Genomic DNA, 1,153,433 nt, shown 5'->3' with positions numbered 1-1,153,433 from the left:
TAACTGTTGCAAGCTAACTTCGGGATTCTACTCAGGTATCCAAGCATGGGGAAAGCGCGAGGTGAACTCCCTTTAAATTTGGCTCTTTTGCAGCTGCTAAATCTAAGGGTAACTGTCCCACTGCCTGACTGTTCCCCAATATGCCAACAAACGGAGAGCTCATGATACTATGAGGCTTCTGAGCATGTCAAAAGTGAGACTCATATATATATGGGTGGATGCCATCTAGTCCCGGGGATTTCTGAGTTTTTTTAATTTTTTGAGACAGTTTAGAACATCACCTCCCATCACCTCTAGTTATTTGGCCTCCATCCCTGAGCAGGTATACACTCAGTATACTCTGCCATGAAGACAGATGCAAAGAATTTATTCAGCTTCTCTGAAATCTCCATATCCTTCTTAATAATCCATTTCACTCCCTCATCATCTAACGACCTCCCTGGTAGGTTTCCTGATGTACTTAAAGTTTTTATTATTCCCCTTGATGATTTTAGATATATGTTCCTCACTTTCTTTTTGCACCCCTTATTATCTCCTTGCATTTCTTTCGCCTATATATTTCCAGTCCTTGCACATGTTATAATGGTTATACAATTAAAACTGGTGGAAGCAGTACCAGGGGGTAATGTTTTGGTGGAAACAGGCAACAGAAGAGTGGTAAACATTTACTTTGTATTGTTGTCTTTATTTTTACATATGATATTGGCAAGGTTGTGAATGCTGTAAAGTTTTAGCTGCAACTTACAAGACAGGTTTGTTCTAGAGCTAGTATAATTTCAGATATCAAGGGCCAGCACTTTTTCCAGGTTTTTGTTATTTTCTTCCCCAGAACCAGCTGTAAAAACAAGCTCATGAATGTCCAAGAAGTCTGCAGCACCCTATCCTAAACTAATGTTTCTCAAGTGAAATCTCAGTTTAAAAATGAGCTTTTAAACAAATGCACTTGCACCCTAATCCTATACATATTTATTCAGAAATCCCACTGAATCCACTAGGACTTTCAGTATGTACAGGGTTACACCCTTATTGCCACTGAAGTTATGCAGCTTTGAAAACATCATAGCACTCCCACCCTAGAAATCTGACTGATATATTAGAAGCTATTGCAAACAGAATCTTGCATCATGATTTATTGCTGATCTGAAGTAGACCCTGGAGGATCTTTTGTCTTCAACCACATAAATATTGTTCTATTGATTCACTACTTATTTGAACAGAGCCTGAACATATTATTAAAGATTGAGTGGATCTACTCATTGACTTTGAATGGCTGTTTAAATAGAGGCTGTTTTTGCCAAAACTAAACCTCTGTTTACCATGTTCAGACATAGTTTCTGGTCTTGAGTTATGTAATTTTGAGGTTCTGTTTCTGCTTTAAAAACTTTTTATTAAGGCATTTTCTTACTTAACAACAAAACAAGAAAATATATACCTTATTAATGCCCCTCCCCTGCAACAACATAATAGTAACATTTATTCTTGAGATTGACTTAATTTTTTAAAAAAAGGAAAAAATGGCAAAGGTTGCAAGAGGAGACAGTCATTCTGCAGATGTTTAAAGATTTATACCTCTGCAGCATCTTGCCAGCTGCCCTGTAAAAAAGGAAACCACAGCAGTATTGGCTGAGTAATCAAGAGAAGCAGAGGCCAACACTTCCATATATCACTCATGTCTTGCATTTTAATCATGTGACAAATGGCGATGTACAGGTAAAACTCGGAAAATTAGAATATCGTGCAAAAGTCCATTAATTTCAGTAATGCAAATGAAAAGGTGAAACTGATATATGAGACAGACGCATTACATGCAAAGTGAGATAAGTCAAGCCTTAATTTGTTATAATTGTGATGATCATGGCGTACAGCTCATGAAAACCCCAAATCCACAATCTCAGAAGATTAGAATATTACATGGAACCAAGAAGACAAGGATTGAAGAATAGAACAATATCGGACCTCTGAAAAGTATACAGTGTACTGTGCTTGATTGGCCAGCAAACTCGCCTGACCTGACCCCATAGAGAATCTATGGGGCATTTGCAAGAGAAGGATGAGAAACATGAGACCAAACAATGTAGAATTGCTGAAGGACGCTAATGAAGCATCCTGGTCTTCCATAATACCTCATCAGTGCCACAGGCTGATAGCATCCATGCCACGCCGCATTGAGGCAGTAATTCCTGCAAAAGGGGCCCAAACCAAGTACTGAATACATATGCATGCTTATACTTGTCTTCTTGGTTCCATGTAATATTCTAATTTTCTGAGATTGTGGATTTGGGGTTTTCATGAGCTGTACACCATGATCATCACAATTATAACAAATTAAAGCTTGATTTATCTCGCTTTGCATGTAATGCGTCTGTCTCATATATCAGTTTCACCTTTTAATTTGCATTACTGAAATTAATGGACTTTTGCACAATATTCTAATTTTCCGAGTTTCACCTGTACTGTGGTTTGAGGCCTTGGAGCCCCATAAACAGACACAAGCGCCCTATTTCCCTACCATGCCATTGGTCCTGCTAGTCTTATAGTGGATGAGCAATGTTAGTCTGTTCTTAAAACCTTTAAATCAGTACTCAACTGATGCACAGTGCCTGTTCTCAGGAAGTGGTATAGATCAGGAAGAAAAAAATAGAGATGAACAGAAACATGTAAGATTATAAAATAAGATAGGACCTTGGAAATAAGGTGAAGGTTTGTATGAGCCATATAAAGATAATGCACCTGACAGCTTGAAATAACCATAATTTAGAAATTATGATGAACTACCAAAGATATGGTAATGCAGTGGAGAATGGAACAAGGATATGTCTGAAGCATCTAGGATGTATTTTGAGGCAACAAGAAAATTTTGTTTACTGTTCACAGCAATATGCTCAAATTCCTTTTTTGCTTGTCTGATTATCTGCTTACATTTGCTTGCTTTGTAGTATTTTTTCTTAATGTAAGACTTCCACTTTTTAAAAAGGAAACTTTCTTGCCTTTATAGTAAGTTATTGCAGCCAATAGACCAGAACTAAGAAGAAGAAAAAGCCAATAATAGTTGTAACAGATGGTACGGCAACAAAAGCCAGCTGTAGATGCTTTTATTAGAAATAGAAAATAAACTGAATATTTTTGTGGAGAATCAAATTCATTGTTTAAAAAATTGCCCTGAGGTAAAAGGTCAATGAGACCAGTTAAAAAGGTTACTGTTTTTCTGTGTGGTTTGTTTACATTTTGAAGAAATGCTGTCCTCTGTTGGAGAGTAACTGTAATGGTGGTTGCTAGGAAGCCAAAAGCTTGTTAAGAGAGAGAAGTGACTAGAAAGTAACTTGTGCTTTATCTGATGTAGGAATGTGCGAACTGGTTCGGGGGTTTGGTTCGGCAGTTTGATGGTTCAGGGTCAAACTGAACCCCCCCGCTCCGTCAAGACCAGGACTGCACCCCCTGCCAGTTTGTGATTTTTAAAAATTTTTACCTCTAGCCCCTTCGGGGGGCTTCCTGGAGGCCATGGGGGGGGTGTCCTGTGAAGGTTCCCCTTCCCCCCACTGGTGTTGGTAATCACTGTCGCGGCCCATTTTATTGTACGTTCGGGCCCCCGTAAGTAGGCACGGTGGCCATTTTGCCTGCCACTGTTCATGTGCAAATGGCCTCTGTGAGGCCTGGCATGGCCCAGGGCCTCACAGAGGCCATTTGTGCATGTGCAGCGGCCATTTTTTAGTAAATGCCGGTTCCGTGCACACCCCTAATCTGATGCAGACTGGAGAGATCCTCAGTATTTCTAGTGGCCAGCAGCATCCAATATCCACTTAGAGATTGGAAACATGTCCACTATCATGGTCAGGAGTTCTCAGGCCAATGGGCTTGGTTTGCAAAAGTTGTCCAAATGCTATTGGTCAGAATATTTCCAGGTCAGATGCAGAGAGCCAGGAATGAGATTATGAAAGTTTGTTGTGGGATACAGAAGGGAGAAGAGCCTAGGAAGGGGCTAAAGACAGAAGGAAGAGGATTGAAGCATGGAAAGAGTCTGAAAAGTAAGGTAAAAGAGCCAAGGGGTGGGGGTGGGGTGTGCTGGAAGCAGACTGAAAGTCTGTGGCATCCTCCAGAAGGTATCCTAAGAGTGCATCTGTCTCTTAGAAAACTATGGTTGCAATTGGAACTTGTAGCTAAGGACACTGAAGATGAAGACTTCATCTTCAACAGTTACTCTCGGGCTGGCAGAGGAAAAAAGGACCAAATTGAAGACTGTAGCCTCCTTAAATACCTGCTTAACAACTGGCAAAAGCTGCAGTCTGCTTAGTAACATCTGAAGCCTGAGGATTTAAAGCTATAGCCAGAGGCCTGCCCGGACAAGAATCCAGTTGACCTGCATTGTGTAAGTGATTACTGGGTGGAGTTAGGAAAATGGCTTTAGTTTGGATTTACAGGCACTACCTCCAAGAACCCATCAGAATTTTACTTTTAATACCCCAAATATAGTATACAATAACAGTATACTATAAACCCTGTTTGTTACCAAAAATGTTTCTTTGCCGTTATTTTCACTTCTAGTTTTAACCCTATATTGTCTTCTCAGTAGTTCACTCCCACGTATAATGCTTATCCCACCAACAAAGGGAAAGGGAGTTTAAGTGCATTTATGTTTTGTTTTTAACTTTTCAGGACATTCTTGGCTTTGTTATAGGAAAGGTTATAAATAAAATCCCTCACTGGGTTGCCTTTCAAATCAGTGGCTATCTTATCACTGACATTGCTGCTGCTAGCTCGGAAATACACATTGTTGGCTGAAGCTCACATGCTTGACAGGACCCAGTCATTTGCCGCCAAGCAAGACTCCAATACAGCAGCTAGAAGAAATGGAGGAATAGATGCCAGAGCATAGTGAAACAGCGGGGGGGGGGGATGACTACAAGAGCCTATAGGGAAGCAGGGAAACATGGTGAGCACTGCAAGCCAGGAGTAGAAGTAGGTTTAGAGCAAAGTAGGAGGGAAGTGAGGGAGGTCCCTTCAGGCTGCGCAATGGGGCAATCTCATCATCTCCTTGATGGATCATCCCAGAACAAACCCTGGCCACTGAATTGAGAGTAGGAATAACATCAGGTGTACAATCACCTTCATTACATGAAAATCTGTCACATCCACAGTGAGTTCAGAACCATTATCATTGGGTATTGTGTTACATCCATCCAATTCCTTTCACATTGTGTCACTAATTTGATAAGATATTGTGTCTTCTCATAAAATGTTAATGTTTATACATTGCAGAATGTGGCTGACCCTACATTTGATTTAGAGCAGGACTGAACAACTTGCAGTCCTCCTACAGATACTAGATTACAACTCCCATTATCCTAGGCTATTAGCCACTGTTGCTGGGGATTATGGGAATTGTAGCCTCACACCACTCAGAGGGCCGAAGCTGTACAGCCCTAATCTAGACATACATCTGAAAGACGTCCCTTACCATCCATTAGTGTACATTAAGTATCCCCAAGAAGAAAACATGTCTCTTTTCCAATGAGACACTACACACTGAAGATCATCCCTGAGACCAGCATTGCACTTGTATAACGAGCTTTCAAATAAATACTTGTCTCAAGTTCAAATCCAGGGTATAAACTGTGAATCCTGCAAGACATTGTGCTTAAATGAATCCAGCCATCTTGATAGGGGACCGTCAATGCAAGAGGACTGTAGTCTCAAGCCGTAGTTACTGCCACACCATCTGACTTAAACCAGTGTGGGGGAAAATGCTAATTTAGTAGTGTAGAGCAAACAGCATGCATTAATTTGATTCCTTCCAATAAGATGGCCTTTGGTGCACTTGAGGATTGAAGAGGTTTTGCTCCTTCAGAGTCTTTCAGCTTCTGATATTTAACCAATCTTTGAAAGTGTAGAGTCCCTGCTAACAATCAGGCCATAGTGAAGTACAAGCAAGCCATCCTAGAAACCAGAAAAGAAGACCACACTGGTAAAAAGATTCAACACAGTCAGCAAAGTCTTGCCACAGTGAAATTTTCTTATACTACCCAATAAATGAGAAATCTCCTTCTTTCATAAAAAATATGCTCTTGGAAAGGAGGAATGTGTGAGTACGAAACCCACTTGAAATACTGGCTGGTGGTGATGGCAATAATATTTGAATATGTCATTAGAGAGTGCTGTTTCAGCTGTTTAGCTGCATCTTTTAAGGAGAGCTTAAGGGCCAAACTAGATGTGATGTTAAAAATGAATGCAGGGCCAGTTGACATGATTAAGAGGTAAATAACAGTTGTAGCCATCCCACCACTTTCCATGGGGGTGATTGCTTTCATAATCTAGATTGCTGTCTCACATCAGCTGCTGTTTACATTAAACACATACATCCCAGGCCAAACATGATTTATATCACATAATTTGGCCCTAAGAGCAACAGTACACACAAAACCTATTGCTGAATGGTAACTCTTCAAACTGCAAGAGGAACTATCCACTATTTGAAGGCTCCAACATGTGGAAAATTCCCTGCACGTACCAAAGTAAAATGGCAGGAAGTAAGTTTTTGCCTAGACTTTGTTGCAAGATGCTAATATTGAATGTACAGGGAGTTGGTTTAAGGCAGCCCACAGATGTTGTTGGACTACAACTCCCATCATCTCGAGACATGGCCTTTGTGGCTGAGGATGAGAGGAGTTGTAGTCCAACAACATCTGGGGCCCCAAGGTTAAGAAACCTTGGGGCTTTTAATCACTGTAATTGTTTAATTGTTTTAAAATGTTTTAAAATTGTTAATTGTTGTCATATTGTTTTAAATTTGTTTTAGCTCTTTATTGTTTTAGTGGTTTGTTTTAATTTGTAAACCACCCTGAGCCATTTTGGAAGGGCGGTATATAAATCCAATAAATAAATAATAAGAAACCCCAGTTTAAAGGTAAGAAAACACGCAGCACATATGATTCACTATTCAGTCTGAACAGATACAGACTATCAACAGATGAATGATATGGAGCTGTTCAAACAAATATCTTGTTTGAATCCTGACTTTCGCAAGCAGAAGCAAGCATGTGCAAGGAAACTTCTGTCGCCTCCTCCCACTCATTACAACCCTCTGCACAACCCAAAAATCTGCTCTTAGGGTTGAGGGACTCTCTGGAACAATGTAAGATGATTAACAAGCTGCAGGAGGAGGAAGAAACCACTCTGCCCCCAAATCAGGCAGAGGCATCCTTTGAGCAAATAAAAGTAACCAGACTCATACAAGTCAGAATTCAGGCCAACAGATTTTGTTCCTTTCATCTGGGGCTGAAGTTCCCTTCTGGTCTGAATACTGAGAGGATTTTTTCAGTGTGCAATCTCAAATTGAAATAAAAAGATGTATTTGGGTTTTGCTCAATAATTAGGAAAAAAATGAGAGTTGCATAACCTCTGGTCTAAAACGCAATCAGTAGGATGAAACCTACTGACGTGATATACAGGAAAAGCAGCAAGAGAAAGATTTTGATCTGCAAATCAGTCACAAGAAATGAAATTTCTGAAGCAGACTTCCTTTGTACCCTTTGATCAGTCATTTCATCTTTTCTGCCTAAGTTTCTCACACAAGCTTCCCTAGGTACAACCCACATTCCAATTTTAGAAGCAGCTGAGACACACACACACACCAGTTTCATGGCAGCAAACATGGCAAGTTTGAACAGCAAATGTGTCACCCTAAATATCTGTGAACATGCTCTGGGGAACGCTGACTGGCTGAAGATTCCCAGTGTTTGTACCGTGCATTCTAGGCTGGGAGAGGGACCACACACCAAGAGTGACTTGGGCCTGGCAGTAAAAGAATCATCTGTTCCTTCCCTACAAGCAGGCTCCAGTTTTAGGTCCCAGGATTGAGTATTACAGAAGGCATTTTTCCTAAAACAAAATAGTAGAGTGAGTCTAGTAAAATAATATATGAATGACACTGTGAGCATGCCATGTCATACCTCATACTTGTTCGTAATCCTTCACAAAAGCCTCAGGATTGCATATGGCCACATTCCTATGGAGGTGCCATTTGTTCTAATTTTATAGAGCCGCCATGAGTATCCAAACAATAACAGTACAGATATAGCCCCCATATGGAGATAATGATCTACACAAATGGTGCCTGCATGTAAGGTAAAGGTAAAGTGTGCCGACGAGTCGGTGTCAACTCCTGGCGCTCACAGAGCCCTGTGGTTGTCTTTGGTAGAATACAGGAGGAGTTTCCCATTGCCATATCCCATGCAGTATGAGATGATGCCTTTCAGCATCTTTCCTATATCGCTGCTGCCTGATATAGGTGTTTCCTATAGTCTGGGGAACATACCAGTGAGGATTCAAACCAGCAACCTCCAGATTGCTAGTCAAGTCATTTCCCCGCTGCGCCGTTAGGTATAGGTACAGCTAAATGTTTGAAGAGTTTGCATAAGAGCCACCAGTTCAGTATGAAACAGACCATAGCAATTACAGCTTTTTAGATATCAGATGTGTGATGGTTAGAAAAAGATTTACAGCTTGATGCAATGTGTTACTTAACAGCAAAGATAAATCACCACTATCTAGTGACTGCAAATTACATCCTGGACCTAGTGTTAATATGAAGTGTATATAGGTAGGACTTGCACACCAATGTGTGAAAGGAGCATTTCAGGAGCATACCAACATGGAACGGGATACTTTAATGAAGTAACTTTGCAGTCTTTCTCTGTAGGAGTTCCCTGATCTGGACAAGCCACAATACCATTATAATCTGCTGAAATTAGTCACCAGATTACAAGTGGCATGCTTAGACTGTATCATTTGTATAACTCCACCAATGAGAATTCTGCACCCCTCTCTGATCAAGCAAGGGCAATACATGTGTGTGGAAAGAGGCTTCTGCATTCAGATTGTTTTTCTGAAGGAGATGGTTGATCCTTGCATCCAGTAGCACATGTTCAGTTTGCAGTATGCAAAGATCTCTGGACTGAGATGCATTCACCAAGAATATTAGAAAAACAGGTTGCTTACCTGTAACTTTGATCTTTTGGTGATCTGGTATCATTCACAATGTGGGCTTTGTGTGCTTGCACAATTGTCCCATCAAAGATTTCAAGCTTTTAGTAGCACACTGAAGCTCCGCCCCTCATGTGTGGAGCACACTCGTTATCCTTGGTGCCAGAGCGCTTAGTCTCTCAGTTCTTGAATGGCTATTATGCAGAATGGACTGCACAAAGTAAGTAAGATAGGTGCAGTAGGTACATACGAAAGAACGGGGAGGCTGGGTGGGTAGTGTGAATAATACTAGATCACCAAAAGATCAAAAGTTACAGGTGAGGAAATACAGGTTGCTTACCTATAACTTAAGATCTGGAAGTGATCCGTTGTAGTCATAAGGAATGAGTTCTGCGCCTGCGCAGTGACCTCACGGGCTGATTGATTAGCTCCTCGTGACGCCTCCTCCCGCCTGCACGTGCTGTGCTGAGTTGTTAAAAGAGGCGGTTGGGGCATCCATTTTCCAGTTTCTCATAGACCGCCCAAGGTGACGATCCACAAGTTGAACTGTAATGTACTCTCCGCCATTTTGTATAGTTGATACTGCAGCGGGGAGGGCTGGGAGGGGCTTATGACTACAATGGATCACTTCCAGATCTTAAATTACAGGTAAGCAACCTCTATATCTGGATCGTGATCCGTTGTGGTCATAAGGAATGGGTGTTTAGCTAGCTTTTCCTCTAGGAGGTGGGTGCAGTAACCCATGCTCATGCTAACACCCTTTTAAGGACATTCCTCCCAAAATCTGCCTTCTTAGCCATCTGCAAATCTAACGCATAATGCTTGATGAACGGCAGATGTGACGACCATGTGGCCACCATGCAGATATCAGTCATCCTGATGCCAGACAAGTGGGCTGTGGAGGACTCATATGCCTTAGTTGAGTGAGCACATACAGTCTTTGGTGGGGCAACACCTTGACACTTATATGCCAGGCAAATAGTTTCCACCAACCAATGAGCCAGGCATTGGCGTGAAATTGGGCGACCTTTACATTTCCCCTCGAATCCAATAAAGAGTTTCTTAGTCTTTCTGTAACTCTGTGTCCTTTGCAAATAAAACAAGAAGGCTCTTCGCACGTCCAAGGAATGAAGAGCCACCTCTAAGGGCGTCTCAGCATTTTGAAAGAAGGTAGGCAATATGACTTCTTGGTTAATACGGAAGTCTGTCACAATCTTAGTGCAAAAGCATGGATCTAATCTCATGCCCACTTTGTGAGGATAGAACTGAGTGAATGATTTATCTACCCGAAGGGCTGTCAACTCACTCACCCGCTTCGCAGACGTGATTGCTACTAAAAAAGCGGTCTTTAACGTAAGTAGCCTGAGGGGTGTTGTAGCCAAAGGTTCAAACGGCCCTTCCGTTAATGCCGACAATACTAAAGATAAACTTCATTGTTCCATTGGCCATCGTATAGGTGGATATAAATTATTCAATCCTTTCATGAAGCGTTTGCATTCCGGGTGAGAGAACACAGACGTCCAATCCCAACCTCTATGTTTAGCTGAGATGGCAGCCAAAGGTATCTTGATGGACACATTAGCCAAGCCTCTAAGCTTTAAGGAAGTTAGATAACGCAATACGTTTCGAGGAGTGGCGTGCAAGGGCTTCACCCCCCTACCCTTCATATTGGTTCTGAAACGCTTCCACTTGCTAGTGTAATTTTTTCGCGTGGACTGTCTCCTACTGTTGAGTAGGTTGTCCTTCATAGACCAGTCCTCAGGCTGTCAACTTCAAGGTGCGAACCTCGGGGTGCCAGACCTTTCCTTGCTCTCTTTGCAGCAGATCCGGAACCTGAGAGAACCTGTGATAGGTCCCTTGAGATAACTGCAGAAGTGGCGCAAACCACGGCTGGCTCAGCCACAACAGTGTCAGTAGAATGCAGTTCGCTCTGTCCTGAATAATCTGCGCCAACACCCGTCCTACTATTGGCAGTGGTGGGAACAGATAAAGAAGTCCCACACTTCATGTGTGTTGGAACGCATCCCCCAGGGATCCCTCTCCAATGCCTGCACGTGAGCAATAGCTTGCACACTTCTTGTTGGCATGTGTTGCAAATAAGTCCATTGTGGGGACTCCGCAAGTATCGAAAATTCTTTGCAGGTATGAAGTCTTTATCTCCCACTCATGCTTCTGGTTGTAATCCATAATCCTGCTGAGGCTGTCAGCCAAATGGTTGTCTACACCTCTTATAAGGAGTACAGTCGGGTAGATGTCTTGGCGAACACTCCAATTCCATATTCTTTGAGCAAGGAGGCATAGCGATATGGAGACCGTCCCTCCTTGCCGACTGATATAGGCAATTGTCGTCATGTTGTCCAACGCTATTTGGACCACCGACCCTTGCAATTGAGGTAGAAACGCTCTCAATGCCAGGAACACTGCCATCAGTTCCAGGTAATTGATATGTTGCCGGAGTTGGAGATACATCCATGTTCCTTGGACGCAAAGCCCGTTGAAATGTGCACCCCAACCTGTTAATGATGCATCCATCATTATCCAGCGATTCGGGGCCAACGGTTCGAACAGCACCCCTTGTGTCAGATTGTTGGGCTCCATTCACCAACTCAAATCCCCCAAGACTACTTGTGGGATTTTCAAGCGCATGTTCTGGCTGTCCACATTGGGATGGAAGTTGCGCAGATACCAGTGTTGTAATGTGCACATGTATAACCGAGTGTACAGAACCGTGGTGGCACAGGAAGCCATCAGGCCCAACAGCTTCTGAATCTGTACAGCTGGTTGCCCTGGGTGTTGCACAAATCTCTGAATAAGCGAATGTATCTGTTGAATGCGGTCTTGTGGCAAATATGCCCTCCTTTTCTCGAAGTCCAACACTGCACCTATGAAATTCACCCGCTTCTTGGGGACGAGGTTTGATTTTTTCCAATTGACATTGATTCCCAGGTCCCTGAGCAGGTGGAGCATGTCTTGTATTGGTCAGACTAGCAGATCCCTGCTGTGGCTTACTAGGAGCCAGTCGTTCAAGTATGGATAGACCATCATCCCTTGCGTCCTCAGGTATTCCACCACCACCGCCATCAATTTGGTGAATACCCTTGGTGCTGTTGAGAGTCCGAAGGGTAGAACTTGATACTGATATATTCAGTCCTCCACTGTGAACCGGAGATACTTGCGGTGGTTCTCTTGGATGCCGACATGAAAGTGCGCGTCCTTCACATCTAAGGTCGCTGCCCAAACACCCTGGGCCAAAAAGGGAAGAATACCCTGTAGAGTCGTCATTCTGAGTTTCCTGGTTCGTATATAGTTGTTGAGGCCCCGTAGGTCCATTATCACTCTGATTCCGCCATCCTTTTTCGGAATCTGGAAGTAGTGGGAATAATAGCCCGATAGCCTGTCCGGCCACTGCACTTGAACAATCTCTTCCTTCTCCAACAGCACCTTCACCTCTTCCTGTAGTATTTCTGTGGCTGCGGTGAATGTCAACCCGGAGAACGGCGGTTTGGTCTTGAACTCCAGCGCATAGCCCGTTTGAGTGATCCTCAGGACCCACTGATCTGATGTTATATTGTGCCATGCTTGGGCATAGCTTGCCAGTTTGATGGAGTTTCTGGCAACTACAGAACCGATGGTATGGGTCCTGGCATGACTGGCTTCCGTGGGTGTTAAGGAGCTCATGCTGTGTCTGAAGGACAGTCTGTGCAGTGGACGGACAGTCCCATCAAAAGTTCTGTTTTGGGTTGTCCTTACTTGGATGTGTAGAACTGCCCTTTGTCTTTTTGTTAAAGCCTTTAGACCGCTGGTATGGTCTATATTGCCTTTTTAAGTCTCTTCTATCCTGGTACTTGAAGGGTCTTTGGCGAGTGAAGGAGCGGCCTTTTGATGAATTTCCTGCCTGACCCGAAGATGCCATAAAGGTTTGTGCCGTGAATTTTGATTTTTTTTAACGATTCCATAGTAGAATATGTGTCATCAAGAAAAAGGCCTTTCCCATCAAATGCCAAACCCTCAACTCTCTCCCGCATGTCCTGTTGCAGTGATGTGGAACGAAGCCAGGCATGGTGGCGCATGCTCACTGCTGTCACAATCGTGCGCGACTCCGTATCCGCGAGATGTTTAAAGGCACTCAACTGCTGTCTAGTTATCACCGTGGTTCTTTCATAGATCTCATTAAATTTCCATTGGAATTCCTCTGGAGCCATGGAAGTAGAATCTTGCAACAAGGAGTCCCACAGCAGGTGATTGTAACGCGCCATGCAGGCAGCATAGTTGGCTATCTGAATCGTCAGGCTAGCTGTGGAATAGATTTTCCTTCCCATCACATCAATTTTGCGTCCCTCCTTATCTCCCGGAGTTGTATGGCGGCGTCCCCCCTCGGGATGTTGAAGCGCAGTCCACAACCAAGGAATTGGGAGCTGGGTGACGCAAAAGGTACATATTCTCCTCTTCGCATATCCTGTATAAATTCTCTATACGTTTCGAAGTAGGTACTGCCATGTGCAATGATTCCCACGCCGTCTTGGCTGCTTTAGTAATTGCTGGTATCATGGTGAGGGCCACTGGGTGGGATGACCTTGACCTGCCCATCATGTTGTATACTGGGTCTATATCTTCATTGTCAGGGGATTTCAAATCCATTCCCAAGGCCTCTGCAATGTCTCGTATAAGGGCATGATACGCCTTCAACTCTTCTGTAGGAGAAGTGGCACATCTGATGGTGGATCAGACCTCTTGCTGAGGTTGTCAGAATCCGAATCCACAGAAGATAACCCCTCCATGTTGCAGTCCCCTGGGGAGGATGGTGGCTCCGAGGGTGGAGGGATCAATTTCCTCTTTCTTTTGCCCCCTGATTTCCCTGGAGGCTGTACATGCGGTGGCGCTGCCAAAGGTTGGGGTGGTGCCACCAGTGGTTGACTAGCAGGCTGTTCCAATATCTCCATCGGCTGCTCCAACACCTGCACTGGTTGTGGATTATGACTGTCCTGTCGTTGTGTCTGATCAGGTACCTGCGAAGCTTTCCATCGCAACTATTCAGCATAATCGTCAGGTAGTGTGTGGCGAAAACCACAGGTATGCTCTGGTTGCCTCTGCGGTAAGTATAACTCTTGTGTAGGATTCGACACTGATGGATACGTCAATGTCGATGCTGAGGGCATTGCCGATGTCGAAGGATGTGATGTGTGCTGCATCGATGTTGACATTGACATCGAGGGAATTGTCAATGTTGATGGTAGCACTGACATCAATGTCATAGGTAACGGCATTGATGGAACCGTTGATGTCGAAGGACGTAGGAATACATGCAGTGGAGAGCAAGAAGGCGTTTTTGGTGGAGGCTGCAGCTCATTCTCATCCTGGTCAAAATCCAGCCCGGTGCTCAAGAAACCATGGAAGGTTGATCCCGATGGTGTACTTGATGCTGAGTCTATCAGGTCTCTAAGGTCAGTATGCTGATCTCTGTCCTGTGCCAGCAACCCCGGTGTTCTCTGTGTAGAAGGAGACAGGTTCGGGGTCCGCGCTGGAGACAGTAAGCGAATTAGCCTTCCCGATGTCGATGGAGCAACTTGTCTCACTTCCAATGTCGACATCGATGTTGAGGTCTGTATTGCAGTACTAGACAGCGAATCAACAGGTGATTTAGCATTTACAGTAGCAGACTCATTTGAGTCGCCCTCAAATGCCTGCGCCGCCGTCGGGGAAGGGGTATGATGTTTCTTCGCCTCAGAATCCTCGGATGTCATTTTTTCTTGGCGCCCACGTTCTTTAGGCTTGTGATGTGTCCTGGAAACATCCTTAGGTTTTTTGAAGTTGCCGTCTCCTGACTTCGCTGTGTCCTTCGACGCGGTTTTAGACTGCTGATGGGCAGTTCCGCGGATCACTGGCTGTCTCTCCTTGGCAACCTTCGACGTCGACATTGACGTCGAGGTTGGTGAGGTATCAGGGCGCGCTGTTGGTGGGCGGAGCACTTCGCAATACAGTGCCGCCCGAAGTCTAAGAGCCCTGTTTTATCTTGTTTGTTTGGAGAAAGAGCAACAAACTTTACACGTTGCAGTGTTGTGCTTTTCTCCCAGGCACATTAGACAAGCTTCGTGATAGTCTGTTGAGGGAAGTTTTGCGCTGCATTTTACACACCGCTTAAATGTCTTTTTAAACTTCCATTATCGGAAATACAACGATCTCCTCAAAACCAGTCCATTAGCCTTTCCGAGGGTCAATTGCCAGATAAACAAACTATCTTTCATCAGAACTTGTCCGTTATTCAAATACTATTCGTTTGCCGATCCGAGTCAAGTCTGTAAATATCCGTCAATACAAAGCCAAATCCGTAGTCCAAATACGAGTCAAAAATCCGTTTTATCAAATTCTGAGGAGCTTCAGCAACGAGGTTTGAACGCTAAGGCGGTCAAAGAGAAACTGGAAACTGGACGCCCCAACAGCCTCTTTTAACAACTCAGCACAGCATGTGCAGGCAGGAGGAGGCGTCACGAGGAGCTAATCAATCAGCTCGCGAGGTCACTGCGCAGGCGCAGAACCCATTCCTTATGACCACAACGGATCACAATCCGGATCTTGTTTATCTTAATGGTGATCTAGTATCCTCCACAGCAGTGATTCTCAAACTTTGGTCCTCAGGTGTTATTGGACTTCAACTCCCATAATCCCCAACCAAAGGCCACTGAGGCTGGGGATTATGGGAGTTGAAGTCCAATAACACCTGAGGACCCAAGTTTGAGAATCCCTGCTCCACAGCATAGGTGTATAGTGAGCTCTCCTCAAAAGGAGGAGGATCTGAGGATATAAAACTATAAAACACTTTAAAGTATGGCCCACTCAAAACCAGTCGTATTTCAGAAAAGGCAGTACTGGATAAGTGAGCAGCAGAGGGGGCCCTGGTCGAATGGACTTTGATGGTATCAGGAGGTTTAACACCTTGCTTATCATAGCAGGTGGTGAGGAGCTGGACCAGACATTCAGAAAGTCTTTGTTGGGATATAGGTTTCTCTTAGGAGCACCTTCAAAGGCTAGAAAGAGTCTATTGAACCTTCTAAAGCTCTTAGTCCTGTCCAGGAAGTAGAGGAGCACCCTTTGAATGTCCAGGGAATGCAGAGAGCATTCCAGGGGGTAGACAGGGTTCATTAAAAATGTGGGAAGAACAATGTGCTGGTTAATGTGGAAATTTGAGACCACTTTAGGTAGCAAGGAGGAATCAGTTCACATCACAACTTTATTGGGGGAAATATAGTAAAGGGAACATCAGCATCCCCCAAGAACCCTTCACCCACTGCTGCTCTCGAGCAGAAGAGGGAGCACTTTTTGTTTTGTTGGCTCGTGAAGAGGTCCACATGGGGAATTCCCCAGTGAAGGAAAACATCAGATAAGACATCGTGGTTGACTTCCCATTCATGTTGGCAAGAGAAGTTTGTTTCTCGCTGAGACTGTCCACCAACGTGTTGTCGGTGCCCTTTATGTGACGGGCCAGTGAGTATATTCGATGGTTTATGGACCAATCCTAGAGCTGAATGAATAGGTTGCAGTGAGATTTTGATACTGTACCACCCTGGTGGTTGATGTATCTGATTGCAGTCGTGTTGTCCAGCAGGACTTGGACTATTATGCCGCTCAGGATTGGTAGAGAAGCTTTCAGGGCCAAGAGAACAGCCAAGAGCTCTAGAAAAATTATATGTAGGAGCAACGGTTGATCGTTCCAGAGGCCTTGTGTATGGAGCCCTGTACAGAGAGCACCCCACCCTTTCAGGAAGGCATCCGTGGTAAGAGTTATGGTAGGGAAAGGAGGATGGAACAGAATGCCCATTGTTAGGTTTCCTGGGAGAGTCCACCAGAGCAGAGAGTGTAGTACAGCTTGTGGCAACAGTAGTTGCATGTGTTGGATGACCACATTTGGGGAACTATGGAAGGAACCACAACTGGAAATGTTGCACGTCGAGTCTGGCATGGAAAACAGTCACAGTGCAAGACAGCATCAGGCCCAAGAGGTGTTGGATGGACTGTGCCCCTTGGGTGGGTCTGGTCTGGAAGAAGTGGATCACATGCACTAGGATGAGTCGCCATTCCTCTGGCAGGCAGACATGCTTAACACTTGCATCCATGATGCAGCCTATGTAAGTCAGAGATTTCTGGGAAACAAGGATGCATTTTTTCAAATTCACTTGGAAGCCCAGGTCCTCGAAGAGTGTGAGAACCATCTGGATGCAATTGGTGCCTTGTCTGGAGAGGTGATCAGCCAATCGTCTAAAAATAGGAAAACTGAGATTCCTTCCGTCCTGAGGTAGGAAATGATGGCACTCACACATCTGGTGAAAAAACATGGGGGTGTGGAGAGCCGAATGGGAGAACTGTATATTGGTAGACGCTGTCGCCTATGATGAAGCATAGATATTTCCTTCGTGTTGGTTGGATCCCCATGTGGAAGAAGGCATCTTTGAGGTCCAGAGTGGTGAGCCATTCTTCTTCTGCTAGGAGAGGAAGGAGTTGTTGAAATGTGAGCATCTGGATTTTTTGTGTGTGTGTGGATGAAGTTGTTGAGTAAACTGAGGTCTATTATGGGTCGGAGACCACCGTCCCTTTTGGATACCTGGAAGTACCTGGAATAGAACCCAGCCCATTGGTCCTATGAAACTGGCTCAATTGCCCCTTTGGACAATAATTCTTCAATTTCTGTTAGTAGGGTAGGAGTTGCAAGGGTGTGTTTTATCCCGAGGAAAGGGGGAGTGGTATGAAATCCTATGGTGTAGCCAGTGGAGATTATATTTTGCACCCAGGTGCAGGATATGATAAGACACCAGGTGAAAAGGAAGGGAGCAAGCTTGATGGGGATAGAAGTTCTGACAGGCAGGGGAACCTGGGAATCAAAGACTCTGCTTGGTTGGATTCTGATGTTTGGCCTTTTGTTGTGGCCTACTCCTTTGAGGGAAGGAACGTTTTTGAGAATATTGGGAGGACCTTTGCTCAGACTGGTTGTACTCATATCTGGGTCTGTCAAATCTCTTAAACTTCTGGGAGTAGGACTGTGGACTAGAGGTGGATGTGAAAGCTTTAGCTGTAAACTTTGACTTTTTCATACATTTCATAGTTTCAACTGTGTGAGAGCTGAAGAGGCCTTTCCCATTGAAGGGATGGTCTTCAATCTTGTCTTGCAGACAGGACGAACAGAGCCAGTCATGATGTGTTAGAGAGATGGCGCTAGTCAAGGTAAAGGATCCCGTTTCAATAAGGTGGTACTTAAGCTTTGGCATATAATATCTGCTCATTTTGAAAGTAGTTCTCTGAACCTAGTTTGGATCATTTTGGGAACGTCCTTTAGAATAGATCAGCTGTGAACCCTTCCCAAATGGAATAATGCAACTTGGCCATGCAGGCCAGATAGTTAGCTATTTTCATCGAGAGAGATGAAGATGAGTAAATTTTCCGGCCAATGGAATCCAGCTTTCTGCCTTCTTTGCTGGTGGGAGCAGAATGCCTTTCGCTGGACTTGATGCTCAGTATACAGTCCACAACAAGCAAATTAGGTGGAGGGTGCTTAAATAGAAACTTACTCTGTAGAAATCTGAGTCTTTTGGAGGTAGATGTGGCAGTAGATTGAACATCCCAGGCAGACTTTGCTGAATTAATCAGAACTAGCAGAAGTGCTGGTGGGAAGTGCTGTCGGCTGAGAAGTTGTAGCAGAAACAACAAAATCAAAGACTGGATATTTAACAGCTAGGGCTGGGGAATTTTAGTTCCAAGCCAAGTATATTCGCCATTTTGCCTATTTGGATGCAAATATGATTTGGTCTCCTCAGTAGGAGAGTTGAATAGATTATTTGGTACATTGTTGTCTGGGGAAAGGTCCAGCGGGTTCTCCAAATGTGTGGATTCAGTGTTGGAGACAGAGGGAAAGGTGTACTCATTGTTAGAGAAATGCTTTTCTGGAACAGCAGGTGCCCCCGCAGTGCTTGTGGAGGGAGTAGCTAGCTTGGCAGGAAAAGCTGGACAGGCTGGATCCACAGGTGGAAGAGGAGACTGTGCCAAAGGAGGTTGTGGGACAGGAGGGAGGTCCAGTGGATGTTTGAAGGACAGGTCATTAAGGACAGGAGATGATGGATCTTGAGAAGTGGTGGTAGATTGGAGTCTCTTGAGCTTCCAAAGCTGGAACTCTTCATAATCCTATGGCAGAGACAGGGAAGGCAGGTAAAGAGGGTCTTTAAATCTCCCCAGCCTCCTGATATAACCTGGATCCAGGGCCCCGGGGGAGCTCCAATAGTCTAGCCGACTCTGGAAAGGAGGGTAGGCAGGGAGTGAGAAATAAAGCCTTTCCTTCCAGGGTTGAGCAGGAAGGTGAGATGGAAAGCTGTTCCTAAGCGCAATTCTCTGCTTTCCCAAGTTAGTTTGGAAAAGGAGAGGCAAATTTTACAGGCATAGATATGATTTCCCCCAAAACAGGAGCAAAAGAATATTGTGCTTGTCAGAAGAGGGGAGGGTTACGCAGCAAGAGGAGCACCGCTTAAAGGTCTTCCTTGAGTCCATTAGAGTCAAATAGTAGTAGGAGAAAACAGTCATGAGGTCAGTGAACTAATAAGCAAACTTTAAATTGTGTCTTTCAGGAACCAAAACACAAGGAGCAACAACCAAAGAGACCATTCATGATGGCGGTCAAGGAGGAACTGAGAGACTAAGTGCTCTGGTGTCAAGGATAATAAGCGTGCTCTGTGTGTGAGGGGCACAGCTTCAGAGCACTAAAAAGAGCTTGAAATCTTTCTGAGGGGACTATTGTGCTGGTGCAAAGCCCACATTGTGAATTATACTGGATCGCCATTATTCTGGTAATTTACCTCCTCTACTCAATTCACAGATCTTCTAGTAGGTTAATGCATTTCTATCATTAGATTGAAAAAGACTGCTTTTGCTGAAAGCAAATTATACATTAAACCAGAAACACTTGGCTTTATGTTAATTGTCTATTTTTAGTTACCATATTTTTGTATACACCCTGCATATGGTATAACCTGCACCCCAGTATTAAATCAGGAGTTGTGGTGCGGGGAGGGAAGAAGGAGTGATATGTTTTGGCTTGCTTGATTCACAGAATGATGGGGAGAGGTAAATCACAGAGGAGTTGGCGAGAGAGCAGGTGGGTGTGCTGCTGCTGCTCGAGGAGGAGAGGCTATGTGCTGATGACAGGGAAGGGTGGGGCAAAAATAAGAGTTAAGGGGAAAGGGAGGATGAGGGTGGGAGGATATTGAGACAGCAGCAACAGCGGCACAGGGATAGCTCGGAGTTGGTGTTAGATAGTGTGGGAAAGGAGGAGTGGCGAGACAGAGGACAGCCAAGAATAATAATTCAGTACAATCCACACCCACTTAGATCCCTGTACCTCCTCCCCACAGTAGGGAACAAAAAACTGTATAACCTACAGGGTACGTGTGTGAAAATATGGTAGTTTTTAAAGTCAGTCAAGTTAAGCCTCAGCTTAGGCTAAGAAAAAATATAGGATATCTGGAAAAATGCAAAGAATGGAAACAGCAGCAAGCACTTGTACAGCCTAGTAATTTCAAGTTCTTATTAACTGTGGAACTTGTCACCTAAATGCTAATAATTTTAGTTTGTGTTAGAGAATGGTGAATGATAAATTTACTTGATATGCTTCAGTCTAATTACAACACACTCAAGAGGGAAGAATTATTATCATTTTTAAAGAAACATGGCAGGCAATAAATAGGACAAGAAATCTGTGGAAAATCTCCACCCAACCCTCCTCTAGTTTTGTAGCCTTTTACACACACACTCTCTCACACACTCATGGTTTAATGTTCTTCTTCCCAACAGAGACATAAAACATACGTTTTAAAATGGCAAGAAAGAGACCGATAAAAAGAAAACAGGCATTCTAAGGAATCTGATGGATGCACTGGATCACAGCCAAAGCAATTGCAGATTTATGTTGAAGGCTGTTTCTCGTTAGTACCATTCTGCAAGGTGAAACATATGATTAACGTTTAATTTAATCAAGCCTTTTACTGTGGTTATTATTCTAGCTTGATTCAAAATGAAAGCAAATAGCCAAGAACTACAGTAAACCAAGACTAACAGTGCAAGATACAGCCACACGAAAAGAAAAATTGCTAGACTTACCGTGAAGGGTTCTTTTTCAAGGTATAGGGAGGTCATCCACAACATGACATGTTTATCAGCCTCTGCATGCTCCGAGACAGGACCAATAAAATTTTAAGCAGGCTAGTAGCTAGGTTAGGTAGTTGTCACTCAATCCCTAGTTCTGGGGCCGTATAGCATAGTAAAGCTTAGAAGAAAGAACTCAACATGAACACAAGCATAAACAGATAAAAATGAGCCAGAACAGTAGCAGTAAAGTGACAGGTAAACAGTAAGCCTGGGAGTCGACCCATCTCCTTGAAACACGGTCCAAGAGGATTGAAACACATGCATAATAAGCCTCCCATCCGTGGGCAGGCTAGATGACCTCCCTATACTTGAAAAAGAACCCTTCACGGTAAATCTATCAATGTTTCTTTTCCCATGGTATAGGGAGGTCATCCTCAGTGTGATGGGATGTAAAAAAGAATAGGGAGGGAAGTGGATGGTTAAACCACCTGCTGTAAAACAGTCTTTCCTACAGCCGCTAGAGCTGTAAGAAAAGATGGAATCTTATAATGTTTCATGAATGGTGACACTGAAGCCCAAGTGGCTGCCTTGCAAAGTTCGTCTAATGGTGCTGAAAAAGCAGCTGAAGTGCTAGCACTCCTAATGGAATGGGCTGTGATCCCCTGAGGAACAGACAAGTGCAGGGATTCATAAGAAAGGCAATTGGCACTCTACTCCACCGACCCAGCGAAACCTTTGTGACCTTAGACCCCGTGGAAGAAGGCTGGAAAGACACAAACAGGGAATCTTGTCTAAGAAAAAGTTTGGTACATTTTATATCTATCAATCATATTTTTATACCACCTGATATGCATATCTCTAGGTGGTGTACAAAATATAAAATATTTAAAAGTCACAAATTAAAACACATGACAATAAAAACAATAGAATAAAATATTTAAAATCAATTCTAATTAAAAGCCTGAGTCTGAGAGAACAGGAGGGTCTTGAGGATCTTTCTGAAAACAGACAGAGAAGGAGATGCTCTTATTTCAGCAGGAAGCTTATTCCGAAGCTTATATATACTCTGAGTGCCCTTCGCACATCTAGGGTGTGCCAGACCTCCTCTTTTGGATGAGAAGATTTTGGACAGAATGATGGCAAAACTAATCCCTGACCCCTATGAAAAACTGAATTAATTTTTGGCATAGAAGTTGGATCCAGTTTTAGAACTACAGAGTCCTTTTGCACTGTTCCTTGCGCACAGACAAAGCAGTCAGCTCGGACACTCTCCTAGCAGATGTAAGTGCCACGAGGAAGAGGACTTTGAAAGATAACAGCTTCAGCAAAACCGAGCGGAAAGGCTCAAAGGGAGCCCTAGTGAGGGCATTTAACACTTTGTTCAGTTCCCAAGTTGGGAACCTATGTAGAAGTGGAGGAGTGATGTTGGTAGCTCCCTGCAAAAAAAGGCGAATGTGTGGATGCAAGGCTGAGGAGCCTGGAACTGAAATGTCCAGAACTGAGGACAAGGTCAAAGTCTGGCAGCTTCAAGGTGTTTGGACCAGTCTGGCAGCTTCAAGGTGTTTGGACCGAGACCCATCTTAAGAACTTCCAAAATTTCCGCCGAGGAAGGCTGGATTTGATGTTTTCATCCCCAGCTACAGAAAGCCAACCAAGTGGTTTGGTAAATGCGCAAGGTAGAAGACCTCCTCGAGGCAAGAACTGTGTTCTGGACTTGTGAATATCCTCTGTCTTCTAGTGATCTGCACTCAGCCTCCACGTGTGTAGGTGTAACCATGCTGGATCTGGATGGAACAGGGGACCCTTTGATTAGTGATCAATTCGGAGAGGAAGATGCCATGGAGGACGAAGATACAGGGACAGAAGGTCCAAAAACCAAGGAGAGAGTGGCCAGTAAGGTGCCACAAGGATGATTTCTGACAAGAGCTTTCTGATGACAGACCTGAGGCTTGTGACAGGTGAAAATGTGCAAAGCCCAGGCGGCCATGGTGACATGAAAGCATCTATCTATTCCTCCTGGTAACACTGGAACCTTGTGGAAAACCTGAGAAGTTGAGTGTTGCTTTGAGATGAGAACTTGTCCAGTTCGGGAAGACCAATCACCTCCATGATCTGAACAAAGACCTCTAGATTCAGATGCCATTCTATGGGATCTATCCATTGTCGATGCAGGCACTCTGCCTGCAGATTTTCTGAACTGCTTAGGTGCTCTGCTGACACTGAACGAATATGAACCTCCACCCAAGCGAAGAGTAGGTTGTTCTCTCTCATAAGGGCCTGTGATCTTGATGGTTGACATGGGACTTGGCTGTCACATTGTCGGTCCTTATCAGGACATGCTTTCCCAGAAGTAGGTCTTTACACTGAAGCAAGGTCAGACGAACTGCCCTCAGCTCCAAGCAATGGGCTCCCCTGCCAGAGAGGCTTGCATCAGTGGTGACCACCACCTTGCATGGATTTTCAAGGGGAAGACCCTCCTCCATGGCTGGACATAACTACCAGAGGAGGGATTCCTTTACCTTGTGAGAGAGTTGAAGCAGCAGGTGCCTCTTTTCCATGATGGCTGACTGAAAAGGCAGGATGTTCCATTGAAGCGGTCTGGAATGCCACCTCACCCAAGGGTGCACTCCAAACAAGTGATAATCGACCCTATGAGCTGAGCCAGTCTCATTAGACTTGCCCTGTGTCTGGACAACAGGGGTACGATTGAGGCAACAATCTTTTGCTTGCATTCCAATGGAAGGGAGACAGTAGCTGCCTGTGTCTCGAATAGCGTGCCCAGATGCTAGAGGCGCTGTGATGAACGTAAATGGCTCTTCAGAAGTTTGACGATGAAGCCATGTTGGGAAGACAAGTGAATCAACAGATCATCCAAGATGGGCATGAATACCCTGGAGACAGACATGGGCAATCACTGCCACCAGCAACTTCGTAAAAAACTCGAGGCGCTGATGAAAACCCGAAGGGCAGAGCCCTGTACTGGTACTGCTGATGGTTGTAAGAAAATCTCAGGAAGCGATGAAAGGAGGAGTGAATGGGCATGTGTAGGTAAGCTTCCGACAGATCGATTAATGCCAGGACATCCCTGGGCTGGACTGCATCCTTGATCAACCTGAGGAGAATTCCATATGGAATGACCTTTTCTTCATGTATCTGTTGTACCTGTCTAAAACTGCTCACCAGGACCTATCCTTCTTTGGCACCAGAAAGAGCAAAGAATAGATGCCTGAATGTGATGTGATCGGTGGGACTGGCTCTAAATGTCCAACCAATGTTGAAAGGTCTGTTCCATCAAACTCCTTTGGATTTGACCATGGATATGGGCGTTATTAGGTGAAAATTGGGGGGAGGAGAAACAAAATCTATCAAATACCTTTCCTGTACAGACTGCAGCACCCAGCCATCGGGGGTGCTGTTCACCCAGGCCTCTGAGAAAAGGAGAAGCCTTTCACCAACTGGGATTGGGTCATTGCTTATGATTTTCCTGGGCTGAAGAGGAAGAAAAAGGTTTGCCCTGCTGGTTTCTGGAAGCACCTCTACCTCTATTGCTCCAGGGCTGTCTGCAGGCTGGCTTGAAGGTCAGTGCTCGATTGTCCCTAAAGTTGTCCCTGAATTGGTTGGTTGGAGACCAGTTGAAAGCTCTGTAGGGAAGAAAGGAAGACTGATAGGACGTGTTCCCCCAAAGGGCCTACGAAACTCTCTGCATCCAGTTAGCACGGGCTTCTGTTTATCTTTAGTTTCAGCCAACACCATCCCTAAAAATTCTCCCAACAGTTTGACTCCCCCATCCCTGGAAGTGAGTAGCAGCCAAGGTAACCTTTGATTCAGTATCGACATGCCAATTCTTTAACTAAAACCCCCTGCGCAATGCCATTCCAGACGCCATCACCCGTGAGGCATGCTGGCTACAATCCAGACTCAAATCAGCCATGAGAAAGTGGCTGCCATAGCTAACTTGACAACACGCAGGCACAATTCAATATTCTCCGGATATTGCACAAACTCCTTAGCCCAAAGAATAGATGCCCTCACAAAAACAGAGTTTGTGGCAGCTGTCCTGATAACAGTAGCAAACACATCATGACCTTTTCTGAGCAGATGGTCTGCTTTCTTGTCCTCTGGTGACCTCCATTGTTCGTCCCCCTTTTTATTCATCAGTGCTCCCGACATAAGCTGAGTCACAGGAGCGTCAACCAGAGGTACTGCTAATAGAGACATAATATTGTTAGGCAGGTTATAAAGCCTTTTTGGGAAAGCCAGAACAGGTTTGGAAGCAACTAGTGTACCCCATTCAGTCTGCATGATGTCCCTAAACAGAGTAGGAAAAGGCACAGTAGCAGCAGCTGCTGCTGTTGATGGAAATACCTCCTGATCCAGGCCTGACACGGTGGCGGTACCAGTTTCCTGAGCCACATCCTTAATAGCCCTTTTGGCCTTGGCCAATCACACTTCAATTTCAGCTGTAGTGATCAAGCATGTAGAATTAGGCCTTTCAGCAGGGGCCTGTTCACCGGACAATTCCCCCCACTCTTTCTCAGACTCTGATAACCGAGTATCTGGAGTCAGTGGCACTGAATAAGGCTGATGGCCTGTAGGTGGCACCAGTTGGCAAAGAAGGGCAGGTATAGGCTGCTGTCCTATAGGTGGAGCTGGCTGGCCAGGGAGTCCAGGCCCAGGAAAGTGCAGAAACACAAACATGTGTGAGTTTAGGAACTCTGGGCCCTTCAGATGAGGATGGTGAAGAGGAAAGTGTCACTCTTCTTTAGAATGGCAGTCTCCTTCATTTTGACAATAATTATTCCCTTCACCCATTGGAATAGCCTGTCTGGTGGGACTAGAGTCTAGAACCTCAGGGGTATACTCGTGAGTCAAATGGGCCGTAACCCAAAATTTGGCTTTAAAAAAAGCCAAATCTGGCAACAGAGGTCTGGGGATGAAGAAAAAGGATAGTCAGGATGTCTAAGTAGCACAGGGGCAGGCAGCTGTGACCCAGGTGCAGAGGGCCCAGGGGTAGCAGGAATGGCCAAGAGAGAAGAAGGGTCAGGCAAGGCAGGAGGGATGGAGAGGGGGCAATGAGGGAGAAACAATGCCAAGGCGCTGTTTTGCAATAAACCCGTCCAGCCACTTAGAAATATCAGGTGGAAACACTGATAGCACCCACAAGGCAGGAGCAGTACTCACATCCCTTCTCAGGAGGCAGAAGTGATGGTGCTGTGGGCAGTAGCAGAATTAAACCCTGTGGGGGGTCTTGCGCTGAAATCGGACCCTGAGCGGGAGTCATGCAGCAAAATTGCTGCCCATGCGGTGAAATGGCCCGTCCAGGCTTCACATTTCTGAATGGCACCACGATCACACACACGGCAGGGTTTCACAAGCTCGACTCCTGATGGGTATCAGCTGATGGGTGAAATTTCAGATCAAAATGGCTGGCGAAATTGCATATTCAAAATGGCTGAAGCTTTGGCAGGAGCTTTTGGCAGGAATCGGGAAGGCTGCTGTTTGCAAACCACCCGAATTTGCAGCCTCTCACTGAGGGGAGCCCGTCCCCCAGAGGTGCATATAGTCCTCATTTTCTTTTTAGCCTCCTCCGCCTCCTTCAGATGTTTGGTTGTTCTTGCCACCATTTTGGGAGGGGGGGGGTAGGGTACAGCTTGGCAGAAAAACAGCGGTAACAATTGTGTGGTTAGAAGCCCCAGCCCCTTCAGTCAGTGTGCCAGGCATGTGATCGCACTGAGGAAAAACCAAATGGAGACTGAGGAGATCACTCTCTTGGGGTCTCTGCTCCTTGATTGTGAACAAGGTTCCTCAGAAAGGGCACCTTTCAGCATGCTGCCTAAGTGGGAGACCTGCCTGATTGTGATAAATAGAGCCAGTGTCAAAGAAAATAAAAGATAAAATGATTTTTTACCTCACCAATTAGTAAATTAAAAATTACTTTAGTAAATTGCAATTAGAACAATAAAGGAAAGAAATAGCCTGAAAATAGCAAAAAAAAGAAAAAAAAGAGCTCATATCAAGAGCTGTCTAATGTAGCAAGACAGGATCGGAACTGGGGATTGAGTGACAGCTATTTAACCTAGCTACTAGCCGGCCTGAAATTTGATTGGTCCTGTCTCGGAGCATAGAGAAGCTGATAAACCCTTCACATTGAGGATGACCTCCCTATACCATAGAAAAACTGAAGAAAAGCATCAACTGTCACAGCAAGTTTCCCTAGCAAAATCAAAGCAGCTAACTACCACTTTGCAAAAGTACTGCTAGCAGATGTTTATGGTACCAGGTCTTTTATTTATTACATTTTTATCCTTCAAGGAGTAGTGTACATCCCTCCCATACACATTAACCTTTACAACACTCCTGTGAGGTTGATCAAGCTGAGAAATGGTGACTAGCCAAAGGTCACTAAGTAAGCTTGTGTGGGTTTGAACTGGAGCCTTCCTGGTCCTAATCCAACACTCCAACCACTATACCACACTGGCTAAAATGGAAGACATCTCATTGTCCTACCCATCTTCTGCATCAACTTACCTGCACCGCATTCTTTCCTAAAGCTAGTCTGATTTCCCTTAGAGTCTGGTAGTGTTCCAGCAGGTGATCACCACATATTATGTCTACCTGGAAATAAACAGGAGGGAAAAATAATTAGAAGTGTATCTTCCTTAAATATATAAGTTGGGACTGTCAAATTTTCATTCAGTAGCAGTGCAAACACATGTTCTGCACACACAATACACACACACACACACACAGTGTTTCCAGAAAGAACATAGGAAGCTGCCTTCTACCAAGTCAGACCATTGGTCCATCTAGCTCAGTTTTGTCCACACAGACTGCCAGCGACTTCTCCAAGACTGCAGGCAGGATTCTCTCTCAGCCCTATCTGGAGATGCCAGGGAGGGAACGTGGAACCTTTTGCATGCAAGCATGCAGGTGTTCTTCCCAGCATGGTCCCATCAATTTTAGGGGAGCAACAGCAGAAGAGACGGCATGCTCTCAGCTCTTGCCTGTGGGCTTCCCAGAGACATCTGGTGTGAAACAGGATGCTCGACTAGATAGGCCTTGGGCCTGATCCAGCAGGGCTGTTCTTATGTTCTAATATCTTACAGTGTTCCCACTTGTAGTCTCTCATACAAATGCAAACCAGGTGGACCCTGCTTAGCAAAGGGGACAATTCATGCTTGCTGCCATAAGACCAGTTCTCCTGAAGAGGGGTTCTTCAGCATCTCAAAACAGTTCTTCACACTCTAAGTCAAAAATCAGTCTGAGGATTTGGCAAGAGAGCTCTTCAAAAAGGGAAATTTATGTACAGTATTCAAGAACTGACTGCTTGCTTTACACTTGGCAGGTAAACATATGAACAGAACAAATCCATTTTGAAACATTATGACTCCCAACACACCATAAAACCACTCTTGCTTACACAAATCTTCCACTGTACACTTTTTTCTAATTTATTAATCCTGATGACAAATGCTGCCTTTTAGGCAGAATATTTGCTGTGAGAAAACAAATTACTTAGTCTTCAAATCGCAGCTGGTATTAAGTTTGTTAACATGGGCAGCTGTCTTAGTCCAAACACAATCTTAATTAAATACAGAATGTATTACTTCTGGAGTGCCAATTCCTGGAGGATCTATGTTCATGCCATTTGTAATCTTTACCTCATCTGACACTAACACTTAAATATACTGTTTATTGGCAACTAGACAAATACATATTCCCTTCGGACAAGCATTACATGTAACTACTGCATGATAATGCATAAGCCATCTGTATCACCAGAAAACAGCAGTTTCAAGTGATGCAACTGAACTGGCAGAATTGGCCATTCTCAGCTTATGCAGTGAGGACTGCATAATCACCACAAATAAACTGAGTACATGCCATAGAACACAACCAAACAAGTTATCTTCTGAGCAGACTTTCTGCATCTATTGGGGAGGATAAAAATGTGTCTTTTGAACCATGGAAGGTTGAAAAAAATCTTCTTTTCGACAGTTTAGAAAAGTGTTCTAGGCTAGCAGATCTCAAAATCACCTTCCTGCTTAATAAGCTATACTTAGGAGATGGTTGGGGGGTGGGGTGGCAGGGGACTGTATCCCAAGTTAAAAGCCAGGAATTACTCCTACGTCACCCCTGTAGCCCAGCCCAGGCCAGCATCAGCAAGAAATACCACTGCAGTAAAGACCTGGTTTTTATCTTCACTATATAAAATGTTCTTTCAGCTCATCCAATCAAGTAAAAAAAGCACTAACAAAATAAAATTCTTCCACTGGAGCTCTAAGTACAGTTGCTGAAGCCTCAAAGTTATGCTTTAAAGATAGCTTCTGTTTTTATATTTCAGCTGAATGTCACATCAAGTAGTGGGTAAGACTGTTTCCTACAATAATGAGCCACTGCCAAATCTATCTGGGAAGAGTTACACTACAGATTCTTGTTTTGTCAAAGAACAATGTTTAAAGGGTAGACTTGCTCAGCATATATCATGTTGGTCCTTCCCACTCTTCCTTCAACTGCTCAGAGATAACATCTAGGGCAGGGGTGTGCAACTCAAATTCCCCAGTAGGGTGGAACTAACTATGACTTGGTGTGAGGGTGCTGAGGTCAGTTTTCAGCACATTATTACTACATTAAAATAATTAATGAAAATGAGAGGGCAGAGGGTTTGAGTCAGGGGGGAAGGCAAGGGGAAAGGGCCCCTGGTGGCGCAGTGGTAAAACTGCCGCCCTTTAACCAGAAGGTTGCAAGTTCGATCCTGACCAAGGGCTCAAGGTTGACTCAGCCTTCCATCCTTCTGAGGTCGGTAAAATGAGTACCCAGAATGTTGGGGGGCAATATGCTAAATCATTGTAAACTGCTTAGAGAGCTTCCAGCTATAGAGCGGTATATAAATGTAAGTGCTATTGCTATAAAGAGGGATCATGTCAGTGGGCTCATGCCCAGGTGCAGAAGACATCTGGTCACAAGTAGCCAATTGCATTGAGCTGCTGCCCATGAGCTCTTCATGGCTCCTGCTGTTGCTGCAAGATATTCCCACCTGAGGGCCAGAGAAACACAGTTCCTGCGGGCCAGATCTGGGCCCGGGGCCTTATATTGTGTAGGCCTGATCTAGGGGAAGAATAATCTCTTCTTTAGAACTAAGGCATACACTTATGAACTGTCTGATTTGAGGAATAACTGGCTTGCTCAATAATAGAAATCCCCAGAATCTTTACAACTTTAGCTATAATGTTTGTCTCTTCCTAAAAAAGGCATCTTGCTTGAGGAGCAAACAAAGCCTGACATAATCAGTAGAACCAGAAAAACATCTGGTGACCTGAGGCAAGACAGTTGAGGAAAAAATCCAGGAAGACCTATTGCCCCCTGCTGGTCAGAGTGGATCATTACCCCATTTGGAATGGTGTGGGACAATTAGGCGAACCAATGATCCAGCTAAACAAATGGAGAGATAGTAAAGTTAAGGCAAAACTGAATGTGACTTCAACACTTCAATCTATAAGCAACTGACAGAGAGTTGTAGTTATTTCTTTTCCTGCTTCCCTCTTTATTAAAATGAAGTTTGCACATTTATTTTAACAGGCCAAAATTCCACTCAGTGGAGATTTGACGTTAGGGACCCACCAGCACGGCTGCACAACTTGAAAGGCAGCTACAACAGTGTAATGCAATAGGGGTGCTGCAAAACAGCTTAAAACAACTCCTCAGCAGTCACACAGCAAGAGCAGGTCCCTAACACTGACGTGAGTGGAATGATTTAAATATAACGTTGCATATTATTACTTCTGTTAAATGGCAATGCACACATGTTCACCTGCATTTTTAGATGGAACTAAGTGCAATTGTTACCATTATCTGTACAACTAGCAATCTTTCTTGTATTACTAGATTAAAACAACAAAGCCTTGCAGAACCTGCTGTAGCTAAAAAGAAGAGAATATGAAACCCAAGCTTGCTAATAGAGAGGCTATTAATCACTTAGCTGTAAAAAGCTATGACAACAATACTAGGCAGTCTTGAGAATTCAGAAGTAACCATTTGCTTAGAAATAACCTGATATGAACTCCATTGCTGCAGATCTAGATTTCAGATATTAAATGTTTCAGTGGCTTTAAATAAATAATTGCAAAGCAGCTTTCCTTCTACTTCCTCAAAGAGCTTGGAATACCAAATGCTTAATTTTGCTGCTTGTGTGCCAAGTCTGAAAGTTTCAATACTAATTGCTAGGGTAGGATTTAGATGAGAGCATAACCCAAGGGGGAGAAGTACAAAGAAAACAAAAGAAATTACATTTGTTCACAGCAGTCCCTTTTAGTTACATCTATGGAGTTAGTGATTATATCTATTATTCTCTCTGATATAAGGAAATGCATTGCAGATAAGTGAAGGGAGTCCTATCACCCAGCTGTGCTAAAAGTCTATTTTAGACTGGAACCAAATCAGTGCTAAAAGCTGGTGTGGCAAACATGAATATAATTAATTTGACCTTTGTAGAAATGGGGAAAACATGCTATTGCCATGGAATTGTCTCTGTTGCAGATATGAAAGTCCAAGAGAGAAAATGCACATTTCCACATATCATGACTGACTATATGCAAAAAATTATTTCAATGAATGACATAAGAGCATGCACACAAACAGAATAGTTTTTGCCTGAACTGAAATAAAAATAGATCAAAATCTATTGAGTGGCTCTGTTAGAAACCTTTCTCTGTGGAATAAAAGCTAAAGTTAGTGGGTAGAGCCTTCAATGTTTGATTTATTGAAAATATGGAATACATTAATTCAAGACCTATGCCCAGGTATCTCCTCTGGCAGGTGTATTTTATATGAGCAATGAGTCTGCATCTGTTAGCTGGAAAGAAATTTTATAGAACTGAACATTCCAATTACAGAGAGCAAAGTCTTCAACATTTCTAAGTTAGCCATTATGTAATAGGAAAGATGTGTAACAGCACTGTGAGGATTTTGACCTGTTCTGAACCACCAATTCTGCTGAAGGTGGATCTAAGTGTGCCGTCGAGTCGGTGTCAACTCCTGGTGACTACAGAGCCCTGAGGTTGTCTTTGGTAGAATACAGGAGTGGTTTACCATTGCCATCTCCTGCACAATATGAAATGATGCCTTTCAGCATCTTCCTATATCGTTGCTACCTGATATAGGTGTTTCCCATAGTCTGGGAAACATACCAGCGGGGATTCGAACCAGCAACCTCTGGCTTGCTAGTCAAGCCATTTCCCCGCTTTAGAAATGCACTATATGTCCAAGCTGGTTGGACATGTCCAAAAACCTCACTCATAGTATTTACACTGTATGTCATCAATCAGTATGAGTCGGTAATGATACGAAATGTTAAGGAGGGCCTGCACATGCTGATTCACCCCCAGCCCTGCACCCCCTTAGAGACAGCCCTGTGTTAGAACATGCTTGTTAAAAGTATTGGAAGTGGTTGCAATCCAGCATGCTAGCTTCATTCTTCCCCAACCTTCAAGTATTGTGAGCCATTCTGGGAGCAAGGAATATTTTCTAAAATGCTTAGTTCTCTATACCATTTTGAGAACTTGTTTGGTTGAAAAATAACTGAATGTATTTTCAACCACCACTACCACCCAACCAATAAGCCCCCCTCCACTAGGGATATGCACGGAACCGCAGGGCTGTGGTCTGCGCAACGCGGAGATGTGACACGCGTGCGGCGTGCGCACACACAAAAGGCTATCTGAAGCCTTTTGCTGCCAGAGGAGGAAGGGGCAGCAAGGAGGTATCCTGCCACCCCAAATGCTTGCTAAACGGGCATGTGCCGGTGGGGGACAAGCGGAGGGAGGAGTAAGTACACCCTCCCCCCACCCTTAAAGGGACTCCCACCCCAGCGCCCCAACCGCTGAACCGCCTCAAGGCCGGACCGGTCCGGAGGCCTGCAGAATGGCCTCCGGACTGGTCAGAGCACATCACTACCCTCCACCACTCCCTCTCTCTTACTTTCTGCTCTTTCTTTTCCATAGAGAGGAAAAAGACTCATTGCAAGTTGCGAGGGGAAGACCACATGGGTCAGGACACAGAAGGAAGAACAATCATTCTAAATCATTTTTTAAAAGTTAACAATATATCTCAGGCACAAACAAAGGCTTGGGGGGAAAACACAGGCACACACAAAGGGAGGCTTTCAACTGGGGATAGAATCTCTCTCTGTCACACACACACACACACACACACACACACACACACACACACACACACAGTGGGAAGCAGAGGAAAAAAACAGTAAAAACACACACAGGGGAAGAAATCACACACACACCCCAAACAGATAAGGGTTGTTTGATTGACTTTCCTTTTTACTTGCCCAACAGACAGACAAACTTCCAGCTCTGTTCAACAACAAAGTTCTGCATTAAGTGGCCGAGTGGGGGAAGAACACAAGAAGAGGACAACCAATCAGAGATGGCTGCTGCTGGTGGGAGAAGACAGGGCTAGTTTTTAACCCTTTCCCCCCTCTACAGTTGCTATGCTCCTGACTGAAAAATGAGAGATCGGGAGTCACAGAGAACTTGCTTTGGGGAGATTGCAGCTGAGGCAGTGGGGAGAGAAACATTTTTTGCGGGGCGGAATGACCCTGTGCCATGGGTCTGTAGAGGCAGTTTAGCTTAAGGTCTGAATTGTCAATGTATTAGCTTAAGACCTTTGCTTGAGAAAGGACCAAGATGTAGACTTAAAGAGTAGAGAGAAGGGAGCAAGGAGGTTTAAAAGGGATAGGCAGTTAGTATTACTAGTCCTGATCCACTGGTGTGTTGGTTACACTTGCAGGTTGGGGTGCACAGGTAGACTTCCTTACAAGGGGAAGGCAACGGAAAAGTTGGAAGAAAAAAGGGCGAGGAGCAAAGAGCTACCACTCAAACCCTGGAGAACCAGGCTAGAATAACAATCATTGGGAAAATGAAGTTCCAATTAAATAAAATTTGAGACACATGTTGCAGTTATAAATCTATGTAACAAAGTGGTGGCTGGTGGTTCCTGGGACTAGGGTGGTGGTGCTAGGCAGGGCAGGTGATAGTTGGAGCCACAGGCAGTGAAAGGTGGATCCAATTGTGGGCAGGTGCAGAGGTGGAGCCAGGACTAGGCGGTTGTCTTAGCAATAACTGGCAAAGTGCAGATTTGTAGTTAATAAGCGGGATCACCACACACACACTCTCTCTCAACTGCTCATCAGTAGAGATACAGAGAAATATGGAAAACATCAGTCACTTTATAGTGCTTAACAGGACTACAGTAGTGTGTAGATTTGTACCCAACACAGCAGGATCAAAAACACAAGCACACATACACACAGAGTAAAGGAACTGTACAAGCTACAAGTAGAGCCCAGCCCAGCTACAAAAGGCTGCTTCTGTAGAGAGTAAATGCATTCTGAAGTCACCAGGGCAGCGCTGTCCACCTGATTATTTAAAAAATGAATACTAATGAACAGCCAACAAAAACCAGAAATAGGTTTTTCTATTTAACCACCATGAGCCAAAGTGGTACAGTGGTTAGTGTGCTAGACAAGACTGGGGAAATCTAGGTTCAGATCCTCAGCCATGAAACTCACTGGGTGACTCTGGGACAGTTACTTATATGAGCAATGAGTCCCAGCATAACCTTCCTCACAGGGCTGCTGGGAGGGTAAATATAACCATGTGCACCAATCTGGGCTTCTTGGAGGAAGCACAGGCTAGACATGTAAAAGCAAATAAATTTATATAAATCCCAGGTAAAGCAGAGACCAGCTACAAAAGTGGAGAACAAATGCATTCTAAAGTTACAAGGGCAGCTCTGCCTGCCTATTTTTTTTTAAAAAATGCATACATAAACAATAGAAAAATCCCAGGTTTTTCAATTATCCTTGCTGCAGCGATGAATCATCTCATGTAACTTAGAGGACACCAAGGGAAACAAAGATGCAAGGGGAGACCTTCTCTCTACTCCATGCCTGCTGAACAGCTAGGTGCCACTCTCTGTCCACCATGTAGCCCAGGTGTCCATCCTAGCAAAGAACAAATGTTTTTAATAGAGATCACTTCCTTGATCCTTGCCCAATAAACCATAACCCCTAGTGGACATATTAAATGTCCACTAGTGGACACAATCCAGAGAAAACCCTGGTTAGCTCTCTGCATAGCAAATGAATTTTTAAAATTATTTTCCTTCCAGCAGAATCCATTCCTTCTCTACATACACTACACCCATATGGACAGCCAATTCTGCAATTAATTGAAAAGCAGTTTGGACTCAGAAATCCATGCATATGCCCTAAAAGAACTTTCTGGCTTCTTATGCCAGTTTTTAATCTAATTAGCCCAGTCTTACAGTTTGCTGTTAGTTCCAGTGTTTTATGGCATGTCATTTTGAGAATGGCCATAATGCTTTGCATACAGATCAGAGAGCAAGGAAGAGGAAAACATTCCTCCCCTCCAAACACAAACAAGCCAGCAAAAGACCAGACATACCAAAAGCCTGCCTGCCTGCCTGCCTGGTGATTGGATTCTTCTGAGTAATGTTTTATAGCTGCTTCCCTCATACACACAAGGAAATAAGCAGATTTAACCAAAAGTGTATTCAACACCAACTCTATTTTCTCCTTCCCTTTCCCTTCCTTTTCCTCCTCCCCCAAACTCTCTACAGGATCCCCCTTGGGACAAATGTCCAAACAAACTGCAAAAGATTACTGAACAGAACACAAGTAGTTAAAAGGTGGGGGGGAAAGACTTCCCTACCCTCTGGGCACTCTGATTGGCTGTCTGAGGAATCAATCAGCATGATGCCTTCCGAATGGTGCTCAGGGTGTTTTAAGCTCCACCTATCTTCTAAAAATAAAGGCAAGGCTTATAATTGGCTCCTGCCTCATTAATATTCCAATTTGAACAACTCTGTGTGTTCCTATTGGCTTTTGCAACATTTTGGTACCATAGCCTACCCTACCTAAACAGGTTGGGGCCAGGCTTCAGGCACAGAAGAGGCACAGACAGGGAGGCAGTCAGAGAAATGGTCACAAAAGATATACAGAGGAGGTAAAATGACTGACATATTTTCAGGTAGGTGCCATCCACTCTGCCTTCAGGTAAGAGCCACCACTGATGTAGCAGGTATAAAACTAATCATTCCCTCAGACATTAAGATCAGGACTTTAAAACAACAGTAATAAACATACTGCCAAAATATGGGAACAGAGTAAATCAAGGCTCTCTAGGGCTGTGTCCTAGCAAATAATTCTCCTGGGCCCAGTCCCAAATAAGCTGGGTCTCCTGGGTCACATATCTGGAACATGAGTTCACATTCATATTTATGTTCCAAGTGTAGGTTGTGGCACAAAAGGTTTTTAAACTGTAGTGCATTTTTAGTAGCATGGACAGCAAATGAATATGGTAGATAAGTTTAGTAGCTCCCTTTCAGCAAGGAGTTGGGTACTTAAAATATGCAATGCCACTTCTTTCTCATCAAAGAAAACCACAAACTCGAATAAATAAATAAACTAACCAAGTCACAAATTAGCCTTTTAGCAGTAGCCCCGCCCCCAATGACATATCTGTCACCACAGACATACCTCCCTCAGTTGGTGACTGCCACAATCAACAAACAGGATGGTGACTGCTACAGCGGGGAGGAGGAAGAGTTGCGTGAAGGACAATGGACCACCACAAGAACTACTGTTTACAGATAAGCAACCTGACTTTCTTGGTAGTGGTCCTATTGTCCTCCACACTGTGGAGACTAGCAAACTACTCACCAGGATGGTGGGAGAAGCGGGTATCTACGACATGATCGTTTCCAAGACAACTGTCCCAAACTGCGAATGCACCCGTGACCTGGTATCCAAGGCGTAGTGGCGGACAAAGGACAGTGATCCATTCCAAGTAGCTGCTCTACAGATGGCATCACTCCATGAAGGTAAGCCGTAGAGGTGGCCATGGCCCTTGTTGAATGAGCCTTAATGCAAGGTGGTGCCTGCTCTACCACTAAAGGTATGCTTATTTTACTGCAGATGTGATCCAGGCGGATTGTTTCTGAGAGGAAGCTTGTTTCCCTTTATTGGGAGCAGGGTAACAGACAAATAAGGAGTCTGGTTGACAGAACAGCCGCATGCGATGGAGGCAGAAGGAAAGGCAATCAAGACCAGCAAAGTCCCAAGGAGGCGGCAGTCTCGGTGTTGGAGGATATTGACCAAATAAACCTTTAAACAACTTTTTAACAGGGTCCAAAGAAAAAATGTGGACAAAGTAGAGGTTCTGGGAGAGATCCTACTGCATGGGGAACCAGGGGGAAATCAGAATGCAGTCCGTCTGGTCCTCCTTGGTTTTCCTTAGCGCCTGTGGGATGAGAGGCAGTGGGAGAAACAAGTAGAGAAGGCCTTTCTCCCATGACAGCAGGAAAGTGTCCCCTAGAGAATTCAGGCCATGGTGTACCCTGCTGAAAAATCTTACTCATTTTGCGTTCTCCACTGACACGAATAAGTTCATCTCTGGAATACCTCAGCGATCAAATAGAGTCTGGACCACTGTTCTGTCTAGAGACCACTCAGGTGACTGTGCATGTCGGGTACAACAGAGAGTCCGCGCAGATGTTTTCTTTTCCTGAGATATGCATGGCTGATGGCCAGATGTGATGGTCTATGCACTAAGCCCATATGTCCATAGCCAAGTGACACAGGGAAGGTAATTGAATCCCACCTTGCTGGTTCAGGTAGGACACTGCTGTGACATTGTCCATCATAATTTGGATGGAGGAACTGCCCAGCAATGGAAGGAACACCTTCATAGCTTTCCAAATGGCCAAAAGTACCAATCGGTTGATATGGAAACAACCTTCTTGCTCGCTCCAGAGTCTAGCCACGCTGTGGTTTGCACAGTGTGCGCCTCAGCCCTGACTGGAGGCATCCATCATGATAGTTGCTGAGGCTGATGGTTGACTGAACAATCTGCCCACAACCAAATTTGGGAGCCTGGACCACCAGCAAATGGAGCTGCGGACAACTCCTGGCAGAAGCAGGTTGGTGTCTGGATGGTTGTCCTGTGGAGAGAAGACAGACAGGAACCATTGTTGTAATGGACACATCTGGAGGAACACCAGATACAGGATACTGGTGGTAGAAGCCATAAACTCCAGCATTTTTTGGTACGGATCGCGCCGAATGCTACTCAGACAAAATCTTGTGAGCCATGGCTCTGATGTCTGTTCTCCTTTGAGGAAGAGAAGCAAGCATCTCTTGAGAGTTGAGAATAATGCTCCAAAATTCTGTAGTCCTTGTGGGCCTTAATTTTGATTTCTCCCAATTCACGCAGAATCTCAGCCTGCCCAGAAGGTCCAGTGTAGTTTGAATATAAAGATGCAATTTTTCTTTGTTCTGCACCACCAAGAGCCAGTCGTCCAAGTACGGAAAATCCCGAATGGCTTGCTGATGAAAGTGAGCCACAACTACAGACCTGGTTCATTTGCTGGTCCCACAGACAATATTTTTGGGGTTTCTGCTGGTAAGATTGGATTCCCATCGACTTCACTGTCATTTTGAGTTTGTAGATTCTCTCCAATGAGTTATCTGCCTCCTTCCCAAACAGATTATCCCCGTCAAAGGGAAGGTCCTCAGTCTGGAGTTTGGCCTCGAGGCTAAGGGAAGTAGACTTAAGCCATGCATGTAAATGCAGGGCTATGGCAGCAGCCATGGCACAGGAACCACAGTCCACCTCATGTCTTGCCAAGTGGAATTGTTGCTTTGAAACTTGCAAACCCTCAGAGAGAAAAGTCATTGCTGCATCTTTACAGTCAGCTGGGAGCTGCTGGAGAAAGGGTTCCAGTTTTTCTAGAATTAAAATGTGTGTAGTAGGCCATGCACCCTTGATAGTTTGCTATGGGGAGCTGTAAGCTCACCGTGGCATAAACGCGCTTCCTCAACGAGTCCATCTTTCCCCCAACTACATCTGAAGGGGCAGACCATTTTTGTTTCGCGCCATGCTCAGTTGGCTCCACAATCTGGGTAGGTTTAGCCGGAGGCACATTAAGATGGGACTTGCTACTAATGGCAGCCTTCCCCTTGCCAGCTTTCTTGCGCTTCTTAGTGTTAGGATCCAAAGGCTCTCAACTGGGGGATTTGGATCTGGACCGGGATTGGGGCCCATACCTTTTCTAGGCTATTATGCCAGTCACTTTCCCCTGGGCTCCAGTAACGCCTCCTATGGTGTGCAAAGGATGCTCTGGGCTCCATCAAAAAATAATCCACATGTAGTCTCTCATAGGCATAATCGATGTAGCTTGGGGACCAATGACAGTGCCACTCCCCGATGTTGTGGGGAGGTGAGTAAGGTTGCGGTACCAGGTGATGCGGTGGGCTGTCTTGGATCTCAAAGCCGCTGCTTGTTTTCTTCGGTTGGTTTCCGTTGATTTGAATGAAATTTGCCTTTTTGTTGGTTACTGCGCTTATTGTAAGGCTGGTACGATTTGCGGTAGTCGAGGCGATCCTGCTGCCTATATGTAGGACACGGGCGATAAAAGGATCTTTGTTTATTCCCATACGATGTTTAGGCAGAAGTGGAAGTAAACGTTTTAGCTGTAAATTTTGATTTTTTTCATTTTTTCCATGGTCGTGTCTGTCTCCTCGGAGAACAGGCCTTTGCCATTGAAAGGCAGTCCCTCTATCTTGTCCTTCATGTCCTGCTGAAGGGAGGTAGACTAGGGATGTGCGAACCGGTTCGGATCCGGTTCGGAGGTTCAGATCCGAACCGAACCACCCCCGGTTCGGTTCGAATCCGAACCAAACCAGGGGTGGTTCATTTCGAACTGGTTCGGACCGGTTCAGACATCTGAAAATTGGTAGGATGGTAGCTGGCACCCAGGGGTACCTGTCACCCAAACCCCATGGAGAAAAACCTTAAAGATGCATAAACTTCAAAAATCACTTAAAAATCACCCCTTTGCCCAATTCCTTTCAAATAATTCTGATAGCTTCCTTGCCCACCCTAGGAACTACCACCCACCACACTGCACTCTACGACACCCCTTTCGCCCCCGACATGAAGCTATACATTTGCTGCAATCCTAATTATTCTCTATGAGGAATTCAAAAATACTTTAACAATTCACCAATAATCAGAGGAGTGTCCAATTGCCTTGGGAATTTTTGGGTGGTAGGCACCCCGTCTGTCTACCACCCACCCCGCTTTTGTGCTCCTAGGTGCTCCACAATAGGGGATATGGACTGGTTCGGGTCCCATTATACTCTATGAGAAAAATAATTAAAAATATTTCAAATATTCATAAAAAATCACAGAGGTGTCTGATTGCTTCAGGGTTTGCATGGTTGTTGGCACCCATGGGTGCTCCACAATAAGGAATAATGGCCTGGTTCGAGTACCATTATATCCTATGAGAAAAAAATATAAATAATTTTCAAAAATTCATAAAAAATCGTACGAGTGTCTGATTGCTTTGGGGTTTGGGTGACAGGTACCCCTGGGTGCCAGCTACCATCCTACCAATTTTCAGGTGTCCGAACCATCCTAACCTGTCCAAACCGAACCAGGGGGTGGTTCAGACAAAACCAAAACCGAACCACCCCCTCCTGGTTTGGACCCGGTTTGGATCTGAACCGAACCGGTTTTGTGCACATCCCTAAGGTAGACCGAAGCCATGCTTGGCGTCTCAGAGTTATTGCTGTGGTAATTGACCTGGACTCTGATTCAGCCAGATGTTTAGCTGTACTCAGTTATTGGCAGGTGAGGTCTGCTGCCTTTTGTAACGTCTTGCAGAATTTTAGTTTCAGTTCTTCCGGGGTTAAAGCATCCCAATTTTTTTCCAAGTCTTCCCAAATGCAATATCCGTATTTTGCCATGCAGGCCAAATAATTTGCCACTTTTACAGAAAGACAGGATGTAGAATATAGCTTTCTGCCCATGACATCCAGTTTTCTTCCTTCTCTATTGCCTGGGGTAGTATGTCTTCTCCCTGACTTGGAAGTGGTTGCACAGTCAATTACTAACGAGTTGGGGATAGGGTGTTTGAATAGATACATATTATCTTGCTCCTGTACGTGGTAGAGTCCCTCTAGGCGCTTTGACGTAGGAGCAGACGTATGAGGAACTTGCCAAGCACACTGTGCCGCGTTAGATATTATGGGTAGTAGCGGCAAAGCGACAGGCTGGGAAGACTGAGATCGCCGCATGAAATTATAGACTGGATCATCTATGGTTTTCAGATGAGAAGAGAGATCCAGACCCAATGCTGATGCCATCTGCTTCACATGCGAGTGATATGCTTTAAGTTCTTCAGTTGGTGATACACGGGCTGGAGTTGCCACATCTGGAGAAGGATCAGCCTTTACTGTTTCAGTATCTGACTAGAAATTGGAGGAGCCATGGTGACTACCACATGAGTCGCTGTCAGAAGGAATTGGACTAGAAGGTGGGACCCCTGGTGAAGTCGGACGAGGAGAAGGTGGTATTGCCAAAGACTCAGTTTGTACTGCCGAGTTGGTAGACGGCTGTAGTCTGGTTTGAGAGCCTCTATTAATAACAATCATGTGAGGCGTCTGAGTAGAAGTTGTTTTAAATACTTTAAGGAGTAAGGTCTGGGTTTCTCCCGTTGCCAGTGGGCGTATTTGAAGCAGAGTAGCTTCTGGCTCAGGTCGATGCAGTGCCCAGTCACCAGAATGGCCAGTTGTTGTATTTACGGATCTCCACACCCTATCCTCCTGGTAGTCATACGCGAATCCCAGCGAAGCCGTTTCTGTCGACGGAGACACAGCATGGCTAAATCCGCATGTGTGCCACGAAGTAGAATTGGTGAGCTGCGTAGACGTCAGAAGCCCAGGAACTGGGGCCGAAGGGAGTGCCCCGCTATCATCCGAGTGTGGAAACCCATGGAAAGTCGAGGGGGTAGCTGTTGTGGAATCAAGCATTTTCAGAAGGGGATCTAGTGGAGCCGGTTCCCCTTCTGAGATATCATCATCTTCCAGAGAGAAGGTCATCGGGACCTGGAATCGAGGAGTCACTGTGGTCATAATTGCAGGCGTGTTCAACATCGACGGACAGTCACCGTCTCTGGACGTCAATGGAGAGCGGATCGGAGTCATCGCAGGTCCTAGATCTCGAGATGATGGGATTTTAGGTACCAATGTCGACGGGGTCTTTTCTGCTGACTCCATCGATATCGATGGCGCTCTCGGCATCGAAGGCGAAATCTCTCTCGGCATCTACACCGATGCCCCCGATGTCGAAGCTCCATCTGGTCCCAGTATCGACGTCGATGGAGCGGTATCTTTCGATATCGACATAGGAGTCGATGCTGTCGACGTTGACGGAGCAGTATCCTCCGGTATCGACATAGAAGACCATGTTTGCGGCGTCGAGGGTCGCGTCGGAGCCTATTTCTTAGATGTCGAAAGAGCATCCAGCTCCTGAGCCGAGCTCGGTGATGAGGTGGAAATCAGCAATCTTTTGGAGCGTTTTTCGGTGGACGCCATTTTGTCACCCGGCCTTTTCAAGGACTTAGTGGTCTTACTGGTGGGCGTAGAGGTTTTAGACTGGGCCGAACCCAGAGCCCTCAAGCCTTGTGGAGATTTAGTTGATGTAGAGGGGGCAGATAACGCGTCGTCATATAGAGCCGCTCTCAAACGAAGCTCTCTATTCCTCCTGGTTTGCTTATAGAAAGATAGGCAGATTTTGCAGGTCAAGGTTAGATGGGCCTCCCCCAAACATATCAGGCACAGATTGTGGCCATCCTGAGAGGGCAATTTCGCATTACACTTAGTGCAGCGCTTAAATGTCTTTTTTCCCTTAGGGGTGTCCATCGTACTCACTCCTTTAACCAGTCCACGTCAAATAGCCTAAAATCCGTCCCCTCCTTCGACGTCTTGAAAACAGCGCGCAACAGCAGGTCCAGAAAAACAGTCCGAGGTCAATCCAACAATTCTAACAATGCCAAATCCGAAGTAAAAAGAGGAGTCAGAAAACGGTCCGAGGTCAAAAACAGTAGAACTATTAGCAATAGCAAGGAACCAATACTAAGGAGCTGCAGAAATCACGAGTGATCCCTACGGCGGTCAAAAAGGAACTGAGGTGCCTGCACTTCCTCCCGCCTTAAATAGCCATGTGGTCACGTGGGGCGGGGCACAGGCGCTGAAGAGGAGCTGTAGAACTCGATACCGAGAGGCTTCCGCGCAGGCGCAGAACCCACTCTAATGGTTTCAACGGATCACGAACCAGATCAGGTACAATTGTAGAGACACCTCAACAATGTAGTTTGTGATATCATCCATTCTGATCCAAAATGGTGGACGCGTAAACTTTGGAGACACTAGTGGACTAATCTGTGAACCGCCTAACCGATTTGAACCAAATTTGCTACAGTTGTAGAGACACATAGGGATGTCCAAATGGAGTGGTGTGTGATGCTGTAATCCACTCCAATTCAAGATGGCCAACACATGAACATTTGAGGTGCAAGCGGGCTAACTTGTGAACCGCCTAACGGATTTGAATTAAATTTGCTACAGCAGTAGGGACACCTCAGCGATGAAGATTGTGACAATGGCATCAAACCCAATTCAAGATGGTGGACACAAACCTTTGAGGCGCAAGTGCACTAGCTTGTGGACAGTCTAACTGATTTGAACCAAATTTGCTACAGCTGTATGGACACATAGGGATTAGTTTGTGATGATGTCATCCACCCTGATTCAAGATGGTGGACATGTGAACTTTTGAGGTGCACGTGCACTAACGTAAGGATTATCAAACTGAGCTGAACTAAAATTTGGTACAGCTGTAGTTTGGTACAGGGACACCTCAATGGTGTAGTCTATGATGATGTCATCCTCCCTGATCCAAGATGGCGGATGCATGAACATTTGAGGTGCAAGAGAACTAACTTGTGGACCTTGATTTGAACCAAGTTTAGTCCAGTTGTAGAGACAGTGAAAGGAAAGTAGGCTGATTAGTTCTTACTAGAAACGACTTGTTTCTTAAAGTTCTCAGTCCCCCTGCCCAAAAAGTCCTTGAACCATGGTTTGTGCACATCCCTAACTAAAATGTCTGGATTTTAGCTGAACTTTTTGTGAACTTCAGCATTTGCCCCAAAACACTACCTCTCAAATAGTTACTGGATGTGTCTATGGCTCCTTCTTGCTATTGTTGCTTGGATGAATTCCAGGTTTTTGCAGCCCACTCAAGGAGTTCTGCTTGCAGCTACCTGAGCCTGGCTCCTACTGCAATGCCTCATAATACATCTCATATAGTCCTTAGGGTTTCCTGGTAGTGAGGAATGGTTTTTCGGGGGGTTCAGTGAGCTAAAGAAGGGAAGATCAGTTGCAAGAATGACAATATGCAAATACTATTCAGGATACAACTCTATATATTAGCAGTTGGAGCAGCAGAAGCACACACACATTGTCCACCTTTGCTTCTTCCCATAACATTAACATTCCAGTGAGTTCCTTCTAGTGAACAAGCGACACAGATTTTCCTACCCAGTCTAAATACAGAGAATAAAGAAGAGAGAGAAGTCAAAGATAAAATCAAAGCTTTGAGCTTGTTCAACAGGGTGGATGGCAACACTGTCAATGTATGAGGAGAGAGGGCCAGAAGGAGAGTGGCAAGATGAGAAGTTATGTTTTGAACATACTGACTTTGAGACAAAGTAGCATCTAAGAAGAAATGTCAGACAGCTGGATACACAGCACTGGATAGAGACAGAATGTTCTGGGGCAGAGACACAGAGATAGTTGTCATCAGCTAATGTGTTGTGAACCACCCTGAGCAGTAGTGTACTGGAGGGCTGGGGTATAAATATTATTATTATTATTGTTGCATTTATATACCGCCTTTCGTTAAAAGACACCCCCAAGGCAGTTTACAAAAATTAAACCATACAATAAAAAGACAATAAAAGTATTAAGCTAAAAAAATATATAAAACAAACCAAATTTAAAAATCTATAAAATACAAGCATAAAAACGATACAACAGGTAAAAACACATAGAAGCAGCAGTAAAAACGATTATGTAAAAGCCTGGATAAAAAGCCAAGTTTTAACAAGCTTTTAAACAAGTTTTAACAAAATAGTGTAGTGCTGAAAGCCATGGGATTTGATGAGCTTACCTAAGGGCAGCATGTAGAGCAGGGCTGATGAACTTTGATCCTCCTGCTGTTTTTGGACTACAATTCCCATAATTCCCAACCATAGTGGCTATTAGCCAGGGTTTATGGGAGTTGCAGGCCAACATCTGCAGGAGGGACGAAGTTGTGCAGCCCTGATGTAGAGAGAGAATAGCAGGAGACCAAGAACAGACCCCTTAGGGGCTCCTGTCAACTAAAATGTCATACAGATCTATTGCCCAAGAATAAACATGGGTGTTGGATGCAATTCTGCCCAAGTATGGGGTGTAGTGGAAGTTTCCTTGCACCATGGAAAAAATAGCACTGAGCCAAAAGAAAAAGAAAAAACAAACAAGCTAACAAACAAAAATACCAGGGACAGAGCACAGAAGGAATGCTTCATAAAAACACTGCTCCCTCCCTTTTAGCAGTTGTTCAGGGAAGGCTGTGAAGCAGAAGGAAAAGATGTTTACCAATTCAGTCAGGGCAGGAAGCGTTGCTCCCCCTTTGATTTGGCTTAATGACATCATCATGTAGCCAAATTTGGTTGGTCAAATGTGGTTTCATCCGAAAGCCTATTCAGATCGATGCAGTGCTTCCTGCTCTTACTTGGATTAAGTTCTATAATGCTGTCATGTAGTTAAGTTGAATTGGCTGTGTGATATCTGCAGAAATCATCTCAAGGAAGGAGCACCCCCTTTTAAGAAAGAGTGTCAATGTTGAAGATTGGGGAAAGACACAGCAGCAGCAACAGCATATATAGGAAGTAGGTGAGGAAATGTTTCATGAAACTCCCCACTAAAATCTCTGCATTACACTCAAAGTTTTCATGGGTGGATATTAGCAAAATCCTAGTAAAAAGTCTATCTGAAACCATTTAAAAAGAGCAAGCTTCAGATTTTATTATTCCCCAGTAACTTTAACTCTTGTAATGCAACACCATATTTTATTCTCTTATTTTCCTGCATTTTCTTGCTGCCGCAGTGTGTGTTATACAGTGTTTTTGATGCAAGAAGTTTGGCTTTTTCAAGATATAGAATGCTCTTTGAATATCAAAGCATCAGAGGAAGAACTGTGGAAACCTCAGCTGCTTGCTACTAGTAAGCAGATATTTACAGATGTGGCTGAGGAAGGATGTCACAGTTCATAGTGTGGAGCAAACAAGTACCATAGCATACCTGACAGCCAGGATCAAGATCCATCTTTCTTCGGAGGAATTTCTCCACATGTCCAATTGTTGCCTCTCCTGAAACTCGTACAAACTTCTTTTCCAGTGGCTGCAGGAAGGGAGCAGAAGATTTCACACTGTTAGGCTACATAATAATGCGGGGGTAGGGGTGGAATTAATCAGGATCTTTTAGAAGTACTCTAGCTCACTTATACTCCATGACTCCACAGTAGTAACAACAACAGACCACAAAGAACAAAATCAGTAAGCCAAATGTACATATATGCACTTTAGTCCCCTTTCCTCAACAATGAGAAAAATCAGCTAAAGTGGTTCATGGATTGCACTGCAGTGCACAATTCAGTTATTTTTCCTTCTTTGTCCACACATGGAAGCTATGACAATCTCCCTCAAAGACTGTTGTACTTTTACATCTATCAAAGATATTGTTTCAAGAAGTTACTCTTTACAGTCCTGCCAAAGCTTGTTTTACTGTGTTCGGCTTCTTAGCATTGTTTCCTCAGTGACTAAAGCAGCTGTAAATCTAAAGTTCAAGACAAGATCTGAAAGAAAAGAGACAGAACCCTGTACTCTTAAAAATTCAGATTTTCTAAAAAAATGCTTTTCTCTAGTCAGATGTTCTTGATACAAATATTAATAAAATCCGGCAGATTTTATATTAATGATGTTTTTATTTTTTTGAAGTTGATTATGAACTTAATTGCATATTTAAGAAGTTTGTTAAAACAGAGGTAACCAAGCTTTGAGTTATTTTCTCTAAATAAAATAGATTTCTGAGCTTGTTTGCTATGCTGAGTGTGCTTTGGAAAGCATACCTTGAATCTGAATGATCACAAGTGGTTTTTGTTTACCTTCAAGAAAATAATACTTGGGGGTAGCAGAAAAGGTTAAGTGGAGAGTCTAAAAATGATAAGAAGATAGATCTGTAATCCAGAGTGCAGCAGGAGGACTAGGAAAAACCAAGGGTTTTAATCACTACTCTTAACACTTTCTTTCCAGTCACCTAAAGTATACAGTCTGCCAAGGAGATTAATCAAATATCACAACTACAGAATCTACTTGATACACCCATTTCAGAATATAATACAGCTCCATGATCTTTCAGCCTTATGTGGGTTGTTCAGTCTCTAGAACATGAAGACAAAAGTTTTTTCCTGGTCAGCACACAAGAAGGGTCTGGGAGGAGAGAAAATTATAGGGTGCAGGGTAAAGAGGAGCAGCTAGAATATCTGAACTCATTCGTGTGTGTGCGCGCGCGCACACACACACACACACTCTCTCTCTCTCATATGCTGTTAACACTGTAGCTCCAGAAATAAGCCGCATCACATTTTAAAAGTTAAAGAACATCTCTTCCTTTCTAAAGACTTGTACATCGTTTCAGTAAATTTAAAAGAAACTGTGTAATATACTAAGGGAACAGATTAGTTTGTAGTACCTCACTACTTACAGTAAAAGGCTCAAAATTTTCTTAATTCCCCCACCCCACCTACTGCCTTGCCAGAAAGGAGATTATTAATGACGATGCAAGACATTACAATTTATAACTGCATTCCATACCTTCAACAAAGCCTGTTTTTCAAGATCTCAATGAAATGAGACATTCAAGACAGCCTTATTTACAGCTTAATAACAAATGGAGAAGACAGTATGCCGAGTAAGAATAAGACTTTCCACTAAGACTGAACTGTATCACCACAGAAAGAACTTATATTGAATTGCTATTTTAGAATGCTTTTCTATTTGAAGGACCTCCATTCTTGATATATAACTGGAAGACCAAACTACATGCCACGCACAATTATTTACAATTTTGCCCTATTTTTAGCCTACTTTCCAGTAGGCTTATGAGATCACCCAGCATTCTGTGTGTCTTTCCGCGTGTTGGAGTGTCCCCCACCCCACCGCACGATCAGTTTCGCAACGCCTGGACCAATATGAACCAAATCGGGTACAGTTGTAGGGACACATAGGGACACATCAGTGGCGTAGTCTGTGATGATGTCATCCACCCTGATCCAAGATTGATTATTCATTCATTCATTCGTTCGTTTTCTATACCGCCCTTCCAAAAATGGCTCAGGGCTGTTTACACAGAGAAATAATAAATAAATAAGATAGATCCCTGTCCCAAAGGGCTCACAATCTACAAAGAAACATAAGACACACACCAGCAACAGTCACTGGAAGTACTGTGCTGGGGGTGGATAGGGCCAGTTACTCTCCCCCTGTTAAATAAAGAGAATCACCACATTAAAAGGTGCCTCTTTGCCAAGTTAGCAGGGGACGCATAAACTTCTGAGGCGCAAGTGGACCGCCTAATTGATTTGAACCAAACTTGCTACAGCTGTAGGGACACATAGGGATGCCCAAATGGCATGGTGTATGATGATGCATCCACTTCAATTCAGGATGGCCAGCACATGAACATCTGAGGTGCAAGCGGGCTAATTTGTGAACTGCCTAACCAATTTAAACCAAATTAGGTACAGTTGCAGTGAGCGACACATAGGGACACCTCAACAGCATAGTTTGTGATAATGTCATCCACCCCGATCCAAGATGGCGGACGCATGAACATTTGAGGTGCAAGTGGACTAACTTGTGGACTGTAACTGATTTGAACTAAATTACGTGCAGTCGTGGTAAGCGACACACAGGGACACCTCTGGTGTAGTTTGTGATGATGTCATCCAACCTGATTCAAGATGGCGGAAGCATAAACTTTTCATGTGCACTAACTTAAGGACTGTCTAACCAATTTGAACCAAATTTGGAACAGCTGTAGTGAGTGATAGTGGTGCAGTTTGTAATGATGACATCTACCCCTATCCAAGATGGCGGACACATGAACATTTGAGGTGCAAGAGATCTAAGTTGTGGACTTCAATTTGCACCAAATTTAGCCCAGATATAGAGACAGTGAAAGGAAAGTAGGCTGATTAGTTCTTACCAAAACAACTCGTTTTAAGTTTAAAGTAGCCACCGGAGGCTGCAAGAGGAATAGAAGATGGTGGGGAAGGTATTTAACTCCTTTCCCCTCGAAATCCCAAGCTGCTTTTCTTCTTGTGGTGGAAAATATACAGGTCCCTCCCTATATTTTCCCCCCTGTAAGGAGAAAAGCAGCTTGGGATGGTGGGGTAAAATTTTGAATAGACAAATAAGAAGGAACGACTTAATAAGCCCCCCCCCACTGATGTTTTACTCAAAGTTGCAGCCTACCATGGCTACCTTTAAAAAAAAAGTCTCCATGAAAGGGCAGAGTTATGCACAACTTTGTGTTGTATAGTTTGGCAGTGAAAAACAGGTTGCTTACCTGTAACTAATGATCTGGAAGTGATCTGTTGACATATGGGTTCAGCACCTGCACAGGACCTTATGGGTGGAATGCTATAGCTCCTTGTGATGCACGTGCTTGGTGTGATCATTATTTAAGGTGGCCGGGGTGCCATTTTCTCCAGTTCCTGGTCAACCACTGGAGTAGATGATAATCCATAACTGTGAATGGTAAGTGAAGTTCTCCACAGTACTATCTTAATTCACCTTCAAACTACTGCAGTGGGAAGGCATGGGAGGGTCTTATGGATGCCGACAGATCACTCCCTGATCATCAGTTACAGGTAAGCAACCTACTTATCCGAATCGTGATCCATTGGACAACCATAAGTACGGGTGTTTAGCTAGCAAATATAGGAGGAGGGTGCAATGGTTATTGTAACACTCTTTTTAATATGCTTCTCACAAAGCTTGCTTCCACTGCGGAGTGAAGGTCGATGGCATAATGCTGTATAAAAGGCAGCTCCAATGACCACATTGCTGCTTTGCAGATGTCTTTGAATGTTGTGCCAGACAAGTGGGCTGCAGATGCAGCGTAAGCACGAGTAGAGGTAGAGTGTGTCCCAACTGATTTTGGTGGATTTACTTTCTGCTGTTTGTATGCCATCAAAATCAGCTCCACAAGTGAATGTGACAGGTGTTGCCTAGAAATAATTGTCCTTTTGATTTTCCTTTGTAGGATATGAAGAGGTGTTCATTCAGGCAGAAGCATATGGTATGTTTCAGGTAATATAGCAGGGACCTGCGTACATCAAGTGAGTGTATTGCCTTCTCTAGAAGAGTAGACTGATCTCTGAAGAACGTTGGCAGCACAATATCTTGATTTAAGTGAAAATCAGATACTATTTTTGGCAGGAATGTATAGTCCATGAACATCAATACCTTATCAAGATAGAACCTAGTACAGGGAGACACTGATATTCACAGGGGTTCCGTTCCGCGGTTGTATAGCGGATATGGAAACCGCGGATATCGGGCAATGGGGAATTGGGGCAATGGGGAATTGGGGCAATGGGGAATTGGGGGTTAGATTCCTGGTCACTGGGGAAATTGCTGGTTTTCAGCCAAATTTGGGAGGGGAACACAGAAGGAAGCTCCTTACTATGCTTTGCTGCTCCTCCCACGTAATGCTGTGCCCCCAAAATGCCTGAAAACTGGCCAAAAATCACCGGGTTTTTGTTTGTTTTTAAAAATGGGAGCCATTTTGTGGCTACGAGAAACAAAATGTTGACTGGAAATGACCTCTGCGATCATGTCTGGCCACTTCCGACCTGCAGATACGCGTGGTCAACATGCAACACACACACACACCCCGCTTATGTTGAAGTTGGGTGTCTTTTACCCAAACACGGATATGCGAATCCGCAGATAATGAGGTTTCTCTGTAAATGGTGCATCTACAGGCAAAGCTGTTAGCTCACTTACTCTACAGGCAGTGGTAATGGTTACTAGAAATGCAGTTTTTAATGTAACCTGTTTTATTGGGGCTGTTGCTATGGGTTCAAAGGGCCCCATGGTCAAAGATTTTGAAGATGTGGCACAGTCAGTCACTAATGCATTGGAGACAGGATATTTTAATAAATATTGTCTTCTTCCTGAATCCAGTAAAGGCCCTCCAGCCCCTTTGATGTTGGGGTTGGTGTATGGATGATCTCCCAAGTGGATTGAGCTGCATGGGAAATTAGTGGCAGCATTGGTAATGCCACTGGATTTGCAGTTTGAGAGGCTGACATAAAGTTATATATTGGGTCATCAATATTAGTTGATTGTGTTTTTAGGTCAAGTACCAGCACTTCAAAATCGGAAGAGCCATTTTTTTCACTCAAAGATAACACTGTAGGTGTAGGAACATCATGAGCAGGTCTAGGAGCCTTGGTGCTCTGTATGGGTAGTCTTTGAATTTCTTTAGCAAGAACCATAGTTTGAGTAACGGCAGTCATTAATGCAGGTTTTACTATGGGCTTGTCAAATATAGGAGGTGCACCTCCAAGAGGAGTTGAAGTCTAAGTAGCTAACACCGCAGTAGTTGGCATCACCTTCACCAGTTTTGCAGAAGCATCACCTGCTCCCAGGGTCTTATCAGGTACTAGTTGTGCCAATGTGGATGAAAGTGAAAACATAGTAGTACGTGTTTGTGATGGCTTAGATTGTTTTGCCTTCTACAGCCTGTATTCCTGATAATCACAGGGCAATCCAGAAGTCATGCCTATGCCTCCTGTATTTGATGCCCCTGAACATGGAGCAGGAGCTCAGTTGAGAACCTGCATGAGTGCCATTGTGAGGTACTTGCTAGAGGTGCAACCAGATGCGAAACTGGCGAAGCAAAGCAGGCTGATGGGCGTAACAAACTTTGGCTTATGGTAGGTGCTGGTGACACTAATAGTGTTTTCGGTATCAAAATTGGTATTTCTATCACCTCTTGGGCTTCATCTGGATCTTCACCCAAGCTCTGTGGGAGGAAGCCCTTAAATGTCAGTGTCAATGGTGTACTGCTATTGGAGTTTAAAATGGATAGCAGTGTTTTTGCTTTTGAAGGATCCAATCCTGCATCCAAACTCTCTAGGTCTTCTTTGATATTGAAGGACAGTGGAGGTGGAGAAGGGTCTCGGTGTCAAGGTGTGACTTGTCTTGAAGCTGAGAGAACTGGGTTGGTCAGGGGCAATGAAGCCCCTTGATGTTGATTTGTTGGTGTCGATGGAGCTAGAGACTGAATTGGCATCGTAGCAGGTAAGATCGAAGTCAAGCGGCTACCTGCCTCTTGGAGTGGAGCGTTCCATGTTGATGTCAGATGTCCAACCCCACTGTCTTTCGGTGTCATGGACAATGTTGACGGCTTGGAATGTTTAGTATGCACGTGCTGTAGCTCTGTCAGAGATGGCGTCTTGTCTGCAGTTGGATCCAGACTCTTGCGGGTTTTGGAGCTGAGGATTCCTCATCCGGGGAATGTCTTTTCTTCTATATATGGTGCCAAATGGCAGAACCTCCTAGTGATGAAGGAGGTTTAAACAATGGACCTGACGAAGTGCTGGATGTTGTAGCACTGGATGTCAAGGGTTTAGACTCCTCCTTCTCTGCAGACCTTGGTGGTGTTGTCAGTATTGGCTTCGACATTGATTTCAATGTCGAAGGGGCATCCGGTCTTGACATAAGGAGCCTGAGTATGTCATCATACAGAGTCGCCCGTAATCTGGGTGCTCGATTCTTCCTATTTTGAGTGGGAAATGACAAATATTGCAAGTGGTTGTGTTGTGATGTTCACCCAGGCAAATCAAGCAGGAATCATGGTGATCTTGGGAAGGTAACTTTGCCCTGCACTCTTTTAGAAGCTTTCTTTTAGAAGTTTTCTTTTCAGTCTTTTGATCCATTACGAAGAAAAATGGTTGGTAAAACGGTCTGAGTCAAGCCAGAGAAACAATAAAATAACTTCTTTTCCTTCAGGAGAACTCACATAAAGGGAACCGATCTGAGTCGAGGAACAAGGAAGAGGAGGTCTTCACGCTATGGTGGTCGGATAGGAACTGGAGAAAATGACACCCTGGCCAAGCATGTGAGGCAGAGTGCAGGTACCACAAAGAGCTACAGCATTCCAACCACAAGGTCCTGTGCAGGTGCAGAACCCATACCTATGGATGGCCAATGGATCACGATTCAGATATATACTTTACCTGCTATGTTGAAGAAAGGGAAAACTGAGCAATTTTGTAACAACCCCATATAATCATCTGCTCAAAAGGTGCACCAATATTTATTTGTACCACCTGCTTTACAAATTTTAAACTATTAACACCAGTGTTCCCTCTAACAGGGATTCCCAGATGTTTTTGACTACAACTCCCAGAATCCCCAGCTGCAATGGCTTTTGCTTGGGCATTATGGGAGTTTTAGTCAACAACATCTGGGAATCCCTGTTAGAAGGAACACTGATTAACACCAGTCCTCAGACACATAGATTTTGGTGATGCCTATGAGCCTTATCTGAGTGCAATTTAATGCCTGGCCAATCCCCATAAAGCACGGGTTCTTAACCTTGGGTCTCCAGATGTTTTTGGACTACAACTCCTATCATCCCCTGCCACAATGGCCAAACACTGTGGCAAGGATGATGGGAGCTATAATCTAAAAACATCTGGAGACCCAAGGTTAAGAACCCCTGCCATAAAGGAAAAGCAGTCTAGCTGCACACCCCTTTAAAAATGCCCATGGTATCCTTCAAGCAAAAATATAACATCCCTGCTTCCATAATCTTTCTTTCTCTCCTGTAGTACTGTGTTTGTAAATACAGTGTACTCCAGGACAGAGTCACTCATTTTTAACACACTATATTTAGTTTTAACTTTACATGTCATTAAAATAATACACAGAAAGATGAATTTTAGTAATATCCATACCTTAAAATTCCCTGAGAGATCATTAGCTCTGAAAGAAAATAGCAACACAATAAATTCCTCTAAGCTGGATATGCATTTCCATGCTCAAACTGATAAAACAATATCATTATATATAGCTTTCGCACATGTATATGCATCTGTTTCTTATATATGATCACCAGCAATATAAATTGGTAACTACCGTAGCTGTGAGAGTGCCAGTACTGCATGCTCTCAGCTCCTAATAAAAAAGGCGAGTGGCAGCATTCAGTACCAGTTATACAGTTCACCCAGAAGTTACCAAAACATGGATCTCGGTGGCAAAACTACTATATTCTTAAGCACATTTGGTGAAGATGTTATGAAAAACAAAGAACATTCCTGGTTGGATCCAGGAACACACCAAATAAGAAGCCCTGCTTGGAAAACAAGCCATCTAGCACAGGCAAGTCCACTTATCTCAAATAATGCAGGTGACAGGTCACTAAATCATCACTGTCCAATTCAGTCCCAGTGTTAATTCTCATTTAGCTTTTTATAGCATTTAGAGACTGCTTCACAGTCATAACTGTTGCTCAGTTGAATATGATAAATAGAGAGGCTTGGTGTCATTAGCATACCGATGGCACTTAGTTCAAGCTTTGGAAATCTCATGCAGCACTTCATACTGTATAAGTTTTAAAAATCAGTAACAATTTGAGAAACAGTCTTTTAAAAAGCAGTATTTTTTGCAAAGAATATGAATAATGCTTAAAGGCTCAGTTATATAAATAGCTGTTTTAATATGGCCACAGGAATACCCTCATCACAATGTTTATTACCGCAAATCTCTCTCCCTTTTCAACAAAAGTTCTTGAAGTAGATTGCATTTAAAAACTGACCATGTTAGTTTTCAATCGCAATACTTTATATTAAGGAAAATATTCCATTTGACTTCAACAGAACTAGAGATGTAGTTTTAATGATTGACATCATTAGATATCTATGTTTAGATTTTTGAATATCTTAAAAGGCACATAGCATGCAAGATTGAGAGAGAATAATCATAAATACAATTGGCTATCTAGGTAAATTTCAGAGGATTGACTGCATTTCCTCCCTAAAATATGGGAACACAAAGGCACTCAGAGACAAGAACTTTATCTTTCAAAATACTTTAGGTCTAGTGCTTTATCTACATGCATGTCTAAAAGATTAACAAGAAAGGCTGAGGGGGGAAATTATGTTATCCGAAGAGCAAAAAATACCAGATTTTCTATTCCAGGATTTTGATCTTTTTGATCTCTTCCCACTACTGCAGCAAAAACTGAACGACTGCAAAATTTAGCTTCAATAATAAGGAAGCAGTTAATTACAAAATTACTCCTATTGATAGACAAAACTAATCTTTAACATGTAACAAACATACCTTTATACTATAATGTTATGAGGTGATTTCTACGTATTTTTGAAAAGGCAACACAATTTATTGGGTGCTTATACAAAGTCTGCATGAGTTCATAATAAACTTGATAAATGGTTTTTTTGTTGTACACAAACTAGTCATCTGTAAATTAAAGATTAAGATCTAGAAGTTTTTGTTTTATTATGTTTCTAGTCATTTACAAAATGAGGAATCTTTCAGAAAAAGGTAGACTAGTAAATTTCATGATGTCTTGGCACATGTATTTCTCATTTATGATAAATGATCCTGAAAACATAAAGCCAATAAACAACACCAATTTGATTTTAAAAATGCAGAAAAGGTTTTTTTGTAACTAATAAATTCTGAATTTTTTAAGGGTTGAAAGATTAAAAGAGTACTGAGAAAATATAAGAAAAGATTTTTTTCTACCAAAAATCATACATAAGAATGACATGTATACTCTTAAACAGGTTTCTGGACAGCACAGGAACAATCCCATCTTAAAAGCCTACCAATATTTTCTCTCTCACAAAAGACTAATTTTTCTTCTGCACTAATATTAACTCAGTTAAGCAATAGCAATAGCACTTACATTTATATACCGCTCTATAGCCGGAGCTCTCTAAGCGGTTTACAATGATTTTGGGCATATTGCCCCCAACATTCTGGGTACTCATTTTACCGACCTCGGAAGGATGGAAGGCTGAGTCAACCTTGAGCCCCTGGTCAGGATCGAACTTGTAACCTTCTGGTTACAGGGCGGCAGTTTTACCGCTGCGCCACCAGGGGCTCTTTCTCAACATTCTCATGAGGACATGTTGGATCCATAAACGTTTGTCATCTTCCCACCTTAAATATATTCTTTACAGCTAAGATTAGCGACACCTCTAAACAAAGTGTAGTAGCAGCATGAATATATTCTTTTAGTAGTATAATATTGCATAAAGCTGCTAGTAGTATTTGAACAGTACAGTTAAAATTCAGAAATCATTCATGTCTTAGCAAAAACCAAGCCTTAGCATCTTAGAGACTAACAAATTTACTGTATTTTAGCATGAGCTTTGTGGATTAGAGCCCCTATTAGATGCATGAAGCATTATCCTCAGCAAGGCTGTATGTATATTATTTACACACACACACGCACATTCATGAGATAAAGAGCAGGGGAAAGGAGTAGGCGCCCAGACAAAGGCGCCCAGACAATTTTTATATAAAGTTTGAGAGTATAGTGAGGATTCACAATGGTGGCAACATAAGTCTTCCCAACTATGCAAATTAATTTGCATTAGAAGCAAGATACAAATGTGGTTTGTGTTTTTATAATAGTATTCTCAAGCCAAAGTCTGCAAGCTGTCACTGCCACCTAGTGGCGCAAAATAAAACAAGACTGAAAAGAACTCAAAGGTACTAATCCCCCACAAACACAAACATCTCCCTCCATGCCCCATCCCAGCTGTCACCAGGGTCATATCGGGTTCAGCTTCCTGTAAAGGAGTCCCCGCCACCCCACACACACACACAATGGAAGTGTGTGGTACTGCATGGAGGCAGCCGCCTCCACTTGGCTCAATGGTGCATTATCAGATACAGGGCTGCCAAAGCACAGGCCTAAATTCATGTATAAAAATGCATCAACATTGTGCAGATATAGGTTCAATGATTATATGAATTTTTAAACTACATGTACATGTTCTGGAAAGCTACAATTGGCCATGGTTCACGTGTGCCAAGGAGAGACGTACATACAATTGGCACACAGAAGGATATTTTTAAAAGTTTGTTTAAAAGCTTGATACCCTGCCCTACAACAGCACCCAGAGCAGCTTACAAATAAAAAACTAAGCACAGTTTGGAAGACCACCACCAAATCAATTATTCACAGTGCAATAAGACAAACCAGCAATTTACCAAACACTAGAAAATAGCAGGCACTAAACCATGGAAGAAGAAGCAAATAAAAAATCCCACATAGCATCCAAGAAAAATAATTACCCCACGCCATATTCACTCTGAAGAGAGGAGTCTTCACTTGGTGTTTAAAGGCCTGGGATGCCCTTTCTTAGGGGGGGTATCCTAGGAAGTTGGTACCATAGCTGAAAAGACCCTACAGCTTATGGACAGCCTCAGACCTCATTTGACAGTAGAATCCAAAGCAAGGACTCAGATGCTGAAGTGCTCTGGGGAGAACATACTGGAAAGGGCAATCCTTAAAGTACCTAGAGTCCAAGCCATTTAGATAGATATTCTGTCTCATTTTCCATATACAGAAACATTTTCTGAGCTGGGGAAACTACACTGTCTGAATCATCCACCAAATTCTTCAGACAGAATACTTCATATAAATTGAGCAGATTTATGCAGAACTGCAAATTTGAGTTTAGGAACATAGGAAGCTGCCTTCTACCAAATCAGACCATTGGCCCATCTAGCTCAGTATTGTCTGCACAGACTGGCAGCAGCTTCTCCAAGGTTGCAGGCAGGAATTTCTCAGCCCTGTCTTGGAGATGCCAGGGAAGGAACTTAGAATCTTCTGCATTCAAAGCAGCAGGTGCTCCTCCCAGAGTGGCCCCATCCCCATCTTACAGTGCTCACATGTAACCTCCCATTCAAATGCAAACCAGGGTGGGACTGGCTTAGCAAAGGGGACAATTCATGCTTGCTACCACAAAACCAGCTCTCTTCTTCTTAATCTGTATAACAGCTCTTGATCTGTTGAAATCAAAGAGCTAATAAGAATCCAGAGGAATTTATACTACTGTTTAATGCATAAGAAAATGCACAACATTAACAGATTCCCATATACTCACAACTGAAGTCTGGTAACATCTGCCAGAAGTCTAGTTCCACTTACCCAATAAATTCCAGGAGTAGTGACATGTCAAGTTCTGGCGGGATTCGGAACACTGATCCTACAACTTTGCGGGGCCTTCCCCTAGTTGCAGTAACTGGCTGGGGCACAGCTAAGAAATAATAGAAAGCAAATAATATATCCACCACCTACAGTAGGACACAAGATGAAATGACATACTGCATAGAGGCATAACAGTTCAGGAACACATAATTCAAATCACTCTCGAGGCTTACCTAATGTTTTTGCTACCCAAAGAGCACCACATCACTACCTTGACTGCAGAAAAGCATTTTAGTTTTTAATGTATTTTCTTTTTAAGCCACGGTCTCTAACTTCCCTCCTCTCTGTGCCCAACACGGCTCTCTCTCTGTTTTTAGCAACACTATACGTCTTTCTAAAGATCTCTCTCCCTGTTCATTTTCCTTCTTCCCCCCTTTCTATTCTATAGCTCACTCTCTTGCTCTCTCTACACCCCACTGCACATTCCCCCCTCTCAAAAGCCTACGTCTCAGCTCTTCTCTTTCTGCTCTCCATAGTACCTCTGTCTGTGCACCTCCATCTCCCAAGCTGTCACCCTCTATATCTTTCTGTGCAGCTCTAGTTCTTAGCTACCATCTTTTCCTCTTTGCATCATCTGTTGCCCCCTTTGTTTCCCTCCCCAGTGCATCTCTCCCTCTGCATCTCTCCTTCAGCAACTCAATTTCTCACCACACAGGTACCCCATGTTACCCTCTTTTTCCTCTGTACTCCATTGCATTCTCTCTTCTCTGTAATACAATCTCTTATACCTTCTTTTCATCCCCACCCCATAGGTCTCCCTCTCCCTGCAGTCCTATCCACCAATTAACCCATTTTTCACAAGTCTTTGACACACACGAGTCATGTAGCACAGCCAAAACCTGGTGTTAATGCCACCATGTGGCTCTAAATATAGGGAAAGGAGGAGCAGTACTGATGTAGGCAAGCCTCTACAGGCCATCTACCCACCAACTCTGCAAAGACAAGGGCCTTGCTCAGCACATAAGAAGCTTCCATCCCCCAATTTGGGAGGAGGGGTATGTCATGTTAGGCTTTGGAGCAGGTGTCTGCCTAAAGGGTGAGCACAATATAAGACACTCTTCTTTTGAGTTCTCTGGCAGTGCAGAAGATTTGGGGGAGGAGAAAGTTAAATTATAATTTAATTATTAATGTGGCTTATCTCATCTAGCAGGGAGGTTATTAGAGTTGGCCTGGTGAACATAATAAATGCTTTTCTGAGGGAAAGCAGAATGCCTCATCTTGAGGGAATTATTAAATCACTCCTTAAAAAGCCTACATTGGACCCTTTGGAGCTAAGCAATTATAGGCCAGTCTCTAACTTCCCATGGTTGGGCAAGGTGACAGAGGGTGGTGTCCTCCAATTTCCAGGCAATCTTGGAGGAAACTGATTATCTAGACACATTTCAAGCCAGCTTTTGGACAGCTATAGTGGGGCTACACAACTCTGGCCCTTCAGCTGCTCTTGGACTACAACTCCCTTTATCCCCAGCCACAACAGCCAATAGTCAGGGATTATGGGACTTGCAGTCCAACTTCCACAGGAGGGCTGAAGTTGTACAGCACTGGGCTATGGAGCTGACAATGCTTTAGCTAGCTTGGTGGATGATCCTTCCATCGGGAACTGACAGAGGGAGTGTGACTCTGTTGGTCCTTTTAGATCTCGCAGCAGCTTTTAATACCATCAACCATAGTATCCTTCTGGATAGTCTGCAGAAGCTGGAAATGGGAGACACTGTTTTACAATGGTTCTATTCCTATCTCTCAGACTGATTTCAGATGGTGTCAGAGACTGTTGCTCTTCAGAATGAGAGCTTTCTAACTCTCTAAATAAGTTCTCTAAATACATTAAGGGAGGAGAGCTGGTCATATGGTGAACATGAACTCTCCCCTTTGCTTGGTTTGAATTTGGATGGGTGAATACATGAGACCACTGTAACATACTCCTCTTGGGGATGGAGCCATAGCTCAGTGAAAGAGCACCTGCACACTTTCATGCAGAAGGTCTTAGGTTCAATGATGGATTAAGAAATAGCCAGAGTAGGTGTCTGCCTATGGCAGCAAAATTTGAGGAGTGGCAACTTGCCACTCCTCAAATTTTGCCATGCCTCTCTGGGGGCTGTGGTGGAGGGAGGGAGGCAGGCAAGGGGAAATCCCCCCCTCTTTTCTCTCAAAAAACTGCAGGACAGTGTAGGTAGTTGGCTGCAGGGAGAATGGAGGGGGGCGAGGAGGGAAGAGTATCACCCTTTACCTTTTAAAGAAAGTGCGTGCTGCTATCCCTGATTTGGGTGGTGGCCTCTGGCCCCTCCCCTCCAGTAACAGTGAGGGTTACTTATATAGGAGGCGTCACTGGCTTGCTCACTGCTCGGCTTGAGTGAGCTCTCCCCCTCATTTCAAGTGAAATAAACTGTGTTCAGGCAGCAAACGGCTGCCTGAAATGAGCGGCAAGAGCTCGCTTGGGCTTTTTTGGAGCCCGGGACAGGCTTGGGCTTTTTTGGAGCCCATGTGATGTCATTGAGAGAACTCATACAGCCATCAAGAACCCAATTTGTGTTTGGACTTACTGTGTATGAGTTCTCTCAATGAATCCCTATGACGATCTCCCAAACACAAATATATACAGACCAGAGAAGCTACTCTGATAGAGATATTATTTGTTTGTTTGATTTCTAAACCACCCTTCCAAAAATGGCTTAAAGCGGTTTACACAGAGATAGACTTGTTAAAAGGACAGTAACTGAAAAAATTCCTGAGGAAAAAACCATGAACCCCACCAGCTTGGGGCTGTCTAGGGGGGAGTTGTGGTACAACCCACCATGCCCCCAGACCCACTTTGGGGTACCCTGGCACCATCCAAAGGTGGGGGAATGGGGCTGCCTCAAATCCCCATTATTTCCTATGAGAGAAAAGCAAACGTTGGAAAAATCTTCAAAAATTCATAAAAAATTGTAGGAGTGTCCAATTACTTTGGGGTTCAGTGGGTGGTTGGCACCCCTGGGTGCCTACCAGCCACCCCAGTTTTGTGCCCCTAGGTGCTTGACATAGGGAGTAATGGGCTGGTTCGAGTCACCATTATACCCTATGTAGAACCTTTTAGAACTGGTTCAAACTCGAACCGAACTGGGGGTGGGTGGGTTGTCGAGCAAAACCAAAACCAGACCTACCCACCCTGGTTCAAATTCGAACCAAACAGGCCAAACCAGTTTTGTGCACATCCCTAGTCAGAATACCAAGTTACATCATCCACTGATCAAAAGCAGCATTGCAACTGTTTAAACCACCCTGAGCCACTTTGGAAGGGCGGTATAAAAATGGAATAAAATGAAATAAATAATAAATAAATTTAGCTAATTTAGAAACACACAGAGTAATGTTGCTACTCCCCCAAGTATTTAAACACTTACCAGGTTTAGGTACTTCTAGACCTCTCTCTCGGTAGAAATCATGCATTTGCTTTTTCTCTCCTAAGAATATGCAGAACAGGGTGTTGAGCTCTCCAAATATAGGAACAATACATAGGGCTGTTTCAGATGATACTCCTTTCAAAACAGGCAATGAGTATGTGTGTATCCTTCATGCCTCCTGACATGCAGGGGTGCCCAGGGGTGTATCTAGGGTGGGGCAGGCAGGGCACGTGCCCTGGGCAACACTTGAAGGGGGGCGCAAATTCTTATAATTATTATTTTTTTTAAATGGCCACCAAAAACAAAATGGCCACTGCACATGCTCAAATGGCCTCTGTGAGGCCCTAGGCCACGCCAGGCCTCGCAGAGTCCATTTGAGCATGTGCGGTGGCCATTTTGTTTTCAGCAGCCATTTAAAAAAAACCAACAACAATTATTTTTAAAAATGGCCACAGCACATACTCAAATGGTCTCTGCAAGGCCCTAGAGGCCAGCAGTGGGAGGGGTAACCTTTGCAGATGCCCCCCCTCCCACGGCCTATAGGTAGCACCCCAAAGGGGCTACAGGTTAAAAAAATTAATTTAATATAATATAAGTCACTGTACACATATTCAGTTTGGCACTATGTACAGAGAATCAGGGCTTGTGAATACTAAGCTGAAGCTTATGAGCTAGGATAGTATTCATTTGCTCTTACTTTGCTTCTTATGATAAGTGAGTTAAATATGGTGTCTTAATAATATGGCTATTAATGGTGAGTTTGTCTTTGAATCAGTGTGAAATCCTTAGTATTAAGGCCCACTGGGAGCTTCTAGCTGTTTCTCTCATTTTAACTGTCTTTCTGAAATATTAGAATATATTCCAAGCAGTGACACAGTTTACTCTGTATAGCATTTAATTATTTTCAGAATATCTGGGAAAAGCCAAATTCTCCATTTATTTTTAAAACTTATGTAATAGTGATGCTACAATGCATAGTAGAGAATTAGATAGGCACTTCTGTTTAGTTTTTCAAGTACACCTCCACATAGTATTTGGGTATTTCATGAGCCCCAGCATACTGAAATTTGTAGTTTTTCAGCATTTTTTTGGTCTGGCTACGTCCACTGCTAAATAGTTTTTGAAATTTTACAAGATTAATGAGCTTGACATATTTTTCAGCTGATATTATAGTAAAGTTATCTGAAAGATGGGTGTCAGATGTTTGGACAGGGGGCGCAATTTCAGTGCTTGCCCTAGGCACTATTTTCCCTAGATACGCCTCTGGGGGTGCCTGTCCCTAATCAAGTGTGAGGGAGAAGTTTGGATGAACCTGCCTCACACAAGTAGGGAAAAGCACCTCTGCTCACTGGAGCAAGGAGTTACATGCTTGCAATGCATGCAAATCTTCGTCGCACATGGTGAGGTGGGCAAAGTATTGTCCAAACTGGCCCACAGATATTTCATGGGTCTAGTAGTTGGTTAGCTATGAAGCACACAATGACAAAGGCAACCACTATTAACACTTACCAGGATTCTTCATACATTAATGGCATCACTTCACTTTTAAAAATGTTCACCACATCACAGCACAACTCAACTTGCAAATCATTAGTTAGCATTCTTACATTTAGCTGGTTTAATCCCTCTGGTTTTGACAAACCAGTCAACACACCAGCAAAAGTATCAGCTCATGAATACAGTGAGAACATGACAGGACTAAATAATATTATTATGGAGTAAGCCTTGAATGGATTCAGGACTGACACAGGAAACCTAGACATAGTGATCTAAATTATACAGATAAATATGTACGTGGTCCCCCACCCACAGTTGATTCTGCTTCTGAAATTCATTAATTTCAAAGTATTTTTAATGTTTTGGCAAGGATAAATAAAAGGAATTAAGGATACAGAAATAGAGACTATTTTGGCTACAGAGAGAGTGGTCATTAAAGCTTGGGGCAAGGGAGAAGAAGACGAAAGATGGGAAGAAGGGAGAGAGATTGATAGATAGCTGTGCAAGTCAACAAAGTCAAATCTTCTTGGAACTAGATCCCTGTATCTTTGGGGATTTCTCCAGCCACCGCCACCAAGACTAAGCTAAACAAAAAAAAAACACCTTACAAACTTGTTTGCTTTTAAACTGAATTTTGAATTGTTCTGTTTCATTCCGTGCAACAAGTCTGTGCTTCTGCAGCAACCTTATAAACACAAAATATGCACAGACCTAACCTTAAGGATTTGAAACAAAGCAACTTAGGAATATTGCCCAACACAAAAAGTGCCTGCATTACATCTAACATACTTCCTAGTAAAGCCTAATTTTAGCTTTATCAATAGCAACCAGCTTAAAATAGAAGACTTACTTTCCTCCAAGTTGACAACTAGTTTATAAACTATATCTTGCAACTGTCGATCCAACCTGCAGGAATAAAGAGAGCAATTGAAAATAAGTTACATAGCAGCACAGAACTAATAAAGAAGGAATAACGAGGAGCTAATACCGAGGTATAGTCACTTTGGCGGTCAAACAGAAACTCAAGAAGTGACGCCCCCAATCGCCGTTTACAACGAAAGCACGGAGCGTGTGCTGGGCAGAGTGGGCATCTCGAGGAGCTAGTTAGTCTATCCACGAGGTCCCTCTGCAGGTGCAGAACCCCATTTCATTATGAATGCAATGGATCACAATCCAGATCCAGAAGCTATTTTAACAGCCCCAAAGTTGTTCATGCCCTGGTTACTTCCAGGTTGAAACAGAGTAATGTACTTTATGTGGGCCTTCCTTTGGGAAGAGCTTGGAAACTGCAAATTGTATAGAATGCAGCTGCCAGGCTTTTGGTTAGGACAAGAAAGCAGAACACTTCACTCTGATTCTTCACTGGATGCCAATTTGTTTCCAGGCTCAATTCAAGGTGCTGATGTTAACACTAAAAGCCTTACACAGCCTGAAAGCAGGATCTCCTCAGAACTGTGTCCTCCCACATTAACCTGCCTGAGAACTTCAATCTATTATGGAGGCCCTCCCACCATGTTTCCCTGCTGTCAGAAGCATGGACACAAGAAAAAGAGCCTTCTCAGCATTGGTGCCCAGATATGCAATACCTTCAAGGAGATATGCCAGTTTCCAGGTAAGAACTGTCCTACTCTAGCATGCTCTTCCTTTAACCTGCCAATTGCTTCAAGTTACTGCTTTACAGTTTTCATTACCACAATTACTCTATAGTGCTTAAAAGCTGTAACTTCTGTTAGATTGCTTTGAATTGTTAGCCATGTTGGATAAAGGCAGGATATAAAGTATTTTCAACTATGATAATCACTTATTAGGTAAATGACCCAGCCACTCAACCAGGGGCAACTCTGAGGGAAGTACTGATGTTCTAGCTCACAGATCACAGTTAAAGCAACATTGTTTATGAAGTCTTTGGCAATAGTGGATTGGTGCCCCAGAGAGAATAAGCAGCCCAAGGGACAACCCTCATAAGGAAGAGTTTCCTACATGAAGCAAATTCTCTTCTGGGATATGTGTGAGGGTTTTTAAACCTCACAAAATTTCAGTTTAGTTGAATTTACTTGTTTTTAACTGTTCAATTTTAAACTATGCATGTTTTACTTTGGTTGTGAACTACCTTGACACACTAGTTACAGGCAATATAGAAATACAATTCTCTGGTCAGCAACCATAAATAAACTGAACTGAACTACAATAAGCAAATTACTTCTGCAGACAGAAAGAAGTTTTCCTCAGACATGCATGGTTGATTTGAAAATATTCAGTTGCAGGTATCTGACTAGCACTCTAAAACAGATATGAAAGTTTTCTTAAAGCCACTATTCCTTTTACAAACTAAATACAGATAATCATTACCTGATATTATAAAGGGGCTGTGTCTGATGTACTACAATGTTGCACTTTGGACATCTATTGCTGTAGTAGAAGTGTCTAACTATGCAGCTTTTACAAACTGTAAGAAGATAAATGAATTGGTATTCACATACTATTACAAAGTAATATTCAGTCATCAAATATAATTCAGAATATGCAATACATGTTGGCTAGAATGCCATGCAAAAACAAGAAAAAATAATTAAGATAATAAGCAAATCTGATACTGGGTTCAGAACTACAGTTTGTTTGCAGTTTTAGGAAGGCTGTCTTTTAATAATGATATTCCACAACCTACAAGTGGAAGGCAACATAGATCTTAAAAGTTGCAATACACCAGTCACGTGTTCTGATTTTCATAAAATAGATTTGACAGTGCTTCAGCAAGACCTGCAAGGAGGTACAGTGCAGAGGAAAGAACATGCACACACCTTTTCCTCTTAAGATCTTGATTCCATTTTCCTCTCCACAGCAAGATGTTTCTTAGTGATGAATACTAACCTCCAAAATTGCTCAAGGGGTCTTTTATATGTCATGTTTACAACTATGTCTCACTAAAGTTTGGAATACATGTACCTTACTTAGTGGTACAATTAGTCTAACAATCTTTGGTCTCCCTAAATGGATCAAGCATCTATTTGCCTACCACAGGGTGGACTGAAGGGGATGCAATCGAGCTAGACACAATTAAGAGGGAATTCTAAGCACATGCACCAGGAAGTTCAATACCAATAAACTCACTGGGACTTACTTCCAAAGTTTAGACTGAGCTGTTAAAACTCACAATGAAATCAATGGATAATGGGTGTCAGACACTCCAGCGCTTAAACCAGGAATTTCATGGCCTATGGCCAGGACTTACCTAGTAAACTCTCAACATAGTAAGATACCTAAGACTGAGCATACTCAAACCTCAGAGCCTGTATGCAATATTGGCAACTACAGCTGGCTGGCAACATGAAGCCCCTAGGCTGACCAGGTGGCCTTGTATAAATACTTCAGGATCCATACTACCACTGTGGGCTGAAGAACACAGTTCAGATCTGGATTTGCATATGCCCATCCACAGCCACAGCTTGGTCCTAAGAAACAGCAGAAACTTAGAGTAGCATAATCACCCAAGTAGAAGATAATATTTTAAGATGTATGTGGGAGGCTGAACACAAACAATCATGCACAAGAATTGAAAGGATTTTAGAACAGCTTGCATCAGGGAATGAAAAAAACCAAGGTGGGTATAATCCAAGAACCACCCTGGAAATATATATGGATTGTTAAGGTTTTTCAGAATATCACTTGGATATCACCACAGAGTTACCAGAATTAAACAGCAAATGAATATTAGTACGTACATGTATGAAGGCACTCGGTTATAGTTGTGGCATCTATAAAGTACCCCTTGCAGATAGAACACATTATATATGGTGTCAGCTCAGATAGGTTTATCATGCGCTGAAAATGGAAATGAGAGTTATATCAGATTTTTAAAAGTGTGCTTGTACAACCAAGGGGAAATTGACAGATATATCTTGCAGATATGTAGCAGTTCCACAAAACAGGACTTGCTGACAGGTGTCATCTTGTGGACTGTCTTCTACTCTGCACAGATCACACAATAAGAGGCAAACTTGTGGGAGTGGGGAGAGCTCTCTCTGGCACATACAAAGATGTCATGTCACACTGGGGAAAAATACAATGAAAGGTGAAAAGGCCAGCATCAAAGAGTGGCCAAGTTGGCCTGACTTCAAAGGCTCCAGGGATTGTACCTCGAGGCAGCAGCAAGACTGTAAATCTTGTGCGGTGCTGCCATCTTCCACTCACCTCCTCAGCGATATTCTCATCTGTAGACTAAGAAGCAAGTGGTAGAAGGCAGTGGAAGTACAAGTCTCACATTGGCATTAGGGCTTCCTAAGCAACCCCTCGGCTGACTTTCCCCAAATCTCCCTGGGATGATACAGGGACATAAGGTATTTGCCAAGATGGGTGGGGAGGAGAAAGGGGTAGAGAAAGAGCTGCTGCTGGTGCCATACACCCCTCAATTGGTACAAAGGTGGGCTGGGTCATGGCATACAGTCTGCCCACCTCCAGTCTCTCTCCCTATTCAGCAAAGCTGTGGGATGCAGAGGGAGGGAACAGAAGCACCAGTTGAGGCCCAGTACAAAATGTATTTATTTATTGAATTAATATACCATCTAGTACAAAAATCTCTAAGTGGTGTACAGAATTAAAAACATAACACATTTAAAATTCATGAAGAGATAAAATCATAATAGATAAACACATTAATTTTTTTATTTTTTTAAAAAATACCCTCTCCCTTCAAATACGGCACCTCCCCAAGGAGATGAGCACATCTGGGAAGCAACTCTTAACTCCACCATTCCACCAGGAGAGCAAAGCAGCATTTTAGCTTCACAGCAACTTTGTTAGGAAGGTCAGAGAAAACACTAGTATTCTGGGGAAGAGTACAAGCCCCGTGGCGGTCTGAACCTGCGTCCCCCCACCCCAGCCTAATTCTGGAGACACAGCCCCACACGGGCACTTTTCGACGCATGATGTGCTAGGAGGTGCCCCTTCCCCGGAGCGCGCCCCGCTCGCGCAATCTTGCGAGGGAACCGACGATTCCCATCTTACCTCCTCCTCGTCGTCCGAATCCGTTTCTGCCTCTTCCATCCCAGAGATCCCGAGGGGGTCCCTGGGCGGCCCCTCCTCTGGAGTTTCTTCTTCCTCCTCCTCCACCACCTCTTCCTCCTCTTCTTCTTCTTCGTCCTCCATCTCTTCGTTCCCCTCATCGCTGGACTCCGAGCGGCTGCCCCTGGGGAAGCGGGAGCCCCCCGCCGCCCCGGAGCAACCCGGGGCTTCCAGGGGGTCTCCTGCTTCTCCCCCTCCCCCAGCCACAAACCCCTCGCCTTTCTCCATGTCTCCCGCGAAAACAAAGGTGCGGTCCACTTTGACAGCACAGAAGCCACTGAGGAAGCGCCTAGAACGAAGACGCCTTTTACCAAGAGCACACAGTTTTCCCCTCAACGATCTTCCCCATCAAACAACATAAACGTGACTACAACCGCAAGGCGCGTGCGCAAAGCCCATTGCCACCTGCACACACATAGGGCGCCCGCATTTTTCTCGACATCCCTACCTGGGTGCAAGACATAGGCTCTCTCTCGCCCCAAGTTTTTTTGATGTTAGAAATCAGGAAATCCTCTGAAATTCAGAGTCCTCTTCTTTTCGAGTAAGTACAGTATAACCTGTTGTTGTTTTTTAAAGGTGTAGTGTTACATTCAGAGTCCTCTTCTAATCGGGTAAATACGGGTGCTCTCTCTAAGCATTCTGGGAAATTGAGTTGGGATGTGCGTTTTTGGCGCGCGCACTTTAAGAAAGCATGAACGTTACTTCAGCACGATGGCCATGATTTGTAGATCAAAGACACCAACAGGCAAGCGAATTTCGGTTTCCAGACACGAATGATTTTCTTAGCGTTGGCTGTTCGTGTCTTTGATCTACAAATCATCAAAACTGATGAATTCGTATTAAATCCCTTTTGTGCCCTGACTGAATAAAATCTGTTCAGTTGGCCAAATTGGAGATTTGATATTCCGTTAGTCTACATACAACATGTATTTATATGTTAGTATTCTGGCGTATTGCGGTGGCCATTTTCGCTATACGTTGGCAGTAATAAACATTGGCGGCGGCACTCGAAAAGTACTGGATGTATTTATGTATTTTTCTCTGTAAACCGCTCTGAGAACTTTGGTTGAAGAGTGGTATATAAATATCAGTAGTAGTATTTAGCCGCATATAGGTTGTAGTCTTATGCAAACGAGCCACCTACTGGCACACCGGGGGAGCAAACTGCCTAGAGAGCAGGAGGCTGTTGTTTGGAATCCCCGCTGGTGTGTTTCCCAGAATATGGGAAACTCCTATATTGGGCAGCAGCAGTAATATAGGAAGGTGCTGAAAGGTATCATACTGCACAGGAGAAGGCAATGGTAAACCATTCCTCCTGTATTCTGCCAAGAAAACCATATGGCTCTGTCTGTGGGGTTGATACTGGCTTCGGCACAACCTTTCCTATGCAAACATTAAGGTAGGTAAAGTGTGCCGTTAAGTCGATTTTGACTCCTGGCACCCACAAACTCTGTGGTTTTCTTTGGTAGAATACGGGGGTTACAATTGCCTCCTCCCACGCAGTATGAGATGATGCCTTTCAGCATGTTTCTATATCACTGCTGCCCGGCGGTGATTTGAACTGGCAACCTTCTGCTCGTTAGTCAAGCATTTCCCTGCTGCACCACTTAAGGCGACTATGCAAACATTACCTGGAAGTAATTTCAATAGAACTAAATGGGCATAGAATCTCCATTAACTTCAATAGCATTTATTTTCAGCATAAAGCTGTAATCCTTGGTTTACCAGAAAATAAACCTCATTGAACTCAGCCATCCGCATATTGTGTAGTTATAATTGAGCAGATGAGTTCAAAGAACCGCCCCCCCAGCTCCACCCCTATTTTCTTCATTATCCCCTTAATCCGAGGGGCCAGGCAAACAAGGTCCCCTCTCTCTTAGTTTAGAGGCACTATTAGTTGGAAGATTAACAAAATGCAGTATTAGGAGTCTCACATTGTGAAATTCACAATTCCTTTTTCAGAGAATCCTCAAAACTCTGCTTGCTAGTTTCTGTATGAAACACTAATTCACGTTGAGACAATATACAATATGTACTATATTTCTTTCAAAGGGACAGATATTCTTTTTGAGGAACTGAGCTTTGTCCGATCCGTAATACACTTCCTTTGACAGAAATAAGCACCATTTAAATCAACCTGATTCACTTCCACGCAATGTGTTTAGGTTCGGGGCGGGGGTGTAAAGCCGGTTGACTGAAGAGGAACCAGGTTAAATCTAACAAGAATCCTTCCTAAGCCTCTCCGAAAACGAAGGGTTTTACAAATCTGTATGTGTAAATACGTTCAACAAACAACACGAAGTACCATCTCTCTTTTCTTTCCGTTCCCCTCATTACCGCAAAACGACAGGGAAACCGGAAGTGCCGTAAAGCATCAGCCAGACTGTCGCTAAGGGTTCTTGGCCTCACATGGGGGCACTGTGCCCTGAGTGTCGCAAACACGCGGGCTGCCTGAGTGAGGGAGTCCGTTGGGCTCCAGTATGGCTGCTCTGCCGGAGGAGCCAGCCGAAGCGGTGACCGTGAAGCCAGACCCTGATGCGGGAGTCGCCCCACCGCCGCCGCCCCCTCCTCCTCCGCCCCCACCCGTTCCTCCTCAGTCTCCGGCGACAGCAGCAGTTGCTGCTCCCCCTCTCGCCCCCTCGGTGGCCGCTACCCCCACAGAAGGAGAGCCGCTGGACTCGAAGCCGCCCGTGGCCGTCAGCGCTGCACCGCCGCCTGCCTCCCAACTGCCCACCGACCGGCAGACGCTGCTGGCTGTGCTGCAGTTCCTACGGCGAAGCAACCTTCGGGAGTCGGAAGAGATCCTCCGCCGGGAGGCGCGGCTGCTCGCCGACGAGGTCGCGGCTGATCCTAGTCCCTCGGCGTCTGGAGCCCCAGCAGCCCATGGCGGGGAAGGACAGGAGTCCAGCCTTGGGATCGCCACCGCAGGAGCCGGGGATGTGCTGCTCAGCTCCGTCACCTTTGGCCAGACCGGGGCGGCCGTTCCTCCTGCGACCGTCGCGGCACCTCCTGCAGTGCCTCTGGGTCCTCCTGGGAAAGGTGAGAGCCGAGAGTTACGATGATGCGCTCAGGGGAGCGGTCCATAGCTCTACTCTTGCTATTTTTATTCTGCGGTTGCAACAGGAGAGGTTAGAATTGAGATATATAACCCAAGTGGAGGAATAACAGTTCTGTATTAACGGTCACACAGTTTGGTTTGCACCAGACTTGTGTTGGAATCAGTGTTCTCTCTAGTTTTTTTTTCATCTGTGTGTGGAATGAGTATTCTTTTGGGTAGCAGTATCAAGGCAGTGTGTGTACCTGCATTCAGAGTGGGGCCCTCCTGATTCAACCTGAGCGGGATCTAAAACTGATTGAGTGGACACTAAAAAAACAAACAAAAGTGCAAGCCTTAGGGTTGGAGTTGCTGTAAATGTTTACTGTGGTCAGTTATTATTTATTTATAATATTTATAAGAACAGCCCTGCTGGATCAAGCCCAAGGCCCATCTAGTCCAGCATCCTGTTTCACACAGTGTCCCACCAGATGCTGCTGGAAGCCACAAGCAGGAGTTGAGGGCATGCCCTCCCTCCTGCTGTTACTCCCCTGCAACTGGTACTCAGGCATCCTGCCTTTGAGGCTGGAGGTGGTCCACATAGACCTCTCCTCCATGAAGTTATCCAAACCCTTCTTAAAGCCATCCAAGTTGTGGGCTGTCACCACATCTTGTAGCAGAGAATTCCACAAGTGGATTATACATTTATACCCTGTTCCTCCAGTGCACTACTGCTCGGGGCGGCTCACAACAATAAGATAGACACAGATACAATAAAAGTAATAAAATGAATTAACTTTTTTAAAAAGTCGGATTTAAAAGCAGGGAAATGAGAAGGCGAAGCAAAGTTTAGGATAGCATTCACTAGGGGCCTTATGAATGTGTTGCCCTCAGCCCTTTTGGAAAAAGGATTTAATAAGGGATTGTCAGATTTTGGCCTATGACCTTGTGGTGCAGGCATCCCTGAAAGCGTTTCACATGTGCTCTTATATTGCTTCCTTTACTATGATACTAGGAAAGAACTCATATTCCCTTTGTCAGAGCAATTTCCAAGAAGAGCTGACTGCTTTTATTTGAATTTCTGTCTTGAGGATCAAAATAATGAGGTTACTAAGGTGGCGAAATTCTTTTATGTTGCTATTAGACGAAGATCTTGTTCAAGGTCTAATTCATAGGAACTATTGTTTTGCCGTTTATTATGCATTATTTTATTGTTGGTATATTGTGTTTTTAATCCTGTTTTAATCTTTGTATTTCACTGTATGGCCTATGGCTGTAATAAATAAATTGATTGAGAGTAAAAACCACAATTATTAGGTTCAAATTAAAACTGAAAATTATAAGAAGCTAAAGAAGCTTCTCTTATGGTAGAGTGAAAAAAAGAAACCAACATAGCATTTTCTTGAGATCACCTACACAGCTATTTCTTATGTTTTTATTCTGCTTTTCAGCTAGATGGGCTCCGAAAGCAGTTTTACACCATTAAAACAATCCACTTTAAAATCTGCAATAAAACACAAATAATAAAACCAGTGCAGATAAGAGGAACAGATTTCAGTGAAAAACCCCAGATTCGTGGGTCAGCGCACCCACATCATGCTGTTCACAGTTGGATTTTGGGGACCATGTAGTAGAGGCAGGAAGGAGACTGCTACTAAAAGATGCTGAAGAATATTTATCCCAGCCCAACAATGTTTTGGGGTGTGTGTAAATGGTGTGGAAGGACTCTGTTACTGGGTCAGTCTGTCTCAGTTTTGTAGGGAATACTAAAAATTGTTTTCTGTAGCCATGCACCTTAAGTTTAGTTCTCATGGAATATCTGCTGTGGACAATCTGTATAGGTCCAAATGATACATAGTTTTTCTATACTTCGGGAAGCAGTTTGTCATACTGAGAAATCTGTTTGCCCCCAGCAACTCGCATTTTTCATTTGTCACAGACAAGTAGACTAGTGGATATCATGAACCCTGCAACTCACTTTGGTGTCCCTTGGAGGCACCCTTGGGAAACAATAGAGTGTTTTGAGTTTCCCCATTGTTCCCTGTGGCCAAAACACTCGGAATGTTTTGAGTTTTGCTCCATAGAAACAACCAGGTCGACCGCTGTTTTGACAAAAAGTTTCAGCCATCTATGTTCTGTTTCAAGTTCAAAACAAAATGCAAAATCCATTTTGTGCACACCCCTAATAGTGATAGTTTTGAGTGGCTTCTAATGCAGAGGGGGGCACCATCTTGCATTGGAGCTGTGCAGCTTACTGCAGAATGCAGTGAAATGGCTGTTATTTTTATGAACATTGAGCTGGTAAGAAATTTATCAAAGTGCACTCCAGAGTAATCTGCTGAGTGTCACTAGTTATCTTTATTGCACCATCAATGTACACAGGCACTTTACAGAATAAATTCAAGCAGAAATGAGGTTCTTGCCTTGAGGTTAGGATTAAAGTACTGAGATATTGAGTAGATACATTGACTTAACTAGGTATGTTAATGTTTTGCAGTTGGAGTCCTTGTAGAAGATCAGCCAGATGTGAGTGCAGTATTGTCTGCCTACAACCAGCAGGGAGACCCAGCACTCTATGAAGAGTACTACAGTGGACTGAAACACTTCATTGAATGTGCCCTGGACTGCCATCGAGCTGAGTTATCACAGCTTTTTTATCCTCTCTTTGTACATATGTATTTGGAACTAGTCTACAATGGGCATGAAAATGAAGCAAAGTCCTTCTTTGAAAAGTAATATATAATTTTGCATACACAATCACCACTTGTATTGTATCTACACATTTAACTACTGCAAATGTCTTGTTTAGTTTTTAAGATGTGGAGCAAAGGAAGTCTACAGCATTTTCCCTATAGAAATTGTGTAAGCCACTTTTTCAAGACTGGCTTTCAATGCAGGAACAACATATACCTGTTTGTGTGGAAAATGCATATGGTTTTCTAAACTCTTGGGAGGGCCAGGAGAATGGAGCATTGGTCTTCACTTACCGTGAAGGCTCCTTCTTGATGCTGGAGCCGAGGACATCTCTCATTGGGTTATCTTTTCCCACGTGCTCCCAGGCAGGACTAATGAAATTCTGTTACTAGCCTTAAGAGCCTGGAGCGGATAACCCCGCCCAGTTCTTTTAGGACGAAAGTGCAAGTAGCACAACAATTATGAAATAACTGCCCAATAAAACAGGTAACATATAACATATATATCAATATAGACAATAACAGTGGAAGTATACCAAACCCATATCTCTATATAGGTCGTGCACCAAAACTTCTAGGATTCCCATGGAGTAGGCCAGGACACCACCTGGGAGGGCCGAGATGTCCTTGACTCCAGCATCAAGAAGGAGCCTTCATGGTAAGTGAAGACCAATGCTCCATTCTCTGATGCCTGGAGCTGAGGACATCTCTCATTGGGACGTACCAAAGCCCTGGCCAAATTTCTCTGGGAGGGAGTATCTGTGCCTACTCTGGGGAAAGAACTTGTTGAAGCACCCTGCGACCGAAGGCCGCCTGTGTAGAGGCAAAGACATCGATCTTGTAGTGTTTTGTAAATGTGGAGGGTGCCTTCCAAGTTGCAGCTCTGCATATTTCATATACTGGTGCGTTAATTGAGAAGGCGGCAGACGTGGCAGCTGCTCTGGTCGAATGAGCTAGAATGTGTTCTGGAGCTGAGAGATGTTGGGATTCGTATGCGAGAGAAATACAAGCATGTATCCATCTGGCAAGAGTCTGTGATGAAATGTGCTTTCCCATTGAGGCTGGTAAGAAGCTAACAAAGGGATTCTGATTTCCTAAAACTCTCTGTGCGCTTCAGATACATCTTCAAACATCTGCGGACATCCAACTTATGCCATTCCCACTCTCTTGGTTTGGGACAAAACAATGGCAATATTACATCCTGAGAATGATGATATATTGAAGACACCTTTTGGTCTGAAAAACGGATTTGGAATAAGCCGTACAGCATCCGCCGAGAATATGCATAAATTCTTGTGGGAAGATGGTGCATTCAACTCTGATATTCTTCTTGCAGAAGTAATTGCCACTAAGAAAGCAGTTTTGTAAGATAATACCCTTAATGGTATGGACCTGATTGGTTCAGATGGAGCAGTTTGAAGAGCTTTAAGAACCGTGTGTAGATTCCATGATGGAAAACGGTGGACCACCAAAGGTGTTAAAAGGGTTGCACCCCTAAGGAATCTTTTGATATGAGGATGATTTATCACCCTGGCTCTAGATAGACCTGCTATAACCCCTGCCAAGGAGGCAGCTTGTCTTTTTAGTGTATTTGCTTTAAGACCCTTATCCAACCCGTCTTGGAGGAATGCAAGAAGGTCCTTGACTGATGCCGCACCACGAGGTATGGAATGCCTTGTTGCCCATCGTAGGAAAGTTCTCCACGTGTATTGGTATATACATTTGGTAGAATCTCTGGTGGAAGCTAACGTAGTATTTAAGACACTGCTCGTATAACCAAATCTGCTTAATATTCCCTGCTCAGTCTCCAGGCGGCTAGTTGAAACCAGCCTGGATCGTGGTGCTCGACTGGACCTTGATGGAGAAGGTCTGCTGACACCGGAAGGAGCCATGGTTCCTGAGTGGCCATGTGATACAGTTCTGGGAACCATGGCCTCCTGGGCCAGTAAGATGCCACCAAGATGACTTGTGCCCTGAGTAGTTGGATTCTGTGAAGTAAGCGGGCCAATAGTGGAGTCGGTGGGAATGCATACAGTAGCTCCTGAGGCCATTCCACTGAGGCATCTACTCACTCTGCTTGTGGACAAGGGAACCGGGTGAAGAACCTGGGGAATTGCTTGTTCAATGTTGAAGAGAAGAGGTCGACCATTGGATGGCCAAAACATCATGTTATCTGTAAAAAGAGCCTCCTGTTGAGCGTCCACTCACCCAGTAGAAGTTGTTCCTGACTCAACCAGTCTGCAATGGAGTTGAGATCCCCCTGGACTTGGTGAGCCATGATCGATGCTAGATGAACTTCCGCCCAGGACATTAACAGGGATGCCTCTGTCTGGAGAGAATGTGACCTGGTTCCCCCTTGCCTGTTGATGTGGGCCTTCACGGTAGTGTTGTCTGTCCTGACCATGGCAGTTGACAATCAGAGGTCGGAACGCTAACAGGGCAAGGCGAGTAGCTCGTAATTCCAGCCAATTGATGCTGTGTAATTTCTCCATAGACTAAATGCCCTGAGTAGTTCTGTGTTGGCAATGGGCTCCCCATCCTGTTTTGCTGGCGTCGGTTGTCATTATTGCTCGAGTTGGTTCCAGGAACTCCTTGCCTCGTCTGATGTTGGTATCCCTCAACCACCACTGAAGTGATGACAAAATTTCTTGTGGGACAAAGATGTTGATATTGACCTTGTTGGATATGGGTACTTTAAACTTCAGGAGGAACCATTGTAATGGTCTTAGATGATATCTGGCCTACGGGACCGAATCCAGTGTGGCCACCATTAGACCCAGGAGGCGTGCCAGAGACAACAGTCTGGCCTGGCGGGCCCGCAGAAATTCTATGAGCTCCTGCTTTAACGTCTGTACCCACTCTTCTGGTAAGAAGAGTCTGTCCTTGTAGGTAGGTATCAATACGCCGAGATGCTGAATCTTGTGAGAGGGTAGAAGATGGCTCTTCTCCTTGTTTATGAGGAATCCGTGTTGCTCTAGTGTATAGAGTGTTAGTTGAAGATCTCTTGCCGCTGACAGCTCAGACGGAAAACTTAAAAGAAGATCGTCCAAGTAACAAAAAATGCGTACTCCCTGTAGTCTTAGGTGCGCAATCACGGGTGCGAGGACTTTGGTAAAAATTCTTGGGGCTGAGGACAGACCGAATGGAAGGGCCCTGTATTGGTAATGTACTCTGCAGTATTTGAAGCAGAGAAGATGGTGACTTGATGTGTAAATAGGCCTCCCTTAGATCTATGGAAGCTAATAGGTCTAGATGTTGTAGACTTTCTGTTATCGTGTGGAGAGATTCCATGCGAAACCTGCACTTTGGAACCCACCGGTTCAGAAATTTCAAATCCAATACAGCCCTGAGAGACTTGTCCTTTTTGGGGACGGTAAAAATTATTGAATATATGCCCTGTCCCTGTTGGTGGATAGGAACAAGCTCTATTGCACCTATAACTAACAGGTGCTGTATAGCGTCTAGCAGGCCTAAATGCTTGACAAGCCAACGTGATTTTGGAGTTGGTAAAAATGTTGGGGGGAGCTGTTTTTAGCTCTATCTTGTAGCCCGTCTCTACTGTTGATAGTACCCACAAATCCGTTGTTGTTTTCTGCCATTCTTGAAAGAAGGTTGACAGACCCCCCGCCCAGACCCCCCCAATGAGGAGTCATTGCTGCTTTTGAGTTTTGGGCTGGTTGTTAAAGGCCTGTCTGCCGTGATTGTAGGCCCTACCACCTCTTTGTCTGTTCCACTGAGGATGTTGGTATCTGGAATCTCTGTCCCTCCCTTGAAAGGAGAGGTGAACATTCCTAAAGGACTGGTACTGAAATCGAAAAGATCTAGGAGGAGGACGTTCTTGTCTGTGTGGTGCTGGAGGAAGAGGCATGGTCTTACGTTTCTCTTTAGAGTTTACCAATACCTCCTTTAGGGCTTCCTCCCCAAATAACTTCATCCCGTCGTTCAGAACAGCAGCCAAGTGTGACCATGAAGTAGCGTCTACTGGCCAATGTTTCAGCCATAAGTTATGGCGTCCGACAACCATAGCTGCAGAAGCCCTGGAAGAGTATCTTATAGCGTCCAGGGTTGCATCTGATACAAAGGCCTGTGCCTTCTGAATTTTATAAGCTGGTGTCTTAGGCTAAAAATGTCAGCAGGGTGATCTTGTATTAGGTCATCTAACCAAACCACAGATGCCCTGGATAGGATGGATGCAGCAGCCGACGCTCTTATAGACAAAGCTGAGGCCTCATTAGCCCTTTTAAAAGAAGCCTCAGGGTTTTTAAAATCATTTTGGTCCTTTAAAGCGGACTCCCCATCCCTAGGTAACAAAGTCCCATTTAATAGGGCTATCACGGGGGCATCTGCCAGAGGCACCTTGAACATGTCCATGGTCTCCTGTTGAAAGGCATAATATTTGTTGGCTACTGCCACAGATTTACGATTGGGCGTAGGAAGTAGCTATTCTTCCTTAACCATATCAGCCAGTAACTCTGGTAGTAGAAAAAGAAGTTCTTTGCCCTTAGGCTTAGGAAAAACCAGAGATCCCTTAGTAGGGGGAGCAGACTCTGGATTACTAGGAGACTGGAGGTCTAGAGCATTAATGGCTTTAGATACTAGGGGGCTAAAATCCTCCTGTGAAAATAAGCATTGAGATAGGGTGGATGCAGGGTTATCCTGATCATCCGACCACTCTCCTCCTTCCTTGTCCAGAGGATCTAAAGGTAAATTTCCCGGTATTGGTACTGAAATAGGATTTGGTGTAGGGATGGGAATAGGTACTGCAGGAGATATAGGCAGTACAGGAGCCAGTGGTTCATTTGGAAGGAGAAGTGGTAGAGGATTATTGGGTGTAATGTCAGGGCATTCCTGCCCAGACCCCTCTGATGAGCGTCCACCTCCTCCTAAATCCACCAATTCAACTGGTTCTTGTGGATGGGGGCTGATAAGGCCATCCACATCAGTATGATTCCTCTTATGCCTAGCCTTCTTGGATGGGTGAGAGGTAGATTCCTCAGAAGAGGAGGGAGATATGGGATGATCCCTGCTCCTTCTCTTAGATCTTTTCCCCTTTTTTACAACCTGCTTCAAAGACATAGCCAAGGTCTGTTTAATCTAATCCTGCCAGGTAGGGGGCATAACCAAGGGCAGGGAAATATGTTGTAATCCTTGGTCATTTTGCAATTCTTGGGCCACTGAAGGGTTAATTGAGGAAGGTCCCTGACTAGCCACGACAAGGAGGGAACTCACTGGTCCTATGCTGCTCTGTCCCAAAGAAGACTCCAGCCTTCTGGGTGTGGATCCGGCTCCCTGGCAGTCAGTGGAAGAAGCGCAGCTTTGGTTACCAGCGGTTCCCAGGCTTCCCACCCTGCCAGGGTTTCCCGCTGAAAAAATTGCGCCGCTGCTCGCAGAACCGCTAGATGTCTCAGCGGCTGCAATGGTGCTTCTTTTCTCATGCAGACTCGGGATAGGTGGGAGCGAGACCGAGGTCTGGTCCACGCTATCTGGCTGCAAATCGCCCCTGGTCTTCGCGGAGCTCCTCGTCATGCGAGCTATTAAAGAAGGACCGGGCACAGCGCCCTTGCCTGTAGGGATCAGGGGTCCCGAACTGGAAGGACCCGGTGCGGCATCCTTATCCACAGTGAGCAAGGGACCCGATCCGGCGTCTACTGCATAGGTAGCTTCATCTAGCAGCGCGACCATTAAGGGCGTGTCCGCTAATGGTGGCGAGGGCGATCCTGGCATTCTAGTAGCGAACGGGAAGCCTGATGTCTTTCTCCCCGTGGAGACTAAAATACGTCTAATAGCCTGTCGTCTCTCCATAGGAAATAGACATTAAAATTAAAAGGGGTATAAAGAGAGTAAGACGAGGTACAGACAGATGGAGGAGGTGGGTTTTTTTTGTTTTTTTGAAAGACTTTACAGAAAGGTAGGAAAAAACGAATTGAAGATAGCATATGAGAAGATAGCAGTAAGAAATCAAGAACAGAATAACAAACAACAATGTAAGAGCAATACGAACAATCTCTGTCTAGGAGTGCAAGAAGGACTAAAAGAACTGGGAGGGGTTATCCGTTACAGGCTCTTAAGGCTAGTAACAGAATTTCATTAATCCTGCCTGGGAGCATGTGGGAAAGGATAACCCAATGAGAGATGTCCTCGGCTCCAGGCATCGGAGAATAATCCTTTCCCAAAAGTATGGGCAGATGGCTATATATGTGTTCTTTTGGCAGATGTGATGATGATGCTATTTAGCATACAACTAAGACACTCCCAGTCCTAACACAATTAAGACTTCATGTACTATACTTTAAGTATGTATTAATAGTCTTTCGGACAAACAATTTTATTTGCGTAGAAACTAATTGGTTTTCTCTACGGTTTTGTATGTCTAAAAGATAACAGATCTTGTCTTGAGGTGGTTGCTCCGTGTCATGATTAGATTGGTTAGATTCCGTTAATATTTGCTCTATATAATTTTTCTCTACTTCTGAAACATTATTACCTGGCCTGAACTATTGAGTAACTTTGTTATTTTCATTTCAGCAGTGAACTACTGAAACTCTAGCTTGTCTCCTACTATGGGGAAATTAGGAACACACACTAGGGATGTGCATGGAGCCGGGCAGGGGAGGTTCAAAGGCAGGGGTGGTGGGGCCGTTTTAAGTGTGGGAGAAGGTGAACTTACCCCTCCCACTGTTCTTCCCTCACCGGCGCTCCTTTTTCAGTAAGTTCATGGGGTGGCAGCGTACCACCCTGCTGCCCCATTTGCCCCCGTTTACCGGATGTACCCGGAAGTATTGGGTGCAGGGACGCACATGATGGGCACATGGCAGGAGCGGCACGCACGTCCATAGGTGCGCCTGATACCTCCGGGTATATCTGGTAAATGGGGCAGCAGGGAGGTACGCTACTGCCTCATGGACTTACTGAAAAAGGAACGCTGGCGGGAGGGATAAGTTCACCCTCCCCCGCACTTAAAATGGCACCACCCACCTTCGAAACGGCAGAACCACCCACCTTTCGAACCGGTTTGGAGGCCGATAAAGGGCCTCTGAACCAGTTCTGTGCACATCCCTAACACACACCAGGTTCCCAATAGGGTTTTTAGGGGAGGCAGAGGGAGAAATGCCCAAATACTCTCCTCCCAAGGCTGGAAAAGCTTAGGTGTGTCTGATAATATGAGTTCCTAAGATGTTATGTGGGTTGCTTTGGGATCTATTTGACAAAAGGCAGCCTAAAACAAATTTTTAGCGACTGGAAACCTTATCCAGTCCTGCCCAGCATGGTTTTGCCAAAGGCTGCTGCTAGTGAAGGGGCCCTAGTTTTGTGCATTTCTGTGCCTTTAGGATGGTGGATTTCACCTGTAGTGAGTGCTGATATTAAATTGCCTTATTAAAATGGTCTTATTAATAAATTGACTTATTAAATATAAGTCAGGTGCTGTATTAAACTGCCACTTTTTCAAGACGTTCTGCTAGGGAATACGCAGTTTGGCTTGTTTAGGAAATTGTAACCCTAGCTGCCTTCTGTGTTTCTTTAACCTTCTTCTAGGTTTCATGGGGATCAGGAGTGTTATTACCAAGATGACTTGCGCATACTATCAAGCTTAACCAAAAAAGAACACATGAGAGGGAATGAAACAATGCTGGATTTCCGAACGAGCAAGTTTGTGCTGCGCATATCCCGTGACTCTTACCAGCTCTTGAAGAGACACCTTCAGGAGAAACAGAACAATCAAATCTGGAATATTGTTCAAGAGCACCTTTACATTGATATCTTTGATGGAATGCCTCGCAGTAAACAACAGATTGATGCTATGGTTGGAAGTTTAGCAGGGGAGGCAAAACGGGAGGCTAATAAAGCAAAGGTAGGAGGCTGATATTATTACACGAATAATATTGTGTAGTAATGTTTTATATATACACACACACACACACACACACACACACCGTGTTTCCCCGAAAATAAGACAGTGTCTTATATTAATTTCAGGCCCAAAAAATGCACTAGGGCTTATTTTCGGGTAGGTCTTATTTTGCACACACCTCCCCCGCCACGGCAGGCAAGCACAGAACAACTTACTCCGAGGTAGTGCCCCAAGTTTCAACCCCATCTCCTGCCGTTCTCGATCCCTGCGGCCAGCGCGCGGCCGCGAACCCCTGCCTCCCGCCTAGGTCTTATAGGTCTTATTTTCGGGGGAGGGCTTATATTAGCGGCACATCAGAAATTACTGCTAGGTCTTACTTTTGGGGTAACACGGTGTGTGTGTGTATATATATATATATATATATATATATATATATATATATATATATATATATGAACAGTTTTAAAGATGTACAGACCAGAGGCACTTTTATCAGAGCTGCAGCCCAATGGGAGTTCTTGGATTTTATGTCCTACAACTGGATAGCATTTTGCTTCAGGATAGAGAGGAATTTAGCTAAACACCCTTTGGCAGGTAAAGATGAATTTAGTTCAAGTAGAGAGGTTATTTTGTTTAATGGATGGATTGAATTAAAGATGGCTGATGTAGTAGTAATTTACAAAGCCCATTTCTTTGGGGGTGAGTATGCAGGAGAGAATCCTGAACATGGCACTGGTTTGGTTTGAATGACTATTATTCATTGTTTTGTGATTTCTGTCTTAAGAATTACATTTGTAAAGAATTACATTTGAAATAAGAATTTAAAATTCTTAACATATAGCATTAATTAAAATATTAACTATTTAGTTTAAAGTTGGTTATGGCTAGTTAAGTCATTGTTGCTTATAATCAGAGATTCAAAGAATATCACCTCAAAGTGTATTCATAAGTGCTAGGACCTCCATAATTTGTTCTGTTCTGACTGCAGTTTCTTGTGCTAGATTAGATGCTGCTTCAGAGGGGTTCCCTACTTTTCAGAGTAGCTTTTTGGGTTACACAAGAAAAGGGGGCCTCAGAAAGACCTGTTGTAGGTGCAGAAGCTCCCTGCTTGGTCCTCTGGATCCAATCTTTGGGCCACAAACAAGAATAGTGTCTTATATCTGGGCTAGAATCCAGATACGTCCCTTTAGGTGGTTTGAGCACTTTGCAGTGTTGCACAATCATTAGTAGACACCCTTCTTTGCACAATACATTTCACAAGACACTGGGCACTTTGCAGCTTGTTGTGCAAGGGATGTGCAGTGTGTCAACATCTTCCACTAGCACAGTAACTAGTCTGAGACAGATACTGTTTTCTTTGCATAACATCATTGTGCTGCATCCTTACACTAGTGCAACAGCATTATGCTAGCTTAACACTGGTCTGGATGCAGGCTAGACTGTTTAACTTTGCAGACCTAACAGATAACTCTAGACTTGTGTTATTGAATAGCAGCATTGCACAGCAACCATTTTTGAGACTTGGGGGAGCTGCAAAATACATTTGTGATATGATATGAAGTGGGCAAGTGTGCTGTTTAAATGTTTAAAAGTCAAGAGTACCACTAAGCATGTGTGAGCTACCCCTAATAAAGTATCTCTGGATTGTGTGACCTTGGCATTAGAGATGGCCATGCAGGTGTTAGTGTGATCTGCTTTTGTTCAATATATGATGCAGATTGCATATGGAGATTTTAGTCTCTGACACACATAATTTAACTGCTGTAGATAGAAATGTATAATGCCATTAAAAGATTTAGTGATTCAATATGCACAATTTATTTTTTAAATTTTAGCAACTCATTTATACAATAACATGTATTAGTTCACCAATTCTTTGTTTCACTAAACACGTGCTTTTTCCTTTTGGTTGCAGGTGTTTTTTGGCTTACTAAAAGAACCAGAAATTGAATTGCCTTTGGATGATGAAGATGAAGAGGGCGAGAATGAAGAAGGCAAGCCAAAAAAGAAAAAGTCTAAAAAAGACAGCATGGGGTCGAAAAGTAAAAAGCAGGATCCAAATGCCCCTCCTCAAAATAGGTAACTTTGAAGCTAGAGAAGGTCCCGTTATTCTTCCATCCTGGCTCTTGGGCCTAGTTCTGAGTTTGTACCGTGTCAGACTACAAGTGGCAGCTTAGGCGATTGAATTACTCCTCCATATGAAAAATTCCCTCCACACAGAACACTAAAGGTCATGGATCCCAGCCTTCGTCCTGCCATCTATTTTTCTATGTAGAGAGGATTTGTTGGTGTTGAAGGGCATCCAATCAAGTGAGCCTCTTTCTTTAATCTGAACTGGTACAGCCCCAAAATGGGATTACCACTTCAGAGAGGCCGTGTTTCAGTCTGCTGCATTTCTCCCTTAGGATTGTAATTTCTTCAGTTAAGATGGAAATGTTTCTTAAAGTTTGGAAGGTCTATTTCTATTAGAGGATGGGCTGCACAGAGGAGTAAGTTTTATCCCACAGAGGAAATGCTTTCTTTATTTCTGTGAAGATTATGATGTTCTTAAAAAGAACTTTCCCCCATTTTTTAAAATTGGGTGTACTGATGATGATCCCGTCTTTGTAGTATTTGAGTTAACGTTCCCCAGGATGCTTGTACTAGGCTAGCACAATCCTATTCATTGTAATGGTCTTTCATGTGACAGTTCTAGGATTGAGTTGTTGCTTTGAATTTAGTGATCATTGCCCTAGACATTTTGTAACTTGTGTATAGAAATATCTTGATCCCTTCCCTCCCCACCCCCAATACTGACATTCAGATTTTGTCTTTTTGTATCACTGTTCCAAATATCACATGTAAGTCCATAGACTAAACACATTCTTGTTTTGATTGAAGTGTGTTCTTCTCGATACAGAATTCCTCTTCCTGAGCTAAAGGACTCTGACAAGTTGGATAAAATAATGAATATGAAGGAAGCCACTAAGCGTGTGCGTCTTGGTCCAGACTGCTTGCCTTCCATTTGTTTTTATACTTTCCTTAATGCTTACCAGGTTAGTGTGTGGGACTGGGCAGTGGCCCAGATCACAAAATAGCTATGTATTAAAAATGAGATTGCCATCTGTCATGATGTCCAAAGGGAGAATGCAAACCCTGTGATATCTGGTATGCATATTTGAAGCCAAGTTATTTAACAAAATTCATAATACTTGAAGATACGCTACACTATTACTGTATTTACCTGAATCCAACACTAGGTTTTTTCCAAGTTCTTTCATGTTTGAAATCAAGGGGGTCATCCTTTTGGAAGAGGGAATAAAAGTATAACCTGTATTATTCAGAGTCGTCTTGTGTTCGGGTAAATACAGTATTATTAAGCACACACACACGGCCCACAGTCCTGGCACCCGTGGTTTCATGTGTCCACAGTTGGGTCATAAGGACCCAGTTTCTTTGTGGGGCGAAAATAGGGTTATTTTCACCTACCTGCAGTTCTTGAATGGCCAGAAATTACTTCTGACGTCATTTCTGCTGTCATTTTGTAGTGCTGAACCATTTTGTGGCTCTTTCTTGCCAAAAGAAACACAAACACCCCTAAAAAGGGAACAAGAGTCGGAGGATTTGGAGGGCATTGCTGAAGAGCAAGATACTGTGCTTATTTCTGCTCCACCCTGCTTTTTCTTGTGATTCTCAGCGCAATTCAGTGTGCTTGGGAACGTAACCCCCCACCACACACACACACCATAAGGTTAAGGTTTCTTTATTAGCAATTTTGTTATCCGCAGATATTGGCAGAAACAGAATCCCCACGAATAATGAGAGCGCTGTGTGCGTGCGTGCGTGCTTTCGACAAAACGTGCACTATTGCCGATGCTAATCTTTCAGCAATTTCTTGAATATCTGTTAAAAGGAGGGTTGCTGCAAAGAAATATCCGAGTCAATGGGGGCTCCTCAGAAGAGGCAAAGTGGGCACAGCCCCTCCAAAGATCTCCGCCTGCAGCCACCATTTCACTTACCTCACTATAAGTTTCAGGCGCCATTTGAATTAAGTAACATATGCATCTTCTCTGCCTCTCAAGACTGCTCCAGGGCCTGCAGTTAATGTCGCTGTGGTGGATCCAGGTTCTGTGCCCTCAGTGGACAACATTAACATAAGAATTCCCTCCCCAATATTAATATTAAAGAGCCTCTTAGCCAGTAGTCAGCTTTCTGTTTGTTGTCAAAAGGTGGGCTATTCCTCCAAGAGCACAAGGAAAGGCTCAGCTATGATTGATTTACCTGACCACCAATCAGGAGTGCCTGGAGGCAGGCACAGTTTTTGAATGGGGCTGGAAGGAATCAGGAAGCCCCATTTTCATTAGAAAGACCATGTTGCATTGGTGTTCCCTCCTGTGCTGTTCTGTTTGAAAACGTGATTGAGTTGCTGAGAGCTCTGAGGTACAGATTCATCCACCCAAGCAACCTTCCCTTCAGTAAGCAAATGTTTTATGATGATTGATCTTAATTTTTCAAATGATGCTTTTTAATTTTGTGCTAAACAGAAGTAGGTGGGAGGGGTTCAAGACAGAGGATTCCCAAGAGCCCTGGTCTAGAAGAGTTTGTTTGGTTTTTAATTAGTTCTTCTAGTAGGTGTGTGTTCTTTTTTTAAAGACTGTGGCCTTAAAAAAAACAAAAACCCTTAAACATGAATTTCACCCGTCTCACGAACCAGCAAGACAGGTGCTGCAGTCACCTGCTGCTGCTGGACAATGCTGCCTGGCAGCTGGGGTCTGTGCAAGCTGCGGGTGCTGCTGCAACTGCTTCTCTCTGCCTGTAAACATCTCATGTGGCATGACAGGCTCAGGTTCCCATTACAGGCCGTGAGGGAGGTGGAGACATGACGCTTAGGAAGGAGTACATATGGCATGCTCAAGCCCTTGCCTGCCTGTGGTCAGTTCAGCAGGCCCCCAGCCTACAGGAAAGAGAGAACATCCTAGACTGGCTTGGGGCCCTTTTGGAGCCGCAGGATGGGTGGAAGGGTGGAGGCTGGCCAGCAGGCCAAGGCAGAGGCAGCTTGCAAAGAGTGCAGAATGCTCACTTGGTTGGCCTGTTGCCTTGGTGCGGCCAGCACAGGAGGGCAGAGGCAGAGACAAAGGAGCACAGGCAGAGTGCTCACTCAGTCCATGCACTCTGCTCTGACTTGCCTCCATGTGGTGGGTTTGGTGAACCTCCAGCCAGCAGGAGAGAAACCATCCAGGGCAGGCTTGGGCCAGTGCCGCAGGACAGGACAGGTGGGATGGAGGCTGGTGGGCCAAAACGAGGTGATTTGCAAAAAGAAAACTCTGCTGCTGCCGGACTTACTAGGGGGCTGGTTCTTCTTTTCACTTGTTTCTCTCCCTTTTCCTCCTTCCTTCCACTTCTCTCTCTCCACTTCCTTCCACTTGTCTTTTTCTCCTGCTTTCATTTTCGTCCTTCACTCTCTCCTTCTACTCATCCATCTTTCTCTTTTTTGCTCCCTCCCTCCTCTTTCTTTTATTTTCTCTCTCTCCCGCCTTTTACTTGCCCATCTGTCTCTCCTCTTCCTTCCTTCCATAGCTGCAAGGAATAGTTATGGACACCCTAGAATAATTCTGTGGCTTACTAATAATTTAGTTGCTCTGCTACAAATAATGTAGCTGCTTCTTTCTTTTAAAAAATAAAACTTGTATACTGGGGTCCAGAGACACTGCAAAAACCTAGCTGCACCACTGGGGCTGAGTGGCTGGTGAGAGGCAATCAAGGAGTGGCGCTCAAAGGCACAGAATAAGAAGAGGAGTGATGTGGACCCACAGCCTTGCTTGTGCTTCTCCTTTTCTCATGGGGTGTTGTCTCCTCTTGTTCCTTTAACAGTAGTTTAGAGGAGATGGTGTGCATGTTGGATAAATCTGCATTTCTGGTTTTTTGTCATATGCACATAATCAGGCAAGCAGAGCCTGTTGATGAGCTACTTATTTATTACATTTCTATCCCACTCTCCATCCAAGGAGCCCTGAGTGATCTGCATTGCTTTTAAAAAAATGTTTATCCTCGCAACAGCCATGAGGTAGGTTAGACTGAGATAAGTGACTGTCCCTCTGTTACCCAGTGAGTTTCAGGGCTGAATGGGGATTTGAACTTGGGTTTCCCTACTCCAAAACTCTACAACAATATCTTAACTGTTTTAAATTAAATGTTGACTACTTTGATTATCATTTTCCTTGTGCTGCTTGCTGACCCCATGGCAAACCATAACATGTTAAAGGCATCACTTAAATGTTTTTCCTTGGTGGTTTCTAAGGAACTCATGGTATTATGTGGCTCCGCCTCCTACAATGTTCTCATTCAGACGCGGATGTCATATGTGGCTTATTGTTTTCATGTTGTTCCTCATGTCCTACATTACACTAAATCTAGTGTTTGCAGGCTTCTTTTTGCTTATGGCAGTCGTTCTCAAGCTTGGTCCCCAGATGTTGGACTACAACTCCCATCATCCCAATGTGTTTTTCCTGGAGGAGGAAGGGGAGAAAGCAAAAATTAGTTGGCTTTGCTAGTTATTACTAATGCAGCTGCCTAGTCCTGGCTCCAACGTCACCCACAGCTGGCTCCACCTCTTTTTACCTCTGGCCCCGTCCTTCACCTGCCCTAGCGCCTACCCAGTCCCAAAGGCCGGCAGCTGCCACTGGTCTGAATTTATGGAAGGTGAAAATCTATAGTGTAAATTATGACAGGAAGACGATAGGTTGTAATCCTTAACTTACTTTTTAAATAAGTGGTACTGAAATTCTGCTAAAATGAATATATTGCCACACAATCATGGGTGGGGATCAGGTTGGCCAGTAAATTTGTTACAGTGGTCACACTTAGTGTGTGTACTATAATTTAGAAAAACCTCTGGTGAGCATTTGTCATGTAGGACAATGCCCTGGTTTGCACATTACTTAGCGCAATTAACATGGTAAAGTAGTAGCATGCAGTCTTCCTTCTGCCACACATATGATAAACTAAGTTCTGTTTCTGCCCAAGCTTAGCACTTTCTTTATAAAAAGGAATCTCTAATGTGAATGGGTTATGTGGCAATTTTCACCTCTTATACAAAATTAGTTATGGGTGGTTAATTCTAGCATAGGACTGTTCTGCTTAAACATTTTTTTTAAAAAAATGTAATTTGTTAAAACTGTCTCTTGCACATACAGGGCCTCACAGCAGTGGATGTTACAGACGACTCTAGCATGATTGTAGGAGGCTTTGCTGACTCTACAGTCAGAGTATGGTCTGTGACACCCAAAAGGTTGCGCAGTGTAAAATCAGCAGCAGGTAATAAGAGTATGCTATAATAATTATTATAATTACATTAATTGTTGTGAGAGCCTTATCTGAAGAAATGTTGCTCAGGTCAAATATTTCTATTGGAATAGCAATTCTTTAATATTTTGACATCATCTTTAATAGTCTTCTCTTCCATATTTATATAACTCCTGAGAATACTTGGTACGCTGTAGGGCCCCATTCATAACTTTACAAACTTTGTGTGTATATGTATTGGTATGTCTGTATATAGAATTTTACACACAGACACACCAGTAAAACTTAAATGAGGCACTATATTCTACTTAGGGAAGACCACCATTCTTAGGCAACATGACTGTTCTTGAAAACTCGTATTTAGAGTACTGCATTCAATTTTGGTCATTCATTATTGAGAAAGGATGAATTAAAAATGGAAGAGTGCAGAGAAGAGACATTCAAATGGTTGCAGGAACAGAGCATGATATAAGACTGAAAGTGACTGAGACCATCAGCATAACAAATAGGAGGCTGATAAGACTCTAGCATAAGCACCCCTGACTTCAGTGAGAGGCTGTACTAATGAAATAACTAATGGCTTTCAGGAAATTCTGATTTAGGTAAAGGAATTATTTTTAAAGTACTCACACTTTTGCAGCTACTACTAGAAATCAATGTAAATGTGATTTTTAAACTTTTTTTTTCAGATCTCAGTGTCATAGATAAAGAATCGGATGATGTTTTAGAAAGGATCATGGATGAGAAAACAGCAAGTGAGTTGAAGATTTTATATGGTCACAGTGGACCTGTCTATGGTACCAGCTTCAGCCCCGATAGGTAAAAATAACAGTTCTTTTGAACACTCTAATTTAATAGTATTCTTCAAACAGAACATTTTTAATGTTATAAAAGATATCTTTTCAGAGTTTTTTATATACAGTTTGTGGACAGATTGCCAGATGGAACTTGATCCTGTGGACTATATTTATGCTGAGCATCATGGGTTTAGGTGCTTAAAATTGTTACTGATAGCTTAACTGAAAAACTTGTCCTACAGGTTGGCTTTTTCCGGTATAAAAATGTACAGGTGAAAACAAGACTGCAGCATTGATTGACTAGAAGTGCAACATGAGCAATATGTTAAACCAGTAACTAGCTTACTTGGTTGCAGAGGTTCTGTTCATGGACTTCTGCACCCAAGGGCCTGTTCCATTCACACCCTGGGAAATAATACTTGGGGGGCACATGCAGGGCAGAGACCTATGAACATGGTATAAATAAGTATTCTATATGCCACACTACATAACTGGTTAAAAATCTATGTATGCAAATATAAACAGGGAATAAAAACATCGAAGACACAAGATGAAGAGGAAGACAATTTTCTTAACCATTTAGTAAACTTTTGCTACACTGTGGTGTACACTTACACATAATTTTACTACACTTAGAATTCTGAAAATTTGGGGTATATTTTTAAAATACTGTAGATTCTTTAAAAGTACTTGTCAGACCTCAGCAAAGCATTGACTGATTAGCATAGTGATGAACAGGAAATCCTCAGTTCACATCTCATCTCAGATAGGAACTTGCTAGGTGGCTTTAGGCTAGCCACTATTTTTTTATCCTCAGCTTCTCACCTGCAAAATGGGGGTAATTATGGCCTACATTGCAGGGCTCTTTCCCTGCAGCATTAGCATCATCATCCTATATAATAAAAGGCTAAGTGAGTGGCCGTGGCTTTGGAACGTTGGGGATCTGCGTCCCTGCCTCCCTGGGCTGTTCTGGGCCTGCGCGAAGCGCAGGCCCAGAAGAGCCCAAGGGACACAGGACCTCAGACACCAGTGTCCCACAGCCACGGGCGGCCATTAGCCGGTGTGTGGCGGCGGGGGAAAGTGGCCGAGGCGGCGGCGGAGCCGCCGCCTCAGCCATGAGCTGCGGCACGGCGAGAGGAGGCCGAGGCAACCAGAAGCGGCCGCCCTGAAAAAGGCGAGGGCAATGGCGGCGGGGGAAGACCGAGACGGGGGACAGGGAAGCTGGGCGAGGTGGCGGCAAAGCCGCCAACGAGGCCCCCGCCCGCTCACAGCCGTCGCCCCCGCCTGCTCACCCGCCCTCCCAGCTGCCCAAAATCACCTTCCCCGCTCCCCCCCAAAAAAGATTAAGGGCCAAAATGGCCCATGAGAAGGTCGCCGCCCCCGCCTATCGCCCTCCCAGCTGTTGAAGACCACCTTACCCGCTCCAGCCCGAGGGAAAAGAGAGGAGCTCACGAGCAGAGCTCCTCTCTGTGCTAAGTCACTGCTCAAACTGCCGCTATGGATGCAAAGGACGCCTATTGCGTCCATTGCGACAGTATAGGCAGCAGCTTAACACAGAGAATAGCTCTGTTTCCGAGTTCCTCTCTTCTCCTTCGGGCTGGAGCGGATAAGGTGGGCTCCGGCAGCTGGGTGCGCGGGAGGGCGATAGGCGGGGGCGGCCACCTTCTCATGGGCCATTTTGGCCGTTATTCATCCACACCCCCCCAAAAAAAGTAAAAGCAAAATAAGGAAGAACAAAAACAGAGACAACAACAAAACAAAAAACAAAAAGAGAGAGGGGACAAGGGGGGGGGGGAAGAGACAGAAAGAGAGAGAGAGAGACAGAAAAGACGGGATAGAAAGCTAGCGCCCGTTATCATAACGGGCTTAAAAATACTAGTACAGATATAATGTATGTATGGATTTTAACATTTGAAATGCACTATATAGACACTATTGCAAACACTACTGAAATATAACTTTGGTGTTGAGATTTCTTACTTTCATATGACATTTCAGTTCATTTTGTTTTGACAGGAACTACTTGCTGTCAGCTTCAGAGGATGGCACTATCAGACTGTGGAGTCTCTTAACCTTTTCTTGTCTGGTAGGGTACAAAGGACACAACTATCCTGTATGGGACACACAATTCTCTCCTTATGGATATTACTTTGTATCTGGTGGTCATGACAGAGTGGCTCGGTAAGAATCAACATGAGGTTTTCATCTAGATATAAACCTAAAACTCTTTGTGTTAGTTATTGCTATTGCCTCATATGTTAAGTTATATAACATTGGCTAAAAATGTGTGCCTATTCCTAGTGTACTTTTTCTTTAATAGAAAGTTAATGGAAAATAATCTGGTCTGTCTGTGAAAATGTTGAAACTCCATCTAGCTCCATTCCCAAAACAGTCTCTATTGGGGCAGTATAGAAATCGAATAAATAAAAAAATAATAATTAGTTTAGAGACACTTTTGAAGCATTGCCTCCTATAGTCTTAACTACAAGCAGGCATGCTGTGTCTTTCTTATTAATTAAATGTTCTTTGTACTGGTTTAAGCTTATGGGCTACAGATCACTACCAGCCTTTGCGGATCTTTGCCGGCCATCTTGCAGATGTCACATCTACGCGTTTTCATCCAAACTCCAACTACATTGCTACAGGCTCGGCAGATAGGACTGTGCGGCTGTGGGATGTTCTGAATGGAAACTGTGTAAGAATCTTCACGGGACATAAGGTAAATGAATGTCAACTTCACACTGAAACGACTTTATTTTCCCAACAGAAAACACACACCCTGATCCCTGCAAGTATCTAAGCCCCCCAATAATCTTTGAAGTCAGGAGTAGCTAACTGGTGGCCCACAGATCACATCTAGTGTCAACCTTGACACGATTGCCTTCAAGCTTCACTTGTAGGCTTCCCAGAAAGGCAGGGAGACTCATTCCCAGCCAGGCTGGGAAGCCAGCGCTGGCTAAGCTTCTCGAAAACTGAGCCAAGCCGCACCCAGCTGTGCTGTGAATGCAACACTGTCTGGAATTTCCTCGCCAATGGGGTGCACAGCCCCGTTTGAGAGCAAAACCACTCCCCCTGCATCTGATGTCAGGTGCAGGGGGGCGTGGCTGGGGCACGAGTCACAGCCCCTGAGCATGGCAGCCCGGCTTCTTTGAACCCATTTGTGCAGTGGTGGCTCTGCTCTTGGGTGATCTCATTTCATAGAGGGAAGCCTGCAAAGTAAGCAGTATGCAAGTGCCTGGCCCCAATTCTAACACTGTGGGTTTGAACTCCTGCTGTCAAATTTGAGTCCATTAAGGGAAGTTTGACACTGCTACAAAATTGCTGGGAGAAATGAGCGATAATGACATGGTCTGGGGCTGTCCTGCTCCTAAGCAAGCTGACCAGTGAGTATTGGGCCACCCAGTCTCAAGAAGTGTGGCTACATTTACTTTAAGTTGAAAGCTACCAACATGGACATTTTTGGAGCAACTATATAGTAGGTTTCAAGCCTAAAGTTTCATGTTAACCACTTTTAAGATAGTCAGTGGATGGTTCAGACATAATGCTAAACCATGGTTTATTACTAGCATGAGCCTCTGCCTGATACTTTAAGGAGCTTCATAACCGTGTAGCTTCTGTTTGTGGTTTAGAACAAACTGCAGTTTTTTTGCTGTATCTGAACCTTGAAATTGTAATTTGTTCCAGCCACAGTTTATCAAACTAGTGTCAGGTTATCCTAGTAATACTTAACATGGTTTAACAATATGTCTGAAATCTCACTGAAGGTGTAAGATAATTGAACAACTAGGAACTTAAGCCAGGATTCCCCCCTCCCCCGGTGTAACTCTGTGAATCCAATTCCTTTGGACTTGTCTCAGCCATCCAGGTCCATAGCACATCACATTCTAAAACTGAGGGGACTCTGAAATATGTTTGATACGGCATGAGAGTTTTGTTCAAGAAAAATGTAAAATAAAATTCCACTTGTCACAGCTAATATCCTACTTTCTGTCCAGTAGAGGATGGTACATCTAAAAGTGTTTAGTATATAGTACATCTACTACTGGACAGTGCTGAAAATGGGCTACTGATATGAATCAAAGATCTTCAAGATCTTTCAAATGTGGTTTTTTCATAAATGATGGTATAAGGACAAAGCAACTTTAAGGGAATAGGTTTGCAAGTTGTCTAGCATTGGATATTGACCATTGCCTTGAGTTGTATATACTTTAGTAACATTTAAAAACATTTAAACTGGTTCACAGTTACTTACAGTAAGTAGCTATATATGAGCATTTAAAAACTATTATTTCCTCCGACAGTAACTTATTTTTGTTTTCAGGGACCTGTTCATTCATTAGCATTTTCTCCTAATGGAAGATTCTTAGCAACTGGAGCAACAGATGGAAGGGTGCTTCTGTGGGATATTGGTCATGGTTTGATGGTGGGAGAACTGAAAGGACACACAGAAACAATCTATGCACTCAAGTTTAGTAGAGATGGAGAGATCTTAGCATCAGGTATGTAATTCAAGATTGACTGTTCAGTGGAGCAAAAATATCAACTGAAATGATAGGTTCACTTTATAGTCTGACAGCTTAATGAACTTAAGCACTTACAGGATACTTTCATTGGTTATCATTATTAATAGCAGCTAAGCATGGTTGTCTCTAAAAGGTGAAAAGTGACTGCAGAAATGTTTGCATTAGAGTTGAAAGTGGGGTCCTCCGTCCTCTTAACTAAAATAAATTAGTTGTACACTTTTTGAAAGTTTACATTTCCATATTTAAACTGATTTTGTTAAGTTAGAATTTCCCTAAAAATACTCCAGACTTTCAGAAGAAATAGGAAGTGTGCACTGTATTCATTTTAGAACACATTTTCTTATTCTCCCTAAATGTTACTGTTTGCTTCCTTAGACTGAGGAGCTGAGGCTAATTCACACTGCATGTACAAACCTGGTTTAGCGATTTCATTAATACATTTAATGTTACATAGATTTTAACTTTGCTGCCCTTATAAAAGGTGACATTCTGTTTTCTTATTACCACATTTTAGGAACTACACATTTTTTGACAAATAAAATGTAAAATACGTTTGGGGGGAAAAGGTGGTCAAGTTGAATTTTATTTCCAAATAGGCTTATTGTCATGCATTTCTAATTCAAACTTCCTATTTCAAACTTTTACTACTATTTAAAAACCTCATAATGAGGATTACGATTCTTTAAATCCATAGCTTTGGTATTCTTTGCTGCTAAATATTTGTAGATCTTGTAGAAGATATGAGAGAAATGAGTTTGTATAGAAATTTTATTAGAGTTGAGGTGTGTGATTCCTTGTCCTTTTTTTAAAAAATCTCTAGTCTTGGGCAGTAAACCTAAACATGCAAATTCCAAATGCAGTTACTGTGACATTGGTACCCCAAGAGATCTTAAGTTTGACAAGCTGATGATTATGGTGGCTAGTATTATACTAGGCATTGTTAAATTCTACTCCTGTTAACTGTGTTGTTCTCCCCTCAACCCCATTTCTTGCTAGGTTCAATGGACAACACAGTGAAGTTGTGGGATGCCATAAAAGCCTTTGAGGACTTGGAAACAGATGATTTTACTACTGCTACTGGACATATAAACCTGCCTGAAAGCTCTCAGGACTTGCTGTTGGGTACATACATGACCAAATCAACCCCTGTTACACATCTCCATTTTACTCGCAGAAACTTACTAATTGCTGCTGGGGCATATGGTCCCCAGTGAACTATGACATTACAAGACTTGATTATAGGAATCTTGTGAATATCTTAGGAAAATTTATTTCATCAAAGACCAATGACTCTGCTGGAACCATGTAAACTAATGCGCTAAGCAACACCTTCAGCAACTGCAATTTTAGAGACAAAAGGTTAGACCCTGTGGGCTGAGGAAAGGAATATTTTGATAGGACTTACTATATAGAAAGCATTACATAGGAATCTCCTATCCTCGTCAATAAAATGGCAATGAGTTCTGCTTAACTGCAAGACCAGTTGCATAAAGCAAACCTTAGCATTTGCTATTTGAGCAATGTTTTAAAAGCACTTAGTTTGCCATTAGCACAGGTTTAAACAGAATTTTCTTGGGCTGCAAAATTTCTTCCAGTACTCCTAGAAGAATTTATCTTTGGGTTGTATGGTGTCAAGCCTCCAGCTGTACTCTACTTTCCCAAAAGCTTTTCACAGGCCTCTGAGTCGTTTGGATGGAAAACAGGATGTTTCCTAACCTTTTGGCCCCTTTCTCCTCTCTAGTCAGGCTATCCAGCTCTTACCTGGAGAGTCACAGGGCTCACTGGCCTACGCCAGTTGACTTTTAAACAGTGTCTCACAAGCGTTGCATCTCTTGCCGGGGGCAGGGCTTTCCTTCAGTATGCTTGTCAAGCCCTACGAGAGATGGCTGTGTTCTGGGGAAACTGTCCCCTCAGTGTGGAGCCAACATTGCTTCCCTGGCAGCCAGCTGTTGCAGTGCATCTCACTCTTGATGCACTGTTGTGCATCAAGCACAACAATGTTTAACAATGTTTTCTTTCGAATGCAGAGAAAGAGTCCCAAATAGATAAACCAATTTCTTAAAAGCTGAAAAGTGCAAATTGAGCCAATGCATTTGAACATGCTGAAAACAGATTTGAGTGGCATTTTGAGTTACAGGTCTTTACAAATGTGACTTGAAAGCTTTATAACTTGGAAAACTTGGTCTCACTCCAGTGTTCTGGATATTTGCATTTTTTCAGGCAGAGATTATTTTGATACAGAGGTATAGATGCCCCATCTCATATTCCAATTGTCTTAAAGGTTTGTCAGGGGGAAAACATCTGAACTCTTCCCAAAAGAGTTAATACCTGCCACTCACGCTTTCAGTGAACCATTGTCTCGATTAATTATATCAGCTGAAATTCAGCATAACTAGTATGGATCTATTTAATTTAAAACATACTGCCATGGTTTTGCATTTGTACAGTTTTTTATTTTTGATATTTTATAATAAACTCTCTCCTGTACATGTCTTTAGACTGATGAGGATCTTGTTTATCTATACAGTTATAATAGAAGCAGCATCAGTACTACCACACAAGGTTTACCTTCAAGATATAATTGGGATAATCAATTTCAAAAGGAAGTATGGCACCAGGCTAGTTGGAAACTTTTGTAACCTGCATAAGTGAATTCATCTGCTTAGGTGACTTCTAGGATTGTTATGTTCCCTGTTGACAAGTATTTAGCAGCAAGTTTTGAGAGAGTTGTAGATCTGCAAACACTCATTTTTGGGGAAGCCAGTTAAGTTTGTACCCTTTGAGACTGACCTCTGATTAGCATGCTTATCTCTTTAAGAGATGGCTGCAGGGTACTGTAATAGCATTATACTAAGATTATTTGCTCAATAAGAAGCTTCAGTGAGATTTATTCCCTAGTTATCCAATGTGGTTAATAATTAGTTACTAAAATGCTACATAGCTGTTAACAGGAAAGGTTTATTTAACCCTAATCCAGTGTCATCGTTTTATAGATGTGTAGGACTCCCTACTTCCACGCAGTCCCATTGGATGCCCCACAATTTTCAAGCCACAGAATCCTCAATAAATTAACACTTCATAGGAGTGTAGCGGTGACACCCACCCCCCCCATCAGACAGGGCACCCTGTCTGATTGCATGACTCACTGCATGAATGAGCTCTTTGCAAAGAAAAAAATGAGCATTTCAAGCCTCACACTGAGGATTCATACTTCAGCAGCACAGTTCTCAACTGAAAGGGCACACTGCCTGACCTAAAGGCAATCTGGGAACTGGTCAATTGCATCCTATAGGCTAGTCACCCACAATCATCACATCTTTTGCTTGTTTTCTTGTCGGCTGCCCTTGGCACACAATACCAACAACTTCTATCCATACAGGCCAAACACAGATAAGTGCTTCCCTTTGTGTGCATGTAGTTGTACCACTGGCTTCTTGTGGCCCAGTGGCTATATAAGTCAACCCCTTGCTCAGGAGAACTTCTGCCAGCTAAACATGGGAAATCATCCCTCAGCACTCTTTTCTAGGGGCAGGCACAAATGAATACTGCCCTGTGCACACAAGAACATCAGGTCTGTGGCAAAAACATACTTGCCCTGATGTCACTGGTGCTCTTGGCACACCCTTTGCATGAGGGATGCTTATTTGAATCACCCCTCTACATGTACTTACACAGGTTTTGGAGTACATGTAGATAGGTGGTTCATCTGAACATGGCCCCAAGTGTTATTCCATGGCTGTACAACTTTCAGGCCTACTTGTCTTCATTGTAGTCCTCCAGTTTTCTTCCCAAGGTAAGCATTGCCTGTCAGTGGATAGCTTTGCATCACAGCACCATTTTCAAACCATACTACTTTGGGTTGACTTATGTGGGGTCAGATGCTTCTGAACACTTTACTTGTTCCAAACACTAGGTCTGACACTGGAGGGGCTGGTTTCATCTGCCCTAACTCAGGAGCACAGAACTATGCAGTGCCTCAAACCAGTATTGAAACACTTATCAGGGGGAACAAAACTGAAGTTCCCAAAGAACAGGATGTCCTTCCTCCTCCTAGGTGACTTGGCATGGGATAAATACACCACCTCCCCTCCCCCCCTTATGGAATCCCATTCATTTCTGGGGTAGTTTTCTACCCTGTCATTTTTATTAACAAAAAATATAACCAGTGAGTGGCCATACTTGTGGATGATATTGTATACCAGAGTACACATCAGAGTTTGACAACAGGAGCATAGCTGGGAGTACAGTGGTTTGTTCGCTTACACACCTTTATGCCACTGAAAGTTTCTTTCTAAACAGGCCATGCCATAAATGAAATTGCTATTAAGTAGACCTGTGCAAGCCTGCAGCCAAAGCAGAACACTGTACAGCCCACTTGGTACCACATAGAGGCAATCATTCCAAAGGCCCAGTGATGTTTCCCAGTACCAGTGGGTTCCTTTGAAGGAAACACAGCTCCCTTTAACCCAGCACCATATTGGAAGGCATGTACCAAACACAGGGAACTTCCCAACATACACTATGGTGCTCAAGGGCTCCCTTTTCCATAAAGAAGCCCCACTGGCATTGAGAAAAGCACATCACCATGCCCTGGGAAAAGTTGCCTCCATGCAGTGGCACTTGGGCTGCGCCGAGTATTCTGTTTTGGCCAAAGCTTTGTACAGGCCTACTATTTATTATTAGTGCTGTACTAGGTTCTCCACTACCTACATCATTTAGTCCTAGTCTGTTTAAAGCACCAAACTAGATCAGGTGTATTGCTCTCCCTACAAATGGTTTAATAAGTTTATTTATGGATCCAAAAGCAGGGTAACATCCAAAGATACAGCAGTGCTTAAATAAGGATGCACCCTGATCTATGCTCTCTACTCTCTGTCCTCAGCATGACTGAAAGGGCTCCTTACACAATCTGTATTCCAGTTTTGTAGAGCAATTACTTCTCCATTGGCAATGCGTACAGAAGACAAACTCCATCATTATTCATGATTTATTGAACTGTACATCAGCTTCTGCTTGCTGCAGCAATAGAACAAGGAAGCTCTAATATCAACATGTCCATAACCTGCCAAGAGAATAAAGATTATTCAGTCACATCTTCTATGACACTGTTGCTGGGCAGAATTTAAGGTTTGCTTTAAGAGTAAATATGCACCTGAATAACTGTTTTCAAACAGTCATATTTCTTAGCTAGCTCCATAGGACATCTGCAGAATTAAAACCCATGGCAAATGTACCCTGGACTTTAACACATGATGTGCCCAGACTAGCTTGCATCAGTATCAAACTCAACACATTTGCAGGGCTACAGAAATCTACTAGTCTGATGAGTGAAAAAGTCCTGATGAGTAATGTACCAACATAGCTTGATGAGTAAAATATTTTGTCTGGTTGATAAACTGAGCCAAGATTTCTTCACCCCTGCATATTTGTATCCGTTATTTGCTAGTGTGACAGTGTAGTGTTTGGCTACATTAGAATCACTAGCAAGTCAGGCAAAGAAACAAGACAGCAACAACTTTTCTATGGAAACTGGGTATAAATTATGTCACAAAACTTGGTAAGCAATGACTTAAAGTTCATTTGTGGTGCCGATCCACTTAAAGCCCTTTTAAATTTTATTTGGCACGACACAAAATATTAAGAATCCTTGTGGCATTAAACATCTGATGAATACTGCATCTATATATTAGAAACCTGCATGGGCATTCTAAATGTTTGACGCTCTACCAGTATCACAACTAGCAATGCTATAGCTCTAACTAAGATTTTAAGTCTTCATTTACTAGAAGCAGATGCTAGTAAAATAAGGTAGGCACTTACTCATTTTATTTCTCTGTCACAGCTGGTACTTGTTTCTTAGGCCTCAGTTTAAAGTACAAGATGACCATTGCAATACTTGCATATGTGGCTAGCACATACTGAAAAGAGAAGAAAAGGTTATTAATCCAATTAACATTTCAGAGACATGCTGTGCTATCTGAATGCACACTTACATTCCTTCTGCCTATCAGGGTGTAGGTATTGAAGTATTTCTGAAACCCTGTGAACTGGTGTTGCGACCCAGAATCATGACCTGCCATCACTGCTGGTTCTAGATTGAAAAGACAAGAACATCAATACCATCCCCCCCCAAAAAAATCCCTGCTTCAGAGAATTCTGGCCAAAGCACACAGACTCCATTCCATACCCACCATTAAGAGGCCACAAGCTCTTAAAACTAGCATTACACATGGGGCTTCTCATGAATGTTATAATTCAAAATGGTTTGCTATTGGTAGAATAATCCCCACATTTTATGGTGTTTATATTCAAAAGACTAGTATGTTCAATTTAACTTAAGTGAGCCGCTTCTAGAAGCATAATCCAGGCTTGTAAATAGCCACTTGCCTATTCACCTGTGGTAAACAAAGAACTGCCTCCAGGGGAGGAAATTATTGTAAACTGAAAGAGGTCTCCCCACCCCCAGCAACTGAATTACCACAAATGATTTACATCTGAATGCATGAACAGGTAGGCTAGTAAAATATTTTGTAGACTTATTTGCATGCCTCAGTACCAGTTGCAGGGGAGTAACAGTAGGAGAGAGGGCATGCCCTCAACTCCTGCCTGTGGCTTCCAGCGGCATCTGGTGGGCCACTGTGTGAAAGAGGATGCTGGACTAGATGTGCTTTGGGCCTGATCCAGCAGGGCTGTTCTTATGTCCTTATGACTGATATTAATCAGTGACTCAAACACTAGAATAAAGGTCTGTAGTAAATGTTAGTGTTATGCCACAATCCCTATACCAACTTAGTGTTTTCTGCTATAGTCTTACTGAATAGTGTTAGTGCTTCAAAAGAGAAACTAAAATTCTATTCTACTACACTGTAAGAAGATACTGAAAAGCACTTGTGAACTTAAAAGTAAAAACCCTTTCTTTTGTCCTCAGAAGGCAGCATATTTTAAAACATTCCTGAGAATGAGTCAATCATCCCAAGTATAGCACATAACACACACACCTGATAACTAGCAGATAAAACCACTTTCATATATGCATTACACCTATCAGTGCAGTAACTCAATCAGTTGTGATGCACATGTCTCACCAACCTAGAAGAAACTAGTCTTTTTTGCACAGATGAATTTAATCAGGTTACCCCAGTAGATTCGATACTAACTGCCCTAAAATGCCTAGGAAATCTACATCTTCTCTTCCTACACCATTTTAGTTATCTTGCTAGGAAGTCAGGTCATTGATCCATTGTGTCAGAGGTACACAAATATGAGCAGGACAAAACTATATTCTTTTTATGTGTCTGCAATCAGGTGCAGGAGGAGAGTTACTTAGGAATAAGTTTAGCTTTAAAGAAAGCTAGCAGGTTCTGTACTGAGACAGCAACTTACCAAGTATTTCTCAGGTTAAGTTCAAACAGGTAGTTTCTTCTCAACAGGATACAAATTCAGAGATAAACTGGTTTTATATACCAATCTGAAAAAGGATAGAGGCAGTTTATCCTCTTGCAGATATAGGGCATAGCCAAAACAAGCAAAGTACAATCAATACCAACTACTCTCAATCAAACAATTCTAAAATTACAGATGAGGGAAATTCAGTTTTGTATGCAGAATTTCACATTTCTTTTGGCACATTTTACAAGATATTATCCTACAGATAAGGTTTTCTTACTATTTTTTTCAAGAAGTGCAACTCTGGCAAAAGGCCTTCATTATGAGAGCCATTTCCCACCATACTGAACTTTTCCAGTGCTGGAGAGGGGGCCCTTCAAGAGAAACAGAGCCCTGTCAACTACCAACACCATCTTGGAAGGCATACAAGTGCAGTTCTTCCCAGTGCTTTCCCCACAGAGCTCTATACTTCCCAGGACATTGTACATGCCTTTCAAAAAGGTCATCATATTCCTTACAGAATCCCACTGGACTCATGTCCCTTATGGAAGCTGCGCTAGAGCTGGGCAAAGTGGGAAAGTCTTAGCCTGATGCCAGAGGGGCTGAGCAGCATATTCAGCTTCAGTCAAAGCTGAAGGCCTTCTAAATGTTGTCAGGGAGCCAACACTGGTCCATGAGCCTTGAAGTATGGAGTAACACCTATAGATAATCTTTTGCTGGTGAAAGAGCATACAGCTTTTCAAGCTACAGCTTGCATTCTACTGAGCTCTAAGATCATGTATTTATTTATTTATGAAAACATTTTTATACCACCCAAAACTTGCATCTCTGGGTGGTTTATAACAGAATAAAAACAAAGTAAAACATTCGTTAAGACAAAAATGGGGCGGGGGGGGGGAGACACACATTACAACAATTTAAAAATTTAAAATAATATTTTAAAACAGCATTAAAACCAATTAAAACAACATTAATTAAAAGCCTGGGTGAAGAGATGTGTTTTTAAAAACCTTTTAAAAGCTGTCAGAGATGGAGAGGCTCTCATTTCACTAGGGAGCGTATTCCAAAGCCTCAGGGCAGCAGCGGAGAAGGCCCATCCCTGAGTGGCCACCAGTCGAGCCGGTGGCAGCTGCAGACGGACCTCTCCAGCAGATGTCAGTGGGGTTCATGCAGAAGAAGGCGTTCCCTTAAATACCCAGGGCCCAAACTGTTTAGGGCTTTATAGGTTATAACCAGCACCTTGTATTTTGCCTGGAAACATATTGGCAGCTAGTGTAGCTCCTTCAATACAGGAGTTATATGGTCTCTCCAAGATGACCCAGAGACCAGCCTGGCTACCGCATTCTGGATCAGCTGGTTTCCAGACTACGTACAAGGGCAGTCCCACATAGAGCGCATTACAGTAATCCAGTCTGGAGATTACCAGCAGATGTACCACTGTTTTGAGATCATTCACCTCAAGAAACGGACACAGCTGGCATATCAGCCGAAGCTGATATAAGGCACTTCTGGCCACTGCCTCAACCTGGGACACCATGGAGAAGCTCTGATCCAGAAGGACCCCTAGACTGCATACCTGTTCCTTCTGGGGAAGTGTGACCCCATCCAGAACAGGCAGATCAAAATCATCTCTCAAGTTCCAACCCTAGACAATGTGTACCTCCGTCTTAGCCGGATTCAGTCTCAGTTTGTTATCCCTCATCCAGCCCATCACCGACTCCAGGCAGGCATTTAGGGAGGTTAGAACATAATGAGAACTTTCAATGGAATATACAAGGGCCTTACTTACCATGACAAATGAAACATCTTTAGTTACTTTAGATAGGCAATGGCCTACCCACGATGTGTTTAATATGTAATTAATTAAATTAATTAATATGCCAAATCACTATATATGCTAGTAGAACTTTCAGAGAAATCTCAAGAGTTTTGTTCAGACAACAGCAGTGTAGCCCGAGGCAGCTTCCACACCCATTCCTGTGAGCCCCTCTGAGAGGTAAGGTAAAGCATGCCATCAAGTCAGTTTCGACTCCTGGCGCCCACAGAGCCTTGTGGTTTTCTTTGCTAGAACACAGGAAGGGTTTACCATTGCCTCCTCCCACGCAATATGAGCAGATGCCTTTCAGCATCTTCCTATATCGCTGCTGTGCGATATAGGGGTTTTCTATAGCCTGGGAAATATACCAGCGGGGATTCAAACCGGCAACCTCATGCTTGCTAGGCAAGTCATTTCCCCGCTGCGGCATTAGGTGGCCTGCAGCAGAGTAGAAATGCTAATCTTTAATCAATATCCGACTATTCACTTAAGACATATTAGGTTATTGCAACGGGCAATTCATGCAAGTTGCTGCTCCTTCCATCCCGGTAGCCAAAGGAAACACGGACACGTACCCCTTACAAAAAAAGACCTTCGCATCCAACGAAATAAGGCCCCTACCGTCCTAAACCAGCACCCACGACGCTCGCTCTCTCCTCCCAGTAACAACCATTCAAGTGTCCTTCGCCAACAAGATGGCGCTGCTCAATCAGAAGTCCTTTCCACTTGTCCCCGATAGGCTGAGCACGCTATCGGCCGAATAAGGCGGAACTGGCTCAGGAAGCCATCACCCGATAGGTTAATTGATACGATCGTCATAATCGTTTCCTCCTTTTCTATGACAACCAACTGTTTCGTAGTCCTATAGTATAGTTGCTGGTTCTCTACAGAGAACACTTCCTGTTGGCCTTGGCCAGTCCCACCCCTTCATCTCGTTTTGATTTCCGGGTTAGGAAAAGAAGACGCCTGCTGCTTCGTCCCGCGTGCGGCTGAGTTAAGTAAGTATTGTAGGTGCCACCTTCGTTCGTTCGGAAAGAGACAAGAGAGAAAGTGAATGGAAGGGGTTTGGGGTTAAGGAAAGGTGGTTGGCTGAGATGGGAATGGGGAGTGGGCAGCGGTGGTTACACATGTTGAGAGTTGTTCTCTGGAGGACTCATGTGGTGAAGTCGACTTCATAGTCGTCTTCTGATTGTAGAGTACTCCTCCTTTTTTCTTCTCCTAAACGGAATATGGCCCCATGGGTTTTTGTAGAGAAAAAGGGAAGAGTCTGTATTCCTGAACATCACTTTCTCCCGCTTCTGATCTTCTTTCCTAGGTACCGGGAGAGCGGGGAGTGTGATCCCCTTGTCAGAGGTCCTCGTTGTTGTTACGGTCTTTCTGTGGCCACAGCCTCTCTGATACTTTCTGCGGCTGCAGAAACATCTTATGCAAAACAACAACAACACCTCACATGATTAGATTGTTGGGCATGCACGTGGGGAAACTCGAATTCAAACCGTGGTTATGAAGCAAAGTTATCTAGTGGTCATCTCATCTTTAGCTATACAGATAACGATCGTTTTAAGATTCCACCCCTTTTGATTAAGAAACAGCAGTGCTGTGTTTAAACACTGCATTATAGGCAGAAATCAGCATCATTATTTTATTTTATTTTATTTTATTTTTTACACAGTCAGACAGGTGTTATTGACTGGTTGGTTTTATCAAGACATTGAGTCCTTCCCAAGGACCTGGGATGGTTGAATTTTATTATCAATATTGTTGTTATTATTATAGAAATTGTTGCAAAATATAGGCTGTTCCCAGTAAAGTTCCTTTTTGTAATTGGCTGTTGGTGATTTCTGTGGCCCCTATGATGTTGAGGTGCTCTTCAAGTTGTTTTGGAATTGCACCTAGGGTGCCAATTACTACTGGAATTATTTTGGTCTTCTTCTGACCCAGCCTTTCAATTTCAATTTGTAGATCTTTGTATTTTGTGATTTTTTCTATTTCTTTTTCTTTTGTTCTGCCATCCCCTGGTATTGCTATGTTGATTATTTTGACTTGTTTTTCTTTCTTCTCGACTACAGTTATATCTGGTGTATTGTGTGGCAGATGTTTGTCTGTTTGTAGTCAGAAGTCCCCTAATATTTTTGCATCTTCATTTTCTACCATTTTTTCAATTTTGTGGTCCCACCAATCTTTGGCAACAGGTAGCTTGTATTTTTTGCAGACATTCCAGTGTATCATCCCTGCTACCTTGTCATGCCTTTGTTTGTAGTCAGTCTATGTGATCTTTTTACAACAGCTGATTAGATGGTCCACTGTTTCATTATTATTATTAAAATATTTATACCCCACTCTTCCAGTACACTACTGCTTGGAGTGGCTCACAACAATAAAATAGATTGTGAAATAAAAGTAATATAAAATTAAACAAATTAAGTAAGTCCCCCCCCCCAGCCATTCTCATACATGTCATCTCCCATTCATATGCAACCAGGGCAGACCCTGCTTAGCTAAGGGGACGAGTGATACTTGCTAAAAGAAGACCAACACTCCTCCCTAATCAGATTCATCCAGGACTGCCTGGAGCTGAGATGCCACAATGCTGTCCAACACCTTGCCCAAGAAGGGGAGGATTTGAAATTGGTCGAAAGTTATTTAAGTCAACTGGGTCCAATGAGGATGACTGCCTCCTTCAGGCGAGGGGGGACCACCCCCTGAACTGATGAATCCATTCTTGGTGGAGCGGGGGAAACACACTTGTTGATTCCTGTGTGATGTTCCGTTCTTGAAAAGGCTATTAGAATCTTGATCATTAAACAGAATGACAACTTTGAATAGAAGCATTGCTTAGGTTCATAGAAAGGACCAGATCATTATAGTTTCTGCCTGTTGGTAGTTGATCAAATGGGGTAGGTGTGACACAGCGAATAGTGCAAGGTTTGGAAAATCTTTGCTGAAATCATTGTGTGTAGAACAATAAGTAACTTTAAACTTTAAAAAGCTGAGAGGAGTTGGGCAGCATCTGGGTCAGGTCAAATCATTCCAAGTAATCTTTCAGCTCTCCAAAAGAGGATAGGTTAGAATTTGAACACAACAACGAGTCAAAGAGACCAAAAGACTGCAGCAACAGCAACATTTGGAAAGGGGACAGCATAAAAGTATTTATGAGCAAATGCCAGACACCTCTGAGCCCAGATGGAGGTGCTGAAGTGCTTGCTTTCACACATAAAACATAGATATACTGGACTGGGCATAATGGAAACCTGGTGGAACAGAGAGAACTGGTGGGACCTGGTTATCCCTGGATACGATTGCTATAGCGGGGCTAGGCAACCTTGGCACTTGGCTTCTTATCCAAGTCCCAGAATACCATCCTCAGCCCCAATAAATTTATTTATTCATTTATTCATTCATGCATCACATTTATATACCGCCCAAACTTTAGTCTCTGGGTGGTTAACATAAAACAACTAAAACACATATAAAAAGTTTAAACAATTCAACAATTTAAAATCAATCACAAAATTAAAACCAACAAATTTTAAAAGGCTGAGAAAGCTTGGTTTAAAAGATGGGTTTTTAGATGTTTTTTAAAAATTGCCAGAGATGAGGAGGATCGTATCTTAGTGGGGAGTGCAATTCACAATCTCGGGGTAGTAACCGAGAAGGCCTGAAATTATGGCTGGGGATGATGGGAGTTGTAGTTCAGCAACAGCTGGAGCACCAAGGTTGTCTACCCTTGTCCTATAGGAAGGGGCATATTGGTTGTGGTGTACTCTGTCAAACAGTATAGAATCCAGCAAACTCTAAAACAGGAGGATCAGAGTTCTCAATGGAATCAATACATCACAGTCAGAGTGAAACTCCACAGAATACTGAGTCCACCAAGTCATTGCCTTCTCCCCAGGCATCCCCCTGAGCTTCCCAAAAAACCTTTGTTGAGAGATCTTCAATGCCATGGACAGAGAGGAGAGCTGGTCTTGTGGTAGCCAGCATGACTTGTCCCCTTAGCCAATCATGGTCCAGCCTGGTTGCATATGAATGGGATACTTGATGTGTGAGCACTGTAAGATATCCCTTTAGGGGATGGTGCCGCTCTGGGAAGAGCAGAAGGTTCCAAGTTCCCTCCCTGGCATCTCCAAGATAGGGCTGAGAGAGATTCCTGCCAGCAACCTTGGAGAAGCTGCTGCCAGTCTGTGCAGACAATACTGAGCTAGATGGACCTATGGTCCTATGTTCCTATTTAGGGAAGGGAGAGAGTAGGAAACACTTGCTCTGCTACTCCTACAGCTGATTTCCAGGCTTTCTTCCCTTCCCCTGCAGTCACCTACACCATAGCCCATGGCATTATTGAGGGTCTCTTGACCTTGGCAAGAGTTTTCCAGAAATCTCAAGAATGCTTCCTGGGGAGGAGGCAATGATTTTTGCAGATTCTGCATTCTGTTGGTGTCAACTTGTAGTGTGAGCCAAAAATAATTTAGTACTTGGAACATACTATTGCCCTCCTGATCAAAATGTTGAGAGTAATCTTGAGTTGGAGAAAGGAGTCAGGGAGGGATCCGAAGGGAAAGTGTTGTAATGATGAATAGCTGGACTTCCCAGAGGTATCCAGTTGGCCACTGTAGGAAATAGGCTGTTGGACTCCTCAAGTTATTGGAATAAAAAGAAAATGAGTAGTGGTGTCAGTTGTCTGACCCACTTGGTATCTGGTGAGTCAGACCACCTAGATTCTGGTTTGGTTAGGATCTGGTTGTGGGTTATGACTCACTTGTGTAAGACCACCGTCATAGAATGCCCTAACTCCATTAGGAGAGTTAATTTATTCTGCAGACTGAATCATTTTCAAAAATTAGCCTATTGTTATATGCTTGTTCTTATTCTAGAAAATGAAGGATGTGTATTCTGTATATATTGAATTTGCCATTATAAGTGTAATTTATGATGCAAATAATTTTGTTGCCTTCCTTATAGAAAGTCAACAAGATGTCTTCTGTAGAAGAGAACTTCCCTCGAGGTGGCACACAAACAAAAGCACCAAAAAGAAAAGCAGCCAGGCCACCATCAGTAGACCAGGATAATTTATTCAAAGTATGCAACTTATGAACATATGAAGCCACTTTTTCAGTTCATCTAGCGCCATTTTGCAGCTGCTTTCTAAGGTCTCAGGCAGCAGACTTGAGATCTGTTATCCTTTTAACTGGAAATGCAAAAGATTTGAACCTGGAACCTTCTGCATGCAAAGAATTTGCTCTACCACTGAGTTATGACCCCAAATTTATGCATGACCATTGCTCAAAGGAATAGATTTCTTGCTGAGTTTAAAAACTTTGCCTGAACCTGGAATCTAAGAGAGTTGTAATTGTATTCCATAATGGAATCCTAGATTTTCATGGCTTTGTGTTCCTGTATGATTAATAGTATGTTTTTACATGTTGAAATCTTCTAATGTTTTGGTGTTTTTTAAACTTTTTATTTAAGGGTTTTAAAAAAGCATTTTTTCTACATAACTATATATCTATAGTTATAGTTATGTATATATGTGTATATAGAGATAGATAAATATAACTATATATATTAGTTTTTACACATGGAAGGGATTTGGAGCGATTTCCCTTCCTTCTGCAGCGTCTTGTGCCTCATGAAAACATATTTCTGAGGGTCCCGCAACCTTCAGGGACATATTTTAGGGAGTCACAGGTGCACCGCAGAAGGAAGGGGGGAATTGTCAAAACCTTTCCCTCTCCTCTGGGCACGTGGAAGCATTTCTTGCATGCAACTCTTGATTTGGATGTAGGCTGTTGTTTGTTTAAATATTTCTGTCCTGCTTTTCAACAAACAAGGTTCTTGGAGAGGTTTACATAGCTAAAGGAATAGTTCCCTGTCCCACGGGGTCTTGCAATCTTAACACATGTGTGCGTGCATACATACACACATAAAATCAGCAACAGCCACTAGAGATTCTATGCTAGGATGAATAGGGACTGTTGTTGTTGTTGTTGTTGTTGTTACATTTATATCCCGCTCTCCCTCCAAGGAGCCCAGAGCGGTGTACTACATACTTGAGTTTCTCCTCACAACAACCCTGAGAAGTAGGCTAGGCTGAGAGAGAAGTGATTGGCCCAGAGTCACCCAGCTAGTATCATGGCTGAATGGGGATTTGAATTTGGGTCTGCCCAATCCTAGTCCAGCACTCTAACCACTACACCACGCTGCCTTTTTGGCAGCTAAATATAAGAAAATCACCACTTTAAAAGGTGTCTCATTGCCCTGTTAACAAGTAGTTAGCAAGCTTAAGGGCTTACTCTCTAGTGTGTTTAGAATTGCAGACTTAAGCATGCAGCCAAAGATGTTAACTAATCCCAAGAACTTTAGTATTCTGTTAGATTAGAATCTACGTTTGTGCCAGTTGTAAATTCAAGATGGAAGCAATATAAATTAATCATGTAGAAGGAACTTAAGCTTGTTTTACTAAACATGTTTATGTGTCTTTGATCTAAAACTGAATTTTTATTGCAGCCCACCCCACTTTGAAGGGCCAGTTCATATATTTAAAACCTCAGTGTGATGCACCCCAGTTATCTCCAAGAGCACTTTCATATGAGGGTGTAGCATGTCTTTTGGGCCTTTCACAAATAAAGCTGCAGCTGCCCCCCCAAAATTCCTGTGATTATGACTGAATAATATTCTGTTGTGATCACAGTAATACTCTGTTCTTGGATTTCTGGAACCACTTGGTTTTCCATGCAAACTTTACCCTCTTTGGAAACCTAAATGGAGAAGAATTTGAGTATCTGGAACAGCCCTTGTTTGCTATTAATCTCTGTTCACCTTGCTCTTTTGCACTTTGCATCAAACTAATTTATCATGCTAGAGAAGCAACTAGTTTTTCAAATTTTTCCCTTTTCTCCCCTTTTAATAAATCTGCCTTAGACACAAGATGAAGACAGGACTCAGAAGAGAAAGAGAAATATCCAAGATCGAACAAAGCCAAAAAAGTTTCTAAAGTCTGAGAAGAAAATTATTGTAAAAACCAATGCTAAGGATTTTGAACTTCTGACAGCTGAGGTTTGTCTATAATTTATGTTGTGGTTTATTTATTAGAGTGTAACAAATAGTATTATTTCAAATTCTATCCTATGAATGGGTTATAGGTTGCATGTCATAGCAGTGTTAGGAGCTAATAGTGCAGTTATTTAGAATATTGTGAGGTGCGTTCCCTCTTTTTCTTTGGGTTGCCTTGCATCTTTTAGGTCTGATTAGAAGTGGCAAGTCCTCTTCTTAAGATCATGCTTTTCTCTGCTAAAGCAGCCCAGTGTGTATAGCAGCACCTAGGAAAAATGTCTTTCTAAAAGTCACTCGTTACTGTTCTTGTTTTTTAAACAGTCTCTCACAGAGGGGATGTTGCTCTTAGGTTGTGTGAAAGAGTCTAATCAGTTGGAGCTGGTGATCAGTTTGCCAAATGGACTCATTGGATTTGTTCAAGTGACACGCATATGTGATGCCTATAACAAAATGCTGAATGAGCAGGTGGCCAAAGATGAACACTTAGCGGTAAGACAAAGTATTTTATGGAGCTAATTGATGATAGATCTGCATTTACTGACTACACAAAAAGTTTATTCTGATCAAGTGGACAATTCAAGTCCATTCTCTTGCCTATTTTGCTCTGATCTACCTGATAGAAAATCCTTCCCTTTGTATGCTGCTGCTGCTGTTCTGCTGTTCCTGTATAGAATGAGTCCAAAGCTAACAGTATAAAATAAAAATGAAGAAAACATTAATATGGAAACATTAAAATACATAATGTTGATATGTCTGGGATGCAATGTGCATATTAACTTCAAATTCTCAATAAAAAGACCTTTTTAATTGCACACAAAGAAAAACTAAAAGTTGGTGAACATAAAAATATGAGATGTTTCAGTATGACACACCATCCTCAGTTTAAGTAAAACAAATGAGCACAGATGAAAACCTCAGTTCCCCAGCAGTTAAATTCCTTAGACGTGCTGACACACAGTTCCCTGACTGAAGGAGAGATAATGAGTGAGGGGGAGGGGAGAGAGAAGGGGGGAAACACCTGATTCTTCTCAGAGGCTAATAAACTTCATAGCATTGGCCACTGCCTCCCGAGCATTAATGTCAGGTCTCAATTTGTCTGTAAATAATGCTTTCTTGATTTTCCTTCAAGAAAATGAGATCTGACATTAATGCTCGGGAGGCACTTCCCGATGCTATGAAGCTTATTAGCCTCTGAGAAGAATCAGGTGTTTCCCCCCTTCTCTCTCCCCTCACCCCACTCATGATCTCTCCTTCAGTCAGGGAACTGTGTGTCAGCACGTCTAAGGAATTTAACTGCTGGGGAACCGAGGTTTTAATCTGTGCTCATTTGTTTTACTTAAACTGAGGATGGTGTGTCACACTGAAACGTCCTGTGTTCTTTTGTTCACCAACATTTAGTTTTTCTTTGTGAGCACAATAAAAACTTCTTTTTTTGGAGAGTATAAAATACACAATTTGAAGCAACATTTAAAACCAGCTGTATAGTCTAGTCCAGAAAACAACCTTCAGTAATAGGTCTTGTGAAATAAAAATGTTTTCAGTTATTGTTTAAAAGCAGACAAGGAGGGAGTCAATTGTTTATTTCTGGGGAGAGCATTCCTGAGTTGCAGTGCCACCACTGAAAAGGCCCTGGTACCTGCCAAACCAATCTCACTTAAAGGCAGATTTGCAAGCAGGGCCTCTAAGCTTACCTAAGGGCTCTGACAATTTTATATGGGGGTAGGCAGTCTTTCAGTTGGCCTCGTTCCAGACTGTTTAGGCCTTTAAAAGTAACACTGGCTAGCAATTTAAGTTGAACCTGTAAGTGAATTGGCAGCCAATGCAGCTGCACAGAGTAGATGTAATAGTAGTTTTGCTCCCACTGGTGTTCTGGAAGCCACGTTCTGCACCAGTTGTTACTTCCAAATTGTCTTTAAAGGCAGCCCCACATAGAGAGCATTTCAGTAATCCTTTACAGACATAACCAGTGCATGAGTCATTAAGGCAAGGTTCGTTTCAGGTAGCGCTGCAGTTAGACAAAACCACTCTCGATCACAGCCACGACATGGGCATTCAGGGATAGCTCTGGACTGAAGAGTACTCTCAAACTTCATGTTTAATCTTTCAAGGAAAACTCAACCCCTCTCAAAATAGGATGAAAGCTTCATTTGGAGTGGAACACTTGGAGAACACCCTCCCCCTTCCCAGTTAATAGACCCTCCATCTTGTCTGGATTAAGCTAATTCAGCAACTGAAAAAAGGATATCGCATACTATGATAGGTTCACTGCTCTGCATGCTACATGCAAAACAAAACTGGAGTATGCCTGCTGAAAGGAACATCTGTTGAGTTCAATAGAAACAAAACCAATTCATACTTTCTTCCTACACTGTCCTGTGACTTTAACTGTGTCACATCCCTTGTGATTTCACAGGGACAGAATCTTCCAATAATGTTACATTGTCAGATTGCTTATCACCTTTAGCTTGCTTCCCATTTAACAAAAGAAATAAGCTTTGCATAGTTGAATGACTGTATCACAACCCCCGCTGCCATCCACATTTGTCATGGCATGTTCAAACAAGCTCTTAAATTGCTGGGGGTTAAATCCTTCTTTTGGTAGATAGCTAATAGACAATAGATATGTTGATATTTTGATATCTTACTCTAGTTTTAAGGGCATAAGGACTAAAATATCTTTTCCAGGATCTGAACCCTCTTTCGGACCTGTTCTCACCAGGAATGCTGCTCAGATGTTCTGTGGTCAGCATAGAGAAAACTGCCACAGGACATCAAAATATACAGCTAACGATTAATCCCAAAGATGTCAACAAGGCTTTGAACACTGCAGCTCTAAGACCAGGCATGGTATGAAACGCGTTCATTTTCTGGATTTGAGCCTTAACATTTGAGGAGGGAGGGGAACCATGAACAATCTAACGGCATAACTCATTTAAAGCCATCTTAAATGTTTAAGATAAACATAAACTACCTTAAAAATGTCTTCTTCAAATAGCTACTCTCTGGATGCATCTCTAGCGTGGAAGATCATGGCTACCTCATTGACATAGGCATCAAGGCAGCAAAGGCATTTCTGCCTCGTCAGAAAGCCCAAAGCTATCTCCAGTCAACCAACAAAGGTATATCTGTGCTTAGAAGGTGTGCTGGATGCAAGTGGAGGAAATAGGTGGTTCAAGAAGCTACAGAACCTTAGAACTGAAAGTAATATCAGGCAGAGTTCACTGCCCAGTATGTTTTTGGTTGGTTTATTGTGGGTCTCCCCTCCCCCCTAAAAAAACCCACCAACTTGAGTTCTAATTTTGATTTCAGTCACTTTTGCTATCCTGCTTCTCTGCTTTAGAAAGTTGTTTTAAATGCAAGGTATGCTCAGATACACATGGCTTGTGCAAGTGTTCTACATGATGAAAGCATGGGGTCATTGAAGGGATTTAAGAAATAGCAGATGCAAGGAAATATGTCATTGTGTCAGAAGTGTAATATCAAAGATTTGTGGACAAGAGCTGATAGTTGTGCTGCTGTTCTTAAAGGTGCTGAACTGCACATAGGCCAATACCTGAACTGCCTTATTGAAGAAGTTAAGAACAATGGGAGAATAATCCGCTTGACCATCAACCAGTTGGAGATTGCTGCAGCCATTGCAACAGAAGAACAAAACTGGGCACTAAACAACTTGCTACCTGGACTGGTGGTGAAAGCCCAGATTCAGGAGGTAAACCTTTCATCAGTTAAAATACTTTTGTCATAAGAAGATTGAACAAAGACAACTCTCGCTGTCTTTGCTGTTTTGGAAGTTGCAGAGGAATTCCCTAAGCCAACAATGGTGGGTTTAAGAACTTTTGGCTTGTCTACTCAGCCAAGAGTCTGAGTAGGTAGTAAACATCTGTTTGATGATCTCTAGCTGCCAATATCTTTATTATGTTTGAGAACATATGAGGCAGAGTATGCCTTGCGAAAGGCTTGGTTTTACTCCTGTGAGAAGCAGAGACATTTACGGCCCAATTCAAGTTACATTGATCAGAAGAGATGACAAGTTCACACATGCATGCAATAGTTGCTGCTTTTTTAATTATTCTAGGTGACTCCTCTCGGACTTTCTTTGAGTTTTCTCTCTTCTTTTACTGGAATTGTGGACTTCATGCACTTGGGTTCTGCAAAAGCAAGAAACTACACACCAAGTCAGATGGTAAGTGTTCATTGCCAGTCTTAACTTGTGTAAGGTGGTGCTGTTGGACTCAAATGAGCTATGAAATGAATTGGTACATTTCTAAACTCCTCACATTTTTGGGGATAGACTATTGCTTTTTTAGAAGTTAAAATTCTCAGGACAGCACATTCTGTATTTGTATGGCAACCTAGCAAACATTTTTTTAAAAAATCTTTCTCTTCCATTTTGCTTTCCCCCTTCCAGGTGAAAGCCTGCATTCTCTCTATTGAACCCAGCTCCAAAGCAATACACCTCTCTCTGCGCCGAGTTTTCCTCCAGCCTGGCATCCAACTTGGTCAACTCTCCAGTGATCGGATTGGTGTGATTTTGGCAGATTCAAGAGTGAAGACTTTTCACAAAAAAGTTGGTGCCACCTTCATCTTGGATGATGGCACTCTAGGTTTTGCACATGTAAGTGACTTGATACTGATTGCACCATGTAAGTGAGGAAGACTCTTCCAGCCATCACAGGTGTTATTTGGAGAGCAGCACGGGAATACCATGCCAATACTGAGTCAGTACTGAATAGCTGTCAGTACTGAATTTGCTTCAGTCAAAGTAGAAGAGCTTGTCTTGTGGTAGCAAGCATGAATTTTCCCCTTTACTAAGTTCGGTCTGCCCTGGCTTGCATTTGAATGGGAGACTACATGTGTGAACACTGTGAGATATTCAGAGGATGGGGGCTGCTCTGGGAAGAGCACCTGCATGCTTACATTCAAAAAGATCCAAGCTTCTTCCTGGCATCTCCATATAGAGCTGAGAGAAACTCCTGCCTGCAAACTTAAGAGAAGCCGCTGCCAGTCTATGCATACAAAACTAAGCTAGATGGGCCAAGGGTCTGACTCAGTATATGGCAGCTTCCTATGTATGTATTCTGTGGTGGTGTAATACATGCTGGGATGTGGAGGATTCATTAAATCCCTAAGTCTAAAACTAGCTAAGAATTTTTCTAGGTTCCTCTGTGGTATGAGGGCACCATGGTTATATAGCAACAATAAAGGTGGGTATGGGGCGGGGGGTGGGGAGTTCCACAGCTTGCTTTGCTTTGTTTTATATGGCATTTTTCTGTATGACTCCACATGCAAATCTCTGGGCAGTTCACACTCTAAAAACATAATTGCAACCTTAACACAGTTAAAACCATTTAAAATATAGATAAAAACTCTAAAAGTTAAAACTTGAAAACTATAAATTAAAAGCCTGATTAAACAGGTAAATTTTCAGATTTTTCTTAAACATTTGGAGAAGGAGAGGCTCTAATTTTTTTGTTAGGAAGCACATTCCAAAATCCTGGGACAACTCTAGAAAAGGCCCAGTTATGAGTCTCCACCAGCCGAGCTGGTGGGAACCGGACCTCCCCTGATCATCTTAATAGGTGGCCATGTTATGACACCGTGATGTAAGATGGAAGGTAGAATATGGTCACCAGTTGGATCTCTTGGGTTTGATATAGTACTTTCCATAGTACAGCAGGGTTTGTCATAAGCTAGAAAATGAATCTAATCTTCATAACTTTTTTTTTTATAGCTAAAGCATCTTTCAGATTCGTCAAACTCTTTCAGACCCGAGGCATTTAAGCCTGGAAGCAAGCATAAATGCCGAATCATTGACTATAGTCTTATGGATGATCTGCCGTTGTTGTCACTCAAACAGTAGGTTTCCTGTCTTGTCTCAGAGTATTTGTATAAGCCAGCGTGTTAATTTACTTTGTATACTTGTGTTTCAAACATAAGCTCATTTCGTAGATCCATCTGAAGATTGCCAGCATGAAGTTGGCACATCCTCAGCAATGTATTCACTGCAAAAGAGAGGGTGAAGACCCACCCCTTCTGCTCCTCATTGGCTGTCTACATACTGAAACTTACTGTTCTCTGCTGCCTGGAGCCGAGAACATCTCTGATTGGGTTATCCTTCCCACATGCTCCCAGGCAGGACTAATTAAAAAGTGTTGCTAGCCTTAAGAGCCCAGGACGGATAATCTGCCCAGTTCTTTTTGTCCTGCTGTGCTCCTAGGCTGATCTCCATAGAATCCTCTCTGTAACTACTTGTTTATTTAGCTTTGTCTTCTTCTTATATCTCAGTCTTTACTCTTGCCTTTTTGTCTTTCCCTCTGCTGATAAACCTCCTTTAAAAAAAAAAAAAACTCTCTTAAACTTCTCCTGAGTCCCTTTTCCCTCTGTATTCCTATGGAGCACCACCAGGCTATTAAGCATATTCTAGTGCTGAGGGAAGGGGAAAGAATGGGTTTCCCGCTCCTAACTAGAGCCCTGGGCTCTCCGCCTCCCGCGTTGCTGCCATTAACGGCCGTGCTGTGCGGCCAGGAGGATATGGGCGATGCCAGATTGGGGCCCTCTTAGAACGCTGGGAAGGACGCCGGACCAGGTCCTTCACGACTAGCCCACGCGACTCGGAGCTCAACCAGAGTCAAGGACAAATGGAGCCGTCAGCATGGGCCAGGCTTCAGCCTCACTCCCACCGCTGCTGAACATGAGGGAGCAAATGCGTGCCATTGCCATGGAAAGGGTTTTTTTTTTGCGAGTGCCAGTGGCTCTGCAAACATTGGGCTGCTTTGGCGGGAGCGTCGGGAGCCGTCGCAATTCAAAGCTGCACCTCTTCGCCTGGAAGAGCCACGGACTGCCAGGGAGCAAGAGCGGGGTATTGGAGGGAGGCTGCTTCTACTGGACAGCGAGACTCTGCTACAGCACCGGTGAGATCCCTCCTTGTCACAGCTAGCCAGAACACCCCTTCTATTAGCCCCATACTGTGCCAAGTGTTAGTCTTCCCTTGGAAATGCCCACTACTTGGCAGAATTGGATTAAGGACACGTTGACAATATCCTTAAAGTAAGTCATGCAAAGGGCAAAAAGTGGGGGAAAGAGGGGCAGGGGACCGTCTCCCTTCTTCCCCTCCTCTGAGGAATCTGAGGGACATGCACCTAGAAAGGCAAAGCTCAAGAGAAAGCACACTAGTATCTCTAGGCAGTCTCACCCACCTCCTCAAACAACCAATTTGGAAGGGGAGGTGTATTCACCTGAGGGGTCTGTAGGAAAATCCCCCAGTCCTATGCCTAGTACCCCAATGCCTTCCCTAACCGTGCCTCTTGATACAAGCGCACTCACCCCTAACTCTATAATACAGCAAGCTGTATCTGAAACACCTAATGTGTCTAGTATACCTGTGGAGACACCACCTGGGGATCCAGGATGGCAACCACTGGACAAGGAGGAGGGGGAATGGTCAGATGGCCAGGAAAACCCAGCATCTACATTGTCCCAATGCTTATTTGCTCAGGAGGACTTTGCTCCCCTAGTGTCCAGGACTGTTAGTACCTTGGGGCTTCAGCCATTGACCCCTACAGAGGCTGTACCCCCACTAAGGGAACACTTGTGTTTCCCAAACAGAAGAACAGAGAACTGGCCCTACATCTACCTGAACTGTTCGTTGACACAGTTAAGGAGGAATGGCTACTGGCTACATCTGATCAAAAATCTGTAGCGGTGGCTAATCAATATTATTCTTTTCAACAAGTGGCAATGGATATATTTGTTGTTCCTCCTATGGATGCCCCCGGTGGTGGCCCTGTTAAATGGGGCATTACTACCCAGGGATGGGAAATCAGCCCTTAAAGATCAAAAAGATTTTTTAAAAATAGACGCCTCCTTTAGAAGGGCAAATGAGGCATCATCCCTATCTATTAGGGCTTCAGCGGCTGTATCTATGTTATCCCATGCCTCAGTGGTGTGTCCTGATTCAGGAACCTCCATTGGACATATATAGCTTAAGACATCAACTTATTAAAATACAAAAAGCTCAGGCATTTGTCTCAGATGCAGCATTAGATGCTATGAGATTTTCTTCTAGGGCTTCTACGGCTACAGTTGTAGGTTGGCGTAACTTGTGGCTGAAGCATTGGTTGGTGGATGCTGCATCTAGAACAAATCTGGCTGCAGTATCCTATGATGGGATAAAACTCTTTGGGGAAGAGGCTCTCACAGAGGTACTGGTGGAATCAAAGGACAAACGTAAGGCCATGCCTTTACCTCCAGCTCCACACCGGCAGTAAAGTCCCCTGCCCAGGAGGACCTTCCAATTTCAGTATCGGCCCTTTCAGTCTTTCCGACCCTCCTTTCGGGGGAGGCACATTGATTCTAGATACTAACACCCCCAATGGAACAGGCAACACGGGGCTAGGACATACAATCAAAATAGACAGGGTTTTTCAAACCAACCCAAACCATAGAAGTAACAATGACTTACCTGTAGGGGGTCTGGGAGGTCGGCTGTCAACTTACCTACACAAATGGCAGGAGACTACCACAGATCAGTAGGTACTAAGTACAATTGCGACAGGATACATTATAGAACTGACAACCATGCTCCCAACAGGTTTATACTCATACCAAGGTCACGCTGGCCTATCAGAGGTGGTTCCTGTGGTCAGTGGGAGCCACCTGGGGAGGGTTAGCGGGGAGAGCGAGCTTAGCCCACTCTCCCTGCACATGAGCAGAGGCAGTCTGCTCCGGGCGGCCGAAGTGGCCGCCTACACAACTGCTGGCTCCCATTACAGAGCCGGTGGGGATTGAGTGGATCAGGAGCTGCACGGCCCCCGGAAGCTCCAGCATGCCCTGCACAAGCGCACAGGGCATGCTGAAGAGACACCCGAGCCGGGAGGCTGCTTTTAAGCCTCCTGGTCGGGGGCCTATTTGTGAATTGCCGCGCCACGGCAACACACGATTCAAAAAAACGGGCTTGCAGAGCGCTTGCTCTGCAACCCTGGTTTTAGGGCAGGGGTAGTTTAGCGGGTTAACCGCTTGGAGGTGGTGGTTCTCACAGGCGAAATCGGGCTAGGCTACCCTAGCCCGATTTTGCCTGATCAAGGGAATAGCCTCATAGACTTAGTAAATGCAGTACAACATCTGATGGACATAAGTGTGATAGATCTGGTTCCACCCTATCAGCATGGCCAGGGAATCTCTTCAATCATATTTACTGTCCCCAAAAAGGACAAACCACTCAGGGCTGTACTGGATTTGAAGTTCCTGAACCGGTGGGTTCCAAAGTGCAGGTTTCGCATGGAGTCTCTTCGGTCCATAACAGAAACCTTGCAACACCTAGACCTATTAGCTTCCATAGATCTAAAGGAGGCATACTTGCATGTCCCAATACACCTCGACAGTCGCTGCCTACTACGCTTCAAGTACTGCAGGGTACATAATCAATACAAGGCACTTCCATTTGGTCTGTCCTCAGCCCCAAGGATATTTACCAAGGTGCTGGCACCTCTGATCGCACACCTGAGGCTCCAGGTCATACGCATTTTCTCTTATTTAGATAATCTACTTCTAAGATCACCGTCCATGTTAGCAGCATCAGGAGACCGGCTAGCTCTGCTCACCCTAGAACAGCACAGGTTCCTCGTGAACAAAGAAAAAAGCCACTTGGTGCCATCATACAAAATTTTGCACCTAGGGGTACTAATAGATACTGGCAGGGACAGACTCTACTTGCCAGAAGAGCGGGTGCAAATTATTAAAAAGGAAGTAGCAGAGGTGCTTTGGCTTCAGGAGGCCAAGCTGCTCTCCTTAGCACGACTCCTCAGCTTAATGGTGGCCACTCTGGACTCCGTAGCTTGGGCCAGATCTCACTTGAGGGCCCTTCCGTGGTTCCTTCTCAAATTCAGGAACCCGATAGCCAAGAAGATCAACATAACATTTTTGGTTCTACAGCAGACTCTAGGGTTGCTCCAGTGGTGGTTGATAGATGCCAGTATTTGTCAAGGAAGGGAATTCCTCGATCTACCTCGAGTCATCACGACCAACGCCAACAAGACCGGCTGGGGGGCCTATTGTCTATGCAGAGCAGCCCAGGGACATTGGTCCACAACAGAATCGATACACCGCATTAATTGGTTAGAGCTGCGGGCCATTCGTCTGGCATTACTGGCACTCCGGGACATGATATTCAACAGGCGTGTGTTAGTAAGAACAGACAACACGACTGCGAAGGCCCACATAAACAGGCAAGAAGGGACCAGGTCGAGATCACTCCAAGCAGAAGCAGCGCTGATCATGTCTTGGGCAGAGAATCATCTCATATCAATCATGGCTCACCATGTCCAGGGGGACCTCAACTCAATCGCGGACTAGCTAAGTTGAGAACAACTGTTGCCAGGCGAGTGGACACTCAACAAGAAGGTCTTCCAGAGGATCGCACAATGGTTCGGAAGACCACGGGTCAATTTGTTTGCGTTGATTCTCAACACACAGCTACCCAGATTCTTCACCCACTTCCCTTGTCCACAAGTGGAGGCAATGGACTCACTCAGCAAAGTGGCCCTCGGAGCTTCTCTACGCGTTCCCACCGACACCGCTCCTGACACGATTCCTTCTTAGAGTTCATCAGCTCACAGCACAGGTCATCCTAGTAGCTCCATACTGGCCCAGGAGGCCATGGTTTCCAGAACTGTACCACGTGGCCACACAGGAACCATGGTTTCTGCTGGTGTCAGCAGACTTATTTCATCAAGGTCCAGTCGAACATCACGATCCAGGCTGGTTACAGCTAGCCGCCTGGAGACTGAGCGGGGAATATTGAGTAAATATGGCTATTCGAACAGTGTACTCACCACAGTGTAGGCCTCCACAAGAGATTCCACCAAACATATCTATCAATACACATGGGAAGCTTTTCTGCAATGGTCGGCCAGGCACTTGATACCTCGCGGTGCAGCAACAATTAAAGATCTTCTAGCATTCTTCCAAGAAGGATTGGACAAAGGGCTCAAGGCAAATACACTGAAGAGACAGGCTGCATCTCTAACAGGAATTCTATCAGGGATTTCCAAAAACAGGATAATGAACCATCCCCATATTTAAAAGGTTCCTGAGGGGGGGGGCAACCCTGCTCTCACCCATCGTGATCCATCGCTTTCCATCTTGGAGCTTACACACTGTTCTCCGAGAGCTTCAGGGTGCGCCTTTTTGAGCCAATAAAGTCCATACCTCTGAGAATCTTATCATACAAGACGGCCTTTTTGATAGCGATAACTTCTGCATGTAGTATCTCAAAACTACATGCTTTGTCAACGCACAAGAACCTCTGCATTTTTTCGGCTGATTCCGTCCAACTGATACCGGATCCCTTCATCAGGCCAAAGGTGTCTTCGGCTTACCATCACTCACAGGACATCATATTACCCTTATTCTGCCCTAGACCAGTACACACGAAGGAATGAGCGTGGCACAAGTTGGACATACGCAGATGTCTCCAAAATGTATTTGAGACGTACAGAGGACTTTAGAAGGATGGAAGCCCTGTTCTTTAATTTTCTTCTTGCTTCCATAGGAAATCAAGCATCAGCACCTACCATTGCCAGATGGATGCGTGCTTGCATTTCTCTAGCCCTTTGAGTCACTACACCTACAATCTCCAGAATGTATACTGGCACACTCTACCAGAGCAGCGGCCACATCTGCTGCTTTTTCAGCTAACGCATTTATATATGAGATATGTAGGGCGGCTACTTGGAAGGTGCCATCAACATTCACAAAGCACTACAAGATTGACTTATATGCTTCCTCTCAGGCTGCATTTAGTTGCAGGGTGCTTCAACAGGTTCTTCCCCCAGAGTAGTCAAGGACATTCACTCCCAGAGAGTGTTATGGCTAGAGCTGTGTTTTTCCCCAATCAGAGATATATTCAGTTCCAGGCAGCAGAGAACAGCACATTGGTTCACTTACTGTGAAGGCTTCTTCATGCTGCTGGAGCCGAGGACATCTCAGCCCTCCCAGGCAGTGTCCTGGCCTACTCCATGGGAAACCAAGATGTACTAGAATGTACAAATTTTTCATCAATTTATCTGGTGGTTACTCCTATATTGCCTCTATATTACTCCATTAACTGTTCTTTTCATAGTTATTATGTTCAGTCCACATTTGGCCTAAAAGAACTGGGTGGGGTTATCTGTCCCAGGCTCGTAAGGCTAGCAGCACTTTTTAATTAGTCCTGCCTGGGAGCATGGTAAAGGATAACCCAATCAGAGATGTACTCTGCTCCAGCAGCAAGAAGAAGCCTTCACGTTAAGTGTACCAATGTTCCGTTCCCCCTCCCCTCAGCCTGACTGACAGGCTTCAGGAAATTGGCACTGTGTACTCTCGTTGAAATTAATCAGACAAGTTTACCTGTCCCACTAATTTCAATAAGACTGTTTTTGAGTAAACTAGTGAGGATGCATGCCAGCCAGTGACCAGAGTAGCCCATCTCATAACTCTAACCCTTAAGTTTGTGTGTACACACACACACACACACGTAAATGTTACAGTTATGAGATGGAGTACTCCAGTCAGTGACTGACATCAACATTGTTACTCATAAGCAGTTTTACTGAAACAAATGGGAGTTTACTTGTCCTATGAATTCCAGTGGGAGTGCTTGTGAGTAACTTAGTCTGACTCTAAGCAAGTGACTGGAGTAGCCTGTCTCATAACTGTAACATTTAAGTGTGTGGGATACCTGAGCTGAAGGTTTGTGACAAAAGGGGTACACTTGTCTAAAAAAAAAATTGGGGATCTCTGCCGTACAGCAATTTTGATGATAATTGCTCTGCTTAGGAGGACAGGAGGAAAACTTTGAGGCAGGGTAAATGTATTTTCATTACTATCTCTTGCATTTTGTTCCATCTAATACAGATTAAGCTTTTGTTTTAAAAAATGTTTTTAGACGTATTCTTGATGCTCGATTTCTGAGATACCATGATGTCCATCCTGGGCAGGTGGTAGAGGTGAGTTCAAGAGATTTTTATTTTTTTAAAAAACTCTTTCCCAACCCTCTCTTTAATCACCCAGTTATTTGCATTGAACAAATCTGAGAGAAGGGTTTTGTACAGTTTTGCTCCACACGTGTTTCTGAATCCTGTGTGCTCCTTTGTTTTGAAAATGATGGTTCTTCAAACCCAAATACTTCTATGTGCCATTAGTGGAACAATGCTCTTAATTTCAGTGCAAACTAGGAATTACTATAGTTCCCTCAAAGTAAATCAATTGTATGTATTTTTTGTTGAATCCTACAAATAAGTTTGTGTAGTAGTGCTATTCTGGTTTGTTTGGGATTCCCCCCCCCCTTTCTCCCCGGACCACAGCATTGTTTTCTGACCTGCTTCCTTTCTTTGGGGCTCTAGGGCACAGTGTTGGCTCTAAAGCCCTTTGGCATGCAAGTAAAGGTGACTGAACATATCAAGGGTCTGGTCCCTTGCCTGCATCTGGCAGATGTGCTTCTGAAAAATCCAGAGAAGAAATACAGTGTGGGGTCCACTGTCAAGTGCCGGGTAAGATCTCTCTGTAAGGGAGAAACTTGAAACATGGACTTTCTAAAGTCTCTTCCAGCAAGAAGAAGCTTGGATTGTCCAGATACCAGGTGTTTTCTACATCAAGAATATGGTGAAAGTGTTAGGTTGAAGGTGTGAAACTAAGTTCAAATCCCCTCATCTATGATGCTCACTGGTTACCTTTAGGAAAGTCATTTGTCCATTGGCCTGACTTACTCATAGGGTTATTGAGAGGCTAAAACGAGAAAAACCCACACATGCTACCCTGAACTCCTTAGAGTAAGAGTTGAATACTGGTGCCTGGGGAAACAGCAGGTGGCATTTCTTATCTCCATTCCCTGCTTGGGACTAGTCGCTGTTGAAAATGGGGCAATATCCGGACTAGTTAGTCATGACTAAGCACCATTGAAATCAGTGACACAACTTAAATCATGACTTACTTAGTCTCATTAGTTTCAATGGGACTTAGTCATGATTAAATTAGTCTGGATGTTGCCCAGATTGGTGAACCTTTGGTCTGATCCAACAGGCTGTTTTTTAATGACATAAATATAGTAAGCCCTGTTTGAAATGCCAAATGGGACCTTCCCTACCGCCTTTTGAATACTGAGGGGAACGTTGCTCCTAAAAGGGTGAGTTCTATCTCCCAGTTTCTAAAGAACCAGCAGTTCCCCCCCCCGCCCATTTTAAGATTCTTTTGTGTTTAACCACTGTGTATATAAGGAGTTCATTAGCAAAGCTTTCTCTCACTCTTATTTTAATTCCAGCTGTTGGAACTAATCCCAGTTCTGTTAATAAGTAAAAGGCTTAGAGTTTCTCTCACCCTGGTGAGAAATTTTTTCTCATCTACATACATTCATTCCAGTTTCTTTGTTTCCTAGGTGCTTACCTCCAATCCTGAAGAAAGGAAGCTCATACTGACTCTTAAGAGAACACTTGTTGATTCCAAACTCCCTGTCCTTGCCAGTTATGCAGGTGCAAAGCCAGGCATGATCACCCATGGCTTTGTTGTGTGTGCTAGAGAGTTTGGCTGTATTGTAAAGTTCTGCAATGATATAAAAGGCCTGGTCCCCAAGAATGAGCTTGGTACGGAACCCCTGACTGTTCCTCAAGAAGCCTTCTCTGAAGGCCAAGTGAGTATTGGGTAAAAGCTATCCCTCACATAATATCTAGAATTATAAGTGGGGACCAAAGCAAAGATGCTGCATTGTATCTTCAGTCCTTAACAGTAGTGTTCCTGTTCAGATTTCCAGTCAGCCTGGAACAGGAGTCTTGCACAATTGACTTCGACTTGCAGTAGGGGAGAAGCCCGGAGAAGGGAAAAACTAAAAGCAACACTTTATTCTTTCCCACGTTTCTTTGCCTACAGTGCTATATAATGCTGAAGGATTCAAGTTCAAGGCTGGCTGCCAAAGGAATAGATTTCTGGAGAGTGGGAAGGCAAAAGTTGCCTTTCTTCCTGAAACTTCCTGGTATAGGTCAGGGAGGGGAGTTTTTTTACTTCATGGCATACCCGCCCCCACTCTAAACTCCTCCCTGCTCCCAACAATATTATAAACTGTATTAGCTTCGGTAGGCGGACTTCTCTTCAGTGGTGAATGCTATATAGGAGTGGGTTACTCCCACTTGTTTCAGAGGGAGGGCTATGCAAATTACTTCCTTTTTGGTCTCCTTTAGTGGGAGCAATCTTCCCCCAGTCCTATAAACCGTTTTTGTCCTGCTAGTAATATGGGAACCAGTGTTTCTTTTTTGACCCTGACAACAGAAGCATCTGCATATCTGGTGCTCTAGGAACGGTAGAGATTTGCATGCTATTATTTAGTTTTAGAATGTAGTTCCTAGTTGTGCCAAATCTTATTACAAGATTCACTAACCTCTGGTATGTGTAGGTATGAAAGCATAGCAAGTTTAGAAAGAAACATGAATATTAATAAATTTGTCAATTTATGACACATAACAAAATAAAATTACCATGGTAATAAACTACAGAGACATAAAACCAACAGAAAGCTATAGAATTCCCATGATCTGTCCAAGTAATGTGAGCTTTAGGGCACAGATGGGATACAAAGGAGGCAAAGTTAGGCAAAATATTTAAGATCAGAGGAATAAAGTCATAGATGAGGAAAGCATCTGTTCTGAAGACCTGCAGTGGATGAGGCAACTTGCCTGCAAACAAGAAGGTGAATATACATGAAATATTAAGATCTGTTTTTGTTTCTCTTTTTCCAATCAGGTGGTCAAAGTTATGGTCTTAAAGTGTGAGCCTGAGCAGGAGAGATTGCTGCTCTCTTTCAAGCTGACAGATAATGCTCTTGCTGAGAACAGTACAGGAAAAGTGTTTTCAAAGAAGCGAGAAATAACGTATGAAACTGGACAGGTAATTTTACTCTGAAAGATTTCCTTTTCTTGGGAGACCTGTTGCCAGCTCACTGGCTGTGATAGGGGCTTTTTAATCTAATTTTCTAGGAAGTGGAGGTCAGAAAAACAGCTTAGTGGCATGCAGTGTGCCATTAGATACCTTTCACTTGTTAGTGGCTGACATCCCAACTAAGTATGCACATGCATCCTGTGAAGAAGTGTCCCCACTGCAGATAACTTCCTGAGTTCTGCAGTGCTTATCTCACAAGGGGGAGTGGTTTTCATAAAATCTATTCCTCCCACAGAAATTTCCTCCATTATCTGAAAATATGTTCCTGAGGGTCATGTAGCCCCCAGGGACATATTTTCAGGTGGCAGAGGGCACTTCTAGGGAAGAAAAGATTGGTAAAAAATCTCCCTTCCCCTTGCACAATAGGCACTGTGGAGCTCAGGAACCTATCTGTAGTGTGGATGCTTCTTCGCGGTGTGCAGGCAGTTGCTTGGTCTGGAATGTTTAGCTTAACAGACAAGGGTATGTGTACTTTAAGAAGGAAATAGTCTACTTCGTGCAAAATATAATACTACTTACTATGTGCAAATACGTATACTTCTATTTGGTTTAATTTATCTCTTCTAACCTTTAGGTGTTCCTCACATCAGAATAATTTCTCCTAGACTTTAGCTTCTTTTGTATATTTTAAAGCACCCTATATTTGATTACAGGGACATTGTAGTAATTCTGGGAATATTACATTGCAGGTTGGTGCTCTTCCATATGTGTTTAAGATAATTTCCCATTCTTTGGTTTTTGTTCAGATGGTTGATGTGAGCATTCTGAAGAAGAAGGAAGGTGGCCTAGAGGTTACAATCTTGCCAGACAATGTTTCTGCCTACATTCCTATGATGCACCTCTCTGACCATGTCTCCAACTGCAAATTGTGGTGGCACTGGCTCAAAGAAAATGATGTCCTCCACAGGGTTATATGCCTCCATGACAAGGGAGGACATATTGTATCCTTTTTAATCGCTGCCAAGCTTCTGGTGAAAACATGTGTCATTTTATTTTGTGGCTTAAAATGGTAACTAAATTTTATACAACAGCACTAGATTGCAACCTGTTGTGCACATTTCTTTCCCTGCTATCTTCCCACAGATTAGCAACTCTACTTCTTACTGTACTTGGAAAAATTTTGTGCACATTTATTCAAATACACCATATTCACTTACTATCCTTTCATGTCTAGCTAATGATAGACCCAATACTAGCCTGGTTTAGACAATCATCTAAACCATGATTTATATTAGGCTTTGCACACCAGAGGGGGAGATTGAAAGCTTCCACTTTCTCTTTCAAACAAAGCCACAGTTCCCAATTACATCTGAACTCAGGGAGCTTTGGTTTATTCAAGCAAACAAACAGAATCAAACTTTAATATCCTGATTTGTAACAAACTACAGTTTGAGCAAACCCCAAATTTGTATGTAACAGAGAATTATGGTTGGTTCGAAAGTGTAAGTGGAAGCTTTCAGCCTCCTCCTCTATTGCCTAGAGAAGATAGAAGAGAAAATGGGACAGTCCATGAGAAGAGTAGACTCCTTCGAGGTCATCTAAACCAGGGGTAGGCAACCTTGGCTCTCCAGCTATTGTGGCTGATGTTGTAGTTCCAACAATAGCTGGAAAGCCAAGGTTGCCTGCCTCTGATCTAAAGCATGGTTTAGATTATCCTCTGAACCAGGCCATTAAAATATCTTCTCTCTTATTCTATTTTGTAGGGCTGCACAACTTTGGCCTTCCTGCAGATGCTGTACTACAACTCCAATCATATATGGCTATTGGGCATGGTGGCTGAGGATGATGGGAGTTGTAGTCCAAAAACAGCTAGAGGGTCAATGTTGTGCAGTTTTGCTCTAAACATTCCAAGCTGGCAATATTTAATCAAGCACTTATAGTTGACAGCTGGATTCTGCCTCTTGAAGGGTGTAAGGCCTTCATCTCTGTAAATCTAGCAGTTTAAAGGAAATAAATAATCTGGCAAAATTGCTAGTAGAAGGAGAACCACAATGAGCAGTGTCCATCACTTTGGCTTGAAAAGGTTTTGCTATCCTTTGGTATCTGCTGCACCATGTGGACCTAGCTTTTATTTCTGGGTGAAAATATTAATTTGTTTGCTTTTAAAATGGTTTAAAAAAAATGAATTCAGTAATTAACAGAACCTTTGATTACATTTTTACATATTCTGAATGGAAACACAGATAACTGTTTGCAACATTATCTTTTGTATGACACAATCATGTAGTCCATGTGCCAGTATGCCATAACATCTACAGTGAGGGAAATAAGTACTGGGCTTTTGAGGGTTTGTTTGTTGTTGTTCTGTCTCTCACAGCTACAATAAACCTACCATTCCAATTATAGCCTGGTCATTTCTGTGTCAGAGGGCAAACGGACAAAATCAGCAGGGGATCAAATACTTATTTCCCTCACTGTAATCTACCAACCTGGTAGGCTTGGTAACTTTGATGAGGATCCCAGGTTGTGGCTACCAAATACATGAGACTTTCAGATTTGTCCTCTTCCCTATTTTATTCCTTGACATGTTGTTTAGACCTTGAGCAGGAAGCCAGCAGTGATTTCAGCTGTGGAGGAAGAACAGGTGGTGAAGAGCTTCTCTGACCTTGAGCCTGGATTGCTGCTGACTGGCTATGTGAGAAACATTATGCCCTATGGTGTGTTTGTGGAGTTCCCGTATGGTTTGACAGGTCTGGTGCCCAAGTCGGTAAGGCTGGTTCATTCTCCCTACTAAAAACAACTTTATCCACTAGTGTTGAAGAAGAGGTCATTTTTTAAGTTGAAAAGATCTCATACTTATTCTTCAGGAATTTAAAATGTTGGAAGGAGCTTTATGATGAGCATTGGGATGAGCAGCCCAAAAGCCTACATTCTTCCATACTAGCACAGTTTGTGAAGTGATAGAAGTTTCTATCACTTCTCAGAATCCTGAGAAGTGATAGAATTCTGCAGTCAGAATTCTCAGTCAGACTTTTGCTGTCAGCCCTCAGAATTCTGCAGTCAGACTTTAGTTTATGTTTTTAAAACAAATATCAATTCTCTGCTCTAATAAGAGTTTGATTTTTCTCAACTTTGTCACTTATAAACAATTAACTGTGGGGGAGGGGGGGTGGGGGGATTATAGGCTCTTTCTGCTCCAGACTGGATCATGCTGGATAACAAGATATAACAAAAGTGCTACAAGAGAAGAAAGATGGGGAACAGTGACTGATTGAGCTATCTTTGCCCCAGCTTGCAGTGATACTTTATCTGGAGAAATCTGTTTTTGAATGCATTGCTTTGTTCCTGAACATCTAGTTGAAGATGCACTATAAAGCATAATTCTAAGTAACTCTGTCTTCCAACCGCTACAGGCAATGAGTGACAAGTTTGTAACAGACCCCAAAGACCATTTTGTGATAGGTCAGACTGTGATTGCCAAGGTGACCAGCACTGATGAAGAGAAGCAGCGCATCCTGCTGTCCCTGAAGGTGTCTGACTGCTCCTCTGAAGACTCTGTATCTGAGAGCTTCTCCTTGCTGAATCAGTACTTTAATGAGCTTCAGGAGATTAAGAGCATCATGTGTAAAAGAGGTAATCAAAGCCTTGTGTTTGTCTCATGCTGTCACAGTTACATTTAAGAAATGTTCTTTCAGGGCACAAGCTGTGAATACTTTTTCTTTGGCCATGTGTTTCCATGTGATGATGACTGTCTTGCTCTGAATTGAGGCATCTTAAAAGAAAAGAGATTTCATTGACTCCCACCCCATCCTCTTGCTAGTACAAATGCTTAAGTGTGTTCCCTCAAAGTAAGGAAACTCACTAATGTCAGTGACATTTAACCTTTCTTAAAGATGAAAGTAAAACTTATTCATATTTTCTGTACTTAATGGAGAAAACTACCTGCAAATGAGACTTAGCTCTGTTTTTCCACATCTTCAGATGATTCCAGTGTGGGGCAGAGACTCTGTGAATTAAATCTTGGGCAGAAGCTGGACCTGGTGGTTCATGATATCAAGACAGATGGTTCAGCACTGTTCAGTGGCACTTGTGTTTCTGGGCTGACTGTAATAGCCACTCACAGCCACCTTGGAGGTAGGATATTCTTTATTATTAATATAATATTGATATACCACTTTTCAACAACAACAAAATTCAAACAGTTAAATAGCAAAAGGAATGAGAAAATGATTTATCTTAAATCTGAAAAGCAATACAAGGGAGACACTAACAATGATGTTATGAAGTGCTAAATAGGACAGTTTTCCTTCGTAAATATAAGAGGGCCACCACTTTGAAAGATGCCTGATTAGCAGGAATTTTGTTTTGGATAGTGTGTGTGTGTGTGTGTGTGTGTGTGTGTGTGTGTGTGTGTGTGCGCGCGCGCACGCTTGTGTGTACGTGTGCATGTTTGTTTGCACTTGCTATCCTACTGTCCTGTACTTTATTTATCAAAAAGTGAATTGATTATTTAAGTGTGAAGGGTTGTGTCTTTCTAATTAGCCGGTGTAGAGGTGGGTGGCCAAGATGAATTCTCTCTCCCCACCCCAATTCTTCTACAAATTCTATTCTCTGATTGTAAATAAGTTCTCCATTAGGGCAAAATTTGTTACTGCTTGATTTTAGCCAAGATACTTATCAATATCAGGCAATTATCTTCTAATGTATGTTTGTTTTCCAAGGCAAAAGTGTTGTTCCGGGAGAAAAGGCAAGAGCTGTGGTTCTCTACATTGATTCCCTCAAATCAAAGGTCTGTGTGTCTCTCCGTGATGAATTGCTGTCTCCCAAACCCAAGAAGGTATGATTAGCCTGACTTGTCTTATTTGCATCACTGAGATAAACTTATTTACTTAGTTAAGAAAAGGCAGACGGAGGAGAAGTACATAGCATCTGTAGAACATAGAACTGTGTGGAGCATATAAAGGGAACTACTGGAATTCCTAGCTGTATCCAAATGTCCAGGCGGCATACAGGAAGGGAAACAGTTCTCTTCCTGTGCCCCAGAAGGAAGGAAAAGGAGTAATCGAGTTAAGCTATAGCATCTTAAGTGCTGTTTGGCCTTTAAGAAGAATGTTCAAATGTTAGAACAAATTACACAGGCACAAGACTGGGAGGATCCCAAGGCTTGCTTACACAGGAACCTCAAGTATTTGCTGTCTTCTTGCAGAAGGATGGGTTCTAAAAATACTAGATTCTGGGAAGCTAGAATCTAGCTTCAAGTCTAGGTAAATTATGGAAGCTCCATTACTACAGATTTTCTGATGCTAAAATATCTGTCAGGAATGCTCTAAATATGGGAATTCTACCCTAGGCCCAAAAATCTGTATATATTTTTCCCTCCCAGTAATGCTTTAAAAACCATTCTCTTTCCCCCCCAGTTGACCAAGAACTCCCAACATCCAGCTATTGTGCAGTATGTGGCTATGGAGCATGCAGTTGTTTCACTGGTAGGAACAGGTCAGCTGCTTGCCATCCCTGTGGCCTCCCACTTCAATGACACCTTCCGGTTTGATTCTGAAAAACTGAAGGTGGGTCAGTCAGTCACAGTGGTTCTGAAAACGGAACAAGAAGCTGACCATGGGATCTTACTTGCTGCGCAAAGTCCAACAAAGAGAAAGAATATGATCAGGTCACGACATGAATCTGAGACGCTAGAAGACACAGTGTCTATGGTGAAACATTCGCTGTGTTTGGGAGATGTGGTCAAAGGAACTGTGAAATCTGTCAAACCTACACATGCCTTAGTGGCAATTGATGATAAATTAACAGGCTCCATTCATGCATCCCAGATTCTGGATGATGTTCCCATAGGTACTTTTCCAACATCAAAGCTAAAAGTTGGGCAGGAGGTATCTGCTCGGGTCATTGGAGGCAGAGACATTAGAACTCACAGGTAAGAGAAATGATTTTTAGTTTGAGCATGCATGTTTTCCCCATATTTGTTGTAGTCTGGTCTCACTCTCACTCTAGCTGAATGTTCCTGTGGCACAAAACGTTGCTATGGCATATCTGTGTCTCATGCCTGGAGATATTATCTGTTTATACACTTCAGTCCTAGTTCAGATCACAAGGGGAAAATAGTCTTAAAATACTATACCATGTAGAACTTGGAAACCTTTCAAAAGTCAAAGGGTCCCACTCTGTTGGTCTCTAGTTTCCTGTAATTAACTCTTGCATGTTATTTACATGACCAAGATATAAAACCCAGGTGGAATTTTTTAGTCTTCTTTTAAATGCGCTTTTCTGGTATCTGAGCCTTTAACAAATATTGCCATGAGCACTTGCAAATATCTATGGTTGTATCTTCTCAACCATAAAGTGTTGAGACTGACTTTAAAGAAGAAAAATCTGGAATTTACACATCTCAATATGTCCATGCAGACCACTTTGAAGCGACTTAGGGTGCCACACATTGCCTCCTCCTGAGGCAAGGAAAGCTAGGATCTTCTAGTTACAACACAGACATTCTCAAGAGGACAGATTGTCCAAGGACTAAAGGAATTTGCTACTTGGAGTAGTCTCTTCACTCTAAGTTTAAAAAAACATTAGTAACGTTTGTCTAACGTTAGTAAGAGTACACGGTGGCTTTTCTTTCAACTGATTTAGTGAATGTTTCTAAGGCTTCCTGCCAAGTATACTTGTGATTTGGATACGAACCATTGAAAAGAAAAGCCATTCAGCTTTTGTATTTGGTTTTGCATTCTGTTCGTACAAGGTAATAGTCTATACCATATCATGTTGGCAGAGGAAGGACAACATGCTCATTTGCTATTTATTTTCCAGATACTTGCCCATCACTCACCCTCACTTTACCCATACCTTCCCAGAACTCAGTGTCCGACCAAGGTAAGGAGAGTCTTCAGACTCTGTGTTTTCTACTAGAAGGATATTTTAGAATACGTTAAATGCCAATAATTACCCTGCTCTAAACTCCCACTGTTGGTCTGAATGCTGGGATAGAATGCGAGTCCTGCATCTCGAATGAAAAAATCTTCGTCTAAGAAATGCAGCTCATGAGAGAATATGAAATTATGAGAAGAATATATTAGACTCATTAGCTGACATGATGCACAGCCTACCGCCTCTGTAAGGATTCACTGTGAGGCTCTTGCAGAATTCGGAGGAAGCTGCTTCCACAACTGCTGCCTCAGGGCAATGTCAGAGCTTCCTTTGAAATTTGCAAGAGCCCCACAGCAGATGCCTACAGAGGTGGTAGTCTGTGCATCATGTTGGCCATTAGACCCAAATGTAATTTTACCTGAGTTACTTCATTCTGGCCTTTGGATCCTCAATAGCTGTTGTGGAATATAGAATGTTTTGGCAGGTGCTAGTTGTTTGCAGCAGGACGTAGCAGAAGTGCTGTGGCCAGGAAGTGTTGGGATAAGCATGTGTTTGGGCCTAGATATTGGGAGTGGGCTAGGCAATGTGGGGAGAGGACAGGGAGTGCTGGTCTTTCCAGCTATAGAAACTGTCTCAAACATGCCTGATATCAGTCTACAAATCTAGATACTGCAGAATTAAAATATTCTGAGGTTGCTTTCATGTATTATTATTCTAAGCTGTGCAAAAAGCAATATCCAGCACTACATACACAAGATAAGAACTTTCTGGGCCTGAGACATGCTGAGTAGTGTGGCACTTGATTTTAATTGCCACATGGTAATTCGCAGTTGGGAGCTTTCTACTTTATGTGAGTAGAAAGAGAACATTCTCAGCTGCTGAGGTCAAGGACATCTGTGCATGGGTTATCTGCCTCATGTGCTCTAGGCAGGACTATGTTAATTGGCTAAAGGAAAGCCTATATATTCTGGAGAGGATAGCCCTGCCCTACTTTTTCCAGTCCTGCAGTGCTTCAAGCAGCTTCTCCAGTTTTCTCCTCCAGTCTTGGCCCTTATTCCTCTATGTCCTTCCAAACCTTCTCCAATATTTTCCAACCTGCTTTCAGCTCTCCTCTTGGCATCATTCTTTCTTTGCTTCTCTTAAAAAAAAAAAAAAAAAAGAGCCTCCCCCCCATTTTCTCTCCCCTTTCCTTCCACTCCCTTCCCATACATGGAGCATGCAGGAAAGACTCTCATAATGCTCATAACTAAAGGGAAGGGGCAGAAGAGCTTTCCAGGGATATCAAGGACTCTCAAAGCAGTACCCCTCGCCTAGGCGACGCCGGCTGCTTCCCAGCTGCTCGGTCAAGCTGAGGACACCGCAGCATGTAGTTTCCCACCCTCAGGCTGCAAAATGCTCAGTAAGTCGGTGAAACGTGCCCCCGAGAGCAGCAAGCAAAAGGACCCAGGGGAATCCTCCTGAGTCCACTCCCTGCTAACACCTCAGCATCAACAAGCCGTGCAGGCAAAACTGAGATGCCCACTCCCTTCCTCCAGTGACCTATGGGCTGTGGTTAGCGTGCAAGCCACCCTTGCAGCCCCCAGACTACAAACGCAGATGGAGCAGCCAACAAGCGAGGAGGAACCCACACAGGCAGCGGGAACCTCACAGCTCACTGCCACAGAGCTAAGCACCCAACTGCTCCTGCACCCTGATGAGGGAAGGGAGAATGATGTTCTGGATGACATGCAGGAACCAGTGAGATCCAACCTGCCTGGGCAACCCCCTCAGGGCCACCATTTGAGGCTGCTCCCCTCCCTGCTCCTCTGCCCAGATATATTCCTGCTGAGTGGTAGATCTGGTTCAATGTCTCCATTTTGGAGACATTTCAGACCTTGAGAGCGCCCCTGAAAAGGTCCAAAAATGAAAGTCTCATAGGAAAGATATTTCGGAGGAGGAGTTTTCCTCTTCTGGACCAAGTCCACCACCTGAAAAATCAAAAATAAAAATAAAACACCTTAAGGCGCCTAGGGTGGGCTCTTCTGGGGCTTCCAAACGCAAGCATAGAGAACGCCACTCTTCCGAGCTCTCAGACCCACCTGTAGCGCCAAACCACCCAGTCAGATCCGATAGACAATCCAACCCCACCCCATGATAGATCTGGATGCAGACCCAGGTGCAACTCCGGGGGGGGAGGACCTAAGTCAGGACCCAGGATTCCATCCTGACAAGGAAGAGGGCGAATGGTCACCTGCAAAAGACCCAGACTCTGGCACATACTCTCAACATTTATTTGTGCCAGAAGACTTTAACCCTTTGCTTACTAGAACCATTGCCACCCTTGGTTTGCAAGCTAAGCCTACCTCTGAGACAACAAAGACCTTAAAGAAGGACCTGGTGTTTCCTAAGCCAAAAAGCAAGGGCATGCTGCTGATGCCACCACCCTTCCCTGAAGCCATTAACCAGGAATGGCTTATCCTGTCCACTAATAAAAAGGCCCTATCTGTGGCAAATAATTTTTACTCCTTTCAGCTGGAGCCCTCCAGCCTACTTAAAACTACCCCAGCTGATGCGCCAGTGGTCCAGTTGGTGTCAGGTTCTCTGCTCCCTAGAGATGGCAAAGCCCCTCTTATGGATCCTACTGACAAAAGGGCAAAGTTTGCCTTTAAGAGAATGCACGATAATTCATCCCTAGCTACCAGGGTCTCAGCTGCAGCCTCTGTGGTAGCCTGAGCTGCCCTGCTGTAGGTAGATGACCTCCTTCAAGATTCTCCTTCTGATCCCAACAGGCTAAGTCAGCAGCTGGTTAAAATTCAGAAGACATAGGCCTTCGTGGCAGATGCCACACTAGACTCCATCCGGTTTTCATCTAGGGCCTCTGCCGCCTCCATTGTGGGCAGACACCAAAAGGCTGGCAGGTGGACGCCAAGTTCTAAGGCCAACTTATCGGCAGTGGCCTACAACGGGGCAAAACTCTTTGGTGAGGAGGCACTGAAGGACATCCTTGTGGAGTCCAAGGATAAAAGAAAAACCATGCCCTCAGCCCCTAAAAAGCCAGATGAAACGTCCAGGAGGCCCTTTCTCTCCTTTCGTGCCTCAAGACCCCCATCCAGAGGTAGAGACAGGGACTTCAGGCCCCTGAGAGGTAGTTGGAACAGACAACTCTTGCCCCCCAGGAGCCTCACCCCAAATAGACAAGCCTTCCCCTCTCAGGCCAAGCAAAACAAACCACAGGCCTGACTCGAGACTCACCAGACTGGGAGGGCGCCTGTCAGAGCACTTCCATGCTTGGGAGGAGTCAACCATGGACAAATGGTGCTCAGCACAGTCCAGGATGGATACAAAATAGAATAGATGCCAGACCATCCCGTCGCTTCCTTCCCACTCCAGGCTCCCCTTTTCTACAAAACATGCAGAACTTTTGGGAGCAATCATCCACCAGATAGGAGTGGGGGAGCTTGTTCCTTCTTCTCAATAGCGGCACAGCATCTATTCTATCTGTTTACCATCCCCAAAAAGAGTGGGTCCAAAAGAGCAGTCCTGGGCTTAAAGTTCCAAAACAGATTGGTCAAACAGACCACTTTCAGATTGGTCAAACAGACCACCTGCTAAATGGGCAAAGAGGCACCACTTACCGTGGTGATTCTCTTTATTTAGCAGGGGGAGAGTAACTGGCCCTATCCACCCCCAGCACAGTACTTCCAGTGACTGTTGCTGGTATGTGTCTTAAGTTTCTTTTTAGAATGTGAGCCCTTTGGGGACAGGGAGCCATCTTATTTGCTTGCTATTTCTCTTTGTAAACCGCCCTGAGCCATTTTTGGAAGGGCGGTATAGAAATCGAATTATTATTATTATTATTATTTCAGGATGGGGTCTCTCTGCTCCATAGCAGAAGCCCTGCATCATGCAGACTTTCTTTCCTCTATAGACTTAAAGGAAGCATACCTCCCATGTCCCTATACATCCCAGCAGCAGGCACCTATTTTGTTTCAAGTACAACGGCGTACTTACCAATATGCGGCCCTGCTGTTCGGCCTTTCATCCACCCCGACGGTCTTCACCAAAGTCCTTGTCCCCCTCATAGCCCACCTTCACCTACGGTGGGGGGGGGGGGAAGAATCTTCATATAGCTAGATATCTGCTCCTGCAATCGCCGACATCACAAGCAGCCCAGTCAGATCTCCAGACCACCCTACGGGGTCATGGGTTCCTAATCAATGAAGCCAAGAGCCTCCTGGTCCCTTCTCATTGGATCCAGCACCAGGGGGTGGACATAGACACAATACAGAACCACTTCTTCCTCCCACTGGACAGACTAACAGACACTTATCTCAGAGATCAAAATGACACTGGCTGCCAATTCAACACCCCTCCTTTCCTTGGCACAGATACTGGGCCTCATGGTGGCGGCCCTGGATACAATTCCATGGGCCAGACTGCACCTCAGGCCACTACAATGGTTTCTCACACCGTACCAACACGCTATTGCCGTGAAACTTAACCCACGCATCAGACTGGACCAACCAACCCGCCAATCACTTCAGTGGTGGCTAGCTCCAGTACAAACCGCACAAGGGAAGAACTTCCTGGATCTCCCCCCCCCCCCCCGGGTCACTGTCACGACCAATGCGAGCAACAGGGACTGGGGAGCACACTGCCAACAATTCTCAGCACAAGGGAGATGAAGTCACCAGGAGCAGCATCACAGCATAAACTGGCTAGAACTCTGGGCCATCAGACTAGCTCTTCTAGCCTTCCAACCCATTCCCCTCAATCAGCATGTGCTGATCAGAACAGACAACACCACAATAAAAACCACACATAGACAGTGCGGCTCCAGGTCCAGATCGCTGCAAGCGGAGGCAGTCCTCTTCCTGGAATGGGCAGAAGTACACATCACATCCATCACTGCTCACCATGTGAAATGGGATCTGAACTAGCTTGCAGATTAGCTGAGTAGGGAGGATCGCTTGCCAGGAGAGTGGTCTCTGAACAGGGAAGTCTTCAGACAGATCACCTTGTGCTGGGGATGCCAGAGACATCTCTTCGCCACCCCACACAATACACAGCTCCCAAAGTTCATCTCCAAGTTCTACTGCAAGGAGGCAATAGACACTGATTCCCTGGCAATCCAGTGGCCCCAGGCCCTCTATACAACTTCCCGCCCACCCCCCTCATCGCCAGGGTCCTAAGACGAATATGAACCCTCAGAGCACAAGTGATCCTTGTGGCTCTGTTCTGGCCCAGGAGACCCTGGTTTGCAGAGCTAGTACATCTGGCGACCTACGACCCGTGGATGTTCCCCCATGGTTCCAGATCTGCTTTCACAAGGTCTGGTGCTGTATCCAAATCCGGGGTGGTTACAAGTGACCACATGGAGACTGAGCGAAAACTACTAGGTCAACACGGCTATTCTCCTAAAGTTCTAGACACCATGATGGCATCCAGAAAACCATCTACAAACAGAATCTATCAATGTACGTGGAGAGCCTTCCTCCACTGGTCAGCACGCCACTCTATTTCCCAAGGCAAGGCTTCCATTCAGAACCCATTACAGTTCATACAGGACGGCCTTGATAAAGGCCTATGACCTAAGATAAGAAGAGCCCTGCTGGATCAGACCCAATGCCCATCTAATCCAGCATCCTGTTTCACCCAGTGGCCCACCAGATGCTGCTGGAAGCCTACAGACAGGAGTTGAGGGCATGCCCTCTCTCCTGCTGTTACTCAGCTGCAACTGGTATTCAGAGACATCCTGCCTCTGAGGCTGGAGGTGGCAAATAGCCCTCCGACTAGTAGTGGCTGATAGACCTCTCCTCCGTGAAGTTATCCAAACCCCCTCTCAAAGCCATCCAGGTTGTTGGCTGTCACCACATCTTGTAGCAGAGAATTCTACAAGTTGATTATGTGTTGTGTGAAAAAGTACTTCAGTTTGTTGGTCCTAAATTTCCTGGCAATCAATTTTCATGGGATGACCCCTGGTTCTAGTGTTATGTGAGAAGGAGAAGAATTTCTCTCTATCCACTTTCTCCACACAATGCATGATTTTATAGACCTCTATTATGCCTCTCCGCAGTTGTCTTCTAAACCAAGAAGCCCCAGGTGTTGTAGCCTTGCCTCATAAGGAAGGTGCTCTAGACCCCTGATCATCTTGGTTGCCCTCTTCTGCATCTTCTCTAGTTTTACAATGTCCTTCTTTAGATGTGGTGACCAGAATTGTACACAGTACTCCAAGTATGGCTGCACCATAGTTCTGTATAAGGGCATTATAATATTAACAGTTTTATTTTCAATCCCCTTCCTAATAATCCCTAGAATGGAATTGGCCTTTTTCACAGCTGCCGCACATTGAATCAACACTTTCAACGAGCTGTCCACCACGACTCCAAAATCTCTCTCCTGGTCATTCACTGAAAGCTCAGATCCCATGAACGTATACTTTAAGTTGAGGGTTTTCGTCTCAATGTTAATCACTTTACACTTGCCAACATTGAACAGCATTTGCCATTTTGTTGCCCACTCACCCAATTTGGAGAGATTCTTTTGGTGCTCCTCACAATCAGATTTGGATTTCACTACCCAAAAGAGTTCGGTATCATCTGAAAATTTGGCCACTTTGCTGTTCACCCCAACTTCTAGATCATTTATGAATAAATTAAAAAGTACCGGCCCGAGTACAGATCCCTGACCTCTTACTTCCCTCCATTGTGAAAACTCTCCATTTATACCTACCTCTGTTTCCTGTCCTTCAACCAGTTAGCAATCCACACATGTACTTGTCTCCTTATCCTATGACTGCTAAGTTTTTTCAAGAGTCTTTTGATGAGGAACTTTATCAAAAGTTTTTGGGAAGTCCAGTTATACTATACCGATCACCTTTATCCACACACCTGTTGAGACTCTCAAAGAACTCCAAAAGGTTGGTGAGGCAAGATTTACTTTTGCAGAAGCCATGCTGGTTCTCCCCCAGCAGGGCCTGTTCTTCTATGTGCTTAACAATTTTATCCTTGAGGATACTTTCCATCAATTTGCCTGGAATAGACGTTAAGCTAACTGGCCCCTAATTTCCCGGATCACTCCTGGATCCCGTTTTGAAAATCAGTGTTACATTTGCTACTTTCCAGTCCTCCGGTACAGAGCCTGGCTGCAGGGATAAGTTATATGTTTTTGCAAGGAGGTCGGCAGTTTCACATTTGAGTTCTTTAAGGACTCTTGGATGGATGACGTTTGGCCCTGGCGATTTGCTAGTTTTTGATTTTTTCCAGACAGTTGAGAACATCATCTCTTTTCATTGCTGTCTGACTCAGTTCTTTAGCCCCTGACCCTGAGAAGCCCAGTTCAAGAACAGGTATCTGCTCAGTATCCTCTGCCGTGAAGACGGACGCAAAGAACTCATTTAGCTTGCCCGCAGCCTCCATATCCTCCTTCATAATCCCTTTCACTCCCTCATTGTCTAAGGGTCCAACTGCCTCCCTGGCAGGTTTCCTGCTTCTGATGTATTTAAAGAAGTTTTTGTTATTCCCCTTGATACATTTAGCTCAGTGGTTCTGGTTGGTTTCTCTGGTTGGTTCCAAAACCAAGAGTTCTAGGACACAGTCATTCAGCATATCTAGAAATTTGACCTCTTTGTCCTGACCTGACTGTGAATTTACCCAGTCTCTGTGTGGGTAACTGAAGTCACCCATTATTACTACTGCAATGCGATCTACGTGGGGCTGCCTTTGAACATAGTTCAGAAACCTCAATTAGTTCAGAATGCGGCAGCCAGATTGGTCTCTGCTGTAAGCTGGAGAGACCATATTACGCCTATTTTGAAACAATTGCACTGGCTGCCGATATGTTTCTGGGCAAAATACAAAGTGCTGGTTATTACCTTTAAAGCCCTAAACAGCTTAGGCCCAAGTTACCCTAGAGAGCACCTTCTTCTGCGTGATCCCCACCACACATTGTCATCTGATGAGGTTTGTCTCCAGTTACCACCAGCTCGTCTGGTGGCGACTCAGAGGTGGGCATTCTCTATGGCTGCTCCAGGTCTGTGGAATGCACTCCCTGCAGAAATCTGTAATTTGAATTCTCTATTAGCCTTCAGGAGAGCCCTTAAAACGTATTTGTTTGGCCTGGCTTTCTAGGGTTTTAAAATTAGTTTAATATTTAACCCGGTTTCGGGATTTTAATTACTGCGGTTGTTTGTTGTTTTAAAATGTTTTTAAATTGTTAATTGTTATATTGTCTTTAATTTTTGTTTTAGCTTTATACTGTTTTAGTGGTTTGTTTTAATTGTAAACCACTCTGAGCCTTTTTGGAAGGGTAGTATACTAATTAATTAATTAATTAATATTGCTGCCCTGCCTCTCCTTGACGCCTCCCTGGTTTCCTCCTGCAACTCCCAGTCACTGTCAGCATTTTGATCCAGAGGGCAATAGCACATCCTCAGTAGCACATTTCCTTTCAGGCCTTGTATTCACCCACGGGGTTTCTGTGGAGGACTCCGGTCCTCCTAGGTTTTCTACCTTGTTAGATTCTATCAGCAAGATCTATTAACATACAGTGCTACTCCACCTCCAAGCTACCCCCACCACCTGGATACCACCCTCCCTGTCCTTTCTATAGAGTTTATATCCAGGGATAACAGTGTTCCACTGGTTCTCACTGTTCCAACATGTTTCTGTTATGCCCACTGTATCTATTTCTGTGTTAGCAACCAAGCACTCCAAGCTCACTCATCTTGGCTCGGAGGCTTTTGGCATTGGCATATAAGCATCTATACACTGAATCTCTTACCTTGTGTATGCTATCTTTGTTTTGGCTGTTTGATCTCTTTGACCAGCTAGCACAGCCTTTGGTCTGCTCTTTATGTAGTTGTGCTCTGTCCCCTTCTGTTTTATCCGATTCTTTTACACCCTTACACCTTAAGGGATAGCTCCTGTCGGCTGTTCCCCAGGCATCATTTTAAAAGTTTCTCTGCAACCATTTTGATTTTAAGCACCAGCAGTCTGGTTCCATCTTGGTTCAAGTGCAGCCTGTCCCTTTTGTACAGGCTTTGCTTGTCCCAAAATGTATCCCAGTGCCTAACAAATCTAAACCCCTCCTCCTGGCACCAACGCCTCATCCACGCATTGAGACCCCTCAGCTCTGCCTGTTTCACTGAACCTGCATGTGGAACAAGTAGCATTGCTGAGAATGCTACCTTGGGGGTCCTAGACTTCAGTCAATCAATCAGTTCCTTTCCAGCACTATGCACTTCAATATGCTACCTATCAGCCTAAATTTGGTTTCCAGGACCTGCTCACTATATTTCCCCACATTGTTGGTGCTGATGTGCACCAAAACAGCTGTCTCCTCCCCAGCTCTCCTAACAGTCTATCTAGAAGCTGCATGATGTCTGCAACCTTTGCACCAGGCAGGCAAGTCACTGTGCAGTCAACACGCTGGTCACAAACCCATCTCTCTATACCTCTAATGATTGAATCACCCACTACAAGGAGGCCCCTACCCACCGGATGAGTATCCCCTGTGAAGGAGCATTTCCCTGTTCCTCAGACTGATGTCCTCCTTCCCCAAGACCTTCATTTTCCCTGACAGCAGAGGAGCTATCAGCCTTGGAGTAGGATGCCTCTACCACATCCCTGAAGGTCCCGTCTGCATGCCTCTCTGTCTCTCTGAGCTTCTCCAGATCTGCCACCTTGGCCTTGAGGGAATGAACTTGTTCCCTGAGAGCCAGGAGCTCCTTGCACTGAGCACACACCCATGACTCCTGTCCATGGAGCAAATAGTCATACATGCAACACTCTGTGCAATAAACTGGGAAGTGCCCCCTTTCCTGATGGCTTTCTATCTTCATAACTGGTTTTGTTGGCTGTTTACTGTATTTAGAGATAGTTTATTAGAAAGTTAGGTCTTAGCTGTATTGGTCAGCTGTTTAACTGTTCAAACTTCCTTTCTCAAGAATTTGAAGGAGGGAGTAGTACTTATCTTTTCTTCCCACTGGGATCCTTGTGATCAAGGGGACACGTTTCAGGCTCCCCCACACACTTCCCCACTAAATTCCACACCAAACTCCAGTGCCCCGTTTGCTATTCCTGTTGGCTAATCTCTCAGGCCTTCACCCTTGTGTTCAAGACCAGCAGGCAAACTGACTCTCCTCAGAAATGTGACCCCCCCCCCACAAGCTGAGGCACTCACCTGGAATGAATCCCCCACTCAGGCTACTCTTAGACACAAACACTTCCACCTGGCCAGAAATCAAATCCTTTAAAATCACGAGCCCTAACAAACTTAGTTTCTCCTTTCCATCTTGTTTTCATGGTGACTTTCTTTCTTTCTCTCTTTCTCTCTTTCTCTCTCTCTCTCCTTGCTGTGTTCCCTTGCTTGATATCTTATTAGGAGAGAAATACAAGCTTGTTGTTTCTTCTTGCTCCAAGACCAGCAGGCAACACTCTCAAGAGGCAAGCAGCTTTACTAGTGGGACTAATCTCAGGCCTGTAACAGGGCTCCGTTCTCGCTCACCCTCACCTTAAATGGTGTCTGAGGGGAGTTACTATGGTATCACCTCCAACAGTACATCACTTCCCTTCCTGGGTTTTCCATACTGTCTTGAAGGCCTTGCATGGCCCTCATTCAAGCCAATCCAATCCACCTTACTACACATTATCTTCTTCAGACTAGCTTTCCTGGTAGCCATAACGTCAGCTCTCTGGATCTCGGAGCTCCAAGCCTTGTCAGTCCACAAATCTCTATGCATCTTTTCCAAAGGCACAGGATTCCCAGATCCCTTCTTCAAACCAAAAGTGGTCTCAGTCTTCCACCAATCACAGGACATTGTCCTACCATCATTTTGCCTGATACCTATGCACCCAACAGAAAAAGCATAGCACATTCTTGACATTCGTTGGTGTCTCAAACGTTTCATTAAACATTCGGCATCATTCTGATCTATGGACGCTCTCTTTGTTTCCTTTCTGCTGGGATCTATGGGCAATGTGGTCTCCCCATCTACAATTGCAAGGTGGATTAGAGCCTGTGCCTATGAGGCACAATACCTCTGCACATCCTAGCTTACTCCACCCGGGCAGCTGCCACATCAGCGGCATTCTCTACAAGAGCACCTATGCATGAGTACTGCAAGGCAGCCACATGGAAGAACCCGTCCACTTTTACCAGGCACCTATAGTTCAGCCCAAGCTGCTTTCAGCAGAAGAGTACTCCAACAGGTACTTCCCCAGGAGGCACCCCCTCCCAGGGTTAATGGGCTATGGTAATTCCCATGCAGAGACATTCCCATGTCCTTGACCCCAGCAGCTGAGAACGGAGCATTGGTCACTTACCATGAAGGCTTCTTCTAACTTCTGGAGTCAAGGACGTCTAGGCCTACCCGGTTGGCTCCTACTCTTGGGTCCTCTGGGTCTCTGTCATGTACCTGTATCTTCTTGCTGCACAGTCCACTCTGAAGGCATCCCGATGAAACTTCTGCATCAACAAGATCGACCCTTCTATGGAACTATGATTCGTCTCTCCCCCAAATCCCATGTATATATGGTGCTTCCCTGCGCATATGTTCTGCTTATCTTCTCTAAGTCTTCTACTGTTTCTACTGTCTTGATCTCCTAGGTCTGTAAGAACTGGGGTGGGGCTATCCTCCCCAGAATATATAGGTTTTCCTTTAGCTAATTAACACAGTCCTGCCTAGAGCATGTGAGGGAGGATAACCCATGTAGAGATGTCCTTGATTCTAGCAGCCAGGAGAAGCCTTTACAGTAAATTACCAATGCTCCGTTTTGAGTGGGTAAAGGAGCGAAACTGGAGTGGTGCTCATTGAAAAACTAGGGAGTCCCAACTTGTTCTTGGACTGTTAAAGCTGGGAAACTCAAAAGATAACTGCTTCACCTCCTGTTTTGATCAGTGAGCTGAATGGGGAAAGCAACACAGCCCTGGGCCCTGAAGATGAAAAGACGTTAACACCCTTTAAGCCTGGGCAGATGGTGACATGCTTTATTAAGAAGGTATGATCTAGAATTTCTCAAAGCCCATTCAGTAAGGATTTCTTTGGTTTGGGGTGTTGTTTTTTAAAGGTGTTTCAGGGCAGTTGCTACCTTAGATTCAGAAATTGTGAAACTCTTCAGAATACAGATGCATGAACAGAAATTGGAAAATCATGCCTATTGGGATGTAGTCTTCCCTCTATTTCTTTTTAAGTGGAATACCAGGAACATAGGAAGCTGCCATTTACTGAGTCAGACCATTGGTCTATCTAGCTCAGTATTGTCTTCACAGACTGGCAGCGGCTTCTCCAAGGTTGCAGGCAGGAGTCTCTCTCAGCCCTATCTTGGGGAAGCCAGGGAGGGAACTTGAAACTTTCTGCTCTTCCCAGAGTGGTTCCATCCCCTGAGGGGAATATCTTACAGTGCTCACACTTCTAGTCCTTCATTCATATGCAACCAGGGTGGACCATGCTTAGCTAAGGGGACAAGTCATGCTTGCTACTACAAGACCAGCTCTCCTTCCACTTTCCTCAATTTCAGATTCTGGGTTTGTATTGCTGCAGATGGGAATGATGCAAAAATGCCAGGGTGGATTATAAGATTTTTTTTTAAATCTAGGTAGTGTGATTATATGTATATTCTGCCTTTTCCCTGGAATAATTTTTCTTCTCTTCTGTGGCTTCCATTCTTAGTACAATGCCATAAAGAAGTGGTTGGAGGTGGAGATTAGCCCTAATGTTAGAGGTAGAGTTCCACAGCTGCTACTTTCCCTTAACCCCAAGGTAAGTAATTGCCAAATAATAGGGGACAGAGTTCCAATATGTAGGAAGCTGTATGCAGTAACATGGTATTTTTCACACAGTAAAAAAACATATTTTTATATGTGATGTCTTCATTGTGTCAACTTTTTTAAAGGGCCAGTTCACATGATTTAAAATAATGTCCAGTAAAGGAAAACCTGAGATCATGGCGGCATGCATCCTCACATGTCGCATGTTGTGTGAACCTGATAAAAATTGGTAATCTCGGATCAGCACCACACCAATCCATTTATCCAGGAGCAGTAATATTGGATCTGAACTCCAGATGTCAGGTAAATGTCAGGTCGGTCTGGTGCCAAACCGAGATAGCAGATTTTTCCTGGGTTCACACGATACACAACAGACGAGTAAGTGCACCACCAGGATCTCAAGTTTTTCTTTACCAGACATTTTTTTTAAATTGTGAGAATCCACCCTAAGAATCCAGTAGATGTGTTTTAGCAAATGTATGTAGCTCGTGCTTGCCTTGCAACAGGTCTTGTTGCAGTCAGAATCTGACTGCACAGAAGTTGCAGTATTTAAGTATTTTATTTAAGAGAATGTCTTCTTTGTTATGAACCCCACCGCCCATTGGTCTAGTGGCTAGAGTGCTGGACTAGGACTGGGGAGACCTGTTCAAATCCCCATTCAGCCATGATACTAGCTAGGTGACTCTGAGCCAGTCACTTCTCTCTCAGCCTAGCCTACTTCACAGGGTTGTTGTGAAAGAGAAAATCAAGTATGTAGTACACCGCTCTGGGCTCCTTGGAGGAAGAGCAGGATATCATCATCAGGAGTGGTCCGTTTGCATTTGCCACTGCCTCGTCTGGTGGCTACTCAGGGACGGGCCTTCTCCGTTGCTGCCCCGAGGCTTTGGAATGCGCTCCCTAGTGAAATAAGAGCCTCCCCATCTCTGACAACTTTTTAAAAGTCTTTAAAGATGCATCTGTTCACCCAGGCTTTTAACTGATACTGTTTTGATTGTTTTTAATGTTTTAGAATACTGTTTTAAAAAATTTAAATTGTTGTGTTTTAAATTTCTTGTTTTTGTTTTTAGCTAATGTTTTCATCTTGCTGTAAACCGCCCAGAGACGTACGTTTTGGGCGGTATAAAAATATGTAAAATAATAATAATTTTCACATTTGTGCTTTAACTCCCCTCCCTCTGAAATTCATCAAGTGTATAGAAAGTTTTCAAACTTTTTGGAGACTTTTTATCAAATAGGTACATGATTTGAAGCCTAGGCTTAGCCCTAATTCTCTCAGAACTTTAATATTAAGAGTTTATGCAGACCTACCTGTGGAAGCTGCCACAAAAATGTACTACAGGAGCTTCACAAATATTGTGATTATCCTAAATCACAGGCTTAATTATCTGTAGAGTGAACCCTCTTTTGGTGGTAATGGTAAGATATTTCTCTCCCATCAGGTCTTAAAATATGCAGATAAAAACTTCAAAAATGGACAGGCTGTGACTGCAATGGTGACAGGCTCTGACGTCACTGAGACCAAGCTCTGTCTGTCCCTGACAGGTATGATGAAAAGAAAAGCCCATTACATTATAAGATCTTGGAAAGAGCAGTGGCAATGACTATGTTGCTCTCCACCTAATCATTATTAGAGTCATATAATTTCATATGTTACTGCCATGCTGATCCAGAGATGTCTTGCATATGAAAAGCTCCATTTGTCACATGGAGTTTCTAGCTATAAAAGGGCTTCAGTACAGAGTAGAGCACAGCATTGTGTTCACATGCAAATTGTGGATTGTACTGATTACACGTCAATAAATAAGAAAGGTTCTGATAGATGGGAGCTCTACATGCACATTAGTGCTCCTACTGATCTCTGAGGGTAAGTTGTATCTTGATAAAAGTGAATGGGGAAGTATAGATGATAGGAATGTGCACGAACCTGTTCAGAGGCCCTTTTATAGGCCTCCAAACAGGTTCAAACACTGGGTGTTTTCGAGGTTTGAAGGTGGTGTGTGTCTGTGTCTGTGTGTATTGCTTTAAGGGTGCGGGAGGGTGCCCTTACACCTCCACTTGCTTTCCCCCTGCTAGCGCTCTGTTTTGGTAAAGGTTTTCAGGGCGGCACTGTACCTCCCTGCCGCCCCTTTCTCTTTGGCTGGAAGTGGCCAGAAGTATCAGGCACACACCTGATACTTCCAGACGAAGAGGAAGAACGGGCAGCAGGGAGGTACCCAAAGACTTTTACCAAAACCAAGCACCAACGGAGTGAAAGCAGGTGCAAGTGCACCTTCCCCCACCCTTAAAGCGAGACCCTCCCACTCCCTCGAGCCACCCCCACCTGGTTCCATGCACACCCCTAATAGATGATTACGGTCTACTGACCACGTTGCTTTCAATAGGAGCTTTTTTATTCAATAAAAGGATAAAGGCTGAGGGCGAAGGAAATTAATAGCTTGAAATAGACCTTGTGGCTGTTTCCCACCTTGTTGTTATAGTCCTGGGGAATCTGTCAGTATCTGTGTACTGGGCAAAGAGAATATGAGTAAGCTCACACATGTGTAAGCAAATGATTTACTGCCTCCTTTCTTCAGTTGGAGATCTGATATAGTCCTTACTTTTGTGCTAGTAGGGTCCCCCAGTGCTGAACTGGAGATAGGAGGGAATGACCTCCAATCCATATAGGAACAACTGTTTGAGGGTGTAGAAATGTAGTGATAATTAAAATATTACTTCTGTGGAAATTGAACTGAGATGTACTTGGGATCCAGATACACTCCATTTAACAAGCACAAACAGTGTTATCTCTAATTTTTTTCATCCGTGTGTGGAATTAGTTTTGTTTTGGGCAGCAGTATCAAGGCAGTGTGTGTGCATGTGCATTCAGAGTATGGCCTTCCTGATTAAACCTGAGCAGGATCTAAAATTAACTGAGAGGACTTCAAAAAACATGTGAGTGCACACACGCTTTAGAGGTAACACTGATCCCAAGCATTCTGATGGTGTTAGAAGGCCATATGAAAATTTGGTATATAGTGAAGTCGTTCATATGACCAGCCCTACCTGGGCAGGACAGGGCAAATCCACTTAGGGCTGGTCTTGTGAAGCGCCAGGATCCCATTCATCCCCCTGTTAGCCCTGCTTTTAAACCAAACTAAAAGTGAGTTAGGTGGACAAGCACACTCTTCTTACCTCACTGCCTGGTCATGTGGGCTATTATCCTGCTGGCAGCAATCTTGGCCATAGAACCCAGGGGAAGGAGCAACCAGCAGCAGGGAGCTTTTCCAATGCACCATGCTGCTTGTGCAGTGCGTTGTGGGATACCTGGCAGCCTGGCTTCCTTCTCCCCACCTTCCGATTGCTGCTGCACCAATCATGTGGTCATACAGTCAGCAGAGCCCTGATCAATCTCTGGTTGTGTGTGGGAAGGTAGGTAAGCTCCTGCCTTCCTTCAAGCTCCCCCACCACTCGCCCACAATTTGGTTGTGTAAATGACTTTAGTTTCTGACTCAGCTTTTGAATCCCTTCATTCCCAAACAGGAGTTCATTCTCTGGAGAAAGGAACCATCACACTAGGCTGTGTGAGAAAGGTGATTCAGTTCACTGGCTTGATCATTGCACTTCCCTTTGGAAAGACAGGCAAAGTTAGCCTTTTCCATGTGAGTGATTCATATGCTGAGCAACCACTAGAAAACTTCAGCATTGGAAAAATTGTCAGGTAAGAGCCTTTTGCAAAATCACTCTGTGGACAAGCTGAAAAAATTCCTTTTAACAATTTATTTTATTCTTATTTATTGTTCAGTTTTATGCCACCTTTCATAAAGCATCCAAGACAGTTTACAAACGTTAAAATTCAATAAAATTCATTAAAATAATTTAAAACCTTAACAAGTTGTTCAAGTAAGAATTAATCAGCATACTTTCCTTTCACTGTCTCTACATCTGGATCAAATTTGGTGCCCATCAAGGTCCACAAGTTAGATCTCTTGTGCCTCAAATGTTCATGTGTCCACAAAGTCTATGTCCTGAAACACCTAATACATAAATAACATATCCTTCTTTTCTTGTACAGGTGGGGTCTTATTATCTGTATTAAAGTTCCATGTATTTGTTTTTCTGTGTGCAGGTGCTGTGTCATTTCCAATAAAGATAATACAATAGAAGTGTCCCTCCGGCAATCCAGGTAAGGCATCCAGTTGCACCTTATATCTAGGCTAATATTAAAAAATTCTTCTGCCTTACTTCCTGTTTCTTATTGCATAGATACTCAAAATTAATTAACATAACTTTGCCTGGTATGTGAGATGTGGTGGTGAGGAAACCTTAACATGTGGGCCAAAAATACAATTGCAAAAAATTGATTACATTGCTTATACAATGGATTCTGCAAATTAGATAAATATCTATACACTGGCTTAAGTTGTGTGCTTTTTAAATTTTTTTTTATTTTTTTACAGTGTATCATTTTCGACCCAGCAGCATTTTATATGCTGAGTAGGGGTGTTCTGATCAAGTTTTTAGGCTGGGGACAAAACAAAGGAATCCTACTTAGACTTTATTCTAAATCTAGTATATTACACACACACACACACACACACACACACACACACACACACACACACACACACTGAGACTAACTGCAGCCCATGGGCTGGTTTTTGTTTTGTTTAAATGTTTTCAAAGAGTTTTGAAAGAGATAACAAAGGAACTTGACACCAGTACATCAGAAGAACATTCTTACACATATCACTGATAATTTTGGCTGCCTTGACCAGATTTGCAGCTTGAACTGGGAAAGTTTAGATTTACTTTGCCTAGCTAACAGGAAGGCATTTCACTCCTTCCCCATCTTTGTTATAGGGTAAATCCCAAGAGCCATAGTAAAGTGGAAGATCCTGAAATTACATGTCTCGATAATGTTCAGAAGGGTCAGTTTGTCAAAGGCTACGTCAAATCCATCACACTATCAGGCATCTTTTTTGGGTGAGTTTTGTCTGCTGTTGACAAAATGATTTTGTAATTTCATTGGAAATTTAATAAAATGTTAATACCAAAAAAGAATGCATTGCATGTTGTAAATGTTTAATGTTGGCTGGAATACTGTGAAGAATACTGTACACGGAGTATATTGTGAAGTGTTTGGATTCAGCAATTCTGTAGGTCACACCTGATCCAGCTCCTGAAGCAACTTCATCTGACCCTGGGACTTCTACCAAATGTTAACCAGTGTATGGTAATGTCTGGCTACATGTCCCTGTCCCCTTTACCAAGCCTAGCTAGGCTTATTAGGTCCAGTCTCAGAGCAGGGACAGGGAGGGGGTTAAGCATTGCCCTGTTCCTCCTCCATCCCAGGCTGCTTGCTCCTTGTGTCTGCCCCTCTCCAAGTGCCCCTGACACTCTCCACCCGCCCCAAGGTCCCCTGACACTCTCCACTCATCCCCGGCTGGCTCCTTATATGCCTCCTCAAAGGCTATGCATTGCCCCCCACCACCAAATTATGGGGCCAGCATCCCTCTTTATTCCCTGTAATTGACTACTCTTTACAGCTGTTGCCAATGCCACTCCTCCTACTCCCTTCTCCTGCTCGGACCCCTTCCTTTTGGGAGGCGTGCTGCTGATGTTATCCTCGCACACCTCTCCTTCAGCCTTTCAGGGCTCTGCTCCTCCTCCACTGGAGCCCAATCCCTGCCCATTGGCAGTCTTTTCTCTGCTTCTCCCCGGCCGCCACCCATCCCTGTCACCTTGGGCCCCTTCACCACCACGTCCTCAGAAGTAAGGACAGCCAGTCTCGCCGGACAGGTAAAAGGTTTACCCATGGTAGATGTTCCCTACTCATAAGGAAAATACTATCTGTTTCAAGTTGTAAGGCAGAAAAATGTTCTACATTTTAATGTGCAATTTTTTTAATTTTGTGTGGCAAAAACATGTTTACAATATCAAAATGCACATATTTGTTTGTAATATACTTGAGCATGTGTTCTTCATAATTGTGAAGCCTGTACTTCACATGATGGCATCAATTTATTACAAAGCCTGACCACTTATGAAGGGGTTGGCTTATGCTTCAAAACACACTTCTAGGACCCTCTAACCAATACATGGCAAATAGAATGAGTGACCCCTGAAAATACAGAAGTTGGACATCTCTCCTATAGATTGTCTGAATACCTGTTGGGATGGGGTTCAATCTGCCTTGTCCTTTCACCCAGAGAAATGTATAATGTGAACATCTGAGGCGCAATTGAGCTGACTTTTGAACCACCTGATCGATTTGAACCAAATTTGCTACAGGTGTAGGGATGAATAGAAACACCTCAAGGGTGTAATTTGTAAAGATGTCATACTTCAAGATGGTGGACACGTGAACATTTGAGGTGCAAGTGGGAACTGCTTCTGACCAAACTTGGTACAGTTGTAGGTATGCATAGAGACACCTCAAACGCATAGTTTGTGGTGATGTCATCCACTGCAATTCAAGATGGCGGACACATGAACATTTGAGGTGCAAGCCGGCTAACTTGTGAACTGCCTAACCAGTTTGGACCAAATTTATTTCAGTTGCAGGGATAGTGAAAGCAAGGTTGGCAGATTAGCTCTTACTAGAACAATTTCCTAATTTCCTCAGCATCAGGAGCAAGTGTTGACTCTGTAGGGTCCTAGCTTCTGTAGTTTCTCTCTATTCTCTCCTCCTCTCTATAGCCCAGGGCTCAACAATTCCTAGTTGCCAGCTTGCCATAAGGGGAAAAGAAAAGTGTGCCATCGAGTCAGTGTTGACTCCTGGCAACCACAGAGCCCTGTGGTTGTCTTTTGGTAGAATACAAGAAGGGTTTACCATTGCCATCTCCCATAGCATCTGGAAATTTAAGCATGGCACCTGAACCAAGCAATGGATGCATGTGATCAGGATAAGTGAGCAAGCAAGGCAGGGAGTTTGGGATGGCTTCTAGAGCAAAAGAAAACTTGTTTCTGCCTCCTCAACATGGTAAACGTACCTGAAACCCAAATGACAGGGCTCCTGCTATTCCATTTCTCACATAATATTGTTTCCACAGATTGTACTTCCCACTTGCTCCTATACAAATTAGCCTTTTCACAGCATGCAGTGGGAGCCTCTCATTTCTGGTCCCATCTTGCTCCAGCAATAGGGCTTTAAAGGAGCTCCTGCTCTTCAGTGAACATTAGTCTGTTTCTTCATCTTCTATAGTTTACTGTCTTCTCACCAAGTATTAGTGGATCCTTTGTTCTTCTAACTTGTTCTGTGTGTGCGTATGTGCACACGCGTATGCACAAGTATACTCTCTGCAACAGTTCCAGAATTGGGAGGGTCCTGCTTCCATTGCATTCTGAGAAGAGGTGAATTTGGTTGTACCTTGTCTACATGGAAAACATGGGGGAGTACAACCTGCAACTTAGCAAGGTACCCTCCATCCACTGTGCAGAAGGAACCCTTCATGAAAAGCCCAACATTTATTTCTGTGTATGTAGACTGACTACAGTTATGTGAATTTAGAGCACAAGTTTCAGTCAGAAACTTCTGCAGTCATTTGTCTTTTGAAATGAAACTGTAGCTGTAGAAATCACTATCTTTCTCTTCTTGACAGGTTGTCTGACACTGTTGTGGGTCGAATTCAACTAAAACACATCACATCTCTCTTCGTACCAGATCAGTCTTTGTATACAAAATATATACATGTAGGTCAGTTCCTCATTGCCAAAGTTCTCAGGTAGGTGTGATATTCCTGAGAAGAATGATGAATTTAAGGTGGGAAAGACTTATGGATAGGGATGGGCCCGGACCGGTCCGGAGGCCATTGAAAAGGCCTCCGGACCGGTCCGGACCTGGGTGGTTTGGATTGGGGGTGGGGGATCACTTTAAGAGCGGCAGGAGGGTTTACTTACCCCTCCCGCCGCTTTCCGCTGTGGCGCCGTAATTTGTAGAGTACTTGGGGCGGCAGGATACCTCCCTGCCGCCCCTTCCCCGCTGCGGCTCTGCAAAGCTCCCAGTAATGCTTTGCGCGCGCGCACGTCAGTGACGTGAAGCGCACGCACAATGCATTACTGGGAGTAATGTAAAGTACTATGTGGATACAGATTCCCTTATCTCTCCTGCTACTTTCTTTTCTAATCATTTTAGGAACATAGGAAGCTGCCATATACTGAGTCAGACCATTGGTCTATCTAGCTCAGTATTGTCTTCACAAACTGGCAGCAGCTTCTCCAAAGTTGCAGGCAGGAATCTCGCTCAGCCCTATCTTGGAGATGTCAGGGAGGGAACTTGGAACCTTCTGCATGCAATCAGGCAGAGTGGCCCCATTCCCAGAGAGGATTGTCTTACAGTGCTCACACTTCTAGTCTCCCATTCATATGCAACCAGGGCATCCCCTGCTTAGCTAAGGGGACAAGTCATGCTTGCTACCACCAGACCAGCTCTCTTCTCCACACCGTGGACTTTATTTTACAGTGTAAATAAAGAAGAAAACCACGTGGAGCTTTCAATCCTTCCTGAAGACACTGGGAAGTCGAGCATTATCCCAGAGTCCCTGTGTGTGCCACGGAATGAAGTGAACACAAGCACCAAGAAGCTGAGAAAACGAAAAAGAGAAAACTCTGAGAGTGTGCAGGTATCTATCTGACCTAGAGGGGCTCTGGGCCATATTGAGCTGCAGTGTTCCCTCTAAGGCATGCGCACATGCATGCACGCACAAGTTTTTTTTAATGTCTGCTCAGTTAATTTTTTATCCAGCTCAGATTGAATCAGGAAGGTCCCACTCTTAATATTCATGCGTGCACATACTGGGTTGATACTGCCGCCCAGAACAAAACTCATTCCACACACAATTAAACAAATTAGTCATGTTGCATTGCTGAATAACTTTTCTTACATGCATGCACATGCTGGTTTAAACTCTCCCCCCCCCATATAATTGTCATACTTAAAACGTTTCTTTCTTATGACAGGAAGTAAAGCCAAAAAGGAAGAGAACTCGTTGCACTGATGATAACGATAGTGGTGTTGAAGTCTATTGTCGTGAGGAGGAAGAGGAGGAGGAAGAAAAAATGTGTGAGAAGAAATCTAAGGTGAAGGAATGAAGAAAAGAAAGGATGTCTGGGCACAGATAAAGCAGTGTTTACATCCTGAGTGGAGTTCTTGCTGTGTTTGTTTTTAAATATACAGTGTTTTGGTTTTTCTTCTCTGACTAAAGGATGACTGCCTGGTTTTTCTCCTAGGGAAGAGAGGCTCCGCGGCTAAAGGTTTCAACCAGCTTTATTTGGGAGGAGAGTTTAAATGTGCTGGATACAATCATGCTGAAACCAAAGGAACAGAGTTCTGACACTGAGGAAGAAGATGACCCACAGTCCATGGTGCAGTATCTCAGTGTTGTTGTCTGGCATCCTTTTATGTGCAGTCCTGCTTACTAACTTTTAGCACAGAAATTCTGTTAAGGAGCTTATGTTGCTGACATAGAAAAGTGCATAGATATTGTTTTGCTTGAGATTTTGGCACAGCTGGGGAGAAAGAAAAAGGAAAAAAAGACTGCTATGGCAAGATGTGTGTCTCCTTCCCTTTAGGTTCATATCATGCCAGGAATTATTTTCTGTACAGGTTTGCCTGTGTTTTGACTTGCATCTGGCAATTGATTTTTTGTTATTTGCTCTTTTATTGAGTTGTGTTGCTCTGATGAGAAGACAATGACAAACATATATTTGTGTATGCAGCTCAAGGCTATAGATAAATTTTAAATTATGTCTCTTACACCCAAACTATCTTTTGCTATTCATCCTCTCTCCACCTGTGGCTATTAGTGCTTCAGTGACAGTGGTGAAAGCAGCAGCAAGCACAAGGAGGAGGAGAGGAAGCTACATCTGTTTACACAAGTGGGACACACAGGGGGATCAATGGTGTAATACAAGGAAGGTGGTGTAGAGCTTAGACGGGTAGTAGGTGTGTGTAGGGGTGGCCTTGGTGGCAGGAGGGCTTGGGGAACTGAACCTGCCATTTGACAGCATCCAGAGTGCCCCAGAAGCTAGGGCCATCTGTTCTTCTGAACTGTTCTTCGGAAATCACATGACCACCTGAATATGTCACTCCCTGTTTTATCTTCTAGCACTTCAGCTTTCCCAACCTTCATTTCTTTCCTCTCCTGTCTTGTCTCTTTTTAAGGTAAAGAAGCAAACAAAGAAGAAAAAGGAGCTGGAGAAGCAGAGGGCAGAAAAGGAACTCTCCAAACTAGAAACCGCCTTGATGGATCCAAACTGGCAGCCCCAGACAGCAGATGACTTTGACCGCTTGGTTCTTGGCAACCCTGATAGCTCGATTCTCTGGTTACAGTACATGGCCTTTCATCTCCAAGCTACAGAGATAGAGAAAGCCAGAGCCGTGGCAGAAAGGGCACTCAAAACCATCTCTTTCAGGTGAATTGCCTTCCCCGTTATTGTCCTTTTTAATTGAGCATTCCTGCCCAACCAGTGTGTTTAGGTTGGCTGTATCTCATAGGAGAGACACCTCTAGAGCTAAGCAGGTATTGGTAATGTCATATATTGCTCTTTCCTGTCCCACTCCTCTTCACAGCTATATTTGCTACACAACTGTTGCCCCACCAGGGTGGGAATGAGCATTGTTGCATTAAAAATACTCCCTTGTAGGGGTGAGAGAATGTTGTGATTATGATCACAGTAATTTGTGGTTCTTTTAAGTATGAGGACTACCATGTAATGATACATATTGCACTTTAGACTAAAACACTTGAAATCCATTCTAATTCTATAGGTCTCATTGACACTTGCATTTCCCACACCAGTCTCCAGGAACTATCTCCAGCCTATAGGCCACTGCCAGCTGAAGAGGCAAGATGCTTCTAAGTACTGGTTGCATGGGAGCAACAGCAGGAGAGCAAGAGCATGCCTTCAGGCCTGTGGTCTGGGGCATCTGGTGGCCACTGTGTGACATAGGATGCTAGACTAGGTAGGCCTTGGGCCTGATCCAGCAGGGCTGTTCTTACGTTCTTTAGTAACTCACTGTATTCTCAGGGGAGATCCTGCTGTCCAAGAGGTTGGGGGACATCAGTAATAAGATCACCTGCTTGTCCTTCCAGGTGGGTTTCTGTAGGGCTGTTGTTAGGCAAAAAAGGCTGAGCTTTGGTCCATATGTTGGCTTTTTTGCTTTCAGGGAGGAACAAGAAAAGTTGAATGTGTGGGTAGCCTTGCTGAACCTGGAGAACATGTATGGCACAGAGGAAGCACTGATGAAAGTCTTTGAAAGAGCCATTCAGTACAATGAGCCGCTAAAGGTCTTCCAGCAGTTGGCTGACATCTACACTGGTTCTGAGAAATATAAGGTGAAGCCCAGTCACACTGTTGTGTTATAAAGAGAAAAGTTACTGCTGCTCACAGTATGACAAAAACACCACTTGTGTCTTCTGTTCTTGGAAGGAGCCCTCCTAAACTGGACTGGCTGGATACTGGGCTTCTTCTACCCTGTGGAATTATCAGGCTGTGGATATTGTCTGCACAAACATCCATCTTATTCTTTGTATGAGCCTTTCCAGACACTGCCTCTTGCACTGGCGGTTTGGCTGCATCATAACGTTCTAGGACAGGGCTGCTCAACTTCAGCCATCCTGCAGATGTTGGCCTACAACTCCCATAATCCCAGGCTATTGGCCACTGTGGCTGAGGATTATGGGAGTTGTAGTCCAAAAACAGCTGCAGGGCCTAAGTAGAGCAGGCCTGTTCTAGGACCTATACATTCTGCATACCAAGATCTCAAAAATCGCAGCTGATGAGCATTACAGCAGTAATCTACTTTGCCTACAGCAGTGCCTTGCCTAGCAGCAGTAATATACAGCAGTAATCTACTTTGCTTAATGTTTGTTAGATGTGGAATATTGTTGATCTTTGCTGGATTTAGATTTTTTTTAATAGTGGAGCAGCAGATCCAGAAGCTGAGGAAGGAATTTTTAAAATAGTTTTAAGGTAGGGTGGAGAATCCAGAAATTGAACCATTATTTGGGGGGAAACCAGATTTTAGAATATGCAGAGCAGTAACTAATTGGCCAACATATAGGTTTGGAAGACTATTGTCCTGAATTCTAGTGTTGGTCTTGGCCTGCATAGCATTTTGATATTCAGTTGCTTTATTTTCAGTGTCCATAAGTAATGGCTGTTCCCTGCCATCAGCGATACTGGATCACAAATGTGTCATTAGGTTTTCCATATCTTAGAATGATCCTTTATTTTCTCCCTCGTGCCTTTTTAGCAAGCTGATGACCTCTACAATGCAATGCTAAAGCGCTTTCGTCAGGAAAAGTCTGTGTGGGTAAAATATGCCACTTTCCTCCTGAAAAGAGGCCTGGTAGAGGCAGCTCACAGACTCCTTCCACGTGCCCTTAAGTGCCTACCGGATAAAGAACGTAAGTACCTCTTGATCTGTTCTTCTATTGATAGGTTGTTATTGTATCTTCCCCTATGACTTGCATTTAGAAAAGGGTAATAGGGATGTGCACAAACCTGTTTGACGTTCTGTTCTTCTCAGAACCCCCCGTGTTCAAACTGGTTCAAATGTGGGGGTAGCTCTAAGGATGGGGGAGGGTGCACTTCGCCCTCCCACCAGCCGCGCTTCTCCCTCCAGCACTCTGTATAAATAGCCTGGCTGGGCAGCAGCATACCTCCTTGCCGCCCCGTTGTTTCACTGACTGGAAGTGCTGTGTGCACATCAGAGCACCGAGTTGGGTTAAGTACACCTCCTCCATCCTTAAACCATTCATATGCAGCCAGGGCAGACCCTGCTTAGCTAAGGGACAAGTTATGCTTGCTGCCACAAGACCAGCTCTCTAGTATGCATAGGGTGGCCTAAGCATCTCTATAACCATCATTAGCAACTTCTCTTTCAATCGTTTTCTTGCAAACTCCCTTTGCTCTTAAAAGCCTGACGTTTCAAAAAAATAAATAAATAATGAGAGGCTTTTGATAGGGAAGCTAACTATAATGCACTGTGCATGCTCACTTCTAAATAATGCGCAAAGTTTGCCAAAGGCTTAAGAAACCTTTCATAAGTTAGTTTGCTCACCTACTCTTGAGAATTTCCTACCATGAAATCCAAAATTCCTTGCTAATGGCATATTAACAGCAAACTGTGTTGACTAATTGAAATTGCACTCTTAAAATGCACTTTTACACTGCTGCAGATGTGGATGTGATTTCCAAGCTGGCACAGCTGGAGTTCCACTTTGGCGATCCAGAGCATGCCAAGGCCATTTTTGAAAACACGATGAGCACATACCCGAAACGCACAGACATCTGGTCAGTCTACATAGACATGATGATAAAACATGGCACTCAGAAGGAGGTTCGGTGAGTACTAGTCTGGGAAGAAAGGGCAAGACCAACCTGAAGAGAGTGCAAATACAATCCAGAAAATGCCAGATGGATCTTGAATTCAAGAGAAATTAAGACCATCTGGGAGATTGGATTCTTGTGAGCAAATATTACCATGTTGAAAGCTGTCACTGCAAAGGATGGTAAGAATAAAAAGCCCACTTTGGCTTGCCGTATGCTGTGGGAAACCATTACAGATTTCTATTCTGGACGGGGAAGTAGCAAGCTGGGTGATGTCCCAAGGACAGGCCACCTTTGCATCCGCCCTCTCCCCCACCCCCCATTTCTCCTTTGCTGCTGCACCCTCTCCCCCTGCATTGTCATTCTGACGAGGAAGAGTGGCCAGCACTGGGGAGGAACACACAGTGGCCCTCTTGCCCTCTCTGAGGGAGAAGAAGGAAACATCCAGCTGGCAAAGCAGGAGCTTTGCTAACTGAAGACGGCAAAGGGACCACCACACTTTCTTCCCCAGCTCTATCTGCAGCCCCTGCATTGGTGTTCTGAAGCGGGAGGGGGCAGGGTGTGGTGTGTGTGCCCACCCTCAACGAGAGGAGGGAACATGGTGCAGGGAGAGCAGCAAGGAGGGATAATGGTGGGGATTGCCCCCAGCAGCCCAGGGACAATTGTTCCTTGCTCCATTATCCCTATACACCTGCTTCTGAGTGCTCTTCCTCTCCCTGCTTGCTTGGAAGCTGGTAGCCTAGCATGGATGCTGTCATGTTGATCATACTCTGAAGACATAATTCTCACTTTTTATGATAGGGCACAGAATGTATTTGTTAAATGCTGATGGCCTATTGCTGTCTAGCAAATAATTATTCAGCACAGACATTCACAGCTTGTTTATTTTTTAATTTTGTTTTATTTTATATCCCGCTCTTCCTCTAAAGAGCCCAGAGCAGTGTACTACATACAGTGTACTCGCCTCACAACCACCCTATGAAGTAGGTTAGGCTGAGAGAGAAGTGACTGGCCCAGAATCACCCAGCAAGTATCATGGCTGAATGGGGATTTGAACCCAGGTGTCCCCGGTCCTAGTCCTGCACTCTAACCACTACACCACACTGGTTGGAGATGGAGTAGATACCAGTTTCAGAGAAACATATCATCATGGAGGCTGTGGTTGCAGAGAGTTTGTCCTAGAAGCACTAGTGACTATGCCTTTTGTTGCTTTCCATTCCTTTCTATTCATTTGGCAGATTTTGTAGAAATGTACTTCTTGTCTAAGCAGGAAAAAAAGCCACTGCACCTCTTGCCTTTGAGCAGCAAGGGAGCAGGGGCTGTTTAACTCTTGCCAATTCTGGCAAGCCAGCTTGGCATCACAATGTCCATGTGGACACAGACCTGCACCTAGACTGGAAATGTCCATGCTTATCAGTCTGGAGGGGTCTCTGAGAGCTTGTAAGTCTCTGAAGCCTCAAGAATGTTCCATATCCAGGAGAGCAGATTTTCCACAAAGAGCCAGGCTATTTAGCAATCCAGCTGTGGGCACTGAGTTCTGAAGGATAATGTGCATAAGTGGTATCTTAAGTCACGTGAGAGAACCTTCTAGGTGCTGGAAATCTTAAAACTTCCCTGAGCCTGCATTCTATATCTTTTTGAGTTAACACAGGCTGATCTTCTGGTAAGAACAAGTGTGCAGAATCTTAGATCTTTCTGGCTTGGGTGCCCCTGCTAATAAAATGCTTAAAGTGGCAAGGAAGTTCTGGACAGGCTTTCTCTTAGCCTTGCACTTTCGTACTGCTTTTCTAATGGTAGTATTAGAGCTCTGATTGCATAATTATCTATGAAGTGGGCATGGGCTTTGAAAGAAAGAGAAAGAAGTGTCCACATAGCTAGAACAATAAACTGATATGGTAAAACAGTGTTCTGAACAGTCTTGTGGGCTTTTCACAGGGATATATTTGAGCGAGTAATACACCTAAGCCTAGCAGCAAAGAAGATGAAGTTCTTCTTCAAGCGCTACTTGGAATATGAGAAAAAATATGGCACACCAGAAACGGTCCAGGCCGTGAAGTCAGCAGCACTAGAATATGTGGAATCTAAGAGAAGTCTTGCTGAGAGCTAACTTCTAGAGTATATATTGTGTTCTTTGCTTGCTACTATTGTACACTGAGAAGAGAAATATACCACAGCTGTTGGAAGAGAGTATCCCTATTTGTTGCATGTCTTGATGATCTCAACAGCAAATGGGGCTAACCAGGACCAAAATGAACATCACTCATCAAGGACTGTATAAGAGCATAGCTCCTGTAAATATTCCTTTTCTACATTTCCAAGACTTTTAAATGTGAGGATTTGGACACCTTATTTAAGTGCTGATTTGCTTGTGCTTTTTTTTTTAATTTAATGACTGCCTGAAAACCATCCATCACCCTGATTTCATATGGAGATGACTGTGCTCATTAAATGCATTTAAATTATATTCTTCTGCTCATCTCAGAGTGGCAACAACTTTTTTTTCTGGTGTCTTTCCTTTGTGTGTTCTGACATAGCAAGTTAATGACCAATTCATTTATTCACACACCACCTTCACTCCCTTCACTTGAGCAGTACTGTCTCAAGTACTGCTTAAGATAGAAAGGTGGTTCAAAAATTTAATAAAGAAATCTTTATTAATTGAATTAAAAAGAATACTGTGCCAGCTGTGTTATTAGCTTTACAGATAATCTATGAAATCTTGAATTCTCTTTTGGTAAATAAAGAGCCCTCTTTTTTAATTCCTGGATGGCAGGTGCCACCCTGAGCTACTGGAATTGCTGCTTTGTCTTGATTTTAATTGTGCCAGTAAGCATGACTTGCAGTTACTCATTGGTATTTCATTGTTTCTAAATACATACATACATAATGATGTCAGTGTTTACCTTCCAGGCCTTCCCCCCCCACCAAATATTTTTATTTAATAAGAAAATAAAAAGAAATAACATGATCACATTATCATCTTGAACTTCCAGCAGCTGCATATGACAATCCAGGATTCCACTTCCACCCTTTGCCAACCTTTCCCCTCACATCAGATATTACAGAAAGATATAAGTAATGTGTTAATCAGCCCTCAATATTTTAAAAAAACACAAAACACAAATCTTGGGTGTGGATGTTGACCCTGTGCTAAATTGTAATTTATTAAAGGTTCCCAGGTTCACACAAATATTTCAACTAAGGTATTCCACAAATAAGCAGTGATCTTAGCCATCGAGGCATATTCCCATAGCTTTAGTAGCCATTCGTCCAAGGTCAGGGTTGCCTGTGACCTCCAATTGGCAGCATAGAGAATTCTGGCAGCAGTAATAATATATAAGGACAACTCTGTGTGTTTAGTAGGTATATAAGGTTTAGTCATATTTAACAAAAACAACAAAAAGCTCAGGTGAATAGGGAAAATTTATATTTAAAATTTGCTGCATCGTAGAGTGAATTTTTTTCCAAAGTTGATGTGCTTTGCCACAAGTCCACCACATATGATAGAATGTCCTCGCATGATTCTTACATTTCCAACAGTCTCCCTAGTAATTACTGTCCATCTTTCTAATGGTCGTAGGAGTAATGTACTAACGAAAATACATTTTGTACCAATTTTCTCTTAAGGTACTATTTGCTGTAAATTTAATATTCACATTCAGTTGATGTTCCCATTGTTGAATATCAGTTGTCCTGTTTGTCTTTGTATTTCTTTCTGCACTATAGAACTAATTTGTAAACATTGCAACCATGAAGGTTCCTTGGACCATTCCAAAGTGAGGGTTTGAATAGATCTGAGTTTTACTTTTCCAGTAGTTAAGCTTTGCATATTATATGCCTTCTCTCTCCAAGGATCAAACTTGCTAGATTTTTCTTCTTTATGGAAAAAAAATATTTAAAATAGATGCCAAAGGTGATCCAGGCTGATCCTTTTCTTATACTTGTCCCAAACACTTAGCAGACTATTTCTGATTGTGTGGGATTTTATGTCCTGGTCATTTCTTTTTATTTTAGTCCATAATAACTTATGTAACCCATCAGAAAGATCTGATTCCTCCATATCCATAATCGGACCATATGGTTCTCTGATCTGATCCGATATCCATGTCAAACAACTGGCATGGTAGTATAATTTCAAGTTAGGGATAGCAAGTCCTCCCCATTCTTTTGCATCTTGCATAATACTAAACTTGATTATTGGGTTCTTATAAGCCCAAATAAAGGAGTTTATATGCCTCTGCCACATATTCAACATCTTATCTTCAATCTTAACTGGAATCATTTGAAATAAAAAATTCGTTCTTGGTAAAATATTCATTTTAATGAATGCTATCTTCCCCAGCCAAGAAAAATTTAGTGTTTTCCACCTATTTAAGTCTGCTAAGATAAGATTCCACACTGGTAGGTAATTGTTATTGAACAAGTCTTTATTATTCCCTGTTAAATTAACCTCCAGATATTTAATTGGTTTTGCTGTTGTCTGAAATCCAGTCTTACCTTTCAAATACAATAATTCCATAACTGGCAAATTCCATGTAATGATCTGTGTTTTGTTTTTATTAAATTTAAAACAAAAAAAATTATACTTGGGATATATATCCCAAGATATATATATCCCAAGATCCTGCTGTACTGGTTTATATGCTCCATTATTGTATCTAGAGAATCCTTTGGTCGAGTAATTGTGAGAACCACACCATCAGCATACAATTTTATTTTATGCTCTTGATTTGCCATCTTAATTCCATAAATTCTTTGCTCCTGTCGAATCTTCTTTGCCAGGTGTTCAAGAGCCAAAATAAACAGCAATGGGGAGAGAGGGCACCCTTGTCTGGTACCCTTGTTAATGGCACATTTTTTGGATATAATCCCATTCACTATTATCTTTGCCGATGGCTCCTGACTTTGAGTCCATGAAAGGAAATTTGACCCACAGTTCATTCTTTCAAAAACCTTAAACAGAAAGCACCAATCCAAATTATCAAAAGCTTTCTCCGCATCCAGGAAAAACATTGCTGCTTTACTCTTCCTTTTTGAAATATCGTCTATTTCATTCAGTACAAATCTCAGCTTGTCTTTCATATGTCTCTTTGGTATAAATCCTGTCTGTTCTGGATGTATTGTATCAACCAGAAAGCCATTCAACCTTCCTACCTACTTCCAGCCCTTTTCAGGCTCCCATTTTACTAACAAAGCCTGGACTGCACTGCACAAAACCCTGTCAACACGATTTTTATTATTGTGATAAAAATGTCTAGCCCTCTTGTGAAAAAATTGTTTAAACCTTGAGACACCAGACTTTGTACAGTGCTCTCCTTAGCAGCTCTGTACTCCAGCTGCTGCTTCTGTTTCCTCCCACTATACTGCTGTGCTCCTTGCCAAAAGCCCCAGTATGGCAAGCAGAATATACTACACAAAATACACAGAACAGATGTAAATGTATTTATCTCCATCTAATCCATTAGAGGAGGCAGGGTGCAATCTGATAGTTTGCATAGCAGTACCATGGCTTGTAAACACAGCCATAAGCTAGGCACTTACATGTGTGCCTGCGACAGAGGATAGAATGTTGGAAGGGGCGGGCAGGGAAGTATACATGTATTTCTCTCGTAGCAAGAAGTAATATAACTTATTCAAACAGGCGTGAATAACTTTTCTTGTTACAAAACTGTAGTATTGGTTGTTTAATGTTACAGTCAGTGGTTGACATCCTGACTAATGAAGCATACTTGTGCCAGAAAGATGCATCCTTACTGTGGAGAGCTCCTCCACAAGCACAGATCACATATGGGAAGCGGGAGCAATTTCCCCTGTTTTCCCTGTCTGTGCCTTCCATAAATATGTTCCCGAGGCTCAAGCACTGTGTGGTAGTGGAGAAGCCTCTGGCTGCATTCAGAACAGTCTCCACCAGCAAGGACATGACTCCTGCTCCATCCTTGCTTTGTTAGGATATCAGCCATTGTCTGGAATCCCACATGTATCTTGGCCTCACCTTCATACATTAGAAAAGAGCCCTTCTCCTGAGGGCGGGCACATGATTCATCATTGCAAGGGTGGATTGATCCACCCTCACAATAATGAATCATGTGCCCACCATCACTGGGAGGGCTTTTCGCTCTTCAGATAAGTCCTATTGAAACCATGAGTGGCGGGGCATGTGGGTGAGTGATGCGGTAGGAGTGGAATTTGTTCTCCCTTTGCCCCACTGTAAAGCCACCTAATGGTGCAGCAGGAAATGACTTGCCTAGCAAGCATGAGGTTGCCTGTTTGAATCCCTGCTGATACCTATATCAGGCAGCAGTGATATGGGAAGATGCTGAAAGGCATCATCTCATACTGTGAGGGAGGAGGCAATGGTAAACCTCTCCTGTATTCTACCAAAGACAACCACAGGGCTCTGTGGTCGCCAGGAGTCAAAATCAACTTGACGGCACACTTTACTTGCCCCACTGTAATTGGCTACAATGGGGCATATGGATAATGTCTGAATCGGGCTCCTGTGAATGTCTGAAAAGCCAGAGATTAGGAGACTATTGACTATCATTTAAGTGGAATTGCTTGCATTTACTGGCATTGACTTTGAGAAATGATACAATACGGTATATATTTTGCTGGTTTCAGGTTATGTTGCATTAGTCATTTTATTTACACAAGTTGGCAATTTGCCATCAAGGAGATCTTGAGAGCGGTGCAAAATTACAAGAGTTTTAGAAAAAACTGCATGAGAGAGAGTGAGAGTGAGTGAGTGTGTCACACTAAATTATACAAGAGTTTATTACAAACGCTCAGATAATTGAGCTTTCGGCAGCTTTTATTCACAGAAACAGGCACAATCATGCCTACAGCATTCATCTCTTCAGAGGTACACTGGTAAGTGTGAAGAGCAGGCTCAGGAGGGTAAATGGTGGGTTGGCGTGGGACTTCTCACCTGTTTTCAGCCCTGTATGTGTGTATAGCATTCAGTGAATGCCTGGACAGGGCTTCTGTGTTACATCTGAACCAGCAGGCTCATATTGAATTGGGCAGGGCTTGACAAATCCCAGGTGCCAGGGAGCCACAGCACCTAGAAATTTAACTATGGTTCCAAGACTAGGATATTTAGAGGGACAGTTATTTAATAAAATCTTTACTTGTCCTAGGCAGCCCTGTTTTCGTTCTAAGTATGTTACTTATAAAGGGGATAAAGAGAAGCCCATTTACCCTCCTCCATAACATCTGTCACTAATTCTGCTAATTTTGTTACATGTCAGTTGTTTGGCTCCTACATTTTCAAGCTGGCTTCTAGATGCAAAGAATATTTGTCAAGGCCTGCAATATGAAATAATTTCATAAGACGATTTGTTAGTGTGTTTAGAACATTCCTGTCCTGCCCTTTAGACATAGTATCAAAGTTGGTAAAATGAAGATTCAAATACAAACATTGATAGTACTGTAATTGTATGAAAATACAGCGTAAAAAGAGCAGCAAAAAAGCCAGATGAAAACACTAGAAAAACAAAACAAGTATAAAAAGTCTGGGCAAATAAAAAGATCTCTAACCAGAGTTAAAAAGAACATCAGACTTGATTCTAGGCAAGCATCACTGGGGAGATCATTCCAGGGTCAGGGCACCACCATTGAGAAGGCCTTATAGCCACTGCATGCTTTTATCCCTGAAGGCTGAGGGGCCCAGAGAATGGCTTCTGACCTTAATAACTGCAGAGCATTATGTAGGAGAAATTGTCCTTAAAGTATCCTGGTCCAAAGTGATTTAAGGTATCAAAAGTTAAAGCAGCAACAGTAGTAGTAGTAATTTTTATTTTGGTCACTAACTAGCAAATATAGAAGAGTAAAAGTAAAAAAAAAGTAAATACCTTTTAACTGAGCCCAAAAACAAACTGGGTGCTTACAGTATGCATAATATTTAAGACTGGCTGAAGGTGTCCTATACATTCAGTCCCAGTTCATCATCTAGCTTCTGTGTTTTGCACTAACTGCAGTTTTATTAAGGATATTTATATAATGGGACTTTATTATTGGTGGTGTACATACTAGCAATCTGCAGCCATAGGCAGGGTATGAAACAAAAAGAAGACCTAGATGAACAAAATCTACATCTAAGCATGAGACCAGAACAGCTCAGGTGCACTATACCTCGTAGCACACATATTACAGCGGAAAATAGAAGATTCAACAGTTATCTAGTTCTGATATGGCCCCAATAAGCACTTGGCTAGCCAGAGAGCTGGATTCAGATTCGTCTGATAAAGCATTAAGTATTTGGTCACTGCATTCTTTCCCACTGCAGTGACTGCATTGGTATTTTAGAAGTACTTCCTCTCTATCCCTCCATGACATACCTATCTTTTTGATTATGAAAGGATGCTCCCTAAACTAATATGAGTGCAAACTTTTTATTGAGAAAGTAAAGGCCACTGCATATTCGTACACTTGGATGGAAGCAATTGTGCATCTATCATGCAAAGTGCAGCACAGGTAGGCGAATGTACAGCAATCACAAATGCAAAGTTTTCAAGTGCAATACTTGGCTTCTCTTTCCAAACCTGAGCCACATTCATTAAAAAACACAATCCAATCTGCTTCAGTTTTTAAAAATCAAACCGAGAAAAAGTAGAGCAGCTGCCACTTGTAGAGGCAGAATCCAGCCAGTCCCAGATACCCCAACTTCAAATCCCTGTGGGCAACAGAGAAGTTCCTGAATCAGTCCTCTAATCTTGTTGCTTGCTGACATTTTCTCCTCCTCCTCTATATGACCATAAAATGTTCGAAGTCATACTTCTGGAGGAAATGTGCTAAAAAGGTGTAAATTAAAGTAGTGGTCACCAGGGACAGTCCATGACATTTTGCTGCCCTGAAATGAAGAACAATAGGATGCATTCGCCACCATCAGTGAACAGCGTGCACCAACGAGGTGAAGAAGGGTGATGGTAGTGGATGGCAGGGTGGTACCCAGGGTAGTGCTTGCTGCCCGCTTGTAGCTTGCTGCCCACTATCTAATGGAAGGGCCACCCCTAGTGGTAACCATAACAAACATTTGTTAAGTGAGGAGGAAACCACTGCAACATCACCAGCTGGAAGGCAGAGCATCCAGGTCACTTCATCTCTCGCCTGCATGGGACTACATTATTGCAAGAACTTTTCTGTGATTAAGTCATCAGTACTTGTTTCCATCCAAGAAGTAAACTGTACATGTCTACTTTTGGTTTGTTGTTTCTTTCAGAGCAGCGTTTGCGGCTATATTTTATATGAGGTCTTCAACAGCACAACCGCAGTTGGTCCTTGCTTCTCTTTCTCTACCATCAGTGTCCCTTGCATGATAATCCATGCCAAATCCACCACCTGAGATTTTGATCAGTTGGTAAGACTGAGTCACTTAGAGCATAGAGATGCCAATAGTGCTAAACAATCTCAGCTATCTTAGGTAGCAAGGAAGGCTGTTTCCTGGCTGTCAGGACCTAAGGTGTTACCCATCACACCTTTTGCCCATTTATGGAGACGGCTATAGAGAGGAAACCCCTTATTCTCACGATAGATATAGACCCCAGTGATAGCATCCCATTGGGGCCTGGGCTGGAGATCTTCTACAGAGAACTCCTGCACTAGTTCCTTCTCTTCCTTATCTAAGTACACAAAGCCAAAGAACTTTCTGACGCTATTGGCAGCCACAATCTTGGAGTGCACCTCAGCAGTGCGTTGGAAGAGTTTAGTCTCATTGGAGCGATATAGATTCCAGTAGGCCTCCTGTCGGTAGCTGAGTGGTGAGCAACAGTGTTTCAGGCACTTGGTGAGGAACACGAGAACTGCAACCATGCCAATCAGTAGCCATCCAAAGAGCTAAAGAGGACAAAATGGTAGAAGAGTTGTTTGTCAGTGTGGTGCACTGAACTATAGGCGCTCTCCCCAGCCCGAAAGGATTCCTGCAGCTCAATATTTAATTGTTTGGATACATTCTAAACTTACAGCCATGAAGTACAAGTATCCACTAGAAAAACCATTACTAGTTTCCACCTTGGGAAGCATCCAAATACACCTTTAATAGCTTTAATTTTGAGGACTATTCTGTATCTTCCCTCCTGGAACCTAGAATTCTACACTTTTCATTATACATTTTAAGAGCCAGCATGTCTTTCCGTCATTGTTTGTTTGTTTACCAGGGATCTCAGCTCTGCCTTTCAGCTCTAACAAGGATCCCCAACACAGCTGACAGTACATTAAATAATAACAAACAATGCATTAAAATAGGGCTGTACAACTTCAGCCCTCCAGCTGTCGTTTGACTACAACTCTCGTCATGCCCAGCCATAGTATTCAATAGTCAGGGTTGATGGGAGTAGTCCAACATCTGCAGGAAGGCTGATTAATAAATTAAAGAGTAATAAGAACAACTCAAAATCTAAATAAATGAACTTAAAAACACTACAGGGACATCAAATCATAGAAAGGGGAGGGCTGTCACCAGAGTACCCGCTAACAGGGATTCCCAGATGCTGTTCACTACAACTCCCAGCATCCCTAGCTGCAATGGCCTTTGGCTGGGGATTGTGGGAGTTGTAGTCAACAATGTTTGGAAATTCCTGTCATAGGGAACACTGGCTGTCACCTTAAACTCATTGCCTTGCTAAACAAAAAAGTGTTCACCAGGCAGTGAAAAACCAAAGTGAGAGAGGGCAAGGGGGGCTTATGGCAGAGGGAGGTCCATAGGGCTACCACAACTGAAAAGGTCCTGTTATATGTCCCCACCAACCAGATTTCTGATCCAAGTGCCGCTGGTCATGACTGATGGGCTGGCAGATACCTGTGGGGAGAGGTGGTCCTTCACATAACCTGATCCCAAACATTTACGGGCTTTAAAGATAATAACCTCATCTTTCCAGGCACCTTGAATTGTGCCTGGAAAGAAACTGATAACCAATCTTTATGAAACAAAATGGGAGATGCATATTTCCAGGCCTCCACAAGAATCCTAACTGTTGCATTCTGCCCCAGCTACGTTTCCAAATACTTCATGGGCAGCTCCACACTGAAAAGACAAACCTGGAAACTTAAAAACAAGCAGCATTGCTAAATCAAAAAAGAGTCACAACATTTCTCCACAGGACCAGAAAATTAGGGAAAACAATCCTATATGCCTTATGCAACAATATGGACTATAGACAAGGTTGCTCCTCCTTCCCATGTGTATTTTGTTTACTTTAGGAATGTATCTACACTTAATAACTATTACCAGCTGCTGACACAGCATAACCATATGTTTACACTGGGCTTAGGGACAGCTATAACACAGGGACAATCTCCCTATTGATTCCTGCCAACACTGTCATTCATGTGGCCTAGAGAAAGAAGTGGGAGCCAAGCATCTAGTAGCCAGGCTGAAGCAGAAAATGGCTATTGGTTCTTCAAGAATACAATTCTATAGGCTCTTACAACAGGAAGGAACTCAGCCCTCTTGAATTCAGTGGGGCTGAACTTCTGTAGAGCATTGGGCTGCAAGAACTTCTATATCAGCCATCCTGCTGGTTGCTTTGAGTGGGTTGGGATAAAGTTAGCAAAGTTGGGGGCAGATATGGAACAAACTGAATGAGCAGTTAAGTGTGTTGCTTAAAATAGTGCATAGACAAACAATCAAATGACTTGTTTTACCCAAAGACAGCACAGAGACATGATAGCATGGATTGTAAAATCCAAGGTTCATAGCATGGAATTAGTTTTTGCAACAGATTTAAACAAAGCCAGTGGAATATGCTAGCGAAAAGCAGATGAAATGGTAATGAAAACTGATGAGATGCCTTTGAACTGGTTAACAAAACAGTCTTATAAAAACACTGACATTAATCTATATATAAAGCATTTATATACATTTAGTCCAAGGTGTATGGATTACCCTAATGCAAGCCTGCTCAACTTAGACCCCCCAGCTGTTTTTGTACTACAAGTCCCATAATCCCCAGTCACATGGTCAATAGCCAGGGATTCTGGGAGATGTAGGCCAACATCTGCAGAAGGGGCAGTTGAGCAACCCTGCCTAATGCATCAAGAGCACACATTTTGCAAATGGAAACAGATATTTTAGATCTTAATTCTCCATATTCCAACTGTAAGGCAGCACTGTTTCTCCAAGTCATACAAAAATATATCATTTGATACCTGAGACTCATATTTTAATCGCCGTATAACTTCATCCTTAAATTTCGTCAAGTTCCCCGGCAGATCGTCACAAGGGAACCTGGCCATGGCATCTGCTCCATAGCCAGGTGGAAACATATCCAAGGAGGTGGGGTTGATGAATTCACTCAAGGCACAGACATAGGCCTCTCCACGAAGCAGCGAGATCACTGACCAGGTGACTGGAGCCACGGCAGCCCGGCCCATGACAGAGCTGAAGATCAAGCAGGTGGCTGCTGCTGAAAAGTTCTTGGTTCCTCGCTTATGGCACTCAGCTACCAGATTCCAGGTGTGGTTGTTCCAGATGACACCAATAAGGAATAAGGCTAGGGCAGGTACACCTATGGCAGCCAGACCATAGATGTAGTTCCTGGCTGGAGAACATGGACAGTGGAAAGCAACCACAGAGAATATTTCCTGGCTGCCAACAGTGCCCAGGGCCACCAGACCATTGAAAATCATCACATCTTTGCTTTTGAAGAAAAGTGAGAGGAAGCGAAAGTTTTCAGTGATGAGGGCAGCCATCTTATTTCTTGAGTGCAACGGGGCCTTTCAGTGTTGTAATGTAGTAGAAACTTCCACAGCAACAAGTTGCCTCACTTTTCATGGGCTGCAATGAGAATAATGTCATTAAGCACTGGGATCTCACATTTTCATGGATGCCAAAAGGCCAAGAGAAAGCATTTATTTACTTATTTAAATGCAATTCCCTGATAACTTGGCAAAGAGGCACCTTTTAATGTGGTGATTCTCTTTATTTAGCAGGGGGAGAGTAACTAGCCCTATCCAACCCCAGCTCAATATCTGCAGTGACTGTTGCTGGTGTCTATCTTGTGTTTCTTTTTAGAATGTGAGCCCTTTGGGGACAGGGATCCATCTTATTTATTTCTTATTTCTCTGTGTAAACTACCCTGAGCCATTTTTGGAAGGGTGGTATAGAAACTGAATGAATGAATGAATGAATGAATGAATGAATAAATAAATAAATAAATAAATAAAGTTCAGCAGCTATGCCTCCACTGTAAAGTAGCCCCAAGTGACATACAAGTAAAAAGCAAGTAAAACACAATAAAAACTAATTAAGAACAAACAGCATAGTGGAAGGTGATTACAAAGGTCCAGAGGAAGTGATATAATCCTAACCAAACACTAGTCAGAATAGGGAGAAGTCTTAACACCACATCAAAGGAAATATGGAGAAGAGGCCATATTAAGGTTACCAGCCCTCCAGGACTGACCTGAAATCTTCAGGAATCAGCGAAAAAACCTATTTTCTTTTTTACTTTAAAAAGTAACTACTGAAAGTAATGCTGGCTGGCAATGTTAATAGCTTCATATTGTGAAAGACAGTGAGGGGGTGGGGGGAAACTCAGGAATAGAGTCAGTCAACCCTGGGCCATGTGCACCTCCAAGGGGAGGACGTTCCACAGTCGAGACACTGGCACAAAAAAAGCCCTGATCCATGTAACTGCCAAGCACACTTCTGTGAAAGGCAGGACATGGATCAAGGCCCCTGTTGAAGAGCTTTACAAATAGGCAGGTTCGTATGGGAGAAGACAGTCCTTAAGATACCCCAGGCCCAAACCATCAAGGGCTTTAAAGGAGGTAATCAGCACCTTTAACAGAGCCTGGAAATTAATCAGAAGCCAGTTTAGACTGATCAGCAAGTAGACTCACTCAATGCAGCATTTTGGACCAGCTGTAGTTTCTGAATGCTTTTCAAGGACAGCTCCACATATAACACGTTACAGTAGCCAATGCCTGGACACGGCCAAGGCATAGGTAACTGCAAAGGATCCTGGAGAAAAGACCGTTGGTACCTATTCTTATTAAATAGGCACCAACATTACCTATTTAATAACAATCCTATGAACACTAAACTGTAAAACATACTATAATGTATGCTAGGTTTTAGTATATAATCAGTTTGTCCCTACTAGTTCTAGAAATTACCTGTTTACTGTACCTATTTGGTTGGTATAACACTGTGTGTCTTACTCAGGAACTGGATCTCAACACTGCTGCTTGTATGTACAAATGTTATACCTTAATTGTTGGTACATTATGGATGAAATGAATGACATAAAAATAGGAGCCGTGCTATTTCAATTTTTAAATATGCTATTTCTGACTAGTAGGTGGCTATACATTTTTTTATGTTTATATTTCAAAGATTCTTGGGAATCTTGGGAACCTCAGGTCAAGACTCTCAGTTTTAAAGTGCTCCAATGCAATTTCCTCTGTTAAATATTAAGACTATGTAATAATAGCAAAGTAACTCCTCCTATGCTCTCTCCTAGCTTAATAGCAAGTTCCACTGATCATGCTAGAAAAGGAAAGACGACTAGTTTTCCAGCATTTAATACTGGACAATTTAATCCCAAATCGCTTTTGATTCCTCACCTCCCCGCTTCTTACAAGGAAACAGTCAAGCTTGCCTTACCTTTACCCATTAGCTGAAGTTATGAGTTTTAATGGCCAACAGGAGTTGCCTGGAGTTTGCAAATACTATAATGATCAGAGTAAAGCTGTGTTAGGTCTTGGGCTCTTTCTGTATCCAGCTTTGCTACCAACTGTGCTTTGTGAGCTTGGGACAGATGGATCATACTTTTTAATGTGATTCAGTTTACTATTTATGACTCTGAACTCTCTGCTCAGCACACTATTATTGTTATTTAACATGAAATTATCACATGAGTTTACTGCATTAGTCCGAGTGGGTTGAACCGAGTTAACACCAAAAATTATGAGGAATACATAGTTATTGTCTGATTAATTTTAACCCAGTGGCAGAGGACATGAATCTATCACCTTTAATGACAGCTACCGTATGTATCCTAACAAGTATAGCCACTATACATGTGCATTAATGTGTAGCTGAATGCCATCTAGTGGCAGCAGCACTAATTGCACATTTCTGGCACATAAAGTGAGTTGTGCGCATAATGCTCCCAATCGGTTCCCAATGTCTCTGGAACTGAATTAAGAGAATTGTGTAAGATTTCAGGAGAGTGCTGAGGAATGGGCCATTCTAATGTTTATCAGGCCCAGAAATACCATGTCAGATTTCAGCGGTGGGGGAGTGGAAAACTGGTTATGTGAATTACGAGCTTTCAAGCAAAACAGACTTTCTGTGCATTGCAATGCATGGGGACTTAAGAACTGCCTTGCTGGAGCAAATTAAAGCTACATCTAGTCTAGTAATCTAGTCTAGTACTCTGTCAGAAGCCAGACAGGTCATGTGACTCAGGAAGCTCAAGCAATTCCTGGTGGAGACAGCCTTCCCCTGCACACTAAGTGCTTTTGGTTAATCTTCTGCTATGACTTCATTTTCCAGGCTGGTTATAGCTAATTTAATCTCCATCACTGTGTTTATGAAGCAGGGATATCTCCAGTCAGCAACTCTGGTTAGTGGCTGCCTTTTCAAAAACATTTCTCACTACCTGTTTTTGTTACTTCACACGTATGATCAGAAACATAGAACAATTGTATGAATGTCAACGAATGAATTGTTAAACAATCACAGTCTATCAGTGTTTGAGCCTGAATTAAAGCCTGCAGGTGGTTTTCTTTTTAAAAAGGCTCCACCATTAGGAGGATTATCAGGAGCCTCTTCAAATAGCTGGGAGGGATGTAGCTTCTCATTGAACAGTTCTGAAGCCCAGTTCCTCTACAGGGATACAAAAAAACAAGAACAAGAACAAAAACCCCACAACTAACATCTTTGCTTCCTTAATAAATGGATTATGCTAGAGTTGCCCTCACCAAAGTTGGATTTGGTTTGTTCCCAGAGTTGCCTACTTGAGGTCAGGGGTCAGCCATATTGAGCAGCTGCTAGGGTTACCAATCCTGACTGAAACCGTTACTGGATATTTTTGTCCAACATTTTTCAAAATAGCAAACCATGGACATCTCCAGGTTTGCTTTCAATGGTCAGCTGGAGATTCATGCTGATTTCTGGACGCCATAGGCCAATCCTGGAAGGCTGACACCCCTAGCAACTGCTGGGGGCCCTCAGAAAGGCCTACTACTGATCTGTGCCTAGCCTTCATGTGTTGGTGGCTGGCAGAAAAACTGCTTAGGTATGAGAAACCCCTATAAAAAGCAGTTAGATGAGGTCCCCCTGGATCCTGGAGCTGCCTTATCTGTCCCTAAATGCATCACTTTGCATTGATGTTGAATCTCACCTACAATTCTAATTGCCCACTTGCCATTCACTTGGTTTGGAGATATCTTTTGGGAGTTCTTTCTGCTCTGTTTTGGGATTTCATTATCTTGAATAATTTGGTATCCTCACTGAACTTGGCAATGGCTACCTCACTGCTCAATTCTGGAATCTACATCATTTATTAGTGTTATATAGCATCAGTCCCAATACAGATCCTAAGGGGGTCCTAATGGTTATTCCCCTCCACTGTGGAAATTGTCAGCTGATTCACACACTTTACTTCCTGCCAGAGCCATAAGAGAACATGTCATCTCATCCACTGACTGGTAAGCTTCGAATTTCCCTGCATTCCACCAGTATTGTTTTTAGATCTTTGTTATCTAACAGTCCCACTGCCCTCTCTGGCTTGTTTCTTACACCCTAGGCACTTAAGAAAATTTGATTTTTAAATGCCTTTAAAAATTAACTTCAAATTATTTCTTTTCTTGCCTTATTGTCAATTTACATGTGGCTTGCCCGTGTTTGTACTCTTTCTGCTTTCTTTGCTGGGCAAAACTCTATTTTGTAAATGAAGCTTTCTTACTTTTTATAGCTTCTTTGACTCCACTAGTTTTAACCATTGTAGCATCTGTTTGGACTTATTTGTGCCTTTTCTGCTCTGTAGTATATATACACTTTATTTGAGCCTCTGTAATAGTGTTTTGTTTTGCTTCATTTTTTAAGAAGTTTCAAATCTTTTGAAGAGGATTGGCGTTGTAAAAATATATTAAGCTTTATTTTAACTAATCCTCATTATTGGGAGATAAAATCCCCTTTAAAAATTAAAGAGGAATGTTTTGGATTTTCTAAATTTTTACACTTAAGTGCATGCTGAATTGATTGTTTCCAAGTAGTTTGAATACACGTATGCCTTGCATCAAATCATGGAAACTTGTTCAGCATTCAATCAAACTGCCTGAGAAAGACAGATGTGTTGGATACATGGTTTTCTGGGTCACAAGCAATACTTCACATAACCTTGCATCCTACCCTGCATCAAATATGTGCCTTCCTGTATGTATGTTCCAGTTATCATCTGAGACTGTGCACCAGGTTTCTTTGCCATCAGAGGTGTTGCGAGCATCCATAAGGAACAGAGGTTTTTTAGGTGTGGCACCAACCCTGTGGAATGTTCTTTTTCTTCAAAGCTCATATTCCCCTGCCCCCATTTGTCATTATTTTCAGCGTGTGTTTAAAACTTGTCATCTTGTGAGTTTGGAGGGTGACATATTTGCCTGGCTATTGATCCTCCTGTACCTAGACTCCTGCCCCCCACCCCATTTCTGCTGTTATGTTTAGACACTTGCCTATTGTTAATTGGTTTGGTTATTTAAAATGCTGCCTAGGACAGGAAAGGCAGGATATTAATGTTTTCAGATAAATAAGCTCAGCTAAAGGCTGTATGGAAATAGGGCCTGCACTGAATGAAATCTATTATATACTTATTAGGCCTGTCAGTTGATTAAGAATATTTAGTTTGTCTGCCATTTAACAGCAATTTAAATAAATATGCAAATAATATAATCCTGTAGGAGCTGCCGCTCAGTGGTAGAATACATGCTTTACATGCAGAAGGTTCCAGTTTCAATCCTAGGCTGTTCCAGTCAGAGCTGGTAAAGACCCCTGTTTGAAACACTGAAGACATACTGCCAGTGAGTGTAAACAATACTGAGCTGGATGGACCAATGGTCTAACTTACTTACAAGATAGCTTCATATGTTAACAGAAACCTCAACATGTATTTTTGATATATGAAAGGAGGTATAGTTTACAATTTAAAACCAAAATACCCTTCATCATTATGAAAAGCCATCTCAAGCATTTTACTTTTCATTCCCTATTTCAGCAACACCCCAGAATCAAAATATCCTCAGTATCAACTCTCAGCCTATCAGAATCAACTCTCAGCCTATCAGAGGCCCAGGATTGAGTGCTGGCAAGAACCATCCCTCAATGACTGGTGATTCAGGAAGTACCAGTGGGCAATATGTATGCAGGTGGTACAATGAAGCCAGGGGCATAACTATAATAGGGCAGGGGGAGAGAGTTGTCTGGGGGCCCACTGCCTTGGGGGCCCCCCAGAGGCAAGTCACATGACTGAATCCCCCAGCCACACACCTGCCCGAGCTTCCTTCAGTTGTATTCATCCTCCAAAATTGATGTGAGTGTTAAGACCTGGAGCTACCAGAACAGCATGTCTTTCTCTAGGACCAGTAAATGACTTGCGTTTTGTTACCACTATTCAGCTTCATTTAAGATTTCTTTACTTCATGACCTGAGCTTCAGTGAGCGGGGGGGGGGGGCGGGGGGGGGCGGCATTTTAAAATCTTGTCTCTGGGTCCACTCCAACCTTGCTATGCTGCTGAGTGAAGCAGTTTCTCCCAGCAACAAGTTGCCCGGCTGAGAGAATACAACAAACTTTGGAGCTACATAGCATGCAGTGGCATTGGACTACATCTTCAGGATCACCTGACTTTAAGGATCTAGAAGATTCTGGTCTGTAGTATTAATATCCTGTCTTAAACTGCCTGTACTAACTTACAGTAACTACCTGAGGACCAGCAAGCCTGGTGATGCAGAAGGTGGTACCTGACCATCCGTGACCTACCAGGCTCCCGTTGTTTGGGAGCAGTGGGTGGGCGGCAGCAGTGGGACCCACCAGGGACCCACTGTTCCCCCCCCAATAAAATGTGTTGTCCTTTAAAAAAATGTCTCTTCTAGTATTAACTTCACATTTAGAAACTATAATCTATCAGTTAGAGGTTGCCTATGTATTTGGCTGCTGGCTTCCAATTCCTATGTTTTCAGTAAAGTCAACGGTAGCAGTTAAGAATTATTGTGCAGGAGAGAGAAACAAAACTGGAAAATTATTCTGCAGACACTCACAAATATGCCTCTAAGGGCCAAAAGTAGCCTCTGTGGGGGATATGAATTGGAGTTATGGCCAATTCAAAGGAGGAGAACCTACCTTTTCTGCGCTGTGCTAGTACAGATTATTCCATTCTGTCTTTTCCTTTCTTCCTCCTCTCTTTTATGAGCAAAGGGAATCTATTACTCTCATGCTATAAGCCACGTGGATCATGGTAAGAAGATATTCTCCTGGCATCTTGCATCTCATTCTAATGCCTGGGAGCCCCACCCTTACTTAAGTCAAGGCTTGGATTTTATAAAATAAATGCATGCTCACACTTTAAATTTGGCAATTTGTGAAGATGTTATTGTTTAAAAGTTGGCAGCATTGCATCGGGCTTGTCAAAATAAGAACAAAATAAAAAGACCCCTTAAAACATCTTTATGCGATGCAAAAGAACAACTCACATATAGAAGACTATTGCATGTAAACAAAGTCAGGATGCTTGCTTTGCCAGTTATTGCAGAACAACAATGCTTTGGTAACTTCATGGCGGGAGAAACAGGCGACGAATCTAATCCGTTCTAGTTGTCTAAGCCTGACATCCGGCAGCCTAGCAAACTTCTTTCCTTCCTAAAGCAGAGCTAATAATAGGAACCCTCCATCTCTGGTGAGTGGGAGAGGGGCTTTTCCCATCAGAAACAGATGTCTCTATTGACTATTGGAGCACATATTTAGTTTCAGGCAGCCTCTGTTCTCCTCAAACCAACCCTAAACATGATGAGAAAAACATAAGTCACTTACTTCAGGGGGGGTTGTTAAACCAATTTCCTGAGCCTCTTTAGTGGATCATGTGAGTTCTGAATTTATTCCAGGTACATCTGGCCAGCCTGCACTTGAGGGCAAAGAATGGGATCAGATGCAGAAATTCCCAACAGATTAAATTGTTAAAATCAGCCGGGATGTTGGTTTCCAGCAGCTTCCTTTTGCTTGTGAAGGGCCTGTTTTTGTAGTTTGAGAGGGGAGGGGAAAGTTTTCAGTCAGGGTGGGGACTGTACAGGCAGTGAGAGAGAGAGAGGAGGGGAGGAAGGGAGGAAGGAGGCTAGTTTAATTCTGATGTTTTCAAAGGAAACATTGTGCCTTTAAGGGGGGGAAAGTGCAGGAAAAAAAATATTAGTGGAAAAAATGAAACACTTCATAACCAGAGTAAGATGGCTCAGCAGCACAAAAAAGGGAGGAGCTCGTCTTCAGCAGCCTGAGCTATGCAAATAAAAATTGCAACTGTCTCCTCCGGCACCCAGAAACTGTGCTTTCTTAAGAAGAAAGGGCTCTTGCATTTACATAATGGTTGAGTAGGCCTTGGTTAGTGCTATGGGACGAGTGTGCTGCCTTAACAGCATCATGGGTTTAGTATGTATGCAATTCAGGTTAATTTTGTTAGTCTTCCTTTTGGTGTATGTAATTTTAGCAGAATTACTTCTTCTTACAATTCTGTGTAATTGAATTAACTAGAAGCCGTGCTGATCATGTAAGCAGAAAATAGCTAGTATAGCGTATGGGTTTAGTATGCAAAGTAGCAAGCCAAGTTAATATTGTTAGTCTTCCTGTTGGTTTATGTAACTCTAGGAGAACTACTTAGTCTGTGTCATTTAATGTCTTTCTCCTATCCCTCCTACTGAAATTGTTTTTAATCTAAATGTTGTTCCAGTTTATCAAACTCCTTTTCTACAGTATCCCCTTCTATTTCTGCTCTCATGTGGGGCTTGAAATGAAACAAACCATGTTTGAATGTAATTTTTAGTGTACTCATCATCATCAACAACAGCAACAACACACTTGCTGAAAACCCCACTTAATGAATCACTCTTTGAAACCATGCTGAATTGTTCTTTATTTATATATTCTGCTGTTATGGTTACAATGTCATCCATTTTATTTGTTGGTTATATTACTGTTCTTTTTATCTTTCCATTGCTGAGGAGGAAGAATAAGTGATATAGTACAAATGCTATTTGTTTGTTATAGATTATAATGAATATAGATTGTAACAGGAAATCACTAGCTAGTTTGTTTCTTGTCTCATTGGGGTGAAAACTAGACCCTTCAGAGGCTATTATACCATCCACAGATTGGACACATAGGCATAAGGGTTTTTACACATGCATAGTTTGAGGTTTTGGCCATTTAAATAACTGCAGTATCTGTGATCCTGGCAGAGTGAAATGGAAGCTTTTGCCCCATTTGCATGTATCACAAAACCAGAATTGAAGGGGCCCAAGGTTGATCTGTACGTCCAAATGTATGACACCCCACCGAAATGCCCGTTCCGCGTGGAAAGTGACCCAAGCTTTCACTCTCCAAACTCCAGTTTGAACCCTTGGGTTGTAGTGAGTTTTGCTACTCCAACCTCAGGTTAGCTCTAGCCTGTGTTACGTGTGAATGAGGAGCTGCAGGTTTGGCTGTCTGGAACCAGAGGGAGGAAGCTCTTCCCTCTCTTTGGCTGTTATTGGCTGTGCGGGCTGTCCTTCATGCAAGAAGGAAGCCAGCACAGCCAGTTCCCCCTCCTCTCTACAGTCTATCTGACTGCTCTCCATTATGTCTGAATATGGGCAGGAGAGCAGGGTGGGGAGTGGGTCCATTGGACCCGCAGTTCTGCATTACATGCAAATGTGGCAAATTCTCAGTTGCAACCCTTACTCAAGAGTAGCAGCAACAGCAGCAACAACATCAATCATTTGTTCATGGGGGTAGGGGGAGGCCAAGGAGTGTGTGTGGAGGGGAAGAAGGCTTCTTTCCCTAAATGTTAAAGAAGAGTGCAATTGTGAAAAAAGTCAATTTAAAAAATGATAAAATGGAGTCACTGACCCCCCACGGGCTCAGTTTCCCTTAAACAATGCAAATATGACAATTATTTATAGACGAATATGTTGAATGTTTATATGCTGCTTTTCACCAGAAGTTTCCAAAGTGGTTTGCATAGATAGAAATAAATAAAGATGGATCTCTGTCCCCAAAGGGCTCACAGTCTAGAAAAGATCCCACCAGTGCTGGGCAAAGTGCCGATGAGAACAGCCACCTACAGGAATGGTGGGAACGGTTGCCTCCTCATTGTGCCAGGGCAACTGTGCAGAGTATTCAGCTTTGGCCAAAGCTCTGCTCAGGCCCAATAAACAGTTAGGGAGCCTCACCCGGGGTTGATGGGAGCAGCCACTGGCTGAGTCCTGAGCCTTACAATAAAGATCACTGTGCTACAGCTGCTGGACACAGCCATCTGTCAAGAACAGCCTTTTATCTGTATTGCAAACTTGAAACAAACTAACATGACAACTCGTTTGGAATGTGATGTTAATTTATTGCCTGTTCTTTCAGCGGATAGGAATCATCATCATGCTACAGACACAAACCTGTGCTAAATAAATAAAGGAATAAAATATAAATAAGTAAAGATATATGGCAATGGTATATCTGTGTGAGCAATATTTAGAAATCTGATGCACTTACAATCCACATCTGAGCTCTGTAGTCCACACTATATGAACAGTTCAATCGAACCAGCAGCATTCATGATTGTGGAGAAAGCAACTGCCGTGCCAGTGCAGTGGACTTGCAGTGTAGTTCTGGACAGACTGTATTTACCTGAATCCAAGGCTAGGTTTCCCCCCAAGTTCTTTGATGTTAGAAACTGGAGGTTCATCTTAAATTTAGAATCCTCTTCCTTTTGGGTAAGTAGTATAACCTGTATTTAAGCCATATTTTTAAAGAGGGTCATCTTAAATTCAGAGTAGTCATCTATTTGGGTCAATACGGAATTATCCTATTAAGCTCAGTAAGACTTATTCCCTTGTAAATTGTGTCTAGGATTGCACTGCTAGTCTGTACAAGCAGAGGAAATATGTTGGAGTACGATTCCCCCTTACCACATCATTCTTGTATTTGAGGAGAGTTTTCTTTCTTGCTCTCCTTTTGTTCTGCAGTGGCAAAGCTGTAGGAAGCTCACTTCCAAGATGCAGCCTAAGCAGCAAAAAAGACACAGAATATGACTGGAAGTATTTTTATTGGGGAGAAGTTCAGGACCTACCAGGGTTTAACCTAGGTTTACATGCTGGTGCCCCAATGCACCAGCACATTTCATAGCTGCAAAGCAAAACAAGAATTAAGCAATACTTTTGCTTAATTGGCGGCCTGTTCTTCCAGAGCACCATTCTCCAGGTCTCCATCCCCCAGGAAGCCTCCAAGTTCCACCTGATTTGGCCCAGCTATAAATACTTGCAGGTCAGACTCCTTGTAGAGACTAAATGGAAGAGACTGACTCTTCCTATTGATTAGTAGTGTTAGAGTAAACTGCTGCAAAGAAGAAGTGGTCAGTGAGTGGATCAACTATTAAGGCAGCCTCACAGAGACAGAGAAGGATTAGGCACAAAAAAGGGTGACAAGGTTGTAATGGAGAATGTACAGTCAGGAGATGGGCAACTAACTGGAAGGAGAAGGCAAGGCAGGGAAAGAGCTCCCTGTGTAAAAGGGAGGAAAGGAAGGGCTGTACCAGGCCTGTATGGGTCATAAGATGTACATGACTAACTGCTTCTTATTCATTGGCAGTTCAGTCTTTAATTTCTTCTATATGACAAAAAAGCACATGGAGCTAAAACGGAAATGGTGAGTAATAAGTGGTTTTGTACAGGACTTGCCAATTGTGATCTGGAGCTATTTTGAACATGCATGTTTCTTTCCCTTCAAGCACTTCTGCCAGGGTGCAGCTTGGTCAGTCACACCCTTGCTTTGATTGTTTATGAACGAATGGTGCATACAGACCAGAGCTGTATGGCTTTCCAGAAAAAATTGAATTGGAAATTTTTCTGGACAACCTTTCCATGTCAGTTCCCCCCTTATTTGCATTAAAACTGCATTTTTCTTTTTAAACCACTACACAAATTTTCCTGATGCCCTGAATAGATTGTGATGTGATCTGGCATGTTATTTGGTGATCTATTTGTAGAATCACACACACCCCTCCACCAGATTAATTTCCCCCCACACTGTATCTCAAAATGTTTTTCAAGTAACCAAGTAGAAATTTTAGAATTATCTGATACATATATATCAAAAGACAGGATTCACACTTTATCTTTATCCAGTTGGATGAGCCTGGTTTCTTCCTGTGTTTGCAATGCCAAATAAAAATTGTACTAATAAGGGAATCAGATATTCACTCCGTTCTGCCTCCCACCCCATACTCCACGCACACTAGCTGCCTCTTTCAAAATGTCTACAAGTGCTGCATGAACATGGTTTTTCACCTTATTGGGGTGGGGCAAAAAATCTTCAAAGTTTCTTTAAATATTGAAAACTGCTCCAGAGGTGGAGGAGCAAGTAGCCTCATAATGTCACAGGGAAAGGCCAAAGCACAGGGTGAGGCAAATGAGAATGCATTACGGGGGCCTAGGGGTCTTCTAAGCCACAAGCCCATTACTATGATTGTCCAGGCTGCAAGCCCACTACCATAAAGAAAACAGTTAAGGCTACATTGCAGATCAAGCTTGATGATGGTTATGAAAGTCTATTTCCCTGTATGTATATATTTGCAGGAGAATGTCCAGTTCTTGTAAGATCTTGATATATCCCAGAGTCGATCAGAAGCATTATGAGAACATAACAACATTTTGAACAATGAGCTTGGTGGCCTAAGCGTTCCTCTGGAACAGAGAGAGAAAGGGAGAGAGTGTTTGAACAGGACACTCAAACACTGCCAGGCACTTTGACTGTTCCAGCTCCAGGTTGATGGTGGCCTTTCCCCACCCCACTTTCATGGTGAGGATTACTTTGGCAGCCTCTGGGGAAGGTTGCCTTTTGTAGATAGAGAGGAGAAGGAGATATCAGCTCCTGGCCATCTCACTCCCAAACGGGATCCTGCCCTTAGAGGCCCCTGTGAAGTCACAGGGCTTCTGGAAGAGAGCTCTCATTTGCAAATGGGATGGTGGTGCCTGGAGGAGAAGGCAGCTGTGGAGTGGCTCTTGATGGACACCCTGGAAATTGACTGATTGGCTCTCAGCAACCAGCTCTTTGCACAAACTCTAGCCTCTGCTCCCAATCTACACACATTCATTTAATATCTGAAATGAGCTGATATGTGTACAAGTGTACATGCTTTGGGGCTCCGCTATACAACTGGGATCCCACCCCCACACCTTTGCAGGTTTGCTCTAGGTAAAGCGTGCTGTCGAATTGGTGTCAACTCCTGGCTACTACAGAGCCCTGTGGTTTTCTTTGGTAGAATACAGGAGGAGTTTGTTTACCATTTGTTTACCATTGCCTCCTCCCGTGCAGTATGAGATTGTGCCTTTCAACATCTTCCTATATCGCTGCTGCCCAATATAGGTGTTTCCCATAGTCTGGGAAACATACCAGTGTGCATTCGAACTGGCAACTTCTGATTTGCTAGTCAAGTCATTTCCCGCTGTGCCATTAGGTGGCTCAGGTTTGCTCTACACTGACAGAATTATTGAAAAGAGTTGTGAATGTCTAGTTTGAATGACAGAGAAATGCGTGCCTCCCTATGTGATGCGGAAACAAGAAGAACAGGTATTTTTGTTTTTACAGAAATTGATCCATAAGATAATATCGTATACTTGGACAAAATGCAGTGCATGTACTTTTACAATGTGCTCACTGCACAAACGATGGGTTTCAAAATGCACCCTAAAGGAAAATTTGCCAGATTCTTCATTATATAATCTTATAATCTTTCAGGACATTTGGATATGAAGAGTAGGAGCCGCCTAAAAGAGGAGGGCGGGACTAAGGTGTTCTGGAGCCTTTTTCACCCTTTCAAATCTAGGATTATATATGCCTGCCAAGCGAACATCAGAACAAAGAGAAGCCATAAAATCACTAAAGAGAAGCCATGAAATCAGTAGTGAATTCAGAGTAGTGTGGAAAATGTTGCTGTTTTCAATTTATGACTTTAATAATCAAATATGACTTATTTTCCACAAGAAAAAGCACATCCCCAGCACTGTTGTTAAAGAAATATCCATCAACACATTTTATTGCTAAACTTCACAATGATTACTATATTTAAAACTGTATGAGAGGAATTAATGCACAATTGGCAATAATTACAGGTTTAGGTGGTATATAAATAAAAACTTTGTTTCAGCTCAGATTTCTTTATCTGCCATCTTTGTAATATGTTTTAATGGCTACAGTCATATATCTTAAGCTTTCCCTTTGGATTTTCAGTTAGAATACCCTCCAATGGATGGCAGTAATTCTGAATACTAAATAAGCTACTCAGCATTCCTCTTAGTTTCTCAAATTTATCCAGATTGTCAAGTACCTGAAATGTACCTGGGATACATAGAACCTCCCTAGAAATCATATCTAACTACAAGGGCATTAGTACTGTTGAGCAATGCATACCAGCGTTGCTCGGGTATTGTAAGCGAATAAAAATCTAACAAGAAAAACTTGCTGGAGAAAGCAGCAATTTGCATTTTACCATGCAGAAAGCTGGCTGGGTTTTTAGGTAGTCTGAACTGATGCCAGTGTGAGACCTGGGGATGTTTCACACGTGTGTGTACATTGTTTGTTTGGTTTCATCATTTGATGGCTTGCAGATGGATGGATGAATTGCCTCAGTGGAAAATATTGTGCTTGAGATGATACAGTGCTTTATCTGTGATGGTGTTCACACTTGATATTACAGTTGCTGAGTGCTGCTGCGTATGCATGTGTAAACTCATAGTAATAATTATGTGGTTTGATGCATTTCTGTAATACCCACTGAACCTGTTCAGTTGTAAGTAAGCAGACTATTACAAACATCACAACTTCTGAAAGGATTTATGGCCCCAGAATAAATAAAGCTAGCCTCCATGGGCACGTGTGTGTGTGTGTGTTGGAGGGAGCAAAGGTGCAGCTGCCTCCCCCAATTAATGGCCAAATTAACGTGAAGCGTTTAGATTTCTATTTTGTATGTATGTACTCCCTAAGTCAGGGATCCCAACCTTTGGTCCCCAGATATTGTTGGACAACTCCCATCATATCCAGCCACATGCTGTTGTAATCCAAAAACATTTGGGGACCCAAGGCTGGGCACCCCTGCCCTAAGTGGACTTGACAAATATATTGCAAGTTTTCATGCTTTCTTTTCCAAAGAAAATTTACCCTGCAAAGGCTACACTGAATGCTGCACAACTTGGAAAAGCAAGAAGCAAGGGTGGCCCTTTCATGAGGCAAGGTGAGGTGCTAGGTGACAGATTGATGGGGCACCAGCAGGATGGTAAGATACCTCCCACAGCTACCATCAGAGTGGTTCTTTGGGACCAGTCTGACCCTTGCAAGCTTTGCAAAGGGAGCCTCTCCTCACACACCTTGCAAAGCTTGCAAGAAGCATGAGGAGAGAAGAGGAAGGTGCTGGCAACCTTTCCTCCTCCACACCTCCAGCATCACTTTCAAAGTTTGCAAAGGTCAATTCTGAAAGGGACCTGGCCCCAACCCCACAACTAGGCCTCCACTAGGGTTGTGGGAGGAGACAGCATTTGGTGCCTCACCTCAGGCACAACAATATCTTGGGCCACCCCTTGCAAGAAGCAACAAATTAATCAGCCCTCTGATATCTGAGAAGAGACCTGCCCCACATCCTTCTCATATGATAGCACTGTGGGATCCACTGAAGGATGACTAGAAACTATCAGAGGAGACTAGCTGATATCACAATTTGACTCCTCTTTTCCTGTACAATTTCTTCACATTTTCTGAGAACTTGGCTAAGATGATTTATCTGAGCAGTTTCACTTTGTTTATGAAAGGACAGACACCAGCTGCTGATTTAACTAGAAGGCAGCCAGTGTATCTGATTTTGTAATATCTGAATGTAACCCTTCCCAATCCCTACTAGGGTACTTTTAATACTGCTGTAAAATTATATTTGCCTAAAGCAGACTCTTTCAATCTGCTTTTCCATATATTTTAACACATTTTCTCATAGATGTCATTCACAGACTCAAAAACTCTGTACCTAGGTTTGGGAGCTATGTGTGCTCCCAATTTTCAGTTGTGTGGAAGCAAGGTAGGAGGAAAACCTCCTCCTTCCTTGCTTCCACACAATCTACCCAAGTTTTCCTCTTAAGTTGCTTACACACAACTGAAAATTGAGAGCACACACAGCTCCCAAACCCAGGTAGAACACAGGTTTTGATTGTCCCAGTGACTTCATTGTCTGCGATAAAAGCCAAAGGAACTCTTGTGTACAATAAAGGCAGAAATAGGAACGTATTGCTGGCTTATAGTGCCCTCTAGTGTCCCTGAAATACTGGCGTTGTGCTTTTGGTTTCTGCCTGAAGCATACTTGCAAGGCCTGAAAACCTGGGTGTTTTTCCACCAACATACATGTATTCATTAACAAATGTCTGTATTCTTTGTTTTGTGCTTTTAATTTAAAAAACAGCAACCCAAAATTAGGTTTTGTGTCCTTCACCTTCATTGGAAACTTGGCAAGTGATTTTTGTGCAGATAATAATTGCAGATGGTATGGATTTTCATATCCAAATTTGACGTTGCCTGTTGCTGAGACAAATGCAGAGGGATGCTCTACCGTTCATGGTTTAGCGGGGAATAAATAGCATACTGAAAACAACACTGAGCTTATACATTGTGCCAAAGATGAACCATCTCTTAGTTTTAACATCAGTCTAGTTTTATCACAGCAGCCATCTGATTCAGTTATCACCTGCCCCTTCTCCCAAACTTCTCCCTTCTCCCAAACCAACTCAGTTGCTGAGTGCTGTCTGTGTTCGTAGTTTTACTCCATGCTAACATCCTTAATTCTGTTCTGCCCTGTGGAAAATGGAGATATGACACTTCTGGAAAGGTGTTTTGTATGCATTCTGAATGATTGCTGGATCTCTTTGATGAGAAAGGTCCCTTGAAGCTCTCTCTAAAGTGATACCTGTTCTCTGTTCACGTCCACTCCATCCTCAGACTTTGCTGTAATAGGTTGCATATTCTCTCTTAGGTGGGTAGGGGCGTATAATTTCTCCTGCCCAACAACTCCCATTCTGGAACTCCTCTTGGTTAAGGCACAAAGGAGGCTTACATTTGTGCCAGTTCTTCAGAAGTTTATTCATGGTTCCTTGATCCATGATGCCCAGTAGTTTTTCCTTCTCTTCCCCTGCTTCTGAAGGTGCCTTCTCAGGCAAGTGTGAGTGACCCATGCTCAAGTCCTTGTTCATGCCTTCAAAGAACTGTTGGATGCAAACCTTGGCAAAGCTTTTAGCATGCTCAGTACAGGTCTCATCGAAGAGCTTGCGTTCAATGTCAATGTAGTGGGACCAGTACTTACTCTTCAGGAAGGCAGCTTGAGTGAAGCAGGGACGTAAGGATCGGACAAGAAATGCCATCAAGGTCATCAGGAGCACGAAGGACCAGCCCATTGCCTGAACGAGAAAACCAGACTAGTGAGAACGTATCAGGGGAAGAGAAATCTGGATTGGACCATACAGTACATAATGTAACTTTTCAATGATTAATTTGGTGATGTCTTCAAAATTATAGGAATCTTAAGGCTGCTATATACACAGTAACCCCACAAATGATTACTTTGGGGTAAATGAGGCTGCTGTTCAGTTAATATCTCAGCCATGCTTGTCCCATTGGTGTGAACCAGCACCTCCTTTACAGGTGGTTGTACAATGGCACTTGGATATCTATGATGGTGGAAACATTATTTCTCTATATAGCTCTATACCTGGGGTGGACAAACTTGGCCCTCCAGATGTTACTGAACTACAACTCCCACCTTCACCAGCAACAATAAATTGTGGCTGGGGATGCTGGGGGATGTAGTCTTAAAACAGCTGGAAGGCCAAGTTTGCCCATCCCTGCTTTACATGCTCCAGGGGTTATAGTGTGGGGATAGCTGTCATATATGAACTGACCCTTAGATTAATTCTGAGATTTCTGGCTTGTATGTGCAGTTCCCATGTATTTTAAGTTTACATTTAAAATAATGTTTTAGCTTAATCTCAGGGCTAGGCACTAGACAGCTTTAATTTTAAAATCATAAACATCCATTAAATTGTAAGAGAGGCGGATACATTTTTTTTTAGTTCATTTTTTTTAGTTCATTGCTCACTTTCATACACACACTCACCCCTTTGGCAGCCTTCAGATTTTGCCTTGAGACTTTCTCTCAGTGATCTGCACTATTATCCAAGTGGAGGCCACTTTGGCAAAACAAACAAACAAACAAACAAAACCCCCCCAAAAAACACAAAGCACACCCATCAGTGTGAGGGCCATAATGTGAGAGATCTTTGCACAGTGTTGCACTTTGCCCAGGCTGGTGGGGCCTTCAAAAGAAATGAGAACATAACATAAGAACAGCCCTGCTGTATCAGGCCCAAAGCCTATCTAGTCCAGCATCCTGCTTCCCGCAGTGGCTCTCTCGAGCCATAGCACCATCTTGGAACGTATGCACAGACCACTGAGAAAGATAGTCCTTCTAGGTGCTTTCCACATAGAGTTCTATGGGGAAGCACTACATTTTCCAGTGTTGCATGCATGCCTTCCAAGATGGCGCTGGGGCTTAAGAAACCCTCATATCTCTTCAATAATCCCACCAGTGCTGCAGGGTAAAAGTACAGCCCTGCATAGTGGCTGTGGTAGCCTTCGCATGGTGCCAGGGGGTTGTGTGGGAATATTTGGCTTTGGCTAAAGCTTCACACAGGCCTAATAAACAATAAGTCAGGGAGCTGCACTTAGGGTTCATGGGAGCTGCCACTGGCTCCCAGGCATGGCAATGAAGAACACTGCTTTAGCTGGACTCCTGCTGAAGTGAAGCTGACAAGAGGAGTCTCCAGCTTATGCTGTGAGGCGAGTGTGTTTCCTCCCAAATGCATTTTCCTCCGTTGTGCTCCAGTCCCACTCTCTGAAGAACACATCATCCAGCCATTCAGAAAGAGGGTAGGCGAGTGTGGTGGAAACAGTTGCATGACTAATCCTCTGCAGCAAAGCCACCCTACTCCCACCTTTATGTGTGGACTTGATGCTGCTCCATTGTCTTTGAACTAGGATTTGCAGGACTTAGCCTATTCTAAAAAGGCTAAACATGAAACTAAGGAATCCATCCAGTTTGGGGATTTGGTCCGGTTTTGTTGCTGTTGTTCTGGTTCAGGCTAATTTTGCTCTCGGCTTCTGATATGGTTAGAATCAGGGGATTTGTGTCATCCCCCCAGTAGGGATGTGCACGAATCAGTTTGGCACCTCTTTTTGGAAGCGCCAAACTAGCTTGGGCGCCTGAGCCAAACTGGTTTGGCAGGGCAGGGAGCAGTTCCCTTAAAAAGCAGGCAAGCAGGTCCTTACCTGCCCTGCTACCGCCCCACCACTTTTCCGGGCACGGTGCTCACTCTGCCAAAGGCCGTGCATGGCTGCGCCGCTGTTCCCTGCAGCCTGTGCATGCCAACGCCACACGCAGACTGCATGGAGCGGCCCTATGTGGCCTTTGGTAGAGCGAGCACAGGACCTGGAAAAGCAGTGGGGCGGCAGCAGGCCAGGTAAGGACCTGTTTTTTAGGGGAACCGTGCCCTGCCCATGCCTGCAAGAGCCGTCCATGCACATCCCTACCCCCCAAAGGGGTAGCTTCATGTCACAGAGGCCCAGAGCAGAGCTAGGTATCATGGGCATCAAAGGATTCCATCTGCAATATCTCAGGCTCAAGTGCCCTTTATATCTTTATAGCCAGGGCAGTGGTTACTCTCACCCTGCTCTCCTTAAGTCCTGTGAGCTTTCCCCATGGCCTCAAAAGGTCCAGTCTGGCCTCTCCACCCTCACCAGCTCTTGGAATCCAGTTCTGTTTTTCATCTGGCCCATGGTTCACAGATAACATCTTTGTTCACCCCATCCCCCAGCAGGATGGCTGCCTCCTCACTAGGGATGTGCATGGAACTGGCAAGGGCCAGTTCAAAGGTTGGGGAGCATAGCTTTAAGGGTGGGGAAGGGTGCACTTACCCCTCCCTCTGCTCCCCCCCCGGCACTCTGTTTGTAAAGTCCACATTGGAGCAGCTCTGTACCTCCCTGCCGCCCTGTGCCCTCTTTGGTCGGAAGTGGCCAGAAGTGCTGAGTGCGTGTGCATACGCTGGGTGCATGTGCACGCTGCACTTGCTCATGCATGCGCATCCAGCACTTCTGGCCACTTCCGGCCAAAGAGGGCACAGGGCGGCAGGGAGTACACTGCTGCCCCGACAGGGACATTACAAACACAGCGCCAACAGGGGGAAAGCAGAGGAAGGGTTAAGTGCACCCTCCCTCACCCTTAAAGCTATGCTCTCACCTTTATTTTATTTTATTTTATTTTACATTTTATATCTCGCTCTTCCTCCAAGGAGCCCAGAGCGGTGTACTACATACTTAGGTTTCTCCTCACAACAACCCTGTGAAGTAGGTTAGGCTGAGAGAGAAGTGACTGGCCCAGAGTCACCCAGCTAGTATCATGGCTGAATGGGGATTTGAACCCGGGTCTCCCCGGTCCTAGTCCAGCACTCTAACCACTATACTATGCTGACTCTCTTTCGACAGAACCACTGGCTGAATGAACCAGTTTGGAGGCCCATAAGGGACCTCTGAACCAGTTCCAAGCACATCCCTACTCCTCACTGGCAATAGGTAACCTTCTGTTATTCTTCATACTGGAAGTTTGTCTTCTCCAGCCTGTTCTGGTGAGCAACCTCTTCCTGTTGTGCCACAATAGGTAAAGAGGGCAGGGCTGCTCTGTAGCCATGTGTGGTGGTGCTTCCAAGTGAGCCTTGCAGTAGTTGGCCTCAGCTGGGGATCTGCATCTTTCCTGGCTCCCACTTATTTGCATCTAATCCTGGAGCTTGCAAGTGACAGGAAAGGACTTACATAAGAACATAACAACAGCCCTGCTGGATCAGGCTCAAGGCCTATCTAGTCCAGCATCTTGTTTTACACAGTGGCCCACCAGATGCCTCTGGGGAGCCCACAGGCAAGAGGTGAGGGCATGCTCTTTCTCTTGCTGTTGCTTCCCTGCAACTGGTATTGAGAGGCATCATGCCTCTGAGACTGGAGGTGGCCCACAACCACCAGACTAGTAGCCACTGATAGACCTGTCCTCCATGAATTTGTCTAAGCCCCTTTTAAAGCCATCCAAGCTGGTGGCCATCATCACATCTCATCATTTGAAAGCGTCTCTTGACCCTGAGCCAATCTGGCCCCTGGCTAAAATGTAAACATGGGCTGCGTTCACACAATCACAGAGATCCTGGTTAGAGTTAACCAGGATTGCTAAGCCCTGCAGAACTGATTGTGAGAACCCAGAATTTCTGGGCAACCCTGATCAAATGTGTTATGTGAATGCAGCCATGCTTGGTAACAGTTGTACCACAGTGGCTCCTACACCACTGTTGGTAACCTATGGATTTGGCCTAAAAGGCTGGATAAGTTCTATAAGCAAACTCAGTTTTTCTAGATCAATGCATAGTTTATGTTCTTGACTTAGAAGATAAAGTCAAGATAAAGTTGTGTGTGTTTTAGTCACCAGTGGATGGCAAAAATATAACATTCTATCTAATGCTGGACCTAACAAGTTGTTTCAACAATGCTAGAGAACATTTTGAAGTCAAGTTATTAGAAGTGTTTAGGTATTTTTTAGCCTACTTTCCATTAAACTTATGAGATCACCTGGCATTCCGTTTGTGTGTCTGTGTGTCCGTACCCCACTATCAACTTTGCAATGCCTGGGCCAGTATGAACCAAATCTGGTACAGTTGTAGGGACACATAGGAACACCTCAACAGTGTTGTTTGTGATGTGGACGCAGAAACTTTGGAGGCGCAAGTGGGCTAACATGTGAACCGCCTAACCGATTTGAACCAAATTTGCTGTAGAGACACATAGGAATGCCCCAGTCGCATAGTTTGTGATGATGTCATCTACCCCAGTCCAAGTTGGCGGATGTGTGAACTTCTGAGATACAAGTGAGCTAACTTGTGGACTGTCTAACTGATTTGAGCCAAATTTGGTACAGTTGTAATGAATGACACATAGGGACACCCCTATGGTGTAGCTTGTGATGATGTCATCCACCCCAATCCAAGATGGCGGACGCTTTAACAACTGAGGTGCAAGAGTTCTAACATGGACCACCTAACCTATTTGAGCCAAATTTAGTCCATTTGTAGGGATAAGAAAGTAGGCAGATCTTACTAGAACTTGTTTAAATAATTGATTTATTACTTACAATGCCAACGTGAAAAAGCAGTAACTAACATGGTATGGAACCTGAATTCATTCACTTTAATTAGATCACAATCTGTTGCAGTGTCACTTTATGCCAGTGGATGCTTAATGTTGATTGTTGAGAAAAGTAATGGCCACCCATTTAATACCCAGCAAAGAAAAGACTGATGTTCAGAATTCTAGGCAATACTAATGAGAACAGAAGAGTGCAGTGTTCCCTCTGGGATTCCTAGATGTTGTTGACTAAAATTCCCATAATCCTCAAGCAAAGGCTGTTGCAGTTGTGGATGTTTGGAGTTGCAGTCAGCAACATCTGGGAATCCCTCTTAGAGAGAACACTGGAGAGGTGGCAGCATCTGTTTCATAGGAACAGAGATTGTAACATTAGATTTTTAAGTGGTGTTTACATCATTCCCAGGTGATAACCTGGAGGGAATTTGCATCCTTTTTAAGATGCAGGGGACAAATGTAGGGTGAACATAGCAACAGGAAGACACTGTATTGACCTACCGGGCTTAGCTTGAGGTCACTGGCTGTATCTGACTGCTGCATTTGCATTGCAAATAAAGTATGGTAAGATAATTTGGGAAGGGGAGGAAAGTTTAATTATGGAGTCTGTTCTTACCCCTCTTATCTGCTTTCTGTAGTTCATGCCTCTTAAAAATAATTCATGAGATTATTACAGTAAGGAATTAGGTCATTGTACTTTTTGATATACAGCTTTGTTGACTCCCTCATTTGCAGTTCTGATGTTCAATAAGAAGAGTAAATCATGAAAATTGCATTGAGATGGGTTTTCCTTTGTGTAACATTTTAAAGTTGTGTCCTGTCATTCTATGAAGTGGCATCTCAAAACAAGGAAGACAAGGTTGTGCCTCTTCCCTAGATAACTGTAGCTTCCTCATGGACATTTGGGGTGATGGCTATTACTGGTAAATGTAAACATTATATTTTAATACAGTCTAGTCTAATAAAGCATTGCTGCCTTAACTGTCTGGTGCCTTGTTCTCTGTAATCAGCATTCTATACTTAATTAATTTAAGCCAGTTCCTGCAATCAGACCTTTTGCTTACCTGTGAGACACAGCGCAGGTACCTGGTCGCCACTTCTCTGGCGATAAGTTGCTGTCCATTGTAAATGTCTTTGCAGGGAATTCGGGCCAGAATCCTCCTCATGGCCTTCTCAGATAGGCCTATATAGCTGTCATTCCCCAGCTTCTCTACCGGCACAGAGGTGCTGAAGGCACATATGAAGCATTCTCCATCCAGCAGTGTGACTGAAATCCAAACAGCAGGAGCAATCATAGCCCGCTGTGCCATGGAGCAGAACATGTAACGCAAGACAGCTGGGTCTTTCTGCCGCTTCCCTGTGGGCCTCCTCCATTCTTCAGCCAACATGGAGACATTATTATTCATCACGAATCCCATCAAGAACAAGACTAGGGGTGGCACAAACAGGATACCCATTCCATAGGCCAGATTGTAACCTGGGAGACATGGGCAGTTGAAATCAAAAACAACGTACAGCTGTGCACTGGCAAGAGCCATGATGCCACAGATTCCATTCATGAATGACTCTTGGTTAGACTGAAGGAACTGGAAGATCATTCGGAATTTATCCATCTTCTCTTTCACTTAATGAGCACTTCCTTGGCAAATGAAAGCAGAGATCTTGTCCCCCTTTTGTTGGAAAAATAATTACAAAAGAACTCCAAGTGTGTCTTGCCAATGCCTCTTACTTTAGGTTTCTGCTTTTACACCAAATTTTCAATTATCCAGAAAACACAACCCCTCATTTCCTCCTTGCTACTAACAGAAAAGGCCTTGTTATCTTTACCTTATTAGTGAATCTCTGCTCCTTCCAGCTTGTCTTGGGCTGTGCTGTATTCCCTGTTATGAAAAGTTAATGTTGTGCCATTGTAAGAAAGGTCTTGGTTTAGTACACCTAATACATCTCTTGTTATAGAAGTCATCTCTCTTTTAAACATCTCTTTGATCCCTTGATGTTGCTTATTTGTGGAAAAAGATTATTCTGAGTGATTCTTTAGGAGCTGTGCCAGGCACACTCTATTTGTGACAGGAAAGGAGCCTACTGGTTTCTGTGAGTCTGTTTGCAAATGCTATATGCTCCTCCCACAGTCCTCAGAAAACAGGGAAAAGTTGTGCCTCACCTTTGCAGATGTACTTGGCAAAGAGAAAGGAGAGGCCCTATGTAAAGATCAATGTGGGTGGGATCCATTTTGAGGAAGAGGGCCCGAGTAACAAAAATATCACTTAGTTTCTTCCTAGCCTCTTTCCTTTAGCTGGTGTTTTTTTGGTTGGTGTTTTTTTTGTTTTGTTTTGTTTTGTTTTTGAAGCTCTGATATCTATCTTTGTATAATAGTTTGGGTGGGGTTCTGCTAAATGAATCAGGAGCAGGAGGAGAGGTAAATCTTGTCATGCAATAATAAGCTTTATCTGTACAGCACAGTGCTATTTCCTCTTACTTTGCCCAGCAACAAACCAACACTTTCAGTTAAACTTCTCGCATGTAAATGAATGTAGTCTGATGAAAAGATAATTCTAGGCAATCTTTGGTTTAATGGAAACCTTTAAATCCACTCCTAGCCTCTCAGCCTCAGTTCCTCATTTGCAGAAAGGGAATTACTGATCTACCTCAAAGGGTGAAGGTGAAAGAGAAAAGGCTTTTAAGGCACTCTAGATGAAATATCTCTGAAAATTTTGTCATTTAAAAAAATACTGTAACTAGTATGTATGACTAGTATAAATGTAACTAATAGTATGACTAGTATAAATTTTGTCATTTGTTTTAAGGCAAAAAAAAATATAGAGGCCTGAACATGTATTTACCCAAATAGAAGACAACTCTAAATTTGTCATTCTATTTGGCATTCTATTTCACCTCTTACAGAGGTGAAATACAGGTTATACCTGTATTTACTGCAAAGGAAGAGAACTCTGAATTTAAGATGACACCTCAATTTCTAACATCAGAGAACTTGGGGAAAAACTAGTCTTGGATTCAGGTAAATACAGTACATTGGGGCAGAAATCCCCGACTCTCTGCCATGAGTAGAACTTCCTGCCTTCTGCTCATGCAAGAGGATCTTTAGATTCTACACAAATTATCTAAATCTTACTGTTATAGTTAGGGGAATTCCTTTACATTTATATCTATTTTTATAAAATATATTTCTTATCTTATAGTATTCATCTGTATGAATGGGTTTCATGGTAATTTCTGGAAGTGAAGGAAATCGACAGCAGCAAGATGACAAATAAAGCAGTGAGCTAGTAAACAATGCATGGTGTTCAGTTCTTAAAGCAATGTTTCCATTCTACTATCTGGAGAATCAATTTAAATATATATATGGATAATTCTCACATATCTCATTAAAAACAAACTCATCAACCTCTGTAACATCTCTCAAGATGCATGAAGTATGAAGGGTATGTGATAAAGTGAAGAATGTATGTGTTGACTCAAATATTCTGTTGAGCTACACCACAAAAACATCTTATTCCACGCTCCTAAGCACTTACTTTACTTGCACCTGATGAAGTGAGCTAAAGTCTATGAATACTTATGCTACAATTTCAATTTTATTACAGTCACTCATTGACCAGAAAAGAGAACATAAAAAATACAAATAACAATATCAATATAACAAATATAAATAAAATAAAGGAATAAGATTATAATTAACAATGGTAAAATATCCAGCTAAGGAGTATTCATAACCTCCAGATGTACCCTACCCATAACGTAACAAAATTTGGCAACCTTCCACAATCTGGCTACGTTCTGTTTAGTTAAAAGACAAGAGAAACATAAATTATCATCCAAATCTGGGAATAAGGCAAGTTCAGGGCAAACAAGCTCAAATCTAGCATCATTATAAAACTGGCAGTGTAAAATAACATGGGCCGTACTTTCAACCTCTCCTGAACCACATGGGCACACCCGATCTTCCTGGGGGATACCATGAAACCTCCCTTCCAGCACCGCTGTGTGCAAAGCATTACAGCGGGCTAAAGTCAGGGCCCGACGAGATTTAGAGATAGATAAGTGGAAAAGGTATGCTGCAGGTGAATAATTTGAAATCTAGCTACCCAGAAACACATTTGCTGGAATGGCTCCTTGATCAATCTGGCGTTCCATGTCAAAAATTCTCTCTCTCAGCCTGGTCCTTGCAGTATCATACTTTAGGGATAGTATAGCAGCCGGAGAGAAGCCATAGTATGTTAATCTATCCTCCACATTCTTAATCCAACCAGAATGGTCTGTGTCTTTTAGTACTAAAGATACTAGACCCTTGGAACAAAATATAAGTTTTAACCAGTAGCAATAGCAATAGCAATAGCAATAGCACTTACATTTATATACCGCTTTATAGCCGGAGCTCTCTAAGCGGTTTACAATGATTTAGCATATTGCCCCCAACATTCTGGGTACTCATTTTACCGACTTTGGAAGGATGGAAGGCTGAGTCAACCTTGAGCCCCTGGTCAGGATTGAACTTGTAACCTTCTGGTTACAGGGCGGCAGTTTTACCACTGCGCCACCAGGGGCAGTAGTCAAAGATAGCAATCCAAGCCCTGGCCTCCAATTTCACCATCCCAGCTTCAAGTCACAAAACCGCTCTAGGCACACAGCCAGGAACTTGGAATATATGTTTCAAAAAGTTTGATTGTACAGCTTCCAATTTATTAAAGCAAGGATAAATGCCCAGTTGTATACTGTATATAAGCTGTGAACGTACTTTAGTTTCAAACAGTTTGATGGCTGCTGGGATGAATTGGGCACCTCTTGATCGATAATAAAATTTAATCAAAAAAGTGTACTTTTTGGCAATCTGTATAGTCTCTATGGGCTGTATGGGCGCCTGAAACCTGGAAGATAAATCCAAGATACTTAAAATGATTAACCTGCTCTAGCCTACAGCTGTTTAAGAACCACATACACATTTTTGGGTGCTTCACAAATACCATGATTTTGGTCTTGTCACAATTGATTTCAAGAGAATTCGATTTACAGAAATCATCTAGCGAGCATAGCGCTCATCTTAGGCCTACCTGAGTTTGCGAGATAATCACTACATCGTCCGCATACATAAGAGCTGTAAGGTGTTTATTTGCTAGTTTTGGTGGGTGATGTTCCATTTTAGATAAATGAGGTACAAGGGGATTGATAAATATGTTAAATAACAATGGCGCCAATATGCAGCCTTGTCTTACCCCTCTATGGGTCAGCATTTCTTTGGTAATATGGCCATATTTACCGCAGCTGACTCTTATTCGTGAGTTATTATGTAGACTTCTTATGAGCCACAACAGGTGGCAGTCTATTGTTGAATTCGAAAGCCTGATCCATAGTTTTACCCTAGGAATCATGTCAAAGACTGCCTTAAAGTCCACAAAAGCTGCATATAGGGCTCCACCTGGGTTAGAGGTGTACTTTGCAACCAAATGATATAAAATTGAAGCAGGATCTACTACATAACGGCCGGGCCTGAAACCAAATTGCTCCTCATTAAGTATCCCATGGTCTTCACACCAATCTAGTAGTTTGTTGAATAGGTGTCTAGTATATAACTTGCCTATACTTGGATATTTTACCATTGTTAATTATAATCTTATTCCTTTATTTTACTTATATTTGTTATATTGATATTGTTATTTGTATTTTTAATGTTCTCTTTTCTGGTCAATGACTGTAATAAAATTTAACTGCTTATGCTACAATAAATTTAACCAACTTTCAGGTGCCACAACACATTCTGCTTTTGCTAGAATAATAAGTTATGGGTTATAAGTATTATAATTTATAAGTTAGGATTAACAGAGGCATTGAGTGTCCAGATCATGAAAGGTAATAGGTCCACTCCGTTCTGTACTGGTCAGACCACACTTGGAATACTGTGTCCAGTTTGCACCGCATTTTAAGAACACTGATGAACCGGAATGTGCACAGGGGTCAGCAAAGGTGGCGAGCAGCCTAGAAACCAAGTTGCAGGTAGAAAGCAGCCCAGTAAAAACCAATTAGAAGAACATCTTAAAAACTTTTTCCTATGAGAAAGAGTTGAAGGAGGTGGGTATGTGTTGTCTGGAGAAAAGAAAACTAAGGGTATGCTAACCATCTTCAAATGTATGAAGAACTGCCACATAGAAGAAGGAGTTGTTTTCTGTTGCTCCTGAGGGCAGGACTGGAAGCAATGAGTTGAAATTACAAGGAAGCAGATTCAGGCTAGACATTGTTGGAAGTAAAGGACTTTGCGCTGTCTCTTTGCCTCAGACAGTTGAGGACAGACTAGTAAGTCAGAGGGCTAGAAGGTCAAAGACATTTGGTCATCACTTCCTGCTGCTCTGATGCTATCCCTTTGAAATGTAGATTGCTAATCTTAGGGGATTCAACTTCCTTCCTCTTTCTCTCTCTTCCTACCTGGCTGTTGACCTTGCAACATGGCAAGTCTCTTGCCCTGCACCATATGTGCAGAGAAGATGGTGAATCCATCTGCATCCATTTAGATAGATAGATTAGAGATCCTAAATCCTCACTTTCCTATCTAGAATGGAGTTCCTTAATAAATACCTTTTATATTGATTTGAAACTAGCAATTGGCTCCAAGTTACTTTACTCTTAGCACACATGCATGCATAACTAAATCCGCTGTGTTTGTGCCTCTGTGCACTCTGCTATATTGAAAAGGGATTCTCTCACCACAAAGAATTTCCAACAAGAACATCTTAAAAACTTTTTCCTATGAGAAATAGTTGAAGGAGGTGGGTATGTGTTGTCTGGAGAAAAGAAAACTAAGGGTATGCTAACCATCTTCAAATGTATGAAGAACTGCCACATAGAAGAAGGGGTTGTCTTCTGTTGCTCCTGAGGGCAGGACTGGAAGCAATGAGTTGAAATTACAAGGAAGCAGATTCAGGCTAGACATTAGGAGAAATTTCCTAAGTGCTATTCACAATGGGCTCTCCTATACCTAGAGCCTGGGTGGCCAGTGGGATGCTACAGCCATTTTCCTCCTCTGAAACACTAGATGGCCAGTCTCTCCATCCAAGCAGAGACTAGATGGCTATTCTCTGCCCATACAGGGATGCTGCAGCAATTTTTTGCTCTGAGCAGGGGATTGGACCAGAAGACCTCCAAGGTCCTTTCTTATTCTAAAATTCTATTATTTTTTAACTGATCTGTAGCAGAACCATGAGTAGAATTCCAAGGTTTGGGCTGCCAGGCATATGTACTGCCATAAGTAGATATGAACACTATTTTATTTTTTTAATTTTTAATCTCATTTTGGCATTGTGTCATTTGATTAGTAACCATTGTTTCATATCTCTTTTCAGGGGGCGTTTGAGAAACATGCTTGGATACCATCCAGGTCACCCTATTTCTATTGCTTCATCACATTGTCCTGTCAAAAGAGCTGCATGACGAGGCAGGGTTGTGAGGGGGAAGTGTGAGAGGGAGAACTCCACAAAGCAGGTTCCAATAGTTGGAGTAAAAGCCAGGCAATGAGCTGTGGCTGGTGGCATGAAAGGATAATTCATATCAAAGGGAATACCAAGTTAAAAGTTTCATGGTATTTGTCTAGACTAGAGCCTTTTAATTTTCAAGGAAAAACTCTGCATTATCGCTACATTAAATGTGGATTAAAGGCATGATTCAGGGGGCTGCTGAATGCTCAAGATGATCGCTGATCAGCTGGATTTAAAAGATTGTTAGCTCATTGTGCAGGGACTATGTCATATCTTTTTGTATAGTATCTAGCAGGATTGATACCAGGATGCAGGGGGGTCTGGGACAAAGCCCTAAGCTGGGCCCCCAAATGTTGTGCTGGGCTCCACGCCTCCATGGTACACAGACACTGGCCTCCAGTAGGAATCTGGGAATGCTAACTGAGCAGCAGATGGAGACTCTTTCCCAGTATTGCACTGGTGGCAGTGCTGAAAAAGAGCATCCGTTTGTTGCAGGGTTATCTTTCCTGGCTGGGCACCATGAGAGGAGAACAAGAGTCCAGTAGAGACTGCTCTTACTCCTGGACTTTGGGGCCAAAGTCCAGGGCCTCCACAGCCTCTGGTAAAGGTAAAGTTGTGCCGTCGATTCGGTGTTGACTCCTGGCAACCACAGAGCCATGTGGCTGTCTTTGATAGAATACAGGAGGGGTTTACCATTGCCATCTCCCACACAGTATGAGATGATACCATTCAGCATCTTCCTATATTGCTGCTGCTCGATATTGGTGTGGATTCGAACCAGCAACCTCTTGCTCTCTAGGCAAGTTACTTCCCCGCTGTGCCATTAGATGGCCCACATCCCCCAAATCCTCTTTAGTCTGTTCCAGGTGGTGTGGTTGCTTTATGCTGCTTAATTTGCAGGGGAGCGGGGGCCTCCAAAGGCCTTTAGGTCCAGGCTCCAAAATTATCTAGGAGCACCTCTGGGGTCCAGCATTGGGCCCTCGCTCCTCCACAATGGTGCCCCATCAGGAAAGCTAACCGGGCCACAAATTGAAGTGACTCCTTCAGTGCCACTGCTCTTGCACTCAATGGTGACACCATTTTAGATTTTTAATGTCCTGCCCATATTTAATACATAGTTCAATTTAATTGAACAGGTGTATCTGCCTTAAATGAATGCAGACCAATGATCCATCTAGATCGGTATTGTCTACACTGATTGGCAGTGGCTCCCCAGGCTTTCAGACAGGGGTCTTTTCAAGCCCTGCCTGGAGATGTCAGGAATAGAATCTGGACTGGCACCATCTACATGCAAAGCAGGTGCTCCCATTACTGAGTTGGAGCCGCTCCCCAAGTAATAATTGTTAAACAATAGTAACTCAGGGCTAAACCAGGCAAGTTACTGGAAGACCTGTGACTGATTTTTCTGTGGCTTTGTAACAAAAATAAGTTAATAGTGGCCACTGAACCTCCTGAATTGGATTGGGGAAGCAGTTCTAGAGATGAAGAAATTAGCCCTTTCCCCCCTTGCCATTTCCCCAGTCCATACATCTGTATGATTTCCCCATGGAGAAAATAGTAGTTTTATTTATTATTATTATTAATTTATTTATTTGATTTATATACCGCCTTTCCAAAATGGCTCAGGGTGGTTTACAGTTAAAACAAACCACTAAAAACAGTAAAGAGCTAAAACAAATTAAAAACAATATAACAACTAACAATTTTAAAACATTTTAAAACAACAATTAAACCATTACAGTAATTAAAACCCCCGAAATCAGGTTTTAAATTTTAAAATAAACCAGATTTTAAAACCCCCAAAATTTAGGATACTGAGTAAGCTTGGGTGAAGAGATGGGTTTTCAGGTGTTTTTTTAAAATTGCCAGAGATGGGGAGGATTGTATCTCAATTTTGAAGGGAGTGATTCAAATAACGGGAATAGCATGGTGGGGAAAGAGGTCTCCTCCTGCCTATCTTAAAAGGCAGCCCTGGATACTGCCCTGCATCTTACAGAACTGGTTACAAGCCACAGTCTGTATGTTTCTTACACAGACAATAGTCAAAACAGGCAGGATTTCACAGGAGTACCAACAAAACACTATGGAATTTCCAGCAAAACATGTAATCCACACTCATCCATGTTGAGATTAGCATTCCAGTTTAGTGGTTTATGGGGTAATGCAAACATAATGGTCTGCTCTCATCAGTGGATTCATACTCACAAGATTAGCCTGTTTTATAAGCAAAAAGAGAAAATCTGATGTACAATGATTTGATGTTCCCAGTGACAGCAGGAAGTCACTGGCATAAACTGATGTCTGGCCCCATAACTTAATAATCAATCAGTTTTTCCTTCCTTTTGCATTTGTATCTTTCTACTGTGGCTGGAAGTCTTTAAAAATACCCTCCATGGAAATCAGTATTCAAAGTAGGCCTTCATGTGACTCATTCCTCAGCAGCCCTCTTAGGAAAATATCTCATTTGATTAAAGCACACAGTAAATATGGAAGATCAGATTCTTTTAATCTCTGCACTCTCTCTGTTTGAGTGTTTGTCTGTTTAAAACAAAATTTGATCAGGTTCTTAATATATGAAGGAGAGTGATCCTTGTTCTGAGAAGTTGAAATGCAGATATTCACTGTTGACCTGTTTAGAATTTATGATGCACCTGATCTTGCTCCCTTTATTTGCATGCATGTATTCAGAGTAGCAGAAGCCAAGACATCAAAGCAATCAAGAGCTACATTGGAGATTTTCTCCCCCTTTTACAAATATAATAGTTATTCTGACATGTTGAGCTTATTAACAATACATTCAGTTCTTTTCATCCCAAATAATATGCTAGAATATGATCAGAGCTGTTATTCCATGAACAAGCCATGTTTGGCAGCAAGAAAAGCAATGTGAATTGTTCTCTAATCTCTAGTTAGGAAAAGAATTGCTATAACCAGGGCTGTCTCTGTACTCTCTCTGCTTAAAAAGAGAGCGAAAACACAAAATTATTTAACAAGCTGCTCAATCCTATGCATATATATAGTATGTATATATATAACCTATGTGCCACAATAGAACATAATCCCAAATTATTTTTTTAAGGTTTTGTAAACTGTAGATGATGCAAGTCATTTAATGGTACTAGAGAAAGACATGCTGTTCTGATAGCTCCAGGTCTTAACACTCGCATCAATTTTGGAGGATGGATACAAATGAAGGAAGCCCAGGTGGGTGCGCGGCTGGGGGAGTCAGTCATGTGACTTGCCTCTGGGGTCCCCCCCAAGGCAGTGGGCCCCCAGACAACTCTCCCCTTGCCTTATTATAGTTATGCCCCTGAATTATGACCTTGCCAGTGTTGCACTTGCCCAGGCCATTGATTGGTGGTCTGCTCACATAACACGCAATTGGGCCAGTACACATTGTAAGTGCATGTAAATTGTAATGGGTACAAACAAAAAACCTTTTATGTTGCCCACATAAGTCTTTCCCCATGACCTGCTTTCTCAATAAATGTTATTCAATTTTATTTTTTAAGCTGTACTTCTAACTGGTTTTCATTGGACTGTTTTCTACCTGCAGTTGTGGTATTCTGATCTTGTGCCCTTTTTATCTATTGGTATGTTGTTTATTTCAGCTGTGGTGAATTTATGCAGTGACTTATCATTTTACCTAATGATCTATTGTTGTTTGTAAGCCACCTCATACCATTCTGGAGTGGTGGGATATGAAACTATGAACCAAACCCTAAACCAAAGGTCTCAAACTTGAGCCTCCAGTTGTTGTTGGACCAACAGCTCCCATAATCTCCCATAATCTGCTATCACAATGGCCGGTAGCTAGGGATTATAGGGGGTTGTAGGCCAACATGTGCAGGAGGGATGCCGTTTGATACCCCTGCCCTAAGTGGTTGGGACTGGAGTACATGAAGAACCACCTTCCTCACACAAATCTTTCTGCCCCTTAAGAACATGTAGAGAGGTCCTTTGGGGTGCTTATTCTTTGGAGACGCAGTTGAGTTCTGCATGAGAGAGGGTCTTCTTGGTGGCAGCTCCTGTGTGGTGGAGCTCCCTTCCTCAGGATATCCAGCTGGCTCCATACTTGCAGTTCTTTTGCTGCCTTATTAAAACAAATTGATTTTGGCTAGCTTCTCCTTTCTCCACTTAGTTGTGGTGGTTGTTCTTCTGTTGTAGGTTTTTTAAAAATGTTTTTATTTTAAATTTCCTTAAATTTTATAAGAAAGGATGGTTTTTAAATAAATAAATAAATGCAGTTCTGAGTATTGGCAAATTCCAAGCACAGGTTCCCCAAATAACATAGGAATGTGTCAATGTACTGTAATTGAATGTGTCAATGTGTGCTCTCTCGATCAGAGCTAGAGGCAGCTGGTGCATTAGATATATAAAAGCTTTCACCAGTACCATGCACATACAAAAGACAAGAACTAGCTCTTCTTACACATGCATATTATCCCATGCTTCAGCCTACCTCTCACATACTCCTCTTTCTGTGGTTTCTGCAATCACTGACAACCTTCCCCATAAAATTTGAGGCATAAGTCTCCAGTTCCAACATAGCCCTTAAAGTTTCCTGTACAAATTCATCCTGGTCCTACTACATTTACTGGGTCTTCGCTCCTTCAAATGTCGGCATGGACAAATGTTCAAATGGCCTTAGTGTGACCTTCCTTCTCAGGGATTCAGGTGCCTAGGTGTCCATTTCTTCACTCTCCCCATGCAAATTGAAATTGGGCAAGACACTTCCCCCATAATTCCAAGTTTCAGAAAAAAGCCACACACAAAATGTTTCACTCTGTGTTTTTTTTAAAAACTTAAAATAGTTATTTATTTAGATTTAATCTCATCCTATTAACTCATGATACAGATAAGAGCCATTTAGGTTACAGAAAGCTACAGGTACAAGAATTTGTATCTGCAAGCCAAATACTAATCAAATGTAGGGCTGATATGATATCAGAAAAAGGTTTCCTATTAGTGTTATAAAATGACTTTATAATTTAACACCCTCTCTGTTTTACTTGCTGCCTCCAGATGCCTAGTATCCTTATATATAGAGCTGGTGTGCTATAGCGATTCTGTCGTATCCTGGACAAGATTCTACTACTTTTATTTGCATGTGCTGAAAGGGTGATTCTACTATTATGTTGACATGCCTAGCTCTCTCATTTTGATTTCTAGCCTGAACAGGCACTTGATTTTTAAAGCTAGAAGGGAGACAATGAGATCATGTGTCATCTCAGATTTCAACTGCAACATTATTTTTTACACTATGATTTCATATAAAGGTAAAGGTAAAGTGTACCATCAAGTCGATTTAGACTCCTGGCACCCACAAAGCCCTGTGGTTTTCTTTGGGTAGAGTATAGGAGGGGTTTACCATTGTCTCCTCCCACACAGTATCAGATGATGCCTTTCAGCATCTTCCTTTATCACTGCTGCCCGATATAGTACCAGCAGATATTCAAACCAGCAACCTTCTCTTTGTTAGTCAGGCATTTCCCCACTGCACTACTTAAGGTGATTCATGATTTAATATAGTTAATTAATAATGTTATCTTCAAGAACCTAAGAAGAACCCTGCCTAACTATGAAATAGATCCTATTGATGCCAAGCATGCTGTCCAGCATCCTGTTTCCCACAGTGGTCAACCAGATGCCTCTGGGAAACCCACAAGCCTCATATGCCTCTCCTGCTGTTGCTGCCCCACAGTTGGTGTTTAGGGTTCTCTGAACCATGAGGTAGCATAGAGAGAGCCATCATGACCGGCGCTGAAAGATTGTCCTTTCTTCTGACTATTTAGTGTGTGTCATGCTACCAGCTGATCTGCCTGTTTGCAGGTTTGCTTCTTGTACACGAACAACATCTTGATGTCAGACAGTAGCAGGTGAAAGTTATGTATTTTAAAATTTTAAATAATCTTTAAAATAATAATTTTAAATAATCTTTCAATTAAAAAAACCCAGACATCCTTACATGCATTCAATGAATGTGCATCGGGGTTCTCAAACTTGAGTCCCCAGATGATGTTAGACTACAACTCCCAGCATCCCCACTGAAATGGCCAGGCCATTGGGAGGTGGGGATGATGGGACTTGTAGTCCAACAATATCTGGGGACTCAAGTTCGAGAATCCCTGGCATAGGGTGTATGTTTATTGTATGGCACAATGCTGGTAAGGTTCCACCCCTGGTCATGTGGAAAGAGAATCTTCTCAGCATACAAATAAATGCACAGGAGCTCTCTGCAGATGTTCTAGATGCAGTAGAATGAGGGCAGAGCTTGCCTCTGCAATACTGCATCCCCCCCCATTTGTTTGTTTGTTTGCTTGATTGATTGATTTATATACCACCCTTCCAAAAATGGCTCATGGTTATTCATGTTCATTGAATAACATCTGTAAGGGGCTTAATGGTTAGTGCCACAGCCTGCAAAATGTTACCTGCTGATTCCTGCATCAAGTTATTGTTAAAGGCACATGAGTAGTCCAGTCCATTGTTTTATTTTTCTGGCCAGTTGACAGAGCTGGAGGATGTTATATAGAGCTTGCCTAACTATGAAAGAGACCCTCTTGATGCTTTCAGGTTCTTTTTAAACAACTGTTTGCCTGGTAGCTATAGTCCCTGGCCGTGGATGCCACCGGTGACTCATGCTCTCTGGCATAGTCGTTCCTTCTAAGCCCAGAGGTTGCTGCTGTGTTGCTTGGCTCAAATCCAGTCGTGGTTTGCTGTAGTACCATGTCTGGAGAATTTTGTTCATCTGCTCCTGGTTTGTGATACCCCGCAAATGATCATTCTCCCTTTCTTCTTCTTCGTCCTCCTTTTCTTTGTGGGCATTGAACCGCTGTAGTTTGATTTCTTTCTGCATGCTCTCAAAGAAATGGAGGATGCATTTATGTGCAAAGTCTCGAGCGTGCTCACAGCAAGTTTCATCAAATATCTTTTGCTCGATATCAATGTAATTGCTCCAGTAGCGAGTCTGTAAGAAGGCAGCCTGATTGAAGCAGGGTCTGAGCGAGCGGGCAAGAAAGGCTATCACTATAAGGGTCAGTAGGATACTCCAGCCGATTGCCTAGAAGTCAAAGGAAATATAAGCTGGAACGTGTTAATTTTACATCAGACAATACCAGTTTCCCCCCTAAGAGGGATTCCCAGATTTTGTTGACTACAACTCCCAGAATCCCCAGCTGCAATGGCTTTTGCTTGGGGATTATGGGAATTGTAGTTAACAACATCTGGGAATCCCTCTTAGAGGGAACACTAGACAATACCAAACTTAGCCACACACTCACACATACATATATAGGACATCAATGATCTATTGCTAGAATATATCAGAATAATAATCTTGCAAGGGACTCTCAGACCCTCTAGACCAACACTCTGTAGTGAGGTTTGTTTAGAAGAAAGGTACTTAGTTGATTGGAAGAGACTGAGAGGTCTTGTGGTAGCAAACATGACATGTCTCCTTAGCTAAGCAGGGTCTGCCCTGGTTGCATATGAAAGGGAGACTGGAAGTGTGAGCACTGCAAGATATTGACCTTCAAAGCTTTGCGGGGTTTTACACCTGCCTACCTACAGACCCGCCTCTCCCATCCAGTTACATCCTGTCTGGTCAGATCTTCTCAAATGGCCCTTTTGTTGGTTCCTGATTTCCGAGAGGTTTGGGGTGCTAGGACCCGTGAAAGGGCCTTTTCGGTTGCTGCCCCACTTCTCTGGAACTCCCTTCCCCTTCAGATTCGTTTAGCTCCTTCCTTATTGATTTTTAAATCTCTGTTGAAGACTTTTCTTTTTCGCCAGGCTTTTACCCTGTAGTTTACCTATTTAGTTTTTTCTTTTTGTTAGTTACTTTAGTTTTTAATTTAGAATGTAATTTTAATGCTGTCTTGCTCTGTATGTTTTTGTACACTGCCCAGAGTTTTCGGAGTGGGCGGTATATTAAATGTTTCAAATACATACATACATACATACATACATATTCCCCTCAGGAGACTGAGACACTCTGGGAAGAGCATCTAGGTTCCAAGTCCCCTTCCCTGGCATCTTCAGGATAGGGCTTCCTGCCTGCAACCTTGGAGAAGCCGCTGCCAGTCTGTGTAGACAATACTGAGCTAGATGGACCAAAGGTCTTACTCGGTATATGGCAGCTTCCTATGTTCCTATGTCCTGGATATAGCAGGCAGCATGGCAGAAAAAGGCATGGAAAAAGAAATAAGAAAAGGAGGGCTAGAAGCATAACAAATTGGCGCAAGCAAAGAGACTGGGATATGAAATATGGTGGGGGGGGGAGAGCTCCAGAGTTCTTTATTCTTATTATGAATACATATTCATAATACACATTCATACACTTGTAGTAAACACATTATTTTAGAATTCTTATTCCACTCATCTCCCTATCAACTTGAATGACAGGATAGGTTGAGAGAAGGTTATTTGCCCAAAAGGTTGTGTCTGAGACATATGTGTATGTCTCATATTTGGGCTGAGCTGGATTCCACAGCTACTGCAGGGTTTACTGTGGAGGTGTCCAGCAACTCCTCTTATGGGATTAGATTGGATTATATTCAGTTTGTGACTCCTGAGGAAGTGGACAAACTGCTTTGGACTGTGTGTCCTACAACCTGTTCCAATTCCAACTTGGCTTAACTCATCTGGTAGTCATATGATCAGAGAGGGTCTGGTAAATATTATAAATGCTTCTCTTAGGGATGGCAGGATGCCTCCTTGTCTTAAGAAGGCTATTATTTATCTATCTATCTATCTATCTATCTATTTATTTGTTTATTTATTTATTTAACATATTTTTATACCAACCAAAACTTACGTCTCTGGGCAGTTTACAACAAAAAATGACAACAGAAAAGTTAAAACATTAGTTAAAACAAATAAATGACAACAGAGAAATTACAACATTGGTTAAAATAAATGACAGCAAAAAGTTTAAACATTACAACAATTTAAAATTTTAAAACAATATTTTAAAACAATGTTAAAGCTATTGAAATGGTATTTAATTAAAAGCCTGGGTGAACAGATATGTCTTTAAAGATTTTTCAAAAATTGTCAGAGGTGGGGAGGCTCTTATTTCAGCAGGGAGCATGTTCCAAAGCTTCGGGGCAGCAGCAGAGAAGGCCCGTCCCCGATTAGCCACCAGACGAGCCAACCATGGTATAATTCTGAGAGATACCATGAGAGAAGGATTGACCATGGTATCCTATTGAGAGAGGTGGGATTTGGTGATGCTGCTTTACAGTGGCTCCATACCTACTTCTCTGGTAGATTCCAGATGGTGTCATTTGGAGACTGTTGTTCTGCAAAGCGAGAACTAGTGTGGAATTCAACAAGGCTCTGTCTATACTATCTCCAAGGCTTTTTAACATCTACATTAAACCACTGGGAGAGATTATCAGGAGGTTTGGTGATGGATTATCTCAATATGCTGATGACACCCAGATCTATTTCTCCATGTCGACCTCATCAGGAAATTGTATATCTTCCCTAAATGCCTGCCTGGAGGCAGTAATGGACTGGATGAGGGATGGCAAACAGAATCCAAATAAGACAGAGGTACTGGTATGTTTCCCAGACAATGGGAAATATCTATATGGGGCAGCAGTGATATAGGAAGATGCTGAAAGGCATCATCTCATACTTTGCGGGAGATGGCAATGGTAAATCTCTCCTGTATTCTACCAAAGACAACCACAGGGCTCTGTGGTTGCCAGGAGTTGACTCTGACTCGAGGACACACTTTACTGACTGGGGGGGGTCCGGACCCGAGAGATGGTTTAGATATGCCTGTTCTGGATGGAGCTACACTCCTGCTTAAAGAGTGCTTTAAGGGAGTGCTCTGGGACCCAAAGCTCTCCCTGGTTTCTCAGATTGAGGCAGTGGCCAGGAGGGCTTTTTATCAGCTTCGGCTGATATGGCAGTTACATCCATTAGGTAAATGACCTTAGAACAGTACATATTCTGGTAACTTCTGGTCTTGACTACTGTAATGCACTCTATGTGGGGCTGCCTTTGTACATAGTCTGGAAACAAAAATTGATACAGAATGCAGCAGCCAGATTGGTGGTCTTTGGACAACACAAAAGGACTGCATAACACCAGTTTTAAATGAACTGCACTGGATGCCGATATCTTTCCGGGTGAAATACAAATTGCTAGTTATTACCTATGAAGCCCTTAATGGCTTGAGTCCAGGGTATTTAAGACAGCCCCTCCTTTGTCATGAACCCTGCCCCATGTTACGATCTTCTGGAGAGGTCCAGTTACGGTTGCCACTGACTCGTGGCTGCCCTGGGGCTTTAGAATATGCTCCCTGCTGAAATAAGATCATCTCCTGTGTTTCAAGGAAGGCCCTCAAGACTCACCTGTTCTCACAGGCTTTTAATTAGAATTAATTTTAATAATGTGTTTTAATAGCTGCTTTATGCTACTGCTTTTATTGTTTTGTGTATTTTAATCTGTGTTAATTTTTTAATATAGTTTTAAATTTTGTACACCACCTACAGATGTACATATCAGGCAATATAAAAATATGATAGATAGATAGAGTAGGTACTACACAGGCCTGAAAGTGACCCAGTGTCTTAAGCATTGTTAACTAATTTGCACCCGCTTGAGGACCCACATGTCTCATTGATCATATGTTGCCCATTCCTGTCATAGAACATCTATATTATTATTTCTCTTGGGTGTGCCTTCGAATGTGCGTCCCGGCACCCAGCCTGATTGGCTGGGTGGTGGAAGCACCTGATTGGCTGGCGCACCCAGGATAATTGACCAGTGATGGGCCAGGCCGCGGCGATGGTGGCAGCGGGTCTGGCCCGGCCGCGGAGGCGAGGCGAGGTGGCGGGTCCCGCCGCGGAGGTGGCACTCGGCCCGGAAGCCTGGGCCCGTCCCCGCCTGGAGACTGGGGCAGAAGGTGGGGGTGGAGGGAGAGGTAGCCAGCCCCGAAGAGGCTGGCCACAGAGGTTGGCAAGTGGTAGAAGCAGGCCCAGCGGGCCGCGGAGGCAGCACTTGGTGTGGTGGGCCCGTCCACAAAGGCGGCATTCAGCCCGGCGGCAGGCCAGGTCATGAAGCCGCTGGGCCCAGCTGCAGAGGCGGCTCTCGGCCAGGTGGTGGGATCGGCCACCAAGGCCAGGCGCCCATGGGAGGCTGGGATGGGAGGGAACCGGGCAGTGGGACTTCCCCGTTCGCCACCCGGGAGGAGGAGCGGTGGCGGGGCCCTTTTTGGCCGCCTGGTGCCCGGTAAGAAGAGTAAAATGGGGAGGAGGGAAGGGGGAGGAGAGAGTGGGGTAGGGGGGATGGCAAGAGAGAGTGGGGCAGGGGGGAGGGGAGAGGGGGGAAGAGAGTGTGGAGCAAGGGGAGGGGGAGGGCAAGAGAGAATGGGGCAAGGGGGAGGGCAAGAGAGAGGGGCAGGGGGGAGGGGGAGGGGAGAGGGGGAAGAGAGCGTGGAGCAGGGGGAGGGGGAGGGCAAGAGAGAGTGGGGCAGAGGGGAGGGGGAGGGCAAGAGAGAATGGGGCAGGGGGAGGGAGGGCAAGAGAGAGTGGGGCAGAGGGGAGAGGGGGAGGGCAGGAGCAGGGGGGAGGGGAGGGAGGGCAGGAGAGACTGGGGCAGGGGGAGGGAGGGCAGGAGAGATGGGCAGGAGGGTGAGAGAGAGGGGTGGGGGGAGGGAGGGCAAGAGAGAGTGGGGTGGGAGGGAGGGGAGGGGAAGAGGGGCAAGAGTGTGGGGCAGAAGGGAGGGAGGGGGAGAGGAGGGGAGAGGGGCAGGAGAGTGGGGAGAATAGCCAGCCCCAAAGAGCACACAGTTGCTCTGTGCGGGTTGGCTAGTCGAAACTAATTTATAAAGTGATGTTTCTTACATCTAATGAATGGTGATCCAGGAATATGCTCTGAAAATGGGCTTCACTCTTTTGTAGGACTGATTCAAAACTTATTTGTGTTACAGGAACAGAAGCAGGCTCATGGTCCCGAATTCCTGGACAGAACTTCTACAGAAGATGCATTATTTACCTGTGACCAGCATCTGATGTACCTGGACACTGCCTTGCGGGATGTGTTGTTTCTCATGAGTTCATCATCCTTGCAAGGAATCTTGGAGAGCAAGAGCTGCACTTGGGAAGGCGTGATGTTGGCAAAACCTGAAAACTTATCTGGGTCGATGGAATTGCTGAAGGCACAGATAAAACATTTCCCATCGAGGAGGGTGACTAAAATCCAAACAACTGGTGCAATCATAGCCCGTTGGAGGATGGAGGTACACATGTACCTGTGTGTTGGACAGAGAAGTACAAATTTTGCTGAGATATCTCAAGACAGGAAGCTTCTGTTAGTCACAGAACTTGCTTAGCACAAGAAATAAAAAAAAGGAGGTAAGAATATTTTAATGAGCCACAACAGGATTTTCCACTGCAAAAATCAAACTTCATAGGAAAAGGGTTAACAGAAATTATCAGAGGTGTGGAAACTACAGGTCTGGACTAAAAAGACCAGACCATTCCATTTATGTAAAAAAAGATAGATTAGTATCGGTAGCTGGGGTAATAAGATCCCTTCACCCTTGCTTTTCAGAAAAATGCAGCAAATGTGTGTTTGACAAACATGTGCTTGGTTGCTCCAAACATTTGGTTTGGTCCTAAAGCTCAATTGATTCAAAAGATATGTGGGGGGGGGGGGAATCAAACATATTTTCTTTGAATGTCAGTTACCTGTACAAGACATTTCTCATCTTTACATGAAGAGTGAAACTGTACATTATCATGGCAAATATATGCTCTCAAATTCATATTTGCTGTGGTAGAACCACAGGGAGGGGCATTTCAAAAGAAGAATTTGTGAGTGGTAGAGGTGAATAATTCTTCCCATGCCTCCTGAGTCACTCCTGCAAGTGCCCCTCCAGGGCGTTTCCCCCCCAGTCATGTTTATTTCTGGTCCTGGAGGCTGGTTGGTGGGGCCTGGGGAAAACATAGTTTAAAATGTATAGGGCAGGGCATTTGCAGGAGAGATTTAGTGATGGAGGGATGTTATAAGGACATCTTCCTGCCTCTTGCTTCGCCATGCAAATCCCCCTTACCTTCTACAACATTTGTGTTATGAGATGCTCAGCCCTAAACTTTGCTTTCTTTAACTCACTGATGAGGTTCCTTGTGTTATCATTTCCTGCTAAATATTTTTGTTCTATTTTTCTTTTGATGATACTTATAGGCTAGTTGCACTGATGTCCCACCTGCCTTATGAAAGATAATTGTTGGCAAGCTAATACTGGAGGTCTTTTGAAGGAACAGTTAATGGCCAAATTGGACATTGATACAAGAACTCTGGAAAACCAGTGTAGTGTAGTGGCTAGAGTGTTGGACTAGGACCTGGGAGACCTGAGTTCAAATCCCCATTCAACCATGAAACTCACTGGGTGATTCTGGGCCAGCCATGTATCTCTCAGCCTAACCTACCTCACAGGATTCTTTTGAGGATAAACATAACCATGTACACTGCTCTGGGGTCCTTGCAGGAAGAGTTGGATATAAATGTTTTTTTGTTTTTGTTTTTTTTTAAGATCAGTTAATTTGAACGTCTGTTATTTTTAAACTGAAAGGTAGTTAGAGTGGGGGGACCTCTCAAACTTAGGACAGTAGTGCTGGGGGAGGAGGGGTTAACCCTTCCTCTGAATAATTTCCCCAGTTGAAATTATCCCTGTGAAACAACTATTTGCCCTGTGGGGCAAAACTTACAAGTATCATATAGGCACCTGTATTGGGGGGGGGGATGGGAAAGGTTAAACTCTCTTCCTCCAGTGCTGCAGCCGGGCTGGCTCCAGGTTTGAGGTGGCCCTTGGCAAAGTGTAGGCCCTTTGTGAGTCCCGCTACCTGGGTGTCTCCCTAAGACTAGGGGGGGCTTACTTTGTGGTCATGGGGTTGAGAGCAGCAATGGAGCTCTGTTCTTGCCACCTCCAGGTTCTTTTTCCATCCCCAAATGGGACAGGAGAGAGAGGAGATGATGACAGAAGACTCTCTTTGTTGAAAGTGTTATTCCATCACCACAGAGGTTATCAGCACAGGAGGTCAGGATTTGGCAGTGGGCCCTTGACAGCTGCCCTAAAATGCTGACTTCTGATGCTGGATTTGTGCTGCAGTCACTTGCAGTCTGAACCCTCCGCTCCTGCAGTTCTGTTTAAATTTTTTAAAAATCCACAGGACAGCCTATTCCCATATCCATGCACTAGCTTGGCCCTGAACTAGCCATGTACCTGCGAAACCTGGGCTAAAATATCACCTTTGCCATAGATACAATGTGTGTCCTTGGACATGCCACTATTTCTTAGCTTCAGAGTTGTTATAATTCCCAGCTCTTGACATTATGACAATACATAGGAATTATATAATAAAATATTGCCCTGGGTTATTGTGACATGAAACAGGTCATTCTATATGTCTTCTAAATAATGTTAAACTCCAAATAATGCTAAATGCTAAATAACATTAAACTTGAAGGAAGATTCAGCCAATAACCAGGGGAAATGAGTAGGGCTGTCAACTCTGAAGTGATTTCTGGAGGTTTTTCCTCACAATATTTTTTTCTACTATTTTTCACCACATCAAGCCATTACATTCCCCAGGAGCGCTTCCTAAAGTCACCTGGAGATTCCAGCCAATCCTAGAGGGTTGGTATTTGGCAACCCTAGAAAAATGTGGGGAGGAGATAAATAAATCACATTGTTGAAAGTCATAATGATTGAAATCCCCCACCTGATAATGGCCAGATTCTTCTTCCTGTTCCCAGTAGGTCTTTTCCATTCCTCAAGAACCACCACAGACTGCCTGTTGACAATGAGACCACAGAGCAAAAGGATCACTGGAGGGATAAACATGATTCCCATGCCATATGCCATGTTATACTTAGGATGGCAGGGGCAGTTGAAGTCAAAGGAGGTGTAAATCTTTACACTAGCTAGTGCTAGCAGTCCACAGATTCCATTCATCACCGATTCCGAATTAGACTGGAAGTATTGGAAGATCATCCGGAATCGATCCATGGTGCTATGTTGACTGAGAGACTTTTCTCTGAAGGATTTTTGGTTTCAGAGGGATGCAGTGCTTGCTGGTCTAGTGTTGGCAGCTCTCTTTGGCACTCTGTTTAGGCAAGCTCTATTAGGTCTTCTTAGTTCAAAGTCAGGGAGACAATAGCCAGAAAGAGCAAACAGTAAAGCAGTCAATTTTGCACAGATGGCCTTTTCAGTTGTCCTGTGTCCCACTTACATTAACATCGTTGCCTTTGTTGTGCCATTCTTGGCTTCATATCCATAATCCTTCTCATTCAATCCTCATTGGCATAATAGTTCCTGCTGTGTTTCTTCTCCACGTGCTGTTGGATCAGGATGAGACCTAGAGCCTAGTTGTCCTGCTTTTAAAAGAGGATGAATAGAGCCCTCCTGGTATTATATTCCTTTCCCTCCCTTTATTTTTCTTCAGTCATAGAACTCTTTTGTATGCCAAGCAGCTGCAGCCTGCAGGTATGATGCAGTATTTACTCCCCAGTGTTGGGACTGTGCCTAGTACATCACAGAGAATGAAAACTGTTTTCAGATAACCAAAAGCAATTTTCTCTCCCCCTCAGCTTTCCCTCTCCTATGCAGAGTCTCCTTCTGTGGTCCAATGATGAATCATCACTGGTAGTTGTGAGAAACCAGGCTAATCAAATGAGATCATTTGCTTAAAAGCCTCCTCCCTGTCATAGAAAAGTTAGCTTCAATATCACAGCTCTTAAATTATGTAAAAGAGAGGCCCCAGGAAACACAAAACCCTGTTGTAATAGATTTGGGGTTATGATTATGAATGCTAGCTGGCCAACATTTTCCTTAGGCAAATCACTGGCTAATAGTCCAGTGGGCCAGTGGAAGTCTCTGAATAAGGTGTTGATGGCTTTGAAGTATCCTAAATGGGTGAAGCAGAACACCTTGTAACATGGCAGGTGCTTCTCCCTGATGGGAGGGCTAATACGTGAGTGTAAGGAAAGAACAGAAGGACAAAGTTTTTGTTGCAGCTTCTGTGTGATACATAAACAGACCAGATTTGAAGACACTGGAATGGAGAAGCTGAGGAAGAGCTGAAGCACCCTGGGATGCAGTTTTTTTTGTCTACGTATCTTATATAGCCTGTTGTTGGTTGTAGGAATGCTCTACTATCTACCTTCATCCAATGCTGAGCTTGTATACTTGTAATTAACCAAATGTTGGAAAGGCATCACCAGTGATCTCTTCTGAAAGGAAACCAGAGTCTGAGAAGTGCTCCATTCTTGGCAAAAGCGGAGTATGCATAACACTATTTAAAGTCTATGCAAATTGCCCCTATATCTCTTCCCAAAAGTGCTCAACCTTGATTTGATTAATATTTCTGGAAGGAAAGAGTATCTATCTATGCATATATTTCTTTAAGGCGTACCCGTCACTAATCCCATGCTTGGTAGCTCTCGCAAGAATTCGCAAGCAAGCTGCCAGCAGTGGGAGAAGAAAGCAGCGGCGGCAGACAGGCTTGCAGGCAAGGGGGAAAAGAAAACAGCGGCAGGAGGGAAGAAAACGGAGGTGGTGGGCGGGGAATGAAAATGGAGGCAGGGGCTGAGAAAAGAGGGAAAACCAAGAGGGAGGGGGGAAGGAGTGGGGAGAACTAGAGGCGCAGATGCTCTGCACCTGGCCCAGCTACTAACCTATGAATTTGGCTTATACTGAGTCATATCACTTCTCTCTACCTAGCCCAATATTGTCTACAAAAACTGGCAGCAGCTCTCCAGGGTCCCAGGAAGAGGTCTTTTCCAGGCTGATGAATGAGGGAAAGTTGAACATATGAAACAGAGTCAAAGACAGCAACCAATGGAATTCAGCACTGAAGTAATGTGCACATTAGAAATCTGTTTAAAAGACAGAATATAAATATAACAAACAGTGGTGCTCTTACCCTTGGACTTCTGGGCTGAAGTCCAGGGCCTCCATACCTGCTGCCCCCCCCTCAATCCTATTTAGTCTCTCCTAGGTGGTGTGGTTGCCCCGGCAGAGTGTGATTATGAACTGTATTGGGTGCTTTAGAGACAGAGGGGAGAGTGGGGAAAGAAATATATGGGATAAAACAGGGGGATGATGCTTAACTTGTGTGTGTGTGGGGGGCCTCCAGCAAGGGGGGGCTCCAACTCCTTTAAGTCCAGCCTCCAGAATTACTTAGGTGCACCTCTGATAATAAACGGAATGGAACTGTATTTAAGATGAATTAGTCTAATGTTGTCTCAGTCAGTACCAGGATAAGCCACAAGGAGGTAATATTTAGCTTTCAGTATAATTTGAAACAGATGTTCTTCTGCAAGGCTTTATCAGAGGGAATAGGCACACCAGCAGCCCTATGCTCCAAGCATCCCTGTTACCATGGGCAATCCTGATTTTCCAGTCCCTCTCCCTGATAAATCTCTCCTCTTAGTCTTGCCTCAAAATAACCTTTTGGAGTTCTTTGAGGGTGTCAACAGGCAAGTGGATAAAGACGATCTGGTTGACATAGTATATTTGGACTCCCAAAACGTTTTTGATAAAGTTCCCCACCAGGGGCATAGCTAGGGGAGAGGGGGCCTGTGTTCACCCATCTCCCCAGTGGCCTCTCAGAGTGAGGGAGATAATAAAGAAAATAGGGAACGATGAGGCTGGGGAGGGGGCCCTCTGGAGCTTGGGGACCTGGGTTCTTTGAACCCATCCACTCAACTATAGCTATGCCCCTGTTCCCCACCAAAGGCTCTTGAGTAAACTTAGCAGTCATGGAACAAGGGAACAGGTTCGTGTGTGGATCGGGAACTAGTTGAAGGACAAGAAACAGAGAGTAGGAATAAATGGACAGTTTTTACAATTGAGGTAGGTAGGAAATGGGGTCGCCCAGGGATCGTTACTGTGACCAGTGTTCTTTAACTTGTCCACAAACAATCTAGAAGCTGGGGTGAGCAGTGAAGTGGCCAAATTTGAAGATCACACTATCCACAACACTGTGGGGAGCTCCAAAAAGATATCTCCAAACTGGGGGAGTGGGAGACAAAATGGCAAATGCAGTTCAATGTAAGCAAGTGTAAAGTGATGCACATTGGGGCAAAAAAACCACCAACTTCACATATATACTGATGGGATCCTCGCTGTTGGTGACTGACCAGGAGAGCAATCTTGGGGTCGTGATAGACATCTCACTGAAAGCGTCGACAGTGCATGGCAGCTGTGAAAAAGGCGAATTCCATGCTAGGAATCATTAGAAAGGGGATTGAAAATAAAAAAAATGCTAATATTATAATGCCCTTATACAAATCTATGGTGCAGCTACATCTGGAGTATAGCGTACAGCTTTGGCCACCATGTCTTAAAGAAGGAGATTGTAGAACTGGAAAAGGTGCACAAGAGGGCAACCAAAAGGGGCCTGGAGCACGTTCCTCATGAGGCTAGGTTACAGCATCTGGTGCTCTTTAACTTGGAAAAGAGGCGACTAAGGGGAGACATGATCGAGGTGTATAAAACTATGCATGGAGTGGAGAGGGTGGACAGAGAGAAATTTTTCTCCCTCTCTCACAACACTAGAACCAGGGGTCACCCCATGAAACTGAAGGTCAGGAAATTTAGGACCAACAAGAGGAAGTACTTTTTCATACAGCGTACAATTAATCTATGGAATTCTTTGCCATGGGATGTGGTGATGGCCACCAGCTTCAATGGCTTTAAAAGGGGCTTAGACAAATTCATGGTGGACAGGTCTATCAATGGCTACTAGTCTGGTGGCTGTGGGCCGCCTCCAGCTTCAGAGGCATGATGCCTCTCAATACCAGTTGCAGGGGAGCAACAGCAGGAGAGAGAACATGCATATATACCTCTTGCCTGTGGGCTCCCCAGAGGCATCTGGTGGGCCACTGTGTGAAACAGGATGCTGGACTAGATGGGCCTTGTGTCTGATCCAGCAGGGCTGTTCTTTCTCAGGATATTCGAGTGATGCCTTTTAGCATTTTTGTTATTAAGCACCATTCAGGTTTAGGTCTCCTAGGTCTCTATAAGTTATACCTAATAGGAATATGGTGGGGAAAAGAGACAGATGCATTTTGTGTATTGTCTGTAGATCTCTTGCATTCTCATACTGGATGTAGTGCACACTGATGGCCAATTGTTAAGATGACTTTAAAATGGAATTAAGCAAATGCATGGGTTGACATGTTGTGCAGCGCACTGCACATGGGGAGGAGTTATGCTAGCACAAAGTTGTTGTGCTAGCCAGTTGTGATATATCTAGAGCTTGTGTTCCGAATTAGTGTTGCACAAGCACAAGCCCTGGGGCGGCCTACAGAGTCGCCACCAGATGAGCTGGTGACAACCATAACTGCAACTCTCCAGAAGATTGTAAAAGGCAGAAAGGTTCATGACAAAACAGGCACTCTCTTAAATAGCCTGGACTCAAGCCATCAAGGGCTTTATAGGTAATAACCAGCACTTTGTATTTCACCCGGAAATATATTGGCAACCAGTGTAGTTCTTTCAAAACCGGTGCTATATGGTCCCTTCGTGTTATCCCAGAGACCAATCTGGCTGCCACATTCTGTATCAACTGTAGTTTCCAGATTACGTACAAAGGCAGCCCCACATAGAGCGCATTACAGTAGTCAAGTCTGGAGGTTACCAGCATATGTGCCACTGTTTTAAGGTCATTCACCTCTAGAAATGGATGTAGGTGAAGTGAAGTAACCGTTCGTGTGAACTCTAGGCAGTCTGTATGACTTACTAGCTCAAGGCAAAGCAATTTAAAAATCCAAAAGGTAGATTCAGATGAAATTACACCCTTTGAAATCCCTTGGCACTAAACAAACAAACAAACAAACAAACAAACAAACAATAATTTATCTTGATTAGTTTAGGAAAGTCACAAAAGTTTGGCAAGGGATGGATGGGTAAAGCTTTGGTTATTTACTATTAGCTAAGGTGGGTGCAGATGCAATGTTGAGCAGATTGCCACAGATTGCTCCATACTTAAGCAAACCCTTAATATGATTTGACTCTTGTTCTGTTCTTACTGAGAGAGGGCTTAATTTGAGAATGGAGAAAATGTATGGGCTGGACTGTTTAAAGGAGGTTTATTTCTATTCCTAGGTTGTGCCATTGTTTGGATGGAAGTGGCTCATATCAGGTTCACAAAATTTTGCTACAAATGCTTCCTATTCTGTGTGTGTGTGTGTGTGTGTGTGTGTTTGATCCTTTACAGACTTTCTGTAGATTTATACACAGATGGCTAAAATTAATGTTCTACTATAGAAGTACTGTGTAAATTAGATATTGAAAATTTTCGGTTCCCTCACGAGAGCAGCAAAGGCTGAATTGGATTATATATCATTGATGGTAAGCAGCACTTCTTTTTAAATGCCACAGGGATGCTAATCTTATGACAAAATTTGCTTCTGAAATGTGTGAAAACTGAATATGTATATACTAACTAGGAATTCTGAAAGGGAAGACTGTACTGTCAGATAGATTATTTAAATAAGACACTGCTGAGAACTCTCAACACAACCCTGTCTCTACATGGTTTAGTGTCTGCATATCAAGATTACAATTTGCTTGTCTTGCAGTACACACAAGCTGTCAGACTGGAATTAAGACTGACATTTGCCTGTTGAGTTAATCTAGGCACTATTTCCTTAGGGGAGAAAAATGTTGCACCTGTTTTTGCTTAGCATAGTGTTTCCCAAAACTCACCAGGCATGAGATATTTTTCAGTGTAAATAAACCATACGTTTTCTATGCAAACGTCAACAGATCTTTTAATTCTTTGATTACATTTGGCATTTTTGAATCGTATGCTGGCGCTTGCTATGTTGTTCAGAAAAGCATTAAAGGTCTTTGATACTTGCTGAAGAACTGGAGGAATGAGATAACAAAATGTATATAGTCATTTTTCTTTTTGTAGGGTGGGTTCACACAATATGTAAAAAGCCAAATCTCTGATTCTTGACGTTTGGTGGTAAGGCCGAATTCAGTGTGATGAGGGCAGTCAACATAGGTTGTGTCGCCCGAAGCTGCCTATTTATTTGTTTATTTTATTTATCTTATTTCTATACTGCCTGATATAGACATCTCTAGGTGGTGTACAAAGTTAAAACATAGCTAATGTAAAGCAATATAAAACAGTTAAAATTCACAAAACAAAACAAGTAAAAAACAAAGGATAAAAACATAATTATTTTTTAATTTAGGAAACTGCCACATACCAAGTCAGACCATTGGTCTATCTAGCTCAGTATTGTCTTCACAGACTGACAGCTGCTTCTCCAAGGTTAAGGCAGGAGTCTCTCTCAGCCCTATCTTGGAGATGCCAGGGAGGGAACTTGGGAACTTCTGCTTACAAGCATGCAGATGCTCTTCCCAGTGGGGCCCCATCCCTTAAGGGGAATATCTTGCAGTGCTCACATGTAGTGAGCACTGCAAGATAATTTCCTTTAAAAACCTGGGAAAACAGATAGATCTTGAAGTTCTTTCTAAAAGCAAGCTGAGAAGGAGATGCTCATTTAAAGAGGGAGCATATTCCAGAGCCCTGGGGGAGGCCCAGTCCCGAGTTGCCATCAAATGAGCTGGCGGCAACCATAACCAGACCTCTCCACATGATCTTAATAGGCGACAGGGTTTATTACAGAGAAGGCACTCTCTTCAGGACCCTGGACTCAAGCCATTAACATTTTAGTTCCCACTTTGCAGAGTAAGTCTCCACTCTCCAAGAGACACCATCTGGAATCTGCCAGAAAGGTAGGAATGGAACCAATGTAAAACAATGCCACCCGGTCCCACCTCCCTCAAGCAACCCAGAAAGATACCATGGTTGATGGTATCAAAAACCGCCAAGAGATCCAAAAGAATCAGCAGAGTCACATTCCCTCTGTCAGTAACCAATTGGAGATCATCCATCAGGCCAACCAAGGCAGTCTCAACCCCATAGTCCACTGAAAGCCAATTTGGAATGTATCTGGATAATCTGTGTCATCCCAAACTGCCTGGTGCTGAGAGGCCACCACCTGTTCAATCATTTTGCCCAACCACGGATAATCAGAAATGGGTTTGTAATTAGCCAACTCTGAGGAGTCCAATGCAAGTTTCTTCAGATAAGGTCTAATAATAGTCTACTTAAGACAAGGAGGCATCCTGCCCTTCCTCAGGGAAGCATTTATAATATTTACCAGACTGTCTCTGATAATGTAATTACCAGATGAAAGCAGCCAAGTTGGGCAGGGGTCAAGAGAACAGATCTGAAGCAGTGTGTCCACATCTTCAGGAGTCACAAACTGAAAACAATCCAATCTAATCCTATAAGGGGAGTTGCTGGACACCTCTACAATAGACTCTGCAATAATCATGGAGTCCAGTTTGGCACAAATATAAGATATTTTATCTACAAAAAAGTCATTAAAGACATCACAGCTAGTGACAGATGCTTCCAAGTTCAAATTAAAGGGGGAGGGGGCATAAATTAGCCCCCTCATAACCCTAGAAAACTAAGTTGGATGTGAATTTGTGGAAGCAATGTGGGCAGGAAAGAACCACTTCTTTGCTGCCCGCACAGCTAAAGCATAGATATTCAAATGTGCTCTGTGTTTCAATCTGCCGGGTTTGCGCCACGTCTTCCTCCACCTGCACCACTAGTCGTCTTCTTTGTGGCTTCAGCTCCCGTAGTTCTTCACAGGGCTGATTTTGAAGCAGGTCAGAGAGGACTCTTAGGAGCGATTCTGTCTACTGCTCTAGTGAGTTCATTATTCCATATTTGCACCAGAGCATTGACAGAATCACTAGCAGAGTCAACTCTAAACCCTTCCATGGCTTCTTGGAATCCTATTGGATCCAATAACCTTCTTGGGTGGACCAACCTAAAGGGTCCTTCACCCCTGCATAGGTGGGTCATGGTTGCAAGTCCTACCTTAACTAGATGGTGATCCATCCATGACAAGGGGAAGATGACAGGAGTCCCCACCAATGGAACACCACCCTGATCAGAGCAAAAGACCAAATCAAGCATGTGACTAGCATCATGCATTGGTCCAGGAACCAACGGGGATAGGCCCATAGTTGTCATGGCCACTATGAACTCCTGAGCCACTCCTGATAACATTGAAGTCCCCCACCACCAAGAAACTGGGTCACTCCAATGCCAGCTCCACAACCAGGTCCATCAGCTCAGTTAGGGACTCTGCTGGGCAGCGGAGTGATCAGTACACCAACAGAAGTCCCAGTCTATCCTTGGTCCCTAGACTTAGGAACACACATTTGATATAGGCCAGTTCCGTGACATGGATCTTGGTAAGGGAAATGGTATAGACCACAGCCTCCCTGCCCACATCCTCTTACCTGCTCCACCACGGAGTAACCCATTGGGAGAAGCTGGGACCAAACCAGGCCACTAACCTCTCCAACCAGGTCTCCGTCATGCACACCAGGTTGGCTCCTTCATCCATGATCAAGCCATGGATGATCTCAGATTTATTTTGGATCAACCTGACATTACAAAATAATAAAGTTATGTTCTGTGGGTTATTGACACTGTTCTCCAAGGTCAAAAAGGTGGTAGGCCTGCTGGAAGGGGAAACAGCAATTAAATTACTGGATTCCCTCCCCCTATAATGACCAGCTGACCTACCAGTGCCATATCTTTGTCGATTCCCCACCACCACTGGAATAGCTGCCCCAGAGTCATCTCCCGCCTCCCCATTCTGGATAACCCAAGACACATACCTGTACCAGGCCTAACTAATTACTAGATAACAACAGTGTAGTGAGCAGGAGCATCCCTTTTTAGGAGTCCAACACAATACATTGACCCCACCCCTCAGCCCCACCCCCTCAGCCCCACCCCCTCAGCCCCACCAAAGGCTGGCCCCCTTTGGCAGCCAGCTTCAGTGGTTGCCTGCAAGCAGCTCACCTGCTGGCTACCTGTGCCAGGCTGCTGGAAAAGGAGTTAGAAAAGCCCAACCAGGTGACCCTCACTCACTCAGTGGGGCAGAGTGACCGCTGCTGCTCAGTGTTGGAGCAATTAGGAAGGGCAAGCTGTCAAGAGGAGGGGGTGGGGGAGGCAGCCTGCAGCAGAGCCTTCAGCTGGCCTGCCTACCCCAAACAGGGAGAAGGGGGGAGGAAAGGGAGATTAAATGCACACTTACCTCCCAGTGTCTCCTGCAAAGTGCCCCCAGCGCAGCCCTCCTTCTTTTTAAGGGCCAAGGAGTTGGAAAAGCCTGACCAGGTACTCTCACTCAGTGGGGCAGAGTTGGCCCAACTGCCTAGTGTTGGAGCAATTCGGAAGGGCAAGCTGCCGAGGGGAGAGGGGTGGGAAGGCAGCCTGCAGCAAAGCCTTCGGCTGGCCTGCCCACCCCAAATAGGAAGCGATGATGCTCCAATGATGGCTTCATCAGCTCTGCTTATGATTCCAGAGATGACATTTGTAACCAACCTCAGATGTCGACTCTAGAAATGAAAATAGGGTTGTCAAAGCTGATGACAGGTTTGGATGACACAATCAATGTCAGCTTCTCAATCCCCGCAGAAGTTGGGTTCAGTGCTGACCTCTGGGAATTGGAGATTCGGCTTTTCACAGGTTGTGTGAACCTACCTTTAGTATTCTAGCCTCTATGCATACATTATCTCAATAATCCTTCCCAGCTTCCCAGATGAAGCTGGTTGGCCACTGCATGAAGCAGGATGCTGGACTAGATGGGCTTTTCTTATGTTCTTATCCTTACAACCACATTGTAAGGTAGGTCTGTATTATTATATCTCTATTGTAGACTGGGGACTGAGGCTCCAAGGCTTGCCTAAATCCACCTATTGAGTTTACAGCTGAGATGAAATTTGAACTAGGGCTTCCCTGTTCATGCTCTTAGACACCACATGACACTCTGTTGTCTTCGTTCCAGGGATGCTTGGTTTTTAGTTCAACTATTACTATGGTATGTGCAGAGGATATAAAAGTTGTCCAAAGCACATATTTTCTTTATTGCAAAAAGAGAAGTATATTTGTTGATGACTGTTCACTAGTAAGCACTGAAATCTCTCATGGAGGATAAGAAAGAAAGTTGTATGTTTGTCAGCTTGGTGCTAGGCAATGGATTAAATGGATGTTTTTGTGTGCATTTCTTTTATGTTACCATAGAAGTGTGGTTCCCAAAGCGTTTATGTTTGTTTTTGGCCAAGCCTCCTCTTCTAAGTTTCAGGTCATGACACCTTTCAGATCCTTCCCACAAGGATGCCATTTAAAGAAGGGGGATTGTCCCTCCTGTGTTTCATACCATATTGCAATTATTCCTTAGGAACACTTACAGCTCTGGCCGAGTTAAGGTTGCCAAATGGCAGTAAGTGTAAAGAAGGAAACAAAGGCAGAAGAGAGAAACTCTTGATACTCATAGCTCATCTTTCCACTGATTTAGGCTGATGAAACTGGTCAGGGAATGGAGAGAAGAAATAAGTCGAGACAAGGTGTGTACAAGGGCAGAGAGGCAGGGACGATCTGAACTAGGGGCTTCCCAGCTCATGCTCTTAGCTATATTACACATTGAGGCAATTCCCATGATCCCGGGAAAGCAGGCTAAGGGAGCTTAGTCTGCTTTCCTGGAATCGTGGGAACCACTGGGCTCGCAGGCGAACCCAGTGCTCCCAAGGCGGCTAGCCTGCCTAATTCCCCCTCCCCTTAAAATGAGGTTAACAGTGCGAGGGCTCCGTTAACCTCATTTGTTTGCTCATATGTTGCCATGGTGCACGGCGACACACAAATAGACCCCCGACCGGGAGGCGGCAAGCACCCTCTTGGGCTCGGGAGTCTCTCCAGCATGCCCCGCGCATGCAGCCCCAGATCCCTGCAGCCCCTGCTGCCTCTGTGACGGAGCTGGCTGCTGTGTGGGTGGCCATTTCGGCCACCCAGCTACAAGCGGCTGCTCGTCTGTGGGGAGAGAGGGCTAAGCCTGCTCTCCCCGCAAGTCCAACAGAAGCTCTTCTCACTGATCGTGAGAAGAGCTTCATTAAATCTGTTCTCATGGGCAGCATAGCCCAGCTAGGGAAGCCTAGCCTGGGCTAGGCTGCTCGTGTGGAGCGCTGGAATTCATGTGGATCCTGGCATTCCTGGCCAATCTAACTCCACTCCTAAGCCCAGATCTTAGCTGAGGTTAAGGGAGTGAGCATGCCCTTAACCCAGCTGCCAGGATTGTGTGTCTCCTTGGGCTGCTCACAGCCTAAGGAGACACAGAAAGGCATCTAGAGTGCCTGTCTTACAGGGAAGTTCCCCAAGGCACCACGCTCATCGTGCAGTGCCTTCTGGGATATCTAGAGGCCAGAAAAATGAGTCCCAGCCTCTGTTGAGCAGCGCTGCTGGGAGCAGCACAGATTGTGTGGGTGTGCAGCTTGCCTGCTGAAGACACAAAAAACAATCGTCTGGGAGAAAGTAGGTTGAACCCTTCTTTGTGCCCCTCCCTCCATCATGTGAATAGCCCCTTCGTCTTCTTCATTCCAGGGATGCTTGGTTTTCAGTACAACTTTTACTAGGGTATGTGCAGAGAATACAAAGGTTGCTGCAAAGTACATATTCTACTTTTTATTTATTGCAAAAAGAAAAGTATGGTTCTTAATTCATGTTTACTAGCAAACACTGAATTCTTGATTCATGCATCTTTGTGGTTATGCTTAGGCTAGTGGGAAGATCCTCCTCACTGATAGCCCCTCCTTCCAGTTATAGGGAGGCTGCCAGTGCTAACTGATTCTGTGTTGCAGGACAAAGACATGAAGCTCCATGAGTGTTTGTGCCATGCAGATTGCTGGAGAGGGCCAGACCATCCTTCCTTTTTTTCTAGATGCCAAACTGGCCACGAATAGAGGCCAACATATATGTAACATGGGAGGTGCAATGGGAATGTTTGCCCTGCTTCTTGTGGAAGAAACAGGAATTATCTTACCAAACCAGCAAAAACACAAGACAACTTGGGCTTGTTCAGTATAAGATGGATACTAGTAGACCCATAAAATAGCCACCTCCGTTACCAGTTACATAAGGGAAAACCAATATATATTATCTGACATTTCAGATACTTCAGGGTTCCATTAAAATAAATGTCCTACATTTTGAGAACCATTTTATACTGGTTTCCCCTTAAAAAAACAAAGCAAAACTTCCCTACATGCTCTCATTTTCTTGATACTTTCCCATTCATAGCTCTCAACCCACACCTTTAAGAGAGTAAGAGACCAGGCACAGTTTTGCCAGAGTGGTACGGATGTCTAAGGAAAGCCTTTTTGAAGCCTTAGGCTTTTTGAAGCCTAAGGAAAGGTGTTTTTTGAGTGCACATTTCAGCAAGCGGTCCCCCACAGACTGCTCTACCAGAGCTAAGTGGCAGGCATAAATTTAACAGCTGAGGCTTGTTATCACTATTTGCATAATACCTAAAGATGGCAAGAAGCATTTTTCACTTCTTGAAGTGTATGCCTGCTATGCAACTATTAAAGGCATAGAAGCCCTGCCAGAGAACCCTAAAGCAATAATTTGCCCCAAATAATAATATCTGGATATCCTTTTCATATGCCCGGGACTTTTAAAAACTGTTTGTTCCTTAAAGCTTGGAACACTGTACATAAGAACATAAGAACAGCCCTGCTGGATCAGGCCCAAGGCCCATCTAGTCCAGCATCCTGTTTCACACAGTGGCCCACCAGATGCCGCTGGAAGCCTACAGGCAGGAGTTGAGGGCATGCCCTCCCTGCTGTTACTCCCCTGCAACTGGAACCAATGGGTTCATTCATATAAAGTTAACATGTGAAACCTCCCAGAGAATCACAGTCATTTCCTAATAATCCAAAGGGAGCACAAACTTTGTTACAGAGTAACCTTCATTTTTCTACCAACTTCCTCTTTCCTCCACTGCAAACAAATGATGTCATTTGTAAACCACCACACATTTGAAGCAACTCTGGAATTAATTATTGTTTAAATCAGGGGCCAAACAAATCCAATAAACCAGTTCCTATAAACTTTATTTCTTATTCCCTCTGATGCATGAAATAGCAAGCGTTCATTAAAATTATATCTCCCAAAGAATGCAGTTAGTCAAGCCCCTTGAATGATCCCTACAGGAAAAAATTTTTAAACAGGTAGTGCCATTGGTTTGCTCAAGAAGATGAACTGGCTTGCTTATCTTAGCAGAGCCATCATTGCAGATCACTGATGTGGCATAACAATAATATGAAGGAGAAAGAGTGAGATTGTGCCTTTTGGCTTTGGGGGAATTGTGTGGGTGGTGTGGTGTGAGATGCTTTTCACTGCATTTCTCTTCAAGGATGAGCAAACAAAATAGAATGTTTAAACCTAGTAAAGTGATGGAGAAAGCAAGAAAACCCAGCAGGAGACACAAAACATGCAGCAATATTGCTTTTCACATTCTAGCTCTCCAAAGTGCCCATACTGGAAAGGCTTGCATTAAGAGAGAAAATATATCATGTTCTCAGCAAGCAGATGTGGATTTATATTCATAATTCCATTGCTCCCACTCTGCTTCCTTGTTGCTCTTGCCCTAAGCACCTCATCACCTCCAATTATTTTCAATGTATTTATATAAATAGCTTAACAGATAACGAGGTTGTTCTCAAGACCAGCCCGTTCTAGGTAGGAGAGGATTAACTTGGGTACAGAGGCTTGCTTGGAGCCACAGAAGCCTCTCCTACCCAGCTCTTTTCCAAGTGAGTAGCCTAGGTAAAAACTTAGGTAAGAGAGAAACAGCCCCTCTCCTATCTTTCCATTTGGTTGTCTGTGCTGCTGCCACTGTTTTGAAGTGTTTCTGGGGCTGGCGACACATGGAAAGCGTGGCCAGGGAGAGCATTGGCAAGGACTACCTCTCCACTGCCTGCACAGTGCATTGTAGGATGTGAGAGGACTTCCTCCTCCTGATCCCACTTTGGGAGTCCGCCACCATGCTGGCCACATGGGTGCGTGAGTGGCAGAGACCCAAAGAGACTCCGATTGAGTAGGGGAAGGTAGGTAGAATCTTGCCTCCCCACTAGCCCTCCTCACTTGGTCATGTTAGTGACCTCCTCCCTTTGGTCAAGTGAATGTTAAATGCGCCCCAACAGGAGTGGTCCTTTCAAGAGGCAAGGTGAGACAGTCACATATTTGGCAGCAGATATTTGGGGTGCTAAGAGGGGGTAAGAGTCCCCACCACCACTACTACTGGAGCAACTCTTTGGGATCTATCTGACCAATGAAAATGTTTCAAGAAGCACTTCTCCTTACACTCCTTGCAAAGTCTGCAAGAAGCACAAGGAGTGAAGAGGAAGCTGCTGATAAGCTTCTCTCATCCCCACACCCCAGTGTCACTTTCAAAGCTTGCAAGCATTAGTATTGAAGGGAGATTAGCCCCTAGCACAGGGTTTCTCAACGTGTGGGTCCCCAGATGTTATTGGACTTCAGCTCCCATAATTCCCAACCAAAGGCCACTGGGGCTGGGGATTATGGGAGTTGAAGTCCAATAACATCTGGGGACCCACACGTTGAGAAACCCTGCCCTAGCAGGAATAAGGGACAAGCCAGCATTTGGCGTCTCATCTCAGATTCCGCAATACCTTGGGCCACTGCTGCTCTCCATTCCCAAGTGGTGAAAAGTTTCAGAAGCTACACTACAGGCTGTTGTTTCCTTTTGCTGTGAGAGGACTGAGGACTAATTGTATATTTGCAATATCTGTGTATTTTGGGTGCTTTAAAAAACCCAAAAAATTTAGAGCACAGTGAAGGTAAATACATGCCTATAAACAGATGGTACAGCCTTTCTAGATTCCCGGAAAGAGAGAGTGGAGCAGCTTCTACTTCCTCTTCCTCGCAAAAGAGCACTTGTTTCAGACCTACTCCTGTAGGTGAATTGCCTATTCAGGAAACCACCCACAGGAGCAAAAGAACACTGATGTTCTTTTGCCAGGTCCCTGACAACTCATTTAAAGCTGGCAAACCCACAGCACCAGGACTCATGGCACCTGCCTGTGGAAACTATTGATAAACTATTTCTGATGTTACATGGGCCCTGAATAATATAGGAGGTCATAAATTTCACATAGTGTTTGAGGGTCAGGGAGAAGTTAGGGTGAAAAATTAAACTGTGCTATAAATATCCTAGCAGGCAGACACATATTATTCCTATTGTGGCATATTATTTTAGTTTACTTGAGCAGAATAGTGTCAAAGCTATAATCTCCAATGGATATGGATGGCCTTGATTTTTTATATGTGGGATGGATTAGCTCCTGGATGTTTACTTCTTATGTGCAGATCCTGCCTAGTTTGATGGATGACAAAATTGCTAATGCAAAGGTCACAATCAAACATTATTGATTCAAAACACCATACTAGCAGCAAACATTCCCTGGGGACTTGTTTTCTAAGACCCAACATCATAATGCTGGCAAACTGATATTATAAAATGTGGAGTCAGGTTTGTATCTCTCACGCAAATCTACAGGAAAGTATTTCAGTGTTCATCAAAGGAGAAAGCCCCGAGGAAATACATTCTCTTTAGTACAACAGAACCACTACGACCTGATGCAACCATGTTCTATAAATAATACTATGTTCTCCTCTGTTGGGTTGAAGTTGAGGTTCTTACAGTGCCTCTATAAATCAGACTGCCTAGAGGAATTGAGTGAGCTGGACCAAGAGGGGGAAAAAGAACTCAGTTGTGTATGTGCCTTGTGTATGTATGCAATATGGACTTTTTTGGTGGTCTTTATACACTTTTCTCATATATTCCTGTAAAAATAGCTTTTAGTATTCAACCTAAAAACCAAGCAAAATTGCACATGCATATATAGACCAGAACAATTATTTTCCAGTTCCCTGACACTGCCTCAGTCCACACAGGACACTGCTTCAGTCCAAAATGCTAGGGTCAAACTAGACATCACTCATTACTTGTTGGGGGAAGAGGCTAGCTTGCTCATTTTTTGTTCAGCAAATAGCAGCTGGATTGCCCCCCTGGATTTGGCCCATGGTGTGGGAAGCTTTATCCATCTGCCTTTGCCACAGTCCTGGTCCTGATCACAGCTGCTTTACCCAGATAACTTTAAAAAGGAAACATTCATGGAATCTCTCGATGGCTACTAATCACAATGACTATGTGCTACCTCCAGGTGCAGAGACAGTGTGCCTTTGAATATCAGCTGCTGGGAACTTAGCAGGCACAGGAGTGGGAGAGGGCTATTTGCCTTCATGCCCTACTTCTGGGCTTCCAAGGGGCATCAGGTTGGCCACCATGGGAAACAGAATGCTGGACTAAATGGACCTTTGGTCTGATCCAGCAGGACCCTCCTTATGTGTGTGAAGTCAGGTATTGAAAAGTTTGTACAATGTTGGCAAAAAAGGAAAAAATACTTTTTTGGTGCAAGTAGCACTGTCCCATTCCAGTCTTAGTGTAGCCCTATTCAGACATTATGTAGGAGTATAAAGATGACTGTACACTCATACATATTTTTGTGTGAACAACTGTACCTGCTTTCAGAAGTAAGCCTGGGTACAGGCTGCCTCATTTAGAAGGTACAGATAGGAAGTATATTGCTGTATGTGTGTTCAACATAATGCATGCATAACTGCATCTGTGAACACTGTACACTCACTATATGAATGTTGGACATAACGTGAATAGGGCTTGTATCATTATTATAACCACATTTTAACTCAATTCACTATGATACAAAGTTTATGTAGTTCATTTTACTTGGCCTCACCCAATGTCAGCAAGGGCTCCAGACAGAGGTACACCTAGGTAATTTTGGATCCAGGACCTAAAGGCCTTTGGAGGCCCCCCCTCCCCTGCAAATTAAGCATAATTATGCTCCACTGGGTGACCACACCACCTGAGATAGACTAAAGAAGATTTGGGGGCCCCCAGAGGCTGTGGGGGTCTTGGACTTCGGCCCCGAAGTCCAGGGGTAGGAGCGCCTCTGGTTCCAGACCAGTGGGTTGTAGCATGTGTTATTTATGTACTGCAACACCACTGCATGTGAGTTTGCTGTTAGTGCATCAAGGTTTACAGCCTCACATGGTTTCTAAACTCTGGTTGGCCCCTAAGCTACATTGACTGCATATAGCATGAAGCCAGTTAACCCTGCATCTGCGCTTTTGTGGCTTGAAGCAAGAATGTCAGAACTGTTAACTTATTTTCTTGTGCAGTCAACCAAAGAGAAAATCTGCCTGAAAAAGCCTTATTCTTTACTTTTTTTGAAGGACACAGTGAGTGTTTGCTGATAATGTGACATTACGTTATATCAAATAAATGGCAAGATCTCTACATTTGCTTAGGACATATGAGAGTGTTATGTTCCATCATCACTGAGTGTCAGACATGTAAGGTCCAAAAGAGATGCTGCTGTGCCAAGTAAGTGGTCATGACTGATGAGCCAGCACAATGTCCTTTCTGTCCTTCCACTAATATCATGGGTTGGCTCAAGATGCAGTGCCAGTATAATAGGGTTGGGTCAACATTTCAGTGTACCAGCCAAGTGGCCACCATCGCACAGTGTACACACAGTGGCCCACAAATGGATAGCTAGATATACAGCATGTTGGGAGTAAGATGGAGGCAGAATTGCAAGATGGTTCACTAATGCACCATCCTAAGCACGTTTCGCCTGCCTTGGGGCCATCTGTGTGGGTATGAACCATACAACTGATGTGTAGTTGTAAGCAGTTATGAGATTTCAATTGGCAGACAGTGTAGCTGGATGGACCTGCCCAACTTGCTTTGCACTGGATGTCACTGTCACTACAAGCTCCAGTTTGCTTTTGCTGCTGGGGATTTCTCTATAGGCAGAATGCCAGCCAGCCACCTTAAAATGTTAAGAATAGTTAAGCCCAAAGTAACAATTCATTCCAATGAATAACTACCTGGAACAGCGAAAGGAGCGCGGTCTTCTTCCCCCACATGGAATGCTTCCTGCTTGATCAAAGTGGTGTAGAGTAAGAATATAGAGTACGTTCAGCACAAATATAGGCCGTGGAAACAGGTTGCTCCAGCATAACTTATTCACAAGCTAACTGATCATATTTGCCATCCAGATGGAATTTCCCTCAGGGTAGATTGGCTAACAATCTTTTCCTTTGCACTGTAGCATCTAATTGGGCAACTGGCCTGATAAAGCTCTTGATATGATGTACCTTATTTATTCCTGTTATTTACTTGTGACACCATGTTTTAGTCTAAATTACATTACTACGAATATGTCTTATCCTGAGTTGGACTACTATGTCAGTGTTGTCAGCTCTGCCTGGCAGTAGCTCTCCAGGGTTTCAGATGGGAGTCTTTCCCAGCTCTGTCTGGTGATTCCAGGGGACCTTCTAGATGCAAAGAATGTACTCTTGCATTGATCTATAGCTCCATTCCTAGGATCATATTATCCTAATGATGCTATTCATTTATATGGGGTCTGCTAACGAGGCAAAGGAGCCACCTAATGGCACAGCAGGGAAGTAACTTGCCTAGCAAGCAAGATGTTGCCGGTTCTAATCCCCGCTGGTATGTTTCCCAGACTATATCGGGCAGCAGGGATATAGGAAGATGCTGAAAGGCATCATCTCATACTTCGCGGGAGATGGCAATGGTAAACCCCTCCTGTGTATTCCAACAAAGGAAACCACATGGCTCTGTGGTCACCAGGAGTTGACACTGACTTGATGGCACAACTTTACCTTTACCTCTGACTAGGCAAAGAGGCACACATAGTGATTCTCTTTATTTAGCATGTGAAGAGCAACTGGCCCTATCCATCCCCAGCACAGTACCCCTCCAGTGACTGTTGCTGGTGTCTATCTTATGTTTCTTTTTAGATTGTGAGTCCTTTGGGGACAGGGATCCATCTTATGTATTTCTTATTTCTCTATGTAAACCTCTTTGGACACTTTTGTTAAAAAGCGGTATATAAATGTTGTTGATGTGTGGAGCATCCTCCGGTTATGAGGCAAGGTGATGAGCTCATCTGGTCTCTTTCAGAGACCATCGTCTCTCATATGGAACAAGTGGTTTGAACTGAGTTCTGCTTTGTTTTTTTGATGCCCTAAGTAATTTCCTTCCATTTTGTATTATATTATGTTGAACAACACAACAATAGCACATAAAATGAGCAAAAGTTGCCCTGAATATTATTTCTCCCTTTTCAAGTTTATAGTGTGCCACTTCTTTATTTCCTCTTCTTCCCCTGGTGGGGATCAAAAGGCTCTCGATTATACCCCCTGGAATGCAGGGAATATCATTCAGGCAATCAGCGGAATCTAAGTAGTTTCTGTGAATCCCCCAAACCTTTTTCTGTCTCCAAAATATTGACATAGCTGAGGATTGGAATTCTGGCACCTCTAGCATTTGCTTGGCTTGCCTTTACAGTTGGGCCCATACTGATAAAATTAACAAGGACCACAGCACCAAAGGCTCTGACTTGCTACTAGGTTGTCTATCTGGAGGAAGAGGAGCATTTCCCGAAATAACCTTATCAATATGTAATATTGAAATTATGTAATATGTAATATTGAAATTATGTAATATGTAATATTGAAAATATGTAATATTGTAATATTTTATAATTACAATATTACAATTGTAATATTCCATAATATTGTAATATGTAATATTGTAATATTTCAATATGTAATACTGAAAAGGAACAGTTCAGTCATCTAGTCTTGTTTGTGTATAAAGGGTAATTAGCAAGTTGTATCTCACTGGGTAATTAGTTTGCATGACTTACTTAATACTTAAACTCTAGTGGGTGAAACTTCCATCCATACACAGGAGGCCCTTGAATATCGTGTGGGTTACATTCTGTGCCACTATCATGAATATGTGCGATAATTGAATCTGCAATAATTGAAACTTTGGACTTACCTGAATGCTGGGGTTAGATTCCTTGAAAGGCCCTGAAGAGGCAGATGGTCCATGTCTGACTGCATCTTCACTGCAGACAGTGCTGTTGACAGAATCATTATCATTGTCACTATCATCAAAGTTGAGGTGTCACTTTCAGATGCTGGATCTTTAGTAGTGATGACGCCAACCTTTTAAAAGAAGCTGATGACGCTGGGTTGCTTTGCTTTGCTTTGCTTTGCTTTGCTTTGAAGATCCCGGTAGGTTTCTTTATATGTTTCCAATGCAGTCTCTAGTTGCCTTTTAAACGTAATGCTGCCTTCCATGAACGGATAGATTTCAAATATCTTGTCAGCCAAGGCAGCTCCCATCTGCATTACCTCTGCAAGAACTTTAACAGTTAGTGGCTTAAGTACCACCACATCCTCCTCTTTTTCCTGTTCATCATCACTTTCAGCAGTTGACTATATGAGTTCTTCCAAATCCTCCTTTGTTAACTCATCTTGATGTGATTGAAGGAGTTCTTCCACCTCGTTTGCCTGGTTATCATCAAAACCTTCACACCACCAATGTTATGTGGAAGATTCACAGTCCTTTTTATTTATCCACTGAGGAAACAGCCTTGGTAAATGAAGACGTGACCATCTCAGGTCATAATTTTCTCCAACGTGCATTCCAGATTCTTGGTTGGATCTTGTCAAGGGATGTCTTTTTGTTCTCTATTTAGTCAGCTGTGCTGTAACTCTTCTAGCAATCAGTAATGGCCAAAGGGGGGTCACTTTCCTTCAGGTCCAGAATCCTCTTGAATGTGTTTTGAGTGTTTTGTACTGAGACTTGATTGTAGCTATGAGACCTTGGTCCATTTGCTGAATTAAGGAAGCGGTATTTGTCAGTAAGAAGGCAACTTCTGCCTTAGGGTGGACAAACTGCAGGATTTTGGATGGCCAGGGGCATTATCCAGAAGCAGTAGAACTCTAAATGCAAGGTTCTTTGATGCCGGATATCTTTCAGTCTGGTGTATAAAGCAATTGCTGATCCAGTCAGTGAATAGTGAAGCAGTCACCCATGTTCTCCTATTGGATCGCCTCTCCAACTCCTCAGATATGCCTCTAAAATACTCCAAAACCCTTTCACACTGCCTCTGCAATGAGCTGCCGTGTCCAAAAATGGCTCCAAACTCCTTCCACGGTCCTTCCGCAACATCCTGCCTCCTCCAAAAATGGCTCCAAACCCCTTCCAAGCTCTCCACAACTCTCTCTGCTGAGGAAATGCATGTGTTGCAAACTAGAATTGCCAAACGCACCCACATCAACCACAAATGACTGAAACTCCACAAAGTGAGAATTGAAACCAGGTACTGATGGGTTAACTGTGAATAAGCAAAACCGGTAATGTGGAACCCATTATATTAGGAACATAGGAAGCTGCCTTATACAGAGTCAGATCTTTGGTCCATCTAGCTCAGTATTGTCTACACAGTCTGGCAGCAGCTTCTCCAGGGTTGCAGGCAGGAATCTCTCTCAGCCCTATCTTGGAGATGCCAGGGAGGGAACTTTGAACCTTCTGGCAGGCTATCCCACCTCCTGAGGGGAATATCTTACAGTGCTTACACATGTCTCCCATTGAAATGCAACCAGGGTGGACCCTGCTTAGCAAAGGGGATAATTCATGCTTGCTACCATAAGAACAGCTCTCTGTTAGAGGGCCCTCTCTATTAGAGGGCTTCCTGTACATTTGAAATATACAGCCTAAAATGGAGAAATCTGCCCCTCTTCTACCTGTTACAATGTTGTCATTTTTGGCAATACTTGGGAGCTTCAGTTCTTCAGAGCCTTAGATGTTCTGTGAAACATCTGTGAAATTGCCAACCTCCTTGCTAAAATATATAACTTATCCCTGAAATCGGGCTCTGTACCAGAGGACTGGAGAGTAGCACATGTAACACCAATTTTCAAAAAGGGATCCAGGGGCGATCTGGGAAATTACAGGCCGGTTAGTTTAACATTTGTTCCAGGCAAATTGATGGAAAGCATCCTCAAGGATAAAATTGTAAAGCACATAGAAGAACAGGCCCTTCTGGGAGTGAACCAGCATGGCTTCTGCAAAGGTAAATCTTGCCTCACAGACCTATTGGAGTTCTTTGAGAGTGTTAACAAGTGTGTGGATCAAGGTGATCCAGTTGACATAGTATACCTGGACTTCCAAAAAGCTTTTGAAAAAGTTCCTCATCAAAGACTCCTGAGGAAACTTAGCAGTCATGGGATAAGGGGACAAGTACATGTGTGGATTGGTAACTGGTTGAAAGACAGGAAACAGAGGGTAGGTATAAACTGAGAGTTTTCAGAATGGAGGGAAGTAAGAAGTGGGGTCCCCCAGGGACCATTACAAAATGGCTGCCAGTGGCTAGCACGTATCTACTTTTCCTCCATTTTACAAGCTTGCTTTCTTCTTCTAATGATTTCTTTCTCTGCTACTGCTTTTAGAAGCAATAGAGAAGGATTAAGATGCCACAACAGGGGCATATCTAGGGTAGGGCAGGCAGGGCACGTGCCCCGGGCACCATTTGAAGGGGGGCGCAATTTTTTAAACTTTAACAAAATGGCCACCGAAAACAAAATGGCCACTGTGCATGCTCAAAGGGCCTCTGTGAGGTCCTAGTCCATGCCAGGCCTTGCAGAAGCCATTAGAGCATGCACGGTGGCCTTTTTCCCCACAGCAGCCATTTAAAATTTCTTTAAAGGCCACCGCACATGCTCAAATGGTCTCTGCGAGGCCCTAGAGGCCAGCGGGGGGAGGGGAACCTTTGAAGACCCCCCCACAGCCTTTAGGAAGCCCTCTGAAGGGGCTACAGGTATAAATAAATAAATAAATAAATTTAATATGTCACTGTACACATATTTAGTTTGGCACTATGTACAGAGAATCAGGGTTTGTGAATACTGACCTGAAGCTTATGAGCTAGGATTGTATTCATTTGCTCTTACTTTGCTTCTTGTGATAAGTGAGTTAAATGTGATGTCTTAATAGTATGGCTATTAATGGTGAGTTTGTCTTTGAATCAGTGTGAAATCCTTAGTATTAAGGCCCACTGGGAGCTTCTTGTTCTCTTTCTCTCATTTTAACTGTCTTTCTGAAATACTAGAATATATTCCAAGCAGTGACACAGTTTACTCTGCATATCCTTTAATTATTTTCAGAGTAGCTGGGAAAAGCCAGATTTTCCATTTATTTTTAAAACTTGTGTAATAGTGATGCTACAATGCATAGTAGAGAATTAGACAGGCACTTCTGTTTAGTTTTCCAAGTACACCTCCACATAGTATTTGGGTATTTCATGAGCCCCAGCATGCTGAAATTTGTAGTTTTCCAGCATTTTTTGGTCTGGCTACATCCACTGCTAAATAGTTTTTGAAAGATTAAAAGATTAACGAGCTTGACTTGTATTTTTCAGGTGATATTATGGTAAAGTTATCTGAAAGATGGGTGTCAGATGTTTGGACAGGGGGCGCAATTTTAGTGCTTGCCCTAGGTGCTATTTTCCCTAGAAACGCCTCTGTGCCACAAGATTAAACAAAGCACAGGGCTTCCTAATGCTGTGGTGCACAAAGGCAAGGCTACAGATATTATTTCACAGCTCAGGGTTGAAAAGAGCACTGCTCTTAAAGAAACACTTTTATCACATGCTCAAAACTGGCTGATACAGTCTCTTTTTAGCTGTTGCTTTTCCTGAAAACAATAATGGTATTCTCTCTGTGGAAAGACTAAACTAATTCTCGTCAGTATGTCTTGATTTATGATGCTAAAGACATATAGATAATACACTCACTGTCAAGAGTTACTGCTATCCTTTGTCCTAATTTCAAAAGAACTGTCAAAGCCAGTAAGAAGGCCCATGGCCTAATTAAAAAGAACAGCAATGTTTAACCAAATATTTTTTACTGTGAGAGAAAGGTTCTTCTTATCAGAAGTCATCAGCTTGGTATAAATGTGTATTAACTTGTTTTATGTAGAGATGTAGCATTCTCTCCAGTACTGAACAGGTGACAATTTTATTTATTTGTTTGTTTGTTTGTTTGTTCATTCATTCATTCATTTATTACACTTTTATACAGCCCCAAACTCATGTCTCTGGGTGGTTCACAATGATAAAACAGTTTAAAACACACATAAAAACACATAAAAACAATTAAAAACTAACAATTTAAAAGTCAATCACAGAATTAAAAACCTATTAAAAAGCTGAAAAAGCCTGAGTAAAAAGATGGGGTTTTAAGTATTTTTTTTTAATTTGCATGAAGAAGTGTACAGTAGAACTGTTAGGAGGCTGCACCACACCCAGAAAACTTTTGAAAACTTAATTTTAAAGTTGCTTGTACAATACTTGCATTCCCTTCAGCAGCCAGATCCTTTCCCCTTGCATCACATCTTCCTGTTTGCCATCTGCAGTCAAGAAATCCCTATTTCCTGAACAGGAATCTGATATTTGCTTTCTGGTATATAGGCTAGGCAACACTATAGGTAAATCAGGGGTTCCTCAATAAGAGGAATTTGCCTGATTTGCCTATAGTGTAGCCTAGGCTGTATCAATGAGAGGGTCAGTAATGCAGGCCTGTTTCCCTAAAAGTGAGCTTACTTACTACAACCAGTAAGTTGTAGTACCTGACTGCCTACCTGACTGCCTTCCTGTGTAAACTGAGTATACAACCTAGAACACTTCCCAGAATTCTCTGCAATGAACAGGAACACCTTGGCTGATGACACATTTTGAGAAAGATTCCCTGCAGGTAGAAAACTGGAAGGTATTGGCATGGTATGATAAAGGGGAAGCCCATAAGCCTTGGGAGGTGATGCTGGTGGTCACGAGGAAAGCACTGGAGAAAGGGGAGGGATGCATCACACCTGTGCCTTTCCCCAGAATCCTGAGAAATTGCCTGAGCTTTGCCTAAAGGTGCCTTCTGGACCTAAGAACAGCTCAAAAGCTTCCAGCAGGTTTTGTTGGTTTGCCCTGGAGTTTGATATTCAGCAGGAAATGACATTTTCTGCAGGAAAGAGCTGAGGGAAGGCTGGTCTTGTGGGAGCAAGCATGAATTGTTCTCTTTATTAAGCAGGGCCCACCCTGGTTTGCATTTGCATGGGAAACTACATGTGAGCACTGGAAACATACATACAAAGCTGCCATATACTGAGCCAGACCATTGGTCCATCTAGCTCACAGACTGGCAGTGGCTTCTCCAAGGTTACAGGCAGGAGTCTCTCCCAGCCCTATCTGGAGATGCCAGGGAGGGAACTTGGAACCTTCTGCATACAAGCATGCAGATGTTCTTCCCAGAGCGGCCCCATCCGCTAAGGGATTCCCTTAGTATAACTACTAGAATATCTAGTAGTTATCTTGCATGCTTTCGTGAAGATGGTTCTAAGTCCCTTCCCTGGCATCTCCAAAATAGGGCTGAGAGAGACTCCTGCTTAAAACCTTAGCGAAGCCGCTGTCAGTCTGGGTAGACAGTACTGAGCTAGATGGACCAGAGGTCTGACTCGGTATGTGGCAGTTTCCTATGTTCCTAAGGATATGCAACTACTGTAAACATATTTGCGGCTGATAACCCTCACATCAGCCTGTACCTATTGAATATGTCCTGTATTGTATAAGTCAGGGTTATATGCAGAGACCTACTTGGCATTCACACTGTTGAAGAGTATTATTACCAATGCTTTCCCTCTTTGCATCTGTGTGGAAGGATGAAAGATTATCGCAATAGGGAGCAATATGGCCATGGTACGAGTCATAGCATGGCAGACAGCCTGATTCCCAAAGGTCTTAAGGGCACAAGCCAGTTTGAGTCATCTGGAGTTATCTGCACAGCAAGTATAGCTGTTCTCCACTTGTGGTCTGGATTGCCTGGGCAATTCTGTACAGGTCAGGGATAAAGTGCCGAATGTTGATTCCCTACATGTCTGATGCCCACATATGCCCGCACACCAACGAAGAATAGCAGTTTCCTGCACTGAGACGCGGCTGGACTAGAAGGCCTCCCAGATCATTTCCAGTTCAAATTCTGTGTCTTCCTTTACAGTGCCCTGCAAATCTGGAGAAGCCTCATTTGAGCTTTTAGCCCTTGTATAAATGCGTCCGACACAGGAGCTGGACAACACAGTCCCAGCGCTTGACGGCATGCTCGCCATAGTATTCCCCTACCTGCGTGTATGCACATGTCTATCACATGCTGCCCCCAGAGGCTCTTAGCACGCACTCACATTTCTTACGCCCCTCTGCATAGATGCTCGGAGCTTTGCGAGCCTGCCTGTGTGCAACGCAACGCAGACATACGTGCAGGCATATCGACTTATTTCATGCTTACACGCAGAAGGGTGGTGGCCAGCGCCACGGAGGCGAGAGCGCACATCACTCTCTTGCACAGCGACGGCCGCCTGCGCGTCCACCGACGACCCTTCTTCCTAGCTCCTTCCTCCTCCTGCAGAAATGCGCGCGCGCGAAGTCACAGCGCACCCCTCCGACACACGCGGGCATGCAGCCTCTCATTTCAGCACTCCACTGCGCGCCCTAGGCCTGGAGGTGTGCTGTGCGACCTGCCCTCCCCTACCTCCCACAGTATTAGTAAGAGAGTCTGGGTTTGCAAAGCAAATCTTTATTCTGAGGAGCTCAAGAGGCTGAAGCCCCTGCTGTACCACACTTGCTGCCCCAAGCTGCTTCCCCGCGACACCGCCGCAGCAGCATTCTGCCGCTCCGGGACGCTACCTGTTGGGCCCAGCGCTCTCTGAATCGTGGGGGTGGGTGGGTTTTGCGGGCGCTGAAACGCCCATGGACCCCGCCTCCCGCTCCAGCGGTGGCACATCTGGCTGCCCACGTGACTCGTCTGGTCCCTTAAGTGACTAGCCGGAGTAGGCAGCTGTCACCATAACAACCGAATCTGAAGGGGGAGCCAGTCCTTCGTAGCCCCCCCCCCCGCCCCCAGATAGGAAAGAAGTGAGGCTGGGTCGGAGCGGGGTATCGAAGGGACCATGCTCCAGCAGCTGCGGCTGAACGAGAGCGGGGACAAAAGTGGGTGCAGTCCAAGGAAATATCCACCCTCTTGCACTGCCTAGGCAAGGTAAAGTCAATGGAGTGAGCCAGGCAGAAGTAGGAGGGGTGAAAGAGAAGGAGAAGGGAGCGAGACTACGTGGGTGGGGTGGGGGATAATAGAGACACAAAAGGAGAAGCAGAACCAAGAAGGAGGAATCGTGGAGCGGGGTGGGAATTACCGAGGGAATCAACCTGAGCTCCCTCGGGGAGGGAAGCAGCTCTCCTCCACCCTGTTAGTCCAGGAGGCAGCCGCTCCCCATTCATTTCCCACACCAGCCAGGGCGATGTGGACCAAGCTCAGATAAAGGCACCATCTATGAGCAAGAGGAGACAAAGGGGGATTCTCGGTCCAAAGTGACAGCAAGAGGGAAGAAGACGAGGACGAAGGACTAGGAGAGGGAGGGGAGACCCAGCCCCTGCTCCCCTCCCCCCCCACACCCCGCCCTGGCCATCGGCACAAACCCACAGAGCCCTCCAACTGCTGTCACCTTCCAGCTATTGGTTGCCTTTTGATGCCATGGGGAACAGCTTCTCCAGCATCCCAGCACTGCCAAGGGGCAACCCGAGCCGGTTCCACAGGGTCCATCATCAGCATCTCAAAGGTAAGAAGCACAGCCTTGGTTCTGCTCCTGGATTTGTTGTCTAGGAGAGTGGAAAGCAAGATGAAGTCCCTGTTCTTCCTTTTAAGGGCATAAGAGAAGTTTGGAACATTATGATTCCCATCATCATCATATCATCATCATCATATCATCATCATCATCACTATGTCCTCAGTGCTCACCTGAATGCCAATTGTTTAATGTTCTGTTTTGGATCCAGCATAGCTAAAACCAGCTGGACACCTCCCTCCCCAGTTGAATAATGTTGTTCCTTCACCCTGGTGATTTTTAAGCATGTGACTGAGAACCCTTTTGTGCTATTTGAATTAGTTCCATCATTTATATAATACAAGACATACACTCTAGTGCAAACACAGAGACACAGAAACACACAGTAAGGTATGCATAAACACCAGTGCAAAGACAAAAATATATGTCCCTTCATTTCTCTGAGCAAATGATATGGGCTGTAATTGTATGCATATTTACCTGGACATAAGCTCAATTTAAATCTATGGGACTACTCCCAAGTAAATGTGTCAAAGAGCAGGATGGTGAAAAGGTTTATATTCCAACTCTTTTTCCTCAATTGTATGATAATGTATTAAGAAGAGCTTAAAAGGAAAAGGGGGGGGGCATGGTAGAGATGTGTGGCAATATAAGTAGCTTCCAGTGTTTTACTTCTGAATGACTGCTGCGGCTGCTGTTGTCTTGGTTACCTTAGAAATGTCAGCTTTTGGAGTGGGAGGATCCAGTTTAGGGAATGACGGATTTTTTATGTATAGGTAGAATATTGATTTTGATGGTTGTAGCTCAGACCTTATTTGTTTCACAGCCCTTTTGAGCTTCTCTTTCTATATGTTTTTTTAAAAAATTGCAGACTCTCCAGTTTTGTCACTTGAAGCTGTGCAGTGTAATCTTGTGTATGCCTATTCAGAAGTAAGTTCCATTGAGTTTAATGGAGTTTACTTCCAAATAAGTGTGTAGATTGTAGCCTAAGGGGACTAATCCCCAGTGATCCATGTGATCTGCTATACTCTTGAGCATCTCAGAGCAGAATTTGCTCTCTGATCCACAAACCAGTTAAGCCAGAGTATATTAATTCCGTTGAAACAAATAGAACCATACTGATTATTGCTGTATGATTAATTGGTTTCTGGATCATAGCTATAGTTCTAATTGTAGAAGGTGTTTCCATCTATTCTCTTGCAGCAGTATAGTGTACATTTTGTTGCAGATTACCTTGTCACATTAAATAGTAAAATAATGTGGTCATGGCCTGTTAAAAGGTAGATAAAGAAAGGAAATTTTTCAGTAGCCACATTTTGTTCATTTTGTTCACTTCAGGGCATGTTGCTTCATTCCTACATATAACTTTTGTAATGATTTTTAATGAGTTCAGATGAAAATCTGTAGAAGGACAAAGGATTGTTAATTGTTATTCGGAAATTGTTCAGTTGATCATATTTCCAGAGAACTAGATTTCCTTCCCACTACTTGGTTATTTTGATTAAACTTTTGCTTATTCTCAGAATTATTAGTAATACTTTTTGTCTAGTTTTGCAGATGATGTCCAAGAAATCATACAGTCTTAGCATGGACTGAATCAGACAGAAATTCAGGGCAGACGACTGCTGTGTTTAAAATTAGATGTGCTGGGGCAGGGGGGGGGCTGAACCCTACTGAGAGACCCATCATTCCCTATCAGCGCAAATGTGAAAGCACAGACGAAGCTCCAGTAGTTGGTATTCAATTGTAAACTGCCAGGAAGGATTTATCTTAAGAACAAAGCTGTCAGCTGGAAATTTTACTAGAGAAACTGTAAGCAACATTTTCAATCTGTAGGCAGAATGAGCACAACCTCATAATTTTATTGGTTTACAGTGAGTTTTCAATTATGCCGTTTATAGAGTTACCTGATTTCAATTCCTTTCATATGGCATTCTTAGTTTTTGGATTCACCTCCACATCCTGCTTCATTTTAACTGGGTTTGGTTTGCTATGTTGTCATTCCTGCTGGCAAAACAAACGAAATGGTTCTTGCGATAAAGACATCAAATCATTATGATTGGAATGAAGAGTTAACTAGGCTTTGTTGTATTTTTTTTTTTAAAACAGCCAAGTAACTGCCAGGGACAATATGTGCTTTTTCTATTTATTTATTTTTTTGAAAGAATATTGCCTCAGGTCCTACATTTACATGCAGAATAAACAAGCTTGATTAGATTTGACAGGTTCCTGTAAAATGCTTTGGAGGCACAGCAGCACAAAAAGTTATGAATGTCACACTGTTTTGTTACACTTTAAATTTTGGGACATATACTTTTCATTTTAGCCACTGTCCCAAATAACCTTTCAAGTTGAGAAATATGTAGAACTCATAACTTGGACAACCTCTGAATCCCCATTAGCCTCATAAGAAGGCCTTCTTGCTTCTCTGCGTAGACAACCTCACAGTAACCTGGTACAGTGATAGTCTTTGCTTATCCTTGCAAATGCTGAAAGAGCTCCATTCAGGGGCGTAGCTATAATTGAACGAAAGGGTTCAAAGAACATGGGCCCCCAGCTCCTGAGGGCCCTCCAGATCCATCTCTCCCTATTTTCTTCATTATCTCCCTCACTCTGGGGGGCCGCCAGAGAGAGGGATGAACACGGGGCCCCTCTCCCCTAGCTACGCCCCTGGCTCCATTCCTATATAACATTTATGTAACAGCCAAGAGATGTAGAAGCCATAGTCTCTGTAACCTTCCAGATAACATCACCCTTCACCATGGATTTTTTTAAACTACTTGCTGTTCATGTATATCTGAAATACATAAAAGAGCTCCCATGGCATTCTGATCCCATGAGTTTTGTCATAAGCAAATCCTTTGAAGACCACCAGGTTCTGATGGCATTGCCACTGATGCCATTTGGGACTGTGGTGGACTTGTTGGAAATGTTGACGCCTGAAAAAGTGTGCAAAATACTTTCTAATAATTATTGGAGAGTTGATCATTTGAATCCGGATTTGGACTTTGGCTTCTTGTCTCCCCGTCCCCAGTTGTCAGAACTCAAGCACACAACAGTTTCTAAACTTAGGATCTGATGGAAGTTAGGGTGGGATTCAGTCTGTGTACTGCCACCAAGTTCTAGCAAAAGGGCAGAACTGTAGGGAAATCAGCCAGAATAGCAAGTAAACTTCTTGAAAGCAATAGGCCAGAGGGGGCCATATAGTGCTGCCTGATCTCTACAAGAGCTTGCAAATTAGGTGTGTGTATTGGCTGGATCACCAACAATATTCTTTTGTTCTGTGTGAAAGACCATCTTTGCCTCTGCCTTGACTGTATCCTGCCCTATTGCTCTTGGACAGGAGATGGGTCTGAGAGTTGTTTATTTTGTCACATCACATGTTTTGTAGGGACATGCAGATGACAATTTTACCACACATTTTACACAAACCTGTACCTGTGGCGTGCTCAAATAATCCTCACTACTTGGCAGGCTGATACAGGTGACCAAAACAACTTTTGGGAGGAGTAAGCACTATGTTTGACTGGTGAGCCAAATTGATGGTGAGTACATTTGGTTGGCTGAGTGTGATCTCTTTGGCTGAAGAGTATGGACTTTGGCTGAAGATGAGCTCTCTGGTTGAAGAGCTCTTTGGAGTATAGATTCCTGCTACTGAAGGTACATGAGTGTAGGCCTTTTCTACTCCTGATGCTGAACATGAAGGAGAGTTCCTGTGATGCAGACACTAGATCTCTCAAAGGACATAGATTATCCTATGGAGAACCATCCATGAGACTATCACTCAGAGGTACAGTAATTAGAAGGCAGGCCCCCTCAGGGAAGTAAACATTTTTGAAGGAGATTTTAAATGGCTTAAATGATTTACATCTAGATGGTTCACTCTGGGCTTGGCCTTAGCTCAGGAGAAGCGTCATAATCAGAGATCAGATTCATGTCAGGCAAGTCTCCCAATAGACCTAAGAAATCATGAGAATCTTATTTAATTAGCAAAAGCTTTATTTCAGAACTCACTACACTTCAGAGTAGGAAGTAGCAGTGATATCAACCAGCTGAAGAATCAACCAGACTTCTAGTGAAGATCTGAAGAAGGACCCCTTTACAATCTTAACAAAATTATTTTATACCCCTTCTATGGTCATAGTTGTTTACTCTTTTCTCATTGGATCTCTCACCTGGTCTCAAGCAGTTTACATGAACAGCTACTGCAGTTTTTTGTTCTCTGTATGCATGTTGACATTCTCCTAACATTTAGCATTAGACAGTGTTACTTCACTACCTGTTTGCCTCACTTATGAAATTTCCCAGCACAGACAGAACCAGCAACTTACTGTAACATCACTCTAAAAACAGAGACCTGCCTTTTTAAATATCTCTAATCAAGCCTATGCAAAGTTTGGTTAAGTTAAAGCTCTCCTTATCAATAGCTAATATGCTGTTGTTAGAAGCCAATATGCTTATAATAACAGAAATTATGCAATAAAAATATTCAACATTTGGAAATCTCATGCCTAAATAGGTGTGATTATTAGGTCCTGTCACCCCTACCAGCACTGAGCTCTGAGGATACAGGGTAGCTGGGTCCTTATACAAGATATATACACGGATAAGCAATGACTGAGAATCCTGAGGGAGAATAGCATCCTAGAAGGCTGAACATATCTACCCAAACCTGAATCACCCCAGGCATGACTGTGAGACAGGCTGAGTTACCGGAACCAGCTTTTGTTTGTCCATGCAATAATGTATCATATTCCAAAGACGAAAATAGGCTTAGTGTGATACATACATTGATCTATTGGGGGGAAACTATGGGCTCTGTCAGACGCAAAACAGAGCCTAGTTTTATTTTAACTGTCTAAAAACAAGCAGAGATCCGCTCCACAGACGATCCATGTCTATGTTGTTTGTTTTTGGCTGCTGGTGATTTGTTTGGCTCCTCTCTTTCCCCAGTCCTCACAAATGCAATCCTAGAGGATCAAGTTTGCCCAATTCCTGGCATTGCTTTACCTTGTCACTCCCTTACCATTGGTTGCCAGCTTGGTGTGGGAAAAGCTTCATGAGCTACTTCAGCTCTTTTCAAACCATCCTTGGTTGCTCTTGGCTGGTCAGAGCCTAGCCATGGCGTGGCTGTACAAAGATGGGCAGCTCACAGCTTGTTTGTCATCATGGAGCTTTCTTGTAACAGGTTAGAGGGAAAGGAGGATGCTGGCCTAATACTTGTGGCTTGCTTTCAGCTCCTGTAGTCACTCTGCCCTTTCCCCAACCCTAAAACTCCTTTCATTGTCAGCTTCCAGCACCCAATGGTATAGGAGAGTTGCTGTTGTGGACTGCTTATGGTAGCTGTGATGTCAGTATCACTAGGCAGGCTTTGCCTGAGTGAGGAAAACCCACAGAGAGTCTGCTTCTTGGCCACTCTGCATGAGCGTAGCGCCTATTGGACAAACAGGGACAAATGTCCCTGGGCCCAGAGGGTTAAGGGGCCCCCAAGGGGCCCCCAGCAGGCTGCCTCTCTGCCACCACCACCTCTGCCCTGCCCCATCCCACCACCACGCCATGCCGCTGCCCCTGCCCCACCACTGCTATTGATTAACTGTTGGCCTCCGGGGGTGGGGGGGTGAGCCTAGCGGTGGTGGCAGGTGCAATTGCTGGCTGGCTGGCCTCTCCGGCTGAATTTTGCACCTGCACAATTTGAATATGGACTTCACATGCCCATGATGTCACGGGCATGCAATGTCCATATTTGAACTGTGCAGGCAAGCAGCTAGGCTGGAGAGGCTGGCCAGCCAGCCACAGCGCCCGCTGCCACTGCTGCTCAGCTCACCCTCCACCCCCCGGAGGCCATAGTTTATCAATAGTGGTGGCGGGGCAGGAGCAGTGGCAGGGCAGGGGCGGTGGTGGGGAGATGTTTGTTGCCTCTCACCTTGCATCTGATGTCAGATGCAGGGGGCATGGATTAGGTTTGCACGAATAGGAGGTCCCCATAGCAGATTTTGTGGCCCCCAGGGGTCTCACTATACCCCTGCCGGTCTGCACTGCTGTCTCTGTGGGTAGAGGCGGAGCTCTTACTAGAAGCTGAGAATAAACCACCAGGGTTGATTCAGACACATTGTGATGTCAAATTGAAGTGCATTTAAAACAAACAAGCCAACTTCAATCTTTCGTTACAAAGGTCAGTTTTTTGGGCCAGATTGAGCCTCGGCTGAATTTCAGAGGTATGTTCAAAAGAAAATAACAAACCAGAAATACCGAAATTCAACGTTGTGTCTGAACTAACCTTATGTTTTTGCTCCCACTCCACTTTATACAAAGTAGTGTCTTGTATTTCTGTTATGAATCCTACATATATAAATATTTCACATTCTAAAAAAATGATAAGCAAGTTCATCTTGAAATTTGGAGAAGGGGAGAAGATGGGAGATCTTGACAGTTCTAGAATGGTTGCTGGATCTCAGTCTTAACTTGTATTTTATATTGTTTAAATATTTAATCCTTTTTCATACTATAAAAAGTTCAAAGTAGCCTACATAGTACAACAAAAATGTTTACTATTTAAGATATGTTATTCTGTAATAGGAAAGAATATCATTTAAACCTGAAGGTTCTTTTGAGGTTCAAGATAAAACATTTTAGTGGTTAAACACTGAACGTTTGTCATAATTTGATTTCATGCTGCATGGGTTTTGGGGTTTTTTGTTGTGATTTTTAGGGGAAGTAATTAATTTCCTATTTTTCATAAAGTATTTGTCTGAAAGAGACTATTTTGAGTCTAAGGGAGGAAGTAATGTCATTGCTGTTAGTACAAAAGAATTAGCTTCCCAGTTTGTGTGTTTCATGATAGAGTCATAATACCAGCTCTCTTGCATTCCTTTTAACATTTTCTCATTATAAAACATACAAATTCTAAACCATATACAACCAGTGGTGTCATCCATAGCAGTGCTGGCATAAGTACTCCAGTGCAAGCCAGTTTACTGCCCTTTCCTCCCTGCTGCAACCCCTTGAGCCCCACAAGGGACTCTCAGCAATGGTGTGGGTTATGATGTGATGGTCTGCAGTGGGAATGTGGTGGTGGGAGTGGATCCCTGGAAACTAGGTAGAAGATGTTTTGTCCTATTCATGTATAAATTGGTGTGAAGACTCTCTTTGGTGAGGCATTACTCTTGAAATTTCAGAGAAATTGTATGAAATTGAATGAAATTGTATGAGTTATAGCAATTAATAACATTTTTGATAGAGGAGTAATGGTCTTTTGTGTACAACTTTTTTTTTTTTTTTTTGGCCAGTCAATAATGTGTGTTCAGGCTATCTTTTTGGAGGTTGAAGTGATTTCAAAAATTTAAGTATTTTTCTAGGGTTGTTCGGTGAAAATTATTTCTGCAGTTAGGAGGTTAGATGTATGGGGATAAATAGCCCCTTCCCATGCTGTAGAGAGCTACGTTAGTTCATCTCCTTGAATGGTCTCTTCTCTATGGGTTTGAATTCTCTGCTGTTGATTCACTGATTTGGCTAAGTAGCCTGCATTACAGTTGTTGTAAAGACTACTGAGATAGTATATCTAAAGTGTTTAGAACAGCATAACGTGCTGTTTAATCAAATATTATGAGCAGTTCTGCCATTACCACCTTCAAACATATAGGGTTCATCTAATCTAGTAAATTTCTTTCTCAAAAAAACAATAATGTTCTAGAATTTAAAAAGCTTGCATTTTAGGGAAATGTTCAGGCTCTTATTTATTTATTTATTATTAAAAATTTTATACCGCCCTTCCAAAAGGCTCAGGGCAGTTTACAGATTAACTCACACATCGAAAAGCATGAAAGGTGGATTTGTTCATAGTCACATATGCCTTGGTTGCATTGACTGGACTACAGTAATGCATTCTATGTGAGGCTGCCTCTGGAAACTGTCGAGAAATAGTGCATAATCAAGCACAAGCTGCATCTTGGGCATGATCAGTGCAAGCTGAGTGGCAGCCCTGGGATAGGCTGCTGGGTGCGCTACCCTGTGCTGGCCGTGCCCCTTCCCCCTCCATCAGCATGCTGATGCAGGGGACACGGATGATGCTGGACACAAGCGTGTGGGCTCCTTGCCCTCTCCAGCTGGTGAAATGCTTGCTCCACTAGCTAGGCGCTTTTTATTTCTTCTTTGCTAGCTGAGATGGGGAAGGGGTATGGCTGGAGTGGGGTTTTGCATCTGGCTTCGATGGCGGGAGGAGTGCAGTAACAGGAAGCACAACAGGGGAAAGGGGATAATTGAGCAGGAGGCAATGGGGCGCCCTGGCAGCCCCCTCACTCCCCATGGCCCAGGGACATTTCTCCCCCTCCCCACTCCATTATCCCACTGCACGTCTGCAGAATGCAACAATTAGACTTCTGTCCAGGATCAGCATTTTAGAACAAGTGATTCCTCTAGTTATCAGTTGCAATGGATACTGGTGTGTTTCCAGATGTGATTCAAAGATCTGGTTAGATCCTTTAAAACCCTAAATTGTTTAGATCAGAACACTTCATCCCCTCCTCTGTGATCCTGCCCAGAGTCCAAGGCCATCAGAAGAGGAGTCCTGTGTGCCCCACACCATCTGAGTTATGGTTAGTAACATATGCAAGAAACTTTCTCCGTTGTGACACTCGCCTTGTCAAATCCACTCCCTCGGGAAATCTGTATGGTCCCCTTTCTGGAGGCTTTTTGCTATTTTCTGAAAATATTTTTGTTCAAGTAGGTTTTGGGTCTGCATGTTGAATAATATTGTGCTGGATCTCTGTTTACTACAATTGTTGTGCTTTGTTGTGATTTTATCTGCAACATTTGTTTTCATTTGTTATTTTTTTCAGATTGTATTTTAAAATTTCTGTTTATTATAGCTGGCTTGAGTGGTTCAATAGCCAAACTAGAAAGGTGACATTTTTAAAAAAATAAACAGACAACCACCAACCAACCAACCAACCAACCAGACAAACAGTAAATTAAGATTCTTGTCTCAACTTGTTTGCAATAGTAAAGATGTTACACGGTCTCATATATTGTCTCATATATTGTATATATTGTAGAAAGCATGTTAAATCATGGCTTTTTACCAGGGCTTTTATGTGATTGTCTCTGCTGCTGCTCTTTGTACTTTGTATTGATTTTATGTGTGTTTCAAATTTTTAAATCAGATTTGTTTTGTATATTTAGTTTACTATTCTAATTATGTCTCTTTTACAATCTTGTTTTTAAATTGTTACTGTAAACCGCTTTGGGATTGTTTAAAGGCCATAGCAAGGTTGTAGTGGACCCAGAGACAAGATTTTAAAATGCCCCCCCCCCCCGAAGCTCAGCTCATGAAGTAAAGAAATCTTAAATGAGGCTGAATAATGGTAACAAAAAGTTTGTGTGTGTGTGTATGTATATATATATATATATATATATATATATATATATATATATATATGCCACAATAGTCAATAGAACATAATCCTAAATTATTTTTTAAAAGATTTTGTAAATTGTGGACAATGCAAGTCATTTAATGGTACTAGAAAAAGACATGATGTATAAATAAATAAATAAATATAGTATTCACTTACAACTTAGGCTCCATGTACCTACATTTTACCTTGACCCCAATCCTCATCCTCAGTAAGCTGGGGGAAACATTGAAAATGTGGATAATATGGGGGCAGTGGACAATCAGTTGTGCTCAATCAATCAATCAGTGGACAATTACAATTTGTGTTTGCATTTGTGTTTACAATTGGTAGTGATGGGCAATATGTGGGGGGAGAAGCTTTATAAAAACAGAATGAGAAGAATAATACATAACCAGGGAACGTATGTCAGAGGTTGACATACAACAAGAAGAAAGAGGTAAGTTCCATAATATGAATAAGCATGCATAGGACTTGACTTTGATAAAGGTTGTCTCTGTTTAAAATGAATTAAGTCTTTAGAATGTACAAAGAGAGCAGAACAAGAGGCTTTACAAGAGGGTGGTTGTCAGAATTAGCATGTCCAAGCACCCCAGAGCAACTTTACACATTTATAGTCTGATAATGGTCAAATATTAACCTTAGCCTGTTTTACTGTTGTTTTAAACATGCACAGGAATAGGATCTGCAACTTAAGATAAATTTTACAACAGGTAAATTGCCGGAATTAAAAGTTTAAAATATGCAAGCAGATAATCTATATATAGCACTGTCCCTAAATTGTAAGTGAACACAAAATGTGAGACTGTCCAACATCTTTATATTGTGAGCCCTTTTGGGACAGGACCACTTTCTTTTTATTCTTTTTCTATGTAAACTGCTTTGAACACTTTGTTGTTGAACAGCAGTATATAAATAATAGTAATAAATGAATAATTATCACAGTGTGTATGATGCAGGAGTTAAGATGGAAACCCTAGCTTACAGTTTCAGTCCTTTATGGTGCATTGAGTAAGTCTGACTTATCTCTCCTAAACTGAAGGTTTTTAAATTCTAGAATTATCTTGCAGAGAGCTTCACTTAATAAGCATGCTACCTTTTTTGAGGCTTGGAGATGCTGTGACACCATCAGTTGCCAATTAAAATAAGAGAAGCTGGAAATGCCAACAATTTATTAGACAGTAGCCTAAAGGCACTTTAATTGTATTAGATCTGGAGTATTTATTAATGGAGAGATATATAGTTTTCTTAACTCAGTATTGAAATAGAACTGTGGTTAGTGGCTCACTGTCCCTTGGGCATGGTATGGTAGGAAAAGACATATGGTCTCCATCTCCAATCTGTTTTCAGCTTGCTAGCAAAGCTCCCTCTAAAGGCTTAACCCTGAAAGTTTGAAAGAATTGAAATTATATCATTATTGTGTTTCTTTAATAGTGTGGCAGGGTGTTGTGATTTTGAGAGAGAAGTGGAAACTCAGGCAGCAGAACCATAGGGAATGAGTATATTTCTGCCAATGTCTTGTATGGTTTGTATTAAATTACCAAACAAGGTGTTGGTGGGGTGGCAAAATGCCAACCATTTCTGACCTTGGAGAAAGAAAAGGCTGCTCATTCCATTTCTGGAGGGGTCAGCACAAGATAGTCACAGATGGTGCAACTTGGGCATAGTTTATGGAAGGCCAGGCAAAGGGGACTTCTGATGTATTTCTTGGGACATTTAGGGTTTTGCTTCCTAGAGATTCTAAGGGCTGCCCTGCATTGGATTTGCCCTTGAATACTAAATAATCTGTTATGCATAGTAGTGTATTACTAGCATGTATCATATTGCTCTTTCTAAGCAAACACATATAGTGGATCAATAGTTTTTATATGCAGAGTGATTCTTCAGTGAGAACACAACCCTTCTAACTTCACTTCAGTAATCCATGAGAGCTAGAAGAAGAATAAGGCCTCTGTTCTTGATATTATCAAGGCTGCTGCCAAGGACATTTGCTCCTCACGAATGAGGTGTAAATAGCTATGGATGAAGCTATGTTGAAACTTCAGATGGATTCAGTTAGAACAATTTAATGTGCAATTATTCCCCCTCAAAAGGAGGAATGGAAAAGGTTGTGCTAACAGGATCTTGTTCTGTGTGATGGAGGAACTGCCCTGCTGTGGTCCAGATCACATTTGATTGCGCCTCAGGCATATCTGATTATAATGGGCTATTAAAACACACACACACACACAACACCACAAATTTTCTTAAAATGCACTTTGTTTTTTTGGACATGTAATCATGAATATATCCAAAAGCACATGGACTGTTAATCTTGTCTCTGAAACCTAAAGTAGTGTGTCGGTGAGCTTCCAGTTCTTTCCTCTTCTTTCTTTAATGTTTAATTTTAAAAAATGTAAAAAATGTAAATAAATAAACATGACTGCCTCTTAAAGCCTTCACAATACATTCACCTATGATATGAGATAGCCCCATGCCATAACAAAGACTGGACTTCTGCATAGATGTTTATAAAGGTCTCAAATGAGGAGAGAGCTAAAAGATAATAATCAAGACTGAAGTAAGCCTTGCAGTAATTGGATGCTGTTGACAGAAATGAATATCCCTGCTTTCAGCTGCTTTTCTATGTGCATTTGATAAGACTAAATGAAAAAAGGAGGCCAGAGAGGATGGTGACAGCACAAAGTAGCTTATATCACACAAATGCTGTACTTTCCATGGTGTGATGATGCTTTGAAAGGGCCTTCTTTGAAAATGCAGTGGTGATATTGAAGCAAGGTTATTACAGTTCAGAGCAAACTACAGGGGACATTCAATGCATTATCTAGAGGTGAGCTTCCAAGGGGAAGGGTTTCTTTTCTGTTAAATATAGTTAACCTTCTCCTGTAGCAGCATTCCCTTAACAGCAAAGTTTTCACTTGGAGACCTTATTCATCATTTGCACAAACCTGGTAAAGCATTTTTGTATTCCCTCCGATTAATAGGAAAAGTCTAAATTTAGGCACAGCCTCAATGCTCCTGCTGCATTCTGCTTCCCAGCTGAGAACAGTGTAGCAGCTTTTCCATGCATTGTTGTTGATGGAGCTACCACTAGCCTGCTTGTCTGCTCACTCTTCCTCATTTCTGTTCAGTGAGCATAATAAAGATGATGGTGGTGGTGGTGAAGCAAGTGAACAGGAGGAGCAGTGAGTGGCCACAGCGAGGATGAGGAAGAGGGGCCCCAGCAGATAGTGGCAGGCCCTTTTCTGGGGCATGGCCTCCAGTATATGCTTTATGTTGTTCACGGCTGATGCTGGTCCTGCCTGTCTATCACATTCATACTGAATGCTGCTTGGCAGTTCATGCAGAACAATAGTATTAGTGTAACCCAATAGGCCCATCCAGTGCTCCATATCAACTGAGCATGTGTTCTATAACACTTTTCTAGATTCTTTGCAATGTGCAAACATCCTCTTGTGGCCAAACCGATGTAGAAAGGGCTTCCTGAATGCTGACAGTTTGAAAAATTTGGCATGGAATTATGGCTTTAAAAATCAACCAAAAAAAAGTTTCCCCTGGGAAAGTTACAGATGGTGTACAAAAACAAACAAATCAAAAAATGAAAAATAGGATAGATCTGATATCATCTATGGGAGCAGTTCTCATTTCTAGAGTGTTTTGCCCCTTAAGCTACTCTCACTGTAAAACAATAATTTGCTACTTGCTTTCCCCTACTACTTTCCCTCATTTTAAAATTAATTTGTTTCCACCCCACCCACCCCTTTCGGGTACTTCATTTGCTCTGCCTGTTGGATGCATTGGGGAGAGGGAGAAAATACAGTTTAAAATAATGAAAATGTAGAAAAACTAACTATACTATTTTGAACAAAGAGATTCTTAGCTGCAAGGTTAATCTTGCAGGCACGTGATTAAAAAAACCAATAACAATTATAGATAGAAAGTCAATTCCCTATAACTCAGAACAGTTATTCATCACATTATGGGAAGTTTCTGCCTATGGGAAAATTTCAGGCCTATGCAAACATTAATTATGAAGGCCCTGTGATAAATTGCGAGGAAATGGATGATTGTGCTTTCAGTACAGTGAAATATATTGAGTGCAATCCAGAATATGGTATCTGTTTCAGTGGGAGGTGGCTTGTGTCCCATATGTGTGAGACAAGCTAGTGGGTTGGAATGGGTGCTTATGTGGCAGCCTTAGAGAGACATGGTGCCCGCATTTCAGTATTTTTGGCAGCTGTGGGAAGGCCTAAACTGTAGTCTTCTATCCATGTCAGACTTTAGAGAGCCAGTTGTATCCATGTGCCCAGAGGTGCAGCTAGGTAATTATGGACCCTGGACCTAATGAGCTTACAGCCCCCACCCTCAATGCAAAAGAAGCATCCTCTCCATATATATACATTTCACCACAAACTCACAGGTCTGGGCCTGAGTGCATGGGGTGGGGGGAAGACTTCACAACCCCCAAAGGATCCATATATCTTCTTGATCATTCACCACAAACCCACAAATCTGGGTCAAAGTGCATTTGCCAAGAAAAGAAACGGGCGGGGTTGGGGGGAGGAGACTATGCAAGCCCCACTGGATTTACACAGCTTCTTGACCATTCACAATCTAACTGGGACATAATATTTATTTTGTGGGCGGCTCACAACATTAATAAAATAGATACAATGTAAAATAGATTAATAAAGTTAAACACGTTAAAAGACTAGGCTATGACTACATTTAAAATTATAAATGTTTTAAATGTTTCAAATTGAAAGTTATTAATAAAAAGCTAAAAACGGAGATCTTCAAGGGACAACATGTGTTCCTTGCTCCACAGTTCAAACACAAAACCAAATTGGTCTGATAGTGAATTTGTAAGTAAAATAAATTAAAACCATAACACATGTCCTTTGCTTCACAGTTCTTATGCTTGTGATTCTTGTGATTCTTTGGATCACAAACCAGTTTGAGTACAGTGCATTTTTTAAAAAGAGTGTTTGTTTATTCAGATGTAACAGTTAATTCCACTTTCACTAGGTGTGAAGTACTCTATGGATAATGTTTCCTATTAGCTTTATTGCAGAAGGGGAAAAATCATTAAAAATCACAGGACTGAGCAATTTTCTTGAAATAGAAATAAACAGAGTCCTGCCATTTTGGGCTAGATATGTGCCCAATTATTTTAAGCCCAGCCATTCTGGAAATGTAAAGGATTGGGCAAAAAGGGGGTCATGTTGCACTTTTTTTATGAAGACAAAGGGTGGAATCTTTAACATGGGGGTGGAGTGATGGTCCAAGGGAGGACTTCAGTTCCAGAAGTTTTTGTAATTTTCTACCTTAAAACAAGCCACTTATAGGATTATTTTGAAGTTTTTTATTCAAAAAACTATTAAAAATAGATGGACTGACCAGTCGGCTTCAAGTTCAGTATACAGTGTATTGCTAACCTGTCCTACATCTGTGCCCAGTTTTAAAACTCTAGGCCATTCCATTCTGGAAATATAAAAGGCGGTAAAAGGGGGTGATATTTACCCTTTCTAATGAAGGCAACGGGCAGATTCCTTCCCATGGGGGTGGAATGATGATCCAGAGGTGGAGAGGCTTCAGTTCCAGAAGTTTCTGTAATTTTATTCCATGAAACAAGACACTTATAGGAATTTCTGAACTTTTTAAAATAAAAAAAATCATTAAGAATTAATGGATTGACCAATCCACTTCAAAATCATTATTTGTATAGTCGTATTCATATTCATTGTATTCGTATTTATATTTGTAAAATCAACACACAGAGTTCTGATAACCTGTCCTATATCTGTGCCAAATTTCAGAGCTCTAGATCAAGCCATTCCAGAAATATAAAAAGTATCCTCTTTTCCCTTGGCAACCATCATGGCAGCCTCTAAAAGAGTGGGCACATGAACCTGAGCCCCCAGGTCTGTGCCTAATGGTGCCTCTGCATATGCCACTCTGTGTGGGATTTGTCTTTTGGATTCCACTGTTGGATACTGCTTATTTAGGTCTCGTTGCGTTCTGCAATGCCAAAAGCAAAATTAAGCATTTTAGGGTGTGTGCACATGATTGACTTGGCACATACTGAAATTGCTGCAAATCAATTCAATAAATTTATTACAGTACTTGACCAGATCTCTGCATTATATATGAAACTGACATTCAGTGCCGTTGGTACAGTCTGTCAGATATCACAGTTGCATTTAGGTAAAGGTAAAGTGTGCTGTCAAGTTGATTCCGACTCCTGGCACCCACAGAGCCATGTGGTTTTCTCGGCAGAAAATAGGAGTGGTTTACCATTGCCTTCTCCTGTGTGGTATGAGATGATGCCTTTCAGCATCTTCCTATATCGCAACCTTCTGCTTGTTAGTCAAGATATGGTGGCTTTGCATTTAGGTAGAGGAAGTAAATCAACATCAAATCAGCATCTTCTAGACTTTTCCTGTAACTGCCACTCACTGAAATGGTTGTGGGAACAGACCCAAACTGAGTGCTAGGAAGAAGCACTTTTCTTATGGGTCAGAAATGCATGTGCAATCCAAGAATAAACATATCTCATCTCCCTTCCTCAAGGGCTGGAGCATCTTCTGTTTCTTTTGTGACTTCTTTTGAGAAGTCAGGGGAAGGACAAAAATGTGTCTTGAGACAAAATCAAAGAAGCCCATTCATTTGTGCTTATACACAGGCTTTGGGTGGTGCAACAAGTGTTGGCTTGGACTGTACTATGCACCTGCCTGAACTCTTTCCTTTATCCTGGTTCTAGTTATCAATGACGTGGCGTATAGTTAAGGATCAAAGGTCAGTGCTGAATTGTCCTATCTCCTGTACTTACCTTATAGCATCTCAATGGATTTTTACACTGTTTCCAGCAGAACTACCTGCATTCATACAATTTGAGGTGCCCCAATTCCTATGCCAGGCAACTGCTGTACCCAGCACTTTCACCCACCTGATCCTGCTGCTTTGCCCTGTGAGTACTGTGTCACCTGCCACCCCCAGTGCAATTTAGTGAATGTGGGGCCCACAAATTTTGAATGGTCTTATAGCTAGCTATTATTTGTGATCACCCCAACTTCTTGTCTCTCTTGACTACAGTGCATGGAAGACTGAGGGAAGAGTCAGCCTCTTACTTCATATTGGGCTGAGACATAGTCAGAAGTGATGATAATCTTTCTTATTGCTTTTGAATACCCCCAAAGCCCCGCCCTCTAAGGACTAGAGGAGAGAGAGAGAGAGAGAGAGAACATTCCCCCACTCCACCTCACTTCATCCTAGGCATTGGTGGTAACCAGAAGCAGTGAATTCCGGAAGAGTGGGGTTGTTCAATCACTTCATGCTGTGTGTTGGTCTTCAGAACCATCAAGAGGGATTTTAGCTGCTTCCAGGAGCCTGAAAACCTTCTTGTGGTGAAAGATGGCTCATCCCCTCCTTTGAATCAATTTAAACTCAGGGAAGGGTGGAGTCATTTGCTTTGCTGTGTTTTGGATGCAGTTGGCTGTGGTAAGAGAGATGCTTGCAGGGTTTCCCAGCCTGGCACAAAGTGAGATGATGTCTCTGTCCCTCCCATGTGTCTTCTGCATGTGCCAGAGGACTTGAGGGAAGGATGGGGAGACCCTTCTGAGTTCCTTTGCTTTGTTCTTATACATAAATAATTTGGGGAAGAGAAGGAGGCTGTTGCTTCATACTGATTCACAAACGTGTTCACCAGAAAGAGATTCTTGGTTGCTGACAGTGGTCTGGTGGCTGCATTTGTGGAACCCTAGTCCTCCTTCCTTCCTAACTGATAGGTAGTAGAGTTGTGGCCCTGTCAATCCAAACCAAGCCCTGTCAATCCTGATTGACTCAATACTCAATACTCTAGCTTAATATTCAATTTGAGTTCCTTCATTTTCCATTATGGCAGCTCCTGTGGTTAGCAAACAGCAGCTACCAATTATAGGAGTGTGAATATGTGACATATAATTTCATTTCCTTTAGTACCTGTCCTGGCTTCTGTGGCTTACAATCTTGCTGGCTCTCAATATTTTATTTCAGCCCTCAGGTTATAGCTTTGTTTTTCTCTTTATTCAATTTACTTCTGTTGTTAACACCATCACTACCCACAACAACATCAACCCTCATTAAGCTGATATGCCTTCCCACAAGCAAATAATTCCACCCCCCTCAGGATGTTGTGTTCTGCTTTCTTCTGAGAGCTCTCCTTAAAACCGTCTGTACTTTTCAGCTCTCTAATTATGGTGCTTCTGTTTGCTTTACTTTCCTGTTCCTTGTTTTAACCTAAAAGCCCCTGTAGCAGGTACCAGCTGATTGGGCAAAGGTTACTCAGTAAGAGATTGATGCTGTTATTAAACTAAATGCAGGAAAGGCTGCATACGTAAGTCAGTATTTGAATGGTGACAGCAAAAGGCTAGAGAATTTGCTCTCCCAGGAATAGGGATAAAGAACTCAGCTAGGTTTGTAATGTGCTCCAGTCATGCTCAGCCCTGGGAGAATGAATTTGGAAGATTGGTCCTGGATTATAATCATACAAACAATGTTTTAAATCATATGGGAGTTTTAAAAACTCATAGAAACAACAAACCTGGGCTGGATTGGGAATACTCTGGGTAAAAAAAAAAAGAAGTATTAAGAAGCTCAAGGTGGATTCGTAAAATGGAATATTGGTGAGGTCTGGGCATGTGAGGGGCAGAAAAGAATGTGAGGGCCGAGGGAGCGGAAGAGATTGTAGCCTGAAGGGCAGGGACGTAGTAAGGCCCAGAAATCCCTCTCTCTGATGCTGGACTCGCTTTAGCAGGTGCTGTGGTCCATACCAGAATACACTGGATCATGTCTGTCAGGGAGGGATGTAGATGGCATTGTTCATATTGAGGCTCAGGTAGAAGCTAGATAGCTCATGATCAAGCCTGTAAGTAGAGGGTACAGCAGGCTAGGCAAAGCAGAGTCAGACAGGCCAAAATCACATCAGTGAGCAGGGGGTACACCGGGCTACGTAAAGTGGAGTCAGGTAGGCTGAAGTCAAACTGGTCAGGGCTGGAAGCCAGAGGGTGGACTAGAAGAAGCAGGCCCAGGGATGACTCCACATGAGCTGTTTCTCCAACAGAAACCTGGAGCAGACTGCAGGTGGTGGGGGTGTGGACATGAAGGGCAGCTATCACTGGCTGGAACACTGTTGTTGCTGTCAGCCTGCCTAGAACAAAATAAAGCTGCATTTGCCATCATGGTTGGAAGAGGGGGAAACCCAGTTGCCAGCCATTGGTAGCTAGCTTGACCCAGTCCTCTCCAGGGGGCCAGGGCAGATGTCAGCAGGGGAAGCCCTGGGCTGGCCCTGAAGCTGCCCAAGAATGCCTTGTGACACTGGCCCTGATCTATACTCCTGAATAAATGCCACTGGTTCTTTGCACATGAAGAATGGTAATTTTTATTGAGGAGGGGTTGGAGGAATGGCTCCATGAAAGATATGGGAAGAGTTTATTTTGTTCACAACAAATCTCAACATGTCTGGACACTGATTCAGATATGCATGTACATCACCCAATGTATCATCACTTGATGACTTATTTCTCGATGACTCTCAGGTGAGGATGTGAAATCCTCTATGGAAAAGCCTTTTGTTTGAACAGTTTAAAGAGCACTCCACTGAAAAGTTTCAGTACCATTGCATGAGATATTCAGTTGAAGTTCCTACTTGTTAGTAATGTCTGTCCTGGTTTTTTTTGCTAGAATATCCAGAAAGTACCACAGGAACCTATTTAGGACGAATAAATAAGATCTTGTACCTCCTTGTCTCAGAAACTGTGCAGAATTGACATTAGAGGGATTCTGTCTATTGGTTTGAAATCCAGGTATTGAAAGAAGGATGCAGACAATCTGAAAAATTACATTTTTCTCTGGATTCCTTCCTGTATTTTACCCCTTCAAGCACTGCAGCTCTCACCCTCCAATCCAGAAAGAAGTCTAATCATATTATGCTTGATCCTTTTTAATTTACATTGACTTTCCATATGTCAACACATGATTTCAAAACCTTCCTGACCAGCTTTTATCCTCTGATAGGCATAAGCTCTGCTTGATTTCCCTTGAACAGTTACCCAACTGAAGACATACCTTATGCTTTCTGCTTGGCTGCTCATCAACACCCTTCTCCCAACACAGAGATTAGTATTAGTCTCTTAACTAGCTAGGAGATAGGCTTCTGACAGCTAAGCTGAGCTGCTAAAGAAGCAATTCTAGCTTTTGACATCTGAAAGATAAATTCAGATCATCTTCTTAAATAATACTTGTTTAATTTAGAATTGGGTTGTATTTCTGTTAAGCTGATTTGCTAGTATTTGAGCAGTTGCTGCCAAATTTCAGATATATTTTACAATATATCTTAGATATAACAATATATATTAGATATATTTTACAATATATCTTAGATATATTTTACAAATATTTACAATACTAATATTTGGCTGTCCTAATTATTTTTCTTTTGAAGGAGAGCAAGGACCTGGGCTTTATATATTATAGATGTAGATAGTTTGTAAGACTGAATTGGCTACCCAAGTTTGTTCCACTGTGTTTACATGTGGGAAAGAGCTGTGAGCAGCCATGGCTCCTTAGTGTGGGTACAGCACATGTACATATGGTGTAGCAGGTTGCTTAGCTGTTTCTGAAATTACGCATCTGTTTGTGCAGTGTGTACCTCGAATCTATGTGTGAAGCCACTCTTAAACATTACTGAGTTCTGGATTCATTGCAGCCACTCAGGAATGGGACTCCTACATAATTGTGAACAGTACAATAGGAACATCTGCCTAAGTATTCAAAGCAAAATATTAATACAGGATGGGGAATAACACAAAAATTATGAGACATAGAATAGTTATTAAAATGTAGCTAAGAAAAGGACTTAAAGGAAAACTCAAGTGCAGAAATATTTATACTGTGTATACATTATTGATAATATGTACATGAGGGGGGGAATTCTGGATACAAAAAGCTTTCTGATGAAGAAAAAATATTTCATATGGCTTTTTGTTTTCATGATGCGTAGCCAGCCAGCCTAGAGGGCTAAAAATAGCTTTGTTATCTAATATTCCAACCTGTAATATAATAGAATTATGAGGAGGAAATGGTTCAGTTTAGCTTTTAGCTATATTTCCAGTGATTGCTTTCTTTAGTTTGTCTCTGTCACTGTTGGGTCTCCACAAGAAAGGACGATTCAAATGTATAGAATGTCACTAGGAGAAACAGAGCATGTGTATCTACACACACACACACACACACACACACACACACACAGACAGACATTTGCTATAAGGTCCCCAGATACACAGAGAGGGATCATGTAATGATATATTTTTAATATCCCGATAGACAGAAGCAATTTATAGAAAGAGAAATTATTTAGGATATGAGAACCACTTCAGTGGTTACCAGCAATGTATTATATGCAAATCTAAAAATGTTATTTATGTACTATAAAAGCACATTTTCAACTTTGTGTTTGATACAGATGTATGTGCATCTGTATAGGAAAACCAGGATTAGACAGGGCTCCCTACCATTGTACACACAGTGGCAAACATGTTTGCTGTAATGTAATGTGTGAAGTGGCCCCGAGAAAATCCTGAAAACATGAGCAAACTGGTTGTAGTCATGAGGCTTCCAGGGTATGTGTTTCCCACATTGTGTTTCTTAGAAACATCCTGAATACAAGAGACATATCCATGACCTTAGGAGGCACTGAATGTTCACTGTTCCAGAGGCCTCATGAGACCTTTAGGTAATCTTGGACAGAAAACATAATTTAGACTATAATGTGTGTTGTTGCTTATGTTTGCACTCCTGCTAATGTTTTGAGAATCATAGGGAGGAAAAATACAGTAATGAAGATCTAAGTAAAGTGAAGATGGGTGATGAAATGGGATGGTGTTAATGAGCTTTCTTGAGATGTTTTTTGGGAGTTGTGGTGACATCATCAACTTTTCTGAGATGATAGTCACCTTTGATCTTGTTTCCCTTGGGAAACTGAAAGGGGTAGCTGGAGACTGCAGATAAAATACCCTTCTCTCCTATCCTCCATCATTTGCAACAAGATGAAAGTATGCAGATCCCATTAAGAACTTCTGAGCAATTCTTTTTATATGTATAGGATAAACACACGGCTTTTTAAAAAAATGCAAATCCTTTTGATATAAATTGAAGCTATACAGAAGAAGTTCCCTTTCAAAATTCCTGTACTTTTAACAGCAATATGACAGGCAGACATTCAATAGGAACAACACTTTACATTATAGCATCTCCACATGAAACAAGTTGTACTTCTGGGGTTTTTGCCTGCCATGAAGACATTCTAGCAAAGAATATCTGGCAACCTTTTTTGAAAAACAGAGAGGGAGAACCCAATCTAAAATACTGATTTATTAAATTACTTCAAAAATATGTGATTATTTGGAGTGCTCGCTCTTATTAAAAGGAAATAATATGCTTTGGTCTTTTGCTTAGGAGATTTCCAATCTCAGTAAGATTCATTGATCACAATCTTATTGTGGTTACCAAAATGAGTCTTATTGCAGTTGGGAGTATTTTAAGAAAAGGACTGAAAATATTGCCAATGAAGGAAAGGCAATAAAGCTTGAAATGCTTTTGGCATTTTTTAAAGCAATTTAATAAATCAGTTTTTTAGCAGCTTGGTTTTGGTGCGCGCTCTCTCTCTCTCTCTCTCTCTCTCTCTCTCTCTCTCTCTCTCGTTTTGTTTACATTGGTGTGAATTCTTATTCCTCTCCACTGTGTCGCTTCCAGGTAGGCCATTGGCCTTTTATATGTCTCTCCTTTTGTCCGAGAGTGATATTAATGTTTCCACCAAGGTGGCAAAATTTTGCTACAGCACAACCTGTGTAAGGAAGCAATTAGTAAAATCATGAGAGTCGGTTGTACTACTATATATTGCTATATTCTAAACAGTGTTTTGTAAGAAAGTACTGGCAAAATCATGATTGCTGGAGGTTACTACTTATCTATTGTGTTATATTTTTATCTGGTCGGTGACTGTAATAAAGATTCAGTTCCATTCCATTCCAATGTGTCTTTGCTTGGCAACCTTATTCCCCATAAACCTTGTAGTAAATATTGGTAAATCAGAAGAAAATCCTTTCCTTTAGCAAAGCAATTTAGAATAGTTAGCTTTTAGACCAGTCTCCTAATTCACTGAAGCAATAAAATATTTAATGGGTTCTTCTAGACAGTGATATATTCCATCTTCAGTACAAATTATGACTGTAAATACGAAGAGCAATCTACATGACATACAGTATCATTGCATAATATTCTTAACATATCTGCCAGCAATCTGTAGCCATACCTGAATAAACTAGTGAATACACTAATTTTTCAAGTTAGAATACAAGGAGTTTGAAAAAACACAGTTTATTCACACATTGCCACAGATTGCCAGCAGATGGTGCTAAGAATATTACATGACATCCTTGTTTGTTGTGTAGATTGCTCTTTTTTGGTTGCCATAATTTGTGCTGAAGTTTGAAAATAGAACTGTTTGGAGGAGCCCTGAATCTACAAAGGTCCAAGCCCCAAAGGTAGTGTAGTGCCAGTGGTCAAAGATTAAGACTGGGTTCAGATGTACACCACCCAGAGCTTTTGGATGGGGTGGTTTATACATACATACATACATATGTACATACTGTGGCTTGTGACAACTGTAGTTAAAAAACAACACTATGGTTTGAGCTTTTGATTCCCATCTGTTTGGGACTCAGTTTTCATAAGTTTATGGTGCAGGAACAATCTGTCTCAAGAGGGTTCCTGCACCATTGAAACAGGAGTAAACTTATGAAACTGAGTCCCAAGCAGATAGGAATGGCTGGTTTGTTCCAGTGGAGGCTATTGTAGGTCTTTGTGCGGACACAACATGGAATCACCTGCACTGGGAACCAGTCCCTCTTCCACTGATGAGTCAGTACTTAGTGTTGGTGGTGTTATGTGCATGGACCCACCCTCCTCCTTGACTGCTACTTGGTCATGGTAACAGTCAGGAATAATATCCTTTGAGTCCTGAACTTTTGGATCATCTTCATAATTCCTGTTGTCTGTTCTGCTGCTAGTCCAGGGGCCCAGGGGACGGACCTTTTCCGTGGTGCTACCATATCTCTGGAGTTCCTTGCCTGAGGGTGTTGACAGACTCCTATGCTGCCTGTTTTTAATAATAAAAACCTCTTTTTATTTTGGCTGGTTTTTAATTTATGACATCTTAGCTGATGTAAACATTAGTTTCAGCTTTCTGCTTTTTCTTTTATAAGCGAAATCTTCAGTTGTTTTCATTTTTGTAAACCATTAAAAAAATACTCTTGGAAAAGTGGTATAGAAATGTTTTAAATAAATAAATAAATAAACAAACAAATAAATGCACTGTCACATGGACCGCAGCTGGCAGTTAACTGAAGGTCAACACAAAAAATGAGAAAGCCACCAAATAGGTAATAGATTGTGAATTATGAATTAAACCATTAAACACACACACACACACACACCCCCGAGAGGCAAAATCTGGTGAAGTGCTCTAGGAATGTATATTTGAAAGAGCAGGCCTGAACTTGGTTTGTGAATTAGGAAGTCTTTGTTTCTTTTCTAGTTAAAGCTACCTAGATAAAGAGATCTACATGGAGAAAAGGCAAGGCATGACTAGTGTTCTTTCTAATTTTTTTCATCTCTGTGTGGAATGAGTTCTGGGCGGCAGTATCAAGGCAGTGTGTTCACACATGCATTCAGTGTGGGGCTTTCCTGATTCAACCTGAGCGGGATCTAAAATTTACTGAGCAGACATTAAAAACACTTGTGAACACGTGTACACGCCTTAGAGGGAACACTGGGCATGACCATGTTATTTGGCAATTTCCAAACACCTGGATGAATGGACAAATCTAATTCAGTTAATGCTATAAGAGTTTACTTTTCCTACCAGTGCAAATATGGTACATGAAGGCTGAGAACTTGGTGCCTAATTTAGTTGTGTTGCTTTAGCAACACCATGTGGGATGCAAAATAGTCTCCTTGGCATTTGAAAAAACAGGCCTGAACTTGGTTTGTGAATTAGGAAGTCCTTGTTTCTGTTCTAGTTAAAGCTACCTTGATAAAGAGATCTATGTGGAGAAAAGGCAATGCATGACCATGTTTATTTGGCAATTTTCAAGCATTTGGCTGAATGGACAAATCGAATACAGTTAATGCTATGACAGTTTACTTTTCCTACCAGTGCAAATATGGTACGTGAAGGCTGAGAGCTTGGTGCCTAATTTAGTCATGTTGCTTTAGCAACCCATGTGGGATGCAAAATTGTCTCCTTGGCAACACTTCCTATCTGTTTGATGAGTGACGATAATAAACATGGAAGCAAATTGTAACAACAGCCAGACTCATGGACAGGATCTTTTTATAGCTGCAGAGGTTATGATTTGCCAAAAGAGAGTTGAGAAGCATGTAGAGAAATAAGTAAATTTTAACTTGACTGGATTAAAGTAATCACAAAAGCTTTTGGAAGAATATTTACCCTGTGGCATAGCATTAACATCATGTTTTTATAATGATGGTTTGGCTTGTTTAAATCTGCCTGTTGTGTGACATACTCTGGTGAAATGTCTGTTTCCATGGGCTGTGATGTCAGCTATGCTGTGCACATTAGTTTGCCACTTAGCTGTTTTTGCCTAGGCCTGTGCTTGTGTGGTAAGAAATAGAGTTGGGCTCCCCATATCCTTTATATGTGGATGCTGGAGAGCTTATGTTTAGCTATTGTGCATGTGATTCTTTTATTACATTACTCCTGTCCTAAGTTGGCAGTTTGCTTCCATACCCAAATTAAGGTGCTGGGTTTTTTTTTACTTTGAAAGGGTACACTTTTGCCCATATGAGCTTCCTCATTTGTTGAGATCATCTGAAGAGGTCTTGTTCCACATTTCTTCCTATTCACTTGAGAAGAACAGAGAGAATGCTCCTCAGTTGAGGCATCCATTTTGTGGAACTTCTTCTCTTGTCTCAAGAGATCCAGCTGGCATCCTCATGATACTGTTTTTGCCATCCGTTGGAACCCCTTTAAAAAGGTTTTTGTTTTGTAAGGCATTTGTTGGATTTGTTGAAGTGTGCACAGTTTGGGAGTTTTCTGTCACTGCTAAAAAGACATTGACTTCTATCTATCTATCTAGCTATCAAGCTATTTATCAAATTTGTATGCTGCTCCAAACTTCCTGCTCTGGGCAGCTTATAACAACATAAAAAACAAGCCAAGACAAAAGTAAAAATCTTAAAACAATTTAAAACCACAATTAAATTAAAAAGCTTGGGCGAAAAGATAAGTCTTTAATGACTTTTTGAAAGTTGTCAGACTTGGGGAGGCTCTTATCTCAACAGGGAGTGCATTCCAGAGTGTTGGGGCTGCAACAGAGAAGACCCATCTCTGCAGATCCACCATTTGAACTAGTGGCAGCTGCAGACGGACTCTCTGGATAATCTCAATGGGCTCATGCAGAAGAAGACGTTCTGTTAAATACCCAAGGCCTAAGCTGTTTAGGGTTTTATAGGTTATAACCAGCACCTCGTATTTTGCCCGGAAACTTATTGGCAGCCAGTGTAACTCTTTTAGTATAGGAGTAATATGGTTTCTTCAAGATGACCTGGAGACCAACCCAGAGAATAACCTTTAGTATGTTTTAACTTGATAGCTTTTAGATTTTAATTGTGTTTCACTCTGAGTGCTCATATCGACTTGGAAAGGCGTGTCACAAATAACACCTTATTTTAACTGTTACTTCTTTCCTTTTCCATTCTAAACTGCACGTTACACTGTTAATTGCTTGAGCTGAAAAAAACCTCAGAGTTTACAAATTATACCTTCAATTTTTTAAATCATTTTACAGAAACATTCTAAAAATGTTTTATTTAGGCTGGCTTCTAACAGCCAAGATTAAGCTGATGCGAAGGACTCATTTTAGTATTTTAAGCTGCTTTTAGTTAACCTTTACTTATTGTTATACAAATATTTTGTTTTCATTTACTGTTACCTGAACCTTCAAATTGGGGTGAGTTACAGATGTAAGTCTGTGAACACTGATATTGGTAAATGGTTAGTAGTAGTAATAATAATAATAGCATTTATATAGCTAATTTCAACAGTTCATTATATAGCTAATTTCAATGGTTCACATAATCCTTATCCTATATAATAAAGTCCCTGGCGTGTCCGTCCGTGTCGCCAAGGCTGGTGTCTGCGTCCGTGTCTTCCTCGGCTGTTCTGGGCATGCGCGGTGCGCATGCCCAGAACAGCCGAGGGAGACACGACCGCTGGCACCAGGCAGCCATGTTGGCTGGTTGTTCGCCCGGCAACGGAAAGGTCAGAGGCGGCCATGGGGAGGGCAGAGGCGGCGGCGGGTCCAGGCCAGCCGCGGGGATCGGAGAGGCGGCCCCGGGTCTGGCCCACCTGCCAAAAAGAACAGGAGGGAGACACGACCGCAGGCACCAGGCGGCCATGTTGGCTGGTTGGTCGCCTGGCCGCGGGGAGGCCGGAGGTGGCGCCCGCGGGACCGGCCAGGCTGCGGGGAGGGCAGAGGGGGCGGTGGCGGGGGAAGCCGAGGCAGCGGCGGCGGGTCTGGCCCGGCCGCGGGGAGGGGAGAAACGGCGGCGGCGGGTCCGGCCCGACTGCAGGAAAGGGAAAGGCGATGGCGGCAGGATTGGACTGGCCGCGGGGAGGGGAACGGCAACAGGGGCGGGACCGGCCCGGCTGCAGGAAAGGAAGAGACGGCGGCGACGGGACCCAATCCGACCCGGAAGGGAGAGAAATGGTGACGGCAGGACCGGCCTACTAGCGCCCGTTTTTTTAACGGGCTTAAAAATACTAGTAACCCCATAAAATAGGACAGTATTTTTATCCTTGTGTTTCAGTTGGAAAGGTTGAACATGAGATGATGATTACAGTGCTTGCCTAAATGGCAACTTAGACAATTGGTGGCTAAGATGATATTTGAACCAAGAAGTTATTCGCTCACAGGCCACACTCTTTGTTACTAGACAGGTATGCATGAAAGAGAAATAATCATATAATCTCCAGAATGCATACATTTAAAAAGATTCTACAGGGTGATTCTGAGGAGGAACTATGTTGGCCACCAAGTATGGAGCTTCTTTCACATGGTACTTTAGTCCGTGGCGATGGGTTTGTTCTTAGTGTCAGCATGACCAATAGACCAGGCTGGCAATTTGAAGAAAATAACAGATGCAGTGGGCACAGGAGTGTAGTGATACATTTACCAAGCAACCTTGCTTTGCAAGAAAAACAGAGGGCCTACTATGTTTCAGTTGGGTGTGTTCAGCTTAGTCTCTCTTTTTGTTGTTGTTTTTACTGGTTTAGTATTCTGACTAAGACTCGAACTGCACACAACTGACACAGATCTATCTATCTATCTATCTATCTATCTATCTATCTATCTATCTATCTATCTATCTATCTACCTACCACCTGACATGTGCATCCCTAGGTGGTGTACATATGTTAAAATGTGTGATGTAGTGGTAAGAGTGTTGGACTAGACCTGAGTTCAAATCTCCACTCAGCCCTGAAAGTCACTGGGTGACTCTGGGCCAGACATGCATATCTCAGTCTAACCTACCTCACAGGGTTGTTGTGAGGATAAACATAATCATGTACACTGCTCTAGGCTCCTTGGAGGAAGAGCAGGATATAAATGTAATAATAAATAAATAATAATAAAACACAAGAAGTATAAAACAGGATAAAATGATTAAAACAATTTTATGATATAAAACAGACCATTTAAAATTAACTAATCAAAGAAACCGGATAAAACAGGTGCTTCTTTAGGGTCTTTTAAAAAACAGCCAGAGATGGAAAAGCTCTGATTTTGGCAGGAAGTGCATTCCAGAGCCCCAGGGCAGCCACAGAGAAAGTATTTAAATGCAGGCCTGCCACATTCATATATGAATGCCCTAGTCATGTGTAGTTTGGGCTCAGCTGCATCATTGTTAGAACTGTAGGGATTATGGTTAAAATATATTTGGTTATGTGGTTAAAATACATTTAATCCCCTTGGTTTTTTTCATCGGACACACTCTTGTCTTTCCAAGATAATTTTCTTATTGGATAAACTCAATTTTTTGTTAATCAGAGTGTATTCCTCTTTTCCAGTGATATTACCAACATATCTTGGGGTTAAAAAAAATTTTTTTTAAGGAGTGAGGCCCTTTAATCCAGAGCGAGGCTATTCCCTTGCAGAAGCAAAACTCTCTCTCTCAATTTCATTACCAAATCCTGGTTGGAACTAGACCCACCATGGCAGAAGGGAGGGACTTGTTCTGAAAATGTTACAACTATATATTGATTTAGTTTAGTTGCTTGCCTCAGGTTGCTCCCCAGAAGCTTGACACAGGCAAGTTTCATAGGCAAAAACCATTGTCCATTTTGAGCAAGCAGCAAAGTCTGATTCTAGCCACTGGGTCTAATTTTTACTATATTCCTGCAACATTAAGGCCAGTGTACCAGTAGGGGTTTCTTTTCAATGTGATCTCAAGAAACATTCTCTTGGAATGTATAAATTTCTGTGGTCCTTGCATCTCTTCATCTGCGTTCTTCCTGTCAGTGCTAATTAATTTTGATGCTTAGGCTCTTCCTCATATATTTAAAAATGTTTGCAAAGCACAATTAATTGTTCTGTGTTGAGAGATCAGGACACCAAGGACTTCAGCTTTCCTGAGCAAATTGATGGAGCTACATTCCCTTTTTATGACCTGATAGAGGCCTGGGAGGGACTACGGTTGATAGTTTGCATCTGTACAAACAGCACTGAGGGCATTAAGCTGCTTGTGTAGTCATAGGATCAGCCACAGTCAAAGTGAGCACAGCCCATTGTCATGGTTCTTGGTTTGTAGGCACCAGACACTGTGAAACTGGGTGATATGGAATAAACTGGAGCCAAAGCTAAAAATTGTATCTATGAGACCCTGATTGTCTGGAGCAGAATGCTTCCTTTTAAAAAGCCCAGATGCTTTTATAAGCGTGTTGCCCAACCAGTGTTCTCTTTAATTTTTTTTCATCTGTGTGCGGAATGAGTTTTGTTCGGGGTGGCAGTATCAAAGCAGTGTGTGTGTGCACATGTGCATTCAGAGTGGGGCCTTCCTTATTCAACCTGAGTGGGATCTAAAATTAACTGAGTGGACATTAAAAAAAACTTGTGAGCACTCACATGTGCACATGCCTTAGTGTGCCCAACTATTCAGAGATCACTTAACAAAATCCTGCTTAGCTGGCACTTGTTTTCCAAACTCTTATTGCCCAATGTTTGTCTTTTCCTATTCCCCAGAAATCCTACCTAGAATCTTAGGCTCTGTTCCTCTGATTTATTTGTAAAGGGTAATATCTTTCTGACCTTTGTTTTTCTATTGCCTTCCAGTGGGTGGGGTTATCTGAGACAGGCAATCTAATTCCAAAAGATGCACCAAGATTATTACAAAAAGAGCACATGCATTTTGGGCTGTAGGCTTTCTGCAGGGAAAAAAAACAAAGCAAACAAAGAATGAATGTATAAGACACCATACAGTTATCCTGAAATGTGCCAGGATTTCCTGTTTATACCAGATCTTTGTGCATCTTCTGGATATTGTTGTTCTCTAGTGTTCAAACATGCTACCTTCTTTTATTTGCTATATTGTTTGGTTGATAGTCATAGACCATAATAAAAATATGTGTTTGTCTACTATCCTCTTTTACTTAGACTACTCTGACACAGACCAATCTGAAGGGGGTATGCTTACCCCCAAATGTATCCATTTGGCACTATTTTGCTTTTTACTTAGTAGATTTTTATACTATCACCTATTGCAAAAAGCAAAGATACTAGTAACTTTAAACTTATTTGCCAAATCTATGCTGGGATGGGTTTGATAGCCTGATCTGTAATGGCATGCTTCGTTATGCTTGCTGAAGTTGCAATCCTATGCACAATGGTTGTGACTAAAGTGGTGTGTGTTCCAAAAAGCATTTCATGCACCTAGTGGGAAGAGGTGATTTTTGCCAATCTTCTCTTCCCTCTGCAGCCCTCTGTGCCTCCTGAAAATATGTTCTTCATAACCATGAGGTTCTTTCAGGACATATTTTTGGGAGACAGAGTGGATTGCAGCAGGGAGAAGAGATGGGCAAGTATAACCTTTTCCCTGCAGAATGCATGGAATGTTTCTCAGCATAGGGGTAGTTATTTGTATACCGCCCAAAACTTTAATCTCTGTGTGGTTTACAATAAAACAAAATAAATGACAACATAAAAAGTTAAAACATTACAACAATTCAAAATTTTAAAACAATGTTAAAACTATTAAAACAGTATTTAATTAAAACCCTGGGTGAACAGATGCATCTTTACAGACTTTTAAAAAGTTGTCAGAGATGGTGAGGCTCTTATTTCAGCAGGGAGCACATTCCAAAGCTTCCAGGCAGCAGTGGAGAAGGCCCGTCTCCGAGTAGCAACCAGACAAGCTGGTGGTAACTGCAGACGGACCTCTCCTGATGATCTCAAAAGGTGGTGGGGTTCATGACAAAGAAGATGTTCTTGTAAATATACATGGGCCAAGCTGTTTAGGGCTATATAGGTTATAACCAGCACCATGTATTTTGCCCGTAAATGTATAGGCAGCCAGTATAGCTCCTTGAATACTGGAGTACTATGGTCTCTCCAAGATGACCCAAAGATTAACCCGGCTCTCGCACTCTGTACCAACTGCAGTTTCTGGACTATGTACAAAGGCAGCCACACATAGAGTGCATTGCAATAATTCAGTCTGGAGCATATGTACCACTGTTCTGAGGTCATTTATCTCAAGAAATGGACGCAACTGGCGTATCAGCCGAAGCTGATAGAAAGCACTTCTGGCCACCGCCTCAACTTGGGACACCAGGAAGAGGCTTAGATCTTTAAGCACCCCCCAGACTGCGTACCTGTTCCTTTTGAGAAAGTGTGACCCCATCCAGAACAGGCAGATCAAAATCATCTCCAAAGTTCCGACCTCACACAATAAATACCTCCATCTTACCTGGATCCAGTCTCAGTTTGTTATCCCTCATCCAGCCTATCACAGCCTCCAGGCAGACATTTAGGGAGGTTAGGCCTTCTCCTGATGATGTTGACATGGATAAATAGATTTGGGTGTCATCAGCATACTGATAGCACCGTCCACCAAATCTCCTGATGATCCCTCCCAGCGGTTTCATGTAGATCTTAAACAATATTGGAGACAATATGGAGCCCTAAGGAACATACAAAAGTTCAGACTTTGAAGAACAACAGTCTCCAAGGGACATCATCTGGAACCTGCCTGAGAAGTAGGAGCGGAACCACTGCAAAGCAGTGCCTCCCACTCCCAGCCCCCTCAAGCACTCCAGAAGGATACTATGGCTGATAGTATCCAAAGCCGCTGAGAGACCCAAAAGGACCAACAGAGTCACACTCCCTCTGTCAATTCCCAATTGGAGATCATCCATCATGCCGACCAAGGCAGTCTCCACTCCATACCCCGCCAAAAAGTCAGTGTGAAATGGGTCTAGATCAGGGATTCTCAACATTGGGTCCCCAGATGTTATTGGACTTCAACCTCCATAATTCCCAGCCCCAGTGGCCTTGTGTTGGGGATTATGGGAGTTGAAGTCCAATAACACCTGGGACCCAATATTGAGAATCCCTGGTCTAGATAATCAGTTTCCTCCAAGACTGACTAGAGCTGGGAGACCACCACCCTCTCAGTTACCTTGCCCAGCCATGGAAGTTTGGAGACAGGCCTGTAGTTACTCAATGCACATTTCTTCAGAAGTGGTATATATAATAATTGCCTCCTTAAGACAAGGAGGCATCTTACCTTCCCTCAGGGAAGCATTTTTAATCTCTATCAGGCCTTCTACAACAACCCCCTGCCAGATAGTATAAGCCATGTCAGGCAAGGCACCGCTCCAAGCAGCTCATCCACACCTTCAAGAGTCACAAACTGGAACTGATCCAACCTAACCACACAAGAGGAGTCGCTGGACACTTTTGCCTCAGACACTGCAGTAAGTGGAGACTGAATCTAAGTCCACCTGAATACAAGAGATTTCCCTCCACAAAGAATCCATTAAACATGTCACAGCTGGTAATCAATGATTCCAGATTCTGGTTCCAGATACTCATTCAAGGGAGGAGTGGCACTCACTAGGCCTCTCACAACCCTGAACAACTCTGCCGGACGTGAACTTGTGCATACAATATGGGCAGAAAGGTATCGCTTCTTTGCTGCACTTTTTGCCTGAGCATAGATCTTCAAATGTGCTCCATGTTGCAATCTGTCAGATATGAGCTGAGTCTTTCTCCACTTGTGCTCCAGTCATCTACCTTGCTGCTTCAGCCCCTGTAGTTCTTCCGTATACCAGTTTTGAAGCAGGTCAGAGAGGATGCTTAGGAGCAATCATGTCTACTGCCCTGGTGAATTTGTTGTTCCAAATTCTCCCCAGGGCATCAACAGGATCGCCGGCAGAGCCAAAACTAAATCCCTCCAAGGCTTCTTGGAATCCTACTGGATCCAATAACCTTCTTGGGCAGATCATCCTCATAGGCCCCTCACCCCTGCGAAGGTGAGAAGTGATTGTGAATCCAGCCATAACCAGATTGTGGTCTGTCCATGACAATGGGGAAATCAAGTCCCCAACCACAGAACACCACCCTGATCAGAGTGAAAGACCAAATCAAGCAATATGACCAGCAATGTACATTGGTCCCGAGACCACTTGAGATAAGCCCATAGTTGTCATGGCTGTTATGAACTCCTGAGCCACCCTGGACAGATTGGCCCCAAAATGAACACTGAAGTCCCCCACCACTACAAGGTTTTGGGATTCCAACACCAAGCCCGAGACCAGGTCCCTTAGCTCAGTTGGGGACTCTGTTGGGCAGCAGGGTGATTGGTGCACCAACAAAAGTCCCAGTCTATCCCTAGTCCCCAAATCTAAGTACACACATTCAATATGGTCTGAAACTTCAACAGGGATCCTGGTAAGGGAGATGTTGTTCTTATAGACCACAGCCACTCTGTGGCCAGTGTTGGTCCCTCGCGGCCATGCAGCCCTGGAGGTGGCTTCTTGCCCCAGCCAGGGAGTTTCTGCCTGGCCCCCATAGGATGGCAGTGAACCCTCACTTGAAGATGGAAGGTCATTGCAGGATTGGGGGCAACTCACACGAGATCTCAGCCTGAGTCCTCATGAGACTTGCTCCACCTGCCAAAGGTTATATAAACCAGAGCTGGCCAATGATGAGAGATCAGTCCAAGAGGAGAGTTGACAGGAGAAGGAGCTCTGTGACTCCCTTGGAGAGCTGGAGGCAGCAGTTCCTTGGGGCAGTCTGTGAAAGGGACAGATTGCCAGACAGTGCAATAGTGCTCCCCCAGTGGCCATAATTCTGAGGCCATTTGGAACCCTCTTCACAGGAGGAGGTAGAACCTTACACCATGTTGTAATGAATTGTCTCCCTTTGCTTCCTTGATTTGTAGAAACAACTGGGAATGTGACCAGATTAACTGTTGTACAAGCAAAACCCTTTCTGATGCATCTGGGAGCTCTTTCCTGTCAATATGACTTCATAGCTTAGATAATTTTTGCTGCAACACATGCTGATCATTGCCCAGGGCAGCTCTCTAGTGTCTGTCTGCATGTAAAAAGACCAACCTGTTTAATTTCTAATGGAACACTAATGAAATTCTTTCCAATTGCTTTTAGGCTTTGCAGTTGGGAGCAATAATTTCAGCTAATGCACTGGTAACACCCAGTACTGAAGTTTATCTAAGTGGTCTTTACACAATAGCTTCTACTGCAATGGACAAAGGGGCATTTGGAGGTAAAAACGAATCAATCAATTTAATACCAGTATGCTAGGATTACAAGTTCTACCTGATTATAGAACTGGCATTTAAACTCTCACTGTAATGGCTTTCCTCTTATATAACAAACTGTTTACAAGCTTATTTGAAATGAGGCTAGGGTTACCAGGTCCAGATGGTGAAAAAAGTAGATATCCATCACCAAAAAAGTGGAAAGAGGCTGTTTTTCACCAAAAAAGTATTCAAAGAAGTCTCCATTTTGCATACAATTTGCACACGATTGCATATGTTTAGTGGCATCATGTTTGCATATTTTGATAACAACTGGATAATTTGAGAATAAATACAGCTCACCACTGTGATGAGCTGATGACTAGGTGATCTGTATGTCTGCTCAGTCTGCTGTCTAGGTGCAGAGTTCTCAAGGCCCCTGCTTCTTAACGGTAAATTCATCTCCTGGTTAGGTTTACCACATATGCAATCCTCTGCCTCCTCCCTGATGGGCCACCCAGCCTGCTCTCCCCAGCCAGGCCAGCAGCTTAATCTCTTGGCTTGAGGCAGGGCAGCCAGCCAGCTTCCCAGCTAGCCTCTTTGCATGATGGCACAGCGGTGTGTGCACAGTCTTCCACTCGCTTGCTGTTCTCTATGACTCCAAACATATACCACTTTTCAGCAGAAGATTTCACAGTGATTTCCAAAGAAAAATACAAAATAAAATGCTTCCCTGTCCCCAAAGGGCTCACAATCTAAAATAAAATGCAAGGTAACACAACGTAATCCTGTGCTGGGGTTGGATAGGGCCAGCTGCTCTCCCCATGATAAACAGAAGAGATTCCCCAAATGTGCCTTTTTACTCAGTTATCAGTGGTTACCACTAACTGAATAAAGTTAGTTAGCTAACTGCTAACTTCTCACTGCCACCACATGAAGGGACCAAGTTGCAGCTGCTGGGCCTACCTATCCATGCTCCTGCATCATGTGGCTCTGCAAGCTGCCACTGAAGCAGAACCTGCCCTCTGACTTCCCCATTGGATGGATGGCCAGTAGGATGCCTTCAGAGGAAGGAGACAAAGGAAGAGAAGCTGCTCATGAGGACAAAGTGCTCTGAGCAAACAAACTGTTCCAGCTGCTCCCCAGAATTTCGGACACCACAGCAAATACAAAAGTTGTTTGGTCCCTAAAATAGTTTCTATTCCTCCTAATGTAAAAAAAGTCATTTGGTCCCCCAAGCAGTTGCATGTCCTCTGTAAAAGTCCCTAGTTGGCATTGGCAACCCTAGACGAGGCCTTAATGTGGCAGAAAAGGATGCATAAGGCCTAGTTTGCACAATCAGTTTTCTCCATTGCAGCATCTTCTTCTCTAGGCATTCTCAGTGTAATTCCCAGAACTGGGGACAGGATCATAACTCAGTGAGAATTAAACTGAGAGTTAACTCTCAGTGAGAGTTAAAGAGGCTAGAGGAGTTAAAGGGCCTTTGCAGATGATCAGTTTATAATGCAATAAATGCATAGCTGCACTGTTACTGTTTAACCTTTGCTGATGGAAGGAGTTTAATGAATTACTAGACTGAGGAGCAATTAGTACTTAGGCTAAAAAGATAAAGGGCCTTTGCAGTTTATTAGTGTGCAGTACATGCATAGTTGTTACTCATTTGTTATGTGGGATCCAGACATATGGCTTTTCTGTTGAAGGGACATTACATTATTTATTATTATTATTTATTGTTTACACAGTCAGACAGGTGTTATTGACTGGTTTGTTTTATCCAGACATTGAGTCCTTCCCAAGGACCTGGGATGGCTGAATTTTATCATCAGTACTGTTGGTTATTATAGATATCATCACAAAATATAGGCTGTTCCCAGTAAAGTTGCTTTTTGTAATTGGCTGGTGGTGATTTCTGTGGCCCCTATGGTATTGAGGTGCTCTTCAAATTGTTTTGGAATTGCACCAAGGGTGCCAATTACCACTGGGATTATTTTGGTCTTTTTCTGCCACAGCCTTTCAATTTCAATTTGCCACAGCCTTTCAATTTCATTATTATTATTATTATTATTATTATTATTATTATTATTAATAATAATAATTCGATTTCTATACTGCCCTTCCAAAAATGGCTTAGGGCAGTTTACACAGAGAAATAATAAACCAATAAGATGGCTCCATGTCCCCAAAGGGCTCATAACCTAAAAAGAAGCATAAGATAAGACACCAGCAACAGTCACTGGAGGTCCTGTGCTGGGGTGGATAGGGCCAGTTACATTGTCCTAGTACGAAACAAGCAAAATGTTGGTGCTGGGTTAGACTTGATTCTCTCATCACTCATTGGGCCTCTTATTGAGGCTATTCACACGCACGTGTAAAACCCAGCTAAGGGGAGCCCAGCCCAGTTTTGCAAATGTGTGTACACTGCCAGACTGGGGCCAACCCTGGCAGCGCCACCACGGTGGCAAACCTGCCTATGAAGCCTCCCTTTAAAATGAGGTTAAGCGAGAGAGCATTCCCTTAACCTTGTTTTTACGATTGTCTGTCAGCTGCGGCTGCAAGCAGCCATGGCTAGCAGACTTGGGGAGGGGGGATCACCATAATGCACCACATATGCGCAGTGCATTATTGGAGATCCATGGGGGTGGGGTGACATAAGGCAATACATCCTGTCACCTGAACGTTGGAGCTGCCGGCAGCAGCTGGTGCTTGTCTGGGTGGCCGATCCGCCCACCCAGGAAAGTCAGAATGATTGTCTGGCAGGGTGGCCAGAACCTCAGGGGTATACTTGTGAGTCAAATGGGCCGTAACCCAAAATTTGGCTTAAAAAAAGCCAAATCTGGCAGCAGAGTTGTCTGCAGGGAGGTAAGCTCTTTAGGGCTTCTTCTCACTACTCTTGAGAAAAGGGCTCATTATATTGTAGTTAATGCTGTTGTTTTATTTGGATATAGTCAGAAAGGTGGAGTATACATATTTAAAATGAATAAATAAATCTATGACCTGTAAAATCACCTTTGGCAGTTTGAAATGCTGACCGGCATAAAATGTCCAGAGTTTTATCATTAGTTGAGGGTCACTTCTGTAGTGATCAGCCACCCCTCCTCCTAAAGAGTTAACCAGAAGTGAACCCTGTCCTGACTGACAGGCTGGTGAACTCCAGGGCTCAGCCAATCAGCACACCAAGTGGGTGGGACCTAGAGAGTTGTTGGAAGGAAGAAGGCAGTTCTTTGTTAGAGAAGGACATGTGGCCAGGAAGGATGGCTGCAGGAAAATGACTCTGCAGATCCTTGAAAGATAGGAGGGCAGGTTTGAATTCTTCTCTGGAATTTGGTGAGTTCAAGAAAAAGGAAGCTTTGGTTTCGAGAAGTTTAGTCTATGGAAAAGTTTGTTTAGTCAGACTTTGCATTAGAAGTTATATTCCTTTTGTGTGTGTGTTTTGCATATTCCTGATACTGTTCTATTATACGTTTTCCTACAACATAATTGAAATAAGAAATGCTAGCCTATGCTCCATACACCTGGCCCTATCCACCCGCAGCACATACAACTGACCCTATCCACCCCCAGCACAGTACCTCCAGTGACTGTTGCTGGTCTCCTCCTTATGTTTCTTTTTAGATTGTGAGCCCTTTGGGGACAGGGATCCATCTTATTTATTTATTATCTCTTTGTGTAAACCTCCTTGAGCCATTTTTGGAAGGGTGGTATAGAAATTGAATAAATAATAAATAAAAATACACCTAGGGTGTAGCAAAAGACTCTATACACATTTAAGTGTGCTTTTGCATTTTCCTACATACCTGTTCTTTGCAAGTGGGTAACCAAGATTTCTAAAGTGTGCCACCCCAACATCATTCGGGGTGCTTTTGAAGTATTCTTCTAATCTACTGAGTATTTTTATCTGTAACTAAAAGCTGAGTAAGCTTCAGATGGAAGTAGTCTGTAGTACCTGAGTAAAACTGTTTTTCTTTTTGTTCTTTTCTTTTACAAGCCTCTCCAAGTTGCTTTTTAACACAGGAAGGCAAGGGGGCTAAAGGGGGGTTTCTTTGGTGCAAATATGTCTCTTCAGGCATTCAGCAGCTATCATTTTTCTCACCATGTCTAGGCTTGCATATGGAAGATTTTTGTACTTGTCTGAAGAGGGTTGGTGGTGGCAGCCATTTTTGAATCTACCGATAATACAGAATAGTTTTAGGAGAAGCTTAGTCATGCAGCTCAGCAGGGATGCTTCAGCATTTATTTCCCTCATGTGAGCTTGTCTGAGACAAAAGCTTTAATCCACTACAACTTCACATGTCATGTTTTATAGTTGAATATCTAAGAACTCTTAAGTGTAACGTGAATGTAACAATATGTATTTGTGACAAGTTCACCATACAGATACACTTTTCAGAGAGGGAGGATTGTCTGCAAATCCTGATTGACCGTACACTTGGTGTCAAAAGCAGGTTTGGTGCCTTGTAGTTATAAAACAGCCTTCATTTGCCAGGAACAGTGGTGCTACTTCTGGACTGCAAGCCCCACTGTAACTTAAATTCAGGAGACAGAGGTCAATGCACAAGTCTTGATTCATGCTTGTTACAGAGGAAGTTAATTCTTATATAAGGTATTATTAATCTCATAGAATAAAATCACACCTGTTGCCCTGTTCTTCTTTGCTTGTGATTTCTTTCACTTCCATAGCTTCCTCTACAGTACTATCTCTGTAGACTGAGTAATGTGATTTCTCTATGCAGGGTATATTAGTATTCCCTGCAAGATTACTAAAGTGCTACTGTTGTTGAGCTCCATCAAAGGGCTGCTGTGTGAGAAATGAAATGTCTGAGGGGTGGTCAGCGAGGGGGCTGGGAGAATAACATGCCATGTTGGGTCTGCCTTGCTTTTATCTCTTCTCCATCATTCGAGACACTAGATCCCTTAGATTCACTTCAACATTGATTTCATTTGGATATCTTGAGGCTCCATGGAATTGATTCCAGTGAGCAGGCATGAGTTTCAGCAGCCAGAACATGAGAGGCAGGTGTTACAAGGGACTTATTCAAAGCAGTATGCAGAAGACAAGCAGCAGAATGATATTTTCACTGTAATAATGCACTGTAATAATGCACAGGTTTTAAAGTAATCATATGATCTAGGCCAGGATGTAATGTTTCATATCAGGATGATAATGTGTCTGTGGTAAACAATAATGTTTTTTTTTTTTTAACCCAGCAAAGTCTTTAAGCCTTGGCAGTTTTGCTTTAGTTTGACAAGTATGCAGATAGTAGGCTTGTTCACACAAACCAGAAGAGGGCTGAGGAACTGCCAGCCTGAGTGGGAGAGCTGTGTGCACTTCTGATCCATGGTTGTGTGAACTCAAAAAGCAAGGTAGGAGGAGAGGAGAGTGATTGGGTGCACCCTACCCACATTCCCCAATGGTGGATGAAAAGCCATCCTACCCATCTCCTACCTCCCACATGACCTCTCTCCCGTCCTCCTGCCTTGCTTTTTGAGTCCACACAACCATGGACTAGAGCGTGCATGGCTCTCTTACCCTGGCTGCAGCTCCTCTGACCCTGTTTCAGATGGTATGAATGAGCCTAGCATCAAGCATAACAACAGTTTCAAAGTGTGATAGAATAGAAGGTTTCCTTTTAGGACAGGGGTAAGCAACCTTGGCTCTCCAGATGTTGTAGAACTACAACTTGCACCATCCCCAAACACAGTTTATTGTGACTAGGGATTATAGGAATTGTAGTTCAACAACAGTTGGAGAGCCAAGGTTGCCTACCCCTGTTTTAGGACATTATATGAATGATGGAGGCTCTCCACACCAGCAGTGTGGAGAGCTGGATGGAGTTTGGCGGGGAGAGTGGGCTTGACCTGCTTTCCCCACACACAAGCATGCAGCCCTCTCTGGGCAGCCAGATCGACTGCCCACACAATTACTGGCTCCATTATGGAGCCAGTAGGTGCTGCAGGGATCAGGGGCCGCCTGGCCCCCAGAAGTCCCAGAATGCCCTGTGCGAGTATATGGGGCATTCTGGGGTAGCAAGCATGACTTGTTCCCTTAGCTAAGCAGGGTCTGCCCTGGCTGCATATGAATGGGAGACTAGAAGTGTGAGCACTATAAGATATTCCCCTCACGGGATGGAACCACTCTGGGAAGAGTATGTCGGTTCCACTTTCCCTCCCTGGCATCTCCAACCAGATAGGGCTGAGAGAGATTCCTGCCTGCAACCTTGGAGAAGCCACTGCCAGTCTGTGTAGCCGATACTGAGCAAGATGGACCAATGGTCTGACTCAGTATATGGCAGCTTCCTATGTTCCTATGTTGGGTGGCTTGTTGGAGCCTCCTGGTTGGGGTCTCCTTGCAGGTTGCTGCAGCACGAAGCCACACATGGCGACTCATGATCAGGGAAACGGGGTTAGCAGAGCGCTTACTCCACTAACCCCGTTTAATGGGTGGAGGTATTTAGAGAGGTTTGCAGCCGGGAGCTGCATGGCTCCCGTTGCAGCACATTACCCCTGGAAAGCGGGCTGGGCTCCCTTAGCCTACTTTCTAGCGGCCGTGAGAATAGTCTCATGGGCTTGCACATGCCTGGCTTCAGTATGTTCATCATAAAGTCTGAAAGAGCCCCTGCACATACAACTGTAACTCTGGAGGCAGGGCACACACACCAAACAACCTCAAAACCACAAATATTGGGGGGCATCTGCCTTGGTAGCAGTACATGTAAAATGTATCTAGGTGTCTTGGTGGACCACAAGTTGGACACAAGCCAGCGTGGTGTGGTGGTTAGAGTGCTGGACTAGGACCGGGGAGACCCGAGTTCAAATCCCCATTCAGCCATAAAACTAGCTGGGTGACTCTGGGCCAGTCACTTCTCTCTCAGCCTAACCTACTTCACAGGGTTGTTGTGAAAGAGAAACTCAAGTATGTAGTACACCGCTCTGGGCTTCTTGGAGGAAGAGCGGGATATAAATGTAATAATAATAATAATAATAATAATAATAATAATAATGCAGATGCTAAGAAAGCTAAACCAATATTAGGCATTAGCAGAAGCATAGTGTTGAGAAGTAATAGTTCCACTCTTTGATTATCTTTCTTGCAACAGAGAAATAGTTCAGCCAAAGTTGTGTGACTGGTGGCTTTCTTGTCTGTATAAAGTTAACCAGCCCCTTCTGTCTTGGCCTTTGCCAATACGAAACAGCCTTATTAGACCTCTTACAGCTTCTTATTTGGAGACAATTCAGAATTAATGGAAGTAATTGGTGTGACAAGGAACCTAATATGATTTCTAGCCTACTCCGTATTGGAAGGAGTCTATGGGGCAGGTTGCAAAATTGAGCTATATACAGCATCCTTTGAAATCCTAGCTGTGTTGACAGGACTATGTTAACAATAAGGCAGCCTGGAAGTCCTGCTGGAATCCTGGATGTGCATTGCTATGAATCTGAACAAATCTCACCGCTTTTATGTCCTTTTTCTTTTGTCAAGCCTTAAATCCCCCAAATCTGAGCCTGACTCTTCAAAGCTACCCTTGAAAAAGCAGCTGTTCCTGTTTAACTTGAAGAATGTTTTAATACTGGGGTCCCATCTTTTGCTTTACTATGTTATGCCAGCCAACTGAGCAATTGTCATATGTGGCTGCGTTCCCTTCCTACTGCTTCTCCCATCATGCTGCTTGTCCTAAGCCACTTTTGGACCAATATGCTGCTTCCTCCATTTCTTCTCCCTGGGCACAGAATATCATATATATATTCTGGGAATGTTTCAGGGTGATAGAATAGATCTGCATGCTCTTTGTAATTAGGTTAAATACTGAAATGGTTTGTCGGATTTAAAATTCTTGTAACTGTGTTGCCTGTTTTAGTACTTGTCTTGCTTCTTTTAAATGGTGACTTGTAGAACTTTTAATGTGCTCTCTTAATCTTTGATAATTAACCACAGGGCTGTAACTTGCATTAAGGCTGTTAATAAATAACTACAATAAACACAGCACATTTACTAATCCTTCAGTTTCCTACCAGCCTCTGCCTCTCTGTCTGCTACTGCTGCTTCATAGGAGTATAGGAAGCTGCCTTATACCGAGTCAGACCATTGGTTCATCTAGCTCAGTATTGTCTATACAGACTGGCAGCAGCTTCCAAGTTCTCCAGGGTTGCAGGCAGGAATCTTTCTCAACCTTGAGATGCCATGGAGGGAGTTTGGAACCTTCTGCATTCAAGCACGCAGATACTCTTCCCAGAGCAGCCCTATCCCCTAAAGCGAATACAGGTGAAACTCGGAAAATTAGAATATCATGCAAAAGTCCATTAATTTCAGTATTGCAAATTAAAAGGTGAAACTGACATATGAGACAGACGCATTACATGCAAAGCGAGATAAGTCAAGCCTTAATTTGTTATAATTGTGATGATCATGGCGTACAGCTCATGAAAACCCCAAATCCACAATCCCAGAAAATTAGAATATTACATGGAACCAAGAAGACAAGGATTGTAGAATAGAACAATATCGGACCTCTGAAAAGTATAAGCATGCATATGTATTCAGTACTTGGTTTGGGCCCCTTTTGCAGCAATTACTGCCTCAATGCAGCGTGGCATGGATGCTATCAGCCTGTGGCACTGATGAGGTGTTATGGAAGACCAGGATGCTTCATTAGCGGCCTTCAGCTCTTCTGCATTGTTTGGTCTCATGTCTCTCATCCTTCTCTTGGCAATGCCCCATAGATTCTCTATGGGGTCAGGTCAGGCGAGTTTGCTGGCCAATCAAGCACAGTACACTGTATACTTTTTGGAGGTCTGATATTGTTCTATTCTACAATCCTTGTCTTCTTGGTTCCATGTAATATTCTAATTTTCTGGGATTGTGGATTTGGGGTTTTCATGAGCTGTATGCCATGATCATCACAATTATAACAAATTAAGGCTTGACTTATCTCGCTTTGCATGTAATGCATCTGTCTCATATATCAGTTTCACCTTTTAATTTGCATTACTGAAATTAATGGACTTTTGCACGATATTCTAATTTTCCGAGTTTCACCTGTATCTTACAGTGCTCATGCATGTAGTCTCCCATTCATATGTAATCAGGGCAGAACCTGCTTAAAAGGGGACAAGTCATGCTTGCTATCACAAGACAGCTCTCTCCCCATATCTCTGATGCCAAGACTGCTGGTCTCTGTACTACTGCAAGAAATTCTGTAAGCAATGACACTACAGAACTCATGTCTAGAGCACTGTGGCCTAAGATGTGACCATGCTGATAGTGCACATGCTACCTATTTAAATACCACCTCCCTCTAGCTAATAGATATTTTGAGGGGACCCTTGACTCTGAGGTCTCAGATTATTTTGTTGTTGCTGCTTCTGCAAGGCTAGCTTCCTTTTGTGGATTTGAACCAAATTTGCTACAGCTCTAGGGACACATAGGGCGTAGTCTGTGATGATGTCATCCACCCAAATCCAAGATGGAGGACACGTGAATGTTTGAGGTGCAAGTGGGCTAACTTGTGAACCAAATTTGGTTAAGTTGTAGTGAGTGACGCACAGGGACACCTCAGTGGTGTAGTTTGTAATGATGTCATCCAACCCGATCCAAAATGGCAGATGCCATTTTATTAGATCTCTTTTGAAGAAGCCTTTGTTGGATCCATCAGAGTTAAGCAACTGTCTCCAACCACCTGTGGTTGAGCAAGGTAATTGAGAGAGTGGTGGCCTCCCAACTCCAAGCAGTCTTGGAGGAAACTGATTATCTAGACCCATTTCAGACACTTTGGCTGGGCTATGGGGTGAAGACTGCCTTGGCTGGCCTGATGGATGATCTCAAATTGGGAATTGACAGAGGGAGTGTGACTCTGTTGGTCCTTTTGGACCTCTCACGCTTTCAATACTATCGACCATAGTATCCTTCTGGAGTGCCTGAGGGGGTTGGGAGTGGGAGACATTGCTTTGCAGTGGTTCCACTCCTACCTCTCGAGCAGATTCCAGATGATGTGCCTCAGGGACTGTCATTTTTCAAAGTCTGTTCTTCGGTATGGTGTCCCTCAGGGTTCTGTATTTTCTCCAATGTTGTATAACATCTACATGAAACCACTGGGAGAGATCATCAGGAGATTTGGTACAGGGTGTTATCAGTATGCTGATGACACCCAAATCATTTTCTCCATGTCAACATCATCAGGAGAAAGCATAACCTCCCTAAATGCTTGCCTGGAGGTGGTGATGGGCTGGATGAGGGATAACAAACTGAGACTGAATCCAGATAAGACGGAGGAACTTATTGTGTGGGGTTGGAACCCGGGAGATGATTTTTATCTGCCTGTTCTTGATGGGGTCACACTACCCCAGAAGGAACAGGTATACTGTCTGGGTGTGCTTCTGGACACAAACACCTCCATGGTATCTCAGGTTGAGGCAGTGGCCAGAAGTGCTTTCTATCAGCTTCGGCTAATACACCAGCTGCATCCGTTTCTTGAGATAAATGGCCTCAGAACAGTAGTACATCTGCTGGTCACCTCCAGACCTGACCACTCCAATGCGCTCTGTGTGGTGCTGCCTTTGTATGTAGTCCAGAAACGATAGTTGGTCCAGAATGTGGCTGCCAGGTTGGACTCTGGGTCATCTCGGAGAGACCATATCACTCCTATCTTAAATAATCTACATTGGCTGTTGATAAATTCCTGGGCAAAATACAAGGTCTTGGTTATAACCTATAAAGCCCTAAACAGATTAGGCCCTGGGTATTTAAGAGAATGTCTTTTTCTCTATGAGTACCACTGCCCATTGAGATCATCAGGAGAGGTCCATCTGCAGTTGCCACCAGCTCGTCTGTTGTCTACTTGGGGACAGGCCTTCTATGGTGCTGCCCTGAGGCTTTGGAATGCATTCCTTGCTGAAATAAGAGTCTCTCCTTTTCTTACAACTTGTAAGAAGGCAGTCAAGACACATTTGTTCACCCAGGCTTTTAATTAGATACTGTTTTAATAGTTTGATGTTTTTTAATAGTTTTAACATTGTTTTAAATCTTAAATTATTGTAATGTTTTAACCTTTTTATTGGTTGTTTTTATTGTTTTGTTGTAACCTGCCCAGAGACTTGCGTTTTGGGCAATATAAACATATGTTCAGGGCCGGATTTAAGGGCAACTGATGCCCTAAGCACCGCCCAACAATGGTGCCCCCCCCCTCGGCCCCCTCCACTGCTTAACTGACAAGACATTAAGACTCAAGCAAATTATTTACTTGTACCTTAATATTTATTTAAATTTTTAGAAGTTTTCTTCTAGATTTTTTAAGGTAAAACAAAACAGTTCCACTTCCTATAATCCTCTCTAATAAAAGGCTTGGTGTCCGTCCATGGACAACCAAGTGTCTGTCCGTGCCTCCCTCGGCCGTTCTGGGCATGCGCAGAGCGCATGCCCAGAACAGACTGAGGGAGACACAACCGCCGACACCAGGCGGCCATGTTGGGCGGCCAGAAGCTTCCAGAAGCCGGAAAGCCAGGGAAGAGGAAGCCAGGGAAGAGGCAAAGCCAGGGAAGAGGCGGCGGGGGAAACTGGCCGAGGCGGCGCCGGAGCCATGGCTGAGGCCTGGCCGCACCGCCGAAGCTGTGCAGGGGGAGGAGGCAGCGGGGGAAGCTAGCTGAGGCGGCGGCAGAGCCGCCGTCGAGGCCTGGCGGTGCCACCGAAGCCGGGCGGCTGGGAGACCTTGGGGCCCTTGCCCGGCCGGGGAGACCGGCCGCGGCCTGGAGACTGATGGCGGCGGGAGGGGAAATGGCGGCGGGGGGCCCGGAGCGCACATCTCCACTAGCGCCCGTTATTTAATGGGCTTAAAAACACTAGTTTCATATAAATAGCCACAACGGAAGGAATGATTGAGAAAAATATTTCATCTTCAAGGTCAGACATCATAACATATGACCATCTTTTCCGTGAAGTTTTATCAATATTCTGTATTGCTCTTTACAGTAATCTTGCAGATCAATGACTTTTTACTTTAGATGCATGGTTTAGTCGTTTCTTGAAACTTTAGTCACTCATCGAGCCAAAGAAAACGTTTTTTTTAAAACAATGCAGAGTAAAGTTGAACTTGGCAGATAAAAACAATTGCAAAAAATCAACTAAAGTTGAGTGTGGCAGTGAAATGCAAGGTAGCAAAAGAAATGCAACGTGACAATAAGAGAGGCAAAAAGAGAGTTTGAGGAACATTTAGCCAAAAGTATCAAGGGGAATAACAAAACTTCTCTAAATACATCAGAAGCAGGAAACCTGCCAGGGACTCAGATGCCCCTCCCTCCCTTGTTGCCCTAAGCACGTGCTTGTTTTGCCTTATGGTTAATCCAGGGTTGCATATGTTAAATAAACATATTAAATAATAAATATTGAACATAGCTTGGCTACGCTTAGGCTGCAGGTGGAGTTCACACGAGAGACCCATCTACAGTGATCTCGGGACAGCAACAAAAGTTGCCATTCATACTGCCAATGACATTATTCAGCTTTACTCCTGATGATTTGCAGTTACTGCACATATGTGTCCTTAAGAAGTAGCACTTTGGTGCAGTGCTCTAAACGGCTTAATTTTAGACACTTCATGCCGCAGTAAAGCTGGTCATCTGGGAAAGCTCCTGGGGACAACTTAACTCAGTATCTCCAAAACCCAAGTGGGGGGCGTTATGGGCAGTGTGATAACGAAGAGATTGCAAACAGCATGGAGTTTGGTTGAAAGGCAAAGAAGTCAACTAAAACTTCAATTTTACTCCAGCTTTTTTAAAACAGGGTAATATAAAAAAGTACTAAAAGGAAAGGTGAACTATTTTAAAGCAAATGAAGGTAGCTGGAGAAAAGAATACTAGATTAAGCAAAAGTTTGGGTTTTTATTGCTCTGGCTCCAATTTGTACCACACAGTCTTCTTGTTTTGGCAGAATAGGAGAGCATGAAACAAAACTGCCATGATAGAGTTATGCAAGTTATAGACTATCAAAACAGGGGAGAGAGAGAGAGAGAGAGAGAATTAGTAGAATGACATTCCTTTCAAACCAATGCATCTAGAGTTAGAAGAGTGGGTGGTGACATCCTCTACAGACAATGACCTGCTTGTCTAGAGGGGAGATTGTATTATGTCTTTAGAGGTCTAGTGTTCATCATACCATGTTGCCCCAAATATATTGAAGTTGAAGAAAAATAATTTGTCAGATTAGTCAGAAGCTGTAATGAAAACAGACGAGAAACTGACAACTGACAACAGACTTCTGAAGTTTGGTGCAGTGGTTAGAGTTTTGAATTTGGACTGGGGAGATCCAAATCCCCACTCAGCTGTGATCCTCCCTGGGAGATCCTGGAGCAGTCACTCACTCTGAATTTACCCTGACTTACACAGATTGTGGTGAAGAAAAAGTTTGTGAAGGTGGAATAAATTAAGCCATGTATGCTTCCCTGGCTGGGCTCCTTGGAGGAAGAGCAGGCTAAACATGCTCTTCCCCCAATAAATTAGTGGGACCCACTAGTAAAAAGTTGAAGCTGCTAACTTTTCACTCCTGTACTTTTGTTACTTTACAATGGTGTCAAGGGAGTAGTGTGTGAAACAGTCACCACAGCTTTCATATTGTCGTGCATCATCTCAGACACAATGCTTCTCGATGATTCAGATGCTCGCCACTGAGAGATGTGTTATCCATCGTACTACACATGCATGCATGAGTTTGCCCTTAGAATTATCTGAATTCTCCTAAGTAACACTTGTATAGCCACCCACAATAACATATTTATGATTTGTTCAGCTGGATGCAAAGAGGAGGGCTTTCTTCCAAGGATGTATGTCATTTATTTTGGGATGCAGCAGAATTAAATTACTTGAAGGCGTATAGTTGACTCACTTGTGTGCGTCATTAATAGGAAACAAGATATTTTATGTTGTGAATCAACAGCAATATTGTACCTCTCACTCCTTTTTTTACAAATGGGGTTGAGATTTTCCCCGCAATGGTTGTTTAACCTTTCTCCCCTTTCCTTTTATGCTTAACATGTGGCTGAAAGAAATGCATTGTGATCCAGGCCTTGCCTTGTCTGTATAGATGTTGATGTTCTCTGCATTTGACTGCCCCAGAGCTGGCGATTGCTAAAGTGACCCAATATACTCAGAAAAGCTGGCTCGTATTGACAACAGCTGGAAAGACTTGTCTGGGATGTATGAATTCCTGCTGTTCAGGAACAGCAGGGAGCAAAGGAAGGGCAGAATGTCTGACACTGTTGGGAGGCAAGGAGTATTTAGTCAACTCATAAAGGGTCCAAGAAGCAATGGAAGGAGTCTAGTGGGTTGAGGATGAGCAGAAAACAGCTGCCTGTCATAACTTGGGAAGGTGAGGAGGGATTACTGACACACAGAACAAGAGGAAAGGAAGAAGCTATGGACCACACTGGGACTTCTGGATATTGACTTCTTCAGGGCCTACATTTCACTCACAGGCTTCTGTAGAGCCAGCTGTGCATCTGTATGACTAATACAGACTAACTGCTATCATTTACATCCTGTGCACGTTGCTGCAGCTGTTCTTCAAACATTTGTATTTACTTGTCATGGTCATGGTTTACAAGTCATGGTCAATTGAGCAATTATTTATGGGCCTGCCTAGGTCCAAAATCCAGTTACTTCCACCCTCTGCACGAGCAGGTACTTCCAGGTGGCAAGACAGGATTTTTTGTTCATTGAATTTCACAGCATTTAACCTGATGCAACCCTTTGTTGGTATGTGTGTAAAACATTTCCAGATCCTTTCAGAAGAGAACACCCAAGTTCCAAATACTATTCTAAGACTATTGTTCCTATGTAACTGTACCACAGCAGCCCTGCAATTTATGCATATGGGATTGTTTAATTGGAACAGGAGTTGCTACATCCGTTTCCCAAACTGGAGTAAGAGGAGACTGGTAACTATTCATGCTCATACATGCAAACTAGGGGTGTGCACAAACTGTGGTTTGAGTACTGGTTCGGCAGCAAGGAGAACAGAAAGTGGGGAGCAGGAGCTTTAAGGAAGAGGAGAGCAGGTCCTTACCAGCTCTCTGTTGCCCCATGCTTGGGCAGAGCTTAGTCCAAGTACCCCCATGTGGCACCAGCACACACATGTCCGAACTGGTTCAGCGCTCGAATCATGGTTTGTGCACACCCTTAGTGCAAATCATTTTTGTATTCTTGCAGTTCCCTGCAGCATATGCCCTTGCTGTGTGCTGTGTAATCAAGCAAATTTATCTTGTAGGAAATAGATTGGAAACAATAATACCATTATGTGGAAGGTACATATGAAGGAATGGTGGGCAGGAGGAAATGCTCAGGCAAGGGAAATGCTTGGTTCAACAGCATTCCACCCACTCCCTTCGCTTATTGATAGCCATGTAGGACTGTGCTAAAAGTTGTCATCTGATAACTTTTGGCTCAAAATTTAGGGGAGAAAAGTGGTAAAAGGAAAGCCAAAGCCAGTGCTCTGGCTTATTTTGTTACCACTTGTCATGGGTGCTTTCCAGACTAGCTGCTCAACAGCAGCAAAATGCCTCCATTCAAAACGTAAACAGCAGGGGGAGCAGTCTAGCGGAAACTAACAACCCGAAAAATCAGGAACTTTTTTACGCTGGATATACAATGTCCTAGCTCTATATTGCAGCAGTTAAATTTTAAACAAGGCATTGGAAATGTGAACGGCACCCTGCTGTCCATGTAGGGACTGTGGTGTCGTGACGCAGGAAGTGTGCCATGATGCAGGAAAATGGCACACCCATTCCTACTTCCCACCAGAACTAGTGATGTGCATGAACCAGTCCGGAGGCCATTCTGAAGGCCTCCAGACCGATCCAGACATGAGGGCAGTTTGGCGGTTCATTGCTGGGGTAGGGGGCTCTTTAAGGGCGGGGGAGGGTGTACTTATTCCTCCCGTCACTTTCCCCCTGCCGGCACGCGTATTTTGGAAAGCTTTTGGGGTGGCAGGGTACTTTTCTGCCGCCCCTTCTCCCAGTTGTCAGCAAAAGGCTTGAGAAAGCCTTTTGTGCGTGCACAGGTCACACGCATGCGTCACGTCTCCGCAACGCACGTGCACACATGACGTGCACAAGTGACATGCACACACGCAAAAGGCTTTCTCAAGCCTTTTGCTGACAACTGGGGGAAGGGGCCACCCCCAAAGCTTTCCAAAATACACGCACTGGCGGGGGGAAAGCGGCAGGAGGGGTAAGTACACCCGCCCCCGCCCTTAAAGAGCCCCCCACCCCAGTGCCAGACTGCAGCTCTGCGGTTCCGTGCACATCCCTAACCAGAACTTTGTCGATTGCCACCCCACCCTATGCTTATTTAACAGTTGATCATCTGTGGGGAGGCAGGTAGAGTCCTTTCTCCCCACCCACCCTCCCCTCTGCCCAGGTAGATGTTGTGTTACAACCCCTGTATGTTCATTGCATGTACATTAGTATGATTCCAATCTGAACCCTGCATTTCAGGGGCTCTGTATCCAGGTTCACTTTTAAAACAGATGCATGTACAGTCATTCAGAGAAATACATAGACATACAGTATGTACATATTCACAACATAGTGTGTGAATAGGTGGGCTGTTTCAGCTGTGTCCTAGAATCAGTTAGTGCTGCACATCTAAAAGGTACCTTCTTTCACTGTGCTAAATTGTTTAAAAGTGAGACAGAGATTTTGTTTTGTGAATTGGCCTACTGGAATGAGCAAAGAGGAAACTTGCGGGGATAGGGAAGGAGAGAGAGAGACAGTGGCCTGATTTACACAATCATTCAAATCTAGGTTCAATTTGGGTTTCTGACATTAGCATGACTGTTTGAACCCATGCCAAGGCAAGAATCTCAGATTAATCTTGGGCCATTATCCACCTTGGTATGAGTTCACACAATCATGCTAATGTCAGTAGCCCACATTAAATATAGATTCGAATAATTGTAAGAACCAAGCCAATGTGTATATTGTTTTAGATTGTGAGCAACTTTGGGGCAGCAGCAAACCACTTTCTTATTTTTATTCTTTTTGCTATGTAAAGTAACTTGAGAAGCTTTTAGTTCAAAAGCACTATATTAATAATAATAATAAATAATTAATGCCTCCAGCATAAAAATTCTCTCCCATGGATACAATGATTTGTCTTTGACTGGTCACATTGCTCTTCCTCAGTCCATACGTCTGTATGCCTGTATGATTTTGACATCTGGAACAATCTGTTTACTTGGATTTTAAATTCCTACTTTCTGACACATTGGAGTCTGGATTGTTCTGGCCTCACCTTTGCTTGCCAGATCATAGCACAGAGCTGGTCTTGTGGTAGCAAGCATGAATTTTCCCCTTTGCTAAGCAGGGCCTACCCTGGTTGCATTTGAATGGGAGACTACATGTAATCAGTGTAATATATTCCCCTTAGGGGATGAGGCCACTCTGGGAAGAGCATCTGCCTGCTTGCATGCAGAAGGTTCCAAGTTCCCTTCCTGGTGTATCCAGATAGGGCTGAGAGATACTTCTGCCTGTAATCTTGGATAAGCCACTGCCAGTCTGTGTAGACAATACCGAGCTTGATGGACAAAAGGTCTGACTTGGTGTAGGACAGCTTCCCATGCTCCTATAGCACTGGGCTGCCGGATTCTATTCACTCATGTACAAGAGTGCCCCTCTGTTCATTGTGACATTTTGGAAAGTATGCAACTTGCAGACTAAATGAAATAAAGATGAATGGCTCTTTAATCACATATTTTAGAACCAACAATAAAGTTAAAAGAAGAGGAGGTAGTAGTTAGGATAATTTGACATGGACATTCCCCAAAGAACCACTAGATGACACTGTTGTGCTACCAAAATACTGCTGCTCACACAACTTATCTGGCTGTGAATTATGGTAAGGCTGAGCAAAATCAGAAATGATGTGGCAGACATGGCTGACACTCAGAAAGTTGTAGTTAAAATCCCAAGACAGGATTTGGTCTTTGGCCCATATGTGTTTGGTGGAATGTAATACTGCCCTCTGACCTAAGAATGAGAAAATATTATTCCTAATAGCCCATGGGCGGTATATACGTTTCTAGAAAGAAAAGGGCCATGTTAGACAGTAATCCTTATTATTGTGTGACAGGGTCTTTTTCATTTTAGAGAAATGTATACTATATACCACTCTTGATTTGGGTGTCTTGTTCTGATTTTCAGCTCTGGTATTGCCTTCCAGCCTTGCTTATAAGACTAGTCTTTTGCCTTGCTCTTTCCAGTGCTTTGCAGTGCTTTCTCTGAAAGATTTCTTGACAGACATGGCTACTGATCAGGCTTCTAGCTACCTCTTCCACTGATGGTCCTCTGCCAATTTATTCTACTGTGGATTTAAGGCTCTCAGTGTGGTGTTAAGCGAACTGATATTCATACTTTCCTTGCATGTCTCTGGAATGCCCTTTGCTTTCCTGTTACTCAACAAAGTGGCCAAGAGCATTAAGAACCTAGTCTGTCTTTTTCAATTGCACATCTGCAATTGCTGTGAAGGTTCCACTATAGCCCTTTCCAAGAAACTTCATGCATGTTGAGTAGTCCTGTTCTGAAAAACTTTTAGTTAAATAACTTTTAAAAGATTCAAAACGCCATACTAATGCCCATACATGAAAATGTGCTCAGCTGCTGCTGTCAGAATAAGGCAGGTCAAGTCTTAGTTTCTTCTGAAGAAGATCACTTTTAAATATATATTGGGTATATCATCATACAGTTTCATTTCTGAGTGTCAGTGTCAGGTTTTGCCTCTTTCTTTCTTTTTTAAAGTCCCTTTCCCCCCTACTAGTTTATTTCTAAACCCAGATTTAATTTTATTTATTTTTAAAATTATGCCTCTCCGTTCATTCTTCAGGATTTGTAAGGTACATAGTTAGCAGTCATGAAATCTTGTGGCACTAAAAGCCAAATTACTTGTGATATAGGGAAGAGGATGACCAGCAGCAAGGTGGATGGACTAGATTACGACAACAATGAATGTATCGTTGAGAGACCTTAAAGGCCAAGTTGAAGGCAGATCATCTTGGAGAGAATCTATCTATGTGGTCACCAAGAGTTGATGCTGACTTGACGGCACTTAATCAATCAATCAGTCAGTCAGTCAGTCAATCAGGAGACCTATGATTGGATTTCTCAGTTTAAATTTTATTTTAAAAGCAGATGTGGTGGGGACCAGGGCAGTGCTGAGGGGGAAGAGGGTTAACCCTTTCTTCATGTTTTTTCTCTTATTAAATCAGACTCTGCTCCCCCCAGTTGCTATTAGCTGTGATGGAGCAAACTAGAGGTACTGTTTCCACCTCCACAACATGAGGCTAGTAGGTTTCTGGGATTGGATGTGTTATTTAGATTGGGGGGATTGCATACAGGAAAAGAGTCCTGATCCAACCCCCCCCATACACACACTCACTGCATCAATGCCCTGAGCTCTAAAATGTTAATGTGCGTTGATTAATGAGGAAAAAGTATCCCCCCTTGTCATTTTAAACAGCATTTTAATTCCATAGGGTGTCTTCTAGCCTAACACTACACAAAATCAGAAGCAAAATATTATTATTCTCTTCCTCTGCATTGAGATTTCTAAACTCCAAATGAAAGGTACTATGTAAAAATGACACCAAATTGCAGTTAAAAATACACACAGTGTTTCTGACTAGAAACCACAGGATTTTAAATGCATGCCCACTGGCCCAAGGAAAAGAAAGTGGGTGAAATTAACCTGTCAAATATTATTTCCATGCCTTATACATACACAAGTCTATCAGGATTTGGATAAGCCCAAATAATCTTCCATCTTTGATACTTCATTGGACTAGATCAGCCTCACATTACTGGGATTAAATCTTAATTTATTTTATGGAGATTAGGTTGCTGCACAAGAACATTTGAAGTGGAGCCTGATTTGAAAAACCAGTTTAAGAGATAACTGATTGTATGCTATTTATTGGCCCACATTCTGCTCTCAGTGTGAATCAGGAATAATTCTGTTGGAATCCAACTCTGATCTTACACAGGGGGTCACAGAGAACAACATTTAAGCCATTATGTTCTATTCCAGAAGAAGAGAGGAGAAGCTGCAATACAACTTTCATCTACTTAGGTTTGACTGTGGTTGCTGCAAATCAATATCCTTCAAATGGAAAGTGAGGGATTGACGAAGGGGACAGGTGGATAATCCCATCATGTACCTCTGATGTTTATGTACTTTGTTCTTGCAGCTTGTGGTTTTGGTTTTTATTTTTTAAAATTATTATGGTTATTATGTTAATAGTGATCTGTGTTATTTTGTCAGACATGATCTAAGAAAGCAAGCACCAGCAATGGCAAATGGATTTTTCTTTTTAAAAAACAGCATGGTCGGGTCCTCACCAATTTAAGAGCAGTGCTTAAATACGGAGTGGGGGTGGGATTGCAGAAACATGTGAAGAGGCCAAGCTAGAAATGGCATGGCAAGTCTTATGGGTGAAGTCAGCTGCTCTGTAAATTCCGCTTCTGCTTTTTGTATCCCATGATCCAACCCTCCCTCCCCACCCTTCTCTTGTCTTTGAAAGTTGATCCTTTGTTAAGAGTTCTCTGAGGCTGTGAAAAGATGCATCTATTTCATTTGCGCTCGTTACTCTTTTGTATAACACGAACTAGCAAGTGGCACAGTAGCTGTGAATTTGTTGTCATGTTACATTCCTGTCAGAGATGTATTTTTTCTGGAGAGACTTGGGGATTTGCTGTAGTCCTCACAATATGTTATTGGTAGGTTGTGATCAAGTTTGTGGTTTCAATGGAGTCCAACAGCCTTGTGGGGTTCTTTGTGGTCATAATCATTCAGAAAAATCTCGCTCTGTTATGAGGCGATAATTCCTTCCTTGCTCCTTTTGTGTTGCCACATGAGTCAGTTCACACAGTCTCTCTGGGCATGAACAGCTGCATTTATCCCCCCACCCCCCACCATTCAGGCTGTACCACCAAATATCTGAATAGTTTGTCACAGACAGAATCAGCAATTTGAGAGATGGTGTGGTGTAGAAGCTAGAATGTCAGACTAAGAGTGGGGCTCATCCATGAAGGTCACTTGGTGACTTTGGGCTGGTCACTCTCTCGGCCTAACCTACCTCATAGGGTTGTTGTAGTAGGCGAGAATTTGAATCAAGCCCTTATTTAGCAGAGAACCCCAGTTTGAGAAGAACAGAGCTCACAGAGGAGATCTGAGACAATTGTTTAAGAGCTAAAATAAGTAAAGGTGTATTCTAACAAGTTACAAACTTAGATAGAAAAGCTTGCACCCTGTACCAGCTTCTTCATGGAGGAAGGAAGAAGAAAGAACACTAGAATAAGGGAGTGTCCTAAGACTAATTTGTTTACCAATTTGTCTACCATTCAGAAGACTAAGCGCAGATGAGAGAACAAGGGGCAGGCCTATACTTTCTGCTAGGAATGTGCAATTCGATTCAACCTTGAATCAATTTAGGTCAAATCGGGAGCGATTCACGTTGAATTGAATCACCCTCAAGATAAAGGGACTGATTTGGGGTCAAGGAGAATCACCCCTGATTCAACCCAATTGGTTCAGGTGATTCGAGGACCATTTTGAGGCCTGTTTTTCTGGGGAGAACTTTTTTACCAATTGGAGTCAGTGGGAAGACCAGCCCTCTGCTCCGGACTTAGTGCATCTGCCTGTCTTGAAGGACTGGTCTACCAGGTAGAGCAGTCCTCCAAGGAAGGCTGATATGCGAAGTCTGGGGTGGAGGACTGGTCTACCCATCAATCCCAATTGTAGACTGTCTCTCCCTGGAAAAATGGGTCTCAAAATGGTGCTCAGATAACTTGAATTGGTTCGAGTGATTCAGGGTTGATATGCTGACATAGCCAGCCAAGGCGGCTGTTTTTGATGAATCAATTTGAGTTTTTGCAACTCAATTCAAGCTCAAATCAAATTGCAAAATTTGATTTGTGTACACCTCTGCTTCCTAGCTTAACTCCTAATGTCCCTAGTGACCAATAGGATATATTGGTGTTGAGGGTTGATGCTTATGGAATCACATCTCCAATAGTGGTGAGGATAAAATTCAGGAGGCTTTCATGAGCTCCTCAGAGGAAAGAACTAACTTTTAAGAATGTATAAACAGTGAGGTGGGAATTGGTTAGAACCCACATAGCATATGACAAATTTGCCATTAAATGAAGTGTAACAACTAAAGGATAAAAGTTTAAAATACATGTACATGTAAAATACATGTTTAAAAGTATGTAAAGAATAAAGTAAAGTACTTTATGTGCATTTAAACAGTTTAAAGTACATGTACAACTTGAAAGTACTTGTACTTTCAAATCAGAGAAAGGATAGTACAAGTCCCTACCAGTGTTCCCTCTAATAGGGATTCCCAGACTACAACTCCCATAATCCTCAGCCAAGGCCATTGCAGCTGGGGATGCTGGGAGTTGTAGTGAATAACATCTGGTATCCCTGTTAGAGGGAACGTGGTCCCTACCCCAAGCCTGAAATGTATATCAAGGAGAAAATGCTGCGTTAGTTCCTATGACAATGTTAGGTGGCTGGTCTTTTTTAATTTCTTCCCATCCCAGAGCATACTCATGCATGGCAAATGTATCTGTATCGTTTGCTTGTTTTCTCAATGCCCTCAGATTAATTAATTAAATTATGCCCTTTTTGAGAAGCTGTCATTCATATATCATTTTGGATGAAACTGCTGCTATATTTGTCCTAAGTCCATAAAATAGGAAAGGTCGTACATAGCAACAAATTATAAATACAAAACACATTTCAGCATGTACTACTCTTTGTGCCCTAAGAAGCAGGTTTGTAGTAGCATATGAAACAGCTGTTTGTGTTTATATGAAAAAGGGGTATTGTGGCCCCTTCAGGATCATCAGGTTTATTGCGGGCATATGCTTTCATGGACTAAAGCCACCCAGTTTGTCAGATCTTCCACATCATGCATCTAACAAAGTCAGCTCTAGTCCATAGACACTTATTCCCCAATAAATCTGATAGTCTTTTACAGTTTCACAAGGTGTATATTTTGCAGTAATAGGCTATCCTGCTGGAATTGCAACAAATTATATTACATGAACTAGCTGGGTTCATGAACCAGCTAGAACTGGTAAAAAAGAGTTCAGCTGTCCATGTCTAGGGTGGCCGTGTGAATTGGTTCATGCTGAAACAAAAGAGGGGAGGTCTTGGACTCATACCAGTATGAGATTGACTCATTCCCCCCCCCCCATTCCTTGTTTACGCCAAACTGAATCTGTCCAAGTCACTTTTAGGAGAAACCTGATAGGCTGAGTGCTGAAGTGTAGGCTCCAAAAGGGGCTGCTGACTGTGTAGAAATTTCCCTCATCCCTCCCTCCATTCTGGAAACAAACAACCAACATTTCACATTTAGTGGTTAATACTGAAAATATGAAGGTCTGTTTAGTCTTGTCTCCCTAACATAAACCAGCCAGAACAAGGCAGCTTGAAGGAAGTTTGCAACAAGTTCCCTTATTTGGAATAAGAGTCATTGTTTGAATGTAACCAGTGTGAGCCTCATGGTAAAGAGAGCAAGATTCTGGACTTGGGCTTACTGTTTTCAGGGAACTACAATAAGATACCAGGGAATGGTCTCTGAACATTTTAATAACAATTTTAAATATTAGTGGCAGCAACACCTGACCCTATCGCTTTCAGGTGGATTTGCTGTCTTTTGCTACAATTGTACTAGTGAAGCTGACATTTTGAAAAGTTGGGGAAAGAAGCCCTTCACCCCTATCGCTGTTCTGGGGCAGTGTAGACATTTTCTAGGGTAGCAAATGCTTATGAGTGATAGTAGGAGGGGTGGCTATAGCAGAAAATAATCAGATAGGGCTTAATTTTCTACTGTGGCAAGCCTACAGATGGGGAGATGAGCTATGAAAGGTCTTGAACTGAGCTTCCATGGCTCAGTGGAAGAGCACATGCGTTCCATGCAGAAGGTCCCAGGTTCAATCCTAACCCTGGCACCTCCAGGTAGAGCTCGGAAAGTGCTCTCTATGAACCCTCTAGAGCTGCTCCTAGTCAGTGTAGACAAAATTGCTTGAAGATTGACTTAGGTTCTCATAAAGTATAAGGCAGCTTCATATCTTCATGTACTCCCTCCAGCAATTCTGAGCTGAAGTGCATGATACTTAAATCATGCAAAGTGGGGACTGGAAAAGGCTTTTGTGTGTTAGCTTTTGCATGACAACAACACAGTATGATGTATTTGTCTTGTGTGAAGAATTTTCCATTTCAGTGCTGCCTGTTTCATACCAGATAGAAGAGTCATGTGATGTTCCCTGTTCAACAGGAACTGTGGCAGGCTTGATCAATTATAGCATGTGCTCCTCACTGAAACCCGGTGGTACTAGTGCAGGACACTTCCCCTCCCACCAGTTGTCCCCAACCTGGCAAAATGGTTGCACCCGTTGCAGGCAACTGGATATCCGGATAGTTTTGTCAGTCGTGGAGAGATGGAGAAGACTGCAAGGAAGATGGATGATTCTGGGGTGAAAGACCCTTCCAGGATTTGGCACACTTTTGTTTTTGTTGTCCATCAGATGTATTCATATTTCTGAAGGAAAAAGAAAACATGAGGACTGCCTCTTAGTGTGTTTTTCCTTTCATTTATATTATCTTTACCAAACTAAGGCAAAATCTACTGGGAACAAATTCTGCACAAGCTTCATTGAAATTCCTGTGGCTTGCACTAGAAGAACTTGGATCTGGTCTTATGTAGCAGTACCATCCATCCTTGCTGCTTTTCCATCTGTGGCCCCTCCCTCCAGAAAATCTTCTCCCAGCCTGGCTCTGTTCTGGAATGAGAGCTTGGCTGGGCGAAAGTGGACCTCAGGGAATGGACTGCAGGGATAAGAGTGGTGGTAGAGAGTATAGCACTCCCACTTGTGTGCCCCATTGGTACTCTCTCTCCACTTCCTGCTTTGGACCTAATTGGAGCAGACCTATGTTTGAAGAAGTGGGTCTGCCTTTGTCATGTGTAGTTTGGTTCTCATGATTTTTCCTCAGATTATCTTAGGGAAGAACTCAATTGGCCATGTCTTTAGTTATTCATAGTAGTTATAGCAATTATATAAGAAATGTTTTGTTTTCTTTCAGTTGCAGGGCCCATTTTAAATTGTGGGGGACAGGGCAGAGGAAGAGAGCTGGGGCTCGGCAGACTGATAGTTTGCATGCCCGTGCATTCAAACTCCTTTGAAAGTTCATACTGTACAGTGGTCTTTTAAAAATAGATTAGAGCTACCAGGAGGCCCTATTATCATGTAAACATTACAGCAAAATGAAGCCAGCGTTACATGATAATGCTTTTATTTATAGCCTATCATGTGAGATCTCTAACTGACTGGCTCCCTGATACCAGTGACTTCAGTTCTTCCACCTTAAGGGCATATTTTTATTTATGAGTTGTCTTCTGGTTGCCTTTGTGAAGTGCTGCAGTATTGTGGGTGAGAATGATAAATAAGCATCCTAAACCCACCCCTTTGTTCATATACAGAATTAAAGGAGGGAATCCAGCAGGGACAGAATGCCTGGTGCGTATCAGAGAACTACAGCTGAAGCAATAGATCTCTGTTCCTTGCCTCTGATTCTGTGGGGCCTGTCCATTCTCTGGTGATGAGGAGTTAATCTGCTAAAGGAGAATGCTCAGCATGTGAGGGAGCAGATTAGGAATCTGTTTTTGGCACTCCATGGTTAAGCTGCACACAGCCTCTGCCATCTGTCGCATGGGATCCAGCTCCTCTGCTGCCTACACTGTGTAGTCAGGAAAAAAAGGGGGAGGAAGAACCTCTGTCCTGCCTTGCCTTTACATGCCTGCCAACATGTCCCTATTTTCCCATTCAGGTGAATGGGAAAATAGGGACATGTTGGCAGGTCTGCCTTTTACTTTTGCACTTCCTTCTCTCTTGTCAAAGGATGACATCTATAATAGATGCTGGTATTCAGCGTAGAGATTCCCAGATGTTGTTGACTACAGCTCCCAGAACCTCCAGCTGCAATGGCTTTTGCTTGGGGATTATGGGAGTTGTAGTCAACAACGTCTGGGTATTCCTGGCGATTGTCTGAGTGATCACCGCTGAGTTAAATGGCATCCCCCCAGCCTGCCACCATTTCTGGCAGCAAGCTGGAGAGAAGGAGCAGCCGTGCTGAGTGTGGTGGCTGCTCTAATAAGAGCACTCCGGGATGCAGGTGGGAGAAGTCTCCCCACTCTCAGCATTTCCTTTTGGTGTTCCACTGCTCATGTGGATGCACAGCCTGGCAGAGGGGAGGGCGGCGGCCACTCCTCTGCCTGGGAAGGCAGACAAGCTCCTGCCTTTCCCCACAGCCCACCCCCACTCCCTGGTGAGGTCATGTGAAGGACCTCTATATGTTTACCCTGACCTCTTTCTGGCTGTCTTTGGCTGTTATTGAGGCTATTCACACGAGCAGCCTAACCCAGGTAAGAGCAGCCCAGCATCGGTTAGGCTGCTTGTGTGCAGGGCTGGAATCAGGGCTGATCTTGATTTTGCTTCCCCACCTAACACTACTTTTAACCCAGCACCGGGGTTGTGTGTAGGTGCTCAGGCTGCGTGGAGCCTGAAAACGCACAGAGTCAGACGCCTAGAGCACCCAACTTCTGGGGGATTTCTCCAATGCACTGTGATTGTTGCGTAGTGCATTGTGGGATGTCCAGAGGCTGGGATGCACATTCTCCAGGTCTCCAGAGATCTGTCTTGCTCCAAGCAGTGTGGATTGTGTGGAAGTATGATATGTGCGTCCAACCAGCGATGAAGGATCATCTGAGGGGATGGTAAGTTTGACAAACCCTTCCACCCTGCCTGTCCCCATGGCGGTTGTGTGCATAGCCTTACTGTTTGCTTTCTTTTTACCTAACTCTTTCTTGTTCTTTAGTGCCTGATTTTCCTGCTTCAGCAAGGAAAACTTATGTTGTTTTCTTAACTGATTTCCTTAACTCTGATTGGATTTTGCTTTTCCTCTCCTTTGAATTGATTTACAGCAATTACCCTTATTTTTCATGGAAAACCCGATAGAAAGCAGATTAGATCCCTTTGTTTTCAGTGCCAACTGCTTTCACAAACTAGGGCTGCCAGCTGGACACTTTGTTGGTCTGCCCACAAAAACTGTGTTATGTCAGTGTTGGATCTGAACAATCAGTAAACTTCAAAGCTAGTTTGATAAAGGGTGATTGCTATTGACTCTACACACCAGGCTTTATTCATAAGCCATCAGGCCTCCTACAATCTTCTGTAGTATTCCAGAGACATCTTGGTCCTCTAGATCAGTGTTTCTCAACCTTTTTTGGAGTCATGGACCAGTATATTATTTGTGCGCAGTATCCCAGACCAGCAGTTAATAAGGGTGTCACCCCCCCAAAAAACAATTTTGGGCAGCTCTCTGGAGCTCATTTCCAGGCAGCCCTCGCTGGTAGGTAATGTTCATTTTGAGCAGGCCTGCTCAACTTAGGCCCCCCAGCTGTTTTTGGACTACAACTCCCATAATTCCCAGCCACAGTGGCCAATAGCCAAGGATTATGGGAGTTGTAGGCCAACATCTGCAGGAGGGCTGAAGTTGAGCAGCCCTGATTTTGAGGAAGTGAAATGAACGTTATCCAATAGCAAAGGCTGCCTGGGAATGAGTTCCGGAGAACCTCCACCAGCCCGAAATTGTTTTTTTAGGTGATGATTTTTATTAGTGATGCCTCATGGACCCCAGTCTGCGGACTGGCAGTTGAGAAACACTGCTCTAGATTCTACTCTTCTCCAGGCTAGCACTGCCAAGCCCACCTCTTGGCTCTGCCCAGGTGCCAAGTACCTCTGAAAGCAAAAGTTGGTTATCCTAAATGTTGGTTATCTTATATGTCAGGAGTAAATAACTGTTGATCTGGAAACGAAAGGTGAGTTCACACATGGTGCGTAACCTAGGGTTCAAGCAGCTCAGGCTGTAGCTGGAACATGAAATTGGTGCCATAGATGGTCACATATATTGGTTTGTTGGAAACAGCTTGAGTTGAGCCAGAAGTATATCCCCTGTCTGTGCCTCCCAGCAAGGTCCTGGATACTGTCCCAGCCTGTCCTTCACTGCCCTTTGACTGGCAAGCCTTCCCTACATAATCTGCTTTGCAACCATTGGTCCTGATTGCGAAGGGAGCTGGCTTGCCTGGAACAAACCAGGAGTTAATGATGGTGAGATGTAGTGTAAACCTAAGGAGGAACATTACTAGAGCTGACAAGGTCTTGGTTGCACATTCACAGGATCGCAGACAACTGGTAAATGAGATTGCAAGTAAGTTCTGTACTATGTGTGAATCCACTCAAAGAAAATAACACCAGCACCAGAGGAGCAGGGTGGGCTTCTCATTTTTTAGCCTACTTTCCAGTAGGCTTATGAGATCACCCGGCATTCTGTGTGTGTTTCTGTGTGTTCCCCCACCCCATCAACTTCACAACGTCTGGACCAATGTGAACCAAATTGGGTACAGTTGTAGGGACACATAGGGACACCTCAACAGCATAGTTTGTGATGATGTAATCCACCCTGATCCAAGATGGAGGACATGTAAACTTTGGAGGCGCAAGTGGGCTAACTTGTGAACCGCTTAACCAATTTGAACCAAATTTACTACAGATGTAGGGACACATAGGGATGCCCACAGGGTGTGGTGTGTGATGATGTCATCTACTCCAATTCAAGATGGCAGCTGCATGAACATCTGAGGCACAAGTGGGCTAATTTGTGGACTGCCTAACCTATTTGAAGCAGATTGGGTACAGTTGCAGTGAGTGACACACACGGACACCTCAGTGGCATAGCTTGTCATGATGTTATCCACGCCAATTCAAGATGTCGGACACATACACTTTTGAGGCACAAGTGGGCTAACTTGTGAAGCACTTAACTGATCTGAACCAAATTTGCTGCAGCTGTAGGGACACATAAGGACAGCTCAATGACAAAGATTGTGACAATGTCATCCACCTCAGTTCAAGATGGCAGATACATAAACTTTGGAGGTGCAAGTGCACTAACTTGTGGACAGTCTAACCGATTTGAACCAATGTTACTGGAGCAGTAGAAGCTTACATGCCACATAGGGGCCTTTCGGAGCAATATGTATGATTGTTATATTATGATCAGGCCAAAAAAAAATAATAATCATTACACAGAGGGTAAGAGACATAGAAAAGCAGAGTGACCTTAGCTTGATTGCTTCCAGATAGAATTATCTTAGCTTTTCAAATTACCTGAGGCCAGCTGCATACCTTACACATTTGCCTATACCCAGGCTGAGAACGGTCTTCTCTCAGGCCTGTTTTAATGTCCTCCCTTCAGCTGTTTTGGAGGGCAGATTTCGAGGGATCCACTTGGAGGAACATTTGTGCCCATGTGGAGCTGCTGAGGCGGAAACATTAACACATACTTTGTTTAACTGCCCTTTTTATGATATTGCCTATTCCATTCAGATCGCCCCCATCAAAAGAAACATTTGGATTGGTCTGAGGAACATTTTATTGTTTATTTTTTAGGAGATAAGCATGAAGAAGTTACTCATAGGATTGCTTGTTTTTGTTCAGGGGCGTGTAAAATAAGGTGTCTGCAAACTGGCTTTTAAATTTTTATTTATGTTATTGTATTGTATTGTTCTTTGCTGTAGTGTTTATTTGGTCGTTGACTGTAAATAAATGATAATATATGCCACAGAGGTCATGTTGGGAGGTACCCAAATAAACCCAACAGAATGTGGAGTGCATGGTTAACTGCCGAGTAGCAATGTAGAGGAGCAGATGCCTCATTTAATGTCTAGAATAGCAGCTTAAAAGAATTTTGTTCAGGAAGAGGGAAGATTAAGCTAAATGGTTCCTTGCTAACCAGGAGAGTGCTGACATGGAGGGAGACAGGTGTTTGGTTTGCTACTGGCAATTGTAAAGGGAAACTGTGATAACTACTTTGGATAGCTAGCATCTTGGATGTGACAGCTTTTGAACTGTCATATGTTGCTTCAGGATGACTTTAGCATTATTGCTTCCTCAAAAGGTAAATGAATTGTCCATGTTTATGGTATAATCTTTGGTTTGACAACATTCCCCAAAAAGATTTTCCCATCTTTCTCCCCATCATTATTTCAAGTTTTTAGGAACATCACTACAAAGGGATTATTTTTTAAACAGTGGAACCATCTTCAAAGCTGATATCTTCAAAGGCATTTTATTATGAGCTCTAGCTTCAAGCACAAGTTGCTGTTCACTGAGCTTGTATTGTCCAACTGGAGACTGAAAATTATAAACGAATCTTGCTTTACAGGCATGAAAAATATTAAGCATAAACTTAACTAGCCATAAAAGCCACAGATATTTCCTTTCACAACACTGGAATAACTCTGAAGCAGCTTTGCCTTCAAGATGATAGTAGCCATGCGGGTCTTGGGCTGTGCCATGGCAGGTCTTACTCCTGAACTTCGGCTTATTGCACCTGAAGGAGGAAATATTTTCAACTACAGGATTTGTATCTTTGCCTTCCTTGGATTGGTTCCATCCTCCCAGCTGTTCTTGCAAATGAAGGTAGGAAGGAGACTTCTGGAAGGCTTGTTCTCATTTCCTTTAAGAACTTCTGACTTTGCCTTATAGTTATGCTTGCCTACTGCTTTACCCATTCAGTAGATTTAGGGATCATAACAGTGCAGGTCAAGAATTCGCACATACAAGACATAACTTTGGAAAAATTGCTTTCTATATCACTCCAGCCTTCCAGCATTCTTAAAGGACACCCATGTCTGCTGGATAATTTATTTTACCATTTATTATACTACCCAAAATGGAGTGTCCCACACAGTGACTGATCTTTGGTATCACATCAGGAATTTTAAGAAGATCCAGGAGAATAGCTAGAAACATTGTAGTTCAAATAGCTCAGAATACTATTTGGTTCCTGATGCTGTACATATAGCCAAATTAAGACAACCTCAGGACACTTTGATGGGGGAATCCATACCAGGATAGGCATTAAAACATGGCATCTTAGAGCATTTGCCAGGGACCAAGTGCTCTGTGGGATCCACTGCTGATACTTACCCTGGCCTGGCCCACTAGGTAGGACTGAAAGCTTCTTGTTGTTGTTAGATGCTGCCAGAATGCTGCTGTTCTCATTGATACTTCCTTTCATCAAGCACACCTGTCATCATCAGCTAAAGTATAGGGAGGTTGGCCAATTGAGGTTGGGATGGGATGTGACCATAGTGCAGTGGTAGTGCATCTGCTCTGCATGCAGAAGATCACAGGTTCAATCCCTGGCATCTCCAGGTCTTGGAAATACCCATCTGAAACCCTGGGGTGTGTTTCTCTTACCTGAAAACCTGGGAGAGCCATTGCCCGATAGTGTGGACCATATGAGCTAGGTGGACCAGTAGACTGACTCAGTAGGAGGCAGTTTTTGATCTTGATCCATATGTTCACATATAAATTTGTCAGCACTAACTACAGGCACCAACAGATCTGTATTACAGATTACTCAGCATGGAATAATATTTGACTTCAGCAAACATTTCACTAATTGCTCTTCATCCTTTTCCAATGAATGTTCATGTATGGTGTCAATCTTTTAAAAATCTCGATGTTAATTAATTGATATACTGGCTGACAATGCAGAATGTCTAATAGCACTTACATAGCACTAAGAATGGTATAACATGGCCCTAGGGTGCAGAAGGATTGAGAAGGTCAATAGCCAGCTTGGCTTGATGATGGCTGAAAAGGGCCTTTATTTTGACAACATTGCAAGATTTGTAAGGAATGTCCACTTCCTTAAAGAGGCAGTCCTTAGGATTCGGTTCCAAAGTCTGTGACCCCGCTCTTTATAATCAAATTCCTCATTTGAATCCATGGCAGATCCTTTGAAACAAGGTTGCGGTTGCCCAACATACAAGGATGAGTGGATTAATTCATTCATTTATTCATTTTCTATACCACCCTTCCAAGAACGGCTCAGGGCAGTTTACACAGAGAAATAATAAATAAATAAGATAAGATGCTTATTATATAAGATTTATATCTTATTATATAAGATTTATATAATAAAATATAAATAAGATAAATAGATGCTCTTCTTCCTCCAAAGTGGACTCATTAGCCTCTGAGTCAGACTCATACCTGTTGATGATGTTAATTATGGATACTCTTCAGGAATGTGCTCAGGGATTTTGTTAACATCTGTCACGAACGATGACTGTAAAACTCCATAAAAGCTTTGGTAATCACGTGACATGGAATTCCACTGGTATAACTGCTCTAAGATCTTTGGAAGAGGACAGAATACAAATGAGCCTAAAGGAACCATGGACTTGTTGTACTGCCCAACCCCTCCCGCCCCGCCCTGTGAAAGGAGGAGAGTGAAAGCTTTTGCTTTCACTTTAAGAACAGTCCGCAGTTTTGTTCTAACTCTGGTTCATTAACAAACTGCAGTTTCTCTAGTGAAAGAAAAATCTTTCACTGCCCCTCTTTCACATGTGGAGAAGACGAGGGCAGGGGGAGTATGCAATCCATGGCTCCCTTTAGCTCATTCTTATGGCATGACACCATGGTTTCACATCATATCTCTGCACCCTGCCTCTACAGCTTCATGAATTTTTCTTCTCAGTCTTGATGTCTGGAACTTTTTAAAGAAAATGGGAGATTCTCAGAATGATAGATGGTGTTTTCAAAGCCATATTCTGTCCATGTATCTCTGCAGAATGTATTCACTTTTCATTATGTTCAAATTACTTTGTACATTATGAAGCCAATTATACAGATCTCTTTCTAAATGGCTTAAATTTCAATCTGTGTTTTTGAGATGCTGGAAAGCAGGTGCTCATAAACTTCTGGGCAGCAGATATCTTAATAGATATTTATTGTGGGAAAGGAAAAGATTTGAGAAAAACAAAATTAAAGAGTTTCAAAGAACTAAAGCAATCAGAGGTAACCGAGATCGCCTTCAACCAGCTGGTCTCTAAGCTGTCTTAATCATATTCTCAGTGAAATCCTCTTTGACTGTAGTAGTATTACAGTCTTCTCTTTGACAGGTGGTTTGCGGCTTGTCTTCTGTCATCTGCTTTGTGGACTATTTGTATTCCTTGTAGAAAAGTGTGTGTAGGCCAGTGAAAAAAGGAATAGTATATTACAGGTGCTCTGGTAAGAGCCCAAGAAACGTGATCAGTCTACCAGATTAGAAGGGCTAACGGGAGAATCTCTCATTGAATTATACATCAGGTACAAAGGACAAGCACCTGTGCTGAGAAGTCTTGCCTAGAGTGGTTCTGTTTTTGTCTTTAACTTACCAGTTGTAGTGCTTCTAACATGCAAAGTACTTTATAAGCCGCCTCCTAATTAATCCTGTTTTGTATTTTGCATTAGGACTCTGTAGCTTGCAAATGGAAAGAGTAGCTAATTAGAAGCAAAATGCTGAAGATCTGCTTCTTCCCTCTTAATTTTTCTAGCTGGGTTATACAGTCAGAGCCAAACATGGTGAAGAGTTAAGTTCAGAATAGAAACTATATGGAGGATATCTGGAACCTGCATTAATTGGAAGGCTGGTGGAATGTGATTTATAAGGTTCTCTCCTGCTATCTCATAGCACTTACTTAACAACCAATATCCTATATGCAAAGCCAGGAGATTCTAAGCATCTTTCCCAACAGCCGCAGGGAACTGTACATGATATAAGTTTAACCAATGTAGGGCTGCAATCTTATTTACTCTTATTTGTGAATAAGGCCCATAACACCATAAGTGGGAGTTACAGCGAAATAAACCTTCAAAAGCCATGGGAAGAGTCTTTGAAACAGGACCAAAGAACAGGTACTTGTGCTTGCTTTGAATATTTTAACTATTTGTGAGCCATCCTTGTGGGAAGTCAATGATCACTATTAATACTAAATAAGCAGAGGTGGTCCTTGTTATCTGAAGGGATTCTGTTCCTGGTGGAAACTGTGGATAACAAAAATGCGGATAACAAGGCATTGAGTGAATGGACATTGGGCAGTTAGGTTCCTGGGGGCAAAAAAGGCAAATAAAGTGCTTTTAAAGGCAGAAACAACATAACCATGTAATGCTCCTCAGGTCTCTAACTGTCCAGAAATGCCCCACCAATTCCCAATTCAGGCAATTTCCCACAAAAAATGCAGATTTTTTTTAAAAAAGAAAATGCCACAAAATGGCTCAATTTCGCAAAATAGTGGCCAGAAATGACCTCAGAGGTCATTACCAGCCACCCTGAAACCACAGATAAGCAAAACTTTACCTACCATTTTTTCCAACAACGTACTGAGGCTGGGTCTCCATTTCCCAACTGTGGATATACGAAACTGTGGGTGTCGAGACCACGTGTAACAAGGTCCACCTATAATAGAAAACAATATTAAATACCCTTTATCAGAGCTTCTGTTAATTCAGTTGTTTAATTGATCTTTTGATACCTCATGCTTCTGGCATTATATCAGCAGGTTTGAGTGTCAGCTTGGAATACTGGGATGTCTCAGTTCCCACAAGACTGAGATTACGTAGAGTAATTCTGATGTAAAAATTGTTACACCTTCAGTTCCTCACTTTAACTTCAGGACACATTCACATGGCCATCTAGGAGTGCAGTGACTGGCTTCAATTTGCTCTCTGTCTGTGATTAGCAGTCATGTGACATGGGGTTATGTTTATAGCACATTTAGAAGCTATTCTCACGATCACTGGAAAGTGGGTGAAGGGATTTTAGCCCGCTTTCGAGAGATCATGGGAACCACCAAGCTCGCTAGCGAGTCTGGTGCTCACAAGGCAGCTGGCCCACCTAAAACACTCTCCCCTAAGACAGGGTTAATGGAGTGAGCACTCTGTTAACCTCATCTTTTTGCTCGTGTGTTGCCGTGTCGCGTGACACATGAGTAGATCCCCGGCCGGAAGGCTGCAAGCAGCCTCCCGGGCTTGGGGGTTTCTCCAGAATGCCCCATGCGCTCACGTGGGGCATCCTGGAACTTCCGGGTGCCATGTGGCCCCCAATCCCCACTGCCCCTGCTGGCTCCATGACTGAGCCAGCAGTTGTGTGGGCAGCCAATCTGGCTGCCCAGTTATGAGTGGCTGCTTGTCTGTGGGGAGAGCGGGCCAAGCCCGCTTTCCCTGCAGTTAGCCTCAAAGCATTTCTCACTGATCGTGAGAAGAGCTTCATCTAATGTTTTGTGGTAGCAATCAAAAACACAAATTAACTGAAATGTGACACTGATGAAATGTATAGGAGTTTTACCACCTATGATGATTCTGGAGTTCCACAATGGAAGCGACTATTCTGGATGCAGTTCTGCAAAGAAAGAGTTTAATAACAAAAAGTAGTGCTTCACTAAATATAGCCATTGTCACACAGCAGACTAAAAACTGCGTGTGTCATATATTTTATATAAGTCAATAAACACACATTTAGGAATATATTCTTATTAAGTTTGTGGCCTGCATGAAAACAAAACCTAGCATGACTTGATTGGGAAAGTTCTCCTTGAAGGCGTTTCCTACCAATCAAACATATGATATATCAATAGATTGTGTTTTAATTCTTAAACTTCATTTCAACCTTGCAAAGACATTTTTGTTTCACACTGCTGCTTACTCCTTTTTCCACTGGACTTTCTCACTCACACTTCCATCCACCTTGCAGTTACCAACCCTTTTACTGACCTTGCTATTTGTTTGTTTGTTTGGTATATTTGTATGCTGCCCCAAACTCACATCTTTTAGGCCTTTGACAAAAGCCCAATTTACAGGAATTAATCATGCAAAGCTTTCTTTTCCCACTACTTTCTTTCTATGCCAGAAAAAGCTTAATTTGCCAAATTTCTACAAATCAGGCTGACTGATACTAAAAGCACAGGAGCAGGACCTTTAAAGAAATGGCAACTGGAGTCCACCTTCTTCTTCCTGACCATCATTCCTCTTGTTCCTCTCTATTTCCTCTTCTCCAACAGCTACAGCAGCAGTACTCTTTTCTGGGCTAAAGGAAAACTAACACACTTCCCTGTTTCTACTTTTGGCCCTATCAAGATAGCAGCAAGGTAGTAGCATCACCTTCCAGATGCATATGTAGTTGGGGACTGGACTACAAATATGTAGTTGGAACTGGAAAGAGCACCACTGTGCTTTACTGTTTCAGCTCTAAAGGGATGGAAGAGGAATAAGTTACAGCCACAGTAAGTTACAGCCACAATTATGTTGGCTGGAAAGTGATACTATCACTTATAGAGCATTGCTTACTGTGGCCAAGTGGCTAAATGTATTACAGTTTTATTTCATTAATAGCAGGTGGTATATTTTAGTATGGAAATCATGATGCATTTTAATGCCCTTTGAATTCTATGAAATATACAGGAGGACCTCATTATCCATGGGGGTACCATTCCTACAGAATACCACTCTCCCCATGAAACCCCTTACGGCTCTCCACACAGCTCATTTGGAGAGCTCGTGTAGTCTTTGGACCTTACTCCTAAATAAACATGCATAGGATTGCAGCACAATATAGGCAGTCTTTTTACTTTTGACTGGGTTTAGACAAACAGAAGACCCTTGTAAATTGCCACCTTGTTTCAAATGTACAATGCCTGTCACAGGAAAGGAGAATCCACTCAATGGCTGATGGAGGTTGACCCGTCCAAGAGGCTTCCTTCTGCTTTTTTGGCTTCTCCTCTTCCAGGCTCAGCTGCTGCACTGTAAAAAAGCCTAGCCTTTTCCTAGCCCACATGCCACTTGCCACTCTTCTTCCTTGCCAAGAAGGAGAAAAAAATGGAGGTAAGCTGCCCTTTCCTTCCATGGAAAAGAGAGAAAGAGCAAGGAAGGGACTGGGAAAGGAGTGGCAAGGGTGAGTAACTTCTGATTCTCCACCATCAGCTTCTCTGCTGCATGTCTGCACATCTGTGACTGACACACCACCAGCTTTGACAGCAGTTTAGGAACCAACCCCCCATTTATAACATTGTTTCCTATGGGAAAATTAGTTCTAAATTAAGATGTTTTGACTTAAGAGTTTTCAATAACCAATTATGTTGTAAGTCTGAGGACTTCTTGTAATGCCTTTTGCTCTGATTAGATTTATAAAGCATTGCAACACATTCATGTTTTCATGAAAGTCTGCTGAACAGTATTTTTGGGAAGTTTGACAAGTTCTGTAAGGTCTCCACCATTTTTGCAAATGACATATTGGCTTTTCTGGAAGATAATATGAAAAAAATAGTCTGTATTAGAAGTGATTTGCTTGATGAGAGCTCCTTGCCAGAAGTTTGCTCCAGAGTAAGTGAACTTAAAATATCTTTTCCAAAACTTGTTAGTAGATTAGACTTTACAGTTAGTAAAGACTTTACAATTAGTTAGTAGATTAGACTTTACAATTGTACAGAAAAATTAATTGGCTGTGCTATATTCAAATGAAGCATTATGAAATGTCTGAATTAATTAATTTTGTGTTAGCATATTAAACATTTAGAAAAGAATCTGAAGTAATGCCCATAGCGTCCTCCCTGTTTTCCCACTCCGTATTGACTCTTTCCTTATTATTACACCTCTTCTTCTGTCTCTGTTTTCAACACTGAGGCTGAGAACAGCAATCTGCTCCGGAGCCAAATCTTAATCTCTACATCCAGTAGAGTCACAATGCCATCTTAATTCATGGGTCATATGACAGAATCAGTGCTATGCTGCTCACCTTTTAAATAAGTATCTCAGCTTCCCCCACCAAAAGGAGGAAGTCCGACTCCCTCCCAATCCATAGTTCCTTCCTCAATAGGAAGAAACACACTCCCTCAATCACATTCCCAGATGGAAGCAGCGAGCTCACAATTGCCTTCTCCATGGTGTACCCCCATTACACTCCCTGGGGCCAGGTCAGCAAAGGAAATTAGAGGAGGAAGGCATGAGGTTGCAGGACGGAAGGAAGGAACAGATGAATGCAACATGTCTGTGCTTTGCACAGACTTCTTTCAGGGTAGGTGAGTTCAGAGGAGCAGTGAGCAGGTAATGTGGGGGTGGTGGTTCAGCGTCCAACCTGGACACAAAAACAGTCCCTCAGATATCTCAGAATGGGCAGCAGGCAAGTGAACAGGTGCTATTGGAATCTGGGGAGAAGCCAGGGGCCCTCGAAATAGGGGACCTGAGCATGTGGCACCTGTGGCATCCCCTTAGCTGCCTATGCACCTATTTCACCACATGGGCGCTTTCCAGATTAGACCCTTCAATGGGGTCTCATCGTATCTCGGAAGTGTGCTATAGATACAGCAGGGTGCCATTCACGTTTCCAATGCCCTGTTTCGAATTTAATCACTGCGATATAGAGCTAGGACATCGTATATTCGGCATTAAAAAGTTGCTGTTTTTTCGGGTTGTTCGTTTCTGCGAGACTGCTCCCCTGCTGTTTACGTTTCAAATGTGACTTGCCTGAATGCAGGCATTTTGCTGCTGTTGAGCAGCTAGTCTGGAAAGTACCATGGTCATTCTTCCCGTTTGCATTGATCCTCTAATTAAATCCAGTTCCATCTTTGCTGCTGCAACAAATTCCTATAATTTCATCCATTCCACTTAATTTTCTACTGGTGTCTGTCATTATTCTGTACTGTCTTGCCCCCCACTCCCTGTCCTAAAAATGCAGCTTCCCTCTATTCTTTCTTTCACAGCCCTTAACAGATTCTGTGAATGAAAATGTATTTTCAGATTGGCATTGTTCTCGCCATTCTGTCCAATGGGCATTCCACATCGTTCGTTTCAACAAGTAACCAATAATTATTTAGCACTTGTGCCAGCTTTAGTGTCAACCCAAACCTTCAGAAGAAATGGACTAGGGCTGAAAGACCAAGGCAGAATCTGGTTCTATGGAGCCAAAGTTGTAAGCAAACATAACATGAGACTGTAAGGCTGTTCTCATGAACAGCCAAGCCCAGGCTTGGGCAGCCAAGCCTAGGAATGGCTGCCTGTGAGAATTGCCGGGATCCACACAGATTCCGATGCTGCAGTGCCACCAAACTCAGCTCCATACCCTGCTTGTATGAGTATGCCCTTAACCAGGCAGCTGGGATCATGTGTCTGCTTGGGCTGCTTGCACCTAGAGCGAGTGTCAGGAATCCCCCAATGCACAGTGCTTGTTGTACAGTGCATTGAGGGATATTGGAGGCCAAGACGCATCGTCCTGGCCTCCAGAGATCTGTATTGCTTGTTGCAGTGCTCTGCTCTCCCAGCAACATTTACTTCATTGTCTGGGAGGAAGGTGAGATGGACCCTGCCACCCAGCACATGCCCAGTCCTGTGAAAGGCCTCTGTATGTTGGCTGACATGAGATGCAGGGCTACATCCGTGGAAATGGTAGCCCTGCAGCACCAAAATGGCTGGAGGTTTACATCACTCTAACCTTATTCCACTATTTCACTTCTCTCCCTTACCCACAAAAGCTGGTTTTTGCTGCCAGGAGCATGACCATGAGAGCTGTGCATCAGTGTCTCTGAGGTTGTCTGGACAGCTTGCAGCCCTCACTCAGGAGACCTTTTATACCAAATTCCATAGTGATTGGTCAATAATCTCAGTTTTTATAAGCAATAAAATCTTCGTGGTTTTAACAGAGACTGCAACACATCATAGCTATGGACCACTTCTAAGGCTCTGTAATCATGCATAACCTTGGATAGTTTCTTTCCTCTTTCCCTTCAGCATGGTGTGTTAGAATAGTGGTGACATTTGAGGTGTTACCAGCTCATTCAGTGGAGGTTGTGCAAAGTTCAGTCTGTTAGCAGTTACTTAGCTTATCTGTATTTGTTCCTATTGGAAAGTAACTGTTCATTCTCATGTAAGAGCTCTGTAAGCTGTCTACGTCCTTTTTGTGATATATATTTAAATCTGTGCTCCTCAGTTATTTTGCATTTTCCCTAGTTGTGTTGTGTTTTTCTCTAAAACCTCGCCGTCTTTCATTTTCTTGGCTGCTTTGTTTTACAAAGTATTACACTGATATTTTCCATGCATTTGTGAAAAGTGTATGTGAAAAGTGCTTTTTTTCAAGTTAACACAGCAGTCCAAGAGTTCAGGTTGGGCTACTTGTCTGGGGGCACTTGACCCCACCCCCGTCCTCCTGTGATTCTGCTTGTGTTTCTTCTCTTCCCCCCTCCTTATTCCTTTGAAAACTTTCCCACCTGTTGTTATGGATAAGGTTCTTAGGCAACTGTACCTTTTTGATAAGTGCACAGGCCTGATGCCAGAAATGTTGTGGTTAGTGGGCCTCAGTGTGCCCTGGCTGTGTGGGTGAGGGCAGGGGAAGAATATTGATAGTATGATATCTTTAAAGTTACTTAATTGAATTAATCATTAATACAATCTTCTATCTTCTATCTATCTATATAATTCTCTAAGGTGTATTCGTAGCTAATTCTGTGTGTGGCAGCTCTCGTGAGAGTTCACGAGCAGAAGCACCATGGTGATTGGGCAATGGAGATTCCATATGCAGATAGGGAGGAGGAGCATGTGAGAGCAGAAGCACCATGGTGATTGGGCAGTGGGGATTCCATATGTAGATAGGGAGGAGGAGCCTGTGATGGTTAAGGTCAGTTGGAATGCAACTGTTACTGGTCGGAAGATGTTCTTGATTGTAGAGGAGAGGAATCTATTTTTATAAATAAATAAATAGATAGATAGTGGGCAGGGGTCTGCGAAGAGAGAGGTTGTGAGGGAGGAAAGAGGCCCTTCGGGAGAAAGGAGGTTGCCGTTGTATGAATTAGATCAGACTCTGTAATTACTGTAGATGTTAACTCAGGAAGCAGGGGGGGAAGGGAGGGGAAGAAAGACAGAGGGGAAGAGTGAGTGGAGGAGAGAGAAAGAAAGAAAAGGAAGGGAGGGGAAAAGAGAGAAAGAAGGGAGGGCGAGGGATGGGCCCGAGTCTGTCAGTGGCCTGAGGGGAACGAGCAGCCATGGTGGTTGGCAGCAAGGAAGGGCCCAGTCAACCACTGCTGCTGTTTGGGGCTACTGAGGCCATTGGCAGAGGGAGTCAGGCAGGCAAGGGGTGGGCCCAGGCCTGTTAGCGGCCTGAGGGGAATGAGTGGCCATGGCGGTGGCAGCAGTGAGGAAGGGCCCAGTCAACCACTGCTGCTGCTCCTGTGGAGAGGAGCAGGAGTGGGGTTTGGGGGTAGGTCTCTGGGGATAGGGGGCTGCAGCTTGGCCAATAGGCACCAGCAATGCTGCAGCCACGACTAAGAGGGGTGAGGGGGATGGAGGAGTGATCAAGAGGGGTGAGGGAGATGGAAGCAACCAGATGGAGGAGGAAGAGCAGGAGTACAATTCAGGTGAGGGTGGAGAGTCCATCAGTCCAACCCCAAACCAATTAGAGAACCTAAGTATGAAGCTACAATCACCAATTAGTAATTAACTGTAGTTGATTCCTCCTTTGTGGTTTGTAATTTTAATGACATTCTTCATATTTTTATTATGTTATAAGTTTAGTGATGTAACTTAATAAGATTAAAACATTTTGGTATTTTTACCTGCTTGAAACATATAAGAATAGCATGGGATGTAAGTGTCAAATATGACACTAGAAGTTTTATTCATGACTGCATCCATGATCATGGCAGACCCATTTGTTTATATCTGGGTCTGCCCTAATGCAGTGGGTGGGATATCCAGTTTTAAGAGGAAAAGAGGCATGCTGGACCTAACCCGCTCCTCTCTGCAGTCCAACGCAGGAATTTATATCCCCGTAACTGGGCTTTAGACTCAGAAGTAAGCCCAGCAGGAAGGTAAGCTGGGGGCAGGAAAGAAGGAAGCTCACAAAAGTGTGGGTAGCTCATGATGTGGGTTTTTCTAGTCCCAAAAGATTTCACTGGTGAGAATCAGACTGAAGTCTGAAGTGTGGGCAGCAATCCTGGACTCTTGACTTTTCTGCTATCTATAGCACTGACTTGCTGTTACTGAATGGGGAAAGGATCACCTGCTGTGAGGCAACATAGCCAACCTGACAACCTCCAGAAGAATTTGTTTGGATTATAAGGTCACCTAAGGGAGAAGTCCTTGCAAGTCAGGTCATTGTGCTACATTCATTTACTTGAAGGATTTTTTTTTTTTAAAAACCCTTAAAATATCAGAGGACAAAAAACACACACACACAGGTGTGAAAGAGCACTGAAAGTAATATGTAGCAATTTCCCCATCAGTACCACACTGCTGCAGATAATGGAGGGTGGGGAAAAGTAGTTGGAGGACTTCAACAGATATTTATTTCTAGTGGCATAGTGAGGGCATAGGCAACCTGTGTTTGCCCCCCGCCCTGTGTATAAGGGAAACAGCTATAAAACAACCCGTCTGCTAGCTTGAAGTACACAGATTAATGGGCATGTTTGGAGATCTCAGGGCACATCCCAGGCCCCTTGCCGCCTTCCCACCCACTTCTTTCCAGCTCCAGCACTCACTTCAAGCCTCTTCACATCACCCTCCTTTCTAGGATCTGACCGAGCTGTGAGGTCAGGAGTGAAGGAATAAAATGGAAGAGACTGCAAGAAACATGATCCAAAGATGGAGAGCTGTGGGGGAGCTAGACCACTAGGCAAGTCCCTTAGGGCATGGCAGTTACCTGTAGTCTTCTCTTCCAGCACCCCACTTCCAGCCTCCTTAATCCCCCCACCTCCAATTTTTCCTTCCTAGGAACTGACAGAATGTTTTGACCAGGAAGTTCCTAGTCAGTGGAAATAGAGAGGCTACAATAGCCCTGCTACCTGAGAGAACGCCTTTCCCTGCAAGATCCCCACCACTCATTAAGATAATCAGGAGAGGTCTATCTTTGGTTGCCACCAGTTCATCTGGTGGTAACCTGGGACTTGGCCTTCTCAGTTGTTGTCCCTAGGTTGTGGAACGTGCTCCCCATGGGTATAAAGATCTTATCTTCTTTGGAGGCCTTCAAGAGAGCCATGAAGACTCATCTTTTCAGCCTGGCTTTTAATAATATTTTAATAATATTTGATTGTTTTAAATGATTTTTAAAACTAGTTTTATGCTAATATTTAACTGCTTTTATTTTGTTTTATGTTGAATTTTAAATGGGTTGCATTTTTGCTGCAAACCACCCTGAACTGTGCTGGGATGAGTGGTATATAAATGAAATGAATAAATGCAGCATCCACTAGAGCAGTATTTTAAGTACTCATTTAGGTCTTGTCTGGTTATTCTGGTTTTGTTTTGTTTTTTGCGGTAGCACCACAGGTGCCCCATTCTGGATTGGAAATGTGGTGTTGGGGGAGCACGGCTTTAACCCTTTGTCACTACCATAGACCCCTTTGGTTGCTGTTTGCCCCAGTGGGGGACCAATGGGAGGTTTCTGTTGAAAAAAGCAGTCACGGGGGGGGGGTTTAAATCTTGATTGAGACTGCAGTGGGGGGCAAAAGTTTTAAGACGCATGTCTTTTCTAAATAGCAGCTGCAAGGATCCAGATCCAGATTGGGACTGTGATGTGGGGAAGGAGGACTTTAACCCTTTCCCCCTGCCATTGTCCCAGTCCAGATCACATAACCGCAAGAGCTGCTGTTTGTCCCCAACAGGGCGTTCCCTAATCCAGATTAGGATTGTTGGAGGGAACAAGAGTTAAAGCCCCCCTTCCCCACATCATAGTTCCAATTTCGACCCTTGTAGCTGCTATTTAGTAAAAAACCGAATCCAAACATGCAAAGGCCAATTGCCTACAGAAAATAATATGTTGTTTGACTCTGACTGCACAGGCTTTAGGTCAGGCATCCAGTGAATTCAATAATGTGTGTCTTTTGCCTCATTTATTCTGTGCTATGTAGGCTTCTTTTTCTTGTGTATGTGGGGTGCTAGGGTTCCTTGTACACACCTGTGCTTTTTTAGTGCTTGTGGTGATGTTAATTTGAAGGATTTAGAAGCAATAAAAATCATACACACCTCGTCTCTTGTTTAGGTGTGCTTTTTATACTGCATTTAGCTTAAAGAGTCTGGAGAACAAATAGAAGACAACATAATACACCTTATTTGAGGAGCAGGGAGATATGGGGCTTAAATAATGATGCATTTTAGATACAATACAGTACACATAATTTAAAGTTGGTGTCATTTCTGATAATATCTCACCCAAATGCTGCTCTCAAGAACTCTGTACAGATAGTAACTTTCTATATTTTGAGAGGGAGTGTTGGTATTTTGACTCTGGTATTGTTACTTGCAGGTGTTGGAATTCATAGTTGCACAGAGGCCTCCATGCTAGAGCTTAGCATCTGTGGGCGTAAACCATGCAATCTGTACACTCCAATTTTGTGGTGTACAGATCATGCAGTTCATACCCAGCTGCCCACTGGGACCATATAACACCCATTTTGAAAGAGCTACATGGGCTGCCAATCTGTTTCCAGGTCCAATTCAAGCTGCTGGTTTTGACCTTTAAAGCCCTTAATGGCTGGTCCCTGGATACCCGAGGGACTGCCTGCTCCCAAGGGTTTCTGCCCACTCAATGAGGTCATTTGGTGGGGGGGCTGCTTTGTGTGCCAACAACGAGGGAGGCTCTTCCTTAGTGCACGTGGGACAGGGCTTTCTCAGTTATTGCCCCCAGACTTTGGAATGCTCTCCTGGGCACTTTCTAGACTAGACCCTAAAACTGGGTCAGGACGTATCAGGGAAGTGTGCTTCCACACTTCCTGCGTCATGACACCGTAGTCCCTACCTGGACAGCAGGGTGCCGTTCACATTTCCAGCGCCTTGTTGCAAATTTAATCACTGCAGCATAGAGCAAGGACATCGTATATCCAGCGTGAAAAAGTTGCTTTTTTTTTGGGTTGTGAGTTGCTGCGAGACTGCTCTCCCTGCTGCTTACATTCTGAATGCAACTTGCCCGAATGGAGGCATTTTGCTGCTGTTCCAGCAGCTAGTCTGGAAAGTGCCCTGGTGTGCATCCGCTCCCCAGTCTCCATCACAGTTTTTAGAAAGCAAGTAAAATTTTGGCTTTCAACCTGGGCTTTTATATGAGTGTTGCTGCTGCTTTGTATCTTATGGTTATATTGTTAATGTTTCTAATTAGGTGTATATTTTTATACTCCAGATTAATTTTTATTGTGCAGTTTTTATTGTTTTATATTTGAATTGTCTTGTAAACCACCTTGAGATTATTTTAATGGAAGTGGTATACAAATTTAACAATGAATAAAATAAAATGTGGTGGTGGTCAATCTAATCTGTTTGTTTAAACCTGGGTCTGACCAGGGTCTAACCAGTCATGCGTACAGCAGGGTTGGGGTAGAGTATTTCTGATTTATAGAACAAAAGGGCCTTTTACCTGGTGTCTGTACTTTAGCTTCTCCTGCTCAAGTCATTGCTTGACATCCTTAGTAAGAATACTTGAGGAATTCCATTTAAATTATTTTATTTATTAAAATATTTATATCCCATCCATCCAGTACAATACTGCTTGCTTACAATACATTCAAAAGGGCATGCCTAACTTGCCCTTTTAATTTCAATTGGACTTTCTCAAGTACATTTAGTCAGGATGTCAGCCACTGTCTTCAGGTACCTTGAGCTGAAGAAGACTAATTAAGATTTGGATATGGCAACCCATAATCGTAGCCTGGGCCTGGCATCCTGCTCAGTCCTGTCAGTATCCACAGATCCCTTTGCATGTCTGCATTCTGCTTCTGCCAACTTAATAGTAGGCTCAATATTTTAAGGGCTGGCATTAATATTTGTTTCTATATCTATATGTGTGTGTGCATGCGATAATGAGCATATGCAACGATACACCGATACAACGATGTCATTGTATCATTGAGCATATGCATCCCCTGATCCCGAAGCCCTTTTGAAGTTGTTGTGTTTCATGTGATATACGAAAATGCCTCATTAAAACATACACATGCAATTGACTAGCAGAGTCATATCAGTGAACCCTAGTGGTATGTAATTGCTGCCTCGAGGCATAACAACTGGTCTCGAGTTCCAATTTCAAAAATACAAATAGGTATTCTTTAAAGTCACTTCATGCTTGTTTCTATTGCTATTAACAGCCATAAAGGAATCACAGGACTGAAGGAGACATGAAGACCAGACTCTTCCTACCAGGCAAAAGTATCCTTGCATCAGCTCCCTTCCTACTAGAGAGCCCCATGCAATATAGATGACATTGTAGGCCCATTCACATGTTATGTTCAATGCAACATTCATACAACACATGTATGGTGTAGGTATGGTCATTCATGTTATGCTGAACACAGATAGAGAAGTACATTTCCTATCTGTACCATGTATTTGAAGGGCCTGTATCCAGGTTCACTTTTAAAGAGAGCACAGATACAGTCATTCACACAAACAAGTGTACGAGTGTACAGACATATGTAAACTCATACAACATAACATCTGAATCAGTCTTGGGCCACAAACAGATAGCAGGAGTACAAAGATGTACCACTACTCCCAGTTGTCTGCAGAGCAGATAGCTCCAAGTGACTCAAGGCCCAGGGAATATGATAGTGAAGCTATTCACATGACTGCACGAAGCAGGCTAATGCAGCCCAGCCTGCTTTCATGAGGTCGTGAGAGCCACTGGGCTTGCAGGGGAGCCTGGTGGTTCTCTGGCAGCTAGCCCGCCTAAAAACCCCTCCCCTTAACCCAGGTTAGTAGCGTGAGCACTCCGCTAACCTGGGTTTTTGGGTTGTGAGATGCCATACCATGACGACTCATGAGGAGACCCCCAAACGGGAGGCTCCTCCCTGCCTTCGAGATCTCCCCAGTATGCCCCGCGCACTTGCCCGGGGCATGCTGGGACTTCTGGGGGTTGGGCGGCCCCTGATCCCACGCCCTTACCAGCTCCTTGACAGAGCCAGTAGTCATGTGGGTGGCTGATTCAGCCACCCAGGGCAAGCGCTCTGCTCGTGTATGGAGAGAGTAGGCTAAGTCCGCTCTCCCCGCACTAACCCTCTCAGCGCTTCACACTAATCATGTGAAGTGCCTCAATAAGTAATCTCTCTAAAGTTTGGGCTGAGATGAGTGTTGGATAGTAATGATTATATTACTAGCAGGATGTCCTATCAAAAGCTGGGAATGTCTGTGGAAACAGGGCAGTCAAATGGACTGTAGCTGAGTCAGTGCATGGGTAAGGAACCATTCCCAACTTAACTTCTCAGGGTCAGGTTAATCTTGCCTTTCTTTTCTGTGGCTGCTTCTTCCTCCTGCTCTCCATGTTTTTGGACCTTTACTTCTGACTGGTGCTTCTTCTGTGGCCCTACCTCAGGCCCTCCCCTTCTTCCCTTTGGTCCTGCTCTTCTGTAGCTCATCCATGTGCTTTTGGAGCTTCAGTAGCAACAAATACACGAATCCCCACTCTTGTCTCAGGCCTCTTGACTCTCTTTATGCAAAGAAGACTGAGTTACAAGTGGGATACTGGCTGCTGTTGCAATAAAAGCACCACCCTTTTTCAAGTAGAGGAAAGCCATCCTATTCCTTTACGCAGCTCTTAAAGTGAAAGGGAATTTTGAGAAGCGGGTGGAGCTCTGTCTCTTGGGTCAAAAAGTGCAGGTTCCCAGAGCATATTTTGTTACGTTCTCTCTCAGCTTGAAATTGATCCTCGGCCTGTGCTGATGAAATGGACAAGAGTCTCTTGCTTACTGTTGGGGTTTGTGATTATTTAGCAAAACACCAAGGAAGCTACCACTCCAGTTACAGACTGCAGAGTTTAGTCGTTGCACCTATTTAGAGTAACACACACGGAGATCACTGTAGATTCTAAGTTACTTAACTAGTTTATTGGTGAAGTACATTGTGGCGCAGCGGAGAAATGTTTGACTAACAAACAGAAGGTTGCTGGTTCGAATCCCTGCTGGTACTATGTCAGGCAGCAGCGATATAGGAAGATGCTGAAAGGCATCATCTCATACTGCATGGGAGAAAGCAATAGTAACCCCCTCCTGTATTCTACCAAAGAAAACCACAGGGCTCTGTGAGTGCCAGGAGTTGACATTGACTTGATGGCACACTTTACCTTTACATTTGAGATAGGAAAGACCTATCCTATCTATCAGCTACATAATGAATAGGTAGGGAGAGCGAGAGATGTTCCCACCTTCTTTCTAGGAGAAAAGGAAGAGGACTGACTCAGTACAGGAAGTACCTGAGGAGTCAAAGCAGGGGTCATAAAATAGAGGCAAGCAGGGACAGGTAAGGAGACCCTCACTAGCTACCTCTGCTCCCAGTGCCCCTAGTGGTCATTAGGATAGTTGGTGCAAAAGGTTGATGCACTGGAACTCCATCTCCAACACTTACAGGATGTAAATACAGAATTGGAGCTTCCTGTGTTTAAGGTGTGACTGGTGTGTTTGTGTGTAACCTGTGTATGGCCCTTTATAGAAGGAAGGAGTATTTGGACCTGCACATGCTAAGAGAAGGTTTCTCTGTTTGAAGGGTTTCTGGTTACACTTGTTGCTATGAATTTTGGACCTAGCTTGGAAAAATTATCTACTGGGATTTCTTTATTATTAACCCTGAGCAGCTTGGCTCAGGTAAGCTAAATAACTGGAGATAAAAAGGGGCTACTGCTCCACTGTATTATACAAAACAGAGACCCTGCCACTCCACTGAGACCCATATTTTATTTATTTTTCATTCGGGCATATCTGCCCTACTCATAATGAATTTTTGGTGGAATTGAGTTTCATGCATGGTCTGTATTGGGCATGCTAATATTAGCTGGTGTGTGGAGTCAATAGGAATGGAACAGTCAGGCCAGCAAACTGTTAATATTTACTTCACAACCTGTTAATATTTACTTCACATACAATGATGGTTCTTCTGTTTGGTTACAAAACACTTGGCTTTGTGTAAGTGTTTAAAAACACTTTGAAAGGCAGAAGGTGAGAAACTTGGGATAGTCTTTGGTAGTTAATTGATATAGGATAGACCAATTAACCAAGACCACACAGTATTTCAGCAGAAATATTCATGTGCTTGAACCCTTTGCTTTAGTAGAGAGTACAAAATGGACTTAATTAGTGAAGAATAAACTACTCTCTCTTGTGTATTTGTTTATCCTCTGTTGTTTTAACACATGAGAAATAAGAAAGGAAGTTATTTTAGCCAATGTATGCTTGTTTTGTGCTGGTTATGTACAAGAAGGTACAAACTATTTGTCTTGGGAAAGCTTATGAGACAGAAAACCACTTTATTAAGTTGGATCTTTATGAGATTTATAGTGTGTTTATTGTCATCTGGGTAGCAGTATTAAACACAGCACTGTCACATCTTCTGGCTGGAATTCTTGTATTGCACAGCAATGAAGTTTTATCAAGTAAATTGGTCTTCTGATAATATAGCGAGGTTCCAGGAGTAAGGGGCCTTTCTGTTCTTTCCCTACATCAATTTCCTGTTCTGATAACCATACATCTATGCAAGGTGACCTTAAATATTAGAGGTTTTTTAATGTGTTCACTGCAGACCTTAACAGTTATGGCAATCTGACGAACTAAGCTTTTGTGCAATTAGATGGGGTCTTATTCAGCTCCCTTGCCTTGAAAATCCTTTTAACTGCTTATCTCGGCACTGGTTTACTTTATTCTGCTTTGCACTTTTACCAGCTCTGCAGATGGTTGCCCACTAATAGATAAAATAAAACCATGTTAAGGGTAAGACTTGCAGCATTTGGTCAGAGCAGAATGAAACAATGGTTCAAAATCTGCTGCTATAGGAAAGTTTATAAAGTGAAGTAAACAGGAGCCTCAAGTAGGATTATGCATCACAACTTGTTGACCTTAATCTGTAGCACCCAGGATGACTTCACATGTATTATTTTTCAAATGTACCTAAGGTGTTTTATGTACTTTAAAAAGGTAACATATGAAACAAATATGTGTTTGCAAAATGTGTGTATCATGTAGGTGTGCTTGCCAGGCAGCCAGGACAGGCTGCTGATCCTGATCATGTGATCATTTGGAGACAAATGTGAAATCAGTCATACTGTCCCAGCCTATTAAAACTATCAATGTATAGTTGGCCCTCATTATTTGTGGGGGTTCCATTCTCGCCTATAGGCACAAATACAGAAACCGCAGATATCAAAACTTTATCCCTATAGGAATTAGGGGTTAGGTTCCTAGACACACTCAAAAAGGCTAAAATCAAGGCAGGGCATAAATAAGAGAAATAAAGTACTCTAACTTGCTTTCCAGCTCTGCCTCCAGCAATGCCAGGTTTCCAGCAATGCCCCCCCCCCACAACTCCCAATTCCTCCAATTTTAGCAAAAAATAGTGGGATTGTTTTTAAGAGCCACAAAATGGCTCCACACTGCCTCCAGACCAGAAATGACACAGGGAATGACTCTGCAAGTAATTATTGGTGGCCCCTGAAACCGCGGATCGGCAAAAATAGTCTATTTTGGCACAATACACTGAATCAGTGTTTGATTTTCTGATTAGTACAATACAGCTCACCCTTCTGAGAGGAAATGCACTGTGTCTCCTGTATGTGTTGTGCCCTCTTTTGTGTGTCTACACACTCAGATTCTACTGTATGGGTTGCCTACTGTGGCCATACAGAAATCTGTCTAAAAACTCTTAGGCTTAAAGAATTGATAACACCGGTGTTATATTAAGCAACTTGGCTAAATTTGTTAATTTCATGGGCAAGGATTTAAAACAAGTTTTACTGACATTCTATACCGTACTGATGGTTAACAATCATGCTGGGATAAATTTGCCATTAGCGGAATGCAGACATTAGCGGAGGTCTACATCGCAGTTTTATGAACCGAATAAGGCTATTGTCTAAATCCAGGAATTAGATATTTGCACTGCCAGCTGGTCATTATTGCCAACTGTCTTTGCTCTGATACTAAGTGAAAACTCCGCTCTGTTCTAGGAACAGTGTCCTTTCCCCTCAACCAGATTGTGCAGTGGTGGGAAAAGGATCAACTTAAAAATAAAATGTAGACAGTTGATGCCCTTATTGTCCTGTGTGCAAACAAATCTTTGCAGCTGGGACACATGCCGTTTGTAATGCAGAACCAAATGAAACTGACAACAGATTTGCACCAAGCACAAATGCCACAAGGATATTACTAGCAAAGATTGTCTATCCTTATCTCACCCTGCTGTGCCTATAGATAGGCACCTTCCCAGCTCAGCTTGCAACAGAAACTCTGATGTTGGACTTAGTTTATTGTCTCCATTATAAGTGAGGAGGGCAGTAGCTAAACAACCCTGGTGTTAAAAGCCTTTCTCCGTACTCCAAAGCATTGCCAGCCACTTTATAATAATACCTGCCTCATCATTGCATAATCTCTCAGTTATCCAGTTCAAGGACTAGTAAAGTCAAATCATTTCTAATATGATGTGTCTAAACTCTGTTCTGTCCCTCTGTCTTGGGACATGTTCACATGTCACAGAAGTCTGAATGCACTGTTTTCATGTGTCTGAATTTCACAGTACAGGCAAGCATAAGAAGATCCCTGCTGGATCAGATCAAAGGTCCTTCTAGTTTAGCATCCTGTTTTCAGTAGCAGTCAGCCAGAGGCTTTCTGGATAGCCCCTCAGCAGGATGTGAAGGAAACAGCCTTCCACTGCTATTGCCCCCAGAAAGTGGTATTCAGCAACATACTGCCTCTGAATCTAGACGTTCTACTATGACCTTCTGATAGATGTCTCCTCCATGGATTTGTTTCATCTCCTTCTAAAGCGGAATCATGCTTTATTATTATTATTATTATTACATTTATATCCCGCTCTTCCTCCAAGGAGCCCAGAGCGGTGTACTACATACTTGAATTTCTCTTTCACAACAACCCTGTGAAGTAGGTTAGGCTGAGAGAGAAGTGACTGGCCCAGAGTCACCCAGCTAGTTTCATGGCTGAATGGGGATTTGAACTCGGGTCTCCCCGGTCCTAGTCCAGCACTCTAACCACTACACCACGCTGGCTCCACCTATAGTGATCCTTTAATAGCCACCTCCTGGTGGCTGGGGAAGATGTGAGATCATTGTGGAGTCTACGGCTTGCATGGCTGCCTTCCCACTGGATACATGTCTTTTTTTCTGGGATGCTTCCTAGATTCATTATTGTATATAACAGCCACTGTCTGAATATATCCTTGGACATTATAGGGCCTCTACATTGAACATTTAAACAGGTTTGGAACTGGTGTGACTCACCTGCATTCTCTCACAGATCTGGGCAATATGGTTTCCCAAAGATGCTGACAATGTTTTGTTACAGATTCTCAGCCCTTTCACATAAATACATTTCCTACGTTGGCAGCAATGACAGTTAACAAAGTTTAGTGATAAATTCTGGATAGGTAGCCGTGTTAGTCTACTGTGGTAAAAACAAAAGAGGGTCCCATGTAACTTGTAAAGCTAACAGATAAAGCATAAGCTTTGGTGGGCCGCTGGAGCAACTCTGTCAAATGCCTGGTATCTTGTTTGTTTAAAACATTTATATACTGCTCTTTAAATGAGTTTCTAGGACAGTTTATAGCAGGCCTGCACAACATAAGACTCGGGCCAGATATGACCCACTGGGACTTTTTTTGCTGGCCCCTAGGTAGGAGGCATGAAAAGATCTTGGCCTGTCTCACTGATGAGCAGCAATGGCTCCATCCAGTTGGCCACTTGAGGCCAGATGAGATGCATATGGCAACAATGGACTGATGAGTGAGTGAGCCAGTTGCTGCTGCTTGGGAAACAGCTGCGGCAATGGATAGAGTGGGTTGGGGCAGCGTCAGCATCAGGTGGGAACAGGCAGAGAGCACCCCAGAAAGGCAGAGGGTCATTCTTTTGGTCAGTTTCCTCTTTTCCAAGGGAGCCATCTTCTTTCCTCTCTGGAAACTGCCTTATAATATAATCCTATGCATGTTTACTCAAAAATACATCCCACAGTGTAACCAGAAAGGCTTACTCCAAGTAAGCATGCCTAGGACTGCAGCCTGAAAGCAACACTGATTTTAGGGAGAGAAGGGAACTTAGCATTTGTTTGGGATTGGCATGTATTCCAGGTGCCCCATTGACTCGGCAGGGATAAAGCCTATTTTCTGACAATTATCCTTGGTTAAAACTGTGTGTCCCTTGATGGGGAGAGGGAAGATCCACAAGTAACTAATAGTTGCTTTCATTAATATTGTTAATTTTAATGTAATAATGTGCAGAACATTGACCTTGGCCCCCGTACACCAAGTCATGATTGGTTCCAGCCCACTGGGCCACTTGAGTTGTGCATCCCTGGTTTAGAGAACAACAACAACAATTAAAAAACAAACAAACATACAATCACAACTACACAAAGGTTTTAGCAGAATTTCAACCCAGCAGCTAACATGACTAAAAATAAGAAAGGAAAAAAGGAAAGTGTTTGCTATCTTTCTGGCGGCAAGTGAAGTAGGCACCAAGTGAGTGAGCTGAGGTGCTGCTGTGAAGACTTTCACTTCAGTCAACACACCTGCTTTACCTCAGGTGGTGGGGACCACCTAAAGGATTGCTTCTGAAGATGATCTTAGTGTATGGGCATGTTGATGTTCTAAACTGGTGTTCTAAAGATGTTCTAAACTGTCTTGAAAAACTAACAATTAACAAATCACCAGGGCCAGATGGCGTCCACCCAAGAGTTCTGAAGGAACTAAAAAGTGAAATTGCTGATCTCCTAGCAAAAAGATGTAACTTGCCCCTACAATCAGGCTCTGTACTAGAGGACTGGAAAGTAGCCAGTGTAACTTTTATTTTTCAAAAAGGAATCCAAGGGGGATCTGGGAAATTACAGGCCAGTCAGCAACTTTGGGTAAATTGATGGAAAGCATACTTAAGGACAGAATTGTTAAACATATAGAAGAAAAGGCCTTGCTGAAGGAGAACCAGCATGGCTTCTGCAAGGGCATGTTTTGCCTCACTAATCTTTTGGAGTTCTTGGAGAGTGTCAACAGTGGATAAAGGTGATTTGGTTGACATAGAGGCTATTCTCACGACCGCTGGAAAGCAGACTAAGGGAGCCCAGCCTGCTTTCCAGTGGTTATGAGACCCACCAGCCTTGCAGGCGAGCCCGGTGGCTAGCCTGCTTTATTCCCCACCTCTAAGATGAGGTTAGTGGAGCGAGCACTCTGCTAACCCCATTTTTGTAAATGTGAGTTACTGCAGTGCGGCTCTGCCCTGCTGCAACTCACGAGGAGACCCCTGACCAGGAGGCAACAACAAGCCTCCCAGCATTGGGGGTCTCCCCAGAATGCCCCATGCAATCGCACTGGGCATCCTGGGACTTCCAGGGGATGGGAGGACCTCACTCTCTGCCGCCCTTACCGGCTCTGTGATGGAGCCAGTAATTGTGTGGGCCAATCCAGCCACTCAGGGAGGGCGGAGAGCTCATGTGTGGGGAGAGTGGGCCAAGCCTGTTCTCCCCACCAAATCCTCCTTGGCTCTCCACACTGCTTTTGTGGAGACCCTTGCAGTATACTTGGACTTCCAAAAAGCTTTTGATAAAGTACACCACCAAAGGCTCTTGAGTAAACTTAGCAGTCATGGGATAAGGGGACAGCTTCATGTGTGGACTGGGAATTGGTTGAAGGGTAGGAATAAATGGACAGTTTTCACAATGGAGAAAAGTAGGAAGTGGGGTCCCCCAGGGATTGGTATTGGGACCAGTTCTCTTTAACCTGTTCATAAATGATCTAGGTGGCCAAATTTGCAGATGACAGTAAACTCTTTTGGGTAGTGAAATCCAAAACAGATTGTGAGTAACTGCAAAAAGATCTCTCCAAACTGGGCGAGTGGGCGTCACATTGGCAAATGTGGTTCAGTGTAAGCAAGTGTAAAGCGATGCATATTGGGGTAAAAAGCCCCAACTTCACATATACACTGCTGGGATCTGAGCTGTTGATGACTGATCGGGAGAGAGATCTTGGGATCGTGGTGGACAGCTCACTGTAAGTGTCGACTCAGTGGGGCAGCTGTGAAAAAGGCTAATTCCATACTTAGAGTCATTAGGAAGAGGACTGAAAATAAAAATGCTAATATTATAATGCCTTTATACAAATATATGGTGCCGCCATATCTGGAGTACTGTGTATAGCTTTGGTCACCCTATCTTAAGAAGGATATTGTAGAACTAGAAAAGGTGCAGAAGAGGACAGCCACGAGCATCAGGGAACTGGAGCACCTGCTAACTGAACAAAGAGGCACCTTTTTAATGTGGCGATTCTCTTTATTTAGCAGGGGGAGAGTAACTGGCCTTATCCACCCCCATCACAGTACCTCCAGTGACTGGTGTTGCTTGTGTCTATCTTATGTTCCTTTTTAGATTGTGAGCCCTTCGGGGACAGGAATCCATCTTACTTATTTTATTTATCTATTTATTTATTATTTTACTATATAAACTGTTTTGGAAACTTTTGTTGAAAAGTGGTATATAAATAGTTGCTGTTGTTGAGTGTTGAACGTAATGTGTGAATGGGCCTTGTGTTGGCTATAAATCCAAATGAGAATTCTGCTGCTTCTTGAGAACATACTGCTTTGGTTCAAGCCAGCTGTAGGAAGTGTTCCAATGAGCCAGAGTTGTTGTATACAATGAAACACTAGAGGATCCCTATTCAAATCAGACCAACCTCTTGGTTAAGGTTTATGAATGCAGAAGGTTCCTCAGTAGGAAGATGCCCATTTCCTCAGAAGTTTTCTTTGGTGTTGGATTCAGCATGAGACTACTTGGGAAGAAATGAAATCACCCTCTGGAAGTTGGGCAGCTATTTGGCCAGTATGGAAGCACTTCACTTTCCACCTCATATCTGCAGACTGTCAGGCTGAAATTGGATCCTCTTAATTGCTGCAAATACTTGAAGAGTTGCACAAAGGCGTGTCAGAATAATGGGGGCAATAATTCATGTGGCCTACACGTTCGCAAATATTTACCCGGCTGAAATGGACTCCTAACAACGAGGATATCCTGCTGTTATCTTTGGGCAAAACACGACTGCATCGTCTCCAGCTCACATGCTCCTCTGTGTTATCTTGTTGTCTTAGGTTGTCCAAAGATGCGGAGAGGAAGCTGGGGTTCAGCTGGCAGATGGAGGAAAGCAGGGTCTCTAGGTATGGCGAGGGATAAATCCCATGACTGGGCTTGGAAACAAGGACTGAAATCTGAACATTTTGTTCAAGAATTAGTGGAATTTGACAATGCTCTTGATATATTTATCATTCTAGGAACTCATTCATGTTGGAATTGTCCCTCAGCAATAAGCACCCTAATGTGTCCTGCTTGGTCTTGCTACATACATTAAACCAGCTATAGAAATCTCATTCTAGCTACATTTGATGTTTTAAGGATCGTATCACTACCCTGACCAGTTTCTAGAGAACTTATGTGCCTAGGTGCAGTGTACCCATATAGAGGACTAACGTGAGCGTACCTGTTTGTTACAATATTCTCTGTAACCACACACAACCCCCTTTTCCTCTGAGTACAGTGTGTGTCTGCAGTGGACATTGCTATACCTGTGAAAAGTTTCTCCCTGTGTTCTGAATGTTGGGCACCCTGTGAGAGCATTAGCCCTGTACCCCGGTATGTAACTTCTGAACAGGACTCTATTTCAGTTCATAATGAGGAAGGTCTCATAATTCAGGGCAAAGAACAAATATGGTTTGTATAAGTCAGAGGATACCATAGTACTCTAGATGGACCAGTGGTCTGACTTGGTATAAGGCAGCCTTCATAGGTTGTTTCTCTAGAGTGTGGTTTGAGGAATTGCTTTGTGGTAGGTAGGAAGAAGTGCAGGAAGAAGGATAACAGTTCTTGGGACCTTAAATGTTTGTGCTGAAGAAAACTCTCTCTCTCTATACATACACACACACACACACACACATATATGAGCAGGGAAATTAAAGGTAGAATTAGAGTCAAGTTTAGGCTAAATCTCCTGAATTTGAAAATAATTTAAATGATGAACACATTGACATTGAGATTTTAATAAAACCTGTTGGCATGATTGACTCCAGGTTTCAGGAGACCCTGAGCAAACTGCTCTCAAGGGCTCCACTCTATCAGGTGGTGTCTGAAAGAGTTGCTCTGTCACCAACCCACAAAGGCTCTATGCACAGAGGTGGTCTCAGAAATCAGCAGTAGGCCCTACTCAGGGCCCAGGCTAGCTGCTAAGTTGCCAATACTCCCAAATTGGCATCAGTCTTCCAGTGACTATTGAAAGCCATCCAAGAGATTTTAATAACTTGATATTGTGAGAAATATTGGGGGGAAATATTCCAGAATAGCTTCAGTCAAAGTTAACAAATTTAGTAGTTGGCCAACTATGCCAGCCCTGATACTGACTTTGCATATTTATACTTTACCTACTAAACAAAGTTCTTGATGCAGCTTACTATGTATTTAAAGTTCAATAAAACAAGCTATCAGCTTGCTGGTCAGGACTTACTCAGACTGCTAGTGATGTCTCCTGTCACTCCTAGTACCTGATGACAGATGCAAGAGGTACTGTGTGGGGAGGATGGTGTTTATAAGCTTCCTCCTATTCCTCAGATAGTTTACTGGGCAATGGTGTCTCTGTTACTGAATCTGTGGAACACAGCCGCTCTTGCAGGAAATAACCCCAGCTCAGCAATTATTAGTGAGGCAGCCATAGTTCTCCAGTAGCAGTTCATAGCACTGCAGAAGTAGAGACATAAAAATGCTAAATCTCTGCTCTTTGAAAATAAAATCTGTCAACTCTAAAGTGTGACTGGAAGGAAAAAGACACACAGAATGCCTCTAAAGTATAGTGTAGTGCAGTGTTCCCTCTAAGGCGTGCACGCATGCTCACATGTTTTTTCTAATGTCCGCTCAGTTAATTTTAGATTCTGCTCAGGAAGGTCCCACTCCGAATGCATATGCACACATACTGCCTTGATATTGCCTCCCAGAACAAAACTCGTTCTGCACACAGATGAAAAAGATTAGAACACTGGTTTAGTGGTTGACATAATGAAGTTGTTAATGGAACTGGCCCAGGGGTGTTTGGTCAGTACCCCAATGTTTGGGCCTTGTGGGGGAATTAGCTCTTAAGGGGGTCAGTTCTACCATTTTTAATTTGTGCAAACGTTTGGACTCAAGAAATGACTGGATTGAGGCAGTATATGGTTTCAGAATCAAAGGAAGGATTTATTTGATAGAGGAGAATACAAGAAGATAATTGTGCGGTTAAAGCAATTAAAAATACATTTCTAGATAAGTCTACTACTATGAGGCATTTTCGCTTAGAGTCTTTCGCTTAGAGTTTCCAGGTAAATCAACTGCAATGAGGTGTTTTAGCTTAAAGTTTTTCATTTGTATGAGATCCCAGGTGGGCAAGAAAAAAAGGCTTGAGACTGTTGAGAGGGGGATGTAGAGGGAATTGGATTTAAGAAAGGAGAACAGAGATAGTTTCAGGGCCCAAGGAAAGGTGAAGGCTCATATTTACCTGATCTGGACGACGAGACCCAGGGGCTCCTGGAAGGACTGCAGAGTCTTGCTCCTCAGTGTGACAGAAAACAGGAGGGGTGTAGAGATTAATAGAGGGAGAGGTGCCCTCGAGAAAGGTTTCTCCATGGGTCCAGCTTCCTATAGGTGTGAGGCAAGCTGGATGGATTGGCACAAGAACCAATCCAGATAGTGATTTCAATCTCTGCGTAGGTTGTAGAAGGGCAAAAGCAGTGCCCAATGGAGTCCCAAGTATAGCATACAAGGGAACATGAAAATTGTTTGTTGGGGTCCTTGGCGTCTCCAGTGTATAGAGAGCACAATGGGTCATGGAACTGAGGATAATTATATCCCAAAACATGCCTTGGGGGCACATTCCTGTGTCCTCCTTTGCCTTTTGTGTGCAAGGCTGATTGTGATGAAAATCAGAGTATGCAGGTGCACAAAATAGTATCCATGCGGGTAGGGCTCTCCAGTAACCCTAGCAATAATTTCAATGGGTACATCTCTAGGCCTACGTCACTGACTCATCTCCTTTGTGATGAGGAAAACATTACTTTGCTACCTTATCTGCCTTTCTTCCTGCTTGGCATAACAGGCTCATTAGCAATCTCCTGTGAAAGGAAGGTGGGAGCAAGGTGGTTCACTCTAAGAGAGTGGCCTTGGATGCGTTAACTTGCTATAGTTAACTCTTGAGTCTATTTAGCTGGGGTCCCCAGTATAGGGAGGGGGCGTGCATCTTATCCCTGTTCCAATTTGCTTTGTTTGCAGCCAGATCTAGGGGCGACTAGCCCACTGTCAACTAAGTGACCTGTCCCCATGTGTGCTATAAACTGAGAGCTCATATTGCGGTGCAGCTCCTGAGCATATCCAAAGTGCAATTTCCAAGCCTGGAGATACAACTGCAAACAGGAAGGCCACAAAGTGTTGGGTAACAAATTCCTGGAGCATTTCCAGATGGGGCTTTTCGCTTGGAATGGAGGGTGTGCATTCGCATGTTGGCCGGATTCATGCCGAAGTCCATGCGAGATATTGGGGAGCATTTCACACACAATTTGGGTTCTTCATTGCTCTTTAGAGCCTAGCCCAATGTATGTCTGGGATTTTTAAAAAAAACTTGTTTTGCGTTGGTTTTTTGTTTGTTTGTTTTTGACAAATTTGAACTCGCAATAAAGCTAGCTATCTGGGAAAGCTCCTGGTTAAAATATCTGAATTTTACATTTGTCTCTGGATTTAATGTTTTTTATACAAGCTAAAGAACAAAAATAGTCACTACTGTATAGAGTAGGTAGTCTTAATATTTCAGTGCAACCTCATGAGCCTGAAGGCATATCTTCTTAACAAGCTTTACTATATCTATGAGTGACTTTTCAAGCTGTCAAGATTTTGCTGAATGTTTCCTCGTGCTTACACGAGGGGCTTCTCAAAGAACAGAGGCCTTCAGGGGAACTCAGTGAATGTTGATGAGGGCCACCTCAAAGAGGAAGCAGAGCAACAGCTATAAACAGATGAGACAATAATAGCCAAAGGGGCAACAGTAAAGAAAAAGGTCTCTTTTGGGGAAAATAATTATACTAAAGAAGGAGAAAGCCCAATAATAAATGAGGAAGGGGACAAAGTCAGACTGTTAATTATGCTGGATATTGAAAGCTAATCTCCAAGCAATGCATGAAATTGCATCCTTTGGGGTAGTTATTTTAATTATTGAAGAGAACATCTTAAAAAATTAGGGAGAAAAAGGCTAAACACTGTATGAAGAATTAACAGGTAAGAGACTGAAATTTAGGAATGTGGCAAATCACTGGTTGCCTGCTGAATCACGGGGCATATTTATTTACTTATTTATTTATTTAACTTGTATACTGCCCAAACTTTCATCTCTGGGCAGTTAACAATAACATAAAAACAATTAAAACAAATATAAAAGGTTAAAACAGTTTAACAATTTAAAAACAGTATAAAATTAAACCAGTCTAAAATTAAAACTACAAATTTAAAAAGCTTGGGTGAAGAGATGGGTCTTCAGATGTTTTTTAAAAATAGACAGGGATGGGGAGGATCGCATCTCAGCAGGGAGTGCATTCCACAATCTCGGGGCAGCAATCAAGAAGGCCCGTCTCCGTGTGGTCACCAGACGAGCTGGCAGTAACTGGAGACGGACCTCCTCAAGTGACCTCAGTGGGTGGTGGGGCACATAACGAAGAAGGCGTTCTCTTAAATACCCAGGGCCTAAGCCATTTAGGGCTTTATAAGTTATAACTAGCACTTTGTATCCTGCTTGGAAACCAACTGGCAGCCAGTGTAGCTCCATCAGCAAGGGAGTAATGTGGTTTCTCCGAGACCAACCTGGCTGCCGCATTCTGAACCAACTGAAGTTTCCCGACTACGTACAAAGGCAGCCCCACATAGAGCTTATTACAGAAGTCCAGTCTGGAGGTTACCAACAGATGTACCACTGTTTTGAGGTCATTGATCTTGAGAAACAGACGCAGCTGATGTATCAGCCGTAGCTGATAGAAAGCACCCCTGGCCACCGCCTCAATCTGAGAAACCAGGGAGAGGTGTGGATCTAGAAGTACTCCCAGACTGTGGGCCTGTTCCTTTTGGGGAAGTGTGACCCCCATCTAGAACAGGTAGGTCAAAATTGTCTCTGGAGTTCTGACCCCGCACAATAAGTATCTCCATCTTATCTGGATTCAGCTTCAGTTTATTCTCCCTCATCCAGCCCATTACTGCTTCCAGGCAGGCATTCAGGGAAGATATGCCATTTCCTGAAGAAGTTGACATTGAGAAATAGATCTGGGTGTCATCAGCATACTGATAACATCCCGCTCCGAATCCCCTGATGATCTCTCCCAGAGGTTTCATGTCGATGTTGAAAAGCATTGGAGAGAGTATGGAGCCTTGAGGGACACCATACTTAAACTCAGATTTTGAAGAGCAACAGTCTCCAATCGACACCATCTGGAATCTGTCCGAGAGGTAGGAGCGGAACCACTGTAAAGCAGTCCCTCCCACCCCCAACCCCCTCAGACGTTCCAGAAGGATACTATGGTCAATAGTATTGAAAGCCACCGAGAGGTCCAAAAGGACCAACAGAGTCACACTTCCTCTGTCAATTCCCAACTGGAGATCATCCATCAGGCCAACCAAGGCAGTCTCCACCCCACAGCCTGTCCAGAAGCCAGTTTGAAATGGGTCTAGATAATCAGTTTCCTCCAAGACCTTCTGGAGCTGAGAGGCCACCACCCTCTCAATTACCTTGCCCAGCCATGGGAGGTTGGAGACAGGCCTATGATTGCTCAACTCTGAGGGATATAATGTAGGCTTCTTTAAAAGAGGTCTAATGATTGCCTCCTTGAGACAAGGAGGCATCCTGCTCTCCCTCAGAGAAGCATTTATGATTTCCACCAGGCTTCCTACAACAGCCTCCCTGCTAGGTAGAATAAGCCATGTTGGTCAAGAGAACAAGTGGTTTGCCTCACCACACCAAGCAGCTTGTCCACATCCTCAGGAGTCACAAACTGAAACCGATTCAGTCGAACCACTTAAGAGGAGTTGTAGGACACCTCCAATTCAGACATCGAATTAATTGTGGAGTCTCCGTCTAAGTCGGCCCGAATCCGAGAGATTTTATCTGCGTGTTTTTTTAAAACACATCACAGCGGATAACTGAATACTCCAAATTCTAGTTCATGGGAGGGGGGGCAGATACTAGTCCCCTCACAATCCTGAACAGCTCCGCCGGATGCGAGTTCGCAGAAGCAATACAGGCAGAAAAGAACCGCTTCTTTGCCGCACATATCGCCTGAGCATAGATCTTTAAATGTGCTCTATGACATAATCTGACACATCCCTTTAAAACCGAGTGCTTACCCAGACCCTTTAAAGCAGAGGAGAGCAGTTTCCTATCTCTGCTCACTGCCATTGCCATCATCCCGGTGCTTCCCCCAGCTATGCCCGCATGCCAGCGGGGAGTCTCCCAGCTGCCCCTGCATGACGCCGGCACGCACGTGGCTTCCATGCATGTGCAGTGACTATTTGCGTGGTCACTACACTATACTTTAGAGGCATTCTGTGTGTGTTTCCTTCCAGTCACACTTTAGAATTGACAGTTTTCATTTTCAAAGGGCATATCCCTATTGAAATTTCAGCCTATTCACTAACAGCTGAAAAAAAATAGTGTTGTTATAGAATAATGATCCTAGTTTGTATTTTATGCAAATGGAAATATGCAGAATGCCAAATCTATAAAATGACTATTTTGTTTGTTTGTTTTGTTTGTTTGGTGCATTTTTATACTGCCCCAACCCAAGGTCCCAGGGAAGTTCACAACAAATAAAAACAAAACATTAAAATCAATTGAATATTAAAAACAGCTTAAAACAAATAAATAAATAATCCAAAATTTAAAAAGTTACAAAATTAAAAAGCTAAAAGGCCTGGGTAAAAAGATAAGTCTTTAGACACTTTTAAAAAGCCATTAGAGATGGGGAGACTCTTATTCCCATGGGAAGCACGTTCCAAAGTCTCGGGGTGACAACAGAGAAGGCCCGTCCCTGGGTGGCCACCAGATGACATGAAGGTAGCCACAGACGAGCCTCCCCTGATGTACACAGTGGAAGATGGGGATCATGCAGAAGAAGACGCTCTCTTAAGTACCGTGGGCCTAAGCTGTTTAGGGCTTTATAGGTTATAACCAGCACTTTGTATTTTGTCCGGAAACTTATTGGCAGCCAGTGCAGCTCCTGTAATATAGAAGTAATATGGTCTCTTCAAAGTGACCCAGAGACCAACCCATTTTGTACTAAGTGGAGTTTCCAGACTACGTACAAAGGCAGCCCCACATAGAGCGTATTGCAGTAATCAATTCTGGAGGTTACCAACAAGTGTACTACTGTTTTGAGATCATGAACCTCAAGATACGCAGCTGGCGTATCAACTAAAGCCGATAGAAAGTGCTTCTGGCCACTGCCTCAACCTGGGGAACCAGGGAAAAGTGTGGATCCAGAAGCACTCCCAGACTGCGTACCTGTTCCTTCTGAAGAAGTGTGACCCAATCTAGAACAGGTAGATCAATATCACTTCCCGAGTGATGATCCCGCACAATAAGTACCTCCGTCTTTTCTGGATTCAGTCTCAGTTTGTTATCCCTCATCCAGCCCATTACTGCTTCCAAGCAGGCATTCAGGGAGGATATGCCTTCTCCTGATGATGTTGACATGGAGAAATAGATTTGGGTGTCATCAGCATACTGTCATCAGTATCCTGGGTGTCATCAGCACCAAATCTCCGGATGATTTCTCCCAACGGTTTCATGTAGATATTGAAAAGCATTGGAGACAGTATGGAGCCCTGAGGGACCCCATATAAAAGCTCAGATTTTGAAGAGCAACACTCTTCAAGCGACACCATCTGGGATCTGCTAGAAAGGTAGGAGTGGAACCACTGCAAAGCAGTGCCTCCCACCCCCAACTCCCTCAAACATTCCAGAAGGATACTATGGTCGATAGTATCGAAAGCTGCCGAGAGATCCAAAAGGACCAACAGAAGTCACACTTCCTCTGTCAATTCCCAATTGGAGATCATCCGTCAGGCTGACCAAGGCAGTCTCCACCCCATAGCCTGTCTGAAAACCAGTTTGAAATGGGTCTAGATAGTCAGTTTCCTCCAAGTCCACCTGGAGCTGAGAGGCCACCACCCTTTCAATCACCTTGCCCAACCATGGGAGGTTGGAGACAGGCCTGTAGCTACTAAAATTTGAGGGGAGACAAAATAAAGAATATATAGTATTTTATTTTCATTAACAGTTGTTTATTGCAGGCTTACTGGAAACTGTAGCCAAATATTTGCCTGCTTAGTTAAAATCAATATGTGAAATTCAGCTCCATCACAAACCTCTGTGGTTTTTTGTCATAGGAACATAGGAAACTGCCTCATACCAGGTCAGACCATCGTTCCATCCAGTTCAGCATTTTACTCTACACAGACTGGCAGTGGTCTCTCCAAGGTTACAGGCAGGAGTCTCTTGCAGCCATATCTAGAGATGCCAGGGAGGGAACTTGGAACCTTCTGCATGCAAACATTCAGATGCTTTCCCCAGAGTGGCCCCATCCCTTAAAGTTGGGGACAGTGCTAACACATGTCTCACAGTGCTAACACATGTCTCCCATTCAAATTCAAACCATGGTAGACCCTGCTTAGCAGAGGGGACAATTCATGCTTGCTACCACAAGACCAGCTTTTTAGGATTATCTGGTGTTGGGTGCTTTTTAGGATTGTCTTGTCAAAATCCTGCTGTATAAGTAGAAGCTAAAACTTGAAAAAGTCTCAGGGTTAGCCCAGAGTGGGCAAACTTGGCCCTCCAGCTGTTGGCCTTCCAACTAAAACCCCAATCATTATAATTATTTTCAAAAAAGATATTGGGAGTTGTAGTTCAACAACAGCTGGAGGGCCAAGTTTGCCCACCCCAGTTTATGTTTTAGACCAAGCAACATGATGCCTCCATGGCTTCCTAACCCTCTGTTAGTTCCCCTGCTAACTAAACAAAGAGACTCCTTTTAAAGTGGTGATTCTCTTACATTTAGCAGGGGGAGAGCAACTGGCCTTATCCAACCCCAGCACAGCATCTCTCTAGTGGCTGTTGCTGGTATCTACCTTTATGTTTCTCTTTAGAGCCCTTTGGGGACAGGGGTTCATCTTATTTATGTATTATTTATTTTTCTTTGTAAACCACTTTGAGAACTTCGCATTAAAGAGTGGTATATAAATATTGATAATACAGTAATCATAGTAGTAGACCTCTCTTACCTGCCTATTTCCTTCTTGCCCAACCCCAGTCCTATTTCCCACTTTTGCCTACTTTCTGCTGTTGGCTGCGTTTGTCTCCTCTTTCCCTCAGTTCACTGTCTTTACCATTCTTTAGTTCCTGGAGCCCCTGCTTTCCAGTTCATTGCCTACTTTGTCTCACTGTGCTTCTTGGCCAACCTCATCTCCCTTCTGTCCTCATAGCATACATCCCATCCTCCTGTGCTGTAGTGCTCTCCAGAGCCTGAGCTCTGATTAAAGCCCAATTCTTTCTTACCTCTATTAACTTCCTTCTCTGACATTTCCTTCAGCTTTCCCTCAGATTCCCTTTCAGTCTGTTGCCTACTCTACTGCCCTTTCTTCAGTCACCTTGCCCCATGTTCCTATGCCTTAGTTTCCCTATGTATCAGGATTCTTCCCTATTCCTTAGCCTGGCCCCTTCTGTGAAATCTCAGTTCCAGCCAACATGACAATGAGGCGGGTCTCACGATCAGTGAGGCCCACTTTTGCCGGTTTTGCGGAGCCAGCAGGGGCTGGGGAGTTCAGGGGCCACATGCAGGGCAGGAGGCTGCTTTTTAGCTCCCGCCGGGAGTCTACTCGTAAGTGGCCGGCTACTCTCGATCCCAAAACCCAGGTTTGCGGAGCACTCGCTCCGCAAACCTGGTTTAAGGAGCACTCGCTCCGCAAACCTGGTTTAAGGGGCAGGCTACTTGAGCGGGTTACCCCTCTCTTACCCCTGAACTATGGGGCCAAAGTTCAGGCCCTCCACACCCCCTGGGGCCCCCCAAATCCTCTTTAGTCTTTCCCAAGTGGTGTGGTCACCACACCGGGCCGCCAAGCATGACTGTGAGCTGTGCTGGGAGAATGAGCGTGACCTCTGCTTTAGAGGCAGAGAGGGAGGTGGGGAAAGAATATGTGGGATGGGAATATGTTAGGTTGTATGTTGAAATGTTTCTGCTAATGCATATTTGCATTAAAATAGCTGTTTTATATTCTTACATTCTTGTGTGTAGAGTTGCTGTTTGCGCCCTCAAGAACCCACGTGTTAAAAATACTGCATGTGTCGCTGTGTGTGTGTGTAGTGGATGATGCTTAACTTGCGGCCGGGGGTGGGGCGCCTCCAAAGGCCTCTGGGTCCAGGCTCCAAAATTACCTAGGTGGAAAACATAATATAAAATATAAATATAAATAAAATATAAATCAATTCTTGTATGTGTTGTGTGGCAAACACATTCTGATATATGTTAGGTACCATTATGATATGATTTTTAAAGAATATTTTGTATGCTTGTTTAGTTTTTAAGAAAGTTTACTTGGGAGTCAATTTTCAAGTTTTTTCTAGATATACTGTGGCCACAATATAGCAGATGCTTAAGAGTGCTTCATCTCATTAGCATCCATGGGCTTAATTTTCTAATTCCATTTTGTAGTATAGACTCTGTTTTAGTGTTTGGCATAATGAATGAACCAACTGTATTCTTACAATAACTGGTCAATCAAGATAAAAATAAAGCTGAACCAATTTATTTCAGGAAAAAAGTTACTTATCGCAAAATGCTCAGGAAAATAAGCTCTATTGCATAATAAAAGTCTTATAACGTTATAACCAATAATATTTCCCCTCACCCCTTTTATGGTGACCAACTTGCTGTTTAACTTTCTTCTGTATAAAGCACAATGATGGAAGGGCTTTCTATGCACTCTACACATATAGGGTTTTTTTGGTGTGTGTATGTGTGTGTACACACACACACCTATATAGACATATATAGTTCTTTGTGTACATGTATAACCCCCCCCCCATATGTGTGAAGTGCATGGAAAGCCCTCAACACAGATCTATATACCATTTCTGAAAGAGCTGGAAATATTACATTCCTTGTGGCTGGAGAACCGGAGTGCCTGCTGGCAAGTGGTAGATACTGGCAGCCTTGAGGTGACTCACAGATATGTTAGTTTAATAAATATCTGGAAGAAGAAAAAACAACTCTAGAGGGGACAGCTCCCTCCCCCCCCCCCGCAACTGCCTGCATGTTAGCCAATGGAAAAGAATGTTAATGAGCACCAACAATGTAGACAAGTAAGTGGGTGGAGCTAATGGAACTCGGTGAGGAGGAGAGGGAGAAAGGAGGGCTCCATCAAAAAGAGTGGGAAATTTCTCAGCATGAGCAAACCCTTCTGCTTCTGAGGGGCAAAGCTGTCTAATAGTCTCCACATGAAAAAAATGCTGAAACTCTGTGTTTCTCTCACAAGTCAGGGGACCGTGTTCTTTTTCTGAAGGGGAAGGAGTTTGACACAGTCAATCTCTTGGTTTTTATGAAGTATTGCCCCACCAGGTTCTGATGGTAACGTTTTGAGAGAATTTCCTCACAACTCCACAGCTGTCTGGGGACACTCTGGAGGTTCAGATAATCAGAATAGTACTTAACAGAAGAAATGTGCCTTACCACTCTGTTGCAGTTACACAAAACCGAAGAGCCCTGTTACTTAACATAACTCTTGAAGTGTTAGGACCTGATGAAAAGGAGCTATGACCAGAGGCGTATCTAGGGAAAATAGCGCCTAGGGCAAGCACTGAAATTGCGCCCCCTGTCCAAACATCTGACACCCATCTTTCAGATAACTTTACCATAATATCAGCTAAAAAATACAAGTCAAGCTCATTAATCTTTTAATATTTCAAAAACTATTTAGCAGTGGACGTAGCCAGACCAAAAAATGCTGGGAAATGACAAATGTCAGTATGCTGGGGCTCATGAAATACCCAAATACCCAAATGTGGAGGTGTACTTGGAAAACTAAACAGAAGTGCCTGTCTAATTCTCTACTATGCATTGTAGCATCACTATTACATAAGTTTTAAAAATAAATGGAGAATTTGACTTTTCCCAGATAGTCTGAAAATAATTAAAGGATATACAGAGTAAACTGTGTCACTGCGTGGAATATATTCCAGTATTTCTTGCTCTCTTTCTCTCATTTTAACTATCTTTCTGAAACTCCCAGTGGGCCTTAATACTAAGGATTTCACACTGATTCAAAGACAAACTCACCATTCCCCCTCCCCCTGCTGGCCTCTTAATTCACCCCCACAGCCCATCCCAGGCTGATTTTCGGGCCTATTCGAGACTGCAAAGATCAGCGTGGTGGCCATTTTGGAGGCTGCAACGCATGCTCAAATGGCCTCTGTGAGGCCTGGCAAGGCCTAGGGCCTTGCAGGGACCATTCGAGCACGTGTGGTGGCTTTAATTAATATAGATAATGGCTGCTGAAAAAAAAATGGCCACCACACATGCTCAAATGGCCTCTGCGAGGCCTGGCATGGCCTAGGGCCTCACAGAGGCCATTTGAGCATGCATGGTGGCCATTTTGTTTTTGGCAGCCAATTTTTTTTAAAAAAATTGTTAAGAAATGGCGCCCCCTTCAAGTGGCGCCCGGGGCACGTGCCCTGCCTGCCCACCCTAGATACGCCCCTAGCTATGACTGATCACCAATCCCACCCCCATCAAAACCCATTAAAAAAAATTGCACATGAGGTAATTTAGAGCAGGGACTCCTGTGTTTGTAGCTAACTTTTGTTTTTGGTTTTTCACCATGCTCAGCCACAGGCTCAAATAACACAAACAACTACAACATTTTGTTGTGGGTTCATTCTTGTCATCTGTTTTCAGACCTTATGGATGTTTGTATTGTAGTGCATTCCCTCTAGCGTTAAGAAGTGACTTGCATGTGTGAATGTGTCACCACTGACAGAGCTTTCATATTTTATATCTCCTCACAGCACCTCACATACAGTATTTTTCAGTGCAATCTGTTGTCAGAGTCAGCTGTCATTCTCAAGTGTACAACCTGTGAACCAGGCCTGTGCATATTGTATTGTGTCATTTGCTTATAAGGTGCCTTTCCACAAACTGCTGCAGTGTTAAATTTACTGTTAACTGAAACATATATCCACTGATTTTTTCTTCAAACTTTTACTTAGGTTAATTTCTAAAATCTTCTAAAATTAAAACAAAGTGAAGACAATTTAATGTTGTATACAAAAGAAGGAAGCTGCTGGGAGCAGATTGCCCAGGTCTCTCTGTGCATGTCTTTATATTGCGATTTGCTGCTGAGCTTGCAGCTTCAGCAATGCAGCTGCAGGTCTTTTCTTGCAGCATTGCTAAAAATGCAGCAGCAGATCTAAGTAGGAGCTATGACTGCCAAGAAGCTGCTGTAAAATGCAGACTGCAGCAAGGAGCTTCAGGACGTACATTATTAGTTCATCAAGAGTAAAACTGGCCCAGGGTTTGAAAAACCAGGAATTATTGCAGCTTGTTATCTTTAGCACCTTGCCTTATTTGCACAATGTTTTATAGAGAACTCTTTGTGTTATAGGACTGTATTCCCACCACTGGAATGTAATCCTTCCCAAACCGAAGAGAAGATTTATACAGCTGAAGATTCATTCTGCTGATTGTCACAGTGTGATAAGCAATGTATATTAGCTGCAGGGAAATGGATTTTAGATACATGTTAGGAAAAGCTTTCTGGCTTATAAATGCAATTCAGTACTGGAACGAGTTGCCCAGAAAACTTGTGGTATCTTCTGACTTGTATGTTTTCAATATAAAAAACACACCTTAGACTATCATTTGTTAGGGATACTTTTAAATGCTCTACTTCTGGTGTGTGTGTGTGTGTGTGTGTGTGTGTTTGTGTGTTTGAGAGAGAGAAATAGATTAGGAGTTGTTTTGGACAAGCAACTGCTGGCATACAGGTTCAGAACTGGCAAGCGCTGAGAATATGCCTTCTCTGACATCAGTAAAGTACATCCCGATGTGCCGTCGGGACATCTTTAATTGCATTACAGGGGTGTTAATCTGAATCACCCGACAATGAGGCTGTTCTCATGAGAAGCCTAGATTGGACTAGGGCAGCCAAGCCTGGGGTAGGCTTTTGTGGCGCACCGAGATCTGTGTGGATCCTGGTGCTCCCACCCAGCTGAATCTTATTTTTACGCCTGGATCTTAGCCAAGGTTAAGGGAGCGAAGGCCTTAGCTGAGGAAACACAGAGGCAGGAAATCCCTCAATCCACTGCCCTCAGTGTGCGGTGCATATTATTATTATTATTAATTCAATTTCTATACCGCCCTTCCAAAAATGGCTCGGGGCGGTTTACAAAGAGAAATAAACAAATAAGATGGCTCCCTGTCCCCAAAGGGCTCACATTCTAAAAAGAAACATAAGACACACACCAGCAACAGTCACTGGAAGTACTGTGCTGGGGGTGGATAGGGCCAGTTACTCTCCCCCTGCTAAATAAAGAGAATCACCACGATAAAAGGTGCCTCTTTGGCCAGTTAGCAGGGGTCCATTGTTCCGGTCTCCAGAGCTCTGCATTGCCTGGTGCAGCACTGCTCGTCTGGGAGCGAGGTCTGCGCTCCAAGCAATATTTAAAAGGCAGGGAGAGCCGCTCTAGCCACGCTGCAAATGCAGCACTGGCTGATTTAGTGCTCAAACGGGGCCGCATGGCCCCATTTGGGACCTAAACCATGCTCCTGCGTCTGACATCAGATGCAGGGTGTGTGTCGGGTGTGAGGCACAACCCTTAGGTGTGGCAGCCCGGGTTCTTTGAACCTGTTTGCTCAATGGTGGCTCCATCCCTAGTTGGGAAAGACTCCTGTCTGCAACCTTGGAGAGCTATTGCCAATCAGTGTATTCAGTACTGAGCTAGATGAACCAACGGTCTGACTTTGTATAACAACAACAACAAATATTTATATACCACTTTTCAACAAAAGTTTTCAAAGCGGTTTACATAGAGAAATCACAAATAAATAAATAAGGTGGCTTCCTATGTTTTCCTACAAACTGCTTAGATAAACTATGTTACCTAACCCACGATACAGTACTTTTAAATAGGAAACATGCTCACGTATCTAAATAGCTTTATTTTAGAATGTAGAAGACAACTACATCTTAGGTTGAGAAGAGGTTAAACTGCTCTGGTTTTCATCACAGAAGTGTATGATTGCAAGGTAACTGAAGGTGTTTGAGTACCATCAAGCCAGGATTTTCTACGCCCAGAGAGTTCAGTGATTCTTAGTTCAGTGATTAGTTCAGATCTTAGTTCAGTGATTTCCAGATATTTGTTAGATTACAATCCAAAGATACAGGTGCATTGCAGTACAAGGGAAGATCTTTCCCAGGATATATAATAAGGAAGGGCAAACATTCTTTTTTTGAGGCCCCTTAATAACAGTTGGATGAACTACTGTTGCCTTATAATTAAAGAATATAACGTGATAAAGCTTCCTCTTTACATTGTCCCTAAAGCAGAAATCAGGACCAACCAAGGTTACCCAATGCTGGAACTATCTGAAGAATAGCTTTAGTAAACAAAGCAATTTAGTTGTTATAGTGGTGCAACCAAGCAGCCCATGCTGCATGCTAATTTGGAGTAAACATGCAAGTTCTTGTTGTCAAATCACTCATTGACTAATGTGTGAGCATTCTGCATTGCATTCTGTATTTCCATGGGGGACTTCTTTGTCCATCAGCTATGTCAGACTGTGGACCAGAGGGAGTCCAGCCAGCAGAGATTATGAATTATTCTGCTACAGAATTATTATCTGCTGCTCAGCCCTTATTCTCTTGTAGCTGCAGGTGTTAGTACAATTCATATGTGTTCATCATCATGGGTTTCAATTATAGCTCCATCTCTCTGCCTTACTTATCGGGAGTATCAGTCGTGGAAAATGGTTGCATACCATTGAGTTTGTTCTCAGACTTGGAACTTCAGTATGAAGTTAAGTCATGGTAGAGCTGGGATGTATCTGGAGACAACTTGGTTCTCATTTGGCTGATAGCTGTGGTCAAGGAGAAAGTTCTTAAGCCAGCATTGGGGGCAGAACATGCCTTTGAACTCTGTTCCCCCTCCTCTCCTGACTTTGCCAACCTGCCTGCACAACTCAGTGCTTTTAATAACGCTCACTGCAGTCAATCAGTGGAGGTAATGGACTGAAGAGCGAGCTGCATTGTGTCTGAGCTGAGCCTGCAATCCTGCTACAAAAGCTAGTTCAAGGGGGTGAAGGGAAATATTTTTTTGCTATTACAGTCCAGGATGAACCATTCTACATTTCAGGCACTTCTCCCTTGCTCTTAAATAATTAATAATTAACCAGCAGAGGAATCTGGGCCAGTGATGTCTGGTAATATAACTATTGGGTTCCCCTCTCTGCAGATATATAGTTTAAGAGTTATGTGCTGAATGTTGCTGTGGGTTTTGTGTGACTTCATTTTTATCTTTAAACTACATAATAATGGGGCTGGGAAAACATTTCATTGATAATTAGGTCTGTGATTTAGAAATCTGTTTTGTATTTGCAGTTAAATATACAGAGACAAAGGCTTTGTTCTTATTCGAAGCAAGGGTACCTTTGGGTATATAACTAGGCATGCAGCCTTCAATTTCAGCAGCTATAAATCCTCTGTATCTCTCCTATCTGTAATTAAATGGGATTCCAGGTTAGGGAAGACAGAATAGAGGTGAATGGAAGGGGTGTGTTTCATTGCCCTTGAGTTACTTTGGGACGGAGATGTTGTAGGTGTCTGTAAAATGCTTCGAGCCTCTCTAGCTATTACAGAGTCACAAGTCTCCTCCTTATGTAAATAATCATGACATATGCCTCTGCTTACTGCTGAGCCTGAGAGGGTCGGAAAGTGGGTGGAGGCTGATCGTAGGCTTCTGTCGTATGTGCATGAGTGTGTATTTATTGAGAGTCATTACATCTCTCTGTGTTGGAGCGTGTGTGTGTGTCTTGCATGCTGACAATGATTGCATGCCTGGAGTTTTGCATCTCTGCCCAGTGAGAGAGGAAACTGCAAGGTAGCCAAGCCACCTTGCGCAGTACGATGGGGGGACAGCTTACCAGAAGCACGCTATACGGTAAGGAGTTGGCGAGCACTGATGTTTAGACAGCAAATTCTTAATGTTGGGTAGATTTCTTGCCCTTTGCCTGACCCTCCTGCAGCAAGGGACAATATGGCTCAGAAAGGTAAGTGAGGTACAGCAGTAGAGCTTCAGTTTATCCTATCTGCTTCTCTCTCTTCACCTTATTCGTTAAAGAAAATCTTCTTGTGAGAGATGATCTTATTTAAAGCCGAAATCCTGGATAAGTGTGTGCATGTCTGTGTGTGTTTTATCTGATCTCCTTCCATATGTCACTTTTGTTTTATTGCTTTGGACAAATATTTGTCTACAGAACGTTGCTTCCCGCGCTGACAGATACCATGTAGGAAAAAGAAAAGAACATTATATAGTGTTGACAGTGATACAAGGCAGTTTAAAAGGCATCAGAGGAAGCCTTCATTTATGAAAATGGATCAGCATTTTCATCTTGAAGATTCTTTAGTTAGTGGGATTCAGTTCTTTGTGTATGCGTGTGTAAGTGTATTTGGTTTACAGCACAGCTGGAGGCTTGAAAAGGCTGTTTCATTGTAAATCCATTTAGTACAGTATGCTGCATGTCTTTGTAGGATAATGGAATGGAGTGCATAGGAGGAGAGGGTGCGGTATTGCAGGGTCTGAACCAAGCTAACGCTGGGAGTGGGGAAAACTTTAGGACAATGGACAAAATTGTATAAACACTGCATATTTGTTATAGGACATGTAAATAAATAAATCTGCTTGTGTGAAATAAGGGGTACGATCCAGTTAAAATGAAGCACATTTCAATCCCATTGGTATCAAGCACATGCCTAACTTCCTTCCTTCTGTTGAACTCAGTGATGCCAAACAGAGCTTAATTTGACTGGAACATAATCAGTGTATTTAATACTGAACCTGTTTATTCTTCTGGGTTTATTTTTCTGTTTGTTCTTCTGGATTTTCCTCTTTTTTATGTTGTATGTAAAATTTATTTTTATAAAAAAATATTAGGAGAGGTTTCATTTTGAAGCCAGGAATATACAATAATTCATTTTGAAGCCAGGAATGTACAACAGTAGGTTCACACAAAAGGTGTGTTTAAACATACAAGTTGTTTTGGGGTGTATTATATAAAGTATTTTCCAAGTTGAGAAGTTGGTAGAAATGTCCGCATTTGGGACATTGTTTCCATTCTGACTTTTCTATAATTCCCTAACATGTTTGGACAATAATTCAGTCATTCATCCAAAACATATTGGCGATTCTCTCTAGAGCTTTAATGGTTTAGTTCTCAGGGTACAATCAAGATTTCTTAGACCAGTTTGTGCCTCTTTTTAGTGTGCCATCTCTCACATATTGTTTTGAAAATTAAATTAAACTATTGTGGTACAAAAGAAGAAGAAGAGAGATTCAGTCAGAAGTACTAGATTTTCCTCAGTGTTTAAAAAACTTTGTGTTAATCTTATAGTGGGTCATTAATCCTGCTATTAATGGGATTAATTAATTAAGCTCCTATTAATCTTATGATGAGGCATATAGACAAAATAAATACTGTCATGGGGCTGAGAACTTACATCTATAGTTGGGAATTGTCTGCAGTAAACATTCTTCACTGGCAGACAATGTGGTGTCATACATAGGAGGCTGTCATACATATACTGAGTCAGACCATTGGTCCGTCTAGATCAGTATTGTCTACACAGACTGGCAGCGGCTTCTCCAAGGTTGCAGGTAGGAGTCTCTCTCAGTCCTATCTTGGAGATGCCAGGGAGTGAAGTTGGAACCTACTTCACGGCTCCATCACCTAAGGGGAATATCTTACAGTGCTCACATCTATACCACTTTTGCTTTTCTAGGGAATTAATAAAATTCAGATAATAAAATGGTAGTGGTTTTTAAAAGGTGGAAGAGAGCTATAATAGAAACAATAGCATGCTACAGGCTGAAGAGCTACTTAGATTAAAGTAATCTGCAGACAAAAGAGCTAATAGCTACAAACTGACTATTACAAAAATGCATGTTGGAAATTGAAAGAAGCTGTTAACTAGGGATGTGCACCAAATTGCTTTGGTGCACATCCAAGGGTGGTGAGGGGTTCCCTTAAGAGGAGGTGAGCAGGTCCTACCTGCCCGTCCTCCAAGCTCCCGCTGGCCCACCGTGGCATTGTTTCAATGGAAATACCTCGGTGCAAGTGGCAGCTTGTGCTGCTTGCCCCTCTAAAACACCGTGCCGTGGTGATAGGATGCATCCCCGGCATTCCTCACGGGGCATCGGCACATGCGTCAGTGCCATTTGCAGGGCCAGCAATCTGTTGCTGGCCACACAAATGGCATAAATGCATGCACCAACACAATGTAATGTGCCGATTCCGTGCGAGGGATGCCGAGGATGCATCCCATCGCTGTGGCGTGGCATTTTAGAGGGTTAAGTGCCAGGGAGCCAAAGCAAACACTTTGGGCTTATCCCTATTGTTAACACAAGCAGCCCTACCCAGGTTTGGATTGGGCTGCTCATGTGAAGCACTGGGATTGAGGCCAGTCTCATTGCTGCCCTCCCAGGTCGCCTGGGATTTCTACCCAAACATTTTACTTAGTTACAGGGTCATGAGAATGCTTGGGCTGCAGGAAAAGCAGACATAGTCTAGAGCCTGAGCAGACACAGAGCGGGCAACTAGGTGCTATCCTGTCTTCCCCCCTTTCCCCCTCTCCAGTGCTCTCAAAGGTCGTGTGAATGACCTCAAAGTCTACATAACTTTTGAATTACAGAAGCAGTAGTGGAAAGAAAGAACTCCACGTGACTCAAGTTAGAGTTGGATACATTTCTGAGGAGAATCTTATGATTTATCTTTTGGTGTCTCTCTTTTATGGCCAGGAAATTATCCCCCTCTTTCCTAAGGATGGCCTTTATTTTCTTGCTTCTGTCTTCCTTCAGGGCATAAGTAATTGCTTCTGGAGATTGGAAGGTCTGGAGTAGTGTTATTTTCCTGCATGGGAGACTTGATAGATAAATTTTACTCACACAGTCTGGTTGACTGTCATATTTGGGGCCACATAGGGACTTATCCTAAATTAGATTGCTTAGTAAGTTTGGATTTTGGAATGTAATGCATATGTCTGGGCTTGTGTGCTTCGTGATGATGTCTTTGATTGTTTCACACATCTATCCCATTCCTGTGTTAAGCCATTTGGGATAGGAGAGAATGCCCTGTTTCTCACTGGAAACTTCAGTTTTGTTTCTCCTTTCAAGCTCAAGTGTTCTTGAAAGATGATAGTGTTTGAAAAATAGTCTGAGGCACTGAATAGGGTTCTGTTTCCACGACTGACTAGAAGAAATCAACCCCTTCCAGATCTAGTGTTTAGAATGAGTAAATAATTCAGAAGCATCTGATCTTGCGAAGCAGGGATTTTAGCCACTAGAACAAAGGCAGAAGGATCACAACAGCCGCAACCACAACATATCAGCTTCATCAAGCCTGGAACAGTGGATCAACCAACTACAGTACAGGTTGTCCTCATTATATATCGATTGACGCCCTATCTGCAGTTTTGTGTATCCGCGATTGGGTCTTAGAAACCCAGTTTCATTATCCATGGATGGAAAAATTATATGTAGACTAAATTCACCTATCCACAGTTTTGAGTGGTTGGAAATGACTTCCGATGTCATTTCCAGCTGCCATTTCCCAGCAGAGAGCCATGTTGTGGCTGGTGTTTCTTTCTCTCTCTCTCTCTCTCTCTCTCTCTCTCTCTCTCTCTCTCTCTCTCTCTCTCTCTCTGTTTGTGTGTGAATATTCAAGTGTTTTGGGGGGCATTGCTGGAGAGCTTGAGACCTGGAGAATAACGTACTGACCTTTCTTCTCTTATTTCTACCCCCTTGCTCCCTCCACTTCTGTGGTTAGCAACACAAAGATTCCCATTGACTGAAGGATTTCAGTCAATTAACTGTTTCCATATTCTTGCCTGTAGGTGAGAATGGAACCCCTGTGAATACCTGTATGTCTGTGGTTTTTTCTCACTTCTCCTGGTGAGATACAGCCCAAGAGAAGGATAGATGGAGTTTGGTTCCAGGTGCAAAGAGCAAGAAGATGTAGAGGTGGGATGTGTGGCATTGAGCAGTCTGCTGAATCTTACTCACCTGCCAGTGAAAGGACCAAGATAATGTATCACATAACAGGCAGGAATAATAATAAATAAATAATAATAATAAACTTTATTTGTTAGCTGCCTCATAACAAATTGTTCTCTGGGCGGCTTACAAGAGAGGATTAAAACATACCATAAAAACACATCACACATTAAATCATAACAGGCCGGAAAAGGTGAAAAGAAAATAGAGTACAATACAAAATAGCTTAAAAACTCATTTTATAATGAGTTAAAAATCAGAATCAAATCTGAAAAACCCAAATTTAAAAAGCCTGGGTGAACAAAAACGTCTTTACCTGGCATCTAAAAGAGCAAAATGATGAAGCCAGGCAAACCTCACTGGGGAGGCTATTCCATAATCAGGGTGCAACCACCAAAAAGGCCCTCTCCCTGGTAGCCACCCACCTCACCTTGTTTGACAGAGACACCCAAAGGAGGGCCTCCGAAGAAGATTTTAAAGTACAGGTAGGAACATACAGTATGAGGCAAAGTTTTCTCTCAGGTAACCCAGTCCCAAGCCATTTAGGGCTTTAAAGGTTCAAAACAGTACTTTGAATTGGCCCAGAAATGGACTGGGAGTCAGTGCAGCTGACAAAGCACTGGCGTAATATGATCAAAAGATACAGTCCCAGTTAATAATCTTGCAGACCTATTTTGTAACAGCTGCAGTTTCTGGAACGTTTTAAAAGGCAGCCCCACGTACAATGCATTGCAGTAATCCAAGCGAGAGGTTACCAGAGCAGGAGTAACTGTGGCCAACCTATCTCTGTCCAGGTAAGGTCGCAGTTGGCATATCAGCTGAAACTGATAAAAGGCGCTCTGAGCCACAGAGGTCACTTGAGCTTCTAGTGACAATGCTGGATCGATGAACACCCCCAAACTGCGAACCTGGTCCTTCAGGGGGAGTGCAACCCCATCTAAAACATCTGGAATGACAGAAAATGTTCTGTCATGCCTGAAATACCATATCCTGTCCACCACTGGAATGCAGACATTATATGTGAACATGCTGAGCAACATGTGAAACAATCAAAGACGCTATTAGTCCCTCACATCATGCCATCCTCCTGACTCACTCAGAAAGGGAGAAGCAACAACGGGAGACATTGGTGTAGTGACGGGTTCTGACATGCTGTTTTGGCCCACCCTGGAGCAAGGCAAGGCCCAACCAGAGTGAGTGGTGCTGGCAAAGCTATGGGAGGAAGGTGGGCAATGGCAGAGACCATTAGAAACCAGAGCAGCAGCTGTCATGAGCAATGGCAGTGAGGCAGGTCTTCTGCCACCTGAGATAGCCCCAGGATATGTGGAGCTAGGTTCAGGAAAAGTTGAAGGGCATCTGGGTTTGGAGGTTCATTGGGTAAGTTTGAGACAGTCAATGGAAGAAGAAGTGGGAGGTCTTTGAAGGGATGTGTGGTTGAAATGAAGGTATATAGGCACATGGAGATCAATGATGAGACAAACAATGCTGATGTGGAGTGGTGTCTGAATTGCCGCTCTACACATGCTCCAAACCCCTTCTGATGCATGTGTAGAGAGGCAAGTCTCTACGTTTAAATATAAAACAAATTAGATTTGTTTTATATTTTTAGCTTAATATTTTAATTGTCATTTTTATTGTATGTTTTTTAACTTTTGTAAACCGCTTTGGGGTTGTTTTTAATGAAAGGCGGTATATAAATTCAACAATAAATAAAAAAATTAAAAGTTAGATAAAAACCTCTCTCATGTGATTAAACGATGCACTGAGAATCTATCAGCATGTACATCAGTGGTGTCAAGGGAGCACATTCTCACCATGGCCCTGATTTTATTGAGTGTGTAGGGATATATTCATCTGAACTGACCTTTTGGAGGATTGTGGTGGGTGGTAACTCTTCTTACAGTGTATAACGGGCAAATGCTCTCCCGAGCAAGAAGCTGACCTGTGTAGGCACTATGAGACCCAAGAAGCGAGGCATATTCCCAGATATGCAACCACATTCATGAAGGGATCCATTGTCATCTGTGTTTGGCTGGGATGGACAGAAGACACTGGTTTTTTATGTACCAGAAGGTGTGTGCCCAAGGACAGCTGACAGGAAACCAAAAGAAGTAGTAGTAACGATTGTGGGAGACAGGCCTGTAGAATGCACATGACTAGCTTCCAGACATGATTGCCTTTAGGTCAGTCATAGTGTGTCCTTTCAGCTGAAATGCTGAGATGTTGGATCCTCATTAGTGTGTGGCTTGAAATGTTCATTTTTATTTACTAACAGTTCACATTCTCAGTGAGTTGTCTAATCACACAGGGCATCATCCTTGGCATGTGGCGGTCACCACTGTACTCTCTTAAGGTGAAATGTTAAATTATTGTGGATTCTGTGGCCTGGAAAAATTGGAGGTCATGTAATGTAACCAATGGTACTACTTGGGAGTAGGAAGTCCTACTCATATGTAAAAAAACACATCTCCTGAGGAGGGTTAAAATAGCAATAATTTAAAACAGGAAATGGAGAAAGATCTGTGGTGATGGTTTGTTTGTGGTTAATATGCCCTTAAATCAGCACTTCTCTTTAAAGTAGTTCATGATTTCACATGTGACCAAAGAATTGGAGATGTGTTTGTTTAGGTTCAAAAATATTTACTGAAACACGTCACCCCCCACCCCACTTTTCCTTTGATTTCAATAAGATTGCAGCAGTGAATATAACATAATCAAGGATCACAATTATATCTGGGAAAGGATATATATATATATATAACTGAAAAAGAAAAGAAAATGAAAGAAAAAAAAGAAAAAAATCCCTTTAGCATAATTTTAACATAATAAAATAAAAACTACCTAGGAAAAAAGAAATGGAAGAGGGGGGAAAACACATACCACCTTTTAAGGATATATATCATTTGTTTTCAAAGCATAGATAATTCATTAAAATTCAACAAAATAGCTGAAAATTCCTCTTCTTTACCTTTCCGTTAGGAAAAAAATCACTTCAAATGCAGACAAGGAACATATGTCCATTATCCAAAGTTGCAGTTCAGGAATAAATTTGTCCTTCCAGTGCTGTATTATAATCCTTTTGGCGATCCCCCAAGCACGAAGAATCCATAATTCTTGATGTAATGCTAGATTCCATATGTTGGGGATATACCCCAACAAAACATGAATGTCCTTGACAAGCAGTGATTGCTGCAATGTTAACAACCTTATAGATTTCAAGCCAAAATGGCACAATAACCAGACAGGACCAAACCATATGTGTAAGTGTACTCTCATACAGATTACACCTCCAACTTCTAGACGTCTGTGACCATCCCTTGTTAAACATTCTCTGAGGTGTGCAATAAACACTGAATAAAGGTTTCTGCTGTATTAACCTCATTTTGAGATCCAAAGAAGCATGTTTCACTGCCTTCAAAGCAACCCGACATTGATTTAATAAGATAGGGTATTCAAGATCGTTGTTCCCAAAATCTTGGATATAATTGATATAAATCTTATCAATGTCTTTAAGCTTCTGATACAGCAAGGTTACAGGCTTATGTGCATCCAATAGATGTTCCAGGTCTAATAATAGAAATTGAGTTTCAGAAGCTGCAATCACATCATGTCCAAAAAGCCATGATAGTAAATGTGTTCGCTGAATAAACTGCCAGCTAGCATTTAAAGATAAACCAAACTCGGTTCCCAAAGTATCAAAAGATTTAAAAAGAGCTTCAGAAGAGATCAGTTGATCTAGTGTAATTATGTTGTGGGAGGCCCAGTTAGCCCAATGAAAAATATGTATGAGCAATCTTCAAACAGGGATTCTCCCACAATGCAAGCTTTCATTCTGGAAAGGATTGAAACCAAATCTAGAACCCAAAGTTCTCCATATATGCCTTATGGTTTTAAACACCAGTAATGACCTAGATCCTTTAGCAAATGATAAACCCAGCACCTGCCAAGATTTCAGTGGGGTCAAATAAGTACTTTTGAACTGTGCCCAAAGCGTGACTGAAACCTGGGGTTCGTTATTCTATCCTAAGACTGAAGATAAAATAAATGCCAAATGATAAGCTTGAAAATGAGGAAAGTTTACTCTGCCTTCTTCAATAGGTCGTTGAAGTTTACGAAGTGGAACTCTGGGCAGGTGTCCTTGCCATAAGAAGTCATTCACTAATTTATAAGCTTGCTTAAAATATGATGAACTTACAAGAATTAGAAGACCTCTTAAAATATATACGAGCCTCATCATTAGATTCATCTTAATCATATTTATTTTACCCGAGATACTCAATGTAATCGTAGCCCACTGATCTAAGTCATTTTTCATTTGAACTAAAAATTTGGAAAAATTTGAATTTATTATTTGGGAAAACTTCCTAGGAATTACTATGTCTAAGTAAACAAGAGACTCTGGACACCACCTAAAACCCCAAACCTACTCGTCAATGAAACACATGTTAAAGGAGCATCATGATACTGAAAAGAGTTGATATCTGATTATGCACAGAAGATACACACAACAGGCAGGGAGTGTTCAGACCAATTGGTTTAATTAATGGAAGCTGTAATGGTGCTTGATGGAAGCTGTAATGGTTCTTGGTTTATGGAATATGAATGAATCTATATCCCCATAAAGAACTGAGTTGCCCTAACTAATTTCTCAAGGTCGCAAAGTAGGTAGCTAGAACCTTTCTTGCAAGACTTTATTTTAATGCTTAATTTTTTTTTTTTAAATATTTTAAATAGCATCTACCCCGCTAACTGAGGAAGGAGGCACCTATTAAAGTGGCGATTCCCTTATATTTAGCCAGAAAAGAGAAACTCCAGCACATGGTCCCTCTAGTGACTGTTGCTGGTGTCTATCTTGTTTCTTTTTAGATCATGAGCCCTTGGGAGACAGGGAACTATCTATTTATTTGTTTGTTGTATATATAAAAAACCTGGTTCGGTGTTAATGTAAACCGCCCTGAGCCTTTCTGGAAGGGCGGTATAAAAATTGAACGAATGAATGAATGAATAAATAAATAATATATTCATATGTAAGCAGCTTTGAGTCTTAATAGTAGTAGTAGTAGTAGTAGTAGTAGTAGTAATTTAGCATATTTCTAGAAAATAGTCAAGACATAGCTTTGAAGCAAAAAGTACATAAATGATAAAGGTAAAGTGTGCCGTCGAGTTGATATCGACTCCTGGTGACCACAGAGCCCTGTGGATTTTCATTGGTAGAATACAGGAGGGTTTTACCATTGCCATCTCCCACGTAGTATGAGATGATACACAACTAGAATGCATGAATGTACATATGTTTAAATGAATGTATACATATAGCACATCTCTTTCAATGGCCATTTTAAATGGAAACCAGCTATCTACAAGTAGGTTTGCTTATTGTCCGTCTTTTAAAATTCCTATAAAACAAGTTGGTTTGGCCATGGTTGTAGATTGAATATTTTTATCTATTTTTTTAAACTTGAAGCAAGAGTGGTTCTTCTGTATTTTGCATACACTGTTAACCCCTATTAACATGATATGTTCAACACACCCATAATACATATATGGTGTGTGCATGTATAGATCTGTACACATGTACAGTTATTCACACATGATGTTCAGTGCATATACAGTATCCACTTCCTTCATGAACTCTGCATTTGAGGGGGCCTGTACCCGGGTTCACTTAAAAAACTAATGCATGTACATTAATGCCAAAACATGTACCAGTAAACACCTGTATGTACAAGCAATGCAGTGTCTGAATTAGGATCTAATGTTGCAATAATCACAGAGAATAATACTTCCCTATATTTTGTTGGAATAGCTTTTGTGTAAGTAAAAAGAAATAGTAAAAGGTCTAATTTCATTCTCAGGTCTGTAATAGAGTTTGATTCATCTTTGAATACGTCTACCATGAGGTGGGTGGTGGTGAGAGGTATGGAGTATTTCCCCTGCATTTTCAATAGTTAGGATCATAGTTAAGATTTATCTTGTAAAGTTTACCTTGGTTGATACACCATCCAGTCATAACGTTAATGCAGTTTAAGACCAGAACATAATGAGTAGGTACTGAAGCTCTTCTCATGATCTGCTCCGTGCAGACGATCAAAGTGCATCCCTGGATGGCTGGATTGCCCACCCACATGACTGCCGGCTCCGCCACGGAGTTAATAATTTAAGATTATGCCCATGGGAACCATAGAGAATTAAGATCATAGGTTTAGATAATAGGGATGTTACCAGGGGCGTAGCTATAATTGAACGAAAGGGTTCAAAGAACACGGGCCCCCAGCTCCAGAGGGCCCTCCAGCTGCATCCCTCCCTATTTTCTTCATTATCTCTCTCAGTCTGGGGGGCCGCCAGAAAGAGGGATGAACACGGGCCCCCTCTCCCCTAGCTACGCCCCTGGATGTTACTGTCTTAACATTGTCCTGTTGTACAATATTGTTGACCAAAGCAGCCCTCACAAAGCTGTAGCATGCTTCCACCCCTTCTGTATCAGTCAGTCAGACAGTCTTTATTAGTATCTAGAGAGTTTTTATTAGGCTACTTCACTATTGCCCTCGTCTTCCCTGGTACCCCTTTTCCAGACTTGGAATTGACAAAACCCAAGTTCCTATTTTCTTTCTCCATCTGGTCCCCATGTTAGGCCTCATTCACATTTGCAGCTAGCAGGTAGGTCTGCTATGATGTTAGAAAGCAGGTGATTTGTTTGAGCCATTTACTAAAAAATACCTGACACAGACAAGGCCCCGCTCACACTTTTCTTGAAAGAGAGAAAGAGAGATCTTCTCTCACTCCTCTGATAAAGGTTAGTATGACAAGTGTGTGTTGGAGCCTAAGTCCTTGCTATGGATCATCACCCAACTGGGGGCGGGGAGTAGCAATCAGGTGGGGAAAAACAATGCATTGGCACTGTCTGTGTAGCTTATGGATTTAAATGCTTACTAGAGCAGGGTGGGAAGACACAAAGGGGAAGTGGCTCCCATTACCGCCAGCTATAAATGAGAATAAAGCATGAGAATGAAGAATGATAATATACATGAGAATGAAGGGATCAGCTGGAGAGATAAAATGAAGATGCCCAAGAATCCCTTTAAGAAGAAAGCCCACTTGGACAGAAGCCATGTTACCAGAACTGCCCCAGAGTTGGGCGAGACGCTCAAACTATGCTTTTGGCTTAGTGAGGGGAATTAGCTTGGCTGAGAGGGAGCAGTTCAATTCCACTATCGATTTTAGCAAGTTTGGTGTTTTTGGAAAAGATGAGGGGCAAAAATAGTTTAAAGATGTATTAAGGATAAAAGCGGGTACAGAAGGCAAAAATCAGGTTAGGCAAATGCAATAAAACTTAGCTAATATTCTAAATGGTAATCCTAACTGCAATAACTTTGGCTAAGGTTTTAAACCAGAGCAGGGCTAAAGGCTTGCAGTAAAGAGGTGCCTGATAGAGAAGGGGGAGGCTGAGAAAGGGTAGAAGTCCTTCTTGGTAAAGTTGGTGTGTTGGTTGCACATTGGACAGGCGGACCTCCTCACAAGTAAACGGGAAAAGCGGGGATAAAGTAAAGGGGCGAGGAGCTAAGGGCTGCGACTTACACATCTGAGAAACAGTAGGGCAATGATCCATACTGATTTCAGGGGTTAATATACTCCAAAACATGCCTGTAGGCAGTTTCCATGCTCCCACTCTGGGAGGGCAGAAACCTGTGTAGGACAAAGAAGTTCAAAGTTACATGAACTGGTAAATCTTGGGTGTAACTTGCTGGGCAAAAGGGCAAGAGTGGCTTATGGAAGCGTATATGTGTGTTTGAATAGCTAGATTTAAGGGCTTATCTTAAGACAGAGATGCTTCCCAGGTACAAAAGATACACACCCATAGATTTTAATGAGCCACTTCTTTATTCAAGTCCTTGTCAACCAATTATGCTTTTAACAATGGGTTGGGAAATGCTGTTTATCTTGGTTGGTGTGAGGAGTGCTTAGACCGCTATCTCTTGCAAAAAGAGAGTATTTCTTCCCTTGGAAGATTTTGCCTTTGCAAATGGGGTCTGCATTTGAGCCAAGGGTTGTCCTATTCCAGTCTTGCTACTACACATTACCTCAAGGCACAAAATTCCTTTTTGGCTTGCTCTGAGCGACCAGCTGTAGATCTATGATGTCACAGGCTTGCGACAATCTAGTTCAACTGCACAGGCGCACTGGAGCGCCTCGCAGTTATCAAGAGCCTCTGGGCTGAATAGACGGGCCCAGCAGTCGCTCCGACCACTGCTGGGGGGGAGGCGGGGCCTGCTCGCCCCACCTGCCGCCATCCCTCAGCCATGCACATCGTGGCTTAAATTATGCCCCTTCCCCAAAACACAGAGGTACGGCACGGCGGAGCAGATGCGAGGTAGCTGCAGGAGACCCCCAACAGCAGGTTTTGGGGGGCCTCGCAGTGGGGGGGGGCTCATGGCAGGGGCAGTCCAGGCACCCCAATTACCTAGGTGCACCCATGTGCACTCCATGTAATGAATCTGCTTATCATGGGGAGCTCTTTCTGCAGGTCAGAATCTAATGACCATTTGCTAAAGAGGCTACTGTTTATATAGCCCATAAAATGAAAACACGTGCTTTACCACTAGGCAGTGAACTTTTTTACACTGGAATGTTTACTGAAGAATTTTCTCTCTTCTAAAAATGCTTAATGTAATTTGTATCCAGTAAGCTAGTATATTTATTCAATCTACTATTGCTATTGGCTGCCGGGGCTGTCCTTCAATCAAGAAGTGAGCCCTGGCATTCCCTTCCCCCTCCTCTCAGGAGTCTTGCTGACTGCAGAGAGGGAGCTCTCCATGACAGCCAATTTCAGATGGGGGAGCAGAGGGAGAGGGTAGTGGAACCAGGGGTCCATTGGACCTGCAGCACTGCGTTATGTGCAAATGTGTCCTAAGTAAATTTATTTTAGTGCTGAAGAAGCAACATTCTGTGTACAAATTTTGCCCAGTCAGCTGGTATAAACAGGGGTCTGATCCCTACGTCTAGGGATGCCAGCGGTGCCCATTTCACTTCATTATGCTCTATAATGAAGTTGTCAGTTTCACTATTATGCACTATAAGTTATTGAATTTGGTACGTATTAACTTCTCAAACCCTCATTTCTCAGAGGTAACTCCATTGGGCTCATGGTTGCCACTTGAAATTGGTGTCCATGTGAACTATCTAAAATTGCTGATTGCATGGGCTCCCTCCTGGTGAGCCACTGCTGTACGCAGATGCTACAACAATCCTGCATTTTAGAACAATAGAATTGGATGTGTCTTCTAGATCAGAGTTTTTTAAAACTTTGGGCCCCCAGATGTTGTTGGACTACAACTCCCATCATCTGTATACATGGCCTTTGTGGCTGAGGATGATGGGAGTTGTACTCCAACAACATCTGGGGGCCCAAGGTTAAGAAACCCTGTTCTATATCATCTAGTCCCATACCCTGCTCATTTCAGGAAATCCAGTGCTTTGGTTATGCTTATGATTGACTGCATTCCTGAGATCCTTTTCACATGTACGACTGCCAAGCCAGGTATTGCCCATCTGTATTTGTGCAATTGATATTTTTTAACGAGGTGTAAAATTTTGCATATATGTTGAATTTAATTTTGTTAGCTTTAGTCTATTTTTCTATTCTATCAGGATCATTTTGAACACTGTCCACTGTTAGCTATCTCTCTAGTTTGTGCAATCTGCAAATGTTATGAGGACTCCCTCCACCCCTTCATCTAAGTAATTTATTAAAATATTGGAATACTAGGCCTGGGGGTGGACGGAGCCATGTGGCACCCCACTTGAATGCTCCCTCCATATACCTCTTTGAGCATGGTTTTCCAACAATTAGTACATTTCCCTTATATAGTATTATCATCTAGCCAGCACTTGACCAGCTCACCAACCAAAATATTATGAGGAACTTTGTCAAATGCTTTGCTGAAATCAAGATGAATTACATCCACAGCATTCCCACAATCCACGAAGCTAGTATTCAAATCAAAAAGAGATGATTCATCTGGCAGGAGTTATTTTTGACAAATCTATGCTGGCTTCTGCTCATTGCAATATATATATATTTTGACCACATAAAGTCAGACTGACTGGTCTGTAGTTTCTGAGATCTTCCTTTCCATCTTTTTTGATGACTGGAACAACATTAGCCCATATCCAGTCTTCTGGCACCTCACCTGTTCTTGATAATTTATCAAAGGTGAAAAATGGAGGAGGTCCTATGAGTATATTAACAAGTTATTTTAGTATTTATCTTAGGAAACAATTCATCCAGCACTGATGACATGAACTCATTTAAGAAAGATTTTTCCTGACCAAATCCTTATCAGACTTGAACTGCAAATGTAACCTTTCACTATTCATGTTATTGTGTGGTTGCACACAGTTCCCCTTTTGGGAGGAGATTTAGCAAAGTATGAGGCAAAATAGGAGCTGATCAGCTCTGCCTTCTCTTTTTCAACCATTAATATTTCACAATCATTACTGGGCAGTGGGCCTGCCATTTCTTTCTGTTTTTCTTCTAGTTCAAACATGTGAAAAAGTCCTTTTCATTATTCTTAGCATCTCTGGCCAATCTTAGCTCATTCTGAAAGCTCTTTTAGCTTTCCTGACACTGGCCAATATCCAGTGCAGTGTAATGCAGATGGTGCTGATCCACCTGCACTGCTGCAGGCTCACAGTGGAACATTGGTGATCTGCGAGTGCAGATTGGTGATCTGCAAGTGCATTATATGAAGCAACTGCGCAAGCGCTAATGCATAATGTGCTTGCAGTTCAGAAATGCTAGTTAGTTTATAAACATGTTGCTGACAGTCAACTATGTGTTTATGATTGAACTAGGACTTCTGGAGTGCTACTATAAAGCACAAGACCATCAGTGTTTCAATGTGAGCCTGCAGCAATATGGGTGGATTGGCACCACCTGTGGTGCTGGGTGTTGGCCACTCTTCCTTGTCTGTATTCATCTTGGGTGACCTGCCATTCTTTCTGTTTCTAATATGTGCCTTTTAAAACATCCAGCTTATTACTAAGTTTTGTGTAACCACATTGACCTGCCCCCCACCATATTTATATCTATATTCACACACACACACACACACACACACACACACTTCTTTTCTTGCTCATTGGAATTGTTTCTGATTGCACATGTAGTTACTTCTTCTTTAGGAGTTCCCACTGTGTGCTCTTTTCCCCATTAATTTATCTAACCTTGGGATCCTACTTAGCTCATATCTGAGATTATTAAAATCAGCTTTTCTGAAATCCAAGTTATGTGGTTGATACACTGATGTTTAGATCTCCATGAGATCAAGAATTCCAAGTTTACATGGTAACTTTACCCCAACGTTCCCACTACTTTGATCTCATTGATCAAGTCAAGGATAGCCAGTTCCCTTGTTCCTTCCTCCACCTTTTTTATCTCATTGGTTTCAGTGGGAGAATTACCCTTAACCACTTAACAGTGCTTAACTTTAAAGTGCTTAACTTAGGCTGGATCGTGCTCATAAGTTTCAGTGTGTCATTTATTCACATGGCCCTTGAAGCCACAGGCTCCTATATACTTTCATATTTGGGTATGACAATAATATATCATTCATATCCTATCATGACCAGCTTTTCTCTGCTTTACACACCTGGCTAGTCTCTGTGGCCAGTCAAAATTATCGTGATTATAACACATGAGTGGAAAGGTATTTTGTTCAAAGAAGGGACCTCTTTTGTAATGCTATTCCATGGCTCCTGGACAACATTGTGGAGAAGACTTCATTGTGTTCTGTTCAAAAATAGCTTGGAGAACAATCTCTTTCTGCCTCTTACCTTTTCATTTTGTATGCCTGTTGTATTCTAGCATCCCTAACCTTTCCAAACTTATACTGACCACCTTTCTCTATTATTCCATCATCTGTAGCTCAGTTCATAGTTGTTTATATCCTCCTCCAAGTATATTTTCCTAATAATTTGACTTGCAAACATCAAAAAAGGGAACTGTAATCATTCAAAACATTGACATACTAAAATGAACAATAAAACCTTCATAGTGCTTGGTATTATCTGCAATTCTCTGCAGACATAGCTGTTTCAGAGTTATAGGTTTACTGTTCACAGTGGGTAAATAATCACTAACTTTAGGAGAGGGCTGGGGGTTAGAGTAATAGTTCTTGTTTCCAGATGAAGCCACAAATTATCCAAGACATATATACCAAGTTATTAACAGTTAGAAATATATATCCACTGAGTATTGCTGTGAGGTGAAGGTAGCAGGGCTCATTTTAACTATCTGAACACAGCATAGCCTTTACATACCCTGAAAGATGGTATTTGTTTGCTTTTCTAAAATCAATCCCATCTCAGGACTGGATTAACTGATACAGAATACCCTGGGAAGAATGTTGAAGCAATGCTAACATTTACTAAAAATGGGGCTACCAGTGATTATGCTATAATCCTGTGACCTTGCCAGATTTCAAGTGAATATCTGAGGTTACCTTGAGTTGAATAGCAGAGCCTGCTGGAAAACTGGTTATACTGTTTTGTTTTGTTTTTAATTAGGTAGAGCAGGCATCTTCAAAGTTATGTCTACAGTGTTGGTATGTGTGTGCTTGAGTGAGCTGGAGGTAGCTGAAAATGACTTGACTGAAATGGTTATCAAGTCTAATTTCTTTTCAACACTTGTTGTAGCATTAAGGCTTATCTTTATTTAGATATTAAAGAGTACTCAGTGGTTAACATCCTACATGCAGGGTGCAAACACCCTGCATGCAAGCAGTACTAGCTCCCACACTAGTCCCTGTACTTCTGAAGTGTAGGTGCTTTGATGCAAGAATAAAATCCTTCAGACACAAATACTTCAGAGCTCCCTCAGCATTTATGCAAGAGCACAAATACTTCAGTGCTCTCCTGGTACTCCAGAAGCACTCTGTAAGACTGGAAACATGTCCCTGACCCTCAGTGACTTGTTATTAGTCTAAGAGAGTGCTTCCAGAGTGCCAGAATAGCTCTGAAATATTTGCACCCTTGTGCAAAAAAAGCCCACACTTCAGAAGCCCACACTTCATGGGGGATAGCAGTGCATGTGCCCTGGCATTTACAGCATGCATGAGCGTTGGCCAGGATGTCAAGTGGGGGAGATTACTTTTCGACTAATATTTTTGCAGTTGTATCCTACTTTAGTTCAGGAAAATGTTATGAGTGTTTGTTTAATTGAGACTGCAACTGGAGAAAAAAATATAAAGTTCCAGCTTAGAAAAGCCCAGGAAAAAAAGCCCAGTTTGCTACTTGTGCCATTCTCCCCTTATACTGGTACGCTTCAGTTTGAGGAGATGCTCCAACAGCTTAAGGAAGAGAGGGAAGGAACTGAGGAAAGGAGTCCTGGGTATGCTATGTTCAGTAGAAGCAGCTACCATAATTCAGTTGGTCTAAAAGATCTCAAAGCTACCTAATGGCGCAGTGGGGAAATGATTTGATTAGCAAGCCAGAGGTTGTCGGTTTGAATCCCCTGTGGGAAACACCTATATCGGGCAGCAGCGATATAGGAAGGTGCTGAAAGGCATAATCTCTTACTGGAGGTGGCGGCAATGGTAAACCCCTCCTGTATTCTACCAAAGACAACCACAGGGCTCACCAGGACAACCACAGGGCTCACCAGGCTCACCATGTGTGAAAAACCAGGAGGTTTTTCAAAAATCAAAAAGAGATGATTCATCTGGCAGGAGTTATTTTTGACAAATCTATGCTGGCTTCTTTTAGTTTGACAGCCAGCCGGATGTCCACAAAAGTGGCAAGTCAAAGCAACACAAAGTAACCCCAACCTGCAGTCTCCATTGTTAAGCTTACAAACATCTGCATATCCAAATATCTGCATACGTAAGCTGTGTTGCTATGGTGACCAAACTTTGAAGACACAGGTTTTGCTTGTGCTTGCATTTAACTCAGGAATTCCTCCCTCCCTCCTCCTCTTCTGGACTCCATAGAATTGCATCAGTCTTCCACAACCCCTCCCCCTGTCCCCAGTGCTTGCAATTGCAAATCACTCAAAGAACACAACAGACTGAGCTGTCAAAGTCTCCTTTGCTGACACTTGGGTGGATTTATGGAAATCGACCTAGCAGATATCTTTAAAACAAACAAACACAAAAGTGCAAGTAAGCCGAATTGTCAGCAATGGCCCCTCCGCACATCAAAGGAAAACATCAGGTTTTCTTCAAAAGCCGCTGGAAATGTAGGACTTTTTAAAAGCCGGACATACTTCGGGCTAAGCCAAAATGCCCAGCCGTGCTTTGCGGGGAAACAAGAGTCATGTCTGTACTGGTCTATGATACATTGAGGTAAATAACAGTAATCTGTGGACTGGCACACTCCAATCCAGAGTGGATTTGAATTAAAAGCCATGTGTGTAAACCCTCCAGGAGTCAACACTGACTCGATGGCACACTTTACCTTTTACTTTTAAAAGATCTCAAAGGTCCTTACAGCTCTGATATTCTATGACTCTACAATTGCTAACACAAAGCATTCTGCATAGTGAGAAGAGGAAGCAGTGAGTACTGTTCTCTCTTTTACGCACGCACACAAACATACCCTCTTTGTGGCAGGACACTATGATGTTTGTAGTGAACACAGCCATATGTATTGCTTTGCTTTTTTGTTGTGGTAGCTCTTTGTTTTTAGGAAACAAGTCCCAGTATTGTGCCATGCACCACACTAGCCAAGTCTACAGCAAACGTGTTCCAGGACAGACTAATCAAGCAGTTCTTGAGAGAGAGAGAAATTACACCATGTCTGTACCAAGTTGCTTGGGAAATGGCTCATATCAGGTTAGGTACATTATGTGTACAGTACTTTTTGATGAAGCTCTAGGCAATATTCTTTCTTGGCAATTCACTTTGCTTTTGTGGTTTCTTGGGTTTTATTCCAGTGCTAATGAGGCAATGCCTACTCCTTCCCTTTTGCAAACACTTCCTTGCTTCTGTTCACCTTTGTGAATAATCTTCCAGCGCCTGGTCTTTTGGGTTTCCAGAGTTTACTGCTTTGTGCAATCAGTTTTCGCATTTTGCACTTACTATCCAATTCTGTTCTAAGAAGCACCAGTTCCATCAGTTTAAATGCATGGGTTGATCAGGTGGAAGATAAATTAAAATTGCAGCAATTGAGGTTCTGACTTTAGACTAGCCCAGTGATATAGAAAGATAAAGAAGATTCTGCTTATTAATTACATGATTAGGAAACTAATTATCAAGGCAATAGAATTAGCTTCAAAGTACTCAAATCAATTGCTTGAAAATGATTTTGTTTTAATTAGGCACAACAGTGAATGCAGTGTATAGTTCTTAAATACAAGATTGGAAAAACCTGCACAGACCTACAAAAAGAGCTATTGCATGGCCTTATGGGTTGGGACAGCACGTGTAGGTGATGAAGTCAGAGCTACATCTCTCATTAGCTGCCCTACACAGGAAAAGCAGGCAAGGTGTGTATGCCTGCCATAACTTGAGAATGGTCAGGTCATTTCTCTTTTATTGCTATGACACCTAACTGGATTCTTTCAAAAACTGCAACATCAACTGGGCAGAAAGAGAGACATATTCAGCTATCCTCAAGTGACAGTAGCAACCATCATCCTTTGCTTTTCTTGACATGATTTCCCCTTTGTTTCTTGGGTGAAAGCATCACGTGCAGGATATCCCAGTTATGTCTCTCATGGTTCTCGTTTCCTTTTGCTTACACCTCATAAATTATGTGAGTCTTGTCCTTTAAGAGGTGAAGGTGAAGTGAGTATTTGCGTGTCTGTCATCCTCCTTGATCAATCTCTGCTTTTGATTTCTCAAACCAGACTTGTGAGATGGCACACTTGTGCAGCATTTGAAACAGTGCAATCATGGGTAAATAAAAACCAAGCAAAAAGGAAAATAAATATGAACTCGTTCAAGGAGGGTACAATGGGTGGCTGTCAATATTTCACATTTTAATAGTTTTCATCTTTACCCATTTCATCCTCACCCAGCAAGATTAGGCAGGAAAGCTGTAGTAATGCTGGATCAAGATCAGTTCTCAGATGTTTTCAATGAAGAGGCAAGCCAGATGTGTTTTACACATATTCCCTCAATTGCCACTGACCTGCAATGAACCGTTGGTCTATCCATAGCCTGAGCCTACAGAGGCACCTCTCCACCCCCCACCACTTGTATGGCTGTTAATTTATTGAGGAATATAGTGCTGAGAAAAAGTTTGTGAACCCCCTAGGATGGTCTGTATGTTAGCACAACTCTTATTCTTATGAGCTTAATTCTTACTCTTATTCTTATGAGTTTATGAATAATTCTTATTCTTATGAGCTTAATTCTTACTTTTATGAGCTTAGATCCTAAGCTCAACCCTGATAAGAAAGGCAGCCCCAATGAAATAAGTAACTCAGGCAAAAGGGATATATTTTGAATAACCACTCCACAGAAAACGTCAACAACAAACATCCTTATGTGAAAAGGTATGTGAACCCTGCATTCAGTAACTGGTGGCACCTCCTTGAGCAGGAAGGCTTCAGAAGCCCACCTTCTTTGCAGACAAAGTGCTGGGGTCAGGCTGCATAATCCTGGCCCCTGGAAATCCCACAATGCACCACGTGAGTGTGTGGTGCATTGTGGGGATCTCCCTGGCGCCGTCCGGGAGCCCTGCAGTGTCTCAGCTGCAAGTGAAAAATGGCTCAGCTTCTAGCCCTACTCAGACAGACTAGAACTAACTAACTAACCTACTAGCCTAGCTGCAAATAGACGGTGCTGACACATGAGCAGTTAGACATGGCTAAGGGCATGAGTTTGCCCTTAACCTCAGCTAACTGGCAGGCTTCTTTGGCAGGTTTGCTGCCGAGGTGCTGCTGGGATCTGTGCAGATCCTGGTGGTTCTTACATGCACCCTAGCCCAGGTTGGGCATCACTAGCCCAGGTTAGGCTGCACGTGATAACAGCCTCACTGAGGAGATTCTCACGATCGGGCAAAAGCGGGCTAAGGGAGCCTAAACGATTTTTGCCCGATCGTGTGCTGCCACGGGAGCCACGTGGCTCCCAGCAGCAAACCCTTCTAATTCCCCCTTCCCTTAGATGAGATTAGTGGAGTGAGTGCTTCTCTAACCCTGTCTATTTGATCATGTATTGCTGTGGTAGAGCTCCGTGCCACAGCAACACACCAGGAGACCCCTCACACGGGGCATCCTGGAACCTCCGGGGGACACACAGCCCCCGATCCCCGCAGCCCCCACCGGCTTCATGACGGAGCTGGCAGTTGTGTGGGTGGCCGATCCAGCCGCTGTCTGAGGATCGTCTGAGGATCGTCTACGGATCCAGGGCTGTCTGAGGATCGTCTACGGGGAGAGCGGGCTAAGCCCACTCTCCCTGCAAACCCTTTTAAGGCGGGTCTCACTGATAGTGAGACTCACCTCACTGTCTAACACAGTAGGGTTTAGGGTTGTTGTCTTGCTGCATGACCCACTTTTGGCTCAGCTTCAACTCTTGGATAGATGGCCTGACATTGTCCTTTAGAACATTCTGACATGTAGCTGAATCATGGTTCCATCAACTGTGGCAAGCTGTCCAGGTCCTGATGCAACAAAGCAGCCCCAAACCATTATGTGACAGTCGGGATGAGGTTCTTACTTTAGAATGCCGTGTTTGGTTTTTGCCAAACAACACTTTTCTGATGGTGTCCAAAAAGTTAAATGTTTGAGACATCTGTGCAGAGAACATTATTCCAGAAGCCTTGTGGGTCATCCAGGTGCCCAGAATAGACCAGAATAAAAAATTGAGCTTGTTCTCTTCCACTGTCTCTACCCTCCAGCACCAAATTCCTGGAGACAAAGTGGAGAAGCTAGGTGCTGGTGAGCAGAGACAGTGGGAGAGAGCGAGGCAGGAGCCGGTGAAGCTGGATGCACTGTTGGGGTTTGTGATTATTTAGCAAAGCACCAAGTAAGCTACCACTCCAGTTGCAAAGTGTAGAGTTTAGTTGTTGCAGCTGTTTAGAGTAACACGCATGGAAATCACTGTAGGGTCTAAACTAAATTGATATATTGGTGAAGTACATTTGAGATAGGAAAGACCTATCCTATCGGCTACATAATGAATAGGGAGGGAGGGAGAAGTTTCCATTTTCTCTCTAGGAGGAAGGGAAGAGGACTGACTCACTACAGGAAGAACCTGAGGGGTCAAAGCAGGGGTCACAGAGCAGAGGAAAGGAGGGACAGGTAAGGAGACTCTCACTAGCTACCTCTGCTCCCAGTGCCCCTAATGGTCATTAGGATAGTTGGTGCAAAAGGTCGATCCATTGGAACTCCTTCTCCAGCATGCATGCTGCTGCCTGATTCAGCAAGCAAGCAGCAGTGCCACCCCAAAGACAGAGCACACACCCTAGAAGATGAAGCCAGTTAGGGAAGAGGGTTGGGATCATTGCTAGCCATTGATTTGGGTGTGTGTGTGGTGTTAGTGCTGGGCTAGCCTAGGAGCAGGGCCAGTGAGGGGAGTTGCAACTCACCTAGAGCAGCAACAGGTAACAAGCTGCTTTTGAATTGTGACTTCTGAACATAGGAAGCTGCCATATACTTCTTGCTTCTCCAAGGTAGCAGGTAGGAATCTCTCTCAGTCTTATCTTGGAGATGCCAGGGATGGAACTTGTTACCTAGATGCTCTTCCCAAAGCGCCTACATCCCCTAAGGGGAATGTTTTACAGTGCTCACATGTAGTCTCCCATTCATATGCAATCAGTGCAGACCCTGCTTAGCAAAGGGGACAAGTCATGCTTGCTACCACAAGACCAGCCCCCCCCATACATGTGTGTATACGACACAGATCTGTAACATAGGAAGCTGCCATATACTGAGTCAGACCATTGGTTTATCTAGCTCAGTATTGTCTTCACAGACTGGCAGCGGCTTCTCCAAGGTTGCAGGCAGGAATCTCTCTCAGCCCTATCTTGGAGAAGCCAGGGAGGGAACTTGAAACCTTCTGCTCTTCCCAGAGTGGCTCCATCCCCTGAGGGGAATATCTTACAGTGCTCACACTTCTAGTCTCCCTTTCATATGCAACCAGGGCAGACCCTGCTTAGCTAAGGGGACAAGTCATGCTTGCTACCACAAGACCAGCTCTTTTCCTTCATAACCATGGTTCAAAATGGTGCCCTTCAATCCATATGTATTGTCTTGTGTTATTTACTTCTACAGAATTGTAATCACTGTTTTCATTCATATAATGGTTTGGGAATTCTTTTTTATTCCTTCTCTTCTGGTTGTTGCCAGCTTCCTTCAGCTTTTTGCATATACAAAGTGTTGTCTTTTATCAGCTTTGCACCTGGAATTTAAAAGGATGACTTCCAAGTTACTGCAGTATGTATGGAAAATGTGCCCAGAGAAGGCTTTCCATTAAAATGTCATTAAACTGGAAGAGAATGCTGGCAGTTTTACAAGTATTCCAGATCTAGTTCCCTAAATACTGTGTCTAGCAATTCTTTCTTTTTTTCTTCCAAAAGATTAACTGCTGGTTTATATTTAGCAACAGGAATGATTCCCCCCCCCCCCAAAAGAAGTGGACTCTGAGGCCCACTGAAGGAAAGAAAACATCTTTTACATTGATTTGTGGACCATGGAAATAAAACATGGCCATAAAATAGACACAGCTGGAATCCCCTTTTACACAACTTGTGTTTGAAGTGTGAATTGCTAGTATTTACATTCCATGAGCATGCAGAACTAATGAAGCCGCAGTTTGGTATATCTCTACTGAATTACACTGCACTATAGGACAGGAAGTGGAAATGAATGTTCAGTATCTATGCTTATGCTGTCATTTCACATTGGTTTTAACATCTTCTAGCAAAGTGTAGCCCCTTACCACTGTAGCAGCTTATGTTCCCTATGGTCCCACTATATCATGATGTGATACAGTGGATAGAGCATCAGGCAAGAACTATTGAGATCTGTGCTTGAATCTTCACCCAGTTTCTTCTTTGCATGATCTTGGCTGCTACTTAGCTTAGTCTACCTCACAGGGTTGGCAGGGAGATAAAATGGGATGGGATTATGTATGCCACTCTGAACTTATAACTTTTCCTCGCTCAGGACTTATCATCCCAAATCCTCAGTCAATTTGTTGACCATCTTTGTCACTGCACTTTGGGGGTGGCAGTGGCAGGGAAGGGCTTGACTGTGTATGTGTGCTGCATGTACACCTGCACGATAGGATTGATCAGGACTATTATCTCTTATCCTCATATACTGCTCTTAACATGTTCATATAATATAATGAGGTTATGATTATTATGCATGATGATATATTTGACCTAGGTTCTTTTTTTTAAATGAATTAAAAAATGAAATCAAATTTAAATCAGAAAATCAATTCAGTTTTTCAAAAATCAGATTTAAATTTTAAATAATCAGATTTTTAATTTTAAAAAATCCATTTTTCTCAACCCTGATTAAAACACAATGACAATGACAGTTTCCAGTGCAAAAGGACTTTGCAGTCTGTGGTATTTAAGGATTTAAGTTTGGTAACTGAAAGGGTTCCTCTGTTGGAATTGTGGTTTGCAGCATTTGTGTATGGAATATTTTTTGTATACAAAGCTAAGTCCCATTTCCCTAGACCCTGAAGGAACTAATGGATTTATCATTTACCTATTGCACAGCAGTAATCAAGGATCTCTTGTTTATTATTATAAACAGCCTTCTGGCTCTCTTATCCTGGAGTCTGATGAATGCTATGTTGCTATAAGCACTTGCCGTTTATTTCAACCAGCCTTTGCAGCCTTTTCAACCAGCCTTTTCAGCCTTTTCAGCCAGCCTTTGCTGCCTACCTCCCTCCAGAGAGGGAGAGAAAGGAAGAATAGATGCTTTTAGGCAGGAAATCCTGCCTGAAATGACACTGAAGAGCTTGCTCAAGCTCTTCAGAGCTTGAGTCCATGCCCCCTTTGCATGTGATGTCAAAGGGGGCGTGACCACAAACTCCAAAGAGCCAGAGCAAGCTCTTCAGCGTCATTTCAGGCAGGGCGCTGCCTGAAATAAACGAGTGTTCACTGGGAGTGGGGCGGTGGGGCACCTCTCCTACCGCAGTTGGGGGCGGGGGCGGGGCATGGCAGGCACTTTGCGCCCCCCTGCTATGGTGCCCAGGGCACGTGCCCTGCCTGCCCTACCCTCATTACGCCCCTGCCCAAGTCAATGAACACTCACTGCCTTCAAAGCATCAATGGACTCATAAAATCATTCCTGCTAATTTTCAATGTGGGTCGGATTAAGTTCTCTATGGTATGGAGGCATTGTTTCATTGGATAGGTTACAGAAGTTCTGGGTGCAATTCAAGGTTCTAGCTATCACCTTTAAAGCCCTAAACAAACAAAAACCAAATGGCTTCAGGTACCTAAAGAACCACCTCCCCGCATGTGAAACAGTCCACCTCTTGAGGTCAGCCGGTAAAGTCATCTTGGGTGTTCTTCCATGATTGAAATTTCCAGTGGCACCCTGCACTGGAACTCCCTGCCATGGAAGAGCCATTCCCTCATTGTTAGTGTCCCATTGATGGTTAAAAATCTTTATCTTCACTCACGCTTTTAAAACTTAAAAAAACCCAAACTCACTCTGTGGTTCCTGGTGTTCCATTGAGTATATACTGATTTGGCTGCTGTCTTATTGCTTTTGATTGGTGGTTTTAATTGGTCTTGTTTTGAAAATATCTTGTTTTTATTAATTGGTGTAATAGGTGCCTATTTGAAAATAAATGGATAATCAAACATTCCTAAGACTTTCAGTTACCTACAGATAAGAAGGACACTCTTGTAATCGTTGTTGCAATGGGAATTCCTCTCTTTTGGTTGGCCAATGATCTCTGTTTCCTTGATCTTCTTGTGGATATTAGCTCACATGCTGCACAGGGTAACTTGGAGAGTTCAGCTCCACTCGCACTGCTGCTAGTGCCCACAGTGTAGTGGAGCAGTCCTGTTCTGCTGCAACTTAAAATCATGTAATCACAGTTGCGGCCTTTATTTCCAGCGGACATAATATCGCAAAAAATGTGTTTGCATAATTTTAAGTTGCAGTGGAACAGGGCTGTTCTGCAACACCACAAGTAGTGTTTTAGACACTCCGAGTGGCATATGCAGATGCTGAATCATTTACATTACCCTTTACAGCATGTGAGCCACTGTGTCTGGTAACATTAGAGAAAGCCTTCAGATGAAGACTCTTGGGACAGGAGGGGCTGGTGAGGGAAGCACCAGGGAGGCAGCGAGAGGCACCTTTATGGAGTAAGAAACAGGTGCTTACCAGCATGTAAGCAGCACCTGCAAGCTGCTGTGCTCTGCCCGCAATCCTGTGCAGGGAGGCAGCGCTCTGCCCGGCATCCGGTGGGGCCACAGTGGGGTCCTGGTCTCTGCGAGTGCACCTTCTTATTACTCCTTAAAGGTGCCTCTTGTTGCCCCCTGGCGTTGCCCTCACTGGCTGCTCCTGTCTTGGGAGATGGCAGATCAGTTTTAGGGTAAGTTTTGCTTATGATCGTGAGTGCTGTAATTATATTTTGAGGTCAGAAACACCTTCTTAAGGCAAGACCATGTTTGACAATTAAAACTGATTTACTTGTTGCTAGAAATAACTGTGACAATATTTTACTTCTTGGTTTAGAATGTTACAAAATGCCTGCACCAACTTTACTGTGGATAGGATGTAACAACACCTGTCTAACTTCAGAAGATGTTGGTTAGAGGTGATCATGACCATGGCCTTGGCTTTCCTCAGTAATTCCTGTCTCTTTCCACCCATCATCAGGTGTACGTAGGAACTAATCGGGATTTTATTTTTTGTTTAAATGGACAAAAAGTATTTTAGAACACTACCCATAGTGGAACAGGGAAAGCTATAACAGGATTATATAAATTTTTACAACCTAAAGAGCAAATCCTATTGATTTTATTTATGTCTGAAAGTTCTACCTGCTCAAAAATACTCAAAATGGCTTACTTAATACAGTAAAAGAAAATATATAAGAACATAAAAATAATCTTTATGGATCAGACTGAAGGTCAATTTTAACCCAACTTTTGGTGAAGCTTATAAGCATTTATGCTGAAATTTCTTTGTTACTTCCATACAGTAATTTGAATTGTGGATGGCAGTGGTTTAAAAGGATGATGTGTCATTGGTGATTGAATGTGACACAAACACAAGAAGAATTGTCTGGGGGCCAAAATAATGTTGTGTGGTCCCCCCACTGAGGTCAGGAAAGGAATACTTCCAAACAAGTGTCTATAGGAAGAAATGTAATTAAGCTTCAGTATGGATGGTCTTAATACATTCTCCACCTGATCATTTGTTGGCATTGTTTATGAAAAGGAGGCTTATATTCTATGCTGTTCTTGCCAGTGTTTAAGTTCCAAAATAACTGGTGACAGCGGAGCCATTAATGACTGTGTAACTTTTGATGTCCTTCATCATGGCTGAAATCAGGGTTGTTGAGACTGAAAAGTCCGATAGGGTTTTTTTGGTGTGTTTTTTTAAAGTATACATGCACTAACCAGACATGTTGTATTTCACTTGGGGCTACCGGTTTGCCAGTGCAGTGCAGAAATGGTTTCCAAGCCAATGGTGAAAGTGGATAGGGATAGTCCTGATGTGAACTGCCCTGGGCCATTTTTGGAAGTGTACAGATTAAAAATATTGTGGGAGTTTTGGCAAAGACATAGAGGTAACTACGTAACATATGGCAAAAACATAGATGTAACTACATGAAGACATAACTACAGCAGGTCCCAAAATAACTCTGCTTAGGGTCTCATAAGATAGGCTGTCCCTAGTTAGAAGATGCTTTTAAGAACTTTAAAGATCTTGCAGATATGACTAAGAAAGAAAATAAGATCAATTGATCTCAATTGTAAAGAGAAAAATCTGACCAGTGGAAGTCTTGAAAGTACATTTTATTCCTCATCTTCATGTACTTTTGCTTTCCCTCATTTGAGTCTTACCTGGAAATGGATGTTTCTGTATGCTCCTGTAGCAATCTTTAATAGCTAAACTGATAAGTGACAACAAGAGATCAAATCGTGCTGCTGCTGCTGAAAAGGCCAAGTTTCAGGCATTAATTTCTTGTTTAGAAAGATGTTTTTTTGCTCTTTGGAAACGTCTTAGGTTGCCTTTTGTTCTGTACAATGTCCAGCTGTCTTCTGAAAGTGGCTTCCCTGATTTAAACAAGGGATGCTTTTAATCCTTAAGCTCTCTGCAAGATTTTAGCTCTGACTCGAGAGAGGTATTTGAGGGAGCTATTTTAATATGTTTACATGCAGTTACACTTCTTGGACCACTCCTTTGTAAGTTAGATTGCTGATTAATAGCCCTGCATGGCTGCTTGATGGGACACAGCTAATTGTTAGGAGATCGTTGGAGATCTCTCTTGGGTATTTTGGTGGAGATAGCCTCAGAGAGCTTCAAAATATCTACAGAAGATAATAACTACAAAATATCTACAGATTGTCGACAAAATATCTACAGATTGTCTACAGATAAAGTAACAAAGTCTTGTGGCAAATTTGTTACTAACAAATTTACACATACACATGCAACTAGAGAGCCAAATGGCCATGAAATGAAATTGTATAGTCTTTGGCAATTCTGTGTAACCCGAAGGGGTGGGGGTTAATGTAAGATATGTGTGTGAAGAAACAGGAATTTGGCAGAGTCAGAGAGCGAGAGAGCTGTAAGTTAGCTGAGTGCTAGAAGCATCGAGATCACACAGGAATACCTTTTGTATAAGAAAGCACATTCAGGCACCCTTTTGGTAAGTTTGCCTTGCTTAGCACAGTGCACGTCCCATGAGCTCAAATAGCCTTCAGCAAAGCTGTGCTTCAGTGCTGTGCACAGAAGCTGATGCTGGGTTTGGATTTAAATTTTAGCATGGGATGTTGCATCACTCACTGTTTCTCCTGCCCTCTGCTGTCACTTTCTGCACTGCCTCTACCCCCATAGCCACCACTGTCTCTATTTTGATATTTACATACAACTTTGGGTGATATAAATATCCTAATTCCTAGGTGATGGGATGTCATTTCATGCACTACAGTAAAATTATTTATCCTTAATCCTTAGGGAAATGTATTAATACTGGAATACAGACAATATTAGCTGAGGATTGGACCTTATTCTTAAACGTTGATAAGAACATAAGAACAGCCCTGCTGTATCAGGCACGAGGTCTATCTAGTCCAGCATCCTTTTTCACACAGTGGCCCACCAGATGCCTCTGAGAAGCCCACAGGCAAGAGGTGCCCTCTCTCCTGCTGTTGCTTCCCTGCAACATTCAGAGGCATCTTGCCTCTGAGGCTGGAGTGGCCTATAGCCACCAAACTAGTAGCCATTCATAGACCTGACCTCCATGAATTTATCTAAACCCCTCTTAAAGCCATCTAGGCTGTTGGCCATCACCACATCTTGTGGCAAAGAATCCCATTAATCTTTTGTGTGAAAAAGTACTTCTTTTTGTTGGTCCTTAATGTCCTGGCCATCAGTTTCATGGGATGACCCCTGGTTCAAGTGTTGATAGGGAGAAAATTTTCTCTCTGTCCACTCTCTCTACTCCATGTATAGTTTTATAACCTCCATCATGTCTCCCCATAGTAGCTTCTTTCCCAAACTACAAATCCCCAGATGCTGTAGCCTTGCCTCATAAGGAAGGTGCTCCAGGCCCCTGATTGCCCTCTGTTGCACCTTTTCTAGTTCTACAATATCCTTCTTAATATACAGTGAACAGAACTATACACAGTACTCCAAATGTGGCCGCACCATAGATTTTTATAAGGTCATAATAATATTAGCATTTTTATTTTCAACCCCATTCCTAATGATCCCTAGCATGGAATTGGCCTTTTTCACAGCTGCCGCACACTGAGTCTACACTTTCAATGAGCTGTCCTCCACAACCCCAAGATTCTTCTCCTGGCCAGTCACTGACAGCTCAGACCCCATTAGTGTATATGTGAAATTAGGGGTTTTTGCCCCAATATGCATCACTTTACACTTGCTTACATTGAACCACGTTTGCTATTTTGGCCCCCCGCCCCCCAGTTTGGAGAGATCCTTTTGGAGCTCTTCACATTCTCTTTTGGATTTAATTTCCCCAAATAGTGTCATCTGCAAATTTGGCCATTTCACTGCTTATCTCAACTTCTAGATCATTTATGAACAAGTTAAAGAGCACTGGTCCCAGGACAGATCCCTAAGGGGACCCAACTTCTTACTTCCCTCCATTGTGAAAACTGCCCATTTATTCCTACCCTCTGTTTCCTGTCCTTCAATTAGGTACCAATCACAGTGGAATCTGTCCCCTTATACCATGACTGCTAAGTTTTCTCAAGAGTCTTGAGTGAGGAACTTTGTCAAAAGCTTTTTGGAAGTCCAAACATACAAGGTCAACCAGAACACTTTTATCCACATGCCTGTTGACACTCACAAAGAATTCTAAAAGGTTAGTGAGGCAAGATTTGTCCTTGCAGAAGCCATGCTGGTTCTCCTTCAGCATGGCCTGTTCTTCTATATGTTTGATAATGTTGTCCTTAAGTAGGCTTTCCATTAATTTACCAGGCACAGAAGTTAAGCTAACTGGCCTGTAGTTTCTCATATCCCCCCTTGATCCCTTTTTGAAAATTGGAGTTAAATTAGCTACTTTCCAGCTACTCTATACTTCTGGTATAGAACCTAATTGTAGGGACAAGTTACATATTTACATAGTTACATATTTTTGCTGGAACACAATTCTACATTTATATTCCTTTACAACTCTTGTGTGGATACTATCTGGCCCTGGCGATTTGTTAATTTTTAATTTTTCAAGACAGTTTAGAATATGCTCTCTCATCACCTCAAATGGGCCCAGTTCTTCCGTCTCCAAGCCTGCAAAACTCAGTTTCAGAGTGGATATATGGTCAGTATCCTCCACCGTGAAGACAGATGCAAATAACTCAGTCAGCTTCTCTGCAATCTCCTTATCCTCCCTAATAATCCAAGGGTTGCTGCCTGCTTGATGAAGTCATCTGAGGGGGCTCTGCTCCGGGTGCCGACAATGAAGGAGGCTCAGTTGTCGTGCCCGCGGGACAGGGCCTTCTCTGTTGCTGCCCCCAGACTCTGGAATGCTCTCCCGGTGGCTATTCTTGGCTATATCTTGGCTTTTTGCCCAGGCATTTATTTGATTCTCTGCTGCTGCTCTTTATAGTCTGTATTGCTTTTATGCTTTTGTTTTAAATTTTTAATCAGATTTGTTTAATATTTTTTCCACTTAATATTTTAATTGTGTCTTTTTTACCATCTTGAGTTTAAATTTTTTGCTGTAAACTGCCTTGGGATTGCTTTAATGAAAGGTGGTATATAAATTTAACAATAAATAAAAAATAATAATCCCTTTCATGCCCTCATCATCTAGGGGTCCAACTGCCTCCCTTGCAGGTTTTCTGCTTCTGATATATTTAAATACGTTTCTATTATTCCCTTGACACTTATAGCTATATGCTGCTCAAACTCTCTTTTTGCATCCCTTATTGCCTCCTTGCATTTCTTTTGCCAGAGTTTATGTTCCTTCCTGTTCTCTTCATTTGGTTAAGATTTCCATTGTCTGAAGGAAGAATTCTCTCCTTTTATAGCTTCCCTGCCTCTGCTTGTTAGCCATGCTGGCGTCGCCCTGCACTTGATGGTACCCTTCCTCCTTCTTGGTATACATTCCAACTTGGTTTCTATTATTGTGGTTCCATTATCTTCAGCTTATTTAATCAGTAAACATAAAGTCCTAGATTTTTCCTACTTGTACTGAAAATTTCACTAAGCAACTCTCTTTCTGCCCCTCCTTCAAGAAGTAATCCTGAGTGCCTCTATTGAACCTACAGCATACACTCCAAGAGTCATTCTTCTTTGTGTCCTGTAGTGGAACTTCTCTTGATGTAAATGTATACTTTTCTACTATTCTTGCAGAACAGCTTAACTCCCAGAACTAGAAAAAGCTGCTCTGCCACTGTGGACACATGGGGTTGTTTGTTGTTGAAGCCTGTGTGAAAAGCTGCAATCTGTCTTGGTGATTATGTTTCCAGGTGGTGTGTGTTTGTTGTTTTTAAATTTTAAGGCTTTATGTTCTAGAGAAAAAAAAAGAATGAAGTTCTAAGAAATATTGCAATCAACAGCAAACCTGCGATTCAATAGTATGGGTTTTGACTCCCCATGAAAATTAAGAAGTAGCATCATTTACTGCACCTCCCTAGTTTTGTGTCTTGAGTTGAATTTACAACCGTTGCATTTGCCTTAGGATCTGAATCTTCAGAAATTCTGTGGCAAGCTCAGTGGTGGGCTTTCTGACGTCTGGAATTAGGGTTGGTTTTCTGAGCATGTGGAATGTTAACCAATACAGCACCTAACCGCCAGATAGATTTTGATGGGCCATTCTCAAATAAATAGTCCTCCATGTTGAGTTGCTTGGAACGACATTACAATGTGTGCTACTAAGTATTTGAAGAATCTTTCAGTCTTATAACATATTGACTTTAAGAAGCAGTACATTACTTTTATGCATAGGGATACAGAACTTTATGGTTGTATGTGATAGAAATATAGTGTGTCTTTGTGGACAGCGGGACCAGAAGAAAAACTACTTGACTTATTCAACCTATCCTTAGGCAAGATTACTTATCTCACTGTTACATTCCTGTCATTCCCTGTCCTTAAGTCTCTGCAGCAATGGTGACTTTGCCATTCCAGTAGGAATGTTCCATTTTGTGCTCAGTATCTATTTCTTAACAGACATGAACTTTTAGATGTGTTACCATAGGTGAGTGTAAAGAGGAGTAATCAAGCTGTACACAATCCACCATGCTTTTTTACCCTATTTCTCACAAGGAAAATAAGTTTATGAGATCTGTGTGTCCATGTCCATGTGTCCAACTTCACAATGTCTGGACTGATTTGGTCCAAATTTGGGACAGTTGTAGGGAAACTTAAGGACACCTCAACAGTATCATTTGTGATGATGTCATCCACCTTAATTCTAGATGGCAAACGTATGAACGTTTGAGCTGCAAGTAAACTAACTTGTGAACCGTTTAACTGATTTAGCCAAATTTAGTACAGTTGTAGGGACACACAGAGACACCTCAACAGCTTAGTTTGTGATGATGTCATCTACCCCAATTCAAAATGGCAGACATGTGAACATTTCAGCTGGAAGTGGGCTAATTTGTGAACTGCCTACCTAATTTGGACCAAATTTGGTATAGTTGTAGAGGCACATAGAGACACCCCAATTACATAGGTTGTGGTGATTACATCCACCCCAATTCAAGATGGCAGAAACATGAATGTATCAGCTCTAAGTGGGCTAACTTGTAAACCATCTGCCCAGTTTGGACCCAAATTAGTACAATTGGGGCCCAATTTGGTACAACTGGTAGCAGTCTCTTCAGTGGGTGATTGCATTCACCCACTGACTCATTCATAAGGATCTATGGATAGGATCTCTAACGAAACACTAAGACAAAGACAGGGAAACATGGGTCTTCTCTGGTATCTGGTATTAAGATGGGCCCTACACAAGAAAAAGAAAATCACATACACTCTTAAAACCAGCCAGGTCGGTGGGGTGGCGGGGGTGGGGGGAGGAAGAGCTGCTGAGGCTAGAAGCCGTATCAACATATTTATTTATCACATCCTATCTATCTACTTTGCCTCCAAGAGTTTAGGGCAATGTACATAATTTCCTCCTTCCTCTTAACCTCACAACAACTCTGCAAATTAGATTTGGCTGAGAGAGAGTGATTGACTCAAAGTCACCCAGTGAACTCAGTGGCTGAAAGGAAATTTGAACCCAGGTCTTTGCAATCGATCCAGCATTATGCAGTACATCACACTGACTCACATATGTCCCCTGCCTCTCTGTAGCTTCCATGCTTTGCATAATAGTTTGCCTGCTGTACTAACACTTTGCAGCTGGAAGGAGTGTGTGTGTGTGTCTGTGTATTTATATATATATATAACCACCTAGAATCATTTGGTTTTATATATATATAAATATATATAATATATATAACCAGATGATTCTAGGTGGTTCACATTTAGCTCTGCTCACATTTCCCCTCCCTCCATGAAACTTCTCTCTCCTCTTCAGAAGCTTGGTTCCTCTTCACATAGAACTGCCTTTCACAAGGGGACCATTCTACCCAGTTCCAACTTTTGATGGATTGCAGATAGACTGTAACATACATACAGCATGTGTGTAATAACTCATGGCATCATCCTCTACTGGAGAAAATAGGCAAGCAGCTACTTTTGAAATTCTTTGGTGTGCTGAGGTTGGAATTCAATATTGATGAGTGGGCTACTTGCCTGGAAACCTAAATTCCAGTTATTTTCTTCTTGTTCTTCCTGGTTTTATTTTTTCGCTTGTGGGACCTATCTTAATATCAGATACCAGATAATGTTCTTGGATTGTACAATAAAGTAGTTATTTTCAAACAGATTGTATAGTGCATTGAAAGTACAGCAGTTACTAAGAACAAATGCTGTGGTTTTCAAACTGTTCCAGAGAAGCTTATCAGGTTCCTCAGTGTATTAATGGACAAATTTCCCTGAGCACAGCTTGCCAATCACTTTCCGCCTTCCCATGGAGTGTGCAGCCACAGTAAATGCTTTCCTATGCACCACCACAATTATTCTAATGTGAATGATTGCCATGGTGCTTGGTAGTAGGATATCCATTGTGATTCTGGCATCAGGTAAGAGCATCTTAAGTGATATACCACTGCCTTTAATATGGCATCTCAAACCTAAATGGGGAAAAGAGAATGTCTTCTTCGCCCCTGGTGGCGCAGTGGTAAAACTGCCGCCCTGTAACCAGAAGGTTACAAGTTCGATCCTGACCAGGGGCTCAAGGTTGACTCAGCCTTCCATCCTTCTGAGGTCGGTAAAATGAGTACCCAGAATGTTGGGGGCAATATGCTAAAATCATTGTAAACCGCTTAGAGAGCTTCGGCTATAGAGCGGTATATAAATGTAAGTGCTATTGCTATTGCTATGAACCACACCACCCACACTGCCACTCTTCGTATTTAAGAGAACACTGCCCATTGAGATCATTGGGAGAGGTTCGTCCGCAGTTGCCACCGGCTCATCTGGTGGCTACTCAGGGACAGGCCTTCTCTGTTGCTGCTCCAAGGATTTGGAACACACTTCCTGCTGAAATAAGAGCCTCCCCATCTCTTACAACTTTTTAAAATGCAGTCAAGACGCATTTGTTCACCCAGGCTTTTAATTAGATACTGTTTAATTGTGTTTTAATATTTTTAACTTTTAATTGTTGAAATATTTTAATCTTTTATTGGCTGTTTTTCTCATTTTGTAAACTGCCCAGAGAACTTGCGTTTTGGGAGGTATAGAAATGTATTAAATAAATAAATAAATAAATTTTTGTCAAGGATATGAAGTCATAACAGAAATTTTTGCTTCACATATTTCATTTCAATCAGTTTGTATCTCAGTCTTCTAATTGACAGAATGATTGGTTGAGTATTTCTGGTGTCACAGTGGTTCTCATGAAATACTTCTGAGTTTGTCTTGATGCATCTTGAGTAACCTAATGCATTTTAGAGATTAATGAGTAAAAGGTCAACCACCTGAAAATATTGAATATCCTTTCCAGATAGGTAGGGATACCAGCAGCATTGTAAGATTTGATTGGTTATGTAGGGCAAATGTTTGGAAGAATTTCTTGATATACAAAATGACTTTTAGTTAACTGTAAAGATAGTTGTTTGTAAATTAGAATTACATGCTTACACTAAATTTAGAAATTACTTGATTTTATTTCTCTTAAATTTCATTATCTCTCTGTTACAATTATTATGATTCCATGGTTGACAACGAAAGCCACCACAACAGAGTTATACATGAGACAATTATTTTTATTCATTTCAAATTTGAAACAAATTTGAATAAAAAAATTCATTTTGAATCTGAATTGAATTTTGGGGTATCCCGCCTTCAAGCTGTGGTTATTTCCGGTCTTTTTAGAGGGAAATAGAAAACAAAACCTTAAACCTTGGATGATAGACATTGCTGAATGTTAGAATCTTTATCTTGTTTCATGTAAATTCTCTCCCTTTCCCACCCATAATTGTTTTGGATTCCTGTAGTTAATTGCTGTCTGTAGTAAAATAATGGCTTTGCATTGAAGCTATTCCATGTAATGTCTTATGAATGTTGATCCATGCACCTGCAGAGAATGGATTTAACTAACTTCTTAGTGAATAATAGTGGTCAACATCCACCACAGCATAATGTACGGTAGGTGATGCTGATCCATGTGTACTGCTGTAGGCTTGCAGTGAAGCATTGGCAGTCTTGTGCTTTTGTGCAAAAATGCAAATACTTCAAGTAGTGTGTCTGCACTCCAGAAGCACTAATTAGTTTAGGAACACATTGCTGACAGTCAAGCAATGTGTTTCCCTTTAACAAGAACTTCCACAGTGCATGTGTGCTTCTTGAAACATTTGTGCCCTTACACAAAACTCCTGGTGCTTTGCTATGAGCCCAGAGCACCACAAATGGATCAACACCACTCACACTATGCTGTGGTGGATGTTGGACAGTATTCTGAACCCACTGGTAGCTCCACCCAGAATTCCTATAATATATCCCCCACACACAGAGGTGCACCTAAGTAATTTTGGAGCCTGGACCTAAACACCTTTGGAGCACCCCCCCCCCCCATCTAGGCACCCCCATGCAAGTTAAGCATCATCACCTAAAGACCTTTGGAGCCTACCCCCAAAGGCTTTTAACATATTTCCATCCCACATTTTTTTTTCTCCACTCCCTCCTCTGTTTCTAAAGCATCCAGCACAGGTCACAATCGCACTCAGCTGCCCAACATAGTGTGGGTCATCGGCAACCACACCACCCAGGCCAGACTAAAGAGGATTTGGGGGCCCCCAGGGGGTGTGGAGGCCCTGGACTTTGGCCCTGAAGTCATGGGGTAAGAGCGCCACTGCATGCGTGCGTGCGCGCACGCACACACACACAGACACACACACTCTTAACAGCATTTAACCAAAATATGGCTTCCTGCAACTTAAAACAATAGTGAAAGTGGAGTACAACTATCTGCCTTCTTGATGTTAGCCATATTTATATATTTGAAGGATAAATGCAATGAGATGTGTGCAGCTGGAGTTTGCTTTATAATTTAACTGTTGTAGATCTCTATAAAACAAAGTACGTCTCATTTGTATAGGACAATGTTTGTTTGTTCCCTGGTTACCTACCTCTGCCTTCGGGTTGAGCGTAATTCTTCTTCTTTTTTTAACAGCATATGCTAACATGTTTAAATGTGTTTGCAGAATTGCACATTGGTTCTATGCTTCAGGTATATACTTTTAATTTAGATATGTATGGCAATTGCCCTGCAGCATTGACAGATTCAATGTTATGCTTTTCACCAGATTTTTAAAGCTCAGTTCTTCTCTTCCCTCCCTCCCCTCTGTCTTAGACTCCATAGGTGGACCCTTTCCTGCATCCTCTCACCGATGCCATCACAAGCAAAAGCATTGTCTGCCCATTCCACAGTGCGGAGCACTCTCAGTCAGCCCACTGCTGTTCCACCCCCACACCAAGGGATCGCAGATCATCATGGACACCACACAGAAGGCAGTCAAGCGGCAGGCAAGCTTCTGCAATGCAATCACTTTCAGCAACAGGCCGATAGTTATCTATGAGCAAGTCAGGCTCAAGGTGAGTTGTTGCCTCTTGCACTGCTTTGTAGGAACTCAAATTTGCACAGTTATCGCACTGGTTGGCATTCTAACAAAGCGTTCATGCTTTGAGGCACTGTGGGGATGTGACAAGAGCCCCCATTCACCCTCTGTGTGTGCTGTTGCACAAGAGCCATTAGAGTTCCAGTGATGTGTTTCTGGTCTTAGAGAGCCCTTCCAGAGCATGAGGAGCACTTGGAGCTCTAGTGGCTCTTGTGCAACAGCACACACACACACACACACACACACACACACACACACACACACGGAATGGGGGCTCTCATCACATCCCCACAGTCCCTCAAGCTATGCAAAGACTCTCAAAGCACACACACTTTGTTAGGCTGCCAACTGCTGTCTATTTCAATGGGTATTTTATTTGAAATAAATATATCATTTGTAGCATAAAATGGCAACCTAGTGTCCTTTCTTTTTGAAAATCTAATCTTTTCACAAGTCTGTCTGTGATAAAAAGAATTGCAATAGTGAAGATGCATTGGTTCATAGTGGCTTATTTCATGCTTTTACACCCTGCTCTAAAATGACGATCCCCCTTATTGCATATTCTTCCACAATTACAACTGATGCTGAAAACTGCAAAATTTGGGTTCAGTATCCAACTTCCAGAATTGGTGGCATTCTCCACTCTGTGAAAATCCTGAAAGTCAGGTAGTAAAGAAAGCAGCAGACAGTGACATGGGAGAGTAGACCATTTGAGATGGGATAGCACCTTGATTGCTGATTTTTCCTGATTTCTGCCCTTTCCTCATTTTTCATACAACTCAGTGGAGTGTGTTTTGCTCCATTGAATTCTGTAGGTTGATGGTTGCATTCTAGAAAACCATTGTGGATGAGTTATATCACACCCTTGCACTACATGATGATGAATATATAGGATCTCCACTTGGGAAGATTAACCAGGCAAAGGACAGATAGTACTTCCAGTTTCACTAAAGAATTTGGATCAAAGATAAATGAGCTCCCTTTTAGTGATTTTATTAACTTCATTCCATAGTTAGTGTAGTGCATTTCCTCCAATAGAAGAAGAAGTTGGGTTGGGGAGTCAGTCTCTGGCCACATAGCCAAATTACACCATATGAAAAGAAATAAATTATGAAGAAATTAAGCTGCTTTTTACTCTGCAATGTGGAGGAATTTTGCCTTGTGCCAACATGATAGGATCTTTAAATTTTCTGTAATTAGAGTATTTTTAAAGGTTGTATCTCCATGGATGCAAAGACATTTCTCAGCTCAAAGTCTGCAGTGTCACTCCTCTTAAATATTGTGAGTGAGGATCCTGCTTGAAATGTACATTTTTATCCCATCCATTGTCCTAGGAGCTCAAGGTATTATACATGATTCTCTCCCTGCCCCCTTTTTATAAATCGGTGGAGTAGACCAGTCTGAGAATTGACTGTCCCAAGGTCACTCAGCTTCAGGGCTGAGTGGGGATTTGAACCAAACTCTCCTCAATGCTGGTCTAATCACAACACCACATTGGATCACTGATCTGGGGGCCAAGAAATCCTTGCAGATAGCTATAGATCGCAAAGCAGGAATATACCTCTGCAAGGCATGGGTAGCCTTAAAATAATGCAAATGATCTGAATTATCTTCATTTCCTGGAGCATGCATTTCTCTCTCAGCATATTTTTAACAAATTTATAAACTTGTTCCAGAGACCAATCTCTCATGGTTTGGAAATCAAAACCTGCATGTTAGTTTCACAGTAGTATATCCAGCTGGCCTCTGGGGAAGAGCCACCATTGTGTGAATGGGTCAAAGAACCTGAGCCGCTGCCCCTCAGGGGCCATGTCTTATGCCCTCAGGGGCCAGCCATGCCCCCTGCATCACATGTCACACACAGGGGGTGAGGTTTTGCTTGCAAACAGGGCACATGCCCCATTGCTATAGAAATTCCCAGCCAGCCCCGTTTGCGAGCAATTGCTCAAAAAAGCATTTTTTGCTTAGTCTGCCCTTATCTAATCCCTGCAATTTCAAAGTAAAGTTGTGCTATCTACATGAGAATATTAATTTTTTATTTGATAGAGCATTGATACAAAAAATAGTGTCAAAAATACATCACAATAAGCAAGAAGAGTAGTCTTTCAACAACAGACATCCAATCTCCAATAAATATTTTGTATTTATTTATTTGTCATACTTCTATACTGTCTGATTTGTACATCTCTAGATAGTGTACAAAATTTAAAAGTTACAGATTAAAATACATGATAATAAGAACAATAGAATAAAATAGATAAGATGTTAAAACAAATTTTAAAAATTATTAAAATTAATTCTAATTTTAATATGAAGTTCATTATTTAAATATGAAGTTAATTATTTAAATATCCAGTTCATTCATCTCAATCATCTCTTTTTCTTTGTACAATAACAGCATAAATGGCATTGCTGTTGTGTGTGTGTGTGTATACTAATAATACAGCTTACAGTTGCGAGCATATTAATGCCGTATCTCTCTGTGACTTTATGCTTTTCCTAGCTCTGTAAGGTATCATTCCTCATTCTTTCCAAAAGGGAGAGTTTCCCTACATTTTCCAGGACCTTAATGAATTTTCCTGGGGTTTTGGATTTTAGTAGTAGTGTGGATGAGGAGCCTGCCTACGAATACAGCGTGTTTCTGTCTTTCATGGTTTCGTCTGGGAGTTTCATGGCAGGTAGGCAGTGATTTAGTCACTGAGGGCTTGTAGTTTATTAATTATTATTTATCTATCATGTCTTATTTATTATTTATTTATCTATCATGTTTTAGTACTGCCTGATATCTACATCTTTAGGCGGTGTACAAAATTTAAAACACAATATAAAGCAGAGTAAAAACAGAATTTCACAAAATAAAGTAAAAACAATCTCATAAAATCAATATGATGATGAATACAACAAATACAATACAACAAATATTTATATACTGCTATTCAACAAAAAGTTCCCAAAGTGGTTTACATAGATACAAATAAATAAAATGGGTCCCTGTCCCCAAAGGACTCACAATGTAAAAAAAGAAACATAAGATAGACATCAGCAACAGTCACTGGAAGGATGCTGTGCACCAAACCTCCTGATGGTCTCTCCCAACAGTTTAATGTAGTTTACAGTTTAATGTAGATGTTAAAGAGCATTGGAGACAGTATGCAGACAGTATGCAGCCTTATGGAACTCCATACGTTAGTTCTTGCTTTGCAGAGCAGCAGTCTCCAAGCATCACCATCTGGAATCTACGTGAGAGGTAGGAATGCAACCACTGTAAAACAGTGCCTACCAGTGCCACCCTCCTCAGGCTATCTAGAAGGTATCAAAAGCTGCCAAGAGATCCAAAAAGATCAGCAGAGTAATACTAATACCCCATAGCCCACTCAGAAGTTGGTTTGAAATGGGTCTAGATAACCTGTATAATCCAAAACTGTCTGAAACTGAGAGGCCACCATCCGCTCAATCACCTTGCTGAACCATGGAAAGTTAGAAATGGGTTTATAATTAGCTAACTCTGAGGGATCCAATGCAGGTTTCTTCAAATAGGGTCTAATAATGGCCTCAAGACAAGGAGGCATCCTGCCCTCCCTCAGAGAAGAATTTATAATACTTACCAGACCCTCTCTGATAATACGATTACTAGATGAAATAAGCCAACTTGGGTAGGGGTCAAGAGAACAGGCTGTAGGATGCACAGTCCGAAGCAGGTTGTCCACATCCTCAGGAGTCACAAACTGAAAATGATCCAATCTAATCCTATAAGAGAAGTTGCTGGACATCTCCACAGTAGACTCTGCAGTAACTGTGGAATCCAGTTCAGCCCAAATATGAGATATTTTATCTGCAAAAATGTCATTGAAGATATCACAGTGAGTGACTGCTGGTTCCAAGTTCACATTCAAGGGGGAGGGGCACATATTAGCCCCCTCACGACCCTAGAGAACTCAGCTGGATGTGGATTTGCAGAAGCAATGCAGGCAGAAAAGAACTGCTTCTTTGCTGCCCGCACTGCCAGAGCATAGGTCTTCAAATGTTCTCTCTGTGTGTTGTGATTTAGCCTTCTCAGCTAGAATTGTGTTCCATTCTTTTCAGGTATTTTGGTTCCCAGCTGTGTTTTCTTATTTACTTTATGCACTGCCAGAGCACAGATCTGCCAATATGGTCTGTGTTGTGACCTGTCAGATTTGCGCAGAGTCTTCCTCCGCCTGCACTCTGGTCGGTTACCTTGCTGCTTCAGCTCCCATTCCACAGGGCTGACTTTGTAGCAGATTGGAGAGGATGCTTAGGAGCGATTGTGTCTATTGTGTCTGGTGTAGTGGCTAGAGTGCTGGACTAGGACCAGGGAGACCCGAGTTCAAATCCCCATTCAGCCATGATTCAGGTGGGTGACTCTGGCCCAGTCATTTCTCTCTCAGCCTAACCTACTTCACAGGGTTGTTGTGAGGAGAAACTTAAGTATGTAGTACACTGCTCTGGGCTCCTTGGAGGAAGAGCGGGATATAGATGATGACGATGTTCATTGTTCCATGTCTGGACCAGAGCATCGACAGAATCACTAGCAGAGCCAACTCTAAACCCTTCCAAGTCTTTTTGGAATCCTATTGGATCCAATAACCTTCTCAGGCAGACCAACCTAATAGGTCCTTTACCCCTGCAGAGGTGGGTTGTGGTTGGAAGTCCTACCAGATGGTGATCCAATCAGATGGTGATCTGTCCATGATCTTATCTTGCTGTGATCTATTCATGATCTAATCTTTTCTAGCTCTATGAGGTCTCATTCCCCATGAGTTTCAATGGGAGTGTTTTTACAGATTTTCTGGGAAAGTAGTGGATTTTTATGGGGTTTGGGTTTTTTGTTTTGTTTTGTTTTTTGTTTTGGTAGTGAAAGGTCTGGAACCTACCTGCAAAAATTGCATGTTGCTAATTTTTGTCATTTTGTCTAGGTGTTTTATGTCAGTCAATCAGTCAGTGAGTCCTAAGCAGTTATATATTGTATGTATGTTTAATTAATTAATTAGAAGGAATACCTTGAAACTAAGGAAAAACAAGAGTTCGAGAGGGAATGCATATATTCCTAAGGGAAAAAGGGAACCAGAAAGAGCAGAAGGGAGCCCTGGTGACTGAGCAGGTATATCAGCAACTAAGCGTTACATAGGAAGCTACCATGTACTGAGTCAAACCATACCCTGTTTCCCTGAAAATAAGACATACCCTGAAAGTAAGACCTAGCAGTAATTTCTGATGTACCACTAATTGCCCTAGTGCATTTTGGGGGGCTAAAATTAATATAAGACACTGTCTTATTTTCGGGGAAACACGGTAGGTCCCTCTAGCTTAGTATTTTCTACACAGACTGACAGCAGCTTCTCCAAGGTTGCAGGTAGGAATCTCTCTCAGCCCTATCTTGGAGATGCCAGGGACAGAACTTGGAACCTAGATGCTCTTCCCAATGCGCCTACATCCCCTAAGGAGAATATCTTACAGTGGTCACATGTAGTCTCCCATTCATATGCAATCAGGGTGGACCCTGCTTAGCAAAGGAGACAAGTCATGCTTGCTACCACAAGACCAGCTCTCCTTCCCTCCAAAATGCATGTGTGTATACGACACAGATCTGGAACATAGGAAGCTGCCATATACTGAATCAGACCATTGGTCTATCTAGCTCAGTATTGTCTACACAGACTGGTAGCATCTTCTCCAAGGTTGCAGGCAGGAATCTCTTTCAGCCCTGTCTTGGAGATGCCAGGGAGGGAACTTTGAATCTTCTGCTCCTCCCAGAGTGGCTTCATCACCTAAGGGGAATATCTTACCGTGGTCACACATACGTCTCTCATTCATATGCAACCAGGGCGGACCTGCTTAGCTAAGGGGACAAGTCATGCTTACTGCCACAAGACCAGCTCTCCTCTCCTTAGTTTGATCAAAGCATTCTATAGAGCGGTATATAAATGTAAATGTAAGTGCTATTCAAAAATGAATTTCAGGTTTTACTTTGTAGTTTTTGTAAACAATTTTCTCCTTAAAGCCAAATTGACCATTTCCATCAACAAATATGCCAAGAGTCATACAACCAGTTTCTGCTCTAATAGAAGCAGCAGGAAATACTGATGGCACTCCTAATATAGATAGAAATTGACAGATTATTTTGAGGGATATTCAGATAGTCCCCAGACTATATAAGTTAGCTGTGTCTGGAGTACCCTTCTTGTAAATATTGTTATAGCTGGCCTGATCAAATGTCCTCTTCAAATCTGACAAAGCCCAATACTTCTGACAAAAATCTCAAGGTTCTCATTTGAGTATCAAGTAGGTGGATCCTGTACAGGGCTGTCCTTAGGGCATGGCAAGCAGGGCGACCGCCCCGGGCCCCGCTCTTTCAACCCCCATTAGACTTCTGGAAGGGGCCCCCGCACTGGCTGATTTGCCCCATGCCCCACCAGGGCTCTCTAAAGACAGCCCTGATCCTGTAGGAACCACTTCCCAAATAACATACCCCCAGATTATTAAAACTGTTGGCTTGTTCTCTCCCCTGTCCATACAACAATTTTTGAGGAGTATGGTGGTGGCTGAACACAGCCAACTGTCCTCAGCTTTAGAGTGGTCAAAATTCAGCATATTCATCTGACAGATCCAATGTGGACCAATTGGGAACACGTCCTAGAGGCTTCAGGGCTGAGAGCTCTGGCACACATTCTTGCTTTGTTGCTATCTCTGCTTCCTGCCCTCACCAGGTCCCTGTGCTATGCTGCTTTTAAGGATTAATAGTCAAAGGTTTTGTGTGCTGCATTATTTAGCCATTTTACTGGCTATGTTGTACCATTAATGTGAACTACAGACAAGAATGTACAAAACTAATAATGATGAAGCACTCTTTATCTCCTTCCCAGGAGCTCCTGAGGATTTGCCACAAAATTGCTACAATAAATAATCCCATAGTTCCTTAAAGTGATTAATGGCACTACTACTATTGCTTCCTCATGTCATTAGCTCATTTCTTTGCATTTTGCTGCAGCCAAACTATCCTAACTATAGGATATGTGAAGTAGTCTGACAAGTGAAGCAGAGACAAGCATGGTTTTTACTAGAGTGATAATCCTGTTAAATGTATCCACTTGTCACTCATTTCAAGAAATAAACTGTTTTAATATATGTCTTTAGAACTTTTATAAGAATAAGGGTGGCAACTGCAATTATGTAATCAAAGAAACACTGTCTGGCCCCATTTGGATGCAGCGTCAAACCTCGGGTAAATGAAGCTGTGGTTCATCTGTGAAGCTGAGAATCAAGCCACAGACCATTGATCAACTGTGATTTGGCAACCTCCGGATTCTGTGCAGAGGAACCCCTCCCTCTTCCTAGTATGCCCTGGATGCATCCCAGCAAGCTCAGGTCCATTCATGTCATCATACTGTAGGCAAGGCGTTAGCATATCAATAAAGTGGCTACAGTGTTAGTGAGGGTGTGCTCAGTGCAATCGTGCCTTTTTGGCATTGGTCGCCTGCCTTCGGCAAGGCAAAGACATTTTAATCATTTCCTCACACCACTTGTATCACTGCCTTTGAAAGAATTCCCAAGCTACACAGTCAGGAACAAGCACAATTATTGATACTCAGCATGGCAAGGGACACTTCCAGATGGCAATGGGGTCTTGTGGGGGAGACATGAAACAGCAACCAATGAATTGGGGTGAGGGGGCAATGGGTTGGTGACTGGGTGGGTGGGAGAAGGGACAGTCCACCATAAAATGTGATACCATATTGTATCCACACAGCTACTCCCAGAGCCTGGGGCCAATCTTATGCAAATTAATTGTGGCTGGTGTTTCTAAAGCTGTTACCTGTCCGGAAAAGCAGCACTTAGCAAAGCCATGTGACTGCCACCTTTGGTCAGGAGGAGTGACCTAAGTTGTAAGCATCCAAGCTTAAAGAGAAGGGGGGATTGATGCATATAGTTTCTGATCACTGAATTTAAAAGGGTAGTCATGCAAACTCCCCTCAGTAGCAATTGCAGTGCAAACCCATACCCTGCCAGTGGAACCTACAACCAGAAAGTGGACTTTCCCTAGGGTGAATCTTGCTGTGAGGATCCCTTGCATACCCCTCGTAGGAGTCCTTTTTTAATCTTCCTAGGCAAAGACAAACTGTCTTCCCCAGTTGGGGAGAAAGGGACTTGGGGTCCTCAGGGCAACAGCCATTGGCCACAACCTTCTAGAGGGTGTGCCAAGCGCGATCATGCCTTTTCGGAATGGACCACCCACCCTCTGCAGGGGAAGGGTATTTAAATCCCTTTAAATGCTATGCATGCCCTTCATCCGACAATGATTGAACCTCGTAAGACAACCACCAACCTCATAAGAGCTCCACAACAAAACAGTCTCTCACAAGCAGAATTTCACACAGCGGGGGGATGCTGATGGTAACTATTTTTCTGTTACTCAGGAAAGGGAAGGGACATGATGACTTCCTAGGAAGAGATATGTATATGGGAGAGGGCAAAGGATCCTGGGGTCTGGCTCTTGCAGTACCTCACTCCAGCAAAGCAGCCCATGGAGATCAAACCATACTTCTGCCCCCATGGTGGCTTGCTGCCCAGGGATTAGCCCTCTCATGAGAGGGCCAGTCTACTGGGGAGGACCTTAGGCTCGAAAACCTTTGGTCTTTCATCGGACTGCGCATTCATTTGCACAGTGACCCCTTCCTCTCCAAGGAAGCCTTTGATGCACTTAAATGAGAATTTGATGCTACATGTGTCCAGGCATTGCTGGGTGGGGAAAAACCAGGACTGGGGACAGATCTTTACTCTCATTCAAATTTCCTGTGTTCAGATCGGCATTGCCACTTATGCTGATCTGCCACCAGGGAATCTCATAAGAGGGCAGCCCCAGTTGTCTGCTACTCCAGGAGAGTGGAGTCACCGTTCCGGGCAAAAATAAATATGGATATGTTCAAAAGGGCAGATGGGCTGGCAGAGAGCCTGCTTTGACTGTTTCTTCGTGGCAGTCACCAAGACAGAAGAGCTGTTTACAGGGTATCCATCACTGCAGCTTTCTTGTATGGAGCAACCCGGGCTGGGTGGCATCTGCTGTCTGGTCTGCATGCGTGTCTCCATGGCCTAACATGCTTGAGTCTGTGGGCTTTTGTCATACATTATTAGTTATTCTGCCTGATCCCCCATCCCACCATCCAGTTCTTCTCATGAGTTGTCAAGGGGTATCCCCATGGCCTTCCACTCTCATGAGAGAGTGGTCTGCTCAGGAGCAGCATCTGTCATCATTGCTCCTTTCACTGGAGGCAGTGTTGATCCTGCTGCCTGGCCCTTCTCATAACAGCCCTGCTTGATCAGGCACAAGGCCCATCTAGTCCAGCATCCTGTTTCACACAGTGGCTCACCAGATGCCTCTGGGGAGTCCACAAGCAAGAGGTATGTGCATGCCCTCTCTCCTGCTGTTGCTCTCCTGCAACTGGTATTGAGAAGCATTGTCCCTCTGAGGCTCAAGATGGCCCATAACGACCAGACTAGTAGCCATTGATAGACCTGTTCACGATGAATTTGTCAAAGCCCCTTTTAGAGCCATCCAAGCTGGTGGCCATCACCACATCCCATGGCAAAAAAATCCAGAGATTAATTGTGCACTATGTGAAAAAGTACTTCTGCTTGTCGGTCCTAAATTTCCTGACCTTCAGTTTCATGGGGTGTCCCCTGGTTCTAGTGTTGTGAGAGAGGAAGAAAAAATTCTCTCTGTCCACCCTCTCCACCCCATGCATAATTTTATACACCTCAGTCATGTCTCCCCTTAGTCGCCTCTTTTCCAAAGTAAAGAGCCCCAGATGCTGTAGCCTAGCCTCATAAGGTGTTCCAGGCCCCTGATCATTTTGATTGCCCTCTTCTGCACCTTTCCCTTTTCTATAATAGAGAAGCTGTAGGTAGTACTCCAGATGTGGCCGCACCATGGATTTTTATAAGGGCATTATAATATTAGCATTTTTATTTTCAGTCCCCTTCCTAATGATTCATGGAATTATTATTAGCATGGAATTAGCATGGAATTAGCCTTTTTCACAGCTGCCGTGCAGTGAGGCAACACTTATAATGATCTGTCCAGCATGACCCCAAGCTATCTCTCCTGGTCAGTCACCAACAGCTCAGATACTGTCAGCGTATATGTGAAGTTGGGGTTCACACATTAACCAAAGGGACTATACACATTAACCCAAGGGGGAGGGGCTGGGCTTCCCTTCCTAACATCATTGTACAAAAAATAAACAGCCATTCAAGAAATCCTGGGTGAAGCTGCCTTTTAAACCCAACCCCCGATATCGCCGCCCTGCCATATGTTACTGTCCCAGCAAACTAATGGGGCTGCCCTGTTTATAACTGCATGTGCCTGTGAACATACATCTTTATCACTTCATTTTTGGAGAGCAAAAAACATAGTGTCCATCTTGCCATCCCGTCTCCTTTCTCTCCTGTTTGCCAGGAGGGAAGAACAAGGGACAGTGGAAAGAGGGCGTGCCCCCATGTGACTTTCCCATTTTATTTCCCCCCTGTTAGTTAGATTTCCTGGAAGGCGTGAGCTTTTTTATACACAATATTGCCTTGCGGATACAAGCTGCGAGATCACAAAAGTGACCAAATTTGGTCACCAATTTTTTTTATATTGCTATGAGATAATGGTCTCAATTTTAGGAGCTGTTTTACTGTTTTTAATGTAATCTATCCTGGATGCTTGTATACTGCTTTATTGTGTGTTGTTATCAGTTACTATTTGTGTATATTAGTTATATTTGTTATTCTGATTTTTATCTCTTGGCTGGCCAACGGCTGTAATAAAAATTGATTGATTGACTTTCCCATTTGACAGGTGTACAAGTTTGGGATGAGATGTGGTGACATCTCTGTTGCTGGGCAACTGCTTTATTAGACTGGAGATGGGCAGGGCAAGTGCTTGGAGAGGTGGCCAGTATGAAGCACCTCAGGCATGGAGTGGGTCTGATCCCAGGCGGGACTGGGCCACGTTCTCTATGATTACAGATAGTTTGCATCAGAGGCCAATTTTTACAGTGTGGTTCTGCACACTGCTTCTGCACTGGCACAGCACGGTATGTGGTGGTGTCCTGGCGGAGCAGAATTGGCTCCATTTCACTTGCAAGGAACTCAGAGGTCTGTCTGGACATTCTGAATCTGCCTATGAATGATTGGTCATTTCACTGTGACATCTTCCATGGACTGGGTGTGCATGTGTTCTCTGTGAGTACCTTGAATAGCAGATAGGGAAAGGTGATGTCCCTACAGAGGACACAAGGAGCTGAAGAATGCTCTTTGTTCATCTGGGCAGTGAGTGGAGATGGATTTCCAGTTATTTGGTCAGCTGTGAGCACAGAAAAACAATCCTATTCATTTTAGAACTTTTGAACCTACTGTGTACCCTTCAGCGTACCCTCCATGGGGTGACCCTAATGCCCTCCCCTTCAGAAAGTTGTCTACTGAACCTCCCAATGCCCTGCTGCACTCTTAACCTAGGAGCAGATTTATTTTATTTTATTTATTATTTATTTTATTAAAGACATTTAATATACCGCCCACTCCGGGCGGTGCACAACAACATGCAAACAGGCAACATTAAAAATTACATTCTAAATTAAAAACTAAAGTAACTACCAAAGAACAGAAAAATAAACTACAGGGCAAAAGCCTGTAAGATGGTGTGCGTGAAGGGAGCAGCTTCTGAAGAAAGAGTCAGAGACCATAGCATCTTGCTGCTTCCACAGTGTACAAGTCTCTCCCCTTTTACATGTGTCAGCAGGCCCCACCCTCAGAAGCAAGCACCTGTCCAGTTTCTCCCCATTGGATGGGGATGAAATCACAAGCAGCAAACCCAATGGAGAAGTTCGCAGTTGCAGCAGTTACCTAGTTCCTCCCCTTTTTATGGGGGGCGGCGGCCCCTTCACGGATAAGAAAGCATGTGGGTAACCTGTAAATCCTCCCCTTTTTGTGGGGCACAACTGCACCCCCCTTCTCATGGGAAAACAAGCACTCTCAGCTATTGACAAATGTAGCCCCTTTGTGTTCTGCTGCCCCACAACACCCAATGGGAAAGTGAGCAGTTTGAACTGTTATCCAGCTTCCCCTTTTTGGATGTTGGATAGTGCTGTACCTCCCACAGTGATTAACTAGTTGCAGCACTTACCCAGTTTCTCCCCTTTGGTTGGGGCATAAACTGCACACCATACCTCATACTCCATGGGGAAACCAGATGGTTGCAGCACCTTTTAAAGTTTGTCCCCTTTGCATAACACTGCACCCTCCCACACTCAATGTGTAATCTACCAGCCACAAAACCTGCCCAGTTTCTTCTTCTGGGATATCCCACCCCCCAAACCCCCAATTGGCAAGTAAGCACTTGGAGCACTTGGCAAATGTATCCCCCTTGTGTGGGGCAGAAACCCCACCCCAATCCTGGGTGGGAAAGCAGGTGGTTGCAGCCCCCGGCCACTTCAGCCCTTTTGCATGCCCCCCACAACCAATGGGGAAGTATCCTGTTAAAACATTTGGCCAGTCTCTACCCATTGGATGCAACAAAAAACACACCAGCTACTAAGTTGCAAGTAAAGCCCCTTACATCGTGCAGCAGGTGCACTTTTTGCATGTGATAAAGCAGCAGCCCCACCTCCCCACAACATTCTGTAATGAAAACTAGAAGCAGTTGACTGTTTTAAAATTGTGTTTACTGGTTGAAAACATTACAAAAAAACAAAAATTTGCCTCCCTGCAGGAGTGCTTTTAAAAACAACAATTTCTGCATAGAAACTGAAATGCCCAGCAAGAACATTTTTGAAGGTTTTTGTGAAAACATACATTCACTAACACTCGTATGCAGCAACCACACACAACAATGGCTCAAATAACAGAACTGCAGTCGTGCGTTAAAAACACAACTTTAAGTCATGGTGCAAATAACTTGGAGTATTTTTTTCAGAAACCACTTCTTCACATGTGTGCCTTAATCCTCATCTGAGGTTGAGGAAAAATCAGGAGGATGTTTGCCGGCACCATCGCTCTTATCACCACCACCACCTTTCCGCTTCCTGCAGCCTAGGCAGGAGTGTGGGTATGCAGCCTTGCCTTTCTGCAAAGTGGGTTTTTTTTCCTGGGAGATGTGCAGGTGGCCACAGTATGCTTTGTATTATTCACGCATCTTCCTTTTGTGGCCGTGCTCTGGGTTTGGGGAGGCAGGTGCTGCAGCTCTGGAACCTGGTAGGGGAGCATGCTGTATTGGCTGCTAATGTGTGAGCCCAGAGGGCCCTTAACCTGCCTGTGGATGCATGAATGGTCCTTGCATAACCTGCAGAAGTGGACCCAGCTGTGCCTGCATGTAAGGTGCCTGCATGAGCACCTGTATCTGGTATAGTTACTGCTGGTGGGGAGAATGAGCTGGTGCCTGCTTGGACAATCCTGCAATTGATTCAGCCATTCTCTCGAGGTAGGCCATGTAGCATTCAAATCACCTCTCTGCAATTGCGCAACTGTTATGAATTGTAACAATGAATGCAAGAGTAATTTTTGACCAAGATGAATGGTGTGCTAATTGTGCATTATATTCTGTGAAGATTACGGTTTGGACATAGCTGTCCTTAAGAGCTGTTCTCCTTGCAACTTGTTCAGCTTAGGAGGACAGGTGAACTCACCAGGTATGTCTTATTGCTGGAGATGGTGCTCTTCTGAAGCGTTGTCTGAACCACCAGCTCATTCAATGAGCAAAGGTGTAGGTGGAAAACCCATAAAAGTTCTTTCACTGTCTGTCCTGGAGAACACATCAGTCAGGGAATGCGAAAACTGTTCCTCTGACCGCTGCATGTCCTGTTCTCGCTCCAGGAATCTGCTTGTGCCAAGTGGGACACCCTCCACACGCTCCCACTCTAGCAGGGAACCTTGGCAGTCCTCTTTGGCATATAGGGTGGGTGTTAGCTGTTCAAAGTGTTCTGTTTGTGTCTCGTTGTCTTCCTCCTCAAAGCCTATGGAGTACGGTGCAAACTGAAGTGTCTGTCCCTGGTTATCCACAACCTGCACAAGCCCAGGTGCACTGCACTCTGTGCCTTCCTGGGAAGCTTCAGCAGTAACAGCTTCATGCATGTGCTCCGTTTTAGGGGAGGCCTGTGTAACTGGCTTGCCATCCATGAGCAACTTGCAGTTTCTGTGGCCCAAGCCTGAAATGTTGACATAGTTGCATACTGCACCATTGCCATGGCTGCTGTGGAACTACCTGGATGGGTAGAGGAAGCAGAGGCTGATGAGGCAGTGGTCAACATAGCTCCCCATGCAAAGAGCCTGCTGTTCCATGGCATGCTGGTCAGCAGTACCATCTGGCTTGTCCTTTGCCTCTTCTGTCAGATAGGGTGTTCACTCCCAGCTAAGTTCCTGGCTGTTATGTACTTCCGATTCAGGACTGATGCCAGCTGATCAGAGTGCGGCATGGTCCTTGGCTCCACTCCTGACTTTTTTTTTTTTTTGGTGGGTGGTCACCTCCTTGAATTTCTTCTTTAGATTCTGGAGTCTTTCCTTGTATTTTGTCCAAGTGTGTTGGAAGCCCTTCTGTGCCATCTGCCTTAGAGATCCAGTTGAAGGTGATCTCGTTCCTGAACCGCTGTTGCAGTTGTGACTGGACATGGTCAGAGGTCCATGAACACCCCCGTCTCTGCCTCCATCCACAACTTTGCATGAACTTTCCTGCTTGCATCCCCAGTCTGGCTGCTTTCCGTGGCAGTGGCAGTGCCAGTTGTGGATGACGGACCCGTTGTGGAACTCTGAGACTGCATGGCTGGTGGCAATTTTCCAAGAAGGCAGTCAGAGTAGCAGGGCATATTGCACTACCTTGGTCACTTCACATGAGGGAAAAGGAGGAGGGATGGGAGCGTATCTTGTGCATACAAAGCCGGCAGTGTGCAGACAGGGTGTGGTTATCATCAACTATGTGCATGCAAAGCAAGCAATGTGGAAAACAGGTAGAATACAGGTTGGACATAGGAGTGGATGGAAACCTCCGTCATGAAAATAAAGCCATGCATAAGCCCTCATTATTATGATGGAAGAATGGGGGAACTGAGGGCAATTGAGGTCTGTGTGGTCAGAAATATTGTGAGCCCTTTGGGAACAGGGATCCATCTTATTTATTTGTTATTTCTCTGTGTGAACTGCCCTGAGCCATTTTTGGAAGGGCAGTATAGAAATCAATCAATCAATCAATCAATCAATCAGTCAAATAAATTGCATTCAGTTAGTTGTGTTACTAGGGCTTAATGTGTTTGTGCACAAAATTTTGCAGTGATGAATTGTTAGAGACCTTTCCTGTTGTCTCCATCTTGTCCTCCCATTTGTTTGTTGTTGTTGTTGTTGCTCAGGAGCATTCAGTTCTGTCCCTTTAAATGCATGAACTCTAGGGATATGGCATCCATGTTGCCAAGCAGTTGCAGGAGGAGTAAGGAGAGGGCGGAGGACAGAGCATCAGCTCCGAGAGGCAGTCAGTAAGAAATGCAGTCACCCTAGAACTGATGCATTTCTGGGCTGCTCTGAGCTGACTATGGTTGCGGAAAGAGCTTGTGCACAAAATCCAAGTTATAGCAGCATCAGAATTCGGACGACACAATGGTGTTTTCAAACATCAGGTTTCAGCAGTGAAATGCACTACAAACCAAGGGTTCAAATTCAGGTTTGGAAGCAAAAATGGTGCTGCGGTTGGGTGATGAAACTGTGGCTTCACGCATACGGATGATCACAAACTCCAACCTCTAGCACGTTTAGTTCTGGTTTGGCATTATGTCCAAACAGGGCCTCTGTCTTTGCTTAAAGACCAAGGTATTACAGCTTCAGATAAACATGTTTATTGTATTCACTATTCATTTTTATTTTCATCATCAAATGTTGTTGTTGTTGTTTGTTGTTGCAGTTATATCTAGAGGAACTCTAACCATGAACAAAAATCTTGATGCAGCCTTAAACTTGTCTTCATAACCATGCTTCTGGAACTCCAGATTACCGTGATTTTATCTCAGTATTAAATTATTTTGCACACACCATTATGTTTCCCAGGAACACAAACTCTTAAAATATCTCTGGCTTTGTCTGCAGCCTTGTTTCTGGCATTGTTGGCTGAATAATTTGTTGATTTGTTAAATGGATTATTCATTTACTCCAGCCTTTTGAATAATCCAGTTCATCTTTGTAGTGATCTATCCAGTTGATAGAACTGTACTTTTTGTTGCTCTGATTTTACCTGTGACTAGTGTTCAGTAGAATCATGATCTGCCTTTGCCTAGTGTTCAGCATGCCAGAGCCAGTGTGGTACAGTGGTTAGAGAGCCTAGGATTAGGGAGAACTGAGTTTAAAATCATCAGTCGTGAATTTCAGTGGGTGATCTTAGTCAGTCACACTCTCAGCCTAACCTAATCTACCTCACAGGGGTTTTGTGATGATAAAATGGTTGGAAAGAATCTTGTTTGCTGCCCTGAGCTTCTTGAAGTAAAGGTGGGTTCAAAATGTAATAAATAAGTATCCTATATATAGAACACTTAAGCAGGGTGAATAAAAACGGATGCCTTTAAAAAGTGTTCTTATTTAAATAAGATTTTTGATGTTTTTTAAAAATATAAATGAAATGAAATTTCTAATTTAAAACATATCATGGTTGAAATTAAATCTCATCACACACACTACACCCATACCCACAACCTGCTCTTAGTCCCATTCTATTCTATGGAATAATATATGTTTACTATATGTCCCTCCCTGTATTCCACCCCCACTTCACTTCCTCTGTCTCATCCCTATCTTTTCCCGCACCTTAACTTAAATTAGCAAAAAATAAAACTCCCTTTTTCTAGTCTAACACTCTAACCACTACACACCACTGGTTTAGTGTGTTTCCTAATGCAATTCTCTTCAGTTGCTGGCTAGAATTACATAAGTGTCTACCAGGGACAATCAGGCCTCCATACATAGACAAAAAATGCATTGTTTGAACTGGTTCTAAGACTCTCGGCACCAGATATCACTGTCACCAGATATCACTATATAGATTGGGACTTCCTCTGCCCAGTGCATTGTTATTCAGTATCTCTTCCTCACTCCTCACACCACTCACAGGGCAATTAGTAAGTTCTTTCTATAACACCACCAACCACAACACATTCATATCAGTACTTCTGTATCACAGTGACATTAAGACAGCTGCATTAAACCCTTAACTCCACATCACCATATTGTCAGACCTTTATTTTCCATCTTCTTTGTCTGTGTCTCTGTATATATGTATGTGTGTGTCTATATGTGCGCTCATGCACCTAATTACTGTACACTGATTCCATTGATGTTTTTCTTTCTTCAGATCACAAAGAAACAGTGCTGTTGGAGTGGGGCTCTTCGACTTGGTTTTACTTCCAAAGATCCCTCCAGGATTAACCCAGAAACCCTGCCCAAATATGCATGTCCAGATCTGGTTTCTCAGAGTGGATTCTGGGCCAAGGCCCTCCCAGAAGAATTTGCAAATGAAGGAAACATCATAGCATTTTGGGTAGACAAAAAGGGACGTGTTTTTTATCGGGTTAATGACTCTGCTGCCATGTTGTTCTTCAGTGGTGTGAGGACCACCGAACCACTCTGGGCTTTGATTGATGTGTATGGACTCACACGTGGAGTACAGCTACTAGGTAGGTGCATTTCTGAAAACTGTGGCTTTATTGTAAGAGACTGTTTCCTTGTGTTGCTGAGAGCAGATACTTCCATTCTGTGGATCACATCTTATCTGAATTGATCAATGATTGCTACATATTTCACATTCTGTCCAAATAAAGGAATCTGACCATAACAATTTCTGGTGGGCCATACATTGATTGATCGATCTCTTTCTAACTCCCATAAGTCAGAACGACCATACGGGATCACACTGTTCAGCTTGTGCTGTGACAACTGTTCTTCTTTTTAGCTGCCAAGGACTAGAAAGATCTTAATTTGGCCAAAGAGCACAGGATATTTCCTGTGCTAATTAAAAAAAAACCTGTTAAGAAATAACAGTAGAAATCAACAGTACCTTGCTCTCCAGGGCTCCAGAAATGCTGTCAACATTCCCAAAATCGGCCATTTTGGGGACATATATTTGCCAAAAAAGAGGGTTTTTTTAATGGAACAACCTTCAAAATGGCTCCATGTTGTATCATGGTGGCTGGAGGTGACACTGGAAGCCACTTCTGGGTCATTTCCAGCCACTCAGCAACCATGAATAGGTGAATTTTAGCTTTTTAAAATACAGCGGATAAAGAAACCAGGTATCTAGAACCTGTCCACAGATACATGAAACCATGGGTAACGAGGGCCACCTGTAGTTTAGTGTTGCCAAGATATAAAATATCTTCTCTCTTTGTCCTCATATACAGCTTACCAAAGCTGGAGTACTAGACAAACTCTTGTGGTCTTTCAGCCATATTTTGTCTGTGTAGGAGAACAAAAACCAGGCCATGTTTGTTGCTGGGATGTTCTGCTTGATGCCATCCTTGAGAAACCATACGTTCTTTTCTTTTGCTCACATGGACACCTGAGGCCAAGCAAACACAGTAGGGTTGGAAGTAATAAATCACTATGAAAATAAATATCATTAGTAAAGAGTTTTTTGTTATGACAGACTATTGGTGCACATTCTGAAGCATGGAATGTATTCTGTAAAAGTTTCCCCTTTATCTTATTCATATCTCTTGCATCTGGCATGGAGAAATGCATTTCATAGTTTATGTATGTCTAATTCTTAACCTGAAAGGAAGGTTATTTAGCTTTCACTTATATCTAAGTGAAATTGCTGCACTTAAAATATAAGGAAACAAAACCTGAACCTGTTTCCTAAATTCTAAGAGAAATTTCATTACATTGTTTTACTCTGCAGTAAATGCAGAGATGTGAAAGTTGAAATGCACAGTTGCTACTCAGTTCTTGTAGAGAATTCTAGTGTGCTGAGAATTTTCTATCATTTCTGAGGCAAAGCTCCCGAATAAATTAATGTTCAACTATAAGGTTAAAGTCTCTAAAATTTAAGGGCAATTAACACTACAATCCCTTTTTACAATTTGAAGATTACACAGTGTTTGCTGTGTTTTTATAAAGTAATTGTCCGGGTGAGTAATTCAACACATCTCAATTGTCAGTTAATATATTATGGAACAACTTTTAAAAGTGTTCTCCAAGTCTATAATTCTATACAGTCTCTGAGCTTATAAAATCAGTTTTCCTGAAAACTAAGGTGTGCTTAACTGCACTCACCTTTAGCTTTTCATAAGTCTGAAAATTCCAGCATTACTTTCCCCCAAATTTCACCTTGTTTCCCTCATTGAACAACTAGTCACTTATTAGTGTAGCTGTTGGACTATTCATGAAATTGCTTTAACATATTCAACTCTATTAGAAAAGTCAACTTGTGTAATCATTTTAAGATGCATAAAATGGTAGAGGCACTTTTGATGGGTTGTAGAAAGGTATCTTTGTTAGACAGTTAAACATTTACTGCATACTGAAAAGAAAATACCTGGAATTATTTGTGAATCGTCTTGGGGATTTGGCACGCTACTCATTATAGCTTGTATAGAAGGAGGAGGATAATGTTCCTTATTGGATCTAGAGGCATTTCAGTGTTCTCCTATCTGGCTGTACAATTTAAGTGCATTCTTAATGCTTAATATGAGAGCCACATCAGTAACTGCAACATGACCTGAAAGTTTATAAATAGTGATACCTTAAATGGAAACTATAGTTCTCTTTAACAACAACAACAACAACAACCCAACTCATTATTGCAGATCAATCTCTTGCTTTGAATGTAGTGGGAAGGAATAAATGATTGCTGATAGGGAAGCCTTTGGGATCTGCTATTGTGGTAGTTTACTAATGATGCTAAAATGTTAATAGACTCAAGAGATTTCCATTCATTACTCTTCATAGTTCCATAATACCCTTTGACTTTCAAAAGCCCTGGAGGAACTCCCCATCTTCTTCATTTTCCCTTTAACAAGCCCTTTTATCACCACCCACCCACCACACTCCCCTTTTAGAATGAACAGTAGCAGCATTCTGCTGTTACTTTCTCTCCGTCAGGTAAAGAAAGCAGAGCTGAATGCAGGTAGCCAAGTGCAGTGCAACCAGTATAGTTGTGCATCTGCCAACAGGATTTAGAGTCTTGTGCCACTTACAATGAGTTTATGCAATGGACATTAATGCTCAGACATTTATTTTTAGCATGTTCCAGTTGCCTTTGGCAGGCCTTAATCTTGACGATTCTTGAAGCCTCTTAATCTTGTTTCTTATGTCTCTTGATCCTTTGTGTGGTGTTGAAGTTGAGGTGGCTGCTGACATATTATTCATTGTATACTCATATCTGTTCTTTTCTTGCTGTTCTTAATGAAAGGCCTTGGGTGAGAAAGCTTCACAAAAATGGGAGGGAGAGGAGATTTTAGATTTTAGAACACCTTTTTTTACTGATATAGAAAGGGTAAGTAATGTCCTTGATAGTTAACATTCTGTTCCAACTCTAAAGTCAATGAAAGGTGTGTATGTGTGCATTCAAAAGAAAAAAACTTTATTCATAAAGGTATGCCAGAGTTATGCCAGAGATTTATGAGATTTACTGCTTCCAATGTGAGTTATAGGGCCACTTTGTTTCACGGAAGCAGCAAGAAAGGAAGCAACAAGTGAGTTGTGTGTCCTTTTCCTGTGTCTTGATCTTGTGTTAAGGAGGGATATGTTCAAATTCCCATAGGGAGATGCACATTTTGTTTCTGCACCAGAAGGTATTTTAAATTGGGGACTATAATCATAATCCTGTGCATTAGACACAGAAGAATGGGAAGAAGAAGCATAATTCATTTGCTGCTTCTGTGAATATATGGTGGTTTATAGTCAAAGGTGCTCCCTCAAATGGAAAGAAACAAGTCCCTGAACAGACAGCCACGTTTCATAAACGATGTGACTTCAGTATGGCTTATGTTAAAGATATTGAAGATTAGTGAAGTTTTATACTGGCTGTCATCCAGATTAGCACAACACTGGTTCTACAGGAAAGGGGCAGTTTTCACTGATCTTTGCTTCCATTTGAAGCCCATTGTGCCTCTTGAAAATATGGCACAGACACATTGTGTCATCTTAATTGTGTGACCTTCAGGGACATATTTCCAGGAGTCACAGTGGGCTTCAGCGAGAAGAGGAGGTTGGTGAATATTGCCCTTCCCCTGTAGTGCCAGAGTTGTGATAATCTGGATGTCAGCCACTGAGGTCCTTCAAATTTTTACTGAATTCTGAATTTTTGCTGTTACTTTTACAGAATAACGTGCATAATTCTGGTCTAAAACCTCTTTTAACAATATGAAAGTTCCTAATAATTTACATTATATTTCTCCAAAGTCCTGAAAGATATATTAAAAATACAGAAAGAGAGAGACATCAGGATAATGGAATGGAACGTCAGCTTGAAAACATTGGCTACTAAAAACAGATTACATAGGATTATTTTCCTAAAACAGAAAAGTCAGTGTTTTGAACTCAGCTGTACAGATGCCACTGAATATCAGAGAATGGATATTTTATTCCATTGTTTAGAGAAAAGGGTACATCATCCTAATTTATCATCATTATATAATATATTCTGTTTTGGATGACATTCTTCCTATTATAATTGTTTAAACCAACATGGAAAGTAAATGAAAGGCACGGAATGCAAATATTCTGTTAGAATTAATCTTTGCAATCCACCTTCAAACTGTGCAAATTATTAAGCAGAGTAGTTTGACCTCTGCTGCAATAATGAAGGCTAGAGATTTTCAAAAAACTTAAAGCGAAGGTGTTAAATTTAGAATGCAAAACTTAAAAATGGTTGGGGCATGGAAAATTGGTATTAAATCGTCTTTTTGGAAGCATTGATGAGTTTGGCTATTTAAATATAGATATATTTAAGATATTGTTCTATATGTTTTAAGATATTGTTCTATATCACAAATTGGATTAAAGCCTAAACAGTGTGTATACTCTCCCACACTTTAGCCATCCTTTAGACTCCTCCTATCATAATAATCCCAAATATCCACTCTAAATTATATAGGAAGCATTTCACAGACAGCATAGAAAAGTCCATTCTCACCCATTCTCCTCTTAATTCTAGTGTTCAGTTGTTTGATCATTTGCCTGTTTTGCATCCTTACTATTTTGCATCTGGTAGCAGAAAGATATGTGTCTATTTGAAGTGAAAGAGGAGAAGGACCAGATTCTACTGATATAAGCATCTTTCATCTATGCCTTTTCACTAATAATAACTTCAGCTGACCATTGCATATGTGCCAGATATCTGTTTGATACTTGTAGAAATATGGTGTATGTTCTACTCCTCAATGATGGAAATGGATCATACAATCTTCCAATGGATCAAACTCTGCCAGTAATTCAATATATCAGTGTTATGCTGTTTTGAATGGTATTTAAAGCCATGTGTTAGAATAACTTTAAATACTATTTCTTAGGCTTCTTTTGTGTTGTTACCCTCTATTGTTAAAAGTGGGGAAAGGTTGTCTTTGCTTTTTACCTTTATGCAATTTGTTTTTTGTGTTTGCTCTCAGGATTTCACTTAAGCAATATTCAGACATTATGTTGAACACTTGTACAATGAGTGTGTAGTGTACACAGATACAGATTTGTACACAGGTGCAGTTATTCACACATTATATTGAACACAGGTACAGCTGTACAATTCCTATCTGTACCATGCATTTGAGGCGGCCTGACTTTTAAAATTGATGCAGTACAGTCTTTCACACAAAAACCTATGAGTGTACAACATAACATTGAATAGGGCTTTAGTGGGACTGTGAATTTAGATAGGCCAGTTTTAAAAGGGGATGCAGTTTAACTCCAGAAATTTTGGCATTTTAATTTCTGCCAGTAGATGTATAATTTAACACCAAGAATGTTTACCTCAGCAAACAAACACAACTGACTGGAACTGAACCCTTTCCACTGATGTTACATGGCTATGTAAATAAGTCTTCAGTGCAGGAGATGTGATGTATTCTTGCTGAGTGTAAAGAGAGCCTGATAACATATATTTGTGGGTGTTACATGTATGGATGCCACATAAATTGATTCCAGAACCAAAAGTTCCAGAGAAAGCTACCATGTATCACTCTCCTGAATACTTAGGGCAGTTATAAAAAATGGGCCACACTGACTTGTTTGGACAGATCAAAGAGACGGGGGTGGGGGGATAACAAACTGACACAATAAGAAGGAATGATAGAGCTGATAATGCTGGAGTTAGAGAGGTGATGATGATATTGAAGCAATATTGACAAAGCACCAGACTTGGCAGCTGAACTGCTTATCAGAACTCTCATTGCAGCAACCATTTTCTTCAGCCACCCCAACCCTTGAGCAAAGGACTTCAAGGGCATCTTTGTGAAGCTACACTGTCAATAGGTCAATTTGATTGTTTACACTAGCTGCTTCAGGAAGAATGCTTCACACTCTTGCTAACTGGACAAAGAGGCACCAGTTAAGACTGGCTTCCGGGTGGACTATGGGTGGAGCCTGCTTTGGTCAGCCTGATGGATGATATCCATCTGGGAGATCGACAGTGGGAGTGTGACCTTGTTGGTCCTCTTGAATCTCTTGGCAGCTTTTGATACCATCAATCATGGTATCCTTCTGGAACACCTCAGAGAGTGGGGGGTGGGTGGCACTACCTCACAGTGGTTCCACTCCTAACTCTCAGGTAGATTCCAGATGGAGTTGCTTGGAGATTTCTGCTCTTCAAAGTGATAGCTATTATATGGTATCCCACAGGGCTCCATTTTTCTCCAATGCTTTTTAACATCTTTTTAACATGAAACCACGGGGAGAGATTGTCCCCCAGTGCTAGGTGCTATCAATAATTTGCTGATGATGGTACTGGGTGCTATCAATATGCTGATGACACCCAGATCTATTTATCCATATTGACTTTGTCAGGAGATGGCTTAACCTTCTCTTTTGGGAAAGGGGGCCATCCAGGGGTGTATCTAGGGTAGGGCAGGCAGGGCACGTGCCCCGGGCGCCACTTGAAGGGGGCGCCATTTTTGAAAATAAAAAAAAAATTAAAAACGGCCACCAAAAACAAAATGGCCACCGTGCATGCTCAAATGGCCTCTGTGAGGCCCTAGGCCATGCCAGGACTCGCAGAGGCCATTTGAGCATGTGTGGTGGCCATCTTGTTTTCAGCGGCCATTTTTTAAAAAAAGTTATTTTAAAAAATGGCCACCGCACATGCTCAAATGGTCCCTGTGAGGCCCTAGAGGCCAGTGGGGGGAGGGGGAACCTTTGCAGACCCCCTCACAGCCCTTAGGAAGCCCCCCAAAGGGACCATAGGTTAAAAAATTTTAAAAATATATATAAAATAAGATACTGTACACATATTCAGATTGGCACTATGTGCAGAGAATCAGGGCTTGTGAATACTGAGCTGAAGCTTATGAGCTAGGATTGTATTCATTTGCTCTTATTTTGCTTCTTGTGATAAATGAGTTAAATGTGATGTCTTAATAATATGGCTATTAATGGTCTTTGAATCAGTATGAAATCCTTAGTATTAAGCCCCACTGGGAGTTTCTTGCTCTCTTTCTTTCATTTTAACTGTCTTTCTGAAAGACTAGAATATATTCCAAGCAGTGACACAGTTTACTCTGCATATCCTTTAATTATTTTCAGAGTATCTGGGAAAAGTCAAATTCTCCATTGATTTTTAAAACTGATGTAATAGTGATGCTACAATGCATAGTAGAGAATTAGACACGCACTTCTGTTTAGTTTTCCAAGTACACCTCCACATAGTATTTGGATATTTCATGAGCCCCAGCATACTGAAATTTGTAGTTTTCCAGCATTTTTTGGTCTGGCTACATCCACTGATAAATATTTTTTGAAAGATTAAAAGATTAACGAGCTTGACTTGTATTTTTCAGCTGATATTATGGTAAAGTTATCTAAAAGATGGGTGTCAGATGTTTGGACAGGGGGTGCAATTTCAGTGCTTGCCCTAGGCTCTGTTTTCCCTAGATACGCCTCTGGGGCCATCTTCCATTTTCATTTGCTATGCCAACCAATTTGGCAACTCTTTGTTGAAAAGTGGTATATACTTATTTGTAGTAGTAATAATAATAATTAATGACAGCCATAATTAGGACCATTCGATAAGCTGCATTTTCACCTTAAAGTGAATAGAAAAATGCTTCAAGAGAATATCTTCTTATGTTCTTTTGCAGCAATATGTTTAAAAACACTCTGAGAGCTGCATATTGCCCCTTTTACCTCAAAAGACTCCAGGTGCAATGGTGATCATGTCAGCCTCGGAAGTTATGGTGTTCCTTAATGACTTCAGTATAAACCATGGGCAAGCTATAATCTAAACAGTTTCCTGCACCTTTCCAAGTGGCTAAACTCCTTAATTCAGCAATTGCTATCTGATCAACTACCATTTTTGTGAGTTTCGTCCACTACCTTTCTTTGTAGGCTCTTAATAACCTTTTCTGCCTTCTTCAAACCACCGCCTCTTTCCAGCATTTCCCCAAATGGGATTCTTCACCCTTGGATGCCCCTCCTTTGATAACAGGAGGCAGAGTCAACTCTGAAGTTGCTTCCTAGAGATGAAGGTCTTCCATCTCCCAGAGTGACTCTGCCTCATCTGAGGGTTGGCAAGATTCGATCCCACCTTCATAGTGGGTCAAATCCTTTGATAGAGCACCAGCAAAAAATCTGTCCCTACCTTCTCCGCTGTTACTTAGTATTAGCCAGATGTGTCAGGTATTGAGAACAACCACAGGTGGCTTGGATCTTCCCAACAAGAGCAGGAGAGAACAGTGGTTCCATTAATGCGCAAGTGGCATGTGAAGAAGAGATGTCCAGAGAAGCTGTAGTGGCTAAAAAGGCTCTCTCCCTACCCCTTCATGTAGTGGGAATGAGTGACCTTATAGGACTCTATCCCAGGGACAAATTGGGCAATGTAGGCTGTGGACTCAAAACGAAGCACCAAGGACTTTCCCAAATGTGTTAGTAGTCCTGGTGCTCACCTTCAGCAGCAGCAAGTGTCAATTTTTCATTCTTAGATGCCCTGGTTTAATTTGGGGCCAAAACAATCTCAACATATTCTCAAATTTTAATGGGTAGGAAGCCTGGCTCACTCGTGTGGAGCCAGGTATGCACACAGTTTTATCTGGTGAAGTGAATGGTTAGAAGTCTTGGGCCTGGTTTAGTTGACCTCCTTTTCCCAGGAATTGCAGAAACCTCTGGTCTGCCTTGCAGTCACACTTTTTTAATTAACAAGAATAATAGCTGATTTTGCTTATCGCAGTCCATAGACATCTGAGGACATCTGGGGTGTCCTCATCGATACCAGGAGTTGGGTAAAAATAAATTTTAGCCAAGAAAATCCTAGAACTACATGACGACACTGTTTCTGGGAATGATGACCTCTTGCCTGACAATGTACTGCACCAAGGAGTGAACTTCTCCAAAGTTTCTTACTATGGTTTCAAACTGAGCTAGCAGCCAAGTCAGTTCTTGAGATGAATACACCACCAACCATCAGGAATTCCTATTGAGAACCAGTGTGGTATAGTTCAGTTGTCATAGTTTTGGATTAGCCATGAAACTTACTGGGTTAGTTACCATCTCTCAGCCTAACATCTCAAATGGCTGTTGTGAGAATACCCATGTATGAGGGGTGTGCATGGGCCTATTTTTGTGGCTGGGTTTGAATTCGGAGCGAATTCAAACCAAACTGCTAGTTCGCAAACTGGTTTGGTCAAACCGACTAGCCAGTTCCTAGAACAGTGGTTCGGGGGTAGTTCAAGTGGTGGTTCAGGGAATCAGGTGAGGATTCCCCATTACAAGCAAAGGGGAATCCTGGCTTGAAAATGCTTCTAAAGGGTGGCTGGGGCGGTGATGAGAGGGCACCTTTAAAAGTAGATGCAAGATTGGTTGGGCTGTGGTGGCAGCTGCCGCCACTCCTCAAAACCCTGGTGCTTCCCCCAACAGCCCGCATGCGTGGAGGCCAGGTCAGTTTACACCATCACACGGCGGGCTGCTGGGGACTGTGCTGGGGTTTAGAGGAGTGGCAGTTATCACTGGCGCATCCAGACCAGTAAGCCTCTTATATCTACTTTTAAAGGTGCCCTCTCACTACCTCCCTGGCTGCATTTTAAAAGCATTTTCATGCACCAGATTCCCCTTTACAAGCATAGGCCCCTTGAACCATCGAACTGCAGCAAAACAGTTCACCATGGATTGGGCTTGGTTTGGTGGCAGACTGGCCTGCCTTTCCTAGAAGTTGGTCTGGTTCATGATCGAACCGGCCTGATTTGTATTGGACTGGTTTGCTGTTGAATGGCTCATGTACACCTGTACCATGTATGCCAGTATAGGATCCAGGAAAAAGGGATGAGGAATGTAAAAGTTGCAAACTGCCTAGAGACTTCAGTAGTGGGTGGCATACAAATATGTTGAATAAATAAAATAATTAATAAATAAAGACATGGTTCTTTCTCCCCATTATCCTCATATATTCCCTTTATGAATAAAAGGTTCTTAAACTGGAAGAGGAAAGCCCTTCCTTCCCAGGAGGTAACTTCTAAGTTAACTGTATCGCCTGTTCCTGGGGGAGGGTCAAGCCATGAAGAATACCACATTCTGGAATGAAATTTCACCGTGAACAGAATCTTGCTTTCTATAATTTCAGAGCTTTTTCAGGTTTATGTTGAGAATCAATTCATCTTGGTACAGCCAAGAAAATTGGATTTCTCTCCTTTCTGCGTGTGTGTGTATTTTTAATGCTTACTGATACCACAGTTAAAGCCCCTGAAACAAAATGAGCATGAGTCAGAAATTTACTGGATGTTATTTTCTCAGGAAGAGGGATTACTGTACTGCCTGCAGATTTAATATCCTTTCTGTGTATCTATGATCAGTCTTATTCACAGCATCTTTGCTCTTTCATATGTGGGTGGTCCAGCTGTTGGGAGTTTTCCATAGACATTGTCTCAGTTATTTGTATGGGGCATGCCTCTCTATTTCAATGATCTATATACTGGCTTGGGTGTGGAGTCACAGTGTTTCCCCCACCCCCGCTCTTTACTTGTTGCCTTGAATTAAAGCTGAAAGGTTCTCTGCCTCTTCATAAAAGACTGCTAGTCTGTTTATTGTTTCTTAGCCTAAGTAAAAAATATAAAACTCTTGTTTCTCAGTTAAAGTTGGCTTCTTGTTCAACTACTTAGAGATGATAAGTAATTATTATGCAACACCAGCTAAGAAGGGAGCTGTGTGCAAGAATGTTTTGTAATAATCTAGCCCAGTGCAGTGTTTCTTAATAAATCTGCAGCTGAATGAACCAAGGTAACAAGATGATCCTACACATTCTGGAAGCTCTTTTCACAATCGGTGAGAAGAGCTTTGGGGTAACTGCTGGGGAAGAAGGGCTAACCTTACATTCCTCACAGATGATCCTCTGTTGGTCTCTGGGCGGGCGGACAAGCAGTGGCTTCCCTGCGGTGCTCCTGCACCTAGCTTGGGTGCAGGGAACCACAGCACCCCACCACCTAGAGCCCCATTACTGGGAGCCCCCCTTCCCCCCCGAGTGTGCCTGCCACAGCATCACTTAGCCTGGTTTTGGGGTGCACTCGTGCCCAAAACCCAGGTTACGCGGTGGGCTACTTAAGAGGGTTCGCCACCAGGAGCCTCGGAACTCCCAGCGGTTCTCTCACACAGCAAAAACCGGGCTGGGCTTCCTGAGCACAGTTTTCACTGCTTGTGCGAATAGCTTCCTGGTGTCCCAGAATTAAACCTGCAGATATGAAACTGCAACTTGTTGATGGACAAAAAACTTGGAAGTTTTATCTGACAATGTGATCTAAACATTTAATATTGATGAATTTCAGACTGACTGTGTCATTGTGATCACTTGTGACATAATTTAGCACATTTTACTGTAATGTACTAGCAGAGTGCAGTCAGTTAGATCTTCTCTCCCTTGTATGCTTTCTTCAGTTGCTTGACTGCTGCATAAATTATCTGAATAGCATGGTTTAAAACTTAGTACTGCCTTCTGGTTTAGATACAAGGGAAATATTAACAGGAGGTTAGGAATGGATCAGGCTGACTTCTAATATTGGTCAGTAACACTTCAGTTAAGTGGAAATTCTCATTGACAATTATTTCATAGACAAAGGGTTCCCAAGCTTGGATTCTCAGAAGCTGTTGAACTATAACACCCATCATCTGCACCCACAATGGCCTTTGGCTGATGGGAGTTGTAATACAACATCTGGGAACCCAAGACTGGGAATCTCTGTCATAGACCATAACTGGACTGGGCAAAGAGGCATTTTTTTTAACTAACTAACTGGACAAAGTGGCATTTTAAAAAGTGGTGTTCCTCTTATATTTAGCAGAGGGAGAACAACTGTCTCTATCCAACTACAGCACAGCATCTTGTTGGTGTCTATCTTGATTAGTTTTTATTGTGTGCCCTTTGGGGATAGGGAACCATCTTATTATTTTTATTATTATTTCTCCATATACTATTTTGAGAACATTTTTGTTCAAAATATAATATTAGTATATTCTAACAATACTAATACTATATTAATAATACTAATTTTAGTATATTATTTTATATACTAAATTGTGCACTAGATTATGGTATGAAACAGGATATTTGATTACTCTTTTCCAGTAGGGGGTCCTCTTAGGCATTTGACCTCATAGTAACGTCCTTCATCGGGTGGAGATCAGACCTCAGAAGCAGTATATGAACCAGGCAATCATGTGTACAATGTACATGTGACTGACCCAGTTTATATACTGTTGAGAGGGAGAAGAATCATGTATATCAGGAGGTTCAGACCTAGGATTGCACATACGATTGCTTAATACACATACTTATGCATATATTTGTGTATATATTTGCATGGTGCTGAGCATTTGTACTTTCAAGGCCCAGTCTTGATCACCAGCACACAAAGGATGATATCACTAATGTCTGAATGAGGCCAATCTGAAACATTATTTGGCATCCTATTTTCCATCCAACAAGGAAATTATTCATATCATAGCAAGGTTCACATAAGAACAGCCCTGCTGGATCAGGCTCAGGGCCCATCTAGTTCAGCATCCTGTTTCACACAGTAGCCCACCAGATGCTGCTGGAAGCCTACAGGCAGGAGTTGAGGGCATGCCCTCTCTCCTGCTGTTACTCCCCTACAATTGGTACTCAGAGGCATCCTGCCTCTGAGGCTGAAGGTGGCCCATAGCCCTCTGACTAATAGTCATTGATAGACCTCTCTTCCATAACCAAAGCTGGTTATGATAACCAACTACAAACAGTCTACAACCTTCATTTATGGGATAGACAAGAATATATTGAATATCATTGTTCCTTTCAGTACAGAGAAGAGAGTGGAAAATATATTTTAAAAGAGAGCATAATATAGAGCTGAAAGTGTACACCTCCAGCTCAGACTTTTGTAGGAAGTGAACAAAAACTCTCTTCTATTCTATGCTTCCTACAAGTTTCAGTTCCAACACTTATCTGAACACTAGAGTACATTAGCATTGTAAAATATTTTGTTTCCTTCAAAGTTGTTTCATTAACATGATTTCTGTTTGACAGGATTTATTATGCGTTGTAGTGTATTTATAGGGACAAGGACTGAGGTGTTAAAAATAATATGCTAAGAATTATACTTTACTCTATCTGATACTGGCAAAAATGATTAAACAAATTCACAAGCTGTCAGATCTGCAACAGTGATATTTTGGAAAGTTATTGGGATTATGGCCACTATCCACAGCCCACTGAAGTGGTAAAACATCTTAATGGCTTGTGCAACCTTGTGTGTTTAGCTGCGCCGATGCTTTTCCTCATCCATTTTGAGTGCTCAATTATGTCCACTTACAGTGACGTTTATGTATAACATTAAATAATTATCCTCTCCTCGGTCACAGAATTATAGCAGGTCAATTCTCTTTGTTTAAAACTAACTAGAATAATGACTTTCAGGTGTTTAAAACATTAACCACTAATCTGTTGCATCTAAATAAAAAAAGTTTTTCTGAAACAGGTTTACACTGTTTACTACAGAAACCGTTTCTAAGGGCTGTTGAGTGTCTCTGTGTGTTAATAGCTGAAAGGTTCTGGGAGGCCTTGTCTCTGCAGCTCTGAAGATTTCATCAGTCTGATGTTCATCTTTTTTAGCCTACTTTGATTAAGGAAAGTAAGCTTATGAGATCACCTGGCATTCTGTGCGTGTGTGTGTGCACACACACATGTCCGCACGTCTGTGTGTCCTCACCATCAACTTTGCAATGCCTGGACCAATATGAACCAAATTTGGTACAGTTGTAGGGACACATAGGGGCACCTCAACACTGTAGTTTGTGGTGATATCATCCACCCCAATTCAAGATGGCAGATGTGTAAATGTTTGAGGCACAAGTAAGCTAATTTGTGAACTTCCTAACTGATTTGAACCAAATTTGCTATTGTTGTAGGGACATATAGGGATACCTCAATGGCACAGTTTGTAATGATAAGAAAATAATTAAAGTGTATTGGGATATATGAAAATCCACCAGCAGGAAACAAAAAGTTCCCCCATTAAATTGAATGAAGAACAAAAAGAACTTAGTCTCCAATAAATCTATAATGGAAAATATATTCAATCTGTAACAAGACAAAACCACGGAATATAATCTGTATATATAATTCTCCTGATCGTACCCATTGCTAATCGCATATTTGGCAGCTCTCGCGAGAGTTTGCGAGTAGCTGCCTGGGGGAAAGTGGTGGGGACAAGGAGAAAATGGCAGCAGCGGCCAGCTGGCAGGGAGGGAAAGCTCCACAGCCCAGCCTGGCCGATGGGGAAGGAAAGTGCCAGCCACGCTGGCTGGCTAGGGAGACCACCGCTGGCAGACAGGGAGGGAAAGGAAAGCCAAGTGCAGAATGGACTGGGGCTGAAGGGAGGGGGGCAAGGATGGAGAACGGACTGGGGCTGAAGGGAGGGGTGAAGGAGAATGGACTGGGGCTGAAGGGAGGGGGGAATGACAGGGAGAAAGAGGGGCACAGATGGTCTGAGCCTGATCAGCTAGTATAAAAGAAACAATTGTATGGTAAGGTAGGATTAATAAAGTCCATGATGTGGAGATTGGTATGATGCACAAATAACGGTGACCAGGTTGCAGAATTGGGCACATTCACACATGCATCTATTTTGCATGCGTGGCTGTTTGAAACACAGCAGCACAGATAATATTTAGAGGAGGCAGTAAAATGTTCATGTAAAGCAGCTACCCATGAAGAGGTAGTTCCTCCTTCTCCAATTAACCACTTTGAGATTATTTTAATGAAAAGTGGTATATAAATTGAACAATAAATGAATAAATAAATTTCCATAGGGTGAGGTACTCTCACTGCCACACACATTCCACTGCCTATGCATTCTCACCAAGGAAGAGGGAGCAATCAAATAGTTGGCCTGTTGCTGCACTAGCCAGCTTGTCCATCACTGTTACCCTCCACCACATTACCCTTCTTCCCTCCCCATTCAGGTAAGCTGGGGAAGAGGGAGAATGCCATGAGAGAATGAAACAGGGGGTGGCAGAGTACCAGGCCCGGAGCCCCCAGCCATCTGGCACTGGTTGGGGAGGGTGCCATCTTGTCCTTCTCCTCAGGTAGTCAAATGTCTTGGGCTGGCCCTGACACTCCATTTGATTGTGCTGCAAATGATGATCCACGCATGTGACTGCATGAGTTAATTGAACTTCATTGATCACTGTGAAGCAAAAAAACCAAAAAACAAAACCAGGAAATCGGTATGCCTATGTGGAATAATGTGCTTGTGCTATATATACACCAGGAGGTGGCCAACTTGAGCTGATAATGGGTGCACAGGACCACTGAGTTAAAGCATTTATTTATTTTAAGTCTCTGACATGATTAGGGATGTGAAAGCCGGGGGAAACCCCGGGTGTGTGTAGCTTCCTCCCTTTTTCCCCCCCAGAAAAAAGGGGAAAACTGTTTTATTCCAGACCTTCACATCTCTAGACATGATAGATTCCTGGACTGCCTCAAAGGAATTGATGGTAAGAGCTAGGCTTCCTATAATCATCCTGTGTGTCTGTGTGTCAGTATACAATATTATGTAGATGAGAGATAAACCCTAGTGTAACATCTTTCCCCTCTGCTTCCTGCCTTTTTGTATGGAAATGCAAAGACCTATTTCCACACTTATGAATTCTTCACATCATCAGATTTCAATTTGATTATGCCTATGTGCTTCAGAATTTCAGGGCATGCCTAGCAGCCCTACAAATGTGCTTCTTCTCTGAGTTGGCAGTCCAACTGATATTGCTGTTGACCCTGAGAACTGGTTGGATCATGTTCCTGGACAATCATGTACTTGATCGTGAATATCTACATCTCGGCCATACAGACAATATTTTCATTACCCTCTTTTCCTCTCAGTATATCTAGGTTTGTCACACATTGCATTTTCTCTGTCCACACATCCATTTGTGTTTAATTAACACTTGTTGATCATCCATTTTTGATGTGGTTAGTCATGGTAGCAGTCTGGTTATCGTTAAACCTCCATGCATACATTGGATCATTTGGAAGAAACGTGTTCAATCTTGCCACATCCAGAATGCCAGCTAGGTTATAATGCTACAGTGAATAAAGTCTATGAGTGATATGGATATCATGGAGTGAACATTATCTCTATAGTGCTATCTTGGTAGGCAACCTCTAAGAATATCCAGTAGCAAGATAAATCATGTTACCATCCCTCTTTGGTGCTATAGGTACACTGGCTTTACAAAAGGAACTTAGGCTTTTTAAGAGTCTTTGGTTTTCTTCAAGCCTTCTCCTAGCATCTTCTTTTAACAAAGTCACCTCTATTTAGACACAGATTCACAGAAGAGCTACTTCTAGCGTCCTTGAGTGTTATAATCTAGCAGGCTGCTCCTTCTTCCAGACTTCTTGGGTTAATGCATGCAGCCACTTCATCAATAGAGTCCCCTTCTGGACCTAGCAGTTGTGACGTCACTTCACAACATAAAGCCTAATGACAGACATACAGTACTTTGAATTTCTTAGTATTCTGTTTCTTACAGTGGATGCCACTCAAGAAGATCACCATGACAAAAATCTGACTGAGGCATGACAGAAGCATGTAACTTGCTAGTGTGTTCTGTGTTTCTGGCATTCTCCCATCTAACTCAATCATACTATGTAACATGTCAAATGTGTGTAGGATCTCCCTGAGAGTTCCCCACTTCATAATACTCAGATATAGGTTTCCCCCTTCCATGGTGTTTTGAAGTGATCACATCTCTAATATGTGCATTATTTTCATGTACCAACAGTTGTGATGATATCCATGCAAGAGATGCAAAATATCCTGTTCAGCAGTCTTTTCCCTGAAAATGACTGGAAGTCCTAAGTGAACAGAACAGGCTAGCAGCAAGAATAATCTGCATTTGCCAGGTTTTTATATTTGTCACCCAGTTTGAATGCAGTATTTATTGCCTGGGTGAGGAAAGAGTTTATGATCCATCATGACAAGAATAGTATACACCAAGCAATTCCTAATGATGATGTTTCTTTCTGGGCTGTGCCATGTCAAGCTTTCTTTCAGATATGACAGAAGAACAAGGAGACAGTATAACATTGCACAATATAGTTACCAGCAAATATGTTATTTAATCTGAATAGTAATTATGTCAAATCTGACACTATTATTTATAGTAGGGACTGTGCTAAATCTTCACCAATTTTGTTTCTAAAATACTTTAACAATATTTTAAAGGAAAATAATTTGTTGAAATTATTATTTTCTCCCACACCAAGATGTGACACATTTGATTTGACATGTCGCTGATTCTTAAGATGCACTGTGATTTAAAATTATACCACCGTACTCTGTCTCTTTTCATTATGAGATTTTGTTACTAGATCTGGAGCTGTGACTAAGCAGTATTGTTCATCATATAACTACTGAGCTCATCAATGATCATGCTCTTTCCTACCTAATGACATTTTATTGTTTTAGCTCAGCAGATATTCTTCATTCCCAGTCTGAAATCTGATCTTCTAGTTTTGGCTTCATTTTGTTTAGCTTCAATCTAAACAGTATTGTTGGAATTAATTCATCTAAGAGCTGAGCTTGCTATAGAATGTAATTTCAACACAGCTCAACTTCTTTATAAACTCACTGGGAAGGATGAAGAGTTATTGGTTTGATCTAGCAAGCTCAACTCTTGGATTTCAGTAGGCTTTGCAGAATCCTAGTTGCTTGATTCCAGCAGAACCCTTTACATGATATCAAGTTGCTTTTGGGTTGAGAAGGACTGAAGGACTTGCAAGCAAACTTTGCAGGACCCTGCTCAAAATTTGCAAAAACATATACAGTACATATCACCCTTAAACATAAGTATGAAATGAAATGCTCCAATTCCTATTTACTAGGGATAGTGCCTGCTTTTTGGTACCTATCTCTAATTAAATCACTGCCTCAATTATGTCCTTAATTTTATGTTAACACATCTTCTAATTAGCTGACAGTACACATTTCTAATTAGAATACAGTACATACATTATAATGTGTTGTGAATTTGATTGCAGCAATAGTGCTGGGGGACTTTACTTCTGGGATGATTTTGTGATAAGTATTCCTCCAAACTCCTATCCCACCTATATGAGGGGAGAAATTTTTATTTTTATAAAATAATTTAGGAGGAGGAGAGCTGGCCTTGTGGTAGCAAGCATGACTTGCCCGCTTAGCTAAGCAGGGTCTGCCCTGGTTGCATATGAATGGGAGACCAGATGTGTGAGCACTGTAAGTTATTCCCCTCAGGGGATGGAGCCGCTCTGGGAAGAGCAGAAGGGCCCAACTTCCCTCCCTGGCAGTTCCTGCCTGCAACCTTGGAGAAGCTGCTGCCAGTCTGTGTAGACAATACTGAGCTAGATGGATGAATGGTCTGACTCAGTATAAGGCAGCTTCCTATGTTCCCTTTAAAAAAATTGCTGGGAAACCAGTCACTGATCTCCTGAACGTTTTTCACACAGGGCTTTTATAGTGCTTTTATAGTGCTTTAACTTGCATGCATCTCCGCCGGAATGGGAGGGAGTGCGTTCACATATCTGCCAGATTTACCCTGAAGGTCCTGCAAGTTATTGGGGAGCAGTTCACACACAATTCAAGTTTTTCACTGCATGTTAGAGTGTAAAGGTAAAGATAAAGTTGCGCTGTCAAGTCGGCGTCGACTCCTGGTGATCACAGAACCATTTGGTTTTCTTTAGTAGAATACAGAAAAGGATTTACCATTGTCATCTCCTGCTCAGTATGAGATTTACACACACACACACACACACACACACACCTACCTAAATATATATTCCTCGCTGCTGCCTGATATAGGTGTTTCCCAAAGTCTGGGCAACATACCAGTGGGGATTCAAATCAGGTTTTTCTGATTCAAATCAGGTTTTTTGATTCAAACCTGGTTTGAATTCAGATTTTTTGGACAAATTTGAGTTCTCAGTAAAGCCTCCCAGTAAACTTGCAGTAAAGCCTGCTGTGTGTAAAAGTCCCTGGTATCATGAGTAGTTTGACCCTCAATGAATAAAAATATTCAAATAACTACCTGGGTGTTTTAGCTTTATTTTCTTCAGGTAGGAACAAGACATAAGGGTCTGGAGGAGGAGCCTCTCTTCTCTCTCTCTCTCTCTCTCTCTCTGTTAAGTTGGCAGGCAAAGAAAAATGAATAAATTATATTCAGTAGGACTTGTTCCCCAGGTAAAAGTACATTGGATTACTGCTTTCGTCTTTTATCCTTTTCTAATACTTCAAATGAGATTGTGTTCTAACCTATCCAGTTATCTTTTGCAGCTTGTTTGTTTGTTTGGACATTTGTCCCAAGGGGGATCCTATGGAGAGTATGTGGGAGGAGTCAGAAAGGAAAAGAGAGAGAATGAGGAGAAAATTGAGTTGTTGCTGAATAAAGCTTTAGTTAAATCCACATACAATTTCCTTGTGTGTGTGAGGGAAGTAGCTATAAAACAGATTGATTAAAGTGTTCTTTTAGTTTTGAATAAACCTTCAGCAATCTCACGGGAATGTCAGTACATCAAAGAGGATGAGTCTATTCACACATGTGCAAAACCGGGCTATGGGAGCCCCACCTGGTTTTAAACATCTACTTGTGGGGTGCGGGTGGGGAGATGGCCTCTGAGGGCTGCTTCATATTGTGTAAAAATAACAATATAGAGATGAATCCTCCTGTTGCAAAAAGCATTCTAGTTAGAACTTTTAGGGTTAAAGATTCTGTTATATACAATATATAGCAATGCCTACTGATGTGGCTATTAACCTTGGCTTCAGAAGGTACTTCTACTGCCTCTTTGATGATAATTAACAACTATAATGATTTGCCAATTCTCCAAAAAGCTTGAGACATTACTCGGGGCAATTGTTCAATTATTTGGTGGATAAGCTAATAACAACATTTTTTCTGAGTACAACTGTGCCTATGCATACAAACATTGGGATTTATATGTGTGTATATATATAGTCTTTGTTCTTGCCACTGATGTATATCTGTATATAGGCTTGGAGTAGAGGTTAGAATGTTCAAGTCGATCATTGGTTCTGTAGATTGATTGGTAAATTTGTATTTCTTACTGGATGCTTGAGTTATTTTCTTATAACAGTTATTTTCTGTTAGGATGATCATTCACTCATAGTAGGACTGTTTATAATTTGGTTATAGTTAAGTAATAAACCTTAGTAATTTGTCTTAGTTTCTGCTGTATTACACTCCGCAGAGAAGTGCAGTGTAAATCTATTGCATTGAAAGTACTTTTCTGAAAACAAGGACCTCAGAAATAATAATTGCATTTTCTAACTTTTAGAAATTGAAAGTAAAATGTCTTCAGGGTTCTGAATGCTAGTCCATGTACCACATGGTCATACAGTCCACCTGCAAGGCAAGAGCAACAGTTTCATGGGATGACCTCCGATCTAGAGGCCAAAGTACATGTTAGGTTAAACCCTGGGGCAGCAAAGTTGTTATCTCGTCAGAAGTGCCCTTAGGTCCAGATGAAGACTTGCTTATGAAGAACAATTTCCTGGTTTTGTAACAAGGTACAGAGGGTTGCTTGGAATGCTGTTGCCTTCAGGCCAGGCAGCAGGGGCGTAACTATAATAGGGCAGGGGGAGACAGTTGTCTGGGGGCCCACTGCCTTGAGGGGTCCCCCAGAGGCAGGTCACATGACTGACTCCCCCAACCGCACACCCGCCCAGGCTTCCTTCCGTTATATTGAAATTGATGTGAGTGTTAAGACCTGGAGCTACCAGTACAGCATGTCTTTCTCTAGTACCATGAAATGACTTGCATCATTCACAATTTACAAAACCTTTAAAAAAAATAATTTAGGATGATGTTCTATTGTGGCACATAGGTTTTATATATATATATATATGAATGAGTGGGAGGGGACATTTTTAAAATCTTGTCTCTGGGCCCGCTCCAACCTTGCTACACCTCTGCCAGGCAGCACCCGGAAGCATCTATTGAGGGCCAGACTACATGTTACCTCATGTTTTTGTTTTATTAAATCAAATAAAATCTGTGGGTGGGGGATATCAGGACTGCAGTGGTGGCACCAGAAAAACAATTCAGGAGGAGTATAGAAGCAGCAAAGTGTGTTTATGGGTGGATGGGCTGTGTCGCACCTATTTGATTTCTCAAACAGAAATGGGAGTTAAACTACCTGTCTGAGTGAGCACTTGCCTCCCTGTCCTCTGGAGCCACCCTAGCAGGATTGGAACCTGCAGGGTTGGGGTATTTAAACTTTCCCAATGTACCACAGCACTGATGAAAACTGCACACCAAAGCCCCAGAAGAGAAGCTTCCAGTAATGCCAGAACGGGGTTGATAGTAATCACTGCTGGTGTCTGCAGCCCATGCAAGCTCTAGGGCAAATATCCAATCAGTAACCATGCACTTGCACAGTATTGGCTACAGCCCCCTGCCTCCACCACCCAGAGCATAAAGGAATGGGTAGGAATTCCCCTTCCATCTCTATTATTATTCAGCAGCTGCCTGAGAAAAATTAATAATTTCCTCGCATAGATCTTCCAGCAGGCAACTTCCCAGTTTCAGGAAACATTACTGTTTCCAGCCCCTTTTTACAGCCCTGTTGCTAAGGCCTGGTTCAGATGTCCTGTGAAGTCTTGGTTTATTTTAAGTAAGGTAGGTAACTGTTATCATCTGAATTTATGCAACTGCTTTAATCATGGTTTATTTATGGCCAGATATCCAACATTTGTACCTTAGGTTTGAAGGCAGGTTTAGTGTAGCGGTATTTCTGCATCACATTTGAACACACCCTATGATTCATATGTAGCCTCATTTCTCCCATCAATCTTTTCTTTATTTTTCTGACTGCACAGGAAGTAGTCTTAAATCATGTACACAACTCCTTAACAAAAACTCGACTTCGGGTGGTCAATAAAAGGAAGAAGGAATGAAATAGTATTTTCTTCCTCTACATTGTTAGAAACTGAATTTCCCATCTCCAAAGGGTACCCTAAATATAGTACCGTGCTAACATGCCTCGTTCTTGTGGATGAGTATTAAGAGCTTTTGTATTCATTACAATGTGATTTACAGCGTAAATACATTAACAAGCTCCAAGCCCCTCTCCTGGTTGCCAGATGGACTGCATGCAAAGGATGTTTATGGAGACTGTAAATAATTTCTTTGCATAATACAAATATGACATTTTTAAAAATCAAGGAATGATTACAGAATGTTTATGCTATTCCCGAGAACCTGATTCGTTCAGAACATGAGGGAAAAAAACAAATGGTGTTTCAGCCATTTTATTGGTTTTATGAAAGTTATTTCCTGAGGGAACTGTTAGCACTTTGGGTATGGTACTTTGTGTTCATTATTCATGGTGATTAATGTTCTTCTTTCTTGTGGCACATGACATTACCAGTGTTTCCCATGGTACAAAGAAGTTATTAAACATGTAGACTTTTAAACGATGATATTAAGAACTTGAAGAGAGGATACAGAAATATTTTCATTGGATGAGTACCTTGAGGGTTTGGAACCAAGTCTGCATCTAGATATTTTAAGTTTAGCAGCCCACCAAAACATGCACCCACCATCTGCCCGCAGTGGTGTGTCACTGTGTCACATTATACCAGTGTTTCTCAAACTTTTTGGAGTCAAGGACCGCTAAATTCTTCGTGCAGAGTTTCAAGGACCGCTACATTCTTCATGCGCAGTTTCCCGGACCAGCAGTTAGTAAAGGGGTTTCAAGTCTGTCTATCTGTCTATCTATCTATCTATCTATCTATCTATCTATCTATCTATCTATCTATCTATCATACTTCTATACTGCCCAAAACTTGCATCTCTGGGCAGTTTAGAATGAAAATAATATAAGCATTGAAATAATTAAATTTGGAATCTTTTGCAAACATGGAATATTAGGGGTTCTTAACCTTGGGTCCCTCAGTTAAACTCCCATAACCCCCAACAACAATGGCATTTGGCCATTATGGCTGGGGATTATGGGAGTAGAAGTCCACCAATGTCTGGGTACCCAAGGTTGAGAACTCCTGAATTTAAAAGCCTGGGTGAACAAATTTGTCTCCAGTATGTCTGGAGTGGAGGTGCTTGTGATTACTCAATGGAGAGGGGATGTTGGGCCATTAGAAAAATTCAAAAGCTACATGGGGCCAATGAAAACAACATACAAGCAAGCCCCACTGATGCAAGAGGGAAACAGCATTCCCTCTCAAGGCGCCTCAACCACAACAGGCAGCTGGGTTTCAATCAACCAACCTTTGGCTGCAAACAATGAGCATGCAAGAACCAGTAGCCCTTGAAGTGGCGCCCACTGCCATACTTTTTCCTCCATGCCCCCACACCGCATACAGTTTGAAGCTGTAAAGATAGGGAATAAGATAGCTGTAGGAAGATCTCAGCAGCACTTGGAGGCAAGGCACAAGAAGGGTCCCATGCCTCTGTGATACTCTTCCTCTTCCATGCCATGTGCAAAATTGAGGAAGTGAGTGCCTTGATTTCAGTTGGGGGGGGGGTTGACTCCCAGTCAGGGACCGGCACTCAACCCTTCGGGGACCGGCAGCGGTCCAGGGACCGGTGGTTGAGAAACACTGCATTATACCATAGCATTGGGTAGATGGCATGGTGGATCAGAACAGGCTTTCTACAGAGGTTGCTGAGCTTTAATCATCCCTCTCTTATTCAACACTGCCATGGCTTGAGTGTTTCCTGAAAGTGCACAGATGCAATAGAATTGCAATGCTATTTCTAGCCCAGAGCTTCTGACATTTTTGTTTTAGAAATGACCACACCTCTCACTGATTTGCTCTCCTGCTTGTCAGCAGGCAAATTCCACTCTTCCCATGTGAATAACTAACAGCATAGCTTTAATAAATATACCTTTCTGTTTTAATGAGTGATGTCCCTGCAGAACCAAAGGACTTACAGATTTACAGGTTTCTAGTTATATGTGGCTGGGGATTTCACTCTCTGCTGAATTATCCTTATTGAATTTGACATTTTGCAGGATCCTCAAGGTTCAGTGTTCAATTTTTATGTACCTTTTAGTGTTCTTAATACTGACAAGCAGCGTGGGGAGTGGGGACCAGTATTTTATTATACCACAGAAGCATTTTGCAGCATTTTGCAAACATTCTTGGAGCCTCTGGGAGAATTGCAGGGGGATAGCAATAGAATATTTCAAATGTTCTGTTTAGCCTTTGATCTGTCTCCAGCATAGTGAGAGGAAGCAAGCAAGCAGCAAAATACCAATAGAAGCTATAGGCTGCGTAACTTGTGCATCAGTGCACTTGAGTCATCTTGGATTCCTGTGTCACTCTCCATAGCAACCTGCTTTCAGCATTAAACTACTCATCCAGCTGAATAGCTATTAGCGTACATGCTTACTCTGCGGGTGTCCTGGAAACCTGATGCTCATACAAAACTGCTATGAATGAGAATGGAGGTGATCCTTAGTTGAAAAAATAGGACAGTCCAAAAGCTTACTTGTGCTTGGGACCGTTCTCTCTCAAACAACTCAAAAGTTGAGAACATGTGCATTTGATTTCACATGTGCTTTACTACTTTGGGACTTTCTGTCTTTTTAATTATTATTATTATTATTATATTTATATCCCGCTCTTCCTCCAAGGAGCCCAGAGCGGTGTACTACATACTTGAGTTTCTCTTTCACAACAACCCTGTGAAGTAGGCTAGGCTGAAGTGACTGGCCCAGAGCCACCCAGCTAGTCTCATGGCTGAACGGGGATTTGAACTCGGGTCTCCCCGGTCCTAGTCCAGCACTCTAACCACTACACCACGCTGGCTCAGTCGCCGTTTTTTCACAAACACACCACATGTTTGCTCTACATATGGAGAGGGAACAGAATCACACTTGGAGGAGGCTTACCTTGACAGCAACAGCTTGGAGTGTTTCTTGGTGGCCATGCTGGCAGCCACCTTCTTTTTTTAAAAGAAGAACCTCAGGGTTTTCTGTGGGCCCTTAGCCAGAGGCCAGGGGAAAAAAAAATCTAAACAATCCCAAAGATATTCATTCACCACACCCCAAAGATATAGTATATTTAAAATATTAAAATATCAAACCTTCATCTATTTAAAAATAGACTTTTAATAATATTTCCACAGTGTCAAATGTTGATATATCAAATATTTCCACAATATCAAATATTTCCACAGTATCAAATGTCCGTGGGAGACTGAGTGTGTGCTATTGACTCCTTCTGCTACTAACTGCTTGCTTCTGCTTCCCCTGTGAGACTGCTGCCTGCTGCCTCTGGGTAACATCTGTGGGAAGTGTGTGCAGGACTGGGGCCAGGGGTGGGTGACTCAGTAGCTCCTAGGGTAATCTGCCCAGCTCTGGACCTTGATAGGAACACCGCTTGTTTCTCAGGCTCCTAGAAGCCCAGCAGGGGAAAGGAAGAACCCATCTGCTTCCCCTTAAGTGCTGCTCAGGGTGGGAGACCAAGTGTGTGCTGCTGGCTCCTTCTGCTACTACCTGCCTGCTTCTGCTTCCTCCATGAGACTGCTGTCTGCTGCTGCTGGGTAACATCTGTGGCTCTCTTTAGGGGAGCCACTTTGGGGGATGAGGGCAAAGGCCAAGCTGTTTGGCTCAGGATCCCTCATGGGTGTGTAAAGGTGGGTGGGTATTTTAATTCAGCTTCTTTTTGAAATCCTGGGTGAGTTGAGTTTTAATGTGTCTGGGTCTGTCTAGAGATGGGGAGATGGGGTGTATCCACTGATTATGGGGCAGCTATTCCAGTGTTGGTGGGGAATAGAAGAAGTAACATTGACTGGTCATCAGGCCGTTGCAGGGGAAGGGAAACGAGGAACTTAATTTCTGTTTCCCATTCTGACTGCCCTGCCAGCTCTTTGACCTTGGAAAGCAATGCCAACCACCCGCAGAGCCTCGTCTTGTTCCTTTGTAATGCCAGGTCGGTCCAGAATAAACCTGAAATCATCCATGATCTGATTCTGGATGATGGGCCGATCTGGTATGTATTACAGATACTTGGTTGGGGGAGGCTGGTGGCCTAGTCTGGTCCTAGCTTCTCCCTCCAGGTCACTCTGTTGAGGAGCAGGGGAGGGGATATGTGTGGGGAGTGGCTGTGGTCTATAAGAACAATATCTCCCTCGCCAGAATCTCTGTCGAAGTGTCTGACCATATTGAATGTGTGTACCTAAATTTGGGGACCAGGGATAGACTGGGACTTCTGTTGGTCTACCAATCACCCAACTGAGTCCCTAACTGAGCTGATGGACTTGGTCTCAGGTTTAGCATTGGAATCTCCCAGGCTTGTGGTGCTAGGGGACTTCAATGTTCACTTTGGGACCAATTTGTCCGGGGCGGCTCAGGAGTTCATGACAACTATGGGCCTATCCCAAGTGGTCTCGGGACCAATGCATATTGTGGGTCACATGCTTGATCTGGTCTTTCACTCTGAACAGGGTGATGTTCTGTAGGTGGGGACTCCTGTCATTTCCTCATTGTCATGGATGGACCACCATCTGGTTAAGGTTGGACTCACAACCACGTCCCACCTCTGCAGAAGTGGGAGCCCCATTAGGATGGTCTGCCTGAGAAGGTTATTGGATCCAATTGGATTCCAAGAAGCCTTGGAGGGATTAAGTGTCGGCTCTGCTGGTGATCCTGTTGATGCTCCGGTGGAGATTTAGAATAATCAGCTCATAAAAACATAAGAACAGCCCTGCTGGATCAGGCCCAAGGCCCATCTAGTCCAGCATCCTGTTTCGCACAGTGGCCCACCAGATGCCGCTGGAAGGCACAGACAGGAGTTGAGGGCGTGCCCTCTCACCTGCCATTACTCCCCTGCAACTGGTACTCAGAGGCATCCTGCCTTTGAGGCTGGAGGTGGGGTAGGTCCAATACTTTCACCAGGGTAGTGGACACGATCACTCTCTGACCCACTTCAGAACTGGCCCCTTGGTATATGGAAGAACTACAGGGACTGAAGCGCTGAGGTAGACAACTAGAGCTCAAGTGGAGAAAGACTCGACTCGAATCTGACAGATTACTACATAGAGTGCATTTGAAGATCTACGCTCAGGCGATATGTGCGGCAAAGAAGTGATTCTTTTCCTCCCGTATTGTGTCCACAAGTTCACGTCTGGAGGAGTTGTTCAGGGTTGTTAAGAGGCTAATGTGCGCCCCTTCCCCCTTGAATCAGTACTTGGAACAAACGGTTATGCATTGTGACATTTTTAATGAAGTTTTTTGTGGACAAAATCTCTTTTATTTGAGCCGACTTAGATTCAAACCACAATTTTTACAGAGTCTGATGCCGAAGTGTCCAGCAGCTCCTCTTATGTGATGACCCTGGATCAGTTTCAGCCCGTGACTCCTGAGGATTCTATTTGTTGTGTTGTGTTGTGTTGTGTTGTGTTGTATTGTGTCCCTCCAAAAATGGCTCATGGCAGCTTACAACAAGCATTTACAACAGGGATGTGGACAAGGTGCTTAGAAAGGTGCAGCCTACCACCTGTCCTCTTGATCCTTGCCTGACATGGCTTATACTATCTGGCAGGGAGGCTGCTGTAGAGGACCTGGTAGAGATTATAAATGTTTCTCTGAGAGAGGGCAGAATGCCTCTTAAGGAGGTAATCATTAGACCACTTCTGAAGAAGCCTGCCTTGGATCCCTCAGAGTTAAGCAACTACAGGCCTGTCTCTAACCTTCCATGGCTTGGTCACCCTGATGGATGACCTCCAATTGGGAATTGACAAAGGGAATGTGACTCTGTTGGTCCTTTTGGATCTATCAGCAGTTTTCAATACTATTGACCATAGTATCCTTCTGGAATGTCTGAAGGGATTGGGGGTGGGAGGCACTGCTTTGCATCTGGAATCTCACAGGCAGATTCCAGATGGTGTCCCTTGAAGACTTGTTCTTCCAAATCTGAACTTTCCTATGGTGTCCCTCAGGGCTCCGTATTGTCTCCACTGTTGTTTAACATCTACATGAAACTGCTAGGAGAGATCATCAGGAGATTTGGTGCAGGGTGTTATATATATGCTGATTACACCCAAATCTATTTCTCCATGTCAACATCATCAGGAGAAGGCATAACCTCTTTAAATGCCTGCGTGGGGGCAGTAAATGATATGGATGAGGGATAACAAACTGAGGATGAATCCAGATAAGAGAGAGGTACTTATTGTGCGGGGTCAGAACTCGGGAGATTATTTTGATCTGCCAGTTCTGGATGGGGTCACGCCCCCCTGGAAGGAACAGGTATGCTGTCTGGGGGTGCTTTTGGATCTGAACCACTCCCTGGTGTCCCAGGTTGAGGTGGTGGCCAGAGGTGCTTTTTATCAGCTTCGGCTGATACGCCGACTGTGACCGTTTCTTGAGATGAACGACTTCAAAATGGTGGTACATATGCTGGTAACCTCTAGGTTTACTGGATTACTGCAATGTGCTCTATGTGAGGCTGCCTTTGTACATAGTCCAGAAACTACAGTTGGTCCAGAATGCGGCAGCCAGATTGGTCTCTGGGTCATCTAGAAGATATCATATTACTCCTGTGTTGAAAGAACTACACTGGCTGCTGATACGTTTCTGGGCAAAATTCAAGGTGCTAGTTATTACCTATAAAGCCCTAAACAGCGTAGGCCCTGGTTATTTAAGAGAACATCTTCTTCACCATGAGCCTCACCGCTTGTTAAGATCATCTGGAGTGGTTGGTCTGCAGTTGCTGCCAACTTGTTTGGCGGCTACTTATGAATGGGCCTTCCCTGTTGTTGCCCCTGGACTTTGGAAAGCACTCCCTGTTGAAATAAGAACCTTTTAGCATTTAAAAAGGCACTGAACACACATTTATTCACCCGGGCTTTTAATTAGATTGATGGTTTTAAATTTTTAATATTGGTTTTAAATGATTTTAATGTTTTAGTAATTTTAATTGTTTAATTGATTTTGGTTCTTTATTATTTATTTATTTAACATATTTTTATACTGCTCAAAACTTATATCTCTGGGCAGTTTACAACAAGATAAAAACAACATTAAAACATTAGTTAAAAACAAAAACAAGAAATTTAAAACACAACAATTTAACATTTTAAAAACCATATTCTGAAACAACATTAAAATCAATCAAAACAGTATCAGTTAAAAGCCTGGGTGAACAGATGCTTCTTTAAAGATGTTTTTAAAATTGTCAGAAATGGGGAGGCTCTTATTTCACTAGAGAGCACATTCCTAAGCCTCGGGGCAGCAACGGAGAAGGCTTTTTGATTTTAATTGTTTTGTTTTTATTTTGATGTAAACTGCTCTGAGCCATTTTTGGAAGGGCGATATATAAATCAAATAAATAAATAATACAAAGTGTTTATCTATAAATAATATCTATCTTATGCCGCATCTTTGAGATCCCCCTCTTTTTTGCTTTAGCCTTTGGCTTTATGGTGGTACGTCATTTCTCTCCAACTTGTTTCCCCTCTTCCTCTTAATGGGCTCAGTTTAGATAGTTCTTGATAACATCCCTGCTCAGAGGTAAAAATTTTGTGATTGGGCCACAGCATTCCAAATAGGTTCTGGTGCTATGCTGTAGAAGCTCAGGTTCAAATTAAACGCTTTCCATAGACTAGCTAAAAGCATTGATTCAAGGAATGCATGTGTGGAGGATTGAGGGATTCCATTGTTTTGTAGCTTAGGAGGCAACAAATGTGGTTGTATTCCCTCCTATGTGGCTATTTATTTATTTATTTATTTATTTATTTATTTATTCATTCGATTTCTGTATGGTTGATGCAAGGCATCATCTTCTGAAAACATTGACATTTTTATTCAGTAGGGAGGATGATTATACCTAAAGTAAAGTGTGCCATCAAGTCGATTTTGACTCCTGGTGCCCACAGAGCCTTGTGGTTTTCTTTCGTGGAATACAGGAGAGGTTTACCATTGTCTCCTTCCGTGCAGTATGAGATGATGCCTTTCAGCATCTTCCTATATCGCTGCTGCCCAATATAGTACCAGCGGGGATTCAAACTGTCAACCTTCTGCGTGTTAGTCAAGCATTTCCCCGCTGTGCCACTTAAGGTGGCTGATTATACCTACACATATATATATATTATTTACATGCATAGTTTACATTACACGCAGGGGGATGACACAGAAATGTCATCTTACTGTATGTATTTATTGTTGCTGCCTCCCACAGCAACAACAGAGCTTGATCATCCCAGCGGCAGTTGCTCACAGATGACATCAGATGTGGGCACCATGGGATCACCAGTCTGAATAGGAAGTGGCAAAGGACATACAGTTACAGGGCAATCCTTGCAGAAGAGCTAGAGCCAAGCACAAGAAGGAGATTTAGGCAGAGACTAAGCAGGGAAAGAGATGAGCAGGAACAAGGAGAGGGAGAGAGGAGACAGAGAGGAATGAAGGAAGACAGAGAGGAGACAGAGGGAAGGCAGGAAGGAAGGCCATTCTAGGTCTGACTTCTAGGTATCCAAGATCATGCAGTGTGCACGGTGTTCCGAAGCTTTCTGTGACAGAGCAAGAGGTCCCTATCAGGCAGACTGACTGGTTTCAGAGCTGGGAAAATTGGTGGCTGAAGCAGCTGGCACCTTTAAGGGGCTCTCAGGCAATCCAGAACACTCCAAGTTCCGTGGAGGAGTATAGATTGACTGGGAGCAAGCTACTACTCTGGGTCTGCTGGACTCATGAAGCAAATATGAGGGAAACAAAGGACTCTGAGTTATCTGAAAAGGCGTTGGGGTGGGATCCAGTTCCTTTTCCTTTATCCCCTTTAGGAATTGGCTTTGGTGGGGTTTGAAACCATAGGTACCTTATGATAGCCAGGAAAATAGTCCCGATTTTCTTGTCTCTTGGAGGAGATGGGCTTTGAAGTGCCCATGACACATGGCAAAAGCAGATAAGATTGTGCTCCAAGAGGTCACAGGAGCAATGTCTTCAATAAGAGTATCACAAAAGAATAAGAGTTCTCAGCTAGGCCTGCCAAGATTCTCTCCTGAGCACTCGTCATCCCAACATGCTACGTGAATTCACTGAATGGTTGAACTTTTCAGACACATCCTTTGGCATGAATAACTACAGATGCCCTTCATCAGGTCCCTTCTAATTTCAACCGGCCCTGGGAGCTAGAGTTACCAAATTAAAGCTGCTGTTTCAGCTATTCACTTTGCAGCTGTTCCTGATGCAAAGAACATTTAAATTGACTTTCGCTTTGGATTCATCTCAGGCCTTTACCCTTTTCTTTTTTTACTTGCCTGCAATATAATTGCAAGGGGTGGGCTGGGGGAAGACAAATATTTAATTTCTTAACTTATATTGAATTAATTAAGCTTCTGAATAAGTTTGCCTGTGAAATGGACATTTATTCAGGCAAGACTCCTTATCACATAATCTTTTAAATTGCTCCAGTTTACAAAGAAGATGTTCCTGGCTACTTGGCTCACATCCATGAATGTTAATCATCTGACTGTCTTTCTCAGTGAATGCTTTTGAAAATCTCAAATAGGATTCAGAATAAAACATCTAAGCATATGTGGAAACTCCTTTTTCATTCTTGAAATAGAGCCAAATTGGCCAAGTGGCACGAAAGAAGCATGAAAACTCTGAACAAGCCCTTCGGTTTGACGTTGCTTGAAAAATAAGACTCCTGAGTTAGAACATTGGCATGGAAAACTAGTTACTTTGAAGTGGCAGTTGGAATCCCCTCTGGTGCCATCATTGAACTATTTAAAATACTAGAAGTGCTCGCAATGGGGAATCTGGTGTGTGTATTATAAGCTAGTTGTTGCTTAACTGTTCTTTAGGCTAGGAAGTACAGTCAGTGAATTGGCAGATAGATAATTTGGATACCTTCCTTCTTAAGTAACTGTATATTTGCTTTTGCTCTTTATCCCATCATTGTGCTTAATGTATACAGTTTAAATAGTTCCCTTTGTAACGGATCTGATATGCCATGCCATTAAGCTGCTGAATCTTGTTGGTTTTGTCTTCCTTGTCTCTGGTATCTTGGCTTTCTACATTCTTATGGTACACAGGCCTGCCTCATCTCTTTTTTACAGTAACATTTTCTTGCTTTATTGTCTGCATTTCTGAGACATCTTTGATACGTTTGGATCAGAAAATGGCTGAAGAATGCTGCATACAAGAATGTAAACTGGGCTGGTTCCAGAGAGTGGCAAACGTCCGCAGTGTTAAGCAGGGACACTGGCAGCAGGCCTTGGGCACTTTACTTCCTGCAGCTTTTAAATCCAAAGTTGTGTGCACTCTCCTCTGTATTGTGCCCTTGCTCTAGAGCAGGTTTGCACAACTTTGGCCCTCCTGTAGAAGTTGGACGACATCATCCCTGACTACTGGCCCCTGTGACTGGGGATGATCGGAGTTGTAGTTCAACAACAGCTGAAGGGTTGAAGTTATGCAGCCTTGCCCTAGTGGAATTAATAATAGCTTATCTATTTGTTAAGGTGACCTAGTAATGCGTGGATCCCTTCTTAGAGCTGTTTTGAATTTTGATGTGTTCCCAGTTAGTGTTACAAAGACTCTGTAGGAGCCAAAGTGAAACAGTTTAAGAGCCCAAATACGGCATTTACTCAGAAGTAGCTTCTTTCTTCTTTGGCATAAGCCCTTGCAAACTTAGTTAACTCTTATTTTGGATTGTCCACTAGTCTGATGTATATTTTAATTTGTGAGTTGCTTACCATACACATATCATACAAATTTTAGGATACATGGAAACTGGAGATCCTGGGAATGACAGATGTGGGTGGGGGGACCCATATTTTGCAAAACAGAAAATATGTTGTTCGCTGGAATTGAGGAGGGAGCATAATAACTGGCCAAAAAAGACCCTCATGGTCTGATATTCAGATGCCTATCACAACAATGTGGGATTTTGCTACCGGGCAGTGATTTCCACTGTGCTAGTGATATGTGTGAATAGTGCTTCAGTAGGTTACAGTGCAATCCTATGCATGGCCACTCAGAAATGTCCCAGTGAGTTCAGTGGGGCTACGTTCCAGGTAAATGCATGGGATTACATCCTAAAATATTATCTAAAAGTGTGGTGGAACACCAAAGCCGCTGTGGTGGGGGGAGGCTACCTTTGAAAACATGGGCCACCTATGCCAGCCCTATAACATCCCTATACCACTTTAAAATTCTTTACAATCTTAGCCTAATTAATATAGATCGACTTTAGTGGAGTTACTTCCATTGACGTTAAGCATGTTCATCATACCTATTTATTTTTTCCTGGTTAAGAGGAGGAAAACTATCCCCAGAGGCATGGGGACATTTCTAGTACTTTTATTACCTCAATATCTCTGTCTCTTGGGTGGAGCAATTTCTCTAACTATAGTTGGGTCCAGCTTTTAAAAACAGGTCTTGATTTCTTGCAGTTTGGGGAAGAATTCCTACATGGAAGCCCCCCCTCCCCCCAAAATGCTTATTATTAAATTTGTTTGTTTGCTCTGTAAACTGGATGAATGGGCAACAAAATGGCACAGTACGCTTAATGTCAGTAAGCGTAGAGCAATGCATGTTGGAGCAAAAAGTCCTTTAATATATGTAGTGTGAGGGGTTGAAGTGGCAGTGATTAACCAGAAAACAGTTTTGAGGTAGATAGCTCAGTGAAACAATCAACTAAGGGTGCTGTGGTGGTAAAAAAGCAAAATCCATGCTTGGAACTTTTAGGAAAGGGATTTGAAAATAAAATGACTAGTGTCCAGAGGCAGCCCTTTCATGAGGCAAGCTGAGCTGGTTGCCTGAGGCAACAGATTATTGTGGAGACAACGGGCAAGAAGATTCCCCCTGCTGCCGCCATTGAAGCAGCTCTTTGGGACCAGTGTATCCCTGCACACTTGCGTGGGGAGAAGAGAGGTTTCCTTCTCCTCCTCACACCCCTTGCAAAGCTTACAAGAAGCAAAAGAAGAAGTTGCTGGCAACTTTCCTTCTTCCTCGCCCCCACACAACTTTCAATTTCCTAAGGGTTGGTTTTGAAAGAGGGATGGCTCCCACCAGTGTGGGACAATGCAGCATTTGGTACTTCATCTCAGGCACCACAATATTTTGACCTACCTTACTAGTACCATAATATAAAAATGTGGGGCAGCTGTGTTTGGAAAGTTATACAATCCTGGACATGCTTTCCAACACTTTCTGGAAGGATTTTCTCAGATGATTGTTTAAGTGAACGTTATTTGGACTCTGTACTTTGGACCTTTTCAGATATCAACTTGTGGAATTCTCTGCCACAAGATGTGGTGACAGCCAACAACCTGGATGGCTTTAAGAGGGGTTTAGATAACTTCATGGAGGAGAGGTCTATCAACGGCTACTAGTTGATGCCTCTGAGTACCAGTTGCAGGGGAGTAACAGCAGGAGAGAGGGCATGCCTTCAACTCCTGCCTGTAGGCTTCCAGTGGCATCTGGTGGGCCACTGTGTGAAACAGGATTTTGGACTAGATGGGCCTTGGGCCTGGAGCAGGACTGTTCTTATATTCTTATGATGAGATGGACTTCTAGCTTCTTCCAGCAGGATTTCTCTTACATTTGTGCATTTATTCTTGTGACATAGGTGTACCTCATAATTTAGGAATTCCCACACTCTGTGTTGGGGAGCAGTAGCGAATCACAAAATAATTGCTAGTGCCAAGAAAAATGAAGTAATTAAGTGTAACGGAAAGTTCTTGTGGGCCAGAGTACCGACCTGCAAAGGAGGTGGTTTGTTATGTCTCTGCATGATGTACTGGTCTGGCCTTACCTGCTTTCAATCAACCTCTGCTTGGTTTAGGAGATATTTGGATGTGACTGAATTATTCACAGTGCAGACTGGTAGTAGAATTTTCTGCCTGCAAAAGAGGCACAGTCAGAATTAACATATAAACTCAGTGGGTTGGCTCGTCTGAGACTGAGTACTTCTTACTCTTATTTAAATAATTGTTTCAGGTGTAAGGCTTGATGCATACATGTAATAGAATGAAATGGTGCAGTTTGTATGTAATAAAATGGACTTTACCACTTCATATTGCTGGTGCAATATTTTAATATTCCATTTCATAAAAACACTCCCTGCAAGTAGCAATCTAGCCAGCAAGAAGTGAGCCAGTCTACAACATTCCTCCCTGATTTCCTAAGCTTCTACTTGCAGGGAGTTGTTTATTCAAAGAAGTTTTCAAAAATGACATCTGCCACCTGTAGCCTAAAGTTATGCAGTCTGCCCTACCATCTCAGGAAGCTGCCATCCCATTCTCCTGTGTGTGTAAATGAGGGCCAGTGTCAACTGCAGTCAAGTGGATAGGGCAGATTGATTCAAAGCATGAATTGCTAAGGATCAGGTGGCAACTGAGTGACTTTATCCATAATATTGCTGAGTGGCAGACTAATTGTTTAGTCTTAGGAGTAAACCGCTCTGTAGCTAAAACATTTTTCTCTCTGTAGCTAAAATATTTTTTTTTATAAGACAAATCAAAGACAGATGGCTTGCCTGTCAGCACTCACTAGTGGCAGACTTTCATGGCCCTAAGTGAAGTACTTCAGCGAAACAAAAAGCTGCCCAAAAATCCCTGTTAGGTGGTTTGCAGACTTCAAGCACTATCAATCAGCAGTTTGCAGGTGCCCTCTATTACTCCATCAATCAATTTCTGCTGCTAGATTGCCCTCTAATATCACAATTGTTTTAAAATAAGATAAAACAAACCCAATTGAACAACCAGGTAAGGCCAATCATGCAGCTAGAATTATAAACTTTTGATAACATCGACCATGGTATCCTGGGTTGCCTGAGGGAGGTGGGATTAGGTGGCACTGTTCTACAGTGGTTCCATTCCTACCTCTCAGGTAGATTCCAGATGGTGTCACTTGGAGACTTATGACATGCAAATTGATTTCTCCATATCAATTTCATCAGGAAACGGCATAACTTCCATAACCATGTTATGGGCTTATTGGAAGAAGAGCTGGATAAAAATGTGAAAATAAATGAAATGAAATAAATGCCTGCCTGGAGGTGGTAATGGGCTGGATGAAGACTGGTGTGTGTGTGTGTGTGTGTGTGAAGATCTGAGCGATGGTTTAGATCTGCCTGTTCTCAATGGACTTACATCCCCACTGAAAAATCAGGTATGTAGCTTGGGAATGCTCCTGGATCCCAAACTCTCTCTGGTTTCTCAGGTTGAGGCAGTGGCCATGAGCTCTTTTTATCAGTTTTTATCTTGTTATACATCAACTACACCCATTTCTGGAGGTAAAAGACCTTAAAACTGTAGTACATATGTACTACATATGTACTGTAGTACATATACCGCCTGATATGTATATATCAGGCGGTATATAAATATCGTTCATAAATGAATGAATGAATGAATGAATGAATAGTGAGGACCATTCTTGGCTGGGCAGTCATTTTGTGTAGATTACACTTACATGAAAGTTCAAGAAATTAAATATACTAGCTGAGCTGGCACAGAGCATCTGCATGCTAATTTTCCAGCTGATCCACCCCCCCTTCTCCTCCCCCCCACCTTAAGCTGCCCCCTGCCATCAGGGATGGTGGGGGAGGTGTCATACTCCTTCCATGAGCCCTCTTGCCTTTGGTGCTCTCTGCATACACATGCAGAAAGTCCTGAAATGGGACGAAAATGGCCCAACCTGTCATTTAGGTGGCAGGAGGATTCACGGAAGGAGCTTTCGCCTTCTCTGCCACCATTCCTGCCTTGTCAATCAGGACATTGCCAAGGTAGCAGCGATGCTCCAAGGGGCCGGAGGAGGAATAGGCAGCACCCAACCAGCCCAGTGCCAGCAGCACCCACAGCATGGCCAGCCCCCACAGTGAAGAGGGCTTCACTGTGGGGGCTGGCCATGCTGTGGGTGCTGCTGGCACTGGGCTGGTTGGGTGCAGCCTCTTCCTTCTCCGGCCCCTTGGAGCATCGCTGCTACCTTGGCAATGTCCTGATTGGTTAAGGATAGCAGGGTGAGGATGGGGCCACGTACGTTCTTAGCCTTTTATATACAAATGTAATCAATTTTTTTTAGTTAATGTGCTTGCAAAAACGAAGTAAAAGGACAGTTTGAAATTTGTAGGATTTCAACTTCAAACATTATTCATTGTATTGAATAATGACCATATATGACAAATGTGAATCATATCATTATTTATTATTTTTATTTATTTATTTATTTATTTATTTATTTATTTATTTATTTATAACTATGTAAACTGCTTTGAGAACATTTGTGGTATATACATATTCATCATATTAGTCATAGTAAATTTGAATCTAAGAAAAATCTGGAGAGGTCTGGTTATGGTTGCCACTGGCTCATTTGGTGGCGACTGGGACTGGGCCTTCTCTGACTGCCCCGGGACATTGGAATATGCTACCTGTTAAAATAAGAATATCTCAATCTCTGTTTGCTTTTAGGATGAACCTCAAGACTCGCCTGTTTTCTCAGGCTTTTAACTGAAATTAATTTTAATGATTGTTTTTATCTCATGGGATTGTTTTAATTTTTATTCTGTGAACTTGTTTTAACAGTTCTTACTCTGTATTATATTTGTTGTGTTTTAAATTGTGTACACCACCTGGAAATGCACATATCAGGCAGTATATAAATATGATAGATAAATAAATAGACACTGTTCTGTTACGATAAATTAGGCTTAAATTAATCATGTAACTACATCACATACCAGTGGTATTTAATCAAATCTAATTTTTGCTGGATTGTGGCCATTTGTTATTCTGACTCAATCTGGATTCTTTATTCATTTATTTTTTAAATGTATGAGTCATGTTTTCTGCCACGATGGCACCCAAAGGAGGATGTACAGCACTAATAACAATAAAATCCATAAACCTATTATAAAAATGTAATAAAATTCAATAAGAATACAAACCAATGCGAAAACACACACTAAGCAACAGTCCCCAAAAGTCATAACCACTAATAAATTGGGCATTTATTACAACCACTAACTCGGTTTAAAACCAGCACTGTAGTCTTGGATCACTTATCCTTTTTTTTTTTTTTAAACTTTCTTTAAACAGTCAGGAAGGGGAGGGAGTGTTAGAGCAAAAACATGGGTGGACTGTTTGCAATTCTTAATATCTTTGTTGTGCAATCCAAATATCTGCTCAACTGTTCTTGTCATCTTACCAATGATAATTATATTCTAGATGTAGATCAAGCATAACTTTATCTGCAGCTATCTGTCATAGGCTTCATGCTGAATCCTGTTTATTTGCCATCTGCTTCACTTCTCCAAGCATTGCCTCCTGTAGCCAATTCTTGTTATTGACTCAGTCTTTTTGGAATGGTATTAAAATGTTTACAGAGCTGATTTCACTGGAAATGGAATGGTTTTATCATGGAATAGGAAATGTATTGGTTGCAACAAGACCTTGTATGTCTTAAGCATTTGATAATATTCTAGATGCTTTTATTATCCTTGAGTAATCTCTTACCTCTCTTGTTCTGATTTGCAGACAGTGAAATTATTCCTCCTGATTGCCTCCGTCCAAGATCCTTCACAGCCATCCGCCGTCCTTCACTGCGCAGAGACACTGAGGACACCCGGCTGTCTGTGAGCCTATGTGACCTCAACCTCCAGGAGGAGAACTTCCATGTCATGGCTGCCATGTGTCCTATCCCTCAGAACTCCCTCAACTCTCAACATTCCCATCTCCTCCCATCCCAGCTTGAAAGCGACCTCCGTTTCCATCAGCTAAGGGGAGCCCATATTAAAATTCTGGATGACCAGACTGTGGCCCGTCTGGAACATGCTCGGGAAGAGAGAACTTTGGTTTTCACCAGCAGACCACTTAGAATCAATGAAACTATATTTGTGAAAATTAATAAATCCAACACTTCACGTACTGGGACTCTCTCTTATGGGGTAACCACTTGTGATCCTAGCACCCTGAGGCCCAGTGACCTTCCTTATAATCCAGAGTCTTTAGTTGATAGAAAAGAGTTCTGGGCAGTTTGTAGAGTTTTGGTACCTCTCCAGAGTGGAGACATTTTGGGATTCATGGTGAATTCAGAAGGTGAACTGCATTTGAGCCACAATGGAGCAAGCACTGGCATGCAGGTCTGCGTGGACTGTTCCCAGCCACTGTGGATGTTCTTTGGTTTACATGGAGCAGTGATGCAAATCCGTGTCCTGGGTATGTTTCCTTCTATGTAACTTGCCACACACATTTTATTTAAATCAGTGGGTAGGAGTGAATGCGGGGGCGGGGAAGGGGCAAAGAAAGGACATAGTAATTGTTGAGGCCAGCTCTGTCTTGTATGCAGTGTATGTTGGAGGTGGGTGGATGCAAAAAATGGCTTTGAATGCTCAACAATGGCAATTCCAGCCAGGGCTTCTCATCATTGGTGATGCTGTATGAGTGGTGCTCTACGAACGTGGAAAGAGGTACGTAATTCATTGTATTTTATTTTTGCAGGGGGACACTTTTCCACCCTTTCTTTCTGCTGGCTGTGGAGTGAAAGGAAATATAGATGATCACTTGCTTCATTTGGGAACATACACACATTATTTACGCAAAATACATAAATTGTTTTATGTAGCACTGGAAGGTTACAAGTGTAATGTTGAGGTACAGTACGTGAACAAGACTTGGAAGCATTATTTTGTTTTGAGGAAGCAATATAACTTTCCCTTTTGTTACAAAGGAGTTCAGGCTTTTAAAAAGAATTCAGCTCTGCAGTTTAATATATAATTTTATATGTGGTATTGCTAATGGATTGTTACCAAGGTTTGTCTAATTGAATTGAATTCCAAAAAGCTGTTACTTGTTCTGATAAATCTAGTGCTCATTGTTTTATAGCTTCTGTCACACATAATGGCAGTAATTCTATTCCAAGAAAAAAAACAGACCAAGCTGCTGAGCTCTCATTTCAAGAATTGTGAATGACATGTTCAAACACTGAGGCAATTCTCACAATGAAGAGAAACCAGCTAAAGGAACCCAGCTTGGTTTCCACCCATTTTAGAACCACCGGGCTCGCGGGCAAGCCCAGTGGTTCAATGGCAGCTAGCCTGACTATGACCCCCTCCCTTCAAATGAACCACATTATACTGATCGTGTGCCGCCACGAAGCAGCTCCATGCCGCGGCGACACATGAGTAGACCCCTGACTGGTAGGCTACAACAAGCCTCCTGGCTTTGGGGGTCTCCCCAGGATTCTCCACATGCTCGATTCCCCACATATTTGCACTGAGCATCCTGGGATTTCTGGGGGCCAAGCAGCCGCCGATCCCCACCTCCCCTGCTGGCTCCGTGACTGAGCTGGTAGTCACGTGGGCAGCCGATCCGGCCACCTAGGGTTAGCCTGGGGATCGTCTGCATCTCCCCGCAGAACCTGGTAAGGCTCTACACATGGATCATGTGTAGAGCCTCAATGCATGCTCATGCACTTCTTTAGCCATTGTTCTTTCACCAGAATCTAGGGTATGAAGTGGCTATATGTGGAGCTATCGTTATAAGGTAGCAGTTTATTTATTCATTATTTATTTATTTAGCACATTTTTATACCGCCCTAACCCAAGGTCTCAGTTGTATAAGTTCAGATTTTTATTTTTTTTTTAAAAAACAAATTTGATTTTTAGAGCCTTCTGCTTTGGCACTTTACCTTGTATTCGTAGATTGTGCCCCTGCAAAACAAAAAACACAAAAAACCCACCTCTGAGTTTTCCAGTTAACATACAGAACCCTCAGTTGAGCAGACTTCCCTGTTCCTTCAATGGAGAAGGCTTATTGCCCCATATGAGCAATGGGGTGCATGTGTAAAGCTCTCCTTTCCATTGAATATGGTAGCCTTTGTATATACAAACATTTTATATGTGCATAGGAGTTCCCTGGACTTCAAGAAGATCAAAGAGGCTCAACATTATTATAAACATTTTATCTGAAGATACTTGAAGCTATTGAAGAAAAGTTACTAGGCTAGGTGTAGCAATGTGATCCCAGATGGCATTTTGTGTTCTCAAGCAAGCTCTAAACAGTATAGTTTGTTTAGCAGTATAGTCTGGTAAATGTAGAGTCAACTTGAATGAGATAATAGATATGTTCCATTTTGGTAATAGAGTAGTGTGAGATCTTATTAATAGGGCAGAAATGCTTGAGAACATGTCATCCAATCATTTCAGGAGCAACATCTTACACTTCGTCTGATGAAGTGAGCTCTAGTTCACAAAAACATGTGCTATCATATATGTGTTAGTCTTTAAGGTGCCATGAAGGCTTTTGCCATTTTTGCAGCAATAGGATAACAGAGATCAGTTGACCTCTAGGGGTTTGAGTGGGAGTAGGGATGTTACTTGGAAAAACCGAGTAGATGGTTGATTTCTGGTGTAGTTTAGTGAATCTTTTGCAAAATCCAGTTTGAAACTGTGGCATGGGTAATGTTTTAACCATTTGCCCCTGTGCCATTCTCCTGCCAAAAATGGCACCTGAAGTTGCATTTTGCCTGCAATGGCACACTTAGGGACAAACAGCAACTTGGGGTCATTCAGGGGCAAAGGACGAAAAAAACACCCCAGCCATGCTGTGGTCCTGATCTGTACCTGTAAGCCCACCCCATCCCTACCTGGATGACTGCTATTTTAAAGGGAGGAAACTACAAGCAATACTATGGCATGTTTCATACCTTGTCTAGTTTGGCCTACCACTAGACCCAATCCAACATCAGCAGAACAGTACCCAGAATTCCTTCCATAATAATGAATGGGGAGATAGTCTTTCTGTAGGCAGATAGCTTTGCTGCAGGACATTACAAAAATGTGTATTTAGCTTAAAAATACAAAAGATCAAAGGATCTTTGTGACACTGGAGAAGTAGAGCATATACAGTAGCTGTCAAAGAATTACACTTTTAAACGTCGGCAATAAAAGGGTTTATAAAATGGTGGGACTTTGCTGAAGGAAGAGGGAGTAGTGCTAATGTCAGTTGAAAAAGCCAGACTACATTAAGATTCCAGCTTATGTGCTGTATGGCACATACATAGAATGCCCTCTTTCTTGGATACAGCTGTAGGATCTCTATAATAATGGGGCCTTGTGCTATAGATTAATCACTGGAAGGTGACATTCACAGCTGTGTCCATCACCTGGCAGTTCTTCACACAGCAGGCTTTACCGCGAGTTTTCTGCCAGGCTTTACTGCAAACTCGAAGTTGTCTCAAAAAGACGATTCAAAAAGTGGATTTTTTTACCCCAGATAAATTGGGCTGCATCCTAATGTGCGGTTAAAAAGTCGAATTGTGTGTGCTCCCCGATAATTCGCAGCCCTGTGTGAAAAACTCCCTGGACAACCTTGGTCCTCTTCAAAATTCAGCCTTCCTTACGCTTGCAGCAATTGTGCTTGGAATGCCACCTGTCATGGGGAAAACACCATTAATCAGCAGTTTAAAAGGAAACCACCACAAGAGAAGCTTGGCGAATGTAAATCATGATTGCACATAAATGCTTCTAATGGATCTTTTCCTTTTAACTAGCATTTGCTCTGGGGTGCCCCCGAGTTATATGAGCTGTGTTTTTAATTTTGTGTTGTGGAAAGTGGACTCATAAAAGAGACAGAAATTTAGCAGGCCAATATTCTGAGGCACTTCCCTGCCTAAAGTGTTCAGCAAACTGCAGGGCAGACATCACTTTAGTGCTTCAGCAGAAATCTGTTTGGAAGCAGCTTCTTTTGGGTTTCTGGTGTATGTTTACATAAAAATGTGTAAATGCCTTCACTGCATCTTGGAAAGGCATTAGCTGTGTTAAATGCTATGTGAGCCCTTCCATCAGACTTAAGTTCATTTCCCCCATACATTAGTAATGTTAATTTGTAAGTAGTCCCCAAGGAGATTGAATCCTCAGTTGCTAAAGGGCTGTGCACTGACATTATCTGTTTTAGCATAATTTAAAAATGAAATTAGTGCAAATTGTAATCTGCCATACTATAGTTTCTGTGATGTTGGAAAGCCTCCTTTTAAGAGAACCAATCACTAAAGAGCTTTAGAGGTTGTCTGCTCAGCATTTGTTTTTCCTTCTTAATATGTTTTCACAAATCATGCTAAGAAGGTCTTTTAGTTTGGAATGTCACTTGTGAATATTGTTAATGCAGGAAAAGAAGCAAAATGAAAGCTGTCTTTTAAAAATACAAAACTTTTGTCTAGAGTTTTTATATTAAAAACATTAATATAACCATTGTTCACAACAGTTTTAATCCTTGGTGTTGCAACAGCTAAAGAGAAAGGACCAACTGAAGGTTCAGACTGGCAGATTTTATGATTTAAGGTTACCTGCTCCAGACATTTTAGAGGTGAAATTATTCTCAATTATTTTCTTCTTTGGTTCCGGGCCTTATTATGTTGGTATCTAGTTGTTCCTTCCCCCCTAGGCAACTGCTATGCAGAGAGAATGGCCCCAATCCAGCTGTAGTTGTGGGCAACTAGTTGTGTGTGGCCTTGGAGAAGGATGCATATCTCCAGTGTACATGAAAAAATGCATCTGACCAATTCAGTGGTGCTTGAATGAGTATCACAAAACAGATAGGGATGTGGATTCAGATTTGCATCTTGATCAGCATCAGTTACTTGTGTGGAAGGCTGTTTCCATGTATGGCTCTCCCTTCATTATTCTCATGCAACTTGGTACAGGGAGGGCGCCATCGACAGAGGCTGCTGCGTGTGCGTGAAACCCCCACATCCAGCTTTCTGCCTTCTCTTGTGTTTGATTTGGGAACCCATACAAGAAGAATTTGTGGAGCCTCCCAGTTGGGGAGGGGAAAGAAATCCAAGTGCCCCTTCCAGTTACTTATCTGTTTGGCAGTAGGGAGAGGAAAATCCACACAGGCATGACTCCTGAATCAGGATGATTGAGTTTGACAAACAAAAGTGATGCAATGTAACAGCCAAGGGTTTCTCACATTGCACATAAACTTTATGGTCTCCACCTCTGAGAGTGTGGAAATGAATAGTCTTCATCAGCAGAATAATAAAACAGCTCTGGATAAAATGGTTTGTTAGTAATAAGTGATGTATATTAGCTTTCTTATGTTATCACACGTTTGCCTGTCTGTGCCAAGTAACATAGATACAGGCAGCCCTGGTCTAGAGAGAGTAGTAGATGGAAGCTAGTTAAATGCAGGGTCATTAGAGTAGCACCATGAGTATTGATGAGTAAGTATGGGTAAGCTTATGGACATGTTATTTTCAGAAAAAGGGCACAGGAGGAGAGGATATATATTAACATTCAGGACATACCTAGGCACGGGAAGCTGTGGAGAAGGTGGTGATGAGGAAAGAAGATTAAACTATCTCACCCATGCTGACAGCACTTTCTGTTCATGTGGTCCTAATGGAGACAGTGATTATCATCCTCCTTATTGCTTGGCACCATGTTTTCTTGAATATTTCCTACTTAGAAGACTCCAGCATAAGGACACAAGTATCCCCTGCTAACTGAGCAAAGAGGCAGCTTTTAAAAATGGTGATTCTCTTTATTTAGCAGGGGGAGAGCAACTGGCCCTATCCATCCCCAGCACAGCATCCCTCCAGTGGCTGTTGTTGATGTCTATCTAATGTTTCTTTTTTAGACTGTGAGCCCTTTGTGGACAGGAAGCCCCCCACCCTCCCCCTCTCTCAACAAACCGCTTTGGGGGCTTTTGTTGAAAAGTGGCATATAAATATTTGTTGTATTGTCATTGCTTATTACTCCTGCCCTCACTCAGATTTGACTTCATGATGTCATGTAGTAGCCATGGCTTTCATGTCTCCCCTTCACACTTTCCTCATTCACAGCAGCAAAAGCTGGGCTGCAGACCTTAGTCTGTGGGGAGACGGTAAGCTTTTTGGTGTGAGATGTTATATAGGTTCTCATACAAAAAAGAAGGAATCTCTGCTGTATCCCTGCTGATGGAGCCGCATTTAGGCCAAACATATGAGAGGAAGGCTTTTGTTTTGTACACATGACTGCTGTTTAATGTCTCTCTCTTTGTTGTGTGTACATTTACTGTGATGAGGTCTGTTCCCTTGCTAGGGTGTTTACAATATACAATGCAATTCACTTCCTCGGAATAGATTGGGGTGGGTGTGAAAAGGTGGGGTTGGCAGCCTCCAGAACATTCAGATAGCTGTCACTGGGGCAAACAGTTTACACAGGGCGATATACAGGATTGTAGCAGACCACCCCATAGTTCTGATGATGCGAATTGGCAGGGGGAGGGGAGAGGGACCCTGAAGTGAATGAGAGCAGCTCAAAATTGGCTGGAAGCAATAAGGCAGATGAACAGGGCGAGGGAGGAGGGATCTGCAGCATCACAGATTGCTCTGATCTGACCATACTGGCTTTTCCAACCCGTCCCACTCTATCAAGATTTGACAGAGAGCAGAATGAAATATTTCCTCCATGCCAAAACACTGGGGTGGGTTATAGAAGCTGGAATGGTTTCTGAAGTTCATTCTGGGCCCCACAATGTGGCCCAGCTTGTGGATGGGCTTCCTTGCACATGCTTGAAATGCAGCAAAGTGTTGGTTAAAAAACCAAAACCACTTTTCTATCACGGTATTGGAGGACCATCAGACATGAAAAATATTTGAGCACAGCCTGGAGTCTCCCTGAACTGTGTTGCACTCCCACTGCACCTGGGAGATAGCTTCAGCTGTGGAAATGGGTAGGTGACGACATTGCCTCCATCTGCATCAGACATCATGGGGCATGCAGAGCATCTCAGGGATGACGTACTAGGATATTGCCCCACATTCCTGTGGCCTCAAAAGTGGGAAGGTAGCGGTGCTAGACCTCCAACTAACGTGCCTCCCAAGGCCTCCTGTGTGGGGAGGGGAAGGTGAAAACTGCCCTCCCCACCCTGCAGCCCTCCATTTATTTCTGAAATGGTACTAGGGCCTGCCGTTCTAGAAATGCTTTAACCCTAGTCAGTACCAACGTTCTGGAAGCCAGCTGGAGTAGAACTTTGGTGACATCTCTTATTTCTGATAACTGGAGCAAGGCTTACAAGAAATTCCACGAAGATACATCTTTCTGTAGCATATTGGGTCAAAGGGAACCAACAAGTCCAACTAATATATGCCAATAGTTCTTGGATTAGATTTTCAAATGCTAGAATCACATGCTTTTGTGGGAGGGAAAAATGTTAATAATATATGTCATGTCTATGCAATTTAAGACTGAATTATGACAATATTATGATTTCTTTTCAGTTGTATACATTTTGAATACTGTTCAGCTCTTGAAAAAGAAGTCAGAATTGAGAAAAGGAACATCAGGGAATGAGTGTTTATCTGAAACTTTGGCTTGTATCTAAAGAACTGTGAGCACAAGGAAGCTTGCAGAATGCAATTTCCTTGACCCTCAGCCCCACAGCAGCCCCTGAAAAGCTTCTCCTGAGGGGCAGGGGACCCTCTAGAAAAATGTGTGATGAGGCATGGCGGGGGTGGCTTCAGGGGAAGAGTAATTTTTTGAAATATGGTGGAGATTCATCAAAGGTTCTTCCACCTGATTTTCAGAGATTTCCTGATTTCCCCTCCCCTTTCACTGTACACAGTTTATCTGCATACCACTGAGCTAGGGTCTTCCCCAGCCGTCGTCATCATTGGCCACAGGAAATGTGAATCTCTAATTTAAAATAACTCGTCTTCCCTGCTTATTGATGAGATTAAAAAGTCATCCATCAAACCATAATGGGAAGTTGCATGGTTCAGAGCAATTTCCTTTCTGTTCTGTTTGCCCCCCCCCCATTGGGGCAATGCAATATTCATGGAAATGGTATTATCTAGCATAGATCAACACTTGCCTTCAAATGAAAACAAAGTCTGCCTGTGAACTTGGTTGGGAATACAGCCCTGCTCATTTTTTGAGCCACGGCCTATTGTTTCCCCCTTCCTCTCCACCAATTATTGAACTGATGGTTATCAGTTAATACACAAACTACAAAAGCTGAATGGTACTGACTGCCAGAATAAAATAGCCCAGGACTGCCATGATTAGTCAAAAATGTGACGTTGAGTAACAGTACATTAGTAACAGCTGCCTTTTCTCAGAACATTGTTCTCAAAGATCTTGGTATTTGGAGTGTTATGTGGAGGCATTACTCATTTTATTGCCCCCCCTCAAATAAATGTAAAATAAATGTTAAGAATCTATATGTTACTAACTAGCAAAAACTAAAAACTGAGCACTTACCATGAAGTCTAATATTGTTATACAGTTTATTTCAGAAGAAAATACTCCAAAAATGTAACTTGAATTGTTTACTCCAGATGCAGTGCTCATTCACTCTTTATGGGGCATCTATATGATGTCCTAACCAAATTGCTGATCTTCAGTATTTCTCCCATATTTCATCAGTCTTTTCTCGGACTGCGGAAGACTGATCCCCCCTGCCCCAAGAACAGAATAGTATCGTAGAGCAGCTGTAGATTGCCTTAGTGCTACTCTTCAATCTTTTTGAAGATATGTGGTTTTGATGAGACATTTTGGTAGGTTGAACCTCATCAACACACTTCTTTGCTTCCCTGGCTAGGTGCATCTTTACTATTAAATTTATGTCAGCACCAATTTAACTTTGCAGTTGTGTTTTTAAATGGGTGCTGATACATCTACAAGTTTTTAAAAAATGAATTCTCATTTGCACTGTTTCACAAAAGTGACTTATGGCAGTTACAAATATGAATATGATGATTTAATATGATGAAATATGATATGATTTAATATTATAATTAAAAGGATAGAAAACCGCAAACAAGTAAGGGTGGATGAATGAAGTGGAAACAACTTTAGCAACTAATTAGTCATAGTGGCTGCTTTTATTACGTTGAGATAGGTTATGTTTTAATATGTTTACAAAATTGTACATGGTGTGGAGACAGTGGACAGAGAGGTTATTCTTTCTCTCTCACAAGACTGAAACCAGAGGTTATTCATTGAAACTGATTGGCAGGTAATGCAGACAGAAGGAAGTACTTCATCATACACAGTGTATAATTGGTCTATTTGTTGTCACAAGATATGGTGATGGCCACCAGCAAGGATGGCTTTAAAGGATATTAGACAAATTCATAGAGGACAAGTCTATCAATGGCTGTTAGTCATGATGGCTATATGCTATCTCCAGGAGGTTTTCACACTGTGCTTTTACTTCGAATCTCCCCGGAAGGGGGGGTGTGCTTTCACACTTCAGCTAGATTCTCCCTGAATTCCCTGCAAGATCTTTGGGAGCACATCACACACAACTCGGATTTTTCCTTCCGAGTTTAAGCTTAGTCCGCATTATGTCCAGGGTAAAAAAAAAACCCTGTGTCACTTTTTCGGGATAAAACGAGCGTGGCTGCCAGTTAAGCTTTTAAGATGCAAATAGGAAGCTGCCTTGTGTAATGTCGTGATTCTTATTCGAAGTGGCTTCACTCTTGGCATACTTTGAGAGCTGAAGCACTGTGTGAAAAGCTCCCAGGTTCAGAGACAGTATGTCACAGAATACCAGTTGTAGCAGAGCCATGGTTGGTGAGGAGGTATGCCTTTTACCTCCTGTTTGTGGGCTTCCCAGACAGAGGTGCACCTAGGTAATTTTGAAGCCTGGACCTAAAGGCCTTTGGAGCCCTCTCCCTCAAAGATAAAGCATCATCATGCTCCGCTGGGTGACCACACCCCAGGGGTAAGAGCACCTCAGAAGTATCTGAGAAGCCACGGGCTGATATGATGCGGTGTTACACAGTCATAACACTCCACTCTGGCTGCAGATTCCTAAGAATGGCAACCCCATTGCTGTAAATAACGTTTACATTATTTACACATGGTAGAGAGTAGTGCAAGCAGCACCTCTGCAATTTCCCCTATGTGAGCTAATGGAAGCACTGCTTGTGCTGCTACCTGCTTTTAACAGCCTTGGGGCTGCCTTACAGAGTTGTAACACTGCGCCCTGGGGCTGCGACAGACTCCTAAGGCTGTGCATCATGTTAGCCACTGTGGTGAGCAAGATGCACCGCAGATGTAAATAATGTGGGGAGAAGGAAACAACTCCAAGAAGGAAGAAAAGAATTAGAACTGCTGCTTCTGCGACAGGAAGAAGCAAAATTGTCACACAACCTGTCAGTTTCAACAATGCTGTTTTTCTTGATACTGGCAATGGAAGCATTTACAGGGCCAGCCAAGCTATCACCCTTCACCTGTTTCCTGAGCAGTGGGGAGATGGGGATTTCACTCATTCACAGACCCGCTCCAGGTCAGGAGTGCCTGTATGTGGAGAGAGGAGGAGTTGTCCACACCTTTGCTGTGGGGATGGAGCATTATGAGATGACAGTGGGTTAAAAGCATTATATTAGGTGCAGTATGGCGCCACGTTTACAATTCTGCTTCCAGCATATCGTACAAGAAGTACGCGCCAGCATCACTAGAGGACTCTAATGTTTCAGTTCTGGTGGACACTTGGCTCTCCTTGTCTTATAAAATCTGGCTAAAATCGATCCTGTGGGAACAGTAGCACCACCATTAAATGGTATCCCATGGCCCTATTCCTGTAGGAAGTTTCAGATGGCTGTCATGGGCCCTGAGAACCAAAAGGGACACACGTCCACTATCCAGTTCATGGCATAAAACATCCACTAGGGACCAAAGCAGTTGCCATTCCATGTCCAGAATGGAGGCGAGACTGAAAGAGGGGCGCGGGTCAAGCCAATAATGTTAATTAGAGCCCCTGGTGGCGCAGTGGTAAAACTGCCGCCCTGTAACCAGAAGGTTACAAGTTCGATCCTGACCAGGGGCTCAAGGTTGACTCAGCCTTCCATCCTTCCGAGGTCGGTAAAATGAGTACCCAGAATGTTGGGGGCAATATGCTAAATCATTGTAAACCGCTTAGAGAGCTCTGGCTATAAAGCGGTATATAAATGTAAGTGCTATTGCTATTGCTATTGCTAATTAGGCAATGGAATTTGAGGCCTTGTGATGTAGTGATGGGCACTAGTTTAGATTGCTTTAAGAGGGGATTAAACATATTCTAAGAGACTGTAGCTATCACTGACTATTAATGATGTTGGTTAGATGGAATCTTCATGCTCAGAGTCTGCAGACCTCTGAATATCAGTTGCTAGGGTAGAGCTAGCCTTCATGTCCTGTTTGTGGGCTTCCCAGAGGCATCTGGTTGGTCACTTTGGGGAACAGAATGGTGGACTTCTAACAGGACTCTTCTGTTCTTTCCCACACACTCCTTTTTATGTAAAGAACAGGATTTCTCCGTTGATATGTGAATGATGCAGACAAATGAGCAGCTGCCCCATTAGTTTGAGTTTAGTTATTAAAATTCCTGATACAATGAGAACTTGTGTAATGCTTGGAGAGATGGGAAAATGTCTGATTAGCATTAACTGGAGAACTGTGAAAACTTGCTTGCATTTTCTGTCCCTATACTTCTCTGCCATATCTGAAGCCCCTCTCATTCGTCTTCATCTCTGCTTTTCTCCCTTTCTTTTTTGAGTATGCAAGTACATGAAGCTCTAATCATAGTGCTAGTTACCATGTAAATAGAAATAAGTGAGCGTGGGCCACCAAAAACATAGTGCATGATTGATGTGTTTATTGGAAACAGAAAATAGCTCTTGGTCTCAGAGTGTTTTGATGCAAACGTCTGGTCATTTGAGCCTTGGTGAATGACAGGCAGCTCTCACTCTGCTGTTTAGTTTTAAAACTTGGGAACAAGCGATCTTGCTACTTGCAACCACCACCCCTCCAACCAGGGAGGGGGCAGTTCTTTAGAAAGGTACTAAAGAGGCTAGATATGTCATGGAGGCCTGTGCTTCTTGTTGGCCTTTTCTTGAAGAAGGAGATCTGAGGGATAGAACAGCCAGCTTTACCCACCAGTAGACATATTGTCTTCTTGCAAAATCATCATAAGACTTTGAGCACTGTGATATTTATTATTTTATTCCATTCTTCCTCCAAAGAGCTTAGAGTGGCATCCATGGTTCACCCCTGTCTTATCCTTATAACAGCCTGTGAGGTAGGCAAGGCTGAGAGAGTGTGATTGGCCAGAAGATCAACCCAGAGCTCACCAGTACTAATCAGTCACTAGCCGCTATACAACGCCTGGTTCTCAGGAATGCTTTAATGCACAGTGCAAGAGGTTTGTTTGCTAACGCATGTCAATGCCAATTTCAGTGAAGGAGCTTTTAAAAAACTCCGCATGTCACTCTCTTGTGCAGGTTCTACTCTCCTAGCAGAGCGCTGGGGTCCATCTGCACCAAGCTCGCCCACCTCATCTCCAAACTCACCCTCCATCCTCTGCAGTGGCGTTTCTGACCCTATTCTGAGTACCTGTGGTTCTGGCCCTCTTGGCAGCTCAATCAGTGGTAAGTACTTCTCCAACAGAGCCTTGGGTCCCTTTCAGTTTCAATACTGCCTCCTGTACAAGCCCTTTCTACATTCCTTTTTCTTTCCGGAGAAGATAATGGTTGTCAGTGGCTGACATTTGCTGCACTGTTCCAACAAATGGAAGGAACCCTGGAGGGACACACAGAGTTTGGAAACTTGTTGCATTTTTTAAAATCTTTTTTCTGAACCCACTGCCCGGCAGCAGTGGAGGGTTGGAGGAATGATTTTTGCTACTTTGCCCTCCCTCCTAAGGGCTCTTCATTTACAGTAATGTGACCCAGAGGGCTGCACAACCCTTAGGCAGTGATGGCCAATAAAGGTGGGGCTGGGGGGTGGGGGCAGAGAATGAGCTCATCCACCCTGCTGCAGCATTAACCTCAAGTGTGCAGGCTGGTCGTTCACCAGGCTGGAGATTTCAGTCCCCCACCTGGCAAATACAAGGCCATGCACTTGGGGTTAATGCGTCAGCAGGGTGAGGCAAGAGAGAACGAGGCACCGGGTGGGGCGAAAGGAGTGAGAATGAGCTGCAGCAGTGGCTGATTCTCCACCTCCACTTCCCCACCCCCAGCCCCACCTATACCAGCCACCACTGCCCTCAGGGACACATCCCTGCAAATGAATAGGCCTTCAGGGAAAGCAGCAAATCCCCGCCCCCCCCCCCCCGCAACCCTGTATGGCTGCTGGGCTGTGAAAAAAAGGAAGAAACACAAGGAGTTTCCAAGCTTTTGGCATCCCCTCAGGCTCCTTCCTTTATCTGAGTACTGCAGGTAGGGTTGCCAACTGTCCCGCACTGTGTGGGATGTCTCGACTTCTAGCGGGGAATTGCTCGTTCCATTCGGGATGAGCTTTCTCCCACTTAAAATTAAACAAAAAACAAAAAACTCAGCAGCGGCAGAGCAGAGAGGATGGTGGCGAGATGCGCACACATGCACAGAAGTTGAAACTGGCCCAGATTGCCTCATTTCGGGAAGGAAGGGGGGTTGGGTCGGGACTCTTCGTCACCTTCTCCCAAGCTCCACCTGCAGTGTCTTGCCTTCAGCGCTCCTTTCAGTGCGCCTGCCCCAAGAGCATCAGCCTGCTGCATGTGCCTGCTGCAAACTTCACCTGGTTGCGAGGTGGGAAGAGCTCTTGCCACCATCCTCTGCAGCCACCAGCAAGCGGTAAGTGCGCCTGGTGGTGCAAGTACGGACCCTGGCCAGTGGCTGAAGCAGGTGGCTTGAGAGGAAGGGCTGCCTCCAGAGACAGAAGCATGCTCCTCACTTTCCCCCCTCACTGCTGCATAGGCGGAAAGACAGAAAAAGTGTGTGGGGGGTAGCTTGTAGGAATTAAGGTTCAGTTGTGAAATGTCTGTGTGCTTTAAAGTTGCTTACAATATTTTGGATTATCCACTGCCACCTGGTGGGGGCAGTGAATGCAAATCCTGCCCCTAGGTGCCCCCCCTGACCCTGGCCCTCGGTGTCCCAATTTTTGTCAACACAATGTTGGCAACCCTAACTGCAGGGAATGTCAGCCAGTGTTGTTACATGTTTAATCCACCCACACTCCAAGGAGCTCAGGCTAGTGCACATGCCCCCTGAATTCTCAGAACAACCCTGTGAGTGAGTTTCATCTGACATGTTGCTTTAAGGATATGCTTAGTGCCAACATGCTAGTTCCTTTTAAACTAAGTAGAAGCTGGATCCCATCCCTACAGATCAGGACTGTAGCACTAGGGAGGGCTTTTAGCCCTGCTCCAGTTCACCCCTACCTCCCCCAGGGGAGGGGTGATGTTTCCCCATTTGTGCTGGGGGGGGGATGCTCCCATTGACATTGAACAAACTATACATCACTTCACCATTGTGCCGAGTGTGTCCAGCCCATGAGCTGAGGCAAGAGTAAAAGCCAAATAATGAATGAGTGTCAGCTTAGGGTCCTCCCTTGAAATAAGCCGACTGAAAACATTTATTATTTGTTATAAATATTTATATCCCATTTTTTCCTATTTTGTATTAAAATATTTTACGGTGACTCACAATACACAGTAAAATTCACCACAAGCCAACACAACATAACACAAAACTACAATTAAATTGTAAGGACATTGTCCGCTCTGGCTTCTTGACTGCTAACATTGTAAGGGGAACACTAAGTCAGTTGCTCTTACATGTTGGACACACTCTAAGTCCTCTACTTGTAGGTTGTAACTGGAACCAAATCTTGTCCACTGGTCATATAATGGCAGCACACAGTTCTTTGAAACTCCACACTACATTCAGTTCTCATTCAGATGAAGTTTGGAACATACCAAGTATGATATTGTATACATAGACATTAGAATATTTATTGGGGATAGGTAGAGCTGATACCTTGGCATGTAGAGGTTCCTGGTTCAGTCACTGGCATCTCCAGGTGGCCCTTCCAGTTACAAAAGACCCCCTGTTTGGAACCCTGGAGAGCCACTGCAATCAGTGTAGACCAAGGATGAGCGCACTCTTGGGTCCCCAGATGTTGTTGGACTTCAACTCCCATCATTCCCAACCAAAGGCCATTGGGCCTGGGGATTATGGGAGCTGAAGTCCAAAAACATCTGGGGACCCAAGGCTGAGAATCCCTGGTGTAGACCAAGGATGAGGACACTTGGCCCTCCAGCTGTTGTTGAACTACAACTCCTATCACCCCCAGCCACAATACGTTGTAACTAGGAATGATGGGTATTATAGTTCAACAACATATGGAGGACCAAGAGTGCCCACCCCAGGAAAGACAATATTTATCTAGAGGAACCAGTACTCTGATACAGTATAAGGCAGCTTCATGTATGCATATAGAATGACAGGTAGATATGACCCAATATAGTGGGTCTAACAAAGTGACATAATTAACCACCAATTTAACAAATTTGAAGCACATTTCAAAAACGGGCATCATATGTATGGAAAAGTACAACATCCAGGATAATGGTTTTATCAGCTCTCCACCCCCACCCCGCCCCAGCAGGGCGAAAATTCAGAATTCAGCTTGGACACTAATATTTTTTGAGCAGCAAGGTATAGTCTTCTAATGGTGTAGCAGGGAAATGACTTGCCTAGCAAGCATGAGGTTGCTGGTTCGAATCAACATACTAACCCGCTGGTATGTTTCCCAGACTATGGGAAACACATATATCGGTTGCAGCGATATAGGAAGATGCTGAAAGCCATCATCACACATTGTGTAGGAGATGGTAATGGCAAACCCCTCTTGTATTCTACCAAAGAAAAACCACAGGGCTCTGTGGTTGCCAGGAGTTGACACCGGCTCGATGGCACATAACCTTTACGGTATGAATGAATTGTGCTAAAAACTTTGGTTTCCAACGTTAACCTGAAAATCCCCCTAACAGTCAGATTTACAGGAATGCCTCTAGTCTATACCTACTGGAGTGGTTCTCCTTTGGAGGAGAAGTATGGCCTCTCTGGCTCTATGTGCAGATGTGCATACCTATGCACAAATCCCAATCATCCTCCATGAAAAATCTTAACCCTGATACTAGACTCTGACAGTATCTGTATCATATCCTGTTACCTTGCATAACTGATTTTGCTGCCAAGATTTAGTCTATCAGTGATTTGGGGATATTTTTGTCAATTACTGAGAACTCGATATGTGGAAGGACATGGAACCTGAGTATAGCTAAGCTATGGCACAGCAGATAGGGAAATGTACTGGGCATGGTGGAAGACCAGTATATTAACTGGTCTTCCACAAGGAAGGTCAGGAAATATACCAGGTTCTGAAGGCCCAATATCATTTCTATACTATTATGCTATAGTATAGCATATATGCATAAGCTGCTATATGCAGCTTACCTAGTGTCCTGTCCAGTCACAAGTGTCTGCAGCACTTTGGGGGGAAACCAAACAAGCAGAAAGATGGGTGGTGGAGATAAATATGGTGGTCTAAAATAATAGTTCCCAGTTCTTGACCTATGCAGAAAATTGAGAACTGTGCCTTTGAAACTGAAACTGACCATCATGGGACACCAGGAGCCCAACTAGCACCACATAGGTCTCCTGACAGTAGCTGGGCAGATGTTTCTGGGAGTTTCACAAGCAGTGCATGATGGTGATCTCCATCTCCTGTTATTAGTCTTTAGCAGCAAGTGCCTTAGCCTAGTCAACATGTTTTAATATCCCAGTGGGATTGATTACAGGTAGAAGACTGATAGCATTTCTTGTGTTGCAGGCACTGCTCCAAACTCTCCCGTCAGCATGCCCGAGTCCCCTCTTTCCCCCTCCATCTCAGGGTCCTGGAACGATGAGTGTACCATCTGCTACGAGAACATGGTAGACACCGTCATTTACTCCTGTGGACATATGTGCCTGTGCTACACATGTGGGCTCAAACTCAAGAAGATGGCCAATGCCTGTTGTCCTATCTGCAGACGTGCCATCAAGGACATCATCAAGACCTATCGCAGCACCTAGAGCAGCATGGCAGAAAGGGTGGGGGCTGGGGAGATACTCTTTATGAACTGAACAAGACCAGGGGCGGGGGAAAGGGTTGTTCTAGCTGTCCTTTCCCCCATCCTTATATGCATAGCCCATTCAGAACACCACCACTCATGGGCAAATTCGAGATTTGAGGCTGATGATTTCTTCCTTCCTTGGCACATAGCAAAGAGACATCACTTACACAGATATGCAGCTGGCAAGAAAAGTTGGATCTCATGCCTTCCCCCCTTTCCTTGCCTTTTTGCTTAGACAGACATTGCAAGAAGCAAGTGAGGAAGGGATGCAAAATAACCACATTTTGCTTAGGCATGTTCGCAGTTACCTTATGTCAATGCGTTCAAAATTTAAGAACTAAGTGGAGCAGAAAAGGATCAATCTCTGACAGCTTTCCAAACAGCCACACATGCACATCAGTGGCAGCTGGACTCCACTCCTCACCCCATGGGTAGGCGGCATACGTTCATGCTAAGGAATGCTGTTCTTGGTTGCTGCTTCTGCACTGTGCTGCCCACAGGAGGCTGTTGTTCATGAGCAGCCTTCAAGTTATATTTTCTACGCATTCTTCCTTCCTTTCCCTCTCCAGCCTGCTACTTGCCCCCTGCCCTTGCCAGCAGCTCTACAGGATGAACAATCCACCTTCATCTTCTGCATTTTTTTAAAGCATTGATCCAGGTGGCTGCTTTCAATGGTCAAAAGGATCAATTCCTATCTGCTTTCTAAAAATTATGGAGCACATTATAGAAGCCATAAGGAAGATGGTCTACAAAGGCTTTTCATTAGGAGACTGAACACAGGTCTGGGTTTTGAAGGAAAGTAGAATCACTGATAATTTAAGAACTCTTGGCCAAATTGAAAGTTTGCCACAGAGCTTGATTATTTAGTTATAAAAAAAACAGAGATCACGATCCGAAATGGTTCACTTTACTTTTCTTTCTTTCTTTCTCTTTTTCTTTCTTTCTTTGGTTGTTTGAATGAATGAGTGAATGAAGGATTTTTAAAGCACGCTTCCCATCATGTGAAAGACAATGGTCTTGCGTCTCTTGGTCCTACCACTGTGAATATGTCTGGTGTAACTGAATTTTTGGTGTTTCCCTCGGTGTCTTACTGCAGTTGATTATGCCATGATGGACAAGCACAAGGCCTCATTCTTCCATAATCCATTGTTTTCTCAGTTCCATTTGACAAAGACCCAGACTAATCTGAAACACATCATCACCTTGCTCCAAGTGTGTTCACCAGCTGCACAATGCTTTCAAGCATCACTGTTGACAGAAACTGACAAGTCTCACATCCCCAACCAAGGGCTGGACTCTGAGCTACAACTACACACCATCATGCTAGATAGAAAACTGATGAGGGCTTAAATGCAAGGAGTCAGAAGGGCAGGGTGGGTTTCTGAAAGGGGGACCTTTTGGTTTCACCAAGTCATGTCATTCTACATGCGTACCATCAAGGTTATAGATAGTCAAAGGAGAAGGCCTATCATCTTTAAATGCTACTTTCAAAAGATAGGGAACCAGGGCAAGACATTTCTAAGAAACTGCCTTTACCGAAAAAGAAAGGAGAACTCTATGACAGAGGTACTTGCAGGCAGGTAATTGTGGATTGGACTAGGCTTTCCCATCCTTGTAGTCCACATATATGGCTTTAGTGTACTGGTCCCTGTATAGGGGTTGCAGGACTACATGGTTCCGTGCTCAATGAGATCTCATTTGGGAGGGAAAAGCTGGTGCATTTTTTTTAACAGCTCCCACTCTGATATTACAGGCTTTAACTCAGGAGTCAACACAGGACCATCAGGACAGACTTTCAGATGTATAGTCATAAGAGAGTCACCTCTTGCCATTTACATTGTGTGTTACCTAATATGTAGTCAAATTCTCGGCTAAAAGTGCCTCTCCCTTTGGGCCTGCTTGCAAGACCATCTGGGCATGTGGCTTTTTCATGAGAAAACCCTGCCTACATTCGCCCTCAGCCTGTGTGAAATTCATCAGCCTCCAGGGTCCTGTGCAGGTTCTGGAATGTGACTGCAAGTGTCACTGTGAAGGTTTGCCTTCAGCCAACTCCACATAGGCTAGCTGGCAGCATACGTAGGCTTTTCAAGCACTTTGGCTGTAGTTATCATGCACTTAGACCCTTAGAATGGCCACGCATCATGTACAATTGGGTAGGCTACACTCTAGCAGTTCAGTGAATGCCAATCCTTGCATGGATGAAATGTGTCCTGGCTAGAAAGGAGAGCCTCAGTTTATTATTATTATTATTATTTTACATTTATATCCCGCTCTTCCTCCAAGGAGCCCAGAGCGGTGTACTACATCCTTGAGTTTCTCTTTCACAACAACCCTGTGAAGTAGGTTAGGCTGAGAGAGAAGTGACTGGCCCAGAGTCACCCAGCTAGTTTCATGGCTGAATGGGGATTTGAACTCGGGTCTCCCCGGTCCTAGTCCAGCACTCTAACCACTACACCATGCTGGCTCTCATTTTCTGGCTCTCACAGCATACGCACACTCTAAGCTTGTCCCAGAGGAACGGACAGCTGCCCAACCACCACCACTAGGTGGTGGTGCTCATCTGTGCTTGTCTATTTCTAAACAAATTAAGAGCTCACCATCAGCATGCACCTGGAAGCCTTCAGTGTGAAGCACTTGCAGAGCGTTTTTTAAAGAGAGAGGAATTACTACTCCCCTCCTTATCTATGGTTTAAGGGAACATTATGTAAAGAGGCAACCATCCACCTTGCCACAGTCCATGACAAGCTGGATGGCAAAAGTTACTGTATACCACTCAGCTCAGGAGTCCCCTCGGGGACATCACAAGACCGTTGGAGCCAGGCTATGGCAAGCCTCCTCTGCAGTACCAATTGCCCATTGAGTTCCCAGAGCAAGTAGCCTAAAATGTGTGCCTGTTGTCTTTCTATTGTTCTATAGCAGGGCTGCTCAACTTTGGCCCTCCTGCAGATGTTGGCCTACAATTCCCATAATCTCTGGCTATTGGTCACTGTTGCTGGGGATTGTGGGAGTTGTAGTTCAGAAACAGCTGGGGCACCTAAGTGGAGCAGGCCTGTTCTATAGAAAGCACTGGGCATAAGTAGCTAAGAGAATTATAGCCTTTGGCTGCAGTCCTGTTCCTAGTTTGGTAGGGATAAGTTATGTTGAAAGCAGTGGGATTTGCATCTGAGGAAACCTATCTCAGATCAGGCTCTAGTTCTTCTGCAAAGGCCACATCAGCCCCAGCCTCTTTTACTGGGATCAGATACAAAACAAAAGATACAGGCCACAGTCGAGGGCCAAGTCACGCAGCAAGTTGACTGTGGGTTTAGGACTGCTGAAGGTAACCGTGGATTAGGGCAGGGGTAGAAAGGTCATTTTCACAGAATTGCACTGTTTTCCTATTTTGAGGATTATCGCATCCACAGGGGAAAAGCCCATACTCTTTAGAAAATGAAATAAAAGCAGCAATAGTGTTAGGAGAGCCAGATGCCTGAACTATTGTAACAAGAAGAGCACCACCTGGGTGGATCAGATTTTGCCAGTAAGTATTTGCAATTCTCTAGGATGTATTTTAACAAAAGAAAGCTCCATTCCCACATTTCTTATTGGCCAATATTCTATGGAAACAAACAGCCTGAGCCTGTCTTGGAATGATATTTTTCCTAGTTAAAATGCTGTTTTTTTGTTTATGCTGCTATTGTGCATGGGAGAAAAATATTGGCTTAAGAGAATATATTTGTAGAGAATGCATTTATTAAACCCCCTTTTGCCATTACTTCTACAGGAGCACACTCCCTATTTTACATACAACATAATAGCCTCTGTTGACCTGAAACATTGCAGGTTTTGTATCTCAAAACCTATATGACTAAAAGCCTTTATAGCCTGACACTAGGGTCCTAATCCAGCACTTAACATGCTGTCAACATTGTATGTCAGTCAACATGCACCTACCCATGGTAGTTGTTAGTATAGTCAACACTGGCAGACCCAGACACGTCTTAGAGGGAGAGGCAAGAAGATGGGTCTGGATCAGTCCATTTCCTCTCTCCCCTCGTACAACTGGATATTTCAGTTGTAGAACTACACCGGACCTCTGTCAGGGTCTGTGCAGACTGGAACCAAGAAGGGGAATCTTGTGTACGGCTCTGGATGGCAATATCTGAAAGCAGGAATTGCAAAAGGATCACTCATTTAGCCATCATTGCTGTACACTTGTTCCATGCATAGACTGTCCCTGCTGGCTCAGGGCTCTTACATGAAATGCCAAGTTCCCCCTATAATGCACAAGCGTCATCAAATGTGGTTCTCTGCTGCTTCCTGTAACCTGATTTTTGTTATTAGAGCTGATCAGGTAATGGTGGGCTGGAATATCTCCAAAACAAAAAATGTTTCCTTGCATCACTGTCTTGTTATGGTTGCTGGATGCAGCTTCTGCAAAAACCACCACCCTGACACGTGATTTAACTGCTTTCCCTCTCCTCCCTATCCCAGCACCAATACAGGTTTTGTTTCACAGGTTGAACGACTTGACAAAAGGTTACTTGTTGGTTTTTTTGGGTTTTTTTGTTAACCCAGCCTGTTCCTAATTCTTTGTTTACAAATAAAATCAAGTGGTTAAATTACTTTATTCAATAAGATGTCATCATTTCCAGGAGCAAGGTCCTGCAACCATAACTAGGTTGTGATGGAAGGAAAGACCTTTGTTTTGACTTGAAAACATCCCAGCCCATTTGCTTTTCAGCTAAAAAGGGAAAAAAAAAATGATCGGTGCTAGTAAGAAAAACTGGGTAGAAGTGATGCAACAGTGGCCCCAGACTATGCATGTGCTAGGAAGTGGGAGAAAACAGCAGCAGCAGCTAACCCATGTGAAAGGGGAATGAAGTGGAAAATGTATAACACAAGTCAAGCTTGTTGGGAAACCTTAAATATTGCAGTTTATTTGTCCAAACAAGCATCGGACAGCCAGGTAATGCCTTGGCCCTTCTGCTTTGCAGTTCAGCTGCTGTTTGAGGACCATTGGTGTCATTTGAACTGCAGAGCTGATGATCATGCTGCTCTCAAATTTGACTTGGTTCAAGTGTGTGTGGGTTAGGGTTTCCCTGAGCTCAAGTCTTTTCACCGACAGATGATCAAGATTTTCTTCCACCAAGCACAGGGCTCTCCTCTTCCTCCCTGCTCCCAACAGCATGGTTTTGCACATGCAAGTTCAGATGCAGAAGGCCACTTTATACACAAAAGCTCTATTTGTGCAAACAGAACTCTGGCCTAGGATGGCACTTGGGAATAGTGTGCAAGAGGGAACATTCTCTTTCCATTCACAAAGTTTTGGGATGGGCATATCTTTATTGAGGACCAAACTTACCAGCAAAAGCTAAAAAAGAAGAAGGGCAAGGCTCTTCACGCAGGAAAGGAGTGTTTCAATAGGAGCAGGAACACCATTGGAGGGTTGTTTCATTTTCTCTGTGTTCGCATGTAGGATTCAGAGTTCATGTGAATCAATGTCATTGAAATGAAAAATTTATCTTTTAATTGCTTTATTTAAAAAAGGTTTTGTGTTCTGTTTATATTAAAAAAGATTTACATCCAGTGTGACAATTGGATAACTGTGATTGTGAATAAAGTTGATTTAGGTATCCCATGGCGGTGCATGTGTGGGTTGTTCTGACTACTAAGGGTGAACACGCAAGGAAATCTTCAGGAGCGCAGGAGTTGGTGACATTATATAGATATGTTTCTATTTATTGAAATGAAAAAGGCTGCACTCCTAAGTTACGTTTCATTGAACATATTTGTATTCTGAGTAAGTAAAATGGTTGCGCAAGTATCCATACACATGCAGATGTTTTTGTGTTAATGACCATACATGTGGACTGTAGGTGTACCCTCACGGGCAGGGTACCCAAAGGAAGTGCACTACCTTACATGCGTTGAACATAACATGAATAGGGCTAGATCCCTGCCCCCAATGGAAAGTTACTTACTTCAGTGGCTGCATAGCCCTTACCTTCTATACACAAGTACCCTTCTTCACTTCTGCAGCCTTGGGGGTCAGAGAAGCAGCTGCAGGTAATTATATGCTCATTTGGCTTTCTGTAACAGTAACTGATCCTTTATGGATACATGTTCAGCTAGCCGTGGGTTTTGCAATACAGTTGTGGAGTTCCTGTCTCCTTTGTTTCAAAGGCAATCCCCCCACCCTCAGAATCAGCAGCAGCAAGGTCTCAACAAGAACTCTGGTACACGGACTCATGGAAGTTCAATATTCTTTGATGATTAATCTTGCCCTTATTATGGAACTTAAGGCAGCATGGCTAGGGGTCCTAGGATCTCTCTCATCCAGGCAGAATCTTGCTTAGCTTCAGCAGACCATTTTCTTTGACTGAGAATATACTATTAAGCTTCTCTCTCACATGCAAGCATCATTGGTATTCATCCACTACATTTATATCCCACCTTTCGTCCATAATGGAAGTCAAGGCGGCATACGGAGGCAGTCTCCCATCAGACAGTAGCCAGAATCTAGACCAGCTTAGTTGCAGCAAGATAGCTGTACAACTTGGCACTTTAAGGATCAGATTGATTCTGCTCTGTTGACACTTGTGGCAGAACCATGCACCCACCCAGCCAGGCGCCTGTTTAGCCCTTCTAGAATTAATGCCCTGAAATCCAGTTGAAATAAGTAGAACCTAGGATAAAGGGCTAGTGAGAAACTGCGGAAGAAAATTTAAGTGTTGAAACACCACCATCTAGCGGTCAGTTTAGTGGTTGGCATCTAGGGACTGACACACTATACAAAATTTATTAGCACCAAGAGCAGCTTCTGGGGCAAATAGCCACTGTGGGGGCCCCTGATCAGGACTGCAGCAGAGCAATGGCATAATGCCCCCTCCTCATGATGGAGCTCCAGTCCAGATCAGGCCCCTCCCCCCAATTTTTTTTTTAAACAAAAAACAGGAAAACAAAAGCACGCAAGGTCAAATATGTTTAAGGTGCTACACAACTACTTGTGGGTCAAACTGGACATAAGGTTAAGACTAGAGGAACAATTTTTAAAAAACCCATTACACACAAATGTAAAAAACGTAAAAAATAAAATAAAAAACCCATTACACACAAATGAATTCCTCTTTTTAAGGAGGAGAAACCCCTTTAGTGGCAGCAGTAACCTTTTTGTGCAGAAGAGTAGTGGAAGTGGGTATTTTATTTGCTAGCCATTTGTAACCCTTGGTTTGCTAGCCATTTTTCTACACACAAAAATCACTGACTGGAACAGCTTCTCTGCCTTCTTCACATTCCTCCCAGGCGCGTAACAATGATAGGGCAAGGGGAGACAGTTGTCTGGGGGCCCCACTGCCTGGAGGGGCACCCCAGAGACACCTCATGTGACTCCCCATTGCCCCCTGCCCAGCCCCATAGCCTCTTAGCCACTTGCCTTCTTCCCGTCTCTCCTGCTTGTTCTGCTGGCCCGCAATCCAAGCAGCAGACAAGCTGCAAAGAGCTCCTTTTCTCCCGCCTCTCAGCTGATCGGCGGGTGGGCGGGGCTTCCACGGAGGCCTCCGTGTAGGCCGCAGTGAAGCCTGAACTCGAGTAGCGCCCAAGCCAGCCAGGAAGGAGGAGGCAGCCAGAGTGTTCTCTGCAGCAGAAGACCCCTTGCTGCCCTGCTCAACCCAGACCAGCATTTGCCAGGTAGAGTGTGAACTCCTTTTTGTGGTTACCTTTCCTGCCCCCCCCGCATATATAGGGATCTGCTTGCCATAGGGCTTGGATATGGGGGTGGGGGGGACCGAGAAGTCTCTGAATATTTATTTTGAAACAGCTTGGGAAATTTGCTGACTTAAAAAAAACTATCTAAAAAGTCCTATAAGTGGCTTGTTTCATGGCAGAAAATTGCAAAAACTTCTGGAACAGTATTTTATTAATTTTATTTATTCATTCATTCATTTATAAATGCACTTATGTTCAAGTTGTTTTGCAACCCAGAAGGTCTGAGTGAGAACTGTGAAGCATGTGTGGTGCTTTTATTTTATTTTTCTTGTGTGTGAACTGCTCCCCAATAACTTGCAGGGACTTCAGGGTAAATCTGGCCAACATGTGAATGCAGCACCTCCATTCCAGAGGAGATGTGTCTTAAAGGGCTTTAAAAGCCTCCTGTGAAAAATCTCCTGCAATCAAACTTGACTGAATTTGTTCAGAATTCTGAGAAAACAAACATAGGTTCACCCTGCATGGTTGAAAGTCTCCTTTGCTAATCTGCAGCGAGGGGCCCATTTTAATAATTCATCTTTCTAGTGTGTTCTAGGCATTAAAAGTAATACAAATGTTTAGTACTCAATGTATATCACTATATATTGTGACGTGTGTGTGTGTGTATTCAGTGAAATGTATTTGCAGGCAGCATACTTATTTTGGAATATCAGACTTAAATCCTTAGGGGCCTGGGGTGTGCGGAGGCCCTGGACTTGGGGGGGGGGCATTTTAAAATCTTGTCTCTGGGCCCACTCCAACCTTGCTACGCCCCTGATTCCTCCCATAAACATGCAGCTGAAACCCTCCGAGAGATTTTGAGTAGAATTCGCTGCATTTATATGCCACCTAAAGAGGCCACTCACATGGGTGGAGGGAAGGCTGCTCCAACCTTTCTTCCACGCAATCACAGAGATGCTGTTGGAGCACAGGCCATGTTCCCAGACAATCTGTGCTGCGCCATGCAGTGCAGAGCTCCAGAGGCCAGGGAAATGTGTTCCATCCTCCTCCAGATATCCCACAATGCAGTGCGCCACGTGCACAGTGAATTGACAGGATCCTCCATCATAGAGGTGCTCTCCAGGCCGGTCTCTGTGTCTCCTCGGGCTACATGCAACTTACGGAGGCACATAATTCCCGGCAGCTGGGATAAGGGAGTGCTTACTTGGCTAAGAGCCAGGCTTAGGAGCGGGGTTAGACTGGGTGGGAGGGCTGGGATCCTGGGCTAGGCTGCTTGTGAGAACAGCTTCATAGTTTGCTTGATTGTGGCATGAGTCTGTGTCTCAATATTCTTGCTGCAGATTAGTGTGACCCCTCTGAAATTGTTACAGACCACAGCACATGTGGATCAGGAAACACACTTGCTGGAAGAACTGTGCAAGCTACATATTCATAAACAGATAACATAAATATAAACATAAGATAAATATAAACATAAATATGCAGGTGAAAGAAGAGTTGATTACTTTCCTCTAATGCACATTTGTTGGTGTCAGTTGTGCCAAGGCCCATTTTGTACCCATGTGTCAGGAATGTGTCAACCACTCACACATCCTCTCTCTATTGCTGCTTCCTGGTAATGTGAAAAGACACCCAAGGGGTAGCTTCACACATGCACTTACTATGTTCAAGCCTTCAAATTTCTTATGTTTCCCACCATGCACACACATTTAGAGCACCTATTTCTGCTATTCCATTTGCTTGTCCAGTGCCACTGAAAGCATCACCACCCAAACTGACCATCTGGACATCTCGTGTATCTTGTCTGGATGGGCCATGTGCATGCGCGCATGCATACACACACGCGCGCGCGCACACACGCTCTCAGGAAGATTTGTAGACATGGAGATCCAGTATCAGTAGCTCTATAAATTCTAGAAAGAAACTAAACAGGAAACAACACACTATTAAAAAGATCAAAAACTTTATTTTTCCCCATAAGACATATTAGAGACCATGTAAACAAATGAAAAAAAAATTTTTTAAGTCACAAATCAAATCTTACAATTTGCAAGCATTTGAAGATTAGAGTATTCTTTAACTCTCCCTCCCAAAGCCAAACAAGTATGGTCAGTTTTAACATACAACAATGTCTGAATCCCAAATACGTTTTGTAAGTTACAAGAAGTCTGATGTCAAGGGTAAGAACTTTTTAATTCAACAGAACGCTACACCTTTGAATTAAAAACAACCACAACAACCACACACACACACACACACTTACTTTCAAAACCCAACAAAGACAAAACAAAACATAAATATCAAAATTAAAATTCATATTAGCACCACCTTTGGTCCAAGCAATGAGTAAACTGGGAGATGACAGTGAGGTACAGTTAGTTATCAAGTTATCTCTGCCTGAGACATATTGAATAGTATACTGTGGTTTCACATTGCAAAAACCTGGGAATAAAATACGTGACTGCAATCTGCACTCTCAACAGTCCCTTATAAAGCCTGTCTTATAATTAGTTGTATCCTAAGCAAGTTAGAAACCCTACATCCCAATGAAACTAATGCAACGCAAGTTAATCATGACGAACGTTCTTAGGACACAACCTGATGTATGCATGTTTATTAAGGGTGACCAAATAAATTTGTCATTCTATGTAAAGACACCAAGATCACAGCAGGTGCTTGGCTTAATCCCCAAGTGTAGGTGTGCACAATATGAGAGCTGTGCCTCAGCATCTCCTAGTATATTACAAGGGATCCTGTAGGGCACATCTCAAATTCCAATTGCTTGTCTGGTGCCTCTGAAAACATCACCTCCCAAATTGACCATTTGGGGATCTTGTAAAGTTGGGCTCTGTGTGTATGTGTGTGTGTGTACATGTGTGTTCTTAGAAAGATCTTCTTACTATCCAGAATCCTATGCAGTATGGAATGTTTTCTAATCCAGGGATTTTGTTTTGATCCAGAATTTGGCCTAATAGATGGTATTTCCTTCTTTGGAGTGCCACCTCCACAGTTAGTCCACTGTTCTACCCTCTAAGGAGCACACATTCTGAAAGATCTGAAGTGACATTAAAAAAATATAGCAAAGACACTTGTCTCACCCCACCAATGTTTTGTGGGGTCAAAACATACACAAAAATGTAGTTTCCATGTGAAACAGACAAATCAGTTAATTTGTCAAGCATCATTAATGCCAGATGGTTGCTGGATAAAACTCAATACGGAGCTCCATGCCTTTCAGCTTTCTTTCTTTCTTTTTCTTTCTTTCTGCATCTTTCAGTAATAATCAAGTATACAGATGCCAACAACACTATCACAGAACAGATCTGTCAAAGAAGATTTGATGATATTTTCCTATGAATGTGTGTCTATAAATCAGTGTAATGCACATGTCCCCAATTCCAAATGTAGGAACTTTTAAAAATCTGCTTACACCACTCAAATATAAACTGATCCATCTAGGTGTGATGTGTATGCATTTATGTTGATTCGACACCACTACAATTCTAATTAGGTTAGAGTTAGGCATCTACTGGTGAACACACAGGCTGGGAATTTTGGCACAGGCACAGGCAGCCTCTTTTTGTCTAACAGGTAATGAACATGTCCACAAATATATCCTGATGTGTAGGAGAGATTCATATGCATTATAGGTCTTAAGGAGTGTTCAAAAGACTTCTGACTATAGATTAATCATCCTGGAGTAAAAGACAGCCTTTTCCTAACTCCACTTTCAGTCACCATCACAGAACCGAATCACCAGTTCACATGCTGCTATGGCTAACCTGTATTTCTGTTTTCAGATTATTCTAATCATGATAACGATTCACATTTTTAATCACTCAATTCTTAAAATAATCAAGACCTTTTTTGTAAACAGAGGACAGTATATTTAAAAAAATCCAAGTAGGAGCCAAGGTAGATCTAACAAGCATTGCTCTTTACTGACATTTTGTTTTGGTGTATTACAGATTAATGTGGTATACTGTATTTAGACCACCGTATCTCCAGAGTCACCATTACAGAAATGGTGGTACTAATTGCAATGCAATTTAACCACAATTGCTCTTTCTTGTAAGAGGTGCACTGATTTGAGCACGCAATACTTGACCCACATGGCTTTTGTCAGTGACAGTGGCAATGTAGTCTTTCAGAAGCCCATTTACTATACAATTTTATTTTATTCCAATATTTTTCTTTTAATTCACTGTCATCTTTGATAAGGAACATAAGACTAGGACAGTACTGTATAACATTTACTTCTTTTAAAAATCCATTTTTGTTTTAGCTGTACCAAGGGCTAAATTTAATAAAGTTCAGCTCTGAGTGTGATATCCAAAAAATTAAACCATCCATTTATGGACAGTACCCAGCACTATTAACTTCTTGATTAGCCAAAGAGCTTAGCTGATTCTTAGACATTTGCTCTCCTTGTCTTAACCCATTTTCTTCCTCTTCTGGTATGGACCCTTTATTTTCTGTCTCCAAAATGCATCCCACATCGATTCCCTCCTGAATCCTTCCTTACAAACAAAAAACCCCATATAAAATACTCAGTCTTCAACTTGCACTGCCACAGTAACCAATCCTGCTTCAAGAAAACACCTTCCTATTGAAACAAGTTACATCCAACACAATTCCCCTGCCCATTTCTATCACGCAGCTCAGGGACCACAACCACACATGCTTCACCATCACTTTACCAACATGCTCTCTCAGACCTCTAACATTTTCCTTATGCTAGACAACAATTAAAAGAGGATGGGACGACAAGACTCTACTACTTGGAAGATTTCTAACAAATCAGAGAGCAAAAGCAGCCCATTTTAGTTGTCTTAAGTGTCTAAACACCTTTTGTTATTGCTTTTTTTGCAAAGCTAGCACACCCTGAAGGTAAGTTTTAAAATGATGGAAAATGTGAGATTACCAGCTGGGTCGCTCTCTTTTTCAAGACAAGCAGACCCCCTTGGTTAGAGGCTCGCCTAAACACAACATAGAATATGCCATCATGCCAGCTTCAATCATTCTTTGAGCTTCTCCAAGACCTCCCCAAGATGTAGAAGACTTCTTGCAAAATATAAAAATATTACATACTGCCTTACCTCTTTGGATTATGAACTTCAGAATGTAGATTTCAATCTTATGATGATACATTAAAACTGAGCTTTGACAATACTGGGAGACACTGCTGAACACAGAGCAATGGTACATTTTAACACAGAAATACACAAAAAAGCACCCACAGTGTCAAGTCAAGTAATAAAATTGTATTATTAAAAAAAACCTATTCCCATTTTAAATTGTTCTGAAAAACAGCAAAATCTATTCCTCTTTAGTCATGATCCAGTTATGACTTTTGACCATTACTAAAGTATTACAGTCTCCCCTCCATCTTTTGGATTTTGTAACAGACAGGAATCTCAGCACAAGACAGCAGTGGCTATTGTGTTGCACAGGTGGAGGGGGGAAGTGCAAGCACAAGGACAGTGTGAAACTTTTAGTCAATTTTGGTTTTAAAGAAATAATTGCACTCACTAAAAAAATACAATAATGCTGTGTGGGGCCAGCCCACCTTGTAAGGCATTGATTTAAAGGAACCCATTTACACTGAACATGTGTTGAGCCTGAGAGATCTTATCACATTTAGGAGGAACACCCACAACATTTATATTCCAAATAGGAGCCATGCTCACAACAGGCTTGCAAAACATACTCATATAGCAAGGATATTAGATCAACACACACACACACACACACACACACACACACACACACACACACCTTATATATGCCCCTCCAAAAATGAGGGATCTCTTAATTGTTCGCCAAATGGCTCTGCATTTATTAAATGCAGAGACATTGAGGTTGAGCAACAACAGAAGGGCCTGCATAGGAAGCTCTAATTCACTGACCTCCAAAGACGCTGGAAATGGTCACAAATACAGTGCTTGATTTAAGGATTAACCCAAAATACCAACACCCCAACCCTATGATGGACAGAGATGGTAGATGATAGAAACCTTGGCATTAAATGCCAACAGAAACCTTGGCATAAGAACATGAAGCCCATTTAATTATTTTAGGACTTGGTAAATCTTCAATATATTTATCAGTGATCTCTGTACATCTACCAAGAAAAAAACAACCCCATATCCTTAAAGTAAAACTAAGCAAAACTATTTACAAAATAAACTCAAGCTCTCCCAATCCGTACCTGTTAAATTGTTATATTATGTACAGTACCCCTGATTTAATTGCAAACATGTATACCTAGATTTCCTAGGAGGCCTGGATTGTGCCAGATGGATTCTTCTTTAGCAGCAGAAATTGAGTTGCTATTTAAAATATAGTGTTACGGTCAGCAGTGTAATTCCCATTGCTAACTTCTTTTATGTGCCTGTAAAATTAGAATTTCATGAAGCAAAACACAGAGGATCTTCTGAAACTAAAGCCTGCAGCTCATGGGACTAATTGCTTAAAAAAAGAGAAAAAAACCACACACACACACACACACACACACTGCAAAATCATCAGAATGTTCCTACATAGGATCTAGTTACGGAATTAAACTGAAGAAGACCAGTCTGGTGTCATCACCCTTAAATTTTGTTGCTACTACAATTGCAATTCCAGATTAAGTGTAGGGAGGTATTTTGTTCAGCTATACATTCTTGAGTTGAAATAAGATGCCTGCTATATTTTGTGTCAACAAAGCTCAGAAAGATCAATTTAAGAATTGCGGGCGGGGGGAATTATTGCTAAAGAGAAGAGGGCATTAATCCAGTAGGATACCTCCCAGAGATAGTCATTTAAAGTGTGTGTAATGAAATTAATTACTTAGTGAAATATAAGCAGCTCAGGTTTAAAAAATCAAAAGCTTTGCTTTAAAGAAAACAACGATCAACAGCAAATCCTATTTTGATGCAAAGCAAACCAGTTTCTCTAACCACCTCATTCTTTAGCTAGCTTGGTGGTGGGGAGATTTCAAAAATGAAACAGAGCCCAAAAGGGCCGGCCAATAATTGACAGAGAACTTTCCAACGGTTATCATCAGAAAAGAGATGAAATTAGAATTGCAGCAAAATAAATATCTTCCCCTTCAATGGGCTCAGTTCTTAAAGGCACTAAATACTACGCTATCATGAGGTTATTTGACAAGATGTACTTCAAGCAGGTAATTAATCTTTTTTGTATTTAAGTACTTTGCTAACAGACAGCAGCATCTATTCCATATTAAACGATAGCAGCTTTGTTGAACAAAATGTATGTAGCTGAACAAATAATTCCCTAAGAGAGAAAATTAAATACTGTGTATTGGGGTGGGAGTGGGGAAACTGAACAGCTACTGTCAATGTTCACAAACATTCCTCACACTTCTGCCTGAATATGATCCACCCATACAGCCACCAAACACAGCCATCATAAACTCACATTTGCAGTCTGTTTGCACCAGAAATCCTCCTCATCAGTTGCTCATTCACTTCCTTCTCAATCCCCACTTCTTTTCTAAGAGTGCACAATTGAATGACAAGATTTGAAAAAGAATCACACTGTGCTTTCCACTTCACATCCTGGATGAGGGGCCTGTTTCTTCTTTCAATATTGCACATATCCTCTCATTGGATTTTATCTTGAGAATGCAAAATATTTGGGAAGAAATATAAACAAATACAACAGATAAATTTAAATGAATGAACTAGCTAAGGAGATCTAAACTTAAATACTATTTCTATCTTTAAATGCTAATAATATGACAATAATGAATGCTTTACCAGATTCCCTTCCATTTCTCATAAATGATAGAAAGCAGTAACACATTTCTAACAGAGAAAAGCAATGAATATATTTTACAATAAAATATGCCACACTAATATCTTAAAGTAGTTAAACACACAATTTTATAATGCCTTCGTCAAAATGTTCAGTGTTGCTACTGAGGGAAGCTTTTGGAATTTTTTCATTAGGGAAAAATTAAACTCTTTGTTGCTGCCATGTAAACTTGAAATCCATATGCACAGTTTTGCCTGTCTCAGAATCTAGGCCTGAATTAGCTGGTCTTTGCTCTGTGTAATGCTACTTGTCACTTGTACAAAGGAGCATTTGAAAAGTGTTCATTTGAAAACTAGTTTGAGCTCAGTCAAGGCTGTGATCCTGTGCATATTTGCTGGGAAGTAAGTTTCATTGAAATCAATAGGACTTAATTCCTTGCAAATATGTTGAAGAATCCATATGCCCATTTTTTCTTGTTGCAAAGGGGTGGGTTTGGCAAAGACATCAGCCACAGGAAAATTGGGCCAGGCACCAAAGAACGGTGAAACGAGTTCCAGAAGCCCAGGCAAGCGTTGTATTTGTTTTTCCTCAACAATCCCCACCCCATACAATACGGCAAACTATTCAGAAATGGAGGAAACTTTCATAAGCAATTTGAGATATGGCCCCTGGAAGGGTGTGTCGGTTGTTCAAGGGAACTTGAAAGAAATTCATTGGGCCCCTTGCAGAAGTCTAAGCAGATCCTTGGATCCCAGCCTAGCCTTTCTAATGTATGGTTTAGCAGGCATCAAGATTCAGTTAGGCACAGTTCTCATAGAACAGAAGATGAGGCCTGTATCTTAAGTGTACCATGTCAGATGCTAAGTGGAGGCTTACATGTCTGAATGTTCTACTGTACACACACAAAACATTAACATATTCTATGTACAGGATTGTTTGTTTTTCTTTTTTTAATTCTGTAGATCATTCAAGCATGAGAGCTCCCACTTGCAATCTAAAGCAGTGTAGTCAAAAAGGTACAGTTTGCCATCTCATCAAGAGAACTAGGCCTGTTATAAAGGGCAACAAGTATATGGAAGCTGAGTCAAACGATAATACGTTTCAAATGTAGTGTTCATTAGACTTTAGAAAAATGGCAAAAGTATATTTTCAGGCATTATATAAAACCGCAATAACGAACTCAGAAGTGCTCATTATTATTAAAGTTGCAGTATACAGCAGAACAGTTTCAAATTTATGGATTTTGTAAAAAATTTAAGCTTTGTGTTGATTTTTCCTATCTCAATCATTTCTGTTTCTATATTTTTTTCCCAAAGCATGGATGACCAAGGCAATCACAAATGATGAGGAAGAAAATTAGAAGCCACTCCTCCACCCACAAAAGGACACTCTGACTTCACAAAATATTTTATTCAGTAGGCTCCCTAGAGAATTTTTAAATTGATTAATAATCTGAAAGTACTACAGATGAATTTTAAAAATGATTCAGTCATATTTAAAAGATCTATTTTTAAAGTCACCTGGGTTTTGACACCACCACCACCCCAAATCACAAAACAGAAGACAATTTTTCTCCAAATACTACAGCCATTTTTGAGGAGGACTTGTATATGTTGGGAAATATTTTTCCACAGGGAGATAATTAAGATTAGTCACTTAAGAACAGTTGTGAATCTAGACGGCTCTGCAAATTAAATGCTCCAGTTCATTTCTCCTCCCCCCTAAGTTTCCTATATGAACTAACACCTACAGTCTCTGGGGGTGGGTGGGGGGAAAGGATACATTACATGCGGGAAACAGTGAAACTGACTATATTACGAAGGTGCTTGCTAGTTTTCTTTACTCTCCACCCGTTTCCTTAATTTGAATCATACTTTCATATATAATGAATTAAGCTCCAGGCTACTCTAATGATGCCTAAGAAGATTAATTTCTTGGTGTAGAAAATAAGATGTAGAATCCAGAATGACAGCTGGACACAGAGCGAAATGAGCTAAACTCAAAAGGCAAATTTGCCACTCATCCAAAATTCTGTTCCCATGTTTGCTTTCTTTTTTTTTATTTTTAAGGGCATTGTGAATTGGCTCCTGAGCACTTTTGTTGGGCCAATCGAGGGTTGGCTATTTAAGATGTGAAAGGCCCGACTGCTTAAGCATTTTTATAAAGCTTAAGAAAAATTCTTGGTAGGCAACTGGTCTCTACATAATGAGAAAGAAACCATTATTGTCCGGTAATACCCACATGTTAAGTATGGAGCTGCAAAGAATGCATGTGGTTATATGGGTGGTAGTGACATACAGAGACAGAGCAAAAAACAAACAAACCCCCACATCTCTCATTGAAAAAGAAATGGGCAAGTCATACAGTTTAAGATGCGGCAGTAAATAAGTTATTTTCATAGAGGGAACTTGGAGAAGCATCTTTAGAACTATCAATTTAGCATATGTTGATCCTCCATATATGTTACAAATGGAGAATGGCTGATCGTCATAAATGAAGTGCAGGGAAGCACCAGAATACAAAATGGACATCTCAATTAGTACCCTAGATGTATTTAGCACTATACTATTGGGTGGGGGTGGGGTGGGGGGGACAAACCACCTTTCCCGAGATCTTGTGATCTCTGTTCAGGATCAGCTCCTCATAGGCAATTCTTCAGGACTGTACATATTTAGGCACATTGCTGGCTGTTCTCCCGTTAGAAGTTTTTGTCCCTTTCCCTTGGCAGAAATTTAATTCTTGCTAACTGAATCTATTGTATTTTGAGAGTCCAAAGGCTCAATGTAAAGATTTTGGGAGCTGCACTTTTAGCTCTCCCAAGAGATGATGGCATCTTTAGAACAAACTGTATAGTACAATTTTTAAATAATCATAAATTATTTTAATAAATAGGTGAACTTCAAAAAATGATAATTATATACTGCACCTTTAAATAATGCACTTGATTTTCTGCATTTTGGTTTAATTGATAAAGTGCATTAATTCAAAATAATGAACCACTTCCTTATCATTATTGTTAAAAAATAAATCATAAACATTAATATGAGTGGCTAAATCACTACTATTAGTACTGCAGTCTAGCAGATTACTCTATGTTTTGCTCTATTTAATACTGTCCAGCAGAAGAATACAATACTTCTATTTATAATCTCACAGCAGCTCTGGCAGTCCTTTAATGGCTGCAAACATTTGAGTAGAACTTAACAATGGAGGGAAGCAACCAACACTTAGAGCTGCTAGGCCTCAGGAAGAAAAGCTTTTAAGATGGGTTTGGCTGCTTAGGACAAAATCCACACCATTTTTATTTGCACTAGAGTGTAGATAACCATCTTCTCCCATCCATGTTTCTTGGAGTTCCACAGGTCTGTTGTGTCCCCTCTTTCCCCAAATTATCCCCTTTTCCATGCTGATTTAACAAAGAGCAGTAGAACAGAGGGCAGGGATCACAGACTTAAATGGTGTCTTAGAAGTTGCAGAAATCAATTCCTTGACCGGTGTCATAATTTAATACAAGTAACACACAATTTTTTAAAAAAACCACAAGACAAGAATCAAGCAAGATTTGTGTAATTTTGGGAAAGAAATAATATCTCTTTATAACATATTCAATATTTAATTATTTGGAAGTTAATCTCCGTTTGGAGCGAATTAAAATCTCCCTGCCATTTTATCTTCCAACTGGTTGCCGGAACATGAAAGTTGTCCATCATTCCGTCTAATGCTTGCAGTGAAACCCACTGGGTTCTCTTCTTTCAGCACACATAATGCTGAGCCTCAATATGATGACAAACTCTTGTCCCATCTCCAATATTCTTAAGCAAAGGCTTCTGGCATTTGTTTTACAATTATAGGGTTTTGAGGCACTTTGAACCCCAAGCCTTTCCCCAGTGGTTAAATCTTTTTCACATGTCTCCACAAAGTGTCACACTTTAAAGTCTCTGAAACCATAAAAAGCAAGGAGGGGGGATGAGGATGAGTGAACACACAAGAGTTCGCTCTTCTTAGGGAGCACTTCTTGGTCTAATAATGCTCTTATTCACTTAGTCTGAAATGCTCAGGTGCTCTCTCTGAACTCCATTACAAAATTAATGTTCAAATGACTACAACATGAAGAGTGTTTCCTACTGTGTGCTCTTAAACACAATGTTTAGGACTTAGATGTCCATAAGCCAAAATGACAACACCCCCCGCCCACCGCCCACTCCACAATATACAGACTAAAAGACTGTGCAGACTGTAAAATCCATGGCTTTTTCCTCCACCCTCCCCCACCTTGTAAACACAGATGCTTCTGAGCATGTTTGGAAATGACACTTAAATGCAAAGCATGTCCTGTCTCCCCACTTGTACTGAGGCATGCAATCTATTATTTTCAATGTTATTAACCCAGGTCTAAACATATTGCTTTTGATTCCAATCTTGGTGGGCAGATAGATACATACAACTCCCACAATAGCACCCCCTCCCCTGCATTTCAATGCAAGGACAATTCTGCCATGTGTAATTGGGATACATTTGTAATATCACCCCTCTAACCAAGTGCACAGGGAGCATACACATACAGAATCTGCATGTGCACACAGAGGCTCTTGCACATGCAGGGCATAGCCGGATTGGGCAATTCACTGTGATGCACATGAAGCTTTTTAAACAGAAGTGTTCACTATTCTATTCCATAAGAAAGGAAATATTTTTAATGCACATTGGGGGTTCAATCCATTTGCAGAAATGCATTCTTCCCTACATAGGAAAGCATGGGAAGCACCTACAGTACACAGGACCTATTATGTGGAAGCAATTTCCAGTCATTTCTGCAACATTCAGGGCCAATTCAACACATTTTTCTCTGTGGGGTGTATCGTGATTATCAGGATGTGTTGTGCAAAGAAAATTCTGGGTGCTGGTTCTTGCTTTCACAGAATGGCCATGTGCAGGGAGAAGCCCCATCCCAACAAGGCAGCAAGAGCACGGCTGCAACAGGTGGGGGACTAATGGGTCTAAGGAGCACAGCTTCAAGAGGCACACATAATTATTGGAGAAGGCTAGGCAAGGTGGTACAAGCCTTTGAAGCGTCACTCAGGGCAAAAGAGATGGCCCAGGTTGCTTGAGAAGCTTCCTTTTCTCTGACTAAGGCTTATGCTGCCAACCAGTTGCTCAGCCAGTCAACTCCTGACAGGCCTTGAACAAAGGGGGAACAATTTGTGCAACAGTCTTCCCCTTCTCAACTATGAAGCTTCCCCATGCTCATATATGGCTTTGCTACTGCACAGTCCATGGGACTCTGAACAACTATCAGTTCAAACTGGGGTATGTGGCAAAAACTCTTGAAGTAGTATCTATATTGGTTGTTCAGGAGCCTTCAAAAGCAAAACTTTACATCTTGAGACCGGTGTGCACAAAGGGTGGGTGGGTACAAAGCATAATTTTAGTCTGTTTACAAACACTTAGAACCACGTAAGGTTTTAGTACATGTCAAATTCCAAGTTTTAAAAAAAGAAAGAGAAAACCTAACCCTTTCCCAACAGGCAAAAGATGCAGAGATGCAGAGAACACCACAGGAGAAGTGCACTGTGGATGCCATTGGGATGAATTGGGCAATATATATGATAGAGTCTGCTACCAACAATGCATAGTGAAAAGGCTCCAAGTCTTCAAACAACCATCGGGCGAGAAGATGCAATGGCTGAGGGTCAGAGTAGAATTTCTTGAAGGAGTTTCCCCACTTGCTCTGCACACTTGAAAAGTCATCTTGGGGGAACCATTAACAGCTTCAAAAACACTTACACACATTCCACATGGAAGAAGTGAACTGGCTGAAATTTTTTAACATGTCCAGGTTTGGCACCAGACTCCCTACCATTCCCAAATGAACACATAGGTTCAAAATATATTGTGAAAGGCACACATTTGGTTTCCAATTATTACAACCAGGACAATGGGATAATGTACCCTGTTGTACACAAATTGTGAATGACTTCATCAAAAAGGAGAAAGCGTTCTTTCGGCTGCCTTTTCTTGATATTTGCTGGACAAGTTGATTCCTTTAAACACAGCACACTTTCAAACATGCCAAACTTTCTGTTCAAAGCAAAGCTCAATTCAACAGTCACTTGTACGTTCAATAAAAGGAAATGCATCTCTCTATCTTTCCCTCCTGCCATTATGGCGGCGCCATATGTACACCGTAGAAAAGTATAAATTAGAACATTTAAAGACATTGCAACTCTAATTCTTTTTCTCCAAATAATTTGAGGGTACCCAGCCTTTAAAAGGTTTCCCACTATCCATGATCTGACAGTACCACCAGCCATTTGGGTTCCTTTCCAGTACCTCCATACAGACACCTTCCTGAAATCCAGCAGTTTCTTCATCCCCCTCATAATCTGCAATGGAGATGTAGATATCCTTAAGGTTATTGTGAATGAACTGAGATTTCTCAATGGGCTTGGGCCTGACTGTAGACACTGGGATTCCATTCCGCTCAGTAGGCAGGCAGGTGGTGCTTTCGGACCCCTCAGAACCCAGTCGATCAGCTTGTTTCATCTTAGAATCACTCATCTGGGATTGGTTAGTGCTGAAAGAAGAATTACGGCGTATTGCTCTCAGGTGGTCTGTGGCAGTAAGAGACTCATTCCTACGAAGGGAACAAGACAGGTTATTATCCTTTGGTGGTGGGGAGACAAACACTGACTGGGGCCTCACTGCTAGCTGTCTAACTCCATTGCGCAATTTGACAGACCCAGAGGTTTTGGAGAACCCACCGGGTGGTTTGTTGGGAATGGGAGGTGTTGCTCTTTTGTTCTGGTTAATGGTGTTCAGTGCCTGGACTTTCTTCTCTATCTTTTCCAAGCTATTTGATTTGTTTTCATTCCTTCTGTTCCTGGCCAGCGAAATGTTTGTCTCATTGGCAGTGGTTTCTTGTTGTTGGTTATCAGAGGGAACCAAATAGTGAGAAGGAGCCCAGCCTTCTATGTCTCCATATTTCAAATACCACCATCCACTTGCTTGTTTTTCTAGCACTTCCACTACTATTCCTGCTGGGAAGCTGATCTCAGAATCTTGAACTTTCTGGTAAGAGTCAGTAGTTATGTAGAGACATTTTGAGTTGTTTTCATGCTCTGCCTTGCTTGACTGGCTGGAGCAGAATATGGCATGGGAAGAAGATGTGATGAAATCTGCTGAGCTTCTTCTCAAGGACTCTTCTGGGTTTCCAGAAGCTGTCTGAGGTGGACTTTCAGACTCTTCACTTCTTGAACCTTTAAGTCCACCTCTGAGTTGTCCAGTTGGTCTTAGCTGATGCCGTAAAGTACTGATGTCCATTCTTTCTTGGCTTTGAGAGTCTGCTTTGTTCAGGAAAGGTTTTGGCCTCACCATTGGTTTTGCTCTGCCTGACATGGTTTCCCCAGAATCCCGCTTTATGCCTGACTTGGGCCCACCACTTAAGCCAGCATCAGAGGCTGACCTTGGCTTTGTTTCCTCGTTCCTGGAGTAGTGAGGCTTCCCAATGTTTGGCGGAATGCTCTTGTCATTTTTTGGTTTCAGGAGGGAGGATTTAGGAGAGACAGAACGTGGAGAGTTTCTTTGGATCAAAGACAATGAGGAACTTCTTTGAGAATCAGAGTCTCCACTGGATTCTTTGCTTGACAGAGCATCTTCTATGTATGGTCTGAATCCTTCATTTTCATAAATTGTCTCTTCTTCATGGGCCACATCCTCAGAAGACTCTCCAACTCGGAATGTTGCCCTTTGGAGGGATGACACAGGTGAAGGCTTGGATAGCTGGAACATGCCTTTTTCTAAGTTGCCATCTTCTCCCTGGCTTAGCTCAGATTCTGAGTCAACACCAAAGGCAGGCACATCATACTCTGGCTCTTCATATTTTTGCTTGTGTGGGGAGTCCTGAGCATCTCCTGGAGATATGGTTCCAGCACCTGTTCCTTCTTCAGAGTCTTTTGGTTTATTGGGAGGTGCTGGGGGAGGTACTTTGGGTCTGGTCAGAGTACTAGTCCGCCTGTTTAAGTTGGGTTTCTTCCTTTTGTCAATGTATGATGCTGGAGCCCAGCCTTCTTTTTCACCAATCTGCACATACCACCAGCCACCTGAGTTCTTATCAATAACCTAGAAAGATTAAAGAAAGTCATTACTTTGAAGCAACGAGGAGGACACTTAGAAAAAAATTAAGCCAGGCTAGTGTCTGGTTTCTGCTCAGTATTCTACAAGCATTCATTTAGGTCATTGTTGCCTTCTCTAGGCTTACCTCTGCCTTTTGTCCTCCATGAAAGCTTATTCCATCAGAAATACAAGACTGGAACTCTGCAATTGTATAGTATTCAACTTCCACGGATGGTGGCTCAGGGGGTTTGGGTAGCTGGAAGCCCTGTGGAAAGAGTGTGACATCTAGATTAGCTTAAAATTGAGGAAGGAGAGAAGATTGAAGTTCATCATTTAGAAAACAAATAAATATTGATAAAAACAGCAATCCTATACTAACTCAAGAAATGTTATACCTGTACACTTACGGAGAGCGTGACCAAAAGGCCAGGACCAGATATTACAAAGAAAGTTCATAAGATGGACTTTCTGGCTATTACTGGGCTGGAAAACATCATCTAGGTATTGCTAGTCAAGTACAAATTTAGGTTCACCACATTGCTTATATTATCTCAATTCTATTATTTTCCCTATATGTCCAAATCAGTACAATATCTTGCCTAGATTTCAAGCCTTTATTACTACTATTTTTCTTTTTAAGGGCAGTGTAGTTGGTGAAAATCAGGGAAATGCAAACCTCACCTAGTACAGAGTAGGATTAGCATGGCTTCTCTTACCTTTTTGTATTCTGAGCAATGAGAACAAAGCACATGCCCTGACTGATGAACAAGAGAAAGGATTTTCTAATTTGGCAACTGAAGGAGAAGGAAATGACACTTCTGTGTCAATTATACCAGTAATTTTGTGCTCTCAATCAGAATCTTAGCATCTATCTGTGGCTTGGTCTTGGTCTGAATCAGGGATGTGTGTAAAATTTACTTTCAGTTGGTTTTCACCTTAGATGTTACTTTGGCTTGTATAAGTGTACTTATATTTCCGCTGCCACCAATTATACAAATGAAGCCTCTGTAACTCAGTTCGTTTCTTTACCCCGATAACATGGCTTTGCAGATGTGAGGAGGGTTTGTTACAGTCAGATGTACTTTAAAACAAAAGAAGAATATTTATTTAAAGATAGCTGAGGTTTGTTTATTTCTCTAATGATTAGCAGGGCAGAAATCTTGCTTGGTTACAAAGTAGATGATTTGAACTTCTCATAGCACTTACTTTACAACAGTATATAAGGCTTTTCACCTTTGAACCCCATTCCTTCCCAGAACTGTATTTCACAACCTACAGGTCTTTATTACAGATTGTCCTAATAACCCAGTCCTTTATTTTTTTAAGACTGTCTTATCCTTTGAGTCTCAGAACAACCCCCCCTTTGAGACTGTTCCAACCCAGACCCAAATCCCCACTTTCACTGAACTTCACTTCCAACTCCTGTAACTCTCTAACTGCCTCTTTATGACTGACAGCTCCAAAGAGTTCTAAGACAATTTGCATAAAAATAGTCCTGCACCATTTCATTTCATCACACATTCCCCCCCACTCATCCTTGCTTAGCACTATCATTCACATCTGGATGATGTGTCTAAGCAAAAGGTATGTCTCTTGCTTAACTTTTAAAACATCACACAAACCATTTTATGTAACAGAATAATTTTGCATTGAACACAACAAGTGTTCTCTTTTTTACTTACATAACTTTTCTGGATAGTGCATCTGCCACAACATTCTGTTTACCTGGAATATGTTCTGCTACAATACATAACAATACAACAATCCATACCAGTAACAGATTTAAATACCTATATACACAAAGAGGTGTTTAAGTCCATTGCAAACTTCAAACAATGCAGCATCAATATCCATCTGGCACTTTCTGTTGCTATATAATATCTCCTTTACTAATCTGGTGCTTTAGGAATAGGAATTACACACAAGGATACTTTAAGATCTTAAAAGGCTTTCTGACCATACGGTGCCCAGTTCACCTTGTTTGGAAAATGTTTCTTTGTTAATTCTGTGAGATGTGCTTCCATGGTTTCAAGATGTGGAAGCGTTCTTTTAGAACAATTTTCAAGTCCCACAAAAGTTTTCACTTGGTCTTTGCTACTTCCCAGTTCTTAGTTGTACCCACCCTATTCAGTTCTTTCACATTCTCGTCACTGGCTGTAGATACATCTGAACGGTCCAAATTCATTTCAAAAGGTACTTTATTCCAAAATTGTTACTACAGACTCTTTGGCGAAATAAGGCTTCAACATATTTACATGCACAACTTTAGGTTTTCTATTGGAGTTTTCCAACTTAACCACTGCAAACTCCTCTAACATCTGCAAACTCCTCTAACATCTTCTGTTCAACTTAAGGTCCTTCCCATGATGCCTTTTTTGGGTAATGTTTCCAGGGAAAGAAATACCATAACTTCATCCTTTATTTGAAATTCCCTTGATGATTCCTTTTCAGAATTTCTGTTTCCACATCCAGAGGTGGTTTTTTAAAAACTGGCTGGGGTCATTCTCTAAGCTGGGGTTTTTAGCATGTATGATCTCAAGCCTCAAGTTCTCTAACTCCATCTGTAACAGCTCTTTCTTCATCTGAAGTTACAGTTTCTCCACGATAAGAAACTGTAACCCCTTTTCTTCAAACTGCAGCCCATTCTTCGCAATCTGCAACATTTCAGCTTTACTATCCAGATGTTATTTCTTTAACAGTAATAACTGTTCTCTATCCTTGCATTGTTACACCTCAGCTTGTAGTTTATCTTCCTCCAGCTGCATCTGTACCTCTTTTATCTCTTCTTCTTTCAACACTTCTTTAAATTCTGAAATGTCACATATCTCTGGGATATTTTCAACAGGGGTGTCAATTTCTTTAGGATGTTCATTAATACTTTTCCTCCTAAGTTCATCTGCTCAGCTTCATTCAAGCTTTCTACATTAGTTTCTGGATGGATTACTGTGGCAAGAGGTTCCTTAGACTCTTTGGATCTTTTGAGATACAGTGGCAAGGGGTTCCTTAGGCTCTTCTAATAACCTTTCTTGTTTTTTCTTGGCACGGGTTACACACATTAATTTCTGGATCTATAATGTCTGTCAAATATAAGGGGTGCAAACTGAGCCTCTAGCATGCCCACTTCATATAAAGCTCTTTTTACAGACACTTTGCCATGGATATGGCAATTTTTTTTTTAAATTTCCAAACCTTTAACATAAACAGTTCTGTTTGGAATTATATCTTCTCTACCTAATCAGAATGGAACAATGAAATTGTAGCTCCAGTATCAACCATTCCTAACATTGTTTGCTGACCAACCACAACAGATTCTTGTATGAAATTAATCATTTCATCACAGTTGGTGATTAAAACACCACACTGAGTACATCAGATTCTGACTTTACTTGATGAGATCTCTCTGATTGAAAATCTATTTTCTGTCATGACAGGATTTCTTAACACAACATTCAGCCTTTACAAGTTGCTTCTTTCCACAATTGAAGAACACTACATCACACTCAAATTTTTAAAAATAAGGCTTTGGAACACTGCTCCATTCTCCTTTACAGGAGACTCACTCCCTTCTATGGTTCTTTAAGAAGCCTACACAATTTGCTTTGGGTTTTTTTTACCTCAGACCTGTTTACTCCCAAGGGTGATTCTTCTCTGTTTAAAATTAACTGATCTGTAATCTCTGCTGCTTTGTTAACCATTTCAGAAGCTAGATCCTTTAATTTTCAGTTCATGAGGTAACTGACAAGAAAACTGATCAAGTCCAAATAACTCTAATACCTTTTCTATTGTGTCAGCTTTAGCCCCTTCAACCCATTTACGCAACCACTGAAGTAATTGAGTGCCAAACTCAATATAGGATTTACCTGCTTTTGGCTCTAAAGTTTAAAACTTCTTTCTAAAAAAAACCAGGTCCTATTTTAAATATTTTGTACACAGTTTGTTTAAATACTCCATTTGAATCTGCCACTTCTTCAGGAAGATCGTTACCGTTTTCTGCCAACTCTCCCTTTACTAAACCTGGAATAAACTACATGTAATCTTCCTCTTTCAAACTCCATCTCTGCTGCTTTTTCAAATGTAGACAGGAACTTCATACAAGGAACTTTAAGAGGGTGCTTTCCAGACTGTGAGCTCTATAGCAGTTGTAGGTGGTGTAAAATGCTTTGGCTTGTCAGAATTGTATTAAAAATGGAAATAAAGGGTAGAAGCCATTTGCTGCATAGTTCATGGTTCAGCTGTGGCCATTTGTATTGCCATCCATAATGACGTGTTTTCCCGGTAGGGACTGTCCCTATTGCTGGTAAGAATTGCTCTCCATGGTCTCCTACTGCCCCATTTTGGGCCAATAGGGTCACAGAGGAGGCAGGGAACAATGACGGGATGAGGCTTTTCCTGCCTGTTCCCCCCCACCTCGTGGTGGCTTTGTGCAAAGCCACCTGCAGGGAAAGCTTTTTTCTAGCTTGCACAAGTCTTTTCTAGTTTGCACAAGCTTAACGATTCCTTGCCATGGCTGACAATTCATTTTTTTAAACTAATTAACAAACTCACTGGTGGAGGCTAAAAGAGGAAAGGAAGAACAGAAAGAAACTATCACAGAAATATAAACAGAAATATAATCACAATAGGTTTAACATTAACAGAGGAGAGAGAAGAGTGAAAAACAAATCAAAAGGATTAATTGCAACATTGCACAAGAACACCTAGGAAAAATTATTATTATTTTTTAAAGGATCATTTCAAAAGCTGAGAAAAAATTAAGATATTGAAACGTCAAATTGCTGAATACATTTCACATTAACACAGTTAGTACAGATGCACACCCAGAATCTGTAGTGAAACAATTCTAACATGTAATCTGGAAAGCGCCCAGGTGTATATGCTGTAAAATATTTTGGTGTTACTCTCTCTTGTTGAATCTTTAACTGAAGTAATTCTTTTTCATGTTTCTTTATTCATCCTGAGCCCTAAGCTCTTCAATTTCCAAAGACAATTGTTCATCTTCAAGTAATCTCTGGGCTTTTTTCTCCTTCAGTTCCTTATGCAGCTTTTCTTGATCAGCTACTCTCTGGGCTTCTTTCTCTTTCAGCAGATGTTTTAAATACTCCAAGTATTCCCCACTTGGCTGACTTTGGGTTTCATGTTCTTTTAAAACTTCTTCTTGAAGCATAACCTGTTTTGTGGGAAGCATTTTCATTTCTTCCACACTGGTCACTGGCTCCTTCATATTGTAAGCCCCGTTCCTCACACTCTTTAATTAAGGCAGCTTTGCTCATGGTCCAATACTTAGTAGCCATTCTGATATTTTCTTCTTTTTTTCTGCTTTCTAATGTCAGTTAACTATCTGCTTTTTACTTTTCAGTTGTCAAGGATCCTTTCCCTCACAACGTTTACCTCAGAATTTATTCATGTTTTATCTGAGTGATCTGCCTCCCCTTCAATATTCGTATATCCCACTGCAAAAATCCACCACAATGTGATATTTGGTCTGAGTCAGGGATGTGTGTGAAATTCATTTTCAGTTGGTTTTCACCTTAGATGTTACTTTGGCTTGCATACATGTACTTATATTTCTGCTGCCACCAGTTATATGAAAGACTCCGTAACTCTGTTGGTTTCTTTACCCTGATAATATGGCTTTGCAGACGTGAGGAAGTTTGTTAACAGAAATCATTCAGTCAGATGGTACTTTAAAACAAATGATGAATATTTATTTAAATATGTTATCTAAGGTTTGTTTCACTGCTGATTAGTAGGGCTGAAATCTTGCTTGGTTATAAAGTTGATTATTTGAATTCTCACAGTACTTACTTACTTTACACAAAGTGTATAAGGCTTTTCACTTTTGAACCCACTTCCTTCCCAGTACTGTACTTTACAACACACAAGTCTTTATTACAGACTGTCCAGTCCTTAATTTTGTAAGACTGTCCTATCCTTTGAGTCTCAGAACAACCCCTCTTTGAGACTGTTCCTACCCAGACCCCAATTCCTACTTTAACTGAACTTCACTTCCAACTTCTGTCACTCTCTAATTGTCTCTTTATGAGTGACAGCTCCAAAGAGTTCTACGCCAATTTGCACAGAAGTAGTCCTGCACCATTTCATCACAATATCCATACAGTATCCCTACCACATTTCAACCTTTGTGGGACAGTCAGTCCATCCCAATTAAAATGCACTAGCAAGATATCCAGTTTCCATGAAATGGAAGGCAACAAAGCAGCTTTGCAGCAGAAAGGCCAACTTTTTAGCAGATAAGCTTTGCACTGCTGTCTCCCCACAACACACAGCCTCTAAGACTTCGAAATACCAGTGCAAGTTTTTATACAAGAAAGAGGGGGATAGCTATTTGGGTCAAATTTAATGCCATTCAAGCTTTAACTTGAAAGCTGTTCATTTACAGTGTCTAAAATCTTTACATTTTATTGAAGATTTTAAACTCAATCCTTAAAACACTTTTTAAAGAATCTAAATTCAACACCATTACCAGCTGTTGCTAAAACCATACATATATTCCACATACTTTTCACAGCATCACATCCTTCATAAAAAGGGGAGTTGAGTGAAGAGATAAATGAGATAAAAACCACTCTCTTCATTTGATGGTTTATATTATATTATATTATCTAGACCAATGCTCTTCAAAATGGCATTCCATGGGAATGAGAAAGTCCAGGCCTGCATCATGACAGAGGTAGTGGCAGCAACAGTAAGTATTTTAAGAACAAAATGGGCTCAGTAAATTAAAAGAAATAGCCGCTTGCACGTACTTACAAACTACAGTCTTATGTATGAACCAATGCAGAGACCGGGGTTGGGAGAAAATATGAGAATCCATTCTATAGTACAGATGCCAGCTGTGGCTCAGGAATCCCATGTCACTCCAAATAGCTCTTGGCCAATTAGAAATGTAATTTAAAAGAATCCCCCAATGTGTGCAGATTTTAGTAAAACAACAGAGGCTAGCTCTTTGCTCTTCCCATTATGATGGAGCCAGAGGCTAGACTGGAGGAGGGAGAGAACAGGTGTAGGGACTGTATGAGGGGAGGAGATAAACGTCAGGGAATCCTAAGACGACTGCTGATAAGGGAAAATACATAGCAGCCACAATATGGCTGTTTCACAGAAAGTGTATAGAGAGGATTTTGAAGTTCCTCCACAGGTGCTTGGAGGATTAAAAAACTAACAGGGAAATGTATTCTTATCCTAAAACCACAACCGAGAGACCAATTACAACCCATGGGAGGAACCCAAATAAATGTTTTTCCAATAGCAGAGTTCAATCTTGTTGACATCTGTGGCTCACCCCAAGAGCTATGTCTACCACTTGTTCTCAGCTGAAAATTCATCATAGGGACTAAAAATTATATATCAGTTCCCCCAAAGCACTTGACAGGTGTGGTCACATGTAAGTCATTGCTTCTCACCTTCTCAAACTTCCTGGGTAAGAGAGACAGACGCTCAAAGTCTCTGTAGACACGTGGCCTGGGACATGTGGCTCTGTAGACACGTGGCCCACAAATGTCACAGAGAGAGCCCATAGTAACTCAGTGGTGGATGCTTTGCGTGCAAGAAGAGCCATGAGAAACCAGTGTCTTAAGAACAGAGCCCCAGAAAGCTAAATCTAAGAACAGCTTCAGAGGTCCCAAGGAAGAAGCACAATTCATGCGTGTGTCTTGTTTGGAATCCTTGAAGCTGCTTTGAATCTTTTGCTTTTGTATCTTCACAAACCCCAGGTTTCATCATCAGGACAAACTCCTAAATACTAACTTGACCCCTCACAAATGACAAAACAAATCCAAGAATGAACAGTTTCCTAACCTAAGGGAGGTAACGATTCCCTCCACTTAGCATTAAAATGGTTAAGAGGTGTTTTGCTTGTGGAGTTCTCTCAAGTTACGTGTAATTATAGAAGACGTTAACACTCACCAAACTAGATTCTCTTCTTGGAGGAGGCCTGGTTCTGAGATTTGGAGAACCTAGTGAGAGAGGGGCGGGAATTGGATCATGCTAATCAAAGCCTGCAATTTATAGCTGTAAATAATCTAAAATTATAACCAGTAATACAATACATTTAGACTTCAAGGCACAGAAAACTCTGCCAATATTAGGGGTGTGCAATTTGGGTTTTCGGTGATTCGGTTAGGAACCCGAACCGAATCACCCCCGTTCTGTTCTGTGCCCGAATATGGGCTACCCGAATCACCCCTGATTCGGTTCGGATTGGGATTAAATCCGAATCTGAACCGATTCGGGTTAGAAAAATGGGTCCCAGGGGCAAAATCATGGGGTGGGGTGGTAGTGCCCAATGGGTGGAGGCTACTACCCAAATTTTAGGGGGATTGGGCAAAGGGCTGATTTTTGGGGAATTTTTGAAGTTTTAGTGTCTTTGGGGCAGTTCGGGGGCATAGCATGGGATCTGGGCAAAAAGAGTGGGGTGGAGTGGTAGTGCCTAATGGGTGGAGGCTACCACCCCAATTTCAGAGTGATTGGGCAGAGGGCTGATTTTTGGGGAATTGTTAAAGATTACGCGTCTTTAAGCTTTTTCCTCATAAGGTATACATGGAGCTTTCAGCAGCCCCATAAGTGCACTTGGGGGGGGTGCTGGGGAGGCCCAGAGCGAGTGGTGGTGTAGTGCACATAGGGTGCCAACCACCCCCATGGGTTTCTAACCCATGGGGTACAGGGTTCTGTTGTTTCTGAGGTATTCTGAGTGTGGATTCTATGATAAGCAAATTAGAGTGGATTCATGGTGTTTCATTGAAAATCTCATTTGCTATCATAGAATCCACACTCAGAATACCTCAGAAACAACAGAACCCTGTACCCCATGGGTTAGAAACCCATGGGGGTGGTTGGCACCCTATGTGCACTACACCACCACTCGCTCTGGGCCACCCCAGCACCCCCCAAGTGCACTTATGGGGCTGCTGAAAGCTCCATTATTATACCTTATGAGGAAAAACCTTAAAGATGCGTAAACTTTAACAATTCCCCAAAAATCAGCCCTCTGCCCAAATCCTTTGAAAAAATTCAGGTAGCTTCCTTGCCCCTACTTGGCACTACCACCAACCCCACACTGCTCTAGGCCACCCCTTTGCCCCCGACGTGAAGCTATACATTTGCTGACACCTCCATGCTTCTTTATGGAGAAAAACCTTAAAGACACGAAAACTTGAACAATTCGCCAAAATTCAGCCCTCTGCCCAATCACTCTGAAACTGGGGTGGTAGCCTCCACCCATTAGGCACTACCACTCCACCCCACTCTTTTCCCCCAGATCCCACGCTATGCCCCAGAACTGCCCCAAAGACACTAAAACTTCAAAAATTTCCCCAAAATCAGCCCTTTGCCCAATTCCCCTGCAATTGGGCTGGTAGCCTCCACCCATTAGGCACTACCACCCCACCCTGCTATTTTGCCCCTGGGACCCGAAATTCGAGCTGATGTCACATCAGACCTTTTTGCATTCAAATCAATGGAGGCAAAAAGGCGAGAAATTCAAAGAGACGTCATCCCGAATCACCCGAATTTTTCGGGCACGAATCAGGGGTGATTCAGCTCAGGCACGAAAAATATCGGGGGGCATCGGGGGTGATTCAGTTCGGCCCCGAATCACCAGAAATTGCTCGTTTCAGGCACAGAGCGATCTGTGCCTGAAACGTTTTGCACATCCCTAGCCAATATGTCAACAAAGTTGTACTGTATATATTGATTCTCAGTTTTCATAACCACTGATAATAAGGTAGCCCCTTTCATACCTTCTTTGACTATGTGGGGGAGACAGACTATATATGCCCCCAATCTACATGCATACACAGCTGAAGGTCAGAGCAGTCTACATGCATACAAACTGTATGTGCATATGGTTCTCTTTGCACTGAAAACCCTGAAAAGAAACCAACATGTTTCCATGTGTAGGCTTCTTTTTCAGACTTCAACTAAAGGTATGTAGGTCATAGGCAGGTTTTACTAACATGTTCTACCCTCTATACATATAAAATCACCCTGGACTGGATACCTGAAAAACATTTTTGTGCCAATACACTTTAAATGGCCCAGAATCTAGATGTTACACTGTTTGGACAGTAGAGGGCCTCGGTGTCTTTTCAAAAGCAAGTCTGTACCATTATCCCCAGTGTGCCATGAATCCTGCAATCAATCACAGATGTGTACAGTCTGGCAGTTGTCAGACTTTCTGTAGACAGATAGACTAGTGAGGCCCATCACTCAAGATTATACAGGGACTAGGACTGAATGGCCTCTTCTGCCTATCACTCTCAACACACACTATAACCAAGAGTAGTATACCATTCTGTGCCACAATAACTGCGGCAAAAATTTATCCCACACACCCTTGCCACTCCTACACCCATCCCAGGTTTCTCCTGTCAGCTCTGTTCATTTTGCCAAATCTCTCAATTCCTATCACTGCTTTTTGTATGATAGTTGGTTTATGCATATAACTAAAATTTGACTATTCTTTAGCATTGAGGAGGAGCTACAGTAAAATAAAAGCCATTCATATAGATGTATGACTTAAACAGCTGACCTCAACATCTACCTACTACCTATTTCATATCCCAGCATTTACGTAGTTCAGGGCAGACAACTTCATTCCACATTAGGACAGAGTCCCCATAAGGCCATCAGAAAAGCTGTTTGCCAGACCACTTGAGGAAGGACTATAGCTCAATGGAAGAGCACCTGCTTTGCATTCAGAAGGTCCCAAGTTCAATCCTTAGCAACTCCAGGTAGGGTTGGGAAATACCCAACTGAAATCCTGTAAAGCAATTGCCAGCTAGTGTAGACAATACTGAGCTAGATGGACCAACGGCCTGACCAACGTAACGAGTGGCCAGGGTATTGGTCACAGTTAAGCATGGTGCCAGTCTCTGTATTGCCTACTCTCCCCAGGTGGATGCCATTCTAGCTGATAACTTCTAAGCCAATATCCTCCTTGCTCAGACCTGGGCCACTCCGACTAGGGATGTGCACGGAACCGTTCGGTGCTCCATTCTGACTGGGAGTGCTGAACCAGTTCCGTGGAATGGCATTCGAGCTGGTTTGGAGGGGGGAGTCCTTTAAGGGGTGTGGGGGGGTGCTGTCTACCTGCCAACCCCCACCTCACTGCTTCCTCCCCGCTGGCACTCTCATAAAAAGTGGCTGAGCCATGGATGCAGGCATGGATGCAGCATGCCTCCCTGCAGCCCTGGTCAGTGGCACATTGGACACTTCTGGGGCACCACTGACTGGGGCTGCAGGGAGGCATGCTGCAGCCCCGCACACCCACTTTTTACGAGAGTGCCAGCAGGGCGGGGTCTGGCAGGTAGGCAGCACCTCCCCTGCCCCTTAAAGGAACCCTCCCGCCCTCCCAGTTGTGCAAGGAACTGGTTGCGTGCACATCCCTAGCTCCAACCAGTCCCTAATCCAGCAGTACATGGTATCAAGAATTAGCAGTGGAACAGCCAGAAGTCCACTGTGGCCTTACTTATCTGAGCTCTTTGTGGTGCAATCCGTGCAATGGCTGGGGATCCCTGTGCCAGTTTTGAAATCTGCTTCTCTTGAGTCACCATTGCATTGCCATTAGAGTCATTGCATAAGATTGGCAAACTTATTTCCTTCTTGGTGATGTGGGATTCTGCTGTTTCAATTTCTGATTGGGTTTCCTTGTCACTAGAGGACTTTTTGTTCAACAGGTTGCTGATCTCCATGATGTTGCCAATAATTTCCACTGGGCCTGTTAAGTTCTTTTTCCTAGATGGAAGGTCATCTTTCACTTTCTTCAGATATGATGCTGGGGCCCAGCCCTCTTTGCCTAAATATCTAAAAATACCAAAAAAAAAAACCAAAAAAAACAAAACACATGCTTAGTTTCATCTTCATCACTCAAAACTGAAGGATAGTGTTGTGCAGAATAATGCAGGAATCCGCTTTGAAACCCCATTCAAACTTTAAAATACATACACAAAGCTCATTACTTGTTCGTGTAGTCAGGTAGAGAGATTAACTGTTTTCAAGACCCTTTTTAAAATAATAAACCCACAGGCTAGCCTACTATGAAGCAGAGTGAAGGGGGCCACTTCAGTGTCTGACTAGAAGCCTGTTCTTAGGGGTGGCATGGCAGTCTACCCACCCACCCATTACCTCCCCCATGTGCAGAGGAAAGAAGGTGAGGTGGCACCATGCTGCTTTTCTTCTCCCTTGCCAATAGGCAAGCAACAAAGGAGAAGAATTCAAAAGGAAGAAATGGGGTGGGGGGGAGTGATTTTAATAAAAAAGAAACATGGGAGGGGCCCCAATTTGGTGCTCTGCTTCAAGGAGCAAAATGTAATGGGCTGGCAACCCAACCCGATGTCCTCCAATTCTGTTTTTTAAAGCACATCAGTTTTAAAGATTAGGAAAACCTTATCCTTTAACTTTGCTTTAACTACTTTGGATGTATAAACATGACAAGAGGCAGAGCCTGTTAAGCAGTAACTTTAGGCCAACCTGTATCTCCCTAGTGAGTTTTGGTTTTGGTTTTTTAATATTACTTATTCACATATCAGCTGTAAGGTACGAAAAATATGGTTATTCTGTCAAAACCAGCCAACCAAAGAAAAAAATCCAAAGCAAATCAGAACAGTAAACCACAGAGTTTAAAACAAATACTGTACTACACGATGCAGTGAACGTCACACCAGAGGCGTATCTAGGGGAAATAGTGCCTAGGGCAAGCACTGAAATTGCGCCCCCTGTCCAAACATCTGACACCCATCTTTCAGATAACTTTACCATAATATCAGCTGAAAAATACAAGTCAAGCTCGTTAATCTTTTAATATTTCAAAAAATATTTAGCAGTGGACATAGACAACTGACCAAAAAATGCTGGAAAACTACAAATTTCAGTATGCTGGGGCTGATGAAATACCCAAATACTATGTGGAGGTGTACTTGGAAAACTAAACAGAAGTGCCTGTCTAATTCTCTACTATGCATTGTAGCATCACTATTACATAAGTTTTTAAAATAAATGGAGAATTTGGCTTTTCCCAGATACTCTGAAAATAATTAAAGGATATGCAGAGTAAACTGTATCACGGCTTGGAATATATTCTAGTATTTCAGAAAGACAGTTAAAATGAGAGAAAGAGAGCAAGAAACTCCCAGTGGGCCTTAATACTAAGGATTTCACACTCAGTCAAAGACAAACTCACCATTAATAGCCATATTATTAAGACATCACATTTAACTCACTTATCAAAAGAAGCAAAGTAAGAGCAAATGAATACAATCCTAGCTTATAAGCTTCAGCTCAGTATTCACAAGCCCTGATTTTCTGTACATAGTGCCAAACTGAATATGTGTACAATGAATTATATATATATATTTAATTTTGTTTACCTGTAGCCCCTTCGGGGGGCTTCCTAAAGGCTGTGGGGGGGGGTCTGCAAAGGTTCTCTCTCCCCCCGCTGGCCTCTAGGGCCTTGCAGGGACCATTTGAGCATGTGCGGTGGCCATTAAAAAAAATTTTTAAAGAAAAAATGGCTGCTGAAAACAAAATGGCCCCCGTGCATGCTCAAATGGCCTCTGCGTGGCCTGGCCTGGCATAGGGCCTCACAGAGGCCATTTGAGCATGTATGGTGGCCATTTTGTTTTCGGTGGCCCCCTTCAAGTGGTGCCTGAGGTACGTGCCCTGCCTGCCCTACCCTAGATACACCCCTGCGTCACACCTTTGCCAGCTGAAGACCCAGCTAGTGGCTGGATTGCTGGCTCTGCAGGCATGATACTCCCAAAACCTATAAGTTTGCAGTGCCATCTTGGAAACACCTGGCTCTGTACCAAACAGAACAATGCCTGTTAGCTGAATCCCATGGAAAGAGTCACAATTAATTTTTGGAAACAGTTCCCTACATGCATCACATTCACAAGTTCCTAGCACAAGGGTGGGCAAACTTGGCCCTCCAGCTGTTGTTGAACCACAATTCACAATTTATTTGCCCTAGCAAGCCAAGTTTTCCCACTCCAGTCCTAGCAAGCTCAAAAAGAGATCAGCAAACCAAAGTCATACAAGATGATCTGGTAGGAACACAACAATTTCTTCTCTGCACAGTTCCGTTCCCCATCCACTGCCACTGTGCTTTAGCAACACTGGGATTTCCAACCCAACATACTGTTCCCCTTTCAAGACAGACCTGTGAATGTTTCCCAATCAACATCATCATCCAAACAGCATCCTGCAGCCAGAATCATCATTCATCAACCGAAGAAGTAGCTTTCTTGCAATTGTCTTATATAAGACAATTTCTTGCAATAGATTTCTTGCAATAGATTATATTGGTGCTGGTAACTGATTCAAGCTTTTAATAATAGACTAGATAGTACAGTAATGTTTAGCATATTATCTGGCTGTGCAGGTGAGCAGCCCATCTGAACTTAATGGAACATTAAGGAAGATACATCAAGTTAAATTGTATGTCAGGATCAATGTCAAAAGAGTAACTGCTTCTGAACCTTAAATAAAACAGAACAAAGAAAGGATGAAAAGCAGAATATTTACATACAGCAGAGCCGAATGCAACTGGAAAGTTATGAACCCAAGGCTTGGAGATAGGGAGGGAGGACACAGTTACAATGCTATTCCCTCCCTCCCTCCTTTCTTTATGCTATGCGAAAAAGAAAGTTAATATCCAAACCATAACATTGGGGGTGGGGCAGGGTAGGACTCAACATTGCCTCAGTTTGTGCATTTGTTCCCTCCCCACCCCAATAACATCTGCTTTCTAGCTCCAAAATACTGGAATTACTCCACAGGGAAGCAAACCAGGAAGGGAGAGGAAAGCAAGAATCAGAAAAGAACCGTGATTTTTTTTTTTTAACTGCTGCATTTAAGGAGGTTAATACTAAAGACTTTAAGGTGGAACCTGTTACCTAATTATTAGTGTGCCCACCTCCCAGCCACATTTCGCACTATAGTTAGGATGCATTCTTAAAAGCATTTTTAGTGGTGGCCACAATTGTTGGAATGACTGGAAATTGTTGCATTTCATCAGTTGTCACAAAGCCATTTTGGAAGGCGGGGAATTTTGTGTTTTCCTTTCTTCTTCCAACTCTTTCTCTGTGAAAGAGCATGTGAATCCCTCATGAACCTTTATAACTAGTGTACTTAATGGCCGGGAAACAGGAACTTGCAGAGGGCTGGATATAGTAAGACTAGTGACCCAAGAGAAGGGATTAACAGAGAGCCAATTTAAGTACTAACTCTCCTTGAAAATCAGTGGTAGTTAGTACTGATAAATGCTCAAGTCTCAGGATTGAAAATGGAATGGAAGTAGGCATACTTTAAAGAATATATAGAGTGCATTTATTGCACTGATATATAGAGTGCATGTATTGCACAAGGATCCACCAAGTTAGGTTTGGCTCACTAGCTGGCTATTACTTGTGGTCACTACCAATACCTTCTCTTGAGTCAGATCCTTTTCTGACACACAGGCAGAGGTCTTAGGAGAAAAGCATGTCTTCTGCCATTTGCACTGGGATATGGAAGTGGTAAGAAACAGTGGGAGCCTTCTCCTACGGCTCAGAAAGGATTCCTGCTGTTTCTTACCTTCTCAAAAATGGCAGGGGAAATGAGACCGCTGGGAAAGAGATGTTATCTGCTCACCAGAGGGCTGGGGGGCACTCGCCACTAGCGTGCTAGCAAGTGTATTTGTAGGTGCCCATACAAGCATCACATTCATAATCCTTGTTCAGCACCACAAACCTTATTAACCAACCTAAGCAGTCTCCTCTATACTTCTTTGCCATCAATTTGATTAAGGGTATCAGGGAAGGAGAACAAAGAGTAAGAGGTTCCTATCAGTTGCAGAGATTTAGGGTGCAAAATTTTCCATGGAAAATGATTGATTTCTAGCATTCCATTGGCTGACATCTGGAATAGCACTGAGCACAGGCTTCTGGGCAGAATTTGCATCCTTTGGTTTCAGGAAAATAGTGCAGCTTTTATAAGTAACAAGCTTAACCTGTGCAGAACATCTGCACGCTAGTACGTGATTGCTCCCCTCACCCCCTGCCACAGGCCCCCATCACCTCAGAGATCGCTCCACCCTCACCTGAGCCACACTCCTGCTCCTCCATCCAGTTGCTTCCATCCCCCTCACCCCTCTTGGTCACTCTTCCATCTCTTTACTCCACCCCCTTACCCCTCTTAGTCGCAGCTGCAGCGTTGCTGGCACCTATTGGCCAAGCAGCAGCCCCCTGTCCCCAGAGACCTTTCCCCCTCACCCAAGCCCAGCACCTCCTTCTCCCCACAGGAGCAGCAGTGGTTGACCAGGCCCTTCCTCGCTGCCACCACTGCCATAGCATTCCCCTCAGGACACTGACAGGCCTGGGCCCATCCCTAGCCTACTTGCCTCCCTCCACCAATGGCATCAGTAGCCCCAAACAGCAGCAGTGGTTGACTGAGTCCTTCCTTGCTGCCAAAAAGTGAGGCCATGGCTGCTCGTTCCCCTCAGGCCACTAACAGGCTCAGGCCCGTCCCTTGCCCTTCCTTCTTTCTCTCTTCCCCTCCCTTCTCTTTCTCTCTCTCCCCCCCCCACTTTCCTGAGTTAACAGATCTTGTTCCCTCATCTAATTTACACAACAGGAGCCTCCTTCTCCTGAAGGGGCTCTTTCCTCCCTCATGGCCCTTCTCTTCACAGATCCCTGCCCAGTATCCCTCCTATCTATCTATCTTCATTTCTCTCCTCTACAATCAAGAACATCTTCCGACCGTTAACAGTTGCATTCCAAATAACTGTAACCATCACAGTCTCCTCCTCCCTATCTGCATATAGAATCCCCATTGCCCAATCACCATGGTGCTTCTGCTCTCACAGGCTCCTCCTCCCTAGTTGCATATGGAATCCACACTGCCCAATCAGGTGTTTCTGCTCGCGAACTCTCACGAGAGCTGCCACACACAGGATTAGCCATGGGTACACCTTAGAGAACTATATAGATAGATAGAAGATAAATGTTTTTGTTTTTCAGGAGCTGAAGTGGGTATTGCTAGGTGTATATGCATCTGCTCTATACATGGGTACTCCTATCTAGGTTGGCTTAACCAAAGAGGAACTTGCCCTAGATGTGGCCTGAGGAACTTAACAATTGGAATCATAGGAGCAGTTTCAGGGCTCAGATTATCAACAAGCTGGTTTGAATCTCCCTTACCATTCATCAGTAGAGTCTGTTTTCCTCTACATATGCAAGATGGCAGGTAAGGAGACCCCCTGTGATGCAAAGCTAACATTTGTAGGCAGGGGTTCTATGTTTGGGAGGGCATGACATAAAAGGCAGGCTTAAATCTCAGCCCCACCCCCACCCCCTGTACAAATTGAAGTACTATTACAGAGTTTGCAAGTCTCTTATTTTGGTTTCTGTCTTCAATGAAAATACTCAAGACTGCAAGAGATTCCAAGCCCCAGGAGAGTTTAAGCAAAATCAGCCAGTGACAACACCACAAAAACGAGTTCAGTAATAAAATCAAGGGGCATTTGTGATGTTGTTTCCCCTCCTGTAAAATACTATGCACTCTGCTCCTGAACCCTTGGCTTTGGATTAAAGTCCAGTGAATGATTTAAAAAGAGAAGAATGTGAAGCTGACACAGTGCCAGCCATTCTTCACTCATGTTGGAAATCTGTGCCCCGCCATCAACTTTCCTTTATTATTGATGGAAGAGTTAATAAAGAGGATGCAACAGTGCATGTTTTTATGGAACACACAGAACTCTGTGTGATTCTATTATTCATAGCTGTGGTCTGTTAAGACGGCCAGAAATCAGACTACAACAACAAATGACAACCAACTAAAAGAAATCTGTTCCACATGCAAAGCAAAATGATGCAAAGGATAAGATCCTAGGTTTTGATGGAATCATCTAGATAATCCAGTAGAGCTGCCTACAATGAGGTGGAATTCACAGGTCCCTAATCGCTGTGACAGTTGTTTATCCAAGCTTTCCATAGCTTCTTCAAGGAAGCTCTCCTTTTGTCCAACTGCTCTTCCAGCTAGATTTCCCTGTACTAAACAAAAGGTTGTAATTGTTTGCACACTCAGTGGGATTTTCTTTCAAGGAAATATATATATAAGATCAGGTTGTTAATCTTGCTGCAGCAGCTAAATGACTTCATACTTCTTGCATCTTTGATCTCTTGTATCAACCAGCAACAGCAGTCTATTATGTTGAACACTGTGAATGCATTCTGCTGACGTGGCATTTAATGTCAGCAGTATGCATTAATCTGGAACACCACCATAAAACAAAACAAAACAAAACAAAACATAAAAAACAGCTTACAACTTGAAAGTTAGTGATTTAAGGGCATTGGACAATCAGAAAGAAACTTTTTGAACTACAGTCTGAATTAGCTGCTTTATCTCCAAAGGTTTCACATAGATTGTCTTAACATGCCTATGAATAGATCACCCTCTTTACAAGGGTTTTTGCTGCTGCAATCAGACTGCCCCTGCCTCCAACAAGCTGGTAATACCTTTCCAGAGTTACCAAAAGATCTGCTTCACCCATAGAGTACAATCCTATCCATATTTTACTTTAAAATGAGTCCCACTGTAGTCAGTGGGGCTAACTTGAAGTAAAGCCTGTGTGGGATTGCAGCTGGAAGATCACAGCTACCCACCTCAGCCCCTCTGCAAAACAAAGCACATTACTCATAAAAGATGCTTTACTTAAGAATATTTCCCTGAAACTGAAAGATGCAAATCTTCCACAGAATTCTGTCCCAAATGACAATTCCAACCCTATCCAAATATATTACATACTACAGCTTCTTATTTTACTACATGTTTAAGATGGTTTAATTGGCTTTGTACATCTTCACCAGCATTTTCAGATATAAACACCACATATTCAGGCCTCATTTTAGATATCAATTAAGTACAGGATGTTGCTGCAAAGCTAAAAATCAAAAGGCTCATCAATTGCAGTTCCATCAAATCTTTACCTTATGTACCACCATCCTTCCAGGTTCTTCTGAATAACTTCCACAGTGACTCCTTTTTCAAACCCAATCTCGTCCTTTCCCTGGCTGGTGTATGGCTGGATTGTGACATATTTCTCTTCTAGCAACGAAAGAGAAGGAAACATCAGTTAAGATCAAAACGTATCCTAACTCTCTCTCTTCTCGAATTAAAAAGTGATTGCACAGCAATTAATGTGGAAGCATTGCAGAGGTGGAGACTTGCTTGTGAGGCCCTGTACCTATTAGCTATCATGCTGTAAACATGCCTCTATCAACTCTTCACCACCGCCCTGCGCCTTCCATGCCAACAAATGAGGCAGGGTCTCTTGGGGGGGGGGGCTCCCCCAATCCTTACATATGGTATTGACAAAAATCTAACTCGCTGCCAGAGTAGCAAGCATCACTGGAGGAACTTGCTCCAGCTGGCTTCATTTAGCACACACATGGTTATGTTAAACATTGCATTATTGGAATCTGAACACTGATGCTGGAGTGTGACCAAGACTCCTCCAACTCAAAGGAATGGGCTGACCTATCCTCTTCACACCCCTAGAAACAATATGATTTTACAGCAATAAATACTACAGTTACTAAATTGTTAGTATTTGGTTTTTCGTGATTAGATCATAGTGTATATTTCTGAAATCTCAATGCTCACAAGAGAAGGCATCACTTTCTAGGCTTCTTTTAAAACCAAGTTGTTAATTCAGTGTTGACATCCTGAGCTAACCACCTCAAGTTAAAAGTATTTGCACTGGCAAGGAATCTCAAAGTGTTTTAAGCCAAGTATGTGCTTGCTATGAACTCTACCCAACCCTAACACTACCCTAGATATTAAATATTGACTGTGGCCATTATCCCATTAGGTAAGGCCATTATTCCAAAGGTAAGAGTCAGGACAGGAAAAAACACAATTATCCAGGGACTCTCCTCCTCAAATTAGCTTGCTTCAATTTCTAATTTACCCCATAATTATGTAAACAAGATGTATAAGCAAAGTTTGAGTTTAGAGGTAAAATCATGCAATAATCCTCTACGGGCCTTTCCATAAAAACCATAGGCTGTGTTCACACAATCATGGTAATCCTGGATAAAGAGTTAACCAGGACTGCTGGGCCCCATGGAACTCATTGTGAGCGCACAGAATTTCCAGGCAATCCTTGTCAAACTGCTGTGGTTATATCACATTTAACCGGACAAGTAACCAGAATCAGATCCTAGTTATCTATCCTGGTTAAAAGTAGTCTAACCACAGTGGTTTGACCAGGAGTTCTTGGAAATTTTGGGTTCTCACAATTAGCTCTGCAGGGCTCAGCAATGCTGGTCAACTCTTTATCCAGGATTGCTGCACTTGTGTGAACACAACACCAGCTGTGTGACATGCAATCCTTCCTTAAGGCATTATCTTTAAAAAGAGATAAAAATCAGCAACTATGTGAGTTGCAGAAGGGAGAGCAAACAGAATACAAAGACAAAAGAGTTGCAAAATCACAAGCTGTGTGTGCGCGCACACACAGAAAGTGGTTTTGTTGTTATTCACCATTTTACATGAATGCTACTGTGGGTCAAAGTATAGAAGTAATCTGCCCCTACAGAAACTTTATATAATTTAAAATCATTCACAAAATGGTGAGGGCAGGGGGCTGTGTTACTCATCACCAGGAATGTCAAAAGCAACTATCTAAAAAGCATCTGATATTCATGCAACCAGATTCAATTTTCCTGGCATTTCTCCAGAAACAATCTTGCATTGTCTTTTAGCACTATCTACCTACAACCCAAGAAGAAGAGTGCCAGGACTTGGTGATTCTGGACTGTACTAACAGAAGGGCTCTCCATATTCGGGAGAGGTAGATATTTTTTAGGTTTCCTGCTTTGTATATCTCGGCCTGTTGGATCCATCTTGGTAGCTCAGCCTCATGCAGGCACATGGGAGAAAGTGCGGGGCTGAGTTTGCAAGAGGCATCTTATATCAGTAGCCATGCACTCACACCTCTGCTACTGATCTGGCTGCAAAAAGAAAATTGGAAGGCAGACCATGCATACCACTGAAGCAGCCACGTGGTATTGGCTGCTTCACGCACACCCTGACACCCTCAACCCTTGCTTTAAGAAGACTTGCCCCACCTCCAAGGGGGAGCCTCAGAGGGGGAGCAACATGCAGGGTGTACTGCACGCAGGGTGTACCCAGGAAGCCTGCGATGTTTGACACCACCCATAGGGCTGCCCTGTGGCCCATCGCAAACTGGCTAAGCACCTTGTTCATGTGGCTCATCAGGGCTCACACATGAACAAGGTGGGGTGGATTGTTGCTAATCTGTGTAATCCCCCCCCCTTGCAAGAATAGAAGCCCAACGTGTCTGCCAGTCCTGCCCCACTTGTCAGACCCACAACGTTGGACTGGGAACAAAGACATGGCTTGGTGGGCTACTGTGTGGAACAGGATTCTGGACTAGATGGGCCTTGGGCCTGATCCAGCAGGGCTGTTCTTATGGCCATCCACAAGGCCCAGGACTGAGGGACCCTTCCAGACCCTTCAAATAGACTTAGCAGACCTCCCACCATCCGAGGGATTCCGCCACTTGCTGGCACTGGTTTGTGTGTTCTCAGGATGGACTGAAACATTTCCCTGATGGAGGGTGGATGCCAAAACGGTCACAAAATGTCTCCTGCTGGACATTATCTTGATATGGGGCCTGTCCATCCATCTGGACTGTGACATGGGGTCTCACTTTACCAGTAAAGTGATCAGACTGGTTTCTAAGACCCTTGGGATCCAGCTACAATTCCACACCCCATACCATCTGTAGAGTTCAGCCTATGTGGAACGCCAGAACTGGGACTTAGACTAAACTGGTGGTGAAAGACACTATCTTGCCTTGGCCTGATGCTCTGCCCTATGTCCTGCTATCTATCTACAACACCCCTAATCGAAAGCATGGCTGACCCCGTACAAGATTGTTATGGGGAGGCCAATGTGGGTGGGGGTGGAGCCCCCTGTGAAAGCAGTGAGGGTAGAACTTCATCAGCTGGACAATGAGATTGCCCAATACTGTATGACCCTTACTAATATCTTTAAGTTTCTTAACAGGTGCTTGAAGACTTCCCAGCCTGAGCCAGCGGCCAGTGCATGTCATGCCCTCCAGCCTGGAGATTGGGTCCTAGTTAAGGAATTCTGAAGAAACAAATGTTTGACTCAAGGGTGAATTTTTGGATCCTATTATTTGAATAAATGATAAAGATTTGGTATATATATTCTGTAACCACCCTTAATTGGGGCTCTTTCACCGCATGACTGATGCCTGGGATGCCATGATCAATAAAGCTTTGAATCTAATGGAACGGTGTGGTCCCTGCCTATAAAATGACCCTTAAGGAGTTAATTTTCTCCAACACCATCAAGGCTCGATGGAAGCATACAGAGTCCGCTTCAATTAGTTTAACCTCTCCCATATCTCCCCATGAACATGTCATGGTAATACACTCTAGGAGAATTTACATATCCAGTTCCCATCCCCAATCACTTTTAGAAACCATTGAACACAGGGACAAATCACACAGGCCAATTATGTCAATTATGTATCTAGGCATCACCTCAAACTCCGCTTCCTTGCTCATGTGTCCAAAGAAATTCATAAACATATAAACTACAAACATACCACTATCACAATGAAGTCAAGCTGCTACTTTCAAAAAAGTCATGAATATGTTCCCCAAGGGCTGCACTGGTTGTTACATGGATATATAGCAAAACTAGCAAAAGCAAAGTTCCTGAAGCCAGCACAGTTTCAGATTGCTATGAAGCCAATACAGAGTGGAAGGCTGAAGATGACAAGAGGTAGTAACACAATACCTTTTAAATGGAGATTGACAACTCCCTGCTCTATGGAGCAGACCAACCACAGCTGGCCAGAGGACTGAAGGCTGGTGGTGTCCAGGGCTTACTCTGCTTGCCAGACTTAATGAAATTCTGGACCAGTTCACACATTATATCTAAATGGTTTGAAACGTTAATAATTTCTGTAGTGATCAGTCACTGAACAGCCCCTCTCTTTTCCCTAGAGTGAACTGGAAGTGAACCCTGTCCTGACTGACAGGCTGGTGACCTCCAGGGCTTAGCCAATTATCACACCAGATGTGTGGGACCAAGGGGACCATGACGAGGAAGAGAAGGGTTCCTTAGTGAAAAGCAGCTAGGCTGGAGGTGAGAGAGGGACAGGCAGAAGGCTTAGTGAGGAGCAATGGAGATTTGCTGCCTCATGATCAAAAGCTAGCCTGGAGAATTCTCTCATGGAAGGACTTCTGCAGCTCCTTGAGAGACCGGATTTCAGGAAGCTTGACTCTCATCAGGTGTTGGGCGAATTTGCAAGGAAAAAGGGATTCAGCCTAGGAAAGTTTGTTAGTCAGATTTTGCATCAGGAACTTCAATTTCTTTCATGTGTGTTGTATATCCCTGAACCTGTTCTATTGTTGTTTTCCTGTAACACAACTAAGCTAAGAAAAGCTGAGCTTGCGTCCACCCAGCTAGGGTGTTGTGAAAGACTATATAAGCTTTTAAAAGTTACTTTTGTGTTTTCCTACATCCCAGTTATTTGCAACTAGGTAACCATGATTTTTAAAGTGTGCCACCCCAATATCATCTGGGGGTGCTTTCTGAAGTATTCTTCTTACATACTGAGTATTTCTTTTACCTGTAACTAAAAGCTGATAGAGCCTCAGACGGAAGCAGTCTGTAGCATTTGAATAAAGCTTTGTTTTTCTTTTTGTTCTTTGAAATTTTAACAAGCCTCTTTGAGTGGATTTTTAACTCAGGAAAGTGGGGCCGGAAAGGGTTTTTCTCTGGTGCAACACACCTCATTCCATTCAGCAGTTCTACCAGTTTTCTCACCAAATGTAAGCTTGCATGTGGAAGGTTTTTTACTTTTCCAATAGTAAGAGAAGGAAAGTTTCCCTGGAATTCCACCAAAGCCTGGGGTGGGAGATTAAACTCTGTTAATGTTTGGGTGTGGTGGCAGCGAATAACCTACTAGAAAGACAGGAAAGTTTTGGGAGAAACCTTTGTTCAGAAAGCAGGAGGGAATGATTCAGCATTTTTCTTCCCCTCACGTGGGCTCACTTTGAGACAAAAGTTTGTAAATCCTCTACAACTTCTGAGCAGCTGTTGTGCAAGCATACATGAGGAACCAATAATACAACTGAAATTCTTAAGTTGCTTGAAAGCAAGATTGAGCTATGGTAAGTAGCACTATTCAAATTAACTGTTGTGCTTCGTTTAAGTGAGTTCTGACAATCAGAACTGACTTATTTGTTGGCTATGAAGTTTTACAAACCCAGACAGGAAGTAGAAATAAAGTGATACCAGCAACGAAAGCAGAGTTTTTGCTTTCTGTTCAGGCCCTGGTGACATTCTGGTCTGCACATGCTGCCATCTGCAAAGCTTGTGGCTCAGCTGCACTTTGCAGTTGGCTAAAAGAAATACAAGACTTGGATGCCTTCGTGCGGAAATACTCATTCTTTGCTTTCTGAAGATGTTGGCATAGCATCCAACAGCAACAGGCTTCAACAAAGCCACATCCTTGTCTCATTAAGGTTGCTGCTTTTGGTCTCTTATCACAATCAGGACATGCTGAACCATCAAAACAAAAATCAGTACAAAAAATCCCTTACATCATGTAAAATGGGAACTGAGATGCATAGGGCATCTCATTTGAAATGTTGCAGTCCTTATTCTCTTGTCTTTGAAAATGGTGGCAGAGAGGGAATAGAATTCTCAGCATCTTCATCAGCTACAATTCCCAGGATTCTTTGGGAGAACACATGACAAAGTAGCATGTAATCAATACACATTGCTGACTGATTAAGTGCCATCAAGTCGGTGTCAACTCTTAGCAACCACATAGATAGATTCTCTCCAGGATGATCTGTCTTCAACTTGGCCTTTAAGGTCTCTCAGTGGTGCATTCATTGCTGTCATAATTGAGTCCATCCACTTTGTTGCTGGTCGTCCTCTTTCCTTCAACTTTTCCCAGCATTATAGACTTCTCAAGGGAGCCGGGTCTTCGCATAATGTGTCCAAAGTATGATAGTTTGAGACTGGTCATTTGTGCCGATTGAAAATTCTGATTGATTTGTTCTATCATCAATTTGTTTGTTTTCCTGGCTGTCCATGGTATCCTCAAAAGTCTTCTCCAGCACCAAAGTGCAAAAGTCTTCTCCAGCATCTCCAGCCTCAAAGACAGGATGCCTCTGAGTAGCAGTTGCAGGGGAGTAACAGCAGGGGAGAGGGCTTGCCCTCAACTCCTGCTGTAGGCTTCCAGTAGCATCTGGTGGGCCACTGTGTCAAACAGGATCCTGGACTAGATAGGCCTTGGACCTGATCCAGCAGGGCTGTTCTTATGTTCTTAAAGTTCAAAAGTGATCATACTCTTTCTATCTTGCTTCTCCAAAGTCCAGCTTTTGCATTCATAGAGTGTCATGGGAAAAACCATGGTCTGAACCATTCTAATCTGTAGGTATAGACATGTCCTGCATCTAAATATCCTTTCCAAGGCCTTCATTGCAACCCTACCAAGTACTAGTCTGCGCCATATTTCTTGACTGCTGGACCCTTTACTGTTGATGGTCAATCCCAAAAGGGCAGAAGCTTTCCACCACTTCAATGTCTTCATTATCAATTCTGATGCTGGTTTCTGTACCTGTTATCATTAGTGTAGTCTTCTTGACATTTAGTCATAGATTTTTTCACTGTGCTCCTTGACTTTTATTACTAGAACCTGCAGATCATCTGCATTCTCAGCTATCAGAGTAGTGCTATCAGCGTAACACTGCTTATTGATGTTTCTTCCTCCAACTTTAAAGCCATGCTCATCTTCTTCCAATCCATCTGCTATCAGTATATAAATTGTTCAGCATATACGTTGAATAAGTATGGAGAAAGGATACAGCCTTATCTTATTCCTTTGCCAGTATGCAACCAGTCTGTTTCACCATGTTTTGTCTGGACTGTGGCTTCCTGTCTTGTGTTTCTTGTGAGAACAATGAGATATTCCTCAGGATATTCCTCAGGATATTCCACAACTTGACATGGCTGAAGCAATCGAAAGTTTTTCTGTAGTCAATAAAGCACTTATTGACTTATTTTTGGTATTCTTTGGCTTTCTCAATTATCCAGTGTGCATTGGCAATGATGTCTCTTGTTCCTTGGCCTTTTCTGAAACCAGCTTGAGCATCCGGCAATTCCCTTTACATGGAGGGAATGCATTGGATGATCCTGAGCATTATTTTGCTAGCATGTGAAATTAAGGAGATTTAATTGCTAGCAGAGATAAACTTTGCTAGCAGAGATAAACTTTGCTAGCAGAGATAAACTTTAGGTCTAGTGCTTATGCTACAATAATGCAGTGATTTGAAATTGAATTGTGCAGAGACTGCTCCTCCATATGCAAAGCAGTTACTTGCACAGCTGTTGTGGCAACTGTAGTGATGGACTGGTGCCTTCACAATTTGTTTTGAAGCAGCAACCATATCATGGTGAGAACACATGAACTGGGTCTTTCTTGGGGTTGGTGGGATGCCAGAGGTTTAGGAAGCCACATCTTGTCATTGCAGCTAGCCCAGCCTCAGAACCAAGCAATGGACGTTGGTAGCCAGGAAAAGATTCTCTAGGTAGGGTCTTAGCAACTGAAGAGTTGTGGAGTGACCGGGAGTCTACGCAGAGAACTAGTTAAGAGCCCCCTTCTTTAGGACTTTGAAGGTGGAAATATTAAGCTGCTAGGCAAAAAGATTTCAAGCAGATTTGCACTTGGCTTTAGATCAGTGTTTCTCAACCACCGGTCCCTGGACCGCTGCCGGTCCCCGAAGGCTTGAGTGCCGGTCCCTGACTGGGAGTCAACCCCCCCCCAACTGAAATCAAGGCACTCACTTCCTCAATTTTGCACATGGCACGGAAGAGGAAGAGTATCACGGAGGCATGGGACCCTTCTTGTGCCTTGCCTTCATGTGCTGCTGAGATCTTCCTACAGCTATCTTATTCCCTATCTTTACAGCTTCAAACTGTATGCGGTGCGGGGGCATGGAGGAAAAAGTATGGCAGTGGGCGCCACTTGAAGGGCTGCTGGTTCTTGCCTGCTCATTATTTGCAGCCAAAGGTTGGTTGATTGAAACCCAGCTGCCTGTTGTGGTCAAGGCGCCTTGAGAGGGAACGCTGTTTCCCTCTTGCATCAGTGGGGCTTGCTTGTATGTTGTTTTCATTGGCCCCATGTAGCTTTTGAATTTTTCTAATGGCCCAACATCCCCTCTCCACTGAGTAATCACAAGCACCTCCACCCCCACCCCGCACATACTGAAGACATACTGGAGACAAATTTGTTCACCCAGGCTTTTAGATTCAGGGGTTCTCAACCTTGGGTACCCAGACATTGGTGGACTTCTACTCCCATAATCCCCAGCCATAATGGCCAAATGCCATTGTTGTTGGGGGTTATGGGAGTTTAACTGAGAGACCCAAGGTTAAGAACCCCTAATATTCCATGTTTGCAAAAGATTCCAAATTTAATTATTTTAATGCTTATATTATTTTCATTCTAAACTGCCCAGAGATGCATGTTTGGGGCAGTATAGAAGTCTGATAGAGAGATAGATAGACAGACTTGAAACCCCTTTACTAACTGCTGGTCCGGGAAACTGCGCATGAAGAATGTAGCGGTCCTTGAAACTCTGCACGAAGAATTTAGCGGTCCTTGACTCCAAAAAGTTTGAGAAACACTGCTTTAGATAATAGGTTGAGTGCAGGAGACCAAATGACTTCAGAAACTTCACTTCGTTTCAGAAACAGACTGTTGACATATCTCACTGTGACTTTTACAGAGAGACAATAAAACCAAGATCTAAACCCAGATATTTACAATTTGGAAGTCACAAAGGGTGGTGGGGTGACATCACCACTATGCAATTCAAGTTCTGTTTTATGCCTTGTATGCTAAAGCCTCTTGATTAAAAAAAAAAGATGCTTCTTGCTGCAACAGTTCTAAATACAACAGCATTTGTTTTATTGAGGCAAATGTTACTTTTATATGCTCTGCATCCAATGAACATACTCTGGGCCAAACTACACATGGTATAACAAATACATCACTGGACCAGGTTGCTCATCTTTCTTTGCTAAATAGCAGCCCCAAGGGCCCAGTCTGGATTGGGACCACAGAGGGGGCTAAGAGCTCACTTCCACACCAATGCCCAGATCCCCATTACCCCTGCCACAAAGAAGTACATCAGGGCTAGAGACATTTTTAGTATAATGTGTAGCTTGGCTCTCAGTGCAGCGGAGGAAATCCTCATCACCTCCACCACCACCATTTATATCCTGCACTTCCTTCAAAGAGCTCAGGAATGGCACACAAAGTTCTGTTCCTATCTTTCCTCACAACAACCTGGTGAAGTGGGTTAGGCTGAGAGTATCTCTCTGGCCCAGGGTTATCCAGTATACTTCATGGCTGAATTGGGATTTGCATTAGAGTCTCCCTGCTACAAGTTCATCACACCAACCATGGCACCACACTGGAAATTGTACAAATGCAGAGGCAGTGGAAGTGTGAATGCTTCAGGCTTCCGGTTCTTGCTACATTTTAAGGAGCCCTTCTGCACTCTCCCTACACAGCTCATTTTGCTGAACCACAATATGGCTTCCAATTCCCAAGCAATCTGGAATGCATCATTCTTTCTTGCATCACACCCATGTGGTACCTACAACCATGGCACAAAACTGTTGTTCCTATCAGGGTTGCACTCAGATTCTTCACAATACATTGGAGCACACACATATGCAGAATAAGCAGTCTTGTTTTAATGCTATTAATTGTTATTGTTTGTTAATCTGGTCTGTGACAGTAATAAACTTACTACTACTACAATCTTGTCTTGTCATGAAAGTAAATTTTTTTACAGCATAAATAAGTGAGGGTTACAGAATAACATTGACCTGAACATCTCTGCAGCAGAGACAAATGTGTAAGTGTACAGTAGAAATGGAATGTGATTGGAATGAAGCAAGTCACATTTAACACCGAAAAGCAAAAAATGTCATTCCAGATTTGACTTCTAAAGATACATTGCACGGTGCTCTGATTATCTGAGTGATGTGGTTTGTGTGACTGACATACAGGAAGTGAACAGTAGTCAGGCTGAGGGGCCGCGGGAGTCAGCTTCCCTTCCCAATACATGAGCGTCTGCATAATCAGCTTTTAGCAAATGCAGAACAGTCCTAAGAGCCTTAATTCAGAGGCAATATTGTAGTATCCAGTGCCTAAGTAAATGGATTCAGGAGAAGTAGCAGCACTGTTACTGGAGCAAAACAAAACATGATTCTGGAGTTCAAGCTCAACTGTCAACATATTAAAATACCATACAACTTGTTTGTAGAAAGCAGAGCTCCTACTATTGCTTTAGGTAAAAATTAGACATTTCTTTAAGCACTTATTGGAGCTAGTATGATTGCTTTTTATTCAGTAAATAGTCCAGATGGGTACTCTGTGTTTGTGAGAGGGTTAATCCATCATGGTTCCAATCAGGATCACATATGTCACTCCTATAGCAACTATTTGACCCAAGGGCAGGAAAGCTCCCACTGATGTCAATGGGGCTCCCCGATGCTCTGGGGAAAGAGCAGCTGCACACAAGAGAGAGAATCTGGGATTACGACAGAGATGGGGCAAAGGGCTAAATTCCCCCCACGCTATCCCTAATCATGTGCTTAAAGTAAAACCTTGTTTGACCCTTAGAGCAAACAGTTTTCTTTGTATAAAAGCGTTCCCAAACTTCTGTCACATTCTAGAATGACCAAGAAACAGAACTCCAGGTGAAGATGCAGGGGGGCTAGAGATATCCTGGAGCAGATTTAGTTACCACTCTAATGGCATCCCTTTGGTTTCTCCTAAACTAAGTGAATAGCTACCAAAAGTGAGAGAACACCCTGTCCCTTCACCCTTAATGATAGGAATTCCAAGGTCAAGGCAAGTGTCTCTGTGCCTGGCACCTCCACCCCACAGGTTCATGCAATATGCAAGTCCTCCATCTGCATACAGTCCATCACATAAAGAAGGGCAATTTTCCAATTCTATGTATTAAGAAGTCAGCTCCTCACTTCTGTTCCAGTCATGCTAAGCTTCAGAACGACACAAGTGAATTGGATGTTCATCACATATTCTTAAATTCACAAGGCTGATATAAGGCAAAAGAGGGATTGTGCAATGCTGCCACAGAAAACTGCAAGTTTCTTGTGACACCTTAAACACTTGCAGATGCACGATGGCATCAGCTTTAATGGACTACAGTCTACTTCATCAAGTGCACAAAATGAGTACCAATGGCCATGAAATGCACCACCAAACCTGGGGAGGGTGTTCAGTTGTATCCCTAGCAAACAAGCAGTGAAATGCATAGAGGCCTGGATGCATGGCCAGTGAGCACAGAACAGGGCTAGCCAGCATACTCCAGTTATCCCTCCTCACATGTTGGCATCCATGATAGACACATCTATACTGAGTTATCATCCGTGATAATTATATGCAAGGCTTAAATGTGTACAAGATAGGCACAATGTCCATTCACAATAACTGTAATAGATCAACACAATCATTCCAACTTTGCTATGTTAATTAGCACTCATCGTACGATGGGATATCATGTTCCAATTCAGGTCTTAACAAATAGACTTCAACTTCTTTGTAGTGATGTGCACGGACTGGTCCGGAGTCCTCTGTGATGCGGGGATGTGACGTGCACATGCGCAAAAGGCTTTCCGGAGCCTTTTGCTGCCTAGAGGGGGAAGGGGTGGCAGAGAGGTATCCTGCCACCCCAAATACTTACAAAAAAAATGCGCTGGCGGGGGGAAAGCGGCGGGAGGGGTAAGTACACCCTCCCCCCGCCCCTAAAAGAAACCCCCACCCCAGTGCCGGACCACAGCTCCGCGGTTCCGTGCACATCTCTACTTCTTTGTAAATTCCAATTCCTCAATTGGAAACTGAGGTCACTCTTGAAGTTCCATTGCTGAAGAATAACAGAACATCCTGGGAGACTGAAGTTTTCTCCCACTGGTTTCTGAATGTTGTCATTTCTCATGTCAGATTTGTGTTCGTTTATTTTTTGGTGCAGAGATGGACCTATTTGTCCTATACAGAAAACTGGCTCTTGCATCAGCCCTGGCAACCTAGTTTTGCAAGAGATTCAGATATTCCAAATAAGGTTCAGGCCTAAAGCCAAATTTGCAAATGCTGTGCAGTTGAAGTTTTGCCCATCACTAGCTCTATTTTCCAAAGATTCATTTCTTTTGGCATAAATCCATTCAAAATTGAACATGGGCCTTTTAGAAACATGTTCTTTGTTCACTCAAGAAGAGAACAGCAAAGTAGAAGAGGACTGAAGGATAAAAAGGGCATGCTTATAGCAAAGTGTTATAAAAGATTCAATCCCTGTCGATATTAGATCTCCTGTTATGGATTTGTTTAGCAGTTCTATTTTTAAGCCTTCTGTTCTACAGCAGGAAGCTATCATTAAAGTTTCCCCATGCAGAGTGCTTTCACAGCAAAATATTATAACATTTCCCAAATTACACTCATTTGGTTTCTTTCAGTGGTGGAAAAGGAGAGACCACAAACACACATACATGAGGTTTATAATTCAAACTGGCACCCTTGAGTATGGGTCTGCTTGCAACCCAAAAGCAATCTGGGACACTCTTCTATTGAGGCTAACCATGGGGGGGTGTGGAATTACAATATCCAATGTATGCACGTCAACATTTATGGGGAAAAGAAGTGAAATGCTATCATTCAGAAGAATGACTAGCACTGCACCCAAGTCACCAAAGAGTATTTAAAATTAACCTGGAGTAGACAATTAAATGCACCCATTTTTATTTTTATTTTAGAAAGAGACCTAAGTGGACAATGTGAGTTTACAAGGCAATACCTAGTGAACATCATGTCATCACAGCCTCTACCATCTATTAGTTTTTCACCTGCTGTCAGGCATTATTGACTACTACGCTCTAGTTCACTACCCCTTTCCATTTAGCACCTTTGGGGTGTGTGTGTATGTATAATATTTTTACCCTACCCGCAGTGCACTACTGCTTGGGACAGCTCACAAGATTACTAAAACAGAGAAAACAAAATATAAAGTTAATAGAAATTAACTTTTAAAAAGATCCTGTTAAAACCAAATTAAAAGTTACACATTAGAAAGTTAGTTTAAAAAACCCCCACCAAATATGAGCTACAAATAAAACATTACAAAGCCTCTCTAAAAAGATGGCGCTTCGCTGTTTTTTTAAAATCCTGAGAGAGGGATGATGGCGAATGTCTTCTTGGATGGCATTCCAAAGCAGAGGGACCAAAACCCAAGAGGCCCTGTCTCCAGTCCCCACTACCTAGATCTCTGTTAGTGGTAGGGCCAAGAGCAGGGCCTGAGATGCTGAACAGAAGGCCTTGGCAGGTTCATACGGGTGGGTGAGTTCCAACCTGGCCCCAAGCCGTCTAGGACTTTAAAGTTCAAGACCAGCACTTTGAATCTAGCCCAGAAGCAAACTGGTAATCAATGAAACTGCTACAGGATATTATAGGAGATAACTGAAATTAAACATCTGGAAATTAATTAGTAGCATAGACAATTGTTTTGCCAGCGTATCTCCTCACCAACCTCAAAACCATTTGCTGTTGTCACAGTGCCTTTCTTAAAAGCAAGTCTTGCTCAAAGCTATCACCAAGGACTGGACAAATCTGCTGAAGATCCTTGGAAGACTCTGACATGCTCACCTCCCTACTTTTGAGTTAGATTCAACTCAGACTAAAATTCAATTACCTTTTTTCTGTTAGAAGGATCTTTTGGGGTTAGTAAAAATCATGCTAACGTACTTCACCATCTACAAATCACTCGCTTTAATACACTAGTGTAATCGAATGCCTTGAAATATATAGGATTACTGCTCCAGGTGTGTTCTAGGGATTGCTGCCAAAGCCTAATCATTCTCTTCAAAGTTCCATTTATTTTCCTTCTTTAGACTGTCTGAAGGCTGGTGTACACATGTCTGAAGGCTGGTGTACACATTCAGCTTAGCACAGTCTCTCTCCAGTGGCTGTTGCCTGCATTTTGTTGCTTGAAAAAGTAGTGTCTTGAAGACTGTGAGCCCCTTTGAGACAGGGAGTCATTTTCTCATTCCTTTTGTTATGCAAACTGCTTTGAGGACAGCATAAAATGTTTTAACACCACCACCACCGTTGCCACATGGCAGCTGCTTCTATACAGTTTTATATACAAGGAACAAGCATTCTTCTTCATCCCACTACAAACTTGTGAATTCTGCAGAACCATGAAGAAAAGTCTCCCAAATGTGTGGCTCATATGGTGTCACATGAGGAAGCAATTAAAAATAACAGCTTGACAGCTGCTTCACGTGCACCAACTGTCTGTAAGAAAAGGCACTGTGCTTCTGCATCCATGCTAAGCAATTTACAAACGAGTAAATGACACCACAGTAGGACCATTGTGAATTACTGTTCTCTCCCTGTCTCATAACAGTCTCAAGAAACATAAGTTTTTGGGTCAGTGTCTTCATTAACTTCAGTGATTCAAGAGGGCTGAGGCAGGGAAGGCTATACCTGATGTCTAAATTTAAAGTCCCTCTATGTATCAGTTATGGAATGTCATTCGATGACCTGATCCTCCTATGAAAGGCTGGGGGCAGAGGTATGCAGTCTGAGGAATTATCCAATTAAGCAAAATGCAATAGCTCAAATCCTGTGTCTTCCAAACCACAGAAGAATTCTCTGTAAAAATACTTTCCCCTCAGTCAGCAGTCTTGTTCAGGCCATCAACTCTGTCCTCTTCCCACCCCTTTGTTCAAATAATCTCCTTAAGGATAGAAAGTCACACTATGCCTGAGAGCCAAGGGTCCTTCAAAGATGATCTAATGTTAATGTTTTAGAGCCATTCCACACAAGGCAAATTCTTTGGTTTCTGGTTTACTACCATACCGGTGGTTACTTCTTCAGTGGTATTCTTGTTAGGATGAACCCCAACAACAACTGGGTCTCTAAATGGCAGTAAATCAGTAATTTCAAGCCTGGAAAATATGTGGTGGCTACAATGGCTACCTGCCCAAGGGATCTGGCAAGAACTGAAGGGCAGCCTACAAGTTTCATGGAAGTCAAAGACTTGAAGTTTTTACTGCAACTCCTATATGCTCCAGGTCTTGCAACTTTATGGGGCAGAGCTCTTCATAATCCATGGGGTAAGTCTCGGTAAGGTAAAGTTGTGCCATAGAGTCAGTGTTGAGATGATGCCTTCCAGCATCTTCCTATATCGCTGCTGCCTGATATAGGTATTTCCTATAGTCGGGAAAACATACCAGTGGGGATTAGAACCAACAACCTCTTGCTCCCTAGGCAAGTTAGTTGATGTAGTCCATGGAAAATCTTTGCTGCACTGAATTTAATTTGCTTCATTTGAGCCACAATAAAATTTGTGGAATATCCCGAGTACCTATTTTTATTCTCTGATTTTTAGTGGAGCCTTATGAAAGCATATTATATAAATGGGGTGGGGTCCATGAGTAATAGATGAGGCGAAAGATTATGTACACCTGCTGTATAAGAAATAGTATTTACATTCCACTGTGTGTTCATGCACAGGTACTAACTGGTGGCATCTTCCCTGGCCTTTACATGCAGCAAAATAGCTGCATGTAGTTTTGTAACATGAAAGTGCGTACATGCAGATGTGCAAAACCATGAAGAAAAGTCACCGAAGCATGTGATTGGTGTGTATAAATGGCTTTTAGTACAGAGGAAACCACCAGAGGGAGCTATTTAAAATGGCTTTTACTTGGCAACTGTGTATCTGCACCAGTTATTACAAGTCTTGGAAATGAAGACTAAAACCTGCTACATTGTACTTTTCCTAGTGCAAATTCTAGGCTTTAACATAAGAGGTTAAAAAACCTTCTAAAATGACTTAATTCCAAGCATGCACACACACACTAACTATAAAATCTATTATCTATCCAAAGTTGATTGTGAACACAGCATGGTGTAGTGGTTAGAGTGCTGGACTAGGACCGGGGAGACCCGAGTTCAAATCTCCATTCAGCCATAAAACTAGCTGGGTTACTCTGGGCCAGTCACTTCTCTCTCAGCCTAACCTACTTCACAGGGTTATTGTGAAAGAGAAACTCAAGTATGTAGTACACCACTCTGGGCTCCTTGGAGGAAGAGCGGGATATAAATGAAAAAATGTAAAAAAAAAATAAAACCAATAATTCTGATTTGCAGAGATCCAGGTTTTTTTTTAATGCATTTGGGAATCTGATTGAAGAGTGTGGACTCCAAAATGTACCCAGATCATGCTTAAATGGTGTGTGGTCCCCCAAGACCTCTGGCCTGCTTTGTGTACATGGCATCATTGTGCAGGCAAAGGGATTGGGGGACAGGCCAGTTTGTTATCAATCCAGGAGGGGTGCAAGATATGGGGAGTTCTCTAGTTTCCATGTGAAGGGGCTTTAGCGAAGGGGCTTTGCAACTATCCTGGGAAAAGCCAAAACAAAAATAATGATTTGTGGGCATTCAATGGATACCCCAGTCTTTTACAGATAAACAGCAGATACTCCAAGATTGCTCATTTCTACGCCATCAGCTGCCAAGTCAAGAAGTGGCTAGATCAGGTGGAATGGCTTTATGCCAGAGCAATGCTGCAAACTGCAATGTTGCAGCAACTCACCAGACCTTGTATAGCAACTCAGACCTTGCACAAATCAAATTTGGAGGCAGAGGAAGAGTGTATGTGCAGGCAACAAGCAACTCTAAGCACAACTCCATCTTTGTTAGCAGGATCAGATTCCCTTGCAAGAGTTGAGCATTAACCCAAATCCCAAGATTCATAGCCTCAGCTGACCACAGAATGACAATTAGCAATAGAATTCTGAGATGCTTCCATCTGTGCAGCAGCAATACATCTCTGGAGACTCACTCACAGGATCTCCCTTTCCCATTCTACATCCCCATAGAGTAGGGCTTCAAAGGGTTCTACTGTTTTCATTCCTAGGGCACTACATCTAGACAAGCATTACTAACTTGAGACAAACCAAAAGCTGCTATCTAGTACTAGTTTTTAGGGCCAACCAAAATAACACAAAGCCGTGAGAAGCAACTTTGTCACTTGTGTTGGCCTCCCAAATATTTTCTGGATCTCCCCCCACCACCAACAAGGACCAACACAGCTACCAACTACATTTGCAAAAAGGAGATACACATTGGAAACTTCAGCAGATGCACTAGGATATATTTATGTATATGTAGAGGGCAGGATCCAGACTACGTTAGTGATGACTAAGTCCCACTGAAATTAAAAGTTTTAAGTTAGGCATGACTAACTTGTCTCATTGATTTCAATGATGCTTAGCAATGAAAAACTCAGCCTACATCCTGCCCAGAGGGTTACAAGGTTTGTCCTTGACTTAGTGTACTTTGAGAGATTTTAAACCACATCTGAGCACCTTTCTTATGAGGCAAGGCTACAACACCTGGGGCTATTTAGTTTAGAAAAAAGACGAATGCAGGGAGACATGATAGAGGTCTATAAAATCATGCATGGTGTAGAGAAAGTGGATAGAGAGAAATTCTTCTCCCTCTCACATAACACTAGAACCAGGGGTCATCCCATGAAATTGATTGCCAGGAAATCTAGGAGCAAGAAACGGAAGTACTTTTTCATACAACACATAATCAACTTGTAGAATTCTCTGCTACAAGATGTGGTGACAGCCAACAACCTGGATGGCTTTAAGAGGGGTTTGGATAACTTCATGGAGAAAAGGTCTCTCATAGGCTACTAGTTGGAGGGCTGTAGGCCACCTCCAGCCTCAAAGGCAGGATGCCTCTGAGTACCAGTTGCAGGGGAGTGACAGCAGGAGAGAGGGCATGCCCTCAACTCCTGCCTGTGGCTTCCAGCGGCATCTGGTGGGCCACTGTGCGAAACAGGATGCTGGACTAGATGGGCTTTGGGTCTGATCCAGCAGGGCTGTTCTTATGTTCAGCTTGGAAAGTGTAAAATGGTTGCAGTAGGTCACATACAGCTTTCTATACATGTTCATGGACTAGGGCTAAGAGAACTGAACAGTCATCATACTAGATGACTACACAAATATATCAGGTTACTGCTGTCCACAAAACAGACTATAGTACTGTGCTTCCATTTGAAACTCCCTTGCCTTGCCTAATAAAATAGGCAAACTATAACAGTGAATTATTGTAATTGGTGGCTGGTCATGTATTGTAATAAATAATGGTATGGCCTATCTAGTCCAGCATCCTGTTTCACACAGTAGCCCACTAAATGCTTCTGGGGAGCCCACAGGCAAGAGCTGAAGGCATGCCCTCTCTCCTGCTGTTACTCGCCTGCCCCTGGTATTTAGAGGCATCTTACCTCTGAGGCTGAAGGTAGCCTTAGCCCTCAGACTAGTAGCCATTGATAGACCTGTCCTCCATGAATGTCTCTAAACCTTTTTCAAAGCCTTCCAAGCTGGTGGCTGTCACCACATCTTGTGGCAGAGAATTCCATAGGTTGATTATGTGTTGTGTAAAGAAGTCCTTCCTTTTGTCGGTCCTAAATTTCTTGGCAATCAGTTTCAATTCTTGAAAAATTTTAATGAAGGAGTTATTTGTAGGTGGATTGAAAGTTGATTTTGGCTTTAAAATTAACTCCTGTTCAATCGATTCATTGCTAGTCTCCTTGAAAAATTCTGCTAGACTGATTTTCCAGCTATATATTTTTGTCTTACTTGTGGACAAGGAGATTGAAATTAAGGCACTTGCATAATGGGTAGAGAGCTGAAATTGGTACTTACAAGATAACTTGGAAAATAAAAGTGATTTATTTGGGTTGGTTTTTATTTTTTTAATCTCTTGGGACACAACATCTCTAATTGTGGGCAATACTCTATCAGAAAGCAAGCCAACTTGCATACACAACAGAATGGGGCTTGTGGGAGTTACCCTTTCATAACTACTTGAGCCAGTCTCTCATTTGGGCAGGAGGGATTTCTAATGCCAGCTAGGAATGTATTTATACTTTCAGAATGCAAACATTATTTGCTGGTATAGTGCATCTACGTATTATTAATCAACAGTTACAAGCAACATATAATACTCTGATATTAAATAATAATGGATAATGCTGTTAGAAGGTTCTCCCTGCTCAAGCAAACTACAAATAATATCCCAACAATACTGAATAATACTAAACTACCAACCCACCACCAGAGTAACACATGCACATTACATAACAGAGGGTTAAACATTTGTTTCCTGATATTACAAGCAGTGGCAACACATTTGGCCAAACAGTATGTAATCTTGGCATCAGAGTCAGAAAGGAAAAAATTTACATAACCATCATCCGGCATGCCTGGATAATGTAACAGAATTGGGCCAATAAGAAGAGAGTGTACATTTCTATAAAATACACAATACAATAATACATGCCCCACGGACTCAATCATGTCTGAGCAGCAGAGGCAGAGACATTGGGAATATGGCATATGGTGCAATCTACCCTCCAAAACAGCTGAAGGTAAAACATTCAAACGGGCCAAAGTAAAGGCATGGTGGAATTTAGGGAAAGTATAAGTAATTAGCTGGGGATAAGGTTTGTCTCAGATTTTCTGCACAATACAGTGTGCAGTTCATGCTCTGTCCTTTTGAAGCGCAATATCCCAAAGGTGCTGATGGACTGATTCTTTGGCTTTAAAAAGGCCTATATGAGTCAGATCTAAAAGTGGGAGGCCATATCACCAAAGTTTCTTCTCCACCACATTTTCCCATCTAGAGGAAAAAGCTATCCATTAAAGCAAGGGCAGCCAAACTAGAGGGGTTGTAAATTAATTCAAGCAAATAGTTGAAAATAAGATCAAATGCAGTCTTCAATTGGGATTAACCCTGTCTCAATTCTCAGTAAAGCATTTGGTACACAAATGCTACACCAAGGATAGATCTAAGAAACTTGGACTGTACTACCTCCAAAGAATGAAAATGTGGCTATATACAAATTTGAGCACCATTCAATAACTGAGATGTTACCTTACCCTTAAAGGCTTTCACTGCTGCTGGTATATATTTACCTCCCCTGGAGAAGTAGAATCTGGATAGTGTAGTTTCACTTCTATGTGCACCTTGAGTGAGATGAGCCTTCCAGGAGCCATTTGATTGGAAGATCACCCCCAGGATCTGTAAGTTTTACACTGCTCTATTTCTTGGACATTAATCTGCCATGTGTGTTTGGAGTATTTTTTGGTGAACACTATCAAAGTTTTTTGATAGTTAATTTCTAATCTTTCCTCCACACAATAGGCAATGAATAACTTAAGGGCTCTTCGAAGACCTATTTCAGAAAAGGATAATATTACCATCCTCATAGAGAAATGCAGGAATTGGATGAGAGGCCAAATTAGGGAGATGGAAATTAGAATTTTGTAAGACCTGCACCAAAAGAATTTATGTAATAGTGAAATAACAGGGGGGCCAAAATACACCTCTGTTTTACACCTCTCTGGACTGGAATTGGATTTGATAAATGGCCTTGCTGATTACACCTCACCCTCAGGTAATTTTGATGCATATGAATAAGAGCAAGCAGTCGATGGTCAATAGAGAAAGTCTCCAACTTTGCCCAGTCTATCCCTGAAAATAGAATCAAAGGTCGATTTGAAATAAACGAATGCCGCAAAAGAGTTCCATGTGGCTTAAAGCTGTACTTCTCCACCAGATGTTGCAAGACTAGACATTGATCTATCATAGATTGGCCAGGCCTGAAGCCTGCTTGTTCCTCAGCCAGAGTGTTCTCACTATCTAACCAGGATCAGAATTTCCAACATAAATGTCTAGCATAAAGCTTTCCCACTACACTAAAACGAATAGGCCAATAATTTGCAGGCTCAGATATCACTCCCTTTTTTATAGAGCGGGACTATGATTGCTAGGTTCCACTCATTGGGAATCTGCACAGCATGATCAATAGCAGTAGAAAAAGCTGCCAGAATTGGGGCCCACCAGTCAACATCATTTTGAATCATTTCAGCAGATATGTAGTCAGCCCCCGGTGCTTTTCCTTGTCTAAACTGTGCTATTAGCTTTTTTGTTTCAGAAGTGGTGACAAGAAGGCAGATTAGATAGACCTTGGGCCTGATCCTGCAGGGCTGTTCTTATGTAATAATTATAAAGTACTTTATACAAGATCAATCCATTGGACTAGCTAGCTCAGCACTCTCCTTTCTAACTGTCAAATACTCTCCAGGGTATTAAGCAGATGTCTTATTGAACCCTGCTACCCAGGATCTTTTAACTAGAGATTCAGCCGTACATATGTGCTCTATGACTGAGTCACAGTTTCCTCTTTAGAAGTCAGGTTGCTGATGTGCCATAATAAGCTCTGTAAAAAGACCCCTCTCCAATCCACAAGGCACAGGAACATTATTAGAAATATTTATTATATTAACATTTATTATTTATCTATATATTAGAAATCATTAGACCCTGTCTCTTTAGCATAAGTTGCCCAAATCTTTTAGCACACGTTGCACAAATGATCATGCATTCCATTTTAATGAAGTTTCAAGAAGGATGATAACCAACAGAACTTGAACAAGTCCACCTCTCAAACTGACAACACATTCAATATGAATTGTAAACCATTTTAAAAAATGTCCTGCATTCATATAATCAAATGAAGAAGTTAAATTTATTTCAAATACACTTTCCAATCAACATGCATTTTTCCTGCCACCTTAGCAACCTTCAGAACCAATGCCACTAGAGGCTAAAAGCTGCGTGTCGAGAGGCGGAACCAACAGGACGACGCAGGGAACCCACCTTGCAACCAGATGCAGCCCCAAACGGCAGCTGACAACAGCTCCAGGAACTACCTGCTGACACCACATGTGGGAGGGAGGTATCAGATAACGTCAGGGAGAAGTTAGGAACATAGGGAGGTGCCATATATTGAGTCAGACCACTGGTCTATCTAGCTCAGTATTGTCTACACAGACTGGCAGCGGCTTCTCCAAGGTTGCAGGCAAGAGTCTCTTTCAGCCCTGTCCTGGCAATGCCAGGGAGGGAAACTGCAAGCAGGGTGGACCCTGCTTAGCAAAGGGGACAATGCATGCTTGCTACCACAAGACTAGCTCTTCTCCCATAGACCGGATCTCCTCCTGTCTAACCAGGACCAGAATTCTATACTGTACTATACATCGCTCCAAGAATGACACAGGCACACGTGTCTGGAGCTGACCACCAAGTGGGCAGGAAGAAGAACAAGCCAGCAAAGTAGGAAACTGAAGGGGAGGGATTAAAGGGGGTGTGGCTCTTACACAAGGTTATTTAAATTAGTAAGGGGTCGCGCCAAGGAGGAGACAGATGTACCCAGAGAAGATAGCCTTGCCTCCCAGTGAGAAGTAAGCTAAAGAATGGAGAGACTAGGAGTAGAGGGATCAGGATGCCAGAACTGCCTTCTCTCAATGTCTGAAACACCACTATATGCGCGTATGGCATAAATAATGCCATATTTTTAACTGTAAACTGCCCTGAGCCATTTTGGAAGGGCGGTATATAAATCAAATAAATAAAATATATAAATCAAATAAATAATATCCCAGAGGCATACAGAGGCTGCCATTCCAAAGGCAGCCTATGCAGTGGCCGAGTAAAGGCATTCGTTTATGACCATGTTATAAATAGCTTGTGAAGTGCTATGGAACCAGTGTTGAGCATGTTTGAGACTGGAGAAAGAAGGCAGCACCCAAAAGTCATCTAACTTTGCTATATGCAGGCTTGTTTCTACTGCAGAGGAAACAAGACCCAATGAAATGAGATACAACCACCACCAGCCATTCTAAGCAATGTCAAATAGCAGGAGAAGCAGCAGCGGCGGCTTGTGCACACTTCAAGGGACCATGTCCCAGAAAGCTATTCACCTCGACTCTGCTGCCTGTTGACCATCCCTCCCAGCGTCCATCGCCGGTCCAGGCGCCTCAGGTGAGCCTTGCGTCTCTTAGAAACTATGTTGGAAAATGGATGGCAAAATAAAAAGGAAAGAAAAAAGAAAAAGTGATGGATGGGTGGAGAACAAAAACCAAACCAAAACAAAACACACGTAACACCAAGGACAGGCCCTGAGATGGGCCAGGATGGGATGAAATAATACACTGAGATTAGATTAGATTATGAAATAAATGGATTAACTCCCTGAGGCCCAGTTACCCACACAATTAGATGTTTGCTTGATGCATTTACAAAACTAACTTCGTGTATCCAAACCTTTGGAAAAGAGTCAAGGGCCATAAAAACAGATATCAAAATATCATGGCATCTTTGCTTATACTGCAGGCTGTTTGGGTCAGGAGTGACTTTCATTACATCTCTGTGGCACAGGAGAATTCCAGGACTTGGCAAAGTCTGCAACCTACTCCTTGATGATTCTGCTGAGGCTGTAAGGAAGTCCAAATCTGTACAATGCAGGATAAAAACTTTGCAAGGCCCCTTCATGCCACTGTACATCAACAGCATTACTGGTGTGCTGGAGCCCAAAGTGCTCTGCAAAGAGCTTGTTATTTTGGTCTACCAGAGCCAGGTAAGCACTAGGACTGTGCATCAAATAGGGCTGATGATCTTTCCTCCACCTCCTAACATTGCTTCCTTCTCCAGAGCATTATGGGGCATCTGCCAGGATGGAAAGCAGAGTTTTAAAACAGTACTGCTGTTTGAAGTCAAAAGACAGAAAGCCCACCGAGTTGCTGCTGAGTGAGGCTCCCTGATACATCTATTTGATCCAATAGCAGAGTGCACTATCAGATTAATTCAATGCAGAAGCAACAGACCAAAGCATTCAATTTGGACTGGATCTGAGTCAGATTTCTCACTGATGCGCAACCCTAGTAAACACCACAACAGTCTATGGAGAAGATAATCAATTGGGATCTAGACATTCCTCAGAAATCCAACCACAAAAGAGAAAACATTTAAAGTTTTAGAATACAGTGAGAATGCGTGTAAATTTTATCAGAATGTTTTCCTTCCTCAAGCCAATCTGTGGTTAGCTTAGAAGAGATGGCAAATGTGTCTCATGCTACAAGACCAAGTTTTCAATAATTTCTGAAACAGTTTTTCAAGGATTCAAGAAGTTCACAGGTTATGTAAAAGTTAACAATGGTTATTCATTTTAGATTTTTTTTAAAAAAGGAGAATTTGTGAGTATCAGATTGTTAAAATATCTGTGCACAGTGGACACTTTATTTTCATGGCAAGGGACACATTCTTCCCCCCAGTTACATTCGTAACAGAAATAATCTTTCAGTTCATTCACTTATTACAAAACTGTCTCTGTAATTCATGAAATGAGATGTCAAGATAGGGGAATAATCTTTGACTTTCACGTAAGTGCTTCCATTTCTAGTTTGCTCTCAGTTAAGGAAGTGAAAAAGGCTCCCTGAGAAGAAAGAGAAAACAAATGTGTAAAGATTCCCTAAGTTATGGGCCCTCTCTCAGGTTATTCGAGACTCAATATATTAGGTTAAAGTTAAGGCTGCTATAAAACCCTCTTCTCCATCTGCCTGGAATACAGATTTGCAAAGCCCTTCAGAAGGTATGGATGGCAGGGAGCAGTCTCAGGCCCATTGCTTCAGGAGACCCAGACAGAACATGGGGTTAATGGGCCAGGATCTTTTTTTAAAAACAAAAAACAAAAATTCCAAAGTCACTGGTTTTGATGGGGAGAGGGATCTAGGGATGTGCGAACCCAGCTTGACTTTGAAGCTCGAAGTTGAGCCAAACCCTCTGGATGGACCCTGTTGGGGTTTTTTTTTTAAAGTACAAAAATGGCAGAGTTACCGCCATTGTTGGGCTCTGGAGGGGGTGCTGTCATGACTACACAGAGGTGTCTCCTGATGCACCCCATCCCCCACCCCGGTTTTCTGCCCGTTACAGGCCTATCTGCAGTGGCCATTTTGGAGGCTGCTGTGCATGCCAATGGCCATCTGAGTGGCCGCGTCATGACCCAAGCCTCACAGATGGCCATTGGGTATACACAGTGGCCTCCAAAATGGTTGCTGCCACCACAGATAGGCCTGTAATGTGCCCAAAATGAGATAAATGCAGCCTGTAATGGGCTGAAAATGATCAGGGGGGCTGGCGGAGGGAGATCAGGAGAGCCCCCCCCTGCGGCCATGACAGCACCCCCTGGAGCCTGGCAATGGTGGTAAGTCTGGCATTTTTGTTCTTTAAAAAATTTTTCCCCTCCCCTGAGCTGGGTCTGAACCAGTTCAGACTAAAGCCGGACGGGGCCTGGCTCTAGAGTTCACAGAACCAGATCAGATCCAGTTCCGTTTGAGTCTGATTCTACTTGAACCAAACTGAGTTTTCTGGTTTTGTGCACTCCTAGGAGGGAACCAGGGATATTTAGTACTCAAAAATATCCCTTGCTACCCAACTTCTAATTGCCACCCTTCCCCATGTGGTTTGACAAATTCTCTTTGGCAGCCAGTTCCCCCAGTCTTATTCCTCTGATGTAAACATCCCTTTATATGTTCCCAACTTCCTCTGTCCCAGCTCTTAGGCTCCTTTCCATATCCTCTAAAAATTCTCACACATCAAACAAAGCTGCCCGGCCTAGGTTGCCAACTTCACTTGTCACCACTCTCCATTGGTTATGGATCACTAACACCTATTTCACACCGTTGCTGCAGAGGCTGGTGAATACATTTGTCACACTCCAGTGCTACCAATTCAAAAGAAATGAGGGAGAGACTAACTCTGAGGCATACAGTATCAACCACTGGTATTTCACAGCCTCTACGGTCTAGTAAGGGTACTCTCAAAATAGTTCAATAATATGTGGCAGAGTGCCACAGGCTGCATTGGTGACCACAAGGCCATATGTCCAATAGTTCTGGCCTCCCAATCTGTGCCCTGCAGGAACTAGTGCAGGCGTCTCCTCCGGAGTCAGAGGAGAAGGGTGCTGGCAGGGGTCTGGAATGGAGGGGCTGGTTTGTGACTCAAGTATGTGCTCATGACTTAAGTTTTAAAATTTATCTTAAGCAACTGCATTAGCATATTGGGGACATGCACTTTTTATTTACAACACAAGCAATGAGGTACACTATGCCATTTCTTCCCACAAAGATTCAGGAGAGTCTCAATTTTGTACATATATCTATCTGAAGATGGCATCCTCTGTGCACAGTTACTTGTGACATAGATGAAGTGAAGTGCATATGGCAGACAATAATAAGACCAAATGGAAATATGGCAGTCAATAAGAAGACCAAATGGGAAAAGTATTATGTGACTGGAGAGAATGGATTCAATTAACACAAGTCCAAACAGGGCAACACCTTTGGAGCCAGACTATACTCTATTTTAACAGAAATATTAAACAAAATGACTGGTAAACTGGGACAAAACATAATCATTCCCACACTGAAGTGCAGTATTTGCACTGGAATATCAGGAGGAAAAGGATGTAAAATGCAGAGCATTTTGTAAATGGTCATCTTCTGCCCTTCCTCTTCTATAGAAGCTTCATTAGAAAGGAAAAGTGAAAAGTGGTGTATGCATTACTACACATGGACCACAGTAATCACAGTCATGTTTCTAGAAATCTTCATCACCATCATTATTAGTTATATTGCACCATTTATGTAAATAGTGTTTTATAAAAGATGACATATCCTTAGTCCAAGGAGTTCACAATCTAGAAACAGATACAAGGAGAAGTCAGAAGGAGGGGAAGGGAGTGGAGACAGGATTAACCAGGAAAGAATATGTAATTAATTCATTTATGTACTTGAGATTAGTTACAGTGGGGCATGGGGACTAGAGGAGTGTACTAAGAGCTTCACAAGAAAAGGTGCATTTATGGAGCAATTTGAAGGAAGTGAGGCAACACACTTGGTGCTCTGGGATGGGGTTCCAGGCATACGGGTCAGCAAGTGAAAAGGGGCAGAGTCATTTGAGAGAGAAAGGTGCCTTCAGAAAACTGAATACGGTGGGGGAAATGTCATAGATGGGAGTATAATGGAAGATCAGGGCAGAGAGGTAGGGAAGAGGAAGTCCATAGAGGGTTAAGGACAAATTGCTCATGCTGGATCCTAAAACTGATAGAAACCAGTGTAGGGATTTACAGGAGGATGCAATGTGATCAGAATAATGGAAAAGTGAACAATTTTGACAGAATGTTGGATGGAACTGTGGTGGGGGCCGAGGTGAGATTAACAGAAGACCAGTGAGGAGACTGCAGTAGTCAAAGCAAGAGTTGACCAGCATGTGAGCTAAATTTTCCACAAAAGGGGCAGGGAGGAAGGGCCATATTTTTGCAATGTGTGGATAGAGAAGTGGCACAGTTTGGCACCAGGCTGAATACCTGGAATAAGGAGAAAGAGAGAGGGAGAGGGAGAGGGAGAGGGAGAAGAGTCCAAGTTAAAGGAAACCTAAGGCTTTAGATCTGTTCAACAGATTGGCTGGTGAAATAGTCAATGGATAAGAAAAGAGTACATAGAGAGGAGGGTTTGAGAGAAAAGATGAGAAGTTCCATCAAGAACATATTGAGTTTGAGATGAAGAAATGTCATACAGTTGGAGATATGGGACTGGACAGAGGGAGAAGGTTTTGGGGAAAAGAGACAGAGTTGGGTGTTATCAGCAAAGTAGTACTAAAAACATAATGAGCACACACTTCACACATACAGTATACAGAATCAACATTACTTCTATAGATCCTACTAGTCTTCTCACTGGTGTTTATAAAGCTTGAAATTCCTCCTGCATTGTACAACTTTTGTGCTGATCTTTAGCACAGGTATAATTAATTCTTATAAGGTCCAAAAATATTTTAATGAAGGATTTTCTTATATAAACCAATATTCAATGGAATTCTCTTCAGTATTCTTACCTTCCCCTCCTTTGGACATGTTAATTTCAGAATCATCTCTAATTCCACTTTGGGATTCCAGGTATGTGGCAGGGACCCAGCCCTGCTCTTCCGAAGTGCTTACAAACCACCAACCTGTTTTTTTAAAAAGCAAGGAAAAAATATTAGATATAAAGAAAAATATTTCTTCAGCCTATCCTAGCAATCCCCTATTCTCTGAAAATAGACTTTTAACACTACTTGAAGTCAGACAGAACAACAATACAGAGATTATTTTGCAAAATAATGTATTATAACATTATGTACTGTCCCACACATGTGAGCCTTGGGGAAATGACCTGACTAGGAAGCCAGAGGTTGCCAATTCGAATCCCTGCTGGTATGTTTCCCCAACAATGGGAAACACCTATATCAAGCAGCAGCGATATAGGAAGATGCTAAAAGGCATAATCTCATATTGCGTGGGAGATGGCAATGGTAATCGCCATCCTGTATTCTACCAAAGACAACCACAAGGCTCTGTGGTCAACAGGAGTCGATGGCACACTTTACCTTTACTGCTCCACACAGACACATTACGGGTAAATCATGTCTAAGACATGAATTTTTGCTGCATTACTCCACCACTACCGCAATCATATACCAAAGATTATGAAATATAAGAAACCATCAGTATACTGTGTGAGCTACAAAGCTATAGCTCAATTATCACAGAGAGAACAGCTTCAAATATCCTGTCAATTTCTGCCTCAAGAGATTGGGTTTCTTTGTCTGCAACATAGAAATGCATGCAAGTGGACATGGCTGGAGGGAAGACCAAATCCTACTTTGCTCTCTTGAATATAAAAGTGACATAATCAGTGTGGCAGTTCTCTGTACATAAGCATGCAAAACCATCCACATTGATAAGCAGGCGTCAACAGAGAAACAAAACCAGATTCCAAAGACGACACTAATCTTTCATGGAATCAGATTCAGAAGAATCTGTTTCTTCTCACAAAGTATGTAACTGCAACTTTGCAAAGTACACAAAGTTGCAGTTGCATACTTTACAAAGTACTGCTGCTTTATATAAGCACATTTTGCTGAAAGTTAATTGCAGATAGATGACAAAAATGCACAGTATCGCTAGCAGAAGTCACAAAAGCAACATGATCCATATGCCAATTAATGCAGTGTTCCAACTAAAAATACTCATGCCCCAAAATCATGGGCATATGTGTATGTCAAAGTTAAATGCTCCTAAAGATGCAAGCCAAGTATAATTGAAGATGCTACTAAACGATTAAGCAGAGAGATTCTCCTGTTCCCAAAGTGCGTCAAAAAAGGAAACTTCAAAACTAAAGCCTCACAGAGGATACCACAGCTCCACACAGTCACTGCTAGCACCATTTCATCTTGAGCCCCTTGAGGCACAGACTTCCACTTGCTGGCCCAAGAAAGATTTGGAAAGTTTTGCTTCAAAGTATTCCCAGTCAGAGAATTTAAATTTAGTTACATTTTCACAGCAGGAGGGAGATTTTCCCAATATGACGTTCACCCATGGCAACCGACTGCACTAAATAAAAATAATAAAAAAGAAAACCAACAGAGCCAACTCATTTTGAAAAGGCTTCGTGTAGATAGCTTGCTGCTGCAAATGAGGAATTGTTAATGGCAGGAAAGGATAGGAGGGACATAGAGCGCAACATGCACTTGTAATTATAGTACAGAAGTAAACAGACTAGAAGCTGATACACATCTGATCCTAATTAGCTGGGAAATGCCCCATGAATTCTTCTTCAGAAGCCATGTTAGCAGCATGAGTGTGAAAAGAGCTGCACCATAAAGTGCAGTTAAAAAGAAGTTAAAAAAAGTTAATTCTAGTTAAAAAAAGAAATTCTGAAGTGTAACAATTCTGAAGTGTTAGTGCCCCTGGTGGCGCAGTGGTAAAACTGCCGCCCTGTAACCAGAAGGTTACAAGTTCGATCCTGACCAGGGGCTCAAGGTTGACTCAGCCTTCCATCCTTCCGAGGTCGGTAAAATGAGTACCCAGAATGTTGGGGCAATATGCTAAATCATTGTAAACTGCTTAGAGAGCTCCGGCTATAAAGCGGTATATAAAATGTAAGTGCTAAGTGCTAAGTGCTAAGTGCTACATTTCACCCTCAACTTTAGTGTAGTGCACTAGTATTTCACAGAAATGAAAACTGGATTAAATCTGAAGGTCATTTTTAGCTCCCTGATTCTAGATCAAAGCAGACTCATACAGCTTCAACAGCTACAGTAAGGTAAAGGTAAAGTTGTACTGTCGAGTCAGTGTCGACTCCTAGCGACCACAGAGCCATGTGGTTTTCTTTGGTAGAATACAGGAGGGGTTCACCATTGCCATCTCCCGCACAGTATGAGATGATGCCTTCCAGCACCTTCCTAATATCGCATCTGCCCTCTGGGAAACATACCTTTTGCTACATAGGCAAGTTACTTCCCTGCTGTGCCATTAGGTGGCTATGCCATAATAACCCAGAAGGCAAAAACCCCTCTTGCCACCATAAAAAGGTTCTGTCTAGCTTAGAACTTGTCTCTTATATGTCTTCTATCAGAGGCTTCTTATTCTACAGGGATCAAAAGAATACCATCAATTTCCCCTCAACCTTGTCGTTACCACTGCACCTATTAGCTCACTGTCTATTAGATTCAGCTCAAGGCTTCTTCCAAACATGCAGCTGGACACGTCCAGCCTCAGAGGCAAGATGCCTCTAAATACCAGATGCAGGGGAGCAACAACAGGAGAGAGGGCACGCCCTCACCTCTTGCCTGTGGGCTTCCCAGAGGCATCTGGTGGGCCACTGAGGATGCTGGACTAGATAAGCCTTGGGACAAATCAAGCAGGGCTGTTCTTATGACACATTTTGTACAGGTAAAAAAAAAGAAGACATACAGCAGAGGAAAGTTGGTTTTTGTGCAGTTAGTCCTATTAAGTTTACTAAGGGGGGAAAAGAGAACAAAATATGAATACTGCTTCCTTCTAATGTTTATTGCCTACATAGCCACACTCACACACACCTTCCCTTACTTTCTTCTAATTGCTTTAGATCTTTAACAAGGATCCTGAGGAGGTAGTGACAAAAACCAACAACACCACAGGACTTTTGGGAGGCTGTGTAGTAGGAATAAGTACACACACCCTCCTATTTTTTGCCAAGGCACCTCCATTTTTCTTGCTGCATCTTTGTTTCTCTCTCATTTCCCCTTTATTTCCCCTCTCTTCTTGTCTCTTTCTCCTCTTGTTCATTCTCATTTCCCTCCCATCTTCTTCTTTCCTGTTAAAAATGCTGTTAGAAAGAGGGGATGCTCATGGATGGGCTGTACCAGCGCTTGTGCATTGGCAAAAAAGCTTAGAATAAACTTTGTCCCAGCTTGGTCCTGAAAAGAATCTGTAGACAGATTCATGCATGTGCAATACATGCGTGTGGAAGTTATGTTAGAGAATGGATAATTAGCAATAATTCTATCTCCATGTCTGGATCCACCAGACTGCCCCCCAAGCTTTGAACCTGTCTTGCTCCATGGGACACTAGGGATTATTTTCACATAAGAGTGGGTGCCATGTAATCCCACACTTGAAACGAGAGAACAGGCACACGTCAAAGGTGATTCAGACAGTTTGCTTTCGTACAATAACTGCATATACTCCAATTCTCTATTTTTGTCTTAGGGGTGAATGCAGAGGAATGCTAGATTGACATGTGCAATGTGCAGTACAAGTATTCAGAGGAAACACGGAGAAACCCAGAGGGAGAGAGAAGATAAACAAGCAGACTGCTACTGCTCATGACATGGTAATTTGGGGGGCTTTGTCAGTTCAGGGGGACTCAGAAGGTGCCCAAGCATTCTGACTACCAATGTCAGGCAGCTAAAATATGTTAAGTGGGAAGGAAGATTCTCAACCTTTTAAGGTCAGAGGTGACTCAACCACTACCTGAAGGAAGAGGAGAAGAATAGGGGAACATAAGAACATAGGAAGCTGCCATATACTGAGTCAGACCATTGGTCCATCTAGCTCAGTATTGTCTACACTGACTGGCAGCGGCTTCTCCAGGGTTGCAGGCAGGAATCTCTCTCAGCCCTATCTTGGAGAAGCCAGGGAGGGAACTTGGAACTCAATGCTCTTCCTAGAGCGGCTCCCTCCCCTGAGGGGAATAACTTACAGTGCTCACATCAAGTCTCCCAATCAAATGCAACCAGGGCAGACCCTGCTTAGCTAAGGGGACAAGTCATGCTTGCTACCACAAGACCAGCTCTCCTCTGATTAACAGCTCCCTACCTACTGAGAGGTAGGGAGCCAGCCATGTGCTGACTTGGCCTGTTAGGTAGTAAAACATTCTGCCCCTTTGAAGCACAGATTCAAGATGTGATGGACAGCTTGCCAAGACTTATCAGACCCACTGATCACTGTCCCTTCTTGCTCATTCATGTGGGAATGAATGATACTGCTAGGCACAGCAAAGAACAGGTCACAGCTAACTATGAGGCTCTGGGAAGAACCATCAAGGACCCTGAGGCTCAGGTGGTATTCTCATCAATTATTCCTGCACAGAGGACCGGAGAGAAAGGGAAAAACTTCAGATTAGGCAGATGGTATTGAGAGAGATTTGGACTGGGGACTACAGTGTAAGCCTCCTGTATGAAGGACGACTGGCAGAAGATGGACTGTACTTCATGAGGACTGGGAAAAGCCAAACAAACCTGAGCAAAAGGATTTCAAACTAAAATCTGTGGGGGATGGGGACAGGAGCCTAAAAAAGCAAGTATAGAAAAGTAAATACTAAAGACAGAGAATTGGGTGCAACAGAAGAAACTGGGAAGTTGTGGGGTTGCCAGCAAACCCTACAATAAAACAACAGGTGAGATGCTGGAGAATATCCATTAGTTTATGTGGCTATAAACCCACCTACCCACAAACCCACCTAGAAGCAAACAAGATGAACTTCAACTGTTAGTACAGGAAGGTCAATACAGCTTAATAGGTATTACAGACATTTGGTGAGACGACATTGTTTCTATACTAGCAACAGGGGTGTAGCAAGGTTGGAGAGGGCCCTGGGACAAAAGATGAACCTTTGCCCCTCTGGGCCCCCTTCACTTCTCTCCACCGCCGCCATGTCTATGCTACAGAAGAAGTGAAGAAGTGTAAGTCCATGGTGGTGGTGGTGGACATCAAAAAACATTGTTACACCCTCTCATTCCTATGCAAATAAGATCACACACTCTCCACGTATGTGGACACTTTCACATACATACTTGTGCACACACATTCCCCTGGAGCTTTCCCAGACAGCAGGCTTTACCGTGGGTTTTCTGTGAAGTTTTACTGTGAGTTCAAAGGTGTCCCAAAAAACCAATGCAAAAGGTGGATATGTTTACTCTGGATATAAGTCAGGCTACACAATAAACACAATAAAACTTATATAATAATATAATATATAATATGTTTTATAACATTTTTAAATAATGTTTTTATAATGTATACATTTTATAATGTATAAATTATATTATTATACATATAACGTATAACATATTTATAATGTACATAATACAATACAACACAATAAAAAACCAAGAAACCCGAATTGTGTGTGAAGTGCTCTCCGATAGCTCATAGGGACTTCAGGGTAAATTTGGCTGATGCACACCTCCCATTCCAGAGAAGATACGAAGTAAAAGCCGGGTATGAAAAACTTTGTGGCTCAGAAACAGTTTTGGTTTTTTAAAATTAAAAACTATAAGTACTACAGTTACCTCAGATATTCAATCATCAACACTCATTTCTTCTTCTTAATATTATTATTACATTTATATCCCGCTCTTCCTCCAAGGAGCCCAGATCGGCGTACTACATACTTGAGTTTCTCTTTCACAACAACCCTGTGAAGTAGTTTAGGTTGAGAGAGAAGTGACTGGCCCAGAGTCACCCAGCTAGTTTCATGGCTGAATGGGGATTTGAACTTGGGTCTCCCCGGTCCTAGTCCAGCAATCTAACCACTACACCATGCTGGCTCTCTGGGGTTATTGGCCCATTTTCTCACTCACTCAAGATTTCACCCCAGGATTTAGGGGTAAACTGAACCCTGTTTCAAAGACATGTTTTATGGGAGAGGAAAAGCCGAGAACAGGAGTATAATGAGTTTGACCCTGTTCTTTTTATTGAGGATTCAAAAAGGGCCCCTAAGCTCCTTTAATTGGAGATTTTTTCAGTTGTTTCAGCTTCAGGAGAGGAGGAAGAGGCCTGTCAGGCAGCATCTCTCCCTCCTCCTGACTAGCTGGCTGATGTTCAGTGACATCTTCTTTGGGGTTGAGGCGGTCAGTCAGGCTGGCTGAGGGATCAGTAGGCTGAATATGAGCCCTGGCCAGCCAGGAAGGAGGAGAGGGGGTGCTGCCGGACACACCTCCCCTCTCTCTTCCCAGAGAGAACCCATGTCACTTGAAGCCAGGAGAAGGCCTCTGATCAGGATCCAGCAGTGTGCCAGCCAGTCAATCAGAGAGGTGGGAGGAGGCGAGCAAAGGTCAAGCTGTTGCGCACCAGCAGGCCCCCTTCCCCTGGGGGCCAAGGGATACTTGTCCCTCTTTTTTTAATTATAGTTGCTTCCTTGACTTGTAATGCTAATAACACTGTGAGGTGACATGTACCCCGGTGCCTTCTTTGCTATTTTATTCCTTACCATACACAGCTGAATAGTAAAGTGTTGATTTTTTACTGTGCAGTTGGTGTCATGCTTAATACTGTAGCTACCCTGTTTCCCCGAAAGTAAGACCTACCCCGAAAGTAAGACCTAGCAGTAATTTCTGATGTACCGCTAATATGCCCTAGTGCATTTTGGGGGGCTAAAATTAATATAAGACACTGTCTTATTTTCGGGGAAACACGGTAGGTTGGGTCCCCTCAGCCAACATATTAGAACACATTATAAAAGCAGTCAGTCTATAAACATATTAATAACAATGCAGTTATAACACACTCTAAGAAGGAAAGGTTGAACACCTGGTATATTTAGCCTGGGGAAGAGAAAACAGAGGAGGGTTACGATATTACTTTTCAAATACCTGAAGAACTGTCACACAGAAAATGGCAGAATAATTGTTCTCTGGTGCTACAGATGACAAGACTTGATGTAACGGGCCACAGTTACAGGAAGGCAGATTTTGGCTGAACATTCAAAGAAATGTCTTCATGACAAGAACAGGTCACCAATGGAACCAGTTACTTCAGTAGTAGTGGGTTTCCCCTCGCTGGAGGTCTTCAAGCACAGGCTAGACAGCCATTTGCTGGGATGTTCTAGCATTGGATTTCTACATTAAGCAGGGTGTTTGATAACCCACAAGGCCCTCTCAAACTCTATTATTCTACTAGCATTTTTCTTAAAGTATGTTATGGACTGGATTTTTGGAGTAAACCAACAAAACCGCCTCATATAATATTAAAGCAAATGAAGCTTCATGTATTAAAATACAGTGAACATCTTGTGCTTAGGATAGAGTGGTTAAAACTGATTATACACAATAGTATATCAGTGGTTTTTAAACTGTTAAACAAATGCTCAGGCCTGGAATAGAAAACAGAAATTGAACATTATGGTGGCAATCTTGAAAAGTAGCCGGGCTTTACCCATAGTGACCTAATTGATATTATGCACTCATGTGAGGACATAAAAATCCACCCTAAATGGATACACATTGTGGTCAACACTCATCTCTCCTGCAGGGGTTAAAAAGCTTCCAGCTAGAAAGCCATCGACGCATACACATGCAGGATTTCCAGACACAGCACTCTCTGTGTACTTAAACAATGAGCACCCTCACTAAAGTGGTGACATTCCACCCACCATTTTGAACAGGCTGTTTGACAAACAAGGCTCCCAGTTGCATCAAGTTCAACAGTACATGAGTTTAGAATGTGATGAAGTTGCATCTTTGGCTTTTCTGTCAGGAAGGTGTGGCCTGGAAAAAGGATGCCACATGTCCCTCAAGTTTTTCATATAGGGGAAATGCATTTGTGGTGTCTGAACTTGGTTTGTGGCATACTTTGCCAAGAAGGTTAAAATGTGAGAGAGTGCTGCTCTAATGTCTATTACAAGATCTGCTACAATCAGGCTCCTGGGTCTTAGTGTGGTTTTGCCACTAGACTGAAGAAATGAGCAACAGTCAACAATACAGCATGAGAGAGGAAGATCAAAATGTAGGTCCAACTATGCCGTATCCAGGTCCACCATCATTCCTTCTGAAGTGTGCCACAAACTCCTGTTGTCCGTGCCACTTCTGGCACCCATAAAATAAATTGGCAGTTAGACCACAGCTCCCTTACAGAGAAACAAGAAGAATCAGGACAGCTGCCTTTGCCTCCATTTTAGAAAAATTGTACAGAGAGCATGACTAGGCTTTAAGCAAAAATGCTAAATCAAGAGCTACATAGATTGATTCAAGGCTGCAATACTGGAAACCAGTATTCCTCCCCCAGTCCCCTATCATAGATATTTTCCTCAGGAGACCTCACTTTTCAAAAACCAAAGTGAAACGACAGCTATTTATGAGGTTGTCGTTTCCCACCCCCTCATTCTCTATGCAGGAGTTGAACTCAGCTTCACAAGCCATTATTAAAACTTCTGCAGCAACATCTGCAGGGAACTGTGAGAAGTTCCCTGCACACTGCCAAGACAGTATGAGGTTCACTCTTGCTCTCACACCATTCATCACAAATGTATAGGATAACATATAGCTTGTTGTACTATCTCACCCCATCCCTCAAATGGCATCAGAATCTGACTGCAGGACAAGGCAAACTATAAAGCACCTTCCACCACAACTATGTTACTTTTATAATTATCGGAAGGATTTCAGAGTCGTGACTGGTGAACATATTCCAGATTTGCAAGCCTTCAGAGTATATTAGTCAACTCTATAAGAAACAAATGGATTATAGAATAAATCAATCCAGAATTTTCACTCAAGGCACAAATGACCAGACTCAAACTATCATACATCAGACACATTATGTGAAAACCCAGCTCCCTTGAGAAGTCCACAATGCTGGGGAAAGTTAAAGGAAAGAGAAGAGGATGACCAGCAGCACGGTGGATGGACTCTATTACGACAGCAATGCATGTGTTTTGGAAAAAACAAAACACTCTGAAGGCTTGCAAATCTGGACTTTGTTCACCAGTCATGACTCTGAAATCCTTCCGACAATCCTTCCGACTCATAGTGCACTATGGTCCGAAAAGATTTAGATAAACAAAGCTGAAGAATCATGCAACTGAACCATGCCACAAGCTACAAAAGATTTCAGGGTCATTAGACAATCTGGCGGGGGAGCGGGATTCCTTCCTAAAACATGGTGATCAGTTCCAAAATATAAAACCAAAACCCAACTGCTGAGCCTCACTCAAGAGAAAGCTTTCTTAGCACAAGTCTATCCCACTTGATATCTGGAGTATGACAATAATATTTGCACTTGATAAATTCTACACTGATGTAAGAAACATCATCATGTTTTAGGGAATTTTAAGAAAATGCACCACATTCCAGACAAAAATTCAAACAACATAATTGAACGTTTCTTGTTCTCCACTGCAGCACTCTAAAGAACACTTAGTCCTGGTTGAGAATTTTGGGGGGTTTTCAGTAATTTTCTTTAATTATTATTTTTTTACACATTGTAGGAGAAGATCAGGGAATTTCCTCAGAAATTTATCTAAATGGGATTAGAAGCAGACTCTGGATCTGTTCTAACTGCAACAGACAGCTCTTATTTTTGCCAGTCAACTCCTCTTTGACTATACAGCATGTGTAACACAGCTGACCTTTTCGGATTTGTGCCAGTCATTCTCTGTATGTTTTAGACCAAATAGCTGAGTAGGGTGTTTCCATCCCGCCTCCAGTTTCCAATTTTTTGCAGAAAACCTGCTGCTAATAATAGTTGCATTAACATATTTACTGTCGCTTCCAAGCAGAGTTTGCAAGATGACATGGAAGGCACTATTTTAGAGGTTGCTAGCTACAGGTACGATTTGGGGAAAATAGACAGGAGCAAGATGGCAGTGACCACAAGCATCAAAAACTGCAGAGGGTAAATACAGTGAGAGGATATCAACTGTATTAACATCAAAACACATCTTCAGTTATTTCTTGAGCACCAAGTGATTTTTTTGGCCACTGGAAAAGATAAGTACAAAACCCATAGACAAAAACCTATCACATTGTTACTTTTCTCCTCAGAACAAACTTCAATTTGTTTGTTATGTTGTAATAGTAGTATGTATTAATTCTTTCTAGCTGTCAAATCCTGCAAATTTGGCAGGAGGCCTTACCTAGGGGAGAGACAAGGCATTGGGTGGAATTATTCCCATTGCTATATTTATGTTTCAGCCTGGGTTTCCCATATTTGAATGGAATTGCAACATTTCCATAGCTTTAATAATGGGATGAATTATTACATATAGAAACTTTTTCATTACAAGTGCACAGACTTCTGCATGCAGTCACAAGTGTTCCTTCTTGCCATGAAGACTCTTCTCGATTCTCCATGCCAACATGCTACCCATAGGCCTGGCCATCAGCATTATATTACAGGCCACATTATACACACATGCCAGTTCTCCAGAACTCCCCTTTTTTGAAAAAATACTGGCACAGAAAGGAATAACGGGCTGCAGAGGCTTGGCAAGGGAGAGCACAGTCCATGAATCATCATGCGGAGGAGGGAAAGAGTTTCCATCTTTCTTCACAAATCTTTCTTCACAAATGATTAAGAAATATTCAGCTTGGAGATGAAAGTATCCTTCAATATTTCATTCAGGCACACAAACGAAACATGCCTAGGCTGCATGTATTGCAGTGTCCCAAGTAACACTGACGTGGGAAAGAAAGTGCCTTGGGGTAGGGGGAAGCAATGGAGGATATTTTCTGTACTATCTCAATCTTCTAAACTAGCTGGTCCAAGCACAGAACATCTGCACCTCTAGTTCTTTCCCCTCATTCCACCTTCTCTCTCAGCTCTCCCCCATTTTCATTCCCCCCAGCTGCCACCTTCTCTCCCTTTGCTTCTCCCATTTTCCTTCCCCTGCCGCCATTTCCCCACCACCACTGCTGCTTTCTTTCCCACCCCTGCCAGCACACTGTTCCGCTGTCGCTTTCCTCTGCCCCTTCCAGCAGCTTGCTCGCAAACTCTCACAAGAGCTGCCACGCATAAGATTAGCAACGGGTACATCTTAGCGAAGTGTGTGTGTGTGCGTGTGTGTGTGTGTATGCCAGGATCACCTCCAAAACCAAGTAGGCAAACTAAATTATTTTTCATAGGCCTGGAACATATTTAACATTTCTGGAACATACAAACAAGCAAAACATTTTCTGGAAATACAAAGGTTAGGCACTCCAGACGGCAGGTCCCTCCCCACCTCATATAAAATGGTTCTGTTCATTCCTTATGAAAGTGATAAGAAAGCACAGCCCCATTCCACAGAAGGGAGAACTGAGACAAGGTCAATCTTTTTCCTTAAATATTGTTACCACTTGTGTTTGCATTGACATACATAATCTCTCTCATGCCAAGTCAACAACCTGAATGTAAGTTAGCCCTATTCAGATATTATAGAAAGCAAGGATTAATTCCTCTAGTACAGCATCCTGCAAGTGTATGCTTAGAAGGCCTGTCCCCAGTGCCAAGATGCTCTGAACATGCTACTCAAACTCTTACATTTCTCTGAAGAGAGGCAAATGCTGTACACTAGGAGAGAGCCTTCCTGTAATGTGGAATGCCAGTGTTCTAGCATTCCATACCACAGGGAGACTCTCTCCTTACATACAGCATTTGTCTATTCAGGTAAACGCTGTAAGTGTGGAGGGTGGGGGTGGGCTTCCAAGGGCAACCTCAGGGATGCTATAGGTGAGTACAGCATCCCTGTGTTGTGCTACACCTGAACACCATTATTGTCGTGTTATGTGCTGAGCTGGAGCCAGGCACATCATTACTGAAAGCTGGTAGCATCCAAAATAGCACAAAACAAAACAAGGTGCAACTTCTCCAAACTATACTAGATAAAACGCCAATGGAAGTAGGCATCAAAACTCAGATTCTTTTTTAACCTGCGGTTCAGTACAGTGTAAATAGGCTGAATTCTGACAATCATAGCAGTCCTGGTTAAAGAGTCAACAAGAATTGCTGAATCCTGTGGAGCTGGTTATGAAAATGCAGATTTCCCAGGCAATCCTGGTCAAATTGCTGTGGTTAAACGAGATTTAACCAGAATTGGCAATCAGGATCCATGGAGAGTCAAGAAGGAGATCAAGCTCCAAGGGACTGGATTCCCCTTTTAGGTATGACTGTCAGACCAGAATAATTGTGGACGAAGAGTGTGTGGTGGGAAAACTTGTATATGAGGAACCTCAGGAGCTAAATGGTGTCCTTGTGTACACACAGAGAAACACTGCAACCTTCTGCAGGATCTGCAATAGAGGGAGCAAGGCCATATAGTGCCAGAGACAGAAAGCAAGTATTTCCTAATTCTACATTTTACTTTCTCCCATACAGGTGAATGGTTGTCCTTTGTTCCAGTGGGCATGGCTGGCTTTTGGGGTGAGCCAGCTGGGCAATCACCCAGGGTGTCTACCGGAAGCGGGTGTCAAACTGAGTTTGGTGACTCACTGTTTGTTGAGTGTGCTATCTGCAGTGAGCTAGTGAGGGGGAAAAAGCAGAACCAGGAAATAACTTCCTTGCCTAAATTTCTCTTGTGCAACGCAAAGGAAAACTAGGTTGCAAACACAATAGGAGGGAAGACCTGGAGAGAGGGAAGAAGACTAAAGAAGCAGTTGCAGGAGGGCTGTGAGACTTCAGTGGGATTCCAGAACTGGAGCAGGAGAGCACTGGCAGCAAAGAGGCAGACTACCGAGAAGTAGCTCTGGACCCTTTTCATGGGAATTGCTGAGAAAGTCTGGGAACAGTGAGGCCTGTTACACTCCTAGATTTTGCAATCCTACACAAGCCACACAGCCTGTTAAATTAACCATTGGCCGGGGGTGTGCTGATGAATGTACTCCTTCTCCAGGGCACTCTTTATTCTCGGTCCAGCCCTACCTGTGGGGAAAACAAAGGAATGTACTTGATGACAGAACTGGGATGAGGACTAGATCTGCTCCCTGTCCCAGTAGATCCCAGTTACTGAGAATCAAGACTGACCCCTTTTGCATCGGCTCCTCTTTTTATCTGCATGGCCTCACTCTGTTTTTTGTTTCCTAGTCACACTAGAGCAGTGGTCCTTAATGTGGGGTCGACCAGATGTTGATGAACTACAACTCCCAGCATCCCCAGCCACAAATTGTGGCTGGGATTTGTAGTTCAGCAACATCTGGCAGATCCCACGTTAAGAACCACTGTTCTAGAGTATGGTGAAATCTTGGTAATGGGCAATCTCTCCTGATAAAGGGGCGGGGGGAGAGATTACTCTATAGGTTTTGCAGGTATGCGATAACAAGCAATAGGTATTTGTTACACAGAATTATCTATTTGTCACCCTCACCCATCCAACCATTTCTAAGCAGTAGGAAAACTCCAAGGTAGGTGCCCCCGCAAGCTTCTCTTAGCAACCACTCAGGACAAAAAACCTAAAACACTCTTAGCACTCTTAGCTGATGCACATTGTGCGACTTCTAGGCCGGGCTCTGGATAATTGCTATTTGTTTTGGTAACAATAAGCAACCCCAAATATCTTGACAAGTATACCAACAGAGAGGCTTGCTTTCAGATCCAGTTGTAATGCAAGTATGTCACCCCTCACATTGTGATGAAAATGTTGTTCCTTCAAGAACATTATTTCAAAAGCCCTTGTTGCAGCTAGTTGTTCACTAGGCTTTCACTTCCCCATCACTAAGCTGACCCATTCATCCATAAGGTAGAATTAAAGTCAGGGTAGGGGAGAAGGGGAAAAAAAGATTGCTTGACATTTTAAAGGATAGCTTTCTACCATTAAACATTTATATAATCCAGAAGATGCACCACTGCTCCAGACTACCTCTTATTTTTGGAACTTCAAGAGACACAACCACAAACTAATATATGTCCAGCTTTTTTTGCTTGTTTACAAGAGGAGTCTACAAATCCCCTCTCAAACATGTGACAATGTGGCTATTTGTCTCAAGTCTTCTTGTCTCAAGAATTTGAATGTGTTCTTACCAAGAAACAAAATCAAACAGCAAGTGGAATAACAGAAACTGAGGAGGTGGGGAGAGGTTGCGGCTGTTTTAGTCATGAAGGAAATATCCCTTCAATTTTGATAAATCACAGACTATCATGAGGCAGGAATACTATCTTTTCTGAGCAAACTATCTGCAGCCTATTAGTCCATGAGTGGTAAGTATTGTACAATATGCCTCATAACACCAGATAGTTTCATAGGAAGTGACTGGTAAGAAACATGCTGTACATGCCCTTGTTCGCTTGCCAGCTTGCTTTTAATAGGCAACAGCATCACCAGCAAAGCCATGCTGAAACAGGATTTTTTTGTTTCTCCTGGAAATGTTCCCTACCAACCATGATGTTTTGTTTGGCATGTCTTCTGCTTTGCTGTACCAACAACACCTTGTCATTTATGACAGAGCTATCTTCCTGCACGGTACCATAGCAGTTCCTTATCTTTGATATGTAGTAAGCAAGCTTGGCAAAACGCCAATACACAAATTCTCTTCTATTCACAGGATTAAGGACATGTGTCTTGTTCTATAGAACCAGAATGGGCTAACCAGCAGACAGGGGCGGCACAAAATCTAAATCCCATCTCAACCAAAGACCCATGGGATAGTCTTGATAAGTCACTTTCATCCTCATTCCTGACTTATAAAAATATGGTTAGCCGAGAGGATGATTCAGATAGTAAATAACTCTGCCTGATACAACATAAGCAATTAGTCTCCCCCCGCCACAAAAAAAAAAAAATAAATGTTAGGAGGTTGAGTACAGGCATGGCCCATTCCAATATTAGTAAGTCATTTGTGACGTTGGAATGAAAAAAGGGGGTGGAGGACAGCCAGACATATCAGCATAGCTCTTGCTCGGCATTAAGATGAATCAGACGACACAGGAAGCAATGTCACAAACTTACTGTTTCACTGATATGCTGACAATGTTACAATATAAATCGAAGTTATTAGTTGCTTTAGCAAAAGTAATGGCAATCTCATCCAAACAACAGTTATCCATGTACAGCTTTATATTTGTTAATAAAAGCTACATAAGTGCCATCTGTATTATTAAATATAATTTCACATCCCAATTACTTTTACCAAGAAGGGAAACTTATCAGAAGAAAGGGGAGCAGAAGACAGCCTACCAAACTGCCGGCACCACTTCCTGAAGTATCCAGGTGTTTCTTGAATATCCCCCATCCACATACAGCTCCTGTCCTACAATTGTATTTGACAAGCAAGCTCCAGCACGTTGATAGAATCAGTTGATGAACATTCAGTCTGAACAAAACAAAATCTGTTCCGATTATTTTTATTTTTTTTGCTTCCCCTCCAAAAACGTCTTTCAGGCTTCTCGCCTCAGTCCTATTCAAACAACATCCCTGGCTTTGAAGCCACGCCTCGAGGAACGGAAACAACAGTCAACCCTCTGGAACCCTCCTATAAACTAGCAGCTTGCAGAAGAGCCAGCACATTTAGCAAACTGCCAATTAACCAAATACATTGCACTGGAGAGAGGAAGAAAGAGGAAGCAACTTAAGGAGTAAGAGATGGCCTCTCCCAAAGCAGCTTGGAAACCTGAATTCACAGTTTCTGCAACTCCTTCCAAGAATTTTCTATTTTCAAGCACAGAGATTACAGCTGGTAGAAAACAAAAACCAAGCACACCATTATGGAGCACCCATGACTACGTAGTTCACCAGAGGGCTGGAGCATGTATCTCATTTACCACATACTTAAAATGCACATACGAGTTTTCTTTGAAACTGCTTTAAAAATATTCTACACCTACACAGACTTATCCATGCACAAAGCATGCTACAGGGGAGCTGCCACACTAGTAGGAAAATAGTTTATTCATTTATTTCTGAAATTCAGATAACAGTCATCCAGAACAGTTGTAATCTCCCATTCTCCCATTTTTATCCCATCCTCCCTGCCTCACAGAGCGATTAAAAAAAATTTCACCACAATGGAGTGGCTGGTGGTTACGATTGTTGAGGCACAACTGTCACCCCAGCTCTCCAGCCTTAATGGCACCTGCCTCTCTCCACACACTTTTTTTGGGTTGCTGTTAAAATAAAGGCATGTGACAGTTCTCTCCTCACCTGCGCAGCAGATCCTGAGAAGCCTGGCGAAATTGATAAACTGTCAGTTCCACTAGAATTCTCCAGGTTCACTGCCAAGGTGGTGCGGGGGAGGGAACACTGCCTTTTTAGCCTTCTTTCCAGTAGACTTATGAGATCACCTGGCATTCTGTGTGTGTGTGTGTGTGTGTGTCCGTGTGCCCCCTCCCCATCAACTTCACAATGCCTATACCAATATGAACCAAATCGGGTACAGTTGTAGGGACACATATGGCCACCTCAATGGCGTAGTTTGTGATGATGTCATCCATCCCAATCCAAGATGGCGGACACATGAACATTCGAGGTGCAAGTGGGCTAACTTGTGAACCACATAACCAATTTGAACCAAATTTGCTACAGCTGTAGGGACACATAGGGATGCCCAAATGGTGTAGTGTGTGATGATGTCATCCACTCAAATTCAAGATGGCAGCCACGTGAACATCTGAGGTGCAAGCGGGCAATTTGTGGGCTGTCTAACCCATTTGAATCAAATTGGATACAGTTGCAGTGAGTGACTCACAGGGACACCTCAATGGCATAGTTTGTGGTGATGATGTGATCCACCCCAATCCAAGATGGTGGACGTGTAAACTTTGGAGGCACAAGTGGGCTAACTTATGAACCATTTAACCAATTTAAACAAAATTTCCTACAGCTGTAGGGACACATAGAGACACTGCAACGGCATAGATTGTGACAATATCATCCAACCCAGTTCAAGATGGCAGACATGTAAACTTTTGAGGCGCAAGTGCAATAACGTGTGGACAATCTAACTGATTTGAACCAAATTTTCTACAGCTGTATGGACACATAGAGATGTCCCAATGGTGTAGTTTGTGATGATGTCATCCAACTTGATCCAAGATGGTAGATGTGTAAACTTTTGAGGTGCAAGTGCACTAATTTGAGGACGGTCTAACGCATCTGAACCAAATTTGACACAGTTGTAGTAAGTGACACACAGGGAAACCTCAATGGTATAGTTTGTAATAATGTCAACCACCCTGATCCAAGATGGTGGATGCATGAATATTTGGGGTGCAAGAGATCTAACTTGTGAACCTTGATTTGAACCAAATTTAGTCCAGTTGTAGAGACAATGAAAGGAAAGTAGGCTGATTAGTTCTTACTAGAACAACTTGTTTTCCTTCCAAGAAGTGGCAGTGGGAACAGGCAGGGGTTATTGAACCCAAGGGGGTTTCTTTCCCCTTTGCATCTAAATAAAGAGCAATTGACACTGGTTGGAGAATATTTGAGGAACACATGGATTATACTTCAGGAAGTGGTATGAGCAGTTCAGTAGGGTGTCTTCTGCTCATCTTTCTTCCAAAAAGTTTCCCTGCTTGGTAAGAGCAATTGAGATGTAAAATTTTATTTAATATCAATAGGGAAGGATGAGTGTTTGGGATTATCTTCTCCTTTTTGTCATCTTGAAGCACTCTCTGTGGGAGATTGGAGCCCTAGACAAATCATTTTTGTAAAAAAAAAACAAAACACACACACACACAACCTGGTGTAGATGTTCAAACAGTCAATATTTAAGCATTTCAGTGTTCCTACATTTTTGGTCTCCAAACAGCAGTGGTAGGAAAATAATTCTAGTAGATTTGCTGGCAGAAATCTGTAACCTAGCGTTAAATCTGTAACCCTAGTGTTAAACCAAAGTTTATGCGACAAATTAGTGAAATGGGCCATAGGAATGCTGTCACTCTTGATAAACGTCAAGGAGCAGAGACAAGATAAACAGATCACCATGGGACTCTATCTATTTCAAAATCTGTAACACAAGAACTGGAGTCTTGAATGAAATAAAGATTTTGATGGTGTTCATCAGCTGTGCAACATAAATACCCTACAGCATACTTTTATTTTAGAGTCAGCCACATACCAAGACAACAACATGCAAAAAATTGATCCTGTTACTGGTTATTATATTAAGGAAAAATATCTTTATTTATTTAACTAACATATTTCTTCACCTCATCTGAAATAAGAATGGGGGCTCTTATTTCAACAGGGAGTGCATTTCAAAGCCCAGGGGCATAAACAGAGAAGGCCTGTCTCCGAATAGTCAGCAGACAAGCTGATGGCAACTGTAGATGAACCTCTATTGTAGTCTGGGAACACTGCACAGAAACAGATAATTTATCTTTTTAGATCAAAATAAAATTTTAAGAAAGGTATTCAGGGCTCAGTGAAGTACTAGTACATTTTAAACATAGAGCGTTCACACTCAGAGTTATTTTCTCTTATGCCCTCGTCTTAATCATCCTGCAAGCCTGCCAGCTACTGGCTGACATGCCACACGAGGAAACGTGGACAGTTGGAGCACCACTCACACTGCTGCGTCTGTGTAAACATTACGGACATGGTAGTGAAGCAGGTCAGGTCAGGTCCGCTTCATTATAAAGTTGCACATACTTGGAAATAATGGGCATCCCACTGCATAACAGTGTTTGTGCAAATTTACAGTGGAGTGGGCTTGCAACACCTTCAGGAATGTTTACACAGACACAGCAGTGTGGACAGGACTCCAACCGAACAAGTTTCCTTGCATGGTATGTTAACCACTGTTCCCATTTAACAGAGATAAGGCTAAGCTGTGCTTAATCACTGAGAAACTGTAAACCCGACAACAGTGAATGCAACATTAAAAGGATACCATTAGAAAAGTTTCAGGGGTGACTGAGCAATCCCGAACCTCATCAATGAGCATGGCAATGGTCCTATAATTTAACATTCTGCCTTTCTCGATCCAATACACTCCAAGTGTGGTGTATTTTGGGGAAGGGCAATAGTTTAATGGTAGAGTGCATGCTTCTGCATGCAGAAGGTTCCAGGTTTAATCCCTGGCATTTCCAGGTAGGACTGGGAAATTGGTGGAGAGCAGAGATTCTTAGCCTTTTTGACCCTCCAGACCTCCCAGATCCTCAAGTCTTAAGGCTCCCCACCCCATTTATATATTTTTCATAAGGCTCCAGCAACATTTTTTTTTGTAATCAGGATAGTTGTTTTCAACAACATCATTCTGGCTCATTAGGAAGGGAATTAAATTCAGTGCTGTGAAGATTTTCCATGGGCCACCTGGACCTACCCTATGGCTCCCCAGGGGTCAATGCTCTAGTTAAGAACCCTGGTGCTTAACTGAGCTACATGGAACAGTGGTTAAGCAGAAGGCATATTCTATGTCCAAGAAAGTTCTTGAACAGTTTAACACAAAGCCACCATGTAAATAATTAACAACTAAACAGCTGATAACTTAAAGAGGCAACATTCTAAATGACAGGGAATGACATCCTTACATGAGCCAGTTGCGATGGTCAGTAACATCTGGGGTGAGGGGAGGAGAGGACTGTATTACTTTCAGTTTTCAGAGTGTTATCAGTGTGTGTTTTTATTGTCTTGATCATTGGGTCTGCAGCAGTCAAATTTGCAATGGTGTTTTAAAAGCCTTTAAAATTACTATAATACTTTATCAATGTTGCCAGAGGAATAGATAGGGAAAAAATAGCATAAATGTTCTCCAAATACTACTCCATAGAGACAGTACAGGAGAGCCTTGATATTCGCGGAGATTCCGTTCCAGACTGCAGCCCCAGATATGGAAACCGTGAATATCGAGTAATGGGATCCTATGGAATAGTGGGGGTTATGTTCCCGGTCAGCCAAAAATGGCTGAAAATCTGCTGAATTTCACAGGTGTAGGGGAGCTTCTTACCATGCTCTGCTGCTCCATGAGTCATGCTGTGCCACCAAATTGGCCAAAAATCAGCGTGTTTTCTCCCCCACCTTTTTTTTTTTTTTTTTACAAAGACAGAGCCATTTTGTGGCTCTGAAGAAAATGGTGGCTGGAAATGACATCCTCAGTCATTTCCAGCCACCTCTGACCCACGAATATGTGAGGTTGGCGTGTTTTTCTTTTCTTTTTTTCATGTATGCCAAGGTCAGGTTTCTTTTCCCCAACGGTACATAAACAAATCCACGGATATGGAGTCCGTGGATAATGAGGTCCACCTGTACAACAGTTTGTTACCCTGACCCTAACCCATTCCTCTGTACAAAAAGGACTGCAGTTTTACTGTAATTGTTTGGGGGGCAGGGATAAAGAAGGGGAGATAATGCACAGAAATCTGTAAGTGCAACATTGCTGTCATCTATTTTTCATCTCTAGCGGGGTAGACTGCGTCAAACATCATTATGAGTATTCAGCCCCTGAGATTGTACCAATGGCCAAAATTTGTGGGCCTGACTCATGGACTAACAGGGCTAGTCATACTTTCATAGGGTGGGTGGCTATTTCATAAAACCATTGTTAACTGGAACTTTGTGTGTTGTCTGTAATTCTGAGTGTGGACCCCTTGCTGCTCATACAAATGGATGGTACATCACCATGTTCTCAGAAACTTTGTGCATCAGGCGCTCTGGACTACATGCACAGCTCCCAACACTGGGCTATCAATAGAGGTAAGTAAAGAATTGGTGAAAAGAAACCCCAAAGTCACCAACCCAGCAAAATGCTGACAATTGTTTCATAAATGACAGTGTGGGATCATTTCCAAGAAGGGCAACGCTAAAGCCTGTTGGGACACTAACCCCCATAAACTAAACCTAAGCCTGTAACCCTGTGTATGTCTAAACCCATATGCCATCAGTCAGGCTGGCTGAAAGACAGTCTGTGCATACTTAGAGGTACTTCACCTTGCAAGAGTCAGAAGATATACTTACTTCTAAAATACTCTGAACTCCAAATGAAATTCAGTTACAGAAATCGGTTTTCTAGTGGCCTTGCTACAAAACCCTTAAGAAAAACCTGTTTTATCTGGCTTTTAATTAAAAATAATTTTAAGCTGTATTTTTAAAAATTCTTTTATATTGCTTGTATCTTCGACTATGTACACTGCCTAGAGATACACACTATTTATTTATTTTTACATTTTATATACCGCTCTTCCTCCAAGGAGCCCAGAGCGGTGTACTACATACTTAGGTTCCTCCTCACAACAACCCTGTGAAGTAGGTTAGGCTGAGAGAGAAGTGACTGGCCCAGAGTCACCCAGCTAGTTTCATGGCTGAACGGGGATTTGAACTCAGGTCTCCCCGGTCCTAGTCCAGCACTCTAGCCACTACACCATGCTGGCTCTATATTTATATCTATATCAGGCAGTATGTGTATAAATAAATAAAACTGACCATATAAACCTAGTTGGACAGAAGTGTTGGTGGGGGTGGGGGATAGATCTTGTTTAGCAGATAGTAGCACTGAGAATGCATAAGTAACCTCAAGCCACCATTTGAGCCCAGGTCCAGAGTTATACCTTTGGGGTCATGTCCCTGAATGGCTGAAGATCAGTTACTTGGGAGGTGGGTTTGACTTTCAAATACAGGCAAAAATCATTGAGAAATCATAGCAAAGCCTGTTCTGAAATCCCCATCCCAGTGGTTGCTGGCATGTGTGGAACATAGTTATGGAGTCAAGGTTCTGTTGCCACAAACTCTAAACAATACCATTTTAATGAGACCAAAGAGAAAGCAGTGTGTTAGCACATGGCTCAAAACTGCTCCAAGTCAATTAAGGGAAAGGCCTTCACTTGCTTACTTCAGTGGGTGTGGGGGTGAGGATTACTCAATGGAACAAGGTCAGTACAGTACAGATGGTGGGCTAGAAAGGTGCAAGACACATTTCTCTGGGCCAGCTACACTATGGCCAAGTGGCAGGGAAGCCTGCCTTGCTTTTACTACTAGAGGGGAAAGGATATTAGGATATTTTTTTGCACTTAGCAAGACTTCCAGATACAAATCTCTCTCGGTTTTCTGGTTACAATATAATCACTTCTCAGTATTAAGTGAGGGAGGTTTCCAAATTCTGGTTGGTAATATACAATTCAGAGCGTGAAGAATTTAGGTAGCCCAAAAGCCGATTCACATGATTGAACTAGCATGCTGAACATGTGAGCTGAGAATATCTGAGCAGCATTACACCCGTGACAAAGTGGCCAAGTGACTACAGCTAAGAACTCAACACACAACTAAGCCAAGTTTACCATTTAAGTTGCACAATCCACTTTGCGCAGTTTTGCAATAGCACAGTAAGTTCTATTACTAGTTCTAAGTTGGCCAGACTACAGCTTCATGATGAGCATGTGAGAGTCCAGATGTGGTCAGCCCACATTCTCATCATGCCAGTTCAGTCATGTGAATTGGCCTTTACACAGGGGAGGATCTTATCTGTGGGCAGCACTCAAAGTTTCTCAGTCAGCTGTGTTGCCTCTGCCACCATTTTGTGTGCCTACTGCCTTCCTCTGTTGTTCCCTGATGCTCTTGCCTGGAGATTGCTGCTGCTTTAAGAGTTGTGAGGTGGGCGACAGTAGCATCAACCACAAAGAACAAATGAAAAGCCCAGATATTGTTAAATATTAATAAGGCAGGAGCCAATAAGCATGCTCACTTTTGTTTTGCAAAGTGGGCGGTCCTGGGATCGCCCTATAAACCAGAGAGGAATTAGCTGATTGAGTCCACAGGCAGCCAATCAGAGTGCTCAGAGCATGGGAAAGTATTTTTTGTTTAGCTACTCAGAAGAATCTAATGGCCATTTTGGTTAGAGAACAGGTAGGCTGGCTAGCTGCTGGTAAATCTGATCTTTTGCTGGCTTCTTTGTGTTTTTTTGATGGGGAGGAATGCAACCTCTGCTTTCTCTCCATTGCTCTCTGAGCTGTATGCAAAGCATTCCCGAAATGGCATGCCATAAAACACTGGAAGGAACAGCAAACTGTAAGACTAGACTAATTAGATTTCAAACTGGCATAGGAAGCCAGAAAGTTCTTTTAGAGCATATGCATGGATTTCTCAGTCCAAACTGCTTTTCAAATAATTGCAGAAGTGGCTTTCCATGTGGGTGTAGTGTAGAGAAGGAATGGATTCTATTGGAAGGAAAATAGAGTTTTAAAAAATTATTTGATATGCAGAGAGCTAACCAGGTTTTTCTCTGGATTGTGGCCAGTATCTATAACATTAATATGTCCACTAGGGGTTATGGTTCGTTGGGCAAGGACTAAGGAAGTGATTTCTATGAAAAATATTTGTTGCTTGCTAGAGTGGACACCCAGGCTAAGTGGTGGGCATCCAAGGTGGGCAGACAGTGGCACCCAGCTGTTCAGCAGGCATAGTGTAGGGAGAGGGTGTACCCATGCATCTTTGTTTCCCATGGTGTCCTCTAATTTACAAGAGATGGTTCATAGCTGCAGCAAGCATAATTGAAAAGCCTGGGATTTTTCTATTATTTATGTATGCATTTTTTAAATAGGCAGGCAGAGCTGCCCTGGTAACTTCAGAATGCATTTGTTCTCCACTTTTTTTAGCTGGTCTCTGCTTTACCTGTGACATATATATTTACTTACTTTTACATGTGTCAGGAACCCACCCTAACACCCCTCTCAAGCCCAGGAAGGTGATTTTTTAAAATATTGTTTTATAACAACTTAGTCTCCAGGTTCTGGGAATGTATTCAATTTTTACTTTCTTTCGCTGCCACCATATGATTAGTTATTACCCTGCTCTCCTTGGTTACGTAGTCTCACAAGTACAGGATAGGCGTTTATGTTCAGTGTACAAATGAAACAAAACTTGAAGTGTAGAACAAAAACACGAATAAGTGCATTGTTTACAACTGATTGGAATACAGATCTCTGCATGGCAAGGCACATAAAACTCTCTACAAAGTTGCTAAGTACGTCAGCTGTTTTAACTCTGAGTGGTTTTTCTTCCTTGATAAAATGTAACATTTAGGGAGGTGATATAATTGGGACAGAGGTAACAAAAATTTGGTTTGTAGACTTAGTGAATTTTCCCATATCTTCTTGTCTGTTACTAGGAGGTTTCACTTCTGGGCACCTTTCACTTTGAATGTTTCTTTCTGAGGCTTAACACTGCCCACTTTCAGAGTACTGCCCCAGTGTACTGCTGGTTCCACAGTCTCCACACATTCTCCAATCAAGTCTCACACAAACCTCTGAACAATCTCTCTGCTATGCTCTGTCCAACCTCTCACTCCTAACAATCAGCTCCAACACTCCTACTCCAACTGTCTTCTCCTAACAAACTGTCCTTAATCAAATCCCTCCCCTTGAACAGTCTGTGCCTGGTTACTATGGCAACGCACACTCCCTATCCAGCTCTTATATGTATGTACCATCACATGTACAACCTGTGTTTCCTCCAGGAAGCCCAGAGTGCTGCACATGGTTACATTTATCCTCCCAACAGCCCTATGAGGAAGGTTATGATGAGAGTTAAGTGACTGTCCCAGAGTCACCCAGTGAGTTTCATGACTGAATGGGGATTTGAACTTATTTCCTTAGTCTAGGCCAGCACATTAACCACTGTATCACTCTGGCTCAGAGTTATTTCCTGTTGTTGTTTATTAATATATTCATTTTTTAAATAGTCAGGCAGACATTGCTGCCATGATGGCTTCAGAATGTATTTACTCTCCACAGAAACAGCCTTGTGTAGCTGGTCTATGTAGTACTTGTGGCTTGTACAGCGCTCTCTCTCTCTCTCTCGTGCCATGTTAGATACACACTACTGTAGTCCTGTTAAGCACTGTAAAGCAACTGATGTTTTCCATATTTCTCTGTACCTCTGCTGATGAACAATTGAGATTTGTGTGCTTCTGTGTTTGTATTTTTACCCCACTCATTAGCTACAAATCTACACTTTGCCAGTTATTACTAAGGCACCCACCTAGTCCTGACTCCATCTCTGCAGCTGCCCACAATTGGCTCCACCTCTCACTATCTGTGGCTCTACCCATCACCCGCTGTGCATAACACACCCCTCCCGTCCCCACAACCATCACCCGCCACTGCCTTTACCCAATCACGTTAACCTGAAGCAGAATAAATACGTAAACCACCCTGAAGGAAGTGCATGAATGCCATCGGAAAAGTAGCAGGTAACTGGCTCTTGTGTTCCATACATGTAGCTGGATGTTCTCCAGGTAAGAAGATGCTTTGAGTCACTGTGCAACAATAAAGCCATTCAAATTTGCATCATTTGCTTCTCAATGTGCTGTCACGATACAGTAAAGCACACTATATTGGAGGGGTCTGGTGTTTTGTTTTTGTAGCAACAGGACTTCCCTACTCAAGGAAGAAGCTCAAGTCAAAGTAGTCATAAGCAAATAAAGCACTTTTATGGTACATAAGCCAGAAAAAGGATACTGTGCACATTCAGAACATTCAAAACCAGACCAGGGTTGAGCATAGAGCTTGAAATAAATATCCACAAAGGAATCACCCACATACTGAACCAACAATGGGTCCTTTGACCCAACTACAGTTTTCAGTTCTTGCCGCCAGACCTTTCTGCATCCTCTCTCCAACCATGCCTCAGTCTGCCAGTGCTTATTTGTTCTCCAACTCAGCTTTCAAATATTCTGAGACCAAGCCAGCAAAGTGTAATTGTTTCTCCAGATGATGTCTTTTGAAGTTAACTTTGGAGATGCTGAGAAAGGGAACTGGAAAAGCTCTGTTGTTCCCGGAGCAGCAACATAATATCAAATTTTGAGGTCCCTTCAACTCAAAGATGGAGACTTCTTATTATTATTACATTTTATATCCCACTTTTCCTCCAAGGAGCCCAGAGCAGTGTACTAAATTATCCTCACAACAACCCTGTGAAGTAGGTTAGGCTGAGAGAGAAGTGACTGGCCCAGAGTCACCCAGCAAGTATCATGGCTGAATGGGGATTTGAACTTGGGTCTCCCCAGCCCTAGTCCAGCACTCTAACCAGATGTCTACAATCAGACATACATATTTAATCTTTCATCAAAAACCTAGACCATATTTCTCAAAAATTTTAAGACTCCTAAACATTACAATGCAAGATAAACTTGAGAATCTGATGTGTTTTCACACAGATTTCAGCAGAAGTTTGCTTTGAGAACAAAGACACTAATTATTCAAGCACTTCTTAAGTGTCCTAAAGTGTTCCACATACATTACATAAAGCACCTGGTATTGCTACACTTAAGGACACTCCACATCTGTTTTGAATTTTAAAATTTAACGCAAGCCCCAGGCACATATCTTGTCACAATCACTTTGCAAAAATCTTGCTTACTCAGAACCTCCCACTTACGTCAACCAAAACCATTTTAGAGAGTTGAGAGTTTGATACAAAACATTTTCTTGAACCTTCAGAAGAAGTATGGATACCTGCCCATAGGTGGGGATGTTGCTGGCCACAGCCAATTACTACATCTTACAACAGTGTTCCTGAGTGGTACATCATGGCACACTAGTGTACTGTGGGGACACTGGCCAGTATGCTGTGCTGACTTGCTCCAAGTTAGCTCCAAATGTGGGGAGTTCCTTAGAGCTCTTTGTGCCTAGCAACAATGCGTGCCACTGAGCTGGAGGAGGAACCAGAGTAAATACATTTTTAAAAAATCACACAACTTTTCAAGAGTGGGGGTGGGGGGTGGGGGCATTGTAAAGTAAAGTGTTCTGTTATGTCGATTTTGACTCCTGGTGCCCACAGAGCCCTGTGGTTTTCTTTGGTAGAATACAGGAGGGGTTTACCATTGCTTCCTCCAGTGCAGTATGAGATGATGCCTTTCAGCATCTTCCTATATCACTGTGGGGGCATTGTACCCCAGTCTACTTGTGTGTGGTTTTTTTTTTAATGCAACCGTGCCTCAGGGATGAAAAATGTTGGGAAACACTGCCTTAGAAAATGGGGATGGATAACTTAATTGATTCAATCCAATATGCCAAATCTTGTGTTCTGATCACAAGTCCATGTTGTAGAGCAGGGCTGCACAGCTCTAGCCCTCCAGCTATTGTTGGACTCCATCACCCCCAGATACAGTGGACAATAGTTAAGGATGAGAGTTGTAGTCCAATACTAACTGGAAGGCTGAAATTGTGCAGCCCTGCTTTAGACAATCAATTTCTGACATTTGCTTCCCACCCTTAAAATCACTTAATTAAGTTTACAACATCAGAGATGGCAAATCTTCCACTCACTCCTACCCTTGCCTTAAAAGTACTGCCCCATCACAGGGAAACAAATGATATTTTTTTAGTTTACCATTTTACAGGCTCACTGTAAGAGTATATTATCCATTGATTCACAACACAGCACTTCAAGTCAATTACATTCCACTTATTAGCACTAAACATCCCTCAATTAATGCAGGAGTAGCCTAACTGGAAAAACACAGATCACATACAGGAAAGCATCCATGAAGTAGTCTTGCAGGACAGAGACCCAACAGGAACAGAACAATAACTCTTCATCATACTGTAGATCCCAAAAAACTGAGAGTGCAAATAGTGCCCTTTTCAGAACATATCCTGGTCCTAATTTGAAGACAAGGAAGTGGCACAGTAGCACAATTATTACTGTCAACTGCTTAGTGCCACCCCATTTCATTTACTGTGATGGACTCAGTTGGTACCTGCCAGTTCCACCAAAACTGTATGGTAGATTTCAGAACTACCATACAGCTCAGCCCTCCCTCACCCCACTTAAACACAGCAAAAAGGACACAAAAGTACTGCAGCTTTAAGAAGAAATGAAACCAGCTGGGCTTTTCTTTGAATCTTGGATGTCTTTGCATTCAAAATTATTTTGTCACAATTGTTTCCTGCTGCCAAGACACACTCCAGTTCCAAGCACAGGGATAATGATATCCAAACAAAACACATGCACTGCTCAAGGGACCTTCTCTCCAAAAGATTAGACTTCTCTTCTGCACACACATACCAAACACACAAACAAAAAAGGAACACAAGAAATTCTCTTGGGCAAGACAACACTTCCCTTCCCTTCCCATTCATGTTAAGGACACATTCCCTAGCCACCCACCCACCTATCCTAAATCAGGTAGTATTTTACACCACTTAGGAAATGTTTCACCCTGCCCAAATTACCAGAACGGTTGGGAATGGGAACATTCCCAGACTGCCAACATTCGGATACTATACTTGGAGTATCTGCTATCCAAAAAGATTAATGCAATCAGATTTATCTTGAGCAATTCACAATTAATGTTACAGGGAAGAAGCTTGAATGTTCATAATCTTTCACAATCTCATACTCATAGACAAAATGAGATTTTTATTAGGTGAAAAAAGCAAAGAAGTGTCTCCATTTGTTGCCAAAAATTGGGTAGTAAAGAATATAATAATGAGTCACTAATGGCCAATTCATGCATGCAAAATCAGCCACTTCCCCTCACAATGCAATGTGCAAATATCTAACCCATCCATAAGAACTGGATATTATGGAGAAATGGTAGAGTTACTGAAGAACCACATGGATACAACAGCAATTATTTCAGCTACTATGATCAAAGGAGTCATTGCTGGCCTTTTCAGTGTAGTCACACTGTTAGGTTCCCAGATGTGGACTTTTACCCCAGATTTGCAACTATTTAAAACCCTCTGCAACTATTTATGTGCTGGAGGGGGTTTCCGGAGTTCCAGGGATCCTGCTGCAAGTGCTGAGTGGCTCACATCACTTAGCGGCTGTTGTCCATGAGTAGGTCCACTGGAAACAATGGGCTTACCCGTGTGTAACATTTGTTGCTGCTGTGCTGGCAATTCCCATCCCATTTCCCCAGCCAAGTGTTTTTTGCAGGAGCCTGCAAAAGGCAGCCCCACGTAAAGCGCATTGCAGTAGTCGAGCCTGGAGGTTAAAGGCATCTGCTCTGCTGAGAGTGTCTTCTGACGATGCATTAATTGACACACTTTAATTTTTTTTCCAGTGCTGGTGACAAGGGGGTGTGTGAGAGAGGGAGAGAGGGAGAAGAGAAAGAGACTTTATTGAAGAGCAGAACAAGAACAATAGTTGGGAACAACTGTAATTCTGAAGGCTGTGATGAGGGGAGACTTTATTCTGTAAGTCAGCTCATCTGATATCATCCATGACAGAAATTATCCATGACTTGGTCATAGATGAGGGAGCCGACCTGGCTTGTATAACTGAGACCTGGATGGGGGAGGCTAGTGGCCCAGTTTGGGTCCTGCTTCTTCCACCAAGCTACTCTGTTGTGGAGCAGGCTAGGGGAAGTGGGCGGGGGGTGGAGTGGCTGTGGTCCATAAGAATACCATCTCCCTTACCAGGGTCCCTGTGCAACAGTTGACTTATATTGAGTGTGCATTTCTGAACCTGGAAACTAGGGATAGATTGGGGATTCTGTTGGTGTACTGTCCACCCTGCTGCACAACTGACTCCCTAAATGAGCTGACGGAGCTGGTCTCGGAGTTGGTGTTGGAGTCACCCAGACTTTTAGTGCTGGGGGACTTCAATATCCATTGTGAGGCAGACTTATCTGGTGTGACTCAGGAGTTCATAGCGGACATGACAACTATGGGCCTACCCCAACTCATTCAGTACCAACTCATGTTGCCGGCCACAAACTCAATTTGGTTTTTTGTTTGGATCAGCGGGGTATTCTATGGGTGGGGGGGTCCTGTGGTTTCCCTATTGTTATGGATGGACCACTACCTGGTTAAGGTTGGTGTCATGGCTACAACCCAGCCCTGCAGGGGTGGAGGACCTATTAAGATGGTCCGCCTGAGACGGCTGCTGGACCCAATAGGATTCCAAATAGCCTTGGAGGGTTTTGATGTTGGTCCTGTCAGCGATTCTGTTGATGCCCTGGTGGGAACGTGGGAACTCACCAGGGCAGTAGACATGATCGCTCCCTTCTGACCTGCTTTAAAAGTGGCCCCGTGGTATACAGAGGAGTTGCGGGGTCTGAAGCAGCAAGGAAGGCAACTGGAGTGCAAGTGGAGGAGAACTCAGCTCGAAACTGACAGGACACATCCTAAAGCCCATTTGAAGGTTTATGTGGAGGTGGTGTGTGTAGCAAAAACCCAATTCTGGTCTGCGTGCATTGCTTCCGCAGGTTCACGTTCAGCAGAGCTGTCCCGGATTGTGAGGAGTTTGATTCAGGCTCCTTCCATTTCAAACCAGTCCCCAGAGATTTGTTCTGCTGTGATGCTTTTAATGGGTTCTCCGTAGACAAAATCTCTTGTATTTGGGCTATTTCTGCAAAGCCTATGAAGTGGGTGTCCAGCAATCCCTCTTGCAGTAATAGATTGGATCAGTTTCAATATGTGATGCCTGAGGACGTGGGCAAGCTGCTTGGGGCAGTGTGGCTTACCTACCACTTGCTCTCTGGATCCTTGCCCAACTTGGCTGCTTCTATCTAGCAGGGAGATTGTTGGGGATGGCCTAGTTAATATCATTAACTCATCGCTGAGGGAGGGTAGGATGCCTCCTTGTTTGAAGGAGGCTATGATTAGACCACCTCTTAAGAAGCCTTCCCTAGATCCCTTAGTGATGGATAGTTATAGGCTGGTCTCCAATCTCCCATGGTCTGGCAAGGTGATTGAGAGAGTGTTGGCTAACCAGCTCCAGGCAGTTTTGGAGGAAATCGATTATCTAGACCCATTTCAAACTGGCTTTAGAGCAGGCTAAGGGGTTGAGTCTGCCTTGGTCAGCCTGATGGATGACCTGTACCAGGGAACTGACAGAGGGAGTGTGATTCTGCTGGTTCTTTTGGATCTCTCAAAAATCAACCATGGTATCCTTCTGGATCGCCTGGGGGAGTTGGGGATAGGAGGCAGTGCTTTGCAGTGGTTCTGCTCCTATCTCTCAGACAGATTCCAGATGGAGCTTGGTGACAGTCACTCTTCGAAACAGGAGCTATTGTATGGAGTCCCTCAGGGCTCCATTCTGTCACTAATGCTTTTTAATATTTACATGAAACCGCTGGGTGAGGTCATCAGGAGATTTGGTGCAGGATGTAATCTATTTCTCCATATCATCATTATCTCCAAATATCTCCAAATCTATTTCTCCATATCATCATTATCATGAAATGGCATTCACTCCCTAAATGCCTGCTTATGGGCAGTAATGAGCTGGATGGGGCATAACAAATTGAAGCTGAATCCAAGCAAGCTCATTGTAGGGGATCAGAATTTGAGGGATGAGTTAGATCTTCCTGTGCTGGATGGGGTTACACTCTCCCAGTTTGGGAGTGCTCCTGGATCCAGGCCTCACCCTGGTATCTCAGGTGGAAGGTATGGCCAGGAGCGCTTTCCATCAACTTTGGCTGATTTGACAGCTGTGTCCATTCCTTGAAGAGAACAATCTCAAAATGGTGTTCAAAATCAGCTGGTAACCTCCAGGCTTGGCAATTACAATGCACTCTACGTGAGGCTGCCTTTGTACGTAGTTCGGAAACTTCAATTCGTTCAAAATGCAGCAACTAGATTGGTCCCTGGGGCAACCCGGAGAGAACATATTATGCCTGTTTTGAAATAGTTGCACTGGCTGCTGATATGTTTCCAGGCGAAATACAAAGTGCTGGTTATTCCCTTTAAAGCTCTGAACGGCTTGGGTCCAGGTGACCTTAGAGAGCGACTTCTTAGGTATGATCCCCATCGCTCCCTGAGGACATCTGGAGAGGTCCATCTCCAGTTACCACCGGTACGTCTGGTGACGACTTGGAACCGGGCCTTTTCTGTAGCTGCTCCTGGTCTATGGAATGCACTCCCAGCAGATATCCACAGTTTAGGCTCGCTGTTGGCCTTTAAGAGAACCCTAAAAACTGATTTGTTTGGCCTGGCCTTCCAAGGCTTGTAAAGTGTTGTTTTTAAAAAGTATTTTAATTGGTTTTAAATGGTTTTAATCATTTTTGAATTGTTTTTATATTGTTTTTAGCATTGTTTGATTTTAAAAAGTTGTTGTACACTGCCCAGAGCTTCTGGATGGGGTGGTTTATATATGTAATAAATAAATAAATAAATAAATAAATAAATAAATAAATAAATAAATAAAATGTAAAAGTTAAGAAAATAGAATAGCATTGTCAGGGTATAAGACAATCCATAGAGAAGGCAGGAAGTCCCCCCAGCATTGAACATCTCCAGAAGAGAGGTGCAAAGAAGCAAGCAATGCCAATTGATAGTCCATGTTAGTTCTGCAGTGGTCTACCAATGATATGGACTGGCCCAATGCAGGCTATAATATCTATGTATACTGGGGATGGGGTATCAGCAGCACTTCTGATCCTCTTGTGCTTTCCAACACTGTCCAAAGCAAAGATGCCCACTGCTCCCACAGGAAAGGTACTTGGTACATTCCAGCTCTGATATGTACAGATATATTTAAATGGTTAAACTCATTTCAGAAAGGCCATAGTTTTCTTTGGAAAAAGCAAAAAGCATCGAGACCACACAGGGGAGGGAACAAGTCCCACTTTCCAAGCGTCTTTCCCATTAGGCATCTGTGCTATTCTCAACTCCTTACAGTCATCATCTTTCTGGATAACTCACAACATTCCTTCCATGGTACCAGAGCCACAAAAACTGAAGACATTTTTAAAACAGCCAATGTGAAATTGCCAGTCTTTCAGTTACAAAGTTTCTCTTTGTAAACCGCCCTGAGCCATTTTTGGAAGGGCGGTTTAGAAACAGAATTTATTATTATTATTATTATTATTATTATTATTAAAATGGGAGTTTTGCCACTTTTCTATGACAAGGCTCACTGCATGACAGAAGATCCAGCAGAGACACACACATGTACCTAATAGGAGAACTATGAAATACAACTTGATTTAGTAGATGGGTGGGATTGTTACATAGGAAACTGCCTTACACCAAGACAGACTATTGCTCAGTAACATGTACACTATGAGTGGTGTTGTGGAAAAATGGATTCCATTACTGTTTCTGGTGAGATGCTACTGTTTCTTGTAAAATGCTATATTTGCAGAATGAATACAATGGTGTGACTGTGGTACAAGGACAGGCATGCGCAGTAATGAGAAGGTGATGTAAGTTGCAGACTCTCTGTGATTGGTGGTACAAACTCTGATGTTGGACTCTGGATTGGTGCATTGTTTGGATTCTGCTATTTGCATAACTGATAAGGCTCCTGTACTTAAACTATGTCTCCGCCCTCAATCAGGGCTCTCTCACTTGTGATTGATGCCCGGCATGCCATGATCAACAAAGCTTTGAATATGATAGAACAGTGTGGCCCTGCCTATAAAAATGACCCTCAATGGGTTAATTTCGCTTGTGGTGGCCAACATGAGGCAACTGCAACTAGGGATGATGGCAGTCATCCATTGTTTTTGTAAGCTTATTGTAGGCTGACAATAGCTGGAGAACCTCATGTTGGCCTACTAGCTGCCATTCTTCATTGTTTCAGATGATGGACCACACACAAAAAATAATTTGTCAGCCATCAAAATGTGTAGTGCCCTTTTAATGTCTTAAGCGATACAGCTTCAAAGCAGAGAGAACACCCTCCTGAACCTCTCAGACCTTACATCAATTGGTAAAGATCACAACTGTATCTTCATTGGGGATCAAGGAGGGATTTAAATAAATAGGAAGAGTAAATAAGTGAAAACTAGTGTAGTGTTAAGCAAGGTTGACCTGTGATCCAAGAAGTCCCTCATTCAAATCCTACCTCACCAAGTTGTCTTAAGCCACTCTCAACCTCAGCCTTCCTCCACCAATCTTAATTAAAGGAACAGTAATTCAGATTTACCTTACAGTGGGGTGGGGGGTTGGTCCCCAAACGAGTCCCCAGATGTTAACAACTCCTTCTTACAGGACTGATGTAAAGGATTGAGGTCAATGTATTTGAGGTACCATATCTATGGTACCTCTCTGTATATTCTGATGTAAAGGATTACATCAATCCTGATGTAAAGGATTGAGGTCAATGTATTTGAGGTACCATATCTATGGTACCATATCTATATATTTATTTCTCTAAGATGTAACCATGGCTAATCCCATGTGTGGCAGCTCTCATGAGAATTGCCCGCTACCGCCATGGGCGGTGGAGGGCAGCAGATTGGGTGGCACAGCCTCCCTTTCCAGTCGGCCTGCTGGCCAAAAGGCAGGAGCTCCGGCAGGGGGAAGAAGACAATGGCGGCGGGCAGGTGGCGGAGGGGACGGCTCAGCCTCCCTCTCCAGCCCGCCTGCTGGCCAAAAGGCAGGAGTGCTGGGGGTAGGAGAGCTGGGGGGGGGGATGGAAACGGGAGGGGGGAATGGGGGAGAACTAGAGGCACAGGCGATCTGCGCCCAGCCCAGCTAGTAATTTTTAAAGACAAGCTCCTAAATACAAATGCTAGGTGTTCTTTCATGATAAAGAGCTAACTATGCTGACATTACTCTTCTGCTTGTAAAAGTTTAGAAGACATTTGCTTCATGCTTACAGTAATGCCTGCACTATCCAAGAGCAATTTGTTAATGTTACAATATTGACCTATAGGCCACAAAATCCAGAGGATCCGTTCTGCTCCACCACACTGCATAAGCACAACACATCAGCATAATCTTCCAGTCACAGCTACAATATAACTTAGCAAGGCACACTGGCTCAGTTCTACAGGGCAATCATCTTCCAAAGCACAACATTACACCTTGCATTACATGCAGATCAGTCTGTACTCAACATTTTTAGCACAAGAGGTTCCCTTACATCCAGCCAGTTCAAGTTCTGTGTCCAACAAGAGCCAAAACTGTGCAATTTGGGAACACTATATATACTCTATTTTGCCATTTTTGTTGATTTGCATAATTTACTCAAGTTTTGTTACTTATGGGGGGAGCAAAGATGTTGAACCACTCAAAAGCTGTCAACCATCTCTCTGGCTTCTAAGACTTCAGATGACATTCAGCACTCACTTTCAAGCACAGGGGCTAGAAATTTGCCATCTCCTGTCCTACAACTGAGGTTCTTTAGCAAATTGATTTATTTACTCACTACTTCATGCTATACTTTTTCTGTACTCCTATAAAATTGTGGCAAACCCACACCTAATTATAGGCTACTTTAGTTTCCTTAAAGTGTCCAATACTGTCTAATCCATGACATTCCAGAGTATCGTCCAGCAATTCAACAGGTAGGCTAGGCTTACTGGTAGCACACATGCTTTGCATGAACAAGAAGGTCAATTCAATCCATGGCATCTCCAGGTAACCCCTGGCTGGAGACTCTGGAGAATCACTGCCAGTCAACATAGACAATACCCAGATGGACCAATGATCTGACTCAAAAAAGGCACTTTCCCAAGGGATAAATACCAGCAATTTATCAGAAATTCATATAGTTTCTGATAGTCCAATGGGCATATCTCCACAGAAGTAACTACATCCCATTAGCCACTTAGGCAGCAATATAAGGCACCCCAAAGCCCTTAAATCCATACATTTTACATGCATGCTAGACTTTAGTGTCTCACAGCACATTAACTCAATTAGTGCAGGGCTGTATTTTGGGTCTGTTTGGTATTTTGGCTATTTTCCCATTTGGACCTTGCCCAATTTCTCAAAGGAGAGATATTAATATGTGCCTCTGTAAAGGATTGGCAGGCTTTTCAAGACTATCTGCTGGCATACATCCTTAAACCACGACTGCAGTCTGCATGTTATCATCAAGTCACAGCTATCATCCATGCATGGCGTTTAGCAAAAGTATTTCTTGAAACCTTTGCAAGCAATATCCAGTATATCAGACATCCAGTATATCAAGAAAGTCTAGTGGCTGTGGGCCATCTCCATCCTCAGAGGCACGATGCCTCTCAATACCAGTTGCAGGAGAGCAACAGCAGGAGAGAGGGCATGCCTTCACCTCTTGCCTGTGGGCTCCCCAGAAGCATCTGGTAGGCCAGTGTGTGAAACAGGATACTGGACTAGATGAGTTTGTGCCTGATCGAGCAGAGCTGTTCTTATGTTCTTAAATTCTTAAGAACACCCAAGTTTGTATTTATTGTATTTATTAGACAAATTCCAAATCCCTACTTCTGCATGCTGATTAATGGATGGGGAGACAGAGACATGCAAATAAAAAAAAAGTTTTGGAACCTCATTCATTTTTGGGTGCTTTTTAAAAATTAGATTTTAAAAACTTATGTTTGGCCACTGCCTTTGCTGGCAGTGGACGACGTTACAAAGCACAACCGGCTCCTGATGGATGTTACCTTGAATACTCACACTGCCCTGGAATGATGCTGCATCCCAGGGAATCTCTGCACTAGGATGCAGTAAACGTATTCAAGACAGTGCCTACCAGGAGGTGCCGATGCCACTGCCCACATAGGTGGTGGCAAAAGACAAAGCTTTTATTACTACTACATACAATAATGAATAACTAGTGGAGTTTGGGAAAGGATTCAATTTGTTTCAAGGGAAATTAACCAAACTAGCTGGCCCGGAGCAGAGCATCTGCATGCTAGTTCGCCTTGTCTCCCCCCACCCCCCCTCGCCGATCCGGCTCCTTGCGCTACCTTCCCCCCGTCCCGGCCACCCCCTGCCATCTGGGATAGCAGCAGAGATGGTGAAACCTCCTTCCTGGCCACCCACCGGCCGATTTGGCCCCCCTCCCCAACTCCCCCCTGCCTTAATCTGCCACATGGCGCCGGAGAAAGCAAGCAATGATAGGGCGCTGGCAGCAGCGATGGCGATGAAATGTGGGCCTGCGGAAGGAGCTTTCACAGCCCCCTCCGCTGCCAGCACCATGCCCTGTCGTCACAGTCTCCGCCGCCATTCCCACCTCAGACAAAGGTTGTATGTACAAGCCCTGCCCCCACATTTTCATTGGCTGCGGCAGGGCTTGCCACATACAACCTTAGCGTATTAGATAGATTGATAGATAGATAGATACCATTTAGTTATTCTCAGTTGCTAAGAAACAGATGTACTGCATCCTCGTTTAGCATGGGCTAAAAAAAAAAGTTCCTCAAGACACCAGAGTAACTCCCTTGGGAACCACATAGGTAAGTTTTAATGATGAATTTAGCTCAAAAGGACATAGGTTCCTCTCCCTCACACATACTGGTTGCATGTAGTTTTAGAGTCCTCCCCTGAGCTACAAGCCTTTCAGAACACTACTCATGATACTTGCATCATGCTGTAAACAGTCACACCATCACGGTATGTTAATATTTTTATTCACTTGGATCAGTTCCCTAGGTATACATTAAAGCAGATGTTATCTTGGTGTTTTGCTTAAAGCTGAACAGTACATTTAAGTCTTTTATTCTTCCTTAAGTTTCATCCTTAAATGTCTTGAAGGTCACTTACAGGTGAAACTCAGAAAATTAGAATATCGTGCAAAAGTCCATTAATTTCATTAATGCAAATTAAAAGGTGAAACTGATATATGAGACAGACGCATTACATGCAAAGCGAGATAAGTCATGCCTTAATTTGTTATAATTGTGATGATCATGGCGTACAGCTCATGAAAACCCCAAATCCACAATCCCAGAAAATTAGAATATTACATGGAATCAAGAAGACAAGGATTGTAGAATAGAACAATATCGGACATCTGAAAAGTATAAGCATGAATATGTATTCAGTACTTGGTTTGGGCCCCTTTTGCAGCAATTACTGCCTCAATGCGGCGTGGCATGGATGCTATCAGCCTGTGGCACTGATGAGGTGTTATGGAAGACCAGGATGCTTCATTAGCGGCCTTCAGCAATTCTGCATTGTTTGGTCTCATGTCTCTCATCCTTCTCTTGGCAATGCCCCATAGATTCTCTATGGGGTCAGGTCAGGTGAGTTTGCTGGCCAGTCAAGCACAGTACACTGTATACTTTTCAGAGGTCCGATATTGTTCTATTCTACAATCCTTGTCTTCTTGGTTCCATGTAATATTCTAATTTTCTGGGATTGTGGATTTGGGGTTCTCATGAGCTGTACGCCATGATCATCACAATTATAACAAATTAAGGCTTGACTTATCTCGCTTTGCATGTAGTGCGTCTGTCTCATATATCAGTTTCACCTTTTAATTTGCATTACTGAAATTAATGGACTTTTGCACGATATTCTAATTTTCCGAGTTTCACCTGTATTGCAAAGCGTATCTTGCTCATCTTAAAGTTATCTAATGCATCATTTAGAACTCTTCAGTGAAGAAATTAGACATGATTTGCAGTACTTTATATGAAAGCCCAAAAGATCAAAAACCAAGCACCTGGTGGCAAATAAGATTCAAAAAGCATAGAAGACCAAAAAAAAAAAAGATGCTAAAGCCACAGAAAGTGAAGGTGGGGCAGGAAAGAGAAATGTTTAATTCAACTGGTGCAGAAGCTAACACTCAGATGTACACGCCACATGTATGCCAGTTACTCAGAGACTTCCCTAGATGTATTTGGGGAAATTACAAAATTCCTGCATTAGAATGGATTCACATGATCTTGGTGCTGCAGGATGATTAAAGGAATGGATGTTGTCCAAATTCTATTAAACCCCAATCCCCAGCAGAGAGGGAGGATACTTCTAACACACAGCCACCTCATAGATTAACTGATTCCATGCAGTCAGAAAAATCCTGAAATGCAAAATATTATCAGCTAGAATGCCGGTCAGTTTTCTTTTCTTCAGACACCAGCAGACAGCCATGTCTTTGTTATACATCCCTTGCCCTTGAACATTTTGTCTACTGGCATTGTGCAAGTTTGGTTTGTTAATCAGAGGTTGTGTTTTATGTCAATGCTGCAAGGAGACAAAAGACTGTCTAAACACCAACATGGGCTCTAGAAGCAGGGCCTTCAGCAAACTGCCTTTCACAGGCCCCCTTCTACCCAAAGTTCATGGTAAGACTTGGTAGACTGGTTGGGAGAGAGAAAGCAATAATGGAGCAACTCTTGGCTGTGAGATTGCTCCACCACCTACACCCAAAGCCGAAAGGCACAGAGGTGATCATAGAGATCATCAATGGGCCCTTCTGAGGGCCCTGGGCAGCTGTCCAATAAAGCTGACTCTGACACCAGCCTGCTCACATAAAAACAGTCTGCACACACACTCCTTATAGGATCAGAGCTTTGGAATGGTTACTCCTAAAAAGCCAGCAATTTCACATCATTAGTGCTGAGAAAGGCAAAATTCCAATCCTATCTATGCAATTTGCAATCTTGGGTTACAGCCCTGGTTATTTCTGGAGGGAGCCAAGATTAAGTGAAGGGAAAGTCAGAATTAAGTGATCCAAGGCTTCTTCTTCTTCTTTTTAAAATGGGCTTTTATTTATTTATTTTTAAAATGCTTTTTTAGCAGAAAAAATAAGCAGCCATTATTTTTGAAAAGCTCACAGCTCTGTTTCAAGAGAGACAAATCCTGGATCAGTAGAATAGGCAATTTAAGATTAGGAACTTAAAGCAAGAGTCCGTTAATGAGAACACATCATGAGAGAATAGAAATACAATTTTTCATGGCTGATTGAACTCCACTTTATTTCAAAAGTGGAAATAGATGGTAGAGAGAAAGTCTTCACCCTGCTCCTCACCAAATATGAAGTGATTCTACGTTTACTGACAGCAGCCCAGGTTGAACAGCTACCACATTTACCCAAATACAAGACAACTCTGAATTTAAGATGAACCCCTTAAAAAAGAGGAGGGGAGGTTAAATACAGGTTATACCCTCATTTACCCAAAAGGAAAAGGACTCTGAATTTAAGATAACCCCCTGCTTTCTAGCATGAAAGAACTTGGGAGGGAAACTGGTTTTGAATTCAGGTAAATACAATATGCTGGCACCTTCTTCCAGCACTGCCACCTATTATGCTAGAACTGTTTTATTTAACTCTACCGGAAGTAAATTTGCAGGTCCAAAACATGCAGAAAAGAACCATTTATTTGCTGCTTGTATTTCCACAGCGTAGGCTTTCAAATGGGCTCTATGCTGTGTCCTATCAGATTTGAGTAGAGTCCTTTCCCACTTGTGCTCTAATTTAACCACCTTGCTGCTTAAACGCCTGTAATTCTTCTGTATACCATAGGGCTAATTTTTAAGCAGTTCAGAAAGGATGCTTAGAAGTGATTGTGTCTACTGCCTAATAAGTTCCCTATTCCAGGTTGGATGGGGCTTTCCCTTCTGCCTTGTATATGCAGGGGAGTTTCATACTCCTGAACTCCTGGTAAAAACTGCAATTTCCACATTCTGCCTGAAGAGGCAGGTCTAGTTATGGAGTCCATCAAGACTGGGCTACTGCAATGTGTTCTGCATGGGGATGCCTTTAAAAAGGTACTCAGAAGCTTCAGTTAGCCCTGAATGTGGAAACTGCAGTTTTTACCAGGAGTATGAAACTCCCCTTCTGGAACACCTTTACTAATTTCCACTTTATTTCCAGAATCCAAAGTGCTGGTCACTACCCAGTGGTGTAGTTGCAAATTCAGAAGTGCAGGCATTCTCCACGAAAGCATGCCCCACCCTGCCAGTCAGAGGAGCCAAAATGTACAGGTGCTCTGTTCCTGTGTGTTCCCCCTCCACTCTCGCTGCCTTTAAAGCAAGTTTGCACAACTCAAATGCCCTGGTAGGCCAGAACCAACTTGGCATGCAGAGGCCAAGGTCAATCTTAAGAGCATTATTGCATTAAAATTAAAAATATTATTGTGGAGCTATTCCCCTGTCAAGGCGCCCATAGTTTTAACCAAGGATATTGGCCAGGAAAAAAGGCTTGTCCCTGCTCAATCAGTGGGGTCCCTGGAGTGCATGCCAGCCCCAAACAAATGCCAAGTCCTTTCCCTAAATTGTCATTGCTTTCTGGCTCCAATCCGAGGCATGGTTACATGGGAGTAAGTGGGATATATTTCTGAGAAAACATATGTAGGATGGTGCTATAAGGCAGTTTCCAGCTCTTGTGTTGCTGCAGGATACCTGGGGCCCAATAAAATAGTCCCTGAAGCACAGATCTAGTCCCCGGGCCTTATGTTGTTCAGGCCGGCTTTAAAGCCATAAATGTCTTCCGATCAGGATAGCTAAAATTCTGTCTTCTCTCATATGTAGCTACCAACCTCTTGATCTTTGTGGAGATGGGCCTCCGACATGTCCTGTCAAGATTTGGAGAAAGGTTGGCTGGAGCATGCCAGAGGCTCTTTTCTGCTGAACATATTTGTCCATCTAGGTCAGCAGTGTCTGTACCAACCGACAGCGTCTCTCCAGGCGGGGCAGATACAGGCATCTTGCATTACCCAGAAGCAACATTGGGTGGCACTGTGGGCAAGTATCTGTAGCACTGGCAAGGAGCGGCTCTCTCTCTAGGGCCCAGTCGAGGAGTGCAGAATTGCAGCAGAGGGGCTCAGGTGGCAAGCAGCAACTAAGTGAGCTGTCCCCACAGCAGGGTTGCTCATCCAGATGAGATTTTGCCCTGCGCTGCAGTTTGGCTAGCACTGAATCTTTACATGGAGAGGAACAACTGACTGAGCATTTTCTGTGGACTCCACCCAATGACCCCTGGGCTCTGATCCCCCCTCGGCTGGCATCACAATATTGCCCAGGTCTACAAACTCACTTTTCTGCCCCTATTCCCAGGGTTTCAGGCATGCCCCTCCACTCCCCGCCTATCTAGAGAGGCCAAGGGATTGGACCCAGGACCTTTGCCATGCAAAGTATGCGATCTTTGTATGTGATGTGAGTATGTGATGCGAGGGTGCCGTCAGCTCGTCTGGTGGTGACTCAAAGCGTAGGAGCCAGCGTGGTGTAGTGGTTAGAGTGCTGGACTAGGACCGGGGAGACCCGAATTCAAATCCCCATTTAGCCATGAAACTAGCTGGGTGACTCTGGGCCAATCGCTTCTCTCTCAGCCTAACCTACTTCACAGGGTTGTTGTGAGGAGAACCTAAGTATGTAGTACACTGCTCCGGGCTCCTTGAAGGAAGAGCGGGATATAAAATGTAATAATAAATAATAAATAATAACATAAAATCTTCTCTGTAGTTGCCCCAGGACTGTGAAATGCACTTACTACTGAGATTAGAGCTGCTCCATCCCTCCATCCCATGTTGGCTTTTAGGAAACAGCTGAAGACGACCAAAATAACTAATCCTTCAGCCAAGCTTTTTAGTTAGGTGGTGTTTTATGGATATTTTAATCGGGTTTTTATATGTTTTAACTGTTAATTTTTTTTTTGGTTTGTTTTATGCATAAACTGCCTAGAGACTTTGGTAGTGGGCAGTATACAAATTTTATTAAATAAAATAAATCTATCACCAAGGCACAGCTTTTTGCTGTTGCTGTACCCAGACTCTAGAACCATAGACTGGGAGTTAGTTTGCGGCACTGATGTGGTTTTGTAATGTCAAGTGAAGGCTTTCCTTTTGACTAGGGGTGTGCAATTCGGGTATTCGGTGATTCAGTTTGGGACCCGAACCGAATCACACCTGTTCTGTTTTGTGCCCGAATATGGGCCATCCGAATCACCCTTGATTCGGTTCACATTTGGATTTAATGCGAATCTGAATCGATTCGGGGGGGAAGGGGCCCAGGGGCAAAAATTTTTGGTGGGGTGGTAGTGCCCAATGGGTGGAATCTACCACCCCAATTTCAGGGGAATTGGGCAAAGGGCTGATTTTGGGGGAATTTTTGAAGTTTTAGTGACTTTGGGGCAGTTTGGGGGCAGAAAGTGGATCTGCCCCAAAAGGGTGGGGTGGGATGGTAGTGCCTAATGGGTGGAGGCTACCACCCCAATTTCAGGGGGATTGGGCAGAGGGCTGATTTTGGGGGAATATTTGAAGTTTTGGTGTCTTTGGGGAAGATTGGGGAAGATTGGGGGCAGAAAGTGGATCTGCCCCAAAGGAGTGGGGTGGGCTGGTAGATAGTGCATAATGGGTGGAGGCTACCACCCGTCCCCAATTTCAGAGTGATTGGGCAGAGGGGTGAATTTTGGTGAATTTCTGAGGTTTGTCTTCATAAGGTGAAGTGTGCTAAATTGATTACTTCCTCATATTCATAGTAATTGAGAGTGTGAAAAAGTGAAAGTGGGGTCATGAGAGTTGTCTAATTGAAAAAAATCTCATTTGCTATGATATTTTCACTTTTTCACACTCTCAATTACTATGAATATGAGGAAAGACACCATAAGACACCCCAAAGACACCAAAACTTCAAATATTCCCAAAAAATCAGCCCTCTGCCCAATCCCCCTGAAATTGGGGTGGTAGCCTCCACCCATTAGGCACTACCACCCCACCCCACCCTTTTGGGACAGATCCACTTTCTGCCCCCAAACTGCCCCGAAGTCACTAAAACTTCAAAACTTCTCAAAAAATCAGCCCTTTGTCCAATCCCCCTGAAATGGGGGTGGTAGCCTCCACCCATTAGGCACTACCACGCCACCCCACTATTCTGCCCCAGGCCCCACTTTCTGCCCCAATCTGCCCTAATCTGCCCCAAAGACATGAAAACTTCAGAAATTTCCCAAAAATCAGCCCTTTGCCCAATCCCCCTGAAATTGGGGTGGTAGCCTGAACCCATTAGGCACTACTACCCCACCCCACTCTTTTTGCCCAGATCCCATGCTATGCCCCCGAACTGCCCCAAAGTCACTAAAACTTCAAAAAATCCCTCAAAATCAACCATGAACCGAATCACCCGGATTTTTTGGGCCCGAAATTCAGGTGATACGGCTCGGGCCCAAAAAATATCGGGGGACATCGGGGGTGATTCGGTTCAGCCCTGAATCACCCAAAATTGCTCATTTCAGGCACAGATCGTTCTGTGCCCGAAATTTTTTGCACATCCCTACTTTTGACAGGCATCTGGCCTGTGTTTGATCGTTTTAAAATGTTGACTCCTGGGTTTAGAATTTTGATTATCTGACATTTTTAATTCTTTTAATAAGATTGTTGCTTCAATGTTATAAGCCACCTTGAATATGTTTTAAACAAAAAGGCAGGGCTTAAGCATTTTAAAGTAAATGTAAGAAATGCTTCACACTGAAAAGTGTGAAGTGACTGTTGCTGGTGTCTATCTTGTGTGTGTGTGTGTGTGTTTTTTTAGAATGTGAGCCCTTTGGGGACAGGGAGCCATCTTATTTATTCATTATTTCTCTGTGTAAACCACCCTGAGCCATTTTTGGAAGGGTGGTATAGAAATTGAAATAATAATTAATTAGTTAATTAATAAATAATAAATCGAATCACTGCTAAATACTATCCGTATATTCAGTAGCGATATAGCAATGGAGTTTGGACTAGACAAGTGTGCTGCACTAATAATGAATAGAGGAAAAATAACAAAAACAGAAGGAACACAACTGCCCAGTGGAAGCAACATCAAGAACCTGGAAGAGAAAGAACATTACAAATACCTGGGCATTCTCCAGGCTGATAACATTGCACATACTGAAGTTAAAAGAAAAATTGGAAGTGAATACATCAGGAGAGTTAGAAAAATCCTAAAGTCCAAACTCAATGGCGTGAACACCATACAAGCCATAAACACCTGGGCTATACCTGTTATCAGATACACTGCAGGAATAATAGACTGGACCCAGGCAGAGCTAGAGATGCTAGATCGTAAGACTAGGAAAATCATGACCATCAATCATGCTCTGCACCCCCGCAGTGATGTAGATAGGCTATATCTCCCTCGCAACTCAGGTGGAAGAGGAATGCTATAAGTCCATCAAATAGTAGAGGAGGAGAAAAGAGGCCTTGAAGAATATATAAAGGACAGTGAAGAAGATACTCTTAAAATGGTCAATAATGAGAAACTATTCAACACCAAAGAAACAAAGCAAATGGAAAAATAAGCCACTGCGTAGTCAATATTTGCACAATATAACTGGAAAATCGGACATCACCAAGACCTGGCAATGGCTTAAGAATGGCAACTTGAAGAAAGAAACTGAGGGTTTAATACTGGCTGCACAGGAACAGGCACTAAGAACAAATGCAATAAGAGCAAAAGTTGAAAAATCCACCACAAACAGCAAGTGCCGCCTTTGTAAAGAAGCAGATGAAACAGTGGACCACCTAATCAGCTGTTGTAAAAAGATCGCACAGACTGACTACAAACAAAGGCATGACAAGGTAGCAGGGATAATACACTAAAACATCTGCAAAAAATACAAGCTACCTGTAGCCAAACATTGGTGGGACCATAAAATTGAAAAAGTGGTAGAAAATGAAGATGCAAAAATATTATGGGACTTCTGACTACAAACAGACAAACATCTGCCACACAATACACCGGATATAACTGTAGTCGAGAAGAAAGAAAAACAAGTCAAAATAATCGACATAGCAATACCAAGGGATAGCAGAATAGAAGAAAGAGAAATATTAAAAAATCACAAAATACAAAGATCTACAAATTGAAATTGAAAGGCTGTGGCAGAAGAAGACCAAAATAATCCCAGTGGTAACTGGCGCCCTAGGTGCAATTCCAAAACAAATTGAAGAGCACCTCAACACCACAGGGGCCACAGAAATCACCATCAGCCAATTACAAAAAGCAACTTTAGTGGGAACAGCCTGTATTCTGCGACGATATCTATAATAACAGCAACAACATTGATAACAGAGCCCCTGGTGGCGCAGTGGTAAAACTGCCGCCCTGTAACCAGAAGGTTACAAGTTCGATCCTGACCAGGGGCTCAAGGTTGACTCAGCCTTCCATCCTTCCGAGGTCGGTAAAATGAGTACCCAGAATGTTGGGGGCAATATGCTAAATCATTGTAAACCGCTTAGAGAGCTCTGGCTATAAAGCGGTATATAAATGTAAGTGCTATTGCTATTGCTATTGCTAATAAAATTCAGCCATCCCAGGTCCTTGGGAAGGACTCGATGTCTGGATAAAACAAACCAGTCAATAACACCTGTCTGACTGTTTAACAACAACAACAACAACAACAAAAAGCTGGTCATCAGAACAGTTATGATCAACAGCAGAAGTAGGAAAGGGGAAAGTTATTACAGGGCACAACAATTTTGCTACATCTTATTTATACACAGTCAGGGAGAAGAAAAGCAACAACATAACTTGCAACACATGTATGAAATGCAAAACAAACACTATTCCATGGGATTGAGGGTATGCTATGAACCTACTCTGCTTTTCAGATGGGTGGATAACCAGATGAGTTATTTGGTATGTTAATGTTAATCCCTCACACCATCCCTGAGTGAGCCCTCATTCATCTCTCAGAAGCAATGGGCAGGGTTCTCCAAGATTCTCCTTTCACATTATCTGTATCTAGAGGATCCTTGATGTACTTAAATCAGCTCCTTTAAGGAACCCCTCAAGAATCTGGCTTAATTATCCTAAGTAACTAGCTCTACCAGAAAAAAATAACCCCATCTATTCATCCTCCATTCTCTGTTCTCTTCCACAGCAAGTTTTGATTTTCCAACATATGGCACATGGAATAGGTAAGTCATGAACACAAGCAGAGGGTTTGCCTCAATTCCTGGCCCTGCTATGTGCATCCTGGCTTTATCACATAACTAAACCAGAATGTGAACTGGAGTGGAGTCTGGAGATGTACAAGGGTGCTGGCCTGCTGCTCACAATGCAATCTTCGGGTTGGGTGATAGCTTAAAAAAAAAAAATCCTTTGAAGGGGAGGGAGAAAGAAACAAAACTTTCTTTTCTGAGCATCCTGCCCCAGCTATGAAGTAAATTAGAAATTTAGAATGGTGATTTAACAAATCTCTGGACTTGTGTTGAAGAAGACTAAGTAACTCTGTTGTAGGGACAAGAATGTCTATTTAACCAAAAACAAATGGGTTGGGGGCGAGGGAGAATAGCAGGCAAGAGCAGGAATACTTCTGGTTGCAATTTAAACTGGTCTGCTAATGATTGCAGCTTATATGACTGCCAAGGCATTATTGGAACTGCTTATTTGCTGTGCTGCTCAAGGGAAAATAAAACCAACACTCCACGCTTTATTAATCTTGTCCTCGTCTGACATAAAAATACACCATCGGTCGTTTATTTGATATTCTCAGACTAATTTCTCAAAACAAGTATGCAGATATTCATAATTTCCCCTGATTAAATAGAAGGAAATGTTGAAAGTCAGTTGACATGTTTAAGTCAGCTAGGAAAATCTTGGATTTAAAAGCCTTACTGGGGGTTGGGGGGAAGAACCTAAAGCTTTATGATGTAACAAGAGCCCTTCGAAACAATAGTTTTTCAACCGCTGTAATTCTAGAAATCTGACCCACAAGGTAATTACCAAAGGGAATGGGAATCCTTTGTAATATCCCTCAGATCATTCCGGGTATTGCTCTCTCAACAAAACTGCTGAGCTGGTGACCTATTTGGCGGATATAGAAACCCAATCATTATAACATTAGAGTGTTCTAATATAGAAAGCAGATTTTTCCTGGGGAGGTTTCAAGGTCCCCAAACTGGCAAGGGCTCCATAAACGGAGGGGAAAATGCATAAAGCGGTCTGATGTTGGGGTGGGAGGGGAGGCCAAACATATAATTTTTTCCCTTTTGAGCTGCCAACCCGAATCCTGAGCAGTAGTAGATTTCTGTTTCTCCACGAGAAGCAGGGGGGAAAGTGCCAAAAGCTTGACAATTGGAAGGAGGTGGGAATGAAAATGAAGAGAGAAATTAAAATACAAGTAATGAAGTTTCCAGTTAATCTTTTCCACCCAAGGTCTGGAAAGCGAACTGGGAAGATGAGAATGTGGAAATATCCATATACTGCCACATTGTATGGTGGAGGTCTCACTAGCCCTCCTATAAAGATTTATTATTTAAAAAGCTCTCAAAAGACATCTGCATGAGTTTTATCTTTAAGCAGTAATCAAGTGGATGTTCACATCTCTTGCCTATCTGGTCCGTCAAGCAGAGCCCCACAAATAATTTGTTGTTTCTGGAAACTGTGGAGTTTCCATTAGAGTGTAGGCAGTAATGGAAAAAAATTACATTTCTCTCTTTTGGCACTTACATAATGGTAAACTGGTTTGCCAAGCTTAATGACTATATGGGTGAAAAGTTTTTCCCAAACTCCACAATGGTTTGCTGTGCATTGCACCTGTCTGTTCCTACTCATTTTCACAGTTGCATTTAGAGGTTAGATTGTGCAGATTTTAAAAAAACACCAACTTTTTGCGGGGAGGTGGGTACTAGTTAGGGATGTGCAGAATGTTCCAAACTCAGAATGGAACAACCCCATTCTAAGCTCGGAACACTCAGCATGTCCCAAGTGCCATTTTGAATTCCAAACTGGCACTCTTCTGGCTTCTGCACATGCACAGCAGCTATTTGTGTGGTCATGCCACCATGCAAATGGCATGCATGTATGCATGTGAAGAGGTCAGAAGAGTGCCACTTTGGAGTCCAGAATGGCACTTGGAACACAAGAGTTACGAGCTCGTTCCATCAGAACAACCAGCTTGGTGGTTGTTGCAACAGAATATTCCAGCCATTTACATTCCATTCCAGGTTCAGAACGGAACACAAATCTCTAATACTAGTTATGTACTATATTAACTGAGTATGTACTGTATGACCCGCGTATTTTGAATGTTTATCACATTTGTATCTTGCATTTTCTTCAACATGACATCTTTGACCCTTGCCCAACTTGGCCTATTTTATCTGGTAATTGTATGATCAGAGGAGGTCTGGTAAATATTATAAATGTTTCTCTGAGGGAGGGCAGGATGTCTCCTGGTCTTAAATAAGCCCCAGGGATGTCTTACAGGTGCCATTGAAACATGGAAGACGTAAAGCAAGGCTGCATACTGGCCCCATTCTTATTTAACTTCTACATCAACACCATGGTGGGCTGGCTCAACAATCTAGAGTTTCTCCCCCCCCCCCCGCCCCATCAAACTATCAGGAGCCCCTATTTCCACCCTACTATACACAGATGATGCAGCAATACTGTCAGACCCCCATTGGTCTTAAATGAGCACTGAAGGCCTTAGCACAATACGGCAAGGTCGATCTGCTGGAACTTAACTACCATAAAACCAAACCTATGGCCTTTGCCAAAAGCATATAGATGGCCACAAGGTTGAACAGGTTCTTTGCTTCAAGTACCTGGGGGTAGTCCTTCACTCCACTGGCACTAGAAGGGCACATGGAGACTACGCTGCTTTAAATGCACAGAGGAGTTCTTCTGCCATCCTTAAGTTTCTTTGGACAAGAGGTGACCACTACATACCTGCAACACTTAAACTGTACGAAGCCAAGCCGCTAGTACAGCTTCTCTACGATGCCCAGCTAGGTCTCTTTTCCAACTTCACTCCATTGGAGCACGTGCAATCAAAGTCCTTAAGAGGAGCCCTTCAAGTCTCAAGATGTGTCTCTAATGTTACCCTGTGACTGGAAACCAATCTGATGAAAGTGGAGGCAAGGGTATGGATTACCATACTCAACTACTGGCTCAGGTTAACTCACTGCCGCATTGGTCTTGCCCTGAGTGATGACTTCCTAACCCTGAGTGATGACTTCCAATCCAGCTGGAAATGGTCAATAAGGATTAAAGTATTGTCCCTGGGCCTATCCCACCACTTAGGCTGTGATCTGGCCAAGGCTCTCATCAAAGAGCCGATTATGGACATATAGCGTCAAACTGATATAGGCAGGGCTCCAAATTTCCTCACCAGTGAGGGACTTAGATATTCTGCCTCTCCTGTGGCATACCTAATTCAGCTGGAAGCTCCCAAGCACAGAAGGACCTTCATGCTGGTGCACTGCCATGTTCCCCCCTCAGCAGTGCTTGAGGGATGTTACAGGAATATCTCATTTCCAGAATAACACTGCCCTTGTGACTCTGAGCAAGTAGAAACAGCTGAACACGTCCTCCTTCGGTGCTCGTTTTGCAGGTATATCCACTCCACCCTTATTCTACCCCTATTACATAAGTATCCAGATCATACGGACCAATTTTGCACCTCCCTACTGCTTTCCGACTCCAACTCCAACATCACCTACCTAGTCGCCAGGTTCTGCGTGGCAGCGATTAAAATCCAGTGGTTAATGTCATCCTGTCCAGCAATTGACTTTATGGACTAATTTCAGCATGCCCACTGCCTGCTGCCTCAGAGTGATTCATAGCAGCCCTGCACTTTACAGCTCTACAAATCTACAGCATTCTGGCTTGTTACCCTGCCCAAAAAAATCTAGCATTGCTATATTTGCCCTTATAGGATTGTATTTGTCTTTTTATAACTTTTTAATTGGACTTTATAATGCATTTTTGACTCTTTCTATGATGCTCTTAATTTTATTTCTACTCCTGATTTTTTATAGCTTTTTAAGTATTTGCTTGTGTTATTCACCCACAGGCTTTTAATATTTATTCTTTTATAATCATAGGTTTATTTTGAATTTTACTTCTATTTTTGGTCTCTTATAGCCTTAAAATAGGTTTGTTTCTTGTATTTAGTCATTTATCCAAAGGCTTTTAATATTTGTTCTTTTATGTAATCACCCCTTTTACTTTATGCTGGTTTAAAAACAATAAAGATTGATTGAACAAGTGACCGATCTGTTTTGAAGAAAACCTGCATTGGATACCTCAGAGTTAGGTAATTACAGATTCCAGGCAGTTTTGGATGATACAAATTATCTAGACCAATTTCAAACCAGCTTTTGGGCTATGGGATTGAGACTGCCTTGGTCAGTCTGATGGATGATGTCAAATTGGCTTGTGACAGGAGTGTGGCTCTGCTGATCCTTTCGGATCTCTTGGTGGCTTTTGATACCATCAACCATGATATTATGTATTTGTACTATATAGTATGTCCTGGGTGAAAGACCGTAATAAATTTTTCATTCCTTGACCATGGTATCCTTCTGGGTTGCCTGAGGGAGGTGGGATTGGCTGGCACTGTTTTACAATGGTTCCGTTCCTACCTCTCTGGTAGAATTCCAGATGGTGTCACTTGGAGACTGCTACTCTGCAAAGCAAGAATTAAAGTATGGAGTTCCACAAGGCTCCATACTGTCTCCAATGCTCTTTCACACCTACAGAAAATAGCTGGGAGAGATTATCAGGAGATTTGGAACAGGGTGTTATCAATGTGCTGATGATACCCAGATCTATTTCTCCATATCAACCTCATCAGGAAATGGTATAACTTTCCTAAATGCCTGCCTGGAGATAGTAATGAGCTGGATGAGGGATAAAAAACTGAAGTTGAATCCAAATAATACTGGAGGTACTGAATGTGGTGGTTAGGACCCAAGAGATGGTTTAAATATGCCTATTCTGGATGAGGTTACACTCTCCCTGAAAGCTCAGGTATATAGGAACATAGGAAGCTGCCATATACTGAGTCAGATCATTGGTCTATCTGGCTCAGTATTGTCTTCACAGACTGGCAGCAGCTTCTCCAAGGCTGCAGGCAGGAGTCTCTCTCAGCCCTGTCTTGGAGAAGCCAGAGAGGGAACTTGAAGCCTTCTGCTCTTCCCAGAGCAGCTCCATCCCCTGAGGGGAATATCTTGCAGTGCTCACACTTCTAGTCTCTCTTTCATATGCAACCAGGGTGGACCCTGCTTAGCTAAGGGGACAAGTCATGCTTGCTACCACAAGACCAGCTCTCCTCTCTAACTTGGGAGTGTTCCTGGATCCAAGATGCATTCTGGTTTCTCAGGTTGAGCCAATGGCCAGGAGAGCTTTTTATTAGCTTTGGCCGATACAACAGTTATGCCCATTTCTGGAGGTAAATGACCTTAAAACAGTGGTGCATATGCCGATAACCTCCAGGCTTGACTACTGTAATGCACTCTACATGGGGATGCCTTTGTATGTGGTCCAGAAAGTGGACTTTCTGGTGCAGAAAGTCAGACTTTCTGGTGCAGAAAGTGACAGCCAGACTGGTCTCTGGGACAAGCTGAAGGGATCACATAACAGATTTTAAAAGAACAACCCTGGCTGTGCAAATACAAAGTGCTGGTTATTATCTATAAAAGCCCTTAATGGCTTGTGTCTAGGTTACTTAAGAGAGTGCCTTCTTTATCATGAATCCTGTCGCCTTTTAAGATCACCTGCAGAGATCCAGTGATGGTTGACACCAGTGTGTCTGGTGGTGACTCAGGACCGGGCCATCTCTGGCTGCCCCAGGGCTTTGGAATATGCTCCCTGTCAAAGTAAGAGTATCTCCATCTCTGATGACTTTTAGGAAGACCCTCAAGACACACCTGTTTTCTCAGGCTTTTAACAAGTTAATTTTAAACTGTTTAATTGTTTTTATTCCCATGAAATGGTTAACTTTTTATTCGGTGAATTATTTTTGATTTGTGTTTTAAGTTATGTACACCACCTAGAGATACACATATCCGGCAGTACATAAATAAATAATCATCCAATGTAAGTCAAGGCAAGAGCATACACACAACACGCCTAAAGCCACCCAGTGGATGTCATGGCAGAGTAAAGTTTTGAATCTAGCTTCTTTAGTTTGCGCTGAAGTCACCTTATTCCGTACACCACTCTGTCACTTGAAGTATGGAAGTGATTATGTCCATGCTTTATTCTGGTTACAATTGATATCTGCATAAAACTCACACAGAGGTTTGCACTTTGCTCCCGTTTCAGCCAGGAACTAGGAAAGGTAAGGCCATAGGGATAGGTCATGAGATCTCAAATCCCACCCCTACAACCGTTCATATACAGTATCAACATGTTCAGCTATGGCAACACACTTGGGAGTCTATTACTGCAGGGAGATCAGAACTAGCAGTGTGCATGGAACCAGTTTGGCTGGTTCAATTCTAGGTCCAGCCAAATTGGGTCCGGTCTGGCTGCTGAACTGGTTCGGGGAATTTATTTGTAAACAGGCATCCCTAAGGTGGAGGAGGGGGAGAAAGGAGGTACTTACTAGTACCTTCTATCAAGGTGGCAGGGACAGCGGAGGCAGCCATGGTGGAGACAGCAGCAGGAGCTCCTCCACACACACCCCTAGTCTTCTGAAGAGCAGCCTGGGCTGACTGCAGCCCAGTTCGGACCTCCGCACACATGCATAGGCCAGAACCCAGCCACCACCAAGCCAGCAGCTGAGTAAAAGCATGAGAAAGCAGCTGAGAAAAAGCATGCTTTGGTCTGCAGCAGGGAGGATAAGCAGCAGAGAGTGGGGGCTCCGGCAACTGCGCCAGTCTGGTAAGAACTCTCTCACCACCCCTGCTTGGCGGCCCCTTACGGTTACAGACTGGTTCACCCAAACTGGGCCCGGTTCCATTAAATCACAGAGAGAGCCGCCCTCCGGTCCGTGATCGAACCTCTGAACTGGCCCTGCTTCAAGGCGAACCAATTTGGATCAAACCATTCATACACACCCCTAATCAGGACTCTTTACTGGCCTGTTTAACTCCAGGCTTCGAACTAAAAAGAGTGCCTATTTTAAAAGTAATTCTGATATCATTACTCCAGCTAATTAGAGGGAGGAGAGCCTCCTTCTGTGGCATTTAATGCATTACAGTGGACACCCACCATCTTTCTACCCAGCTTACAAGCTGTCAGAGGCATCTGGCTGGATGGATATTAGAAACATAATATTGGATTAGCTGGACCTCAGCACAATCCAGCAATGCAATGTTTACGTTCTTTGGAGGGTGTTGCCCTCAGAAAGAGAGATTAAGTCAGCTTAAATGGTGAAGCAGTTCTTTGGATTCTGAAGAAGCTAGGTCCCTGAAGTCCTATGATATACAGTGCAAGCATTGTGGGCTTATAAAGATGACATGCAAGATACAGAAAAGCTGCCCTTGTTCAAACTACTACTTCAGGGATTATTTCCCCTCCACTTCAAGTTACAATGGAAGTTTAGTTTTAGGAACAAATGTTTTGCAGGCTCTCTGGAGCAGAAATCAAGGTAATATGCACTGCATTGATCAGCAGTTCCAAACATGTTAAACTACAGACAGACTTGTCCCACAATCTAACATAGGGTAGATTTCCACCACCTAGATTTCATATCAGTTATGACTAGGGTGCTACCTAATGGCACAGCGGGGAAAACCACTGGCCTAGAGAGCAGGAGGATGTTAGTTTGAATCCCTGCTGATGTGTTTCCCAGAATTTGGGAAATTCCTATATAGGGTAGCAGCGATATAGGAAGGTGCTGAAAGGCATCATCTCATACTGTGCAGGAGAAGGCAATGGTAAACCCCTCCTGAATTCTACCAAGAAAAGCACATGGCTCTGTGGTCGCCAGGAGTTGACACCAACTCGATGGCACAACCTTTCCTTTCCATGACTAGGGTATATGACCCCAGATACTACTATTTCTGCTTTAATTCCAGCAGTGTTAGGAAGGCCACCCTGCATCAGACTAAAAGGTGGTACATATTTCATGTACATTTCAACAGTGAGGAAGAGACAATGGTGGCCAGGGCGGTGTGTGTGTGTACATACACACACGAGCGCAGAACAGGCTACAACTGCAGGTCTCTCCCCACTCCCCTGACCCACCCCAGCTTTAACTTGAGCGACATGGGCTGGTCATTCACGGAGGATCCCAACCCAGCAAATGATCGGTCCATGATCAGCCCAGGTGTAGGAAGAGGGGAAAGAGAAAGATGTAGCGAGAGCCCATTCAGTGCCTGCCTGCCTAGTCATTCCACCCACCAGCAGCACCAGCCACCTTTAGGAAGAGAGGCAAGAGTTCACTTAACATTACAGAGAACCAAATGCCAATGTTTCCTGTTCTGTGGTGTGTTTGCCACATCAAATGTGACTTGAAGACAACATCAAGTGTATTCATCACTTGAACACCAGGGGCTGTCTCCAAACTTCTATGAACAGAATGATGCTCACACAATGGATCTTTCTCACACTCACCTGCTCAACGCAGCATGAGGTGCGCGCACACACACCTGCCCTCAGCAACTCAACGGTCAGGGACCTCTCAGGGATAGCATGGGATGTAGTGCAGGGGCTACAATCCCTGGAAGTAAGGCAAACACACCTTCCATAAACTGAGCTCTGCACCAACCCTCAAGGACAGCTTTTCAAGTGGTTGCAGTAGAAAGGAAGGGGCTGGGACAGATCCCTTGCACAAGCATACTTTTGTTTTCACAGGTTTGGATACAACTCCATCTGTACACAGCCTCAGTGATAGGAATGTCAGACATTTAGCAAAAGGGCACTGACTATTTGCACACTGTAGGCCTGCACAACTTGTGAGCCACCAAACCAAAAGCAGCTCAGCAGGCGCTTGATAACCTTGTTTTTGTTGCCTGTCTGGGACTGCAAAAACAGGAATTGTTAAGAATCTGGCAGGTCATAATACATGGCTGTGTTGAACAGGGCTGACATAGAGAAGACTTAATGAAATCTATTCTCTCCCTGATCAAAATGGGATTTCCTCATGACCCAACTTTAGAATGAAATATATTAGATGCATTTACAAAAACTAGCAAGATGAGATGGCGGCGGGTGGGAAGGGCAGGAGGGAAGAGACAATCAAGAGACATGAATGGCAGGTTAAGGAATATGGAATAACGAGATAAGCACAGCCCTGCTGGATCAGGCCCAAGGCCCATCTAGTCCAGCATCTTGTTTCACACAGTGGCCTACCAGATGCCTCTGAGATGCCCTCTCTCTTGCTGTTGCTCCCTGGTGTTTAGAGGCATCTTGCCTCTGAAGCTGGAGGTGGCCTATAGCCAGACTAGTAGCCATTGATAGACCTGTCCTCCATGAATTTGTGACTCCATGACTTTTAAAGTCTTCTAAACCAGGGGCTATCATCATATCCTGTGGCAGAGAATTACATAGATGAGAGGGTGGTGGCCTCTCAGCTCCAGGAGGTCTTGGAGGAAACTGATTATCTAGACCCATTTCAAACTGGTTTTTGGGTGGGCTATGGGGTAGAGACTGCCTTGGTCGGCCTGATGGATGATCTCCAATTGAGAATTGACAGAGGAAGTGTGACTCTGTTGGTCCTTTTTGGATCTCTCAGCAGCTTTCAATACTATCAACCATAGTATCCTTCTGGAACTTCTGAGAGTGTTGGAGGTGGGAGGCACTGTTTTACAGTGGTTCCGCTCCTACCTCTCGGACAGATTCCAGATGGTGTCAATTGGAGACTGTTGCTCTTCAAGATCAGAGCTTAAGTATGGTGTCCCTCAAGGCTCCATACTTTCTCCAATGCTTTTTAACATCTACGTGAAACCGCTGGGAGAGATCATCAAGGGATTTGGAGCTGGGTGTTACCAGTACGCTGATGACACTCAGATTTTAAATTGTTGTATTGTTTTAACTTTTTATATGTGTTTTAATTGTTTTATGTTAACCGCCCAGAGACAAAAGTGTGGGCGGTATAGAATTTAAATAAATAAATAGATTAATTATGTGCTGTGTGAAAGAGTACTTCCTCTTGTTGGTTTTAAATTTCCCAACATTCAGTTTAATGGGATGACTCCTGGTTCTAATGTTGTGAGGGAGAAAAATTTCTCTGTCCACTCCATGCATAATTTTATATACTTCAATCATGTCTCCCCTAAGTCAGCTCTTTTCCAAACTAAAAAGCCCCAGATGCTTTTTAGCCTAGCCACATAAGGAAGGTGCTCCAGGCCCCTGATTATCTTGGTTGCCCTCTTCTGCACCTTTTCCATTTCTACAATGCCCTTCTTAAGATACAGTGACCAGAACTGTACACAGTACTCAAAATATAGCCTCACCATCTATTTGTATAAGGACATTATAATATTAGCATTTTTATTTTCAACCCCCTTCCTAATGATCCGCAACATGCAATTTGTCTTTTTCACAGCTGTAGCGCACTGAGTCGACACTTTCAACAAGCTGTTCACCATGATCCCAGGAACGCTCCCCTGATCAGTCACCAACAGCTCAGCTCCTGTCAGCATATATCTGAATTTGGGGGTGGGTGGGTTTTGCCCCAATATGCATCACCTTACACGTGCTTGCATTGAACTGCATTTCCCATTTTGTCACCCACTCCCCCAGTTTGGAGAGATCCTTTTGTTGCTCCTCAAAAACTGTTGTGGATTTCACTACCATGAATAGTTTATTGTCATCTGCAAATCTGCCCATTTTGCTGCTTACCCCAACTTCTAGATCATTTATGAACAAAGCTAAACAACACTGGTGGTAGTACAGATCCCTGGGGGACCCCCACTTCTTACTTCCCTCCACTGTGAAAACTGCTCATTTATTCCCACCTTCTGTTTCCTGTCCTTCAACCAGTTACCAATCCACACATGAACCTGTCCCTTTATTCCATGACTGCTAAGTTTACTCAAGAACCTGTGGTGGGGAACTTTGTCAAAAGCTTTTTGGAAGTCCAAGTATACTATGTCACCAGATCACCTTTATCCACATGCCTGTGGACACTCTCAAAGAACTCCAAAAGGTTGGTGAGGCAAGATTTGCCCTTGCAGAAGCCATGCTGGTTCTCCTTCAGCATGACCTGTTCTGCTATATGTTTAACAGTTTTGTCCTTATGTATGCTTTCCATTAATTTACCTGGCCTAGAAGTTAAGCTAACTGGCCTGTAATTCCCCAGATCCCGCCTGGATCCCACGTTGAAAAATCGGAGTTACATGGGCTACTTTCCACTCCTCTTGTACAGAGCCCAGTTGTAGAGACAAGTTACATATTTTTTCTGGGAGATTAGAAATTTCACACTTGAGTTCCTTCAGAACTCTTGGGTGGATGCTACCTGGCTCTGGCAATTTTTTAGGCTACTTTTCTAAAGGAAAGTAAGCTTATGAACTCTCCCAGAATTGTGTGTGTGTGCCCCCAACGATCAACTTTGCAATGCCTGGACCAATACGAACCAAATTTGGTACAGCTGTAGTGACACCTCAATGACAGTTTGTGATGTGGTCATCCACTCAAATTCAAGATGGCAGAGACATACACATTTGAGGCGCAATTGGGCTAGTTTCCGAACTGCCTAACCAATTTGAACCAAATTTGCCACAGCTGTAGGTTCATATAGGGATGCCTCAATGGCCAAGTTTGTAATGATGTCATCCACCCAATTCAAGATGGCCAAAGCATGAATGTTTGATGCTCAAGGACATGATGTATGTAATGCACTTCCTAGGTTACATGCTTTCACTGACTGACACAGTCAGTGCCCTTGCTGGTCTGTACAGACTAGCACAGAATTTCAGGTGACATTTGCACAACTTGGAGAGACAGTAGATGTGCCATCAGAACTCTTTCAATGTCAAACATTTCACATGTTGTTTGTATGACTTGAACACACCAGGTATGAGTTATGCTATATATACTCCTGTGCAAAAGAGGATGTAATGCAGGAGCAGGCAACCTTGGCTCTCCAGCTGTTGAACTACAACTCCCATCATCCTCAGCCACATCATCAACAGTTCAACAACAGATGGAGAGCTAAAGTTGCCTACCCCTGGTATAGCAGAATCGCATCAACTACCACCTTGTCATGACTTCCCACAACAGCATATTCACCATGCGAATTACCAAGGTTTATTTGGAAAAAACTGCCTGATCCTGTTTCCAAAAATCATCAGTCCAAGCAGCTATGGGTGGAAGAATAGTACTTTCTATTCAGTGGATGGCAAGGAAACCAGATCCTGATTCGGTTCTTGAACAGTTGCCCTGAAGTTGCACACAGTCTTGTGCTGTACTCACATGTATTTATATGAATGGTTTGACACATACCACAATATGCCATGTAAAACAATGTGACAACCAAGCTCTGAGCTGTGCCAAAGATGAAGATGAATGAAACTGGCAGATGATGACAATAACTTTTATGATTATCTAAAATAACTTTTCCGTTTGCTACAAATTTCTATAGAAATACTGTTATTTTCCGTAGACTAATTTTTCAAAATACAAATAAAATCATATTGCTGTGGGAATTTTTTCTCATTTTTAGCTGTCAGTCTGTTACTTGCGATAGAAAATGTTGGATTTGTACAGTTGTTTGGCCACCATATGGCCATCGCTTATTATGCATCTTAAAACTATTTTTATTTATTTATTTCATTTATACCCTGCCCAAACTTGCGTCTCTGGGCGGCTAACAACAATTAAAACACATATAAAAGTTAAAACAGTTAAACATATAAGACATATAAAAGTTAAAACAATACAGTAATTTAAAAACCATAAAATTAACAGTACTTTTTAATAAATACCTGAGAAGGCTTGGGTAAAAAAATGGGTTTTCAAATGTTCTTTAAAAATAGCCAGATATGGGGAGGATCGTAACTCAGCAGGGAGCGCATTCCACAATCTCGGGGCAGCAGACGAGAAGGCCTGTCTCTGTGTGACCACCAAACGAGTTGGCAGTAACTGGAGACGGACCTCCTAAGATGACTTCAATGAGCGGTGGGGTTCATAGCGAAGAAGACACTCTCTTAAATACCCAGGACCTAAGCCATTTAGGGCTTTATAAGTTATAACTAGCACTTTGTATTTTGCCCGGAAACCTATCGGCAGCCAGTGTAACTCCATCAGCAAAGGAGAAATGTGGTCTCTCCGAGATTACCTAGAGAACAACCTGGCTGCTGCATTCTGAACCAACTGAAGTTTCCAGACTACGTACAAAGGCAGCCCCACGTAGAGCATATTACAGAAGTCAAGTCTGGAAGTTACCAACAAATGTACCACTGTTTTGAGGTCATTGATCTCGAGAAACGGATGCAGCTGGCATATCAGCTGGAGCTGATAGAAGGCACCCCTGGCCACCGCCTCAACCTGAGAAACCAAGGAGAGGTGTGGATCCGGGAGTACTCCCAGACTGCGGACCTGTTGCTTTTGGGGAAGTGTGACCCCATCTAGAACAGGTAGATCAAAATCATCTCTGGAATTCTAACCCCGCACAATAAGTACCTCCGTCTTATCTGGATTCAGCTTCAGTTTGTTATCCCTCATCCAGCCCATTATTGCTTCCTGGCAGGCATTTAGGCAGGATATGCCAGCTCCTGAAGAAGCTGACATGGAGAAGTAGATCTGGGTGTCATCAGCGTACTGGTAACACCCAGCTCCAAATCCCCTGATGATCTCTCCCAGCGGTTTCATGTAGATGTTAAAAAGCATTGGAGAGAGTATGGAGCCTTGAGGGACACCATACTTAAGCTCAGATTTTGAAGAGCAACAATCTCCAATTGACACCATCTGAAACCTGTCTAAGAGGTAGGAGCGGAACCACTGTAAAACAGTGCCTCCCACCCCCAACCCCCTCAGACACTCCAGAAGGATACTATGGTCGATATTATTGAAAGCCGCCGAGAGGTCCAAAAGGGCCAACAGAGTCACACTTCCTCTGTCAATTCCCAATTGGAGATCATCCATCAGGTTGACCAAGGCAGTCTCCACCCCATAGCTTATTTAAACACAATAAGCTGGTTTTGGGGGGTGAAAGCTATTCATTATCAAAGCCATTATGGCTAAGAATTCTGCTAGGGCTATCAGAAATCCAAGTAACACTACCTCATTGATTCATTCAACGTGTATTACTCAACCTATTTTTAGACCCCTGGCCCATAGACCTATTTTTAGACCCATGGCCCAGGTTTTCTAGCTTGTTTGATTCTATCCCTTCTTTAATATAAAGTGCTACTCCACTCCCCAACCTGCCTCTTCCTGTCCTTCCTGTAGAGTTTGTATCCAGGAATAACAGTGTCCCACTTGTTCTTAATTGTAATTACAGAGCTGTTCTATGCCTAATACAATGGAATAACTCATTTTAAAATTTGAGGTGTTCTATACCCAATGCAATAAAAATAATTTTTTTAACATATTAGGAATAAATATAAGACAATCTTAATTGCTAAAGGACACTTTCCTATCATTCTTTGTAGTGGTTGTGACACTCATCCAAAATAATTCTTATTAAATACTGAAGACAGAAATAAATCCCCTCCCTGAGACAGGGAAGATCACCATTCTTCAACAATCCTGGCAGTCAAGGTTGTGTTTTGTTCTAATCTTGCATTCAGTCTTTTTTTAATCTTCTAACACCCCTCCATGTTCGTCTGTGTTCCACTACAAATAGGAATCATCAAATTGTTGCATGACACATTCAAATATGATTGCACATCTTGAGTAATTTTGACACCACAATACCAGCTGGCAGCACCAGTTTTGCTTCATGAGATTTGGGTCCAAGTGGGACACATAGCGTAGAAACTTCATAAGACAGTTCCTTCCTGAGGAGTTTTGTCTTTGGCGAGTTGTAGAGTAAAAGGTTTGCAGTACTGTGTTGCACCAGTTTCAGAGAATGAAACTAACTTCTACTGGTGAGCATAAGCAAGAATGCAAACTCCAGACCCTTTGAAGCAGAGAGACTTTTTTTGCTGGCATAGTCATGGCCATGGTCATAAAATTCTAAGTGTAGCCCTTTTTTGAGAGTCAAGCTTACTTGGGCTTAACATCTGCTTATCATAGACATTGCTGGTACTTCTTTAGAATACTTCACTAGGTTAGCTAGATCCAGACTGTACAAAATATGCACTTGGGGAATTCAGGATTCTGAATCTCTTTATGCTGCCTTCTTCACCTGCCTTTGATGCAGGAGAAGGCTGCAGTCAGCACAGAGAAAGGATACCGGTCATAAATGTTTTAACAAAGAACGGAGATAGGGGAATTCTACAAAGGAAACTGTTGTCCTAAATATGCCATTTTCCAAATCACCGGTGTCAGATGTGGAAGGTTTTGTTTGTGCACAGAGGCGCAATCTTCCCTTTGTTGCTCCTAGTGCTCTTCAAAAATATGCCCCTGATGATCCCCCAGTCCTCAGGGGCATAGTGGGGGGGGGGGAGGAAACAGGTGAACGTCACCTTTCCCCTCCATGTAGAGTTGCCATGCCCCCCAGAATTTTGGGTTTCACCCAGATTTTAAGCATCTCACCCAGATTGCTTAGCCCACCCAGATCCACCCGGATTTCAGTTTTCTTTCTTTCTTTCATTCAGCTAAGCTTAAGCCCTTATAGAAGTGGAGTTATGGAGCAAAATGTGCAGTCACTATTCTGCTCAAAAATTATTTTCAAGACAATTTACATAATATGCAAATTAGGCACCCAGATTTGGAAAGCAGGAATATGGCAACCCTACCTTTATGTGAAACATCTTTTAATGCACACAACTATAATCAGTAGGTTACTCATATTTTTCACCTATTTTAACACCCCAAAAGGTAACAACATTACTTCTCCCTTGCCTTGTAGCCTATAGCAAGTAAAAAATCACATCCAAAGCAAACAAAGTTTCACAAACCATGTTGGTTCCCCACCCCTGAGTCCAATGACATGCCACACATTTCCAACATAAATCTGTTGACATAACTTGTGGATTTATTCTGCAAAACTGCACTGCTCTTTGTGACCATCCAGTAGTCTGAAGTCTCAAGCAGTTTAAATTTTATGTCTAGTCAAATTATTTTTTCTAGAGTGCCATCAGTAGTCACAAAACTGCGCTTAGATTAAGCCCCTATAAACAGATTGACATACATATTTATTTAAGGAAAGGCAGAGTGTGAACACACAGGACATGGAGTTCACACAAATTTTACATTCATTCACAGTCTTTCTGCATGTATATGTTGTACGATAGTCATGGTTTACTGACTTTTATAATAAGCCCATTAGATCAGGATTCACAAGATTAGTCCAAATTCATTTAGGCCAAAATGAAGGTTACCCTTAATATTGCGATTTAACTATTGCTCTTGTTAAAAACCTAGCAGGTAAGGAGCCTTCAAAGCTGGTCTAATATAGATAACATGGCATGATGTTGGGCATACAAGAGCAGTTCTCACTTCATTCTCATCTCAAACAGTAGTCTCTTCTATAGAAAAATCAGCCCCTCAGTTTGTGACCAGGTGTGTAGGGACAATCAAGCAACTGAGGAATGAGTGCACTTGGGCCATGGGGGTGGCAGCTCAGTGGACTGCCAAGGCACTCCATAGCCCTCCCGCTCCATTGCCAGGCTTCTCGGCATTTCTCCCCAGCACAGCCACTGTGTCTGTTGAGTTCCTCCTCCCCACGGCGACTGGGCCATGCTCATTCCCTCGGCATCTTCCGGGATGGCTGGGAAAGCACAGCAGTCCCCTTGCCCTCTCCAGCAGAAAAATAGGAAGCATCTTGCAGGTAGAAGCAAGTGCTTTGCACTGGAGAGAGCAAGGGAACTGCTGCTCATTTCTTACCAGTTGACCAGGAAGATGCAGGGCTTAGTAGCTTGGTCAGCATGCAAGTGTGCCTGGCCTCTGCAATGGGGCCGCTGGGAAGAGAAGAGTGGTTGGGAAGAGGAACACGGTGGAGGCAAGGGGTGATGGCAGCTGGCGAGGGGTTGTGTGTGCCTGGGCCACTGCCCAGCTTGCTATGCCCCTCTATGTGACCAATGTAATGCAGTAACAGGCGGTAAGTAAAGTCGATTAATTTTATCCATGTACCATGTCTGCTTTAAAATGTAGTAAGCATGTATGTACTAAGAGAAAGCAACAAATTCGATTCATTGGTTGACGATGGCTGGAAAGAAGCTAGCATTGTGAAGCAGCTATACAATACAGGATTTGAGCGAGTGTAGAGAAACTAGCTTTCTGGAAGCCACACAGCATTGCTTCTTCAAGTCAACGTACCACTTGGGCAAAAAGACAGCTGCACAACATTACTGTGGCTCCCATTTAGAAGGCAGGGAGAAGAAGAGATAATAGTGACATGTGCTGGCACAAGATACTTAAGCCAGATTGTGTTTTCAATGAGATACTAAATGTCCCGTGTTCTCTTCAATTTCCTAGTACAAGGGAATGGCAGCGGCAGCACAAAGTGTTTGCTCGGGTTGGACCAAAAGGCATAGCTAGAACAGCTCTCTCCTGTTTAACTTTGTCTCTTTCCTCCCTGATGTCAGTAGAGAGAAGGAACACAAATAGAGAGAAAAGGGAAGAGTTAACTCTAGCTGGTTATTCCTGATGTGCACGTTAAAATTCTTTTATTTTCATTCACCACTTTAAAAAACTAATCCTTTGGCATGGAAGGCAACTTGCCACACTGATCAACTGTAACCTCTCCAATTTGATCTCAGCAGGAAAGAGGTGTGTGAGGAAAACTCAGTTACCTAGCGACTAGCACCAGTCACTGAACACAGTAATATTATTGCTTTATCCAGCGGGCACTCTGTGCTGCTAGGCAATAAGCAACCAAAAGCAGCTCTTCCAAAATGTATCAGGGTGGTCCAAATCCCTTACTCCAAAATTTATCCTCAAATTTTAACATCCTAACCGACAGGACATTGCAACAGTCATTCAGTTTCATCTAAGGCTTGCAAAATATCAAGCCACAAAGACCAGCAAGGTCCCTACAAAACTAATGAGGACTGGTGCCCAGCTATCAGACTTAAACAGGCAGTGCGGGGCCCTTCTGCCAGAAGAAAGAACGAGTGGGAAGAGTTTGTGGTGAGATAATGCAGGAGCCCCATGTCTAAAGGTTTAGTAGCAATCACTGTCAGTCTGCCTACAACATAGGATAAAATGAGATTACACATTGTACACGAAGAAGTGCTATCAAAACAGAAACAGCTCTGCCACAGAAAACTCCTTTTGACTAGGGTTCCCAACCTTTGAAAGGAAGTGATATATAAACATTCATAGCAGGAACAACAAATGCTCCCCCCTTCTGTTGCGAAACTTCAGCTCAGGTACCCCATAGAGGTTGTGTGTGCACACAACAATCAAGCAATGTAAACATTACACTTATGAGATGGGCTTCTCCAGTTACTGGCTTTACATCCATACCAACTTTCTCATAAACAGTCTTACTGGAATTAATGGGACAAGTTTACTTTTCCCATTAATATCCAATGGGAGCACTCAGTGCTAATTTTCTGAAGCCTGTCAGGCTGAGGGGAGGGGTCTGCTGAGCGTCAGCATGTAGCCAGCCAGTTGGGAAAAGAGGAGGAGGGCCTTCATCTTCCACCTTCCCCTTCTGCAGCAGATCACCACTGAGAACACATCAGCTTCAAGCTGATGAGCCTCAGATGGGGAACACAGAGCATGGCTGCAGTGTGAAGAGGCAAGAGGGCTCCAAGTACTCCCTGGGAGCCCTTCATGTATCCCAAGGAGTACTCGTGCCGCTTGTTCGGAACCCTTGCTCTATATCATGGCTGTTCAGCCCTCCTTCTACAACTATAATTCCTGGCTATTGGCCACTGTGGCTGGGCATTATGGGAGATGTAGTCCAAAAACAGCTAGGGGGCCTAAATTGAACAGCTCTGCTCTATACCATTACTAGCTGCCACAAATATATTTCACAAATTGGTGAAATATCCAACAATTATTTAACAAGAATAAGATGCAACCTGTTGAAAAAATGGGAGCTTCCAAAAAAGAGAGATCTAAGATGAGAAGACAACTGATAGTATAGCTTTCCTGACAGAAGAAGTTGGCAGCACTAGAGGCGTTGTGTGAAGTGGACAGAGTCTGCAAGCCTATTTATGAAACTGCTGCAGGCCTTGAAACAGAGCAAGTGGAGCCAAAGTTCTGCTTAGTCCTAATACATTTATTCTTAAATATTTTAACAATTAGCCATCCATACCCTTAAAAAAGAGGGAGAGAGATTTCTGCAGCAATAAAGCAAAGAACACAAATCCATTAACTTTGCAGAACATTACTAAATCCATTAAGCCTTCAGTTGTCATGTCTGAAAAACCTCAAATGCTCTCAGAAAGCAATATTCTTAAGCCAGAGAGATCCCCAACCACCTTCTTCCTTTAAAAAAACGATCAATTTCTGCTTAAAGTTACAGACCTCTGTTGGGTTCTGATTAAGTTAGCTCTAGCCAGAACAGGTTTGTTTCACGTTTACTGTAATATAATATAAGGATTAAGTAATGGCCAAAGAAACAGTTACTGTCATATTCAGACAAGCTAAAACTGTTATTTCATAGACTCTGTATAGCAAGAGCAAGTCCCAGTTGGGGGGGATGAAGAGATCCCTTGATGTTCTCCTCCCGCTATCACTGAGACAAAGAAGAGAAGGTTATACTGCACTTAACAGCGGGTTAGGTCATAACATTGTGGCAAGGCTGTTTGTAATGGAAAGCTTGACAATTTCAAGATATTTCCAAGTAAATCTTGGCAAATGGCTCAGGCTCAATGGTTTTCTCCCCTTACTTTAATTGTTCAATTATTTGTACTGCAATAGCAGCAACATCCAAAAAGATTATACAAAGCATTTTTATGACACTTACAAATATTAGCAGTTTCTTCCAACACTATTCAGGGGGAGGGGAGGTTATTTTCTTGCTTATTCCCACAGCCCTCTCCCCATCATGAGCCAAATTAGGCAATTTGGTAGTAGCCTATGGGGTCACACAGTAAGCTTCATGTGTAATATGAAGCTGTCTACCTAACACTGTGTAGTATGTCAGCCAGCATGACTTTTGTCCCTTGCTTGTAGGCAAAAGGGCAGCTAGAATCTGTTGAAATAATTATTTCCTCTGCCTATGGAAGGAATGCTTAGACCCAGATTCTTGCTGCAATAGGGGTGAGCCCCTTGGCAAAGAGGAAAACTGTAACAAAACACTTCCCACCATGAATTAATATATTAAGGCAAAGACCATATCAAGAATTTAACATCAACGCAACATCTCCATTAGAGCTGCCAAATGGGCCATTAAGAAGAAACAATATGGCAAATAATCTGTTTTGCTCCAGAATCTGGCAAGTTCAACTCTTACAGGAGTTGTGCACAAATATTAGATTCTGGAGAGGGTTCAATTTAATTAGTTACTTCAGCAAAACGTTATGCTTCAATTTGGTCTAATTGGAAGTTTCCCACATACACAATAGGGGGTGGGATCACTAAAATACCTATGAACTTCTTTGTTTCTTGGCAGAATAGGGCAATTATTGCAAGCAGGGTAGCCACTCTGGAAGGTAAGGTATTTGCCAAATTGCATACAAGTAGGTGCAAGGGTTTCTATGCAGGAAAGCTTCATAGCCCTAGATCACACACACTATAGAAATGCCAGACCACATATCTTGGGTCAGGAGTCATCCTCTACTTTCATTATTTTGGTATTATGGATCCTTGTAGCACTGGTTATACTTGAAGATAATACAAGAACACAAGATGATTTTAAGAGGGGAGGGAGAAACAGTACCTACATAATGGATTAAGGAGCCTTCTGGAACAGGTCCATTATTTCCAAGGGGTGCCCCTTGTTTTATAGGAGGTATTTGTACACTGCTATGTATGATTCCTTCTTTCTACTGCTTATCTCAAGCTTCTGCACCGGCTCCCTGTTCCTTTAAGTATCTAGTCTTCACTTTTTAAAGCATTCAGAGTATAGCTTCTCATCTCCCCCTTCATTTCACACAAATGCATCTGTAGTTGGCCTGTTCTCTCCTCTCTCACTCTTGCCTTTATGCCCTCCCCCATGTCTGGATCAGATCCTTTCCTTCTTTTCATCAGTATGCTGCTCCTTTAAATACTGCATCTATAAAGACCACCTTCTTGGAATCATCCTAACCACACCATCCACTTGAGTCTCCCCACTTTTACCAAACAAAAGGCTTGCAATGTAGGGGCTGAATCACTTATATACAGTGCCTAGCACACTATTCATTTATTAGAAATAGTGAAGTCATCCTTTATTTCTCCACAGAAACAAACAAAGCAAGTTTTGACAGCTCCACCACTTTCAAAGGAACAAAGCAGAGTCAAGAGTTTTCATCTCCTAAGTGAATCATATTAGCATGGAGAGGCCAAGCAGACCTTCCTACTAGTAGACCCCTCCTGAATACAATATGCATGTTCTTTCAGCATTAATCAGCATTATTTCAGCATTATTGGGCCTCCCTACATGACAACCTAACCTACTTCACAGGGTTGTTGTGAGGAGAAACTTAAGTGTGTAGTACACCGCTCTGGGCTCCTTGAAGGAAGAGCGGGATATAAAATGTAAAAAATAAATATATCATCATGTGATCCACCTTAGAAACCTGCTGAGGTGGCATTCTAATGGAATGAGGGGTTCATGAACTTTCAGAGACAGACGTACAAGATTTTCAAACTAGAAACCAGAGAGTATTTGGATCAGTGAAACAAGGATTTTAAAAAAGTATATCTACATAAGTTACAGAACAATTTCAATAAATCATTTTTTCAAACACAAAAAATGTGCCTACATTCAATACATTATCAATTGCAAAGGCCAGACTTTGTGATAATTCTCATTATCTTCAGTATTAATGCATTTAAGCTAGGAAGAAGGGACAAGGATCAACAGATTCAATCCTATGAGAACAAGTGATAGACATGCATAGCAGGCAATTCAAGAATTTGAAAAGGGTTTTTTGTTGTTGTTTGCGCTGCTGTTAGCCAATCCAAATTACAATATGGACAAAAACTATCCGCCTGTTCCCCTTTAAAAATAAGTCTAGGGATTGCTCAAGATAATTCAATTTTTTTCTCTCCCTTGGAGAGAATCCAAATCCTTGGCTTCAGAAAGGCCACGCTTAAAATAAGCAGTACATACCCACACTTCCTACCTGTCACATCTGAAAGCTGTAAATTGATACAACTCATTCATCACAGACTAGAAGTGTGGATTTTAAATCAGAGCAGTCTCTTGTTAAAAAGTTCCAGTTCCAGTGATACTGCTGTAAACATTCTGGATATATCCAATTACAGCCTAAGCAATTCCTTTGTTACATAGTCAAACAAACATTTGACTTCATTCAAATACAGTACTAAGAACTAATTACTTTACTATACTAAGCTATTACAATACTTGGATAATTAAAAGCAAACACAGACACAACAGCAGCCTTAAACCTTTCACTACTATATAGTCTATATAGAGCTGCATCTGCCTAGTCCTTTGTGATTAGACTGAACTACTATGCCAAGTTTTCATCACCAGAGTAACTTTTTTATAGCCCATACAATAAATCCCGCAAAACAGTGGTAAGTAATGGAAATACTAAGATCGTTTCCAGCAAACTGTATCATGCTAATATGGAGCATAAGCTGGGGATACTCCCCTCCCCCTCAACCCCAAGGTTTTCCATTAGTGTATATTGGGTAATTAATGTACAAGCTTAGGAGACATTCTTACAGTGGAAGGCAATATTTTGGCCCAAAGCCCAAACTGGGATGGGGTAATCCCACCTTCCAAGTCAGATACTGTACCAGATAGAATACATAGATACATGAAAGGATGAGGGAAAGGTGTGTGTGTGTATCTTGCAAAAGAAAGTACACTTACCACTTTCATTTTTCTCTATTACATCCACAATTTCTCCAGCCTGCAGGCTGATTTCAGAGTTCTCCTGTTTCTCATAGTTCGACACCACCACATACTGCTCCAAGATCATGGGTTCAGAGCTCGCGTCAGCACCTGGGGAAGGGAAAAAGCAAGCTGTGAGCCAGCTTCCAGCCATGGCTCCTCGAGAGCGACCTCTGTCCATCCGACTCATGATTGGCTTGGCATTGGTGACAAGTTGGCCTATCAGAACACAACCTTGATTTGCGGCATATCCCCAGATGGCTGGCCATATAGAAGCAGTTTCCTCTGGCCCACAGCTCAGCAGCACAGAGGAACATTAAAGAATGGTTGAAGAGGGGAGAAAGGGGGAAAAACACCCAGGAACTTAAGATAACAGCATATTGTTAACTAAAACACCAAAGTTGCAGGATGGAGTTTGAAAATAAACCTCTTTCCAACATGGTTGCCACACACCATCCTTGTTCCCATTCAGAGAGAAAAAGCCATCCTAGTCCAAATCTGCAAGAGGGGGAAAAATAAAATCCAAGGCTGCCTCAGTAAATGTGAAAAAGACCCAAGTCCACAATTTCTCCCCCTCCTAGGCTGAGTTCCTGCTTCGCTCTTACAGCCGAGAGTCAAAGGGGGGCTGTGGACGCCAATCATATTTGCCTCACGCTGCAGCCCTTAAATAGAAAACACATGAGCAGTGTTGAATAAGGGAGGTGGGGGTGGAGGAATGGGAGAGAGGGGAGGGCGCAAAGGACTGTTTACTTGAAACAGAAGACGGTGACGAGTTATAGCACTAGAGTCTTGCTAACACGGCTCCCTTTTGCTCTACTTTTTCACCCCCTACCAGACTCCCCAAAGTATCCCCCTTTTAACTAAGACATACATATACACACACCCTCACAGCTGTCTGCTTTCTGCACGCAACTGTTACACACACACACACACAAACACACCAGACAGTAAAACTCTCATCATGCCTCATAAAAAAGGCTGAATTCTCTCTCACACCACCCCCAGAACCCTCTCTCAGATGCCATTTATTTCCTCCCTAGCCATTCTCCCCCCACCTCCATATTTCCAGGTTCAATTAAGTGTTGATCATATTGTTTTAAGCACAAAAACTAAGAAACAAAGGCATGTGTCCTGCCAGTATGGATAGAGTTTGTTCTTTGCCTTGCAGCGGCAAGCTGGAGCAGAAGCATGCCTTCCCTTCGCTCATCAGTCACTCCAAACATAAACAAGGGCCCACTCCGCCCACCTCCAAACACCCACAGGAAAATCTGCCCTCATACATTAATACTCGGCGCCTGCAAGAAATATGTGCTACAAAAGCATTTTTTAAAGACTGTGCTCTCTTCTACCCACCCCCAGGACTTTCACCCCCTTATGAACAAAAGATTGAAAATCCTGAAGAATGCCAAGAATCACCCTCAAAGAGCTCTCTTGCTTGCATTATACTTCAAGCAATATTTGCAAGCTTATTAACTGCACACACACACACACACACACACACACACTCAATTACAAGATCAGCAACCAGTAGCATCGACAGTATCAAAATGAACACTTCTTTCCAGATAGAGGGCATTCTGTCCCTACATATCCACATTTTGATTATTTAAGGCCTAAGGCAATGGGTGTACTGTATACAGATTACCATTGTAGACAAAGTTGGTCTGGATGTGGGGCCAAATTGTTTGGAGCACAAAATGTTGGAGAAAGTGGGAGGGGGAAATGCTTGGAGGATGGAATATTTGGGGAAGTGACTGTTGGAATTTTGGAGAAGTTCTTGTGCAATTGAGGTTTGGGAGGAGTGTGCTGGGCGATGGATTAGACCCTTAGGATAGGAACCTGCTACAACTTATGTTCTAAGATAAAACCTAAATGTGTACTTGAATACATGCTAAATGTATACTTGGCACATCTGAGGACACTTTGTATATTTCCCCCTGTTTATGATCTATACTAGAGATTGTTTTTCTTTTTTCTCCACCTTTGTTTTGTGTAACTGGGAAAGCTGTTCCAGTGGCACACTTACATTATTGAGACCGGAGCCACTGACACACAATGTTGAACATTAAAAAAGAAAGAAAACAAAAACCTGCACAACACCAAACCCTTTGGTACATTTTCGTTGTTGTTAGATGCTTTGGAGGCTCACTGCTTGGTCAAACTGGGATCAAAATGTAAACACACGAATAATTAGCAGAAGTGACTTAAACTGGATGTAGCAACCATCTACAGACCTCTAGTTTATGGCATATATAAGTGTGGCACTCGAAAGTCATTACAACCAGCCCAAGTGCACAAACACTCAACAAAAAAAATCCACCCTCCATCTAACATGGGAAGCCACATGTACTTGCTAGAGCACCTGAAGAAATTACAATATACTTTGGATTAGACAAAAACAAATAATGACTTAAGTACAAAAGTTTGGGATAAACAAGCTTCGTTGTAAAGCTATGGCTGCTTTTGCTTTGTCTCCCTAGCAGAACAGCTTGTAATCACTGGATGGCTGAAGTATCACAAACAGCCACATGACCCCAGGTTCAAAAGGAAGAATATTGTGGAGCAGCTCTTGCTGCCAACATACAAAGAGCTATCCTAGGGAGTTGTTTGTGCACATTTCTTTTTTCTTTTTTCTTTTTTTTTAATGTTCAGCAGAGTGTCATTCTCTGAGATTTCATTCAGTGGCTCCAATCTCAATAATGTAAGTGTGCCCCAGAACAGTTTGCCAGCTACACATAACAAAGTGTGTGTGTGTGTGTGTGTGTGTGTGTGTGTGTATATTGAGAAGAGACGGACAATCCCTAGTGTTTATCATAAGGAGAATGAAGATTAAGGCTAAAATCCCATGCATACTTAACTGCATCCCATTGCAGTTAGTGACACAATGCATACAGAGAACCACGTTATAAGTGTGCCAAATGCATTTGCCATGCAAGTTTGCCTTTCCACTCAGTTTAGGTGCAATACAGACATAGTTGTTTCTCAGCAGAAGTGCACAATCCACACACACACACACACACACACACACACACACACACACACACACACACACTCTCTTGAGGCTTTTGTTTTTGTGATTTTTTAAATCACATTTTTTCAAATGCTCACAATATTTTGCATTGGGGTTGTGCCTTCTAGCGTTTGAGGGATTTGGATTATTGCTCAATTTCACTTTAATTGCCAGGGAAACAACAATGAAATGCATTAATTAATGGTTTCAACCACTTGTTGCTGTTGCAACCAAGAGTTGAAGTAGATGACTCAATGCAGCTACTTAAAACTTACCATGTACTACTTCTAACCACCTAAGGAGGCATTCATCTGTACCCTCCAGCCACAAATTACACTCAATGGTCCATTCAGCTGCTTGAGGGGGAAAGAGCCAAGGACAGGACTAGGTAAAGGGGCATGGGTTTAACTTGCTGTTGAAGACACAGCCATATTCCTATGCATATCCCCATGGTGAACTTTGAAGCAGCTATATTCATCCATAGCTGCTACTACTTCTCCCTCCTTCCAAAGCTCTCAAGTGCAGCTTCATTTTGTTAGCCCTTTCAAAGACAACACATCATGGCCTTTTTTGCACAAAAAAGTGGAAATTCCAATTTGGTATCTGCAACAATGACACACTCCCACCCCGTTTACATGCAGGTGGGATCCGGCATTCTGTGGAATTTTCAGGAGGAGAATCCAAGAGTTCAATTGACCATGCTCTGCCCTCTAATGCAACCTTTTCATCATAAAAGATCCAACTTTTCACAATAAAGCTAGGTATTCTCTTGCATCACAATCCCAACGTGTAGCACAGTCTTTACTGTGAAGGAAGAGGAATAAGCGACAAGGTTCACACGGACAAGGAGAGGAGAGCTGGTCTTGTGGTAGCAAGCATGACTTGTCCCCACAGCTAAGCAGGGTCTGCCCTGGTTGCATATGAATGGAAGATTTGATGTGTGAGCACTGCAAGATATTCCCCTCAGGGGATGAAGCCACTCTGGGAAGAGCAGAAGATTTCAAGTTCCCTCCCTGGATTCTCCAAGATAGGGCTGAGAGAGATTCCTGCCTGCAACCTTCGAGAAGCCGCTGCCAGTCTGTGTAGACAATACTGAGCTAGATAGACCAATGGTCTGACTCAATATATGGCAGATTCCTATGTTCCAATGTTCCCAAAAAAGCAAGGCCTCTTCAACAGAAGATTTCTACAAGGCCGAGTGGGAGAGAGAGGAATAACCCAGCTAATTCAGTTCCCTGTATTGTAATGCGAGTTTACATATCCAAAAGCTACATACCCAAAACACAGTTTATATACTGGTTGGTCTCATGATAATCCATGTTATACAGAATCAAGGGCAAGAAGGCCAAAAGGGGGATACATAGGATACATATTAAGTTTAGTACAAACTAACCTCTCTCTTTTTGCATATTGAATGGTTGGATTTACCAGCAAAACCCAGATAGGGGTAAAATTAGTTGCATCCTCCAAATATAAGCAACCACTTAGGATCCCAATCGCAGGACTTATTTTTTGCCTTTTCTCCTTAAGAGACATTTCTTTTTGCTGCCCCATTCTTCCCAAGCTCAAAATCCTTTCCAGCTGTGATCATCTCCAATTCTTCAGAAGAAGTAGGCTTGGGGTGGTGGTGGGAGATCCTTCAACATTGCAGAGGGGAGAAAATATTCCTTTGCTTTGCTGACCTAATGCTGGCAAAGTGATCCTACTTTGCAAGAACCTTCTCCAAGAAGTTATCTAATTGATTCCATCTATCAAGAAATTGTATATTTGGAATGGGAAGTCTTTGAAGAGACTTAAATATACAGACTCACCTAAAACACTCCACTAATTGAGCATAAGATTTGGTTCCTTCTGACTTTTTACTAAGAAGATTTCCAAGAGACATTGGTGCTTAGATGCTCCCATTACTAACGTAAGAAGCAAGGAAAGTGAGACTGTGCATGTGCAATCACTGCATATGCACAATGCAATTACTGCAACAAGGGCCTAGCTATCCAAGGCAAAAAGTGTTCCTAGGGTTTCTCTTTCTAAAGCACAGGTGCTGGTGCTCAAGCCTGATACATTCTTTGACTTGAAAGAGATCTACCCCCAATTTCCAGAGGCAATTAGTTAGAGGGACTTACTCTGTACATGCTCAGTGGCACCTTTAAATGTCACAATGTCTAGGGCTCAATTCTCACATTGAAAATAGGTTAATTGGAGCCAGGGATCATTTTTAAAATGCTTATGGAACTGTGATTGAAGCAAAGTAAATGATATTCTTTGCCCTCCTTACAGGGCAAGAAACATCTTTCAACTGGTGCTTCCCTTATACTGTAAAAGCTAGTCACATTCATTCCAGCAGTGTGTCTTTTCCAGTGGTTGTTACAGGAACAATGCAAGAATACAATGGAGTAGGCGCACATTTCACATGGCCACTGGCAGGTCTGAAAGCTGGAAACATGTAGATAAGATGTTGGAGGCAGGTGTGCGTGGTCCTGGCAGGTACAAGGACTGAACCCACCCAAGTGAGTTTCCGGCTCTGGATTCCCGACATCCTCTGGCTAACTTGACACCTACATTTGAAGTTAGGCACCTAATGGCGCAGCTGGGAAATGACTTAACTAGCAAGCCAGAGGTATGGGAAACACCTATATCGGGCAGCAGCGATATAGGAAGATGCAGAAAGGCACCATCTCATATCGCACGGGAAATGGCAATGGTAAACTCCTCCTGTATTCTACCAAAAGACAGCCACAGCGCTCTGTGGTCGCCAGAAGTCAACACCAACCCAACAGCACACTTTACCTTTACTACATCTAATCCTTTCTTCACAGTTCGGTACAACTGAAATGTGACCAATGAAATAGCATGTCCCGGGTACCTGTTACACGTGGAGGCCACAACTGCCGAACAGGGTGGCATGGCTGCTCATTAGCATGAACCTTTCGGAACATATATGCCAGTGCTATATTGATTGTGCTAGTCAGTTTCTGGGCTCAATTCAGAAAGTGCCAGCACCAACTTCTAAAGTCCTAAATGATTTAGGTTCAGTCCACCTGAAGGAGTGCCTTCTCATATATGTTCCTGCCTGTTTTTTGGAGGCCCTCCTCTGGGTGCTGCTCCCCCCAGTGGTGCAATTAGTAGCTACCAGGGAGAGAAGTGCCCCCCACCCATCTACAGAATACCTTCCCAAGGAAAATTTGCCTGGTGACCTGTTTTAAGCACCAGCTACAGGCTTCTTCTTCCAGCAAGCATTTAATTTGTAATTTCTGGCTATCCTGGTTTCTGCTGACTCTGTATTGACTCACTGGCTGTTTGAGTGGGGTGTTTTTTTTAATTGTTAATACTCTGGTTGATTTTTTGTAAACTACTTTGAGGACATTGGTCAGCTGAGTGGCATATACATCTAATAGAATGAACAAACTGGGCCATGTCGCTGGATTCTAATGCTTTATGGAATAATACTTGGCCCCTCTTGAAGATCTGGATAATTTATATAGTTTTAAGATAGCAAGTCTATGTATTTGTGCAGCAAAACCACAGGGGAGGTAATGTGGGCATCATCTGTTAAAGGATTCAGTGCCCTGCCTAGTTAAATTACACTGTATATTTTGTCCTTGCATGTGGTTCCACTTCTGCTGCCATGACTGCTCTTCACATAACATCAGATTTTCTCTTCTCTACCATTTCATTTATTAAGTTTAGCTAATTCTCTATTTTAAATTCTGTAATTGCAACAGGTGTATTAGTACTATAGCTAGTTAGCCAGATGGACATAATTCACACACAGGAGCATCGGAAGCTGCCTTATACCGAGTCACACCATTGGTCCACCTAGCTCAGTATTGTCTACACAGACTGGCAGTGGCTTCTCCAAGGCTGCAGACAGGAGTCTCTCAGCCCTATCTGGAGATGCCAGGAAGGGAATTTGGAACCTTCTGCTCTTCCCAGAGCAGCCCCATCCCTTAAGGGGAATATCTTACAGTGCTCACACATGTAGCCTCCCATTCAAATCCAAACCAGGGCAGACCCTGCTTAGCAAGGGGGGAATTAATGCTTGCTTCCACAAGACCAGCTATCCTCCCCACACACTAATACATTCTTGTTCATGCAGTGTCTGGCTTTGCTTTATAAGACAGTACTTTGAAAATAGCTTGAGATTCCTTGTAGAAATCTCCCCCTCACCAAACACACACATAAGCTTACTTGATAGTTTCTCCCCCTACCACTTCCCATCCCTTTAGCTCTTCTGGTCTTAAACAAAACAGCCAGCCAAGAAAAAGCTGAGACAGAGGAAAGGGTGAAGTCAGATTCCTTTTCCACAATCACCTCCATTTCTTGGAAAACTGGTTCACACTCCAGAGTCTAATCAACTAGGTTACAGGCAGAAAAAGTTAAAGCAATGGTATTCCACACACAGATGTGTGAAACCACTTGGGAGAGAATCCAAGAAGCTGCCAGATGGAGTATCCCAACAGTTGGAGAGCACCTAAGTACTTTGGCATTTGACCCAATTCAGCTTGTGTAGCAAATGTGAATTCTTTCAGCTTGGTAAAGGCAGCTATGCTTCCAAGAGAAAGGAAGGAGAAAGACAAGGCAGGGATGAAGATAATGGAAGAATATTCCTAAAGGTAGCAGTGTGGCTTGCAGACATTTAGGAGATGGAAACTATTAGACCAGGTGTTTCATGTTAAACACACATTATATTGTTATGGAAAGAGCTGGTTTAGAATGCACACTTGCCAAGGTAACATGCAGTTCTCCCGGAGAACACTTGATCCAAGGGCCAAATTAACATCAAGTTAAAGAAAGTTAAGTAGCAGTCGCAGGGAGCCCGATCAGAATCAGGGCCACTGCACACAGAGAAGGGGGACTTAAGTTCTGTTTCATCATGATCCTGATGAAAATAATGTCCATGAATAAAAGCTTCCATTGGTGATAATGGAAGCTTCCCCTCTAGGGCCAGTAGTAGTTTCAAGGGCACAACTTTCATCAGGGCTATGGTGAGAAATAATTAAATACCCCCTGCCCATGCACTGTGGTCCTGAATAGCAGTCAGAGGGAGCCCACTTAAGTTATTGAAGACAAAAATGCAAGGCCAAACTTGTGATTTGGCCCTCAGATCATGTGCTCTCAGGACAGACCTACATGTTCTCGGCATGCATGCATCTCCAAATCAGCTTTTGCCACAATAATGTGAAAGTGGTGACAGATTAAAGGGGTGCTCAATTCCATTCTTTCATCTGACAGTTCTACCTTACAAATGCACCCCCGCAAAAGGCCATTTTCCACCAGCCAGGTTTATTTAAAGTTTTGGAGCTCAGCACTGTGTGAAGTTTCTTTCTTTCCTTTAAAACATTTATGCCCCACCCCTCCAGTACACTACTGCTTGGGGCAGCTCACAACATTAATACAAAGATACAATGTAAAATAAGACTAATAAAGTTAACCAAATTTAAGTTAAACACATTTTTAAAAACCAGGCTAACACCATATTTAAAATGGCATTTTTTTTAGAGTTCCAAATTAAAAGTTATTTTAAAAGCGAAAAACTAAGAACTATAAAAACTAAACCTACCAGATATAAACAGAGATTAAACATTTTAAAGCCTCTTTAAACAGATGTGTTTTCAATGAAAAAAATAAACAGTGAGGGAGGCATGGCGAAGCTCTTTGGGGAAGGCATTCCAAAGCCAAGGGGCCACAACCGAAAAGGCCCTGTCATAGTTCCTGCCAAACAGATCTCTGTCAGTGGCGAGGCCATGAGCAGGGCCTGAGAGGATGAGCGGAGGGCCCTGGCAGGTTCGTATAAGTGAATGTGGTCTGACAGGTACCCCAGCCCCAAGCCATGTAGAGCTTTAAAAGGTCAAGTCTAGCATATTTAAACTAGCCCGGAAGTGGACTGGTAACCAATTAAGCTGCCGCAGGATGGGTGTGACACCCATGAAGCGACTTGTGCCCATGAGCATCCATGTAACAGCATTCTAGACCAGCTGAAGTGTCTGAACTGTCTTCAAGGGTAGCCCCACATAGAGTGCAATGCAGCAGTCCAATCTGGATGTTAACAAAGCATGAGTGACTGAGGTCAGGTCCAACTTCTCCAGGTAGGGTTGCAGCTGGCATACCAGCCATAGCTGGTAAAAGGCACTTCTGCACACCTCCGCCACCTGTGCCTCCAAGGACAGTGTCAGTTGCAGAAACACCCCCAAGCTGTGGACTGTTTTTCAGAGGGAGCATGACCCCATCCAAGGCCAGATTTACCTCACTATTTGATCAGTTTTACCAATCCAGCACTTCAGTCTTATCTGGATTAAGTTTCAGCTGGTTTGTCCCCATCCAGTCCAGAACAGCCTCCAAGCCCCAGTTCGGAGCATCCACTGCCTCCCCGGTGTCTGCTGATTTAAAGGACAGGTAGAGCTGGGTGTCATCAGCATATTGATGGCACTGCAGTCCACACCCACCGACGACCTCTCCCAGAGCTTTAATGTAGATGTTAAACAGCATGGGGGACAGAATAGATCCCTGTGGCACCTCATAGGCCAAAGGCCAAGGAGTGGAGCAGGCATCCCCCAGCACCACCTTCTGAGTACAGCCCTCCAAGTAGGAGTGGAGCCACCATATATCCATGCCCCTAAGTCCCAACCCAGAGAGATGACTCAGAAGGATACCATGGTCGATGGTATCAAAATCCACTGAGAAGTCCAGAAGAATCAACAGAATCACATTTCCTATTGAAAAGGTTTAGGGTGTGGTATTTACAGGGGAACATTGATGAGTAAGGTAAAGGTTGAACACCTCTTCCCATCCACTGTAGTCCTCCACAACTGCTCCCTATTATTAGGGTAGCAAGTTAAATATGGGCCAATAGCCCCATTTCCCCCCTCCCTTTGGGTGTAGTTCCACCCAAAGTTGCGACACAGCAGAGAAGCAGAAAAACTACCAGATCAGAAACATCTCAGAACTGGCTTGAGGTTGGACAGGCAAGAATCAAGGAAGCTGCATTGTGTCAAGTCCAATCACTAGTCCTTCTAGCTCAGGATTGCTTAGCTGACTGGGAGGCGCTCTCCTGGCTTTCAGAGAGGGCTTTCCCCCAGCTCTATCTGGAGAGGCCAGGAATTGAGCATACAAGAGCTTCTGTATGAAAAGCAGGTGCTCTACCACTAAAGCAGGTTACCGCTCCCCGGGTTAATTTCCCCTACCATAATTTCAAATAATGCATAAACAAGCAAGTTGCTAGACAAATAATGCACATAGTACTTCAATGCATGTCTGAACTTTGCAGTGGAGAAGCTTCCTGGAGAGTGGTCATGTGTACACTCTAGAATTTTGTTTGAGTATTTGCACAAATGCCTCCATTTTAAGCAATTTCAAGGTGGGTGCAGTATTTCCTCTAGGGAGTATCACAGGGATTGCACACCAAAACTGTTAAAACTGTTTTTTAGACTGTCCATGTAGGAAGGGTAACCAAAACAAAAGCTGGTGGGTCCCAGTTTGCCAGGCTGATTTGGTGCATTGTCACTATATTGATCTAATGCACAAATGTGCAGTAGTTTTGTACTGCAGATGGAGCAGGTCCCAGGCAGCCAAATTTTGGACAAATATAAACCACATTGAAAGATTAATATGACTTTGTGTCCATCAAAAGCTTTGCATACAATAGTTTCCTCTTCACTGGTTACTGGTCTGCTTCTGGGCTAGATTTAAGATGCTGGTTTTGACCTTTAAAGCTCTACATGGCTTGGGGGCGGGGTACTTGTCGGACCACATTTGCCCATATGAACCTGCCAGGGCCCTCTGTTCATCATCTCAGGCCCTGATCATGTCCCCACCACTAACAGAGATCCAGGTGGTGGGGACTAGAGACAGGGTCTTTCCAGTTGTGGCCCCTCTGCTTTGGAACACCCTCCCTGAAGAGCTTCACCATGCTCCCTCCCTCAATGTTAAAAAAACCACACAATTTAAAACATCTGTTTAAAGAGGCTTTTTAATCTTTGGTTGCATCTGGTAGGTCCTTTAGTTTTTATAATTCTCAGTTTTAGCCTACTTTTGAGTAGGATTATGAGATCATCCGGCATTCTGTGTGTGTGTGTGTGTCTGTCCGTGTGCCCTCCTCTCCCCCAACTTCGCAATGCCTGAACCAATATGAACCAAACCGGGTACAGTTGTGGGGACACAGAGGGACACCTCAATGGCGTAGTTTGAGATGTCATCCACCCCGATCCAAGATAGTGAGCGCATAAACATTTGAGGTGCAAGAGATCGAACTTGTTTGAACCAAATTTAGTCCAGTTGTAGAGACTGTGAAAGGAAAGTAGGCCGATTAGTTCTAACTAGAATAACTTGTTAGCTTTTAAAATAGCTTTTAATTTGAAACTTAATACTGATTGTGGTTTTTAACCTGACTTTTAACTTGTTTACTTAATTTGGTTAATTTTATTGTACATTGTATCTATTTTATTGTTGTGAGCCGCCACGAGCAATAGTGTACTGGAGGCTTATCTCAGAGCTTATCCAGTGCATGGTTTTGACACACACATTAAGAAGGACAGTCACCAAAGTCCTGCTGCCTGGAGCTTCTCATCTTGATCAATCTGGCCAAGCATTTGCTCTGTCAGGTTTATAATCTGGACAACCTTTTAAAGCTACAAATTTCTGCAGCTTCTGTCTCAGGCACTCCAATAGATGCACACATTCCAACGGCCAAATGCTCAAAGTGCATGAGCTGCAAAATTTGCTCTCTCTTACATGTTAAAAGCCATAATTTGATACATGAAAGAGCTTCAAATTCTCTAAACCAAAATCTTCTCTAATGAGGCAAACATGGCCTCCAGGGTAAACCATGCATAATCTGAGGACACATCTTTGCCTCTCATTTTTTAGGCTGCTTTTCCCTTTTCATGAAAACTGGGCTGACTCCTGCAAATCTATTCCTTAGAGCATAAGTAAGGGCTTGCCTCTTCCAGGGAGATCCCTAGGACAACCCAGCCCTTGTTATGCTGATTTATCAGGCTAGGCTGATTACTACAAAATGCCTACCCACAGGAGCATGCTGTGGTGCCAACTGTAAATCCCAGGGCAGTTTTCAGGGCAAGAAAGCATGTTATGGAATGTGCAGGGATAGTATTTGGTACAAGAAGTTATTCAGCCATCAGCTCCTAATTGCTTTGAAACACTGGACTCACAGGAAGGCCAGCTGATATTACCATCTATCCAATTTTATTGTTATAATTCAACTGTTTCCAGATTAGTCTGGGATGCATATGTTTGAGTGGCATTTTACAAAGTACTTCAGATATGCATCAAGACATACAAGTTACAATTGGAGCTGAAATCGGCCCATGCTGCATTGGCAACACAGCTGGAGTGACTCTCCTTGACTTAAAGGCAGGGAGAGCCACTCCTGGTCTTGCTGCCAATGCAGCAGGGCCAATTGATCTCCCACCCAAACAGGGCTGCGCTGCCCCATTTAGGGGAGAGATCAGCCTGCGCAGCATTGACAGCGCGGCTGGAATGGCTCTCCCTGCCTTTAAGGCAGGGAGATTCGCTCCGGCCTGTGCTGCCCAATGCAGCGCAGAACGATCTCCCTTCCAAACAGGTTTCCATGGCCCCATTTGGGAGGCAGACTACGCCCCTGCATCTGATGTCAGATGCAGGGGGCGTAGCTAGCTGGACCCCTGTGTCTGACGTCAGATGTTGGGGGCATGGCCAGGGGGCCACGGCCACATACAGACCACCACCAGCCTCCCTATGCTGCTGCTTGCCGCTTCAGCTCCCGCAGCTGTTCAGTATATCATGGACCTAGTTTCGAAGCAGAGTCGAGAAGACACTTAGGGGCAATAGTGTCTACTTCCCTGGTAAGCTCCCTGTTCCAGGTCTCTACCAGAATCATGGGCAAAACCAACCCTAAAACCCTCCAGGGCCTATAGGATCCAACAGCCTTCTTGGGTGGACCATCCTAATAGGTCCTGCACCCCTGAAGGAGTGGGTTGTGGCCATGAAAACAATCTTAACCAGATGGTGGTCCATCCATGAAAATGGAGACACTCAAGGAGTCTCCACCCTGATCTGAGCAAAAGATCGAGGGTGTTATCAGCAGTCTATGTTGGCCCCATGACCAGTTGTGATAGGCCCATAGTGGTCATGGCTAGTATGAACTCATAGTTGTCATGGCCACTATGAACAAGCCAGCCCCAAAGTTAGCACTGAAGTCACCCACCACCAAAAGCTTGGGTAACTCCAACACCAGCAGCATGACCAGCTCCGTCAGCTCAGCTAGGGACTCCACTGGGCAACAGGGTGCTTGGTACACCAATAGAATCCCCAATCTATCCAGAGTTCCCAGGCTAAGATCCACACATGGAATATGGTCCAATTCTCTCACAGGGATCCTAGTAAGGGAGATGTTATTCTGATGGATCACAGCCACTTCACATACCCTACCTCCTTCCCCTAACCTGCTCAACCACTGAGTATCCAGTCGGGAGGAGGTGAGCCACTAGCCTCCCCCAACCAGGTCTCAATTATACAAGCCAAGTCGGCTCCTTCATCCATGATCAAATCATGGATTATTTCAGTCTTATTTTAAACTGACCTGGCATTGCAAAGGAGCAACGTCAGGTTCCAAGGGTGGTTGGAACTGCACACTGGGGCCTGAGAGCCGACAGGACAGCCGGAAGGGGAAACAGCTATTAAATTTCTGGTCTCCTTTCCTGTAACGGCCTGCTGACCTGACAATGCCAAATCTTCTATTCCCTACCACTACTGTAAGAGCTGCTCCTTCACCAACAGGTCTTTCTGAAACTCAATATCTCAGATCCTTCATAAGTTCTTTGGCCCTGACCAAACCCACAGAGAGGATTGCTTCAGGTGAAAAACCATAGAGACAGAGTTTCCTGACACAGTTCTCCCACCAGCTCGAGCAGTGCCTATCCAGTAACAACAAGGGAAGGAGACCAGAGGGCAATATGTTGATTCTTGCCCAGTTTATTATTATTATTAGATAGCAAGCTCTGGCATTTATCGTGATAACACCGGATTCCAATATCAGAGTGGCATTAGAAATACTTGGGGTGGCACCAAGTCTGTTTTATCAACCTTTATTGAGTGAATCAGTAAAGTTAATTGCTCTGTCCCTACAAATTAGGGTTGGCACTTAGCATCTAGATAAATTAGATACAGTCCTCTTATTTTGGTATATGATGTTTTCATTTTGTGAGCTACACAAGTGAGTTATCATTCAAGCCCCAATACTGGTTCTAAGCTGTTTTCCACCAACTATGGATTCTTTATTATTTTTTCAAACCACAGAGTTCTATTTGATTATTTAGCCAAAATCAGTCTTCCCACCTGCTGTCAAGAGTAGGGGTGTGCATGGTCCGGTGGGCCCCCGGTCCGGCACGAGGGGGACTGTTTCTTTAAGTGGGGGTGGTGGTGGTAGTACTTCCCCCCCCGCCACCACTCTTCCCCCTCCGGCGCCGGTCTGTTGAAAAATTTGTATTTCCCCCCCGTTGTCATTTGTATTAGGCTAAGCCTAATAGGCTTCAAAGAGCCGCGGCAGCGTCAGAGACGAGTGCGCACGCCGAGGAGGGCGCATGCGTACTGCTAGCGCTCGTCTCTTTTCAGCCTCTGCAAAGTTTAAAGCCTTTACAAAGTTTTTAGTAAAAACTAAACTTTAAACTTCTTACAAAGCTCGTCTCTTTGAAGCCTATTAGGCTTAGCCTAATACAAATGACGACTGGGGGGAAATACAAATTTTTCAACGGCCCACCGCCGGTGGGGGAAGAGCGGCGGGGGTGGGTAAGTACTACCACCCCCACCCCCCACTTAAAGAAACAGTCCCCCGCCCATCTGGACTGCCGGACCTCCGGACCAGTCCGGCGGTCTGTTCTATTGTGCCGGACCGAACCGTGCACACTCCTAGTCAAGAGCTGCTGGGGCTAGAGCTGAAAACGCTTTAAACAACAGACGACAGTTTGGAGTATCTCCCCAGGCAACACAGAAGTTCCCAAGTACCAGATCTTGGGACTTGTCTGTCCAGGCTGCCTGATGGTTCTTCCTAACAGAAAGGACTTCCCCATGTTGATTGGGACTTTGCCTAGACAAGGACAGTCTTTCACGGCTCTGGCCTGAGCTGACTTGCATCTTGATCTGTGGCTTATGAACATATGAAACTTCTGTATACCCACTTAAACTATTGGTCCAGTTACTTCTATATTGTCTTCACTGACCAGCAGCAACTCTCCAGAGACTTCTTCCAAGCCTCAGCTGGATATGCCAGATATTGAACCTGGAACCTTGTGCATGTGAAGCACATGCTCTGCTACTGAGCAATGACCCCTCCCTTTGAACCTCTTGGTGTCTGGTTCCCAGCACTAATTCAACAACTCTTTATGACTCAACCACAACACTTACACATCAGGCAAATTGACAACTGGACGCAGGAGCAGTAGGGCATTTTCCAGACTAGACCCTACAATGGGGTCAGGATATATCTCTGAAGTGTGCTTCTATGCTTCCTTCGACCTGACACTGCAGTCCCTACACAGACAGCAGGGTACTGTTCACATTTTTGATGCCTTGTTTCAAATTTAATTGCTGTGATATAGAGCTAGGACCTCGTATATCTGGCGTGAAAAAGTTGCCGTTTTTTCAGTTGTTAGTTGCTGCGAGATTGCTCCCCCTGCTGTTTACGTTTTGAATGTGACTTGCCCGAATGGAGGCATTTTGCTGCTGATGAGCAGCTAGTCTGGAAAGTGCGTACGAACACAATTATTAATTAGTATAATTAGAAAAGAAAGGGCTGAATTATTCATGGCAGGGTGCATTTGCCTAGTTAGCTAACTTTTGCTTAAACACATACACTTTTGTCCCCCAAGGTTGCCTCCCATTATTAAAAATAGACTCTTGAAAGTTTTGGCACCCAAAAGTGAACTGTAATAAATTCATTTTCAACACACACACACCACTTCCAAGCCTTATCATATGTCTTATCAAGTATGAAGGGCTCACTCACAGCTATGAACTGCAAGCAGTTAAAGTATCATCACTCTTCCCTTGAAATTAAACACAGTAAGAAGTAGGATGAACAGTCAATATTAACAAGTCAGAATATTCAAGCCAAAACACAAATGTAAGATGCTTCCATGCCATCTTAGTGAATGCTAATTTCTGCAATAGTAGCACAAGCGTGTGTCAGGCAAGTACTTATCAGACTATGAATTGTACAGATAAAGTGCTGGTGGAGTCGCTGGAATTAATAAATGGAAGCCACGATCATAGCTATTATCTTCAAAGTATTAAAAGAACTGTCACATCTTACTTCATTGTCATGAGCCTTTAGTGGAGGATAACCTTTGAAGTGCCCATTGCTGCTTAACTATCAGTTCACCTCTAAGTGTTGTCATTCCCAAACTCTCTAAAAACAACAAAAAAGGGCAGGCTTGGAAAGGAAACACACTAGTTCTGAGCCTATTCTAAGTTTGGAAGAGCAAGCAAGCACAAGTTTACAAGAGGAAATGGAGTCATTCCAATAGTATTATTGCACACAGTGCTCAAGTCAAACAGCAGATCAGTGTGTCCTCAACTAAGGAACAACCCCAAGCCACAATTTGCTAAACATATTCCTGTAACTGTAATTCAATTCAGAAAAGTAGATTAAACAAAACAGAGCTGGTTGCATTTGATGCCTTAACAAACGTGCACCTAAAAACTGGAACCCATTGCTGTGCCAAGTTTTATACAAATCTAGATACTGCAACCAGAACAAATTTTCTAGATCCTCCCCCCACCCAAAGTACAAAATATTTTGGAGGGACCAGATGGGCAGGAGACTAGTAAAGGAGATAGAAGTGGGACTTTGGAAGGAGATAGTACAGTAAATATAATAGGGCTAGGACAAGGAGTGTCTGTCAGACATACCAGAGTTTTTCACCCATTCAGATTAAGGTTTGCAAGTCAGATGTTGTGAGTTCCCAGCAGGCTGGGGACAAATCAGCTCTCTTAAATAAGTTAAGCTAACCACACACGAAAACTCCTTTTCAGGACCTCTTTCAGTTCCCAGGACTCTAATTACCAGGGGCGTAGCAAGGTTGGAGTGGGCCCAGAGACAAGATTTTAAAATGCCCCCCCCCCCAAAGTCCAGGGCCTCCGCACACCCCAGGCCCCCAAGGATTTAAGTCTGATATTCCAAAATAAGTATGCTGCCTGCAAATACATTTCACTGAATACACACACACACGTCACAATATACAGTGATATACATTGAGTACTATACATTTGTATTACTTTTAATGCCTAGAACACACTAGAAAGATGAATTATTAGAATGGGCCCCTCGCTGCTGATTAGCAAAGGAGACTTTCAACCATGCAGGGTGAACCTATGTTTGTTTTCCCAGAATTCTGAACAAATTCAGTAAAGTTTGATTGCAGGAGGTTTTTCACAGGAGGCTTTTAAAGCCCTTTAAGACACATCTCCTCTGGAATGGAGGTGCTGCATTCACATGTTGGCCAGATTTACCCTGAAATCCCTGCAAGTTATTGGGGAGCAGTTCACACACAAGAAAAATAAAATAAAAGCACCACACATGCTTCACAGTTCTCACTCAGACCTTCTGGGTTGCAAAACAACTTGAATATAAGTGCATTTATAAATGAATGAATGAATAAATAAAATTAATAAAATACTGTTCCAGAAGTTTTTGCAATTTTCTGCCATGAAACAAGCCACTTATAGGACTTTTTAGATAGTTTTTTTTAAGTCAGCAAATTTTCCAAGCTGTTTCAAAATAAATATTCAGAGACTTCTCAGTCCCTCCCCCCCCCATATCCAAGCCCTATGGCAAGCAGATCCCTATATATGTGGGGGGGGGGGGCGGCGGGAAAGGTAACCACAAAAAGGAGTTCACACTCTACCTGGCAAATGCTGGTCTGGGTTAAGTAGGGCAGCAAGGAGTCTTCTGCTGCAGAGAGCAGTGCTGGCCACTCTGGCTACCTCCTCCTTCCTGGCTGGCTTGGGCGCTACTCGAGTTCAGGCTTCACTGCGGCCTACACGGAGGCCTCCGTGGAAGCCCCGCCCACCCGCCGATCAGCTGAGAGGCGGGAGAAAAGGAGCTCTTTGCAGCTTGCCTGCTGCTTCGATTGCGGGCCAGCAGAACAAGCAGGAGAGACGGCGAAGAGGGCAAGTGGCTGAGAGGCTATGGGGCTGGGCAGGGGGCAATGGGGAGTCACATGAGGTGCCTCTGGGGTGCCCCTCCAGGCAGTGGGGCCCCCAGACAACTGTCTCCCCTTGCCCTATCATTGTTACGCGCCTGCTAATTACCATTGTCCACAGACATTTTCAAATCTCAAAATAAGTCATGAGCACTAGCAACTTGTTTTTAAAAGTAGCAATTTAAAGGAGGGCCACACTGAGGAAGTCCAGATATGGAATGAACAGATGGTTTTTGCATTAGCACCTTGAAGTTTAGTGTCTAAGGCTAAGATTCCAAACTTTTTAAGGCCTTGTTTACTGTTGGATGGGGTTAGATTCCTCTCCAACTCCACATCCTTCCATGACTGCAGCTCCTTCAGCATTCTCCTTTATTTATTGAAATTAGGGGGAGAAATCATGTCCAGATCTGGCTGCAGTCCTTGGCTGTTCAGAGCTCATATGTGTAATCTGACCCAGACATACTATATGGAGTCTTCCATGGTCCTAGCCTATTTATGAGTGTCCAGAAGTATCTCTCTTATCCAAGGCCATATTGCATGCAGCTATGTAAAGCTACTTGGGTCTGTACAGCATTATTTGGAATTTGTAAGTGAAAGCATACTTCTTGACACTGGGGAATGTGCAATCATGAAAACTAAAGTCTGGCTCTCTCGCTCTCTCTGGGTATGGTAGGATTAATCATGTAATGCAGCTGAATTAAATTTCGGTCCATGCAATATATGGATTCCTCCCTTTCCCCCTCACCACATCTCAACTTTGGCAATGATAAAATTGGTAATAAACACTAGGAGATTCTCTTCATTCTTCTATTAGGAGGATGGAAAAATAGCTACATAAATGTTGCTAAATAAAATTTGGCACCTTGAAATATTCTTAACTCTGCCCTCAGAAATGTATAATGGCCATCAGGAAGATTGTCCTCTTTTTGTATTATGGAAATGGAGTAGCTGGCTATGTTGAAGAATAAAGACATGGAATTGTGCAATATGTTCAACATTTCTTAGAAGATATTCAATCCTATTTTTCAAGGGCATTGTGCAACTAGTTATGACACACTGCTAGAATTAATCAAGATTTGTGAAATATTATTTTTAAGCTAAGTTCCTTTCATATCAGGTTTTTTTCCATATTGAATTCTATCTATCCATTTGAGAGAGAGAGAGAGAGAGAGAGAGAGAGAGAGAGAGAGAGAGAGAGAGAGATTAAGTCCTTAGATACACTTTCAATTGTGAAAAGTCATTCTCATTTTGTTACTTATTTTGTTGTAAATTTTGTTTATCAAGAGGTATTGTTTAGGATTTTGTGAGGGAACCATAGCTGGCTTTGTATATTTGGGCATGTTCCCAAAACATAGGAGAAGTCCTGACCCCAGCACACTCACTCACTCACGCAGTGGATCATTCATGGTTACAATATTGGTCTCAAGAGGCGTACAACTGTAAGTATGATGGCCAGCATATCCCGGATCAGCAGACTTGGGCACCTGAGTGACCCACCAGGGTGTGTGTGAGTGAGTGATATATAGGGGAGGGAATCCCAGCATGCTTTGGGAGGTTTATACAAATACAGTCATATTTGGATGTTATTAAAGATTACAAGATAACAACATTTCTTTGTAAGTCAAGACATTTTACCATTATCATAACCTGAAATCCATGTCTAATGAAACATTCCCCTTATAAAGGCAGCTACCAGGTTATAGCCTTTGTAGGAGGGCATATCTAGGCAATACTATAACCCTGTGGAAAGCTTTATTTGCCAATATCCAGTGGAATGCTTCAGAGACCAAATATCTTCGAATTAGAGCTGATAGGGACTTAAAATAAGATGGTGGAAATCAAGGGCGTAGCTAGGGGTGAGGGGGCCCGTGTTCTCCCCTCACTTTGGTGGCCCCTCAGAGTGACGGAGATACCGGTAATGAAGAAAATAGGTAGGGATGGAGCTAAGGGGGCCCTTCTTCTTTGAACCCTTTCATTCAATTATAGCTACACCCCTGGTGGAAATCATAAATAATATTTTTAAAAGTTAAGTAGTATACTGAACAGTGGTCCAGACTTCATTTATCTTGGGTAGGAAGGGTTTGGGCAGTTTAAACATGAATATCCTTTCTAACATCCTATTTCTGCTGAACATTATCCCTCTTTTGTAAGCAAGGCTCTCTTAAAGAAATGGCAAAACTGTTTTTAGATTTATTATGGTAGGTTAAGCACCACAGAGTGTTCTCATCTGCATCAGTTGGAACTCCACTAGAAGGTATTGTTACCTTTTCTAGCTTAGCTTGTATTACTAAGTAAAAGGTAAAGACCTTTTCGTTCACCCAGGCTTTTAAAATTCTGATTCTCAGATTTGATTCAATTTTTAACTAATTTTAAAATGAGTTTTTAAGCTGCTTTGGATTGTATTTTCTTTTCACCTTTTTGGGGTCAGTTATGATTTAATGAGGAGATTCTCACAGTCCACCAAGAATGGGCTAAGGGAGCCTAGCCCACCTTTGGAGGATCGTGTGCTGCCATGGGAGCCACGCAGCTCCCTGCAGCAAACCCTCCTATTTCCCCCTCCCCTTAGACGAGGTTAGCGGAGTGAGTGCTCTGCTAACCCCGTCTACTTGATCGTGTATTGCTGCGCCGCGACAACACATGAGAAGACCCCCGCCAGGAGGCTGAAAAAAGCCTCCCAGCCCTGAGAGTCTCTTGAGGATGCCCTGTGTACTCACCTGGCGTATCCTGGAACTTCCGGGGGCCATGCGGCCCCCTGATCCCTGCAGCCCCCACCGGCTCCGTGATGGAGCCAGCAGTCATGTGGGCGGTTGATTTGGCTGCCCAGGGCTGCAGGAGTGATCATCTGTGGGGAGAGCAGGCTAAGCTCTCTCTCTCCGCAAAACCCATTCAGGCGAGTCTCACTGATCATGAAAGTCGCCTCAATATGTTATGTTTTTATTGTATGTTTTAATCCTCTGTTGCAAGCTGCCCAGAGAATTTGTTATGGGTTGACTAACAAAGTTTATTATTATTAATTATTATTTCTTGTTTACACAGTCAGACAGGTGTTATTGACTGGTTTGTTTTATCCAGACATCGAGTCCTTCCCAAGGACCTGGGATGCCAGAATTTTATTGTCAATTGTTATAGATATCGTCGCAGAATATAGGCTGTTCCCAGTAAAGCTGCTTTTTGTAATTGGCTGATGGTGATTTCTGTGGCCCCTATGGTGTTGAGGTGCTCTTCAAGGTCTTTTGGAACTGCACCCAGGGCGCCAATTACCACCAGTGGTGTATCGGGGGGAAATGGCGCCCAGGGCTGGCCAGCCCTGAAATGGCGCCCCCCCCGCCGCCCCCTCGGGCCCCACATACCTGGTGGCGGCGCGGTGCCCCCCAGGCGACAGATCGCCGGCGGTGGCGGCGATTCGGCGGTATGCGTGCGGCGGCGTTGGTGATGGACTGTAGCGGGCCGAGCGGCGGCGCGGCGGATCGCCCGCCGAGGACTACTGCAGAGCGGCGCCGAGCCTGCAGTAATCCTCGGCGGGTGATCCGCCGCGCCGCCGCTCGGCCCGCTACAGGCCATGCCAACGCAGCGGGCGACCCGCCGCGCCGCCACTCGGCCCGCTACAGGCCATGGCCAATGCCGCGGGCGACCCGCCGTGCCGCTCCCTGGCCCACCACCGCCAAATTGCCGCCGTACGCCCGCCGCCACACTCGGCAGGCGATCCAGGGGGTGCGGGGGGGAAGCCACTTTTTGCCACCCCCCACGTGACCCGCCGGGGTGGCGCCCGGGGCACGTGCCCCCCTGCCCCCCTATAGTTACGCCCCTGATTACCACTGGGATTATTTTGGTCTTTTTCTGCCACAGCCTTTCGATTTCAATTTGTAGATCTTTGTATTTTGTGATTTTTTCTATTTCTTTTTCTTCTATTCTGCTATCCCCTGGTATTGCTATGTCGATTATTTTCATTGTTTTTCTTTCTTCTCGACTACAGTTATATCTGGTGTAGTGTGGCAGATGTTTGTCTGTTTGTAGTCGGAAGTCCCATAATATTTTTACATCTTCATTTTCTACCACTTTTTCCATTTTATGGTCCCACCAATTTTTGGCTACAGGTAGCTTGTATTTTTTGCACATGTTCCAGTGTATCATCCCTGCTACCTTGTCATGCCTTTGTTTGTAGTCAGTCTGTGTGATCTTTTTACAACAGCTGATTAGGTGGTCCACTGTTTCACCTGCTTCTTTACAAAGGCAGCACTTGCTGTTTGTGGTGGATTTTTTGACTTTTGCTCTTATTGCATTTGTTCTTAGTGCCTGTTCTTGTGCAGCCAGTATTAAACCCTCTGTTTCTTTCTTCAAGTTGCCATTCTTAAGCCATTGCCAGGTCTTGGTGATGTCTGATTTTCCACTTATATAGTGCAAATATTGACCATGCAGTGGCTTATTTTTCCATTGTTCTGCTTGGTTCTTGACTTGTTCTTTCTTGTAGGCCTGGTTTCTTTCATTGGTGTTGAATAGTTTTGCATTATTGACCATTTGAAGTGCATCTTCTTCACTGTCCTTTATATATTATTCAGGCCTCTTTTCTCCTCCTCTACTGTTCGATGGACTTGCAGCATTCCTCTTCCACCTGAGCTGCGAGGGAGATATAGCCTATCTACATCACTGCGGGGGTGCAGAGCATGATTGATGGTCATGATTTTCCTGGTCTTACGATCCAGCGTCTCTAGCTCTGCCTGGGTCCAGTCTATTATTCCTGCAGTGTATCTGATAACAGGTATAGCCCAGGTGTTTATGGCTTGTATGGTGTTCCCGCCATTGAGTTTGGACTTGAGGATTTTTTGAACTCTCCTGCTGTATTCACTTCCCATTTTTCTTTTAACTTCAGTGTGTGCGATGTTATCAGCCTGGAGAATGCCCAGGTATTTGTCATGTTCTTTCTCTTCTAGGTTCTTGATCTTGCTTCCATTGGGCAGTTCCATTGGGCAGTTCTATTCCTTCTGTTTTTGTTATTTTCCCTCTGTTCATTATTAATGCAGCACACTTGTCTAGTTTAAACTCCATTGCTATATCGCTACTGAATATACGGACAGTGTTTAGCAGTGATTATTTATTATTATTATTATTATTATTATTAAAGTGTACAGGTTAGCAGCAACTTCGGACTAGATTGCTCATACAAGATTCTCACAGCTAGAACAAGGAGTTATATATTCTCCTTAAGACACTATTAACATTCTTGGCCAACTCAGAAAACGACACAGCCCTAACACCTACCTGGTGATGATATAATTTGAATTTATAGTAGGAAGATATCACATATCTTCCCAAGGAAAAGCAGAATTCCAAGGAGAAGCACAATTGATTTTGAGCAATTAAAAGGACAGAACAGTATGACTATGAAGAAAGGTTGAAAAAAGGTTTTAAAAAGAGCATGTTTAGCCTGGACATAACATTTAAGGCGGTGGGGGGCGGTGGGATGGAACATGACAACACTCTCCAAATACCTGGAGAACTGCCACATAGAAAAGACAAAGACTTGCTCTCTGCTGCCCAAGGGGACAGGGGCAGAACTAGATTTAAAGGACTGAAGTTATGGAACAGATTTCAGGTAACAATGAGGAGAAATGTCCTAATGGTAAGAACAGTTCAGTTCTACAATGCAACCAGTTACCTAGGAGATAGCTAGTGGTCTTCAAGCAGAGAGCCATCTGTTGGAGAATGGGATTCTCTAGTTCTGGATTTCCTGCCATGAGCTAGGCTTGGAATAGATGGTCTACAACTCAGCTTCTGCTACAAGTTCCATAATAGGGATGGCTAGACCTGTTTGTCTCATCATAAGTTTGCCCAGTGAGGTGGTCTGTTACCATTGCTTTCCCAACCTCAACAGCAGCTCTCACCCAAGTTCTTTAAAATTTCCTTCCAGAGAGCAAGCAACAGAGTGGACACACAGAAATAATGCAGTACCTGCAAAAGCCTTCTTTGGAGAATCAGATAAGCTGGACATCCAAACTTCAGAGTCCAAGAAAAGCAGCAGCAGAGAAATAAGAAAAGCAGAAGAAGCATTAGACACACAGAAAAGTAGTTTCACAGCTTCAATTCCAAGTTTGCTTTTCAAAATGTTATTTAAAGTGCACATACACACTCACACTATTTCCATAAGCCTCACAGTAAGGAAATATTGAGAGGTTGATAACGCAGAATCTTAAAAGGACACAAAAAGTTGTTCAATGGGTTTTGTAAACAGAAAGACGCCAAGGTTACAGAAGTATTTCACATTGGTCTAACACACAGACATGATTCACAAGACACTGTCCCCCAGCACATAGGGAGCGAGTTAATCTAGTCAAATTTCAGTTCTGCTTATGACAGTGCCATCATTTTATTCATTCAATCAATTTTTATATCACACTTCCTAAAGTGACTCAGGGTGGTTTACATTCAAATCAAAAACCATTTAAGATCAGATTAAAAACTGAAACTATATATCATTAAAAGACAGGCTGAAAAGATGGGTCTGTAAGGCTCTCCTGAAGGCCCCCAAGGAAGATAATCCTATTGTATCCATGGGGAGTGTGTTCTACAACCAGGGCCGCTACGAGCGGGTTCGGGCCCTTGTGAAATTTTTTTTGGTCCCCTGCCACGAGAGACCCACCGCCACGTCCCCCTACTACTGCCGCCGCCAACACCACCAAACTTTAAAATAATTCTAGCCGCCGTGTGCGTGGCCGGGGAGTGGGGTGTGTGTGAGCCGAGCATCCCCCTGTGGTGGCAGGCAGAGTGGCCCTTGAACCTGACCATCAGGCCCAGCGGCCCTTGAGAATTGTGAGGTGCTCCAGTGCGCCTGCGCAGTTTGAATCAAGTGTCAACACTCGATTCAAACTGCGCAGGTGCACTAGAGCACATCACAGTTCTCAAGGGGTGCTGGGCGAGATGGTCAGGCTCCTGCTCTGTCTGCTGCTGCCACAGGGGGGTGCTCAGCTCACCCTCTACCCCGGCCACACAAATGGCGGCTAAGATTATTTTTAAAATCAGTGGTCCAGCCTCATGGCATCAGGGCAGGCACGGGTGACACCAAGAGGCAAGACAAAAACATATGCAACATAGCTGGGGCCTGGGGCCCCTTCCAGAATCGGTAATTTGTATTGGTTTGCCCCCCCCCTTCTGCCCTGTCCACAGCCTATGGGCAACAACTGAGAAGTCTCTATCCCAGGTCATCACCAGATGAACCAGTGGCATCTGAAAATTGACGCCTCCTGATGAACTCAATGAACGGTGGGGATCTGGTAGAGAAAGGTGCTCTCTCAGGTAACCCAAACCTAAGCCATTCAGAGCTTTAAAGATAATAACCAGCACTTTGTCCTTTGCCCGGAAACATATCAGCAGCCAGTGCAACAATTTACGAACAGACATAAGGGGTCTCTCTGGGATACTGCAGAGACCAAAATGAAGTTTCTGAACTATGTACAAAGACAGCCACACATAGAGCGCATTGCAATAGTCCAACCTGGAAGTTACCAGTTGCTGTACCATCATTTTAAAAGGTCATCCTCAAGAAATGTGTGTGGTTGTTGAATTAATTGCAGCTGGTCAAAAGTGCTCCTGGCCACAGCTTCAACCTGAGGCACCAAGGCAAGACCCGGGTCAAAGAGCACTCCCAAGCTACGTGAAATGCTTCACTTGATAATATAAGTGCTTCACTAGAAGTCATCACAAGAATATAGCTGGATCACTTCAGTCTACTCCATCACGAGCCAGAAGCATAACTGTCACCCTATTAATGGAACTGCAGATGATTTAAACACAAATTACCAACTAAAAATTATTGCATATTTACCAAGACCTCTATTTAAGTATGTTTGAGTTATTAAAGTGTTAACATTTTATTATAACTCCAAGTTAGGCTCTTACTCATTGAAAGAAGGAAAGATCATCTTTAATATTTCCCCCCATTATATCAGCCTATCAGAAACACAATAGCCTCAAAAAGAAAGCCAAACAACAACCAAACACATGGTGAACTCTTCTCAGCCATATATTTTAATTAACTAATGTTTTCATTGATTATTAAAGCTTGCAAACCTAGCTAAAAGGTTCGTTATATGAGCTGACCCTTCACTCAAATTTAAGACTGGAAGCAGGGAAAATATGTTGGCTCAGGAGACAGACAAAAATTAAAGTGGCTGTAGCTCCATGTTGAAGCACCTGCATTGTACCTACAAGGAGAGTCTATCCTTGGCATCTCCAGGTAGGACTGGGAAAGACCCATTCCAAAACCCTGGAGAGCCACTACCAATGGTCTAAGCCAGTTTTATAGGAGACACGCAGGGAATGAATGGTGCATATATTACAATTCAAATATCTTTAGTGAGGGGTGAGGGGGGAAGACCAATTCTATATCATACGCCATAAATTACTGGAAGTTCAAGTGAGCCACATCTTGCACAATTAAAAACACACCAAGAAAAATCACCTTAATATACAATATTAATATTGTTTATTAATCTTGTACTGTTAGAAGAGCAGGCATACTATATCTAAAAAACAGCAAACCACCATTAAAGCATAAGTAGATAGAGCTTTGTTCAAAAATAAAGCTTCTTAACCACATGGCGAAAATCAGGTGTGTGTGTCCTGACCCTCCAGTGAGAGGATGTTCCACAATCAAAAAGGCCATGATCCAGTTCATTGCCAACTACACCTCAGATGGTGGCAGGATGCAAAGCAGAGACCCTCCCAAAGATCTCAATATTCAGGCAAGTCTTTAGGACCAGGGTACCTAAATGGTTTAGGAACAACTGGTACCTTTAGTTTCACCTAGAAATAAAATTAGGAGTCAGGGTAGGTATAGTAATAGTCAAGGGCCCAAGGTATTTTGAGTTCGATAATGAAAGGTACTGGCTTGGCATATCCTATACTCCAAGTGTCTCTGGCTGATGGTATTCAGTGGTGACAAGATCTTCTGCACATACCCATGGACATTATTTTAGATGTTCCAGAGCAGAGCCCTGGAAATCAAAGCAGACACAGGCTAAAGCTTTGCCATGAGGCTTTTATTTTAGAAGGAGTTCATGCATGGCAGTTGGAGGGGAAAAAAACTTGCATACTGTTTCTTGCTATTGAGGTTTTTCTGGATAAAGAAAAACAGGAGGTGATAGTATAATGAAATAAAGCCACAAAATAATTCCATCCAGGGAAAATACTTCAGAACTCCCCAACTACCCCAAACAGAGTTTGCACTGATCATGCCAAACCAATATTAAAAGAGCCAAGAAGAGGCAATGATGAAAAAATATCTGGAATAAGAAAATGCCTAGAGCATATATGGTTCTATTGGAACCATATGCTCGTGCAGTGGCACAAGATAGTTAGAGTGTTGTTGGTTTTTTTTTTTGCTTTGTTTAAAGTACACAACTGACCTACTCAGGGAGGGGGGTTGAGGTTGAGATTTCATCTTTGAAGTGTATTTTGCCAAACAGCTGAAGTGTAACCATGCTATTCACACAATTGCCATTTAATCCGATTGCCCTATATGCTAATTGGTTGTAAATTTTTGTAAAATGAAGCACGCACACCCCATGCCCCCACCACCTCCTTCACACAAGCACAGCCCTTGTCAACAGCAGCTGATCCAAGGCAGGGAACGGAGAAACAAGCAGCTGGCAAATAGGATTGCAGACTTCCAAATAAAAAGATATATGTACTATAGTCAGAACACTAGAGCTCCCCTTGTCTGACAGCAGCTAGACAGAGAAGAGAATGCTGCTGAAAGAAAAAGACAACTAGCATATTTCAGTTCTGAACATCTGTTTAGAATTACTTTTAAAGTTCTTTCTTCCTTAAAAAAGAAATAGCATGACATTTATGTTATAATTGGCCCCAGCTTCTACACCACTAACAATAATACATATATTAAACCATCGATCCCCACTGTGACATAAGAAGCTGGTCAGAGAGGCCTAACACTAAAGAACCAAGACAGCTCAGAAGGGGCCCTTTTAGATTTGGTATTGTGCAATGGACAGACAGCTGGACAAGGTGTATGGACCCCTCCCCCCACATACACTCCCTAGTTGTATTTGGATCACTAGTTAAGAGCTTCCCTAATTAGGTGAGGGTCAACTAAGAGAGTGGATGATGCGGGTGGGAGGAGGAAAGGTTACTCTTTTGGAGCTGAGAATTCAAATTTAGCTTGTAATGGTTTGGAACATGCACATTCTTGCAATGTCAACTGGGAACCATCATGATGGAGCCAAGCAACCTGCTTCTGCCTTAGCATTGTACATCTACCTATGTTAAGTATGAGAAACAAGTCCCAACACCATGGCACCAACAGTGGCATGTGGAGATGGTAGCACTAGCAGATCTCACAGAGAATGGTCTCAAAGTTCAATCTAGTGATGCTGATGACATTCACAAGTGGTGGGTTCACAGAATGTCCATTCATCATACTAACTTATTAAATCAGGCACTTAGAACTCAACTGACCTGCTTAGAGCTAAAAAGGTCACTCTTGCACCAGTGTATCTTGGATTCATTGGACCAGGCTAGCAAGACTGATAGCTGATGAATGCTCAGAATTCATATATAAAGTAACTCCATGTAGTGAGTTGGGGAAAGTGTCCATTCTTCTGATAGCTGCAACACATCCCTCAGTAGCAAGAGTATTCCTCATATGAAGACTACTTCAGTAGGTATATCATAAAGTGCAACAAGGATTAAAGTGCACTAGCTAGCCATGCCCCTAATGCAGCCACACCTCCTGCTTCCCCCATGTTCAGCACTTGTCTGCAAAGGGCTAGTTTGGACAACATATCTACTGGGAGAGGATGGGTACACACAACTCTCTCCACCCAGAGCACTATCCTGCCGCTGCCCAATTGCATGATGATGGTTCACCCAAATTGCCTCTCAAAATGTATAATGTGAACTGCGCGCGTGCACACACACACACACACACACACACACACACACACACACACACAGAGGCAACCAGACGGGTTAAGAAAGAGGTGCATGTCCACACCCATCTCCCACGTGATCAGGATGAGTTGGCAGACATATTGTGTGAATGGGCCCAGTGGCAAGCACTGAACCCAGGGAGGAACTCTCCTTGGGGATTTGGAATGCCAAGAGTTCAGCATTTCAAGTAGTGGGAAGAGTCTCCTGGGGGCAATGCTTGTCTCATGTGCTCCCACCCCCCATACCAAGTGCAACATATCCAGTTTAACATCTAATGAGGACCAAGGAGTAGAGAATTATTTGTGGAGCTGAACCTCCCTTGTATTAGCTAGGTTGTGTGCCCCTTTCATTCTGCTAGTACAGCAAGTAAAATGGCAGTTTATACATGGATGCTATCCAGATTTTATTTATGGATGTGTGTTCTCTCTTTCAGCAACTTTAATAAGAGCAGTAGCAGTACAGAGTCTTGTAGCAGGTTGAAAACTTACAGGTTTATAGTGGCATCTTCACTCTACAAAAGCCTTTTTAATATAAGTGAAAGCAGAATCCAGGTACCTGATTTACATTAGAGTATGTCCTTCCCCATCTTTAAGAGATTAGCTTGAAGGCCTTTTGCATTCTGTCAGCCCCTCCCCTTGTCCCATCGCAGACCAATCAAAAACCTCTTCCATTTGCCACGTAAACAGAACGGCCTGGTGTACAATCTCCTCCACTCACACACAGAAACTGCTTAGAAATATTAACATCTGGTATTCATGTGACTGAATTGTGTTTCAGAAGTATCAGGTGCAGGGTGGGGGGAGCCCAGTAACAACCAACCCCTCTACAGCGGCAGGAGCCATTTCCCCAGACTGTTGCTCTGCGTAAACAAAGCACTCTCTAAATTTGCATAAATGGTTTTCAGACACTACTAACGTTACTCCTCTCCAGGAAACAAAGCATGTAGTCCAAAGGAATTAGGACTGGAAACTTCCCCTCTTGCATTGAAATGTATTGCACAACTTAGTCTGTGCTTAAGCCTCAAGAAAGAATCCCAATCTCATTTGAGACATTAGGAATCTATAGGATTATTTTGTTTTGTCTGGGTATTTAAGGTCCAGGGGGAGGTTTCCGACTTCAGGGAGCCCAGACAGATTGCAACCCACCCACCCTACACTGCCCCCTTCCCATATGGTTGCTAAATTAAGCCAGAATGCATTCAGATTTGAAGGAGGTTATAACACAGCTATTTTAGGGTCTAAATGCTGCAGCTGGATTTTAAAGAGTCTGGATAACTTCACTGCCATCAATAACACTTACAACAAGGAGGAAATGGCAGGAATTTGGGCAAGAGCTGGAATGCCTGCCAAAGATGGGGAGGGAACTTTGGCTGACAACCAGACAGTATCACTTAGCTGATTAGGTGAATTTGTAAGGGCTCTGGTATCCCCATGGAGAAGTATAGGTCACTACACAGAGACTGCAGTATGAGCTGGGGGCAACAAACCCTGGGCTCTTATAGCTGATTTGAAGACTTAGTTTGCCTCCTTCATAAAAAAAAAATCGTCAGAGAAAGACCATATACACTGCATTGTTCCTGAAATTTCAGATGAGTTCTTAGAGTTTGTAAGAATTAAGTGCACCTCCAGTTTCAATGCAGAAGAAAAAGTGATTTAACGACTAACCTCAGAAGAGCCCTTCATTCCCATTTCTACATTAAATCACTATTCTAGGCATATTTCCTCAGAAAGCAGGTAATTCTGCTGCATGAGGAATAGCAAAGGATTATTTCTCTTCTTAAATTCCTCAGCAATTCCTAGCAGCATTTGAGAATGCCCAGGTTTTTTCGGAGTTCTAAACCAGTTTGTATCTTGTGTGGGACAATTAAACCCCACTCCCACAAATGTTTTAAAATCTTTACAAGAGTTAGTGGATTATTGAAAGAATATACAGTACACCCATCTTCGGTAACACCTGAGTGCTGCTGCACAGTTTTAACCACCATTTAAGAATATTCTGGATTCAAGTTGCAAACAGAAGACCATTCCCAGGGTCAAGGCACCTCGCTTTGAAACACAGTCCGTAACATGAGTTGGGTATATTTGTACATCTACCCCTTACCAGTTAGGAGTGACCAAATGATCCAAGTTGGATCCAGTGCAGAGATATGGCAGAACTATGAACCCTAAATGGGCAGGCAAGTGGAAGGAAGCCAAACCAGAGCAGGAGACCACGGAGACCAATTTATCTGCAGGTGAGAACATTGGGCTCACAGGACCCTCTGTTGATGGTTGTTTCTCAGGGCACATTAGCTGTCTAGCAGTACACACTTTGGGAATTACTGGTACAGGGGAAACCACTTGCTGGATTTGTGTGCCCACTGCACACAGTTCCCAATTAAAATGAGAGTAGTCTATTAGAAAATCCCAAATGCATTTCAAAAGAGGGGTTGGGATGAAGGTAAACATCCATGCAAGTTTAGCATGCTTTATAATTACAGATTATCTCTAACCTCAGTCTTCCGGAACTGTGTGTGTTGAAGTAGCCCAAGGCAGATGTTCCATAAAGTGTTGTTTTCATAAGCAAGCATTTTAAATTCCAAGTTGGGGGGTCCATTGTGTAGCACAAACACTATGCTGGACTTTTGCCTCTAAGAACTGAATTGGATCCATTACATTTTCCAAAGAAATACAAGAGGAATTTTCGTGCTTGCTCATGGAAGCTTTTGCTTACAAAAGGTCAAAGCACAGTAACAACAAATACTTAGCTGTTGTGTGCAATGTCCATATTTACATAAAATCTTTGTGCTAGATGTACAAGCAAGAAGCCCTATAGTACACCAATGCCCATTGTTTGCAATTTCTTTTTAATGATCACCATTTGCAGCTTTAACCCAAAGCCAGGAAGGTTACTCACTTTGGCAGAGTGCATTCTTTGCCATTCAAACTTATTTCAGCTACTTTAAGATGCCAGTTGGCATCTTAAGACAGCTATTATTCTTCGCCCACAAGAAAAGCAGTATCCCAAATACCTAGTTAGTTTCAAACTAACATCCTTGCACAGGAAAAACCATATACACATGGGCTTGACCCAAACACAGAATGAGCACCAATTCCCATTCAGTTTTAAAAGTCTGGCCATTTGATGCATTCATAGTATACAACACTGAAACATTGTGAAGCTGCTGTTCTGTTTGATTGAGTGTACTACTCAACAATTCTGGTTTGTGATTACACATTTTCCAGCCAATTAGCTTTCAAGTGATAGAAGTTGTAAGCAGAGGCGCTCTTACTCCGGAACTTCAGGGCCAATGTCCAGGGCATCCACAGCCCCGGGGGTATGTGTGTGTCCCAAATCCTGTTTAGTCTGTCCCAGGTGGTGTGGTCACCCAGCTGAGCATGATAATGCTTCATCTGCAGGGGAGGGAAGCCTCCAAAGGCCTTTAGGTCCAAGCTCCAAAATTACCTAGGTGCACCTCCGGTTGTAAGCCTTTTACAGCCATCTTTTATCGTTTGTTACCAACTCTAGTCAGATTCATTTTGGTCAAACTGATCCATTTTGAAGTTTATAGACAATGCCACAGCAAGTATGGTGTTCTCTGGTTATCCAGAGTGTGGATAACTCAGTTAGCCCACAGAAATATTGAGCTGGCACCTACACAACTGGGAAGTAAATTACTTTCTTTTACGATGCCTCCAAGTTTTAAGACTTTGGCCAGTAAGTGCAGAGATTAACAACAATGTGCTAATAGTAATAGAGTAAACAGTGCATGTTTACTCATTGACAAGTTTGCCCATTGTCATCCTTCCATTTTCATTGTTCACATGTACTCAAATTTCAGTTCAATTATAGGCTGAGGATCATAATTACATATGAGGCTGCCTTATACCGAGTCAGACCATTGGTCCATCTTGCTCAGTATTGTCTACACAAACTGGCAGCAGCTTCTGCAAGGTTACAGGTAGGAGTCTCCCTCAGGCCTATCTTGGAGATGCCACGGAGGGAACATGGAACCTTCTGCATGCAAACATACAGATGCTTTTCCCAGAGTGGTCCCTTCCCCTAAGGAGAATATCTTAGTGTTCACATGTGAACTGCCCAGAGACCAAGGTTTGGCGTGGTCTATAATTTTTTAAATTTAATTTTATTTATTTAGACTATTTCTATACTGCCCCAAACTTGCATCTCTGGGTAGTTTACAATTGAAATAATTTAAAACCCAATATTAAAAATATTAAAACTATAAATAACCCCTGGTAACTTGGCAAAGAGGCACCTTTTAATGTGGTGATTATCTTTATTTAGCAGGGGGAGAGTAATTGGCCCTATCCACCCTCAGCACAGTACCTCCAGTGACTGTTGCTGGTGTCTATCATGTTTCTTTTTAGATTGTGAGCCCTTTGGGGACAGGGATCCATTTATTATTTCTCAGTGTAAACCACCCTGAGCCATTTTTGGAAGGGTGGTATAGAAATCAAATCATCATCATCATCATCTTCTTCTTCTAATTAAAAGCCTGGGTTAATAAGTGTGTCTTCAGTGTCTTTTAAGAAGTTGCCAGAGATGGGGAGGCTCTTATTTCAACAGGGAGCACATTCCAAAGTCCAGGGGGAACAACAGAGAAGGCCTGTTCCTGAGTAACTGCCAGACAAGTTGGCAGCAACCACAGACAAACCTCTCCAGATGACCTTAACAGGCAGTGGGACTCATAGTGAAGATGATGTACTCCTAAAATACCTAGGGCCTAAACTGTTTAAGGCTTTATCTATCTATATATTTAATTCTCCTGGGTGAGCCTTGGAATGTTTGTCCCAGCACCCAGCTGATTGGCTGGGTGGTGGAGGTGCCTGATTGGCTGAGGAGCACCCAGGAGAATTGGTTGCTGCTGCAGAGGCCAGCAGTGGGGAAAGAAAGTGTGTGTGTGTGGGGGGGGGACGACAGAAGTAGCGGTGGGGAGGAGAGGCGGCTGGGCCCAGAAGCGGAGACTGGGGCAGAAGATGGGGTGGGGGAGAGATAAATGCCAGCCCCAAAGAGCGCACAGATGCTCTGTGCAGGGTCAGCTAGTAGGTAATAATCAGCACCTTGTATTTTGCCCATAAACGTATCGCCAGCCAGTTTAGTTCTTTCAACACAGGAGTAATATCATCTCTCCTAGATTACTCAGAGACCAACTTGGCTGCCACATTCTGAACCAACTGCACTTTCCGGACTATGTACAAAGGCAGCCCCACATAGAGCACATTGCAATAATCCAGCCTACAGGTTACCAGCATATGTACCACCTTTTTGAGGTCATTCATCTAAAGAAATGGACGCAGCTAGCGTATCAGCCAAAACTAATAAAAAGCACCTCTGGCCACTGCCTCAACCTGGGACACCAGGGAGAAGTTTGGATCCAGAAGCACCCCCAGACCGCATACCTGTTCCTTCCAGGGGAGTGTGACACCATCCAGAACTGGCAGATCAAAATAGTCTCCCGAGTTCCAACCCTGCACAATAAGTACCTCCGTCTTATCTGGATTCAGCCTCAGTTCGTTATCACTCATCCAGCCCATTACTGCCTCAAGGCAGGCCCATCCTTAGGGTGGGGCGACCGGGACGATTGCACTGGGCTCCACGCCTGGATTGGCCCCATGGTGGCAGAAGCGACCAGCCAGCCGCTCCGCTCGGCAGCCTTGCCTCTCTGCTGCTTCTGCCGCTTTCCCCATCTCCGCTGCTGCCACGTATCAGCTCACACGTCCTCCTCTCACCTCCTACCCTCTCTGTCTGGACTCTATTGATCTCACTGGAAGTCTCGCGAGAGTCCAAAGTCCCCTCTTGCAGGTTTTCCGACAAGATCTGAAGTTGGACTCAGAGCTGGAAGTGGGAGGAGGAGAAGGTGGTCCAGTCGGTGTGGGGGTGGAGAAAGAGGAGGAACACAGCTGGAAAACTGGGAGTGAGGCAGCAATGAGGGGACTTTTCCTACTCCTCCCGCCACCAACAAGTCCCATGTTCACAGCAAGTCCCATGGAGCACAGGCTTGCTGCCTCTTCCCCAACACCTACCTTTCTGGGCTGTTTCCCTGCCAGCCCAGCAGCTGTGAGGATGGGTGGGTGGCGAGGGCCCTGTTTCCCTGCCAGCCCAGCAGCTGTGAGGATGGGTGGGTGGCGAGGGCCCTTGCAGATTTGGCTTTTACACGGGGTTGGGGTGGTGCTATTATCTGCACTGTTTGTGGCTGAAAAACACAGTTGGTTGTGGTTGCTTGAAGATGAAGGCCACACTCCTCCCTACACACAGTCCTTTCCTGCCTCCTCATCAAGCCTGCCCCATCCCTTTTACCACTTCCTTAATTCCTTTCCCTCTTTCTCCTGATCCCAAAAAGCCTGCGCCTCAAAAGATCTCCTAAAAAGCCTGTGCCCGTCACCTCCGCCTCCTCTCCCTATCTCTCTCCCAGTCTTGCCGGGAAATCTAGGACCAACGAACAGAAGTATTTTTTCACACAACACATAATCAACTTGTGGAATTATCTGCCACAAGATGTGGTGACAGCCAACAACCTGGTTGGCTTTAAGAGGGGTTTGGATAACTTCATGGAGGAGAGGTCTATTGACGGCTACTAGTTGGAGGGCTATAGGCCACCTCCAGCCTCAAAGGTAGGATGCCTCTGAGTACCAGTTGCAGGGGAGTAACAGCAGGAGAGAGGGCATGCCTGTGGCTTCTAGCAGCATCTCCTGCCTGTGGCTTCTAGCAGCATCTGGTGGGCCACTGTGCGAAACAGGATGCTGGACTAGATGGGCCTTGGGCCTGATCCAGCAGGGCTGTTCTTATAAAACCTGTGCCTGCTGCCATCTCCCCACCCCTTTCTCGCCAAGCACAGCCTGCACCCACTTTCTTTCCTACTTTCTCTCTCCCAGTCTTGTAAAGCCTGCACCCGCCATCCCCTAGCCACCGCCCCATCCACATTGTTGGGTGTTATTGTGAAGGGAAAGTGGTATGTAATTAATAATAATTTAGCAAGTTAATTCACAACAAAATTGTATTACAATTCACCAGCAGGAGCTAACATTTAAATTGTTTTAAAATGTCCCCCAAAGTCTAACAGTGGTAAACATTTGAAATTCAGATTCTGGAAATATGCAAAATATGTTTACAATTGCATTTCAGCTCTCAAAGTGAATTAACACCACACAATGAAAAATTGCTCTCGCTATTTCATACATACTTCCTCTGTCCCTATTTTCTTGGGACGATTGGTTTTTGTTTTTTTTAATTGTTCCTTATTTTGCCCTTTTAAGCATTCCTTCAAAAAAAATTGTTAGTGTTTGCAGTCATGCAGAAGAGTTGCTGTTCTTGGGGATTCCATCCCCATCTTTAGAAGTTAAATCTCTGGGTGTCCCACATCAAGGCAAAGTTGCAGAACTCTGGAGAGCTCTGAGTGACCAAATTGCTTGAACAAGGGCCAGAGGTGGAAGGGATAAGGTCTTAAAAGTCTCCTGTCAAGGCTGCCACCAGGAGGGTCAGGAGAGAACAGAACCTCCCATTTTGATCCAGGAGTCAACAGGGGGCATGGCATGGGAGAATCATCTCATCTGCCTAGGTCTGCCTGCCCACTGTCACCATCCTTCATTGCTTTGCAGAGGTTCTCTAGGCCAGCACTTCCTTGGCCTCCATACACTTCCTTGAGGATGGAGCAGAAATAAATGGGATGGATGGGACTATGTCAAGTTACATGTTGGAATGTGTCTGCTAGTGTGTATCTGCTTAAGGAGACTTGTACATCTTTACATTCATGTAAATTCAGTTGCTTAAATATTGGACTCTTTGGAGACAGAGTGGGGAAAGAAACATGAGGAATGAGAATATGTTAAGTTGCATGTTGAAAGGTTTCTGTTAATGCATGCTTGCATAAATATACTTCTTTTTACCCTACTTTCCCGTAGGTTAATAAGATCACCCGGCATTGTGTGTCTCCACCTATCGACTTCGCAACGCCTGGACCGATATGAACCAAATCAGGTACAGTTGTAGGGACACCTCAATGGTGTAGTTTGTGATTATGTCATCCACCCCGATCCAAGATGGTGGACACATGAACATTCGAGGCACAAGCAATCTAACTTGTGGACCTCAATTTGCACCAAGTTTAGTCCAGATGAAGAGACAGTGAAACGAAAGCAGGCTGATTAGTTCTTACTAGAACTTGTATATTCTTGCATTCTTGTGAGTTCAGTTGCTGTTTGTGCCCGCAAGAATCCAAGTGTTTAAAAATACTGTGAGTGGGGTGTGTGTGTGTGTGTGTGTGTGGGTAGGATGATGCTTAACTTGCACAGGGGGCTCCAAAGGCCTTTAGGTGATGGTGCTTAGCTTACCGGGGGCGGGGCATCTTACCAGGGGGGCCCTCCAAAGGCATTTAGGTCCAGGCTCCCCACAGTTACCTAGGTATCCCTCCGGGAATGTCACAAACTAAACAATTTGGTGCAGAGTTGTTTTCCTCCACTCTTTAACAAACAGTTGTTTCCCCATGCCCTTTAATGAGGGAGGGAGGACTGCATTAATTCTGCCTCCATGCAAAAGTGTAGAGTGCCAAAATGTGTATGTTTGTGTGCATGTTTTAGATATGATGTATATTAGATTAAAATGTTAATGAGGCCCTGCACATGCTGATTCGCCCCCAGCACTGCACCCTCTTAGTGAGAGCCCTGCCTCCAGGCAGGCATTTAGGAGGTTATGCCTTCTCCTGATGAGAAATAGATGTGTGTGTGTGTGTATAGATAGATAGAACACCCTGCACCAAATCTCCTGATGATCTCTCCCAGCGGTTTCATGTAGATATTAAACAACATCAGAGACAATATGGAGCCCCGAGGGACACCACAGGAAAGTTCAGATTTGGAAGAACAACAGTCTTCAAGAGACACCATCTGGAATCTGCCTGTGAGGTAGGAGCAAAACCACTGCAGAGCAGTGCCTCCCACGCCCAATCCCCTCAGGCGTTCCAGAAGGATACTATAGCCGATAGTATTGGAAGCCACTGAGAGATCCAAAAGGATCAACAGAGTCACACTCCCTCTGTCAATTCCCAATTGGAGATCATCCATCAGGCTGACCAAGGCAGTCTCCACCCCATAGCCCACCTGAAAGCCAGTTTGAAGTGGGTCTAGATAAACAGTTTCCTCCAAGACTGCCTGGAACTGGGAAGCCACCACCTTCTCAATCACCTTGCCCAGCCATGGAAGGTGGAGACAGGCCTGTAATTGCTTAACTATGAGGGATCCAAGGCAGGCTTCTTCGGAAATGATCTAATTTTTGCCTCCTTAAGACAAGGAGGCATCCTACCCTCCCTCAGAGAAGCATTTATAATCTACCAGGCCCTCTACAACAGCCTCCCTGCTAGACAGTATGAGCCATGCAAAGGTCAAGAGGACAAGGGTTTGACAACAACAGAATAAATATAGCCTCCCATTCAAATGCAATTAGGGCAGACTCTGCTTAGCAAAGGTAACAATCCATGCTTGCTACCACAAGCATGGTGGTGAAAAGAGACTGCCAAAGACCAAGAAACAGAAGAGACCAAAATTGTGGAAATTGCCAAGAAGAGGAGAGAAACCAAAGTCAAGAAAGATAAAGACCTCAAGAAGGAACTTAATAGGGAATTTCAGAAAACTGTTTAAAAAGACAAGGAACAATACTACAATCACATCTGTAAAGATCTTGAGGTGGAAATAGACATGGAAAAACAAGGAAAGTTTTCCAAAAATTCTCTGAATGCAGAAGGAGGTTCCAACCTCCAGTTTTGGTATTTTAAGGACAGATAGTTACTGATTTAGAGATCAAACAGCGATGGAAGGAGTATACTGAAAATCTGTTCAGCAGGGATGTCAACATCCAGGATACTCTAGAAGGCGGTTTTGGAAGGACGTTTTGGGAAGGTGCCCTACGATCAAAGATTATGCCCCTGCCAGAACGGTGAAGTGGAGACTATGGAACATCTGATGCTGAAGTGCGGATTTTATACTGAATTAAGGGGAAAGCTTCTCTCCCCACTACTAACTCATTACAATTCTAATCGCCCTTCTGATGGGGATAAGGTCCTTTTCCTGCTTACTGCTAAGTCAGAGTATGCTTACAGGAGGGTAGCAAAATTTCTCTTCATAGCAAGCAAGATTCAGTTTAGAGTGATTGAGGCATGAGATGCTGGGTTGTGCACTTCAGATTAACCGGTTTTATTTGAATGAAATCAGCCATGTATACGGTATCTGAAGCTATTAATGTTTTATGTATTTTATGTATTTACTGCTGTTGTTGTTTCTTTCTCTTGTATTTATGCTGGGCTTGGGCCGAACTAAACAAATACATACAAAGATACTCTAGAAGATATTCCCTACTTGCAAGAACCTCTAGTATGGGGAGGTGAAGTTAGATCAACACTCCAGTCATTATCAAGTCAGAATGCTACAGAAATATGGCAGGCAACAGAAGAAGAATCAGTCAAGGCTCTAATCAAACTATGCCAGCAAATTTGGAGAATGATGAAGTGGCTAACAGATTGGAAGTGGTAAGTCTACATACCCATACCAAAGAAAGAAGATTTAACAGATTGCACAAACCATCACATAATATCTTTAATTTCACATGCCAGCAAAATGCTCAGGATCATCCAACGCAGAAGGGAAATGCTGGGTGTTCAAGCTAGTTTCAGAAAAGACTGAAGAACAAGAGACATTATTGCTGATGCATGCTGGATAATTGAGAAAGCTAAAAAATACCAGAAAGAAGTCAATATGTGCTTTATTGACTACAGAAAAGCCTTTGGGTCGACCATGTCAAATTGTGGAATATCCTTAGGAAAATGGGTCTCCCAGAACATCTCATTGTTCTAATGAGAAAACTATACGCAGGACAGGAATCCAAAGTCCAGACAAAACATGGTGAAACAGACTGGTTCCAGATCGGCAAAGGAGTAAGACAAGGTTGTATACTTTCTCCTCAACTTATGCTGAACATATACTGAGAGAAGCTGGATTGGAAGAGGATGAGCATGGTTTTAAAGTTGGAGGAAGAAACATCAATAAGCAGTGCTACGCTGATGACACCACTCTGATAGCCAAGAATGCGGATGATCTGCAAGCTCTAGTAAAAGTCAAGGAGCACAGTGAAAAAAAGGGTCTATGACTAAATGGAAACAAGACTAAACGAATGACAACAGGTACAGCAATCAGCATCAGAATTGATGATGAAGACATTGAAGTGGTGGATAGCTTCTGCCTTTTAGGATCGAACATCAACAGTAAAGGATCCAGTAGTTAAGATATATGCCACAGACTAGCACTTGGTAGGGTTGCAATGAAGTCCTTGGAATGGATATTTAGATGTCGTGACTTGTCTATACTTACAAAGATTAGAATCTTTCAGACTATGGTTTCTCCCATGACACTCTATGGATGCAGAAGCTGGACTTTGAAGAAGCAAGAGAGAAAAAGTATTGATGCGTTTGAACTTTGATGCTGAAAAAGACTACTTCTGGAGGACACCATGGACAGCCAGGAAAACAAACAAATGAATCATAGAACAAATCAATCCAGAATTATTACTCGAGGCACAAATGACCGGGCTCAAACTATCATACTTTGGACACATTATGCAAAGACTCAGCTCCCTTGAGAAGTCCATAATGCTGGGAAAAGTTGAAGGAAAGAGATGAAGAGGATGACCAGAAGCAAGGTGGACGGACTCAATTATGACAGCAATGAATGCACCCCTGAGAGAGCTTAAAAGGCTACGTTGAAGACAGATCATCCTGGAGAGAATCTATGTGGTCACTAAGAGTCAACACCAATTTTACAGCACTCAATTAACCACAAGACCTGCTCTTTGTGTTGTGTTAAAATAAAGATACGACTACATGGGATGCTGTTATAGCTTCACTAGAGGAAGATTATGAGGGTGTAAAAGCTAAAATACAGAGAGTTTTCCTGTCACAAGTGGCTATATGTGCTACTCATCTTGGTTTCAAGTGGAAGACAAAATATCAGGATTCTTCAGAGTTAAAAACATTGCGGTTGTTTATAAGGTTTTGCATGAAGCTCAGGAGAAGACTAGTTTACAGGTCATAAGTTGCTCTGTTCTGAGAAGAAAACCTCTCAATTAGAAATGGGTAAGAGAATTGCACTAACACACTATTCAGACACATCTGGTAAACCAAGTGAATTATGTTTGGTCACTATTAACACCATAATTACACTTAAGTGTTAATGTGTTCCCAGCGGAAATGGACAAGGCAGTTCCTCTCAGGGCCATTACTAATAAGCTGCCCCAAAACTGGGGAATAGCACTTTCAAGAGAAAGAATTCCAGGTTGTCAGCTAGAGTGTGAAGGAGTTTGCCAAATGAAATTTAATCATGGTAAAACAGTTGTCTGGCATTAGCTGAAGAACTGCCACTGAGGTTTGAGCCTTGTAGGAGACAGATCATGCACTTGTGGACCTTATAGTAAAATGAGAAATTTCAGTGCTGCAGGCCAGACTAGAACAAGTCACACAGCAAGGAAAATATTTCAAGAGAAGCCTGACAAAAAGGTGTTTCAACTGCCAAATCAGTGTAGAAGGCACCTCTTCCACCCCCACGTAATCACTGTCTTCTAGTCAGCTCCAGCCATGAAGAGAAATGAGGCCCAGATTGCCGACAAGATATACTGTGAGGGAAATAAGTATTTGATCCCCTGCTGATTTTGTCCATTTGCCCTCTGACACAGAAATGACCAGGCTATAATTGGAATGGTAGGTTTATTGTAGCTGTGAGAGACAGAACAACAACAAACAAACCCTCAAAAGCCCAGTGCCCAAAAGTCAGCGATGGATTTGCATGGTCCCATGGAACACAGTAGGGGCACTTTATTGTGCTATTATGCTTGCTTTCTTTGCACATTTTCCAGCCTCCAGGAATCTCTCCCACAATTCCCATTGCCACAATGCCCCATTATCCACAGTGTAGCAGAGAACAGAACCCCATGGATAACAGGGTTCACCTGCATTACTGCTTTTCCTCCGCAATAGAGAGAAATATACTACAAGACTGAAGCAAGCATGGCATCTTCTGCTGGCTGGACAATTCTATCATCATTATCATCATCTTGCTCCACAGCTAAACAAAACCATATAATCCAGAAATAGAGAAGTCAGCCACTGACTTGTCCTTATGGTACTGCACCACCTCAGATATGGCGATACAGGATCACAAGTTTGAAAATGTTTCCACAACTAATTATCCATATGGGTACCGATCTAGCACAGCAAGAAACAAGCTTTTTGTCCAATGGGAACCCAAGGGCTATTTCAAACATTGTCATAATGAATGATGGCATGGGTTTACTAGAAACTTCCAATAGTTGTGGGAGATACTCCATTAGAAGCCATATGAACAAATACCTGTTCCCATCTCACAGATCACATCTCCACTCCCTATATTTAAATAGCTTGGCGAAAGCAAGCTGCCATCTAGAAAAGGGGTTCCAAAATGTGTACCCTATCTGCTGCAAACCTTCAGCTCAGGTACCCCATAGAGATTGTGCATTCGCATGTGTCTGACTTTCTCCACACACACACACACACACACACACACACACACACAGTCTTACAGTTATGGAGATTGGCTACTCCAGTCATTAGCTCACATCCACACTAAGTTATTCATAAGCAGATTTTTTGAAATTAAATGGGACAAGTAAACTTATCCCATTAGTTTCAAAGGGAGTACTCATTTACTGATGCAGGGGTGGAACTAACATTGAGCAGACAGGTTCGAAGAACCTGGGCCACTGTGTCCTCAGGGACCGCACCTAGCACCCCAGACATGCCCCATCCATGCCTGGTGTCAGACACAGGGGAGTGATTTTGTTCCCTATGGGACCACATGGCCCCATTTGGGAGCTAAATCGGCCAGTGCTGCCTTTGCAGTGTAGCCGGAGCAACTCTCCCTGCCTTTTAAAGGCAGGGAAAGTCGCTCTTGGCTGTGCGGCACATGCAGCGCAGGCCAATTTAGCTCCGAAATGGGGCCCCGTTGGGAACTAAATAACTCCCCCCGCGTCTGACATCAGACATGGCAGGGCATTGCTAAATACTCCCTGTGTCTGATGGCTGATGCAGGACATGGGGCCAGGGTGCCGTGGTGGCGGCAGATCCCGGGCCCCTGTACTTAAGCCTGTCAGTCAGGCTGAGAGGAAAGGTATGCAGAGCTTCAGCATGTAGCTGGACATTCAGCGGAAGAGGAGAACTGTTTTTACTCTCCTCTCTCCCTTTTTGTAGTAGACATATCGCCGAGGGCATGTCAGATTCAAGCTGGCTTCTCAGACAGGGTTGTGTGAACCAGCTCGAGATCGAGCTGCTTCATTATCGAACTAGGCCAGCTCAATGGCTTGGTTTGACTCGGGCCCAATTCGGCCAGCTCAGACCCTGTTCTGGGGGTTCTAAGGTTAAATTTATTTCTCTCTTCATTTCTAGGACTCACAGCTGGGTCCAGGGATGCTGCTGCAGCCACAGGAAAAGGGATCTCTGCCATCAAATGTCTTGGGCCCTGGGTATTTAAGAGAACGTCTTCTTCGTCATGAACCCTACCGCCCATTGAGATCATCAGGAGAGGTATGTCTGCTGTTGCCACCAGCTCGTCTGGTGGCTACTCGGGGATGGGCTTTCTCCACTGTGGCCCTGAGGCTTTGGAACATGCTTCCTGCTGAAATAAGAGCCTCCCCATCTATGACAGCTTTTAAAAAGTCTTTAAGGACATATCTGTTCACCCAGGCTTTTAATTAAATATTGTATTAGTAGTTTTAACACTGTTTTAAAATACAAAAATTGGTTTGAACCTAAAACTCCGTTATGGATATCTCCGATTGAGGCCTAACAAGATTTGGTTAGAGATTGGTTTCAGTATCATCAGTTAAATGAGATATATAAGAAAGACTTTAAAGTTGGATTTGAGGATCAGACTTCAAATTTTAAGAAGGAATTATGTCAAAATGATGAAAAATTAGTTTCTAAAATGTATAAACTGTTGCTTCTGGAGGAGACAAGAGAAGAAGTGGTTAAAACGACTATGATAAAGTGGGCTCAAGATGTGGGGTGTAATATAGAAATGGCAGCCTGGGAAAAGTTATGGAAAAATGATTTAAAATTCACTGCATGTTATGCTATAAAAGAAAACTATTATAAAATGATGTATAGATGGTATCTGACACCAAAAAAATTGGCATTAATGTATAAAAATGTTTCAAACAAATGTTGGAAATGTGGACATTCTGAAGGCACCTTTTTTCATATGTGGTGGACCTGTGGGAAGGCTAAAGCCTATTGGGATATGATTTATAATGAATTAAAGAAAATATTTAAAATGACATTTCCTAAGAGGCCAGAATCCTTCCTGCTGGGAATAACACAAGGTGTAATCTCTACAACTAATTTAACATTTTATATGTATGCTTCTACAGCGGCCAGAATTATATATGCACAGAAATGGAAGAGTAATGAACTGCCTTCAAAAGAAAACTGGCTGATAAAAATTCTGGAATATGCGGAGATGGCAAAACTTACAGCACTAATAAGAGACCAAAACTTGGAATGTTTTAAAGAAGATTGGAAACCATTCTTGTTGTATCTAAAGAATTACTTTCCTACTATGGACTTTACAGCAGGGTTTGAAATTTAGTAAAAAACTGCAGGTTGGGTAGATTAGCTATGGTTATAAGGGTTTGAATTTGTGTTTTGAATTATTATTATAGCAAGGGTAAATTTTATAGTTGATGATTCACGAAGAGATGTGTGCGGGAAGTCCACCTTTTTGTGTGTATTTGCAATGAATGATAATATTACTACTGTTAAAATTAATAAAAATTGAATTTGAAAAAAAAATAGTTTTAACACTGTTTTAAAATATTGTTTTAAAATTTTTAAGTTGATATAATGCTTTAACTTGTTCTCTTTTTGTTTTGTAAACCGCCCAGACATGCAGGTTTTGGGAGGTATAAAAATATGTTAAATAAAAGAAAAAGAAATCTCACCTCACCCCCTTTCCCCAGCTATTCAAAGTTGCCATTTGGTGGCCACCATGCATGTGCCCTGGCCATTTGCATGGCCGGGTCATGACCCAGCCATGCAAATAGCCAGGGTGCATGCATGGCAGCCTCCAAAATGGCTGCCGCCACTGGAGGAAGAACTGGAAGAGCCCGAAAATGGGCCCAAATGGCACTTTGAATTGTGGAGGAAGGGGGGAGATGGCAGAGAACTGGTTGCAACAGCACCCCTGTTATTGAGTCCTTTAAAACACACACACACACACCTACCTTAGAACCCCAGAACCGGGGGTCTGTTCAGGGTTGCAAAACCAAACATGCATGGTTCAGTTCATGTTGGACTTGAACCAAACCGGGCAAACTAGTTTTGTGCACACACCTGTTGTCAGGTGGGAAACAGACAGCATGGTCACACCTTGGGAAGGCAGGAAATTTCCAAGTACCCCTGGGAGCCCTTCAAGTATGGAACACATCTAGAAACAAGCACCTTCCATTTGTTGTAAACCAGAATAAATCAGACAGGCAGGGATCAGGCAGACATCACACTGCATCAAGGCAAAACCCCGCCATATTAAAAGCCTAGTAATTTACATACACCCTAGGGTATCGGTTCTTAGTTTGTGGACTGGGACCTGTAAGTGGGTTGCATCTAGACCAAATGAGGCAGCAACACAATTTGCATCTTGTTTTATTAGGATCTTTCTTTTTAATCATTTAAAAATAAGAGAAGAATCATCAGAAGAAAGATGATGATTGGAAATGGGTCCCATGCTGCTATTAGAATTAAAGATGGGCCCCAGGCAATGTTCCCTGCAATGTAATTCCCAGATGTTGTTGATTACAACTCCCATCATCCCCAGTTGCAATAGCCTTTGGCTGGGAATTATGGGAGTTGTAGTCAATATCTGGGAATCACTGTTACAAGGAACATTGGTCCCAGGCCTGAGAAAGTAGAAAACTTTGCCCTGTAACATCATAGTGCTTATTGTGGGTGTATTTTAGAACTGAAGACATCATAAAGCGTTTGTCATGCATCAAGCAAGTGTTCATACAATGACTGCTGTGTTTATGTACACAATCTGATCTGGCAGTGGACAGAGAAATTGCATCAGCTGTGCCCTTGAACTCTAGGGTGATGGGAACATCTCTTTTGTCTCAGGGTATAGCTCCTCCAGAATATATTTAATGAAGTAATTGCAAATACTAAGGATACACACAGATTTACCTACCTACAGGAGCCAGTATACTTTTCCTCTGCTATGTAGTGAGCTTGTCTTCCCACTTTTCTCCTTGACACAAGTACCCAGCTCCAAATTCAGTAATTTTCATCCTTCAGGCAGATTCTTTTTCTTTCTTTTTCTTTTTTTAAAGCACAGCGTTCAGGCAACTGACACACCATTTCAGGATTGTTTTTTAAAGGAACCAAATAAGTGATTTTTTAAAAAGAGTCCCCCTACTTGAGACAATGGGCAGGTACTTGGCTGGGGGGAGGTGGCTTTCTTATTGGATCAACTAATCAGCACTCAATGCTGCAAGCTTCTGCTGGAAACAAGAAGAACCAAGATCACCACTCAAACACTGCCACCATTACAGTTTCCACCCCTCCGGGAGTACATACAAGTGATCATACCCTCCATCAGTCTGAATACTCCATTACATTTTGATTAAAGGGTATATTAACATACTCATGGGCAAGAGAGGGCTTTGTTGGAGGAAGTTTTCTTGCTACCATCATGCTTAGAGAAGGCTTTGATATAGCTTCATTTTATTATCCCTTTGAAATATCTAGTCATATGAAATCAGATAAAAAAGCAAGGCTGGGCTTATGCACCTTTGATAGTTGTGGCAAAGAAGGATTATGAACAAAACAGATCATGTTTCTACAGCACAGATGGTGTTTTTTGTTTTAGGAGGTAGAACAGAAGGATTGGCCTAATTTGTTGGATGTCCATACAGAACCATAGCTGTATAGATGTGTTTAAAAAAAAAAAAGATTCAAGGATGCTTTCAGAAAAAAATCATGAGTAGACTTATTTCTGGACAGAAATTTGAATTAAGTTGCCAACATCCTGACTAATGATGAAGTGTGGGGGGGGGAGAGTTAGGAAATTGCACACGAGTTTCCAGCATGTCCCTGCAGTCCCTCTGTGCACACCTGCTTTGTTAGTCAGGATGTCAGCCAGTGATTAAATCTAGAACTTGCTGCCCATATGCATTCTAATCTGTATGGCCGGTAGCTAGCATATTGATGTTCTACTTAAGACATCAGCTTTCTAGTCTCTGCTAGGTTAGACAAGAACAGGAATATAGGAAACTCCCTTCTACTGAGTCAGACCATTAGTCCATCTAGCTACATGCAAAATTGAATTAATAAATTAAGAAGGAGAAGGAGATCTATACCGACTGGCAGCAGCTCTCCAAGGTTTCAGGCAGGAGTCTTTCACAGGTCTACCTGGAGATGCCAGGGATTGAACCTGGGACCTTCTGCATGCATAGCAGATGTTCTACCACTGAGCTACAGCCCTATCCCTAATCATTATCTTGAGAGTGGAAATAACTGAAAGTAATGCCACAGGGCTGTAGTGAGAACAAAACAAGAGAGGCATCATCAAGCATCATAAGGTTATTAAGCAACTATTCCAATAGCAGGAGCTGAAAGGATTACAAGAAGATGCCCACTTCTTATCTATATGAAGCCCTGCCAGCCCACTATTTTACAAGTTGTGGAGATAAAACTCATTTATCTCCAGATTTCCCCAACCCTAGTGAGGAGATGCTTTTGAACTTTGGTGCTGGAGAAGGCTTTTGAAGATACCATGGACAGCCAGGAAAACAAACAAATTGATCATAGATCAAATCAATCCAGAATTTTCACTCGAGGCACAAATGACCAGGCTCAAACTATCATACTTCAGACACATTATGTGAAGACCCAGCTCCCCTGAGAAGTCTGTAATGCTGGGAAAAGTTGAAGGAAAGAGAAGAAGAGGACGACGAGCAGCAAGGTAGATGGACTCAATTACAACAGCAATGAATGCACCACTGAGAGTCCTTAAAGGCCAAGTTGAAGACAGATCATCCTGGAGAGAATCAATCTATGTGGTCTCTAAGAGTCAGCACTGACTTGACTGCACTTAATCACAGAAGAGACTAGGCTAGCCAGAAGAAGTACTGTTCGTTTCTCAAAGAAGAGTAAACAATAGCAGGATTTAGGACAGGGGCTCCCACTACAAGAAACCAGACCAATCCTTTTGGCTCTACATTATCTGCCACAACTAGAGAGAACCACATGGGGCTTTCAAGGTAATTTGTATATTTCCTAGAAATAAACTATAGTGTTCAATGTTTAAGGTCTAGAAATATAATCCCAAATAGTAATTCAACTAATTTTATATTCCAACAATTTAATGCAATTCATCCTTCATTGAAGAATGAATGCATAATTAAAACGAGTTAGGAATGCCCTAAACATATATGTTAAAACATCTGTAGATGCCCAAGTGCTGAACATAAAGATAGAGAAATGGGATGAGTCTTCAGGCTTAATCCAGGAGGACACAAGAAGATTAATAGAACTATGCAGAGGCGCATCTGTAATTGAGCAACCGTGTGCTCTGTACACAGGCCACGAGGAGGGTGGAGCCACAACTCAATCATTCACGTCTACAGCATCCCCCACCCACCTGCTGCCATCACTCACCGCTGCTGCTGTCACTAGTTACCTCCCATTATACCACCACAATATAATATGTCACTGCCCCAGCCTCTGCTATAGTTGGGATGGGCTTATACAAATGATGTCATTATCATCACATTATACTGCATACTGCATTGTGGCTTAAGACAGACTAGTTAAAATTCCAGTGGGCAATACAATGGAAGGCAAGCAGGAGAAACAGCGGGGGGGGGCAGCTTGAAGGCTAGTGACAGGTGGGCAGGGGATTTGGTGGCCTATTGTATGTGGGAGGTTGCAGGATGCTAACAAAAAACATCTAGACAGCGGTCACCATCAGCATTGCTACTGTGCTGAAATTATGCTTATGCAGAGCCTGAATATGGGACCCTTGGATCTGATTTACAGTCAGACATGAAACATCTCTGTTGCTTTGAGAAAGTCACTGGCCTGTTCAAACATCACACAAACCACATTTTAATCATTATTTAGCACAAAGATCCTAAGTCTGAAGCTTGTGTGTTCTTCCTCCTACCCCTTGCACTGACTAAAGGAAGTTTTTGGGTTCCTATCCCAGTTTAGAACAAATCAGGATTCGTTGAGAGAGCTGGGATCTGCTGGGTTTGGTTTGTTCTAACTCTGGAAGGAAACTAGAACACTTCCTTCCTTCACATCGGAAGAGGAAAGGAGAGCACACAAGCCCCAACTCTAATATATGGTTTCATGTTATGTCTGAAGCAGGCCACTGTCACAACCTAATCTAATAATGGATATTTTATTATTTGTCTTAGCGATCCATACTACCATTACTGATATTTACTTACCACTCTTCTACTAAGGTTCTCAAAGCGGTTTACACAGAAAAATACATAAATAAGATGGTTCCTATCCCCAAAGGGCTCACAATCTAAGAAGAAACATAAATCAGAAACCAGCAAAAGCCACTGGAGGGATTCTGTGCTGGGGTTGGATAAGTCCAACTCTCTCCCCCTGCTAAATATAAGAGTATCACCACTTTTAAAAAGGTGTATCTGCTCAGTAAGTAGGCTGGCTAAAGCCCTCCCCCCCCCCGCCACACACACTGTTAATCACACAAGATCCTGTTCATGATGTCCAAGAAGGCGGGGTGGTGGTGGTGGTGGAAGGACATACACCAATGGTCCATTAGAATAGCACTTAGTTAAAATTACAAGATTTAAGGATTCCTGACCAATTGATTACATTAGCTAGTCAGTCGATCAGGAGCATGTACCATATGAGATATTTAACAGTATTGTGGTAGATCACCAACAGAATGAAATTAGCTTATATCCACACTCTTCAATTCAGGAGATCTCAGTATCTTTAGAAAAAGAAAAAGTGTTGCACACCTGCTACTAAGTCAGGCCATGTGTTCATCAAGTCCAGCCATGTCAATTTGGCAGTGGCTCCCCAAGGTCTCAAGTAGAGATCTTTTCTAGCCCTACTTCCCAATATCTGTAAGTGGGGATGCTGAAAACTAAATCTGCATTCAGATGGTGTGCTTTAGGAACATAGAAAGTTGCCATATACTGAGTCATAAGAACAGCCCTGCTGGATCAGGCCCAAGGCCCATCTAGTCCAGCATCCTGTTTCGCACAGTGGCCCACCAGATGCCACCGGAAGCCACAGGCAGGAGTTGAGGGCATGCCCTCCCTCCTGCTGTCACTCCCCTGCAACTGGTACTCAGAGGCATCCTGCCTTTGAGGCTGGAGATGGCCCACAGGCCATTGATCCATCTATCTCGGTATTGTCTACACAGACTGGCAGTGGCTTCTTCAACGTTTCAGGCACGAATCTCTCTCAGACCTATCTTGGAGATGCCAGGGAAGGAACTTGGTGCCTTCTACTCTTCCCAGAACAGCTCCATCCCCTAAGGGGAATATCTTACAGTGCCTCACAGTTCTCGTCTTCCTTTTATATGCAACCAGGGCATACCCTGCTTAGCTAAGGAGACAAGTCGTACTTGCTACCACAAGACCAGTTTTCTTCCTTTCCTGAGCCATAGCCACTCCCCACACAGCAGAGCACAGAAAGAAAGACACTATAGCTGTTTAGGTCAGACTTGTTACAATTTATTGGGCAGACCAATAAAGATTGCAGAAAATCTAATGTTTTAGAGTGGTTTGGTTTGTGTTACATGAGATAACCTAATTACAAGGAATCACATATCCCATATAGTTTGTGCAAGACAGAGTAAGGATGCAACCGTAACACATATCAAGAAACACATGCTTCAGAAGAGAAATCAGTACAGCTGGTGCAAAGGAGACCAAGGCTACTGTACCTTAATAGTAAAGAGACCATTTTAACCTCTATATGACAAACTACGCTTATAAAGAATCCCCCTTTTTACACAACTAAGCTGTACAGACACATCCTTCTTAAGTTGACAAATGTTTAAAACTAGAGAGGAATAGGAGATTGCAAGGGTGCAAAACGGGGGTGGGGAAGATACCATGTATATGCAACTCAGCCGATAGGGTCAGAATATAGTACACACATTCCTTCAAAAATAAGCCTAAAACCATTCCTAAATAGCATACAGGTAACATTTGGTTAGGGTGGACCTTGACTCAGCAAGACTAGATAGTCTTCAGGTGAATTCCAGTTCTATGCAAGACTATGCAGAGAGAGTCAGATTAAATATCAAGCAGCCACATTACTGAATCCTGAGATGTATAAGAGGATATTTAATCATCATGAACATGAGGCAAGGAAAAGAAATATGAAAGCACCCTTTCCTCTACTCCACTATGACATCAATTTAAATACCCCTTTTTCTAGTCATAGCACAAAATGATACCTATTAAACAGTCACAATCTTTCATTCAATAGGAAACAAAAACACTGCTAGAAAACATTTTTATTTCTGCACTAGTCATGCCATTATATATACACAATATATTATCTCTTACCTGATTTCCTTTTTGAGGATCCATAATCCCTGAAAAAAAGGCAACAACAAATAGACATGATTAGATCTTGGAGCACAGGAGGAAAAAAGGGTAGATCCCAGGCTCCCACCCACTTGCTCAGAGGTACATCTTGGGCTTCCCCTCCTTTAAACTGGAGCCTGGGACCACAAGGCATTGACACACACAGCCGGTGAGGCACCCTCCCCTGATCAGCAGCAGCAGCTGGTGCTTCTGCAGCACTAGGATCTAACAAGCCCATGTGATCCACTAGAAAGAGCAGACCGTCCATGCAAGGGCGGGGGAGAGGATATCCATTCTTTCCCCTCTTTAAATCAAGCTTTGCGTAGTTCTGATGCTGACTCTTAACCCTTTACTGTTTTCCTGTTTCAGAGACACAAGCATGCTGGCGACTTCTTGCAAAGCTACTCCATTTGCTTCGTTAAGCATTCTCTTGGGATGCTCCTGGTCCTGCGCTTACAAAAGCTGTTAGCCATCTGCATAGCCTGCAGCAAGTTATCTGCCTAACACAGGTCTTACTGAAAAAAAGGCAAATGCTCTCCTTTTTTAATTTAAGGAGAATGAATGCTTATTTCTCATACTGCTTGGAATGCTTATGCTACAGCAAGCTGGTTTTACAAAAATTGGGTGGGGCATCTAGGAAAGATGTTGTTAATCAGGAGAACAGATACCACTGCATAGAAATCCTTAATAAGAATTTCCCCCCTCCCATTTCAAGAGCATACATTATTTCCAAGCATAACTTTGAAATCCATCAGAAGTCACTAAATAGTTGTCGGTAGCAATTTCTAACAATACAATCCTTTTAACTCACTCACCACTCTAATGGCCAGTGGCTTTTCTTTCTCCTACTCATGCTTGCTATTTCCATTACAATTCTACTAATGCAATTGTGTCTGCTTTTTCCTCTTTTTAAATAACACCAGCCCAGCACAACAGATTTGTTCAACTTCAGGAACCTTAGAGTTAAGTTTCTAGAAAGTGACCAGTATAACATTAAGAGAATATCAGCATGCTACAGGCGGACAGCATAAGCCTATGCATGCTATCCAGAAGTCAAAGCAGCTTCCTGCCACATAAATATGCATATAATTGCAGTCTCAAACCCGTTTTAACTGTCATGGTTCTGTCCCTCATTCCCCAAACAAGGACTCTTACTTACTTAACTATTTACTTATTTATTTATCTATCGATTGATTGATTGATTGATTAGCAGTACCCTGACACAGATACTGTAATGCTTCTCCTGCCAGTTATCCTATGCCAAGAAAAGACTGGAAGTGTGTCTCAAGTTACTTTTAAAGACAGAGAAAATGTGCAAATAAAAAGGTAGAAATCCAACACTATGTGGTGGAGAGCTAAGAAGTAAAGATAGGGAAGAGAGACGAAAGAACCAGATGAGAGTCAATGCTGTGATGACTAACAAGCAGAAGGTTGCTGGTTCGAATCCCCACTGGTACTGTATTGGGCAGCAGTGATATAGCAAGATGCTGAAAGGCATAATCTCATACAGGCAATGGTAAACCCCTCCTGTATTCTACCAAAAGAAAGCCAAAAGATTTTCTGTCGGCACCAAGAGTCAAAATTGACTTGATGGCACACTTTACCTTCTTCCACAGTACCACAAAGAATGCCCAATTCTAGTTCCCTGAAGACCCAACCCAGCAAAATGGGAGGGGTGGGGTTGATATTAACCATCTTGAAAAGTGCAGTTCAAGACAGTATAACCAGATTCCAAATAATATAGATTGCTTCAAGGTGTAGAATGACACTTCAAAATGCAAATCTGGTTTTAATAGCAGTAGCCGAAGAATTTAGGCAAAATTCAAGACTGTAATTAAAGAGGGATTTACATGCACAATCTGATGCATGTTTACTCAGAGGTAAGTTCCACAGTATTCCATGAGGCTTACTCCCTAGGAAGTGTGTTTAGGATTGCAACCTTAGACATTCATATTAAAGCAATATAAATGTTCAATCTTGTGGACTATCCTGGAGCTACAGGGGTAGAATACATCCTACTTTTCTAAGGAACTTTTAATCATTTACAATAAGAGCAATTTTTGTCATCTGCTGACCATGGAGTCGTATGATCTTCATTGCACAGTTGGGAAGGTACTCTGTACAGCAGGGCTGGAAGTTAGCTGTTTGCTTTGTTGCTCACAGCATGTCTATTTGAAACATCTGTAGAAGAGTGGGACACAGAGTTTCACTCGTGGAAGGGTGCATCTTCATAGGTGGGAAATATTCAGTGCAAGGGCCAGTGGATTATTTCCATCTGTTCCTGTCGGCAATAGACCTTTTAGTAAGAGAGTTAGTACACTCTCAAAAGTTCACTCCCAGAGTAACTCAGAGGTAAGAATGACACCAAATGTCTGGGCGGTTCGTTTATGAAAGTGAAAGCTTTTTGTTCTGGTTTGAAGAGTCTGGAGTGACTGCAGCCCTTAAATAATTGAAAACAACATAGAATCACTGAACTTTAAATCTGGAAGGAACCCTGGAGGTCTTCTAGTCCAACCTCCTGCCCAGTATAGGGCTCTGCTAGAGTATCTCTGACAGATGGCTCATGCAAGAATGAAGCCATAAAAGGTGTGTTTTGAAAATTATTCTGCTTACAAACTGTTCCCATGATCCAACTTCCTGTGGTCTACCCACTGTATTTCACCTAGTGTATTTCTACACTACCTGTACACTACCTGTATTATAGAGGGGTTAGCCTCTATAATATACCATATTTACTTGAATCAAAGACTCTGAATTAAAGATAACCCTTTTAAAAAGCAAAGGTTATACCTGCATTTACTCAAAAGGAACAGGGTTCTGAATTTAAGATGACCTCCCAGTTTCTAATATTTAAAAAACTTGTGGTGGGGGGGACTTGTCTGGGATTCAGGTAAATACATGGTACATTATTTATATATCATTTTTACATTGTTTCCCACCCTCCTTGATGGGCATCTCAAAGCAACTTACAAACCCATTAAAAAAATAAACATGTCCATGCAAACAATGCCATCTATCAAAATGTTTCATTAAGGCCTTCCCTGTCCATACCAGCTTCTGAAACTATTAACCAATAAGTGATTGGGAGGAATTTAAGCAAGAAAAGAATATGTGTGTGTTTAACCACAGTATAATATGCAAAATAATTCTTTTGTCTCTTCTTCTACTGCTTATAAATTGTTGAAATTTAAACATTTGTTATATTTCTAGCATTCTCATCTATCCCCACTTTCCCAAGAAAATAAACCAATGAACTAAAAGTAAGAAGTATCCTATTCATGTTCTGATCTAAATTGTTGCATTGTAGACCCTCTTCAAGATGAATCCATCCCTTCACAATCTGGGTTGAGTTTTTCCATAGATGCAGAATGCCTCCCATTGTGAAGACATTAAGCCCAAGAGCCCAGAATTCCTTGCCTCCAGCAAAAACAGCATTTGAGGCAGACAGAAATGTCTGAAATGAAAACCTCTCTGTTAAATGAAGGGTGGGCAGAAAGAATTGTCCATGTTGGGGAGAAGGTCTGTGAAGACTGCCAGCAATGGCTCCTGCTGTGAGGATATAACAAGAAGACTAACAGCCAGATCCCATGCATGTTTTCTCAAAAATAAGTCCCACTCTGTTCAGTTGGGCTTATTTCCAGATTAAGCATGCACAGAATTGGGCTATAGGACTGCAGTTGTATGTACACAGAATATTCTTCAACACTGGACAGATGAAAACAGGGACATATGTGTCCATGATTTTTACATAGGATCACCAGCTACTGTAAGTCCTGCCCCACCCTTCAGTTTTACACAGTGCAAAAGGCTGCTTCTTGTATGTGGTACACTATTCGCTTATTTTGCAAAAGCCTTGACCTCCACTGATTGAAAGCCAAGAAGGTGGTTCTTTTTTTTAGCTGTAGATATACTAGGAAAAGAAAAAGGTCCTACAATATGTCACCAGCCATTTAAAATGTACCTCAGCAGTGTATGAAATGTCAGGCTGTGCCCTGCATGGTGACTTAGAGCTCATGCACATGCATTTACTGATAGGTGCATGAGAGAAAAGCTGGCTGCATTCCCCACTCAGAGGTTTAACTATTGCCACCCTCAGGGCAATGCTAGATCATGAAGACTGGATCTTCAGTCTTCAGTCTCCTCCCCTATGGGAGAGAAGGAGAATATATGTGAGTGTGGATTTTGGTATGCATGGTATGTAGACTGACTTCTTCCAATCTGTTGGCCACTGTGTCATTCTCCAAATTTGCTGGCATAGTTTGGTTAGAGCCTTGACTGATTCCTCTTCTGTTGCCTGCCATATTTCTATAGCTATTCCATCAATTCCTGTAGCCTTCCAACTTGGTGATTGCGTTAGGGGTGTGCATGGTCCGGTGCCCCCCCGGTCTGGCATGGGGGGGGACTGTTACTTTAAGTGGGGGGGTGGTAGTACTTACCCCCCCGCCGCCACTCTTCCCCCTCCGGCGCTGGTCTTTTGAAAAATCTTCTTGGGGTGGCAGAGTTCCTCCCTGCCGCCCCTGCCCCCGTCGTTGTTTGTAAAGGCTTAAAAGAGATGAGCGCTAGCGGCGCACATGCGCCCTCCTTGGCGCGCGTGCTCGTCTCTGATGCTGCTGCGCGCGCGCCATGATGTATGCAGCGTGCATGCAGTGACCTATGCGGCAGGGAGGAACTCTGCCGCCCCAAGAAGATTTTTTAAAAGACCAGCGCCGGAGGGGGAAGAGCGACGGGGGGAGGTAAGTACTACCCCCCCCCCCCGCTTAAAGTAACAGTCCCCCACCCATCTGGACCGTCGGACCTCCGGACCGGTCCGGCGGTCTTTTCTATTGTGCCCGGACCGAACCGTGCACACTCCTAGTTGTGGTTGTTGTTATTATTATTATTACTGTTTTCACAGTCAGACAGATGTTATTGACTGGTTTGTTTTATCCAGACATCAAGTCCTTCCCAAGGACCTGGGATGCCAGAATTTTATTGTCAATTGTTATAGATATCGTCGCAGAATATAGGCTGTTCCCAGTAAAGCTGCTTTTTGTAATTGGCTGATGGTGATTTCTGTGGCCCCTATGGTGTTGAGGTGCTCTTCAAGGTCTTTTGGAACTGTATCCAGGGCGCTAATTACCACTGGGATTATATTAGTCTTTTTATGCCACAGCCTTTCAATTTCAATTTGTAGATCTTTGTATTTGGTGATTTTTTCTATTTCTTTTTCTTCTATTCTGCTATCCCTTGGTATTGCTATGTCGATTATTTTGACTTGTGTTTCTTTCTTCTTGACTACAGTTATATCCGGTGTATTGTGTGGCAGATGTTTATCTGTTTGTAGTCAGAAGTCCCATAATATTTTTACATCTTCGTTTTCTACCACTTTTTCCATTTTATGGTCCCACCAATTTTTGGCTACAGGTAGCTTGTATTTTTTGCAGATGTTCCAGTGTATCATCCCTGCTACCTTGTCATGCCTTTGTTTGTAGTCAGTCTGTGCGATCCTTTTACAACAGCTGATTAGGTGGTCCACGGTTTCATTTGCTTCTTTACAAAGGCTGCACTTGCTGTTTGTTGTTGATTTTTCAACTTTTGCTCTTATTGCATTTGTTCTTAGTGCCTGTTCTCGTGCAGCCAATATTAGACCCTCTGTTTCTTTTTTCAAGTTGCCATTCTTAAGCCATTGCCAGGCCTTGGTGATGTCTGATTTTCCAGTTATATTGTGCAAATATTGACCATGCAGTGGCTTATTTTTCCATTTTTCTGCTCCGTTCTTGACTTGTTCTTTCTTGTAGGCCTGCTTTGTTTCATTGGTGTTGAATAGTTTCTCGTTATTGACCATTTTAAGTGCATCTTCTTCACTGTCCTTGATATATTCTTCAAGGCCTCTTTTCTCCTCCTCTACTGTTTGATGGACTTGCAGCATTTGCAGCTGTGAGGGAGGTATAGCCTATCTACATCACTGCGGGGGTGCAGAGCATGATTGATGGTCATTATTTTCCTGGTCTTACGATCTAGCATCTCTAGCTATTATTATTATTTCTTGTTTACACAGTCAGACAGGTGTTATTGACTGGTTTGTTTTATCCAGACATCGAGTCCTTCCCAAGGACCTATTATTATTATTATTATTATTATTATTATTATTATTATTATTATTAAATTCAATTTCTATACCGCCCTTCCAAAAATGGCTCAGGGTGGATTACACAGAGAAATAATATATAAATAAGATGGATCCCTGTCCCCAAAGGGCTCGCATTCTAAAAAGAAACATGATAGACCCCAGCAACAGTCATACTACAGTCAAACAGTATGATTTTCTGACTGAAAGTGTCCAGTTCCAGTCTATTTTAATTTGCTGATGCCCAAAATGTAAATCTGTAGTCAATTCATTTCATCTTTCACTGTGTCAAGCTTTCTCATATTCATGCTCCTTACATTCCATGTTCCCATTGTAATTCTGTCTTTGCAGCTTTTGGTTTTCTTTTCCCGTCCAAAAGGCTTTAATCTAACTGCGTCATAAACACCACTGTTACTCTGAGAGACCCTCCGCTCTTCTTCAGTAGCATGTTGAGTACTGTCCAACCTGAGGGGCCCATCATCCTTTTAATTAGATACTGTTTTAATAGTTTGATAATTTTAAATGGCTTTGACGTTTTAAATTATTGTAATGTAATTTACTGTAACCTTTTTATTGGTTGTTTTTATTGTTTTGTTGTAAACTGCTGAGAGAATTGCATTTGGGTGGTATAATACAAATACGTTAAATAAATAAATCCAGCACTACACTGACAATCATTTTATCTTATCTATCCATGTGGTTTTCTTGGTAAAATATAGGAGTGGTTTACTATTGCCTTCTTCCACGCAGTATGAAATGATGCCTTTGTTGTCACTACAGTGACTGTCCTTCCTGTATCGCTGCTGCCCAATATAGGTGTCTGCTTGCTTTAGCTGGGCAGCTGGGATTACCTTCGCACCTTGGGTGACCCTACTGAAACTATACCTCCCAGTGTACTTCGCTCACCCCTCCCAAGAACACTGCCCCGCCATGATGAAGCAGCATAAATACATTTTTTTAAAGTGACAGAAACAAAAAACCAAATGGACAAGACAGATTTCCCATGGAAGGAGTTTCATGGACAAGAATTACAACAATTGTAGGAACTCATACTAATACAAATTTGGACAAGGCACCCCCAAACTTTAATAGTAGCACAATAAGGTCAGGGATTAGAAAACAGGGGCTATCTTAGTAAATAGGGATAGTTGGAGGATAAACCACCTGAGAGTAAGTGCCACTGAGGACAATGGGATTTACTTTTGGGTAAAGAGGCATAAGCTCATGCTTTAAGAACTCAATCATATGAATGTTTTCCTTACAAGTAAGTTCCCAATAGTTCAAAAGGGGTCTGTATATGATCACAGCTTTAGGCTTCAATATGTTCACCAGTCAAGAAGACAAGGTACAAACTCACAAAAGATGCACAAAGCAACGTAAGGAAGAATTCAAACAGGCAAAAAAAGAATTAATAATTGGTGTGGGGGTGGGTGGGGGTGGAAGCAGAGGATGACATGCAAATGATGCTCCAGTGAATGGAATTTTTAAAAAATTGTATGAGGCTCAGGAAGAAATTATAGATGCCAGTACTGAAACTAAGCAATGGCAATTTTCCCCCCTGTTGGCTTTTTTCCTCTTTGGGATTGTATTACTTTCCCAGATGAAGGCTGAACCTTTTCTTGATGAGTTCATCAGTGCATTAGGCTATAATATATGGCAGAGTGGTGCAGATAAAGAACCCACGCCTCCTGGGGAAAGCAATGACTACGGAACAAAACAGGAGGCTTTGGAAGGCAGTGGTAATCAATTAAAATCACATGACCTTCTCCGGAAAAGGTCATCCAACAGCGGGATATGCAACACTGATGTTTACTGCTGGCTTTTTCTTGGAAAGATGAAGGGCAAAAAAAAAAAAAAGGACTTGCTTAAGAACCATATCCCCATCTGGTTCTGCTTTGTCTTGTTTATCTCTTCAATTTGAGAACTACAAGAGATAGAGTATTTACTTCACTAAGGACTTGCCCCTATGAAACAGCTTGAACCTCCTGCAAGAAAATATTTCAGCCATGCCTTGCATCAGAACAAAATTTATTTCTATCCTACTGTGTCTATGGGTGTGTTGCTTTCATTAAGTTGGTATCTTTTTATTGAATGTAAATAGTGAGAAGCAGAACACAAAAAGTACAGTGAGGAAAAATACCAGGATGACTCATTTTAATACTTTGAAATATTCCTAGTCGAAATGCCTGCAAGTTTAACTATGTTCATAAAAATGGCTGCAATAACAATAGCACTTACATTTATATACCACTCTATAGCTGGAAGCTCTCTAAGCGGTTTACAATGATTTAGCATATTGCCCCCCCAACATTCTGGGTACTCATTTTACCGACCTCGGAAGGATGGAAGGCTGAGTCAACCTTGAGCCCCTGGTCAGGATCGAACTTGCAACCTTCTGGTTACAGGGCGGCAGTTTTACCACTGCGCCACCAGGGGCTCCAGGGGCAAGGATAATGTTCATTGCATTAGTTATCCAAATGCTGCCTTAATTCTGCTAATTTTTCATAGATGCTATAATACAATTTTTAAGAATGTTTGACAACTGCACAGATGCTAAACAACAATCCTTGGGAACTGCAGTTCTGCAGAGGGATCTCTAATTTCCACAAAGTTGCTAGCCCCAGGATCATTTGGTGGAAGCCTTGAATGTAGATTATTTTATTTGAATATAGACCACTTTTTCATCTGTTGCAAATGTCTTTTTATATCGTGGCCGACATCTGGACTAATGCTGTACTTGCAGAAGGAACAAAACTGAATTAGTGCAAGAAGATTATGTAGCTGTGCGAAATCATGGGGATGCTCAAAATTGCACTCTTGCACAAAAGTTAGCTGCAGCAGAGCATATGAAGAATGCCACAGATTGTACACCTTTTTGCACAAACATGAACAGGTTTGCACTAGTACACTACTAGTCTGGAACGCACGAGACTCCAGACTTAGCACGAGTGCCAGCACTTTATACTAGCACAATGCCCTTGTACAACAAGCACAGCATTAGTCAGGATGTTGACCAGTAGCTATAAATATACAAACACTCCAGAGTTGCTGTTTATCACTTTTCTTCATAAGCTAACCAGTATATATATCTCGGATTGATCTAAGAGAGCTCTTGCAAAAAGGAGAAGGAGGAACCAAAGTGGAGCTGGTCCAAATGGTATCCAAGCAAGAAGAGTTCTCTAAATGTAAACCAACCTCTCACCTAGCCAGTAGTGGGGGGATGCCTCAAATTCTCCATGGGAGTATTTAACTGGTTCAGGAGACTATCAGTGGTTCTCATCTCATTGTTTTCCAGACCATTAAACCTATGCAGGTTAGGAGGGAACTCAGCCTTTTAAGCCTGCAGTGAACCCATAAGAACAGCCCTTCTGGATCAGGCCAAGGCCTATCTAGTTCAACATCCTGTTTCCCACAGTGGCCCACCAGATGCCTCTGAGAAGCCCACAGGCAAGACATGAGGGCATACCTTCTCTTCTGCTGTTGCTCCCCTGCAACTGGTATTCAGAGGTAGCTTGGCACTGAGGCTGGAAGTGGCGTATAGCCACCAAACTAGTAGCCATTGATAGACCTGTTCTCCATCAATTGTCCAAGCCCCTTTTAAAGCCACCCAAGCTAGTGGCCATCACCATATCCAGTGGCAGAGAATTCCATAGATTAATTATGGGCTGTGTGAAAAAGTACTTTCTTTTGTTGGTCCTACATTTCCCAACCTTCAGTTTCATGGGATGGCCCCTAGTTCTAGTGTTGAGAGAAAGGGAGAAAAATTTCTCTCTGTCCACTCTCTCTACTCCATACCTAAATGAGAGAGGATGTTCTAAATTGTCTTGAGAAACTAAAAATTAACAAATCACCGGGGCCAGATGGAATCCACCCAAGAGTTCTGAAGGAACACAAATGTGAAATGCTGATTTCCTAGTAAAACCCATGTGTTTAAGACCAGCTGCAGTGCCAGATATCCTGCTTAGTGAGCTTAATGTGACTTCTTGGATCATCCCAGGGTAGGAATGGATGGATGCCAAGAACCAACTCATACCTTCTCACCTGTTTTTGTACACTCAAAAACCAGACCATTACATATCTGTTGGTGGTGTTATATTAATGTCTTATCTCTCCTTCCACTCTACTACTCTCTGTCACCAAAAGTCCAAATATTTGACTATGACCTTTTAGATAATGTTCATTATTTTGAAATATAATTGAGTTTATGATTCAAATTCTGACATTTTAGTGGTGAATTCTGCTACCGACACAAATACACATCAGTTCTAATAAGTAACTAAAGATTTATTTATCACATGTATATACTGCCTCATGAGTGCATCTCTAGGAGGTGCACACAATTTAAAACAACAAATATAAAACAGAGTAAAAACAATTAAAACAATTACATGGAATAAAAAGTTAGAACAATCTAATAGGATAAAAGCAATTAAGCAGCTAAAAATGAATGTCAGTTAAAAGCCTGAGAAAACAGGTGCATCTTGAAAGTCTTTTTAAAAGCAATCAGAGATGGAAATGCTCTTATTCTTACAGGGAGCATATTCCATAGCCCTGGCAGCCACAGAGAAGGCCAGGTCCTGAATCACCATAAACGAGCTGGTGGCAACTAGTGGTGTGCATGAACTGGTCCGCAGGCCATGTTGGAGGCCTGCGAACTGATTTGCATATTCTCTGGTCCGGTGGTCCGACACTGGGTTGCGTGTGTCGCTTTAAGGGCGGGGGGGTTGTACTTACCCCTCCCGCCGCTTCCCCCCCCCTGCACTCCATTTTAAAGTAAAATCTTCAGGGTGACAGTGGTCCTCTCTGCCGCTCATGCCCCCTTGTTGCCTGCCAAACGCAGAAGTAACGTCTGTGCATACACGTGCCACACAGCGTGTGTGATGTCAGTGGCGGGCGTGTGAGCGGCACATGCATGTGCGGACATTACTTCCGCGTTTGGCAGGCAACAAGGGGGTGGGGCGGCAGGGAGGACTGCTGCCGCCCCGAAGATTTTACTTTAAAATGGAGCACCAGAGGGGGAACAGTGGTGGGAGGGGTGTGTACAACCTCCCCGCCCTTAAAGCAACCCCCCTCGGCATCGGACCGCACCTCCGCGGTCTGTGCACATCCATAGTGGCAATCATAACTGGACCACTCCAGGTTATCTTAATAGGCGACAGGGTTCATGACAGAGAAGGTACTCTCTTAAGTACCCTTAAGTACTCCCAAGCCATTGAGGGCTTTGTAGGTTGTAAGTACTTTGTATTTCACTTGGAAGACCAAAGACTAAAAAACAGAAGAAAGTAACATGAATGTAAAAACAGATGATGGAAATTGCCAAGAGGAGGAGAGAAGCCAAAGTCAAGAAAGATAAAGACCTCATGAAGGAACTTAATAGGGAATTTCAGAAAGCTATTAGAAGAGACAAGGAGCAATGCTACAATGACATCTGACAAGATCTTGATGGAAATAGACACGGGTGAAAAAGGAAGGTTTTCCAAATGATCTCTGCACTCAGAAGGAGGTTCCAACCTCGAACTGGTATGTTAAGGGATGCCAAAGGACAAATAGTTACTGATTCAGAGAAGATCAGACAGAGATTGAAGCAGTATACTGAAAATCTGTACAGCAGGGACGTCAACATCCAAGATACACTATTATTATTTATTATTATTTATTCAATTTCTAGAAGATATTCCCTACTTGCAAGAACCTCTAGTATGGGAAGATGAAGTTAGATCAGCACTCCGGTCATTACCAAGTCGGAAGGCTGCAGGAATTGATGCAATAACTGCAGAAATATGGCAGGCAACAGAAGAAGAATCAGTCAAGGTTCTAACCAAACTATGCCAGCAAATTTGGAGAATGACAAAGTGGCCAACAGATTGGAAGAGGTCAGCCTACATACTCATACCAAAGAAAGAAGACTTAACAGATTGTGCAAACCATCACACAATATCCTTAATTTCACATGCTAGCAAAATAATGCTCAGGATAATCCAACGCAGATTAGAGCCCTAGGTGGAAAGGGAAATGCTGGACGTTTAAGCTGATTTCAGAAAAGGCCGAGTAACAAGAGACATAATTGCTAATGCACGCTGGATAATTGAGAAAGCCAAGGAATACCAAAAAGAAGTCAATATGTGTTTACTGACTGCAGAAAAGCCTTTGTGTCAACCATGTCAAGTTGTGGAATATCCTGAGGAAAATGGGTGTCCATGAACATCTCATTGTTCTAATGAGAAACCTACACACAGGACAGGAAGTCACAGTCCAGACAGAAAAATGGTGAAACAGACTGGTTCCAGATGAGCAAAGGAATAAGGCAAGGCTGTATACTTCCTCTTTATTTATTCAATTTATATGCTGAACATATACTGAGAGAAGCTGGATTGGAAGAAGATAAGCATGGTTTTAAAGTTGGAGGAAGAAACATCAATAACCTGCCCTATGCTGATGACACCACTATGTTAGCTGAGAATGTGGATGATCTGCAAGCTCTAGTAATGAAAGTCAAGGAGCACAGTGAAAAAATGGGACTACGACTAAATGTCAAAAAGACTAAACTAATGACAACAACTATAGCAACCAGCTGCAGAATGGATAATGAAGACATTGAAGTGGTGGATAGCTTCTGCCTTTTAGGATCGACATCAACAGTAAAGGGTCCAGCAGTTAAGAAATATGTCGCAGACTAGCACTTGGTAGGGTTGCAGTGAAGGTCTTGGAAAGGATATTTAGATGCTGTGACATGTCTATACCTACAAAGGATAGAATCATTTGGACAATGTTTTCCCCATGACACTCTATGGATGTGAAAGCTGGACTTTGAAGAAGCAAGATAGAAAAAGTATAGACGTATTTGAACTTTGGTGCTGGAGAAAACGTTTTAGGATATCATGGACAGCCAGGAAAACAAACAAATGGATCATAGAACAAATCAATCCAGAATTTTCACTCAAGGCACAAATGACTAGGCTCAAACTATCATACTTCAGACACATTATGCAAAAACCCAGTTCCTTTGAGAAGTCCATAATGCTGGGAAAAGTTGAAGGAATGAGAAGATGAGGACGACCAGCAACAAGGTGGATGGACTCGATTATGACAACAATGAATGCACCACTAAGAGACCTTAAAGGCCAAGTTGATGACAGATCATCCAGGAGAGAATCTATCTATCATTTGATACGAGTTGACCCTGACTTGATGGCACTTAATTAATCAATCAATCAAGAGACAAGGAGGCATCCTGCCCTCCCTCACAGAAACATTCATAATATTTATCAATATTTACCAGACCCTCTCATAGGAACATAGAAAGCTGCCATATACTGAGTCAATTGGTCCATCTAGCTCAGTATTGTCTACACAGACAGGCAGTGGCTTCTCCAAGGTTGCAGGCAGTAATCTCTCTCAGCCCTACCTTGGAGATGTGAGGGAGGGAACTTGGAACCTAGATGCTCTTCCCAGAGCAGCTCCTCCCTTAAGGGGAATATCTTACAGTGCTCACACAATATAATTTCCCTCATAATACAATTACCAGATGAAATAAGCCAAGTTGGCCAAGGGCCAACATTATGCTGTGTGTGTGTGTGTGTGTGTGTGTGTGTGTGTGTGTGTGTGTGGATTTTGATTAGTCAATATAAAGTGCTAACTCTCTTATTCATTCAAACTAAGCTTTAGTTTCTCAGGTTTCTTAGCATTTAAACATATAAAGGACCTATTTCTATCTGAAGCAACACAATGTCTAGTTGTTGCAATACGTATGAGACATAATTACATCATATATCTTGCTGGATGTGGGCAAAAGGAAAATGGTAGTCAATTATCAAAGTTTACAATTCCCATTTTTATTTTCAGCAGTCATGTTGTCTCAAGACACTAAAAACACAGATGAGATCTTTTTGATCTTGTGTATTTGGTGTTCTTTTCTCTACATTGTGTCCTCTGCCTGTTGCACCAGAAACTACACCAAAGGTGCTGATGCTCTTCTTTCTTTATAAAGAAAGAACCCTGATGCACCTTTGCTTGATTTAGGCTGCAATCACACAATCATAGTGATTCTAGTTAAGAGTTAACCAGGATCTGATCCTGGTTATCTATCCTGTTAAATGCAGTTGACCACAGCAGTTTGACCAAGATTGCCCAGAAGCAGTGTTCCCCCTAAGAGGAATTCACAGGTGTGGTTGACTACAACTTTCACAATCTTCAAGCAAAAGTCATTGCAGCTGGGGATTCTGGGAGTTGTAGTCAACATCTGAGAATCCCTGTTAGAGGGACCACTGCCCAGAAGTTCTGAATTCTCAAAATCAGCTCTGCAGCGCTCAGCAATCCTGGTCAACTCTTTAACCAGGATCGCCATGAATACAAGATCACGTGTATACGTGTATTGCGTGAATACAGCCATTATTTAACTTGCATGTGTTAGTCAAATTCTCTTTGCAGTTAAAAGTTTTTATGTTGGATAAATGACTAAAAGCAGAAGTTGCACATATGAAAATAAATCCTACAGGAGAGTAACAAATTATGGAGGGAGGAAAATCCACAATAGACTTCCTAGAGGTTAGTCATTTCCAGCCTTGATGTGATTGTTGCACAAGAGACACTAGGCTCATTCACATAATCATTGGAGGACAGGCAAGCTCCTACTCTGTCAACAGCAAATGAGCAGCACCTCTGTTTAGATCTGCAAACTTTGGAAAGAGACAATCAAGGCAGCTTGGTCTGTTGCTGAAGTTGGTGGCTGCAAGTCCCACTCTACAGAAAGTTCTCCAAGGGCACTTCTGCTTTCCCAGCAGTGCCAGCAGACTGAAAAACTTCATATCATCAGTGACTGCCCTCCCATTAGCCATGAAGGAGTAAGAGGTAGACACAGCCCTGCCAAAGTCGCTCCAGCTTCACGACCACAAAGTGTGCTTTGCAGGTTACTGTGTTCATTGATGGTAGCTACTGTAGTCACAGGTCTCTATGATTGCCATACGGGGTGGGCAGGCAAAGAGCCATTTGACCATGTTGAAAAGGCACATGAATTCTCATGATCAGAGAATCAAGGTAGAAGGGTTGTCCTCTTTTCCAGTCTCAGTTAAAAGCTGGGTAGCCAGGTTGGAAACAACCTGGGCTGGAGGGATTTGCGGGGGTTCTGACGATCATGCAAATGTGGGTTGCCCACCTCCTGCCCTGATTTTAACGATCACGCGGACCAGCCTGTTGGGTTCATGTTGCTTTCATTCGATTAAAAACAAACACTTGGTTCACATAACTATTAAGCATGTGATAAACAGATTTATTTATTCTGCCCAGTGTGTAGTTGCTTGTGGCTAACGGATGTTGGATGGGATCTACAATGCTCTCAGATCACAGCTGAATGCATCAGTCTGTAACCCTCCTTTGGAAGGTCAATAGTGGTGTTTGCCAACATTATCTGGTATGATTCTTCAGCAGAACCTTCTGACAATAGTCATATAAACTAGCCCATACACACATACACACATTTATTTAGCATATTTGTATTCTGACCAAAACTTACGTCTCTTCTGCACAGCAACCACAGTAGCCTGCAAAGCACACCCTAGTATCTTTATGTCTCTCACATGCTTTACATCTAGACTCTAGAGCAGGGGTAGGCAATGTGCAGCTCTACAGATGTTGCTGAACTACAACTCCCATGAGCCCCAGCCACAATTTATTAGAGTTGGGGATGATGGAAGCTGTAGTTCAGCAACATCTGGAGAGTCACATGTTGTCTACCCCTGATTTAGAGTTTTAATGTTTACCTTTCTCCAGTGAGCATCACTCTGGCTCTTTCAAAAGAAATGTCACCTGCTACTCTGTGGTTGTTCCTTCTGCAGCTCTTAGAAGCAAGTTGCTACTTGCTTCTTCAATCTTGCATCGGATTTCTTGTCCTGGATATACAGTCCCCTAGAGTTCTTGCCCATACATGGCCATGCTATGCTGCTCTAATGCTGCCAATTCTGTAAGTCTGAAACTGATAAATAAGAAATACAGCTTGCACCTCTCTCCATAAACACACCTGCAAGCTATATTGTTAAAAATAGTCATACCGTAACCGTACAAGCCAAAATTAATGACTATTTTCTTCTTTGCTTCATGGGTTAAAAGCAATAGATTTTAGTTTCCCCAAAGTTCAGTTCATCATAGGAAGCAACTTTCTGCACAGCTCTAAATCACACGTACAGTACCTATGTGCATACAGTTCACATGCACAGGCTTCATTTTGACTTTAACTGAACATGCATAAGTTTGGAATGAGGCTTGCTGCAATGACACCACTCCCTCAATCTATGCAAATTCAGTGCACTGGTTATGTAAAAAGGCCTACACGTGCAAAAAAACCTCTTGATCCATATATGAACCAGCCCTCATTTCCAAGTAAATATTTACTTTTTTATTACATTGTATTACAGAGGGATATTACATTTATGTCCCTCTCTTCCTCTGAGGAGTCCAGAGTGGTGAACGGGGATTTGAACTCAGGACTCCCCAGTCCTAGCCCAACCCTCTAACCACTACATCATGCTGGTTCTCACTACACCATGCTAGCTTAAGCATTGTAGCCTTCAGTAAAGAAATAATCAGTGGCAGTCCAGGACACTTGATTATACCTAGCTGTCATGGGGATGCTGGAAGACTCCGAGGAGGAGCTGGAGGAGGGGACAGAGGTTACAGCAGAGGAGAGAGGGCAAGGACCAGAAGTTGTAAAGGAGAGTGGGTCTGACACACAGGGAGTTGAAAATGAGTTAGAGCCGGGTGAGGCAGCTCTTGTGGGAGAGGCGCGACCGGTCTCAGCTGTAGAGAGGTGTCAGTCCAAGAGACAGTAAGTGTTAAGGAACTGCATGCGTAGAACAACAGGCAAGCTACTGACTCAAGAACTCTTGATTAACAGCACCAAGGGTCAGCCTATTTAAAATGACTGCACCACAGCTACCCTGCTGATAGCAACGTTAATTTCCTGTGAGCTAATCGGCTGTGTTCGTGTATTGCCTTGACCGTTTTTGGACCCTGGACTGTGTTGACCTTGCCCGTGGACTTCGATTTGGACTCTGTTGGATTGATTGGATTTGACTCGGACTGAACCTGGTTTGGAGTATTTCTTCTTGTAAGACTTTGTTATTATACTTCTGCCTCTGCCTGTTTTACGTTTCGTCTGGCTAGCCTGACAGATTTACGACACTAGCACATGGAAAATGTGTGGAAAAGCAGTGTCTGTTTCTGATATCACAGAATACAACTTTTACTCATAAAGCCATGCTCTTTGTGACGGCTAATGTCGGGATCTCTATTTCCTGTTCGCACCCACTACTCTTCCTCCAGGTACAATTACTGCCAACTCATCTCCAGCCACAATTGCTAAGCATCCACCCAATCCACTGACAGTGTGATGCTGAAGAAGTCATGCTACTGTGGCAGCAGCACACTATTAGCCATGCAAAGAGGGTTGTCTGAGCAACCAATCGGAACATAGGTGAGGGCAAGCCAGGGGATTCTTGCAAGAGCAGGAATGAAGTGAGCTCTTGTGAGGCTATGGCAGGAAGGGATTTCAGGAAGCAGGAGGGTGAGGAGAAAAGAGATGGAGCGCTTATGGCCAGGAAGCCCCGACCCAAGGAAAGCAGACCCACTGCGGAGAGGAAGAACTGGGTTACTGACAAATCTCCTTCTGCCTCTGTTGAGACCTCTGCGGGAAGAGAAACCTTCACAGCTTGTCAACTAAGCATTAATAGGCCCAATTCTCACAAAGGTGGAAACCCTGTGTCTGGGCTAGGCCACTTCAGATTGCAGGTGTGTGCTCATATAATTGGCTCCTCCATAAGCCAATTGTAAGCAAAATATCCTGCATGTAGAAAACTAGTAGGAAGAAAGCTAGGCTAGAACAGTTCTCCCTAACATATATTTTTATCTGTGCAGATGTTTGTGCATGGAGGACTATTCATTCATGTGAGCCCCCACCTCCAGTCGGAAGTGGTACAGCCCAGGCACAGGCTTGAGTCCTAAGCCATAGAGACCTCATACAATTGATTCCAAGAAATCTCAGCCCTGCAGAGCAATCAAAACGTTCAGAGAATAGCCATTAGACAGAATATGTAGCACATCCTTGAACAAGAGCCTGCGTTCCACTGTATAAATGCTGGAGGCATATAAATTACAAATATCCAGAGCTGGATCCTGGCCTCCCATGCATATCTGAGTTCAGTATTTCAGGCTCCAGGCTGTCTTATGGACAGTGATTTAGAATGGAAAAGCTTTTATCTAATTGTGAGACAGGATTCTTGCCAGACACCTTTAATGGATGAGACACACAGCGGGGGCCTGCTGCCTGGTCATTGCTTTACTTCCCCACCCCCACCCCCAGTTTTAGAGAAACGAATGAGTGGGGCTATTCTCCGTGCAGCTTTGCTGACTTTGCTTTTCCTCATGTGGTGAATGACCCTCGCTTAATTATCTTAGTGGTTTTAGATTTGACAGATAAGCATGCTTGATAAGCAACACACACTTGTGTGCAGATTATTTTCTACTCAAAGCACCACCAGGTTCCTCTTCTGAATGAACCCCAGGAGAAGTATTAGATTAGAGCCCCAGCTGTAGTAATTGTGTCTGAACATCAAAAACCAGCTGTTGTTTTATCCACTGAATAGGTAAGGACTGACTTCTATCTGTTTTCAATCTCTGTTTTCAAAGACCATTTAGGGCATTTTTACACATGTGGCTTATAATTATTCTTGCTTCAGTCAATTTGTAATGTAAACATCACAGGTGGTTTGTATGAAAACATAGTCTGTTGATATACAATATGCCTCCAGAAGGAACAAACAGGTTGGGACGTTTCGTCTCCTTCTAATTGTCATCAACATATTTATAGTTGTTGCTGTTCTAGTTCACTATTATCTGTATCAAATGGGTGCTAATATGTTTCTATTTTTTTATCAAAAGGCATTTTGCCTCCTAATTAAAGGCTTTATCAGTGCACTTCAAGTTTCTAAACAGTGCTACATGAAGATACAAATCTCTGATTCCTGATAATTGTGCCAACAAATAACTCCTCCCATCATAGTTATTTTCTGACTCCATCACAGCCATTCTCTGAGAGCTGGTTGAAGATCTTCCAGCACCTGAAGTGGGGCACCAATTGCTGCCAGCTCTGCTGTCCACCCCCACTTACTCAGTGGCACATGATGCCTTTATCAGTGCTGCCTCCCCGTTAACAAAGAGCTGCCTCTCCTTTTCCTCCCACCCTCCCTAGATTGGAAGATGGGAGATGTGGAGAGACACTCTAGACCACCACTCTCCTCACCTCCACACTTCCCCTTCTGCTCTATACCCCTCTTCCTTTTCAAATCCAGGAAGAGCAAGAGGAGGAAGAGAAGCAGCAGCTCAGCTGTGGAGGCAGGCAGCAGATCCACTGACTAAGGTCACCGCCTCATGGACATACCAGCCTGTTTGAATAGAGAGCCACCGAGTGGTAAAGGGAACACAATCCTTAACGGTGAAGATGATCTTGAAATATTAATTCGCAGCCAGTCTTGAAGATGAACATCTTTAGCAATCTGTAGTAACTGTGACTACTCTTGCACTTCACTCTCCCAATCAATAGGCTAAGTAACTGCTTTACAAAATTAACAATACAAAAAGTAAATGAAACAAATGAATGTTTCTGCATCCTATCTATCTATCTATCTATCTATCTATCTATCTATCTATCTATCTATCTATCTATCTATAATTTTCTTAAGGCGCACCCGTAGCTAATCCCATTTGTGGCAGCTCTCGCGAGAGTTTGCAAGCAGAAGCAACTGATTGGGCAGTGGGGATTCCATATGCAAATAGGGAGGAGAAGCCTGTGAGAGCAGAAGCACCATGGTGATTGGACAGTGGGGATTCCATATTCAGATGGGGGAGGAGCCTGTGGTACTGTGGTGATTGGGCAGTGGGGATTCCATTTACAGATAGGGAGGAAGAGCCTGTGATAGTTAAGGTCAATTAGAATGCAACTGTTACTGGCTGGAAAATGTTCTTGATTGTAGAGGAGAGGAACTATATATATATATGAAAGGAGAGTGGGCAGGGGTCTGTGAAGAGAGGGGTTGTGAGGGAGGAAAGAGCCCCTTCAGTTGAAGGAAGCTGCTGTTGTGTGAATTAGATGATGAAACAAGGTGAACAGGATCTGTTGTCAGGAAAGGAGAGGGGGAGAGAGAGAGAATGAGAGAAAGGAGGGAGGCAGGGAGGGGAAGAAAGACAGAGGGGAAGAGCGAATGGGGATCTGAGGTGAGTGGGGCTGTGGCAGGGGGTGAGGGGAACAATCAAGTACTAGCGTGCAGATGTTCTGTGTGGGTTAAGCTAGTCCAATGTAATTCTGGATCTACATCTGACAAAGGCCCACAAAACATGTTAAACTAGCACTGTGGTCAAGGTGAAAAGGCAAATTGCATGGGAGCCATTTGTAGCAAATAGCTCCCACATGGTTCAAGTTCATTTCAACCAAGTCCGCTAACACTCTCCTTTCCTTTGTCATATAATAATGCCAGCGGGGGGAAACGGGCATCATTAGGTGGCAGCCCATGGGCCTCAGGCTCCCAACAAATGACTTACAGCCCTGAATCACATCAGGGACCTTCTCAAATTGGGATTTTTGTTGGGGGTGTTGGGGGGGGGGGTTCTCTTCTGCTGCTCTAACAGCAATGATTGTTTCTTGTCTCCATCTCCTCCCTAAAAAATGCTGTGCTGGGTACAAAAGAACCCCCCCCCCACATATAGCACTTGCCTCTTCCAGTTTCCCTTGGGAGGACTTGGAGATAATTATGGACATGACTGAACTTAATTATCAAAGGGGGGGCTGTGAGCCCAGGGCCTGAATCTTTTGAGTACCTAGCAGTGTCCCTGAGATAAAATATGCAGTTTGTTGGTTTGGCTCCAATCAGTCCAAACTACAGGAACTGATTAATACATGGAAAGACAGAAATCTTCCCTGTCAGCAGCAATTCAGAGAGTCAATATTCATTATTAATTATTATTATTTATTATTATTATTATTACACTGCCACTGCAACATGTGAAGGCAGCTATGACAATATGGATCTGATCATCCAATAGGATTAAGGCAAGATTTTACCTATCTCGCATACGGCACATGTGCTGCAGCCTAGCAACCTATCCGTGAGGTTCACACAACCCACTTAGGAGTGCCCAGCCACAGTTGGAAATCATTTGGAAATCAAGGGCATTTGACACCCTGATGTGACTTCACACTGTGAATCTATTGTATGTCCTTGTTGAATCAATGTTTGAATAGATTCTGCTCTGCAAGATATAAAAGGACACAGGTGCCTCTAGGAAAGTAGCCTTGTGGGAGACTCATGTTATGGAAGAAATGCCACTACTCATATGGCTCCTTCCCTTGTGTTTCTCATTGCTGAATGCTTGTAAACAGCTTTCTCTGAAACTAATTTTCTTTTAATGGCATGTTAGGAACATAGAAGAGAGCACATAGAGCCCCTGGTGGCGCAGTGGTAAAACTGCCGCCCTGTAACCAGAAGGTTACAAGTTCGATCCTGACCAGGGGCTCAAGGTTGACTCAGCCTTCCATCCTTCCGAGGTCGGTAAAATGAGTACCCAGAATGTTGGGGGGCAATATGCTAAATCATTGTAAACCGCTTAGAGAGCTTCCAGCTATAGAGCGGTATATAAATGTAAGTGCTATTGCTATTGCTATAGAAACATAGGAACATAGGAAACTGCCATATACTGAGTCAGACCATTGGTCCATCTAGCTCAGTATTGTCTTCACAGACTGGCAGCGGCTTCTCCAAGGTTGCACCCAGGAATCTTTCTCAGCCCTATCTTGGAGAAGCCGGGGAGGGAACTTGAAACCTTCTGCTCTTCCCAAAGCGGCTCCATCCCCTGAGGGGAAGATCTTGCAGTGCTCACACATCAAGTCTCCCATTCATATGCAACCAGGGCAGACCCTGCTTAGTTATGGGGACAAGTCATGCTTGCTACCACAAGACCAGCTCTCCTCTCTTGAAAAATCTTGTCCTATCTTGGAGAAGCCAGGGAGGGAACTTGAAACCTTCTGCTCTTCCCAGAGCGGCTTCATCCCTTGAGGGAAATGTCTTGCAGTGCTCACACATCAAGTCTCCCATTCATATGCAACCAGGGCAGACCCTGCTTAGCTATGGGGACAAGTCATGCTTGCTACCACAAGACCAGTTTCAAAGACATCACAATAGTTTCCTGGGGTGGAGAGACAATGGCTGACATCCACAGCAGTGTTCCAGTAGCACAAAAGGAAGACACACCAGTGCAAGGAAGTTTTACTGCATGCACTGGGGCTGTAGTAGCACATTCTGACCATTCAGAATGTAGCACATTCTGACCATTTACTCTGGCTCTGGAAGTACCCTGTGTCACTCAAAATGTATCACTTAGGGTTATACAGCCCTCAGGAACACATCTGAAGACACAGGGCACCCCCAGAGACAGGGCACCCCTGGAGCCAGAGCAAAGAATCAGAACCTGCTTCCCAAGATCCCAAGTGCTAATTGCTCCTAAGAACATAAGAACAGCCCTGCTGGATCAGGCCCAAGGCCTAGCTAGTCCAGCATCCTGTTTCACACAGTGGCCCACCAGATGCCTCTGAGAAGCTCACAGGCAAGAAGCATGCCTTCTCTCCTGCTGTTGCTTCCGTGCAACTGGTATTTAGAGACATCTTGTCTCTGAGGTTGGAGGTGGCCCACAGCTACCAGACTAATAGCCATTGATACACCTGTCCTTCATGAATAGACCTGTCCTCCATAAAGGGCCTGTATCCAGGTTCACTTTTAAAATGAGCAAACGTACAGCCATTCACACAAACACATGTATGAGTGTACAGCATAATGTCTGAATCAAGCTAATGACTATCTGTTTATGATATGCCTGCAAAAGTGGGATGTGTGGGGTAAGAACAGGTGTGAAGGGAGGCTGGCAGCAGTCTGTGTTCAGCTGCTACTGCAGCCCCCTGGCCCCACCCACCCCACATCTGATGTCAAATGTGGGGGCGTGGTCTCCCTCCCAAATGGGGCTGCACGGCCCTGTTTGAAAGGGAGATTGGCCCATGCTGCGTTGGGCAGTGCGGGCCAGAGCAACTCTCCCTGGCCACACTGCCAATGCAGCAGGGATTATCTCCCTCCCAAATGGGGCCGTATGGGAGGAAGACCATGCCCCCACATCTGATGCCAAACATGGGGGCGTGACTAGCTAGCCCTCTGCATCTGACTTAAGATGCAGAGGGCGGGGACAGGGGGTCATGGCGGTGGCCAAACACAGGCCGCCACCACCTTCCCTCTGCCACTGGTCCTGTCCAAGATACTTTCATACTTTAATATTCAGCAGTAACTGCGGTACAACTAACTCTTAAAATTACACATCACACACACAATAGAAACATTAACTTAGCAATTAAAATCCAAGACTTGACAAGATAATAAAAAAGGCAGTGGGTATCCATTAAGGTAATTTACTTATAGTTATTAAGGTACCAGCTTTAGGAGCTGTGGGAACTCCCAATTTTTGATCTTGTGCTAGCAAACAACTAAGTAGGAGGAGGGAGGGAGTGATTGTATGTGAGGCAGCAACAAGGTAGGTTGGCTTTTCCTCCTACCTCATTAAATTGAGGGTACAAGAGCTGGGTAGGAAGGTGCTGTCCTACCCAGTTCCTCTCTCACAGCCTATCACTCCCCACGCCTATTACCTAGGTTTTTGCTAGCACACAATCGAAAATCAAAAGCATATACAACTCCCAAAGCTTCTCCTAACCTCTTACCGATCTTGTGATCTGTCTTATTGTCTTTTATTGGCCAATCGCCAAAAGGAAGAATGACAAAATTTGGCTCCAGGTCTACTCACAAACTTTAAAAGAAACCAGAAGCATTTAGGGTAGGGAGGGTGATCTATACCAAGGGAAATAATGTCCAATTGTAGGGATCAAAAATAGGCCTAGAACTGGATTCTTAAGACTCTAGTTCTATTCTTTTGACATATCTAGGTTGAATGAAATTACATACAGGGGAGATCTACGTGCATTCACTTGAATGATTCCCTCCACATGCACACTGTATGGACAGGGAGCAGCATGACTGTGTCCAATGGCCTGTCCCATATTGCACATCATTTGTTCTGCACTGTATATACATTTGAACAGAATGTTGGAAATAGGAACCTACACACCTACAATGGTACATATGTAGGCTTTACACCAAATCAAGAGCCTGGCATACGTGGATGTCAGGGGCTGGCTGATTGAGTGTGGCCCTACTTCTCCCTACATGCTACAATGCTGTGAATGGGGTATTGTATGTATACCCCTTCTGCAAGGAGTCAACATTACTACTACTACTACTAATAATAATAATAATATTTATATATCACTCTTCAACCAAAGCTCTCAAAGGGGTTTACATAGAAAAATAAATAATACATTAAAAAGATGGTTCCCTGTCCCCAAAGGCTCACAATCTAAAAAGAAACATAAGGTAGATACCAGCAACAGACACTGGAGGATTCTGTGCTGGGGTTGGTGTTGGATAGGGCCAGTTACTCTCCCCCTGCTAAATATATGAGTATCATCACTTTAAAAGGTGTCTTTATAAAAAGTGTATCTAGAACACATTTCCTACTGTACACATGTAGGATTCCTTTCCTTTGATCAGGAATCCTGATTTTTTTAGGATTCCCAGTTGTATGGAAAGAGAACTACACAGGAACAGTTGTGCATATATTGACTCCATGCACACATCTATATATATCATTCTCTAAGGCGTACCCGTGGCTAATCCCATGTGTAGCAGCTCTCGTGAGAGTTCACAAATATATAATTCTCTAAGGCGTACCCGTGGCTAATCCTGTGTGTGGCAGCTCTTATGAGAGTTTGCAAGCAGAAGCAACTGATTGGGCAGTGGGGATTCCATATGCAAATAGGGAGGAGAAGCCTGTGAGAGCAGAAGCACCATGGTGATTGGACAGTGGGGATTCCATATTCAGAAAGCGTGGGAGGAGCCTGTGGTACCATGGTGATTGGGCAGTGAGGATTCCATTTGCAGATAGGGAGGATGAGCCTGTGATAGTTAAGGTCAATTAGAATGCAACTGTTACTGGTTGGAAAATGTTCTTGATTGTAGAAGAGAGGCATCTATCTATCTATAAAAGGATAGTGGGCAGGGGACTGAGAAGAGAGGGGTTGTGAGGGAAGAAAGAGCCCCTTAAGGAGAAGAAGGCAGCCGTTGTGTGAATTATATGAGGAAAGAAGATGAACAAGATCGGTTAACTCAGGAAGGGAGAGAGAGAAAGAAAGAAAAAAAGAAGGGAGGAAAGAAAGACAGAGAGGAAGAGTGAGTTGAGGAGTAAGAAAGAGAGAAAAAATGGAGGGGAAGGGAGAAGGAAGGATGAGGGATGGCCTAAGCCTGTCAGCGGCCGGAGCGGAACAAGTGGTCATGGCAGCGCCTATTGGCAGCAAGGAAGAGCCCAGTCAACCACTGGTGCTGTTTGGGACTACTGAGGCCATTGGCGGAGGGAGGCAGGCAGGCAGGCAAGAGACAGACCTGGGCCTGTCAGCGGCCTGAGGGGAACGAGCGGCTATGGCAGTGGTGGCAACAAGGAAGGGTTGCTGCTGCTGCTGTTGTGGGGAGGAGCAGGAGCTGGGCTCAGATGAGGGTGGGGAGATCTCTGCGTATAGGGGGCTGTATGACCAATAGGCCCCAGCAATGCTGCAGCTGCGACCAAGAGGGGTGAGGGAGATGGAGTAAAGGGATGACCAAGAGGGGGTTGGAAACAATGGGATGGAGGAGAAGCAAGAGTGCAGCTCAGGAGAAGGTGGAGAGATCTCTGAGGTGAGGGGGCTGTGGCAGGGAGTGAGGGGAGCAATCCAGTACTAGCGTGCAGATGCTCTGTGCAGGTTAAGCTAGTTCAAGTAAATGCACATAGATCAGTTTCTCCCTTTTCTGTGACTTTAATATCTGGCTTCAGGTTTTTAATTTGGATCTTTAATCTTTTTTTAAAATTGATTATGAATTTTTCCAGCTGATGTTTGTGAGCTGTCTTGGGTACCTGTGAGGATCCAAAATGTGAGATACAAACACTTTAAGAAAAATTAATAATAATGAAAGATCAGGGGCAGAGTCTGCCACCATAGTGCTGATCTCCGTTCTACATGTGTTCGTTCTTCCCAGATATATTGTGAGAATCTGGTGCCTATAAAAAGTACTACCACATATTACAAAGAAAGGAGCAATTGCAAGGAACATAAATCTGCTACCAGATTTCCGTTCCGGATTCCATTGTTTAGAAAATATTATTTATTTATTTATTTATTATTGATTTGATTTCTATACCGCCCTTCCAAAAATGGCTCAGGGTGGCTTACACAGAGAAATAATAAATAAATAAGTTGGATCCCAGTCCCCAAAGGGCTCACAATCTTTAGGATCCACCATCAAATATGAGTATGAGGTGTTGGGAAATGTGGGAAGATCTTCCCTTGTGTGTTAATTTGGTGGGAGAGGGCAGGGGAAAAGTTAATTTCCCCATTTAGGGAGTGTAAGGGTAAAAAAAATGAACACTATAATTTGAATTGTCATGATGAACACAAATGAATGTTAATATAAAGATCACCACCACTAAAACCTTACTTGCAGCCAGCACTGACTAGCAGGACTGCAGTGCAAGCCAGCCATTAGACGGCAGCCACCAATCAGGCTGATGCAGCCTGCTGGAATTCTTCAAGCCTTTGGAAGAAATGTTGCCAACAGCTGGTTTCTATCTTCCATGCTTTGGCTCACGTCATGTCTCTGAAAGAATCTTCTGCAGCCTCAATAAGAGATATACCAGTAACATATTGCCAGGAATAAGGACCTGCAGAGCAATCAGGCACACCAATGAGCTGCTTGTAAATCTACTAAAACGTGGCATGTTTCCACAATAAACAATGCACTATCCGTTCTTCCTCTGTTTCCACTTCATCTGTAGCGAGGCCAGATCTGTCCTGAATATGCCATAATAAACCATACTTTAAGCTGACACTCCCCCTGCTGGAGAGAATGTTTACCTACAGCCTAGCAACCCCTAATGTTACTTTGGAATTGTAGAGGTTGTAAAGGTAAAGGTAGTGGGGAAATGCTTGACTAACAAGCAGAAGGTTGCCGGTTCGAATCCCCGCTGGTACTATACCGGGCAGTAGCAATATAGGGAGATGCTGAAAGGCTTCATCTCATACTGCACGGGAGGAGGCAATGGTAAACCCCTCCTGCATTCTACCAAAGAAAACCACAGGGCTCTGTGGGCGCCAGGAGTCAAAATCGACCTGATGGCATACATTAAGTAAAGTAAGTAAAGTGTGCCATCAAGTTGATTTCGACTCCTGATGTCCACAGAGCCCTGTGGTTTTCTTTTGGTAGAATACAGGAGGGTTTACCATTCCCTCCTGCCACGCTGCTGCCCGATACAGTACCAGCTGGGATTCAAACCCGTAACCTTCTGCTTGTTAGTCTAGCATTTACCTGCTGCACCACTTAAGGTGACGGTACTGCCTTCTTTTTAAGAAGTGTGGGAGCAATTTAAAGAGAAGAGGTGAACCTCCCAGCCTGCTCTCCCCCCGCCCACCACCTCTTCTCCCCTGTCATTTTTCTCCTGGCTGGGGTCACTTTTGAACTTGGACCCCACAAGGAAAAAAACAACTGGAGAGAAGTAGTTGCAGAGACAAAAAGTATGGCCATGGCCAAGGCTTGGCTTCCCCCTTTTGTCCACACCAGCTGCACTTTAAATTAGGGATGTGCATACGGTTGTCAGCTGTACTGCAATGCGTGGGATGTCCCTACTTCCAGTAGGGAAATACTCTTCCTGTTCGGGATGAGCTTCTTCCCCACTTAAAAATTTAAAAAAACCAAAAACTTTTAAAGCTACTGCTGTTCAGCAGTGGCACCGGAGCAGGGACGGCAGGTGAGAACTCCTCCTGCCTCCCTAACTAGGTGAAGTTGGCAGGCACAGAGACTGCTGCTTGGGGCGGGCTGAAAGCAATGCAGGCGGGGCTTGAGAGAGAAGGCAGTGAAGGACTCCCGACCCGACCCACCTTCCTCCCTCAAATGAGGGGATCCAGGCTGATTTCAGGCTTCTGTGCACCTGCAGAAGGGGGAGGAAGGCAGGTCGGGTAGGGACTCCTTCGCCACCTTCTCTCAAGCCCCACCTGCAGTGCCTTCAGGGCGCTTTTCAGTGGGCCCACCCCGAGCAGTAGCCTGCATGTCTGCCAACTTCACTTAGTTGGGGAGACAGGAGGACTTCTCACTGCCATCTCTGCTCCACTGCCGCCACACAGCAGCAGTGACCACCACCAGGTAACTGCGCCCAGCGGCTGCCACCTGGGGCAATGAATGCAAGTCCTGCCTCTAGGTGGCCCCTCCCCAGCCTCCCCTCAGTGTCCCGATTTTGGCCAACACCGTGTTGGCAACCCTAGATGTGAACATAAGAACATAAGAACAGCCCTGCTGGGTCAGGCTCAAGGCCCATCTAGTCCAGCATCCTGTTCCACACAGTGGCCCACCAGATGCCGCTGGAAGCCACAGGCAGGAGTTGGGGGCATGCCCTCTCGCCTGCTGTTACTCCCCTGCAACTGGTACTCAGAGGCATCCTGCATCTGAGGCTAGAAGTGGCCTATAGCCCTCCGAACCACAGTTCAAGCACATTTAGGGAGCCTGGGAGCTTTAAGAAAGAGGAGAGCAGGTCATTTACTTCCTCTCCACCCCCCAAATAAGTTAGCTTCCATCTTGGGTGGCGCACGTCCCAAGAAGCCCTGCGTGGTGCCAACACATGGCATCCACGCATGCGCAGACATCATGCGTGTGCTGTAGCCATGACGGGCTCCTTGGGATGTGTGCTACCCCAGCAGGTAGCTGCATGGGGAGGAGGAGAGCAGGTAAGGAACTGCTCTCCTCTTTCTTAAAGCTCCCGGGGGCCCACTCCAGAAAGTGCTCAAACCATGCCAGCCTGTGAAGACAATACTGAGCTAGATAGATCAATGGTCTGACTCAGTATATGGCAGCTTCCTATGTTCCGATGTTCATGGTTTGTACACATCCCCACACTTCACATGCAGCAACCCAACTCTTACAAACATGTTTGCTACCATAACATTAAGAATGGCCATGATATTTTTCTTAGGTTCCGTTGTTTGGGCGAAGTCCCAAAGATGCTTCTTTCTGTAAAAGTTGGGTCTTTAGAGTTGTTTCTTTGCTGTCTTACTTGGGGCTTGCAATTTGTGCAATATCACTGTGCAATTTTGGCCATCCCACTGTCGACCAGATCCCACGGGGGGTGTACCAAAGTCGCATATAGCATGTGGTGGTGCCCTTGATCTCCAGTGATCGCTTAAGAACACAAGGGATATAAAATTGCTTTCAACATGTTTGGGTAAACACTGCTTTTAAATTAGGTTTTAGGCTTCCTAAAACCCATGGATCAGAACAATATCTGCCAGTTAATGAATTAGCTACTTGCAACCAGTCTTCCCTCTAACAGGGATCCCCAGTTGTTCTGGACAACAACTCCCACAATCCCCAAGAAAAGCCATTGCAGCTGGGGATTCTGGAAGCTGTAGTCAACAACATCTGGGAATCCATTAGAGGGGACACTGCTTGCAACTCAGGGTCTTCTAGTAAAGTATGCCGTCAAGTCGGTGTTGACTCCTGGCGACCACAGAACCCTGTGGTTTTCCTTTGGTAGAATACAGGAGGGGTTTAGCATTGCCATCTCCCGCACAGTATGAGATGATGCCTTTCAGCATCTTCCTATATCGCTGCTGCCTGATACAGGTGTTTCCCATAGTCTGGGAAACATACCAGTGGGGATTTGAACCAGCAATCTCTGGCTTGGTAGTCAAGCGCCATATCCCTGCTGCACCATTAGGTGGCTTAGGGTCTTTTACAAGTTCAACCATTCTATGACCTCTTTCACAAGAGATGGGAAAACCAGAACATCTATCCGAAAGTTTGCATGCAACAGAGTTGGGGCTGCACATTCCAGGTTTTTTATGAACAAAACTAGGCTAAATTGGGTGGCCGAGGAGGGGGTCAGGGTCAGAGAACAGGATGTTAACCTTGCAACTGAAAACTTCTCTATGAACAAACCTTTAAAGTAAAGTTAAAATTACCGAGTCCAATAGAACTTATTTCCAAATAGGTGGGTGGTGTGATGCTCAGTCTCCTGTCAACCCTAAGCACACAGCAGGGCCGCTGAGCAACTTCAGAGGCAACCTTGATGCTGTTGTGATGGGGCTGCTGCGGAATGGCTTCAAAGTACTTCTGGTCAGCAGCACAGCACTCCCTTCCATTTCCCTTCCCATAGAAATGAGCACACTGTGTTGCTGCTTGGAAGCACTTTCAAGTCATTCTGCAGCAGCCCCATTACTCCACGGTGGGATGTCTCGGCAAGCTGTACAGCAGCCTCAGCACGTCCTTTGCATTGACGGGAGACCGAGCATCATGTTGCACAGTGTGTTTAAGATTGCAAGCTATAGCCACAATCCTACGCATATTTACTTGGGAGGAAGTCCAACTATGCTCATTAGGACTGCAATCTGGGTAAATGCTGATGATACTAAAGACCTGCTGCAGTCCTATGCATGTTTACCCGATAATAAGCCTCAACGAAAACTTGCTTTAAAGTAAACGCACATGGAATTGGCCTATACCTGACAACTGAGACAAAAAGGGGTTTTGCTTTGTTTTTTAATTTGGCCTTTCACAGGTAGGATGGATTGCTGTTTTGAAGTTACCTCAAAGTAGAAATACTAAATAGTTCTTCTCCTTTCCTTTCCTTTCCTTTCCCCCTTTCTTAATCTTCCAGTCCCAAAACAGGTGTTTTTATAACCGTTAATTTTAGTGGGGCATGATTATCTGTACAATTTAATGCACAGTCACTTACCCATGAGTAAGCACCAGTAAACCTAGTGAGATTTCCTTGAAAGCAAACAGGATAATTTGTTTTTATTCAATGAGATTCTTTTTAATCCACACAGTCCTTCAGCTGAAAGATTTGCTGTGAACAGTCCTTTGCAGTAAAATAAAAATTACCAAGTTCAACTGAACTTATTTCCAAATAAGTGTGTCTTAATCCTCCAGTCCCCAAACAGCTGTTTTTATACCCATTAATTCTAAGGGTGCATGAGGCGCACTGGTGCTTCTCGTCTTGCACCAGTCCTTCATTAGTCAGGATGTCAGACAGCAGGACCTCCTTGAAAACAAACATATACAGATTGGGGTTTTATTTTTATTTTTAAATCATTGTTTAATCTATACAAGTGTGGGAAAGAGTAGTAAAACCTTGGTGCACTAGTGACTTTTGTGTACTTATTTGCTAGGCAGGTTTGCTGTTTTTGTCTAACTGAATGTAGTAGTGTGCACGGTTCGGTTCGGGCACAATTGGAAAGCCCTCCGGACCGGTTCGGCATTCCGGCGGTCCGGAGGTTCGGAAGGGTGGGGGAGTCCCTCTTTAAGGGTGGTGGTGGTAGTACTTACCCGCCCCCCACCGCTCTTCCCCCTCGCTGGTGCTTTTAAAAATCTTCTTGGGGCGGCAGAGTTCCTCCCTGCCGCCCCTGCCCCCGTCGTTGTTCTTTAAGCCTGAAACGGAGAAGAGCTAGCAGGGTGCATGCGCCCTTCACGGTGCGCATGTGCCCTTCACGGCGTGCACGCTCGTCTCCGCCGCTGACGCGCGCGTATGCAGCACACACGCGCCAGCGGCAGAGATGAGCGCACGCGCCGCAAAGGGCGCATGCGCACCACTAGCTCTTCTCTGTTTCAGGCTTAAAGAACAACGATGGGGGCAGGGGCGGCAGGGAGGAACTCTGCCGCCCCAAGAAGATTTTTAAAAGCACCAGTGCCGGAGGGGGAAGAGCGGCTGGGGGGGGAGTACTACCACGACCCCCCTTAAGGAGATACTCCCCCCCCCAGTGCCGGACCATGCTTCTGTGGTTCGGTGCACATCCCTAACTGAATGTGCATCCATATCCAATCCAACCTGAAACTCAGCCCAGGTTATCAAGGCTGGAGAGCCAGTGTGGTGCTGAATTTTGATCAGGGAAAACTAAGTTGAAATTCCTGCTCACATGACTCTCTCTGGGTGATCTCTACCTTCTCACAGAGTGGGTGTGAGGATAGAAAAGGGTAACCTCCATATCTGCTACCCAGGTTCCTTAGAAAAGCTGTTGCACATTTTTTGTTTTTGTTTTATTTATTTAACATATTTTTATACTGCCCGATATTTATGTCTCTGGGCGGTTTACAAACTGCTTTGCCTCCTTAAGTCTTCAGAAGAGGAGAGGAGAGCTGGTCTTGTGGTAGCAAGCATGACTTGTCCCCATAGCTAAGCAGGGTCTGCCCTGGTTGCAGCTGAATGGGAGACTTGATGTGTGAGCACTGCAAGATATTCCCCTCAGGGGATGAAGCCACTCTGGGAAGAGAAGAAGGTTTCAAGTTCCCTCCCTGGCTTCTCCAAGATAGGGCTGAGAGGGCTTCCTGCCTGCAATCTTGGGAGAAGCCGCTGCCAGTCTGTGAAGACAATACTGAGCTAGATGGACCAATGGTCTGACTCAGTATATGGCAGTTTCCTATGTTCCTAGAAGCTCCAAAAGAAGTTATGCACATTTTCCCCCATTCCCTTCTCAGTGAACAGGTTATGGCCATCTGTTTTGCCTTTCTATTTTAACTTTTGTCCTCATTAATTTCTAAGCAAAGTTGATGACTCAGCCACATTTTCACATCTTTAAAACAGAGAAAACAAGCTGGAAGACAATTAAGTCACATATCGTTACTGATGCCATTACAATTTTTTAAGAAAGTGCCCTTAACATATTATTTAAAATAAATAAATAAATCTGAATTATGACAGAACAAGTTTACTCCTCCTGGATTAAATTAAATAGAACAGATGGATTTGTTAAACTTCAGATAAAAGAAAACTAATTTATGAGCAAGAGTCAAACAGAACTTCATGAACAATGACTCTGCAGGAGGTTCATCCAGATTCAAGGCTATTCCAGAATGAATTCCTTTAGGACAATACAATTGCCCTGGTATAAATAATGTTGTGGCAGGTCCAGCCTTTCTCCCTCACATGTTAGTTTATTTATGTTCCAGGGGATTTTCCATGGATAAAAGAAGAACAACATGCAAAAAAGCAAAAGCCCCATGTGCATTAAAATGCATCCAGATCAAGAAGAGCTTTACCACTTGATTTGTCAATTGCATAAACTTTCACTGAGACACAGTAGAGCAGTTACTACGATCCTAATTAGGAAAGGAGAAGTCTCCTAATTATGGGCCCAGCCCCTAAAAGGGTTTTTGGGACTCCAATCTGATCTCAGGATTGATAAAGGCTGGCACAGCTACAGTAACAAAGAGAAAGCATGAATTCCAGCCAGACTAGCCTCAGGATTCCCAAGCTGGATGGCTCAAACTACAGTGACTGGTCATCTATCTATCTAAGGGATACCCGTCGCTAATCTCATGCATGGCAACTCTCGTGATAGTTCATAAGCACGCTGCTCATTGAAAAAGTGTGTTATGCCTCCTGAAAAGCGATTAAATGAAAAGCAATTGTCCCATGTATACCTGCATGCTTTTGATATGTCATCAAGCAAAGCAAAGCAAGTGTGAAAAGAGATAAATATTGCTTATTCTACAAAGAGATTCTAAAGTGGCCTGGACACATTTGTTGGTACTCCTAGAAAAGATCATAAATAATTGGATCAGAGTTATTTTTCAAATTAGCTGTTTTCTTTAATTAGTATCACTCATGTCTCCAATCGTGCAATCAGTCATTCAGCCTATTGAAATGGAGAAAAGTAGTCACTCTGCTGTTTGGTATCATCATGTGTCCCACAATGAACATGGACCAGAGAAAGCAAAGGAGAGAGTTGTCTGAGGAGATCAGAAAGACAATTATAGACAAGCATGTTAAAGGCAAAGGCTATAAGACCAGCTCCAAGCAGTTTGATGTTCCTGTGACAACAGTTGCAAATATTATGAAGAAGTTCAAGGTCCATGGGACTGTAGCCAACCTCCCTGGACGTGGCCGCAAGAGGAAAATCGACCCCAGAATGGGCAGAAGGATAGTGAAAATGGTAGCCGAAAAGCCAAGGACAACTTCCAAAGAGATACAAGCTGAACTCCAAGGCCAAGGCCCATCAGTGTCTGATCACACCATCTGTTGCTTTTTGAGCAACAGTGGGCTGAATGGAAGAAGACCCAGGAGGACTCCACTGTTGAAAGAAAAACATTAAAAAGCCAGACCAAAATTTGCTAAAATGCATACTGACAAGCTACAATGCTTCTGGGAGAATGTCCTTTGGACAGATGAGACCAAACTGGAGCTTTTTGGCAAGTCACATCAGCTCTATGTCCACAGATGAAAAAACAAAACTTTCAAAGAAAAGAACACTATACCTACTGTGAAAAATGGAAGAGGCTCGGTTATGTTTTGGGACTGCTTTGCTGCGTCTGGCAGAGGGTGCCTCGAGTCTGTGCAGGAAACAATGAAATCTCAAGACTATCAAGACATTCTGGAGTGAAACGTACTGCCCAGTGTCAGGAAGCTGTGTCTCAGTCGCAGGTCATAGATCCTCCAACAGGATAATGACCCCAAACACACAGCTAAAAGCACCCAAGAATGGCTAAGAACAAAACATTGGACTATTCTGAAGTGGCCTTCTATGAGCCCTGATTTGAATCCTATCAAACATCTATGGAAAGAACTGAAACATGCAGTCTGGAGAAGGCACCCTTCAAACCTGACTCAGCTGGAGCAGTTTGCTCAGGAAGAGTGGGCCAAACTACCTGTTGACAGGTGCAGAAGTCTCACTGAGAGCTACAGGAATCACTTGTTTGCAGTGATTGCCTCTAAAGGTTGTGCAACAAAATATTAGGTTAAGGGTCCCATCATTTTTGTCCATGCCATTTTCATTTGTGTTCTTATTTGAAATATTCTGTTGCATCAAAACTCTAAAGCAAATGTTAAATGCAGAATAAACAATGATGGGTGCCAATTACGTTTGTCAGTTTCAAGTTATTTCAGAGACAATTGTGAGTTCTTTTTCATGGAGGGGTACCAACACATTTGTCCACGTGTGTACATACATGATCCTTCAGAGAGAGTGCAACCCCATCCAGAACAGGCAGATCTAAACCATCTTTCAGTCCCGACTCCCCACAGTCAGTACCTCCATCTTATTTGGATTCAACTCCAGTTTGTTATCCTTCATCCAGCCCATTACTGCCTCCAGGCAGGCATTTAGGGAAGATATGCAATTTCCTTATGAGGTCAACATGGAGAAGTAAATCTGGGTGTCATCAGCATATTGATAACACCCAGCACCAAACCACCCAATGGTTTCATGTAGATGTTTAAAAGCATTGGAGACAGTATGGAGCCTTGTGGAACTCCGTACTTCAGTTCTCGTTTTGCAGAGAAACAGTCTCCAAGCGACACCATCTGGAATCTACCAGAGAGGTTGGAACTGAACCACTGTAAAACAGTGCCACTCAATCCCACCTCCCTCAGGAGGTCCAGAAGGATACCAAGGTCGATGGTATCGAAAGTCGCAGAGAGATCCAAAAGGATCAGCAGTCACACTCCCTCTGTCAACAGACAGATGGCAATCATCCACCAGGCTGACCAAGGCAGTATCAACCCCACAGCCCACACAAAAGCCAGTTTGAAATGCGTCTAGATAATCCGTATCATCCAAAACTGCTTGGAGCTGAGAGGCCACCACCCGCTCAATCATCTTGCCCAACCATGGAAGGTTAGAAACAGGTCTGTAATTAGCTAACTCCACGGTATCCAATGCAGGTATCTTCAAAACTGGTCTAATAATAGCCTCCTTAAGACAAGGAGGCATCCTGCCCTCACTCAAAGAAGCATTTATAATATTTACCAGACCCTCTCTGATAATATTTTTATCAAATGAGATAAACCAAATTGGGCAAGGTTGTAGGGCACACAGTCTGAAGCAGTTTGTGGCTGCAACTCTAAGAGAGAGTGGATTTTTTGAATTGGTCTCTAAAAATGAGAGAGCAAATCTAGCAACAGGGTGTAGTCACAAGTCATGTGACTTACTCTGGCACTGGCGCCTAGTTCATTCTACTTTTAAAGCAATTCATTAGCTTGAGAAAGGGGAATTAATTAAAGCCCTTAAAGTACAGCCATGCAGAGAGGCTGCATCCAGATGTGATTGTTGCCTTCCTGCAAAAACTCTGATGCCTACCTTTCATGAGAGGAGAAAGAGTCACAGTGCCCCCTACAGTTGATTCACAGTGATGTTTGTGGTCCGTCTGTCAGTTAAAAGCAAGGTCTCCTCCTACCTCATTCAGCAACTAGAGACAGCTGCTGGGTAGGATAGAGCCTTCTGACCCAGCTGCTGCTTAGCACATGAGCATGGATGGTGCCTCCAGCCTTGGTTTTAGATAACAGACAATCAGCAAACAGGTGCATACACGGCTCCCGCATCAGGGTAGGAGGTTTCTCCTACCCTAATTTCATTTATTGGTTAAAGTGTTGGACTAGGACCGGGAAGACCCGAGTTTGAATCCCCATTCAACCAAGAAACTCACTGGGTGACTCTGGGCCAGTCATGTATCTCTCAGCCTAACCTACCTCACAGGGTTGTTGTGAGGATAAAAATAACCATGTACACCGCTTTGAGCTCCTCTGAGGAAGATCGGGATATAAGTATAAAATAAATTAATACAATTTATTTATTTATCAGATTTGTACACTGCCCCAAACTTTAGTCTCTGGGTGACTAATGATGATTCTGTGAACTCCCCTTTTGTTATGGGCAATTTTTGAAGCCTTTGATTTAAGTTGCAGAAAACAGGACTGCTCAGGCAGGAAGCTGGTTTTCCACAATGCAGAACTAACATGTCTATGTCTTCTTTCCAGCAGTGGCTGGTGAGGGTGGTGGCTGGGAAGGGGGTGGCAGCAAGAAGCACCTTTAAAAACAAATGAGCAGGTGCTTACTAGCCTTACTGCAGCACTTGCAAACTCTCTCAAGCGGCAGCACTCTGCCTGGTATCATGTGTGGGGTGGCAATGAGGCCCTGGTCTCTGTGCATGCACAAAAGCCATTTGCATTGTCAGCAACACCATGCTGACCAAATAAGCTGCACCGCCACCCCACACGGGATGCTGGGCGGAATTCTGTTGGTTGAACCATTGATTTCTGAAGAAAGAAACCCAAGGAGGTGCGAACAAAACCAAGACTGGGTCTATCCACATGAGATGGTGGCAACTCCAGCAATTTGAATCCCTCTGGTGCACAGACAGAAGAGCAGACCTCACCTTGAAGTGTTCATAAGGGTCAAGTATTATCATATGACTTGCCTTAGCTTACTGATGTTCAAAAGGTTTATTGTAGCCCCGGCTGACTATTCTATCGTCAGGAGCTTGAGGCTGAGAGCTAGAGAATCCATCTTCATTTACCCTGTGGCAGAGTGAAGAATTTGCCCAAATATAGAACTCTCAGGCTACGAACTAGGTCAGGAAGGACTGTAAAGGCTTCCTCTCTGGATGAAGGTATGTGTCCCAGATCCTGTCTGGATCTGGGACACACCCATCCATGACAATTGGAGTACGTTACAATTGGAGTACGCTACATACAGTTCAGGGGATTAATAGCATGGGAAGACTCTTACCACCCAGACTCCAGGTGATCATGTGCTTCCAGGATCTACCACACCAGGAGAACCTGAGATAGCACTCCCACCAGTATTCCCTCTAACAGGGATTCGCAGATGTTGTTGATTACAACTCCCAGAAGCCAATGCAGCTGGGATTCTGTGAGTTGTAGTCAACAATATCTGGAAATCCCTGTTAGAGGGAATACCAACCCCCACTATAACTCGAGGACACAGCTTTGCCTTTATCCTTTTTGTAGAAGCCAAGTGGCCAAGTCAAAGAGACTAAACACAAAATACAAAAAGAAACAGGGGTACTTTGTTACTAAGGAAGAGTCTTATATCCTATTCTAGGCCAAGCTGAACTCAGTGTTGAGGCAGGGATCAGGGAGGGACATAGGCCTCGGACAACCTGAAGGGAAAGGGGTCAGGTCCTCAGCTACTCCAACCAGGCATCCACAAGAGCTGGATTTAGCAGCACAGGAAGGATGTTGCTCTAGCAGCTGCTTGGAACAGATTGTCAACTTCATGGCTGATGCTCAGGCAGAGTGAAATTGTCCCAGGCCTTCCCTGGGGAAAACTCTGTTGCTTAAAAGCACCTTGCCTTATTTTCTAAGCAAAAACTCTGGTGGTGTTGGAGTGCCTCTACTAGGTCAGGGGACTCCTTCAAGTCAAAGTATCCTTGTTTCTTTTGTGTTTAGTCTCTTTGACTTGGCTACCTGGCTTCTCTGACCTCTGGCTCTGTTCTTGTCCTCTGGCTTACTACTTCACCCTGACTTCTGGTTTTTCTGCCTGGCTAGATCCTTGGCCTACATGATCCTGGTCAGCCCACCTGGTTCCTGATCCTTGGGCCTTGACTCTGACTCTCATCTTCTCCCCTTTCCATTGATTTCTGAGTGCCTGCTGGATTTTCCCAGTCATGACCTTGGATCTTGCACCACTTTGAGAAAGCTGCTCATAGCTCAGCCCTGGCACCTATAGTTCCATCTTTTGGCCACAGATTGGTGCTGCTACACAAGCTAAATCCTGCCTGACATCCCCAAGGTCAGGATCTATTTCAGGCTGCAGTCTTCAAGGCTTCAATGGATCTGATGCAATATCTATTTTAATGGGGGCGGGGCGGGGATCCTGATGTGAGCAAGTGGGATATAACTGCTGATATTTGAAGTCCAAGGCCAATTCTTATCCACTAGATCACTGGAATTTGAAGAAAAACCATTATGGGATTTTAAACCTATATTTCAGGCTGTTTTACTGAATACTAGCACATCTGGTAACAGTTTGCTTGAAAAAGAGCTTTTGGTTACCTTTTGAATGCAAAGGTATTTAATAGAAATAGCCATGAGGATGAGATGAATGGGGAAAGGTAGGGTCATAACATTTAATAAGCTGGCAGGTGGAAAACATATTTAGAAGCAACTGCTAGAGCCAGATGTGGTTATAGAAGGATTGTATTTGCCAGATGTCAGAGTTCAGACCCAGACATGAGTTACAACAATGGTTATATAAGGATTACAATGAATCCCAGTCTGAATAAAAGCCAGCAATCTGATGCTGTGGCAAAAAGGGCAAATGCCATTTGGAGCTGAACTGACAGTCAAGGAAATGATGCCTTTCTGCTTAGCACTAGTAGGCATCATCTGGAGCCCCATTATTCAATTCTAGACTGTATCTACACAGCTGTCATCATTATGGCAAGCTCTCATCATCATCATCATCATCATCATCATCATCATCATCATCATGGAGTTTTCTTAAAGAATTATCAGTGAAAATGAAAGCATAAAGACCTCAAGTTTTCTTTGAGAAAGAAAGTTTGGGAAGTCCAAGTTCTGTCAGCCTTATTCCCAACCCCTACCCTCTTCCAAGTAAACATACACTTGCAGTAGGGTGGAGAGCTGGTGATGGGGAAGGCTAACTGACAGTGGTTGAGGTGTTTTACATCTCAGAGTCTAGATGCTGAGTATCTAGACCTCAACGATCAAGCCAACAAGTCACCTGCCATCACTAGCCAGTCTTCCTTACTACCAATGTCCCTATCTTTGCAAAAGTAAATTTGCAAGGAGGACTGGTGTCAGCAAGAACGTTACCAGTTGCACTTGAACTTTGTTGGACTTGTGCAGTTGGCTCATAATGAACTCAGTGGAAGGGAGTCTTTTAGTTCAGTCTGAAACGTAGCATTACCTCATCTTAATTGTGGAACAGACAAGATGTTAGTAATCTACTATCCACTTTGTACGAACTCCTCTCACCTATGTAGTTTGGTTCAGATTTAAGTTCCTTCTGTTCATCTGAGTCACCCCCCCCACCTACCCCCCACCATCCCCCCCCCAAATTACTGATGCACACAAATGTTTGTGTGGATCAAAGGGACACAGTCTGAGAAAGAAACCTGATGCAATGGTACAAGATTTGTTTTTGTGCAGTATTTCACCAGTACCCACACATGTGTGTGTACATTGATAACCTGGACACATAAATAAACCAAAACAACAACTGTGTAAGCAAGGCATGCACTAGTGCTGGAATTAATTTTAGAAAGTCCCCATATTAAATCAAAAGGAAAACGGCAGAATGCAGAGGCAGAGCCAACTCATGAAACAAAATGGGGAAAATCCACCCATCCTTCACCAGATAGTTTGGTACAGTTCATTTCACAGGACAAAACTGAGCCAGTCCACCACGTCATCCTGCAATAAAGGTTTAAAGATGTACTCAAAATGACAAGTAGAAGGAGGAAGAAGAAACAATGCTGAAAATACCAAACACTCCTTTTCTGCTGTGTATTAAGTAAAGCATTTTTCTGGGCCAATTACTGTTTGCCATGCTTTTATGGATAAAATAAAAATCAGAAAGTGAATTGTAATATATAGTCTCCCCACATGGTGGGGATAGAGGCCTAAAATAACACAACATATAAATTAGTTAGGCTTCTGGTCCAATATGGCTGATCTGCAAAGCTGCCTCAATCCACAACAGCTGCAAGTGGCGAGCGGTGTCAGCCTCTATTGACTTTTAGTTACATCAGCCCATGTGAACGTACTGAACAACACACAGAAGTCAGCCTTGATTAGCTTTTGAAGCAACAATGCAGCTTGCAATTTCACCCCAATGCCATCACATGTTGAGAGCACGGCATTGCTCATATCTATTTTGCCATGGTGTGAGATAGCTAACTCAGTCTGCCTGGAAGCAGACTGAGACACTTGATTGGTCCTTAATCTGTCAAAACATCAGAAGTTCCAGTGGGCAGGAAATCCTCATTCTGTACAGTTCCTTATTAATTATTATTATACATACCCATGACTGCTAATCTAGTTCCCTAGACACAAAATCCTATTACTCATACTTCCCATCACCAGTCCTTCACACATTGGCCATACTGTGCAAGGAAAGGCAAATTTTGGAACCAGGAGTTACCCAACTTGCATATATTACTCTTATTGCTTAAGTCAAACAACAATATTTTAGAAACCACCAGTCACAGTTACTTCCAGCTGTGTCTGAGAAATGTGACACAGAACATATCAGGGCACTTCTTCAGTCAGTAAGGACAGGATTACAACAGGATTGCTTCAGGCCCCAGAACCAGTTTGAGGACACTTTTTAAAATTATCATCACAACAACCAATTGGTTAGAAGCTACAATGCAATGGTACAAAACAGAATCAGGACTATCTTCATTGGAATAATATGTGAATGTGTTCGCTTAGCATCAGAACCTGTTTTCAGTGCCCATGTCCTGGAATATGTGCAGTAAGAAAGAAAGTCCACATGATTTCTTCCTTCCTGGCTTTGCACAGGTGCCTCCGGCCTTGGACAGTGCCTCTTGCCAGACAATCAGCAAACAGGAGCATGCAGGGCTCCCACATCAGGGTAGGAGATTGATCCTACCCTAATTTTGATCATGTGAACTTGTCTTTTGTTACGGCCCATTACTGAAGCCTTTGATTTAAGTCACATAAAACAGCACTGCTCAGGGAGGAAGCTGGGTATCCACAATGCAGAACTAACATGTCTATGTCTTCTTCCCAGTAGCAGCTGGTGAGGGTGTTGGCTGGGCAGAAGCAAGAGGCACCTTTAAAAACAAATTAGCAGGTGCTTACCTGCGTTACTGCAGTGTTACTGCAGCACAGGCAAACTGTCTCAAGCAGTGGCACTCTGCCTGGTATCTTGTGTGGGGTGGTGATGAGGCCCTGGCATCCTTTGGAGACCAGGCCTGCTCAACTTAGGGCCCCCCAGGTGTTTGCTTTTTTTAAAACTACAACTCCCATAATCCCCAGTCACAGTGGCCAATAGCCAAGGATTATAGGAATTGTAGGCGAACATCTGCAGAAAGGCAAAAGTTGAGCAACCCTGCTTTAGACAGACCTCTGAGCAGGAGAGTTATTTGGATTCTCTTCACAGTTCTGCTCTGCTGTGATAGTTTCCATGCTTTAATGTTGAACTGTTGCATTATTGATGTTGTGTTTTTAGACTGCACACTGCTTTGATACTAGTGAAACGCCATTTTATAAAAACATACATAGGGCTTACACCTCTCCCCCCCATCCAACCCTTTTCATAGCCATTTGGCCCCACTGTTTACATTTTTCTCTACATCAGGGGTGCACAGCACAAAGCCCCCAGGGCCAGAACCAACTATGCAGGAGCCGAGGTCAATTTTCAGCACATTATTACATTAGAATAAATTATTTAAAATATTAGTGAAAGCAATTATTAGTTACTTAAGGATCTTCTCTCCCTGTCAAGGGACCCATAGTTTTAACCGAGAATAGTGGCTATAAAAGGGGCCCCATCCCTGCTCAGTCAATGGGGCACCTGGAGCACATGCCAGTCACAAACATATGCCTCTCCTTAAATCACTGTTGCTTTTAGGCTGCAATCCTAGAGCTCTTGATGGCTCTGCTGCGGCTACAGCAGAATATTCCTTCCTACAGGCTGGATCTGGCCCCTGGGCCTTATGTTGTGCAGGCCAACTCTACTTCAATGTGTAACTATTATTCCCAGCACTTCATACATGTGAAATAGTCTGTAGAAGTCTTGTGCTATAATGTAGTTTAATAAATGTTATAATAAAAGTGCCTCTTAGTCTTCAAGGCACTCTAAGAGGCTGTTCTCATGTGTAGCCTAACCCAGTCTAAGGAAGCTAGGGAAGCCCAGCCTGGGCCAGGCTGAGCATAACCGCTGGGAATGGACCCAATCCCAGTGGAGCAGTGCCACCTAGCCCAGCTTTTCAGCCCGGGTGTTAGCTGAAGTTAACAGAATGAGTGCTCCCTTGACCTGGGCTACATGCTTGTGTGCGAGCATGGGCCACACAGAGAGACAGGCACTAGGTGCCCATCTCTTGGGGGAATCACCAAATGCATCACATGGTGCATAGTGGGATTCCTGGAGGCCAGGACATGTTGTCCCAGCTTCCGGAGCTTCATGCTCTGCCATGCAGCACTGCTCGTCTGGAAGTACAGTCTGTGCTCCCCAAACAATTGCTCATCTGGGGAAAAGTGAGTTTACCCAGTCTCCCCCACCCCACCCCTTCAAATAACCTCCATGACAAGTTCTGAAGGAGCTTGTGTGCAAGATCTGAACATAGAATCCATTGAATAATTTCCCCATAGGGATTAATGGGAAACTCAAAAAGATTAATAATTCCTGAATAGCTGGCAGAAAACCCTGAAATTTCACATGGTGTTCCTACATGATGATAATATTAAGTGCGTGGACTTTCAAGGAGATTAGTTCACTCCTTGATTTATAATGATTTTTTAAAAAAAATTCCAACGGTTTAAGTAACAACTGCTTTGTTTCATGGCAGAAAGTTACAAAGGGTTGGAACTGAATGACCTGCTCTGTCCATCACTTGAGCCTCATTTGGAGGAAACTGCCTCTGCCCCTTGCCTTCATATAAAAGTAGTGCCCCCATTTTTGCACGCCATGTTATAATTCCAGAATGGCTGAACGGCACATTATCAAAATGTATTTGATGGTAGCATTGATTGTGCACACCTACAAGATCAGTCCACCAGTTGATTTTTAATGCATTTTTAAAAAGGTTTTTTAAAAAAATCATTCAAAATCGAGAGGTCATTATTGTTTTTACTAGGGCCTGAGATGCTAGAAGGTAGTATTGACCAGTTCACATGAAAACTGTGAACTGTGAAAAGTGTGCATTCCCAATTTTTGGTCATGTGTTAGTAAAACCCTGGGGAGGAGGAGGGGAGAGTAATAGTCTGCAATCCAGGAGCTGGGTAAGACAACGCTGTCCTACCCAGCTCCTGGTTTGCGAACTATCACTCTCCCCTCCTCCTACCTAGGTTTTTGCTAACACATGATCAAAAATTGGGAATGCACACACAGCTCCCAAAGCTGGGTAGCTCACTTGTCCTACCCAATTTATGATCATGTGAACTGATTTAGCCTCTCTATTCTCAGAGGATAGAAGCCACCTGGAGAATTCTGAGGAACCCTGCTGGATTTGTACTGAGCCCATAAGACATCCACACATACAAATGCCTGGGAGCATGGTCTGGTGTGGTGGTGGTGGGAGCACAAAACCATTTTCCTCACACCAGTTGAATCTATATTGTAAGCTCCAGGGAAGATTATCTGGCTGATGGCAGGGCAGCTGTGCTAGTGGAAGAACTTTAGGTTCTCTCACCCAACTATCCTTATTTGGTAATAATAGTGATTAAGATTCTTACAGTAGTGATTATGCAGATAAGGCTGATTGTGTCTAATGTGGTTTTCTGGGACAATGGCTTTCTTTACTACAGAGGTCTTTGGAGCACTGAGCAATGGACAGCACAGTGTGACAAACCTGCCAGTTGCCTTACAGAAATCCAGCTGCTTCCTGAAAAAAGCTCCAAAATCCATCCCAATGAAAATATATATTGAGCAGGCATAACATTTATGCCACAGAACATTTGTTAAGTGTGAAAGGTGCTACAAGACCTCTTGTTATTTTGCTGCAAGAGACTAGCAACGCTACCCCTTCTGGCATTTATTAACACCATGGCACCCATGAAACCCAGTCTGAACTTGTCTCTCCCTTACATACCTTTGAAGGCAATTTCCCACAGCACCGTCAACCTAGATTTCTGGGATGCCTGGGCAAGGGGAAGCAGCATGTGTACACAGGCCTGCAAAGAGGGCAAGTTGGGCTTTGAAAACCTCAGCAGTGAATCAGTGGGACTTCTGCACCGATTGCCAGCTGCAGCTTGCACAAGGCAAGACAAAGCTTTTTGAAAGCATGGAGAGTCAATATAACCTTCCCTCTCTAGTTGCATGGGCCATTCTTACCTCGGGCAAAGGGCAATTACTACACTGGGCAAGGGGCAATTCCTACATCAGATTGATCAGAGCATAGCTTTTCTGGCCCTCACTGAAAAAGACGGTTGCCCTATGGGAATAATACACTTATGGGGAGGAGTAAGGAAGTCACAGCCTTCCATTTCACTTCCTTTCTCAAGGCTAACAGGCATCTACTGGGAGATCTTGCTGCAACTTGCGTGGAAGGCTTTTAAACTGAGAAATTAGCAAGAGTGCCTGGAAATCCCACAGGTGTTGTGACAGAATGGGTAAGATACTTTGGAACAAACATATGAATCATGCTCCATCATCCCCTTGTCACCGAAGGACGTGCAACAGAGGCCCTGCTTTTCAGCTACATGCGTAGTTCTTCTGTGGTTGATCAGATGATCTAAAATTGTCTTTCTTTGTACTTTACGTTTGTTCCCTGTTAAACTAGCTGCAGCAAGATATAGGCCAGCATACCCTGTCTTTATAATCAACTCCATAACTGTATTTTCTATTTCAGTTTAATTTCATTTGATAATCCTAGATTTCATGTAATTTATAACATCTAGTTCTTGTGGTTGCATTAAAAAAAGAAACCAGGAAATCCTGTAATGTTTATTGAAGTCTCAAAAGAAAAAAAGAAGTCTAAAGTATTGTTTCTGATGGGATATCTGTTCCCTGTGCTATTACCTAGTTCTTTCCCATTACTCCCATCCAAGAAAAGTTGCTGTAGGGTGCTGGGGGAGTGTGTGTCTCAGACCAAGGCTTCTAGCAGTTATGTCCCATAACTCTAGTTCGAATAGGCCAGGATCACTCAGTTCAGACATAATGAGCAATCCCAATGTTCCTAACCAGAACTATAAGTAGAATTCTTCTGACCCTCACGCAGGCAGGAAAACACATGTTTTGGAGACATCATGCCAAATTACATCCCAATGAGCCCACTTTCCAGGGTTTCAGACATGGATCTTTCCAAGACCTACGTGGAGATGCCAGGGATTGAACCAGGGACCTTCTGCATGCAAAGCCCATGCAGCTCCTGAGCTACAGTCCCTTCCATTGCAGAGACTGAAAGACCAAGGGAAAGTGTAAGGTTAGGTGTAAGCTATCACAACATATGGGACCATAAAATGCATTTACTTCCTACGTGGCATGGAAGTTCAGATGGGCACCTTAACTTACAATTTCCATGCTTTGGGGTGCATGAATAAGCACCTTCTTTCTTAAATGGAAGGTTTTTTTAATCCTAAAATATGGATAACAGGCCCAGGTTACATATGAACATGTATTTTTTTAAAAATATATATATATTAATTGGTTTTAAATTGTTTTAATCATTTTTGAATTGTTTTTATATTGTTTTTAGCATTGTGTTTGAATTGTGGGTTTTATGTCTTTTAAAAAAGTTGTTGTACACTGCCCAGAGCCTCTGGATGGGGCGGTTTATAAATGTAAGAAATAAATAAAATAAATATTGCATTATGCTATATGGTGTTTTCTACTATGGAAAAGAAGGATGGAAGGGGGGAAAGCAAGCCTAAAGTTTGCTCCTTTCTGATTATGAAAAGAGTTTGTTTTTGTTTTTTTAAGAAACTGGGTCCATTCTCAGGAACTGCCTGTGTTTAAAAGCTGGGAATCTGGAAACCTGCATATTGCTGCCCCGTGTAGCAGCCAGCCATGGAGTTCTCATGTCCTGAACTAACCTCGTCCAGCCAGGCAGTTCACTGGCTTCCTTCAAGACAGAAAAGAAAGGCTTCCTGCCTGGACTCAGACCTGATCTCCATTTCAAGGTCTCTTTGGTTTTGGTTAACCCCTAGTTTTGGCTCTGACCTTGGCTTGTCTTTCACTCCTGGTTCTTCTTTGCTCGGCTTTGACCCTTGGCTTCAGCTCTAACCCGCAGCTTCTCTTCTAATCCCAATTCCTGGTTTGTCAGCTCAGCTTTGCCTGACTCCTGGCTTGCTTCCTGGCAGGGTGTAGCAAGGTTGGAGTGGGCCCAGAGACAAGGTTTTAAAATGCCCCCCCGACACACACACACTGAAGCTCAGCTCATGAAGTAAAGAAATCTTAAATGAGGTTGAATAGTGGTAACAGAAAGCATAGTAAAATCCATACACACACACACACACACACACACACACACACACACACACACACACACACACCCCATCCTAAATCATACTATACATCATCCTAAATTATTTTTTTAAGGTTTTGTAAATTGTGGATGATGCAAGTCATTTAATGGTAGTAGAGAAAGACATGCTGTTCTGGTAGTTCCGGGTCTTAACACTCACATCAATTTCAGAGGATGAATACAACTGAAGGAAGCCTGGGTGGGTTCGTGGCTAGGGGAGTCAGTCATGTGACTTGCCTCTGGAGGGCCACCCCAAGGCAGTGGGCCCCCAGACAACTGTCTCCCCTTGCCCTTTTATAGTTACGCTCCTGCTTCCTGATCCCAGTTCCTGGCTGGTTCCTTTTCTCCTGGTTCTCTGCTGGGACCTCCCAGTCCTGACATCAGACTCTCAAATATCTTCCAGTGGCTGCACATGATCTAGTGCTGACACCCATGTGATTTGAGAGCAAAACTAGGAATCCAGTCACTCCTAGAGCCTTTGCACTTACAAAGATCTGCCCCAGCATTCAGACAGTTCTGCTTTCTTGCCTGAATACCAGCATGGAACTGCAGTGTGTCCAATGTGCAATGTCCTTCATTTTCTTTCTCAGCAGAGTTTACATGGATCTAAATGAAATGGATTGCAGACTCCACAGATCTGGTACCTAAGAACTATTATGCTATTTTGTAGCCTTTTATCACCAGTTAGGACAGTGTTTAGCTATTATACAGTGTATGCCCAGTTTTGTTTTGTTTTTTAAACATTCTTGAGCACAGTTATTCAAGAGTTCTAAACCCACATCTGCCTCTTGTGCTTAGTAGTATGCTACTCTTGGCTGGGAACACATGTCATAAGCTGGTAAATTTCTATATCAAATAGCATTAATGTTGCAGCAAGGCACTCTTGTTTTATTACTTATATATGCACAGGCATACATATAGATATAGAAGTTATTCCTCAAGCTGGAGGTGCTTAAATAGTTGGGCAGTCTTACAAACAAGTGCCAAAAAAAGAAAAGGGGGGGGAAGGGACCAACTCACAAAACATGTATTAAACATTTTACCAGCAAACTACCTCCCTGGAAAGAGCAGCTACTTGCCCTGGGTGAACACCTAACTGCACATTGGTGGAAAGAGATGTAAAACCTTCAACAGCACCTAAACAACTTAGCAGGTAAACCCAGCAGTAACTGGATGCTTAAATCCCAGCATCTGGGAACCTAAATCACTGAAGCACAACAACTGAACTTTTAAAAAGTAGTTTGCATTTTGAAAATGACTCCAGTCCTGCTGAAAAGGAAACAGAACAGCCCATTTGCAGTTCTCTTGTTTTAGCAGCTACCCTTGTTAGAGCAGCCAACACTAAAAACTCGCTACAGATTGTGGATTAGCAGTACAAGAGGCAAGCCTTATGGACAGAATCAAAGCCGCTTCTGATTCCAATTAATTGTGATGACAGAGGGTAGCCCCCTGACTTCTTACTCAGACCCTCTGTGAAGAAGTGTTGATATATGTTCAGTACAAGCCAATGTATAAAAACCTATGGAAAAGCAGAAGCTCAACATGACAACAGATTTACTTACATGAGCATTAATGCATGAAGTTGTCCCTCGTTAAAGAAGCAGCTGGAAAGCACTCTGCTGCTTAGCTTATGCAAAACACACACAAAGCAGCTATTTGTGTTTATTCGAAGTTATAGGAGGTGGGCCGTGCATCCCAGCACACAGAGAACAAAGCCTACATGCAATGTCTCCTATTCCCACCCACTGGTACTTCTTAGAATGAGGGATAGATTTGCATAGGACATCATCTGGAACTGGAGCCAGTGATAACAGCTGAAGAGTGGGGCTGGACATAGGGGCTTTGGTAATTATGAGTGATAGAAGAGGGAGACCACACAGCCAGTGACTACAAAAAGTCAACGGTGCCAGGGAATTCACAAAACAGATCCTGGGGGGTGGGGGGAGAGTTTAGTGAAGTCAAGGTTAGGAACACACCCATAGAACTGGGGGAATGGCTGTACTAAATATTTTTCTTCAATGTGCAAGTTTGTTACATACAGGGAGCAATTCAGAAATATGATCCTTCCCATCTATGAAGTAGGACAGTCCAGAATTCAAGTCTAATGGACTGAAAGCAATAACAACAAGGGGACCTAAACTGTACTGCTTGCTTATTTTTACCTTGATCATACGAGACTCACCATGCTCCATTCTTGCTTTTGCCAATTTCTATGACCAGGACTAGGATGGGTCTGTTTCCTTCCTCAGTTGCTTGTCCATCTGTGCTCTTTCAAAGGTAGACTATAAGGACAACATTTACGGCTCTCACTTGCACTGAGGTTGCTGGAAGGAAGGCAGCTCTCAAGAAAGGCTGGTCATTATTATTTCTGTTGTTATTTCTGCAGCTGCATGAGTCACTCCAGGCTCTCTTTCCAGCATTATTATATTAGGAACAATCCCTGGGAAGATTTTGATTCCAGAGAGGGGGAAAAATTGGCAGGAATAATCCGATTCCCATATGTTCTGTGTGGTTTGAAAAGGAAACTGCCTGTCGAGCTGAAGGCCCAACTCTCAGCAGGGTCAAGAATGGCTTCTACCAACTAGAAGAAAATCTGCTGTGGCCAAAGGACTGGCCATACAATATTCCCAGGATGCTTTGAAAGCTTATGGTAACATTGTGGTTTTCTACTGCACACACATTAAATGCTGGATTTAAGGTGTATCAGAGGAAGTGCTTGATGGCTATATATGATCACCTGGCAGACTAGAAATGGGGGTTGTTGTAAAGTTATTGTAAACCACTGTTGAGGAGGGATATATGCTACTAGTCATTATCACAGAGCGGAAGCCTAGAGGGAAATATAATAGTGGCCCATCTAGGACTTATTTTAAGAGATGATGTAAAACAGCAACAAAACAGTGTAACTCCTCAATGTTTGTTCCTCTAGTGGTAGCCTTCAAAGTTAATTTTGGTGAGCTATGGAAAGGACATGGCCTAGAAAAGCAACTTTCCAGTTTGCTGGTCAAAGATGATGGGAGGAAGCAAAATTGCACGGGCAGAACATCATTTGTTGCCACTTAAGATTGGCTCAGTTAGGCGGGTAGAAGTTGTATAACTTGTCAAAAAGCAAAATGTCCTTTGTTTCTAAATGAGCCAGGAAAGTCACACATGATCTAAGAGATAGTTGGATCTGGTCTGCAAGAAGCCTGGTGTTTTTGCATCTGTCAGCCAAGAAACATCCAGCCTCCTTATAATTCAGGGGTGGTAAGTGATGTCACAGATATTCACTGAAATGCTCCCCATGGCTAACAAGTGGATGAGAAAGGAAAGCGGCTCAGCAGGGATGTTTTTAGTTACTATTCCCAATACTAAGATCAGGAGGACCCTTCTTTACACTAGTGCAATGCTATGCTTAAAAAAATACTCTCTGGCTAAAGCATGGTCCCTCCCAAACTGCAAAACCAGGACAGAGGCACACAGATCCACACAAGAACAAAGAGGAAGAGGTTGGGAAAGAGCACAAGCAACTGATCTAGTCCCGATCTAAACCAATGAGGGGAACTTCACACAAATGGTGTGAAGCACCTCACAGTGGTTTGTGTGCAGACAATAAAAGATGTAGCCCTTGGCGGCCGGATTGGCCACCCACATGACTACCGGCTCCGTCACGGAGTTGTGGGGGCTGCAGGGATTGGGGGCCGTTTAGCCCCCAGAAGTCCCCGGATGCCCCATGCGAGCGCACAGGTCATTCTGGGTGGACCCCTGGAACCAGGAGGCTGCTTGTAGCCTTCCGGCTGGGGGTCTACTCATGTGTCGCCACACACGAGCAAATAAACAAGGTTAACAGAGCATTCGCTCCTTTAATCTAATTTAAGGGGAGGGGGATTTAGGCGGGCTAGCCGCCTTGGGACCACTGGGCTCATCCGCCAGCCTGGTGGTTCCGACGAGAACCAGAAAGCGGGCTAGGCTCCCTTAATCCGCTTTCTGGTGATCGTCAGAATAGCCTCTGAGTGTGTCTGTTCTGTTGCAGTCAGTACCAAGGGCTTTGCTAGGTACTTAAAAATCCAGGGTCCGGGTCCACAGCCCTCTTTGATAATTAAACTCAATCATAACCACCGCAAGAATAATTTTTTTTAAAATGTCCCTAACATTATAATACAGAACCTATGAAGGCGGAAGCAGCAGAGAGCTGGGTGAGGCTAGGAGCTCTCTCCCCCATGCTCTGTGCAGGAGCTTCCACTACTGCACTTCCTTTCATGGAGGGAGGTGGCTGATGAAATTTGAGTTTGTGAGAAATTCATGGGGGTAGTAATGATGTGTCTGGAAGCTTTCCACACAGGGCTTTTAAAGCCCTTTAGCTCGCATCTCCTCCGGAATGGAGGGTGTGCGTCCACATATCAGGCAGATTTACCCTGAAGTCCCTGCTAGCTATCAGAAAGCACTTCACACACAATTTGGGTTTTTCACTGCACATTAAGAGTGCAGCCTGATTTATATGCGGGGTTAAAAAAATCCACTTTTTGCATCGGGTGTTAGTGATAACTTTGAGGTTGCAATAAAGCCTCCCAGAAAAGTCGCGGTACAACCAGCTGTGTGGAGAACTCCCTGGTCAGTACCGAAATTAGTCTTGATGATAATGTAGAATGTCTTAATTACTCAGCCTAAAGGTAAATCTTGAGTGTAAAGACCTTATCAATGAAAAGGCTTCATGTTTCTTGGATGACAGATGTAAAAGCACTAATTTTGTTGCAGGCCAGATGCAACTTTCTCTTAGGTCATGTCCAAATGTGTGAGTGGTTATTTTCCTGGCTCACCTAGAAACAAAACACATTTTTGCTTTTGGAAAGTTAAGATCTAACTTTCTGGAAGGTTCTGCCAAGTCAAACACTGATGCTTTAGAGTAAAATGTCTCAGTCTCCCTTGTGTTATTCAACTGAAATATTCATTGCTCAGCTGAATACGCTCCTTCAATCCCCCTCGTCATCATTATGCTTGTATTCCAGCTGAAAATTAAAAAGCACCAGGCATCCCCTATGAAAAATTAAACACTGGATGGTACAAAAGGTGATCGTTTCCATGCACTAGCTAAAGACTGCATTTTTCAGTCCTCTCTTTCCCCACTACCACTCAGAGATGGGCTAGAAGCCAAGACTGTGCTGGTAAGCTTGTTTTTCTATTTAAAGTGTTCATTTTTATTAATAACCCTTTAATGCCTACACACCGGCACTGTAGGAGTTGTATTTCCATGTTATGTCATCAGGAGTGATTATGTATTTAATTCCTGAGCCCACAAATCCATATGGACATCATTAAACACATATAGCAGAGCATTAAAACTCTGCTCCACAAAGACTTTTACCAAACAAAACAAAAAAAGAAGTGGAATTCCCAACCCCCAACTGAAGGTCATGAGAAAGTTAAAAAAAGGAAGGGGAATCAGAACTTCACATTCTTCTAAAAGTAAGAAGCAAAGTTTAACATCTTTTTTCTACTTCTTAAACAAAATCATAATTATTAAGATTCAGAATTTGGAAATGCGCATGAATTAAACTTAAATTTCTTAGCAATTTTGGTGAGGAACATGTTAAAAGTTGCACTGAGCAACTTTTGGAGGAAGGACAACTAAAAATGGACTTTGTTAATGAAACTGGCTGGAAACACTAAGATTTGATTTATACAGGATGCAGGCTACAGGGAAAGCCCTTGCCTCTGTAAGGTCATGTTTACACAAACTTACCATGGGCAGTGGCCCATTCACGTGCTAACAATATCACACCAGATGGCTCAGTTAAGTGTGTTGCAAGCATGCTAACATTACATGCGAACAGACCAGTGCTAAGTGGATGTTCTAAATGCATCTTCACATGACCAGACACATATGAAAAACTAAGAGCAACACATAAATGTAGACATAAGGCATTTTGTGTGGCCTATATTCTGCATCAATCGAGAATAAAAGTCACCTATGAAAATATTTTTAAAATACAATTTTGAATTCAACAGCATTAAATGTGAAAAAGTCATTAATTTTTGAATGTTAGAAAAACTTGCATGCCACCTCACAGGACCACTCAACTTTGGGTTTATTTGGCCAGTTCAACTTTCAGAATATTTGGGAGACATCAGCTGGTAGCAGACCACTGCTCTGACATACCTCTGTCTCTGGGTTCCCAGCTGTTCTTGTTTTTTCCGTCTTTCTTTGAGTTCTAGCTCCTGCCTACCTCAAACCTAATCCTTTTCTGTCCATACCCTAATCTAGTGCTCTTGCTCCCAGCTATGTAAGCTTAAAAACTTTCTGCTGCCCTGCAGGTTTCAGTGGTGAGAGGGAAGTGGACCACCTTAGAGGTGAAACAATACTAGTAGTATCTGCTTGTGTATATAGTGCTATTTCCTTGCCATTCTACTTCCGTATATCCCCATAATGAGTAACTATTGTAATTCTTCATCATGTATGTTAATAGGAATCGATACCACTCAGACATACCACCAGCATTATAACTATGGTTGAAAATGGCTGTATATATAAAGCCAAGAGTGTAAACTTGAGTATGAAAATCAATCAATCAATGAATGGGAGGAAATTACCATATTACACTGGTGCTGTTCAATTATACTTTGGTTTGGTCAGGTATACAGGGCCAAAAGAAAAAGTTTCCAAAGCATCTGCTGTGATATATGCAATCCACTAAAGCATATGTGTAGTTACCGCCCTGTAGAATTCTGATTATACCTCTAAATTTAACTTAAATATCCTGTGGGTGCCACCACAAACTAATTTGCATTTAGTCCCTTCCACCTTCTGGGAAGGTACACATTTTTGTAACATTAGCACTATTATTGTCTAAGCAACAGAGGCTTCATCTGTGCATTGAGAAGACTGTGAGAACAATGGAAGCTTTTCTTGTTTGCTTCTGGGCATCCTAAAGGCAGTTTGCAGGAGCAGAGCTCAGCTGCACTGTGATATTCCCAACTCCCACTATCAGCAGGAAAGAATGGCAGATTAAAAACCTCTCTCAAGAAGGCACTTGTGCATGCATGTGAGCACGCATGCATATGAAGTATCATAGCTAAGTAACTATGGCAAACTAAAGTTCTCTTTGATCACATCAGTTACTTCTTACCCATCTTTTGATCACAAATTTGGTCACGATAGCTAAAGAATGGGAATTGGGGAAGGGAATCTTGCAATACATTTTTCTATATATCCTCCAATAGTGATTTTAATTTTTATTGATTGATTGTTTTATGAGCACAGACCTAGGTTTGGTAGTGTCCAAACACTAAGGTTTAACTTATACGGGATGCAGGTTCAGGGAAAGCCCTTGCTCCTGTAAGGTCATGTTTACACAAATTTACCACGGGCACCAGAACAATTCACATGCTAAAGAGTGTTACCCTTATTGCCAATTGACTGATTACTCAAATGGGTGCAGCTCAATTGATTTCAGTAGATCAGAAACAGGAGCCCTCCCCATCTGCTTCCTAGTGTTGCTAACTGGGAGGATTGTCCACATCTTAAAGGTAAAAGGGAAAGTGTGCCATCAAGTCGATTTTGACTCCTGGAGCCCACAGAGCCCTGTGATTGTCTTTTGTGGTAGTTACCATCGGTGGTATTTACCATACAGGAGGGGTTTACCATTGCCTCCTCCCTTGCAGTATGAGATGATGCCTTTCAGCATCTTTCTATATAGCTGCTGCCAGATATAGTACCAGCGGGGATTTGAAAAGGCAACCTTCCACTTGTTAGTCAAGCATTTCCCCGCTGCGCCATTAGGTGGAGGCACATTTCTTAAGTAAGGCAGCTGCAGCAATTTCACTTTCACAACCTGAAAAGACCAAACTGAATGGGTTCTCTTGGTTTGCTGGAGTACTGAGACAGAAAGTGCCAGCTCTTATAAATTAAGCAAACAGAAGCGCTCTAACCCCAGGACCTTGGGTCCCGGGTTTGTGGCCTCCAAGGTCTGGGGGGGCTCCAAATGGCTGGGGGGCCTCCAGTGGCCACCCTGCACCCACCCCGCTGAACCTCTGTATTTATTTATTTTGAATTACAGCCACTGAGCAGCCGAGGGGTGGCTGCTGGGGGGTGAGCAGAGCAGTCCTTCTCCGCTTTCCCCCCTCTGGCAGCGGTGGCAGCAGCCAGAGCAATGCTGGGCCCATCCGCTCGGGCCAGTGCCTTCTACCAACTGCGAGGTGTGCTTGTGCAGCTGAGAGATCGTTGCAAGTCCATGATGTCACGGGCTTGCAATGATCTCTCAACTGTGCAGGTGTGCCTCACAGTTGGTAGAAGATGCTGGCCCGAGCGGACGGGCCCAGCATCGCTCTGGCTGCTGCCACCACTGCCAGAGGGGGGAGAGCGGAGAAGGACTGCTCCACTCACCTCTGGAAGCCACCTCTCGGCTGCACGGCGGCTGTAATAATGAAGAAGAAGAAGAAGAAGAAGAAGAAGAAGAAGAAGAAGAAGAAGAAGAAGAAGAAGAAGAAGTTAAAATAATCGACATAGCAATACCAGGGGATAGCAGAATAGAAGAAAAAGAAACAGAAAAAATCACAAAATACAAAGATCTACAAATTGAAATTGAAAGGCTGTGGCAGAAAAAGACCAAAATAATCCCAGTGGTAATTGGCGCCCTGGGTGCAGTTCCAAAAGACCTTGAAGAGCACCTCAACACCACATGGGCCACAGAAATCACCATCAGCCAATTACAAAAAGCAGCTTTACTGGGAACAGCCTATATTCTGCGACAATATCTATAATAACGGCAACAACACTGATAATAAAATTCAGCTATCCCAGATCCTTGGGAAGGACTCGATGTCTGGATAAAACAAACCAGTCAATATCACCTGTCTGACTGTGTAAATAAATAAATAAATAAATAAATAAATAAATAAATAAATAAATGTTGTTGTTGTTGTTGTTACTCTTCATCCTCTTTCTCCTCCTCCTCCTCGTCATCATGGGTAGGTCAGATTACCAGAGAGTAGTTTCCAGTGGTTTCTTGGCCTAAACAACTTGATTTTTCAGAGAACCCACAAGACTTTAATTAAAAGCAAACATAATTGGACAGATAGGATACCCTGAGGTTTAGTATAGTGCTTTGACGTCAGCTTTCTAAGGAGACTGCTGAAACCTCTTGAATATGGGATATATAGGCTCTTGGCTTAGGTAGAACACGTCAAAGTCAAAGTCACTATGCACCCACTATTGGAGGCATATTTAGTGGTGGGTGCATAGGTTCAAATTCCCTGGTCTTCTCATTCTAAGGCAGTGTTCCTATAGTGTCAACTTTCTCAGTTACCTCTTGAACTACTTGTCTGTCTTTGGTTCAATCTCCAGAGAACATCACCTGGAAAAATTAAGAGCATCACTTGACAAATGATTACTTTTTAAAGATAAGATACTAATGATACACTTTTCAGTCTTCATTACCTTGGTCAACTCAGATTCAAAATGCTACCTGTGGTGCATTGTTCAGATTCTTTTACACAAAAGGAGGCTATACAGAAGTATAACCCCTTCTGTTCTGACTGTATAGAAAGTTAAGGTAGTCACCAAATTGGTGTATGGAGCTCAGCTTTAGATACTGGGAATTTATTGAATGGCTTTCTGCAATTAGATTTTGGTTATGTTTGGTTATATTTATCTCCAGCCAATCTTGAACGGATGTTCAAAACAAGTGTTTGTCATTGTATTTATGGTTTTAGGAATGAAATAAATTATATTGTTACTTGCTACCCATATTAAATAGGCCCACAAACCCATCATTGGCACACATGATTAGTTACAAGCAACCTATATCCTGAATGACATAAGAATAATACTTAGCATTTATATAACACTTTTTCAGTATTCAAAATGCTTCACATTATAACATGACTAATCTTCTGCTCTGACAGACTTCCCACCATGCTCCTTGGTAATGTTCATGCTGTTTACTCCAACTCAGCTCTCCCTAGCTTTCTTTTGCTTCCGTCTTTCTCCTGTCTTTGAGACTGACGTCCTCACCCACTGCCATGGTCATTCTTTCAGACTCACATTCTCCAGGAGCTGTTCTGTCTCTGACACAATCACAGCCATAATGGCATTTCCTCTAGCAGTCAAGCCTGAACTTAGAGTCAGGTTTAGGGTTATCTGTGAAATTTCAGTTAAATCAGAAGCTTTGATAGTTAGATAAGCTGCCCGTCACTTTGAGTCAAAACATGAGGTTATTTGATCTGCTGTTTGCATTTCTTGGGGCAGAGTGCATCAAAGAGCATCAACACAGACAGGTTGAAAGATGGATGATGTGGTGGTGACTTCACCAAGCAGTTTTTCACATGTCTGCTGCAGACCAGAACATGCTTATCTTGCTTGGGAAGTTTTATGTCTCGGATACAGTATTCTTTAACCATCTAAAAGGCACCAATTTATAGAAAGAGTACCATTAAAAAGTGGCTTTATTCAGATCTTTCCTTCAAATAATAAATTATTTAAAGACACCAGCCTGATTCAGATGGTTCAGTGCTATGCAATGGCCCTTTAAGAATCCTTTGACTCCCACATCCCCATCTCCTTGCAAGATGCAGTTTTCTCTCTCCCTTCTTGGTATATTGTGTTGTCGAGTCAGTGTCAACTCCTAGTGATCAGATTCCATGTGATTTTCTTGGTAGAATACAGGAGTGGTTTACCAGTGCTTCCTCCCCATGCAGTATGAGATGATGCTTTCAGCACCTCCCTATAACGCTGCTGCCCAATATAAAGGAAAGTGTGCCGTCAGGTCAATTTTGTCTCCTGGCGACCACAGAGCCCTGTGGTTTTCTTTGGTAGAATACAGGAGGGGTTTACCATTGCCTCCTCCTGCGCTGATGATGCCTTTCAGCATCTTCCTATATCACTGCTGCCAGATATAGTACCAGCAGGGATCCAAACCAGCAACCTTTTGCTTGTTAGTCAAGCATTTCCCTGCTGCACCACTTAAGGTGAGGTTGCCCAATATAAGTGACCACAAATTTATTTACTAGCCACAGTCTCAGAAGCACACTGGTGGGGATTTGAACAGCCTCTTGCACTCTCGGCAAGTTGCTTCCCCGCTGCGTCAACCACAATTTGCTGTTTTTATACAAACTACGGTTTGCATTTGTCCTAACTAGGTTTGGAAACATATGAACAAACTCTGGAATTGTAAAATTAAGAAGTTTTTTAACATCTTCTCTGTGGAATCAGAAGGCCTCAATAGGAAATGAGGAATGAGAAGTGGTAGTCTGATTCTGAACTATAAATTTAAAGCAGCTTGCATGATGAGTTTTACAAAGTGTCAGGGTACAAATTGTCAACAAGAAGGAATTCTGACCCAAGTCAGTTGCATTGATTACTCTAAGAGCTGGTCCTCATGCTCGAAATAATGCCAGTTAGACGGTAATCTATACATGAACCTGATGAATGTGTTCTTGATTTCCGGTTGTGAGAACCTGGAATTTTTTTTTAAATTATATCAAGTTGGCAACGCACCAACCCATCATTTAACTGACACCGAGGCGCTTCACATGACCGATGTGAAGCGCTAGATGGGGTTTCGTGGGGAGAGTGGGCTTAGCTCACTCTCCCCGCACACGAGCAGTCCTGCAGCCCATGACTACTGGCTCTGTCACATGGAGTGGCACACACGATAAAAAAAACACGGTTAACAGAACATTCGCTTCCATTAACCTCATTTAAGGGGAGGGGGAATTAGGCAGGCTAGCCATCTTGGAACCACCGGGCTCACCCGTGAGCCCAGTGGTTCTGACAATCACTAGAAAGTGGGCTGGGCTCCCTTAGCCCGCTTTCTAGTGATCGTGAGAATAGGCTCATTATCTAAGATTTGAACTCTGGTTGTCATAGGAACATAGGAAGCTGCCATATAACAAGTCAGACCATTGGTCTATCTAGCTCAGTATTGTCTTCACAGACTGGCAGCGACTTCTCTAAGGCTGCAGGCAGGAATCTCTCTCAGCCCTATCTTGGAGAAGCCTGGGAGGGAACGTGGGACCTAGATGCTCCTCCCAGAGCGGCTCCATCCCCTGAGGGAATATCTTGCAGTGCTCACACATCAAGTCTCCCATTCAGATGCAACCAGGGCAGACCCTGTTTAGCTAAGGGGACATGTCATGCTTGCTACCATTAGACCAGCTCTCCTCTCCACTGTTGGTTTTGTCAAAGTTGTCAATGTTGGTAAAATGCCAGGTTGGCGCACAGGCAACGTGACATCACCAAAAGTTTCTGGGTTCTCACAAACAGAAATTGAAATGTGCAAGCCGCAGTGATGTATAAATTTTCATCTAAATGACATCATTTTGACAGTGAGAACTGGACCTATGTGTTTCTCATATTTCCCTAAATAAAGCAACAAAGGATGGATTCAAATGTAATGACAGTATAATTTTGAAGAGGAGCAAATTGTGATGATATCTCTAGCTGCCATGTAAAGGTTAATACTAACATTTGATGCACAGCTTACACTTCAGAATTAAGCATGTTTCCAAGTGAGTCATGCACAAGTGGCTAATTGCACATTAATTACCCACAAAGATTCATGTGAATTTCCCCATGGAAGAGGTGTACCCCCAAGAATGTTACAACTCATAGGAGAATATCCCAGAATGCACTCTATATTTTCTCAAGACCAACGAGAAAGGAGCAAGAGTGGATATGGCATGCATTTGGGCATAGCTTTCTGCACAAAAGCGTTTATAAGTTTAGAAACTGACATTTCACTCAACACACGGAAAGGGAATGGGATTGCACCAACTGATCCTGTCTCTGCAACATCCTCTCACCTGCCCCTGACCACCACACATAAACTATATGGCAGGGGTGGCCAACCTGATGTTCTCCAGCTGTTGTTGGACTACAACTCCCACCATCCACACCAACAACTACAGCTAGGATGATGGGAGCTGTAATCTAACAACAGTTGGAGAGCCTCAGGTTGGCCACCTTTGGAGTGAGGTGTAAAAGGGTTTCTGCATGCTATCAGGGTTCTTTACGATGTGGAGAGCCTTTGAGTGTATAGAGCTGTATGTATATAGAAGCCTCTCTCAAAATTATGCACAGAGAATGGGTGCAAGATCAGCAAGTATGATCCCAGAACCCCTTCATACATTCAATAAACATGTGAAAGAACTATATGAGGAGGGCTTCTGTCACTCCTTTTGCCCTAGAGAATAATGAAGAAACTAAAGCTAAGAGTATGCCCCATTCAGCTTTTCAGTGGTATAAAACTGTCAGAACAAGGCACACACAAAATGTGTGACTTTTTTTTGTTCTGGATAGCTTTTCCACTCTCTTCCTAATCTTGGTTGCTCCTCTGATCTGGCTGTTCGCATGACTGTTATAATCTGTTTACTATTTTTTTAATAACGATTTTAGTTACTTATAAGCCCCCTTGGATTTCAATGAAGAAAGGTAGGATTTTTTAAAAAAACAAAAAAAACTAATAAAAATAAATACATAATTCACACATGCTGTATTTCAGTTTGTCATTAGAGGCCAGACCACTGGTATTGGCAGAGCAGACCACTGGTATTGCTGATCGTAAATATTTCAGTATCACACCTCATAGTCCATGGTATTGGCATACAAATCACAATTTTAAAGCAAAAATTAATAAGGTTGAGCTCTTATTATTGCCTGGATTTAAATCTGTGTATTACTGACATACCAGACAGAGAGAGAGGAGAGGAGAGCTGGTCTTGTGGTAGCAAGAATGACTGGTCCCCATAGCTAAGCAGGGTTTGCCCTGGTTGCATCTGAATGGGAGATTAGAAGTATGATAACTGTAAGATGTTCCTCTCAGGGGATGAAGCCACTCTGAGAAGAGCAGAAGGTATCAAGTTCCCTCCCTGGCTTCTCCAAGATAGGGCTGAGAGAGATTCCTGCCTGCAACCTTGGAGAAGCCGCTGCCAGTCTGTATAGAGACTATACTGAGCTAGATGGACCAATGGTCTGATTCAGTATATGGCAGCTTCCTATGTTCCTATGTTACCATCCAAAGCCATTATGCTGGCAGAATTCAGAATGCACATTTTCATAATCAGATGAACTGATCCAGAGGAAAAACTTGAACACTCAGGGAAGGAGTAAGGGAAGTAGATGCACTGTATGACTGTAGGAGGGGAGGTGGATACTGAGGAAGGATCTGGACTTAGGGAGGAGAATGGAAGGAAGTTGAGCAATCAACAATCAAATTCATTATTCTTTAGCTAGCAATAAAAGTAATTGTTAGATGTTACTAATAATAGTAATTAATAATAATATGTAGCATGTCTAAAGCACTTTCCCTACAAAAACATTTCACATATATTATCTCAGAATATACAGTAAGAAGTACATAAAATAAAGGTAAACAGTAATGAGCCTGGTGATGGTTACATATTCTGCATTTACGTCTTTCACATATTATTGTTCACAGCAACCTAAAAATCAAGCTATTTCTTTCTTTCTTTTTTAGCATACACACATCTTTATATGAAGAAAGAAAGGACTGATGGTGTTTGATGTCCTCCTCCTGACCTGGAGGTAAAGGGAGGTTATCTGTCTGGACTATCAGCATAAATTCAATTACGCACCACAGCAAAACCTTTCAAATCTCTACATGTATCAATTACCTTGCTAGAATCGAGAGAGCAGCTCAATGAGCACAAAGGACATGTTTAAGTAATTCTTTTTTTTTTAAAGCAGAGTAAACAAGTTATACAGTTGACTTCCTACATACCGACAATTTCCTAAATCAAGTTGCTGCTCTCTACTCAGAGTCAAACTACAGGTTACCTTAAACTCATCTTTCACAGACAGGCTTAGATCAGGAAGTATTCCTTGAGGCTGTTCTCATGACCAGTCTAACCCCACCTGCCTAACTCTCTTAACTAACCCGGCGGTTAGCCAAGGCGAAGGGTGTGCTTACACCCTTACCCCAGCTACCGGGTATCATGTGTCTCCTTGGGCTGAATTCAGGAGACAAAGGAAGAGACAAAGGCAGGTGCAAAGAGTGCCTGTCTGACGGGGGAGCAACAAGTTCTGGAACAACAAGTTCCGCCCCCGGATCTCTCTGCTTTGCTCTGTGCAGCTCCAAGCAGGGCTGCCTGTGTTGGCCTGCAGGAGGCGTGCTGAGGACGGCCTGCAGGGAGGTAATTTGCAGGGAGGTAAGTGCAAGCAGCCTTCCTCCTCACTCTCACTTGAGCCCTTTCTCACCAACTGTGAGAAAGGGCTCCCTTTGTGATCCTTCTAAGCCCTCAAAAAGCTGGCAAGAGTGGGGGGAAATGCGGTGTGGGAGCAGCAGTGTTCCCTCCAACAGAAATTCCCAGATGTTGTTCACTACAACTCCCAGCATCCCCAGCTGCATCCCAGTCTTTGGCTGGGGATTATGGGAGTTGTAGTCAGCAACATCTGGGAATCTCTGTTACAAGGAACACTGTGTGGGAGTATAGCACGTGGTCCTTTAACATTTCCCGACACACCCATTATTTTTCCACTGAAAACTGCTCCCTGAAGCAGTTGTGCAGTGGAAGAGGGTGTTCAATTCCTCCCCACATGCTGTTTCCCCACCCCCTAAAAAGCTGCTATGAATTACATGCGGGGGTTAGTACTCTGTAGGGTTAACAACATCGTGTGTGTGTGTGTGTGTGTGTGTGTGTGTGTGTGTGTGTAAGGTTAAATAACCTCTCTCCCAGCACTTCTGCTCCAATCAAATTCAGAACCTTATGTGGTTGTTCTAAAGTAACACTGTGAAATTAAATCACAAAATTCCATAACATGGAGTATGGCACTAAATCTCTGGCCTCAACTAGCAAATCACTGCAAAAATCAATGAGATATAGAGCAGATCACTGCCTAATCTATGGGTTGGATTGACAGCACCTATAAATGAGATGGGAAGAAGACAAGCATAGGGGTTGGGCAGGAGAGAGTACTGGGTGGACAAATTATTCCAGTTTTTCTAGGCTAGAGGAAAGCAGATAAGGTCAGATGATGAAAGTGGCATTTGCTTTAATAGCTTCCACAGCTTGAAGGTGCACAAAAGGGAAGTGATCAGCTAAGACAAACTTAGGCAGAAGGCCACTTTATTGTCAACTGTGAGGCATGGTGTCAAACTGATTAAATGGACTGCTGGGGTGTGGTGTCTGCAAGTAAATGCATGCAATGTGGTTGGCACTGTTTCAGCTGAACTGAGGTTAAATTTCTGTTCCATCTCTAAAAGGATCTGCTCAGTCATTGTGATTGATTTTGCTTTCTGCTTCCAAATGTAAGGTCTCCGGAAACTGTATTTGACATGGGTCATAATCAAAGTCTTGCAAATAATCTTTGAGCATGAGTGCATCTGGAAAGGTGGATGGTAATTAAAAGTTGATATTTAACTGGCAGGATTTCCCTTAGCTGATAAAGTCAATACTTTGATGACTAATGATTCCTTAGGAAAATCAAATCAGGCAAAGCAACCAAGTGAAAAAAATTATCTCCTTTGACCTATGATTAAACAGATGCCAAGTTTGTCTAAATCCACCCCCCTCCCCCAACACACACACCCTGGCTTACATTTGCCAAATCACACAATAAAACTAAGTGTTCTCCCATCCTCTACATGTGATAAAATGCAATGACCTTTAGCTTCCTTCCTCACTAACAAAATTGTGGTGCTGTAGAAGTAGAAAGCAACAAAGACACTTACTCCTTAGGAGGGTTTACGTCCTCTGGTCTTGACTCAAAGAATCGAAAGACTTCATCACACTGTGAAATGTGAGGGGGAAGCCTCACCAATGCCTGTTTTTAAAAAAATTTAAAAAGTTTATATAAGAAAGGGAAAGTAATTCTAGGAAAAAACACATTTTTAATCAAATACAGAACGGGAAAAGGCTAGAAATGTTTGGATCACCTCAATCAAGAGACACCACTGGCGGGCATGTGGAGAGAAAACCAAAGTAAAGCATTATACAAAGTTTGGCAAAGACAGAAACTGGGCTGCTTTGGCTCTATGATTTGAGCTGATGGATTTGGTTATCAAGCCCCCTGCTGTCCTTTTACTTGCTCATCTTAACCTACCACATCACTGTCTTCAATACCAAACAGCTGCCATGCAGAGCCCCCCCCCCCGCCCTGTACATTTACATGGGCAATGAAATGGTGGCTGCCAGGAAGCAGCAGGAACAGCAGAGGGGGTCAGAACTGTGTTCAGCGTTTTACTGGTAAGCGCTGGTGGTGGGTGCTCCACCATCTCTCCTCTATCTGTGAAGGGCAACCTGTGAATCTCACTTGCTATAGAGGTGGGAAAGAAAGGTGATTGAAGGAAGTGATGGAGTAGCCGGGGAGGAGACTCATAACTCTATACTTTCAGTGATAAGGAGCACATAGTTAGTTAGTTGTTTATTTACGATCTTAGATCAAACATCAATATACGCAGAATATACGCAGTAAAAAGAAAATAATGGAAACAAAGTCTAAAATATCATCAAATATATAAAATCAGGAATCTTTGACAGTAACCAATTGCTGTGCTCTAGCTTCTCTTAGTTTGGTCAATGTGTAACAAAATTTAGCAACCGCCAGGGATATTGTTGGGTCCCTGTCTTCTAATAAGCATATAAGAATTGTCTCCACTGAGTGGCTTTGGAGATCTTTCAGATACTGAGATAAAAATAAATCTCTTTCATCTGTATAAAGTGGGCAGTGTAACAGTAAATGCGTCAGTGTTTCGGGAGCAGCTCCGCAAAGGCATAGTCTCTCCTCATAGGGTTTTCTCTCAAATTTCCCTACTAGCATCGCTGAGGGTAAAGCATTCAAGCGAGCTCTTGTAAACGTCCAGCGCAGCTTTGGTGAATAGATTGTATAGAAATAAGAGGCTGTGACCCAGTCTTTCTTAGTGCTTAGGAATTGTAGCGGCCTATTTACGGAGGCCCTTTCCTCCTGGAAATTTATGTCCCTAAGCCTTTGTTTGACTAGGGATCTTGCTGTTGACTCGCCCTGTTCTAACAATTGTACTGGGCAGAAGCCCATCTTCCGGAGTCTTTCCTCAACCATCATACACCAATGGGGTTGTGGGGTAGCGGCTAGGAGATGAGGTATAAGTCCTGCCGGGTAAAGATAAGTCTTAATCCAATACAGGATTATGAGCAGCCAGGCCCTGGTCTCCAATTTCCATAGCCCAATCTCCAGCCGTATTAAGGAGTTCGGGACACATTTTGGTACCCCCAATAGTGATCTCAGAAAGCCCGATTGTACTTTTTCTAAAGCTTGTAAGTCTTTTGGTGGTCTAACCTGAATCCCATATAGCAGCTGAGGTATCACTTTAGCCTGAAAGGCTTTATTAGCTGCCGGAATATAGCCACCACCTTGTGCCCAGAAAAATTTCCTGATTGCCATGGAAGATCGAGTGGCATTCAATTTAGCAGCACTGGTGTGCGTAGAGGTACCACCATTAAACTGGAACACCACCCCCAGGTATCTGTAAGACTTCACCTGCTCCACTCTGGCACCAGCTATGGACCATCTAAAGACCCGTTGCTTCTTTGCAAATCTCACAATTTTAGTTTTGGTGTAGTTAATTTCCAGAAATTCCTCATTGCAGAACAAACTCAAGCATTCTAACGCTCTTTTTAGACCAACTCTGGCCTGTGACAATAAGGCTGTGTCATCTGCATACATCAGGATAGGTAAACACCTGTCCCCTATCTTTGGCGCGTGAGTTTCAACTTGCCGTAGACGGGTGATTAGACCATTTACATAAAAATTGAAAAGAGCTGGGGCTAGTATGCATCCCTGCCGGACCCCCCTTTCTACAGGGATCTCTCTGGATAATTGGCCATTGTGGTCACATTTTACTCTCAGACTCGTGTTCTCGTAGAGTTTATATATTAGAGATAGCAATCTCTTGTCGATAGAAGAGTTTGCAAATTTCTCCCACAGAGCATCCCTGGATATTGAGTCAAAGGCACTCTTAAAGTCTATAAAGGCGACGTATAACGGCGCCTTTCTGCCCTCAACGTATTTCTCTATTAAACTCTGGAGGACCAAACAGTGATCCATCACAGATCTTCCTTTTCTAAACCCCGCTTGTTCTTGTTCTAGGATGTTTTCTTTCTCCATCCAGTCCAACAATTTTGAGTTTAGATGTTTGGCGTATAGCTTACCAATTATGCTTAATAGACTTATGGGTCTATAATTCGACGGGTCATCAGACGGGCCTTTTTTGTGAATTGGAACGACAATTGCCTGTCCCCAGCCATTGGGCATATTTGTTGTTCGGTCTATATGAGTGAATATGGAGGCTAAGAGCGGAGCCCACCAGCTAACATTGGCCCTTAAGAAATCAGGGGGAATGTAGTCTTTACCTGGAGATTTGCCTCTCTTTAGCTGTCCAATCAGATTCTCCACTTCTTCAGTGGTAACTGGAGGCCATACAGGCAATTCCTCCGGGGGGATGCTGGGCCGAGATGGAAAGGTTAAGTGTGCTTGTGGGGCAGCATAGATTTTGGTGAAATGATTTACCCATCTTTCCTCTGGCACTGGAATTTGTCTGGGGAACGAATTAACCCCGGATACTAAGCGCCAAAAACTGGCTTCATCCTTTTTATTAAGGGCCGTTATAAGTTCTGACCATTGTCTTTCTTTCAAGGCCTCCTTTTTGGCTTTAATCAGAGACTTGTAACTTCCCTTATATTGTTTGAATTTCGTGTCTAGAGATAAGGTATTATTTATTTTGCGGTCAGCCGAGAGTTGTAACAGTACTTTTTTCGCCTTTTTACAGTCCTGGTCAAACCAGGGTTTGTTATAAGATATGTGTGAGGCGGCCCTGACCCTGGCTTGAGTGCCTCTGACCAGAAAAGGGATAAGTAGGGAAATCAAGGCTTCGTAATTGACAATCACTTCAGTCTGAGACACCAACGCCCCTTCGGGGGCAGGTTCTTCACACCGTTTAATGCAAACTAGGGTTATTTTTTTGAAGGAGCACATAAAAGGCTAGCACCTTCTTCAGGTGAATGCCCTCCAACACTATTATCCACTTGTCAACCAAGGAAGGAGGCTGACTGTTTAAACACAAATAAAGCATACTAGCTGATCTGGCACAGAGCATCTGTGCCCCTAGTTTGCTGCAGCCACTTTCTCCCCCCACTGCATCTGCCCCTTTTGCTGCGGCCACTTTCTCCCCCCACTGCATCTGCCCCTGCTTTTTTGCCTGCCTACCATCTTCTTCTACTCCCCCTGCCCTCTCGCCCTCAGCCTCCTCCTCCTCCTTCTTACCTGCCCACCCCCCCCTTCTTCTTTTGTGCCGCCTGCCCTGCTACTGTCACTGTTTTCTGGCTGCCCACCAGCCAGCCTGCTCCCTGGTCATGGCCGCCCACCCGCCACCTGCTGCCTGGTTGTGGCCGCCCACCTGCCACCCAGTCACAGAAACCCAGCACCAGCATTTCCTTCAGCTGGCCGCCACCACCGCCATTTTCTTCCCTCCCACCCATCCCATGACTATCCGGCAGCTCTCCAACTCTCACTAGAACTGCCACACATGGGATTAGCCACAGGTGCATCTTAGAGAATTAGATAGACAGACAGACAGACAGACAGACAGATAGACAGACAGATGCCCTATACTAGATCAAAACTTGTCAATACCTAAGCTCTCTTGAAGAATTTAGATTAATATGTTGGGGGTGGATGGGAAGTACACCAGCTACCCACACTCTTGGGTTCCAACATGCTTCATGGCCACATCTCCCATTCCCTATGTTCATCACTGGTCTGCAGGGGAAAGTACGAAACGTTAGAGAGCTTCTCCCCATGTTCTGAAACCCTTGCTGTTCAGGACTCCAGAATGCAGAAAGAATGGGGAGGTGGTCCTGGAGCACATCAGCACCAGGGGGTGTAGCAAGGTAACATGCTCCCCCTCTCACATTCATTTGAGTATACCAATGAGGGCTTATACATGTATCACACATCCCTTGACATTATAATCTTATTTGCTCCATGATTCATTGATGATGCCTTGTTACAAAGTTAGAGTTAACTTTGGAAATTTGATTCACTGTAGTTAAAAATGGGAAGGGTGCCATTTCAAACTACACAATGCCTCCAACCCAATTAATTTTCTTTAGATTTATATCAATCGCTATTCCAAGGGCACTGTAATGCATCATCGTGGCTTGATTAAAGGTTCAGATAGGCTTTGATCATTATCCTGTGAAAAAGAACGCTGTAGGGATCCAGCCACATAATTTAAAAATGTATTCATATGCAAGGAAGATTCCATCTCAGCTTCTGAGGGCTGGTAGTTACACAAGATTTCACGTATAAGAGTTCTGACTGCCATGTTATTAAGGGAGTGAACAATGGCAAGGAGAAAAGGGCAGCAGGTTCACTCCCTGCTTCTAAGATAAGCTGGCACCAAAGACTTAAGTACAGCCCAATCTTCTTGATGGTGTATTTCAGGAGCAGAGCCACCAATGGGTGAATGGGTCAAAGAACCCGGGCCACCGCCAATCAGAGGCCATGCCTCGCAGCCCTGACACGCCCCCTGAGTCTGATGTCAGACACAGGGGGGGGCATTATTTTGCTCCCAAACAGGGCCACGAAGCCCCGTTTTGAAATGAAATCAGCCTGCGCTGCATTGGCAGCACGGGCTGGAGCAACTCTCCGTGCCTTTAAAAGGGAGCCACGCCCCCGTGCCTGATGCTAGATGCAGGGGTGTGGTCTCCCCTCCAAACATGGCCATGTGGCCTCGTTTGGGAGGGAGATTGGCCCGCGCTGCATTGGAAACATGGCTGGAACAGCTCTCCCTGCCTTTAGAGGTGCCTTTGCTCCAGCCCATGGTGGAGCAATTCAGCACATTTCATCATTCATTCATTCATTCATTCAACATATTTCTATACAGCCCAAAACGTGCATCTATGGGCGGTTTACAATTAAATCATCATATAAACATTAAGATCATTAACATTAGGAACATAGGAACATAGGAAACTGCCATATACTGAGTCAGACCATTGGTCTATCTAGCTCAGTATTGTCTTCACAGACTGGCAACGGCTTCTCCAAGGTTGCCGGCAGGAATTTCTCTCAGTCCTACCTTGGAGAAGCCAGGGAGGGAACTTGGAACCTTCTGCTCTTCCCAGAGCGGCTTCATCCCCTGAGGGGAATATCTTGCAGTGCTCACACATCAAGTCTCCCATTCATATGCAACCAGGGCAGACCCTGCTTAGCTATGGGGACAAGTCATGCTTGCTACCACAAGACCAGCTCTCCTCTCAATAAAATCATTTAAAACCTAACACTAAATGTATTAACACTTAGTCATTTAATCTAAGCTAAATCAACTAAACATTGTATCAGGAACGTCTGTTCTGAGTATGGGAGGACTTCTGTATTTCCTGTTTTCTTGATGGTTTCCTGCCTGCATCAGATATTGAAAAGTAAGTGCCAATATCTTTCATAATTACCTTTCATAATTATTTATTTTTATTGATGGTGATCAGAAGCCAATTCTTCCCACCAGTTATATGGAATGTGTTGATATATACATTGCAGGCCATAATTACAGTCATCCCTTGCCAATCACTGGGGTTCCATTCTGGCAAAACCTAGCCATTGGCAAATTCATGGTTGGCAAGGCATTAAAGTCTAGGGGGTTAGGAGAACCATGACCACAAATATATCTAAAAATAAAGGAAAAAATACAGAAGAAATTGCTAAAAAATCACAAAAAATTGTGTAAATATCGCCAAGAGTCACCAAGGAGAATGAACAGATCAAACCTCTGGAAATTCTTTGACACCCCCCCCCCCCAAATCACTCAAAGGCATTTTAAACTGGCAAAGGGCAGCAAAGGTCACCAAAAGGAATGAGCAGATTGAACCTCTGAATCCACCCAAACAACCCCCAATATCACTAAAAAAACCCACCCTCCAATATCCCCAATATAAAATCCCCAATATCCCCAATATAAAAATCTCTCCCCAATATCACTAAAAAAAACCCCTCACCAACCGTGGATACTCGGGTCATGGTTGGCAAGACCTGTCACAATTTCCCATTCGCATATACCCAAAACCACGCTTGGTAAAACTGGGGCTAGCAAGGGATGACTGTACTGCAGATATAATGCTGGGCTGTCAGATTCTGCCTAGGCTGGTATACTGTTGCCTCTTGTGGCAAGTTGCTGCACTGCAGCTGCCTTTGAGTCCCTAGAGCCCTAGCGTGGCCCTTCCCAGTGAGACAAGCCATTGGTTCTTTTCCCAAGCAGGGAGGGTATAATCAGAACTTCCTGCCCTGAAACCAGGCTTGTCTTGATATGAAGGTCACCTTGTTCTAGTGAATTTGTTTCCTGCTTGCTTCCTTGAACTATCTGCTTAGCTTGACCACTGACGTCTTTCTGACCTTGGCTACCAGTTTATTCCCCGTATCCCGACTGTCTACTCGGCTTGACCTCTGGCACATTCCTGGCCTCTGGCTCCCAGTTGCCCCTCGATTCCTGTCTACTTGGCTTGCCCTTTCCCCTGACTGCTTTCCAGGCAATCCCAGTCCTGGTTTCAAGCCTTGCGCCACCTAGAGATGGCTGCCTATGACTCAACTCTGACACTGGTACACCTTGAGAACTCTTCTGTGGAGTGCTGTAAATAGTCAAGCCAATAAGTCAGACATTCAGACCATGACACTTCTCAGACCCTTTTCAAACTAAAAAAATATACCCATCAGGTTTTTCTCACACTTTAATTAGCCTTAGCAAGCACCAGCAGTACAATATACTATCCTCATGCAATCAAAAGGGTTGAAGGGCTGGGGAATACAGTGTGGCTTTCCTAAAACCAACAGTTTGTACCTTTTTTCCTTTTAAACAGATGACATGTGCACTTCAGTACTGGAGAAAATGAGTGCACCATTTTCAAAGAAAAAAAGAAAAGGTTAAGGAAATGGCAGAGCACTGCTCTGAGGGAAAAGGCTAGCTCTGCTCATGTTTGCATTTTTTTTAAAGGGTAAATTATCCCTCTAGCACTTGAGTGGTAGGAGGGCAGAGCATGCAGCTTCTAAAGTGTGTTTAAAAAAAATTAAAAGGCTTTTCAAAAGTTCACCAAAAGGCATGGGCACTGGAGAGGAAAATTGTCACTCAGCTTGGGGTAGCATAGGTACTATCCAAAGGGTGCCCAATTGACAATCAGGAGCAAACACCACATTACGTTAAATGCATAGTTTAGCCCTGCATGCTTGTGTTCAGTTAAATAGTAGGAAGTCATGATGCACAGGGAAGGCGGACTTAACCCATTCCCCTTGAAGTGTAGCTGTTATGAAAATCACACCTGCCAAAGCTACAATTAGTCCTGGGAGCCAATAACAGGGCTATGGTTTTCATGAGACTACGGTTAAATTTCTCCTCCCTGCATGCTACAGTCCCAGTTCTGATGGCCTTCTCCGTGACTGCTATTTCTGGCAGTGGCGGTGGTGGGGAGAGAATCATGAAGGGCCAAGCAATATGTTTAATGCAACATGTCATTTGGTCGTTTTGCAACCACTTCCCACAAGTGCATACACAGACGCTCAAACTTCTTTAACAGTCATGTTATCTCTCCAAACAACGCTGCCAACTATAGTCATTAAAGGGCACTAAGGATCTCTTACAGAAAATCCGCAACACCCTCACCAAACAACATGATTTTCCAGGGTGCGGGAAGCATGAGAGTTAAACTAGTATAACTGTTATGCAGATGTGCCCACAACTTATATGGTAGCTGAGTGAAGTAAGCACATTATCCCAGTGACAGCAATATCCGTGCAACAGAATTGCCACTTTAAGGGTAGCAGTGGTGAAACTATAATTGGGTGGACGTGTTCTAAGAACACAAGCCACCCCAGGTCCTGCGAGAAGAGGAACCGCCAAGTGCTACTCACTTGCTGCCTCCCACCATGCCACTCACCTGCCACATCTGCAGTGGCCCCACTAAGCCCAGCTTGATAACCTTTGCTGGCTGTGGTGTGGTGTAATGACATCACAGTCTGGAGACAGGTGGTGGGTCAGGCAGTTATTATACTGTGCCAAAGCCAGCAAAGTTTAGCAAGCCGGGCTATGGCAGGAACTGTCGGCTTACTGGGACTGCCAAAGAGGCTGCAAGTGAGGAGTGGTGGTGAAAGCAGCTGGGAGGCAAGAGGCAGTGGAAGGCGAGTGAGTAGCCTGAAGGCAGGAGAGTGGACATCTTCAAACCTTGCTCCATGGCCACCTCTCGGGCTGAAGAAAAATCCCCCCCCCAAATGACAACACCATGGATGCCACAAAAAGGGGGGGGCTTATGTGCAATTCCTGCACACGAGTTTCTTCTGAGCTTGTCACTTCACTGAAGGATAGATGTCTGGATCCCACATAAGTGGGTTAACAATTACTGTATTTATCTTATAAAACAAATGCCCAGTAAGGCCCTTCATCTACTGATGCTGCATTTTGCTTAAGGCTTGTTTGGATGGCAGGCATTTTACGGACACAGTGATCACTCAGACTTCGAAGTATATTTGTGAATGGTTTTTCAGACGTTATTCCTGCATTCCTATACCTAATCTATCACACAGGCTATCACAGAATCATAGATATCACAGAATCATAGAGTTGGAAGGTACCTTGGAGATCTTCCAGTCCAAACTTGCTCAGTGCTAGTGCAACGGCTCCTGAATTTGGCACATTATCAGCAATGTAATCCAGAATATTTAGTAACACTATACTGATGGTATCAATATATTGTTTCAATTATTACAGTTGCATTGCAAGTAAAAATGTTTGCCACAATCACTGCAGCAGAAGTGTAAGTGAAAAAAAATCTGCCAAATTTTTTTTACAAGTGGGAAGACACTCTAGAATGCAACTGGTAGGCAATGGGAATTCCCTGCAAACAGTGAGTGAATGAAAGATGCCAAATAAAGAGAATACAGCTAGTGTGGAAGCAACCAGAGAAATAGGAAAGATGGCTGCCCCCATAGTGCAATACTGGGTTTTTCCAGAAAGAGACATCAGTGCATGAGAAGAACAGAATTTGAGCAGGGGTGCAGGTGAGAAGGTAGCAAAATATTCCTCTAGATCTCTGCGAGTGGGTAAACAAAGAAAACTAAATGCAAATAGTGATGGAAATATGAATGTATGCATTAAGTGCAAGATGCATTGCACACACATTGCAGAGGCTGTGGCCAAATAATGATTAAATAATGACATGGCCCTGGCACAGATAGTCCATGATGTATAGCTCTTTATTTCAGATGGGCAAAAGGCTGCTCAGATGAAAGAAGAAAGCTGCTTCAGAGGGGCCCTTGAGAGTTCAGTTCACACAAAAATAATTCCAAATCTCCTGTGAACAGCAAAATCATCGCAGGAGAAAAATTCCAGTGGGCAACAAATATTCACAAGCACAGCTCTCATTCCATCATTCCAGTTAGCAGCAAAACATTCAGCGTTCTGATGTTTGTATTTATACACACATGAAGAAATGCATCCTTTGCTCTTCTTGTTCCATCACCTTGCTTCTTAAAGGTTTCTATTACTTTGCCAGAAAGGGCCTAATGATCAGAGCACAGCTATTTACCTTAGCTGCTCCAAAGCACTGAAAGATCATACAGTCTTTGGGAGGTCTGCTCAGCAGAAGCACTGGCACCTCCTGTTCTTGACTTAAGAGACCACCCAAAACCAATGGTCTACACCAGTGGTCTTCACTATTTTTCAAGCAGGGGCAACTTTGGGAAATAATCTTCTATATGAGAGCAATTTCCCACTGCACTGACCTCTGTGCAGTTCTGTACTTTTCCCAAGGCTGGTGAGGTTCCTTTAATGAAACAGAGCCTATCAAGCCTTAGTGCAGTCTTGGAAGGCATGCATGGAGTGCTGGAAGTGCAATCCTCCCTAGCACTTTCCCCATAGAACTCTATGGGCAAAGCACTGGGAAGGACTACAGTGCATCAGGCACTCCTTCCAAGATGGGGCTGGACAGCAAAAATGCCAATAGCTAAACTTATCACCTAATTGCTGCAGATAAATTCCTGTTTAAGTGACAGCTGAAGAGACCTCTTCAAAACTTGGCAACCCTACTAGTACCAAAAAGAACGATGGTACATAGTGCATCACTGGTAAATGCATAATAACAAGGAACTCAATTAATGAATATTTGCACAACAATACATGTGGATGAGTTCCAGGGAGCAATGGTAAACATTGCCTTTTTTCACTACTATAAATGGACCACTACTATTGACAACCCCATGTAGTTAAATAGAAAACCTTCATCCCAACCAATGCATGATTTTCCAGACCAAGCTTTAGATTAAGCTTGGTCAAGTAGTGATCAGAAATGTTGAGAATCAAAGGAGATTCTGCTAAGTCTGACAGAGATCTCACTGTCTTGAGATCAATGACCTCAAAACAGTGGTACATTGGTTGGTAACCTCTAGACTTGACTTCTGTAATGCGCTCTACGTGGGACTACCTTTGTACGTAGTCTGGAAACTTCAGTTGGTTCAGAATGCGGCAGCCAGGTTGATCTCTGGGTTATCTCGGAGAGACCACATTACTCCTCTGTTGATAGAGCTACACTGGCTGCCAATAGGTTTCCGGGCAAAATACAAAGTGCTAGTTATCCTATACCATAAAATGGTTAGGTGTGCGGCCGTGCGGTCCGTGTCTTTTTGGGCCATTCTGGGCATGCGCGGACCGCATGCCCAGAACGTGCGTGAAAGATATGGCCGCCCAGATACGGCCGGCCATGTTGGGGAAGAGGGAAGAGGCGGCAGCGGCGGAAGAGCCCTGCCGTGTTAACTAACGTCGGGGGACGGGAGGAGGAGAAGAGGGGAATGGGGAGGGCAGAAACGGCAGCGGCGGAAGAGCCCTGCCTTTTGAAAATAATGTCGGGGGACGGGAGGAGGAGAAGAGGGGGATGGGGAGGGCAGAAACGGCAGCGGCGGAAGAGCCCTGCCTTGGAAAATAATATCGGGGCCGGGAGGAGGTTAAAAAAAAGTGAAAAAACGGGCCCGCGGGAGTGAAAAACCAAAAGCGGCGAGCAGATAAGAGCGGGGAGAAGAGAACGGCATGACGAACATGATGAAGAAAAAGCAAGAGAGGCGGGAGCCGAGAAGGGCAGAAGCAACAGAAGTGGAACTAGCCTGAAGCTGCAGAATCCAGAGGAAGGCAGAGACAGCAAAAAACAAACAAACAAAATCGAAAAACCGGCGAAGGCAGAGGTGGAAGAGGCCGTAGACGGGGAAAGACGAGGATTACAGACGCACACAACGTTAACATTAAGCACTAACCACCACCACCCGCCCACACACAGACACACAAAGTTGACATTAAGCACTACACACACACCCCGCCCAGCTGCCCAAAAACCAACAAAGCCAAACAAAAAAAACAAAACAAAAAACCCACACAACACACAGGAACCCGTATTTCTATTCACTTTTCATTTATATTCTAAGACCCCGTTGATTTTTCAGAGCTTTGCATTTGCAAACTGAGTGACAAGGGCGCAGGGAGCTGCAAAGCACCCCAAGCACTGAAGAAGCTTTCCACCCAAAGCGGCCTGGAAGAAGGCAAGTAGGGAAAAATCGAAGCGGGGTGGATTCAAGTGACCTTTCAAAGGCTGGCGAGCCCCGCCTTCCGCCCGCGAGGCGCATGCGTAGTGCTTTCCTGTGAGGGAGGCGAGAACATGGCGGAAGCAGAGTGAGGGGTTCGTACGCAGAGCGGGTGCCTTTTCTCCCCCTCTCACGGATGTGGGTGAGCAGCGCTGAGAAGGGAGAGGGAAGGACGGGTTGCGGAGCTTTGCTGCACGCGAGCTCTTGCCTCAGGCGCTCGCCGGCAGCAGCTCTGTGGGAAGAGCCTCTCCTTGGGCTTTGTCAGGTAGGGAATGGCGAAGGTGCTGGGCCCAGGTACGGGCTCCTCTTTGCACAGGGGGCAGCGAAGTCTGGACAGGGTTGGATAACCTTTGGAGTGCCCGGCCCAGTCGAAGCAGGGGAGGGTTTGGGAAGGCTGTCCTTGGCCTGCTTCGGCTTCTTCTGGCCTTCCCTGTAGTTACACCTGTTTTCTCTCAGTGTGCGTTAGTTGTTGTCATAGGGTTGCTACTGCTTTACCATTTAAAAACAGCAACAACGAATCCGATTTTAAAAAGCACAAGGCAGAAATTCAACAGGTATGGCTTCCTGCTGTCTCCACGTTCAATTTCTCTATCTCCATGATTGGGAAAAAGCGAAGAAAGTGCCTGCCATGTATTTTATTTTAAAGGGTTAATCTGCTACTTTTCTTGCACCTGAACTGGCTTTGTTTTGTAAACAAACATTAAAATGTATTTGAGAAGAAAACAATGTTTCCCCCCCCAAAAAAGCATCACAATGTTAGCTACAGAATTGTTACACAGAGCTATCAGATGCCATTCAAATGAAGTAAGTGTTGTGTTCCTCTCTGGAAAGCCATGAAGGAAGAACAGTTTTTGTTCTTATTGGGGAGATCTTTCTGTAGGTTTGGTGCTGTTGTAATAAAAGCTCTGCTCTTTGCAACTGATGTTTCTCATCTTGCATGGTAAAGGCATGCAGTGCAGGGTGTGATAAAGCTGGAACAAATGGCATGAAAGCCAAAAATGGTTTAGGGGTTACAGTGTTGCACAGGGGAACCTGCTTCAAATTCTTGCTCAGTCCTGCTGCTCACTTGATGGCCAAAGTTCTGTCACTGTCTTTCATACCAGCCTACCTTGCAGGATTGTTGTGAGGATAAAAAGGAAGGGCATGTATATGCTGCCTTGAGCTTACATGGTTCTTAGATTGAGAAGATAACTATCTTGAAATAATTGATACGGGAGAGGGAAGGGTCAATTTTAAAAAGTGGAGGAAGGAAAAGACAGAAAGAAAGAGAGAGAGAAAGAGACAGACAGACAGACAGAAAGACAGACAGAGAGAGAGACAGAAAACAAGGAGTGAGGAAGGGAGACAGAACAATAGATAAAAGAAAAGAAATAAAGAAGGAATAAGAGAGAAGAGAGAGAAGGGAAAACAAACAAAACAAACAAAAAGGGAGGAAGGGAAAACAGGAGAGATAGAAGTAAAGAACAAAGGGGGGGGGGAATGGCCCCACAGAGCACGCCCATTAGAGAAAGAAAAGAGGAAAAGAGAAAGAAAAGAATAATAAAGAAGAAGAAGAAGGAATAGAGAGAGAGGGAAAAGAAGAGCGAGAAAAGGAAGAAAAGGAGAGAAAGGAAGACAAACAGAAAGAAAAAAGAAACAAAAGAAAGGGCAAGAGAAAGGAAGAAGGAATAAAGAAAAAAACCAAAACCTAGCGCCCGTTATTATAACGGGCTTAAAATTACTAGTAACTTATAAAGCCCTAAACGGCTTAGGCCCTGGGTATTTAAGAGAGCGTCTTCTTCGTTATGAGCCCCACCACCCATTGAGGTCACTTGAGGAGGTCCATCTCCAGTTGCCGCCAACTCATTTGGTGGCTACACAGAGACGGGCCTTCTCGGCTGCTGCCCCAAGATTGTGGAATGTGCTCCCTGCAGGGATACGAGCCTCCCCATCTCTAGCAATTTTAAAAAAACACCTAAAAACACATCTCTTCAACCAGGATTTCTCAGCTTTTTAAAACATGTTTTTAAATTGTTCTGATTATTTAATTGCTGTTTTATGATGTTTTTAATTGTTAATCGTTGTTTTCTGCTTTATAATTTTTGTTTTAATTATTAACTGATTTTAATTGTGTTTTAATGTAAACCGCCCTGAGCCTTTTGGAAGGGCGGTATAAAAGTTTTAATAATAAATAATGAATAATAAAATAAGTGGTAAGGTCTACTGACACAAAATAAACAAGGACAAAATGAACGTTGATGGGCTGTTAGATTGCCATTGTTTGGTTTGTCATTGCAGCCGCCATTGATATAACAATTTCTCAAATATATATTTCTCAGACATGACCCTCACCCAGTAATGGACTGTCTACTTTTTAAAACAATTGCATCTCAGATAAGTAACCAGCTTCTGGTTTCTTGGGGCCAGAAGTCAACCCCATAACCCTTGGAATTAATTCTTGCCTTCTGAGCAACAAGTCTGTTCAGTGAACCCATGACATTATTTCTTATGCACACGCTTTGCGCAGTTCCTGTCTAAACGATGAATGTGAAGGATACAGTGTAAGCGCACATGGTTATAGATAGCCATGAGCCCTTCATTTGCCAGACACTACGTTAATTGTTACATGGAAGCCTTGTTCTCATAAGATAAGATTTTAGTTCCACTTCCCCGTCAGAAGGTTCAGAATTAATGCTTTTTTCCTTCATGCCGCAGGCACTAAAAAAATCTGAGGAAAGCTGCCATCAATATGCCATCCTGACCAAACTGGGGGGAAATGCGGAACTAATTTTAGAAACTCTATTATAGAATTATAGCATTTTAGATTGAAAGGGACCTTGGAGGTCTTCTAGTCTAAGCCTCTGCTTGGAACAGGAAACTGCTACAGCATCTTTGATAGATATAGCAGAAAATTGTTATGGCATTGTTGACAGTTCAACCTCTGCCTGAAAACCTTTAGTGAAGGAGAGCTTACTATTGTGTAAGGCACACTGTTCCACTGTCAAAACGGCCTTTATCGTTCATTTAGCCTGAATCTGTTTCCTTGGAATTTCAACCCATTGGCTCTAGCCCTGGCCCTAGGAGCAACAGAAAATAAATTTCCTCCTTCTTCTAGGAGACAACCCTTTAGCTATTATGTCTCCCTTAATCTTCTCTTCTCTAGGTTAAACACAGCCAGTTCATTTATCCATTCTTCATAGGGTTTGATTTCCAAATTAGGGATGTGCACAAACTGGTCTGGAGGCCATTGTAGAGGCCTCCGAACCGGTTCGAATGTGGCGTCGGCTCGAAGATTTGATGCTGGGGGGTAGCTCTTTAAGGGTGGGGGAGGGTGCACTCCCCCCCGCCACACAAGTACTGTCTTTCTGTGCGTACATCACACGTGATGTGCGCGATGGGCACGCATGCCAGGCACATGAGCAGATGGTACAGAACAGGGGCAGGGGTGGCAGGTAGGGGTGTGTCCGAACTGGTCCGGAGGCCATTCTAAAGGCCTCCGAACTGTCCGGACCGGTTCGGACCTGGCTGGTCCAGGTCCGGGTGGGGGGTCTTTCTTTAAGGGCGGGGAGGGCTTACTTACCCCTCCCGCCTCTTTGCCCCCTCCAGCGCCCGTATATTACCGAGTAATTGGGGCGCTGGAAACCAGCCGCCTCCGCCCCCCGCCACGAGCGGATTATGGCCAAAGCTACTGCTGCCCCCGTCGCCCGCCCGCCCGCCCTCCCAGCAGCCCGCCCTCCCTCCCTCCCTCCCAGCTGCCCACCCGAGTCCTCACCATATGTTGATTTAAAAATAGAGAGGAGCTTGCGAACAGAGCTCCTCTCTCGGCAAAGTCCCGGACGCTACTGAGGCTTTGCGCGGTGCATGCGCGCCGCAAAGAACGCCTGGGAGTTCCGGCGGAGGCCCGGTCTACCCGCTGGGATGAGGCCGGGTAGACCGGGCCTCCGATCGCCGGGCTTTGGCCATAATCCGCTCGCGAGGAGGGGCGGCGGGGGAGGCTGGTTTCCAGCGCCCCAATTACTCGGTAATCTACGGGCGCTGGAGGGGGCAAAGAGGCGGGAGAGATAAGTAAGCCCTCCCCGCCCTTAAAGAAAGGCCCCCCTTCGGTGCCGGTCTGGACTGCTCCGGACCAGGCACATCCCTAGTGGCAGGCAGGCACGCTGCCACCCCATAAATGTTGCCAGAAACCGAGTGCCTGCAGGGGAAGTGTGTGGGGGGGGAGAGAAGTGCACCCTCCCCCCCACCCTTAAGAAGCCACCCCCCCGGAGTCGAACCGCACCTCTGCGGTTCGTGCACACCACTATTACAGATCCCTCATCCATATAGGATCCTAAGGATCCTATAGGAGCCAGCGTGGTGTAGTGGTTAGAGTGCTGGACTAGGACCGGGGAGACCCGAGTTCAAATCCCCCATTCAGCCATGAGACTTGCTGGGTGACTCTGGGCCAGTCACTTCTCTCTCAACCTAACCTACTTCACAGGGTTGTTGTGAAAGATTAACTCAAGTATGTAGTACACCGCTCTGGGCTCCTTGGAGGAAGAGCAGGATAAAAATGTTAATAATAATAATAATAATAAGAAGAAGAAGAAGAAGAAGGCACTACCTTGGCGTGGTTGTGGGGCTTGCGTGCTCTGAGGAAGGTGAGAGCTATGCCAGAGGTCCAACCATACTGGACAGGTCTCACCAGAGGAGCCAGACAAAGAGTGCCTCTCCCATCAACAATATGGTGAGACGTAACTTTAATAAATCTATACCGGATCGGTCATTGCCCGGGTCAACAAGGACCGCGCCAGGTGCTGGAGTCCCTTGACATCTGGTGGCAAGTGGGCAACAGGACTCAGGATCTTCAGTTGAGCAACCAGGGCTGAAGACAGCAAAGTTACTGGAAGAAACATCGCTTAACCGGAAAAAAAAATATGAAAAATGCCAACAAGGAAATAATGATCTGCTATTACAAGTCTAGTCCAACTAGAAGAGGTTATTTAAAAAGAATGTACCAAATTTGGAAAGAGAAGTATCCAGACACAGAAATAACAGAACAAAGGCTAGCAGACCAGAGAAGATACATAATAAGAAATAAAGTATTCACAGGAGTTGAGCTGGAAGAACAGGCTCAAGACATGGAAGAAGAATTACCACCAACTGAAGCAGTTGCTCAGGCACAGGTGGAGGAGGTGTTGGAAATCGAGGATGCCACTGTTGCTGAACTGTTTCAAAATCAAAACCAGGCAACCTAACCTTTGCCTTCACCTCAAATACCCAAATGCCATTTAACAGAAAAGCAACAAGAACTAAAGCAAAAAATAACTGAGCACATGAACCAAACAACCACCAGGGTTTGACTTCCAGCTCTAAAAACAGTTGCCAAAAAACAACTTGCTCAGGTATTAAAAGATGTCAATGCTGCACTTGCAGAAATAACAACCCATAATTTTCGAGAAACAAACCAACTAATGTACAGTGCAGCAACAATAACAACACAAGAGCTCGGATATAAGATCAATGGACCTGTAAAAAAAGAAAGTAGTACATCACCTAAATGGAAGATTAGATTAGAAAATAAAATCTCCAGCCTTAGATCAGATGCTAGTAAATTGAAAGATATGAAAGACAAGAAGCTGAAGAATGAAAACACCAAACAGTATCTGATCCAAAAATACCACCTAGATTCAAGGAAAATTAGAGAAGTCCTGGAAATAATAAAGCAGCAAATAACAGCAGTGTCAAAGAAGATTAGCAGATATGAAGCCAGAACTACACAACACAGGCAGAATCTCCAATTCCAGTCGAATCAGAGACGTTTCTGCCAAAGCATAGAAGGAGAAACTGCAAGAAACATAGAAACACCAAATAAAGAAGAAACAGTGCAATTCTGGGGGAAATTATGGGACAATCCAATAGATTATAATAAAAAAGCAGGCTGGATGAAAGAGGTCAAAAAATGTAACCAACAAATGCAAGATCTAATAACAACACCAGAATTAATAAGTGAAAGAGCCAAGAAAATTAAAAATTGGACTGCTCCAGGCGACGATGAACTGCATGGCTTTTGGCTTAAACACCTAACAAGCCTTCATCAACAACTATCAAAACAGTTCAATCACATTTTGCAAGGAGGTGATATTGAACAATGGCTAACAACCGGGAAAACTCATCTCATCATGAAAGACCCAGCAAAAGGTGCAGTTCCAAGTAATTATAGACCGATAACCTGCCTTCCAACCATGTTCAAATTATTAACTGGAATAATAGCAGATGAAGTCATGCAACACTTATTAACTAACAAACAGCTTCCAGTTGAACAGAAAGGAAATTGCCTGAACACCAGAGGCACAAAAGACCAGCTGCTGATTGACAAAATGATTTTAGAAAATTGCAAGAGAAGAAAAACCAATCTAAGTGTTGCATGGATTGACTACAAGAAAGCCTTCGATTCATTGTCTCACACATGGATACTAAAATGTTTAGAAACAACTGGTGTCAGCAAAAACATTCAGATATTTATTTTAAAAAAGCAATGAGCATGTGGAGTACACAGTTAACAATCAATGGCGAGACACTTGGACAGGTTAGCATTAGAAGAGGCATTTTCCAAGAGGACTCACTATTCCCTCTGTTGTTTGTAATCGCCACGACCCCACTTTCACAAATACTAAACAAAACAGGCCTCTAAAACATCATACTAATACTAAATACTAAACAAAATACTAAAATACTAAATACTAAATACTAAACGAAACCAAGCATCTAAAACATCAAGTCAAATCAACCATCTGCTGTACATGGACGATCTGAAGTTGTATGGAAAGTCCCAGTCAGAAATCGAATCACTGCTAAACACTGTCCGTATATTAAGTAGCGATATAGCAATGGAGTTTGGACTAGACAAGTGTGCTGCATTAATAATGAACAGAAGAAAAATAAGAAAAACAGAAGGAATAGAACTGCCCAATGGAAGCAAGATCAAGAACCTGGAAGAGAAAGAACATTACAAATACTTGGGCATTCTCCAGGCTGATAACATCGCACACACTGAAGTTAAAAGAAAAATGGGAAGTGAATACAGCAGGAGAGTTCGAAAAATCCTCAAGTCCAAACTCAATTGCGGGAACACCATACAAGCCATAAACACCTGGGCTATACCTGTTATCAGATACACTGCAGGAATAATAGACTGGACCCAGGCAGAGCTAGAGACGCTAGATCGTAAGACCAGGAAAATCATGACCATCAATCATGCTCTGCACCCCCGCAGTGATGTCAATATGCTACACCTCCCTCGCAGCTCAGGTGGAAGAGGAATGCTGCAAGTCCATCAAACAGTAGAGGAGAAAAGAGGCCTTGAAGAATATATCAAGGACAGTGAAGAAGATGCACTTCAAATGGTCAATAACGAGAAACTATTCAACACCAATGAAACAAAGCAGGCCTACAAGAAAGAACAAGTCAAGAACTGAGCAGAAAAATGGAAAAATAAGCCACTGCATGGTCAATATTTGCACAATATAAGTGGAAAATCAGACATCACCAAGACCTGGCAATGGCTTAAGAATGGCAACTTGAAGAAAGAAACAGAGGGTTTAATACTGGCTGCGCAAGAGCAGGCACTAAGAACAAATGCAATAAGAGCAAAAGTTGAAAAATCCACCACAAACAGCAAGTGCCGCCTTTGTAAAGAAGCAGATGAAACAGTGGACCACCTAATCAGCTGTTGTAAAAAGATCGCACAGACTGACTACAAACAAAGGCATGACAAAGTAGCAGGGATGATACACTGGAACATCTGCAAAAAATACAAGCTACCTGTAGCCAAACATTGGTGGGACCATAAAATTAAAAAAGTTGAAGAAATTGAAGATGTAAAAATATTATGGGACTTCTGACTACAAACAGACAAACATCTGCCACACAATACACCAGATATAACTGTAGTCGAGAAGAAAGAAAAGCAAGTCAAAATAATCGACATAGCAATACCAGGGGATAGCAGAATAGAAGAAAAAGAAATAGAAAAAATCACCAAATACAAAGATCTACAAATTGAAACTGAAAGGCTGTGGCAGAAAAAGACCAAAATAATCCCAGTGGTAATTGGCGCCCTAGGTGCAGTTCCAAAAGACCTTGAAGAGCACCACAACACCATAGGGGCCACAGAAATCACCATCAGCCAATTACAAAAAGCAGCTTTACTGGGAACAGCCTATATTCTACGACGATATCTATAACAATTGACAATAAAATTCTGGCATCCCAGGTCCTTGGGAAGGACTCGATGTCTGGATAAAACAAACCAGTCAATAACACCTGTCTGACTGTGTAAACAAGAAATAATAATAATAAAATTTGTAAGCAGGTGCTATCACTGCAGATGTGCCTGCCATTGCCTTTGGGTAATCATAGGAAGATAGGAAGCTGCCATACTGAGTCAGATCCTTGGTCCATTTAGCTCAGTATTATTTACACAAACTGGAAGCGGCTTCTCCAAGGTTTAGTGAAGCATCCACAAGACCCTTGTTACTGTAGTTAATTACATTCTACTCATGTCTTTCCTGCAAGGAATTTAAGGCAGCATACATGGTTCTACCAATGTAGAAGTCTTAATCTCCTAACCAGACAAGCCTTAATGGTTAATAATTGAATAAATCAAATCAAATCAGATCAAATCATTCAATAAGTAAGTAAGTAAGTAAATAAGTAAATAACAACAACAACGTAAACTAGTTACATCTTAATTTCTCTTTAAACTAAGTCTTTCTTCATTTAGTCCGGATGCTAAAGGATGGATTGTTCCATATTCTTCTAAAATATCACTTGGAAAGTGAATCTAACTTGTATTTAATGTTTTTAAGAAAAAAATGACAATTATTCTGGAATAAATTAGATCACCACAGGATTTTGTTGGAAGAGTTCTAACCTTGTGAACAATCCAATCCTATGCAGAAGTAAATTTCAGTGAATTAAATGCAGCTTCCTTCCAAGTAAATGTGCACAGGACTGTAGCCTGAGTGAGTGGAAAAGAACAGGCTCTATAAGTGTAAAGGGGATTGGGCTTTTGGGTCTTTTTCAAATACTGCAGTTTATGCTCATTGTGGCAACCTGAATCTTACAAAAGTGAATCTTCAAGAAGACATCAGACCAGTGCCCCAGGATATGCACCGACTTTCTCTCTGGGCTTTGACCTATAAGGTCTGTAGGCCAGGTATACAATAACCTCCTTTTCCATGGGGGTTCCTTTCTCAGCTACAAACGTGGATAATGGAACTGCACATAACAAAAACTTGAAGCAATGGGAATTGGTAGGTTTGGGGTCTAAAAAGGGCAAAAAACAAAAAAGGCTTTTAAAGGCAGAAATCAAAGAAATAACATACCGTACCATGCTGTGCAGGTCTCCAGCTGTCCCCCAAAGCACCAATTCCACCATTTTTCAGTGAAAAATTGCAGGGGACTTTTTTCAAGTAAGAGCCACAAAAAGGCTCCCTTCAGCAAAATGGTGGCTGGAAATGACCTCATGAGGTCATTTCTGGCCAATAAGGAACAGCAGATACAGGGATTTTAACCATTTTAAAACTGCATATACCAAGGTCAGGTCTCCATTTCCTGATCATGGATGCCAATCATTTCTTCATAAAAAAGGAGAATTCTTACCCTGCAATATTCATCAATGGGCTTTAGTCTTTTCACAGCAACATCTCGAATGTGACTTCTCCGGAACAGAATTTTACCTGGGGGGGAGGAAAAGAAGATGCAGATATTGAGTGGGTACCCAGACCAAATATACTCAAATCCTGGATCATGCTAACGCAGAGGTAGGAAAACACTTGCTCTTAATCTTTTCATATCTACCCAACTGTCTCAGCTGCTATCAACATGTCTCCCCATAGACTTAAGTCATGGTTTCTTCTATTCTCTGGGAAACAGAAGAAGCATACAATGTAAACTAACTTTGGCTCTTTTAGTCACTGAAGTCTCCTTCAGGGATACCTCGCCATAATGCCCTACAGTAATGGCCCCCTTCTCTCTGTGACATAGAGCTATAACAGGAAGAAGGCCTAGGGCAACTAAGGTTTGTTATATGTTTGTCAATTTATAAAAATCTATGCCATAAGATTTTGAGCATACTAAAGCCCTATTCACGTTATGTTCAAAACTTGTACAACCCATTTCAGTGTACACAGACACAGTTCTGAATGCAGGTACAGTTGGAATTTGCTATGTTGAACACAGGTATAGCATTACACTTGAAATCTGTATCTACAGGTTGCTTACCTGTAACTTTGGTTCTTCTAGTGGTCATCTGTCCTTTTACAGCCAAATTGATGCAAGCAGTCCCTGCTGCTTCCAGGCTGCAATTATGGTAGAAGGCCCCAGTTTTGTGATCTCTAGTAGTTTAAAGTTTTTGCCCATGTACCCATGCCTATGATATTATAATCACATTGACCTAAACTCTATTCTGCCATTGTGATGTTTGAGTGTACGGATGTCTGTACACTCATACATGTTTTTGTGTGAATGGCTGTACCCGAGTTCATTTTAAAAGTGAACCTGTGTACAGAAGCCTTCAAAGGCAGGTTCTTTGATGTGGTCTCTGTCTTTTACACAAATGGGCGATGTGCCTGCGCAGAGACCTCGTCGGAACCTAACAAGCTCAATTCTCCTGCTTTGGGCGGGAACCCTGCCTCCAGCCGCCTTATGTGGCTGCACCACTCCTCATCCCCTCAGTCACGGAGTCCAGCTTCAGGGAATCTTGCAGGGAGGATGGGAGGGCATGTAAAAGGACAGATGACCACTAGAAAAACCAAAGTTACAGGTAAGCAACCTGTAGTTCTTCGACGTGGTCTCTGTCTTTTACACAAATGGAAGCATAACAAGCTGGCAATCAAGGAGGAGGGAAGAAACAGAAGCAATATATAATCTGCCAGAACTATTTATTTCAGAAACAAGTACATCAACTGAAAATTGACTGCAGGACACTCCTGCCAAATACAGCATCATTCCGTGCCCTGGCATCAATAGCATAATGATCGATAAACAAGTGGGGCAAAGCCCAGGTAGCTGCCTAGCAGATAGTGTCCAATGGGACTGCACGATCAAAGGTGACTGAGTCCGCTACTGACCTGAGTGCGCCTTAATGGTTGCAGGCAACCGCTTATGAGCCAATTGAAAGCAATGTTCAATTGTGTAAACTATCCATCTAGACATGGATTGTGCCGAAGCTTGGAGACCTTTACATGGACCATCATAAAGAACAAACAGGGAAGGAGTTTTCCTCCACTCAGCAGACCTCTGGACATAGAAGGATAACGCCCTTCTAACATCCAAACGATGCAACCTTCGCTCTGCATCCAAGGAAGGGTTCTGGAAAAACATGAGTAAAGTGAGTGGTGACAAATGGTGAAACATAGAGACCACTTTGGGAAGGAATGGGACCTCTGTCTTGAGCACAACATTGTCCTTGTGGAACTGAAGGTATGGTTCATCAACCCTCAGGGCCCGCAACTCACTCACCCTCCTAGCGGAGGTAAAGGCCACCAGAAAGGTGACCTTCCAGGTCAGGAGCTAGGGCTCAATTGAAGCCAAAAGCTCAAAGTGGGGGGCATAGCAGACCAGCCAAAACCACAGACAGATCCCAGGCTGGTGACATGACAGGATCATAAGAACATAAGAAAAGCCCTGCTGGATCAGGCCCAAGGCCCATCTAGTCCAGGATCCTGTTTCATACAGTGGCCCACCAGATGCCACTGGAGGCCTATAGCAGGAGTTGAGGGCATGCCCTCTCTCCTGCTGTTACTCCCCTGCAATTGGTACTCAGAGGCATCCTACCTTTGAGGCTGGAGGTGGCCCATAGCTCTCCGACTAGTAGCCGTTGATAGACCTCTCCTCCATGAAGTTATCCAAGCCCCTCTTAAAGCCATCCAGGTTGTTGGCTGTCACCAGATCTTGTGGCAGAGAATTCCACAAGTTGATTATGCATTGTGTGAAAAACATGGAACAAACTCTTCAGGAAACTCTTAACCACTGGGTCTTTAAACCACGAAGCCCGGGTCATTGGGAGATGTGCCACAATGGCAGCCAAATGTACTTTAATGGATGAAGGCTTTAAACCAGACTCCTTAAGGGACAGCAGATATGTACATATATCTTGTACAGAAGGATTAAATGCATCAAACTCATACAAAGAAGCAAAAAAACAGAAACGAGTCCACTTGTGATCATAGGCCTTTCACGAGGACTGCTTCCTGGCTGCAACCAAAACTTCCTTGAGTCCTGAGTCAGCAGGACCTTCCAGGCCATCAGATGAAGGGGCCAAACATCTGGGTGGAGCACCAATCCCCACTCCCGCGACAGCAGGTCCGGTAAGGCAGGAAGGTGCAATTATTATTATCCACCACCAGCTGCCTCAGGGCCGGAAACGAAGGCCTCCTGGGACACCATGGGGGTATCAGAATGGCCCTGGTCCAATACACCCTCAGTTTGTACAGCACCCTCAGAATGCGGAGAAACAGGGGAAACACATACAGTAGAGGGCACATCCAAGATAGGAAAAAGGCATTGCCTAGAGAACCCTCCCCTCCCCCTCCCCTGGAGCAATAGAGGGCACATTGAGCATTGTCCCTGGAAGCAGAAAGGTCCAGAGTTGGGACTCCCCACTTTATAAACATGTCCCTGATAACATGTTGGTCCAAGGCCAACTCGAGAGAGACCACCATCAGTCTGCTCAAGGTGTCCGCCTGGACATTCAAGGAACCTTGTATATAGACCACCTGAGGTGACACCGCATATGCCACGCACCAATGTCAAAGGTCCAGAGACAGGAACAGAAGGCTCCTTGAAGACGTGCTGCCCTGTCGATTGACATAGGCCTTTGCCATCATATTGTCCGTTTCGAACGTCACTGAGCAACCCACAATTACAGGCAAGAACCCCTTGAGAGCACTGAATATGGCCAATAACTCCAAACAGTTGATGTGCCGGGTCATCTCCCTGGGGGACCAATGTCTGCTCAGATGAAACCCTTCCAGGTGCACCCCCCAACTGAGCTTCAACGCATCAGTCGTAATCACCCATCAGGGAGCCTGGAAGAGGGCACCAACATTTAGATGTCAAAACTCGGCCCACCATGCCGCAGTCACCCGCGCCCAGCAAGGGGGCATGTATTCCAAATGGCCCGGATCCCAAAGGAGATCGAATACATCCAAGAACCACCTTTGAATAATGCGCATCTGAAAGTGTGCTTGAGGCAGCACATAAGTGGTGGCTGCCATATGCCCCAACAGGTGCTGTACCGAGTGCATAGTCTGTGGGCCTCTGGCCAAGAAAGCAACGGCCAGCCTCCTGAGAGTACGTATGCAGGCATCCAGAAGGAAGACCTTTTCCAAGATCGTATTGAATATCAGCCCTATGAACTGTATCCTGCGGGTCAGTTCCAACTGAGATTTCTTGAAATTGATTTGGAAACCCAGCACCTGCAGAGTCTCCACGATGATCTCGAGGGCGTACAGGACCACCCGTCTGTTGCTTGCCAGGATGAGCCAATCACCCAAATACAGCAGTACCTGCAACCCTCGTTCCTGCAGGAAAGCTACCACCAGGGCCAGACATTTTGTAAAAACCCTTGGTGCCATCGTGAGACTGAATGGCAAGGCTTTGAATTGATAGAGGAGCCCCCCGATCTGCAAGCGCAGGAAGCAGCGATGCTGAGGACATATAAAGACGTGGTAATACATGTATTTCAAGTCTAGGGAGACCATCCACATATCCTTTTCTAGGATGGCCATAATGGTCGGTACTGACAGCATCCAGAAACGTTTGTATACCAGGTGCCTGTTCACAGCCCTGAGGTCCAGGATAGGACGCCAACTGCTGTCCGGTTTCGGCACGATAAAGTAGTGGAAATAAAAACCAGGACTCTCTGGATTGGCGACTCTTTCGATTGCATCCTTTGACAAGAGAGCGGCAACCTCCTGGCCCAACTCCGGAGTATATGGAGTAGTTACAACCCCAGAAATGGGCAGCGTCCCACAGAACCTGAAGGTGTAGCCCAAACGTATGATTGTAATGACTCACTGGTCTGTGGTCACTCTGTCTCAGCCCACCTAAATGGGGCCAGGTGAGTCCAGAAGCGCCCCGAGTCATTGCTTCTTTTGGAAGGTGTTTGGGCGCTTTTTCTGAAAGGCCAGTATACTAGGCTGGAGGCCTGACATGTATCTCGACGGGAACTTGTTGCCATGAAAGGAACATTTCGGAGCATGTCACCCGTCTGCTCTGCAAAGAGGCCAGAGCCTTCAAAGGGCAGGTCCTTGACCCTAGCACGGGCCTCGTAGTTCAGTCCAGATGAACACAGCCAAGCATGTCGTCTGAGTGCCACAGATGTGGCCATCAGCTTGGCCGCGCACTCCACCGAGTGCCTAGCCAAGTAGAGCTCCTGTTTGGCTACCTGAATAGCCTTGCGGAGGAATGCTTTAGCAGGATCCCTGTGGCACGAGATCCAAAAATGGAACCACTTTTTCCACAGAGAAAGTGGTTATCGCGGGAGTTATAGGCTTGTTAATTGGCCACCCTTAAGTGGAGAGCTGAGGCCAAGTAAAGCCTCCTCCCGAAGGAGTCCAATTTTCTGCCCTCTTTGTCACTCGATGCCGCCTGGCTGTGACCCCTGGTCCTTTGCAGAGACACCTTTATGACGATCAAATGAGGGATGGGATGTTTATTTAGAAAGGCCATATCATCCTGTAGTTGCACCCTATAAAAATTCTCCAAGCGCCTATTAGGCTGAGAAAGAGTTGCCAGCTTTTTCCCATGACCCCGCATGACCCCCAACAATGCCAAGTTGAGGGGTAAAGTGGCCGGTACTTTGGCCTCTTCATCGATAAGGCTGAACAATGGGTCCAATTCCCCTTTCTGTTGCATACTGAGGCTCATGACTAGGGCCGAAGCCATGCAGGCCACATACACGGAGTACTGTTTAAAGTCCTCTGACGGGGAAATGGGCTTTGAGTCCGACTGTATGTTGAGTGGAGACGACCCCTGGGAAACACCTTCAGATTCCTGAGAGCAAGTATTGCTTTCATAGTCTGACTTGGGAGGAGTCAAAGAGTCCTGGGCCAATGGCATTGAACCTGTAGGGGAGCCCGGTTTGCTTCCCGGGTTGTCCAGTACCGAAGTGGGAAGCTCTGTTGGCAGTACCTGGACAGGCAAAGTAGCTTGTTGTAGCACGGTAGCAGAAGAGGGTGGGCCGCGTCGCTCCACGCGATCCTGAGGGCAGTGTTGCGGTAAGCGGGAACGCGGCCTCCCTCCTGAGTGCGAGGGAGGCTCACGCCAACCCACACAGCTCCAGGTTTCCCATACTCTGGACCTTCCAGGTAACAAAGGCCATATCGGGGCCTAACGTAGTCTGAATAGTCCGACCGATAATCGATTTGATATTGACCACACGACCCAGAGTCCCAGCGCCAAGCACCATAAGAAGGCTCAACCTCACCCGAAGGAGAACTGCACTCTGACACCCGGTACCATTCCGAATATGCGGGCTTACTTACAGTTCCAGGCCCGGTCTTGTCTGTAATAAGAGGAGCACTCTTCTGAATCCCAACGGGCACTTCGGTCCCTAAGAGGGACCATCCTGGTGCTTCCGAAGGGGCGAATGACGCTGAGGCAGCCACAATGCGTCTTCTGCGGGCTTGGTTGGGGAATAGGCCTCCTCTTCCGATGAAGCGTACCCAGGCTCATCCATCGCCATTGAGAGTTCTCTACTTGAGCGAGCCTGATCAGGTGCCAGGTCCAACGAATTTTTAGCCAAAGGCGAGCTAGGCCCAGCCAAAACCAATGACTTCGGTGTAGGATGATTGGAATCTACTTTAGACTTCTGACCGCTGAGCCCTCCAACGCAGGAACCAACATGGCCTTCTTCTCCTTTGGTATAGGAGGAAGGTGTTGACCTGCCAGCAAATCATGAGACAACTTTGACTTCTTCTTCCTCTTTGGTATAGACTCTGAGGGAATCTGGGAAGATTTCGGTACCATGGGCACAGAACGCTTAGGAAGTCTTCCAAGCGCACCAGCTCACTCTAAGCCATTGAAGTATTAGCACTAGGAGGTACCAAAACCAGTATCAGGGCTGGGTTTTTGGCCTCCACAGGAGCAGATAGCAAACGCTCTGATTGCACCAATGAAGCAATTTTAACAGATCACTTTAATGATAAGGCTTCCAAAGAATGGAGAGCCAGATCCCACAGGGCTGCACTTAGGCAAAAGGCCCTATTTTTACAAGCTTGCTTTGTAAACTTCTGATAATGAAGACAGGTCTCAACAATGTGGGATTCCGCCAGACACAGGAGACACTCGGTATGAGTATCGGGGGAAGAGATCTTACATCTACAATGAACACATTTTTTTAAGTTCATTGTGCCCGGCATAAATGCTGGCTGGCCACCATGCTCCGTTCCGGCTGGAATCGGAGCTTTGAAAAAGGGAAAACCTGCCCCCGCAAAAAATGCCAAGAAAAAAACACTACTACAAGAAAGAAAGAAAGAGAAAGAAAAAAAGAAAGGAAGGAAGGAAGGAGGGAAGGAAATCGAAGAATCAGGGAGAAAAACAACAAGGGGATAGATAGATCCTAGTTATTGTTGACCTGCAGACTCCATGATGCTTACTGAAGCGCGGACGACGGAAGACTGAGGGGATGAGGAGTGGTGCAGCCACATAAGGCGGCTGGAGGCAGGGCTCCCACTCAAAGCAGGAGAATTGAGCTTGTTAGGTTCCGACGAGGTCTCTGCGCAGGCGCATAGCCCATTTGTGTAAAAGACAGAGACCACATTAAAGAGCCTGCCTTTGAAGGCACTTGTACACAGGTTCATTTTTAAAATGAACTCAGGTACAGCCATTCACACAAAAACATGTATGAGTGTACAGACATCTGTACACTTGAACCTCATAATGGCAGAATAGAGTTTAGGTCAATGTGATTATAATATCATAGGCATGGGTACATGGGCAAAAACTTTAAACTACTAGAGATCACAAAACTGGATCCTTCTACCATAATTGCAGCCTGGAAGCAGCAGGGACTGCTTGCACCAATTTGGCTGCAGTGCCAGATGTCCAGAATGATACTATAGTTCCTAGCCCAGCAGGAATCAGTAGACATAAGGAATCAATAGGGTCCCAGATGGTCTTTTAAAGTTTCTGATTCTAGCCTGGTTGCTTGGTCTGAAATCTGAGCAACTCATTGTTTAGGTACAGACTTGAGCTGTCTCTGCATCTGCTCAGCTGCCTGTGGATCCTTCTGCTGGTCTTCAGACCACCAACCATGAGAAAAGGGAAGGTGTAAAAGAACCAGGAGAAATCTCAAACCAGGGCCTCCAGCAGCCAGTCTACAAGATTTTACATAATGCACCATCCGCACTCCGATTTCTCAGCAGATCTGTCAGACTGAGCTATATGCATCAATGAGTTGGTCTTGTGGTAGCAAGCAAGAATTGTCCCCTTTGCTAAGCAGGGTCTGCCCGGTTTGCATTTTAATATGGAACTACATGTGTGAACAATGTAAGATATTCCCCTTGGGGAATGGGACTCTCTGAGAAGATCATATGAGGTCCCAGGTCCCCCCTGCCGGCACCTCCAAGATAGGGCAAAAGAGATTCCTGCCTGCAACCTTGGAGAAGCCACTGCCAGTCTGTGTAGACAATACTGAGCTAGATGGACCAACGGTGTGACTCAGTAGAAGGCGGCTTCCTATGTTCTTATGGCACCCTGGTTTGCAAGACCAGCCTGAATACTGTCAGCTGATCCCACTGGTCAATTCAGACCTAACATGTACTAAAAAGCAGAGAGTTCCTAGTTTTTATGTCACAACAACTCAGTAGGAGTAGCCACACCAGACTCTTCTCATTTTTGCTTTGCTTGACTATCTCTTTGGAAACTGACCCACAGTCTAGCCCCAGCCATATTCTTCCTCTAGTCCCTTTGAGAACAGAACTCTGCTGAGACCTGACAAAAAGGAAAACTCTATAAGAGATTCTGCTTGCTGTGGAACTCATATGTACAAGGAAGCAGAAGGGTAGGATGGTGAACAGATCCGACTGGGTATTTTAAAAGATCTACAGTAGTCCAGGCCCAAACACATGCGGTTTTGGCCTGTAAAGCAGTTTGGTTTGAGAGCCAAAAAATGGTAGAAAAGAAGTGTTGATTGATTAGATGGTGATTGAGAAGATCTAGGTGGAAATGGGTTCATCTCAAGTGATGTTAGAGAGTGTGATCTGCAGCACACAAGTATTCTGTCTTTGAGGGAAGTAAATATGAGACTGCAGCTGAATTATTCAGTCCTTTTGCACTACCTGTGTAAGAAGACTGACCTTCTAGTTTCCCCTGCCTGTAGCAACCACCGGGCAATGGAAAAATAATAACGGTTGGTAAATAATGACCTATGTATTTACTTAGAAATAAAGTCTAATACAATGTAGAGATTTTCATTTGGTCAGGATGGAGCATCTTACATAATCTGTAGAACATCACGCTCTCTGACTAACTAAAAGGATAGTCATCCCCACGACCACCAAAATTCAAATCTTCATTTGAGCCAAAGTTTGCTGGGACTCATCCCCAGAACTTGCTTGTTTTCAGAACATATTTCTGAGCATGTCCAGGCTGCTTTTCTCTCACAACTGGATAACCACAGCTAGAAGCTGAGGCATCCAAGTGAGCGTATGTTTGCATTCATTATCTTTTTCTCGCTCCCCCCCTCTCCCTCTCCCTCTCTAGCAAAACCATTTATTTTGCATTTCCCCATATACTAAGAAAAAACAACACTACATTCTGTAAACAATCTTACATCACCCATCCTAATTGGATTGCACAAGTTGAAATTACCCTGCACCCAGCACCCGAGCTATACACAGTGCTATTTGCTGGTTCAAAGCCAGGCATTCACTGCCAAGCAGGTGGTTGGTACTGTCTGTTCCAGCAGTAGCCATTGTTTGTTTGGAGTTGGGGGATAGATTCCAGTACAGGCAATAAGTGATCAGTGCCTCTGTTTAGCAGGAGCATGTGCACAGCACTCTTCTGTTCAACATTAAAGGATTAAGGCCTTTCAGGGCTAATGGAAGATGAGAGGTCCTCTGTTATAACATGTATCTCAAAGCTGGAACTTTTGTTCCTCACCCTGCTATATGGCAACATTATATAATAGCAATAGCACTTACATTTATATACTGCTTTATAGCCGGAGCTCTCTAAGCGGTTTACAATGATTTAGCATATTGCCCCCAACATTCTGGGTACTCATTTTACCGACCTCGGAAGGATGGAAGGCTGAGTCAGCCTTGAGCCCCTGGTCAGGATCGAACTTGTAACCTTCTGGTTACAAGGCGGCAGTTTTACCACTGCGCCACCAGGGGCTCATAAGTCATGCTTTTGCCAGCAATATGGCACTAGAAATTTGTGAGGCTTAATTAAGGGCAATAAACCTTTCTAGAAGGTTAAGTGAAAGACAATATAAATGAATTAAAGCATTCTTGTTTTGCTTTTCTAATAAGATGGAATAAAACAACCCCTTTCCCCCCACATAACAACTGAACAGTATGGGTAAACTCAGCAGAGCTCTGAAGTGTTACAAATGTGCTGCAAGGATTTTGAATGGTTCCCATTCTCTGGTTCACCTATTTCCAATCCAAGCCACAAACTGAAAGCCAAACTGGTAACGGACATATTTTAAAAAAAAAGTAAAGCAACCAAAACCACGGAACACACTAAAAGTCTCCCAAGATTGTAATCCAGCTTTGCTGCGCAGACAGTCTAGAAGCAGGCCTAGTTGTTGCAAGCAACTTCAAAGTACCACAATATATTGCAAAACCTGAGCATGAGAAACAAATATGGAAAATTAAGTGGGACACCAAATTTTTAAAAAGTGGGTGGTGATCTCAGGATATGTCATATTTTAATTAAATGGGTTATCAGTGTGATAATAATGTTATGAAACGAGCCTCAAAATAGAACTCAGGAGATGCTTTGTAGAATGCCAGGCTCTGTGATTGCCAAAGGTGTTGCTCTGGCAGCATTTGCAAAGCTGCTATGAAATTGTTCCAGACCTGTCATGTGTGGGTATTCCTCTGATAGCCTGATTCTAATCACATTAACTTGGAAGCAAATCCCACTGGTTTTAATATAATTCACTTTTAAGTGTGCTTAACCTAAGCAACTATATCTCATCTGGCACACTGACTTTTATCTGTGAGGCTCAAACACACAGCTAGAATATAACTACTACTTAAGGAGAATTTTCCTATTGATATTAACAATTCAGTAGCCCTTCTTCACTAGCAACACGCCTACTGCTGCCACTTTACATTTATCTTGCACTCACTGGCGAAATAAGGAAAAGTGCACAACACAAAAGGTAATTCAAAATGCCTACCCAGAGGGTTTATCATCTACACTGGATAGATAAAGCAGAGTTTAAGAAAGAGGTTACAGACTGACAAATTAATAATGAGAACTAATAAGACAATGCTATGGTGCTTCAGGCTGGGCTTTGCTAAAGGTCTTGAGCAGGTAATTAGAGCTGAAGTACACACTAATGGCTGCCACTTTAGTTGTTCCCAGCTGGCAACTGTAATCACATAGCAATCATGTGGAGCAATTCACCACACCGCTGGTAGGTTTCCCTCTTTCAGACTGTGTGTGGTAAGTTACTCCACACAAACAGCTTACCACTGGAGAACAGCCAGCATGCAGAAGAATTAAAGCAGCCTCTGTGTGACTGCCATAATGTGTACAGGAGCCCCTCAAGGGGGGAAATGAAAAGACACCATGGAAAAAGACACTGAGGAGACAACAAACTTGGCTGACTGGCAATGTAGCAATCATCCAGGGAAAGTAAAAAACAGAAAGGAACTAGAAGAGTAGAATAGGAAGGAGGAAGGAGCCATTTTGACCCTTTGAGGCACAGTAGTTATGGTCCAGACATTGTACTCTCAACTAGAGGATTCTCCCCCACCCATTCCCTCTCTCTCACTCTTTCTCTCCACCATGTCCCTCCCCATAATTTTGCGGTTGGTCAAAATGTACATAATTTGAATGTTTTATTCCAGGCAAAGAATCTGGGGGATTTAATGCATACATTTTGGTCTCTTGTGTACAACCACCTCAGATCATATGCAAACACAATATTTCATCTAAAGATTTCTTGAATATCCCCATCATCATCAAATCTTCATCACATCAACGCGATTCACTCGGGTTTAAAAGAACAGGTATTTTGTTCCTATTACTACAGTATACCTGGACAGCTTGATAAATTAAACCTTTCTTTAAGCTGGAGTATTTTTCTTTTCTTTTAATGAAAGTTATTTCTCTTCTTATCTGCATTCGTTCTTTTTAGGCACTGAAAGAGCACAGATGTACAACTGGTTTTGAGGAACAAACTTCCTTTATGCTTCTCACCATGAAATTCCTTCCAATGCTCTGCAAGAGAACACTCAAGCTTCTGTTACATATAATAAAATTCACAAATGACCATTAGGCAGGCAGACCGCTTGAAGCCATTTGGCCATCAACAAGAGGAAGGAGGGTAGAGGAGAAATAGACACAGAGTGTGTATCATTTTCTGGTTGGAATGATGATTTCATGCTTCTCATTAAAACATGACCATTGGTCAACTACTAAATTTGCACTCCACAGAGTGCCTTCTGACAGATCTTATTGGATAAGTTATGAACTTCATTGTATCACCTCTTTGATGTCTTCCTGAAGCCGTTACTTTCAATAAGACTCGTTATGTCTTATTTAGTGTGGCTGTGAGCCAGTGACTGTAGCCCATCTTAATACCCTGTTTCCCCGAAAGTAAGACCTACCCTGAAAGTAAGACCTAGCAGTAATTTCTGATGTACCTCTAATTGCCCTAGTGCATTTTTGGGGGCTAAAATTAATATAAGACACTGTCTTATTTTCGGGGAAACACGGGTACTAAGATGAGAGAGAGAGAGAGAGAGAGAGAGAGAGAGAGAGAGAGAGAGATTGGGCAGTGGGGATCAATATACTCCACAGGATAGGCGAGATGGTGACTCACCATGCCACCTCTAGCACTGGATGGACTTAGAATACCCCTGTTAAATGACACCACTGAATGTGTTTCTCTCCACACATGTCTAGCTGTGGCATCTCCAACTGAACCTCAACCCCAACTTTGAAAATGAGGAGTCAACTGATTTTTAAAAATGACACTTTCAAAAGTGTTACAGTTACTGAGGGCATGCACATTCTTCTTAAGGGTAAAGTGTGCCATTGAGTCGGTGTCGACTCCTGGCGACCACAGAGCCCTGTGGTAGAATACAGGAAGGGTTTAACATTGCCATCTTCCACTAAGTGTGAGATGATGCCTTTCAGCATCTTCCTATATCACTGCTGCTCGATATAGGTGTTTTCCATGGTCTGGGAAACATACCAGAGGGGATTTGAACTGGCAACCTCTAGCTTGCTAGTCAAGTCATTTCCCCGCTGCACTATCTTAAGGGTACAATCCAGAAAGAGAAGGCTCAACTGAAAATAACTATAATTAATTGTAAAGTAAAGTTTGTCTCCACAAGCACTTAACAAATACGGGATAACCTATCATTATGAACCAAAGTCTCTAAGTCGAAATACATATATTCATACCACATGGAACTGTCACCTTTCAACAGCCTTTCTCCAATGAAAGCAAAAACACTAAGAAGCTCAGTCAGGGATTGCTGTTCTGGCCAATTATGACCTCTCCGCTCTAGAAAGGAAAAGTGTCCTAAGCAAAAGTGACACGGGATTTACTCCTGCTTAGTCTGTGAACCTTTATTATGTGATTTTCATCTTACAGGAGATCAATAGATAAACGTGCATAATTAACTAAAATAATAATAATAATAATGGATTATTACCAAAACATAAAAAGAGTGATGTGAACTGACAAATTTTCTTTCAGATCTTGAGTAACTGCATTTGAATCTACAGAGTACAAGGCAGCCAAACTGGACAGGCTGCTAGAAAAACACTAGCCCAAACAAGCTGGGCCTTCTTTCTAAGCACAGCCACATAGAAGCAGTGACTCCCCAAATACTGCCTGCCTTTGTTCCCTTGAGTTGCTGTGCTATGCAGGGCTGGCCATCGTTTACAGAATCTTGACACCAGGAACCTCACATAACCCTCAAAGGGTGGCTAGGATTGTAGACTTGTGGTCTCCAGTTCCAACCTGATGATGGATAGATGCCATCGTCTTCACAGGCACATGAACAAAGCACACTGAGAGCTGAGCACTCTCCCCCTTCTCCACATCCGAAGGACTTGTGGACTGTAGGGATTATATGTGCTGTATTAAAGCATCTGATCTCCCAAATAATGGCAGATGTGCACACTTAGAATTTAGGGGCAGGAAAATCCAAAGTCAGGATAAATATTTCAAATGCATTAATACTTCAAGCATGCTCATGGGAACTACCACCCATCACACTCCGCTCTAGGACACCCCTTTCCCCCCAACGTGAAGCTATATATTTGCTGCAATCCTAATTATTCCCTATGAGGAATTCAAAAATACTTTAAAAATTCACCAATAATTAGAGGAGTGTCCAACTGCCTTGGGGTTTGGTGGGAGGTAGGCACCCCTGTCTGTCTACCACCCACCCTGCTTTTGTGCCCCTAGGTGCTCCACAATAGGGTATATGGGCTGGTTCTGGTCCCATTATACTCATGAGAAAAATAATTAAAAATATTTCAAATATTCATTAAAAAATCATAGGAGTGTCCAATTGCTTCAGGGTTTGGGTGGTTGTTGGCACCCATGGGTGCTCCACAATAAGGTATAATGTCCTGGTTCAAGTCCCATTATACCCTATGAGAAAAAAATAAAAATAATTTTCAAAAATTCATTAAAAAATCGTATGAGTGTCTGATTGCTTTGGGGTTTGGGTGGCAGGTACCCCTGGGTGCCAGATACCATCCTACCAATTTTTGGATGTCCAAACCAGTTTGAACCAGTTCAAACTGGTTCAAATCGAACCACCCCCTGGTTCGGTTCGAATTCGAACCTGCAGTTCGAACCTGATGGCTGGTTTGGTTCGAATTCAAACCTTCGAACCACCCTGGTTTGAATTCGAACCGGTTTGAATTTGAACCGGTTCGCACATCCGTATGAGCCAGTACATCTCCCTGTTGTAATTGGAGGTCTTTTTCATGTGAGGAAGCATTTAAAAACATGACACCCCACTCTGCAGTCTGAAATGGTACACTCTACACTACCACTTCATTCTGTTCCATATGTAACCAGAAAGTTAATCTCACAGCAAGAAGTGGCCAACATTTTCCCCAGAGGTTGTGCCACTGACCCGCTCCTCCCACCAGCAACACTCTTCATCACCTGTGATCACCAAAAAGCATCTGTGTGTGGCCCTTCCTTTTAATCTTGCCCCTCTCATTTTCCAAAGGGGTGAAGGAGAAGGATGCAGACAGGAAGTCATGATACAGAATCTAGTTTCTTCCACTTCCCAAACTAGCTTTACATTTGCAAATCCCAATATTCACCATTTAGTTTTTTCAAAAAATTTGCTCTTACCTTTCCTCCAGTCTCAAACAAGTTTTGTAAATTTTGTTTTGTTTTTCACTCAGGTTAACTGGCCCCCATTTTACTCCAGAGGGCTATGGCTTATTTACTCTAAAGCAGAGTTTCTCAAATGTGCGTCCCCAGATATTTTTGGACTACAACTCCCATCATCGCCAGCCACAGTGGCCAAAGGGAATTGTAGTCCAACATCATCAAGGCACCCAGTTTGAGTGGGTAGGTGAGTGGCAGTGTAGGTGGGTTCATTGCTCCAAAGCAAGGAAATTTTGCACTTAATCTAAAGCCCTATTCAAACATGATGTTGCACCTGCATTCAGATGACTGTACACTCATCAAAGTTTTTGTGAATGACTATACCTATATTCATTTTAAAAGTAAACCGGAGTACAGGTCCCTCAAATGCATGGTACAAATAGGAAGCATACTGCTGTACCTGTGTTCCATATAACACATTTATAACTATATTTGCGTACATATCTGTATGTGCGTACAATGTACACAGATTGTATTAATATTGAACATAAAGTGTGAATAAAGCTTAAATAGACTATATAAACTGTGTATAGGACTGTCAGCTGCCAGATAGTTCACCTTCCCTTATGTTATGTTTTGATTCAGGTTTGATATTGGGTAGTTTGTGCCTGAGGGTGGGATGTTTAAATGTTTTTTTCTATTGAGAGGCCATGACCCAATGGCAGAGCACATGCTTTACAGGCACAAAGTCCTGAGTTCAATCCCTGGCATCTCCAGATGACATGGAGGGAAAAGCCTCTGCCTGAGATCTTGGAGAACTGTTGTCAGTTAAGGTACACCTTACTGGGCCATGTGATAATCTGATTCAATGGGGCTGTTCTCACAAGCAGTCAAGGCTGGGCTGCCTGTGAGAACCGCTGGGAGCGTGTGGCTCCCAGTGGTGCCTCCGCAGCAAACCCACCAAAAAGGTCCGCCAGTTAGCCAAGGTTAAGGGCACACTCATGCCCTTAGCCCTATCTAACTGCTCGTGTGCTTGAAGCCAGTGCTGAGACAATGCAGGGCTCCCAGCCGGCACCCACAAAACACTGTGCACACACACAGTGCATTGTGGGATTTCTGGGGGTCAGGATAACGTGTCCCAACCCACACAACTCTGTGCTGACTATGGCAACCACGAACCATTTGGGCACACAATTCACATGCCCAGCAACTCTACAGGAATCATCTGTGGGGAAGGTGGGCTTCTGTTGCCTTCCCCACCTCCCTTCCTCAAGCCCTCTCACTTGATTTTGAGAAAGGGCTCAAAATATGGTAATCCATATGTTAACGTTTGTCAGCTGCCCCTGCTCTGACTTGCCAAAAGCTTCAAGTTTGATCCCTTGCTGTTCAAAAAATGCCAAACTCTACCTCAGTTTAAAAACAAAACAAAACAGCCCTGTCTTTGCCTATTGTCTTACCTTGATCCCACATACCTGCAAGGTATTTTTAAAACCACAAGTTGGCAATTCTACCTGTGGATCCTCCATGCTAACCTGTCCTCCTCTTCCCACCTACATGTACAGTATATGGTTGGGAGCCAAAGTTTTATGCAGGTTGCCTTATCTTATATATGGGCAGATATTTTAAAAACATCTGAATGGCTGAGCACTATAAGCTCTTTTGAAGAAAATAGAAATTGGGAAGCAATATCACACTACCCATTTAAAACAATACCTTAGATCTAATGATATCACTATCTAAAAATATCATAGCAAGTAAAATCAAATGGAGCTTGTCTCACCCCTTAACTGGAACAAAACCAGCTTATAGACTATGTCAATCATACAGCACAACATAAAACAAGAAAGGCTGTTAATATAATTATCTTCTTATTGCTATTCCAGGAGACACAGATGGGGCTCGTAATAGGATCTCTTATTCCATAATGTATGAGTACATGTGTCTCGAACAATTTTCCACTTGGGATATTAATCACATCCTGTCAATTCTGAAGAAAAATTCCCTCATGGTTTTATTTAGATCCAGTATGGTAAATCAGATGCGGCAGTAAATACACTTAACTGGAGGTAAGTCTAACTGAAATATTTCCCTTAAACAAAATGTTTAATTAAAATATTTAGACTGCAATCCTATAAAAATACTAGGACCTGGTTTGCCATACTGGATCTAAATAAAACCACAAGGGGATTTTTCTTCAGAAGTGACAGAACGTGATTAATATCCCAAGGGGGAAATTGTTCAATAGTAATCAAGGAGTCAGTCCCATTGAAGTGAAACAGAGTTACTTCCAAGTAAACCTGCTTAGGATAGGATTGTTTGGGCACTTCGAGACATCAGTTTCCCTGGCAATGGTAATTATAAATCTAGAAGCAAAATCGAAACTGCCTCTTTGAAGAGATACAGGTGGACCTCAGCACATGCAGTCCAAGCAATCGTGTTTTCGCATATTTGCAGTTGGGCAACTGAGACCAGCTTTGGCATATGTGGGTAGGGAAAGGGTTAAGAACTGCATATCCGCGGTTACTAGGAGACCAGAAATGATCTCTGAGGTCATTTCCGGCCACCATTTTGAAGTAAGGAGCCATTTTGTGGCTCATATATGTTTAAAAAAGCTTTCCGCCCCTTAACAGAAAAATCAGTAAACTTGGGGGGACATTGCTGGAGAGCTGGGGATGTGAAGAGCACAGTACAGCACTTTCTTTCCCTCATTTCTGCCATTTTAAACCTCCCCCGCCCCACGCTTTTTTCCCTGTAGGAACCAAAACACAAACAAGGGCAATCACGGAATCAATCAAAAAAGAGGAAAGGAGGGGAGGGAAATCCCACTGTGACTGTGGCAAACATATACAAATAATATAAAGCAACCAAACTATGGAAATATATATTGAAGACAATAAACCAATAGTAAAATAATCTCTAATAACTGATACTCATGAACCATAAATCATAAATCCAAACACAAAATTGGGCAAGAATAATAATATGTACAATAATATTCAAACCATCACATAATACAAAATACAAGAATATAAACATATACAATAACAGTTCAAAATTTCCAGAGGAGGTGTGACCAGCAAGACAAAATAAGGCTTCTGAATAAATGGGCAAAGTTCAATGTCATCCATACAGTAATGAAAGTTCCAAACTGCAGAAAAGCCGCATCAAACGTAGTCTCAATAACGTGTGGAAGTCACATTCACTTGACTTAACCCGCATACCCTTTCAAGAGAATGCAAACTAAACGTGTAGAGATGTAGCTAAGGGCAAAAGAAAGAGGGGTGCTGGCTTGTAGGAGAATGCTTAGTATCATCCACACAGGAGTGAAAATTCCCAATAGCAAACACACAAATTGCAGAGAACCAATTGAGCGTGGCTTCAAAAGATGTTGTAAATCAAAGATAAAGCCCACTGCATGCCCTGTGGACGAATGTAAACTAAACAAGTCAAAGTAGAACGGCTATTCCGGATACTCGCCGTTTCGCGGGCAAAGCTTCATCAGCCTCCTTCATACCGGTACTTCATTCCTAGAGCTAAATAACGCCTTACAGTATTATCCAGTATGGATCTACATTCTTCTCTACAGTGTAGGAACCTAAGCACTCAATTGCCATAGACTTAATGCCCCATTATCTACGGTTTTGTTACCCACAGAAATTGGCGGAAACGGAACCCCCATGGATAATAGGGTCCGCCTGTACCAGTTATCATTAAGGTTTGAATCTAGAGCCTCTGGATTTGACACATGGTTGCTATACCTTCACTTTTGATCCTGCTAGTACATTTGAATTTGAAATTAGAACTTGCACATGTCCACATGGTGGTCATCTTTAAAAAAGCATTACAGCTGCCAGAAAAAGAGCCAGAGTGGTGTCCCATTATTTAGAATAGTATTTATATGCTACTTTTCAACAACAAAAAATCATTGTTTATATAACAGAAGAAATGAGAACATTGTTCCTTGTCCCAAAAGGGCTCACAGTCTACAAAGAAACACAAGGGAGACACTAGCTACAGCTATGGGGCGGGTGTGTGTGTGTGCTATGCTGGGTTTAATAGAAAAGGTTGTTCTCCTGCTGCTAAATACAAGAGACCCACCACTTTAAAAGGTACCTCTTTGCAGGGGTGTAATAGTTACTGAATTTACCAGTATCCAATACTAGGCTTTCCCTAGTTTTTTAATATTAGAAATCAGAACGTCATCTTAAATTCAGAGTCCTGTTCCTTTTGAGTAAATATATAACCTGTATTTAACCTCTAATTTTTAGGGGGATCGTTTTAAATTCAGATTCTTCTTCGATTCAGGTAAATATGGTACACAGTGTTGTTCTAGGATTGGTGAGAACTCAGTTCAAATCCTCATGAGCTTTCCCAGAGAGTAGGCTTTACCTCGGGTTTTCTGTTAGGCTTTACTGCGAGTTCGAAGTTACCTCAAAACCCCGAAGCAAAAAATTGATTTTTTAACTCCATAAATTGGGCTACACTCTAACATGAGATGAAAAACCTGAATTGTGTGTGAAGTGTTCTCTGATAGCTCGCAGGGACTTTGGGGTAAATTTTCAGTTCTCTGATAGCTCGCAGGGACTTTGGGATATGCGCATGCACACCCTCCATTCCAGAGGAGATGTGAACTAAAAGCCGGGTGTGAAACGCTTCCATGAAGCTCATTGGGTGACCGTGAGCTATTTACTATTTCTCAGCCAGGCTTGTTTTGAGGAAGAAAGAGAAAGGACCATATATGCTGTTCTAAGCTCCTTGAAGAAAGGGAATACTATAAATGTAAAATATAAGAAAAAGCTATCTGGAATCAGGCTTTGAACAGTTGGGTTCACTTTTCTTTTCCAAATCCCTAGTTTTAGGGGGCTTTAAAAACAACAACAGCAACAACACAGAAACAGACCCATTCTCCATCCTGTCCAGGCTCACCAGGAGAAAAATTTCGTTTAAAAATGCTATAGTGATTATCATGGAAAAGTTAGGTGGGGTCATACTGAATTCCACTATCATATAAATAGAAGCAAAGTATGGCCTCTAAGTAGCACGTCTGAGAATAACAGTACAGTCTAAATACTGAGCAGCAGTTGACAGTCAGACAGACTTGTCTAAAGAACATCAGTTAGTCCCTTTGGGGGAATTATGTTTTCAAGTAATATGACTACTGGAGAAATTCTTATAATCAGTTTCAAAGGGATTTTGTTACCTTGCTAGTTTTTGCAAGTCTAAATGGAACTACAGTGTGTTCCAGTTTTTACTACAAAATTAAGGCACATGGACATCTTTGACCTTCCAGCTGTGATGTTGCTACCTTGAATATGTTCAGAGAGAGACGTCTGGTGAGAAGTAGTGAGAAGCAAACTGCATGACTCTACTTACATTCTCAATTGCAAAAATGGCTGTTGTCATTCATTTTAGATTCAATATATATTCCATCTCTTCATTTAAAACTTGTGAAAATGTGGGGAAGGGGCATTAAAAAAGCCCACCAGATATCAGATGAAAGGCACAGAGGTTTTCGGATTTTAAAAAACTTCTTTAAAGGCTTTATTCACAGATTTTAACAACAGATTGGAAGGTTTACATTATCTTTGGATGGAAAAAGAAAAGATGCAGATGCAGAGATAACAAGTCTGCTATTATAAAAGCCTTGCTTCAGTTGGCAAGTAGGAAAAGCCCTTCATCTCCAAATAGCTGGCAGAAGCGGAAAAATATTAAAAATCCAGCAACAAGTCTTTAAAATGTCTGACTAACCATTTTAAAGGGAAATTTCCTTTAAATGCTATAATCTCACACAATAGTTTGGTCTGCTGAAATTTTAGACGCAGCCCTAATATTGCACATAAAACTTTCTGTTACTCTCAAAATGCTGCAAATATTAGGGTGGTCCATAACGGTTGTGGTATTCTTTGCTCCCAAAATATTTTGTTGGTTCTCCCCATGGACCTCTCTGCATAAGGCATGTTTTTAGGACTACCTTGTAGCTACTTCAACATTCAAATCTCTGATGTAGACAAGTTCTCAGGGGTCTTAATCCCACCCCTAACTCATTTACAAAGCTTGTTTTGTCCCTAGACTATATCTCACAGAATGGGTGTCACTCAAAATTGCTCCCTTGGCCAGGTCTATCTAACAAGAATCAGTGTTAGACTGGAGTCGCCTCGTCTGGGGTCTTTTGCATACACAAAGGGGTTACTGATTGCCACCCTGTCAACTTGGCAATGTGTCTGAGGAAAAGCATTCCACTAAAGAACCTGCTAAAGGTCCAGGGCTGGGTACACCTATAGCAATTAGGTCCCCTGAAAACTAAGGGTTTTTTAAATCTCTTAGCTGAGTTGTGTTTGTTTGTTTATTTATTTATTTATTTTGCCCCCTAGCCTTCATTATAGTGGTTTTATACAGACATGGGAAAAGGATGTTCATGTTTCTCGGAGTACTGCTAGGGAGCCTAGTAGAAACCAGACTAAGACTGTTACTGGTGATAATCCTTGTGCAGCACAAACCTACCCACACATTTAAAGGTAAAGTGTGCCGTCAAGTTGATTTCGACTCCTGGAGCCCACAGAGCCCTTTGGTTTTCTTTTGGTAGAATACAGGAGAGGTTTACCATTGCCTCCTCCTGCACAGTGTGAGATGATGCCTTTCAGCATCTTCCTATATCGCTGCTGCCCGATATAGTACCAGTGGGGATTCGAACCAGCAACCTTCTGCTTGTTAGTCAAGCATTTCCTGACATTTACCCCTTACTAAATCCAACTAAACAATGGGACCAAATAAGTGCTATTAGGGTTGCTAGCATTAAAATCCTTAAATATTTATGTTAGGGATAGAAGGTCTCTCCCCCCCACCCACCCCCGCCTCACTGGCTGTTGTTTCAGGCCTTTGTTTATCAAGGTTGTCCACTCAGCTTCCCATGAGGAGGTCACCACAAGGAGCAGATTATTGGGGAGCCACGAAGATGGCAGAAATGCAACCACACTGCTCCTTCCAGTGCACCTGCCTCACCCACTGCTATTAGAGAATGGCTTTGGTTGAGTGGTAGCTAGTGGTGTGAAAACAGGTTCGACACTAAATGTGTTCAATATAGAACTAGAACTAGAATGGTTTGACCATTCGTGGCTGAACTGAACCATCCCCTGTTCGGATCAAACCCCACCGGGGGGTTCATGATTCTTTTTTAATCACTTACCCCCTCTGGGAGACTTCCTCTAGGGGGAAGGGGGTTACCCCTTCCCCGCTGGCCTCTTTGCCACCCTAACCATTTGGGTCTTCCCCCTCCGGCACGGTAGCCATTTTGGAGGCTGCTGCACCTGCACAATGGGCCTCTGCATGACCTGGGATGACCATGGTTAGTGTCCCACGGGACACACCCACCCGCCACCTTGAGGAAGTCCCCCGGAGCGGGTAAATTATATATATATATTTTTTAAAAAAACTTGCAACTGCTCCCTGGACTGGACAAAATGGGGGGGGGCACGGTTCGAAGGGGTGCCAGACTGAACTGGCCCGGTCTGGTGTGGACTCGAACCTAACCAGGCCAGTCACTTCCGTACACACCCCTAGTGGTAGCACAGGCACTGCTCTGCAGGAACTTCTTAGTGGCAGAAGATTATCACCTCTGCCACTTCCTCCTTCTCCTAGCATGCCACACACGTTCCTACCTCTTTCACCAGGCTAGTGAAGAAGAATAAAGGAGCAGAAGTGGAAATGATAGTAGAGTATTCTAAGGGTAGTAGAGTATTCTAAGACACTCTATAGAGGTATTCTATAGAGTGTCCAATATCTACTGTCCTTTCAACAGAGTTCAGTAGACATTCTCTAGAGCACCTCCTGTACTCTATTGCCCTTACACCTTTTCGTTTTCCACTTCCTCCTTCATTTCGTACTAGCTTTTCAACTGTGGTTGAGGGAGGTAGGAGGGTGCTCAGTGAGCCAAGAGAAGCAGGTGGTGACAGAAGAGGCAGATGTAGGTGTTTGTGAATACACCTAGGAAAGCTGTGGGGGCTGTTGCAACTGCTGCAAAACGTAAAGGTAATGTTTACAAGTCGGTGTCGACTCCTGGCGACCACAGAGCCCTGTGGCTTTTCTTTGGTAGAATTACCATTGCCATATTTCTCACAATATGAGATGATGCCTTTCAGCATCTTCCTATATTGCTGCAGCCCGATATAGGCGTTTCCCCTAGTCTGGGAAACATTCCAGTGGAGATACGAACTGGCGATCTCTTGCTCGCTAGGCAAGTTACTTCCTCGCTGCACCATTAGGTGCCAGCAACCATTAATTGCACTCTTTGCTAAGCAGGGTCTATCCTGATTTGCATTTGAATGGGAGACTATATGTGAGCACTGTAAGATATTCCCCTTAGGGGATGGGGCCACTCTGGGAAGGGCATCTGCATGTTTGCACACAGAAGGTTCCAAGTTCCCTCCCTGGCATCTCCAGACCAATGGTCTGACTTGGTATAAGGCAGTTTCCTATGTTCCTATCATATCAGTCAATGTCTGGCTGCAACAGAACACTTGCACTTGATTTACTTGATATGATTAAATGAGAAAAGGCTTGAGAAGGAACGTTTTAACATTTGAGGATTAAATGAAATAAAAATATAATTAATTATTTTTGAACATCTATATGTGATAACAAGAGTTCATTCTTCAGACACTAGATTGACTATATGATTCACTCCTAAGTCAACTGAACAGGATGATGTGCAATAAAACGAAAAGATTTCCATGAGGACTCTGTAGAAGCAGAAACTAGAAAGAAAATTACAAAGGAAGGAAGGAAGGAAGGAAGGAAGGAATTTTCTAAAATAGTTCTTCTATAGGATCTAGATGTTTGCATGTAAAATACCAAAACATTCATGAAATAATTTATGCCAATTGAATGTATTTCTTTTGTACTGCCTACAATGGTTACGTCTAAAAGTAAATTTATTAATAGAAGAGGCTAATTTACAATCTATACCTGCAAAGGTATCTGTACCTTTGTACATGTCAGTCTACACCTACAAAGATTAGAATCATTTGGATAATGGTTTTTCCCATGACACCCTATGGATGCAAAAGTTGGACTAGGCAACTCTAAGTGTGATTAAACCACATTGAACTTTAGGACCTACTTCTAGACAAACATGTATAGGATTGGGCTGCATGCCCTACAATACAATGGAACTCTGGAATTCATTGCCACATGATATATGATGGTCACTGGTACAGTTATTTTTCAAAAGGATTAAAATTAATGGAAAATAATGGTAGCTATTGGCTGCAACGGCCAGAAATGGGTTGTCAATAGCAGTACACATCTGAACTTCTCACCCATGACATCTCTTCAACAACAAAGACAAAACATTTATGTCAGTGCAAGATGCAAATCCACCTACTCAGCTTCAGCAGAATGGTTTGCATATTTCATGCCTTTATAAGCTTGAACAGAGGAGTTATGCTAGCACTACCAGGAATAACACACTGGGTATTTTCCCTTCTTTTATCTGGATGGCATTTCAAATTACTAATAATAAAGCAGTAGAAACAGACCAGGAAGAGCAGAATGGTTTGAATTCACAATGTTTCATTTTATTTTATTTCAGTTTAGGCAAATTTCTGGCTGCCATGTACATATGTACCCATTAATGTACAGGTTCCACCTGGCCAAACCTGCAGTACCATTAAGCAAGAAACTAAGAATCATATTTTTGAATTGTTGGTTACAATTTATGGCAGTGAGCAAAATGTAGACCGTAGTCAGTTTTATGTTTCAGACTCTTGTTACCATTAAGCTCTCTGAATTTCATTCATTAACTGAATATATTCCTGGCCCTCAGAGTAGCAGAAGAAAGTTTGGAAATGAGGCAGTCAAGGCTTAGAAATTAGGATGCAATTAAAAACAGAATCAGTTACAATGATGTCAAATCCCCTGATTTCTATGGCAATCTCTGGTGATTTAGTCACACTAAGGCTTCTCTTTAGCCAAGCCCCAAAATGAAATAGCTCTCCGGTTGGAAAGAATCCGATAACACATATTTGAACTTCTCTGTGACCATGGGCACCTATAAATCCATCTTTTTTTTTCAACACCATGGAACATCAAATTACTGAATCAGTGAACAAATTATCTATAAAGCATCTTAATCCAGGCTCACTCCAAAAATATTTGTGATGGTGCACAAATGGCATCAGAAAAGAGCAGCTTGCCTGCCAGATGTGACTTGGCATTTCTCAAGTTTTCCCCGACTTCAATTTCATAATAAAGGAGTTCTTACACTATATCAACAAAACATGAAAATTAGCTGTAACCTTGTAAACTGGTTCTTTATTCTCAAAGGGACTCTCAGTGCCACAAAATTCCCCCTCAATTGTTGTGCACATGGCCCATAACTGACAATAGCACAGGGTTTCAGTAAGCCCACATAATATATGGACTGGATGAGAGGAAAAAAAAAACTCAGCTGCAGCTTGAACACTGTACAATGGCAGTGTCACCAAGTACAAGGTTCTTTACCAATGCAGGGGGAAACTTCCAGGATGCTGCACTGCTGCAGGATGTCTAGATGACATAACTGCAATTACAACTGCTCCATGCAAGATCTTACACACAATTTGTGAATAGAGAGAGTCCAAGAAGAGGTGACCTGTCTCTTTTCCTCCCTTTGCTTGCAACAAAAACCATTTCCCTTGGGCAAGAAGCTTTCAGGATAAGCATAGAGATTGATTCTCTGCTGACATCTAAATTGAGTCTGAGTGCCCAAAGGACAGAGGGCACCAACTGCCATGCTCAAAATAAAAGGAAGAGAACTCTAGTCCTGGGATATTTTCTTCCACTCTTTGTATCTTATATGCTTCCATATTAGTAGCACTTGGGTTATCTTCTGTTAGAATAGTGGGTTATCTTCTGTTAGATCAAAATATAGTGGGTAGATTTTCCTCTCATTACCAGCACTACTTGTAATTATTTGTGTGTGGTCTTTCTTAATGGAAAATGAAAGTGTTGTGCTTTGGGCATAAGCCTCCACACTTTCTAGGTTCAAAGGTGCTTCAAACACCCAGTTAGCCTAGTCTCTTGAAACACTATTAGTCAAAGAACAGAAGACCCAAGAGCAGGCATCTCCAAACTGCGGCCCTCCAGATGTTGCTGAACTACAACTCCCAGCATCCCTAGACACAATTTTTTGTGGCTGGGTATGCTGGAAGTTGTAGTTCAGCAACATCTGGAGGGCTGCAGTTTGGGGATGCCTGTCCAAGAGGATCAATTTAAAGTTTAATCACGCTTGTTGATGTTTCAACATACTAGTAACAAAACCAGAAAGCTAATGACTGGTCAGATACTTTCTTACAGCGAACAAGTTACAAAATATGTGCAGTTGCTAGATAAACATTTGCTTGCCTCATCTCTCTCTCCCTCCCTCCCTCTCTCTCTCTATATATATGGTGTACTCGTTGCTGATCACATGTGCAGCAGCTCTTGCGAGGGGAGGTGGGAAACAAAATGGCAGTGGGGGGCGTGGCAGGAGGGCAGGGGGTGGGTGGAGAAAGCGGTGGTGAGTGGGGGGAAACTAGAGGCGCAGATGCTCTGTGCCTGGTCCAGCTAGTTTAAAATAAAATATTAAATCATATTCCACCTTGGTTTGTCCAGAACCAAAGAAAGATATAGCACAGGTTCCTGGTTGCAAATATATTCCTTTACCCAAGGAGTTCCTCATTGGAGAGAACTAATTAGTCAATAGTTTGATTCTCTTTTATAGGCAAACCCCACAAATTAGAATGTAAAAGGTTCAGCCACCAAACTGCATGCGATAAATAGAAGGAACATTCATATCAGCAGTAATAGTGATAATACAGTCTTCCAAGAGGAACTAAGTTACTAAGTAATCCTCTATGTCACTTCAACTATACCTCCTGCATTGCATAACCATTTTGAGTCTGATTGTTCACAGGTTTGGGTCCACCCATTCAGGCTCCAATAGGAAATCACTGTTTAGATCTCAATACTTGAGTTAATTAACTTAACATAGCCAGGATTACTGTTTTATCTACTTTTACTGCTGCTGTGAATAATCAATGGGTAGGAATAGTCAATGGGTTGGTTAGACATGATAAAGCACCACTGAAATCCATGAGACATGAGAGTCATTGCAGGTCCTGACTAACTTAGTCCGAATCCTGCCCACTGTACTTATCTCATGCATTGTAACTTTACATAGCAATGGTATATCTATATCTATCTGTCTGTCTACCTATATTTGCCAACTAACGCTTCATGCATCTGATGAAGTGGACTCTAGTCTACAAAAGCTTATACTGAAATAAATGCATCAGCCTTTGAAGACTCTTTGTTGTTTTTGTAGGAAGATGTCATTTTAATAAGTAGGGTGATATAAAGTTCTTCTCTAATCATGAATATCTTAACTTTGGCCTCCACTTCAGAATTTATTAAGCAAAATGTCAGTTGCAAGATAGCTATCCCTGGATCCCCCCAAAATAGCTAAAGTTAAAAGGTGATTTATTCTTCTCCCCTCCTCCCAGCTATTTCCAGAGCAGATTACAAATCTGATGTTTCTGTATGTTTGGACAAGCCAATATTTAGGCAACATTGCTACTGTTTATAAAGAGATTATTTGACAGATGATATAGTCTAGCCAGTTTTTGCTGGCTTATGTTGACATACTCTGCCATGCACATAGTGGTTTAAGAGTGTGTACAGAAGAGACAATTGCAACTCTAACCTAAATTACCCAAGTTTATTCCTAACTTTGTGACAAACTATGCCAAATCTACACACCACCTATCTGCACTGTGTTATACCAGCTGTTTGAGCTGATGAGGCTTAAGAAGACAGCCCTAGATCTTCCCTATGAACAAAAATATTTAATCACTCTTAATTCATTTTATCTAATCTAATTTAATTAGTTTATTAATTTAATTAGAATTTTTAACTTTCTAGAACAAAGGGAAAATATAAATGGAGGCAGGATCCACTATACGCTTTACAAATCAGTGAAGTATTTTGGAATTATGTTCCTCAGGTTTATGACATGTTAAACTTGCAATGCACAGATCCTTTCAAGAGGAGAGCACAGATGAAAAGCTACAGAAGGGATTGCTGTCAATGGGCCCAAGCTGCCCGCTGGTTTGCCAGAGGGGGCAGGAATCATCATTCAAAACTCTAGAGAGCTCTTTTCACAATCCATGAGAAGAGCTTGCAGGTGGTCTGTGGGAAGGAAGGTATAATTTACCTTCCCCGCAGATGATCGGCTCTTAGTCCCTGGGTAGGCAGATCACCCACCCAGACGAGCAGTGGCTCCTGCTGTAGCTCCCGGGGGTTGGGGTGCCGGGACATACTGCCACGCATCACCCTGCCACCAGAGCCCAAATAATGCATCGCGTGAGTGTGTGGTGCATTACTAGGATCCCCCCCCCCCAACCAAGTGTGCCCAACAATCAGTCAGGAAAATGAGGGTAAGGAGTGCTTGCTCCCTTAACCTGGTTTAACTGGGAGGCTACTTAGGTGGGTTTGCCACCATGTAGATGCGCGATTGGGCGCGATCCTGGTGGTTCACACAAGCACACAAAACAGGGCTGGGCTCCCTTAGCTCAGTTTTGCACGCTCTTGTGAATAGTCTCTAGATCTCCTTATTGAGAAATCAACACACAAAGGATGGAGAAGCTCATGCTCACTATAGAGACTGAACTAGCTGTTGCTTCACATCTTTAGCAGAGTTAATTTAAAGATGTCACGTTACAGCTCGTTAAGTGTATTAAACTGTAAACTGTTATCAAGTCAAAAAATTCCACAACCTGAAAATCAGCAAGCACAGGAATAGGCAACATTTTCAGCATTCACCATGACCTAAGAGGCTAGGGAGAAATGTTGTGGGATACACTCTCGTCCCTACTCCCTCTCCCAATTCTGTCCCACAATATTCTTTTATGGCTGTAGTCTCTTGATACAACCAGAAAAGAATGGTGTGGAACAGAATTGCAAATGCATTCTACTCACTCTCAAACCCTATAGTATCCCAGGAAGTACATTGAGGTGAAACACTAGACTCTTTCTGTAAACAGAGGCCTCCTGACAGGGAAGGATTTAGATGCTTTTCACACTATAGGACTGAAGAAGACTGGTTATTCCCAGCAAACCCTGACAGTTAAACCCTGGAAAGCTAGAGAAGGTAACCTTGCTGAAAAGTAAATATTTATGCAGCCTAGTCTGGGTTTTCCTTCCTTTCCCCTTCCCTCTGGCCTGGCTCTTTCCCTTTCTTAAGATGACCAGCTGTTTTGATTATTGGGCAGGAAACAAGTTCCCCTGATGGTTGGCAACTCAACACTATTTTGCTGTATCTTATTCTCTGACACACCCAACTCTCATCCTTTATCTATCTTCCATCTACTATCTTGTTGTGGAGGAGTGGGGAGTTTATAAGATTATTAAAAGTTTATTCAGAATGAAACTTTGAAGGGATTGATCACTTAATTCAGGAGCATACCACTCTACTCTGCCAACTCTGGACAAATTACTCTGGACAAAATAGCACCAGAATTAGAGCCGCCTGAAAGCTTATGGACAGGAGTAAAGGTAAAGTGTGCCGTTAAGCTGAAAGCGTTGGCGGGGGGGGAGTGGGGGAGGGGTAAGGGGACCCTCCTCCACCCTTAAAGTCCTACCCCCACCCCTTCCGAATGTTCTGAACAGGTTTGTGCCCATCCCTACTCCCCACTAGGCATTCATCAAACCCAGACCTTTAGTTTCAGCAAGGTCACTGCATCATACGCTTTCAAGCCATATCCTGGGATACTGGCTAGGGACACTGCTGTTGGTGTCAGCTTTTTGGGTTGCCAGGGGCAGGGGCTGGCTTCTGGCTGGAGAATTGCCTCGCTACAGAGAGAAGGGAAGGTTGACAAAAATTGCCCCTCCCCATAGCTGGACCAGTAGCTGGACCAGCACTTTGTTAGTCTGCATATTGGCCACTCACTATAGGAGGCTGGCAGAAGCATGTTATCCTGCAATGGGGAGTTCAAGGGGGGAAATGTGGGACTGTGCAAAGCCCTAGTTAGATAGGGAAGCTCCCAAATTCCTCCAGTGAGTGATAGTTCTTATGCCAATTGGCCAAACTGGATGTCAGGAAGACTAAAAACTAAAGGTATTGATCTTAAGACAGTTGCCGGACACATGTCTGGAAGGGTGATAGGATGGGGTGCTAGTAAGGTTTTTTAGAAAAGACATTGGTACAATGCATATAGATGAGGAAGGACGTAGTAATAGTGGTGGTTAGACTTGAAGGGATACTTCTAAGGACAGAGAATACTTGGCATAGGGCCTTGGCAGCCTTTCTTTCTTTCTTTCTTTCTTTCTTTCTTTCTTAATTAAGCGCCTGACTCCAAAAGCTCTAGGCAGTCCACAAAAGCAAATACAATAAAGGCAAAATAAAATAAAACAATTTAAAACAAAGCAAATTACTAAGTCTTCCAGCACTTAGATTTACTCCCTTTCTCCTTAACTTTCGTTTTGATTTTAGTGTATATGACCATATATGACTCATTCATTCTCTGATTTTTTGGGATTTGTGCAGGCCTGCTCAGTTATAGAGAATAGTGGCAGCACTTTTCATAAATGTTAAATCAGCTTGTCTGTCTCATTGCCTTCCCTGTGATAAATGTCCCTAAGTAAGCTTTCTTCACAAGAAGAAAGCTTACTAAATAATTCTCTCTTCAAAATGCAGTATAAAAAATTTAAAATTTAAAAGAAGTACTGCTTTCTGAGTTTGGAGTACAGTACTCTGTGTACGGAGTACAGAAAGTCCACTCCAATAATATTGTCAATAAAAGATAAGGGAGCAAAGGGAGAAAAGAGAAGTTTAAATGTGTGTGAAAATTTGTTGTTTATTTATTTTGCACTAGGGATGGGTGGAAATGACCTACGAATTCATTTCCGTCCACCATTTTGAGGACCGGAGTGATTTGTGGCTCATTTTTTTGGGGGGGGGGAGGTTATTTAAGACTGCAGTTTTTTGCTGCTGGGATTCACAGAGCACAATAGGACACACACACACACCAATAGGACACACACACACACCAACACACACGCCAAGAGCCGGCGTGGTGTAGTGGTTAGAGTGCTGGACTAGGACCAGGGAAACCCGAGTTCAAATCCCCATTCAGCCATGATACTAGCTGGGTGACTCTGGGCCAGTCACTTCTCTCTCAGCCTAACCTACTTCACAGGGTTGTTGTGAAAGAGAAACTCAAGAATGTAGTACACCGCTCTGGGCTCCTTGGAGGAAGAGCGGGATATAAATGTAAATAATAATAGTAATAATAATAATAATTTCTCAGACTTTCAGACTTTTTTATCCCATTTGAGCCACTCCTTTCATAGTAGCACATGGCACAATTCTTTTTCTTCTTTTATTTCATTTTTATTTATTTATTTAATCAAATGTGTATGCCGCCCCAATCTTCCATCTCTGGGCGGCTCACAACAACACAAAAACAAATAAAAACACAAAGTAAAAACCGTAAAACAATTTAAAACCACAATTAAATTAAAAGGCTTGGGTGAAAATGAAAGTCTTTAATGACTTTTTAAAATTTGCCAGAGATGGGAGGTTCTTATCTCAACAGGGAGTGCATTCTGGAGTGTCGGGACAGCAACAGAGAAGGCCCGCCTCTGCATAGCCCCCAGACGAGCTGGTGGCTAGTGATGTGCCCGGACCGATCCGGAGCCATTCTACAGGCCTCCGGACCGGTCCTGACATGGGCTGTTTGGGTTCAGGCGGATTGGGGTGTGTGTGTGTGGGGGGGGTTCCTTTAAGGGTGGGGGAGGGTTTACTTACCCCTCCCACTGCTTTCCCCCCTCCGGCTCATGTATTTTCTGTAGTAATCGGGGAGGTATGGTTAAGCATGACTTTGATTTCTCTGTTTCTATAATTAGTTGTATGGAGATTTTTAAAAATGATTATGGTCAGTAGCGGGGCCAGACCGTGGTGGCCCGTGTCCAGCCGCTGCTGTGGCCCCGCTTGCCCTGCCTCCTACATCTGACATCAGATGTTGTGGTTAGCCACGCCCCCACATCTGACATCAGACGTGGTGAGTGTGGTCTGGCTCCCTAACGGGGCCACGCAGCCCTGTTTGGTAGTTAGATTCAGGCCAGGGCTGTGCTTGCAGTGTGGCCAGAAGTGGCTGTTCCCTGCCTTAAAGGTGTGGTCTGGCTCCCAAACGGGGCTGCATGGCCCCATTTGGGAGTTAGATCCAGGTCAGTGCTGCATTTGCAGCATGGCCAGAAGCAGCTCTCTCTGCCTTTAGGGCAGGGAAGAGCTACTCCTGGCCATACTGCGTTTGCAATGATGGCAATTTAACTCCCGAATGGGGCCCCGCAGCCCCGCTCAGGAGCTAAACCAGCCCCCTCCCACATCTGACATCAGACGCGGGGGGTGTCGGGACCGCAAGGCACGGCCCGAGGGATGGCAGCCCGGGTTCTTTGAACCCGGTCGCCCAATGGTGGCTATGCCTCTGATTATGGCATGTTTTAATGTGTTGGCATTCTTTTTTCTTTCTTTTCACATCACATTGTACTTCAGATCAAGGAATCATTACTAATTGTCACTTTAGAGTGGTTTACAATAAAAACCACAGGAAAATCTATTTACAAGTCATTTTTAACAGGGAGAGCCAGGGGCATATCTAGGGTGGGGCAGGCAGGGCACGTGCCCCGGGCGCCACTTGAAGGGGGGGCGCCATTTTGTAAAATTTTAAAAAAAATGGCTGCCAAAAACAAAATGGCCACTGTGCATGCTCAAATGGCATCTGTGAGGACCTAGGTCATGCCAGGCATTGTAGAGGCCATTTGAGCATGCACGGTGGCCATTTTGTTTTCAGCGGCCATTTTTTTAAAAAAAGATTGTTTTAAAAAATGGCCACCACACATGCTCAAATGGTACCTGTGAGGCCCTGGAGGCCAGTGGTGGGAGGGGGAACCTTTGCAACCACCCTCCACAGCCTTTAGGAAGCCCCCCAAAGGGGCTACAGGTAAAAAATAAATAAATAAATAATATAATATAAGACACTGTACACATATTCAGGTTGGCACTATGTACAGAGAATCAGGGCTTGTGAATACTGAGCTGACGCTTATGACCTAGGATTGTATTCATTTGCTCTTACTTTGCTTCTTGTGATAAGTGAGTTAAATGTGATGTCTTGCTAATATGGCTATTAATGGTGAGTTTGTCTTTGAATCAGTGTGAAACCCTTAATATTAAGGCCCACTGGGAGTTTCTTGCTCTCTTTCTCTCATTTTAACTGTCTTTCTGAAATATTAGAATATATTCCAAGCAGTGACACAGTTTACTTTGCATATCCTTTAATTATTTACAGAGTATCTGGGAAAGGTCAAATTCTCCACTGATTTTTAAAACTTATGTAATAGTGATGCTACAATGCATAGTAGAGAATTAGACAGGCACTTCTGTTTAGTTTTCCAAGTACACCTCCACATAGTCTTTGGGTATTTCATGAGCCCCCGCCTACTGAAATTTGTAGTTTTCCAGCATTTTTTGGTCTGGCTAAGTCCACTGCTAAATAGTTTTTGAAATATGAAAAGATTAACGAGCCTGACTTATATTTTTCAGCTGATATTATGGTAAAGTTATCTGAAAGATGGGTGTCAGATGCTTGGACGGGGCGGGGGCGCAATTTCAGTGCTTGCCCTAGGCGCTCTTTTCCCTAGATACACCTCTGGGGAGAGCAGAAGGAAAATGATAAAGCCAGCCTGCTCCTAGCCCACCAAATCAAAAGTAAGTTTTGCTGTCCAAGAACTAACTCCAGTCAAAGAAGTAAATTTGCAAAAGTGCAGAGGAATCCTAAGCTAACATACAACATCTGCTTCTTTTTCTCTGGAGTACTGAGAGAAACAGCCAGTTGTTGGAGGTCAGTGCAACACTTTGTACAACTGGAATCTACATTCAGTTATGTTGGGAAATCCATCATAGTGCTGAGATGTCTGTCCTTTCTAAATTATATTTTAGTGCCTATGGCAAGTTTTGGCAATGTTCAATGCCTTGGGGAGGCTGAACACTTTAAATGGGAGCAAAAACACTTCTCCTGCTTATTGCATTACCCTAGGTAAAACAAATCAAAGAAGCACAAATGTATTCTAGCTTCATACCAAGGCCTAACACTTTCAATTTCCTCAGTTAATTGCCTGAAGGCTAGACATAATGATATGCACGATGACTTTATCAAATAATGATCCGATCTTCAAGCTATACAAGACCTCAAATCCAAAAAAGACAATTCTACCTATTTCTCTCCTGTTTCCAGAGGTGCACCTAGGTAATTTTGGAGCCTGGACTTTGGAGCCTTTGGAGCAGGGTGGATGTGATTTAAATCAAACTGATTTAAATCACTAGCAGGGTGGATAAAAATCAAAAAAATCCAATTTAAATAAAAAAAATCTGATTTAAATAAAAAAATCCGATTTTTTTAATTTATTTTTTTTAAAAATCATTGATTTTTATCCACCCTGCTAGTGATTTAAATCGTGATTTAAATCAGTTTGATTTAAATCAAATCCACCCTGCTTTGGAGGGCCCCCCTCTCCTGGAAAATAAAAGAGGATTTGAGGGTCCCTAGGGGCTGTGGAGGCCCTGGACTTTGGCTCTGAAGTCCAGGGGTAAGAGTGCCTCTGCTTGTTTCACGTTCACTTCAGACACTTCAGCATCACTAAAGAATGAATATTTCCTCCCAGCATACTCTAAATTCCCTTCATGCTTAGAGCAGACAGGAGATCCATTCTAGTAACATCATATGCAAGAAATTCATTTTCCACAAGTGTTCTCTTAACGCAGCAGAAAGTGCTACTTCATCACACAAGAAGCACTTCTTAACTGTACTTGACCAGAATCTTGGAAGAGAGCATGTTTCTTAAAAGTTTTAAGAAGAGAAGAGACCCATTTCCAGGCCACAAGTTAAAAACAGGGTATTTTAAAAAACATTTAGCCTCAACCTGTGTTTTACTGCATGTGAACTGTGACTCTTCCAAAGTGGTGATACCCACATAATTTATTAAACCATTTGCCAATGGAAATCTCAGCAAAATTCTCTGAACCCAAGTATGAAGCATAGGTGGCATTCTTATAATTATGGTGATCCTGGTTAAAGAGATTGCTGAGGATTGCTGAGCCCCATGAAATTAGTTGTGAGAATGCAGAGTAGCTGTGAGAAAGCAGATTTCCTGGACAATCTTGGTCAAACTACTGTGGTTAAATCACATTTAATCAGGGCAGATAACCAGGATCAGATCAGCAGCGGAATGGAATTCTTGAGCAGGTTCATACTGGAGTAGTGTGTTCCAGAGATACCCTGGCCCATGCCATTTAGGAGGCCCAGTTCTTGCCCCAAATGCTATGCACTATAGTTCACCTTGGCAGAAATTTGGGACATATCGCAGTTTCACATATAATTCCTTCAGGAAGCCTTTCTTTTTTTTCTCCTACCTTTGTGCTGCTAACAATACAAGGGTTGGGTTGTCCCTCAATCTGAATGGAGGAAGACAGGATGGAACTCTTCCTGACTTAGTGTACTGTGTTTAAGGACATTTCACTGCATACCAATTCAGAAGAAGAAGATGGGGGTGGGGATCCTTGTTGCCTTAGAACATGCTGACTTATTTCTTTCCCCCAAATTAAAAAAAATCTATTTTAGGCATGGAGATTAATATGTTTGTGAATTATGCTCTGTCTTTTATTTGCTTTATCTCTAAATGGACTAACTGTTGCCCTAGTTGCTCAATATTTTCTCTTATCCTTCAATTTGTAGTCAGATATGCCACCTCAGTTTGCTTTGCTCTTGAATATAATAAAATTATATTTCATTACTATATCAAGTATCATTGAGTTCCACAGATCAGTTTGCAAAAATAATTGGTAATGGCTATGCAGTCTTTTCTGTTTGCAGACATGCTATTAATATATCACTTTTCAGGTTTAAATAAACTTCCTCTTAAATGCTTGAAGGAACTGAATACTTGATCCAGCTGTCTCCTGGATACATCCCTCCCCAGGCCAATGTCCAGCAGAAAGACCAAGGCAAGGTTTGGGTACATGGAGCCTCATTTCTAAAGCTAGCATAATATACCAAATTGTACAAGTCCTCAGGCCAAATCTGGTCCCTCAGGAGCTGATAATATGGGCTCCTCTGGCCTTGGCAAATTCTCTTATTTTAATAAAGTTGTGGCATCTTTAAATGAAACGTATTAGTATCTGATTCTTTGTTTTCCTGTTTTCTAGAAAGTGGTACATTTGTACAAGATGACACAGCCTCTGAGAACGGACACAGTACATTTCACCCTTTTAAGCCACAGGCTCCCGCTTAATAGTTGGCATGAGGAAAATTACTCATTATTGCCTAACTTGTCTTTTAATTTCAATAGGATAACTTTGATTAATTTTCCTCATCATGTCAGCCACTATCTTTTTCAAGCTGCATTCTGTACAAAGAGGAGGGGTTATTGGCAATCTTGTCTTAAATATACTAAAAGAGCCAGTGCCCTGCAGGATGCTGTGAATAACATCAGATTCTGTAGGAACAGCCTGTGCACTAGGTGAGGTGGTGGTGGTGGGTTTACATTACAGGATTTTCTACAATGCTTCCCACCCACAATTTTAAAAAGGTATTTATTTTTCTCCCCAAATATTTTTTCAAGGATTGTTTAACTATTCCCTCTTTATTTTGAAGCAAGTTCTACTGAATTCGATGGAGCTCACTCCCTTGTATGTGTGCATACAGAACTGCAACTATTCCCACCCAATGCCAACAAGCTGGTCTTGTGGAAGCAAGCAGGGGTGTGGCGAGGGGAGAGGGGGAGAGTGTTCACTCCCTCCCCGGTGATAGAGATAATGAAGAAAATAGGGAGGGGTGGAGCTTGGGGACCCTCAGGAGGTGGGGCCTGGGGGCCCTGAGTTCTTTGAATCCATTTGCTCAATTATAGCTACACCCCTAGTAGCAAGCATGACTTGTCTGCTTAGTTAAGCAGGGTCTGCCTTGGTTGCATATGAATGGGAGACTACATGTGTGAGCACTGTAAGATATTCGCATCTGGGAATGGGGCCGCTCTGCCTGCTTGCATGCAGAAGATTCCAAGTTCCCTCCCTGGCATCTCCAAGATAGGGATGAGAGAGATTCCTGCCTGCAACCTTGGAGAAGCTGCTGCCAGTCTGTGAAGACAATACTGAGCTAGATAGACCAATGGTCTGATTCGGTATATGGCAGCTTCCTATATTCCATGTTCCTAAACTCTGTTTCTAAACAGACTATCTTTGAACATGGAAATTCTACGTGAGAGCCAAATTGCCTGTGAATAGGGAGACTTCATTTACTCAGTATGGTCAAGTGAAGGTTCTACATTCACAGACAGATTGGCTCTGATGTAGAACCTGCATGTTCAAGCCCACTCTATACCAGAATGCTTGTTTCTTGGCACAGGGTGGGAATGGGTTTGGGGGTTTCCTTGCTGTATTTCTTTGGAGCTTCCTAGAATGAGGTCCTTGGTCCTAATCTATGTTTACTCAGAAATAAACCCCATAAAAATCAATGCCCCCCCCACTAAGTTCTTCTATGTTTTGCTGAGGAGCTGGAAGGGAATAGAGATTCCTAGAGGTTTCTAGGGGTGCTTACTCAGAAATAAGTTTTAGTGAAATCAATTGATTTATTCTAAGCTTTGCTGAGGGGTTTCGCTTCCCCTCTTTGGTGGGGATGAGAGAAAGGGAGGGAGAAGTAATTATTGTTTAACTATACAATTGCCAGAGTGCTCATCAACTTTCCTTATCAGGCACCTATATTCAGAACCAGGAAGTCATTTGCTAGAAATTGCCAGGACTGGCCCCTTCCAATTCTGGCTTCAGAATCCTCAGTGGGCAGAATCAATGATCTGCACCCTTAGCCACCCCCCACCCCGCCACCCCCACAACATTATTATGGGGATTTCAAACAGTAATTATTCAAAAATCACTAGATGGGTATTTTTCAAACCAGTAAAAGGCACTAGTTGAGCATGGAGCATACTTTTTGAGGAATACTAAAAATACATTCAAAATTTAAAAGTATACATTTTCTGTGGTGAAAAAGGTCATCAACAGAAATCTCTTTTTATGTGTTACGAATAAGACAAATACTCATAATTACAATTTAAAACTACTGTGATACAACCATTTTTCAATGAATTTGCACCAAATTTGGAGGAGTGGTGTCTCTTATCACCTAGTTGATTTCTACAAAATTCCAGAGGATTGGATATATACCTTTGATTTTATAAGCAACAGAATGCTCAGGTGGAATGTTGAAACAATCCCTCAATCTTAACTATACTACTGTTCCAGTATAATGTAATGCTATGTATTTAAACAAACTATCCTTGGGGTGACTTAGGAAAACACTTTGTTTCAGGAATGTTGTGGGAACAAAGAAACGTGGGAACAAAGTGTCAATAACTGGAAATGCAAACCTAGGAATTCTGCTGCAGCTGATTATTATTCAATTAAACTAGTAAACCATTTTCTTCTTAATAAAGAAACACAATTAGGGTTGCTAAAGCCTTGATGATGGCAGAGGGTTTACTTTTGAAAACCGTTTCTAAGTCTTTACCAAGTGTAAGAGCTATAACAGAAAAATGCCTTCTTTCCTTCCAACACACTCTACAGTCAGGATATAAATGAAATATGTTGGGGTTAATGGGGTTGGGAGGGAAGTGGCCAATTACTCTCTAGCAGTATTCCCATATTTTGTAGCCCTTTCTAGTTGCATGAGAAGTATAAATAGAAAGCCCAAAATGCAGATAGACCTGACAAATCCCTTTCTATGCCCATGGAAATGCAAAAATGTAATTCAGAAATGAGATAAATTTAATCTCAAACAGTCCACAATAGGAATTTTGAAAAGTTTCATATCATTAAATCAAATAAAGTTTCCTTGGTTAATTCAGTGGTCATAACTTTCCCCACTGGGCAAGGAATGAACAAGGGAACGGAGGAAAGAAATGCTCTGAAATGCTCTTTCTCAAAATTCACAGCAGCATAAAGAACAGACTTACTCCTTAGTTCCAACTTGGGATGAGCATATGTTGGATAAAAACCACCATAATCCAATGCTTCAAGACAATCAGACAGCAAGATCTCGGCTCTTAATTACATATTAAAATAAGTGTTATAGTCATCTGTATGAATATAAAGCTACATTTCAGTCTCTGAACAAATTATCTGAACTGACAGCAAAGTTGCAGATCTGCTCACATTCTTTACCCGAGTAGCTTTTCCCCATGTAAAAATATATATGTATATATCCACCTGAGATGCAGTTCATTGGCAGGAGGTCTGCTTTTCTTGCGAGCGAGAGACAAATGGGAATGAAACCGAGCACGTCTGGAAAAATTCATTTGGTGGTTATTCAAGCTCTTGCCATGTCATTCAAAGAGGGCAGTTCCCAAGCATCACTGGAAACAATCCCCGCCTATTGCCCTCACCAGATGAAGGTATTTGGGTGGAGTTCCAGACAAAAGCTGATATAAGTACACAGGTATAAGCTTCTGAAGGAACCAGAGGTGTTTCCTCTTTCCCAAGGGATTTGGAGAACTTCCAACTTTACTTATTAAACTCATGCCAGAATCAATCTTTTGCACTTCTTTTGAAAACTGGAATTAGATTGCAAGAGGGAAAGCTAGAAGACAAGACTGAGAAACTGAATTTATCCTGCTTTGTTACAGACATTCTCTAATGCATTTTACCTCACTGCTTCCATTTTCTTCCTTGTCATTCTCACTCCACTCCCACTGCAAATTATGAAATTTGCTTTAGAATTGTCCTTCATGAAAACTTCTCTTGATACATCTCAACCTTGTCTGTACAGTATTTCCACACATCTCCTTGGGACAACACACTTGCAACTTTTATCTATTCTCCCCCCCACACACACACACACCTTTTTGCTTTAGTTTTACTCCTGTTAATATTCTACTGTTGATACTCAGGAACAAACTCTGTTTTGTCAGGAAATACTCCCTATCAATCTGCTTAACCTTAGAGTTACTCTGTTGGTTTTAAACTGGGAAGACATGGGCTTAGATCCCCATGAAACCTACTAGGTGGCTATGGGCAAATCAAATCTTCTTACTTGGCAGGAGAAAGTGCGTGTAGATAGGTAGGATTGCCTATCAGTGTTCGGTCGGAGGGCCATTGAGGTGAGGGGTGTTACCATGGAACAGCCCTTCAGGGTTTTGTGGTCCTTAGGGTTGGGAATGGCCCCCTTTTGGGTGGTTGCTTTTCTCACCAACTCAGAGTTCTGCATCTTGGGTTGTGGAGGGTCAAGTAGCCCACCCCTCAATGTGGGAAAACCACGTGGTGAGGATGTCAGGAGTTTTGCTCCTGACAGATTCAACACCCGGCCTTTTGCCCTTGTGTGGGTGACAGTCTTCTCTAGGAAGTTGTTTCACATGGGGAGGATACCTGTTTAGTTAATAATCCTGTTGCAAACTAATTTGTTACTAATTAATTTGTGTGTATTGATAAAGTGGCCCTAGTTTACTCCATTTATGTGTTTCCTGACTTATTTGTGGTTTTGGGTGCAAAGATTGGGTGCTGCTAAAATGGAAGCACCCTAACTTATTTAGCAGTTGCTACTGCTAAAATGTTCAACACACGTAAGCCCTTCTAGCAACTGACTCTGGAACTGTGATGGGAGTAGAGAGAAAATCCAGTCACATAATGCTGAAATCCATTGCAGCTGTGGAAAGGAATCAAGTTTTGCCCTTTGGGGAAAAGATATTTCATACAGCCTTTGGGACAGAAAAAGCTGTGTGCTGCAGCAAGGTTGGGGGAAAGGTTAGTTAAGAAACTGGAGCACAAGAAAGCAGAAAAGAGCTATGGAAATGCTTCACCTAGGCCTAGATAAGGAGAAGCTGTATTCTCTTGGTGGGTTGTGAGAGGCAGAAGGCAGGGTTAATTCTACATGTTTATTCCACGTAATTAGCCACCTCTTTGCCTGCAGCTCTAGAAGGAGAACATTTACATAAACAAAACCTAGTCCTTCACTTCAGTCATAAGCAGCAACTGCCGTGTGTTTGGTTGTCATGAATAATAAAATGGTGTGGTGTGATCTCTCATGACTCGGCATTCTTCTGTTCTAAAGATAAGTCACATTGACCAACCAGTTCTGCAATTATTTTGGGAAAGGCTGGCTACTTTATGAGACTGGCTGTCTACCTTCAGGCATACCATATTATATTGTTACTATTATTATTCTCTACAGCACTTTCAGTATTCAATGCACTTTATAATTCTTAAAAGCTTCATCCCCTGAAGAGTTAGGTGCACCTAAGCCCATGTATCTTAATTAGGTAAGGGCTTATCGAGCTCTGCACAGGATCAGGCTGGGCTTCTCACAACAATCCTGTGAGGCAGGCCACCAATGCTCTCATTTTGCAGATGGGGAACTGAAGCTAATGTGCCATTTGCCAAGATACTCACTGGGTGATTCTGAGCCAGTCACTTATCTGTCAGACTAACCTACCTCACAGGATTGTTGTGGAGATAAACATATCCATGTGCTCTGGGCTCCTTGGAGGAAGAGCAGAACATAAATCTAAAAATAAAATAAATAAAAATAATACTCATGAAGCCCAGTAATGAGCTGAGATTTCAACTAGCTTTCCTAAGGCCAACCCTATATTAAATACTTCTTGCATTTACCAGCTACCTACAAAGAATGGCTTCCCAGAATCAACACACTGCATATCTAGCCTCTCTTTAAATCAAGGATTCCCAAATTAATTTGCTTAAAAATAAAGACACTAGCTTTTTTCTGAAGCAAAAAGCTTAATTCTGTGTGATGCGTGCATTGAATCAGGCATAATCTTAGAATGGTTGAGAAGAGGGGATGCCTCTTCTAAGATTTAAAATAATATATCTTTGAAAACATGCTGCCCAATAAATTCAGCACCTTTTCATCAATCCAGAGAGTTTTAAGCAATCTAATTAATCCAAAGAGTTTTAACAAATCAACCAATTAAATTATTATATTCACATTTATATCTTGCTCTTCCTCCAAGGAGCTCAGGAAGGCAAACGTAAGTACCGTCCCTCACAACAACCCTGTGTAATAGGTTAGGCCAAGAGACAATGAGGTGTTCTCACGAGCAGCCTAGCCTGGACTATGCTGGATCCCGGTGCTTCTACCCAGCCTAACCCCACTCCTAAGCCCGGCTCTTCAGCAAGATTAAGGGAGCAAGTGCTCCTTTAATCTGGCTGCTGAGCTTGTGTGTCTCCTCGGGCTCCATGGAGCGGAGGAGACACAGAGATATATGCCTAGAGCACCTGTCTGATGCGGGAATCCCTCAAGGTACCATGCTCATCTTGCAGTGCCTTGTGGGATACCTGGAGACCAGGAAAATGAGTCCCAGCCTCTGTTGATCTGCACTGCTCCCAGCAGCGCAGATTGTGTGGGCACACAGCTTGCACACTGAAGGGAGAAAGAACGATCGTCGGGGGGAAGGTAGGGTTTAACCCTGCCCCCCTGCACACATGTGCATGAGGTCATGTGAATAGCTCCAATGACTGGCCGAAAGTCACCCAGTGAACTTCATGGCTGTGCAAGGATTTGAATCCAATCATTATGTCATACTAGCTTTCCTCATTAAACATTGCAGACCTAGTTTAAACAGTTTTGTTGGCACAATTTAACATCATTTATGTTTTTAAACATGTGGTTAGGCAGCATAGGAAAGGGGAAACTGGTAGCCATATCTAGGCTACCAATGCACTAATTTTTACACAAGAATATGCTGGGCGGAGGTTATAATTCATTGTATGTTTTAGAAGACAATATTTTAATTGTTGTTGTTCTCAACAAATTTTTAACACTCAATAATCAGATCAATTATTCCAAAACCACATCATGTGCAAGAGAAGTAGGAGATCTTTCTCAGATTCAAATTTATGATTCAAATTTTCCATATATGGCAATTAATCAATAAAATGATTAATATTTGAAGTTGAAATCCTATGAATTTCAAATTGTTCTTTTACTTCCCTTTTGCAAGCAAATTTATAATTTTTATAGCCTATACAGGTTCCTCAAATAGCAGTTTCACCACCTGCCTATACACGTTATTGCTATATACATAGTTATTGCATGGATACTTTTGGTTATTCACAGTTTTCTACCCACCCACCCCAAAATAAACTGGTATCTTCTTTATATATATCTGCTTTATATATAATTCTCTAAGACATACCGGTGGCTAATCCCATGTGTGGCAGCTCTTGCAAGAGTTCGGAGAGCTGCTGGAGAGCCACGGGAGAGGTGGCAGGAAGAAAATGGTGGCGGTGGCAGGCGGGAGAAGAAGCCGGTGGGTGGGAGAGAGAAGAAGCCGGTGGGCGGGATGGAGAAGATGCCAGTGCCCGGCCGGCTGGCCAGAAAGTGGCAGGTGGGTGGGAAGAAGCCGGCTGGCTGGCCGGCCAGAAACCGGCAAGGGTGGTGGAGGATGGGAGAAGCCGGCCTGCCCGCCAAAAAGTGTGTGGGGGGGAGAGAAGCTGGCGCCTGGGCCGGCCAGAAAGCAACAAGGGAGGGGAGAAAAAGATGGTAGACTGGCCGGCAGGGGAAGAAGGTGATGGGTGGGCAGGCTGGAGGTGCAGATGCTCTACGCCTGGCCCAATTAGTACAGTTTAAATAACCACTCTTCTTGTTTTCGAGCTGGTGGACGGGGATATTTAAACAAGTCACACAAGAGGCACAGGCTGCTCTATCCACTTTCAGCTTTTGCACTGTTTCTTCTTGCACGTCACAGCACAGCCATCTCTGCATAGTACTGCTGTCTGTGGACAGCTCTTGATGGGAACCCATAAAGATCTTGGGGGATATGCTTGGAGCCTTCCAATCATTTCCCACTCACACCTCTCACTGTACCCCACGTGTTGTTCAAGCTATTGCTGGGGTAGTATGGGGCTTGACTTCCTGTAATTGAGCCCCCCACACACACACACCAGAAGGAGATTATGGGAGGAGAGCTGGTCTTGTGGTAGCAAATGTACAGTATCCGCTTTGCTAAGCAGGGTCCACCCTGGTTTGCATTTGAATGGTAGACTACATGTGAGCACTGTATAATTCCCCTTAGGCAGAGGCGTATCTAGGGAAAATAGCACCTAGGGCAAACACTGAAATTGCGCCCCCTGTTCAAGCATCTGACACCCATCTTTCAGATAACTTTACCATAATATCAGCTGAAAAATACAAGTCAGGCTCGTTAATCTTTTCATATTTCAAAAACTATTTAGCAGTGGACTTAGCCAGACCAAAAAATGCTGGAAAACTACAAATTTCGGTATGTGGGGGCTCATGAAATACCCAAATACTATGTGGAGATGTACTTGGAAAACTAAACAGAAGTGCCTGTCTAATTCTCTACTATGCATTGTAGCATCACCATTACATAAGTTTTAAAAATCAATGGAGAATTTGACTTTTCCCAGATACTCTGTAAATAATTAAAGGATATGCAGAGTAAACTGTGTCACTGCTTGGAATATATTCTAGTCTTCCAGAAAGACAGTTAAAATGAGAGAAAGAGAGCAAGAAACTCCAAGTGGGCCTTAATATTAAGGGTTTCACACTGATTCAAAGACAAACTCACCATAAATAGCCATATTAGCAAGACATCACATTTAACTCACTTATCACAAGAAGCAAAGTAAGCGCAAATGAATACAATCCTAGCTCTTAAGCGTCAGCTCAGTATTCACAAGCCCTGATTCTCTGTACATAGTACCAATCTGAATATGTGTACAATGTCTTATATTATATTTTTATTATTATTATTTTTACCCGTAGCCCCTTTGGGGGGCTTCCTAAAGGCTGGGGGGGTTTGCAAAGATTCCCCCTCACCCCGCTGGCCTCTAGGGCCTCGCAGGGACCATCTGAACATGTGCAGTGGCCATTTTTAAAAATAATCTTTTTTTTTTTTAAGGCCACTGGAAACAAAATGGCCACTGTGCATGCTCAAATGGCCTCTGCAAAGCCTGGCATGACCTAGAGCCTCACAGAGGCCATTTGAGCATGCACGGTGGCCATTTTGTTTTTGGCAGCCATTTTTTTTAAAAAAATTTAAAATGGCGCCTCCCTTCAAGTGGTGCCCGGGGCATGTGCCCTGCCTGCCCTACCCCTAGATACGCCCCTGACCTTAGGAGATCTAGCCACTCAGGGAAGAGCATCTGCATGATGGCATGCAGAAGGTTCTAGTTCCCTCCCTGGCATCTCCAAGTCACGGCTGAAACTTATTGTATAGCTGCTTCTCTCACAAACACAAAGTAATCTTATAGAGATTTAACTAACAGTTTATTCACAAACAACTTCATGTTCTCATTTTCCTTTCTGACTCCATTCCTGCCCCCCCACCCACACACACACTCTACAGGATCCCCGTTGAGACAAACTTTTAAAGAACAAAACATAAAATATACTGGATAGAATACAACAAGACTCCTGCCTGTAACCTTGGAGAAGCTGCTGCCACTCTGTGTAGACAATACTGAGGTAGATGGAACAATGGTCTGACTCGCTTTCCTATGTTCCTATTAGTGGCTGCCTCCATGTGGCACCAGCATGAAGGTGCTTATTATTCAATTCCATGAGGCCAAAGCACAGGCCTAAGAAAACTTTGGGAAAAAAATAATTCACTTGCATAGGCAGGGAAAGCACTGCTTAAGCCTAACACAAATAGTCTCAAAAGCCATACACAAATGACCAGCTTTCAAAGAAATCTGTGGTAGGGCCAACTGAGGACAATTAGAACAGAATGAAATTAGTGCTCCTTTCAGTTTAGAGCAGTCTTCCAGATTAACACTGCTCCAGGCAGCAAAGCTGAAAAACAAACAATGGAGGATTCATTTGAATAAATTAGGTATTTGCACTGTAGCCAGAGTCAATAGTCACCAGCATCATTACAAGCTCTGTTAGGGCGGCCCTACACTTTATGAGGCAACAGCATTGCTGTGTGGGCACCAATATTTCCACAGCAAACACCTAAAGTGTCAATGACACATACATCTCTTTTGAACACCCCGTATGGTGAACCGGACTGCACCAGCATTCCCAAGTAGTCATTTGAGGATGTGTTCATGTCACTCACACTATTACATTTCCTGTGCAAAGCACCAGTATTATCAGTTGTGCACGCAGTAATTGTGCGAAACCATCCAAAGTGCCTCTCAAGACTTTGGATAAAGATTGCCAGGTCAAGTGTGGAGTCAGCCCTTCAAAGGAATGGAGTCCAATGCCTCCCCTAAAAGCAGGATTTAATTACAAGCCTCCTATTGCTTGATTTTCAGTTAAGGTTTATTGCCAAGCATTTGTTTCAACAAACGAAAGGCTTTGGCTGTAAAAATACAGTGTGTTTTCTAATTAAAGGAGCCAGTTGATTCAAACACTGTTTGATGATGCGTTGACATTTCGGCAAGTCATTTCTTAGAGCGGCTTGTGCATCCCAGCAGCTAAAAAGAGAGCAAAAAAGCATACACATTTGGTTGTGGAGAGAGAACAGAAACAAACAAACAAAAAGCAATCCCAGGTTCTTTAAGTATTTTCACTGAGCTAATTCCATAATGTCCTCAATGAACCTGGCCCATACAGTGACTGAAGCACAATGCAGAGCTACTGAACAAATAGTGAGGGAGTGGCTCCTTTTCTTCCTGTCCAGTAATTGTGGCTAAATTGGCTGATTATAGTGCTCTAGTCTAGTGAATGGGAACCATAAACGACAAGGGACTGTTGGAGTGAAGTGGAATAAAGAGGACTTGAGGAAGCAACAACAGCAATTCTGTGGAGCCTTGTAAAGAAGAATCAGGGAGGTTTTTTTGTGACCCAGTTTATGCTTCATCCCATCCCATGCAACAACAAATAAATTAAACCACTTGCTTCTAACTAAATCCTAAGCAGGGCCATGGGCCATGGCCCACAGGCATATTTTAAGGAGATGTAGCATTGTGGTCTCCCCAGAGTCAACCTTTTCTTCAGATGCTTCTGTGCCTCTCAAAGATGCATGAGTCAGAGGCAGAAGTCTAACAGGCACAGTTTTAGCAGATGCATCTCTTGGAATTCTTCTGCAGCTGCTAAAAGACACACAGTTAACAACACACTAGGAAAAAATCACAATGGCAAAAAGTCATTCCATGCATAACAGTGAGTCAGATAAATAGGTCCTGAGCAGCACCATTTAAGGATGGGGAATAATCCCATCCCAATAGAAAATTAACCCAGGAAATTAGTGTGTCTGCAAAGAATGAATGGATATGTGCAAAATCAGCTTTTACAAAAACAGGTTTAGCCTACTTTCCAGTAGGCTTATGAGATCACCTGGCATTCTGTGTGTGTGTCTGTCTGTGTTTGTGTCTCCCCCATCAACTTTGCAATGCCTGGACAATTATGAACCAAATTGGATACAGTTGTAGGGACACATAGGGACACCTCAACGATGTAGTATATAATGATGTCATCCATTCCAGTTTAAGATGGTGGGCGTGTAAACTATTGAGGCACAAGTGGGCTAACTTGTGAACCGCCTAACTAATCTGAACCAAATTTGCTACTGCTGTAGGGACACACAGGGATGCTTCAATGGCGTAGTTTGTGATGATGTCATCTACCCCAGTTCCAGATGGAAGATGTGTGAAAGTTTGAGGTGCAAATGGGCTAACCTGTGATTTTTGAATCAAATTTGGTACGATTGTAGTGAGTGAGAAACAGGGACACCTCAACGGTGTGGTTTGTGATGATGTCATCCACTCCAAGATGGCGGATGTGTGCACATTTGTGGTGCAATTGGTCTAACTTGTGAGCCACCTAACCGATTTACCCAAATTTGCTACATTTGGGATACATAGGGACACATAGAGAGAGCTCAAGGGCACAGTTTGTAATGAAGTCATCCACCCTGATTCAAGGTGGTGGACACGTGAATGGTTGAGTTGCACGTGGGAACAAATTTGGGCCAAACTTGGTTCAACTGTAGGGATACATAGGGACACCTCAAATGCATAGTTTGTGATGATCTAATCCACCCCAATTAAAGATATTGGACACATAAACATTTGAGGTGCAAGTGAGCTAACTTGTGGATTGCCTAACCGATTTGGACCAAATTTAGTCTAGATGTAGGGAAAGTGAAAGGAAAGTAGGCAGATAAGTTCTTACTGGAACAACTTTAAAACTTCTGATGGTGGTGAGTGGGGAAGAAGGAAAAGGAGGAGGGATACAACAATAGCTTGGAAGAGGGATGCCTGGACATGAGAAATCATACTAATGTACTAATGTTTACTAAATTTCACTTGAAAAAGCCCCAAAGTAGAAAGCTAATTGGGATGGATGATTTGATAGAACAGTAGTACACATGCTGATTACCTCTAGGCTTAACTACTGCAATGACCTCTATGTAGGGCTGCCTCTGTACTTAGTTTGGAAAATTCAGCAGACAGTTTGGTCTCAGGAACAACTCTAAGAGGCCATATTACTCCAGTTTTATTATTATACTGGTTGCTGATAAGTTTCCAGCCAAAATGCAAAGTGCTGGAAATCACTCCTACAAAGCCCTAAATGGTTTAGACTTGCAGTATTTAAGATAACACCTTCTTTTGTATAGACCCCCACCATTTCTTAAGATCATTGGTAGAGGTCCACCTACATCTGCCACTACTTCTGCTGCCCGCCACTCAGAATTGGGCCTTCTCAACAGCCACTCCTGAGTTTAGGAATGCACTCCCTACCCAGAGACATGGTTTTAATCCATTGTCTGCGTTTAAGAGATCCCTGTTTAATTTTGTAATTGTGGTTTTAATTTTTTACACTGTCTAAAGACTACAGTTGAGGTTAAAAATATAAAAATAAATAAATAAAAATATCCAAACTGTGATTTATACAAGTAAACCACTTCCAACATTCTCAGGTGCAAATCATGGGGAAACTGGCTGATCTGTAGATGTGCTGACTGTTAGAAGGAATCAGGAAAGCAAAGAGTAATAATGAACAGGTGTTTAGGGATAATGGAGCAGGGGGTACAAATGCCCCTGGTCCCTGGGACCACCAAGGCCCCCCTCGGCCCCCCAGGGTGCTGTTGTCCCCCTGCCACATTTCCCCCTCACTATGACCAGTTGCACTACCTGTCCTGGTCACACCCCTTCCCCCTGTGTCAGCACACCGACACAAGGGGTATGGCTGCTGCTGGCACAAACACACAGCCCCCCACCCTCTTGAGTCAGCAAGTGCTTTGGTTGCCAGCTGGATGCTTCCTTTGTCTCTCTCATCAATGAGAGAGAGAGAGGAAAGAAGCACCTAATCTCGGGGTGTGTGTGTGTGTGTGTGTCTCTGGATCACCTTGGAGAGACCATATAACTCCTGTATACCCTAAATAGTTTATTGCCATCTGCAAATTAGGCCACTTCGCTTCTTACCTCAACTTTTAGATCATTTATGAATAAGTTAAAGAGCACTGGTCCCAGTACAGATCCCTGGGGGACTCTACTTCTTACTTCCCTTCATTGTGAAAACTGTCCATTTATTCCCACCTTCTGTTTCCTGTCCTTCTTATCCCATGACTGCTAAATTTACTCAAGAGCCTTTGGTGGAGAATTTTGTCAAAAGCTTATAATACGACAAACAGATCGTCTTTATCCACATGCCTATTGATGCTCTCAAAGAACTCCAAAAGGTTAGTGAGCAAGTCCTGCACTTGCAGAAGCCATACTGGTTCTCTTTCAGCAAGGCCTTTTCTTCTATATGTTTGACAATTCTGTCCTTATGTATGCTTTCCATCAATTTATCTGGCATAGAAGTTTAGCTAACCAGCCTCTAATTTCCTGAATCCCCCTGGATCCCTTCTTGAATCTGGCTATTTTTTAGTCATCTGGTACAGAGCCTGATTGCAGGGACAAGTTACATATTTTTGCTAGGAGATCAGCAATTTCGTATTTCAGTTCCCTCAGAATTCTTGGGTGGATGCCATTTGGCCCTGGTGATTTGCTAACTTTTAGTTTTTAAAGACAGTTTAGAGAATCTTCCCTTGTCACCTCAAATTGGCCCAGTTCTGAAGCTTTCAAGCCTGAGAAGCTCAGTTCCAGAGAGGGTATATGGTCAGTATTCTCTGCCTTGAAGACAGATGCAAAGAACTCATTCAGTTTCTTTGCAATCTCCTAATCCTCTTTAATAATCCCTTTCACGCCCTCGTCATCTAAGGGTCCCTGGCAGGTTTTCTGCTTCTGATGTATTTAAAGAAGTTTTTATTATTCCCTTTGACATTATATGTTCCTTAAACTCTCTTTTTGCATCCCTTATTGTCTCCTTCCATTTCTTCTGCCAGAGTTTATGCCAGCATAATGTCACGCGCAAAGGAAGCATGACCTCAAGCTCCGGAGGGCCCGAGCTCTCCCCTGTCATTTAACATCTATTTCCCTTTCACTCCCTCACTGGAGGGAGAGAAAGGGAAATAAAAGGCTGTCAGGCAGCAAACACTGCCTGTAAAGGACAGGGGAGAGCTTGCTCAAGGCTCTCCAGAGTCCGGGTGTGGGGAGTTCTCTCGAGGCTCTTCCGGAGTCCGAGCCACACCTCATGCACGTGACGTCACCCGCACCGCTCAGCACAAATGCCACCCAGCACACATGATCAGAACAGCATTTAAACAGGGTTTTGAAGTACATGTAGAGTGATTCAGATGAATACCCCCTCACATGATTAAAAGATGTCCCTGTTAGATGTGAGAATTATAAAGCATTGCTCTTAGCACTGCAGTAACCTCTTATTGAGGAGTTACATTAATAGGTCTCTTGGCTAGTTAAGAGTCAGTTAGGACTGTTCAGTTGTTGTTGAAGGCTAGTGCCTATTTGAGAATGTTGTTCAATGTCTCTTTCTCAGTATGTGATTTCTAGTTTTTAAATAAATCTTTGTTTGTTTTTTAACTCAACCTTATGTCTCCTCTCCAGATAGTCTCTTGGGCTAAACTCCTTTTCCACCAGAGCACACTCTGCTGTGTGAGGACTTTTAACGTTTCTCCTCACACCCTTCAACAGTCCCAACAATGCATCAGGGTGTCCTGCAGGGATGTCAGGGTGGATGCGCTCTTGCTGTGACCCATTCCTGATCATGTGTGCTTTCTGGTGATCATGCAAACCAGTCCCATGCATTTATTTCAACATAACCTGCACAGCACTCATCACTAGGAGACTGAGCCCCTAAACTGCCCAAGCTTATGTTGATGTAGTGGTTAGAATGTCAGACGAGGACACCCAGGTGCAAATCCCCATTCAGCCATGAAGCTCACTAGGTGACTTTGGGCCAGTCACTAATGTCTTAGCCTAACCTGCCTCCCAGGGTTGTTGGAGGGATAAAAATAACCATGCGACTGCTCTGAAGTCCTTGGATAAAGAGCAGGATATAAATGTTTATATAAATGAGTGTGCTGAATCAAAAGAACATTCGGAAACCGGATCTGGTCCCTCATACATATACAAATAGTGCACCCAAACTGGAAGGAAATGTTCTCTCTGCTAGCATATACAAAAAAGGGGGCGGGATAATTAACACACTGTAGCCTTCTGAGTGGCAAGTACCACTTTGGCTCCCAACTAGGGTTGCCATATTCTGGCTTTCCAAATCTGGTTGCCTAATTTGCATATTATGTAAATTGGCTGGAAAATAATTTCTGAGCAGAATAGTGACTGCACATTTTGCTCCAGAACTCCACTTCTACAAGGGCTAGAACTTAGCTTCCCCCCCCCCCCTTTTAAATGAAATCTGAAATCTAGGACAATCTGGGTGGGCTAAGCAAGCTGGGTGAGATGCTTAAAATCTGGGTGAAACCTGGAATTTCAGGGGACATGGCAACTCTACTCCCAACTCTCTTTTGGATGCCCCATCCAATACACTCTGTATCAAACCAGCTCGCACTGAGGCCCTGTTTTTGTAACCTAACCATTCTTGTTGCATGGGTGCAGTGCCTACTTTTCTTCAAGACAGAGCTGGATAGAGGCAAGCTTAAAAAAAAAAAAGTCTTATCACCTCCCACAGCAATTAGGATTTACATTCATGGGCCTTACTTGGAGAAAATGTTTTTTCTGCCCCTCTAGTTTAAAGACAAAGCCTAATCTTTTAATTAGTTTCAAACCCCCATTTATTCTGTAACTCAGGGCAGTGAGCCGAGCTACAAGTCAGCTGCTATAAACATCTCACAACACAGAAGAATGGTTTTGCCCACGTGCACCAGCAAAATGATGAGCAGGAGTTCCCAATGCCTTCAAAACAACTCCTCTGAGTTCAGCTGGGAGCTGTTGTGTGGAGCCAGATGAAAGTACCCTCTGTGATGCGAATCTCAGTAATATTTATACACCTCTTTGTTGCACAAATTATGCCAGAGTTGAAAGGCTGTTTTTTATTTTTTTGGCCTCGTTCCCTTAAACTCTCATGCACAGATGATCTTACCTCATACCTAAACAATTAGAGCAGTATTATTTGCTAAGCCCCAGCACTTCACAAGCAATAAAAAGAAAGTCAAGAGCATAGCAAACTAAACCTTTATATGCTGCATCTTTTAGTTCTAATTTATGGATAGTATTTCAGTCCCTGAAAGACATTTTTAAATGCCTTGAAATTGACCTAAAATCAGCTGAACTCTCATGACAGATTCTACCTCCCTCTGAGAGTGGGGAAGACCCTACCACAATCTCCAAGTTCTCTCCTTCTCATCTTGTTGTTGCTTTTGTCCGCCTTATCATAGCCCTGTACTCTGCTTCCTGACATGGTGTGCACAATTCTGTAATAATCAGGACGAGAGAAAAGGATGCCTCAAAGCATAGTGGTGGCAGTGGCAGACTAATCATATTCCAGCATAGGTATATTCCCTACTATAACAAGACTAAAGGTAAAGGAATGGAGGATCCAGAACTGCAGGATTGCTGAAGCAAAGCAGAAGTTGGCCTGCTGAGTATCTGGGTGGGAGACCCCATGTAAGCCACTTTGAGCTTTCTAAATGGGATAATTTGTTTATAAAATGTATAACACATTTTTCATTGTGAATGGCCTCAAGAAGGTTTACAAAATCTTGGCTATAATATCAATATAATATCAAAACAAAACACAGCAACCGACAGATTAAAAACCATTAGAAGATCTTAGATATCACTAAAAACACAAGATTTTGCCTGGCACGTGAATGACTAAAAAGGCAGGTGCCAAGAAAACACATCTAGAGTTCCATAATGTGGGTGCTAACATAGAAAAGACCTTCTTTTTGGTCACCATTTTATAAGCACAAACAATAAATGGTTATCGTACTCACAGTAAATATGGGACAAATGTTTGAATTCATGTTAACAATTGCTCTAGAATTACCCATGTCCAGTTACATGCTTACCAGAAATTGACTGCATATGTCAACCTCCAATATTTCCTTCAGGCCAACTGGTACATTGGGGGAAAGTGGTGAGGTAGGGCTGTGGCCAGATACTCTGCCGCCCAAGTGGTGGCAGTGATAGAATATCCATCACAACTCAGGAAACTCTTCATGTCATTTTGAGTTTCCATATACACAAAATATGCCTTTGGTGTACAGAAATATGACATGACAGTAGCTGGAGTGTGGATATGGTAATATGTAGCAGCAGCTCTCACTTCCAGGCAAATCTGTTCAGGATTAGAAAGTTGGGATGCAATCCATTGCAACTCAGATTTGTTGCTTGCATATTCATCCTGACACCAACTAAATCCCATTGTTTTACTGTGGCCAACTTCAAGCCCTTCAATGCCTCAATAAAATATCAAAACATTGATTACCATGTGCTTTGGGCCAACAATTCCCACTATTGTGGCCTACTTGTCAACAGAACTCTGTAGTCAATATATGGTGCAAAACAAGCTATCTTACAGATGGTACTTTAAAAGGCCTAGGCTGAGTGAAATCTTCAAATGCTGAAAGTGTAGTACTGATCAAGCCAACTTACCACACTTATAGGGAGAATGCATTCAGGTTCAAAACTTCTGGTTCCACATTTACACATTGTTTCACAAATTACTGAAATCAGTCTGATTCTTGATCCAGTGACTTGTTTTACTGAACTGGGCTGACAATAATTACTCACAACCAGTGTTCCCTCTAACGAGGATTCTCAGACATTGTTGACTACAACCCCATAATCCTCAAGCAAAATCCATTGCAGCTGGGGATTCTGGGAGTTGAAATCAACAACACCTGGGAATCCCGGTTAGAGGGAACACTGCCCACAGCCATCTAAATTACTGGTTATCAGACCTGTTACAGGCAGTCAAAACAGTCATTGCTGGACACCAGAAATCAGCAGCTCTGCATACTACTTAACCAAGGTGTCAGCTTGCATTTTCCGCCATTCTTTCACACTGAATGAACATTTTCACTGAGTTATCTACCACAACCTCAAGATTCACAATCCACTCAACTTCTCATTTTTTACAGATTAAATGGCTAACTAAGATATTAGCATTACTTCAAAGATGCTTCCTATAAAAATGATCTGTGCTCAACACCTGTAGAAAAGCTTGCCAATTTCCTTGGAGAGCCTGAAAGCCCTCTGTTTGTCATGGTATTCAACATCATCATCAGGTTGTTACCTGGAAGAAAAGGGATGATTCTCTGCTTGGGGTCTTTCTGACCTCCTTCAATGGGGAATTTATCCAGAAGCTGCATCTGCAAGAAAAATGTTTGGTGCGAATAAGAATCCATAACCATAATCCATCACCTGCTCTCCCCTTCCTGCCCTGCCAGCATCCTGATTTTACAGCATGGCCTATTCCTTAAAATACTCTTGACTATAACAAATCAAGAACATTACAGGAAAAACTGTGATTGGGGCAATTTTTTAAAAGTTCAGTGAACTTTAATGAAGAGAGGCATGGCTCCAGAGGGGATAGAAAGACTTAAATCAGAGTTGGGATAAGACCAAAGTCTGGTGTTCCAGCAATTCTCAAATTAGCCATTTTGTACTTTTACAGAATAAAGGAATAAATGGTTTGATGGTGACCCTAGTCCATGTTCTGGGTTGCAATCCTGCAAGGTCTACCTACCCTTTCAGACAGACCACCCACCTGGTGAGAACTGCTGTCTCAGAACCGCCAGAGAGGTTATTTTAATGAAGCATCAGATGTGGTTGTTGGCAGACTTCACCTATCTCCCACACATTGCTGTCCTCTGTGCATCTTGATGGACAGACATATATGGAGCAGAGGAGTTTCCTAGCAATCTGGAAATGCTCTTTTATTGTAATCCTTGGGACTGGGTTGGAACAAAATGAAGTCTTACAAAGGGGAAGGTTGTATCAACCTTTCAGAAAAGACATTCCCTTCCTTGCTGACCACACACTGTCTGCATTTTCAACTCAGTGTGCGGTCACAGCAAACAGTATGCATTACATTCATAATATATAGAAAATTTGGCAAAACATATTATTAAGATTAAACATATCAAATTTATAAAAATATCAAATTAATAATAAGCCAGAAAAAGGAAATCCCCAAAACAGTTATACATGAAGTTTGAGTAAGGGTTTTCAATGGCCAATTTTATTGTCAACCATGACAATGAATTAAAGGCTGAAAGAACAAAAGGTTGTGAGGTTGCCAAAATTCTGTCAGAAGCTCTCTGTTATGGGTGCATGAGTGTGCATTCATCATGTGCTCAGGCAGGGTCAATAAGAGAAATACAGGCTTTCCCAGGACCTGAGGATTGATGTGACCCCCTGGATGGGAGCTCTAGGAGTCAGAATGGTTGTACAGTACTGTAGTATAACTAATTGACTATGAGTTTATATGCAGAATTGAGTAAATCTAAGCTTTCATATAAAGAAGGGTTTTATCCCTTATATAGCTGTAAACAGAAATTGAAACATAAAATGGACACTTTTTACTAAAGCTACCATAGGGAAGAGTGGCGGCCAATATCCTCCTTGGTCATTACAGGTCTTCTTCAATTAGCACTGCCCCTCTCCATTCTGTTACACCTCCATACCTAGTGACCATATGGCTGGTTCTCACAATTAATCTCATAGGAACATAGGAAGCTGCCTTATACTGAGTCAGACCATTGGTACATCTAGCTCAGTATTGTCTACACTAACTGGCAGCAGCTCTCCAAGGTTTCAGGCAGGAGGCTTTCCCAATCTTACCTGGAGATGAACCTGGGACCTTCCGCAGATAAGCAGATGCTCTACACGGAGCTATGGCCCAGTCCCCTAACATCTTACAGCCGACAGTGCACACATGTAGTCACCCATCCAAATGCAGATTAAGATGAACCCTGCTTAGCAAAGGGGGCAATTCATGCTTGCTACCATAGAACCAGCTCTCTACCCTGAGCCAGTCTAACTAACTTCACAATTACTATTGTGAGAGATCTGGATTTTTCAGGAATCTTAGAATGGTGCCGCACCAAACCAACACGAAGCTGACATTGACAAGCCAAGTTAAATTGAACTAACATGAGACTGATCATGGGAACCAGACCTTTAGTGTCCCAAAAGCCAATGTGCTCCTATGCCCAGTTAAGTGTGCTTAGTATTTAAAGCCTAAGGTGCTTCAAGATTACAAGAAATGGGGTGTGTTTTTTGCTGGAAGGGGTTAGGGAAATAAGGATGCAATGATTTGAGAGAATATCATCTGGATTCTCGGGAACAAGTAAGTGAATGACATCAAAAAGCAACAAACAAACAAAAGCTAGTGTGAAAGCAACCCAACACCTTCATCCATTGCTAACTCTGCAGAGAATATCCATTGTGATTTTAAAAACATGTTTTCCTCTTGAAATTTCTGCTACCTTGGACTAGTGAATACCTGCTAGTTTACATAATCCCATATTGATGCTATCTGTGTAGAGAATCAGGGAGAAAAGAATCCATAAGCTTCCTCAACAGCAAGTCAGTTCAGTGAAGAAATAGATTGTGGCTTTAATGCTTCTTGAACAAATTGCTTTTCTGCCTATAGATGAAAATTTGTATGTTTTTCACAAGAGGAATCTTTTGTTTTCATGTAGACAGAGTTCAGGCTGTCTGGGGTCAGTCAAGGGGTCAAAGCACCTTTGTTCAAAGGGGAATGAAGCTATAGTTCAACTCCAAGATTTGCCATCGCTACATTTTTAGCCAGGAAGATATGACTGACTCAGTGTGGCTAGAGCTGAGACAGACACATTCCTAGGGTTATTCTTGGAGGTAGACTTGCTTGGCTGATGTGGGTCTTTTTTAACCACATCAAGGTGGTGTGTGGCATGTAACTAAGCATGATTTATCGACAGGGTGGATGTCATCAGAATAGATACAGCAACCTACAGCTGTAGAATCCCAAGGTCTTCCATCAGGGGAGTACTTGCATGACACAGATTCAAGTGAACCAGACTGACTACAAATGTCAGTAACACAGAGGCCCTTTGGAGGATTTAAAGTTTTAAAAGAGGTTTTGCACTGACAGAGAAAACCTGTGTACCATTAACTGCAAAGGAGCACTAAGTCAGCTAATGGTTAACCAAGGCTGCTAACTGTATACCAACTTGAACAAATGCACTACATATAACCACAATTAAAGGGTGAGGCAACTTTCTCTCAAGGGAGTAGGCCCAGGTATTGTACCAGCTAAGCTTGCTGCCTGACCATTTATTTACTGGACTGATCTTTTCTCTGTACAAATGATTTAATTAGTATTTACATCAACATTAAACTTTAGTGAAAGGCAATGGGAAATTAGAGCAACATCAAACTTTACAAGTAATCACAGGGGGGGTGCTATAGTTCAGTTGTGATCTGCTTTGTGTGCTTCTCCAAGTAGGGCCATAAGAGAAACCCTGGAAAGCCACTGCCAAGCAGTGTGGACAATACTGAGCTATTTATTATTATTATTATTATTATTATTATTATTATTATTATTATTAATTTGATTTCTATACCGTGCTTCCAAAAATGGCTCAGGGCGGTTTACACAGAGAAATAATAAACAAATAAGATGGCTCCCTGTCCCCAAAGGGCTCACATTCTAAAAAGAAACATAGGACACACACCAGCAACAGTCACTGGAGGTACTGTGCTGGGGGTGGATAGGGCCAGTTACTCTCCCCCTGCTAAATAAAGAGAATCACCACGGTAAAAGGTGCCTCTTTGCCCAGTTAACAGGGATAGATGGATCGGATCAGTGGTGTGACTTGGTATAAAGGAGGTCGATTTGTTCATATTAATGGCTAAACGAGAAATCTTTACTACACAAGTGGGCCAAACATGGAGAGTCTCTGCTTTGTCTTTTTAAGCAAGTAAAGGCCTCATAGAAATGCAGGCAGCCATGTTGGCCCACTAGAGGGGGAGAATCCAAGAAGTGGAATAACAAAGCATCCTCATTAGGACTAACTAAAATTTCTCTAAGTAGTCAGCAAGCATTTGAGTTCTCCAGAACTCTCATTCAGACTGAATGTTTAGCAACAAAGTTGTGGGAGGAGACAAAGTTGGGCATTACACTTGGGACATTGAATCTAGACCCCTGCTAACTGGGCAAAGAGACCCCTGCTAACTGGGCAAAGAGGCACCTTTTACCGTGGTGTTTCTCTTTATCTAGCAGGGGGAGAGTAACTGGCCCTATCCACCCCCAGCACAGTACTTCCAGTGACTGTTGCTGGTGTGTGTCTTATGTTTCTTTTTAGAATGTGAGCCCTTTGGGGACAGGGAGCCATCTTATTTGTTTGTTATCTCTCTTTGTAAACCGCCCTGAGCCATTTTTGGAAGGGCGGTATAGAAATTGAATTAATAATAATAATAATAATAATAATAATAATAATAATAATAATAATAATTAATAATTAATAATAGTTCTGGGCACTGCATTTTTAAAAGGATGTTGATAAACTGGAAGAGGTTTGGAGGAGGCCAATAAAGATTCTGTAGCTCTGGAAATCAAGTCCTATGAGGAACGATTAAAAGAGCTGGGTATGTTTAGCCTGAGGAAGAAAAAACTAGAACCAAATTACAAGAAAGCAGATTCAGGCCAGACATTAAGAGAAATTTCTTAAGAGGTAGAAAGCATACCTCTTAAGCATGCATACTGTATATGTGCATGTCCAGTTTGAATCTAAGGTTCCAGTGCTAAAATAATGTATCCAGAAGTCTCATTGAAGATAGGGGAAAATACTACTTAGTAACATGCATAAGACTGCAGATAAATCTTTGTAGGCTGAGTATGAGGGAAACATAAGAGTTCTTCAAACTCGTATCTGGTCTTATAGGAGGAGATCTGGTCATGTACTAGAAAGTATGAATTGTCCCCTTTGCTAAGCAGGGTCCACCCCGGTTTGAATTTCAATGGGAGACTACATGTGAGCACCATAAGCTGTTCCCCCACAGGGATGGGGCAGCTCTGAGAAGAGCATCTGCATGCTTGCATGCAGAAGGTTCCAGGTTCCTTCCCTGGCATCTCCAAGATAAGGTCACCTCTAGTCTCAGAGGCAGGATGCCTCTGAATACCAGTTGCCTCTGAATACCACTTGTAGGGGAGTAACAGCTGGAGAGAGGGCATGCCCTCATCTCCTGCCTGTGGGCTTCCCAGCGGCCTCTGGTAGACCACTGTGTGAAACAGGATGCTGGACTAGATGGACCTTGGACCTGATCCAGCGGGGCTGTTGTTATGTTCTTATGAGAGAGACTCCTGCCTGCAACCTTGGAGAAGCCGCTGCCAGTCTGTGTAGACAGTACTGAGCTAGATGGACCAATGGTCTGACTCGGTATAAGGAAACTTCCTATGTTCCTATGTGTTCAGCAGTGGGACAATTTGCATTGTGCAGTGATGGGCTAAAAGTTTTCAAACAGAGGCTGGACAACCATCCACCCAGAGTACTATAGCAGATTCCTGCACTGAGCAGGAGATTGAACTAGAAGACTTCCAAAGTCCTTTCCTCCAAGCCTAAAAGTCTATGAAGAAAAAGCCCTAAAGCCTGTAGTTACAAGTCCTATGATGGAGTGCAGAAGGTTTTGTGCTGATTTAATTTGGTTAACCTCTGTTAGATGTTAGAGATCTGAGTTTGCACCAAGGGCTACTGGGTCAAAGCCAAAAAGAGCTTGGCCCCATTTTTTTTTTTTTTTAAAAGATAAAATCTTAAAATTGCTACAAACTACAGACCTGGCTTAGGGCTTTTCCAATATGCTCAGCTTTATCTCCAACTCCACCTTTCTTTTGCATAATATCCAACCTAAGGAAGAGTTCTGGAGAATTAAAAGCTTGATCACTACCTTGTGATACCTTAATTAGGAGGTACAATTAAAGTATTACCCTATATTGGCTTTTGAATCTTGGGGGGGGGGAATTGTGAACCTTAAGCTTTTAATTCTCCAGAACTCTTCCTCAGGCTGAATATTATGCAAAAGAAAGTTGGAGTTGGAGACAAAGCTGAGCATATTGGGAAAGCCCTAAGGTCTGTAGTTTGTAGCAATTATAAGAGTTTATCTTTTTTTTTTTTTAAATGGGGCAAAGCTTTCAGAAAGCTTTTTGCATAGAGGTGATGTTTAAATATACTATCACCTAGTCTGGGGTAGCAAATTAACACGAGGGTGGGGAGAGGTGGGGTTCAGCAGGAAAATAGCACAGAAGTGCCTCTAAGCTGCAGTCCTAGACTGAGACCCTGCTGGTTGGCTTTTTTCTGTTTTAAATCCCAAACTAGATTACAACATATTTAATGTCCTATCTAATTTTGCCATAATTCAAGTTAGTTTGTGTCAAGTGCAAAAGGAAGACAGGAGGAGGAAGAGTGCTAGAATATCTAGAGCAGGGGTCCCCAGATTTCAGACTACAACTCCCATCATCCTAAGCCACAATGGCCAAAGATGATGATGTAGCCCAACAACATCTGGAGATACAAAGTTAGAAACCCCTGCTCTAGAGTCCTCTGCCCTGTTGCAGAGGGCACCAAATTCTCAGCTCCCTTGCTGCTGTGCAGAAGACTCCCACATGCTGCTTTTAGCCTAGCCAACATTGCTCACCATGTGAATGAGAACAGTGCTGGACAAGCAATGCAGTCATATACATTCCTGTTTTCCAACATGCAAACTGCGCAGAAGTACAGCACACCCTCTTCAACAGGCTGATTAGTGATGACACTAAAAATGTTTTCCAGCTAATCTCTGCAAACTCAGTGGTTTGAAATGTATTGTTAGTTCCTTGAAGTGAGATGCAAGAATCTGGTTTTCAACAACTTTTAAGAAAATTCAAAGGCTGACATTGCAGTGGTGAACATGGGATACTCCCAATAAATACATAGTTTGTTGTGCTATAGCTGTTCATTCATATTTTTTCTAGAGTGCAACTCTGCATTCACTTGCGTTTTTAAAAATAAGTGTAGTGACTGATGCTCCCTTCGATTGACAAGGGAAAGGAAGTGAGGTGTTAAGGAAGAGTATGCAAGGCTACAGTCTTGACAGTCAGTTTAGGAACCACAGTCCCCGCGGCTATTCATCCCCAATCATTGCCATCATATCCTGAACTATTCCTACTGCCATAACTCTCTGTGTACTTCTTCACCCTCCTTTTTTTTTTTTTTTTGTTAATGCTGGCTTTGTTTACACCAAGGACTGTGAAAAGGGGAAGATGGGTCAAGAAAGCACACAAGATTCATTGAAAGAGCCATAAGCGACCTTGTGAAGTTCCAGCTGTGGGTTTCAAAGAGATTAGAACAGAATTTCCTTTCCCTGTTAATTACATCTTTGTATTAGGCCCTACCCTGAACGAAAATCTGTTACCATGTTATGTTGCAGATTTGCAAGGTCACGGCAGCCACCCCAATATATAAGAGAAGACTTTTATTATTGCCATTGCCCCTTTCCCGCTTCTTTTCTTCCCTCCCCTCTCACAAAAATGACGATGGTAACTGAAACTTGCCAAGGGGCCAGGAGGAACAACAAACAACTGTTTGGACATCTATTGCTTATCAATCAAGGCCGAAAACCAGGATGACAACATCCCTTGGAAACATTCTGAATCAGCAGGGGGGTTCCAAAGATAAGGATAGGCAAGAAGAAACACCACAGAATCAGAAGGTGAGACTGGAATCTCACTTCTGAGACTGGAATCCTGAGGGCCCTAATAATGACCATGACCAGTCTCCATTCTGGAGACTGAGAAGTGCCCAGCCCTTGGGATCATCAAAAGTGAAGGATAGTATATAGTCCTGAAACCTAATTCAGGAAACCAGAGGGCAGGTCCAGAAGACACGTCTTCATACCCCAGCTTATACTGTCATATACTGTGAGTAGTTATCTGGTAATTGGGGCTGGAGAGAAGTGAGTGCTTGACAGTCAGAACATGGCTTTAAATGGGAGTAAGACAAATTCATGGAGGACAGTTTATCAGTGACCATGAAGAGGTGAGATGACTTTACTGAACCTCTAGGTTCAGGGGGAAGTATATACCTCTGAAGACCGCTTTCTGGAGGTCTGCAATTTTGAGAAGCAGCCTGTGAGCTTCCTGGAAAGATCTGGCTTGCCACTATGGGAAACAGCATGCTCAACAAGGTGGACTTCCAGCCTAATCCACCAGGGCTGCTGTTATATTCACATGATAAGGGAAAGCTACTCTGCCTGAACCATGTTTTACTGAAGTTTTTTCAGTAAAAGCTGAAGTTTTTAAAACCTTTTTTTAACCCTTAACTGCCCCAGGTTTTTTTAACCCTTAACAGCCCAGATAGCTTCTGGGTTAACAGAGGACCCCTACAATTCTCAGCAACCTCCTCCCGGCTATATTCCTATTCCAGAGGAAATTAAATCTATTACAAATATATAGGAAGCTCTGAGTTAGACCATTGGCCAACAAAAAATGGCCAAAAATTGGAGGCTTGCCGGGGGGGGGGGGAGATGGAGAGCAAGGTAATGTGCTTGTTTTTGTGCTGTTGAGTCGGTGCTGACTCCTGGTGACCACAGGGCCATGTGGTTTTCTTTGGTAAAATACAGGAGGGGTTTACCATTGCCATCTCCTGCACAGTATGAGATGATGCCTTTCAGCACCTTCCTGTATTGCTGCTGCCCGATATAGATGTTTCCCATAGTCTGGGAAACATAATAGCAGGGATTCAAACCAGGAACCTCTTGCTCCCTAGGCAAGTTCACTGTTTTTGCAATCTGAGTACACTTAACTGTGCTGAGGAACCAAACCTCCTAATCCCCATAGGTTCAACCTAACCTCCTAATTCCCCCAAGGTTTCTTTTTCACCGTTTCCATGTCCATGGCAATATGCTGGAATGGCAGCTCCGTGGAAGAAGAGGGCCTCCTGTATTATCAACTCAACTGGCAGCAGCTTTCTAGAGTCTCAGGGGTTTCCTGCTCTTCTTGGAGATAAAGGTAAAGTGTGTCATCAAATCGGTGTCAACTCCTGGCAACCACAGAGCCCTGTGGTTGTATTTGGTAGAATACAGGAGGGGTTTACCTTTGTCTCCTCCTGTGCAGATGCTGAAAGTCATCATCTCATACTGCATGGGAAATGGCAATGGTAAACCCCTCCTGTATTCTACCAAAGTCAAGCACAGGGCTCTCTGGTTGCCAGGAGTCGACACCGACTCGATGGCACACTTTACCTTTACTTGGAGATGCCACTGAGCTTCAAGTCCCATCCCCTAAAGAAAAAAGGGTAAACTGTCTTATACTGAGTCAGGCCATTAGTCCATCTAGCTCAGTTCAGCATACACCAATTTCAGAGAAGTTTCAGAGAAGGCCCTTTCCCAGCTCTATCTTGAGGTGCCAGGGATTGAACTTGGAACCTCTTGCATGCAAAGCAGATACTCTACCACTGAGCCAAGGCCCCATCCACATAGATTGCCTAAATGTAGGAAAGCTAGAGTTTTAGTCCCTCTTTCCAAAGGGGCAGCACTACAAAGTTCATTTTTACATTGCTAGCCAGGGCCAGAGATATTTCTAAGAACGCGTACACAGAGCAGTACATGGCGACCCAACACATCAATGTGGTTTTAGATTCTATCTCAGTATTAAATTCACTGGGCCGACTTGACCAAATCAGTAAATGCAGCCTCTGTTTGCTCACTGAGCAAGCACAGAAAGGAATGTGCTTCTGCAGCTGATAGTCAGGTGTATCAAGGTGTGCCTTATAAGTAAGGGGGTGGTGTAAAATTGACTTTATTAATAGTAGGATTGGTTTTCAACAGGAAATTCCGCTCCCAGGTGCCAAGTACAGCCTGATATTCAAGTTGGGTTTCTTCTTTCCATGTCTTCCTTCCTCACATCATGAGGAACAAATGGCTTTGGGAGGGTAGTGGGAGAGTATTCTGTTAAGACAGTTCAACAAAGCTGCTGATCTTCCACAGACTCCTGCTGCAGAATGTTCATTAGAGCAGCCAAATAAATCATTTGTGCTGCCAACACTTTACAATAGGATTAATGCACTTCACATAGTTTCCTTTGGACATCCCTAGTTCTGTAACCCGAAAACCAACCTTTTGCCAAGAAAATTCAATTATGAGCCATATCTGCTCTTTAGCAGCAGGAAGAGCCCAATTGAGGCCAACTGAGGCCAACGTGGAGGCACCTGGGATAGGGCCTTCTCTGTTATTGCCCTTAGGTTGTGGAACGCGCTCCCCCCAGATACGAAGGGAATGTCTTCCTTGGAGACCTTCAGGAGAGCCTTAAAGTCCCATCTTTTTAGCCTGGCTTTTAATGATATTTAGTTTTAATTGCAATTTTAATCTGTTTTTAATTGGTTTCTAATTTTAATTGTCATGTATTTCTGATTTTAGTGTAAACTGCCTGAGCCATTTTAGGACGGACGGTATATAAATCAAATAAAAAAGAACTTATTCTACCTTGGTTAACTAACTGTCCATTTTGACGAACAACGAAGTCTATGACACTCAGAAGCAAGCATAATTTAAAAACTGTCAGTTTAAAATTACTCTTCTCATATTAGGAGAAGATATTCTCATATTAATACAAAAGACATCACCTGTGTTCATATTAAAATTAGATGTTACAAATGGAAAATATTTTCAAATGTCTTGTTCAAATTTAAAACATACCCCAAAGGGGCAATTCTAAGGGTAATGGAATCAGGTATGACATCACTTCTTCAATTATTGTAGCTCTAAGCAGATTTTCAAGCTGATATTACGCATTTTTATTTAAAAAAACCCAAACAACAAAAAGCCACAGGCTCTTTCTGTGGCTGCCCTGGGGCTTTGGAATATGCTCCCTGCTAAAATAAGAGCATCTCCTCTATTTGTTTTCAGGAAGACCCTCAAGACACACCGGTTTTCACAGGTTTTAACTGGAATTAATTTTAATAACCTGTTTCATGAGATAAATTTTTATTGTGCTTTGTGGAATTATAATCTGTTTTTACTCTTTTATATTGTGTTTTAAGTTTTGTACAGTGCCTAGAGATGTACATATCAGGCGGTATAAAAATATGATAAATAAATATTATAGATAGTATCTGAAATTTGCAAAATATGTTGGTACCATAATCAGAAATGATGTCCAAAAATTCTGATTTCATTACCAATATATTTTGCACATTAAAGACACTATCAATAATATTTAAGTTAAAGGTTTTATAAAAATGAGGCTTTATAGTAGAAGATATCCTCTTGCCAGTAGGTACATATAGTATCGACTTGAAAAATTTCTTATAGTTACAGTAATTGAAAAAGTGCTAACATGCCTGATTCCATTTGTAGCGAATTAAAGCCTTTGTCTCAGAGCCGCTCGGGGTGGGGGTGGATGCTGAATCATCCCTGGTGAGCTGTCTGGCTAGGCTTCACCTAAACTAATCTATCTTTCCGGTAGAATGAAAATGCTGCCACCACCACCACTGTTCCCTCTAAGGTGTGCGCACATGTGTGTGCTCACAAGTTATTGGATGTCTGCTCAGTTCATTTTATATCCCGCTCAGGTTGAATCAGGAAGGCCCTATTCTGAATGCAGGTACGTACACACTGCCATGACACTGCCGCTCAGAACTAAACTAATTCCACACAGAGATGAAAAAAATTAGAGGGACCACTGCCCACCACCCCTCTTATAGACAGAGCTGGAACTTCCCTGGGCTTGGGGTGGAATCCCAGGGGAAACTCTTTATTTTGCTATAGGATAAAATTTTTAAAACCCATCCAAAAACCTTTCCACGTGTATGCCTACACAGGATGAGAAAAAACTGATAGTTGCTGAGCACTTGAGGACGCTTTTGCACCAGAGAAATCCCACTTCTGCCCCCCTTCTTCCTGAGTTATAAACCGACTCTGAGAGGCTTGTAAAAAGAAAAGAACCAAAAATCCAGTTTTATTCAATTACTACAGACTGCTTCCGTCTGAGGCTTCTGGCATTTGAAAATATGTAGTAGGTTACAAAAACAGGTTGTCTTAGACATGCTTAAATGTTTATAGAGTCTTTTGAAATGACCAAGGTAGGGTGGGCATAGGCTAGTGTTTCTTATTTTAATTATGTTACAGGTAAACAATAATAGAACAGTATCAGGAATATGCAAAAGCACACGCATACAAAGAAATATAAGTTCCTAACACACAGTCTCACTAAACAAACTGTTTCCTATGCTGAATTCCCTTTGCATTGAACTCACCCAATTTCTGATGAGAATGACCTCCTGAAGTCCTTTCTTTTAAGGATCTACAGAGTTATTCCATGAGAGAAGCCTCCATGCTGGCTTCAACCATGAGGGAACAAAACTCCATTGCTCCTCACGAAGCCTTTCCTCACGCACTTCTCTCCAACAAAGACTGCCCTTCTTGTTCCCAGAATTCCTAGCAACTGCTTTCTAGGTCCCACCCACCTAGTGTACTGACTGTCTGCCCTGGAGTTCACCAGTGTGTCAGTCAAGACAAGGATTCACTCCCACAAACATATTATAGGATAAGACGTAGTTTGAGTGAATGCTCAGTGGTTTTTGTGGTGTACACATTGCATTTTTAAAAATCATATTCCCACAGTGGCATACTAATTAGGATATGGAAAAGCAATCATACAAACACATCACTACCACCTAGAAATCATCCCCCAAAAGCTAGTATTCATGAAAACTACATCTCAGCAACTTAAAGTGATCAGGGCATTCAAAAATAGTACAAGCTATTAAAAAATGGTGCAAACTTTGGAGTTTCACAGACTCCTTTGTTAAGCAAAGTGAACCTTCAGAACACACACATTAATAGGGTATTACTAATTCCACAAGTCTGTATACCTGTCAGGGTGCAAAGAATACAATATGAATGAGAGAAGACACTCATTTTTTCCTGTTTTTGTTGTAACTGACTAACATGACAACCCATCTAGAATGTGTGCAATCAAAACGAGTTGTAACACATACTTGAAACCATTCTATCAAGGCAGTGCACCTTTCATCAAGAATGCAAGCTTTTTACAAATGCTTATGTGAAGGAGTCCACATATTTGAGCTGGCCTTGGAAGTCAGCCAATAGTTGTGATCACCCAATCCTTCCCCACCTCCACTTCCTGTTGCACATGCAGAGAACTCAGGAAGAGGATTGTCTCTCACTTCACACTGGGCTGGGAAACTCAGAAATGGTCAATCTCTTTTGCTGCTTCTAAGTGCCTCCACAGCAGAGGCATGCAGAAGATAGATCAGGATCTAGTGATTTATTTCTGCTGACCTGCAGTTAGTTGCCATGCCCCCCGGAATTCTGGGTTTCACCCGGATTTTAAGCATCTCACCCAGATTGCTTAGCCCACTTGGATTCCTCTGGATTTCAACTTTCATTAAACAAAAAACAAAAAAAGCTAAGCTCTAGCCCTTGTAGGAGCAGAGTTATGGAGCAAAACGTGCAGTCACTATTCTGCTTAACTGCTGGACTTAGATTACTAGAGGTAGCACAGGAGGCTTGCTGGGAGGGTTTCACTTTCACAAGTACAGTAATCCCCTGAGGAATGTTGCCTTGGTTTTTTCATAAGCAGAGGATCTCCATCAGGCAGTTGAGAGGACAGTTTGCATTTGATGTAAATCACTGCCTGTCTACCAGGCTGTGTATTGTAATATTTAAGGACTTTCTTGGCTTGCGCTCAATTCATGTCTACTTAGAAGTAAGCACCGTTGGTTTCAATCAGATCTTCTCTCAAATAAGTCTGTACAAAATTGCAAACTTAATTAAAAAGCTGTGCTTTTTGTTGTTGTTGTTCTATTGCTGCTGTTAATATGTTAAGGAAAATGGTCAGGCAGACATATTTTCCCCAACTATTGTTGGTAGATATCCAGAGCAAACACAAGTCAACTGGAAAATGCAGCTGCTAATTTGCATATGCAAAATTATTTTCAAGCCAATATGCAAATTAGGCACTGGGATTTGGAAAGCCAGAATATGGCAACCCTACCTGCAGTAGATGGACAAGGATTTCTGCCTCCCGATTGTTTTAGTAGCAGTAAAAAGTCGACTCTCTCCTTCCCCTGCCCCACTAACACTGCTGAAATGAAAGCTTGGGAGAAAAACCAGGATAAATTGTGTGTGTGTCAAAGTACTATGAGCTCCTGAAAAGTATGGAAAGTTCCTGGGCTGTGCATGTGTACCCTGTTCCTTAATTCCATATCTGTCCCTCTCCAACCTGGGGTGTGCATGTGCATCCTGTTCCTTAATTCCATATCTGTCCCTCCCCAAGCCACCATCATTCCTCAGAATTCCAGATGAATTGGGATAGGGGGTTGTTCTCTCACTCCATAACATGCATTAGGGACGCTTCTGGGGCAGAACCACCACTGGGCGAACAAGTTCAAAGAACCTAGGCCACTGCCCCCAGGGGCCATGCTTCACAGTCCCAGACATGCCCTCCGCATCTGATGTCAGATGTGAGGGGTGTTATTTCGCTCCCAAATGGGGCCGCACGTCCCTGTTTGGGACCAAAATCAACCAACACGGGCCCGTTTGGGAGGGAGACCATGCCCCCGCATCTGACATTAGATGTGGGAGCATGGTTAGCTGCCCCTCTGTGTCTGATGTCAGACATGGGGGCAGGGCTATGGGGCCGTGTCGGTGGCTGAACACAGGCCACCATCAGCCTCCCTCTGCGCCTGGGATGGTCAGAAGCTGCAGTGCTGAACTATTTGGGGAACCTTTGGGCTCCTGCTCCAACACAGTGATTCTCCTATCCCAATCTATTAAATGTGGGGGGAAATAGATCCCCTCACTGTTGTCACTGGATATGGACTCGCAAGATTGTTGTACAAAGGCTAGCATGAATACTCTGGCTGTTTGTACAGAAAGGTTCTGAATCTCCCTTTCTGAAGCTTTGATAAGTGTGTGTGCAATCTGTGCTGTCATGTGGATCAAACAGAATTGCCTGTTATAATACAAGTACTATATTTCCCACTGAAACCACAGCTGACATCAGAAACAGAAAACAATAGCTTTGAACTGGCACTTGCTTTTGGCAGCTCCAACTGAAACAGTATACAGTAATGGCCACAGGGGATTATACTGCCAAAGAATACACAATCACCAGTTTTGATGACAAGGTGAAACAAGGTGTTTGTGGGGTGTTTTTGTTGTTGTTGTTTGTTTGTTTTTAAACACATAGAAATCTTTAGCTGTTTTGGCCAGTCCCTTATTCCAAACATGCATTTTCCCCCCTTGACTTTTGTAGTGGGGTGGGGATGCAATTCTAAGTGGGAGCCCGAATATTATAAAGAGTAATCTCTCTAATGAAGAGATGGGCAGCAACAACCATAACAGAGATCCTGCTTCAGGAAGCCTTGTGAGAATGTTATGAACACTGCAGCCAACAGAGTTATGGCTTCCAAACAGAGCTCTTGGCCACAGCTGCCAGTTTTTATCTCTGTAGTTTTATGTTCTGATTTGGCTTGGTTCTTAGAACTGGTTTAGTGGATTTGGGAGAAATTTCAAGACTTCTTTCATCTTTCCAGTTCAGTATATACAGGCAGCCCAAATTTTCATAGGCTCCTTTCAAGTAATGCATAGACATTTTTGGTAGGGGTTTTATTTTGTTTTGGATTTGTAGGGGTTCCCAACCTCACTCAGGTCCCCACATCTTGTTGGACTACAACTCTCATCCCCAGCCACCATGGCTTTTGGAGCCCCTGTAGTATTGCATGCATCTACACGACAACCATAGACTGCTTCAAATGATATCTTCAGTGATCCAGCCCATTGTGTGGAGCAGAACAAGGATAACAGACCTGCCCATCCTCCCTGACTCTGTCATCCTCTCATATTGACATGGGAATGGCACATCTGAAGTTGGCCTATGCATGTGAAATCCAACACATGGAGGCCTCAGTAGTATTGCCAAGAAACTGGGTACATAACTAAGGCCGACATGCCCCAGGTTTTACATGCATGGCCTGAACTCAGACTTTGATCTCTGGTTTGTTCTTGGCTTCTGGCTATCTGTTCATCCCCTAGTTCCTTACTGCTCAGCTTGACCTCTGGCTACTGGTTTATCCCAGTTCCTGACTTGTGCTTGGCTCAACCTCAGGATGAGGTTCTGGCTACTGGGTGCCTAACTGGTTGCCCAGCTCTCCTGGTCCTGACTTTGAGTCTTGTGCCACTTAGTGACTGCTGCCTTTGGTTCATTCTATTGGTCATAATAATGAAAAATGCTGTATCTTTATCATTTAAAAAGACAATGTCTTATCCATCTTCCAGACTTTGTAAACCATCAAAAGTTGCAGAGGGGGGAAAGTGTTTTTAAATTATTTATATCATCATCATCATCATCATCATTAACATTTCTAGCCCACCCTATACTCAAAGGTCTCAGAGCAGGTTACAATAAAACCAATATAAAACATAATTAAAATACAACATCATAATATCAAAAATGCATTAAAAAACACAGTGCCTGAGAGGGGAAGAACCACTACATTACTAGTCAAAGGCCAGGATAGGAACATAGGAAACTGCCATATACTGAGTCAGACCATTGGTCTATCTAGCTCAGTATTGTCTTCACAGACTGGCAGCGGCTTCTCCAAGGTTGCAGGCAGGAATCTCTCTCAGCCCTATCTTGGAGAAGCCAGGGAGGGAACTTGAAACCATCTGCTCTTCCCAGAGAGGCTTCATCCCCTGAGGGAATATCTTGCAGTGCTCACACATCAAGTCTCCCATTCAGATGCAACCAGGGCAGACCGTGCTTAGCTATGGGGACATGTCATGCTTGCTACCACAAGACCAGCTCTTGTGGTAGAGAGGTAAAGAGATGTGTCCTCACCATTCTCCTGAATGTGCACTATGTCGGAGCTTGGCACACCTCAGGGAGGAGAGCATTCCACAACCTAGGGAATGCTTGCATAAAGCCCCTAGTCCAGCTTTTTTTTCCCTTTAAAAGAAAAGAAAGACTCAGCACACTGATCCCAAAACCTAGAAAGAAAAGGTAGTCCTGGAAAAAAAGAGAAAACTGGAAACAGGATGCTCGCTGCTGTCCCAACAAAACAAAGCAGGTTGTTAGGAAAGCATGATGCTAGGTGAGGCAGATCATTGCAGGAAAAGATACTGGATGGTCTGGGCTGAGAACTCAGCTGCTGCAAACCTATCTTGTTTTATTAGGAGGGAGGGCAGATTTGGCTTAAGTAAAAAGATAAGCAACCATTATGTCCATAAACTAAAACAAATAACTTCCTTTTACCAGCTGCAAAGGAATGCTGTGTAATCAGCACTTGCAGTCCTAAGAAGACAATCATATGCCACAACTAATACACAAGCAATTAAAAAACAATTTCTCTCAAGGCTGGATACACACATTTCTTAAGCCATAGGAACGAATTAACTTCAGATTGACATTACAAATTCATCAGGCCGATTTGCTGAAGTCAATGCTGTTCTATTTACTGAAGTAGAGCAAATGGTCACAGCTATGATGATGTTTTGGTATCAGTCTTCTAATGCGAAAAATCCAGGGCTCGTGCTAACAGTTGTTGTGAGCTCATTCTTGTGGGAAGGTGTGGTATGATCAGACTGTGACACCACCTTCTACCTGTGTCTGCATTTGGATGGACTTTGTAAAAATGTCTGATTCCTCCAATATCCATGTTCCTGGGTGTATGTCTTCAGTATATGACATCAGCTTTGGCCCCTTAGATAAGTTGGTTACCCTGAAGGATTGTGGTCACAGGAAACCATTCTAGGGGTGCTTTAGAGCAACATAAGGACCATGGGCTGAATGTGGTCCCCACTGGTCTCTGGCCACTGCGGAAATCCCAAATCTCACTGTTAGCTATCTTTCCTCACATATTTGTGGGGACATCAGAGGCCACTCTAACCAATCAAAAGAAAGAATATGAATAGAAGGCTTTGTATCTACTTTGCTTCTCCTCTTCCTTGACTCAGACACACATGGAGTATCTGGCAGGTACCATTCCCCCCCCTGCTCCACCCCCCCACCGAATCTTACAGCCAGCCATGCTGCATGGCCCACCTGTATTTGAAACTCCTTCACTGGTGTGAATGGCTGGGAGAGGGAAAGCCTTGTGAGTTAATTACTCCTGCTCTCAGTGGGGAGAAGAGAAATTGATAAAGTGAAATGGGGGAAGAAACCCGGAGAAAAGAACATTTGGGTGTAGAGAGGTGTAAAGAGATGTGGGCGAGAGAAAGGAAAAAGGGCTAATGGGTGTAGATAGTTCTATGGAAGTGCAGAGAGAGAGAGAGAGAGAGAGAGATATGAGGTGCAGAAAGGAGAAAGGGGAAAACACGGTATGCAGACAGACCTCGCTGAGAGATGGAGAGGCATAGATCTCTGTGGTATGGGGAAACAGCAAAAAAGGGAAAACAAGGACAAAGATGGGGGTGCAGAAAGAGGAGAGTGCTTTGGGGTCATAAAGGGGGGGAAAGAATACCTGATAAATAAGGCTGCACTGCAGAGAGACCTGAGAGTAGAGAAGCCGGGGGTGGAGGGTGAATGAGGTAGCAGAAAGGGAGGTGTAGCGAGACCTGCAGCAGTAACTTGAGTTTAATATGTGGCACGTTAAGCAAAAAAGGAGCAAAATGAAAAATCAGATTCCAGAAAGACCTGTAAGCAGGGGAATAGAAAGCAGAGAGGTAATAGAGATGGGAAAGAAGAAAGAGAGAAGGGAGCACTACAGTCTGGAGAGAGGAAAGGAGGGAGAATTACGTGGGGGTGAGGTTTGAGAGTAGCCTGTGGTGATAGAGTACTATGGCGTATAGAGAGAAAAGGGGGTTACCAGCGAACACTTAGGGGGATTAAACTTAAACACTAAGTTAAAATTTCAACAAAAATATTTTCCTGTCCTTAACAGAGTAATATGGTCCTCCTGAATTGTGGAAAATACAAAAAATGACCTTTAAAGTGATCTCAGCAGCCACCTATGGGAAACCCTGTGGAATAATGCCAAGGCCCAAATATCTCTGGTAAAATAGATGTTTTATTACCTTATATTACATATGGGTAATATGTTTTATTACCTTATAGGCAAACTAAATTTCCAGAGTCACATTCATTTTAGTTCTGCATAACTTGAAGGAAGGAGGGGGTGCTATCAGGCTTGAAGCAAATCTTCTTTTTAACAGGTGCTGAGAGATAAAGGAACATTCATTTCTACAGGCTTTTTCTAAAGTCAAATGGCAAGCTGAAGATAGCAGGCAGAGAGTGAGAGTCTTTGAAATTTCACTGTGGGTTGGAGCCTTGGAGATTAGTACAAGCATATGAAAATGGAGCCAAAAAAGCAGCAGCAAGAGTACAGAAAGGGAGGGGGAGAGGTGGCTCTCTGTACCATTTCATTGGGGAGTCAAGTGCCCCTCTGGGAAATCAAGTCTTGCAAGGAACAAGAATTCTAATCTACTTAGGGGATGGGCCCATGGTTTGGTTTTTTTAAAAGCCCCAAACCAATAACATATGAGAGTCCAATCAAGGAATTGGAGAAGAGAAAGATCCTGCCACTCCATTCCATATGGAGACAAAATATTAGGCCAAGCAGATTTGGTTTCACTTAGACTTGGGATAGAGTTCCTATACTATCTGATAGCAAGTCTCCCTAAACAGAAAAAAGAATAGTTTGAATGCTCACTCTCGTGCTCTCTCTCTCTCTCTCTCACACAGACACACAAGTCACTAAAGGCGAGTATTTATTTTATTTAACATATTTTTCTTTATTTAACATATTTTTATACCGTCCAAAACTTGCGTCTCTGGGCAGTTTACAATTGAAATCATTTAAAACATTCAATCAATTAAAATCATTTAAACATTAAAATCATTTAAAACCAACATAAAAATTAAAACCAATCTAACTAAAAGCCTGGGTGAATAAATTTATCTTCAGTGCCTTTTAAAAAGTTACCAGAGTTGGGGAGACTCTTATTTCAACAGGGAGCGCATTCCAAAGTCCAGCAACGGAGAAGGCCCGTTCCCTAGTAGCTGCTGAATGACTTGGTGGCAACCGCAGATGAACCTCCCCAGATGATCTTAACAGGCGGTGGGGCTCATGGTGAAGAAGATGGTCTCTTAAATACCCAAGGCCTAAGCTGTTTAGGGCTTTATAGGTAATGACCAGCACCATGTATTTTGCCCAGAAACATATCGGCAGCCAGAGTAGTTCTTTTAACATAGGAGTAATATGGTCTCTCCCAGACAACCCAGAGATCAACCTGGCTGCCACATTCTGGACCAACTGCAGTTTCCAGACAGGCAGCCCCACATCATTACCACCCCATCCAGCCTAGAGGTTACCAGCGTATGTACCACCATTTTGAAGTCGTTCATCTCAAGAAACTGAAGCAGCTGGTGTATCAGTCGAAGCTGATAAAAAGCACCTCTGGCCACCACCTCAACCTGGAACAGGTTTGGATCCAGAAGCACTCCCAGACTGTGTACCTGTTCCTTCTGTGGGAGCGTGACTCCATCCAGAACCGGCAGATCAAAATCGTCTCTTGAGTTCCAACCCCACACAATAAGTACCTCCATCTTATCTGGATTCAGCCTCAGTTTGTTATCCCTCATCCAACCCATTACCATTACCAGGCAGGCATTTAGGGAGGTTATGCCTTCTCCTGATGATGTTGATATGAAGAAATAGATTTGGGTGGCATCAGCATATTGATAACACTCTGCACCAAATCTCCTGATGATTTCACCCAGCAGTTTCATGTAGAAGTTAAACAACATGGGAGATAATATGGAGCCCTGAGGGACACCATAGGAAAGTTGGAATCTGCCTGTGAGGCAGGAGCGGAACCACTGAAAAGCAGTACCTCCCTCCCCAAATCCACTCAGATGCTCCAGAAGGATGCTATGGTAGATAGTATTGAAAGCTGCTGAGAGATCCAAAAGGACCAACAGAGTCACACTCCCTCTGTCAATTCCCAATTGGAGAACATCCATCAGTCCAAGCAAGACAGTCTCCACCCCATAGCCCGCCTGAAAGTCAGTTTGAAATGGGTCTAGATAATTTGTTTCCTCCAAGAACGCCTGGAGCTGGGAGGCCACTACCTTCTCAATCACCTTGCCCAGCTATGGAAGGTTGGAAACAGGCCTTTAGTTGCTCAACTCTGAGGGATCCAAGGCAGGCTTCTTCAGAAGCAGTCTAATGATTACCTCCTTAAGACAAGGAAGCATCCTGCCCTCCCTCAGAGAAGCATTTATAGTACCTACCAGGCCCTCTACAACAGCCTCCCTGCCAGACAGTATAAGCCATGCCGGGCAAGGATAAAGAGGGTAGGTGGTAGGTCACAACATTCCAAGCAACTTGTAAACATCCTCCGGAGTCACAAACTGAAACTGATCCAGGGTCGTCACATAAGAGGAGCTAGTGGACACCTTGGCATCAGACTCTGTAACAATTGTGGAGTTTGAATCTAAGTCGTACACACGTCACAGCCAGTGATGCACCTAGGGATTTTGGGAGCCTGGTCCTGAAGAGCTTTGGAGGCCCCCCTGTGAGCTACCCCCACTTTCGGAGAAACGGGGGGTTAAGGAAAAAACTGTATTTCACACGGTGCTCGTGTGCCGCTTTCCTGCCCCAGGGCCCACTCTCCTGTCTCTGGAGGCACCCAGCTGCCCGTGGGGGGGCCTCTCCAGCATTCCCCCATCATGCCTCCCACCGCTGCGCTGATCTTTCCCATTTTTGCCACCATGTGCACGCCATGTGCTGGGGGGTGAGAGCTGAGAGGGCCTCCCCAATGGCAGCGGCTGGTGGGTCTGTCTGGACCTTACTCAGCACAGGTGAGACGCTCCCGCGCACCTGCACAGTACGAGTCTTGAGCATCACAAGCCTCTGATATCACAGACTTACAACGCTCAAGATTCTCACTGCACAGGTATATGGGAGCATCTCACCTGTGCTCAGTCAGGCCTGCCAGCCGTCACCACCACCACCACCACAGGGGAGGCCCACTCAGGTCTCACCCCTCACCCTCCAGCAGAGCACATGGCAGTGAAAATGGGGGGAATCGGCATGGCAGTGGGGCAGGCATGGAGGCGGCACGAGGCTTCTGGGGAGGCCCCCCTCCTGGTGCTGAGGACCAGACTTCATCCCAAAAGTCTGGTCCTAAGAGCGCCGCTGATTACAGCTACTCATGGAAGTAACATGGCAGTCATTACCACAGGGTAAATCATTTCATGTCAACTGGATATGTTTCTACCACACCACTGAAAACATCCAGTTGGAAAGGCTGGCAGTGGTAATAACCCTCACCTAGACCGCATAGTTACTTCAAATACGTAGCTCACAAAGTGATAGCACCCACCGTGCTGAGCAGTTTAACCATACGTTGGCTTCAAGATACAGACCAAACCCAAGAAAAAAATATTACTCTGGCTCATTTTGCATGACCCCACAAACCATGGCCTGGAGAAATGGAAACAAGCTGAAGTGCACACATTCCCTTCTTGGAGGGTATACTGGACAACAAAACCACAGAATAGATCCACAGAACATGAACTGTACAGCCAACTGAATTATACTGAATGAGAAGCTATTTTATCTCATAGTCCACTGAAGAGATACAGGTGGCCCTCGTTACCCACATTCCCACGATCCATGGGTCAGGCAATACAGACCCAACCTTGTTATTCGTGGTTTTAAAAATAGGCAAAATTCACCAATCCATGGTTCCTGGATGGCCAGAAATGAATTTTTTTTAAGAGCCACAAAATGGCTCCATGATGTAAAAAGGTGGCCAGGAATGACTTCTGATGTCATTTCCAGCCACCTTTTTGCCATTTGGAGCCATTTTGTATCTCTTAAAAAACAAATTCCCAATAATTTTTGAAAAAGTTATCGAAAATGTTGAGGAGCTGAGGTTTTTGGATGGCCCTTTCAGATAGCTGGAAGGCAAGTAAGCAAGGTACTGTGCTTTATTCCCTTTATTTCTGGGTTTGTTTGGGGTAGTTAGACCTTTTTTTAAGCTCAAGGAATCTAACCCCACAATTCCCATTGACTCAAAGTTTCAAATAACAAGGGCCACCTGAACATAAGAACAGGATGACAAGGGGAGAGGATGAAGTTTGTATCTCCTCTACTGAAAACTCTTTTATCATAAATAAGTGGATGATATTCCACTGAAACACCAAAGGATGCCTTGCAGTGAGCTACAGTATATTAGTATGGGTGAACCTCGTTATTTGTGGTTCTGCTATTTGCAGTTCCGCATATCTGTTGTTGGATATGCACACGACTTCAATATCTGCAATTGAAAAAAGGGTTCATGTCCACATACATGCAATTTCATGGTGGCCAGAAATGACCTCTGAGGTCATTTTTGGCCACCGTTTTGATGAAAGGAGGCATGGTGTGGCTGATTTTTTTTAATCCCAATTTTTAACAAAAATTGTGGAATTGGGGCTTTGGAGTGGCATTGCTGGACAGCTGGAGTCCCACAGAGCACAGTACAGCACTTTGTTTCTCTCATTTCTTGTTTTTAGCCTCCAGGAACCTAAGCCCCTGGTTCCCATTGCCTCAATGCCTCATTATCCATGGTTCCATTATCCACGGTTGTAGCCAGGAATTGAACCCCCACAGATAACAAAGTCCACCTGTACTACCGTTGCCATACAGATAATTTTAAAGCCATCTGATCTTTTGTGATCTCAATCTCTGCACCAATGAGAATTTTAAAACTTGCATCACATTTTAATTAACATAGCACAAATGAACAATCATCCCCCCCCCGCCTTTTCTACACACAGTGGAATCCTATGCTGCAAATGCAACTACATCCCGAGCTATATTGACAATACTTTTGTACTGCCTGAAATCAGAATAAGCATTCCAGAGTACATACTCATTTATTAGAACACATAAAGGCTTTTCTCACGACCCTCCGAAACCAGGCTAAGGGAGTCCAGCCCAGTTTCGGCTGGTCGTGAGACCCAACGGGAGCTGCACAGCGAGTCCTCTTAAGTGGCCCACCGCTTAACCCGGGTTTTGGGCACAGGAGCGCCTGAAAAGCAGGCTAAACCATCGTGTGTCAGTGTGACACAGCTCCACACTGACTCATGAGTAGCCTCCCGAAACGGTGCACGGTGCCTTATGGGACTTCCAAGGCCGGGAGACCCCCAAACAACACCTCTGCAGCCAGTTCCATGACAAAGCCAGTAATCGTCTGGGTGGCTGATCCGGCTGCCCAGGGAGGGCTCCCTGATCGCCTGTGGGGAGAACGGGCCAAGCCCACTCTCCTCGGAAAAGCCCTTCCATCTCTACACACTGCTCATGTGTAGAGCCTCATAAAGTAATTGGGATAATTTAAATCATTTTACTATGTCTACATGAAAGTGCTGTTTGTATCAGGTTACACCAGTGTGGGATTTCTGAGAAGACAGTAACAGTGTGCATTTGATGAACTCAATTAAATGTGATTGAATTTAATTTTGAAAGCAAGGAAAATGCAAGAGAGAATGGTGTAAGAACGAATCTTATTGAGGCTTGCTCCGTTGTTGTTTTTTAAATTTGACACTAAGCTACAACTCAGAATAAATGGGAAAGTCCCTGTTTCCGTAATTAAACAATATGGAGCAGAGTAAATGCCAGGACAGGAATTACATTCAATATATTTGATGCCTGGGTGCCTCTCCCCTCCAAGCCCCCATTTGGTGCTAATTAAAGAAAACAGCAGCTGCTCTGAAAACCAGCTCAGCAGTCTAGGATCAAATGGAATGATTAACACACACACACCCTTTTTGGAGCACTGCAGCTTTCTAGGGACCTGACTTAAACAGACGAGGCAAATCAGATGTGAAGTAGTGGGTGGTAAGGAGGTTTTAGCTGTGGCCTTGACAGAAGAGAGTGCTTTCGCAGTACAGGTCTCCCCAAGAGCAAGTACAGATGTCAAATTTCTACAGGTGGAGTTCTTGGCTCGTCTTAATTTCTGTCCTGAAATGTTACTGATTTTATTCATAGCACTATGCTATTAACATGTGTCTTATTTTAGCGATCTGGCTTCATTATAGTATTCTTCCATGGATCCAAGCCAGTGATCCTAAATTAAGCCAGCCATCACATTTCAATGCAAATAAACATGGGACTACATTGCTGTATTTGTACCATGCTTTACAAATTAGTTACAGGGCTCTTTAAATCTGAGCAGTTCAGCAGGACCATGGTTGGAGCTAAGGAAGGACAACAGTGGTGGCCAAAAGGACTTAACAAGACCAAAATGCAGAGACCTAGAACTGTAATGCACATGTTTGATCAAAAGCTGAAAGAGGTGGCCCAGAATAAGGAGTCTGCACAGGGTGTGTAATCTGGTAGGGAGACCTGAGCACACAACCTCAGTCTGGCAAGAGGTGGCAAACTGTAGAGAAGGTGAATGGGATCTTTGCATCTGTCTTCATGACGAAGGATACTGACCATATACCCTCTCCAGAATTGAGCTTTTCAGGTTTAGCAGCTGAAGAACTGGGCCAATGTGAGGTGACAGTGAGAGCCAGCGTGGTGTAGTGGTTAGAGAGCTGGTCTAGAACCGGGGAGACCCGGGTGCAAATCCCCATTCAGCCATGAAACTAGCTGGGTGACTCTGGGCCAGTTACTTCTCTCTCAGCCTAACCTACTTCACAGGGTTGTTGTGAAAGAGAAACTCAAGTATGTAGTATACCGCTCTGGGGTCCTTGGAGGAAGAGTGGGATATAAATGTAGTAATAATAATAAGAAAATAAAATAATAATAATAATAATAATAATAATAATAAACTGTCTTGAAAAACTAAGAACTAACAAATCAGATGGCCTCCACCCAAGAGTTCTGAAGGAACTCAAATGTGAAATTGCCGTTCTCCTAGCAAAAATATGTAACTTGTCCCTACAATCAGGCTCTGTACCAGAGGACTGAAAAGTAGCCAATGTGATACCAATTTTCAAAAAGGGATCCAGGGGGATCTGGGAAATTACAGGCTGGTCAGCTTAACTTCAGTGCCGGGTAAATTGATGGAGAGCATGCTTAAGGACAAAATTGTTAAACATATAGAAGAAAAGGCCTTGCTGAAGGAGAACCAGCATGGCTTCTGCAAGGGAAAGTCTTGCCTCACTAACCTTTCGGAGTTCTTTGAGAGTATCAACAGGATAAAGGTGATCTGGTTGACATAGTATACTTAGACTTCCAAAAAGCTTTTGACAAAGTTCCCCACCAAAGGCTCTTGACTCAACTTAAGAGTCATGGAACAAGGGGACAGGTTCATGTGTCCACCCTAAACTATTTAGGGTAGTGAAATCCACAATAGATTGTGAGGAGCTCAAAAGAAATCTCTCCAAACTGGGGGAGTGGGTGACAAAATGGCAAATGAAGTTCAATGTAAGCAAGTGTAAAGTGATGCACATCGGGGCAAAAAACACCAACTTCACATATACGCTGATGGGATCTGAGCTGCTGCTGACTGACCAGGAGAGAGATCTTGGGGTTATGGTGGGCAGCTCATTGAAAGTGTGGACTCAGTGCATGGCAGTTGTGAAAAAGGCTAATTCCATGCCAGGAATCATTAGGAAGGGGGTTGAAAATAAAAATTCTAATATTATAATGTCATTATACCAATCTATGGTGTGGCCACATCTGGAATACTGTGTACAGCTTTGATCACCGTATCTTAAGAAGGATATTTAGAATTGGAATAGGTGCAGAAGAGGGCAACCAAAATGATCAGAAGCCTGGAGCCACCTTCCCTATGAGGCTAGGCTACAGCATCTGGGGCTCTTTACCTTGGAATGTAAAGACATGACCGAGGTGAATAAAATTATGCATGGAGTGGAGAGGGTAGACAAAGAGAAATTTTTCTCCCTCTCTCTAGAACCAGGAGTCACTAGAACTCACTAGAACCAGGAGTCACCCCATGAAACTGAAGGTTGGGGAATTTAGGACCAACAAGAGGAAGTACTTTTTCACACGACACATAATTAATCTATGGAGTTCTTTGCCATGGGATGTGGTGATGGCCACCAGCTGGGACAGTTTTAAAAGAGACTTAGACAGATTCATGGAGGACAGGTCTATCAATGGCTACAAGTCTGGTGGCTGTGGGCCACCTCCAACCTCAGAGGCATGATGCCTCTCAATACCAATTGCAGGGGAGCAACAGCAGGAGAGAGGGCATGCACATACCTCTTGCCTGTGGGCTCCCTGGTGGGTCACTGTATGAAACAGGATGCTGACTAGATAGGCGCTGGGTCTGATCTGGCGGGGCTGTTCTTATGAGCTTCTCTAATATAGGGAAATTGAATAAATATATAGAAATCTATATATAGATTTCTAATACAGAGGAATCAAATAAACAAATAAATAAAAATAATAAGTACTCCAGTACAAATGCAACTCCTTGCACCTTGGTAAGGTTTTGCCTCCCGTCCACTGAGCATCAGGAAGCAGGAGGCAGTAATATGCCACTGGAGATGCAGGAAGGCACTTAAGCATAAAGCTATTTCTTAGCCAGGCCTACAGGACCTCTTGCTCTTGTCCAGGTGTACCTGGCCCGATGGCCACCCATATTTTTAAAGCATATATTTTGGTTACAGAACAATGTTCATCATGCATCTTTCAGGTATCTTGCTTTTGTTTTATTTGGCAACTGAGGTTATTAATGGAACTTGCTCTGACAAGTCTCTTGTTCAAACAAAGCTGTTTGAACTGCAGGCTCTCCTGTTAGGGCTGTTTCCTGCATATATTCTCTGTTCCTTTCTTGGGTTAGGCCTACATCATCCTACTTTACAGACTTTGCTGTTAATCATTAGCTGAATATTTGTATTGCTCACACTTGCCCAGCTCTGGGAGAGGCCTCCAACTGTGTCCCTATTATAATCCTATAGCATTCAACATAATGAATGTGGTCAATACTGAAATATGCCTGTCCAACTATTTTGTAATCACTTTCTGGGTTCAAGTCCCTGCTTGGTCATGAAGCTCACTTAATGCCCTTGGACAAGTCATTACCTCTTACAACGTATGTTTATTTGGAAGTAAGTCCCACTGTCATTGGGGCTTACTCTTAGGTAAGTGTCCATTGGACTATAGTCTTAGTGAGGTATTCATTACCATCAACCATGGTATCCTTCTGAGATGGGGACTAGGTGCATGGTCCTACCTGGAGAGCTGTTTCTAGAAGATGGAACTGCATGGCTCTGGGACATTTATGCTACCTGGTACCGGCAGGGTCCATTCTGCGCTTTTCAACATCTGCATGAGGCTGCTGGGCAAAGGCATCTGGAAATTTTGGAGTTGAGTGTTATCAGTATGCTGATAACACCCAGCTGTATCTCTTCCTCTGATTCAGGTGAGGTAGTGGAGGTACTTATAGCAGTGTCCAGCTTCTGTAATGCACTGGATGAGAGCCAACAAACTGAAGCTCAATTCTGGTGGATGGTTTGTCTGTCCCTCAAGTCCTTGAAGAAAGGTTGGGTCACAAATATGAGAAATACATGATCAAAAAGCCTTGGCTTGCAGAACCTACAACAGGTCTTAAGTGTTCTAAACTAGGCTGCTCTTTGACCAAAGAGCAATAAATAATTTAAATATTCAATAAATATATTTTTAAATTGTATCTATTCTCTGTATCCCCTTTCATTGCAGCTCCTGGCTTTCCCTGTAAGACATCTGTCTCACTATCAGGGCTGGAGATAGGTTGTAGCTCAGTGTAGAGCAGATGCTCTGTACAGAAAAGTTCCTGGATTCAGTCTCTGTCATAGGAGCGAGCTGGGAAAGACCCCAGTCAAACTCTAGACTAGAGAGTAGTTGCCAGTCAGTCTAGGCCAGGTGTTTCCAACCTGTGATAGTCCAGATGTTGTTCAATCACAATTTCCATAATCCCCAGCCCCAAAAAATTGTAGCAGAGGATGATGGGAGTTGTAGTTCCACAACATCTGGAGTAGCACTGGTTGGGACATTGTTCCCTGTAACAGGGGTTTCCAGAAGTTGTTGACTACAACTCCCAGCATCCCTAGCTGCAATGGCTTTTGGCTGGGGGTTATGGGAGTCGTAGTCAACAACGTCTGAGAATCCCTGTTACAATGAACACTAGTTGGGAACCTCTGGTCTATGCAATACTGAGCTAGATAGACAAAAGATGTGATACAGCACAAGGCAGCATCATATTTCATCCCTAGCAACTGGGCTAACTACACTACTAATATTCCAACTAGTTACTACTTTCTGGCCGTCTCCATCATGTGAGCATTAAGCCACCCCCCACCCCCATATTTTCTGCTATGTTTCCTTTTGCTACGACCTTTTGCTGTATTTAAATTAGAGTTGGGTCAAAAGATAATGAACTTCAAAAAGCCTTACTTTAAAAAAAAAAAAAGACTTGTTAAGAATTTGTGCCTTCAATGAAAGCAGGAAATATCAGGTGTGCAAACGTAATTATACATCTTCACACTGAAAAGATGAGACTCCTGGTGGGACCATTAGCCCATCTTCACTCTTCCTGTGTTTTCCTATCTCTTCCTCATGCCCCCTCTATTACCCAATTATCACAAGGAAATTAAGTTTGAAGATTATGTTTACCTAAAATTTACATGTTAAGTGAGTTTTTAACCTGAGGGCATAAGTGGAGTCAAGGCTGGCTTAGGAAGTTATATGGAATAGGAGATCATCAGTCTGCTACTTTTAAAAATACAGTGGAGCAAGTAATGTTTTTATTGCTGTTCTTGGGAGAATATCAACTTCTGACTACACACACACTTCCATCTTATAGATTTTGCCTGAAGAATATATATGTTAGCTCAAAATACGTTGGATATTTGCATTCAGAAAATAAAGACTTCATCGCCTTTTTTAAAAAAGTGCTTCTTGTGTACTTCACTGCGGGGTCCTTTCCCTTGGTTTTGTAAATGCCCAGATAAGCCTATTTTTCATCTCACTCTTTATGTGAACTTGTGCATCTTTGCACATTTCTTCATAAGACTAATGTTTGTTTTGCTGTCTGTAACAATGGTACATAAGTGTTGACCTATATTCATGCATTTAAAAGAGAAACAAACCTGTTAAAGAACACGTTTGTGATGTAGAATTACGTTCTGTCAAAAACAAGAGGATTCACTTCAGAACTGGTAGAAAAGGAATAGATGACAGATACAAAGGTGGCAAGTCAACTAATGGCTCAGCGGGAAATGATTTGCCTAGCAAGCATGAGGTTGCCAGTTCGAATCCGCAGCAATATAGGAAGATGCTGGAAGGCATCATCTCATGCTGCGTGGGAGGAGGCAATGGTAAACCCCTCCTACCAAAGACAACCACAGGGTTCTGTGATTGCCAGGAGTAGACACCGACTTGACAGAACACTTTACCTTTACAAAAGTGGCATATGAACAAAGGTGGCATATTGATTCCTGAATCAATATAGCATTTTTCTAAGCTACTGCAGAACAGGTATACCTTAAGTGAAGCTTGCATTGGCCAAGGAAGCTTTTGAGAATGCCATACAATTATATTTTCCTCCCATCGTTCTCACCACTTCCCCAATGCATTCCATCTGGTATACTAGTCTCTGACTAAATAAATAAATAAATATCCAGATTGGGGGGGTGGAGGGTGGAATCTGAGTCCATAATCTGCCCTGTGTCTTACAGCCAAATTCAATTTTTTTGCAAGCAGAAGCAAGCATGCTACAGAGGAAGGCCCATGTGCCTTGCTATTTTGGGACTGCAAGGATCTCAAAACCCCTGTTACACTGCTTTCTAGGAAGAAACATTATGAAAAGTAAAGAGCTAAATGTTTAATACTGAACTCTAGTGGGGTAAATATTTACACCCAGTTGTTCACAGTCCATGAAGAACATTGCATCCATTTCAGGTACTAGGGTGGGTATTTTAAAGTGTGCTGCCCAGCATCATTCGGGGTGCTTTTGAACTATTCTGGTAACCAATTAAGTATTTTTAAGTGTTTTGAAAAATCTAAATGCCTCAGACAGAACCAGGCTGTAGTGATTGAATATTTTTTTCTTTGTTATTTATCTTTTACAAGCCTCCAAGGGTGGTTAATCAATAACTAAGGAGCAGGTGGGGTTTCTCTGGTGCAGAAACATCTCAAAGACAGCTTGGCCAAACTAACAACTAATTCCACATGCAGGAAGATGCATGGAGGGAAATGGAGCAAAAAAAATGGAGCAAAAAAAAAAATGGAGCAAAAGGGAAAAGGGAATTGCTAGTCACCCCAAACCCCATTGGGAAAGACCTTCTAAAGCGGTGACTTGGTGGCAGTGAGATTTACCCTACCAAAGTCTTTTTCGTAGCTTTCTGGGTTTGGAAAGTTAAAGATTTTTAAGCCACCCAGTCTGCTTCTCAAGCAGAGGAAAGGGATGACTCAGCGCTAGAGCCTTTCCTCGTGCTGCCGAGCTGACTCAGACTGGTCAGTGAATTAAGCAGTAACTGGCTGAGGCAGGGAGAGGAAAATTCCTTCCAGCCTACAATAATCTGCTACACACACACACACACACACACACACACACACACACACGCAGAATGCGAGGTGATCACATAAGCCTACTGGAAAATAGGTTAAAAATTAATCTTATCCACATGATTATAAATCTCCATGGTCTGTGTCAACATATTTAAATTTGAAAAGAGTAAAGAGTTCACACCAGATTCCCAACCCACTTCCCCAGGATATGTCCTGAGAACCGATGGTCCCATTTGCACCAGATCTCAAGTGGAGTCAAGAGGTTGGTACTCTACTGGGTTGGATGCCAGAGCCTTTTCTTTAACAGAAACATCACTTCTCTGTGATATTCTTTGTGATGGCAAAAGTGTTATGAGAATTTCAGAACTGCTTTCCAGGAAGGCCTCTTCAGGTGCTTACCCATAAGCATATGTACTAACTGGGAGAGCTTCCATCGATCCTCTGAAGTGAAGCCCTTTTCAATTAAAGTTACTATCATGCCCAAAGTGACTCTGTTTCTCCAGCTTTCTTCTTCCTTCTCAGGAGGAAAGGTGACAAGGGTTAATCTCAGGCCATTCTGGGGCTGCTCCTGGACTCCACCCCTTTAAGCCCTGGGCTCTGCTCTGGTACCAGATTTCCCCACTTCACACTTTTCCAGGCCAGATAATCTTGTGACATCACTAGGCCCACCTGAGCAATCTCAAGTTCTTGGATGCATCCATGCTGGCAACTCCATTTCCAGTTGATTCATATTCTGCACCCTTCTTATCAGCCATTTATCAGGTAGATCTACTGATTGCAAGATTGTTCACTAATTTGCTGGGCGGTGGGATACAACTTACTTTGTTAGTTTTTTCCTTGTTTTCAGACCAGTTGCCAAAAAACAAGGGGCAAGGCCATTCCCTCACACCCCAGCTGTTTTTATTTTAGTTGTACACTCTGAGTAAACAGACAGCTTTTGTGCTGCACTCCAGGCCTGGCCCAAAAGGCAGGGCTTCATCTCCTAACACCACATCTGGACTCACTCTGGTCTTCCTTGGCTCAAATAGCTCTTCCCCAGTACCAGATTCCGCCCCCATTTCAAAACCTGCAACTTTCTTGAGCGGAAAGTGCTCAGGAAAGTACTGGGGCACTGATAGCTAATGAGTTGACTTATATGAGTAAGATTCTTCTTTGGCTACATGCTCATGAGCAGAGCAGTTACCATGGAGGGCTCCAGCTTGAAAATACCTGTGCCGGATGAAGGGCTAGATGAAATATGCTGTCTGGAGAGGGGTGTTTCAAACAGGCTGCAAGAGCCCTTCCAATCAGGGTTACTTATGAACCAGGTGACCAGTCTGAGGCTTCAAGCAGCAGGGTGAGCTGCTCACTATTGAGCAGTCCTCCTCCTTCAGCTCCGTATGAGTAGGAATTCCATGCTCACCAAAAGCAGTCACATATTTCAGAAGGAAAAGGAACAAGGAAAAGTAATATTTCCTCCCCTCCTCCTCCCCTTCAAAAAAAGAAAGTTTTTCACACCGGGCTTTTAGTTCGCATCTCCTCTGGAATGGAAGGGTGTGTTCACATATGGGCCAAATGTACCCCAAAGTCCCTGAGAGCTATCAGAGATCACTTCACACACAATTTGGGATTTGCTTGCTTGCTTGTTTGTTTGTTTGTTTGTTTGTTTAATTGCATGTTAAGCCTGATTTATATCCGGGATAAATGAATCCACTTTTTGCGTCTGTTTTGGGGAGCAAATTTGAACTCGCAGAAAACCCGTGGTAAAGTCTGCTATCTGGGAAAGCTCCTGGTGTACACACACCCCCAAAAAGGTGCAATTAGTTGAAGATTCCTTCCAACCTACCTGACAATTTGTCAGGGTAAGTTGTTCAGTTCCTAATAAACTTTTTTAAAAAAACCCAAACCCTTCTTTCCAGGTTTCATAGAACAAATGGAGGTCTGGAAGTTGGAGAAAAACTGGAGACAGTTCGTGGCTTTTCACAGTTGAAAATTATATGATAGAGAAATGATATTGATCATGATGCACATACTGTATTTCTTTTGTCTGCATCACTGCTGCTTCTTTTGTTTGCATCACTGCAAAGTCAACTAGACTCTGCAGGTTTTTTAATAGTATTTTTAAAACCTGGAAACCCTATAGAGCCAAAACTGTGCATCGTAGCTCTATTAATTAATTAATTAATTAATTAAACATACATACATACATACATTTATATCCCGCTCTTCCTCCAAGGAGCCCAGAGCGGTGTACTACATACTTGAGTTTCTCTTTTTATCATCTAGGAGAATCAGAAAAGAGAGCTGGTCTTGTGGTAGCAAGTATGACTTGTCCCCTTTGCTAAGCAGGGTCTGCCCTGGTTGCATTTCAATGGGAAATGTGATATGTGAGCACTGTAAGATATTCTACTCAGGGGATGAAGCCGCTCTGGGAAGAGCAGAAGGTTCCAAGTTCCCTCCCTGGCATCTCCAAGATAGGGCTGAGAGAGATTCCTGCCTTCAACCATGGAGAAGCCGCTGCCAGTCTGTGTAGACAATACTGAGATAGATAGACCAATGGTCTGACTTGGTATATGGCAGCTTCCTATGTTCCTATGAAATGTCCAGACTTCAGAAAGAGAGAAAGAAAAAGGAGCAAGATGCTAACAATTGTATTCTTCCTCTAAGCAGTCTTCATTTTCCTGCAAAGACTGGATGATGGACCTGATATTCTGAAAACTCTGCAACAGAGAAAGTGACACATGATGTTCAGATGGAACATTTGAAAGTTTCGCTCTCTACACATCTGTGCATTTAGTTCTCCCCCACAAGAGCAAATCACACAGGCATTGTACTCCTACTCACATAAACCAGAAAAACACTTCAAGATTGCAAGGCAGTGCTAAATGGCAGCTTGAAGAAAACACTGCGTGTCCACTTTGTTCATCCAGGCAATCCCTTGATAATGCCAGAGCAGCTGGCAAAGCTAACATAACATTAGAAAAGGTGGGGACAAACAGCAATGACAGGTCCGTCTGTAACTTCTCCAGTCTTGTTGGGGCAATTTCCCACTGGCACTTAGTGCAATCACGTAAATAAACTCCCCATAACCCTATGCTGGATATTTCTGAGAGCAAAGAGCTTCTCTCATCACAAGCCAAGGGATGTGAGCACAACAGGCACTTCTCTGCACCCTTCATAAAAGTGAATGACTGCATTGACTGTACAAAAGCAGAATTGTGTTTTAGAGCTGTGGGCGTGAACTCCTTGCTATTTTCTGGTACCATAAATAACTGAGCACACAGTAGTTAGCTGAGCAGAGGGGCATGCAACTGTGATTTGGAGGGTGTGTTTGCACTTTTACCACTCCGTGAAGGAGTTAATACATCATCATAATTCCCTGGCTGGCACCATCCTGCTGTGGTCACTAACTACATACATTCATTTCCCATCTGATGTAATTAGCCTTTGGACCTCTTCCAAAATAAAACTATGCATTCACTGATTGGCTTTTTAAAGGGATTGCCTGAGAGCCTATGAGTCAAAATGTTGCATGGGGAATTGGTTATCCATATAATTTATCAGTAGTGGAATCAATGAACAGAACTTGACAAAAAATTAGGATCCTGCTCATGGCATAGATCTTGCTCAGTCAAAAGGTTCTTGCTACATAACATTTCCGCATGTGGGTCTTCATAAAAAGAGAGGAAAGATGGTGCCATTGAATTGGTGTTGACTCCTGGTAACAACAGAGCCATGTGGTTTTCTTCGTAGAGTACAGGAGTGGTTTACCATTGCCTCCTCCCATGCAGTATGAGATGATGCCTTTCAGCGCCTTCCTATATCGCTGCTGCAATATAGGAGTTTCCCATATTCTGGGAAATACACCAGCAGAGATTTGAACCAACAGCCTCCTGCTCTCTAAACAAGTTCCTTCCCCGCTGTGCCATTAAGTGGCGAACATCAGTTCAAAAAACAACTTTTTGATTCAAGATGTTATATCTTGAAATGGATCCTTATATACATTGGTTCTGTGCTGATTTTGTTCATTTTGTTTCAGAAATGAGCATGTTCTAACCTAACATATTATCTCTTAGGTATCTCTTAGGACACAACGCTGTAGCCACTTATTTCAGTGAGGGAGGTCTGGAGGATGGGACTGTAATGCTTTGCATCTAAAACGTCCCTTTTCCAATCCCAGGTATTTCCAGGTAGGGCTAAGAAAGACCTGTCTGGATCTCTGGAAAGATGCTGTCAGCCATAGTGTAGACAAACTAGATGGACCAATAATCTGACTCAGGAAAGGCAATATCATATGTCCATAGGACCAAAGACTGTATCTCAGAAATCTTAACAGCATTATTTTATACTAGCTAGGCCAGCCATAGAGAATCTGCGCCTCTAGTTTCCCCCCCGCCCCCGCCACTGCCATTTTGTTCCCCATGGTGCCACCACTTTCCTCTCCCCCTGCCAGCAGCTCGCTCGCAAATTCTCGTGAGAGCTGCTACACATGAGATTAGCAACGTGTACGCCATATATATATATATATATATATATATATATATATATATATATTCCCCCCAAGGATGCTTATTGTTTTATAGAAATCTAAGCAAAATGTAGATTTGCTCTACTAGCAAAAAAGAGGCTTAAAACAGAATCATCACAGGAGACATGAGAACCCCATCCAGGCAGGGTCACTTCTCAAGATGATCCAGGCTGGCAAGAAAGAGGGAATCTTAGATCCAAGTGGCATATGCATTCCCGATTTTGTGTTATGAGAACCTGGATATGTAGGGCTTGTCATCGTGCCCAGCTCACACTGACCCCAGACTGGTGATCTAGGATTTGATCTGGAGTATCTGCTCTGGAGTTGATGTGAGCTAGGCACGATGGCAAGCCCTATATTTCTGGGTTCTCTCACGACACAAAATTGAGAGCATGTGTGCCATTTGGATCTAGGAACTCCATGTTCCTGCCAGCCTGGATCATCATAAGAATGTGTACTGTGATTTCTATTTATTTTGGATATATCTCTATATTATCTTTTAAAAGTCGAACTCCTCACAAGACAACAGCAAATACAAAATATCCTACAAAAAATAAAACCACCAGATTAAAACAAGCACAGCAGGCCAGTAAAGTTGGCAAGAAACAAAAAGAGGAAACCCTCAGGTGCTTCACAGAAATTTTTATTGAGCCTCATGCAGTTCAGATAAGTTATATTTTCTCAAGGGCACGTTGAAGATTTAAATAAAACAGGGTTTTTTAAAAGGTTAAAACAAAAAGGCATCAGCACAAAGTCGGGGCCTGATGGATACCTATGAGGAGGGAATTCTGCAATTGTGACTCCACCACTGAGCATCTGCTTTGCATGCAGAAGGTCACAAGTTCATTCCCTGGCATCACCAGGCAGGGCTGGGAAAGACCTGCATGAAACCTTGGAGAGTCACTGCCAGTCAATGTACACAATACTTAGTTAGAGGGACCAGTGGTCTGACTAAGTAAAAGCAGGCATGGAGCCTGACCGTCAGTGGCCCGTGTGCGGCGGCGGCCTCGCTCACCCCACCCCCTGCGTCTGCTGTCAGACACTGGGGGCGTGGTCTGGCTCCTGAACAGAGCCCTGCGGCTCCAATTCAGGAGTGTGTTGGGCAGGCTCTGCGTTCGCAGCACTGGCCATTTAACTCCCGAAGGGGGTGCACGGCCCCTTCAGAAGTTAGATTCGGGCTGGTGCTGCATTCGCAGTGCGGCCAGGAGCAGCTCTTCCTTAAAGGGAATGCAAATGCAAATGCAGTGGCCATTTAACTCCTGAACAGGGGCCATGTGGCCCCTGCTTGGGAGCTAAACCAGAACCCTTGCGTCTGACGTCAGATGCTGGGGGTGTTGGGGCCGTGGCCCCTGATTGAGCATGGCCTGGGTTCTTTGAACCCGTTTACCCAATGGTGGCTCTGCTCCTGAGTACAAGGTAGCTTTCTATGTTACTAAGAAGGCATGGTGGTGGGGAGGCCCATCTTCACTTTTTGTCCCAGGGCCCTCTCCAGCCTTGCTACACCCATGACTTGAGGTGCAGAGTAGACAGGACTGCAGGTAGACTTTAAGAAAAAGCTAAGGACCATATTGACAGGATCATTCACTGAGCAGGTGTTATCCCGACAAAGACACTAAATTTTCCCTCCTCAAGATATGATATTCTTGCACAAAAGGGGATCTTGCCCTATCATGTCACTACAGCAGTTCAAGGCTATCTAATTTATTTCCATGTCCTGAGAAGTGTATCTAACATAGGAATACTACTGGCTATATCCATGTAGGTCAGCCCTACGTGGGTATAGCTCAGTATAGAAGCATCCGGATTGGTCCTGATCCCAGCACTCCACAACAGGAAAGCCTGGCTTTTTAACCCGGGTTAATAGTGGGGTAGAAGGGTGCAAGCAAGACCTTCTACCCTACTCCTCACTGTGTGAACACTTGGGCTGCCTGCAGGCCAAGCGTTTGCAAAGCTGGGCGGCAAGAGCACACGGCACTGGCGGAATCCCCCAATGCACCACACTCCTGACACTTTTTAAAAATTGTCAGAGATTAGGAGGATTGTATTTCAGTAGGGAGCACATTCTACAATCTCAGGGCAGCAACTGGGAAGGCCCTCCCATGTGTGGACACCAGCCAAGCTGATGACAACTGGAGACGGACATCTCCAGGCAACCTCAGTGGGCAGTGGGGCTCATAATGAAGAAGACATTCTCTTAAATACCCACGGCCAAGCCATTTAGGTCTTTATAGGTTATAAACAGCACTTCATATTTGCCTGGAAACCTATCGGCAATGAGTGCAGCTCTATCAGCAAAGGAGTAATGTGGTCTCTTCAAGATGACCCAAGACTAACTTGGTTGCCGCATTCTATACCAAATGGAGTTTCCGGACTACGTACAAAGGCAGCCTCACATATAGCACATTGCAGAAGTCAAGTCTGGAGGTTACCAGCATATGTGCCACTGTTTTGAGGTCGTTCATCTCAAGAAACGGATGCAGTCGAAGTAGATAGAAAACCCCTCTGGCTACTGCCTCAACCTGAGATCCTCAAAGTGGATCTAGAAGTATTCCCAGACTGCATACCTGTTCCTTTTGGGTAAGTGTGACCCTATCTAGAACAGGTAGATCAAAATAGTCTCTGGAGTTCTGACCCCACACAATAAGTACCTCTGTCTTATCTGGATTCAGTCTCAGTTTATTCTCCCTCATTCAGCCCATTAATGCTTCTAGGTAGGCATTTAGGGAGGTTAAGCCATCTCCTGAAGATGTTGACATGGAGAAGTAGATCTGGGTGTCATCAGCATACTGATAACACCCCTCATGAAATCCCAGTGGTTTCATGTAGATGTTAAAAAGCATTGGAGACAGTATGGAGCCCTGAGGGACATCATAAATAAGTTCAGAATTCAAAGAGCAACAGTCTCCAACTGACACCATCTAGAATCTGTCTGAGAGGTAGGAGGGGAACCACTGTAAGACAGTGCCTCCCACCCCTAAAACTCTCAGATGTTCCAGAAGGATACTATGGTCAATAGTATCGAAAGCCACTGAGAGATCCAAAAGGACCAACAGAGTCACACTTCCTCTGTCAATTCCCAATTGAAGATCATCCATCAGGCCAACCAAGGCAGTCTCCACCCCACAGCCCACCTGAAAGCCAGTTTGAAATGGGTCTAGATAATCAGTTTCCTCCAAGACCATCTGGAGCTGAGAGGCCACCACCCTCTCAATTACCTTGCCCAACCACGGGAGGTTGGAGAGAGGCCTATAGTTGCTCAACTCTGAGGGATCTAATGCAGGCTTCTTTAGAAGAGGTATAATAATTGCCTCCTTAAGACAAGGAGGCATCGTGCCCTCCCTCAAAGAGGCACTTATGATTTCTACCAGGCCTCCTACAACAGCCTCCCTGCTAGATAGAACAAGCCATGTCGGACAAGGGTCAAGAGAACAAGTAGTAGGCCTCATTGCTCCAAGCAGCTTGTCCACATCTTCAGGAGTCACAAACTGAAACTGATCGAGTCAAACCACATAAGGAGTTGCTGGACACCTCCAATTCAGACATCGCAGTAATTGTGGAGTCTTCATCTAAGTTGGCCAGAATATGAGAGATTTTATCTGCAAAAAAACTCATTAAACACATCACGGTGGGTAACTGATGGCTTCAAATTCTGATTCAACGAAGCGGGGGCATGTACTAGTCCCCACAACCCTGTACAACTCCACTGGACGTGAACTTGCAGATGCAATACAGGCAGAAAAGATCCACTTCTATGCCAAAAGTATTGCCTGAGCATAGATCTTTAAATGTGCTCTATGTCGTTATGTGTCGGATTCCAGTCGAGCCTTTCTCCACTTGCCCTCCAGTTGCCTACCTTGCTGCTTCTGTCCCCGTAGATCATCCATATACCAAGAGGCCAATTTCTAAGCGGGTTGGAGGGGATGCTTGGGAGCAATCATATCTACTGCCCTGGTGAGCTTGTTGTTCCAGTTCTCCATCAGGGCATCAACAAGATCACAGCAGAGTCAACATTAAATCCCTCCAAGGCTTTCTGAAATCCTAATGGGTCCCAAAACCTCTTTAGATGGACCATTCTAATAGGCCCCTCACCCCTGAAAAAGGGGTAAGTGGTTGTAAGCCTAACCTTAACCAGATGGTGGTCCATTCATGTCAATGGGGGAATCACAGGAGTCCCCACCCACGGAACACCACCCTGATCAGAGTGAAAGTCCTAATCAAGTGACCGGCAATGTGCATTGGTCCAGAGACCACTTGGGATAGGCCCATAGTCGTCATGGCTGCTATGAACTCCTGAGCTGCCCTGGACAAATTGGCCCTGAAATGAACACTGAAGTCCCACAGCACCAAAAGTCTGGGAAACTCCAACTCAAGTTCTGCCACCACGTCCGTGAGCTCGGTAAGGGATTCTGTTGAGCAGTGGGAAGATCAGTACACCAACAGAAGTCCCAATCTATCCCTGGTCCCCAAACCTAAGAACACACATTCAATATAGTCAGATACCCCAACAGGGACCCTGGTAAGGGAGATGTTATCTTTATAGAATACAGCCACTCCACCTCCCTACCCACGTCCCCTTATCTATCTATCTATCTATCTATCTATCTATCTATCTATCTATCTAGAAAATATATGTAAATATACGTACAAGCATACTTCATAATAATTACAAGCCTTTGCTTTTTCTGGTTGCAAAATTTGGAATTATTTTTAGGGCACTCTCCATATACAAAATGAGTTTATTTTTGGTGAAGAGAACCCTGATTTTCCAAGTGTGATATTGTAGGTGTAACCTTTGACCAACACATAAAATTTCCTCCTTACGTAACATCTATCTGCCAATAATTTCACTGGAACCCAGCAGTCCTGAAGATCTCAGCCACAAACAAAAGCACATTTTAAATTCTGAAGATTCTCAGCAGCTTCTTGCCCAGTGCTAAAAATACTTCCTCATTAATATGTAAACACTTGCTAACGAAACCTCACATGACAGCACCTTGATCTGAGCTGAAGACGGAGCATGAACCAGAAGCTGCACTTCCACAGGAGTCTTCAATCTGCAGAGTTCTTTCATGTGGATTCTTTTTAAGCTCATATGCCACAAAACACTCGGCAATTTCAATGCTGGCACCCTCTCCAAGGCTGCTTCCTTACTAGCTTTTTCTTCTGGAATGAACATCATTCATTCACTCTTTTATTACAGAGCATCCAGACAATGTTGCTGCCAAATAGTTGCATTCTGGCATGTGTGTGTGTGTGTTGCTCTTCCATTTCTTTAAAAGAACTGGTTTATGGTATTTTTTCTAACTTTGAATGCAGTTGCATCACCAGCCTGTCCAATGTGGCACTACTGATGCATCTTGGGAAAGAAGTGGTCCATGAGGCAGTTAGTTATATGTTTGGTGATGTCCTACATTTCCTCCTCATTACCATGTATGTACTGCTATGCAGTCCCTTCCTGATAGCCAAAGCTTCGCCTTTTTATTCCTTATGCATTTTTGCACTGAAGTATAAGGGAACAACTAAAAAAGATGGGGTGTACTGCAATAATAAAAAAAATAATTGCTTTGCCTGGGAGATTGCTCTGACTGCAGTGACAAAACAAGTAATTAAAAAAGCAGTGGCTGGAACAGGAAATGACTAATTAAAGGGCCAATTTCAGTAACACCACTGGCTAGGGAAAGCAGGAAACACATAAAACTAGATGGGGAGACTTTTGCTGATTGAAGACTGCAATCCTAAACACACTTTCTATAATGCAATGGGACTTACTTCCAGGTAAACACAATCTTGCAAATAGGGACTGACATTGCAACCTTTAATGGGGAAAATAGTCATATACTCCTATACTAAGTGCTCTTTGGAACTACAGTTTTAATTTAATTTCCAGCAGGCCACAGAAGAGCAAAGCATCAGCCACACTAAAAAGCCCTAGTTTGGAAAAGACCCCACTGCATGTATTTAATATGCATGCCCCCAATTTTCTAACTGTTTATTTTCTGGGCTGTACAAATCCTGAACTTAACATTGGAGGATCAGTTCACAACCAGATCATGCAACGCTCCTCCATCCATTCTATCACATCCTTATGTTCTCTAGCTAGAGTTGCTATCTTTTCCCGTCTGTCAAAGTTCCTATGCTTTTAACATATGGCAAATAGAGAGATGGAGTTCCCCCAGTACTGAATCTTCATGCTGGAAAAAGTGGCATGTGCTGAATTTATCTCAGAAAAAAGAATCATCCATAATTCTAGCTTGAGTTACCACCACTAGGATTGTTACCCTAAACTGGTTCTAAGTTCCTAAGGAAGGGGCCAAAGCTCAGTGACAGCTAATGTTTTGCATGCAGAAAGCCTCAGATTGAATTTCCCAGCGTGTCCAGTTGAAGGATCTTAGGTCTCAATGCTACAACGGACCCTGAAGAACCACTACCCCATTCAAGTAGACAGCACTAAACTATAGAAAAAAAGAGATTTGGGGGGTGGGGGTAATGGTCTGACTCAGTATCAAGCAACTTCATATGTTCATAATTGTATTTCTTGCTGTCTTGGAAGCGCTAAACAGTATTTCTTCCCACACTCCAAGAAGATCACTGCAACTGGTTCCTCCCTGCTTCTGAAGCCTTAGAAAGCCAATACCCTAACACCTCCCAGAATGTTTAAACTCTCCCATTACTTCCTGTTGCATAATCTAATTGGCTTTTCCTTCACACCCGGTCTCATTACTGACTCACTGGCTGTTGCTGCCAGTTCCTCTCTCTGAGCTGACCAAATTGCACCCATCACATGTGTAAAATCTCCCTCGTTCCAACAATCAAAAGTTTGTGAGGATCTGATTTTAAAGTTTATAACCCCTCCCTAAAAGTCACCAGAAAGGACTGCTCCAAGGAACAAGTGCAAAGCTTAAACAGTATCTTACCTTGTACATTGGCCAGTAGTATCTTCAGCACCAATAATGTGAACTGCTAGCATGGAGATGCTACCTTCATCTCCTGGATGGCACATGGGACAATCTGATGCACATAACAGCTGGTGCTTGTAGTCAGCTCTAACCTTCCAAATCAGGAATATGTGCATTGTGCATTATAGTTGCATTGATACACAGCTACAAAATATGACAGCTCACTTCATGTGGCCATTGTGTTTTTGCCATGAACCACACAAAAATATCTCCAATGAACACACTGGTATACTTTGAAGGGCACAGTTAATCCGTGTTATGGGTTGGTGGGGTGCAGAATTGGATAGAGGGGGAGCATTACAATGTCCTGTTTGATTGCCTGATGATTCCAGTATCTCCTAGTTACTTTGATTTTTATCTGCAAGTGGATCCAAGCTAAATTGCCTTATCTCAAAATCCTGGATATTAGCATCTAATAATGGGATTTGCCACAGCTTTGTTGAGATTACATGTGCCAAAGGAATTACTATTCATGAGTTATTTCACTTTTTGTTTGAAATCTGAACTGCTTTGTAGTTTGTATTTGAATTTCCTATTAACACTTGGCATACTACTCATGGAGTCAGATCTTGGCCGCCCTGCACATATATCTTTAACTGTCCAGAAGATGGATTTTGCAGATCATCATTCAGGAGTGTGAATCTAAAGGTTCAAAGACCTCAAGAGAACTTTGTACTTCCAAACCTGGTCTTGATATGATATTTCAAGGAACTAGAGAAAAGTCAAAATATCATAGATTGGTCTTTTGATGCGGGATTGGCCTTTTCACTACCCAGTTCTTGGGACTAGGTCTCTCCCCAGTGTAATGGAAGCAACACATAGCCTGCAATGTAATTTTCCAGGACTAGTAAATCAGCCTGCAATATAATTTTCCAGGACTAGTAAGTCTTTATAAAAAGTCATGAGGATTTCAGCTTTTTCATTTATTTGGGATAGACATTTCTAACCCACATATGCCCTGAGGCACAGAAATCTTAAGGCAAGAATCAGGGGTGGCAGCGCTTCCAATGTTCTAGCCTTTCCAGATCAGGTTGAGTCTCGATTCTGTCTTCTGCAGTGTTAGTTATTCCACACACACACACCCCGACCAGCTTCATGTCATCTGCAAATTTGATAGGCATCTCCTCTAGCCCCTTATCCAAGTAAGGTATAAAAATGTCGAACATCACAAAGCTCATGAGGACAAAGCAATGAGGCACTTTACTCCATACCTTCCTTCAGACTGATGTGGCACCATTAATGAGCTCCTTTATGTTTTGCTAATGTTTTAAAAGCATCTGGGTCCTAGGGAGGTGCAGTTTGACCTTATTATCCTACTAATACGGTCAAACTGGTTTAAGTCAGTGTACATTAATCTAATGCACATACTTATTGATTGAATGTCTATACTTCTCTATAGCAACATTCTGAATAGTTTGCAATAAAATATAGCCCTACTTATTTATTATTTATACTTCAAATCTGCTGTATTGACTGAATGGGAGTACATCTTCTGAAATTCTCTTTTCTACACAATCATTCAAGATGCAGTTACTTACACACTCTGGCCACTCACTACACAATTGTAATACAACTGTTCTGTGATACAACTGTTTTCAGCAATAAGTACAGGGAGGGAGGATAAGAGCTTGCAATGGGGTGAATTTAAAAGACTTTCTTTATTGGCCAATCATGGGAAATCAATGGCTTTCATAATTATCTTTGGCATCTACTGTATCAAGGCAGGCAGTTTCCTTTGAAATGACTATGTTGTCATTTGCTGGGTGAAGTTCCCTCAAAAACAAAAACTGGAAACCAAACAGACTGCTTTCCAATGGGGAATGTTTAACAATAGCAGAAACAGGAATGATAAACTGTTGCTTTTATATATTGACGGTAATGATGTATTCCCTGAGCTGGGTGGTAACTTAAAGCACTGCTTCCTAGCATCTGAGGGAAAATTATATTTAAAACAAAAAATTAAACCAGTTTAGATAAACCACTCTTTGACTCAGTCATCAATTTGCCCATTCTTTCTGCATCTTATCATGGGCTCACACCTTTTATTCCTCACAAACTGGAAACAACTACTACAAATATTTATATACCAGTTATCAACATATTTGTTCTCAAAGCAATTTACATAGAAAAATACATAAATAATAAAGTGGTTCCCTGTCCCCAAGTCAAACAGACAGCTGGAAACTAGCAGAGCCAATAGTGAAGGTACTTTCCTCTAGTCACAATGTGATAGACATACATGATTTCAGCAGTGAGCCTGTTATGGAAACATATGCACCACATATATACAGGTAGCCCTCTCTATCTGTGGGGTTTTTGTTCTTGCCTATTACATCGGGTACTGAAACCTTGCCTATTACCACGGGTACTTGCCTATTACCACGGGTACTGAAGAAAGAAACCTTATCCCATGGGAATCCAGGGGTTAGGTTCCTAACAACAACAAACACCAAAAACGTTGGGGTGTGTGGGGTGTGGGGGGAGAAAGAAGAGTTTAAAAACACAGTATCTTGCTCTTGTGCCACCTAATGGTGCAGCAGGGAAATGGCTTGACTACCAAGTCAGAGGTTGCTGGTTCAAATCCCTGCTGGTATGTTACCCAGACTATGGGAAACACCTATATCGGACAGCAGTGATATAGGAAGATGCTGAAAGGCATCATCTCATACTGTGCAGGAGGAGGCAATGGTAAACCCCACTATATTATACCAAAGACAACCACATGGCTCTGTGGTCACCAGGAGTCGACACCAACTCGACAGCACACTTTACATTTACTTTATTTTGCTCTCCAGGGCTCCAGGAATGCCTCCCCCAACTGGCCAAATTTTTGGTGGATACTGGTTCAAAATGGTTTTTGGTTTTTTTTAAGAAAGAGCCACAAAATGACTCCGTGCTCTAAAATGGCAGCTGGAAATACAGTGGAAGTAATTTCCCAGTCATTTCTGGCCACTTAGCAACCATGAATAGGTAAATTTTAGCCTATTTTTATACCACGGATAAAGAAACCATGTCTCTAAGACTTGTCCACGGATACGTTAATCCACGGTTGTTGAAACCATGCATAACAAGGGGCTCCTGTAATCTTCTCACCAGGATAGTGCTGGGGGAAACCTGTCTGAGAATAGCCGGATTTGCACAGTGCTAATTGACTATCATTCATTCATTCATTCATTCATTCGATTTCTATACCACCCTTCCAAAAATGGCTAAGGGCGGTTTACACAGAGAAATAATAAATAAATGGTTATTTATTTGTGTCAGTCATAAGGTTGCCTCCACCCTTCTCAAAGTAGGGCTGTGTACAGTATCAGTTGGCTGTGTCACACAAAGGTGCCTCCCCATCGCAGTAGCAAAGTCAATTTTCAAGTGTGGAAAAATATAAAGCACACACATTTATATATACCACTTATCAACTAAAAAGTTCCAAAGTGGTTTACATAGAAAGAATAATAAATATTGAAGTCTGTTAGGCTTCTGTATTGCCCTGCATTATCTGAGGGCATCCCTAACATTTCCCTGCAGGAAAGAACAGAATGGGAAGTAAGGGGGAGGCAAGTTGTCTTTCAGGGAAGGTTGTCCACCAATAATGAGCTTCTCATTGAGAAACCTGTTACTGCTCCAAGCAACTCCAGGGTTCTGCAGAACACAGTATGCTTTAAATCACAAATAGGAGATCTCTCTCTCTCTCTCTCTCTCTCTCTCTCTCTCTCTCTCTCTCTCTCTCTCTCTCATATATTCACACACACACACCCACCCCAAGGACATCTGGGTTCAAAATCTACATCACCCATGAACTTGCAGGATCCTGTAGTTACAGTTCTCCATTTATAAAATGGCCATTTCTCAGACTTGCTATGGGAAGGAAAATTAAGCTGTAAAGCACTTTGAAAAGTACTATATAAACTATTATAGTAGTGTTAAGCTTTCCTGCAACTAATATATGGATGTTTATAAAGAAGAGGGCATTGTATAACAGCAGTCAACAACTGACCAGTTCTGCAGTGATGCTCCAGAATGACCCATGTAGAAAGATGAGCATCACAGCTAGCAATTATAGGATTTTTATGGTAACATTTTTGTTGAATTTATTCTTCAGTGCTCAGCTGTTCATTGATGCTCTATAAATAATCAAGGCTATCTTAGGAACAACATGCAAAGTTAGCAAAGTTTCTAATTCCTCCTCCAAAAAGCCCTAAAGCACTTTAACCCCTCCTGATGCTCCATAAAATTCTTTATTTTTCTAAACATTCGGAGAGGTTGTTAGTGAATGGCTCTCTTTGCCACTTTTAAGAAAACTCACTTGTATCAGCAGACTGAATCCGAAAGGTCATTTTCTGCAAAATGATACACAGACAGAATGGGCAAAAGAAAGCTTCATTTATTTGCCTTTGCAATATTCTGATATTTCAGATGGCTCTTTGTGTCAAAATGTCAACATGGGATAATGTGCTGTGTGGTCACATTTCATTTCTGCCTACCTAAAATTCCTCTTGCACTGTCAGGCTGGCACAGGAGGCTCCTTCATTTCATACCCCAAGTGGTTATGGAACGCTTGCCTATGAGCTCTTAAAACTGAGGCTAACACACCTTGCACCTGCAAGATGTCATGATCTAATGTATGAAAAGCCACCATGAAAAAAAAATCCCATCAGCAGTCAAGTAATAACATTTGTGGCATTTTTAGTTTATCGGTATTGTACATGATTTCTGGAGAGTAAATGGATATTTCTGGAGAGTGACGGGGCTAAAAAATTCCATTCAGCATCTTACACAGAAAAGCCATAAAATAATCACCGAGGATATCAGAGGTATTGGCTGTGGTCAGACTTCTTTGGAGGAGTTAATCCCAAAAGTGATTTACCAGCTCTAGAGAGAGTTCCCAATTATGCTGCAGAGGTCAACACTGAAAGAGAACTGAGTAGGAAGTGATTCATTTAAAACACACTTCAAGCAGACAAGCACCCACTTCTCCCTGCTTTGACTTCTGGAAAGTAGTAAAAAATTTATTTTAAAACACTGTAAGTTGCTTTGAGAATCCAGTGGAATAGGAATAGAAATCTAATACGGGGTGCCTCCACTCCCTAGAATGCCTTCAGTATTTGAGACATTTCTGAAGTGCTGCTCTGTGTGGATGCAGACCTCCACCTCTGTGCCTGCACAAAGACCATGAAAAACATCAGCACTGTATGGTGCTACTCCATTCCTCTGCCACCGGAGATAAGCACTGGAAATACACAAGCACCTCCCATCATTGATGCATTCTCCAATGCACCTCAGTAACGACTGCTAATAACCATGTAGCAACATAGGAAGCTGCCATATACTGAGTCAGACCATTGGTCTATCTAGCTCAGTATTGTCTACACTAACTGGCAGCAGCTCTCCAAGGTTTCAGGCAGGAATCTCTCTCAGCCCTATCTTGGAGAAGCCAGGGAGGGAACTTGAAACCTTCTGCTCTTCCCAGAGCGGCTTCATCCCCTGAGGGGAATATCTTGCAGTGCTCACACATCAAGTCTCCCATTCAAATGCAACCAAGGTGGACCCTGCTTAGCTAAGGGGACAAGTCATGTTTGCTACCACAAGACCAGCTCTCCTCTCCTTACTGGAAGGGTTAAGCATCACATTTCTAGTCACTAGAAGTTTTTCCAGTCTCAAGGGAAAATGCACATACATCTAGATGACTGTCATTTTCCAAGCACCCCCAGAAAGTCACATTGCATTAGGAACTGTAGTGGTAAGAGTGGATTTAGCCTTAACTACCCTAGGCAGCCCTGGAACATAGAGATTCCTCTTTCATTTCCCCCAGTCTTTGTAAATAGGCAAAACTGACTTGGTTTCAGCACCTGCCTTTTTGTCTCACAATTTGCATATCAAAGAAGAAATACAAAATTCGCAGAATTAGCACTTCATGGTTTGCATTCTTGATGAGAGTAAGCCTCATAGAAACATACCTGAGACATTAGCAGCCAATGCTTTGCCTAGACACACCATGTGTTACTTAAATATCAAGACTAGGTAGCCCCTGATGGGCACGTTTTATTCCTAAGGAAAGTCACAGTCTGCCTATGCATGATATGAGAGCTGGCACTGTGACCGTGAGCATGAATTACACCCTTTGCTAAAGAGGGTCCACCTTGGTTTGCATTTGGATGGATGTCTACATGTGAACACTATAAGATATTCCCCTTAGGGGATGAGGCCACAGCTCAGTGGAAGAGCATTTGAGGTGCTCACTCCCTTGCATCTCCAGGTAGGGAGGAGAGAGATTCCTGCCTGAAACCTTGGAGAGCTAGATGGACCAATGGTCTGAATTGGTATAAAGCAGCTCCCTCTGTTCCTAATAGGACTGTCCCAATGGAGTGCCTACCTATTCTTTTCTCAGAATTCCCTTCCTTTCACGTCCCTTCACCCTCTTGCTGGTTACAGGAACCATCCCTGTCACCACACTGATCAGTTTTAAAACTACACACCAGAGGAAGTCATGAGAAACAAACTCCAAAGTGTTGATGTGAAACCTCTAGTAAAGCTTTCAAATGCAAGTTCTGACTCCCAACCTTTCCTGCACTGCTGTTTGATCTCATCAGTTGGCTCTCACAACCTCCCCTCCCCCCACTCCAGGGCATTTGAAATCAGCCCAACATAACGGATGCAGCTCCCACGGAAATGGGAGAGAGCCAAATTCAGCACCGGAAAATAATGATGTAAGCTATTTACAGAAAAAACAGACACGTGTGTTCACTCAGGGCCTTGCAATGATCGAACATCATTGTGTCACAAATGTAAAGAGGTTAATCAGGGGACTGCACCCTGCATTTCTAATTTTTTTAAATCAAGTTCAGCTGAGGGGTTGATCCTACACTATCCAATGGAATGCTGAATCAATGAACTAATTGCATGCTAGCAGAACTACTGTGACAGCATCATTATACATACAAGGAGCAATTTCCACACTTATGATAACAGATCCTTTCCCTAAAAACTCCCCTCAACGTGTGTGTGTGTGTGTGTGTGTGTGTGTGTGTGTGTGTGTGTGTGTGTGAAGGGAGGGTGGAGGGTCCATTCAAACCCACTCCAATAAGAACACTAGGAAAATTGCTAATGAATACAATCCATGAACTAGCAGAATGTGGGCATTGTACCTGAGTACAGCACACCGGTAAGCCCCACCTCTATGCTGACACTCTCTGAAATTCTAACCCCATGGTCATCAAAGTTACATCAAAGTGCTTGTTGCAGATAAATGCCATTCTCGAGTACAGCATAGGAGTGGGGTTTCAGTACATCAGTGTGTGGCAAGGCTTAAAGGGGCAGGACTAAACACTCTCTAAAATGGAAAGGTTTTAGCCAGTTTCCTAAATGCTAACATATTTGCAGGCTTCACAAGTGTGGTTATTCTACAATGAGACTGCAACAGAGAAAGCCCATTGCACCACATCCATTGTGAAAGTGTCAGAGAATGGAGAGAGAGATTATGGAGCCAGGCATGCCACAGTACTGGAGCATATTTTCACCCTAAGAAGAGTAATGAAGAACAAAAAGAATCCCATCTTTGTTAAGATCATATTTCTATAGACATTTTATCCTCGAATGATAAGTATACATTGTTGTTTGCACCTTAGGGAATATTGATTTACCAGGAATCACTTTAAATAGTTCCTAGAGAATTTATTTTTAAAGAGAGGCAGCCAGATGGTCACCCTTCCTCCTTCATTCTTGAGTATTAAACCTGTCCCTCATCATTACCTACAAAGCAGTAAGCAAGATAACATGCTTTGGACACAACATGTGTTTTTGGACAAAGGGATGTTGTGTCCATTGTGTTTGGACACAACATCTCTTTGGATACAACATGTGCATCAATAATATATATTGCCTGTTTGCAGTTCTGGACTCTTTTTAGTTCAATGCATTTTTGTAAGTGTTTTTTCCTCCAATAATATTGTGAGAGATCTTGAACAACTGTGGAAAGGTGGGATTAAAATAACATGTTTTAAATAAATATATTTTATAATATGTACACATCTCTAATATGCAATGGTCACCAATGCCTCCCACTAAACTCTTTTGAAAATGTTGCTGTCCATGTGTGCCAATGTCCTGCAAGACAATACACACAACAAAAACACCTAATGTGCTTAGGAACAAAAATATAAGGGTGGAGGGTTTTTTTGTTTTTGCTTTCTTGCAGTGTTTTAAAGTGGGAATGGGAGAGGACGCATGTTGTTTGGCAGATGTTTTCCACTGGTGCTAAGCCCCCCTTCCCTCCCACTTATCAATGGGACTTTTCAAGACTCCTTCTCCCTGATTGGAGACATAATTTCCTGTCCAAAACACTAACCCCATTGATAACTTTAACTTGATGGGAACTTTTCAAACCTAACAGGAAAGTCCGGGAAACTTACAACACAGACAAAAGTGGGGAAATAGCTGAAGGTTTTGTGTTTTATTTTGCTTTTTAACTGCTTAAAACTGAGAGTGTTGGACTGCAGGGGTCAATTTCTTTTTAGAAGTTGCTATTATCAGCCTATAAGCATAACATCAGGTTCAGAGGAACCAACTGGCTCAGATATTTCTCCTCCATGTCAGTTTGACCACTTGGGCCAAGGAGGAACAACAGCAGGAAAGGTAGAGAAAATCAGAGAAACTTGCCTTCTATGGCTTTATTCAAATCCATAGATTTGGGTTTGTTAAAAAAAAACTTGCTGCAGAAAAGGTAGCACATAACAATCAGAGAAATAAATTGATAGAGCTCTCCATTCACAAAAGTAGTTGGGGTTGCTTGGTTCCTAGTAACTGCTTTCAGATTGACATCTCTACATGGATTGTGCAAGAGAAGGCACTTGTCAGCTTTTTTAAAATTTCAAAAGCCAAGGCATATTAATCAGCTCCTTGAAAGCTGAGTATGATTAATAGATCTGACACTGTCTATCACAACTTGTCTTTGAAACTCTCATCCAGCAATTTAAGTGTTTGCAACTACTGCAAGAGTCTTGTAGAGAATTTTGAACAGACAAAGCCTTATGCCACAACTTTCTGATGGAGATCAAAAGTTTCCCCCACACTGTAATCAAACCAAATGTATACTACCAAATCCATCACTTTCTCATGAGTCACTTCTTAGTTATTTCCTGTTTCCACAGAGAGAAATAGCTGCAGTGACTTGATTAGGTCATATCATCACTGATTTTACCAATGACAATTGGTTTCTTTCGTATAAATGCTGTGGCAGTTACAAGGACAATTTGATGAAAGGGGTCTTCCTATGACAGTTGCTCCACTTCTTGTCTGAGATGAAATAAAGCTTGTAATGCTATATAAAATGGGATCCCAACATACATAACAGGAAATACTTAACAGGAAAAACTTTCCTGATAGAAATAGTTTGACATTCTGTGGATAGGAGGAAAACACACTATTGCCCCAACAGTTTTTGGGGAATAAGGATTCAGTAATTGGGAATCTACATAGCAATTCCTCAGTTCCCTGTGGTTCACTCTCTGTTTCTGGCTAGCAGCGGTTTTAGGGGTTCTGTGAACAGAACAGAAGGTTGTTCTAAGTAGGCTACTGCCTGAAGCTGATGGACTCAAGCTCTTTCTAGTGCTTTGGAGAAGGGTAGGAACTGACCTGAGCTCTTACACTTCAATAAAAGGTGACCACAGGAAGGCTGAAGAGAGAAGAGGCAGAAAATGCAAAGGATAACGTAGCAAGAGATTGATGAGTTCGAAACTAAACACTAGTAGTAAAAACAACTAGCCTAAGGTACACTCTGGATTCCCTTTTAAAGATGCAGGTGGGGGGGATACTGTACCACTGACTATCAGAGAATGACACAAAATAGTATAGTAAGGCAAGGAGAGAGAGGACAATTTCCCTCTTCAAACCCAAAAGCCATTCAATTGTCTGAACATTTTGGATATGATTTCTTTAATACTGCAATATCTATAACATCCTCAAGGGGCATTACTACTTTGTATTATGGAAGGGCACACTATTTGATAATGTAGACATCAATAATATGCATACTGCCTTTACAGAAATAAACCAGTTGGTTACCTGGAGATCAAAGAACTTGCTGTATCTGCGGTAGATCGTCTGACAAGTCGAGTCTGACCATGTTACTTTTATGATATAAACCTGGAGAAATAGAAAGAAAAATATCTTACTTAACATAATTTTTGATATCTTAACACCAGCAGCAATTCAGCAGTTTAAAAGGCAAAGCTGAGCTCTCTTTCTATATACATTTTTCTACACACAGTTACAATTTCTATAAAATGAGAAGCATAGCAACAAATGCACAGCCTTAGTCAACTCTCAGAAGGAGCCATAGGAACTTAGGACAACAATCTTGCTATATTGGTCCAAACCTACAATATTCCAAGTCCCTGAGAATTGAACAAACTGATAAACGCCTGCAAATGTTTGTCCTCAGCATTTGGTACTCCAAAGAATACTGCCTCTAAATATATAGATTCTGTTTAACTATCTTGGCTAAAAGTCATTGCTAGACCTATCCAATATGATAAAACATACAAAACAATTGTCTAATTGCTTTTTAAAGTAATGGCCATTGAAACACCCTGAAGCAATTAATTCTGTAAGTTAATACTTATGAACAATTTCATGAAAAAATATTTCTATTTGTCCTCAATCTGCCACCAGGCAATTTTCACTGGGTGATACTAAAACCTAGCGCTTTGAGAGAGAGAAAAATAATTTCCCTCTGTTCATTCTGTCACTATCATCACTTTTAAAACTTTCATCATGTTCATCATAGGAACATAGGAAGTTGCCATATATTGAGTCAGACCATTGGTCTATCTAGCTCAGTACTGTCTTCACAGACAGGCAGTGACTTCTCCAAGGTTGCAGGCAGGAATCTCTCTCAGCCCTATCTTGGAGAATCCAGAGAGGGGACTTGGAACCTAGATGCTCTTCCCAGAGTGGCTCCATCCCCTGAGGGGAATATCTTCCAGTACTCACACTTCTAGTCTCCCTTTCATATGCAACCAGGGCAGTATTTGCAACCAGGGCAGCAATCAGTAACAGTATCATGTTACCCCTTAACTGTATTTTTCAAAACCAAAAGTTTACATTTTGAAGCCTTTCTCCATAAAACAGCTTCATCTTTCCCTTGATAATTTAAGTTGCCCTTTTCTGTATCTTCTACTTTTTTGAGATGGGATGACCAAAAATACTGGACACAATATTTGGTGTAGCTTTGCCATATATAAAGCTATACCATTTCAATTCTTAACATGGATCTGGGTTTTCTCCTCTGCCTCAGTACAGTGAATTGATATTTCCATTGAGTATTCTACCATAACCCCAAGATCTCTTTCTGCAGAGTTCTTCTTTACCTGAACAGGATGAATGACTCAACTGCTGGATGGGAAAGGCTATGTATGTGCGCACATACTGGTGTCATGAAAAGACTCCATTAAACCTTAAGGCTGAGTCTACTTCCCACCTTAGTCCCATTTGCACATTATGAGAGCCAGCAGGGCTCATGCTTACAACTGCACAAGAAGGGAGGAAGTCCCACTCCATGCTGACTGGCACCCCCTCCAGCTGCCCCATGCACACTTTGTCCCAAGTTTGTCCCAAGGTGGATCTTGTAGAGTGTGGGAGGTGGGGTCAGAAAGAGAAAGGGAGGGAAAGGAGAAGGAGAACATTGAGTCATTTATGAATAAACTCTTAGTTAAATCTATATAAAATTACCCCTCTTCTTAATTTCGCTAAATCCATTGTCATTAAGCTGGAGGAATATAATATGCTGGTCATAAATGTGTATATACTGCCCCAGAAATCGCATGCTAGCATTAAGATGATTTGAGAGGGCCTTAAAAATTATATCAACAATCTTTTGGTACAATTCCCAGATTTTTATTTCATAATGGGAAGTGACTTCAGCGCTAGAATGGATCCCTGTAGAGTTATTAAAAGCAATCATTGAGTGGTGGGCCCCGATACTGGCAAATCTTTTCTCTTATATTGATCAAGTAGCTTGCATACTGGGAGAATGGGATTCCTCAGTTATTCTATCCATAAGAAAGGTCAACACTCCGATCCATCTAACTATTGCCCAATAAGCTTGCTGAGCATAATTAGTAAAATGTATGTCAGACATCTCTGTAATAAGCTTATTGATTGGGCAGAACAAGAGCGTTCCGAGTTGAGCGGTCCACATTGGATCAGGCCCTGGTTTTATGGCATCTAACTGAAAAGTATGTTGGTAAACCCTCCTCCTCTCTATATGTGGCATTTATTTATTTTTAAGCTGCTTTCGACTCCATCCCTAGATCACAACTCTGGAGCAAACTGGCCAACACCTCCATAGACTCACAATTACTCCTGCTCATCCGTATGCGACACGAAAACACCTCACTGAGAGTAAAGTGCAATAATTAAGGTCATCAGTAGCCACACAGAAGGGGGTTAAGCAAGGATGTATCCTTGCTCCTTTTCTGTTTAATTTCTATATTAATTTTTTAATTCCCCTTCTGGACAATCCCAACCTTCACCCACCTAAGCTAGCTGGCAGAGCCATCTCAGCCCTACTTTATGCTGATGAGGCGGCTCTACTATCGATGACATTGGTTGGCATGAGGAGCGTGCTACAAAGACTTACACAGTTCTGCAAAGGTAAGTCCCTAGTCATAAGTACCCAAAAGACTAAGGTCATGGTATTTGCCAAAAGACTGAAAGAACACAAATGGCAAATTAACCGGAATAGGGTTGAGCAGGTTAGGAGCTGTAAGTATTTGGGCACAGTTTTCCACATAAATGGTACTTGGGGTACACAATGCGAACATGCTGCAGCAAGTGCACAGAGAAATGCATCTGTTATATTAAAATTTTTCCATACTAGAGGGGGCGATTTTATCTCAGCAGCTGTCAAGCTATACCAGGCCAAAACACTGGCACAAATGCTATACGGGGTCCATATCTGTTCCACCTGCAACTTCAAACCCATGGAAGTTGGGTTTGTACCATATTCTTCTGTACCATATTCCAGGTGCCTAGACATGTTTCAAATGCCATCCTATGCTTAGAGGTGGGTCTAACCAGAGTCAAGACACAGGGGTGGCTAAAATTATATTTTTGCCACCAGGGCCTGGCCCCCCTGGTATTGAAAGATGAGTTCCATTTTAATTGGTGTAAGAGCCTGCATAATAAATTGGGCAGATATGGCCTCTCTCCACAATATCTACTTTCATTGGAATATGATGCTGCCAAAGAAATTATTAAACAACGTATTGTGGGTATGGAGAAGCAATCTGAACGAAGTCTGGTTAACCTCTGTAGCATTCCAGATGGCTTCTCATATTACCCTCAGCCAGTGGCGTGCCTTACAAAATTGACCACTCTAAACCAGAAGAGAGTGTTCTCACCGGCACAATTTACCGTAATGCCCTGCGTTCTACCATTTTGGATGGCAGATTTAAGAGAATACCACTCAGGAACCGACTATGTCCACGCGGTTCAGGCAATATCGAGTCCATCTCACGTGTACTTTTATACTGTTTATATTATAGGGACATTCATATTGCCTGGATTGAACCACTTATAGAAAGCATACCAGGTCGATCAGAAGAGTATCATACGTCCTTTCTTCTGACAGATCAGTATACAGCAATTACAGCTGGGGTAGCAAGATTCTGTGCCGCAGCATGCAAACTGAGATGGTGGCAGTTGATTGATTGTAATTGAAACCTCTGTATGTATGTTTTAGTACTCTTACCCAGTCCTGTTTTTGATTTTATTTTACTTTAATGTTATTTTCCATTTTATTTTTTGACTGCTGGTCATTGACTGTAATAATAATTCATTCATTCAATATATAATTACTTTGTGTTTGTGAGAGAAGCAGCTATAAAACAAGGCCATAATGTCTGAAAATAGTTCTGATGACATGGAGAGTCTTCACCATAAATGACAACATAAAGAGCCTCCACCAGAAAAATTAATACTTTTTTTTAAACCAACTGCCTTATTTTTAATCCAAAAGATGCACCAGAAATTAACATCATCGGGTTATGTGATCCACATAGTTGAGCTATTCATATGGTGAGCCATTTTCATATGTGACAGAGCCCATGTAGAACATTAACATAGAGAAGCATTTTTAACAGTTTTCTAATGGACGCTATAGCTCCATAGAGCTCATATCTTGTCATTTGCTAGAGAAACACAGAGCTCTTTCCATGATCCGTGAGAAAGAGCTCAGGGGAAAGCAGGGAGGAAGACTACTTGCACTAACCTCCCTGCAGACGATCCCTCTTGTCTCCTTGGAGGGCTGGATCGCCCATCCACATGGATTGCCAGGAGCACTGAAGGTCAGGAGCTCCCATAATGTACCGCGTGCAGTGCATTACAGGGATCTCCTCCAATGACAACCGGGAGCCCCAAAGTCTCCCAGCCCCAGCTACAAGCAGCCGGGCTGGCAAACGATTTAAAAACAGGGCTAAGAGACCACTAGCTCTCTTAACCCCAGTTAAGAAGGTGGCTTGTGTTATGTACCCCAACCTTAGACTTAAAGGTACTAGCTCAGAAGTATGTGGAATTGAGGCCTGTGTCTGATTTCATTTTATATTAAGAGTTCAATTAAATGCCTGGACTCAAGGTGAACTGATACCCAGGTCAACTGCTCTGTGAAGGAGGAGGCAATCCAGCATTGTATTGTGAAATGGCTACTCAAGGGAGTACAAAAGCCAGGCCTGAATGCTAAATGCTATATCCAAATGCTAAAATGTGACTCACTACCAGATAATGTCTGTGGAAAAGGCCAGGGGCTGATCTCCCCTCCCCTGTTGCAAGAAATCAACATTAATCCTTGTCAACGATTAACTCAATTGCTCTCTATAGAGATTCAACATAGGTAAATTCTTACCTCACTGACAGGATGCTTCTGCCTTAGTCAAATGTATAGATTAACTCATCTCACACATGTACCCCTTTTAATGTTACTTTAAATATTCTCTTGTTATAATTACACACTAGATAGAGGTACACAAGAAATAATGTAATTGCTGTCTCACACAAATAAATCTAATTCTCTCACTAACTCCTGACTTTTATCACCTTTTGGGAGATGCCATTTGTAGCTCAGAGATGCAGATTTGCTTTGGGCAATGTTCCCCTGCCCCTTTCTAAGCACACAGTTTACAGAAGATGAGATTGAGATCTCTCTGGACTGGCCAATATCCTGAATAATTAAAAGACATTGTCCAGAAGGTAACAGCATTGTCACCCTTTTTGAGGACCCAGGAAAAGAGGAGATTTGAATAAATTCTATGAGAGATCAAAGGAAAATACACTATAAAGAATGAGGCTACTGGACAGAGAGTTAGCAGTCTTGTGCCTATGGGCAATCTTTTGCCTACAGCTAGAGCTGCTCACAAAGATCCCAGAGTTTGCTGCTAAGCTGCGGGGCAACAGCAGGAACTCTGTCCATAGACAGGAGCTGTCTGTGACTTCTACTGCGCAGTGAGAAGTCAAGACTTCCCCAGCCATGGTGCTCTGGCTCTCAGCCATGATCTGAGCAACTGCAAACGCTCCTGTCTCCTGCCAAAGGCCTCGCTCCTTCAGCTGGAAAGATCTCCGCTCTCAAGTGTCTGATCCTGGTAAATATGCTGCCCTTACAAGCCTGGAATCCCTTCATCCCTTCCCCTTCTTCTGTTCCCTTCCCCTCATCCCTATACTAATCCCTGATCTCCCCCAAACCATGCCAGCCCTCAGCCTTCCTTCCCCCCATCTTTTCTGCCTGTATATTAGGCTTTAGGAAGATTTAATGCACACACATATGTAGTTAGGAACACTGGTTGAATACTGGTGCTGGCTAGGATGTTCTGTTTAAATGCTGTTAGTAATATATTGATAGAGTGTTCTGCTTTCCGCTAGACTATGTGTTATTCTTTTATACTCAATAAAGCCCATTGAATCTTTGAGGATTGGTTTGATCTCCTTTCTTCCATGCACCCAGATCCTACATGGTCACCATATAAAAGAACTTGGTCACTTGGTGACACTATGAGCCAGGCCTAATTTGGTATGCTAGCTAATAAGTATATTTAGTATATAAATCAGGCCTGGACCGTAACACTTGCTTGGAGGATTTGCCACCGAAACAGTGTTGGGATAGGGTGAGACCCTGGCAGCCAAGACCGGACTTGCCTTTGTTATTAGGGATGTGCAAAAAATTTCAGGCACAGATCGATCTGTGCCCGAAACGAGCAATTTCGGGTGATTTGGGTCCGAACCGAATCACCCTCGATGTCCCCCGATATTTTTTGGGGCCGAGCCGAATCACCCCTGATTCGTGCCCCAAAAATTCAGGTGATTCGGGATGACCTCTCTTTGAATTTCCCGCCTTTTTGCCTCCATTGATTTGAATGCAAAAAGGTCTGATGTGACGTCAGCTCGAATTTCGGGTCCCAGGGGCAAAATAGTGGGGTGGGGTGGTAGTGCCTAATGGATGGAGGCTACCACCCAAATTTCAGGGGAATTGGGCAAAGGGCTGATTTTTGGGGAATTTTTGAAGTTTTAGTGTCTTTGGGGCAGTTCGGGGGCATACCATGGGACCTGGGCAAAAAGAGTGGGGTGGGGTGGTAGTGCCTAATGGGTGGAGGCTACCACTCCAATTTCAGAGTGATTGGGCAGAGAGATGATTTCTGGGGAATTGTTGAAGTTTACGCGTCTTTAAGGTATTTCCCCATAGAGAAGCATTGAAGTCCATGACTCCCTTGTCATGGACAGATCATCACCTGGTGGGGTTTAGTTTGACTGCTCCGTCTGCCCTCTGCAGGGGTGGTGGGCCGATTAAGATGGTCCGCCCCCGGAGGCTTATGGATCCGCTTGGATTCCAGACGGCCCTCGGGGAGTTTCCAGTGTCCAGAGCTGGTGACCCTGTCGACGCCTTGGTTGATCTCTGGAATGGAGAGATGGCCCGGGCTGTTGACACGGTTGCCCCCAAGCGCCCTCTCCGGCTTAGTGGAGCCCGTTCGGCTCCTTGGTTTTCCTCGGAGCTTAGGGCGATGAAGCAACTCGGACGACGGCTGGAGCGACGCTGGAGGAAGAGTCGTCACGAATCCGATCAAACACGGGCTAGAACCCATTTTAGGGACTACGCCGTGGCGGTGGGGGCAGCGAAGAAACGTTTTTTCTCTGCCTCCATTGCGTCTGCTCAGTGCAGGCAAACAGAGCTGTTTCGTGTGGTGAAAACATTGCTCCACACATCCCCCCGGACAATGGGGGAGGAGCCATCTACAGCTCTTTGTGATCGGTTTGCCTGTCACTTTGCAGATAAAGTCGCTTGCATCCGTGCTGACCTGGACTCCAGAGTTTTGGCAGTTCCGGCAGACGTGCCTTTGGTACCATCTGGTCCCGTTGTGTTGGATTCTTTTCGGTTGGTGCGGCCTGAGGATGTGGACAAGATCCTGGGCAGTGTGCGGGCGACTTCGTGCGCTCTTGACCCTTGCCCTTCATGGCTAATAAAAGCTGCCAGGGAGGGGACAGGCAGATGGCTGGAGGTGATGGTTAATGCTTCATTAAGGGAGGGCAGGATGCCATCGTGCCTTAAGGAGGCGGTGGTAAGACCTTTATTAAAAAAGCCCTCCCTTGATCCCTCCAACCTGGACAACTATAGACCTGTGTCTAACCTGCCCTTTTTGGGCAAGGTGATGGAGCGTGTGGTGGCGTCCCAGCTGCAGAGGGTCTTGGATGATACGGATTATCTGGACCCTTTTCAATCTGGCTTCCGCCCCGGGTATGGGACTGAGACTGCCTTGGTCGCTCTAGTGGATGACCTACGCCGGGAACTAGACAGGGGGAGTGCGTCCCTGTTGGTTCTGCTGGACCTCTCGGCGGCGTTCGATACCATCGACCATGGTATCCTTCTGGGCCGCCTCTCGAGTATGGGAATCGGAGGCACTGCGTTGCAGTGGTTCCGGTCCTTTCTTGAGGGGAGGGTCCAGAAGGTGGTGCTGGGGGACTACTGCTCGGCCCCGTGGCCATTGGCCTGTGGGGTCCCGCAGGGTTCGGTCTTGTCCCCCATGCTGTTTAACATCTACATGAAGCCGCTGGGAGAGGTCATCCGGGGATTTGGACTGGGTTGTCAGCAATATGCGGATGACACTCAGCTCTATCTCTCCTTGTCATCGGATCCTAGGGAGGCGGTGGATGTCCTGAACCGGGGACTGGAGGCCGTGATGGGTTGGATGTGGGCTAACAAACTGAAATTGAATCCGGATAAGACGGAGGTGCTGTTGGTCAGTAGGAGAGCCAATCAGGATGTGGAGATTTTACCAGTTCTGGATGGGGTTGCACTCCCCTTGAAGGAACAAGTACGCAGCTTGGGGGTACTACTGGACCCGGCTCTGCTCTTGGAAGCTCAGGTGGAGGCGGTGGCCAGGGGTGCCTTTGCACGGCTTCGGCTGGTGTGCCAGCTGCGTCCCTTTCTCGAGAAGGCAGATCTGGCCACGGTTACCCACGCCTTAGTCATGTCGCGGCTGGATTACTGTAATGCGCTCTACGTGGGGCTGCCCTTGAAGAATATCCGGAAACTGCAGCTAGTGCAAAACGCGGCAGCGAGGATGTTATCCAGAGCTGCCCGTTGGGAACATATCACCCCCATTTTGAAAGAGCTGCACTGGCTACCGGTTCGTTTCCGGGTCCAATTCAAGGTGCTGGTTTTGACCTTTAAAGCCCTAAACGGTTTGGGCCCAGGGTATTTGAGGGACCGCCTGCTCCCAAGGGTTGCTGCCCGCTTGACGAGGACATCTGAGGGGGCCCTGCTCCGGGTGCCGACAATGAGAGAGGCCCGGCTGTCGTGCACTCGGGACAGGGCCTTCTCTGTTGCTGCCCCCAGACTCTGGAATGCTCTCCCAGTGGTCATTCGCTCCTCGGACTCCATCATGGCTTTTAGAAAGCTTGCAAAGACTTGGCTTTTTACCCAGGCTTTTACATAATCGTTTTTACTGCTGCTTCTGGGTGTTTTTATTTCTTGTATTGTTTTATGCCTGTTTTTATATGTTTTTATACTCTTGCATGTTGTTTTTATTGTGTTTTTATTGTATGTTTTTAACTTTTGTAAACCGCCTTGGGGCTATATTTTAACGAAAGGCGGTATAAAAATGCAAAAATAAATAAATAAATAAATAAATAAATAAATAAATAAATAAATAAGTGTCAGCAAATGTATAGCTTCACGCGGGGGGCAAAGGGGTGGCCTAGAGCAGTGTGGGGTTGGTGGTAGTGCCAGGTAGGGTTAAGGAAGCTACCTGAATTTTTTCAAAGGATTTTGGCAGAGGGCTGATTTTTGGGGAATTGTTAAAGTTTACGCGTCTTTAAGGTTTTTCCTCATAGGGTATACATGGAGCTTTCAGCAGCCCCATAACTGCACTTGGGGGGTGCTGGGGTGGCCCAGAGCGAGTGGTAGTGTAGTGCACATAGGGTGCCAACCACCCCCATGGGTGTGTAACCCATGCGGTACAGGGTTCTGTTGTTTCAGAGGTATTCTGAGTGTGGATTCTATGATAGCTAATGAGATTTTCAATGAAACACCATGAATCCACTCTAATTTATCCGCTTCTAAGTCATCAACCTGTTCAAGCAACCTTAGTTGATTAATCATATCAGTTTTAATGTATAAATTTCTACATGACTAAAACAAAAGTTCTAAAGAGAGAGAAAACCTATTTATTCATAAGATGATGTGTGCATATGTTACAGCAGGTACTGACTTTGAAGAAGTATTCTCTCCTGCATGAGGTAGAAAAGAACTTTCCTTTCTAAAATGGCACTTGCTGCTTGCAGTTTTTATCAGTATTTCTGTTAAAAAGAATCAACTTTTTAAAAAATGTACTGCCTTGTTTTTAATCCAAAATATTTTAATTTGCATCTAAGTGATTAATTTAAGAAAGCGCTTTCTTAGTCATCAACCTTGCTGCCTACTGAGATAATTGGAAGAGGTCCAGTTGCAGTTACCACTGGCTCAGAACCAGGCTCTCTCTGTGGTCACTCCAGGACTTTGGAATGTACTCCCTGTCAGAATAAGAGCTTTCCCATCTCTGGCTGCCTTCAAGAAAGTAGGGATGTGCCCGGACTAGTCCGGAGGCCATTCTAAAGGCCTCCGGACCGGTCCGGACCTGGGCGGTTCGGTTCGGGTGAGGGGGTTGCTTTAAGAGCGGGGGGAGGGTTTCCTTACCCTTCCCGCCGCTTTCCTGCTCTGGCACCCGTAATTTTAGTAGTAATTGGGGTGGCAGGATACCTCCCTGCCGCCCCTTCCCCCCTTTCATTATGAAAAGTTCCCAGGAGTCCTCTGCGTGCGCACGTGCACGTCACAGAGATGTGAAGCGCGCGCACAATGTGTGCGCACGCAGAGGGGGGAAGGGGCGGCAGGGAGGTATCCTGCCACCCCAATTACTACTAAAATTACGGGCGCCAGAGCGGGAAAGCGGCGGGAGGGGTAAGTAAACCCTCCCTCCGCTCTTAAAGCAACCCCCCACCCCAGTGCCGGACCGCAGTTTGGCGGTTCCGTGCACACCCCTACAAGAAAGCTCTTCCGTTTATTCCATCACCCATTTATTCAGGTTTTTAGTTTTAAAAAATGTTTTGTTTTTAGCTGTTTTAATTGCTTTTAATTGTTGGCTGTTATTAAATTTCTAGATTTTATGAAGACTGCCTGTAGATATTTCATATCAGGCGGTTTATAAATTACTCAGACAGCACAGGACAGACTACACTAAACACCACAACTGCAGTCTCTTGCTCTTTCTCAGTTTTCTACTCTGCACTATAACAACTGGCTAGACTACTACAGATGAAGGGTAGTGCTACCAAAAGCTGACCCACTACTGTGTCCTCAGGTTTCTCCATGGATGCTAAAAGATAAGGATCTGGAAGGAGAAAATCAAAAAGGCTGGAGAGCAGCGGGCAGATCTCCTCTCTTAGTTTCAAGTGCTACTTAGCAGCAAAGATTCACACTCCTTCACCAGCTATGCAAATGTGAGGCTGTCTTTCAGAGACTGTAGCTGGATAAGCAGTGTTCTGTCTCCCTGTCCTTCTAACCAGCCTGTCAATCACTTGCTCTGGGGGAGGTAATTGCTTTCAAGCCTTTAAAGATAAAGCTAGTGCATTCACATCTCCAACTGAATGCAGGATAAAACCTCAAGACAACATACACTTCCTTCCTTTGCCTCTTTTCATTGCAATTATATGATAAGAACAGAAGAAATCCTTCCTAATTCAATACAAGATAACAATCTTCCCATTCTCTATAAAAGAAAACCAATTACTGTTCCAATAGGAAAGGATGACCATTTTTCTTCCGAATCATTTGCTTTTCATCTCTTTTCTTCCTTTAATAGAATTTGTCTAACTAGTGAACATTTCCCAACACTGCATTAACCAGTTTTCTATACATAGTAGTCCATGACCACCATGCACAATGTGAAAGGCAGTCCCGGTGATGTAGCACTACAGGGCAGCAGCAGAGCAACTGGAAACAGCTACTGGGCAGTTGTTCAGGGCTACGTCTACTGGAAACAATTGAAGTAGTGCTGCACAACTGCCTGGAAGCCGTTTTCAGTTGTTCCAGGGCTGCGCAACTTTGGCCCTCCTGCAGATGTTGGATGACAACAACTCCCATCATCCCTGGCTATTGGCCACTGAAGTTGGGAATGAGAGGAGTTGTAGTTTAAAATCAGCTGGAGGGTTCCAGTTGTGCAGCCCTGCTCTTCACCATCAGGGCTGCCTTTCACATTGCACAGCAGCCCCAGAGGGTCCCTAACTCTGACATTCTGCTGTGCGGAATGTCAGCCTAGGTTTCTACAATTAATACTATTGGTGCCATTTAATAAACATTACTTCTGCTTGCTTATCAAGTACTCAAATACAATATATTTAGCAAGGGGAAAGCAACAGTCTCAATTCAGCCCAACACAGTGTCTTTCCAGTGGCTGTTGCTGGTCTCTCCTTTGTGAGCCCTTTTGAGTCAGAGCCATTTTTTCATACACAGGAAAATGGGAAGTTACCTTATACTGAGTCAGACCATTGATTCACTTAGCTTAGTATCATCTACTGATTGGCAATGACTTCTTTATGGTATCAGGGAGGAGTCCTTTCCAGCCCTACCTGAAGATACCAGGGATTGAACCTGGAAACTTCAGCATGCAAAGCAGATGCTCCACCACATAACTATGGCCCCCACCCCCAAAGGTGGTCTCCCATTCAGGCCCTGACCACACCAAGACCTGCTTAGTTCCAGAAAGGTAGCTTTATCATGTGTCTTTACACCATGCTCTTGGACCTTTTGCTATTTAAACCACTTTCAGAACCTTTTTGTTTTTTAAAAATACCCACCAACAGGTGTAGGACTAAAAAATCAATGAATACTCAAATATTTATTTATTTATTTACTACTACTACTACTACTACTCCCTACCTCCCGCATGCTTGTAAGCCTATGATGAATGATGAAAAACAGCCATTAGTGCACAGAGTCTCCAGCATTTAAAAGCCACCATAATGCCTACTTTTCCATGGGTAACTATTTGTGAAGAAGCAAAACTGGAGTTTGAATGCAATACTCTATTGACCAGACAAGAGTAGTCCTAGGGGTCATACCAAGCCTGCTGGAAAAGCATCATACTGCCTGCCAATATCACACACTAGTCCCTTGCACATCTGAAGAGAGCGCCAAGATTTTAGCACATGCGTTCCTAGGTAGTATACCAAGATTGGTCTGAACTTTAGGTCAAGTGCCTGGTTTTAAGCCATATCGTTCCTGACCATTTTACTTCTATGTCTCTTAATTTCTGCTCAGTCTGAACTTCAAAGGAGCTGAGATGTCCAGTACTATCCATAACTACTATTTAAATGCAAGGTAGAATATGCTAGGAAGCTAAAGTTAGTAACTTGCTGATTTATCTATTGTGCCTTCTGCACATCACTTCATAATCCTTTACCAGAGCCTGAAATTGGTTGTTGGAAATTAGATTAATAACATCCAGGAGGATATTAACTCCAGGTGTGAGAGAAGAAAAATGAGGTGAGGTGCTTAGAAACATTTGTTAAAGAAAAAGCAAGTACAAAAGGACAAACTATAGCAAAGGAACAAAGGTTTAATGCTGTAAACAAATTTGGTGCCTTTGTTAGAGCATTATATTGTTTTTTTAAAACCATTTTTATAGAACTGGAATCAAAGAATAGAAAGAATAGAAATACTCCAGTAGTGTGTATTCCACCCACATGAACTGCAGAGGCATAGAAGTACTTCAGGTTTCCTTATTTAGAACCGGAAACAATTTGACGATCTAGATTACTTTAAAACTATTTGCTGACAAAAGAATCTACCCCTAGCAACATTATGTAATGGTGCAGAGCAGTTTCTAAACTAGTCATGGAATATGGTTATAGAGCAGGGAAGAAAGTTACATTTATTATATTTTTATTCAGCCCTTTATGCTAGGAGCTCATGGATCCCACAACTTCATTTTATCCTCACAACAATTCTGCGAGGCTGAAAGAGGTTAGGCTGAAAGAGAGTAACTGACCCAAGGTCACATACTGAGCTTCATGGCTGAGACGGGATTTGAATCTGGGTCTTCTCGGTTCTAGTCCAACACACTAATCACTAAACCACACTAGCCCTTAAGAACTACATTACTCCTTGTGACAACTGCCTCCTTGATAGCATCCATAGCATTTGTGCTACAAAAGCAAACCCCACAACTGTAAAAGCTATGGACGCGTTGTCTGGAAGATGTACCTAATTTTCTCATGCTGAAAATACAATATGCTTTTGCTGCTTGGGAAATGAAATATATATATATTAGCAAAAGTAGAACCTCAGCAAAATGCATACAGACTATACACTACAAAAGGGGAAAGAATCCTTGCAGAGGTCTTAAAAAGAAAAAAAATGCAGAAAAGCCCTTAAAAGGGCTTTGAAAAATAAAATATATTTATTACTATATATTTATAGTAATATATAGTATTCTGGACCAGCTAGCTTGTCAGCAGCTAAGTATTGTTTAATGGTTCTTCATATCCTTGCGCAATGTATCAAACACAGTACAACATTTTACTACCACAAAATGCTCCGTTTCCCTCTTTACTGCCTACAAAGGGCAATAAGATGACAACAAGATGACAACAACAACTCCTGTACTAGATTGTAAAGCATCAATTTAAAGAGCCACTGGGTGGGAGTTTATTATCAAAAGCATTGTTTTATCTGGAAAACATCCAGCTATCCTTGACACAGATCCAGAGGGTAACCTGACATCATATCCTGATGACAACCACTGCTGCTCTTTTGAAGAAGATACCTTGTTTCCTGCATCAGCAGAAAACACTGCATTAGGGAGAAAGACTGTGATTAAAACAAATTCCAGCCCTCAAAACAATCTTGAATGTCTGTGTAGGTGAAAGCAATATGAAGAACGCAGAAAGACAATGTTAAACCTTTGCCTGCTCAAATACTGAAAGTAGCTTTCAGAATTACTAATTGTGCTAACAACTATAGAAAGTGTCTTAGCAGTGCAAAACCCATACTGGTTTGTCCTAAATGCACAGGGAAAGACATATTAAAACCTTTTGCAGATAAGCATGTTAATGTTCACAGCAGAAATGAAAATGATCAAGGGATTCATCGGATGATAATCTTTTTAGCACTACTAGGTGACAAGACCCCTGCTTAGTCTTGTATGCATGTTGACTGGAAGAAAGAGGAAACAATTGCTTATAATTAAGGCAACATTTGGGGCTCCAGTTCCAACATTTCTTGCCTGGAAAACAGTTTCTTGCCATGTATGTTAGGGATCATTGTGAGATAAGAACGCAAAGCCTTAAAGGGAGCCAGTCTTCTCCCCTACAAAGAATTCTGAACACTTAAGAGCCCTTTATTGTAAGGGCCATCTGATGCATTACTTCTTATGAAAGCTTCCCAATTCCTCATTATGGGCATTGCAAAATCCCACCTGCTCATACCTCTCAACACCAGGTGGACAGGTAGAATTTTCACATCTCTTTCATGATCAAGGACATTTCAGGGGTATATTTGCATAAATGGAGATTCTCTGAAATCCAGATTAGAATCACCAACAGACTGTCTTTGAATACTCTAATTATAAGAATAAGAATAATTATTATTCTAAAGAGCAAGGTTCTCAACCTTTAGGAAACAGACAATTTCAGACTGCACAGGAAACACACTTTCAGGGCCAAAAATGCAGCCATTTTGCAAAGCAACAGCTTCCGGCATGTTTGCCCCATGTTCCTTTATGAATAAAGGTTGCCAGGAAGTACAAAAGGCTGACAAATCCAGCCCTGCTATTGTTTTAACTACCTAAATAACAGTTGAGATAGACCATTCACAGGTATATGATGTCTGTTCTTGTTTTTTAAAATGTAACTAATATTTTAGAGAAGCCCCCTTCTCTTGCTCACTGTTTCAGCACTTTCTGGGGCAGTGTGTGACATTTCCAATAAAAACTAGAGGAGTCAATATTGAATTGACTCTCCATACTACCATATGTTCAAACACTTGCTGAATATATCTGGTTTCCTATTGGATCCGACATTTTTTTTTTTTAAGGTCTTCATCTCTACGGTATTTGACTGCACACATTGGAATCTTTAGTCAAATTAGGAACGTATAAACAACACCTTATGAAGCATGGCTTTGTGCATGTGGTTCAGGAGCTAAACAGGAGCTCTAACAATAGCACAGTAGATTTCAAAGCACTTCATACTGTATCATGTTAAAATCCTTACAGTAGCCCTGTAAAGCAAAGATTATTACAGGTGGCCCTTGTTATCTGTGTGGGTTCCTTTTTCCTACAACCACAGATAACAAAACCACAGATAACAAGACCTTAAACCTATGGGGATTGCGGGGTTAGGTTCCTAGAGGTCAAAAAAAGCCTTGAGTGGGGAAGAGGCAGAAATGAGAGAAATAAAGCACCATACCATGCCATATCATTCTCTGCAGATCTCCAGCTGTCCAACAATGCCCCCACCAAACCTCCATTCTTCCGATGTTCTGAGAAAAATTGCAGGGGATTTTTAATTTTTTTTTTTTTTTTTACACAGAAAATGGCTCTGTTCAGCAAAATGGTGGCCGGAAAATAACCTCAGAAGTCATTTCCAGCCACCCAGGAACAACGGATAGGCAAATATTTATTAATTTTTGAACCACATATAACGAGGTCTGGTCTCTGTTGCCTGAGCACACATACACGAAACCGCAGGTGCTGGTGACTGCAGATAACGAGGGAATGGCTTGCCTAAGGCCACTGAAGCAGGCTGCTCATTTTATATATCAATACGTCAAATCTTTATATACCTCTTCTCAACAGAAGTTCTCAAACCAGTTTACATAGATATAAACAATTAAACAAATGAATAAAATGGCTCCCTGTCCCCAAAGGGCTCACAATCTAAAACACCAGCAACAGCCACTGGAGGGATGCTGTGCTGGGGATGGATAGGGCCAGTTACTCTCCCCCCTGCTCAAAGAAGAGAATCACCACATTAAAAAGGTACCTCTTTGTTCAATTAGCAGGGTTTTTTTCCCCTTTACAGACCTCCAAGAGAGAAATGGTGGGTCCATTTTTGGACAGAATGGCCAGCCATTTTCTGTAGCTAATATATTGAGTCTGTATATTTTGATGCAGACAAATACACAATTTGAAAGTGACCTAGTTTGCTGCTTCAGTGATTAAACTCATTGTACTGTATACAGGAACACAGCAGACAGTTTGATATCCTAACATCAGTTATGTTTCTTTCCCCACCCACTTCTACTTCTTGTTGTTTTCCATACTAATATGTCATTGTTGAATGTAATGCATATTTTATGCGTTTATTGTGGAGGTTTATTGCTTATAATAAATATTTGACAGGGAGGATGCAATGTCATTTAAAAGCAATGAGCACTGACTACATGCAGTTGTCATAAAAAGGTGCACTGCTTTAATTCTGAAACAAAACCACACATGCAATGGGAATAAATGGCAGGAAAAAGATGGCAGCAGCTTGTCTTTCATGGAGAACATGCAAGTTGCCCTGTACCTAGAACAGAGATTTGGGTTTAGGAGGAGGAAGGAGTTCCCATATCTGGGAATCTTCCCTCTTGCTCATTACTACCATCTCTCTGCCAGGACCATCTGCCACCTGAAGGACTCTACAATGTTTGCTTATGTATGGAAATAATGTTTTACACATGGAACATACAGATTCATGTCCCTAATGTATAAAGCCAAAGCAATGGTCTGGATGACAAGTACTTGCAGATAAAGATGACCCCTGGGATAGCTATTCTCTGGGCCTACTTGTGGCATATTCACATAGGAAAAGCATCTTAAAATATGAACAACTGTGTAAAAGCACACAAGTCTCATCTACTTAAATAAGAACAGAAAACAGTGCCTAGGATATTTAACCGCACTACATTCAGTTAATAAGTCCATCCAGCTGTTGCTCTAGTTCTACTACTAAAACATATTCATCCATTCTATTTCCATAATTCTATTTCCACTTCCAGCACAGTACCTCCAGTGACTGTTGCTGGTGTCTATCTTGTGTTGTTGTTTTTTAGAATGTGAGCCCTTTGGGGACAGGGAGCCATCTTATTTATTTATTATCTCTCTGTGTAAATCGCCCTGAGCCATTTTTGGAAGGGCGATATAGAAATCGAATTAATAATAATAATAATAATAATGATGATGATGATGATGCAGTCATGGAGAGATTCTGTTGTAAATGAACTGCAGGAAAGACAGAAAAGACTGGCCAACTGTGTCAGTATGTCACTTTTTTTTAGAATCGGCTCCTTTTCAATGCACTGTATCCCTACATCACACTGCACTGTATTATTAGCACACAAAAGCAGAAGCACATTTCGCAGCCAATCCACCCCATTATTATCCGGAGCACTGCACTATTTTGTATTGTTTTGAGCGTAACAATTGGATGATACAATTGTTTCAAAATTCCAATTAATTTATTCAGTGGCATAGCAAGGGGAACGGGGGCCTGTGTTCATCCCCGTCCCCAGCAGCCTTGTAGCAGGTTTTTGGGTGGGGGAGGCTGCACACTGTGCACGTGTACCAGTGATGCCCCTGCACATTATGTCACACACAAGGGGCGTAGCAGAGCTCTCTGGAGCTCAATTCCCAGCCATGTTTGTTGTTGGGTGAGTGTTTTATTCATGTACCCATCAAAGTACATGGTCGGGAAATTAGGACCATGGGGAAATTAGGACTTGTGTGAAGCGAATAAGGTGGCCCCAGGAGCTGGGCAGGTCGGGTTCTTTGAACCCATCTGCCCCATTATAGCTCCACCTCAGTGATTGTCACTACATTCTACAACACTTAATACTGCAATGCAAAACTCTTCATTAACTTGATCTCTACAGTTCTCAAATCCATGCTCCTGGGATGACATCATCCCATTTGGTGCCAAGCCAACTATGAATAGTTGGGTGATTCCATTGCCCTGGAAGACAAATCATGATGTGAAGCTGATGTGCTCATTACACAACACATCCATGATAGAAAAGAAAATGTAGGGCATCTCCCCAAATTCATCTAAGGATGAATCATATTTAAATTTTTTAAAAAGTGGATTCCCTCTATGACACATAAATTTCACAAAACAAAGGAAAATGACGTGCACAACATTATGTTAGAACTTGTTCATCAAGAATAGATTCTACATTTTATGGCTGTGGAGAAAACATAAAGCCATCAAGATTTTTTTACCATGATGTACATGTGCTTGAGCGCCACTGCAAAACATAAGCTATCCACATTATAGATGTCATAACATATATAAATGGAACAGCATACTTTAAAAATTCTCCTCAAAGGAAATAATAAAAATGTTTATTATTTTATTTAAGCCATAGTTATTGAAAGCTTTTTTATGCCAACTGTGGCAGCATCCAGTTTGGATCAAGGTCACAACAGGTTATACCCCCCTGCCCATACTGTGGTAATAATCCAAATCAGCTCCCTGTATACCATTTAATAACAACGACAAACATGCAAGGCATTTAGTTACACCTAGTACAGTTCTTGGTAGCTAGCAAGTCCTGAAGCTCAGGAGAGGTCAGGAAAAAGAATTCCTCACAAATAACTATGCAAAAAGCCAAGAGGTGAGAAGCTAATGTAAAACTACTCTGAGCCTTGAGGTGAGAAGCCTCTCAAAGGAGCAAGCCAATTAGATAGCCAATTTGAACAAGAACTACACTTAATAAGAGAAATATATTCACAGAGACAGATCGACTGGGAAAAGAAATAAGCATCAACTGCAATTCTGGCAAGGCTCTTTGTTTCCCTCAGGTAAGATCTTGTCCGGCTTGGATGGTTTATCCCAAACTGTGGGGGTGGGGGAATGTATTAAAGGAAAGAGGTGCCAATTAGTAGGGTGATTTCTCCTAAGGGTTATGCTTTGGGCCTTTGTCCCATCCCACATGCTGATCTTGCTACTTGCAAGCCTACTGTTTGAACTAACAAGTTTCAAAATGAGGACCAGCACAGTATAACTTACAGGTGTCAAGTACTGTGAATCTGTGTCATGGTTCCCTCGGCCTGCAAGACAAAATACAAAAACAAAACCCAGACCAATCCACAACTATGTCTGGAAGCAGCCTCAGACGCAACCTATATGGTAGCAGGACAGAGTGTTCCAGTTCATCCAGCAATGGCATTGTGGAGGAAAACGGGATCCCATCTATTGCAGATGGTAGAGAGTAACGCATACAGTGGGGTCAAAGGCACACATTCAATATCTGGGAAAACTAATTGTGCAAACATAGCTTAACACTACTAAATAAAGACAGAAATTGTGAAAGTAAAGTTTATAAAAACAAAGTTAGTTAAGTATCCAGTGACAAAGTCATCAGCCTAGAAAAGATCATCATGGCACAATACATTTGTTTGGCTTTAAGACTTTTTTTGTTCTTTCCTATAATACAGACTAATAGAAGCACTTATGTGGAATCATAAACATTTAACTGATCAAGAGTGACAACTCTTACTCCTCAGGGTTTTCCACCCTATCTACTATAATTGATCATGCACTCTGCCTCTAAACCGCTTAGAGACACAAGCTGAGGCGGTATATAAATCCATAAAAAAACAGGCAGACAGGCACAGTGCTGGCAAGCATTGAACACCTACAGTTTTTGCTGTTCTAGGCTCAATTCAGGCTGGTCTGACTGTTCAACAGTGAGGAATGCTAGATGGTTTGGTGATAACACACAAGCAACCCTTACAACAATGTAACATTTCCCCCCTTGAAAATCAGTCTCTGCATACTGAGTTTAGACTATCAAGAGCACATAGATGCTTCCAGTATCTATGCAGCCTAGCCTCATGCCATCCTTTTACAGTCCTTAGTAAAATGACTGGCCATCATATTGCTAACATATGTTGTGCAGCCAGAAACTTTATGTTAATGTGGCCAAAGGGTATGTGAATAGGATACCAAGGTGAAAGTTGATGAAGTGCCTTCAACTGACTCCCCCCACCCTCACACACCCCCCTCATCTCCCAGCACCCTCCACTGTTTCATGCTATTCTCAGTCTCTTTACTACTTCATCCCTGTTTTAGAACCAAGCCTTGGTCCAGTTTAACATTCCCGCTCTTAGATCCAGGTAAAATAAATATTACCATCCAACTTTCCTCTATTCCGTTCCCACTGCTTCCAGATCAGTCTTTGGTCTCTTTATCTTAGGTCCATGCATTTTAAGTTCTCAAGGACCATGTCAAGTATTGCTCTTTCTAGCACTATCCAAATATTACTGAAACTGTGCATGCTGTACCTAGATGCAGCATTCATGAGCGCGTGCTCATTAGCCCACCTGCACACTGAACCCAAATGCAGCACTTGTCTGAGAAGACAAAAGCTGTACTCTGATACTGTGTATCAAGTATAATACCAGTCTGCAGGGAGAAGACCTTTTCAGTGGTTGCACCCCACTTATGGAATAGTCTCCCCAATGAGGCTTGCCTGGCTTCATCACTTTGTTCTTTTAGGCGCTAGGTAAAGACCTTTTTGTTCACTCAAGCCTTTTAAATTTTGATTTTTAAAGAGTTTTTAAATTGCTTTGTATTGTATTTTGTATTTTCTTTCTTCCTTTCTGGTCTGTTATGATTTAATGTGTTGTGTTTTTTTAAAAAAATTGGATGTTTTAATGTTGTGAGCTGCCCAGAGAACAATTTGTTATGGGGCAGCAAACAAAGTTTATTTTATTTTATTTTATTTTATTCATTCATTCATTCATTTATTGTGTGGGAACAATGCCAACGAGTACACTTTTAGGTATGCTGTGCTTTAGGGATGTCCAGTTTGGTACAGTGGTTAGAGTGCTGGACTAGGACTGGGGAGACCTGAGTTCAAATCCCCATTCACCCATGAAACTCACTGGGTGACTCTGGGCCAGTCACATATCTCTCAGCCCAACCTACCTCACAGGGTTGTTGTGAGGACAAACATAACGATGTATACTGCTCTGGGCTCCTTGGAGGAAGAACATGATATAAACGTAACAAATAAATACATAAATACTTCACTGTGGCATCTGTAATTTCAGTAATGTCTATATAGGGCTTCTGTATTGCCTGTAACACCTATCACACTAAAGAGATGTTTAGTAGTAGTAGCAATTGGATACAAAAGTGACAAGAACCCTATTTACACATTATGTTGAATGCATACAGAATTTATGTGCAGTGTACACACATACAAATCTGTATGTGTACGGTTATTCACACATTATGTTCAACCAATGTCGTACACTTCCAATTTGTGCCCTGAATTGAAGGTGCCTCTCCCCAGGTTCACTTTTAAAATGAATGCATGTACAGTCATTCACACAAATGCATGTACAGTACCTTTGTGCAGACACCTGTATGCACATACAATGTAATGTCTGAACAGGGCTAAAGTGAGTTAGTAATGTTTTAAAATGTGTGCCTTTATCCCAGGGATCCCTGCAACAGAATTTAACATGGAGCCCTTCTTGCAAATAGCAATGCCCACCCAAAACATTAAGCCAATTTATTTTTCATTATTTTAATTTATGTCTCAGATTTTAAAGTTTAAATGCTAGTTATGATCCATATAGCTTCACTGATATACTCTCAATACAAATGGGGAATGCGTATCAACCTTAAATAAGACAATCAAATGTTCATCTCATGTTTTGTCAGGCACTGAATATATCTACATTGAGCCTTGCTCTTGCCTTTGCTATGGCAAGATGTTCACAAGCTTGTCTTCGTTCTCTAGTGCCTTATAATAAGGCTGATTTTAAAACCAACACACTTAATGTAGTTAATGTGAACATGAAAATCTTCCAGCATTGATGCTTAACCTTGCAACTGACCTCCAGATGTAACCCCATAAGTGGACCCAGGGCCTGGGAAAAAAGCAGAACAGTCCCCAAAGCCCTTCAGGCCACTGTCAAACAATGCCAAGTCTCTGGAGAACTTCTTTGCTCCAAAGAGTGGAAATTCTTCCAGGGGTGTCTTGCCCAATGAGGGGTGTGTCGCCCTCTCTTCCCAAGGAAGAAAGGAAAAGAGAGTTCATGTAAGCTCAAAGACCCCAAGATTCACAAAACTCAAATTGTTGGCTGTGATACTTAATTTTGGCTTACAGCACAGCGGAAATGTAGCAGTGCATCCAATTGTTCTTGTCTTTGCTGTAATAATTCAAAACTGTAGAGACTTTAAAAGTGGTGGGAGCTTTAGTCAAGCAGCAAATCACTAAGTGTGTCTTTGATAATCTCCTCCACCCATAATAAATCTAGTTCACAAACAAGGGTTAAACTGTGGAGTTCAACTCAAAGAGCAATAACTCCCAAACTGTGAATACAGAGTCGTGCAATATAAATACTTGGTAAAATAGTGTTTCACATGCGTAAAGATATCCACACCTTTCATTTCCATGGCTATCCGGTTATGGTGAACATTTGTAGAAATCGCTTCTCAACTCTAGAATTGAGTTGAGTCTGCTACAGGTGAAAGATAAGGACTGACTAGAAATCCAGGATAATAATGTAGCATAATCTCATCCCTCTTCTCACTGAGTGACTATTGTGAGTCAGGAAGACTTCTTATCAAACTAGAAGCTGCAATGACATTTACAGGGGCTAGCTATTGGTTGCTCCCTCAACCATACCACTGAGAATAAGGATGCTAGAGTCTATTACACCACAAAAATCCTCCACGAGATAAAACAACATGAAGCCAAAGAACATGAATGTAACTTGTCAGATACAGGCTTCAGCTTTGTCACTTCAGTGCCCCTTATCCAGCAGATGGGAAAGCAATTAACCTATCCAGCAGAGGCTCAAGCAGCAACAGTCCGCTTTGGCCCAACAGTCATCCCTGCCCACAGCAGTGTGGAAACATGGGATGTGACCTGGCTGCTGGAATTTATGTCAGCAAGAAGGGTAGGACCATCAGGGAGAGAAGAGAGGAGAGAACCTCCTCTCACTAACAGAAATCTCTCCTGTGTCTTCAAAAGCAAGGGAGATATAGAGGCAGTAACTAGGACAGGAGGAGAAGTGAAGAACCAGCAGGAGGGGAGAAGCTTCAACAAAGACTTGGGCTTTCCTGTCCCTAAGGAGGCTCTGCAGTTTAGCGAGGAGAGCTGAAGCAAGCACATCCTCTTAAAGCCCCAAAGCAATCCTTCCTATTATCCAGCAAGAAAACAGCAGAGGACGCACTTGGCTGGGAGTCAGAAAAGGTCCTCAGCACTGCCAGTGAGATCCAAACATGTCTAGTCCCATAGTGCCATGCAGGGAGATCCTGGTTTCAGCACATGCATGCTTACAATGAATACTAGAAATAACATAAGGAAGTGCAGAACAGGGACTACTTCTGCCTCAGAACTGACCAGGCTTTTTGTGAGCATTCCCTCTGATTATTTGCAAAGCCTTGAGGACTTGTGAAAGTACCCAAAAAGGCATGCTCACAAAAATCTCTTCATTCTCTCCGTTATCTTCACAAGCTAAGATATGGTGGGGGGAGTGCAAAACCCTTATCTTGCAAACTCTTGCCTTTGCAGTGTTCCCAACCGCATAGAAGATCCTTGTGTGTGCAGGGCTGTCCTTAGGGCATGGCAAGCAGGACGACTGCCTCGGGCCCGCTCTTTTAACCTTCATTAGAATTAACTTGAAGGGGGCCCCATACTGGCTGATTTGCCCTGGGCCCCGCAACCCTAAGGACAGCCCTCTGTGTATGGACAAGTAAAGGCTCATCACTCCAGATGTAATTAATGCACGCAGCCTGTGCACACAGGTCAGGCAAATAGCCTGCTCTCCTATGTACTTGTTCTACATAGGTTACAAGGAAAGCTTGCTTTTACTGAGCCAGACCTTTTGTCCCTCAGTCTAGCTCTACATTGTCTACAATGGCTGGCAGCAGCACCCTAGAGATTCAGATGGATATTTCCCAGTCCTAATGGGAGATACCAGCGATTGTAACTGGGACCTTCTGCACACTGAGCTACAGTCCTTCACCAAGCTAGCTAGTTCTACCCAAAACTAGTATCTGAACAAGGCTTGGCAGATGTCAAGTCAAAGGCTCTCAAAAGTGTACGTCAGAAAGTCTGACTCAGTGTGCTGGATCAGATTATGCTTTGACTGACTGGTCCACCAAGCGTGCACATTTCTCATCCCCAGAGCACCATTCCTTAATCATGTGGGCAGCACTGCATCTAAAGTGTTCCTCTATATACATTATCGAAATACTACTAAAAGTAGTTTGGATGAACCACCACCCCACACAGTTAAGGAATGGTGAGCTGGGAAGGGGCAAGACATGTGCGTTCATGGAACACTCGTGTCTTTACCATGTGGGGTGGATTAGGTAAAATACTTTCCAAAGCAAACTGGTACATATAGGTCCCCCTGTATTCAGAAGCCACCAACTTGCCTAGGGAGCAAGAAGTTGCCGATTCAGATCCCCAATAGGAGGTTTCCCAGACTATGGGAAACAACTATATTGGGCAGCAACGATATAGGAAGATGCTGAAAGGCATCATCTCATACTGGCAATAGTAAACCCCTCCTGTATTCTACCAAAGATAACCACATGGCACTGTGGTCGCCAGGAGTCGACACTGACTCAAGAGCACAACAACTGTATTCAGGTGGCAGTTAAAACTGAGACCCAAGTGTTGGGTTATGCTTGGACTGTCTACACATTAATGCCACCACATGGAAACTGATTTGTGTAGAGCAGTTACCATTCAGTTCAGCCACTTTTAGCCTCTGCACACTTCTGCTTTCAGGCAGTGGCAAAAATACAATTCTATTTGTTGTGGTATGGTAAAACACACCCCAAGTCATTCTACATAAACTGTTTTCCTTACAAAAACAGATGCCATGTGGAGCACTTTGAACTGAATTAGACCAGAAATCCCAATTACTCATGCTGAGAGTATTGTTTCTTCTCCGACAGTTCAACAGAATTACAATCATGCTGACAGCAAACAAAGGGACTCAGGTATGATGATCTAAAGGTGAAATATTTATGCAGTTTGTTTTGTGCAGGTGCCACAGCTACTGGTGTGTGGGAGGCAGAATTAGTCACCCTGAAGAGGCTCTTTTATAGCCTTGCTATGAGATGAGTCTCATATAACAAGAACTAGAATTAGAGGGACAATATTCGAGAGCATTTACATTCCAACAAGATTTAGGTACATTTTGCCCTTTCTGGAGAATCTGCAGTCTGAATATTTTCATGCCCCTAAGTTCTAAAGCCCAGTAAAATGTCAATTCACAGATTTTTAAAAAGCTGCACTGGAAGTCTCAGAGCCTCATGATCTGACACATGTGTGCATATAATCAGAACCTGAGGACCCACTTCTTTGCTGCAAAGCAGCATCAGAAAGGAGCAATTTGGAGTAAAGGGGGGTGCTTAACCCTTACCTTGCCTACTGTTTTTCTGCAATTGTCCCTCAACCACTTCTTCCCCCACTCCAAATTTAGAATCCAGTGGGAAGGGAGTGCCTTCGGAGAACATGAGGAAAACAGCTTGCAGGGAAGAACAAAGTATCCTCTCCCTGTCCCCTGCAAACTGCTCCTGCACTGGATTTTCTTTGCACACACTCACAACATATAACATATAGAAGCTCTTCTCACGGTTATGAGAAGAGCATCTGTTGGGCTTGCAGGGAGAGCGGGCTTAGCCTGCTCTCCCCGCAGACAAGCAGACACTCATAGCTGGGTGGACAGATCAGCCGCCCACCCAGCTGCCGGCTCCGTCATGAGGCTGCAGGGATCAGGGGGCCACGTGGCCCCCGGAAGTTCCAGGATGCCCCGCACAAGTGCACAGGGCATCCTGGAGAGACCCCCGAGCCCTGAAGGCTGCTTCCAGCCTCCTGGTTGCGGATCTACCCGTGTGTTGCCACATGCTGCGGCGACACATGAGCAAAGAAATAAGTTAACAGAGCGCTCGCTCCGTTAACCTCATTTAAGGGGAGGGGGGATTAGGCAGGCTAGCCGCCTTGGGAGCACCGGGCTCCCCTGCAAGCCCGCTGGTTCCCATGATAACTGGGAAGCAGGCTAAGCTCCCTCAGCCCATTTTCCAGGGATCATGGGAATAGCCTCATAGTCAGGCACTTAGGGTATTTTCTAGAACATTCCTTTCACAAAGTTAAGAAAATTACAGTTGCCTCTGTAAGGGGATAATGCCATGGCACTTGCAAAATGAGGCTATGAAGAGAGATGTTCCGCATAGATATTCCACAGCTATGGAACTATCTCTCTATGGCTAAGATTACAGTTTATTTACAGAATACTTCAGATGAAACATTTGCTTTAATCTGAGAACCTTTTATAATTTACAATTTCGCACAGGGTCAACATCCACATCTAAGATTTGGTTTTTCTTTCTAGAACAGACAGTTAATTAAAGCATTACTTCTGCTTTTTTATAATACTTATAACAAAAAGTAAGAAATCTATGTAGTCCAGTTAAACATACAATATGCACGATTAATGTTATTACAAAGTCTGTGTAGATAAATTATGTATAATACTTGGTATAAGGGTGTTTTTTTGGAGGGTTGATAATGGAGAGCTGTTTAATTCCCAGTTGATGTATGTAATTATAAGATGTTCAAGAGATGTTAATGTACAGTAACTGTGAAGTTAATTTTATCTTTTTAAAATCTTTCTGTGTTCTTTTTCTATTTCTGTTGTCTTGTGGGGTGAAAATAATAATATTTTTTTTTAAGGAACTTCCTTCCCCTGGAAAGTTACCAAAGTCCAAGCAGGGCTTTTTTTTTTTTTTAAATTTCTCTAAAGAGGGCTATAAAGCTTTGTTTGGGCTGATTTACCCTGGCTAGGTTTAAGCAAGCCCAAGCAAAGCCTGAATCAGAACTATAATTTGATACAGTATCTTATATTCATGGATATTTTATTCTGTTGGCTTGATTGGCATTCTTTTCTGTAGCACTATTGCCTATTCCAAAGCTATTAAGATATGGTGAGTTAAAAATCTAAAATATTTATGAGCTGCCAGTGAATTGTACAAAGTCCTTTCCATGTTTTCTATCACTAAGTATGGAAAAATAATTCCCAAGCTATAAATCAAATACAGCCTATACTCTGGGCACACCAAGAGAAGATTTAACTTTGCCCTGGCACTGTAACATCTGCTATCTGTTAGAGCCTGTCTAGTCTTTAGCCAACCCTGGACCCATTTAACTCTTAAAGTCAGTTCAGTTTTATTTTGGTCTCTGACTGGCAATAATACAAAGTAGACAGATTTAAAAAACTTTAAGCATTAATAACAATTCATCCTAACGGATGACAATTGGATTAAGTATTAAGAGTCTGTCTGATACTATTAGCCACCACACAAAATTAGGCTACATTATATGTAATGTCAGAATAATAATCAGCAAGAAGAAAGCAACAATAAAACTCGTCTGAACAGCCTAGAAAATTTCTTATAAGAGAAGTACGAGAATCTCGATAAAAAGTACAGTATAATTAAACATGAGCTATAGATTCAACTGCTCCATCTCCACATGGGCAAACTTTGAAAGTCTATCCCAACACATCACTAACTCGCAAATCTCCTTGACAGGGAAAATTAGCCAAGCACGATTTAGAAATAAGGTCTGCAGCTCAGGAACGAAGCCAAAGACTGCATTTGGCCGCAATACCTAATGTCAATTCCCCAGTTAATCAACTCAGAAACTCCACTGAGGTGTGACGTTAAAAAACAACCCACAATTGAATATCATCATAGATTTTCACACAGAGAGAACAACTGGAAGTCAGTTCCTGGGTTGTCCCTCACTTTAATACACTTGGCAAAGTGTAGTTTTCCATTGCCAAGAAACAGGGGAAGAGCCATAGATCAGTGGTAAAGCACAAGCTTTGCCTACAGAGACTCCCAGATTCACTCTCTGGTATCTCTAGCCAAAAGGATTTCAGAGAGCAAGCACTGGGAAAGAACTCTGCCTGGGTCCTTGGCAATCCACTGCCAGTCAGAAGAATACTGTACACAATGGTCCAATGGTCTTACTTGGTATAAGGTAGCTTCATATATTGAGAACACTGACTCAGGCAGCCTTAGGACAGTTTCTACAAAATTTCAAATATTGTCTAGTTTCCAGATTAGTCATAATTACTGCATATTAATCACACATATAGGAGGGATTCATACATATAGGAAGGATGAATCATATGCATCTCAGGCCTGTGTAAGATGTTCTATAAATATGTTTAGTTTCAGTCTTCCAGTGACAGCACATAACAGTTCAAACAGAAGAAATACCTTTGCTACAGAAAGAGGAAAATCCTCTTTCAAAGAAACAAACCAAATGAGTGATGTGGACCTCAATGATGGGTGGAGAAGGGAGCACATACGCTTTAAAAATAATAATACAAGTAACATGTTCACAAATGGTGGACCACAGTATTGAGGTGTTGGGCACAGCCTTTCTTCACCTTTTTACCAGCAACATTCAGGTCTTCTTAGGACACCCAGAATAATAACTTTATTATTTCTTGTTTTTATTTATTATTATTATTATTATTATTATTATTATTATTATTATTATTATTATTATTATTATTATTATTATCTTGTTTACACAGTCAGACAGGTGTTATTGACTGGTTTGTTTTATCCAGACATCGAGTCCTTCCCAAGGACCTGGGATGCCAGAATTTTATTGTCAATTGTTATAGATATTGTCACAGAATATAGGCTGTTCCCAGTAAAGCTGCTTTTTGTAATTGGCTGATGGTGATTTCTGTGTCCCCTATGGTGTTGAGGTGCTCTTCAAGGTCTTTTGGAACTGCACCCAGGGCACCAATTACCACTGGGATTATTTTGGTCTTTTTCTGCTACAGCCTTTCAATTTCAATTTGTAGATCTTTGTAGTTTGTGATTTTCTCTATTTCTTTTTCTTCTATTCTGCTATCCCCTGGTATTGCTATGTCGATTATTTTGACTTGCTTTTCTTTCTTCTCAACTACAGTTATATCTGGTGTATTGTGTGGCAGATGTTTGTCTGTTTGTAGTCAGAAGTCCCATAATATTTTTACATCTTCATTTTCTTCAACTTTTTCAATTTTATGGTCCCACCAATGTTTGGCTACAGGTAGCTTGTATTTTTTGCAGATGTTCCAGTGTATCATCCCTGCTACCTTGTCATGCCTTTGTTTGTAGTCAGTCTGTGTGATCTTTTTACAACAGCTGATTAGGTGGTCCACTGTTTCATCTGCTTCTTTACAAAGGCGGAACTTGCTGTTTGTTGTGGATTTTTCTACTTTTGCTCTTATTGCATTTGTTCTTAGTGCCTGTTCTTGTGCAGCCAGTATTAAACCCTCTGTTTCTTTCTTCAAGTTGCCATTAAGCCATTGCCAGGTCTTGGTGATGTCTGATTTTCCAGTTATATTGTGCAAATATTGACCATGCAGTGGCTTCTTTTTCCATTTTTCTGCTCGGTTCTTGACTTGTTCTTTCTTGTAGGCCTGCTTTGTTTCATTGGTGTTGAATAGTTTCGCGTTATTGACCATTTGAAGTGCATCTTCTTCACTGTCCTTGATATATTCTTCAAGGCCTCTTTTCTCCTCCTCTACTGTTTGATGGACTTGCAGCATTCCTGGAAAGTCCCAGTCAGAAATTGAATCACTGCTAAACACTGTCCATATATTCAGTAGCGATATAGCAATGGAGTTTGGACTAGACAAGTGTGCTGCATTAATAATGAACAGAGGAAAAATAACAAAAACAGAAGGAATAGAACTGCCCAATGGAAGCAAGATCAAGAACCTGGAAGAGAAAGAACATTACAAATACTTGGGCATTCTCCAGGCTGATAACATTGCACACACTGAAGTTAAAAGAAAAATTGGAAGTTAATACATTAGGAGAGTTCGAAAAATCCTCAAGTCCAAACTCAATGGTGGGAACACCATACAAGCCATAAACACCTGGGCTATACCTGTTATCAGATACACTGCAGGAATAATAGACTGGACCCAGGCAGAAGTAGAGACGCTAGATCGTAAGACCAGGAAAATCATGACCATCAATCATGCACCCCCGCAATGATGTCGATAGGCTATAGCTCCATTATTAATAATAATAATTATAATAATTATTATTATTAATTCAATTTCTATACCGCCCTTCCAAAAATGGCTCAGAGCGGTTTACACAGAGAAATAATAAATAAATAAGATGGCTCCCTGTCCCCAAAGGGCTCACATTCTAAAAACAAAAAACAAGATAGACACCAGCAACAGTCACTGGAAGTACTGTGCTGGGGGTGGATAGGGCCAGTTACTCTCCCCCTGCTAAATAAAGAGAATCACCATGGTAAAAGGTGCCTCTTTGCCCAGTTAGCAGGGCAAATTACATTGAACTATTAGACATGTAGCCTCTGCTTCATCAATCTGATACAATTACTGAACAAAACCAATGACACACAGATGGCAGGCAGCATTCAAATGACTGACTTAAGGCTGGGTCGCAATGGACTGTGTAACTAGCAACTAAAGGGCAAGAACCTTCAGAATCTTTTGGCAGAATGAACCAGAAACCTGGTGTTGAAAATCCCATGTAAAATGTTTCACTGTAGACAAGAGCTGTTTTTCACGAGTGACCACTTTCTCGATACAGGACAAAGGTGAAATACACTTGCATTCCCTGTGCACTCAAATGAGAAGGTTGATGACCTCAATTTTGGCACCCATCATACTGCATCTTTGTTGTAATACTCTTCTTATGGCCATGGGTACAGGACTGATGATGATGTCTCCAATTAATTTCAGTTTCTTATAAAGTAAAAACACACATTGCAACGCTGCACAACTTCAGCCCTTCAGCTGTTGTTGTACTACAAATCCCATAATCCCCATGATGGAAATTACTGTCCAATAACAGCTGGAGGGTGAAAGTTGTGCAGTCCTGGCATAGGATGGTTCATGCATCTGGCCCATCTACCATCCTTTGACTCTGAAGCCCTCACTCTCTCCAAGCTATGAAGAAAGTACAGGCAACAGAAAATAAATCAGGTGCTTTACTATCTGCATTCATTTAGATCACATTCCCAAATATAGGTCAAAAGCAGAAACATACAAGGGTTTGTTTACACATCTCTCCTACAGCAAAAGGCAAACAAACCCGTTTTTCTGTCTAACTCAGAAAGTGCCAGGAAGCTGTTTCCAGAAAGCAACTTGATCATGCTGTTGTGCTGCCTCAGATTAGTATGGCTGCTTTGGATTTGGCAAAGGCATCACTGCAGGCTTCCCAATACAGAATAAACACTCCCCAGCGATGACTATCAAAGCCCAACAAATGTGCTTTAATTGCAGCAATTGAATTTGTTTTAGAAACTGGTGGAATAGAACACTTATCAGCACCTTGCCAGAATCAAGCTTCTAATAAAGAACTTTAACATGCAAAAGTTTAATTGTAGTTCCCTGGAATCTTAAGTGATATAAAAAGGCAGTTGACCTACATGGCATGTGGAGAAATCAGCTCAATAGTGTCAGAAGATCTTGTTACTCAAACCTTCCCTCTGGCTCTCTTTCCTCCCTCATTCTCTGCAAACTCAGCTGTGATAAACTTCCTATGAAGAGAGACTATAGGATCTTAGATGAAAAATAATGAGGAATCTTAATAGCCCAGAATGTGGCACTCTGTTTAGCAACAGCATGGAAAGAATTGAGTTTTCATGCCGAATGAACAATTGAAGGGCCCCAACATCAAGGACCATCTTGTGTGTATTATTAGCTTCAGCAATTCACTGCTGCATGCCAGTAACTCAAGTTAAGAATACATAGGGGCCATTCACATGACCTACCGGGCAGGCGGGCGAGGGAAGGCTTCCCAAACTGTGCCTTTCCCCTAGATGATCAGTCTTTTCCTGGTGAATAGTTGCATCTTTAGAGACTTTTTTAAAGTTGTCAGAGATGGGGAGGCTCTTATGTCATCAGGGAGTGCATTCCAAAGCTTTGTGGCAGCTGCAGAGAAGACCTGTCCCCAAGTAGCCACCGAACAAGCTGATGGCAACTGCAGACAGACCTCTCCTGATGATCTCAATGGGCTGTGGGGTTCATGACAAGGAAGACGTTCTCTTAAATACCCAAGGCCCAAGCCATTTAGGGCTTTATAGGTTATAACCAGCACCTCATATTTTGCCCGGAAACGTATCGGCAACCAGTGTAGATCTTTTAAGATAGGAGTGCTATGGTCTCTCCGAGATGACTCAGAGACCAACCTGGCAGCCGCACTGGATCAATTGTAGTTTCTGGACTACATACTGTACATGGACAGCCCCACATAGAGCGCATTGTCGTAATCCAGTCCGGAAGTTACCAGCATATGTACCACTGTTCTGAGGCTGTTTATCTCAAGAAAGCTGATACGCAGCTGGCGTATCAGCCGAAGCTGATAGAAGGCACTTCTGGCCATTACCTCAATCTGGGACACCAGGGAGAGGCTGGGATCCAGAAGCACCCCCAGACTGGGTACCTGTTTCTTCTGGGGAAGTGTGACCCCATCCAGAACAGGCAGATCAAACTCATCTCCCAAGTTTCGACCCCGCACAATAAGTACCTCCATCTTATCTGGATTCAGCCTCAGTTTGTTATCCCTCATCCAGCCTATCACTGACTCCCGACAGGCATTTAGGGAGGTTATGCCTTCTCCTGATGATGTTGACATGGAGAAATAGATTTAGTGTCATCAGCATACTGATAGCACCCTGCACTAAATCTCCTGATGATCTTTCTCAGAGGTTTCATGTAAACGTTAAACGACATTGGAGACAATACGCAGCCCTGAGAGACACCATACAGAAGTTCAGATTCTGAAGAACAACAGTCTCCAAGGGACACCATCTGAAACCTTCCCAAGAGGTGGGAGTGGAACCACTGCAAAGCAGTGCCTCCCACTCCAAACCCCTTCAGACGCACCAGAAGGATACTACGGTCAATAGTATCAAAAGCCGCTGAGAGGTCCAAAAGGACCAACAGAGTCACACTCCCTCTGCCAATTCCCAATTGGAGGACATCCATCAGTCTGACCAAGGCAGTCTTCACCCCATAGCCCACCTGAAAGCCAGTTTGAAATGGGTCTAGATAATCAGTTTCCTGTCTGGAGCTGGGAAGCCACCACCTTCTCAATTACCTTGCCCAGCCATGGAAGGTTGGAGACAGGCCTGTAGTTGCTCAACTGAGGGATCCAAAGTAGGCTTCTTCAGAAGTGGTCTAATAATTGCCTCCTTAAGACAAGGAGGTATCCTCAGAGAAGCATTTGTAATCTCTACCAGGCCTTCTGCAACAAACCCCCTGCCAGATAGTATAAGCCATATCGGGCAACGGTAAAGAAAACAGGTGGTAGGCCGCACCGTTCCAATCAGCTCCTCCACATCCTCAGGAGTCACAAACTGGAACTGATCCAACCTAACCACACAAGAGGAGTCGCTGGACACCTCCACATCAGACACTGAAGTAATTGTGGAGATGGACTCTAAGTCGGCCCGAATACAAGAGATCCTTTGCACAAAGAATTCAATAAACACGTCACAGTGAGTAATCGACGGTTCCAGATTCTGATTCAAGGGAGGAGGGGCACATACTAGCCCTCTCACAAACCTGAGCAATTCCATTGGACGTGAACTTGTGGATGCAATATGGGCAGAAAAGAATCGCTTCTTTGCCACACGTATTGCCTGAGCATAGATCTTCAAATGCGCTCTATGTTGCAATCTGTCAGATTCGAGTCGAGTCTTTCTCCACTTGTGGTCCAGTCATCTACCTCGCCAATTCTGCCCCCTGTAGTTCTTCCATATACCAAGGGGCCAGTTTTGAAGTGGGTTGGAAAGGACACTTAGGAGAGATAATGTCTACTGCCCTGGTGAGTTTGCTGTTGCAGTTCTCCACCAAGGCATCAACAAGATCGCTGGCAGTATTGGAGATGGACTTCCAGTGCATCGACCTTTTGAACCAACTATCCTGGTGACCACTAGGGGCATTGGGAGTAGAGATAGTGAGTAAGGGTCTCCCTGACTGTTCTACGTGTCTCTACTGTATGACCCCTGATCTGACTCTTCCGCACTTCCTGTGCTGAGTCACAATCCTTCCTTTCCTCCTAGAGAGCAGATGGAAGCATCTCTCTCTCCCCTTACCTATCCATTATGTAGTCCTTTAGATTAGGTTTAGGTCTTTCCTATCAAAATGTATTTAACCAATAAATATTTAGTATTTAGTTCTACAAGGATCTCCATGTGTTTTCTCTAATATCTGCAACAACTAAGCCATCCTCTGCTACCTACTCTGTAACTTGAGTGTGTGCTCATTCCTTAGTGCTCTGCTGTTTTACCTATTGAGGGTAAACATTAACAACCTCTAACAGGCAGAGCCAACACTAAATCCCTCCAAGGCTTCTTGAAATCCTATAGGATCCAATAACCTTCTCAGGCAGATCATCCTAATAGGTCCCTCACCCCTGCGAAGGTGGAACGTGGTTGTGAGTCCAGCCTTAACCAGATGGTGGTCTGTTTATGACAATGGGGAAATCACAGGAGTCCCCACTCACAGAACACCACCCTGATCAGAGTGAAAGACTAAATCAAGCATGTGACCAGCAATGTGTGTCGGTCCTGAAGCCCATAGTTGTCATGGCTGCTATAAACTCCTGAGCCACCCCGGACAAATTGGTCCCAAAATGAACATTGAAGTCCCCCAGCACCACAAGCCTGGGGGACTCCAACACCAAGCCTGAGACCAAGTCTGTAAGCTCAGTTAGGGACTCTGTTGAGCAGCGGGGCAATTGGTACACCAAGAGATGTCCCAATCTATCCCTAGTCCCCAAAATTAAGTACAGACCTTTGATATGGTCTGACCCGTCAACAGGGATCCTGGTAAGGGAGACGTTATTCGTATAGACCACAGCCACTCCACCTCCCCATCCACAGTCCCTCACCCACTCCTCAACAGAGTACCCTGGAGGGAGAAGCTGGGACCAGACTGGGCCACTAGCCTCTCCCAGCCAGTTCTCTGTAATACACAGCAGGTCGGCGCCAGGTTTTACACTCTTAACCTCAACTTTGAGCCGGGCAATGGCTCTGGGTTTAGCGCCGCAGCACCACTAGGATCCACGCAGATCCCAATGGATCTCATGGGCAGCCAAGCCCAGGCTTGGCTACTTAAGCCTGGGTTTGGCTGCTCATGAGAACAGCCTCCTAGAAGCTCTAGGCTAGTTGTTGAAACATTTCAGGTTTACACAGTCTCTTAAGGCTAAACTAGATGTGATGACTAGATGAATATATGTTTAAATATGGGTCTACTCTGATCACAGAGAATGTCAGTTTTTAAGGGAGTGAAAGGACCACATGGGTGAGGAACTGAAGAACCCACCCCGCCTGCTGTTTACCTCCCGGCAGTCTGCCCCTCCAGGTGCTTTTCTTCTCAGCTACACTCCGATATCAGAAGTGTTCATCGATTGAAGAAAAGTGTTTGGGGAGAGCAGGTACAGGAAGATAAACCATATGGTGAGGGACAGCTCTCTCACATGCCCTCTAGCTGTTAAAAACAGACTCTCACATGCTGCCCCCTTACTGTTAAAATGGGCTCCTCCTCATCACATCCCCTACATACATGATTAGGCCTACTCTGTATTTGAATAGATCTGCTGACATCATGCCTCATTTGGCTTTTAGCTAGGAACGGCTGCTTCTGTACTAGAAACAAATTCAACAACTAGCATAACATGAGACATTTCAACACAGGGCCCTTGGCATGAATTGGTTCAGTTAATTCTGTAGATCTGATTCCCAGGAGTCATATGTATCCTGAACTGAACCCACAATGTGCCGTTACCCATCTTGCACAGCAGACATGGGAACCCATCTGCACTTTGCAAAAAGGGGAACCAGTGTTGGATCCAGTTCTTCACACAATTAAAGACACAGCCCTTACTGTGTGCAATGGAAGCTTTCATGCAGAAATACCCGTGGTGGTTTTGCGTATCCAAGTACCTGCTTTTCTTGCTGAAGGAAACTCACTCTCCAAGATCAGTGTTACAGGAGCACTGTTTTGTAAACTTGCAGAACACTGTTTCTTTCAAGGAATCCTTTTGACAGCCATTTTAAAATGAGGATCCCTTGTATGCTGTAGGAAAATCTGTACTGGTACTGGCCAGGCCATCACCTTACATGGCGCAACAGGGAAATGCTTGACTAACAAGCAGAAGGTTGCCGGTTCAAATTCCCGCTGGTACTATATCAGGCAGCAGCAATATAGGAAGATACTGAAAGGCATCTTCTCAGACTGCACAGGAGGAGGCAATGGTGAACCCCTCCTGTATTCTACCAAAGAAAACCACAGGGCTCTGTGGGTGCCAGGAGTCGAAATCGACTTGAAGGCACACTTTACCTTTACTGGCCAGGCCAGTTGGGCCTCACTATTGTCCTGAATGAGCTGAGAGTGTGACCTAAAACCCACCAAATATGCTCTCAAAGCTACATGCTGTAGGGCAGGGTTGGGTAAACTTGGCCCTCCACTGTTGTTGAACTACAACTCCCATGATCTCTAGCCACAATAAATTGGGGGGAATGGGAGTTGTAGTTCAAGAGCCACTGGAGGGCCAGGTTTGGCCAACTCTGTGGTAGGGTGTCTGTAGCAAGATGGTGGAAGATAGGCAAGTTCTCTTCCAAGGAAGCTTGTTTGCCTTTAGTAAGATTCTCTTTGAAGAACACCTAATACACTTCTAAAGACTCTAAAGACTCTTCGGGTACAGTCTGAAAACCTCCGTCTCAGAGAAAGAAAGATGAGCCTTGCTTGCAGAGGCACTTTGCCACCATTTTATTGCATCCACCATTTTCTTTCCCGTGGTTCATCACATTCAGGCATAGAGACCAATCCCATGGCAGGCTTGGCTACATCTAATGATCAAAGATTATTTGTCATCTTTGATTTTGTGCATAAACTTTTATCTTGTGCAGAAAATACTTGTCCATAGACTGTGGCATGTGTGTGGGGTGGTAGTTAGGGGAGGGAGAATACTCAAGCACTGAGCAATGGCTTTTGTGGGGCTCTGGGATTTTCCATAGGGAGAAGAGGTGTGGGGACTTTAGCTTTTTTGGAGGGGATATTATTCCATTATACTCTGCCTGCTGTTGAATTTATATCAAAATATAGCTGGATGGATCAAAACTTAAAAACAAGTTTTGATTAAAAACCACAAACATGAATGTAATCATTTGGACTGCTCTAGTCTCAGAAAATGAAGGTGGAGAAACCTCTTTTCTCTCTGTAGGCATCAGAGCTGCTAAGGGAACTGCAACCGTTTACAAACAGCAGTCCCAGTGGTGATGTCATCTGAAAGTACAGTTGGAACAAAAAATTGTGTGCTCCACAAAAGCTCTGCTAAAAACAATTTTGTTTTAGTTACTTTCCCTACACTCGGATCCCATCATCCCCACCAACAGGAAACATTGGCCAGGAAAGCTGTGATGCTTTATCAGCATTGTTTAGGGTTGGCTCTTGAAATCTAAACACTAGAAGAAGACTTAAAAAAAAAAAAGCCCTGCCTAATAGAAAAAAGCATTTTATTGAGAAGCAGATAAAACACAGAGATGGAAAAGATAAATAGTGCTATAGTGCTCTTGGGAGCATTAAGTTCTCTTCAAATTACACATGAAAAAGTTGGGCTTTGGTTGAAATTTTGTTCAGAAATTGAAAGTGAAACAGTTATCCAAAATCACCCAAAATCCATAGCAAGCATGACAAATAGCCCCACATAATTGCAGTCATACATCAAAAAGGCAATCCCATTAATCCAAATTCCTGATTATCTTAATTTTCTCTTTTCCCACATAATTAAAAAAAAATTCTGCCCTTTCCTGAGGCTTCATGATACAATATATCCTAAGGTTACTCTCACAGAAATTCTGTGAGGTAAGAAAGGCTGAGAACCATTTTACTTAATATTCAGAGACAAATCCAGCTTTGCCAGTTAGGGTATCTCACAGGGCGCTGCGACCAATCATTCCTCCCTGATTATCTTAACTGTATGTTGCACACACATATTAATTTTCAGGTGCATGACATTTCAGTGTCACATATACTTAAATCATCTTAAGTGTATATCTAACAAACGTAATGTGTGAAATTTGCACAATACGGGGAATTCCTAAGGTACCTCAATCAACTGGGTCATCAACTGGGTCTTCTCCAACACATTGCCATAAATGTGCCTCACACTCCCATACTTATTATTAATTAATAATAATTAATAATTAATATTAATTCAAACAGAGCAAAACTGAACCAATACAATGTTTCCTGCTTAACTCACCAGTATGTTAAAAAAAACCAAAAAACTAAATTAGATGCCGAACTGAGAAAATACAAGCTAGCCATGTTAATGAACACTGGATATTCACATCTGAAATACCAAAACACTGTGGAGATAAAACAATTTTGCCCTGCTTTAAAATCTCCTAAAGGATCACCTATTCACACAACCCTTCAGGACATATTGAGGTGATTCTCATGATCGCCAAAAAGCAGGCTAATGGAACCTGGCCCGCTTTTTGGTGAGCGTGAGAGCCACTGGGCTCGCAGGTGAGCCCAGTGTCCTCAAAGCAGGTAACCCACTTAACTAGCCCTCCTGTTAGATGAGGTTAGCGGAGCAAGCGCTCCTCTAACCCATCTTTTCGATCATGTGTTGCCATGGCACAGCTCTGTGCCATGGCAACACATGCAGAGACCCCTGCCTCCCAGCCCTGGGGGGTCTCTCCAGGATGCCTCACACACTCGTGCGAGGCATCCTGGAACTTCCGGGGGCTGCACGGCCCCCAATCTCCACAGTCCCTGCCAGCTCCGTGATGGAGCCAGCAGTCCACCCAGGGCTGCAGCCTGGATCGTCTGTGGGGAGACCGGGCCAAGCCTGCTCTCCCCGCAGAACCCCCTCCGGCGAGTCTCACCAATTGTGAGACTCGCCTCATTGTGTGATACAGAGTGGGCTTCAGAGCAAAGGGAAGATTGGGAAAAAATCATCCCTTCCCCTGTTTATATGACAGTGCAGCAGTAGTCTAGAACTCAGTACTGCTGCAGTACTAGTCTGGATTTTGGCCAATGTTTCATAACTACTCATTAAGCAATGGTATTGTATGGGCACTTTTGAAACTTGGTGCTGGAGAAGACTTTTAAGGATATCATGGACAGCCAGGAAAACAAACAAATGGATCATAGAACAAATTGATCCAGAATTTTCACTCTGGATTGACCAGGCTCAAACTATCATACTTCCGACACATTATGTGAAAACTCAGCTCCCTTGAGAAGTCCACAATGCTGGGAAAAGTTGAAGGAAAGAGAAGAAGAGAATGACCAGCAGCAAGGTGGATGGACTTGATCACAACAGCAATCAATGCACCACCACTGAGAGACCTTAAATGGCCAAGTTGAAGACAGCTCATCCTGGAGAGAATCTATCTATGTGGTCGCTAAGAGTCGACACCGACTTAACGGCACTTAATCAATCAATCACATCCTAATGGCCTAAAATTGCATGGGAGCAATATGACGACAACTTCCATTTAGGTTTCTGAAAACAGAATCCTGGGTGGTCCAATTGACAGACAGTTGGTCTAGGACCTGGCTTCAAAGTCCTGACTCAGCCATCATCTCTATTGCAGGGATTTGTCATACAAGTGGAATACAGTTTACTTAATATACTATATAAGTGATAATAAAAGGGAATATATCTGATTCTTCATTTAGATGAATAGTTAGGCTACTACCTTTCAAGATGGTTGTTTGCATGTATGTTTTAATGTACCTCATGATTCCATGTTGTCCTCTTAGGTGTTTGAACTGTAACAGCATAATACACTTTTACATCCAGAGTTATACAATCCCAGAGAAACTTGGCAATCATCATTGCTAAAACAAACCATCACTCCTGGCAATCACCTCTTCCCCTCCTGCCAATTCCCATCTGTTCTCTCAAGAAACACCAGCAGGAACTTCAATGGGTTATTGTTTATATTGTTCTTTCCAGTGGCTGTATGGGTAATCCCAGGTTTGACTATATCTTGGAGCTAGCTAGATGCCAGATATCAGCCAGGAATCAGCTCTGCATACATTCACAGGCCCAGGAACACAATGTAGCCATCTTCACTTCTCACTCACTATCAAATCCCACTCCTCAGTTTAACTGCCATCAGACCTGATGCTTCACAAACACGGAACAAAAGTGCAGAAGTACAAAGAAGATCTATATCCCTGTGGTAGGGAATAAGCCTTAAAAGGATAAGGTCACAGGTCCCCCTTAAAGGACATCATGTCATATGGTTGAGGGGAGATCTGCTTGATACCTTGGAATGCCACTGGTAGTTAGAGCAAGGCAATAGCAGATTAGATGGACCTACAGATTGTCTCAGCTACAAAAAGGGAACAGGCCATCCCCACCACAAAAATCATAAAAGAAAAAGAGGAGGGAAATAAACTAGATGCATACAACAAAATTAACATTGATATCTGCAAATATTTTAGACATCAACATCAATGTGAATAAACTAATGGTGCAGTCACCTTAAATGACGCAGTGGAGAAATGCTTGACTAACAAGAGCTAGCATGATGTAGTGGTTAGAGTGCTGGACTAGGACTGGGGAGACCCGAGTTCAAATCCCCATTCAGCCATGATACTTGCTGGATGACTCAGGGCCAGTCACTTCTCTCTCAGCCTAACCTACTTCACAGGGTTGTTGTGAGGAGAAACCTAAATATGCAGTACACTGCTCTGGGCTCCTTGGAGGAAAAGCGGGATATAAAATGTAATAAATAAAATAAAATAAAATAAAATAAATAATAAGCAGAAGGTTGCCTATCAGGCAGCAGTGATATAGGAAGATGCTGAAAGACATCATCTCATACTGCGTGGGAGGAGGCAATGGTAAACCCCTCCTGTATTCTACCAAAAGAAAACCACAGGGCTCTGCAGGCGCCAGGAGTCAAAATCAACTTGACACACTTTACCTTTACAAGATAGAGCAAACTGTTCAAAAGTTGCAAGAAAGCTCCGCAATTACAGCATGTCTGCACTACCCCACCAAAGACAAACAAGTCACATAATACCACATAAAAACAGATGGCTCACACATTCATGTACATTGCTTGCTTATTCTAATTATGATACACTTGATGAACTAATTCCATAAGCAAGCACTGTGCCTGAATTGATATGAATGCTCAATCTGTAATGTTACATACACCTGCAAGCAACTGCTTTATGTTGCCACTATTAAAGTGATGAGGATGCGGATGTGGGAACCAAGCCCAAAGAACCATGAAGATGTGGAAGGGACTAAGAAGCCATCACCCCTCTACTGTGAAACAGAAAAATACATCCACCAGTTCTCCCCACACCTACATCAACCTAGGCAGTCAAATCCATCCCATGACTAGCAGAGGACAATACAATGCTTATTTATTTTGAGATTCCTATCCTACCACATTGTCAGCTTATGAAAATCATGAAAAAGCTCATAAATTAACAAACAAAACCCAAAACCTGAAACCCTAAACTTACATTAAAATACCGTAAGTGCAAACAAGCAACAGATCAAACAGCCTCAAATTATTAACCAGTCACTCTCTGGCCTAGCACTCTCGCCTAGCAATTAAATGTATCAATTGCCCCAGAATCCTAAAATCAAGATGTTTTGTTTCTAACTTCTACAAAGGGGGTGCCAACACCTAAAATATTTGTTGCCTTTTCATGCTCTGAACAAGGCTCCATCAACAATTGTAGTGCAGGAAGGGTCCACAGAAAAGGCACTCACTGAGGTAGCCTGGAACAAGGCTGTTTAAGGCTTTACGAGTTAGCACTTAGACCCAAAAGCAAAGTGAGTATCAGAAATCAGTTCTTCTGCAGTGGTGTTAAGTATCTCCTACCAATAATAGACAGACTGGTACATTTTGAACCAACGGCAATTTCTGAATAAGTTTCAGAGACAGCCTCATATGGAGGATGTTATAGCAGTCCAGGCTGAAGTTTATCGAGAGAATATATACCTTAGGGTGATTCATAATGGAGAGGAAGGAAACCAAATTTGGTGAGCAGTCAGGCCTTGAATACAAGTAAAGAGTCATCCACAGAGTCATTCCAAGCTAATTGGGCACATTTTCCCACATCACCGAACATCCTGCTTTGGGCTGTGGCAGTTCCAGATGGCTCAGAGGAAGCAGTTAAACAAAATCACACTGTTTTGCTTCATAAGAGCAAGGATGAAGCTTCATTGGGCAATTTAAATATCCCTTGATGATATCATCATACACTTTGGAAGGCCCACTTCACAGCCCCTACCGAGGCCACCATTTCTACACAATGAAGTCACCTCTTGACATAGGAGGCTGAAGAGTGGAAAGAACTCTCTAGCTGCCAACAACCAGATATGTTAACGCAAGCCTTTCCAGGTGCAATAATGTCACCAAGTGAGAAGAACAGTCTAACTGAAGGGGCAGCTGGAAGTGGCGGCGCAAAGGCCACTTCCTAACAGTGTATTAGATTTTCTGTAAAACTCAGCTATTAGTGACTCAGCAGACATAGTGTTAGTAATAGAAGTGAGTCGAGTAATATTGTTGCAAGGGTTACACTGCTCAGAGTAATACTGCTGAGAAGTCAATATGTCTATCTACTCCACTATGACCTATTCCATTATTACAGACCCAATGGTCAAAAACCTTATCCTGTTGCCTCTCTATGATTTAGGGAACCATCTTATTTATTTGCTTACTTTATTTTACTATGTAAACCGCTTTGAGAACTTCTGCTGAAAAGTGGTATATAAGTAGTAGTATGAATCGTTTGAGCCACCTAATGGAGCAGCAGGGAAATTATTTAACTAGCAAGCCAGAAGTTGCTGGTTGAATCCTCACTGGTATGATTCCCAGACTATGGGAAACACCTAGATTGGGCAGCAGCGAAATAGGACAATACTGAAAGGCATCATCTCATACTGCATGGAAGATGGCAATGGTAAACCCCTCCTGTATTCTACCAAAAACAACCACAGGGCTCTGTGGTCGCCAGGAGTCAACACCGACTCGATGGCATATTTTACATTTAGTACTAGTTCACATGCCACCACCCCTACCCCCACCCCAGCTAGACAAAATGAACTCACTTGCATTTTAGCACAGATTTCAGCACTTGTTAGAACATCCTACATTGCATTGTTGGTCCATTTTGTCTAGCTGTGGCGAGGGGGAGGGGGGTGGCATGTAAACTACTACTAAACGTAAAGTATGCCATCGAGTTGGTGTCAATTCCTGGTGACCACAGAGTCACATGCTTCCTGTTACAGCACTTTGTATACAGTTACAGTATTCTCTATTAGAGAAAGAGGCAGAAAGAGAGAATATGTGATGCTTCCTGGGACATGACAGAAGGGATGGTTCCAAGTGACCAAAGAGAAAGAACACCTAAAAGAGTCAGTGGGGCAAGGATGAAAGATGCACTTCCTTCATTTTTGTCTGCATGCTATATTGAGAAATGCAAAAAGTTCTGGTTCCACTCAGGTCACCCAGTGTCTGGGGTCAGCCCAGGAAATGTGCTATCTATCCCTTCAATCCTGGACTGAAGAAAGTTGATGCCTTTAGTTGTAATCCTTCTAGGATGCTCTCTAGGAAATTTGTTTGATGTGCAATAGCTGTCCCAAACACCAGTACTGAAATTCCTAGCAAGAGAGAAGAGAGACACAGCCAGAAAGCTTGCTGGCACAGGTTTGCTGGTGTGTGCATATGCCAGGCCTTGACAAATTTTCTGTGGATCTAGGAGTCAGCCCAAATATTTCGGAGCCAGATAATGGACACTTGATAAAACTACTGGACTTAGTGATGGACATTGTAGAGGGGGAGGGTAAATGGATTTCTCTTCATTCCCTTTACAAGTAACATACTTAGAACAGAAACAGGGCTGCCTGGAACAAAAATATTTTATAAATTACTCTACCTCTGAATATCCTAGTGTAGGCACCACAGTCAAATTGCAAGGCACCATGGCTCCCTGGTACCTGGGATTTGTCAAGCCCTAGTGTATGTTTATACACATGTACTTTGGAAACCTGACTAAAGAGGTCCCACCTGTTCCAGTGGTTTTATTCTAAAGCAGAATGTGAAATAGTCCAAATTCTACTGAAAACATTTTGCATATATATCACTACGGCTGGGTTTAGACATAATGCAAAACAGGGTGGATAAAGATCAATGATTTTTTTAAAAAATTAAAAATCAGGTTTTTAAAATTTGAATCAGATTTTTTATTTAAATTTATTTTTTAAATTTAAATCAGATTTTAAAAATAAAATGTTTTTTGAGAAAAAATCTATCTAAAGATAGTTTTCTATTTAAGATACATTATAGTATTATCATGAAATAAGGATTAGTTTTTAATTATGTAGCATGAGGCTGTATATATGCAATGTTTAAATTTTTTGGTAAATCCATTCACAACATCATGTTCTTCCAGAGGTTTCTATAAGATTATTTTGGGCAATTTTTCTATCTAGAAGAGGACCAAACATGAAACCTTCATCTGGTTGTAAATATTAAGATTATACCAGCAAGAATGAGTCTTTATGTTAAAAAAAACCATGATTTAAATCTAGTCTTACTGACTAGTGATTTAAATCGATTTGATTTAAATAAAATCCACCCTGATGAAAAACCATTTTTTGTTTACTAATGGTTTTGCATTAGCTCTGATCTCAAGCCTACCAATACACCATGGTTACTTAGAGCCAACAAACCAGGACTGAAACCGATATTTTGAAGCTGGTTTGTCAACCATAGTTACTGCTAAGCTTTGCATAAGCAGTATAATGCAAAGTATTGCTTTGCATTGTGTTTCAGTTCACAAACTACTGACAAACGATAGTTGCATTGCTTCTGCCTCAGGAGGGTTGCTACACCATTGAAACAAGAGTGAACTTATGACCTTACCAAGGTGAGTCCTGAGCAGATGAGATAGGACAGGCTCCGATTACGGTGGAAAAACACAAGTAGACAGGCAGCACTAAATAATACCTTGCCTTCTATAGATGTGGAAAGCTCCAATCATGGTTTGGGTCTTTAACTATGGTTAGCACAAATCATGGTGTCATGTTATGTCTGAAACCAGTATAACACTGCAGTCGTAAACACACTCAACAGAGAGCAAGTCCCACAGAACGCTGAGGGGCTTACTCATGCTGAGGATTACAGTGTTCCACATTTAACTATCATCCTAGCAGCAATGTGAAAGCAAGAGTGGCAAAGGTGACATGGGAAAGTACTCCAGCTGACGTCTTCGCAGCCTCGCCAGTGACATCAAACCCCTGGATGGGCTCCAGCGCAGACTGGCCCTGCCCCAGTGATAATAGCTCGTAATCTCCTGGCTTGTCAGAAAACATTTCGAGTGACTTTTTCACAGCCATATTTCCAGCTGTTTAGATTTCCTGGCTTTTAACAAAGCAGCATGTCTTACTTTTACCAGAAGCCTGCCTCAGCTCAGCTTTACGCTGTTGTCAGTGGAAGACAGCTCATTTGGGGTCACCAGTTTGTGTTCCCAGGCCTTTTCTGTTAAACACTGCCCATATTTCGCAAAAGAAAAAAAGAAAAAAGAAAAGGCTGTTTTCTTTATTTATAGTAGTAGAAAACCCCAGTAAAACCTCCTGGGAAAGTTCTGAAATTGCTAAGGCAAGACTAAAGGCAATCGTGAGACACCTTTAATAGAACTGGATTGAATGTAGAAATGCTTGGCTATTTTATAGTGCTCTGATGTAAATTGCTATTGTGGTTTAACATTTATTGTGGTGTGGCACCATATGGTGGTTTCAAAGAAAATACCCCCAAGGAATAATCTGGCTCCCCCTATATTGCAGTCATGCTATGCTGTATTTCCTTCTCTCTCTAGAATTCTGCAATGGTTTTTCAATAGAGGTGAAGTGTTCTAAAAAAAAAAAAAAGAATTTAAAATTATTACGGAGACAAGTAGCTACTATGTAACTTCACACATCAGCTCTTTCAATCGAAAGTATCCCCCCCGCACATGTGGAACCTCTAATACATACAAGGGCTTACCTGCTTACTGAAAATTCAGGAAAAGCTCCATATGCCTATCCCATTGCATGCACTGATTCCCCCCACACTTCTGGGGATGCAGTGGAGAATATGATGTCCTAAGCAGTGCAGTAAATGGAGAAGCACCTGTTCCCCAGAAGCTTTGCATGTTTATGGAGTGCCTGCAAACTTTCAGTTGGGCCCTTGCCTCTCAATTCAATCATAGTTGTAAAATAAAAGCTAGCCAAAACCTCCACAAAATCACTTTGTATGTCTCGCTATAGCATCTGCTCGTCCAATAGCCGAGAGGCGGGGACAGGGAGGGAGGGAGGGAGGGAGAGGGAGAGGGAGAGGGAGAGGGAGAGGGAGAGAGATCTGAGAAACAAAGTGATATAGAATTCTGTGTCTTGGGATACATACTAAAAATCAGCTGCCCCTAGAGAACAGCCCAACTGGGACCACAGGAAAAGTTCTAGAAAAAGACAGGCATCTTTTCTCAACTTACTCCTGAGTTCGTGAAAGAAGCTCATCAGGCTTGAAAAAGATCTATGTAGTACTCTGAGGCTGTGACAAAAAGAAAAATCCCTTCTGATTAGCTGCATATTAAATTTACCATCATTACCTTTTAGTATTATGCAAAACACCTTAAAGGTACCTTTTAGTTTTATACGAGAAAAGAAAATGTCTTTCTATCCTATTCAGTTTACTTGCCTTCTATTTATTTATTTATTGTTACATTTATGTACCGCCTTTCATTAAAACAATCCCAAAGCGGTTTACAGCAAAATTTAAAAACAAGATTAGAAAAAAGACACAATTAAAATATTAAGCTAAAAATATAAAACAAATCTGATTAAAAAATACGAAGTACAAAGAGCAGCAGCAAAGACAATCATATAAAAGCCTGGGTTAAAAGCCATGATTTAACATGCTTTCTAAAAGCATATCAGTAGAGTGTATGTATATTTTAATAGGCAAATTGTTTTACACTTTTACACTTTACCCTTCTTTAGCCATCTCTTTTCTAGGTTTGAAAATAGCCTGGATTACACAAAGATAGGAATTATTAAGAAGGATATGGAGATTGCAGAGAAGCTAAATGAGTTATTTTTATCTGTCTTCACGGAACAGGATACTGAGCATATACCTGTGCCTGAACTGAGCTTCTCAGGGACCGTGGTTTAAGAACTGAGTCAGATAGAGGTGATGAGAGATGACATTCTAAACTGTCTTGGAAAAATTATTAAACATATAGAAGAACAGGCCCTATAGAGGAAGGAATACAAGCATGGCTTCTGCAAAGGTAAATCTTGCCTCAGTTCTTTGAGAGTATCAATAGGCATGTGGATAAAGGTGATCCAGTTGAGCTAGTATACTTAGACTTTCAAAAAGCTTTCAACAAAGTTCCTCATCAAAGACTCTTGAGGAAACAAAGTAGTCATGGGGTAAGAAGTAGGAGTGTGCGCGAACTGGTCCAGGGCCATGTAAGAGGCCTCCGGACCGGTTCGGAATTCAACCAGTCTGGCGGTCCTGCGTGGGGGGGGGGAGTGTGGATTTAAGGGTGGGGGGGTTGTACTTACCCCTCCCACTGCTTTCCCCCCTCCGGCGCTGCACTGTTGTGCAAAGTTTTTGGGCCGGCAGAGTTCCTCCCTGCTGCCCCTGCCCCCATCGTTGTCTGGAATAAGGTGAAGTGGCTGCCACGCATGCGCCCGTTGCAGCACACGTGCGCCCATCACCACTGCCACATGCACTGCATACAGCACTCCTCATGTAGAATGAGAGCCATAGAGATCATTAACACAATCGAAAACAGTGTTCTACCAGCTGGTGTTCTACCAGCGTTTGGGAGCTGTGTGTACTCCCAATTTTCCATTGTGTGGAAGCAAGGTAGGAGGAAAACTTGGGGTAGGTTTTCCTCCTACCTTGCTTCACACACAATGGAAAACTGGGAGCACACACAGCTCTCAAACCCCAGTAAAACAAAGTTTTTGATTGTGTGAATGACCTCATAGTATTGTCAATTTATGAGAACCTGTTCTTTTCCAGTTCAAATACATTATTTTTGAACCATCTGTTATACTCCATAGCGAGTATGCACCATTAATTGATACAGAGACATTGCAACTGATCAGTGTGTCATCTTCCATTTCTTTCATAATGGTCTATAATATTCTGAGTGCCTGTCTGATTTCTTGAAGAACTAAAATCTAAACCTGTTTGTTTTTACATTTTATAACCTGCTTTTCAGCTCAAAAGTTCTTCAAAGAAATGTACAATTATATTTAAAATGTAAAAAGGAAACAACAGTTTAAAAAGAATCATACAGCAATAAGAACAACACACAAACTTAGCTGTAAGTAAAAATGACCACTTAGAAACAGGGAAATTAGTTCATATTTATGTATTAATTAGAGAACAGAACTTGTTTTTAAGGTCAGAAGACCTTAAAAGTATAATTCAAAAGTCTTCTTTAGTTCTAATCAATTTGATCTTATACTTCTCCATAATATTTCTCAATTCCATTCTAGAAGGAAACAGTCACTTGGGGAAAAAATGTTCTGGCTTATTATAACCTTGTTTAACATAAAATCTAAACATTTACACTAAGCAGAGTGCAACTACAAATGCATTCTTTTATTATGTACTGTTTTTTTTAAACTTCCCCAAGTTTCTAAAGAAAAACAGTTCAACCAATTCTACTTTTATTCTATATACTGCAAATGTTATACACACACACACACACACACACACTTGTGAGTTCAAAACTTAAATTAGCATTGTACATTTTGCAGGTAAGCATATGGAGGAATATCATATATCAGAAACACTCAAGCCCATTTTTAAAAGACATATTTCCTCAGGGGGTTTCTGGAGCTAAAAAAAAAAAATCATCCTCTGAAGTTTCAGATTTCTACAGATGGAGCACACAACACTATATGACACAAGCTGGACAGAGACTTTTTATTTCAAGGTCTTTCACTGAGCTTTTTTCTGCAATCATTTATAGGTGGGCAAACTGTGTCCCACATATTAGATTTCTGAAACAGGAATGGGGCAGGTCGGGGACAAACTACTTGTCTGAGGGGACACTTGCCCCATGCACCCCCCACCCCCGAGCCACCCTTTAATCCAAGCCGTTCAAAAGTCTGGTGTGGCAAATGTTTTAGGTCTGGTTTAGGTGGTTTGGCCATCAGAAACAGCCTTTTGGTTTTTACCTTCCCTCCTTTCCTTCCCCCTGTACGTTTCAGCTCCCTCCTTTACTCCTTGATCTGTGGAAACCATCACACCATGACATACAAACGGGCAAATGGAGGCTGCCACAATCCACAGTTTGCCTCCAAACCAGAATTGGAGTGACTGTCCATTTTGAAGTGGGAGTCCAATTCTGGTTTGGAAGGAAGCTGTGGCTTGTGATAACCGTAGTTTGCCTTATATGTCCACACAAAACACACAGTTAATAGCAGAGGCTAAAGCAAGATGTCAGCTCTACCAAGATACATCAAAGCACTTAAACATAGCACTGTGAACTGCCTTTCAGCAGTCCGGCTCTGCCAATTGTGAGTGGTTTCCTTTTGTATGGACACATGGCCATGAAGAGGAAGCAGCATAAACATGGCTGTTGGCAAAGAAAACCTATACACTGTGGAGAGGCCAGCTGTTTCCTCCCAAGACAGCCTATACATCTGAGTACCAACTACCATTATTTAACCCTGTTTCATAACTATGGAATAGAAAATTGATTTTAGACTGAAAATAACATAATCCAGGAGCTGGTCCATGGGGTTGTGCTAAGCCAGAGAAGAGGGAGAGAGGTGGGGAAAAATGTCTTTATCTTTCAGATGGCACAAAATATTAAAGATTTAAACACACCAGATTAAGAAATCCCATGCCTGATGTAACAGACATGTCTGCATCCAAGGTGCAGTCATATGATCAAAAGAGGCAGTACTGAGCCCTCCTGCAAGGATTATCCAGGAGGTTTTGCCTCATTTTGATTCATTTATTTAAAACATTTATTTATTTACCACTTATGCCATAACTCAAAGAGATTTATATAACAAAAACATAATCATACACAAATAAAACAACAAAAATAAGATAATAAAATAAAATAAAAAAGAAACTACACATCAGAGGCTAATTACTGGAGGAGAGCTGGTCTTGTAGTTGTTGAACCATCGAGTCAGTGTCGACTCTTGGAGACCACAGGGCCCTGTCTCTGGTAGAATACAGGAGGGGTTTACCATTGCCATGTCCTACGCAGTATGAGATTATGCCTTTCAACATCTTCCTATATCACTGCTGCCCAATATAGGTGTTTCCCATAATAACCCCTGCTAACTGGGCAAAGAGGCATCTTTTACCGTGGTGATTCTCTTTATTTAGCAGGGGGAGAGTAACTGGCCCTATCCACCCCCAGCACAGTACTTCCAGTGACTGTTGCTGGTGTGTATCTTATGTTTCTTTTTAGAATGTGAGCCCTTTGGGGACAGGGTTCCATCTTATTTGTTTGTTATTTCTCTGTGTAAACTGCCCTGAGCCAGAAATCAAACTATTATTATTATTATTATTATTATTATTATTATTATTATTATTAATAATCTGGGGAACATACCAGCTGGGATTGAAACCAGCAACCCCTTGCTCCCTAAGCAAGTTACTTCCCCACTGCACCATTAGGTGGCTAGTCTTGTAGTAGCAAGCATGAATTGCTCCCTTTGCTAAGCAGCATCCACCCTGCTTTGCATTTGAATGGAGAACATGTGTGAGCACTGTAAGATATTCCTGTCAGGGAATGGGGTCACTCTGGAAAAATTCCCCTTAAGGGATGTGGCTGCTTTGGGAAGAGCATCTGCATGCTTGAATGCAGAAGGTTCCAAGTTCCCTCCCTGACATCTGCAAGATAGGGTTGAGAAAGACTCCTGCCTGCAGCCTTGGAGAAGCCACTGCCAGTCTGTGCAGATAATACTGAGCTAGATGGACCAATGGTCTGATGCGATATAAGGCAGCTTCCTATGTTCCTAACCACAAAAAAAGTTCAGATCAGCCAAATGACAGCTGAAAACAGAAGTCTTCCTAACCTCTTCAGGAAAGAGATTCTGGAATTTAGGGGCCATGATCGCAAAGGTCCTGCTTCTAGGTCCTAACCTTCCATAAAGACAAGATAATAAATAGTGTCTACTGACTAGACTTCAACTAGTGGATTGGCTCACAGAGGGAGAATGGTTCATACACATTTTATGCATTAATCAGATCGAGAATGATTTTATTTTTACATTTGTATCCCGCTCTTTCTCCAAGGAGCCCAGAGAGGTGTACATGTTATGTTTATCCTCTCAACAATTTGTGAGGTAGGTTAGGCTGAGAGATAAATGACTGTCCCAGAATCACCTAGCAAGTTTCATGGTTTTGAATCTGGGTCTTCCCAGCCCTAGTCTAACACTTTAACTACTACACCGAGGGCATCCCAGACTTTTTTCCTACTCTGTTTTCTAGGAAGTAAGTATTCTGTAGCCCATTTCAGGCATTATCCCCATGTTCAAGAGATATCCATTCATAGTTTTCTGGATCCAACCCAATATTAGCATATATATATGGGAGGGGACAACTGTTCACACTAAGATGACTCTTTAAACGTCCATTCTAATTCCAATCCACTAACTATTACACAGTGTCATCAACCTACATAGCATTTTGTAGCTTAGGGAGAAAGATCTGCCCAAATGAGATTACAATCTACAGTTTGGCAATGGAGAACGTAGAGAGGCGGGGGAGGATGGGAGAGGCAATGCGGTTACGTATATGTCAGCTCCATTAAGGCTGGAGATGTCTCCTATATCTCCCAGAATAACAGAAGAATTCAGAATATATTTTGGTGGGTGTTACTGAATCAGGCACAAATATTTGAGTATGCTGCTCCCTATATGCTGTTGCAGCTTCCTCCCCCTCTCCCATTCCTCTAAACATGTGGGAGAAAGTGAGAGATGAGCTAGCTATCCACATGCTGAAAGTCACCCCTTTGCAAAGTTGACCTTGGGTGGAAAATGCCAGAGACAGTTCTCTTCTCAACACAGGCAAAAATCAAGCTTTGCATATTGCAACAGTGAGATATCGAAAACCAGACTTTTGTTCAAAGCACATGGAAAAGGCCCGAAGGGAACAATATCACAATGGCAGCTGGATTCACTTAGCCAGCACTAATGTACAGAAATAAGGAAAAGGCATACATGTATATGTATTTGGCCTAAGGCTGTGGATGCGTTTTGATCACCCACTCTCAATATTAATGTGGAGGATCAGGTTAAACACTCCATATGAAAGCACTCATGGATGAGCCCAGTCACAGTCAGCCAATATCAATTAGATATATCAGACAACCTGGTAAGAGTCTGAGAAATTAAAGGGCAACCTCTAGGGAGTTTGAATGGGAAGAAGTCGATCAGAAGCCTTAATTAAGTTGCAGCAATGAATTAATTCAAGCAGAAGCAGGGAACATCTTTCATCACAGCACAGCAATTCTAACATGAGTACTGCAGTACTGAAGTCTAGGAATCAGCATGACCATGAAATCAGATTATTTTTGCTACCATAGAATTCTGAGGATAAGCTTTCATTTTGTTAAAAGTGTAAGTTTCTGGCCCTTGTGAACATAAGAACAGCACTGCTGGATCAGGCCCAAGGCCCATCTAGTCCAACATTCTGTTTCACACAGAGGCCCACCAGATATCTCTGAGAAACCCACAGGCAAGAAGGGAGGGCATGCCCTCTCTCTTGCTGTTGCTCCCCCGCAACTGGTGTTTAGAGGCATCTTGCCTCTGAGGCTGGAGGTGGCCTATAGTCACCAGATTAGTAGCCATTGATAGACCTATCCCCCATGAATTTGTCCAAGCCCCTTTTAAAGCCATCCAAGTTAGTGGCCATCACCACATCCTGTGGCAGAGAATTCCATAGATTATAAGAACGTGGTTCAGTCGTAAGAAAGGGGTGCAATTCTGCATTCTGTTATTGCCCCATGTTCTAATTTTTAAAAATTCAAACTTGGAAAAGCTAAATTAGAATCCAAATTGTGGAAAAAAATGTAAATTTGATAACAATTAAAAAGCAAAGCACGCTATTTAATAAAGCATATTATCATGTTTGCTTCTAATAGCACCATTTCACTTTTATAGCCAAATAACATCTAAATGGATAGTATATAAGTCTAGATTCCCCTGGTTATTGGTGTCCTGTCACAAGAGACTAGTTCACTCACTAATCTATCATGAGAAAATAGTTGCTTAAGATCTGAGGGAACTCTCAAATACATTTTGCTTCCCCCCCCCCAGTCCATAAAGGAACCCCCTCCCAAATTAAGTAAACTTGTCACAATCCAGAAGCCACAACAGAAACAACTGTCTCCTTTTTGCAGTACTGGATGTTTAGTGTCATTCACATTTTGTAGAGCAGGCCTTCCCCAACATTGGGTCAGCAGATGTGGTTGGACTAAAAGTCCCACCATCCCCAGCCATAGTGGCCATCACTGTTCCCTCTAAGGCGTGAGCATGTGCACGTGCTCACAGGTTTTTGGATGTCCGCTCAGTTCATTTTAGATCCCGCTCGGGCTGAATCAGGAAGGCTCCATTCTGAATGCAGGTGCATGCACACTGCCTTGATACTGCCGCCCAGAATAAAACTCATTCCGCACAGAGATGAAAAAAATTAGAGGGACCACTGGCCACCATTGTGACTGAAGGTTATGGAAGTTGTAGTAGTTCAATGACATCTGCCGACCCAAGGTTGGAAATCGCTGCTCTAGAATAAAATCAACATTATTTAAGTAATTCTTATTGCCATTCCTTTCATTTCCCACCTGAAGGGATATGAAAGGAATGATCTGTGCTCTAGAGCCTGGCAGTGAAGTTCTAGGGATCAGTTCCAGTATACAGTGTTGGCTGCTGGTTCACTAGGAACCCACTTCAGCATCTTTCTCACGAGCAGCCTAACTCAGGTTAGGGCAGCCCAGCCTGGGTTAGGCTGCTCATGTGGAATGCTGGGATCGCTACCAATCCTGGCACTCCCACCTAGCCTCACCTTGCTTTTTGCCCCAGCTCTTAGCTAAGGTAAAGGGTGTGAGTGTGCCCTTAACCTCAGTGCCAGAGCATGTATTTTGCTTGGGATGCTTGCAGACTGAGCAGACACAGACGGGTGTCTAGAGTGCCTGTCTGACCGGGAAATTGTCCAATGCACCGCACCTGGTGCTCTGTGGGATTTTTGGAGGCCGGGATGCATTGTACTGGCCTCTGGCAAGCCTCATGGCTTGGCCATGCACATGAGTGGCGCTCCCAGGAGGGCAAGGAGATTGTCTGGTGGCGGTAGGAAGTGAGTACAGCTCAGCCTTCCCCTGCCCCCTGCCTGCCCTCCCTGCCTCCTGGTTGTGTGAACATAGGTGAAACTAGGGGGGCCGCCAGGACACATGCCCTAGGCGCCACTGCTATGCTGTTTTCACCTTTAGACCCAGGAGCTCAAGGGGATGGGGCAGGGGCAACCTTTTACCAAACCTTTGCAGTGTGGCAGAGACAGAAAATTGGTAGATTATTGTTATAAATTCTTTCTCTCTCACACACACACCCCCACACACCATTTTTCTGATTCGAATATCACACTGTTTTGCTGTTCTGTGGCTAGTTGCAACTTCCACCTTCTTCCTGATCAGGCTGCTGAATCCAAGCCTATTGTAAACTGCTGGATAATTTCAGATTGTTTGGGGCCCCTAGAATTTCCCATTGCAGCCATCTCCCTTTAAGGCAAAGGCTGTTTGGACAGAACAAAACCCCATCCCTGAATTTCTTGGAGGCAGCAGCCTGTAGTGAGGTGTGCTGAAGTGGCAGAGCATTTGCTAAAAAGAGCTTTCACTGCTTAGCTCTATGGAGGCATGCCCAGCACATGGATGTGCTGCGTTTCCTTGGGAAGGTGACTGGCACATATGTGCCACATGTGTGGTTGTGTGTGTGTGTATGCATGTGTGTGTTGCTTTCAACCTGTTTCTCCTGAAAGTGTCTGAACTTGCATTTTTGAGCTGATATTATGGTAAGGTTATCTGAAAGATGGGTGTCAGATGTTTGGACAGGGGGAAGGTAACAGGGGGAGCAGGGCTATTCCATCTGCCTTGCTGGGACCTTCCATCTAGCCCCTTTGCCTCCTGTGGACATTCCAGCTCAGACAGAGTGCAGCCTGCTTGTCGGCTGCCAAGTTCCAGCTGGCTGGTTGCCAGCCTCCCAGATTGCTGAAGTTCCATCACCTGCTGCCTGTCCTGGGAGCTGCTTGTGTGAGGAGTGGCTTCTGGGGCTTGCAAGCTTAAAAGAAAGGAGGCTCGCCATAAGCGTAGCCATTGGCGTGGCCGTCAGGCCGCCTGTAGGCGACCGCCGAAGCCAGCCGCCAAAGGGGGTGGGACTGAGGGTTGGGGGGGTTGGGTTGGGCCAGGTCTCTTGCAGACATGTGTTTGGGCTCTCTTGAGTGGGATGGTGCTGGGGGTGTGCCTAGCAGTTCGGGGGCAGCTATTACTGTAGTGGTGGGGAATAGAAGAATTGGCGCTGGCAGAGCAGCTGGCCATTACAGGGGAAGGGAAATCAGTAATTTAGTAACTGTTTCCACTTCCAACTGTTCCGTCAACTCTTCGGCCTCGGGGAGCAGCTCCAACGACCCACAGAATCTGGCCTTGCTCCTCTGCAATGCCAGGTCAGTTCAGAATAAGACCAAAATTGTCCACGATTTGATCATGGATGAGGGAGCTGACCTGGCATGTATAACCGAGACCTGGTTGGGGGAGGCGAGTGATCCAGTGTGGGCTCAGCTTCTCCCACCAGGTTACTCTGTCGTGGAGCAGGCCAGGGGAAGTGGGCAGGCGGGTGGAGTGGCTGTGGTCCATAAGAATACCATTTCCCTTACCAGGGCCCCTGTGAGACAGCTGACTTATATTGAGTGCATATTTTTGAGGCTGGGATCTAGGGATAGATTGGGAATTCTGTTGGTGTACCGTCCACCCCGCTGCCCAACAGACTCCCTAACTGAGCTCACGGAGCTGAACGTGGAGTTGGTGTTGGAGTCTCCTAGACTTTTAGTGCTGGGGGACTTCAATATCCACTTTGGAGCTGGCCTGTCTCGTGCGGCTCAGGAGTTCATAGCGGCCATGACAACAATGGGCCTATCCCAATTAGTTTCTGAACCAACTCATGTTGCTGGCCATGCACTCGATTTGGTCTTTTGTTCGGATCAGGGGGGTGTTCCGTGGGTGGGGGATCCAGTGGTTTCCCCATTGTCATGGACAGACCACTACCTGGTTAAGGTTGGTCTCACAGCCACAATCCACCCCTGCAGGGGTGCTGGACCTATTAGGATGGTCCGTCCAAAAAGACTGCTGGACCCAGTGGGATTTCAAAAGGCCTTGGAGGATTTTGATGTTGGTGTGGCTGGTGATTCTGTTGATGCTCTGGTGGGAACCTGGAACAAGGAACTCAACAGGGCAGTAGACACGATTGCTCCTAAGCATCCCTTCCGACCTGCTGCAAAAATGGCCCTTTGGTATACTGAGGAGCTGTGGGGGCTGAAGCGGTTGGGTAGGTGACTAGAGCGCAAGTGGAGGAGAACTCGGTTCGAATCTGACAGGATTCAGCATGTGACCCATTTGAAGGCTTATGCGGTGGCAGTGCACGCAGCGAAAAAGAGATTCTGGTCTGCACGCATTGCGGCTGCAGGTTCACGCTCAGAGGAGCTATCCCGGGTTGTGAGGAGTTTGGTTTCTGCTCCTTCTACTTCTGATCAGTCCCCAGAGTTGCTCTGCTATGATGCCTTTAATGGGTTCTTTGCGAATAAGATCTCCTGTATTCGTGCTGACTTGGACTCCACTATTTCTGCAAGGTCTATGGAGGAGGTGTCCAGCAATCCCTCTTGCAGTATTAGATTGGATCAGTTTCAATCTGTGACTCCTGAGGATGTGGACAAACTGCCTGGGGCGGTGGGGCCTACCACCTGCTCTCTGGATCCTTGCCCAACTTGGCTGCTTCTATCTAGCAGGGAGATTGTTGGAGGTGGCCTAGTTAATATCGTAAATACGTCGCTGAGGGAGGGTAGGGTGCCCCCCTGCCTGAAGGAGGCAATGGTTAGACCACTCTTAAAGAAGCCCTCCCTGGACCCCTTAGCGATGGACAGCTACAGGCCAATATCCAATATCCCTTGGTTGGGCAAGTTGATTGAGAGGGTGGTGGCCGACCAGCTCCAGGTAGTCTTGGAGGAAACTGATTATCTAGACCCATTTCAAACTGGCTTTAGAGCTGGCTATGGGGTTGAGACAACCTTGGTCGACCTGACGGATGACCTTTACCGGGGAATCGACAGAGGGAGTGTGACTCTGCTGGTTCTTCTGGATCTCTCGGCGGCGTTCAATACCATTGACCATGGTATCCTTCTGGATCACCTGGGGGAGTTGGGGATAGGGGGCACTGCTTTGCAGTGATTCCATTCCTATCTCACAGGTAGATTCCAAATGGTGGAGCTTGGTGACAGTTGCTCCTCAAAACAGGAGCTGTTATATGGAGTCCCTCAGGGCTCCATTCTGTCACCAATGCTTTTTAACATCTACATGAAACTGCTAGGTGAGGTCATCAGAAGGTTTGGTGCTGGGTGTTATCAGTATGCTGATGACACCCAAATCTACTTCTCTTTTTCATCTTCAGGAAATGGCACTCATTCTCTAAATGCCTACCTACAGGCCGTAATGGGCTGGATGAGGGAGAACAAATTGAAGCTGAATCCAAGCAAGACGGAGGTGCTCATTGTGGGGGCTCAGAACCTGAGGGGTGAGTTAGATCTTCCTTTGCTGGATGGGGTTACACTCCCCCAGAAGGAGCAGGTGCGCAGCTTGGGAGTACTCCTGGACCCAGGCCTCACCCTGGTATCTCAGGTGGAGGCCATGGCCAGGAGTGCTTTCTATCCGCTTCGGCTGATTCGACAGCTGCACCCATTCCTCGAAGAGGATGACCTCAAAACAGTGGTGCATCAGTTGGTAACCTCCCGGCTACGTGGGGCTGCCTTTGTACGTAGTCCCGGAAACTTCCGTTAGTTCAGAATGTGGCAGCCAGATTGGTCTATAGGGCAACCCGGAAAGAACATATGATGCCTGTTTTGAAACAGTTACACTGGCTGCCGATATGTTTCTGGGCAAAATACAAAGTACTGGTTATTACCTTTAAAGCCCTGAACGGCTTGGGTCCGAGATATGTTAGAGAGCGCCTTCTTTTACATGATCCCCACCACACGTTAAGGTCATCTGGGGAGGTCCGTCTCCAGTTACGACCGGATCGTTTGGTGGTGACTCAAAGGCAGGCCTTCTCTGTAGCTGCTCCTGGGCTGTGGAATGCACTCCCAGCAGAAATTTGTAATCTTAATTCTTTACTGACTTTCAAGAGAGCCCTTAAAACTCATCTGTTTGGCCTGGCCTTTTGGGGTTTTTAATTAGTTTTAATTGTTTTTATGTTAACCTGGTTTTCAGGGTTTTAATTGTTTTGATAGTTTAATTGTTTTTTAAGATTTTTTAAATTGGTGTTTATATTTGTATTTCTGTTTTAATTGTTTTTAATGATTTCTGTTTTTTAATTGTAAACCACCCTGAGACAGCTCGGAAGGGCGCTATAAAAATCGAATAAATAAATAAATAAATTTCAGTGCTTCCCCTTGGCACTATTTTCCCTAGATACGCCCCTGTGTGTGAATAGCCTTACCATGTGCATGTGAAGTATTAAGACCCAAGTTACAACAGGGACTCTTATCTGCTAACTTCCCCCACCGCCACCATGCTCAGCTTTAGGCTCTGGCAAAACATACAATCTGGGATATACTGCAGCATTTTGTTACGGGTCCAGATTTGTATCAATAAATAACAAATAATAAATATTTACCCAATAGGGTTGCTGTAAGCATTATAACGACCCTATAAATAGGTATTATTATCTCCATATTGTAACTGTGGCTTAGAGGGAGTAGCTTGGCTACAGCCCAAGTTCATGGAGTTCAGAGGGAAGATTCAGACTAGGAAAGCCTTGATTTGTAGTTTGCTCTTAGCTCTACACCACACCAGCAACAGCTTGGAAAGGTGATTACACAGATTCATGGAGGATAGGCTAAGAAGCAGCAGCTGACCAGGATAGCTGAACAGAACTGCCAAACAGAGAAGCAATGAGCCACTGAATACCAGTTACTCGGGCTACAGTGAGGCTGCCTTCATATTTGCTTGTGGGCTTTCTAGAGGCATCTGGTTATCCACCAAAGGAAACAGGATGAAAAACTAAACTTCTTACTCTGAGCTTCCAGCACAATTCACCCACAGCAGCTTTAAGCCCTAGAGAACAGAGCTACAATAGCCAACTCTGCAAGACTGTTAGCCTTGAGAGCACTGGTAGCAGGCCACCTGAGACTTCTTCACAACCTGGCAGTAATATGTGAAGCCAAGATGAAAAAGAAGCACATTCACAAGCTGGTCTTCTTAACTTGGCAAACGGAACTTGTGAAAATCCAAGTCTTTTGAAGTTACATTTACAAGAAGTAAACTGATCATCTGACAGGTTATCACCCCAGGGTCCTTCCTTCGCAGGAATCTGGAGAAGTGGGAAAGATGATAATACAAATACTTGCTCATTGACTCCTGTGCATGCACTAGATTGACTGCTGGCTGTGAACTGGTGGAGATCAGGGCTTGCTACAAGAACCTGTGCTACCTTTCTGTCCACTCTAGATTTTTACCTTGCCTGCTTAACTATTTCAGCTCAGTTCAAAACTGTGATGTTGGCAACTGGCATGGCAAAACACAAGATTGCCATTAACAAGATTAACCAAATTCCCTACTTATCTGCCACTGAATGGTTAAAGGCAGGGAAGTTATTCTCCATTAGTCTGAGTTACTCAAATCCAGTGGTGAAAACAGGAAGAACACACAGATATGCAATACTGGCAACAATGTTATAGAGCTCCAGCAAAACATTTCATCCTTATTCACAGTGATGGATTAACAGAGAGGCAGAGTAGGCATTTGCCTATGGCGGCAAAATGTGAGGAGCGGCAAAGTTTACACTCCTCAAATTTTGCTGCTCCTCTCTGGGAGTGGCGGTGACAGCTGCAGTGGCGGGGGGAGAGGGGAAAGGACTCCCTTTCACCTTCTTAAAAACACATCGCTGCATGGCGATATGGAGTGCAGTGGCAGCTGCAGTGCCTGTGGAGAGGGGAGCGAGGGGAACGTCCCCCCTTTTGCCCTCTAAAAAACACCACTGCTGGCAGCAGGATGGGGCATGGCAGTGGTAGGGAGCCAGGAGGGAAGAGTTCCCGCTTTTACCTTTTAGAATGCCACGGCGCAGCGGAATGGGGTTGGAGAGGGCAGTGAGCTCCTTCCAGGTCCCCTCCTCCTAAGTGACTGCATGGTAGGGACGTGCATGGAACTGGGAGGAGGAGGCCCAAAGGTGGGGGGCTTCTGCTTTAAGGGCTGGGGAGGGTGCACTTACCCCTCCTCCACTTATCCCCCGCTGGAGCTCTGTTTTTGACAAAGTCCATGGGGCGGCAGCATACCTCCCTGCTGCCCCATTGCCCCCGTTTACTAGAACTAACCGGAAGTATCCGATGCACCTGCGTGCGCCGGGCCCGTGTGCCAGTGTGCACAGGCACATCGGATACTTCCGGTTAGTTCTAGTAAATGGGGGTAAAGGGGCTGCAGGGAGGTATGCTGCCAATGGACTTTGCCAAAAACAGAGCGCTGATGGGAGATAAGGGGGGGAGGGGCAAGTGCACCCTCCCCAGCCCTTAAAGCAGCACCCCCACCTTCAAACTGGCAGAAACACCCACCATTCGAACCGGTTTGAGGTCCATAAAGGGCCTCCGGACCAGTTGCGTGCACATCCCTACTGCATGAGCCTCCCTGCAGTGCAGCCCATTTTGGGCCTTCCTCTGCCCATGTGGAGGAAGGCCCAAAACGGGCTGCAGAGAGGCCTGTGCAGTCATTTGGGAAGAGGGGACCTGGAAGTAGCTCGCTGCCCTCGCCACCCCCAACTAGCCATGCAGCGGCATTTTAAAGGGTAGAAGCGGGAACTCTCCCCTCCTCAGCCCCTGCAGCCGCTGCGCCCCATCCCCCCCGCTGCCAGCAGTGTTTTTTAGAGGGCAACGGGGGAATTTTCCCCTCGCTCCCCTCCCCACAGGCACTGCAGCTGCCACCATGCCCCATCCCATCAAGCAGCAGCATTTTTTGAAGAAGATGAAAAGGCGGCAAAAGCCTTTTTGCCTATGGGCAACAAAAAGCTTAATCTGCCCCTGCTTATTCATCTCTGAGCTTGGAGTCCCAGGGAAACATGATGCAAATAGGGAAGGGGGCAGAATTCAGTGGTAGAGCATATGCTTTGCTTTGCTTGCAGAAGGTGGTCCCAGGTTCAATTCCTGAGATCTCCAGGTATAGCTTGAAAAGACCCCACACACACACACACAAACACTAGCAACCCTGGAGACCAGCTGCCAATCAAGACATACTATGCAAGATGGGACCAGGGCTCTGAATCAGTATAGGGAAGCATACATTTCTGCTTTGCTATACAAGGGGCAGATTATAGCCTTGAAATAAGATGCAAAGTTGCCTCTTTATTAAGATCAAGCACAGCTTTTATGAGATATAATTCATTCTTGGTGAGCATCTGAAGTACTTATTGGGGGGACAACAGAAGTGAAAGTATATCTTAGTCCCAATGTTCCCCAAGTCATACTGTCTCATTCCTCTTTGGATCTGCAGTGAATTTTGTTCCTGCAGTGCCTGTGTTTGTGTCCTGGCCTGCACCCCACAGGAGCGCAGCAAGCACTGCACACTGAACATGCTGGTTCAGCTGAAGAGAAGTGAGGGTTCATGTACGGTCAGCTTCGCTGGATCTTTGATGAGCAAATCAAACAAAGACTTTTTGCCAATAGAAGGTGGCCTTGATGGAGAAACCAGGACACCCACTCAGGGAAGCAGTAGGGTCCTTAAACGAATATTCCATTGTGTTCCAGGAGGACTGATCTGTTATCAAACTAATTTGAAAGGCTCAAGTGGTTGTTCTGGAGTGGTGACATCACATTTCAGAGGAGCAGAGATGCACACATATCTCAGTATCGCAAACAGAGAGCAGAAAGAACCTGGGGGTGCACCCACGGCCAATGCACATGCAGGCCAAAATTATAACTGTGGTCAAAATCCCCAGATGGTTCAAATAAAACAAAACTGCCTCATGCTGTAGCGGAAGGGCAAATAATGGTCAGCCAACTTGGCCAGGGGGCAACATTCCTGTGCATGTACAAACTGGTACTGGCATCACAAACTCAAAGCCAGGGGGGCACTTAAACACCATCTAGTCCCACCTCCTGCACCACAGGGCATCAAACAATTCCTTGCATGGCACCAAAATAGAGCAACAGCAAGAGGTATTGTGGCAGAGGTACTTTGGTTGGGGCAATCCTATTTAACACAATCTACTGCACGGATTCTAAATTTGATCAGGAGGGATCTTGTTTCACATGTATCTTGCATTATTTTTGAGATCACCTGGGAAGGTGCTTTTGCTCTCAAAACCTGTTCCCAGTGAGTTTCTGGGGTCCAGCTCACAGAATCTGGCAACAATCCTATGCACAGCTGCCTGGAAGCAATTACCATTATGCTTAGTGGGGCTTAGTTCTGAACAAGTATGTTTAGGTTTGTACTCATTTAGAACCATAGACCAGAGAGATGACTAGACAAAGTTAAGACCCTGTGGTGGTGACCTTGTTGTTGGATCATAAAGGTGCGTCGTAAGGCTCACGGGGCGGGTGGGGGGGAGCGGAGGAGCGCACAATACACACTCACGAAGCCCTACTACCTGCCTCACTTTTCCAGCCATTTCTCTGGCTCTTTGCAATCAGACATCCAACCGCCAACTCGTAAAAGGTTTCTGGCATGACACCCACTGCTAAGACATGCAGCAGCATCTGTACAGCAAGCAGTACTCAGCCCTCTGTACTCACATAGTGCTTGGAGGGATTTCGCCTTTTTTCCACGTCCACCACATTAGCATCCAGCACGTTGTAGGACAGCATCTTCGCGCTAGGGAAACCAGGAAATGCAGTCAGGGTCCAGATGTATCCTTGTATTATGATGAGTGCGCTTATTCTCCTTAGCACTCAAGGAGGATTTCCTAGGAAGCTGCTGCTGCTGCCACCCCCCCCACTCCTTTCTTTTCGTTGCCTGCACAAGACGACAATCAAAACTTCCCAAATCTTTACAGAGGAGATGTGTTTCACGATGCTTACATCAAGCAGGGAAGAGGCAACAACTACTAATCACACGCAGTCTTTTTTGTTTGTTTGTTTTTGCCCCCGTCAGTTGGAGGAAAGAGGACAGAATTGCCTTCAGTCACTTTCCAAAGGTCCTGACTGACTTGTTTAAAAAAAAAAAGCTCCGGGTGGAGGAAGAGGAGTCTTGGGGTCCAGTTTGCATGTATGTGCAGGGGAGGGAGTCCCTCGCCAGCCTTTGATGGTGACTCCAGTTCTTCAGCCCCTTTATGGATCTCTCTTGTGCAGTGTCCCGGGCGGGGGGTGGCTGTGGGTGTGCGTCTGCCTGCTTGCCTCTTTCCCCTCCTCCTCCGCTGGAGGGGCTGCTCTGCTCGGTTCTTATCTCCAGCCCGAACTCCGTGCCTCTCTACCAGCCTTGGCAACGGTCCCTGGTGCAGCTGCTGCTTTTGCAACCGCCCCCGGGGAAGGAAGGAGGGGGAAGGCAGCAGGCAGCGGGCCGGCTTGGGCAGAGAGAGGCAGGCAGGCGTGTGCGCGGCTCCCTTCTTCCCCAGACCCTGCTGCTTCTGCCTCCGGCTGGCGCGAGCTTCACTCGGCGCTGAACTCGGCGAGGGGCTGGAGGAGGGGCGGCTCGCAGGGAGGCAGGAGGGCTGGCTCGGCTGGCCGCGCACGGAGGGGCGGGGGGCTCTCTCTGGACAGGGCAGCAGGCAGGGGCGTAGCGGGCGATCACCTCTCCACACCCGAGCCCCGAGGGGGCGCCGGGCGGGGGAGGAAGCTGGATCAGGCGACTCCTCCCCTTCGGAACTACTTTATTGGCTGGAAAGGTTCCCCGGGGACTGCCCGAGATCAAAAAGGAAAGGGTGTGTGTGGAGGGATGGAATACACACAGAGATCCCCTTTGGAAAACTGCCCAAGAGCACGGGAGGAACTCCTGTGTGGAAAGTGGATTGTAAGTGCCAGGGGTCATTTCCATGTGCCGCTCCTTTCAAATCAATCCCGAAAATGCCATATTGAATGGTGCTTATAGCTGAGGCCAAGACTGACTGACCGGCGCGCGCTCGCACACACACACACCCCACTACCACCACGAAGAAAATGTGCATGTTCATTTAAATCTGGGCAGAATCCAGCTTTCCCTCTGCCTCTCTCTCTGTGTGTACAGTATCTATTTTAGGTCGATTTTAGCTGGGGTTGCCCAACAGCCTAAGAGAGCCCTTTGGAGCTGCGCTGCCTGTTTGACCTGGAGGAACTCCAGTTTATCAAGCGGCCATGTGCAATCATAAGGAGACATTCTCTTAGAATTGCCCTGTGTGTTCTGTATTCTAGTTTACCAGCCGTGCTCACTGTGATCATGGATGGCTGCCACATAGCAAAGGTATCGTTTATGCTTTTCCCTGTGGCTGGGGATACTAAGATAGAAAAGATTATTAATTCCTCCCCCTACCATTTCACCGGTTTTAGGGATCATTCACTTTCTACTTAATTATGAGCCGTGTTGGAATGCCTCTATTTCACTTTCAAACATACAACAACATACAACATACATGGGCAATAGTTCTGTACACCACCTGTATTTATTTGTTTCCTCAGACTTTTCAGGGTTGCTGTTTTAGGAGTTAGGTATTCTTGAACAGGGAGATCGCTGGTTGGTTGGACATAGTGTTGCTAGGGCTGAGACGTGAAGGGAGAACCTGACACCTACCTTGTGAAAAGGAAGCTCAAATCATGCCTTCTTGTATATCATGATGAGCAGCACTAAACAACGGAAGAGCAGGGAGCTAGCTCATATGCCCCACTTAACCTCACAAATGGCAAAATCATGAGTGTTGTTACCCAATTCAAGACATCAGTCGATAAATTATGCAAGTTTTAGTTGATTAATTTATCAATTCTATATAACAGCTCTTAGGCAAAAAATGCATACGTTGTCACAGCAAATATTATCATAGGAGAGGCACTCCTTGTTCTCTCCCAATGCTTTATCAAGCACTGGCACTTGTCAGCTGCAGTTTTTCTAAGTATTTGTGTATTACACATAATTTTGAAACTTGTTTAAAAATTACTTTTCAAACAATTTTAGTTCTGATTAAATTAAAAATATTAAAACTAACTAATTATGTCTCCGTACCAGAGACGTAAGTGAGAAACAATGGAAGCCATGGCTGTGCAGTAGATGGATATGGACTGCATTGAAATCCCCACTCAGCCATGCTCACTGGGTGGTTTGGACAAGGCACTATCGCTCAAGCTAATCTCGTGACTCATAAGTTTAGCGTTAGAACAAAATGGGATCACCACACATATGCAGCCCTGAGGTCCTTAGAGGACAGGCAAGATACAAATGTGAACAAGCAATATAGGAGACTCCCTGTGGCACTCAAGGTGCTTAATTGGCTGGAATACTCTTAGAAAAGATGTTATTCTAGAAGGAAGACACACAAAAAATACTCCTGTGAGGGCTTAGGGGACTAATAGATTTGTTGCTATATAAGCTTTTGTGGACTAGAGCCCACTTCTTCAGCTGCCCAGTGTGTTATCCTCAATTGGCACACAGGCATACATGTATAGATATATTTGCAGGGGTGGGGGGATGTAAGCAGTTGATCCAAAAGGCCATTAAATGGAAGAAGTACAGCCTCTGACATTTCAGAACCAAATTCAAACATAAGAACAACCCTGCTGGACCAGGCCCAAGGCCCATCTAGTCCAGCATCAGTTTCACACAGTGGGCCCCCAGATGCCTCTGAGAAGCCCACAGGTAAGGGGTGAGGGCATGTCCTCTCTCCCCCCGTTACTCCCCTGCAGCTGGAATGTAGAGGCATCTTGCCTCTGAGGCTGGAGAATCACAGCAGCCATATATACGAAAAGCACAGCTACGGAACACAACAGTGGTAATTGGCAATAATGCCATTCTCCTCACTCTATGCTACTTCCTTGTAAAAGGAGAGAAAACCTTGGTTCTGATTTAATCATAAATAAATACAATCAGACATATTAGTTTCATGTTGAATTTTTGCTTTGGTTTTTCCTTTGTTTTTTGGTGGGGTGGGGGTGGAGAATAGTGAATTTCAGATCAGCACAGCAGGGGAATATTCTGGGAGACTGAAATGTTCTTTCATTTATTTCTGTATGTTGTCATTTTTAGGTCAATATTTCTTTCCAAATTGTTTATATAGGGCAAACAGGTCAGGAGTAACAAAATGACTGATCATGAGGCTGCCATGAATACTGTGATGTCAACCCTACGATGACAAATCCATACTTACTTTTTCAGATAAATGTGGTGGCTTCTGTGAGCTGTGTCTGAAAATATCTTGTGTGTGTGTGTATAAATTTAAAAAATAAAGTTGGTGTTAATTAATGTTTATTTATTTATTATTAAGATTTTTATACCGCCCTTCCAAAAGGCTCAGGGCGGTTTACATTAAAAAATGTTGTGCCCAGTGCCTGACTCCATCATAGGATTGCCTGCTGAATTATGGAATCTTGTAGTTCACAGATATTATAGGGAGCCAGGCACATTACAAGACCTTTTAAAATCTATGGGGATGCAGGGCTGACTTGAGGAAGCCATTCCATGTGTACAAATGTAATGTGAACTATATTTGCCCACATGAACCTGTCAGGGCCCTCTGTTCAGCATCTCAGGCCCTGCTTATGGGCCCACCATTAACAGAGATCTGGTTGGTGGGGATTAGAGACAGGGCCTTTTCTGTTGTGGCTCCTTGACTATGGAATACTCTCCTGGAATAGCATCATCATTCTCCCCCCACCGCTCAGTTTTTAAAATAAAAAACTACAGACATATAAGAGATGTTTTAAAATGTTTAATCTGCTGCTTATATCTGGTAGGTTGTTTGGCTGTTTACTTGTAACTTTTAATATGTCACTTTAAAAATGTGTAAGCTTTAAATGTGGTGTTAGCCTGGTCTTTTAACCTGTATTAATGTTATTATTTTTATTATTTTATATTCTATCTATTTAAATAATTTTATGAACTGTCCCAAGAAGTAGAGTATTGGAAGGGCGGGGTATAAATATTTAAAACAAACAAATAATACAGAGAAGAACAGTCTTCACTTTTCTGCTTGCAGGGGGAGGTTCCATGCAGCAAGTCAACAATGTATCCTGTTGGGCACAAATACTTTTCAAAAAATGTCTTGCAATTATCAATAGGATGGAATACTGCCATGCAGTAGGAAAATGTAGTAAGTTCTACTGTATGTTGATAGTGTCTTTGAAACCATCTAGTGAAAAGCACAACATACTTTTGTGAAAAAAAATAATTTGCTTGCGCGCGTGCACGCACGCACGCACTCTCTCTCTCTCTCTCTCTCTCTCTCTCACACACACACACACACACAAAACACACTACAGCACATGAGATATAAATAATGGTTTTGGAAAGTGCCCTAAAATTGGTAGCTGCTGCTACTGCTGTTGACTTGCAGGTCAGCCTGGAATATTTACAGAGGATTAATGTGATGATAATCTCATGAAGTTTGTATCAGATGTGAGCTACCATTTGTGAAATCCATGAGAAAATGGATGAGCTCTCTGTAACCCACTGTGACCAATTTGCTAAGCACTTTGCAGATAAAATATCACTCACATCTGGCATGGGTTGAACTCCACAGTAGCAGTAGCAAATAAGATGACATTGGCTTCTGTCTGTCCACTGTGTTTATGGGTTATCTTCAGCCTGTTTGAATCTGATAATGTGGATAGGATCCATGAATCATTGAGTTCTTCATGCACAGGGGCGTAACAAGGCTGGAGTGGGCCCAGAAACAAAATGTTAAAATGGGCCCCTCGCTGATGCACACACACACTTCACAATATATAGTCATGTGACTTGCCTCGGGGGGGGGGCCTCGAGGCGTGGGGGCCTCCAGGCAGCCGCCTCCCCTTGCCTAATGGTAGTTACGCCCCTGTTCGTGCATCCTTGTCTCCTGCCCTTCTTGGCTGATGAAAGCTGTCAGTGGGGAGGACTAGCCAAGTGGTGGAGGGAATGGTTAGTATATCATTAGCAGAGGTGGTGTGGTACCACATTATCTAAAAATGGCAGTTGTTCAGTGAAGAAAGTTATCTGCTGAAGAAAAACTCCCTCTACACCACTATATTGGATAATTTACAGTCAGTTCCAAGCCTTCTCTTTTTCAGTTTCAAGCCTTCTCTTCTCTTCTGCAAGGTGTTTGAGCATGTGCTGGTAGCTCAACTACAGCAACCCCTGGAGGAGACTGCATATCAGGACCCTTTTCAAACCAGCTTCCACCCTAGCTTTGTACTGACACAGCCTTGGTTGCATAATGGATTACTTATGTTGGGAACTAGACAGGGAGAGTGTATCCCTTTTGACTCTGCTGGATCTCACTACCGCTTTCATGCTTTCAGTACCACTGACCATGGTATTCTTCTGGATTGCCTGGCTGGGATGGGAGTATGAGACAGTGCTTTGCAGTGGCTCTGATCCTTCCTAAGAGGTAGGTTCCAGAAAGTGATGCAGGGAGGACTCTGCTCAACATGTTGGCCATTGGCCTGCAGTGTCCCACAGAGTTCCAGTATGCCCCCCGCCCCCATGCTTTTCAATATCTACATGACACTGCTGGAGGAGATCATCTTAGGGTTTGGTGTGGGATTTCATCAGTGTATCATATCACCACCCTCAGCTGGGAGGCTGTGATGGTTCTTAACTGGTGTTTGTAGTAAGTGTTGAACTGGATGAGGGCAAACAAGCTGAAATTAAAGACAGAAGTACTTCTGTCCAGGACCACTGATCCAGAATTGGCTTGTTACCCTTCTCTGGATGGGGTTGCATTCTCTTTAAAAGAGCAGGTTTACAACTTTGGATTCAGCATGTCTCCCACGTGTCAGTTGTGTCTATGGGTGCTTTTACTCAGCTGCAGCAGGTGTACCAGCTGCACTTATTTCTGAGTCAGCTGGACCAGGTTACGGTTGCCCATATTCTTGCCTCTACTACTGTAAAATGCTCTGTGTAAGGCTCCTTTTGAAGACTGGAAACTTCAGCTGATGCAGGATACAGTGGCAAGAGTCTTGCCCAGTTTGAGAAACATTGATTCCATCACGCTGCTACTATACCAGCTGAAGTTACCAGTGCATATTCTGGCACAATTCAAGGTGCTGGTTTTGACCTTTAAAGCCTTTTCAGTCTTATAGTCCATTCACCTGAATTGACTTCTCCTGCTTGATTCTGCTCACCCTATAATATATTTTAGAGAGCCTCCATGTACTTACTGCTGCTTCATGAAGGTAAATTGGTGGGAACATGTGGACAAGACTTCCGAGCAGCGCCCACCCACCCCTGCCGAACTCCCTGCCACCTCTTCTTCAGGTGGCACCTTCCCTAGCATTTGAAACTTCCCTACAATCCCTTAAGCTTTGCTCATTGTTTTTTATTGGCTTTCCCCATTCAGATTTATTACTGCTGATGCTGCCATCTACTTATTGCATTTTATCATTGCTTAATTTAATTTATTTATTATTATTATTACATTTATATCCCACTCTTCCTCCAAGGAGCCCAGTGTGGTGTACTACATACTTAAGTTTCTCTTTCACAACAACCCTGTGAAGTAGGCTAGGCTGAGAGAGAAGTGACTGACCCAGAGTCACCCAGCTAGTATCATGGCTGAATGGGGATTTGAACTCGGGTCTCCCCGGTCCTAGTCCAGCACTCTAACCACTACACCAAGCTCGCTCTCAATTGGACTAAAATCAATTTGTTATTCACGTAGAGGCCCAGAAAAAGGAATATATGTGGACATAGATACGTGATAGTCGATTCAGACGGATAACCATACAAGAGATGGAATCATCACACCAAAACACAACCATGTGGATCTTCCAATGATTCAAGTAATTCACATCACTTCACTTGGTGTCTTGTTTTAACCAAGGCATCAAATTCGTACAGACATTCTATTTCTTCAAAGGGGAAATAAGTGCTCAGCCTGTCCCATACCTGCCAAGAAATCAAGCCCATATGTTTCATCATAGCCTAGAAGGCAGCAAAAAGAAAACAGAAGGGCTATTTCCTTGCTACAAAACTGGGTGGAACAGCACCATCCCCAAGGTTGTCTACCCCCAATTCTTTGTCCCTCATCTCCTTGTTTGATCAGATAGACCTTCCAGGCTGATTTTGAGATGCATTTGTTTAACAAACACACCTTAAGATGGTGTGTTTGTAACCAGGTGGTGTACTTTAAGAACATAAGAAGCTGCCTTATACCGAGTCAGACCATTTGTCCATCTAGCTCAGTATTGTCTACAATGACTGGCAGCAGCTCTCCAAGGTGTGGGGCAGGATTTTTTTGCAGCCCTGCCAGGAAATGCCAGGGACTGAATCTGGAACCTGCTGCATGCAAGCAGACAATCTACCTACCACTGAGCTACAGCCCCATCCCCAATACGTATTCAATAATTATAACCTTACCCTGTGGTAGATGAAAATCACATATAACCAAGTTAACCCAGTAGTCTTGGTCAATCTAAGATCACCTTTGCAGCATGTAGAACTATAATCTATGGGACATGCCTCTTAATTTATTGCATTGAACACAAGGCGAGGGGAAACAAGAACAGGTTGTTTGCTTCTAATAGAACTAAAATGATTTAGATTAGTGACAAATTGCCTCCCAAGCAGTGGCTGAATATATGAAGCTGCCTTAGTTGTTGTCCAATGGCTGCGGAACAACTCCTCCCATCATTCCCAGTCACAATGGTCCAAAGGCAGTAAGACATGATTGAGGTGTATAAAATTATGCATGGAGTGGAGAGGGTAGACAGAGATAAAATTTTCTCCCTCTCTCACAACACCAGAACCAGGGTTCATCCCATGAAACTGATGATCAGGAAATGTAGGACCGACAAGAGGAAATATTTTTCACACAGTGCATAATAATTAATCTATGGAATGCTTTGCCATGGGATGTGGTGACGGCCACCATCTTGGATGGCTTTAAAAGGGGCCTAGACAAATTAATGGTGGACAGATCTATAAGTGGCTACTAGTTTGGTGGCTGTGGGTTACCTCCAGCCTCAGAGGTGCGATGCCTCTCAATACCAGTTGCAGGGGAGCAACAGCAGGAGAGAGGGCATGCCCTCACCTCTTCCCTGTGGGCTTCTGCAGCAGATTTAATCCAGCCTTTGTCTCAAGGCAAGCTCACGTGAGGGGAAGAAAAATGCTGAATCATTCCCTCCATGTTTGCTCCACAAAGGCTGTTCCTCCAAACCTAAACGGCTTCTTCAGTAGCGCTGCCACCACACCTACATTTTAACACAGTCTTTCTCCACCCCGGTGTGGGTAAAATTCCAGGGAAACTCTCCTTCTCTTTACCAGTGGAAAAGTACAAAACCCCTTCCACATACAGCTTCCACGTGTTGAGAAAACTTGGTAGTGAGTTGCTGAGCAATCAAACTTGAGACATGTGTTGCACTAGAGTAAAACCCCTTTTCCTGAGTTAAAAAAAATCCACTCAGAGGCAGGTAAAATGTAAAAGAACAAAAACAGAAAAACTTTATTCAAAATACTACAGATTACTTCCGTCTGAGGCTCTCTCAGCTTTTAGTTACAGGTAAAAAATGTTTGGTAGTTGCAAGAATACTTCAAAAAGCACCCCAGTTGCAAGGAACAGGGATATAGGAACCTTTAAAAGCCCCTATAGGTCACAAAGACTTTTGCAGCATCCTGGACAGACTTGGGCACAGGTTTCGCATTTCTTACATTACAGATAAACAAACTTAGAACGATTGTAAGGATTTGCAAAACACACCAAAAGAAAGTAATCTAACACGAGCTAACTAACAAACTGTTCCCTGGCTAAACCCTTCAGAAGCCAAAAGCCCTGGCATCCTTCCCCCTTGAACTCACCCCAAACTCCAAGAGAGAATTCAAGCTTCCTACGATCCTGTCTCTCAAGGATCTGCACATGCCCTTCCATGAGAGAATTCTCCAGGCTGTTAACCACGAGGCAGCAAAACTCCCTTGCTGCTCACTAAGACTTCTGCCCAATCTCTTTCATCTCCCACCTAGCTCCTTCTGTGGACAAAGAACCTCTTCTCTTCCTGTCACAAGGCCCTCTAGGTCCCGCCTACCGTGTGCTGAGAGGCTGATCACCAGAGGTCACTGCCTGTCAGTCAGGACAGGGTTCACTTCCGGTTCACTCTTGGGGGGGGGGGGCGGGAGGGGCCCTTATTGGCAGATTGTCACAGCTTCTCAGAGGCATCGGGTGGGCCACTGTGTGAAACAGGATGCTGGACTAGATGGGCCTTGTACCTGATCCAGCAAAGCTGTTCGTATGATGGGAGTTTTAAGCCAGTAACATCTGGGGCACAAGGTTGGAAACCAATCTGTATACAGATTGGCAGTGGCTTTCTGTTTCAGTCAGGGGTCTTTCACAGCCCTACATGGGGAGGCCAGGGACTTGTAGAGAGGCCTCTTACATGTTAAGTATATGCTCTGCTATAGGACTACAGACATTCCCTCTTGGCTGAGTTTCTTGAGGCTAGGGAAGGCTTAACAGGAAAGTAACTTAGTCTGTAGCAGCAAAAAACAACAAAGGGTCTCCCTGGCACTTCAAAGATTAACAATTTTATTGTAGCTTAATGCTACAATTTCATAAGGCAACAATACAGTTAGTTCTTAAGTTCCCACAAGACATATGGCCATTTTCAGGGTGTGTATTAGTCACACTTAGCAGCTGAGTTCTGTGGGGAAATGGTTTATTTTATTGAGAGGGAAGGGAAGCAACCTTCTGTAAACACATGAACGAACAAACAAGCACACCTACAGGAGAGGAGGACAGTTTAGTCTAATTATTCTCTGATCACAAATGTCTTTATGTGTCTGTCAGAGACATTTCATTTATCACCCACCCCTCTCTTTTCGGTGTTTCAGGTGGTCCTTGTAGCGCCGGCAATCCGAACCTCCTTGACTTGTAAACTGAGAACTCTGTCAAGAAATGGCAGAAAGAAAACAAACAAGGACAGGCAGGCTTTCACACTGCCAATTTAACAGAGGCTATTTTTGTTTGGACATTCTGAAGCTGTCATTATATAGAGAATACTGTAGTGAAGGGGACAGATAAGTGTGCTCTATCAGCAAAACCAGACACAACACCACAGCAGGTTCAAGATAACGGCACCTGACAACCTTCCATTTTCAAAATGGTTTTCTTGACATGTCCTTGTACAAACTGGACAATGATGGGCACTTTTATTTCATTAAACAAGTTGATAAAACTTGAGCAGGCTGAGTACCATGGTGGGGTGTACATGCATCTTAAAAATGTAAGATGTACTATAGCCAGCAAATGACCCTGTGACCCACTTATGGCAAAAGAAGACAACTCCAGTCAGCTTGATATGCAGCCGGCGGCATGGCCAGCCTGCAGGCGGCCGCCAAAGTTGGCTGCCAAAGGGGATCGGCCTTTGGTGCCGGCCTTCGGGTTGGACTGCACTCTGTTCAGTTTGGCTGTTTGAGGAGTTGTAGCAGTAAGTGTGCCAGCTTTGTTACTGAGATTGGGTAATGTGTTTGGGTCTGCCTGGAGATGGGGAAACAGGGGGCACCTTCATTGAATGTGGGGCAGCTATTCCGGTGGTGGTAGGGAATAGAAGAAGTAACATTGGCAGGTCGGCAGGTCAGCAGGCCATTCCAGGGGAAGGCTAGTCAGAAATTTAATAGCCGTCTCCCCTTCTGGCTGTCCTGCCAGCTCTTTGACCTCAGGGAGCATTGCCAACAAACCACATAGCCTCACCTTGCTCCTCTGCAATGCCAGGTCTGTCCAAAATAAGCCAGAGCTCATCCGAGATTTGATTATGGATGAAGGGGCCGACCTGGTATGTATTACTGAGACTTGGTTGGGGGAAGCTAGTGGTCCAGTTTGGTCTCAGCTTCTCCTGCCAGGATACTCTGTAGAGGAGCAGGTGAGGGGATGTGGGAGGGGAAGTGGAGTAGCTGAGGTCTATAAGGATAACATCTCCCTTACCAGGGTCCCTGTTAGGGTATCAGACCATATTGAATGTGTGCACTTAAGTTTGGGGACCAGGGATAGATTGGGACTTCTATTGGTGTACCGATTGCCCCGCTGCCCAACTGAGTCCCTTAATGAGCTCATGGACTTGGTTGCACGACTTGCGTTGGAGTCTCACAGACTTTTGGTGCTGGGGGACTTCAATGTTCATTTCGGGACCAATCCGTCCGAGGCAGATCAGGAATTAATAGCAGCAATGACAACTATGGGCCTATCCAAAGTGGTCTCTGGACTGATGCACATTGCAGGTCACATGCTTGATTTGGTCTTTTCCTCTGATCAGGGTGGTGTTCCGTGGGTGGGGACTCCTGTGATTACCCTATTGTCATGGACGAATCACCATCTGGTTAAGGTTGGGATTACAACCACTTCCCACCTCCACAGGGGTGAGGGGCCTATTAGAATGGTCCGCCCGAAGAGGTTATTGGATCCAGCAGGATTCCAAGAAGACGTGGAAGGATTTAATGTTGGTTTTGCCAGTGATCCTGTTGATGCCCTGGTTGAAAATAGGAACAACTTGCTCACCAAGGCAGTAGACACGATTGCTCCTAAGCGTCTCCCTCTGACCCACTTCAAAATTGGCCCCTTGGTATACGGAAGAGGTACGGGGGCTGAAGCGGCAAGATAGGCAACTGGAGCGCAAGTGGAGAAAGACTAGACTCGAATTCGACAGATTACGACATACAGCACATTTAAAGATCTATGCTCAGGTGATACGTGTGGCAAAGAAGCAATTATTTTTTGCCCATATTGCTTCTGCAAGTTCACATCCAGTGGAGTTGTCCAGGGTTGTGAGGGGGCTAATATCTGCCCCCCCCCCTTGAACCAGAATTTGGAAGCATCAGTCACCCGCTGTGATGTGTTTAATGAATTTTTCGCAGACAAAATCTCTTGGATTCGGGCTGACCTAGATGGAGATTCCACAATTAGTTTGAACTGGAGGTGACCAACAATTCCTCTTATGCGATTAGACTAGATCAATTTCAGTTTGTGACTCCTGAGGATGTGGACAAGCTGCTTGGATCAGTGAAGACTACGACTTGTTCTCTTGACCCTTGTCCAACATGGCTTATTCTATCTAGCAGGGAGGCTGTTGTAGGCGGCTTGGTAGAAATCATAAATGCTTTTTTGAGAGATGGCAGGATGCCTCCTTGTCTTAAGGAGGCAATTATTAGACCTCTTCTAAAGAAGCCTGCATTAGATCCCTCAGAACTGAGCAATTATAGGCCTGTTTTCAACCTCCCGTGGCTGGGCAAGGTAATTGAGAGGTTGGTGGCCTCTCAGCTCCAGGCGGTCTTGGAGGAAACTGATTATCTAGACCCATTTTAAACTGGTTTTTGCGTGGGCTATGGGGTGGAAGCTGCCTTGGTCAGCCTAATGGATGATCTCCAATTGGGAATGGATAGAGGAAGTGTGACTCCGTTGGTCCTTTTTGAATCTCTTGACAACTTTCGATACTATCGACCATAGTATCCTTCTGGAACGTTTGAGGGGGCTGGGGGTGGGAAGCACTGTTTTACGGTGGTTCCGTTCCTACCTCTCAGACAGGTTCCAGGTGGTGTCGATCGGAGATCGTTGCTCTTCAAAATCTGAGCTAAAGTATGGTGTCCCTCAAGGCTCCAAACTCTCTTTAATGCTTTTTAACATTGACATGAAACTGCTGGAAGAGATAATCAGGGGATTTGGAGCTGGGTGTTATCAGTATGCTGATGACACCCAGATCTACTTCTTCATGTCAGTGTCTTCAAGAGATGGCATATCTTCCCTAAATGCCTGCCTGGAAGCAATAATGGTCTGGATGAGGGAGAATAAACTGAAGCTGAATCCAGATAAGACAGAGGTACTTCTTGTGTGGGTCAGAACTCCAGAGATGATCTTGATCTACCTGTTCTGGATAGGGTCACACTTCCCCAAAAGTAACAGGTTCGCAGTCTGGGAGTACTCCGGGATCCACACCTCTCCTTGGCGGTGGCCAGGGGTGCTTTCTATCAGCTTCGGGTGATACGCCATCTGTGCCCGTTTCTTAAAATCAATGACCTCAAAACAGTGGTACATTTGCTGGTAACCTCCAGACTTGACTTCTGTAATGCACTCTATGTGGAGTTGCCTTTGTACGTAGTATGGAAACTTCAGTTGGCTCAGAATGTGGCAGCCAGGTTGGTCTCTGGGTCATCTCGGAGAGACCACATTACTCCTTTGCTGATGGAGTTACACTGGCTGCCGATAGGTTTCCGGGCAAAATACAAAGTGCTAGTTATAACTTATAAAGCCCTAAATGGCTTAGGTCCTGGGTACTTAAGAGAGCGTCTTCTTCGCTACAAACCCCACCACCCATTGAGGTCATCTGAGGAGGTCCGTCTCCAGTTACCACCAACTCGTTTGGTGGTCACACAGAGACGGGCCTTCTCGGCTGCTGCCCCGAGATGGTGGAATGCGCTCCCTGCTGAGTTATGATCCTCCCCATCTCTGGTTATTTTTTAAAAAAACATTTGAAAAACCATTTTTTTACCCAAGCCTTCTCAGGTTGGCCATCTCGTAAAAATTACTGTTTGTTTAATTTTATGGTTTTTAAATCATTGTATTGTTTTAATTTTTATATTTGGTGTTATATGTGGAACTGTTTTAACAGTTGGCTTTTATGTGTTTTAATTGTTGTTAGCCACCCAGAGACGTAAGTTTGGGCAAGGTATAAATTTAATAAAATAAATAAAATTAAATTAAAACAAGAGCTCTTGTGACAGGAATTGTTTATTTAAAAAACAAACACAACTTATGTCCCTCTCTCTCCCCTCTTATTCCATTGTTCTGCTAAAGAAAGAGTATTTGTTGCAAGCTATTTACTACTGGGTGACATCCAGACTAATGCTGCTTGTGCTGTAGGCGAAGTATCCCAATCTTTCCTTCCCTCCGTAGCCCACTGTGCCTCCTGAAAATATGTCCTGAGTGTCACATAAAATACCCATCCCTCCCCTCTTGCATATGCATGTTAATCAGGACGTCAGCCACAGTCTATAATTGCCAGGGGTGAAGATTCTCCCTGTAAGCATTTGAGGAATCCCCCCCTCCTGCTTTCTACAGAATCACCCTGCCAAGCCTAAGAACAAATATCTCCCATCCAAAAATCTTTCCTTCCACCCCCACAAAATAGGGGTTGCTCCTCAAGCTTTCCCTTTGTATGCACTGCTGACTACTGTTACTAGCTCTCATGCTAGATATGTGTAGAAATTGTGCTAGGGTCAATAATATATAAATGCAAATGAATGAATGAATCTTGCATCAAAAGCAGAGTTTAAAAGAAAGAAAAAAGAAAAACACTGCAAATGTAAATTAGCTTAACATGTATGAATTCCAGCTTAATAATAAGGGATTGTTTAGCAAAATCAAGCAGTAAAGCTGCTGTCAGATCCGTATCATTCCACTTTATGCTACATTTAGTTTGATGTAGGTTGAGTGTTCCCCCCATTGAGAAAACACCCTCAAAGAAAGGTAGCATGTCAGGGAAAATACTAGTTTGAGCTTTTCTCTCTGACATGCTAGCTTTGTCTGTGCAGAATGCTTTGTAGATTGGGGTGTCTTCGAACATGTGTTCCTGGATTCATTCTTTGCTGTTTGGACAACACAGCCAAGTTAATTCAATTATGTGATTGCATGATTTAAATACTGCCAGGTGCCCTAATGACATTATTCAAGTGAGCTGGTTCAACTTTCCAATACATCAAGAAACTTATTTAAGGAACATCCTTGCAAGTTCCAGCCATTGCTCAAGTTTGCTTCAACAGCACCACACTGTGGCTATATACATACTACGAGCACAAACCGTTTTGTCATTCTTCACAAGACATTACCAATGCAAGACACACAAATTAGGTGAAAAAAATTCAATTTCTAAGCTAGAAACCCAAGATCCATTATTTGGATATTAGGTAAATCATGCAACAATATCTCTGTGAGAACTGTTTTTCTAAAATAACCTTTTAAAAGGAGAGGATATGGGGAAGACATATTTGAGCTGTTAGGATGTAAAAGGGACAGGCATCAAAACAAGGAGGGTGAACAATATGAAATATTTTTCAGTTTCCACAGCAGGAAACCTGTCCCTGCACAGAATTCTGCTGTGAACCAAGCCTTCCATTAGAAGAAGGAAGAACCTGCATTCTCTGCTTAATAGATCTGAGGAACCAAATGCCAGGACATTCACTGCATTCACCAATATTTGGAAATATTTAAAGAAAGCACTGAACTTTTGCCCAAGTCACACGTCTACTATATAGCACAAGGACAGCAGGTCTGGCTTTGTTCACTTCACACATGTGAGCATGACAGTCATGCATTCACAAATAAGTCCACGTGGCAGCTGGAATTACATACAAAGGCTTTCTGTGCCAAACCGCAGAGTGCTGGACCAAGAAAGAAGCTCTTGACAGACAGTATCACTTGGAACTCTTATCTGCTGGAGGCCTGCCATCAGGATGCATGTGCTAAACACGGCCATTTGTAGATCATGTGGCATTCCAAAAGCATTAGGAAATATGGAGTAGAAAAGAGAGAAGACACGTCTCAGAGTGTTTTAGCAAAATATCTTTGTTTTTTAAATGTTAAAATATTATAGTCAAATCTTTAAGTTATAGTCAAACTGGGGCTGTTAGGCACTTTGCTTTTGAGTTTCCTGACTCTCTCTCATGCACACATTTTTTTACTCTAAGGTTAGCAGATGGGAAACAATTAAAGGGTTTTCTTCCATGTAAAAGTGTCAGAAGTAGGGCTTAGCTAGAAATGGAAGCCCCCTGTGGAATTTTCTTATCTTCTATCTTGAGGAAGCAGAATTATTGCGTATCATTCAGACTAACGTCTGCTGGCATGTTTTCTGCTCTTGATTCCAAGTTTATTTTAACTAACTGAATGTTACTTGGGAACCTGCCATAAGGACTGCAAATGCCTTGACAACATTAATTTACTCAGTGCATCATCTGAATAGTATGGCATCATAGTTTTGGTAGCAATCCTTTTAAGGTTTGGAGAATGGTTGAATTCTTGCTGGGGGAAATGGGGTGCAGCTAGGAGTCTTGTAGGAGGGAAAGAGCCAAGTTTGGCTTCTCCTTTCACTGTCTATCATATCAGTGTGGGGAGGGCTTGAGAGGGAAGCCATTGGAGAAAATGGAATCTCCACTAGCCTGTCCTCAACTTAGATCTGATAACAGGTTTAGTACTGCCAAACACACTAGCAAGGACTGGCCAATCACCATTCTGCCCAGATCAAAAGCAGCAGCTGCCAGGGAGGGGTGTACTGGGGATTGCCTGCAGAGGGGCAGCAAGTATTAGACTGAAGGATACAAATATTTTAATACAATAAAAAATAAATAAGAGGGTTATATATTAGGCTGTACAAACTCCTTCCATAAACAAATCCAGATGCAGGGGCAGAGCCACCATTGAGTGAACGGGTTCCAAGAACCTGGGCCATTGCCCCTTAGAGGCCACGCCTCGTGCCGCAGCCATGCCCCATGTCTGACGTCAGACACAGGGGGCATCACTTTGCTTGCAAACAGGGCCATAGGGCCATTTGCAGGCAAAATACCTGGCCAGAGCTGCATTCGCAGCACGGCCAGAACAGCTCTCCCTGCCTAAAAGAGGATTTTGCCTGCCAACGGGGCCTCACATCACTGTTTGGAAGCAAAGCTACACCCCTGTGTCTGCTGCCTGATGCAGGGGGCGTGGCTTAGCATCTGCCATCATTTGCAGGGGGCAGGGCTAGGCGGCCGCAGGGGCGGGCTGGACCCGGGCCACTGGCCTCCCTCCGCCCCTGTCCAGATGGTGTAGGTTAAGTTAGATAACAATAGATAGTCCTCTGTTAGCAAGGGACACAGTGCCAAATTGTTCAATCGTATTCTCTGTATAAATACTAGAAGCGCAGGGCCTGCAGATGTACAAGTTAATTCCTACTTTAGATCTGCCTTGTGTTTGTTCTAGTAATATGAATAATAATTAACCCCCATGCCTCATTTTTATAGCAGAGCCATGGAACGATGTCAAACTGTTTACACAGTCACATGTGCACACATTTCAAAGTTTGGAGAGCTGGGCTGCTATCACCATGTCTTCCATTTTCTAAAAACAAACAAGGCAACACCTTAGAATATGAAATAGTCTTTGTTATTGAGATAATGCTCTTCAGAAGAGGTGGATCTCATTATTAATAGCCATTTGGAATCTAAGTTAAAAATGAGTTATTTGGGAGAACTGCTAAGAAATTTGCATTCATACTTTGGTAAACAAGGATTCAGGATCCATATCACTTGCTGTATCCCCAAAAGAAAACCCAAGACAATGCACACACAAAAAGTATGGCACACTTGGTATGAGAGGATTGTCTCAATTCGTAAAGGAAACAAGAGTACCATCGTTTTATGGCAGATTTTCTCCCAAATATACAAAAGGAATGAGTATACAAACGTCTGCCATTTAAGGAGCACACATACGTTTCCAGTACACAGTAGGCACAAAAAAAAGTATGCAGCACTTAAAATTCATTTGATTTCTATACTGCCCTTACAAGCAGTTTATATGGAGAAATAACGAACAAATAAGATGGAACCCTGTCCCCAAAGGGCTCACAATCTAAAAAGAAACATAAGATAGACCCCAGCAACAGTCACTGGAAATACTGTGCTGGGGGTGGATAGGGCCATTTACTCTCCCCCTGCTAAATAAAGAGAATCACCACATTAAAAGGTGCCTCTTTGCCAAGTTAGCAGAGGTTAAAATAAGATGTGAGTGTCTGAATTAGATATTTAAATACGCGATTCCTTTAGAGATGTGAATAATGTGATCTTTGATACAATTCCCAAGGCTTGCAAGATCACTAGTGAAGAGCAGCCCATGTGCTACTCAGTAGTATGAGTGCAAGAGGAGAGCTGGAGCCTTGCTGTGTGGGAGGGGCGGGTGGTGACTTTTGGCTATGTGACCCTCAGGGACGTATTTCTAGCAGCAAAAGATGGGGTTACAGTCCCCCAGAAGGAGCAGGTGCACAGCTTGGGAATACTCCTGGACCCAGGCCTCACCCTGGTATCTCAGGTGGAGGCCATGGCCAGGAGTGCTTTCTATCCGCTTCGTCTGATTCGACAGCTGCACCCATTCCTCGAAGAGGATGACCTCAAAACAGTGGTGCATCAGCTGGTAGCCTCCCGACTTGACTATTGCAATGCACTCTATGTGGGGCTGCCTTTGTATGTAGTCCGGAAACTTCAGCTAGTTCAGAATGCTGCAGTCAGATTGGTCTCTGGGGCAACCTGGAGAGACCATATGATGCCTGTCTTGAAACAATAACACTGGCTGCCGATATGTTTCCGGGCAAAATACAAAGTGCTGGTTATTACCTTTAAAGCCCTGAACGGCTTGGGTCCGAGATATGTTAGAGAGTGCCTTCTTTTACATGATCCCCACCGCACGTTAAGGTCATCCGAGGAGGTCCATCTCCAGTTACTACCGGTTCGTTTGATGGCGACTCAGAGGCTGGCCTCCTCTGTAGCTGCTCCCGGGCTGTGGAATGCACTCCCAGCAGAAATTCGTAATCTTAATTCCTTACTGACCTTCAAGAGAGCCCTTAAATCCCATCTGTTTGGCCTGGCCTTTTGGGGTTTTTAATTAGTTTTAATTGTTTTAATGCTAACCTGGTTTTCAGGGTTTTAATTGTTATGATAGTTTAATTGGTTTTTAGGATGTTTTAATTGGTGTTAATATTTATATCTCTATTTTGTTATTGGTTTTAATGGTTTCTGTTTTTAATTGTAAACCACCCTTAGCCATTCCGGAAAGGCGGTATAAAAATCGAATAAATAAATAAATAAAAAGGGCTTTTGCAGGGAGATAAGTGAAAATCACTTAAGAACATAAGAACATCCCTGCTGGATCAGGCTCAAGGCCCATCTAGTCCAGCATCCTATTTCACACAGTGCCCACCAGATGCCGCTGGAAGCCTGCAGGCAGGAGTTAAGGGCATGCCCTCTCTCCTGCTGTTACTCCCCTGCCACTGGTACTCAGAGGCATCCTGCCTTTGAGGCTGGAGGTGGCCTATAGCCCTCTGACTAGTACCTGTTGATAGACCTCTCCGCCATGCAGTTATCCAAAACCTTCTTAAAGTCATCCATCCAGGTTGTTGGCTGTCACCACATCTTGTGGCAGAGAATTCCACAAGTTGATTATGCGTTTTGTGAAAAAATACTTCCGTTTGCTGGTCCTAAATTTCCCGGCAATCATTTCATGGGATGACCACTGGTTCTAGTGTTATGTGAGAGGAAGAAGAATTTCTCTCTATCCACTTTCTCCACACCATGCATGATTTTATAGACCTCTATCATGTCTCCCCACAGTCGTCTTTTTTCTAAACTAAATAGCCCAGGTGCTCTAAGCCCCTGATCATCTTGGTTGCCCTCTTCTGCACCTTTTCCAGTTCTACAATGTCCTTTTTTAAGATGTGGAAACCAGAATTGTAAGCAGTAGTCCAAGTGTGGCCGCACCGTCATTTTGTATAAGGTCATTATAATATTAGCAGTTTTATTTTCAGTCCCCTTCCTAATGATCCCTAGCATGGAATTGGCCTTTTTCACAGCTTTTTCACATTGAGTTGACACTTTCAACGAGCTGTCCACCATGACCCCAAGATCCCTCTCCTGGTCAATCACCAACAGCTCAGATCCCATCAACGTATACTGGAAGTTGAGTTTTTTGTCCCAATATGCATCACTTGACACTTGCCAACATTGAACCACATTTGCCATTTTGTCGCCCACTCATCCAGTTTGGAGAGATCAAAGATTGGAGTTTCAGGAACAGGTATATGCTCAGTATCCTCTGCCGTAAAGACAGACGTAAAGAACTCATTTAGCTTCTCTGCAACCTCCATATCCTCCTTAATAATCGCTTTCTCTCCCTCATTATCCAACCGTCCAACTGCCTCCCTGGCAGGTTTCCTGCTTCTGATGTATTTAAATAAGTTTTTGTTATTTTGTTAGACTTCTTTGGTGATTCTCTCCCCACATGTATGCTGAATTTGATCACACTATGGTCACTGTTCCCTAAAGGGTCGATGACACTGACATTCCACACCAGGTCCTGGGTGCCACTCAGGATTAAGTCCAAGGTCGCCTTATCTCTGGTTGGTTCTAAGACCAACTGTTCTAGGGCGCAGTCATTCAGCGTATCTAGAAATTTGACCTCTTTGACATTACCTGACTGTGAATTTACCCAGTCTATGTGTGGGTAATTGAAGTCACCCATTATTACTGCCCTGCCTCTCCTTGAAGCCCCCCTGATTTCCTGCTGCAACTCCCAGTCACTGTCAGCGTTTTGATCCGGAGGGCGACAGCACGTCCCCAGTAGCACATTTCTGTTTAGGCCTTTATTAAACTTCACCCACAGGGTTTCTGTGGAGGTCTCCAGTCCTCCTAGGTTTTCTAGCTTGTTAGATTCTATGCCTTCTTTAATATACAGTGCTACTCCACCTCCAAGGCACCCCTCTCTGTCCTTTCTATAGAGTTTATATCCAGGGATGACAGTGTCCCACTGGTTCTCACTGTTCTACCATGTTCCTGTTATGCCCACTTTATCAATTTCTGTGTTAGCAACCAAGCACTCCAGCTGACCCATCTTGGCTTGGAGGCTTCTGGCATTGGCATACAATACCTATAAGCTGAATCTCTTCCCTGGTGTCTGCTATCTTTCTTTTGACTCTTTGACCAGCTGGCACAGCGTTCTGTCTGCTATATATGTGGTTCTGCTCTGTCCCCTTCTGTTTTATCAGAATCCTTTACACCTTTGCACTTTAAAGGACGGCATCTGCCGAACCGGATACTGTCCAGCTCCTGTTGGCTATTCCCCAGGTGTCATTTTAAAAGCTGCTCTGCAACCTTTTTTTATTTTAAGCACGAGCAGTCTGGTTCCATCTTGGTTCAAGTGCAGCTCACCCCTTTAATACAGGCCTTGCTTGCCCCAAAATGTATCCCAGTGCCAAACAAATCTAAACCTCTCCTCCTGGCAGCAACTTCTCCCTCCCTGCATGCAGGGCTGAAAAACAAGCCTTTGCTGGTCTCTTTCTTGACCTTTTTATGCCCTTGTACTGCTGTACAGCATGTGGGCCAGTATTTATATGGCTGTTTGCAAAACATACTCATAACTAGTTCCTGCACGACACAACAGTCTAAGACTTACAAGTCTGAAGGGCTGAAATAAAGAGCGCAAAAGTCTGAGAAAGAAGTTCCAAAAGCATTCGCACTACTCATTTCCTTCATGTAGTTTTTGTTCATTGGACTGTGAGGCTTAGCTGCAAGCTACAAAATTTCATCTTCTCTCCAACCACCAGAGGGCATTCACAACATAATAGCTTTCCATTTTAAGAAGTCCCTGCTGCTTAGAACTTGGAGCATTAAAAATAGCTTGAAACCAAATGACAATTATATTTTTTGACACATAGGATGAAACAAAATAAATAGGGTGTTCAAGATCATCGTTCTTTCCCCTATCCCCACTCTTTTATCATTTAGAGTAGCATCACACCCAAGTCTTTGGTGCCACAGGAGTTCTTCTGGATTGTGCCCAGTGGGTAAAGCTTGATTTTTAGAAGTCCATGGCATCTCTTGCCTTAGAAGACAGTGTAGTACTCTTCCATGGTAGTGACAATGTCGCTGTTGGTCTCCATCCAGTCCAGAAGGCAACGGATCACTGCTTGTGTGACATAAGGACTGTAGCTCAGCTGAACGCAACTGAGAATGTGACGGAGATGGCAGCCCTTTTCAGCATCTACAGACATAAAACAAACATGGGAATGGGGCAGGTGTTCCATAGCAGAATGCAAATGACTTTTCACATAGAGAAGTTACCTTGAGAACCACAGTGAGTTTTAATCATTTCATTTACTCAGCCAATCATATGACATTTATTCATTGCTGTGACCAGACTTTTGCATTGCCTCTCTCATTCCACAAGGAATGGGAGCGGTTCAGTGACATAACTCTTGCTCACACCCCATGCATTCTGAGACCCTCAGCCTTCGTGATTTTCAGCTGCAGAACCACATCTTCCCCACAGAAAAGCCTGAACAACACTCACATGCCTACAAAAAAAGGGAGGCCAAGCCTGGATAAGCCAGAGGAGCTCCAGTTTCCCCCTCCAGAGCCTAGTTTGCCAATTAGTGCCTTATAAGGAGCACAGATACTGTGCTACTCTTAATAGTCTTTCCTATATTAGCATAGCAGTGTAGGTAATTCTAATGTGGAGAGTTACTTCTCGCCCCCAATCCTGCCCTGAAAGAATAGGCTATTACTTGCAAGAATCTTTCCCATCAGAAGCACAAAGAAGATCTGCACTGTAACTGCTGGAAGGAAAGAAGGTCTGTTTGCTTTGGTAGAAGGCGAGAATCCTTCAAGTTTGAGCTGGCATTCTTGCCATACATTGGGAGAATGCTTTCTTTGGAATTTCTCTCTTTTCTCCAAAGAGAAAACAACCAAATTTCATCTCTGATGAACCATTAAGAAGTACAGAAGCATTAAGGCCCTGTAAAAATATCCTAGCTCGAAACAACAAGGGTGATAACTCACATGCATGTGCATTTATTAAAAACAAAGCATGTCTAACCAACCTAGCTTCCTTCATAAGACAAACGGCTTGAGGAATAAAAGTATGCGTTTACATATCTTTATCTCAGCCATGTTTTTGACACATGGCATTCTCATAAATATGCTGCAGAAATGCAGATTAGAAATTGCAACCAAAAAGAAAGTACATTAATGTTTGGAAAGTTAAATTCAAGTAAGAGCAGTTATTGAATCTGCTATCAAAGTGAGAAGAGGTAACAAATTGTTTTGAGAGAGTTCTGTCCTGGGCCTTATGTTAGCCAACATTTTCAGAGGACTGTGCTCATTACTCATTAAAAGACAGAATTGAGTAACAGGAGGTTACTAGATGCTGTAGAGCACAGATCCCCCCACATTAGATGGCCAACTCCAAGGGAAAAGAAACTGGGAAGTGGTACATGAAAAAATCCCACGAACTTGGCCCTGCTTTGGCACTGTATCTTGCAGACAATACATGGCTGGTAGTATAACAGGTTGTGACAACAGAAGATAGGGTCTTGGCTGTATAGCTGGAGTATACTGCAAGGTGAGTTGAGAAGCACCTAGTTGAGAAGATAGCAAGAGCTTATTATAAATACACTTTCAAAGAAAGGAAGCAATCTTGTTGCACAAAATACATACATTTACTCCTCTCTGCTGAATATTGGTAACTAAGAAACAAGTATAATGTGGGTTTTTTAGTTCCTCAAATGGTACCTGATAAAATTGGAAAAACTCTCCAAGAAATGCAATCAGCGATACAGTGATAGTTACACACATTTTTGTAGGACTGTCATTGGTGCCTTATGAATACTGTCCATGACTCACTGATTAGACAATTCCCTTCCCACCCACTCCTTGCAGAGCTTTGGAACAATTTTTAATATTTTTCTTTAAAAGTATAGTACAAGGTGAGCACTCACTTGCTACATGGACATGATGTAGTCTTTTTTTTAAAGAGGAAGGTACAGTGCAAGGCTCCCTCTTACCTTGCATCAATTTCTTCCCATTTTATACTCTATTGTTTTTATTGTACACATTTTCCTCCAAAACTACTGAGTTCATCCTCCCGCCCACACTTACTCGTGTGGTTCTGACAAGAAGAATGTCTATAGGATGGGCCAATCAGATGACACAATCTGTAAAGCTTTGAAATGTGACATGCGAGAGCGGTCAAAAAATTGTTGGTACCAAAGAAGAGAAAGGATTACAATTTTAAGTGACCTTTATAAACTGAAGCACTGAATTGGGAAAAAAAATGGAATTCAGGCAATAAATGTCAAGTATTATCCAACAGAACAAAACATTAACATATATAAAGACAAACTACAGGAAAGTTGGGTAAAACTCTTGCAGTGCTGAAAAAATAATTAGGCATTTACAGTGAATCAAGAGTATTTATACATTTGGAAAGGGGCCTTCTTGGACTGCAGCATTTCAGAATGCAGGTGGGCTCTGTGAAGATTTTCTTGCTAACTGATCAAAGAGGCATTTTTTCAAAGTGGTGATTCTCTTTATGGGTGAGAGAGAGCACATAAAGACAGAGTGAGACAGAACCAGTCACAGTGGGAGAGCAACTGGCCCTATCTATCCCCAGCACAGCATTCTTCCAGTGGGCGTTGGTGTCCATCTTATGTTTCCTTTTTAGATTGTGAGCCCTTTGGGGACAGAAAGCCAATTTATTTATTTTATATATGTGTAAACCACTTTGGGAACCTTGGTTGAAAAGGGGTATATAAATATTTGTCGGATTCGTAACAACAAGTATGTTATGTTGCTTGAAAGAAAGAAAAAAGGGAAATGTCACAGGAACTTGCCTGTTATACAATCTACCTATGTGAAAAATACTTAGGGCTTCAGTTTGACATATAGTATTGACAGAAATAATTTTAAAAGGAGACAAAATCTGTAGAACTCACAGCCCTTTATTCCTAGATGGATGCTTTTCTTTTGAAGAAACTCATGTACAGCAAAGCCATGACACTCATGAATCTAGAATAGCACAAGCATTTATCTTGTCACAAGTATACCTGTCAAGGGATCTCAAAATCAGATAAACCTCTTTCAGTAGTTTTAAATTCACCAGATCCAAAATTAAGCAGGATGAGACCTCACTGAGCACACAGATCAAAGGCTAATGGTGGTTGAATTGCCAAGGGGCTGTACTCATACCTGTACGTATACCCTATATTAGCCAGCCTGCCTATTCCTCTCATCTCTAAGAATGAGAGCACTGTTGGGAATTGTCCCAAGGAGGGACCGAATTTTGGAATTTTGAAGATGAAGAGAAGGAAAGGAAAGAAGGAATACTTTCTGTTTTGAATAATGTTTTTACTTTCGTAGCACCCTAATCTGCAACTGTTGTTCACTGCTCCTGATAAAAACAGAGGCCTCTTGGAGGAGGTGGACTGCATTTATGTCAGAGATGTTAGGCAAATACTAACCAAGAGAGTTCTCATGATCATGTCCCTCCCTTCTTCAGAGAGGTTTGCTTGTATTCCCTAGAAACACAACTTTTGTCAATATGGTATAAAGCTGGTGGGGTAACCAGTAAGACAAAGTGAAATTAACTGGCCACAGAAAAGCATAGAAGACTAGATAAAAATGGCAAAATGGTTGGATTTAACCAGCAGGTGGGAAACTGCTTATCATGGGCAGCTTGCTACATCTGTAGATGCCACACCTGAAAGTATTTTCCAAACATCTGCAGATATTTTCCCAAAAGATTCACAGAACTGAGACTGTGCAACAAGAGAAATCAAAAGGAAGTGTTATTCAACATCACAAAAAGGTCGGCTAGATGTGAGCTAAACTTTTCCTGCTCATCCCTTCCAGGTCAAGTAACAATGGATGATTCCCCTTCCCTGTGGTTGTTATTTTGTTTTGGTATCATTCACACACACTTCCTATCCACATTAAACATATTCCTTATTTGTTTTTGCAGCTAGGAAACTGACTGTACTCACACTTTGGCCTCTTACAATCAGCTTTGATGACTTCAAGGGTCACTCGGTGCAATTCTCTATCCTGCTCAGTCACCTAGAAGGCACAGGAGAAATCTCTAAATCAAAGTGATGTGCACTGTACATAAGAACAGCCCTTCTGGATCAGGCCCAAGGTCCATCTAGTCCAGCATCCTGTTTCACACAGTGACCCACCAGATGCCACTGAAAGCCTACAGACAGGAGTTGAGGCCATGTCCTCCCTCCTGCTGTTACTCTCCTGCAACTGGTACTCAGAGGCATCCTGCCTTTGAGGCTGGAGGTGGCCTATAGCCCTCTGACTAGTAGCCATTGATAGACCTCTCCTCCATGAAGTTATCCAAACCTCTCTTGAAGCCTTCCAGGTTGTTCCTGTGGCAGAGAATTCCACAAGTTGAAGGGTAGCTTCTTCAACATGCAAAGTGTTTCCATAGGTCCCATGTATCTCATTCAAAACCACCCCGGCGTTTAGAAACGATGGCAAACTGATGTCCTGCTTCAGGGTTTCCATTTACTCATCCATACTTTTACACTCAGGCCTGGTTTATACGTGCTATGGGTAAAGCCTTTGTCTAGCAAAAGCTCCCCATGTGCCCTACCATATTTAAGGCACTTGCCACATGTGGTTGCACATTCGTGTGTAGCATTAGCATGCCAGCAGTACACCCCTGTAATAAGGATGATGGAACTTGACAAGAACGCGTACACAGGTGAGGGCTTTATCTCTGGCCCACACCATGTATACACCAGGCCTTAGATACTTACATAATACACATCCTTGGGATTCTTTGATTTCTGGAACAGAACACCCTTTTCCTGCAACAGCTTTATTGCTTCTACAAAGGAGTTCCTAATCCGTCTGAAGCAGAGACTGGCTTTAGAATCTGTCTGGGCGGGGTGGAGAACAGAAGCATATTAGTGAACTTCACTGTGCAAATCAGGGCGTATATTTGTATGAAGAGGTTGTGTATATTTGGGTTTGTACAGGGAATTCAAGCACCCAGATGCCCTCTTTCTAACAGTAGCAAAAAGGAAAAAAAAATGGCAGGAACAAACCTTCCCTCTAACAACTGGAATAATTTGTTTCCAAAGTAATTACCTCATGAGACACTGATCCATTTTTAATATGAAAAGGAAATGAACTAAAGGATCTGCAAGGGAAGAGTATGATAGTGATTCACTTTAGTCTATTGTGTCAAAAGTGTCTGAAGGTAGGTTTAATTAAGAACACTCTCTGTGTGAGCTGACATATGGCACAGCTTGGATTGCTCCTGAAAGAGAATTGCTAATAATGAACCCCTTGAGACTGACAGAAAAAGCACAAGAAATGGGTGTCAGCTTGAAAGAACAAGCAAGGAGCAACTTGGGAAACCTATGATTTATTAACCTTGCCTTTCAGGCAGCTCTGGCACTCCTGTATTTGTGCTCTGGTCTATAGCACCACAATCTAGATGATTTAAGGCCAAGTTCTCCTAGTTTGGCATAGATCAGGGCTGCACAAGTTCAGCCTTCCAGCTGTTGCTGGACTACAACTCCCAACATCCCCAGCCACAGTGGCCAATAGTCAGGGATGATGGGAGTTCTAGTCCAACATCTGCAGGAAGCCCAAAGTTGTGCAGCCCTGGTATAGATGATTCTACTTCAGTTCTGGGGGTCTTTATCACAATCTGTACTCTTTAGTACGGATCTACCCACTGCAAGATATATCTCCTACACATACAATGCCATTGATTGCTGTTGTCTTTTATGTTTATTTTTACCCCGCCTTTCCTCCAAGGAGCTCAGAATGGCACACATTGCTCCTGCTGGCATTTATTTTCACAACAACGCTGTGAGGAAGATTAAGCCAAGGGAGTGCACGTTATGGGTCCAAGGTCAGCTAGTGAGCTTCATAGCTGCGTAGGAATTTGAATCTGGGCCTCCTCTGTCTAAACAGAACACTATATTTGTTACACCACATTGGCTTTCAGTTGGGTGATGGAAGACAATTGTGGAGGATGTACATGTGAATATCAATCAGCACAGAAATTTGGCCAGGAGAGAAAAGCAGAAGGAAGCAAATAGGCACAGAAGACTTTCAGGACACAGAAGGAGATGTGTCTAGGACCACAGACTAACCAAATCATTAAGTATTTTGCTGCTTTTAAAATTATAACCTTATCATCCTTTGGGTGAAATATCTAAGGCAAGGATTTAATGACATATTAACGTAATATGTGAAATAACTTGTTTAAATTGCTTGCTTGGAAAACCAATATTTTGCAGCTCTCTCATGTCTTCTCTTTAGTATTTCTAGTCAGAGGGTCTAGTCATATTGAAACCTGGTTTCTCCGTATTTTGCTTAAGAGGCACAGAGATGGCAAGTGAACTTTTGCTACCTCCTACTTGGTAAAGAAGAGTATGCTGTCGCTCTAAGCTCTTATCAGCTTAGACGGCTCACAGTTCCTAATTTTGCTCTTCACATCATTTAGGAGTTATGGCTTAGATTAGGAATGACTGAAATTCCTAACCACAAAAGTGTTCATAAGGTCAAGCAACACAAGGCAGACAGGACAAAAGCCAAAGGACTTATTGCTGTAATTTACATTTCATGGCTTCTGGTCTCATTGTCTGCTTCTCCCTTCATATATGTAGTGTGTGCGAGCACCAAAAATCCACAAAAGCTTATGCCACAACACATGTCTGTCTTTAAAAAGGTGGCCCTTGCACCTTGCACAGATGGCCCTCCCAAGCACAGAACCCGGAGCAGCAGCAGAACAGGAATGTGGTGGGGGCACCAGAATCCTGCCCCCCCTTTAATTTTAAGATCTAATTGTTCCCTTTAAGAGACCCAGCATGGTTCAGTGGTTAGAGTGCTGGACTAGGACCGGGGAGACTTGAGTTCAAATCCCCATTCATCCATGATACTAGCTGGGTGACTGGGCCAGTCACTTCTCTCTCAGCCTAATCTACTTCACAGGGTTGTTGTGAGGGAAAACTTTGTTGTGAGCTGACTGTGTAAATAAACAACAACAACAACAACAACTCTGAGGCTGTGGAGCACTGCAGCAGCAGGAAGGTGCTTTTAAAAGAACCTGTGCTGGCAGGGCCCAAAGCTTGCAGTGTTCTGCAACACTGGGAAAGTATTTAAAGATAAAAGAAAAGATCTCAACACAAAAGATAGATACTATATATGGACTCTCAAATAAAGAAGTGTTCTCAGGTGCGAAGTTAGGGGGCCTGCAGGGACAGATCCACGAAAGCAACATGAATCACCAGTTACACAGAAGCCATGCCTCCCTGGCTACTGCAATCACTGTCCACACCTTTGCTTTCTCCTCCCACAATATTTCTCAAGTTATTAAAAAAAATGGGTGTGGAAAAACCTGCCAGTTGATTACAGAATAGACAGGTGCACATCTGTGAAGAAAAAAATGTGGGAGGAGCGCTATGTCATCTGGATGACCAGCAGCAGCCAGGGGAAGAAACTGTCAACAAGACAGAATATATCCTCTCTAATAAAACGCTTGGTGTCCGTCTGTGGACGGACACCAAGCGTGTGTCTGTGCCTCCCTGCCCTGTTCTGCACAGGGCAAGGGAGACACGCTCGCCGGCACCCGGCAGCCATCTTGGGCGGCCAGAAGCGGCCGCCCCGAAGAAGCCGGAGAGGAGGCGGCGGGAAAGTGACAGAGGCGGCGGCGGAGCCGCCGCCTCGGCCAAAATAGATGGAGGCCGGGGGCGGAGCGGAGGCCATGTAACTTTTTAAAAAAAATTTACTCCCGCGGCCGCCGCCGCCGACCGCCCACCCTCCCTCCCTCCCAGCTGCCGAGTCCCCCTTACCCTGGCCGACTGCTGTCAGCCGAAGACAGCCCTTAATTTAAGAGGCAGAGAGGAGCTCGCAAGCAGAGCTCCTCTCTGTGCAAAGCCTCTTGCCGAACTGCCGCTTTGGGTGCAAGGGACGCAAGCGCCCAAAGCGGCAGTTCGGCAAGAGGCTTTGCACAGAGAGGAGCTCTGCTTGCGAGCTCCTCTCTGCCTCTTAAATTAAGGGCTGTCTTCGGCCGACAGCAGTCGGCCAGGGTAAGGGGGACTCGGCAGCTGGGAGGGAGGGTGGGTGGGCGGCGGCGGCCACGGGAGTAAATTTTTTTTAAAAAGTTACATGGCCTCCGCTCCGCCCCCGGTCTCCGTCTCCCCGGCCTGGCGGGGGCAAGTGCCTGGGCCGATTTGGCCCTTAAAGGTAGGGGGGGAACGGCGGAGGGAGGGGGAATGGCGCGGGGGGGGGGCCAGGAGCGCCGTTACTAGCGCCCGTTATTCAACAGGCCAAAATTCACTTGTTGCTTATATTCCTCTCTGTATTTTTCTACTCCTTTTTCAAAACATGGCGAATGAAAATTAGTCACAGAATTCCAGCTGGGCATTAGCCAATATGGAGACATTTCGGTACAGAAAAACCAAACAGCAAAATACCCCTTGTAAAGTAAGTTGACACAACACAGTTTTACATTGTATAACGTGGCAAATGCGTTATTGAGTTTGTAGCCACTTGAATAAATGTTGAAAAACTAAGATAATTTCCCAACAAATAATTGGGCAGCAGGAGACTTATTTTGAAGCTCGAACATTACTGGAACCTGCCAGGATCTGTGAAGCATGTCTTCCTTTCTGCTCCATAAATCTGATTTAGTGTGGGTTAGAAGATACTCGCATGGTAGCGTGCCTGATATGGACCAGCTGATACTATATAAGGAAAGTAGGCATGCCAAAATAGGGATAATGCAGCTGTACTGTAGTTTGGTTTCGTCTGTTGGATTTGAAACTCAACAGGAGGCTAGCTTACTCTATTTCAGGTATAGGAAGCTTATCTCAGGAGTGACAAACAGGTAGATGGATGTGTGAGGCTATTGGCAACAATTTTGATTCCCAGGATGCAAAAAAAAAAAAAAAGAAAGAAAGAAAGAAAAAGAAAGAAAGAAGGCAGTTTTTCTGCTTCTGTATGAACCAAGCCTGCGCTGCCAAGCAAAGCAGAATCAGGAGGTGCATAGAGAAACCCAAAGAAGCATCTGCATCTTCAAGAGGTCTCTGTCTCCTGAGCTTAGGACCCCAAATTTAAGGTGCTACTATTTGGCCTATTCACTAGCAGCAGATTGTGACAGCTTATTTATCTTGGCAAACATGATACCCAGTAGAAGTTAAGTGGCAATCTAGACAAGAGGATCTCCTTTGACAGAGTTCTCGCCTTGAGGCCTAGACTGACTCTGGGTCCCAGCCATATCACCCAAGAGGAAGATGCTCTTAGGATCTATTTTATAATGTCCATAATCAGCAACATGATAGCAAGGTAGGTAGGGACTGGCATCTAAGAAAAAAAGGAAATGGATCTCACCCTAGCTACTACCTTGCATTATGTTTACTACTTCTATAAATGACCCAGTGAAGTGGCTGAGCTAGCTTTATGACGGATGAAATTACCTCAAGACCTTGAACAATAGCGGAATTAATAGCATTCAACTGTCTACTAGAGGAAATGTGCATCTGGGTAGTCTTAGAGGGGAAAAATGCATGGGTGGGGGTGGGGAGAGATGGAGCTCAGAGAAAGAGAAAGCTATTTTTACATTTTACCACTGAGCAACTGAGGCTGAGGAATGCGACTTGCCTAGAAACATCTAGCAAGTCCATAGCTGAGGCAGGGTTTTAACTCAGGACTCCTAAACTAGTCAAATATATTATTAAAAGAGATGGTTCCAACTCATATGATTACTTGAGACACTGAGCTGGGGACGTCAAAGAGGACAGGATGTGGCTGTGTGACCATAGTAACTGGTGTGCTTGGCCCTTAAACCACTGAGCTGAATAGCTTGGGAGTGCTTTCAACTTTTACCAGAATTACTTATTATAGCAGCTGGTTTGGAGAACTTGGTTTTTTTCTCAGCTGTTTGATGTTTTTGTATTATATTTTTCTGCCACAGACCAGCAGGGTTCTTGTTAAAATCCAGGCCTATTTGCTTTATTAAAATTCAATGACAAGCATTTCTTTTATGAAAACAAATGGTTGCCAGGAAGCAACCACCAGGAAGGAGTTCACAGAACCCAGTATGAATGGGAGGCAGTTTTGTTGTTACTTTAATTCAGTGAACGTTTCTTTGGGGATTTAAATATCCTCCTACAGTGCTGGGAATCTAAAACATAACCTTAAGCAAAGATGATGCTGAAGGGAAACTTGCCAAAGAGTTTGTTCTCCCCCCACCCCTTAGACACAATGAAAGGCAGGCAGACACATTAAAGAAATGCAGAATTAAATACCGATGTCCTCTCTTAGGTGTAACGTTATGGTAAGGATATTAAATAAATATGTACGTGTGTTTGGCCCAAATTCTCAACTAACATGGACAAATTTAACTCCATATGCATCAGTTATGCAGATTTGCACCAGGTGGGTTTCTGGCTCATGTCCTTATTCTCTGCATGCTCTGAACCCTTTATAAACAAATTTCTGTTTAACCAGAAGCACAATGAAAGACAGAGATCTTATGCTATTGAATAAAAGGCCAAATCTCAAACAAGCAGTTTCTTCATGTGCAACTCTGATTCCAATTAGCATTTAGGGTCTGGAGCCCCCGAGCCCCCACCACAAAGTTTTGCTCTGACAAACTGAAATATCCAACAAGAACATTTAATATACAGCAGATGTCAGCATGCTCTTTACAATTTCCTACAGAAGGCTCCATCTTTTTAATATGTGAGGCCTTATTTATCTGACCCTTTATTGAATTCAGAACCAGCCAGTCCTCTCTCAACTGATGCATTGTATTCAGGAGACCTCCCATGCTCCCGCGTAGTGCCCTGACACAATTCCAGTTGAAGTAAGTTTAAAGTTGGATACTGAAAGCTACAAGAAGTTACTTCTTTTACGAATTTGCTTTATTGTCTTAATAAGCTTGCTCTCTTCTCTGTGTAAACTGCTCGGAGCCATTTTTGGAAGGGCAGTATAGAAATCAAATCAAATCAAATCAAATCAATAAATTTGCTGCACAAAATTCAAGTCATGTGTGAAATCTGGCACATCATCTAGCTTCCTGTGAATCTAAACTTTCACTGCCTTTTAAGAAGTCAGTGTCTAGTCCTCATGATTGGGGACAAACAAGAGGAAAAACATGTAGGCACCACCTGAGGAGCTGCGAGATGGGTGTACCTTGAAGGTTTTGTTTTCTGAAATTAGCAATGATTACACACGACATTTTGTTTAGTTGTCATTGAAAAGCATTCTTAAGTGACCCATAATGCTCCCCCCAATTCAATTAGTACCTTTCACTACTGAGTCACTCTTACTCACTTCCTCAGCAGGAGTACTGGGTCCACCCTGCTTGACCAGCAATACCAAAGACTCCACTGTTTCCAACTCCTGCTGATAGAAGCTTTGAATTTTGTTTCCCAATAAGAAGTGTCTTATTTTTTCACTCAGTAGAGGAATGGAGCCCAACACATCTGTAGCACCTTGAACTCTGTCAGCAGAGAAAAGGTCAGATTAAGAAAGGAGAAGAGAAGACATCCAAGACTCATCAAACCAAAAGGCTACCTAAAGTCAGATAGTTAATGGAAACCTTTGAATTTCAGCATTGCTGCTGAAAAAGCAAAAAGCCAAGACTTTGCCACTTAAACTCAAACTCAGCCATTACATGACTGAGTCTACAGTGGCTGAAACCCATGCATTGGTTTATGATCTAAGGCACTGAGAAATGCAACTGAAGGGTACAAGCCACACAGAGCAATAGGCAAGTGTGTGCAGGTGCCTGTAGTGGTGCAGGCCCCAGTTCTTCCTACACTACATGCTCCCTAATTTCAGAAGCAGAAAGGATGTGGCACCACTAGGCTTACTGCATGGTCAGAGACCACAGAAAAAGCACTTAATTACAGGTGGCACATGATACACTTTCAACATTTTAGCTTGAAGGACTGTAGCTCCTTCTGATGATCTGTTTATACTTTCCCTGTCAAGTATTTGGGTCCTTGGAACTGGGTACAGAGAATGGCTCAGTTGGCTGGGGTGACAGTAGCTCAACTACAGAAGATGAGGGAAGAAGTCTCATTCAACTAACTGAGCAAAGAGACACCTTTTAAAGTGGTGATTCTCTTATATTTAGCAGGGGGAGAGAAACTGACCCTATCCATCCCCAGCACAGCATTCCTCCAGTGGCTGTTGCTGGTATCTGCCTTTTGTTTCTTTATAGATAGTAAGCTTTTTGGGGACAGGGGACCATCTAATTTATGTATTATTTATTTTTCTATGTAAACGACTTTGAGAACTTTGATTGAAGAGTGGTATATAAATATTCGTCGTAGTAATAGTCGTCGTCGTCGTCATTTCCCTACCAAGCATGCCAGTGATCCTAGGACTCCAGGAGGAAAACCCAAGCTCAACACATACACACCCCTGGACAAAGTTCCAATTCAATTCTATTTAAAAATGCAGTGATTATCTGAGTTGGACTTGAAAATACAAAGCCCAGCTCTGAAGGCGGAGTGCTTCCTGGCTACTCAGGGCATCCCTTAAGCATCTACTCAGGAGGAGGGAGAGGCCAGCTCAGCCACTTGTTCTAGACTAGAGCTGGCCTGAAGATCCAGGGAGGTGCTCCTGCTGGCCACAAAACCCCTTCAGTGGGCACCAGAATGTTGCTGGTTCAACAACTCCCTTTGAACTCATGCCTCCAGTTGTCTTTACCCAAGTATGGACAATGCCTTGCTTCATCACACCAGCCCATATGACACCAGTTTCAGTTCCAAAAGAAGCTTCTGTTTCACACTTTCTGACCTGGATTCTGGCTGATGCCCTACTCTTAGTGTAAAGCAGGGCTGCACAGCTTTGGCCCTCCTACTGATGCAAAACACGACAGATGCAAAACAGTCATAAGTGTAGGTTTTACACCAGGGCTGCGCAACTTTGGCCCTCCAACTGTTTTTGGACTACAACTCCCATCATACCTGCAGCTGGGGTTAATGGGACTTGTAGTCTAAAAACAGCTGGAGGGCCAAAGTTGTGCAGCACTGGTGTAAAGCCTAGCTTTACAAATGTTCTGCATCTCTTATCCATAGCTCTCACTGACCTCTGTCCCTCTTCTGGGAACTGGAATGGTTTATCATAAACATCTCTGTAGAGACGAGGAAGTTCTAGCATCCGTGAAATCTGAGCATCACACACCGGATCATCGACTTTATCTGAAAGGATATAAGAGAAGCAAAAAAGTGCAAACATATTCATACCTGTGTTGCTAGTAGCAGTAACAATCTATTTGTTATTTTATTTGATCCATAGAGTAAGACCCAGGTTATTCAGAATATATGTGCATCCTAAATATTGGGGGGATGTATGTATGTATATGGGTGGTAAACTGCATTTATATCCCTGGAACTGGGTTTGACGGGATGGCTTCTTATGCTCTTAAAGCCAGTAGAACCTAATACCCACTGAGCTGTGCAGGCTACTGCCATAAAATAACGCTGTACATGGTAGCATGCAGTAGGCATGTGCACAAATCATGATTCGTGCATGATTAGAAGGGGCAGCCCCTCACACCTTTAAAAGAGCAAGGAGAGCAGGTCCATACCTGCTCCTCCGCTGCAGCTTCTTGCTGTGGCATCGTGCTCCCCAGCACCCCTCATACAGCAGAAATGCAGCGGCTTGCATATGGCGTCTGCGCATGCATGGGGGCCATTAGCATGGTCAGCTTTCCATGCAAATGGCCACTGTGCATGTGCGGAGGCCATGTGTGTGCCACCACCACAGCACGAGGGGTGCTGGGGAGTGCGACACTGCAGCAGGAAGCTGAGGCAAGCGGCAGAGGAGCAGGTATGGACCTGCTCTCCTCGAGCTTAAAGGTGCCAGGGGCTGTCCCTTCTAATCATGCACGAATCGTGATTTGTGCATATGCCTAGCATGCAGTATAGGAGACCTCGTTATCTGCTGTTTCACAGATCGCAGTTTCATGTATCTGCGGATTGGTCCTAGAGACCCAGTTTCTTTTTCCATGGCATGAAATATAGGCAATTTCTGCCTATCTGCAGTTCCTGAGAGGCTGGAAATGACTTAAAATCTCATTTCTGGCCGCCATTTTGAAGCATAGAGCTATTCTGCGGGGTTGTTTTTTGGGTTGTTTTTTTTTTAAAGGTTAAAATGAAAAATAAGAGGATTTGGGGGGCATTCCTGGAGACCAAGGTACTATGCTTTTCTACCCTTATTTCTGTCTCCTCCTGCCTTTTTTGCAGTTTTTTAAACTCAAGGAACTTGACCCCTCAACCCCCATAGGGTTAAGGTTTCTTTATGTTCCCTCAGAAAAGTTTCCTGCAGAAATTCACAGAAACAAAACCCCTGCGAATAATGAGGGCCACCTGTACTCAGAGAGGCCAGTTGTAATCGGGAGTGGGAAAGGTAGAAGCCTAGCAGAGCTTAGATGAACTGCATGGTGCTCAGGCTACAGTTATGGGAGTTCTAAAGGTCAGAATAAAAGTGCAGGCTGCTGAATGAATAACTGCTCACAATACATGAAGGCCTTGATTTCACGCTGCTGTCTGTAGATTCGAATGCAACCACGGACCCTGACTGTATCACCGATCTGCAGCTTAGTTTTTTTGTGAATAACGTCTTGGAGTTTCCTTATCTGTCCAAGTAGATCCAGGTTACTTGAGGTACTAGGCAGACACTCAAAAGCTGTAGAGACATGAAATAGTGTGGCCTTATTAACAACATCTGGCATGTATTTTTAAAAGTATTATAATAGATGTTCACCAATATACCATGTATTTTAAAAGCAACGTAACATACAATAATATGGCTGCATACATTGAGTTTTGTCTCATGTGCAAACTAACACACCTGAGGAAATAAGTTAGTTGTATAGATAAAACCTTAAGCAGCACTGCTAATAAAAGAATCACAGCTATGTGGGGGAAACAGAAGTGGATACTGGTGTTCTCCTTGACAATGGCTACAATTTAGCTGAACAGGATGTCATTACTATGTACTGTATTCATTAAAATTTAAGCAGAAATACTGAAAGAGGTGCTTCCTGAAACATTTATCCCCTCCTTTAAGATTTCATCTCCATACTTTCTGAAATAATTTAATAGTAACACCGTACTTTTGTAACTTTATCCTACTATCAGGATGATTAGCCTACTTATGGATGCAGCTCTAGGAACATAGGTTTTTAGTGCACTATTTATGAAAGTTCTTAAAAGCAGAAATAATTGAAACAAACAGCTTGTGTTCAGTCTGATGTGATGAGATAGTCCAAAAATGGACACTTTCTACCATAGGTCTCCTGGCATCACATTCATTCCAAACTTCAGCTGTATTGATCAATGTAGAACATACTTGCTTTCAGAAAGTTTCTCTTTTAATCTCATTTTGAAAAAACAGATTTCTTTCTCTATCACCAGACCCATATGCAATATCCAACACTTTCATTTTCCATTTCATATACCTGGCAAATAAGCCTTTGCTCACTCTTCTGCAGTTCAAACTTAAGCAAGCCCCATGCAAAAACAAAGATTTCCAGTGAAGTTCACATTACATAAGGGAATCTTGATATTATATTAAGAAAAATGAAAACTGTCTCTTGGTACCTTCCAAGATACAAATGCACTTTGACAGAAGCTCACACTCATTAATTCACCATCTAAAATTCCGTTTTTGATTCTGGGCAGTGTAGCAGAATTTAATTGTAGCAGTCTGGAAAAGCTGCCTGTCAGAACAAATACCCAGAACAAGCAGGCTACTAAATATTCTGGTTTTTTTGTTGACTTGAATGCCTTTTTAGATTTTAGAGCCAAGCCAGTATGACAGACAAGGAGACATAATGTATGTATGCTAAATACAGTATTTTATTTTATTTTTATTGTTAAATTTATACCCTGTCTTTCATTAATAAAATCCCAATGTGGCTCACAATAACATTTAAAAACAAGATTATAAAAAAGACACATTAAAATACAGTACTATATTTTCAACATACATGGTCAGGGCTTTGCTTGTATAACAGAACAGAGCTTTGAGATTCAGGCTTCTAATATAGTGTTTGTATTTTCAGTTAACAATTTGACTGCAGCTGCATATCTTCTCTCTCTCTCTCTCTATTTCTCTAAGGCGTACCTGTTGCTAATCCCATGCATGGCAGCTCTCGTGAGAGTTCATGAGCGAGCTGCCAGTAGGAGGAGAGGAAAGTGGTGGCAGACGAGATGGGAAACAAAACAGCAGGGCGGGGGAGGGGGGGAGAAAATGGCAGTGGCCGGTGGGGTGGGAAAGTTGCGGTGGCCAGCAGGCGAAGCTAGAGGCACAGATGCTCTGTGCCTGGCCCAGCTAGTTAATAAGGTTTCTCCAGCTAATTTAAGTGTATCTGCAAAACACTGAAATATGCCCTTAGCTACTGCCATTATTTTCTATGCAATGAAAGTAGCTGGGACAACACGGGTCAGTAGGCATGTGGCATTAGGGAGTGGGCCCAAGAATAAGAGAGCCAAATCCAAGTCACGAGACAACTCTGTATGGTTATGCAATGCATGAAGAACCAAACTAGAAACAGCAGGAGACCCATGACTGTATCCCCAGCATTATTGCCTTTTTTAAACTAACTATGTAAAAAATACTTTTCAGCTAAGCCAGCCACAGATTTGAATCTTACCTGACTCCTCTGCTGCAGGATTTTTCCAGCAAATGCAGCTTATAACTCCTGTGCTGTCATCCACTAGAAGAGAATAGCAATTACTTAAGTCAATCGGAATTTCTTTCCATCCTTTTCAGAAAACATAACTACAGGATTCAAACTTCTCATTTTACCAAGTCACAAATCTGTTTTGTTCCACAGACAGGTGCATTTGTTTTTTGTTTGCACACAAGAAGTGGTGGCAAAGCCTCTCTCAGAGCTCTATCTATTTTCTCCTCTACCCCTTCCCTGTCCCAGTAATTACTATTCCCTACTGCAGCACATCAACAAACTGAATATGGATACAGAAAATATGATTGAATGTGACTGATCAAATCTACACATTAAAGTGGGCAACATGCAATCACTTATCCCCTAAAATTCTCTTTCAGTCTCTGGTGGTGATGAAATCAAGGCATGTCTGCATCTGAAGTGTAAGGGAAGAGGATCTAAGAGAGACTTCCTGAAGCTAAGCTCAGTTGGGGCAGGGGAAGGAGGAGGAGAGGAGAACAACTGCTTTATAGGCTTTTGTGGTGCAGACTGGCAAGGCACCTTCCCCACTCCAAAAGAAGAGTATTCCACTTGTTATTGATGCTAGTCTTGGGATCTACCAACATCTCAAATCACTGTTATAGGGAAATTTTTTATGTTTAGCAGTACCCCGCCCCCACCCTTTCTGCTTTTATCACCTGTGGAAATAGAACAATTTCATACAAACTCTTTTGAAGTATTTAATATTTAGCATGTCTCTTGAAATAGTTGCAAAATGGGTGGCTATTCTTTTATTACATAAACTGTTCAACCACCACCACCACCACCACCACCACCACCACCACCAGGAGTTGCAACTTAAAGAGAGATTATGGATGGGGGCAGGAAAATTCTTCCCGTTTACATTTTAGGAACTCCCATAGTGTTGTCCCCCTTTGGTGCCTGCTTGAACCAGATATGCCCAAGGGGCTGTAATGTCTATCCAAAGACTTCTGCCACATTCAGGAGACTCATGGCACTACTGACCTTGTCATTTCCCTCTGTGTCTTGAATTAGTTATGAGCCCCTATTAGCAATAGGATACTTGGCTTGATGTACCACTGCTCTTACCTAGCAGGTTTGTGCATGTTTACACTGGTTAAAGGATCAAGGCCTGAAGAAAACCATCTCCTCTGAAAAACTTTGATACTAAAGTACTTTGTGCTTTTCAGTTCAGAAGCAACATGCTAAATCATATTTCCTTTCTTCTGCAAGTTTCTCCAAATAGAGAGTTCATCATGCTCAGTAGGTTCAGACACTCCGTCCAGCTGCTGCAACACTGGTTTATGACTTCACCAGCAGGCAGGGCTTCCTTTTCAGGATGAAATATATAAATGGAAATGACAACTTATTTTGGTCAAGTGTGGCTGAGGGAAGGGCAGGGAGGGGCAGCCTATTAAAAGTAAACTAGGAACAGTTTGAACATGCAGGAAAAGAAAGCAAGAGACAAGCCATTTGAGCATCTGATGCAAGTTTATGTGATCTAGCTTTGTTCTCATCAATTTACAGGTAGTTGTCATGTATGCAGGAGAGCTGGCTCAAACCTGCCATTAGCACCACTCAAAGCTGTCATTAGTGCGGTGCTCATCATTCCTGTAGCAGCACATCCAGTGGCTAGGAAAACACTGCCAGTAGGTGAAATGACTTGACTAGCAAGCTAGAGGCTGCCAGTTCGAATCCATGCTGGTGTGTTTCCCAGACTATGGGAAACACCTATATCGGGCAGCAGCGATATAGGAAGATGCTGAAAAGCATCATCTCATACTGCATGGGAGATGGCAATGGTAAACTCCTCCTGTATTCTACCAAAGACAACCACAGGGCTCTGTGAGTGCCAGGAGTTGACACTGACTTGATGGCACACTTTACCTTTAGGTGATAATGGGAAGGTTGAATAGAGGTCGCAAGTAAAGCACAGTGGAGGCACAGACCCTCCTTTCCAAAGAACCAGTTTATAAGGCAGGAATAAAAAGAATGAGGGTGGTGCATATTTCTCCACAGGCATGAGCATGAAGCACCTGGCTCCACCTGCTCTGCCTGGGAGAGTGAAAAGATTTGCAGTCTTGGGGCAAAGGGAGTAAGGAGAGTGCAGTCACCAACTAATCACTCAACTGTCATGACTCAGCATCTTATCTAAGGCGCACCTGCTCCACCAGGCTCCTTCTTGTCTGCCCCAAGACCGTGAAAAACCTGGAACTGGACGAGTTCAGAATGAGGGCAGCAGCTATAGGGCAAACCATATGTGCACTGCTAACCATGGAGGATGCTTTTATCTTTCACTCCTATGATCAAGTTGGCCTTCTGTCAATATGTATGAAGGGGAGACCACACAACCTCCATTATCTTAGGATCCTATTTGTCAACACTGATGAACTCTCAGAGGTTATTCCATATCAGTATTCCTATTATTTACAGCTCTCTTTTAATTGTTATTGGTTTTAATGGTTTCTGTTTTAATTGTAAACCGCCCTGAGCCATTTTGGAAGGGCAGTATAAAAAGCAAATAAATAAATAAATAAATAAATATCAGTATGCTCATTCATACAATCTTTTGTTTACAGACACCTCTGGGCAAGTTAAGACATATGTATTAATATTTTGCTGCCTTTGCGGGCTGCACTCAGTGTTCATTCATGTTATACATATCACTTAAAGAAGTGTGAGAATACACCCATCGTGCAACCAAGCAGGAAATGCTGGCAGGAAACAGACACTTCTTACCTCCATAAATATGAAAGGCATCCCGCTCTTTGGCCAGAACCACAGTTCCAAGAATATCTACCCGTCTTATTGGATGTCGATTGTAAAAGAATATACCTGGGAGTAAATACAAGTTTTAAAAATAAAATCTACATTGCGTAATCCTCTTTGTTCCACCACCAGAGTTATTAATTCTACTGATTACTGATTTTATTGATTAGTAGTTACTGTCCTATTAATTTATTCATTGATTGATTAAGTGCCGTCAAGTCAGTGTTGACTCTTAGCGACCACATAGATAGATAAATAGACCACATAGATTTATTCATACTGTTCTACTAATTTCTTCATACTTGTTAAAATAATCAATAGGTGTCATCCTGGATATCAGCCCCTGATTAAGATACTGTATTGATCCATCTCACATTTATGTCTCTCAGATTATGACTATAGACTCTGGCAATAACTGTGACGACCTGCTAGTCCCACTTACTGGAAGTTTTCCTTCAAGGGCTACAGAGCTTGCCCAATTCTCTTCGCTGCCACTGTCCTGGCCCCATGCAGCCTCACCTTGGCTACTATTGTTCTTTTCTTTCTTCCACCCCCATTTTCTCCTGATAGATTTCCATTAGTGCTGCAAGGTAACTTTTTTGGTAGCATGATGTGGCTTAGGCAGAGCAATTTACAAAATGGAACTTCACACCATCTTAGACAAATAACCAGGTTTTACTGGTAACAACATAAATGGTTCACTGCGCATAACTGTGTATACAAATATATAGAAAACTGCGTCCAAATGGAATTTCCCATATTGTTTTCCTTATCTTATTTTTCCTAACCTTACTTAACACAAGTTTATACATCTTGAGATAAATTCTTTTTCTTCTCTCAGGTAGTTAGGCTTCCCAGGCTTTATACCAGCTCCTTGCCCAGTAAACTCCACTGAGGCCTTCCCTCAAACTGTTTCAATAACAGCAGTCCCAGCCTGCTGACTATGGAAATGCCAGCTATCATGCTTCAAATGAATGCTTTAAGTGTAGAGGCGGGGCTGGGGGGGGTGACTGATGTGATGGGGGCGGGACTTCCAACCCACCTTGCCCACTGTACACGTGTACAGTTGGCTTTGTATGTGGACAGATGACTAGGGTTCATACATGACAGACATCCCATTAATGGCAGACATCCACTACATGCTTGTTACCAGGGCAGCTTGGCCAGAGAAAGACTGACCTGGCTGGAAAGTATTACTTTTAAGCATTATTTTTGCTTAATCTGATACAGTTTTTAAGACTTGTAAACTATTCTTTTGTGCTTCAAGGTGCAGAGGCTGAAGGTTTTTATGAGAAATAGAGACCAGCCAGAAGATCACTCCCAGGCTGCTAGCAATTAGGAACAATTATTTTTTAAATTCAATAGTTATTTATTATAATAAATAATAAATGCTTTTAAAATTCAAACAATGGGTAAATCAATGTATTTAAGAGAATGTCTTCTTTGTCATGAGCCCCACTGCCTGTTAAGATAATCTGGAGAGGTTAGTCTGCAGTTGCCGCCAACTTGTCTGGTGGCTACTCGGGAATAGGCCTTCTCCATTGCAGCCCCTGGACTTTGGAATATGCTCCTTGTTGAAATAAGAGCAGGGGCGTAACAAGGCTGGAGTGGGCCCAGAGACAAAATTTTAAAATGGGCTCCTCGCTGATACACACACTTCACAATATATAGTCATGTGACTTGCCTCTGGGGGGCCCCTTGAGTTGTGGGGGACCCCAGGCAGCCGCCTCCCCTTGCCTAATAGTAGTTACGCCCCTGAATAAGAGCCTCCCCATCTCTGGCAACTGTTTAAAAAGGCACTGAAGACATATTTAGTCACCCAGGCTTTAAATTAGATTTATAATTAATACTGGATTTTAAATTTTTTTAATGTTTTAAGTGATTTTAATTGTTAATTGATTTAATGTTTTAAATGATTTTAATTGTAAACTGCCCAGAGATGTAAGTTTTGGGCAATATCGAAATATTTTAAACAAACAAACTCACTCTACTTCCATTTGTTCTTTCAGAAAAAACTTTCCTCTACATGGCTTCTTATAACAAGACTGTGGCAAATACAAATAAAGACAAAAAGGGAAAATATGTCACAAAACTGAGAAGTGAGAAGTATTATAATGAAACTAACCAACAAATGGCTGCCTTGTTTTACCTAAATTTCCTCTTCCTCCTTTAAGATTAACTCTCCCTGAATTTGGACATTCACTTTGGACATGTATGCTTCAGACTCTCTGGGGAAGGCAGACTGGGAACGTTCTTCTCACTTGTTCATGCCTGTTTTACCCTCCTCTCTGAGCTTGTTTCAAGAAGTACACAACAGAGGAAAAGAGAGGTTGACAGCTGGGATCAGATTACTGTGCTATAGTGGCTGGCAATACTAGGCGGCTTCTCATTAAAGCTAATGATTTGTTATGCACATAAAAGCAATCTCACCACTTACCTGGAACCTGTTTAGACTCTTTCATTTCTTGTATGTCTTTAACGTACAGTCTTGCAAAGGCTGAAAAGATAGGATTCAAGCCCCATAACAGTGAAGGGGCCTCTTCTTCCGTTTCTGTGCATGTGGCGAGCATTCAGAAATGAAAGTCCTCTCTGCAGGACCACAGATTGATCATTCACAAGCTGAGCTTCTGACAAAATGTCTGCATAACAAAAGGGAGCATAACAAAATTCTAAAGTACAACCCCTAATCTCTCTATAGAAATGTCAAAATGCATGTCATAGTAGCTGAACTGAAACATTTAACAGCCAGTACACATCACCACTGCTGTTTTGAAACTGAACATAGAATGAAGCAGTATCCTAGAAAAATAAAATGAAAATTCAGTTACATTAGATTTGCACTAATGTAATTGGTTCGGGTTCTCTCTCTCTCTTCTTCCCACTACATGCTCCGCTGTCCTGCTTTTTACTGTCTGTTGTTTACCTGCATTTACCATTGATTTTACAGGGAAAAAACTGTATTGGAAACAGTTGTGCACAGCATCTCTCATCGTATTTTTTGTTTCACTATCTTAACCACTACTCTCCAAACAGGAGTAACATATCATTACGTCATGGCTCTTCCACTGTCTAGAAGCTATATATCTAAGTTGTTCATTGCCTATTCAGGTCCTTCAATCCTGAAATTTAGTGGAGCTAAATGGAATACAGAAGAATTCAGTGGCCCACACGGACTGGAGTGATTGAAGAGGTCCAGTTTCATGAAGTTACCTTAAAGTTTCTTTTTCCTTTTCATCTCATAAGCCAAAGAGTTTCCTCTCTAATGCACCATGGAGCAACTTTGCTATTCTGGTCACCAAGTATGAAAGATCTAGTGAAAACTAGGACAGTTAGTCTGCACTACTGCTGTATGCATGACATACAGGCAAACCTCATTATCCGCTGTTTCAGCACCCGCGGCTTCATGTATCTGCGGTCGGGGAAATAGGCCCCTGAACTTGGCATATGGGAAGGGGGAAAAAGCCAGACTCTTGTATTCGTGGGTAGGGGGTCTGCCATGGCCATACTTGTAAAGGGAATCTGGCAAGGATTCCCCTTTACAAGTAATGGGCTTGGGTTGGAGGGGGGGCAAGGGGAAAAGAGACAGCATTTGACCCTTAAAAATTGCCACAGATGGCAGCAGAGGCAGTGGGATTGCGATGGAGGTGGTGCATTTTAACTGCGAAAATCGCTACAGATGACAACAGAGGCAGCAGCAATAGTGGGGATTACATAGAGGTGGTGGCACATTTTGCCTTTTCAAATAGCTGCGGAGGCACCCACAGCAGCAGGGATTGCAGTGGAGGCTGCAACAGGGACTCCTTCTCCCTCTCTTCCAACTGACCGGGGGGGGGGGCAGACTGGAGCCCATTTCAGGCGTCTCTGAGCAAAAGCATGGGAATGTGATCAGTATTACTGATTTGGTCTTGGTGGCAGGGTGGATTTGATTTAAATCAAACTGATTTAAATCATGATTTAAATCACTAGCAGGGTGGATAAAAATCAATGATTTTTTTAAAAAAATCAAAAAAATCCAATTTAAATCAAAAAAATCCGATTTAAATCAAAACAATTCGATTTAAATCAAAAAATCAATTTTTTTTGATTTTTTTAAAAAAATCATTGATTTTTATCCACCCTGCTAGTGATTTAAATTATGATTTAAATCAGTTTGATTTAAATCAAATCCACCCTGCTTGGTGGTGTCCCAGAACAAGAGCAAGGATTACAAGGGACTGAGAATCAGCGTACCAGTCTCTCTCTGACAACAGTCTGAAGACATGGCTAAGCTGAACAACAATTTAGAGCCAACCTGAGGAGCCAAAGATTAAGAACCAACCTAGTCTACATAAGAACAGCCCTGCTGGATCAAGCCCAAAGCCTATCTAGTCCAGCATCCTGTTTCACACAGTGGCCCACCAGATGCCTCTGAGAAGCCCACTGGCAAGAGATGTGGTTATGCCGTTCCTCCTGCTGTTACTCCCCTGCAACTGGTATTTAGAGGCATCTTGTCTTCGAAACTGGAGGTGGTTTATAGCCCTCAGACTAATAGCCATTGATACTGCTGCACTCTATGGATTTGTCTAAGCCTCTTTTAAAGCCATCCAAGCTAGTGGCCATCACATCATCCTGTGGCAGAGAATTCCACAGATTAATTAAGTGCTGAGTGAAAACGTAATTCCTTTCCTTGGTCCTAAATTTCCTGGCAATCAGTTTCATAGGATGATCTCTAGTTCTCGTGTTGTGAGAAAGGGAGAAATGTTTCTCTGTCCACTCTCTCTATTCCATGCATAATTTTAGACATGCCTCCCTGTAGTTGCCTCTTTTCCAAACTAAAAAGCCCCAGATGCTGTAGCCTTGCCTCATAAGGAAGGTGTTATAGGCCACTGATCATCTTGGTTGCACCTTTTCTAATTCCAGATCTCTTCTGCACCTTTTCTAGTTCTACAATGTCTTTATGATGACTGATAAGGATATTGGCATTCAACCATCATCTCTGGTTTAGTGAGTCCCTAAATCTGGTACAATGTGAGGTGCTCAGAGTACTCAAGGTCAATCTAATCCCTCCCTTTTTACAGAAGCTACACATAAACCTTTGAGTTATGTCAACATTGTAATAGAACAAGGAGGACTAGAGCCACCAGCCTATTGTTTGTTTGGAGTACTTGAATAGGAGCAAGGCTTAATGTAATCAAGCCTTTGTCTTAAGTCCTTAGAGGGTCATTTCCAGAATGACACCCTTTAACACTGCAGAAAGTCTCTGTAAGAGTGGTCCCTTTCCCCCCACCCCCATGAACAATTCCTCTGTGTGCGCCAATCTGCGCAATGTATGTGCTTTCCCCCTCTCTCCAATAACTCTACGAACCCCAAGTCCAGTTCAAGTCCCTGGTCATACTGTTGGGGGACTGGTAGCCCTGAGCTGCCATTTCATGGAACAAGAACGCTTGCTGACTTGAGTTCTTCCCTTCCACACAACCTCCACCACAGTGGAGGTCTTTCTGAAGTGGTTAAGCATGAGCTTTTGGAACTTGCATTCAAAACCATCAGCCACTGCCATAAACTACAGTAAGGCCTATCCACGTCCTTCTTTCCACCCAGAGAAGGACGACCAACAATCTTTGAAACGCTATAGCGATGCAGATTTTAGGACAGATATATAATCTGTAACTCTCTTGCTCTCTGCTTTCACTATCACCCATTGCTCTCCCCTATGCTGTGATGTTCTCAAACTCACATTCATTGGAATTTGATTCTCTAATAAAGAATCAGCATTTTGTAGTTAGCTGCTTCTGACTAGCATATGCATGTGCGCTCTCACTGGCTCTCTTTAATTTTGTGTGCTTCTATTATTTAATAAACTTAATCTTTGTTTTTGAAGAAACTTTGTCTTGAGTCTGCTACTCCGTTTGGGTACCCTAACTCTGACCTGTCTTTGTTCAAGATCAGCTTTCCAACTACCTTGTATAAGATCATTGCTGTATGCATGCTGGCACTCTTTTCAAGCTAATTCCCACACAAGTCTAGAAGCACAGTCATAGGGCATGATAGCAACCATACATCTGAACAAAAGTGGCAACAGACCTAGGCTAACTGCTCCATGCATTTCATGCAGCAGCAGGATCTAATCTCTGCCAAGGAGGGAAAACAAGAAACACTTGAGTTCAACCTTTTGTACAGAGAAAAACTGGCAAATATAAGTCTGAGACAGACAACCAGGGTAAGGCAACTAAGCTTGTTAAGCAAAGGTTAGCATGAGAGGTGGCATTCAGGCAAGGATTACAGACAGGCCACAGAATGCTTTGTATCCCCACCATAAAATATCCTACAGTAAGCAATCATTCTTTCTTGCTGACAGCATTCGACTACACATTAGCAATTAGGACTACAATGCCAGTTAAATCATAATGACTTGCTTCATTTTTTCCTCTAAAGCTTCCCCCTAATTAGTTTAACCTCTGGCATGCTCTTTATGTGTTGCACAATCCTCCTGTGACCTACTGGAAGAGCAGGCACAGTTTGTGTACTCTTCTAATAAGACTTGCAACAACTGAAAGAAACATCTATTGCAAATGTACTCATTTGGGAATACAACTTTTCTTCTTTATTTACTCTTCAGAGTCAAGGCTTTTACTTAGTTTTGGTTGATTTTTCAGATAATAGTGGGATGCAGGTGAGAATTCCAGCATGTTTTGTGTCAAAAAGGTAGCCCATTTCCACTTCCTGTTTCCAATGAATTAGGCTGAACAGTTTAGTTTTTATTTCACTATGTCTGTTTTTGTAATGCTTGGATTTTGGTCACTAGGTGGCTAGTTAAAATGCATTGCAAGAACATAGGACTAGGGCATCCATACAAAATGCTGGTCTTGTGATAGCAAGCATGACTTGTCCCCTTAGCTAAGCAGGGTATGCCCTGGTTGCACATAAATGGGAGACTTGATGTATGAGCACTGTAAGATATTCCCCTGAGGGGATGGAGCTGCTCTGGGAAAAGCAGAAGGCTCAAAGTTCCCTCCCTGGCTTCTCCAAGATAGGGCTGAGAGAGATTCCTGCCTGCAACCTTGGAGAAGCTGCTGCCAGTCTGTGAAGACAATACTGAGCTAGATAGACCAATGGTCTGACTCAGTATATGGCAGCTTCCTATGTTCCTAAAGTAAAGTGTGCCGTCAAGTCGGTTTTGACTTCAAGCACCCACAGAGCCCTGTGGTTTTCTTTGGTAGAGGAGAGGGATTACAGGAGGGGTTTACCATTGTCTCCTCCCGCACAGTACAAGATGATGCCTTTCAGCATCTTCCTATATCGCTGCTGCCTTATATAGTACCAGTGGGGATTTGAAACAGCAACCTTCTGCTTGTTAGTCAAGCATTTCCCTGTTGTGCCACTTAAGGTAGCAAGTATATATTATTCCCTTTGCTAAGCAGTCTGCCCTGGTTTGCATTTTAATGGGAGACAATGTGTGAGCACTGTACAATATTCCCCTTAGGGGATAAAGCCATTCTGGGAAGAGCATCTGCATGCAGAAGGTCCCAGATTCCCGCCCTGGAATCTCCAAGATATGGCTGAAAGACTCCTGCCTGTAACTCTACAATGAACCACTTTAGGAAGGGTGGTATATACAATGAATACATAAATAAATAAAACCCTGGAGAATCCGCTGCCAGCATATACACAGTACTGAGCTAGATAGACCAATGGTCTGACTCAGTAAAAGGCAGTTTCCTATGTTCGTATGCCTATGAATTGTGACAGGGACAATGCACTGAAGTCTTGTGCTATTCAAGCCTTTAGTTGATAATACCTACACGTTTTCTTAATTATTTAGCAACCCAGCCAGCCAGAAACAATACTTCTGCAGCTCACATAATGTGTAAATTCATTGTCAGGTTTAATGGAATCACACTAACATCCCATTATAGTACTGCATTCCAGTATTATTATTATTACTATTACTATTATTATTAAAACTTTTATACCGCCCTTCCAAAAGGCTCAGGGCGGTTTACATTAAAACACCATTAAAATCAATTAATCATTAAACAAAAATTATAAAGCATAAAACAATGACTAACAATTAAAAGCATCATAAAACAATTAAATAATCATAACAATTTAAAAACAAGTTTTAAAAAGCTGAGAATATGCAGTATGCAGTTTAATAAACGTGGTAGCAATCATAAACACACAAAGTTGTTCAATTGTTTGCTTTACCTTATTAAGAAAGTGTTTTGTTACCTTCAGAATGGAGATACATCAATATAAGATTAAGCTTTCTTGCTGAGACTTGAAAAACGGACACAGACCACAAAATTATTCATACCCATATACAGTCAGAAGGATTACTATTCAATTGACATACAGTAAATACTAAAAGCACATGCTAAAGGGGTCGCTGCATTAGTCTGTTATAGCAAAAAACCAACCATAAACAAGTCTTGTCCAATCTTAAAAGGAAAATGTATTGCAGCGTAAGTTTTGATGTACTAGAATTCACTATTCAAAGCATCAAAATAAAATGGGCTGTAGCCCATGAAAACTTGTCACAGTAAATGTTTTAGTCTTACACAGTGGCGGCTGCAGTCATCTGGAAATGTGGGGGCAAGGATGCTAGTTATAAAAGCCGCACAAAGAATATTATACATGGTTAAGCCCATCATTTCCAATGGGCATACTTATTTGAGCAAAAAAAAGACATTGTACACTTTTATTATTATTATTATTACATTTATATCCCGCTCTTCCTCCAAGGAGCCCTGAGTGGTGTACTACATACTTGAGCTTCTCTTTCACAACAACCCTGTGAAGTAGGTTAGGCTGAGAGAGAAGTGACTGGCCCAGAGTCATCCAGCAAGTATCATGGCTGAATGGGGATTTGAACTCGGGTCTCCCTGGTCCTAGTCCAGCACTCTAACCACTACACCACGCTGGCTCCTTGACACTTGACATGTTTGCCCTTTTATGTCTAATCCGGGGAGGCAGTGATGCCCAAAGCAACGAGGTGAGCAACAAGCCTTGATTAGCAGGCTGTTCCCTACAGTAGCAGCATGGGGAGGAAGCTGCAGCAGCCAAGAGGAGGAAGCAGGAAGTTCCCTCCCTCACAGCAGATTGGCTGCCTCTTTTATCCCCTGGCTGGCTGGACTCTGTAAGGTTTTTTTTTTTTTTTTTTAAACTAACTACCCACAGGGTGTGTTCTTTTTTATTCTTTTTTTTTTTTTTTTGGTGAGGGAGGGGAACAGCCCCTCCTGCTTATGTAGCAAATGTAACACCCATTTTCAAAAAGGGATCCGGGGCGATCTGGGAAATTATGGGCCGGTTAGCCTAATGTCTGCTCCAGGCAAATTGATGGAAAGCATCCTCAAGGATAAAATTATAAAGCACATAGAAGAACAGGCTCTGCTGGGAGATAACCAGCATAGCTTCTGCAAAGGGAAATCTTGCCTCACAAAACTTTTGGAGTTCTTTGTCAACAGGTGTGTGGATCAAGGTGATCCAGCTGACACAGTATACTTGGATTTTCAAAAAACTTTCGACAAAGTTCCTCATCAAAGGAAACGTAGCAGTCATGGGATAAGGGGACAAGTACATGTGTGGACTGCTAACTGGTTGAAGGACAGGAAACAGAGCATAGGGATAAATGGAGAGTTTTCACAATGGAGGGAAGTAAGAAGTGGGGTCTCCCAGGGATCTGTACTGAGACCAGTGCTTTTTAATTTATTCATAAATGATGTAGAAGTGGGGGTAAGCAGCAAGGTGGCCAAATTTGCAGATGATACCAAACGCTTTCGGGTAGTGAAATCCAAAACAGATTGTGAGGAGCGCCAAAAGGATCTCTCCAAACTGGATGAATGGGCAACAAAATGGCAAATGTGGTTCATTGTTGGCAAGTGTAAAGTGATGCACATTGGGACTAAATACCCCAACTTCAAGTATACTTTGATGGGATCTGAGCTGTCAGTGACTGACCAGGAGAGGGATCTTGGGGTCATGTTGGACAGCTCGTTGAAAGTATCGACTCAATGTGCAACAGCTGTGAAAAAGACCAATTCCATGCTAGGGATCATTAGGATGGGGATTGAAAATAAAACTGCTAATATTATAATGCCCTTATACAAATCTATGGTGCATCCACACCTGGAGTACTGGGTACAATTCTGGTCACACCTAAAAAGGAACACTGTAGAACCAGGAAAGGTGCAGAAGAGGGCAACCAAGATGATCAGGGGCCTAGAGCACCTTTCTTATGAGGCAAGGCTACAACATCTGGGGCTATTTAGTTTAGAAAAAAGACGACTGCGGGGAGACATGATAGAGGTCTATAAAATCATGCATGGTGTGGAGAATGTGGATAGAGAGAAATTCTTCTCCCTCTCACGTAACACTAGAACCAGGGGTCATCCCATGAAATTGATTGCCAGGAAATTTAGGACCAGCAAACGGAGGTACTTTTCACACAATGCATAATCGACTTGTGGAATTCTCCTCCACAAGATGTCATGACAGCCAACAACCTGGAAGGCTTTAAGAGGGGTTTGGATAACTTCATGGAGGAGAGATCTATCAACGGCTACTAGTCGGAGGGCTATAGGCCACCTCCAGCCTCAAAGGCAGGATGCCTCTGAGTACCAGTTGCAGGGGATTAACAGCAGGAGGGAGGGCATGCCCTCAACTCCTGCCTGTAGGCTTCCAGTGGCATCTGGTGGGCCACTGGACTAGATGGGCATTGGGCCTGATCCAGCATGGCTGTTCTTGTGTTCTTAAATAAAATGGACCCCTGTCCCCAAAAGGCTCACAATCTATAAATAAACATAAGATAGTCACCAATACAGTCACTGGAACACAGAATGCCGGAGCCACAGTGATTTATTGGATAACCTGAAGAGACCATATAACACCCATTTTAAAAGAACTGCACTGGCTATAATATGTTTCCACACAAGATACAAAGTGCGGATCATCACCTATAAAGCACTTAACAGCTGGAGTCCAGGGTATATAAGAGAGAGCCTCCATTGTCATGAACCCTACCGCCTATTAAGATAATTTGGGGAAGTCCGGTTACAGTTGCCATCAGTTTGTTTGGTGGCTATTCCGGATAGTAACTTCTCTGTGGCTGCCCCAGGGTTCTGGAACACATTTCCAGTCAAAAATAAGAATGTCTCCATCTCTGGCTGTTTAAAACAAAACAGGGGATTAACAGCAGGAGGGAGCCTGCTGGTGGCCCCTGGTGGCGCAGTGGTAAAACTGCCGCCCTGTAACCAGAAGGTTACAAGTTCGATCCTGACCAGGGGCTCAAGGTTGACTCAGCCTTCCATCCTTCCGAGGTCGGTAAAATGAGTACCCAGAATGTTGGGGGCAATATGCTGAAATCATTGTAAACCGCTTAGAGAGCTCCGGCTATAGAGCGGTATATAAATGTAAGTGCTATTGCTATTGCTAAAAAAACCCCTTAAGACACACCTGTTTCCTCAGGCTTTTACTTAATTACTTTTAATTAACTTGTTTTATATTGTAACATGGTTTTAATTATTTTATTCTGTTTTATATTTGTTGTATTTTAACTTATGTATAGCACCTAGAGATACACATACCACGCAGTATATGAATATTATAAATAAATAAGTTCTACACAGGTGGAGGTAGTAGCCAAGGATGCCTTTGCACAGCTTTGGCTAGTGTCTACACAGACTGGCAGCAGCTTCTCCAAAGTTACAGGGAGCAGTATCTCTCAGCCCTACCTTGGAGATACCAGGGAGGGCACTTGGAACCTTCTGCATGCAAACATGCAGGTGCTCTTCTCAGAGGGGCTCCAACTCCTAAGGGGATTATACCATGCTCACATGTAGTCTCCCATTCAAATGCAAACCAGGGTGTATCCTGCTTAGCAAAGGGGATGATTCATGCTTGCTATCACAAGACCAGCTCTTCTCCCATATTGATCATGCACTCCCTAGGAGGCATGAGCGCGCACTAGACTAAGCAATTCAGCATGTCCAAGAGATGAAAGCCAGGAACTTCATTAGAAACAGGCTTCTGGGTTTGTTTACATGGAAACACTTTAACATGAACTACTGGCTGAAATAAACCTCTCTTGCAAAAGTAAAAGGATATCCAACCTCTTGTTGGAATTAACAACATTATACATCACACCTCAACTGCATTTAGGGTGCCATCAACTGATTTAAACAATTCTCAATTGATTGATCAAATATATGTTAATTTATTAGAATGGAACAGAAGATCTTGTGGTCAATCACAAGAACTACAGTCCTCGGGACAACTCCCACAAGCTTTACAGTACATGACTGATCACACAGAGGTCCTTCTCTCCACAGGAATGGATTCACGGTAGTTCTGAATCCTGGACACTTGTTACTCATCAGACATGTAACAACTGCTTGTGTGTCTTTGCTTTGTACTTCAGTTTGCATTCCTTTTCAGAGATGCCTGTAGCTGCAGGACAAAACCAGGAAGGTTAGACTCTATGATTTAATTGGAAAGGGAAAGAGAGGTAGAGGACAAGGAATGCCTTTTCCTAAACCCAATAATCTATCAGGGCAAGAGACCTTCACTCCTGCCATTGCCATCAGAGGATGCCAGGATATAAGGCTGCCATTAACACAAGGATAAAATAATATTGACAATATTTGATTGGTCAGTTGATCACACACTAAGTTGATTGCAAGCCACCTAATAGCACAGTGGGGAAGTAACTTGCCTAGGGAGCAAGAGCTTGCTGGCTCGAATCCCAGATGGTATGTTTCCCAGACTATGGGAAACACTTATATCACGCAGCAGCAATATAGGAAGATGCTGAAAGGCATCATCTCATACTGCGTGGGAGATAGCAATGGTAAAACCCTCCTGTATTCTACCAAAGACAACCACAGGGCTCCACGGTTGCCAGCAGTCGACACCGATTCGATGGCACACTTTACTTTAGTAAAGGTAAAATGTGCTGTCAAGTTGATTTCGACTCCTGGCGCCTACAGAGCCCCGTGGCTTTCTTTGGTAGAATACAGGAGGAGTTTACCATTGCCTCCTCCTGTGCAGTCTGAGAAGATGCCTTTCAGTATCTTCCTATATCGCTGCTGCCTGATATAGTACCAGCGGGAATTCGAACTGGCAACTTTCTGCTTGTTAGTCAAGCATTTCTCCACTGCTGTAAAATTTCTTTCAATAATCTGCACATTCTTTCCACTAAGCCATTCCCTCAAGGATGGTACAAGGAAATGGTCTTGTGTTTTTCCCCATCTTCGTCACCAAATGTTTTATAGCTGCTTCCCTCACAAACACAATGTAATCTTAGTTAAATCTACATAACAGTTTATTTACAAACAACTCCATTTTCTCCTTCTGCTTTCTGACTCCACCCCCTACATTCTTTACAGGATCCCCCTTGGGACAAACTTCTAAACAACAAAATATCAAAGATACTGGGATAGAATAAAATACTTTGCCTTATCTTAGACTGGTTTCAGAGAGAGAGAACTACTGGTCCTAATCATTAATCACTATTATTTTGCATAATATTTCAGTGTAAATTTACCAGATGAATTGCCAGATACAGTATATGTGCTGATTGACAGCTGTTTAGAAATCTCTTTGCTTCCTGCATTTTAATGCCATTTGATAATTCTGCTTAAGACACCTCTGACACTAATTGTAACCTTTTCAGAAAGAGGGCAGCAGGAAAGCTACAGAGATGATTAATTCTCTTTGGGAGCTCTTAATCACCTCCAGCACTTATGGAATGAACTACAATTCAGCTGACATCTTGCCACTAGCAGAGTAAGGGCAATTTAATTGCATTATTCCCTGAGAAAATAATAAGCATCCCTATCCATTAAAAGGCAATCATTCCCTGAAAAGCAACATTTTTGCTAATACTATACAGTATTAGAGCTACTTCACAAGTCACAGATTAACAGTATGCATTTGGCATACACTGTTATATATGAAGAGGCTGCATACAGTAAAGGAAAGGAACACAAATAACCTATTGTTACTTGTCAAATGCTCAAGCAAAAATCCACAAACTACTTTCTGGATCCTCCCCTCAAGACAGGAAATCTAGAACAAGGTTGGGTTGGTTACTGCATAGCTGTGTAGGAATTTGAACCTTGACCCTTGGTCAGAAACATTTTTTTTTTTTTAGATTGTGAGCCCTTTGGGGATAGGGATCCATCTTATTTATGTATTATTTCTCTATGTAAACCGCCCTGAGCCATTTTTGGAAGGGCGGTATAGAAACTGAATAAATAATAATAATAATAATAATTTTTTTAAAAAAACAGGATTCTAGCCCATTCAAATTTTTATTCCACATGTAGTCCCATTTTAAAGATCTCACTAGTGTAATATAACTCTTAATTGCTTCTCTGGTTTTCATTTTACCAATCTGCTGAACAGCTAGCATTAGTATCTCATTAGGCTTATTCTCATGAATGGGAAACTATATATTGAGTGCACAGTGAAGCAGTAGGATCACTCCACCTCCACAATTTGACATTAAAAACAAAGTTTTGCAGAATCTTAAGACTAATGATTTTATTATAGTATAAGCTTTTGTGTACCAAAGCTCTCTTCACCAGACAAGAAACATTACATACAAATGGTGCATAATCATACTCATTTAATCCATGAGTAGACCTCACATGCATAGACTTTAGCCTTCAACTTATTTACATTTCTAGCCCGCCCTATACCCAAAGGTCTCAGGGCGGGTTACAATAAAACCAATATAAAACATAATTAAAATTCAGCATCATAAAATCAAAAATACAGTAAAGAATACAGTGCCTAAAAGGGGAAGAACCACTATAAGAGCCCCTGGTGGCGCAGTGGTAAAACTGCTGCCCTGTAACCAGAAGGTTACAAGTTTGATCCTGACCAGGGGCTCAAGGTTGACTCAGCCTTCCATCCTTCCGAGGTCGGTAAAATGAGTACCCAGAATGTTGGGGGCAATATGCTAAATCATTGTAAACCGCTTAGAGAGCTCTGGCTATAAAGCGGTATATAAATGTAAGTGCTATTGCTATTGCTATATCTCTAGTCAAAGGTCAGGGTAAAGAGGTGCATCTTCACCATTCTCCTGAATGTACACAATGTCGGAGCTTGGCGCACCTCAGAAGGGAGGGCATTCCACAGCCTTGGGCCACCGAGAAGCAAGATCTATCAGTCATCAGGTATGCATGTTATGGTATACTCACCCATGAGCCATTTGCATGTCATTGGTAAACACACAACAGTGCCTAAGCATGAACTTGCTGCTTCACTATGTATTTGAGGTATAGTTTGTCTCAAGAAGAGGATTATAAAAATAGGCCTTTTGTTTTGTGCACTTGAAACCCGCTAAAACCATATACAAACTATTAATTGAAAAATGACTTCTAAATAAAATAAAAGTGTCAAAAAATAATCTATATATGTAGTAAGCTTTTTTAATTAAGACCAGTAGACCCAAAGGCATAATGGCTATTTGAAAAACAAGATTATGGAGTATTGAGGAATACAATCAGGATTTGCAAGGTGAAAAGTGGCACTTGTACCTTGAAAAGTGGCACTTGAAAGTCTTGTGCCTTTGTCCCTTAATACATTGCTAATCCTTGCTGTTATGCAAGGCTGTGAAAATGTTAAAGCTATAAACAAACAAAGCAAATCAGCTTGTGCTGCCTGCCATACAAGAAAAGAACCTATTACTTTTTGGAGTCTGAGACAACTGTAGTGCTGCTCTTGCAGTACACACATTCATGTGACTTAAGTAAGCCATTTAATCCCTGTCAGATGGGTGGTGCTTTACAAGCCAGAAAGTAGAACTAGTGCTATGTAGCAAATAGAGCAATTTGCTCTATAGAATAAAACAACCTAGGTTCAGACCCCCAATCAGTCATGAAACTCACTGGAAAACTTTGGTCCAGTCATTATTTCTCAGTCTAACATCCCTCACAGAGAAACAAGTTGTTCCAGTAAGAACTAATCTACCCACTTTCCTTTAACTACCTGTACAACTAGACTAAATTTGTTCCAAATCAGTTGGGCAGTCCATAAGTTAGTCCACTTGAACCTCAAAAGTTCACACATCTGCCATCTTCACACACACACACACACACACACACACACACACACACTGCCAGGTGATCTCATAAGCCTACTGGAAAGTAGGCTAAAAATGGTGGCTGTAGTACAACACACACTACAAACTACTGAAATTAACGGGCAGAATAGCAGACATCTCTCTGCCATGGTCCCACTGATTGGCTTTTCAAGCTTCACCTGTTCAGACATCTGCCATCTTGGATCAGGGTGGATGACATCATCACAAACTACAGCATTGAGGTTTCCCCATGTGCCTCGCCCTCTACAGCTGTAGCAAATTTGGTTCAAATCGGTTAGTCAGTTCAAACGTTAGCCCAATTGTGCCTCAAAGGTTTACACATCCGCCATCTTGAATTGGGGTGGATGACATCATCACAAACTATGCCACTGAGGTGTTCCTGGGTGTCACTCACTACAACTGTACCTCATTTGGTTCAAATAGTTTAGGAAGTCCACAAGTTAGCCCACTTGCCTCTCAAATGTTCACGTGTCTGCCAATTTGAATCAGAGTGAATGACATCATCACAAACTATGCCATTGGGGCATCCCTATGTGTCCCTACAGTTGTAGCAAATTTGGTTCAAATCGGTTAGGTGGTTCACAAGTTAGCCCACCTGTGCATCAAATGGTTACATGTCCACCATCTTGAATCGGGATGGACGACATCATCACAAACTATGCAGTTGAGGTGTCCCTGTGTGTCAGTCACTACAGTGGTACCTAATTTGGTTCAAATCGGTTAGACAGTCCACAAGATAGCCCACTTGCACCTGACACATTCATGTGTTTGCCATCTTGAATTGAGGTAGATGACATCACAAACTATGCCATTGAGGTTTCCCATGTGTCCCTACAGCTGTAGCAAATTTGGTTTAAATCGATTAGACAGTCCACAAATTAGCCTGCTTGTGCCTCAGATATTCACGCATCCACCATCTTGGATCGGGGTGGATGACATCATCACAAACTACGCTGTTGAGGTGTCCCTATGTGTCCCTACAACTGTACTCAATTTGGTTCATATTGGTTCAGGCATTGCGAAGTTGAGGGGGCACACACACAGACACACAAAATGCCAGGTAATCTCATAAACCAACTAGAAAGTAGGCAAAAAAGCAGGGACGTACCTCTGTGTTGAGCCACTTAATGGGGCAGTGGGGAAGTAACTTGCCTAGGGAGCAAGAGCTTAGGAACATAGGAAACTGCCATATACTGAGTCAGACCATTGGTCTATCTAGCTCAGTATTGTTTTCACAGACTGGCAGCGGCTTCTCCAAGGTTTCAGGCAGGAATCTCTCTCAGCCCTATCTTGGAGAAGCCAGGGAGGGAACTTGAAACCTTCTGCTCTTCCCAGAGCTGCTTCATCCCCTGAAGGAAATATCTTGTAGTGCTCACACATCAAGTCTCCCATTCAGATGCAACCAGGGCAGACCCTGCTTAGCTATGGGGACAAGTCATGCTTGCTACCACAAGACCAGCTCTCCTCTCCTAAGCTTACTGGTTCGAATCCCCACTGGTATGTTTCCCAGACTATGGGGAGCTCCTATATTGGGCAGCAGCAATACAGGAAGATGCTGAAAGGCATAATCTCATAGTGCGTGGGAGATGGCAATGGCAAACCCCTCCTGTATTCTACCAAAGAAAACCACAAGGCTCTGTGGTCGCCAGGAGTCGACACTGACTCGATGGCACAACTGTACCTCTGGGTTTAGCAGTGGGAACTGAATTCTCTGTCAGGATGAAGGAAGCTGAGCAGCAGCACCAAAAACAGTGGGTAGCATCCAGACTAAGTTAGTCATTATCAACTAATTCAATGGTGTCCATATTGGCCATGCCTAACTTGTCTCTTTGCTTTAAATGGTGCCTAGTCATGATTAACATGATTGGACAGTCTGGATGCTGCCCAATATTGGTAATAAATGGACAATGTGACTAGATACCTGAACCAATATAGAAAAGACAATAGGGAAGAATATGGGAAAGGGATTCAAATGAGCAGGAACCAACAGCAGAAATAGAGATGGAGAATATATTTAACTCAAGCCTTTAAATACTCTGCAATTTGCAAAGGCTAAAGGAGCAGGAAACATTTACTCTTGCTAAAACAGTGCTGTTGAGGGCAGGAGAGGGTTTTTCAAATGTTTAGATACCACTATCAGGAACTTGGGAATTAACTAGTCATTACAATGTGTTGTGCTTATATAAAAACAAGATTGTAATTGTTTTATAATATACTATTGGTAACATGCTGAAACTAGAGATGTTGGTACTCCACTCTTGTCCTGTTGCCTTTCCCAAGAAGGGCCCAGTCTTACCCACACAGCATTCAGAAGAGAAATGCCACAAGGTAAGCCCAAGGACCTCCTTTCCACTACTTCTAATCCAGTAGAAACAAGAGGGTTCTCACTTCTACATGGCTTTTGCTCCTAACATATGTTACTTAGCAGGGGAACTATTCCCTCCTACCTTATTCAGGTGGGATTTTCCCTGCACTTCTTAGTTGCCCAGGTGAGAGGGCTCCCTAGTCTTCCAATGAAATCCAGAGATATGTATACTTGCCAAAGATATACATTTGCAATACCATGACTTGCACAATTAAATCCTGGTTTCAACCCTATGAGCTTTCTTGGTGGTCTTAGGCATGTCACTCCCTTATGGCCTCATTCTCATCCGCAATATGGGGATAATAATACTTAGTTACTTTATAAAGTTTTTGAAAAGATAACAAGGTAACACATATGAAGTGCTCTGAACACTTGAAGGCACTATGTAAATGCTAAGAATTATTGTCATTAAATAGAAGTCATAAAGTTAAAGACACTGAATATGTTGGAGATGAACTTCCAGTACATTGACCTTTTGCACCAACTGTCCTAATGACCACTAGCGGCATTGGGAGTAACTGTCTCTACTCCCAATGCCGCTAGTGGTCATTAGGACAGTTGGTGCAAAAGGTCAATGTAAGGGTTTCCCTATCTGTCCCTACTCTGTGACCCCTGAACTGACTCTGCAGCACTTCCTGTGCTGAGTCACAATCCTTCCTTTCTTCCTAGAGAGCAGATGGAAACATCTCTCTCTCTTTCTCCTTACCTATCCATTATGTAGTCCTTTAGATTAGATATAGGTCTTTCCTATCTAAGTGTATTTAATCAATAAATATTTAATGTTTAGTCATACAAGGATCTCCATGTGTTTTCTCTAAATAGCTGCAATATCCAAACCATCCTCTGCTACCTACTCTGTAACTGGAGTGTGTGCTCATTCCTTAGTACTCTTCTGTTTTACCTATTGTGGGTAAAAATCAAAAACCTCTAACAGAATAATTGTATCATGCAAGCAAAACATAGAAAAAGCCAGGGAGGAAAGATTGATGTCAGAAGTGGTGAACAGATACATCTCCTATTAGCCCCAAGCAGGTAATTACCTTAAGAAAATTAGCAAGGTCAGAAGAGCCCAGACAGGATATGATCAGCTGGAGAACAGGCAACATTAGAGTCCTGATTAGGAAATTAGGATAAAAGATAAAAACAAATTTCCTTGGAAATGTAAATAAAAAACAGATTTTTCTATTCTAGACTGGAAAATGAACATATGCTTTCCAGGAACAGGACATATCAGACAGAGCAGAGCAGTTATTAAGGTCAAGAAGCAGTGAGAAAGGAAAAGGTTGGAAATTCAGAAAAAGAAAGTAAGAGCGGAATGTCCAGTTCTGAAGTAGCAACAAAAGAGGTTAAACTTTGAAGGGATTTGACGAGTTTACTGGGTAAAACATATTTAATAGCAAGTCATACCATACATAAGTATCCCAGACTAAATAAAGATTTGATCATGTCACTTATGATCTTCTAAAGCAGATAAGGCCTTTGTTTATCATATCTCAGTCCCACTAGGAAGGAATCACAGATGCCTCCCAGGCATCTCCAAGATAGGTCTGAGAGAGATTCCTGCCTGCAACCTTGGAGAAGCCGGTCTGTGTAGACAATACTGAGCTAGAATGACTATGGTCTGACTCAGTATATGGTAGCTTCCTATGTTCAGTTTATGTTCTAGGAATTATTTCAAGTGTTTAGATTCTTTGGTGTCTAATAACCTTTCCTCATTATGAATCCCTATGAGGATTCATTACACACCAAAGATTCTAAACAGCTCAAAAATTCCTAAAACATAAACTAAGTAGCCAGTGGCTTGCAGGTTGGGGGGTAGTTGGCACATGGGATGCCATTAATTCCCCACCCCCACCCGCAAGGCAGTGGGGTCAAAATGGACAGCAGAAATGAAGGTTTGTAATGAAGACACCAAAGAATCTAAACACTTCAAAAAATCCTAAAATTTTTTAACTGGGTACCCCAGTGTGTGTGTGTGTGGGGGGGGAGTGGTTGTAGCTGACACATGGCAGTTGACATTGTCCAACGACAGTCAAAATGAACAGATGAAGGGGTATAATGAACCCTCATAGGGATTCATTATGAGGAAAAGTTATTAGACACCAAAGAATTTAAACACTTCAATATTCCTAAAAAATAAACTTTGAGTACCCCACTGCCATGCAGGTGGGGTGTGGTGTAGTTGGCACATGGCAGTTGACAGTCGACACTGTCCAATGACAGTCAAAATGAACAGAAGAAATGAAGCTATGCAATGAATCCTCATAGGGATACATTATGAGGGAAAGTGGACACCAAAGAATCCAAACACTTGGAAAATAGTGATGGCACTTTTTGCTCCATAACTCCAATTCTACAAGGGCTAGAGCTTAGCTTTTTATTTATTTTTTAATTAAAGCTGGGGTTCCATGTTAGGGTTAGGATACAGCAACTTCAAATCCCCATTATTTCCTATGGTGGAAATATACAAAATCAGTAAACACTAATAAATAAATGAATAAATAAATATCAACCAGGTGCCCCATTGCCTTGAAATTTGGGTGGTAGGTGGCAGGCATGGGGCCCTAATAGCCACCCAAATTTGGTGCCGCTAGAACCTTTATAAGTGTTCCAAATCGATCCAAATCAAATTTGGGTGATTCAGGGGGACAGATACGGACACAAAACAAGTCAGCGGTGATTCCATTCGGGCACAAATCGAATTTTAAAAAACCGATTCGTGCACATCCCTAGAAGTAAATGCCTGACTTAGTGGAACTCCCAAGGAAGTGTACACTCTATAGGAATTCAGCTTATGAATATTACAGCACAATACTACACATTTAACACATATTCATGGGGCTTATTCCATAATATGGCTCAAGGACTGGTTTGGAACAGACAATTCTTCCTTTGCACATTCTTGTACTACTTTCTTGTATTAGCATAACAGAATTATGCTAGTGCAACACTAGCTTGGATGTAGACCAGTTTAATGTCTAAGATTGTAGGTATAGTTGGGAGTAGTGCTGTGCACGAACCGGTCCGGAGGCCATGTTAGAGGCCTCCGAACCGGTTCGGAACCTGGCCGGTCCGGCGGAGGGGTGTGTGCCTAGCTTTAAGTGTGGGGGAGTAGTACTCACCCCTCCCGCCCCTCTTCCCCCTACGGCGCTGCACTTAAAAGCAAAGTTTTGGGGGCGGCAGCATTCCTCCCTTCCACCCCTGGCCCCGTCATTGCACAGCAAAAGCGGAAGTTGCCAGCATGCATGTGTCCGTTGTGTGCAGCGCGTGGCAACGAGAACCCTGTGCGCGCCGCAACGGGCGCATGCGTGCCTGCAACTTCCGCTTTTGCCCGGCAACGATGGGGCCAGGGACGGCAGGGAGGAACACTGCCGCCCCCAAAACTTTGCTTTTAAGTGCAGCGTCAGAGGGGGAAGAGTGGCGGGGGGGGTAAGTACTACCCCCTCGCCCTTAAAGCTAGACTCCCCCCAGTGCCGGACCGCGCCTCCGTGGTTCCGTACACATCCCTAGTTGGGAGTAAGTCCCATTAAATCAGTGGAACTTACTTCTGAGTAACAGTGAAGCAGGCTGTGTCAACCATATGCAGCATCAGAAGGGCAGAATGACATGGCCAGATGAAACCTTCCAAAGAGAGTGTGAAGTCATACAATTTAATAGCATACTATAGAACAGGAGCATTACGAAATGCAAATGTTTTGTTTTCTTTGCAACTATTGACACTACAGAATGAGCTACAATCCCTCCTCATAATGGAGGTCTCTTGCTGAAATCATTATAGCTCCATATTAAGTAAGTGAAGTCTTAGATATCAGATTAAATCTGGATCAGCCTATCTGATTTTAAAATTTTCCCCATGGCCACATTTCATTTTGTTAATACAAACATAAGTTGGACTAGATGAACAAAGTCCATCTAGTCCAGTATACTGTTTCAGTCCAGTATACTGTAGTCCAGTATACTGGTTCCAGCAGCCAGCCAGATGCTTCCAGCAAGCACACAAAAAGAGACTGAAGGTAACAACTTCACTTTTCTGTATGTCCCCAGCAACTGGATTTTAGCGGTCAACTGCTTCTAAACACGGAGGTTCCATGTATTCATGACGGTGAGCATCTATTGATAGATTTGACCTCCATGGAGTTGTCCAATCCCTTTTGTAAAAACATCTAAGATGGTGGCCATCACCACACCTTCTGGAAACACATTTTCTAAGAATACATTATGTTTCAAGCAATCTGGCAAAAATATTTCAAGTATTTAATATTTAAAATATCTCCCCATCTTGGATTCGATTATTGTTTTACAAAAATAACCAAGAGACTTACAGCACCTTAACATATTTATTGTAGCATAGGTTTTGTGTGGGAAACAGTCCATTTCATCATCCATACAAAGTCTATACTACAATAAATGCCTTTAAGGTACCACAAAACTTTTTGCTACTCTTGCTACAACAGATAAATAAACACACCTACCCAGGACAGGCTAAGGCTATCCTCTCTGGAAACAATTTTCAAAGGAAATGCTGAAAACACTTCCTCCTCTATTAATCCAACGAAGAGGAATCAATGAGATTCAGCCCTCTCTCAGTCGCCCTCTTAATTCGGACACTGCCCGACTTACCCGCCAGAAAGGTCTGCGCGCTCCTATTGGCTCTTTGCCGCACTCCCGCACCCTTCTCAGAGAAAGACTTAAAAAAACCGGAAGGAAATGCAACGCTCCTTAGCGCTCCTCCTTTTCTTTCTACAGCTACAGGGAAGAGCGCGTGCGCAGGGCGGGCGCAGCCAGCGCGAGCCTGGGCAACAGGAGTCTGGCGGCAGCCGAGGCTAGGGCGCGCACGTCACCTCGTGAAAGGCAGGCAGTGAGAGAGAGTGGCGGAGGTGGCCGTGAGCGCGAGCCGGGAGGGAGTGGCTTCACTAGGTTCCTTGGATCCGGGCGCGCGCGCGCGGGCTCACGCGGCAGGCAAGGCATTGGAGGAGAAGAGAGCAGCGAGGCGCGCTCTGAGGCACAGGCGGGTTTGGGTGGGGGAAGGGAGGAAATCGGCCTAAGAAGGCTTATTGCTCTGACCCGCCCCCCATCCGGCGGAGACGGAGGAAGTGAGGACCTAGAAGACGGAGGCGACGCTGCATCCCTCGTCGCCCGGTGGGAGACTGAAATAATCCCGTTCAGAGTCCACAGGTAGTAAGTTGCTTCATTCACTCGCTCCTTCCCACTTCCCATAAGGAAAAGGAAGGGAAGGTCCTGTGGCCAGCGTCGCTCGTTAGGACTCCGCCGGGGACGGCTTCTTCCTACTGGGAAAAGAGCTGGCCTCCACCCTGCCGAGAGCCCTATAGGGAGGGTGACCTTTCTCTCTTTTCTTTCTTTTCTCCTCAATGTGGGGCGACTTTACTTTATTCCTCAGTAGTTTTGCTGCAGCCCCTAAAGAAGAAATATATGGCTGAAGTGTCATATCTTTAAGGGAAATAAGCAGGTTTTTTTCTTTCTCCCCTTCTTTTTGGAGGGAAAGAAATGAGGAGTTCATGTGTTAAGGAATGCATTCTTTCTTTCTGTCTTCCCCTTGCCTCAGCAGGTGTGAAGAATTGTCTCCAGTCGCGAAGGAGCCTTCTCTATTCAGCATGTGAAGAAAGATGTACTTTCTCCACATCCTTGCAGCTTTTGCCTATGGTCTTGAAGTGCTGGAGTTATCCTCTACCTAGCAAAAGAAGGCTTGTACCTGACGTGATGCCTTCAATCAATGCTGCTTAACTAGTGTTGGCTCAGGATTTGAATACAGCCATTTTACCTTCTGTTGTTTTGTACCAGTACCTTTACTGAGTACAGTACTGGAATTCTCTTCCTCCCGCCCCCCCACCAAAGGAAAAGAGCTATATGCTGCAATGGTAGACTGTCAGTAAACTTTCAGATAGAAACAGGGCCTTGCTACATATTGTGATGTACTAGTTATGAGTGCGAAACTAAAAATCTTGGGATGCTAAACCTGGAATGATATACTTGAGAGAAGCTACTCATGTTCCACCTGGCATTGGATTATTGTACATGGAATCCAAATACCTGGAGTGAGAAACTCTGCCCTTTTCTAAAAGCTCATTTGCTGGCAGCATCAGAGGCTCATTTCATGGTGTAAGCCACAAGTGAATGCCTTTTATCTTTTTGGATTGCAAAGCAAAGAAAACTGACTTTTTGCAACAATTTGCTATCTTATTGCTCTGGCCCTGCTTTCTGAGGGTTTTTTGAACAACTCCTGAGTGAGTTTTACAAAACAACAATAGCAAAAAATGTCATTCTTTAACTTCCGTAAGATTTTTAAGTTGGGAGGAGAAAAGAAGAAGAAGCAGTATGAGCATGTCAAGAGAGACTTAAATCCAGAGGACTACTGGGAAATTATAGGAGAACTGGGCGATGGTGCTTTTGGCAAAGTATTCAAGGTAAGAAATATTTTTCTTATAGGTTGCTGTTGTCCTGAAATACCTGTGTTCAAACATTGCCCTTATGTAGGGCAATGAATCAGTCATCATATTTCAAATATTTCAGAACATTTGGAATGTATTTGAGTGTTGATCTAATTCTGCATCTTTTGACATAGATAATTTGGTGGTTTTTTCCTTGATCATTATTTGTTGTCATAAATGGGCATGGGAGTCGGAATCTATCATCACTACTTAAAATAATGAAAACAGGAATGGAAAAAGGCTCTTTAGTCATAGGCCTGGCCCGCCCTTTCCCCACTCAGCTGTTGCAAAGTTCTCTTTATATGCTGCTTTCTGTTTCATTTGATTTTGCTTTACAGTGCTAGAAGAAAGACTTCTTGTTTGTGATTGTGTTGGGTTTTCTTATGTTATGAAAGTATGAAATTAGTATTTTCTTAAACAGCATGTTGCTGAAATAAAGCATAATCAAGAGCATTTTCTTTAGGATGAGAACTCTGGGTATTTCATATAATTGTGTTTGTGTATGATTTGTATTGCTCTCAGTCACTCTAGTTTCCCCATCTCCCCCCCCCCCCGCAAAGAGGTTGGAGGGAAGCTGGAATGACACATGAAAGCTTAATAGTATTTTTGTGAACCAGGTCTTGAAAAGAAGTAGCCTGTGCTTTAGAACTAGATACAGTCTCTTTGCCTTTTGACTGTCACACTGCTAATTAATGTTGGGTGGGGAATATTACTCTCTCTTGCAAATAAAACAGCATTTTTAAGTATGAGCTCATCAGAGAGCAGACATGTGAAGCTTATATAATAGATTGGTAGAACAGGTATGAAATATGATGGGAGGATGCAACCAAAACTACTGAACTAGCACCAGTTTCAAGTATAATATTCATTTTCATATTTGTAATCCTATTTTGTTTTGGCAGATGTGCAGCAGAGCTGTAGTTAAGTCAAAGTTAAATCCTCTGCTCCTTTTCACAGAATGTTTCTTAGTTGCTCAAAAGAAAGATGTGTGAAAGAATAAACGTAGAGGTGTTCTTATCAGAAACTCAGCCTAGTTGTAGGCTGCACCTGTCACTTTATGTGATGCTCATTAAGATAAGCTTGAGATGAATGTTTATAAGGCATTATTGAATATTCATGACCCTTACAGTAGAAAGTGTCTTCTAATGCTGCAGTCCTAAGTATAGGAGCTCTAAATGGGAATAGGTGCCACTATTAGGTGGTGATAGATTTGATGGGTTTTCTGAATAAATGATGTTTGGATTGGATCTGAAGTATTCATGGGCTCTGAATATTCTAGTGATAAAATGAGGAATAAGATACATGTAGATCTTCCTCAAAGTTCCTATTTCATTCCAACTGCTTTTTTCATTCTAACTGCTTTTGCTGGTTTTTAAAGTGACTTCAGCAGGGAGTTTGGGCAAGTCATGCAGTCAAGTCCACTCCTATGAAAAATAAGTAGTCTCCATATGGTTTTTAACCTTCGTTGCTGATGTTTAAAGGTAAAGTGTGCTGTCAAGTCAATTTTTACTCCTGGGGCCCACAGAGCCCTGCTGTTTCCTTTTGGTAGAATACAGGATGGGTTTACCATTGTCTCTTCCAGCACAGTACGAGATGATGCCTTTCAGCATCTTCCTTGAGGTGATGCCTTTCAGCATCTTATCGCTGCTGCTTGATATAGTAGCAGCGGGGCTTTGAACCGGCAACCTTCTGCTTGTTAGTTGAGCATTTCTCTGCTGCGCCACTTAAGGTGACTGCTGATGTTTACTTAACACCAGTAATCTGTCTCCTATATTATTCGGGTGAAAGCATCTGTTTAGCTTCTTAGGCAGCAGACCATAAGATGAATTTGAAATTACCATGGCAAACTGAGAATCAAGATGTATTCAAGATCTTAGTTTAAAGCTTAAAAAATGATTATTTTTATACATTGTCACTAGCTTTGAGAATATAATGACGCATAATTTCATATGGAAAATTGTTATTGCACTAACAGGTTTCTGTTCAAATTATCTTCTGCTTTGAACTCTACCAACATTCATTTAAAATATCCACTAAAAGAGAAGCTCTTCCTCTCATGCATAATGCTAGAATCATCTGGTGATATTGATTGGTAAGAGGGGCAGACAAAAGAATGTACTGCTTCACACAAATGCATAACCTATGGAATTCCCATCCATAAGATGTGGTGTTGGCCACCAAGTTAGATCGCTGTTTTAGAGTTTCTCAAAGTTTATTTCAGTCACGATATTTTCTGGTCTAACTCATAACAAAGAATGTGTTCTTTTCCTGGCATATCCTGGATGATATTGTAATAATGTATTCATATGGGGTTATAATTCATGTCACTAGCAGATACTAGCTTTTAGTATTAATAGGCTGACACTGTGTATTAATGCTTCACTTTGGGAAAAGGGGCCATTTTTGCCAACCTCCCCTTCCCTTTGAAGCCCATTGTGCCTCCTGAAAATGTGTCCCAGAGAATAATGCAGCCCTCAGGAATATATTTTCAGGAGGCAGAGTGTGCTTCAGATGGATGGGAAGATTAGCATAAATTGCCCCTAACTTTGTACTGCCAGCATAATATTAGTGTTAACAGCCATAAAAATAAAATCACATATAGGGCATCAGACATTTCAGTTTGAATTCCTTTCATATTAAAAGCTTCTGATTTAGTCTGATCTGTATTTGGTATCCAGAAGATTATGAGTGTACCTGGAACATAAATTTTCATTTTTATTCACTTTAAGGATAGAAAGTGTATTCTTTGTATGAAAAACCTTCATACAAAGAATTGTATGAATTTCAATTGAAGAATTTTCAATTGTCAAATGGATTTAAAATATGATTGTAGTATGGGCCTTGACAAATTTTCTTTGGCTCTAACAGCCAGACTTTCCCCTGCTCCCTCAGGGACAGATTTGCTGCTTGCTGCCAGCAATGCCACCTGCTCCATGGCAAGGTGGACATGCTGCTTATCTCTAGCAACACTCTCTGTTCCATAGAAGATGCAGATTTCCCCCCAGGAATGTCTTCCACTCCATGGGAGGGGTGGATTCCCTGCCTTGCTTGCTCACTGCTCATCCTGGTTGTGTGTGTTTGGGTCAGGAAGGCAATGGACAAGCACTACCAGGAGGAAGGGGAAGCAATCTTCCCCCCACTCTGCTTGCTTGCTTGCTCACTCCTCCTGGTTGTCAGTCCATTGTATGGCTCTCAGGTGCCATTCGGGCTGTCCCTGGGGTGGTTTGGGACCTGGCTGCATACAGTTCTGACTCAGCTGCTCTCCTCTTTGGAATCCAGAGAGGAGCCCAGTCCAGCCGGAACTGGCACTGCAGCTGAGCAAATCATGCTTCTGGTCTGGCTGGAAAATAAAGTGCTTGCTACAAGTGGGAGCTGCACTCCAGGGGACAGCTAGGGACAGGGAGATTCCAGGCAGGAATCTCCACACCGTTGGTGTGGAGCTCAGGATGATGCCCTGATTCACCACTTACGAAATACAACATTAGATATTACACTTAAATTTCCAGGCACCATAGCAAGCTGGCACCTGGGCATTGTCACCCTGTCTTAATACTTCAGTCTTAACTACTTCACTAATAGCCGTGCCTTAAAAATGTTTGACCTTGCTCTCCTAATGGCCAGTGCAGTATGGTCCATGAAGATGTTCTGACTTGCTCCTGCTGCCAGTGACAATATTCACTGCAATTTGTGCATTTCTGTTATGAGGCTTAAAACTGAGGCACAGTGAAAAGTTTCAAAGTAAATGGCAAGCAGCATGCTGGATGACACACAGAAGTTTTCAGTCACAGAAGAGCCCAAGATTGCAATCCCTATGTACTCTTACTTGGGAATAAGCCCCATTGAACAGAGTGAGACTCCCTTCTGATTAACATGCGGAGGGTCACACTGCATGAATTCATAAAAATCATAGCACTGTTTTACTCATTTATACTAATATGCACATTCACAACTGTTGCCATAGTCCAAGGTTAATCATTTTAATTTCTCAAATCAGGGAATTAGCATATGCAAGTTGAGTCACGATTTCTTACATTAGTCACTAATATGCCAGGTATTTTGCTCATGAGTAATCTGGAGGCTTCAGGGAGTGTAGAATGTATATTTTATCCACCCACTCTCTTACAGAGCAATCTTATTTCCCAGGCTATGAATGATATAATGTAAACTCTAGAAAACCTCAAACTAATTTGATTTTAAAAGTGGGAAGGTGAGTATACCAGAAGGCGGTGTGTGTACATTTGCTTTAATTTTGTTGTTCGTTTACTGGTAGAAAAGGCTTCACTTTACTCCTTTAACTTGGTTTTACTCTATTACTTCTAGGGCACCTTGCAGGGAACAGTCTCCTGCATGCTTCTGTAGATGCATGGTTTGGGTTTTTGTTGTTGTTTCTATGGGGTGGGGTGGTGGGTTCAGAATGGTTCAGATCTGTTGCTTGTTTATGCTCTGTCTCTCTGGACTGAACAAGAAACTAAGAACCAACTTCCTAGACTCTTATCTCTCAGTCTGTAATCCCAAGCTTTAGTGTTGATAAGAGATCCTGAAATACTTGTAAAATAAGATTTAGGGTTTTATAGATGTTGAAAACAGGTTTTCCCCCCACCCCCATGGATTCTACCTAACAGTTCATTTTTAGCTTTTCCATCTTTTTGTTCCAACTCACTTTCTGTAAATAGTTCCTGGGAGACTTGCGAAATTCGGTAGTAAAAAGCCTTTGGATGGATCTTTTCCTTCATTAATTTTCAGCATAATGTGCTTGTGCCTACTTCACTTGCTTACCCCTCCTCCTGGTTGCATCAGTCCAATATCTGCCTGAGCCAACCAGACATAACCGGGAAGGAGCAAGCAAGCACACAAGTGGGTTGCTCATTCTACCTTCTGGTTGCATCCATCTTGCAGTTGCCTGGTGTGACAGCAGGGAGGGAGCAACCCACTCTGGGCCTTGCTTGCTCCTCTCTGTTCCTGGTTGCAGCAGCCTATCACCTGGGTCTACTGCCATGCTTAAATTTCTGAGCACCATGACGAGCTGGCACCTGGGAATTGTCAAGCCCTGTGTTTAATTTATTGAGTTCTTTATTTATTGAGTAACCTTTCATTGCTTACTATCATAGATAATTTGCTACTCTATCTGGGAGCTGAAACACATCATAGGCCCAGGGTTACTTTGTCAGCAGTTCATCAAACATGCTGTGAGCTGCTGTTTTTAGCTTGCTATCTGTTTTCTTGTCAAGAAGATAAAGCAAGCTGAAATTTGAGTAACGTGCTATGATTTTACTGTCAGAGTAAATAAACAGAATCTCATCAAATATATGGAAGGATTGTTCCACTTGATGAGAGGCTGCGGCAGATTCAAATTACCACCCCCAAGCCTCTAACTCAAATATTATTATTATTATTATTATTATTATTATTATTATTATTATTATTATTATTTTACATTTATATCCCGCTATTCTTCCAAGGAGCCCAGAGCGGTGTACTACATACTTAAGTTTCTCCTCACAACAACCCTGTGAAGTAGGTTGGGCTGAGAGAGAAGTGACTGGCCCAGAGTCACCCAGCTAGTTTCATGGCTGAATGGGGATTTGAACTCGGGTCTCCCCAGCCCTAGTCCAGCACTCTAACCACTACACCACGCTGGCTCTCAAATAGTAATGTAGATGTCTTCCAGAAATCCAGTTTTGAAATTGTGCAGCTAACCTTTTTTTGGCTGGTTCAAACATATTCTACTGAAACAGGGTTACAGTCCAAAGTAATCAGCATAATAGCCAACATGAGTTTCCTTAATTCCTTCTGTACTCCATTTTAAGACTATTATAAACTTCAGACTTCTAGGGCTATTACACCATGTATATCCCCCCACCCTGGCAAACTCGCCCACCACTTTTCTTAACATCCAGCCTGATGGAAAGTTCTGGAAAACTCATAATCTTTTTAAGATTTTGTTGATTTCAGTTGCTTCTAGTCAAAGTAACTACCAGATTGTGACTTCTGATTTTTTTTTTTAACCAGACCAATATGTCTATGTATGGTTAAGTTCAATGTAAAGTGACCATAACAGTAATAACTGGCTGCTGAATTAATCATGGTACTCAAACTCATTCAGATGCTGCTGTATAGACAAAGTGAATTGCTACTACTTTAATAACTTGTTTACAGCTATCTGATTCTCCTTATTAAATAGTAGATGGAGAAATATCTTGCTTTCATATCATTCTTAGTTGGTGTCATTTTGCACTATTTGATATTCTATTAAAGTGAGAATTTGTGCTATAGCAAATTTCATCTGATGGCAGAAGAAATACTCCCCCAGGACTCCTGACTGTGTTCTAATGACAAGAAGTCCATTAGAAGGGGTAGGGGAGACATTATTCCTGGGTATCATATTACATGCTTGATAACTGAAGAGCAATAAATGTTTGCCTCAAGTCACATAATGTTCAATCATTTCCTTTCTCCAGAATGAAAAATCTTTTATTATTGTTGTTTAAAATATTTATACCCTGTCCCTCCAGTGCACTACTGCTTGGGGTGGCTCACAACAATAAGATAGACACAAGATACAATAAAAGTAATAAAATTAACTAAATTAAACAAGAAAAGAGAAAAAAAGAAAAAAGTGTCTCATTAAAACCTACAATCATTAGGTTCAAATTAAAACTGAAAATTATAAAAAGCTAAAGAACCTGCTGGATATAACAAAATAATAATAATGGAGCATTAAAAAGCCTCCTTAAAAAGGTGTGTTGTGAGATTTTTTTTAAAAAAACACTGACGGAGGGAGAATGGCGAAGCTCTTCAGGGAGGGCGTTCCAAAGCTGAGAGGCCACAACCGAAAAGGCCCTGTCTCTAGTCCCCGCCAACCGGATCTCTGTTAGTGGCAGGGTCATGAGCAGGGCCTGAGATGAGTGGAGGACCCTGGCCGATTCATATGGGCAAATGCGGTCTGACAGGTACCCTGGCCCCAAGCCATGTAGGGCTTTAAAGGTCAATACCAGCACCTTGAATCTAGCCCGGAAGCAAACTGGTTGCCAATGAAACTGACGCAGGATGGGTGCAATACTCGTGAAGCGACTTGCACCCATGAGCATCTTTGCGGCAGCATTCTGAACCAGCTGAAGCTTCTGAACAATCTTCAAGGGCAGCCCCACATAAAGTACATTGCAGTAGTCCAATCTGGATGTTACCCATGCATGAGTGACTGAGGTAAAGTCCGACTTCTCCAAGTAGGGTCTCAGCTGGCGTACCAGCTGTAGTTGGTTAAAGGCATTTCTGCACACTGCCGCCACCTGCACCCCCAAGGACAGTGTTGGGTCCAGAAGCACCGCCAAGCTGTGGACTCTATAGTGGCATGTAATGTTACAAGTGGTATGTCTGTTTGTTACAAAGCTGAATCCAGATAAGACGGAGGTACTTATTGTGCGGGGTCGGAACTCTAGAGACGATTTTGATCTGCCTGTTCTAGACGGGGTCACACTTCCCCAAAAGGAACAGGTTCGCAGTCTGGGAGTACTTCTGGATCAACGTCTCTCCTTGGTTTCTCAGGTTGAGGCGGTGGCCAGGGGTGCTTTCTATCAGCTCCGGCTGATATGCCAGCTGTGCCCGTTTCTTGAGATCAATGACCTCAAAACAGTGGTACATTTGTTGGTAACCTCCAGACTGGACTTCTGTAATGCACTCTACGTGGGGCTGCCTTTGTACGTAGTCCGGAAACTTCAGTTGGTTCCGAATGCGGCAGCCAGGTTGGTCTCTGGGTCATCTCGGAGAGACCACATTACTCCCTTGTTGATGGAGTTACACTGGCTGCCAATAGGTTTCCGGGCAAAATACAAAGTGCTTGTCATAACTTATAAAGCCCTAAACGGCTTAGGCCCTGGGTATTTAAGAGAGTGTCTTCTTCGCTATGAGCCCCAGCGGCCGCTGAGGTCACTTGAGGAGGTCCGTCTCCAGTTGCCACCAACTCGTTTGGTGGCTACACAGAGACGGGCCTTCTCGGCTGCTGCCCCGAGATTGTGGAATGTGCTTCCTGCTGAGATACGATCCTCCCCATCTCTGGCAATTTTTAGAAAACACCTGAAAACACTTCAGCCAGGCTTTCTCAGCTTTTTAAAACTTGTTTTTAAATTGTTTTGATTATTTAATTGTTTTATGATGTTTTTAATTGTTAATCATTGTTTTATGTTTTATAATTTTTGTTTAATTATTAATTGATTTTAATGGTGTTTTAATGTAAACCGCCCTGAGCCTTTTGGAAGGGTGGTATAAAAGTTTTAATAATAAAATAAATAAATCATAAATAAAGTATTTGGTGTTGGTAACATTAGAGACTGCAGAAACCTTGATTGAAAACAATATCCTAATGTGTCAAAAAGGAGGAATTAATTCTAGTTCTCTGACATATCTTTGTAGGTGCCGTGTGATCTTTGAGACCAGGCCAAAGATTAGAAAGCAATAGATCTGGATTGAGATCCATTGAGATCTGTAAGAATGGGTAATGTGCCTGCGCAGGACCCTCATGGTAGAATGCTGCAGCTCATTGAGGCAGCCAAGCCCCCCCCCCCAGATGCCTTCAGCGTGTTGTTTAAAAGCGGAATGGGTGCCTGTTCTTTTCTGAGTGCCATTGCATTCAGTCCTTGGGATGTCGCTCCTTGTTAGTTAAATTCTTCTTTCTGAGTTTATCTGTAATATTAAAAATTTCAGACTGAATTTATTGGTTTTGACTTGGAAACAGCTTCCGAACTTCATTGGTGTTTTTTCAAATTTGAAATGGACTTTGACTGTGAGTAGGAATATCCTTGAAGTGGCTGAGGAGAAACAGACCTTCAAGAGGTGCACAGGTTGTGATGCCAAGCTTCCATCAAAAGAGCTCCATGGCTTCTGCTTGGGAGAAGAGCATAATATCTCTTCATGCAACATATGCGTATCTTACTCAAAGCAGATGAGACAAAATCGGGCCTTGTGGCTTCACGCTGCCATTTATGATGATGTACTAAGCCCTTCAACACTGGGTGAACCCTGCTCTATGATCTCATTGTCGACTTTGAAAACTTCAGTGTTGACTTCTAAGCATCCATCTATGAAACCACAGCCATGAACATCGAGCTCGACACTGGCATTGTTTTGAATCCCAAAGATCTCTTTGAAGTCCACTCCCCCTTTGAAACTGGAGCATTCGAAGTTGAAACGAAAGCATTTGGAATTGGAGGACCCTTCCTCTTCCCTGAGACTAAAGAAATCCAAAACAGTGGATTTAACAAAGGAAAGCACACTGTCTCCTTCAGGTCTTCAGAACATGCCCTCGAAATCCTCGACCTCTGATGTCAGGATCGAATAGCATCACTCGACATCTAGAATTTCAACTCCAAAGGAAAAGGAGCTACCAACATCAGAAACATTGAGAGTTCTTGATGTCGACCATGCATCAACACCAAGGTTGTCGACATAGAGAGCCCGCTGTCTATCTCCAGCTCCTTCCATAAACTGTTTGCCCCCGACACCTGCAGATCAATGTCGATAGACTCCTTCAGTATCGACCCAGGTTCTTAAGACTCAAAAAGAGCGAATTCTTTTTTCAACTTTAAACACACCAGTGCTATTGGCATCGAGGTTGGTGCCTCCTAGATGTCAAACTGAGATACTGACATTCTATGTTGAGGAGGAGGACAGGGAAGTGGTATTAGACTCTACCACTGCCCACACCTTGCTTTCAATTCTCGATTCCAGCTCCAGCACTCACTCGGCATTGACATTCAAATGTCTCCCCCCACAATCATCAGAAGCAAGAACTCCTGGGGAATCAGTTACAACATAGTCCTTAGTCCACAGAACATCAGGTACACTAACAGTTGCCCAGTTTGGCAGACCCCTCGCCATGAATGTGCGAAGCCACACGTATGCCATCGGCTGTGGGGTTGACACTGGCATCAGCATCTATGGGGACTAGATCTCATAGGAACATACATAGGAAACTGCCATATACTGAGTCAGACCATAGGTCCATCTAGCTCAGTATTGTCTACAGAGACTGGCAGAGGCTTCTCCAAGGTTGCAGGCAGGAATCTCTCCCAGCTGATCTTGGATATTCCAAGGAGGGGACTTGGAACATTCTGCTCTTCCCAGAACGGCTCCATTCCCTAATAGGAATATCTTACAGTGCTCACACATCAAGGGGCGATTCTCACAATCAACAAAAATCAGGCTAGGAGAACCTAGCCCGATTTTTGTTGGTCATAAGAACCACCGGGCTCGCAGTCGAGCCCGGTGGTTCTTGAGCAGGTAACCCGCTCGAGAACCCCTGCTAAAAAGCAGGTTTGTGGAGCGAGTGCTCCAGCAAACCTGCTTTAGGCTTGTGAGTAGCCACACCGCGGCTTTGTGCCCCACCTACTCATGAGTAGACCCCCGGCCAGGAGGCGAAAAGCCGCCTCCCGGCTCTGGGGGTCTCCCCAATATGCCCTGCACACTCACACAGGGCATACTGGGGCTTGTGGGGGCTGCGCGGCCCCCGCTCCCCCCACCCCCCGCTGGCTCCGTCATGGAGCCGGCCATCGTGTGGGCGGCTGATCCGGCTGCCCAGGGCTCCCTGCCCGCTAGTCTGCGGGGAGAGTGGGCTTAGCCCGCTCTCCCCGCAGTTTTTACAAAAGCGGGTCTCATGGATTATGAGATCTGCCTCCAAGTCTCCCATTCATACACAATCAGGGTGGACCCTGATTAACTAAGGGGACAAGTCATGCTTGCTACCACAAGACTAACACTCCTCTCCATAAATCTCCCCATTTCCCCTATGACTCTCAAGAAGATAAATTGTATCCACAGCTAGCTACAGTGGCAGCTCTGATACGTACTGTGCACACCCTGGCTGGAGGTGATAATTTAACCATGCTATTACAACCTATGGTTAAGACTGTTTCAGTAGCCACACAATGGCTTTCTGGTCCCCTGTCAAAGTTTTAAAAGTTATAGCTACAGAGACTGTTTACGAAAGCCTGGAGGTTGGGACACAAACACAGAGTATTCCAACGCCACGAAAAACTACTATTGAAACACAAATATACGTACCACTTTCTCAGTCTAATTCACCTTCTGATCACCATGGCTTTTCTGGCTTCGAGTCTGATCCAGATGACCCAGACAACAGTGTAGATCCTCCAATTGATGTGGCTCCAACCACTCACGTCTCCCCTAATTACGAAATGAAAGTGTATCACTGTCATGTTAGGGAAATGGCAAAAGTGCCGCGTCTTGACCTGAAATCTGAACTAACCTCTACTGATGGCTATAATTTTATGACTAGGTCTGAATCAACTCAGCCTGTGGTTCTACCTGTTCTTCCAGTCATTTGATGAGCTGCATAATGTGCATGGGAAGTAATACACACCTCAATCCCTACTTCTAAGCGACTGCAAAGTTTGTATTGGGTACAGGTGAAAGACAATGAATATCTTCTAAAGCATCCTGTGCCTAACTCCCTAGTCATTGACTGTGCTACATCATCATCTTCTAGGTCTGGTCACAGGCATACTACTCTTGCAGACAAAGAGGGGAGGAAAATGGACTTTTGGGGGAGAAAAATTTATTCCACTTCATGCCTATCTGTTAAGATAGCGAACTATTCAGCATGCACAGCAAAATACAGCCATGGCTTATGGGAAGATTTACAGAATTCTATGGAGGTCCTATCTCTGGAATAATTTAAAAAGCAATTCCAAGATATATTGGATAAATCAGCAGCACTTACCCGCCAACAGTTAAGCACTGTCAAACACCTGGCTGAGTCTGAATCACGCTTTCTGGTGGCTGCAATCTCCCTGTGGAGGCACGTGTGGCTTCGCTCCACCACCAACCTGTAGGGCGACATGAAAGAAAGAATTGAGGGCTTAGCTTTTGATGGTAAGGGTATTTTCAATGAGGACACTGGCACCACCATTGGGAAAATGTAAAAATCAAAATTCACGGCCAAAACTATCACTGCATCAACATCTGCCTCCTCCTATGGCACCAAATACCATCCTTATTCAACGCAGAAATCCACATTTAAACATCGGGAATGCTGTGACTTTAGGAAGCAGTACCTACTTTACCACAAGTGTCCATTTCATGGCAAGGGGAAGTCAAGCCAACACCAGTGTACAAATCAGACTGAGCCTCAGAAACATCTTTGAGGTTCAGACCCACCCACTGTCACCACTAGACTCCTCCCTTCTCCCACCACCGGCGGCCACAGCATCTTGGCAAGTGAGAAAAAACACCAATCTCATGAACTCTATTCTCTTGCAAGCGACCAACATCAAGCTAGTACACCATGCCCTCGCATGGCACCATATTACATTGGACTGCTGGGTCCTAAAGATCATATCGCCAGGCTATGCCATAGAATTCAGAACAACCCCAAAATTTACAGGGATGAGGTTCACTCAACCCACCCAGGCATTACTGGAAGAAGTGAAGGAGCTATTAGTCAAAGCAGCTATTGCACAGTGGGTGCACAGACGGGAAGGGTTTTACTCCCGATACTTCTTGATCTCAAAGAGAGATGGCGGCATACGACATATCATGGTTTTATGCCACCTGAACAGATTTGTCCATGTGCGAAAGTTCTGCATGATAGCGTTACGAGAGATCCTACCTCTTTATACCAAGAGAACTGGCTTGTGACGCTGGATCTCAAAGACACGTACTTCCACATTGGCATCGGGCATGACACAGAAAATATCTGAGGTTCACAGTAGGAAATCAAGTATACCGATGCACAGTCTTACACTTTGGACGTGCCACCGTCCCCAGGGTATTTACAAAATGTATTGACAAAATGTTATACACCTGCCAACTGAGCAAAGAGGCACCTTTTAAAAGTGGTGATTCTCTTGATTTATCAGGGCCCTATCCAACCCCAGCACAGCATCCCTCCAGTGGGTGGTGTTTTATGTTTCTGTTTTAGACTGTGAGCCTTCTGGGGACAGGCAACATTTAATTAATTAATTTCTGCATGTAAACCACTTTGGTAACTTTGGCTGAATACCACTGCCCTGGCCTACATCAGTGGTCAGGGAGGGACAGTATCTCGAAGTCTTTGTGCACTCAGCCTACAATTATTGCATTGGTGCATCTGGAATCAAGTCTGTCCGGTGGCCATACACATAAAGGGCCTAGACCTGGCGGACGACCCAAGTCAAGTTTCCCCACAGCAACAACAACAACACTAATGGGAAATCAAGACCGAGTATATCACACCTCTCTTCACGAGTCAGATATAACCAACCATAGATCTCTTTGCTACTTCAGAGAACACAAAGTGTACTCTTTTCTGCTCCAGGGCAGGTCACGACCCATGATCACTAGGAGACACCTTCCAGCTGGATTGGCAGCAAGAGATCCCTTATGTTTCCTCCGCAACCACTGATCAGCCGAGTGGTTGCCCACCTGCTGAGTGCTCCAACAATGGGTATCCTGGTGACTCCATGGTGGCCAAGACAACCATGATTTCCACAGGTACTCAAACTGTCAGCGAACCATTACCAGAGGCTACCATAGGAACTAGATCTCTTAATATGGGACAACAGCAGCATACTGCACCCAGACATTCTCACACTCCGCCTAACAGCATGGAAAATTGACTCTTGAATAGGATCCTTCTAAACCAGAGGAAGCCATCCACCAGGCATAATTATAAAGGCAAATGGTTCCGATTCAAATCCTATGCAAGAATGCATAGTTTTTGCTCTACCCATGGCACTATCAAGGATGTACTCCTCTGCGTGACTGATTTTAAATCACAAGGGCTGGCAAACATATCTTTGGAGGTATATCTAGCAGCGCTATCTTCAAAACATCCGGGCTATGATGGAAAGACTCTCTTTTCACAACCAGAGAGTAAAGCTTTCCTGAAAGGCCTTATGAATTTGTATCCACCTGTTCTCACACCCATCGAACCATGAAGCATATCCTTGGTCCTTTCAACTTTGATAGAGAATCCATGGGTTCTGCCTCTATCAAACAAGTCACTTCTTGAAAACTGCCTTCTTACTGGCTATAACTACGGCTAAACGTGTAAGCAAACTGACAGCTTTGTGGACAGATTTACCATACACCAGAATTTATCTGGATAAAGTGCTAATGTGTATAGACCTGGACTTTCTACCCAAGGTAGTGTCTGACTTCCACCTTAACCAGGACATTATTCTCCCTACGTTCTTCAGGGATCCATCTACCCTTTTAGAATGTAAAATGCACTCTTTGAATGTGCGGAGGACTCTTTTATATTACCTGAATCACACCAAGGACTTCAGATCCACCAAGTGTCCATTTGTAGCATTCAAGGGCTCTGCGAGAGGCTCCTGTATTTCCAGACAAAGAATGTCCAGATGACTGGTCGAGCTTATCCTACTGGCATACAAGATGCAGAGTGTTCAACCACCTGAAGCAATCAAGGCCCACTCTACCCATTCCTATGTATGTTCAGCTCTACACCTATCGGGGGTAACCTTCACAGACATCTGTAAAGCAGCTACTTGATCCACTGAGTTACCTTTTGTCAAGCATTATGCCATAGATATGCGCTCTGCTGCTGAGGCTAGCTTCGGGAGAAGTGTTTTGAAGCGGGTGTTACAATAGCTACTACTGCACCCTTCTCCTTGGAGAGCTAGCTAAACACCCATTCTTATAGATCTCTATCCAGATAAACATGTTTCTCACCTGTAACTATTGATATGGTAGGGATCTGTTGATAAGACCCCCCCGAACCACCCCTCTGCAGTAGTGCTACTCTATGTGTGTATTGAGTGTGCAAACTATTCTTTTTCAATGATAGACTCACCTGATTCCGGATGATCGTCCTCTACGGCAGTCTACAAGAACTGAAGAACAAGCACTCGGCCCGCATTTAAATAGCATGCTGAAGGCATGTGGGCAGGGCTTGGCGCTCTACCGTGAGGGTTCTGTGCAAGCGCATCACCCATTCTTATGGATATCGATGGATTTTTACCAGATCAATAGTTACAGCTGAGCAACCTGTTTTTCTGTTGCGTGAAATGCTTACTTACATGCAATAAATAAAATCTTTATTGTTACGGTCATTTGACCAGCAAAACACAAAGTACCAGAGCTTTACATAAAAGCAAACTTGGTCAAATAAAGTAATAAACTGTTGAAACATATAACAGAACCATAACACCTGAGTTCATCCATTACATAAACCAGAGGGCTCTAGGGGTGTGCACAGAACCGCGGAGCTGCGGTCCGGCACTGGGGTGGGGGGTTCTAATAAGAAATAGGGGGGCGTTACTCACCCCGGAGACAACCACGCCATATTTCACTGAGCACTGAGTAAAGTTTCTTTTAAAAAACGAGCGGCAGGAGAACTCCCTGATGTCCCCTTCCCCGGCTGGGCTGCAAATGGCTTCTAAGAAGCCTTTTGCGCACGCGCGCAAAAGGCTTCTTAGAAGTCATTTGCCGCCCAGCCGGGGAAGGGGAAGGGAGGGACGGCAGGGAGCTCTCCTGCCGAGTGCTGATCTTTTGTAAGGGAAAGGGAAAGGGACGGCAGGGGTCCCCTTGGGGGCTGCAGGGGACTTGAAGGGGGCGGCCGCCAGCCGAGCGGGTCTTTGAAGGGGGCGGCAGGGACTGGGTGCTGTTCTGCCGCCCAATTCTGAATTCAAAACGAGGAGCCGCGGCGCCGAGCAGGGAAGGAAGCGGGCGGCAGGGAGATATCCTGCCGCCCGAGTGCTCAGTGAAATACGGCGTGGTTGTCTCCGGGGTGAGTAACGCCCCCCCATTTCTTATTGGAACCCCCCACCCCATCCTCCCGAACCAAAACCACCCCGTGTCCGGACCAGTCTGGAGGCCTTTAGAATGGCCTCCAAACCGGTCCATGCACATGACTAGAGGGCTCCATGTGTTATAATAATCTAAAATTTAATTCAGTCCAACCCCATATCTCACTTCTCAACATTTCTTATCCTAGTCTTATTAGCTAGAAAACAATACTTCGCCACGTTATAAGATACTACATCCCAATGGTCTGGCAAAAGTAATTCCAGATAGACCTGCTCAGAACAACTGCGGTATGCTGTTAAAAAGGACATGTATATCTCTCCCACAAAGTTAGATAAAACTGACAATTCAAGATAACATGGGCCTTTGACTCCACTTCCCCAGAACCCCTATAAGGAGTGTGTCTGCCCTTGTGGATCTTACAGTATCTTCCCTCCCAGACAGCCGTTTCTAAGGCATTACACCAGGCCAGTGTCAGAGCCCTCCAGAAACTAGGTACTAATATCTTATTAAGTATCTTGCTGGGCCAGACAGTGATGTTTGATTTCCTAAATAGGTGTCAACCCCTGTCTGGCTTCTGTCCATCTGTTTCTCCATATCCATAATGCGTTGGCGCAGACATGATCTCGCTCTCCCATAGCCCAAGACAACCAAAGCATCGCTGGAGAAGCCATAGTGATTCAACCCCTTTTTCACATAATATTTCCACCTAGACCTATACATATCATTTGACAAGATGTTCTTGTCATCTTGCAGAGTTAAACATATGAAGCATCCTTATGCTGATTTAGACCACTGGTTTATCTGGCAAAGTATGGTTTACATTGACTGGTGACAACAGGTATCTGGAGAGACCAAGGATAGAACCTGGGACTTTCTGCTTGCAAAGCTTGTGCTCTGCAACCGAGTTGTGGCCTCTCCCTGAATTCATGCACAGATGAAAGATCCCTGCATGGATTCAAAGGTCTTGTTCTGCAGAGATGGTTCTGTTGACCTACCAGTTCATCTTATTGGGATGTTCTACCAGACTGTTTAACTGGTTCCAGTTGTATGAGCAATATAGGAATGGGAGTGCAAAGTAAAAGAGCAAAGTTATGACAGGTACACAGAATCTTCAAGTGTCGGGCCTTTCAAGTGTCAGACATGAAAGCATTAATGAAAGTGTCAGACATGAAAGCACCTTAAAGGGGCAATCATTCACACCATACTTCTCATTTGCCTCTATTCTCCTTTCATCTCTTCCATCAGTTTTTCCATCACCAGTTCTTTCCTGGCACGGTTCCAGTGGTGGAGTAGTGCTTGGCACTGGATGGTGCTTTGAAAACTATGCCTACAACCAGTGTTCCCTTTAACAGGGATTCCCAGATGTTGTTCACTACAACACCCACAATCCCCAGCCATTTTCAGTTGTGGATTGTGGGAGTTGTAGTGAACATCATCTGGGAATCCAAAAGGTCATGCTTTTGTAAGGCTTATGCTCCAAACTGTCATGCTTTTGTAAGGCTTATGGGGAAGACAAAAAAAGCCATGCACAACTCGTCCTGTTTAAAACAGTGGTGCAGTGAAAGGTGTGAGTGACAGAGAGAATCTTGTAGCATTAAAGATACTGGCTCCGAAACCAGAGGGGGAAATGAAATAGGCACAGCTTGTGTAGTGTTGCTCTGTTATGAAGTAACAAAAGAAAAATAGGGCCACACGTGTACTAAGGACAAAAAACAACAAACCATGTGAGTACAGAAAAATATCCAATTGTGAATATAAAACTTCCAAAATAAATAACTATGTTTATAAATAATCATGGAATTAGTAATAATGCATATATCCAATATCTAAATCCAAGGATTGTGCTATACAGCACCCAAAAGCTCTTATATGGGTATGAGAATAGGTACTGCACAAAAAAGATTTAGATCTTGGATATATGTATTATTACTAATTTCATGATTATTTATAAACATTTTGGAAGTTTTGTATTCACGGTTGGATATTTTTCTGTACTCACATGGTTTGTTGTTTTTTGTCCCTGTTATGAAGAAGAGTAACACTATGAATACTGCATATGCAGCTCTACTTTGACTCCATTAAAGTTACCTGAATGCATTTTGGGAAAGTAAGTTTCTGCACCTAGATTTCTCAGCCCTTTGGTTCTCAAATTATAATTATATTTATATATATTTTCAGTCTGCCACGATGCATGTATTTTATTATGTAAAATATTTATACCCCACCCATCCGGTGCACTACTGCTCTGGGGCAGCTTACAATATTAATAAAATAGATACAATATATAATTTAAAATTAAAAAAATTTAAAGACTATGATAAATCCACAAATTAAAATGACTTGAAAGAAAGAAATTGAAATTAAAAGTTATCAATAAAAAGCTGAGCAAATGTGTCATGACTGCTGGCTTTATTTTGTGCTACAGTTATTTTAGGCTGATGGTGGCTGATGAGATGAAGGGAAAGAATAAACAGTCTATATGCAGGAAGGGTATTGCCCTGGCTCTTGTCATTTTTATGATAGTATGTTTACCAGATCCTTGACAGATGTAGCAGACTTAACCGGAAACACAGATGGAGGGAAAGTTTGGTGTTACATGTGAAAATGCTTAGAAGGCTATTTCCTGGAAAACAAATGGTGATGGAAAAACTGTGCTGCTAGGAGGGATGGAGGTTTGGAAGGATATAAAGTAAAGTTTTGCCATCAAGTTGGTGTTGACTCCTGGCGACCACAGAGCCATGTGGTTTTCTTTGGTAGAATACCAGAGTGGTTTACCATTGCCATAAGAACAGCCCTGCTGGATCAGGCACAATGCCCATCTAGTCCAGCATCCTGTTTCACACAGTGGCCCACCAGATGCCTCTGGGGAGCCCACAGGCAAGAGGTATGTGCATGTCCTCTCTCCTGCTGTTGCTCCCCTGCAACTGGTATTGAGAGGTATTGTGCCTCTGAAGCTGGAGATGGCCCACAGCCATCAGACTAGTAGCTATTGGTAGAACTGTTCTCTATGAATCTGTTTAAACCCTTTTAAAGCCATCCAAGCTGGGGCCATCACCACATCCCAAGGCAGGGAATTCCATAGATTAATTATGCGCTGTGTGAAAAGGTACTTCCTCTTGTCGGTCCTAAATTTCTCAACCTTCAGTTTCATGGGGTGGCCGCTGGTTCTAGTGTTATGAGAGAGGGAGAAAATTTTCTCTGTCCACTCCATGTATAATTTTATGCACTTTGATCATGGCTCTCCTTAGTTGCCTCTTTTCCGAGGTAAACAGCCCCAGATGCTGTAGCCTAGCCTCATAAGGAAGGTGCTCCAGGCCCCTGATTATTTTGGTTGCCCTCTTCTGCACCTTTCCCAGTACTCCAGATGTGGCCGCACTATAGATTCGTATAAGGGCATTATAATATTAGCATTTTTATTTTTAATCCCTCTCCTAATGATTCCTAGCATGGAATTAGTTTTTTTCACAGCTGCCGCGCACCGAGACGACATTCAATGAGCTGTCTACCATGACCCCAAGATCTCTCTTCTGGTCAGTCACCAACAGTTCAGATCCCATCAAGCATATATGCGAAGTTGGTGTTTTTTGCCCCAGTGTGCATCACTTTACACTTGCTTATATTGAACCGCATTTTCCATTTTGTCTCCCACTCCTCCAGTATTTGGAGTTCCTCACAATCTGTTGTGGATTTCACTACCCTGAATAGTTTAGTGTCATCTGCAAATTTGGCCACTTCACTGGTCACCCCAACTTCTAGATCATTTATGAACAAGTTAAAGAGCACTGGTCCCAGTACCAAACCCTGGAGGACCCCACTTCCTACCTATCTCTGTTGTAAAAACTGTCCATTTATTCCTACTCTCTGTATCCTGTCCTTCAACCAGTTACCGATCCACACATGAACCTGTCCCCTTATTCCATGACTGCTAAGTTTACCCAAGAGCTTTTGGTGGTGAACTTTATCAAAAGCTGCATCTCCCGTGCAGTATGAGATGATGCCTTTCATCATTTTCCTATATTGCTGCTGCCAGATATAGGTGTTTCCCATAGTCTGGGAAACATACCAGCGGGGATTCGAACCAGCAACCTCTTGCTCTCTAGGCAAGCTACTTCTCTAGGCGGGATACACAAGACAAAAAATGGGCAAGGGGATGCCCTGTGTCATGAGACTTGTAATTGGGGCCAAACTTGATATTACTTTATGCAAGTGACTAGGGCTAGCCTGTTTTATTCAGTACATAGCTGAATTAAGGCCTGCAATAGATTCGAACCAGCAACCTCTTGCTCTCTAGGCAAGCTACTTCTCTAGGCGGGATACACAAGACAAAAAATGGGCAAGGGGATGCCCTGTGTCATGAGACTTGTAATTGGGGCCAAACTTGATATTACTTTATGCAAGTGACTAGGGCTAGCCTGTTTTATTCAGTACATAGCTGAATTAAGGCCTGCAATAGATCAGGACCATGGTATAGGGAGGCTTTGCCCTGCCATATCCTTGATCCAGATTGTCCCCACAACCGCTGCTGTTTGCTCTGGGAGGATGATGTTTTCATTGATACCAGTGGGAGCGTCCCCCCCCCCCCGCCCCGCAAGCAAATCACAATGGGAAGAGTCCACACTGGGAATGTATCAGAGGGTTAAATACATGCCACACATACCACATACACTGCATTCCCAATTGATGGCTGCTGAACTGGCTGCTACTTAGTGAATAAAAACAAGAATATCAATCATAATCATGTACTTAAAGTAACTTCTAGTTGGACTCTTCAACTGTGAGGCTGTTCTCATGTGCAGCCAAGACTGGGCTTAGCTGGGCATGAGACCCCGCAAGAGCTCACTGGCTGTGGGTGATGCCACAGGGCGACCTGCCTCTTAAACAGGGTTAAGGGAGTCAGTGCTTCCTTAACCCTGTTTCCTTGACTGGGTGCAGTGCTGGCTGCTTTTAGCTGGCTCTGTAACACTGACGGGCATCCGCCCATCGCTGCGGGGATCCCCACAATACGCTGTGCACTTGTGCAGTGCATTGTGGGATTTCCAGAGGCCAGGATGACGTATCTCGGCCTCTGACCCTCTTTACTGCTGGGGGCAGCCAGGATCCATTTGGGTGGGTGATCAGCGTGGACCCAACGATTATCTGCAGAGGTAGTAGGTCTTCCTCCCTTGGTGCCTGGTAGCCCTTCTCAGTGATTGTGAGAAAGGGCCCTGTGTATCTCCCCTCACCCAATAAAATTGATTGTTTTGTTCTATCATTCTCGCAATATCATAGTTTTCCGACATGGGAGAAGACACTTAAACTACATAGTGATCACTTGAAGTTTTTAAGGTTGATAATTGCAGATGCAATTATAACACTTGCAGAAATATGCCTAGGTATGTTTCCTTTGTGCACAGAGATGTAATAGATTAGGTCACTTATTTTCTATTTATGTTAAGAACTCAAACTGATATAACCACAATTGTTGCCAGCACACAAAATAGAACTTGCTGCTTCCTGGTTGAAAGCAAAATTAAGGGCTGCCTTCCCAAACCTGGAAAATTGGTACAGTGGCCAAGGCCTTGGCCATCAGTGAAAAGTTCAGTGTGGCTTGGCCCAGGCCTCTCATCTTCCCCAGTTCTGCATGCAAATGCTGCTAGCCAAGCCATGCTTATGCTATTCAGGTGAGGCAGCAAAGAAAGGAGATGGCTGCATGCATATCCATGCATACCTACTGCTGCAGCATTTGGGCAGGCTGGAGAAGATGATCAAGCAAATGTGGCCATGCAGCATGCTGCTCTTGGTCGTGTGTGTGTGTGTGTGTGTGTGTGTGTGTGTGTGTGTGTGTGTGTTGGTGGGGTGGGTAGCTGTCTGCCCATTGTGTGAGCTGGGCAACCATTGCAGTCGCCCACCTGAGAGGCTCAGGAAATTTTGCTTTGTCCTTGTCTCACCTTTACCAAGTACAGGTGAAACTCGGAAAATTAGAATATCGTGTAAAAGTCCATTAATTTCAGTAATGCAAATTAAAAGGTGAAACTGATATATGAGACAGACGCATTACATGCAAAGTGAGATAAGTCAAGCCTTAATTTGTTATAATTGTGATGATCATGGCGTACAGCTCATGAAATCCCCAAATCCACAATCTCAGAAAATTAGAATATTACATGGAACCAATAAGACAAGGATTGAAGAATAGAACAATATCGGACCTCTGAAAAGTATAAGCATGCATATGTATTCAGTACTTGGTTTGGGCCCATTTTGCAGCAATTACTGCCTCACTGCGGCGTGGCATGGATGCTATCAGCCTGTGGCACTGATGAGGTATTATGGAAGACCAGAATGCTTCATTAGCGGCCTTCAGCAATTCTGCAGTGTTTGGTCTCATGTCTCTCATCCTTCTCTTGGCAATGCCCCATAGATTCTCTATGGGGTCAGGTCAGGCGAGTTTGCTGGCCAATCAAGCACAGTACACTGTATACTTTTCAGAGGTCCGATATTGTTCTATTCTTCAATCCTTGTCTTATTGGTTCCATGTAATATTCTAATTTTCTGAGATTGTGGATTTGGGGTTTTCATGAGCTGTACGCCATGATCATCACAATTATAACAAATTAAGGCATGACTTATCTCGCTTTGCATGTAATGCGTCTGTCTCATATATCAGTTTCACCTTTTAATTTGCATTACTGAAATTAATGGACTTTTGCACAATATTCTAATTTTCCGAGTTTCACCTGTAGCTACCTCCACCCCCCCCCCCCACTCCCGTTGCTGCGTTTTTGGTTACTCTTCAGAGGGAAACCTTGTTTCTCTGATTTCCTGGTGATAAAAGGTAAAAATGGGCCATTTTTCATCTTGATCTAAGATGAATGTAAATGAATCCATAGATGTACTGAAAAATAAGTGAGGAAAGCAACATCTTTAAACATGCATTATAAACATATTCTTTACCATTTTGAAAACATAATTTCATGGATTTTACGTAGCCATAATTAGGAGGAAGTTAAAAAAAACAACCCACAATAATATACTGGCAAATGTGCTGCTAATGCTGTGGTTGTTGAAACAGAAACTTCATTCAAAACAGAAGCACATAATAGCCATGAAGATATTGGCAGCTCAGAATGAGTCCCACTTACGCTGTTGTCACTGTGTTTGCAGTCTGTCTTCTCTAGCCCCATCCCCTTCTCCCAAAGGATTATGGAGGAAGATACTGTTTCGCTTTTATTGTTGGTGTTTCTCTCTTCTTTAGATGAACATAACAGTGTCACAGCTTTGTCATGTATGTTTTCTGTCATAAGAGTACTTTTTGCTCTTTATTTAAAATTTATTTTATTTATTTTTCCTTTATTTAAAATTTAGCAACTTTAGCTTTTGAGGTCTGATTTTTCATTGGTGAGGTTCTGCAAGACTCTGAACTTCTGTGTGATGCTAAAGAGTTAGGCATGCCTGTCATCACCTTAATTACTTTGCCTCATCACTCATAAAAGGTAAAGTGTGCCATCAAGTTGACTTCGACTCCTGGCATCCACAGAGCCCTGTGGTTTTCCTTTGGTGATAAAAGGTAAAAGGAGGGTTTTACCATTGCCATCTCCCACGCAGGATGAGATGATGCCTTTCAGCACCTTCCTATATCACTGCTGCCCGATATAGGTGTTCCCCATAGTCTGGGAAACATACCAGCGTGGATTTGAACCAACAACCTTCTGCTTGTTCGTCAAGCATTTCCCCACTGCACCACTTAAGGTGACGCTCATCACTCATAGGGCACATCTAAAACTCTTCAGAGTACAGTAGTTAAAACTGGATTTTGTGCCCAAAGTAGTATGCATGTTGCTGTTTTTGTCTTATGCAGTGTTTTCAATCTTCATGGAACTAGCTCTAGGATTAATCTGGAATAAAAATACACCTCTGTATTCAGATCTGGAGAAAACATGTGTAAGACTGCCTCTCAAATGCAGATCATTTCCCCCTTCTCATAGTAGCCTTCATGCTGGAGGGCTGGCAAGCAGTTTCTCTAAAATGGGAAGCAGGTGCAAATGTTAAGACTTTTCTTTCCTGTAGCCAGGGGTTCCACCAGCAATAGAAAAGTGGGGACAGGGAGTGAGAAAGGAATGGGGGCGGGGAGGTTCCCTTCTTCTCCAAGTCTGACTGTCTACCTACTATGAATGTTCACAGGTTACCTGTTGCCCAAATATGAGAAAATATACAACATGTCTGCAGTATAATTGAGTGAAATAAGTAATTTAAAGCTTTGCTACAACTACCTCTTACAGGCTCAAAACAAAGAAACAAAAGTCCTTGCTGCTGCAAAGGTGATTGATACTAAATCTGAGGAAGAACTTGAAGACTACATGGTTGAAATTGATATCCTAGCATCCTGTGATCATCCCAATATCGTCAAACTCCTAGATGCTTTTTATTATGAAAATAATCTTTGGGTAGGTGTTTTAAGCTACGTGCCTTACAGAAATATGTAGCTGTATATATCATGTCTAATCCATGCAGAACCTATTACAGTATTTTGTTTATTTATCATATTTTATACCACCTGATATAGACATCAGCACAGATTAAAATACACAAAATAATTACAATAGTAGCATAAAACAGAAATAAACAGTAGCTTAAAACAATTATTAAAACAAATTATTAAAATTCTAATTAAAAGCCTATGAGAACAGGTGAGTCTTGAGGGTCTTCCTGAAAACAGAGAAGGAGATGTTCTTATTTCAACAGGGAACATATTCCAAAGCCCCAGGGCAGCCACAGAGAAAGCCTGGTCCTGGGTCGCCACCAAATGAGCTGGTGGCAACCCTAACCGGACCTCTCCAGAAGATCATAACATGAGGCAGTGTTCATGACAAAGGAGGCACTCTCTTAAATAGCCAGGACCCAAGCCATTAAGGGCTTTATTGGTAATAAACAGCACTTTGTATTTCACCCAGAAACATATTGGCAGCCAGTGCAGTTCCCTCAAAACCGGTGTTATGTGGTCCCTTTGAGTTGTCCCAGAGACCAATCTGGCTGCCGCATTCTGTACCAATTGTTTCTGGATTATGTACAAAGGCAGCCCCATATAGAGTGCATTACAGTAGTCAAGCCATTACCTCCAGAAATGACCATTTACCTTTATTAGTGCAATTTGTGGCAATAACCTTTGCAGAAGTAGCATGGTGAGCCGTCTGTGTACTCCTGGCTTCAGGGTGGTTTCTGTTGTGAAAACGTTGGGTCGCTTTCCTTAAAGTGGGGAGATGAAGGGTAGAGGCACTCTGCCCTAATGATTTTTGTAAGTTTATTATTTATTATTTGTGTATGTATTTGATTTCTATACTGCCCTTCCGAAAATGGCTCAGGGCAGTTTACATTAAAGTTGGGAGAAACCCTTCCACAGAGCTTCAGGCTTTCGCAAATGTGTTCACTGTTGGAAAGGAGGAATCTTTTTCTGGAGAATTGCATTTATGAATGAGCACTAAGGGAGAGGATCATTAAAAAAAACAAATTAAAATCATTTTAAAAAATGAAGTGTTTAGCTAGGCCTGGGGGGAAAATTCAAGCAATATTTGATGAAAATATCTTATGTCATGTAAGACACACAAAGTATGCACCAGTAACAGCCACTGGAAGGATGCTGTGCTGGAGCTGAATAGAATCTGTGGCTTTCCCCCGCTAAAGATAAGAAAACCACCACTTTGAAATATGCCTCTTTGTCCAGTTAGCAGGGACTGTCTAAGAGTGTTAGTACATTTCCATAGGGGGATTTTGATATCATTTCTGTGTTCTGATGATGCAGCTAATACTTAATTTCAATCTCTATACTTTTGTTGTTGTTGTCTATATGCAGATCCTGATTGAATTCTGTGCTGGTGGTGCTGTAGATGCTGTGATGTTAGGCAAGTACAATGTACTTTATGCAGTAGATTAGATTCAATGTTCTATGTTCATGATGACATAAGGCGGCTATTCTGTGTTTTTCAAACTGTTGTTTTTTTTAAAAAACCTTCAAACGACTGTTCTCATTGCAAAGTACAAACATCATAGAACACTTTAAAACTACAAACATAAAACACCAAAAACACCCAGCAGCCATCAAGTAATCTAAATAACTTTCAAATGGTCTCAGCAGCTAAAAGCCTTCTGAAATAGATTTCACAGTTTCTTGGGCCATAAGGGGAAAACAGTTCCTAACATTGCTCAGGAAGGTGATTCCAAAGCCTTGGGGCATTGGTGGTGAAGATCTGTTCCTTGGATTTGATTATTGTATATATTGATATATATTGCAATGAGGGTGTATGTAACAAGACCTGACCAGCCTACTGCAACCAGCACAGAAGTCCCATGTAAGATAGACAGTCTCTGAGGTAAGGTATGCCCATCCCAGACCATGAAGGTCTTTAAAGATGTGCACCCAGCTCTTGACTTTTGTGTCCAGAAGCTCACAAGCAATCACTGTGGTTCTTGTAGAACCATTCGAATATGTTTTCCTCTCCCAGGTTCATCAGAAGACAAGCTATGGCACTCTGCTTAAGTTGTAGCTTCTGAGATGTCCTAAATATCAGCCCCATATAAATCCTAGAGTTTACAAAAGTGTGTATAGCCTGGCGAGATCTTGGAACACCAAAAAGGAATGGAGATTGCTCAACAAATTCAGTTGATAAAAACATTGGCCAGGAGCACTTTTATCCAGGAAGAAAGCAAGGTCCAGGTTGTTGCCGTATCCCTCAGGCTCCAAACCTGCCCATATGGGATGATTGCTATCCCATCTATCAAAAGCATGACCGCTCTCACAAGAAATTTGGATCACCCACCAGCATCACCTCTGTCTTATTTAGATAAACTAACCAGCTGGTTATGCAATATCAAATGAAGGGTTTTTTTGTTGAACTTAATAGCCACCTGTTACAAGTTTATAAAGCAGTGTGCATTTAACAAAACAACACACAAATTAAAACAATTAAAAATATCACACAACAAAAACACCAGCAAAGCTGAATCCTAAAAAACCAGGAATCACTATAAATCAGCAGCTGCCGAAAGAGGAATGTTTTTACTCGGCAGAAAAACCAACAGTAGAGGTCACTGGCAGGAGAGACAGCCATAATCTGGATGCCGCAATATAGAAGACCCTGTCTGGGTCATTGCCAAAAGTGTCTTTGATAGAGGTCCTAGAGCAGTGTCTCTTCCCACCCCCCAAATATCTTAACGTATGGGCAGATTCATAGGGAAAGAAAACCGTTCTCTGTGTTCAGTATGATATGCATCCGTGTTTCGCAAAACGTGTGCTCTGAGGGCAGTGCTAATGGACCATGGGGCTGCAATTTGCAGGGACTTGGACTAGCAACAGCACTCTTAATATAGAGTCTCCTCCTCCACAGCCAGTGCTCAGCTTAAATGTCAAGCATCCCAGTAGTGTTGGTTGTGACCTGTCCTGGAATAAAATGCAATAATGACCAGCAAGAGTAAAGGCTCCACTTAACACTAGGGCCAACACAACTTCTGGAGCTTTTCTCTCTCATTTTGACTCAGAGTGGGAAGATTGAGCCAGGAGTCCAGCTTAACTTCTAGAGTTCTAGTAGCTAGCAGTGTTGGTTCCTCACTGAACTGCCCCGCCTTCATTTCATTTATTCATTTCATTTATTCGATTTCTATACCGCCCTTCCAAAAATGGCTCAGGGCGGTTTACACAGAGAAATAATAAATAAATAAGATGGCTCCCTGTTCCCAAAGGGCTCACAATCTAAAACAAACATAATTTATTTTATGTTTTAAAGAAAGAAAGAAAGACACCAGCAACATTCACTGGAAGTACTGTGCTGGGGGTGGATAGGGCCAGTTACTCTCCCTCTGCTAAATAAAGAGAATTGCCACTTTCAAAGGTGCCTCTTTGCCAAGTTAGCAGGGGTTATGTCTGGTGTTTAACATACAGTTTTTCAGATATAAAATGGAAGGTGCAGCCAGTTCTAATCCAGGAAAAAAGCATCCCTTGCTTGTAATTATTTGGGTAATAAATGGTATTCACTTTTCACAGTTGAATAATTGTATTTTTAATGGCTGACATTAAGTGCTTGTATAATGAGTGACATGCTGTTAGTGCAAGAAGATCGCGTAGTGCTAAACATGGGTATTTGTAGAATTATGCTGTAGTGCTCTTGCACAGAAGTTCCTGTTAAAACAAGTACGGTATGCTACAGGTTGCACAAGCATGCATACGTTAGTAGCCCAACACTAGTCTGGAATGCTATCTTCAAGAAGCTAGTGCAAGTAACCAGTGCAAAGGTTTGCTGTAGCACAACCACCTTCCACAAGCATTTTGTTAAGTTGTCGGCCAGTGCTTTCTCATACATTAGTCTGATTGGATTTGTAAATATGTAGCATGATCCTGAAAACAAAAAAAGTGCACAAAGCACGATGCAGCAGGCTGCTGTATTTAAGGGGCAGCCTAAAAAGAAACTGATTCTCCTCCAGAAGAGATGCATATCAGACAGTATATAATACGATAAACAAAATAAGTAAAATTCTGTCACCCAGAGCCTAAAACATTTTCTGAACTAATTCTGCAGGCATGAATATCCATAACAAAACTATATCTGTTTAATATATTTATAGCCACATAATTCAAATTGCATAGATCCAAGAATACTACCTCTTTAATAAAATACTGCCTGTAAAATAAAATGAGGCATCGTTTTGAAATGTATGTAGATCTATGCATTATATCCTGAGTTGACTTTATGCAAATAGTGTTTCCATTCACATACGGGTGGGGGAGTGACTTTTGCTGGTTACCGCTTTCCCTTGGACAGCACCCCCATGTTGCATGCCTCCCTGAAGGACCCCAGGAATTGTTTTTCAGAGGCCCCAAAGGAGGCTCCTGTGGGGACAAGAGCATAGAGGAGTTGCACTGCAAGAACTGGGATATACATCTGTTTTGTTGACTGTTACAATCACCAGGTTTTATGTGCTTAAAAATATGAATACTGTATTAGCTTTTGTTGACTTATTCGAAAAATAAGCCATTATGCTTTCCTGTTGCAAAGGATAGCTTTTATATCTCAGTTTGTTTTTCCTGTAGAACTTGAGAGGCCACTAACAGAGTCACAGATCAGGGTAGTTTGCAGGCAGACACTTGAGGCACTGCACTATCTGCATGAAAACAAGATCATTCACAGAGATCTAAAAGCAGGCAATATTCTTTTCACATTGGATGGGGACATTAAACTAGGTGAGTATTCTACATTTTTATTTTTTAAATGGTACTACTGTAAAGGGAAATTTCTTGGGTTTTCTGGTGGTTGTTTTTTGACATTATTTGCATATCAAGATCCATAGCTTCCAGACAGGCATGGGTGAATTTTGTTAACCTGGAAAAATAAACAGAATAAGTAATTATTCTATATATGTTTGGCAAACCTTTTTGGATTTCAAAAGGAAGAGGTGCAGGCCTTATATTAATATTTTTAATTAATCTATATATTTAATTCTCCTGGGTGAGCCTTGGAATGTGTGTCCCGGTGCCCAGCTGATTGGCTGGGTGGTGGAGGCTCCTGATTGGCTGAGGTGCACCTAGGAGAATTGGTCGCGGGCTGCAGATTGGGGCAGAAGGTGGTGGGGAATAAGTAGCCGGCCCTAAAGAGCACACAGTTGTCTTGTGCGAGGTCGGCTAGTTATTTGCTAAAACCTGAGCAGTGGTATGACACTTCTGGCACACAAGTACAAATGCAAAAATGACCATAGTGGCTCAGTTAAATGATCTAACTCACCATTCTAAACACGTTGGCAAGGCACATGTCTGTGAATTACAAAGGAAGCATGATATCTGTATTCATCATCTGGTTTTAATCCTTGGCATCCAGCAGCAAGAGATACAGGCCCAGTCATATGCTGCCCATATGGTGTGGGTGCTGCTTTTGCATATTGTAGTCCTATCCTACTTCACAGGAAACATCATGGGATTTGTGGGTGACATGGTTGTTCCCCATGTGAGAAAGTAACCATACAGTCTGCCCTTCACATGTGATTGGCTTACCACTCGGAGGAGGCACCCGCTTGGCATGGAAATAATATTAGTAGGGGCTCAAAATCTCTGTCCATAAGGTGACATTTGGCACTTGTGATTATCATGGCTTGTAGTTGAACTTTTTAAAAACCATTGTTTCCTATCAAAGCATACTGTGACAGTGGGTTCAATAGACTAATTATAAAATGAATTCAGAAGTAATTCCTTTGGTCTTTGGGAACAAAACAAGGCTGCGGAGTATAAACATCAGTTTGAGTCAGTGAGCACTTAGTTCCTTCTGCTTCCAATAGTAAGTGATGGCAACGTTTTTGTTGCTTTAGAGCAGATCTAAAGCTCCTCTGAAGCCCAGTATGCCTACAGAGAGAGGAGCCCCCTGTTCTCTTCCTAAATCTGAAGCCTCCTATTTAGCTACACAGGTGTTCAGAAGCAGTGAAAAATCTCACTCCTTTAAACACCTCTGAGGTGTGACACAATGTCAGAGATGGACCCCTCCCTCACTCCATCGATCTCTTGTACTCACTAGGTTAAAAAGAGATCACTGCCACTTGCAAGTTTAAGAAACACTAATGTAATCTGTTGGAGATTATCCAAAATATATGCCTTCAAACTAAGCACTGTTAGGTAATGCCTATTTTGTGCTGTTAATTCCCCCCCCCCCCAAATAAATATTATTAAAAAATAAACTCTTCAGATCCAGTGATGTAGCCAGTAGTTTCCCCCTAACATTTTTAATTCCTCGGGGTGGGGAAGAGTGAAGGAGAATGAAGCATTAAGGCAAGAGGTAATGAGAGATTTTTTTCTGATTTAGGGAAGAAATGACATGGTGTTGAAGTAGAGATGTATGTTAATGTGACTCTAAATTAGCATTTCTTATTTGTTTGAAGCGGATTTTGGAGTGTCTGCTAAAAATACAAGGACAATACAGAGAAGAGATTCTTTCATTGGTACCCCTTATTGGTGAGTGAACCATCTTGTAAGCTTTTCTTAAGGATTAATTCAACATGTTGCTGTTATAGATTATTGTTGTTGTTGTTGTTGTTATTGTTTACACAGTCAGACAGGTGTTATTGACTGGTTTGTTTTATACAGACATTGAGTCCTTCCCAAGGACCTGGGATGGCTGAATTTTATTATCAGTATTGTTGCTGTTATTATTATAGATACGTCGCAGAATATAGGCTGTTCCCAGTAAAGTAGTTTTTTGTAATTGGCTGATGGTGATTTCTGTGGCCCCTATGGTGTTGAGGTGCTCTTCAAGTTGTTTTGGAATTGTACGTAGGGCGCCAATTACCACTGGGATTATTTTGGTCTTTTTCTGCCACAGCCTTTCAATTTCAATTTGTAGATCTTTGTATTTGGTGATTTTTTCTATTTCTTTTTCTTCTATTCTGCTATCCCCTGGTATTGCTATGTTGATTATTTTAACTTGTTTTTCTTTCTTCTCGACTACAGTTATATCTGGTGTATTGTGTGGCAGATGTTTGTCTGTTTGTAGTCAGAAGTCCCATAATATTTTTGCATCTTCATTTTCTACAACTTTTTCAGTTTTATGGTCCCACCAATGTTTGGCTACAGGTAGCTTGTATTTTTTGCAGATCTTTCAGTGTATCATCCCTGCTACCTTGTCATGCCTTTGTTTGTAGTCATTCTGTGTGATCTTTTTACATCAGCTGATTAGGTGGTCCACTGTTTCTTTATAAAGCCGCTTTCTTTGTAAAGTAGGCCTCGCTGTTTGTTGTTGATTTTTCAACTTTTGCTCTTATTGCATTTGTTCTTAGTGCTTGTTCTTGTGCAGTCTGTATTAAATTTCTTTAATTCTTTAAATTTCTTTATTAAATTAAGTTTCTTTCTTCAAGTTGCCATTCTTAAGCCATTGCCAGGTCTCAGTGATGTTTGATTTTCCACTTATATTGTGCAAATATTGACCATGCAGTGGCTTATTTCTCCATTTTTCTGCTCAGTTCTTGACTTGTTCTTTCTTGTAGGCCTGCTTTGTTTCATTGGTGTTTAATAGATTCTATTATTATTATTATTATTATTATTATTATTATTATTATTATCCACTTCTTAACAAACAAAATATTAGTGCTTTACATTGTGAGAGTTATGAGGGAATGGTTTCCTGTCCTAAAGGGGCTCACAATAAAAGCAAACACACACAAAGGTGATAGCATCAGCCATTTGAGAGGCACTTTGCTGGATTGAGTAAGGATAATTGCTCTCCCCTTGTTAAGTATGAGAGAACCACCGCTTTAAAAGGTGTATCTTTTTTCACTTTTCAGGATTAATTGCATATTAATCAAAGTAAAATGAAGTAAAATGACAATGCTGTTCAAACAAATTACCCTTTTTAGCCTACTTTCCAGTAGGCTTATGAGATCACCCGGCATTGATTGTGTGTGTCCCTCTATCAACTTTGCAATGCCTGGACCAATGTGAACCACATTTGGTACAGTTTAGGGACACCTCAGTGGCATAGTGTGTGATGATGTCATCCACCCCAATTCAAGATGACAGACACATGGACGTTTGCGGTGCAAGGGGGCTAACTTGTGAACTGCCTAACTGATTTGGACCGAATTTAGTCCAGTTGTAGGGATAGTGAAAGGAAGGTAGGCAGATTAGTTCTTACTAGAACGTGTTTATTTATTCATGTTAGTGTGACCTTAAAATGCATTAATGTAAGCAAAAGAGATTTTTATATAAAACTGTTCAAATTATGCTAGATGTTGATAATAATGCTTAACAATCTTTTTTTTTCTTTCCCACTTCCATTGTAGGATGGCTCCTGAAGTGGTAATGTGTGAAACATCTAAAGACAGGCCTTATGATTACAAGGCTGATGTTTGGTCTTTAGGTGTAACTTTAATAGAAATGGCTGAAATAGAACCACCGCACCATGAATTAAATCCAATGCGTGTTCTTCTGAAAATAGCAAAGTCAGATCCACCTTCCTTAGGACAACCCTCAAAATGGTACTTTTAACTTTTATTTTTAAAGCAAAATTTTGGTCAGTTCGCAAAAACAGTGCACATTTTTAGTATCAGAGGATGAAAATTGTCCTCTACCAGAGATGGGTAAGAGTCACATTAAGCCTAGTTGGATATACTCTAAGCCAGCTTTAATTAAACATAAGCAAACACTGCTAAAAAGAGAATCTGCTTGCTTCAAGCTGGGAATGTGGTAGCTATGCTTAACTATGGAAATATAGTACAACAAATTCCATTGCATCAGTTTTCATGAAATGATATAGTATACAATAATTTATTAATTATTCTATTAATCTTTCAAAGGAGACTGTCATATACCAAAAGTTTGTCTTAAAAATGTATTTTGTCTTTTATCTGAAAGTTATTTGATGTATTATTTCTTAAAACTTCAGTTTAATGACACAGACTTCAGTACTACTTTTCTGTTAAAATAATCTGAGATGTTGCAATTGATATTTTTTCACCCTCTTGCCTGTCCTGTTCTTATGCTGGCAGATAGATTATTACAGTTTTCCAAAGGAGAAACTGAAAAGATGATCATTATTCATTGTGTATAGCAGTTATTTATTTTAACTTATTTTTTGCAGGTCTGCTGACTTCAAAGACTTCTTAAAGAAATGTTTGGAAAAGAATGTAGATGCCAGGTGGAACACCGCTGAACTTCTCCAGGTAGGAAGAATAGTGTCTATTGTATCTCAATACTTTGGTGCTATATTTAGTATGCTTAATGTATAATTAAAAAGGATCTACTGAAGTTGTGAGCATATTTTAAAATGAAACTTCATATATTTAAAATGGATCATCAGAGAGACGAGTCCTCACAAGTTAGTAGACAGTTTATTTATGAAAGTATTTTCATAAATACATTTATGAAAGTATTTGTTTGCACCTGTTTGCGATATATTTGGGTTCACTGTTGCTCCTACTTGCCAGGATGCAGAAGAGGGCTAGCTCCCCTACTTCATAAAGTTGCTTGTCAATTAGCCTGAGAATGTTTCAGACAACACATGGAGAGAATAGTGTTAGTGGGGGAATAGTGTACACTTACTGGGAGCATAGGCTATCTTCTCTACTCTACCCACTCCCTAGGGATATGCACAGAACTGGCCAGGCTGGTTTGGTTAGAATCTGGACAGGATTCGAACTGACTTGGTCCGGTCTCTGGCTTGGCAGGCCAGCTCGGGTATACTTGTAAAGGGGAATCAGGTGAGGAAAGTAAGTAGAGGGGGATTCTCTAGCCTAAGCGGGAAGGGGGGAGCAAAAGGGGAATTTCTACCTTTTAATTTCCAAGCAGTGTGGACCTCGGCAACAGCAAATATATCAGTGACAGGGGGCTCCAGACCCCCTCCCCCGGCCTCTCAAATGACAGCCCGAGCCAGGCTAGTGATGCAAATCATGTGGTGATGCAAATGGCTTCTGCACATATGCAGAAGTCATAAAAATGGCCTCTGCACATGCGCAGACATCTGAACTGGGCTGCAGCCAGCCTGGGCTGTCATTTGGGACGCTAGAGGGGAGGGGTTGGAGAAGCCCCCACCGCCGATGTCTCTGCCGCCATCTGGAAATTAAAGGTAGAAATGCACCTTTCACTCGCCTCCCCCACATAGGCTAGGGAGCCCCCCTTTACAGGGGAATTCTCGCTGGCTTCCCCTTTACAAGTATACCTCAAACTGATTCTTAGAACCAGGCCCAGTCTGGTTTGAACTCAGACCAGCACTGGCGCAGTTCGAACTTGGATCGCCGAAACCTGAGTTGGTTTGATGTCGAGTCTGGCTCAAATTGAGCTGGCTCTCACATCACTACCACTCTGTGCTCTAGCCAATCTCCTCTTTTCAAATCCTGTCATGTCTAATTGCCAAACTGTCTTTTGAGAAATTCTTTAAAAAGTAGTTTAGCAAAAAATACTGTGGGTTTCTATGTGCCCCTTGGGAACTCAGCCTTTGTCTTTACACAAACAGTTAAAAATAAAAAAAGATTGCAGAGCAGCTTTTAAAATGACGCCTGGGTGATTTCTGACAGGAACTTGGTGGTATCTGATTTGGCAAGCAAAATCCCCTAAAGTTTTCAGATAAGCCATAAGAGTAGAACTAGGAGTAGAGCAGATGGAAACATATGACAACTGCTCAGAAATGTCAACTGTCATTAAGGAAGATAGCCAACTCCAGGTAAGATACTTGGCGTACAGGTTTACATACCAGTGCCAGAAGCCTCCAAGCCAAGATGGGTGAGCTGGTGCTTGGTTGCTAATGAAATTAAAGATATAATGGCCATAATGGAAACCTGGTGGAACAGTGAGAACCAGTGGGACACTTTTATTCTTGGATACAAATGCTACAGAAAGGACAGGGAGGGGCACGTTGGGGGTGGAGTAGCACTGTATAATTAAAGAAGGGATAGAATCCAACAAGCTAGAAAACATAGGAGGACCCGAGTCCTCCACAAAATCATTATGGGTGACAATAACTGGACTGAAAATAAATGTGTTACTAGGGACGTGCTACCACCCTTTGGATCAATACTCTGAGAGTGACCTGGAGTTGGAGAAGCAAATCAGAGAGGTGTCAAAGACAGAGAGCTGTAATAATAGTTGACTTCAATTACCCCCACATAGACTGGGCAAACTCACGTGGGTATTGAAAGAGACCAAATTTCTAGACATGCTGAATGACTGCCTTAGAACAGTTGGTCGTGGAACCAACCAGAAAGAAGGCGACCTTGGACTTAATCCTGAGTGGTGCCCAGGGCCTGGTGTGAGATGTCAGAGTTGTAGAACCATTTTGGAACGGTGACCATAGTGTGATCCAATTCACCTTATATGCAAGTGGAGCATTGCCAAGGAAGTCTCGAAATGGAAACTTCTCAAAAATGAGGGGACTGGTAAAAAGGAAGCTGAAAGAGAAAGTTGGGAGGGTCAGATCATTTACTTAAAACCACAATAATAGAAGCTCAGTTGAAATGTATACCAACAGGTACCACCACGTTCAGGAGGACATTAGCATGGCTAACAAGAGATGTCAGGCAAGATATAAAAGAGAAGAAGACTTTCTTCAGAAAAAGGAAGTCCTGCCCAAATGAGAACAGAAAGGACCATAAACTCTGGCAAAAGAAATGCAAGGAGACAATAAGGGATGCAAAAAGAGAGTTTGGGAAGCATATAGCTATAAGTGTCAAGGGGAATAACAAAAACTTATTTAAATATATCAGAAGCAGAGAACCTGGCAGGGAGGTGGTTGAACCCTTAGATGATGAGGGCATGAAATGGGAGGAAACTGACCATATATCCTCTCCGGAACTGAGCTGCTTAGGTTTGGAGGCTGAAGAACTGGGCCAATTTGAGGTGATGAGAGAGGATGCTCTAAACTGTCTGGAAAACTAAAAATTAACAAATTGCCAGGGTCAGGTGGTATCCACCCAAGAGTTCTGAAGGAACTCAAATGTGGAATTGCTGATCTAGCAAAAATATGTAACTTGCCCTTACAAAATCAGGCTTTGTACCAAAAGACGGGAAAGTAGCTAATATAAGTCCCATTTTCATAAAGGGATGCAGGGAAGATCTTGGAAACTACAGGCCAGTTACCTTAATTTCTGTGCCGGGTAATTTATGGAAAGCAATACTTAAGGACAAAATTATTAAACATATAGAAGAACAGGCCTTGCTGAAGAACAACCAGCATGCTTTCTACAAGGGCAAGTCTTGACTCACTGACCTTTTGGAGTTCTTTGAGAGTGTCAACAGGCATGTGTAGAAAAGTGATTTGGTTGACATAGACAGCTGACACTATTTAGTGTAGTGAAATCCAAAGTGGATTGTGAGGAGTTCCAAAAGTATCTTTCCAAATTGGGTAAGTGGGCAACAAAATGGCAAATGTGGTTCAATGTAAGCAATTGTAAAGTGATGTATATTGGGGCAAAAAAACCCCAACTTCACATAATCACTGATGGGGTCTATGCTGTCAGTGACTGACCAGGAGAGAGAACTTGGGGTCATGGTGGACAGCTTGTTGAAATTGTCAACTCAGTGTGCAGCAGCTGTGAAAAAGACGTATTCCATGCTAGGGATCATTAGGAAGGGGACTGAAAATAAAATTGCTAATATAATAGAGATCTGGATCGAGATCCGTCTATGTCCATAAGAATGGGGTTCTGTGCCAGCTCAGGAGTCATGCGGTAGCCATGTCTGAGCTTGTCGAAGTGCCCAGGCCACGCCCCCATGCTGAAGCGTGCTATTTAAGGCAGGGCCATGGTGCGAAGTCCCTCAGTTCTTTTCCAACCACCTTGTGTTTGGACCTTGGTCTGCTGCCTCTGTAGTCAGAAAGTTCCTCTGTTCTCTTGTTCATCCTTTATCCTGACTGATTTTACTGGACTTTGACTTGGACTGGTTGATGGAATACGTTTGGTTTTTGACACGGAATGGTTGACGGTGATTCTCTGGCTCCTGACTCGGACTGGTTTTCAGCAACCTTCTGGAGTTTGACTATGGAATGGACCTGACTTGCAATTATGGCTGAAGAGAAGAAGTCATTTAAATGGTGTGAGGGTTGTAGGGCAAAACTGCCTTCCAAGGCCATTCATGACCTATGTCTGTTGTGCCTGGGGGAGGAACATAATGTATCCTCATGTAAAATATGTCTGTCCTTCTCAAAACAGACACGGAAGAATTGGGCACTCCGCCTTTGGGTGGTGATTTATGATGAGGTGTTGAGCCCCTCGACTCCGGGCACTCCTCGGCCTTCGGCATCTATGACGCACTTGACACCTACTCAGAAATCGACATCGAGACCTTCATCGACATCACGCAAACATAAATCTTTGGGCCACGATCCCACAAAGATCGTCTCGACATTGAAGAGTGCTCAACATCGGGGAAGTATTCAACATCGACAACAACCTCAAAACCCTCGGAGTTGAAGTCTTCTACTTCTACTTCTTTGTCTTCGAAACCGACGCGCCATTCGGATGAGCATGGGAGGTCTTCGAAGCGTCGCAGTACTGACTATGTCTCTTCGCCCAAAGACAAACATTGGAGACATCGGGACAGTCCACGGGACTGTACACTATCGCCTTCTTTGGCGCAGCCATCAAAGTCAACGTACACTCGACCTCCTTCGACGTCTGCACCCCCAGCATCAAACGATCCTACGGTGTCAACATCTTCCTCGGTCGTGGTCCTTTCGGTGCTCCTAGGACAGTCGACGTCAATCGATACCGAGCAGCCCTCGGTGGATGTTGCTCTTTTGACATCGATGGTCAATACTGAGCAGCCCTCAGTGGATATTGTCCGTTCGCCATCGACGATGGTCAGTACCGAGCCACCCTCAATGGACGTTGGACGCCTGTTTCGATCCCAATGGCTAGCGCTCTCTCTCTCCAGCTCCAACGCCACTGGCTTCTTCTGCTTCTCCCTCGACAGTGCAGGCTGCTACACAATTGCCTTCAGCCTTACATACTCCTGTCCTCTCTGCTTCAACGCAAGTAACCCCTCGGTACTGAGTTACTAGCTTTCGAGATAATCAATGTCGATGTCGAGGAAACCCTGCTGTCAGCTACGCGTTCTCTGCTTTCTCTATTGGACTTGTCTTCTAGCATGCACTCTGCCTCAAAGTTTAAAAGCTTCCTTCCGGTGGACCTCGAGCCTGTCTGACAGGTGGTGGTCACTGCCACAATACATACAGTTCCACTGTTGTTGGCGAGCCACTTTAAATATCCAACTCCCTGACATTCTTGCGGGTACCACCATCCCTCTCTGGGCACCTCTTCCCCGGATGCCCCTTATGGGGGCGAGAGCAACAGGCCTTGGAGACCCCGACACCAGCAAGGGATTCTTGTCCCAACCCTTCTACCATTTCTGTGGCCACTCAGACCTCTCCCCTGGTCTTCGTCCAGTGGGTGTAACAAACTTCTACAGTTCCTCTTCACTCGGAGTCAATGCAGACAACTCCAGTACCGTCCCCTCTTGTTGCATCTGGTACCCAGACTGCCCCTACTCTAACGGAGGATGCTGGGCCACCGCCGGGCTCACCTTCAGAGCATTATGGCTCGTCAGATTTCGAGTCCGACCCTGAGGACATAAGCACAATTGTGGACCCGCCTACAGCTGTAGCACCAGTGACTTATGTTTCCCCTAATGATGAGCTCAAGGCTTATCATAAGCAGATTCGAGCGATGGCTGATGCTCTTGGTCTGGATGTTCGCTCCCACCTGGCCACTATAGACGATCCAGTGTAAAATTTTATGCTGAAATCTCAGTCCACTGCCCCTGTGGCCTTGCCAATGTTGCCTGTCATCACCAGGGCTGCCAAGTGTGCTTGGGAGGTGTTGCACACCTCCACTCTAACTTCAGAAATATTGGAGAGTCTTTACAGGGTTCAGGATAAGGACAGTGGTTACCTCCTGAAGCACCCGGCACCTAACTCCTTAGTGATGGATTGTGCCACGCCTTCTAAAACTGCCAAGCAATATACTGTTCCTCTCGATAAGGAGGGCAGGAAGTTAGATCTACTGGGAAGAAAGATCTACTCAACGCCCTGTCTGTCAATCAAGGTGGCTAATTATGTGGTCTGCACGGCTAAATATGTGCATGGCCTTTGGGAACTTTTGGAAAACGATCTTGACTTACTATCCTTTGAGGACTTTAAAGCCAAGTTCCACCACACCCTCGAGAACTCGAGAGAGCTAACACGCAGGCAACTTAGTATTGCCAAACACCTGGCGGAGAGTGAGTCTTGTGCAATGACAGCAGCCATCACATTGAGGAGACATGCCTGGTTAAGATCTACAGGTCTCCAACTAGACATGTGGGATAAAATAGAAGGGTTACCCTTTGATGGCACCTGTATCTTCAGTGAAACAACCGATGCAACCATGGAGCAGCTGAAAAAGTCAAAGTTTACCGCCAAGACTTTTACTTCGCATCCATCTACTTCAGCGACTACATCAAAATTCCGCAACAGCTATGGCAAGTTCCATCCCTCTTACCGAAATCAGGATCGGTGGGACTTCAGGAAACCTTACTCTACTTATCAGCGCTGCCCTTACCATCAAAAGGGAAAAGCTCCTCAGTCCCAGCGCACAAAGTCGCAGGACATCCAGAAGCGTCTTTGAAATTCTGGATCGCCCATCGACACCACTCAGCTCCCCTCTCCTGCCAGCGGGGGTTCTAAACATCTGCTTTGATGGGTCATTCCATCCTCCCGTCCCAGCCTATCATCAAGTTGGCAAGCCATGCCCCCGCATGGCACCATATAACATCGGACCACTGGGTCCTGAAGATTATAACCGCTGGTTATGTGATCGAGTTAAGGTCCCTTCTGTTGTTCCTCCTTCAATCACACTCCAACAGGAGTTGAGGGAGCTTTTAGAGAAAGGGGCAATTGCTCCGGTGTCATGGGCAGACAGGCGGGACGGGTTCTATTCCTGGTATTTTCAGATCCCCAAATGGGACGGAGGCATTTGGCCCATTATGGATCTCCACTGCCTGAACAAGTTCATCTGTGTCAGGAAATTCCATATGATGGCATTGCAACAGATTCTTCTGCTGCTCCAGGGAGAGAACTGTCTTGGAACGCTGGACTTAAAGGACACATATTTTCATATCAATATCATCGCAAATATCTACGATTCACCGTGGGCCACCAAGTGTTCCAATACAATGTATTGCCCTTCGGACTGTCCACCACCCCAAGGGTTTTTACAAAATGTATGGTGGTGGTGATTGCTCACCTGCAGACCAGAGGGGTCACTGTCTATCCTTTTTTAGACGATTGGCTTCTGGCCGCAAGGGACAGAGACAGGTTACTTTTGCACATCCACTATGTACGGAACCTGCTTCAGGATCTGGGCATCCAAATCAATTGGAAAAAGTCCCATCTAGAACCTCATGGCCTCTTACATAGGGGTGATTCTCGATACCACGCAACAGAAAGCGTTCTTACCGGAGGACAGATACGCTTGCATTCAGGACCTTGTGTCGTTTTCCCAAAAACCCTTACAGCCGGCCCAATCAGTACAACGCCTGCTGGGCCTGATGGCTTCCTGCAACACAGTCACAAGATCCAGGGGAGATGGTCTCCGCTCCAAGCCCAGTTACACATCAATTTCTTGGAGCTCCTGGCTGTGTACCAGGCCTTACAGGCTTTCATACCGATCCTTCAGGGCAAAGTCGTCCCAAGTCTACCTCGACAATACGACAGCACAAGCTTATATTGATCGTCAAGGGGGGTCAGTGTCATGCAGCCTATGTGCCCTCAGTGTACAGTAATGGCACTGGTGCATTTGGCACCAGATTTACCTGGTGGCTGTGCACATCAAAGGGCTAGACAACACCCTGGCAGACGACCTCAGCCGGATCTTCCTACAGGACCAACAGAACAAGTGGGAACTTCAGACAGAGGTTATAGCCCTTTTCTATACCAGTGGATGAGACCCACCATAGACCTCTTTGCTTGCTCCGCAAATGCGAAATGTGCCCACTTCTGCTCCAGAGCGGGCCGTGATTGTCGGTCTCTGGGGGATGCCTTTCAACTAGATTGGTCCCTGGAGATACCTTACATGTCCCCCCCCCCCGCCATTAATACCTAGGGTGGTGGCTCGTCTACTATCCAATCCGACCAGTTGCATCCTAGTGAAACCATGGTAGCCAAGGCAATCCTGGTTTCCACAAGTACACAGACTGGCAAGGAACTGCTACAGATACCTGCCTTGCCGTCTTGATCTACTCACTCAGGACAGTGGTCCCATTCTGCATCCAGACATTCACACCCTCCACCTGACCGTCTGGCGGATAATCTGCTGAATCACATTTTGCTCAATCAACGTAAGGAATCCACATGTTGAAACTACCTGAGTAAGTGGTGCAGCTTTAAAGCCTATGCATGCTCCAGTGGACTTCTGCCTAAACGAGCTTCAATCCACAAGTTTCTTCGATACGTCATGTCTCTTAAGTCAAATGGACTGGCCAACATGTGCTCACAACACCCAAGGTGAGATGGGGAAACACTATTCTCACACCCAATGAGTAAAACCTTCCTGAGAGGCCTCTCACACGTTTATCCTCCGGTTAAACCTCCGGTGGAGCCCTGGAGTCTGTCATTAGTACTGTCATCATTGACCCAGGCTCCATTTGCGCCCATAGCCTTGTCTTCTTTGAGACTGGTTTCTTGGAAGGCTGCTTTCTTGATTGCCATCACTACAGCCAAGCGTGTGAGTGAACTCACGGCTCTCAGGGTGGACTTTCCCTATATGATTTTTTACCCGGACAAGGTCTGGATGCGCGTGGATCCTTCATTCTTACCAAAAGTAGTGTCTAATTTCCACCTGAATCAGGATATTATCTTACCAACCTTCTTCAGGGACCCCTCCACTGCTTTGGAAAGATCCCTGCATGCTATGGATGTTTGCTGAGCTCTCCTGTTCTACATGGCACGGACGAGGACCTTTAGGTCATCAACGCTTCTCTTCATATCCTACAAGGGCCCTACAAACAGCTCCCCGATCTCTAGACAATGAATGTTGAGATAGCTTGTTGAACTTATTCTGTTTGCTTATAAACTACAGAACAAGGCACCGCCAGAAGCTATCAAGGCCCACTCCACCAGGGCATATGCTTCCTCCTCTGTACACCTTTCCGGGGTGGCTTTTGTGGACAGCAGCCACCTGGTCCTCAGAGATGCCATTCATTAAACACTATGCGATAGATGTGTGCACTGCTGCAGAGGCAACCTTCGGGAGAAATATTGAAACGGGTATTGCAATAGCTACTACTGCTCCCTCCTCCTTTTTGGAGCTTGCTAGACACCCATTCTTATGGACATCAATGGATCTCGATCCAGATAAACAGGTCGCTTACCTGTAACTGATAATCTGGTAGAGATCCATCGATATCCATAAGACCCTTCCGTCCTCCCCTTTGCAGTGGTGCTGCCTCTGTATGTACAGGTGTGCTGATGTGCGTCTTTGCCTTAGGCTCTCGCGTTGACTATGGATGAACTTACCGGCTTTCCTGGATGGTCATCCTCCACGGTAGTGGTCCAAGAATTGAGGGACTTCGCACCACGGCCACGTCTTCAGTGTGGGGGTGTGGCCTGGGCGCTTCGACAAGCTCAGGCATGGCTACCACATGGCTTCTGTTTAGGCACAAAACCCCATTCTTATGGATATCAACGGATCTCTACCAGATCATCAGTTACAGGTAAGCGACCTGTTTTTATACAAATCTATGGTGCAGCCACACTTAGAGTACTGCAGACAGTTCTGCTCACTGTATCTTAAGAAGATTGTAGAACTGGAAAAGGTGTGGAAGAGGGCAACCAAGATGATCAAGGGCCTGGAGCACCTTTCTTATGAGGCACGGCTACAGCATCTGGGGCTTTTTAGTTTGGAAAAGAGTCAACTCCAGGGAGACATGATAGAGGTATATAAAATTATGCACGGAGGCGAGAGAGTGGACAGAGACAAATTTTCCCCCTCTCTCACAACACTAGTACCAGGCATCATCCCATGAAACTGAAGGCCAGGAAATTTAGGACCAACAAAAGGAAGTACTTTTTCACACAGTGCATAATTAATCTGTGGAATTCTCTGCCATGGGATGTGGTGATGGCCGCTAGCTTGGATGGCTTTAAAAGGTGCTGAGACAAATTCATGGAGGACAGGTCTGTCAATGGCTACTAGTTTTGTGACTGTATGCCACCTCCAGCCTCAGAGGCAAGAGGCCTCTGAATACCAGTTGCAGGGGAGCGACAGCAAGAGAAAAGGCATGCTCTCACCTTTTGCATGTGGGGTTCTCAGAGGCATTTGGTAGACCACTATGTGAATCAGGATGCTAGACTGGATGGGCCTTGGCCCTGATCCAGCAGGGCTGTTCTTATGTTATATTCAGCTAATTTATGAAGGATTGAGAAGCATGATGCTCATTTATCTGCTACAGTGCTGTAACTGTGAAAGTACCAACAGCAATAAATGTAGTCAGGTGAAATTAACTTTGTTCCTTGTTGCTACATTTTGAACTCCAAAACACATCAGGTATAAGTTGAAATGTCTATGAAATAGGGCCAAGCAGAGAGTATGACACTGCCAGAAGAACCATCTGTGCTTCACCCATGCAAAAGATACAGAAATGTCCACCCAATCAAGTTATTGTTTGTTTTGATCTACTAAATGCAATGGGGACCCATATCCAAATTGTAAAATATACAGCTATTAGATGGCTTTCAATTTTGTTTGAAATTGTGTGTGCTTTTTTAAAAAACAGCATCCATTTGTTACTGTCGCTTCCAATAAACCAATCAGAGAACTGATTGCAGAAGCTAAGGCTGAAGTTACGGAAGAAGTAGAAGATGGGAAAGATGAAGATGAAGAGGAGGAATCTGAAAATTCTCTGGTGAGTTATAACGTGTGTGTGTGTGTGTGTGTGTGTGTGTGTGTGTGTGTGTGTGTGTGTGTGTAAAATGCAGCTGACATCCTAGCAAAGTGTGCATGCTTCAACTTGCATGTGTGCTGTTGCACAAAAGCCCTAATACTCTCAAGCACTGCCCGTGCTCTAGAAGCACTCTGTGCTTCTAGAGCATGGATTGCTGAGAGTTGGCAGTGTGTTTCTCATCTTACAGACTACTTCCTAAGTGAAGGCAGCACTTGGAAATATTAGGGCTCTAGCACAATAGTGTCTATGCTATAGGATGGTGGAGTTGTGTGAGGGCTCCTGCTATGTGGCCACAGAGGTTCAAAGAATTTGAAGCTCACTCGGTTAGGATGTCAGCAGTGTTCCCTCTAATTTTTTTCATCTGTATGTGGAATGAGTTTTGTTCTGAGTGGCAGTATCAAGGCAGTAAATGCACACATGCATTTAGAGCGGGGCCTTTATGCTTCAACCTGAGTGGGATCTAAAATTAACTGAGCAGACATCAAAGAACTTGTGTGTGTGCACACATGCGCTTGCCTTAGAGGGAACACAGGATGTCAGGCATGTATATTAAGTTATATTGTAGCCTAAAGCAGTTTATTCATTTCCATTGACCTAATTTCCAAGTAAGTGAGCTTAGGACTCCAGCATTAATTACCTTTGAAGCTTTCTGACATGCTTTCTATTGTATAATGCAGAATTTTCATTAAGATGCTGAAGTAAAAGAAAAGTGGAGAGTAGATAGGTTAAACTTCTTTTGAGCATATAGTTTAAAGTATTCCAAATACATTGAAAAATGGTCTAATGGTAGACTAACTTGTAACTCAATAGATAGTGAATATAGACTAGAATACATAATCATTGCTCAAAAGATGAATATATAATTATGATTTTTCTGTTTAGTACATTATACATTTGAACAAATGGTATTTAGTGGCCTTCTAGGACTCATGGGATTCTGTCAAAGAACCATGAGTGATGTTCTCCTTGCACAGCAGAACCTTTCCACATTTTCTTTCCAGAGCTTCAGATATTCCCCCATCCCCTAGAAAACTGCTCCTGAAGATCAGGGAATCCTCTGGAATGGCAAGGAATGTGGGGAAGGGGACTGCAGCAGGGGAAGGAGAACCATCAGAAATTAGTCTTCCTTCCTTCCTCAATGTTCAAGAGCAGAACTGCCTTGCATTCGCACAAGGGACTTTGCAGAATCCCACCAATGTAAATGGAATTCCACTTAGAATTGCAAACCGTGCTGCCCTCAAATTACCAAAGAAAAATGCCTTGTTAGTTTTAGCTCTTTAAAGGTGCAGGATATTGAAGAAGTATTGGAGACTCAAGTTGCGAGTGTGGATTTAGCAAGGTACCTTAGCATTTGCTCATCTTTTATGACCCATTTGAAAAAGGATGGCTCCTAAAATAGGTTAATTTGAAATTAGTAAGATTAGTAAGGAATTAGGGCAGAGGCTCCTAAATGATCAATGACAATAAGTGTAACTGTGCTTAGGTGGCTATAAAGTTAAGATTACTGATTTTTAAAACTAGAGTGTATAACTAATAATTTTATTTCCATTTCCATTTCAGCAGCTGCCTCCAAATAAGCGTGCCTCATCTGACCTCAGCATTGCCAGCTCAGAAGAAGATAAACTTTCACAGAATGCATCTATCCTGGAATCTGTTTCTGAAAAAACAGAGCGTACGTCAGTGGAAGAGACTAGTACTAAAACACTTGAAGATGAAAAAACAAATATTGAGCCTGACAGAACTGAAAAGGAGAGATCCACTACAAGCATACTACATGAAAATGCTGAAAAACTGCAGAATGGATCTGTGCTGCTGGATGAAAGAGAGGAAGCAAAGAAAAGTGGAGCTGAAAATAATATTCAGAATGCAGTATTAAGTGAAGGCACTGAATCAGGGAAAGAAGGAGAGGAAACTGACAGAATAGCATCTGAAACTGTTACTGAGCCCACTTTGACAACAGAGAAAGAAAATGTAACAAATAAATTAATAGTTGAAAACAAACAAAAAATAATACCTGAAACTGAAGACAACAGTGCTGAGATCACAAAAGCAAAAGAGCCTGAGGTGAATGAAGAAAAAGGAAGTAGCATAGACCTGCAAGGAAGTAAAGGAGGGGAGGGGATACCTTTAGAAGGGATTAAAGAGGCTTTGGAGTTACAAGAGGATAATAAAAGTGAGGAGGGTGGCCTGAAGGAATCTGAAGTTGAGAAAAATGTGACTGTTGTTACTGAGGAGTCTCATGTAAAAGGTACAGATGAATCAGTTAATGAAATGCTGGCACAAATGATAGCCGTGGATATCAGCAATGTTCAAAAGACAGACAGTGTTAAGGAAGTTCTGATCACTGATGCAGATAAAGTGCTTGAAAGTGCCCAGGAGCCAACAGAGAGTATTACTGAGGATACTCAGGAGAAAGTCCCCTCTGAACCAACTCTTATTAAATGTGAAGTCAAAGTGATGGATTCTGATCAGCAACCAGTTGAGACAGACCAAGAAGATACTTGTAAGGCAAGTAGCACAAAGGAAATAGAGATTGGCGTGACAGAAAGATTAGAACAGAAGTCGGCAGAAAGCGACGCTAAGCATATTCACGAGGCAAGGAGAACTGAGGAAAGCAGCACTGAACATGAGGGCAAAATGGAAGAACCTGGTCATAAACTAGAAAGCAAAGCTGAGGAAAACCACAAGAATAACATTCAAGGAGCTGCAGAACTGTTGGTAGTTTCCTGTGACTTACCAGTTAAAAATCAGCCTGATGATACTGCAGTGAAACAGCCACACGAGTTGTCTCCAGTACCCAATATTAGCATTAGCTGTGCTGAAAATGAGGTAGAAGATACATTAGGCAATCAAGGTGCTGTGGAAAACTCACGGGAACCTAATCTTGAAAGTACTAAAGAAAATGATACAGATTCAGGCACTGGTTCCACAGCTGACAACAGCAGCATTGATTTGAACTTGTCCATTTCCAGCTTCCTCACTAAATCGAAGGATAGTGGATCCATATCTTTACAAGTAAGAGTCAATCACAAACTGTTGTTTTAAACTAAAAATATGCACAGCGTAAACCAGTCGCAGGATCTTCTTGTACATGGTGTGATTCAGATGTAAATAATGTTATAGGATCATGACATGGGGGGGGGTACCTTCAAAGAACAGGTAAGGTGCTCCTTACCTTTTTGCCCCCTTCCTGCTGTTTCCCCCCACCAGCTCTTGATTTTGAAGGAGTGGTGTGGGGCTGCAGCGTTCCTTCCTGCAGCCCTGATCGGCATTGGCACGCACATGGCTGCGCTGCAGGAAAGAATGCTGCAGCCCCATGCCTCTCCTTCAAACTCAAGAGCCGGCAGGGAGGGGGTGAACAGGTAAGGAGCACCTTACCTGTTCTTTGAAGGCACCACACACACACACACACACACACACACCTGTGGCGACACTGTTGCCTCCAATTACCAGCCTTCTTTCCCCACTCCTCCCACGGGGAATAAATAACGCTGCATAGTTTTTATTTTATTGTTTATTTAGTTAGTTAGTTAGTTAACATATTTTTATGCCATCCAAAACTTATGTCTCTGGGCTGTTTACGAAACAAAATAAACAGAAAAATTAAAACATTCATTAGAACAAAATAACAGAAAAAAGTTAAAACATTACAGCAACTTAAGAAATTTTAAAACAGTGTTAAAAGTATTAAAACAATATAAAAGCCTGAGTGAACAGATTTATCTTTAAAGACATTTTAAAAGCTGTCAGAGATGGGGAGGCTCTTATTTCAGCAGGGAGCACATTCCAAAGCTTCGGGGCAGCAATGGAGAAGGCCTGTCCCCGCGTAGCCACCAGACGAGCTGTAATAATTGCAGACGGACCTCTCCTGATGATCTCAGTGGACGGTGGGGTTCATGACAAAGAAGACGTTCTCTTAAATACCTAGGGCCCAAGCTGTTTATTATTTATTTTATTTATTTATTTTATTTCTGTCAAATAGAAATGAAATTTCTATTCAAACAGCCCTTCTGTTTAGGGCTTTATAGGTTATAACCAGCACCTTGCATTTTGCCCAGAAACATATCGGCAGCCAGTGTAGCTCTTTCAATACGGGAGTAACATGCTCTCTCCAAGATGACCCAGAGACCAACCTGGCTGCTGCATTCTGGACCAGCTATAGTTTCCAGACTACAGAGCCCCTGGTGGTGCAGTGGTAAAACTGCCGCCCTGTAACCAGAAGGTTACAAGTTCGATCCTGACCAGGGGCTCAAGGTTGACTCAGCCTTCCATCCTTCCGAGGTCGGTAAAATGAGTACCCAGAATGTTGGGGGCAATATGCTAAAATCATTGTAAACCGCTTAGAGAGCTCCGGCTATAGAGCGGTATATAAATGTAAGTGCTATTGCTAAGTGCTATATAAGGGCAGCCCCACATAGAGCGCATTGCAGTAATCCAGTCAGAAGGTTACCAGCATATTTACCACTGTTCTGAGGCCATTTATCTCAAGAAAGCTGATTCGCAGCTGGCGTATCAGCCGAAGCTGATAGAAGGCACTTCTGGCCACTGCCTCAACCTGGGAGACCAGGGAGAGGCTTGGATCCAGAAGCACCCCTCAGACTGCGTACCTGTTACTTCCGAGGAAGTGTGACCCCATCCAGAATAGGCAGATCAAACTCATCTCCCAAGTTTTGATCCCATATGAGTACCCATCTTATCTGGATTCAGTCTGTTTGTTATCTCTCATCCAGCCCATCACCACCGCCAGGCAGGCATTTAGGGAGGTTATGCCCTCTCACGATGATGTTGACATGGAGAAAAAGATTTGGGTGTCATCAGCATACTGATTGCACCCTGCACCAGATCTCCTGATGATCTCTCCCAGCGGTTTCATGTAGATGTTGAACAACATCAGAAACAATACAGAGCCCTGAGGCACACCATACAAAATAACATACAAAAGATTTTGAAGAACAACAGTCTCCAAGGGATACCATCTGGAACCTGCCCAAGAGGTAGGAGCAGAACCACTGTAAAGCAGTGCCTCCCACTCCCAACATCCTCAGACACTCCAGAAGGATACTACGGTCGATAGTATCGAAAGCCGCCGAGAGGTCCAAAACGACCAATAGTCACACTTCCTCTGTCTTCCCCATTGGAGAACATCCATCAGTCCGACCAAGGCATTCTCCACCCCATAGTCCGCCCGAAAGCCAGTTTGAAATCAGTTTCCTCCAAGACTGTCTGGATTTGGGAGGCCACCACCCTCTCAATTACCTTGCCCAGAGACGGAAGGTTGGAGACAGGTCTGTAGTTGCTCAACTCTGAGGGATCCAAGGTAGGCTTCTTCAGAAGTGGTCTAATAATTGCCTCCTTAAAACAAGGAGGCATCCTGCCTTCCCTCAGAGAAGCATTTATAATCTCTATCAGACCTTCTGCAACAAACCCCCTGCCAGATAGTATAGGCCATGTCACCTAAGGGTCAAGAGAACAGGTGGTAGGCCTCACTGTTCCAATCAGCTCGTCCACATCCTCAGGAGTCACAAACTGGAACTGATCCAACCTAACCACACAAGAGGAGTCACTGGACACCTCCACATCAGACACTGAAGTAATTGTGGAGATGGACTCTAAGTCGACCCGAATACGAGAGATTCTTTGCACAAAGAATTCATTAAACACGTCACAGTGGGTAATTGATGGTTCCAGATTCTGATTCAAGGGAGGAGGGGCGCATACTAGCCCTCTCACACAACCCTGAACAACTCTGCTGGATGTGAACTTGCGGATGCAATACGGGCAGAAAAGAATTGCTTCTTTGCTGAACATATTGCCTGAGCATAGATCTTCAAATGCGCTCTATGTTGCGATCTGTCAGATTCGAGTCGAGTCTTTCTCCACTAGCGCTCCAGTCATCTACCTCACCGCTTCAGCCCCATTGTGGCGTTTATGCAAATGCAGTGTTTCTGATGTTTTTTTTAATTCCAGCCTCTCCCCCTCAGCGTTTCTCCCCCAAAATATGGTAATTACCTGCTATTGTTCCTGTGCCACTAGCATATACTGTTGACCAATGGTTCCCAACCAGGCTTCTTCCAGATGCTGCTGAACTACAACTCTCAGCATCTCCAGTCACAACTGTAGCTGGCGATGCTGGGAGTTGTAGTTCAGCAACATCTGGAGGAACCCTGGTAGGTAACCACTGCTGAAGACTGAAAATATCCAGTTAGGGAAACATTTTAAATCTATCTTCAGTTTATCTTTGTCTATGTTGTGAGAAGAAGCAAAAGTTAAATTAAGAACGTCAGAATAATGGTGATGTGTCTGCTGTTACTTGAAATGTCATCCTACTAGCTCACAGGTGGTGATGGTTTTTTTCCCCCCTGTGAAAAAATGTAGTCAGCTGGACAACTGTGTCTTATGCAGCTCAAAATAATGCATCGTCTTTTATTCAGGAAACTAAAAGACACAAGAAAACTTTAAAGAAAACTCGCAAATTTGTTGTTGATGGAGTAGAAGTAAGTGTGACTACTTCTAAAATAGTCACTGACAATGATTCTAAAAGTGAAGAGTTAAGATTTCTTCGGTGAGTTTGAAAATACCTATTCTAAATGAGCTCTTTTTAAACCTCTGGGAATTAAAGCAAGTAACTTCTGTCTCAAATCTTATTAAATTGCTTTTAATAATTGTATTAGTGTTTAGAATGTGTATACTGCTCTTCAATCAAAGTTCTCAAAGTGAATGAGAAGACTGAGCCAGTTTGGGACAAGGAATTCTCTAAGAAGAAATGCAAGGGGGAGACATCAGCAACAGCCCCTGGGAAGGATGCTATGCTGGGTTGAATAGTGACAGGTGCTGTTCCCCTGCTATAGATACTGGAGATCCACTATTTCAAAATTGCCTTTGTCAGTTAGCAGGGGTTAACTCACTGTGGACTATCTAAGAAAACGCTTACGCGCTCTCTCTCTCTCTCTCTCAGATAACTATAATATACATATACACACACACACTTATCTATCTATCTATCTATCTATCTATCTATCTATCTATCTATCTATCTATCTAAACTATAAAATAGCCATATCATTCTTTTTTTCTGTTCTGATTGACATTCAGGCTAACCCTCCAATGATGCACCAGGTTTTCCAGTGTGTGGGGTGGGGGGCAGCTAGTTTTCTGTAATCTTCCTCTTCCTTCTGCAGTTACCTCTGAGCCTCCCAAAAGTCTTCCTGAGGATCCCCAGTCCTTGGAGACTTAGTTTTAGGAGGCACAGACCAGATCATTGAAAACCTGGCATGTTGGTGGAAGTTTGTTTTGGATGTTGGCCACTGAGTGCAGAATTTTCACATCAGTCTGTCTGCTTCTCCCTCACAATACCACTTCCTTTCTCCTTCCTTTCAGGCGTCAAGAATTGCGGGAGCTACGGCTTCTCCAAAAAGAAGAGCAGCGAGCTCAACAGCAGCTGAGTAATAAACTATTGCAGCAACGAGAACAGATGTTCAGGCGCTTTGAACAGGAAATGACAGTAAGGTTTTGATATTTCCCCCCTCTTCTAGAGTATATAATTTGCAGACTTCTAGTTATAAGTTAACATAGTACTCTTAAATATTGTTCCAGGTTTTTTTACTAAGATATTTTCAAGGTGAAGGATGAGTTTCCAAAACATACAAGAAGCCATTTGAATGCCCTCCATCTTGACAGTCTCTTGCTCTCTCTCTCTCTCTCTCTCTCTCTCTCTCTCTCTCTCTCTCTCTCTCTCTCTTTATTTATTTTTCCATGTAGATTCACAGCCTAATGTTGTTGATTCAGTTCCATTGGGGGCTTTTTCTTTCTTCCCTGTGCTATCTCAGCCATTGTGGTGACAACGTGGTATCACACAGCCAATCACATTTGGAAGTGAGGTTGTTTGCGTGCGAGTATGAGTTTTTTGCCACTGTTACTTAAAAAGTATGCTCTGTATCTCTAATTCTTTGGAGGCAGAGAGATGCTCTTCTTGTTATACCAGAAATGCTCTGCTATTTCAGAGGTCAAATAAGAGTGAGCAACAATTATTGCAAAATATGTAGCATATCTTCTCTTCTAAACATGAAGTTTTTAGAAGCTGTAACTGAATTTCACATTATGCATGTTCTACTGCAAGAGAGTGTCCATGTTCAAGGAAGAAACTAAGCCTCTTGTAGTATTAGGCTTAGTGAGAAGTTGAGGATTCTTCTGCTGTTCTAAAGAAAATAACTATTAGATCTGGATTGTGAGCCATTGCACTCATGAGTGGGTTCTGCACCTGTGTGAGACCATTCAGGCAGAACTGACTAGCTCCTCGAAGCACTAAGCCCCACCTGTGCACATGGTGCACATGCTCAGTTTGGGCAGGCTAGCATTTTCTCCTCAGTTCCTTTCTGACCGCCATTGTGTTGGCACCTTGGACAATATGCTCCTCAGACTGGAACGTTTTTCTGTGGAAAGAAACAATATTCGCTTAGATTTTAATGTGTTAGGACTCGGACTGGACCAGACTATCCTTATTCTTAGTGTTTTGAACTTTTATCTGGACGGACGGTTTTTTCAGTTACAACCTTGAAACACTTCACGCTACTTGAGTATTTCCCCTTATTAACTTCATAATGGATAAGAAAAAGACTTTTAAACGCTGTCTCTGCTGTAACGCTAAACTCCCCTCAGCAGATGACTACAACCATTGTCCCCTTTGGGGGAAGAATACACCTCCACATGTAAAATTTGCTTAACCTTCACTCATCAAACAAGAGAGAACAGAGCCCTGCGACTTGGAGCTTCCCTCTATGATGACACACCCCGGCACTCCGATGCCAAGATTTTTAATCATAGAATATGGTGTTGAAGTCGGGGACTGCCGCTGGGCAGTGTAAATCCTCAACTTGAACTTCTTTGGCTGCCTGCCTCATCAGGCACATTCAAGGCACCGAAGCTACCTTCCAGCTCTTCATATCACAGTGGTGTAAGTCTCAGCGTCAGGGCTTTGATGTCGAGGAAGCACCTCCTCCCAAGAAACATTGGGAGAAGGGTTTACAATCTTCCACCGCTGCTCCAGTCAGCTCCAGCAATGCCTCAGTCTCGCCCTGCAACCCCAGAAGTTGTAAACCAAGGTCCTTCGTTGCCTCTGTCTCAACCCTGGACTTTGATATTCATCCCGGGGTCAAGGTCGATACCAACCACAACATCATCTCGACATCAAGAATGCTCTCTCTCGCCAGTTGCAATGCCTCTACAATCACCATCTCCAGCCCCTCCCCAGCCTTCACCAGTTACTTTCTCCGTCAGTGTCGGCAATGACAACATGGAAGCCAGTTTGGGACCTGGCAACGCCCACACCTCCTAAACTTGGTGGACTCCAGCGAGAGTACACCATCCATCTCAATGTTTTATGGCTTTTTAATTCATGGTCTTGACGCCGAGGAGGAAGGAATGGCTTTTTGACTCCTTCAGCTTTTCAGCGCGTTCATTCTGTGGTGAGCCAACTTTTGACACCACTGACCTCTAGTCTTTCAAACATATATTGACACCCTGGAAAGGTGCAAGAAGCACACAGGTTTGGTGCACAAAGGAGATTGGGAAGATGCAGCTCAGGCACACTTACACTCCCCTGGACTGCCATCCGACTATCAAGAGTACAAGCTTTGGAAGAAGGCTCAACATCAACTGTCAACATTGATGGTTTCCATGGCTACCCAGGTCATACACCTACTCCGAACCTGCATGCTCTGTCCATGATGTTGGTCTTGACATTGACCCAGGTCACTCTGATGCCACCGCCAGCACCTTCTATGGCTTTGATATCGATGCAGGTTACCCCTCCAATTTTAGAGGAAGCTACAATACTGAAGTGCCCTATCTGACTCACTTGCATCTCCACTCAAACCGTGGAACTGCCTCGACCTCAGAAAAGTCAACCAACTCAAATTGTTGTCCATGACACGACTACATCTACCACTCAGACGGTGTCTAAGATGGTCCCTGTTCCTTCTGGACCACGTACCATGATACTCACGGAGGACTATGCCTCTGATTTGTCTACGTGTTCTACCTCAGTTCATCCCAACATCCTGATGAACCACCTCTCAAGGTGGTGCCCTCCGATTACGGGTTTCTGGCTAAATTTAATTATGTCCATGCCAAGGTGTCCCTCCTCACTCAACAACAGTTATCCAGTGCCAAATACTTGACAGAGACCACTGTGCTGCAACCTAACATGAGACACAGGGTGGGAAATTTGCCCTTCGATGGAAATGGTCTTTTCTGTGAGACTACAGATTCCACTATGAAGTCTGCCAAGAAATCAAAATCCATGGCCAAAATGTGTTCTACTCCTGCCCAGTCGCTTCCAAGTACCGCTAGTATGGGCGATGGCAATACAAGCAGACTGACAAGAGAGATGTCTGCAAGCCTTACCAATGTTTTGGAAGGAAAACTTTCAACCAAAAGTCTAGAGCTTTGCAGGGCCAACGACCTAAACCTGCAGATTCTAACAAGCAACATAGCTGATCAAGAGGACAGTCCACTGGATCACCTCATCCAGGAGTTATGACCATGACTCCTCTCCAACCTACCATCTTAGCCACCTCCAACATCAGGCTGGCAAGTCATGCCTTCATATGGTGCAACATAACATCAGACTGTTGAGTCCTTCACATAGTCCAGAAGGGCTATGCCATAAAATTCAAGACCATGCCATCATTCAACAGGATCAAGTACACGCCAGCATCCCCATTACTGATGGAGGAAGTTCAGACTCTTTTGGACAAGGGGGCGATATCGCCTGTTCGGAGGACATATCAATGGTGGGTCCCCAAGCGAGATGGGGGACCTTGGCCAATCATGGACCTATGGTGGCTGAACCATCATGTGTATGTGTGCAAGTTTCTCATGGTGACATTGCAGAGCATCCTTCCTCTTCTCCACAGGGAGGAATGGTTCACAACTTTGGATCTCTGAGACGCATACTTCCACATTGGGATCCAACATAACCACAGACAGTTTCTCAGGCTCACGGTGGGTCATCACATCTACCAGTACAGTGTCCTGCCATTTGGACTGGCGACGGAGACCCATGTATTTACAAAGTGCATGGCCGTCGTGGCTCACCTTCAGGCGGAAGGCCTAACCATTTTTCTGTACTTTGACGTCTGGCTCCTGGCAGGAAGACAGAAAGACAAGTCTCGACAGTCCTGAATTTGCTTGAGATCTGGGCATTCAGGTTAATTGGTCGAAGTCCAGGCCGCAGCCTGTCAAGCATATAGACTACATAGGAGCAGTTCTTGATGCATGGACACAGCGTGCATTTCTACCTGAGGAATGCTTTCCTGAGGAAGGCACTATTAACTTCCTTTGTGATGCAACCCAGACAAAAAGCCCACAAAGTTCAGAAACTGCTGAGCCTAATGGCACTGTGCAACTCTACCATGCACTTCACTAAACTACGTCTCGGGCATCTTCAGCTTTCGTTTCTATCTGTATTTCATCCAAATGTGGACAGTGCAGAGAAGTTCTTGACAATTCCTCTACCAATCCTCCTATCCCTTCAATGGTGGACCAAGGAAGTCGACCTTCTGCCTGGGAGATTACAGAAGCATCCTTACGGGGTTGGGGGGCCCATTGAGGGGATCTTCAGACTCAGGGTCTGTGGTCTCCAAGCCCACACCAGATGCACATCAACATTTTAGAACTCCTGACGCTATTTCAGGCTCTCAAATCTTTCCAGCCATTCCTGATAGGCAAGGCCGTCCAAATCAGCCTAGACAATACTACAGCAATCACTTACTTAAACTGTCGGGGTGGGACGGTCTCCTGCTCCCTCTGAATGCTCAGTCTGGAAATTTGGAATTGGGCCATAGCACAGCAGATAGGCTTGATTGCAATCCACATCAAAGGTATGGAGAACATGTTAGCGGACCATCTCATCAGGTCTTCACTTTATCTTCAGCAACATGAATGAGAGGCCAACCTTCAGTACCTCCAACCATTGTTCCGGGCCTGGGGTACACCGGAGATCGGCCTATTCACAATGCTCATTAACAAAAAGTGCCCTCAATACTGCTTGAGAGCTGGTATCGGCCACTGCTCAAGAGGGGATATTTTCCAATTCAACTGGGGTTGAAGGTTTTATACATTTTTCCACCTTACCCTCTGTTGAACAGAGTTGTAGTGAAAATCCTGCAGGAGTCTGCATACTGCTTATTGATTGCTCCATGGTGGCCCAGCAGCCATGGTCTCAGCAAGCACTCAGGCTGTTGAAAGGTCGCCAAAGGCATCTGCCTCAACTCGAGGATCTTCTCATACAGGAGGGCGGAAGGTTCCGCCATCCCGACCTAAGGACTCTGCACCTGATTTCATGGAGGATAGGCTTCTGAATGACATCCTTCTCAATGACAGAAGTCTACTTGTGTCCACTACAACAGCAAGTGGAAGTAGTTCAGGCTTTATGTCCAGGAACACAGTTTCCTGCCTTGCTTTATCTCCCAGGGGGTCTTGCTCTACCTCACATCTCTGAAGCATCCAATCTGGCCAATGTTTCCATCAAAGTCCACCTGGCCGCTATTTCTGCTCGCCATCCCGGATGGGACAGAAAACCCATCTTCTCTCACCCTGACTCTAAGATATTCCTTAAAGGCTTGAACAATTTTACCCGCTGATCTGGCGGCCCACTGATCAGTAGAGCCTGTCCCTCCTTGTATCAGCCCTGACTGAGCCTCCATTCGATCCCATAGCTACGGCACCTCCTAAACTAGTAACACTGAAAATGGCTTTTCTATTGACTATAACGTTGGCTTGCTGATTCAATGAACTTAAATGCTCTTCGTATTGATGCCCCCTTTACATGGCTTCATGGGACAGGGTGATGCTTCGCTTGGATTCAGTCCTAAAGTGGTTACTGACTTTTGTATTAATAGTGACATGGTCTTACCTACCTTTTTTCAGAATCCCATGACTCCTCTCAAGTGCTCGTTGCATTCCCTGGATGTGCGACTTGCTCTTCTATTCTATTTGAGACTGACCCAAGTCCTATAGGAAAACCAAATGGCTTTTTGTAGGTTACAAGGGTAATGTGAAAGGTTACCAAATATCAAAACAGAGACTCTCCCACTGGATCATGGAGTTGATTTTTCTGGCTTACAAGCACCAAAAAGTGGACCCTCCTAAAACCTTACTCTACCAGGGCTTATGCTACTTCTGCTTCTACTTTAGCAGGCATCAAGCTTAGATACATCTGCACTGCAGCAACCTGGTCCTCTTAGCATACCTTTGTAAAGCATCTGTATTGGACCTTCGCTCTGCAGCTCAGGCCAATTTCAGGAGGGGTGTGCTGAAAAGGCTCTTACCTTAGCATGCTACACCTGCCTCCAGACTGACAGTTCATTAGTCATCCACTCTTATGAGTGCAATGGATCACGATCCAGATAAACAGGTTGCTCGCCTGTAACTTTTGATCTGGAAGTGATCCGTTGCAGTCATAAGACCGTCCTGCCGGTCCCGCTGCAGTATGCAAAGTGACAATCTATGTTTGAAAGTTGAAATGCGCTGCTTAGCTTGTTGAACTGAACACTGGTTCCATATGATTTTTGAATTTCAATGTCGGTCCTTCAGGAACTGAGGAGAAAATGCTAGCCCACCCACACTGAGCATGTGCACCACATGCAAGGGACAGGGCATAGTGCTTTGAGGAGCTAGTCAATTCTGCCCGAATGGTCCCACGCAAGTGCAGAACCCACTCTTATGAATGCAATGGATCACTTCCAATCAAAAGTTACAGGTGAGCAACCTGTTTTTCTAATCCAATTGTGATCCTGAGGTTTGGAGCGAGATTGTTCTAGCTTTAGCTCTGGGGAATGTGAGTGAAGTTTAAAGTGTATTAGTCTTTTCAAAGAGCTCTTATGCAATACTATTTATCTTCCTGGAATTTCAAGCTCTTAGAAGATCTTGAACTGTTATGTGGCAAATGGATTATTTTTTAACAATTTTAAAAGGAAGCACACAGACATAGGAACTCATTTCATGAGCATATGTGTTTGTGGGTTTCCCCCAAAACCATCAGATTTAATTTTCCAAAATGTCAAATTAAATGGTACTTTTCAGAGTAAGAAACGGCAGTATGACCAAGAGATTGAAAACCTAGAAAAACAGCAGAAGCAGACAATAGAGCGCATGGAACAGGAGCATACGAATCGCTTGCGTGATGAAGCAAAACGAATCAAAGCAGAGCAAGAGAAAGAGTTGTCCAAATTCCAGAACATGTTGAAAAACAGGAAAAAAGAGGTAAAAACTATTTAGTTGATGGAAAGTATGGTAGTATTTTCTGTATTCCAAAATGATTTGTTACATGCCACTAATTCGTAAAATTCAAGGTATCTCATGGTAATAAAATTAATACTCTTTGGGAAATTCTGATGCCTTTAAAAGGCTATTTCCCCCATTAAAAATCTCCACTAGTAGAAGCATTCTGTTAATAATGGCTGACACAAGGCAGCACGATCAGTTCTAAAGCAACACCCACATTGTTGCAGATCAGGCCTTATCTGCTACTACTTAACATTGTGCAGAAGATTTCTGCAGCACTACACACATTATATACATATATGTGTGTATAATGTATATAGTATATGTAGTGCTGCAGAAGTGTAGTTGCGCCATGTTAAGTAGTAGTGGACAAGTCCTGTTCCACAACATTGTAGGCATTGCTTTAGACTCCCTTGGCAGTTCAGTTGATTCAGAACCGAACCCTTGCTCAACATGTCAGCCAATACCTTTAGCACTGAGAAGTATCTGGCTATTTTTAAAAAGTGAGCGTAGAAGAGAAGTAAGAAAATACAACTATATTTTTGGTATGTTTTATAAATCTTGGTACATCTCACATGAGTGAAAACAGTAGTAGCTACAATGTCTTGATTTCAAAGTTGTTGCTACCATAGGAGCGTCACCAATTTTTTGGAATAGTAAAAAAAGAAAAAAATCTTTGGAGTCAAGACCAGTAATGCAGAGTGATTTTAAAAGTGGTTTAGGGTTTAATGTGGAGAATTATTGGACATGAAAATAATTTGAAATAATCCAGTTCTCACAAATGAGGCACACTTTTGTCTTTGGATAGTGGCTAAGGATTTCCGATGACCAATGATGGAGACTGTATTTATTACATTGAATGGGTATATAATTACCATGAGGCAATAAGGAGATTGTTTATTTGCTATGAAATATATTTTCATGAACTTAAGAAAGGAATTGTCCTTTTTTTCTAAAATAATTGGCTAATAATTGGGGTTTTTAAAACTCTTAAACAACTTGCATTTGAGTGTGTAAGCAAAAAGGTGATTTTACTAACTTTTACATAGGAAGGGCTAGAACTCTGTGCTGTAGAATGCTACTCATTGCCTCTGGAAAACCCTGAACCTATTTTTAACAATTTCACTGGCATACATCTGACTATAAAACTTGTGGAGATGCTTCTGAATGAGACCTAAGAGGGTCGGATGTAACATCATTTTAAGAATTGAAACAGACTGAAATTTTAAAAGATTAAAACCAAATTTTGAATTAATTTGGGTTTACTTAAGTAGAACATAACTATGACTTCAGTTAATTTTAAAATCAAAAAATGTTTTGATTCCTTGATCATATTGAATTTGAGGCAGATGGATTTGCAAAATGAGGCCCTTCCCCAAAACTGTTTGGTTTCTGTAACTGCCCTCACTACAAACCCTTTTATCTTTTAATTCTCAGCTATGATAACTAAACATTTGCCTTGAGAAAGCAAAACCAAAATAATTCTCCAGGCTTAGTGAGATATACATCATGCTCACAAATGCACAGATTCCTAGACCTCTCTACCCATAGATTTTTCTTGAAGCTGAATTCTAATGCCAGTGCTTTTATCTAAGCACACCATAATGTCACTGTTATATGAATCTTGAATCTTACAGATGCATCAATTGTGTGTGTGCGTGTATATATATAATCTGTACAATATTAACTTCCTTTCTTTTGCTGAACTTCTTGCACTTTGAGTCCACTGGTGATGGGTCTTGAAAAGGGAAGCTGGCAAAGAGATCTAATGAACTCAAAACAATCTCTTCATAGAGACAGAAACAGCATGTGGTGATTTGGGCTGCATATTCTGTGCGTTCTTCCAATGTAAAACAAACAGCCATTTGTTCTTGAATAGTTGTGAGTGTTATAATTCTCTTGAAGGAAAATACTTCTAGAATATTGAAACTCTTCATGATAATATACAAATCAGACTTTTGATCATGTTTAAACTGCATTCACACAACAATCATTTGATTTTTGACAAAATTATCTTTAAGGTTCTTAAATAAAATTTGTGTGTTTCTCAAATGCATTGATAGGCTATTGCAAGATTTCTTTGAGCTCCAATAGCAGATAAACTTTCTGAAATTGAAGCCCTCTATGTTATCCCTTCCTATGCTATGTAAATGTCCCTTTTGGGGTGATTATCATTTTAATCAAGCTGTTCTTTAGACAACTTTGTCTAAATAAACATGGGATCTTAAACATGGATATGATCTATATCTATGGAACTTGTGCCATGACAGTAAAATTCTGCTATCATTGCAGAATAATTCATATTTTGGTGACTGTCCTGATTTTACTCCTTTGATAGATACTCTTGTTTTCATAAACATTGGTTGTGAGAGCACCTCATTAGCATTTGCATGCAAACTGAACTAGTGTCTAACTTTCTAGAATGCAATTAACACGTGCTTTGTGCATGCCTACCTTCTCCATCAATGTTCTGCTAAGCTGACTCTTCTGGCTTTGCATGCTCTCTGACAACTTTAAATGCTTGATCAGCTCCCCTCATATTCGCCATGAATGCTTGCTGTGGAGAAAAACGGTTATTTTCCCCACCTTCTGCATGCTTGTGCACTGTAGGTTTTTAATGAAGTGGAGAAAGCACCAAAAGAGCTGAGAAAAGAGCTCATGAAACGCAAGAAAGAGGAGCTTACCCAATCCCAGCATGCTCAGGTAACAGCAGCAGCTTAATGCTTCTAAAATCCCCCAAAGCAGCTTTGTTCACGTTGCCTAACCGTTTCATGGTTTGTTTGAGGTTTGGCTTCTTTGAGTGAATATGTTGTTTATCAATTAACACTTCCTGAGACTGCTATTTCAAGTGTGTATGAACAGAAGCACAATACATTTATTCTTTTAAAGTAAAATTTATTTAAAGAACTGTATCCAAAGTCATAAAAATACCAACATGCTACACAGGGCTAGTTAAAATGACTGTGAACAGGTGGCTTAAGGTGTACTGTTCTTTATTCAGAACTATTAGCAAAAGCAAACTTTATTAAAAGTAGCAACATAGTGTTGAAGACCAACACTTCACAATATCTTCTTTAGCTGAATCCTCTAATCCAGACAATGCAAGTGACATGTTTGGTATCTCTGTTCACTACTCAAAAGATGAATGGGCACCTTCTGTGTTCCAGGCATGCCATTGTAGCTAGTATACTGTGGATTCATTTTTCTTTATGCAAGTAGCAAAAGACACAGCAGATCTGGAATGTATAAAGATCTGATATACAAGTGAATTGGCAAGCTTTTATTGGAGGAACTGTCACAGTGTTAAATCTTAAAATGCATTTAGACATGTCTAATTATCTATCTATCTATCTATCTATCTATCTATCTATCTATCTATCTATCTAATACACTAAGGTTGTTTGTGGCAAGCCCCACCCACACAGTGCTTTACCAGTCAAAGGAAACAGAGGCACCATGGTGATTGGGCAGTGGGGATTCCATATGCAGATAGGGGAGGGGTGAGTGAGCGGTGGGGAGGGGGCAAGCAAGTGAGCGAGCTGTGGGGAGGGGCAAGTAGGCGGAGGAGAGAGGAAGAGCAGCTGACAGCAATAAAGCAAGGGCTGTGGTGGGGGCAATGAGAGCAACAAAGTCGTAGCACACAAATGCTCTGTGCAAGTTCAGCTAGTCTGTATTAATGTATAATGTTTAATATGTAATGCCTTATTAGATATTAAAGCAGAGTTTATCACCGTTATTGGTCAACTGACTGCTTTCAATAGCAGTGAATTCCCAGAGGAGCTAGAATGTGAAAGAGTTCAGTTTGAATGCTTGGGGAATGAGAGGAGCAAAAGAGGTCAAAGTACAGTCACCCCTCGCCAACTACGGGCTTCCCAATTGCGGTTTTGAGTATCCATGACTGGGAAATTGTGGCAGGTCTTGCCAACTATGACCCAAGTATCCACAGATTGGTGAGATGCTTGCAATTTTGGGGGGTCGGATTATTTTCGGGTTTTTTTAAATTTTATTTTTACTGTGGTTTTTTTTTTTTTTTTAAACTGAATCGCGACCACGATTCCCCTAGCCTCCTGTTTGCCATTGATTTCAGTGGCTTGCCAACAGCGAGGTTTTCCCGGAACAGAACCCTCTTGGTTGGTGAGGGATGACTGTACTACTATAAGCAGTGCCAGAGTTCATAATAGACTTCAAGAGCATGTTTATTGTCTCAGTATGTTTCTTTTAAAATGCAGAATCTTTGCTTTTGTCAGGCAGATGTTGTTCAAGCATCGTACTCTACTTTAGTTCCAAGATTGCTATATATATTAGAAAGTGTACTTTGCTTGTGGCTGTGTATTTGAGGAGTTATACCTCTAGCTAGGAGGTATATCATGGGAGGGTTAATGGCAACTGAGTAACTGCAGCCCTTTATTGGAGGAGAGAAGATTAATGTATTGAGGCACAATGATTTATGTTGTGGGTTGAATAGGAGTAGTTTGTGGGGCAGAACTTGTAGTAACATGTTGAAGATATCCAGATCTTGTTTTGCTTTGTGGTTATCTCCATGTAGATGTGACGTTGCTTTCATCACCCCATCCCTTGATCATTACTGCAGGTTTAAAAATAGTTTCAGAGATCTTGTGGATCTAAATAAGAGGTGATTCACCATAAGAATAGCACTTTTACTGTCCATGACTTCTGGGGAGGGGGAAGTTTGCTCATGCTATGAGTCCTCCAGCCACACTGCTGATATTCATTCCTTGAATGCATGGTTTGTGCTTACATTCTGACCTGGGAAGTGCATTGTATTCTGCTCCACAGGGCGTTGCTCAGGTTATGATTCAGTCTTTTCAGTTATCCTCATGTACCCTCTTCAATGCAGTAATGCAGGATGTAAGTCTAACATGCTAAAAGTGGATATTTCTTCTGTAGTTTTAGCTTTTTCTGTTTTTTCTCTCACCCATATGTGCTGAGTAATCTCTATTTGAAATTTATTCTTTTATATGCATTCATGTGTATGTCAAGATGGTTGTGATTATTATTTTGGACAAACTTGTTGATTTTCAGCACATGTGTGAACTTGAATGCTGTGTGGTTGCCTTTCTGTGTGCTGTGAAACAGCTATTCTTCGGTATGCTGCTTCTTGATATCACTGTACAATGGATTTTCCCTGCTCTATCTAGTGAGAGGAAACCATCTTGAGTTTTAATTTGTGCAAGGAACAGATCTTTGTCACTTGTTGCTTCTTTGCCTTGAGCACTAGTGGCATTTTCAAGGTCCCTGAAGTTTGCCGCTTTTTTGTATTCTCTCACCATCCCAGCAGTTGAATCTTTGAGAGAGAGAGAATCTTCTCCACCAACATGTTTTATTGGATTAGCCTTCAATTACATATGACTATGGAAACAGCAATATTTTAATATAGTAGAATATATTATCTCCTTATCAGCATGTAGAGTTGGATTTTAAGGTAAGCACACTAACTCTCATGCTTTTTGATAAAATATCAACATTCATAGAGTTGTGACCACTAACCCAGAAGCCCTTTTGCTTTACCACTCCCAACTGCTTGTGGAGCCGCTGTTCATAAAGGTTACAAAATAGGTTATAGTATACCTTTTTATTTTATGTAGCTGATTTATGTTCTACTATAACATTCCAAACTAAAGACACATGCTTATATTATATTACTGATGTTCATCTCAATAGTAACTTTTTAAAAAGCTGCTTGAGAGATGCAGGTGCATTTGATGTTTCAGTTTCACTTTGTCAAATCCATGAAGCAGACACATTTTAGTCATTTGTTACTCAGATATGATGCTTTTGCTTGTGAAGCCTCTTTTCACTGAAGTTCTAATTGTGCTGGTATCTTGTAGTCCTATAAAACAATTTGCATGCCTCTAGTTCATTAGTCACCAAAACTGTAATTAGTTTGGGATTTACTATGACTAGTGGCATCACTGAATCATGACTAGTGCGGTTTGTACATTATAAGCACTAAACATCATGAAGATGTATTTCAGGAGACACCCTTTAAATTGCTTACTATTTGTGCTATGAAGATAGCAGTAGTAAAAATCAATATAGAGGGTAAAAATTCTAACTTGTTCAGAGATACTTCAAATAAACATACTTTTTACAATCATGCCCATGAAGATAAAATAATTCAGAACAAGATCCACTGAAGCACGAACATATTTCAGGTCCACTGATTATTATTATTATTTAATTTGGGATAATTAAGGACTTTAAAGCACTTTGGCTGGATGATGCCTTCTTTAGATTCCACAGGTTTTACTTGTGTGCTTGTTTATGAATAGATTTGTAAACTTGCTTGCTGTGTTACATTTTTTAGAGAAGATCTGTGTTTTTCTCATTGATCCTGTGCAGATATAATCCTAATCTTGTTTAGGAGATATGGGGTGTACAGAAGTCTCACTAGTTCCTCTGCTTCCTTGCCTTCATGAATCTCCTCCTTCCCTGGCCTACTTGAACCGTGACACAACTGGTTGCATCTACCTTGGCACTAACTATGGTTGGCTTTTAAACCAGGTCTGAAACGGTGCTGAGAAGCTGGTTTCCTAACCCTGATTAGAGGTTACCATGGAACAGGTTATGCACCATAGTTAAAATATGGGAAATTTGCATGGGTGAGGAAAGAGAGCCCATGAACCTGCAGCAGGCTTTTGATCTCTTAAATATGGTTTGGAGATCACTAGCATTACATCTCCACTGAGCTATTCTTTTGGGCAGCAGCAAGGAGCATTTAATAATCTTGGATATATTGTGAATATTTATGGAGGGCAATATAAAATGTTTTCCAAAGTAGATGAATAAATAGAACTCTTTGATCTCATGTTTTGATTCAAATCATAATGGCAATGATCTGGTTAATTTATTATGTGGATGTGCCTTATTTCCCCCTCTCGACTCAAAACTGGGTTTTTTTAAACTCCAGAGTAGTCTTAAAAAGCAGCTTGCCACATGGCACAGAGAGGCTGCTATTCAGAAAGAGGCAAGTGTCCTATAGATCTTCCTATTAAGGGTGTGCATGAACAGGTTTGAGCACTAGTTTGGCGACACGGGGATGGGAGCCGGAGCTTTAAGAAAGAAGAGAGTAGGTCCTTACCTGCTCCCTGCTACTATATTCAGCTTCCTGCAGGGGTGGCACTCATCCCAAATACCAGTGCATGGCACCAGCATGCACATGGCACCCATGCATGCGCAGGTGCCATGTGTGTGGTAGCACTTTGTGCTGGTACTTAGGACGAGCGCCATACCAGCAGGAAGCTGCATGGGGTGGCAGAGAGCAGGTAAGGACCTCCTCTCCTCTTTCTTAAAGCTCCTGCTCTTCACCCCACTTCCTACGATGCTGAATCCGTTTGGTGCTGAACCAGTGCCCAAACCTCAGTTTGTGCACACCCTTACTTCCTATTTTGTGTTTTAAATTAGACCTGGTTAGATAAATAGGAATAACACAGAAATGACCATTGCAATCTTTATTACTTGGTAACTTAGCTAAATAGACTTTTGCCTGATGATGGCAAATGAGAAAACAGTTGCTGTTTCAGTGGATGATTTCTGTGCAACCTGAGTTAATATTGGCTTTTTAGATTTATTTGCTCATCTAGTTCTATAAACTAAATGTTTCTTTGCTGTTGCAAAGATGACACATATAGCTCACCTAAAGCAAGAAAAATGCAGACTTGTATCGGTTCAAAGGACTTAAGCTTCTAGAGTGTTAACGGCTCACCTGGTTATATTCTAAAGCTCCGCTAGATGTATTTACTTTAGAAATGTGTACCTTGCTATTCTCATACTTCGTAAGGCAGTTTACAGTAATAAAACATCCAGAGCCTTTGAAAGTTAGTCAGTAAAGGAAAAAATTGAAAGTTGGGATAGCTTTGACTGTCATTTAAAACAAAGTATTTTCTAAACGTACCGAAGAAAAAGGCACCAGAAGTGGATGTATACTAAACATTTTGTTCAATATCCAGACTAAGTTATTTAGTATTGTCCCATTGAAATTAAAGGGGTTTAAGATGGTCATGACTAACTGGTTTCAGTGGCCAACATCCCATAAATATGCCCTTGAGGGTCATGCAGCCCTCAAAAGTGATGCTAAAGTGCTTAGTCATGATGAACTAGCTTTGATGCTGTCCATAGACTAGCTCCTTTTGCCCTGTAACTTGTAAGGTGGTTACACATGGTGTTAGGTTCCCCCTGCCACTAGCGCATGTGCATGTGATGAAAGACTTAGCTGTACTGCTTGGCAACTGTGTAATGGGAGATTGCTAATTATGTACCTGTTTCTAGTAAACCACATTTAAAATAAAGACTTTGCAATGTTATTGAGAGGCTTCACTTGCAAATTTTGGATTTGGCAGTGTTATGTTGGTTTTTAGCATCACATGCATCTCCTGTCATTTTCTTGATCTGGGCACCCTACTTTCCTGTTTCCAGGTTTCATCTAGGCCTTTCCAAGAACTAGGATTAAAAGGAATCCCTTAAACTAGGGTGAACATTTTTCTTTGTTTTTTGAATGCTGCGACCTTGTGTTATCTCAAATTGCTTTAACAAAATATTAAGATATTAATTTTCTCCAGCACCTTTGTATACAGGTGTGACTTAAGGGAGCTCACATGAGCATTTAAAAAGTAATATGAGATACTGTTCAAAGTTGCACATTGTCAGCAGATGGCAAGGTGATACCTTCTATTTTGTATAAGGCAACTAGCAGGGCACTATGGACATTGACATTGACACTCAGGAGATGGATCTGTGTACAGGAATTGTTCCTGTCTACATTGAGCAGAAGGGAAACAATGGCTTAATCTTCTGTAGGATTGAACCAAATGTAAACCAAATTTGCATTTCTCTTTGAAATTAGTGATATAGGGAAGGCAAGATGTCCCTTGGTTTCAGGGTGGGAGGCAACGCTAATTCTGTCTCTTTCATGGCTCTGTGCTTCTTTGCTGCTGCACGGGCCACCCCACCCCTACCCCTGTTTTCTTCATTTTCAAGTGTTTCTAGTCATTCAAGGATCACTTACAGTCTATGTGAACTATATTTTAATCTGTTTTTAAAAAACAAATACTACATACTAGATGTTATTGTATCTTGACCCCACATAGGCAGCTAATTTTGGCTATTTGCTGATGTCACTACGCAAAAACAAGTGTGAGGACAGGGCTTCATATACAGGTCTTGTAGGTGATCCTTGCCTATCAAGAATCACAAAATGGACACTTCCTCAACCCTTTTGCACCACCCTCCCAGTCACCAAATAGTGGACGCTTCTTTGAATTCTGATAAAGGTTTTTGTAAAGCTAGACTCCGTTCAGTCCTAATGGTCATTTTTTGCTTTCTTCTTGTTCTAATCAGAAATTCTAATCGCTTCTCAGCCTTTTGACTAAGATCAAGTGTAATCTGGTAATTACTATTTCTTAGCAAATTGATGTTAAATTTTAATCTTAAATCCTTAGCAATTACTAAAGGTCTAGATTATTAGTTGTTTTGCTTTCTATGTACCTGATAATACAAGGGATATATCAGCTTGCCATACACTTGTATAATAGGGAAAGCTGAACAATTAGTCTGGCAAACTACTTGCCCAGAAAGAATAGTTACTTTGCCAGGCAAGTGGCTGCCTGCAAGGCTTTCATAGTTTATGTATTTACATATGTAAATTCCCACATTTCATTTGGAATGGCAAAGCAACTTACAAAACGAGGGGGGAGGGGCAGGGGGATAAAGCACAGTTTAAAAGAGATAATAATATACACAGTGGGTTGCATCATACATGCTTACATTACGAGCAATAGTAGTTCTGCTTGCTCAAGGGCAAGGGATTTCTCATAAGTTCCCCTTCCCACTGCAGCCTTCTATGCTTCTCAAAAATCTGCTCCTCAGGGACCCTTTGAAGTGGGATTTGTGGCACAGAGAGTTCCAGTAGAAGGATGGGGTGCAGGACAGTAAGTGAAAGGAGAGAACACTCGCCTCTTCCCCTTTTCAGGATCGAAACTCCTCACACTGTGAGAACTTAGGCAACCTATTAAAAATAGTCCGTGGCAATGAGTAAATTTTTTAAAAATCCGTTTTAGCATGATATTTAAAACTTCGGCTTATATTTGAAGAACAGGTGTGGTACCACCACTGTAAAGCATCTTTTCTGGTAACCAGCAACAAGTTGAAGTTATGTTAGTTAGCAGTGTACTGAATAGCAGAGCCCCTGTGGCATTCTTAAAGGTTGGGCAGATTTATATGGAAGCAGGTGGTCCATAAGGTAATCTGGAGCCAGACCATTTAGGAGTTTAAAGACAAAGCCAACACTTTGAACTGAGACCAGATGCAAATTTATTCATATAAACCAGATCCATATCAACTGAATTATAGATTTGAAGAAGGGGATACTTTGCATGAACAAAAGATACAGGGATAGTCGGGGGGATCAATTACAGTTTCCCATGTGTGTCCACTTTGTGTTCATGACTGTTGAGAGCTGCATGTTTCCACTTCACACTTTTGGTGTTGAGTGCTGCAAATGCTAGTGTATGTTTCTCAAGTCCACTTGTTGTGTAAAGTTTTAATTGATCCTTGGGTAGAATATTGGATCTAAATGCGTGAAAGCCAGATTCAGATCCTTGCTCATCTGTGAGCTTTTTCTGGGTGACCTTGTGGGAAAGTATCTGTCTAAGCATGACCCACCTCTCATGGTAGCTGCAACACTGAAACGCTGCCCTGAATTCCTTGGGAGAAGGGTGGGATACAAACAAAGATGACTGAGAGCTGTACAGAACTGACTCTGTTTTGACTGATTTCTGATAGGAACAAGAGTTTGTACAGAAGCAACAACAAGAATTGGATGCATCACTAAAGAAAATCATTCAACAGCAAAAAACTGAGTTAGCCACCATTGAACGGGATTGTCTGAATAATAAACAGCAACTCATGAGAGGTATTTTTCTTTGTTTCTGTCAAATTTAATCTTTGCGTGTAGCCAAAGAAGCATTAACAGCTCAGCCACCTAGTGCTATTCACATGCAAGCCCCTTGAAAACTAATAAAGAATGTATGGAATAGCCTCCTAAATTTTTATGTTCAATGAAAGCAGGAAAATCCAATTAAGAATGCAGTTGTCTTTAAAAGTCTATATTATTCAAGCAGGTAAATGGTGTACAAAATCTGTTTCAAAACTGCACTCTGTTTCTGATGTCACCAAACCTACTTGTGTGTTACAGCACAACTTGTTATGTTGCCACCAAACAATCAAACTTGTTGGTCAAATGTTTGAATGCCAGTTAACTTTAGAAATGACTTTCTCAAGGCATTTTCTCCATTTAATGTCTTAGGTTATTTTTTCATTTAAATGATCTTCTTATGAAATGTCTTTTTATATAGAGCATATTGGGCTGACTTTGCTTGGAGCCTTGACATTAAAATTAATAACTTGCAAATATATGAAATGTATGTCATTTGGTTTCAGTTATATTTGAAGTAAGTAAAGTTGTGCCGTCGAGTCAGTGTTGACTCCTGGCAACTACAGAGCCCTATGGTTTTCTTTGGTAGAATACAGGAGGGGTTTACCATTGCCATCTCCCGCACAGTGTGATATGATGCCTTTTAGGATCTTCCTCTATTGCTACTGCCTGATATAGGTGTTTCCCATAGTCTGGGGAACATAGCAGTGGGGATTCGAACTGGCAACCTCTTGCTCCCTAGGCAAGTTACTTCCCCACTGCGCCATTAGGTGGCTAGAGATTTGAAGTATCCATGTAAAAAAACATTTCTAAGTTATCTTGGGCAATAACTTCCTACTCCTCTAGCCCGAGAAGCTGCAATATGGGAGCTAGAAGAGCGACACTTACAGGAAAAACACCAACTGCTCAAACAACAACTGAAAGATCAGTACTTCATGCAACGACACCAGCTGCTTAAACGACATGAAAAAGTTAGTATCATCACAATTTGTCCTTTTTTCTACTTACTAAAATCCTGGTTCAGACAGGTGCTGCCTTGCTATGTCAGCCTTCCTTTTTTGCCTTTTTTTGTATTTGGAAATAATTTCTTTAGCACACCTGCTATTTAACCCTGTGATTACTGCCAAAAGGACATCTTAAATTCATCCTAGATAAGGAAAGACACACTGGCAACCTTGAAGTAGTGCCTTGTCTTAAATTTAGAATAAATAAATGAGGACAGTAAACAACAGAGGATAGAGGAGGAGCCATATGCTTTTAAAATATAAGCCAAATGTAAACTGCATATCTGCTTCACATGACTGGTGCTGGATGATTATTTGATCATCCCTTTTTTTGTATTGTATGATCTACATAAGAAAAAATTTTTTTTTAGAATAACATCATTGTTAAGCATATTATGAGGCAGTATATTAGATATTTCAGCAGATTTTTGAGGTCAGTATTTACTAAATATGTGAATTACTCAGCTCAGTGAAATGTGGGTGGTTGAGTACTCTGCATGCTGCTGCATGTGCCTACAACACCACCAGCACTGTTGCGGAAGAGGCTTGCTCCACTGTAACTCTAAATTGCTTGAGTGCAGTTGTGCTATGCTGCCTCCATTGGAAATAATAGAGATTCTCAACTGTCCGCTATTCATTGAATGCCGTGTATGTTACTAATGAATAACGGGACGCTGTTTTCAAAGACTGCTGACTCTCATTCAGAAAATCACTCCATTCTAAAGTGCTTTAATAGAAATAGAGTAAAAGATCTATTTTTCAAACTCTTTACTGAATTTAAGTCTGAACACTAAACGAACTCTAAAAAGAAACACATCCTACTTATTTTAGGAAACGGAACAGATGCAAAGATATAACCAGCGACTTGTTGAGGAGTTGAAAAACAAGCAAACCCAGGAAAGAGCCAGATTGCCCAAGATCCAGCGCAGTGAAGCGAAAACTAGAATGGCAATGTTCAAAAAAAGTTTAAGAATTAATTCATCGAGTACTCCAGAACAGGAGCGTGAAAAGATTAAGCAGGTAACAAGCAGTGTTGTTAGCTGATTAGAGTTGAAATTACTTGAGTTGCATGTGCTTCCAGCCACTGTCGGTTGATCTGTGTATGTGCATTTGAACTTGAAGTTGATGATGACGACGATGATGATAATAATTGCATATAACTTAAGACACCACTATCAGCTATATACAGGGACGGATTAAGGGACAGGCAAAGTAGGCATTTGCCTCCAGTGGCAAAATTTGAGGGGCAGCAAATCAGCCTCACCTCCCTCATTTTTAACCTTTAAAAAACACCACTGTGTGGTGGCAGGATGGGAGCAGTGTCACAGTGGCTGCGGGCATGGGGGGTGAGAGGAGAAGTTCCCCCTTTTACCTTTAGAAAAACGCTGCTGCGCTGTGGCGGGATGAGGGCAGCGAGAGCGCCTTCCAGCTCTCCTCTTCCGCATACATGCAGAGGGGCCCAAAACAGGCTGCAGATGGGCCCGCATAGTCATTTGGGAGGCAGGAGGGGAACTGAAAGAAGCTCTTGCTGTCCCTATCTCGCTACTGTACAGTGGTGTTTTTTTCTAAAGGTAAAAGAGTGAACCTTTCCCCCTTGCTCCCACCTCCCTCCCCGCAGCCCTTGGAGGGGCAGATCGGAGCAGCAAATCCTTGGCTGCCTATGGGCAGCAGAAAGCTTAATCTGGGTATTTAAGAGAACGTCTTCTTCACCATGAGCCCCACCGCCTGTTGAGATCATCTAGAGAGGTTCGCGTGCAGTTTCCGCCTACCCATTTGGCAGCTACTCAGGAACTGGCCTTCTTTGTTGCTGCCTCTGGACTTTAGAATGCCCTCCCTGTTGAAATAAGAGCCTCCCCATCTCTGGTAACTTTTAAAATGGTGCTGAAGACACATTTATTCACCCAGGCTTTTAATTAGATTCATGGTTTAAATGTTTAATGCTGGTTTTAAGTGATTTTATTAATGTTTTTTAATGTTTAAATGATTTTAATTGTTTAATTGATTTAGTTTTGATTTTAACTGTTAAATTGATTCTAATTGTTGTTGTTGTTGTAAACTACCCTGAGCCATTTTGGAGGGGTGGTATATAAATAGTTATATGTTTGATGTTGGTGGGGACGCAACAACATGCACAGACGTGTCAGGTACTTCTGGTTACATCTAGTAAAGGGGGCAACGGGGCAGCAGGGAGGTATGCTTCTGCCCCGGTGGACTTTGAGGAAACTGAGCGCCGTGTGTGTGTGTAGGGGGGTTAGGTGCATCATCCCCACCCTTAAAGGCAGACACCCCCTGCCTTCGAATGGGCCCGCCCAGTTCCATGCACATAGCTACCGCCTCCTGTTTCCACTTCTCTTTTGAAAAGCCAGTGACAAGGGAAAAGAGTGGAAGAAAAGGTTTGGAAGAGGAAAGTTTTGGAGAGGAGCAGAGTGTTGACCTAGAGAGTCTGCATGGAGATGCTTTCTTCCATTCCCATCCCTGGTTGCTGACTTTTCAAAAAGAAAGCAGGAGTGGTGGCAAGGAGGAGGTAGGCCGCTGCCTTGCACTGGCCCAGCTGCATGCCTTCATCTCGGCCAGCTCAATATGGTCGTTTCCTCTCCAGGACAGCCCCTTTTGCCTCCTCTCTGCCCCACAGCAGCAGAGGGTGAGAAGGAGACGAGCAGTTGGGGTGCTTGTTTTGTCCTGCCTGGCTCAGAAGAAGGAGGATAGCAGTGACTTGCACTGCTGCTGGGTCAGGTGAAGGGATATGGGGAGCCTTGCTGCATTGGCTGCGGGTGGAATAGTGGGGTTCGTGAGCTGAAATTTTGAGGCAGAAGTCGTACTTGTTGAAAACCCCCGACTTAAATATTTCTGCCCTCCTTGTGTTTTGAAAAGTTTGCCATTCAAGAAGAAAAGAGGCAGAAAAATGAACGTCTGACTCAGCATCAGAAACATGAAAATCAAATGCGAGACCTTCAGCTGCAGTGTGAAGCCAACATTAGAGAACTGCACCAGCTACAGGTTAAACAAATAGAAAAAGCATGTTTGAATAGAACTGTGCTAATCTAAATGGGCCTTCTAATGGGATTTATCTGCAAGTCTGGTTTGTGTATTCATTTAGGTGTGGCTATTCATTTATGGCATGCCTCTACATGGAACTCTTTTTAATTGAGATGGGGTCTCTTATCACCTTGTAGCTGTTCTGCTTACCAAAACAGTTGCTCACAAAGCCCATGAACTTCCACCATCCTGAGAATAGGAAGGTGTTGGATTATTCTAGCAAAGTGGGCAGAGTCACAGTATTTCTAATTGTATTTGCATTAAGTCTAGCTTGTGATGGCCAGTTTCTGCACATAGTGTGGATTGCTGTCTGTGTGAAGCAGTTCAGCTTTCAACAGGAGGACACTTATCTCTGTCCCTAATGGCAATAGTGTTGTAAAAACAGATGCTGCACCCAAACTTCACAAGTTGTCCTTGTTAGGTCAGGCTGTGTGCTAGTGCGATTGGAGTAGGAGCTGATGGAAAATACAAGTGGCAGGAATCCCCCAGTGGCACCAAGCAGCTAATGTCAGTTCTGTCTCCCTTCTAAACAGCCCTATGTTGGGGAGAAGTTGTACAGAGTGGTGTTGCACCTGCCTTGAATCAGCTAGATCAACAAGTGGGTGCAGCAGATTAGAGCATTGTGTCATTTGGAGCTAATAGTACATTGGTACATGGCCTTTTTTGCCTGTTCCAGGGCATTAGACCAAGACTATACAGGTTATCTTGGCTATGTCTGTTGTTAATATTGAAGTACCCTCTGTGCAAGAAAACGAGGGAAAGTCCCTTCTATTCATGAAGAATGCCAAAATCTGGAATAAAATATACCATTTACCAGGATAGTTCAGCCTAAGCAACTTGAGGCTGCAAGCTCCAACTGAAGCTTCTTCTTGTCCACCTGGTGGCAAAACATTCCAGACTAAATGGTTTTAGAGCCTGGATATGTCAGAATGTTTGAATCAGTATATATGTTAAATTTGTGCTGTTGCAGTCTGCAAGAGACGAGGGGGTGAGCGTGGAGGTGGAGGACACCTTGGGAAAGAGCTGTGAAATAGTAAGGCTTGGCTCCTGCTGGAAGAAATTAGCAGACATTAGCAAGGTGCAAAGGTGCTAATTGTAAAAAAATCACGGCTTTAAAAAAACACCTACCCAGACTTTTGCTACTGTAACAGCCAATGACTAGGAAGAGGGCCCTATGTAACCTTTAGCCAACACTGACAGATTCATGTGTAGTGTTGTCTGTGTTCCTCTTTATGCAGCAGGTCATGCAAATAGCTGCCAGGCTGAATGTACTGTAAATATGCTGATTTGCTGTGAGAGATATGTATAGTTTGATTCGCTTAAGCCTCTGAGAAAATGAAAAATATTTTGTATAATTCTGTGTGTAAGGAATTCAAACCATATTTTTTGTTGAAAACCTAAACTTGTGATAGAAAACATTAGTAAGATGGTGTGTGAGAAATATATTTGTCAGTACACAGAATAAGCTAATTAAAGAATTAGGTCAGCATATGCTGTTATCCAAGTGGTTAATTTTCTAATCTGATCTAGCTTTGCTAAAGCATAAGCTGTATCCCATTTTCAGAATGAGAAATGCCATCTACTAGTTGAACACGAGACTCAGAAGTTAAAAGAGCTGGATGAGGAACACAGCCAAGAACTGAAAGAATGGAGAGAGAAGCTGAGACCAAGGAAAAAGGTAACATTGACCTATCAATCTTTGAAAGTGGTTGGGTTCTAAATTAGGGGAAGTCATCACCCTAATAGAATGCTTTATCCACCAACATGTGGCAAAATATAAAGAAAACAAGCAGACCCGGCGCAGAGCATCTTCACCCTCTTCCCCCAGCCGTCTCTGACGCCCACCCGATCTGCTTCTCCCCCCATCCCCCAACCGCAGTTTCTGGCCTGGCGGCCCAGGCACCTCCTCACCCTGGCGGCTGGGCCCACCACCGCCTCCTCTCTGCTGCCGCCTCCCCTCCATGGCCACCTCGCCTGCCTCTCCTTTCCTTGCCGTGGCTGGGCCCGCTGCCTCCACCTCCCCGCCACGGCCAGACCTGCCTCCGCTTCCCCAACGCGGCCAGACCTGCCTCCGCCTGCCTCCCCGCCACCGCCTCACCTGCTTCTCCTTGCTGCCATTAGCTTCACAGAGGGCAACCAGCGCCCAGCCAATCAGGGACCTCCCTCGCTGGCATGCATAGCCTCGCGCTACATCCCCACACATGGCTGGCGGCTGGCTAAGAGAATTAAGTATAATGATGGCCATGGCACTTCCACATTCTAATCTGCACTTGCAGAGGAGCCATAGTCCATGTTTTACATGTAGAAGGCTCCAGGTACAATTCCTGGCATCTCCAGTTAAAGGAGTTTTATCCATTTAATCTCCAGGAGAGGATCACTGATCTTGTGGTAGCAAGCATGACTTGTCCCATTAGCTAAGCAGGGTCTGCCCTGGTTGCATTTGAATGGGATACCACATGTGAGCACTGTAAGATATCCCCCTTAGGGGATGGAGCCGCTCTGAGAAGAGCAGAAGGTTCCAAGTTCCTTCCCTGGCAACTCCAAGATAGGGCTGAGAGAGATTCCTGCCTGTAACCTTGGAGAAGCCGCTGCCAGTCTGTGTAGGCAGTATTGAGCTAGATAGACCAATGGTCTGACTCAGTATATTGCAGCTTCCTATTATCAGGTTGCAGATAATGCGGAGCGTGGGGGAAACATGTTTGCTAGGGAGCTACTGCCAGTCAAAATGCTGAGCTAGACACACCAGTTATCCAGCTTGATGTAAGGCAGCCGTCGTATGTTCACATCTCACTATCCATAAAATGTAGTTTTCATAGTATCCCATAGGTTAGCCATAAGCAGAGGTAAACATGTTGTAAAATATAGCACTCCAGTTGATACTCTAGGAAACTGTTATGTCACAAATGTAATGGTACTGAGTATGACAAACAATAGACGGATTATTTGGATTCAAATAAATATTCAAAAGCTTATGCATTTCTTACACAAAACAGCAGTGACAATTTCTAGTTCTATGGGGATTTCTGAAAAAGCTAATGTCATTTCCATCTTAGCGAAAGCTAAGAGGCCAGCAATGTTAACTGTGTCCATTGACTTACCCAGCACAAACAGAGACTGTGGCAAGGGACTGTTAATCCCTCTCCCCTAGAGTGAGGAGCAGCTGAGTTTGGCAGAGCCCTCCTTTATCAGTCTTGGCTATTTTATTGCCATTTGCCAGTGTCTTGGATTGTGCATGGAAGTGGACACTTTGGGTGAGTTATAAGGAGAAGGCTCCTGCAAAGCCGCCTCTCACTGTTCATATCACAGGAGGTTTAAAAAAAACCCACAGCTTGATATGTGTGAGGCTGAAATTCATAAGAGGGAGAATATGTGTGGTGCTGTTGGGATTTGGAGCTATGCTGGGGGTCAGAGTTGGCCACTATTTGTATATCCATAGAAATTCTGATTACAGAGACAAGCTGAATCAGATGACAACTCCCTTGTCTTTCTGTTGCAAACTTGTCCATGGAGTTACGCATGCTTCCAGACCACGAGTTCTTGGTGAATATTTCAAATAAATTATCATCGGAAATTTCTACATTGAGCAGGGGATTGAACTAGATGGCCTACAAGGTTCCCTCCAACTCTGATTCTTTGAAGTATTTTCCATACTTTGATTTTACATCCTATTAGCAATATTGCAGTGTGGGGGTTTTGTAGTGTACCTCCCACAAATTAGGGGAGAAAACTAGCAAAATGTTCATCAAACTTATTTTGTTTAACTGTTCTGTTGTTCTGCTAGACACTAGAGGAGGAGTTTGCTCGGAAGCTTCAAGAACAGGAGGTTTTCTTCAAAATGTCAGGAGAATCTGAATGCCTTAACCCATCAACACAAAGCCGGATTTCTAAGTTCTACCCAGTCCCTAGCCTGCACTCCACTGGATCATAAATCTGGGAACCTCCGTAGGGTTTGGGTTTTTCAATTTTTGGCAGTTTCAATTTCCTGTCTTCTGCTTCTGCCATGATAAAACCTACACCCTTTATCTACAAACCTCAATGGAACTTCATCGGCTTCCAGTGGAGACAATCAATGATGTCAGAATTTTTCATGCTGGGAAACTGTTTAAAATAGAAGCACAGATGTTTCTTGAAATCAGATATAGTATCTTTCATGCATTTCAAGACTAGCTAGTCTTTTGAAAACTGGTCTCAAAATGTAGTATCCAACTATGTTGGCGTTGGAAAGAAGCCTAAGGAATTAGTAATAATCTGTAATGCCCCAAGAATAAATTAATATTGAGAATTCTTGGGCAAATAAACTACTATCGAACCAAATCTTCAATACGTTATGCCCATTACTTTGCGAGGAAATGGGTGGTTAGCCTCATTGATTCAGTGCCTAAAACCCTTAAACATACTCTTTTTGTAAGAGGATCAGCTTTCTTTATCACAAAAGAAACCATTATTAGTATTGATATTACTGTAACAGAACTCCTTCTTGCTGCTGCTGCCACTTTTGTCACATTCTTGCACTAAAATGTGTACAAGCGAAAAGGACAAACCCTCTTAACTTTAAAATGTACAGTATATCTCTCCCCCCCCCGCCCCAGTTCTGGCTAGCAGTTTCTTAAAACTGAAATCAAACAATATAATTCATTTATGAAAATAATGTGCAAAACTCACTCATCTTCCCCACCTCCCTTCTAATGTTAGAGAACTATGGAGTGGGTAGGTAACTGGTGGGTTTTCTCCTTACCAAAGTAGCATTTGACACTCCAGAACAGAAAAATGACTGTAGCTGTCCCTGTCCTTAAACAAATTGATGCTGATGGCTCTGGTTGTAAGATATGTGTTTTTCAAAATGTTTGTTGATTTTATAGAAGGATCTAAGTTATATATAGACAAATGGATTAATTGCTTTGTTGTTTTGCCATGAAGTCACTAAATGGAATGGTTTTATTTCTATTCTATGCATAGTTATACTGTAACTTATTTGCTGTGGGGTTGGGATTCAAATATTTATCACATAGGCAAGAGATATGCCTGCATTCAGTGGGGGGAAAGCTGTAGTCGTTTGAGGCTTCAGGTCAGAGTCATATCAAAAACAGTACTGTCAACTGTCCTTTTGGTATGCCAAAGCTACATTTGTATAATATAAACATTGGTTGCTTCCTGTCCTTTGCAGCCTAATCTTTTAGTAGATATCTTTGGATAATCAACTGTATGTTTTCATATTTTGCTATCTTCCATTTAATGAGCGAACAGTCACTTTCTTATAAATTTTATATTATGTCAACAGCATTCCTGCATGTGAAGGAATTGGATTATAAAGTTGTGTAGTTGTTTAATCAGGTATGGTCAAGACTTTGCTACTGAATTAAGATACTGAGCTTGACATTATCCAATCAGATTGTTTAATTGTGACAGCATAGTAGATATAGTTTGAAGATGCATGATGTGTTCAGTTACTTTTGTTCTTCTTAAATCATCATTTACTTCATAGCTAGCCTTAATAAATTACATTTTATTTTATAAATATGTATTGTGCGCCAGGTTGTAAATCCACATATATATCACTAGAATATTGCATTACAAAGTTTTTAAACTTGTTTATTCTGAATTGCTTTGGGTGGAAAAATATTCAAGGGCCTTTACTTTTTTTTAAAGCTTCACCTTTACAAAATAACTAGTATTGACTATAACATTAAATACTGATTATCTGTCTCATCAACAGATAACTTGTTTTAAAATACTATGTTCACTGATTTCTTTCAGGAATTGTGTGTGTCTGTGTAGGTTTTCCTTGTTAGCTATCTGTTCACTCAAAACACTTGCTATACCTCCATGTGTCTTGTGTCTCAAAAACAACAACAACAAAAGACCAGAACATAACTCTGCTCTATCTCGGTCTGCTGGGATTGTATCCCATGCTACCCTATGATATACATTGAGCATTCCTCTCTTAACATGTTTTGCAACTTACAAAGTTGATAATGGAACAGACCTCAGTTATCCTGATTTTACCTCATGGGCTTGGCTCAGACATAGCCAAACCATGGCTTGACCGTTGAAAATGTGTACTCTTTCTTCCCCTCACATTCTCAGATTTCCTTGTGCACTTCATGATTCATAGTTTGCCATAGCATCCTAATTGGACCCCTAAACCAGAACTGGGCATTCAGTTCAAACTATAGTCTCCACTTTTTGTTTTGGAGGTAAACACTCCGCCTTCACTCTCCCCTCAGGTACTGCTGCCATTTGATCCCATTTTGTCACCTGTTTAGTCATTCTCTCCTCCCCCTCCCTGCTCTCATATCACCAAGAAGACTGTTTTGTGATATGAAATGTTTGGAAATTATTTCCTCCTGAGGAAGTGCAAGTATACAAATCACTTGGAACTGATGTGATTTGAGGGATTGAAATCTGCTGTCTCCTCCCATCCATGTCATAAAATGATGTAAACCAATATTTTCATTAAAAATGCAAGTGTTTATGTGGGGAACTCATGCAAGGTGCATCTACAGCTTGTACAACTTACCTGCTTGACTACCCTTTTAGACATGAGAGCACAAGCTCAAAAACATGAAAGTATGAGACACTCCTGCATCTATATATCAACACTAAACCACCTTTCAGTAGTTAAACTGTAAAATGATGGTTTTACTAGTGTTTTATTTTATGATCTGGCTGGAGCATCTTCATGGTTAGCCTAACTTGCAGAATGCCCCCCTTGTGCCATATCAAAAATCAAGACAAACTGGTTCAGGCAGATAAACCAATACTTTTTGTCGTTAGCCACTGCGGTGGGGGCGGAGTGTTCATATACAATTGCCAGTGCTAAGTGAAGGCCATTCTGATGTGGTGTTGCTTGCTATATGTGCTGCATTGAGCTAAGAGTACTTCAGTAAGAAAACAATACCTGATAGTCTCCTCATCTGTCAATTGTCATTAATATCGGCTCACATTTTTTAAATTAGCAACCATAATTAATCCTGCCAGTATTTCCTTCTCCACCAGACATCAAGAGATCTAAGAATAGTGCTCTGGAGTACAAAATCTTTGCAGCATTAGCTGTATGTTATAATTCTCCAGTTACTGCTCTGTGGCCTAGTTTGACCCGCGAAGCCCCAATGCTACTGAAAGCTTTCTCCAAGAGAGTGAAAGTTTTCAGTAGCATTGGGGCTTGCGAGAAAGTTGTGACTTTGGTACCTGAGCTTTTGAGCACATAAATATGATTGGATTCAGCCATAAACACTGTGGAGGCAGGCAGTATTTGTGTGTGGAAAGTGCTACCAGGATCAAGTCTCTGATTAGTTCACATTGTAAATGGCTTCATTCACATCTCTCATTGATTTCCAAAAGAGTTGGAAGTGTTATCCTTATGGACGCATGACTGGTGCACTTGAGGACAAGAAGGAAGTACCAGCAGACTTGATGTATCATGCAGACTTGATGTATCATACAGACTTGATGTATGGAATTGATGTATGTCAATTTCACATAAAGCTGAAGGGGGGACCCTAAAGGGGCCAAATCTGCCCACAACTGCCCTAATTTAACTCATTGGAGCAGAATTTTTGCTGACTCAACAGTACTTAGCAGACAACTAGGTGGTTGGAGCTAATGGAATGCAATAGTGAGTGGGGCCTGAGGGCCTGAACAAAAACAGGACACTTGTGAACTTGAAGAATACTCAAGAGGGTCACAACCCCTTCTGCTTCTGAGGGGGAAAGGAGTCTTGATTTTTTTCTGTTTTCTCACCAGCCATTTCACAGCTTTGTGTTTCTGATTGGGAAAAGGTTTTAAAACACTTAATCCCCCTACTCAATCAATCTTTATTACCATCACAGACCAACATAAAGTATAAGGGTGATTACATGTTAAAAGTGAGAGTAGATAAAAAGTGATTACATATAAAATGGTACATATTAATACTAAAAGAACTAAAAATAGTAGATAATACACCAAAAGTATGTGGGCCTAAAAGCCTGAGTAATAAAACTGGATAACAGCCAGATTAAAGGTTATAAGGAACAGTAAAAAGGAGGTGCATGAGCAATTGCAGGGCCTGCCCAAAGTCACAGAGAGTCAGATTAAGGCTGATAGGACTCAGTGCCTGTTGTCTACTGACGAATGCTGATCGCAGCTGCCCAGTACCTGGCAATGCTATATGTGATGGCAGGCTTAGAATCAGAGAATAGCAAGGAGCTGTAGGATTGGCTCAAATGACCTGGATACTTGCTTAGCAATGGAAGGATGAGGGAGGTGTGAATGTCTCTATAGAACGAGCAGTAGAGGAGAACATGCTCAGTAGTTTTAATCTGCCCTAGCAATAGCAATAGCAATAGCACTTACACTTATATACCGCTCTATAGCCGGAGCTCTCTAAGCGGTTTACAATGATTTAGCATATTGCCCCCCAACATTCTGGGTACTCATTTTACCGACCTCGGAAGGATGGAAGGCTGAGTCAACCTTGAGCCCCTGGTCAGGATCGAACTTGCAACCTTCTGGTTACAGGGCGGCAGTTTTACCACTGCGCCACCAGGTCACAGGGGCATAGTCGCTCTGCAAATTGGGTCCTTCTATAACAGTCTTCTAGCACTGCTGAAGGGAGGCCATGACAGCAAGCAAAAGTGAACACCCTTCTGTGTATTGGAACCTCCAGTTGGGTGAGGTATGCTGCTGGAGAAGCAGAATATCTAAGCCCGTCACTGATATGAAATTTTGGGACACTGCTGAGATCGGTTTGGCGCTCAACGTCTATAATGCGCTGCTTGATGGTTGCTTTTGCCCGATCGTAGCCCATGCTGAGCAAGGTCAAGGGGGAAAGGCCCAGAATAGCTAATTTTGTCTCAATTGTCTGAATCCAGCTACATTGGTAATCATCGTGTAGGGTTAGGGGGGCAAGACCAATTGGGCAAAAGGATAGTCTGAGCCAGTTAACAGAGAATGGCCACCCACACCCTGGCCTCCAGCTTGATCAGGTCTGTCTCCAGGTGCAAAGTTGCATTGGAGACACATCTCAATACTTGGAGCACTGCCCATAGGAATTTAGATTATACAAGTTCCAGAGTTGCAATGTTGGGGAAGGGGCCCAATTGAGCACCATAGAGGAGCTGAGCTAGTGACTTGGCTGTGAACAGTTCAAGAAGCTCAGGTACATAATGGCCTCCTCTTGTCCGCAGGAATTTGAGAATGGCAGAGGAGCTTCTTTGGGCATTTAAAGCCACGTGTTCTCCATGAGCTTTCTTAGAGCTGCCAGAGTGAAAAACTACGCCCAAGTATTTGAAGTGTGCAACTTGCTCAATCTTATGCTCCTCAATCCACCAAGAGTGGATCTTGGGCCTCCTGGTGAAGGCCATAATTTTAGTTTTGTGATAGTTGATGTCCAGGCAGTCCTCCGTGCAGTGCAGCATCAGGGACTTCAGTGCTCTTCTAAAGCCAATGGGGGTCCTTGAGAGGATGGCTGCATCATCCGCATATAACAGGATGGCCCACCGTAGAGTTAATGTAGAAATTGAAGAGGAGTGGGGACAAAATGCATCCTTGTTTGACGCCCTTCTGAGTTGTAACAGAGAGCTCCTCCTTCTATATGATCCCCACTTCTAAAGCTTTGGATGGTGGAAATTGGGTTGCTGAGCTGGCCCACCATAGAGTTAATGTAGAAATTGAAGAGGAGTGGGGACAAAATGCATCCTTGTTTGACGCCCTTCTGAGTTGTAACAGAGAGCTCCTTCTATATGATCCCCACTTCTAAAGCCAATGGGGGTCCTTGAGAGAATGGCTGCATCATCCGCATATAACAGGATGGCAATATGTCTTCCCACGAGCTTTGGATGGTGGAAATTGGGTTGCTGAGCTGGCCCACCATAGAGTTAATGTAGAAATTGAAGAGGAGTGGGGACAAAATGCATCATTGTTTGACGCCCTTCTGAGTTGTAACAGAGAGCTCCTCCTTCTATATGATCCCCACTGCACGTTAAAGTCATCTGAGTAGTTCCGTCTCCAGTTACCACTGGTTGGTTTGGTGGCGACTCAGAGGCAGGCCTTCTCTGTAGCTGCTCCTGGGCTGTGGAATGCACTCCCAGCAGAGATCCGCAATCTGAATTCTTTATTCACCTTCAGGAGAGCCCTTAAGACCTTTCTGTTTGGCCTGGCCTTCCAGGGTTTTTAATTCATTTTAATCGTTTTAATGCTGTAACCTTGTTTTCAGAATTTTAATTATTCTGATTGTTTAATTGTTTTTTATGATGTTTTAATTGTTAATTGATGTTTTACATTCACATTTCAGTTTTAACTGTTATTGGTTTTAATGGCTTTGTTTTAATTGTAAACCGCCCTGAGCCATTTTGGAAGGGTGGTATAAAAATTGAATAAATAAATAAATAACAACAGCTCTTGTGAGGTGGCCTTGGGGGCTACATCTCACCTTGAGTGATGTGTCTACATGCAGGGTGTGAAGAAGGTATAGCAGGCGCCGGTCAATGGAGGAGGCTTCCAACTTCTCCCATAATTTGACACGTGAGATGGAATCGAATCCTGCCTTGAGATCAATGAAGGTGGCATAAAGAGATGTCACCCTTCAGGAAGAGTATTTCCCGATAAAGTGCTGTAGAACTAGGCACTGACTGATAGTGGAGCACCCTTCCCTGAAGCCCACTTGTTCCTCAGCAAGAAGATTTTCCTGTTCCAGCCAATCCCTAAGTTTCCCATATAGGTGTCTAACAGACCCATCAGTTTGCTAATGGCATTGAGCAAACTGATGGGTCTGTAATTGGTGGGATCATCCTTCTTGCCCTTTTTAAATATAGGGACAATGATCACTACCCCCCAGTCCAAACAGCAGTAGGGTCTTTGTATAGGTCATGAAAGTATTTCTCCCACCCTGGGTGAATATGACAATCTGAGTGATTTGGACCATAGCTGGGCAAGTGCCAGGAGGGACTCAAGGGACTTGGAGGGAGACTCCCTAGGAGGTGGAGAGCTGGCTGTCAAAGAATGTGGACTCCTAATAGGAGTCAAGTGAGTGGACCTAACAGATGTCGATGAGGATGAGTCCAGACAGATGGATGAAGTCACTGGCATTGACAATGCCAAAGCAGGACATGGTGTTTTGAGTGCTGCTTGGGTCAACGTCGAAAACGGCGGATGTGATGTCCTTACAAAAGTCTCAGAAGTCGGGTGGTCTTTGCTGTTGAAGCTACCTTTGATGTCGAAGCAGTCCCTGTTGTTGTCTTCGGGGTTGCAGATGGGTGACAAAAGATGTAGATAGATAGGCCACTGACAATGTTGTATGGGAAGGTGAAATGGTGTGCTTCCCATGATAAGATCTTTGTGCCTTTTCCCTTGTTGGGAATGGATACTGATGACTCTTCCTGCAGATGTCCCCAAAATACCTTCTGGGTGTCCAAACAATTTATGCCTAGGATGTCACCATACGCCCTTTGGCGTGAACCGTACCATTACTCTGCTCCCACCACTCGTGCTATGGACTACTGGAGTTCTCCAGGAGCACTAGACCATGGGTTTTTTAGGAGATTGCATTGCTTTCCCCTATGATTTTGCAGAGTACCGTCTATGGAAGGAAGGAAAAACTCAGAGGAAGACTCAATTATCCTGCTCCTGGAGATCCAAACGCTTCACTGAGTATTCCTGGCCCTAAGGACCTTGGCTCTCTGCTTGCTACCTTGTGGCTCTGAGCAAAGTACCTGTGATACCTCCGTCCCCTCTAAACCCTGGGGAACCTCTGCTTCCACCTGCAAGACCTGTCACTGAAGCAATTCAACACCCTGATAAGTCACCCTGACAGTTCTGATAGGGAATACACATCAGAATGACAGTTCTGATACACATCTACATCCTCTCAGGATGGCTCCAATATCACCAAGCAGCTTTCTGGGACTTCACCTGATTAAAATGTGACCAATCTTGCTCCAGGATGGAACATTTTAAGTCCAGAGTGGCAAACCATTTGTCAAGAGTGGAAGAATCTGTTGTAAGGACAGCAGCCTGGATTTTTTGGGCTTTATGAACTTGTTCAAGTCCCTTAGGTTCATGATAGGCCGAAGGCCTCCATCCTTTTTCAGCACCTGGAAGTACCTTGAGTAATAATCCCCCTGTTGATTCTCTGGTGGTACAGGTTCTCTGGCATCTTTCTGGAGAAGCGAGACAACTTCCTCTTGCAGAATAGGAGTGGGGTGGGTGTATTTGATTCCTACGAAAGCGGAAGGGCTGGAGAATTTGATTGCATAATGCTGCCATCAGGGGCTTCAATCCCTTTGCTGCTTCTATCCATCAAATGTTACTTTACTTAACTTCCCTAAAACACACAGGACTCTCTAATACCTCTCTCAAGGTTAATCTCATAGCCCTTGCCTCTAGACATCCCAGCTGGGATGGCAGATCACTTTTTTCTCATCCTGACTGGAAAAGATTCCTGAAGGGGATAAACAACCTCTTTCCTCCCATCAGGATGCTAGTTGAGCTTTGGAGCCTGTCCCTGGTTATCTTCGCTCACCAAAAACACTCTTTGAACCTTTGCGCCTGACTTCCCTCAAGCTGCATTCTCTGAAAACAGCATTCCTCATCACAATCACTACAGCCCAGAGAGTGAGAGAACTTGCTGCTCTATGTGCTGATTCCCCCTATACAAAATTTTTCTCTACAAAGGTGGTACTTAGGCTGGATCCCTCTTTCAGACCTAAGTTGTCACTGACTTTCATTTAAACCAAGACATTATCTGACCCACCTTCTTCTCTAACCCTTCTACTGCTCTTGAGAAATGGAAGCACAATGTCAGAGTATTACTCTATTATCTGGACAGGACGGATTCCTTCAGAAGGTCCAATAGGCCCTTTGTGTCCTAGGGCTTGCCTAGTTCATGTCAACACTCATCACATTGGTTAGTTTAAGTGATATATTTAAGTTACAAGCAGCAGGATAGCCAGCCTCCTACCTGGGCAATGGTGACTTCAGTGGCCCACACATCTGGGATTAGCATGCAGGACATTTGCAAAGCTGCTACATGCGCTACTGATCAGCCCTTTGTAAGGCATTATGCCTTGGACATTCATTCTATTTTAAATTTGAACTTTATACTAATTGTGGTTTTTAACCTGTCTCTTGACTTGTTTACTCAGTTTGGTTAATTTTATTACTTTTGTTGTATATTGTATCTATTTTATTGTTGTGAGCTGCCCTGAGCAGTAGTGTACTGGAGGGGCGGGGTATAAATATTTTTAATAAAAATAATTCCGCTGCTGAAGCAATTTTTGGTCAGGCGGTACTCAAAAAGGTTTTGTAATAGCAGCCTAGCTCCCACCTTCCCTCTACTGAGCTTGCTACTCACCCAGTTGTGAGGGACCATGGATCCCCTTAAAAATAAGCAAGTTGGTTACTTGTAACAGGTGATTTTTAAGGGATCTATGGTCACTCATAACACCCGCCTGGCCTTCCCCTCTCCAAGGATGCATACATATTTAAACATCTATCTATCTATCTATCTATCTATCTATCTATCTATCTATCTATCTATCTATCTATCTATCAAATGAGAGAGAGGGGTTTACACTTCTGATCAAAGAATCACCCACTCAGGGACTGAGGGAAACAAGCGCTTTCCTGCCTAGATAACAGCGTGCCTTGGGTGCGAGACAGCAGGACAAACCGCGCCTGAAAGGAGCCTGTGATTCTTTTGCGGAGGTTTCACACATGCACACAAAACCCCAGTTGTGAGTGACCATGGATCCCCCTAAGGATCACCTATGACAGGTAAGCAACTTGTTTTCCCCCCCACCATTCTCAGCTGCAGACTCCAGTAACTCATGCACACTAGGGACATGCTATTGTTGGTCTGTACTTGTTCAACAGAATACTGACCCTCTTCAGTTATGTATTTATTTAATAAATCCCTATATTTATAATAAATCCATATCTTCCTCTTTTAGTTGAATACTGTTCCTTGAAGCTGTTTAGTTGAATACTGTTCCTTGAAGCTGCACCAAAATAGCTTCATTCTGAATTAAGTGTTATCTTGTCAAGACTAAATTCCCCAGAACTGCAGAATCTGGCTAATTTTACTTTAGCCAGATGCAGCTGTTCACATGGCTCATACAGCCTAGGGTTAGTTTTTAGTTCCAATTTTATTTCTAACCCTGCTCACACTGAAATCAGTGGAGTATATTTAAGTTTAGAGTTGGTTCTTGGATCCTAAAGTTCTCATCTTCAAAGTTAGCTTCACTGATTCCCATACACACAAAACCTATCCTTACTAAATGGAAGGTGAACTGTTTTTCTAGAAATACATTTTTGCAGGATAGTGAGGAGCAAAGCAGTTCTGCTTTGTAGAAAGTGTAAGAGAGAGAGAGAGAGAGAGGGAGTGTGTGTGTGTGTGTGTGTGTTCTAAATGGAACTTTGTTTCTTTCATCTCTAGGAAACAATGCATTAAATTTTAAGTAAGCAGAATTCTGTTAATGCTGTGTTTGCAGTCTTTGATGCCAGCTTCCCTTTGTAATAAAGGTTTTTTGAGCTGCTGAAATAGAATCTGTGCCCCTCCCCTTTCCCCAGTAAGCTTTGAAAGTTGATTTTCATTTCAAAGTATGCCATTTCTGACACACAATGCCACTTTTAGTTAGTCCCCACCCCCCGCAGAATGAGAACTGAGTTCCATTTCGAAATGAACACATGTATGATTGCATCCTTATAGGTTCTATTGTACCTGCTTCTCAGAAGAGAACTGTATTTTTATAAGCAGATATGTGGTTGCTCAGTCCATATTCAAACTCACAAAAAGAGTCCAAGTTCAGTAAATGCAGAGCAGTCTGATACCAGTCTGGAGGTCCCATTTATTCATTATTTTCTGGGGAGAAATGTTATCTATAGTACATGTCTTGGACTGTCATGTGTGCTCCTCTGTTGTCATGGGGAGAAAGTAACCAATGAAGTGGACTTCATGTGTATTTAGATGCAGTATACTCCTAACCATTACCTGTTCTGTTCCCGAGAAGATTAGGGACTTTGTATTATCTGCTCAGGACTATACCCCAACTAAATATGGTACAGCTGACTCATTACTTTCTCCCAGCAGCAATGAAGCGCAGGGCCAGTTCAGACACCATGTGAAGTCAAGATGAAGCCTTGGCTTCATGTGCCATCTCTTTGCCTTGGAAACATGCACTCATTCCTCTGCACATAAGCCTTGAAAGTACTCTATTTCCAACTGTGGTTGGGGGGTGGGGGGGGGGAGTGACCAGCCCTGTCCAGTCATTCTAAAAAACAGGGATGCTGTGCTTGTGTACAGTGTCTCAGAGCATGCGCTCAGAAGCCCTGCCACACTATCCATAGTTGTACATTTGTCTGCAGAGAAGATCACTATACTTATGCCCAGATTCTTCTGTGATGCTAGGGTTCTGCATCAAGGGAAGAATCTGCCCATGAGTACAGTCTGTCTGTCTGTCTGTCTCTCTCTCTCTCTGTAGACAAATGCCGTAACCTTGGACAGTGGGGGGCTGGGGCAGGTAGGGCTATGGCACACACACTATAGGAGAGCTGGTCTTGTGGTAGGAAGTATGAATTGTCCCCTTTGCTAAGCAGGGTCTGCCCTGATTTGCATTTGAATAAGAGACTTCGTGTGAGTGTTTGCATGTAGACACAGTTCCAATTTCCGCATCTCCAAGATAGATGCCAGGACTCCTGCCAGCAACCTTGGAGAAGCTGCTGCCAGTCTATGTAGACCAGGGCTGCTCAACTTCAGTCCACCGATGTGTGAATTGTGGGAGTTGTAGTCCAAAAACAGCTGACCAAAGTTGAGCACGTCTGGAGTAGACAATTCTGAGCTAGCTGGACCAATGGTCTGACTCAGTAGAAGGCAGCTTCTTATGTCCACTAGTACAACGTTGCCACTTTTTGTAATGCCTGAAGAGGGCTATCATGACATCGGAGGCAACTGATTCTCGCTTATTTAACTAAAGTTCTTGAAACAAACCACAATTTGAACCTGAGGTTGCACCTGGTTGGAACAAGCCTGGATCAGTTTGTTTATATGTCACAAGCAATTCTGGCTTTTTAAAGCCACATTCAGAAGTAGAATGCTTCTGAATGCTCCAAGAAGGCTCACAAGCAAAGAGGGAGTGGGGAGTGGATGCTCCCGAGACTGAAAGGACACAGAGGCAAAGTTTAATTTTGGCTCTGCGCTGTCTGAACCAGCCCATTGTGGGTTGAGACCTTTTGTTAGAATAAATGAGTAAACAGGCCCAGTATCTAACATAACTTGTTTCTTGATACACGTTAGATTCTAATCTAGACCTGTACTCATCACTCTTGGAAGTACTGTAGTATTTACATTCTTAGGATACTTCCTGAATTTAACTCTTAACCCTTTTCAAGCAAATTTGAGTGTCTGCTTTTCTTTTCTGACACTTGTACTGAATGACCTGCAATTAGTCATATTTTTTTGTGAACAATGACTAGATATTCTGAATTCTCCTATAGTTCTGAGTATTCTTAAAAATGTGGTAACTGGAAGTTGATATAATGAATATACACAGATTGCCATAAGTAATTTTGGGAGCCAAAAATCAATTCTTTTACTAAAATAGAAACCTGTTGGAAGCCCAGTACTTTGGTGAGAGACCTTAAGTAATCCAAGCTGAGAGTAAGGAAGTGTTGACATTATTAAACACAGATCTGCTATAATTCAAGAGCTACCTCTTTCTTCAAGATGGTAGAAATATGTCCTATGAAGCCTGTGGCTCTGCTGTTTGGTTTCTCAAAATATGGGTTGACTTACTAGCTGTGTCAGGTGCTGTTGCTCAAGTGTGGCGAATAGCAGCCCCCCTGCCAGTGTGTGTCTGGCACCCTGCAAATCCCCTCAGGTCTCACCTTGCCCTATTCTTATACTATCTACACTTCATGTTCATGTCAGTTTCAAACAAACAAGGGCAGGGTCTGGGTCTCTCTTAATGGAGTTTTCTTGAGGGAGACAAGATGGGACTAGTCACAGAAGCAGAGCCAGAAGACATGGGACATATTCAATAAAACTGGGGGTAAGTGGTTTCACAAGCAGTTATTTCCAAACAGGAGAAATTGGTACTAAACTGTGTGTTTGCTCCAGGACGGAGACATCTTTGTATGGAACAGAGACTTATCTCAAAGGATGTAGTTGCGATGACTAGTTAGGTGGAAACAGAGCATCTGGTAACTGAGAATAAAGAGAAATCCTGGTAGTGGTGTTATCTCCTACTTTGTTTGGTTCAGTGCTTGACACACAAGGCCAGAGATCAGAACAAGGATTGGAAAACGTATCTCTTAATGCTCTAAGATAGGTCTGAAAGAGAACACTTGGCTCGGAAACAAAATCAAGATGTTTTGGACTGGGAATACGGCCATAGCTTGGTGGTAGAGCACCTGCCTGACATGCAGAAGGTCCTAAGTTCAGTCCCTGCCATCTAAAGGTAAGGCTGAGAATGGCCCTGTCGGAAACCCTAGAGAGCCCCTGCCAATCAGTGTAGGCAATATTGAGCTAGATGGTCCAACAGGCTGACTCTCCATAAGATTGCTTCATATGTTCATAAAAACAGGGGCTGTTGTATTCATGTAAGTTTGGGGAAAAGCTTCTGCATCGCTTAGCCTGCCTTTATAAGGCAATTATGATACAATGGGGTATACTGTAGCACACAGAGACCTTGGGAGAGGTACAAAAGAAATTACACAATTTTAAAAGTATTTTTTTATTTTAAAAAAGCAAGTGTCATTAACAGATACAGTTGGTTTAAGAGCACAGCCAATTTTTTTTAATATGTTGAAGAGACTCCATACAGTACAGTAGAATAGTCCCAAACCTACACACTCACTATGTCAATTACAGGTGATTCAGCATTTCCTGTGTGTGCTTAGAACTTCTGCAGAACCAAACAAAAGCTGGAAATCCTTTGCCATCGATCATCACGACCATAGTCACATCCCAGAGAACTATTTTAGTTGCACTCAGGGCCTTGCATATATTAACAGAGATGTTTCCCCCCTTAGATTAGCAACATTCCCTCTATGCTGCATCACAAATGTGCTTTTGAAATTCCCCTGAGTAGCAAAAGTCAGCCAAGTAGATGTGGGGGACAGGGAGTTATTGGAGGAACACAATTCAAAACCCTACTGAGCACATGGATTGTGGCTCAAGTCTAACACTTCTATCTACATCTTTGTACATGTGAAAATTAGTTCTCATTGGCAAGATGTGCAATCATTGGTTTGCACTGTGTGTGAGAGGTTGCGAACCTGTCACATTAATCTAAAAGTACTAGAAGGCTGATTTGACAGGTTGGCCATTTATCACACAAGTACAAACCAATTATTGCACATTTTTCCATCTTGTCATATTGAACTAATGTATCAATTTCAATTTCTTTTTGGCTGAATTCTGAATCCTGTTGAAGGATGCAACACTGATTAGGATTTAGCATTTCAAAATGGGTAACAAAGAGATAAGATCCTGAAACTATCCATGGTATAATCTCGTACATAGAACTTGCTTAGGCATGCTGTTTGGACTATAATGTTTGTATAATGCCGTGATACTTAATCCATTTGTACTACGCACACATCAGCAAGATTATCAGTATATAGTCATTTCTGTTTTGTTTAAGGATGATCGACTCACCCAGTTGCTGCCATGATGCATGTATATTATGTGATTAAAGAATTCACACTGTGAAAACTTGGCAACATGTTAATTAATCTTGATCTGATGATTCTCCTGTTTCAATGGGACATGTCTATGACCTATATTACCTTTGATGCATATAATTCCACATGAATGCTAATATGCCCCTTAAATACATTGTAGGAGGTGAGTGCTCATTGCTGAAGTAGGCAGCAGCAGGAGAAATTATCAGGCAAAACCACTCACTTTGAAAATGCGGATACTGAACTCATTATGGGTATGTGCTACTGCACTTCATACTATGACCTACATGTTAATACTCTTGGATATGCCACCAGCCATGTCTGCTGCAATACTTTGGTCTCATTCTAGTGAAAACCAGACACTAGAGTGTAAACAAGCTCTTAAGTGGCAAACTTTACAAGACAATGGCACTTTTAACATAATAAAAATAAATGCAAACTTCTTTTAAAAAAAGTTCTAACCAAAGTGCTTAAATACTAACAGCCCCAAGGTCCTTCACATCATTGCAATGCATGGAATGATTTTTTGTTTTTTAAAGTAGCCTATGGATATGCACCCTGCTGGAATATATTTGAAAATGGGCGCAGCCTGCCCTTTTTAGAATCCCACCCCTTGGTAATTTTGGAGGTGCCTTATATACAGACAGCTTCAAAGCAACCTCCAAATCCAGTCCTTTCATTTTTATTTCAGCTTCTGCTGAAGACTTAATTATAATCTTTAGTTTGAGAAGCTGCACTGAGTGAATCCTGGATTGTAAATTAAACCTAGGAGACTATGCTAATATAAAATCCTTGGGTTTAGATTAGGGTTATATAACCAGTTCATCACCAGAACACATGGGATAAAACCAAAAGAATGAGCTATTAGTTTGACAGGTACTACCAGAACCCCCCTGGTTTCTTGATATGAGATAAAGTTATAGGAGAACCGTAATCTTCCAAAATACCAAATATTCCTGCCAGCTGGATGGTCACTAGTTTGAATGTGCTGGAAATTGGGAAATTGTTTCTATTGGGATTTTAAAAAACCCACCCATAAGCCATTTAGAAAGCCTGTGTGTGAATCCAGGTTGTTCGGTTAGACCCCAATGCTTCTCCTCTTCCTTCGGCGAGCATATACTTGTTCACCTAACAAAAATGAATTAGAGTTTTATTTATAAAGAGTCAGTAAAGTGAGTCAACACTGCCTGGTGTTCTTTGTAACTACATGGAAAATCCATGTGTTCCATTGTCACAAGTGACAATATGCATGCTATTTCTTCATGGAAGGTGCTGTAGATGCAGGAATTTTAAAATGGGTACAGTTAAGTACCCCTCAGTTTAGTCTAAGGAACAAAAGATAATTTTCTTCATTTAGGGTAGGGGTGTATATCTTTCAGCTAGCCATTGTCCACAGCATTAAGGGTCTCCAACTTATTTTATTTTTTTTACATTTTATATCCCGCACTTCCTCCAAGGAGCCCAGAGAAGTGTACTACATACTTGAGTTTCTCTTTCACAACAACCCTGTGAAGTAGGTTAGGCTGAGAGAGAAGTGACTTGCCCAGAGTCACCCAGCTAGTTTTCATGGTTGAATGGGGATTTGAACTCAGGTCTCCCCAGTCCTAGTCCAGCACTCTAACCAACTAAAGGAGAAGTGGGGGGGGGGGTTGTGATTGTTGGAGTCATAATGGAAAACTAAATGTGCATAGCATGCTCTCTATCTTGGAATCAGGAAAATCCAAGAAGCACTCTTCTATAGTTTGGAGAAGATAAATACCTTTCTCGCCTTTTTCACCCTTTGGTCCTCTTGGGCCTTGGCGTCCTGGAGGCCCCATTGGTCCCATTTCACCTGGAAGAGCAAAGACATTAGAAATAATTTTAACATGATTGCTACCAATTTGAAATTCCTCAAGCTGCAGCAGGCCAACCTGCCCCAGAACATTTTCTCCTTTGTCAAGATAAGGATTACATTTCAGTTCATGCCCAGGTGTAAGGTTGTTTGCCTCTACTTTTATCTTGTCTTTAAACTTCTGAATTGCAGGGGAGGGGGCGTGGCTCTGGCCAAGCTCATTCAGCAGTTGAAGCAGTTAACAAGCACCATTTCTCAGTGGTTGGCACTAGTCTTGTTTTGATGGCCAGCCTACCTATAACATGGCACTGGCCACACGGCTTCTAGTTGTCCTCGGCCAATGTCACCAAACTGTATCCCTTACAAAGGCATCAACTAGAGATAGAACCTAACAAGAAAGCTACTGGTTCCAGCTCTTTTAAAACCTAATATCCTCCCTCTGGAAACAAGATTATACTTCCATTGCCTTGGCCAATTAGACCTACTCCAGATATTTATATACTGCTTTTCAATCGATGCAAGTCATGAATGACTTTATGCTCAAGAACTGGGTAGCAAACATATTAGCATTTAAATTAAGAACTTTAGCCTGAGGGCAGGCAACCAGCCAGCCAGCCAGCATACACAAACTTGTTCCCAGACAAGATTAAACAAAGGAAATTAAACACACACATCCAACAATTGGAATGGCTGCTTTTCAGGTTCTCAAAATGGAGTGTTGCTCTTTTTAAAAAAGAGCCAGCAAAGCCAGGCTGGCCACACAGGAGTAACGTAAGCAGGACTGACATCAGGGGTCAGTCAACTCAGGAACTGGCTGAGGGCCCATGGCCAAGCCTGGAGCCCAACTCTGTGTGATTAAAAAAAGGCAGCAGCCACCATAAGCACTCTGAGCCATTGCCACTGCTACTACCAGATATAATCCTGGTGGCTTATATAAGAACATAAGCATCCTTGTGGTTAAGGCTATGGCCCATCTAGCTTAGCATCCAATTTCTCTCATTGGCCAACTGGATGCTTATGGGAAGCCCACTAGCAGGAAAATGAAGACATACCCCCTCTCCTGCTGTTGCTTCCCCGCACCTGATTCAGAAGCATGTTGACAACAAGGCAACATCATCAGGCTGCACCTGATTCAGCAGGATGTAGCCATCAAGACTAGCAGTCCTTGATAGACCTGTCCTCCCTGACATTGTCCAATCCTCTCTTAAAGCCATCTGACCTACTGGCCATTACTACATTTTGTGAAAGCAAATTCCACAGATTAATGATGTGCTATAAGAAGGAATACTTCTTTTTGCCTGTCCTAAATTTTCCTGCCAATCAGTTCAGTGAGTGAGCACTAGTTTTAGTATTAGAGGAGAGGGAGAAGAACACTGCAGCAGTCCAGGGCACTCCTTGGAAGCAGAACTAAGGGCCACTTGACCAATAAGGCTATACTCTGTCCTTATTGCCATGTGACTATGATGCAGCAATAAAGACAGGGCCATAAGTGTAAAGAAATTAAAGGCAGCCACCAGCATGGCTGCCAAGTAGTGGTAAGGATGGTTTACCAGCGCATAACCTGCATTAGTGCAGTTGTTTAGACTAGGTGGCTGCTACTGAGATATTTTCAAGGGCAAAGAAAAGTTACTTCTTCTTTTTTTTTTTTGCTTTGAGTTCAGGTGAATAAAGTATTAATTTAATTTTCAAATGAAAAAATAGAAAAATATTAGCTTAACATTGAGCCCAAAGTGTGCATTTATAACATACTCTTGAAATACAGCTTTGGGGGATTTCCTTTCAGTAGGGATCAAGAGGTGAGGATCATAGGCAGAAGGCGGAGACATCCATCTATGTTTCTTAGATTCTCAGTGTGGCATCCACATTCTTACCTTTGGGTCCTGGGAATCCCATTTCTCCTTTCTGTCCAGGAGGGCCTTGAATAGTTCCATGAGCTGTAGAAAACAATCAAATGACAACATGTCTGTGGAGATGTGCTCTCAATTCTTATTGCAATTATAAGGAATACTGTGTTTTCAAAGAGGGAGGTGTGACACCTCAGGTGTCTTCCAAAAGCAGACCATCAGCCTTTGGGGGGGGGGGGGGAGGTGGCCCTTTAAGCCCAGTGGTTCAACTCTGCAAAGTATGTAGGGCCTAGGCAGCCAATCAAACCTTTCACAGAACCAAAAGGTAACTTTGTCACCCTTCTTTAAAGCCCCAGAAATCCAGTTTGTCTCAAGCTCTTTTTATTTCTATTCACAACTGGGCGACCCCCTAACCATAGGAACATAGGAAGCTGCCATATACTGAGTCAGATCATTGGTCCATCTAGCTCAGTATTGTCTACACAGACTGGCAGTGGCTTCTCCAAGGTTGAAGGCAGGAATCTCTCTCAGCGCTATCTTGGAGATGCCAGGGAGGGAACTTGGAACCTTCTGCTTTTCCCAGAGCAACTCCCTCCTCTAAGGGCAATATCTAACAGTGTTCACACTTCTAGTCTCCCATTCATATGCAGCCAGGGTGGACCCTCCTTAGCTATGGGGACAAGTCATGCTTGCTACCACAAGACTAGCTCTCCTCTCCAACAAAACCACAGCTGCAGGTAGTATGTAATGTCCTGTGGCAAAATACGACTTACTTCTGAAGAAATCCATTAGGTCCTCTGTGACGTTGCCATAGGATGCAAACACTCTGCTGATCCCTGGGATGCCAGGAGGCCCTGGAGGCCCTTGCATAGCATAAGTCATCATCTCTTGGAGGAGCCCTCGACCTGGGAAGTTAAAAAACAGATTTGAAATTGAGGAACTGCTATAAGGCAAGAGTGCTTTGGTAAGCATTGTAAAAACAGTGGCTATCATGATGTGCAGTATTTCAACACTGGAGGTCTCTGGGGCGGTGCTGCCAGCTGCGGACATGCAGGCAGCCCCCACAATGGTTAAGAACGAGTGGCTGCACAAGCAGCACTGCCACATTTATTCTGGGGGGTGGGGGGCGTGAATGAATAAACATTCATTCCCACTTCTTCTTAACAACTTTGGGGCTGTTCGCATGTTCACAGCAGCCCTGGCATGGAGCATTCTGGCGCAACGTGTCATGTTGACCACTGTTTGCAGGTGTGCCAAATCTGAATCCCAGGCATGGTTATGAGCACAAGCAGCTGACGGGCTTTTCACTGGCAAAGACCAAGCATGCGGCAGCTTTTCAAGCATCTTCCCTACTATGTCCACACACCCAATGGATTGTATGAGTTGGTCCTATGAAAACTTGAAGATTTATGTTGCACAGGCATTGGGTTTTATTTACCTATTTAAATATGTTGCACAACCGTTCGGGACATATTTTGAGGTGTCACAGAGGGCTTCCTGGGGAAGGGGAGAGAGTCAAAAACTGCTGTTTCCCTGCTGCAAAGGAGCATTTAATTGGAAAGTTCTGTTGGGCTGCTCACTTGCTCCAGTGGTGCATTCTTGCTCCGTATGTTAGCCAACATCACAATTAGGAAAATGATTCCTTTTCCTGTTGTCAAAACCGCATGTCCCAAATCAATCCACAATCACCAGAGACTGTTCAGATTGATTAAGAAGCAAGATATGTTTTCAGCCCTATACAAGAAGTTACAATTGGATTTTTTTTTAAAGGTTCTCAGTGGCCTTTTCACTGTAACTATTATATTGCACAGGCGGAGGCAATGGTAAACCCCTCCTGTATTCTACCAAAAGAAAACCACAGGGGTCTGTGGCACCAGGAGTCGAAATTGACTTGACGGCACACTTTTCCTATTCCTCTTCCCCAATGGAAATTGGTCAAAACCTAAACAGTTTCCAGAAGCCAACTAGAAAGGTTGTAATAAAAATAAAAATAATTAATAAGAAACGTTATTTGTTACCCGCACCATAACAAATTGTTCTCTGGGCGGCACACAACAGAGCATTAAAACATGAAATAAAAACATATAACACATCAAATCATAACAGACCAAAAAGGGGGTGGGGGGAGAAAATACAAAGTACAAAATACAATACAAAGAAATTTAAAAACTCTTTTAAAATCAGCTAAAAGCAATGAAATGATTAAGATGGTAGCTGATGGTTTTTAGTCTATGACAGTGTTTATTTGGTCTTTTATTGTTTATATTTACCCTTTCTTCTAAAATTAAAGTTATTTGCCCTGAGCATATTAAATAGAGGGGCATAAAATATTGGTGTACTTACTCTGTATGTTTTCAGACACCCGGGCTGCCAACTCATTGTAATCCAGTGACCCAGCATATGATCTACTATAAGTTCCTCCTGCACCCATGGATCTTAGCTGGGACTCATCTGCTCCAAGTGAGCCACCTGCTCCAAGTGTGCCACCATACGATCCACCTGCTCCACCATACGATCCACCTGCTCCAAGCGATCCACCGTATGATCCATCTGCTCCAAGCGATCCACCATATGATCCGTCTGCTCCAAGCGATCCACCATATGATCCATCTGCTCCAAGCGATCCACCATATGATCCATCTGCTCCAAGTGTGCCGCCATATGCTCCGTTCCTTCCCAAAGAGCTGCCGTATGATCCCCTATTGGCTAGTGATCCATCATAGGATAAGGCTGAACTCACAGACCTGGAATATCCTTCTGAATTGAGAGAGCCCCTGCCATCTCCACTTGGGCCAGGTGGTCCTGGTGGCCCAGGAGGTCCTGTGATGAAGCTACGCACATCTTCACCTATAAGAGACAGCAGTGGGTATTAATGGAACTACAGGGCTTTGATGCTAAGGGCAGATGGCTCTGCAAAGGTGCTGAAGCTTGTGAGGGGTGCCAGGAACAGCTGGGATACAGCTGAAGAGTGGCAATAAAATTCCACTCCAAGCAGGAGAGGACCAGAAGAACAGAACAGCTGTCTGCAAAGAACTGGCTATGCTGAACTGACTGAGACCAAGTTCTGCTCTCATTTGGGTGTTTTTGCAGATTGCCATGCAACACTATGCAATGGCCTGTAGTAACCTATGGCAACTCAGTGACTTTCAGTTCCATGCCCTGCCCCTTTGACCTTGGAAGGATTGCTGTAGAAGATGGCCCCTGACAGATTGGATGCTTATCAAAACTGGCACCAACTTGCAAAGATGCAGAACACAAACTGCTCAGTGACAAAATGGTTTACAGCTGAAAATAGTTAAGCCACTTTTAACTCACTTTATATCGACAATGTAGCTCAGGGTTTTCTGAATAATCAGGCCCCAGAGCAACTGCAGTTTTGAAAATATTCATTCTAACCTATTATTTATTTTAAGGATTTTACAGCTCACCTTTCCTGTCAAAAGCAACCTAAGAGAGCTAACAGTAAAACAAATACAAGCCACAACTTAATTAAAGATACAAAAGGTTAATAATAAAACTAGGATCAAGGCAGCATAACAGCAGCAGAAGCATAAAACAATATAAAAGCCTAGCAGCAGCAGCCTGCTTTCGCTGATCTAATAAAAGAACTGATGAAAAAACCCAGTTTTCAGCTGCTATTTAAGCACCAGGAGAAGGAACCTGATGTATCTCCCTGGCAAGAGAGTTCCGGAGATGTGGTACCATCACTGAAAAGGCCCTGTCTCTGTTTAATTCCAGGAGTGACAGACAATGCATCCTGACACTCAGCTGAAGGTAAAGATAATACTCTGTCAATTGAGATGGCATTCTCATTTCTTTTAGCTTTTGGTTAAGCAAGCAAAAATTAAAGTAAATATATCTTCCGTAAAAACTAATAGGTCAAAGGAACCCAAACAGAAAGAAATCCTATGGGTCTACCTTAAAACAGGTCCATAAGAAACACTTTTGGTTTCTCAAGAGACCTTTTAGTTCAGGCTAACAGCTGTTGTATGTATTTCTCAGTTGCTATAAAAGAGCTATGATATCAGCCATTGGCAGAGAGCCAGGATGAGGCTTGGAATCTCAAGAAGAGAAACAGCTGGCTATAACAAACAGAATTGGGGAAGGGTACTATGTCTTACTAGTAAGATACTGGATCAATTCACTCCTGAACTCATCAGTCCAAATATTTCCACCAGAGGAAATGAGGCCAGTTCCTGCAAAGCCTGGTGGTCCTTGTGGTCCAGGTGGCCCTGGTGGTCCAGGGGGACCAGAAAGTGAGGAATACCCCATACCTTGGAGAGAGGAGGAGAAGAAACAGTTTTGGTTAAAAATGAAATGTATATATGTAATGATGCTTGTTAGAAATAAAACTAAAAAAACCTTAATTTTTTGTTCTCGTTTATGTTTTAAAGTTTGTCTTTACTGACCCTTTCTTTCCCTCATGTTTTTCCAATTTTAAAATTTAAGCCTTCAGCAGAAATTATTAATAATAATTTCACCAGAATGCAACTTTTACACAAATGGGTCAGAAGTCACAGTTTGTTTCTTTCTTCACACAATTTCACTGACATTTCAAAATTGTATACTATTTCATCTTTGCAAAATCTGGATTCTGAAGCAAGTAGGAGGACTTTCCACTCTGTCAGATTACTACTGGCAACATCAACATCAAACAACATGAAATTCTATTATTTTAAGAGGGTGGTGGAGGGAACTAGAAACAACAAATGACATATCACATCAAGCTTAATAATTTTAAATGTTAGTGGTGGACATACTGTGTAAGAGTACATCAGCCTAGTAACATTGCATTTGCACAATTTGTGTAAATTGTGCAATTTTTGTTACACAAGAATAAGACAATTATTTCCAGTGTGCTTACTCTTGTGCAAACACATTAATAGGCTGATGTACTCTTGCAAGGTATGTCCGTTACAGTATGCAATGCTACACTTTTCTCAGTAAAGATAGGAAAATAGGAAGCTGCCATATACTGAGTCAGACCATAGATCCACCTAGCTCACTATTGTCTATTGACTGGCAGCGGCTTCTCCAAGGCTGCAGGCAGGAATCTCTCTCAGCCCTATCTTGGAGATGCCAGGGAGGGAACCTGGAACCTAGATGCTCTTCCCAGAGTGGCCCCATCCCCAAGGGGAATATCTTACAGAGCTCACACATCAAGTCTACCCATCATATACAACCAGGGTGGACCCTGCTTAGCTAAGGGGACAAGTCATGCTTGCTACCACAAGACCAGCTCTCCTCTCCTCTCAGACAGGCATATATATGTATATGAAATAATGGCATATTCTTCCTCAGCGTTTTCACCTCACATCAGTCTGTTTTTAGATTGTGTGTCCTTCAGGGCGGGGGCCTGTCTTCTCAGTCCATAAAACTCAATACACGGATGGAGCAGCAATCATAATCCATGCTTAGAGTTAGTGAGTATACAGCCAAAGATGCCCTTATCAATTAAATTTAGGATATGGATAGTAGAGGCAAGGCAACTTGGGGGTAATTATTACATTGGCCAATTAAGACCATGTTTAAATCCCAGTTTTACCCTGTCTGCTCCAAAACAAAACCACCAACTGGGGTTTTGCTAGGAGTTTTTCAAACTCTTCTATGACAGGGAATCAACAATAGAATATTGGACTGGCTGTTTCATCCACTATGTTCCATTGTCCTCAAGATCCTGTCTTGGTGACTAACCCACCCAAATCTTTGGGGATCACATTGGGAATTACTGAATTATCTTGTATGAATCACATTTCTTCACTATGTCCTAGAAGGCCATGAACCAGACACCGCTCAGATACCAAATAATTTTATCACAGAAAATGGCAAATCTCCTTACGTTGCAGGTATGTGAAAATCTCCTCTGCAGTGAGGGTGGAAAGAGAGCTGCCAGGTATTCCAGGAGGACCTGGGGGACCAGGTGGCCCTACAATGCCACTAAACTCTGAGGCTGAAAGTACAAAGGAAGTGAATGAGTGCTTGGGATGCTTATTTCTTTTTGTCAAATGCAAGCAAGGCCCACCTGCCCCTATCCCCTGTGCAGAATTGCCATCAGCTACACAGACAGAAATCTCCTCCACCTCGCTCTGTTATTTGTGTGCAGGGGTGTGATAATTAATAGAATGGAAGAATCTGTCATGTCATGGTAAATAATCAGTTCCATTCACCTTGCACCCCTGAATTCTATAGCGGCTCTTTGTAGATACAGGTTTTCTGTAAAATGGCTAAAAGCAACAGTAAGCGACAAACCAGTTGTGGCTTTATTCATTTATTTATTCATTGGCCAGGTGCGCTAGCATGCTTTCCCCTACAAACAGTACATGTGGTACCAAACCAGGAAGGCAGTGGGGAGTAAAGGGGCATTGACCTTACTCCCCCCCCCCCAGTCTTAATGTGGACTTGGCCTTCCTCTGTGTGCGCTTTGTCCTGCAAGGAATGTTCCACTTGAAACCAATGGAAGCTAATAAGGATCCTCCAGCACAGATCAGGACCATGTGTGGCCTCAATCTGGATCAGGTCCCTTGCACATACTATTTTCAGGGGAAAGATATGACCAGCAGTTTTATAGTTTGCCCCTGGACTGTGATTCTGCTTCAGCTCTGATTGTGGATGAAGTATGAACACAACCACTCAGCATTATCTCTAGCAATCCACCTCCTACAAATGAGGTGAAAATGAACCTTTTGCTCTCTGCCTCCCATAAGTAAATAGAGGAGTCCAAGATGTATATTCTCCATTTCCAAATTCCAATACCTGTGGGTCCCAGAATTGGACCTAGAGATTGTAAAATCATAGCTAAGGGACAACGAATTGTATTAGTCCTTGGTGGCAATGTGTTAGATCCTTATGTATACATCTTAAACCTTTTTGTCAATATGCCTGACCTCTCAGAATGGCTTGATAGGAATGCAGAACATACCTTGAAGCAAAGCTAAGATATCACCATATGATGTTCCAGGCAAACCAGGGGGACCTTGAGGGCCAGGAAGCCCAATGCTAATTCCTGAACCTAGAATATTAACAGACATTTAGAAATGAAAGTGTGTCATACAACTGGAAAAGGAAATGTTTTAGAGATGTGAATAGGAAATGTGGAAAAGCAAGTAATATGTTGCCCATAGTCCACCCACTCCCTAGAGGGACTTGGAGCCATGGGATCCCTCTCTAGAGAGACCAAGTAAAAAGATTGAGAGTTGCTTCAGTCTTACTTAAATCTTCAAGATGAAGATTTGAATATGAGAGCTAAGACTTTCTGCTTTTGCTTGGCACAGTCTCTGGCCTTCCTTGTGGGAAGGAACTCTTTGAATATCTGCTTTAAGTAGAGGCTTTAAACTTGGTGACAGTGGGGGGTGCTTAAAAACAACAACATATTATTATTATAATTGCCAATTTTCATAGTGTTGTGTCACATGTGTCAAGTGGTTGCAGTCACTACAGTAATGCATAGCCTCACTCTGGGATCTTAGCAAAAACCACCTTGTGCAAAATAATACTTATGCATATCCATAGGGCTGAGTTGTAAAAAGAATAATTACTTGTCATGTAGCTAATAACCCGCCTCGACAATTCTTCGTAGTCCAGTGCTTCAGATAAGCCACCTCCTCCCCGCCCAGGCGGCCCAGGGGGACCTGGGGGACCACGAGGTCCCATTAGATATTCACGAAGTTCCTGTCCTAGAAAGAAAAGTGAGGGAAAATCAACTTGTTTGCTTAGCTTGTTTTACCAGAATTATTAGAAACTAGGGATGTGCATGAACCAGTTCGGTGGTCCTTTCTGGACTGGTTTGGAGGTCTGGGGTTCGGGCCGGTTTGAAAGCAAGGGGTTACCTTTAAGGAGCAGGGAGGGTGCTCTTCCCCCCCTGCTGGCTGTCTGCAAAACCGTTGGCGTGGGGCAGCCGTGTACCTCCTTGCTGCCCCAGTCAGCGTCAGACTGGAAGTGGCCAGTGCACATGCATGTGCATGATGTGCGCACATACACCAGCCACTTCTGGTCCAACATTGACCAGGGTGGCAAAGAAGTACACTGCTGCCCCATGCCAGTAGTTTGCAGACAGTCCCAGTGGGGGAAATGCAGCAGGCTGGGGGGGGGGTATGATGAGCACCCTCCCTGCTCCTTAAAGGTAACCCCCCCCCCCGTCAAAGAGGCCAAGCACCACTTCATGCACATCCCTACTGGAAACATCAGTATTTCTGACATGGAACCATCTGGTTCTAATCACTCAGCCAATCATTTTAAAGCATTTTTGTAATTTAACTTTTATTATTACTTTTCACATTATTCAGTGAAACAGGGTGACAATTTCAAAAGTAAAAGGCAGGACAAAATAATTCATTATGCAAATTGCAGGGTGTAGTTACATTTCTAAAATACTAAAGGTCAAATCATGAAAGCCATCACCCAATCTTATAGAGAAAGTGTCCTTCCAAAATACAAACTGCCCTTTTGTAATGCGATGGCTAACTAGACATTTAACATATGCTATTTTATGAGAGGATACCAGTGTTTAATAAAACAGTCCTGGTTGGAGATCTCCCCAAATGCTAAGACTGTTGTGTTAATTCGTCCATTCAAGCAGTATTCCACAGTAGTGCATGCCACTGCTTGATGATTAGTCCAGTTGTAGCTTTATTTTAAAGCATTTTATGATTACAGGTTTTAAATCTACTAGCAATCTACTTGAATCTCTACTGATTCAAGCTTATGTGCATGTGAGTCATTGTGCTGGTACCAGGGAAAGTAATTTGGAGATAACTTCCATTGTACTTATACTAGTAGATTCTTCCAGTTTCACATTTCTGTTTAACTCATGGGACTAGGAAAGAATGAAGCACTTCCTAGAAGCATTTCCTATCCAAACTAGCAGAAAAACCTAAATGCTATATATTTGAAGTTAATTATTTTGTTTAATAACTTTAATAACGTTCAATGCAATATTGTTGGGTCACATAATGTGCAGCATTATGGAGGTGTAATATTGTGCTGTGGGGCTGTTGCCCCACAAAGGCCATACTGGGTCTGTTAAGAACAGGTGGTTGTGCAGGCAGATTTCCCCATTGTCTCAAATGGGGAAATCTGCGAGAGCACTATTTGGGAATAAGGCAAATAAGGCAAGAGTTTGGAATCTGGATCCCCAAACCTCCTACCCAAATCTTCCTTGAGAACTGGTGGTGACCTATTCTATGGAGGCCTTCCAAGACGAGGGGTGGGGATAATCAATAATGTGGGCAGTTTCCCAAGCTCCAATTCTGCCTTTGAATTTGCAGCAGTCCTGCAGCATAGCTTTATGCCTCTGCAGCACTTTATGCCTCTGCAAAGGAATGCCAGGTGCCAATCCATTTATTCTCAAGTTATGAACTGAGCACACTGCCAGCTATGAACTGGAGCAAAGCACTGCTAAAATGGCTCCCATCTCCTTCATTGTTTGCACACGCAGTGGAAAGAAATGAAGCAAGTCAACATTATTTTCCTTAGTTGTCAATCATCTCAGTATATTTCCACTCACTGGGCAGAACCCTGGAAGGTGGGACCAGACTAAGTAGGCAATAGTGTATACAACTATTCTATTCCATAAAGGCACATTTTCCTTATATTTCTATAAGTGTAAGAATCTTGCAAGGTACTGACTCCTTGCAGTCCTTGGACTAGCCACTTACTCTGAAGCATGACAAGGAGATCGTCCGCTGATAACGTGGAGGAGGAAGAAATGAAACCGGAAGCTAGAGGAAGAGAAATATTCAGAAACATGTCATAAAATGGCACAAAGAAATTACCAGCACACCAAAATAAGCCATCAGCTGGTAATGGAAGCAAGCTGCTTCAAAGGGTTTGGGTCCAGAAGATTCTGCTCTAGCATAGTGGGAACACATCACAGCAACAGTATGGTATAGTCAGCAGGTTGAAATCCTGCCTATGCCCCTGAAAACTGTGCTAGCTCTATGAGCATAGTGATACATCGGAGTAGACAATCAATGGCACTGGCATGCTCCTCTGTACGTGGCCTTCTTCACCACAGCTGCAGAAAGTCAATAGTTCCATCAAATAGCATGACTTTTTAGCGTACTATATGGCAGTACTGGCACAAATGTGTCTTCCAACACTGCTATGTCAGTCACTAGAAACTTGTGCATCCAAGAGTCTTACATATATTTGGGCATTGAATCTTGAAAGGGGGACACTGGAGCAAAACTGAGCTGTGAATCAAGTTCACAGGAATTTACAGAATTAAAATGCAGTTAAATGATTAAGATTATAATTATATGCGCATCGATTTGGCACTCAGTCCTATTTAGTTTAGTAGGGTTAAATTTCCACATAAATATGCACAGGATCTGGCTACACAGCCCATTGATTTCAATGGGGTTTACTCCTGACTAATTGTATTAAAATGTGTCAAATGTATGTAGCACCAGGTTTTGCCAAATTTTAGTCATGTACTGTACTTCAGAAGAACTAGCAAAATGTTCTCCACCAAAGCATAGTGCGAATTTTTTTAAAATCAGAAATAGCCTTTTCATATTGACATTTGTATTCCTTTAGTAAATTTGCTTTTTTAAACATTAGGATGGCCCGCCTAGCGTTCAGTAAAAGACACAACAAACTTTCCAACCTGACACCAAGCCAAGGGGTCAATGTGAAGGAAGACCACTAGAACCAGAACGCCATATCCAACAAAGAGTAAGAGGGCCCTGGGAACTTTTAAGATTTACCAAAGGTCCTCTCCAAGTGAGCCTCATCCATCCAAAAATGGCACAAAGTTGGGACACAACTAGAGACAAAGGCTTGTAGTGGCAGTGCCCAAGAAACTGGCACATGTCTCTGGCAAATAGGAAAGGCGTATATTGTTTTCATTTATATTGTGAGTCTGTGGCTAGAGATGGAAACCTAACAGAAGGAATGGAAGCCTGCTACTTAGAAACATTGTACTTACAGGACATGTAGTTCATAACGCTTCGGGCCAATTCAGCGTAATCCAAAGTTTCAGCAGCAGTGGCAGTAATGATTCCTGGGGGCCCAGGAGGCCCAGGTGGGCCTTGTGGTCCAACCAGATAACGCCTGCTGCTGTCACCTAGTGAAGTAGAAGGGTGGCATTAAACTCTTACTAAAATGGATGAGTCTTGTGATTACATGGTTTTGTAGTTCTGCTGCGACTCTATCAGCATCATCTTGGGAAACTGCCCACATTATTGATTATCCCCACCCCCACCCCTCCTCTCTTGGAAGTCGCCTCCATAGAATAAATCACCACCAGTTCTCATGGAAGTTTTGGCTTTGGAATCCAGATTCCAAAACTCCTACCTTATTTATTTAATGTTTGGCTTATCTGGAAAATTACCTTCAGCCCGCTCACTCTCTAAGCAAGAAACACATAAAACAGACAAATAAACTAGTACAGGAGAATCTCCATGTTCACAGGGGTTCCATTCTCCGCTACTACTGTGGATATGGAAACAGTGAATACGGAGTCATTGGGGCAATGCGAATCAGGGGATTAGGTTCCCAGTGGGCATAAAAAGTACCGAAAATGGGAGTTAAGGGCTCTAGAAATGCAGGAGGAAGTGGCCTATCATGCATTGTGGGTCCCTAGCAGTGCTCCCCAATATTTCAAAATCAGCCAAAAATTGGATGGAAATCATATATTTATTTCTCTGTGTTTTTAGTCAAAAGGAGCCATTTTGAGGCTCCTGAACTCAATAACAACCATTTTTTCCTCGTGGTTTTTGTTTTTTGCATATACCGAAGTCTGGTGTCAATCATCCAACTGTGGATATGCGAAACCGCGGATACTCGAGTCTGTGATTAACGAGGTTCTCCTGTGTGTATGTTGATCCTTGATCAGAGAAGGACCCAGTATCCTATAGTTACCTCATTACCAAGAGTGCATAGGCATAACCAGTGGCCTGGAATTTGCAAAATATGAGCTAAGAGCTGATCTATATATTAAGCTTAATGAGATAGTAGAATCACACACTATACTACTTTAGCCTGCAGTACGAGTTCATATTTTTGAATGCTGCCCTGTATGAAAAAGGGAAGCAAAGAAGAAAAAGAACCTTCTTACATGTAGAGAGTTAGCATTTCAGACAGAAATATTTAGCTCAAAATCTCTCTGATAGGCTGTCCTTACTATAATCAAGGAATTGTTATTATATGACAGAGCATTCAAAAATATGACCCTCCCATCTGCAATCCAAAATGGTACAGTCCAGAACTCTGTCACCTCATTCTGCAGAATATGTAGATCAGCTCTTAGATTGTTTCAGAGGGTAAACAAGCTCTAGACTAATCTAGACTTTCCCTAGTGCCCCAAGGCATTTGCACGGAATGCTGTTTGGAGACAGACAGTTCATGATAATAGGAGTTTAAGAGAAGGCATGGCTTACATGGTTTTGTGAAAGTCAGGCAAATCACGTGTGTGTACTTACTCTGCAGGTACTCGGAGACATACTGCTGAATCTCTTGAACTGAACCAATTCCCAGACCTGGGGGGCCAGGAGGGCCTGGTGGCCCCGGGGGACCCTGAGAAAATCTTGATCCAGCTGTAGAAGTAAATAAGCCAAATTACTTGTTTTTCTTCAGGAGCAATGTATAAGCAGATAAGGCAAGGACACACTGTGACCCTTTCACTCAGCACATCATATTAACATCTGGGCATCTGCCTTGTAACACCAATGTTTGTATGCCGGGAACCAGCATTTGCAGAAGTGAATTGACAGGTGGGAGCGAGGTGCTTAGCCCTTTCTGCTCCTGTCAATTCCCCCTGCAAATTCTTCTCTACCTTCCCCTGCCGCCCACCAAGTCATTTAGAAAACAGAAGAAGCCTGACTGTGGAAAAATATGGCTGGTGGACATTTGAATGGTAGCTCTGGAGAAGTTTAAGCTCCAGAACACCCTCCCACCCACTGATTCTTCCCTATGAATACCCTTCCCCTATCCCTGCATTGAGTTTAACGAGCAGACAATCTGTTTGGGGACATTATGCTTGCCAGTATAACAAGTAGGTGTGTCCTTAAATGGTCCCTCATTTCTCACTCATGTCCTGATCCAAAAATAAAATCTATAGTAGCACAATAGAGGTGTCTTGTGTGTCACAGAATCACTCCTCTTGACCACGTGATGCTCTGATCTTGTTCCGGAACCACACAATGACTCACTTGCAAATTGATGGCCCCACCAAGTATATAATCCAAGGCAAAACTACACCACCTCTTCTGACCATTCTCTTTTCTAAAGTCCGGAGAAGAGGTGGCAAGGACTTACTACATCTTAGGGATAATTACAGTTGTAAGGACCACAGCTATAGCAACTTATAGCTAACCGGTTTATAGCTGTAGTTCAGTACCAGTATATTCAGGGGTATTTTTGTGCTGCATATCTGTGATATCACACTGTGCTAGCATGGAAAATATGCTCTAACAATGGATTTAGCATCCTAAGAGTATAGGAGTGTGGGAATAGGTTTCTAGCTGTTACAGCTGCAGAGATATGCTTGAAAACACGTGAGCAGGGTTGACTTCTCAGAGGCCAGCGGAGCATAACTTTGGGTGATGAAGAAGTGGGGCCTCAGTGCTCTGTATAATGGTTTCCCCATCATGGTTTACACTCCTACACAAAGAATACACTATCCAACTTCAAATTAAGCAAGTTTATGCACATTTGCACCACTTATTCAGGGCACAGAATCCCGCTTTTCTTGGAACATTTTTTTAAAACACTGTAGCCTACACCCACTAATACACTTACTTACTTGACTTTCAAACAATTATTCAATATAATTGTAGGCACAGAACTGCTTTCCCAAGGCTCATGGGTCAGAAGTGTCACATACCCCCCACCCCCGGGGGTTTAAAATGCTTATCTTGAAAGAGGCTCATAACACTTCAGTACTACGATTGCCGTGGCAATTCACAAAATATGCAAATAGGTCCATTCATCACACAAATTAGGTGTTCTAAACTGGCATCAATTCATGTGGGATTCGCTTACCTCCTCCGGGGATGCCAGGGGCTCCTGGTACACCTGCATCACCTAAAGTAGGGAAGGAAAATAGGGTTTACTGCATCTAATCTTCACTGAGCAAGCCTTTTGGCCATATAAAGCCATCTCTCTAACTGTATTATGTATGGGGGATGAAAGTCTTAGTTGCTGCGTAAGGGGCCATAGCTCAGTGGTAGAGCACTTGCTTTTCATGTACAACATGAAAAGAGAGCGTCTTCTTCGCTATGAGCCCCACTGCCCATTGCGGTCACTTGAGGAGGTCCGTCTCCAGTTGCCGCCAACTCGTTTGGTGGCTACACAGAGACGGGCCTTCTCGGCTGCTGCCCCGAGATTGTGGAATGTGCTCCCTTCAGGGATACGTGCCTCCCCATCTCTGGCAATTTTTAAAAAACTTCTGAAAACACATCTCTTTAACCAGGCTTTCTCAGCTTTTTAAAACTTGTTTTTAAATTGTTGTGATTATTTAATTGCTGTTTTATGATGTTTTAAATGGTTAATCGTGTTATGCTTTGATAATTTGTTTTAATTATTAACTGATTTTAATGGCGTTTTAATGTAAACCGCCCTGAGCCTTTTGGAAGTTTTAAAAATAAATAAATAAATAAAATAACATCCCCAGGGTTCAATCATCTGTGCATCCCAGATAGGAAAAACTGTACCCGGAGATGCTCAGATGAAAAATCCTGGAGATTTTTCAGTGCATTATAATAATAATAAATATTTGTATACAGGTGGACCTCAACATTTGGGGGGTTCTGTTCCAGGCTGCAGCTGCATATATGGAAACCACAAATATCAAGTAGTTGATCCTATGGGATCAGCTGGAAATGGCTAAAAATCGGCCAAATTCCGCAGGGGGGAGCTGCTTACCTTGCTCTGCTGCTCCTCTGAGTTGTGCTGTGCTCTCAAATCAGCCGGAAATTGGCGGTGCCTCCCCCATTTTTTTTTTTAACAAAGACAGGAGCCATTTTGTGGCTCCGTAGAAGAAAATGGCAGCCAGAAATGATCTCTGCGGTCATTTCCAGCCCCCTCTGACCCGTGGATACGTGAGGTCGGCATCCCCCCTACTTTTCATGTATGCCGAGGTCAGGTTTCTTTTTCCCGACTGCGGAGACCCAAACCCGTAGTTATGGAATCTGCAGATAACGAGGTCTACCGGTACTGCTTTTCAACAAAAAAGTAGTTCACACAGAAAAGTAACTATGATTGTGAGCCCTTTTGGGACAGGGAGTCATCTAAAAAGAAACTTAAGTGACACTACAGTAATTCTTCGTCTAGAGAGGTTTTCAAATCAAACAAAACCACCTATACACATTTCTCACAAACTTTGCCACAAAATTACACATGCTCTCAGATGAAAGGGCATACACCAGAGACAGCCACTGGAGGGATGCTATGGTACTACTACTACTACAATATTTATATACCACTTGTCAACCAAAGTGCTCAAAGTAGTTTACAGAAAAATAAATACATAAAGAATATGGTCCCCTGTCCCCAAAGGGCTCACAATCTAAAAAGAAACATAAGGCAGATACCAGCAACAGCCACTAGAGGGATGCTGTGCTGGGGCTGGATAGGGCCAGTTGCTCTCCCCCTGCTAAATATAAGAGAATCACCACTTTGAAAGATGCCTCCTTTGCTTAGTTAGCAGGGGGTGAATGCTGGGGTTGAATAGGGACAGTTGCTCTTCCCCTTCTAAATACAAGGGAGTCATCACTTTGAAAGGTGTGTAGAGAATATTGAGCTAAGATGAACCAAAGGTCTGACTCAGTATAAAGCAGGTTCATATACATTCAGCAGGATTGTACCACTGATTTTACCCCAGCTAGAAGAAGAAAGGGATGGGGTGAGAATCTGAAAGGGGTGAGTTCAAAATATAAACTCACTTCTCTCCTCAAATAGACTGGCCTCGGTTCCAACTCTCTCTGAGCTGGGTTCTGGGCCAAAGTCAAAATGGGGTACTCACCTCCACCATTCCCCTGTCCACCTGGCTGGTTCCCCCATTTAAAAATAAGTCTTAATTTGGGGAAGAGGGAGGAGGTAACAGGTAGCACAACACTGAACACTTGAACACAGGAGAGGCCCCGTGGAGAGTAAATGTGCAGAGAGGGCAGGGGAGAGGCAGGAAAACAGTATATGGGTTTTTAAAATGTTCATATTGATTTATATCAAAACCCTTAAGTATTTCACTTGAACATCTGAAAGCTTGATTAATTTGGGGGATGAGCTGGAGGGGGTTCCCAGCTCCCTAGTTTCCTCAAAGGGTTATTATCTACAACTATTAATATTAACTTTTAAAATATTGAATGCTCAGCTTCTAAGGGGCACTTTCACTGGTACACTCTGGCATTAAGGAAATGAAGGAATATGTCATCACAGCAAGACACACACACACACACACACAGAGTTTTTCATCATCCAACTGAATTCAGCATCTCAAGTCATAAAAGGGTTCTCTGTGAGAAGAGGAGCTGCTCCTCACAAACCTTTCTCTCCCTTAGGTCCAGGTGCCCCTGGTAGCCCAGGATGTCCGGGGGGGCCTTGGATGGCAACTCCTGAACCTGCGAACAAAAAACACCAAGCAAAAAAATCAGGGGACAAAAAGGCTTTTAAAAATATGCATGTTACACATTACATTGTATAGGCGTACATTTAAGATTACGTGCAAAGTAAAAATTAAAATGTGAATGTGACAAACACACATTTGCCAACACTTTTCACACAAGTACCCTGATCAGCGAGTCAGAACTGGATGAATCTCCCTGTTAAGTGTACATTCAATAGCAAATGCTGGTTTGCAGCTGTTTAGTATATGATGTGGCTCTAAGGCCTTAAGATAGAAGGGGACTCAGTGTACACTCACCGTGTACAGATGCTCCTGGGAGACCTGGCTGACCTGGTTCACCTGTTGGGAAAGATGGTAAGTCAATCATTCTGATTCCTACAGGGCACCAACAGCTCCTGACCCCAACAAGAGAGAAAGGTCACTGTTACCTGTCATTCCTCGTGGGCCAGGAGGACCTGCACACAAGAAGATCTGTTAGATGAGCTAGAGCCAACATTTATCTCCAAAGAAATGCAAAGAGTATTTCATGGCGCCTCCCAAGGAAAAGTTTTCAGATGATTTTCTCAGATGGTGTCTCCACATCTCTGAGATCTCTGATGTTTGTAGGGATGGGGAACATCCAGAGTTGTTTGTCTCTTGGCTAGCATAATGGGCTAAGATCCACTTTTAGAAGTTATTCCCATTATTTGTATCAATGTCAGAACTAGCAGAGTACAATGCTGGGGATATAGTATGGAAATGTCTTCCCCTGCATGCAGTCAGTGCAACAAACACCATGATCCAGTATCAGACATTAGTCCTACATATGCACATTCCAAGCTCCTCTCAGTGCAAAACTAGATTCTGGTCCTGCCAGCCAGCCAGAGTCTCTGTTTTGTGCTGGAATATGTCTTTTTGCTGCTGAGAAAGCAGGGACTAGGACTGCTTCAGAAGGAAGGAGGAAATAAAGCTTCCCTCAAAAGTAGAAAAGGATGAAAAGGCTCCCTAGTGCTTCCCAGAAAAAGACACCCTGAAAACTATTGCAGGTCCACAGAGCAATGAATGAAAAACTATGTTTTCGTTTAACCACTTCTCAAATTTAGCATCCAGAATACATTCCCAGGGTTGAAACAGGTCACAAAAAGGACATTAAAAAAAAAAACCCAAACACCTGAGAATTTTTCTGTTAATTACTTCCTTGAGATTAGATAAGTGCATAATTAGATTCCAGACAGCATCTGTTCCCCTTCCGTATTCCTACTCAGAGCAAAAAAACCTGGTACCTGAAACTTCTTTATGGCTGTACAGAAGGGGCAGAATTTCATTTGTGTAATCATATTTTTGAAACATGTATTTATTATTATAGTTATTTATTTATTTAATTTCTATTCCACCTTTCTTCCATGCTGGAACCCATGGAGTTCCCTGGCAGTCTCCTAGCCAGGCACTGAGCAGACCTAGATTTGCTTAGCTTCAGCAAAGCAGCTACATCATGTGTCCTCAGACCATGCCCTGGGATTTTACATCCTCCTCTTAGAAGGGCCTCCCATCCTCCAGTGGTCTGCTGCATCATCATCATCATCATCATTATTATTAGTAGTAGTAGTAGTAGTACATTTATATCCCGCTCTTCCTCCAAGGAGCCAAGAGCGGTGTACTACATACTTGAGTTTCTCTTTCACAACAACCCTGTGAAGTAGGTTAGGCTGAGAGAGAAGTGACTGGCCCAGAGTCACCCAGCAAGTATCATGGCTGAATGGGGATTTGAACTCGGGTCTCCCCAGTCCTAGTCCAGCACTTTAACCACTACACCACGCTGGCTCCAGGTTGCTTCAACATCTCTGCAGTACAGCATCAGGTGCTCTCATATGATTCACTGGGCCAAACTGGCAGGATTTCAAATAGCTCACCTTGGGCTCCCGTTGCACCTTTAGGGCCTGGGGGACCTGGTGGGCCGGCAAAGAAATTCTCTGTATTGAAAAAGACAATAACCAATAAATTCATATGTGGAGAGACAAAAGTCCTGCTATCTCCTTACTGATGACAGCTCTCTTAGTACTATTCTGTATGTCTAAGCTTTGTTGAAGGGCTCATTTCAGCTGTTCAAAAAACATCTCTCCACATTCCTATCATGGATACAAAATGGGAATGTGAGCTTACAGGTCATATAGAAGTACTTACCAGATGTGGGCACAAAGGATCCTGGAGGTCCTGGTCTCCCTGGAGGTCCTGGTAATCCTTCCCCTAAGCAACAGAAACATTAGCATGTATTAGAGCAGGGGGACACGACATTCCATGAAGAAGCACCCGGAATGCTTTTTCCAGAACCATGGGACACAGAGGACTCTTCTGTCTTTTCTCAATTAGGTTGCAGCACAGGGCAATTTTTGCCTCAGAGACTTTCAGTCTGTTCTCTGTTGTTTTCATGCCTCCTTTTCTTAATTAGTTAAGCAAAGTCTATTGCCGGGCATCAGTGAAATATTGGGCAGGTTCAGATGACTGAACTAGCCAAGTAACAATTTCAGATCACTCTATGAAGAAATAAATGTTTGGCTTAATTTTACATTAAACCAATCAGATCTGCAGTGAGCTACAACATGTTAGGTAAGAGTAAAAATAGTAGGGAATATAGTAGCCAGAACATATTGGTGTTCTGCCAAGAATATTAGAAGCCATCAGGAGTATGTCATGGCAAAATGTAGGAAGATGTATAGGATGCTGCAGACTTAGCTCTCCTGCATAGGTCCTCCCATCCTTTTTTGTCATGTAATGTTGCATACTAATTCAGAATCTGAAGTATATACCTGGCGGTCCTGGAGGTCCAGGTGGTCCCTGGGGTCCTGGTTGTCTTTCCTTCTCTGACAATGCTAGACAAAAGGGGTAAATGTAGATAATAAATAAATAAATAAATAAATAAATAAATAAATAAATAAATAAATAAATGGAAACAGTATTTTTAAAATTCACAAACAATAATTGGAAGTTAGACATATTTTAAAGAGATGGAAAGGGAAGGTTTTTTGTTTTTTTAAAAGAGATCTCTTGGGATTAAAGGAGATTAGACAAAAACCATTATCAGAAGTAATGCTTAAGCAACTTCCTGTGGCTGTACATTAAATTAAAAAGCTACATTGACTAGAATGCATAGATTATTTTAAAAATGATTATCTTCCCTTGTGTACTAAATCTACATTCACATTCCACACCAAACACATTCAGAACATTACTTGTGAAAATGCTTGGAGAATATTGAGTCTTAGAGGTAAACTGCACATTATGGTAGTTGTGTGACAATTTGCAGACTGCCTGGGAGTGCATAATCATCTTGTTGTCTAGTCATGTGTTTCTCTTCTATGCAGTATCCTCTTTATGCATGATCTACCTCATTCCACCATATGTGTGCTGCTTGTGCTCTACCAGGCTCATTGAGAATATAGGCCTGGGAATTCCTGGTCTCTAAGGTTTCCTCCTAAGTTCCTCTTTCACCATCCCTTCTATCACTTTCCCCGCCTCTTTCTTTCCAAGAGAAAAAACAACCTGCCCCACCACACTGCCAAGAAATAGAGAAGGTGAGCAAGCGGCAGATCTCGATCTCTCTCCTGGTGGGGAAGAGCTAAGTTAGATATTGGGCTAGAGTTGCCATGCCCCCCAAAATTCCAGGTTTTACCCAGATATAAAGCATCTCACCCAGATTGCTTAGCCCACTCAGATTTGCCCAGATTTCAGACTTCATTTAAAAAAAAATAAAAGCTAAGCTTGTAGCTTAGAAGTTGAGGTGGAGTTGTAGAAGTGGAGTTATGGAGCAAAAAATTAAGTCACTATTCTGCTCAAAAATTATTTGCAAGCCAATTTATGTAATATGCAAATTAGGCCCCCAGATTTGGAAAGTCAGAATATGGCAACCCTACTTTAGGCTCAATGGTGATGTCCAGAGATGGAACTTAAGCTGATGCACACTTGCTTGCCCTCTCTGCTGGTGGGGCCGGGGTGGGGGCAGCAGGGAGAATTGGGCTTGCTAGCCCCAATTACCATTACTGCTGTGCCCAGAGGGAGAGAACAAATATGCAAATGGGTAGAGGCAACTACTTGGTTGAGGAGCAGCCCTTTGCCCTTCTCAGTATAAACTGTAAAAGAGAAGTGGGGGGAAATGGACAGGCAGAAAAGTAAACCTAAGGTAATGTCTAACTTAGCTTAAGGTCTCACTCTCTCTAAAGTAAATCAGTTTGGGCCTATGTCTGCTTTCTTACATTATACTGAGTAGTATGTGACAGTTCAGTTTGACTTGGTTGTGCATAGGATTACAAAAGTTTCTTATTACAAATTAAGGTAATATGATAAGGGCTTAATCTGGACCTGCCGATCTGGTTCACTAGATCCTGGTGGAAATGTTTTCAGTTGATGGAACATATTTTAGAATGCTAAAAGGGAATGTGTGAATTACTCTTTAAAACCCTCTGATTAGAAATGTATTCAAGACCTGATAGGTCAAGATTTCCCCAGATATTTTGGGGTGGGGGAGAAACTTCAGAGGCAGAGTTTTAATGTGTCTTACAAATGGTGAGTAAATTACACTGTTAAGTATCTTGTTTTTTTTAAGATCACTTTGGTTCTAAGCAATTGAAACTTAAGAAAGTCTGGTTCTTATAGCATTCTGGAAACCATGTTTAATAGTTTGAATGCATGATCAGTATCTTTGGAATGGTCAGTAGTACTAAAGCTGGCTAGAAGAAGCCTAGAAGAAACAGTTAAGTCCACTCTACCTTTAGAAAGTGAAGCAGCAACTTCTGATCTGATGGTTTCCACAATGGCTTCACCTGGGGGTCCTCTCACACCTTGAGGTCCTGTATTAGAGGACAAGAAATGCCAGACTACTTAACTGAAAGAGCACAAAAATAACACTTTGGGGGATTCAACAAGATCGAAGCTCAAAATGTTGAATTCTGATGTCTACCTGCTGAGAATCTAGGCTTTTTTAAAAAGTGAGATTAAACCTAATTCAGATGGGAACTGAACTGATCTTCAGACCATTTCTCACATGCCAGTTGACCATCTTCTCTTGAGAAATGAGATGGGACAAAAAGCGGGGTGGGTGGGGGAGAATTTCTTAAATCCCTGGCAGATGAATACAAAAACACTGCAGGAATTAGCTGAGGTTAAATGAACAGGTATATCAACAAAAGCAACCAGTTTTTATGGCTGCTATGATATGCTGCAAGATTCCTGCATGAAAAATTATTTGTTGTAGGAAACAGCATGACATCCACATGCAGGATGTCCCATGAGTGATGATCACACACTTGTATATGCATGTATCACTGCAAAAACATACACCAATATACAGGTATATACATCCGTGATCATCACATGTGAGAAACAGCACATGGGTTTGGTTGTATCCAGACAGCAGCTTCCCAGATTCTACCATTTAGCATTAAATCAAGACTGTTTCATACCATGAAAGGGGTGGGGGTGGGAAGAAAGAAGTGGTAAGAGACTGCAGAGGAGTCCATCACTTGGACTGTACCCTTTGTGATAATCCTGCCAGTCTCCAGTCCTCATGGGGATTAGTATAATCCTTGTGTGGCCTGCTGGTGCCTGATATGCTTTGTCCAAGTTTAAACACCCAAAATTTGTGGGCTGCTGAATAGAAAAAACTTGGTTCCTGCTCAGGGGAATTACAGTGGGAATGGAGATAACATAGCTTGAAGGAATAACAAGGTTAGGAAGAAGTACCAGCAAATGCAGGGGGGAAATGAAGCTAGACTGGTACAGGAAAGGCTGTGCAGAAAGAGACAGATTTAAGGAGGAGAGGAATGTGGTTTGATGCCTAAGAAAGGGGAAGCTGTTCTGGGCATAAAGATGGGAACCAGAGGAGTTGCAAGTAGATGGGAGTACAAGCAGCAGGACAGGGAAGAGAGATTTGGGAAGAAGAAAAATGAAGGGGTTGCACGGAATGCATTACCTTGAGCTCCAGGAAGACCAGCTGGGCCAACAGGGCCTGTATTCAAAGAAGAAAGTTGGATCAGATTTTCTTCATGGATGGACCAATTTCCTCTCCCCTGTCTCATTACAAACACACACAGCTAGAGGAACATAGATTAATTTGGTCCCGTGTACTATTTTGATGAGTCGGGAAAACAATGACAAGTTCTTGGTGGGCAGGTTGTCTGTGAACCATTCCATCGGTGCTAGATATGCCAGATATAAAAAAGAAAGGGTGGACCACCAGTGTGCTCTTTAATTCTTCTCCAGAAAGGAATAAATATATTGGACGCGCTCCACAATAAGTGCATCAGTCTGAGAATTGTTTTACAAGTGACATCATCATAAGTGAAAACAGAATGTATTTTGTTACAATTACATGCTTTTTAAAGCTATGACATAAAGCTGTAGCACAATTGTGCATCATCATGGCACAATTAACATTCACAGGATGTTCACAAATGAAGGGATATGTGTGGGGGTTTTTTAACACTGGGATTATCAAGGTGTAAACATGAGTCAAAAATGCTGTTCCATCATCAGTTATTCAGCACAAGACAGTGCAGCTGCTGACAGACATCCAGATTCTGTGCAACTGAAATGGTTGCAACTCTATGGGACCACATGTGTAAGATTCTTAGTTTGCTCTTTCCCTCCTTTGTGTATTCATTCTTCTCAGCCCCTCTCACGACACTACCTCGATAAATAAATATCCTTTGAGTAACTAATTCCATATAGTGCCAACCACAAAACTAAAAACAAATAAGAATACATGAAGCGGTCTATCCTAGCTCTGCTACCTGAGGTCAGGTAGATCAGAAGATACTAGAGAACCTAGAACCTTATGCATGCAAAATATATTCATGGCCACTTCTGGTCCCTCCCTCCAAATTTGCTATTGGAATCAATAAAGGTGGCATGTATACTCTAGTCCTAGGAATACAAACTGAGGGCAACTATGCAATGAAACCACTGTACCACACACACATACACACACACATAAGCATTAGGGGAAAAGCAACAAAAAAAGTGACCAAGAATAAAAGGGGATTCATACCTGGAACACCAGGTGGGCCTGGAGGTCCGGCAGCTCCTGGTGGGCCTGGAGGTCCTGCGACAGCAACAGTTGATGCACCATCTGAAATACAAACCAGGTGAAAGATTAAACCAGAGAAGTAGAAGTCACTCCATCTGGAAAAGTTGCAACTTGGTAGTATGACGGTCACCAGGGAGTTATTCGCACATGGCTTCATGCTGTGGGCTAAATGCTGAGCGAAGCCACTTCGAATTATACTTGAGGCATTGAAGGGGAGCTGCCCCTCCCCTCTGCTCTTGGGTTTTGTTTTGATACAAGTTCATATGGCATGCCTCCGTGTTTTCCTTCTAGCCAATGGTGGGGGGAGATTACTAAAGAGCTATATTTGCATTTCTAAAGACAGTATCCCAGTTATCATGCTAATGATTCTACTTCAGTGCCTTTCCCTATTTGCTCCAGTGTTTTCAGAAAAAGTAGCTTAAAACCAGCATTTAAAAAACCTGGAAATAACTAGAGATAAGCTAGAATTCGCAAGACAAAGCCTGATTTGTGTGTGGAGTGGGTTCAAGGATCTCAAAGAGACTTTGGGGTAAGTTTGGCTGGTGTGTGAATGCACACACACTCTCCTGAAGGAGATTTGGGGTAGACGCCCTGTCTATAAAGCCCCCAGGTATGAGACTCTTGCTGCTGTAATACAAACCTGAAGAGAGAACCCGGCCTGGTGCTCCTGGTTCACCTGTGGAAACAAAATAGGAAAAGAAATAATGTTACTGGGCATTACCAGTAATAAATCTGTAATGTCTTTGGTTGTCTGTGCCATTTAATTCTTTGTCACAGTGATTATTCTTATAGTAAGATTGGAGATGGATGCTTTGGGGAGAGAGAAGTGGCTGTTATGCCAGTTGCCCCAGTTCTGATATGAACAACTTGTGTTAAATAAACAGGGGCTTGTAGTGATAGGATTGGATTCTGATAATGCATGAATTTCCTATTGGAAAATATTACTTCAAAGGACAATCTGATGAGTGCTCAGTTGTGCTTCATATTCAGCAGCATATGGAGACCTCCTCCAACATTCAGAGCATGACATCTCCATATGAGCTCTAAGCACTCAGAGCATGCTTTGCTTAAGTCCCCCCCCCCTACTTTTTTGTGGGAGAGGAATCATACCTCCAAAAAACCAGAAATTCACAGGGAGGGCCTGGTTCACATTTCAAACTATTATTAATTTATTTTAATTATCATATTTTTATTCTGCCTGATGTGTACATCTCTAGGCTACCTGCATGGTGGGGAGAAGGGGTTGCACTGTTCCTCTACTGTATTATTGCACTGCTGCCCCTGCTTGAATATATGCACCAGGGTCTTATTTAGGGCCCCATCTCTCTTGAATATATGCACCAGGGGCTTCTAACACAGAAGTCCAATAGTATTCAAACTCACCTTTAGGTCCTGGACGGCCTGGATTGCCTGAGAGACCTAGAGAGTGAAAATGACCATTCAGAATGAAAAATGCTGTACTTTATAGTATAATTTGTATATCAGGTTATACAGTTGGATAACCTCTTTCCACCTATAGCACCTTACCTGGTGGTCCTTGAGGCCCTGTGAGTCCTGGGGAAATAATGGGAAATATGTGAAGAGGTTAGGAAGTTTCTTATAGGGTCAGACAGGTGGACACACAGATAAGATATCCATGAAGATGTTTTGCAATGACCTTTGGTTTCAGCAAATAAAGTATTAACTGATTGACTGAATAGGTTTACAGCTGATTCAACTGCATCCTTTACTTTACCTGTATTATCAAGGCCATTGCCAAATTCTTCTTAGAATCTCTAAGATCTGGCCTTTTTTTTCTTTTTTCTTTGCACCTATGGCTAAAGCTTTCCTTCATCTATTTATCTCTTGAGTCTCAGTTATTGAAACGTACATTATGTTTTATACAGATGTCTGTACACATGCACATATTTTTGTGTGAATGTGAACCTGGGTACAGATAGGAAATGTACCACTGTATGTGCATTGAATATAATGCATGAACTACTGTACATGTGTACAGATCAGTATGTGCATACACTGTACACAGGTTGTACAGATGTTGAATGTTTCATGTGAAGAGGGTTTCTATCTTCCTCTTAGCTGCTTCTTTGTACTCTCCACTCCACACAAGAAGGGCAGAAAGAATACTAAGCATCCTTTCTGCCCTCCCAATCACTTTTGCCTTTATGCCTTCTGATACTCCTTATCTCTAAGACTCAATTAATACTTCATGCAGCATTTGTATTTCCTGCTGGTATAACCCTGTGTGTATAAACCAGCTGACAGACTAAGCCCTCTGGGTAGCAATCTTGACATTTCTGTCAGATCTAAGCAAACACCTAAATACAATGGAGAATATATCCCATGCATGCATGTGTAAAGGCAAAGTGTGCCGTTGAGTTGGTGTCGACTCCTGGCGTCCACAGAGTCCTGTGGTTGTCTTTGGTAGAATATGGGAGGGGTTTACCATTGCCTCCTACCTCACAGTATGAGATGATGCCTTTCAGCATCTTCTTATATCGCTACTGCCCAATACAGGTGTTTCCCATAGTCTGGGAAACATACCAGCAGGGATTCGACTTGGTAGTCAAGCCATTTCCCCACTGCGCCATTAGGTGGCTGTGCATGCATATGTACTTAAATTTCATAATTTAAAGGTTTGCAGTATATTCCCAATAGTCTGTTAATGTGTATTTAGGTACCCTGAACAGGATCCCAACCCGGCACTCTTTCTTTGCCCCCTGCCTCCCACACTACCTCTCAAAAGTCCAACACGCCCTCATGGCAGTCAAGCTGCCTCTCTTCCTCTTCCTCAGACCTTCCTCTCTTAGGCAAGCCTCCCTGCCTCTATTTCAATATTAAAAAGTTTGGTGTTTCCTCAAGGCCAGTGCCAAGGTCTCCTCTTCCATCTGCCCAATGAATGGGCTGTCCGGTAGCCTTAGGGTAAACATTACTGCTGGAGAACTTTTCAGTGGCAAAAATACTATCTTCCAATGGAAAAAGGGAGTGCTCATCAGAAGCAGATAAACTGAGCAACAATACATATTCTTGATCCACTGCCTTGTATTACCTGGCTGTCCGGCATCTCCAGGAGTCCCGGGTGGGCCTCGTGGTCCTTGCAATCCCATAAGACCCTGTTCACCTAGGAAACAGTCAGGATTATTAATTTATTTTAAACCATTCTACCCTCTCTCTCTCTCAAAAAAGTAACACAAAGTGGCTTACAAGAAAAATAATATTTTGACTTCTATGGTCATATGGACAATTAGTACACTCTATTTGTGCAATAGTAACATCCACTAGAATTATGGAAATGGTCTCAATGAAGTAAGACTCAAGAGGCCCAAATCTTCATATAAAAGGACAATGACCTTTTTATTACACATCATTATGTGAGCAAAAGTCATTGCTTCTTGTAGCAAAAATGTTCCTATTATTTGTGCCATTGTGACAATAGCAAGGACAGTTCATTCGTTGTGTAGCCCCACATCAGTATATCTGGGAGATTCAATTTATTTAAACCTCTGATCTTATGAATGTCTTCCTTATCCACAGAGCTCTTTAGAGCAATGTAACTGTACTATATTCAGTGGTTGCACTTACAACAACTAACTCTGAAAATATAAAATGCTTATAAGCAACTGAAACTCTGATCTTAAGCCTGGAGTAATGTGAAAAGTATCATTTACTATCATTTAATGTAATTTTATATAAATAAGCAATATGCCAAGTATTTATTCATTATAAATTAATATCCAGATTCATTTAATATTGTATTCATCATGATGAGAAATATAACAATTTACCTCTGGGGCCTGCATGCCCATCTGGGCCAGGTGGACCTATGCAAAATTGAGAATCCATTAGTTATTCTTGACTTTCCTCCATAGTCTCCACATTCTTTGCTTAATGCATAGCCATACACAAGAACATACTTTTTAAAATGATGGATACTGTGGAATTGAGTAGGGTCAGATACTTTTAGCTGATCATTTTTCCCACAATATAATCTTATCAGAGATCAAAGAGATCAAAATGCATGTTCATATCTTTGCTAGCCTGCGCTAAGTTCCAGAAATAAACCTTCTACACATGACCCAAAACATGCATATATGTAAACCACACCTCTTAAACTATATTAAGAAGAACATTCCACATTAAGCTCTATTTAAAACAAAACAAAAAAGCTTCCCTCCTCCTGTCAGATTGTCTTCCACTGTGATCTTCATGTCCCTGGATTTGAGTGGTTATGTAGCAGTTATCTTCCAGAAATGCCTTTATTTATTTAGAACATTTCTATACTGCCAAAACTTGCATCTTGAGATGGTTTACACAAATTAATACACAAAGCACAACATTTTTAAAGCAAGGGAAATATTTAAAAAGCATTACAAAGTGGTTTTTAAAAACCACTGAAACACTATTAAAACTAATCATAAGCTTGACTGAACAGTTGTGTTCTGAGAAATGCTGCCAGGAATGTTGAAGCTCTGATTCGAGCCACAGCGTCAGGCAGTGATGCCTAACTGCCTTAGGGCAGTGCCACAGCCCCAGGGCAGCTATGGAGAAAGCCTGGCCCTGGATCGCCTCCACATGAGCTGGTGGCAACCCAGTGGCAGCCAGTGAGGGTTGTGGTGATGGTGCCATGAGAAGTAAGTCTAAAAGGCTTTACCAGTGGTACCTCTGACACCTGCAAGCCACTGCGAGCAGTGGCACCTCGCCCAGCATCCTGTGTGGTAGTTGCCACAGCTCTGGCACTCACCAAGCTGATCATGATGCATGGTCAACACCATGCTGACCATGCAAATGGTCCACGCGTATATGTGCAGGCCAGATGAGTGCTGGAGCTGCAGGAGCTGCTGTGTGTGATGCCAGGCGAGGCATCACTGCTTGCAGGTGCCAGCGGTACCACCACTAATCACTTTTTAATGTACCTCTCGCAGCCCCACCAGCGCAGCCCTCACCGGCTCCCACTATGGTAACTGTAGGCAAACCTCCCCAGACAATCTTAATAAGTGGTGGGACTCATGAAGAAGGGGGCATTTTCTTATGGCTACTCACCTACTGATCCTTTAGCTCCTGGTTCACCTGTAGGTCCAGGTAGCCCTCTGGAGCCTGGTTCACCTGCAAATCAAACCAACAGGAGTGTCTTAGAATAATGTGTACATTTCTGCTTTATGGTTGTGGAAAGGAGTAAATTAGGGACCCATGTCTTATCTGATTAACAGACTGCATGTGACTCAGTCTAAGAGCTCAGGTAAGAAGCTTGGCTGGCTCTATAGTCAATCTGTGCACAGGACTACTTGCATTTGACTATGTGTGGAAAGCACTAGCAGCAGCTGTTTTCCTGGTTTGGTGGTAAACCCTAACACCACCATTGTCAGTGGATGATGAGACTCTGCTGCAGCTGGCACTTGACAGAGCTCTACCTTGACTACAAGCCTTGCCAGGATGCTGCTAAAGGTCCCTGAAGCTCTCTTCTACAGTACTACATCTCGCACTATGCAAACAGCAGCCCCATCTCATTGTTTTACACTAATGAAGCTTGTATTGCTCTAATGCAGGCTTGTTCAACTTAGGTCCCCAAGCTGTTTTTGGACTACAACTCCCATAATCCCCAGCCACAGCAGCCAATAGCCAGGGATTATGGGAATTGTAGGCCAACATCTGCAGCAGGGCCAAGTTGAGCAGTCCTGCTCTAATGTGTTGCACAATGGTTGGCGACTGGTTGGAAGAGGAAGGAATAAAGATGGAGGAGAGGAAGAGGTGTCTGGATCTGGACAAAGTTTCAGAACCACTCATACATTTCCCCAGAGTCAGAAGTTGTGTATGAACAAAGAATTGCAGCCAAATATGCTGTTGAGAAGAATGGAAATAGGCAATGGTTTCCTAGCTTGGCTAGGGGAGAGCCTGTCATTTCTGGCCCTGTCCTCAAAGATTATAACTCTCCATGAATTCCCCTTGATCATGAAGAGCTTATGCTATGTGGTATCATTTCAAAACACCTGAGAGCAAAATAACTCAGCACAAACCTGTAAGGCCACGAGGTCCTTTCTCCCCTTGATCACCTAAAGAAACACATAAGAGGGGGGGGAAATATCGTAGAATTATTTCATTTCAAGAACATTCCAATCAAAAGAAAGAAACCTTCATGACAAAAGTATAAGCATCCCATTGATGAGTTTCACTAGGGAACACACCCAGCACTGAGTTGTGTAACATATTATATTCAAAGGAGTCCAGTAGCTACCAGGTACTGAGAGAACACATCTAACTGATTGACGTACCTTTGGGTCCAGCTGTTCCTGTTGCTCCTCTCTCACCTAAATAACACAGATACAATAATATTAAAAGGAACAGCAAAGGTCATTATTCAAACTCCTCCTCAAGGAAGGATTTCACACACTCAAAATATCCTTAATATCCTACTGGACTGGAGAGTACCACAAACTGGAGGAACCAACGTGCCTTGTAATCGAAGTTCCAATATACTTCAGTTTACTAGCAAATAAGAAGTAATGCAAGCAATTTGCAATCTATTATATATTTTGAAGAATGTGTTGGTTGGTTTGCTGGTTTGTGAGAAATAAAGTCATAGTAGTATGTAGTATGTTTATTGTAGTCACAGACCAGATTAACAAACAATAACAATTAATAGCATTAATAAGAAAATTCAAGAATTTCAAAAGTTAAAAAATCACAAACTGTTCAAATTACTAATACAGTCTTTACGGAGCTTCAACGCCACAAAACAGAACTTTGCCACATTATCTGAAATTACAGGTTTATAACTGGCCAGCATAATTTCCAAATAAAATTGGTCTGTGTGACCAGGATAAATGCTAAAATAGGAGCAATAAATTTGGTGTGAGAATCCTTAAGAAACTGGCAATAAAGAAGTCATACTTTCCAATGACTTACAGATATCAAATGTTGCATACACAATGCTGCCACTGAAATTAGCGGAATGCACTACTTTTTACACTGGAATATGTTCAGTAATTTTTTTAAAAAATTTAAAAAATCAATTCTGAATCTCATACTTCCCAATTACCTACAGATACTAAATTTTGCATGAACAATCCTGCCACTTAAATTAGCTAAATGCACTAATTTTTGCAGCAGATTGTGTTGGGGAAAGGTTGATTTTTTTTTAATTTTGTAGAAGAAATTCTGAATATCATCATCATATTTTAACTGCCATTGTTGTCAACGCATTTTTAACACTCAATCAGATCAATAATTCCAAAACATAATTGTGCCAAGGGAAGCAGAAAATATTTCTCAGATTCAAATGTACTATGATTCAAAATTACCATATATGGTAATTATTCAATTCACTTCCCCTTTGCAAGCTCATTAATAAAACGTTCTATGACATGTACAAGTAGCCCTCCAATAGCAGTTACGCCCATTCGCAGGCCACCTCCCTGTATTCCAGTTTAGTTATCGAGGGGGACTAGTTTAAGCTCTTCATGGTTTTCTACCCCCTTAACTAAATTGGCATACAGTTTCAATAGCCACTCTCCTTAACTGGAGACTTAAACAAGCAGCATGAGAGGTGCAGGCTGCTCCATCCATTCTCACTTCTTGTGCCACTTCTTTAAACTTCCCTGTGCACATCAGCTGGGAAGCGGGGAGAATGGCTATTTAAACTTCACACCATCTCAGACCTTCTCGCACTTCTCAGCTGATGTGCAGGGAGGTTTAAAGTTTAAACAGCTGTTCTCCAATGGATTGTTTCAATAAGGAACCTAACCTCATTTCTGGGCACTCCAATTTCATGGTTCCCCTTGATATTAGAAAGCCTCCTGGATTTCATTTCTTGAACTCTCCTAGCAGTCCAATCTATGCAAAATGACTTTGCTTGGTCGACGGACCACACCTCCTAGTAAGATTGCTCCATTCATACAAGTATACACACAATTTTTAAAACAGCCGTGTTTGCTACATAAAGGTTGTGCCATTGAGTCGGTGTCGACTCTTGGTGACCACAGAACCATGTAGTTGGTAGAATACAGGAGGGGTTTACCATTGCCTTCTCCTGCACAGTATTATGAGATGATGCCTTTCAGCATCTTCCTGTATCGCTGCTGCCCTATACAGGAGTTTCCCATATTCTGGGAAACACACCAGCAAGGATTCGAACCAACAGCCTCCTGCTCTCTTCGAACCAACTTCCCTGCTGCACCATTAGGTGGCTCGTTTGCTACATAGCTACTTATATTTTTCCTTTTAGCTATGTATATATTTCCTTTTATTTTTTCCTTATATTTTTCTTTTTTATTGTAGGAGATGCATTCAAAACCTCCTTAGATATGGGTCCAATTAGTAATATACATTCAACAGATGGTGAGAGAAAAGAACAGATAGTCATTTTTGACTAGCACCCTCCACAGATAAGTGTGGGATGTAAGTTCTTCGTCATACCTTTAATACCTGCGGGACCCATTTCACCTCTAAATCCTTGGAGCCCAGGAGGACCTAAAAGAAAAGCAAGATCAAGAGGGTTAAGCAGAATGTTTTTGAAAGACAGGTTCCTACCATTAAGCCAGGAGGATGGAATGCATCAAATGCTGTTAGGAGCAATACCACGGTTTGCTGTATTTTATAATATGCTACGTATGTAATGACATCATGAGACTCACCGGGAGGACCTTGGGGACCTGGTGAACCCATCATACCTGAAAAACAAACAAACATTGCAACTGTTCAGGAATGGTGTAGTAGAATAATGTAATAGAAAGACATGGCAATTTGGGACTACCAACATGTCAGGGTTAGCTTTGTAACTTGGTATATTGTGCACTAGGATACATCTGTAGGTGCTGAACCAGGATCTTTGGACTCTATGTCCCTCAACTGGCTAAAGAAGAACACTCACACACTGGCCAATTCAGAAGGAACTACTCAAAACTTGTAGGCACCTGGGAGTTGCTCTCTATGGGGAAAGCATTTTTCATAATTTACAGGAATTAAATGTGCTTGGTGATTTAAGATAGATTTTCTTTGCAAACACACTGATAATCATACAGAGAATCTTCATACATCACAACACAGCATCACCAAGAATTACTCCATTCTGCTGTAAAGTACACATTCTGTTGTTATATATAGCAAACCTACTGAAATTTTTAATCAGGATCAGAAAGCTAGGAAAGATGGTTGGTATTTCTATAGCTGAAATTAGTTGGAAATATCACATTTGAATTAAAATGCTTCACTTTACTGAAATTTCAGAATGATACAGAACAGAGATTCTAGTGAAAAACCTCATAATTCATTTGTCTTCACTCCACTAACATTTGTGTACTGAAATCCAAATATTGGTGGCATGGTCAGAATTTTGGCACTGAAACATACTGTTCCCCATTATGGTTAGTTTTGCAAAGCTTTGATTTGATAAATCAAAATCCAGTTACCCAGAATGAAGTTATTTTTGAAAGGTTCAAAAGCAGCTGAAATCCACCTATAACTTCTTGGAGGATGTCTGGGAGGATGTCCCCAGTCAATAAACTCTAGCCCCAAAATTCTGTTGACGATGGAGTTCCAGTGCATTGACCTTTTGCACCAACTATCCTAATGACCACTAGGGGCATTGGGAATAGAGACAGTGAGTAAGGGTCTCCCTATCTATCCCTTTTCTATGACCCCTGAATTGACTCTGCAGTATTTCCTGTGCTGAGTCACAATCTTTCCTTTCCTCTTAGAGAGTAGATGGAAACCTTTCCCTCTCTCTCCTTACCTATTCATTATGTAGTCCTTTAGATTAGGATTAGGTCTTTCCAATCCAAATGTACTTAACCAATAAATTCTTAGTATTTAGTTCTACAAATATCTCCATGTGTTTTTCTCTAAATAGCTGCAACAACACAACCATTCTCTGCTACCTACCCTGTAACTGGAGTGTGTGCTCTCTTCCTTAGTGCTCTGCTGTTTTCCTACTGGGGGTAAAATTAACAACCCCCAACACATTCTTACAAATCTGTGAAGGGCATAAAAGGCCTCTCTTTTTTGGTTCAAAGCAGGGAGTTCAACTTTTACAAATGTAAGTTTAGTTCCAGTGTAGATTCATTAGTATTTCATTTTAAGTTTCTCGTTCTCTTCTGGTTCAAACACTTACTTTAAGAAGTGGTTCTAGACTGGTCCAAACACATTTGAACTGATTTAGAATTGAATTGGTTTAGATAAACTTCATGCATCTAATGATACTGGCTGACATCCAGAGCAGCCATCAGGGAACACACAGAGGTTAGGGTCCCTGGTTAACATCCCTGTGTACAGAAGCTGCTCTTAAGTCAGCCAGAGTTTTGCCAAGCATCAGAGCATGCATGTGGGGTAGGGAAGGCAGAGGGATTTTTGCTGCTCTCCCCTATCCCTGTAAGTGCTCTTTGTTTTCCAAAAAATATCTGCTGTGCAATTTGCAGGGCATGTTTTGTTGCAGAGAAGTTACTTATCCTTTATAAGTAATTTTATCAAACAAGTTTTATATTTATTACTAACTAATACATAGGCTAAGAAAACCTTCACCAAGGGTTCCTGGTCACCGACAATGGTGCCAACGTGGTGAGACTGGTCCTTCAGCTCCAGTCTAGGTCCATACAGTGCATGCTGTTTTGCCCATAGGGAATAATGAGAACTTGAACCAGCCCATTATTCTCCATGGGTAGCGCCTAGGGATGCCAAAGTGGGTTGGGTGGTAGCAGGGCATGATGGATCCTACCTACCACCTAACCCACGAAACAATTTGGTGATTTTTAGGAATTTCTGAAGTTAGAGTTGACCTACTGACCCCCCCCACCCAATTCAAAACATTCCTTTAAAATCGCCGGATTGCCCAATTGTTTTGCAGGCTGGATGGTAGATAGCACCCATCATGCCCTACCGCCCAATCCACTTTGGAGTTCCAATTATCCCCTATGGGCGAACAGGTTTGACAAATGAACTGTACTGGCTGGTGGGTTCAATCAAACTAGCTTGTGAACTGGTTCAAATTTGAACTGAACCACAGAAACCGTTTCCACGCACATCCCTAGTATTTATGTAGGCAGAGGAAAGCTGGCTGAGTTAAGAACAAACTGTGCTGTGTCCCTGATGGCTGCTCTAGATTTCAGCCACTATTTCTTGTCATAATTTCAAACTCTTATGCTTGCCATGCAACTCTGCACAATGAATACAATAACTAATCAGGGCAGTTCACATGATGAAGAGTAGGGTAGGAGCAGCCTTTTACTCTGGGAGCTGAGCACACTCCTGTTTTCTGATCATGAGTGAGTTAAAAACTAGGTTGGAGTTACCATATGTGATAAGAAGCTAAGCAGCAGTTGGGCTGGAGGTCTCCCTGTTACCCAGCAGCTATACCCAGGTCTTTAATGAGGTAGGAGGAAAAGCCTTCTGGCTCAGCTGCTGCTTAGCACACGATCATAAACATCTTCTCCTACTCTGATTATGATCATGTGAAATGCGTCAATGTTTGTTTTTGAATTTTTAAAAGTTTTTACAAACAAAATATATACAACAGGATAGAAAATAGGAAAACAGAACATTAATCACACACTGAAAGCTGTGTGCCTGATTCTTGATTTTTGAATTGGTTGCCACTTGCGGTTTTGGGGGTTCAGTTCCAGTTCAGATTCCAGGCCTCAAGTAGGCTCAAGTGCAGTTGCAGTACATTGAAAAACAAATCTTTCTGAACCAGTTCTTTGTTTCAAGTTTGGTTCAGATTCAGTTTGACTCTCTAGTTTCAAGCCTACACCTTAATTCTGAAGACTATTTAATATTTCCTTCACAACGGTAAAGTCAACAGGTTAAAAAGCAAAGGTCTATTACTCCATCCAGCCCTGCAGTTCACTTTCATGTTTCCATTATAGCCTACTGTAGAGTTTTTACACAGATACCAAATTTACCTTTGGGACCAAAAGTACCAGGGAGACCAGTTGGACCCGGAGGTCCTGGATTTCCAGCAGGACCTAAAGAGGAAAATGTGAATGAAATCTATTAAGTCTGCGTCCTTCTGGACTCATTCTCACATTCACCATGAAGCTACACTGCACTAAGGTTTGTTATTCAACTAAAGCCTTGGATTGGTTACAGATAGACATGATTGGGGAATAGCAGCTGAGTAGTATTTACCAATCCCTTCAGCCATCACCTCAGCCCTCAGTCCATGCACAGGGACACACTGGATACCAAACAGAACTATGTGGACAGATACGGTATTGTTCTTTCTGTCACAAAACAAACCACCAGATGGCTTTGTTCTACTGTATCCCATTACTCATCTGAATGACTGAGGACTTGCAGCCCATTTGCAGACTCTCTGAATGGGATATGTTTTTGATTTCCAGTCTTGTTTGCATTAATGATTAATGAGTAATTAAAGAACAACAGGCAGTGCATTATTGGGGAACAAGCATATCTCTACTGGTCACAAGGTCCAGTGCTTGACATTATGTCACTTGCACATGTGCCGTAAGTGCTTACTGTCTTTGTGGTAACAACATCTGTGTTATTTTCTGTGATTGTTGAAACTAAGGAGGTCCAAGTACTTACATTTAAAAAAAATTTTTTTTAGTGTATTTCTATACTGGCCCAAGCTTACGTCTCTGGGCAGTTTACAATCAACACAACATAACAAATACAGCATAACAAAACAATTAAACATTAAAACAATGTTAAAATCACATTAAAATCCAATTAAAAGCTTGGGTGCATAAGTGTGTTTTAAGCAACTTCTTAGAAACTGAGATAGAGATGGGTGAGCCAGTTTGGGCTAGTATCACATCATAATTAGCCTTGTGCAGGATGTCAGTGGTTTTCAAATGGTGTTTTGGGAAACCCTGGGGTTCTTTGGAGCTCATGAGGAGTTCCTGATGAGATTGGCAATGGTGGACAACCCTCCCCAAAAGACAGCTTGGCCACCATTATGAAACTTTCCCTCCAATGCATAGGCACAGAAGTATGTACCATGTTCTGAGGTGCATTCTTAGTCCACATGACCAACAAAGAGCTCCAAAGGTCTTCCCCCAGTACTCAAGAGCATGCCTTAAATCCTCTCCACTGCACAGGGATTCCCCAGCAGCCTCAAGAGCAGTCCTGAGGTATCATGAAAAATCACATATTTGAAGAGAAAACCCCAGCATGTTTGTAACCTTCACAGACATCTTCATTTTTTGTGAGGGCAGGGGGCACAACATCATTTCTTACCTTTGTCACCTTTCTCTCCAAATCCAGGTGGACCAGGATCCCCACGAGGTCCTGGAAGTCCCTCTCGCCCTCTTTGTCCTTCCATGCCATGTTCACCTGTAGAGAATCAGCAGCTTAAGATCCCGGTTCCAACATATACCATTTTTGGCACAGTTTAGTGCTCTCCTCCTAATGGACTGTGATTGTCACAAAGGAGCACCGGACATGTGTGAGTGTGTGTGTTTTATACAGTGAAGAAATAATTTGAGCTGTGTGAAGCTCCCTCTGTTGATGCTTAGGATAGCTGAAAAAGTTGGCTAGTGCTGCTTACCCTGACTGCCTTTCTGGCCTTTTGGTCCTTCAGGTCCAGGTTGGCCTTTCATTCCTTGATCACCTGTTAGATGAAAACAGCGTGTTAAAAAGGAAGCTGTGCCACTATCTACACACTGTTATTTGGCTGCATGGGGAAAATTGGGAGAAGCTGAAACATTATTAATGTTCTTTAAACTTCAAACATCAAAGTTTGATTGCTGATTCAAAATCCAGGTTTTCAGTGCATAGGAAGCTGCCATATACTGAGTCAGACCATTGGCCCATCTAGCTCAGTATTGTCTACACAGACTGGCAGCACCTTCTCCAAGGTTGCAGGTTGCTCTCTCAGCCCTATCTTGGCAATGCCAGGGAGCAGTGAACACTGAAAATATCCAGAAAGAGAAATAATCTCTAGACTGGATGAAAATATCTGTTTCAAGGCTAGCTTTATAAAATAGTGTCTCATTTGGTGTCTTATTTTGGGGATCAAATACAAACTACTACAATACTCTGTTTGGCCTATGGCTGCAATAAAAGAACAACAACAACAACAACTACTACTACTACTACTACTACTACTACTACTACTACTACTACTATTACTAATATGGTATTTTTTTAGTACTAGAACACCATATTTTCTGTGGCAGATTTTGACCAGGAGAAGATCTTGGGGTCGTGGTGGATAGCTCATTTAAAGTATTGACTCAGTATATGGCAGTTGTGAAAAAGGCAAATTCCATTTAGGGATTATTAGGAAGGTGACTGAAAATAAAAATGCTAATATTATCATGCCCATGTACAAATATCTTGTGTACTACATACAGCTTTGGTCACTAAATCTTAAGAAGGATATTGTAGAACTGTAAAAAGTGCAGAAGAGGGCAACCAAGGTGATCAGGGGCCTGGAGCACCTTCCTTATGAGGCTAGGCTGTAGCATCTGGGACTCTTTACCTTGGAAAAGAGGCGACTAAGGGGAGACATGATCAAGGTATATAAAATTATGCATGGAGTGGAGAGAGTGCACAGAGAGAAAAATTTCTCCTTCTCTCACAACACTATATATATAAAATTATGCATGGAGTGGAGAGAGTGCACAGAGAGAAAATTTTCTCCTTCTCTCACAACACTAGAACCAGGGGTCATGCCATGAACCTGAAGGTCAGGAAATTTAGAACTGACAAGAGGAAGTACTTTTTCACACAGCGGATAATTGATCTACGGAAATCCTTGCCATGGGATATGGTGATGGCCACCAGCTGGGACAGCTTTAAAAGGGGCTTAGACACATTCATGGAGGACAGGAATGGAGGACATAATATTTATGTATTTGTTTTTCTATGTAAACCGGTTTGAGAACTTTGGTTGAAGAGCGGTATATAAATATTTGTAGTAGTAGTAGATGACAGGTCTATCAATATCGACTAGTTTGGTGGCTGTGGACCACCTCCGGCCTCAGAGGCACCATGCCTCTCAATACCAGTTGCAGGGGAGCAACAGCAGGAAAGTGGGCATGCCCTCTCCTCTTGCCTGTGGGCTCCCCAGAGGCATCTGGTGGGCCACTGTGTGAAGCAGGATGCTGGACTGGATGGGCCTTGGGCCTGATACAGCAGGGCTGTTTTTATGTAACATCACATCCATTTCAGTGCAATAGAGGTCCAGTGTCCAATCCAGCAATTTTAGCCATAGCATACCTGCCAACATGTCCCTATTTCCCCATTCAGGTGAATGGGAAAATAGGGGCATGTTGGCAGGAATGGGCATAGTAGCTCTAATGTCCACATGGAATTTCCTTGCCACATGATCTTCTCCATTCATTTCAACTGAGGAGATCGTTTTGTGCATCTAACCTTTAGTATGCACAGAGCAGCTCTCTCCACTGAAAGAATGGGGATGTCCACACGTTGAAATACTCTGCAGGCACACTGGAACTCTGCATTTTAACCAGATGGGAGTAGTTCAAATAGAAATAGTTTGTGTTTTCAAGCAAACAGGCGCAAGGTGCATCCACAAGAGTGTAGATCCAGAAACTCGCTACATCCATATGTGCAACAAAATCCTGACAGGTTTTGTTTGTTTATTTCTTTGTTTTAGGAAGAAGCTTTGAGAAGGTGCAATTTAGAAGCTGCATGTTGGTGTGTGGAGGCGGAGAAAGTGCTTACTGATTTCCTTACTCACTCGTTTTCTAGTGCTACATTACACCTCAAGCTGCTTCCCAAGCCTGTAGAGATCCCCTCCAGCATATGTCTGGCCTCATTTGGAACCATATCGTAGGAAAACTAGTTTGGTGACCATTTGGAGTAGAACGGTGCTGGGTAAGCACTTGCTCTCCCCCATTACTTCTTCACTTCATACTGTCCCTTCCCTAGGTTGCTTTTTTAAGGGTCATTGCAGGCAATTACATGTATTTGCACGTAGCATTTTGTTTGATCCTTAGAGAAACTAGAATGACCAGACTAATCCAAGAGCTGTCCTTGGTATGATCATCAGTTGCATTATCATTTTTTCAAATGAGCACACAGGCATAACAACACTATGCATCCAGATAGACGTTAGGTTTAGATTTGAGTGCAAGTCATTTTAGTAATTCCAGTATCTCCTGCTTTATTCTAGGGCTCAGAGGCATTAACTAACTGGACACCTTTTTACACTAACACCATAATGGATCATCTAGTTCCTGGGACTAAGGACTGTGGTAAAGTTCCCACTGAGTTGGTGTCAACTCCTGGCGACCACAGAGCCATGAGGTTGTCTTTGGACAACTACAGGTTGTCCAAACAGCCATGAGGTTGTCTTTGGACAACAACCCCTCTACAGGAGGGGTTTACCATTGCCTCCTCCCGTGCAGTATGAGATGATGCCTTTCAGCATCTTCCTATATCACTGCTGCCTGATATAGGTGTTTCCCATAGTCTGGGAAACATACCAGCGGGGATTTGAATCAGCAACCTCTTGCTCCCTAGGCAAGTTACTTCCCTGCTGTCCTGAAACTGCCATTTCCCTCTGCAGTATCCCAAAAAAATCAAGAAAGTTTTGTTTATTAGGTGATTATATTTTAGCTCCTCCTACCTGGCATACCACGGTCTCCTGTAGAAACAGAGAAATAGAGAGTTAGCAATGAATTTCTCAACTGTGATGCTTTGTTTCTTCAACCTCAACCTTCATTACATAGGAAAGCCAACATGGAGGGAGGTGCATTCCTGCACATCACTGCTGCTAACTCTGGAGGCATTCATTTATCTTATTTTTTATTTTATTTTATTAGGTTTGTTAGATCCAACAGACATGTACGATGCTTATCTCTTCTTGTAGCAACACTTGGTTAAAATCAAACATTAGACAATACAGCATTCAGACTAGTTGATCCTAATTCTTCCTCCTTACAGCTACACAGATAGGAATATCTGTAGAATTATATTGTCCCAATCTAGCAATTCCTAGAAACTGTTCACACATGCATACAGACCAATTGTTCCAAATTATTTATTACAACACACAAGTCCTACAGAATTTTGAACTCACCTTTTGGTCCTTGGATGCCCATATCACCTGAGAGAGAATCAAAACCAATTTAATTAAAACAAACTAATAAATTGTGTGAAAGCTATTTCCAGGCTTTTCTTGTTTAAATATTTCTCTATCTCATACAGGCAAGTTTAAGAATAATAAATAAATAATAATAAATGCCCCTGCTAACTTGGCAAAGAGGCACCTTTTAATGTGGTAATTCTCTTTATTTAGCAGGAGGAGAGTAACTGGCCCTATCCACCCCCAGCACAGTACCTCCAGTGACTATTGCTGGTGTCTATCTTATGTTTCTTTTTAGATTGTGAGCCCTTTGGGGACAGGGTCCCATCTTATTTGTTTGTTATTTCTCTGTGCAAACTGCCCTGAGCCATCTTTGGAAGGGAGGTATAGAAATCAAATAAAATCAAATGAATGAATGAATAAATAAATAAACAAGAAGGGGGAAATCAATGCCTTCCATGTGTCAATCAGCCCCTGAGCTAAGCTAATTTGATCCCTACAAAACTTCTGCCCATACATACGGAAGAAACAAGCATTCTACAGTTTTTCTACTTTTTTAAAAAAAATGTGTATCTGTAATACAAGTTACATCTATGCTCCAAATTTACCAATTTGAAACTGGTTCAAATGGGTTTAATTGTCATACTTTCCCAAGATAAGAGACTTGCGTTTTGGGCGGTATATCAATGTGTTAAATAAATAAATTAAAATAAATAAATAATCATGAGGAATGTAGTAGTTCTTTGGTCTTCTCATAGAACTACATTCATTGATCAAGAGACTTAGTCATTGTTTAAAAAGAATGAGAAACTGATTTAAATGTATAGTATTAAATATGCTAAAGGAACCCTGACAAACATTGGCTTAGCTCTATGACAAAAAGGACTGAACAACAAACAGAAATGTGGCAAACCAGTACCTTTTGGTCCTGGCTCTCCTCGGAAATAACCTGCAAAGGAAGACAGAATGCTCATCAGATTCTGGAGAAAATGTGGCAACACTCTTTCTGGCTTACTATTATAGCTGAAAGCAGCTCATCTATTTGGAATCTGTGTGGTCTGGATAGCAGGATCATATTATACTGGAACCCTTTCAGTGCACTATGGGTCACCTTTAGGCCACTTCCCTCATCGCAAAGGTAGGCAGTATGGTACCACGCAGTATAGAAATCTCCTAGAACCATAACATTCTAGGCCCCTTCTAGGTCAAGATAGCACTAGAAGACAAGCACATGTCAGCCAAAGATTTTCCTACTGTTTCCACAATCATGTTCCCTTATACTGCAGTTGTATTAAATAGGAGATTCTCAAACAAACCACTCTTGGGAAAGGGGAACCAATGCTCCACCTCTGAAAAGTTAGATATAGCTTTATTCCTGAAAACCTTTCTAAAAGAAATCAGGGTCTTGGATACCTTGCACCTGTTTTAATGGGAAAAGGGAGGGCATAAAACAGAGAGAGAGAGAGAGAGAGAGAGAGAGAGAGAGAGAGAGAGAGAGATGTTGGTCTTCAGTAGCAGAAAGACAAAATATGCCATAGAGACTACGAGGCCATGAGTTTTCGTAGGCATGATCCCATTCATTGGATACGAGTAAAGGTAAAGTGTGCTGTCAAGTGTCTTTCCCCGTCTGATAAACAGGAGCCTGCCTATACACTTTCCTGTGCAGTTTCATGGCAGTTTCTAAGATACAGAGCTACTGTGTCCTGATTGCCCTGATGAGCTGCAGCTGTGAGGGCCAGTTTCATCAGCCAGGCTCCAGAGTCCATGTTAGTGGTGGGGTCTGGGGAGTTTGGCTTAAAAGCCAGAGGCAGCGGGGAAAGACTTGAGGGGCTAGGTGTGAGGCTGGGAATACTTTTCCCCACCTGAATCTCCCTGGCCTGAGTTGGGGGATTTGCTGAACTGGCCCTGCCTCCTCCCTTTGGCCTTGACCAACAGAGATGACCTACTGAAGGAATTCCTTCTGCCAGCTTGAGCCACTGTTCTGATTGCCCTGCTGAGCTTCTGCTGTATGGGGGCCAGTTTCATGTGAGAGGTGGAATCTGGGGAGTTTGGCCTAAAAGGTCTGGGGCAAGCCAGAGGCACAGCTGCTGGTATGGGTGGCTGCTGAAGCCAGCCACTAAAGGGGGCCAGCCTTTTGTGCTGGGCCTTTGATGTGGGATTGAGGTCCAAGGGGAAGTTGTGCTCAGGGTCCTCCAGTTTTAGTGGTTTGTGCCAGGCTGCTCATAAGGATGTGCCTGTGCTCTCTTGTTAGGATGGTGTGTGTGTGTGTGGCGGGGTGTCTTTGATGAGATTGGGGCTGTGATTTTGGTAGTGATGGGGAATAGAGGATTGGGGGTTGGCAGGCCAGCGTACTGTTATAGGGGACGAGAGTCCAGTAACTGTTTTCCCTTCTGGCTGCCCTGTCAACTCTCAGGCCTTGGGGAATAGTTCCAACTCCTCACTGAACCTAACCATGCTCCTTTGTAATGCCAGGTCAGTTCAAAAGGATTGAAATCATCCAGGTGTGGAGAGAGGCGAGTGGCGGCTCGGGTTCTGCCGCGGCCCCCCTAGCCCCACCCTCTGCATCTGACGTCAGATTCAGAGATCATTTAGCCATCCCCCCCACATCTGACGTCAGATAAATCATCCCCCAACCCCCCGTGTCTGACCTCAGATGTGGGGTGTGTGTCTGGGGTGTGAGACACGGCCCCTGAGTGGGGTGGCGGCCTGTGTTCTTTGAACCCGTTTGCTCAATGGTGGCTCCACCCCTGCAATAATCCATGATTTGATTGTGGATGAAAGAGCCAACCTGGCTTGTATAACTGAGACTTGGTTGGGGGAGGCTAGTGGTCCTGCATGGGCCCAACCTCTTCCCCCAGGTTACTCTGTTGCATGAGAAGTGCTGTTGCTGAGTTTCCAACCCACATAAGGTGGATGCAAATGTAAAAGATCTTTCCTTTCCCTGGAAGCTCTCTGTGCCATCCCAAAATATGTCCCTGAGGGCTGTGCAACCCTCTTGGACATATTTTCGGCTGAGAGCTGTGCAGCCCTTTGGGACATATTTTCAGCTGGCACAGAGCACTTCTAGGGGAAGGGGAGGTTGTCATAATTCACACACACACCTCAATTGCTGATGCTGTGTTAGTCAAAACCATCAGGAGTACCAGTGCTTCTCACATAGCACCTGCTCTTTGTTAGTCTAAATGTCAGCTGATATTAATTACTATATAATATTTATATACAATTTTCCCACAAACAAGTTCTCAAAGCAGTTTACATTTAAAAAGGAATAAAAGTAAGAACTGGGGAATAAAAAGTTTATGATGTACTGCATTAGAATACTTATGCTTTGCGGGGTGGGGGAAAGAAAACGAAGCTTTGATTGCAAGAGGAAAAAACACAGTGATGTGAAAGCAAAAGCAATGTGTATTAGACAGTGGCTAAACCAGAGCAAGCTACTGTGAGGAAAATGTCATAACCCATAAGGAATGGGGGTCAAGGGAAGCTAGTGGGGACAATTGACTCTTTCTTTATTCCTTTGCCTCTCCTTCCTTCCTGCCAGTGAACTGACTGGCAGAGTGGGGGAAATTCTCAATGGCAGAAGGAAAGAATATATCAATCATATTTTGTTAAGTTGGCTAAGCAGGTTTACTGCCTTGACTGGACATTGACAAAAGAAGTTTTTTGAGTACCAATACTGAGAAAAGAGTTATTTTAAAATACATCAGAAACAAATGCTACTGCTTCCTTCCTGTGTAGTGGTATTGGTGTTTTGTTTTGTTTTGGGGGGGGGGGGGTTGCAATTGTTTGAACCCTCTTGACATTTCAAGGCTATCCCGTCCACCAACCCAATTTTGTAGAAATAGACAGATTAGGTTTGGAACGGTTTCAAAGCCCAGTTAGCCCAATCTCCTCTGATCGTCTTTCTACATTTATAGTGTTCTAGAGAATCAACATATTTCCTGGCAAACGTATCACTTCCTTGCCCATCTTTATGGAATTCTGTAGATTTCTTACCTTGTCTTTTCTCTGCATCCAGCCTGTTCTTCATGAGATACCACAAATTGTCTTCATTCATATCGCCCAGTATTGATTTTTGTTTGGAAGCCACACTGAGGTCTATATTTTCCTCATTGATAGGATGGATTTGCCGATAGCTGGCACGGGATTCAAGGCTCTCTACTCGAGATCTCAGCTTTCTCACTTCTTCAGCTGAAAAGTTAATTTAAAATCAAGAATTAAAAAATGGTTTAGTGACCAGCCCCCCCTCCCTCTAAAGAGTTAACAGGAAGTGAACCCTTCCTTGTCTTGGCTGAGAGGCTGGTGAACTCCAGAGATTGCCCAATCAGTCTACCATGGAGGTGGGACTTAGAGTGCTGTTGCTGGGAATTTTGGGAAGAAGAAAGGAAGTTCTGTGCTGGAGGAGCAAGGGGACATGTGGCAATGGAGTTTTCTGCAACAGGATGACTGCAGCTCTTGGAAGATAGAACTGCAGGGGCATGATTCTCAACAGGAGTTTGACGAGTTCAAGAAAAAAGGAAGCCAAGGCTAGGGGCTTTGGAAGTTTAGGGCAGGAGAAAGTGGTTTAGTAAGAATGTTTCACCCAGCAAACTCTGTATGTGGCTGGACAACTAATTCAGCCAAGGTGAATTTACCTCATTAACTCTATACTATCCCTATTCAGTTGTGGGGGCTCCTCCTGCATTGCTCACTGGGGAAAATTGGGCAGGAGGATCTGGTATTTTCAGGTTACTCATGAAAAACTTTGCCTAGCCCTGAGCCTGCCCCCACCCCCACTAAATTCTCAATGGCAAGAGGAAAGCGTATGTCAGTTTTAAGTTGACTGAGCAAATATATTGCCTTGATAGAGAAATCCTAAACAAATCCAAGAGCAGAGAATGAAACCTGCGAGCAACACATTTATGTTCAACCCTAACCAATACCCTACATCTCCTATCCATGGCTGGCATCTTGTGCAACATTATGCATAGACAGATATAGATGTTATGGCTTCCATTACATATAATGGCTGCTCTGTTGCTGCACAACAGTGCTCTTGCTCAATTGCACAAACATTACATTGCACTGCAATGCTCAGTATGTCAGCCCATTATTATTTTGACCACTGACTAGTTTATATAGGGCAGAAAGCACGCCCTTCCTTAGCTGAAGCCTATCCTGTCCTTTGGCCTGTTCAGTTTTAATCTCTTACCCAGAGCAATAAGTCCAAAAAGTAAGCCAAGTAGAAGCAGCCAGGCAAGGAGCAAGCCCAGGAGCCACTTCCACCAGCTACAACAGGAAGCACAGGGGCACCAGGCTGGAGCAGCACCTGCCCCTCCACATCCGTCATCTCCTCCGATTTCTACAGTGAGAAAAGACAAAAACTGTAGCATGATTGTTCACAAGGCTGATCCCTGACTGAATCTTACCCAGACTTTTAAAGGTCACTCCTATCACTCCCAAATTACCCAGTTTGGAATCCAGACTATTCTTAAAAGCCTCCTGAAATTGTGGATCTTCAACGTATTTAAACAACACTACTGATTGTTTCATATTTGGGACAACAGGGAAGTCCTTATACTGTAGTCAACCTTTCTTTTCCCCATTTAATGTGTAAACAGCCTAGAATAATGATCTTTTTTCTTCAAACTTTCTTCATATTAGGTTATATAGTTTAAATCACTTTATTACCTCTAATAATCTAAAATTTTCACTATTATCTTGTGCTTTCTTAAAAATATAGTGTCCTAAACTTGGTGAGAGCTAGTATCATGTAGTAATTAAAAGCAAGGCCTATGAGCTGAAAGTTCCCAGTTCAAATCTTAGCCTAGTGATGAAAAATGCAAAACCAATGAGTGAAGAAAGATTTTATTACCAAACTTTTTATTTATATATATGTGTGTGTGTGTGTGTGTGTTCACGAACTGTGAACCCACCCACCCCAAGTTGGGGCATGTTTCATCTGGGGTTGGACCAAACAGGGGATGGTTCAGTTTGACCCCGAACAGTCGAACCAAACTGGTTCGACATTGAACACATTCGATGTCAAACCTATTTGCACATCCCTAACAACCACAGGGTCTGTGGTTGCAGGAGTCGACACTGACTTGACAGCACACTTTACCTTACTTAACCTTTACAGTTTCCAGTGCCATTTACAGAGTTTATTTTAATAGGCATGTTATACCTTTTGGTTTATAGCCCTGATCTGGTATAAGAATGCAGATTTCAGAGCCACAAAAGGGAGGTATCATTCTGAAAAAGCCACTTTTTATGAATTATCCCTTATTATCATATCTACAGTGTAATCTAATTATATATTTAATCAATTGTTAGCTAAAGAACATTGCCTCCCTGCTAAAGATAATGCACTCACCTGCATAGGTGGCTTTGTCCTTGGTTGAAACAGATTTTAGTCCTCCTATTAGAACAATTAAAAACAACAACACCCAGTGGAATAATAGACTTCCTTTACACAGCCATATTATTGGTTCTAAAAGAATTTTAAGCCAGAGCAGCAGCCAGTCAGTCAAAAGAATAATAATAAAGTAAATACTGTCAGCATGGTTTCACTGTGCAAAGAATGGGGAAAGTGGTTGACATCCAGACTAACACTGTGCCACCATGTGAAGAGGGGAGAGTGATTTTTAACAATCTCCCCTTCCCTTTGAAGCCCACTGTGCCTCCCAAAAATATGGTCCCTGAGGGTTGCGTAGCCTTGGATCTCAGACACTGTTCTGCATTTTCCATTGTCAAAGATAGAGAGAATTTTAAAAAAACAGTTACTGCAGCCCACAGTGAAATGAGGGGAAATAAGCATTACCCTTGCTCTGAATTGGCTTTGTTTGTTCTAAGTGACCTTATCATATGGACATGTATGGTATGTAGCATCATAGTTGCTATCATGTTCACTATATGATCCCTGATTGGTTGGGATCACTCCATGAAGAAGAAGCCCTTAAAAATTGTGCAGAAGTAGCCACAGAAGTAGCCACTGGTTCTACATGGAGGCGGGACAATTTTCTCCCTTTTCCGCTGAATTAAATTGTGACTCCTGAAACTATGACTCTGAAGATTGTACAACCCCATAGCATCAGCGCCTTGTTAGCAGCAGCACCAGTACTTTCTTAGTCTGAATGTCTAAGCATAGCCTTGTGCAACCATGAAAAAAAGTTTATTTCAGGATCTTTTGTGGAAAACATTTTGTCTTATTTTAAACACTACTTCTGCCCCACAAATCTAAATAGGCCAACATTTGTCACTATTGTATCCTAAACATAAACTTGTTTTACAAAAGAGTGTTTGAATATAGAAGGCAAGGCAAAACATATGGCTATTTTACTATATATACACATGTACAGGTGAAACTCGAAAAATTAGAATATCGTGCAAAAGTCCATTAATTTCAGTAATGCAAATTAAAAGGTGAAACTGATATATGAGACAGACGCATTACATGCAAAGCGAGATAAGTCAAGCCTTAATTTGTTATAATTGTGATGATCATGGCGTACAGCTCATGAAAACCCCAAATCCACAATCTCAGAAAATTAGAATATTACATGGAACCAAGAAGACAAGGATTGAAGAATAGAACAATATTGGACCTCTGAAAAGTATACAGTGTACTGTGCTTGACTGGCCAGCAAACTCGCCTGACCTGACCCCATAGAGAATCTATGGGGCATTGCCAAGAGAAGGATGAGAGACATGAGACCAAACAATGCAGAATTGCTGAAGGCCGCTAATGAAGCATCCTGGTCTTCCATAACACCTCATCAGTGCCACAGGCTGATAGCATCCATGCCACGCCGCACTGAGGCAGTAATTGCTGCAAAATGGGCCCAAACCAAGTACTGAATACATATGCATGCTTATACTTTTCAGAGGTCCGATATTGTTCTATTCTTCAATCCTTGTCTTCTTGGTTCCATGTAATATTCTAATTTTCTGAGATTGTGAATTTGGGGTTTTCATGAGCTGTACGCCATGATCATCACAATTATAACAAATTAAGGCTTGACTTATCTCGCTTTGCATGTAATGCGTCTGTCTCATATATCAGTTTCACCTTTTAATTTGCATTACTGAAATTAACGGACTTTTGCACGATATTCTAATTTTCCGAGTTTCATCTGTACTAGGAAGCCACAGTTGGCAGCAAATTCCCAGTGCATGATCACTCAGTGAAATCTACACACACACAATTATCATCATGCATGAAAAAAATGTACACATTTATCTCTGCATCACTGTAGGGAAAATCTAATACGTGAAGCAGCCCCAATTTTCCGCATCAGTGCAGAGAATCAAAGATTTACCATTTGTTTCTGATTTCAGGAAGGAATCTCCAGCGTAAGACGCCATGGCCTGCTTGTCTTTCTTCAAGGTGTCTTCTGTATAATAGCCTATAGAATGTCCAAACAAAATGCATTAAATGTTAGCTTAAAATAGACCCCCAAACCCATGTCATATAAATTGCTCTAGTTCTAATAATAACAAAACAAACCTTTTCTGAAGACATCTTTGGATTTGAATAAACTGTGCCAGCCTGATTTAATCCCTTTAAAAATCAGGCTACTGGTTTATTGTATTGTGGGAATTCTGTGAACAGAGTTCTTCATGATATTTTGGTTTGCAAATTGGTCAGATGTGGGCTACACAACAATATTGTCAGATGGGTCCACATTTGGTTGAAACAAGGTGAATGGTTTCATTGTTGAACTGCTCTTACAGTTAGGAAATTTCACCTAATGTTCCATTCAAAGCTATCCTATAACAAACCCATTCAATCTAGTCCTGCCCTCTGGGGCAGCAGTGAAGAGGTCTTTGCCTCTTATTTATTTATTTATTTACTTACTTACTTACTTATTTATACATACATACCTCCTGACTCCAAGGCTCAAAAACACAATAAAACAAACTATTAAAACAACAAAAATAATTCAAAGGTTACTAAAAGCCAGACTGAAAAAAGCTATCTTAATGGCTCTTCTGAAGGCTGATAAAAATGTTGAGCCACAGATATCTATAGGGAGCACATTCCACAGCCCAGGACTTACTTCAGAGAAGGTACGCTCCTGAGTCGCTGCCAGATGAGCTGGCAGCATCATAGGAACATAGGAAGCTGCCATATACTGAGTCAGGCTATAGGCCCATCTAGCTCAGTATTATCTACACAGACTGGCAGCAGCTTCTCCAAGATTGCAGGCAGGAATCTCTCTCAGCCCTATTAGATGCTAGGAAGCATTAGATGCTAGGAAGGGAACTTGGAACTTTCTGCTCTTCCCAGAGTGGCTCTATCCCCTAAGGGAATATCTTACAGTGCTCACACATCAAGTCTCCCATTCATATGCAAGTAGGGCAGACCCTGCTTAGCTAAGGGGACAAGTCATGCTTGCTGTCACAAGACCAGCTCTTCTCCTGCTCTTTTCCAGAGACAGACCTCTCTCGATTACCTTTATGTGCAGTGGGCATCATGCAGAAGAAGGTGCTCTCCCAGGTAACCTGGTCCTAAGCTGTTTAGGGCTTTATAGGTAATTACCAATACTTTGTATTTTGCCTGGAAACCTATTGGCTTGGCAGATAATGTAGTTGTCTCAAGAAAGGCATAATGTGGTCTCTCCAAGAAACCCCAGAGATCAATCTAGCTGTTGCATTTTGGACCAATTGAAGTTTCCAAACTACATATAAAGGCAGCCCCATGTAGAGTGCATTGCAGTAGTCAAGCCTAGAAGTTACCAGAGAATGCACTACAGTTCTGATATCATTATCTTCAAGGAACGGACGCAGCTGTCATATCAACTGTAGTTGGTAGAAAGCGCTCCTGGCCATAGCCTCAACCTGTGGAACCAGAGTGAGGCCTGGGTCCAGAAGCACTCCCAAGCTATATACCTGTTCCTTCGAGGGGCAGGAATTGAAGAGTGCTATCATGTCTGCCCTCAGTCATCTCTTCTCTAGGCTAAACATGCCAGCTTCCTTCAACCTTTCCTTATATGGCTGTTTTCTAGATACCACCAACTTGATGAGAAGCCACTGATGAGCACCCATTTTAAAAATTGAAAATAACCCCCCCAAATGGCTATTTGCTCCTGAAGTCATTATCATTGCACAAATGGCAGAGGGACAACGTGTTCTCCCCTCACTGTGCACCACACTCTGGTGCCAAATCTGTTTTGGTGCCAAAAACAGCCCTGGTTGTTTGAGTCTTTAAAAAGTACCACTTATTCTTGCTTTAAGCCTGTCAGTTAAAGACCAGTTTAAGATAACACAGTTTGGCCCCAGAAAGGGGACTACAATATGTTGAATGCTAGGTAAATTCTGAGAGGTTGCCAAGTGAACATAACCAAAGCCTGTAAAATACCCTTTGCAGGTCGGGTCTAGGATCTATTGATCCATTACTGAAGCAGCATGGGAGCAAGGAACTGGGCAACATTTATGTGTGAAAGAATCATGCAATTTCCCCATGTACAGTAGCCCTTACTGGAATTGCATGGGACTAGGTCATGAGGAAGCAGCTCCCACACCATTGTAGTGAGATATAAATTGGGCCCAAGTCACCAATATTTGTATAGCATGAAGAATAGGAAGGAAACAAACCTCCATTGAGTCCACTGCTAGAGGCACTAAAAACTTTCCCACTGTCCTTTGTCATGATCAGCAACTCCATCTCTTTCTTGGGAGCCACATTCTCTTTCTCCAGGAGGAGAAATTTGCAGTCTTTGCGAAGGATGTCGTCATTCTGGGTGCCCATGGTGGTGGCGGCAGCTGAGAAACATGCAAAAGGTGGGGGATGAGGGAGGAGCAAATGCTAATGCACAAAGAAAGTGAAATGGCTCTGTCGATCATGAAAATTGTGGTAGAAAACCACTACATTTTTCAACTTCCAGATCAATGTTTGTGACCTGAACATTTGGGGTATTCGCACCTAGTTCCCAGACAGTGATTTACAACTCACTAACTGTTGGATTTGGAGTTTTAAAAATTAGGTTTACTACTCTTTTTCTTGCAGGACTGTCTAAGATAGGAAGAGAGCCACTATTGGTAAAGCATTCCATAACAATACATCTCCATGGATGGCAAAAGCCCCATCAGTTGCTCTCCCCCTACTAACTGAGAAAAAGGCACCTTTTTAAAGTGGTGATTCTCTTTATTTAGCAGGGGGAGAGCAACTGGCCCTATCCTTCCCCAGCACAGCTTCCCTACAGTGCTATTGCTGGTGTCTCTCTTACCTTTAAAAAAAAAAAAAAGATTGTGAGCCCTTTGGGGACAGGGAGCCATTTTATTTATTTATATCTATGTAAACCGCTTTGGAAATTTTAGTTGAAAAGCAGTATATAAATATTTGTTGCATTGTATTGTATTGTATTGCATTTCTGCCAGTCACAACTGATAAGTGTGCTACCAGAAAATAGCACATGGCTATTTCCCCCTCCAAAATAGTGTATTCGGACCTTTTCCCTCACAGCAAATTTCAGGTGAAAATGTAAATTTTAGTATTTGAGGTGTAACACATCTCCTTGTAGGGAATCTCAATGTTTCTGTCAACACCACCAGAAAAAGCATTGGAAGAACTAGCATCACTAATGGCACAAGTGGTGAAAAAGTCCAAATGGGAGAGTTATGGGAAAGTTAAAAGTGTTGCAAATACTTATGTCTTGCTTAAAATGTATTCTTTTCTAGTACTAATGGGCCAAGGACTTTCCTTAACATTAGGAGGTGGAAGGCTCAGAAACGTGTTACAGGATTGTACTACACAGGCTTCAAGAGAAGTTGGGCTTGTCACCTTTTTCCCATTTCAAGGGAATGTTCCTTATTTAGGATGAAAACGTAGCGTTCCATTTCAAGTAAATAAAGAACACAGCTCAATAAGAAACACAAATTAATAACACTATAACACTCTTCACACAAGTTAATAAGGAACACACTGACTGCAGTGGACAGTATATTCAATGACAGGAGGGTGGCTTCACACTGCAGACCTCTAGAAAGCAGTCTTCAGCCCAGTGGGGCAGAAAGCAGACTGCACTGTGGAAGGAACTAGAACTCCCATGGGGCTTGCTTTTGGAGCCCAAACTTCACCCTTGCCCCTGCAAGCAGTGGGAGGGGCTACGTCCTGTGGAGCAGAGCAGCCAGGTCTGTAAAGGCATGGCTTACTCTGAGAAAGACTCTAGCCTCATTCCAGTGGCAGCTGTGCGGGCGCCACCGGGGGCGGGGGGCGGAGGGAGGCACCTTTAGCTGTAAATTACTAGGTGCTTACCTTTCCTCCCTCCAGACCTGCAAGCTATTTGGAGCAGCGGCATGCCGCCTAGGACCCATTCAGGCGGAGGATTGGCTCCTCCACTTAGCTGGCGGAGGCTATTTGCATGGCCAACAAATGGCTTCCACGCATGTGCGGAGCCCGGCGGTGTGGCAGAGCCAATCTGCTACCTCAGCGGGTGCTGGGTGGTGCACCGCTGCTCCAAACAGCTTTCAGGTGCTGCGGGAGGAGAGGCAAGCAGTGGCAGTGCCCACACCAGCCGCCACACCAGCCTCATTCAGACATTATAAGTGGAAACTATACTCAAGTACAGCCTCTGAAAATGAAGCAGAGGTCCTGCCTGGTATGCCAATCACTCTCCCTTGCTGGGCAGGTCCATCACACATACAGCCTTTGTCTGAAGAGGCGAAGGCTGTAAGTATGATGGAGAGCGCTTTCATGAGCGGAAGGCTCAGGCATAGGAGACTTCCACTCATGGACGTGCCCTCAATCATGCTTATAGCCTTTGTCTCTTAAGGTGACGGCTGCAAGCATGATGGGTCCACCCAGAATGCCAATCACTCTCCCCTGCCAGGCAGGAATCCCACCTCATTTTTGGAGGTTACAGTCTCCACACTTATGTGTGAATAAGCTCTCTCTCTCTCTCTCTCTCTCTCTCTCTCTCTCCAGGGTTTAGAGCATCTTTTGGATGTACGCTGTCATCATGGCATCTTCTTCCACTCAGCTCCAGTAAAAAAAGGCAAGCAAACGCAGAAATATCATGAATAAAGGGGAGAGAACTTGTGTTGGTTGTGTTAAGCGCATTACAGCACTTTGAAAGCCCACTGCAGTATATGTAACAGAGATGTCTCTCAATTTTGCACAGTGGTGTGTGTGTGATTTTATTAAGGTTTTATAATATGTTCCTTATTTTGGAGCTCTTGAGGAGGAGGAGTAGCCATCTAAGTCTGTAGTAGCAAAATCTTGAGGTATTTTTTAAAAAAGACTAGCCTGTTTATTGTAGCACAAGTGATTTTTGGCCCGTTAAATAATGGGCGCTAGTAAGCGCTCCGGGCCCCCCGCCGCCATTCCCCCTCCCGCTGCCGCCAGCCTCCATGCCGCGGCCGGTCTCCCTGGCCAGGCAAGGGCCCCAAAGTCTCCCCCCGCCCGGCTTCGGCGGCGCCGCCAGGCTTCGGCCATGGCTCTGCCACCGCCTCGGCCACGCCGCGTCCTCTGGCCACTTCCCCCCGCCGCCTCTTCCCCGGCTTCATGGCGGCCGCTTCTGGCCTTTCCGCGGCCGGGGAATCAACCACCAAACATGGCCGCCTGGTGCTGGAGGTCGTGTCTCCCTCAGCGAGTTCTGGGCATGTGCTCCGCGCATGCCCAGAACAGCCGAGGGAGACATGGACGCACGGCCGGAAATTTGACACGGGCGCACACTTAGCCTTTTATTATTGTAGCATAAGCCCACTTAATCAGGCATACAAAGTGTTATCTTAAGTTGGCATTTAAGACCCTGGGCTTTTCTCCTTCTCCTTCTCCTTCTTTTGCGCTACATGGACTTGTACTGCAGTCAGATGTAAATGGAGACTATCTATGCCCTTGACATATTTATTTAAAAACCCAGTGTAGAAAACTTCTTGTGGAAATAGTCTGGTATAAATTAGAGGCTTCTCCACTTTGGAAAAAACTGTTCTTCATAGGCATGAGGAAGAAGATGAATTAGACTTCCAATGACCTTAATTTACTAGACCTTTAATTTTAATTCCAAACAGCAACAGCTACATCTAGTGGATAATCTAGTTAACAACATCTATTTGTGGGGCTTTCTTGCTGCTAATCAATGTTCCTACAGTCACAGGGAAGGTCTTTCCAGATGGAAGTTTTATAGCACAAATACTATGAGAGTTGTGGGGTTCGAATTTTTAAAAAGTTCCAAATTAGTATTGGAGGCTGTATTATTCCTTTAAAAGGCTATTTAAACCTGGTTGTGATTTGGGGTGGGGGGTGGGATGGCATGAATGAGCAGAATGCACTTTTTTATTTCTTTTAGAGAAGTCTGATTCCACAGATCTGAGCAAACTACTTCAGTAGAAGCTTAAGTATTGAAGAGATCAGCTTTCCGCTTTTCACTAAGTAAGTACTGTAGGTTGTAATCTCTTTATTTATTTATTTAGAATATTTATACCCGCACTACTGGAGCATTACTGCTCGGGGCGGCTCACAACAATGAGATAGACACATATACAATAAGTAATAAATTTAACTATTTTTTTTAAAGTCAGATTAAAAACCACAATTATTAGGTTCAAATTAAAACTGAAAATTATAAAAAGCTAAAGAGGTTAAAGAACCTACCAGATATAACAAAACAATAATGGAGCATTAAAAAGCCTCCTTAAAAAGGTGCATTTTGAGATGTTTTTTAAAAACATTGAGGGAGGGAGCATGGTGAAGCTCTTGAGGGAGGGCGTTCCAAAGCCAAGGGGCCACAACCGAAAAGGCCCTGTCTCTAGTCTCCGCCAACCAGATCTCTGTTAGTGGCGAGGTCATGAGCAGGACCTGACATGAGGAGCAGAGGGCCCTGGCAGATTCATATGGGCGAATGCGGTCCAACAGGTACCCTGGCCCCAAGCTGTGTAGGGCTTTAAAGGTCAATACCAGCACCTTGAATCTAGCCCAGAAGCAGACCGGTAGCCAATGAAGCTGACACAGGATGGATGTAATACTCGTGAAGCGACTTGCACCCACGAACACCCTTGCGGCAGCGTTCTGAACCAGCTGAAGCTTCCGAACAGTCTTCAGGGGCAGCCTCATGTACAGTGCATTGCAGTAGTCCAATCTAGATGTTACCAATGCATGAGTGACTGAGGTCAGGTCCGACTTTATATATGTTTTATAGAGCATATAGAAAGTTTTCTGTTATAAATGAAGAAAACAATTATGTACACCTGTTCCTTTATTAGGTCTATAGAATGTGTCCTAATTTAAATAAATGGAGAAAGAGTATGTTTATGAAATGGCCGTATGTCACAGGAGTTCAGTTATGCTATTGTTTTTATTAAAAATTTGATTATGTAGATTCATCTGTAAATTCTTTCTTCCTTTCTAATTTATAAATATTAATTTAGTATTATTCATATAATTATATATATGAATATAATATTGCCTGAGGAATATAAAATATCAGCTGAGGAAGCAATAGGTCAAAACATTTTGGAATCTTTTATTTTCTATAATTACGTTTTGAAAACTCATTTTAAAATTTGTTTTTATTAGGATTGTTGTATTTTCTGAGTACTCAAACATTGTCACCATTAAATGTTGTCATTTTACCTTCAGTTAACACAGCAATTACTATAATCACTGCTGTGGAACATATGGTTGACAGTCACTGGCATCTACTGGATAGTACCTGTGTTGTCTCAACACTAGTGACAGGTGACACAACTCCTGCCCATGTCATGGCAAATATGTGTGTACTGTCCATTGCAGAGAGGCTACTATACTATTGGGAAAAACCACATTTTCATATCCTGTGAAAACAGACTCACCAGTTGTAGATGAGGTGGACACACCAGTACTAGTCACACCAGAGCTCTGGGTAGTATTTTTCTTTGCTGCATATGTCGCTGCTAAAAAAAAAAAAAGGTGAGAAGGAAAAACAACATCTCTTCAGTTCATTATGAATATTATTATCAGTGGCTACCAGTCTGGTGGCTATAGGCCACCTCCAGCCTCAGAGGCACAATGCCTCTCAATACCAGTTGTAGGGGAGCAACAGCAGGAGAGAGGGCATGATCTCACCTCTTACCTGTGGGCTTCCCAGTGACATCTGGTAGGCCACTGTGTGAAACAGGATGCTGGACCAGGTAGGCTTTGGGCCTGATCCAGCAGGGCTGTTCTTATACCTAAGTACTATGGTTGCTCTGCTGCCTCTGGTAATCCTGTTTGAATTCAGCACGGAGACTGGGACAGACCCCATGTGGACTGGATGCCTGCTTCTGAATGCCTAACTTGCACAAACCCCTTCAACTGGAAGTGCCCTGAATCTTATGCCAAACTGTCTGTGCTCTTTCATTATAACATATTAAAAAGGTGATTGATATAGAGCAGAGTTTAACCTTGGGTCCCCAGATGTTGATGGATTACAATTCCCATCATCCCCAGCCACAATGGACATGGCTGGGGTGATGGGAGTTGTAGTCCATCAACATCTGGGGGCCCAAGGTTAAGAAAGCCTGATATAGAGCCATAAATGATTCTCCATCAATATCCATAGTAGTATCCTGCCTACTGACCATCCAGTTATGGCTGAGGTTAGTAACATGAGTGTCATGGAACTGGCCACAAAGTAAGTCAGTTGGGAGAAGGGTCATAGCAAAATGGTCGAGCACATGCTTTGTATGCAGAAGACCCCAGGTTAAATTCCTGGCATCTCCCAGTAGGACTGCAAAATACCTCTGCCCGAAACTCTGGAGAACCACTGCCAGCCACCAAAAGGCAATGCTGAGCTGGACAGACCGATGGTCTGACTTGGTATAAGGGAATTTCCTATGTTCTTATGAGATGGGTGGATCAGTGGTTTGACTTGGTATAAGGCAGCTTTCTAAGTAGGTCTGTGGCCAACGACCAAAGAAAAAGGGTAGGGAGCCATTTTTCCATTCTCATCCAACTGGAACATACTCCTACAGTCCATGCCTGCCATCCAAAATAGCTTTTATCCTAGATGTGTTCATAATTTGAAATTACTGACCTGTGGAACTTGTAATTGCACTGTTGGCGACACCAAGTGTTCCTGGAGCCAGGTTGTTCTGAACACCAAATACTACAAAGAAAAATATCTTGGGGTAAAATACAAGTGTAAGAAAAAGCAAGCACAGTCATGATGATTCCTTTTTGAGAAGGATGCTCTGAAAGTAACTTTCTTCAAATATAAAAGACCTCCCACCCTGCCCTGCAGCCAAGAAAATGATCTGGATCATAATATACACTTCTAACTACTGCCTCAAAAATGCACAACCCCCTGTAACATCTCATGCAAGACTCAACCTCTATCATTGGGAATTCTCTCAGGAATTCAGAACTTAAGTTGGAAAGTTTCTGCCTTCTCCACACAGTGACTAATTTCTAGCTGGTAGGACTCATCAATGGGATTGCTCAGACATCACAATGGAGCTAACCTTCTGATATTCTCCAATATCCAGTGGGATCTCCTGCCTTCCAATCACCTCTCATCAGGCAACACACACAAGAATACTTGTGAGCATACTCAAGATAAACAGCTCACTTAGATGACATCTGTATATAATTTTCCCTTTCCCTCCAAACTTAGCTATAACAAGAAGCTACCAAGTATTGCACCAGTGTAAGAGAGAAATTAAAAGTTCTCTTTTTTGACTAACACAATCCTTGCCAATCCAAGCAAGGACTGACTGAGAGACAGACATCCTTAAGAACCTCGATTGCTCAGTGATAACTCCTTCCAACAAGTAGGCTTACAATTTACAGCGAATCTTCACAACTTGTGACACACCAAGCTGAATACAGTCTGCCAGTCGTGTTTAGCGGCCCACTACATCCTCAAGAGCCCTCCTCTTCTTGCTGCTCTCTTGGGACTCAAAGACCTGGCAGGCCATATTAAATAACTGCTGGGCTGCATTTGGCATGGTGAGTCACAAGTGCAGGCCTGATGTATAGATGGATTCAGTTCTCAGGTGTCATTAGTAAATGGAGATATTGATCTACAATGCTTTTCATTAGTTGGCTCATTTAAATAAATGACTTTTCTTTCCACATTGCTTACAGAAGTGTATATATGGAGAAATCCCACCTGTACAAAGCGAACAGCTCCAGCAATATTACTCTAACAGGAGAGTTATCCAGCTTTCCCTCAAGCCCTATTCAGACATTACGTTGAACGTGCATACAAGTGTCTGCATACATACACATATGACTGTAGATGTATTTATTTTAAAAGCAAATCTGGGTACAAGCTCCCTCAAATGCAGGGTAGAGCTAGGAAGTGTATAACTCTGTGTGTGTTGAACATAATGCATGAATGACTGTACATGCATACATATCTGTACATGTGTATGCTGTGCACAGGTTGTACATGCATTTAACATAACATGTGGATAATTTTTCTCTTAACGCTCCATGCTTCTTGGAAAGGTAAAATGAAAGGGTGGAGAAAACACACCTGTTGAGGAAGAGCTGAGGCCTGCATTCAGAGTAGGGGAGCTGGGAGCCAGGTTGTTTGGAACTCCGAATACTATAGGGGAAGGTGGACAGAAAAGGAAGAGACAATATAGAAAAGGACAAGAAGTTCCAGTATATCTGGGTAAGACACAGTCACCTGTCCTGTTGCTGACTGATCAGGAAAAACACATTTCCACTTGAAAATGCACAGTAAACACACAGAGAAGCCCCTGAAATAATCATGCACTTTTCAATTCCTCCTCCTCTGCTTTAATATTACTGGATTCAGGAAGGAAGCACTGATTTTGTCAAACATATTGCAATGAATCCATCATTAAGACATGGGTTCAAACTGGAAAGTCTTTTTTTTTTTTTTTTTTAACAAAAAGCAACTGTGATGGGAAGTTGATCTGGATCAGGGCTGTTACACAGGAGAGACAGTTAACACTTTTCCCCAAGCTGTTTTTCTGCCAACAATTGACCCCTAAAGTAGCTATTTTCATCCCATAGTTGCTTTGGGGACAAATTGTAGCTGACTTTTGGTGGGGAAAAAGGCTCCCCACATTCCGTGGCCCTTATCTTGATTAGACGCTCCCCCATGGCTGTTCTTTAAAAAAAACAAAAGTTATGAGCTTGACAGATTCATAGTAATGTGTAGTTTGCCCTCAAATATTATATCAGTTCTCAGAAATTAAACACAGATATTTCAAAATTATTTCAGCTGCCCTTCCTACCCCATGGCAGTAATATGAGAATAGAGCTTGTTGCAAGTGGAGCAATTGGTCACTTCGCAGTCGCTCTTTTGCTGTCATTCAATGGCATTTAAAGGCAAGGCTATTCTTCAAGGGAAGGATGGATAAATTTAGTATAACACATCCAGATGGCTGAAATAAGTGAGCTGAGTTGCACACTGGAGAATAAGGCAAATCCTCCACTCTATCCTCACTCAGCATCTTCAAACACCAGGATAATCAAAGCAGCAATCAGGCGGTTTGGCCCAGAGGAAAATCCTTTCCCAATTTAAAATGCAGTGGCCAATTAAACTCCGAGGATTAATTGAGGTGAGGCAATTTAAAATCTAGAAAAAAATATTAAGGTATATAACATTTTAATCTGCACTCTTCTTCCTCAGCCCTTAAGATTTTTTGTGTCAATCATGTAATCCCCAACTAACCATCTCTGACTTTCTGCAGCAGCTTCACTGGGCTGCTTCAGTGATTGTGTACCTGATCCAGTAGAATGAGCTGCAGTGTTGATCAAAGATGAACTTTGGGTCATGTTGTTGTGGTAGCCGCCAAGAGATGACCCTGCAGGCAGGGTGGAGGACCACATGTATGACGGGAGGGCAGCATTCAAGATGGTTGTGTCATATGTCCCTGACACTGGAAGAAAATGAATGAATGAGATCCAAAATCAGTTCTTCTTCTCTAATTAATAATGAGAAGAAGTTGTGAATTCTGTGAATTGCACCTGAACTACATAGCATAAAATCTCAAATCCTGATATTTTCCCCCCGGCCTTCTTCCAGACCTCTGTAGGTGTTTCACGAAGTCCATCAAAGTTGTACCTGACTGGGTGCTCTCTGTCACCATCTTGGTTTCCACAACAGCTTTCTTAGGTATGGGGAGTGTGCTTGATGGGGACCGAGTTGGGCTGGCACTAGCTGACCGACTTCCTCGAAGCAGCCGCTTAACATCGTCTAGTTCTGTCCCTGAAAGAGAAAAGGGACATTTGGAACCAAGTCCAGAAGGATTTTCTAAATGCAAACCACATCTAAAGGCATCATGAATTATTTAAGATAAAATATTCTCTCAATAGAAAATGAAAAATGTGATGGATCTCAGTAGAAAGTGGGTATATTTGCATCTTTAAAAAATGGATAATATTGTATAGGCCTCATTTCTGTTTCAAGCAGCTCAAGTACAGTTTCCAATTTTAGAAACATCCCAATACATCAGGATTTTTTCTCTTCCTCCAAGACTGCATATTGTTAAGCAGTTAGGTGTTGTGATTCTCACTTCCCATCTCCACCAATATCTTTTTGGGATCCAATGGCATCATTAGGGGGCTGGTCCATGCAGTGGCGCTCTTACCCCTGTACTTTGGGGCCAAGGTCCAGGGCCTCCACACACCCTAGGGGCCCCCAAATCCTCCTTAGTCTGTCTGGGACGGGGTGGTCGCCGCTGGCCCGCACTGTGCTGGGCAGCCGAGTGTGATTATGACCTGTGCCAAGTGCTTTAGAGGCAGAGGGGGGAGTGGGGAAAGAAATATGCGGGGTGGGAACATGTTAAGTTGCCTGTTAAAATGCTTTTGCTAATGCATATTTGCATGAATATACCTGTTTTATATTCTTACATTATTCTTAGTTCAGTTGCCGTTTGTGCCATCAGGAACCCACATGTTAAAAATACTGTGTTTGTCATATGGGGTGTGTGTGTGTGTGTGTGTGTGTGTGTGTGTGTATGTGTGTGTAGGGGGATGATGCTTAACTAACAGCTGGTGGGGGGGAGGGTGCCAAAGGTCTTTAGGCCCAGGCTCCAAAATTACCTAAGTACACCTCTGGACCTGTGGGGCACAGACTCCCAATGAATTGCTAAGTGCCCTGAATCTCATCAGCCACTTTCCTTGTCCATGATCTATGCTAGAAAAGCAGTGCAGCAGGGGAGGCAACTGCACAGAGCATGGGAGAGAGCTCCTAGCTCTCTGCTGCTTCCACCTTCATAGGTGCTGTGTTATAATATTGGAGGCTTTTAAAAACATACATAATTATTCTTGGCAGGCGGGGGGAGGTATGACTAAGTATAATGATCAAAAGAGGATTGTGGGCCCAGATTTCAGATCTTTTTAGTACCTAGCAACGTCCTCATTGGAATCATTCATATGGTTGCTGTACTGGTTATCATGTCATGGAAAAACAAAATGGCTAGCAAGTGGTCAGAGAGAGAGTTCATTGCTGAAACTCATGTATTATGAATCAGGATGAGATCCAGCTACCTTTGTTCAAGCCTACAAACAAAAAAACAAAGTCAGCTAGAACACTTACACCTGGTTGATGGAGAAGCACTCTGCAGCCTCACTCGAATTTCACTCTCTGTGAAAGACAAAAGGAAAGGAAAGGCTCATTGTGAAGCACAAGATGTACTGGTAACTTGATGTCCTGTACACGTCTTTAAAATGCAGATGGGGCATTGCTCTTGGATGGTTGCTTGGCGTGTGGTCGATTCTGGAAGACCCACCAAAACTTGATTGAAATAGTGATTGATATCCAGCCTAATTTTCTCAATGGTACAACTCAGAAGATACTTTAAAGGACTACTAAATTTCAACAGGACATCCTCTAGTAAATTTAGTCAGGATGTCAATCAGTATATTCATTTCTACTCTTACATACTGTAGCTTGCCTAAGAATGTATATTGAAATGATGCTGTACTGGTGATAGGAATTTTTGTAAAATTACTACAGTTTTATTGCACTTTGCTCACATTCCTAGTATCCCCACCAATCGTTCCTTTCCATCTCCAATATATGCTACTGCTCCTAACTTAGTATTGCTTTATCCAGTTACCAGCTTTGAAATGGAAATCTTTAAGGCGAGCACAACTGCACAGATAAGCCAAGTGGTTGCTTTTGCTCAGGGAGGTAATATTTTTTAGTAAGGATGACTGGATTTCACCCATTCCATTTCATTATTGCTCCTTGGGGTTTACTCTGTCTGGTTTACTTGGAGAATTTCTGAAATTAATTTTTGAATGGGCACATGCACAATTTGTCTTGGTTTTCAGTCCATGTCCTTGCCCCCACTTAAGAATTATCAAAACACACCAACACATTAAATCAGCACAAAAAAGTGTAATGTGATAAACAGCTGCATCAGAGCACAGTATATTCATTTTTTGCACTGTGAATTAATACACATATGTGTATATGTGCATTGAGTAAATTACAATGCAAAAAAGAAACCTGGTGTGATCAGGGGATGGAGCTTAGGGGTGTGTGCGCACCAAGGTTCATGGCTGGGTCCGAATCCAGACTGAATTGCAGTTCCATGAACTGGTTTGGTCCAGTTCAGCCCAACTGTGAACTGGTCTGGTGGTTTGAGGGCCAGTGAAGGCGGTGCCAGGGGAAGTGGCGAGCAGCATCTTTAAAAGTAAATAAGCAGGTCCTTACCAGTGTGACTGCTGCTCCAGGCAGCTCCGTGCTGTGACAGTGCTCCCCCTAGCAGGCCGTGCACATGGTGGTGGCACTCACCTGGCCTCCATGCATGTGCACAAGTCAGGTGAGTGCCGCTGTCCCGCCACCATGCATGGGCTGCTGGGGGGAGCACCGCTGCAGCAGGAAGCTGCCTGGAGTGGCAGTAACTCTGGTAAGGACCTGCTTATTTACTTTTAAAGGTGCCGCTCACCGGCCCCCTGGAACCGCCCTCACTGGCTCTCGAACCACCGGATCGGTTCGCGGTTGGGCCGAACCGCACCAAACTGGTTCACGGAACAACAGTTTGGTCCACATTCAGACCCAATCACCAACCTTAGACTGTGCACACTCCTAATGGAGCTGTATCCTTGGTATCCCTAGGTAGGGCTGGGAAAGTCTTATTCTGAAAAAGCCGCTGCCAGTCAAAGCCGGCAATACAGAGCTACAGGGACCAATGGACTGTTTTCAATATAAAGCCGTTTCCTAGGCACCTATGATCATATACATATTACTTTTTGTGTCATGATGTAATCCATGTGCATGTGCTGTTGCACACTGGTGTATTTAAGAAAAAGACACAGACTGAATAGTGCAGTGGAGTACACTTAGTTGGGCCGTAGTCTGCACAAAGCCTACACTCAAAGTCTAAAGCCCCTGCTGTCGAAATCCCTCTAATGGCTGTTGCTGGTGTCTAGCTATGTTTCCTTTTAGGTTATGTGTTCTTTTGGCTCAGGCAACCATCTCATTTCTTCTGTATAAACTGCTTTGAGAACTGTTTTTTGGTTGAAAAGCAGTATATACATATGTATCATAATTATGTGAGTTTCCCAGTGTAAAACATTTCCCCCTAAAACAGCTATTTGCCCAATTAGGGAAACTTTACACCTGCTTTAAGAAATAGTTTAAAAGACGGTAGATCTAATCACAGATCTCCAGAATCTTGCCCACGGGGTGCTGAATTGGCAAACAACAGCCCCCTAATGCTACATCGTAAGCCATTTTTTAAAACTGAGGATGCTTTAAGAACAGTGTTTGACATGACAGGGTGCCTGAAATTCAAGGGAAAAGAGTTAAACATTTTACTTGGCATATACACATCCTTGAGTATGCCTGAATTAACTTTTTAAATCCCAGCAAAGTGTTTATAAATACATTATTGATTACCTCGGGTTTGGCTTCGCCCCCTTGTAGCAGAGGTACCTGTGAAATTAAAAAGAAATGTTAATTTCCTTTGTTTGCAATATGATTTGTAAAAAATAAAAATAAGACTAATATCTCCAAATCACAGAAGGCATGTGGCTCAGAATACTGCACATTTAATCAAACAAAGTAACTATGGATAGGAACATAGGAAGCTGCCATATACTGTGTCAGACTATAGATCCATCTAGCTCAGTATTGTCTACACAGACCAGCAGCGGCTTCTCCAGGGTTGCAGGCAGGAATCTCTCTCAACCCTATCTTGGAGATGCCAGGGAGGGAACTTGGAACCTTCTGCTCTTCCCAGAGCGGCTTCATCCCCTAAAGGGAGTATCTTACAGTGCTCACATATCAAGTCTCCCATTCATAGGCAACCAGGGCAGACCCTGCTTAGATAATGCGTGCTACCACAAGACCAACTCTCCTCTTATATTTCCAAGAAATGCTTCCAGAAACATAATACTGGCCTTATCTTTGGCTTTTGAAAAAAAATCTGATGGTAAAACAAAAAGTGAGCTCCATTTTAGCCCAAAATAAGGTTGCTCTAGGAATAATTATGTGAGGTTTTAAGTAACAAGAAGGTATGGAAAATCTCAGGTTTTATTGCAGATATTACCATACTTTATGCCATGATATTTGTTTGCCAGGTTGCTCATAAACACAAAATGGAGCAATATAAGCTAACTGTCTCTGTGTTGAACTGATTCTGGGCCTACACTGGCGTTCCCCTTAACAATAGAGTCTGCTAAGAAAAAGCACAGAATGATCTATCCCTTGCTCAATTTGCCATCTCAAGCTGGAATGTAACAATTATATTTAATTTCATGCTATCTGAATCATTGAATCCCATACCATTGGATTGCTCTTGAATACAAATTAATAAATATTACCTGATTTATTCTGCTGAAAAAAATGTAACTAAGATAAGACTTTTATGAAGTTCCCACATGAAGGTCAGCTGGTGTTCCCAGAAGCCAAGAGGAATTTAGGTGTGTGAAACCATGTTAGTTTAATTCAGAGGGGCTGTCTCCATTTCAATAAAATTCCTTCACTTTAGCATATAATCCTTCCTTCCTTCCTTCCTAGTCTAGGTAAAGGTAAAGTGTGCCGTCGAGTTGGTGTTGACTCCTAGCGGCCACAGAGCCTTGTGGTTGTCTTTGGTAGAATACAGGAGGGGTTTACCACTGTCATCTCCCGCACAGTATGAGATGATGCCTTTCAGCATCTTCCTATATCACTGCTGCCCGATATAGGTGTCTCCTATAGTTTGGGAAACATACCAGTGGGGATTCAAAACAGCAACCTCTGACTTGCTAATCAAGTCATTTCCCCGCTGCGCCATTAGATGGCTTCTAGTCTAGAGGGGATTGATACACTATTTCTGTCCATGTATCTTAAGCAGGGAGCTGATAATGAAACCAATAAGCACACAGTCTTCTTTCTTTTCTTTCTTTCCAATTTTCCAGTCCTCATTTTGTGGGGGGAAATGAAAAAGCAAGAGGCTCCGAAAGTCCTGGAAACCTCTTTGGTGCTTCCAATGGCAGGGGCATGGGATTTTCTCAGTGTGTAGACCTTTCTATCCCTTCCTACAATTGAGCATCCAGATTCCTAGCGCTTGATCCACAAAAGTCCTGCACTGCAATGGTACAGCAGAGAACGCGAAGCTCTAGCAATAGTCCCACAGCTGAAGTAAATGGCTCCCATATAGGCGCATACTATAGCTATAATTGAATACGCTGGGACAAATGTCCTCTGGCTCTGAGGGAGGGGCAATTGTTGCATGGAGAGTGTGTGATATTATGTGCATAGGGGCAGGTGAAAGTGCATGATGAGAATGCTTTGTTTTCACGATGTTCCTACCATTCTTTTGCAACAAAGACATTGGGCTGGAGCGGGGAGAGGGCAGGGGGTAGAGACCATTTCTTTTTCCAGAGCCCAGTCCAACTTCACTATGCCCCTGCTCCTATACTTGCTTTGGGTTTACTGAGATTTCGCTGCCTTCATTGGTTCACAAGGGAGGGAAGATTATGTCAGTGCCGCACAGGACTTCTGTGGATCAGGCATTTAATAATCACACACCTATTATCCCCAAATATCGGGCATATGCATTTCTACTTTCTCTCTACTACAGCCATTACTATTAGAAAAATTCAATTTATTTCAAGAAAAGGCTCTGCTGCAGAACGAAATGTAACAATTAAGGGAAAGTATGCAAATTTGTCTAGTTTGCATACTTTGTTCCAGTGGAAGAATATGGGGATTTTTTTTTAAAGCATAGAATTTAAAACTCTCTGACCATAAGACCTTAAATATGCATGTGTCCTTGGGCTGCCATTCACAGTATTGTATTAGTAATAGAGAAAAGTACCCAGATCTTTTCTTGGAAACTCTGGAGAGGAATTTGCACTGGAGCTTCCTGCAGAAAAAGAGAAGACATTATTACATGTTTTTTACTGTAAGCAGTTCAACTTACTGTGTCAGCATTATGTCGCATCTCAGAAATATAATAGAGGGTATCAAATGATTTATTGGCATTTAAACCGTGCCTGAAAGTTGTAGGCAAGATAACTATTTATAACTACTACTACCACTATCATTACTATTATTATTGATTAATCTACCACAGAAGTAAGACATTGTCACTGTCAAACAGACATAGGGCTGGTTCAGAAGAATGCCAGCAACATACATGAGCAGGACAGGATCATACAAAGGGCACACCTGCCCTGACATCACTGCATAACATCCTGATGTGCTGTCAGGGTGTCCTTTAATCACTTAAGGGGGGTGTTCATTGGAATTGCCCCTCTGCACACATTCCCAAACTCTGTTTAAACAGGATTTTGGCACATGTGCTGAGGGGCAATTCAGATGAACACCCCCCTCACGTGATTAAAGGAAGTCCCAGCAGAATATTGGGACATCCTGCAGAGATATCCAGGTGGGTGCACTCTCGGCAAGGCCCTGTTCACATCTGCCGGTTCAGGATTTTGCATTCATCTGAACCGGCCCTAAGTTATTATCACACAGCTGGCTAGAGTCATGCTATATAACAGGATGTCCTTCCATGACCCAAATGCTTGAAAAGATAATAAATAGACATGACAGTATTTTCTAATTTTTGCACTGTAGGACACAGGAGTCTGCTAGAAGAAGAAACTGATCCAAAATGGCTGATATCCAGCGACTATTGAGAAGAACTACGCACTAGTAGTCTAAGATAGTTGTAATGATCATCCACTATAATCTTAGTCCCATTTCCTTGAACTATGATACCTTCATACGCTGCATGGCGGGTGGTATAGGTTTTTCTTTCAAACGTTGAACCAGGTGATTTGGGAAGAGTAGAAGAAGGAGTAGTGGCTTGCTTGTAGGAGGAGGAAGAGCTATTCATTCTAGTATTTCCACCTATAGATGAAACAAAACCTCCTCAGATATATGCTAGAAATAAACAATGAAGTGGACTGTGGTGGAAATGACATAATTTAGGTTGTTCGGCCACATGAGGTCTGTGGAATGAGCCACAACAACTAGCTCCATCTCTGAAGATATCCAAAAGGAGATGGATTTAGTTTGCTTAATTTCAGAAAAACATCTTAAACTGCTGTCACAAAAACAGCATTTTCCACCACCAATAGTAATAGGCATAGACTTGAAATTCCAGTGGATGTCAATGACTTCTCCATTTTAGTGGAAATAAATGTACTACTTGCCAAAAAGCTAATTGTGAGTTTCAAAGATGTCCAGAACAGCATTTTCGCCTCACAACATCCCTGTGTAGTAGGCTAGTTATAGGGATAGTGAGTTTCCAAGGGTGACCCAGCAAGTATCATAGCCAAGTATTTAAATTTCTCACTTCCAGACTAACACTCTAACCACTACACTATCCTTAGAAAGTTGTAAATACTTCAAAGAACTGTGTTTAAAGGGGACTGGATGGATACTATAGATTTAATGAGTGACAGAATGTTGAAACCAATCCTGATCTTAATTATATTGGCATGACCATGCGGGTGTAATCCACTTGGACAAAAGAGTAGAAAAACTGGAAAAGGATCTCAGATTCTGGGGGATCAGTCATTGTTCCATAGGGTTCTGTGCCAATTCATACATTGTATCCCAGTGGTCCATACTATTTTAATAATCTTTTCCTCCTCCTGCTTGAGGGAAGTTCTGTTCAGTTGTCTCCTCCCTCCAGTTGCAAGCAGTGCCCTGCCCTCAAATTTTTATGTTATGTTATGGTATGTTATTTATTTATTTTATTCAATTTTTATACTGCCCTTCTGAAATGGCTCAGGGTGGTTTACAATTAAAAACAGAAACCTTTAAAACCAATAACAATTAAAATAGAGATATAAATATTAATACCAATTAAAACATCTTAAAAAACAATTAAACTATCATAATTAAAACCCTGAAAACCAGGTTAGCATTAAAACAATTAAAACTAATTAAAAACCCTGAAAGGCCAGGCCAAACAGATGGGTTTTAAGGGCTCTCTTGAAGGTCAGTAAGGAATTAAGATTACGAATTTCTGCTGGGAGTGCATTCCACAGCCTGGGAGCAGCCACAGAGAAGGCCCGCCTCTGAGTCACCACCAAACGAACCGGTGGTAACTGGAGATGGCCTCCTCAGATGACCTTAACGTACGGTGTGGATCATGTAAAAGAAGGCGCTCTCTAAGAATATGGATCTTGATGTGGATTTGATAAACAAAAACTGAAGTTTGCAAGAAAACTGTATTCAGACAATAGACTCATTTCTGCCTCCATGTTAGGCGTGGTAAAACCCAAGTTCTGCTTGGAATTGTGTAACTAATATGTGATTTGTGGAAAGACTTGACCACTGTATGAATTCTGCCCTTGGAGTTTGTCAGATCTCCAAACAGAGGGACGGCTGTGATCTAACCAGATACAGTCATGTGAAAAAGGCAGATGCCACCCTCTGATTTATAAAGAGAGAATGTGCCCTTTGTAACAGAGGGCTGTTCTTGTATATTCTGCTTGTACTTCTGAGGTTTGCATCATTTGGTGGCCTCCCCATTAAACTGGATTAAGAACAATGAGCTTTTATTAGGGTGCTTTTGCTTCCCCACACCCTCTTCAAGCTAACTTGCAAAGCACAAGATTAGGCACAAAAACATCTAGAGTTTATTAACGCAAGCAACTCTGGTTCTTTTAGTGCTAAGGCAAATATTTTATTTAAAATGGATGAATGAGGTATCTAGATAAACCAAGAGTTCCATAAGGAGTAATTAAAAGTAAACACACCATTCCAGCTTAGTTAGTTGACTGCTACACATCTCTATGAAACTGGAAGATGAGTATCTGGCCTCTGAAGCATTATACAACTGGAGGATTTTATAAGTTCCATGAAGCTGTGTGGGATCTGTCCTATGTGGGCTACATCATGTAGAAAGATTAAATTTAAGAATATAACATCCACTCATCCTGTTTGGAGCGCTCCAGAGGATGGATGGATAGACAGGTCCTTGGGTAGATTCATGTCCTTTATATTCTCTGGGGCATTGCTGTTCTACAGCAAACCAAATAAATATATTCCATTACACATCTAATAAATGTATGCACAAATAGTTTTTACTGGCAACAGTCACACTTAATGCCTCTGTACCCCACCAAGGAATAGTTGGGTCATCATGGAATGGTTACAAGGACATGTAATTTGTATGATGACATTTCCTGTAAAAACAGATTGCACAAATTTTCACCCTAGGAGATGCCCCTTAAAAACATGGCAGCTAGGGCTAACACAATACTAACACAATACTACAATATGCATGTATTCATGTACTACATGTGGCCAGCATTTCTTTATAAAAGCTCCAGGAGATAATTCTTTCCCCTTTCCAGCCATTTTCCAACTTGCAAACTTCTCTGTGACCAGTTCCCATTCTTCTTACACTCATTTAGCTTCTGCAGGTATATTGTTTTAATTTGCTCTCCATTTGAGAACCACTTACTGGCTGTGACATAACTGCCACCGTGGGTGTAAGTCCTCTTTTCCACTCCACTTCCGCCACTATAGGCTGTTTTGAGCCCAGTGCTACCACCTCCTTCTGTCAGAGAAAACACAACATGAGACTCTGCGGGAGGGAAAAGGCTAGAGAAGAAGAGCCATTGCAAGAAAGAGAGGGCGAGAAAGCCAGTTACTCAGTTCAATTAACTCATACCCTCTAAAACTATTAGCTAGGGACATTTTGGTTTTGTTGTATGTGGATGATGCAGTACTGCTGTCACAAACTAAGTTGGACCTGAGAGGACTTCTATTGAGCAAGTGGCCTCCTTCAAGTAGTTGGGTGTATACATTCATAGCTCAGCTGAATGGGGCATGCATAGGGATTCCGCTATTGCAAGGGCTGATTCATCATTGAACAAACATGTTAATGCAAACACCATTCATCGTTGCTCTTGTACTAAGGGCGCTATATTTGTCTGTACCACATTACTGTTATATACAGCTAAAGTCATTTATCAGAAGCTCTATGGAGTCCCTATTTGGATTACAGGGATGTCCCCATCTTTGGAAAGGATGCAGGACACTTTCTTGAGATCCATTGTAGGAGTTCCTAAATTGGATGATGCTGAATCTGGAAGTTGGCTTAAGCTCCTTGTTAGGTTTAGGCTGGAGACATACTATTTAGTTATTGGTTCCATATAGGCTCTGGACCTTCTCCCAATTCATTTGCCTTGCTGGCACTAGCTGATTCTTTTGTTTAGTCTTGAAAGAAGGCCTTATCCCAGAAATGTTTTGCTCTGGGTTCTTCCAGAGTTCACCATGTTGCCTGGAATGAATAGTGCCCATGATAGAGCAACAGTAATCTTAAATATGGATAGAAAGGATATGTTAGCCTTAGCCATTGAATCTGATCACCATTTATACAATAATTGAAAACTGTACCACACCACCACTGATGCTGTTCCTATACCACTTGAGATAGTGGGGTCACTATATATAAGTTATTTCAGAGTTGAGGCAAAGCTTTGGGAGCATTTGCAACTCATTAGATTAGGTTGTTACTGTTCTTAAACATCAGGACAGTTTGAAGTCAACATCACATCATAGTCAATATCAATTCCCAGCTGATAGTGTGAGTGAAAGGTACATACAAAGCTGAGGAAACTGGCACCCCTGCTTGGAGGGAAATGTCCACTAAAACTTTGCAAGAGCCACACGTATGAAATGGTTAATCCAATGCTTATTTTGGAGTGTAATGGAGTGAAAACTTAATTCCTTATTCAGGCTGCTCATGAACTCTTTGTCTCTGTGACAAATAAGGAACTGTGAACTAGAAATGGAACTAGGAACCAAGCTGAGCATCATTAAAGAAGTCAAAGAAGTCAAACTGGGATAATGAGTGCTTTGCGTCTCAAAATATGAGACCAAATTTACCAACTTCTATGGGCCTAGCATATGTATATACATAAAGAGACTGTACAAATTCTAAGTTAGCACCGTGTCTTTCCTAATACTCGGGTAGCATTTCAAAACATTCATTTAAAAGAAACGGAATGCTTTTTGCTCATGGAGTGAGTTGGAGGACACAAGTGCATCAGGGACTTCTGAAGAACAAGAACAGACAGACAAAACCAAGGCGTATGTATACAGACAGTCACACACACACACACACACACACACACACACACACACTCAGTTCAGTACAGCAACCACTTACTTGGCGGAAGAGATGTCAGTCTGGTGGTAACAGTTTCTGTAATAACTGTAGAACAAATAATATTTACATAAGAAAATGCACAAGGGGTACAACACACTAGAAAGTCTTTCTGTGCAAACCCTAGTGAGCTGGATAGGAGGAACCAGGCAAGATGACCAAAGGAGAACTTCTCTTTCAAAACTGCCACAACTAAATGGGTGTTTGAACGCAAATCAACTGACTGGTTTGGAAATTGCTTTGGTCCATGAACACCATTCCCATAATTCAGGAAAATGCTGAAACCTGAGTTTTGCAGGTGGGATATTTATTAAGGCATCATAAGACACACCTTTTCCCATGAATATGTAGAGCAGAGGCAATTGTAGATCCATACAAACAGCTTTGAGGCTGGCTGGACTCTGCTCCTGACACTGCATCCTGTCGGCAGTCTCATGTTTTGTACAGAGTCAGATTATTAGGTAGACATTTCCAATTAATATCCAAACATCCAAGTGCTGGGTATCTAGAGAGTTCTGTTCAGGACTACCGCAGGCCTCACTCATACAGTAGTTTATCAGATAGAACAGTCATGATGAGATGGCTGGCTCCCAGCTCCCATCCCAGTATTTAGGTAGTAAACTGGTTTTAAGGAAGGATCTCTACATTATAAATCCCATGTTATCACAACAATAAATTTTATATGAAAGCAAGCATATTTTAGGATGTGATAATGAGGGTACTTTCAGAACACATTTAGCCATATACATACTGAAGCTGATCAAAAGTGACTGTATGCTAAATCGAAAAAATTGTTGCAGGAATTGGCTTAAAAATTCAGAAATGTCTAGGAAGTACTTCACTTACGTCTTTCTGTAACCTCCGTTCCATCCCGCTTACTTTTCTTTATAGCATCCATATCATTGCCACCTAAAAGAGAAGAGGAAAAGGGAAAGTAAACAACCTCCTGGTCCTCTAGTTGCTTGCTAATTGGTTTTGTTGAGCATGGAATAAGGGCATGGGGCTTCTTTCGTTCTTAGTCAGGGTCAGATGCTGGCTAGGAACTACAGTTTGCATACCTCCATACAGATCATGACTGCCTATTTCAGAGGCAGTAGAGTTGCTATGAGAATAAAGGATGTGTATCAAGGTTAAAAAGTATGTTGAAACTAAAAGTGCTTTTGTTGAAAACAGAACAAACCAAAAACTGCTTCCTATCACAAGGGAAAAGGATTCTGTACATGTTCAAAGGCAGCACCTCCTTAGATCCTCCCACATGCCAAAAGCATGTTCTGCGGTACTCTGCTCAGGGTGCCAAAATGTTTGAAATTCAAAGATGACAATCATTTCATTAAGTTTCTTGGCTGGGATACAGGGAGACCACAGAAAGTCCAGTACTTTAGAGGGGCTCAGTTTCATAAGGTTTAGAAGCACACACTGCAAAGCAAAAGAATTGCAAAGCAACACACAAAGCAACAGTGTCATCTAGTGGTCATTCAGGAATATTTAACCAAAACGTTTATCCTTTTTTCTGATTTAGTTTGATTTGTTAGAACTCTTCTATAATAGAAACCTAAAACTGTTCCGAGTTTTATACATACAATTTACCACAAACTGTATGTATAAAAAGCAAATAAACTTTCTATTTTAGCTAGTAATAAAATGGAACATTTCCTCTTTTACCTGTAAATGTAAAGGGTACTTTAAAAATTAAGTTTCAGGTACAGGCATCAATTGTCTTGTTCAGCCTAAGATTTCCCTCTCTGTGCTCTGCCTGCATCCTTTTCCCTATAGCTTCCTATCATAAGAATGCCCTTCCATATAACATCTAATTCTTTTCCTTGGTGTTTATATTCAAGCACCTCCTTAAAACATAGCTGTTCACTCTGGCTTATGTTTTCTTAAATTGTATGCCTGTGAACTACATTTTGGACTCTACTTGTTAAGTCCCATTGATTTAAATGGGAGAAATGTAGGCTTATCCTTCACTCTTCAGTTAAACTCAACAAAAACTTTAAGTGCTTGATTGTGGTTTGGTCCTTGGTGTTTAACTATTAAACAGGGATGTAAAATTCCAGAATAATATCCTGGAGCAGTTGTGGGAATGAGGAACTTCACTGGTTGATGACACCATTCAGTTAGTCCATGGCAGGGGTGTAGCAAGGTTGGAAGGGGCCCAGAGACAAGATTTTAAAATGGGCCCCTCGCTGATACACACACACACAAACACACTTCACAATATATCATGCACTCACACTCACATCCCCATTATGAATACGGTGAATATCTAGTTCACATTGAATCTAGTTTTTTTACTCTCTGCTCCTGCTGATCTCCAAGAGACTCAACATAATTCATAGGGGTTGCAACATGGGCGGGTGGGGAGTCATGTGATGTGCCTCTGGGGGGGCACTTGAGGCAGTGGGGCCCCAAGACGACTGCCTCCCCTTGCCTAATGGTAGTTATGCCCCTGGTCCTTGGAGTATGTTGCCACAGGATGTGGTGATGGTCACCAGTTTGAAAGGGAGTTGGACAAATCCACGGAGGACAAGTTTTAACGGTGACTCGTTTTAATGACTACATGCTATCTCCAGGTTCAGAGGCAGTATGTTTCCGAATACCAGTTACAGGGGAGCAACAGCAGAAGAGGGGGCACACCTTCATCTCCTGCTTTGGGCTTCCCAGAGGCATCTGGTTGGCTATTGTGGGAAGCAGGATGCTGGACTAGATAAGCATAGGCTTGGGCCTGATCCAGGAAGGCTCTTCTTATGAGCTGAGATAAATTGATGAAGGCTGTGGTTTCTTCTCTGATGTTCAGTTTTGATCTTTTGACAATTAAGAAATGTTCCACCCATTTTACTTTGATTTATGCTCCCCAGGGCTCCCATTAGGCCAACTAGGCAGAAACCTAGGGCGCAGAGTGTAGAGTGTCAATGTGTTTGCCTACGGAGCAAAATAGTCTGGCACCGGCTCTGACTCCCAACACATACACACACACACAACACACACACTCTACAAGGACTGCCGTAAGCAGAAACTTCTAACAAAGGGAGGCTATTGGTTGGTATGGATGGCCCAAATCTAGCACTCTTCACACAAAAAATATGTATACATATAAGTGGGAGATGGGAGCGCAGTGGGAGCGCAGGTGGCAAGTCCTAATGGAACATGGCATGTTCAGCAGACATTGCACATAGAGCCTATACATGTACAACTGTATATGTATGAAGCTGTCTGACAGTGAGCCAGGCCACTGGTTCATCTAGCTCAGTATGCTCTTGGTGGCAGCATTTCAGAAAGAGATCTTTTCCAGCCTGACCTGATAATGTCAGGGATCTAACTGAGACCTTGTACAAGCAAAGCATGTGCTGTACCCTTGAGCTCTGGTTCATCCTCACACATCTCTTTCCACATTATTGATGACTCTGGAAAAGCTGGGTTTCCACGTGAAGAAACTCATAAGTGCTTACAGTCATATGTACATAGGTTGTATTCACATGGTTTGCTGAACCGATAGAGCAGGGGTTCCCAGCCCGGGTCCCCAGATGCTGTTGGACTACAACTCCCATCATCCTCAGCCACAATGGCCTTTGGCATGATGGGAGTTGTAGTCCAACAACATCTGGGGAACCAAGGTTGGGAACCCCTACTACAGAGTATAGGAATGGGAACAGTGAGTAGTGGTTTTAAATCACTGAGCCACTGATATTTTCTTGCTAAAGTATGGCAAGAGAGTGAGTTCTCTGAAGCTGAATTGAGAAGATCTGCTGTTGCTTCCTTTAAATGCCAGAGAGTATAATCCTCCTACAGGGACCTTTCTCTGTTCTGGGTGGAAGAGACAACTTCCTGTGCTGTCTTGGCTCCAGAAACCAGAAAGACTTGGGGTGTTTTCACAAATGATGCTCAATATGGGATTTGACTATTCTGCCTCTATTAATAGCATGAAGACACATGTGAGTAGTTTGTCCATGCCAGCCCCCCGGCATTCCACACAGCCATCTGTAGACTGGCACAGAATCAACACTGGCTGTGTGGTCTATGCAGCTACTTCCCATGCTCACTAGGGAGTGCCCTGAGAGAAAGGTTACCTGCTTTCTCTTGGACACTTCCCTCCTGCCCCCCCACCTCAAGGGTGTGCTGTACCACCCAACTAGGAGCACTGAAACCCCTCATTTGGGCAGGCCTTTAGAAGTCAGCTTCAAGCCCCAGACCTGGAATAAAGTTTCTAGGGCACCTGAATGCATGTTTACCATGCCTGCACTGCAGTCACACCCTATCTTCATAGAACGATCAGAGGCTTTGAAGGAATATAAAGGAGTTGATTCCACTTTACTGAACAAAAGCAGGATCCTCAATACCCACCCACCCCGCCCCATTAGCCCATGTTATTTATGCAATAATGTGGCACAATCTGGAAGCAGGCACAAACAAGATGTGTCATGCTTCTAGGAATCAAATGTCTGTAGGGCATGGAATATATTCAGTACACCACACCCAGCCAGTCAGAGGAGTGATCTGTACCACACGCTAGAGAAGAAAGTAAAAGCCTCAGCAGCAGCCAATGTGACCCAAGGGGCTATTCATTTATGGCCCTAAGTATGGCATTCAGGCAAATGTTGTATATGACAGTAAAATTATGAATCACACCTCTTCACATTTCTCTCAGCTCCTTAACATTAGACTGTTCCCAGGGGTGTAGCTAGAATTGAGTGGATGGGTTCAAAGAACCTGGGCCCCGAGCTCCTGAGGTACCCCAGCTCCACCCCTTCCTATCTTCTTCATTATCTCTCTCACTCCGAGGGGCTGCTGGAGAAAGGGGTGAACACGACCCCCTCTCGCCTAGCTATGCCCCTGACTATTCCCTTTGATGTTCTCTCTTTAGTGAGGACCTTCTTGACACTCAGAAGGGGGGAAATGGTCCCACCCTTTAAGCAAGCTGCTACTGTCAGGGCAGCCCTTCCATATGGTGGGCTGAGGCAGTTGCCTCAAGTGTGGGTGTGAGGAGGGGCATGGGGATGGCAAGCACATACAACCCCACCACCATCGGTGTATCCACTTGCAGATGGAGTGGAGGGCTATCAATTAGCCTCAGACTAATGTCTTGGATTGCCCCTGACTGACCTACCATGTTTTAACTACATTACTGACTGACTGACATACCATGTTTAATACCCTTCCCATATTAATCCAGCTCATTGAAAAATTACTATATTATTTGTTCTTATATCTTCTGCGAGGTTACTTCAGGGTTTTACCTCTAGGATGGTCAGAAGTCTCCTACAAAGTTTGCTTGATTTCTGTCCCACTTTTCGACCTTCAAATCCTCAAAGCAGCTTATAACATTTTAAAATACAATATTAACTACTTATTTCTCTCCTTGCATCCCTTAGACGTCACTATGGGGTATGGCTGATTTCATCCCGGCATCTTAGAACTCTCTCCCCCTCACCATTTTCTAGTCAATTAAAGAAAATCCTCAGTATCATTCTCATAACTCCAAAACTCTTTTCCAAAACAGAGTTGCATTTTCCCATTGGGTTCACATTCTTAGTTATCACTCTACTATATTATCTAGCCAAGGTTCTCAGTAGTTATTCACCACAAAGTTCTGAAACACTGTTTTTGCAGTTTAACAAATGGAGAAAAGAGATGAAGAAAAGTGAGGACATATGCTTAAAGTCACAGCAACAAGAAAAACAGGTACGTAAATTATGGAACAACACTATATTGGGAGTTAAATTGTAACTTTCAAATAATTCTTTTAATGATTATATTATGCTAATTTTTGAAAACTCATGGCCTAAGATTAGCTTCACCAACTGTAACCTACACAGGAAAAAAATATCAGCGCAATGTTTCCTAATAAATCACTTCTTGCGGATAGAAATAACTATGCCTGGATTACATCTGTTTTGTCTTTAAAAGTTAGTCAACACAAAATTCCTTTGTTGCAGAGTTGCAAACATTTTCAGAAATACAGTCAATGTACATGGAAACAGAGCCTGTATCCACTGTCCACAGAGCCAGATCACAGTAATCTCATTTTTGGAATGAAGATGCATCATGTCCACTTTTTAGCAGATGAAATGAATTTCTCTTCCAACATGCAACTAGCTTTTCATACTAGGTTCTAACATCAGATATTGATTCATGGCTCTCAGAGTAATCTTGTAAATGCCCTTCTACATCTGCAGCCCTAAAACAAGTTGCACTTAAATCAACGGGGCTGACTTCTGAGTAAATATATTAGGATTGGGTTGTATGGCTGCAAATCCTATGCTTGCTTACTTAGGCATGAGTCCCACTGAATTCAGTGAGTCTTTCTTCCAATCCACAGGATTTGGTTTCATTCATCCAATGGGGGAAAAGAAATGTTTGTTCTAGTTTGTTATTTTCCAGAGTCTTAACTATCACTTTAACCTCAGTACATGTCATAAAGAGATTTTTACTTTACAAAACCAAATTGGCCCAATACTCCTTGCTCTGCAACCCAACCTGCTAGAAAGTGCCATTTTCTGACAGAGCAGTCTGTTCTGTGCTCATAATTTGCCTATCATCTCTTTTCCAAGAGTAGTTTTCTTTGAGCTATATTCTGTGTTACATACCTGAAGCACACTTCTGTTGGTAATCCTTATTGTTTGCTTAGTGTCTACCCAGATTCCAGATATTGTTCCAAGACCCTTTACACAGCACTCCTTCTGTGGTGATGTTGTTTCTGAGTGATCCTCACAGAATGCTGAATTTGTCTTGTATTTAATCTATTGTACCCCCCGCCCCCCAACAGACAAGTTCTCTGTCCCAAAACCTTTCTCTCAAACAAGTCCTGACAAAGGTGTGTCTTGGTTTCCTGCCTTACTCCACCCTATCAATTATCTGACACAGCAGGAGAAGAAAAAAAAAACCTGCCTCCAGGAATCAGATTTAACTGCTGAGAAGAAAAGCACCTCAGCCTACCAGCTCAAATAGATTAGCCATTTGGAGACATGATAGATGCATCGGATGCTATCATAGAAGCACCGAAGCTGCAAAGGGTCGGGCAGTTCATCCCTTTTGCAGTGAACGGAAGCCTCATACTTAGAATATCCTTACACATCCTTAAGTCACAGTTAGAGAGGACAGAATCAGTCTAAAGGTCAGTTAGTCCCATTCTCTGTACAGCCAAGTACTTCTAGCAGAAATATCTTACTGATTTAATAAATTCCTAAATATCTACCAAAAGAAAACCACAGGGCTCTGTGGGCGCCAGGAGTCGAAATCGACTTGACGGCACACTTTACATTTAAATATAGGAGAACTTTTACCTTGGAACACTGTAATGCACTACTTTCAGCCATATTACTTGGGAAATTCCGAAACATCCTGTATACAGAAAAAACTTGTCCTTGTAAATTAGGCACCGTGCAAACTGTAGAACATGTTCCTTTAAATTGTATTTTTTATTCATACATATTCATCCTGTTTTTATTACCCCACTTTTATTATCTCTCCCAGGATGTTCTGAAATTTTATGCCACTTATTTGCTTTCTGGACAAAATTTAGAAATTGTCCTTAAGGTAGCCAAGTTTTGTGTGGTTGCTGCTTAAATTAGGCAAGAGTGGACTGAATTGGAGCGTTACATTATTAGCCATGTATATTATGTACTAGGTTATTAGTTTTAAAGTGGGTTACATTGGGTTGCCACCTTAAGTGGTGCAGCGGGGAAATGCCTAACTCACAAGCAGAAGGTTACCAGTTCGAATCCCCGCTGGTACTGTATTGGGCAGCAGCGATATAGGAAGATGCTGAAAGGCATCATCTTGTACTGCGTGGGAGGAGGCAATGGTAAACCTCTCCTGTATTCTACCTAAGAAAACCACAGGGCTCTGTGGGCACCAGGAATCAAAATCAACTTGACGGCACACTTTACTTTTACTTACATTGGGTTATTGGTATATAAAGGTTGTTTTATTGTGTATCAGTCTAATCTTTGAATGGAGTTTGCTGGTCATTGACTGAACTAAACCACCACTACCACCACCTGCAGTAGCAGATTGGTCAATATAGTATGCCATAAGAAAGAGATCAAGGTACACTAGACCATTAGAAAGGGATCAAGGTGCCTATAGGACAAATGACTAATGGGCTTCTTCTCATGACCAAAATCAGAGAAGGAGACCGCCCAGCCAGGCTTCAAGCCCTGTGCGTGCTCCCAAGAAACGGTCTGCTTGCAAAAATCGAGGTAGGAGAAGGGGGAAGTGATTGTCTGGTAGCTGCAATCTGGGCAGGATGGTAGGGGGCAAACCAAATTGTGCATCCAGCACTAAATTGAGGGTGGGGGGAAAACACATCCTGC

General features: G+C 43.0%; 12 protein-coding genes across 48 annotated transcripts; 4 read left to right on the top strand and 8 right to left on the bottom strand.

Annotated features, from left to right (window-relative positions):
• Positions 1 to 3,062: 3,062 nt before the first annotated feature.
• On the bottom strand, positions 3,063 to 70,685 carry PCGF6 (polycomb group ring finger 6). 6 transcript variants are annotated; one of them, XR_008320099.1, is made up of 11 exons: positions 68,290 to 68,777; positions 67,008 to 67,107; positions 65,638 to 65,734; positions 64,139 to 64,194; positions 61,792 to 61,851; positions 58,352 to 58,460; positions 54,117 to 54,144; positions 46,382 to 46,480; positions 27,622 to 27,708; positions 20,815 to 20,942; positions 3,063 to 5,931 (listed from the first exon to the last, which is right to left on the bottom strand). XR_008320099.1 is itself a non-coding variant. In XM_053311902.1 (11 exons), the coding sequence occupies exons 2-11, from the start codon at positions 68,807 to 68,809 to the stop codon at positions 5,863 to 5,865; spliced, it is 720 nt and encodes a 239-aa protein (XP_053167877.1). In that variant the 5' UTR covers positions 68,810 to 68,903; positions 70,652 to 70,685; the 3' UTR covers positions 3,063 to 5,862. The 6 variants fall into 6 exon arrangements, 5 of the variants coding, with proteins under 5 accessions (XP_053167877.1, XP_053167878.1, XP_053167876.1 ...); XM_053311902.1 differs by lacking the exons at positions 20,815 to 20,942; positions 68,290 to 68,777 and adding exons at positions 68,795 to 68,903; positions 70,652 to 70,685; XM_053311903.1 differs by lacking the exons at positions 20,815 to 20,942; positions 68,290 to 68,777 and adding an exon at positions 70,652 to 70,681.
• On the top strand, positions 68,671 to 97,015 carry TAF5 (TATA-box binding protein associated factor 5). Its single transcript, XM_053311879.1, has 12 exons — positions 68,671 to 68,887; positions 70,697 to 71,385; positions 73,878 to 74,112; positions 81,607 to 81,922; positions 83,838 to 84,001; positions 84,822 to 84,957; positions 89,095 to 89,215; positions 89,893 to 90,022; positions 92,017 to 92,181; positions 92,542 to 92,719; positions 94,322 to 94,499; positions 95,520 to 97,015. Exons 2-12 carry the CDS (start codon positions 70,827 to 70,829, stop codon positions 95,735 to 95,737), a joined length of 2,400 nt encoding a protein of 799 aa, XP_053167854.1. The 5' UTR covers positions 68,671 to 68,887; positions 70,697 to 70,826; the 3' UTR covers positions 95,738 to 97,015.
• Positions 97,016 to 99,496: 2,481 nt separating this feature from the next.
• Positions 99,497 to 104,503, bottom strand: ATP5MK (ATP synthase membrane subunit k). 2 transcript variants are annotated; one of them, XM_053311905.1, is made up of 5 exons: positions 104,347 to 104,503; positions 101,907 to 101,991; positions 100,517 to 100,614; positions 100,344 to 100,441; positions 99,497 to 99,585 (listed from the first exon to the last, which is right to left on the bottom strand). In XM_053311905.1, exons 3-4 carry the CDS (start codon positions 100,601 to 100,603, stop codon positions 100,349 to 100,351), a joined length of 180 nt encoding a protein of 59 aa, XP_053167880.1. In that variant the 5' UTR covers positions 100,604 to 100,614; positions 101,907 to 101,991; positions 104,347 to 104,503; the 3' UTR covers positions 99,497 to 99,585; positions 100,344 to 100,348. The 2 variants fall into 2 exon arrangements, with proteins under 2 accessions (XP_053167880.1, XP_053167881.1); XM_053311906.1 differs by having other exon boundaries at positions 104,301 to 104,465.
• A 74-nt stretch (positions 104,504 to 104,577) lies between these two features.
• On the top strand, positions 104,578 to 162,088 carry PDCD11 (programmed cell death 11). The gene is made up of 36 exons (XM_053311872.1): positions 104,578 to 104,723; positions 108,685 to 108,801; positions 110,644 to 110,778; positions 111,097 to 111,264; positions 113,461 to 113,622; positions 113,771 to 113,894; positions 114,303 to 114,484; positions 114,851 to 114,958; positions 115,184 to 115,390; positions 116,507 to 116,631; positions 123,698 to 123,758; positions 124,155 to 124,301; positions 125,183 to 125,434; positions 126,538 to 126,681; positions 127,479 to 127,673; positions 129,269 to 129,439; positions 130,086 to 130,305; positions 130,654 to 130,806; positions 131,394 to 131,509; positions 132,090 to 132,604; positions 133,495 to 133,557; positions 145,430 to 145,529; positions 146,201 to 146,290; positions 147,738 to 147,840; positions 149,818 to 149,995; positions 150,404 to 150,460; positions 151,138 to 151,260; positions 153,879 to 154,001; positions 154,739 to 154,898; positions 155,236 to 155,355; positions 155,506 to 155,640; positions 156,440 to 156,690; positions 157,445 to 157,613; positions 158,534 to 158,687; positions 159,462 to 159,627; positions 161,548 to 162,088. The coding sequence occupies exons 2-36, from the start codon at positions 108,697 to 108,699 to the stop codon at positions 161,717 to 161,719; spliced, it is 5,454 nt and encodes a 1,817-aa protein (XP_053167847.1). The 5' UTR covers positions 104,578 to 104,723; positions 108,685 to 108,696; the 3' UTR covers positions 161,720 to 162,088.
• A 4,940-nt stretch (positions 162,089 to 167,028) lies between these two features.
• On the bottom strand, positions 167,029 to 179,823 carry CALHM2 (calcium homeostasis modulator family member 2). Its single transcript, XM_053311904.1, has 3 exons — positions 179,637 to 179,823; positions 171,757 to 172,384; positions 167,029 to 169,446 (listed from the first exon to the last, which is right to left on the bottom strand). The coding sequence occupies exons 2-3, from the start codon at positions 172,297 to 172,299 to the stop codon at positions 169,030 to 169,032; spliced, it is 960 nt and encodes a 319-aa protein (XP_053167879.1). The 5' UTR covers positions 172,300 to 172,384; positions 179,637 to 179,823; the 3' UTR covers positions 167,029 to 169,029.
• Positions 179,824 to 187,947: 8,124 nt separating this feature from the next.
• On the bottom strand, positions 187,948 to 195,706 carry CALHM1 (calcium homeostasis modulator 1). The gene is made up of 2 exons (XM_053311898.1): positions 195,158 to 195,706; positions 187,948 to 189,265 (listed from the first exon to the last, which is right to left on the bottom strand). The coding sequence occupies exons 1-2, from the start codon at positions 195,704 to 195,706 to the stop codon at positions 188,807 to 188,809; spliced, it is 1,008 nt and encodes a 335-aa protein (XP_053167873.1). The 3' UTR covers positions 187,948 to 188,806.
• Positions 195,707 to 206,362: 10,656 nt separating this feature from the next.
• On the bottom strand, positions 206,363 to 244,698 carry CALHM3 (calcium homeostasis modulator 3). 6 transcript variants are annotated; one of them, XM_053311896.1, is made up of 7 exons: positions 244,613 to 244,698; positions 244,013 to 244,166; positions 236,468 to 237,703; positions 234,481 to 234,529; positions 216,313 to 217,115; positions 213,584 to 213,839; positions 206,363 to 208,634 (listed from the first exon to the last, which is right to left on the bottom strand). In XM_053311896.1, the coding sequence occupies exons 5-7, from the start codon at positions 216,597 to 216,599 to the stop codon at positions 208,155 to 208,157; spliced, it is 1,023 nt and encodes a 340-aa protein (XP_053167871.1). In that variant the 5' UTR covers positions 216,600 to 217,115; positions 234,481 to 234,529; positions 236,468 to 237,703; positions 244,013 to 244,166; positions 244,613 to 244,698; the 3' UTR covers positions 206,363 to 208,154. The 6 variants fall into 6 exon arrangements, with proteins under 6 accessions (XP_053167871.1, XP_053167869.1, XP_053167867.1 ...); XM_053311894.1 differs by lacking the exon at positions 244,613 to 244,698 and adding an exon at positions 244,306 to 244,388 and having other exon boundaries at positions 236,468 to 237,706; positions 244,013 to 244,204; XM_053311892.1 differs by lacking the exon at positions 244,613 to 244,698 and adding an exon at positions 244,306 to 244,388 and having other exon boundaries at positions 244,013 to 244,204.
• NEURL1 (neuralized E3 ubiquitin protein ligase 1) lies at positions 243,197 to 508,948 on the top strand. Of its 11 annotated transcripts, XR_008320097.1 has the most exons (8): positions 243,197 to 244,126; positions 389,237 to 389,478; positions 406,873 to 407,194; positions 445,677 to 446,357; positions 458,392 to 458,538; positions 493,239 to 493,317; positions 507,377 to 507,465; positions 508,707 to 508,948. XR_008320097.1 is itself a non-coding variant. In XM_053311883.1 (7 exons), exons 1-6 carry the CDS (start codon positions 244,042 to 244,044, stop codon positions 507,436 to 507,438), a joined length of 1,539 nt encoding a protein of 512 aa, XP_053167858.1. In that variant the 5' UTR covers positions 243,197 to 244,041; the 3' UTR covers positions 507,439 to 507,465; positions 508,707 to 508,948. The 11 variants fall into 11 exon arrangements, 10 of the variants coding, with proteins under 10 accessions (XP_053167858.1, XP_053167859.1, XP_053167855.1 ...); XM_053311883.1 differs by lacking the exon at positions 493,239 to 493,317; XM_053311884.1 differs by lacking the exons at positions 507,377 to 507,465; positions 508,707 to 508,948 and having other exon boundaries at positions 493,239 to 493,785.
• On the bottom strand, positions 472,674 to 911,799 carry SH3PXD2A (SH3 and PX domains 2A). Of its 5 annotated transcripts, XM_053311873.1 has the most exons (15): positions 910,974 to 911,799; positions 847,382 to 847,462; positions 794,659 to 794,734; positions 740,110 to 740,186; positions 718,583 to 718,674; positions 654,678 to 654,706; positions 627,057 to 627,101; positions 602,889 to 603,020; positions 533,596 to 533,709; positions 528,627 to 528,710; positions 505,598 to 505,715; positions 498,100 to 498,434; positions 494,538 to 494,587; positions 486,757 to 486,876; positions 472,674 to 486,617 (listed from the first exon to the last, which is right to left on the bottom strand). In XM_053311873.1, exons 1-15 carry the CDS (start codon positions 911,043 to 911,045, stop codon positions 484,725 to 484,727), a joined length of 3,318 nt encoding a protein of 1,105 aa, XP_053167848.1. In that variant the 5' UTR covers positions 911,046 to 911,799; the 3' UTR covers positions 472,674 to 484,724. The 5 variants fall into 5 exon arrangements, with proteins under 5 accessions (XP_053167848.1, XP_053167850.1, XP_053167849.1 ...); XM_053311875.1 differs by lacking the exon at positions 528,627 to 528,710; XM_053311874.1 differs by lacking the exon at positions 627,057 to 627,101 and having other exon boundaries at positions 910,974 to 911,798.
• A 16,866-nt stretch (positions 911,800 to 928,665) lies between these two features.
• STN1 (STN1 subunit of CST complex) lies at positions 928,666 to 975,697 on the bottom strand. 8 transcript variants are annotated; one of them, XM_053305679.1, is made up of 12 exons: positions 975,394 to 975,696; positions 974,319 to 974,394; positions 971,814 to 971,886; positions 954,759 to 954,960; positions 952,292 to 952,387; positions 949,520 to 949,582; positions 947,377 to 947,547; positions 945,947 to 946,058; positions 944,179 to 944,347; positions 937,638 to 937,760; positions 936,858 to 936,930; positions 928,666 to 933,079 (listed from the first exon to the last, which is right to left on the bottom strand). In XM_053305679.1, the coding sequence occupies exons 4-12, from the start codon at positions 954,889 to 954,891 to the stop codon at positions 932,922 to 932,924; spliced, it is 1,098 nt and encodes a 365-aa protein (XP_053161654.1). In that variant the 5' UTR covers positions 954,892 to 954,960; positions 971,814 to 971,886; positions 974,319 to 974,394; positions 975,394 to 975,696; the 3' UTR covers positions 928,666 to 932,921. The 8 variants fall into 8 exon arrangements, with proteins under 8 accessions (XP_053161654.1, XP_053161655.1, XP_053161651.1 ...); XM_053305680.1 differs by lacking the exon at positions 975,394 to 975,696 and adding an exon at positions 975,246 to 975,385; XM_053305676.1 differs by lacking the exon at positions 971,814 to 971,886.
• A 41-nt stretch (positions 975,698 to 975,738) lies between these two features.
• On the top strand, positions 975,739 to 1,056,391 carry SLK (STE20 like kinase). 5 transcript variants are annotated; one of them, XM_053305673.1, is made up of 20 exons: positions 975,739 to 975,948; positions 976,340 to 977,195; positions 1,001,240 to 1,001,404; positions 1,002,808 to 1,002,856; positions 1,006,036 to 1,006,185; positions 1,007,865 to 1,007,937; positions 1,009,761 to 1,009,955; positions 1,010,558 to 1,010,639; positions 1,021,219 to 1,021,347; positions 1,022,950 to 1,024,401; positions 1,027,818 to 1,027,948; positions 1,028,764 to 1,028,887; positions 1,035,469 to 1,035,648; positions 1,038,280 to 1,038,372; positions 1,046,470 to 1,046,599; positions 1,047,467 to 1,047,591; positions 1,048,456 to 1,048,644; positions 1,050,496 to 1,050,621; positions 1,052,225 to 1,052,338; positions 1,054,442 to 1,056,391. In XM_053305673.1, the coding sequence occupies exons 2-20, from the start codon at positions 977,046 to 977,048 to the stop codon at positions 1,054,586 to 1,054,588; spliced, it is 3,804 nt and encodes a 1,267-aa protein (XP_053161648.1). In that variant the 5' UTR covers positions 975,739 to 975,948; positions 976,340 to 977,045; the 3' UTR covers positions 1,054,589 to 1,056,391. The 5 variants fall into 5 exon arrangements, with proteins under 5 accessions (XP_053161648.1, XP_053161644.1, XP_053161645.1 ...); XM_053305669.1 differs by having other exon boundaries at positions 1,022,947 to 1,024,401; XM_053305670.1 differs by having other exon boundaries at positions 976,337 to 977,195; positions 1,022,947 to 1,024,401.
• An 11,967-nt stretch (positions 1,056,392 to 1,068,358) lies between these two features.
• Positions 1,068,359 to 1,151,800, bottom strand: COL17A1 (collagen type XVII alpha 1 chain). The gene is made up of 57 exons (XM_053308995.1): positions 1,151,706 to 1,151,800; positions 1,145,968 to 1,146,030; positions 1,145,125 to 1,145,169; positions 1,143,412 to 1,143,507; positions 1,140,708 to 1,140,839; positions 1,139,800 to 1,139,847; positions 1,137,396 to 1,137,431; positions 1,135,083 to 1,135,130; positions 1,133,607 to 1,133,750; positions 1,133,266 to 1,133,421; positions 1,132,041 to 1,132,112; positions 1,130,595 to 1,130,666; positions 1,129,393 to 1,129,458; positions 1,124,200 to 1,124,367; positions 1,121,922 to 1,122,008; positions 1,119,977 to 1,120,021; positions 1,118,813 to 1,118,962; positions 1,117,618 to 1,117,812; positions 1,114,541 to 1,114,570; positions 1,113,616 to 1,113,642; positions 1,113,163 to 1,113,180; positions 1,110,998 to 1,111,006; positions 1,110,112 to 1,110,174; positions 1,109,802 to 1,109,897; positions 1,108,502 to 1,108,564; positions 1,105,244 to 1,105,279; positions 1,105,026 to 1,105,079; positions 1,102,883 to 1,102,918; positions 1,102,628 to 1,102,663; positions 1,101,657 to 1,101,719; positions 1,100,402 to 1,100,437; positions 1,099,666 to 1,099,737; positions 1,098,144 to 1,098,170; positions 1,098,000 to 1,098,035; positions 1,097,257 to 1,097,292; positions 1,096,578 to 1,096,658; positions 1,095,501 to 1,095,536; positions 1,094,299 to 1,094,379; positions 1,092,343 to 1,092,405; positions 1,091,720 to 1,091,782; positions 1,091,449 to 1,091,508; positions 1,089,988 to 1,090,014; positions 1,089,857 to 1,089,898; positions 1,089,480 to 1,089,554; positions 1,086,979 to 1,087,020; positions 1,085,418 to 1,085,531; positions 1,083,923 to 1,084,060; positions 1,082,649 to 1,082,711; positions 1,080,531 to 1,080,668; positions 1,079,915 to 1,080,004; positions 1,078,835 to 1,078,945; positions 1,077,117 to 1,077,269; positions 1,075,339 to 1,075,842; positions 1,073,769 to 1,073,900; positions 1,073,023 to 1,073,085; positions 1,071,080 to 1,071,151; positions 1,068,359 to 1,070,448 (listed from the first exon to the last, which is right to left on the bottom strand). The coding sequence occupies exons 2-57, from the start codon at positions 1,146,017 to 1,146,019 to the stop codon at positions 1,070,399 to 1,070,401; spliced, it is 4,548 nt and encodes a 1,515-aa protein (XP_053164970.1). The 5' UTR covers positions 1,146,020 to 1,146,030; positions 1,151,706 to 1,151,800; the 3' UTR covers positions 1,068,359 to 1,070,398.
• Between the last annotated feature and the right edge of the window lie 1,633 nt (positions 1,151,801 to 1,153,433).

Source organism: Hemicordylus capensis, chromosome 3 (assembly GCF_027244095.1).
Source record: "Hemicordylus capensis ecotype Gifberg chromosome 3, rHemCap1.1.pri, whole genome shotgun sequence".
Lineage (NCBI taxonomy): Eukaryota > Metazoa > Chordata > Lepidosauria > Squamata > Cordylidae > Hemicordylus > Hemicordylus capensis.
The sequence above is the reverse complement of the archived record's forward strand: the minus strand, read 5'-3'. Positions and strand labels throughout refer to the sequence as shown.

Coding starts and splice junctions, on each gene's coding strand:
- PCGF6 (XM_053311899.1), bottom strand. CDS start 68,574: ATGGAGAAAGGCGAGGGGTTTGTGGCTGGGGGAGGGGGAGAAGCAGGA. Junction 65,735..67,007: donor AACCGAGTGCCTTCATACAT/GTACGTACTAAT, acceptor ATCTTCTTACAG/TTTGTAAAAGCTGCATAGTT. Junction 58,461..61,791: donor TCTAGAAGTACCTAAACCTG/GTAAGTGTTTAA, acceptor ATTATTTCTTAG/CTGTGCCCCAGCCAGTTACT.
- TAF5 (XM_053311879.1), top strand. CDS start 70,827: ATGGCTGCTCTGCCGGAGGAGCCAGCCGAAGCGGTGACCGTGAAGCCA. Junction 84,958..89,094: donor CTTTCCTTAATGCTTACCAG/GTTAGTGTGTGG, acceptor TTGCACATACAG/GGCCTCACAGCAGTGGATGT. Junction 92,720..94,321: donor GAATCTTCACGGGACATAAG/GTAAATGAATGT, acceptor TTTTGTTTTCAG/GGACCTGTTCATTCATTAGC.
- ATP5MK (XM_053311905.1), bottom strand. CDS start 100,603: ATGGCAGGTCATGATTCTGGGTCGCAACACCAGTTCACAGGGTTTCAG. Junction 100,442..100,516: donor CCCTGATAGGCAGAAGGAAT/GTAAGTGTGCAT, acceptor TTCTCTTTTCAG/TATGTGCTAGCCACATATGC.
- PDCD11 (XM_053311872.1), top strand. CDS start 108,697: ATGTCTTCTGTAGAAGAGAACTTCCCTCGAGGTGGCACACAAACAAAA. Junction 131,510..132,089: donor TGTCTCCCAAACCCAAGAAG/GTATGATTAGCC, acceptor TTTCCCCCCCAG/TTGACCAAGAACTCCCAACA. Junction 159,628..161,547: donor GGCACTCAGAAGGAGGTTCG/GTGAGTACTAGT, acceptor GGCTTTTCACAG/GGATATATTTGAGCGAGTAA.
- CALHM2 (XM_053311904.1), bottom strand. CDS start 172,299: ATGGCTGCCCTCATCACTGAAAACTTTCGCTTCCTCTCACTTTTCTTC. Junction 169,447..171,756: donor GATTAAAATATGAGTCTCAG/GTATCAAATGAT, acceptor TGTCCTCTTTAG/CTCTTTGGATGGCTACTGAT.
- CALHM1 (XM_053311898.1), bottom strand. CDS start 195,706: ATGGATAAATTCCGAATGATCTTCCAGTTCCTTCAGTCTAACCAAGAG. Junction 189,266..195,157: donor ACCTGCGCTGTGTCTCACAG/GTAAGCAAAAGG, acceptor TTTCTCGTTCAG/GCAATGGGCTGGTCCTTCGT.
- CALHM3 (XM_053311896.1), bottom strand. CDS start 216,599: ATGGATCGATTCCGGATGATCTTCCAATACTTCCAGTCTAATTCGGAA. Junction 213,840..216,312: donor AAGAATCTGGCCATTATCAG/GTGGGGGATTTC, acceptor TCCAACACACAG/GTACATGTGTACCTCCATCC. Junction 208,635..213,583: donor ACATCAGATGCTGGTCACAG/GTAAATAATGCA, acceptor TTTGACTTCTAG/GCAATCGGCTGGAGTATCCT.
- NEURL1 (XM_053311880.1), top strand. CDS start 244,042: ATGGGGAACAGCTTCTCCAGCATCCCAGCACTGCCAAGGGGCAACCCG. Junction 407,195..445,676: donor ACGTGGAGTACAGCTACTAG/GTAGGTGCATTT, acceptor TCTGATTTGCAG/ACAGTGAAATTATTCCTCCT. Junction 446,358..458,391: donor GATGCAAATCCGTGTCCTGG/GTATGTTTCCTT, acceptor TCTCTTGTGCAG/GTTCTACTCTCCTAGCAGAG.
- SH3PXD2A (XM_053311873.1), bottom strand. CDS start 911,045: ATGCTGTCCTACAACGTGCTGGATGCTAATGTGGTGGACGTGGAAAAA. Junction 718,675..740,109: donor CCATTGATGAATATTGCAGG/GTAAGAATTCTC, acceptor TTTTAAAAACAG/GCATTGGTGAGGCTTCCCCC. Junction 505,716..528,626: donor CAACAGGCAGCAGAGTCGAG/GTGAATAGCTTT, acceptor TTTCGTTGCTAG/AAGAGAAATATGTCACAATC.
- STN1 (XM_053305683.1), bottom strand. CDS start 954,891: ATGCTCGCCACATGCACAGAAACGGAAGAAGAGGCCCCTTCACTGTTA. Junction 952,388..954,758: donor AGAGTCTAAACAGGTTCCAG/GTAAGTGGTGAG, acceptor ATTTACTCCCAG/GTATATTCTTTTACAATCGA. Junction 947,548..949,519: donor TCCTGCAGCAGAGGAGTCAG/GTAAGATTCAAA, acceptor ATGTCTCTACAG/CTTTTGAGTGTCTGCCTAGT.
- SLK (XM_053305669.1), top strand. CDS start 977,046: ATGTCATTCTTTAACTTCCGTAAGATTTTTAAGTTGGGAGGAGAAAAG. Junction 1,021,348..1,022,946: donor AGGAATCTGAAAATTCTCTG/GTGAGTTATAAC, acceptor TTTCCATTTCAG/CAGCTGCCTCCAAATAAGCG. Junction 1,046,600..1,047,466: donor TAAACAGCAACTCATGAGAG/GTATTTTTCTTT, acceptor CTACTCCTCTAG/CCCGAGAAGCTGCAATATGG.
- COL17A1 (XM_053308995.1), bottom strand. CDS start 1,146,019: ATGGATGCTATAAAGAAAAGTAAGCGGGATGGAACGGAGGTTACAGAA. Junction 1,101,720..1,102,627: donor AGGACCTCGTGGCCTTACAG/GTTTGTGCTGAG, acceptor TTTGATTTGCAG/GTGAACCAGGCTCCAGAGGG. Junction 1,091,783..1,092,342: donor TGGACCTCCAGGACCGCCAG/GTATATACTTCA, acceptor TCTGTTGCTTAG/GGGAAGGATTACCAGGACCT.